General features: G+C 42.5%; 5 protein-coding genes and 1 non-coding gene across 13 annotated transcripts in view; 3 read left to right on the top strand and 3 right to left on the bottom strand.

The window, feature by feature from the left end:
* Window positions 1-115059: 115059 nt before the first annotated feature.
* On the bottom strand, window positions 115060-194409 carry kcnk9 (potassium channel, subfamily K, member 9). Its single transcript, XM_055634167.1, has 2 exons — window positions 193368-194409; window positions 115060-117214 (listed from the first exon to the last, which is right to left on the bottom strand). The coding sequence occupies exons 1-2, from the start codon at window positions 193915-193917 to the stop codon at window positions 116373-116375; spliced, it is 1392 nt and encodes a 463-aa protein (XP_055490142.1). The 5' UTR covers window positions 193918-194409; the 3' UTR covers window positions 115060-116372.
* Window positions 175713-175814, top strand: LOC129696777 (U6 spliceosomal RNA). Its single transcript, XR_008723404.1, has one exon. It is a non-coding gene; the product is annotated as a U6 spliceosomal RNA (small nuclear RNA).
* Window positions 194410-213895: 19486 nt separating the features above from the next.
* Window positions 213896-718813, bottom strand: trappc9 (trafficking protein particle complex subunit 9). 6 transcript variants are annotated; one of them, XM_055634173.1, is made up of 23 exons: window positions 718668-718813; window positions 708788-709388; window positions 706849-706994; window positions 699973-700101; window positions 695760-695786; window positions 683598-683719; window positions 680891-681016; window positions 678190-678406; window positions 676067-676210; window positions 672518-672644; window positions 665959-666104; window positions 661273-661358; window positions 656028-656154; window positions 638136-638268; window positions 622771-622934; window positions 609415-609567; window positions 594311-594441; window positions 511851-511993; window positions 485478-485588; window positions 465862-466018; window positions 460042-460132; window positions 221107-221330; window positions 213896-215173 (listed from the first exon to the last, which is right to left on the bottom strand). In XM_055634173.1, the coding sequence occupies exons 2-23, from the start codon at window positions 709369-709371 to the stop codon at window positions 214994-214996; spliced, it is 3468 nt and encodes a 1155-aa protein (XP_055490148.1). In that variant the 5' UTR covers window positions 709372-709388; window positions 718668-718813; the 3' UTR covers window positions 213896-214993. The 6 variants fall into 6 exon arrangements, with proteins under 6 accessions (XP_055490148.1, XP_055490144.1, XP_055490146.1 ...); XM_055634169.1 differs by having other exon boundaries at window positions 718585-718799; XM_055634171.1 differs by lacking the exon at window positions 718668-718813 and adding an exon at window positions 718322-718522.
* LOC129696350 (60S ribosomal protein L37a-like) lies at window positions 222326-222686 on the top strand. The gene has a single exon (XM_055634175.1). The coding sequence runs from the start codon at window positions 222341-222343 to the stop codon at window positions 222617-222619; it is 279 nt and encodes a 92-aa protein (XP_055490150.1). The 5' UTR covers window positions 222326-222340; the 3' UTR covers window positions 222620-222686.
* A 7613-nt stretch (window positions 718814-726426) lies between the features above and the next one.
* On the top strand, window positions 726427-776140 carry thoc1 (THO complex 1). 3 transcript variants are annotated; one of them, XM_055634178.1, is made up of 22 exons: window positions 726427-726575; window positions 739505-739578; window positions 739859-739919; window positions 740964-741030; window positions 741843-741961; window positions 742720-742768; window positions 743291-743386; window positions 748073-748155; window positions 748245-748327; window positions 750076-750184; window positions 751797-751931; window positions 753419-753519; window positions 755265-755331; window positions 760875-760925; window positions 761860-761930; window positions 762326-762421; window positions 763514-763579; window positions 767450-767533; window positions 767636-767783; window positions 768881-768965; window positions 770529-770614; window positions 775582-775721. In XM_055634178.1, the coding sequence occupies exons 1-21, from the start codon at window positions 726528-726530 to the stop codon at window positions 770564-770566; spliced, it is 1731 nt and encodes a 576-aa protein (XP_055490153.1). In that variant the 5' UTR covers window positions 726427-726527; the 3' UTR covers window positions 770567-770614; window positions 775582-775721. The 3 variants fall into 3 exon arrangements, with proteins under 3 accessions (XP_055490153.1, XP_055490151.1, XP_055490152.1); XM_055634176.1 differs by lacking the exon at window positions 770529-770614 and having other exon boundaries at window positions 775582-776140; XM_055634177.1 differs by lacking the exon at window positions 770529-770614 and having other exon boundaries at window positions 748254-748327; window positions 775582-776140.
* Window positions 776141-785428: 9288 nt separating this feature from the next.
* Window positions 785429-815000, bottom strand: part of usp14 (ubiquitin specific peptidase 14 (tRNA-guanine transglycosylase)) — a 31005-nt gene continuing 1433 nt past the window's right edge. The window contains exons 2-16 of the mRNA XM_055634179.1: window positions 809788-809933; window positions 808053-808085; window positions 806456-806560; window positions 805733-805836; window positions 802332-802390; window positions 799159-799289; window positions 795378-795458; window positions 792906-792985; window positions 792329-792443; window positions 792044-792109; window positions 790649-790741; window positions 787860-787985; window positions 786682-786748; window positions 786221-786328; window positions 785429-785850 (exon numbers count right to left, since the gene is read on the bottom strand). Coding sequence (XP_055490154.1) covers window positions 785699-785850; window positions 786221-786328; window positions 786682-786748; window positions 787860-787985; window positions 790649-790741; window positions 792044-792109; window positions 792329-792443; window positions 792906-792985; window positions 795378-795458; window positions 799159-799289; window positions 802332-802390; window positions 805733-805836; window positions 806456-806560; window positions 808053-808085; window positions 809788-809933 — 1466 coding nt within the window. The 3' untranslated portion in view covers window positions 785429-785698. The remainder of the gene's footprint in view (window positions 785851-786220; window positions 786329-786681; window positions 786749-787859; window positions 787986-790648; window positions 790742-792043; window positions 792110-792328; window positions 792444-792905; window positions 792986-795377; window positions 795459-799158; window positions 799290-802331; window positions 802391-805732; window positions 805837-806455; window positions 806561-808052; window positions 808086-809787; window positions 809934-815000) is intronic.

Consider the following 815000-nt stretch of genomic DNA (forward strand, 5'->3'; position numbering starts at 1 on the left):
ACCGAGTCCACGCCTACAAATGCTCGCCCATAAACTAGTTCTATCCTACACACTGGGAACAATTTACAGAAGCTGATTAACCTACAAACCTGCACGTCTCTGGAATGTGTGAGGAAACCGGAGCTGCTAGAGAAAACCCATGTGGTCACAGGGAAACCGTACAAACTCCGTACAGACAGCACCCGTCGTCAGGATTGAACCCAGATGTCTGGCACTGTAAGGCAGCAACTCTACCACTGCACCACTATGCTGCCCCGAGTTGTGAATGTTTATTTACTCATCAGTGAGATTCTTCAGTCTCTGGGTAGGTCTAAAGAAGGGTCTAATCCCAAAAGATAATCTATCCATGTTATCCCGAGATGCTGTCTGACCTGCTGAGTTACTCTTGGCATTGGTGTCCTTTGATGCATTAACCAGCATCTGCAACTCATTATTTCTACACTATGACCAAGAACCAGATAAAAGTAAATATCCATAGTGCTGACGGTAACTGTAACTTTCTGCTGCTTTGAACATCCTGTGTGTGATGTGAGAGATGTGAAGAGACCTCAGAGTAAATCTACTGATTCTGTTCATTCAACTGGCAAAGTCCAAATCTCAATCAACATGCCTAAATAAACAGCACTACATTAGGTGTTCTCGATGTGGGCTTCTGTATATCAGCAAGATCCAGTGTGGACTTGGTAACTGTTTCACTGAATACTTATGCTCGGTCCGCCAGGGCCTATGGGATGTCCCGGTTGCTAACCATCTTAACTGTTCTTCCCATTCCCATACTGACCTTTCTGTTCTGAGCCTCCTCCATTGCCAGAGTAAGACCACACGCAAATTGGAGGAACAACACCTCATATTTTGCATAGGTAGCTTACAACCCAGTGTTATGAATGTTGAATTCTCCAAATTTCAGTAACTTCAACAAACACTCCCATTCCCAACTCCTTGCCCCCTTTCATAGAAACATAAAAACATAGAAAATAGGTGCAGGAGTAGGCCATTCGGCCCTTCGAGCCTGCACCGCCATTTGATATGATCATGGCTGATCATCCAACTAAGTATCCCATCCCTGCCTTCTCTCCATACCCCCTGATCCCTTTAGCCACAAGGCCCACATCTAACTCCCTCTTAAATATAGCCAATGAACTGGTCTCAACTACCTTCTGTGCAGAGAATTCCACAGATTCACCACTCTCTGTTCCTCCACTAAAAGTCAATTAACAAGTTCCACAGTTCACAATGATATATCCCTCTTGGTGTATCTCTCTCTAGCCAAAATTGACCTATCTGGGAACTTCCTCAACCTCCCTAAGCTTTTATCAGTCGAAGGAAGGGTCCAGACACAAAGCGTCACCTATCCATTTTCTACAGAGACACCGCCTGACATGCTGAACTACTCCAGCATTTTATGACTTTATTTTGCTAAACAGCAACAGTCTCCATTAGGCAAGTCTTTCAACTAAGTAAAGTCCATTCATTTTTTCACATCCGCATAATCCAGCAGCAACAAATTGTCTTAAAGCAGAAAACATCTATCAATGCCTTAAAGACAATAGGTCGATTAATGTTATAAGTGAACCCTGCAGGTGGCTGTGAAAATTCTAATTGCTCTATTGTACTCAGTATTGGTAAATCCTTCATGCCCAATTGAGAAAAGCAATGATCAACAATCTCCATCATAATTACATCCTTCTTACAGAGAATGGTAAGTATGCAATCACAGAAAATTACACCATTGTGCCCATTGAATATATGTCATAAGGTCATAAGGACATGTGATAGGAGCAGAATTAGGCCATTCAGCCTATCAATACTCCACCACTCAATCATGGCTGATCTAACTCTCCCTCCTAACCCCATTCTCCTGCCATCTCCCCATAACCTCTAACGCCCCTACTAATCAAGAATCTATCTATCTCTGACTTAAAAATATCCATTGACATGGACGCTGCAGCCTTCTGTGTAAAATAATTCCACAGATTCACCACCATCTAACTAAAGAAATTCCTCCTCATCTCCTTCCTAAAATAACATCCAGCTTCATGTTAGGGCATTCCAGTTAGTCCCCCTCCCCTGCCATCTCCCCATCGCCCCATAATCGTTATCCTTTCAAGTACTTGTCCAGTTCACCTTTGTCTACAAGAAATGCATTATTCTTGGGACAATTCATTCCAAATTCAAACCAGTCACTATGTGGAACATGTTTTCTTCATGTCATTTTTGGTTCTTTTGCCAAAAATTTTAGAAAAATATTGTCTGTCTTTCGCACATCTACCAAACAGAAAGCTTCTCTCACAACCTACATTGTCTAGACTCTATATAATTTTAATTATGTCTCCCAGATTGAAATGAAATGAAATGAAATGAAATGAAATGATTCAATTTATTGTCATTGTCATGTACAGTACAGAGACAACGAGTCACAGATTGCCTTTCACCCTCTTCTGTTCTGAGCAATTCACCTTCTCCCGTCCATCCATGTAATTGAAGTAATTTGTAATTCTTCAGCCATCAGACATCACCCCATACCTACAGATATATGGATCATAATGACCAATACATCTGCAATTTATACCTGTACTTTCTTCAACAAACAAATATTGCAGGCGGTCACGGTGGCACCGCGGGAGAGTTGCTGCCTTACAGCGAATACAATGCCGGAGACCTGGGTTCGATCCTGACTACGGAGATTGTACATTCTCCCCGTGACCTGCGTGGGTTATCTCCGAGATCTTCAGTTTCCTCCCACACTCCAATGACATACAGGTTTGTAGGTTAATTGGCTTGGTAAATGTAAGAAAAAAATTATTTCGAGTGGGGGTCAGATAGTGTTAATGTGGGAAGATTGCTGGTCGGTGTGGACTCGGTGGGCCGAAGGGCCTGTTTCCGCGCTATAGCTCTGAACTAAACTAAAAATATGTACCCGACTATTCTGTTAGCCACATCAAGTATAATTAACCTTCCTATCACTCCATTTTTTTGTTATCAATTTTAGCCCATCCTGTATCTCAAATACATTAAGAGACAAATACAAAATACATTAAGATAACAAAAATGTATTCGGCTTTGGTAGATATCATTATCCAAGTAGTCATTATGTACCAATGACATGCATTATATCTCCATGGGCAGATCTGCTCTTTAGTTACTCATCAGCTTCTTACAATCCAATTACTGTGGCTCTAGAAGATTCCTGGATTCTCATTTATAGTTAAATAATTGTCTGTTCTCATTTTTTGCCTTTCTTTTTTTCCTCTCTTTGCATCTTCTCTGAACTTTCTGTAATCATTTCTTATTACCTTTCATACATAAAATCCATCATATGCTCTTTGCCTTTATTTTACTTTCTACAGTGACTACTGTACCTTTCTCCTCGTGTGAATAGCTACATCATTCCAGAAATATCTTCTTTTGCACATCTGTCATTATCATGCACGTGCACCACAGGATTCTTTGTTCTAGTGGCTGAGTAATCTTAAACATAACTAACATTAACCAAACTGAAGACAAGCCTACTAGACTACTTATCCTTCAACTAATTATGAGCATTATGAGCACAGCCTGCCCTGATTTTTGTATTTTCTCTAATCCAAACAGCTCCAATAGTGTCAATACCTGTCCTCCTTTGGAATGATCTATTTATTTATTTATTTGTCTATTTATTTATTTATTTATTTATTTGTTTGTTTGTTTATTTGTTTGCTTGTTTTTTTTGTTTTTTTATTAGAAGCAGTGTACAAAAGTACAAACCATGGCATATGACATAATACAGTTATAGTACAGCTTCAATTTTAATTTTTAGCTAAAGGAGAGAGAGAGGCAGAGGCAGAGGCAGAGGAGAGGCAGAGGGAGAGGGAGAGGGAGGGGGAGAGGGAGAGGGAGAGGGAGGAGAGGGAGGAGAGGGAGGAGAGGGAGAGGGAGAGGGAGAGAGAGAGACATTGTCACAAATAGGAGATACATTTGGAAAGATCTTATTCAGTTTAGTCTTTGAATAGTAGAGTCTGTGCATTGTTTTAAATTGAATTAAAGTATGTCTAACATTAATTCAACAATTGTGTATATATAAAATATTTTTTTCCCATCTGCCTTTTGTAATTTTTAGGCCTAGTTCCTCTTCCCAGTCTCTTCTAATTGCTTCTGTCGATGGGATTTCTATATTTAGAATACAATACAATACAATACCATTTATTTGTCATTTGAACCAAATGAAATTTGGTTTCTGCAGTCATACAAGAAAAGAACCAAGACACACACCAACACAATTTACACAAACATCCATCACAGTGAATCTCCTCCTCACTGTGATGGAAGGCAAAGTCTTGTCTCTCCCCTGCTCTCCATTCTTCTCCCAATGTCAAAGTCAAAGCCCCCGGCAGACGCTAGCAAGTCCGCGGCCATTTAAAGTCGCGCTGGGTGATGTAAGGCCCTGCTCCGGGTCTCGATGTTGGAGCCCCAGGCGGGCACTAGCAAGTCCCGCGGCTGTTTAAACCATGCCGGGCGATGTAAGGCCCCGCTCCAGGTCACTTTCAACCCCGCAATTCGGGTGGGAGAAGTCGACGTTGCCGGTGCACCGCAAAGCAGTCTCCCACCGGGCACCCGCGAGCTCCCGGTGTCACCATCCACCAGAGTCGGGTCGCAGCCGCGCGCCACCACAGCTCTCCATGCTCCGAACTCTCCACGCTCCGAAGCTGGCCAGCTCCACGATGGTAGGTCTGCAGCTCCGCAGGCTCTGTGACTTGAGTCCCCAGGTCGTTCCGGTTGGAGGCCGCTCCACGGTGCTAGGCCCCAACGACAATGGAGACCCGACAGGGAAAATGTCGGGTCCCCGTGCAGGGAAGAAATTTAAAAGTTTCCCCCACCCACCCCCCGCACCCCACACATACACATTTAAAAGCCCACTACAAACTATACCCTCAATGGGACAAAAAAAAAAGACAGACAGACCTCAGAGGCCGCTGTGACAGTCATGCTAGAAGGGTGTTATACAAATATGATGTTAAGTTGTTTGACTCTGAATTTCTATTCATACATTCGTCTAATGTACCTGGCAGCAGAGTTTGGTAGTCATGGGTATATGTTTTCAAATAGTCTCGAATTTGAAGATATCTGAAATATTGATTACCTTTCAGGTGGTATTTCGACTAATTCCTGAAATGAAAGAAGAGTTCCCATCTCGTAGAGATCTCCAAGTTTTTTAATTCCTAGTCTTTCCCAATAAGTAAACATTTTATCTATGATAGATGGCTTGAACAAAGGGTTATTAGTTATTGGTGAGAGAATAGATACATTTCTTAGTTTAAAAGTTGATTTTACTTGTCTCCAGATTCGTAGAGTGCTGTGAATAATCGGATTTTTATCGTATAGTGCGTTCTTCAACTTTGTTGGGGAGAAAAGAATCGCGCCTATATTAAAAGGCGAGCAATTCTCTCTCTTCATTATTAACCAGTCTACCTGTTGGCATGAGCTATCCAGCCAGTAAATTACATTTTTAATATTCATTGTCCAATACTAGTATAAGAAATTGGGGAGAGTCAATCCGCCCGTTTCTTTGGGTTTACATAGATGTCGTTTATGAATTCTATGTGTTTTATAATCCCTGATAAAGTTTATAATCCGAGAATCAAGATTTTTGAAAATAAATTTAGGTAGGTTTATCGATATTGATTGAAATAAATAGAGAATTTGTGGGAGGAAGATCATCTTTATAGCATTTATTTTGCCTATTAGAGACATCGGAAGTGTTTTCCAAAATTGAATGAGCATTTAATTTAGTAACTAGGGGCTGGAAGTTTGCGTTGAATAGAGAGGTATATTTTCTATTTCCTGAACACCCAGATATTTGAATTTTTCCGTAGCAATTCTGAAAGAGAATTTTAGAAGGTGTGTCAGCTCTTGAGGTTTTATTGTTCCAGTTTATTCTATATCCTGAAAAGGAGCCGAATTCCTCTATAAGATTTAATATACTTGGAATGCTAACTTGGGAGTTGGTGATATATAATAATTAATCATTTGCATATAATGATATTTTATTATTGGAATATTTAGTATTATAGCCTTGAATGTTCGGATGTATTCTTATGGTTTCCGCTAGAGGTTCAATCGCAAGAGCAAATAACAGGGGTGATAATGCACATCCCTGTCTATTGCCCCTGGATAACTGAAATTTAGGAGAGAGTATATGGTCAGTTAGTATTCTGGCAGTCGGCTTATCATATAACAATTTTATCCATGAAATAAAATGTTCTCCCATCTGAAATGTTTGCAGTACTGTGAAAAGATATTTCCATTCTACTTGGTCAAATGCTTTTTCTGCATCTAATGAAATAATTGATAAGTCTTCTTTAGTTCTGTGTGAGTACATTATGTTAAAAAGGCGTCTCAAATTATTAAACCCCGTTTGATCCAAATGTATTAATTTATTAACGTATTTACTTAATCTTCTTGTTAAAGTTTTCGCTAGTTTTTTTTATCTGCATTTAACAGGGCGATTGCTCTGTATGATCGGGGCTTCTAGATCATTATCTTTATAGGGTATAAGTGTGATAGTTGATTCAGCTAGTGTTTGTGGTAATGCCTGTTCTTTAAATGTGTATGTATAAAGATTGTACAAACGCAGGGAAATTACCTCATAAAATCTTTTATAAAATTCATTACTTCATCCGTCTGGTCCTGGTGTTTTACCATTCTTCAGGGCCGAATGGCCTACTCCTGCACCTAAATTTCAGTGAATTGATTGTCTCTTCTATTTCTTTAATTGAAATCTGTGCTCCTAATTCCTCTTGTTCCAGTGGATTAAGTGTTGGAACTTTACAGTTATCAAGAAAGTTTGTAATTTTTCTGCTTTCTATTGATGTTTTGGATGTGTATACGTTTTGATAAAATTGGGCAAATCTTTCATTAATGTCTTTTGGAAGCGTTGACAATTCACCTTTATCTGATTTGATTTTTAGGATAGTATGGTCCTTTTCAACTTTTCTCAACTGGTGTGCTAAAAGTTTGTGTGGTTTGTCGCCGAATTCGAATTCCTGTTTTGTAATTTGAAATAATCTAATAACTCTTGCAGATAGAATTTGGTTTAGCTTAAATTTTAATATTGCTATCTTGTTGTGTTTATCTATAGTCAGATCTATCGCGTTTTCTAAATCAAGTTGTCTGATCTGTTCTTCTAATTGTAATTGGTCCGTCCTATTATTTTATTTTGATATGCTTGATATGCAATTAATAAAAGCCTTAAAAAATTCCCATAATAGCGAGGGCGAGATACCTGGGGTATCATTGGTCTCAAAAAAGAGTTCCATCTGTTGTTTTAACTATTAACAACAATCCGGATTATTAAGTATTTGAGGATTAAACCTCCAGAATGATTTTTTATTAAACATTCCTTCTAGTTTTAAGGAGAACGTTAGCTGAAAATGATTGGAAATAGTACTATTATGGTATTTAGGATTAATTGTGAAGGGTATTAATTTAGTGTCCACTAGAAAATAGTCAATATGTGTATAGGTTTTATGTACTGATGAGTAAAAGGAGTATTCTCTTCCGGATGGGTTTGCAATCCTCCATACCTCTGTTATATTTGTATTTCTTATATACGTATTTAAGAGTTCACTGGATTTTGATTTTGTATTATATCTCTTTTGTTGAGCAGATTTATTGAGGTATTGATCCAAAACGTAATTGAAATCTCCCCCAATTATCAGGTTTTGCTGGGGGGACTCTGAAATTATATACAACATTTTATTAAAAAATTGTGGGTTGTCAAAGTTAGGAGCATAAATATTTACCATGGTAAGTGGGGTAGAATATATCTCCCCAGAGACTATGACATACCTCCCCTCTTTGGCTGGAATGGTGTTTTTATGTTATGCCCTTATGGTATGCCCTTATGGATTATAATTGCAGTGCCTCTGGATTTGGAGAGATAGGAGGAGTGATATATTTGACCGATCCAATTGGCCTTCAGCCTGGTCTGAGCTTGAACTTTAAGATGCGCTTGAGGAGCATCCTCCCCTCCAAGACCTCCTCTCACGAATCCAACTCCACCCCCAGGATGGAGACAGCCTTCCTAATGAATTGTTAATCCTATTGGTGTACGCAGGCTTTGCCCTGCTGCCCCAGCACACAACACCAAATACAATGGCACTGGCTACCACTGATTATACTTAATCTCAAAATATTTCTGCACCATCTCATTAGTATTCCAGTATTAATAATCAAGGACAGGTCTCACCCCGCTCCCATCAAGTAAGAGGTACAGAAGTGTGAAAACACATACCTCCATATTCAGGGACAGTGTCTTCCCAGCTGTTATTTGGCAACTGAACCATCCTATCAACAACTAGAGAGCGGTCCTGAGCTACTATCTACCTCATTGGAGACCATCAGACCATCTTTAATCACACTTTGCTGGACTTTATCTTACACTAAACGTTATTCCCTTTATCATGTATCTGTACACTGTGGATGGCTTGATCATCTTCAAATATAGTCTTCTTGCTGACTGGTTAGAACAAAACAAAAGCTTTTCACTGTTCCTTTGTATACAAGACAATAAACTAAACCAAACTATGAGCTGATAATGTGTCTGAAGCAAACTTTTACAAGATGATATTTGCATCTTGAAGATAATCCTCATGAAGGCTTCTTCAATATAATGCTTCAAATCCAGCATCACGCTATCAAACATCACCTATGTGCTCAATGCCTTTATAGCAGTTTTACACAGCAGCGTGTGTATTACATAGCAATAGCCCTTCAGGGCACAACTGAGTGGGTATATGAAAGAATTTTGTGTTTTTCATTAAGACGTGTGCCTTACAAGGTTTTAAGCTGACGGCATGGTGGCGCATGGGGATGGCACGGTGGAGCAGGGGGTGGCATGATGGTGCAGCGGTAGAGCTGTTGCCTTACAGCATCAGAGACCCAGGTTTGATCCTGACTACAGGTGCTGTGTTGTCTGTATGGAGTTTGTACGTTCTAGATGTAAGGTTTGTAAGTTACAGATGTAACTTGCTTTGATTAGATAGTATTATGAAGAATTTTATATTTGATGCAATTATGCAAGGAGTTTGGGGCTATTTATTTTGTCCCTGAAAACAGGCACAGGGATAATAATTTATGATCGACAGTCAGGAGTCAGGCAGCTTGCCAAGTTTGTTCGATGTAATGATGTCTGTGTGCCGTCCATACTAATGTGGTGTATGCATCAGCCGGGAGCCCAATATTGTAAAATGCTAGCCTTACTTGAAGCTATGCTTAATGCTTGCCTGAGCCTTTTAAGGAGAAAATGGATCTTAACAGCTGGAGGTACTAATATAATTGGAAAGAGTGCTGGGCCACAATCAATGATGGCTAGCAATCAGGCACTGAGGTTTTTAGATACCGAACTGGAGGTTTTTGTAGAGGCAGTGTTATCTTGAATGACAGAATAATGACGTTGGTGCACATTTTCTTTGCAAAAGGAGGTGGTATATATTCAACAGCAGCAAGGATTAACTAGAAGCAGAGAGGAGCATCTGCAAGCTCTCACCCCATTGAAGACGATGGATAGTTATTGTGGAGATGATCACTGCTGAGCTTTTGTCTATGGGTGAAATCTAAACCGTTGAATTGACGCTACAGTCTTGCCTGGTTCTTCTTCGAACTTGCTTCCAAGGTGGCGCCCAACCTAGGCGACTATTTGCGTGCCAGCCACACAAGCGGATCTACAATCACATATTATAATCGCTCCACACTCTTAAATCTACACACTGTAAATGGCTCAATTGTAATTGTGTATTGTCCTTCTGCTGACTGGATAGCACGCAACAAAGGCTTTTCATTGTACCGCCGTACACGTGACAATAGCCTAAACTGAAACTGAACAACCCATTTCCCAATCATGAACAATCCTTTCCGTTGCCCACATCTATAACCATTGTGACAGTGCCCTCTCCATTGGATGCCACTTTGATCCCTTTCACTGGCGGACTAGCCAGGAGAGGCCAGTCTTCAGCATCATTGGTAACAGCTGGGTTCAATTAGCTGATATTGGTTGGCCACGGGTAATCTCTCCAGAGGGGAGAATGAAGTGAGGGCATCTCCTGACTGGCTGTATTATCACTGTCCCAGATTTGAGGAAGACTAAGCCACTTGGGCAAAGCTGAGACCACCAGCAACACTGTGTGGTCAAGACTGAGCTGCTGGGAAGAAGTTCTAGACAGCCAGCGCTTCTACTGTGGCAAAGACTACGTGGCTGTGGCAAGCCAGTGCCTCTTCCAGCCCATGGACAATAAGGGACTGCACCTACACACCGAGGCAAAGACTGAGCTGCCAGAATAACCTGGATAACTGTCAATATTGCCTCTTCAAGCCCAAAGCTGAGCTGCCAGGATCAACCTGGGGTTGCCAGGATATACCTGACACTGCCAGTGCCTCCTCCTGAAACTAGGGTGAACTGTAGGAAGAAGCCTGAGATTGCCAAGGTTCCGCCTTTCAAGACAGGGCTGAGCTGCCAGGACAACCCTGAGAACGCCAGTGTCATCGCATATCTGGCGGTGAGGGACAGTGCACCCATGTTGTCCTGGACGTACTTACCACTGTAAACAAAATATATCATGTGTTTCACCTTACTGTGAGTATCAGGTGGTGACTGCAAAACCAGGCATCATCGCCAGTGCCACACCATGCACATCTTTCTTTCTTCTCAACCTGCACCACAGCCTTACCCTTGTCACCTGTTCAAATATGATTGCCAAGAACTAAACATGCAATGGAGGAAATTGATGTCCTCAATGTCTCTTTAGCACAGGTACTAAAATGGTGTGATTTTTAAAGTGTAGCACAAAGATCTGCACTTGGCAAGTCAAATATATTGCGGCCAGGGCAAGATTGTAGATTAATGCTTACCAGTTGCTGGAGTTGCACCTGGGCTCATTGTAGACAGCTCAGATGAGGACAGGAGATCCTCCACAGGAATAAACTTCCTAAAGGATAAAACCCAATCTGTACCTTTTTTGCTTATTAAGATGCAACATGAATGGTCATCATAATGGAGCAGCTGTTAGTATGTGCTGGGAATATGAAGTGTGGAACTTGGGGCAGCAATTGCCATGTGCAATATTGAAAGGACCCGGGATGGATAAAAAAGGTTACAAGGTGATGGATGGTGGCACCTTCTGCTGAGTAATGTATGAGGTTAGTGGTGCAGTTTGCAGGAAGTCAGACTTAATGGCGTATTAACTAATCCTGAGCACACGTGAGGACTAAACCTTTGCAGCACGACTACAGCATCAATGGAGTTTCCTTTACACGGTCCACTCAAATGCTGACTCCACACTCTCCCACCATTGCAGAGAGTTATGGATGTAGCCCAGTCCATCACACAGATCGGACTTCCCACCATTGACTCCATCTACACTTCATGCTGCCTTGAGAAAGCAAACAACATAATTGAAGACTTGTCCCACCCTGGTCATTCTTCATTCTCTCTACTCCCATCACACAGAAGATACAGAAGTTTGAAAGAGCAGCCCACCATATTCGGAAACACCTTCTTTTCCTGTATAGGCTTCTGAATGGCCCTTCCATAAATTAGGGTTCTGTCAGATTCACATCTACCCCATTGTGGATATTGGACTGGAACTAGTGCGCGATAATGCTGAGAACTATATTCTACACTCTGTAACTTCTCCTTTGCTCTACCTAATGTACTTGAGCCTGACTTGATTGTACTCTATGTATTGTATCATGTGATTTGATTTGATATCATGCAAAACAAAGCATTTCACTGCACTTTGGTACATGAGTCAATAATAAACCTAACCTGTCAGTTTTCTTGAAGGACCTCTTGGCTATGTTTGGGTACTGGAATTTCTTTCTATTTGCCTTTTCCTTTAAGTTCTCCATAGATCTACGGGAAAATGTAGGTACTTAGTGTTCTTTGTGTTTGGTCAAATCTTTTGGTATATAAACATTAAAAAAAACAGGTGCAGGAGTAGGCCATTCAGCCCTCGAGGCAGCAACACCATTCAATGTGATCATGGCTGATCATCCAAGATTAGTACCCAGTTCCTGTTTTCTCCTCATATCTCTTGATTGCTTTAGACCTAAGAGCTATATCTAACCCTCCCTTGAAAACATCCAGTGAATTGGCCTCCACTACCTTCTGTGGCAGAGAATTCGACAGATTCACAACTCTCCGGGTGAAAAGGTTTCCTCATCTCAGTCCTAAATGACCTACCCCTTATTCTTAATCTGTGACCCCTGGTTCTGGACTTCCCCAACATCAAGAACATTTCTCCTGCATCTAGCCTGTCCAATCCCTTAAGAATGTTATATGTTTCTATAAGATCCCCTCTCATTCTTCTAAATTTCAGTGAATATAAGCCCAGCGATCAATTCTTTCATCATACATCATTCCTGCCATTCCGGGAATTAACCCTCGGTGAACAACGGTGCACTCTCACAATAACAATAATGTCATTCCTCAAATTAGGAGACCGAAATGGGAAGCCACCGCCAAAAAGGCCCAACAGAGGATGTACTTCCTGCAGCAGCTGAGAAAACACAATCTGTCATAGGGAATGATGGTCCAGTTTTATACTGCCATCGTAGAGTCTGTTCTCACCTTCTCCATAATGGTCTGGTTTGGACATCTGGAGGCTGCAGTGCATCGTTCGATCGGCCAAGAAGGTTGTTGGCTGCAACCTTACCCCCATCGACAAACTGTACAATGCAAGGGCCAGGATGCGAGCGGGTAAGATCATCTCAGATCCCTTTCACCCTGACCACAAACTCTTTGTGGCACACCCTCTGGAAGGCGACTCCGGACTGTCAAAGTAGCCACAGCCAGATATAAAAACAGCTTTTTTCCCCGAGCAGTAGCTCTTCTCAACAGCCAAAAATCTGTAGCCTCCTTTTGCTTTGGTATTTTATTTAATTCTTCACAGGTTTAAATTATAATGTTTTATTTTTAATTGTCTACTGTATATCGTTACTTACGAGCAAAGCACCAAGGCAAATTCCTTGTATGTATAAATACTTGGCTAATAACATTTATTCAATTCAATTCAATTCAAAACTGCACACAGTACTCCAGGTGTGGTTTCACCAGGGCCCTGTACAACTGCAATAAAACCTACCTGCTCCTATACTCAAATCCTCTCGCTATGAAGGCCAACATGCGAATATCTTTCTTCACTGCCTGCTGTACCTGCTGCAAATACAATGGGTAATCATATTCAACAAATGCAACCACAGGGGCACAGCTGGTAGAGCTGCTGTCTCTGAGCATTATGAGCACGACATTGGGTGTTGTCCGTGTGAGGTTTGCATGTTCTCATTGTGACCACGAGGCTTTCCTCCGTGTGCTCTGGTTTCCTCTCTCATCCCAAAGACATGCTGGTTTATAGGTTAACTGCCCTCTGCAAATTTCCCCCTGATGGGTAGGGAGAAGATGTAAAGGTGGGATAACAAAGAACTAATGTAAACAGGTGATCGATGTTCGGCGTGGACTCGTTGAGCTGGAAGGCATGTTTCCACGTCTCCTGGCAGGCCGCAACGACAGACATCGAGATGGAGAGGAGCTGGCAGTGATAGTGGTGAGGTTGGTGCGGCGGTCATGGCCGACAGACGGGTGCAGCTGCCGAGGGAAGAAACAAAGGAGGACCCACCATTAGGGAGGGGTAGCGGGAAGAACAAGGGGGACCTGGGGTTGGGGGTGAACATAGGGGGACGAACATCGGGGGACCTGGCGCTGATACTTTGTAACTTTGCACCCTTTATGTGGCGACTATTTGCATACCTTGGATATGCAAGCAAAGAATGTTGCTGTGTTTTGTCGCATGTAACGATAAAGTCTTCATTCATGTTGTATCTATAAACAATTATATAAACAATGGCCCTCCCCTTTAAAATATGTTGTATTCTTTTGGTCATTAGTGGCTATCCGCTTATGAAATCAGGTAAGTTGGTTATGGGCTAAGGCAATATACCGGGCAGTTCGGACTTATTGGTTGCTGGCATCGTATTAATGCAATTGTGGAAAAAAATTTGTGCGTGTCCTTTGACTAGGTCAACCAGGCATAAATTAATCACCAAGCATGTTTCCATTATCTCTTTGCGAGAGCACTTCAAACCAACTACACTGGTATCAATCCTAAGATCAAAGTTCCACTGATAAAAAATGAAAACCTTTTGTTGGATATGGTGCTTTATGATCAAACCTGCTTGTATGTTCAGCTGACTAATAAAAAACAATTAGTGAGTCTTTATTGCTGCAACCCAAGCATTTCTGGTCTGCCAAAATGTTCAAAAGCAATGGATGTTGCATATTCCATTCCTAATATTTAAGTTAATGAAGCATATCAGTCACAGGCCCCGATATTTACCAGCAGCATAGGATTGGAGGTGTCTTTCAGAGACAAGGAAAAACAGAAATAAAGGAAAGGCATTAAATTTGACAGGACCTTGTTAAAACATTATTTTCTTAAATCCTCATATGGCAGCCAGCCAGATTGATAGGGTTAATCCTAATAATGTCTTACATCACTTTAAAAGGAATAGAAGTGAGCTATTATCTGTTGTTCCTTATGTTTGTTTCACTATTTGCTTTCAGTTATGGGTTATGTATTTGTCTTTTTGTACACTCCCAAATATCCATTGTCACTGTGACTATTCAGGTTTGACCGTGTGTATTATTTTCCTTCTATTTTCCACCCTAATATGTGAAAGATAGCTCTGGAATGAGCTGCATCGAGCTGCAGGTTTTGCTTTATTCTTCTTTATGGCTGACCTGATAAAATTAAGTGTTTTTCTTTCTCAAATGGATCCATGTATTTCATGGCTTGATATTGAGCCATAAGATCAGGACTGTTGCAGGTTTAACTTGCAGTACATTGATTTAGGTGACCTCAGCCACAGCGGCAGTAACCATTGACAGGGAGCACCAACAAATTAGACAGGTCAATACTCCCGACCTGCATGATGATTCCTACTGGAAAGTTCACGTGTATCTGTCAGGCAAAGACTGGGTCTGACTGCATGATTGAAATGGCTGCTCTCATTCCCTGTTTAACCTACACAAGGGATTATGGTCATTGAGTGAACTAATAATATTGTGGAAAAATACTCAAGATCTTTTTACCAGAGATGATTAGTTTAGTTTAGAGATACAGCACGGAAACAGGCCCCTTTTGCCCACTGAGTCCGCACCGAACAGCAATCCCCACACATTAACACTACCCAACACACAACAGGGACAATTTTATATTTATGCCAAGCCAATTAACCTACAAACCTGTACGTCTTTGTAGTGTGGGAGGAAACCGAAGATCGCAGAGAAAACCCATGCAGATCAAGGGGAGAACGTGCAAACTCCGTACAGACAAGCGCCTGTAGTCAGGATAAAACCCGGGTCTCGAGCACTGTAAGCTCCACCGCTACGCCACCGTGCCGCCCATTATGGCATTAATGCAGAAAAATATTCCGGTTACCACAGAATTATCATATGTAATCTGTTCAGTTCTAAATTTAGTATTTCAGAGAAAGATATTCTCCTTGAAGTCAAATTTAAAAATACTCTGCTACTTGCCAGTTTCCACTGGAGACTGAATTCAAGCTTTCTTTTAAGGGAATGCAACCTTTTACAACAGACACCTTTGATTTTGTCAAGCTGCCTAGAGATGACAACTGGAAAGACATGATAAGAATTACAGAAACTGGATTAAGATATTCTAACATTATTTATTCTACTAATATTTGGAACAAAAGATTAATATTTATTCCACATAGGTACTTACAAAGTTATTTAGGCTGCTCCCTTAGGGACACGTTAGAGAAGTCGGACCATTTATGCATTTTTATTCAATTTTCAGTTATTCATATTCATATTACCTTACAGCATTGGAGGCCCATCAAATCATGCCAGCTCGTAGATCAATCCCACTCCATCATTTATTTCACTGTAATCTATTTTCTCTCACATGCCCATTAAATCCTAACTAACCATGCATGCTACCCCACAATTCTCCTATGAGCTACCTACACTGGAGGTCATTCAAAATTAAGTCACTAACCAGTTCCTCTTTAGGATGTGCATGGAAGCCTTGTGATAACATGGAGAACATGTAAACTCTTCTTCTTTGAGGGAGTGTCCGGGTGGGTCGGCGCGACTCACGTCCCAGCGGCCTCTGCAGTCCATCTGTCTTTTTTTATTTTTATTATTCCTGTTGAGGGTATAGTTTTTTGGTGGGTTTTTGAGGGTGGGTTTTTGACTGTGGGGGGGGGGGGGGGGGGGGGGGGGGGGGGGTGGGTGGCAAAACTTTTAGATCTCTTCCCTGTACGGGGACCCGACCTTTTCCCTGTCGGGTCTCTGTTGCCGTTGGGGCCTAGCGCTGTGGATCGGCCTCCAACCGGAACGACAGCTCAAGTCACGGAGCCGGCAGAGCTGCGGACCTACCATCGTGGAGCTGGCCGGCAGAGCGTGGAGAGCTGTGGTGGCGCGCTGCTGCGACCCGACTCCGGTGGATGGTGACACCGGGAGCTCGAGGGTCCCCGGTGAGAGACCGCTTTGCGAAGCACCAGCAACGGCGACTCCTCCCGCCTGAATTGCGGGGTTGAGAGTGACCTGGAGCGGGGCCTTACATAGCCCGGCGTGGCTTAAACAGCCGCGGGACTTGCTAGCGCCCACCGGGGGCTCCAACGTCGGGATCCGGAGCAGGGCCTTACATCGCCCGGCACGGCTTTAATTGGCCGTGGGACTTGCTAGCGCCCGCCGGGGGCTTTGACTTTTACTTCGGGAGAGGAATAGAGAGCAGGGGAGAGACAAGACTTTGCCATCCATCACAGTGAGGAGGAGATTCACTGTGATGGATGTTTATGTGAATTGTGTTGGTGTGTGTCTTGGTTCTTTTCTTGTATGACTGCAGAAACCAAATTTTGTTTGAACTTCATGTGAGGTTCAAATGACAAATAAACGGTATTGGATTGTACGGTATTGTATTGTATTCTTCTTGCATATGGTTAGTTGTAAATTAAAGGCAGACATCCAGGCAAGGACAGTATCAGTTACTGGGTGGATGGATTTGATGCCACCAGGGAAAAGCCTCAGTGAGCTGTCATTCACGATGTGTGGCATGGTCTAGTCTGGATGTCCCAGTCACCAGCAGGGCTGTCTGTCACCCCCCCCACTTATGCAGGTGATGGGCTGTTCTTGCATGGAGGGTGCGGATTCTGCTCAGGGTTAGTCATTGCTTGCAATGGAGGTCAAAACTCAATGGTTTCACTGTGGGGTCTGTGATGATCTCTCTGTTGTTGGTGTTGCCAACTTTCCAGGCTCTGCGCCACTCAGTCTTGGAATCAAGGTCTTCCATGGGCTTAACGGAAGACCAGAAGGATTTGTGGGACTTCAGGCGAATGTTGGGCAGATTGTTCGTCAGCATGGATAGGAAGGTAAGGGTTAACTTTGATGGTGCACCAATCTTTCAACATCCTCTCTCTCTGCCTATGCTGGGAGGGGGTGATATGCGAGAGGACAGGGAGCCACTGCAATGTTGTTGACTTAATGTCCCTGTGATGACCAGCATTGCAGAGTTAAGGACAGTGTCAACTTGTTTGGTGTGGCAGCTGTTAGCTCAAGCTGTTGAGCCAAACGCGGCTCTTGAGTAGACTAGGGCTAAGCATGCGGTATGGAGGGTGTGTGCATTGGATCCCCAGCTGTTGCCTGCAGGTTTCCTGATGATGCTGACCCTTGCTTTCAGTTTATCAGCCACCCTCATCAGGTGTTCACGATAGGTGAGGGTGTGATCCAGGGTGACTCCGAGGTACGTGGGGAATTCTTCATTCTTCACTGCATTGGCGAGCCGATTGCTGAGGTGATTGTCTTAGGTGGGTTAGGGCGAAGTCACCAGAAGGTGAAGTACTCCTCCATCCCCTTCGAGTCTTGGGTTAGCAGTCTGCTGATTTCCTCAAGGACAGCTCCCTGGTAGGCAAGGGCAAGGTCATCTGCATATGAAAACTCCAGGTAGTTGGCATGTCACTCACATAAATGTTGAAGAGTAGGGCAGCTAGGACAGAGCCCTGGGAGAGACCATCATTCAGGGTCCTGACAGAGCTGGTCTGGTTCCCAAAAAATCTAGCAATGTTACAACATTTTGAGATTAAAAAAATCAAGTCTGCAATTCATCCCATCAGATAAAACATAAAAATAAGTTAATTTGACACCTAATTCACTTTCATATCTTCAGTATTAAAAAAGTTATGCCCATTTTCATACTCGGAAATTAGCATCTTGTTCCCTATTGCTTTTCCATTGACTTAACACAAAAGCTGTGATCGAGGACAGCCAAAAGCCCATAACTTTCTTAAAAATTAAGAGAACTGAATGAAATTTTCAGTTATTATAGATTGAAGCATTATGAAACGAATATGAAACATCTTACTTGGATGACCTGAAATTAAAGCATAGAATTAGTTAGTTACCTAATTTTAGCTAATTACAAAATTGACCGTTGTGGCGGAAATAGTAATAAACTACCAGACTGTCTTGAAAATTCAAAAATGTGATATTCTCAAGATCAGAACTTTAATAATATTCTATTAAATGCTGTAAGTCCATAACAGATAGGTAAATAAATTACAATTTCTAGCAATAGACCAAGTCTTTATGGAGAAGATCAGTTGCTAGCTGGTACATTGGCATATCATAATCAGTAGCATCATCATACTCCTCAGATTGTACCCAATAAGCAACTCTGTACACCTTGTTTTTCCTCAACTTTTCAATTTTGGCATTGTAAACTACAAGTTTTTGCCCTTCAAACCACGCATGACATGCCTTTCTGCCCACTACTATCCCATTAAGAATGACCTGTGGATCATTACATTCGGAGTAGTCAAAATTTGGATAATCTCTGCGAATGCTGTCTAAATCAGTCACTTTTGCTGGGCATTTGGATTGACAATTTTGCATTTCTTCTTCGGAGACATCTGTTTGAAATGTAAAGGAAAAAAAAAACGCTGAACAGTATTAACAGAAACAAGTTATTATTTGCAGTTATAGAAAAAAGGTAGAAATGATAAAGTTAAACGCTAAAACAAATAGTAAATACCCAACAAATAGTTCATATTCATCAGTTTCATCAAATCAATTAAATTCATCTAATCAATTAAATTCATCTAAATTCAATTACTAGATCTAAACATCTATCCATTTCTTAAGAAAATGATATATTTTTTAATAGCCTAAGTATCCAAATAACAAACTAATCCCATTCACACAAGAATTCACAATTTAACATGATTTTTAAATCTCACTGTCATGAATTTATATGCCAGATGGAAGGAATTTAATGTTTAATTCCCATAAATTAATCTAGAAACATCCACTCAATATAATCAAAATTATTATTTTTTGCACAGTACATGTGGCTGTTGTGGATATTTAGTATAAAAATATTGACTATGGATAGATAATAACACAAAATATAGACGATTTAGATGCTCTTATGACATGATTGAGGATTTAAAAAGAGGATTTAAATCATCTTGCGAGTGGGTGTTTCCAGAATGCGATCGATTGGAACGTTGCCGTTGCCGTGAATTATAACCCCATATCGGCAGGAAAGAGACTGCTGGTTCGTATGGGGACTAAATAGCATTTTTGTGTTGTAAAATTAGATTAAAGCCACCCCAAGAAGCAAGATTATATGTGAAATAAACAATTTACCCTTTGTTTTGTCCTGATATTACGATCCGTCACGTTGTAGGTGTTGAGGGCGTTTGAATTCGCTTTTTACTTTAATCCACTTATTGAATTGTCCAGCGATTTTTTATTAAAAAATCCGGGAACGGAAGTCCGAACAATTTTTCTTCATCAACTAGCAGCCAGAGGAAATCCTTCTCCGACAGTGATACAAACCTGCATTTTAATCCCCCCCCCCCCCCCCTCCCCCCCTCAAAAGTGCCAAAATCACGCACATGGCCAGTGGCAGAACCAGGGATGGAAAACCCAGGGGGGGCCAGAGGGGACACGTTCCCCCCATGTTTTGAGAGATGGGGGACATCCCCCCCCAAGTTTTTGTGATCGCAATTTTAATATCTCCGCTTTCCATGAGGCAGTGGGGTGGGACTGATAATCGAGGGCGCGATGATTGGAGGAGGGAGACGTGGCACAGACCTGCGCCTCATCCGCAGGCAGGATCGATCCCAGCCGGGTCTCCGGCGCTGTCCCGAGTGCCCCCCCCCCCTCCTCCCCACGGGTGGCCAGAGCAGACAGACGCGAGCTGTGCCTCCAGGCCCACAGCTGGCGCAGTGAAACAGCACTGAACCCAGTTCAACTCTGCCTGTCCCGCCAGGTTAACCTGCCTGGGCTTGCGGGAAATATGGCCAGGGTGGAGAAGCAGCGCAGGTATCCCGTCATATCCAGACAGGGTTGTAGTTAACCCGGTGAGACAGGCAGAGTTAAGCTGCATTTGGCGCTCGATTGAGTCTCCGAAGCCTCGCGCGCGCGTGTGTGTGTGTGAGTGTGCACAAAAAATTGTGTCCCCCGTCCCCTCCATGTTTTGATAGTGAGTTCCACTCGTGGGCAGAACTCCAGCGCCTCTGATGGTAGGTTTTGTAACATCACTACTAAATCTATGGTTGCTGAGGATGGATGATAGGGCACTTCAGGAAAGCAGACTGGACAGGTTTCACACAAGAAGTTGAGGTGGTTTGGCACTTCAAGATTCTGGAAGCTTTCAGCAACTGACCATGTCTCCACACAGTGTCATAAGCTGATGACAGATCAACGAGAGCAACACCAGTTTTCAGGGCACATTGGAAGCCAGCCTCTGTATTGGTAATGAGGGCAAGGACTTAATCTGCACAGCTTCAACCAGGTCTAAAGCCAGCTTGCTCTCTGGGTTCTATCAATGGAGAAATCCTGGCAAGCAGGGGGCACTCAAACAGCTTGTAGGATGTACACAACTGGGAGATGGGTTGGTAACTAGCTGGATCATTAGCATATTTCCCAGGCTTGAGGATGGTGATGACTTTAGATTCTCTCCAGGCCTTTGGGATAATTCCACTACAATGGACATGGGTGAAAAAAGCAACCAGCCAGTTGCATCCACGGGGGGCCAAGGTTCTTCAGAAATTCAGGATAGATCCCATCAAATGCTGCTTTCCCAGCTTGAGTAGAGGACAGGCCTTTGGCTACATCAACTGGAGTGTATGGATTAGAAAGGGGGCTTGAGGGTGCTGAAGAAGAGATGGACTTTGTCAGGCTCCGTCTCACTTCTTGTAATGCTTCTTTAGAAGTGGCGACTCTCGTGTTTGCCTGCAGATGAGAGGCTACAGAATTTGTTGACACCTTGGGGATGTTGTGGGAGCAGCTGAAGGAGAGTCTAAGCCTTCCTGCTGGAGTGCATAAAGTTCAAGTCTTCTACAGTAAAGTGAAAGCCTCTAGGGAAGTACTTCTTTGCTGCAGCCTTCAGGATCGTGCAGGACTTTTATTTCTTGCGGACAAGTTCAAGACTTATGATCTTTTCCTCAACTTCTTGTGTGAAACGTGTCCAGTCTGCTTTCCTGAAGTGCCAGCGTGGGAGAGGCTTGGATGAGATCACAGGGATCTGTACACCGACGTGGATCAGAGCAGGTCTATGTTGACTGTGAGGGAAGTGCGAAAGGATTTTACGTGACGCATGGAGGGGGTGGTCAACATCGGTTTTCGATGTGAAGCAGAGGTCTGGGTTGTAGTCTCTCCTCCATCTGCATGAGTGGAATGTGCCTGGTTGCTTGGCAACATGGAGGAGGTAGCGATCATTGTTGGATGCCCACATATCCAGTAATTCCCCATTCTCATTGTTGGTTGAGTAGCCCCAGGGTGAGTGATGACTGTTAAAGTCATAACTCAAGTAAGTAGCAATGCCGTATTTTTTGTGGCATACAGCAACAACAAGCTTGAAGCCATAGATACAGAGGTTGGAAGCACATGAGGTATCAGCTCTAAACAGGCAGCATTGGAGGTCAGAATCAAACCTGGAGCTGTGAGACAGCTGCACCACCTGCCGCTACCGGTGCCCACATGGACGAAACATACATGAAACCAATTCTCCACACATGCTGGCTGTCATTTAGCCCCAACAGGAAATTGGCAGAAGCTCCTCTATACCCAGCCAAAGTTAGCCCTGTGTCAGTTGTACAAGTGGTCATGTTGGAGGTCACACTGCATGCGTTTCAGAAGTCTGGTGTTTGCAGACTTTTAGTTAGTTTTTAGTTGCACCAATTAGTTAAATTGAAAGGGAATATTTAGTCTACCATTTCCAAAGCTTTCAGACTCAGCAATAAGGCGGCACGGTGGGGCAGCGGTGGGGTTGCTGCGTTACAGCGCTGGAGACCCGGGTTCCATCCCGACTATGGATGCTGTCAGCACAGAGTTGGTACATTCCCCCTGAGGCCGCATGGGTTTTCTCTGAGATCTTCCTCACACACTCCAAAGATGTACAGGTATGTAGGTAAATTGGCTTGGTACAAATGTAAATTGTCCCTAGTGTGTGTAGGATAGTGTTAATGTGCGGGGACCGCTGGTCGGTGCGGACTCGGTGGGCCAAAGGGCCTGTTTCCAGGCTGTATCTCTAAACTAAACTAAAAAAATAGATTTTCTAATAAAGGCCAATATTGTTTTCTCCATGGGTTGAGAGCGTCTAAGCATGCCTGACTCCCTATGGCTAACATCAATGGCCTCTAAAGTTCACAAAGTTCTGGTGTAACTCAGCAGGTCAGGCAGCATCCCTGGAGAACATGGATAGGTGAATGTTGAATAGTTGATGGGATGTGTAAATCTGAGGTGCGGGTTACAGCCTTGTAGTGGTGCTAAATATATAAGGGTTGTGAAGGAACAGAATGCATAATACGAGTTATTGGTAGTGGGTGATTAGGTGATGTCTTGGGCTTACTATGCAATGGAAAGTAGATCATTGAAGATAGACATCAAATGCTGGACTAACTCGGCAGGTCAGGCAGTTCTCTGAAGAGATGGAATAGGTGACTTTTCTGGTCAGCACCTTTCTTCAGACTACCAGATCATTGAAGACGGTCGTTTCACTGACCATGACCATATCTGTGAGGGCATTGCACATATAAAGCACCGATTCCAGAATATAATTAAACTTGGAGGCGACAATATATGGAAACAAAGAACAGCAGGTGCTACCTTATACCAAAGATAGATACAAAGCACTGTAGTAACTCAGCAGGTCAGGCAGCATCTCCAGGGAAAAAGGATGAGTGATGTTTCAGGTAGAGACCCAAAGAAGGGGCCCAGCCCTAAACATCACCCATCCTCTTTCCCCAGAGGCAACGACACAGATGGACATAAAATGCATATAATCGGAAGATAACTAAATGCAAGGAGAATAACAGAAATATATACTGTTCGGGTTGTACTAGACCAAGTGGGGCCCGTTGGGTCCCAGCTTCACACGGGAGGGCAGGTCCCCCAACACAATATTCCACCACTCCACCAATTCCAATATACACTCACACATACTCACACACGTACACGTACACGCACACGCACGCACACACACACACACGCACACGCACACACACACACACACACCCTTCCCCTCACACACACATACACTCACACACTCACTCACACACACTCACTCACACACACATACTTACACACACACACATATACACTCACACTCACACACAATCACTCACTCACACACTCACTCACACTCACACACTCATCACACACACACTCGCACGCACACTCACACACACACACTCTCACACATACACTCACACACTCACACACACACACACACACACACACACACACACACACACACACACTCACACTCACACACACACACACACACACACACACACACACACACACACACACACACACACACACACACACACACACACACACACATACACACACTCACACACACACTCACACACACACTCACACACACTCACACTCACACACACACACACTTAATCAGCGTGACCTCTGCACTCACCGGAAATTAGTGCGACCTGTCTACTAAGTGAAAGTCACAAAATGAGCGGGAATTTTGGACTAAAAACAGTCGGACCTAATAAAGCAGTTATTCCTTCCAAAAACAGTTGGAACTAATAAAGAATGTATTCCTTCCAAACACAATCAGACCTAATAAAGTATTTATTCCGTTAAAACACAGTTGGACCTAATAAAGTATTTCAGTTTCAAGCATAGGCAGGGCAGCAGGCCAAACAACTCATGGCATTGTCATTTCATTTCATTTCATTTCCAATTAATCATTGCACTTGCAAGCACAGGCAAGGCAGCAGGCCAAACAACTCATGGCATTGTCATTAAAGGCTAACAAATCATTTATTGCATTACATTGCAGACTCACAGTTCAGTTGATTCACAGCTTAGAATGACAGTCGTGGCCTCTCCCTCGCAATCTTGCAAAGTGGATAACTCACGTCCAAGCATCTGGGGTTTTATAGTCCTGCCCTCCCCCCCCCCCCCCCCCCCCAGAAGGGGTGTTACCTTCATTGCGGTGATTGACAGGCGAGAGGACCAATCAGCTGATCTCAAGGTTTCTTAAACACTCGTTACTTTTTTACATTTCATCGATGGGAAAAATCCTCAGGGCTGGCTCAGCGGAGGAGGACTGTGAGTAAGATGGCCAAAAAATCACAGTGATACAGGGTAGTGTTTTTTTTTGTAATCAATATACAGCGCAGACAGGAAGTGGTCAAGATGAGACTTTTAATTATATAGATGAAGCCAGTCAGGGGTAGGGGGTGGAACAGGGCAAGTTTGTTTCTTGCCTGTAAATACCATGTAATAATAATAATAATAATAATAAACGTCATTACGAACTCAAGGTCCAGACAAGGGGCAACATTACATTAAAAATGCATTGCATATCAAATATCATAAATACATATAAAATCATGGAATATCACATAAAAACATCATAATTTATATATTTTTTAAACCCACAATACTTAAGTTAAAAATCCAGATTAAAAGATGATCAATGTCCTACAAAGAGACAACAATACCAGTGTCTCCACAGCTGAGATTCGTAGCGTGTAGTGCTAACCCTTATGTTTGTCAAGGCCACAATAAGCACATTTTTAGAGTCATTTATCCTGCAAATTAATTTATACATGTGGTGTCTTAGGATAGCTTCTAAAGTACTGACTCCTGCAGCCACAAACATATTACTGGCGCTACACCATCTAGATTGCCTTAGCAGTGTTCTCATGGCATTGTTATAAGCCGCCTTTAGTCTCTGCATACTTGTCTTTAAATAGTTCGACCACAGGTGCGCAGTGTAGAGTGGTGTGCAGTATGCTCTAAATAGCGACATCTTCACCACATCTGCACACGCACCAAATTTACGCAAGAGGATATTCGCCTGTACATACAGCATGCGTTGTTGCCTATAAATATCCTCATCATCTGGCATTTGTTCTGTAATAATATGCCCTAGATATTTTATCTTATTACAGACACTAAGATTGTTGTCAGACAATTTAAAATCAGGATATTTTAGGCATTTATCCTCTTTGGTTCTACAGACCATGACAGCACTCTTACTAGCATTATATTTAATGTCATGTTCCACACCATACACAGAACATATAGTAAGGAGCTGCTGGAGACCAGCGCTAGATGGACTAAAGACCACAAGATCATCTGCATACATTATATGGTTCACTAAAATATTACCAATCACGCACCCAATGTTACAGGCTTTCAATTGTTTAGACAGATCATCAATATATAGATTAAAAAAGACTGTGGACAAAATTCCCCCTTGTCTAACACCATTGCTAACCCCAAATGGGGCTGAGACCCTATTGCCCCATTTTATTTGCATAGTCTGGTGGGCATACCAGTAGGCCAGAATTCTAACAATGTATTCAGGCACCCCTCTTTGACTCATTTTACCAAACAGCTTTCTGTGATTAACACGGTCAAAGGCTTTGGAAGTATCAATAAAGCACATAAGGATTGAAGAGTTTTTGCCTCTATATTTGTTTACAATCTCCTTTAGGGCATATATGCATAGGTCAGTGCCATGTTTAGCTTTAAAGCCAAACTGGTTATCTGTGGAGTTAACAAACTCATTTATTCTATCCAGCAGAACTCTTACTAAAACTTTTGACAATATGCTGGCTAAAGCTAAATACTATTGCTACAATGTAATGTCATTTATGTGGAACCATGGTGAGAGCAAGGCGGAATTGCACCATATTTTCTAATCCCCTACCTATCTCCTCTGATCCAGCAGAACAACTCCCACATCCACAGCTAATCCTGCTAATCCTGCAATTTATGGAGTGATCATTTTCTGATTGCCTTCACTTCAACTAGGAAGATTGTTGCCAGATCGTAGCGGGCTGCTTGTTCTTTGCAGTAATTTAAAATAGTTGACTTCAATTTCCTGCATTCCAATAACTACAATTCCCTGGAAAGAGAAAGTCACCAGGCAGCAGGTTCTGGGAATGTCTGCCCTGGCATTGATAAAAATAGTCTAGTTGCTAACAAATCAAAATCAAGATTTAGTTCAGCTAAGTAATATACTTTTTGGTATATAAATGTCAGTTCTATTATCACATATGTCTCCTCTGGGCGCACCCCACATTCCCCATGACAAGACTTTGCCATTACTGCACAGCATCTAATCACACTAAAACATTATTTGGCATTGTGCAAATGAAACCACTTTTGTGAATGTGAATCTTGCATGTGCTATCTTTTATATTGCAGGATGCTAAACCTGAACCCTCATGTTGATCTTACTTGGGCAAGATATATGAAAGAATAAAGTTTATATTAAATACTCGTCTATTATACAATGTTCCTAAAAAATAAGGTAAACATTCCAGTGTTAATAACTTAAGGGGCTGTCCCACTTACGTGTCCTTGGCACACAAATGACACGACCTCGTGGTCGCGATGAGGCGCATGGGCATCGTATGGCCGCGTGGGGCCGGTCCCACTTAGAAGAGCGGAGGGGTATGTAGTTGTGCGCAACATACGCAGGGCTCCAAAATGTTTGTGGTGAACAAAATCTTTGCACGCCAATGGCCTGTCGCGGAACTGACAGCCAAAGTGGGACAGGACCAAGACTCTGGTGCAACGCAACGTCTCACCTTCAACAGCAGCAGAAGCAGGCAAATGATAGGCGAACTCAGCCTGGGGCTCACGGCCGTTACGGATCCGGATCCGCCCCCACTCCTACTCCCAGAGCGGGGCCAAGAAAATTGAAGATAGACACAAAATGCTTTTCAGACTGAAGAAGAGTCCCGACACGAAACGTCACCCAATGCTTCTCTCCAGAGATGCTGCCGGACCAACTTTGTGTCCATCTTCAAATGACGCCACGCACTCCAGCCGGCTGTGCGCACGCATGTAATCGCGCCCGACCTTCGCGAGACCGTTTCGGCTCAATGCGACCACAAGATCGCGTAATTTACATGCCAAGGACATGTAAGTGGGACAGGCCCTTTTTTTTTTTACAGTAATAACTCTTCCCTTATGGTAGGTCTTATTTTATCTTTTCCCTGGCTCAAGCATTTGACCTTCAAAGGTCAGGTCCTGGACGAAGAAAGATAAAATAGCCTGGATTTTGCAAGGCAGAGAGCATTGCCAATTTGTCACTGATAAAAATCAAGTGTTTATAATTCACCTTGGAGCCAAGGTCGCTAATAGTTCCACTTTATACAAAGTATCCCACATCAAATAGGCCATGGGCCAAGCCCTGAAATTCTTTCATTCTGTGATCCACCTCTGGAAAGTACTTTACTCTACTTTTAAAGTATTTTGAAAATGTTGCTGTTAAAGGACTAGAATGTTCCCATGTTCAAATTTAGTGAGAAATTAATGTAAAATGGAGCTAAATCTCTCCCTGGGTTAAGCACCGGCAGAAGCCAACCACACAGATGTCATAACTGACCAATCAGAAGCACTATATGAAAAGGGTCACAGGAATTGGCCAATCAGCTTCTCTGTGACAAGTGTGACAGCAGAGTGACATGGAGTGTTGTATGCATTTAGTGCACTCTAAAGATACTGACGGAATAGTTATTTTTTTCTGAAGCAAGTTGAAAATAAATCATTGTGAGTGTGCACCTGTGGAAATATCTAAGGTCCACAGAAGAGAAAATTGCCAAGAATGCCTTTGAAAAACCATTTGAGTTTGGGTTACAAAACCATTTGAGATGTGGGTTACAAAACTTACCTTAAGTGGCGCTGCAGTTCTGTCACTGGTCGTGTGCGCGACTTTGACGCCTTTGAGGGGGGGGGGGGGGGATTTAATTGCCGTTTTCTCGGGCTGCTACCTGATGCTGAAAAACCGTTCCGACTGCCGTTCTCAGAAGTTTTTTTTTTTTTAAACGTTGGGCAATTTAAACACTGGAGTAAAATAAAAATCTACTTCTAACGCCATCAACGCCGTCAACGGGAAGGATCTCATGTACGGGACAAAACATAAGGTAAGTCGTGTATTTTACATATAAACTTGCTTCTTAGGATTACTTTAATCAAACTTTCATCAGCGAAAATCTGATTAAGGCCCCATACAAACTGGCAGTGATTTTCCTGCCGATATGGGGTTTAAATTCACCACAACCGCAACATTTCAAATGAGCATGTTCCACAAAATCTCACTCACTAGATGATTTAAATGGCCATTAATCTACGGGAATTAAACACTAAATTCCTTCCATTTGGCCTATAAATTCATGACAATGAGATTTAAAAATCATGTTATATTGTGAATTCTTGTGTGAATGTTATTTGGACACTTAGGCTATTTAAAAATGTTAACCTTTTCTTAAGAAATGCATAGATGTTTAGATCTAGTAATTGAATTATGTAATTAGCTACAATTAGGTTAACTAATTATATGCTTTAATTTCAGTTCATGCAAGTAAGATTATTTCATATTTGTTTCAGAATGCTTCAATCTATAATAACTGAAAGTTTAATTCAGTTCTCTTAATTTTTAAGAAAGTTATGGGCTTTTGACTGTCCTCAATCACAGCTTTTGAGTTAAGAATGCAAAAGCAATAGGGAACAAGATGCTAATTTCCGAGTATGAAAATGGCCATAACTTTTTTAATACTGAAGATATGAAAGTGAATTAGGTATCAAATTAAACTTATTTTTATGCTTTATCTGATGGGATAAATTGCAGATTTGATTTTTATAATCTCAAAATTTTGTAACATTGTTACTTGATCTACCTCCAACATCAGTGGGTTATCACCATGCATGTTACATGTGTTTCATGGACATATCGAACATTGAGTGAGCCCAGAAGACGAAGGAAAGGGAAAATCAGGCAAATGAACGCAAGTAGATTTATAGGAAATATATTTTCCTTGAGAATTTACATCCTCTTACGTAAACAGTGTAGCCTGAAACCATTTTTTACGTGCATGTTCCACACACCTGCAGGTTCTTAAGTACAGCCCCACATACTGAAATTTGTGTGGCCCAATAAATCAATACCAAGCCTGTCTCTCCCTCTCCCTCTCCATCTCTCTCTATTGCACTGTCACAAATTGGAGATACATTTTGTTACATCTATCCCAATTTTTGAATTTCTTTGCAAATATTAATATAGCAGTGAAGACATAAACAAGACTGATCACAACATAATGACAATATTGTGAAAGTTGTCCACTCATCCACGCCTAACGAAATGTAATCATAATTTTGTTTCCGTGTTATATTGAAAAAAATAATTACCTAGGGTTTTTAAATCAACCCACTGAGGGCTGAAATACTTGTTTTCAAATTACATAATTATTAAAGTTCATAAGTCACAACAGAGTCTTTAATCACTTCTCTTAAGTTATCTTTGTACAATCTTTGTATTTTGTTTCTGTTATTTTGTATATTTCAATCCAGCTGCGACCACCAGTCAGAAGGAAGTAGAAGAGCCTCCCTCCAAGGTCAGGATTCAACATGTAAAGGGATCTGATCCTCGTGTTGCATCTTCTCACCGCAGATCTGCCCACCTACCGCTTCCTCAGTGGATCATATGCAGAAAGGACAAGACCATCACTGAGCGGTACACAAGTAAAAGAAAAAGGGAGAAACTGATACAATGTGAAACTTTAACCACTGGTAAACATTTCCTTGCTGCAGAACTGCGCAAAGATGAGGGAATTCTCGTGCACATTCGGGGGCAGGATATTGTTGCAGTAGAAATACGATATCACTTAAATTGTTACCAAAGCTACACAAAGTTTCTTACTAGGCAGCAAAAAGAGAGTCCAGAGAAAGACATGTATCAGGAAGGGTATACTCGATTTTGTGAGTCAGTTTGAGAGAGTAGAATAATTCGAAATTGAGAAGTGTTAGATTAGATTATATTATATTAGATTAGATTCCTTTATTGTCATTCAGATGTTGAGGTTAAAGAAATTACTAACCTTGTTTCAGAAATGTGCTCAGGATGTAGAGGGAGTAAGCATTTCAGGGTACAAATCATGGAATTTGAAAAAGGGGCTGCAAAAGACGTATCAATTTTTGAGATTCATGAAATCCTCACGTAGCAATGAGAGTGATTTGGTGTTTGTAGAAGATTTGAATGCTGCGGAGGTTGTAGAAGATGTTGCTGCTCCTATGTGATCATACACACCTACAGATGGAGCCGCCACTGATACCGATGTCTGCAGTTCCTTCTTAAACACTGATACCGATGTACATCTAGTTGCAAGAGGTCCAGCTGAAATGCATTCTTCACCATCTGATGATTATCATTTATCATTATGATGATTATCTGAGTTTATCATTTAATTTAGGCAAAATCCATGGTCACAAGCAAACACTATAGCTAAGAATAGTCCATTGCAAGATGCATCAAACAAAGCAAAAATGGACAAACATGTACAGCACATGATGCTTTTGCAGTGGCATTTTTGTGCTGAGTAGCTATCAACAATCTACACAAATTGAGCACGGTGTGAACTTTAAGCAAATAATTAATGTTTTTACATAAAATACCATCAAACTAAAAAAGAATGAGTTACACAATTTTCCTTTTCTTAGGTGACTTGATATTGAGACTGGTGTGTAAATGGTAGCAAAGGTTTTGCTGAGCAAATGTATGAGAAATATAGCTTTTGGAATGTGTGAATGGTGTAGGAGGGGGATAGAGAGTGGATTAGTGTGTGTGTGTGTGTGGGGGGGGGGGGGGTCCTTTTGTTTTGTAAACACATATCTAACAAATCTAGTTTAGTTTTAGGTAATTTAAAGGTACATTTGGGGGATGGATGAGCAAACGTGTGTGTGTGGGTGTGTGTGTGTGTGTGTTTGTGTGGGGGTCATTTTGTTTCATTTACACATATCTAACAAATCTAGCTTAGTTTTAGGTAATTTAAAGGTACATATGTCAGTTGCTAAGGAGAAATTTGTCCTTAGCAACAAATTTACCTTTTTCTTTGTTTTTGCCGTTAATCCTTAACACCCTATTTTTGAACGTGGGAACATTGTATGCACTCTTTATATACCCCTTTGACATATCTAATACATGTGTAGGTACTTTCCAGATGTGTATCACATAACTCAAAATCTAAGCCCTAAATCCTGCCTCGGCCCATGGTCTAAAAGTGAACATGTGGCTGTTCTGTATGAAGTCAATGTGGGATGCTGCTTTTCTCATTATATCCAACAGAAGGCATTGGGAAGGAGCTGAGTTTCCACTTGAATTACCACAAATCCTTGAAAGGATTTATGAAGTGAGAAACAGGTTAACGTTTCAGGTTACTGTAAGAGATTAGTTACATAAGAGATTAGTATTCAAACTTAAAGCACACGGCATTGGGGGTTCAGTATTGATGTGGATAGAGAACTGGCTGGCAAACAGGAAGCAAAGAGTAGGAGTAAACGGGTCCTTTTCACAATGGCAGGCTGTGACTAGTGGGGTACTGCAAGGCTCAGTGCTGGGACCCCAGCTATTTACAATATATATTAATGATCTGGATGAGGGAATTGAAGGCAATATCTCCAAGTTTGCGGAGACACTAAGCTGGGGGGCAGTGTTAGCTGTGAGGAGGATGCTAGGAGACTGCAAGGTGATTTGGATAGGCTGGGTGAGTGGGAAAATGTTTGGCAGATGCAGTATAATGTGGATAAATGTGAAGTTATCCATTTTGGTGGCAAAAACAGGAAAGCAGACTATTATCTAAATGGTGGCCGACTAGGAAAAGGGGAGATGCAGCGAGACCTGGGTGTCATGGTACACCAGTCATTGAAAGTAGGCATGCAGGTGCAGCAGGCAGTGAAGAAAGTGAATGGTATGTTAGCTTTCATAGCAAAAGGATTTGAGTATAGGAGCAGGGAGGTTCTACTGCAGTTGTACAGGGTCTTGGTGAGACCACACCTGAAGTATTGCGTACAGTTTTGGTCTCCGAATCTGAGGAAGTACATTATTGCCACAGAGGGAGTGCAGAGAAGGTTCACCAGACTGATTCCTGGGATGTCAGGACTGTCTTATGAAGAAAGACTGGATAGACTGGGTTTATACTCTCTAGAATTTAGGAGATTGAGAGGGGATCTTATAGAAACTTACAAAATTCTTAAGTGGTTGGACAGGCTAGATGCAGGAAGATTGCTCCCAATGTTGGGGAAGTCCAGGACAAGGGGTCACAGCTTAAGGATAAGGGGGAAATCCTTTAAAACCGAGATGAGAAGAACTTTTTTCACACAGAGAGTGGTGAATCTCTGGAACTCTCTGCCACAGAGGGTAGTTGAGGCCAGTTCATTGGCTATATTTAAGAGGGAGTTAGATGTGGCCCTTGTGGCCAAGGGCATCAGGGGGTATGGAGAGAAGGCAGGTACGGGATACTGAGTTGGATGATCAGCCATGATCATATTGAATTGCGGTGCAGGGTCGAAGGGCCGAATGGCCTACTACTGCACCTAATTTCTATGTTTCTATGTTTCTATGTTACTGAAATTTCATCAGAAGTAGGAAACGTTAGGAACAGACATGCAGGAGAAGTGTGGAGGGAACAAAGAGAATGCCTTTAATACAGTGGGAACCAAGAGAAATGGATAACATAGATTGTTCACATAGTGCTGGGGTAAATCAGCAGGTCAGGTAGCATCGCTGGAGATCATAGATAGGTGACGTTATGGGTCAAGACCCGTCCTCAGACTCAAGAAAGGTCTTGACCCATAACATCAACTATCCACGCTCCGCCGAGATGGTGCCTGACGTTCTGAGTTACGCCAGCACTTTGTGTCCTTTTGCGTATTACACAGCATCGGCAGTTCTTTATTTCTACTTTCTGACATGGATAGAATACCCTCCGCTCTCCCATCTCTAACTGGGCTGGACTCAATGGGGCTCTGCCTGATATGTCCATTTGGTTCAGATCCACCTCCAAGAAAAAGAGAATGTCAAATTAATTAATTAAATCTCAAATTATATCAATTGGCTCACGTGACAATAAACTCAATTTCAATAAATGTATCTGAAATTGCACAAATGCCAAATAACTAAATATTTATAATGTCAAATTGATTAATTAAATCTTAAATTATCTCAATAGGTACGCGTGACAATAAACTAAACTCAATTTCAATAAATGTTTCAGAAATTTCACAATTGCCAAATTACTATGTGTTCTTATTGAATCGCAGCCTGTTACATGCTAAATTGTACATTAAGGTAATACAATGGTGCTCAAAATTGATAGAATGTAAATTAGCCGATTTTAAATGCTGTCTGGTGAACTACAATAGTGTACAAGGCGTGGGCAACTCAGTAGGGATAAGAGACAAGGAATGAGAAGTTAGCGACTTAAATCAAGCCATGGAATTCTCTGCCACAGAAGGCAGTGGAGGCCAATAGAGATATGAAAAAAAAAATGAAAACAAAATACAAAATGTACACATGATAACTTGTTGATTAATTTAGAGGCAACAACTTTCTAATTACATACAAACATAGAAATTAGGTGCAGGAGTAGGCCATTCGGCCCTTCGAGCCTGCACCGCCATTCAATATGATCATGGCTGATCATCCAACTCAGTATCCCGTACCTGCCTTCTCTCCATACCCCCTGATCCCCTTAGCCACAAGGGCCACATCTAACTCCCTCTTAAATATAGCCAATGAACTGGCCTCAACTACCCTCTGTGGCAGAGAGTTCCAGAGATTCACCACTCTCTGTGTGAAAATTTTTTTTTCATGTATTCTCTTGAACATCAAAAAAACGAAGGAGCTGATCATGGACTTTAGGAGGGCACATCATCCGAGGAGGTACACTCCATTGAGGATAAATGGGGATCTTGTGGATAGGGTGAACTGTTTTAAATATGTGGGAGTCCACATCTCCGAGGATATGACATGGGCATCACATGCCTCAGCACTCGTGAGTAAGTCAAGGCAGCGCCTTTACCACCTCAGGCAATTGAGGAAATTCAGAGTGTCTCCGAGGATCCTCCAGTGCTTCTAAGCAGCGGCGGTGGAAAGCATCTTGTCCGGGAACATTACCATCTGATCTGGGAATTGCTTTGCCAAGGACAAGAAGGCTCTGCAGAGAGTAATGCGTTCGGCCGAACGCACTATGGGAACTTCACTTGCCCCCCTGCAGGAACTATACATCAGGAGGTGCAACTCCAGAGCCAACAATATCATGAGAGACCCCTTCCACCCCTGCAACGGACTGTTCCAGCTGCCTCCGTTACCATGCGGTGAGAACAAAGATGTTGAGAAGGAGTTTCTTCCCAGATGCCATTCGGACTGTAAATGCCTATCTCACCAGGGACTAACTCCACTGAATGTTTTTCCTTCCATTATTTATTATGTAAAGGTATATGTGAGTTATGATTGTGTTTACAGGTTGTTTGTCTTTTTGCACAAAAGTCCGCGAGCATTGCCACTTTCATTTCACTGCACATCTCGTATGTGTATGTGACAAATAAACTTGACTTGACTTGAGATAGTTGGAGATAGCTCTTAGAGCTAACGGAATCAAGGGATATGGGGAGAAAGCAGAAACGGGGTACTGATTTTGGATGATCAGCCATGATCATATTAAATAGCGGTGCTGGCTCAAGGGCCTACTCCTGCACCAATTTCCTACGTTTCTATGTTTCTCTCTTATGTACCTTTTATATGATTTAACAAAAGCCTGGGAGCAAATCATCTGCGCCCACTTCTTGCCATTGGAGAATAGTGCATGGCCCAAGGAAACAATAATAAAGAACCTTATGAATGTCAAACATAGTGTGCCCTGAGTTGTTAGAACTTAAAAAAATAATTTGCTCAATTACATACTGTATAATACGCACATTTAAAGCATCCATTGATCATAACACTTTGTAGTGCATAATTCATGACATGAATTAAATTCTCAGCTATTAGTTTTGTCCTCTGAAAGTTACTAGGAATTTCTGCCACTGGTGCCTTTCACATATATTGCAATAAAATTTAAATGTATTGAATTCATCAAAGCTTCAGTTACTTTCATCCATTATTGCCATCTTCATGGTTCCCCTTTGGCTTCCATTATGTTATATTACATTTGAAAAGCTAAAGCCAATATTTTCTTTTACAAATTTTCCGGTACTGGAAGAACATTGGTCATTTTTATTTCAGTGAGAAAACTCACAAGGAAATCGTTTTGGCACTTGCAAATCTTTATAAAGCTGGCCTTGAGTTTCTTTATTGCGGCCGCAGAAACGCAGGGCTTGTTTTCACAGAGGCCCAGGGAACCGTTGGTGCGAGGGGAGGAGTACCTGCGCTGTAAGCACACCAAAATCGGCAACGTTTCAGAGAAGGAGTCTGGTGGAAGCCTCTGATTGGTGGAAGAGGACCGGTTTTACATTTTTACATTTCTGCCTTCAGGTTAAGGATTCTGGGAGTTAAGGATTCTGGTCAGTGTCCCTGGTGACTACGTTTGCAGGAAGTGTGTACAGCTGCAGTTCCTGGCAGACCGCATTGAACGATTGGAACTGTGGCTGGATTCATACTGGAGCATCCACGATGCTGAGAAAGTCGTGGATAGCACGTACAGCGAGTTGGTCACTCCGCAGGTAAAAGGGAAGAGGACAGAAAGTGAACGGGTGGCCAATAGCCAGCAAAGCTGTAGGCAGGTAGTGCAGGAGTCCCCTGCAGTCATCTCCCTCCTAAACAGGTATACCATATTGGATACTGTTGAGGGAGATGGCTCATCAGGGGAATGCAGCAGCAGCCAAGTTCATGGCACCATGGGTGGCTCTGCGGCACATGAGGGGGGGAAGAAGAGTGGAAGGGCAATAGTAATAGGGGATTCAATTGTCAGGGGAATAGATAGGCGTTTCTGCGGCCGCAAACGAGACTCCAGGATGGTATGTTGTCTCCCTGGTGCAAGGGTCAGGGATGTCACTGAATGGCTGCAGAACATTCTGGAGGGGGAGGGTGAACAGCCAGTTGTCGTGGTGCATATTGGCACCAACGATATAGAGGTAAAAAAAAAGGGATGCGGTCCTACAAGATGAATTTAGGGAGCTAGGAGATAAACTTAAAAGTAGGACCTCAAAGGTAATAATCTCTGGATTACTACCAGTACCACGGGCCAGTAGAAATAGGAGGTTATTGCAGATGAATACGTGGCTTGAAAAATGGTGCAAGGGAGAGGGATTCATATTTTTAGGGCATTGGAACCAGTTCTGGGGGAGGTGGGACCAGTACAAACAGGACGGTCTGCACCTAGGCTGGAAGGGAACCAATGTCCTTGGGGGAGTGTTTGCTAGTGCTGTCGGGGTAGGTTTAAACTAATGTGGCAGGGGGATGGGTACAAGAGTAGAGAGGCAGGGGGGTGTAAAATGAGGGTAGAAGCAATAGGTAGCAAGGTGAAAAGTAAAAGTGGCAGGCAGACAAAACCAGCCAAAAATCAAAAAGGGCCACTTCTCAACATAATTGTATAAGGGGTAAGAGAGTTGTAAAAACCAGCCTGAAGGCTTTGTGTCTCAATACAAGGAGTATTCGTAATAAGGTGGATGAGTTGAACGTGCAGATAGCCATTAATGATTATGATATAGTTGGGATCACAGAGACATGGCTCCAGGGTGACCAAGGCTGGGAGCTGAACATCCAGGGATATTCAATATTCAGGAGGGATAGAGAGAAAGGAAAAGGAGGTGGGGTAGCGTTGCTGGTTAGAGAGGAGATTAACGCAATGGAAAGGAAGGACATTAGTTTGGAGGATGTGGAATCGGTATGGATAGAGCTGCGAAACACTAAGGGGCAGAAAACGCTGGTGGGTGTTGTGTACAGGCCACCTAACAGTAGTAGTGAAGTTGGAGATGGTATCAAACAGGAAATTAGAAATGCGTGTGACAAAGGCAAAACAGTTATAATGGGTGACTTCAATCTACATATAGATTGGGTGAATCAAATTGGCAGGGGTGCTGAGGAAGAGGATTTCTTGGAATGTATGTGGGATAGTTATCTAAATCAAGATGTAGAGGAACCAACGAGAGAGCAGGCTATTTTAGACTGGGTATTGAGTAATGAAGAAGGGTTAGTTAGCAGTCTTGTTGTACGTGCCCCCTTGGGCAAGAGTGACCATAATATAGTTGAGTTCTTCATTAGGATGGAGAGTGACATTGTTAATTCAGAAACAATGGTTCTGAACTTAAAGAAAGGTAACTTTGAGGGTATGAGACGTGAATTGGCCAAGGTTGACTGGCAATTAATTCTACAAGGGTTGACGGTGGATATGCAATGGAAGACATTTAAAAAGTGCATGGATGAACTATAAAAGTTGTTCATCCCAGTTTGGCAAAATAATAAATCAGAGAAGGTAGTGCATCCGTGGATAACAAGGGAAATCAGGGATAGTATCAAAGCGAAGGATGATGCGTACAAATTAGCCAGAAAAAGCAGCATACCAGAGGACAGGGAGAAATTCAAAGACCAACAGAGGAGGACAAAGGGCTTAATTGGGAAAGGAAAAATTGATTATGAAAGAAAACTGGCAGGGAACATAAAAACTGACTGCAAAAGTTTTTATAGATATGTGAAAAGAAAAAGATTAGTTAAAACAAATGTAGGTCCCTTGCAGTCAGAAACAGGTGAGTTGATCAAGGGGAACAAGGATATGGCGGAACAAATGAATAACTACTTTGGTTCCATCTTCACTAAGGAAGACATAAATAATCTGCCGGAAATAGCAGGGGATCACGGGTCAAAGGAGTTGGAGGAATTGAGTGAAATCCAGGTTAGTCGGGAAGTGGTGTTGGGTAAATTGAATGGATTACAGGCCGATAAATCCCCAGGGCCAGATGGGCTGCATCCCAGAGTGCTTAAAGAAGTAGCTCCAGAAATAGTGGATGCATTAGTAATAATCTTTCAAAAATCTTTAGATTCTGGAGTAGTTCCTGTGGATTGGCAGGTAGCAAAAATAATCCCACTTTTTAAGAAGGGAGGGAGAGAGAAAACGGGGAATTACAGACCAGTTAGTCTAACATCGGAAGTGAGGAAACTGCTAGAGTCAGTTATTAAAGATGAGATAGCAGCACATTTGGAAAGTGGTGAAATCATTGGACAAAGTCAGCATGGATTTACAAAAGGTAAATCATGTCTGACGAATCTTATAGAATTTTTCGTGGATGTAACTAGTAGCGTGGATAGGGGAGAACCAGTGGATGTGGTGTATCTGGACTTCCAGAAGGCTTTCGACGGTCCCACATAAGAGATTAGTATACAAACCTAAAGCACACGGCATTGGGGGTTCAGTATTGATGTGGATAGAGAACTGGCTAGCAAACAGGAAGCAAAGAGTAGGAGTAAACGGGTCCTTTTCACAATGGCAGGCAGTGACTAGTGGGGTACCGCAAGGCTCAGTGCTGGGACCCCAGCTATTTACAATATATATTAATGATCTGGATGAGGGAATTGAAGGCAATATCTCCAAGTTTGCGGATGACACTAAGCTGGGGCCAGTGTTAGCTGTGAGGAGGATGCTAGGAGACTGCAAGGTGACTTGGATAGGCTGGGTGAGTGGGCAAATGTTTGACAGATGCAGTATAATGTGGATAAATGTGAGGTTATCCATTTTTGTGGCAAAAACAGGAAAGCAGACTATTATCTAAATGGTGGCCGATTAGGAAAAGGGGAGATGCAACGAGACCTGGGTGTCATGGTACACCAGTCATTGAAAGTAGGCATGCAGGTGCAGCAGGCAGTGAAGAAAGCAAATGGTTTGTTAGCTTTCATAGCAAAAGGATTTGAGTATAGGAGCAGGGAAGTTCTACTGCAGTTGTACAGGGTCTTGGTGAGACCACACCTGGAGTATTGCGTAAAGTTTTGGTCTCCAAATCTGAGAAAGGACATTATTGCCATAGAGGGAGTGCAGAGAAGGTTCACCAGACTGATTCCTGGGATATCAGGACTGTCTTATGAAGAAAGACTGGATATACTTGGTTTATACTCTCTAGAATTTAGGAGATTGAGAGAGGATCTTATAGAAACTTACCAAATTCTTAAGGGGTTGGACAGGCTAGATGCAGGAAGATTGTTCCCGATGATGGGGAAGTCCAGGACAAGGGGTCACAGCTTAAGGATAAGGGGGAAACCCTTTAAAACCGAGATAAGAAGAACATTTTTCACACAGAGAGTGGTGAATCTCTGGATCTCTCTGCCCCAGAGGGTAGTTGAGGCCAGTTCATTGGCTATATTTAAGAGGGAGTTACATGTGGCCCTTGTGGCTAAGGGGATCAGAAGGTATGGAGAGAAGGCAGGTACGGGATACTGAGTTGGATGACCAGCCATGATCATATTGAATGGCGGTGCAGGCTCGAAGGGCCGAATGGCCTACTCCTGCACCTAATTTCTATGTTTCTATGTTTATGTTTCGGGAGCTGTTCATTAATCCACCTGTTAATAGCCGCATGTGTGAGTTGCACATAACTTGTCAATCAATCATAAACACTTCAAATAGGCATTTTTCAAATAGGCAGCTTTTGGAATCAACTATTCAAAGTGGAAGTGCTGAGTTCTTGGCAGAGAAGAGCCTGATATTGAAGGGTTCTAAGAATAGAAACACTTACTAAAATTAGCTTTCTTTGCACTTTCATACATCAACAATTTTTCATACATAATCTGCGCATCTCCCAAAACCCATTTCCAGTATCACTGAGGGGTGGCACGGAGGCGCAGTGGTAGAGTCACTGCTTTACAGCGCCAGTAACCTGGGTTTGATCCTGACTGCGGGTACTGTCTGTACAGAGTTTGTACATTCACCCTGCGGCGCAGGCATTTTCTCCCGATGCTCTTGTTTCCTTCTACACACCAAATACGGAAAGGTTTGTAGGTTAATTGGCTTTGGTTGCAAACTGTCCCTAGTGCGTAGGATAGTGCTGGTTTATGGGGATCGCTGGTTGGTGCAGAATCGATGGTCTGAAGGGCCTGTTTCTGCACTGTATCTCTAAACTAAACTCTGGAAGAAGTATGGCATTCCCTACTGGCATCTAATATTGTGCTTTCTTTAGGTGCCACTAGAGGACAACATTATAGAATGGTTGTTGGCTCCATGTGCTCCGTGAATGAGCCAAAGAACGATGTGATCTTTGATAGTGTCTTTTGATCTTTGGAGTGTCCCGGGGAGTCACGCAGGCCCGATCCACCCGCCGAACAACTACACCACCGACCGAAACGTGCCCCAGAAGATCCGACTCACCACACAGGCCTCCCAGGGGACTGCTGTGAAGGCGGGCGGCGAGGTCTGCCTGGGCCGAAGGAGCCTCAGCGGCAGCAGCAACAGGAGCCTCGGTGGCAATGGGAGCCTCGGTGGCAGTGGGGCCTCATGATCGACCTGCAATCAGCGGTCGATGAGCATGAGGGAGGGAGAGGTAGACAATGGGGACCGGCGTGGGGGGATCGCCGTGAAGAATAATGGAGGACCCGACATGGGGAGACTACCGTGAAGGACAGTTGGAGAACACAGGAGGACCCGGTGTGAGGCAGGGGCACTCTAGATTAGAACCCTCTGCCCAGGGGATAAGTCTGTGTTTGTTTGTTTGTCTGTTCATTCATTCTGGTGTGGGCACTGTGCACATGACAGCCAGTCAACAGTCGCTTGTCTTTTTCTTTTTGTTTTCACTTTTAATTTCATGTTTTTATGTACTTTGTTGTGTGTTTTGAGTGTCGGCAGACCAATTTTACTCCAGGGATGAATAAAGTTTTATTGTATCGTATCCTATCGATATGCTATTAGGCTCTCGGTTAAAAGTCATCACTGGGTAAGCTCCATCTCTCAATTGATCCCATCTCTCATATTGTTCAGGAGTGGCACAAGGAACATGCAACATAAGAATAGGGGAGCAATGCTATCTTATGATGTGTTATGACCAGGTAATGCTGCACAAGGATGATGGGGAAAATGCGTATTCCCTCACTTCACAAGCTGGAGATTCAAGGAGCAACTGATCTTTGCTAAATTGTCTTCAGTGACCAGTCAATGGATCTTGCATGGCAATTTTTCAAAGGATTGAATAGGCAAATGTTAATTAGACTAAATATTCTCAGTTACAGGGGGAAAGTGTGGTAAGAGATCTGAGGCATAAGAATTTTAAAGTAAAGGAAAGATTCTAGGTTTGTGCAAGGAGGTAATGTTTTAAATTCATCAGTTCATAAGTTCTCGGAGTAGAATTAGGCCATTTGGCCCATCGTCTGCTCCACCACATTCAATCATGACTGATATATCTTTGCTTCTCAACCCCATTCTCCTTCCTTCTCCCCATACCCCTGAAACCTGTACCGATCAAGAATCTATCAATTTCCTCCTTAAAAATATCCATTGACTTGGCCTCCACACCTTCTGCGGCAATGAATTCCACAGATTCACCACCCTCTGACTAATGAAATTCCTCCTCGTCTCCTTTCTAAAGGTAAGTTCTTTTTGTTCTGAGGCTATGGTCTCTGGTCCTAGACTTTCCCATTAGTGGAAACATCCTCTCCACATCCACTCCTCTCTGTGGTGGTGGCACGTTCCTTCCACCCATTATCTGAGAAGAGTGTCTTTCTGAGTCCAGTCTGTGTTTCAACAGTAAGTCAAGTGAAAATTTGCTCAAACAGTGCATGCGCATTGCCAATTGTGAATCTCGCATCAATAATTTTCCTTTCCTGATTCTAAAAGCAGTTGTCTGTCTTTTCACCGTTTTATTTTTATTTTTAGTTAGTTAAAGTGTTTTGTTTGGAGGTCTAGACTTTTTTGTGTGGGGGGTGGGGGGAGGAAGGGGGAAACTGCCTTTCAGGGTCCCTACCTGGTCGGAGAGGCAGCTTTCCTCCGGGCTGCAGCTTCGACCCGTCCTCACGGCCTACCAGCGGGCCTGGAGCGGCGTTTCCTGTCGCGGACCGCCCAGAACCTCGGCTTCGGTGGTGGCACAGCGCTGGAGCGCTATCGTGGAGCGGGCGATGCCTTGCCTGGGTCGCCGCGCTGGAGCTCCGGTGAGCTGAGACCGCCGGGAACAACATCGCGGAGCTGCGGGACTGTGGAGCGGCCAGCTGCGGGCGGCGGCGCCAAACTTTCCACCGGGAGCCTGGGATCTCGCGACAAGATCACCAGTTGTGGAGCTCCATCCGGCGCGGCCTTGTCGGCTTCGGAAGCCGCGGCCTCCAGTACAGAGGCGGCCGTTCCAGGGTTCCCATGCCGCTGTGAGGACTCTCCCGACGCCGGAGCACCACCACCTGGCGAGAACGGCCAGGAACATCGGGCCGCTGTAGAGGCAACTGTGGAGGCCTCAATAGGCCCGACTATGGGTGAACTGGGGTTGGGGACTGGACTTTGTGCCTTCCCTCATGGTGGGAGCCATTGTGGGGGGATGTTCTTTGTGTTTAAGACTCTCATTGGTGTTATGTCTGTATTCTTTTTTTGTGTGCTGCAAAATGGCAAAAAGCATTTCACTTCATTACACCTCGGTGTATGTGAATGTGACTAATAAAAAACCTTTGAATACTTTGAATAATACTCAAAACCTCATCTTTATTCTTCTTAGTAGCGACAACCATTGAGGAGACCCAGTCTGATGGTTCAGTTACAGGAGTAATCACACCAAGAGGCGCTCAGGCCCATGGAGAGCCGCGGCTGCACCCGCACCTGGAACAACGCTGGTGGGAAAACAACGCAAGCGGTGTAGCAGGGGGCAGAAGCGGGGGAAGCGCGCAGGAGCCTACGCTAGGCTAAACGCAAACCCTCACAAACCGGCAGTGCCTCCAGTCATGTTGGCAAATGTCCGCTCCCTCGACAACAAGATGGACTACCTCAGAGCGTGGAGAGCCTCCCAACGAAGCGTGAAGAACTGCTGTGTCTACGTCCTAACAGAGACCTGGCTGAATCAGAACATCACAGACGCTGCGATCCAGTTGGAGGGACTTATGCTATACAGAGCTGATAGAGTAGCTTCGCTAGCTGGTAAGGCAAGAGGAGGGGGGCTGGCTGTGTATGTGAACAGATCATGGTGCCGGGATGCTGTGGTGATTTCCACTTACTGCTCACCCCATGTAGAGCTAATGACTGTGAAATGCCGACCCTTCTACTTACCCAGGGAGCTAACGGCAGTCTTCATAACGGCCGTCTATGTACCACCGAGCGCGGACGTGAAGAATGCTATGACAGAGCTCTACAACAACATCAGTGAGCAGCAGAGGGAACATCCAGATGCTTTCTTCATGGCAGCTGGGGATTTCAACCAGGCAAGTCTTACATCTGTTCTGCCTAAATTCTACCAGCATGTGAACATTGCAACCAGGGGAAAGAACAAACTAGATCTGGTGTACACCAACATTAAAGATGCATATAAAGCAGCCCCCCTCCCCCATATCGGCAACTCTGACCACCTAGCGGTTATGCTCACACCTGCATACAGACCCAGGGTGAAACAGGACAGGCCAACGGTCAAAGAAGTCAGAACATGGCCACAGGGAGCTACCGCAACACTACAAGACTGTTTCGAAACCACACAGTGGGCCATTTTCAGAGAGGCAGCAACAGATGACAGTGGCATCAACCTCCAAGAATACACAGAATCCGTCATCGGATACATCAATAAATGCATTGATGATGTAACGGTGGTAAAAACCGTCAGGAGGCGTGCCAATCAGAAACCTTGGCTAACTGGGGAAGTGTGTTCCCTACTGAGAATCCGGAATGCTGCATTCAAATCTGGGGACAACGCAGCATACAAACTGGCAAGGAGTAACCTATCCCGGGGGATCAGGGAAGCGAAGAGGCTGTATGGACAAAAACTTAATAGCCACTTCGAAAATGACAAAGACACACGTCGCTTGTGGCAGGGATTTCATACCATCACTGACTACAAGCCCCCCCCCCCCCCGCTGCGGATATGCCAAAACGACCCCTCTCTACCAGATGAACTGAACGAGTTCTACGCACGGTTTGAGGTTAAAAACAGCACCCAGACACGTGCACTACTGCCATCTCCCAGTGACCAGTCGCTCAGGCTGTCCGCAGCCGGAGTTAAAAAGGCCTTTGCCAGCATCAATCCACGCAAAGCTGCAGGGCCAGACAACATTCCTGGATGCGTTTTAAGAGACTGCGCCGAGCAACTGAAAGATGTCTTCACAGACATTTTTAACATCTCACTCAGCCAGGCAGTAGTGCCCAACTGTCTTAAGAGTGCCACCATCGTCCCTGTCCTGAAGAAACCAAACCCAGCCTGCCATAATGACTTTCGACCAGTGGCTCTAACACCCATAGCAATGAAGTGTTTTGAGCGACTGGTTATGCAGCACATCAAAAAGAGTCTACCTGCCGACCTAGACCCACTGCAGTTCGCCTACAGAGCCAACCGATCCACAGAGGACGCAGTCTCAACAACACTGAACCTCGTACTGTCACACCTTGATCGGAAAAATACTTATGCCAGGATCCTCTTCATAGACTTCAGCTCTGCGTTTAACACAATCATTCCGCAGCAGCTGGTGGAGAAGTTGGAGCTATTGGGGATTGATGCTGGCACATGTAACTGGGTCCTGAACTTTCTATCACAACGGCAGCAGACAGTCAGGGTGGGCAGTAGGACATCAAAAACCATAGCCGTGAGCACTGGCTCGCCCCAAGGCTGTGTCCTAAGCCCCCTGCTGTTTAGTCTGCTTACACACGACTGTACTGCTAGACTCAATAACAACTTCATCAACAAGTTCGCTGATGTCACAACAGTGGTGGGTCTCATCAGTGACAATGATGAGTCGGCGTACAGGATGGAGGTGGAGCTGCTCAAAGGATGGTGCAAATCCCACAACCTCATTCTCAACGTGGGAAAAACTAAGGAGATGGTGGTTGAATTCAGGAGGGCGGGAAAACAACACCATACACCTCTGCACATCGATGGAGCTGATGTGGAAAGGGTCAGCAGCGTGAAGTTCCTAGGACTCCACCTGTCAGATGACCTGATGTCCACAACCAACACCACAGCACTGGTCAAGAGAGCCCTACACCCTCTCCGAAGACTACGTAAAGCAGGTCTCCCCACTACACATCTACGAACTTTTTATAGGGGGAAAATCGAGAGCACATTAACCAATGGCATCACTTCCTGGTTCGGGAGCTGCAAGGCGTACGAACGGCACCAACTTGACAGGATTGTGAAGACCGCCAGCAGGATTATTGGTGCTCCACTCCCTTTCTTGCTGGACATATACAGGAAGAGATGTATCAACAGAGCCATCTCCATCATCGAAGACCCCTACCACCCATCGCATCACATGTTCTCCATCCTGCCATCTGGGAAGAGGTACAGGAGCATTAGCTGCAAAACCAGCAGGATGCTCCTCAGCTTCTTCCCACAGGCTATAAGACTGATAAACGGACTTAGCCCCCTGCCAAAGTATCGCGCACCAACCATCAACCTGGACACACCGCAGCAGCTGTCGATCAGAACGCCTGTTGATGTTTAGTAGAGAGTAGAGTGTTTAATTTAATTTGTTCATGATATATGTATTTTTATTTCTAGTTACTTGTTGTTATTTGTACTGCACACTGAATGGACACTGGTTGAGCAACATTTTTTTGTTTCCTCTGGGTATGTGAGTACTCGGGAAATGACAATAAAGATATACTGATACTGATACTGACTGATACCGATACTGTTAACTGGCCCCTGAAATGGGCGAGCAGTAATTTGATTAGGCACACTGGCTGCATTGACTTCACAAGCAGCAGAAGATGTTAGTATTTTAATGTGGGCATTGGTTAACTCAGCGATACGACAGCAGTTATCAACAGTTTCTAAGGTCAGGCAATCTTCTCGTAACAATTCATCGCGTAGTTTATCATTCAATATGCTATGTATTAAGTGGTCTTTTATCAAGCTATCTTGAATTTCTCTAAAATTGCATTGACTAGCAACATGCTTCAGTGCACTGACATACAGCTCGACCAGTTCTCCTTGTTCTTGACACATTGAGAAATATTTATGTCATTCAATGCTCACATTAATTTGTAACTCACTTAGTTGTCGGAATTTACGTAGGAGGCATTCAGGATCATGGTCAGGCTCTGCTAGAATCTGTACACCATTAGCATCCACTCCAGCCGGTGCATAGTGAAATCTTCTGGCACATCGAGCAGCTTCAGTGCCTGCTAAGTTAAGGAGGATTGATGCGCAAAGAGCAGGAGCCGCTGCTGGATACGCTGCATCAATGTAGATGGAGAAACGTTCCTCAAACACACACCATCACTCTGCAAGGTCTGCATCAAACACCAATATCTCTGGCTTCCTGAGAGCAGTAGCCATAACAGTAGTAAAAAAAAACCAAGATAAAATCGAAGGTTAAATCATAAACTCTGACACCATGTTGATTTGTAGTCCTTGTAATAATAATGGCCTCACACCATGTCAGGTCATATAAAGTTTATTAGGAATAAGCAACACAAGTTCTCACTTGAGAGTTCTCTTTAAAACTAACGGAATGCAGCAGACCGCGATGCTAACAAGCTAGTGGGCATAACTACAAATGCATGACTCATAGCATAAGCCACTAATCTACAGTTTCATTTTTGGATTAGCCTTTGGAGATTGGAAGTGTGATCATTTGCATTCCAACCTACTGCAACTCCCCTCAATCAATGCCAGAACCAATATCGCCCAGGGGTGGTTGGAGCAGCGTCCGGGCGGTGAGTTTAAAAATGGGGCATGGGGCTTTGTTCCACAGACACCCAGGAGCAGTTGGAGTGGCTGGTGCAGCGTCCGGGTGGTGAGTTTAAAAATGTAGCACGGGGCTTTGTTCCACAGAGGCCCAGGAGCGGTTGGAGCGGCAGGTGCAGTGTTGCCCACTCTGCAACATTCCATCACATTCAAAAGAAGTGGTCTGGAGGAAGCCACTGATTGGTGGAAGCAGACTAGAGGAAGCAGCTGATTGGGAGCAACCCCAGGTTTTGGAGGCAATAATGAATGTTTTCATACATGGATATTGCTTTAGTTTAAGGTGGAAGATAAAGAAGAAAACAGAATGGTCTTTGCAATGGTATTGTCTTGCCTGGCATTTGATTAAATGATAAATTTTGTTGGAATATTGTGTAATTCTGATGCCAGTAAACTTTCCAGTCAGTGCCAGTCTCATTTCCAGCCAGGTGGGATGGGCTGTTGACATCTATGCCACTAATTTTCATTCACCCGCCATGTACCCAAGAGAAAAGTTTGTCATTTTTCATCTCTTACATGGTGCCAAACTTTGCTGATTTTTGGCAGAAGATGGTACTTGAATATTCCTAATTGCATCCAAGTGTAATAAAAATATTAGTTTGACAGGAAATGAAAAAAAGAAATGAAAGAAACAACCACAGCCCTGCTTCGCCATAACGAAGAGCTGGAGCACTTGTGCAAGAATTAAACAAAAAGGCTAATAGGATATTGACATTTAGCTGAAGAAAATTGGAATACAAAGCTGAAGAAATGATACAGCATTGGCAAGACACCATCTGGTACACTTTGTTATGTTTTGGATTCCTCAGAAAAGATGCATTGGCCTTGGAATAGATTTACCAGAATTTTGCCCGGCTCAAATGATTAAATTGTAAGGAAAAGCGTAGTATAAATTTAGTTTCGGCTTTGGTCTCAGTCGGTGGCTTTGGCTCAATTTCCTATCATTTTAAGGAGACTGCTCCCCTCCCCTCCCTTCCCCTCCCTCACCATGATTTTTCATTCAAATTTAAGTACATGTCATTAAATATAAGACCAGCCATGAACCAGCACAGACAGTTAGGTAGGTTTTTTAATTTATTTTTTTAATTTTTTTAGAAATGTTCTGTGATGTATTTGGAAATAGCATCATGGAAATATTTTTATATATATATATATATATATATATATATATATATATATATATATGTCCTTTTATTCATATATATATATATATATATATATAGCTGTACATGCATGCACACATATATACGTATACATTATTATTTTAGAAATGTTCTATGATGTATTTGGAAATAGCATCATGGCAATATATATTATGGCAATATATATATCATGGCAATATATATATACATATATATATATATATATATATATATATATATATATATCCTTTTATTCATATATATGTCCTTTTATTCATATTGTTATATATATATTATATACATACATATATATATATAATATATATAAAAATATGAATAAAAGCAGGTTTTGTGACATGCTCTGCTGCTGTTTGCAAAACCAGCATAAACATTTCAAAAGTCACTTCTCACTCAAATGCAATTTGCACTGAAAATGTTGTGGCCTTTTGTACTGGGTACATAAATGTTAAAGTCACACTGGAAGAAAAATCATCCTTGGAAATCCATCCCTGGAAACTCCAGGCAAGGATATTTTAAATGTTAAAAGTTTTCATGTGGTATGGTAACACAGTAGTTATGCTATTGGACTAAAAATCTAAAGGCCTGATCTATTTATTTGGAGATCTGAGGTTTACAACAGCAGCTGGCAAATTTAAAATTGGTTAATTAAATAAAATCTACAATAAAAAAAGATGAAAATGGTAATTGTGACTATGAAACTACCAGATGGTTGCAAATATCCATCTGTTTCACTCACGTACTCCTTCCAAAGGAAATCTGTCATGAGTATCTTGCCTGGCCTGAACATTTTTTCATTTCTCAGCTGTAAGGTTGACCCTTACCCTCAGACTTTCACCTCCCACTCCACCCCATCCCCTGTACCCCCCAAACCCCAACCCCGTTACCTTCTGAACCATCAATTGCAAATCTAACTAGTCACTGATTTCCTCACCACTGATTGCATTCCCCAACTTGGAATCCTAACCCAAATGCCAATATTAACAATCCTCCACAATTACATCTATGTCTACATCTGCATCATTCCTACTTTCACTTGCAAGACCGCCAACAGACTACTATCTGGTCATCGCATCAACTGGAGATGAGATCCACTCCATACCAAGGTTATTCTCCAATAACCAATTTTACACTAGGTCACTGGTTATCCCCTATTAATGATTCCGACCTCCCATTTGCAAAGATAACCACTCCGACTAGTGCCTTTACTACCCGTAAAGATATTTACTGTCCTGCAATGACATGCCTGCACCCTTACAACTGAACAGCCTCCTGATGATCTTATTACTGATCCATTGCCACGTTAATCCTCATGCAACTTGACCCCTACCAGGCCAACCACTGATTAATCTGGGTCCTCATGACAATCCATAGCTCCCTAATCCCAGCATAGAGTCATACAGTATGGAAAGAAGCCATTTAGCCCACCACATCCACGCTAACCAATAGTGACCCCAATGTTGAGATTGTAAATACTAGATTGAAAAAAGTTAAGTCATCCTTGGGGGCCTGTCCCACTTAGGCGACTTTTTAGGCAAGTGCAGGGGACTCTGCGCTCGCCACATGGTCGCCACATGTTCGCTGGTGGTCTCTGGTGAGTCTCCTTCATGGTCGCGAGGAGTTCCCGCATTCTGGGAACTAGTCGAGGCATGTTGAAAAATGGTCTGCAACCAAAAATTGGTCGTCATGGAGAAAATCGATAATCCTGTAGTCGTAGGTGCAGTGGTAGTGGGGTCGCCATGTAGTTATGGGTAGTCGAGGTAGTCGTAGGTAGTTTTAGTTAATCGCCTTCGCTGACCGGTCATTTTCATTGGCTCATTGGGGGAAAAAAACGTAAGCACGAGTTTTTAGAACCAAGGATAACTGACCGGAATCTTAAATGCCCGCTAAATTTCACAGCTGTGCATCACTGGCTTATTAAAATATGTCTGGCTTCTTAAAAGTGTCTCCACTCCTTCTCGCCCTTCTCCCCCTCCTTTTCCTCCCCCTTCTCCCCCCTTCTTCCCCCTCCTCCCCCTTTCTCCCCTCCCCCCTCTTTTAAAGAACCTAACCATCTTAACCTTCCTGCCCATCGCGGTGTGTGTGTGCAACACCTTGGCTTTCACTTGGCTTTCACTTGCAAGACCGCCAATAGACCGAGTGAATTGCAGTCAGCGCTCCCCCCGCTTTCCCCTGCCCCTGCCTGTGCTGTGTGTGTGTGTGTGTGTGTGTGTGTGTGTGTGTGTGTGTGTGTGTGTGTGTGTGTGTGTGTGTGTGTGTGTGTGTGTGTGTGTGTGTGTGTGTGTGTGTGTGTGTGTGTGTGTGTGTGTGTGTTGTGTGTGTGTGTGTTCCACTCTGACAGTCGCCGTTCCAGTTCCTGGTTTTTCAGGTGACTGCCGGGAACTTGACAGGCGCCGGCTGTCCGCTGAAAAATTGCCTAAGTGGGACAGGCCCTTTATCCAGTCAGGCCAATGTGTGACCCACAATAAAATGATGGATTCTCAACTGCTCTCTAACATAGCTCAGCAGGCCCTTTGGGTACATCAAAACTGCCACATTAAATCAGACTAATTGTACATAGATAGACAACTCAAACATAATCTAACCATTTCCCAGCCCCGCCATCCTTGTAAAACCTTCCTCACCAATTTCTGGGGACTCACAAGCTTTGGTGGACATTGTCCCACTGAGTACTTAACACGACCCGGCATTGAGAAAGAGTCTGGGAGTGTCTAGGACAAGAGGTTATAGCCTCAGAATTAAAAGACGTTTTTTTAGGAAGGAGATGAGGGTGGTGAATCTGTGGAATTTTTGATTAGTACTGGTGTCAGAGGTAATGGGGAGAAGGCAGGAGAATGAGATTAGGGGAGAGATTGATCAGCCATGATTGAATGAAGGAGTAGACTTCATGGCCTAATTCTACTCCAATGGCCTAATTCTACTACTATCGCATGACCTTATTTCCCCAGAGGTATGATTCTGTGACTATGACGGTACTAGAACCCACCATCACAATCCCTGCCCCTGCAGTATGAAATGCCCTTCAAGGCTTGCAGAACAGTGGTATCCAGTCAAAATAATAATGTTGGTTGTCCTCAACATTGAAGACATACCCTCTGAAGTCTCGTGGCAAATGATCTGTTTATATCATAACTTGGATAAAGAATCAATATTTCATTACATTAAACAGTATTTGAAAAATCGCTCTGAGTGGTATTTTTTGGGGGTTTTTAAATTTTATTTATTAGAAGTGAGTACAATGCATTGGTACAAAAACGATGTTAACATATTACATTCTCTGTACAACTTCCCTTTTTTTAAAGAGAGAAGTGAGAAAGGAGAGAGGAAAAAGAGGTTGTGAAAAGTGAAGAGTAGATTAATGAACGTGGGTGAAAAACCAATAAGGAAAAAGTGAAAGAAAAGGAATAAGTGAAGAAGGAAAGCAGGAGGGAGATTATTCCATTGCCACAGTGAGATGTTTTTTTAAATATTCTAAATCATCTTTCACCCATACCTGAAACTGTTGGTTTTCATGATACTATGTCACCACATGAATCCAAGAAATCAATAAATGGGGACCAACTCCTTAAGAATAGGTCTTGTTTGTCTATTAGGAGGAGTCTCGTTTCTTCCAAATGTGCTGTGTCCAGCATATTACTGATCCACATTTTAAATGTTGGTATATTAGCATTTTTCCAAAATGTAAGTATGTTTTTTTCCTGTTATTAACCCACAATTGAAAAATGAGTTTTGGTGTGTATTTAATTTGTTCCCATCTCCAAATATAATCATTTCAGTGTTAGGTTCCATTTTTCTCTTAAATATCTTTGAGAATATATCAAATATATCACACCAAAATTTATAAAGTTTTGAACAAGAGACAAATGAGTGCGTAATATTGGCATTTTGAGAAAGACATTTATCACAAATGGGAGAAATATTTGGATAAAATTTATTCAACCTAGTTTTGGAATAATATAATCTATGTAATATTTTAAATTGAATTAAGTTATGTCTAGCATTGATCGAACATTTATGTATATGTATCAAATATTTTTCCCATGTTTCTTTTGAGATTTTTATCATTAATTATTTTTCCCAGTCTTCTCTAATTGCCTCTGTTGATGGCAATTCTATATCTAAAATACTGTTATACAAGTATGAGATTAATTTTGTTGACTCCACATTGACATTCATTACTTCTTCCAGTGGGTCTAAAATTATACTTTGGAATCTTGGTATATATTTCTTCATAAAGTCACATACCTGTAGGTATTTAAAATATTGATTGTTATTCAATTTAAATTTTGATTTTACTTCGGAGTCACGTGAGTGATTCCGTGAAGAAGCCCGTCCCAGGACGCGTTGCGGCATTTTACGTTTTCGGCATGCAAAGCGGCAGCCGGGAGTCAGGGCTCCCGAAGAAACGAGAGAGAATCCAAGTTTAGGTAAGTACTTACCTTTACTTTTACAGCCCCTTTGCGTCTGCTTGGTTTTTCCCGCAGGGACGTGCAAACGGCCCCCGTGGACTCTGGCCGGAGTTTCCCGTTCGAGGGAGGGGAGGAAAGACGCTACCAGGGAGACAGAGCGCCGGCGGACCATGAATGGGACCTGTGCCGGTGCCGAGAAAATCTCCCCAGGGGCTACAGTGACAGCTGGAAGACGGCGCTAGCGCTCTGTTGGGGGTTCCCCTTAGTCCTCGCTCGCTCTCCACGCACTGTCCAGGTGAGGCAGGCAGGCAGGCGGGCGGGAGAAGGCTTCCGACATTTGCGGAGCCGTTAGGGGAACCCACTGTGCAGTGCTGGCGTGGAGTACGCTGCAGCCCGAGTGCAGGTGAGCAGCAGCCCGAGTACAGGGAGAGCGAGGTCCGCTAATCAGCGGCCCGCTCCCGACTCTGCACCAAGCCCGCCAGCATCAGCTGGGGGCTGAGGGGGGAAATATGCTGCACCTGCCCGCTCAAGAGAGAGTCAGGGCAGCAACAGGCGGTAGGACCGCTTAGCGGGCGGTCCGCAAACCCGACATCGGGACCGAGCCAGCCCGCTAGCACCTGACCACGTCAACGGCAAAAGGGAGCGGGCTGGATGTGTGGAAAACCCGACAGTGGAACGACATTGGACTGGGAAGTCTCTCCACCCAGGAGGGGGAGAGACAGCTGCCTGAGCTGCAGGAACGACTCTTGGGCATTGGAAAGGTGAGTTTGCAGTTGTGTTTTATTACAGAGTTCAGGAACACAATGCAGAACTCGCAAAGAGGAACTGCCCCGCTCCAACTCTACCAGCGGGGCAGCAACCGGCGGCAGCGTCGCTCGTAGAGCGGTTTTCGCTATCCCTGAGACCGAGCCAAGCCAGTCTCGCCAGAGCCTGTCTCGCCAGAGCCTACACGGCGGACTGGGAAAGGGGCTAGGAAGCCAAACGGCCGGTCGTCTCCGATTCGTCGGAGGGAGGGGAAATGTCCACCCCAAAGCGGGGGAGAGACAGCCGCCTAAGCTGCATCCAGCAGCTATTGGAGGGGATGGTCTACCAAGAGCAGCAGCGCTCTCGGACAGACAGGACAGGCGCCCCCTCCATGGTGCTGAGTCCGGCACCTCCCTTTGCGACCTCGGACCAGGAATGGGAGGTTAGCATCGGTGACCAGGGGCAGGCTGGTCTGAGTATGGGGCAAGCGGAAGGAGCCGAAAGAGAGCAGGGTGTGCAGGAAGAGCTGCTGGGGGTCGTAAGCCGATTCGTCGCTACCCCACGGGTTGGAGCACCACTGGAGCCAAGGATGGCTGCCAGCATAAACCATCTCTCCAACAAACCACTGCAGGAGAAGGTGCTCGCCCAAGTGCTTGAGGAGCACACAGCCCCGGATAATTGTGAGGCTCTCAAGGTCAAGAGCCTCAATCCTCAAATATGGGGCAACGTGGGGCGACCGATTCGGACACAGGAGGTCAAACTCCAGCGCATTCTTCGCCTCCTCACGGCGGCTATAACAGCCTATGCGCGGGGTGTCGAGACCGTAGATATGACATCTCACCAACAGGATGTCCTGGCACTCATGTGCACGACACAATATGAGCTGAATAACCTGAGAAGAGACAACATCAGGCCGGCCCTCAATCCTAAATTTGCAGGATTATGCAAAACTCCATCAGTAGAGACCGACTCATTTTTTTATTTGGGAAGGACTTGAACAAACAGCTCAAAGAGATGGAGGAGGCGTCTAAGACCTTTAGCCTCATGAGGGCACCACCGGCAGCGAACATACCAAAGCTCTTCATTCCACCCAGGCGGCAGCACACCACTGTATCTACCAGTCGGCGTCCCGAATATGCGACTGGTCAAAGCTTGGGGCCGCACTATCCCCAGAAACCTTTTTAGGTCAGGGCCTGCAGCGGACCCCCTGGAAAATGCGCCCCCCCCCAACATCGCCAGCACATCGACAGGGAAGAACACTCAAAAAGAAAAAACACAACCCCGCCAATAACCATGGAGGTAGGTGGGTCTGGTTCCTACCAGCAAATAGAGCGCTTTCTTGGACTATCTTGGCTTTCATATTAACTCAGTCCACGTAACTTTAATGTTGCCAAGAGACAACATAGTTGAATTGGCACAAACAAAGAACAAATTAATGGTCAAACTACCAACTACTCGACAAATAACAGAGTAATTGGGGGAAAAATGGTACCATTTTCTGTCTACATGATTCAGATGTTAGTATCAAAATCAACATATAGGTTGTCATTGAGCATCTCATGAAGTTACCCACTGAAATAATATCAGAAAATGCTCGGGTGAAAATTATGAGTTTAAGCACTTGCATGTATGGGTATAAATAAGACTACACTATGGAGGTGGCCTATATTAACCATATGGCAGCATAAAGTCGGTATCATATGACAAGTTGGTCAAAACAATTTGGCAATGGTATATCCATAGAGGTATTGGACTATCAACAACTTACCTGCCTGGTAAGCAAAATAAGGTGACAGACACCAGGTCACATAAAAGTAAGGACAACATCAATTAGATGTTTTCATATAAAGTTTAACAAAACTATCAAGCTATATGATGCAACAGATATTAATGCATTTTCATTGTCGCTGTACTGTACACTGACAATGACAATTAAAATGGAATGTGAAACTGATATCGATTATTTGCATTAACGCTATATCACCAGGTGTTTGGGGATGTCCTATGTATGTCGCGGGGGGAAACCAGACCCTGGGCCAGTGGAATCCTCATTAAAACATTTCTCTGGGACAGATAGTTCCAGCAGAAAGATCGTCAGCTATATATATTAGCTTTCTGGCCTATAGGTCATGTTGTCATTCAAGAATGTATTTATAATATTGATAGACAAATGCGTTCACGCAGCATTGGTGAAATTAATTTTATGTATTTTCCCTTCTGCCTCACCAATCGAGAACAACGCACAGTACAAAAGGATTCTGCTTCAGGTATTTGATAGTACCTGACGGACTTACGCAGGCCTTGTTTCACTTCACGCCATGACATGGTTGTTGGAACTTGGATGGTGTTTTTCCAGTACCCAGAATTATTAATATCGGAGCCGGGCACAAATCTACTGTGCCATGAGAAATAAGCTCCTGAGCTGCAGATTCTGCGCAAACCTCTGGGACTGGGATTGTTATACTGAATAATCGACACCATGTCAGCATTCTTTTGAACATCCACTGGACTACAACACTTGTCCAGCATCAAGAGAAGTACTGCAAGGATAAAGGGGAAAACCTACTCATCCGAATCAGGTACTACGAACTGGAATTCCTGGAGAACCTTCATCATGATGAAGGATTCGGCTACAGTGCCATCAACACAGCTAGAATTGCCCTGCCTGTTCTTTTTCAAAACAGCTACAGGACAACAGGTATGGGGTCACTGGCTGGTGGTAATGAAGGGTATTAAAACTCTAAACCCCTAGACAATGTACACCTATATATGGGATGTCACAGTGGTTAACCACACTTCAGGGGATCCCACCAGCCAGAGTCCAAAACCTGAACCTTCTATGCACTAAAAACATATGTTAAAGGCACATGGAGCAGCACAGAGGGTCCAGTCACTACTCCTATTTCAACTGGACACCATGCTCACAGCTTCAGACCAGATCTCTATCATTTGTCCAGGGAATGGTCAAACCAGACCAGGAATACTTTATCCAGTCATAAAATCCGGGCTTACCCGCCAGAGAACACGGTAATGTACCAAGACCCTTTTTTACCTTACATAGACACAACCTAATTATGCGAGGGAGATGAAAAGCCTTGTGGGTTGGTTACAAAAAACCTTGTGGTCGGGTAACAAGCCTTTTTTGAAATGGCTCAAGCAGGTTAAAGCTCTTGGGATAAAACTAACATGTCAAAGTTGTCATCCCACAGGAGAAGCTTCCACGTCAACGGCAAAAGAATGGACGTACCTATAAACCACATCCTGGCTCCAGCAGAATAGTGGGGGTAAAACGTTCAGAGAGAAATAATTTATTATAAACTGTTGACAAAACCTGTTTTTCATTTGCAGGAAAGATTTCAATCTGCAAATATTCAGATTAGCCAAAGGGAGCATTAAATTTCTTCAGTGTCTATTGTAAAATACCATTGGGTTTTCTATAACAGAATCATTGGTTGGTTACGATACACACTTCCTCCCTCAAAGACTTCGGCAGTGAGTGTAGTAAAACTGTTACACGGTTTGAAATCACAGAGCTTTGAAATCTTCACGGAATCACTCACGTGACTCCGAAGTAAAATAGTAAGATTAAACGAGAATTTACCAGTTTGAAGTTTGATCTGTATTTTATGAGGAGTTACGATGAGGGATTACGTGCCCTCCGCTCCCACCCTCATTACATGGATCAAACTGATAATGGATGTCTCTTTGTTCTTTACTATGTTACTTCAAATACTTGTGTCTTTCTGTGATTCCACACCGCTGCTTTGAAGTATGCCGCAACGCGTCCTGGGACGGGCTTCTTCACGTAATCCCTCATCGTAACTCCTCATAAATTACAGATCAAACTTCAAACTGGTAAGTTCTCGTTTAATCTTACTATTTTAGTTGTTGAAATGATAATAAATTTCCCAATTCATACAAATCACCTACCTTTTTATTTCCCACTTTTTCCCATTGTTTATATGTTTTATCCATACCAGATGGTTTAAATACTGGGTTATTCATTATTGGTGTTAACGCTGATAAATTTCTTAATTTTAAAGTTAATTTTATTTGTTTCCAGATTCGTATTGTATTTTGTATAATTGGGTTCTTCTTATATAACATATTCTTCAACTTTATTGGGGAAAAAACGATCGCTCCTAGATCGTAGGGTGCACAATCCTCTTTCTCCATTCTTATCCATTCCAACTGTTGAGCAGGTTACACAGAAAAGCTGGAGAAACTCAGCGGGTGCAGCAGCATCTATGGAGCGAAGGAAATAGGCAACGTTTCGGGCCGAAACCCTTCTTCAGACTGATCAGGGGTGGGGGTGGGTGGGGACAAGAAAGGGAAAAGGAGGAGTAGCTGGAAGGCTGGAGGGTGGGAGGAGACAGCAGGGGAGCTGAGGAAGGGGAGGAGACAGCAAGGACTAACAGAATTGGGCGAAGTCGATGTTCATTCCCCCGGGGTGCAGACTCCCCAAACGGAATATGAGGTGCTGTTCCTCCAATTTCCGGTGCTGCTCGCTGTGGCCATGGAGGAGACCCAGGACAGAGAGGTCGGAGACGGAGTGGGAGGGGGAGTTGAAGTGCTGAGCCACCGGGAGGTCAGCTAGGTTATTGCGGACCGAGCGGAGGTGTTCGGCGAAACGATCGCCCAACCTCCGCTTGGTCTCACCGATATAGATCTGCTGACATCTAGAGCAGCGGACGCAATAGATGAGGTTGGAAGAGATGCAGGTAAACCTCTGTCGCACCTGGAACGATTGCTTGGGTCCCTGAAAGGAGTTGAGGGGGGAGGTAAAGGGACAAGTGTTGCATCTGCTGCGGCCGCAAGGGAAAGTGCCCGGGGAGGGGGTGGACCGAGAGGGAAGGGAAGAATTGACAAGGGAGTTATGGAGGGAGCGGTCTTTGCGGAAGGCAGATATGGGGGGAGATGGGAAGATGTGGCAAGTAGTGGGGTCACGTTGGAGGTGGCGAAACTGACGGAGGATTATTTTTTGTATGTGATGGCTGGTGGGGTGAAAGGTGAGGACTAGGGGGACTCGGCCCTTGTTGCGAGTGCGGGGATGGGGAGAGAGAGCAGTGTTGCGGGGTATGGAAGAGACCCTGGTGCGAGCCTCATTTATGGTGGAGGAGGGGAACCCCCGTTCCCTGAATAGTGAGGACATTTCAGATGTCCTGGTGTGGAACGCCTCATCCGTGGAGCAGATACGGCGTAGACGGAGGAATTGGGAGTAGGGGATGGAGTCCTTACAGGAAGCAGGGTGGGAAGAAGTGCCAACTGTTGAGCAGAACTGTCCAACCAATAAATTATATTTTTAATATGTACTGCCCAATAATAGTGTAGAAAATTAGGTAATGCAAACCCCCCCTCACCTCTTTGGGTTTGCACAAGTGATTTATTTTAATTCTATGTGCTTTATAATCCCAAATAAAATTAAAAATATTCTAATCTAATTTTTTTTAGAAGTGTTTTGGTTTTGTATATCGGTATAGATTGGAATAAACATATTATTTGTGGTAGCGCTATCATTTTTATAGTGTTTATTCTGCCGATTAGTGACAGTGGGTGTGTTCTCCAAAATTTAATCAGCGAGTCAAATGTATTTAATAATGGTATAAAATTAGCATTAAATAATGATTTTTATCTTCTAGTAACTTGAATACCCAAATACTTACATTTTTCCGTTGCGATTTTAAATGGAAATTTTAATAGGTGATTCGCTTTCTGGGGTTTTAATGACATAATTTCACTTTTATTCCAATTTATTCTATAACCGGAGAAAGAGCCAAATTTCGCTATTAGATTTAATAAATTCGGGATGCTCGTTTGGGAGTTAGTAATATATAAAAGTATATCATCTGCATATAGTGATATTTTATTAATAGTATCCTTAGTATTATATCCCTGAATATCTGGATGCCTTCTTATCCTTTCAGCAAGCGGCTCTATCATAAGTGCAAATAGCAGGGGAGATAAAACACAGCCCTGCCTATTGCCCCTCGATAATTGAAATTTTGAAGATAATATATTATTAGTTAGTATTCTTGCCATTGGTTTATCATATAGTAATTTCACCCATCTGATAAAATTCTCTCCCATATTAAATTTTTGGAGTACTTTGTATAAATACTGCCATTCTACCTGATCAAATGCTTTCTCTGCATCCAGAGATATAACTGACAAGTCTTCCTTTTCCGTTTTGTATGAATACATTATATTAAAAAGGCGTCTCAAATTGTTAGATGATTGTCTTTTAGGTATAAACCCCGTTTGGTCCGGATTTATCAATTTATTAATGTATTTACTCAATCTTCTTGCTAAAGTTCTTGCTAAAATTTTCTGATCTGTATTTAGGAGTGATATGGCTCTATATGAGCCCGGTTCTTCTAAGTCCTTATCTTTTTTAGGTATTAACGTAATTGTGGATTCGGCTAACGTTTCTGGTAATTTATTTTCGGTAAAGGCATATTTGTATAACTTAAATAACCGTGGTACCATTAACTCCTGGAAACCTTTATAGAATTCATTATTAAAACCATCTGGTCCTGGCGTTTTCCCATTTTTCAGCTCTTTTATTGTTTCACATTTCTTCCCTTGTGATCTGTGCTCCTAATTCCTCTTGTTCCAAAATATCCAATTTTGGCAGATTACAATGATCTAAAAAATCTACAATTATATGGTCTTCTATTTTAGTTTTAGACGTATACAAGTTTTGATAAAATTGGGCAAACCTTTTATTAATATCCTGGGGTAACGTTAGTAGTTCCCCATTCTCTGATTTGATTTTAGTAATCGTCTTTTCCTTCTCCTTTTTCTTCAATTGTCTAGCCAAAGGTTTATGTGGTTTATCACCAAATTCAAACTGTGCCTGTTTTGTGATCTGAAATAATCTTATTACTATTGCCGATAATATTCGATTAAGTTTAAATTTCAATAATGTGATCTTATTATGTTTATCTATAGTTGGGTCTTTTGCGTTATCTAATTCTAATATTTTAATTTCCTTTTCTAAAGTCTCTTGTTCTATGGAGTTCTTTTTATTTTGGTAACTTTGATATGAGATTATAACTCCACGTATACATGCCTTAAAAGTTTCCCATAATAAAGATGGTGAGATGCCTGGTGTCTCATTTGTATCAAAAAAGAATTTCATTTGTTGTTTTAAACGTATACTCATAACCTTGTGAATTATTAATTAACTGTGTATTAAAACGCCAAAACGATTTTATACCTGTAGTTTTATACCTGGGGTTCCCTCTAGTTTTAAAGTAAAAGTCAATGGTGAGTGATCAGAAATAATACTATCGTGATATTTAGGGTTAATCGTATAAGGAATTAATTTTGTGTCCACTAAAAAATAATCAATTCTCGAATAAGTTTTGTATACCGCTGAGTAAAATGAGTATTCCCTTCCCGTAGGGTTGACTATTCTCCATACGTCTGTTATATTAGTGTTTTTAATATATATGTTTAAAAATTCACTAGTTTTAGATTTAACCTTACTCTTCCTTGCTTTTATTGATTTATTTAAATATGTATCTATAACACAATTAAAATCCCCCCCTAATATTACATTTTGGTAATTGTACTCATCTATTATATCCGTTTTTTTCTTACAAAATTGGATTATCAAAATTTGGTGCATAAATATTTATCAGTCAGTGGTGTAGAATAAATTTCTCCTGCCACTATAGTGTACCTTCCTTCCTTATCAGATATAGTGTTCTTTAATATAAATGGTATACCTTTCCGAATAATAATAGCCGTACCTCTAGCTTTAGAAGTAAATGACGAATAATAAGTTTGGCCTATCCAATTTGCTTTTAGTCTCATCTGTGTTTGTAATTTCACATGCGTTTCTTGTAGAAACGCAATATCCACCTTTAAAGATTTTAATTGAGCCATAATCTTACCCCTTTTAATTGGATCATTCGCACCCCTAATGTTCCAACTACAAAATGTGATTCCTCCATTCCTTTTTCCCCTAATATCTTGCATTCTTAATTAGTTTTGCTAATTTTAATTCATGTGGTGTGGTTAAATACCTTGAGGTTTTGGGTGTGGGGTAACCGTCCCCTAATAGCGTTATTTTACATCTCCTCCGTCTATTGAACCTCCATAGGAAGAAAAAAGAAGTGCGTTGAAAAATACATAGAAAAAACAGAATACTATTATTAAGTAAACCATATAACCGTGAATTATAATTTTTAAAAAAGAGTGATTTTAAGGTATCAAAAATGGGATACCTTAAATTCTCGTTGCCACCTAAGGTGGCCCGAATATTATTGACTTCCGCCGTTGGAATTGTACATTGAGCTCAGCCCCCAAATTAAGCTGTCCTAGACAATATCATGCCATTTCCCCTTAATATAGCCAAAAATCTTAACCTACATAGAGAAAGACAAAAAAATAAATAAAAAATAAAATTGTAACCAGTCAAGCCAAAAAAAAAGTCACTCTGTACTCACAGACACTTGATTCTGCAGCTGGCACGGACACTTTAATAACTGGCACTGGCCACTTTAATAACTGGCACTGGCCACTCAAATCAGCTGCCCGGCCATTTTTATGATTGGTTTATTGTATTTTAACGTTGTGTTTTACCTGCTTTTAACTATTTATTTATACTGTTCCATCAGGGACTGGATTGTTTTTAGTGTTATTATGTGTGAAACGTTTTAAATTTCATGTGCGATGCTCCGCTATTCCCTGGGAAACGTCTTTTCATTTTGCACTGTACAACTGTTGCTTGCAAGATGACAATAATGGTTGATTGATAGATTGATCGATTGATTGAAACAAAAAAAAAAAAACAACCAAAATTTCATCATAAAAAATTATCCTCATCATTACTTTTCCACGTAATCTCTTAAATACCCAAACTTTAAACCTTCTATAATTCAATAATTCTTATTCCTTACTTACATCATGAAATCATAAGACATAAGGACAGGCCGTGTCCTTATACTCAGAGATGCACCTAATTACCAGCCTGTTCCAAGGGTTAATTTCCATATCTTAATAGTAACCATCTTCCTGTCAGAACCTTTGGAACTATTCCAAATCCTTAACCCCCCCCCCCCCCCCCCCCCCTTTACTACAGGTTTATAGAATTATAATCGTCTTATACCTATTTTCATTAGTTATTGAATACATCCAGGATATATTTCCTTACATTTCATCTATTGGAATTATTTAACTGTTAGTAATTTAATAAGCTTCATATAATTAGTTGGTTCTTTACTATTTAATCTTCATTATAATAGTTAAAGCTTTAAATTCAGTCCATAATATCATTTCTGCTGGTTTTCTTCAGCCTCTTTCAGTTGTTTATCTTCTAACTTTTCGTTCAAGGTGAAATCTGAACTCTGTCTTTGAAAACACATTCCATTGAGATAAAGCTGTCTGGTTAGTGTCTGACCAGATCTAACCAAAGACTTCTCCGAAATGTTTGCCAGTATTAATACTACACTAGAGAACAATCTCTGTAAACTGGAAGTTAATTTATCCAAGAAAATTGATGCTGCTCGAAAAGAATCAAGGGAAATGTATACTTCTCTGAAGCAGAAACTTAATGAATGTGACCAGAGAACAGCACTGGAATTTGAAAGACTAGAAAGTGATTATAAAAAGAAATTTGATATGTTGAGTGAAGAGATGAAACAGTCTGACATTGTGACAGAAGAGATTGCAACTGAAATGAAGGAGATGGCTCGTGAAATATCGATTCTGAAAAAGGAACAAAGTGATAATCGGGAGCAATTGATTAAATTGACGGCCAAATGTCAAGATTTGGAGGCGAGGTCAAGAAGATTGAACTTAAGGATTGTAGGAGTAAAGGAGGGACGAGAACAAGGAACTGATATGTTGGTGCTTGTCTCCAAAATAATTAAAGAGGTCTTTAAGTTGAAGGAAAATGTGAGGATTGATGTGGCTCAAAGAGTCGGTCCTCCCCGAAGAGAAACAAATGCTCCCCCAAGACAAATTATTGCGAAGTTCTTAGATATTTCAACCCCGGAAAAACTCCTGAAGATGATATCACACGGTGAGAGGCTTATATTCGAGGGAGAGTCCGTGAGATTCTATAGGGACTACCCTCGCGAAGCAATGGAGAAAAGGAATCAATTCAAAAAAGCAAGCAACACTTTGCAAGGACAACGAGGGATAAGATACGGCGTGGTCTATCCGGCCAAGATGTTTATTTCTTACAAAACAACTCAACGTTCATTCAGGGATCCGGAGAAGGCACTTAGGTACGCACAAGAGATTGTACAGAAAATTGAGAAGGATGATGATTAAAACTTTCAATAAAAGTCTGTACTACAATTAAGATGGCGGACCTGCTTCAGACACTAACCAGACAGCCTTATCTCAATGGAATGTGTTTTCATCGCTCTGAGTGTTGGACAGAACAGTACAACACAGGAACAGGTCCTTCAGGTCTGAAGGAGGGTTTCGGCCCGAAAAGTTGCCTATTTCCTTCGCTCCCGCTGGGTTTCCCCAGCGTTTTTGTGTACCTTCAACCCACTATGTCTGTGCCGAACATGATGCCAAAACAAATTCTTATAGGCCTGCACACAGTCCATATCTCACCATTCTCTGTATCTCCTTATGCCTATCCAAATGTTTCTTAAATGCCACTATCTTAGAGACCTCCAACGCCACCCCGGCAACGTGTTCCAATCACTCAAAACCCTTTGCGAAAGGGTGCTTTGTAAGGCTTCAATATCCGTGGTCACTTCACTACCATCAAGACACTCCGAGATGGTCACGTTCTTGAGGACATGGAAACCGGTATTATGCTTGTGGCAAGTGCTGACTGACTAACATGAGGAATCAACTAACTAGACTTCATCCTCACCAATCTACAACAGTGTTGGTAGAGACAGAATTCTAATTTCTCATCAAATACACTTCCAAATATTGTGTGCCTGCACCGTTGCATAGTTGGTGGAGCTGCTGCCTCACAGTGCCAGAGACCGGGTTCAATCCTGACTTCATGCGTTGTCTGTGTGGAGTTTGCACATTCTCTCTGTGACCGTGTGGGATTTCCTCCAGTTTCCTCCCACATTCAAAAGACGTGAGACTTTGTAGGATAATTGGCCTCTATAAAATTGCCCCCAAAGTTTAGGGAGTGGCTGCGAAAGTGGGATAATGCAGAACTAGTGAGAACAGGTGATCAATGATCAATGTGGACTTGGTGGAAAGGCCTCCTTCCTTGATGTATCTCTAAACTAAACTAAACTAAACAAAAACTACGTTGTGCAAATTAAAACAGATTCGGAAGATGAAAACTGAGCAGGCAGTCGGCACTGTGGACTATCAGCAGCAGCAGAACTCAATTTCACAGCAATTTGTAACATAATTGATCAGCACATACCTTCCCAAACTAGGAACCAATCCTGGTTCAAAGAGAAGTGTAGCAGGGGATACTATGAGTAGCAGCAGAAAGATGTAAAAAATAAGGCGTTGATCTGACAGATACGACACAGGATTACCGGCTTACTGAGCTCCAAAGTAAATGTCAAAGGCAAAGTTATCCCACGTAACAGATCAAAGACATGTAGCCATGCAACACTGAGACATGAATGTTAGTGAATAGCTGTCAGGAAAAGGAACTTCCAAGAAACCACGGGGTACTGATTTATTACAGCACTCGTACAACTTCAGTCTCAATACTCAGATACGTGTCTCTCCTGTGCATTAAAAAATACATCCACTCAGGCTGTGCACACTGCTGTGCCAGGAAGCTGGTGGGATTCCTTACTTTCTGCTGGCACTCCCAAGGAAAATAATCAGTCGTGGCTCAGCATGGAGGCTACCTATGAGAGACTGGAGAAAGACACAAAATGTTGCTGTACCTCAGCGGGGCAGGCAGTATCTCTGGACAAAAGGAATGCGAGACCCTTCTTCAGAGCAGAGACTGGTATCAGGTGGATTGTAGTGTGCAGGGGCTTAGATGCGGAGCTCAGAGCTCTATTTTAGGCAGCATAGACCATCACTGGAGACTAGCAGCATTGGCTCCCTGGGTCAAAAACCAAATGAGAGGAAACATAGCATCCAGGTGGCCTTTTAACACATGCAACAGGTCCTTCCAGATTGTGGATGATCAGCCATGATCACAGTGAATGGCGGTGCTGGCTCGAAGGTCCAAATGGCCTATTCCTGCACCTATTGTCTATTGTCTAATGCCTATTGTCCATCAGTATTAGTATTAGTATTAGTTTATTTTATTTTATTTTATTTTAGTTTAGTTTAGTTCAATTTAGTTTAGTTTAGTTCAATGTAGTTTAGTTTAGCTTAGTTTATTAACATGTGTACCGAGGTACAGTGAAAGGTTTATATTGCGTGCTAACCAGTCAATGGAAAGACAATACATGATTACAATCAAGCAATCCACAGTGCACAGATACATGATAAAGGAAATAACATGAAGAATATTTAGTGCAAGATGAAGCCAGTAAAGTCCGATCAAAGATAGTCTGAGGGAAGTTGGCGAGATTTGTTGGGGACTTCCTAAGTCTTCTGAGAAATATACGTATAATGCTATAATGTCCTGTGTTTGTGCTGGTTCCATCAGCACTCACGTGAATATGCATCCTGGGTCTGTGTACAAGATAGGAATCTACCTATGGGTATGAAAAAGTGAACAGATGTGGCTATTCCATAAAAAACTTACTTAATCCAGTTAATTACCACTCCAGTCCACTCACAATCATTAAAGTGATGGAAGGTGGCATTGACAGAGCTGCCAAGGGCATTTACTCACTAATAATCAGTTCACCAATACTGGTTTGGTTTCTGCCAGAACCACTCAGCTCCAGCCCTCATCAGCTTTTTTTCCTTCAAAACATGGTGCAAAGAGCAGAATTCCAGAGGTGAGCTGAGAGTGGCTATCCTCAACACCAAGGCGACATTTTACTTTATCAAGGAAGCCTCATGAAACTGAAGTCGACAGAAATCATGGGGTAGAGCATTTGTGAGTTATGCTGGTTTACTCCGAAGATCGACACAAAGTGCTGGAATAACTCAGAGGGTCAGGCAGAATCAGGGTCTGATGAAGAGTCTTGACCCGAAACGTCAGGTCTGATGAAGGGTCTCGACCAAAAATGGCACCTATTCCTTTTCTCCAGTGATGCTGCCTGACCCGCTGAGTTAATCAATCCTTTTGTGGCTGTCTTGGGTGGAATACTTCACTGACTGAGTTCATCATTCATATGAAAAAGCAAGTTGTAGATGTAGAAAGTTGAATCATCTCAGCACCAGGACATTGCTGTGAGAATTCCTCAGTGCCAAGTCCTTGACTCAGTCATCTTCAGCTGCTTCATCAATGACTTAGAGATGTGGAAACAAGGGACTGTAGATTTACCAAGGAAAGACACAAGATGCTGGAGTAACTCAGCGGGTCAGGCAGCATCCCTGAAGATTCTGAAGTTGGGACCCAACCTGAAGAGTCACTTATCCATGTTCTCCCTGGATGCTGTCTGACTTGCTGACTTACTCCAGCATTTTGTGTCTTTCCTCATTAATGCATGATACTCAATGACTGCTGACCAGAAACTTGACTCAAGTAGCTATGCGGAGCTATGGAATTTTACAGGTTAGAAGTGGAGCATCTTATGTGGAGACAGTAGCCTCCTGACACCCCAAGGGCTTCCAGCTATTCACAAGTCAGCAGTCAGGAGTGTAATGTAATACTCTTCACTTTTCTAGATATGTGCAGTTCTCTCCATAAAGAAGCTCACTTGCTTAATTGTTATCCTATTCGCCACCCCAAATATTCGCAGTCCGCCAGGGGTGCTTATAATTTCTATTGTGCAAAGTTGCACAGTGTGCAAACTGTACAACTGCTCCCCCTTCTGTTATTGGCTAGATTGACCTCCACCTCAATCTTTGTGCATCGCCAATCCTGAAATCTCCACTCGTCACTTTAATGTCATGTTTCATGTATCTTGTTGTGTTTTATGACTGTTGGCAGACCAATTTCCCTCCTGGGATAAATAAAGTTCTATCGTATTATATCGTAGCATATAATATCGTATCATTACCGTATCTTACAACATGCTCAGCAGCTACTCTATCTAGACTACTCTAACCGCACCTTCCATGTCCATCAACAATTTAATAGTGTAACTGGAGCAGGAAAATGCCTTGAGGCTCCAGAGAGCAACTAGCCCAACACATCTCTCCTGCCTCCCTTTCTTTAGCCTCTCCAGTCCATTACCTTTTATTCACTGGGAGCTTTGTGCCATCAGCACACTGGGCCCAATTTTGCTTTGATAAAGCAGCAGCTTCCCAGACGACCAGATAATATTGAGATTCACCAGAGTTATCTAGATCAGAACCACACTAGAGCGAACCCTGATTTTGCAAATGTTCTGCCCAAGACAGCAGGTAAACTAGCATGTACCCCCCCTCCCACCATCACGAACCACAACACGTTGCTTCAGAAAAGCAACCAGCATAACTAAGGAGCATTCACATCCCCTGTCAATCCCTTTTCTCCCCACTCACAATGAGCAGAAGATACAAAAGCTTGAAAGCATGTATCACTAGATCCAAGAATACTCCTTCACCACAGTTATCAAATTCTTGAGCAGACTTCTCATAATCTAAAGATGAATTACTGATCGTCCAATCTACCTTGTTGTCGATCTGCACTTGTTCTGAAGCTGCACAATATTCACAATAACACAATATTCTGCACCCTGTCTCCTTTCTTTATTTGTACTACCTGTTGATTTACTTGGATAATAGGCATAACAAACGTTTTCACTGCATCCCGTTGCACATGACTGTAGTAAACCAATACCAATATCGATACCTTCATGTTGGCCCTGAAATTGGGCCTAAACAAGTCCATTTTCACTTTCATCAATAGAGCCCTCAGAACCGACACGATTCACAAAATATTTAGTAAACTTTATAATCAATGACAATAAAGCATTTATTAAGAAAGAGCATGTTAAATTTTACAGTGGTGTCTTCAAACCCATAAACTTAATTTGATTCAGCTGAATCTTTACTTTTCAATCTAAGTAGCTATAATGAGAAAACTGGGATAAATCTAGAATATTCCAGTAGCCGCTGATTTGCTCGGTACCTGGGGTATTGCACATGGTAAAGCTGCTGCCTTCCGACTATAAACTATTCCTTGCATTTTTTTCACAGCCACTTCCATCAAGATTGCAATCTTGCAAGTCAGATTTTGCATAACACTCCATGTGTTAAACAGTATGAACTGTATCCATTTATCATTTAAACTTCTTGCAAATTTAATCTGCAGTGAATGGCTTAAGAGTATCTATGGGGGGAAAAATAATGCAGCAATATTGCTTCTGATTATTTCTTCTGTCCTTTGATTCTTCATACTTCTCTCAATGTTATTTCAAATTCCTGTGGATTGAAATAATCTTCCAATTTCTAAAATACCTCTGTGAATAAAACATCTCTATATTTTGGAAGGGCCAACAAATTAGTAAACATAAAATATGGCTCTGAACCAAAGTCTATTTATTGGCTTTTGTATGCTTTATTGGAGCTATGTTCATTGCCTACACGTTTAGAAGCTGATCCTGCACTTTAATAATAATGTATTTTTAACCTTAACGAGCATCTCAATCCTTTCTATAAATGCTGTGAAAGATTCTCGACTGGGCATGTCTGCTGAACTAGCTTGACTGAATTAGAACTACCATTTTACCCATGGCATTTTTTATCATATGCTCACTTTTGTATGTTTTATTGTCACCAGACTAAGTGGGATCCATTGGGTCCCTGTCACATGGGAACTGGTTCCCCAACACAACTCGTTCCCCAACGCAATATTCCACCACTGACCTGTTCCCCCAATCCAACCTGTCCCCTCCAACTCCATATTGCACTACTCATGCATAGCCCCCAACTGCGCAGGCGCGGCTCATTTCCCCTCAACTCCCAGCACTCCCTCCCCCTCCTCTTCACCCTCCCTCTTCTTTGCCCTCTTCTCCTCCGCTCCCCCAATCTCTCCCTCTCTTCTCTCTCCCTCTCCTTTCCCCTACCCACGGTCACTCCCTTCATAACTGCTCTCCCCTACCTACCCCCTCCTATCCCTCTATCCCCCATCTCCCAACTCCTCACCTCCCCCTATCTGCCCCACTATTCCCATCTGTGCCTCCCCCACTGCCCTCCTCTCTCTGAGAATTAGATATGGTCCCCACATACCCATGACTCCCTTCCTTACTCCCCCCTCACCCTCTATGTTTTCTCCTCCTCCAACTCTTTTGGGATCCTCTACCCTCCCCAATCTCTCCCTCACCACTCCTTTTCCCTACCCTCAGTCACTCCTTCCCTCCATAACTGCTCTCCCTTCCCTACTCCCCTCCTCTCCCTGTATCCCCCTCCTTCCCCACACTCCCTCCTCCCCTCACCAGGATCTCGATATTGCCGCTACTCTACCTTCTTGTGTGCCCCCAACTGCGCAGGGCAGCCATAGAAACATAGAAAACATAGAAATTAGGTGCAGGAGTAGGCCATTCGGCCCTTCGAGCCTGCACCGCCATTCAATATGATCATGGCTGATCACCCAACTCAGTCTCCCGTACCTGCCTTCTCTCCATACCCCCTGATCCCCTTAGCCACAAGGGCCACATCTAACTCCCCTCTTAAATATAGCCAATGAACTGGCCTCAACTACCCTCTGTGGCAGAGAGTTCCAGAGATTCACCCTCTCTGTGTGAAAAAAGTTCTTCTCATCTCTGTTTTAAAGGATTTCCCCCTTATCCTTAAGCTGTGACCCCTTGTCCTGGACTTCCCCAACATCGGGAACAATCTTCCTGCATCTAGCCTGTCCAACCCCTTAAGAATTTTGTAGGTTTCTATAAGATCCCCCCTCAATCTCCTAAATTCTAGCGAGTACAAACCGAGTCTATCCAGTCTTTCTTCATATGAAAGTCCTGACATTCCAGGAATCAGTCTGGTGAACCTTCTCTGCACTCCGTCTATGGCAATAATGTCCTTCCTCAGATTTGGAGACCAAAACTGTACGCAATACTCCAAGTGTGGTCTCACCAAGACCCTGTACAACTGCAGTAGAACCTCCCTGCTCCTATACTCAAATCCTTTTGCTATTGTAAATAGATGGAGTCCCAGCACTGAGCCTTGCGGTACCCCACTAGTCACTGCCTGCCATTCTGAAAATGACCTGTTTACTCCTACTCTTTGCTTCCTGTTTGCCAACCAGTTTTCTATCAACATCAATACTGAACCCCCAATAGCGTGTGCTTTAAGTTTGTATACTAATCTGTTATGTGGGACCTTGTGGCACATAAGAGATTAAAAGCCTTCTGAAAGTTCAGATATAACACATCCACTGGTTCTCCCCTATCCACTCTACTAGTTACATCCTCGAAAAATTCTATAAGATTCGTCAGGCATGATTTACCTTTCATAAATCCATGCTGACTTTGTCCAATGATTTCACCACTTTTCAAATGTGCTGCTATCCCATCTTTAATAACTGACTCTAGCAGTTTCCCCACCGATGTTAGACTAACTGGTCTGTAATTCCCCGTTTTCTCTCTCCCTCCCTTTTTAAAAAGTGGGGTTACATTAGCTACCCTCCAATCCTCAGGAACTACTCCAGAATCTAAAGAGTTTTGAAAAATTATCACTAATGCATCCACTATTTCTGGGGCTACTTCCTTAAGTACTCTGGGATGCAGCTTATCTGGCCCTGGGGCTTTATCGGCCTTTAATCCATTCATTTTACCTAACACCACTTCCCGGCTAACCTGGATTTCACTCAGTTCCTCCATCTCTTTTGAACCGCAGTCCCCTGCTATTTCCAGCAGATTATTTATGTCTTCCATAGTGAAGACGGAACCAAAGTAGTTATTCAATTGGTCCGCCATGTCCTTGTTCCCCACGATCAATTCACCTGTTTCTGACTGCAAGGCACCTACATTTGTTTTAACTAATCTCTTTCTCTTCACATATCTATAAAAACTTTTGCAGTCAGTTTTTATGTTCCCTGCCAGTTTTCTTTTATAATCTATTTTTCCTTTCCTAATTAAGCCCTTTGTCCTCCTCTGCTGGTCTCTGAATTTCTCCCAGTCCTCTGGTATGCTGCTTTTCTGGCTAATTTGTACGCATCATCCTTTGCTTTGATACTATCCCTGATTTCCCTTGTTATCCACGGATGCACTACCTTCCCTGATTTATTCTTTTGTCAAACTGGGATGAACAATTGTTGTAGTTCATCCATGCAGTCTTTAAATGCCTTCTATTGCACGTCCACTGTCAACCGTCACCGTCATATAAAATAACTAATCAAAATAAAAAAATAAAACCCTTTAAGAGTTAATTTACGATTTTTAAACCTCGATATCTTTTACAATATACTACCGATCGGAACAAAACTTGTTGCACTCACAGCACAGGAGAAGGGTGAGTGTGCTGATGAAAAATCGTAGCGCTATCGTAGAAAAACCGCACAAACCGGAAGAGCACAAGATCAGAGTTTTAAGGTCCTGTCCAACTTAGCGATTTTTTTCGGTGACTGCCGGCATGATATCAGGGTTGCCAGAAGATTTTGAACATTTCAAAATCCAGCGGCGACAAAAAAAATGATGCGCCACTTGAAAAAACACTACGCGTCAATACTTCATCACACTGCATTACGCCGCGACTTTTCTGAAGAAAATCGCCAAGTGGTACAGGCCCTTTAATTATGTATAGGTAGACTAGATAGATAGAAGATAGATAGGTGTATTGTTAACGTCAAGGAATATCTCAATTCTTTCTTTCAATACCCTGAAAGATTCTCAACTGTGCATGTCTAGTCTGCTGAAATAGCTTGACTAAATTTGAACTACCATTTTACCTGTGGCACTTAGGGTTTCTCTATTAGATGGTCACTTTTTTATGTTTAATTGTTACTTGACCAAGTGTAGACATATTGGTTCTGCTCCCCCAATGCACCCGTCCACTACCTGTAGCCCCCACTGGAGGCATGGTCCTCCAACACAACCCATTGCTGAAGGTAAGATTCGAGTATTCCTCAGCAAAGATCATAGCTCGTGAGCCTCCCCCAGCACTGGAGTTGCATCTTCCCAATTGCAATAGCAATTGACCCTCCCTCTCCTGTCCTGCCAGGAGCTAGGATGGCAACATTGTTGCAAATGTATGCACTTGCTGTGAGATGCCATTGAGCTGAAAAGTTCAGTGTTGCTGCCAGTGTTCCTGTCTTGCAACTTTGTAACGAATTGTTGGAAACTGTGAGGAATGATTTTAACAGGAAAAAACATTTTAAATTCAAAGTATTTTTAAACATTTTCAGTAATAAGTCGAGAAATAAAGCCTGAAATTTTCAGATAAGTAGATTTTGGACTCTACTCAGGGGATCAATCTCTACCGGAATATGCAACATTTTTATTGTTACCGCATAGATTTTTTGCGAAGATTTGATCACACACGGGCAAACAAACACACACACACACACACACACACACACACACACACACACACACACACACACACACACACACACACACACACACACACACACACACACACACACACACACACACACACACACACAAGATCAGACTTTTAATAGTTATATGATGTTATGAGCACTTCTTTCTGTGCTGCACGCTTCTGCAAAGTCTGTTGAACATCGCCGCTATCTGCGCAGATTTACCAACTCCCTGTGTGGCCATTAAAACATCTGAACTGGAGCTGCAAAGTCTTGTTGTTCTGTAAATTATCACTGATCGACAATCCTCGGTAGTTATGTCAAAGCTTTTCCTTGTAACAACACCATTAAATACCAGTTTTTTAAAATAACGTTATCACTGGTTGATAAGTATTTGTAGGTAGGCCGTGGGCCAGATTTGTGGTGCTGCAAAATACTATCTACAATAATCTCTAGAGGACACCACGACTGCTAGGAGCCTTGGAAAGACACAATGCTAGAATAATTCAGTGGGTCATCCTTGGACAACATGGAAAAGAGACTTTTCAGTCGGGACACTTCTTCAGGTAGGAGCCTTATAGATAGTCATAGAGTCTAACAGCATGGAAATAGGCCCTTCAGCTCAACTTGCGGACACCTGCTAACGACTCAGCTACACTAGTCTGAACTGCCTGCATTTGTCCCATATCCCTCCAAACCTGTCCTATCCATGTACCTGTCTAACTGTTTCTTACACATTGCAATAGTCCCTGCCTCAACTACCTCCTCTGGCAGCTCATTCCATAGACCCACTGCCATTTGTGTATAAGTTTATGAAGTTATGAAGTTTATGTGACTTGTCCACCAAAGCCATTTGCTTACTTCAATACAAATATACCATAATCATAAAACGCAGTACAATGGAACAAATATGATGTCCCTGCACTCCTTTATTTGGCATTAAATCATTGAAGGATGCAGCAAGGAAACAGTTCCTTTACCAAGTCCATGTTGACCATTGATCTCCAGTTCACTCAAATTCTATGTTATTCCACTTTCTCATCCATTCACCCACACACGGGGGGGATTTACCTACACACCAGCATTTTTTGGGATGTGGGAAGAACTGGAAGAAATCCATGTGTTCTCAGAGTGACGATGCAAAGTCCATATAGATGGCACCCGGAATCTGGATTGAACCCACGCCTCTGGTGCTATGAGGCAGCGGCGCTACCAGCGGCCACCCCTGAATGATAACCTTGCCACTGACTACCAAGGCACTGCATACACAGCCATCTCCATATACAGATTGGCTGGTTCCACCTATAAACGTCGTTCACCACCTCTCAAAGCTGTCCAAACAGTTGGCAATCCGAAGTTCACAGCTACATTTCAGCCTGAGCATGGTCTACCACGCAGATATTCATGCAGAAAGTACAGACCTTTAAAACAAATGATTTTTGTTAATATTTTTCAAAGTTTAAATTAATCAGTCCTTTGCACATCACTGCCCTGAGATAATTGAATTTCTCTTTGCAAGTCACAGTTGTTTAAGTTGGGTCAGACCAAGGAATTTCTGGCGCAGATCACGTTGTCCCCATGTAGAAACAAGGAACTGCAGATGCTGATTTACACTAAAGGACACTAAGTGCTGGAGTAACTCAGCAAGTCAGGCAGCATCTCTATAGGACATGGATGGGATTATGTTTTGAAAAGATGTAAACAAGCAGGTTGATGAGAGCAGAGCCGTAGATGTAGTATTTGTGAACATCACTAAAGCCTTTGATAAGGTTCGCATGGTAGGCTGTTCTGAAAGGTTAAATCGCATGGGATCCTGGGAAAGCTAGAAAACAGGATATAGAATTGACTTCATGTTAGGAAGCAGAGGCTGGTGGTGAAAGGTTTTTCCGACCGGAGGTCCGTGACTAGAGGTGTGCCTCAAGGATCGGTGATGGGCCCATTGCTATTTACCATCTACATCAATGATTTGGATGAGAAAGAATAAGGCATGTTTAGCAAAAGAAAAGACTCAAAGTGCTGGAGTAACTCAGCGGGTGTGGCAGCATCTCTGGCGGTTCATATTCTCTAGAGATGCTGCCAGACCTGCTGTGTTACCCCAGTACTTTGTGTCTTTTTTTGTAAACCAGCATATGCAGTTCCTTGTTTACGTTTAGGCATAATTAGTAAGTTTGCAGATGACACTAAAATAGTAGCATTGGAGACAGTAAACATAGTCATCAAGAATTACAGCAGAACCTGATCACTTGGGTATGTGGGCTGAGCAATGGATAATGAAGTTTAATTTAGATAAATGGGATGTGCATTTTTGAAGGTCAAACCAGGGCAGGACCTACACAGTGAATGGTAGCATCTTGGGGATTGTAGTAGAACAAAGAGATACAGTAGAAGTAAATCGTTCCCTGAAAGTGTGTCAGAAGGTGGTGAAGTAAGCTTTTGCCACATTAGCTTTCATCAAGCAGGAAATTTAATATAGAAGATGGAATATTATGTTGCAGCTGTACAAGATGTTGGTGAGGCCACACTTAGAATACTATGTTTGCTTTTGACATCCTGCTATAGGAAAGATACTATTGAGCCAGAAAGGATGCACAGAAAATTTATGAGGAAGTTGCTACGACTCAAAAGCCTCAACTCCAGGGTTGGACTTTATTCCTTGAAGCCCAGATGGTTGAGTGGTGATCTTATAGAGGTGTATGCAATCATGAGGGGAATGGATAAGATGAATGTACAGAGTTTATTACCCCAGAGAAGGAGAATCAAGAACTAATACAATTAAGAACTAATGAAGAACTAGAACGAGCTGCCAAAGGAAGTGGTTGAGGCAGATTCAATAACAACATTTAAAAGACACTTATACAGGTACATGGATCGGGAAGGGGGAGGGATATGGGCCAAATACAGGTGAATGGGGTGAGCTTGAATGGAGCATCTTAGAATCATGATCATACAGGGCCTTTGGCCCAACTTGCCCATGCTATCTAAGATGCCCCATCTACACTAGACCCAGCTGCCTGCGTTTGCCCCATATTCATCTAAATCTTTTTTCAATTCACGTACCTGTCTGAATGTCATTTGAATGTTATAGTACTTGCCGGATATACCTCATCTGACAGCTCGTTCCATCTTCCCATCACCCTTTCTGTGAAAAGGTTGCCCCTCAGGTTCCTATTAAATTGTTCCTCTCTCACCTTAAACTTCTCTTCCCTGTTTCTTGATTAACCTACTCTGGGTAATTTGCCCTATCTATTGCCCTTGTGATCTTATACACCTCTATAAGATCACCTCTCATCCGCCTGTACACCAAGGGATAAAGCCCCATCTTGCCCAAACATTCCCTGTAGCCCAGGCCCTCAAGTCCTGGCAACATCCTTGTAAATTCTCTCTGCACTCTTTCCCTGTTCCTATAGCAGAGTGACCAAAACTGAACACAATACTCCAAATGCGGACTTACCAATGTTGGCGTGGATGAGTTGAGCCGAAGGGCTATTTCCGTGCTGCATGGCTTTAACTCTTTGACTCTAAAAGGTGCTCATCAATGTTTATCTTTGAGTATTACAGTAAGACTTCCTCCCACTCACTGAATGCCTGGGAAGACATCATTCAAAAAGGTTAATAGAGCGAGAGAGGTTTAAATGGCAACAAGCTTCAGGACTGAGAGCTTTCATGTGCTTTACTGAGCAGATCATACTCATGTAATAAAAGCCAGACAGTGAATACACTGAAAAAGTTTTCTTCAACATTAAGATTTATATTATGTCAAATAAAGTTATTCCTGCAGTGGGGTCAGCTCAGCTCTGATTCAAAGCTTATATTCTGAGCACTCATCAACAATTTACCATTAAATGCACTGCAGTTAAATGCTAACCCTTCATATTCAGTCATGAGGTTGTTTTATAGTACAATTTTCAAATGGTGAGAGAGCATACACCTGCATGATATTACTGCATGCATACCATCAGCACAAGCTGGAACATGTTGAATTGAAGAGAGTATATTAGAACTCATGTCCAAAATGATGACCTTTTTTTCCTAATACTTAGCCTTAATTGACCGCTCAAGATTACCTGTATCTCCAACTCCTAGTGTGACAATAGACAACACAGATATTGCCGATGTTGATAATCATAATCAATTTCCTTCCCTCCTAATAAGATCAGAAACAGAGGTGGCTGTAGAAAATTATACTATGCTTGTACTGTATACCTTGAACACTGCTGTAGAGTGGCACAGCGATAAAGTTGCTGCCTTACAGCACAAGAGACACGGGTTCGATTTTGACTATCGGTGCTGTCTGTATGAAGTTGATATCTTCTGAGTTAGATTTAGAGTTAGATTTATCTCTTAGGGCTAAAGGAATCAAGGGATATGGGGAAAAAGCAGGAATGGGGTACTAATTTTAGATGATCAGCCGTGATCATATTGAATGGTGATGCTGGCTCGAAGGGCCGAATGGCCTACTGCTGTACCTATTTTTCTATGTTTTTAATTTTCCCTGTAACTGTGCGGATTTTCTCCAGGTACTCTGGGCAAGACATGCAGGTTTGTAGATTAAATGGCTTTGGTACAATTCTCAATTGACCCTAATGTGTAGATAGTGGACAGGGTGATCGCTGGTTGTCATAGATTTGGTAGGCCGGAGGGCCTGTTTCCGTGCTGTCTATCTCTGCTGTCTATCTCTAAAGATTAAATGTATCTTGTAAAGACTCTGAAGTCTTGTGTGTTAGAATCCAAATTAAACCCTTTGAGTGAGTACATGTATTTAAACATGCTTATTATGACATAAAGGTGGCCATTGTGCCAATTAAGTTTCAACCAACTCCAAGCAGAGCAATCCTATCCCCTACTTATTGCCCTGTAACATTCTCTTCACACATATCCACAAATTCCCCCAGCTATACTAAGGGTAATTTATAGGAGTCAATTAACCTACCAAACAGCACAACTAGATGAATGATAGGGATCAGCAAGCAATTTGCTAAAACATTTACATCTGACTGTAAGGGTTTTGGAGTGAGTGCACTTGAGAATTGTTGACTGTCTCAAGTCTCTGTCTTCTGATTATTATTGTTTCAAATGTATATAAATGACAATGATTCAGAAACCTAGGTTCAGAATGATTCTGAAAAGTAAGTTGCATCTACTAAACCCCACACTTAATCTCTCCAAACTCTGCCAAATGTGCCATTTGAAATTAGAAGAGCCAGATGCCAAGTCCTCATTGAGGCAAATACCTCATAATCTGGTCTGATGAAGTGTCTCGACCCGAAATGTCACCTATTCCTTTTCTTCAGAGATGCTGCCCGACCTGCTGAGTTAAAACCCAAGTCTATGATCAAGTTATTGACCTCTACTCTAATGTCTCCTATCCCTCTGATGCCTGGGGTCAACGTTCAGAAGTTTCAAGAATTAAGTCTGGAGATCTGAGCCAGAGTTTTTGAAACTTCTTGTGAAACTCTTGAAAATACCTTCTCAAGAAATCACTAAAACTTTGTCACCCTATATTCCCGCGTGAATATTGCAGTTCTCAATCTCACTGGATATCTAACAACTATTGTCAGTATGAACAGCTTTCTTAGAGATTAGGTCATTGTTAGGAGCCCCCAGGATCTATAGGAATAAAGGAAAACATCACACTATTAGCTCTTGGAAATAGATGAAACAGGTATAAGAGGGTAGGAGCACAAGTTGGACACCTTGTTTCCCGCAATTAAATGATATCCACCCCTTTTGCCTCTTTCTTCTGGAACCACTCTACAAATCCTTCAGGCCACAATTGAGAACATCAATGCTACTTCTGAGAAGCTTACATCTACTCCTTCAGTCCAAAGACATCAGAGCTTCCAAGCACTTTTTTTTCAGCACATTCAGCTCAACTCAAGTCAATTAGCACCAAAATTGATTTTTCAAACCAGACTTTCAAATGGACATTCCTAATTCCTTCAGCATCCACCGGTTCCTGTTTTCATCTTTCCACCAAAATAGTACCTTGGACTCTTGACTGGAAAGAAAAGGTAATTTTATAATTAAGATGGTCAAGCTGCAGAAAACATTAACTCAATCCAGGAGCCTGAGTTCAAACGTGAAAAATTAATGTAAGCTTGATAGTCACAATGAAGCTGTTCACAAATGATCACAAATTTGAGATTATTTTTCTTTTGGATAATGTAATAAAGGCTTAAATGTTGGGTTCAGTACATAAGCAACTGGATGTTTCAACCCATGAAGATAGCATCTCTCTGAAAGGAAGAGTTCAACAATAAGTATCTCATGAAACTGAATTAGCTGTTAAACTGTAATTATTAAGATCTTTCAGGGACATTTGCAATTATTTCATTTTCTTCCAAACTAATTGTGCCTAGAAACATTTTGTAGCAAGGCTAGGTTTATGTGTTTGCATTTGCAGACTTAATGAGTGCACCCATTAACGTGCTAGTGAAATTGCAGATTTTGAAATAAAGAACAAGCAAGAAATGGAGGTGATCGTCACCTAATTATACAAATTACAATGAGATTCCTTCATTTTGCATTTGATTACTCTGCGAGTTGTGATGTATTATGTGGATTGGTGGTTTGATTTGATCTGAATTGCAGTGCATTTAAGCTATTTACATTTGTTTATAAAAATATGATTGAGGTATCTTTCTGAACATGGAATAATTAGAGAAGCTACCACCTACTTTGCAGTGACTAAGGGCAACATGAACAATGATATTATCTATCAATAATAATAGTAAATAGCGAATGACCACCCGAAAGGAAATCCTAAATTCTAATATATCTGAACCTTGCAAGCCTGGAGGAGACTGCCACCCAGCAGCGACTTCAGGCTTCTCTTCGGGAAAGCCTCCAAAAGGAATATCCTGATGACATTGAAGGGCACTGGAGCTGGCTCCAATCCACCATCCATGATATCTGTAAAAACATCCTTGGGTGCAAGACCAGAAAACACCAGGACTGGTTTGACGAGAACAACACAGATATAGAACAGCTCATCTCCAAGAAAAGGAAAGCTTTTCATGCCTGGCAAAATGATATAACCTGCAAGGCCAAAAGAGCGGCTGACTCCAGAGCCCAGGTGGACGTCCAGAGCCAGGTGAGGGAACTTAAGAACTCTTGGTGGACAGATAAAGCTCTGGAAATCCAGAGACTGGCAGACACAGGTGACACTAGAGGCTTCTTCAGCGCTACTAAGGCCGTCTATGGTCCAAGCTACCGCAGCTTAAACCCCCTGTGGTCAAAAAACTGACAATAACTGCTGGAGGACAATGAGTCCATTCACGCCAGATGGAAAGAGCACTTCCAGGAACTCATCCACCATGACAGCACAACTGAACCAGACATTACCCACCGCATCCCCCAGAGTCCCATCAGAGAAGACATGGAAGAATCTCCCACTATGACAGAGGTTGAAGATGCCATCAAGAGCCTTAAGAACAACAATGCCACCGGACCAGATGGGATCCGAGCTGAGATCTTAAAGGAAGGTGGACCAGAGCTCCTGTACCCACATCCATGCCCTACTCAAGGACTGGGAAAAAGAAGAACTTCCCTCAGAACTCAGGGATGCCCTAATAGTGACCATTTTTAAGAAGGGGACAAGGCTGAATGTGGAAACTACAGGGGCATCTTGCTCCTGTCAACAACAGGCAAAGTCCTTGCTCAAGAGAGAGCTAGATAGGGCTCTTAAAGATAGCGGAGTCAGGAGATATGTGGAGAAGGCAAGACCGGGGTACTGATTGTGGATGATCAGCCATGATCACATTGAATGGCGGTGCTGGCTCGAAGTTCCAAATGGCCTACTCCTGCACCTACTGTCTATTGTCTATTGTCCTTGCAAACCGACCTACCACTGTCTGCGGAGGTACTCCCATAATCGTAGTGTTGCTTCTGCCCATCCAGAGGTAGAGCAGACATGATATTCACAGCATGCCAACTCCAGGAAAAATGCCGTGAACAAAGCCAGCCTTTGTACATGGGCTTCATAGACCTGACAAAGGCTTTTGACTCGGTAGACCGCCAGGCTCTTTGGAGCATACTATCAAGATACGGTTGCCACGACAAGTACATCAGAATATTGAGGCTTCTACATGGTGGCATGTCGGTCACAGTGCTCAGCAACAGCGGCTCTGAGTCCGAGCCCTTCACTGTGGAAACGGGGGTCAAACAGGGATGCATCATCGCACCCACCCTGTTTGTTGTCTTCATTGCTGCCATACTTCACCTCATTGGTGAAGAGCTGCCACAGGGGATCCCAATCCTCTACAGAACTGACGGTGGGCTCTTCAACCACAATAGGATGGCAAAGTCAGTAACGCCGCCATCATGGAGCTTCAGTACATGGACGACTGTGCCATTGCAGCACACTCTGCATAAGACCTCCAGGGCATCCTGAACGCCTTTGCCAAGGCATACAGAGCCATGGGCCTCGCCTTAAATATCAAGAAAACCCAAGTCCTACATCAACCTCCACCCAACCAGCCGTCTACCCAGCCCACTCTAAAAGTGGATGATACCACTCTTGAAAACGTTGACCACTTCCCCTACCTTGGCAGCATTCTTTACTCAAAAGCTGGTATCGACTCTGAGGTCAACCATCGCCTGAGTTGTGCCAGAGGAGCCTACACCACACTCAGGAAAAGAGTCTTTGAACTGAGACCTAAAGGCCCAAATAAAACTGCTGGTCTACAGAGCCGTTATCCTCTCCACCCTGTTGTAGGGAGCCGAGTCATGGACCACCACCAGCACCTGAGAGCCCTGGAACAATACCATCAAAGATCCTTACAAAAGATTCTGAGGATCAGCTAGGAGGCCAAACACACCAACATCGCTTTTTGGAGGAAGCCAACATGACCACAATCACAATCACAATAATGCAGCACCAACTTTGATGGACTGGCCATATCATCCGCATGTCCAACACACGTCTCCCTAAACAAATCCTGCACTCTCAATTGAAGTCAGGTTGGCGATCCCCCGGGGGGCCAACGAAATGCTTCAAGGACAACATCAAGAACAGTCTGAAGAAATTCCACATCACATCAAGCAACTGGGAGCATATATCACTGGACAGGCGCTCCTGGAGGAAATCTGTGCAGGAAGGAGCTGCACGTCATGAAATGGAACAACACCATGTCGCAGAGACAAAGCGACAGCAGCGTAAAGAGAGAGAAGGGGGCTCGACGCCTGCCAACCACCGCCAGTCTCCACTGCCCATGTTGCACCAAGCTGTGTGGATTGCGGATCAGCCCCTACAGACATCTGCGGACCCACAAGTAGACGAGCCTATGGAGTAGGAGAGGACAGTTATACTCGTTTCGAGTGATGATTATATCTATTCTCCCATGTTCAATAGTCAATAGAATGAATGCATGATTGAATGAATGAATGTTTGAATGAATGAATGATTGAATGAATGTATGAATGGATGAATGAATGGATGAATGAATGAATGAAATTATTTGCTTGTGAAATTCTTTGCTTGCATACCTATGGTATGCAAATAGTCACCACATAAGGACGCTGACAAAGTTACAAAGAATAGTACAAATAATATGACTATTTGCACACTGTGGATATACTGAGAACGATGGAACCTTTCTATGACATTGACTTTCACCCTGATTTCTCTCTGTTACAGATGTGTTAATTGGCATCGTGACATACATGCCATCATGGAGTAACATTAAAATTGGTGACTTTTTTTTCTGTGCAATTGAACTTGAAGAGGATATTCCACAGTCACTCATGATTGATGGAGTCAGGGGCTTTAGTGAGATTGAAGAACACTATGTTTTGCGGCTGATTCAGGTTCGTGCATTTTCTTGGAGTTGTGGAAATAATGTCCACTGTGATTCTAGATGGATGGAATCCAAAGGATGATTCATAGAGCAGCTCTTTAACCAAAGGGATGAGGTGCTTTAGAAGGGCCAGGTCAAAGACTTTCCTTGTGGCAGACACAAGAGACTTGTCTCTTTACTTAAAAGTAGTCACAGCTCAGCACTCAAGCCCTCTTTCTTGATGAACAGTTTATGCATGATCTATGTATATGCTGCAACGGGTTTCAGAGTGCCTTTGGACTGAAGGAATGGATGTAAACTTCTCACATACAGCAATGAAGTTCTTAGATAACCTTGAGGCACTTGTAGAAACGTTCCTGAGAAAGGAGGCAAGAGGGATGAATATCATTTACTTGCATGATAAAAGGTCTCCAACTTGTCCTCCAACATTCTTTTACCTCCGTTACCTACTTTCCAAGGTGTCATGTTCTCCTCGATTTGGAACAACTCCATAGTTCCTAATTGTCTTCCCTGACCCATGGGTATGGCTCTCAATCTTATAATTCTCCACGATTTCTGATAGAACTACAGTAAAATGGTTTTGGATCCTTGCTGCTTTGTTAAATGGGACATTGTTTGTAAGTAGGTATTCCAGTGTCACATATGTATCTGGGCGTGCTTCTCTAAACAAGATTACATCCTTGTATAACATAATTACAATAATCTTCATTCAATATTATATCTTGTCTGAAGAAAATATTTCCATTGTTTCTACGAAAGTCATAGCCTTTAAGATTTTGCACGAAAGCCAACCTAGGACTGGCCTGTCATTGCATTCCAAAAGTCAGTCGTGTATTTGTCATCCATTTTGTGTGGACTAGATTTAACTCTTATGCTGGACTTAGCAACTCGACTTACCATGACATTGCTTCCAGGATTCGCCCCACTGACACAGTTAACTTTGTCACTTTTGACGATTATGTTTCTTTGCTGTGTAGGAAAGAACTGCAGATGCTAGTTTAAATCGAAAAAGGGTCTCGACCTGAAACGTCACCTATTCCTTCTCTCCAGAGATGCTGCCTGTCCCTAGAGTTACTACAGCATTTTGTGTCCACCTTATGTTTCTTAGCTATTCCATCCTCAACACCAGAATGAGATAGATGTTCTCTCTGTGTGCCAACATCCAATGTGCAAAAAAATTACCTGATACACAAGGAGTATCCTCAAAACAACTTGTATCCTCATTATTCAAATAGGCTCGCAGGAACATGCAATAAAAATTGCTCAAGCTTATCGTGGTTTTGAAATAAAAATATTACATTTTCCCTTGGATCCCTTGAAACTGCCAGAAAAGCAGAGGCAAATTTGAGTCCTTAACAATTGAATTCTGTCTTCAAGGTTGCATATAAGTGAGATTTTCCCCTCTAGTGTATGTAGAGCAGTACAACACTCTATAGTTCAATGTTAAGGCCATTCTTTAATTTCCAGATTTTAGGAACATTGCCAGCACTTTTTTTAAACTACTGGTGTGTCTTTGCTCGGTTCCTGGGTCGGTATGTAAGATATCATATAAAAGATATCATCAGCAAGCAAATTAATTAAACCTTCATTGAAGTTAATGGACCATACCCTTGTGAAATAGGGTTGAGAGTAAATTTATAATTACTGGACGGCTCTAAAGGGACTATTTAAAAGAAAGTCAGTTAGTCAAACACAACCTTATATGGATTTCCATATGCTTATGTTTAACCTTGAGGCTTTATAATGTTCAGCGCAATTGTTTCCAGATTAAGTTCAGTACACAGTTGTGCCTGCTTCCCGCATTGTGAAAAAAATCAAGTCAAGAGTGTTTAATTGTCACATGCACCGTGAATGGAACAATACCATTATTAATTGCTGCAGCTTTATCGGAACATTAACATCATCAGCCCAACAAATGAATATACAGTAATAATATAATACATTATCAGTAACACTAGGTAACAGGACCACAATAGGCCGAAGTACTGTACATAGTGTAACCTATGCAAAGTCCATTGTAGTTTGTAGCTCACTGTTCCAATATGTTGCCCAACCCAGGCAACTATTTGTGTGTTAACCACAGAAGCAGATATACAATCACATGTTATAATCGCTCCACACTCTTAAATCTCTACTCTTACAGCAACATTTCACTAAATGTTATTCCCTTATCTTGTATCTATGCACTGTAAATGGCTCGATTGTAATTATGTATTGTCTTTCCGCTGACTGGAACAAAAGCATTTCACTGTACCTCGATACACGAGGCAATAAACTAAACTAAATTAAACTAAACGACACTAAACTTAACAAAACAAACTAAATTGAGGTAAAGTTGTGGTTATGGTTGTACAGTGTGATTCAGGAGACTGAAGATTAAGGGAAATAAGTTGTTCTAGAACCTGGAGGTAACAGTTCTTAGGCTCTTGTACCTTCTTCCTGATGGGTAAGAGATAAGAGCAAGATGAGATCGTGGCCAGGAAGGTGTAGGTCTTTAGTGATATTAGTTGCGTCTGTAAGGCAACACTTCCTGTAGATCCCTTTGATGCGGGTAGGTCTATACCCATGATGGACCAGGAAAAGTCCACCACTTTCTTCAATCTCCTTTGTTCTTGGGCAATCAAATTACCAAACCAGGCTGTGATACAACCAGTCACTATACTCTCTACCGTGTACCTGTATAAGTTTGATATAGTATTGGTGATATGCTGAGTCTCCTCATACTTCTGAGGAAGTGGAGCCATTGTTGCGCTTTCTTTGTGATTGCATCATATGCTGGGACAGGGACAAATCTTCCTAGATGTACACACCCGGGCATTTGAAGTTGGTGACTCTCCACCGCCATACCACTGGTGATCTGAAGAAAGATCTTGACCCAAGACGTCACCCATTCCTTCTCTCCAGAGATGCTGCCTGTCCCGCTGATTTACTCCAGCTTTTTGTGTCTATCCCACTGACGAAGACCGTCAGTTGGATTTTTGTTCCTATTGCCTTCATCCAGTGGACAGAGTGACAATACGAAATTAGTGTCAAATTAAGGACAGGCTCACTTGATACGTGTTTTAAGTCGGCACAAAGCCCTTTTGCAGGACTCTTAATGTAAATATAATAGAATAGACGTTTACCTTACATATCTGAAGTAGATTAGATCTCATTCCATGGAGAAATTCCCTATGCCAAACCCAACTCCATTATCAAGTTCATTCAATCAATGGTATGTACAAGTCCCTGCACTTCAATATTGGGCAGATCCTGGTAAAGTGATTTTGAAGGGTGGTGGAGGGATGAGGGAGTGACTGCGACTGCAGATACTAGATCACAAAAGTTCATCTCTGGTTACTTGAGAGGTGTTTTACCTTTCGGTAGTACAAAATGTGCATGTGTAAGCCTTGTGTAAGTACTGAGTGTGCATGTTCACTTCAAAATCACTTAGTTTATTTCAAGTCAAAATTGGCTGAAGACACAGAGGCTGGTTCACAAGGTCAGTTTAAACCCCAATAGATGCTAACAACTTGGGGGCTGGTTGGGAGCTGATTTTGTCAGCTGAGAAATGTTAATAATACTGACTTTCCATCCATTCTGCAGAAGAAGAGGCATCATAGCAACAGTGACATAGAGTGGGCTTTGTGAGTCTTGTGATAAGGCGTGGGAATAGTCTGAAGCAGGTTAATCATTGGCTTCACAGTGGAGACCCAGTGGGCCAATTTCATCGCTTATCTGGAATACCCATTTGATTTTCTGGTCAGCTCCCAAACTACCACAGACAAGTTGTAGCTTATATGTGATTTTATAAGAATGTCAGGAATAAAGACTGCACTAGACAGTGAAGTGTCCATTGGGTATGATACAAAAAATACGTGATTTAACGTTCGTAAACATATGGTCTCTACTCTTCTGGTCTGCAACTAAGAGTGCAATATTCAGTTGTGCAAATGTTTTGCCTGCCTTCTCTGCACTTCACTGACATTGTTACACTGAATATTTCACAATAATACACTGAAAATTGACGCAAAATGCGAGTCAAGCAGCATCTCTGGAGAAAAGGAATAGGAGACGTTTCGGATCGAGACCCTTCTTGGGACTGAGAGTCAGGGGAGAGGTAAACTCGAATTCCTTCCTACACATTAACACTGAAGATTATTGGTTAATCCTGCATGGTGGTGCAGGGGTAGAGTTTCTGCCTACAGTGCTTGCAGCGCCAGAGACCCGGGTTTGATCCCAACTAGGGGTGCTGTCTGTATGGAGTTTGTACGTTCTCCCCGTGACTGCGTGGGTTTTGTCTGAGATCTTTGGTTTCCTCCCACGCTCCAAAGACGTACGGGTTTGTAGGTTAATTCGCTTGGGTTTGTACACTTATACCAAGTGTCATTTGTCCCTAGTATGTGTAGGTATTGTGTTAATGTGTGGGGATTGCTGGTCAGCCTTGTGGGACTCGTGGGCCGAAAGGTCTGTTTCCGCGCTGTATCTCTAAAACTAAAAACTAAAACTAAAACTAATCGATTCCAGTACATAAGTGAGAAGTTGATCATTTAGAACATGCATGCGTCAAAGTTCCCTGGTTCATCCACCTTGTTTTTTCAAACATATTGAGCCCATGGCTAGGAACACTGTGAATATTGGAAATGATAGTGTGCATGCCCCATGCAAATCAATAATAAAAGAGCTCAGCCTGAAGATCCAGGAATTTTGTCTTGCATTGTTTTGATATTTGGTGATTAGCAATTTTAATTTACTAAATCCATGTCAAGGAATAAGATTTTAAAATACACATGTTGAACAGTATCCATTATTCTGAAAATTGACAACTTTTTAATATCTTTCTTTTTCATTCATGTCGGATATTGCCAGATTTTTTGAATGGGTTATAATTGTGTTTATTATTTACTTGAACCAGAATTACAAAAATAAACATTTAATAACATTGACACAATATTAAATTTGCATAATGCATATAAAATATCATTGTAATGAATTTACAAATATTCATCTTCAAGGAGTGACCGTGCTCCTTTTATTCCCCTCAAGAGAGTTTATTGTCATGTGTCCCTGATAGGCCAATGAAATTCTTGCTTTGCTTCAGCACACAGAACATAGTAGGCATTTACTACAAAACAGATCAGTGTGTCCATATACCATAATATAAATATATACACACATGAATAAATAAACTGATAAAGTGCAAATAACAGATAATGGGTTATTAATACCACTCATCCCTCTGTCCCCCAGCCCCCACCCCACCCCAACTATCTACCAACTTACTAACAAGAAACCCATCCCCCGAGCCATTTGCTGCCATGCCTTTGGCTCCACAATGCTGCACGGCTTGAAGAGTTCAATTGAATTTTGATGATTGAGCCAAGTAGGGAAGTTGTCAAGTGCTGACAGATTGCTCACTGATCATCAGGCAACAAATCTCGGAACTTCTCCAAGGACTTGAAACGGCGGTTAACATCGACCCAGCATATCATGTAGAGATGCACAGAGAATAAGTCATCATACATCTATTTCTGTTCATCACGGGAGTATATATATGCCTCTTCCTGACCTCAAAATAATCAGAGCTCCTCCAAATTAAACGTCACCGGGTGTGCTATGCATTGGAACACTAAATTATGGTAGAGTCCAATGTATGACAAGTTTCCAATTTGCATAAATTAACAAAGACCCCCCATGGTCACTGACAGGGGTTCCCGGCAATCTAATTCAAGCTTGCTCAAAAATCACATCAGGTGGCAAATTAACAGACGAGGTTTACCATTTTCATTTCATTTCTTTCCCATTCTTGATGAGGAACAGGGTATCCGATATTTACATAGAAACTTGCTGAAAGCAGGAGGGATCTGGTATTGCAGAGGGAACCCTGAAGTCAGCATGCCAATTAGTGGCTGATTAACTCAGCTGGCAGGTTAGCAATTTATTTCCAGGGGATTTCAGAGTCACGACCAGGTGCAGCACAAAAGGAACCCAAATAGTTCTCTCTTTCAACAAAATTCTGTTGTGAGTTCCGCTCTCCTGCTCTTTCCCATATCCTTGAAAACATTTTCCTTTTCAGTCCAAATCCACTCTCTTTGTAACCTTGCAAATGAATCTGCTTCCATTTTATTCAGGCAGTATTTTCTAGATCAAAACAGCTTGCTTTGTAAAAATATCTCTCCTCAAGACACCCCTGGTTCTTTGATGAATCATTTTAAATCTGTTCTTTACTTCCTCTTAATTCTCCTCTTAACAATCTCTACAAATGTATTACTTTGCTTTGTGGTTGTTCACACCAGAAATAGAAGCAAGATTAGGCCATTCAGTCCTTCATGCCTGCAATGTTATTCAATAAGACCATGTTTGATCTTTGACCCCCAAATGCCACCTCCCTGCACACCCTCCTTCCTTTGATTCCCTTAATTTCTATAATACATCATTCTCTTTCATGAATATGCCCAACAACTTAGCCTCCACCGAAGATAGACACGCAAAGCTGGAGGAACTCAGCAGATCAGACAGTATCTCTGGAGAAAAGGAAAAGGTGACGTTTCGGGTCGAGACGCTTTTTCAGACTAGGTCTGAACTGACTCAGTCTAAAGAAGAGTCCTGACATGAAACGTCACTTAATCTTTTTCTAAAGAGATGCTGTCTGACCCATTGAGTTAGTCCAGCTTTTTGTGTGCCTATATGGTTTAAACCAACATCTGCAGTTTCTTCCGACACAAACTTGGTCTCCACAGTACATACAAGAGAGAAATCCAACTATTGCCTCACCTCTAGGTGACAAAACTTCTTCTCAACTCTCTCCTGAATTATCAATAAGAACTTTGTATCATTCTTGTAACTCCATGTGGATATAGCCACAGTCTGATGACAAGTAAAGCCTCGCGGTTCACAAAAATATCCCAGATGATCTGAAGCTTGAACCATAGGATGCCAATCATATATACATCCACTCCCTGGTGGCTACTCATCCTTACTGCTTCTATCCCATATGCAATCTACACAACTATTGGTTCAGACAATCAACCATATTTAAATAGCACCAAATGGGGATCTTAGCTGTGTTTATAAAAGTGCCCTTGGACTATTAAGATGCTTAAAAAGTTGAAAGTCAGGGTGTCAATGCTAGGCACTATTGAGGAATGCTCCCAAGTGCAGCAGAAAATAGATATTCTTCTAGGAGCTACTGATATCTATTTTCACTTGAAAGATTGTTTTCTGTCAACTCATAATCTGTCCATACATTCCAGATTATGGATATTGCATCAGTGATCTGCAACACTTTATGCTTCACTTTTTATCTGATTCTCCCCAAATCCTCTATTGTCCAAGTACAACCCACTCAACAATAAGCTGCTGCTGCTGGTCATATTGCTTTTGTTCGGAATCAAATCCAATGGTGGCCAAGGCAATGCCATGGTTTCATTGTTTGAAATATACTATAGCACTCAATAGTTCTGAAAATCCAAACGCTTAAATACAAACTCTCAAAACCATCTTGAATAGCTTCTCAACTGAGAAGCTTCCCTGGTTGTGCCATGGAGCTGAATGACCTAGCGGACCCCAGGCTGAAGGAAACTCGACGGGGGTTCGCCGACAATAAAGAGGGACCCAGCCGCGCCGCCAAGTACATAGAGGGACCTGGCGGAGTGCTGCCAAAAATGAAGAAAGACCCAGATGCCACGCCGCTAAGAACAAAGAGGGACCCAGGGGCCATGCCGCCGTACAAAGAAGGACCTGGCGGGGGGCTGCCAAGAATGAAGAGGGACCTGGTGGGCTACCTGCAGCCAGGTGCGGTGGCTTGTCTGGTTCGCCGTTGCAAGAAGATAAGACTGTACTAAAAACCTTTGAAACTTTGCCGGCATCAGAAACACGGCCACTCTTTGTGTACTGCCTAGGTGAGGTCTGCTGAATAACTTTACTGGGTTGTGTGCTAAAACAAAGAATTCCACTGTACCTTGGTACATGTGACAATGCAGTATCATTAAATCATTGAAGAAGTTATCAACAACTCTTTCCCACCATTACGTAGGGAAGACTCTTTGCATATTGGATATTTAATGCATAATTATAATATAATTTATGGATTGTATTCTCGCCTTACTTTCATTAAAGAGTTTCAGGAAACACAGGGCTCTGAAGGGCTAAATATAAAATAAAGTGCAATATCTCCCCAGATGTGTGATCGCCACATATTTATAGCAGCCCACTGCCCTGGGAAGAGTGACTTGCCAATGTACGCACTCAAATGTTTGCAAATTTTAATCCCACATCCAAGTGCACATCCAAGTTAAAATATTTCCTCATTATTTAATTAGATATTGTAATTAAATTTCCTTCTTAATTGGTAATGAGAAGATTCATAGATAATTTAATGAATAATGATAGTAAGATTTGATGTCTGTAAAATGCAAATTGAATTATTTTTATCCATCTTGATAATTGATCTGTGTTCGAATCTTATCTGAAATACGTAAAATTATCTCTTGTGTGACAGCTCTCGTATGCTCGCCTTAAAGTTTCTTCACATTCTGGGCGTTCTTGTGTAAGGAAATGGAGAAGCACAGCTTCCACAGACAGGATCGCAGCAGAGGCTGAATAAACATTCATTTTGACTTGGATATTTCTGTATATCTAAATAAAATTGTCAGGAGACGTGCAATGTGGTAACCAGTCAAAAGTACTTCTATTGATTCAGCAATGATCTAATCACTACCTGCCACTAAGCTATTAGTCACAGCAGTTACTGCTGCAGATGGAGGAGTAGCTGTACACGCCGTCAAAAATAATAGCCCTGTATGATGCTGATTTCACCTTTCAAGATCTGTTTCTGATAGATATTTTGCGAGTTGACTTGTTGACTTGTTACAAATTCTAATTCTTTATCTTCTGTGTCTCCCTTAGGATGGGAGGGGGGTGGGGGGCACTATTTTATGTTTCATCATTGGTCGAAAAATAATTAAGAAAAAAACAACATGCGTGACAACAAAATTGAGGCGGATGGAAATGGGCAGTGAACTTGCTAATTAACTGTTAAATGCTTATCCCTGGCTAAAATTACCATAATTACGTCTGCCTTTTTGCCCCAGCTTTTTTTGTCGTGAATTCATTTTTTTTCTGATCTAAATAGGTATATTACCTACAAAGTTACTTTCATAAAACTGGGCAACAGGGAATTCTTTAAAAAACACCATTTCCATTGTTGATTGCAAATTGTAGACACTTTCTCAACACTACATGGACCTTCTATTCAAAGATACTTGATATCCATTTATGTTAGGTGGCACTGGTGGGGTGGAAGATTGCAACCTTCACGTGGTTCGCCCTGTTTCAACGAATGTAATCAAGTCAAGTCAAGTCAAGGTTTATTTGTCACATACACATACGAGATGTGCAGTGAAATGAAAGTGGTAATGCTCGCGGACTTTTGTGCAAAAGACAAACAACAAAACAACCAAACAAATTATAAACACAATCATAACACACATATTCTTTTACATAATAAATAATGGAAGGAAAAACGTTCAGTAGAGTTAGTCCCTGGTGAGATAGGCGTTTACAGTCCGAACTGCCTCTGGGAAGAAACTCCTTCTCAACCTCTCCGTTCTTACCGCATGGCAACGGAGGCGTTTGCCTGACCGTAGCGGCTGGAACAGTCCGTTGCAGGGGTGGAAGGGGTCTCCTATGATTTTATTTGCTCTGGAGTTGCACCTCCTGTTGTATAGTTCCTGCAGGGGGGCGAGTGAAGTTCCCATAGTGCGTTCGGCCGAACGCACTACTCTCTGCAGAGCCTTCTTGTCCTTGGCAGAGCAATTCCCAAACCAGATGGTAATGTTCCCGGACAAGATGCTTTCCACCGCTGCTGCGTAGAATCTCTGGAGGATCCTCGGAGACACTCTGAATTTCCTCAATTGCCTGAGGTGGTAAAGGCGCAGCCTTGCCTTACTCACGAGTGCTGAGGCGTGTGATGCCCATGTCATATCCTCGGAGATGTGGACTCCCAGATATTTAAAACAGTTCACCCTATCCACAGGATCCCCATTTATCCTCAATGGAGTGTACATCCTCGGATGATGAGCCCTCCTAAAGTCGATGATCAGCTCCTTCGTTTTTTTGATGTTCAAGAGGAGGCTGTTATCCTGGCACCAGACTGCTAGATCAGCCACCTCCTCCCGGTAGGCCTTCTCGTCGTTGTCTGAGATCAGGCCCACCACCACAGTGTCATCAGCAAACTTAATTATTGAATTGGAGCTGAACCTAGCCACACAGTCATGTGTGTACAGGGAGTACAATAGGGGGCTGAGGACGCAACCCTGGGGCGTGCACAATCAACCCGGCGTGCACAATCAAATAAGGTCAAATAGAACAACTTGTCCTACAACTTCAGGCTGCGCACGCCATAAGCACGAAGAAGAAGAAGAAGAATCTGGCACTGTGGTGAAGTGGTAGATTTGCTACCTAACAGCGCCAGAGACCCGTATTCGATCCTGACTACGGTTGCTGTCTGTATGGAGTTTGTACGTTCTCCCCGTGCCCTGTGTGGATTTTCTCCAGGATCTTCTGTTTCCTCCCAAACCTCAAACACAGGTGTAGAGGTTAATTGGCTTGATAAAATTTTAAAATAATTGTCCAGTGCTGAGTGATGCTCTACCTGGAGTATTTTCAGCGTACTACAGTTTGACCTGGTCACCCCTATTGAAATCTCCAAACTCATCAGCTCTTCCAAACCCACTACCTGCTCCCTCGACCCTCTCCCCACTTCCCTGTTGAAGTCCTGCCTCCCCATTCTCTGCCCCTACCTCACTAATCTCTTCAACTCCTCATTGTCCCAAGGAATTGTCCCCTCCGCTTTCAAAACTGCTGCTGTTACACCAATCTTAAAGAAACCTGGTCTTGATCCCTCCTCTCTCATTAACTACCGCCCAATCTCAAACCTCCCCTTTCTTTCAAAAACCCTGGAGCGTATCGTTGCGTCGCAACTTCATTCCCACCTCCTTGCGTATAACCTACTTGAACCCCTCCAATCTGGCTTTTGCCCCCTCCATAGCACAGAAACTGCTCTCTTCAAAGTCCTCAACGACCTCCTCACCTCTGCTGACACTGGTTCCCTCAACATCCTCATCCTCCTCGACCTGAGCGCAGCCTTCGATACAGTGAACCATAACATCCTGCTCACCAGACTCAAAGACCTCGGCATTGAAGGCTCTGCACTCAGCTGGCTCCGTTCCTACCTTTCCAACAGATCCCACTTCATCTCTTTCCACAACCACACCTCTGCTACAGCCACAGTCACTCAAGGCATTCCCCAAGGCTCCGTACTCGGCCCTCTCCTCTTCATCATCTACATCCTCCCCCTTGGTCAGATACTCCGCCACTTCAATCTGGACTTCCACTGTTACGCTGATGACACCCAGATCTACCTTGGCACCAAATCCCCCCACAACCACCCCCTCTCCCATACCAACTCCTGTTTGTCAGCTATAAAAACCTGGATGCAACATAATTTCCTCAAACTCAACAGCGATAAGACAGAATTCCTCCTCATAGGCTCCAAAGCCACACTCAGCAAAATCAATAACCCCACTCTCACCATCGACGGCACCACTGTCTCCCCATCTCCCCAGGCCCGCAACCTTGGCGTGATCTTTGATTCCACTCTCTCCCTTGAGCCTCACATCCGCCATGTCATTAAAACCTCCTTCTTTCATCTCCGCAACATCGCCAAACTCAGACCCTCTCTCATACCGCCCGCTGCTGAAAGACTCATCCATGCCTTCATCTCCTCCCTTTTGCACTATTGGACTATTGCAACTCACTTCTCCTTGGCATCAGCTCCACCTACATCAACCAACTCCAACTGGTCCAGAACGCAGCCGCCCGACTCATCACCCACACCAAATCCTGGCATCATATCACTCCAGTCCTCAAACAACTTCACTGGCTTTCCATCTCCCACCGGATCACCTACAAAATCCTGATCCTCCCCTACAAAGCCCTCCACCATCTGGCCTCCCCATATCTCACTGACCTCCTCTCCCCCTACCAACCCTCACGGTCCCTCAGATCCACATCAGCTGGTCTCCTCTCCATCCACAAGTCCAACCTCCGCAGTTTTGGGGACAGAGCCTTCTCCAGGGCAGCTCCCAGGCTCTGGAACTCCCTCCCCCAACTGATCCGCAATTCCGTGTCCCTCACCATCTTCCAGTCCCACCTCAAGACCCATCTCTTCACCTCTGCCTATCCTTAGCCCCACGTGCCGTCCCGTTTCATCTGTGCATTAATTGCCTCATACTGTGTTTTGTATTGAATTCTGTATTTACTTTGTGTGCTAGTCATGTCTCTACTATTTATTTCATTCCCCTTACATGTTTTTCCTCTACCTGCTAAATTTTTGTAAGGTGTCCTTGAGACTCTTGAAAGGTGCCCATAAATAAAATTTATTATTATTACATCCTGATCCAGATCCAGGTTTATAGGTAACTGGCTTGATAAAATTGTAAATTGTCTCTAGTGTGTGTAGGATAGTGTTGGTGTGCGGAGATCGCTGTTCGGCATGGACTTGGTGGGCCAAAGAGCCCGTTTCCACACTGCATGTCTAAACTGAACTAAAAATGTAACTCAATGTTTGGTATCGAGCCCCTGCATCGGGATTTCCTGCACCTTTTGCCTGAGCCATATAACCATATAACCATATAACTATTACAGCACAGAAACAGGCCATCTCGGCCCTACAAGTCCGTGCCGAACAACTTTTTTCCCTTAGTCCCACCTGCCTGCACACTTACCATAACCCACCATTCCCTTCTCATCGATATGCCTATCCAACTGGAAGCTCATTCCACACCGCTACCACTCTCTGAGTAAAGAAGTTCCCCCTCATGTTACCCCTAAACTTCTGTCCCTTAATTCTGAAGTCATGTCCTCTTGTATGAATATTCCCTATTCTCAAAGGGAAAAGCTGATCCACATCAACTCTCTCTATCCCTCTCATCATTTTAAAGACCTCTATCAAATCCCCCCTTAACCCTCTGCGCTCCAGAGAATAAAGACCTAACTTATTCAACCTTTCTCTGTAACTTAGTTGTTGAAACCCAGGCAACATTCTAGTAAATCTCCTCTGTACTCTCTCTATTTTGTTGACATCCTTCCTATAATTGGGCAACCAAAATTGGACACCATACTCCAGATTTGGTCTCACCAATGCCTTGTACAATTTTAACATTACATCCCAGCTTCTATGCTCAATGCTCTGATTTATAAAGGCTAGCATACCAAAAGCTTTCTTTACCACCCTATCTATATGAGATTCCACCTTCAAGGAACTATGCATGGTTATTCCCAGATCCCTCTGTTCAACTATATTCTTCAATTCCCTACCATTTACCATGTATGTCCTATTTTGATTTGTCCTGCCAAGGTGTAGCACCTCACATTTATCAGCATTAAACTCCATCTGCCATCTTTCAGCCCATTCTTCCAAATGGCCTAAATCACGCTGTAGACTTTGGAAATCCTCTTCATTATCCACAACACCCCCTATCTTGGTATCATCTGCATACTTACTAATCCAATTTACCACACCTTCATCCAGATCATTGATGTACATGACAAACAACAAAGGACCCAACACCGATCCCTGAGGCACCCTACTAGTCACCTGCCTCCAACCCGACAAACCACCATCCACCATTACCTTCTGGCTTCTCCCATTCAGCCACTGTTGAATCCATCTTGCTACTCCTCCATTTATACCCAACAGTTGAGCCTTCTTAACCAACCTTCCATGAGGAACCTTGTCAAAGGCCTTACTAAAGTCCATATAGACAACATCCACTGCTTTACCCTTGTCAATTTCCCTAGTAACCTCTTCAAAAAATTCAAGAAGATTAGTCAAACATGACCTTCCAGGCACAAATCCATGCTGACTGTTCCTAACCAGACCAGATGCAGTAGTTGTGGTTGGAGGAGGTGCAAACAGTAGATGAGGTTGAAGGAGGTGTTTTATCATTAATGTTTTATTATTACTAATGTTTAGTGTTTTCTGAGTCATTCGTAACTGTCACTGTGTGTCATGTTGTTACTTGTGGGCGGAGCATCAAGGCAAACTCCTTGTATGTGAATACTTGGCCAATAAACTTACTTACTTACTGACTTACTTACTTACAATAGATGAAGTTGGAGGAGATGCAAACAGTAGATGAGGTTGGAGGAAGTGCATACAATGGATGAAGTTGGAGGAGGGGCATGCTTCTGACCGCGGACAAGGCGGGGACTTACCTTCCGGAGCGGGATCCCTCATTGGGGATCCCTGGAGAGGAGCTCTGCGGTCTGTGGTACTTCTGGCTACGGCACGGCGGGGAATTTAGATCTTCGACCGCCAGCCTGCGGCCTGCGGCCTGCGACCTACACTATCTTGAAGCCGTGGTCTCCGTTAGGGAAGCACCGATTCAGGACTTACCTTGTCTGCGCATCTGGCCGCCCGCAGCAGCGACTGCGGAGGGTTGTGGTCCCAACCATGGGAGAAAATGGAGGAGGAGTGACCAAACTTTGTGCCTTCCACCACAGTGATGAATGCTGTGGTGGATAGTTGTGTTAAATTTTTATTGTGTGTTGTGTGTTCTTTTTTTTATTGTACCACTGCTGGCAAGTTCATTTCACTGCCCTTTATGTGCACGTGACAAATAAATCTGACTTGACGACTTGACTACAATAGATGAGGTTGGAGGAGGTGCACACAATAGACCAAGCGCAGGCTCGGCGATCATTTCGTTGAACAATTCCGCTCAGTCTGCCTAAACCTATCTGATCTCCTGGTTGCTAAACACTTTAATTTCCCCTTCCCGTTCCCACACTAACCTTTCTGTCCTAGGCCTCCTGCATTGTCAGAGTGAGGAGTGAGGACAGCACCTCTTATTTCACTTGGGCAGCTTACATCCTAGAGGTATGAACATTGATTTCTCTAACTTCAAGTAGCCCTTGCTCTCCCTCTCACATCATCCATCCCTCTTTTCAGTTCTCAGACCAGCATTACAGTCTCCGACTACATTTTATCTCTGTTTGCTTTGTTGTTACCTTCTCCCAGCTAACAATGATCTATTCTACAGTTTCCTTGATCATCATTCCCTGTGTCCTGTTTTCAAAACCGTACACTTCCTAATCTATGTATCTCTCTCTCACCTGACATCAGTCTGAAGAAGGGTCTCGACCCATTCATTCTCTCATGAAATGCTGCTTGTTCCGCTGAGTTACTCCAGCATATTGTGTCTGTTTTCGATTTAAACCAACATCTGCAGTTCCTTCCTACACAATCAAATGATTGTGAATGGCAGGCCAACAAATGTATTATTCAATGGTCCGCTGCTTAGAATGGCATAGTGCATGAGGTGCAAACCTTTGCCGCTGTGGTTTCAGGAAAGATTGGATGAAAAACAAGGTGCTCAAATAAAGTCTAGATTATAAAATGCAAGTTTAGCTGTAGATCTACATGTTGTGCCAGCTTGGTAGCTTAATAATGATATGTTTTTGGCTGACAGACACATAATGTTCATGTTCATAATTGATAGGAGCAGAATTAAGCCATTCAGCCCATCGTCCACACCTGCATGTTTTGTGAAACATGCTGCAGCGCAAAGGCAAGTCGCAGCCACAACGCCACCACAGCCTCTGAAGCCAGCCAGCTCCGTGATGGTAAGTCCACAGGCTCTACAATCGGAGCCCTCAAGGTCAATTCCAGTTGGAGGCCACCAGCTCCTAGAATCTAGCAGCCCGGGACTAGCTGCAGTTCCCAGGTTGGCTCACCTGCCCCGGGACTGGCTGCAGCACACAGGTCAGCTCACCTGCCCCGGGACTGGCTGTAGCACCATGGTCAGCTCACCTGCACCAGGTCAGCTCACCTGCCCCGGGACTGGCTGTAGCACCATGGTCAGCTCACCTGCCTCGGGACTGGCTGCAGCACACAGGTCAGCTCGCTTGCACTAGGTCTGGCAGTAGTGCCCAGGTCACCTGCGTGCCCCGGGATTGGCTGCAGTTCCTAGGTCGCAAAAACTAGTTGAAAAAAAAATAGGCCTGCAGGTTATGGGTTGGATCCGACCCCTGGTCCACACCACCATTCTATCATGGCTGAACTATCTTCCCCTCTCAACCTCATTCTCCTGCCTTCTCCCCATAACCCGTGACACCCGTACCGATCAAGAATCTGTCTATCTCTGCCATAAAAATATCCATTGACTTGGCAATTAATTCCACAGATTCACAACCTTCTGACTAAAGAAATCCCTCCTCATCTCCTTCCTAAAGGAACATCATTTTATGCTGGAGTAGTCAATGGGATAGGCAGTATCTCTGGAGACCAGGAATGGTGATGTTTTGGGTCTAGACCCTTCTTCAAACTATTGGTTAGGCTAGGATAGTGAGCGTCTCAACGTGCAAATTAAGAGGTTCAGCTTGGTTTATCCTTTTCTGGTCTGTGAGGATACATATAGAGTCAGATTAAGGCATTGGAACAAGAAGCCATTACATTGCAATAATCATGGGTTACTAATCTTGACAAATCAAATTAGTAAAGGTTGTCTTGAGTGCAAGTTCATTAAATGTATTTAGGATCATGTCTTAATAAAATATATTGTGCAAGCAATGTGGAAGAGGCTATTTTAGATCTAGCCATGTGTAATGAGACAGGATTAATTAATGATTTCACAATAAAGAATCCTTGGGGGAAGAGTGGTTATGATGTTATAGAATTTCACATTCAATTTGATAATGAGGAACTTAGACTGAAGTTGAATAAAGCCAATTACAAAGGTATGACGGCAAGGCTAGCAAAAACAGACTGGTTAAATAGATTAAAATGCAGGGTGATAAATAAGCAGTGTAGTCATCAAGTTGCATAGTCGTGTGTAGTATATATGAGTGTGAGTAAGTCTTTAAAATCTGTTTAAAACATGTGAAGTGACCTTGATGCTTTGTTGTGCCAGATGCCTCTGTCTAGTTTGAGAATAGCTGCCTTCAATGAGAGATTTTCTATTGTTACTGCTGTCTAGTCTGAGTGATAGAACGTGCAATGATACAGTAGAAATCCACAGACACTACAAGCAATGAGAGATATTAGAGTAACAGAGTCATGCAGTATTTTAACAGGCCCTCTGGCCCAACTTGCCCATGCAGACCAAGATGTCCCACCTGCCTTTGTTTGATCCATCTATACATAACTAAATCTCTGATCTTGTTATCTTCCGGTATGGCGGTCATTCTATTTGTGCAAAAACGGTACGCTCCAGCTTACCGTTCTCCTGTGCTGCGATTGCACCAAGCTTCATTCCGATTGGCAGAAGCTGATAAGAGTTATTGGGGTTTAAAAATCTTAAAAACTGCGCGTGCACAGATCGATTGCCTCTCCTGCCATTCAGCGCCGCTGTCACTCCCAGGATGGTCCACCCCTTCCTGCGCCATTGCGTCTTTACTGCAGCTGCGGGAGGCTCTGGATGATCAACCGGACACAACTTTCGGAGGAAGGGACCGGAAACGGTTCGACCCAGCCTGACCCAGACTGACCCAGACTGACCCAGACTGAACAAGCCTGACCCAGCCCGACCCAGCCCGACCCAGCCCGACCCAGCTTGACCCAGCTTGACGCAGCTTGACCCAGCCAGGTTAATAACATCCTTCTTATAGCAGGGTATCCAAACTGAACACCTCCAAATGCGGCCTCACCAACATTTTGTACAACTGTAACATAACATCCCAACTTCTATAATCATTACTCTCATTATGAAGGCCAGTATATCAAAAGCCTTCTTGACTACCCATCTACCTGGAACAAAACGTTTGAAGAACTATGTACCAGCATTCCTAGATCCCTCTCCTCTACAACACTCCCTAGGGCACCTGTCAATCACTATGAAAGTCCTGCCCTTGTTTGACTTCCCAAAATTCAACACCTTACACTTATCTGCATTAAACACCATTAACTTGATTTTACATTAAGCTTGATGCGCCAAATGGCCTACTTCTGCTCCTATAAATTACTGTATGAACATGGATAACATAGAGAGAATTCAGTCACTGAAGCCTAAATATGAAATGCTTGAACATCACTAAAGTGCAGTGAGTTTGCTTCAAGGAAATATTGCCTGATTTTATTTTGTTTTGGAGGATGGAAAAACCTTCAAGGGAAAGACTTGTGAGACTCATGGGCATACACTAGAATCATCAGTGGCATGTACCAGAAGCACAAAGCAATGACTTAGCTTCTCTTTCAGAGGACTGGTGTGTCATGATGTTGCCTTGACAGGTGACTGCAAGTTTGGCTATTGAAGGCATTCAAACCCACAATGTTGCACCAGTGGACCTTTAGTTCAATTGCAGAAACCAAATATTTCACAGGGTACGGAGGTGATGGGTGAGGCCAAGGTTTCACCTGCAAACTTAGCTGCAGGTGAGATGGGTAATGGCGATGAAATGGGCAGGTAGTTTCATAGATGGTGCTTTCCTTCAATGTCTTCAATGTCTTACCTTCAGTTTTGATGTGCACACAAAACATGTCGGTTATCTCGACGACATTCAGAATATTCCATCCAAATGTTCAGAGGTTGTAGCCAGGGAATATTATGACTTGCTGAGAAGATTACACTTTTTTCACGGAAAATTTGAGAACATCCTCAAATAATCCCATTTATCAACCTGGTCACCTCTGGTTGCAATGGAACGTGGAGTGGAATGTACATTTTGAGAGTCTGGCATAAAGCATGTGAGCAATGTGACCGACCCATCAGATGAAGAAACCTGATAAGGCTGCGAAAATAACTTTCAGTAATAAGAAGTGCTCACCAGAATATGTTTTGACCATTCCAGCCTCTGAATTATTGATCAGGTCCATGGACTTTTTTTCCACTTCATGCTCATGTAGTTTTGTCTTTTAAAATAATTCAACTAAGTGCCGCACCTTTTTGAACTCACGGGAAAAGCATAATAAAATTAACTACCGATCCAAGTAGAGAAGCAATTTTGTTTAATGAATTTCAAGTCATTTAAAGAAATGAAGAAAACCAGTATGTTTTCTCAGTATCAGAAAGATCAAAGGGACAATTCCCTCCCCCTAGCCTGAATGACCAATGAATGCTGAGCCCAATAAGCTCTGAATAATAAGGGGTAAGCCATTTAGAACAGAGACTTTTTCTCACAGAGAGCTGTGAGTCTGTGGAATTCTCTGCCTCAGAGGGCGGTGGAGGCCGGTTCTCTGGATACTTTAAAGTGTGAGCAGAGTCAGGGGGTATGGGGAGAAGGCATAACGGGGTACTGATTGGGAATGATCAGCCATGATCACAGTGAATGGCGGTGCTAGCTCGGGGCCGAATGGACTACTGCACCTATTGTCTATTGCCTATTGAATGCTGGTTGTTGTGTTTAAGAATTGGACGATCCACAATGATAACCTTGAATTTCCTTCAAACAATTTATAGGCTGAAGCAATAAGTCTCCATGCTTTAAAATAGTTTATTTTCCTAACCTTGCAGGATTATCTGTAGTTATTAACACTTACTAGGATGTCAAAAGGATATGTGTTTGTAATTATTAGCCCAAAAATATCTGTGACAGGTTTAGTTGCATGTACCATGCAAATATAGCGATTTCATGATATATATTATATATTATTAGAGAGGCAGGCATTGCAGTAACTAACTGCGGTTTAGCTATTTCAAAAGCAAGAAACCTTTGGATTTTTACTTTTAATTGCATATTTGCTCCTTTATCTAAGGATGCTGCAGCATTTGGAAATGTATACACATATAAGCATTATTGACTTCTGCAGGATATTGATGGCAGAATTTGGTCTATACTTTCAAGCAAATTAATAATTTGTTGGTATTTATGAAGAACTGAATTTGAAGATAAGCTGGTTTAGATGAGAAATGTGTTTTTCCAGCATAATTAAAATGAAAATGTAAAAACGATAACATAAAAGGAAATAGATACACAACACATTTAAAATTATTAAGGCATTAATAAGAACGCTGAGAATCTTATTACCAGAAGTCATTTAGGAGATCAGTTATGAACAATTAGAGCTTGTTCTATTTTTGAAAAATATTTTCAGTTAAACATAATGACATTATTGTAGCTTTTAATTTGGCACATACGCAGTTGGGAGCTGAGTCATCACTGAGTTTGGAGCTGACTCTGTACTAAGGTTCATTTAGCTTCCTTGCAATTACAGTCAATAACTCCTTCAAAACCAATCGTCTAAAGGGGCTGTCCCACTTGGGCGACCTAATTGGCGAGTTTAGAAGAGTTTGAAAAATGACATGTTGAAGACCTCCTTCGGCTATGTGGAAGACGTCCTTCGAACTCCTTCGACTATGTTGAAGACCAGCTTCGAGTAGCTACGACCAGCTACGATTAACTTCGGGAAAATTGGACACTGAATAGTGGAGAGTGAAGACGATCTCCTTTGACCTCCCTTCGACCTCCCTTTCGACTATAATGATGACTTTCTACGACTACCTTCGACTACCCTCTAGATGGCGGACTGCGGGGGTGATGCGCCGTTGTGTATGGCTGCTCCTCCTGCAGTCCGTCCTTTCTCCCTTTTTTATTTTTATTTTTAGTCCTGTCCGTGGGAGATTTTAATTGGAAGTCTTCTTTTATGTGGTGGGTGGGGGGGGAGGGGAAGGGGGAAACTGTTTTAATCCCAGTCCTACCTGGTCCGAGATGCGGTTTTCTTCCGAACCGCTTCTTCGTCCTCTCTGTGCGGCCTACCATCGAGCTGGAGCAGCGCTGGAGCGGCGTTTCCTGCCGGGACTACAGCTTCGCCGGCGGTGCAGATGCTGGGACACCAACACCAACATGGAGCGGGCAATGCCTTACCGGGTCGCATTCGGGTAAGCTCCGGGGCACTGGGAACGCCGACTGCAACATCGCTGAGCTGCGGCTGCAGAGCGTCCAGCCCGGGCGGGCGGCACTGGATTTCGACACCGCGGGGCCTGGTGTCAAAGTTCGCCAGTGTCAGAGGTCCGGCCAGCGCGGACTGAGAACTTTGGACATTGCAGTCTTCAGGGAGGAAGCGGCCGCTTCAGTCCAGGCCGCTGAAGAATGTTCACCCGACGCCGATGATCCAGCTTCACGGCAGAGGGCCTGTAAACATCGAATTGGCTGAGGAGGCCACATATAGACCCCGACCTCGGGTGGACTATGAGGGGGAGAACTGGATATTTTTAGTACCTTCCCTCACAGTGAATTCTGCTGTGGGGGGACGTTTCATGTTGATTTCTATAGTGTACCATAATGATGTCTTTTTTCTTTTTTCTCTTTTTTGTTTTTATGGATTTATTGACATTTGATCTGTTTAATTAATTTAATCAATCTCTGTAAAGCACTTTGGTTCAAATACTGGTTTTGTTGAAAAGTGCTATATAAATAAAGATTATTATAATTATTATTACCTACAACTAACATGCCGACCTACTACAACCTACTATGACTAAACCTACGAGTAAAAAAAGTATCGATTTTTTCCATGGCGACCTTTTTTTACTCGCGGGTATTTTTTATTGAAAAAAACGCCGCGACCTAGCTGAGGCCTCGAGACCAATCGAGCATGAAGGAGAGTTACGAAGACCTCTTACAATCTCGTGTCGACCATGCTGCGAGTATGAGTCGAAGGCAAACTCGCCAGAACTCGCAGATTAGGTCGCCCAAGTGGGACCGGCCCTTTATGGTGATATCATTATAATCTTATTACGTGTTATAAGAGAAATAATACATTATCTCTCTTATTAGGAGATGTTAAAGAGAAATTATGGCGCCGCGGTAGAGTTGCTGCCTTACAGCGCCAGAGACCCGGGTTCGATCCTGACCTAAGGGTGTTTGTCCGTATGGAGTTTGTACGTTCTCCCCATGACCTGCGTGGGTTTTCTCTGGCATCTCCAGTTTCCTCCCATGCTCCAAAGACGTACAGGTTTGTAGGTTAATTGGCTTGGTATAATTGTACAATGTCCCTAGTGTGTAGGATATTGTTAATGTGCGGAGTTCACTGGTCGGCACGGAGTCGGTGGGCCAAAGGGTCTGTTTCGGTGCTGTATCTCTAAATTAAACTAAACTAAACTAAATATATTTGCATTCAAGAATAGTGTTTCTGCTAAGTTGATTCAATGCAGTAAATTGAAATAAAACATTAAATCATTGCAATTACAAAACCTGAATGATATTTTTATAATTTAGCTAATACCTGTACTGAAATAAACATGTGTAATTGTGATTTTTGAACATGAGTGAAGGACAGAGGCCCTTTAGTCCAGCAAACATATTTCTACATTCAGTTAGATCGTGACAGATCTGTATTGCAAATTCGTCTACTCTCAAAATGTTTTCCATATAACAGGGACTAATATGCAAAAACAAGACAATAATGGGCTTATCCCACTTAGGCGATTTTTCAGGCGACTGCCGGTGACTGTCAAGTTTCCAGAAGGGGGAGGAGAGGGGGAGAAGGGGGGGAGAAGGAATGGAGACAACTTTTAAGAAGCCAGAGATGCACGGCTGTGAAGTACGGCGGATGTTAACATTACCGGTCGGTTATCTTTGGTTCTGAAAACTACTGCTTACCTTTTATTTCCAATGAACCAATTCACCGGTCAGCACCGGCTACAACCTATGAGAACTTTTGACCTCCTGGCGATCGACCTCCTGGCGACCCACCTACGGCATGAGAATTTGCACTACTCTTCTTGGCGGCTTCATTCTAGTCACCATTAATTCTACAACATGTTGAAAAATTAGCGGTGACCATAATGAGACCACGACTAGTTCCCAGAATGCGGGAACTCCTCACGAACATGAAGGTGACTCCCTGGCAACCACCCGCGAACATGTGGCGACCATGTGGCGACTGCATAGTCTCCTGCAGTCGCCTAAAAAGTGGGACTGGCCCATTAAGATCCCCGTCATTAAATACAATATTATGTTTCCTAAGACTATTACTTCCATCTCTGCTGTTTCTTAATAGTTTCTTAATAGGTTCTGTTTTCTTGTAAACCCCTCCTCCTTACTGCCAACAACCTGTTCCTGTTATGTCTTGTCCCTGGTCTTCAACGTGGCTTTATTTTCAGCATTAGCACAGAAAAATAAAGTAGGGCAACAAAGAGCTGGAGGGCAACAGCCAGAAATCTGATAATTATACCAGGGATGTGCAATAAATAAATAAAACTGCGTCTTTTTCTCTCAGGCTGCTCTAATGACATTTCACAAATATGCTGATCCATGCAGGTAGAGACACTATGCATAGCCGATGCCTTTTTTCAAGCATTCCTAATGTGGCACCCAATGGGATGATGTGAAGGCACACGAGCCAAGTGATAGTTATGCGCCTCCAAATTTATTTGCATCTCTGAAAACGTGCTCTGCTTTATATCTGATGCAATCAGGTAGTTGCAGAGAAAAAACAAATCAAATTAAAGAGGCAAGCACCCATCCACTTTTTCCATATGTCTTTCTCTTATAACTATGCTTCCATTCATGAGCAAGTAACAGTCCAGGATTTGAGTCCTCCATTAGAGAAAGATAAACCATCCTGATATGTAACAATTTCTCAATCTTATCATTATACATTTTATCACCTTGTAAGTACGATTGGGAAGATTCTTCAGTCAGCCAATTCAATTTAGTTTATTGTCACGTGTACCAAGGTGCATTGAAAAGCTTTTGTTGCGTGCTAACCAGACAGCGGAAAGACAGTACATGATTACAATTGAGCCATTTACAGTGTATAGATACATGATAAGGGAATAACGTTTAATGCAAGGCAAAGTCCGATCAAAGATAGTCTGAAGGTCAACAATGAGGTAGATAATAGTTCAGGACTGTTCTCTAGTTGTGGTTGGATTATTCAGTTGCCTGATAACAGTTGGGAAGAAACTGTCCCTGAATCTGGAGGTATGCGTTTTCACACTTACATTCCTTTTACCCGATGCGAGAGGGGAGAAGATGGAGTGGTCACGGTGTGACTCGTCCTTGATTTATGCTGCTGGCCTTGCCAAGGCAGCGGGAGATATAAATGGAGTTAATGGAAGAGAGGTTTGTATATCTTCCTCTTACTCACTTGAGAGGAGGAAAATCAATAAAAGTGGAATTATGACTGTACTAATCATATTACGAGAAATTTCTTTAGAATTATAGAGAACTTTGATAAACTATTTTCTTTCTCATTGAGTGCCAGTAGTAATAGACAGATCTACGTGACTGTGGTGCTAACTCTTGACACAGTCTAACAATTATAAAGCAAATCATTTTCTTCTACTTACAGCGCCAGAGACCCAGGTTCGATCCTGACTACAGGTGCTTGTCTGTACGAAGTTTATACGTTCTCCCCGTGACTGCGTGGGTTTTCTCAGGGATTTCTGGTTTTCTCACATACTCCAAAGATATACAGGTTTGTAGGTTATTTGGCTTGGTATAATTGTAAATTGTTCCTACTGTGTAGGATAGTATTAGTGTGCGGGGATCACTGATCGGTGTTGACTCGGTGGGCCGGCCTGTTTCCGTGCTGTATCTCGAAACTAAACTAAACTACTAAGTTTCTGTATTAGACATGTCAGTAGCTTTACATCTATGTCGCATTGTTTTACCTTTGCATAGATTCAGAGACTGGACGTTTTTTAAAGTAGAAGCTGATTAGTTTCACATCGTAAAATCACCGAGTCATAGAATCATACATCAGGGAAACAGGCTAATTGGCCTAGCGTATACACGGTAACCAGTGGCACCCTTCTGTATTAATCCCATCTCCCAAAACTTGTCACACAGTATTTTATGTCCAGTAGAGTCAAATGCTGATCTTAACATATCTTAAATGCTGTCAGTGAACCAGCCTCAACCATTCGCTCCGGCAGTACATTACAGGTCTTCTTTATATTCCTATTGATTATCTTTCCCCATACCCCAAATATATGGAATCAGAATTTATCTGCCACAGGTAACGTTTCCTGCCCTCTACCCTATCTATACCCATTATCATTTTATATACATCAGTTATATCCCTTTTTAACTATCTCTGATCCAGGGAGAACAAACCTAGTTTCTCCTTTATCTGAGGGGGAAGAAAGGGATAGACGAGGAGGGGGAATGAAGAAGGGGGAGAGAGGGTAGTTCCCTCATGGTCCCGGGGCAGCGTTCCCGCCCCTCCAGTCGCCGTGCTTCACGCACACAGCCCCGGCTCCACCCCCCTCTCTCCTAGGGAAGATGCGGTGAACAATACAGGGAGGGCTGGGCCGGGGATTGGAGCAACGTTTACAAACCTCGGCCTCAGCTCACACCCGTCCACCCGGACCCCGGCATCCACTCCTGCCGCCGGCCCTCTCCCTCCCTTCTCTCCTCCCCTTCTATCCCTCCCTTCCCTTCTTCCCTCCCTCCTTCCATCCCTCCTTCCTCTCTCTCTTTTCCCTTCTCTCCTTCCCTCCCCCCCTTCTTTCTCTCCTTCCTCTCTCTCTTTCCCCTTCTCTCCCCTCCCTCCCTTATTTCTCTCCTTCCCTCCCTCCCTTCTTTATCTACTTCCCTCACTCCCTTCTCTCCTTCCTCCCTTATCTCCTTCCATCCCACACACACACACACACTCACATAACACACAGACAACTAACACACACACACATCACGCACAGACAACTAACACACACACCTGTACACACACAACTAAGTTAGGATCGGGTAAAGCCCAAAGGATAGGATGGGACTGAAGCCCAAAATGTAATGCCTGGACTGGTTTTTCGCCAATAGTTATTGGTTTTCCAGGATCTAGTTAATTTTTTTTTTTTCATTTCACAGTCTCTAAAACATGTGGTATTGTAGCTATGTACTTTTCAGAGGTGATCTACACATTTTGTTTGTTACTTGTAGGCTTACATGTATGCAATTTTATATTAAAATGTAGCTTAGATCTGTTTGGTCCATTAACTCGCAGGCAATTTTTAAGCGCACATTTTGATTACTTTCCATTCTACCATAGATATATAAAGTCTATAATAGACTTTATTTGTATTTCTATGATTCTACAGACCTTGGCTGGGAACCAGGGGCTCACCAAAAGTGTTTCCAATTGGGCCCCGCACCTCCTAAGGCCGGCCCTGTGCCTAATCCATTTTATTACTCCAGAACTTTGTGTCTTTCTTTGTAAACCAGCATCTGCAATTCCTTGTGCCTAACATGGAATAATCCTTCACATGCTCCTTTACTGGTTCACCTGCATTAGTTTAGTATAGCTTAGAGATACACCACAGAAACAGGCCCTTAGGGCCACTGAGTCCGCGCCAACCAGAGATCCCCGTTCACTAGCACTATCGTACACACAATTTACAATTATGGCCGAAACCAATTAACCTACAAACCTGTATGTTTTTGGAGTGTGAGAGGAAACAGGAGCTCCCGGAGACCCCAACTTGGTCATGGGGAAAACATACAAACTCTGTATAGACCAGTGGTTCCCAACGTGGGGCGTACGCCCCACAGGGGGGCAATTTGATTTTTATGGGGGGCAATTGAGCGCGACTGAGGAGGTCTGGGTCCAAATTTTCGATTTTTATTTTTTTGGATTTTCCATCAGGTAAACATATGTAGTTTATGTTTCAGATGTTATTTTGAGTAAATAATTTTTTGGGGGTAAAAAAGGTCTTTAGTGTGTAGTTATTACATGATCCAAGGTATTGGCGTTTTAAGCTTCTTCAGCTGAAACGGAGGTCACTTTTTAAATGATAAGAATTATATATCACCACATAGGGGGGGGGGGGGGGGGGGGGGCATCAGGATTTTAGAGGGGATTAGGTGGGGCATGGCCAAAAAATAGTTGGGAACCACTGGTATAGACGGCACCCATAGTCAGGATCGAACCCGGGTCTCTGGCGCTGTAAGGCAGCAACTCTAGTGCTGCGCCATCATGCCGCCCTATGTTAAGGTCATTTCCTTAATCCATTTGCTGAAAAAGCCTTCATCAAATATTTACAATGGTGCAAAACGTAGCCATATCTTATGAAGGCAATGAGATTTGGTTATGTGGCCGGGGTTTCTGACTTATGGAGGAGACAGGTGAAAGTACCTCTGGCCAGGCTCATCCTATGGTGGCTTGTGCAGGTATCCCCAAGTTTCCCAATCACACGTTGCCTCCTGGCTGGTTTTTATTTCACTGATGAAAGGCCAGCTCTCTTTCACTTTAATCCAAGGGCTGTCTTCCTCTCGCCAGCAGCCTCTCTCTCTCCTTCACTGCCGTCATAATGATTGGTGCCACTGTGGGGAGGTTGAGTTCAATTGTTTTGCCCTTCTCAGAGAGCTATGCAGCAAATCATTAGAAAGTACATTCAATTGCTCCCAGTCCTTTTGGGAAACATGTAGTCACTGTTATAGCCACACCAATGCTGTGCTTAGGGTATTTTTAGTTAATGTTATGTTTTGTGTTATGGGAGATCCATTTGGGCACCAGCTCTACATGCTGTGCAGGTTCAGCACACCAAAAGAGGGTGAAATCCAATTTCTCGGTAATTATAAGTTTCTATAAAGGAAACTGACAGTGTAAACTTGTCACTATTTAATTATAACCTTCCATTGGGGGTGGTACTGTAGAGCATCAATTTTGTGTCACAGCTTGTACCGAAGTAAAACCCAAAGCTCCAAGCAACCTGGAGCGTTAGAGCATAAAACAGTACAGCACACGAACAGGCCCTTCTCCCGACAATGTCTGTGACGAACATGATGCCAAGTTAAAGTAATCTCCTCTATCTGCGTGTGATCCTTTTCCCTTCATTTCCTGCATATCGATCTGCCTATCTAAAAGCCACTTCGTAAGCCACTGTTTCAGGGCGGCAGAGTAGGTCTCCCCGTGACCACAAAGGTTTTCTCCAGGTGCTCCAGTTGCCTCCCACGTCTCACAAAGACGAGCGGGTTTGTAGGTTAATTGGCTTCTGTAACTTGCCCCTAGTATGTATGATACCCCTAGTGAGATATCATAGAACAGTGTATGGGTGATCAATGATCAACGTGAACTCAGTGGGCTGAATGGCCCGTTTACTCACAGATCTCTAAAGTAAAGTAAACAAAACTAATAGCCTCTTTCCTTCACCAACAGCCATAAATTTTCCAATCTACCTATAGAATCATAGATAGAGTCATAGAGTCTTACAGCGTGAGACAGGCCCTTCGGCCCAACGTGCCCGCACCGGCCAACTTGTCCCATTTACACTAGTCTCACCTGCTTACGTTAGGCCCATATCCTACGAAACCTTTCCTATCCATGTACCTGTCTAATCCATGTACAGGTACACAACCTTTTATCCGAAAGCTTTGGGACCAGACACTTCTCGGATTTCGGAATTTTTCGGATTTCGTAATGGAAGATTTTTATCGTAGATTAGGTAGGTAGCGCGGGCGGCTTGAAAAGTCTGGAGCGGCTGCCTCCTCCCCGGAGACCGGGGAATCATTGTAAATCATTGCTTAAATGTTAGTCCGTTAGTTTGGAGGGCTTTTATGTGGTGGGGGAGGGGGGGGGGGGGGAGGCGAAAGGGGGGGGAGGGTGAAGGGGGTGAAGGGGGAAACTTTAATTCTTAGTCCCCTACTAGGTCAGAGAGGCGGGGAGCGGGCAATGCCTTTCCAGGTTGCTGTGCGGTAAGCTCCGGAGCGCTGTGGCCGTCGACTCCCAACATCGCGGAGCTGGGGCTGCGGGCGTCCGGCTACGGGCGGCACTGGATTTGGAGCGCCGCGCAGCCAGGGATCGAGTTTGCCGGGGTCGGAGCTCCAACCGGCGCCGCCCGCGGCCGGACACCCGCAGCCCCAGCTCCGCGATGTTGGGAGTCGGCGGCCACAGCGCTCGGGAGCTTACCGCCACCGGCGACCGGGTAAGGCATTGCCCGCTCCCCGCCTCTCCGACCAGGTAGGGGACTAAGAATTAAAGTTTCCCCCTTCACCCCCCCCCCCCTTCACCCCCCCCTTCACCCCCTTCACCCCCCCCCCCCCCCCCCCCTTTCACCCCCTCCTTCACCCCCTTCACCCTCTCCTCCCACCACATAAAAGCCCTCCAAACTAACTGACTAACATTTAAGCAATGATTTACAGATATTTAAGTGTCTCCCCGGTCTCCGGGGAGGAGGCAGCCTCTACAGTAGTACAGACCTGGGTTGACCGTGGGTCGTTTCGGGTCAGGTTTGGCGCCAAACGCGAGCTTTGGTGTGCAGACAACATCCTGGAAAAAATGTCTGGTGTTCGGAGCTTTTCGGTTGCCGTAATTTCGGATAAAAGGTTGTGTACCTGTACCTGTCTTAAACGTTGTGATTGTACCTGCCTCAACTACCTCCTCCAGTAGCTTGTTCAATACACCCACCAACCACCCCTTGTGTGAGAAAGTTGTCCCTCGGGTTTCTATTAAGTACTTCCTACCCTCACCGTAAACCTAGGTCCTCTGGTTGTCCATTCCCCTACTCTGAGCAAGGGACTGTGTGTCTACCCGATCTATTAGAAACATAGAAATTAGGTGCAGGAGTAGGCCATTTGGCCCTTCGAGCCTGCACCGCCATTCAATATGATCATGGCTGATCATCCAACTCAGTATCCCGTACCTGCCTTCTCTCCATACCCCTTGATCCCCTTAGCCAGAAGGGCCACATCTAACTCCCTCTTAAATATAGCCAATGAACTGGCCTCAACTACCCTCTGTGGCAGAGAGTTCCAGAGATTCACCACTCTCTGTGTGAAAAAAGTTCTCCTCATCTCGGTTTTAAAGGATTTCCCCCTTATCCTTAAGCTGTGACCCCTTGTCCTGGACTTCTCCAACATCGGGAACAATCTTCCTGCATCTAGCCTGTCCAACCCCTTAAGAATTTTGTAAGTTTCTATAAGATCCCCTCTCAATCTCCTAAATTCTAGAGAGTATAAACCAAGTCTATCCAGTCTTTCTTCATAAGACAGTCCTGACATCCCAGGAATCAGTCTGGTGAACCTTCTCTGCACTCCCTCTATGGCAATAATGTCCTTCCTCAGATTTGGAGACCAAAACTGTACGCAATACTCCAGGTGTGGTCTCACCAAGACCCTGTACAATTGCAGTAGAACCTCCCTGCTCCTATACTCAAATCCTTTTGCAATGAAAGCTAACATACCATTCGCTTTCTTTACTGCCTGCTGCACCTGCATGCCTACCTTCAATGACTGGTGTACCATGACACCCAGGTCTCGCTGCATCTCCCCCTTTCCCAATCGGCCACCATTTAGATAATAGTCTGCTTTCCCGTTTTTGCCACCAAAATGGATAACCTCACATTTATCCACATTATACTGCATCTGCCAAACATTTGCCCACTCACCCAGCCTATCCAAGTCACCTTGCAGTCTCCTAGCATCCTCCTCACAGCTAACTCTGCCCCCCAGCTTAGTGTCATCCGCAAACTTGGAGATATTGCCTTCAATTCCCTCATCCAGATCATTAATATATATTGTAAATAGCTGGGGTCCCAGCACTGAGCCTTGCGGTACCCCACTAGTCACTGCCTGCCATTGTGAAAAGGACCCGTTTACTCCTACTCTTTGCTTCCTGTTTGCCAGCCAGTTCTCTATCCACATCATTACTGAACCCCCAATGCCATGTGCTTTAAGTTTGTATACTAATCTCTTATGTGGGACCTTGTCAAAAGCCTTCTGGAAGTCCAGATACACCACATCCACTGGTTCTCCCCTATCCACGCTACTAGTTACATCCTCGAAAAATTCTATAAGATTCGTCAGACATGATTTACCTTTCGTAAATCCATGCTGGATTTATCTATTATTCTATCTATTTATCTATAAATAGATTTATCTATAAATATTCTATAAACTATTTATCTATAAATCTATTATTCCTCTCTACACCAAACTATATCATTATTTGTAGATTTTACGCTACATTCCTGACTTTTGACAGTCTTCCTGCAATGGCATTACTGGAGGCTCATTATCCGTAAATGTATATCTCAGGAAGATATGGCAGCAGTAGAAAACCTGAATGAAGTCTGGATGAATGCCTTAATAAAGAGCCTTATGTCCATATTTCATCAGACCCAATCTAATCACCGATTCCACCCTTCTATTATCCCCAACACTGACCCCCTTCCCCCTCACCCTGACATTTTTGCAAAGTAATAGAAGATCGACTGTGATAAATAATAAGATTGCTATTGGAAAATAAAATGTTGTATCATTGTGAGGGGATGAACATGGAAAAGCATCCTTATTTTAACCAAGGTATTAATCTATGTATTTTTTCTGGAGTTACCCTTCATACCACATTAGAATCGCTGACTTGAAAACATGCTTAGCATTCAAACATCAAAAATTATTCCAAATCACCAACTGTGCAAGTAGAACAAACTTCAGCTCAGGTGCAAGATGATAATACTAATATGTTTTACTCATTGAGTAGGGAAGACGTACAATAGATTGTGCAAGATGACAGGGGTACTTTTATAGAGAGCCGAGTGATTATTTGATGAAACAAGTGAGCGATTGGTTAGGCTCCTGAAGTTAAATGTACTATTCTCCAAACATCTAATGTGGTCTGATGAATCATGATGTTATCTAATTGTCCAGGTCTGCCAAGCCTCAACTGCACATCAGACAACTAATTGGGCATGAACAGCAATAAATAATGGGTATGATTTATGGTACTGTCTAAGAGGTGGTCTTTTTGTGTCATTGTATTACTTCAAAGATGTGTTTCTTACCATCAGAAGAGAGATTTTGCCTTTTCTGTGCCTCTGTAAGATATCCATTGCATAAGTCTGAGCAGTGTACTCCAGCCCACATTCTGATCAGTCTCAACCCTTGCAAATCCAACACAGGCTCAAATTGACTTTATCAAATGACCTAAGATGCAACATCAGTCAGACGAGAACAAGAGCCCAGGCATTTCTTGTCCCCTTTTAAAGATATGCTCATTTTAAGACAGAGTTTGATAAATTCTTCATGAATGTAGGAGTCTGGGATTGTGGGGAGAAGGCAGGAGAATGGGTTTGAGAGAGAGAGATAGATCAGCCATGATTGAATGGCAAAGTAGATTTGATGGGCCGAACGGCCTAATTCTGCATCTATCACATGAATTTATGAACGAACGTATTTCATACAATGACCAAACATAATTCAACCTAAACAATTCTATAGCCCAATTTTGAAAATAAACTTTCTAGATTGGTACACTTGTTGATAATTGTGCTACTAATATGTTATGTTAAAGATATGACGTTGATAGGGACATTGCTTTCTTATCCAGTTATAATGAAGTTGACAACTTTTCAATGAATTGTGAGATTGAAAGAAGAATATTTGTGAATGCCATTTTGCACACAATACTTGTCAAAAATGTACCTTTTATTGCATGCAAAATATTTGCCATTTATAACATCTCTTTATACTTAAATTCGGCAGTTAAATTTTCTCTGTACATTTTCATTCAAATTTTGAATATATTATATATTGATAAAACTCTATAGTTGGCTGTTTTTGTACAAAATACTACCACTGAAGTTAATTCCTGTGGTGCAAATTTACAGGATTTTCCTTAACCATGTACATTTGTTATAAAAGCAACAATGTACATTTTGAAACGTGCCATATTTTAATGTAAAAATTAGAAAAGTGCATTATTTTACAACATTGCAGTAATCATAAAGACAATGTAAAATATATACATAATAGTGCATTCATTACAAAAAAGAAGCAATCCCAATAATTACATTTTATACATGAGTCTGAGATCTAGCTTGAGTTGTAAACATTTTGTTACAGCTTCCTATCATTTAAACTATTTCATAGTACAGCAAAAAATAAATCAGCTTTGGGAATAACAGATAAATCATTAAAACTGTTCGACTTTCTGGGGAGGAATCTTTTTGTTGTTGTTGTTCTTCTTTTTCTATTCTTACAGATTCAATCCAGGCATTCAATAACTAATTCCAGGTCATGCAGGTCTTAACTGAACTAAAGATCTAAATGCAACTCTAGCCATCCATCCCTATTCCCTCCACATAGAAATAGCAAATGGCCAGAATTGCTGCAAAGGCATAAATACTCATCCTAAATTAATAAATATTAATTGCATTATTAATTTCATTGCTAGTTAAGTTGTCTTTTCAGGTTTGTTACAATGCATATCAGTTTTACAAAGCACATGCATTTCAACTGGCATGCTAAAATGATCTTTCCGCACTTTACAATCCATTATTAAAGAGCCAGCTTTTCAAAATACAATGGCACATCCGGTATACTGACAGCTTCATGTGTTAACGCGCATGCTTTTTTTCAGCAACACAATTTAGGTTATTCTGTTCTGTCGATTAATTCTGAAATGCGGCATTTAAACTGTTTTACAAAATTAGTACCTGATGCATTGTTTCCTCACATTTCCCACTTTCATCCAGAACACTCCCTCATTCTAACAATTTAATGTTCCTTTAAAGCAGATTAACAACAATCAAACACGTCCATTTGCAAGTAGTTTTGATGGATGCGCAATGTGTTGCTTGTTCCTAAAACTCCAGCTGCCTCCTGTAAGGCATATTGTCGCTGCTTTGGAGCTGTTACTAACCATGCTTCATGCTTGGTTTTTGAGTCTCAGAGAAAGGCTTCTATTTTTTTTTGCTGCTTCTTCTCCAGCGCGCTCAATGACAAATCAAAATAAAAAGGGTCTCAAATGGACTTCCTCCTTCTCATGAGCCTGTGGTTTTCGTTGAAGCTGTGTAAACCCGGTGACACAGAGCTCACAGGGGAGGGGAACAGACTGTTTTTCAATGTACTCGGTGAAATCTCTTCTATCTTGTAAGATACCGAGTGAAAGTACTGAGGGTTTAACTGCGAGCTGAAGGAATTCTGGTGCGAGACCACCTGATTGGTGTACTCGTGAGACCTGTAGCACATGCAGGAGCAAACAGACTGCAGGTCTGTCACTTCGGCTTTGTATCGCTGTCGGCCCTGTTGGGCGTCCTCCTGGATGTGGATAATCATGCTGTTCCTATTGCCTGCCAAAGACGCTCGCTCTTCTGCATCCCGCCGCTCGTCTTCACTGTTCATGGTCAAAAACCTGAGAACCACCAAGTTGAGGAAGGCTCCAATAACCGTTAAACCGACTAAAATGTACATAAAGCTGAAGGCCACATAGAGCGGCCTTTTTTGCAGTGCCTTGTCTTTCTGCAGGGCCACAAAGTCCCCGAACCCTATTGTAGTCAATGTAATGAAGCAGTAATAGTATGCATGGAAGAAGTTCCAGTCTTCGTAGTGTGCAAAGGCAGCTGCTCCAATGCACAGGGTCCCCATGCAAGAGAAGAAACCTACAGTCACCATGTTCTCCATGGACACATCAGTGCTTTTCATGCCAAGGCATTTCTTTATCCGTTTCAAAAGGTACTTGACAAATGTGTTCATCCGTTCTCCCAGACTCTGGAACATGACTAGGGTCAGTGGTATTCCCAGCACAGCATAAAACATGCAAAAAGCTTTACCTGCATCTGTGTCTGGAGCTGCATGGCCATACCCTATGAATCAAAAACATATATAGCATTAATCACATTGCACCCGACATTGGAGATTGACAGATTCTTGATTAGTATAGGTGTCGGAGGGTATGGGGAGAAGGCAGGAAAATGGGATTGAGAGGGAAAGATAGATCAGACATGATTGAATGGCGGAGTAGACTCGATGGGCTGAATTGGCTAATTCTGCTCCTAGAACTTATGAACTTTTGAATCTTTCAGACACTTGTATACTTAACCCTGAAAGCAGAAATTACCCTTGTTCATAAGTGAAGGTAGATAAAAAATACTGGAGATTCTCAGTGGGTGAGGCAGCATCTATGGAGCGTAGAAATAGGTGATGTTTCGGGTCAAGACCCTTCTCCAGACTGATGTGGAGGTGGTGGTGGGGGGGGGGGGGGGGAAGAAGAAAGGAAGAGGTGGAGACAGTGGGCTGTGGGAGAGCTGGGAAGGGGAGGAGAAGGAGGGAGAAAGCAAGGACTACCTGAAATTGGAGACGTCAATGTTCATACCACTGGGGTGTAAACTACCCAAGCAAAATATGAGGTGCTGCCCCTCCAATTTGTGGTGGGACTCACTCTGGCCATGGAGGAGGGAGGCCCAGGCCAGAAAGGTCAGATTCGGAATGGGAGGGGGAGTTGAAGTGCTGAGCCACCGGAAGATCAGGTTGGTTAATGCGAACCGTGGGGAGGTGTTGGGCGAAGCGGAATGCGAAGCCTACGCTTGGTCTCACCGATGTAGAGCAGTTGACACCTAGAGCAGAGGATGCAATAGATGAGGTTGGAGGAGGTGCAGGTGAACCTCTGCGTCACCTGGAAAGACTGCTTGGGTCCTTGAATGGAGTCAAGGGGGGAGGTAAAGCAACAATTGTAGTATTTCCTGCAGTTGCAAGGGAAAGCCCCAGGGGACGGGGTGGTTTGGGTGGGAAGGGAAAAATTGACCAGGGAGTTGCAGAGGGAGCGGTCTGCCAGAAAAGGTAGGAGATGGGAGTTTTGGGATCCCGTTGGTGGTGGCGAAAATGTCGGAAGATTATCTCACCACCGGCTACATCTTCCCAGCACTTCAACTCCCCCTCCCATTCCGAATCCGACCTTTCTGTCCTGGGCCTCCTCCATGGCAGAGTGAGTCTCAACGCAAATTGTAGGAACAGCACCTGATATTTTGCTTAGGCAGTTTACACCCCAGCAGTATGAACATTGGCTTCTCCAATTTCAGGTAGTCCTTGCTTTCTGCATCCTTCCCCTCCCCTTCCCAGCTCTCCCACAGCCGACTGTCTCCGCCTCTTCCATTTTTCTTCCCGCCCACCCCCACATCAATCTGAAGAAGGGTCTCGACCCAAATCATCACCTATTCCTTCGCTCCATAGATGCTGCCTAACCCGCTGAGTTTCTCCAGCATTTTTGTCCACCTTCGATTTTTTCAGCATCTGCAGTTTTCCAGCATCTGCAGTTATTTCTTAAACAACTGGATCATAAGTGGACATTTTCCACTTTTGACTTTAAAGATACAGCACTGAAACAAGCTCTTCAGCACATCAAATCCGCATACACTAGCACTATCCCACACACACAAGGGACAATTTACCATTTATTTACCGAAACCAATTAACTCACAAAGTTCCACGTCTTTGGAGTGTGGGAGCACCCGAAGAAAACCTATGCGGTCATAGGGAGAACATACAAACGCCATACAGACAGCACCCATAGTCAGGATTGAATCTGGGTCTTTGGTGCTGTAAGGCAGAAACTCTACCGCTGTGCCATTGTGCCGCCCACTTACTTTTGGAAAAATTTCTGTTTCAGAAATAGTGCTTTCACTACTCATAACCTTCTGACACCCAGCATCAAAATTGTGCTTTTTTCACAATGCAAAGCACGTTGAAATGCTTAGAATGTGCACGTAGCCATTACATAGAGAGCTGGGCGCGAAAAATTATCAGACGTGTTTTTTACCAAAGTATGAAATAGCAACTAAAAACTGATTAACAAGGAGTTGAGATCATTTGAATGGTGACATCAGCCAACATCAATAATGAACGCTAGACTATAAATTCAAGCAAGCTTGGCAATTAAACCCCTGCAGAATGAACCCAAGGTCTCTCAATTCTCAAATGACACGTTTTTAAAAAGGAACAATTGTGAATTATTATACTCAAGACTCAAGATGATTTGGGGATTAGACACTAGAGTGTTGAGCAAAATCAACTAAACTCATTTAATACATGGGCAGCGCTGCTAAAGGTGATATCCATTATTGGAATGCACTTGCACCCATATTTTTTAGAGGTTTCACATCACAGAATTATTCATCTGCTAATTATGTTCCCTTTGATCCCAACAGATACTGATTCAGATTGACAATATTTTTAAGCAGAACATAAATACAAGACAAGGCTAGTCCCCAGTGCTCAGTCATTGTTTGATTTAGTCAGACAATGACTGACTAAATTGATCATTTAGTCAGTCATAGACACAATTCAATAAACAGTTTGGCTTCTAAAACATTAAATATAGCATCCGGGATGGGAGATTGCAACCTTAACATGGTCCACCCCTTTTCGACTAATGCAATCAACCCGGCGTGCACAAACCGACGTGCACGCCATACGTATGTAGAAGAAGAATATAGCATCCCTAACCTATTAATGTGCAATTTATTTCCTTGCATTGTCTGATGTGGAATTATAAACAAAGAAGAAGAAAGTGGATTTCTTTCAGTATACAAATTACAATTGGATCTTCCAATATAAGTTCATAGATTCATGTGATAGGAGCAGATTAGGCCATTCAGCCCATCAATTCTACTCCGCCATTCAATTATGGCTGAACTATCTTTCCCTCTTAACCCCATTCTCCTACCTTTTTCCCATAACCCCTGAAGAAATGTTGTACAAATTCCAACAATTGTATTATTACCATTATCAGGTGCTGGACAAGTATTGGCAGATAATTCTGTGCTAGTCCTCTGACTGAGAAAAAAGTGTCTTTAAGGCAACGAGAGGACTGCAGAAAAATCATTACATTGACAATTGATTGAATGAAGGCAAAACACGTTTACAGATTTGATGCGTTTTTATTTCATTACATCTGCACCCAATCCTGCAAAACTATCTTGTCAACCACTGACTTGGAATTTTGGCCTGAAATTTCCTGGAAAGTTTTGAGGTACGGTGATATGACTGTGAAATTACATTGTGCTTATTTTGCAAATTTCACAAAGATTATTGATCGAATTTTCCAATTTATCTGTACATTTTCTTGCTCATCTGATCCTTTCCATGATTTGCATCATGCAAAATCTAACCCTGATCATTAACATGCATGATGTAAATGATCACAAATGACACACGTTCGTCTTATCGGATCAAAAATCATGATTGCTGATGTTATATAATGATTTTATCTTCCACTACATTGACGTTGCACTGTGTTTTCTACATCATTATATGTCTTCCATGGCATCAGGATTTGTAAAATATGGAAGAGAAAAGCTTCCACCATCGCATTTTCTTAAACATGCAATGCTTAATGTCCATCAGCAATCAACATTGATTTTTCAGTACAACAGTAACATGTACCAGGACTTACAGAATGAAAAGGACCTGCAATATGGATTTTCACTGCACAGCAGTTGTTAACACTGATTGCTGTTTGTTTAACACCAGTTTTTTTAAATGTGACATATGTTGCCATCATTGCTCAGTGTAATTTTGCATGAGTCAGATAAAGGAGATTCTGGCCCGTTAATTATTTTGTCATCTGATTTGTATTTGTGGGATATTCTTCAGTGTGAAATGGCTGCTGTATTTGCTTACATAACAATTAAGTGCCTCAGGATACTATTTTTTCTATATTAATAGCTCTGTATAAATGCAAGTTGTTGTTGACATAATTGTGCTTCAAAGGAAAATATCCAGTGTTAAACATTTAGATATTTTAGATTTGTAAGTACATGCAATCTATTCTTTATTCTCTGAAAGATGTTCACAATGGTTCTTTTTCCACCTTACATCTATTAAGCCAATCAGAGTTTGAGAGTCCACCATTCGTAAGCTGCTACTCTTGAGGAGAAATGTTTTTATTCCATTTCAATTTCAAACAGACAGTTGGATCATTTTATTTTATCCCCTCTTATTATTTTCTGTATTATTCATGAAAAAGTCCCTTTTTTAATCTTATTTATTGCTGATTGATGGCGTTTTCAATAAAAGGACTGTACTGTACACTCTGTATTATACAGAAGACGTACATTTAAGATATTGTCACATGAAAACTGTTATATCTTTGAACAAATATTAAACTGTCAAACTGTGAGACCAATAATAGTAACACTGGGGAACAGGTTGGTAATATAAATGATGAAAAAGTGGAATTGTTTCCACAGTGTGCACAGACCTGTGTTCCAGATTAGTATGATTTTACCTCAACATTTTGGACATAAATTCCAGGAAATTAAGTGGAACAAATGTCGACTGTAAATTGAAAAAAAAACCCGAAGGATACTTAGAGGAAAGGTCGACTTCAACAAGATAAATTGCCAAACTATTCAGATGTTAGTAGTAAGAATTGTCTGACAAGATGGTGAGAAAAGCACAGGAAACTCTAAAATAAGAAATGTCTTCAGTACGATCCGAACATATTTGTGCAGAAAGCAAAGCACTGAAGCCAAAACAACAGACTATTTTAAAATGGTAATCAAACAGAGATTTGAAAATAATTTAGAGAATGTAAGAAAGATGGTGGGTGGCATAAAAGTATCTGCAGTTCCATTATGTGAGGCATCCACCGTAGTAATCTAAAGGCAATTATCATTACATATTTATATTAATGTCAATTTTAGAGTTGTTGATTACAACATTTTAAGTTCTGCGTTAATTTAGACAGAAGGTGCAGTGTTTATTAACTAAGTCATATAGTTGCATAAAAAATAGAGACAATTATATACTTTATACTTTACACTTTCAGACATACAGCGTCTGGTGCCTTTTTGGTGCAGCTAAAAAGTTAATTATAAAACCCAAAAGACTGGTTAGTTTTGTTGAGTTTATTATTGTCATGTGCACTGAGGAACAGTGAAAAGCTCTAGTTTGCATGTTTATCCAATGAAAGAAAAGACTATACATGAATAAGATTATCCTGCACATCATAAAACTTGATGTGGAATGATTTGCGAGGATTGAAGTTTTACTCTGCTTTTCTAACAAGACAGCACATTGTCCGACAAATACGTTATTACATGAGTTAAGTACAAATAACAAGAGTCAGCAGCAAGGTTGTTGCTGGGCAGTAGCAGGATAATTGGGATGTTCAGAGGATGGCCTTGATTCCTATTTGCTCTCCAATAAATCTCACTGCACCCAAGGTTCATCAGCAGTCATCTACCCAAATGCTAAGCAGGCATTTTTTTTCAGGAAGCTCTGTCTTCGTTTGTAAAGTAGTGAACATTTGCTTAGCAGCTAACTAGAAACAACCCAGTGACATGTCTTGTTAATATGGAATGGTGCAGAGCAGCTTTGCCAGAATGCTGCATGGGTTAGAGGGTTTCAGCTACAAGGATAAACTTTTATTGTTTTCTCTGAAAAACAACCATCAGAGGTTGAGGGGAGACTTGATAGGAATCTATAAAATGATTAGAGTAATGGTTAAGGTAGATAGTCAAAACATTTTCCCAGGGTGGAAATTGCCAACACAAGAGGCCATAGCTATAAGGTAAGATACAATAGAAAATAAACAATGGGTGCAGGAGTAGGCCATTTTGCCATTCGGGCCTGCACCGCCATTCAATGTGATCATGGCTGATTATCCACAATTTGTGCCCCGTTCCTGCCTTCTCTCCATATCCCTTAACTCCACTATCCTTAACAGCTCTATCTAACTCTCTCTTGAAAGCATCCAGAGAACCAGCCTCCACTGCCCTCCACTGTCCTCCACACACTCACAACTCTCTGTGTGAAAAAGATGTCCTCATCTCCATTCTAAATGGCTTACCACTTATTCATAAACTATGTCCCCTGTGTCCACTATGTTCTGGACTCCCTCAACATTGGGAACATGCATCTAGTGTGTCCAAAGCTTCAATAATCTTATATGTTTCAACAAGATTACCTCTCATCCTTCTATATTCCAGGGTATACAAGCCCAGCCACTCCAAACTATCAACAAATGACAGTCCCGCCACCTTGGGAATTAACCTTGTGAACCTAAGCTGCACTCCCTCAATAGCAAGAATATCCTTCCTCAAGTTTGGAGACCAAAACTGCACACAATACTCCAGGTGTGGTCTCACTCGAGCCCTATACAACTGCAGTAGGACCTCTTTGCTCCTATACCCAACTCCTCGTGTTATGAGAGGGGGAAAGTTTAATGATGTGTGGGCATGCTTTTTCATACAGATCTGGAATGCATATCCAGGGGTGGTGGTGGAGGCAGGGAGTAGTATTTAAAACGGCAGCTTTAGTCGTGATGTTTAAGAGGCTTTTAGAGAGGCCAGTATTAGTATTAGTATTAGAAATAATATTGGGTAGACTGATGGGACTGAAGGCTGATTTATCCCCAGGGCCTGATGGTCTGCATCCCAGGGTATTCAAGAAGGTGGCTCTAGAAATTGTGGATGCATTGGTAATCATTTTCCAATATTCTATAGATTCAGGAACAGTTCCTGTGGATTGGAGGGTAGCTAATGTTATCCCACTTTTCAAGAAAGGAGAGAGAGAGAAAATGAGGAATTTGTAGACCAGTTAGTCTGACACCAGTAGTGGGGAACATGCTGGAGTCAATTATTAAAGAAGTAATAATGGCGTAATAATAACAAAGTAATAATTTGGATAGCAGTAAAAGGATTGGTCCACGTCAGCATGGATTTATGAAGAAAAAATCCTGCTTGACTAAGGGGCCTGTGCCACCAGCATGCGATTGCATGCGTCTAGCACAGAGGCGTATGGAGTTGTTTTCGGAGCCCCGCGCAATGTCGGGACCAGCCCCGCACAACTCCATACGCCTCCATGGTTCGAAGTGGGACTGGCCCCGTGCAGCCGTACGCCTAAAGTGACCACGTTTGGTCGCGCTAGACGCATGCAATCGCATGCTGGTGGGACAGGCCCTTAATCTTCTGGAATTTTTTGAAGATGTCACAAGTAAAATGGATGAAGGAGAGCCAGTGGATGTAGTGTATCTGGACTTTCAGAAAGCTTTTGATAAGGTCCCACACAGGAGATTAGTGGGCAAAATTAGAGCACATGGTATTGGGGGGACATGGATAGATAATCGGTTGGCAGACAGGAAATAAAGAGTCGGAATAAATGGGTCCCTCTCAGAATGGCAGGCAGTGGCGAGTGGAATGCTGCAAGGCTCGGTGCTGGGGCCGCAACAATTTACAATATATATTAATGATTTAGATGATGGGATTAAAAGTAACACTAGCAAATTTGCAGTTGACACAAAGCTGGGTGGCAGTGTAAACTGTGAAGAGGATGCTAGGAGGTTGCAGGATGACTTGGACAGGTTGAGTGAGTGGGCAGATGCATAGCAGATGCAGTATAATGTAATAAATGTGAGGTTATCCACTTTGGTGGCAAGAACAAGGAGGTAGATTATTATCTCAATGGTGTCAGATAAAGAAAAAGGGAAGTGCAACGAGACCTGGGTGTCCTTGTACACCAGTCACTGAAAGTAAACATGCAGGCAGTGAAGAAAGCTAATGGCATGTTGGCCTTCGTAATGAGAGGATTTAGGTATAGGAGTAAAGAGGTCCATCTGCATTTGTACAGGCTCCTGGTGAGACCAGATCTGGAATATTGTGTGCTGTTTTGGTCTCCTAATTTAAGAAAGTACATCCTTGATATTGAGGCAGTGCATCATAGGTTACGAGGTTAATCCCCAGGATGGCGGGACTATCATAAGAGGGAAGATTGGAAAGACTGAGCTTGTATTCACTGGAATTTAGAAGGATGAGAGGAGATCTTATAGAAATGTATAAAATTATAAAAGGACTGGATAAGGTAGATGCAGGAAAAAATGTTCCCAATGTTGGGGGAGTCCAGAATCAGGTGTCACAGTCTAAGAATAAAGGGGAGGCCATTTAAAACTGAGATGAGGAAAAATGTTTTCACCCAGAGAGTTGTGAATTTGTGTAATTCTCTGCCACAGAAGGCAATGGAGGCCAATTCACTGGATACATTTAATAGAAAGAGCTCTAAGGGCTAGCGGAATCAAGGGATTATGGGGAGAAGGCAGACACGGGTTACAGATTGTGGGTGATCAGCGATGATCACAATGAATGACGGTGCGGGCTCAAAGGGCCAAAGGGCCTCCTTCTGCGCCTATTTTCGATGTCTATGTGTACATGTTTCTCTAAGCATTGGAGATAATGAGAGATTATATTCCATTCATGAAAATAAGGGAATAGTGAAAGAAAGAATGATGAGGATCTGATATGGAAAAGGGGTTCTCAGAGAGGCCAGGGTGTTAATGATAGTGCAATAAAATGACTGGGATAAGTGAATATGAGGATGGTGGAAGAAAGCAATGAGGATCTGATATTGGAAAGGGGGTTCTCAGATACGCTGAGGTATTATTGATGGTGGGATAAAGTGTCTGTGAGATAAAGCGAATATGAGAATGGTAGTGGAACTCAGAAAAGAATTGTCACACACTGCTAGGCAATCTTTCTCATATTATTGGATATTAAAGTCACACTTGGATATTAAAGTCACACTGCATATCAGCAATGTAATGTTGCTATTCGAGAAGGAGGCAAATTAAAACCATGCAGTTACATGTGCTCGGCATTAATGCAAATAAAAACGGATACTTAAAAACACTTGAGTTCATCAGGGATAACTATCATAGCAAAATCATTTATATCTGGAAAGTTACTCAATTCTGAGAGTAAAATTCAATGAATTGTTTAATAGTTAAGTATAAATGTGTTAAATTAAATTCAACACAGAGATATAAAAAGAATAAGTGTGCATTAAAAGGTAGAACCTTTAAAAGGCAGGTAAATAGAAGCTAGATTTCCAAAACACATGCAGATTTTTAAACATGTGTTAAAATAATGCAAAATGGATCCTTGGCTTTTAAAAAGTGTGGGCATCAATTCTAAAAAAAGCAGAAGATAATGTTAAACTGAAACAGATTGCCAAATATAGCATTCACATTTCTGCCAAGGATATGGAAAGGATACAGCAAAGATTTAGTATCGTACCAGAGACGAGAGGCATTGGTACTGATGACTGGCTGTGAAAATAAATGCTCTTTCCATTATAATAAACATGGTTAGGACAGGGTCTGAGCTACATTCAAGGTTCAGTAGAAGGCTTAAATATGGAAAAAGGTTATAAATGGGAAATGAGAGAAACAGAGAAATATATTGGTTGCATTGAAAGTATATAAATTTAATTATGTAACAAAATTAAATCAACTGGTTCACTAAACGTTTAAATGTCTGGGTATGTCCAGAAATGAAGTAAGTTTGCAAAGGAACTTGCAGTTATGTAATATGTTTAATATTACAAATACTTCAAAGAGCTTAACAAATTGGAACTGGCAAGCAAACAAAATCAGAGACACGAGAGACTGCAAAACAACAAACTGCTGAAGGAACTCAGCGGGTTAGGCACCATCTGTGGAGGAAATGGAAGGGTGACATTTTAGATTGGGAGCCTTTTGCAGACTGATGGAGTGGGGGGTAGAAAGCTGGAAAAGAGAGGCGGTGTGGGGCAAAGTCTGGCAAGTGATTGGTGGATACATAGGTGAAGTGAGGGGGGGGGGGGGGGATATGATTGGAAGATAGATGAAGTGACAAAGGCTGGAGGTAAAAAGACAAATAAAGGGTGCCAGATAAGGAAAGAAAAGTAGCAATAGAATGTAAAGCCAGAGGAATGGATGTGGCTAGATTGGTACTTAGGGAAAGAAAGAAGGGGGATAAAAAGGGAAATATGGGACGTAAGCATCTGGAGAAGCAGTCTAGGGAGGTGGGAGATGATGGAAAAAATGTGTGCATAGTGGGGTGGGGGAAGTATGGAAAAAAAGAATGGTGGGTTAGGCATTATTACTTGAAAATTGAGAATTCAGTGTTCTTACGGTTGGTTTGTTAGCTACATAAGCGGAATATAGGTGCTGTTCGTACAATTGATGTGTACTCCAGCAAATAAGGGCAATAAGGTCAGAATGGCATTGAAAAGGAATATTAAAATGGTTAGCAACTGGGAGATAGCAACCGGAATTCCAAAGATGTACAGGTTTGTAGGTTAATTGGCTTGGTAAAATTGTAAATTGAACCTAGTGTGTGTAGGATAGTGTTAGTGTGAGGGGATTGCTGGTCAGCATGGACTTGATGGGCCGAAGGGTCTGTTTCTGCGCTGTATCTCTAAACTAAACTAAAAAAGATCCAGCAGGCTTCTTCTTCTTCTTCTTCTTCTTGCGTTTGAGGCAGCAGAAGACTGCAGCAGGATGATGCTATCCGGTTCAACATCCGTAGGCGCCCGCCCTAAAAAGGGCACATGCTCCGGGTTGGCACCAAGCTGCAGCTCTGCTGCTGTCTCTGTTTGTTGTTGTTCGCCTAACTGAGGTCAGTTGACAGGGCTCACCACAGGGAGGTCAACAACATGAGCCCAGCAGGCGAAAGACAGAGAACAACTGATCGCCAAAACAATCACCTAGTTTGTGCTCGATCTTGCTGATGTAAAGGAGGTCACATCGGGAGCACTGAATGTAATACATGAGGCTGGAAGGGGTGCTCATGAAACAAAATTACCGTGGAAGATTTTGAACAAAAGACTCGTATGAAAGAATAGGTTTTAAAGGACACTTTGAGAGTGAAAGGAAATATAACATAACATGTTTTGATATACAAAATATACAAAAGACTATTATAACATGCCCCCAGACTTATTAGATGAAGCCATGAAGATAAAGGCTGAATCAGCAAATCTAATATCATACTTATATAATATTATTTTGAATATAGAAATACCTACAACCGATAATTCCCTATTTCCCTTTGAGAATAGGGAAGATTCAAACAAGAGGACATGACTTCAGAATTAAGGGACAGAAGTTTAGGGGTAATATGAGGGGGAACTTCTTTACTCAGAGAGTGGTAGCAGTGTGGAATGAGCTTCCAGTGGAAGTGGTGGAGGCAAGTTCATTGGTATCATTTAAAAATAAATTGGATAGGCATATGGATGAGAAGGGAATGGAGGGTTATGGTATGAGTGCAGGCAGGTGGGACTAAGGGGGAAAAAAATGTGTTCGGCACGGACTTGTAGGGCCGAGATGGCCTGTTGCCGTGCTGTAATTGTTATATGGTTATAATATTAGAAGAGACTGGGAACAAGAACTAGCTATAAAAATTTCAAAAGAGAGCTGGAATAAACACTTACTATATGTGCATAAATGTTCGATCAACGTCCGACACACTCTAATCCAATATAAAACATTACTTGGACTATATTATTCAAAAACTAAAATAAATAAACTTTTCCCCAATGTCCCACCCATTTGTGATAAATGTCAGTCACAAGAAGCTAACATAGCGCACTCTTTTGTTTTCTGTAGAAAAATTCAAAAATTCTGGAACTAAATATTTGAAATCTTCACAAAATTATTTAAAACAAAACTACTACCCAAAGCAGAATGGATCATTTTTGGAATATCGGAAGGTAACCCAGAATTAAATATGTTTCAAAAGAACTTACTTAATTATGGGCTAATAATGGGAAAAAAGCTTATACTGAAATTTTGGAAAAATGCTCCAATACCAACAATAAAAATGTGGATTTCAAACATGTTCGAAACACTACACTTGGAAGAGATGAGACTCCTCCTAGCAGGCAAAGCAGATCACTTCCAAAAGACATGGTCTGCATTTATGGAACTATTACAAGCATAAGGTGCAATAATAAGTTAAAACATAAAGGCTCCAGGACCTGGTAATGGGGGGTATAAAATACATTTTTAATAAAAACACGGTTGGTATATCCATTTTTGCAGAGTTTTGTGTTACAATAGAGCGATTGATTTTCCTTTCTTCTTTTTTTTCTTTTCTTTCTAGGGTCTTATTTCTTTTCTTTCCTTCTCTAATTCCTTCCCTAAGGGGCTTTCTTCTCCCAACACTTTCCTGCACCTTCACGATTCTTGCTTACTTTCCTTACTTCTTTTATTTCTATCTTTTTTAAAGCTCGAAAAATGAAGTGGTACAACATAATGTAATAAGATATATGTGATGTATTAATGTAATTTACTGTACTGCTAATTAATTTTTTTTTAATAAATAAATAAATGTTTTGATAATGGTTTGCAGGATTATTGAATGCAAAATGCCAAAAATGGCATTTCCATGAGCTTATCATTCCTCATTTGTGGCCATATCTTTCTATTGCAACTAACTCAGAACTAGACAAAAATTCTGAATTACTTTAATACATAATCAGGGGCATGAGATGTTGAATATGCAATGTTTCATTAGGTTTAGGGTTAATGTTACATCCAGCACTAACATCTTCCACTCTGACCATTCAAACAAGGATTAGAGATCCATATTCCCAGGAGTGGTTTTCACCAGGAGAATAAAAAATAACATTGTTTGTTGCTAATTTGATTTCCGCATCTACCCGAGGGGAACATCTTGTATTATCTCTGGATGATGTTTATTGTCTTAGAAGGAAAAATATAAAATGAACATATGTGTTTTTATATGGAAACCTACTGTGTTATATTTATCTAAAATGCTCCAAACTCTTGATTTATTGATGAAAATATCCAGTTTCATAATGGTATATAATTCTCCAGCCATGCAGCAAAAACAATAATTCTAAAATATTTTCTTACAAATTGCAACCACATTCCAATCTTAAATACCAGGTAAGAAATATTTTAACACCTGAGCTACTGATTTTAGTTTAGAGAGTTTAGTTTAGGGATACAAAATGGAAACAAACCCTTCAGCCCACCAAGTCGAAATCAACCAATTCACACTAGATATATGTAATCTTACTTTTGGATTCATTCCCTACACACTAATACAATTTTACAGCGGCCAATTAACCTACAAGTCTTTGGGATATGGAAAGAAACTGGGGCAACTGGAGGAAACCTACCTCGTCGCAGGGGGAATGTGCAAACTCCACACAAACAGCACACCAGGTCAAGATCGAACCCATGTCTCTGACACTGTGATGCAGCAGCTCTATCAGCTGTGCCACTATGCCGCCCACAATATACATGATCTACACTTTTCTCTATCCCACCATTTAGAGAAATCAAATTAGTATTTAAACAGAATACACAGTGACAAATGTTTGATTCGAGTACGATCTTGTCAATAGTTTCCTCAACCTAATCCCAGCCTTCTGAACAAAATTAAGCAGCTAGCCAATCACTAAACTCTAAAAATAGCTGAAACATAGGATTTTCAGACATTTTATTGATTGCCTCAGAGTTTGGGAAATTCAATTATTTTTACACTTGGACAGTTCCTTGGTTTCAGGGAGGATTTGCTTCTCAGGTGACGGAAGAGACCATAATAGGGCTCATGTATCCTGCCATAGAGATATTTGGCAGGGCAGGAGGGTAGTTTAAGAGGTGGAATTATCTAGGGGAGTTGGTGTGACATTGAGAACATCCTTGCCCTGTCCCACTTAGGAAACCTGAATGGAAACCTCTGGAGACTTTGCGCCCCACCCAAGGTTTCCGTGCGGTTCCCAGAGGTTCCTGGAGGTTTTTGTCAGTCTCCCAACGTGCTTCCACTACCTGCAACCACCGACAACCATCTGCAACCTCCGGGAACCGCACGGAAACCTTGGGTGGGGCGCAAAGCCTCCAAAGGTTTCCGTTCAGGTTTCCTAACTGGGACAGGGGAATTTAAAGTCCTGTGGCCAATTTGATAATCTCTTTCTAATTGAGATTAAACCCAGGTACTTCCTCTTTATTTCCACTTTATAGGCAATCGTCTTTTTACTAGTTTGAAATTTAGATGTGAGTCAGGTTGAAAGCTGGGAGGTAGGGGAGAATCTAAAATTTGTTAGCATCTCAGAATATTGTACCCATTTTGGGAGTCTCATTTTAACTTACCAAATAGTCAAAAGCTTGGATAAATTGGTTGTGGAGAAGATGTTTCCACTAGTGGGAGAATCTAGGTCATAACCTCAGAATTAAAGGATGTTCCCCAAGGAAGGAGATGAAGAGGAATTTCTTTAGTCAGAGGGTGGTGCATCTGTGGAATTATTTGCCACAGAAGGCTGTGGACGCCATGTCAATGGATATTTTTAAGGCAGAGAGAGACAGATTCTTGATTAGTACAGGTGTCAGGAGTTATGGGGAGCAGGCAGGAGAATGGGGTTAGGATGGAGATAGAGCAGCTATGAATGAATGGCGGTGCAGACTTGAAGGGCCAAATGGCCTAATTCTGCTCCTATCACATGACCTAGTGACCCTATGTCTGTGTTAAGATTGCAGATTTACATGGCATTGCCAATGGTAGACAAAAATGCTGGAGAAACTCAGCGGGTGAGGCAGCATCTATGGAGCGAAGGAATAGGTGACGTTGTGGGCCAAGACCCTTCTTCAGACATTGGCATTTCCAATGGTCAGTAGAATACAATTGGGCTCTCAATGACTAGCAATTTGTGCCTAGAGGGACCTTGACGTTGGTTCACTTATGCTGGTGGATGGAGGATTTTACAGAGGGAGGATTGGTGATACCACACTCTCATACATACTGTGCTGGTCCAAGTTTCACAAACATATAGGATGCAGGAATCACTGCTGCCCAGTATGCCAAAGATTTGTAGAAACAGGGAACTGCAGATGCTGGTTTATAAAAGAGGACACAAGTGCTGAAGAAACTCAGCTGATCAGGCAGCATCCCTGGAGAGCATGGATAGGTGACTCCTTGGGTTGGGACCCTTCTTCGGACGGGAATCTGAAGAAGGGTCCCGACCTGAAACATCACCTGTCCACATTCTCCAAATATGCTGCCTGACCCACTGAGTTACTTCAGCACTTTGTGTCCTGGTCAGAACTTCGTTCTGGGTTTCAGGTCAATCTTCAAACTCGCCAAAAGCTGGGTTAGCAAACTAACGCAATGGTTAATTTATTATCAATGCCTTTGAGGAGAGGCATTTCCTATGTTATGAAAAGTTGACCACAACCAGGATCACATTGTGCACTCTTAATGTTGAAAAGCAGTTTCAATCAGCAAGGGTAGATTCATAAGTTCATATGTTCATGCGTTAGGAGCAGAATTAGGCCATCCGGCCCTTCAAGTCTCCTTTGCCATTCAATCATGGCTAATCCATCCTTCCCTCCTAACCCCATTTTCCTGCCTTCTTCCCAAACTCATGACACCTGTACTAATCAAGAATCTATCTAACTATGCCTTGAAAATATCCATGAACTTGGCCTCCGCAGCCTACTGTCACAACAAATTCAACAGATTCACCACCCTCTGACTAAAGAAATTCCTCCTCATCTCCTTCCTAAAGGAAAGACCTTTAATTCTGAGGCTTTGACCTCTGGGCCTACTCTCCCACTAGTGGAAACATTCTTGCCACTTCCACTCTATCCAGGCCTGTCCAGGATTAGTTGAGGTCCTTTGTGTTGTGGATACTGGGTGTGTTCCCTGACATTGATGACTTGTCAGAATGGACAATGGTTGTGTGAGGCATGAAGTAGAAAAAAATGTGAGGGTTTTTACAACTAACCATAAGAAATATGTTGGGCGCCAAATTAAATAAACATTGATTGTGAAGGACCTCACAGTTGAATAGCTGAATAATAGTTATCTCAGATCATGCATAAAGAATGAAGAGTATATTTTGTGATGTACAATAAGATGCTAGCTAACTGTGAAACAACAGTGAGGGGGAGAGTTATAAAGTCATGGTGTCATATAGGTCCTTTACACAAATCATAAAATGTGGAAAAAAAATTTATGGACAGCTTATCAAACTGTTTCATATTTTAATAGGAAGGTGATCTGTGCAAATCACACACATAAATTTTCGACAAATTTTAGAACCTTCCCTGTTTCCCTGCTTTCTCCCTGGCCCACGGCCAAAGTTGGAACTGGTAAAAGCTGACAAAATTAATATTTAAAGTCATAGAGTGATACAGTGAGGAAACAGGCCATTCGGCCCAACTTGCCCACACTGGCCAACATGTCCCTGCTACACTAGTCCCACCTGCTTGCATTTGGTCCATATCCCTCCAAACCTGTCATATCCATATACCTGTCAAACAGTTTCTTAATTGTTATGATAGTTCATGCCTCAACTACCTCCCCTGGCAACCTCTTCCAGACACCCACCAGACACATTTGTGTGAAAATGTTACCCCTCAAATTTCTATGCCGAAAAAAATCAAAGATAGACAAAAATGCTGGAGAAACTCAGCGGGTGAAGCAGCATCTATGGAGCGAAGGAATAGGTGACGTTTCGGGTCAAGACTCTTCTTCAGTCTGAAGAAGGGTATCGTCCCGAACGTCACCTATTCCTTCGCTCCATAGATGCTGCCTCACCCTCAAATTCCTATGAAATCTTTTCCCGGCCACCTTAAACATATGCCCTCGGATTCACCTACCCTGGGCAGGAAACTCTGTGCATCTATCCGATCTATTCTGCCCATGATTTTATACATAGATAGCAGCAAAGGAAAATTGCCAGGTTTTAATATTATCAAATGGGGCTGAACACACTAACAAAAAATGCAAGAGCAAAACCATTTGCTGCTGTTCGGATAATTGGAAATAGACATTCATCGCTTCTTGATAAACAAGGTGTTGTTTCTGCCAGTGATTGCTCTTAGTGCTGACATTGGGACCGAACATTAAGATTTTCACTCAGTGAAAATCAGGTTGAGCACTTTTGCCGACTGTCTAGATTTAGCAGCCTTGTTTTATATAAGGAGACTGCCCCTTTGCCTCAGGTTGCAGTAAATCACCCATAAGCAAGCATCAACAGAGTTGTCATAAAGTGAACATTTTCAATTTGGAATTGTAATCAGAATAGATGGCCTCACTTTACGATCTGGTATTTAGTGTGAATTGTTTGCTGTAGAGCTAACACTCTAAGTCTGCAACCTCCTGTGAACCTTTCCACTCTCCATGACCAGCAGATTAAGAAATGCAATGTCTTGACAAATGTAATGAAGCTAAAAATTAGTGAAGTAAAATGAAATAGCAGATCTAGGCTCATTAACTTTAATATATATAAGTAACAATGACAAAGACAACTACTTAAAATAAAACTGGCTAAAGTGGAAAAGGAGGATGATGAGGAAAATGTTCGAGGTACACAAGGTTATAGCCCAAAGGATTCAAGGCCAATTGGCAAATTGCAAGAGGCATTTATTTCAAGAAGTCTATTATATAAAAACAGAAATGTAATGCCGATGCTTTATAAGGCAGTGGTCAGACTGCATTTGATGTATTGTGTGCAGTTTTGGGCCCCGTATCTGTGGAAGGATATGCTGGCATTGGAGAGGGTCCAGAGGATGTTTACAAGAATGATCCTAGGTATGATTGGGTTAACATTTGATGAACATTTGATGGCACTGGACCTGTAGTCGCTGGAGTTTAGAAGGATTGGGGGGGGCCTGGATAGAGAACGTGGAGAGGATGTTTCCACTAGTGGGAAGGTTTAGGATTAGAAACCATAGCTTCAGAATAAAATGACCCACCTTTAGAGAGAAGATGTGTAATTCCCTTAGTCAGAGAGTGGTGAATGTGTGGAATTAGTTGCGATAGAAAGCTGTGGAGGCAGTCAATGGATATTTTTAATGAAGAGATTGATAGATACTTGATTAGTAAGGGTGTCAGCAGTTATGGGGTGAAGGCAGGAGAATGGGGTTGAGGGGGAAAGATAGATCAGCCGTGATTGAATGGCAGAGTAGACCTGATGAGTGAAATGGCTTAATTCTTTTCCAAGAACTTGTGAACTTATGAACATAAATTGGACACAAAATTAGCTTGTTATCTGGAAATTGGTGGAGTCGTTGATGGCAAGGAAGATAATCCCAAGCGGCAAGCCAATATTTGGTCAGTTGGTAAGATGATGCCATTTGTGGAGAATAATAACAGTAAGTTGTGCGTAATGAAAGACAGAACCAGAGTATTGAGGAAAAGAGTGATCCCAGTGTGTAAGTCTAAGGTGCCCTGAAAGTAGTAGCACAAGTGGATAAAGTGGTAAAGAAAGAATAGGGGATATTTGCCTCCTTTAGGTAACACATAGAATATAAGAGCAGGGAGGTCAAGATACAACTTTATGAAATGTTAGTTAGGCCACGACTGGAGTTCTATATGCACTTCCAGTTGCTACATCAAAGGAAGTACATAATTGTACTGGATATTCCCTGGGATTGGGCATTTCTATAATGAAGAAAGATTGAATAGACTGGATTTGTTTTCCTTGGAATATACCAAGCAAAATTCAGATCTGAAAGAGGTTTCCAAAATTATAGAGACTTGGAGATGTAGATAGGAAACCTGTCCATATAATTGTACCTAAAACAAAAGGGCAGAGGAAGAGACAAACATTTCAGAGGAGGGGTTGGAGGAAGAACATATTTGAATGGAATTTGAATGGTAGTTGAGGCAGGTGCTTTTACTACATTTAATTATTTTGGCAAGGAATTAAATTATCGAGGCTTTGAAGGCTGCAGACCAATTGCTGACATGTGGGATTAGTATAGATGGGTACCTGATGTTCCTCAGTGGCTGAATGGTTGGTGTCTGTGTTCTACGGGTCTGTGATTCTGTGTCTGAATGAATAATATCTAGGTATGTAGGAAAGAACTGTAGATGCTGGTTTAAATCGAAGGTAGACACAAAATGCTGGAGTAACTCAGCAGGACAGGCAGCATATCTGGAGAGAAGGAATGGGTGACGTTTCGGGTCGACACCCCTTTAGATCTGTCTTCTCTGCCGAAAATAAAATCTCATTACATTAACAATCTCATCGCATTTGCTGAGGATTTGGCAACCAGAATAAAGAGTTGCTAGCTAATGCAGGAAATTTGCCTGACAATTGCAGTCCTCAAATTGGAACCAATTCAAACATTTGATGTCCCCTTCTAATTTGAATTTGTGAGCGCCATGAGCAAAACCAACGGACATAAATTACCTTTTCAACAGAAGTGACAAAAGCAAAGCTAAATCTGAATAGCGTACAAAATACCCACGTAATAAAAGCTGAAGATTAAATTAAATTTTACAAGCCATTTTATAGAAAGTAAAGATCTTTAAGACAAACTTCATTGTTTTGGTAGAAATGTATATATTTTTTAAATATTCTTTTCAAAAGCAGAAATAAATGTTTAATTTTAAAAGCTCTTTTCAAATGCTTATATAAATATGCAGTTCACTTTGTGCATGATGCAAGCTAGAGTACTTCTTGATAAATCTTGACCTTCACACATAATTCTGATCCCTTTGTAATGCATTTAGCTTATTTCAGAAGAACCTGTCACACAAAAACAGACAATTCAAACCAATTGATCTTCACCGCTGTTCATTCTCCACACGAGTGTCCTCATCTTATTCAATCATTATAATATTATATTCCCCTCTTCCTGCAGACGATACACAACTCTATCTCCCCCTGAAGCCCAACAACTGATCAAATCTACTTAACCTTATCCACTGCCTCGAGGATATAAAGTGTTGGATGGCCCAGAACTTCCTTCAACTAAACGAGAGTAAGGCTGAGGTTATCCTTCTCGGCCCTCGGACTCAATCAAAATGATAGCAGGCAGCTTTGGAAGTCTTACCCCATTACTCAAACCTCACGTCAAAAACGTTGGTGTGATATTTGACTCAGCGTTGAAATTTGACAAACAAGTCAATGCCGTGGTAAAAGCTAGCTTCTTCCAGCTTCGGCGATAGTTAAAATAAAACAATTCTTCCAGTTTGACGACCTCGAAAAGATCATCCACACATTTATCTCCTCCTGCCTCGACTACTGCAACTCCCTCCACATTGGCATCAGTCAATCTTCCCTGTCCCGCCTACAACTGGTCCAAAATGCCGCAGCGAGACTCCTGACCCGAAAAAGGGACCACATCACCCCGATCCTGGCCTTTCTCCACTGGCTCCCTGTGCGGTTCCAAATAAATTTAAAGATCCTTCTTTATGTTTACAAAGCCCATAACGGGCTTGCCCCCACCTACATCAAAAGTCTGCTTACCCACTACACCACCTCCAGGTCTCTCAGATCGCTGACTTGGGGTTACTGAACAACCCGCGGTCTAGGCATAAGCTCAGGGGCGACCGCGCCTTTGCAGTTGCAGCTCCTAGACTGTGGAACAGCATCCCCCTTCCCATCAGAACTGCCCCCTCCATCGACTCTTTTAAGTCGAAACTTAAGTCATCTTTACTCTCAAACCTTTCTTGACGTCCTCTGAGGGAGGACTATATGTATGTATTTATGTATGTACTTAATCTATGAACCACTGTTGTATAACGTTAGTACCTCCACCAATGTAAAGCACTTTGGTCAACGAGAGTTGTTTTTTAAATGTGCTATAGAAATAAAAGTGATTTGACTTGACTTGACTTGACTTGACTCCTCATACATTAATCTAACTTCTTCTTAAATATGTTATATACCCTGATCATTCTATGTTGCAGTGCATTCTATTTTCCCACCTCTCTCAGTATAGTTTGTCCCAAATTATTTGTTAAAGTTTGTATAATTTATCGGGAATTTATAAAATAGCAAGGTAATATTAATAATTATGTATCTCATAGTTCTAAATTGTAACCTACTTATTGATGCATGCATTTTCAAAAGAAAGCAACGGACGTGAACTCTTAACTATCTGATCTGTTTCATACAAATATCAACAAACTCTTTAATCCCCACAACATCTATTCTAAACATGCATCTATTCCACCTTACCCTGCCTTCTGCGCATTCTATTCTCTCTCAAAGGGCTTTGCAGTAAATAAATGATTTTGTTCAATGCTACTGCATTGAGTTAGCTTATTACATGCAGATTTTAATGAAGCTAGATCACCTATTGCCAATCCAATATCATGCTCATATTATAAGTATGATCAGGTGGTTGTCAATGAATTAAATTAATTAAATAAACCAATCTATTTGAATGAGTTGGATGACGTAGAGATTTTTCATCATAATGGGCTCAATTGGATCATTTGTCTTGTTATTCACTAGGAGATGATTAGTATCCTCTATCCATTTTTAACATAATGATTCTTCTACATTGCTAGAGCTGACTGATTGAAAGGCTGTTACTAAAACTGACCTTCTAAATCGACCAGATGAATGGTACCTGGAATATGTGGATAACAATCAACAAGATTGCACTGACTCCAATTAGGCAAACCTTGATTTTAAACTCCTCACCACCACCTTCTTTGTCTATGTAGAGTCATAGAATCCTACAGTCTAGTCACACAGGCACATCCCAACTCATCCATGCCGACCAAGATGCCCCATCCAAGCGAATCCCATTTACCTGTGCCTGACCTATATCCTTCTAACCCTTTACTATCCATACACCTGTCTAAATGTCTTCTACGTAGAACATGGAACAGTACAGCATAGGAACACCCCTTTGGCTGACAATGTCTGTGCTGAAGTGGATGCCAGGTTAAACTAATCTCCTCTGCCTGCACATGATCCATCTCCATTCCCTGGGCATAACCCAGGCCATCGCACAAATCTGCCTTCCTTCCTTTGACTCCATTTACACCCCATGCTGCCTTGGCAAGGCCACCAGCATAATCAAGGACGAGTCACACCCTGGCCACTCCTTCTCCCCCCTCCCATCGGACAAAGATAAATGTGTGAAAAGGCTCACCTCCAAATTCAGGGACAGTTTAACTCAGCTGTTATCAAGCAACTGAACCATCTTACCAACAACTAGAGAGCAGTCCTGAACTACTATCTAGCTCATTGGAGACTCTTGGACTATCTTTGGTTGGACTTTACTGGCTTTAACTTGCACCAGATGTTATTCACTTCATTCCCTTTATTGTGTCCCTTACACTATGGGCGGCTCAATTGTAATCGTGTATTGTCTTTCTGCTGACTGGTTAGCACGCTACAAAAGCTGTTCACAATAACATGAGAATAAACTAAACTAAACTAAACCAAAAACGAAACTAAACTAATCCATGTGCCCATCTAAAAACCACTCAAATGCCATTTAAATGTTATGGTACCAACCTCAAAGACTTAATCTGGCAGCACATTACGCAAACCTACTCAACTCAAGGTGCTCAACTGGGTATTGTACTGATGTATGGCATTAGTCCACACACTGTGAAAACGTACTGCAGCTCTATTTGTAAATGCTTACATTGTCCAAGTGTAATATCCTCAAGCCCTTTAACCTGCTATGATATCTGGGTTGACACTCGTCTCCAAGTTCAACTGGCTCAGAATTTCACTTCCTACAGCACTTTGCTGTTTTACCTTTCTTTTCTTCTTAAGAATAATCTTAAAACCTCTCATTGTGCACAATTCTATTATTGTGCATCGGTCTTATATACCTTTATGTGGCACAGTATTAATTTTTATTTGACAGTGCTCCTGTGAAAACCTCTAGGATGTTTTTTTTTAATTAAAAAATAGCGCTGTCGACTAATTGCCAATAATGGTTGTGATTAAAGTGAATGCAACAAATCCATTCTCAAATTAATGTTTCCTTCAAACACAGGGCAAAATAAATTACAGTTTAAAATAAAACATATTCTCTGATAAAGACTTGACAAAATCAGGATGTTGAAGGCCCTGGTTCGCCCACCACGGAATAGGGAGAGGGAATTCTCCCAGCCCAGCCCCCTGCTCATCCCAGAGATCAGGAACCGGGGAGGAGGTGGAGGGAGTCGGCAATGGCGGCAGATGCTGGAAAAGGAAACAGAAGGGGGGGGGGGGGGGGGGGGGGGGGGGGGGGGGGGGTTGTACTGATACTGTACTGATGTATGGCAATAGTCTTAATGAACTGTGTCCAAAAAAAGAATCTCACTGTACCTTGGTACAGGCTATAATAAAAGAACCATTGAACCATTGAATGGGGCAGACTGCATGGGGGTTAATACTGATGCAATAAAGAGTTATATAAGACTTCTGAGGTATTAGAAACATAGAAATTAGGTGCAGGAGTAGGCCATTCGGCCCTTCGAGCCTGCACCGCCATTCAATATGATCATGACTGATCATCCAACTCAGTATCCCGTACCTGCCTTCTCTCCATACCCCCTGATCCTCTTAGCCACAATGTATTCCACTCCATGAATTAAAATATTGGTGTTCTATTATTATTTAATAATACAATTAATGCAACCACTAAATTCCAATTAACATTTTTTAATCTCACAAATAATAATGATCTTTTTTTCTTAATTTTTCAAGTCCCTAATCCCTGCACACTCACAATCAATCATAATCACAATAATACTTGTGGCAAGTATGGCAACATACGAGGAATTTCATTTGCCAAGTCAGTCATACAAATAAAAAGCAACGGAACACACAAAATACATTTTAACATAAACATCCACAGTGAATCATCCATATTCCTCACTGTGGAAAAGTTAAAATCTCTTCCCTTCTTTGCTCTGCAGCGGTCGGGGGCCTCGAGCCCTCTGTTGATGGGAAGATCTTGACTCCCCTAGCCGATGATGGTTTGGCCCTCCGCTTCGGGGGGATCAGCTCCTGCATCGGGGGATGTCAGCTCTCCTGCGCCGGGCAAGCAAACCCCGTGTTGGGGCTGGTCGAGCCTCTGCATCATTGGAGCTCCCAACATCCACGGCCTCTCCCGAGACTGCGAGCTCTTGCTGTAAAGTCCGCAGGCCACGGTTGGAGCGATCCCAGGTAAGGGATCCACGCCCCGCGGTGGGGCTCAAAGTCAGTCCAAGGAGGCATCCAGCTCCATAGATGTTAGGTCCTTCTGCAGTTGTACAGAGCCCTAGTGAGACCACACCTGGAGTATTGTGTGCAGTTTTGATCCCCTAATTTGAGGAAGGACATTCTTGCTATTGAGGGAGTGCAGCATAGGTTTACAAGGTTAATTCCCGGGATGGCGGGACTTTCATATGCTGAGAGAATGGAGCAGCTAGGCTTGTACAATCTGGAGTTTAGAAGGATGAGAAGAGATCTCATTGAAACATATAAGATTGTTAAGGGTTTGGACATGTTAGAGGCAGGAAACATGTTCCCGATGTTGGGGGAGTCCAGAACCAGGGGCCACAGTTTAAGAATAAGGAGTAAGCCATTTAGAACAGAGACGAGGAAACACTTTTTCTCACAGAGAGTGGTGAGTCTGTGGAATTCTCTGCCTCAGATGGCGGGTGGAAGCAGGTTCTCTGGATGTTTTCAAGAGAGAGCTAGATAGGGCTCTTAAAAATAGCAGAGTCATGGGGAAATGGGAAGAAGGCCGGATCGGGGTACTGATTGGGGATGATCAGCCATGATCACATTGAATGGCAGTGTTGGCTCGAAGGGCCGAATGGCCTACTCCTGCACCTATTGCCTATTGTCTATAGGTGACTGGAGACACGACCCGGAAAAACAATCGCATCTGCGGCAACATAAGAAACTGAAATTCCCCTGACCCCCTCCCCCTCTCCCCACATAAAACAGAGAACATTTATGCAGACTTTTAAAATGCACTAACAATTTTTTTTAAAAGATGAAAAAACAGAGAGACTGTTGGCAGGGCTGCCAATCGTGCGGTGCCCCTGCGTAGTCTCTCACCCAAACCAGAAGAAATCATGAGGTGATAATGGTAAGCGATGAGGTGGATTGGTAAACGATGTTAAATGCTGGGGATGAAATGAATGGTTCATTGTATTGGGGAAGAATTTATGGAGGAGTGCACACTATGATTAGTACGGGTGTCAGGGATTATGGGTAGAAGGCAGGAGAATGGGGTTGAGAGGGGAAGATAGAGCAGCCGTGATTGTACTTAGTCTTGATGGGCCAAATGGCATAATTCTGCTCCTACGACTTATGAATTTATGTTTGGAGATCCTGGAACATAGGGGAAAGAAGGCCAATAGTTTAATTTTCTGGATCAGAATATTTCTGCTCATCCAAAAAAGGATCAATACTGTTTCCAAAGAAAACACCCTTCTGAGTCCCTTCCAACCACACCTCATTCCTGGCAAATTGTTTTTAATAATTCCCCGGATATGGGTGCCAACATTAATTGAATGTCCAGATTTGCGCTTGAGAGCGTATTAGGTAGTTTGTTGGACCATTTGTGAGGGCAGTTAAAAGTCAACAACATTGCTCTGGGCATGGAATGCCCGCAGGGGAAGAACAGATTCCCTTTCCTAAATGTGAAGTGACAAGTAGTGAGGTAACACTGTGAGGTAATTAGCTGTTTATGATCATCTAATAATTTCTGTGTTATATTAATGATATATTTAATAAACTGGTTACATTCCCTTGCTGACAATCGCAGGTCTTGAAATCCTTTCTGGATCATTAGTCGAAGCCTTAGCATTACAAGGGTCCTGTAAATGAACCACAATGCTACATGTTTAGCAGAAGAACCATGAGGGTTTCCCCTTGGAGGCCTAGAGTCAATGTGTATGTCAGTGGAGCCCAATCTCCATTTTAAACAGGGGCCCCATCAATTTCAGTTGAAATGCTCTTAGCATTTAAAATTTAAATTGAAGCCGACATGATCTGTTAAAGCTAAAGTTAGTGAGTCATACATCACAGAGAAAGACAGCACAAAAACAAGCCCTTCAGCCCAACCCTCCGTGCCAACAAAAAATCCATCTAGTTCCTTTTGGCCAAATACTTTCCCAGGTAACGCATACAATATACACACTCGCCCTCTGTGTCAAGAGGTTGCCCCTCAGGTCCCTTTTAAATGTTTCTCCTCTCACATTAAACCTATGCCCCCTCTTCCCCAGGAAAATGATTATGCATTTACCTTATTTATGCCCCTCATGATTTAAAACACCCTATCAAATCACCCTTAGTCTCCTACACTTAAGATATAAAGTCTCCTACACTAGAAATAAAATAGTTGCCTATCTAACCTCTGCCTTTAACTCACGTCTTGGATACATTCTTGTAAATCTTTGAACTCCTTCCAGCTTAACAGCTTATTTTCTACAGCAGGGTAACCAAAAGTGTACACCAACATCTTGCACAACCATGGGCGGAAATCCCAAGTGGGATGGGTGGGCCACATGTTTTGAGAGGTGGGGGACAATCCCCCCCCCCATGTTTGCTAATCCGGATTTTGAAATTCGGTGTAAAAAAAAATCTATTAAAATCTCCGCTTTCCACAAGACAGTTTGATGTTGAATGACTCTATTAACATCGTATTAACACAATGTGTCACCAATTGCGTTTTGACCTTCAAGTATTACTCAAGGTATTCACGGAGAATTTCTTAAAGGTGTCAGATGTGGGTACCATTACCATTTGAACCAATTGGATGTATTGGTGGATGGGAAAGATTTAAACGGGCAACGGAATTCAACGGGTCAGGTCATTAATGGCTCTGGTCGAACGAGTTTCCTGGCTGGCTTGCAGGTGAGTCCCTCATTCATGGTCACTCACATTATTTAGTATTTTTTTCCCATCTCTCTCTCTCTCTCTCTCCCCTCCAAGGTTGGTTCTTCTGTTTGACTTTATTTGCTTCAGTTTTATTTGTTCTTGTGTTATTTATCACATTGGAGCTTTTGAAAGATTCACGCGGGTATCATACGCTTTCTAAGGGCTGAATCGGCCCGTTCGCGGGGCCTTTCATCGTCCGGCGCCACAGAATCTTCCATCGCCCTGCAGTCAGGCAGACAAACTGCTGCATCGAGGCAATCGAGGCTCCCAGTATTGAAGCCCCTGCTGGCTGATTTTAAGCCATGCCGGATGATGAAAGGCCCCGCAAATGGGCTGATTCAAGCCCCACGATTCGGGGCGGACGAAACTGCTGTGGCTGGAGTTCGGAGTCGGTCACCAACCAGGTCAGCTCCCGATGTTACCATCCACAGGGCCCACGGACGAAGCCTCCGAAGCCTCGCGCGTGTATGTGCATGTGCGCGCGGCCACCATGTGTCCCCCCCCCCCATGTTTTGATAGTGATTCTTCAAAACTATAACATCACTATCCAATTTCTATACTCAATTACCCTATTAATCAAAGCCAGCATACCATATGCCTCCTTCACCACCACGTTTACTATGATGCCACTTTCAGGGAACTATTTACTTGTACTCCTCTGTCCCTTTGATCAGTAACATTGATATGAATGCTCCAATTTTATTCCAACTCTAGAGAAACTAAGCAAGGAGGGGGTGGTTGAAATTTGCTCCACATAATTCTTATCATTTTACATTTAACTTGTAGTGCCATACATTTAAAATGACACAAACATTACCATACACTTAAAGTGAAATTACCCTTATTATTCTACACTTAAAATGACATAGCCCAGATTGCGATAAAATAAAGCACTTACATTACCACACACACTTCTAACAACCAAGTTACATAAAAATAGAATAGGGGACAAGGTTTGGTTTTAAAACAAGCACAACCATACAATTAAATGGAGTAGTTGTATAGGAGGCTCTCTCTGCTGAAGTGTACAATTAGTAGCTATTGTTCCTATCAGTCCATTGGATGCTAACATGACCGGGCGTGTCAACAGATAATAAACTCAGTAGCCAAATTGAACTCATTTTATATAGTGTACTATTAATAAACTGGAAAGCTATTTTCGAAAAAGCTTGTTTGTTATATATTGAAAGCTTTTACACAAACTTGAAAGCATTCATGTACCTGTACTTTGAGGCAAATCCTCAATAGAATAAGCTATCTTGTTCATTACAGGTAAAATTTACTTCCTCAGGGTTAACCTGATGTTTGATACAGATATGCTCTGACCCCAGTTGCCCATTTAACTGACTTCAATTATGTTTCTAAATAAACACAGATTGAGTCTTTGTTTGTGTACCATGATTATGGATTAAAGGAAATAACACCGGTGACAAGTAAAAACAGAGTATCTATTTCAGACCATTTCTGGAAGTATTTTATGTTCCACAATGATTTCAATGACTTACATTGGAATTGCATATTATGGTTGAGTGCCTATTTCTAGACAAACCTGTAGCAGCTTCAAAAGATATCGTTGCTAGGTAACAATGGATTAGAATCTAGGTGGTATCAGCTTTTTTTAACATTAGCAACAAAGCGATTTCAGTAAAATGGCAGGTTTTTGATACAAGAGACTAGCACGGCGAGAGACAAGCCACTTGCAGAGAGTCCATAATCCAAGATGCAACCTCACATTTGATTTATATGTTGATATCAACCTTGCATGGTTTAATAGGCAAATGCACTGCATTAAAATGCACCAAAGCAAGCTGCTTAGAAAGTCAAAGACAAGAGAAACTGCAGATACTGGAACCTGCAACAAAAACAGAACATTGGAATAACTCATCTGATTAAACAGCATCTGTGGAGGCGAGACAGAATAACAATATTCTCGTGGCTGGACACTGAAGGAAATCTCCCTGGTCATAGTCATGGAGTGATACAGTGTGGAAACAGGCCCTTCACCCCAACTTGCCCACACTGGTCAACAATGTCCCAGCTACACTCATCCCACTTGCCTGCGCTTGGTCCATATCCCTCCAAACCTGTCCTATCCATAATAATAATACATTTATTTTTATAGCACATTTAAAAACAACTCACGTAGAAGCAATGTGCTTCACATCAGTGCAGCTACTAATTTGATACATACAAAGGTTCAAAGGTTATTTTATTAGTCACATACACCAATGCAGCACATAAAGAAAGAATACAAACATAACAATAATATAGAAATTTAAACATAAAAACATCAGACAGACAGATCCAACAATACATACATAAACTGTTTACAATGCCCCCTCAGAGGGGCTCAAAAACGCTAGGGAGTAGAAATTGGTTTTGAGTCATGACTTAAAGGAGTCGATGGTGGGGGTAGTTCTGATGAGGAGCGGGATGCTATTATGTTATTCCACAGTCTAGGTGCTGCAACCACAAAAGCGCAGTCACCCCGAGCTTAAACCTAGACCGCGGGATGGTCAGTAGCCCCAAGTCGGCCAACCTGAGGGACCTGCAGTTAGAATCGTGGGTTAGATGATTTTTGATATAGGGGGGTGCAAGCCCGTTAAGGTCTTTGTATACGTATAAGAGGAGCTTGAAGTTGATCTGTACCTTACTGGGAGCCAGTGGAGAGAGGCCAGGATCGGGGTGAAGAGGTCCCTTTTACGGGTACCCGTCAGAAGACTTGCTGCGGACCAATTGCAGGCAGGACAGGGATAATTGACTGATGCATGTACCTGTCTAACTGTTTCTTAACCGATGGGATAGGCTCAGCCTGACTACATCCCCTGGCAGCATGTTCCATACACCCACCACCCTTTGTGTGAAAAGGTTACCCTCTCGGATTCCTATTAAATCTTTTCCCCTTCACCTTGAACCTATGTCCTCTTGTCCTCGATTCAACCACTCTGGGCAAGAGACTCTGTGCATCTACCTGATCTATTCCTCTTATGATTTTGTTCCCTGAGTTTATTATTGCCAGCAGACCGCTGAAAAATCGCTTGTGAGACAGGCCCACAAATCTGCTGGGATCGCTGGTCTGTGTGGAATTGTCGGGCTAAAGGGCCTGTTTCCACGCTGTATCTCTAAATTAAATTAAACTAAACTAAATAATAAGAAAGGAGGATTTGTAATAAGAAGCAAATTCCAGCTTTAGCGTGATTTGAAGTGGTGCGGCACGGTGGCACAGCTTGGTGGAGCAGCGGTAGAGTTGCTGCCTTACAGAGCTGAGACCTGGGTTCGAACCCAACTACAGGTGCTGTCTGTACGTAGTTTGTACAGTTTCTCCCCGTGACCAAGTGGGTTTTCTCCGAGATCTTCTGTTTCCTCCCACACCCAAAAGACGTGCAGGTTTGTAGGTTAATTGGCTTGGTATATCTATAAATTGTCCCTAGTGTATGAGGATCGTGTTAATGTGTGGGGATCGCTGGTTGGTGCGGCCTCGGTGGGCCGAAAGGACAGTTTCCTCGTTGCATCTCTAAAACTAAAAACTAAAACTAAAGTGTTAGTTGAATTTAATGCTCGATTCGCCAAAAGTCATTTGTTGACATGCGAGCCTGTTTTTTGAAACTGAAACAAAATCCAGCAGAAATCTTTCTCAAAGCTACAGATTTACCCTACATGCATACGGTTAACTTTCATGAATTTTCATCTTGATTGTTGCAGGAGGCTTATTAGTACAAAGCAAAATGCCATGAGATGAGTGATTCTAGAATCTACCAATAGCAGTTTATGGATCTGTTACATTATTTATACCACAATCTTGGTAGTTCTAACCATTACTCTACCATCACCACCTTAGTGGTGCAAGAAACCAACAGAGATATCATAATGAATGATCACTCAAGTGATTGATATGTAAATAATGAAACACAGAAAATAGGTGCAGGAGTAGCTGGTCTGAAGAAGGGTTTCTGTCCGAAACGTTGCCTATTTCCTTTACTCCATAGATGCTGTCACACCCGCTGAGTTTCTCCAGCATTTTTGTCTACCTTAAACCTATGTCCTCTGGTTCTTGATTCCCCTATTCTGGGTAAGAGACTCTGCGCCTACCCATTCTATTCCTCTTGTGATTTTGTACACCTCTATAATATCACTCCTCATCCTGCGCTCCTGTCTAGCCTGCTCAACCTCTCCCTATAGCTCACACCCTCAAGTCCTGGCAACATTTTCGTAAATTGTCTCTGCACCCTTTCCAGCTAGACAACATCTTTCCTTTAACATGGTGCCCAAAATTGAAGTCAATACTCTAAATGTGGCCTCATCAATAACTTATTCAACTGCAACAAGACCTCCAAATGTCTATACTCAATGCTCTGACTGATGAAGGCCAATGTGCCAAAAGCCTTTTTGATCACCCTATCGACCTGTGATGCCACTTTCAACAAACTATGTACCTGTACTCCTAGATGCCTCTGCTCTACAACACTTCCCAGATTCCTACCATTCACTTTGTAGGTTCTGCCTGTGATAGTGCTCCCAAAATCCAACACCTCACATGTTTCTATATTAAATTCCTACACATATGTTACAGCACTGAGAACTATAGTATGTGCTCTGTACCTTCCCCTTTGCTCTATTTATTTTACTTGAGTTTGACTTGATTGTATTTATGTATGGTATATCTGATCAGTTTTGACAGCAAGCTTTTCACTGTACTTCAGTATATGCAACAATAGTATTACTGCCCTGTTACCTCGTGTAACTGATCATTTATTCTATCTTTGTTTGTTGTACATTTATTTCTAGTATTAATGTGCCTGTAAAGCTGCAGCATGTGAGAAATTCATTGCTCTAGACCTGGTGTATACAGCAATTAAATGCTCTTGACTCTTGACTTGAGTTCATAGGCAAAGAATGGAGGGATACAGAGCATATGCAGGTAAATGAGGTTAGTTTATCTTGCCGTTGTTTTCAACACAGACATTGTGGACCGATAGATCTGTTCCAGTGTGTACTGTTCTAAGTTCTATGATCTAAATATCGACAGGTACATATCTACAGCATCCTACAGCTAGATGCTATAGGACTAGGTTGTATATTTAATGCAGGATCAGAAATTAGAAGTTATGAAAGGGACAATGTAAATAGATTTTTCATTCCTTGCAAACAAAATGTGAAAACTGCCTCAATCCAAGACAAGGAATGAGGAAAACTAAGAACGCCCATTTGCTGGAAATGAATGTAATTGACTGCCCACCTGTTCTCCTGCTGAACAAGGAGAAGGAAGTCTGTTTGATTATACAAAATGGCATCACATGCACATAAACAAAATTAAAATGGTCATGGACAAAATAGTTTCAGGGATCACAACTTGGAAAACATTTAAGAAAGAACTGCAGATGCTGGAGAAATCAAAGGAAGACAAAAATCTCCCAGAGCCTATCCTTGCTTTCTCCCTCCTTCCCCTCTCCTTCCCAGCTCTCCCACAGCCTACATCAAAGATCCTATAGCGAGCTTTGGCCTACATCCTTGCTTTCTCTCTCCTTCCCCTCCCCTTCCCAGCTCTCCCACAGTCTACTGTCTCCGCCTCTTCCTTTCTTCTTCCCGCCCCTCCCCCCCACACCCACATCAGTCTGAAGAAGGGTCTCGACCCGAAACATCACCTATTCCTTCGCTCCATAGACGCTGCCTCACCCGCTGAGTTTCTCCAGCATTTTTGTCTACCTACAACTTAGAAAGCAATGGGTTTGCAAGCCAAGTCTGTCAGAGAATGGGCACACGTCCCTCCTGGAAAGATTAGATGCTTGGTTTACCTATTAGGTTTGCTTTTGCAGCCATTTCAAGCATTTGATAAATGAATCTCTTTCTTGTGAACGATTTTCTTCTTGTTTCATGCAGTGAACATGAATGCTATTCAATAACTGCAACATGCCATTTCTACGTGTTCATCTCAACTATTCTGCAGCGTTCAACATGGTTGACTTCTTGCAATTGTATCTCTTCTCTTTACTGCACCACAGGATCACCTCACTGGGTTCAAAAATGTGATTTTATTTTTCAATTCCTATTGTTACCTTCTCTAATTGTCTCTTGCAGTGTTCCTATTGCCTGGGGGAATGGAACACTGTTTACAATAAAGATGCCACATCAGTGTGAGATTTCATTAATTGATAGGGTTATAACCCTGTCCCAATATAACCTAAAGAGTATTTATTAGAAGTGCAAATAAAAAGAACTGCAGAAGCCATATCTCCAAAATAAAAACAGAAAAAAACTGGAAACGCACAACAGATCAGGCCACATCTATGGGAAGAGAAATGCAATGTTTAAGAAACATGTCGACAGGTACATGGATAGGATAGGGGTAGAGGGAGATGGGCCAAACACAGGCAGGTTGGACGAGTATAGATGGAGCATGTTGGTCAGCATGGACAAGTTGGGTCAAAGGGCCTGTTTCCATGCTGTATTACTCTATGACTATAAACAAAGCTAATGTTTCAAGTCTGACCTACTGCATGGTTCCAGCATTTTTGGTCTTTATTTCATTGGAAGTGCATGCCACTAGAAGGATATGATCTTGTAAATGAAGGAATATTCATTTCCTTCCAAATTAGGGTGATACGGTGGCTCAGCGGTAGAGTTGCTGCCTTATATCATCAGGACCCGGGTTCGATCCTGACTGCAGATGCTTGCCTGTACGGAGTTTGTATGATCCCCCCGTGACCTGTGTGGGCTTTCTCCGGGATTTCTGGTTTTCCTCCCACATTCCAAAGACGTAGAGGTTAGTAGGTTAACTGGCTTGGTATAAATGTAAATTCTCCCTAGTGTGTGTAGGATAGTGTAAATGTGTGGGGATCACTGGTCGATGCCGACTCGGTGGGCTGAAGGACCTGATTCCGCACTGTATCTCTAAACTAAACTAAAATGTTAACTAAACTAAAATGTTAAATCTGAATTGGGTTTGGAAAGCGGTATTCTAATCGGATGCACAATGAAAGGTTTAGCGATTTGTCCAATCTTTCAAATCCAATGCATGACTTGACAAGAAAGCGGAAGGGGTCATAAGGTTATCAGGAATAAGAGTAGAATCAGGCAATTCGGCCCATCAAGTCTACTCCGCCATTCAATCATGGCTGATCTATCACTCCTTCCTAACCCCATTCTCCTGCCTTCTCATAACCGCTGACACCCGTACTAGTCAAGAAATCCATCTCACACATCTCACTGGAAGATGTAGGGAGCCAGGAGGGCATCACCTTTATGCCAGAGGTGATGTGCACTTCTGTGTCAGCCAACATCAACACTCAGAGATGCCCTCTGTGGAAAGGGAGAAACCTTCCAGCATCTCTGCGGCAACCACAGTGGGAGCACTGGGATGTATGCAGGTATTGTGAAGCTAGCACATTGGAATAGCACCAAGGTTTACTATATTGATGCTTACAATCAGCTGGCTTCCACATAGAAACACAGGGTAGCAATGGAAGGGTGATATTCTGGCTGGAGGTAATAAGGAAGAGGAGTAGAATTACGCCATTCGGCCAATCAAGTCTACACCGACATTCCATCATGGCTGATCTATCTCTCCCTCCTAACCCTATTCTCCTGCCTTTTCCCCATAACCTCTGACACCTGTATAGGTCTATGTCTGTAAGGGTGATATTCTATGCATGTTCCTTGGGGATCTGTGCTGAGGCCTCTGTCGTTTGTACTATATATACTGTATAAATGACTTAGACAAAAATGTAGATGGGTTGGTTAGTAGGTTTGCGGACAACACGAAATTGGGTGAGATGCGGACAGTGAGGAAGTCAAAGATTACAGCAGGATGCAGATGGTGGTGAAAAAATGGCAGATGGCGTTTAATCCAAGGAAGTATGAGGTGTCGCAATTCATGATGCCAAATGTAAGGGGAGAATAACATTTAACGGCAAGACCTTTAACAGCATTGATATACAGAGGGGTCTTGGGTTCCAAGTCCACTGCTCCCTAAAAGGGATAAAATAAGTAATGTATTTCCCGGCAATGAAGACGCTATTTCTTACCCAAAAATATGCCACAAAAATTTACCTGCGTCTTGGAGGCCGAAGGTTAGGTTGTTAGCCAAGATAGATAGACTTGGCTATCCCTCAGTACAGCAACATCAAGAACGATAGCCAAGTCTATCCCTCATTGCTGGCAGCTGATGGGAAGCTGTAAAAGGATAGTGCAGCTGGGGGGGGGGGATGAGTTCCTTCCACAGCGTGTAGGGAGTCTAGCCCAGGTCACACGGGCAGGAGCATTGAGAAGGAGGGGGTCGGGGATCATGCCAACAACTCACTCACTCACAGCTGCCGCGGCGCTTCGGGTGCGGAGCCACCGCGTTGTGGCCAGGGAAGGAATCATAGAAACATAAAAAATAGATGCAGGAGGAGGCCATTCAGCCATTCGAGCCAGCACCGCCATTCATTATGATCATGGCTGGTCGTCCCCAATTGATAACCCGTGCCTGCCTTCTCCCCATATCCCTTGATTTCACTAGAGCTCTATCTATCTTAAATCCATCCAGTGATTTTGCCTCCACTGCCCTCTGTGGCAGGGAATTCCACAAATTCACAACTCTCTGGATGAAAATGTTTTTTCTCACCTCAAATGAGGTCTTAAATGGCCCCCCCTTTATTCTAAGACTGTGGCCCCTGGTTCTGGACTCGCCCAACAATGGGAACATTTTTCCTGCATCTAGCTTGTCCAGTCCTTTTATAATTTTATATGATTTTATAAGACTCCCCCTCTTCCTTCTAAACTCCAGTGAATACAAACTTAGTCTTTTCAATCTTTCCTCATATGACAGTCCCGCCATCCCAGGGATCAATCTCATGAACCTACGGTGCAATGCCTCAATCACAAGGATGTCCTTCCTCAAATTAGACCAAAACTGTACACAATGGTGGTCTCACCAGAGCCCTATACAACTGCAGAAGAACCTCTTTACTCCCATACTGAAATCCTCTTGTTACGAAGGCCAACATTCCATTTGCTTTCTTCACTGCCTGCTGTATCTGCACGCCAACTTTCAGTGGCTTGTACAAGGACACCCAGGTATCTCTGTACCTCCCCCTTATCTAACCTAACCCCATTGAGATAATAATCTGCCCCCTTGATTTTTACTCCAGAATGGATAATCTCACATTTATCTATATTATACTGCATCTGCCACACATCTGCCCACTCACTCAACCTGTCCAGGTCACCCTGCAACCTCCTAACATCCTCTTCACAGTTCACACTGCCACCCAGCTTTGTGTCATCCACAAACTTGCTAGAGTTGCTCCTAATTTCCTCTTCCAAATCATTAATATATATGGTATACAGTTGCGGCCCCAATTCCATTCTGAAAAGGACCCGTTCACTCCTACTCTTTGCTTCCTGCCTGCCAATCAATTCTCTATCCACATCAACACCCTACCCTCAATACCATGTGCTCTAATTTTAGTCACCAGTCTCCCGTGCGGGACCTTATCAATGGCTTTCTGAAAGTCTAGATGCACAACATCCACTTCATCCATTTTACTTGTCACATCCTCAGAAAATTCCAGAAGATTAGTCAAGCATGATTTTCCTTTCATAAATCCATGCTGACTTGGACTAATCCTTTTACTGCTATCCAAATGCCCCATTATTACATCTTTAATAATTGACTCCAGCATCTTTCCCACCACTGAAGTCAGGCTAAATGGTCTGTATTTCCCCACTGTCTCTCCCGCTCCTTTGTTGAAAAGTGGGATAACATTAACTATCCTCCAATCCACAGGAACTGATCCTGAATCTATTGAACATTGGAAAATTATCACCAATTCATCCACTATTTCTAGAGCCATCTCCCTGAGGACCGTGGGATGCAGACCATCAGGCCCCGGGGATTTATCATCCTTCAGTCCCAATAGCCTACCCAATACTATTTCTCGCCTAATGAAAATTTCTTTCAGTTCCTCTACCCCCTTAGATCCTCTATCCTCCAGTACTTCTGTGAGATAGTGAGATAGTTTGTGTCTTCCTTAGTGAAGACAGATCTGAAGTACTTGTTCAACTCTTCTGCCATTTCCTTGTTCCCCATAATAATTTCACTCGTGTCTGCCTTCAAGGGACCCACATTTGACTTTGCTATTCTTGCTCCCATAACATATCTAAATAAGCTTTTACTGTCCTTCTCTATATTCCTGGCCAGCTTCCCCTCGTACTTCATCTTTTCAGCCCGTATTGCCCGTTTTGTATCCTTTTGTTGTCCTATGAAAGTTTCCCAATCCTCTGGCTTCCGGCTACTCTTTGCTGTGTTATACATCTTTTCTTATAGTTTTATTCTATTCCTAATTTCTCTTGTCAGCCACAGTTGCCTCCTACTCCCCTTAGAATCTTTCTTCCTTTTTGGAATGAAATGATCCTGCATCTTCCGGATTATGCCCAGAAATTCCTGCTATTGCTGTTCCCCCATCATTCCTGCTAGGATCCCTTTCCAGTCTACCTTGGCCAGCTCCCCTCTCATGCCTTCATAGTTCCCTTTGTTCAACTGCATCACTGACACTTCCAATTTAACCTTCTCCTTCTCAAATTGCAGATTAAAACTAATCATATTATGATCACTACCTCCAAGCGGTTCCTTTACCTCTAGTTCTCTTTTCAAATCTGGTTCATTGGACAACACTAAATCCAGAATTGCCTTTTCTCTGGTCGGCTCCATTACAAGCTGCTCTAAGAATCCATCTCGGAGGCATTCTACAAACTCTCTTTCTTGGGGTCCTGAACCAACCTGATTTTCCCAGTCTACCTGCATATTGAAATCCCCCATCACCACAGTGGCATTACCTTTGTTACATGCCAGTTTTAACTCCTGCTGCAACTTACACCCTACATCCAGGCTACTATTTGGGGGTCTGTAGATAACACCAATTAGTGTCTTCTTGCCTTTACAATTCCTCAACTCAATCCACAGTGAATCTACCTCGTCAGTCCCTATGTCTTCCCTCGCAAGGGACTGAATTCCATCCCTCACCAGCAGAGCTACCCCCCCTCCTCTGCCCACCTGCCTGTCCTTTCTATAGGATGTATAACCCTGAATATTAAGTTCCCAGGCCCGATCCTCCTGCAGCCACATCTCAGTAATCCCCACAATGTCATATCTACCAACCTCTAACTGAGCCTCAAGCTCATCTACTTTACTTCTTATACTTCGCGCATTCATATACAATAGCTCGGGTGGCTGTGAGCGGCCGCTGGGACTGAACAGCGGAACCGGCCACCACCTCAGCGCCTTATGCCGGCCCGCTCACCTCTGGCGGTGCTCTCCGTCTGAACACCTCTTTCCTGCCACTCGCCGGCCTCGCCCATGTCAGCTGCTTCCCGCAAATCCTTAAATTCCGCCGGGGAGGGAACAACGAAACCGGCCACCACATCAGCGCCTTCTACCGCCCGGGAATGATGTCCGATCCCTGTGGCCGCTCCTGTTTTAGCACTACTGATCCTTATGTTTGAATTTCCTAGCTCCTTAGCACTCCTGTTTTTCCCACCATCTCTCCACCTGCCATCACCCTCCACCCCCCACGCATTCAGTCACTCAGAATGGAGGAGATCTGGAAGCCTTGGGCAACTTGAATAGTCACTTTCTTTATTTTTATTTTTTTTTAAGCGTGAGAAATTCTGTCCCGCCAGCCTTTTTTCAAAATTTAGCAACTCAAAATGAGGGTGTGTCTTCGATGCAGGTGCGTCTTCATTGCCGGGAAATACAGTAGATAGTGTGGTAAAGAAGACATATGGTATGTTTGTCGTTATTAGTTGGGACATTGTGTGTAAGAGTCATGAAGTCATCTAGAATATTGTGTGAGACAAAAGGATTGAAGAATTGCAAATTGTGATGCTGGAGGAAGGAAAGTAGGTTGGTGGGGGGGAATAGGTGTGTCCAGGTGGGGCACCGTGGCAAAGAGGGAAGAGGAAAGAAGAGGGGCAGTAGGGGAAAGAGGGGGAGCGTTGATATCTAAAATTGGAGAATTCAATATTCATACCTTTGGATTGTAAGCTGCCAAAACGGGATGCTTCAGCCTTTTTGTCTCACACCTTCTATCTTGTCAACTCTGGTCTGTGTCCAACCATCTGTCTATCAAAGAAAACCCTCATCTGTATCCACCTACGGCCTGCCAGGCTTTGTCCTAGCCTCTCCCTCCCCCCCCCCCTCCCCCCCCCCCATCTTCCAGCTTTCTATCCCCAACTACAATCAGTCAGAAGAAGGGTCCAGACCCGAAATGTCAACTATCCATGTTTTCCAGAAATGCTGCCTAACTCGCGGAGTTACTACAACACTTTATGTGTTTTTTTAAAATAAATCAGCAACTGCAGTTTCTTTTTTCTCCAATTATCAGCCACCTGATTGCCTCCTAGGACAGCTGTAGCAGTGATCCCTCCAACATGCCTGGACCTGGAGGTCAGTGGGGCCATAGGGATAGCTCATGGTAGGTTTAGTACACTTCAGGGTGGCATGGTGGTGCAGCGCTGGAGTTTCTGCCTTACAGTGCTTGCAGCACCATAGACCTGGGTTTGATCCCGAGTACGGATGCTGTCTGTATATAGGAGTACGTTCTCCCCATGACTGCGTGGGTCTTCTCCGAGATCTTCGGTTTTCTCCCACACTCCAAAGACGTACAGGTTTGGAGGTTAATTGGCTTGATATAAATGTAAATTGGTCCCGAGTGTGTGTAAAATAATGTTAATGTGCTGGGATCGCAGTCGGTGTGGACTCGGTGGACTGAAGGGCCTGTTTCCGAGCTACATCTCTAAAATAAAAATAATAAACTAAGATGTGCTTTTGTATAGTAACTGTTACTGAGCTGTATGCAAAAATAAATTTCACTGTACCACGGTATATGTGACAATCAAGCACCATTGAACCATTGAAGGGGCGCTGCAACAAGTGCATTGGGAGGGGTGATTGCATTCTACAACATGCTGTTGCCATCCAACGTTCCAACCTCAGCACTTACAAAATGATGCAAAATGAAAGATCAATGAACTGCATATGATGAGTTGTTTCCATAATGGCAAAAGGCAAGATCCCTTCTCAGTTTGGAATGCAGCATTGTGGCAAGTCCCCTGGTCCATCTGATGAGGGTAAAAGGACAATTTCCTCCCATTTTAAGAGGCTACAGGAGGTAAACTCTCAGGCGATGCTAAGTTTTATTCATGTGCAATATTCCATGCTGCCTATCTTTGAGAGACACATAGGACCTTGTCAAGCATGGTCATTCAAATTAACCATGAATAATTAGATTCATTAACGCTGAATTAGCCCTGGGCCTCATTAATGATTACTGGAAGCATGACCTTGCCATGTTATCCATAAAGAGATAATGCAAGCCATGTCCTTTTAGAGACACCTCTCCTGTGAAAACATACATTTATAGAAACTAAACCTTCAAGGTCAATGATGCACGATTCACCACAGTGACTTCACACCCAAAGCAGTTCCAATTATTAGGACTTGCATCGTGAGTAGGTGGCCACACTCAGATGTAAATGTCAGCTGTGCACCCATAGCAGTGGACCCATTAAGAGATTTTTTTTAATGCAGCTTTGATGAAATACAGGTTCAGCTTTTGTTTACTTCTTCTTGCCCTCTTTTGCTTGCCACAATTCTGAAACTGAAGTCATTCCATACTGAATGATTCTATGACTCTATGAAGGTCAATTTATTCAACAGGGCTGATCATACAAACCACACTCTGTATTTTTCACGCTCAGAGTCAATGCCAAGTATAATAATTTAATTATATTGAAAGATGCTGAATGAAATAATGTTATTTGAGAGTGGTGGCTATTAAACAGTGATATCAAGACCACTAGATGTGATGCATCTGGACTATTGTGAATGTTACCTGACCTTCACATATCTCTGAGGAAACATAATAGAATGACATATTAATCAGGCAGGTAGATCATTCTGCTTATTTTTCCTATATTTGGATCTATCATTACAAGCCTGGCAAAATACGACAGCTGCTGAGGTTCAATACAATAGAAAATGTAAAACTTGCAACTGTAATAAGTACTTCTGGAATTTTAAGAATACCTTTCAGTTGTTTGTGTTTTTCTGGCCAAAAGGGTTCAGAAAAGAATTACGAGGATGTTGAAAGGACTAGAGGGTATGAGCTATAGGGAGAGGTTGAGTAGGGTGGGTCTATTCCATGGAGCACAGGAGGATGAGGGGCGATCTTATGGAGGTGTACAAAATCATGAGAGGAATAGATTGGGTAGATGCACAGAGTCTCTTGCCCAGAGTAGGAGAATCGAGAACCAGAGGACATAGGTTCAAAGTGATGGGGAAAAGATTTAATAGGAATCCTAGAGGTATCTTTTTCAGACAAAGGGTGGTGAGTGTATGGAACAAGCTGCCAGAGGAAGTCGTTGAGGCTGGGACTATCCCATCATTCAAGAGACAGTTAGACAGGTACATGGATAGGACAGCTTTTGAGGGATATGGACCAAACGCAGGCAAGTGGGACTAGTGTAGCTGGGACATTGTTGGCCGGTGTGGGTAAGTTGGGCCGAAGGGCCTGTTTTCACACTGGATCACTTTACGACTCTAACTATGACTATGGTAAAAATGGAAGTAGACTAGAGATCCTTTGTCATACAGCCAAAGCTAAAAAGTGTCTATCGTGGTGACAAATGTTTATGAGCGGGCTGGGAACTATTTATCTGTGTACCTCATGAGATGTGTGCTATTATTAATATAGCACATAGCATATACTCAATATAAAACACGCAGGCTGCGGTTTAGGATAGGGCTTCCCGTCTGTGCTGCCTGCTGCTCTGTTCTGCACCTGACATATGCTGCTGGTGATGTTTTGGGCAGCACAGGGGCGCAGCAATAGAGTTGCTGCCTTACAGAAGCAGACACCCATGTTCCATCCTGTCTATGGGTGCTGTCTGTATGGAGTTTGTAAGTTCTCCCTGTGACCGCATGGATTTTCTCCAGGTGTTCCGTTTCCTCCCACACTCCAAAGACATACAGGTTTGTAGGTTAATTAGCTTCATTAAAATTATAAATTGTCCCTCATGTGTAAGACAGTGTTAGTGTATATGAGTGATCGCTGGTCGGCGTGGACTCAGTGGACCGGCAGGTATGTTTCCGCCCTGTATCGTTAACGTCTAAATCAGGATGATGATTCAGCACCTCTTTCTCTTTCTCCTCCTCTTTCTCCTTCTCTCTCTTCTCCTTCACTATCTGTGGCATAGTGGTACAGCTGGTAGAACTGCTGCCTCACAGCGCCAGAGACCCAGGTTCGATCCTGACCTTGGGTGCTGTCCATGTGGAGTTTGATTGATCTCCTTGTGACCACGTGAGTACTCTGCCAGGTGCTCTGGTTTCCTCCCACATCCCAAAGATGTGCAGAATGTCTTAGATGTAGATTACTAGGCCCCTGTCATGTGAGAAAGTGGGATAATATAGAGTGAGTGTGAATGGATGTTCAATGAACAGCGTTGGTTCAATGGGCCAAAGGGTCTGTTTCAATGCTGTATCTCCAAACTAAATTAATTAATCTTCCTCTTCTTGTTTCCTTCTGCTCCTCCTGCTGCTGCATGCAAGGTCTCTACTGATCTGATGGCTAGTGGTACATTAAGCAGCAATCAATGACAATAGTTGGGCCAAATATAATCTTTAAGGAGCTTCTTCCGCTGCTGTGGCTTTCAGAACAGTGAAGCTCAATTGCTCTGGTAGAAATGCAAAAGCCAGGTAAGGAATGATAGCCTTTCTATAAGTTGTGTCCCTTGTTTCCATTCATGCCTGTTGCCCTCTGACACATTTGCACAAGTTACAGATCTTCAGGCAAGATCTGTAGGATCACCACACTGGTGGCTATTGTAACTGGAATCCCAGTTCTAAAGTAGCATTAGGGGGCCAATAGAAGTCTATGCGTGAGTGGGATTAATTTAGTTTAGTTTAGTTTTTTAGTTTAGAGATGCAGTGAGGAAACAGGCCCTTAGGCCCACCGGGTCTGCGCCGACCAGCAATCCCTGCATTTGAACACTATCCTACACCCACTAGGGGCATAAAAAAAAATGTTTACATTTACCAAGCCAATTAATCTACATACCTGTACGTCTTTAGTGGGAATGAGCAAACACTTCTTGCCTGCACACTACGGAAGCTGCTAATGAGAAAGTGAACATTCCCTTAAATTGCTCAGATTCAGAGCAAACTGTGTTAAGAAACCCTAGAGACATTATAGACTGCATTAACTGGAATCTTGAACAAAGAGCAAACGGCAAGAGGAACACAGCAGCCTGACCCGCTGAGCTCCTCCAGCAGTTTGCTTTTTTTTGTTTATGAAATCCGAATAGATTTGTCATTAGCCAATGACTAGAAACTGGAATAATGTCACCAAATTTCACCTGCCAATACTAGAAGGTGGCAAGTGAGAACTGCTCCCCATTAGATGCATATCCTGCACCTAAAACATGTCATGTACAAGTGTGATTCACCCCAGTAAGTGCCTGCTTAAATTTCCAGGGAGCTAAAATGACTTGGAAATGATCATTACCACATTTCATCCTGCAGAAAGTAAATTCTCAATTGCCTGACAGCGTGGGGAGAAAACGTATTTGTGTAATTGAACGTCTAGGCCAGTGTCTGGGCTTCTTGCACTGGTTTAATATATCACCGAAATGGTCGGTTTGTGCATTTGCTTATAGAATAATGTATGATTTTCATTTGGAGATGAATATATTTATGACTGAATTGTCCCTCGTTCCAGAACCAAGATGGAATATTTAATAAGGGTTTTCAATGACAAGTTGGATATATTTAATAATTGAAGTCCTTGTCTGAAACTCTGGCACCATAATAGGGTAGAAGATTATAGAGATTTGGAATATTTTCACAATTAATTTCTACATCCCTTCTGGACAAGGCTGTTGACAGTGGCAAGATTACGATCCTAATGGGTACCTTGTTAGAAAATGGGGAAAAAACACACTGTATATTTACTAAATATCTTTCAGAACATCTATAAATATTTCTAAATCGTCATTTGTTGAAATTACTTTATATCTCTAAATGTTGCCAGCAGTTTTCATGTGATGTGTTTGAAGAATGGAAAGATTTATCAAGTATAATAATTAGTCATAAGAGATGCAAGTAAACCAATTTGAATATTAGAAGAATAATGCTTTTTAATTTTCAATTTTCCTGCATAATTGATTAAAATAATACTGAATTATAAATATAGCCCAGTGTTATTTTATGGGCAATGCAGTCATATATTAGCAGAAATTAGATCGCTATCAAATAATAGGAATTATTGAGTTCTTAAATAATATTTGAAATTGACTTACTACATAAAGTTCATGCAAAGAGATGCAAATAGATAAATATGACCAATTCTAAAGCAGTTGGTCCCCTTTCATCGACTTTTTGGAATCATGTGATGCAGCAGTACCGTAAAGATTACTGATTTCAAATCAGGTCGTGGATAGATTTACATCTCCGAACAAAGATTTGAAAATTTCTTTTTTAAGGGTCTTTTTCTCCTATTTCTACTTTCTACTTTTTATTTTCTTATATACACACTTCACGTTTTTCAATTTTCTACTATCTATTTTTCCTCTTTTTCTTCTCTCTATTTTTTTTTTGTTTTTGTTTTTTTTTACTTCAAAAACATAAAACTAGAGGTTGTACATAGAATGTATTACGTTATGACATAGTTGGCACCTATGTACCACTGTATTGTTTTGTACTGTATTAACTTCTAATAAATTAAACAAACAAATTTAAAAAATTTGATAACAAAATCAACTTTGGCCCTAGGAGCATGCTCTCTATCATAAGAGTGTCATCTTTCAAGTAATATTGAAGAAAAGTTATCTGGCACTTGTAAACAACCCTTGGTCGTTTTCAAAGTAAGCATGGAATTGCCTGTCTCCTGTTTTAATATTTATATCATCAGTAAAACTAAATAAAGGAGTTATTTTACTCAAATTAGTGCTGTATTATAATTTGCTGTGTGTAGTTCATAAGATCGTAAGAGATGGGAGCAGGATTAGGCCATTTGGCCCATCAAGTCTATTCCACCATCAATCAATGCTGATCTATTTCTCCCTTCTAACCCCATCCTCCTGCTTTCTCACCATAACCTCTGACATCTGTACTATTCAAGAATCTATCTATCTCTCCCTTAAATATATCCACTGACTTTGCCTCCACAGCCTTCTGTGGCAAAGAATTCCACAGATATACCACCCTCTGACTAAAGAAATTCCTCCTCATCTTAAAAGAACGTCCTTTAATTCTGAGGCTATGACCTTGTTGGGGACCTCCAGGCAGGTATGAAGCATCACAACAGCATGTGGTTCAAGACTCTGGAGGCCCAGCACCAGCACTGCATATTGGGCAACGTCAACAGCAGCATCCTCGCCAATCCAGAGACAACTTCACCCGTGGAAACTATAGAAGGGTCTATCTGTCATGAATAGACCTAGTCAGCCACTGAAGGAAATGCAAACACAGATGAAACAATTCCCTCACCAAGTAGGCCCATGTTAATGTTGCACCATCACCTCTCGCAGATGGACAGATGCCAACCAACCTGTTAAGAGTCCCAGCATATGGGTAATTTGTCATTTTCTTTCCGTGATATAAAAGTATTTTTTCAAGGTTTCACCAAAACTCAAGACAGATGCATAAATGTAAACTAACAAATCGCTCCTTAAAGCAAAAAAGAACTCTGTTTCCCCTCCCACAGGTTTCCCCTCCCGCACCTAATCTGCTGAGCATTTCCAGAATTTTCTGTTTACAGTTTAGATTGTGTTTTTTTTTTAAATTGTCGCTCCTAAAGCTCAGATTTTCTGGTCAACAGCAAATTAAAGGAGGCATGTAAATAAATCCACGTCAATAACTCTGAATGTATTTTTATGTCCGTGAATATAATTACTTACCAGTAACAATGAATGTGTCTGTAAGCCTCTGCCTGTGTTTATCAGTAACGATTAAATTGTTTGTCTTGCTGTGAAGGTCAGTGAATATGCATTTATTTAAACATCTGTGTGCCCGTGTGTGTAAGTAATTCTGAATGGGTTTGTGTGCTTGTGATTGTGTTTTTATCAAGGAAAATAAATACAATGTGTTTGCCTGTTTATGTGTATGTATATAAATAACTCTGAATGTGTTTGTACCTCTTTACATGTATCTCAGAGATTGATCATGTTTCTGTGTCAATGATCATGTGTCTGCACATACATCAGTGAACATGAATGTATGCCTGTATGTATTCATATATATTAACAACTAATATGCATTTTTATTTATAAGTGCGCACACATATCAATAAATGTGAAAATGTGTGTATGATTGTGCATGTACATCCAGAATGATTGTATGGCGACATGTGCCTCTATATCAGGATCATTGAATGTATTTGTCTGTTGGCATGTTGGAAGTGTGTGTTGTGTGTGTGGGTGTGTTGCTGTGTGTGTGCGTGTGTGTGTGTGTGTGTGTGTGTGTGTGTGTGTGTGGTGTGTGGTGTGTGTGCTGTGTGTGTGATGTGTGTGGTGTGTGTGTGACCTCGGTGTGTGTGTGTGGCGTGGTGTGGTGTGTGGTGTGTGTGTGTGTGGTGTTGTGGTCTGTGTTGTGTGTGGTGTGTGTGTGTGCTCCGTGTGTGTGGTGTGTGTGTGGTTGTTGTGTGTGCGCGTGAGTGTGTCGTGTGGTGGTGTGTGAGCAGAGGGTGTGTGTGTGTGTGAAATGTGTGAAGCGTGTGCCTCCCTTGTGTGTGTGTGTGGTGTGTGTAGTGGTGTGCCCCCCCTGCTCCCCCCCTGTGGGTTGGGTGTGGTGTGTGTGTGTGTGGAGTGTGTGGATGTAGTTGTGTGTGTGATGTGTGTCGGTTGTGTGGTGTGTGTGTGTGTGTGTGTGGTGTGTTGTCGGATGTGCTTAGGGTGTGTGTCTTGGTGTGTGTGTGTGTGGGTGTGTGAGTGTGTGGCGTGTGTGTGTGTGTGTGTGAAACATTTTGATGGACGTGTACATGAATAATATTATTATGGGCCTGTGAATGCACATAATTGGTAACTATGAATCTGTGTTGTGTGTATCAGTAAATGTGTATCAATGTTTGAGAATGGATTGATGCTTCTGTGGCTTATTTTTTGTCCTATATTTGAAAAAGACAAAGGGTGTCCTTTCAGAAAAGTGAAAATATATTCTTTTAAACGCCTTGTCATTTTGCGGTGAAGAATACGATAGTTATTTTTGGACAATCTATACGATTGTAATGCATTATTTTGTTTTGAAAAATGTTTTGCTTCTCTTATCTAACCAGATAAGAATTTCATGAAATCCTGGGGCAATTGTGGTCATGGTAATGTAGTGCAAAGGTACGCAGCTTCCCGGTTTGACATAATTACATCCAACTTATATTTACTGAATGTTTTATATATATGAGGCTCTATATTTTGTGATTCATCCATTTTTTTAAAATTAAGGAAACAGTACAGTACAAAAACATCTAAAATTAGCAAATGCTAAATGCAAAAAATCTAATTTTAACGCTACATTGACTCAGTTAGTGGTTTGACATTTTAATATTAGTATTCTAATTGATATGTTGCACAAATTGCCTGAGTTCATTTTCACACAGCATGCATTTTTTTTAAAAATCAGAATAAAAGGAATTTATAATTGTTAATAGCAGGTTGAATGCATACAGGCCAAGTTTTTCTTATTAAACTTGCGAAATCAACTGCGAAGAGCAGAAAGGGATTGCATGTTTTACTTAGAGGAGTTATGTGATATGATGTAGGTCACTGCGAGAGAGCGAAGCGCTGTAGAGAGCGCAGCACTAGCCAAGACTCCGCTACCGTGTCAGGTGAGTAGAGGAAGTTTGGAAGTCAAGCTATGTGTCGTCTCTGAGATAATAAAAATAATCTGCTTTTCAGAGTGCCATCTGCCGCTATTTCTGCGCCAGGAAAATCATTTTGAGTGAACAAACTTGTTCATAGTTAGTACAGGATGGAAACAACCAATGAGAGACTGTGGTCAACAGCACTTCTGAGCAGCATCCGCTTGACAGTAGGCAATATTACGGATGCTAAGTCTTGTTACTGGTCTAGTGTCACTGAATATCTGCACAGAGGCGGAGTGCAGCCATAGCACTGGCTGGGAGGCTGACCACCAGGCAGAAAGATGATCCCCGGTGAGCGACCACCATTTGCTTAGAAGGTAGAAGTTGTATGGCGGAGGAATTAAGTTTGACCTCGTTTTCTAGGTTGGAGAGTGCATACTATGTTGTGTATGTGGGATGCTGGTCCTGCGGAGACAACTCCTGTACTGTCAGTGCCCGTGAGCTTAACGTGTGTGCGTGACGCCGCGCCCCGTCCTTGGTACCTGGCGAGGTTCGGTAGTTTATGAAGGGACAGCACGTTAATGTAGGTGCACGCGAGGACCCCGCGCCAGTTGAACGAGAAGGGTCGTTCCTAGGGGGTGTGCTCATGCGCAGGCAGATAAGGGACCAGAGCAAGTTCTTTCAGTTTCAGATCCCCCGCGCGCCCCCCCCAGCACCGCCTGAGACCCGTGGAGCGATGGTCGAAACAGAGAAGGACAGTGGAGCGCTACGCGGAGCGAGAAGGAGGAGCGAATGCACTGCTATGGGTTCGAACCAGCTGATCGATTGGGTGTCCACCGCGCTGGACCTCCGGTATGCATGAGACCGCCGTGTATCATTACACGTCGAGACTGCTAATGGAGGCGTGCGCAAGGGCCCAGCCCACCATTGCGGGGCCATAAGTCGGTTTTCAGTATAGATCAGGAGGCGCTGGCCGATTAAGACTTTATGAAGCAGTAGGGAGGCACGGCATGTGAATGGTTATGAACAAATACAGGTCAGGGCTTCGGAATGCACAAGGGACGTACGGTAGGGATCGGCCGTTCCAGCCATCCCAGCGACCGACTGTGAGGACTCGGTACTGAAGCGTGGAGCAACACCAGTCCGTTGCGCAGAAGCAGGGCGAGGAGACAGTCAGGCCTCCCGTACGACGGCAACTGTGGAGGCCTAAAGAGGCATGACTATGTTGCGAATGGAGATGGGCATGGACATGGTATCCTTCCGCACAGTGGAACACATTGTGGGGCGATGTTTTTTGTGGGATTTCGAGTGGTCCGGATATTTTTATTTTGTGTGCTGCCGGAAGCGCGAGCCGCTTGTACGCGGCCGATGTCCTCTATGCTGCCACTAGTATGTGGCGTTGTTGTTGAACTTTTTGCAGGGACATTTGTTCTGATATTGGGTGTCTTAATCTTGCCATTAGCAAACGTGGTTGATGGTCGGTTGATACTGGTCTTATTTCAGTATGTCCTGAAGGGATTACCATTTTTTTACTCTAGTCGCTAAAATTCGTAAGGCGAACTAGCGCGGTTCGTCTCACGTGAGACTCTCTTGAGGCGTCCTCGCATAATAAGATGATATAGTTAGTACTGTAGAAGGTTGTTCTCCCGACAGCAGATCAACAGCCAATCCGAGCTAGACACACGAGTGGGACGCGTCATTACCTACACGCTCACCCACACTGTCAGAAGGTTGCGATGGAAACCAGAGTGCTGGAGCCGGGACCACACGTTGCTGTCAAGAAGAACGTGCAAACTCCACACAGAAAGTACTGGAGTTCAGGAGTGAACCCAGGTCACTTGGTCAGGAGGCAGCCCTTCAACTAATTGTGCAACTGTAAAACCATCTGCATATTTTTCTCTCCTTCTCTAGTTTTCACACCTCATGAATCTCCCCAGTCCACAGACAGATTACAGAACTGCATTGATGGTGGCAATAGGAAGTCAAGGTTTCAAGCACTAACCACACACCCGCCACAATTTTAAAGCTTAAAGTCACTTGGTTGTGAAGCAACTTGTGTTTTATGGACGATGACTTAAAGCACGAAGGTTAATACTGGTCACTCTCACAGTGCTGTCAGTTCGTGTAGTAAATGTGATGTGTACGTTTTGTTTTTGGGTACAGCGTGCTTACAAATCACAGGGTATTTAGTTGGTTTAGTATTTGAAAACAGTCCTCTGGGATGATGTATGAAAAAGAAAATGCAGATCAATCATATTGGAAATATGATAGAATAAGATGGATACTTCATATAGTGCTGCAGAGGGTTCATGCAGATATAAATAGCCGAGCACTAATAGACCTATGTAGAAACGTATGAGGTAGAGAAGTATAAAATGGGTCCGTGTAGTATGACCGTTGGACTTGATAGAATTAACTTAAGTAGTCCTCTTTCTTTCGGTCTTCACATTAAAATCTGCGATTTGTTCCCTATTCAGATATTAATGCTATACTGTCCTGTCATCCGTTGCAAGCATTTTCACGAGGCTGACAGATTACCCCCCAATGTGACTCACTACCTGACTTGTACCTGACCGACTGTGTCCGACTCGTAGGGGACCGATACAGAATGGCATTTAAAGTATTCTATGGCGTGCGGCCTCACTGGTGGTAGTGATTTTCTGAAAGAGATATTGTATCCTGTTTATGAGCCCGACCTGGCACGCGATCAATCTGTGCATCTTGTACATACCACATGTGCAAGGGACTGGAGACACATATAAAGCAAGGGTTATACCAAATCTATCATGGGACGAGAGGTTGTATTAGACTCTCAGATGGCATAAAGCACAAAATGTCAGGACATGAAAGCGACGAAATTCCAGCACCACGAAAAGTCGCTCATACATTTCAGCACACAGTAAGCAACGGAAATTCAGCAGGCAAACGTGAGGACGTAGGTTTCATAGTGGCATAAAGCAACGAAATTACAGAACATCTTTTTGCAGCGAAAATGATTTCACTTTGTGACTAACAGCGACAAACAATGTAGATGTCATAAAGGGGTACGACTTTCAATGCTAGCGAAAAGCGCCGAGATACAGGATGCATAAAGCGACGAAATCCAGCACCGAAAATGCGAATTTCAGCATACAAAAAGCCGAAATTCGCATGCAAAGTGGCGAAATCTCATCACACAAGTTACAATGGAAAATTCAGGCATGCTCAAGTGACGAAACTGACTATGCATAGAAGCGACCAAAAAATATGGAACTGAAATCGACGAGGTTCAGCTTAATGCATGAAGGTGGATACGGGATATCTTTCGCACACAAAGCACAGAAAAATTCAGCATGTCGACAACACCGACGAAACTCAGGACCATAAATCGTCATTACCTCTCGAGGAAATAGTCCCGAGGATTGCGTAACTTGCTCATGTTGTTTCCATTGTTTTAAAAAGGGTTCAGACGAGAAACCTACAGCAATCTGTAGATGAGCTTTTTTGACTTCAGTGGTGGACCAAATGCTAAGGGGATCAGAGACTTAGGTATATATATAAATGCATCTAGAGTAAACATTGTCTGAGTTGGATGAACAGTCAACATGATACTGAATGCCTGGATGTCTCGGTTGACTAATCTTCTTGATTTTTGAAGAGGCCTACTAGGGAAATGACGAGGGTACTAGCATTTTATGTTGATCTTATCGACTTCGTATGCCTTTGACAAGGTTTCCTCTTATGAATGTGGTTCAGATAACGTTCAACGGAACAATATAAGAGGGAACTGCAGATTCTGGAGATCGAAGTTCACAAAAACTGGAGAACTCAGCGGGTGCAGCAGCATCTATGGGCGAAGGAAATGTGGCACAACATATCCCCTCCCATCCCCCAGCTGCCTAGGCTCCTCCTCCTTTTCCCTGTTTTGTCCCCGCCCCCGATTCAGTCTTGCAAAAGTTTCGGCCAAACAGTGGCTGAAGGGGAGAGCCAGAGGTAATGGTGGCTTTCTGCTATTTGTTTTGGAGGCAGGTGACTAGTGGGTGGCCTCAGGGAGTCCTGTGTTGCGGTACTTTGTAAAGATGTTAAATGCATCAATGGATCAACACAGAAGGTACTCATAAATTTGGATAATGGAGTATAGGCAGAGATACCATAGAGTATCAGTGCACCCTTATTATTTATCAATGAAGGTTATTTTGGAAAGCATACAGAGGTGTGCGTTAATTACAGCGTGGAACAGAAAATTTAATAGATGGCAGTGTTAGAAGTTAATGCTGCTATATCTGAATGTAAACCTTGTCAGGACAAATCCAAACTAGGACGTACGTATTGGTGGTTAAAATGGTAGGGAAATACAAGGAATACAGAACAGAGGGATATGGGGTTATAACCCGTGGCAAGTATGCTTGGAAGGTGGATTGATCATATAAGATAGGGTGGGTTTAAAGAAAGCTTTTGGTTAGTCCTAGCCTTTATGCAACTCAAAGCATTGGAGTATAGAAGCTGGGCTGTAATGTTAAAATTGTACAAGGCATTGGTGAGGCCAAATCTGGAGTATGGTGTACAATTTTGGTCGCCAAATTATAGGTAGGATGTCAACAAAATAGAGAGAGTACAGCGGAGATTTACTAGAATGTTGCCTGGGTTTCAACAACTAAGTTACAGAGATAGGTTGAATAAGTTAGGTCTTTATTCTCTGGAGCGCAGAAGGTTAAGGGGGGACCTGATAGAGGTCTTGAAAATGATGAGAGGGATAGACAGAGTTGAGGTGGACAAGCTTTTCCCTTTGAGAATAGGGAAGATTCAAACAAGAGGACATGACTTCAGAATTAAGGGACAGAAGTTTAGGGGTAATATGGAGGGGCGAACTTCTTTACTCAGAGAGTGGTGGCGGTGTGGAATGAGCTCCCAGTGGAAAAAAGTGCGTGGAGCAGCAGGTTCATTGTCATCAGTTAAAATAAATTGGATAGGCACATCCTCTGAGAAGGGAATGGGATGGGTGATCCAATAATTGTAGGCACATGGGACTCAGACCTTGCTCTACCAAGGCTGGTCCAATTTTAACATCCATAGGGCCGAGAGGCCTATACTCAAGCTCGGATTTTAAGGCTAGATGGTTATAAAGCTTCTTACCACCAGGGCCTACAGATAGTGAACGGGGGGGGGGGGGCGGGGGGGGGGGGGGGGACACTTCAGAAGGAGAAATATCGCATGCAAAAAAATGATAATTTCAGCTTAGCGAAACTAGATTGAAATTACCGGATCCATATTAAGCGACGACGAAATTTGAGGACATGAAAAGCGACGAAATTCCAGTACACAAAAAGCATCAAAATTTCAGCACAAAAAAAGCAACGATATTCAGATTGCGAAAAGTGGCGAAATTTCAGCACACTAAAATCAACGAAACATCTGCATGCGTAAAGTGATGAAACATCAGGACGCATAAAGCGACAAAACTTCAGAGGCAAGAAAGGATGCGAAATTTGCAGCACCCGAAAACGACCAACGAAAATCAGCGTGCAACAAGCGACAAAAATTCAGCAAGCTAAAAAGGGAGGAACATTACAAGGACGATGAAAAAAGATGCCCTGTAATATTCAGCACACGGATAGGACCGAAAATTTTGAACAGCAAAAAGTGACGACAGTTCCAGTAGTGACGAAAAGCGACACTAATTATAAGGATCCATAAGCGACTAAATTCAGGAGCATGAAAAATAGACCCGAAAGCCATTCCAACAATGAAAACGCAACGAAAATTCAGCGTGTGAAAAAGCGCCGAGACATCATGGACAACAATAAGCAACGACATTTTGAGACGGAAAAGTGCGCGAAAGTTCAGCACATGAAAAGCGACAAACATTCAGCTTGACATTAAATTGCGACAAAAAATTAGCACGCGCAAAACGGAGGATCAGTGCTAGGCTTACATGTGAGAACCGTCTAATAATCAGCACGATGTAAAGTGAGCCCATCCTCGGGGCGATGTAAAGTGACAAAACAGTCAGACATGTGAAATTTTCGCGACAAAGCCTTCAGCACGCGAAAAAGCGACGGAATGTTCTGAACGCGAAAAAGTGACTGAGATTTCAGGGCGTAAAAAGTGGCAAATTTCAGCCACGAAGAAAGCTACATATAATTCATCTTGCAAAAGGGGAACAACACTTCAGCACGCGGAAAATGGTAGGAACACTTAGGAAAGTTAAAACCAACAAAATAGATTGCACAGAGCAGTAGCAACGAACATGCAGCATGCAAAGAAGTGACGAACTGACCGGCTGCATAAAGCGACACCCAATGTCAAAGCCATGAAAGCTTTGCTATCCGATAGCGAAAAGCGCCAACCTTTCAAGATTTCTTAGGAACGAAAATTGCGCCTCCGGAACTTAGCTTTTATCAGGACTCTAGAAGCGAAACGAAATTCCAGACAACCTAGAAATGGGGCGAAATTTCAGCTGTGGTTAGCGACAAGACCGTTTCCTTTCCGCAATATGCCACCAAAAATTCAGCACCACCGGGTGCTTTAACATTTACTGTCCTTCAAACCCGAACGACGGACTCAGCTTCTGTACATAAAAGAGACATGTCCCTCAAGAAGTGAAAAGCGAACCCTCCTAATATCCCCATTGGCTAAAAGAGACCGCAACTGTTGCATGCATCCCAGGACCACCAATTTCACTCAAACTTCCCCTAGTGTTGACTCAGCAGGGATCGTGCAGATATGGTCGACCTCCCTGGCACCGCCAAGGGGAAAAAAGACGAAAGTCAAGCCCACGAAAAGTTCTTTTATTCAACACGCCTCTCAGAACAAGTAAGTGGACGGAAATTCAGCACCTGAAAGAGCCGAACCAAAAAAAAAAAAAAACCAATTTAATGTCTGCAGTGAACAACAGCAGACAGAAATTAAGCACTGATCTCCCCACAGAGAACATTCCAGGAAATTAAAACCAAGTGCCTCTCAGCCCTCGTTTAAGTTTCGAAATTAATCATGCTAACTTGGACGAAAGTCTTTGAACTCCTTCTGCTCCAAAACCTGGAGGTCGCAAAAAGTGCCGGAAAGTTCCTGTTTGCAAAAAGTTCCGCCTTTCCGTCTCCAGATCGTTCGCCCGCCCAAACTTCCTGCCCAGCCGGAATTAGGCTCCTTGGCTGCTGTCCGCCCCCCCAACAAAAAACTCAGCTTCCCCGGCGCCGCCCCGCCTATTTCGTTCCTCATAAAGATACGAATTCCCAGATGGCTTAAGGCGACATACTTCTCTAGGGTTCAGTCCGCTTCCGCCATTCCCCCTTCCCTGTGCGCCGAAGACATTGAGCATTCGAATGTGCGAAAGCAATCTCTTTTCTGCAACCAAGAGGAAACCCTCAGGAAACCCCCCCTCCGTCCCTTTGTGTCTTATCTTGTGGCTGCCTCTCCGTCCCTTGGCGCCTTCTCTCCGGGGGGGTTCTGGCTTATTTAGGGCATGGAAAGTCAGACGAAATTCAGGACATTAAAGCAACAAATATCAGCACATGAAAAGTGACAAAATATCAGCACATGAAAAGCGATGAAAATTTAACACGCAAAAAGTGACGACATTTTAGCATGCGAAAAGCGACAAAATTACAGGACATGAAAAGCAACGAAAGTCCAGCACACGAAAACCACCGAAATTTCAGCATACAACAAGTGACGAAAATTCAGCATGCAAAAAGCGCCGAAACATTAGGACACATAAAGGAGATTTTTCGTATGGAAAAGCTGGCGAAATTTCGCACACGAACGCTGCACAAAAGGTGCCCAGCTTGCAAAAAGCGCAAAATCGCATTACTCAAAAAAGGGGGAAACATTCAGGACGGTAAAACACGAGACTTTTCAGCATGCGTAGATGTGGCCGAAATGTCACCCACACAACAGCGCACAAACCTTCAGGACTACACGACCACAAAGCGAGTCTGTACACGCCTCTCTTCGCTTTGCCCCAAAGTCGAAACTCACCCGAGTCGCCATGTGAGAGGTTCTCACTGCGCCAACCCGGTGCCCATCTAAAAAAGGTAGCCGTGTCGCCCCCGCCATCTGTGACACCCGCCACACGCCTTTCCTTTGCTTACTTCTGTTCCCCCCCCCCCGCCCCGGCACCCTATGCCTTCCCCGGACCCCGTGGAGAAAAGAAGCCACAACGAAACGTAGCGGCTACCCCAAACACCCACACTCCCGCAACACACCACACCAAAACAGACACCGAAGACCCAGCGCAAACACTAAAGTCAATAGGGCGTACCCCCACTACTCGCTCCTCCGAGAACGACATGCCGTAAAATACCCTGCGACAACGGCGCCCGACCCCCCCACGCACCTGAGCCACCCCCTCACCACCCCACCAAAATCAATCAAACACCCTCCCAACACTATACAGAACCCACCACGGTCCCCACAAACCCAGAATCCTGCCCCTGCCGGTATCTTGACACCCAGACCCCATACGACACCAAACGCGACATGGCCCCCCAAAGATCAAAACCCTCCCAGACCAGGCCACGCTGGGACAGATTGGCACGGCCCGGAACCTCCCGTGGCGTTTGGCCCCGTACAAGCCCTCACCAGCGACATCAGACCGAGCCTTCCCCCGGTACGTCCGGGCGAGCCGCCGGGGGGCCGCGGCAGGCCGGGGTGCGTGGGAAACCCGCGGACCCCCACGGCTGAACAGGCCATAGGTGGCTCCCGGATTGCCAGGGGCCTTGTAACCCTCGCGCCCCGGAAAACGTGGCCCCCCACCTTGGCCACGGCCCGGCCTCCCAGCACCACCACCAACAACAGTCCGCAGAGACGGCGTATAGATAGACAAGGCCCCCACAGCATTCGACCAAAGCACGCCCCCAGTAGCCAGGAATGTACGGTGGCCGGCGATGTGCCGGCGAGCAACGTGTGCCCCGCGGCAGGCGCTGGGTCGGTCGACCGGATGAGGCCATGGGCCGACGTGTGGCATAAGCCAGCCGCGCCGGGGTGTTGTTGTTAAAGGTGAGTTGTCCCTCCCCTTCTGAACTTCATGCTACCAGCACTCCTGGTGGATCACTCCAATGGCACCTCCTCCTTCCGTCCCATCGTCCAGAATAAAACAAACGGGAGTGCTGTGACCATCTGCGAACTCGCCCGGCCCACACCAGTCCCCAAAAGGCCACACGCCAACACTAAATGAGGGACCGAACCACACACCCCAGGACAGAAAGCCCGCGCCCCCACCACAACAACGCGGCACCAACAATGGGACGGCCAGGGTCAATACCAATGGTATAAACACCCGACTCTTAAACCACGACGACCCCCAGACGACCGCCGTAGGTAGACCCCCCCCCACCCCGACAGCCTGAGCGTTTGCCCTCACCAAGATTAAGCCGCCCGGCACCGCCAAACAGAGTGGGCGCTCCCAACCTGCCCGGAGTGCGGCGATCCACTCCGCGCACTCCCTAGCCCCGCGACCCGCGCGGTCCTGCGGCGGACTAGCCCTGGGTGCCCCCCCACGCCCGGCATGCTACGGGTCCCTGGCTGGCCTGAGACTGTGCGCGTCGGTTGCGGGGAGGCCGTTACTGGGGCTGGAGGTTGGTTTGAGCGTGGGCAGGGACGGAGGACCCCGGGAGTTCCCGCGGGCCCCCTTTTCTGGCCGGCGGCCAGGGGTGGATAGGGATCTGTCCGTTCGTGGGCAACAAACGTTGCCCCGGTGGCGCTCTGCCCCCCCGCTCACCTGACCAAAAACCCAAAACCCAGGTGACATTGGGGCTTCCTTACCACCCCCATCCGGCCCTCCACCCCCTTCCCCCACACTCCCATTGCCTCAGCTTTCGCCCAAGCAACAAACACGCCAAAACAGACACCCCCTTCTTCCACACACACCTTCTCTGACAAAAGACTCCAGCCCTGATCCGATACACCCGATCCGTTGCCCCAACAATACGAACCCCCAAACCCCTCTGGCAGCTTGCCAACATTCTCCTGAGGGTCCGGCGATCTTGTCACACGCTGGATGCACAACATGACAAACAGAACCTAGTCCCCTACTAAACATTGGACCGCCCTGCCGACAACTCCTCCCAATATTTAGCCCCGCCCCCCACCCCCAACAGATGCCGACCGATCCCACACGCTCGACAAACAGGTTCACCGACAACCCCAAGGGGGTTTTTTGATAATGGCTCACACACACAGTTACAAAGGCCAACTCCCTCAACCGGCCCTCTACTTCCGCGCCCGTGAATCGTGCATTGGACCCACCGACAAGCCCACCAGAGGACACGTCAACCCCTCTTCCCTAACACACCCTCTGCCTCCTGGCGCTGAAACAAACAGCCCTGTGGGCAAAAAACACACGCAACCTTCTGTCCCCCCCGAACTCCAGCCTTTCAGGTAAAAAGGTCTCCCTGTCCCCCTACCACCACCCCTAGGTGCTGCACACAACCCGTAACCCCCACCGAAGTGACGTTAATTTTCTGTATTCCCAATTGGATTTCTTCTACCGTATAATGGTAGCCTCTGGTTTAGAGATACAGCCTGGAACAAGGCCCTTCAGTCCATCGAGTCTACGCCGACCTGTACACTAGGTCTATGTTATCCCAGTTTCGCATCCTACACACAAGAGGCACTTTACAGAAGTCAATTTACCTACAAACCTGCACATCTTTGGAATGTGGGAGGCAACCCATGCGGTCACAGGGAGACCCTACCAACTTCGTACAGACAGTACCCATAGTCAGGATCGAACCCGGGTCTCTGGCGCTATAAGGCAACAACTCTACTGCTCCAATACTGTGCCACCCCTCCCCAACAATATATGCACTCCCCAACAATTTCAAACATTTTCTCTGCATGCAATATTTGTCTACTCATTATAATTATACAGGTTTTGTCTAGATCACTCCTCATCCTTCATACCTCAAGAGAATTCTCTCTCTGCATGGGTTCCTTTTAATTTATCCCTTTGGAAACCTTTAATACAACTATCAGTTATTAGTGAATTTCTACTCTTGAGGCCCCACTCTGCCAACTTGATACTTGCCATCTATGTAGGAAGTGACCTCTGTACTATATCTACCAAGATGTACAAATCCACATTTATCTGTGTGGAACTTCATTTGCTAATTCATTTGCTAATTATGTTCTCATTTTAACTAACATGTTTAACATGTTTGTTAAAGCCTTCCTGTAATTGGAACAATACAGATTGGCATGGCCTGTCTGCAAAGATGACACACAAATTTGTGAAGTCTTTCATATTTTTAGATGAGTTTAACTTAGCATCATGCTTGGCACATAAATTGTGGGCCTAAGGGCCAGTTCCTGTACTCTACTGCTCTATGTTCCTAGCAGTCTTCCTCTGTACTTACTATTCCCCACAATCAATGTTAAATATAGCTCTTATGGCTAATGGAATCAAGGGATATGGGGAGAACATGGGAACGGGGTACTGATTCTGGATGATTAGCTATGATCATATTGAATGGCAGTGCTGGCTCAAAGGGCCGAATGACCTACCCTGCACCTATTCTCTATGTTTCCATGTTTCTATCCACACCCATGCCTTCTACAATTTTTTTGAGTTGTGCCTTTGATTTCTGAATCTAAATCACCAAAGTACATTGTGAATACCAGCAGGTACAGCACTACCCACCTGCTTCCATTGTGAGTGGCTCTTTCACTCACTTTCTCCACTCTCTGCCCTGATTTTCTATACTAAGTGCAATTAATTTATCTATTTACTCCTGACTATGCATTCTCTGATCTTATTTATTACTTGGCTCTTGGCTACCTTAAATAGATCTTATAAAATATAGATAAAATGTAGATGAATTATGTCTGCAGCATTACTTTTTGCAAATATCTCGACCCACAACGTCACCCATTCATTCTGTCCACAGATGCTGCCTGTCCTGCTGAGTTACTCCAGCATTTCGTGAATATCTTCAGTTTTAAACCAGCATCTGCAGTTCCTTCACTGCACAACTCTCTCTCTCCCTTCTCTCTCTCTCTCTTTCTCTCTCTCTCTTTCTCTTTCTCTTTCTCTATCTCTCTCTCTCTCTCTCTCTCTCTCCTCTCTCTCTCTCTCCTCTCTCTCTCCCTCTCTCTCTCTCTCTCTCCCTCTCTCTCTCCCTCTCCTCTCCCTCTCTCCCCCCCCCCCCCCCCCCCCCCTCTCTCTCTCTCTCTCTCTCCCTCTCACACACACACACACACACACACATTATCTCTGTCTTTTTCCCCATCACTCTTCCATTTTCCCTCTACTCTTTATCTCCCTCTCTACCTGCTCTCCCCCTCTCTCCCCTGCACCTCTCTCCCTCAGTGCTCCCTCCCCCTGCCTCTCTTTCTCTCTCCCTTCTCTGCTATCTTTCTCTCTCTCTTCTATCTGGATCTTCCATTCTCTCTCTCTCTCTCTCTCTCTTTCTCCATCTCTCTGACCATCTCTCCATCTCTATCGCTCCCTCTGACTCACACATCCCCCTCACCAATCTCCCTACACATCTCTCTCTCTCTCTCTCTTTCCCTCTTTCAGTACCTGAAGAACATTAAGTGTGTCCATGCTCAATTGAAAGGTAAGTATTCATAGGTTCATAATTCATAGGAACAGATCAAGTCTAGTCTATTCCACCATTCAATAATGGCTGATCGATCCCTGTTAACCCCATTCTCCTGCCTTCTCCCCATAACCTTAAGGGGCTGTCCCACTGTGGCGACCTAATCCACGAGTTCAGAAGCTTCCACCTTGAAGCTCGAGGGCACTCGCCTGGAAAACCTCGAGCTGGATCGACCGACCGCACACACAAACACATCGCAAAGGCGGGGGCATGGGAAAGCGCTGTCTGAAATTCGCACCCACGATGAATAGGAAGGTAAAGGACGGCTGCCACTGTTACGGTAAGTCCTTTAGAGAACGCGGAGAGATGGGGATGGGAGAGAGAAGGAGGGAGATGAGGAGAGATGGGGAGAGAAGGGGGGAGAAGGGGGAGAGGGAATGGAGACACTTTTAAGAAGCCAGACAACATTTAATGACGTTTTGCGGGCATTTAACACTACCGGTGGGTTTACTTACCTTTTTTTTCTCAACGAGCTTTCCCTTCGACTACCCTCGATTACCTTTGATTGCCTTTGATTACCTACAAATAGCATTACAGCCTACTAGGATATTCCTCGACGAACCTTTTTTTACTGGCTGGCATTTTTCAGCATGTTGGAAAAAAAAGCCGCGACCTAGCTGAGGCCTCGAATACACGGAGACTACTCTCGAGCATGAAGGAGAGTTACAAAGACCTCCTAGGACCTCATGTCAACCATGCTGTGAGAATGAGTCGAGGGCAAACTCTTCTAAACTTGCGTATTTGGTTGCCGCAGTGGGACAGGCCCTTTAAGAAATTCTTCCTCATCTCCATGCTAAAAATACATCCTTTTATTCTGAGGCTGTGCGCTCTTGTCCTAGACTTTTCCACTCGTGGAAACATCCTCTCCATATCCATTCTATCCTCAGGCCTTTCACTATTCGGTAAATTTTAATGAGATCCTCCCCTCCCCATCTTTGTAAACTCCAGCGAGTACAGGCCCAGAGCAATGAAGCGCCCATCACACATATTAGTTAACTTACAACTTTTTAAATATATGTTTAAGAAGGAACTGCAAATGCTGGAAAAATCAAAAGTCGACAACAAAATGTTGGATTAAGTCAGCGGGTGAGGCAGCATCTATGTAGAAAGGGTTTCGACCCGAAAAGTCCGCTATTCCTTTTCTCCATTGAGGCTGCCTCACCCGCTGAGTTTCTCCAGCATTTGTTGTCTACTTTTTTAATATAGTTTAATTATATAGCTGTAGTTGCATTTTAAATGTTTTCGTCATTTTTGTTTTCATTTTATTTTTTTAAATGATTGTTAAATGTTTAAAATAATTTATCGATGTTACTAGTTTTTGAATTAATATTTCTTGACAGGTTTGGCAGGCGATACATTCTGAATACAAGGCGAGCAGGTTGACAGATTTGTTTCACCATTTATTTTATGTATTCATATTCCAACTGGAAGTCAGTGCTGGTTCACAGAGTAACCCCAGCAATCCTGGGGTGATTATGTCTGGAGAGAAGGAATGGGACGTTTTGGGTCAAGACCGTTCTTCTGAAGAAGGTTTTTGACCCGAAACATCATCCATTCCTTCTCTCCAGAGATGCTACCTATTCCGCTGAGTTACTCCAGCTTTTTGTGTCTATCTTCGGTTTAAACTAGCATCTGCAATTCCTTCCTATACCAAAGATGTACAGGTTTGTTGGTTAATTGGCTTAGTATAATTGTAAATTGTCCCTAGTGTGTGTAGGATAGTGTTAGTGTTTGGGGTGATCGCTGGGCGGCATGGTCTCGGTTGGCCAAAGGGCATGTTTCCATAATATCTCTAAAAACTAAATCCCACTCCCCATTTATCTCCCTGCAACCTATTCTCTCTCACAGGCTCACAGCCACCTACATTAGGGTCACCCACCTCCTCCCACCCATCTACATTAAGGGCAATTTGCAATAGCCAACTAACCTGACAACCAGTGCATATTTGGGGTGTGGAAGGAAATTAAATTACCAGGAATAAAAGCCACTCAGTCAGAGGGAGAAAAAGCAAACTTATAGGTGAAACGGGTTCACAAGACAGGGCCTGTCCCACTTAGGCGACTGCCAGGGACTAGTTTTAATGGAATTCACCTACGACAGCACCTACGACAACCTACGACAACACCTACAAATACCTACAGCAACCTACGACAACCTATGACAGCAAATTTTGTCACCACTGTCGCCGAAAATGTTTCAACATGTTGAAAATGTTGCGGCAGTCGCCAGACACAATAGACTGCAGATGCTGGAGGAAAAATCAAACTGATGGAGGAATTCAGTGGATTGAGCAGCAACTGTGCCTGAAAGGATATGCGACATTTCAGGTGCAAACCCAGCATTGGGATTAAAGACAAATTTACACCAACTTCAATACTGGCTCGAAGGTAGATACAAAATGCTGAAGTGACTCAGCGGGACAGGCAGCATCTCTGGGGGAAAGGAATGGGTGACGTTTTGGGTGGAGATCCTCAATAGACAATATACAATAGACAATAGGTGCAGGAGTAGTCCATTCGGCCTTTCGAGCCAGCACCGCCATTCAATTTGATCATGGCTGATCATCCCCAATCAGTATCCCGTTCTGCCTTCTCCCCATTTCCCCTGACTCTGCTATCTTTAAGAACTCTATCTAGCTCTCTCTTGAAAGTAACCAGAGAACTGGCCTCCACCGCCCTCTGGCCTCCACCGCCCGGCAGAGAAATCCACAGACTCACAACTCTCTGTGTGAAAAAGAGTTTCATCATCCTCGTTCTAAATGGCTTACTCCTTATTCTTAAAATGTGGCTCCTGGTTCTGGACCCCCTCCAACATCGGGAACATGTTTCCTGCCTCTAATGTGTCCAACCCTTAATAATCTTATATGTCTCCCTCCTTCTCTCTCATCCTTCTAAACTCCAGGGTATACAAGCCCAGCCACTCCATTCTCTCAGCATATGTAAGTCCCGCCATCCTGGGAATTAACCTTGTGAACCTACGCTGCACTCCCTCAATAGCAAGAATGTCCTTCCCCAAATTAGGGGACCAAAACTGCACACAATACTCCAGGTGTGGTCTCACTAGGGCCCTGTACAACTGCAGAAGGACCTCTTTGATCCTATACTCAAATCCTCTTGTAATGAAGGCCAAATGCTATTCGCTTTCTTCACTGCCTGCTGCACCTGCATGCTTACTTTCATTGACTGTTGACAAGGACCCCCAGATCCCATTGTACTTCCCCTTTTCCCAACTTGACACCATTTAGATAATAATCTGCCTTCCTGTTTTTGCTACCAAAGTGGATAACCTCACATTTATCCACATTAAACTGCATCTGCCATGCATCTGCCCACTCACCCAACCTGTCCAAGTCACCCTGCATTCTCATAGCATCCTCCTCACAGTTCACACTGCCATCCAGCTTTGTGTCATCTGCAAATATGTTAATGTTACTTGTAATCCCTTCATCTAAATCATTGGTGGATATTGTAAATAGCTGCGGTCCCAGCACCCCTTGCGGTACCAAGCCTACCATTCTGAAAGGGACCCGTTAATCCCTACTCTTTGTTTCCTGTCTGCCAACCAATTTTCTATCCATGTCAGCACTCCACACCCAATACCATGTGCCTTAATTTTGCCCACTAATCTCCAATGTGAAACCTTATCAAATGCTGTCTGAAAGTCCAGATACACTACATCCACTGGCTCTCCCTTGTCTGTTTTCCTAGTTACATCCTCAAATAATTCCAGAAGATTAATCAAGCATGATTTCCACTTCGTAAATCCATGATGACTCGGACCGATCCTGTTACTGCTATCCAAATGTGCCGCTATTTCATCTTTTATGATTGACTGCAGCATCTTCCCCACCATCGATGTCAGGCTACCTGGTCTATAATTCCCTGTTTTCTCTCTCCCATCTTAAAAAGTGGGATAACATTAGTTACCCTCCAATCCACAGGAACTGATCCTGAATCTATAAATCATTGGAAAATGATCACCAATGCGTCCACGATTTCTAGAGCCACTTCCTTAAGTACCCTGGGATGCAAACCATCAGGCCCTGGGGATTTATCATCCTTCAGTCGCATCAGTCTACCCAACACCATTTCCTGCCTAATGTGGATTTCCTTCAGTTTCAATACTGTGCTGTTGTTTTGTGTTTCTTTTCATACTCCACCATGTAAATACTGTATGTGTGTACTTCATTATAATACTGTAATATTTTCAAATACAAAAGGGCTGCAATACGGGCGGTACGGTGGCGCAGCAGTAGAGCTGCTGCCTTACAGCACTTGCAGCGCCGGAGAACCAAGTTCGATCCCAACAACGGATGCTGTCTGTATGGAGTTCGTACGTTCTCCCCGTGACCAGCTTGGGTTTTCTCCGGGTGCTCTGGTTTCCTTCAACACTCCAAAGACGTACAGGTTTGTAGGTTAATTGGCTTGCTATAAATGTAAATTGTCCTTAGTGTGTGTAGGATAGTGTTAGTGTGCGGGGATCGCTGGTCGGCGTGGACTCGGTGGGCCAGTGGGACCTGTTTCCGCCCTGTATCTCGAAACTAAACTAAACTAAAAAAAAGGGCCACATTATAATGATCTTTTGGCTTTGCAGCCATTCTCATCTGTTCTGATATGCTATTTCTGTACAAGTAGTAAACAGCATTTATGGAATTGTCCAAATTCAACATAACTTGTAAAATAAATAATATGGAAAAGAAAAATGTAATATTTGCATTCTCACTTTATGCATGCATAAGTCAAAACACACATACACTCATCTGTTATGTAAAGAGTTCAGCTTTCTAAATTCATTCTATTTCAAATACCAAATAAAATTAAAATACAAATTTGCAGTAAGTATTATGTTTTCATTTAAATGCAAAGAGCAATGTGTTAAATGTTGCAAATCATGAATGATAATACATTTTCTTCATTGAATTTGTTAATTGATAAATAGTTTGTACTCTTGGTTTTAAGAAGTGTTCCTTTTGGCATGAGCGTTGAGCTATCGTGGCAAAAGCCTGCAGTGAAGGAGATGATCATCATTTTCCCCAGTGAAAGTGAAAGCTTTGCTAAACAGATATTACCCATTATCATTTTCTGCTCATGCATAAGATATACCTTCATTCCAAAACAAAATTACACTTGGCACAATTTAATTGACCATAATTTAGTGTTAACATTGCTTGTGCACACTTAGATAAAAATCATGATATGTTTTCTTTTTTAATAGCCTATCCTTCTGAACATGTGAGGATGCAGTCACAGAGAGCAGGGGAAAACTTGGCAGTGAATGCTCCTGCGACAATTTCATTTGGCTTTACTGCAATGCCAAAGGTAACTCCTAATTGCCAATTTTAAGGGGAATACTGTGTTTTGTCATAGAGCAGTTGTTTTTATTGTTACATCTCCACTGCCACTTATTGCCCATCTTTAAATGCCCAGGTAAAAGTAGTCATGAGTTTCCATCCTGAAGCTTCATAATCCTGCTGCTAAGGGCAACCCAACAACATTATTCTGCAGGGAGTTCCAGGATTCAGACCCAGTAGTGATAAATCAATGGCAATATAATTGCAAGACTGAATGGTGGGTAACTTGAAGAATAAATTGCAGATGATGGACTTTCCAAGCACCTGCTGCCAATGTGTTTCTAGGTGCAAAGGTTTAGGTCAGAGAAGCTGTTTTAAAAAAAAAATCCAGACTCCAGCAAGGTCGCAAAAACAGGACGGCAGATTATTATCTAAATGGTGTCAAATTGGAAAAAGGGAGAGTACAATGGGATTTGGGGGGGTCCTTGTTCATCAGTCAATTAAAGTAAGCATGCAGGTACAGAAGGCAGTAAAGAAAGCGAATGGCATGTTGGGTTTCATAACAAGAGGAATTGAGTATAGGAGCAAAGAGGTCCTTCTGCAATTGTACAGGGCCCTAGTGAGACCACACCTGGAGTATTGTGTGCAGTTTTTGTCCCCTAATTTGAGGAAGGACATTCTTGCTATTGCGGGAGTGCAGCGTAGGTTTACAAGGTTAATTCCCACGATGGCGGGACTCTCATATGCTGAGAGATTGAAGCGGCTGGGCTTGTATACACTGGAATTTAGAAGGATGAGAGGGCATCTTATTGAAACATATAAGATTATTATGGGTTTGGACACGCGAGAGGCAGGAAACATGTTCCCGATGTTGGGGGAGTCCAGAACCAGGTGCCACTGTTTAAGAATAAGGGGTAAGCCATTTAGAATGGAGATGAGGAAACACTTATTCTCGCAGAGATTTGTGAGTCTGTGGAATTCTCTGCCTCAGAGGGCAGTTCTCTGGATACTTTCTAGAGAGAGGTCGATAGGGCTCTTAAAGATAGCAGAGTCAGGGGATATGGGGAGAAGGCAGGAGCCGGGTACTGATTGGGGATGATCAGCCATGATCACATTGAATGGCGGTGCTGGCTCAAAGGGCCAAATGGCCTACTCCTGCACCTATTTTCTATTGTCTATTATCTATTATCTGCAGTCTCTTGTTTTTCCATTTTGGGTCAAGCAGCATCTTTGGAGGGGGGAGTGAAGGGAGGAATTTGTGATTCAAACCTTGTATCAAAACCACAGGTGGAGAGGGAGGATAACCAGTATAAAGAGGAGAGGGGAGGTGGTGACACCAGGGCCAGTGGGTGGACTGAGGGACTGAGGAAGGGTGGATGATGATAAGCAGGTCAAATGGAAAGGGGAAGGGGCAGAAGACAGGAGTAAGTAGATGAAGGCAGGCTAAAGAAAGGCTGATGAAGCCAGGTCAGGGGAAGGGGTGAAGGCTGAAGTTGAAGACAGCTAGGTGGGTGATCAACAGAAATGCCAAGGCTACCAGTGCAGGAATCTAATGGGAACTATTAGAGGAGAGGTGAAGGGCAGATGGAACCAGAATCAGATGGGGAAAGTCAGGAGGTGAAGTGTGTTGGTAGGAAATATATTGGTAGTGGGTGAATGGGACCCAGAAAAATGAGTTAATGGGCCCAGAAAAAGTATCATCTCGGTAGCTGTGAGTCAGAGGGTTAATAGTGAATGTTGGTGGATAGTTTGTCTCATGAGATGGAGGCAAAATAAAACTAGAAAGAGAAGAGTCATAAATGGTCCAACTAAATTTGAGAATGGGGTGGACGTTATTAGCAAAGGTGATAAAAATCAATGAGTTCTGCATGTGCAGGAAACAGGACCAGTTTTCAATGTACTGGAGAAAGGGAATGGTGGCAAATATCAGGATTCCCTGGTGTGAGGAAGGAGCATGGATTCCCAGCAATTCTCACATACCGAATAAACAATCATACACACTGAGGTTGCCTCAATTCAAAGCAAGGATATTAGAAGATGTTGCATGAAAAATGCCAATAAATACTAATACTAATGCTAATGCTAATACCAATACTTATACTAATAAAACTGTAACATTAAGACAATAATCTTTTTGAGAAAAGGGATTGTTCATATTTCCTCAATATCCACCCATTTCTAAAGGTGACAGAAATCAATCAGTCTTCCTCATCCTGCACATGATTGAGTCAACAATTGGAACCACTGCAGATCTTCCATCTCTAAGAGAACCACCATGGTTTGTCTTGGTGGTATTTTAATGTAAAGTGCAATTAATATAGATAGAATTCTTGATTAATAAGGGTGTCAGCGGTTATGGGGAGAATGCAGAAGAATGGGGCTGAGAGAGAAAGATAGATCAGCCATGTTTGAATAGACGTGATGGGCCGAATGGCCTAATTCTGCTCCTATCACTTAACTATGAAGAATGCTTGAATAATCATTGAAATAAACATTCTGAATGAACTCATTACAAAGACAAGTTGATATAAGAAATGCATTCAGTAGGTAAATGATGATTAATACACAAGGGGGACAGAGTGCTGGAGTAACTCAGTAGGTCTGGCAGCATCTCTGCAGAACATGGTTAGGTAACATTTTGGAATGAGATCCTTCTTCTGATCCATCGTCAGTATGGTAGCATAACAGTTAAGTTACTGAACCAATGTCCAGGGGGTTATTTACCTGGAGATTTGAGTTTCAAATGAGAATTCAAATCCAAATATTCAACAGCTTCAGAGTGAAATGGCACTTTCAGTAATGCGAGACATTAAACAGCCAGGATAGACGCTGTCTATAAAAAAAATAGGCTCACTGATAAGCTCCAGGGAAGGAAATCTACCATTCACAACATGTCAGGCCAGCCTGTGACTCCAAACGCATTGAAGAGCTTGATTATTAACTGTCCTCTGTAGTGACGTAGCAAATAGGCCAATTGGCGCTCAACAATAAAGCTTCCCAGTTATGCCCATCCTCTCTGATCTAAAATAAGACTTTTGTTTATTGAGAAGGATGTTATCAGCAAAATCTGGCAACCAGCCACACAATTACATAGTAAATTGAAGAATAATGTTTATATGTATGGAAGTCATGGGTGATGACTGAGGGAGAAGTGGAAGGAGGAAGGGGGAGAGGGAAGGAGGAAGGGAGGGAGGAAAGGGGGGAGGGGGAGAGGGAGAGGGGAAGAGTGAGGAAAGGGGCGAAAGGGGAGGGTGGAGGGGGAAGGGAGGGGGAATCAGAAGGGAGGAACCGGAGGGGGGGAATGGGAGGGGAGTTGGGAGAGGGGGAATGGGAAGAAGGGAGGGGGGGGGGGAGGGATGATGAAGGGGAAGGGATAGGGGGAAAGGAAAGGGGAGGGGTGGAGAAAAGCAAAGGGCTTTGAGTGAGTACGTGTGGATGAAGTCCACTCCAGTCGGGTTTCTCACCTAAGGAACAACTGTGCATTGGTGTGTTAAATGTGACGCAGCTGTGTGTGTGTGTTTATGCTTGCATTTGCCGTTCCCAATGTATAAAAGTAAATAAATTAACACCGAGCCTTCGATGGGAACACTTGGCCGTCTCCCGCTTTGAACTATGAGCTAAGGTAAGTAAAGCTGCGGTGCAGAGGATGCTTTCAACTAGTTAATATTTAAACTTTCAGACCGCAAAAAATGGGAAAACTTCCAAGCTCCAGCAGATCTTTGTGCGATTTGACGCTTTGTGGAGAATGCTTTCTCCAGGGCTTGTGAGAATGGGCTTCCAGGTCTTGAGATCAAACAACCTCACTGTTACCTGCGCGGCGATGAAACGTCTTAAATGAGCAGCGTGAGGGGTGGACGAGAGGTCGTTAAGGAGGGGGGGGGGGGGGGGGGGTGGGGGGGGGGGGGGGGGGGGGGGGGAGTGGGGGTTGCAGAATGTAAATACATTGATTTTTAATCTGCATTTAAAGCAAGTAGTGCCGAACAAACAAGACGCAGCAGAAAAAAATCACCGGGGTTGTGACTCGATTTGGAGAGAGGGCGAGAGTAAAACGGAGCAAGGGGGAGAGGCGAGCAGGCTGAGTGGGACCATACATTTGAGAAGACGATTGTAACTAAAATTGTATAAAAAAAGATGCAAAGAAGATGAACCAGATGTTATCAGGCAGCTGATACCACGACCAGACAGCAGTGCTGAACTACTATCTACCTCTTCCATGTCCCTCGGACTTTCCTTGACCGGATTTTGCTGGCTTAACCTTACATTAAACATTATCCCCTTATCATGTATTTATACACTGTACATGGCTCAATAATCCACCGGGTAGCGCCATGAGCATGGCAGCCTCGCCAACGGTCTGTCTGTCTGTTCTTCTTTGTTGTTATTTTTAGTGTGTTTTAAAAGTATGTGTTAATGTTCACTGGTTTGTTTTATGTGGGGGAAGGAGGGGGTGGGCGGGAGAAACATTTTTGCAGCGAATAAATTGTTTTCCGGGTCGTATCTCCGGTCGCCCTGCGGCCTAACATCATGGAGTTGGCGGCCTTGCTCGAGATTGACTTTGCGACTCACCGCAGGGCCGTGGGAGAATAAAGAAGGGAAGAGATTGAACTTGTTTTACATTCCATCACAGTGGTGAAGTAGCTGTGGTGGATGTTCATGTTCAAAAATATATTTGGGTGTCTTGTTGCTCTTTATTGGTATGACTGTGTGGCAAATCAAATTCCTCGTATGTTGCGAAACCTACTTGCTAATGTAATGTCTTTCTGCTGACTGGTTAGCATGCAACAAAAAGTTTTTCACTGTATCTCGGTATAAGTGACAATAAACTAAACTGAACTGAACTGAGGAAGTGTAGGGGAAGGGGAATGAAAGGATAGGGGAAACGGCAAAGGGGTTGCAAAATGGTGATGGAAGGCTGTAGATGGTGGAAATCAAAACCAAAGTATTGGAAAATGCTCAGCGGGTCGGGCAGCGACTTTTGAGAGAGACATGGTTCACTTATCAAGTGGGAGATCCTACACATTCGTGGTTCTGGAATGTGAAGTTCTTGACTGACTGCGGGAGTTCTACTTGACCGCTGTGTGTTTTATGATTTAGTTGCAGGATTTCCCTCGCACCGTTCCCGAGGGAAACAACCTGGAGAGGGACCAGACTGAATGTGAGGAATGGTCCCAGCCTGAAACGTCACCCATTCCTTCTCCCCAGAGATGCTGCCTGTCCGGCTAAGTTACTTCAGCATTTGGTGCCCATCTTTGCCGTAACTTATCCAGGTTACTTATCGCCTGTCCATTTCCTCCACACATGTTGACCGACTCAACTGAGTTCTCCCAGCACTTCGTGTTTTACCACAAGAAGCTAATCAACAATAAGGGAATGGAAGATCTGCCCCAAGGTGTAACGACAACCAGAGTCTTCTGAAGGCACTGTCAAGGATTAGGCTCTTAAACCACTATATTTCAGTGGCATCGACTTAAACCACTATATTTCAGTGGCATCGACTGAAAACCATATTCCACATACCTGGACCTGAGTCTTTTAGTCAAGCCATGCAGGACTCTTACTAGTTTGTCTTTAAATAAATAACTTATGTTGCTATACTGTGATAAGTTACGGTAAACTTTGCCTTATCTGCAAGTTATGTGTACAACACCGGCAGTGGGTACTACAAACAAAGAACTGCAGGTGTAGGTTTATCAAAGTGCTGGAGTAACTCAGGGGGGACAGGCAGCATCACTGGAGCGAAGGAATGACTGATGCTGCAGGTCGAGACCCTTCTCCTGAGCCACGAGTCTGAAGAAAGGTCCGGACCATCACATATCCTTTTTCTCCACAGATGCTGCCTGACCTGCTGAGTTACTCCAGCACGTTGTATCTATCAGAGGCACGGTTTTGGAAATAAACTCAATCTATAAGCTTGTTCACTTTTTAAACTCAACCTGTTTTTCCGGAAAATGTAAAGATGCTGAGAGATACGGGAAAGGACAAGAAGTTTATAGTCGTCAAGTTTGGCACAGATTCTGGTTTGCCAGCCCCTGTTAAAGCCATTTACTGCGGATGATACAGGTTCAAGACCAGCATTCCAAATACTGGGTCGTATTTGCTTGTAGACTTTAGATAATACGTCGTGGAAACAAGCCCGTTGGACCACCGAGTCCGCACCGACCAGCGATCACCCCGTACACTAGCACTATCCTAGCATTATGGACAATTTACAGTTTACAGACGTCAAACTGCAAACTTGTTCGGCTTTGGAGTGTGGGGGGAAACAGGAGCATCCGGAGAAAACCCACGCGGTCATAGGGAGAACATGCAGACTCCGTACACAAAGCACGTAGTCAGGATCGAACCTGGGTCTCTGGCATTGTGAGGCAGCAACTCTACCGCTGCGACACTCTGCTGCCCCCCCCCCCACCCCCCCCAAAAACATTTTAACAACTGAATTAAGAATAATATAATCTGTATTGTCCATGTAGGCGCCAAAGGTTGTACCAATTAGAGGCTCGCTTCTCCCTCTGTACTCTGCGATCTCCCCATGAGGAGATGCACGTCGCTATCACCTTATCGCCACCATGGCGAATTTCACCAAATTAATATTTATTGCCGCCCACTAACGCTTTATTCCACGACTTTGTAAGATATTCATTACAAAATGAATGCAAGATGATTCTCTAACTTCCAAATAATCTCCCGATTAAGAACTACACCGATTACTTCACACAGATTTTCAGAGATGCTTCTTACAACGACGGTGTGTGTGTGTGTGTGTGCGTAGTACAGGTATGTGTGTAGAACATAGTACAGGTATAGCACAAGAGCAGGCCCTTCGGCCCACTATGTGCTTGCCGAACATGATGCTAAAAACATCTCTTATCTGCCTGCGAACAATCCATATCCCTCTATTCCCTGCATATCCATATGCCTACACAAAGCCTCTTAAATGCCTATGCCGTATCTGCTTCAACCACGAACCATGGCAACGCGATCCATTCACGCGATCTGTGTAAAATAAGTAACTCCGCACATTATACACTAATGAAACGTGGTGCCCCCCTCCAATGGCCTTAATGATCCTTGTATACATTCTCTTCCTTCTTGTTTGCAAAGGTATCTCTCTCCGTAAGAAAACTGCAACGGAATGGCTATCCTGGATCTGTGTATTGTCACTGGCTATTTGCGCCCATTTTACTCGATAGTTGTATCTGGTGTATTGAATGGGGAGAGGACCAGGTTCAAAATCCTGGTTCAGAGTGACGCAATTAGTGGTACCACTGAGTGCGATAGTATGGCGAAAGCTTGTGAATCCCAGCCCACCTCTCCGGAGATGTATTGAGTCCTTCGCCCAACTTGCCCACATCTGCTAATATGTCCCGTCTACACTCGTCCCACCTGCTTGCATTTGGCCCTTATCCCTCTAACCTGCCTATCCATACATCTGTCTAAATGTTTCTTAAACGTTGCAATAGTCCACGTCTCAACTACCTCCTCTGGCAGCTTGTTCCACGCACCTACTACCTTTGCAAGAAAATGTTACCCCTCGGTTTCACATTAAGTCTTTCCCCCCTCACCTTAAACCCATGTCCTCTGGTTCACGATCCTACTCTGGGCAAGAGTATCTAGAATCGGGCGAGTAAAAGAAGGGGAAAAGAAGATCTGATCTGGATCTATGAGAGATGCATTAATGCCGATGCTGGAAAACCGAAATGAAACAGAAAATGTAGCATGGTCGTCTGTGGGGGGAAGGGTGATGTTACACGTTGAGGACCCTTCATTGGCAATGGCCAATTCTGATATAAATTGGAAAGGTAAGTTATCGGAATCTGAGCAATTCAATATTGAGTCGAAAGAGAGCTGTGATAGTCAAGGGATGAGATTTTCTTCCGTTTTCTTATGATGGTCTTCTTTGGACTAGTGTAGGCTTCAAAGCCAGTGAAGTCAGCATGCTATGTAGCTGAAGAGGCAGGTTCAGTCTCACAGTTGCGGACCGAACAGAGGCGTGCTACAGAGTAGTCAGCCAATGTACTGTTGTTTTCTCCAATGCAGAGGAGACCGCATGTTGAACAGCGAATGCAGTACATTGCTTTAGAGGAAGTACAATTATCTTTCTGCAAAACAAGGCCGCTGTCCCGTCTTTTATTTTGCTGCCCGTTTCTTCCATAAAGAGGAGCAGACATCTACATTTGCCAACCGAGTTTAATACTGCAATGCGTGTTTTCGCGGATGCATAATGTGCTCGTCTTTTAATAGAACTCCCCTTATCTCCATTTCTTCGTCTTCTCCAATGTTAGTATATCGTGTAGAGGACGAGATATGTCGAATTAGCTATGAATCTGAGATTAGAGATGAATAACAAAACCCCGACAGTTACAAGGTTTTACTTTAAGAGGGAGGCGTGTCACACACATGGAAATCAAAGTATCTTTAACTTTAGTTAACTTCATATGTAACCAAAGTTCAATTAAAAAGAGCAGTGAGTGTGATATTGTGAATGTTCCCTAACGGGGGCGCTACCGTTCACTTCCATTAACTTTGAAACCAAAAGATTTTCCTGTAATCATTTAACTCAACCACTTGAGTTAACGACCCTAATCTAGGTGATGACAATCCTTCTTATGGTGTCCCGACTTTTTTTTGTCGGGATGGGACTTTTAAAACTCTATGAAACCGATTTCTGAAACGGACTCGCTTCTTGACGTTGAATGTGAGAGAGAGCGAGCTCTGCATCGCACATAGTGCTGGCATGTAGGTGTATAATAGATTTGAAAAATATCGACTGCATTGTATTTTTGATATACAAATAGGGGGCAATGATGTATGGCTATTACAGGCATCTAATCCTCAGGGTGGGTGTATTCCCGGCTGCGTTGACTCGCGACTGGGGAACCTCTTGTAACATATCTCCTCTTGAGTATACGTGGGTGTCCCACAGCGAGTTCTGATCCTCACTCTATTGTGATCCTACCTCAAACGCGCTTCTGATCCCGCACTTGTCGGTAATTAGATAAGCAGCGTTGGTGGAAACATTTAAAGCGGTTAAATCAGGAAAAGTGCCCTGGATCGAGTGACGGGAAGGCGTATTGGAAATGTCAACGCTGACACTTTGAAATGAGAAGAAGCTCACAAACTGCAGCCGGCACCGTTTTTGTTTTTTAACAGATTGCAGCGGGACTTTGTCAGCTGGAAATCACATAGTGATTTCACCTTTAAATGTCACCCCCAAAACATTCTAGGAGTTATAAATATTTAAGACAACAAGTTGTAGCTCGAAGGCAAAAAATGTCACGGCGCTTTCAGAACTGTTGTCTGAAATATATAGGAGGGGAGACATTGATATGGATGTTCTTGGTGGCCAAGGGCGTGTGTGAAGTAAAGCAGCCGGCAGTGAGTGCAGTGCAAGGTGTGGTTGGCATTGGCACGTGGTCAAATTCACTCCACTCCCGGGCGAGTTTACGGATTTATGTTGCAAATCAGCTGACTCTTGGCTCGCAGAAGTTAGGACCCCCTTCGTGCTTAGCATGAGAACCTGGATGATGTATCTCTCCCTTTCCCACTGTTGCGCAGTTTTAGCAAAATTACATCATTATTGTTTGGTTCTCTTCATTTCGCAAGGAAATGAAGAGTTGATGAACCTCGGCGGCTGGTGCCACTTTACTGCAGCGCCAAGCACATCTACCTCTTTTGGTGCAGTGGTACCACTTGTTTCCCCATTGCAGGACAACGTATTGGAAAACGTCGCCAATAACAGTTATCTTCTCCCCCCCCCCCCCCCCAAAAAAAAACCCCAGTTTAACTGAAAACACAATCCTTCATGCTTAATATCATTATCAGGCATGCCTATCGGCAAGTGATGGAAGTTTTTTAAGTCTCAGTCGTTTCCTACAAACTGCCACGTTCGTATTAGTTCAAAACTATGTTGCGCACCTCATTGAATATCCTCCCATTTTGTAAGTTTACCCCCCAACCCTCCCTTAACACAGCACGTCATCTTCCGCGTTTGCTGCACTGCACTCGGGCGGGAAGCAGTCTTATTTTATTGCATCGGTTTTGTAAACAGTGCGGGTATTTTTTTAAGCATTTCGATTCGGTTCCTGCCTGTCAGTGAGGGGGCGGGGGGGGGGGGTGACTAGAAATGACTGTCCCGTTCTTTTACACGACCCTCACTCCATGTGCTTTCCCCTCCGCACACTTCGTACACACTTAGGGGATCTTTAACATTTACATTTTCCAAAGTCTCCTGTTGCGTTCGGTCCTACAAGGTGGTTTGTACATGCAACAGGGTATAAGTTCGGCGATAGGCTGAAACGTACTCGTGCCCGCTGCGTTTTGAACAGATTTCCTGGGCACAGCACGGATCTCTCTCACACAGAGAGTGGCCGTGGTCTAAGTGCGCTTACACTTCCAATGATGGGGAATAGACATGATCTCATTTCAAGCAGTCCACGTACAGTATTTAGGGAGCTGAAAGTCAGAGTGCTTGGCTGGATAAATGGAGTAGCGAGTAGCGCTGGCGTTTTTCGTTGAGACTGGATTCAACGACAGCAAGTTACTGATAGTAAAACACGCACGAAGATGTAATTTTATAATTGCGATCGGCGCACTGTCATCCGGGGAGAAGGTTAATAAACTATTTTTTCAGTTTAGATATGGAATAATGAGTTTATAAACTTCCGCTAGCAAGACAGACTTTCATTGTTTTTTTATCCACTATCAAACTGGCATTCAACAAAGACATATATTCCTATTAGTAGACCTTGTCCCCCTCAAAGAGGTTAGTTAGTTACCCAGCAAGGTACATAGGTTTTGAAGGCTTTATTTCCCGTCTGTCGCTGTCCCTTCAGCACCCAGTCACCATAGAAATAGCTTGCCCGAGTGTGTGCGTGTGGCGTGTGTGTTTGAAGTGGATCATGTCAGCACTTACCTATAGTTGTGATCACCGTGATAGCAAAATAAAAGGAGCCGGCGAATTTCCACTGAACCCCGGCTCTGTGCGGCTCCGCTTGCATGATGATCACCTCTAATTGCTTGTAATCTTCATCGCTGATGTTGTACTTGCCCTTGAGTCCGATCTGCTGTTCCTTCAGCTTCCCACCCTGCTCCATTTCGAACTCGGACTCGAGGGCATCGAAGACAGCGGCTCCAACCAGCAGATAAGTGAACGTGCAGATGATCAAGGATAGAGTTCGCACGTTCTGCCGCTTCATGGCCTCCAAAAAACGGCGTTTGAACGGCTCATGTCCGCTCTCCCTTCTATTCTCCAAACGACTGAGGTCCACCGAGAAAGCCCGGGTACAGCAGCCAGGATCCCGGCAGCGACTGCTCAAGTTATCCGAGACGTACTGGTCCTCTTCGATGTCTTTCTCGGAGGCGGACAGGCAGAGCAAGCTGCTCGATCGCCGGGACCAGGATCCCTGCAGCCTAACTCTGCGCAAGACCTGACCAAACCAAGTCGTCCCAGTGCGCAGGGCCATCAAAACAACACGTTCTGGGTGGGGGGAAAATGCTTTTCGCTGAGCGATCTGTTCACAAAGGATACGGTCGGGGCTCCAGAGTCGTGTGATCTGCGTCAAAGCCCGCTGGTGACAGTGAGGAGACGGGCGGGTTTGCCGGGTGGGTGATAGAGCGAGTGAGTTTGGCGGATTCCTGATGGATCAGACTGGGATGCCCACCAAGTTGTACTGGATGTGATTACTGGAGAGTGTTACCTCCCTCTCCCCGAGTCCCCCTCCTCCCTAACCACACCCTGTGGCCTCTTAGCCATCGCCCCACCAGGGTGCCCTTGTCTAGTTATTAATCTTAAGGACAGGTATTTTGATTGTGTTGTTAATGGGTGGACTTGAGAGCCGGGCTGATGTCATCTCCATATCTGTACCGTGATGCACGAAAGGCGGGAATGAAGTAACTTGCCAGCGGGGGATTAAGGCGGATGAAGACGGGAGAAAGAGGCGGGGATGTGGCGAGTGTAAGACCACCTGTGAAGGCTTCACTTAAAGACATGCCATATCGTGTAGCGCCAAACTTCTGTACCCTCCCCTGCCCGGGTACAATCTATTCCCCATCCCTTCCTCAACCTCCCTCTCCCCGGTCCCACACTGACTCCTGCAGACCCAGCTCGGTTTCAGTATCACCCGGGCCAGCTCAATCCCGCAACGTCTACATTTTAATCACAGCTAGGAATAAGTAGGTAGGAAAGAACTGCAGATGCTGGCTTAAATCGAAGGTAGACAGACCATTCTGAAACGTCACCCATTCCTCCTCTCCAGAGGTGATGCCTGTCCCGCTGAGTTACTCCAGCATTTTGTGTCTAACAAGGTATACATAGGGGTTCTGTCCATTTCGCTGTCACTATATTTAATCCGCACTTAGTGTCCCGTCTCTTTCTGACTTTTCTCCTATACTGCGGAGAGATCTCCCTTGACATATAGTCGACTATTACACACAGTTCGTTGTTATTTTGATTACCAGGTACAATCTGATGATGCCCTTTCTACACGACCGGCGCTATTGCACCGGTTTGAATCTAACTTCGTGGAAACCGGTGTGATTTTCGGTAGTTCCTTCCATCTGCTATCTCGTTGATCAGTGTGATTTCCATCTTCAATCTGATTAATTCATCTGAAGGACTCCTAAAACCGAACTCTAGGACCAAGTAATGTAAACCTTTTCAATAAATAATTGGAAATAAATTCAACCTAACATCATCTACTGAGTAAGCACCAGTCCAAATAATCCATAAACACAGTGTTGTAAAGCATATAGAAACCAGCGGGTGCAACAAAGCACCTACAGGCGCTTGGAATGGCTTTCAAGATATTATACAAAATAATGCAAAAACAAACTTCAGATGCCAATAATGAACTCGACACCTTGCTTCAAATATAAACATATAAGGAAGCGATTGTAGTCGACGTAAACTAATGAACAAAATATCGTGACTGAGAAAAATGCAAATTCCTTTGATATAAAAGGCAAATAAAGATTTGCAGTTTGCCCATATTATCCACCATGCATATAAATGAGTCATGGGAAATCTTGGTACGAGCTAAATATTCATTTGCAGTTTAATTATTCCGCTATTAGGATTAAAAGATTCGCGAATTTGAGGAAATACACCAGATGTAAATAAGGATCTATTTTTATATTAGAGCAGTCGTGAATCACACAATGTGGCACAAAATGGCGTGGGTTATGTGATTGCACAGTTATGAAGAGATGGCTTTGTTTTTAATAATATTCAACAGCACAATCACACGAAGAGCAGCCACGTTTTCTTTTTGTTGTTCCTGAGCTGTCCATGGTCCTTCACAGCAGCGCCAGCCCGGGCTCCGGGGCGGGGTTTGAATTCCTCGCGTCATTGGCAGAAGGGAAAGAAAAAAAATCCTGACATCGTGGATAAGTTACGTGGAAATGAAAATATAGCGGAGAAAGGGCGTACGGTACTCGGCCGGAGTGTCAGCCTCCCCTTCGCTGAGTCAGCAGAGGGTGAATCTTGGTGGCCCGTGAAATCTCGTCCTGATTTACCAGTGTCTTTAGCGTTGGAACCACTTAGCGACGATTGAAATAGCGGCGGCACCACGATTCAAAGTGTACAATTTAAACATGTCACCAACCACTTATGCAACGCAACCCCGCTGTCGTTTCAACGTCTAATTCCAATATCACTGTACCTTCATTGTACCTTGAAAAGCTTTCGTGAAATCAATTGAAAAGCTTTCAGTTGAATCAATTGTTAAGTTCTGTTGATCCCCCCCCCCCCCCCCCCCCCCCCTGTGTGCTTCACGACTTGAACCACCCCTCCCGGCAACAACAGGCAATGTCGTGCTAAATTCCCTTTTCAGATTAATATCAGCGAACTTCAGTGAAGAATACATCAAAGCACTGACATTAACAGATGTGATCGACACCATTACAATACTAAACATAGAATCCATATAATAAACTTAATGTCCAGGACATTAGGAACACTCCACCCGGAGGATTAAATACTATTGACTGCTCTAATCTTGTGTATAGTTTTCAGACTCTGAGTGCGTTCAGAACGCTATTCTCGGGCGGATCGCTTATACTGATTTGCCAAACTCTCGAGTAACTCGGTTCAAAGTGAACCGCGACTCCACGCTGCTGCTGTCTTGCCAATAGATCACTTTTACCCGAAAGAAGTCCTCGCGACCTTCGCGTCCTGGGGATCTCACTGGCTGCTCAGAGTCTGATATTATTCGCTGGGAGGTGTCGCTGGCAGCTCTGCCTCGCTAAATTTCTAACGGGAACCCGGCATTGGGGAGAGGCAGACAGGCCACCCGTTCTCTTGAACAGATTTATATGGCACTTGAGGAGAGGGATGGCTTGAAGTTCGTTTATCAGTGTTTTGTTTTCTGGCAGAAGTTTGAACGGGTATTGCGTTTCACGTTAAAACAAAAAGGACGGGGAATATTCTCGTCGGTGGAAAGTTGCAATGTAACAAGCGGCCCTGAGTCTTGGAGCAAACCTTGTGTGCGGCTCCCTAAAGCAAAACCAGCCGCCCGTGCGGGAAATAAGAAGACAGACACAACATGCTGGAGTAACTCAGCGGGTCGGGCAGCATCTATGGAGCAAAGGAATGGGTGACATTTCGGGTCGGAACCCTTCTTCAGACAGAGAGTTACTCCAGCATGTTGTGTCTATCTCCGGTATAAACCAGTACCTGCAATTCCTTCCAACGCGTGAGGGAAATAATGATGGAAAGGTTCTAGGATGAGAAAAAACTGATTGCAAGAAGAATTTGATGGGTGCTGGGGAGGGGTGAACGGGATCAACTGGTAAATAGTTCACTTAGTTTTGTTCCCGTTGAAAGTAAATGGCCAGAAATGTATTTCTGCTGACTGGACAGCCCGCAACAAAAGCGTTTCAATGTACCTCGGTACAGGCGACAATAAACTAAACTAAACTCACTTTTAGGAAATGTCACCGATTCTCAGTTTTAGAAACGACACCTCTGAACAAAATGCCTCAGAACTGAAGCGGAACACGCCATACTGGAGCATAAGTAAACCAATAAACTTGTCAAAATATATGCGATGTGTACACTGCGATAGGATTAACAGTTCCTGATCTTTAACATGACCGGCAAATTATTTTCAAATACGGACAGCTTGCGTGGAAACGAATAAGCGGTATTTTTAGTTTGCGTATTACTGTTTATAATTTTCAAAGTACAAAGTCTGATTGCATGCTTTATTAGATTTCCATGGTGCAGTGCGCTGCGATTGATGTGCTAATGTTATTGTGATCATCAGTAATCAGTTGTGAGATGTTCAATTACCAGTGCTGCGTTTGACGTGATGTTTCCAAACACACGCATATCCTGAGCACATATTTCCCCATTTCCCATCAGAAATATCTCATCCTTGTTTGGGGAAAGGATTAATTGAGGGGGTGGATGTACCTGATCACGTCAGTCGCACCCCATAAACTTTCTCGCTCACGTCTCAGATGTACTTGGGGAGATTAACTGAGGGTGTGTGTAAATCTTTAGAGGTGGTTCCATCTTCGGCTACTCCATGACTTCAGACCAGCTCCGCACTTTGCTTCAATCAAAATTACTAAGGGAAGGAATATTTGTGTAGGAAGGAACTGCAGATGCTGGTTTACACCGAAGTTAGACCCCGGAAAATGCGGGACAGGGAGTAAAACTCAGCTAACTGTCCCCCTTTAAGTTACTCCAGTATTTTGGGCAAAACAAAGAATATATGAGACTTGTCAGACATGTAATGAAGTCATTATTCATTTTAGGGGTAAGGGTCTCGACCCGAAACGTATCTGAGAATAGTTATGTCCCGCTAATCCAGTATTTTGGGCTAAATATATAGACATGTAATGTCTATTTTAGGGTAAATATATGTATCTGAGAACGATGTTATCCCGGATTACTGCCCGAACCAAACTCCAGGCAAATTTTTGAACCTGGGGAATTTGGTTCGGGCAGTGTCTCAAATAAGCAAATAAAGAGGCGTGAAGTGCTGAAGTAATGGGGAGTCAAGCAGCTGCCCGGAGAACATGGTTAAATGAGTTTCGGGTCGGGACCCTTCTTTAGACAGTAACGTCGCCTATCCATGTTCTCCAAGACTGCTGCCTGACCCGCTGAGCACTCCAGCACTTTGTACCTTTTATTTGTAAACCAGCAGCTGCAGTTCCTTGTTTCTACACAAGGGACCGGTTAGTTGAGGGAATAAAATGGTTTAAGGTGAGCATTAAATGTCACAAATACAGTCCAGGGTCATGAAATATCAAAATGTCGAAAATTCATTCTAAACTTCATTCTCTCTGTGTATTTGTTTTGTATTTTAGAATGTGACAAGCTACCGGGGAAAGTAATAGTCCAAAGTATTGAAGTGATGGAAACATATAACATATTCTTTGTTTGACCTGTCTTGTCCCATCTGTCATTTTACACAAACAATGAATCCTCCTCTCAACGCTTGTTGTAAAGTCGGTTTGGATGAGGTGAACTATGGAAAGCCAAGTCTGACATTTCCCATTTTCTGGTTATGGTCTATCTTCATCTTCGCGAACAACCCCCCAGCCCCTGTCTCTTGGATTCTGGTCATTTATCTCCTGATTTTCTCAGCTGCCTGTCCTTCCATTTGGTTTTGTCATCTATCTTGTGGTATCTATCCCAGCCCTACCTTCCTCCATCTTAGCTGATCACTCACTGGATTTTGCCAGTTCCCATTATTTTCTTGGCTCTCTACTTATCTTCTTTCCAACCTTTCCTGACTCCTCACACTCGCTGATTGTGTATGATTTTGTTTTCCAACCATTCTCTCTCTCTCCCCTTAACATTTTTCACGCCTAGCTTAAAGACAAAAACCTCACCTGTTTTAATAATTGGTGATAGTGGCCTTAATAAATTATGGAATCATTTGTTAAGAACTATAATGAAATGAAGAAACAAAGAACTGCAGATGGTGGTTGATAGCAAAGATAGACACAAAGTGCTGGACTTACTCAGCGAGCCAGGCAGCATCTCTGAAGAAAAAAAGGTGAAAAGGTGAAATGAAGATATGTCGTACCATTAAAAAATATTGTTCTTATAACTATTCTCAAAAACAACATTCGGGCCTTATAACAACTAATTTTGACAGATTGACGAGGTACTTCCTTCACATATAGATAAACATCATTGTTAGGTCTTTCATTTTCATGACATTGAGAACCCATTTGTAGCTGAATAAAAATTGTGCCGCTGAGTGTTCATTTCAATTAGACGAACAATTCTGTTCCGATCAATTTCCTTCTTTCTGAGGGATCCGCCCCACACTGAAGGATCAAATGGCATGGCCATTGTTATTGTGTGATCTTTGACGAAAGGGAGGTTGGTCATTGAAATCACGGCTCCGAGACAGTCACGCGTCTCCAACAGGGGTCGCTGGATTGGAATCGGGTCCAAGGATTATTAAGGTAGACACAAGATGCTGGAGTAACTCAGCGGGAACGGCTACATCTCTGGAGAGAAGGAATAGGTGACGTTTCGGGTCGAGACCCTTCTTCATACTTATTATTATTATATGATATTAAAGCTTGAAGAAGGGTCTCGACCCGAACGTCACCTATTCCTTTTCTCCCGAGATGCTGTCTGACCTGCTGAGTTACTCCAGCTTTTTTGTGACAGTCTTCGGTTTAAACCAGCATCTGCATTTCCTTCCTACCCACTTGATGTTAAGGCCAAGCCTGTGCTCCCGTGCTGTGCTGGTAAATACGCGTGAGCGCAGAGAACCAAGTCCCAATCTGGCCTCTATACCTCAGGAGTCCACCAGCAGGCTATCTGGAGAAGCTCAACATGTCGTTTTGAATAAGATTATACACGCAGATTTAGAAACATAGAAACATAGAAAATAGGTGCAGGAGTAGGCCATTCGGCCCTTCGAGCCTGCACCGCCATTCAATATGATCATGGCTGATCATCCAACTCAGTATCCTGTACCCGCCTTCTCTCCATACCCCCTGATCCCTTTAGCCACAAGGGCCACATCTAACTCCCTCTTAAATATAGCCAATGAACTGGCCTCAACTACCTTCTGCGGGAGAGAATTCCAGAGATTCACCACTCTCTGTGTGAAAAATGTTTTCCTCATCTCGGTCCTAAAAGATTTCCCCCTTATCCTTAAACTGTGACCCCTTGTTCTGTACTTTCCCAACATCGGGAACAATCTTCCTGCATCTAGCCTGTCCAACACCTTAAGAATTTTGTAAATTTCTATAAGATCCCCCCTCAATCTTCTAAATTCTAGCGAGTACAAGCCGAGTCTATCCAGTCTTCCTTCATATGAAAGTCCTGACATCCCAGGAATCAGTCTGGTGAACCTTCTCTGTACTCCCTCTGTGGCAAGAATTTCTTTCCTTTGATTAGGAGACCAAAACTGTACGCAATACTCCAAGTGTGGTCTCACCAAGACCCTGTACAACTGCAGTAGAACCTCCCTGCTCCTATACTTAAATCATTTTGCTATGAATGCTAACATACCATTCGTCTTCTTCACTGCCTGCTGCACCTGCATGCCTACTTTTAATGACAGGTGTACCATGACACCCAGGTCTCGTTGCATCTCCCCCTTTCCTAATCGGCCACCATTCAGATAATAATCTACTTTCCTGTTTTTGCCACCAAAGTGGATAACCTCACATTTATCCACATTATACTGCATCTGCCTTTCATTTGCCCACTCACCCAGCCTATCCAAGTCACCTTGCAGCCTCCTAGCATCCTCCTCACAGCTAACACTGCCCCCCAGTTTCGTGTCATCCGCAAACTTGGAGATGTTGCATTCAATTCCCTCGTCCAAATCATTAATATATATCGTAAATAGCTGGGGTCCCAGAACTGAGCCTTGCGGTACCCCACTAGTCACTGCCTGCCATTGTGAAAAGGACCCGTTTACTCCTACTCTTTGCTTCCTGTCTGCCAGCCAGTTCTCTATCCACATCAATACTGAACCCCGAATACCGTGTGCTTTAAGTTTGTATACTAATCTCTTATGTGGGACCTTGTCGAAAGCCTTCTGAAAGTCCAGATATAACACATCCACTGGTTCTCCCTTATCCACTCTACTAGTTACATCCTCGAAAAATTCTATAAGATTCGTCAGACATGATTTACCCTTCATAAATCCATGCTGACTTTGTCCAATGATATCACCACTTTCCAAATGTGCTGCTATCCCATCTTTAATTACTGATTCTAGCAGTTTCCCCATTACCGATGTTAGACTAACTGGTCTGTAATTCCCTGTTTTCTCTCTCCCTCCCTTTTTAAAAAGTGGTGTTACATTAGCTACCCTCCAATCCTCAGGAACTACTCCAGAATCTAAAGAGTTTTGAAAAATTATCACTAATGCATCCACTATTTCTGGGGCTACTTCCTTAAGTACTCTGGGATGCAGCCTATCTGGCCTTGTGGATTTATCGGCCTTTAATCCATTCAATTTACCAAACACCACTTCCCGGCTAACCTGGATTTCACTCATTTCCTCCATCTCATTTGACCCCCGGTCCCCTGCTATTTCCAGCAGATTATTTATGTCTTCCTTTATTTTGTGTGCTGCGTTTACAGAGAACATTATTCCGTGCAAATGAGTGTGCCAACCCTACCAGACCATGGACAGACACTATCTGATGAATATTTCCACGTTTTACTGTTTCGTGCTTATCGGGTAGTAGAAAGATAAAGGCAGGTGGCAGCGAAGAGACTATGTCCATCAAGGAATGTCAATCTCCTTTAGTCCCCGTGACATCATGGAAACAATCTGTTGCATTTAGTTTGGTGGGACAAGTCTTCTTGATGTGACTAAGGAGTCCTATTCTATCTCATTTCGAGGATGTAACTAGTAGCGTGGATAGGGGAGAACCAGTGGATGTGGTGTATCTGGACTTCCAGAAGGCTTTCGACAAGGTCCCACATAAGAGATTAGTATACAAACTTAAAGCACAATGGCAGGCAGTGACTAGTGGGGTACCGCAAGGCTCAGTGCTGGGACCCCAGCTATTTATATATATATATTAATGATCTGGATGAGGGAATTGAAGGCAATATCTCCAAGTTTGGGGATGACAATAAGCTGGGGGGCAGTGTTAGCTGTGAGAAGGATGCTAGGAGACTGCAAGGTGACTTGGATAGGCTGGGTGAGTGGGCAAATGTTTGGCAGATGCAGTATAATGTGGATAAATGTGAGGTTATCCATTTTGGTGGCAAAAACGGGAAAGCAGACTATTATCTAAATGGTGGCCGATTGGGAAAGGGGGAGATGCAGCGAGACCTGGGTGTCATGGTACACCAGTCATTGAAGGTAGGCATGCAGGTGCAGCAGGCAGTAAAGAAAGCGAATGGTATGTTAGCTTTCATTGCAAAAGGATTTGAGTATAGGAGCAGGGAGGTTCTACTGCAGTTGTACAGGGTCTTGGTGAGACCACACCTGCACTAGTATTGCGTACAGTTTTGGTCTCCAAATCTGAGGAAGGACATTATTGCCATAGAGTGCAGAGACGGTTCATCAGACTGATTCCTGGTGATAGACTTGGTTTATACTCTCTAGAATTTAGGAGATTGAGAGGGGATCTTATAGAAACTTACAAAATTCTTAAGGGATTGGACAGGCTAGATGCAGGAAGATTGTTCCCGATGTTGGGGAAGTCCAGGACAAGGGGTCACAGCTTAAGGATAAGGGGGAAATCCTTTAAAACCGAGATGAGAATAACTTTTTTCACACAGAGAGTGGTGAATCTCTGGAACTCTCTGCCACAGAGGGTAGTTGAGGCCAGTTCATTGGCTATATTTAAGAGGGAGTTCGATGTGGCCCTTGTGGCTAAGGGGATCAGGGGGTATGGAGAGAAGGCAGGTACGGGATACTGAGTTGGATGATCAGCCATGATCATATTGAATGGCGGTGCAGGCTCGAAGGGCCGAATGGCCTACTCCTGCACCTAATTTCTATGTTTCTATGTTTCTATGAACAAAGACGCTTTGCAGCTTTCCTCTGAAGGATACAATTCCGAGTTACATGGAGCAGATTTCTATGTGAATGTTTATCTTTCGAACATTTCACCAACATAAAAGTTGTAATTAATAGAAATAGTAAATTAAGGTTAACTAGTTCGCAGCAAGTTGGTACATTTCTTTGAGACCAAAATGTTTACTTTCGCGGTATTAACCTGAATCAGACATTTAAAGAGATGGAATTTCACGTTAGGCGCCACACTGAAAAAATAATTCTGCTGAGATGACAGGTTGGTGACCAAAATAGCCGTCCGACCAATATTAAAGTGAGTGAGATGAGAGCGAAGGAGTGAGGTCTTGAAATTGCTGGTCCGATAAAATTACTTCTCTCATCCAGAATCCACAGGAAGTTGAACACAAAAGGTTTTCTGATATTTATAACAGTCAATTTTCACTTTTGAATGCAATTTAAAATCTGTATTCCTAGTTTAGTGCAACATTAAACCACAGTGGCATCTTCATCAGATCTTAATTTAGAAGGTTAAGGATCATTTTAGTTTATCTTAATATTTTGGGTTGGTTTATTCTACCAAATTATTGAACTTCCAACATTTGGTTTCTTTAATAAATGAAACTTAAGTCATAGTCATAGAGTAATACAGTGTGGAAACAGGCCCTGCGGCCCAACTTGTCCACACTAGCCAACATGTCCCAGCTGCACTAGTCCCACCTGCCCATGTTTGGTCCATATCCCTCCAAACCTGTCCTATCCATGTACCTGTCTAACTGTTTCTTAAATGTTGGAATCATCCCTGCCTCAACTAACTCCTCTGGAGGCTTATTCCATACACCCACCACACTTTGTGTAAAAAAGTTACCCTCAGGTTCCTATTAAATCTTTCCCCCTTCACCTTATGTCCTCTGATCCTTGATTCCCCTACTCTGGGCAAGAGACTGTGCATCTACCTGATCTATTCCTCTCATGGTTTTATACAGCTCAATAAGATCATACCTCTGTTAAGATCATACCCCTTTCTAAATTACTTGTTTAAAACAACTATAAATAATTTGTTTATTTCAGTTTTTCTAATTCTTTCCTTCAAAAGAACCTTATGTAGGAGCATGAAGGGTGAAAGATACGTCTTTGCCACATCTGCCCCCAAGATGAGGCTTTCCATTCTCGGACATCCAAAATGTCCTTGGTCTTTATTAAATGTGATCCCCTCCTGCTGTCATTGATGGATCCCTCACTCACATCTGCTCTGTGATCCATAGTTCCGTTCTCTCTCCCCATCCCAACAGAAGGGACCCAAATCTAGAGATTCCCTGGTCCTCAGCTTTCGCACCACTGCTGTCCGCATCCAACGTGATTCCTCACCTCCAACGTGATCCCACCACCAGTCACATCTTCCCATCCCCACCCCTTTCCATAGAGATTATTCCCTCCACAACTCATTGGTTCACTGCTCCCTTCCCACCCAAACCATCCCCTCCCAAGGGGCTTTCTCTTGCAAGCGCAGGAGATGTAACCCTTGTCCCAATACCTCCTCCCTCATCTTCATCCAGGGACCTCAGAAGTCCTTCCAGGTGAGACAGAGGTTCACATACACTTCATCCTAATTGAATTCTCCTATTTTTGGTAACTACATAACCCCCCTCCCCATCCCTTCATCCCCTATATAAGCCACTCCCCCCCGCCCCACTAGCCCCTCCCCACCACTGCCCTGTGCCCCACATGGACTCGCACCTGTTTCTCCCCTCCTCCTCCCATTCCTTCCTCTAGCTTCACAATTCACAACTCTTCAGTCCTTTTGTCTCACATCTCCTATCTTTTCATCTCCGACTTTTGTCGAACCAGCTGCCTATCAAAAATCCCTCCTCACCCGTTTAAAGATATTACCTGCCAGGCTTTGCCCAGCCCCTCTTCTTTTCCAGCTTTCTTCCCCTCCCTTTACAATCAGTTTGAAGAAGGTTCCTGATCCAAAATGTCATCTATTCATGTTCTCCAGAGATGCTGCCTGGCCCATTCAGTTACTCCAGAACTTAGTGGGGTTTTTTTGTAAACTGGCATCTGCAGTTCCTTGTTTCTAGTTACCTTCATTCCCTGGGACGGGAGGACAATTGTATGTTTTATTCTAGAGAATAAGATTCCAACAAAAGCCAAATATCACGGTAGCCTTTATTGGCCGCAGCCTATATTATCCTTGAAAGGGAGTATGTTGTGATGTTAATTGTTTACTTGGCCTTATTGTGATGTGGTTAACCATTTTCTAGGAATAGCAAATGAATGGCCCATGTATAGAGCCTTTGGGAAGTTTGTTTGCTGTTTGAAGGAGATAAGATTCAATGTGTAGGAAGGAACTGCAGATGTTGGTTTAAACCAAAGATACACAAAAAGCTGGAGTAACAGCAGGATAGGCTGCATCTCTGGAGAGATGGAATGGGAAACGTTTTGAGTCGAGACCCTTCTTCAGACTGGTTAGGGATAAGGGAAATGAGAGATATAGATGATGACGTGGAGAGATAAAGAAGAATGAATAAAAGATGTGCAAAAAGTTAACGATGATAAAGGAAACTGGCCATTGTTAGCTGTTCGTAGGGTGAAAATGAGAAGTTAGTGCAACCTGGGTGGGGGAGGGATAGAGAGAGAGGGAAGCCGGGGCTACCTGATCTGAAGTGAGAGACATCAATAATCCCCTTCCCATTGCTACACAGACCTTTCTGTCCAAGGTCTCCTCCATTGTTAGAGTGAGGCCAAATGCAAAGTGGAGGAGCAGCATCTCATATTTTGCTTGGGCAGCTTACAGCCCAGTGGTATGAATATTGATTTCTCTGAATCTGTAGAACTCATTGCCACAGATGGCAGTGGAGGTCAAGTCACTGTGTATTTTCAAATCAGAAATTGTAAGCTTCGTGATTAGTAAGGGCGCCAATGATTAGGGTAAGAAGGCAGGAGAATGGGGTTGAGAGGGAAAGATAGATCAGTCATGATCAAATGGTAGAGCAGACTCAATGGGCAGAATGTCCTAATTCTGCTTCTACATCTTATGGTAATGAATTTTGACTCCAGATATTGATGCAAAGTTGCCAAGCATCGATTTGGACTGCTGCCATTTTCTTTATTGACAGCAATTCATCTTCATAGAGTTTGCATTTTGACCCATTAAAGCAAGAGGTCGGTACTGCAAGCCCAGAACCTGGTTCTCCAAAAGGCAGGCTATCTATCACATGTTCATTTTAAAGTCCTTCGTATGGCTGAATTGCATTTTCACATTTTGGCCAAATGGGCATACTTAACTAATTGGCTTATTTGCAACCGACATCCCAGTGATCTTAAATATCCCTGATTGTGCCCGATCTCAGAAAAATCACCGGAGAAATGTAAACAAATCATGGCCACTTCAAATTTAGTGAGAATGTATATGCTGTATATTTTCTGAATGGGGTAGCTATAGAAACATAGAAAATAGGTGCAGGACCAGGCCATTCGGCCCTTTGAGTCAATATGATCATGGCTGATCACCCAAAATCAGTACCATGTTCTTGCTATTTCCCCATATCCCTTGGTTCCGTTAGCCCTAAGAGCTAAATCTAACTATCTCTTGAAATCATCCAGTGAATTGACCTCCACTGCCTTCTGTGGCGGAGAATTCCACAGATTCACAACTCTCTGGGCGAAAACCTTTTTCCTCTCTCTTTGGCCCATTGACCTCAATTACATAGAATGTTGAGGAACTTAACCATACCTTTGGTAAAATAGTTGCTTCAGCCCGTATGTCACTTCAGAAGTAGCTAAGTAGTTTACTCCGAGTGAATGGAATCCATCCATGGTTCTTCTGCACTCCTGCAGGGAAGTCTTTATTTTGCTTTCTCCTCACGAGTCTTCCTCTTCATCACATCAGCTAATGGCATAAATATTGAATTCTACAATTTCAGATAACCCACTTTCCTTCTGTCCATTTCTCTCATGTCCCTCTTGTCCGTTCACATACCCCCTTTCCACACAATACTCCCACATCCCTATCACCCCGTTTATTCTTCCATCACCTACCACACTCTTCACACTCTATGCCTTCTTCCCCCCTTTGCTCATCCTTCCCCTCCCTCTGTGTTTCTCATCTGCCACTATGCCTCCGTATTTAGAACATAACACAGTACAGCACAATGCAGCCTCACATTGTCTGTGTTGAACATGTAAGCCTGGGGCCGCCACTGCTCTGGGCCGGTGTCCCATCAGTCCAGGGTCATCCTGCACATCTCCGGCCATTCTCGGACAGGGATGGGACACTCGGGCGGGTTCGTTACAGTAACAATTCAACAGCGCCTAGAGCGTTGGAGACCTGGGTTCCATTCTGACTACAGATGAAACGCAGGTCTGTATACATGCAACACCGCAGCTGCCGAGAATGTTTATCTCAAGTGACCTATGACCTGGACATGCGCAGTTGAAATACCAAACTCGCTTATTCACATTTAACTTCGCTATCCTTGGAAAAAGACATTGACAATTTATTCTATTTATGCCCCTCATGATGAAATATATCTCCATAAGATCACCACTCGGCCACCATTCTTCCCATGTAATTCAAACCCTCCAGTCTACCTCCCTCCACAAACTACATTGGTGAGACCAAGCGTAGGCTTGGCGATCGCTTCGCCCACCACCTCCCCTCGGTTCGCATTAACCTCCCTGATCTCCCGGTGGATCAGCACTTCAGCTCCCCCTCCCATTCCAAATTCGACCTTTCTGTCCTGGGCCTCCTCCATGGCCAGGGAGAGGACCACCGTAAATTGGAGGAGCAGCACCTCATTTCCCTTGGGCAGTTTATACCCCAGCGGTATGAACATTGACCTCTCTAATTTCAGGTAGTCCCTGGTTTCTCCTCCCCTTCTCAGATCTCCCTCAGCCCACTGTCTCCCTCAGCCCACTGTTCTCAACCCGAAACATTGCCTATTTCCTTCGCTCCATAGATGCTGCCTCACCCGCTAAGTTTCTCCAGCATTTTTGTCTACTTTCCACAAACTACAACTTCAGTTAAAGAACACTGACATAAAATATCATGATGCAACATAATGTTTAGTGCGCTGTTAGAATTCTATTGGAAAATCAATCGTGTATTTATTATATCAATTCAAATTTATTACCTTGTTTCCAGTTCTTCTATCAATATTACGTGCTCCCACTGCAGTCACAGTAGTGCAGTGGTAGAGTTGTTGCCTTTTAAGGAATGCAGCGCCGGAGACCCGGGTTCGATCCTGACTACGGGTGCTGTCTGTACGGAGTTTTACGTTCTCCCCGTGACTGCATGGGTTTTCTCCGAGATCTTCGGTTTCCTCCCACACGCCAAAGGCATACAGGTTTGTAGGCTAATTGGCTTGATGAATGTAAAAATTGTCCCTACTGTGTGATAGTGTTGATATGCGGGGATCGCTGGTCGGTGCGGACCCGGTGGGCCGAAGGGCCTGTTTATGTGCTGCGTTGCCCAATGGTCTGAATACTACTTTGTGCAGATGTGGCCCATGAACGGCACAGGTCAACCATACAGGAGCATATATCAACTACAAATGTGAGGCTGCTTTGGTAAAAATGAAAGAGAAATAGCAGTGAAGTTGGGTTATCAAAACAAACTGCATGGAAAAACTTGCTATGTTAATCCCACACTTGAGGCTTTCAATGGCAAATTCCCCACTCATCGGATCACAAACCCAACAACCCCTCCATATAATTTCAATGTAATTCCCATTAATCAGAAGACAATTTGGATGGCTCAGTGGTGCTGCTGGTACAGTCGCTGCTTCAGTGTTAGAGACCCTGCTTCGATCCTGACCTCAAGTGCTGTACGTGTGGACACTGCGTATTCTCCCTGTGACCGCGTGGGTTACCTTTGGATGCTCCGGATCTACCCCATCCCAAACAAAGTGTGAGTTTATAGGTTACTTGGATGTTATAAATTGCCCCTAGTATGTAGCGAGTGGATGCAAAAGTGCAATAACATAGAACTAGTGTGAAGGGGTGATTGAAGGCCAGTGTGGACTCTGGGGGCCGAAGGGCCTGTACCCATGCTGTATCTTTCAATCATTCAATTAATCTTTCAATTGGCCTCTACATCAATCTGCACTTCACCTCACAAACATGATCAACCCTACATCCTAACCTGGCTTCCTTCTACCCAGAACCTCCAGTACCACCCAAACAACCTACCTGCTTTACTTAATCAGGCTTTTAAAGCTGGACAAGTGGAGAGTAGGCTTTGCCTGTACGTTGCCTTTTGCTTCATGCATACCAACATTTTGCAGCAGTAGGATCTTGCAGAAAGAAATACATTACCCTTCTGCACAACTCACATTTGTTACTATGGTTATTTAGGAAATTTGATTCAATACAAATGCACCAGAAAAATTAGATAATTTCCCTGTGGAACTCTGTTTGTCTTGGAACAGTAGCTCATCGAAAACATTTCTGCAAGTACTGAACAACTTTGCAGGCAATCCCATTACAATTCAAGCCTACCTGGGGTTCAAAATATTCTTTGTAAAATTTGTAAATAACTTTTATGGGTAATTAAAAATCCATTATTATTTATATATTTATGCCCATAACTTAGGAATTCATGATGTAATTTGATGTCACTAACTATATATATTGTATCCATCATTTCGATACCTTACATGCAATTATAGGACTCCATGATGAGTATTTGCCTTACTGCATATACTGTAGTTGCAATTAGCCTGCTTCACATAATATTCTCCCGTTCCAAATTGAACAATCCATTATTTAAAAACAAGTGTGATGACTGGACCAGAGAATATAATGCATACCTCAGCCCGATTAATCATATGAATCAACTTGCAATGATGGCATAGTTCCCTGACTGTGATCTCCATGTTTCAGTGAATTACCAAAACGGGCTATTCCAGTGCCCTGTTATTTTTCAGAATCTATCAAGACAGAGAAGACTGAGAACTACATTGTGCAATAGGTATCTTGCACTTTGTCCATTGTACTTGAGTTTGACGATTGTATTTAGGCATTGCATCATCTGATCTGATTGGATAGCGTGTACGGGGACGCAGGGTTAGAGTTGGTGCCTTACAGCACCTAAGACTTGGGTTCGATCCCAACTACGGGTGCTGTCTGTACGGAAGTTGTACGTTCTCCCTGTGACTGCATGGGTTTTCTCTGGTTGCTCTGGTTTCTTCCCACACTCCAAAGACGTACAGGTTTGTTTGTTAATTGGCTTGATATAAATGTGAATTGTCCCTAGTGTGGGTAGGACAGTGTTAATAGGTGGGAATCGCTGGAAGGTGCAGAGTTGGTGGGCCGAGGGGCCTGTTTCCGTGCTGTATCTCTAACTAACCTAAACTAAACATGCAAAACAAAGCTTTTCACTGTACCTCAATACATGTGTCAATAATAAATATAAACCTAAGGAGGCTAAATGGCTCATTGTGTTTATGCTGGCTTTCAACGCGTAACCATCAGTTCTATTCCCCTCAATCTTCCTACAAACTACTCTCTGTCACATGCCTTTTAACACCTCCCTAAATCCCCTTTGGAATACAAGAAACAGAAAGATGGGATGGGAACATGTGGAAACAGTATTAAAACTGCAGAAATTACTCAGGCTGTAAATTGAACTACCTAGCATATTTAAAAGCACTAATTAGGGTGAAAATAAAGGTTAATAGTGGATTTTTGGGGATAAAATGTCCACAGTAATGCCAGTCATTTGTAGTGTCATTTGTAGTGTCTATTAAATGTTGGGAGATATTCCTCAAAGTAAATCATATTGCAGCCATTGAAGAAACACTAGGAAACACTCAGGGTTTTAAACTGTCAGCTTTGGGAAAAATAAATAACCATTCAACTCATTGAGATGAGCCCAAGACATATCACACATGCCGTCAAATCTCCCTGACCTGCAAATGGTTCAAAATGTTCCTTTGACAGAAAAAAAACAAATCAGAATTGGGAGCATACGATGGCCAATCTTTTCAAAAATTGTCAGAAGTCACAAATTTGTTGCAAGTAAGAAGAAATTGTGCGAAACTGCCAATAACCGTTACACAATTTACTTTTAAGAACACATTTTTGAATTGGTCATTGTGAGACAGACTTGAAGATATACTGCACAATGACTAGAATCAGTCAAATATTGGTGAGTACAAAGGTTTTGCTTTCGACAAGACCTATGACATCATAATCTCAGTAGAATCGGCTATGAAAAGCTCAATATTGATACAAATACATCGTTAGATGCTCCTGATCACATCATCAGTGATGTAACCTGGGGTCATTGGGTGTTTCGGGTCTTTCAACATCAGATACCCTCACCCAGGCGACCCAGCCGGGGTTGATCAGACCACGACTTGTGTTCAGATGGCATTCGCTCCTCCCCATGGACCTCCTTTCCTGATAGGATAAGTTAGAACAGGTTGCTAATAATTTTACTTGAAAAAATCATTTAATTCAGGAAAGAACTATAAAACACTGATGCTGAAAATGAAAATTCCACATGTGGGAAAGAAGGCATATGGTATGCTTGCTTTCACAGTTTGAGGCGTGGGTATAAGAGGCAGGGAATCATGATGCAGCTTACATGACTTTGACCAGGCCGTATTTGGAGCTTTGCCTGCAGTTCTGGTCGCCCCATTACAGGAAGGATGTGGAGGTTTTGAAAAGGGTGTAGAGGTTTACTGGAATGTTGCCTGGATTGAGGGTATTGGTTCCATGGAGAGGTTGGACAGACGTAGGTTATATACTGTGGAATGCCAGAGGTTGCGGGGAGAGCTGATAGAAGTATATAATATTATGACAGGCATGGATAGGATAGACAGTCAGAATCATTTCCTCAGGGTGGAAAAATCAAATATGAGAGGGCATAGCTTCAAGGTGAGGTGAGGAAAGGAGATGTGCGGGGCAATTTTTTAAATATTTTTTTAAACACAGAGAGTGGTGGGTGCCTGGGAAAACACTTCCAGGGGTGGTGGTGGAGGCAGATACGATACGGGCATTTGAAAGGCTTTTGTTTAGGCACATGGGTAGGTAGGGAATGGAGGTACATGCATCATATGCAGCAAGAGATTAGTTAAATCTGGCATTATGTGCTCTGCTGTTCTATGTTATATCACTGCCTTACCATATCTGAGAGAGAGAACTGCTTAACTAGGTTCACAATACCTCACACTTTTGGAGTAGCAAAGAAAATTCTAAAATGCAGCTAGTGACATAGCTGCATCTTCACTACTCTAGTGCCATTGCCCATGCTGATCCTTGGTGCTGGCTGTGTGGATTCTCCCTGTGACACTGTGGGTTTTCTCAGAGTGCTCTGGTTTCCTCCCACACCCCAAAAGCATCAGAACCGATTGGTTCTGCTGTAAATTAACCCCCATGTTTATGTAAGTAACAGAATTTATGGGGGAATTGTGAGAATGAAATAGAATTAGTATAAATGGGTGGCTTGATGGTTGGCCTAGACTTGGTGGTCAGGTGGTATGCTTCAATGCTGCCTGATTCTATGACTTAAAAAAAAATCTTTTGCAATTCATGTCATAGGAGCAGAAGTAGGCCATTTGGCCCATTGAGTGTACTCTACTATTCAATCATGGCTGATCTATCTTTCCCTCTCAATCCTATTCTCTTGCCTTCTCCCCATAACCCTGGACATCTTTCCTAATTAAAAATCTGTCGATTTCTGCCTTATAAATATCAAATGACATGGGTTCTGAGGCAATGAATTCCACAGATGGTGAATGAATGATGAATTCATCAACCTCTGACTAAAGAAGGTACTTGTGCTGCACCCCATAACCTGGGGCATTCTCTTCAAACTTAGAATGAGCCTTTCTTTTAGAAACATTGACAATAGGTGGAGAAATACCCTGGAATTTAGGAGGGATGAGAGGGTATTTTATTGAAACATATAAGATTATAAGATTATGGACGTGCTAGAGGCATGCTAGAGGCAGGTTCCCGATGTAGGGGGAGTCAAGAACTAGGGGCCAAAGTTTAAGAATAAGGGGTAAGCCATTTAGAACAGAGAAAAAGAAAAACTTTTTCACACAGTTGTGAGTCTGTGGAATTCTCTGCCTCAGAGGTGGAGGTCGGTTCTCTGGATACTTTCAAGGGAGAGCTAGATAGGGCTCTTAAAGATAGCGGAGTCAGGGGATATGGGGAGAAGGGAGGAACGGGATACTGATTATGGATAATCAGCCATGATCACATTGAATGGCGGTGCTGGCTCTAAGGGCCAAATGGCCTCCTCCTGCACCTATTGTCTAAATACATAAAAATAGGCAACGGGATAATTCGCATTAATCAGTTCACAATGATTTATCTTTCGCACTGGCAAATTGTGCTTTTTCATGTTAATCCACCCATTCTTGAATGTTGACAGAATTTAAAAATTGAGTTCTGTAGGGCTGATAGGGTTGGTCAACAAAATGCTCACTTACAAATATAATTAGCATGGAAGAGACCATTTTTGATTACTGCTGAACATGCAATTCAAATTTATTTCCATTTTGTAGGTACAGGAAAGAAAAGTATCTTTAGAACAGCAGTTTGATTGTGTACAGTGATGCTTGTTACAGTAGCTCCTGATCTTTGTTTGAAACAGTCATACAATAGCCTTCTTCACACTGCAGCTGAAAGAGAGGCATAATCCCGGGAATATTTATCATTTTATTTATTTTATAATCATTGCAGAAGTTCAACTGCAAATTAACTGTTAACATGAATTATTCATATGGTTCAGGTAAACCTAACCATGGTAAATTTAATTGTAAAAAAACCCTGAGTTTTGTAGCTGGCTTTCCAGTTTATTTTTTTATTTTAACTGCTTGGGGACAAACTAATAAATAACCTCTTCAAAGGATTGCAGCCAGATCAATGCAGTGTGAATGAGGCATATTGCTGACTCACAAATAATAGCAGATACCTTACAGCTATGATACAGAGCAAGAATACATTGTGTCCCATATATCTGAAAACTATGCAGAAGATTTTAAAAGAGGGACACGTAACGTATTAACGAAACATTAAGACTGAGCTTTACAGCATTGTCATATCCGACTTGTAATCGATACATGCCTTCATTATCACAACACTGATATTTTTGTTATGCGGCTCCCCATTATTTTTTCAAATGGGTCAAAATTTCAGAAAAACTTTTAACATCCATTTTCCATTGTGCATCTGAGTTCACATAACCATACGAAGAAATATACATTCACCTTTTAGATTTTAACAAAATTTCAACGAGAGATCAAAGAGCACACTAAGCAACTGATCAAGTGCTTCCTTTCATCCAGAGATCCCTTCCATCTCCTCTGTAATCCAGGTTTAGTTCTAACTTTGTGTAATTTTAATGATTGAAGCTATCAGCTCCTTGGATATTTAAAAATTTGGCCAAATAAGCTTTACACAAATATCCAGCAATGTTTTATTTTGGAAGGGTGTCTTTGCAGTACTAAACCAGAATATTCAAGGAGATACTGTTGGCAAGTATATCCAGTGAGTCATTATTTACAAAGATCGAACTCACTGGGTCTTATAATCCGTACCGTGTACAATAAATTTAAAACATTGTGTGCTGAGCTGGATCCATGGCACGCACATGAACACTTGGCAAACAGAACCAAGAAAGGGGCAACTCCCTGCTTGAGTTGTCATCGTGAAATTTTATATTCAAGTAATAATCACCAGCATAAAGGAATAGCAAAGCTCCACTGCAAACAAAATCTTCACTGGATTTCACCTGTAACAAGAAAATAAAAACATTTAGTAGGAAACCCCACAGGACAAACCAGGAACCATTTATCATCACACAAGTATACATGGGTAGACCTACCACAGATAGCGCTGTGAGCTGAAATAACATCCTTACAATGTCAAACAATACACACAGGGAGAAGACACCTGGTTTACCTCAAAGGCACAAAATCAATGACCAACGTTGATTTCTTTGATATGAGGATTCCCACTGGTTATGTATTTCACATAATTTAAAAAAAAAATCACATGGTATGAAAGAGGTTAATGTCTTAGGGGCTGTGAGCTGAGCATGAATCTGTCAGGTGTTGGGTACATTCAGAGTATTTGTCAGAGTATTTCTGATGGATTTGAAATCACGTCTCAAATTTTAATCTTGAGTCAATAATTTTTCAAATATCCAGCTCTGATAGTACCATGATTTTACTTTCCTTCAAAATAACATAAAAGGACTCGCAATATGGCACGGACAGTTATTTTAAAAATACAATTTTACCGGTGAAGCTACTTTTCAGATGATTTAATTTGTTCAGAAGAAAAAGGTGGTCTATCATTTCACGTATAGCTGATTCAAAGCTGATGATTTTCTTCAAATCTACCTGGTAACATTTGATCATGTGGTGTCTTAGCAGAAGTTAAATTGACAACGTAACAGTTACGGTTTTTAAATCAACCAAATCAAAGTTTAGGAATGGGCGACGTTTCGGGTCGAGACCCTTCTTCAGATTGAAGGGTCTCGACGCAAAACGTCTCCCATTCCTTTTCTCCAGAGATGGTGCCTCACCCGCTGAGTTATTTTGTATCTACCTTGGATTTAAACCAGCATCTGCAGTTCTTTCTTACACAAATCAAAGTTTATCTGGTTCAAATATAGACATATACTTTCTTGAAGAAAATGTCATAAATAAATGTCAAACTTGGGTGAAGAGAGTGCAAAATGGGAGAGTCAAACTTTTTTTGAATAATTTTTCAGCATGTGGATGTTGCTGGTGAGGTCATTGCTCATCTCTAATTGTCATAGAGCCAGTCATACTGCAGGAAACAGGCCCCTCAGCCCAACTCATCCAAGCCAACCAAGACGCCCCATCTAAGCTAGTCCATTTGCTCAAGTTTGGCTCATACTCATCTTTTCCTAACCATGTACCTGCACCAATGTCTTTTAAACGTTACTATCGCACCTGCCTCAACTGCTTCCTCTAGCAGCCTGTCCCCTATACCCACCACCGTCTAAGTGCAAAACTCGGGTGTTCTTAAATCTATCCTCTCTCACTTTAGACTTATACCCTCCAGCTCTTAATTCCCCTATCCATTTCCCTCACGATTTTACACACCTCTATAAGATCACCCCTCAGTTTCTTGTGCTCCAAGGAATAAAGTCCTAGCCTGCCCAAGCTCTCCCTATAGCTTAGGCCCAAGAGCTCTGGAAACATTTTCACACATTTTCTCTGCACTCATTCCTGCTTAATGTCATCTTTCCTATAACCATATGAATACTGAACACAATACTTCAAGTGGCCAAAGCCTTGTGGACTTTGAAAAATCTGGATGAAATCTTAGACGTTCTGAAGCAAAGATTTCCTCATAAACTGTTTTTTAAAAAATATACTTTGAGCCAAATAAAGCACCACATCCATTACTGTAGTACTATTGACCAAGAGCATAATTTTCACTTATTATCAAAGATTTATATCTCCTGTGTACAGACTGTGCACTGTAATATATTATCTATAATTTTTAATAATTCTGTTTAGCTTAAATACCACTGTGCATTTATATCTACTTAGATCCAATTGCTTGTTTAAGATATACTATTGGTGTCATTAAATACTTTACAGAACAATGAAATATTTCCCTTGCTTCATAGAGCAGAAACTAATAGCAAATTGCTTTTCTTTGTTTGATTTTTTTTCTATTATTCTACAAATTTATATTCAGTTTCCCTTTTTGTCCTGCCCATGGTAAAATTGATTGTTCCTCCAAATATTTGTGTCCAGTGGGTATTGGCCCAACTCAACTATATTGGTCGAGAACAATTATAAATAACAAGTCTCGCAACTGCTGAAGACTATTGCACCGTGGCAGGCCAACAGCAACACCTTATTTTATTTGTTCAGTTATCTATATATATATATATATTTTCATGAAGGGTGTTTCTGGTTGATTCTTCCTTCTTGATTTCAGCAACTGCAAAGTCAATTGTGCTCCTTCACAGGGTCTCAATCTGATTAGTGCAATGTACTTTTCATGAAGCTAATAACATATCAGAATCAGTGTTCTGGAGAGATACACCATTTGAATCAGCTCTTTAGCCTACCAAATAAACACCTATCCATTTACACTAATTCTATGTTAATCCCTTTTTAAAAAATATTCTCATCGCATCTCTTTAACTCCCTCCAGCTTTGTGCACTCATCTACACCCGAAGAGCGATTTACAGTCGCTAATTAATCTATCAGTCTGCATACCTTTTGCATGTGGGAGGAAATCAGGTGACCTAGAGAAAATCATCCAATCACTGGGAACATTTGCAAACTCCACCAAACAGTTTCTAATGTCAGGTCTGAACTTGGCCCAGCGGTGCTGTGAGGCAGTGATTCTACTAGCTGTCACCGTTTCACCCTATACAGCCACAGCAAATGTTGTATGTTTGTGATTAACTGGCTATCTTCCTTGTCTGAGGTTGCTGCAGTATTTGTGTATAAACAATGTTGGGTACCATTAATCTCTTTGATATTTTGCCAGAAAATTATGTCAAGATGATACATGATGAAAACTATGTCCACCACTAAAGTACTATTGATGCAACAGGAAAATAATAGTGCACATCCATTTACCACCACTTTAAAAAACATATAGTAAATGGAGGTATGTAACTAGTAAATATGTGATCGCAAAATAATTGTGCCATGGCTCAGCCAAGCTGTTTTGATAATATAATAAGATCACATCTAGGTTCTTTAAATAGTGAAACAAGTATTTATCATTGGTTTGGTAGCAATTATGCCATGTGCATGTAAAATGATGATGCATTTCAAACTAATTTTGGTCTGATGAGAAATAGATTAGAAATAGATTACTGATGTGAATTGAAGAAAATCAGAAAAATCAACATAAAGATTAGCATTTTCTCATTTGAGTTGGATGAAATGAACCCAATTATTCGATAGACACAAAAAGCTGGAGGAACTCAGCGGGACAAGGAGCATCTCTAGAGAGAAGGAATGGGTGACGTTACAGGTCGAGATCCTTCTTCAGGCTGGTCAGGGATAAGGGCAACGAGAGATATAGGCGATGATATGGAGAGATAAAGAACAATGAATAAAGATATGCAAAAAAAAGATGGCCTGCTTCCTTTATCATCGTTACTTTTTTGCATATCTGCAGTTCCTTCCTACTAATTATTCAATGGCCGATTCAAAAACTGGTCAAATACCTGGTTCAAAAACTGTCCGATCAAACAACAAAACAGCAAGGAGAAAAAAAAAGTATTTTGACAAGATAAGTGTTCCATAGCTGAACTGAAATATTGAAATAAAAAGACAATTTCATAAAATCAAATAGAAGATCAGGTTGAGGAGTAATTAACTAAGAAAATAGTAGGAAGTAACAACAGCAATTATCAGTATAAAATGGGAAAGAAGATTGATTCCTCAAATGAAGAGGATAACTAAGATACACAAGCAGAGGCGTAACAATTACTAAATTCCCACTAAAATCTTGAATAAGATGTGATGGAAATGCATCAATATTTCAAGCTGGGTTTTCATAGAGGAATAAGAAATATGATTGTTTTACTATCTAAAAATATGAAAAATCACAGTTGTAGAGAGCATGCAGTGTTCAAAATGTCAACAAGCCCCAGTGTAAAAAGATTACAAGTGCAGAATGCATGTACCCCCACATTGCTGAGGAGGGTGGAAAAAGAGAAAACTTTAGAACAAAGCAGATTCTTTTGAAAAATCATGACAGATAGAAACTACACTGAAGTATGAAGGGAAGCAAATATTTATTGGCTTTACAAGGAGTTTTGCGAAACCATAGATTATACTGATTAAAGTAATGCACGAAAGCAATGAATTTAATGCAAAATATTTGAGATTTTAAAAATAGCAGTTTTGTCAACAAGGTGCAAAATAATTTGACAAAATTCACTTTCATACAAGGACATACGTTATGGCCATTTTGAAGGAATATCCCTATTGACATGGACATTACAAAAAAGCTGTGGGATAGTCAAAATAACTTTCTTAAGAATTAAGAGAACATGAAATTTTTATCATAATGAAGCATTCTTTCAAACAAATCACATGAAAATAAGAAAGTAGCTAATTACATATTGTCATCGGCAAAGTACTTGATGTGTATTTGAAAAGGATATTGTATAAAGGGGCATGGGATTGGTAAATAAATTCTAGCAAAAGAAAGTCTTTATGGAGAAATCAGCTGCTAGCTGGTACTGGCTGCAATCAGCAATCATATAATGCCAAATGGTAACCCTTCCATGTTATAATTGCAATGATACTAAAAAAGAAAATCATGTTTAACAAAATTTCGATCTCTCTCCAATAGTCCAAAGGATTCACAATTAACATGATATCTAATTTAATTAATTATACTGGAAAAAAATTGCTTAAATAAATAGATAATAATGTGAACGCGCTGGTTTAGAACGTTCACATTGCGCTGGATTAGTGCCCCATTCGGCACACTGCGGGATATAAAAAGCCCAAAAGTTCTCGCCCTTTATATACAGGGTTATATACACGCCCCATTTCATGTAAAAAAAAGCATCAATAATTTGCTTTATAAAACCCTTGATTCCAAAACTCCTCCAAAACGGTACACGATAGCACCGCAATTTTTGGCCCACCTTACTCACCATTGTCCCGGGAAGTCCGTTCGCCCAAGTTTTGTTCAGATTGATGTTATATTTTACAAGTTATTAACTTATATGAACAAGGGATTACAGCAGTTTTATGTTTTAAACTTGATCAGCAAAACACATTTTTGGGAAAAACCATGGGATTGGAATTTTCCACTGAAAAATCTACTCTCTGCAAAGAAATATAATGCCAAATGGCTGCCTGTCTAATTGCAATGACGCGTCGACTCACAATAGCAAAAGGATGATGTCACAATGGGATCCCAAATCACATTTACATAAAATAAAAAAATAAAATCAGTTTTATTCAAACTCTTCCGTTTTCATTCACAATGACATCATTGTGGGGGGTGGGATAGCACCGGGATTTTTGGTGAGGAGTGGCGGAGTCCGTTCGCAAGTTTTGTTCAGATTGAGGGAGACGGGTTATGGACTTGATAAAAATACATTTAAAACCATGTTTCCACTTGCTGCCTGCCTGTCTTCGCGTCACAATGATGGAGGGAGGGAGGGAAAAAAATAAAATCAGAGGGAGGGAGGGGGAGGGAGTGGGAGGAGTGGCGGAGGGAGACGGGTTATGGAGGGAGGGAGGGAGGGAGGGAAGGAATGACTGCGGGTAGGGGAAAGGAAAGGGATGGAGATGGGAGGAGGAGAGGGGAAAGAAGAGGGAGGGTGAAGAGGAGGGGGAGGGAGTGCTGGGGGATTAGGGGGAATGAAGGAAAATAGGGGTAGGAAGAGGGATGGCAAGGTAATGGAGGAGGGGACGGAAAAGAGAGAGGAGGGGCGGGAGGGGGTGAGGGGAGGAAGCAGAGGAGGGTTGGTGGAGGGTGGGGAGAGAGAGGATAATGGAGAAGGGGAATAGGGGACTGAAGAGGGAGAGTGAGATGCCTTCAGGACAAATCTATTTCTTTGATTTTTATAATACATTAAAATGTACTGATAATCATTGAGAAATTAATCAACAATACTCTTCACAGTGACTGACTTCAAAATACTTTGTGTGTTATGCAGTAAGTACATTACATGCTCTACTTACTGCATCTATGTAGAATGTATTGGATCCAATTGAAGTAACAGCTTGCCCAAGATCATTGTTGTGAACCCCATTTTGATAGTCCTGGTATGGAATGACAGTGAGGGCAAATGGGCCCACGGTACGCTTGCTCTGATTTGTGAGCTTTACTTCTAGAGAGGTTGGCTCACCAGCCTGGCATTCAACTGCAACATCACAGTCACATGGTTTCCCAGATACCAGTACATCTGTGTGGGGGAATAAAGGAAAGGTTAAGATGTAAAACCTGCTAGATAATCTCTATTACATAATACTCATTTGTTTTACCCTCTGAAGTCCCATGTGAAAGCAGTTTCATTGGTGGTGGAAGGGTTTCCTGGGTAAAGCTGGTACCTCTCCCACACAATATTTCTGTAATCATAAAATCTATTAACTTATCGGGGCAAGGAGAGTGCTGCACAACGTATTCCCACATTATCTAAAGTCAAATGACAATCTTAGTTTGCTGCAGAGGGGGTGAATCACAAAAAAAGAATCAATATTTAATGCTAAATGAAAATAAACTTAATATATAAATACACCCACAGTCCTTCTGTCAAATGAACTTGACTCCTAATTTGAAGACCATGTTCCAGGAAAGAAATCAAATCAAAACCATATAACCGAGATAAAATTACTATGAAACCTATCAGATTAATCTCAGTTCATTATCTGATTATGAGGCCAGAATGGCATAAAACTACACATTTACAATTTGGACGATAAAAAAGAATGCCACATCGCAAATTAGAAACAGAAAATATTAACTAATTGTTTGGGTTTTAAAAGGACTCTTTTCCAGCAGATGTAGACTCATTGCTTGATGTGGTGTGTGATATTAATGTAAAATCTTTCCTTGAAAAATGTCATGCCTCAAACAGATGATGGTGATATATGTCAAATGACAAATAACACAGCATATTTAGAAAAAGAAAGTACTATCCTGCAAGAAAAGTAGCATTTTTACATAATTAGGGATGTGGCAAAAATATTGCTCAGGGAATTATCTCTTTCATCTTCAGGACCTGTGTTTGAAACAAGCAGAGAGTGAAATAATTACATTCTCTACAGATGTGCATCCTTTGGAAAGTAAAGTTCAATTGTCTCATAATGGCTGAATGGTAAATTGACAAAATACATTACGAACTTGCTATATCACCGAGGTCATCAAGTAAGCTGACAGGAACAATGCAGTGTGCTCTCTGCCGGAGCCACGACCATGGCGAAACGCACAAAGAAAGTGGGGATTGTGGACAAGTACAGCACTTGGTATGGAGCGTCGCTCCGTAAAATGGTGAAGAAGCTCGAGATCAATCAGCATGCCAAGTACACCTGCTCCTTCTGTGGGAAGACTAAGATGAAGAGGAGAGCTGTTGGCATTTGGCATTGTGGATCGTGCATGAAGACTGTGGCTGGAGGAGCCTGGGCCTACAACACCACCTCGGCTGTGACAGTGAAGTCTGCCATCCATCGCCTCCGGGAATTAAAGGATCAGTGACTATCGACTGGGAATATCTCGTGTATGTCATCAAAGCTGTTAATTAAAGCGTAACAAAACAAAAAAAACCCAAAAAAACTGCGTAACAGGTACCCAGAGAGCTTTTGGGTGTTCCGCTACAGCTTACTTTTCAGGTAGGGTGGAGAGAACTATTCTCTCTTTACAAGGTTAATTCTCAGGATGGCGGGACTGTCATGAGAGAATGGAGCAGCTGGGCTTGTACACTATGGAGTTTAGAAGGATGAGAGGATATCTCATTGAAACATATAAGATTGTTAAGGGTTTGGACCAGCTAGAGGCAGGAAACATGTTCCCGATGTTGGGAGAGTCCAGAACCAGGGGCCACAGTTTAAGAATAAGGAGTAAGCCATTAAGAACGGAGACGAGGAAACACTTTTTCTCACAGAGAGTGGTGAGTCTGTGGAATTCTCTGCTTCAGAGGGCGGTGGAAGCAGGTTCTCTGGATGCTTTCAAGGGAGAGCTAGATAGGGCTCTTAAAAATAGCGGAGTCAGAGGATATGGGGAGAAGGCAGGAACAGGGTACTGATTGTGGATGATCAGCCATGATCACATTGAATGGCGGTGCTGGCTCGAAGGGCCAAATGGCCTACTCCTGCACCTATTGTCTATTGTTTGTTGTTTATTCCTCATCCTTATCTATTTCCCAACAGTAGTGCTTCATCTTTACATCAGGTACCAAAGTTAAAAAGCATTTTCATCTCACGCATTGATGCCCTTTACATTGAATAGAGATATGAAAAAAAAAATGAAAACAAAATACAAAATGTATACACATGATAACTTGTTGATTAATTTAGAGGCAACAACTTTCTAATTACATAGAAACATAGAAATTAGGTGCAGGAGTAGAGGCCATTCGGCCCTTAGAGCCTGCACCATTCGCCATTCAATATGATCATGGCTGATCATCCAACTCAGTATCCTGTACCTGCCTTCTCTCCATACCCCCTGATCCCCTTAGCCACAAGGGCCACATCTAACTCCCTCTTAAATATAGCCAATGAACTGGCCTCAACTACCCTCTGTGGCAGAGAGTTCCAGAGATTACATTTCAGGACGTATTACCTGTACATGTTCTCTCAATAAAACAGAACACGGTGGAAAGATTCAGCAATCTAACTGATCTGCTGAGTATTTCCAATTTAAATTTCTGATTTCCAATATCCACAATATTTTACATTCATATATTGCCTCAGTATAGTGGTGGAATATTTCAGTCAATAATAATGCAATTTTTAGAAAATCTGATACAAAAATCACCAATATCAAATAAGGAGCAGGTTGGCACAATTTGGGTACTGCATTACTCTCTGTTTGAAATGACTGCTTCAAAATATTGTGTAGAATGGAAATCAGAATTTTCATACTTGCCAGAGATCAACCAGTAACCATCACATTTTTAGTATCTCAACTCAAAGTAATAAATATGTATTTAAAGTGATAACTATCTTATTACTGACATTATGAGCAACATGAATCAATTTTTTGCTTATGAATGCACATTGTCCACTTTGACATGAGAGCTGACACACGAGAAACTGAAGATACTGGAATTTTGATCAAAAAATAAAGTGAAGTAGGAGGTCAGTGAGTCAGGCACCATCTGTGGAGGTAATGGACAGACAATGGTTTGTGTCGTTTGTCCCGAAGCATCGTCTGTCCATTCTCTCCAGTGATGCTGCCTAATCCACAGAGTTCCTCCAGCACTTTGTGTGTTTCGCTGCATGTTAAAGCTGTAGCAAGATGTTTCCATTAGAAATGAAAATAAGCACAACGAGTTTGAGCTATGCTTGGCTCCAAGGAAGACCTGCAAAGGATACTGGAATATTTTCAATCAAGGCAACTTTATCATTTAAGATACAAAATACGTGTTGAGCAATTGTTTTGATTGAACATTTCTGATGGTTTCCTCAATGGTTTCAAATGCAATCTATGTTGGAGTTAATTAAAAGATAATGTCCATTGAAGCCTAATATTTGAAGGGAAAGGAAGACTAGAAAATAATAGAAAGATTAAACGAGAACTTACCGTTTGAAGTTTGATCTTTATTTTATGAGAAGTTGAAGTGAGGGAATACGTGAAGAGCCCGCCAGCCCCCATGCGTGTCAATCTTTAGAGCTGCTGTATGAAACCACAGACTAGTTGCTGAACTTAAACTATAGAAAGATGAACGACCTTAGAACTACCGAATGATCTTTATGAGAAGTAGGGTTGGGAGTGCAGGGCACGTATTCCCTCACTTCAACTTCTCATAAAATAAAGATCAAACTTCAAGCGGTAAGTTCTCGTTTAATCTTTCTATTTTATTTCGAAGTCACGTGAGTGACTACGTGAAAGACTTCAAAGCTCTGTGGTTTCATGCCGTAACCCAATCTGTGTGTGAAACACTTCAACAGATAAACCATTAATGGTAGAAAAAAGTCTGAAGAAGGGTTTCAGCCCGAAATGTCGCCTATTTCCTTCGCTCCATAGATGCTGCTGCACCTGCTGAGTTTCTCCAGCATTTTTGTGTACCAATGGTAGAAAAAACATGGGTTCTTAATATCATGATGCATCGCCATTGTTCTTAACCGGTCCGTAGTCCCAATTGAATTTGAGTTGGACAATAACTCATGCAACACTGTGCAGAGTTCTATCTGCAAATATTCAGACATATTCACCAAATTTTATAATGTACTAGACCAAGTGCAGACCCGTTGGGTCTGTTCCCCCAATGTGCGATTGTGGGGGGGGGGGGGGAGGGGGCATGCAGAGTCACACACATTAACTTCCCCCCCCCTGCACTCACGCTAATTACCCCCCTTGATATTATATTAATATTATTAATTTGCTCCTTTTACCCAATAACCACCCTATCTACTGACGCATAACCCCCAACTTGCAGTCACATCTAGAGAGAGGGGGGGGCGGGGGTAGAGAGTGAGGGCAGAGAGAGAAGGGGCAGAGACAGAGAGAGAGACAGAGACACAGAGAGAGGGGCAAGAGGGATAGGGGGGTTGGAGAGGAGGACAAGAGGGAGAGTGGGTGAGGGTGGAACGGTGGGGGAGGAGCGAGAGAGGGTGAGAGTGAGGGGGAGAGAGAGGGGATGCTGAGAGGGGGGTGAGGGGGAGAGGTGGGGAGCAGGGAGGGGGAAAGGTGGAGGGAAGAGGGTAGGGGGTGTGGAGGGGGAGAGGGGGGGGAGGTGAGGGGAGAGGTGGGGAGAGGGAGGGGGGGGAGAAGGGAGGGGGGGAGGGTGTGGGGGAGGGGGGGTAGGGGGGATGTGTGCAGGGGAAGAGGGGGGTAAAGAGGGGAGAGAGACGGTGGGGGAGGGGCAGAGGAGAGGAAAAGAGGGGGGGGAGGAGGGGGGGAGAGGAGAGGGGAGATAGAGAGGAGGGGGGGAGAGGGGGGAGAGAGGGGGGAGAGGAGAGGGGGGGAGGAGAGGGGGGGAGGAGGAGGGGGGGGGAGAGGAGAGGAGAGGGGGGGCGAGGGGAGGGGAGGGGAGGAGAGGGGGGAGGGGGGGGGGAGGAGAGGGGGGGAGGAGGGGGGGGGGGAAAGAGGGGGGAGAGGAGAGGGGGAGAGGAGGGGGGGAGAGGAGAGGGGGGAGGAGAGGGGGGAGAGGAGAGGGGGGGAGGGGGGGAGAGGGGGGGAGAGGAGAGGGGGGAGAGGAGGGGGGGGAGAGGAGAGGGGGAGGGGGGGGAGAGGAGAGAGGGAGAGGAGAGAGAGGGGGGGAGAGGGGGGGAGGGAGAGAGAAAGAGAGAGGGGGGGGGGGGGAGGGAAGGGAGAGAAAGAGAGGCGTGAGAAGAGAGAGGGGGAGAGAGAGGGGGAGAGGAAGGGGGAGAGGGGAAGGGGGGGGATGAGGAGGGGGATAGAGAGAGAGAGAAGAGGGAGAGAGAGAATGAGGAGGGGGAGAGAGAGAGGGGGGAGAGAGAGGGGGGGAGAGGGAGGAGGGAGGAGGGAGGAGGGGGAGGAGGGGAGAGGGGGGGGGAGGAGAGGAGGGGGGGGGAGAGGAAGGGGGGAGAGGAAGGGGGGAGAGGAAAGAGGGGAGATGAAGGGGGAGAGGAAGGGGGAGAGGAAGGGGGAGAGAGAGGGGGAGGGGAGAGGAGAGAGAATGGGAGAGAGACAGGGGGGAGAGAGAGAGAAAGAGAGAGGGATAGGGGAGAGAGAGAGAGGAGGGGAGAGAGTGCCTTTTTACTTCAACCCAAACCCAAACAACCATTTGCAGGCAGTGCTTTTTTATTTCAAACTAACCATATATTCATTTTCAAACCACATTAAGGGTACTCACAGTGATGTACATTTGTTCAGTGTCATTCGGAGCTCAGAGTGACAGAGACTATTTTACAGAGCTCCATTTTGCAGAGACTAATTGAAGCACACCACTTCCTGGTATTATAATCCCTCCCCCTCCCTCCAGCAGGGGCAGCAGAGAGAATGGTGAATTTTGTAAAAACATTAATATCTCTGTCATTTTTCATCGACGGGCAAAATCCTCGGCACACATGCGGCGGAGGGGGGCTCTGAGCGAGGTGGCCAAAAATGACGGCCGTAGGTGGCGGCGTTCTCTCGGAAATCGCAGCACAGACAGCCAAAAGCGGTCAAGAACAGCGATTTAGTAATATAAGATTAACGTGCACTATGCAAGCCTCTTGCTGTATGACGACAAGGGAACTATCCATTCTATTGGCTGCTAATGAGCCATCAGCAATATCTTGAGACTATTGAATAACAATAAAGAAAACTATCTTGCATCTCATAGGTACTAGCAAGCTCAGTGAAAATAAACTCCCATATTTTGTTCACAAATTTACCATCCAATTGTGCAGAGCTAGCTGCCCGAGAAAACAGGCTGCCCCAGCCATTACTCGTGAGCGAGTAAATAGGAGTTGCTTCAGCCGCCTTACCATGGCCTGAATGAATAGTCAAAATTGGCACTATTAAATTTCATGTTGCCTCATACTTAATATCGCAAGAGGTATCTACTGATAACCCTCAAGTTTTATCAGCTGCCAAATTTTGCATATTATCTAAAACTCGATGCCACAATGCCCTTAGATCTGAGTAGGGCAGCATTGGCTCCCACCACTGGCTTTGTTATCAACCACCAGATAATCTGTGTCTCTTGTGTATAGATATGGTAAAATATGCATCTTCAAGATCGATTCTCTGAATCAGTTATATTGCAGAAACCCAATCATCCATTATTGGGTAACTAAACACATGATCAGATTAGCCAATTACTAACCTGACTCCGCTTAGGTCCTCACCCTCAACAACTTTACATTTGACTCCTCCCATTTCCTCCAAACACAAGGCGTAGCTATGGGCACACGCATGGGCCCCAGCTACGCCTGCCTTTTTGTCGGGTACGTTGAACAATCCTTGTTCAATACGTACCAGGGCCCCATCCCCGACCTCTATCTCCGTTACATTGATGACTGCTTTGGGGCCACCTCCTGCACCTACACACAACTGACTGACTTCATCCACTTCACCACCAACTTCCACCCGGCACTCCAATACACCTGGACCATTTCCGACACTTCCCTACCATTCCTTGACCTCACCATCTCCATCGCAGGGGACAGACTCCTGACCGACATACATTACAAACCTACTGACTCACATGGCTATCTGGACTACACGTCTTCCCACCCTGCCCCCTGTAAAGACTCCATCCCCTACTCCCAATTCCTCCGCCTACGCCGCATCTGTTCCCTGGATGAGGATTCCATACCAGGGCATCAGAAATGTCCTCGTTCTTCAGGGAACGGGGATTCCCCTCCGCCACCATAGATGAAGCTCACAACAGGGTCTCATCCATACCCCGTAACACTGCTCTCTCTCCCCATCCCCGCACTCGCAACAAGGGCAGAGTCCCTCTGGTCCTCACCTTTCACCCCACCAGCCGGCAAATACAACACATAATCCTCCGCCATTTCCGCCACCTCCAACGTGACCCCACCACTCGCCACATCTTCCCATCTCCCCCATGTCTGCCTTCCGCAAAGACCGCTCCCTCCGCAACTCCCTTGTCAATTCTTCCCTTCCCTCCCGCACCACCCCCTCCCCGGGTACTTTCCGTTGCAACCGCAAGAAATGCAACACCTGTCCCTTCACCTCCCCCCTCGACTCCATTCAAGGACCCAAGCAATCGTTCCAGGTGCGACAAAGGTTCACCTGCATCTCCTCCAACCTCATCTACTGCATCCGCTGCTCTAGGTGTCAGCTGATTTACATCGGGGAGACCAAGCGCAGGTTGGGCGATCGTTTCGCCGAACACCTCCGCTCAGTCCGCAATAACCAACCTGACCTCCCGGTGGCTCAGCACTTCAACTCCCCTTCCCATTCCCAATCCGACCTCTCTGTCCTGGGTCTCCTCCATTGCCAGAGTGAGCAACAGTGGAAATTGGAGGAACAGCACCTCATATTCCGCCTGGGGACCTTGCGTCCGGATGGCATTAACATTGACTTCTCCCAATTTTGCTAGCCCTTGCTGTCTCCTCCCCTTCCTTAACCCTCTAGCTGTCTCCTCCCACCCTCCTATCCGCCCGCCCTCGGGCTCCTCCCCTTTTCCTTCCTTCTTCCCCCCCACCCCCCATCAGTCTGAAGAAGGGTTTCGGCCCGAAACGTCACCTATTTCCTTCGCTCCATAGATGCTGCTGCACCCGCTGAGTTTCTCCAGCAATTTTGTGTACCTACTAACCTGATTCGGCATGCCCCATGTTTTTGTAACCTTGAGAAGTATCAGAAATATACCCCTCTAGTTCTAGGCCAGACCACTCATCCTCCGATGAGATGACACTGATTCCCCTCTGAACCACTGTTCGTCTATTGACCATACGGACGGAAACATTTCTGGCTTCTCTTGCCGCAGAAAATGCATTATCTAGTGATTGATACATTTCGCTGATAACATATAATCAGAACCTTATGACTAGCTGAAACACAGTCTCCCCATGATGTGGGAAGACAAGTACCCTGTCAACTCTTGACTATAAGTGGACCATGAATTCTCAGCATTCTACCTCAGAGTGGAATTTAGCATAATGCAAACCTGAATCAGGAATTGCTTCACAGTCCTCTGACTGAAGCTACTTGTTTGAGTCGCCAGAGTGCACAACCGAATCTCCTCGATCCGCCACTCAATCAGGAATATTGGTATTGAGAGCCTACGGATTATTATAAATACATTGTTGGTTCACAACATGAACCTGCAGGTCGGATAAAAAATATTATATGCCAGACCAGCTTCCTGCTGGTAGCTCCCTATCCCAGAGAGGATGGCAATGATGATTCCAATGAACCGGCAAACTCTGCTAACTGAGCAGAAATTTAAACATGTGTTGAGGAAGACTCCAACTACTTCATTCTACTTCATTCAGACTGCTCCATTTTGGAGTTTTACGGAGATAAATAAAGAGACCTTACCTGCCAGCGTCTCTGAACACGGGTCGATTTGCTTGTTGGAGCTACAGCGAAGTTCCATTTGCAGACTCTGTCTGCCATGCTTGCCATTTCTTCAGCTGGTGTGATGTTAGATAGCTGATGCCGCTGGCCAACTCCTCTTGTAGTGGCTTGCCCGTCCCAGAGGGAATAGCAAATTAGAGGCAAGAGCAGGCAGCTCTTCCTATGCACCTCTTGTACATCATGCATTAAAGCATGGGATTCAGGCATAAGTCATGTTCGGAATCATGTTCGGTGTCATCTCCATATTCTGAACATTCCCTAAGAGTGGGATGAATAGTGCAAACCTGAACCAGGAGTTGCTGCAGGCATATGACTTGAACTGCCTGTGCATGTCTCCTAACACGGAGCATATTATTTGGCACCATCTCCAATGCTCCTTTCATCCGAGTGGGAGAAATATTGCAACCTTGAACCAGGAGCTGCCTCAGGCATAAGTGCATCTTATTTGGCACCATCTCCGACATTCCTTTCATCCGAGTGGGAGGAATATTGCAACCCTGAACCAGGAGCAGCTGCTTGACATGCCTCCGTAACATGGAGCATTTTTGTGCCACCATGTGATTCATCAGATGTTCCAATTGAGCCAAACGGCCAATCACATCTTCCATAGCTGTGGGGACAGAATTCCCTTGATCCAAATCATCCTACAGGACTTATCCCACAGACTTGGCTTTGACTTTGCCCTGACGGGTTGCCAAGCTGCTTCCTCTAGGAGCCGAATCGGGACTAGCTTTGCAGATTGGCGCTCTGTCGGTATAAATCATTATTATTTATTATACTTACCAGACAGGTTGCACCTGCTAGTGACTCCGAGTCCTTTCTCCCTTCTGGAGCCTCAACGGGGTATTTCAAGGAGGAAATAGAGCGCAACCCTGCACCACGTGTTGTTTCGTCAGGCCTCTGCCCCCATATGGCTCGGATGAGCCGGCATTATAATCGCAGTCACCTCTTCCCGATAGTCCAATAAACAGAGTGGGAGCAAAATTCTGCAACCTTGCCAGGTGTTGTCACAGGCAAATTACTGGAGCCGTCTGTAATGCGTCCGGTATACGGAACATAGTTAGTTCATATGATTAAACAGAAGCATAGTTCCATTGGATCAAAGATTTGACTGCTTTGTCGATATCCACATGGTTGGGGTTTCTTATGAAGGATCTCCAACAGTCCCCTCTACTGAGCGGAAATTATCATGACGCTACCCTGCACCAGGTATTGCTCCACAGGTGTCTGATAGACACAGCTGGAAAAAGGCTTCCCAAGCTAGGAGCTCCTTTCTGGAGCCTCAATGGAGTTCCTAAGAACACCCGCCCACTCCAGTGGAGCCCCATACTGTGCCGTAATGGCAAGTCAAATTTTACTACACCATATGGTGTATGATAATAAATGTCCTATCTGCTGCGATAGTCACAAATGTGACCGAACAGCAACTGCTATTAAAAAACTGCCTTAATCAGTTCTACAGATTTGGGACTTCAATTAAAGAACTCTGCAGAATATCGAAATGCCCCTAAAAATAGAGCACACACTATATAGTCCACTGCATATGCTGCCTTAGCAGCATTTAAGTTTTAAAAGTTTTTTGGTGGTATGGCAGCTGAGCTTACCTAGCGTACGCTGCCCTGGCCGCAGCTAATTTTCAAAAGCGCCTGCTGCTGTTATTTTTGACAGTGATCAAAACCTAGCTACTTTAAAACCGTCTGCTGCTAATTTTAGCAGCGAGCTCCCTAGCCACGCCGGCAGCCCCAACTCCTAATGGAGCTTCCACGGTGGCCTAAAATCCACCCGCCTGTTCCCGTTCGGGGCTCCAAAACCGTCAGTCGCACAACGGAACCGAGCTCCTATGGAGCTTCCACGGTGGCCTAAAATCCACCCGCCTGTTCCCGTTCGGGGCTCCAAAACCGGCAGTCGCAAAATGGAATCTGGCTCCTAATGAAGCCTCCACGGCGGCCCATGACCCGCCGCCTCCATCAGCTACTCCGAGCCCGCTGCCGTAGCGGCCCGCTGAAAATAAAATAACTTACCTGTCAGAGCAGTTGCGAACTGCTCCGACTCATGCCCCATGCGGTCCGCGTATTGACGCGCATGCAGGCTGGCGGGCACTTCACGTAGTCACTCACATGACTGAAATAAAATTACAAGGCAATTGTGTAAAGAATACGTTAGAACCATACTATAAGTTGCGAAGAAACATAACTTCTGAAATGATCTTTAAATAATAATGTAGCCAACCATTAATATTGGTGATTTAAATTTATGATTCTGAATTATATCACCACGTAAGAATAACGGTTGTGCCATTATTTCAACACTTGTAAGATTTTAAAAATTGGACTTGTCTATCAAAATGTTTCATTTTGAACTGTATGTATCATATTACTTAATTAAAACCAGATATTATTAAATATAGATCTTCAATCTATTTTTGGATAGTTGTTTAAACCCCATGAAAGCAGCTGGGGAATTACAAATAAATTATATTGGAATAAAATTATGATATCAGTGAAGGCAACAAAAAACTAGCACGCTGTTGCAGCAACCAATTTGATGCACTCGTCAGAGAAATAAATCTTCCATCCTTACTGGGTCTGGTCTATATGACTCCTGACTCACAAAACTGGGTTACTCGTAACTGCTTCTTCAGTTTACGGACAATTAGAGATTGACAATAAACATTAGCCTTTGCAGCAATGCCCACATCGTTTGAACAAATAAATAGTCTCTGCTGAATATTCTATTTTTATTGTAGATTTCAAGGGTTATCTTAAAGGAAGCATGAGTGTTAGAGTCAGGCAGATTTATGGAGTGAATTTGACTAGTGCCTGAAGCTATTTGCACCGTTCGAAGTATTAACAAATTTTGGGAAGTATAGAAGACCCAAATTTGAGGAATCTATAAATTCTCGAGTGCTGTCAGCTGAAAAGAGGAGGGAGGGAGGACCTTGGAGGGATTTGAACAAAAAGGGAAAATTATAAAATTGAGGCATTGATGTATTGAAAGCCAAAGAAGACAGCAATTGGACGATTCAAGTCAGCAGGGTTTGAGGAGGGCAATTACATGGAGACAGCCAAAATGTGGACTATATAGTGTGTGCTCTATTTTTAGGGGCATTTCGATATTCTGCAGATAGTTCTTTAATTGAAGTCCAAAATCTGTAGAACTTTAGATGGCTATAGTTAGAATAGAATAGAATACAATTCAAACATTTCTAAAAGCTAACGATACATACAAGGTAAAATATTAAAAACAACTAAAATAAATATCATGAAAATAGCACGCATAAACACCCAACCCTCCATCCTTCTGTCGATGTCACAGTGTACCACAGTCCCTTAGTATGTATCGCCCCTGCGTTCCTTGGCGGCTACATTTAATGCCTTTATAGCAGTGGGGTAAAAACTGTTTTTAAGTCTGTTTGTCCTTGTCCTTGTAGATCTGTACCGTCTGCCTGACGGCAACAGTTCAAACAGGGAGTGTCCGGGGTGGGAAATGTCCTTTATAATACTCTGGGATTTTTTGATGCAACGGGAACTGTGTAAGTCCTCCAAGGTAAGGAGAGGGCAGCCGACAATCCTCTGGCCGTTGTCAATGGCCCTCTGGAGCACTTTCCTCTGAGCCGCTGTGCAGCTGGTGTACCACACGCATACACAGTATGTTAGGATGCTCTCAATGGAGCACCGATAAAAGGACAGCAGCAGTCTCTGAGTGATGTTATTCTTCCTCAGCACCCTCAGGAAGTGCAGTCTCTGCTGGACTTTTTTCAGCAGCGCAGTGGTGTTCACGCTCCACATCAGGTCCTCCTCAATATGGATTCCCAGAAAGCGGAAATCCGCCACCCTCTCCACACAGTCCCCTCTGATAATCAATGGTACCATGTCCGTTTTATTCTTCCTGAAGTCTATTATTATTTCCTTTGTCTTTAAGGTGTTGAGGAGCAGGTTATTTTCTCAACACCACACTGTCAGCTGCTCCGCCTTATCCGGGTAGGCATACTCGTCCCCCCCGGAGATGAATCCCACCACCGAAGTGTCATCTGCAAATTTGACAATGGTGTTGCTGTGGTGGGCGGGGGTGCAGTCATGTGTGTAGATGGTGTAGAGCAGGGGGCTCAGTACGCAGCCCTGTGGAGAGCCGGTACTGAGGCTGAGGGCCGTGGATGTGTGATGGCCCACTCTGACTCTCTGGCTGCGACCCAGCAGGAAGCTATTTATCCACATGCAGGTGGAGTGTGGAAGTCCCCCAGTTTGTCCACCAGTTTGTGGGGAAGGATGTTAATCACAGAATATAGCATGAGAATTTTCAGTGGGCATAAAACAGGACTGCAGTAAAAAGGAAAGAAACAGGGAGAGTATTTGAATAGATGAATGATACTGCAGACTCTGTGAATATTATTTGAAATGATTAAGAAAATATTGAACATTTTCAGCAAAAACTATTAATCTGCATAATATAAAGGGCATGCCTGAAAGGTAATTTTACCAATAAATCTCATGTCTGATTTCATTCCAAAATAAATGAGAGGCAGCAAGCAGATCCTTCTGCAGCCTGTAAATGCCTCCACACTTTACCAAAAGGAATCATTCCCACATTTGGTATTGTTCACAGTTGGTTGGTCACTTTGACTCAAAGTACAGCTGAATAGATTTCAATTTCACACAATTGGGAAATTGAGATGTCATCAGACAGGAGCTTTATACTTTAAAGGTTTCCAAAAGTTCAGTGCTGCATTACTCAAAGCAACTTCAAACTTGCAAACAATTAAATCTACATAATAGATTTAAATGTCTAAGTGTTTAAGAGGGAACTGCAGATGCTGGAGAATCGAAGGTTACACAAAAAAGCTGGAGAAACTCAGCGGGTGCAGCAGCATCTATGGAGCGAAGGAAATAGGCAACGTTTCGGGCCGAAACCCTTCTTCAGACTTTTTGGAGGGCAGGAGGTCTGAAGAAGGGTTTCGGCCCGAAACGTTGCCTATTTCCTTCGCTCCATAGATGCTGCTGCACCCGCTGAGTTTCTCCAGATTTAAATGTCTGTCAGTTTCAGCTGCAGAGGTTTCAAATAGTCTGTTGTCAGTTGCACATTAGCCATCTGAGAACTCGTGGAACCGGAGTGAATGCAAGTCATCCTCAAACTCAAACAGAATTCTTAAGTATCAGCAACTCAGGGTCATTTGATGGTTGTACAAAGATTCCAAAATTATTTATAAAAACAAACTAAATGGAAGGGTTTCACAGTACCTTTGACATTAGTGTTCCAAAAATTCCTCATTTGGAAAAGGTAAAATTCAAATTGATTGCAGATCAAATTTCAGGACAAAGTTAATGGCCATTTAATAATTGCTTGCTGATTTCTTTTCGCTGCACTTCAGACTGTATCCCTCACCTTGATGCCTCAACAAGTTCTTTGCACACATATCAAAATGGAAATATCTAAAATTGTTTCCTATCTACCTCACTTTCTCCCAGAGCGACTACTTAGAAAAAAATCCCAAAGATACTGATAAGTTGTAAAGATATTAAATCTACAGAAATAAACTTGGGTCAGATAATAGCAAATTCTGTTATTTCAAAATAAACTAATTCAAAGTAAGTTATGGGTACATTAATCCTATTGATTCATGAAAACTACGATGACAGTCAAAAGCTACCACCAACCTTTTCCTGTGAAAAGCTTTGATTTTTATATGACATTGTTAAACAGATGTGCTACCCCGATGCAGTGTACTTCTTGTGTAAACAGTACGTGAACCAAAGACAAACTATTCAGGATAGATATTCAATGAACTAGAATTAATAAAAATACATTAAGGACTTAAATGTCAGAATATTACATCTAAGCAATTTAGAAAAATATGAGGGACAAATTTTAAGCAGATATCAATAAATGGGCTTGCAATTTCTCCAAGATACAATCTTCATTATATTTGTAACCTGTGGTAATTAGAAGGGAAATGTTTGAAAACAGAATTTGAAACAAACAGATTTAATCAAGTAGAACAAACAGAGAAAGATTTTGAATATTCATTACCTATATCACTCTCTAGTTTTTGATTCAGAACAGTCTGATAAATGAGACACCTGCTTTGAGTAAATACATTTGTCGTCCTGAATTGACAGTCAACAACCAACACGGCATAGCTGCACCTGCAAGTTAGCTTTCTTCAATAGTGCAGAGTACTTTACTTACTATGTGATCCTTCCTGGTTCCTCAAATGTTAACTATTATTTTCATTAAAAAATCTCTAGAAGGAGCAATACCAATTCCATGCCTAAGGCGATTAGCGATTACAAATATATCTAGATTCCACACTTTCATCTCATGACACTGAAAAACATTAGAAACTGCAAATAGAATCATAAATCTAGATTTCTCCTGTAAAATGTCAACAAACATCTTGAAATATATTTAAAATATGTACAGCATTTGGCACCAAATCATCATCAGCATGAGAGTCCCTGGATTGTGCGAAGTAGGGAGCACGACCACCTGCCACACAGATACTGCATTCCCTGGTTGAATCCAGAAACCAGACATGAGGGTTTTGCAAGGAGTAATGTAATATACTTGTGCAGTGTAATCGGGTCACTAAGTTGGGACAGGAATCAACACACCCATAAAATTGCTGAAGAAACTATCGCCAGTCAGTAAGTTGGTAAGTAAGTAATTTGGAAAGCTTCTGGATGTGAATTGCAGAAACATTAAAAAAACTACTGCAAATTAAATATAACAAGTAAAATTAGAAATGTAACTTAAAAAAAAGCAAAAATACAAAATCAACATGCTTAAAAATACTTCTGAATAATTAAATACTGAGAGGTATTCCTCAATTTACAAATTTTCACTGTACCTCCATTAACATTTGGGGCTGGTGTCTTAGATTTGCACCACTCTCCATGTACAGAACAACATAGTACCAAAATACTGATGTTGAATTTCACCCAGCCTTTTATTATGAAATTTCACTTCACGAAATATGTTCCAAGATTGTAACCTTTTGGTAAATCAAGGAATGTGCAGAATGCATTAAAAACATATTACAAAAAACTGTACCTTACTTTCTTCCTTGCAACTGTAAAATCCCCAATTGAAATGGATGAGCTCAGAGTCATAGAGTGATACAGCGTGGAAACAGGTCCTTCGGCTCAACTTGCCCACACTGGCCAACAATATCCCAGCTACACAAGTCCCACTTGCCTATGCTTGGTCCATCCAAACCTGTCCTATCTATGTACCTGTCCAACTGTTTGTTAAAATATGAGATAGTCCCACCCTCAACTACCTCCTCTGGTAGCTTGTTCCATACATGCACCACACCTTTGTATGAAAAAGTTACCCCTCGAATTCCCTTTAAATCTTTTCCCCTTCACCTTGAACCTATGTCTCTGGTCCTCGATTCCCCTACACTGGGCAAGAGACTGTACCTGATCTATTCCTCTCATGATTTTGTACTCCTCTATAAGATCACTCCTCATCCTCCTGGGCCCCATGGAATAGAGACCCAGCCTACTCAACCTCTCCCTATAGCTCACACCCTCCAGTCTTGGCAGGGATCCCACTCCTTACATAGAAAATAGGTGCAGGAGGAGGCCATTCGGCCCTTCGAGCCAGCACCGCCATTCATTGTGATCATGGCTGATCATCCCCTATCAATAACCCGTGCCTGCCTTCTCCCCATATCCCCTTATAAGCAACTTAGGATCCATGAGTTCATTCAACAGTTTTAAGTGCTGGAGAATCTCAGTAAGTTAATTGAATCACATAGCACAAACCCAGACCCCTCAGCCCAACCCACCAACACCGACCAAAATGCCCTGTCTAACCAAGCCCCATTTGCTGCCGTTTGGCCCATATCTCTCTAAACCTTTCCTATCCATGTATCTGTCCAAGTGTCCTTTAAAGTTTAGTTTAGTTTAGAGATAGGCGCACCAGTCCGCGCCGACCAGCGATCCCCGCACATTAACATTATCCTTTACACAGTAGGGACAATTTTACATTTGTACCAAGCCAATTTACCTACATTCCTGTAGGTCTTTGAAGTGTGGGAGGCAAGGAAAGATCTCGAAGAAAACACACACGGTCACAGGGAGAACGTACAAACTCCATACAGACAGCAGCAGTAGTCAGGATCAAACCTGGGTCTCCGGTGCTGCAAGCACTGTAAGGCAGCAACTCTACCGCTGCACCATGCCACCTTGTTGTTGTATCTGCCTCAACCACAAGCTCTGGCAGCTCATTCCTTATACTTACCACTCTCTGAGTGAAAAAGCTTTCTATTAAATCTTTCCCCACTCACCATAAACCTATGTCCTCTGCGTCTTGATTCCCCTACTCTGTGTAAAAGACTCTGCATTCATCCAATCAATTCCCTCCAAGATTTTATACAACTCTATAAGATCACCCTTTAGTCTCCTAAGCTCGAAGGAATAAAGTAGTAGTTTGCCCAATCTCATCATATCGCTCAGGCCTTCTGAGCAGTCTTTTTCACTTAATGACAACTTTCGTAGAGCAGGTTGACCAAAACTGAATACAACACTCCAAATGTGGCCTCACCAACAATTGTACCATAACGTGCTAACTGTAAAACTCAATACCCTGATTGATGAGGGCCATGTGCCAAAAGCCTTCATTCCCACCCTATCTACCTATAACACAATTTTCAGAGAACTGTGTACCTGTACTCCACCAGATCCCGCTGCTCACAACACCCTCCTTAGGGCCCTACCATTCACTGTGAAGGTCCTTCCTTGGTTTGACTTCCCAAAATTCAGCACTTCACACTTATCTGCATTATACACCATTAGCCACTCTTCAGCTCATTTGCCCAGCTGATCAACATCCTGCTGTAATTTTTGATAACCAGCTACGATATCACCTACTTTTGTGTCACTTTCATCATCCACTGTTGTGCGGAGTCTAGCATTGGAACATCCAACAAACAAACCGATCAGCTTCAAAGATTCTTTAATTGGCAAATGCACTTGTTTCAGCACATGGTTAATATGTAGCTGATATGTACAGGTGCACAACCTTTTATCCGGTGTTCCGGAAACCGAAAAACTCCGAAAACCGGCCATTTTTTCCAGATGTCGTCTGCGCACCAAAGCTCGCGTTTGGCGCCAAACTTGAACCGAAACGACCCACGGTCAACCCAGGTCTGTACTACTGTAGCGGCTGCCTCCTCCCCGGAGACCGGGAGACGCTTAAACATCTGTAAATCATTGCTTAAATGTTAGTCAGTTAGTTTGGAGGGCTTTTATGTGAAGGGGGGGTGAAGGGGTAAACTTTAATTCTTAGTCCCCTACCTGGTCGGAGAGGCGGGGAGCGGTCAATGCCTAACCGGGTCGCCGTGCAGTAAGCTCCGCAGTGCTGTGGCCGGTGGGGCTGCGGGCGGCGCTGGTTGTAGCTCTGACCCCGGCAACTCTACCCCTGGCTGCGAGGCGCTCCAAATCCAGCGCGGCCCGCGGCCGGACGCCCCAGCTCCGCGAATGTCGGGAGTCGGCGGCGTCGCAGCGCTGGGATACTAGCGGGGAGCGGGCAATGCCTTACCGGGTCGCCGTGCGGCAAGCTCCGGAGCGCTGTGGCCGCCGACTCCCAACGTTCGCGGAGCGTCGCTGGATTTGGAGCCGCGCAGCCAGGGGTAGAGTTGCCGGGGTCGGAGCTCCAACCGGCGCCGCCTGAGGCCGGACGGAGCCCCCAGCTCCGCGAGGTTGGGAGTCGCCGACCAGGTAGGGGACTAAGAATTAAAGTTTCCCCCTTCACCCCTACTCCACCACCACCACATAAAATCCCTCCAAACTAACTGACTAACATTTATACAATGATTCTCCCGGTCTCCGGGGAGGAGGCAGCTGCTCCAGACTTTTCAAGCCGCCCGCGCTACCTACCTAATCTACGCTAAAAATGTTCCATTCGGAAATCCGAAAATGTCCGAAATCCGACAAGTGTCTGGTCCCAAGGCTTTCGGATAAAAGGTTGTGCACCTGTACTAGCACAATTTTACCTTTACATACATACATCAGGGGGCATTAGCTATTTTTATTTAGATAGCACATTTTCTGGAGCTTGCAAATTACTCTCCTAATGTTAGAATTAACAGCTTTAAATAAAACAGCTAAAAACTCAACAGAAATAAGTGGAACACAAATTGCCTTACAGATAATTAAAACTATTTAGCCATTTTTGTTTTATATGGCAGGGGAACCGATAGTGAGAATTTCTCTTTGCTTGATAATGAGGCAGAATTTCACTGTGATAGTTCTAAAGATGCAAAGCTACACATGTTTAATTTATAATATTATGATCAACATGATACTTCTTAATGAGATAGTCTGTCTTTTGCTCAGAAAGCCCTTATGAATTAAGACAATCTGCTTCACTGATATTTATCGAGACTAAAATCTGCAAACAATAGGGCTAGTTTAGCCAGTTAGTTCTCTCTACCACACAAATAATTCTCAATAACTACCCACAATAAAAAGAACAGATAGTACTCAGCTTCCAGTCATATTAAAAATCAAAATTGATTAATTTTCCTAGCAATCGTGTTTATCTCAAACAGTTATCAATGTTATTTTCCTGAAATGGCACAAAGGTTGCCTTGTCGCTCTCCTGTTCTCAAAAACAATTCCAAAATAAAAACTGAAAATCAAAGACTTTGTTACAAATATCAAGATGGCATGTATTAACTGTGCTTCTTACGTAGTTTTGGAGAGAAGGTGGCACTGAGCCATGAATCAAACTCAACTTCAAACGCAGGAAAAAACCTGATCTTTTACCTCTTTATGTTGACATCATAAATCTACTCTTTTCTCCAATTGAATTACAATAAATTGTTCAGACACTGCTTATAATACTGTCCCACTTTCAATGTTTATTTAAGTCACTTGTATTACTGATGGCTCTGATGAAGTACCTTAGTCTCACTCATCTTGAAGGATTACTGCCATTATATATTTGAGGACCTTCAATTCTTTCTTTTATGTTACCAAAATTATTACTTTTGCAAACAAAACATGTCGAAGGGAACTGCAGAAGTTTGTTTAAACCCAAAATAGACACAAAAAGCTGGAGTAACTCAGGCAGCATCTCTGGAGAGAAGGGATGGGTGACGTTTCGGGTAGAGACCTTTCTTCTCTCCCCTTTCTCCCCTCGTCTTACCCATTTGCCCCCTCTCTCCCTCTCCTCATTCTCCTTCTCTCTTCTCCCTTTCCCTCTCCATAATGTTTGGGCCAAAGACCCATCATTTATTTATTTGCCCCTGTACTCCACAATTTGAGATTTGTAATAGAAAAAAATCACATGTGGTTAAAGTGCACATTGTCAGATTTTAATAAAGGCCATTTTTATACATTTTGGTTTCACCATGCAGAAATTACAGCAGTGTTTATACATAGTCCTCCAATTTCTGGACACCATAATGTTTGGGACACAGCAATGTCATGTAATTGAAAGTAGTCATGTTTAGTAGTTTGTTGCAAATCCTTTGCATGCAATGACTGCTTGAAGTCTGGGATTCATGGGCATCACCAGTTGCTGGGTGTCTTCTCTGGTGATGCTCTGCCGGGTCTGTATTGCAGCCATCTTTACCTTATGCTTGTTTTTGGGGGCTATTCCCCTTCAGTTTTCTCTTCAGCATATAAAAGACATGCTCAATTGGGTTCAGATCGGGTGACTGACTTGGCCACTCAAGAATTGACAATTTTTTAGCTTTGAAAAACTCTTTTGTTGCTTTAGCAGTATGTTTCGGATTATTGTCTTGCTGTAGAGTGAACCGCTGGCCAATGAGTTTTGAGGCATTTGTTTGAACTTGAGCAGATAGGATGTGTCTACACACTGCAGAATTCATTATGCTACTACTATCAGCAGTTGTATCATCAATGAAGATAAGTGAGTCAGTACCTTATGTCCAGGCCAAACCATAACACCCCCACCACCGTGTTCCACAGATGAGGTGGTATACTTTGGATCTTGGGCAGTTCCTTCACTCCTCCATACTTTGCTCTTGCCATCACTCTGATATAAGTTAATCTTCATCTCATCTGTCCACAGGTCCTTTTTCCAGAAATGTAGTCACGCTTGGCAAACTGTAACCTGAACATCCGATTTTTGCGGCTAACCAGTGGTTTGCATCTTGCAGCGTAGCCTCTGTGTTTCTGCTCACAAGTTCTTCTGTGGACAGTGATCATTGACAAATCCACACCTGACTCCTGAAGCGTTTTTCCGATCTGTCAGACAGGTGTTTGGGGATTTTTCTTCATTATAGGGAGAATTCTTAAGTCATCAGCTCTGGAGGTCTTCCTTGGCCTGCCAATCCCTTTGCGATTAGTCAGCTCACCAGTGCTCTCTTTCTTCTTAATGATGTTCCAAACAGTTGATTTTGGTAAGCCTAAGGTTTGGCTGATGTCTCTAACAGTTTTATTCGTGTTTCTCAGTCTCATAATGGCTTATTTGATTTTCATTAGCGCAACTTTGGTCCTCATGTTGTTGAACAGCAATAAAAGTTTCCAAAGGTGATGGAAAGACTGGAGGAAAGATTAGGTGCTGAGGGCTCTCTTATACGTGCATTAAGGAGGCAATTAAACACACCTAAGCAATTACAAATGCCTGTGAAGCTTTGTGTTCCAAACATTATGGTGCCCTGAAAAGGGGGGACTATGTATAAACACAGCTGTAATTTCTACATGGTGAAACCAAAATGTATAAAATTGGCTTTAAATAAAATCTGACAATGTGCACTTTTCTATTACAAATCTCCAACTGTGGAGTGCAGAGGCAAATAAATAAATGATGGGTTTTTGTCCCAAACATTATGGAGCGCACTGTATTTCTTTTTGTTTTAGCTCTTTTTGTTTGGATATTCCCAGGGCACTATTTCAATTAAGCACATGTGTTTTAATATTTATTCCACAATCAGCATCAATAAATACAGATTATATGATAATCACAAACTTAGCTGTTATTTCCTTATATCAGTAGTTAAACATCAACAATACTTTACTGGAAGAATGTATTTATGTAATGCTGTCTTCATGGAAGATTTTAAATAAATACAAATTATTTCTTACCCATTTCACAAAGGACAGATTACAGCAAAAAAAAATTTAAAGGTCCAAAAACACTTTCATTTCAGAAATTGCTAATCATCAGTTTTGTTAATCATTACTCGTTTAAACAGGCTTTCATGAACATCAACAAATAAACAACTTTAAAGGGCCTGTCCCACTTACGTGCCCTTGGCACGGAAATTGCGTGACCTCGTGGTCGCGTTGAGGTGCATAGGCATCGTATTGTCACGCGGGGCCGGTCCCACTGAGAAGCGCGGAGGGGAGGGGTATGGAGTTGTAGCAAACAAAATCTTCGCGCGCCAACGGCCTGTCGCGTAACTGACGGCCAAAGTGGGACAGGCCCAAGACCTTGGCGCGACGCAACGTCTCACCTCCAACAGCAGCAGAAGCGGGCAAACGATCGCTGAGCTCGGCCTGGGGCTCACGGCCGTTGTGGATCCCGATCCGCCCCCACTTCTACTCACAGAGTGGGGCCAAACAAATTGAAGATGGACACAAAATTTTGGAGTAACTCAGCGGGACCAGCAGCATCTCTGGAGAGAAGCAATGGGTGATGTTTCGGGTCAAGACCCTTCTTTTCAGACTGAAGAAGAGTCTCGACACGAAACATCATCCATTCCTTCTCTCCAGAGATGCTGCTGGTCCTGCTGAGTTACTCCAGCTTTGTGTCCATCTTCAAATGACGTCACACGCTCCAGACGGCTGTGCGTACGCATGAAATCGGGCGGGACCATCGCGGCTCAACGCGACCACGAGGTTGCGTAATTTGCGTGCCAAGGACACGTAAGTAGGACAGGCCCTTAAGGAGATTTTGTTAAAGATTCCAGCATCTGCAGTTTCTTGTATCTCAACTTTAAACGTTTTCTAGTGTTGGGCATCTAAAATGATGTGACTTAAAATAAACAGAAATTCAAAATGCTACCAAGTACATGGGATTTCAATGCACATTGAATGCACAATTAGACTGATTTATATATTACTATTATTTCTTATAATAATAATATCCTTATAGTTTGCATTTGTGAAAGAGAAATCTCAAATAGGAGTTGTTTAAGAAAAAACTGCAGATACTGGAAAAATCAAAGGTAGACAAAAATGCTGGAGAAACTCAACAGGTGAGGCAGCAATCTGTAGAGCGAAGGAATAGGCGACATTTCGGGTCGAGATCCTTTAGACTAATGTCGGGGGGGGGGGGGGGGGGGGGTGAGAAAAGAAAGGAAGAGGCGGAGACAGTAGGCTGTGCGAGAGCTGGGAAGGGGAGGGTGAGGGGAAGGAGGGAAAAAGCACGGGCTACCTGAAATTGGAGAAGTCAATGTTCATACCGCTGGGGTGTAAACTACCCAAGCAAAATATGAGGTGCTGCTCCTCCAATTTGCGGTGGAACTCACTCTGGCCATGGAGGAGGCCCAGGACAGAAAGGTCAGGTTCGGAATGGGAGGGGCAGTTGAAGTGCTGAGCTACCGGAAGATCAGGTTAGTTATTGTGAACTGAGTGGAGGTGTTGGGTGAAGCGATCGCCAAGCCTGCGCTTAGTCTCACCGATGTAGAGCAGTTGACACCTGGAACAGCAGTTGCAATAGATGAGGTTGGAGGAAGTGCAGGTAACCTCTGCCTCACCTGGAAAGACGGCTTGGGTCCTTCGATGGAGTCGAGGGGGAAGGTAAAACGACAAGTGTATGATTTCCTGTGGTTGCGAGGGAAAGTACCAGGGGAGGGGGTGGTTAGGGTGGGAAGGGACGAATTGACCAGAGAATTACGAAGGGAATGGTCTCCATGGAAATCAGAAAGGGGAAGAGATGGGAAGATGTGGCCAGTGGTGGGATCCCGTTGGAGGTGGCGAAAATGTCGGAGGATTATATGTTATATGAGACGGCTGGTATGGTGGAAGGTGTGGACAAGGGGGACTCTATCCTTGTTACGAGTGGGGGGATGGGGAGTGGGAGCGGAGCTACGGGATAGAGAGGAGACCCTGGTGAGAGCCCCATCTATAATCAAAGAGGGGAACCCCTGTTCCCTAAAAAATGAGAACATCTCTGATGCCCTGGATTTGGAACACCTCATCCTGGGTGCAGATGTGGCATAGACGGAGGAATTGGGAGTAGGGGATAGAGTCCTTACAGGAAGCAGGGTGTGAAGAAGTGAAGCCAGTGATGGTGCTTGAGATAATGGCATGGTGCTCGTCTGTGGAATGTGAGTAATTTTTCTATTTTCAGATGGGTCCCTTAAGATTTTGCATGGCCCGATCAATTTAGTAACATCTCTCAAGATGTTGAATGTTTAGTAATCAGTGTCACAATATTCCCTCTCTCCTTATCAGCCCAAAATGCACTCCTTATGCCATGTATAGCTAATCAGTAATTCTCGAAAGGTTATTATTACCTAGTTCTGTTTCCAGCGTTTCAGGCTTATTCATTCATCCTATAACTGCTGCATCATTCTTTAGCCATTAAATACATACTTAATTTATTGTGAGATTTATTCTATCACATCTCATTCTGTTTTTTGGTAATCTACTGTATATCCCAGAGATGTTGATCTTACTCACTATTCTCAATAGGGGCAGATAGATTATAGTACAGTTCAATACTCTATTGCTTTATGTATTCTCACCATAAAAAGTCTCTCTTTCTCAAACATTCCTTTTCTATATTAATGATATTAATTTAGTTTCATTTGTGTCTTTCTTCCACCTCACTAATCTGTTATCTTCTGTCTGTATAACAAAGATTATAGCTAATCCAACCAGTAACTTTCCACTTCCAAAAGAAAGATAAAGGAACTTTAATAACCTCATGTAACTTTAATATAATTTCTAAATATATCAGCCAAGAAATACATAAATGTTGTGAGATTACTGCTAATTATATAACATCCACAACTCAGATGTGCTTTACAAGTAATCCACTGAATGTGTGAGCATTTTGACAAAGACTGTTAAAAAATTCAGCTGCATGTACAAAATAGTATTCTAAAAATAAATATTCACAGTAGGAAATAACATCGGCACTCACTTGAATAGGTGAAACATAACAACCACGATCACATGTTAATAGAGAGACTGAAGTATAATTGAGGTGTTTTGTATAAAAACACTTGATTTACTTTAGTATATGGCAGAGATGATTCTTTTAGAGACATAACTGTCACTTGTTAAGCTTGACTACCTTTAGGAAAAAAATACAATGGAAAATAAATCCTGAGCCGCTCTATCAATCAGCTGAAGAAATACTGTCCCAATGCCACTGAATAGGAATGCAATTTGGATCCATCAATCTTTAAGTTGCAGTAGCGGCATATAATAAAGTGACATAGCAACAGTATGTGAAAACGCGGCTATTTTTTGATCCACATATACATAATGCAGTAGATTTTATGGTGAATAAATGAATAGCACTGGATTATATCGCTGGTTTGGATATGCAGGACGCAAACAGAGTTTATCCATATGGGGCTGCATCTTTGGTATTTAAACATACAACCAATCCATCTATAAAGACTTAACTAAACCGAAGGGATATTGAACTTCCCAAGATCATTTTATGTGGTAATCTTAGAGTGCATAGAAAACTAATAAATTTCAAAATGCTGCAACTCTCGACTGAATTTCAACTCTGAAAATAATCCATCAATTTTCTTACAGATACACGCAATGCAAATAAATGGCTGCAGCAACAAAGTGAATGTATTTATACTTCAATGAAATCACTTACAATATTTATCTCAATATAAGAGATATCTTAACCTAAGAAAAACACAAATGAAACTATTTCCCAAATATTAGTGCATTTATGTCTGCATTTTGGAGATCACTAGCAAAACTAACATTGATTACCCACCCGTAAAATTCTTTGAGAAGCTGATATTGAACTTCTTCCTAAACCTCTGCAGTACTTTTTGATTGATTGAAATACGCAGCATTGAAACAGGTTCTTCGGCCCACCGAGCCCACATCAACCATTGAGCACTCATTCACACGCAGTCTATGTTATTCTACACTAGCAGAGAGAGCTCGAACCCGGATCTGCGGGTCCGTAAGACAGCAGCGCCACTGTGTCACCCTAAACTTCTGGTGAACTTTCTTCAACTGTGCCAAGATTTAGACTAGCGCCAATGAAGAAATAGTGATATATTTCAAGTCAGGATAGTATATGAATTGGAGGAGAGCCTCCAAGTGGTGATATTTTCAAGAGAAAAATAGATTTAGCTCTTAGGGCTTAGGGAATCAAGGGATTATGGAGAAAAAGCCAGAATGGGGTACTGATTCAGCCATGATCAAATTGAATGGCATTGCTGGCACGAACGGCCAAATGGCCTACTCCTGCACCTATTTTCTATGTTTCTATGTCAGATTAGCCAAGTGAGATATTGTTGTACACATTGCAGTCAATGTGCACCAGTGTTCATGAAAGAAATTCACGGTGTGGCAGCGGTAGAGTTGCTACCTTACAGCGAATGCAGCGCCGGAGACCCAGGTTCGATCCTGACTACGGGTGCTGTCTGTACGGAGTTTGTACGTTCTCCCCATGACCTGCATGGGTTTTCTCCGAGACCTTTGGTTTCCTCCCACACTCCAAAGACGTACAGGTATGTAGGTTAATTGGCCTGGTAAATGTAAAAATTGTCCCTGGTGGGTAGAGGATAGTGTTAATGTGCGGGGATCGCTGGTCGGCACGGACCCGGTGGGTCGAAAGGGCCTTATCTTACCGCACTCTAAACTAAACAGTGTGAAAGGGGTTGTTTTGTTCTGCGTGAATTAGTTTCTTGAGCAAGTGGAGAGAATTTCATTACACTCTCGAATTGTGCCTTGTACATGGTGTTGAGTGAGTGGCCTCGGGGTTGTCAGAAGTGAGTCACTCCCGATGGAATAATTTGCATCTGATCTTTCTCTTAAAGCCACAGTATTTATCAGCTGAGTTACTGGTCAATGTGAACAATAGGATGTAGATAGTGAAAGATTCAGCAACAATCATGAATGTTAAATCTGGGTGGCAAGACTCTCTCATGCTTGATGTGGTTATCATGGCACAAATGCTGCTTGCCACATATCAGCTTGAATGCTGTCTGGGTTTTGCTGCATTCAGGGATGAGCTGCACACGGAATTGAACATTATGCAATCAGCAGTAAACACCCTCACTTCCGACAATAAGATCGATGAAAGCTCATTGGTAGAAGTCCTATGCAACTTCAGCAGTGATGTCTTGGGGCTGGGATATTTGAGCTTCAACAACAATGTTACCATCTTTATGCAAGGTATGATATGATATGCCATTTATTGTCACTATACGTGTACAGTGAAACTGAAAGCTGCTCGTACTCAGTGCATACATACAATTTAGCATGCCTCCGGCATTGGAGACATTTTGTATGCCTCCGGCATTGGAGACACTTTTCCTTGAGCCTATTAACTAATTTTATCAAGTTTTCTTATGCCACACTCTGACAAATCGTGCCTTGATGTTAAGGGCATCCACTCTCACCTTATCTAGGAAATTCAGCTTTCAGCACATATTTGAACCAAGGCTTTAATGAAGTCTGTACCCAGATGCCCTTTTGTACAGGTTACTGGTAAGTGCTGATTAATAGTATTGTTGATGACAATTTGATGATGATTAACAGAAGGCTGATTTAACTATTCTGGTCAATGGTCTTTGACCTGAAACATGACCTAGCTGAGCATAACTACAAAGCCATTTGTAAATTTGCTGACAACACCACTTTGCTGATGGGGAGTCAGCGTACAGGAGAGAGATTGAATACCTGGTTGAATGGTGCAACAAGAACAACTTCTTGCACATTTTCAACAAGACCAAAGAACTAATCTTTGATTTCAGAACGAGGAAGATGGAAGACTATGTGCTAGTTTTTATTGGTGAAGATAATTAACAGTTTAAAATTCCTGGGCATTAACATCTTGGATGACCCGTTGTGCGTGCACCTACATTCTAACTTCTTAGAAGTTTAAAGAGATTCTGCATGTTTCTGAATTCTCTAACAAATATCCACAGATGTACTGGAGAAAGTATCCTGACTGATTACATCGTAACCTGTTATGGCAATTTCAACACACAGGAATGCAAGAGGCCGCAGAAAGTTGCTGACTCAGCCCGCTCCACGAGTGGCTCAGTTTATTGTCATATGCACAAATGCGGTGAGATACAGGTGTAAAGGAAAATCTTGCCGACAGGAGGACAGAAGCCTCATGATCAGCTAATTTCCTTCAACCATAAGGGTCTTGAATCAACCTGCATAACCCTAATCCTACCTCACACATTGAACACTGAGATCCACCTCTTTCACACCCATGGACTTAATTTATTTCCTATTATCTTCTACCTGCGTATGGTTTACACAGCCTAAAGTTGTAAGACATCTTGTTCTGTTTGATCTTCTGTTTGTGCACGCCAGATTGATTGCATTCATGGAAACAGGGTGAACCACGTGAAGGTTGCAATCTCCCACCCCATTTCATTATGATTTTGCACTAGAGTCTTGTTTTTCCACATTCCAACTTTTAGAAATGTATATATAATTGATGTATTATTTGTTTTTTAATCTTTGTCTGAGACTATATGCCTGTCGTGATGCTGTCAACAAGATTTTCCATTACATCTGCACCTCACCGCATTTGTGCATATGACAATAAACTCCACTTGACTTGGAATTATTTTCTTCATTCCACAATTGCTGCCTGATCTGCTGTGTATTTACAGCCTTTTCATTTATTTCAGATTTTCAGCACATATTTGAACTTTTGAGGCTTTAATGAAGTCTGTACCCAAATGCCCTTTTGTACATAGTCTTCCATCTTCCTCGTTCTTTTATTTTCAACTACAGCCATTCTTTTGGGTACCAAGGAAACGAAACAAAGAAAATTCGAAGGTAAATACACTTAAGACATAGAAACATAGAAATTAGGTGCAGGAGTTGGCCATTCGGTCCTTCGAGCCTGCACCGCCATTCAATATGATCATGGCTGATCATCCAACTCAGTATCCCGTACCTGCCTTCTCTCCATACCCTCTGATCCCCTTAGCCACAAGGGCCACATCTAACTCCCTCTTAAATATAGCCAATGAACTGGCCTCAACTACCCTCTGTGGCAGAGAGTTCCAGAGATTCACCACTCTCTGTGTGAAAAACAAGCAGTAAAATGCTTGGAGGAAGTTGGATGAGAGCTGCAAAATTAATTGACAATCTGTTAAACAGTCTTGTGCTTCCATAATTTCTAGCATCCAAATATTAACAAAAGGTGTTAATCTAACTTTAGGTGTATAAATTTCACAGATTTGAACAAGCACTTTAGCCCTTGGCTTTGCAGGATTTTTTTTTGTCTTTTCTCACATTCTGCTTTTTTAGCATTAGAAATTTAATAAAATTAAAATATATTTATTTTATTGTGTTTGATACATGTCTCAATATCTGGCAGGTTCCAAGATGATGCCTTCCAAACAGGTATAATGGTACTTTGCAGTTCAGTCAATCAACTGGAAGATGGCAGTTATTGATCAAAACACTAAGATCACACTATTTTGCATACATCACATAAATTATATAACCATATAACAATTACAGCACGGAAACAGGCCATCTCGGCCCTACAAGTCCGTGCCGAACAACTTTTTTTCCCCTTAGTCCCACCTGCCTGCACTCATACCAAAATTAATGCAAAATTCAAATTTTCATTTAGCAGACTCCACCAAATCCCTTTTACTGAATGTATTTTATTACTTCGACATAACAGCAGCATGCAACTGGTTCGGAAACCCACCTATTATTTTCATGGAGAGAAGGAATGAGTGACGTTTCTGGTCGAGACCCTTCTTCAGTCTCCTCAAGAGAGTTACTCCAGCATTTTGTGTCTATCTTCGGTTTAAACCAGCATCTGCAGTTCCTTCCTACATATTATTTTCATGTATTTATTTTATATTAATTTAAGCTGCAGCTTATTTTTTAGTATTCACACCTCTGAGTCATGAGGCTGCAGTTCAAGTCCCACACTCAGGACCTGAGCATCAAAAACTAGACTGACAATATGGGCTGATACTGAGGGAGTCTTGCACTCAAATATGATGCCTCTTGAATGACATGCAATACTGCTCCCTTAGACCATGACCATAAGACATAGGAGCAAAATTAGACCATTTGGTCTGTCTACTCTATCATTGGATCATGGCTGATCTATTTTTCCCTCTCAACCCCATTCTCCTCCTTTCCGTAACTTTTGATGCCCCTACTATTAAGAACCTATCAATCTCCGCTTTGAAAATACCCAATGTCTTGGCCTCAACAGCCATCTGTGGCAATGAATTTCATAGATTCACCAATCTCTGCATAAAGAACTTGCTCCTCATCTCCATTCTAAAAATATGTCCTTTTATTCTGAGGCTGTGCCCTCTGGTTCTAGACTCTCCCATTACTGGAAACATTTTTTCCACGTCAACGAAGGCTTTTCATTATTTGGTAGGTTTCAACGAGATTCCCCCGCACCCTTCTAATCTCCTGCGAGTACATACCCAGAACCATCAAACGCTCATCATACATTAATGCAATAATTGCCAGGATCATTCTCATAAAAGATCCCTTAAGTGGACATTGCTGAATTTCAAAAAGTGGTGGCAGGAAAGCAATGGCTAATATTTATTCCTCAATCAACATTACTAAATATAAATTAGACCATTATCCCATTCCTGTTCCCTGCATGTAAACTCATGTTCAGTTTTCTACAATACAATTCCAAATGCACTCACAGCAGCAATGTACTTGGAACATCCTGACAAGGATGTGAAGGGTATTATGCAAGTCCTTCATTCTCTCTGGGAAAGATAATTTTAAATCAATTTAGCTTCACCAATTTATAATTCCTACATCAAATAAATAGTCAGGTCTGGTGTAATACTGCTTGGAGGCAAGACAATGTTTTTTGATGCATACTCCTTAGCCCTTGGCTTTCCAGTTTTTTGGCTAATCTCATTGTCTGTTTTCAGCAAGCTTTTGACTCAGAAGGTCTTACTGGCTCTGCATGAAATGTGCTTGCAGCTGGGCTGGGATTGTGTTCTTCTCGTTAGAGATGTTTCCAGGGAAAGCCAGTACTGCTGTGAACCATGTAGGCTCTAATTAAATTAGTGAATTGCAGTGGAAAATAAATCTTTATGTACCAAGTGCTCACAAAGACAAATAATTACAGCAAAGAAAAAGACCATTTGAACAACAACTCCATTCTTTTTTTCCTGGCATTCAAGGCTTTTGTATCTTATGGATCCAGGGAAGATCATGAAAATAAACAACTGGTCAATTATTTTTTTTTCTCAATTTCTGCCAGATTTATTGATATGGAATCCATTTACAGATCTAATTTTCTTAAAGTGCAATCAAATGCAGGCAAATTAAAACAAAATAACCAGACCTGATGTTCCTACTGAGATGAAATGAGTGCACCTCATCTGGAAGCAGTCAATCACTGCATGAGGCTGCTATTTTCAAGCATAAATTATGTGGCCAGAGTCTTTTGTGCTTGTTTAAGAAATATTACACTTGAAGCTTGCCTTGTCCACTGGACTGGCAACTATCCCGAACTACTCATTCACCATTGCAAGTTTCAACCAATGGTGAATGTTTCCAAGCCATGAAGATGGCACGTAAATACGTTTCGTTTGGCATACTGCTAATAAGCAGTTTTTCTAAGCTCCTGATTTTTAAGAAAATGTTTTAAAATGTAGAAGTTTATATCAAAATAGTTAGCAGTTGGTTCTGCTGAGTTTTTTTATGGACCTTAAAAGTTTGGTTACTCACTTGCAATGGACCTGTTAAAAAGTTTCTGATTTATGAAAAGCACATCTTAAAATACCATGTTCAAAACATGGCAAATTTCAACTCCTTATTTTACTAAGCAATAGTTCTGAAAATAACATATTTTACAAAAAATACACTCTGAAACAGTAGTTTCAGGCAGGCTTTCATTTTGGTGATGTTAAAATAACTTTGTGCAAGAAAATTTGTTTTTAAAAACAAAGGTTGGCACAATTTTATCTGCAATTTGCCCCGGATCATCAATCATGCCCATTGAGGAAGCTCCACTCTATGCTGCAAGATACTGTGTTTATGGTTGGTAGTGCAAAACACAATTAAAATATTATAAAGTAATCAGATGAATTTTTAGTTTACATTTTCAAGGTGTGTATTGTGATAGTTTCACATTCACATGGTAGCAAAATGCTCTTAACTTTAACAACCTACAAATTCCAAAATCTTAAAACACTGTTATATTATTATGCTGAGAAAAGAATCAACCTTTTGTCAATATTCAATTTTAATTCAAGTATTATTAATTCACAAGCATAAGAATTGTTTTTTTGAAAGATGAAGTAACGCAGTCAAAGAATTCTCCTTTAGACAGATCAACAATAATTTAATATCATATTCCCCCCAAAATTGTTTCTGAATACATCATAGTCTGATTGGTGGCTACTTAATATTGTTGTGGCATTATTTAAAGCTGTCGCTTTGCAGCTATATATTTTGTTTTGCATCTTGCCATGGATGAGTGAAATTTTAAGAGAGTTTATATAGAGCGAGTTTGCTGATGTAGATATTGGCATTGGTTGCTATCCAGTCAAATCATCAAAGAGCATGCACAAATAAAACAAAGATTCCCGTTAACGTGATCCAATTAATTATTTCCAAATAGCCAAGATATAAATAGCAAAAAATAAATCATATAGAAGTTTTAAGTAAAGAGCTACTCTTAATAAAACAAAGCTATATGAACATGTCACACAAATTAAATGAGTTTTCTTCCCAGTGTATCGAAAGAAGCAGCAGAATACAAATTGATTCTTTTTGCAAAACCGATTCAGTATCTTTTACTGATTTATTTAAAAAAAAGAAAAATAATTTTGAACTCACATTTTTGTAAAATGATTTTTTTTCTGCTTCATCTGTGTGGTGAACTCTGCTATATGTGATTGCTGTGCCCATGTTTTTTTATCACATTACTTATAACAATCAACCAGTTCTGCAGTGCCTGGTCTTCAGGGATTTTGCACAGGCTGGTATTGATTCTGGCACAAGAACATGCTAAAAATAGCTTGCTCTGTACACATGCTTCACTTCAAATGTCAAAAATGCACATAACCATTTATGATATTACAGCTACTAAATATTTAAGCGGGTAATGTCTTCAGGGAAAGATGATTTAAAATCCACCTTTTTTATTTGCAACCACACAATACAGTGCAATAAATCATGTTGAAATGCATTATCTAAATACTTGCATATGATATTATTCTGATAAAGAATGATGAATGCCCTGTCCAGTTCTTCTGCATATTCTGACATAATATAACTCTACTGAAAGCAAAGACCCTATACTTAGTTTGAATTAAAAAATTATTCCAGTAAAAACTTGAATTGTATTCAGCAATTGTATTTAGCAGCGATTTGTCCACACTGCATAGCTACGCGCACACACCAGAATAACACATAGTGCAAATCTATGAACAATATTATGCTACTCCATTTAAAATCATTATCTCAAAATAATCTCAATATCTCTTGCACAGATTTTTCCCCAGGGTTGGAGAATCAATAATTAGTGGGCATTGATTTGAAATGTGAGGGGAAAGATTTAATAGGAACCCGAGGGTCAATTCTTTCACACTGAGGTTATTGGGTATTTGGAACAAGCTGCCAGTGGAAGTAGTTGAAACAGATAGAATAAAAAACATGTACAAGACATTTTGGCAGTGACATAAATAGGAAAAGCTTAGAGGATATGGATCAAATGCAGGCAAGTGGAACTAGCTTAGATGAGGCATTTTGATTCATATGGACGTTGCGCCAAAGGGCCTATTTCCGTGCTGTGACTTAGCTACACAGTTTTACAAGTATGGGGCATTCCTAACATACACGGATGTATGTAGCATTTTAACATCCAGTTTAACTCATAATACATTGCTACACCGGATATTTGTTGTTAGCGTTTTAAGACAGTTGCCTGTGATCTTTTCAATAACGACTGTGGTATATGTGCGATCCCGTGCCACCAGGTTGGCGTTTGCGTTTGCAGAAAATGCTGGAGAATCATGAATTTTCAGAATGTGAAGCCACATCATCTGCACATACATCAAGAAAAGAGATTTGAAAAATAAAGATTGTGGTATTTACTTTAATTACATATATCAAATTTTTTTGTGAATTCTATAGCGACGAATTTCCATTCCCTGAACAACTGTATGCGAGGTAAACACAAAATGCTGGAGTAACTCAGCTGGACAGGAAGCATCTCTGGAGAGAAGGAATTGGCAACATTTCAGGTCAAGACCCTTTTTCAGGCTCCAGACCTGGGGTGGGGCACCTGCGGCCTTAAGGCCGCATGCCTTCTAAGCCTTTTGAATTAATCCAAATTTTGTAGAACAAATCCTTTTATTTTTATTAATATATTTTTGTTCGTCTTTTATTATTTTTATTTTAATCTTAAAATGAACGTATTTAAAATACCAAAATGTAAAAGAAGATTCGACAAAATTAGCATTAGTTAGCATTCAAATTAGCATTTCAACCTCCTTGTTGATGTCTCCGAGGCTCCTAAAGAACTACAGATGGAATTGATTGATCTCTCAGAAGATTACATTTTAAAGTCCTTATTTGACGCTAAGAAAGATCCGATTGAAATATGGATATATGCAATAGAATACCCATGTCTACGGCAACATGCACGAAAAATGCTTTCTTGCTTTTCAACCACTTATTGTTGCAAATCTACGTTCTCCTACCTTACCCAAATCAATACACTCTTAAGGTCACAAATGATGGATACCCATCTAGAAGATCAGCTGAAACTGCGTACCTCCATGTTGCGACCAAATATTCAAATGCTTTCCCACAAAAAGCAGTCACAACAAAGTCATGAAAGGGTTAGTTAACTTTAGAATTAACATTTTTTTTTTCATTTTCTTGAAGTTAGTACATAGTAGTTCGATTTTTACAAAATAATGTACATTTTTAAGTATATCTAATTTAAGTTTCTTGGATGCGGCCTTATTAGATTACAGCTAACTTAATGCGGCATTCCAACATGAAAAGGTTCCCCATCCCTGCTCCAGACTCTCGACCCAAAACGTCACCCATTCCTTCTCGCCAGAGATGCTGCCCGTCCCGCTGAGTTACTCCAGCATTTAGTGTCTACCTTCGATTTAAACCAGCATCTGCAGTTCTTACCTATACAACTGTATGCAAGGAGCCTGTATATTATTTTTGGTCAGTGATTTGCATTTTCGAAATAATTATAAATTTAATATCAAATAACGAATATCATTCTGTGCTTTTTTTTGAGGTAGGGATGCTGATATACAAAAGATTCTGAGAAAGTCTTCAAAAATATAACTGTTGGCCGGAAAGATGACTCAGACGTTAATTTGCTATCCTTCCAGTGAATGTGCAACATTTTGCAGAGCCAAGGCTAATGAGACATCCACAGACTCAGCTGCAGGTGGGCAAGGGATGCTTAGCATGACAGGCAGGGAGAGAGTCCGCAAAGCCTTTTTTTTACTGGGGTTCTATGTATTTCTGACACATATATTCAAGGTTCTTGATATTATCCCAAAAGCTCATTCTCTACCTTAAACACTTGTAGGGCTAGTTGGTAAGGACAAAGCATTTTTCAATGAGTCTTTATGAATATTGTTGTTATTTTTCCTCTCTCCATCTGCTACTCTCATCACGATAGAGCTTGGAATAGAATGTGTGTTTTGGGAATCTAGTGTCAGGCATCTAAATGATATTGGGTAATGATGCAACCTTGCATTGATGCCAGTTTCTAATGAGATTGGCTCCATTGTGAACATACTGGCTAGGATCATGGCTTGAACATAAATGGCTGGCATGAGCCATGATCAGACACAAGATAAAGCTGAGATTCAACATGCAGGCCAACAAATTGAGAAGGATGCTCCACAAACGTTCTTGCTTGTTTAAATCAAGGTCAAAATGGCAAGTGCGTGGAAAAGTTTTCTGCATTTTTACTTGAGCTGGCATATGCAGATGACTCCATCATACAAAAAGTTCAGGTGTTACCGTGTTAAAAGTTCAGGTGTTATCAGGACCGCAAGCACAGAGACAATTCTTAATTAAGTTGGAATCACAGACGGATGGTCAACAGTTGCGGAGGGCTTGCACACTAATCAGCACCTGCAAGTGGGATGTATGCCCATTCTCTGGGCTGCAAAGGTGTTTTGCTCATCTCAGTTTTCTTATTAAAAACCTTTAGCACAACTGCTGAAGCTGACCTGTGTTTAAAGGCTTATTATGGATTATTCTTAGTGTAAATCTTTCTCAAAGAATCCTCATTCTCAAAAGAAACAATACTAACTAATTATGTCATTAAGAAAAGAACTATACTGAACTAAGGACTAAATGAAGTAAGATGCATTTAAGGTACCCAAGAATGTGAAGTCGGTAAAAATAAATGAGGCCCACATTGAATTGTCATGTCATCCACTTGGTCTGATCATTGTAACCATTCCATATAGATCATGTAATTTGCATCCTTTACCAAGAACTAATGGAAGAAATAAATTACCTGAAGGTACCCAGTAACATTTCAAGGAATATTACATCTCTAAAACAAAATATCAAATTAATTAACTCGTCATCAGGGCTGCCAACATTGGGTGGGAGTTGGGAGTGAGAAATTGCAAGAGACCAAGCCCGAAGGAGCGTAGCGACCGGTGGGGGGGGGGTGATGGAGTGAGTGGGAGGGTATCCCCCCTCCCATTGGTACGGAGCTTTTGCATTTTTCAGATTGAAATTGTGCAATATGGTGCATACTGTAGCGAGTCTTACACTTGAATGCAATATTTATGCTTTAAATTGGATTAGCTGTGAATAAAGTTAGACTAAATTACATTCCTAATTACATTCCACAGTAGAGCCCAGGCTCTGATCAACACATGCAGCACATGAATGATCCTAGTATATTCATGTATGAAAATCAGATTATAATCAAACATTTGGCCCATGTTGACCAACTTGGGTCTCACTGCACATCTGGTACTACTCCTGGCCCTGACTCCAGTTGCATACCTTCTCTCATTCCTGACCCTGAGTCCAGCCTTACACCTGTCCCCCTATTCCACCCTGGTCATAGCTGCTTACCTGCTTAGGTTCTCAGTGCTGAACACTCCCATTGTCTAAGAGCCTTTCTTCTCTGCCTGAAAGCAGAAGGCTCCCTGTGAAAGAAAACCCCGACCTCAGAGCTTACCTGACGGTCCGTTCTTTCACCTCCGTAGCGGGAGCGCCTGACTCCCGCTGCGCCGCTGTTGCTCTGCTGAACGTAATGCCGCGCATGCGTGCTGAGCGGGTTCTTCATGGAATCACTCACGTGACTCCGAAGTAAAATCATGTTTTTAGTGCATTGTAGAAGAGGGAGCGGGGGTGAGATGGATAGAGGGTTTGGGGGAGACTCATTCCAATTCACATTCTGAGATCAAATCCATCAGCTCGAACAATCCATTATATTGGTGCATGTGGATTCAGTGGGTCGAAGAGCCTGTCAAAATATTAGTCACTTCAAGGAAACTTAGGGGAGGTTTGTTGTTAACTTATTTTATATATGTCAAAATTAATTCTAATTAAGTCTCAGAAACATCCTCAACAAGGACAATTTTTTTTTACAAATAGCTGACTGTCCGAAAGAAAAATGCTGTTTACATCATTGGAAGTCTTTGAAGTCCAAGACTTCAAGGTCAGCTGATGACACATCAGACTATCTACTCTGTTGCTGGACCCATTCCTTTGAATCAAGATGACTGAACATATCCGGACCCTCTGAAAGGAGGGACTTTATATATTTTAAATCAGGCCCCCAGCATTGATGCATGGCAGATGCAGTTTAATGTGGATAAATGTGAGGTTATCCACTTTGGTAGCAAAAACAGGAAGGCAGATTATTATCTAAATGGTGTCAAGTAAGGAAAAAGTGAAGTACAAAGGGATCTGGGCATCTTTGTTCATCAGTCAATGAAAGTAAGCATGTAGGTACAGCAGGCAGTGAAGAAAGCGAATGGCATGTTGACCTTCATAAAAAGAGGTTGAGTATAGGATCAAAGAGGTCCTTCTGCAGTTGTACAGGGCCCTAGTGAGACCACACCTGGAGTATTGTGTGCAGTTTTGGTCCCCTAATTTGAGGAAGGACATTCTTGCTATTGAGGGAGTACAGCATAGGTTTACAAGGTTAATTCCCGGGATGGCGGGACTGTCATATGCTGAGAGAATGGAGCGGCTGGGCTTGTATACTCTGGAATTTAGAAGGATGAAAGGGTATCTTATTGAAACATATAAAATTATTAAGGGTTTGGACATGCTAGAGGCAGGAAACATGTTCCCGATGTCGGGGGAGTCCAGAACCAGGGGCCACAGTTTAAGGGGTAATGCATTTAGAATGGAGATGAAGAAACACCTTTTCACACAGAGAGTTGTGAGTCTGTGGAATTCTCTGCCTCAGGAGGAGGCCAGTTCTCTGGATACTTTCAAGAGAGAGCTTGATAGGGCTCTTAAAGATAGCAGTCAGGGGATATGGGGAGAAGGCAGGAATGGTGTACTGATTGTGGGTGATCAGCCATGATCACATTGAATGGCGGTGCTGGCTCGAAGGGCCGAATGGCCTACTCCTGCACCTATTGTCTATTGTTACATCGGAGAACACTGGCATAGGATCTGCAACCTCATTTGTTTGAAGGAAGTCACTGGACCATTGGAGAAAATAAGTGATTTACTTATTTTACTTTAAGAAGGAACTGCAGATGCTGGAAAAATTGAAGGTAGATAAAAAATGCAGGTGAACCTCTACCTCCTCCAACCTCATATATCGCATCCGCTGCTCTAGGTGTCAGCTGCTTTACATCGGTGAGACCAAGCGTAGGCTTGGCGATCGCTTCGCCCAACACCTTCGCTCAGTTTGCAATAACCAACCTGATCTCCCGATGGCTCAGCACTTCAACTCCCCCTCCCATTCCGAATCCGACCTTTTTGTCCTGGGCCTCCTCCATGGCCAGAGTGAGTCCCACCGTAAATTGGAGGAGCAGCACCTCATATTTCGCTTGGGTAGTTTACACCCCAGCGGTATGAACATTGACTTATCCAATTTCAGGTAGTCCTTGCTCAGGTATAGATGCTGCCTCACCCACTGAGTTTCTCTACTACATTTTTATCTACTTTCTACTTATATTACTTTGATGTTTTCAATTATTTGCCAGGCTCAAGGACATTGAAATGGTAAATAAGATTTTGACAGCTAGAGAGCTGTTTAAGGTGACTGGGAGCGATCCTTGGGATGGTTTGTCCGAGTCACAGTGTGGTATCCATTCTGTTTGTTAGTTGTAGTGGATTAACAACATTTTCAGTCCAGATCATGAAAAATGTGAAGATAAAGGAGTCTATAGATTACCTGGCTGGATGGTAGGCTGGATTCAACAAAATTCAGTTCAATATTTAACTGTGAATTCCCAGTGTTTAAGTGTAAATGGCAGCTCCAATGTTTCATAAGAACTTATCCCATTTCTCCCAAAACGTGCATACCCTGTTAAAGTTGCTTTGTTTCAATCACAATGATTACTATTTCAGGCCATCAATCACAACCACCAAAACAAAAAAACTGATAACTATCAAAGATAATCTCAAGGTTAGGAATTCAAGTCTCAAATCACATCAAAGCACAAAAATCTTGGCTGACACTCCCATGAGTGCTACAATGGTCAAGGAATTTGAAATCATTAGCATTGAATTCCCTTTGGAAGGGATATTAAATTAAGATAATTGACATTAAATAACATGTTGAATGTCGAGGTCAGCATCTACCAAGGAGGAGATCAAATGGGATGAAACGTCTTCTTTATTAAAGTCAAATTTCAGTCTATTGATACTTCACATCGTAACCAGAATGCAATGAAGCAAATATTTTCAATTACCTGGTTGTTTTTGAGGAAGTAAAGTTCACGCAAAGAATATGGAAATGCATACTTTGAATTAAAGTTAAGGGACGTGTTGATTAATCTCAAGACATGGAGATTTGACAAAGGTTAAACCATGGTACCAATATCAAATTGGTAGAGTCTGTGCTGCAATCCATCTTAAAAACTCATTCTGCGACATTAAATGTAAATACTTTGAATCACTGAGGGAAATAATTCACAATCTGAAAACCAATAAAGTATCAAGAAATTAAAAGTCTTATAAACTAAAACAAGGCTTAGTTTTCATTTTTGCCCCCAATCACAGAAGAGGATTTCAATTCATCAATTAATTGCAAACATGAAAGTCCTGAAAAAACGTAAATCAGACAGAAATAAAAGGTAGAAGAGACTACTGTGTATTGTATTGTATGTGGCATTTAACAAAAGTAAGCTCTATACTTCGTATCATCTTGGGAGTGAAATTAAATGGTCAAAGTCTTGTGACAAGCCTTAATAGATAATTAGTACGATAGCAGCTGTTGAGAAAGGAATTTATACATTTTTCTTCCAATCTATTTTGCTTGATAAAATTACTACATTAACAACATGTCTAACAGCATTAAACGCTTGCCTGGTGTCATAAAATAATGGATCATCACTAGGGCAATAAAACATTGCTAAGTTACCCAAAATAATGCTAAGTTACAAAAGTCATGACAGACTCCATTTTGGTGTATTTGAAGAATATTTTTAAAGGTTTGTATCATCTGAGCACCATGCTCGCTTTAAATATTGAAAATAGTTGAATAAAATAGGTCATTTTACATTCCTAAATGGCTTATTTTGTACCATATCTAGATATTAAAAGTATACAGAAAGACACTAAATTAAATAGAACAAATACAAAGCAAACAAAACTTGTGAATATGTTCTTCTATAAAATTGTAATCTGATTAATATTGGCTATATATTTAATTTAATCAATTGAATGTGACAAATAACAAGGTGTTTATTCGGAATTAATGGGATCGACATACTTCAGTCACATTGTATGTCATAAGCACCATTTTCTGCCTGTTCTAAATGTACTATGTATAACATGACTTCCAATAGCACTAGCGGTAATACAATCATATTAGCATTGTCAAAAAGCTGAATCTGCAACAGATCTTTGTTTTTCAAATTATTGAATTTGGTTCTCACTTTGGTAATTGTACTAATTCGCAGTCATTTTAATGATAACAAGAACCAAGCTTATACATTGAGCTATTCCAATACACCCACATAAAGCAATGTGTTTTTTTAAATTTGGCACAGGCAATTGTTTGCTGCTGTTCTCAGTCATAGTGTGAGGAAATATAGTGTGACACTGTATCCCTCTATTCCATGACACAGGAGTTAAGAGCAACAAAGCTCCATATTCATGCCACTCAGTTTATTGCATACGCAGAATTCAAGAGTGTATAGTGAACAAAAGTACATTAGGAGAGGTCAGTTTAGTTAAGTTCAGGGAAACAGGCCCTTTGGCCACCGTCTGCGCCCACAAATGATCACCCGTGCACTCGTTCTATCCGACACACTTGAGACAACTTACAGAAGCCAATTAACCTACAAACCTACACATCCTTAGAATGTGGTGGGAAACCTGAGCATGTGGAGAAAACCACATTGTCACAGAGAGAACTTACAGATGGCATCCATAGTCAGGATCAAATCCGGGTCAATGGCACTCTAATTGGCCCCCCTACTCTCTATGGCGGCTTCATTCTAGTCGCTGCTAATTTTTCAGCATGTTGAAAAATTTCACGGCAACCATAATGAGACCGCGATTAGTTCCCAGAATGCGGGAACCAGTGATGGAAATGGGGGGGGGGGGGGGGGGGGGTACGCAGGGGGACGGCGTTCCCCTACTTTTCAGTTTCCAGTTTATGTCCAATTTCTGTACTAGAAGTGAGCTAGAGACGTTTATTAGCTATCCTCATAGCTGCCAAGTAGTACAGATTTTCCGTATTTCGTACGGAAATGCAATACGAATGCGGAATTACGAATTTGCGTTGTTAAATACGGATTTAAAAAAAAAACTATTTGCGTTGTTAAACATGGATTTTTTTTTAGAAAATTACCATGGATTATCGTTGCAACGAGTCACCGCTGCACCGGCCATGAGACGAAAACGATTTGTTAACTAGCACTGTTAGCATTTGTTAACTGCCAGTAGTTAACACGTAGTTATACAATGTGTCTTCAATACATCAATTCACATTCCTCAGTAAATGTAATTGTGTTTTGACCAAGTATTAATGACGCTGTGTTCCTCTGAATAAAATTCACGGGAGAATTTCCTAAAACTCAGTCATTGAGGGCTCCGGATCGCGAGCACGGGCTTCTTCCCGGTGTGCAGGTAAAGTCATTTACCCACGTTATTTTGATCTTGTCTCTCTCTCGCTCTCTCACTCCCTCTCTCTCACCCTCTCTCCTCGGCATTCCCGGAATCATTTGGCGTTTTGCAGTGACGGCTGCATCTGTGGTTCCTTCCTGTTGGGGGGGGGGGGGGAGCCCTGGCCCGTGGCGGCTCCTGGTCCGTTCCCTCCGCGGGTACCACCTGGCCCACTGAGTTCCTCCAGCACTCTGTGTTTTTTTGTTTGGCTCTGGAGTTGAAGGTGTACACGGGGGGCTGGGGTGGCTCAGCGGGACGGGCGGCGGCTCTGGGGAGAGGGTCTACTCTCCAAAGTCGCTGTCTGTCCCACTGAGTTACTGCAGCTTTATGTCTATTTTCAATTTCGGAGTTAAATAAAAACGCAGAGTGCTGGAGGAACTCAGCGGGCTAGGTGGCATCTGTGGAGGGAATGGATTACGAGTTGTTTCAGGCCAGGGTTCTTCTTCAATAGGAAGAAACTGCAGATCAAAGATACTAGAGCGGATACTAGTATCTTTGCTGCAGATCAGGCACGATATTCTTCCGATTTAAATTGGAATTCCGATTTTATTGTTTTCCTATTTGTCTATTTTGTGTGCCCGATTATTTGGCAGCCAATCAACTGTTGTTTCTCAGGGGGTTGCATCCAATCACCGACCAGCTTCCCTTAAATTTCCCGTCCAATCAACAAATCGGTCTCCTCCCGTCCAATCAGCCGCTGTCTCCAAGGGCATTGTGTCCAATCACATAATGCGCTGGTCACTCGGCGTCCAATCAGACACAGTTTCCGAGGGGCGTTGTGACAAATCACTGACCTGCTTCCCTCACCGAAGCAGACGATGGCTGCAGAGAGAGAGAGAGAGAGAGAGAGAGAGAGAGAGAGAGAGAGAGAGAGAGAGAGAGAGAGAGAGAGAGAGAGAGGAGGAGAGAGAGAGAGAGATGCAAGAAAACAGCAAAGACATATAATACACAATAAACTGTATTACAAATACACAATAAACAAGTTATGCATTCATGTACTCTTACATCGGTATGACCGTAAATTTAAAAAACATTTTCAGCAAAATGGCACAGCGTAAAAATACTGATTTCCTCATTAAAATACTGATTTTTAAAAACTGCAATACTGAAATGCTCTGACAAAACTTGGCAGCTCTGTATCCTTTATCAAGTTTCTAGCAATTAAAATTAACTTGTTTATTTGCTATAATTATGCTTGCATATTTCACTCAGCTCTCATAACCATCATATATTAAGTTATGTTATAGAAAATCCAAAAACACAATCTTTTTTTACTGAATTAATAGCTTTACACGAGGATGTGCACGCTGCAGTACAGCAGACACGGTGAAATGGTACACTGCTCTTCTACATATTCTTCAATCATCATACCTCGGCTGCTAGTATTATTTTGTATATTTTCCACAGCATGATAGTGATACCATTGAACCATGGCCCTTCCTTACAATTAAATGATTTCTATCCCAGCAGTACTACAACATTGTATTACTGCAGTATTTATAGATCCTTGTGAGTACAGATTGTGAGGTTGTGAACACGTAGGGTTGCTTGCAGATAATGTGGTGAAGCCTTTGACTTGTATCTTCGTCAAAAGTATGAGATGTTATGAATATTTGATTCATATATTGACTTTTTTAAGGTCTTGGGTATGTACTGTATCTTATAGTACTCTTAGGGATGAATGTGCGTATTTAAGGTTGAATTAAGAGATCAGGAGGCCGTCTCACACCAAAAACTGCGCTATGTATTTTAATAGCCACAATGGTTTATAAATGAGTTAACTCACACCAGCAGTTATGCTACATAGGCCACTTGCTTCAGATTACCTGGCTGTTTCGCCTGATGCTGCATGTGAAGACATTTCAAAAGATATTGAAAAATGTGATCTTTCAGACTGTTGGACACAAGAAAGGTACTTAAACAAAAAGAAAGAATATCCCTGGCTAATTATTAAAAAACAGAAAACTAGGATGTAGTGTATGCAGCAAGTGTGGAAATCTTGGACTTGAACGAACACAAGGAATTAATTTGTCTCATGAGTGGTGCAGTGTTAATGTAGTAGGAGTGAGTGATGACAAAGCAAAACAGTTAACGAGTTTAAGAAAATAGATTTTTAAGCACAAAAATAGTGAAGCTCATATCAGATACCAAAAAATCAATGAAACAGCTGAAAAAAAAGCAATCAAAATGCAGTGTATATGTCACTGAAAAGGACGAAGCAAAAACAGGTTGAGTTTTTAGAACTGTATATAATATTGTACACAAAGGTAGGCCATACACAGATATGTCTTCTGATATTGAACTGCAAGAAAGAAATGGCATTGACTTAGGGTACGTTCTACACTTTCGTAGGTCATGTACATGGTTGTACAGGTTGTACATTGTACATGTACATTGTACATGGTTGTACATGTACATGTACATGTAACATTATATGGTTATATGTACAGATGTTTCTCACCACATAGGGAACCAGATGCGAAAGACAGTGATGAAAAATATAATTTAAAAACAATCTAAAATATCTATTATGATTGATGAATCTACTATTATTAATGGCAAAATTGTTCTAGTAGCCTGCTTGAGAGCAGCAGTTGGTGAATCTTCCCAACATATATAATTCTATTTTGACTTAGAACATATGAAACATGGTGCAAATGCAAAATCTATATATGATGGGCTTCTAAGTTGCTTACAAAGAGGTGTTTTTTCAATACAGTACCGAAAAGAAAATGTGATATCACTTGTGCATCATGTTGGTGCATCAGTAATATTAGGACAAAAGGCAGGGGTTGCAAAACTATTTCTTGATGATTTCCTTAATGCAACTGTTTGGCACTGTGCCAGTCACAGCAGTGTAGTTGATGCTATAAATGAATTTGCAGGTTTGAATCATTTTCAGATATTTTGTGATAAATTGTATTCCTTATATCATAGGTCTCCTAAGAATCAGGATGAGTTAACTGCATGCGCTGAGGCTCTTCACAGTCAGCTGTTGAAAATTGGTTGTGTTTTCAGTGTGAGATGGGTTGCTTCATCTTACCGAACTGTAAAGGCAATGTGGCACTTATAAAGCTATTTGGGAGCATTTTGGAAAAGCAAGCTGTGATGCTTCAAGATCTAGTGCAGAGAGAGCAAAGTACGAGGGGCTGAAAAAGAGTATTAGAATCATCAGCTTTCGTAAATAATTTGGGCTTGTTGATGGACAGTTTGCTGGAGTTGTCTGAACTGTCACTTGAACTGCAGAACCAAAATTGTACACTTAGTAAAGCTCATGAGGAGATTAAACAAACTATCAAGGTTCTTGAATGTCAAATAAAGAAGCCAGGAAAATGTTATACTCAAGTGGAGAAAGCAACAAGTCAGATGATATTTAATGGAATCAATTTGAGAGCTGATAAAGTACCTACTATACATAGACAACAGTTTTTGAGGAGTTTGGCCAATAATATGAAATCCAGGCTGCTTGAATCTATAACAACTTCCAATGATAAATGTAAAAAGTTAATTAACGTCGAAATATTTAGATATTAACAATGTTCCAGAAGATTCACGTTTTATCTTTGGGGATAATGATGTAGAAGAAATGGTAGAATAATTTGGCTTAAATGGTCAGCTGTGTATCAGAGCCTTCAGAGAATTCAAGGAATCTAAAGGGAAGGTAGTTTCTGCAGAGTTTCAGCAGCAGCTAAAGGCTGTAAATATAATTCCGGTAGCAACAGCAGAATGTGAAAGAAGTTTCAGTGGCATGAATTTCTGCACGTCACCACAACGTGCAAGACTTCAAACTGAATATCTCTCAACTCTTCTATTTATTAAGTTGGTAGGACCTCCTCTGTCAAAATTCAACCCCAAAGAATGGCTTCTTAGTGGCAGAAGGCGTGCTGAAGAAGCGGCATGCAGAAAGAAAGTGGAGGTGACAGAAGAAAATGGAGATTATATACCATTATGGAACATTTTGTAATATAAACTGGAGTGTAATTCACTTAATTATTGCGTTTGTTCATTAATAAATAAGTATAAATTTCAGAAATGTAGATTGTACTTACATTTATATATTGGCTGATCATCGTACGTATATACTACATATAGCTAGATTGTAAAGTTGTAAACTGTACACTATTATTATTGGCTGATCATTGTATGTATATAGTACATATGGCAAGATTTGTGAAATTGTAAACTGTCCACTATTATTATTCTCAATAAATGTATGAATAATCTGAAACAAATTTTTTTTACCCAAATGGTAAAAGTAGGTATTTGTTATACCTATCTTTATTTGACTGAGTTACAGATACAATGTATATGTAATCATCATATCCAGTGCATATAGGCTCAAAATGGCCCTGAAATTGACCATATCACAAAACATTTCTCACGGGGGGCTTATAGCGTCTAACACCCCCCTCCCCCCTCCTCCCCATCCCAACCTCAGCCTCATGGACGTTAGCGTACCCCTAGTTCCTAAAACCCATTTCCATCACTGGCAGGAAGTCTCACGACCATGAAGGCGACTCCTCGGCAACCACCCACGAACATGTGGCGACTGCATAGCCTCCTGCAGTCATCTAAAAACTCGCCTAAGTCAGACAGGCCCATAAGACAGCAACTTTACCGTTGTACCACATTGCTCCCCTAATTTTATCCGTACTTGCAAATATTGGTTTTGTTTTTAAAGTGATTTTTTTTATTGCTAGATAGGCTGATTGATATTTTTTAAACATGGAAAAATCATGTTTGTGCTTAATAAGTACTAGGATCTCATGACAATAACTCAATTTAAGACTCAATAAATATCCATATCATTCAAATCCAATTAAAACACCCTCTCCTGTCCCCACCATTGTAATGAGTTCAGGATTCCTTAGTGCAATTGAGCTGGATGTCATCCAGATACAGGTGGAAACTGATACTGTATTTTTTCACTATGTTGTCAAGAATAAGTATGTGGATATCAAGGAATTCCTTGGAGGCCAACAAATGTAACGATCGAAAAGCTGGAAGAGAATCATTTCAGGTCATTCCCTGAACAAATTCGTTCAGTGTAGTTCCTTCGAGCAAAAAGAGGTGATGTTGATTGATAAAAATTATTTCAGTTTTGTGCAAAGGTTAAACTTTATTCAAAGAAAATGTTCAGTGAGTTTGAAGCAGCAAGAGACATCGGGAATTGGACAACTATTTGCAAGGATAGAAGGGTTAAAACAGAGAAACGTAGAAAGATTTAACCATGGGCACTCATATGGGTTCCAGCAATGCCTGCCTTTTTGTTGGTAATGTCAAACAGTCTTTGTTTCAGGCGTACACTGGCCCTATCCTACAACTCTATCTCCACTACATCAACAACCACATTGGGGCTACCTCCTGCACCTGTGCAGAATTCATGGATTTTATTAACTTCACCACCTCTCGACCCTGCCCTCAAATTCACCTGGACTATTTCTGTCCATTCCCTTTGCTACCTTCTGGCTTCATAATTCGCAACTCTAAACCTGTCTCACATCTTCCTTTCTTATGTGTAAGAAGGAACTGCAGATGCTGGTTTAAACCGAAGATAGACACAAAAAGCTGGAGTAACTCAGCGGGACAGGCAGCATCTCTGCAGAGAAGGAATGGGTGACATTTCGCGTTGAGACCCTTCTTCGGATTTCCTTTCTGATCTCTGGCCTTTGTTCCTACCATCTGCCCATTAAACCCCCCTTGCCTATGTCTACCAATTACCTGTTACACTTTGTCCTGCTGCTCCCTTTTTCTAGCATTTTTCTCTCCTCCGAAAATCAGTCCAAATAAGAGTCTTGATCCGAAACGTCAGCTAAACATGTTCTTCAAAGATGCTGCCTGACCTGCTGAGTTGTTCCAGTACATTTTGTCATTTTGAGAGTTACAACATGCTTTGAGTGGTAGGACTGTGATGGTTGAATTGGATGTCATGAGCAGTATATCACACTAAAAATGTAGTACCAATCTGGTGAAATTACAGTAGAATATTTCATGCACGGTAATTCCTGAAGCCTCATGAAATAAAAAGACAAGGAATCCCTCAACCAATACATCAGAATAAACCTCTGCAGTCCTGCCACATCCAATTGTGAAGGCTGTACACCCTTTTCTTCAACAATGATGGGACATAGCACTAAAGATTAAAAGCCATACTGACACGTTTGAAACCATCTTCAGTTGGTGACAAGTGGATCATCCATCTCGGCATTCTTTAGCAGACACCAATTTTCAACTAATAAATTTTATTCCATATGATTATATTGAACAACTCATCATGCTGGATACACCAAAAACTTGTTTCCAGAATACTTCGTCATGTACAAAGGCACATCAGTCGTAAGTTAGAATATTCTCCTATCATTAAAATGAGTGCAACCCCAACAAACTTCAGCACCTTAGTTGAGGTGCTGAAGTCCTTCACTATAGAACTATTTTTGTTTTGCTCCAACACAAGCATTTACACAATTAAATGTAAAATTACATGTGACCTGTCCACATAATACAAAAATAAATGAATTCCAGCCAACAACCGAGTCTGAACCATCAGCCCAATGATAAATTAGAGCTCAATCAATCACCACTTAATCATATGTTCATTTTTGATTAGTTTGCCCTCTTCCAGGACTTAATGCAAAATGCGTTTCAATCAATATCATGCAATTCATTAGATTACTGAGCAGTTATGGAAGATCTGAACAATATCCTGGCTTAGTTTGTACATGACAAAATTCACACCAATCGACTCAAGGCAATTCTTATCTACAACAAGAAAAGGTTTAGGTATTTCCCATGGGCAGAACTTTGAAATCCTCAGTCAAAATCCTAGGCTGTGCAGTGTAAAGTAATTTAATAGGAAATTTAATAAAGCAGCCTCATAAATACTGGATGCTGGGTGGAGCTAGGTATTCTGTAGAAAATGACTCCGTTCATGGCTCCCCAAAGCCTTTCCATCTTATACTAGACACATAAGGAGTGAGTTGGCATATTTGCCTCTCACCAAATTAAGTGCAGCTCCAACAAAACAAGTATTTCCAGAACCAAGCAGTGCACTCAACAGGCACCTCCTACACCTCCTTAAATATTTACTTTCACAGTGCACTGAACCTGTAGAGTGTTCCATTGCAAAATACATCACAACAATACGCTAAAACCCCTGTCTCACGGTGCGAGCCGACCCACGAGTGACCCTGAATTTAAAACAAATTAAACTCATGGTAATCACGTACAATTAACATAGCGGGAACGTCGGAACTCGTGAACGCAACTTAGTGACTCGTGGCGCTAACAGCAGGTACCCGGGAAACTTGTTAACTCTTGAAAAATTTTAAACATGTTTAAAGGTTTCCACGAGTCAAATTTACTCTTGAAGTTAAAATTTGAAACATTGAAACTCGTTGTAAAAACGTAGTGGCCCGTGAGTTTACCGTAGTGACTCTTGAGTCTACCGTGGGTTTGGCCTGAGTGCCAGAAGTGAAATGTTGAAGATTAGTCAGATCTTAATAGAAAATGAATGAATGGATGGATGGGTAGGGGTCTGAAATTAACTTGAATACTTTCGATGGGAGAGAGCCACCGATGAAGCTGAAGGTACAGAGCGAAGATGGGGGCTCAAGCATTGATGGGAAGGGTTAACATCGGGCGGGACGCGTGAAAAGTGACCATACTGAGGGAATTCACACGTATATAAAGCAGAGAGAAACGTGAGTACTACATAGATTATGTTTGAGCCAGCGAGGAGACATTTCTTCAGATAATGATTTTACAATGTGAGGTGATATTATAAGCCATGGGATATAGACACAAAATGCTGGAGTAACTCAGCGGGGCAGACAGCATCTCTGGAGAAAAGGAATTTGTGACGTTTAGGGTCGAGACCCTTCTTCAGACTGGTTTTTGTGCTGTGCTGTTGCGGTATCTCTGGAGAGAAGTAATGCGTCTCGACCCGAAACGTCACCCATTCCTTCTCTCCAGAGATGCTGCCTGTCCCGCTGAGTTACACCAGCATTCTGTGTTCATCTTCGCTGGCGAGGAACCGTGCGTGCCGTTTGCAAGCTTTCGCTCTCGAACACAGATAGCAACGGATTATTAAGGGAAGAAACTTGCGTTCATGCCGCACAACGTGTTTGACCATCTGCCCCCGCTACTCAAGGAGCTTGTGCTGAGCTGTGGAGGAGCTTCAACTGGGGCAGGCTTTACCTGTTAGGCTGGTTGGAGCTGCTGGACCTCGGTAGCAACCTGTTGACCACGGTGCCTCGCATGCTGTCCAACCGCACCCAGACCATGCGTCTTCAACCTCACCCGCAACCAAATCTCCAAGCTGACCAAGAAGGACTTCCTGCAAGACGTGACCTCCCTGCAGTACCTGGATCTCAGCTACAATAACCTGAAGACCATCCAGATCTCCAGTTTCCCGGTCAGCGCCATCAAACACCTTCGGGAGCTGCGGCTATGCGGCAACCACTTTCTCTGCACCTGCGACGCCAGGTGGTTCGTGTGGTGGATCAATCAGACCATGCTCTACATCCCTCGCCTGGTCACCGATGTCACCTGCTCCTCCCCCAAAGCCACCGCGGCCACGGCGTCGTCATTGGGATGGAGGAACTGAATGAAATCCAGGTTAGCTAGGAAGTGGTGTTGGGTAAATTGAATGGATTAAAGGCCGATACATCCCCAGGGCCAGATAGGCTGCATCCCATAGTACTTAAGGAAGTAGCCCCAGAAATAGTGGATGCATTAGTGATAATTTTTCAAAACTCTTTAGATTTTGGAGTAGTTCCTGAGGATTGGAGGGTAGCTAATGTAACCCCACTTTTTAAAAAGGGAGGGAGAGAGAAAACGGGGAATTACAGACCAGTTAGTCTAACGTCAGTAGTGTGGAAACTGGTAGAATCAGTTATTAAAGATGGGATAGCAGCACATATGAAAAGTGGTGAAATCATTGGACAAAGTCAGCATGGATTTATGAAAGGTAAAGCATGCCTGACGAATCTTATAGAATTTTTTGAGGATGTAACTGGTAGAGTGGATAAGGGAGAACCAGTGGATGTGTTATATCTGGACTTTCAGAAGGCTTTCGACAAGGTCCCACATAAGAGATTAGTATACAAACTTAAAGCACACGGTATTGGGGGTTCAGTATTGATGTGGATAGAGAACTGGCTGGCAGACAGGAAGCAAAGAGTAGGAGTAAACGGGTCCTTTTCATAATGGCAGGCAGTAACTAGTGGGGTACCACAAGGCTCAGTGCTGGGACCCCAGCTATTTACAATATATATTAATGATTTGGACGAGGGAATTGAATGCAACATCTACAAGTTTGCGGATGACATGAAGCTGGGGGCAGTGTTAGCTGTGAGGAGGATGCTAGGAGGCTGCAAGGTGACTTGGATAGGCTGGGTGAGTGGGCAGATGCATGGCAGATGCAGTATAATGTGGATAAATGTGAGGTTATCCACTTTGATGGCAAAAACAGGAAAGTAGATTATTATCTGAATGGTGGCCGATTAGGAAAAGGGGAGATGCAATGAGACCTGGATGTCATGGTACACCAGTCATTAAAAGTAGGCATGCAGGTGCAGCAGGCAGTGAAGAAGGGAGGTTCTACTGTAGTTGTACAGGGTCTTGATGAGACCACACCTGCAGTATTGCATACAGTTTTGGTCTCCTAATCTGAGGAAAGACATTCTTGCCATAGACGGAGTACAGAGAAGGTTCACCAGACTGATTTCTGGGATATCAGGACTTTCATATGAAAAAAGACTGGATAGACTTGGTTTGTACTCGCTAGAATTTAGAAGATTGAGGGGGGATCTTATAGAAACTTACAAAATTCTTAAGGGGTTGGACAGGCTAGATGCAGGGAGATTGTTCCTGATGTTGGGGAAGTCCTGAACAAGGGGTCACAGTTTAAGGATAAGGGGGAAATCTTTAAGGACTGAGATGAGGAAAACATTTTTCACACACAGAGAGTGGTGAATCTCTGGAATTCTCTGCCACAGAAGGTAGTTGAGGCCAGTTCATTGGCTATATTTAAGAGGGAGTTAGATGTGGCCCTTGTGGCTAAAGGGATCAGGGGGTATGGAGAGAAGGCAGGTACAGGATACTGAGTTGGATGATCAACCATGATCATATTGAATGGCGGTGCAGGCTCGAAGGGCCGAATGGCCTGCTCCTGCACCTATTTTCTATGTTTCTATGTTTCTATGTCATGGTGGACATGCACTCCTGCGAGTTGGACTACCTGGGCATTGGCCTCTACACTTTCTCTGCCTTGATCACCTTCTTGCTCCTCTATTTGATACTTAAAACAGGCCTTCATTTACGGTGGTGCAGCTGCCTGACAGCGAATGCAGCGTCGGGGACCCGGGTTCGATCTCGACTACGGGTGCTGTCTGTACTGAGTTTGTAAGTTCTCCCCGTGACCTGCGTGGGGTTTCTCCGAGATCCTCCCACACTCCAAAGACGTACAGGTTTGTAGGTTAATTGTCTTGGTGAATGTAAAAATGTCCATAGTGGGTGTAGGATCGTGTTAATGTGCGGGATCGCTGGTCGGCGCGGACCCGGTGGTCCGATGGGCCTGTTTCCGCCCTGTATCTCTAAACTAAACTAACAGGGGAGAACACTGGACCTTCTTGGTCGGTTTATTATTTTACACATATACATTACACAGATCACGGAGTGTGAAATAAAGCTGCCAACCCAAGGTCATGCAAGAAACGGAGGAAAACGGGAGACGATTTTATTCAGCAACTCCGTTTTGGCAGAACATCTATCCTGTGTTAAGAAACCTAACTTTCAGGGGATTTAAATCTTGAGTTCAACTTTTACCTGAATTTAATCGATTTACAAAAGCTTTAAAGTTCTCCATGCAGTCCGTTTTTTAAACACCTTTACGTTTTGCGCTTTTTTTGACAGCCAAGTACTTTAAATGCCATTTATTGCATTGTAGCAATGATAGGCAACGCTTTGATAAAAGCGGTTAATTACAAGAGAAACATGCAGCTACATAAAAGACACGGAGAAGCTGATCATCGGGGCAGTTCTGTCCATGGTCATGGGAGGCTTTTTATAGTAAAATAAAACTGCATGACATTTTTATCCATGTGATGATTTTTCACACGTCGGTAGTTGTTGTTGGCTCAAGAGTAACTCGGGAGAGGAACTTGGTACATCGCAGAAATGAGAAGTAAACGGCAAACTTAGACATGCACGTGGGAACTCGTTTAAACTTGTGAAAATAAACTTGGAATCTCGTAGACAACCACGAGTTTGATTTTTTCTTTCACTCGGGATCACTTGTGTGTGGACTTGCACCGTGAGATAGGGGCTTTAGGACAGAGCCTCAAAAACACATGGTCTGTACTACATGAAGTTCATGTATCCTAGTACATAGCCAGACTAGGATACAACTCTGAGAAACAAAGAACTGCAGATTCTGGCTTACACAAAGGGACACAAAGTAACTCAGCAGGTCAGGCAGATTCTCTGGATAACGTGTATAGGTGACATTTTGTGTCAGGATCCTTCTTCAGATTGGAAGTCTGAAGAAGGGTCCCAACCTGAAACATAATCTATCCATGTTCTCCAGAGATGCTGCCTGCCCTGCTGAGACTCCAGCACTTAGTATTCAGCATATTTAGCATACACCTACTCCTACAGGGTCCCCTCAAAGTCACAAATCATCTTGGTTTGGGGTTTTATTACTGTTCCTACCTGCGGGGTGAAAATCCATCAAATTCTCTGCCTAACTTTATTATCGGTGTTCATCATTACAAAATCTATAGGACTTGGAGGAGATTACTATTTTTCCGAAGAGTTACGAGGGATGGCCAATAAAATCTGGCTTTGCCCACTTTTCCTCAGTGATTAAGCAAAACAAACAATAATCCCTTTCGGATGGATTTAAATCTTTGCCGCAGGAGATCAAGTGATGTGTTTAAACACGCACCATCACCTGCAGGCAAAGGTTCTGTGAAAAGACTTTAGTTCTGTTTGCAGAAATGTAAAAACCATCTGTTGGAAGGATTAGTAGCTTTACTCATTGGGCTTTGAATGGTAACTCAATATCCATCAGCAGTTATGTAATCAAACCAATTGCTAACCGCATTGTGTAATGTTCACACTTTCAAATTTGTGCTATCTTCTATTTTTCATTTGATTAATTGCTAGATGGTAAGTTCAAAAGAAATTGGTAAAATTTAAGTATGAAATATAACTGGAGAATTGATTGGAGCACCTTTATTCCCACATTTACTGTAATTTAAATTCACTTACCTGAGAATAAAAATGCAGGCTATACCATTAAAAATGAAGTTGGTGGGTTTGCAATATAATGGAGACATTGAGTTCATTGTATTCTCCAGTGTTTAGAAGAATGGAAAGAGATCTAATTGAAACATAAAACATTCTTTCAAAGTCTGAAAAATGCAAGGAAGATGAGTCCCCTGGCTGAGGACAATAGTGCCAGAAAATGGGGAAGGCATTTTAGGAATGAGACCAGTGACTTTCGAAGAGTGACTTTAGAATTCTGTACCTGGAAGGGTTGTGAAGGCACAGTTGTTGTTTAAATTCAAAACTGAGGATGGTAGATTTTTGGACATTAAGGAAGTTAAAGGATGTAAGGATAGTGCTGGAAAGGACACTGAGATCGAAGATGAACCATGATACCTGTACTAACAAACAGCACAGTAGGCCAAAAGAGCTGGATGACCTACCACTGTCCTTATTTCATATGTTCGGCTGTGTTTTGGTAATTCTTTTGGAGACTCTTCAGAGGGTATTTTATATAAACAACTTTGGAAAACCCAATTAATATTTCCTTTTGAATCTTGGCATTTTATCATTCCGGATGAAAGACTACAACATCAAAATGGTAAAATAGGGTTAACAAAGACTGGCAGGAAGCAAGAGATGCAAGAACTTAATTCTATAATGTCAATACAGTGATAACAAACAAGGTAAAGGGCACATAAGATACGAGAACAAGAGTAGACCAACTAGCCCCTCAGGCGTGCTCGACCAATCAACAAAATCATGACTGATCCAATCTTAGCGCCATTTTCCCTCACTCTTCCTATCCCCTTCACTTCTTTGTAGCTCAGTAAATCACTTAGAATACATTAAATAGCTCTGCTGCTACAGTTCTCCAGTTGGAAATTTCAGAGACATGCTGCTTTTATCGAAGAAATTTCTCCTCACCTTGGTCTTTACAATACCCCACAGGGTTAGATACCTTCATGAGGAAAATAATTCTCACGGCATCCTTCGTCAATCTTCCTCAATCTTAATTGTTTCCATAATAACATCTCATTCTTGCCCTACGAGCCAGCACCACATTTTCCCCCCCCCCCACCCCACCCACCTCAGGAATCAACCTAGCGAACCCTCTTTGTACCATCGTGAATGCAAGTATATCCTCCTGAATGTGAAGTGCTAGCACATGAAACATAATGAGCAGCAGCCAGTCAACCAGCAATTGACTGTTTAGGGCTGTGAAACATATTGGACAGCTTGCTGCTCTCATGTTGACCTTAATACACAGCACATTTGGTGATTAGAAGTGATTCTGTTTCCCACTGGTATCGTCGTCTTTTAACGTGAAGGTTTGCCAGCACAGTTGAAGTGGGATTAAAATTTAAATTCTCTGCAATTCATCCATTTCACCTTAGTCATTTACATATTAATTTAGTACAAAATATTCACTGCAGAATTGTTTCAGGCATATATACATATGACATACACAGATACATCTGAATCTTTAATTTTTCATTCCTTAAATGGTCAGGTAGTAAGTTTGAAAGACTATTGAAGGGTCGAATGGCCTACTCCTGCACCTATTAGAAACATAGAAACATAGAAAAAAGGTGCAGGAGGAGGCCATTCAGCCCTTCGAGCCAGCACCGCAATTCATTGTGATCATGGCTGATCGTCCCCTATCAATAACCCGTGCCTGCCTTCTCCCCATATCCCTTGATTCCACTAGCCCCTAGAGCTCTATCTAACTCTCTCTTAAATCCATCCAGTGATTTGGCCTCCACTGCCCTCTGTGGCAGGGAATTCCACAAATTCAAAAAGATTTTTCTCACCTCAGTCTTAAATGACCTCCCCTTTATTCTAAGACTGTGGCCCCTGGTTCTGGATTGTCTATAGTCATTGTGAAAACGTAAAACATAAGCCGAAAATCTATTGGCACACATCATCAGATCTGTTGACAAGGAAGGACAGTAGCGACACAACTTCAAGTCCACCTTAAAAACAATAACCTCTATGAACCATTTTAGTCCGGTTTTCGCCACAATCACAGCATTGAAACAGCCTTGGTAAAAATTACAAATGATCTCCTTCTTGCAGCTGACACCAGCCACTTATCCATCCTGATGATTGATTCAATTTAATTGTCATTGTCAGTGTACAGTACAGAGACAACGAAATGCATCCTGATCCTCCTCGACCTCACAGCAGCCTTTGACACCATCTCCCACCCAATTCTTCTGGAACGTCTATCTGCCACCGGCATCAACAACAATGCACTACTTTGGTTCAGGTCCTATCTACACGACAGAAAACAGTTCATTCAGGGAAATAAAGTCACATCCACAACTGCCACAGTCACCCATGGTGTTCCTCAGGGATCGGTGCTGGGGCCACTGCTTTTTATCATCTATATTCAACCTCTTGGCAATATTCTCTGTCATTTTGGAATCAATTTTCACTGCTACGCCGATGATACACAACTTTACCTCTCCACAAAACCAAACACCTCCCTTCCCCCAACTGCACTAACCACCTGTCTTCAAGCTATCAGCAACTGGATGTCACTCAACCTTCTAAAACTCAATGGAAATAAAACAGAAATCATGCTAAATGGCTCAAAGTCCACACTCTCCAAAATCCACCCGTTCACCATTTCAGTTGATGGCTCACCCTTACCCACCTCCTCCCATTTCAAAGGTCTCGGCGTCATTCTGGACAGTACACTTTCCTTTGGCCCCCACATCAGCAATATCACACGCTCTGCATACTTTCATCTCCGCAACATCTCCAGACTCAGCCCCTCCCTCTCCAAAGACAATACAAAAGTCCTCATCCACGCTCTGGTCACATCCCGCATCGATTACTGCAACGCTCTCGTCACTTGCACCTCCAATAAACTTCTTCATCGCCTCCAATGCATTCAGAACTCTGCAGCCCGGATCATCACCCGCAACAGATCATCGGACCACATCACACCCATCCTCACTCAGCTCCACTGGCTCCCTGTGCACCACCGGATTAACTACAAGATTTTACTGCTGACCTTCAAAGCCCTACACCACCTTGCTCCCCAATACCTCTGTGACCTGCTGCTACCATACACTCCTTCCCGGTCACTTCGTTCCTCCTCAGCTGCAATTTTAACTGTCCCCACATTTAGACTCAGCACCATGGGTGCCAGAGCCTTCAGCTGCTCTGCCCCACGTCTCTGGAACACTCTCCCACCTCCCATCCATCACCTGGACACTATCGATCAATTCAAATCACAAATTAAAACACACCTGTTTAGATTAGCATACCCGACATAACTTCCACCATGTTCACCCTGATTTTAATGACTTAAAATGTTTTGTGTATTTTTTGTTTTTTTTGTTTTTTGTTTTTAATCAACTTGATTTTAATATCGATACATGTATTGTGATTTTATGTCCTGTAAGGTGTCCTTGGGTGTCCAGAAAGACACCAGCAAATAAAATGCATTATTATTATTATTAAGGTGCTGATGTTGTGTGTGCAAACTGACCCCTCTCTTGCAGAGGACATGCATTAAGGGGCAGTCCCACGGGCGACCTAATCCGCGAGTTCTGGCGAGTTTGCCCTCGACTCATACTCGCAGCATGGTCGACACGAGGTCGTAGGAGGTCTTTGTAACTCCTTCATGCTCGAGAGTAGTCCCCGTGTACTCAAGGCCTCAGCTAGGTTGCGGCGTATTTTTCAATATGTTGAAAAATGCCCGCGAGTAAAAAAAGGTCGCCATGGAAAAAATCGATACTTTTTCAACTCGTAGGTTTAGTCGTAGTAGGTCGTAGTAGGTCGGCATGTTAGTCGTAGGTAATCGAGGGTAGTCGAAGGTAGTCGTAGATAGTCTTCATCATAGTCGAAGGGAGGTCGAAGGAAATCGAAGGAGGTCGTCTTCACTCTCCACTATTCGGTGTCCAATTTTTCCTGGTTAGTCGTAGCTAGTCGAAGCTAGTCTTCAACATAGTCGAAGGAGGTATTTTACATAGTCGGAGGAGGTCTTCAACATGACATTTTTTCAAACTCTCCTAAACTCGCCAATTAGGTCACCAAGTGAGACAGCCCCTTTAGTTCTCAGGCAGATCCTCTCGCCTCAAGTAAGTAAAAGGTTCTCTTATCTGAAAGGTGGACTATTTCTTTTCCCACACATGACTTGATCTACTGAGCATTTCTAGTATTTGCTGTCTTTCTTTTGGTCTTCTTCATACTTTTCTCCGCTGTAGACCATCAGGTCCTTGTCTCCACGACAGTCACAGATGCCATTTTGTTTGGAAATCTTCCTTCCACAGCTTCCAGGCTTACAATGCCTGCCTTTGCACAGCCCACTTCTACCTATGTTCAAGATCAAGAAACAGGAATACTGTTTAATCCTGTTCTAACCTGACCAAAATTATTTCTTGCCGCCTTAACTTCATCCTTTCACCCATGATCCACCCCTTCCCATGAACATATAAGAATCTCCAATACCCTCTGTCACTTTGACAGTTTTCAATTCCCTCTATCTCTTCATTAAGAGAAACTGAGAGCCGTTTCCCCTCGAACAACACATTCATTGCTTGGCTAAACTAATTATCTGATTGTCACCTTTCAACCCATCAACTATTGCATTCAATGGACTATGCTTGACTATTTCTGACAGCTCCTCCACAAAATTCCACCTCTGGACAAAAATCCTCTCCACTTTTAGTAATTTGAAGAGATCACTTTCTACACAACACCTTTATCCATTCTTCCATCCACATTAACTACTTCCACCTTATGGCACTACTCCACACAACCGTATGTAATGCAACACATGTCCTTCAACTCTTCCCCTCCCACAATCCAGTCATTCCAGGTGAAGCAATAATTCACTTACACTCTTTCAACATAATGCATTGCATTCAGTGTTCACAATGTGATCTCCTCCACAATGGAGAAACCAAACGCAAATTGGTGACCAGTTTGGTGGGCCACCTGCATTCACTTTTCAGCAGTGATGATCCTGATTTTCCTACTGGCTGCCACTTCAACTCGCTGCCCCACTCCGACTTGTCAGTTTGTGACCTCCTGCATTATTGTAATGCGACTCAATGTAAGCTGGAGGAATAAGACCATCTTTTTGAACATGTTGCATTCTTCTTGATTCAATATGGAACTTAAAGTAACCTGCTTTCTGTATCAGTAGTAGCCATTTCTGGTGTTAGTTATTGTCTCCGCCTCTCCCTTTCTTCTTCCCGCCCCCACACTCACATCAGTCTGAAGAAGGGTCTTGACCTGAAACGTCACCTATTCCTTCGCTCCATAGATGCTGCCTCACCCACTGAGCTTCTTCAGCATTTTTGTCTACCTTCGATTTTTCCAGCATCTGCAGTTCTTTCTTAAACATCCGCGATATTGGGTCTGTTTTCCCTCTCCATTGGTGGACTGCGACATCAACCTAAAAAATAACTGTGTTTCCCTCTTCACAGATGTCACCCAACTGTTTACATGATTTTCTGGTTTCATTTCAGATTTCCAGAATCTGCTCCTTATTTTTGATTTTCAAACATCTTGAATTTGATTGAATAGCCAGTTATTATTCCGTACTTTCATATCTAGAGTTTGAATATGACCACGATAAGGTCTCAACTAGATAATGCAATAATCATGTACCTCAAAAAGTGTTTTTATTTTGGTACAAACTAAAAGGTCCAAAGAATTGGTCCTTCCGAAGAATAGGGTTGCGCAGCGATACAGTTGCTGCCTTGCAGCAACTCGCGGAGATGCAGGTTTGATCCTGACGATGGGTACATGCTCCCCGTGACCTGCGTAGGTTTTCTTCAGGTGCTCCGGTGTCCTCCCAAACGCCAAAGATGTACGGGTCTGTAGGCTAATTGGCGATAGAAAATAGTAAATTGTCCCGTGTGTGTAGGAGAGTGCTCGTGTGCGGGTCTGCGTGGGTTCGGTGGGCACAAAGGGCCTATTCTCGCGCTGTATCTCTAAACTAATCTAAACTAAACAGATGGAAAATGAAATACAACTGTCATGCTTTAATATCTCAAGATGTATTTAGGAGGATTAGGTAAGACATATTGGTGACAAAGTAAGAAGGGTCTTTAGCTTGCACTGAACCTGATCTAAATTCTCTTGTGAGAGTGACTACAAATTAGTAGTAAAAGATGGAGAAGCATTCTATTTCGCCACACTGACATCTCTTATCTTAACCAAACCAAAAAATGAAATGATCTGATTCACCAGGCATTCTATAACTATGAAGTAATTTTCAGATTTTTTTATGGGATCTGCTCAAATAATATCGTTAGAGAGTTGCTAGCTGCAATTAAGAAATTTCAGTTTCCTAGAGTTAACACGAGTTAGACCTATATTGCTTTCAAGTAAACTTATCACGGAACCAAAGCTGCACAAAGGCAGCCTATTCCTTCACTCATAGGACTAATTAGATGAATGGTGTTCAAAAGCTTAAATTAAACAATTAGTCAGTACCAAATAGATTTAATAGGGACCACGTGCAGGTAGGTGGAATTAGTTTAGATCGGCATCACAGTCAGCAGAGACATAATGGGCTGAAAGACTTTACTGTTCAATGTAAGACAACCAATAATAATACTGGGCAATACTGTGAGCTAATCTCTTGGCATTAGTGTTACAGTTACAACCTTGAGACTGGATCATACTTAAAATACACCACTTCCAAAGAAATGTTGCAGAGAAATGAAAATCCCACTAGTATGAGTTTATATAATCAATTTCACTTCAAAGCTGAATCAATGACAAATTCCTCCTGGCACCAAACTACTGTAATTAGAGTTTATTAGCAGAAGAGATACAAGGAAAGTATTTTTAATATTTCTTAGATTGAATTCAGATATTAGACATCATAGAAGAGATTGAACATCTTTAAAATGAGCCCCGACCCATTGGAGTTCAGAATTATTGGATTCCCCAAAGCACCCAAGAACAAAATTCCGACATTAACTGGCAGTCAAACTCAAGTGGTTTTGTTAGTGCTTCGAATGTTAATGCACAGATGCATTGAATAGGGGTCATTAAATCGTATGGCATCCAAGAAGAGATAGTTTGTCAGGCTATCTTTATGTTGTGTCTATGTGGCAAGAAGGCGTCCTTGGGATTGTATAGGATTTTAGACTGAGTTTTTTTTGTCACTTTCCTCAAGCTGTATTGGCTTTGTACAACTAAGTTTTAGGTGAATTGCTACACCAGAACAGACAGGAAATCTGATTTTTTGAACAGACTTAAAAAAAAAGAACAACACAATGGCAGCGTCCACGGGCTACATCAGAAACCTTGGCACTTTCGACAAGAGTAGAGAGCCGTTCAGCTCCTATATGGATAGAGCGAACATGTTCTTCACGGCAAACAACATAATGGAGATTAGCGGTGGAGGAGAGGTAGTGACTGAAACAAATAAGGCTGTTTGCGAATGCATGAAAGCGATTCTGCTCACGGAGATCGGTCCTGAAGTGTACGGCACACTCGTGAATCTCCTTGCGCCCATAAAGGCAAAAGACGTGCCATTCAACGACATTATGAGAAGTTGGAGGAGCACTTCAACCCAAAGCCTCTGGAAATTGCAGAAAACTATAAATTTGGCACTAGAAACCAGAAGCAGAATGAGACAATCAATGAGTACATTGTTGCTTTGAAAAAGTTAACTTTGCACTGTAACTTTGGAACCTTTCTCGGACGCGTACTACACGACAGATTTGTTTGTGGTCCAGTGGATGAACGAATTTAGTCCAAACTCATGAACACTCCAGATCTTACATACGAGAAACCATGCAAGTTTGCTACCACAAAGGAGATGGCATCACAGAATGCTCGCTAGTTTCGTCCGCCACAGACTGCAGTGACTGTTTACTGTCACAAGGCAGTGTTTATGGCCAAACCAAGAGACGCTAAACCAAAATCAAAGTATGGCGGGGAGCCGAGTTCATCCAGTTGTTATCATTGCAATGATAATCACTCATCCCAATTTTGTCAGTTCAAAATGGCCAAGTGCTATAACTGCCAGAAGAAAGGCCATATTGCCTCAGCATGTCAGGCTAAGTTTAAAGCAGGAAACCAACAACCTGCGGGAAACAAGCGACAACACCAGAAAGGAGTTCACAACTTGTAAATGAATCCAAATGGAAATGAACTTGGGTTGTACACCATCTATGCAACCAACATCAATAAGCCTACAACCAGCCAAGGCAAGGACTTTTGAGGTAAACTATTGATTAATGAACAGTTAATCGATATGTGTATTGACATGGCAGCAGATTGTTCGGTCATGAGCAAAGACCTGTACGAAACAAAGTTCCCACAGATACCATTGTTTGAGAGTAAGGTTAAGCTGAGAACCTACTCGGGTGAAGTTTTGGAGACATGCGGACAAATGAACTGTAAAGTTCAGCATAATGGTCAGTCAGTAGCACTGCCGATCATAGTGGTCAGTTACAGAAATAAACCAACCCTCCTTGGAAAGGATTGGCTGAGTAGAATAGAGTTAAACTGAAAGAACATTTTCAGCGTCGATTTGTCCAAATCACATCTTGAAAAAGTCAAAAGCAAACATGCAGAAATATTTGCCGACAGTTACACAGGAATAACAGGGTACTCTGCACACATTCGACTTAAGCAAGATGTGAAACCTGTGTATTGTCGACCAAGACCTGTACCATATGCACTAAAGCAACAAGTGGAGGAAGAACTCGACAGGTTAGAGCGGAATGGAGTACTCGTGAAGACAGACCCGAGTAACTGGGCAACGCCAATTATGGCCGTACCCAAGGCTGACAAAACTGTTCGACTATGCGGTGACTACAAAGTCACAATAAACCAAGCTGTTGACAACGTCCAATATCCGTTATGAACCTCGCAAGATCTGTACGCAGAACGTAACAGTGCAAGTCTTCACTAAACTGGATTTGTCTCACACTTACGCCCAACTCAATGTCAACAAGGAAAGTCAGCGGTACTTGACTATCAACACACATAACGGCTTGTATTCATATACAAAGCTGTTCTATGGTGTGAAATCCTCCCCGAAAATCTTCCAGTCTGTCATGGACAAAATGTTGCAAGGCATTCCGCAATGTGAGTGCAACCAGGATGACCTACCGATATTCACGGAGGGAATGATAGAACATCTAGAAATCCTCGAGCAAGTTCTCACACGACTGAACTGCTACAATGCCAAACTGCGACAAAGTAAATGTGCATTTGTGCAGTCAACCTTGGACACTCGGTCCACTCTTTCTCTGTTTATGTGCAGTGGGAGATGGTCGCCCTGCTTCTTCCTGGTCAATGGTGAGTTCTTTTGTTTTCTTTGCTAAGTTGTTCTCTGAGCACCAGCTTATTAACCTCTGTACTTCCTCCTTGTAAACTGAGGAAACATTAGCACCATATTTAATCTGTCATCCTCCTTAAGAATTTTGCACCTAAAATTTTCAGGAATGGGAGAACTAAATCCCAGTTAAATAAAGGACAGCTATATGATACACAACCTGTAGTTTGATGGTAACATTGAGTGAAATATTGCCAGCTACAGATAAAGAAGTGTTTGGTTTATTTTAATGCGTACTGTTTTAGACATCCAGGCCCAGAGAAGGGAAACAAAAACTTTAATATCAGCAGATGCAGGGAAAGTATTAGCAACCTAACAATTAAAATATTGCTGAATAATATTTGCTAACTGTAATGGTTAAATCAATCAATTGATTTAATACATTGTTATTGTGTTACTTGACTCACAATTATAGACTTGCTTAGCCAAATCAATTATTCATATTCCACAAGAGTAATTAGCTTCTCTGTCATGCAGTAACTATCCATGAATTCCAGCTGACTTCATGCTACCTAGTGAATTTATGTACAGTAAAAATAGCTTTAATCTCCCAAGAGGAACATTAAACCAACGAGGTGTCAATATATGTCTCTGTGTGTGCAAACACAATATACTAAATACACTGCTTTTGAAAGATGCCAAATCTAATAATTTCACGCCTGTGAAGAACATGATAAAATTAATCCGTATTTAGTTAAATAAAGTGGAATTGAGCAGTTAAAATTAAAAAATTAAATTCAACAATTATAACAACATAAAACTAATAAAACTGCATGGTGAAACTTTAATATCTTCTTATGAATAAATGGAAAATCTCTATAATTGGATTGTTTAGTGTCTGATGTCCCCGAGTAGCACACAGGATGAACCAGGCACATATGCGTGAGCTCATACTGTTTCATATCTGCATCTTCAGCAATGAAGATGCAAGTCCAAGCAGGTAGAAGATAAAAATACAACTAAGTTATGGTAAACCATATAATAAAAATTGCAAGTAAATATATGGCCTGCTTCCTATCTAATAATGTGTCAAAAGACAATAATAAGTTTATGACTTATAAGTATATAAGGTTCTCCCAGGGCTTGTTCCATGTCAATCTACAGCAGACCGTCTCCCTCCTCTCCTGGCAGCCAAAGAAGTGGTTGAGCTATTCTGTCAGAGAGGCACTGTTGCTGGTGGATGAGTTGGTATTGTTTTTGTATTTTGTGATGTGCCGTACCTTGCCATATGCGATGGAAGTCTGAGTTAAAGTGACTCTCAATCCTTTGCTTGTAGGCTGCATTGGCGTTCCTGATGCCCCTCTTCAGGTCAGACCTGGCCGCACTATACAGCTCTGGGTTGCCAGACCAAAAAGCCATATTGCGGGCTTTTAAAAGGAGTCGGATGCCTTTGGTCATCCATGGTTTGTTGTTGGGAGGGATAAGGATGTGTTTTGTGTTAGTGACATTGTCATCACATCTCACTATTCTTAACTCCAGCATATAGACCACTCATCTATATGGTCAAACCAGCTGCTAGGGATGTTCATGTGTGGCCTGAGGGAGCTTCACCACTCTTTTCTACTGCCACAACACTATACTGTGAAATATTGCACATTCTGACTTGACGACGTTTATTTTGGCATTTTTGTTGTTTCCATTGTCGTTATAATTCATCTGGTACGTTGGAGCTCAGCTCGGGCAGTGCGCCTCAAATTTTATTGTATGTATTTGCAATGACAATAAAGTGTAGTATTATTATTAGTAGTACCTAGTTTGAAAATCGGAATAAAAATGTACATGAAGGGGTAAGTTCACAGTCTTCAAAATGGTATTCAAACAAGAGCCATTGAAGGAGAAGCCATTGCTTGTCCAAAGTAAAATAATTTAAAATTAGTAACATGATTCTCTACAATTGAGAAAAGCTTATTTACAATTTAAAATTCATAATTAAAACTTGATTGCGCTTCCACAGGGAATGTTCCGGCAACCAAAATTTAATTAAATGGACTAAAAACAAATGCTACTTATTTTCAGTAACACTTGTTTCATGATCTTTTGAAGGAAAAAAAACTATGCAATGTCAGGATTTTTCAAATTCCATCACAGTGAAAGTAATGTTGAAGTTTAGCTGTTATTATAATATGGGCAAATATAATAAGGCTTCACAAACAAATAAACAAGCAAAAAGTCTAGAAATTGGATTCTATTGCACACATTTATTATGTGCTACTTTGCATTTGTGCATGTAAGATCATCATGGCAATTATTTTGGAGCTGATTAATGATTATCAAGTACTGGCCTGGGTGTGATTCCGCAGTGGTCACTGGTCTAGTAATCAGCACATAGCTCACCAACGCACATTAGATAATCACATCCTAGACACCTAGGAGAATGCCGTGATCCATTGAATATTCATTCAATTCTTTACCATAAGTCGAGTGTGAGAGAATTTTTTGCGAACTGATTGTTCTCAATATGGGTGCCCAGCAAGGAGGGGGGAGGGGGGAGGGAGAGAGGGAGAGAGGGAGAGAGGAGGGAGAGAGAGAGAGGGAGAGAGAGAGAGAGAGAGAGGGAGGGAGGGAGAGAGGGGAGAGGGAGGGAGAGAGAGAGAGAGAGAGAGGGAGGGAGAGAGAGAGAGAGAGAGAGAGAGGGAGAGAGAGAGAGAGAGGGAGGGAGGGAGGAGAGAGAGAGTGGGGAGGGAGGGAGAGAGAGAGGGAGAGAGAGGGGAGAGAGAGAGAGAGGGAGAGAGAGAGAGAGAGAGAGAGGAGAGAGAGGGAGAGAGAGAGAGGAGAGAGATAGAGAGAGAGAGGGAGAGAGAGAGAGAGAGAGAGAGAGAGAGAGAGAGAGAGAGAGAGAGAGAGAGAGAGAGAGAGAGAGAGAGAGTTTAGTAGCATGGTATCATGATTCTGTTTACTAGAAGTAAAAAAGTTACTCTTCATGTATTTTTAGCTAATCTAACAATTGTTTTGAGGAAATGGTACTTGTAATAGTGCTTGTCACGTGTGAAAGTCACCCAATACAGCTACGGAAAGGCCTAATGAAACACCATGGCCTAAAAATCCATCAGGCGAGAATAAGAAAGAGGTGCAGTGCACAGGCCTTGAACCTGGTGAGATGCAGGAGGAGCCCGGCCTAGACTCACCCCACTGAGCCCAGTCCCTCCACGCACTAGAATGTCCCAGAATCTCCCCTGCAGAGTAGTTATTAAGATGGCTGATCCATGGGCGGTTGTTGCTGGTACGCAAGTCGGGGCCTGATCAACCCCAGCTGGGTCGCCTCGGCAAGGGTGTCTGATGTTGTGAGACCTGAAACACTCGATGACCCCAGATCAGATCACTGAGGATGCGGTGGTGAATCTCTGGAACTCTCTGGCACAGAGGGTAGTTGAGGCCAGTTCATTGGCTATATTTAAGAGGGAGTTAGATGTGGCCCTTTAGCTAAAGGGATCAGAGGGTATGGAGAGAGGCAGGTACGGGATACTGAGTTGGATGATCAGCCATGATCATATTGCCTGGGTTTCAGCAACTAAGTTACAGAGAAAGGTTGAACAAGTTAGGGCCTTATTCTTTGGAGCGCAGAAGGTTAAGGGGGACTTGATAGAGGTTTTTAAAATGATGAGAGGGATAGACAGAGTTGACGTGGAAAAGCTTTTCCACGCACTGAGAATGTCCCAGAATCTCCCAAACAGAGGGGGACATGAGATGGCTGATCCATGGACTGAAGTGTTGGGGTAACGCAGGGGGGCCTGATCAACCCCAGCTGGGTCGCCTCGGCAAGGGTGTCTGATGTTGTGAGACCTGAAACACTCGATGACCCCAGATCAGATCACTGAGGATGCGGTGGTGAATCTCTGGAACTCTCTGGCACAGAGGGTAGTTGAGGCCAGTTCATTGGCTATATTTAAGAGGGGGTTAGATGTGGCCCTTGTGGCTAAAGGGATCAGAGGGTATGGAGAGAGGCAGGTACGGGATACTGAGTTGGATGATCAGCCATGATCATATTGAATGGCGGTGCAGGCTCGAAGGGCCGAATGGCCAACTCCTGCACCTAGTTTCTATGTTTCTATGTATATTTTTCACACTACTTGCAGAATATAGTTAATGCACTAAAATAGGCTGTATTCCCAATTTCTTGACATTAGAACGTGTTATCTAAAATTACCCCTTTTCATTTGTTACTACTAAAACATATAGGAACACTAATAAATATATAAACACTAAGAAATAAAGCAAAAAAGGTAATTTATAAATAAAACTCAAATTATCTATTTTCCCCCAATTTTCAGTAAAAGAATACCCATTGAAATGAACATGGTCTGACATCATAGAAACATAGAAACATAGAAATTAGGTGCAGGAGTAGGCCATTCGGGTCAGAACCCCTCTGAGGCTGATTCGTTAAGACTTTCATAATGCATGACTTTCATAATGTTATGGAGGCCAAACAAAAGTTGATAACTGTGAGCATTTACTCTATTCACTAGATTCATTTGAACTTTAATATAAATGAATTATTATTCTGTTCCTCAGGTTTTTGGTTAACTACATATTGAGATAAAGTTTTTTAATACCTAACAATTCAGTGTTCCTTAAAGTTATTTGTTGTTTCCCATGCTAATCTGACCGTGATGTAGCAAATGATCAATAGGTTCATAATAATTTGAGTAAAACCTTTTTCTTTTAGTCTCCAAAGACAATATTTGGTTGCTTCATTCAATTTGAGTTCATTGCTGCCGGCACATGTCTTCATATTTGCTTATGCTTTATTAATCACTGCAGTTTTTCCCCCCTGGTTTCACTTTTGTTGACTTGATTTTTCCTAATCAATGCCATTACTCAGCTTTTCTACTTTGGCTCGCTTGTTTATTGGCTGTTCTCAACTATTTGTTAATTTCAAAATACTGTTTTGTATCCACTAGCAACTACCCAGACAAATATTTTTTCATAAGAATCTCCTATAAATGTGCTCTCTTTTTCACCTGAGATTCTATCTCCCCTCATTAAAAGAGGGTATAAGTAAAAAAAAATGGGAGAGATACAGAAAATAAGTGAGTCCAAACAAAAAATTGTATAATACCTTTAAACTAATCGATTATCAGGAGGCTTTTTAAATGTATGGCAAATCACAACCTAATTTCTGCACACTTCCACTCCCCAGCAAGATAGAAGGAATCTTAGCTCATTTTCTACTTTCCAGACTTCATCTTTAAGCCCTTTTGTGGAGTAGATACCACCACCTTGGCTGGTTAGTCATTTTTTCTTGTACAACAGTTTGTACATGGAACTTTCTTGCACTATATGGTTAAATTGCACTGGGATATTCTCAGTCAGACACATGACTTGTAGCATGATGGCCTGTTCCTAGCCTGTTCAACCTCTCCCTATAGCTCTGGCACTCTAGTCCTGGCACTTAGCTTGTAAATAATCGCCGCACCATTTCCAACTTAACAACATCTTTCCTGTAACAGGGTGACCAAAACTGAATAAAATACATCAAATGTGGCCCCACCAATGTTTTGTACAAAGGTACACAAAATTGCTGGAGAAACTCAGCAGGTGCAGCAGCATCTATGGAGCGAAGAAAATAGGCGACGTTTCGGGCCGAAACCCTTCTTCATGTTTTGTACAATCCTGAAGAGTTTAAATAATATTTACACCCCAATAAAATCCCACCAGATATCCACTGAAATCATTCATTCACCAGCTGAAAGGTTCAATGTGCTATTTCTATCTGATTCGCACATTCGGTTGGCTGCCTGCACTGTTTGTCCTTCTGTCTCACTTTGGCTAGCAAATACTGAATCCAAATAGAAAATGATATGCATTATTGCTTACTGTGGGCTGTAAAGTATTGCCAGAGGATCAGTCAAAAACCATCAGACTGTTCACAGAAGTCATAAATGATCTGGAGGTCACATATTGGCAGATCTGATCTCTCATTCCTCCACTGGATTTAAGAGTGTACTCAGTTGATGCAGCCAGCCAACAGAATGTGGGAATCAAATAAAAATAGCATATTAAACTTTTCAGCTGGTGAATGAAAGATTTCAGTGGCTGTACTGTGAGATTTTATTAGAGTAGTAATATTCTTTAGAGTCGACTCTTTTCCAGATTGTACAAGACATTGCTGAGGCCACATTTGGAATATTACATTCAGTTTTGGTGCTGGAAAGCTGGATGCTGTTTCCATCCAGGCTCTCAGCTTTATGGTAGACATATGCAGCCAAAACTTAATTTGAATGCTGTCACTGAACTCAACGTAAAAGAATGGTACAGTGTTTTGTATATCTTTCCATTAGACTTATATTGTATATCTTTATTTTTTTAAAAATCTTTGTTTTTGTTTATTTTATTAGAAGTACAAAACAGTACAGTGGAACCTAATTTTAGGTGCCAACTATGTCATACCGTAATCCATTCTATGTACAACCTCTAGTTTTATGTTATGAGAAGAAGTAAGTAAGACAAGAAAAAGAAAACAATAGAAAGAGGAAGAAGTGGAAAAATAGAGGGTAGAGAGTAGAAAAACGTGAAGTGTGTATATAAAAAGAAAAAGAAAAATAAAAAGTGGAAAGTAGAAATAGAAGAGAAGGCCCCTTAAAAGAGAATTTTTCAAATCTGTATTCGGAGATGTAGATCTATCCACGTCATTAACTGAAATCAGCAATCTTTACGGTACCGCTGCATCACATGATTCCAAAAAGTCGATGAAAGGAGACCAACTCCTTAAGAATTGGTCATATTTATCTATTAGTCGGAGTCTCATTTCTTCAAGGCGTGCTATGTCCATCATATTCCTAACCCACATTTTAACGGTTGGTATGGTTGTATTTTTCCAAAATTTAAGTATCAATTTATTTCCAATTATTAACCCATAATTAAAAAAAACATTTTGGTCTTTATTTAAATTGGTATCTTCTCCTATTATTCCAAATATAATCCATTCCGTTTTGGGTTCTATTCTTGACTTGAAAAGCTTTGTAAATATATCAAATATATCACTCCAAAATTTATTCAACTTTATACATCCTACAAATGAATGTGTTATATTAGCGTTTTGAAACAAACATTTATCGCATCTGGGAGAGACGTTTAGATAAAATATATTCAACCTCGTTTTTGAATAATATAGTGTATGTAATAATTTGAATTGAATTAAATTATGTCTTGCATTAATAGAACAGTTATGTGTATTCATCAAATACTTTTCCCATCTAGCCTTCGAGATCTTTATCATTAGCTCATGTTCCCAATCTTCCCTTAGTGCTTCTGTTGAGGGTGATTCTCTATTTAATATATTATTATAAAAGTATGATATTAATTTTTGTGAATCAGCCTTAATATTCATTGCTTCTTCTAAAGGGTCTAAAAATATAGTTTGAAATCTATGTGTATATTTCTTCATAAAGTCACATACCTGTATATATTTAAAATATTGATTATCCTTCAATTTAAATTTTAATTTTAATTGTTGAAATGATAACAGTTTGCCCAATTCATACATATCCCCTACTTTCCTAATCCCCAGTCTATCCCATTGTTGATATGTGTTGTCGATGAGAGAAGGTTTAAATGCGGGGTTGTTCAATAGTGGGGTTAGTACTGATAAATTATTTAATTTCAAGGATACTTTTATTTGTTTCCAAATTCTTATTATATTGTGAATAATTGGGTTCTTCTTATATATTATACTATTCAATTTTATCGGTGAGAGCAGGATCGTTCCTATATCGTGCGGATAGCACTCCTCTTTCTCCATTCTTATCCACTCCAACTGCTGAGTGGAACTATCCAGCCAGTACATTATGTTCTTAATATGCACTGCCCAGTAGTAATACATAAAGTTAGGTAATGATAAACCCCCAACTTGTTTAGATTTGCACAAATGCATTTGTTGAATTCTATGTGTTCTGTAATCCCATATAAAATTAGTGATAGTGGAATCTAATTTTTTGAAAAAATATTTTGGAATATATATTGGGATCGCTTGAAACAAATATATTAATTGTGGTAAGAAAGTCATTTTTATAGCGTTAATTCTACCTATCAATGAGAGCGGAAGCGTTTTCCAAAATTTAATCGTATCATTCAGTTTATTTAATAGTGGTATAAAATTGGCACTAAATAATGATTTGTGTCTTCTCGTAATTTGAATACCCAGATACTTGAATTTTTCTGTTGCAATTTTGAAGGGGAATTTTAGTAAGTGTCTCGAATCCTGTGGTTTTAAAGACATAATTTCGCTTTTATTCCAATTTATTCTATATCCTGAAAAAGAGCCAAATTCCTCAATTAGTGTTAATAAGGTGGGTATACTCGTTTGTGTATTAGTAATATATAAAAGGATATCATCAGCATATAATGAAATTTTATTCTTTGAGTCCTTGCTGTTATATCCGTGAATATTCGGGTGATTTCTAATCCTTTCGGCCAGCGGTTCTATCATAAGGGCAAATAGCAATGGTGATAAGGCACACCCTTGCCTATTACCCCTTGATAAGTAAAATTTTGGAGATAGCGTATTGTTAGTTAATATTCTTGCCGTAGGTCTATCGTAAAGTAGTTTAACCCATCTAATAAAATTCTCTCCCGTATTAAATTTTTGGAGTACCTTGTATAAATACTGCCATTCTACTTGATCAAATGCCTTCTCTGCATCCAGCGTGACAACTGAAATATCTTCATTGTCCTCATTATGAGAGTACATTATATTGAAAAGCCTTCTCAAATTATTAAATGATTGTCTTTTGGGTATAAATCCCGTTTGATCCGTATTTATTAAATTGTTAATATAATTATTTAGCCTTCTAGCTAGAATCTTTGCTAAAATTTTCTGATCCGTATTTAGAAGTGAAATAGCTCTATAAGAACCCGGTTCATCTAAATCTTTATCTTTTTTTGGTATAAGCGTTATTGTTGCTTCTGCTAGGGTTTCTGGTAGTTTATTTTCAGTATAAGCCTGCGTGTATAAATTGAATAATCTTGGTACAATTGACTCCTGAAATCTTTTATAAAATTCATTACTAAAACCGTCTGGTCCTGGGGTCTTCCCATTTTTCAGTGAGTTTATTATTTGTTTTATTTCTTCACTAGTAATCCGTGCTCCTAATTGCTCTTGTTCTAAACTATCCAATTTTGGGAGCTTGCAATTGTCTAAAAAATTTGTAATTTTACTTACATCTGTATTTATTTTAGATGTATATAAATGATGATAAAATTGGGCAAACCTCTTATTAATATCCTTAGGCAATGTTAGAAACTCACCCTTGTCCGATTTAATTTTAGTAATAGTTTTTTCCTTTTCTCCTTGCTTCAGTTGCCTCGCAAGTAGTTTATGTGGCTTATCCACAAATTCGAAGTGTGCTTGTTTTGTAATTTGGAATAATCTTATTACTCTAGCCGATAGTATTCTATTGACTTTATATTTCAATAAAGTTATCTTATTATGTTTATTTATGGTTGGGTCAGTTACATTGTCCAGTTCTAGTAATTTTATTTTCTGTTCTATCCGCTGAAGTTCTCTTTTATTTTCCTTATTTTGAAAACTTTGGTAAGAGATTATGACACCGCAAATATATACTCTCTGATGACTTAAATCCTTTATATCAATTTTTGAAATGTTTCTGGTCATAATTTAAAGCAGTCAAATGGTATAGACAGTAGCGAGCAATCAAACAATCATCAGATTGGCTCAGGGTTTGTGCCTCAGGATCTTTAACTAAGGCCGAGCCATCATTTGCTGATTAATCCATTTCAACAAACTGGCCACTGCTGGAAAACCCAAAATGTGATTGGGTCCACAGGAGCTGTAAAATGCCAGTACCATTATGAGATTAAGTGTACTGCCAAGTGTGAGCAGCAGGCCCGATTGATTAAAGATGCAATTTATAATTAAAATCTTTAGCACAGTCATTCCTTTAAAGGGTTTTAAGGTGAAAATGATGGAAACACAATTTAGTGCTTGTTAATTTAGGATTGGTCTGCAGAAAACCAATTGCTGTCAATAATGGCCTTTAACAATTCCAATAACACTGCATATGCTGCCATTCTTACATTGGAGAAGAGATAGAAGCAGAGCTTATGCTGACCAAGAGATGTCAATGGCTGCATGTTGATGGCACATCTGAGGATCTTGATGATAAGAAAGTATAAGACCAAACAGTCCACTATGCCACTATTGTAATGGTGCAGATTGGTCGCACATATACCTGATGGTGATAATGTTGAATCAGGGCTGCCAACATTGGGTGTGAGTTGAGAGTGAGAAATTGCATTGGAGCGTCTCCTATGGTTTTGCATTTGCATTTTTCAGCTGCAAATTGTGCAATCTGGTGCATACTGTAGAGAGTCTTTTAAATTACACTTGAATGCGACATTTATGCATTAAATTGGATTAGGTATGAATAAGGTTAGGCTAAATTACATTCCTAATTACATTCCACTGTAGAGCCAGGTTCTGATCAACAAGTTCAGCACATGAATGACCTTAGTATATTTATGTATCAGATTATCATTCATGCTGTTACACATATATATAGAGAAAAAATACAAGGCAAGAGGAGTCTGACTTCCATCACTGTTCTGCATAAATAAATTAATCAACCTTACTCTTTGAGTATAAAAATAAGACGAAAATAATGCCACATATTCAACCAAGTATATGGTTCAATTAAATTAATATATATATATATATGTAAAACATACATATGTAAACAGGCCCTTCAGCCCACCAAGTCCACACTGAAAAGCAATCTAGCATACACCAGTTCTATCTTACATGCCAGGGACAATGTACAGAAGCCATTTAACCTACAAACCTGCACTTCTTTCAGATGTGGGAGAAACCGGAATAACCGGAGAAAACCCATGTGGTCATAGGGAGAATGTACAAATTCTGTACAGGCAGCACCCGTAGTTAGAATCAAATCTGGGCCTGTGGTGCTGCAAGGTAGCAACTCTACCGCTGCGCCACTGTGCCATCCCATTAAATTATTTTTTCTGTAATATATTTATTAATGAGTTTCATTAATAACACATGATTCTGATTTCTGCCCTTAGTAGCATAATACACATCTTCAGTCATCGCGATTTACATCTATATGGCTGTTTTTCAACCTCTTCAGTCTGAAGGTCTCGACTTGAAACATCACCCATTCTTTCTCTCCAGAGATGCTACCTGGCCCGCTGAGTTATTCTAGTTTTTTGTGTCTATCTTCAGTTTAAACCAGCATCTGCAGTTCCTTCCTACACTCTTTGTTAAGTGAAACGGGTCCTATTTTCATAATAATATTCACCTCAATTAAGTATTTTCTTCCCCTCCGTTGCTGCAGAGAATACAATCAAAGTTATTGACTGTCTTCAAAGTGAAAAAAAATTCCAGCCATGCCAACATGTTCATAAATCGTCCCTGGATACTCTCCAGAGCAATTGCACCCTTTCTACAATGTGTTATAGTCTTACAGCATGGAAACAGGCCCTTCATCCCAAGTTGTCCATGCAGATCAAGATGCCCCATCTAAACTAGTCCCATTTATCTGCATTTGGCCCATATCCCTTTAAACCTTTCCTGTCCATGTACCTGTCCAAATATCTTTTAAATGCTGTCATTTTACCTGCCTACTTCCCCAGGCAGCTTGTTCCACATACCCACCATCCTCTGCGTGAAAATGTTTTTCCTCAGATTCCTATTAAATCATTCCTCGCTCACTTTAAACCATGGGTGTCAAACTCATTTTAGGTCACGGGCCGGATTGGACAAAATGCGACTTCATGCGTGCCGGGTCAGTTGTGCACGTGCGAACGCACCCTTTCCTTTAATAAACCATTTGAAACCATTCACCATAGTGAGGACAGGAACAGGGAGATAAGGGATCTGAATGTGGGCTGAGGGACTGGTGCAGGGAGCAAGGATTTAGATTTATAGACCACTGAGATCTCTTCTGGGGTAGGGGTGACCTGTACAGAAGGGATGGGTTACACCTTAACTGGATGGGGACTGACGTTCTGGCAGGCAGGTTTGCTAGGGGTACACGTGTGGGTTTAAACTAAATAGTGGGGGGGAGGGATTGACAAATTGGGAGTATAAAAATGGAGTTAAAGGGGAAGTGAGTACAGGAAAAGTTACAAAAGAATCCCAAATTAATGGGAAGGAACATTCGAGAAGGGATAAGAGAGTAAGGTCAGGGCCAATTGCGAGCGGTGCGAGAGTGGAGGTGAATACCAAGGTCAAAATGTTGTATATGAATGCGCGAAGTATAAGAAATAAAGTGGACGAGCTTGAGGCTCAGTTAGAAATTGGCAAGTATGATGTTGTGGGAATTACAGAGACATGGCTGCAAGAGGGCCAGGGCTGGGAACTGAATAATCAAGGATATGCCTCCTACCGAAAAGACAGACAGGTGGGCAGAGGGGTTGGGGTAGCTCAGTGAGGAATGAAATTCAGCCCCTTGCAAGAGGTGAAATTGAAACAGGAGATGTGGAGTCAGTATGGATAGAACTAAGGACTTGTAAGGGTAAAAAGACCCTAATGGGACTTATCTACAGGCCCCCAAACAGTAGCCTGGATATACGGTGTGTTAAAATTGGCATGTAGTAAAGGTAATGCTACGGTTGTTGTGGGAGATATCAACATACAGGTAGACAGGGAAAATCAGGTTGGTACTGGACCCCAAGAAAGGGAGTTTGTGGAGTGCCTCTGAGATTCTGAGATCAGCTTGTATTGGAGCCTACCAGGGATTAGGCAATTCTGGATTTAGTGTTATGTAATGAACCGGATTTGATAAAAGAACTTGAGGTTAAGGAGCCATTAGTAGGTAGTGACCATAATATGGTCAAGTTTAATCTACAATTGGAGAGGGAGAAGAGTAAATCAGAGGTGTCAGTGTTACAATTGAATAAAGGGGACTATGGAGCCATGAGGGAGGAGCTGGCCAAAGTTGACTGTAAAGATACCCTAGCGGGGATGACAGTGGAACAACAATGGCAGGTATTTCTGGGAATAATACAGGTGCAGGATCAGTTCATTCCAAAGAGGAAGAAAGATTCCAAGGGGAGTAAGAGCGACTGTGGCTGACAAGGGACGTCAGGAATAGTATAAAAATAAAATAGAAGTACAACATAGCAAAGATGAGGGAAGCAAGAGGATTGGATAATGTTTAAGGAGCAACAGAAGATAACTAAAAAGGCAATACGGGGAGAAAAGATGAGGTACGAAGGTAAGCTAGCCAAGAATATAAAGCAGGATAGTAAAAGCTTCTTTAGATGTGTGAAGAGGAAAAAATTAGTTAAGACCAAAGTTGGACCGATGAAAACTGAAAAACGTGAATTTATTAAGGAGAACAAGGAAATGGCAGATGAGTTGAACAGGTACTTTGGATCCATCTTTACTAAGAAGGACACAAACAATCTTCCTCATGTACTAGTGGCCAGAGGATCGGGGGTGACGGAGGAACTGAAGGAAATCCACATTGGGCAGGAAATGGTGTTTGGTAGACAGATGGGACTGAAGGCTGATAAATCCCTGGGGCCTGATGGTCTGCATCCCAGGGTACTTAAGGAAGTGGCTCTAGAAATCGTGGCCGCGTTGGTGATAATTTTCCAATGTTCTAAAGATTCAGGATCAGTTCCTGTGGATTGGAGGGTAGCTAATGTTATCCCACTTTTTAAAAAAGTGGGAGAGAGAAAACAGGGAATTAGAGACCAGTTAGCCTGACATTGGTAGTGGGCAAGATGCTGGAGTAAATTATAAAAGATGAAATAGCGACACATTTGGATAGCAGTAACAGGATCGGTCCGAGTCAGCATGGATTTACGATGCAGAAATCGTGCTTGACTAATCTTCTGGATTTTTTGAGGATATAACTAGGAAAATGGACAATGGAGAGCCAGTGGCTGTAGTGCACCCGGGACGTTCAGAAAGCATTTGATAGGGTCCACATAGGAGATTAGTGGGCAAAATTAGAGAACATGTTATGGGGGGGTGGAGTGATGACATGGATACAAAATTGGTCGGCAGACAGGAAGCAAAGAGTAGCGATTAACGGGCCCCTTTCAGAATGGCAGGCAGTGACTAGTGGGGTACCGCAAGGCTTGGTGCTGAGACAGCAGCTATTTACAATATACATCAATGATTTAGATGAAGGGATTCAAAGTGACATTAGCAAATTTGCAGATGACACAAAGCTGGGTGGCAGTGTGAACTGTGAGGAGGATGCTATGAGAAGGCAGGGTGACTTGGACAGGTTGGGTGATTGGGCAGATGCAGTTTAATGTGGATAAATGTGAGGTTATCCACTTTGGTAGCAAAAACAGGAAGGCAGGTTACTATCTAAATGGTGTCAAGTTGGGAAAAGGGGAAGTGCAACGGGATCTGGGGGTCCTTGGTCATCAGTCAGTGAAAGTAGGCATGCAGGTACAGCAGGCAGTGAAGAAAGCGAATGGCATGTTGGCCTTTATAACACGAGGAGTTGAGTATAGGAGCACAGACATCCTTCTGCAGTGTACAGGGACCTAATGAGACCACACCTGGAGTATTATGCACAGTTTTGGTCCCCTAATTTGAGGAAGGACATTCTTGCTATTGAGGGAGTGCAGCCTAGGTTTACAGTTAAGAATAAGGGGTAAGTCATTTAGAACGGAGACGAGGAAACACTTTTTCTCACAGAGAGTTGTGAGTGTGGAATTCTCTGCTTCAGGGAGTGGTGGAGGCCGGTTCTCTGGATACTTTCAAGAGAGAGCTAGATAACCATATAACCATATAACAATTACAGCACGGAAACAGGCCATCTCGGCCCTACAAGTCCGTGCCGAACAACTTTTTTTCCCTTAGTCCCACCTGCCTGCACTCATACCATAACCCTCCATTCCCTTCTCATCCATATGCCTATCCAATTTATTTTTAAATGATACCAATGAACCTGCCTCCACCACTTCCACTGGAAGCTCATTCCACACCGCTACCACTCTCTGAGTAAAGAAGTTCCCCCTCATATTACCCCTAAACTTCTGTCCCTTAATTCTGAAGTCATGTCCTCTTGTTTGAATCTTCCCTATTCTCAAAGGGAAAAGCTTGTCCACATCAACTCTGTCTATCCCTCTCATCATTTTAAAGACCTCTATCAAGTCCCCCCTTAACCTTCTGCGCTCCAGAGAATTAAGACCTAACTTATTCAACCTATCTCTGTAACTTAGTTGTTGAAACCCAGGCAACATTCTAGTAAATCTCCTCTGTACTCTCTCTATAGGGCTCTTAAAGATAGCGAAGTCAGGGGATATGGGGAGAAGGCAGGAACGGAGTACTAATTAAGGATGATCAGCCATGATCACATTGAATGGCGGTGCTGGCTAGAAGGACCGAATGGCCTACTCCTGCACCTATTGTCGATTGAAATCAAACATTTGCAGACCAAAATGTAAATGTAGGCTACACAACTGCACCTATTTTTTATTAGCCTGCTTCCAGCAATCAAACTCAGACAATGAACACAGTTAGCCTCTAATTTTTATTGAAGTGATTTAAGTGAGGGTGTGTGGGAAGGTGTGAAGGTGTGTGTGAGGGTGTGTGAGAGTAAGTGTCAGTGTGTGTGAAGGTGTGTCGGTGTGAATGAGAGTGTGTATCAGTGTGTGTGTGAGTGTGTGTGAGAGTGTGAGTGTGCGTGAGAGTATGTACAGTATCTGTGTGTGAGGGTGTGTGAGAGTGTATGTGTGAGGGAGTGTCAGCGTGTCAGTGTGTGTGTGTGTGTGAGGGTGTGTGTGAGGGTGTGTGAGGGTGTGTATGAGGGTGTGTGCCTGTGTGTGTGAGTGTGTGTGTGCGCTAGTGTGTGTGCCAGTGTGTGTGTAAAGGTGTGTGTAAAGGTGTGTGTAAGGATGTGTGTCAGTGTGTGTTAGGTTGTGTGTGAGAGTGTGTCAGTAAAGTGGCGACAACACCCAGAATGAGTGGAAATTCGGAGACTTGGCGGCATCCGGGGAGCGTTTCCCTCTCCCCCTCATCCCCCCCCCCCCATCTCTTCCCCCCGCCTCCAACCACCCCCTCCCCCCGGAATGCGGGCTGGCCCAGGTGCTCTGTGCCCAAGGAGAGGTGAGGGTCAGTGACCCGAGGGTCCGGGGGATGTGAGGGTCGGTGACCCGAGGGTCCGGGGGATGTGAGGGTCGGTGACCCGGGGGTCCGGGGGATGTGAGGGTCGGTGACCCGAGGGTCCGGGGGATGTGAGGGTCGGTGACCCGAGGGTCCGGCGGAGGTGAAGGTCAGTGATCCGGGGGTCAGGGGGAAGGTGAGGGTGGGTGACCCAAGGGTCGGGCATCGGAGCAGAGCCTTAGCCCAAGATTCATCCTCGCAGCTCCGGAGGCAGCACCGATGCCCCCACTCACCCGGTCCGCTCCTCTGGACCGGGTTAAAACTTCATGGGGTGTGGACAGAGCAGCCGCCGGAGGTGAGGGTGGGAGGTGTGAACGATGCCTCAGGGGTCGGTGCTGGGACCACCGCCGTGTCTCACCTATTACACCATCTGCACGGGAATGTGTAGTTTAGTTACACTTTAAACTAATTCCTCAAATCATCCCGCGGGCCGGATTGGACCCCTTCGCGGGCGGGTAGTTTGACACCCCTGCTTTAAACCAATGCCCTCTAGTCCTTGAATCACATATCCCGGGATAAAGACTGCATTCAACTTATATATTCCCCTTGTGGTTTTTACTCACCTCTAAATCAATTTTTGCTCTATTTTGATTGTCAAGCACCTGCAGATTTTGGTTCCATGAATGTCAAATGGAATCATTAGTACTGCAGTTACATTGCCATTTTAAATAGTGTGCGATGGTCTTAAGACAATCAAATTACTCGTTCATTACGGAAAACCCGCCGACAGAAGACTATTCTCATTGGTGTGTGTGGAGGAGATCTGGAAGCCTTGGGCGAATTGAATTGCTCGTGACTTTATTTATTTATTTATCTGTTTTGTTTTTTTTTTTTAAATTTGAGCGTGAGAAATTCTGTGATCAGCGTGAGAATTTCATGCAATGCTTGAGTCTCACGCTCAATGCGTGAGAGTTGGCAGCCCTGGTTGAAATGATCTAATATTGATAGATTCTCTTCAATCATCACATTTTAAAATATGATTCTGACAATAAATGGGCTCATCTTACAAACTTCACTCAAGCTTTTGCCGCATTCTGATATGTGCTGTTATTAACTTTAATCAGTCTGGCCAACAACCAAATTAACACCATTACTAAAATGAATGGAAAATCAGGGAACTGTGTTTCAAAAAGGCAAAATGCACCTGGACTTCAATGAGAACCATTAACATCAAGCATTCCTCAGATCTCTTTAGATGATTCAATATAATTTTGCATTAAAGCGTAGGAAAAATCAGTTTGGCTTCATTTAAAATTATAAATAAAGGAATTAGTTATTTTTGTGAAACCCTTAGGACAGTCTGAAAAATGCTTGTTGAAATAGCCTGCAGCATAGTTTTAGCTGATGTATCGAAACAGATCTCTCAGGAGCTACATTGCACTGGTACCAACACATTCCCCTGGAAAATACACCAGCATTTTTTGAATTTAGTCTGGGGTGTAGTGATGGATTTATAGCAGGTTTTATTCACAACATTTAAGGACTAAACCATGCAGATCAAAAAATGATTGGTTCATGTATACCATTCCATTGTGAAAATACTGGTTTGTTTGTAATGTAATTAATTTATTAGAACTTTTAAAACAGTAGCCTCATTCTGAACACACATGTAAAATATTTTTTGTAGTAAAAAATAACTGGTAATTATCAGTCATCCTTCAAAATGCAAAAAGCTTTTGAATGAATGCTAGTTGAAATTCATACCCATTAAACACCTTTGTTCTGTATGAGTAGTTTGTTTAAGTTAGCGTCTTTCCAATTAGAAACTAATTGGCGATGATAGAGGCCAGTAAAGCACAACTGCTCTGTTTTTATAATATGGAATCTTTCCTAGAACATTCAACAGAATGGAACAATAGAAAATGTTAAGTGGAACTTAATCAAACAACGTATATTTGTTGAGTACATATGGATCCAAACTGTAAAATTCACAAGGGCAATCTTCCAGAAACACGTAGTAAGATATTCTTGCAAGAAGATCCATTTTAAGAACAGTCCTCAAATACTGCAATAGGCCTCCCTAGAAATACATGGTCAAGCAGTTTCAAGGGTCTAAACCCCCCCACCATGTTCTGTATTGTAATTAGTATACTCGTATTCTGTGTCAAACAAAGTTGCATTCAATACATGAAAATGCTTAGGTTGACCTCTCATTTCTATTCCCTTCAAAATATCCTGCATTACATATTGTCAATGATGTCCAGCCATCATGTGATGTGTCCAAATCATTGCTGATTTACATGGCAATTAAATGGTGAGACATTTCATTCTCTCAACATTGTTTTCTCTTTATAATGTTAGGATGATAGGATCAATGGGAACAAGTACCAAGAAAGAATTACATTTCAACCAAAATCCATTATTGATGGCCTGATCCTAACATTAAAGGGGAAAATAATAACATTTATTTTGAGATAACAGTCAGTGTCTAGTAAACAGTTGATGCATCTGTCATACTATATGCAAACCCTTAGATGTGAAATAGCAGTTCAATCACATTTTATTTTCTGGAGTGACCTTAGGTTTAAGAAAAATGGCGATTTTTATGTACTGTTCTGTTTAATTCATGTTTGTGATATAAACAATATTGGAATAACATATAATTTACACTGTCTGTGTTTTGTTTATAATTATTCTATGTCAGTGATTACACTGGCCACTTGCCAGTCATTCAATTGCTAATGCTCGCTTTATATGCTGAAATACATTCTCATTATGTTAATAATCTAGGAGAAAGTATTGTGCAACAGAATCATTACACTTAATGGGAAGATGATGATCTTCAAATCAAGCAATATATTTTCTAACTGGTTAATTTTTGTACGTCAAAATTTAGCTCCACCACCACCCCCACAAACCCCTACCCCTCTTCCATTAAGACTTCCATTAAGACAACCAGCCTACATCACAAAACGACATTTGATTACCTTATTTTCCAAGTTTTGATTAAAATAGTACAATCACCTGTTAAAAATTATTAAAACAAAAAAGTCTAAACTCCAAAGACGTATAGCTATGTAGGTTCATTGGCTTGGTAAATGTAAAAATTGTCCCTAGTGTGTGTAGAATAGTGTTAATATGTGGGAATCGCTGGTCGGCACGGACCCGGTGGCCCGAACGGCCTGTTTCCGCGCTGTATCTCTAAACTGAACGAAACTAAAACTCCAAATTAACTAACATTGTAATAAATTGACACTTAAAGGGCTTTCTCACGGTGCGACCTGACGCAAGACTTAACAAGAGTTTAACATCGTGGGAACCTCCTGCGATAACAGTACGGCATTCGTGGACCACCGAGGACCTCCGTGGTGCTAACGGCAGGTAGTCGTGTAACTTGTTAAGGTCGGGAGAAAATTCAAACATTTTTGAATTTCTCCAAGAGTGACTTGAGCAGCGTTGCAACATTGTATGAACGCAGATGCCAGTGCGATATCCGTAATGACTCTTGCGGGTACCGTGGGAACTCCTGCGAACAGTAATATGGGTTGAGCACAACACCGGCTGAAAGGAGGCCATCGAGAAGCAGATGTACGCCTTTGAACATTTTTTGGCATTGGCTTTTTTAAATGTTTTATGTAATTTATGTTTTTATGTGTCTTGAGTTCTATGTGCAAATCCTTTTCAGTTCCAGGTATCAGAGCGTTGGAAGCAGATGCCAGAGGCCACTCAGCCATTCTAGCCTGCCCCCCCCCCCCCCCCCCCCCCCCCACCACACACACACTTACCGGGCGCAGGTGGGCAATAGGGAGTCTAAAGACGTCTGCCATGGTGCCAGCCATCTGAAACTTGGTCATCTGCTCATTGCCAGACCAGTGGAAAACCCCACTGACCGAGGAGTCCAGTAGGGAGGTATTCCGCAACAGCAGAGGGACCGCGCAGTAAAGCAAAGCAAGATTCCAGCTGTGATAGTTTACAGTCAACTGTTCTCCCTCTACCCCCCCATCTCTCCCCCTCGCTCACTTCCCCACTCCCACCCACCTCCCCTCCCTCTCTCCCGGGTGGGGGAGCCTGCCTGCTGCAGCAGTGAAAAGTTCAGAGTGTTCCTGTCTTGCAACTTTGTTTCGAAGTGTGTTGGAAGCTGACATGTAAATGGAGAAGCCAGTTTATTTCTGAAATACTTGGGGGTGGGGGGGGGGAGAAGGATTTGATTAAAAACGTGTAGTTCAACACGACGAAATGTAATGAGGAGCGGATACTTAGAAAGAAAAGCGAAATCTCTACCGAAATGGAAAAGATCGCGGAGATTGAGTGTCTGGATTGGGCGTGGCAATGAATCAAAGGAAGAAATGCAGCCGGCAGCCGTACATGCAAATGGATCCATTCCGATTGGACATCTGCGAGCATCGGCCATTCCGATTGGACATCTGCGAGTATCAGGCACGAATCAAAAGGCAGAAAGGGATCCGGACGGCAGCCGGACGGATAGCCCCAGAGTTTTATAGATATACTAGACCAAGTGCAGACCCGTTGGGTCTGCTCCCCCAATGGTGTGATCTCCTAACCCAATATTCCACCATGCACCCGTCTCCGCCAATGGAACTGAAGCCGTTCTCAAAAGTAAGATTCCAGCACTGCCCTGCCTCCCTCAGCAGTGGATTTAAAAAAAAAATCCAATGGCACCTCCCCTGCCTGCTGCAGCAGTGAAAAGTTCAGAGTGTTCCTGTCTTGCAACTTTGTTTCGAAGTGTGTTGGAAGCTGACATGTAAATGGAGAAGCCAGTTTATTTTTGAAATACTTGGGGGTGGGGGGGGAGAAGGATTTGATTAAAAACGTGTACTTCAACACGACGAAATGTAATGAGGAGCGGATACTTAGAAAGAAAAGCGAAATCTCTACCGAAATGGAAAAGATCGCGGAGATTGAGTGTCTGGATTGGGCGTGGCAATGAATCAAAGGAAGAAATGCAGCCGGCAGCCGTACATGCAAATGGATCCATTCCGATTGGACATCTGCGAGCATCGGCCATTCCGATTGGACATCTGCGAGTATCAGGCACGAATCAAAAGGCAGAAAGGGATCCGGACGGCAGCCGGACGGATAGCCCCAGAGTTTTATAGATATACTAGACCAAGTGCAGACCCGTTGGGTCTGCTCCCCCAATGGTGTGATCTCCTAACCCAATATTCCACCATGCACCCGTCTCCGCCAATGGAACTGAAGCCGTTCTCAAAAGTAAGATTCCAGCACTGCCCTGCCTCCCTCAGCAGTGGATTTTTAAAAAAAATCCAATGGCACCTCCCCTGCCTGCTGCAGCAGTGAAAAGTTCAGAGTGTTCCTGTCTTGCAACTTTGTTTCGAAGTGTGTTGGAAGCTGACATGTAAATGGGGAAGCCAGTTTATTTTTGAAATACTTGGGGGTGGGGGGGGAGAAGGATTTGATTAAAAACGTGTACTTCAACACGACGAAATGTAATGAGGAGCGGATACTTAGAAAGAAAAGCGAAATCTCTACCGAAATGGAAAAGATCTCGGAGATTGAGTGTCTGGATTGGGTGTGGCAATGAATCAAAGGAAGAAATGCAGCCGGCAGCCGTACATGCAAATGGATCCATTCCGATTGGACATCTGCGAGCATCGGCCATTCCGATTGGACATCTGCAAGTATCGGGCATGAATCAAAAGGCAGAAAGGGATCCGGACCGCAGCCGGACGGATAGCCCCAGAGTTTTATAGATAGATAGATAGATAGATAGATAGATAGATAGATAGATAGATAGATAGATAGATAGATAGATAGATAGATAGATAGATAGATAGATAGATATATCAGTGGGATGAACATGAAAGCCAAACCAGGAAAAACACAATGTGCCATATGCAATACACAAATAGAATGAATTCTTCAGGGCTGAATTGGCACCAATTGTGTTGCTACGAGAGGCCAGTCTCTGCAACGACTGTCAAAGAAAATGTTATAAATAGAAAATTGATTTGTTCCCTTGTACGGAAAATAGAGAATGATTTCAGCAGACAGTTCATGTGACTGAAAGCTCCTTAAGGAACACAATTGTCATGTCAACAAAGAAGGGGGAAAAGAGGCAGTAACGCACGTTATACTCAGGACATAAAGACATTTTTTGTACGTGTAAAACATTTCTGTGATTTAAAAGAAAATGACTACATTGTTCAGAAAGGTACATATTGCTTCTCTTGTATTAGTTTAGTTAAATAAAACTGTAGCTACTCAATATTAATGAAATGTAATTAATAGATTATGTTTTAATAGTATGCAGCATTAATTCATTATCATTTTGCAAACATAGGACAAAAACAAAACCACACAAACACCTTTAAACCAGAACAGATTGACAGCTAATTTCTCATTGAGAACCTTCCTCAATTGGTTCATTTTCTACCCTTATTCTGATGCATCGTGTCACACACTGTCCTACCCTGTCACACACTGTCCTACCCTGTCACACACTGCCCTTTTTAAAACATTATTTATTTCTCTCTTTGATTTGGAAACACCTCTCCCTGCTTTTAAAATCAGACATAATTCATGCCCTCACATGTTACCCTTGACCCATTCATTTTTCATTATCTACTGCATCTCTAACCTTTTCAATCCCAACAATAGGAATAAATCAATGCTTCCCAATTCTGTGCCTTTCCCAAAGCTACTTACAGTGCCCTCCATAATGATTCGGACGAAGAACCATTATTTATTTGCCTCTGTCCACCACAATTAGAGATTTGTAATAGAACAAATCACATGTGGTTAAAGTGCATATTGTCAGATTTAATTAAAGGGTATTTTTATACATTTTGGTTTCACCATGTAGAAATTACAGCTGTGTTTATACACAGCCCCCCGCATTTCAGGGCACCATAATGTTTGGAACACATGGCTTCACAGGTGTTTGTAATTGTTCAGGTGTGTTAAAATGCTTCCTTAATGCAGGTATATGAGAGCGCTCAGCACCTATTCTTTCCATCACCTTTGAAAACTTTTATTGCTGTTTATCAACATGAGGTCCAAAGTTGTGCCAATGAAAGTCAAAGCAGCCATTATAAGACTGAAAACATGAATAAAACAGTTAGAGATATCAGCGAAACGTTAGGATTACCAAATCAACTGTTTGGAACATCATTAAGAAGAAAGAGTGCACTGGTGAGCTTACTAATCGCAAAGGGACAGGCAGGCCAAGGAAGGTCTCCACAGCAGATGACAGAAGAATACTCTCTATAATAAAGAAACATCCCCAAACACGTGTCTGACAGATCAGAAACACTCTTCAGGAGTCAGGTGTGGATTTATCAATGACCACTGTCCGTTGAAGACTTTGTGAATAAAAATACAGAGGCTACACTGCAAGATGCAATCCACTGGTTTGCCGCAAAATAGGATGGCCAGGTTACAGTTTGCCAAGCAGTACATAAAAGGGCAAACACTGTTCTGGAAAAAAGGTCTTGTGGACAGATGAGACGAAGATTAACTTATATCAGACTGATGGCAAGAGCAAAGTATGGAGGAGAGAAGGAACTGCCCATGATCCAAAGCATACCACCTCATCTGTGATGGCCTGGGCATGAATGGCTGCTGAAAGTACTGGCTCACTTCTTCATTGATGATTGCTGATGGTAGTAGCATAATGAATTCTGAAGTGTACAGACACATCCTATCTGCTCAAGTTCAAACAAATGCCTCAAAACTCATTGGCCGGTGGTTCATTTTACAGCAAGACAATGATCCCAAACATACTGCTAAAGCAACAAAGGAGTTTTTCAAAGCTAAAAAATGGTTAATTATTGAGTGGCCAAGCCAATGACCTGATCTGAATCCAATTTAGCATGCCTTTTATGAGCTGAAGAGAAAAATGAAGGGGACCTGCCCACAAAACAAGCATAAGCTAAAGATGGCTGCAATTCACACAGAGAGTGGTAAATCTCTGGAATTCTCTGCCACAGAAGGTAGTTGAGGCCAGTTCATTGGCTATATTTAAGAGGGAGTTAGATCAGGGGGTATGGAGAGAAGGCAGGTACAGGATACCGAGTTGGATGATCAGCCATGATCATATTGAATGGCGGTGCAGGCTCGAAGGGCCGAATGGCCTACTCCTGCACCTATTTTCTATGTTTCTATTCAGGCCTGGCAGAGCATCACCAGAGAAGACACCCAGCAACTGGTGATGTCCATGATTCGCAGATTTCAAGCAGTCATTGCATGCAAAGGATATGCAACAAAATACTAAACATGACTACTTTCATTTACATGACATTGCTGTGTCCCAAACATTATGGGGCCCTCAAATGGGGGACTGTGTATAAACACTACTGAAATTTCTACTTGGTGAAACCAAAATGTATGAAAATGGCCGTTATTAAAAACTGACAATGTGCATTTTAACCACATGTGATTTTTTTTCTATTACAAATCTCAAATTGTAGAGCAGGGGGAAGATCAGCAAGAGGTTAGGATTATTATTGACAAATGTCTTGAGGTACAGTGAAAAGCTTTGTTTTGCAAGCTATCTAAACATATCAGATATATCATACATGAATACAATTAAGTCAAACTCAAGTACAATAAATAGAGCAAAGGAGAAGAGTGCAAAATATAGTTATCAGCATTGTAGAGTATCAGTTCCGTAGACGAAGTCCAATGTCCACAATGGGGTAGAGGTGAATCAGATAGTTCCCTAGCTTATGGAAGGACCAATTAGTAGCATGATAACAGAGGGGGGAAAGTCTGGTGCTGCACAGTTTCAAGTTTCTGTATCTTCTGCCGACAGGACCAGGGAAAAGGAGGAATGACCGGGGTGGAACAAGCTCAATTGTCTTGCTGACATCGAGCAAGAGGTTATTGTCCTGACATCATGTTACAAAGTTTTCTATTTCCTTCCTGTACTCGATCTTGCCATTGTTCATGATTCTGCCCACCACAGTGTCATCTGCAAACTTGTCGATTGAGTTGGAGCTGAATGTGGCCATACAGTCTTGAATGTATCGGGAGCACAGTAGGGAACTGAGAATGCATCCTTGCAGACACTGGTGTTGAGAATTATTGTTGAGGAGGTGTGGTCACCTATCCTCATTGACTGTAGTCTGTTGGTCAGAAAGTCAAGGATCCAGTCAGTCAGAGGAGAGTGCAGATTCCTAAATCCAGGAGTTTGGAAATGAGTTTAGATGGGATTATAGTGTTGAAGGTGGAGCTACAGTCAATGCATAGGAGTCTATTGTAGGTGTTCTTATTCCAGATATATGATATTTGCCGCTGACCCATTGCAGCAGGAAAGGTGGATGGTCAGGTGGGGGATGGGGGAAATAGGTCATGTCCTTACTCAGATCATCCTTTTACTTTATTTTTCTTCATGCTGTACACTTAATCCCCAGGACATGTGTTCAACAGAGAACCTAATTTCAATGCTAATGAACAGCAGAGGCATTTAACTTCAAGGTTTTATTACCTTGTCCCAACTTAACTACCTTTCGTAACTAGTAAGACTAATGGTAGCTGTGCATAGGTACTATGGATGGAACAGGGCTGAACAGCAGTAAGCTTAATTTTCCTTCTGAAATGTGCAATTGGCATTTGAAATGTAGCATTGAAATGGGACATTCCTGAAAGGACTTGCAACTTCTCAAAATACGGATTTAAAATTACAAACAGTGTCCTGTTCTTATTAGTTTTATTGTTTTATCGCTCCCTGTGGACTGAAGAGGAATTGGAACAGAGGGCTGGTAAACAGACTGGCTGTGGGAGGCAGCAGCCTAGGGCTAGTTCGTGGGCCGATCCAAAAGGCCGAGTGCATGGAGCAGATGCGGCTTGCAGCTGATCGCAACAGTGGAGCACATAACAACAACTGGTTCATGAAATTGGCACCAAATCTGGCGACTCTGTAGACTGACTCGGCATATTACTGCTGTACACGTGAACTGTATCTGGAATGCTTATCTAAGATGTGTCTAAGTGCTTATGTGTAGTGATTACCTGTACTGAACTGTATACAAAAATGAATTTCACTGTACCTTGGTACCTGTGACAAATAAAGCACCATTGAACCATCTCCTAAAACTCAACATCAGATGTGTCATCCCACCCCCAACCCCTGCCCAACTCCCAGTCCTTCCCACTTTACAAAATTTAGCTTCAATATTCTAGTATCAGAGTACAAAGTTTTCTTGAGGGCTTGTGAATTGTCCAGTGAATTACACTTTTACATTCCATCAGCGGAACACTGATTTACTTTTGCTCTTCTGAATTGTAATTAAATATACAAAACATATTTTTACATATAATTCATCACTCAGAGGTAAAGGGAATGTTCATCTTACTTGGTGACAGTTTTGCTGTTTCTGACAATATTAATGATTTAAATTTTAATATCTAAGTTGTAGTAAAGATTAGGAAATTCAATTTTTTTCAGTATCATATCTCCGTCCACATTGCGGTCTAACATCGATGAGCTGGCGGCCTCTGCTGGAGACCGACTTCGGGAGCTCCTGTAGGAACCTGCAGGACTAAACGTCACGGAGCTTACGATCCCTTTGCCAGGGATCAACCTCTGAGCTCCAAAAAGCGGGAGCCTGCGGATTTTAACATCGTGGAACTCGCGGTCTCTGGTTAGAGACCGACTTCGGGAGGTTCCGCAGGAGCTTCGACCGCCCTGACGCGGGAGCTTCGTTCGCCCCGACTGCGGAGGTTCGACTGCCACGACCGCAGGGGAAAATGAGGGAAGATTAGACTTTATTGCCTTCCATCACAGTGAGGCATGTGGGGAATCCGCTGTGGTGGATGTTTATGTTAATTTTTATGTAGTTGTGTGTCTTGTTGCTTTTTTTAGTATGGCTGTATAGTAATACAAATATCACTGTACCATAATTGGTACACATGACAATAAAAGACCTTTGAAACATAAAAAAAAATGAATTGCAAGGCCAAGTTCCACATGATTGAAGCTTAACAGATATATCCACCAAGAATTTATTTTTGCGGAGGGTAAAATAAAACTCCCACTAATGCAATTTAAGAAATAGAGCTTCAGAAACAGCTTGGAAGGAATCTATTGGTATACTGAGATAACGCATTGCAATAGCTCAGAGCCAATAGCTTAACCAAATGGCCTCCCTTTCCATACATTTAGCTGAAGAGTACTTCTGGTAAAGCATAATTAATTTGGTAAATATGTAGAAGCCTATGTAAATAGATCAACATTTAAATTAGTTTGCTTACATAGCTATCTTCTTCCTGAAACATATATTGTAACAATACAATGTGACGTTTATAAAAAGCAAAAACTATGGCATTTACATCTCCACGCATGATTTATCATGTTAATTGAGACAGCCAAGGTTCAACTTTAAACCCAGAGCAAGGCCATCAGTGGTTAATGCTTTAGCAACCACTTAACAATTCTCGAAATACTCACTCAAGTTTGATGAATTCCAATGCAATTCAACATATTGATGATTCCATGGAGGTCACAAAAAAAGTACAGTATTTATATATATATCTTTTGAAATTGCCCAATTTAAATAATCTGTATTTAATACCTGAAGCTGAAAGCAGTGAATGTATTACTGAAAGGATGTAGTCTTAAAATAGACTATAACATTATTTTTTTGCATGTGCAAATTGAGCTATAACAAAATATAAGATACCCTTATGAGGAATATATTCACTACTTTACCACATCACTTCAAGTTTAATTTGATAAACTTCAAACTATAAACAATTAATCAACCAAACTAAAATTTTGATGGTCGTTAAAAGCAGAATTACATCAGTGTTTTGAGATGATGTTTAACATTGAATCAGTCGTAGTTATTTCAAGGTATGAGATAGAAAGAACAAATATTTTCAATATGAAATAGCATTGGGGAAGAATAATTTGCAGGAGTTACCGATACAAAGAAAGTAATTCAATGTTAGTGGGATTATTAAATGATGCAATGTATTTAAAGCAGCGTAATAACGAAATAGCTTTATACTATTACTTAAATGCCAAAAAAACCCTTATCCGACCTTTCACTATCTAATCACATCATCATAATGAGATTCCACGATATAAGAATTATAGTTAGGATTATGTTAAAAGAAGTATTTCCTGCCGAAACGTCTTGGAAAAGGATATGGCTCATTGAACAAACGTGCCAAATTAAATGGGGAGGCCAAGCAGGACAATTTTGCACACATTTCCGAGGGTTTTATTGCCTGATTTGCAAATCTATCTCCTCACATTTTGTTTGGAGGATTTTAAACCACGATTTTCTCTTCTTGCTCCCTCCTCCCACCACCCTATCACAATGCAAAACTTACCAAAACTGAAGACCGGGACAGTGTTCCTTGATCTCACCGCAGCCTATGACACTGTGTGGCACAAAGGCCTCCTCCTAAAACTCACCAAAGCACTCCCTGCCTGGGCATCAGAAACCATCAAATCTCTGCTCTCCAATCGCAGGTTCAGAGTTCACCTTGGTCAGAACAAGAGTGCATGGAGAATGCAGAAGAATGGGCTCCCGCAAGGGTCAGTCGTAGCCCCAATCCTGTTCAATCTTTACACAAATGACCTACCCACCACCAAATCCCGCAAATCATCTATGCAGATGACATCTGTTTGGCCTTCCAAGCACCAGATTTTGGTACATTGGAACAGGTGCTCAATGAAGACCTTGCTAAACTGGACAAGTACTGCAAAACCTGGCGCCTAAAACCAAGCCCAGAAAAAACGGTCTCCAGTGTGTTCCACCTCCATAATGCAGAAGCCACAAGAGAACCAGACATCTATCTGAGCAGCACCAAACTGAAGCATGCCCCCACTCCAACCTACCTCGGAGTGACCCTTGACCCTATCCTTCAAGGAACATCTCAAAAAGAACAGCAGCTAAGGTGAAGTCCAGAAACAATCTCCTCAGTAAGCTTGCTGGCTCAAAGTGGGGGGGGGGGGGGCAGCAGCCCCCACACTGCGCATTTCAGCACTAGCCCTTGCATTTTCTTCAGCCGAATATTGTGCCCCTGTATGGTCCAGTTCATCCCACACACACCATGTGGACACCCAATTGAACTCAACAATGAGGATCATCACAGGAACAATCCGCTCAACACCACTCCCCTGGCTCCCTGTCCTATCCAACATAGCCCCGCCACACATCCGGCGAGTAGTCGTCACTCAAAGGATGCTCCAAAAGACCAAATACTCCCCTCACCTGCCAATTCACATGGACATCTTCAACCCACCCACTGCTTGACTTCCATCTAGACAACCAATTTGGAAGAACCCACCACCAGCTGATTTCACAATCCAATCAGCTTAGAAAAAGGAATGGGAGTCCAAGGACGTCCCAAATAAACATCTGGTGTCAGACCCCACCCTGGCACCAATCTCCCAAGGAAGCAGTGGACGACGCTGAATAGATACAGGACTGGACATGGCCCCTGCTTGGCCAGCCTTCACAAATGGGGCAGCAGTCCAACCCCACGGTGTGCTTGTGGAGAGCAGCAAACAATGCAACACATCATTGAAGCATGCCCTTAACAAAGACTCAAAGGAGGACTTGTCACCCTTCATACAGCAAATCAAGAAGCAACTGCTTGGCTAAAGGACTTTGCATTCGCTAAATAAATAAATAAATAAATAAATACCCAAACAATGTCAACAAATGTAAAAAAAAATTACACTGATGCTTGGTCTCATTGTCTTTGCAAGTTACTGCTGCTGAATTGTGCCACATGCCACAACAACATCAGCAAGTCATGCTAACTCCTTTGCTCAGGAAGTGTCTTCATCCATGTCTCTTTCAGCAGCCGGCAAAATGGGCATGGACATCTGACTGCATTGTTGGCTTTCCTAAGGTACAGTCACTTAGAGACAAGTCAGGTTCTTACTCAGGAGGAGTATAGAGGAATGAGGAACATACTTAAGAAGGAAATGATGAGTACACAAAGAAGGCTGGTGATAGTTCTGATAGATAAGATAAAGGAGAATCCAAAGAATTTATGGTATATTAAGGGAAAAAAGGGAAACCAGAGAGAGAAAAAAACAGCCCCTTCGAAACTTTTGATTATGATTACTTTTATCTGTGTAGAGCCGTAGGAGATGGTCATGGTCCTCAAAGAATATTTCTCATGTTTTACCATGGAGAAAGACGTGAAGACTATGGATCCAGGAAAATGTAATGGAGACTGAGGACAATCCATATTGTAGTTGAGGAGGTGCTGGAAATCCTAAGATGTATGGTCGATAAATCTCCTGGGCCTGATTTGATATATACGAGGGCACAATGGGAAACTAAATAAGATATTTCAGGAGTCCTGGCCAAGTTACATACAGTGCCCTCCATAATGTTTGGGACAAAGAACCATCATTTATTTATTTGCCTCTGTACTCCACAATTTGAGATTTGTAAAGTGTACATTGTCAGATTTTATTCAAGCAAATTTTTATACATTTCGGTTTCACAATGTTGAAATTGCAGCTGTGTTTATACATAGTCCTCCCATTTCAGGGCACCATAATGTTTGGGGCACATGGCTTCACAGGTGTTTGTAATTGCTCAAGTGTGTTTAATTGCCTCCTTAATGCAGGTATAAGAGAGCTCTCAGCACCTAGTCTTTCCATCACCTTTGGAAACTTGTATTGCTGTTTATCAACGATGACCAAAGTTGCGCCAATGAAAGTCAAAGAAGCCATTATGAAACTAAGAAACAAGAATAAAACTGTTAGAGACATCAGCCAAACCTTAGGCTTACCAAAATCAACTGTTTGGAACATCATTAAGAAGAAAGAGAGCACTGGTGAGCTCACTAATTGCAAAGGGACTGACAGGCCAAGGAAGACCTCCACAGCTGATGACAGAAGAATTCTCTCTACAATAAAGAAGTCAAGTCAAGTCATATTTATTTATATAGCACATTTAAAAAAAAACTCTCATTGGCCAAAGTGCTTTACATTTGTTATAAGAATAGTATAAACAGACAAACTACATACATATAACCCTCGCTCAGTGGACGTCAGGAAAGGCTTGGGAGTATAGATAAGATTTTAGTCTTGACTTAAAGGAGTCGATGGAGGGGGCAGTTCTGATGGGAAAGGGGATGCTGTTCCACAGTCTAGGAGCTGCAATCGCAAAGGCGCGGTTGCCCCTAAGCTTATGCCTAGACCGCGGGATATTCAGCAGCCCCAAGTCGGCCGATCTGAGGGACCTGGAGGTGGAGTGATGGGTGAGAAGACTTTTAATGTAGGAGGGGGCAAGCCCATTGAGGGCTTTGTAGACATAGAGGAGGGTCTTGAAATGAATACGGAACCAGTGGAGCCAGTGGAGAGAGGCCAGGATCGGGGTGATGTGGTCACTTTTTCGGGTGCCCGTCAGGAGTCTCTCTGCGGCGTTTTGGACTAGTTGCAGGCGGGATAGGGAAGATTGGCTGATGCCAGTGCAAAGAGAGTTGCAGTAATCTAGGCGGGAGGAGATAAATGTGTGGATGATCTTTTCGAGGTCATCAAAGTGGAGGAATTGTTTTATTTTAGCTATCGTCCGAAGCTGAAAGAAGCTAGCTTTTACCATGGCATTGACTTGTTTGTCAAATTTCAGTGCAGATTCAAATATCACGGCAAGGTTTTTGACGTGAGGTTTGAGTAGTGGGGTAAGGCTTCCAAGACTGCCTGCTATCATTTTGATTGAGTCCCAGGGGCCGAGAAGGATGACCTCAGACTTACTCTCATTTAGTTGGAGGAAGTTCTGGGCCATCCAGCACTTTATATCCTCGAGGCAGCGGGTAAGATTAAGTAGATTTGATTGGTTTTTGGGCTTCAGGGATAGAGTTGTGTATCGTCTGCATAGCAATGGAAGGAAATGGCGTGCCTTTCAATTACTTGGCCTAAGGGAGAAGAGAATGAGGCCAAGGATGGAACCTTGTGGAACCCCACAGCAGAGATTAGCTGGGAAGGAGAAAGAGTTGCCTATGTTAGTCGAGAAACTCCTACCTTTGAGGTAAGAGATGAACCATCTCAGGGCAGTGCCATCAATACCAACCCCGTACCGGAGACGGTCAATTAGGATGGTGTGGTCGACAGTATCAAATGCTGCGCTGAGGTCAAGAAGGAGCAGGATTGCACAGTCGCCGGAGTCAACAGTGAGCAGTAGGTCATTATGTACCTTCAACAAAGCAGACTCTGTGCTGTGGTGGGCCCTGAAACCTGATTGGAAAGTTTCCAGGATAGTATTTTGGTGAAGGTAAGGCATAAGTTGACTTAAAATTACCTTTTCAAGGGCTTTTGAGAGGAAAGGCAGTTTAGAAATGGGTCTGTATTTGCTTGGCAAGGTGGGCTCGAGGTTAGGTTTTTTCAGGAGGGGCTGGACCACCGCATGCTTGAAGCAGGTAGGTACAGTGCCAGTGGCCAGAGAACTGTTGAAGATGGCAAGGATGCTGGGACCGGCTGTTGTAATGACTTCCTTTAGGAGGGCAGAGGGGACAGTGTCGAGGGGGCAGGTAGTAGGTTTCATGGTGGTGATCAGTTTTGCAAGGGAGGGTAGAGTAACGGGTTGGAAACAATCTAATTTTGAAGAGCAGACCAATGAGACAGCCAGGTCACAGGTGGGAGGGGAAATATTTGTTCCAATGTTTTTTACCTTGATGATGGTGCTAAAAACGACCTTGGAATTATGATCGGTTTTGGAGATGAGGGTGGAGAAGTATTTAGTTCTAGCAGATTTTACTGCTTCCTGGTAATTGTGAAGATTGTTTTTCAGGAGTTCAAAGGAAATTTGAAGCTTATCAGATATGTACTTCCATTCTGATTTTCTGCATTCTCTTCTTAGGGTTCTGGTGGTGTAATTGAGCCACGGCTCACCTTTAGGCTTAGGCTTTTTCATTTTAAGAGGAGCAACAGAATCCAGGATGGAAGAGCAGGTAGTATTGAATAGCGAAATGAGGTCGGCGGTACTGAGGTGAGGGGAGACGCCTCAATAGTGCAGATGTCGGGGGCGGCTATGAGAGCCTCAGAGAACTTACTGGCCGTCGTGGAGTTAACGTAGCAGGAGTAGCGAGCAGGGAGATGGGATTTTGAGGGAGAGAAGTAGAGATATATCAAATATAATAGCACTATGATCAATAATATCTGTGTTACAAATTGGGAGACCATACAAAAGCACTAGGTCCAGTGTATGGCCAAGCTTGTGATTGGGTCCAGTGTTGAGTAGAGACAGATTGAAGGACTCAACCAGGTTCATAAATTCACTCACAAGAGGCTTCGTGGAACAGCAGACATGAATGTTAAAGTCACCAAGAATCAGGACACGGTCAAATTTGGGCAACAAGCTAGCGATAAATCACCAAATTGTGAGAGGAAGTCCTTATTCATTTTCGGTGGGCGATACAAAAGAACAATTAAAAGCGGACAGATTAGACCAAATATGATTAGTTGATGTTCAAAACTGGAGACGTGATCAGCGTTCAGAAGGCAGCAGTTGAAATTCTTCTTAAACACAGTGGCTAGGCCGCCACCACGACCTGAGAGCCTAGGCGAGCTGAAAAAGTTACAGGTATCAGGGCAGAGTTCCACAAGTGGAGCAAGCTCACCAGGATTCAGCCAGGTTTCTGTGATCAGTAGGAAGTCCAATCCACGTGCGGTGAAGAAGTCATTGAGGACAAAGGTTTTGTTCAGCACTGATCTCGCATTAATCAGGGCCATTTTAGCAGGGACTGCAGGTGAGTTGAGGGCCGGTAGCGGCTCCCACGCCAGCGGGCGGAGGTTCAGGGAGACTACGCCGCTGCGCTTCACACAGGGCCTGGCTGGGAGCCCGCGTGCCGACAGACCGGGGACCGGGAGGATCGACCGGAGAAAAACATACCTGGGCTCGAAGGACCGCCGATGGATGGAACGGTAGGGCCGACCAGGTCCATCCTCACCGTGCTAGGCAAGGTAAGCAGATGTTAAATGGGCGCGGGCGAGGTTCTTCAGCCTTACCAGGGTGCCCGCGAGTTTACTCCGCCTCCAGGCTCCGCGCGAGCGGCGGCCGCCACAAGGCCGAGCCCATACATTTATCGGGAGCTGCGCGAGGAGAGAAAGGTAAGGGAAGCCTTGTCCGGGGCTCTGTCAGAGGCCCAGTCCGGGGTCTAGTCTGGGGCTCAGTCGGAGGCCCAGTCCAGGGCCACGGATGAAGAGCTCGTCGACGGTGCGGGGCATCGTCTGAGAAAACCCCCCAAACACCTGTCCGACAGATCAGAAACATTCTTCAGGTGTGGATTTGTCAATGACGACTGTCCGCAGAAGACTTCATGAACAGAAATACAGAGGCTACACTGCAAGATGCAAACCACTGGTTAGCCGCAAAAATAGGATGACCAGGTTACAGTTTGCCAAGAATTACTAATAAAGAACAACCACGGTTCTGGAAAAAGGTCTCAGTTCTGAGACAAAGATTAACATATCAGAGTGATGGCAAGAGGAAATTATGGAGGAGAGAAAGAACAGTCGAAGATCCAAACCATACCACCTCATCTGTGAAACATGGTGGTGGGGGTGTTATTCAGATTCAGATTCAATTTTAATTGTCATTGTCAGTGTACAGTGCAAACGATTTGAATAAAAAAAAAAAATAAGTGTCCGGGGGGGGGGGGGGGGGGGGGGGGGGTGGTGATTGGCAGTCACCGAGGTACGTTGTTTAGTAGAGTGACAGCCGCCGGAAAGAAGCTGTTCCTCGACCTGCTGGTTCGGCAACGGAGAGACCTGTAGCGCCTCCCGGATGGTAGGAGGGTAAACAGTCCATGGTTGGGGTGAGAGCAGTCCTTGGCGATGCTGAGCGCCCTCCGCAGACAGCGCTTGCTTTGGACAGACTCAATGGAGGGGAGCGTGGAACCGGTGATGCGTTGGGCAATTTTCACCACTCTCTGCAATGCCTTCCGGTCGGAAACAGAGCAGTTGCCATACCATACTGTGATGCAGTTGGTAAGGATGCTCTCGATGGTGCAGCGGTAGAAGTTCACCAGGATCTGAGGAGACAGATGGACCTTCTTCAGTCTCCTCAGGAAGAAGAGACGCTGATGAGCCTTCTTGATCAGAGTAGAGGTATTGTGGGTCCAAGAGAGGTCATCGGAGATGTTGACTCCCAGGAACCTGAAGCTAGAAACACGTTCCACCTCCGTCCCGTTAATGTGGATGGGGGTGTGCGTGCCGCCTCTGGACTTCCTGAAGTCTACAATGAGCTCCTTGGTCTTCTTGGAGTTAAGGGCCAGGTTGTTGTCAGCGCACCATGCTGCTAAGTGCTGGACCTCCTCCCTGTAGGCCAGCTCATCGTTGTTGCTGATGAGGCCAATCACCGTTGTATCATCTGCATACTTGATGATGGTGTTAGTACCATGTACAGGTGTGCAGTCATAGGTGAAGAGGGAGTAGAGGAGGGGGCTCAGCACACAGCCCTGAGGAACGCCGGTGTTCAGGGTGAGGGTTGAAGAGGTGTGCTTATGTTATGGGATGTTATGGCCTGGGCATATTGATTGATGATACAACTGCTGATGGTAGTTGCATAATGAATTCTGAAGTGTGCAGACACATCCTATCTGCTCAAGTTCAAACATATGCCTCAAAGCTCATTGGATGGCGGTTCATTCCACAGCAAGACAATGATCCCAAACATACTGCTAAAGCAACAGTTTTTCAAAGCTAAAAAATGGTCAATTCTTGAGTGGCCGTCAATCACCTGACCCGCATGCCTTTTATATGCTGAAGAGAAAACTGAAGGGGACAATAGACAATAGGTGCAGGAGTAGGCCATTCGGCAACGCCATTCAATGTGATCATGGCTGATCATCCCCAATCAGTACCCCGTTCCTGCCTTCTCCCCAAATCCCCTGACTCCGCTATGTTTAAGAGCCCTATATAGCTCACTCTTGAAAGTATCCAGAGAACCTGCCTCCACCGCCCTATGAGGCAGAGAATTCCACAGATTCACAGCTCTCTGTGAGAAAAAGAGTTTCCTCGTCTCCGTTCTAAATGTCTAACCCCTTATTCTTAAACTGGTTCTGGACTCCCCCAACATCGGGAACATGTTTCCTGCCTTCATCACGTCCAAACCCTTAATAATCTTATATGTTTCAATAAGATCGCCTCTCATCCTTCTAAACTCCAGAGTATACAAGCCCAGCCGCTCCATTCTCTCAGCATTTGACAGCCCCGCCATCCCGGGAATTAACCTTGTAAACCTACGCTGCACTCCCTCAATAGCAAGAATGTCCTGCCTCAAATTAGGGGCCACAACTGCACACAATACTCCAGGTGTGGTATCACTAAGGCCCTACACAACTGCAAAAGGACCTCTCTGTTCCTATACTCAATTCCTCTTGTTATAAAGGCCAACATGCCATTCGCTTTCTTCACTGCCTGCTGTACCTGCATGCTTACTTTCATTGACTGATGAACAAGGACGCACAGATCCCAATATACTTCCCCTTTTCCCAACTTGACACCATTTAGATAATAATCTGCCTTCCTGTTTTTGCTACCAAAGTGGATAACTAACATTTATCCACATTAAACTGCATCTGCCATGCATCTGCCCACTCACCCAGCCTGTCCAAGTCACCCTGCAATCTCATAGCATCCTCCTCAAAGTTCACACTGCCACCCAGCTTTGTGTCATCTGCAAATCTGCTAACGTTACTTTGAATCTCTTCATCTAAATCATTGATGTATATTGTAAATAGCTGCGGTCCCAGCCGACTAGTGGGGTACCGAGCCTTGCGGTACCCCACTAGTCACTGCCTGCCATTCTGAAAGGGAACCGTTAATTCCTACTCTTTGTTTCCTGTCTGCCAACCAATTTTCTATCCATGTCAGCACCCTACCCCCAATACCATGTGTCCTAATTTTGCCCACTAATCTCCTATGTGGGACCTTATCAAATGCTTTCTGAAAGTCCAGGTACTTCCAGGCCTAGCCCCCAAAACTCGCATAAGCTAAAGATGGCTGCAATACAGGCCTGGCAGAGCATCACCAGAGAAGACACCCAGCAACTGGTGATTTCCATGAATTGCAAACTTCAAGCAGTCATTGCATGCAAAGGATATGCAACAAAATACTAAAAACGAGTACTTTCATTTACATGACATTGCTGTGTCACAAACATTATGGTGCCCTGAAATGGAGGGACTATGTATAAACACTGCTGTAATTTCTACATGGTGAAACCAAAATGTATGAAAATGGCCTTTATTAAATTCGGACAATGTGCACTTTAACCACATGTGATTTTTTTCTATTACAAATCTCAAATATACCAACTGGGGCGCCGTATGAGTGGCAGCCTCGCCAACAGTCTGTCTGTTTTTTCGTATATTTTTGTTATTTTTAGTGTGTTTTAACAGTTTGTGTAAATGTTCTCTGGTTTGTTTTATTTTACTTGTTTTACTTTTTCTTTCAGCCTCTTCCCTTGCCGGAGATGCGATTGTTTTTTGGGTCGTATCTCCGGTCGCTCATGGAGCTGGAGGCCTCCCTCGGGACAGACATTGAGCCCCACCACGTGGCGTGGACTTACCATCGAGGCCGATTCCTTGCCTTGGATTGCTCTAACCGCGTCCTGCGGATTTTACAATCAAGGGCTCGCAGTCTCGGGAGAGACAGAGTCGGGAGCTCTGGAAGCCGCACAACGCTCGAGCAGCCCCGAACCGGGGTCAAATCGCCCGGCGTGGGGTAGCTGAGATTCCCCCGTAATGCAGGACCTTGATCGCCCCGACAAGGACCCGCTGCCGGCTACGGGAGTAAGATCATCCCGTCAACGGGAAGCTCGAGGCTCCTGACTGCTGGATGACAAAGAAGGGAAGAGATTTAACTTTTTTTTTGCCTTCCATCACAGTGAGGAATGTGGAGTCACTGTGGTGGATGTTTATGTTAAAATGTATTTTGTGTGTTCTGTTGTTTTTTATTTGTATGACTGACTTGGCAAATGATTGTCCTCGTATTGTGCAAAACATACTTGGATAACAAAGTATTATTGGATTGTATTGCAAACTGTGGCGTACAGAGGCAAATAAATAAATGATGGGTTTTTGTCCCAAACATTGTGTAGGGCACTGTATTTGGTTAGGATATTTGCAGAAGCAACCAAAGAAGTTGACGAGAACAGAGCCGATGTAGTCTATATGACTAATAGCAAGTCCTTTCATAAGGTTTAACGTGATTAGTTATTTCACATGGGAACAAGGGAAAGCGAACAAACTGGTTGCAGAATTGGCTGCATGGTTGGAAGCAGAGGGTGCTGCGGAAGATTGCTTTTCAGACCGAGGCCTGATGTGATGTGATGAGATTACATAAGGCATGATTAGTAAGTTTACAGATGGTACTAAAGTAGGCAGTTGGGTAGACAGTAAGGATGGGTATCAATAATTACAGTGGGATGTTGATCAGCTGGGCAGAGTGGGCCAAGGCTTCATCAGTCAGGGACTGGATAAAGTCTTGGGAAGTTACTTTACAGTTTTATAAGATTTTGGTGAGGCTGCACTTGGAGAATTGTGTTTAGTTTTGGTCATCTAGTTATAGGAAAGATGCCATTAAGCTGGGAAGAGTGCAGAGATGATATACGAGGATGTTGCCAGGACTTGAGGGTCGGCATTATACGGTGAGGTTTGGCAGGCTATGACTTTATTCCTTCGAGGTCTTTATTCCAGGAGGCTGAGGGGTGCACTAATGGAAATGTATAAAATAATGAGGGGGATAGGGGGAAAGCACAGAGTCTTTGTCTCAGGGAATCAAGAGCTTGAGGGCACAGAGTTAATGTGGGAGGAAAAATAGTTAATAGAAACCTGAGGGGCAACCTTTTCACACAGAGGGTGGTGGGCTACATGGAATGTGGTGCTAGAGGAAGTAGCTCAGTCATGTACTATAACGACATTTAAAAGTTAATTGGACAGATACATTGATAGGAAAGTTTAGAGGGTACTAGACCAAGGGGGACCCGTTGGGTCCTGTCCCCTCAATGCGCGGTTGCGGGGGGGGGGGGGGGGGGGGGGGGGGGGGGGGGGGGGGGGGCTGCGGCGTCACAGTTGGTCTAAGATCCTGTTTCTGTGCTGTATGACTATGATTCTAAGAGTGTAATAAAATGTCCTGCATTATATAACTACACATTTATGAACTAGATATATTTTGGCAAAAAGTATCGCAGGCTTATTCCATGAATCATAAATCAACCTTGGTAAGTTCTGTTCTCAGAGCAGTATCATATAAAATTGCTTCTGAACTTATTACAAATGATAAAAATCTATAGTATTCGTTGAAGATGTACTATTTAACAAAATATCATTATACTAATTAAGCCACCAAATTATATATTGCCTCAATTTCCTTCTCCGATTTCTTGTTATGCAAAACAAATGATATTAAATACAATTTAACATTTCATTTACCACATTGGCAATAATTGTGCATAACATATTACTAAAGATTGTCAGGAAAGATGGTTAATAGATGGAAGGATAGAGGTCTTGTTTTCTGAAGTGAATGAATGAAAATATTCTTTGTTAGATTTAAAACCGTCAAATAGATTTATATCTCCAAATAGGTAACTACTGCACTTGATTGAATGACCCTCCCTGGATATAGTGCTCCTCATAGGTCACTTAAATTGAAAAATCTGTTCAGTCATCGCCACATTACCTTGGACACGAAACCTCAAGACAGTAACTCATAATCACCATTTCGCTGATGTAATCTCTACAAGCCATGATCCATTTGATTAGATCATACATATTTCTATTATTATTGAAGACAATATTGCTAAGTGGGTGAGTTCTAGTGTGAAGCATAAACGTAATCTCTCTTTGTGCTGTAAATTTCAACGTAAAATTGGACCTTTTATATAATAGATTTCACAAAAAAAAATGTATTCCAACTTTTCCCAACTTCAGTTTAATTTAACAAGTAAAGGTAATCTCCATTTATCAAAATGTATCAAATTAAGATGCTTGCCAGAATTTCTCAGAATACAATAAGCAAAGACTGCATGTTTGTATTTTATAGCATACAAAAATTACCACGTAGCCACTGCATGACTGTTTTCAGGGAAATCAAAAGGATTAATGTATTCTTTATTATAATGTACTTGGGAAAAGTACCACTGAAACAATTCTTTATTATAATTGTATTACAAAATAAAGGTGCTGCAGTTGTAATAAATGGAAATTCATCTTGAAAGCACTAAAGAACGATGTAAATGCATTTAATTAGTGCTGTCTGGATATCTATCCTCCAAATAACATGAGGTAGCAGATATGCACAACATCACCATAATTGGTAACAATATTATTGCATATCTCATACTCCAGCTTTGCAATCCAATCCTTTTTGAAATGAGTAGAGGAGAGCAGTGTAGGAACAGCGAGAGGTAATCTTTAAAGTGAGGTGCTCACCAGATCAATCTACAGAAATGGAGTGCATGCTTGCAAATAATAAAAACAGCGCACAATCGACAGAGTTAAATGATCCCAAGATCAGTGTATCCGCCGTCCTTTCACTTCTAATTAAAAATGGTGATGAACATTAAAACAGATAATGGGAGGAGAAGGCTTCAAAAATACCCCCATTTTCTTTGAAGATAAAGCACAAATCCAAGTAAAGAGTGAAACATTCCTAACCATGTTCTGTCAGCAGCCTCACTTCTTCTCAAGCCATCACAGAAGCCAGCCTTAAATCATTGCAATTCTTGTCAAGTAAGAACAAGTAGTAGCTGGGAGCAAAGGTTACAGCAAAGGATATAAGATTAGACAAAATCAGAGTCCACCAAATTTTGCTGATAGCTCAATCTTGTGAAAATAATACTATTTTTATGTTTGATTTGAGAAAAAAACATAAACAACAAGACCGGCATTGAATTTCTAATTTACTATGATCTACAGGAAAAAAAAGTGACAAAAAGAGTTAATAAAACAATGTTTTGTTATTAAATTGTTGTTGAAAAATTATAGATTTTGAGAGCAATTGTTAATGTAAGCGGTGTCACAGTATTTTTGCATTGGGAACACATGGGTAGCATGGGCCAAATCAGATTTTGGACACTAGTAGGCCACACAAAGGCAAAGCTTGACCAATGGGCTTGGAGGATTCCAGGATCAAACCTGAAAAGGTAGGTGGATTGAAAGGTTACTTGTTCTTCTGAAATCAGTAAAATATGAAGTAATAAATTGTTGCAAAACAACATGGCCTTTTAAAAGCACACAAATGTAATTAAAAATGTATTCATACTAAGCTACTTAAGCCCCTGTCCCACTGTATGAGGTAATTCACGAGTTCTCCTGAGTGTTCCCCTGATTTGAACTTGGAGAATGTCCGTAGCGGGTCCGTAGGAGTTTGTGGATGTCTTGTAGCGGCTCGTAATGCTAACGGTAGGTACTCGGGACATCTGGTAACTCGTGACGTTTTTTCATCCCTGCAAAAAATGTCCACGAGTAAAAAAATACTCGTGATGAAATTTAAAAAAACTTTTTATACCTACCATTAGCATTACGAGCCACTACGAGACATCCACGAACTCCTACGGACCCGCTACGGACATTCTCCAAGTTCGAATCGGGGAAAACGCGGGAGAACTCGTGAATTACCTCGTACAGTGGGACAGGGGTTTTAGCTGGCCTGCAACCAGTATTACTGCTGACTAGACAGGTATTTCTGATGAAATAATCTGCTAAGTCTATGCACAAATGGTCATATCGTTACACACCCCATTTCTTTCTGTGTTCAATTTCCATGGACAGTTTAACAAATAACAGACTACACATTGTCTTATCTGCTTTACTTACAAATTCACTCTCTGCTTAATGCTCGGAGCAGTGCAACACACAATGGGCCCTCATCAACATGTCGAGCATGCTCATTTACTTATGAACAAATACTAAAAACATAATCAGCATTATGAATTGTTACAGAACTAGTATCTTAAAGCTGGTTAGAGTTAGGTGCATCTCTTGATATATTTCACAGTACCAATTCCATTCTTTTTCCCTGCTCATCTTAACACTTCTCTTAACATTAAACAAGAGAAAATAATGAATGCAATTTTGCTTTTCATGGCCTCAAAAAATAATTTAATATTATTGGAAAATGTTTCCTGAAATATCCCTCATCTTCAGAGATAATCAAATTATACTTCTAAATGTCTATAAACATGGTTATTTAACCCTAGTTGACTGTCCTCAACAAAATTCACTCTCAGCTGTCCAAATTAACAACCTTCATTTCTGACATTTAAGATGACAGAAATGTCCTAAATGAATGCCAATGTTAAAGGTGGAAAGAGTTTGACATTTTAAATACATGTGCAATAAATGCTACTGAAGTCTTGCAATATTTATACAGTGGCCTCTTGAATTCTGTTTATAAATTGGAATACAAAGTGTTGACAGCACCTTGCAAATTAAAGAGGTAGATTGTACATGAATTTATACCACAGAAGAATCACTGCAATTCCAAATAAATCAGCTCACCTGGGATGACAAAAAAAATAAATGAACCAGAATGAACTGGAAATTCAAATATGCATGTTAATGTTTGACTACAATTGTAGGAGATTGACAACATACAGACCTGGATCCATTGAGGAAACATTCTACATGCGTCCTGAAAATATTGGCATGTAGAATAATTAATAACTAGTTGAGTTCTTAATCAAAAAGGTTCATTTAAAGGAAAATAATTTAGAGAAATTGACATATTTAATCAAAATATGGTAGACATACTCTGAACCATTTAAATGCAGCATTAATACCACAAAGCAGTTAAACTACTGGACTATTTATGAAAAAGAGGCATACTGAAGACAAGAAAGCTGAGATGTCAACACAGCAATGTGCATAAGTCAAATACTTCTCAGAAATCACCCTGAAAATAAAAAGTGTAATATGTAATTAATTGAGAATCATTTGTTGTTATTGTTTTTTATGAACTGGCTTGGCTTTTGATCATCCTAGAAAATGACCAGTTATAGACTTCTGGGGTAACAAAACTTAGATTTTCAGTGATTGATAAATAATTAAATTTTAAACAAAAGAGAAATCGTCGATAGCATTTTTCAATTGGTGTTGAAATTAATTTTGAGAGAGTGAAGACAAAAAATTACAGTTAATGATGAGAAGAAGTAATTGCACCTCCTTATTTTTATCCCACCTTTTTGTATTTTTAAGAAAGAAATTCTAAACTTTTGTACAAACGTTGGCCTCCTTAAATTGCTTAACATTAACCATTCATGGTGTCCACAGGGGAGAACATGATTTTACAACATTGCTAGTATAAATGTCAATGGTAAATTAAAATCTTTTACTTCCATATTTAATATTTATTTGAAGGCAACTCAGGTGTTGACTTTGCCACTTTTTGCAAAATTGGTTGCCTTTTGACAACATTTAAGAGTATATAATAGAAGGAAACACGATCTCTGACGCAAGCAGCTTTGAAAGGACTGCTAATTGCCTTAATGTTCTAGAAATCCCTCTCTAAGCTTCTTCACCTCTCTCACATCTTTGACGATACTCATTAAAAATCTACCTCTTAAATCAAGCTTTCAGCTAAAACAATATAACAAGTAGTAATTAGGCAGAGGAGATACTTTGGGTTGAATTAGGAAACCTAAAATAATTTAAAGCTTTGTGTTAGTTGATCTTATGCTCCTGGGAGGCATCAGTGAAATGGATCAATGCGTAAATTCTGAAAGTGGACAAGTATGCAGCAAAAATTACAAACTTTGTGGAAAATGGCAGTTGCCAGTAAGTGCTGGGATTATTTCATTTTAATATTTTTATTTTAGCATTTTATTATGTTTTTAAATCTGTAATCTTTTCAGATGCCTCTCATTATTCAACATCAGTCTGCTGCCGAAGAGAGTTAAGGTGCTCCAAGGCAGGATCTGAATGGTACACCTGAGACCCATTTGCCCCTGGAGTCAACACCATCAGCTGAAGACAAGATTGTTCGGCCTTTCACATCTAGAAACAACAACTGTTGCACAGTGGTAGAGTTGGTGCCTCACAGTGTCAGAGAACAAGGTTCAATCCTGACTAAGGATACAGTCTGTACGGAGTTTGAATGTTCTCCCTGTGACCGCGTACATTATCTCTAGGTGCTCCAGTTTCCTCCCACAGAGGCATACAGGAAGTAGGTTAATTGACTTCTGTAAGTCGTTCTACTTGTTCTGTTACTTTTGACTAAATTAGAGTTATTATAAAATGGAGGATCATTGCATTTGCAGGGCCTGCTTGGGCTCGGTCTGTGAAAAGCTATAGGCTATGAGTTGGCGCCAGCTAGTCTGAACCCTAGATTGATATGCAGGATGGGGAAAGATCCAGATGTCCTCTCCATTGTTAAAATGTATGAGGACTTTGCAGAAGAGCTCAAAGGTGTTGCAAATGCATTATCAGGATTGGCTCGCTGCAGAAAGATTGTAAATACTGTTAATAATGTTGCAAGGTGTTTGTTACTGTTGATGATTGGCTGAAGTGTGAAGCCTTGTTTGAATTGTTTATACTCCCTGAAAGAATGTTGCATTACTTGATTAACTGATTTCGTTCCAGAAACTTCTGTAGAAACATTGTAATGGGATGCTTTGTAATTGGGTTGGGGAACTGTCAATAACACTTTGATGTAATCGATATCTGTGATTGGTTTACAAAAAAGCTGGAGAAACTCAGCGGGTACAGCAGCATCTATGGAGCGAAGGAAATAGGCAACGTTTTGGGCCGAAACCCTTCTTCAGAAGAAACGAAGGGTTTCGGCCCGAAACATTGCCTATTTCCTTCGCTCCATAAATGCTGCTGCACCCGCTGAGTTTCTCCAGCTTTTTTGTGTACCTTCGATTTTCCGGCATCTGCAGTTCCTTCTTAAAAACTCTGTGATTGGTTTGTTGGGGCTATCACCCCCATGTAGTTCTGCCCCGCAGGGTCGGATGACCTATAAAAAGTGATCCCCAATAGGATCTTCTGGAGGGGCGCTTGGGACTGCTTAACCTTTTGTAGGTGTCTGCTTGCACGAGGCAGAAGTGCTTGGACAAGCAGAGACAAGGATCAAACCTGTGGTGGTTAGGTAGGGAGTTCGTTATTGTTTCATAAAATAAAGTTCAGTGGTCCAGTGCTTGACTCAGTGTTTTACTGAACTAGACTAAGAGGGGTTAGCCCCAGGAGCTTAATTAATTCTATTTGATCTTATTTGATTGTGCATGTAAGGTTGATTGCATTGGTTGAAACAGGGCAGACCATGTGAAGGTTGCAATCTCCCACCCCTGGGAAGAGCTTGTTTCCACGCTGTATCTCTAAAGTCGAAAGTAAAGTCTAAAGCATGAGCTGCAAGAACTTTGTTCGAATTTATGTTAAACGCCATGTTGCTTTGGTAGAACATTACTGTACGAAATGTGAATTATAACTTTCATTCTAAACCACAGAACGTCTTTAGAGTAGTTAGAGAACCGATGCCAGAGACGTGGGACTGGGAGAAAATGACAATACTCGTTTATTTACCCTTCCATTGGATCTGGAGGATTTTGTGAAAGCAGCATGCTTTGAGGAGCCTGCTGCAGGTTGTGTAGATTTTAGAAGTAAATGGCAGGACAAGTATATGGCAGACCTTCGATTTAAAGGACAATACACTTTGCTCATGAGAGTGCCAGCAATGATTTCAGCATAGGCTTTCTGTTCCAACATGCAATTGGTCCTTTAAGCAATAAAGACTGCGCACTTTTTCCCTAAAGAGGAGGGACAATAATGAAAATAGTCAAAGAGAGACAATAGTAAAAAATAACACGTGGTTATACAGGGCTCTCGCTTAACTTTTTTTCCCTGTTGCTAGCTGGGCAACCTAGGCAGCTTTTTAGGTTGTCAAATGACAGTTTAGGTGGTCATTTAAGACTGCTTGTATGACACATGCGATAATGTGCTCGGACGAAGTACGTAGTTACCAGTCGGAATTATGGTCAATGAAGCATTCACGTATTATTTCTATATCAAATTAAGTCACAAACTAAACATATTCACCAATCAAGACATGATATATACCACAATGACATGCAGCAAAATTACAATACAGTATCTCATCTCCTTTTAAACGTTACAATGAATGCAATTTCTATTATTTCTTTCCACTTCCAAACAAAAATGTGGTTGGATTATTCAGCGTATGATCAACCTCAGTGAGACCAAGTGCAGGCTTAGCGATCGCTTCGCACAACACCTACACTCAGTTCGCAATAACCAACCTGATCTCCCGGTGGCTCAGCACTTCAACTCCCCCTCCCATTCCGAATCCGACCTTTCTGTCCTGGGCCTCCTCCATGGCCAGAATGGGGCCCACCGCAAATTGGAGGAACAGCACCTCATATTTTGTTTGGGTAGTTTACACCCCAGCGGTATGAACATTGGCTTCTCCAATTTCAGGTAGTCCTTGCTTTCTCCCTCCTTCCCCTCCCATTCCCAGCTCTCCTACAGCCTACTGTCTCCGCCTCTTCCTTTCTTTTTCACGCCCCCCCCCCACCGACATCTGTCTGAAGAAGGGTCTCAACCCGAAACATTGCTATTCCTTCGCTCCATAGATACTGCCTCACCCGCTGATTTTCTCCAGCTTTGTCTAGAAACGGGATCCCACCACTGGCCACATTTTCCTATCTCCTCCTCTGTCGGCTTTCCGCAGAGACCGCTCCTTCCTTAACTCCATGGTCATTTTGTCCCTTCCTACCCAAACCACCCCCTCCCCTGGCACTTTACCTTGCAACCGCAGGAAATGCTACACTTGTCTCTTTACCTCCCCCCTTGACTCCATTCAAGGATCCAAGCCGTCTTTCCAGGTGCGGCAGAGGTTCACGTGCACCTCCTCCAACCTCATCTATTGCATCCGCTGCTCTAGGTGTCAGCTGCTCTACATCGGCGAGACCAAGCGTAGGCTTGGCGATCGCTTTGCCCAATATCTCCGCTCGGTTCGTAATAACCAACCTGATCTCCCGGTGGCTCAGCACTTCAACTGCCCCTCCCATTCCGAATCCGACTTTTCTGTCCTGGGCCTCCTCCATGGCCAGAGTGAGGCCCACCGTATATTGGAGGAGCAGCATCTCATATTTTGCTTGGGCAGTTTACACCCCAGCGGTATGAAAATTGACCTCCAATTTCAGGTAGTCCCTGCTTTTGCCTCCGCTTCCCAGCTCTGTCTCCGCATCTTCCTTTCTCCTTCCCACCCCCTGCACCCTCACATCAGTCTGAAGAAGGGTCTCGACCCAAAACATCGCCTATTTCCTTCGCTCCATAGATGCTGCCTCACCTGCTGAGTTTCTCCAACATTTTTGTCTCCCCATTCACACAAGTTCTGTTATCCCACTTTCCTCACCCACTCACTATACATTAGGGGCAATTTTACATAGACAAGTTAACCGACAAAGCCAATGTATCTTTGGGATGTAGGAGGAAACCTACATGCGTGCAGGTAGAATGTGCAAATTCAACACACAGTGCCCAAGGACAGGATCGAACACAGATCCCTGGTGTGTGAGGCAGTAAGTTCACCAGCGACAAAGCCACAAAAAATTATGTGTGTATAACTTTGGGACTGTAGGAGGAAAATCCATTTTCCTACATGCTTTGTGCAGGTAGAATGTGCAAACTATGGGACAGTACATTGGCCACAGTGCTGCCAAGGACCCATTGATCCGAACACAGATCTTTGATCCTGGGTGTGGTGGCTTGTAAGTTCCACATTCCCAGCTGTGCAGGACTTTTTCAGATACCCAAAATTATTTTCCTTTTGCAAATTCACTGAAAAAATCTATCTTATGTTTCAATAATTTGGTTCCTACACAAAAAAAATAGAACTTTACTATCCAGGAGGGAAATTTTCTTGTGTGTCTTATATCTATAAGTGATGCTTTGTCGCCCATTGTTTATAGAGTACAGTTTACATATTCTGTTGTGCTGCTATAAGGTTTTCATTGGGACATGAGAGTTAAAACACTCTTGACTATGTGTGGGACTAGTGTACATCGGTGGTCGGCGTGGAAGGTTGCTGCCTGTATGTTTAAAATAAACTAAAACCTAAAACCAGAGGAAATCTAAAGAAGGGTCTCTACCCGAAACGTCACCCAATTTCTTCTATCCAGAGTTGCTGGCTGCTCCATGGAGTTCCGCCGCACAATTAAAGCATGGAATAGTCTTCACCCTAGCATAGTTACCCAACCAGACGCAACTAAATTTAAGTTAGCTCATTTTTCCCCCAAGAACCCTTTTTTGTTTAAGTCCAAGTCAAGAGTCAAGAGAGTTTTATTGTCATGTGTCCCAGATAGGACAATGAAATTCTTGCTTGCTGCAGTACAACAGAATATTTAAACATAATACAGAACGGGAGATAAAAGTTCACTGTCTATATACCATAGACCATATATATGCACAATAAATAAACAGATAAAATGTAATAGGCTGTTATTTTTTATCAGCTTTTTTTATAAACCGTTTTTATCCACGAGTAGTTGCTCTAGTCAACAGCAAAAAATCTGTAGCCTCCTTTTGATCTGGTATTTTGTCGGTTCACATGCTTGATCAATGATGTTTTATCATTAATGTTTTATTATTATTAATGTTTAGTGTCTTTTGAGTCATTCATAACTGTCACTGTATGTCATGTTGTTATTTGTGGGTGGAGCACCAAGCCAAATTCCTTGTATGTGAATACTTGGCCAATAAACTTACTTAGTTACTTACTTTCTTATTCAGAGTTTGGTAGTGTTTAAATTCTATTTACATTCCATTTCAAATATATTTGGAGGACCAGGAAACCAAGAAGCAAGAGTTACTCCAGGGAGTTACTCCAGCTCCAGCGAGTGATTCTGCGTTGGTTTTCAGCGGTCGCAGCGAGTGGACAGCAATGGCAGCCAGATTTCCCACTATGCAAAGGGAGGGAGGGCTGCACATGCGCACAACCATTGCCGATGATGTGCTGGCCAAAGATCCTCACTATAGGATCTTTGGTGCTAGCCGTGGTTGTGCGCATGTGTAAGGCGGCCGGCTGTGCTGGTGGACGAGGAGCGGGTGGAGACCCGAGACACGGACAACGGGCAGAGACCCGAGACATGGACACGGATAGCGAGCGGAGACGGAGAGTGACAGAGAGAGAGAGAGAAAGATAGAGAGGGGGCCCGCTCAGAATTAAACGATAGGTGTCCCGGGTGCTTGCCAAGCAATGGCATGACTTTTAGGTTGCCCGGCGGGACTGTGGGTTGCCATTGGCAACCGCTAATTTTGTGCCCTGTTATATCTCTTATGCAGCTGATGGTGCTTTAGCATTTAATACATCAGCAAGTCATGAGACCTTTGAGACTAAAAACCTTCTTCTCGATGCTCATTCTAACATAGCCGGTTCAATCTCAAATATACTTAATTTGAGCTAGTCATGCATTACTAGATAAGTTAAAACAACAGACACTAAATATTAAGCTCCTGTCAATCTTTTAGGTGAAAAAATGAAAACATATCATGCAATTATATAATAAATTATCGGGGAAGTCACATGAAATATTGAATGAGCATCGGATATTGAAATGTAAAAAATAACCGGTAAAATTTACATCTCTGCCTTGCAAAGAACATTTCTAAATGCGGGGGATACAATTATGAACTATTACTTCAATTAAACTCAATCGCATGCCCTCAAGCCATTAAGTCATTTCTAGTTTATTATTTGTGCATAATTTCAAAAACAATATAATTGAAGATACAGAGATTACAGGAAATCTTAGTCATATCAGTCTTAATATAACATGAAGGTAGACACTCCAAAATGCTGGAGTAACTCAGCGGGACAGGCAACATCTCTGGAGAGAAGAAATCTTCGATTTAAACAAGCATATTTTGTGTCTACCTTCGAATTAAACCAGCATCTGCAGTTCTTTCCTATTCAATATAACATGAACTAAACAAAGTATTGTCATGGGACAAAGCAGGATTTATTTTTTGAAGTTTGTAATTATCAGATATATGATTTTAAAATAAGTCAAATTGTGGTATCATTTATTCAAAAACTTCACTGCAAAATGTGTTAATCAGATGTTAATTGGCAAACTGTTTATTGATAATTTACTGGCCTTCAAAAGTATTTTTTTTAAATAAGTATTATATATATTTAAAATGAGCTATTCGAAGACTTTTCATTCTCTCTTTAGATTATGGCAATTCACTGCTAGATACAGTGCATTCAGAAAGTATTCAGACCCCTTCACCTTTTCCACATTTTGTTACATTACAGCCTTATTTTAATGGATAAAATTCATTTTTTTAATGATCAACCTACATTCAATACCCCAATATGAAGAAGCGAAAACAGGTGTTTAGAAATTTTTGCAAAGTAATTAAAATTAAATAACTGAAATATCACATTGACATAAATATTCAGACCATTTACTCAGTGCTTTGTTAAGGCACCTTTGGAATCAATAACAGCCTCGTCTTCTTGGGTATGATGTTACAAGATTGGCACACCTGTATTTGGATAATATCTCTCATTCTTCTCTGCAGATCCTCTCAAGCTCTGTCAAATTGGATGGGGCGCATTGATGCACAGCTATTTTCAGGTCCCTCCAGGGATGTTCAATCGGGTTCAAGTCCGGGCTCTGGCTGGGCCACTCAAGGACATTCACAGACTTGTCACCAAGCCACTCCTGCGTTGTCTTAGCTGTGTGCTTAGGGTTGTTGTCGTGTTGGAAGGTGAACATCTATCCCAGTCTGAGGTCCAGAACGCTCTGGAGCAGGTTTTCATCAAGGATCTCTCTGTACCTTGCTCCGTTCATCTTTCCCTTGATCCAGACTTGTCACCCAGCCTGCCGCTGAAAAACATCCCCACAGCATGATGCTGCCACCACCATACTTCACCGTAGGTATGGTATTGCCAGGTGATGAACAGTGCCTGGTTTCCTCCAGACATGACACTTGGCATTCAGGCCAAAGAGTTCAATCTTTGTTTCACCAGACCAGAGAATCTTGTTTCTCATACCTTTTGGCAAACTCCAAGCGGGCTGTCATATGCCTTTTACTGAGGAGTGGCTTCTGTCTGGCCACTCTACCAAAAAGGCCTAATTGGTGGAGTGCTGCAGATATAATTGTCCTTTTCGAAGGTTCTCCCATCTCCACAGAGGAACTCTGGAGCTTTGTCGGAGTGACCATCGGGTTCTTGGTCACCTCCCTGGCCAAAGCCCTTTTCCCCCGATTGCTCAGTTTGGCCGGGCCGCCAGCTCTATGAAGAGTCCTGGTGGTTCCAAAGTTCTTCCATTTAAGAATGACGGAGGCCACTGTGATCTTCGGGACCGGCAATGCTGCAGAAATTGTTTTATACCCTTCCCCAGATCTGTGTCTTGACACAATCCTGTCTCGGATGTCTATGGAAAATTCCTTCGGCTTCATGGCTTGGTTTTTGCTCTGACATGCACTGTCAACTGTGGGACCTTATATAGACAGGTGTGTGCCTTTCCCAATCATGTCCAATTAATTTAATTTATCACTGGTGGACTTCAATCATGTTGTAGAAACATCTCAAGGATAATCAATGGAAACAGGATGAGCCTAAGCTCAATTTTGAGTGTCATAGAAAAGGATCTGAATACTAATGTAAATGTGATATTTCAGTTATTTCTTTTTAATTACTTTGCAAAAATCTCTAAACACCTGTTTTTGCTTCTTTATTCTGGGGTAGTGTGTAGATTGATGATACATTTTTTTTTTTTTTACCATTTTAAAATAAGGCTGCAACGTAACAAAAATGTGGAAAAAATGAAGGAGTCTGAATACTTTCTGCATGCACTGTACTTCTAACTGATTCATAGTGGGAACATATCATTTTGCAAGCAAACAGTTATTGAGGCAAAGAGTCGTATGGCACAGATTCAACGAGAACCCGCCTACCACCAAGCACCCTTAATGCCTTCCCATCAATTCCTCCCCCAACAATTTTACCATTCACATACACACTATAAGAATTTACAGTGGCCAATTAACCCATATCTTTGAATATGGAAGGAAACTGGAGCTCCTGAAAAGAACCCACGCAGTCTTAGAAATATAGAAAAATAGGTGCAGGAATAGGTCATTCGGCCCTTCATTCAATATGATCATGGCTGATTATCTAAAATCAGTAACCCATTCAATATGATCATGGCTGATCATCTAAAATCAGTAACCCATTCCTGCTTTTTCCCCATATCCCTTGATTACTTTAGCCCTAAGAGCTAAATCTAATTCTCTCTTGGGTTCCATATCCCTTGATTCTTTAGCCCTAAGAGCTAAATCTAATTCTCTCTTGAAATCCAGTGAATTGGCCTCGACTGTCTTCTGTGGCAGAGAATTCCACAGATTCACACTCTCTGGGTGAAGAAGTTTTTCCTCATCTCAGTCCTAAACGGCCTACCCTTATTCTTAAACTGTGACCCCCTTGTTCTGGACTCCCCCAACATCGGGAACATTTTTCCTGCATCCAGCCTATCCAATCCTTTACAAATTTTACATGTTTCTGGAAGTCACAAGGAAATGAGCAAACTCCACACCTATAGTAGATGAATTGAATTGAACCCGAGTTGCTGGAGCTTTAAGCTGTTTCATTGTGTCACCCTGCTTTACAACACAGAGGCACTCTTCTAAATACTAAGCCACAATTAATGTATTAAATGTTCAAATTAAGTCATGCGTGGCAGCAAAGGATTGTAATGTAACAGGGAAATGCCACTTAAAACGGATGAGTGGGAATAGATGAAAAGATTATTCAACAGCCAGGAGGTTAACACATTCGAGAAAGATGAAAAATAACACCGAAAATAGAACCTGACTTGCCAATCCAAAAAGATAAACACAAAATGCTGGAGTAACTCAGCGGGACAGGCAACATCTCTGGAGAAAAGGAATGGGTGAACAAAGCCCGACAGGTTTCGGACCGAAACGTTGCTCCATAGATGCTGCTGCACCCGCTGAGTTTCTCCAGCATTTTTGTGAACCTGATTACAGGTTTGATTCATATTTGAGGTATATATTCTGATAAAACATTTGGGTTCCAGTTAACCTGCATCATTCACTGTCATGCAGGCCTAGCTCAATAATAAATATACTAGTCAGGATGATTTGCTTACTAAGAAAATAACTGTCCAGAGTGTTGAGAGTTTCAGGTGCACTTGTTTGGGTGTTTCTCCATTACAGTTTATTAGTGTGCTTGAAAATCAAAAAGCTGCTAATGTTGGAAATATGAAATAAAAACAGTAAACGTCGGTAATACCTGGCAGGTCAGATGTATTTCAATTCACTGTAGTTATGTCTGATAATTTTCAAACTTTCCTCTTTGCAGATTGTAATTACACCCAAACCAGTTCAATCATAACTCACAAAAAAAATAATTTACAGTATCAAAGAGGAGCATTCAATAAACCTTCCACTCAAGTAACTTGTGGCATAAAGATCTTTTAAGATAAGGTCTGATTTTGCATTTAATCTCGCTTTCAGTCAACATCAAGAGAAAAAATGATAAATACTCCATCTTGTCCAGATCATTTAAAGGAAATAAGATTAACAAAATTACAGGGAAGTGAAAATAAGCTGGAACATCATGTTTCAGTCACATACGAAGAAACTGTTGGAAATTTAACAAAGGTCTTTGGAGGTGTGGGGTGGGGGAAGGATACTAGCAAGATTAATGGATTGAATAAGAGTGGGCAGGAACAGCATCAGTAAAAATATTAGGAAGGGGTGAAATTAGGTGAGTGGGTATAGACTTGAAAATGGAGCATGATGTGAAAAAAATTGAAATTCCCCATTTTGTTCCATAATCTGGAAACACAGGAAAGTGCAGGTACTGGAATCTTGAGCAAAAACAAATTGCTGGAGGAACTCAGTAGGTCAGGCAGCATTTGTGGAGTGAATGGATGTTTTGGGAGGGGAAGCATGAAAAGAGAGGTGAGTGTGGGCAAAGCCTGGCAAATGATAGGTGGATATAGGTGAGGGAGGGAGTGTTAATTGACAATTACGTGGAATAAGCAACAAAGGACAGAGGTAAAAAGGAGACTAAAGGTATCGGACATGGAATGAAGATGAAGAGTGTTATGTGAAGTTGGAGTGATATCGGTGGAAGGGGGCAGGGGGAAAGGGAAATAAAAGGGATCTGTGGGACTCGGGAATAAGAGATCAGTGTATGAAAGAGGGGACATAAGTATGGTGACTGGGGTTGGAGATTGAGGGCATGGGAAAGAGAGGGTATGGGCGTGGGGGTGGGGGTGGGGGGGGAACCAGTGTTACTTGAAATTGAAATAGCTCCGTAAACTACCTACCATCATACTATCCTACATATTATGTTTGACTCCTCCCATTTCCTCCAAACACAAGGCGTAGTTATGGGCACACGCATGGGCCCCAGCTACGCCTGCCTCTTTGTCGGGTACGTTGAACAATCCTTGTTCAATACGTACCAGGGCCCCATCACCGACCTCTATCTCCGTTACATTGACGACTGCTTTGGGGCCACCTCCTGCACCTACACACAACTGACTGACTTCATCCACTTCACCACCAACTTCCATCCGGCACTCCAATACACCTGGACCATTTCCGACAGTTCCCTACCATTCCTTGACCTCACCATCCCCATTGCAGGGGACAGACTTCTGACCGACATACACTACAAACCAACTGACTCACATGGCTATCTGGACTACACGTCTTCCCACCCTGCCCCTGTAAAGACTCCATCCCCTACTCCCAATTCCTCCGCTTACGCCGCATCTGCTCCCAGGATGAGACGTTCCACCAGGGCATCGGAAATGTCCTCGTTCTTCAAGGAACGGGGATTCCCCTCCGCCACCATAGATGAAGCTCGCACCAGGGTCTCATCCATACCCCGCAACATTGCTCTCTCTCCCTATCCCCGCACTCGCAACAAGGGCAGAGTCCCCCTAGTCCTCACCTTTCACCCCACCAGCCGGCAAATACAACAAATAATCCTCCGCCATTTCCTCCACCTCCAACGTGACCCCACCACTCGCCACATCTTCCCATCTCCCACATGTCTGCCTTCCGCAAAGACCGCTCCCTCCGCAACTCCCTTGTCAATTCTTCCCTTCCCTCCCGTACCACCCCCTCCCCGGGCACTTTCCATTGCAACCGCAAGAAATGCAACACCTGTCCCTTCACCTCCCCCCTCGACTCCATTCAAGGACCCAAGCAGTCGTTCCAGGTGCGACAAAGGTTCACCTGTATCTCCTCCAACGTCATCTACTGCATCCACTGCTCTAGATGTCAGCTGATTTACATCGGGGAGACTAAGCGGAGGTTGGGCGATCGTTTCGCCAAACACCTCCGCTCAGTCCGCAATAACCTACCTAAACTCCCGGTGGCTCAGCACTTCAACTCCCCCTCCCATTCCCAATCCAACCTCTCTGTCCTGAGTGAGCAACACCGGAAATTGGAGGAACAGCTTCATATTCCACCTGGGTTGCTTGCGTCCGGTAGGCATGAACATTGAATTCTCCCAGTTTTGCTAGCCCTTGCTGTCTCCTCCCCTTCCTTAACCCTCGAGCTGTCTCCTCCCATCCCCCCGCCCTCGGGCTCCTCCTCCTCCCTTTTTCCTTCCTTCTCCCCCCCACCCCCCATCAGTCTGAAGAAGGGTTTTGGCCCGAAACGTCGCCTATTTCCTTCGCTCCATAGATGCTGCTGCAGCCGCTGAGTTTCTCCAGCATTTTTGTGTACCTACCTTCATACTTACTTCCCAACATAATAAGTAGTTATGTGTTAGATTTCCAATTTATTTCTCAATAGTATAATATCAATGTAGAAGGAAGCCATTCAGCCCACCAAATATGTGTGAGCACTCTTAGCATTCCCATTCTCATCATCTTTCATCCATATTTTCCTGTAACCTTTTCTTTGTCATGTGAATATCGACACCTCCACCGAATCTCCTGTTATCCATCCACGCCAGGGCCAATTTAGAGAATATGTTTTCACAACTTATTTTCCTACCTACCATAATGCTATAACAATTTATTTGCAGCCATTACTCTGATACCTTCATCCAAGTACCAAAATTGCTAAAAGACTGAGGCCAAAGCCATTTGTGGTACTATTTATTACAACACTAGCAAGTTTGCGGATGACACAAAGCTGGGTGGCAGTGTGAACTGTGAAGAGAATGTTAGGAGGTTGCAGGGTTACGTGGACAGGTTGAGTGAGTGGGCAGATGTGTGGCAGATGCAGTATAATATAGATAAATGTGAGGTTATCCACTTTGGCAGCAAAAACAAGGGGGCAGATTATCTCAATGGGGTTAGGTTAGGTAAGGGGGAGGTGCAGTGAGACCTAGGTGTCCTTGTACACCAGTCACTGAAAGTTGGCTTACAGGTACAGCAGGCAGTGAAGAAAACTAATGGAATGTTGGCCTTCAAAACAAGAGGATTTCAGTATAGGAGTAAAGAGGTTCTTCTGCAGTTGTATAGGGCTTTTGTGAGACCACATCTGGAGTAATGTATACAGTTTTGGTCTCCTAATTTGAGGAAGGACATCCTTGTGATTGAGGCAGTGCAGCATAGGTTCACAAGATTGATCCCTGGGATGGCGGAACTATCATATGAGGAAAGATTGAAAAGACTAGGCTTGTATTCACTGGAGGATGAGGAGGTTTTATAGAAACATATAAAATTATAAAAGGACTGGACAAGCTAAATGCAGGAAAAATGTTCCCAATGTTGGGCGAGTCCAGAACCAGGGGCCACAATAAAGGGGTCATTTCAGACTGAGGTGAGAAAAACTTTTTCACCTAGAGAGTTGTGAATTTATGGAATTCCCTGCCACAGAGGGCAGTGGAGGCCAAGTCACTGGATGGATTTAAGAGAGAGTTATATACTCTAGGGGCTAGTGGAATCAGGGGATATGGGGAGAAGGCAGGCGCTGGTTATTGATAGGGGACGATCAGCCATGATCACAATAAATGGCGATGCTGGCTCGATGGGCCGAATGGCCTCCTCCTGCACCTATTTTCTTTGTTAACTTGCCAACCAGAAAAGTCCATTTACCTTTCCTCTATTTTTAAGGTTAGCCAGCCAAATTTCTATTCATCACAATATGCTACCTCCGACACCATCAGTTTTCAATTTTCACAATTACTTTTGATATTTTATCAAATGCTTCTAGAAATAGTATAGTAATCCATAGCACATTACATCAAAGATCTCCAAAACAAAGATGGTTCAAAATATTCTCCCCACCATAATCAAGTCTTTTGTTCCTGCAAATTTTTACCTCAATGACCTTCGTTCCCATCCCTTAATCCCACTGGCCTACATTGATCTTCTTCCCATTAAGTCGATTGTTTCCTCAAATTTCCTCCTCCTATGTCATGGTGTAATGTTGTGGTGGCAAACATGACCAGACTGCTTGTGTTACATTTATGTATAAGTCCAGAAGCCTCCAGTTCGAAACACACAAAGCACTTCTGGTGTCTTGCTGAAAACTAGTTAATTAAAAAAAATCTAGATATATTTGTTTTCCATGAATGAATCCATAAGAAGATAGCCTATGTCTTTTAATTTTTCCATTTGAACCATTGTGTAATCTTCCTCCTTCTCTAATACTGATTCTGATTCCGTAAGGGATTTGCTAGTATTTTTAAATTAAAATTCCTGAGATTATGATAGCTGTAGTGTACTGAATTTCAAACATCACATCATAGATCAGTAACAAAATAATTATAAAAAATCTGTTATTGATAATTCTGGAATTCAATGGACACTCTTACTCAACCTAAATGAGAATATCTGAATGGAACCACCAGGATTGGCTCAAATATTGTGAATGCATCTTTCTGGAATTAATTCCAACATTTTCTTAATCATCCCTTGAAATAGAGGATAAAGATTGAAAATGACGGGGAAGAGGTTGACAGCTTTGTTAACCATGTTGCTCTAAATAGTCTGGCAAAAGATGAGGAAATTAGATATAATTAACAATACACTGTATATGAAGTGTGATGAAAGAAATAGAAAGAAACAGAGAACACTTTGAAATATGGAATGTTTAGAACAAGCTAGTCTAGTAGATTCGTGCAGGGCTATATGTCGTTGCCTTATTAATAATTTAGTTATTGGACGATATATAAAAGCTACTTTTGTTCTGAAAAGGAAAGGACAATTGAAGCTGAAGATGAAATTTAAGCTTCAGATTTGTTTGATCACATTAAGCAAACAATGATGCTAATGATGATAGAGCAAACTGCAAAATTATAGTTTTGTGAAGCAACCATTCAATAGATGCAAACTGACAAGAAAAAGATCTTAGGCAGCAAAGCAGAAGAAACAGTTGAGGCATCTAAATACCAAATGCAAATCAATTCAATGGAAAGAAAAGTGAAAATAACTATCTTAGAACTCACTACAATGCACATTAAGAAAAGAATACTGCATTGATGCAGGGACATGTGAATGTAGAGCACATATGGGCTACCATCCAATCCACCCCCATTTTAATGGTATGATATCCATAATAGCAAGAAACATAAAAAACTTCAGAAAGGGTTAAGACATTTTGGAGTTTCCTTTACATTCACGCTACTTCTCTTCAAAGATTTTTTCTCCTTGCTTGGTATTTTTTGATTTTTTAAATAGACTCATAGCACAGCAAGAAATACAAAAGACAATGTAGGGTTGTTGAATGTATTGTGGCTCTTCTTTTAAAAATGCTCAAAAATTGCTGAGCTAGCCTGTTGAAGAAAATCAAAGCCAAATGTTTTTGATAGACAATAGACAATAATAGACAATAGACAATAGGTACAGGAGTAGGCCATTCGGCCCTTCAAGCCAGCACCGCCATTCAACGTGATCATGGCTGATCATCCACTATCGGTACCCCAATAATATGGATAGAGTTATGATCCTCAAAAAGAATCAATGTAGGTTGAACAAATTTTATCCAAACGTCTCTCCCAGATGCGATAAATGTTTGTTTCAAAACGCTAATATAACACACTCATTTGTTGGATGTACAAAGTTGAATATTTTTTGGAGTGATATTTTGATATATTTAAAGATTTTCAAGTCTCATAGAACCCACATTTGGAATAATAGGAGAAATACAATTTAAAAAGACAAAATGTATGGGTTTGTGGAAAGAATTGTAAATTGTGGAAAAGCTCTTCTTTTAAAAATGTGATTAAAAATTGCTTGAGAAATGAGACTCTGACTAATGAAAAAAATCTTAAAAGCCTTTCATGACTTTTTTTTGTGATAGCGGTGACGTAAGGATAGACGATTTAATATGACGCAATAGACTAATAGGTACAGATTTGAGTAGGCCTTTTAAGGGGCCTTCTCTTCTATTTCTACTCTCCAGCTTCCGCACATTCAACGTGCCATCTATTTTGGCTTTTTCCCCTTTCTATTGCCTTTTTCTTGATCTGGTACCCAATAACATAAAATAGAGGGTACATAGATGGTTATGATAGTTGGCAAAAAATTATCAACTGTACTGTGGTGCTGTATTTTCTAATAAAAAAAAAAAAAAAAAAAAAGAAAGCATGTATTTCTAAAAGAGAAAGCACATTTAGTCGTATTGAATTTATGTAGGTAACTAACATGCCCCATATACCACAATGTTTTAGATCACATATTTGGTTTATGTCAGATTCTACATGCATCTGGGAACAAATATGCAAGAAATTCCAAGGTTTCCTGTGTATCTTTGGTGTCCCTAGACGCAGCTGCTCTCTGCAGAGCATAAGGCTGGGGAGCTGATGTTCAGAATAGACTTCATGGTTTCATGTGTAGTAATTAGATTAATAGGCTTGTTTTATTGACTTTTTATTGGTTCATGAACATCACCCATATGGGATTTCTGAGTTAATATCAGTCTGTATATGAACTATTGTCACCCTACATTTATACACACGCACTATTCGTGTAGAAGATGTCAACTTAGCAAATTGATTTAATAATTGATTTTAGTGCTGGAAATTGCACATTTCATTTCAGCAGCTGCATGCACAGTTACTTTTGGAAATCTGTCAAAATATGTTTTACACAATTTTTAAAAAACAAACATTTTATGGTGCTATTTTCAATGCAGTTAATTTCTTCAAAAAAAGAGTAAGTTGTACTACGTTAAAAAACTCAACTCATTCATTTCTTCATGTGGTAGTCATAGAGTCATAGAGTCATACAGTGTGGAAACAGGCCCCTTGGTACAACTTGCCCACACCGGCCAACAATGTCCCAGCTACCCTAGACCCACTTGCCTGCGTTTTGGTCCATAACCCTCCAAACCTGTCCTATCCATGTACCTGTCCAACTGTTTCTTAAACGATGGGGTAGTCCTAGCCTCAACTACCTCCTCTGGCAGCTTGTTCCATACACCAACCACCCTCTGTGTGAAAAGGTTACCCCTCTGATTCCTATTAAATCTTTTCCCCTTCACCTTGAACCTATGTCTTCTGGTCCTCGATTCCCCTTCTCTGGGTAAATGACTGTGCATCTACCCGATCTATTCCTCTCATGATTTTGTATACTTCGATAAGATCTCCCCTCATCCTCCTGCACTCCATGGAAGAGACCCAGCCTACTCAACCTCTCCCTTTCGCTCACACCCTCTAGTCCTGGCAACATCCTCATAAATATTTTCCGAACCCTTTCAAGCTTGATAATATCTTTCCTATAACATGGTGCCCAGAACTGAACACAATAACCTAAATGCGGTCTCACCAGTGTCTTATACAACTGCAACATGACCTCCCAAATTCTATACTCAATAATCTGACTGATGAAGGCCAAAGTGCCAAAAGCCTTTTTGGCCATCTTATCTAACTGTGACTCGACCTTTACGGAACCATGTACTTGTACTCCTAGATCCCTCTGCTCTACAACACCTCCCAGAGGCCTGCCATTCACTGTGTTGGTCCTGCCCTTGTCTGACGTCCCAAAATGCAACACCTCACACTTCTCTGTATTAAATTCCATCAACCATTCCACCTGGCCAATCGATCCAGATCCTGTTCCAATCGTTCACAACCATCTTCACTGTCTGCAAAACCACTAACTTTCGTATCATCAGCAAACTTGTTAATCTTGCCCTGTATTTCCTCATCCAAATCATTGATGTAGTTGACAAACAATAACGGGCCCAGCACCGAACCCCGTGGCATGCCAGTAGTCACAGGCCTCCATTCTGAGAAACAAACCTTCCACCATCACCCTCTGCTTCCTTCCATGGAGCCAATTTGCTATCCATGCAGCTATCTGTCCTTGGATCCCATTCAATCTAACCTTCCAGAGCAGCATGCCATGCGGCACCTTGTCGAACGCCTTACTAAAGTCCATGTATACAACATCTACAGCTCTGCCTTCATCAACCTTTTTGCTCACGTCTTCAAAAAAAAACAATCAGATTTGTGAGACGACCACCCACGTACAAAACCATGCTGACTGTCCCTAATCAGCCCTTGCCCATGCTGACTGTCCCTAATCAGCCCTGTATATCCTATTCCTCAGAATACTCACCAGCAACGTACCAACAACAGATGTTAAGCTCCCCGACCTATATTTCCCAGCATTTTCCCTGCAGCCCTTCTTGAAAAGAGGCACAACATTTGCCATGTGGGAGAGAGCAAACGGGGAATTATAGACCAGTTAGCCTGACATCGGTGGTGAGGAAGATGCTGGAGTCAATTATAAATGATGAAACAGCAGCACATTTGGATAGCAGTAACAGGATTGGTCCGGGTCAGCATGGATTTACGAAGGGGGAATCATGCTTGACTAATCTTCTGGAATTTTTTGACGATGTAACTAGGAAAATGGACACAGGAGAGCCAGTAGATGTAGTGTACGTGTACGTGGACTTTCAGAAAGGTCCCACATAGGAGATTAGTGGGCAAAATTAGAGCACATGGTATTGGGAGTAGGGTACCGACATGGATAGAAAATTGGTTGGCAGACAGGAAACAAAGAGTAGGGATTAACGGGTCCCTTTCAGAATGGCAGGTAGTGACTAGTGGGGTACTGCAACGCTCGGTGCTGGACTGCAGCTATTTACAATATACATTAATGATTTAGATGAAGGGATTCAAAGTAACATTAGCAAATTTGTAGATGACACAAAGCTGGGTGGCAGTGTGAACTGTGAGGTGGATGTTATTAGGATGCATGGTGACTTGGACAAGCTGGGTGAGTGGGCTGATGCATGGAAGATGCAGTTTAATGTGGATAAATGTGAGGTTATTCACATTGATGGCAAAAACAGGAAGGTAGATTATAATCTGAATGGTGTCAAATAGGGAAACGGGGGAGTACAACGAGATCTGCGGGTATTTGTTCATCAGTCACTGAAAGAAAGGACAGCGGGCAGTGAAGAAAGCTAATGGCATGTTGGCCTTCATAACAAGAGGAGGTGAGTATAGGAGCAAAGAGATCCTTCTGTAGTTGTACAGGGCCCTGGATGGACATTCTTGCCACTGAGGGAGTGCAGCGTAGGTTCATGAGGTTAATTCCTGGGATTGCGTGACTGTCATATGTTGATAGAGTGGAATGACTGGGCTTGTATACACTGGAATTTAGAAGGATGAGAGATGAACCTATTGAAACATATAAGATTATTAAGGGATTGGACACGCTAGAGGCAGGAAACATGTTCCCAATGTTGACAAGTCCAGGACAGGGGCCACAGTTTAAGAATAAGGGGTAGGCCGTTTAGAACGGAGATGAGGAAAACACTTTTCACCCAGAGAGTTGTGAATCTGTGGAATGCTCTGCCTCAGAAGGCAGTGGAGGCCAATTCTCTGGATGTTTCAAGAGAGAGTTAGATAGAGCTCTTAAAGATAGGGATATGGGGAGAAGGCAGTAACGGGGTACTGATTGTGGATGATCAGTCATGATCACATTGAATGGCGGTGCTGGCATGAAGGGCCGAATGGCCTACTACTGCACCTATTGTCTATTATTTATTCTGTGGCTATGACCTCTGGTCCTAGACTCACCCACTAGTGGAAACATCTTCTCCACATCCACTCTATATCGGCCTTTCACAATTCAATAACTTTCAATGAGGTCCCCCCTCATTCGTCTAAACTCCAGCGAGTACAGGCCCAGTGCCGTCAAACGCTCATCATATGTTAACCCACTCAGTCCCTCTCCAGTGCCAGCATATCCTTCCTCAGATATGGAGCCTAAATTCGCTCACACTGCTCCAAATGCAGCTTGACCAGCGCCTTATGAAGCCTCAGTATCACATCTCTATGTTTGTATTCTCGTCCTCTAAAAATAAATGCTAACATTGTTTGCTTTCTAGATATTTAACTTGATGCACATCCTCTCATTGCCCTCCATGATTTAATCAATCATGGTGTAGAGCCTAGCTTCTAAGCTTGAACTTATTTTGCATAGGTAAATGATTAAACGGGAGCAGAGTGATCTCGTTCTGGAATGTAGGCAACAAAAGTTGGACTTTGAAGGAGGGCCTTGACCCAAAACGTCACCCATTCCTTCTCTCCAGAGATGCTGCCTGCTGTCACGCTAGCATTTTGTGCCTATCTTCGATTTAAACCAACATGTTCAGTTATTTCCTACACAAGGAAAAATATAGACCGGCTTGCCTGACCTCAGTGGTTGGTAAGATTTAAGGATGAGGTTTCCGAGTACTTAGAAACACATGGAAAGTCAGCATGGTTTTGTAAAGTGGAGAGTTTGCCTGACAACATTTTTGGAATTCTTTGAGGAAGTAAATAGCAAGATAGATAAAGGAGAGGGACACAAAAAGCTGGAGTGACTCAGCAGGACAGATGGCATCTCTGGAGAAAAGGAATGGGTGATGTTTCGTGTCGAGAGGAATCTCGATCCGAAACGTCACCCATTCCTTCTCTCCAGAAATGCTGCCTGTCACGCTGAGTTAATCCAGCTTTTTGTGTCTATCATTGGTTTAAACCCATATCTGCAGTTCCTTCTGAAACGTAGATAAAGGAGAATCAGTGGATGTTGTTCACCTGGATTTTCAGAAGGCCTTTGATAAGGGCCGCCTGTGAGGCTGCATTAGAAGATGAGAGCCCACGGTATTAGTCGAAAGATACTAGCATGGATGGATGGCAGAAGGCAGAGGGAGAATAAAAGTTTTTTTTCGGGTTGGCGGCCAGTGACAAGTGGTGTTCGTAGGGGTCGATGCTGGGGACGCTGCTCTTCATGTTGTATATCAATGATTTGGATGATGGAATTGAAGGCTTTGAGGATGATACAAGGGTAGGTGGAGGGGCTGAAGGTGTAGAGAAAACAGGAACTCTGCAGAAGGACTTGAACAGGACTTGGGAGAGTGGGCAAAGAAGTGGCAGATGGAATACAGTGTAACAAAATGTGCAATTATGCATTTTGGTAGTAGGACTACCATTTTCTAAATGGGGAAAGGATTCAGAAATCGGGGACGCAAAGGGCCTTGCGAGTGCTGGTGCAGGATTCCCAAAAGGTTAATTTTCAAGTTGAATCGGTAGTAAGGAAGGCAAATGCAATGTTAGCATTTATTTAGAGAGGACTAGAATATGAAAACAGGGATGTACTTCTGAGGTTTTCTAAGGTACAGGTGTAACCATGTTTGGAGTATTGTGAGCAGTTTTGGTCCCCATATCTCTGATGTGCTGGCATTGGAGGGGTTCAGGAGTTTCCAAGAATTATTCCTGCGATAATTGGATTAACGTATGATGAGCGTTTGAAGACAATATTTTTTAAAGCAATGATTGACAGATACTTAATTAGTAAGGGTGTCAAGGGTTACAGAGAGAAGGCAGGGGAATGGGGTTGAGAGGGTGACAGATCAGCCATGACAGAAGAGCGGAGGGGACGCGATGGGCCAAATGGCATAATTCTACTCCGATGACATGAACTTATGAATCCTGTCATTAATTCCCTGTGGCAGACAGCAAAGAAACATCTCTGTAATTATCGCAATCAGACACATTTGCTTTCTTAAAATAACTAATTGGTTCAATGCCTGAGATCCCCTACCTTTCTCTCTTATTTCCTGATATGGATGACTTTTTCAAATTCTCAACAGGCTGTAGTAGCACTACGAATAAGTAATATGTTCTGACTAATCAAATAGGGAATGTATGTGTTATGAAATGGATTAAATACATAAAGGAAAAGAACTGCGAGTATATAGAAATCTGAAAACTAGATATTTGTAAAAAGGAACTGCAGATGCTGGTTTAAACTGAAGATCGACAGTAAAAGCTGGAGTAACTCAGTGGGACAGTCAGCATCTCTGGAGAGAAGGGATGGGTGATGTTTCGGGTCAAGACCCTTCTTCAGACTTTCGAGTCGAGTCTGAAGAAGGGTCTCAACCCGTTACTCTAGCTTTTTGTGTCTATCTGAAGAGGAGATACACTTGATTGCTCTTGTGCAGTAAAAGTCCCGACAAGAAATGCCACCTACCCATGTTCTCCAGAGATGCAGCATGACGCACTGTTACTCCGGCACTTTGTGTCCTTTTACTATAATACTACGGTTTGTCACCTTTTGTCCAGCATGATAATGCTAAGATTCTGACCTTGTTTTGGAACTAAATTGACAGAGCAAGTTCCCTGATCTTCACACTAACTCAGCAAATAAAACATCCTGTGGTATAATAGTTCAATAGACTAATCAGCAAATGTAATAAAATGGTAATTATATTGTAATATTAAAAGGGTTAATTAGTATTTCCAGTTGAACATACTTAATTTTGACCATGATTTATTCATGAGATTGCATATATAAAAATATACTGTGACTGACCTGCCGACTAACTGGAAAATGCTTAAATTAATAAATTAGTTTCTATTTGGGGACAAAAATCTGCAGAACTTTTTTATGAATTCTTTTATCTTCTTTCCTTTTGTAACTGTGAATTTGTCAAGTTCTTGCTTCCAGAAATCCTTCAAGTGAGTGTTCTCACACTGAGGTGTAGATAGCTAACTATATTAATAGCTGAGATTTTCATGGAGAAAATGTGCACACCAAAAAAAATGTGAATTAAAATTGACTATCAAGAAAAGTTTTCACATTTAACTCGGATTTTGAGTAATACTGTAAAAATGAAAGTAAAAGCTTTATACTCTTGCATGTGCAGGAATGAAATAATATTTCTTGCTTGGGGAAAGGCAATGTCTTATTGTAGCATATATATAGTAATTGAAGAAAAAAGAAATCAGGCTGATCCCTGCCTGCTGCGCAGACTTGCCAGCCATGGTCAATTCCCGATCAATAAATGATAACTGTGCTAGCTTTTACAATAATTTGGAATACCTGCATCCTGGCCTTTTGCCTGACGTACACTAGGATGCTCAGATGCTCTGCAGAGTTCTAAATTGAAGTGATATGATTTTTAATTTTTCCTGCCCATTGGACAATTTCACATTTTCCCACACTGCCCTCAATTTGCCAGGCCTTTGCATATTCACTTTATCTCTCTTTGCTGCCATTTGTTTTTTGTTTTGCCCTCTTCATAATTTATTTTCGTATCGATCTTTGTGGCGACCACTGATATTCCCACAGATTACATGCGTTGCACTAGGATACAAATTGTACTATTTAAGTAAAATTTCTCTCCACTGAAAGCAACTAACAGGTGTTACTCAAGTTTGAAGTTTTTGCTTCATAGCGATACAATTTTCAATGGATGAACAGATGATTTTTTATTCCTAATACACCCTTGCTGCTGATAAATGTATCGATCAAACCAACAATGCCAATTAATCCAGCTAAAAACTTTATTGACTCTCATTTTCATTGATAGCACACAATTAATAATGACAATTTGGCAACATTTAAGGCTTACAGTTCTCCACAATTCTGTGCTGATGGAAGCAATTACAAAATCCCACCATTCACACAAGAACCAGACAACATAGGTTTAAGGAGAGAGGGAAAAGATTTAACAGGAACCTGAGGGGCAGCATTTTCACACAAAAGGTGGTGGAATTATGGAACAAGCTGTCAGTGGAGGTAGTTGAGTCAGGTACTATGACAACATTTAATAGATATTTTCAAGGGAAAGTTTTGAGGGATATGGGCTAAACACGGCTAGGTGGAAATAATGTAGATGGGGAAACTTAGTTGACATAAGCAGGTTGGGATGAAGGGCCTCAGCTACATGACTCTAAAGGGGCTGTCCACTGCGGTGACCTAATTGGCGAGTTTAGGAGAGTTTGGGAGAGTTTGAAAGAGTGTCATGTTGAAGACCTCCTTCGACTAAGTAGAAGACCTCCTTCGACCATGTTGAAGACCAGCTTCGATTAGCTTCGACTAGCTTCGGGAAAATTGGACACCGAATAGTGGAGAGTGAAGTCGACCTTCTTCGATCTCCTTCGACCATGTTGAAGACCGTCTACGACTATCTTTGACTACCTTCAATTACCTTCGACTACCCTTGATTACCTATGAATAACATGCCGACCTGCTACGACCTACTTCAACTAAGCCTACGAGTAAAAAAAATATAGATTTTTTCCCATGGCAACTTTTTTTTACTCGCGGGCATTTTTCAGCATGTTGAAAACTACGCCGCGACCTAGCTGAGGCCTCGAGTACACGGGGACTACTCTCGAGCATGAAGGAGAGTTACAAAGACTTCCAAGGAGCTCGTGTCGACCATGCTGCGAGTATGAGTCGAGGTCAAACTCTTCCCAACTTGCCAATTAGGTCGCCGCAGTGGGACAGTCCCTTAAGACTGTGATTCCATGTAAACTTGCACTTTTTAAAAATGGCTATCAGGAGAAAAATCATTTAAATGTGCATCAATGGCAACAGAGGCAAGTTTTGTAGATGTGAACATGGATCCTAATTAATTAAGGATTTACAAAAAGATTGAACATTTTCTATTGACAGTATTGCTACTGTATCTCGATGGACCTGCTGCATTCAAACGATCACTGATTTAACTCAGACAAAATTAATCCTGACTGAAATTTACACCATAATTGGGTCTGTTAATCCATTCAAGACACACAATTATTTCAGTTCCATTCATTTGAGGCAAATCTATATCTCTACTTGTAGTTATTTGTTGTCTGACCATTAGGACAGAATCCCTTGACCATTGTTTGGCATCTAAGAAGGGATTTCATATCATTTAGTTGAAGCATCAGCCATCTGGTCTCTCAAGCCTGATCTGCCGTTTAATGTCATGGCTGATCTAATTTTAAGCTCTGCATTCCTTCCTAGCTGCAGGCAATCATTGTTTGGACAGATAACGTTGGCAGAGCTTATAAATGCAGGTATATTCTCTCTTCTTATCTTTTTCTGTGTAACGATTGGTATACAATCAGGGTCATGGATCGTGAACAAAATGTCTCCTTATTCCTACCTCAGATCTACAATCTAGACAGTTTACAACAAATACAATTTTATTATATTTTATGTTCCATCCACCCATCGCCCTTTGTGTGAAAAGGTTACCTCTCAGATTCCTATTAAATAATTTCCCCTTCACCTTGAACTTATGTCCTCAGGTCCTTAATTTCCCTAATCAGGGCAAGAGATTCTGTGCATCTACCTGATCTATTCTTCTCATGATTTTATACACCTCTATAAGATTATCCCTCAACCTCCTGCGCTCCAAGGAATAAAACCCCAGCTTACTCAACCTCTCACTATAGCTCACACCCTCTCGTCCTGGCAACATCCTCATAAATCTTCTCTGAACCCTTTCAAGCTTGACAATATCTTTCCTATAACATGATGCCCAACACCGAACACAATACTCTAAATGCGGTCTCACCAACATTTTATACAACTGCAACATGACCTCCAAACTTCTATACACAATGCTCTGACTGATGAAGGCCAATGTGCCAAAAGCCTTTTTGACCCCCTTATCTACCTGTGACTCAACCTTCAAGGAACCATGCACCTGCACTCCTAGATCCCTCTGCTCGACACATTCCCCAGAGGCCTACCATTCACTGTGTAGGTCCTGCCCTTGTTAGAAGTCCCAAAGTGCAACACTGAGAGGTCTCACTCTCTCTTGTTACCCTTTTCCCCCATATGCATTTAAAAATCATTTGGGATTGTCCATAATGCTACCCGCCAGAGCTATCTCCTGTCCCCTGTTTGCCCTTCTTATTTTCTTAGTTTCCGAAACTCCTCCAGAGATGCACTTGATCCCAGCTGCCTATACCTGTCCAATGCATCCTTCTTGTTTTTGACCAATGCCTCAATTTACCTTGTCAGCAAAGCTTCTTGACGTTTGCCTGCTTTGCCCTTCAATCTAACAGGGACGTACATATCCTGAGCTTTTGTCAGCACACTGAAAAGCATCCTACTTGGCTGATGTTCCTTTCCCCTCAAATAACCTGCTCCAGTCAACTTGAGCGAGATCTTCTCTCATAGCCACAAAGTTGACCATACCACGGTTGAGCATTTTAACACGTGGGCCCTCTCTGTCCATCCATAAATATCTTAAACCTAATCGAACTGTAGTCACTGGTCTCAAAAGGCTCCTCCACAAACACTTCATTAACTTGCCCTTCCCAATTCCCCAATACTAGATCCAGTGTTGACCTCTCACAGGTGTGGGTCTCTACATACTGCTTGAGAAAACTCTCCTGAACACTTTTGAGGAATTGCACCCCATTTAAACCCTTCACACTATGATTTTCCCCAGTCAATATTGGGAAAGTTAAAACCCCTTACAACAACCTTATTTGACCTCCAGCTGTCTGCAATTTCCTGGCATATTTGTTCTTCTAATTCCCATTGACTGTTCGGGGGTTTGTAGTGCACCCCCAACAAGGTGATCATCCCTTTCTTGTTCCTCAGCTCCACCCATATAGCCTCACCAGGCAAACCATCTGTAATGTCACCACTGACCACTGCCGTGACATTCTCCTTAACCAACAATACAACCCCCACCTCCTCTTATCCCTCATCCCTATCTCTCCTCAAGCTTCTATAGCCCAGAACATTGAGCTGCCAGTCCTGCCCCTCCCTTAATCAGGTTTCAGTAATTGATTACTGGTCTGTGCGGACTCGTTCGACCGAAGGGCCTGTTTCCACGCTGTACCTCTAAACAGTAAATTCAACTTTAAGAATCCAGCCCGAATCGTTACATGCTTCAACAAACAACCTTATATATGACAACAAGTAAGAGTCATTCTGTATGGATAGAGATAATCTAGGGATATGGGGATAGTGGAAGAAAATGGTGCTGTGGTGAAAGATCAGCCATAATACTAATGAATGGCAGAGGGATTTCAAAGAGTTAGATGGCCTAAACCTGTTCCAATTCCAAGCTACGTTACATGTAATACTGATATTTTGCAAACACATGCAAAATAAGAAAATAATTGCAATGGTTGCTGCTGGGATTGGTATGGAAACTAGAAGAACAGGCCCTTTGACCCACAATCTCTGTTCCAAACATGTTGCCATGATCTCCTCTGCCACTTGCCAAGAGTAGTTGAATCGAGGACTAGAGGACATAGATTTAAGGGGAAAATATTTAATTGGAATCTGAGGGGTAACTTTTTTACACAAAGAGTGGTGGGTGTATGGTAAAAGCTGCCAGAGGAGTTAGTTGAGGCAGGAACTATTCCATTTAAGAATCAATTAGACAGGTACTTGGATAGGACAGGTTTGGAATTATATGTACCAAACGCGGGCAGGTGGGACTAGTGCAGTGCTTCCACACCTCAACTTTTTTTTTCCTGAAATAGACTCCCAAACTTCCTGGAATTTGATATTTCCTGAAATTTAAGCCTTCCCCAACTGCGCAAGTGCGACTACCACACCAACTGCGCACGGACGGATACCTGGCCCACTGCTCACGCGCAAGGAGACGGCATCATTGTACGTCCCTACCGCGTCACCGGCGCCATTTTCAAAAGATTTTCCCCCAAATCCCTTCACGTCTCCCCGCTCATGCGCAGTGGGCCGGGTATCTGCACCTGCGCAGTTGGGGCGGCTGTCGCACATGCGCAGTTGGGGAAGGCTTACCCGGCCGGGAAATTTCTCAAAATTATTTAATTTCCCTATAATTTACCGAAGACAACCAGAATTTCCAGAATTTGGGGTGGTTTCCTTCAAAGTGGAAATACTGGACTAGTGTAGCTGTGAAGGTACACAAAAATGCTGGAAAAACTCAGCGGGTGCAGCAGCATCTATGGAGCGAAGGAAATAGGCAAGGTTTCGGGCCGAAACCATGTGATATGTTGGCTGGTTTTTGGCAAATTGGACCAAAGGGCCTGTTTCCACACTGTATAACTCTATGACTCTATGAACCGGCTGAGCATTTTCAACATTTGATGTTTTTAATTCAGATTTCCAGGATCTGCAGATTTCTGCCATTCAACTATGTTACCCATGCCTTTCACTGCAAATTTGACATCGATAATTAAGATATCAGTGTAGTATTTTTCAAGTGGGCATGATCTTCATATATTTCTCTAAAGTTTAGCTTAAGGTTGCTGTTGACAGTAAGTAAGCAATATGTAAAAATCAATAGATATCTAAAATAGAGGGAATTAGACTATTTAATAAACTTTGGAAATTCTATCAAGAAATTAATTCAAATTATAAATCCTATCTATAGTGATTTGTAAACAGTGGAAAATGTGGATGATTAAAAACAAGTTAATACAAGTTAATGCAAACGTTAGAAATAGCAGCTAAATGACATATAGCCTTTGAGTTAGTCCCTTTATTCAATAAGATCATACCAGGCTCTGTTGTCAAATGCATTTCCCACCCAAATTCCATAAGCACTCTTAACGTGTGCAAAATTATTTGTTAAATAACAAAGTTGAAATAAATATACATCACATGAAATAGAATCCAAGTTATGTTGTATTATGATAACAGATTAAGTTAGTTCCTTTATAATTACTGAATAATATGCACATCCCAATGCTTATTGTTCTCCTCAGTGATGGGATTGTGCAGTCAGGTGCACATTAATAAAATATTTGAGCTCATGATTCTTTTCTGATTAATGTGTGAACAATCTTTTCACGAGCATTTTATGTTCTAAATTTGGCTGAAGTTAGTTAATGTGTCTACAAATATACTTTGGCTGGGTCAGTATTTATAAAGTTGCTACATGGGAGAAGCATTTGGATCTGGTGTCAATATCTCCTATGTCCCAGGTCATCTAAAGATTATTGGTATAATTAAACATATACTTCCAGTGGATTGATATCTGGGCACCGTGATGATAAAATGAATTGAATCAGACATTAAAATCTTACAGAAACATGGAACCTTCTGCAGACTGATTGTAGGTGGCAAGGGAAAATTTTGGAAAAGAGGAGGGGCAGAACAAAGCCTGGCAAGTAATAGATTGATACAGATGAGAGGGGTTTTTGATAGACATATTGTTGGACAAAGGTCAGAGATGAAAAGATAGTCGTGAGACAGAAAAATTGAAGAGTTGTGAACTGTGAAGCTAGAGGAAGGAATGAGAGGGGAGAAATACATGTGAATCCAGATTGGGCACAGGGGAGTGTGGTGGGGAAGAAAGGGAGGGGGTGGGGGGGGGGGGTGTAATTGCCTAAAATTGGAAAATTCAATGTTCATACCGAGTTAAAATGGTTAGCAACCAGGAGATCCAGTAGACTTGCTTTCTTTGTTAAGGGAGACTGATAAAGACTGTCATAGGAAAAGAGCAACTGCAACCATGACTAAACAAAATAACAGTCTTCAATGAATGTAAGCCTATCCATACATATTTCTCTTTGTAACTTGGAAAACATACAAACATAGGAATCAGGAGAAATGAGCCAGTTAATCCCTCTAGCTTTCTTGCCATGTGCATTGATCTATGCATTAACATTCTTCCTCTAGTAAGATGAATAAAACTGTATATAATCCTCCCAGTGTGTCCTTAGTAATGCCCTATGTAACTGGAGCATAACCTCCCTACTTCAATTCCCCATCAAATAAACAATACAATTTGATTAGTTTTCCTAACTATTATCAGTACCTGCACCTCAGCCGTTAGCAAAATATGCACTGGGGAACACAGAATTCTCTGCATCTCAGCATTGTGCAATCTCTCACCATTTGGACAATAAATATTTTTCATCTGCCAAAATGCACTTTTTCCACATTTTCCCCACTTCATACTCTAATTGCCAGATCTTTGCCCATTTACTTAAGCTTTTAACATTTTTGTAGCCTTATCTGTTCTCTTCACTACTTTGCTATCTGCAACAAATTAATTAACTGTATTTCTGTTGCCTTCATTCAAATAATTTATATAAATTGCAAAAGAACAGCGCCCAGTAAAGGAGCTATTTGTTCCTAATCTCCGTTTCCTGTTAGCCAGCCAATGTTCTATCCATACTAATGTGTTATCTCTAATCTAATTTGCTCAGCAACCCGGTGAGCCTCCAATTTTAAAATCTTGCATATTACTGAATTTAATCATTTCTCAATTGACAGCAGTGCCTACAGCTGCCAAAGTCTTCAACTCAAGAATTACCTACCGAACTATATTGGCCTCAGTTCTCTTTCCAATTAAATGATCATAAAAACCTGCTGATTGTTGTTACTCTGCTCATCTGTCTGACTAACTCTTCAGGTAGCTTGACTATGTTTTTAATGATTATTTTTAAAATGTAGATGCTAAAAATTTTAAACTAAAACAGAAAACGTTTGAAAACTTAGCAAGTGAGGCAGCGTCTGTGAAAAAGAATCAGTAATTGTTTCGAGCCTGTGACCCTTTGTCATAACTGGGAAATAGAGAGATGCAAGTAGGGTTTCAATAATTGGAAGGAATTGTGTCAATAATTATGTTAAATATGATATCCATTGAACTTTTTCCTTATGGATCAAAGTTTCACCTGGAGAAACAAATTTATAGAGAATTTCCAAAAATGACCACCTTGTAGATCAAGCTTATGCACTGCAACACACAAATCATCACGAGTTGGAAAAAATGTCAGTGACTGCCCACTTTGCTCTTTTCATTCAATCCATCAGCGTTACACCAGGAATGGCTGCCTGATATAGTGTGATCCTATTCATTTCAATGGGGCAGTTTTAGTTTTTAATTTTAGAGTTACAGCTTGGAAACAGGCCCTTTGGCCCACAATTTCCATGCTGACCAGCCTTTGTCGCGTATACTATCCTACATACTAGGGCCATTTTTTATAGATACCAGTTATCCTACAAACCTGCACGTTTTTGGAGGAGCACCAAAAGAAATCCCACGTGGTCACAGTGAGAATGTACAAACTCTGTTTTAACAGCACACATAGTCATGATTGAAACTGGGTCTCTGGAGCTGTGAGGCAGCAACTCTACCACTGCACCACTACGCCACCCAGTTGAACATGAGTCAATAGTGCATGGAAAAAGTTTGTTTTATTTTATCTTTATATTTTTGTTACTTCTATCATGTTTCCATCTTAAATGTTTTCTTTATTAATTTTCCAATATTTTAAATCAAACTGAACTGTTTTTAAAAATGTATGACATTCGCAGATGAAAGAGATATTTACAGCAATTGACTGTCAACGGCATTGCCAAGAGAATGGACCTCATTATCATCCATCCAACGCCTCAATGCCAATCATGCCTCATTCAACTTCATGATATGGCCACAGGTAGCTAGACCTTGAACTCAATTGGAATCAGAGTTGCAATTGGCAAGTGCGACTGCACAAAAGCAGGATAGGTGGGTGCAAGCAGGAGGGTAGACTGAACAATATATGACCCATGATAGACACAAAAAGCTGGAGTAATTCAGCGGGTCAGACAGCATCACTGGAGAAAAGAAAACGGTGACGGAGTCGAGACCCTTCTTCAGACTGGAGACCCATCTGACCTGTCTGAAGAAGGGTTGTGAACTGAAACATCACCTATTCCTTTTCTCCAGAGCTGCTGTCGGACCCACTGAGTTACTCCAGCTTTATGTGTCTATCTTCGGTTTAAACCAACATAGGCAGTTCCTTGATAGACACAAAATGCTGGCATAACGTAGCAACTCTGGAGAGAAGGAATGGGTGATGTTTCGGATTGAGACCCTTCTTCAGACGGAAACCAGCATCTGCAGTTCCTTCCAACATGTCTGCAGTTCCTTCCTACACCATATTTGGCCCATGATCTTTCTTTAGTTTTTAGTTAGAGATATAGCATCAAAACAGGCCCTTCGATCCTACCGAGGCAATGCCAACCATCGATCTATCACCCGTGAACACAAGTTCTTTGTTCTCACTATTTCAACCACACCCTGCAGACTGGGAGCAACTTACAGAGGCCAATCAACCTACAAACCAGTACGCCTAGCATCCTAGCATTGTGGGCGGCACAGCGGCTCGGTAGTACAGCTGCTTACTCAGTGCCAGTGACCCGGTTTGATCCCGGTATGGGTGCTGTATGTGCAGGGTTTGTATCAGTAACCACATGGGTTTTCTCTGGCTGCTCTAGTTTCATAGAAACATAGAAATTAGGTGCAGGAATAGACCATTCAGCCTTTTGTGCCAGCACCGGCTTTCTGCTTTTCCTCATATCCCTTGATTCTGTTAGCCCCAAGAGCTAAATTTAACTCTCTCTTGAAAACATCCAGTAATTGGCGTGCACTGCCTTCTGTGGCAGAGAATTCTACAGGTTCACAACTCTCTGGGTGAAAATTTTTTTCCTCATCTGTCCTAAATGGCCTACTCCTTATTCTTAAACTGTGACCTTTGATTCTGGACCCCCCCAACTTGGGGAACATTTTTCCTACATCTAGCCTGTCCAATCCCTTAAGAACTTGTTTCTATAAGATTCCCCCTCATCCTCCTAAATTCCAGTGAATACAAGCCCAGTCAACCCATTCTTTCCTTATATGTCAGTCCCGCCATCCCGGGAATTAACCTGGTGAACCTACACTGCACTCCCTTGATAGCAAGAATGTCCTTCCTCAAATTAGGAGAGCAAAATTGCACACAATAATCCAGGTGTGGTCTCACCAGGACCCTGTACAACTTTAGTAGGACGTCCTTGCTCCCAAACTCAAATCCTCTCGAAATGAAGGCCAGCATACCATTAGCTTTCTTCATGGCCTGCTGTACACGCAAGCTTACTTTCAGTGACTGATGTGCAAGGACACCCAGGTCACGTTGAACCTCCCATTTTCCTAATCTCACACCATTCAGATAATAATCTGCCTTCCTGTTCTTGCCACCAAAGTGGATATCCTCACATTTATTCACATTATACTGCATCGGCCATGCATTTGCCCACTCACCCAACCTATCTAAGTCACCCTGGAGCCTCATAGCATCCTCTTCGCAACTCACTCTGATCCACCCAGCTTTGTGTCATCCACATTCCAAACTCATGCAGATTTGTAGGTTAATTGGATTCTGTAAATTGTTCCTAGTATGTAGGATGCTAAAGTGGGATAACATGGAATTAGTGGGCAGGTGATCAATCTTCAGAATGGACGGTGGGCTGAAGGGCCTGTCTCCACCCTTTATCCTGGAGAAAACCCATGCAATCACAGAGAAAACATGCAAACTCCACTCAGTCAGGGTTGAACCAGTGTTTCTGGCACTGTAAGGCAACAGCTCTATTAGCTGCTCTTCTGTGTTGCCTGGTTCTGTTATAATTTCCCCCAATAGTAACAGACCTGCCTTGGAAATGAAAGTGACTATTAAAGCGAGATATAGGCACAAACAATTACTTCTTGTTAGAGTAGAAACCAAAATGTTCACTTTAATACTGGTAGGTAAACACATACATCACTGAAAGCAATTGCTTCGCATGCAATGTGGAGAATTAACGCAATTAAAACAGCACTGTTCTTAATAAGCGAGTTCGGTATTCCGACTGCGCATGCCCAGGTCATAGGTCACTTGCTATAAACATTCTCGGCAACTGTGGTGCTGTGTTGTGTGCAGGCTTGCATTTCGTCCATGGTCTCCGCTGCCGTGGGTGTTGTTGAGTTGCTGCTGGGCCGTCCCCGTCCCCTTCCGGATGTTTTGTCGCTGTCCGGGGGTGGCTGGAGTTGTCCGGGGTGGCCCTGGAGGCTCCAGACTTGCAGCCATCACAGGGGGGGAGTCACTGGCTCCAGCTTGGCTCTGCCTGTCCCACCAGGTTGGCCGGCAGCCCTGGACTGTCCCGCCGGGTTGGCTGGCAGTCTGGGGCTGGCCTGGAGCGGTGACGGCTCCGGACTTGCAGCTGGTGCGGATGGGGGGCGCTGGCTCTGGAGGGACGGGCACGGGGATGGTTCAGTTATGTTTCGGCAGCGCTTGAGGCGTTGGGGACTCGAATTCGATCCTGGCTGCGGATAAGACGGGGGTCTGTGTGCGCGCAGCTGCCGAGAATGTCTCTCCATCGGTCCTGTCTCTCCCCCCTGTCTCCCACTTGCATCTGCCCCTTTCTCTCACTGTTACACCCCACTCTCCTGCTACCTGGCACCCCCATTCCTCAGATTAAATATATTTTTACACATAAATCATGAATAAAGATAAGAATTTATTCACAGTTTATGCAGCCAGCGCTTTGGTCGCTTTTTCTTTATAGCGAGTGACCTTTGACAAATCCCATGATTCCTTGCGTTTTACAGAATGCCAAACTCGCTTATTATTACAAGAAATACAAGTTATGCAATTTCATTCACATATAAAGAATATTTTAGTAAAGACATACACAGTATCATTTTGTATTCCCAATTGACTTTGCTATATTTGTTTCTGCATTGCCATAGGAATAGAAACAATGAAAACAGAAAGGTTTCTGCCGAGGAAATAATCATGTATTGTGCCAAAAACCTATTTGAAATTGTGCTGGTTGGCATAGCTTCATGTTTTGCTAAAAAAAAAAACTTGTATAATTAAAAATATATGTTTTATGAACCAGTACAATAAGAGCAACCTAAGAGTTTAAACATTTCTTTACGTAGGATGTCTTTACTGAGTGACACGGTGGCGTAGTGGTAGAGCTACTGCATTACAGTGCCAGAGACCCACATTCGATCCTGACTACGGGTGCTTGTCTGTACGGAGTTTGTACATTCTCCCGTGACCTGCCTTGGATTTCTCCGAGATCTTCAGTTTCCTCCCACCCTCCAAAGACGTGCAGGCTTGTAGATTAACTGGCTTGGTTATAAATGTAAAATTATCACTAGTGTGTGTAGGATAGTGTTAATGTGCAGGGATCGCTGGTCGGTACAGACTTGGTATTTCTTGAGACTTGAGTATTTCCCCAACTTAGCATTTCTCCCCGAATAGAAATAAATTCAACAGAAGTACATATATTTAAAGTGTTTCCCATTCTTCATCAAAATGGGCTGAGTCGAGTTTGTTGTCACGTGTAAAGGTTGTCAAAATATAAAGGAGAATATATCTCGGCTACAGAAATGGTCGGAGCAATGGCAGATGAAGTTTAATCCGAGCAAGTGTGAAATGTTGTGCTTTGGAAGGTTGAATGTAAGGGGAAGGTATACAGTTCATGGGTAGATCCTTAACACTGTTGATTCACAGAGGGACCAGGGGTACAATTCCATAACTCCGTGGTAGTGGCACACAAGTAGACAGAGTGATAAATAAAGGGTTTGATATGCTTGCCTTCTTTCTTCAGGCACTGAATACAAGAGTCAGGTAGCAGCTTTATAGGACTATGATCAGGACACATTTGGATTATTGTGAACAGTCCTGGTCACCCCATTGCAGGAAGAATGTCAAGGCATTGGAGAGGTTGCAGAAGAGATTTACCAAAATTCTGGCCACAAGGAACTGCAGATGCTGGTTTACCAAACAATAAGCGAAGTGCTGGAGTAAATCAGTCAATCAGGCAGCATCTCGGGAGAACGTGGATAGGTGATGTTTCGTGTTGGGACCCTTTTTCAGAAGGCTGGAAGAGATGCAGGGACAGGACAGGTACTGGCAAATAATAGATGGAAACAGGTGAGGGAGTTTATTGACTGGCAGATTATCAGACAAAGGCCAGAGATTCATCATCGTTGAAAACGTTAGCGACACAGCGGTGCTGGTTTCCGACGGGAACGGTGACAGAAGCGCCACACATCTCTGTCCTCCAGTTCCTGCGGACTTCCGCCGCTGGAAGTAAAGGATTTTGACGTGCGTGCTTTATCATCATTCCTTACAATGCTATGTACAACAGTGATCACAACTTCTACTGAGATGAAAAGACAAAAAGTGTGAGATAAAGGTAAAAGAGGAGTGAAATGTGAAGCCAGGGGAAGGAATATAGCTGATAGGGGTTGGGAGGAAGGGAAAAGGGAGAAATGGGTATGCATCTAGGTGGGGCACAGGAAAGAGAGGGGGGGGGGGGGGGGGGTGGAGTGAAAGTGGGGATGGGGGGGTTGGTGTTTCTAGCTTAATTACCTAAAGTTGGAAAATTAATTGATGATACTGATGGGTTGGCTTTAACTCCCTTTCCCATTCCCATTTTGTCCTGGGCCTTCTCCATTCTCCATTGCCAGCATGAGACCACAACTGGACGGCAGGACCTCAAATTTATTTAGGTAGCTTACAACCCAATGATAAGAACATTGATTTTTCCAATTTTTAATTTTAAACCATCTCCCTCTTATTCCCCATCCACTTTTATCCCCCTCTCTTTCCCATGCCCCACACCCAAATGTTCCTTTCCACTTCCCCAATATTCATTGCTCTAGCTTCACAGTTAATGTTTCTTCTATCGTTATCTCATACTTTTTGTTTTTTCATATGCTACTGTATACTAGACCACTTAATAGTTTACTTTCTGCATAAAATTTGCTTTGATATTGAAAGTGAGAGCACAATGTGAAGGGCTTAAACAAACATTGTGGCAATGCCCACATTTTCATGTCTCCCCAGAGCTGTTGGCTGATCTGGGCAAAACTGGTCTGTGTATCAGGATGAAAAAAATGCATTTAAGTTTTTTTTGCATATAACTCACAATTAAAAATCCCTAAGTGCCCGTCCGCAGTGATGATTTATTTGTCTCTGATTCTGCTTATTCTCAATAGCATAAACTACTGGAACCCTGCAGTATTTAGCAAAGTTGTCAGAAAATATATGAATTATTTTTGAAAATTATTACTGCTAATGTACTTATATCCATTTTATGATTACAATTATTTCTAAACCTGTCAATGTTTTCCCTGGATAGCATCTAATTTATTTTATGTATAATACAGGCAATTCTTCAATAAATAATCTCAAGGAAAATAACTTATTCCCTTCCGATATCTCCTCAATAGATTATAATGGAAATTGGAGCTTTCCAAACACAGCACAAGGCAAACAGTTCAATAAAATGCAGTCTACATCTACATATGAGCACAGATTGAAGACCCAAACATGCAGAACATAAGCTTTGGCCAATGATTAAAAGGTGGCTAATGTGATGGCACACAGGATAAACAGAGTGCGACATAACATATTTCAATAAAGTTTAAGAATCAAAGCCTGAAGTGTTTAATTGGCCAAGATGGGCTAGGAAACTACAATCTGTGTAATACTTTTTGCTTCGGGAGTGTGTGGGGCGGAGTGCCAATTAATTGTTAATGCCAGGAATCTAATTCACAAATGACCTCTGCTGATTCCTTAATGAAAAGTAGATATTCTGCAAATATTTAGCAGGACAAACATCATCTTTGGAGATATATAAACAGAACTAATGTTGCAAGTCAATGATCATTGTCCTCTTGCTCACAGGAACATAATGGTAATAATAATTTTTACCTCGTTGTTACTCACTGCCCAAGTCATGTGCAAATAACACCACTTGGAAGGAGAGATGATGCCCATGCTCATGGGACCCGAGTTATTCATGAACGTCTCCGCTGAAGACAATAATGACATGGGGAAATAGGAGAAAAATATTTTAAAACATAAATTAATTTAAGTTAAATGAATTGATGTAAGCAGTTGGATCAGCAGGTATTTGTATACTGCCATGTGCCAGACCAGGCCCCCGTTCACTGTGTTCTACTGCCACAAACTAAAAGATTATCAACTGAAGATTGCTCAACACTGGTACCAGAGGCAAGGAGGAAAACAATTTCAATTATTTAGCAGCAAGGTTATGAATTGTATGAAAACATTCTATTTTATAAATAGATCCCTGACCGGCATTGCTATGAAGTAAATATTTTTAGACCCAGTACTATATATTCAGTTAGCAATTTTCTATACATGATCCAAAATTTATTCTGACAAAATAATAGAAAACAGACCCAAAACAATATCATATGCCATCTATAGTCTTTGGTATGTGTCGGTACATGAACAAGAATCATTTCTTATGTTATCCATATGTGTGCTTCAAATCATGTTCACTTAAATATTGGCCAATCGGTGGACGAAAATCAATTGGCTTCCTTTGTGACTTAACAAATCTATCTCTGGTGTTTAATAATTAAAACAGAATCAAAGCCTTCTTTTTGCTATAACAATGAACAATTGATGACCTAAAAACCACGGAAACCCAAATTTGCAAACATAATTCCTCACCATGTCACATCACTATAATTTCACAATCAACATTTTGTCAAGTAATTTATGGTTCACTTTAAGAATAGCCAGTAATATCCAATTCTGACTAAAGAAGCACACAAAAGCTTGCAAGGTATTTGTGCTTAAATACTGAATCGGTGTAGGACTCAATGTTTATATTCCAGCTAGGCTTCATAAGGGAGCTATTTAAAAAATAACAGTGTTAAATGTAATGCAAAACACAAACATTTTGTGCATTTGGCATCCCAATGGCAATGCTGATAACACATTAGATGAAATCAAATCCTGTGTGGGTTTGACTTCCATTTGCACTTTGAACCTCATAAGTTAGGTTAGTATTGCAATTGCATTTAGACACAGGTCAAGAGTTATCTAATGAGTGACAATTTAATCCACAACACTGCAAAGTCAATACAAATCTGCCTATTTGCTTAGAGACACAAGAGACTGCAGATGCTGGAATTGTGAGTAAAAAACAAAATGTGGAGAAACTTAGCCTGAAGAATTGTCCAGATCAAAAATGTCATCTGTCTGTTTCCCTCCCCAGATTCTGCCTGATCCACTGAGTTCCACCAGTACTTACATTTTTGCTGCCTTTTAGCTTACTGTGCTGTGATATTCAAACCTGTCCATTAACATTGCCTGCTCAGGGCACAGAAGGCACTGCCTCCAAAAGATAGCCAATATCAAAAATCTGCACTACCCTGGCCACCTTGCTACGACCATCAGGACGATGGCACAGGAGTCTGAGAAATGTGATTTCCATGTCAGAACAGCTTCTTCCCAGCAGCCATCAGGCTGTAGAGCACTACACAACATTAACCACACCTCTCTTCAGCAACTATAATTTCTATGGACTTTGTTTTGATTGTAGTACATCAGTTTTGCACTAATATGGTTTAGTTACCTAGCATTACTGACCATTAACATATTGTATTATTGATTATTGTATTATTTCTGTTGTGTTGCATTTATAGGCATGTGAAGCTGCAGCAGGCAAGGATTTAATTTATCTGTTGCCAGTACGTATGACAATGAAACACTCTCGAGTCTTAAATTATTTTCTGTTTTCCACTTAGCCACCTACTACTTTCACTCTCTTGAAAATGTTCACTTGAATCTAGTAGTAAACTTCAAAACTGATTTCATGTTCTTGCATATTTAACATTGAAGTATTTAGTGCTTAGTGAATCTTAATTTGCTTCATTTTTCAAAGATAACTCAATCTGAGAGAAGACCAAGTTGTTAATTAGACAAAATACCTAAGTGGAACAAAAATGAAAATCCACTGTAGACAGCAGGTTAGAATTTCATAGCAATCTCAGACTCGCAAAACAGAATCAGTGCCACCAGGGAATTATGTAAATGAACTATTATGGTCTGGTTACCTAGTAGGACTGATAATTTATTGTATAATTGATTATTGTACACTTAATAGTTGTGTGCTATTATGTTAATATGTCTGTAAAGCTGCAACAAACAGGAAGATCTAGATAGATTACAACATACAAAAGTGCAATCATACCATACACGGAAAGACAAAAATATAGTCAATAAATAGGAATCTGACGTAGGTGCCATTGTTAATCAGTGGTTCCAGGAATTAGTGTAGGACCAGGGGGATGGCATCTGCCATGTACCTGTTGCAGCGATAGGCGAATTGAAGTGGGTCTATGCTGTCATACCCAGGTACAATCATGTCAAACATGGCGTAAGGATTGCAGTCCCACAAAATCCTCCATTTATCTTTGGATATTATGGTTTCTGACATATTTCAGGAAATTTGTCTCGCCATCTCAATTTCCGGAGGCAAAAACAATGATATCATCTCTGCTCCTATTCTGCCCAAGGACACAAGGTGCTGGAGTAACTCAGCGGGTCTGGCAGCATCTCTCTAGAACATGGATAGGGGACGTTTCATGTCGCTGAAGAAGTCTGAAGAGCCATTGAGCACAGAAATGGGCCCTTCTGCTCACCTTGCACATGCGTGCATGGCATTCTGGGCAAGTTTCATTTGCCTGCATTCGGCCTGTAGCCCTTCCTGTCCATATATCTGTCCAAATGTCTTTTAAAAGTCAGTTGTATCCGTATCTATAGCAACTCATTCAAAATACGGACTACCTTTTGAATGAAAAAGTTGCCCCCGAGGTTCTGCTTAAATTTCTCAATTCTCACTTTAAGCCTACTTTTAGAAGCCTCTACTGTGGGAAAAAGACTGTGAGCATTCATTTTATCCGTGCTCCTCATGATCTTGTACACCTCAAAGTCCCAGCCTTTCTAACCTCTCCCGAATACGCAAGCCAGGGAGCCCAGCTAACATTCCAATGAATCTTCTTGGTCTCTTTTCAAATGAATTGACATCCCTCAGTAACAGATGGGCAGCCAGAACTGCACACAGTATTCCAACTGTGGTCTCACTAACAGCTTGTACAATTGCATCATGATGTCCCATCTTTTGTACTTAATACCCTTCCAAATGAAAGTAAGCGTGCCAGAGACCTTCTTCACCATACTGTCCACCCGACTCACCACTTTTAGGGAAACATGTACCTACATTCTCAGCACTCTCCAGGGTTCTATTATTTACCGTTCAAATCCTGTCATGATTTGGCATTAAGGTACAGCACCTCACATTTGTCAAAGTTGAATTTATTTGCTATTACTTGTTCCCCCTTTCTAATCTTGTTCTAAACCTAGTTAACATTACTCATTGTCCACTATACCACCGATTTTGGTATCATCTTCAAATTTCCGAACAATGTTAACTATATTTTCTGTTGGAAAAGTATGTGGATTGCCGTCTAATATAAAAAATATTGTTTTAAAGGCACAAACACTTGCTTTGGATAATTTAATGAGGATTATTGTTGAGAAGAAAAGTAGAAATAGTACAAGACAATCTAGTTCCACGTGCATAGCTAAATTGCAAGTGTCTTAAATAAGGTTCTCACATAATGGCTTGAATCTGATGAGATAAAAGAATTAAGACTGTGTTGCAAGTTTTCTGATATTTTGCAAGTTAAGCAATACTACTTGGGTCCACCGCCAGAAGGCACTGATTCTCAGGATAAACATGCTAATTCTTGAGCTCTTCTGAACGCAATAAGATAAAACTGAAATGATATGTGGAAACATTTGTAGAACATAGATGTTCATCAATGTGTAATATTACTAAGAAATGTATGCAATTCGCAAATCTTCTTAAAACTCTATGCTGTTAGATGAAATGTTCTATTTTTAATAATCCATAATTGTAGTTTACAGCCCTTCATTTGGATTTCTGTTGTGCTTTTCTTGGAGTTCAAAGAATACAAGAGGACCTGTGCCAATTTCACCGACTTAATTCACAATAACAAACAGCAATAAGGGGTTCTGCTCTATGTCACGGCATTGTTGCATTAATAGTTATTGTGTGCTCGAAGTTAGATTCCAGATCACAGTGAAGACGCTGCAGGAATGATCACTTGGTGGCCACAAGGAAGCAAGAAGAAATAAACGAATTAAAATATTATTGTAAATATTTCACTAATATTGTCAAAAAGACTATATACTAATATACAAGACTGGCCATTTAATACAGTCACATTAAAACTGTAATGTTCTGGGCAACTGGAGCTTGAATAATGGGTGCAGACCTGCGTCCCTTCCCTATCCGGCTGCAATTGGGCGTCCCTGTCCCTTCCCGAGTGTCCCGTCCAGGGGCGGCTGGAGACGTCCGGGATGGCCCCGGGCCAGCGCTAGCTGGATGGGAGCGGAGGAGCCCGGAGGGAAGGAGGGGGGATGGGGCACCGGCTCCAGCTCGGCTCTGCCTGTCCCGGTGGGGCGCTGGCACGTCGCAGGACAGGCAGAGTCGAGCTGCGGCCGGCGCCTACCCTCCGCGCTGCCTACTCCCGTCCGCGGACCTCTGGATAGAAGATCCTCCTTCAGACTTCCTTCACGTCAAACTTTTGCGCCATGGTTGGGATGGGTGGGAGCGGGGATTTTCACGGGCACAAGGAACAAATGACCTAACATTTGTGTTTGGTGAACCGAGTATTCTTAACATCCTCACCGTACACCGGCGTTTTGTGAGAGTGGTTGGATCCCAGCTTCAGCTCAACCAATGTCGATCACATTATCTGGACAGGCGGCGGGGGAACAGGAGCTGATGTGAGGCTTCGGCAATGCTCTGGAATCCTAGTCGGCTGCTGCCGAGCAGCGGGGTCGAGGAGGCAGCGCCCGACCCGGGAGTAGGGGTGCCAGTTCTTCCAGCGGCGAGCGGAGAGGCACCAGCTATCGCGGGCCGCTCACCTGTTGGGGGCGCTGACTCCTTGATCCTGGGATCCAACCACTCTCACAAAACACCAGTGTATGACGAGGACAGTAAGAACACTCAGTTCACTCAACACAAACTTTAGGTAATTTGTTTCTTGTGCCCGCGGAAATCTCCAGCGTGGTCGAGACGAGGAGGTTCTGAGGTTGCATTCTCTCGATTGAGGACATTTTCTCGACTCTCCTAGAAGCAACGAGCCATGGCTTTACCAGTGTTTGTCCGTCTAACTGAAACCTCTCTACCCCCACCTCTCACTGTCTCTTCCTGTCTCCCACTCGCATCTACCCCCTCTCTCTCGCTGTTACACCCGGCTCTTCCCCGCTACCAGGCACCCCGTTCACTTTTTTAAAATTCACAAACGACCTTTGAAAAATCCCACAATTCCTTGCGTTTTTCGGAATACCGAACTGGCTTATTATTATTATATAGGTAGCCACAAACATTTATGACTGACAGTGAGACAAAAGACAGTATATCATTGGATTTACCAGGAAAATGAAGCTAAATTATTCCACACAATGTCCATGGGACATCTGTTTGATCTTATGCAATCAAAAGTAAAACTTCACTTTCAACTCTTTTAACTATCAATACTGAGAACATAGGCCATAGACGATTACAGCCCAGCAACAGGCCCTTCTGCACAAATAGAGCGTGCTGATCAAGATGCCAATTTAAATGAACAAAATGTGCCTGTACATGGTCTATATCCTTCTATTCCCTACCTGTTCATGTGCTTGTCTGCATGCCTCTTAAACATTGATATTATTTCTGCTCCTACCGTTTCCTCTGGTAGTGCATTCCAGGCATCTACCTTCTGTGTGCAAAATGATACTTGCCTCATAAATCTCCTTTTAACTTTCCCCCTTTCACCATAAAGCCTTGCTCTCTAAAAGTTGATATTTTTACCCTGGAAGAAAGACGAATCATGACTCCCATAATTTTATAAATATCGGTCAGATCTCTCCTCTGCCTTCCACACTGCAGAGAAAACAATCCAAGTCTGTTCAACTTCTCCTAATAGATAATTCTCTCCAATCCAGGCAACATACTGGTAAACCTCTTCTGCACACTGCAAAACCTCCGCATCTTCTCTGCAATGTAGGTTCAGAACTGCTAACAATGCGGAATGTGGCTTAACCAAAATTATACACAACTGCAACATGACTTCCCCACATTTATTCTCAATATACCTACCTATAATGGGAAGGATGCCAAACAAATGCTATGTACTTGTGTTGCTACTTTCAGAATGGAAAGGATTTGCACCTAATGAGCCCACATAAATGTTTCTAAGAGACTTGCCATTTACTGTTTATTTTCCTCTTGCATTTGACCATGTATTTGAGGTGTATAAAATCATAAGAGGAATAGATCGGGTAGATGCACAGAGTCTCTTGACCAGAATAAGTGAAACGAGTAGGGGAAAAGATTTAACAGGAATCTGAAGGGTAACTTTTACACAGAAAGGGTGGTGGGTATATGGAACAATATGACATTGTTGGTGTTGTTTGCAAACTTATTAACAAACTCATCTACAGTTTCATCAAAATCATTTATATATCTCACAAAGAAACATTAGCCCCAGCACTGATCCCTGCAGAACTGGTCAATGACCTCCAGTCAGAATAACTACCTCTCCATCATTACCTTGTCTTCTATGGTCAGTCAAGTTTTATTCCAATCTACCAAGTCTCCATGTGCCTTAATCCTATGGAGCAGACTATCATGGAGTTTGTTAAAAACTTTACTGAAATCCATGTAGACAAGATCCACTGCTCAATTGCCATCAATCAACTTCTTCAACTCCTCGTAAAGCTAATTTAAATTAATAAGACATTAGTAACTTTTACACACCAAGACATGACCTTTTAGCACAAAGCTATGCTGATGGTCCATAATAGGTCTTTGCTTTTCCAGAAGCGATTAGATCCTATCCCTAAGAATCTTCTCCAATAAATTTGCCATCATGCTCGAAGGTTCACTGGCCTTAATTTCCTCATTTGTTTTTATTGCCCTTCCTAAACAGAGGAACAACACTGGCTATTCCCCAGGCCTCATAGACACTTGCCTGTGACTAGAGAAGATACAAAGGTCTTGTTCAAAGCATTCTCCTTTCTTGCCTCTCTCAATAACCTGGGATGGGTTCCATCCGGCCCTTAAACATTCAAAAGTAGTACTAAAAAATATGCTCTTTACTTCCTAATTTACTGGGAATTATTCAACATAATTTTATGCTGAGCATGTTTGATGATGTCAGAGAAGCTGAAAAGATGACAAACAGCAAATGCAAATCATGGTAATAGGTAGCCCTTAATAAGCTGTTTCTTTTTCAAGGACAACAAGAAATGCCACTGTTTTACTGCTAGCAGCAAAATCCAATTTTAAAATTGTATGATATTTATAATTGAAGAATAAGAGGGATCACATCTAGCATGAAAATAAGCACTGGGTAATAGGAGGGATGACATAAAGTGTGAAAAAGGCACAGATGTAAGTAATACAGATGCTGGCCCACAGAGGGTTTCTTTTCATTATTATTTTAGTTTAACGGTCAATTATTTGAAATTTTCACTCGCCATGTAAAGTCAGCTAAGCCGACATCAAGAGAAACAGAGAAACACTCTGCCAATTCCCCTGGATTAGAGCGTTATCCTATCACAAATGGCTGAAATCCAACTGCGTAGTCTGTTATGAGGAGAAAGATGAGAGGTTATGTTGTTTGAACCTAAATATCCTACGGTGTGTGATAGGCGAGATGTTGAAACATCAAATAGTTTCTAACCATCCACCTGCATTACTGACCTATGCACAGCCCTTTTAGTCTCAATTGATCCTGCCCAAACATTTCCACATTGGGAGAGTCATTAACAAGGGGGCACAGTATATTAAAAACTCAAATGCAAAGGAATTTCTTCTCACAGAATGTAGTAAATCTGGAATTCTCTCACCCAGACGGTTTTGGAGGCTAGATCATTGGATATATTGCAAGAGCAGCTAGATTTTTTGAGGAGGCAAGGAATTGAGACCAATTGCACAAATTGAGACAAAGTGCACAAATGAAGAGCTGGGGACTCGAGCAAATCAATCTTTAACATATTGATTGGTGAAGCATAGGGACAGATAGTGTACTCATACCCCAATTTTTCTGTGTTATTGTGATTGTCTTTTGACAGGTGTATATTGCCAAAGGCTTTTTTTGTTGCTGTTTTTAGATATCTTTGTTAATCAAAAAGCTTGAAATAAATTCATTAAGAACACCTTGAAGTATATGATAGTAATTTAAAATATTAAAGAACAAACCAAACAAAAATTTACCTATACTCAGCTTTTTCATCAAGGTTATGCTATTTATACCAGCCAGGGGTGACAAGTTGCTGACTGAATAGAAGGTAAGTGTATTCAGGCATTTAACTCAGCCTGTCAGTGCTCTACTGCTACACTTGTTAATGAATCTTGAGGTGGAATGGGAGGTCAAATCTGACAGTGCAAAAGTCATCATGGTGCATCATGGTCTGTCTCATGACTTTGTTCTCTGTGGAACTGTTATCCAGAATTAACTATAATTTGGCCTGATATCTTTGTAAGAAACCTTATTTGATATAAAGGTTTCTCCATAAACCCATTCTAATTCAAGTGAGATCAAAGATGGTGGCATAGCACAGCGGTAGAGTTGCTGCCTTACAGTGCTCACAGCGCCAGTGAACCCGAGTTCAATCCCTACTACGGGTGCTTGTCTGTACGGAGTTTGTACGCTCTTCCCGTGACTGCATGGGTTTTCTCCGAGATCTTCGGTTTCCTCCCACACTCCAAAGACGTACAGGTTTATAGGTTCATTGGCTTGGTATAAATGTAAATAATTGTCCCTAGTGTGTGTAGGATAGTGTAAGTGTGCGGGGATTGCTTGTCGGAGTGGACTCGGTGGGCCAAAGGGCCTGTTTCCACGTTGTATCTCCGAACAAACCAAGGTATTAAGATGAACAAATCTATAAGATATGCAAACATAAAAATAGTCTTGGGTGCACCAAAATGAAATAATATGATTTATCTCTATCTGCTATTTCTCTTGAGAATTAACACAACTATTATTTTAGAACTTGGAGGTCTCCTTATATTGATGATGTTAAAAATACTAATTTGATTAAAATGAAGCTAGGATTTAAGATTTTCTTCCACTTTGCATGTAAAATTGTACTTTTATGGAGAATGGAGATTAATAATAATTGAGCTAGGAGTATTTTTAGGCTGAGATTTTCCCTCTGTATAATTTGTATTGTGATCAGAACAATGGCAGTGTGTTACGAAGGTATGACACTGCTGAATTTTCTGTGTTCAGCATTTTGATAGTATTTGCTTATTAATAGAATGTAATGGTTGCTAAGTATTATATAAATCAACAAATTTACTAGAATAAAGATAACATTAACAATCTAGGAAATAACGCTTGGAAATTTCCATCCCCAGGCAAGATTTTCCACCCAATCGTGTTAAATAAGATGAATTTCCCCAAAATAGCGGCAGTATGTTTGCTCATCACTTACTTCAAGCAAGAGTCTAAATACAAGAGTACTCACAAGCAGGGAAGGTAATAGCTTGGGCAGGATCAATTGAGACTAAAAGGGCTGTGCATAGGTCAATAATGCAGGTGGATGGTTAGAAACTGTTTGATGTTTCAACATCTCGCCTATCACCCATAGGATATTTAGGTTCAAACAACATAACCTCTCATCTTTCTCCTCATAACAGACTACGCAGCTGGATTTCAGCCATTTGTGATAGGATAACGCTCTAATCCAGGGGAATTGGCAGAGTGTTTCTCTTATGAACTGCCTCCAATACTGGATTATCCTTTCTTAAATGTGGACCAAAACAGCACACAGCACACCAGCATGGCCTCATCAACTTGGTTTACAATTGGAACAAATAACTCTAACACTCTTCCAACAAAGACCAATATACCACTTGCCTTCTGAAAGACTTGATGCACCAGTGGGCTAATTTTGTGTTCCTGCATAATGCCGAGAATTCCACTCCGTATTCCACTCACCTACAATCTTTCTCCTGTTGATGAAAGTCTGCCTTTTGATTCCTCCTGCCCAAATCCATAAAATCTTCCTTGCCTAGATTAAACTTTATTTACCAAATTTTCACCCAGATTCAACCTATGTGTATCCAGTTGCATAGTCCAAAAACCTTAATTGAGCATGCCCTCAATCTATTTTTATGCCAGGTTGTTTTGGCAATGTAGTCTCGGAATCCCAGACCTCTTGTCATTGCTCAAGGTCCACTCCACTAAGTGGAAGGACAGATGTGAAGGGTCATCTTGTTGCCCCTCCACATCTGTAAGAGGACATTGCGAATGAGCAGACACCTGAGACAATGAACCAGATCCAGTACAAGTTTACTTTGCTTTTATAAAGTGAATTTTGGAAAGAGAATTGTTTTTGACAAATCTGTGGCTAAAGATAATGTAGTAGCATGGAGAGAGAATTGTTAAAGAAAACAGAAGGCATCAATGAACATTCTTTTTTCACCTGGGAAGATGATGCAGGTGCACAACCTTTTATCTGAAGATCCAAATAACGAAAACCTCCGAATAGCAGACATTTTTTCAGTCTTTGAAGAAAAGTCCTTGAAAACGTTCACCGAGGGCGGCCCGCAGAGGTGACAGTGGAACCTCCGGTCGGTCCTCGAAGAAAGGGGAACTAAATCCCCATTCATAAAAGAGAAGGTGAGGGTATATTGCGCGGGAGGGTTAATAACTGACAATATGCTGCTGTCTGCCCGCTGAGTTAAAAAGTTCCCACGGTAGACTCACGATACACAGTGTATCGTGAGTCTTGCGTGGGAACTTTTTAACTCAGCGGGCAGGGAGCAGCAGATTGTCGCTCCCTTCAGTTTCACCCCACCTGCACCCCTCTGCTTCCCGGCCATGTGTGTGACCCCTTCCCTCCCCTCTCCAGCTCCCCGCCCATTGCACCGGTGTGGGGGCTTTGCACTGTCTTTACGTCGGCGATGCCAGCATACAATGCCAGTCACCGGAGATGTCAGGACCAACGGGACACCGACCCCCAGGCCCACTGCAAGCACGGAGATCCCAGAGACCCACAGCCAGCAGCAGCCCAGCCCCGTTCCAACTCCAGAGGAAAACTGCAAACTAGCCGGAGACGTCAGGACCACCAGAAGCCGCTCCCCGATGGGCCGCTACGGCGACAAGTGGCAGTTCGCCCACAGCCCGAGCTGTGCCCCCTCATCGGGACACCGACCCCCAGGCCCACTGCAAGCACGGAGATCCCAGATCAGCAACTCCAGCCCAGCCCCGCTCCAACTCCAGAGGAACACACTGAGGCAGAAGCTGATGGTGTGCAAGGTACGTCTTGTTCTTGGGGTTGTGCAGCTCGGGCTGTGGGCGAACTGCCACTTGTCGCCGTAGCGGCCCATCGGGGAGCGGATTCCTCTGGAGTTGGAGGGGGAGGGGGGTATTGTGCTGTTTGATCGCCCCCTGCTATCCCAGGGACAGGGAGACTGGACGTTCACCGAGGGCGGCCCGCAGAGGTGACAGCGGAACCTCCGGTCGGTCCTGGAAGAAAGGGGAACTAAATCCCCTTCATAAAAGAGAAGTGGAGGGTATATTGCCCGGGAGGGTATATCGCCTACCTGGAAGAAACTGGACATTTTTTCCAGGATGTCGTCTGCACACCAAAGCTCACGTTTGGCGCCAAACGCACGTCGCCTCTGCTGCACACGGATATAAGAGTGTGAAAATGTCGCCTTAGGCCGCCTAAGGGCATGTAGCCCCGCTAGGGTGACATGAGTGCGGGAGGTGATTCAATGCTGCGGTCACATTTACAAATTCAGGAATTCATTCAACACACTGCATTTCATACAGACATTTATTCTGCAAGAAAAAACTACATTGAAGACTCAAACTCGCGACCGAGGAACTGCCAGGATCAAGGCGCAAACTCGCGACCTTGCGGATATGAGCCGAGCACTCTACCACTGAGCCAGCCATTAAAATCTACGCTAAAGAATTTCCATTCCGAAGGCCGACAAATTCCGAATTATGAAAAGTGTCTGGTCCCAAGGCTGTCGGATAAAAGGTTGTGCACCTGTACTGGCAGTATGGCACAAGGATCAGCACTGGTCTCAACACTAATTACAAATTTATATTCATGACTTACATGAAACGGCAATATGCAATCTGTCTATATTTTTTGTAATACAAAGCTAAGTGGAAATCTGGGCTAAAGAATGATGTAATAAGTCTGCAAAGGGATCAGGTCAGGTTATGCAAGCATGTAATAAGATAATAAATAGAATATAATGTGCAAAATGTAAGCTTATTTACTTTGATGGAATAATTGGAAAAGTTATGTCAATTTAAAATGGTATGTAACTGATAAATATCAATGTACAATGAAATCTTGAAGAGGATCATTAAGCACAGAAATTTAATAAGCGGATTTAATAAGCAGATACAGGAAGCAGATTTTAAAACAAACTAGACGTTGGGTCCCTGTCACATAGCAGGCTTGGTCCCCCAACGCAATATTCCACCACTCACCCATAGCCCCCAACTGCACAGGCGCAACTCATTTCCCCTCATCCCTAGCACTCTCTCCCCCTCCTCTTCACCCTCCCTCTTTCTCCTCTCCTCTCTCCTCCCCTCCCCATCCCTCTAGTCACTCCCTCCCTCCCTCCAGAACTCCTCTACCCTCCCCCTATCACTCTGTCCCCCATCTCCCACTCCTCACCTCCCCCACTGCCCACCTCTCCCTCTATTCCCTACCTCCCCTACTCCCCCCCTCCTCTACCACCCCTTCCTCTCCCTCTATTCCCCCACTCTCCCCTCATAACCTCCTCCCATTCTTTTTTTTAATGATTGCATCAATGTGCTGGGTCCAGGACAGATCTTTAGAGATATGTACGTCCAGGAACTTTAAGTTGTTGACTCTCTCCACAATCGACCCGTTGATGAAGACAGGTTTGTGGATCCTTCCTCTTCTAAAGAGGACAATCAGTTCATTGGTTTTACTGATGTTGAGAGCAAGGTTGTTGTTCTGGCACCATTCAATCAGATGATCGATCTATTCTTTGATTCCTTATTATCCGTAATTCATTCAACAACGGTGGTGTCATCAGCAAATTTAAAGATGGTATTAGAACTGTGTCCAGCTACACAGTCATGGTATAAAATGGAGAACAGGGGGGCTGAACATACAGCCTTGAGGTGCCCCTGTGCTGATGGTTATCATGGAGTAAATGTTATTGCCAATTTTACCCGTGGTGTTTTGTTTGTCAGGAAGTCAAGGATCCAATTGCAAAGTTATGAAAAATCGGACTGGGTAGATTACGAAAAACCATTTAGTCTTGCCAACAATGTAGAACAAGGGGCCGTAATCTCAATGACACTTGGGTTAGCAAGTTGTGAGGGGAACACATAAAGGGATATAGATAGGTAAAGTAGTGGGCAAGAAGTTGGCAGTTGTAATATAATAGAGGAAAATGTAGTCTGTTTTGCAGGAATGAAAAATTATTATATAGGCTGACAGAATTGTAATCTTTATTGCATGGCATATGTATGATAAAAGTACGTAGGTTTTGATACTTCCAAGACTGTACTTGGAGTATAGTATGGAGGTTTGGTCTTTACATTTAAAGAAGAATATACATTCATTGGATGATTCCTATAATATACTCATATACGCCATAAACTCATTGGAGTACTGAAGAATGAGAGATAATTTTGTTGAAATATAAGATTCTGTTGAAATACAAGATTTTAAGCAACATTTTTGTAATGCCCATGATAATGAATAATGGATAATCCCATATCGTTACTACAAGCATTTGCCTGGGATTAAAAGTAATATGTATCGAAGAGCTTTTGAAATCAAACAGAAGTCACTAAATAGGAACATTTTGTTCACAATGAATGTGAATTCCATGATGTATCCAAAACTGGAAGATAAATGCAGTGACAGCAGCAAAGCCCCCTTGGGAAAATTGGGTCTACTATGTTTGTCTGTGCTTTTACAAAATCTCTCAACTTCCTGATAGTAATGTGGTATCATAAAAAACCTCCAACAATTCTGAAGAAAAACACACTGTTATTGTGTGGAATCTTTCCAGAAACATTTCGACATTATCAAAAATGAATGGTTTAAGAAAAATTGACCGTGTTCAAGGTTGACTTTAAATTTTCATTATGATTCCTTGACATTTTCAGTTTAATCTTATTTTGTTGGAGCAAGAAAAGTAACAAAACATGTTGAGTTTCCCCTTAAAATAGTTTCTATACTGTGATTCTTTCGAAACAATCACAAAACATTTTACTTCCAAATATGCTTTAAAATATCTGCCAATTACCAATGAATTACCTGTCAATGTAAAGCCTGGCAGTGTTGTTGAAACTATATAAGTATTATATCACTGACAAACCAAATGTTTTCTTCCCAGCGGAATCATTTTGTAATTAAATCCTCCAAAGGGAAGAAAACGAAAACATCAAAATTCCAAAAATGCCAAAAGGCATTGAAGACTTTGACAAAAATAATATAATCTGACAGAATTACCATTAAGCTAAAATATTAATAAATTGCTCTGTTAATTTTTTAATGTTTTAACACTATTTTATTGGAACAAGTTGAATTACCAGAATAGAACTTTGCCTAACTTAGATTTGCTAATTCTGCAATCTCCCTTTTCAAATAATTTATTCAGTTTCAGATAAATGTCATAAATTTAGCCCATCAGATAATTTTGTCTATCAGCATTTTTAAGCTTCCAATTAAAATTGTAAATCAAAATAAGATACTGTTTGGTGTCACATTTCAAAAATATATGATATACCAAAAATTAATTCCTTGCGTAGTTTAATTGGAAGTTTCCTGCAAATTTAAAATATTCGTGACATTGATCCACATTTGCCTTTAGAGCATGATTTAAACATCACAAACAATAACACGCAACAAAAAGCTTTTCACTGCACACGTGACAATAAACTACTGAATTAAACAATATGAACATTTTTCATACCTATAAGCATGAGATAATAGTTATAATGGGAATACATTTAATAATGTATATACGATTCTTAAATCCGCCTATTCTTCTGAAAAAATCAAATTCACTAGTTGAACTATGCATTATGCAATAATTTGAGAATGTCCCTTTTCAATTCCAACTGCCTTTTTAATTGTTAATAATGCCTTTTCCTTAATTGAGGCCATGGTGGGCAATAGCAAGCACATTTTCGAAAAGTTTAAAAATCTACAGCTTGAATCTTAATGTTCGGAAAGGATCTATAAAATATTCTTCCTCAAATTAATAATGCAATCTGAATCATATTACATTAAATTCTAATGGAGAGTATGACGTCTGAACCCACCTCCCAGTGCATTCAGGACCTTAGCATTGGAACAACAGTTAGTGAAATCAAGCAAGAAAAATCATGAAACTAAACAAAACAATTAGACAATAGACAGTAGGTGCAGGAGTAGACCATTTGGCTATTCAATGTGATATTGACTGATCATCCCCAATCAGTACCCAGTTCCTGCCTTCTCCCCATACCCCCTGACTCTGCTATCCTTTAAGAGCCCTATCTAGCTCTCTCTTGAAAGTATTCAGAGAACCGGCCTATTTTCTATTAATATTTAATTTTTTGCCATCCAAAGTTTTCTAGAACGACATCTGGCAAAATTTGTTTCAGGGTGATAAAAACTTCATCTAATCTTATGACAACACTGGTTACAGATAATGTGATGCCATTTCACCATATGATTTATAAGACCATCGTTAACGGCACAACAGAGGCTGAGAAACATATTTCCAATTTGTAACTTCAAAAGAATTCTTTGACACAGGATGTTGAAAGTGCCAGCTATTAAAAAATACTAAAGGAATGAAAGGTATTACAAGATTCAAAGTTCTTTAATTGAAAATGGGGAATTACAGACCAGTTAGTCTAACATCGGTAGTGGGGAAACTGCTAGAGTCAGTTATTAAAGATGGGATAGCAGCACATTTGGAAAGTGGTGAAATCATTGGACAAAGTCAACATGGATTTACGAAAGGTAAATCATGTCTGACGAATCTTATAGAATTTTTCGAGGATGTAACTAGTAGCGTGGATAGGGGAGAACCAGTGGATGTGGTGTATCTGGACTTCCAGAAGGCTTTCGACAAATTCCCACATAAGAGATTAGTATACAAACTTAAAGTACACGGCATTGGGGGTTCAGTATTGATGTGGATAGAGAACTGGCTGGCAAACAGGAAGCAAAGAGTAGGAGTAAACGGGTCCTTTTCACAATGGCAGGCAGTGACTAGTGGGGTACCACAAGGCTCAGTGCTGGGACCCCAGCTATTTACAATATATATTAATGATCTGGATGAGGGAATTGAAGGCAATATCTCCAAGTTTGGGGATGACAATAAGCTGGGGGGCAGTGTTAGCTGTGAGGAGGATGCCAGGAGACTGCAAGGTGACTTGGATAGGCTGGGTGAGTGGGCAAATGTTTGGCAGATGCAGTATAATGTGGATAAATGTGAGGTTATCCATTTTTGTGGCAAAAACAGGAAAGCAGACTATTATCTAAATGGTGGCCAACTAGGAAAAGGGGAGATGCAGCGAGACCTGGGTGTCATGGTACACCAGTCATTGAAAGTAGGCATACGGGTGCAGCAGGCAGTGAAGAAAGCGAATGGTATGTTAGCTTTCATAGCAAAAGGATTTGAGTATAGGAGCAGGGAGGTTCTACTGCAGTTATACAGGGTCTTGGTGAGACCACACCTGGAGTATTGCGTACAATTTTGGTCTCCAAATCTGAGGAAGGACATTATTGCCATAGAGGGAGTGCAGAGAAGGTTCACCAGACTGATTCCTGGGATGTCAGGACTGTCTTATGAAGAAAGACTAGATAGACTTGGTTTATACTCTCTAAAATTTAGGAGATTGAGAGGGGATCTTATAGAAACTTACAAAATTCTTAAGGGGTTGGACAGGCTAGATGCAGGAAGATTGCTCCCGATGTTGGGGAAGTCCAGGACAAGGGGTCACAGCTTAAGGATAAGGGGGAAATCCTTTAAAACAGAGATGAGAAGAACTTTTTTCACACAGAGAGTGGTGAATCTCTGGAACTCTCTGCCACAGAGGGTAGTCGAGGCCAGTTCATTGGCTATATTTAAGAGGGTGTTAGATGTGGCCCTTGTGGCTAAGGGGATCAGAGGGTATGGAGAGAAGGCAGGTACGGGATACTGAGTTGGATGATCAGCCATGATCATATTGAATGGCGGTGCAGGCTCGAAGGACCGAATGGCCTACTCCTGCACCTAATTTCTATGTTTCTATGTTATATGGATCAGGAATGAAACAATGAAAATCTGACGCTGCAGTTTTACAGGCCCATTCGCTCAATAACACAAACACACACAAATATATAAGAATCAATAATGCAATTAAGTAATAATCATTAATACTAGTAGTAATCTGGACATAATCAGTAAAATGTTTAAGAAATAAAATGAGTGATAATAAATAATATTAACAGGGCTGCCAACTCTCACGCTTTGAGCGCGAGACTCACGCCCTCAATTAAAGTCTCACGCCCTCATGCTCATCAGAAATTTCTCACGCTCAGTGGTGAGAAATTTTGTGATCAACGAAAATTTCAAAACTCGGATAAACATGGTGTGGGAGAGCCGGGGCTGCGGGAGGGATGGGAGGAGAACCAGCGGCCGGAACAGATGCGTTGAGCCGGGACGGACAAGTGTTTGCCGGGGCCGGCATGTCGCTCGCTGCTGCTCTGGCCATGGAGCAGCTCCAGACAGTGCATGTCCCGGGCGTCGGAGGCGTCGGAAGCTGCCGCTGCCGCTGCCGCTGCCGCGAGAGTCTCTGTGCCGAAGGGACAGACTCTCAAAGGGAGGTGGAGAGAGAGAGAGGGGAAGGAGACAGTGAGGCAGTGGGGAGAGAGAGAGGGGAGGGTGAGAGGAGAGAGAGGGGGGAGAGGGGAGAGACAGATGGGAGTGAATGGAGAGAGAGAAGAGGGGGGGGGGGGAGAGAGAGAGGGGGGAGAGACGGGGAGTGAATGGAGAGAGAGAAGGGGAAGAAAGAGGGGTGGTAAAAGAGAGAGGGGGAAGAGGGGGAGAGGGGGAAAGAGAGAGATAGGGGGGCAAAGAAAAAGAGATAGAGACAGAGGAGAAAGAGAGGGCAAGCGGAAGAGTGAGGTAGGAGGGAGAAATGGGGAAGAGAGGAGGTGAACAAACCCTCACCCTCACCGAGGCAGGGAGGGGGAGGCATCGGTGTGCGGGAGGATTTGTTTTGAAAGCGGTGTTAGCGGATTTGCAAGCAGCAGCCGCTATCAGGGAGGAGGAGGAGATGGAGCCGCTGTACAAGAGAGAGAGAGGGAGAGGGGGGGGGGGCGAGAAAGGAAGGTCAGCGCTGCTCGGACAACATCGCCCCGCTGCCTTGGCCGTCTCTGTCCACCGCCAAAGGGGGAGGCGGTTGGGATCTCCTCGCCACCGCCTCCCCTCCTCCGCCAGCCAACAGCAAGGTGCGGGTCCGGGTGGTGCAGCTCAAAGATCCAATAGCTATAGGATCTTTGGTGCAGCTGCTTCAGAAGGGTTGGAGCGAACGACGGGCCCTGCACAGCGACAGCGGCAGCTGGGGGGAACAGTCTGAAGAAGGGTCTTGACCCGAAAAGTTGCTATTATCCTTCGCTCCATAGATGCTGCCTCACCCGCTGAGTTTCTCCAGCACTTTTGTCTATCCCATCCATCCCGTACTGAACCCCCCCCCACATTCAACACCACTGACATCCCCCGTGCTCTCCCCTCACAATTTTACCAACACGTACTAATTCACCTGCCTCAATCCATCCATTCCGCACCGACTGCCTTCTAAACCCCACCCCCCGCCATCTATCCACCCTGCACTGATTCACTCACACCCCCCTCCCTGACCCTATTGTGCTGGAAATGTCTTCAGAGCTAACATTGACTATGTTTGATAATGGAATGCAATCAAATGTGTTTTAATTCCCAATGTTATTATTTGTTTTAGTTCATAAAGATGGATTAATTAAATTGTGAACACGTGAAACATTAAAACCGCAGTGCTCGATTGTCACTGCTACCGTTGACATGTTATTACAGAATTCATTTTAACGGCAAATCAATACTCTTAATATGGAGTATCAGTACTGTAGTTATTTAATGAGCAACATTCACAACTATACGTTGGATTTATCCAGCTTTTACTTCTGCAGTCGATCATATACATCACAAATTTGGCCAGGAGATATTTCAGTTGAAATTTTAACGTTAATTCTGAAGTGGGAATGATGGAAACAGCATTTATCAATAATTTTTTTTAAATCTGGTGTGTACAAACTGGGTATCTTCATTGCTGTTCACAACATGTACATCTAACCTGATTGTCCGGTAATGTGGCGTTGTGACACCTTTAAACATATTACCAAAAGAACATTTGCTGCAGTTATGTCCTTTGGCCATCTCTAGTCAGTTAGTGTAATGTTTAATCTGTCAGATGGGTATAGTCGGTTTTAACAGCTATTATCATAAAATGCCTATACAAATTTCCTTGCAACCTGTATATTTTGTTGTGGATAAATTATGTGGGAAGCAAGAGTGTTTCTGTACCAATAACGACCCAAGCTATGGCCATGTCATGATAATTTTCAGTCCTTCACAGAAAACATGCTTGCATCAATCTGTAGTGTGCATGGTTAAGCATACATGTTACCATGGCCCAGGATTTATTGACACAGGTTGATCATACGCTGAATAATCCAACCATATTTTAGATTGGAAGTGGAAAGAACTAATAGAAATTGCATTAATTGCAATGTGTAAAAAGAGTTGAGATACTGTCTTATAATTTTGCTGCATGTCATTGTTGGATATAACATTTCTTGATTGGTGAATATGTTTAGTTTGTGACTTTATTTGAAGCAGAAATAATATGTGAATGCTTCATTGAGCATAATTCCGACTGGTAACTACGCACTTCGTCCGAGCACATTATCGCACGCGTCATGCAAGCCGTCTTAAATGACAACCTAAACTGTCATTTGGCAACCTAAAAAGCTGCCAAGGTTGCCCGGCTGGCAACAGGGAAAAAAAAAGTTGTGAGAGCCCTGCTGCCCCTTCTGATAAGTGTACAAAAGCATAATTTTATATTATTTTATATATGACACATGGACAAGGGGACAATTATTGTGCTTATATCCTGAAAGAAGTTGGTCCCATATATTTCTGAATTCATATTTTTAACAAATATCTGGATTTTAAAAAAAGTCAGTCAGCTGAAGCATGCAGCAATGACTTTGTAACATGCTTGCAACATGCACACAGTTCCTTCCGTGCCAACTTGAAGTAAGTAAAACAAATAATATATAACTGCTAAGTACAGGGTGATAATGGTGGCAGGCAAGGCAGCAAGTGCCATCTAGCACTAATACAGCACCAGTCTTCTTCCTTCCAGGTGAATGAATTTTTAACGTTGATTTTCCTTCCCCAACAAAGAGAAGGGGGAAGGGTAGAATAAGGAATTTCTAAAAATAGCTGAGCTTGTCAGGACTATTGTCTGTCACCGAGCCTAACATCAAAGACATTTTCATCAAGGTGGACAGAAATTTAGTCGGAATAAGAATTATCTTATGCTCTATTGTGCAAATTTAGAGAGATAATAAATTTATTATAAAATACATTGAAAATTGCCACATATTAAATAACAATTAGAATGATTATATGGCTGAAGGTAAAGCCAATGTATTATTCAAATCATTTGTAATTTTTTATAATGTAATTCCAAATGATTATTTTTAAATCAAAACACAATAGTTATCTCATAAATGAGACATTTTGGCTCTGTCAAGGCTGGAAAATTGTTAAGGCACAAATAACAGCAAACACTTTGCCATGTTCTGCAACTACTCATGAATATGTGAAAAGCTTTGAGTTATTTTTAGAATCCTCTGTAACAGCACCTTCATTTTCCTTAACCCTTTCACTTCCACTCTTTCAGACAAATGTTTTACCATTATACAATATTTAGAAAATATAATGTTAGCATATTGACAGCTCTTGATTGAATATTAATATACTAACAGTTATATAATGGGCATACCTGTAAAATTAAAAAATATTACTTTTACAAACTGGTTTTGAGATATCAGTGAATATTGGCAATGCTTGAATTGTAGCAATGTCATTGTTGTGTAAAACACAAACTGCTGGAGTAAATCAGCGGGTCAGGAAGCAAATGTGGAGGGAAAAGGCAGTTCCCTCCACAGTGACGTTTCGGCTTGGAACACGGTGGTGGGGAATGTGTAGAGCTCTTTGCCACAGATGGCTGTGGAGGCTGTCAATTGATATTTTTAAGGCAGAGATAGTTGGATTCTTGATTAGTATGGGTGACAGGGGTTATGGGAAGAAGGCAGGAGGATGGTATTAGAAGAAGATATAGGTCAGGTGTGATTGAATGGCGGAGTAGACTAGATGGTCCAAATGGCCTAATTCTGCTCCTATCACTTATGACCTTCAGTGCAGTCCAAGAATGAACAACAATATAACATATAAATTATTTACATGTTGTATGCTGTTTTGTTTGTAAGCTAATTGCCCAATAGAATAAAGTTTTACACAAGTATTCACTACATCTGCATTCTCCCTTCTAATTATTGTTTCATTTCCAATCTTAAAAGGAAAGGAAGGAAACTGAATATTTTTTTAAATGAAGTGAAAAAAGATTTTGGATTTTTCTTTACCATTTACTCAACGACACATATTTTGGCGTAACCTACAGTTCCTGAGCGCTCTCTACGTGGAAGGTGTAAAGGAGCCAGGTCCATTACTGGAGAAACAATACTACTCCCACCATCTGTTGGAAAATATTTTACCTTTTGTAACAGATTGATGGATGGTGTGTATATTCTCACAACTCACCTCCCTTTTCGCATCCAATTTTCTGGCAATCATGAAACATTCCCAACAGATGCTAGTGATGATGGAGGTAGGGTGAAGAGTACATGAGCACATTGCTGAAAATTACGACTAAAAAGGGTATGTTCTTTTTATACTGTTCCTCAAAAGTATTGCAGGAAAATTGCCATTAATATTCCTCAGGTAATTTTGCATTGGAAATAACTGATACAAGATCAGACAGGATTTCACAAGAAAACATGGTAAGAGTAATATGTTTAAAAAACAGTTTACTCTGTATTTATCATCTTCGAGGTGCAATAATTAATCGAAGAATCAATAAACATTTTTCCATCCAGCTAGACTGAAGAATGGTTTTGACCCGAAAACGTTGCCCATTCCTTCTCTCCAAAGATGTTGCCTCATCCGCTGAGTTACTCCAGCATTTTGTGTCTACTTTCCATCCAGCTAATTGGCTCCTTGCACGAGCACAGCTTTTTTGCAGATTTTTCCTTTGTAAGCATACATCCAATTATCTGATGAAAACGGCTGTTGAATCTACTTCCACAATATTTCCAACTGTGCATTGCAGATCTCAAAGAAAACTTGCAACTTCAAAATAATTCTTCTCATCTCACTTTTCTTTTGTGTTTATCCAATTATCTTTGATCTGTGACAACTGGTTCCTCCTCAGTTACCTATTCGGTAAAAGCACTTTATGATATTGAATATCTCTATTAATCTTCCCCTTACTACAGTGAGGATTACCAAATGTATACAGTCTCTACATATTTCAGTCCTTCAGGGTTTGAATGCTTCAAGCAGATCCCCACTCCACCCCTCTGCAAGGTTGCATCCATTATAAAGTCTAATACCTACATTCAGAAGTATTGCCAGGTGAGGCCTAACCCGTGATTTATAAAGATTTGGCATAACCCCTGCTTTTGTTCTGAATACCTACATCAATGAAGAAGGATCTTATTTAAATGAAATCCTTAATTATTTGTTTTGTTAACATTTTACTACCAACCAGAATTACTTGCCATTGTTAGTTTTATATCTAAGTGATCAATTTTGACGCTCTTTGCCTTAGTTTTGCTGCACTTCATTTCCCTCATAAGCAATAGTTTCAAACATGGGTGTTGTTACTGTGGTGTTGGAGATGACAACAGTTTGACAATGATTACACCGACAAACCCGTGGCAGGGTGAGTTCATGTGAAAAGGTTTATTTACAGTGATGACAAGAAGGTTCGTGTCTATATGGGGTGCAGACCCTTGTCGTCTATGGGCAATTGAGGAGGTACTGATCATCTTGGGCTTGAAATATTTCCTTCGCTCCATAGATGCTGCCTCACCCGCTGAGTTTCTCCAGCATTTTTGTCTACACAGATCTCATGATCAGTTCAGTTTTTTGTATGGTTCCTTTTTTGAAGTTAGCTGATTATTCAATCCCGATAACTTCAAGATATATAAAGAATTGTGATTCTGGTCAAAAGAGTGAGTTATAGAGTCATACAACGTGGAAACAGGCCCAGGTCGGTTGCCCACACCAACAAACATGTACCATCTCCATAAGTCCCACTTGCCTGCGTTTGACCCATATCCCTCCAACCCTGTCCTATCCATGTACCTATCCAATTGTTTTGTTAAACGTTGTGATACTCCCTGGAGTTGAAAGTTTTTCTCTTTGGGGCAGGATAGAAGGTTCAAAAAAGGATTGAGATTCAATTTTAGCTAAATAGGTAAATTATAAGTCACAAAAAGGAGATAAAATACTTGTAACGTTTTTTTTAATTTTCAGGTACAGGTACTTGGATGCAGACCTGAGAATCACTTGTGAAAATTAATTAAAGCTTAAGAAATTGGGATGAGCAAAAATATTGGTTGTTGTCCACAAGCAGAAGTAGAATGAAAAATAACACTGCAAATACTTCTCAGCTGACAAATAAAATCATTTGAAATATGAGACATTCAGAATTCAACAATCCACAATGCCCTCTCCTGGCCAGAGCTTATGACAAATGATAATATGGTAAAATTGAATGTCAAGTATTGATGAACCAATTTACAATAGATGAACTGACTGTAGAATTGTGTTTCATGTGCATTTATCCATCAATGTTCACCTGTTTCTGATAGTTAAATCATTATCTCCATTTGACAAACTTATCATTTATGTATGATCATAACTTATCATAAACTTCATTTATCACCTTTATGCAACATTTTACACCTGTATTTTTTATGTGTTTTTCTGATAGCACTGGACATCATGGATGGACATGAAGTGATAAGTTGAGTATGAGAAAAACCGGGGATCCACAAATTTGTCTTCATCGATTGGATGGAGGTGGAGAAAGTCAACATCTTCAAGTTCCTGTGCATGCATATTTCTGAAGATCTGCCCGGCCCAAGACTTTGATGTAATTGCAAAGAAAGCTAATCTACACCTCTACTTCCATAGAAGATTGAGAGGAATTGTTATCTCAATGGATATTCAATCAAACCTTTGGAGGAGTGCGGTATAAAGCATGCTGGCTGGCTTGGCCATGCATGGTTCGGCACCTCGAATGCCCAGAAACGAAGGAGACTACATAGAGTGGATGGACATTGGCTGGTCCATCAAGGGTATTAACATCTCCATCATTGTGGGGATCTTTTCGAGGTATTGCCTCAAAAAGGCAGTCAATATCATCAAAGACCCACATCACCCTGGTCATGCTCTCAATTTGTTACTACCATCGGGCAGAATGTACAAGAGGCTGAAAACTGTGTCCATCATGCTCAAAAACAGCTTCTTCCCAGCAATCGTCAAACTCTAATATTACACACACTAACACTATGTAGCAACTATGTTCCTCTATGGTTCATATAACAATATCATTGGTTGGTTTTTGTTGTATGATTTTTGCATTATTATGGTTACCTTGTATTCCGGTTATTAATTGTTTTATTGATTATTATATATCTATCTGCTTGTTATTGCATTATTGGGCCTGTTAAGCTACAAGAAGTAAAAATGTAATTGTTCTATTGTCAGCACATATGAAATTCAAGCACTCTTATCTTGACATGTCTTTTGTAAAATAATTCGATTCGAGTTCCAAGTCAAAGAGAAAGAAGCAACCCTTGCAGAAGCAAGATTTGTACAGATTGCATCATAACAGGAATACATTTAAAGCACTGAGAAAAATTCTCAATATACACAGTCAATATGCAAACTAATGTGGTCACTAAAAGATATTGGACCCAGTTTGAACGTTTGATTGCTTTCTTGTTACTTCCTGGCTTTTGATAATAGTTTTGGAAAAACTATGTGGCATCATAAATACTAATTAGTTGAATCATGGCTTTTGATATCCACATCATTAAGGAAATTACTTTAATTACTAAATATTTAATTAGTTCAAGCCAATCTTGAAAGCTAATTTAACAGCAAGAATTTGACCCAGTCAAGTTTTTAGCCTTTTTACTTATTACAGCAAATCATTGAATATGAACTGAATCATCATTCAGAACAATTACCATGACCAGCATCATCTTCTGATGGGCAGCAAGTACTGGCCTTGTCAGCGATATGTACATCCTCTATAAGAAACAGACAAGTGAAATTGAACATAGTGGTGCAAGTGGTCCCGGCGACAATTTGCTATTTGTTTTGGATTTGCATCCACAGATGATATTTTTTTTCTTCAGAGGCTAGGAGGTTGCACAAGCTGTCCAAGTGCAAGGTTGAGGGTGGAGGGGACAACGTTAAAATTAACTCCGCATGGTGCTCAGAAATGGCGTTCTGGTGAACTCCTGCTCCCCAGAACTGGAATATTCTACGGTGAAATATCATCCCTACTTCCTGCCATGGGAATTCATTTTGGCTATACTGACAGCAATTTATGTACCGCCACAGGCCGATACCAAGCATGCAATTGAAGAATAACACACCGTTACCAATATGCTTCAAATGAAGTAACCCGAGGCCTTGGTCATAATAGCCAAAGATTTCAATCAGACTAACATCAAGAACATGCTTCCAAAACACTATAAGCAGGTTTCCTGCCCAACATGAGGCCCAAACACACTCAACCACTCTACACAATCATCAAAAATGCTGATCACTCCATTCCAAGACCAGGTAAATCTGATCACCTGGCTGCTTCTTCTCTCTGCTTATAAGTAGAAACTGAAGGAGGATCAAGTACAAAAAATCATTAAGTGCGAGGAAACAGAAGCCTAGATGAATATGCCACTGCTGTCACAGACTTCATCAGCAAGCATGTAGAAGACTGTATAACAATATTGGCAATGTTAAATGTGTTCCCCAACCCATTAATAACGTGGATGAATCCTGAGGCCACTCCCATATGAAGTCCAAGTCTGCAGCACTCAAATCAAACAGTCCCAAGAAACATATCTACATCTTTCTTAGAGCCATTAAGGATGCCAAGGAGGAATTCTGGACCAAACTGGAGTCCTGAGGTGATGGTCCGGATACCCGTAGATTGTGGCAAGGCTTGCACACCATGATGGGCAACAAAGTGAAGGCAAGCAGTATCACTGGCAACAATGGGTCTTTCACCAATGAACTCAATGCATTCTAAGCCCACTTTGAACTGAAAGACGTTGGAGGGGTGCCTGTAACAACATTTACTGTGGCAGACGTAAGATTGGCCATACTGAGAGTTAACCTACGGTAAGCAACTGGTCTGTATGGAGTCCCTGACCGTGTCCTCAAAACCTGTGCAGATCAGCCGGCAGAGGCATTCACTGACATCTTTAACCTCTCACTACTCCATTCTGAGATCCCCACCTACTTCAAGATGACTACTATCATCCAGTGCCAAAGATCGCCTATCCATGTTCTCTAGAGATACTGCCTGACCCGCTAAGTTACTTCAGCACTGTATGTCCTACTCGGTAATTTCGTTTATAGTTTAGTTTGGTAATACAGCATGGCAACAGACCCACTGAGTCCACACCGACCATCAATCACACATTCACACGAGTTCCATGTTATCCCACTCGCAACACATCAAGGTAATTTACACCGGGGTCTCTAGGGCTGTGAGGCAGCAGCTCCACCAGCTGTGACACCGTGCTCCCTCTGTCAGTTGAAATGATAAGTTTGTTGATGAACAAAGAAGAAAAAAAAAGCAAGAGTAATGCAATACCCTTCATTTTAAAAGACCTGGCTTTAGAGATTGTGGATAACACTTTGTTGCTCCAATTTCTACACCATATTCTATTCCCCAAGACAATTAAAGTCATGGGGAATGTCGTAGAGCAGAAGTAACTAGGATTACAAGTACAAAGTTCCCTGAAAGTGGCGTCGCAGCTAGATAGGATGGTGAAGGAGGCTTTTGGCATGCTGGTCTTCATTAGTCAGGGCATTGAGTAGTTAAATTGATGAGTTTTGTTGCAATTGTACAAGACACTGCGCTGAGTATTGTGTTCAGTTTTGGCCACCATGCTCCAAGAAAGATCCACTACTCTGAGTGCAAAGAAGATGTACAGGGATGTTGCCAGGACTCAAGAGCCTGAGCTATAGGGAGAGGTTGTGCAGGCGAAAAACGTTATTCCTTGGAGCGCAGGAGGCTGAAGTGTGTAAAATCATAAGGGGAATAAATAGGGTGTATTTTTCCCATGGCCAGGGAATCAAGAACTCTAGGTCATGGGTTAAGGATAAGGGATACAGATTTAATTGGACCTGAGGGGCAAGGTTTTTCCACAGAAAATGGTGGGTATATGGAACAAGCTGCCAGAGGAAATTGCTAAAGCAGACGCAATAACAATTATTGAAAAATGTTTAGGGAGGTATGTGAATAAGAAAGGTTTATAAGGAAATAGGTCAAATGCAGACAAGTAGGACTGGCTTAGATGGGACATTTTGTTCGACATGGAAAGGTTGGGCTGAAGGGTTTGTTTATATGCTGTATGGCTTATGCACGTACAGTGAGGTACAGGTACAATGCAGCAACGACACGAGCACATAGACTCAAACAACATTTCAACATAAATTATACAAGATATTGAAGAACAACAGCAAAAACAAGACATTAGTGTACAATATGATTAGAAATGAAGTGCAAATACATAACTTAAATAGTCAATGCCCTGACTAATGGGCAGCGTGCCAGATTTTTAAAATCGTCCCATGTATCAAGCAGATGTATCACGGCTTATGTCTTACTGTTTATGTATCACTATTTTATTCCTTCATCAATTTTGCAGAGATGAGTCTACTCCATGTCAATCTGTACAGTTAACTATTTCACATGACTGCTCTCGCCACAATCTTTGGACAAAGGTTATCTGGTGTATTAACAATATTAGTTAATAGTTAGTAAGTTAAATCTGAAATAAATTAATAAATAGGGTTATTCCATTATATGCTTACCATTTGATTTTAGCCTGCAATATTTTGCTTTTTTTTCTCTGATTTAATGCCTGGTACAATAATACTTGAAGATCAATACAACTAATCCATGGAAATGGATTGCCCACTCTATATTTCTGGGACCATCTCTAATGCAGTATTTTTAATCCCACTCTTTGATGTTTTCCTGTTTGTACTCCAGGTTCCCGAGAGCAGAAGGTGGTTTCCTTAATGACAGGACACTGTATGAAAGGCACTGAAGGTACTGCTATTAACCCACCTGCTGTTCCTAATTAATGTTAGTCTGATTAGATTGGACAATTAACAATTGCTGTGTGAATAATGCAGCAGCTACAAAACTGTGATATTAAAAAGAACACGGAAAATAAGTCCAACTCAGCCAAATTAATTAGAACTTTGCAACTGCACAATTTCTTTTATTCACAAATAGAAAATAATTTTGTTAAATAGAGGCATAATCAACATGCGTAACTACAAATACCCAATCTCCTGTTTCATTATATCAACAACTGGACAACAGACAATACTTCAAATTTATCATTCATTTTGAAGCAATCTAGCTGTTTGTTGGATTTTGCGCAATTTCACCAGGCGCATTTTCCTCTATCCATCAAAACACACAAGTGCAAACCAGAAGAAAATAGATATTCATGCTCTCATCACATTATGTTCTTACACACAATTATCTGCCATAGATTTAAAAAAATTAAATCAATATTTTAGAATTGTTATCCTGATGATGGTTGGAATAGAATGTGGAAAGAGCTATCAATATTATGTTGAAGATATAATTTGATGATCAAAGGCAGCTTTGCTGCAGTAACCTGGCTTACTGGGAAAAGCTAAAAGAACAATGCATGAGAAATAAATGAGAAAATGCTGTGCATAGTCTGCTTTAAAAACCTTTAATAAATGAGTTTTCATGCGTTTAAGTCATTAACAACATCCCAATCACAGTATAGAAGCAGCATTGTTTATGTGATAATTAGAGCCAAAATATTTCAATTTCGTCCTCTGTCATAAAGTGATAAATATACAATTAAGGGAATATATACAAATAATGGCAAGACCCTTAACAGCATTGATGTGCAGAGGGATCTTGGGATTCATGCCATTATCTCCCTGAAAGTAGAGAGCGTGGTAAATAAGACATATGGGATGTTTGTCTTCATCGGACAGCAGCAGAAGAGCCAGGAAGACATGAGGTACCTTTAAGGGCCTGTCCCACTGCGGCAAACTAATTTGCAGGTTTAGAAAAGTTTGCCCTCGACTCATACTCACAGCATGGTCGACACGAGGTCCTAGGAGGTCTTGGTAACTCTCCTTCATGCTCGAGAGTAGTCCCCGCGTACTCGAGCCCTCAGCTAGGTCGCGGCGTTTTTTTCAAAATGCTGAAAAATGCCCGCAAGTAAAAAAAAGGTCCCCACGGAAAAAAATGGATACATTTTTACTCGTGGGTTTAGTCGAGGTAGGCCGTAGTAGGTCATAATGCTATTTGTAGGCAGTCGAAGGTAAAGCTCGTTGAGAAAAAAAAAGGTAAGTAAACCAACCAGTGATGTTAAATGCCTGCTAAACTTTATTAAACATTGTCTGGCTTCTTAAAAGTGTCTCCACTCCTTCTACCCCTCTTCTCTCCCCTCTCCCCCCTGCCCCCTTCGCGCTCTCTAAAGGACTTACCGAACTGTGCCAGCTGTCTTTACCTTCCTGTTCATCGCGGGAGTGAATTTCAGACAGCGCTCCCCCGCTTTCCCTGGTCCCCACCTTTGCGATGTGTGTTTGTGTGTGTGCGCAGACGGTCGATCCGGCTCACGGTTTCATCGCTGACGGTCGTTCCAGCTTAAGGTTTTTCAGTGTGTGTCCTCGAGCTTGAAGTCCGAAGACAGTTGCTGAAAAGTAGAGTCAGTGAGGCAGGCCCTTTATAGTCTTTGGTTTGGCTGAATTATGGAGTATTGCATGTAGTTCTAGTCGTCCCATCACAGGAAGGTTGCGGAGACTTTTGAAAAGGTGTGGAGGAGGTTTACCAGAATGATGCATGGATAAGTGAGTATTAGCTACGGGAAGAGATTGGACAAGATTGAATTTCTTTTTCCTGGAATGCCAGAAGTTGCGGGGGGGGGACCTGATAAAAGTATATAAAATTATAAGTGTCAGAGGGTCAGCAGAGGTTCGCAGGATAAAAATTTCAAATAATAATGGGCAGAGCTTGTAGGTGAGAGGGGCAAAGATTAAAGGAGATATGCGGAACGTTATTTTTACACCGAGGGTGATGACTGACTGGTAAGTGCTGCCAGAGTAGGTTGTGGAGGCAGATACGATAGTGACATGCAATAAACTTTTCGATAAGCACATGGATATACAAGGAATGGAGGGATGTGGATTATATGCAGGTGATAAGCATTGGACTTGGCATTATGTTCTGTGGGCACTGTGAGCTATAGGATTTGTTGTTGTGCTGTACGGTTCTATGTTCTAAGAATGCAACTGTAGTAAAAAGAGCAAATTAATTCTGTAGAAATTATGTGCAAGGGAATGGGTAAACATGAGCTGTTGAACCAAATATTGAATATATTATGTGAAAACAGATGTGAAGAGAAAGAGATCACAGGTATTTGTTTTGACATTGCCAAGGCATTCTATTGACAATAAGTATTATAACATGAATTGGAATGCAAGCAAAGCAATTGCTATAAAGGAGTATGTCTTAACAAAAAACAGTGTCATGAAATTACACAAAATATAACAAAACTTCTTGATGTCTCCAAACTGAATGATAAATTTGAAAATCTGTGTAATGTGGTTTGGGTAAAATGAAACTGTAGATAGTGCATTTGTCTTTCCTATTTAACTGGAATCCAATCCAGTTAAATCCAATTGACCCAGGTCAATCCAAAGGGTTTCTACAGCTATATTAATAGCAAAAGGATAAGGAGGGATAAAATTGGTCCATTGGAGAGACAGAGTGGACAGCTATCTGCAGAGCCAAAAGAGATGGGGGAGATATTGAACAATTTTTTTTCTTCGGTATTCACCAAGGAGAAGGATATTGAATTATGTGAGGTAAGGGAAACTAGTAGAGTAGCTATGGATACTATGAGGTTCAAAGTAAAAGAAGTACTGACACTTTTGAAAAATATAAAAGTGGATAAGTCTCCAGGTCCGGACAGGATATTCCCTAGGACATTGAGGGAAGTTAGTGTAGAAATAGCCGGGGCTATGACAGAAATATTTCAAATGTCATTAGAAACGGGAATAGTCCCCGAGGATTGGCGTACTGCGCATGTTGTTCCATTGTTTAAAAAGGGTTCTAAGAGTAAACCTAGCAATTATAGACCTGTTAGTTTGACTTCAGTGGTGGGCAAATTAATGGAAAAGATACTTAGAGACAATAAGCATCTAGATAAACAGGGTCTGATTAGGAACAGTCAACATGGATTTGTGCCTGGAAGGTCATGTTTGACTAATCTTCTTGAATTTTTTGAAGAGGTTACTAGGGAAATTGACGAGGGTAAAGCAGTGGATGTTGTCTATATGGACTTTAGTAAGGCCTTTGACAAGGTTCCTCATGGAAGGTGGGTTAAGAAGGTTCAACTGTTGGGTATAAATGCAGGAATAGCAAGATGGATTCAACAGTGGCTGAATGGGAGAAGCCAGAGGGTAATGGTGGATGGCTGTTTATCGGGTTGGAGGCAGGTGACTAGTGGGGTGCCTCAGGGATCTGTGTTGGGTCCTTTGTTGTTTGTCATGTACATCAATGATCTGGATGAAGGTGTGGTAAATTGGATTAGTAAGTATGCAGATGATACCAAGATAGGGGGTGTTGTGGATAATGAAGAGGATTTCCAAAGTCTACAGAGTGATTTAGGCCATTTGGAAAAATGGGCTGAAAGATGGCAGATGGAGTTTAATGCTGATAAATGTGAGGTGCTACACCTTGGCAGGACAAATCAAAATAGGACGTACATGGTAAATGGTAGGGAATTGAAGAATACAGTTGAACAGAGGGATCTGGGTATAACCGTGCATAGTTCCTTGAAGGTGGAATCTCATATAGATAGGGTGGTAAAGAAAGCTTTTGGTATGCTAGCCTTTATAACTCAGAGCATTGAGTATAGAAGCTGGGATGTAATGTTAAAATTGTACAAGGCATTGGTGAGACCAAATCTGGAGTATGGTGTACAATTTTGGTCGCCAAATTACAGGAAGGATGTCAACAAAATAGAGAGAGTACAGAGGAGATTTACTAGAATGTTGCCTGGGTTTCAGCAACTATGTTACAGAGAAAGGTTGAATAAGTTAGGTCTTTATTCTCTGGAGCGCAGAAGGTTAAGGGGGGACCTGATAGAGGTCTTTAAAATGATGAGAGGGATAGACAGAGTTGATGTGGACAAGCTTTTCCCTTTGAGAATAGGGAAGATTCAAACAAGAGGACATGACTTCAGAATTAAGGGACAGAAGTTTAGGGGTAATATGAGGGGGAACTTCTTTACGCAGAGAGTGGTGGCGGTGTGGAATGAGCTCCCAGTGGAAGTGGTGGAGGCAGGTTCATTGGTATCATTTAAAAATAAATTGGATAGGCATATGGATGAGAAGGGAATGGAGGGTTATGGTACGAGTGCAGGCAGGTGGGACTAAGGGGAAAAAAATTTGTTCGGCATGGACTTGTAGGGCCGAGATGGCCTGTTTCTGTGCTGTAATTGTTATATGGTTATATGGTTATATGGAATGCACCTCCAGGAGTGGTGCTGGAAGCAGATACAATAGTGGCATTTAGTAGGCTATTAGATAGGCAGATGAATATGCAGGGAATGGAGGGGTATTGATCATGTGCAGCAGAGGAGAGTTGGGCACCATGTTTGGCACAGACATCGTAGACCAAAGGGTCTGTTCCTCCTCTGTACTGTTGTTGTATGTTCTAAAGATGTCACAACTAAGCATTTTTTTTGAGTAAAAATTGTGTGGTTGAAAAATCTGATTAATTTGGAGGTTAGAATTATTCCCCTTTTTCTTTTTAATACCAATTTCTTTGCTGCTGCATTAATGTTCATGCATATATGAATTTCAAAGCACTAGATAGTTTGTGGCCCCTTAGTTAAAAGACTGAATGCAGATGCATCAAAAGGCTTGTGTACCACAGCATTATAGCTTTGAGGGGTAGAAATATTTCAGCTTCAAATTGTGAATCTGCTAATCGACCGATGCCCTTTCATCAAAGATACAGGTCATAAGATTCAGGACCGAGGCTGGAAATCAAAGCAACACAGACAGCCAGCAGCCAATGGTCACTGTGGCCTGTTAAAAGTTTTATTTGCTTGGTTTGTGTGTCTGATTGTTTATTATATTATTATTGTATATTTATTTGTTGTACTGTTGCATTAATGTGCCTATAAAAACTGCAGCAAGTAAAGGGCCTGTCCCACTTTCACGACCTAATTCACGACTAATTCTGCTGAGTTTGCCCTTGACTCATACTCGCAATATGGTCGTCACGAGGTCGTAGGTAGGTCGTAGCAGGCCGTAATGCTAGTCGTAGGTACTCGTGGCATCAAGTAGGTCGAGGCGTTTTTCTAGCATGATGAAAAATGTCCACGAGTAAAAAAGGTTGTGAATTAGGTCGTGAAAATGGGATAGGCCCTTAAGACTTTCATTACTCTGTTAATACTGCATATGACAATTGAGCCCTGTTGACTCTTACATTGTTTCATGTCTGTGTTGTATAATTGTATCAATAATTGAGATCTAGACAAAACCTGCCACAAAATCATGATTTTTTGCAACATAGCCTATCCTACTAATTGAGACTTGGACCATGAACAGCAGGCACAACAATACACTGGAGAGTCACCACCAACTATCCCAAATCTTCAAAATACACTGGCAAACTAAGCAAACCAAAGCCACCATCAGCTTTGAGGCTTACACAAAATGCTGGAATAACTCAGCAGGACAGGCAGCATCTCTGGAGAGAAGGAATGGGTGACGTTTCGGATCGAGACCCTTCTTCAGACTGATGTCCGGGGATATAATGGGTGATGTTTCGGGTCGAGACCCTTCTTCAGACTGATGTTAGAGGACTATCAGCTTTGAGGTAATAGCCTCAGCTCTGAGGCTCTAATCACTTTTGTTTGGCTTCATAATACGGCCACATCACATGCATGCAATAAAAAGGAACTGCAAATGACGGTTTATACTAAAGATAGACACAAAAATGCTGGGGCAACACAGCGGGTCAGGCATCATCTCTGGAGAAAACGGATAGGTGACATTTTAGGTCAGGTCCTGACTCAAAACGTCACCCATCCGTTTTTTCCAGAGAGGCTGCTTGGCCAACTGATTTATTCCAGCTCTTTTTGTCCATCACCTAACACACATGCTCAATTTCAGACTCTTTAAACAGTTGCTCCACTCTGAGCTCTGTCATGGAAGGGATTCCCAATGGTTGAAATTATATCTCACATAAAGGAAGATGATTGTCGTGGTTGGAGGACAATTATCGCAGGCTCAGAATATCAATTCAGGAGTTCCTCATGACAGTGTCATGGATCCAACAGTGCTTTAACCAACCGCATGAGAAAACTATGGCATTTACATTTACTGTACAACATTTTCTTTTTTCATTTATTTCAGTATTTCAATTTATTTGGAATATTCCACTATATGTATACATGAAGGGAATCAAATCATCCATCTTCATCATTACTTGATGCGAATTCTGAAACTCCCTGCCCAAAATGAATGTGGGAGTACCTTTAACAGAAGCAGTGGTTCAAGAAGGTAGGTTACTATTTTATTTTCAAAGGCAACAGCTAATTAAAAATAAAGGCTGGCCTATCCAGATACCACAAATGAATAATTAATACACTAATTCAACAAAATAATGAGTTTGGTCGTGGGATTCATCACACCCATTTGCTCAATCCTTCAATTTGATTGACCCCTGAAATACTTAGCCTGCAATTAAACCATTCGACTTTGCTTGAGGATACATTCTGCAAACATATGCTAAACTCAATGAACATTTCACCATTTTTTTAAATTAGAAGATCCATCTATCAATGAAAAGCACTCCAACATGTACACAGCTAAATTAAATTCCACAAAGCAAAGGGTAACAGATTTGACATCTGAACTACACGTATTTCAGTAAGCTATTCTTTTTCTTTCAATAAGCTTACTTACTGGTAATTATAACACTAATTTGGTAACCATTGAAATCCTTTCAAATAATTTTCAGCATGTGAAGAGAACCTATAATACTTTTTTTTAAACATCAGTGCTAAAAATAGGCAGGAAGAGGCAGATTTATTATTCTTCTATCTTGCAAGTTCGGCACTTCATGGGCAATGGTTTAATCAGCAGAAAGAAAGGCTATTAAATGAGTTAAAAATAGCAACAATCAATTGATTAGTGGGCAATCTAAGCAATAGTATTGCACAGGGAACATTTATCCTTTAGTTAAAACATTCCTTGTGGCTGCAATAACTGCAAATCCATCATTTCTAACCAAGATTTAAACTGCAACCTGATGTATAAATTATTTGTTCCAGAACTGCATTAGTGCAAATTGCTGATAGCAAAACAACTTTTATCATTTACTTTCCAGTCCACTTCTCCAAAATGATAAAGTGATCATTTTTACATGTAGCAATGTCCTGTTTTTAAATATTCTAATCGTAAAATAAAAACATATATTTCAGTTAAATAAAACAAAAGAAACAGTTGTGGGTCTGTCCCACTTCGGCGATTTTTCAGGTGATTGCCGGTGACTGTCAAGTTGCTGACAGTTGCCTGAAAAACCGGCAACGGGAACGGCGACTGTCATAGAAATTAGGTGCAGGAGTAGGCCATTCGGCCCTTCGAGCCTGCACCGCCATAGTGGAACACACACACACATACATCGCTTCCTTCACCAGCCCGTTATGCAGGCGGGAGACAGGGCAAGCAGGGGGAGCGCTGTCTGAATGAAATTCACACGTTGCAAAGCCAAGGTGTTAGACACACACCGCGATGAACAAGAAGGTTGGCGCTGTAATTAAGATGGCTAAAGCACAGTGCATGGTAAGTCCTTTAAAAGAGGGGGGGAGAGGGGGGAGAAGAAGTGGAGACAACTTTTAACAAGCCAGAGATCCACGGCTGTGAAGCTCGGCGGACATTAATATTACCGGTCGGTTCTGAAAACTACTGCTAACGTTTTTTTCCACAATAACCATATAACAATTACAGCACGGAAACAGGCCATCTCGACCCTTCTAGTCCGTGCCGAACACGTATTCTCCCCTAGTCCCATACACCTGCGTTCAGACCATAACCCTCCATACCTTTCCCGACCATATAACTATCCAATTTATTTTTAAATGATAAAAACAAACCTGCCTCCACCACCTTCACTGGAAGCTCATTCCACACAGCCACCACTCTCTGAGTAAAGAAGTTCCCCCTCATGTTACCCCTAAACTTCTGTCCCTTAATTCTCAAGTCATGTCCCCTTGTTTGAATCTTCCCTACTCTCAGTGGGAAAAGCTTATCCACGTCAACTCTGTCTATCGCTCTCATCATTTTAAAGACCTCTATCAAGTCCCCCCTTAACCTTCTGCGCTTCAAAGAATAAAGCCCTAACTTGTTCAACCTTTCTCTGTAACTTAGTTGCTGAAACCCAGGCAACATTCTAGTAAATCTCCTCTGTACTCTCTCTATTTTGTTGACATCCTTCCTATAATTAGGCGACCAACATTGTACACCATCCTCCAAAATTGGCCTCACCAATGCCTTGTACAATTTTAACATCACATCCCAACTTCTATACTCAATGCTCTGATTTATAAAGGCCAGCACACCAAAAGCTTTCTTTACCACCCTATCTACATGAGATTCCACTTTCAGGGAACTGTGCACAGTTATTCCCAGATCCCTCTGTTCAGCTGCATTCTTCAATTCCCTACCATTTACCATGTACGTCCTATTTTGATTTGTCCTGCCAAGATGTAGCACCTCACACTTATCACCATTAAACTCCATCTGCCATCTTTCAGCCCACTCTTCCAACTGGCATAAATCTCTCTGTAGACTTTGAAAATCTACTTCATTATCCACAACCCCACCTATTTTAGTATCATCTGCATACTAACTAATCCAATTTACCACACCATCATCCAGATCATTGATGTACATGACAAACAACAGTGGACCCAACATAGATCCCTGTGGCACCCCACTAGTCACTGGCCTCCAACCTGACAAACAACCATCCACCATTACTCTCTGGCATCTCCCATTCAGCCACTGTTGAATCCATCTTGCTACTCCTCCGTTAATCCCCAACCATTGAACCTTCTTAACCAACCTTCCGTGAGGAACCTTGTCAAAGGCCTTACTGAAGTCCATATACACAACATCCACTGCTTTACCCTCATCAATTTCCCGAGTAACCTCTTCAAAAAATTCAAGAAGATTAGTCAAACATGACCTTCCAGGCACAAATCCATGTTGACTGTTCCTAATCAGACCCTGTTAAACCAGATGCTTATATATATTATCTCTAAGTATCCTTTCCATTAATTTGCCCACCACTGACGTCAAACTAACAGGTCTATAATTGCTAGGTTTACTCTTAGACCCTTTTTTAAACAATGGAACAACATGCGCAGTACGCCAATCCTCCGGCACTATTCCCGTTTCTAATGACATTTGAAATATTTCTGTCATAGCCCCGGCTATTTCTACACTAACTTCCCTCAATGTCCTAGGGAATATCCTGTCCGGACCTGGAGACTTATCCACTTTTATATTTCTCAAAAGTGTCAGTACTTCCTCTTCTTTGATCCTCATAGTTTCCATAGCTACTCTACTTGTTTCCCTTACCTCACATAATTCAATATCCTTCTCCTTGATGAATACCGAAGAAAATAAATTGTTCAATATCTCCCCCATCTCTTTTGGCTCTGCAGATAGCTGTCCACTCTGACTCTCTAATGGACCAACTTTATCCCTCGTTATCCTTTTGCTATTAATATAGCTGTAGAAACCCTTAGGATTTACTTTCACCTTACTTGCCAAAGCAACCTCATATCTTCTTTTAGCTTTTCTAATTTCTTTCTTGAGATTCTTTTTACATTCTTTATACTCCTCAAGCACCTCCTTTACTCCATGCTGCCTATAATTATTGTAGATCTCTCTCTTTTTCCGAACCAAGTGTCCAATTTCCCTTGAAAACTATGGCTCTTTCCAATTTTTACTATTTCCTTTCAACCGAACAGGGACATAAAGATTCTGTATTCTTAAAATTTCATCTTTAAATGTCCTCCATTTCTCTTCCACATCTTTCCCATAAAACAGACTGTCCCAATTTACTCCTTTTAAATCCTTTCGCATCTCATCAAAGTTAGCCTTTCTCCAAACAAAAATCTCAACCCTAGGTCCAGTTCTGACCCTCTCCATAATTATATTGAAACTAATGGTATTGTGATCACTGGTCCCAAACTGTTCCCCAACGCATACCTCTGCCACCTGACCCGTCTCATTTCCTAACAGGAGGCCCAGCACTGCCCCTTCTCTAGTAGGTACTTCTATGTATTGCTGCAAAAAACTATCCTGCACACATTTTTCAAGCTCCAACCCATCCAGCCCATTTACAGAATGTGTTTCCCAGTCTATGTGTGGAAAATTGAAATCTCCCACAATCACTACCTTGTGCTTACTACTAATATCTGCAATCTCCTTACATATTTGCTCTTCCAATTCTCGCTCCCCATTTGGCGGTCTATAATACACCCCCATAAGTGTTTCTACCCCTTTCCCATTTCTCAGTTCCACCCAAATAGCCTCCCTAGACGAGCCCTCTAATCTATCCTGCCAAAGCACTGCTGTAATATCTTCCCTGACTAGCAATGCAACACCTCCACCTCTTGCCCCTCCAATTCTATCACACCTGAAGCAACGAAATCCTGGAATATTTAGTTTCCAATCACAGCCCTCCTGCAACCATGTTTCACTGATCGCCACAACATCATACTTCCAGGTGTCAATCCAGGCTCTAAGTTCATCCACCTTTCTTACAATGCTCCTAGCATTAAAATATACACAGTTAAGAAACGCACCATCTCTTATTCTCTGTTTATTTTCTTTTTCTTCTCTCTCCCCTACATTTTGGGTCAGAGTGCTACCCTTCTCTGCCTCCTGCCTTTTACACACTGACTGCTAGCTTTCCCAATTCGAGTCCCTTCCCCCAACCATACTAGTTTAAAGTCTCCCCAGTAGCCTTTGCAAATCTCCCTGCCAGGATATTGGTCCCCCTCCTACAATGAGCCAATGAAATTCACCGATCAGCAACCTACAAGAACCTTCGACCTCCTGGCAATCCACTAGGACCTCCTGGTGACCCACCTACAGCACGTGAATTCTCGCTACTCTCCATGGCGGCTTCATTCTGGTTGCCGCTAATTTTTCAACATGTTGAAAAACCGCAGAGTCTCCTGCAGTCACCTAAGAGGGACAGTCCCATCGAGTATTGTGCAGAGTGCAAAGCAAGTGTGGCAAAATAAAATCTAGATTGATATATCATTATCTTTAGAATTAGAAAATTATCAAATGGAAAGGAGAGCAAACAGGGCATGCAGACCTCAGCATAAAGAGCAGCAATCTTTAAGATTCTGCCATTATACACTGTTTTAGCCAGGGAGCAGGAATACTCAACAATTCCTGGATCTTTCCGCTTTAATATATCATACAACATAGAACAGCACAGCAAAGGGAACAGGTCCTACCACCCACAATGTCTGTGCCAAACATGATGACATGACCAACTCTTATCTGCCTACACACAATCCACATCCTCGATTCTCTGCATATGCTTCTATCTGTGTAAACTTCTATCAGGTCTCCACTCAACCTCTTGTGTTCCAAAGAAAACAATACAAGTCTGTCCAACATTTCCCTGTAGCTAATACCCTCTAATCCAGGCATCGCACTGGTAAACCTCCTCTGCACCATTTCCAACAACTCCACATCCTTCCTGTATTCAGCCTGCAATGACACAACTATAACATAATGATTCCTGCAACGATACGTCTATCTTGGTTTTGTTTTGCCCCACTTGCATGGTGATCCCAACGTGATCTGTAATGGAGAAATACAATGCAGATTAGGTGACCACTTTGCAGGACAACTTTGTTCAATTGAAATTCAAATAGCCTTTCACTTTAACCTTCCATCCTACTACTTTTCCAATGAAACCCATATAAGCTTGTGAAATCAGAATCAGAATCAGATTTTATTCGCCAAGTATGTTTTGCAACATACAAGGAATTTCACTGGCCTGGTCAGTCATACGATTAAAACACAACAGGCTCAAAACACATTTTAACAGACATCCACCACAATGGCTCCTACACATTCCTCACTGTGATCGAAGGCGAAATAAAGTTCAAGTCCTTCACGTGTTCTTCCTTGGTCAGGGGCCTCGAGCCCCCGTTGACGGGATGATCTTGATTCCCGTAGTCGGTGGCGTTCGAGCCATCCGCGTCGAGGCGTTCAGCTTCCGAATCGGGGGGTTGTCAGCTGCCCCGCGCCGGGCGATCAAACCTCACGTCGGGGCTGGTTGAACATTCTGTTGCGTTGGAGCTCCCGACTAGCCTCTCCCGAGACTGCGAGCCCTTGTTGGTAAGTCCGTTGGCCGCGGTGGGAGCTCACGACAGTCCGAGGCGGCTACCAGCTCCATCGATGGTAGGCTGCAGAGCCCGAAGAATGTGATCCAAAAAATGATCACATCTCCGGGAAGGTAAGAACCTGAAAAAAAATCCCCCGACCCCCCCCCCCACATAAAACAAACTGAAGTACATTAAATCAAACTTTTAACAAACACTAAAATAACAAAAAGATGAAAAAAACGAACACTGCCGGCAGGGCTGGCCATCTCCCCGGCGCCCCTGGTAGCACCTCATCTTCTATTAAAATTATGTGCAATCCTTAGAATTCAAAATTAACCAACAATTTCACATAACCAGCCTGTACAGTTTCAAAACTGTGAATCCTGAACTCAAGGTTATCTATCAGTAGCATCAACTCGGTTGTTCTCCCTCAACGTATGCAGCCTGATGTGCTGAGTATTTCCATGATTCCCGTTCATTTTGATTCCCACCAACTGTTGTGTTCTGCATCTCACAGTTCCAGGCATATCAATGTGATAAACAAGCTTTCACCACCCTTTCTTAGATGGCAGCAACAGTGAAATTCTCTTGGGTTTTCATCCTATATTAGACATTGGCTCTGTTCACTCCATCTCACTACCTTCTCAACAACTTAAAAACATGACAACATCCTGTAATATTAATTCTGATTTTCTCTGTAATGATGCTGCCTGGTCTATTGAGTATTGTTGGCATTTTCTGTGTGTATATGTACATATTTATATATATAGACCAGGCAGTATCATTAGAGAGAGAAAAAAAGTTAAGATGTGTGTGTATGCGTGTGTGTGTACGTGGTCTTCTCAGATTTGAAATTAATCTATGTCATTACGGGATGAAGATAAAAATTAGTAAATTATCATAGAATTCTAAATTTTAATTCCTTCTTGTAATTAATGTATTGGTCTTTTACTGTCATGTGCATCATGATACAGTGATAAATTTACAACATACCTGCAAATTACATGAACAACCCTCAACAGTGAAGGATGTTATACCCTTTTACACTTGTTCCGATTAACATGTTTCGAATTATTTTTTGAAATGATCAAGCTGAAATGATTGTGCTGAAAATCAGTGCCTTCTAACTCTGGCAAGCACGTGTATGGCTCATCCAGCATGAAAATACTGTCACGGTAGATGTTTCAGAACTTCTTGGAACAATTCGGTACCTGGTGAAATGGGAGCCCACATCTTCAGCATTTACGTTTTCTGGTTCTGTCACAAAAGGACTATACATCACACTTTAATATGGTCCTTTGGGGATGAATTACCAACCCCATATGGCTACTGTGAAATGCATCTGCATTAACAAAGTAAAGAGAGCAATTTCATGATATGCAATTAATTTCAATAACACTCAAAGCAACAGAACCAGATTTTCAATTTTATCAAAGCTAACCGTGGAGCATTACAAATCATCCAGCAATCTGTTGGCAGAATCCACACACGTCTTAATCAGAAATAGATATTTTTTATTAAACTGATATTGGCCAGTGTCTTTAAGGTGGTTTTATTTGTCCTACCAATTTTATTGCTCTGTGTATTGGAATATAAAAAAACTGTTCCACAATCTCTTATTACGGCTATCAAACCATGGCATTTTGAAACCTAACTACATGATTAGATTCATATGTCAGAAGCCAAAGTACATCGTTTTTTAAATCATAAGAGGAGGACAGTGGAGACATTGTAACTTATTGCATAAATGTTGACATTTTATAAGTTTCCATTTCCTGACTTTTCCAAAGAATGTTTGATGATGCTCTTTCAGGTGCATGCCGAGTTCACTATTTGAAGGACTTTGGATTGCTTGCATTGCTTCCAATAATGAACAAAGTCATTTGGAAATATAATAGACTGCAGTCACTGGAATCTTGAACGAAAACAAACTTCAGTGGGTCAGGCAACATCTGTGCTGGGAAATATGCAGACAGTGTTTTGGGTTGGAACTTTTATTCAGACCGATGGAATAGAGGCGAGATTGCTGATAAAAAGAGTTAAAGGTAAATTATTGGGGCAAGAGCTGGGAAGTGATTGGAGAATCCAAGTAAGGAAGGTTAGATTGGAAGATGAGTCACTGCCAAGATCCCCACCATCTTGGAGGTCATCTTTGAGATGAAATTCAACTGGACCAGCCACATAAACATCAGGCCAACAACATAATGTCTGAAGGTGGGTATCTTGCAGTGAATGTCTCGCCAGCTGACACTCCAGAGCATTTCCACCATAAACATGGCACAATGTGTAGGAAGGAATTACAGATGCTGGTTTAAACCGAAGATAGACACAAAATGCTGAAGTAACTCAGCGGGACATTCAGCATCTTTGGAGAGAAGAGAAGGAATGTGTGAAGGACAGAGGAGACATTGTAACTTATTGCTAAAATGATGACATTTTAATAGTTTCCATTTCCTGATTTTCCAAAGAAAGTTTGCTCCAGAGAATTCCTTCTCTCCCATTCTTTCTCTCCAGAGATGCTGCCTGTCCCGCTGAGTTACTCCAGCATTTTGTGTCTATTGCACATCATACGCAGGTTGGATTACTCTCCGCTTGCCTGGAAGTGTGCAGTAACAATTCTCATGCAGCTCAACGCAATAAATGACAAAACAGCGCACTGCTTTCGGCAACTTAAACGTTTCTTTTCCACAACATTGGCACACAGTTGCTACACTGTGTACCACCTACAAAATACTTAACAGTTACTGATCTCTGCTACTCAAACAGCACCTCCAATACACCTACAAGGGGAGAAGCAACATGGGAGCAGCACCACATCAGGTTTCTGTCCAAGTCAAGCACTATCCTAACTTCCTTCATCACCATTGGATCTAAATCATGAAACTTCTAACCCAACAGCACAAGATGAACTAAGATAGTTTAAGAAATTGGGCCATTATTACTTTGTCAAGGGAAGTAAAGACTTTGTCAGAGGTGCCAAGATCCTGAAAATGAATGTAAATAATCAAAATCTACTGCTACCTTTGTTTTGCAAAGAAACCAACTCCAGTTTCATCTACACAAATAATTATTTTTCCCTACTACAGTTATAAGTACATGTCTAGATAGAAAGCTTTCAATATTTTATTTTGAATATACAAAATGATTTAATAATGATACTTTTCTGTCGTATCATTCTGATAAGACAAGTGCAATTTCCTGCTATCACTGCCAAGCAAAGTGCTTTACCATCCCAGGCAGAATACAGATAAAATGGAGACATGAATATAGAGGAGATTGCATAATCCAACAATGTTTTTGATAACACATAAGGATCCACAGCTCAATAAGGTTTGCTTTACTTAAGGTTTTTACATTTTGCTTTATAATATATACTGAACATAATTAAAATCTCAGCACACAATCCCATTATTTATTTTGTAGTTTGGAATAGAGCTGGGAAGCAAATGGCACATGCTGAATCTGAACATAATTTTCTGCTCCCTGGTTCTCATCACTCTCCACCCAAACCACCCCCTCCCCAGGTACCTTCCCCTACAATCTATCAATTTTTGCCAACAATTGAGCATCCATAGCCCTCTGAAATAAGCAACTCCAAAGATCTAAAACCCATGATAATAAATTCTCCCATTTCAGTCCCAAAAGACAAACCCAGGTACTTCACTAAGATTTCATGACTCTCCACTGAGGAGAAACAGCCTTTGCTTATTAAAGTATACAGTGCCAAACCATACTGTTTGGCACAAAGACCCATCATTTATTTATTTGCCTCTATACTCCACAATTTGAGTTTGTAATAGAAAAAACTCACATGTGGTTAAAGTGCACATTGTCAGATTTCATTAAAGGGTATTTTTTATACATTTTGGTTTCACCATGTAGAAATTACAGCGGTGTTTATCCATCGTCCCCCCATTTCAGGGCACCATAATGTTTGGGACTCATGGCTTCACAGGCATTTGTAATTGCTCAGATTTAATTGCATCCTTAATGAAGGAATAAGAGAGCTCACAGCACCTAGTCTTTCCTCCAGTCTATCCATCTTTGAAAACTTTTATTGCTGTTTATCAACATGAGGCCCAAAGTTGTGCCAATGAAAGTCAAAGTCTGAGATGAGAAACAAGACTGAGAACCAATAATAAAACTGTTAGAGACATCAGTCAAACCTTAGGCTTACCAAAATCAATTGTTTGGAACATCTTTAAGGAGAAATAGAGCACTGGTGAGCTTACTAATCACAAAGGGACTGGCAGGCCAAGGAAGACCTCCACAGCTGATGACAGAAAAATTCTCTCTATAATAAAGAAAAAAAACAAACACCCGTCCCACAGATCGGAAACACTCTTCAGGAGTCAGGTGTGGATTTGTCAATGACCACTCTCTGCAGAAGACTTCATGAACAGAAATACAGAGGCTACACTGCAAGATGCAAACCACTGGTTAGCCACAAAAATAGAATGGCCAGGTTACAGTTTGCCAATAAGTACTGAAAAGAGCAGCCACAGTTCTGGAAAAGGGTCTTGTGGACTGATGAGATGAAGATTAACTTATATCAGGGAGATAGCAAGAGCAAAATATGGAGGAGAGAAGGAACTGTCCACGATCCAAAGCATACCACCTCATCTGTGAAACACGGTGGTGGGGGTGTTATGGCCTGGGCATGTATGACTGCTGAAGGTACTGGCTCACTTATCTTTATTGATGATACACTGCTGATGGTAGTAGCATAAGGAATTCTGAAGTGTATAGACACATCCTATCTGCTCAAGTTCAAACAAATGGCTCAAAACTCATTGGCCGGTGGTTCATTCGACAGCAAGTCAATGATCCCAATCATACTACTAAAACAACAAAGACGTTTTTCAAAGCTAAAAAATGGTCAATTCTTGAGTGGCCAAGTCAATCACATGAACTGAACACAATTGAGCATGCCTTTTATATGCTGAAGAGAAAAATGAAGGGGACTAGCCCCCAAAACAAGCATAAGCTAAAGATGGCTGCAATACAGGCCTGGCAGAGCATCACCAGAGAAGACACCCAGCAACTGGTGACGTCCATGAATCGCAGACTTCAAGCAGTCATTACACTCAAAGGATATGCAACAAAATACTAAACATGACTACTTTCATTTACATGACATTGCTGTGTCCCAAACATTATGGTGCCCTGAGATGGAGGGACTATGTATAAACACCGATGTAATTTCTACATGGTGAAACCAAAACGTATAAAAATGGCCCTTATTAAAATTTGACAATGTGCAATTTAACCACATGTGATATTTTCTAATACAAATCTCAAATTGTGGAGCACAGGGGCAAATCAATAAATGATGGCTCTTTGCCTAAACATTATGGAGGGCACTGTATTTATAATTGATAATGAGTATCTTAAGATATTCTTTGAAACAAATCTCAATGTTTGGAATCAAATGTTAGGGATTGCATTTAAAAGTAATTGACAATATTTAAACATTATTAAAATATAGTGACCAAGGACAAATAAGGGCAGCGTAATCTCAGACATAAGCACATTGAAAACATTAAATACTTCTGGGACAGCAGGATGCACAAGCATGATATGAACTGTTTCAGAGGTGGATTAGGTTATGCCATACTGTTGATTGTTATACTTTTCGGCGGTGGTTTGATGGTCTTTTATTGTCGCGTGTACCCAAGTGCAGTGGAATTTTGTTTTTGCATACAGTTCAGAACCATCCAACTATACATTAGGCAAAATCATACTGTATAATAGTGTAAGGTAGACCACACTGAGTCACCACACAGGTCTACACCAACATCAGACAGGCATTCAGAGCTGCTCCCCATCCACACCTGGGGAACTCAGACCACCTCTCTGTTATGCTAATTCCAGCTTACAGACCTCTATTGACCAGGAACAAGCCGTCTGTGAAGCAGATCAGAGCTTGGCCAGAGGGAGCCACCTCAGCTCTCAAAGACTGTTTTGACTGCACTGATTGGACCGTTTTTAGAGAGGCTGCCACTACCAACATCATGTCAACTTGACGGAATACACTGAATCTGTGACTGGATATATATTCAAATGCATGGAAGATGTGACCGTCATCAAAAACTTCACCACGAGGGCCAACAACAAACCCTGGTTCACCAGGACGGTACGTGAGCTCCTGAGAGCACGGAATGCAGCTTTCAAGTCCGGGGACAAAGACGCCCTTAGTACTGCTAGGACCAACTTGAACCGGGGCGTGAGAACAGCCAAGCGTGTCTATGGACAGAAAATTCAGGCACGCTTCACAGACACTAAGGACCCCAAGCGCCTGTGGCAAGGCATCCAGTCTGTCACTGGCTACAGGCCAACACCCCCACTGTACGAGGACAACACAGGCCAACACCCCCACCGCCTTCAACACAGTCATCCCTCAACACCTGGTGAATAAACTCGGCGGAATAGGCATCAGCACCCCACTATGCAACTGGTTACTGGACTTCCTCACCGACAGACCACAGACAGTAAGAGTTGGCAAAAACTCATCAGAGACCACCATCATGAACACCGGGGTCCCACAGGGATGTGTGCTGAGCCCTCTTTTGTTCACGCTGATGACACATGACTGTTGTGCCAAACATAATTCGAACCACATCATCAAGTTCGCAGATGACACAACAGTGGTGGGTCTCATCAGCCACGATGACGACTCAGCCTACAGAGAGGAGGTACAACAACTCATCAACTGGTGTGACATCAATAACCTTCAACTCAATGTCAATAAAACAAAATAAATAACTGTGAACTTTAGGAAGAAACAGACAGCACACACCCCACTCACCATCAATGGCAGTGCAGTGGAGTCTGTGAAAAGCACCAAGTTCCTGGGAGTGCACATCACAGATGATCAGACATGGTCCACCAACACCATCACCCTAGTCAAGAAAGCACAGCAACGCCTCCACTTCCTTCGACGGATGAGGAGAGCCGACCTCCCCCCTTCTGCCCTCACCACTTTTTACAGGGGTGCCATTGAGAGCATTCTTACCAGCAGTCTCTCAGTCTGGTATGGCAGTTGCTCTGCTGCTGACCAGAAGGCCCTACAGAGAGTGGTGAGGACAGCGGAGAAGATCACCAGATCACCCCAACCAGCAATCCAGGACTTATACCCATCTCGCTGTCGCAAGAGAGCAACCAATATCATCAAAGACACCACCCACCCAGCACACAAACTGTTCACCCTCCTACTATCCGGCAAGCGCTACCGCAGCATGCGGAGCAAAACCACCAGATTCAAAAATAGCTTTTTCCCTCAGGCCATCAGACTACTCAACACACTCAAGAAAATTCCATGAACATTACACAAACAAAGACCAACTGACTGTCAAAATAACTTTAACTCAATGTCTGCAGTATGCTATTTGCACTTTTCTATATTGCATCTTTATCATTGAACCTTAATAACATACCTTAAAATTTTACTACACTCTAGCACACTGTGAATAATTTATATAATGTATATGTCCATTGTCTATCTTTATTGGTATATAGTCTGTCTGTGTTATAAATATTACTTGCACATTTGGAGTATGGGGAAACGCAATTTCAATCCTCTGTACTTGTTGCATTATTTGAATTGACAATAAAGTTTATTTTGACTTTGACTTTGAAGAGTCATCACATTTTAGACATCTTGTACCCTTCAAGCCTAATCTTTTTAAATGTTATTCTTAACTTGGCTATAAATAGCTATATCTCAAAACAGTCAAATAAAAGTCAGAGATGTTAATGCTTCTCTGCTAAACTTCTGTTAAATCACTTGCAGCTGCTTTCCTTACCTGCTACCAGAAGCACTTCACACACTCTCCAGAGGGCAGCATTGATAATAATATAATTGCTTGATCACAGTTCCATAATGGAAGTGTACCAAGGATATTACCTGTATTGCCACATTAAAGATTACAAAAATCATTTTTATTAGTTATTTTAAGATCATTACTTTGTGCTCAATTCGTCCCATGCCTCATGTTTGCTTTCTGCGCCCACTATAACCTTTTGCTGGCCGTGGACCCTTATTGTCCTGCCAGCATTGCTGCTGGCTCTTCCACAAAACAATCAGCCCCTACCAAGATTGTTTTGCCATTGTTCCTTAATGTATCTGATAATTCAATAATGTTTGAGTTAGTTGTGAAACTATTAATATATATGAGATAACCAATTCATGTAAAACCACGATCAATATGTAGACTAATTAAAACACTGAAGCTAATTGATATAAGAAAAACACATCCTTTAAGTAGAAGTAAGCAACTCTATTCAAATGGATAGGGCCTTGCAGGATGGGTCAGCTGTGTCTGGCATAGCTGAAGAGCCAGATGTGAAATGCTTCTGGGCATTTAGCTCAGTTCCTCACAGAACATTCCTGGACTTGGTCATGAAGTCCAATGGCTACACTGAAGGTCAGATGTGTCAGAAGGAATTAATAGCAACATACGAGACAACTGTATACACATATGGAAGTGCAGCAGTATTACAAAAAAAACACTTAAGCCAAGCTAACATCGTGCACAAATTGCACAGTGGTGTACAAATAAACAGACCCATTAAACCTCTCCATTTATATCTGGATGCCCTCAGCTATTTCAACAGTTTTCAATTTTGTGGTCCCAACCAGTTCATTTTCCTCTTCCCTCTGCACTTCAATCATACATCGGGAGCGTCTGATGAATCTCCATTACTTCCTTGAACAGAAGCTCAATCACAGCATCTCCAGCAATTATCCTGACTGAATATCACCACAATGATCAACTCCTTTAAATCCACTCCCTGTTATCTTTATTACTAAAAGTCTCTACTTGACCACTTCCTGTTGTTCTGTATATTGATTTTAGAAAAAAGGCTGCCACTTACGCTGTGATTTTTGGCCATCTTACTCAGAGTCCCCCTCCGCTGCGCAGGATAAGTGGATTTTTCCCATCGATGAAAAATAAAAGAGTTATTCGTGTTTAAAAAATGTTGAGATTCTCTCTCCTGTCAATCACGCCATGAAGGCCATGCCACTGCTGGTGGGAGGGGGACTATAAAACCCAGAAGTGTGGGCGTGGATTAGTCTCTGCAAGATGGAGGAGGCAGAAGTCACGACTCGCTATCTTTAGTGGCCATGCATCCTGCTTGAAATGGTACGAAACTGCACTTGAATTTGGTGGCCTTGCACCCTGCTTGAAATGGAATTTCAAGGAATAGCCGTAAGTCAACTGCCAGCCCACCAGCCATGAGTGAGTGAGCTGCCAGCACAACAGGCTTGAGTGACTGAGCCGCCAGCCCAAGAATCCATTCGGCCCACAATGTCCATATCAGCCCTCTGGAAACCAGTCCCTTCAGCCCACAACACCTATACTAGCGCTCCAGAACCCCCCCCCCCCCACTGGCCACCAATATTGGAATTGGTGGAGAGGTGGAATATTGCGTTGGGGGACCAGCCCTCCCGTGTGATGCTGGGACCCAACAGGTCCCACTTAATCTAGTTAAAGATGTAGTTACGAGTCACACCTATCTTTTTGTGGATTATGTGGAACAGTCTTTGTTTCAGTTCTACTCGGGTTCGTTTCCTCAAATCATTTTCCCAAAGATCAACAACTGCATTGATGCTGCTTCTTGAATACATACTGAACAAAAGTTTCATTAATCTTACTCTCTATTGTCATCTCTACTCACCTTTACATAGTCCAACTCCAATACATCCCTTCTTATTTAGGATCTGTCCGTCTCCAACTCAGGGAATATGCGAGTCCATTGTAAGGCAATAGCTATCTTGACTATACTTCCTCTCACTTTTGCTCCGGTGAGGACTCTATTCCATTCCACCAGTTCACCGGTCTCTGTGGCATGATGCCAATTATCAGCAATGACTTCTGAAATGGCTTCCTTCAACCTTAAACCGTGGCGTTCTCTCTACCACGGCGGACAGTACCCATAATCACATCAGTTCTATTTCATGTTCCTCTTTTCTCTTTTCTAATGGACAACACAAGAACAGAGTTCTCCTGGTCCTTCCACCCCAAGCCTCCAACTTGTGCAAGATTTCAGCAAAAGATTCAACCACCAGACCAGAGCACAGAGATTTAAGGTGCAAGAGGAAAGATTTAATAGGAATCTGAAGGGTGACATTTTCTTACAAATGTTGGTGAGTATATGAAGTGAGCTGCAAGAGAAGGTAGTTGAGGAAGTTGACAAAAGCAAGGTATTTGACAAAAACAACATTTAAAAGACTTTTGGCAGATCTATCTGTCTGTAACAACAAGGCACCCCATCTTCTGTCCGCACCCCATTGCAGCCCTATGTATTCCACTATCCTTCTACTAGCAAAACATTACACAGACAAAAAGAAGCTCAGTGCTTTTTACTGCCACATTAGCCCATTTGGCTTTGGCCTTTCAGAGATACTCCCTTTGTTCTACACATCTCTCCTCCACCTCCTCTGGTATTGAAAAACTTGCGCGACCAACGTTGCAGCGGCCTCTGCAGTCCGTCTGTCTTTTTTTAATTTTTTGTTCCATTGAGTGGAGTTTGTAATGTTTTTTAAAAAATAGTTTTTAACTGTGTATGTGTGGGGGTGGGGGAAACTTTTAAATCTCTTCCCTGTACGGGGGACCCGACCTTTTCCCTGTCGGGTCTCCGTTGTCGTTGGGGCCTAGCACCGTGAAGCGGCCTCCAACCGGTACGACCTGGGGGCTCCAGTGCGGAGCCTGCGGACCTACCATCGTGGAGCTGGCCGGCTTCAGAGCGTGGAGGAGCTGTGGTGGCGAGCGGCTGCGACCCGACTCCGGAGCTTCGGAGGCTCCAGCCGCAGGCCCGGTGGACGATGACATCAGGAGTTCGCGGGTCCCTGGTGGGAGACCGCTTTTCGGAGCTTCCGCAACGGCAACTTCTCCCGCCCGAATTGTGGGGTTGAAAATGACCTGGAGCGGGGCCTTACATCGCCCGGCGCGGCTTTAACGGCGCTGGACTTGCTAGCACCCGCCGGGGGTTGCAACATCAAGACCCGGAGAGCGACCTTGCATCGCCCGGCGCGGCCTTAATGGCCGCGGGACTTACCATCACCTGCCGGGGGCTTTGACATCGGGAGAAGAATGGAGAGCAGGGGAGAGACAAGACTTTCCCTTCCATCACAGTGAGGAGGAGATTCACTGTGATGGATGTTTGTGTAAATTGTGTTGGTGTGTGTCTTGGTATGATTGTATGACTGCTGAAATCAAATTTCGTTTGAACTTCATTTGAGGTTCAAATGACAATAAACGGTATTGTATTGTATTGTATTGTATTGTATTAATTCTTTCCCAGTTCTGATAATGGGTCTTAGATCTGGATTGTTAACTTTGTTTCCTTTACCACAGATGCTGCTTGACCTACTGAGTGTTTATTTCAATTTCTGCTTTTGCCATCTATCAAGTACCTGCATTTTGTTTTGCTTTCAAATTTAATTTCTAAATTACTTTGAACTAACACATCTCAGCCATCTTGGATAAAGCAAAAATAAAGATGTTTGCATCTTTTTCCCAGTGACTATAACCGGGTGGCTCCCACACTGGCTGCCTCGCCAACAATCTACGCGTCCTTTCCTTCTTTGGTGTTCTATAGTATGTGTTAAATATATGTTTTAATGTTCTTTAGCTTGTTTTATGTGTGGAGTTGGAGGGTGGGGGGGGCTTGGGGGAAACTTTTTTTAATCTCTTACCCAGACTGCGATTACTTTTTTTTCCCACATCGTATCTCCATCCGCACTACGGCCTAACATCGTGGAGCTTGTCTCTTGCTTGGAACCGACTTCGGGAACTCCAAGCACTTAACATCGTGGAGCTGGCAATCCTGTCGGGGATCGACCTTGAAGCTCCAGTCGCGGGAGCCTGTGGACTTAACATGGTGGAGCTCGCAGTCCCTTGATTGGAGCTCCAAGCCACAGGAGCTTCAACCATCCCTACACGGGAGCTTCGATAGCCCCGACACACGGTCTTCGATCGCTGGCTGCAGGAGCTTCGATCGCCCCAACTGCGGGTGGTTCTACTGCCCCGAATTAAATGACGAATGCGGGGAATCCGCTGTGGTGTATGTTTATGTGAACTTTTATGTAGTTGTGTGTCTTGTTGTTGTTTTTAGTATGGCTGTATGGTAATTCGAGTTTCACTGTACCTTAATTGGTACACATGGCAATAAACAGATCTTTAAACCTTTGAATAGTCCGTAGCGTGAATGCCAGAAGGTATCAAGATCAGATTACCATCCAGGTGGCGCTGGCGATTGCTAGCTCGCCAACGGTCTGTCTCGTATTTTTCTTTCTTTGGTGTTTTTAGTTTGTTGTAAAATGTATGTTTTAGTGTACTTTTAGTTTTGTTTTATGTGGGACGTGGGGAAAACTTTTTTTATCTTTCCTCGATGGAGATGCAACTTTTTTTCATGTCGCACTGCGGCCTAACAGCTGGGGACTTGCTGGGGACCAACTTTATGATCTCCAACCGCGGAAACTGCCGACTTACCATCATGGAGCTTGCAATCCCTTTGTCAGCTATCGTCTTCGCGTTAGCCTGCGGACTTTAACATCATGGAGCTGGTGGAGCCTTGGTTAGGAATCACAGGAGCTTCGACCACCCTGACGCAGGAGCTTTGATCAACGGCTGCGGGAGCTTCAATTGCCCCGAATGCGGATGGTTCGACCACGGGAGGAAAGAAGATAAGATTTTATTGCCTTCCAGCACAGCGAGGAATGTGGGGGAGCCGCTGTGGGGGATGTTTATGTCAAATTTTATGTAGTTGCTTTTTTGGTATGACCGTATGGCAAATAAAATTCCTCATATGTTGCAAAACATACTGTAGATTGGTTATTTCCTACTAACCAATTGTAGTGCTTGTTCGTAGTTGCTCCGCCTAATATGCGATTCATATTACCAAGAGCTTGCTTACGTAAGTCAGTCTGAGTAGCTGCTAGTTACTGTAATGTCCTGCAGACCAATGATGTAAGTGGACTTTAATAAACATGTGTTGTAAATTGATGTGTGTCCGACTCGACTCATTACATGGTGTCAGAAGTGGGATTCGAACCCACGCCTCCAAACGCTATCAAGGGCCCCACGCAAAACCAGCGACCGACAACTCTCTGAACTGAACTCTGAACTACAGTTCTCAGTAATGAAGGTATCGTATGTTCCTACTGATTGCCTAAGCAGCCTGGCAGAGCACACGGCTGCTGACGAGACTTTACAATTGCTGTCCGAGGTCATCCGGCTGGCCGGCCGGATAAACAACAGAGCACCCCGCTCACAATCCGCCCATACTTCCTGGTTCACGACGAACTGGTGTTACAGGACGGGATTATAATCAAGGGCCACAAGGCAGTTGTCCCAGCTGTCCTCCGGGACAAGTACTTTGGCGCAGTCCACAGGGGTCACCCCGGCGTGGCGGCAACTTTACAACGGGCACAAAGCATGTTTTACTGGCCTGGTATGACCAAGTACATACGTTTCAAAACTGAAGTCTGTGCCATGTGCAAAAGCCTGACGCCACATCAGCAGAAGCAGCCCTTACTGCCGCACCCGTTCCTCCTCTACCATGGTGCAAGGTAGCCACCGACATGTTCGAATGGCATGGGAAGCACTATCTGGTTCTTGTCGACTCTTATTTGGGCTGGTTTGAGATCGATCTACTCCAAACCATCACATCTGAAGCGTTTATCCAGAAATTGCAGCGCCATTTCTCTGTGTACGACTCTCCTGCACGCCTTCTATCCGACAACGGCAATCAACCAGCTTTTCAAAAACGTTGCACAGTGATGGGACTTTTGACATATCACCAGCAGCCCTGAGTTTCCGCAGTCCAACGGACTCGCCGAACGAGCCGTCCGACGCACAAAACAACTAATGGAGTAATCATACTTTGCTAAATCGGACGTCCACCTACGTGCTCAATTTAAGGAACATTGCTAGGGATCCCATACTGGGCTCCCCAGCCCAACGACTGATGTCTCACCAAACCCGTGCTCCCCTGCCTGTTTCCCAGAAGCTCTTGCAGTCACAAGTTCGTTCTCCATCTGCGGTCCAGGAACAACTACAATTCAAGTGCGATACGCAAAAACGTTTTTTCGACAAATCCAGCAAGCCACTTAAACTTCTCACCAGTGGACAGGTGGTTCGCCTCCAGACCAACAAGGGTTACGGCCGTTTTGGTCACATCCACAGCCCTGCCAAAGAACCTACCTGGTTAACGCGGAAAGAGCCATTTACAGATGCAACCGTCAACATCTCCTACCAGTGAAGGAACCGCGTCCTGCGACTCCGCATCCAGAGGTTTTGCGTTTTGTATACCCACCCACTGCCAGACCGGCTGCTCCACTATCAGAGACTGTATCCCAGGCGGCCACCCACTACGTTCGGTGCCTAGCTCGCCTACTTCACCACCTCCCTTCCTCGGCGGGACCCCGGTCACATTCCCGTTTCCCTCCCCGGTAACTTCTCTGGTAAAAGGAGGAAATGCGGACTCGTACCGCACACATGATGGGCGGGTTAGCAGGGCACACATTAGATACGGTGATTTTGTGTAACTATCTATACTTCCCCATATGTGTAATTAACATTCCGGCTCCTATATTGTTTAGCCATCATGTTCCCACGTATCTATGCTTTCTTTTGTTTCTACAAGGAAAGATGTAGATTGGTTATTTCCTACTAACCAATTACAATACAATACAATACAATACAATACAAATTTATTATCATTTGAGCCCCAGTGAGACTCAAACGAAATGTTGTTTCCACAGCCATACAAACAAAGACACTGTCTTACAGACATACACATAATTAAATTCACACAAACATCCATCACAGTGAAGCCACTGTGATGGAAGGCAAGTCTTTTCTCTCCCCTGTTCTCCGTGTCTCTCCCGATGTCCAAGCCCCAGGCGGGCGATGATGAGTCCCACGGCCATTTTAGGCCGCGCGGGGCGATTTACGGCCCCGCTCCCGGTCTGAAAGTACAAGGTTGGAACCCCCACGGGCGATGGTGAGTCCCACGGCCATGAAGCCGTGCCGGGTGATGTACGGTCCCGGTCCGGGTTGTTCCAACCCCGCGACACGGGCTGGAGAAGTCGCGTTGCGGGAGCTCCGGGAAGCGGTCTCTCTCTCCCCCCGGACCCGCGAGCTCCCGATGTCCCAGTTCACCGGACCTGCGGCTGCGTTGCTGGAGCCTCCGAGCCCCAGGAGTCGAGTTGCAGCAGCGAGTCACCACCGCTCCCCACGCTCCGAGGCCGGCCAGCCCCACGATGGTGAGTCCGCAGCTCCGCAGCTCCGCAGTCTCCCGAGCCCCCGGGTCGTTCAGGTTGGAGGCCGCTCCACGGTGCTAGGCCCCAACGACAGCCGAGACCCGACAGGGAAAAAGTCGGGTCTCCCGGACAGGGAAGAGATTTAAAACAGTTTCCCCCTCCCCCTCCCCGCCCCCCACATTTACACATTTAAAACAACTATTAAAAAACACCAAACACTACATTTAACTAGACAAAAAATAAAAAAAAGACAGACAGGCTGTAGGGGCCGCTGCAACGGGTGAGTCGCGCCGCCAATTGATTGGCTCATTTTGTAGTGCTTGTTAGTAACGCTCCACCTAATATGCGATTCATATTACCAAGAACTTGCTTAAGTAAGTCAGTCTGAGTAGCTGCTTGTTATTGTAATGTTCTGCAGACCAATTCTATAAGTGGACTTTAATAAACATGTGTTGTATCTTGATGTGTGTCCGACTCGACATGCATAGTTGTATCACTCACATTAAATGGAAATAGCAACTCATACAAAACCAAATTATAGATTTCTATGATTCATTTATTTATGTGGGTTTCATTTGATTGTACAATTTACAAGGTTCTGATTTGCACAGAAGATGTGCTAAGAAATGAATGCACAAAACAAGCATGCAGCAATTTTTGAGAGGTCACTTTCATTACTAAAATTGAATTGGTGTCAAATAAACACTTAATGCCAAAGTATTTTCCAAAGTATAATACTGTATAGATGATGTGGTGCTTAGAACAGCAATTAAATGATGAATTGGATGCATTACTGCAAACACCACATTTTGTCAAATACACTGAGGTATCATATGTCCACTGCTTCTGATATCTTCTAACACCATTATCAATTCTATGTTAATTGTGCGTTTATTTTAATGGATTTTAATTTGGATCTTTCAGCAAATGATTTTATCAATTAATTAATTGCAGATTATATATTTCAATAATATTGGACAACGATTTCACACTCCTGTTACACTGCGGTTTGGGAAGGATAAGTAGAGATACAAATAATAAAGAACAGCAATGTCAGCAAATGCATAAGCTTAATATGCTTTGATACTTAATACTTCAAAAGAAGCTTTAATACTTATTACAAGAAGGATACATTATTGGATCAGGCCACATTTACACGTCTAAGGTCCAAGGTGCTAAATCAGAGTTGGGAAAGAGGTTTACGAGGGAAAGAGAGTTTTCAGACAAGAAAGGGGCCAGGAAGGATAAACAGAGAGAGTAGGGCGAGGCCAAATGATTTAAAGTTGCAGTTGGAAGACCAATATGTGCCTTCTAATAATCTGTTGCGATTAGAAAGGTTGTAAGAAACAGTGCATTCAGGAAGTATTCAGACCCCTTCACTTTTTCCACATTTTGTTACGTTACAACCTTATTCTAAAATGGATTAAATTATTTTTTTTAATCATCAATGTACACAACACCCCATAATAGAAAAGCAAAAACAGGTGTTTAGAAAGTTTTGCAAATGAATTAAAATGAAATAACTGAAATATCACATTTACATAAGTATTCAGACCCTTTACTCAGTACTTTGTTGAGGCACCTTTGGCAGCAATTACAGCCTCAAGTCTTCTTGGTTATAACACCACAAGCTTGGCACACCTGTATTTGGGTAATTTCTGAATTCCTATCTGCAGATCACCTCAAGCTCTGTCAGGTTGGAAGGGGAGCATCGATGCACAGCTATTTTCAGTTCCCTCCAGAGATGCTCGATCTGGTTCAAGTCCGGGCTCTGGCTGGGCCACTCAAGGGCATTCACAGACTTGTCACGAAGCCACGTTGTCTTGGCTGTGTGCTTAAGGTCTTTGTCCTGTTCGAAGGTGAATCTCCGCCCCAGTCTAGGTCCTGAACGCTCTGGAGCAGGTTTTCATCAAGAATCTTTCTGTACTTTGCTCTGTTCATTTTTCCCTCAATCCTGACTAGTCTCCCAGTTCCTGCTGCTGAAAAACATCCCCACAGCATGATGCTGCCACCACCATGCTTCACCATAGGTATGGCATTGGACAGGTGATGGTTTCCTCCAGACGTGACGCTTGGCATTCAGGCTAAAGAGTTCAATCTTGGTTTCATCAGATTAGAGAATCTTGTTTCTCATGGTCTGAGAGTCCTTTAATTGCCTTTTGGCAAACTCCAAAGCGGGCTGTCATGTGCCTTTGGCCTGAATGCCAAGAGTCACGTCTGGAGGAAAGCAGGCATCGCTCATCACCTGGCCAATACCATACATACAGTGAAGCATGGTGGTGGCAGCATCATGTTGTGGGGCTGTTTTTCATTTTCAGGGAACTGTGTACCTGTACTCCGAGATTCCTCTGCTGAGGGCAAAAACATTCATTATAAAGGCCCTGCCCTGGTTTGACTTCCCAAAATAAGACACTTGGCACTTATCTGCAGAAATATTAGCCATTCCGCAGCTCACATGCCCAGTGGATCAAGATCCTGCTCTAATTTCTGATAACCATCTCGACTGCTTACAATTCCAATGCATTTTTTTTTTTTATTCACTGAAGATACATTCATTTTCTTGAATTTGAAGCTTTAAATTTCTGGGATGATCCGTCCTAATTATAGAACATTAACCAAAAATTCAATCTTAGTACTAATCTAGTTCTAAAATGTTTTGAAGTTCCTTTGATTTCCCTACATGTAATTTCATACTATCCTATAACTGGATAAACACCACTGTGTCAGATGCTTATTCAAGTTATAACAGCATGACTAATTTATACTTTCACAGGAAATTATGAAACACATTTAAGAAGCTCAGAAATTAAGCGGAAATCGTTATCATGGAAATCCTGATTTGCATGATAACGCATCCTATCTCCATCCTATTTATTTGCATCCAAATCATTCTGGTAGGTGTCTTTAGAAGAGGAAGACCGTAGATCCACAAACAAGTATTTATCCGCAGGTCGGTGGTGGAGAGAGTCTACTGCTTCAAGTTCCTGGGCATGCATATCTCTGAAGGTCTATCCTGGATCCAGCACATTTATGCAATGATCATTAAGAAGGCCCATCAATATCTCTACTTCCCTAGAAGAATGGGAAGATTCAGTATGCCGGCAAACATTCTCTACACCTTCTTAGGGGGCGCCGTCCTGTGGTATGGCTGCCCAGCCTGCAGCTGTTCGTTTTTCACTCTTTTTTTTAATTTTTAGTGAGTTTTAGTGTTGTATTTTTGGAGTTCTAGACTTTTGTATGTGGGGGGGAAGGGGAAAACTACCTTTCAGGGTCCCTACCTGGTCGGAGAGGCAGCTTTTCTCCGGGCTGCACTTTCGACCCATCCTCGCGGCCTACCAGCGGGCCTGGAGCGGCGTTTCCTGAGGGGACCGCCCAGTACCTTGGCTTCGGCGGCGGCACAGCGCTGGAGCGCTATTGCGGAACGGGCGATGCCGTGCCCGGGTCGCCACGTTGGAACTCCGGTATGCTGAGACCGCCGATAAAAACATCGCGGAGCTGCGGGACTGTGGAGCGGCCAGCTGCGGGCGACGGTGCTGAACTTAAACATCGGGAGCCTGGGATCTCTCGATAAGATCGCCAGTAGTGGAGCTCCAACCGGTGCGGCCTTGTTGGCTTCGGAAGCCGCGGTCTCCGGTAAGGGAAGCGGCCGTTCCAGGTGTCCCATGCCGCTGAGAGGACTCTCCCGACGCCGGAGTACAATCATCCGGCGAGAACGGCCTGGAACATCGGACCTCCTTAAAGGCAACTGTGGAGGCCTCAATAGGCCCGACTATGGGTGGGCATGGGATGCGGACTGAACACTGTGCCTTCCCTCATAATGGGAGCCATTGTGGGGGATGTTTTTATGTTTAAATTTCTTTATTATTGTTATGTCTGTATTTTTTCTTTATGTGCTGCATTGGCAAGAAGCATTTCACTACACCTATGTGTATGTGACCAATAAAATAACCTTTGAACCTTTGAACAGGTATACGGCAGAGAGCATATCAGCTGGTCGCATCACTATTTAAATTGTACAATGAGCAGTCAAAATGTTGATAGCCTTTCCAAAAATTGTTCAAAACCTTGATTTGCATTGTTATGTTTTATGCAGCCTTTCCTTTGTTCAGAATTTTATTCTTAGGTAATCTTACTTAATCTGGCCTGCTTCATTCCAGCTTTATGGGTTCTGAGGTAACTATGTTGCCAATTAGGAAACCTTTACAATAGATGGGGCAAAAGGTGCCTGACAAGATGGGCGAGATGGCAGGTTATCAGGAGATCTGCTTTTGCAGGGCTTCTGCCTGCTCCTGATGCATAACTTCCACATTATTGGTATCATCTCGAATGCTCCTTCTCTTTGTGAAAGAAGGGCCAGAGATTTTCATGAGTCAAGGATAATGTTGCATTTCTTCAAGGAAACTATTGGCACAAACAGGAATCTTTTCCTCTGTCCACTCTTTCTTTGATTAAAATCAAAACAGACAGGCCCACCCAATATAAGTTTTAGAATGCACCTAGCACTTCAATACTGATGGATATTGGCCTGCTGAGAGGGGTGGACGTGAGGATGCCAAATAGGATAGTTAATCCAAGATGAATATAATGGAGCTAGTTTCACTGCTGTCTGGGGACCATGAGTTTTGTGCCAGGCTTCAAACTAAAAATTGTCTTCACTGCCCAAGGTTTGGTTATCAATGAGCAAACAAATTCCATGAGTAAACAAATTTTAAGAGCATGCTCTTTAGTTCCTCCTGAAGTGGCGGCGCTGCCCAAGCAACTGCTGCTCACCAGCAGTCCGTCTGTCTTTTCTTTTTTTTGTTTTCTTTTGTTCTGTTGTTTAGTTTATTTTGTTTATTTTATTTTTGTATGTGTGGGGAGGGTTGAAGAAACTCTTTTTAGTCTCTTCCTTCGGGGGGGATGTGACCTTTTCTTCCCGTCTCCGTCTGTGCTGAGGCCTATCGTGGAGCTGGCAGCCTCCAACTGGGACCGACCTCGAGGCTCTGAGATAAATTGGAGCCAGGACTTTCCAACGCGGGGCTGGCCGACTTCGGGGCTGTGGTGGCGTTGCGGCGGCGGCGACCCGACTTCAGTGCCTCGGAGGCTCGGTCGCGGACCCACTGGACGACAACGTCAGGAGCTTGCAGGTCCCAGGTGTTTTCTGGAGCTCCCGCAACGACAGCTTTGTCCGCTGGACTGGAGGATGGCAGCTTTGGCAGCTTCTACCGCCTCGGGCCACGGAGTTTGAACCAGCCCGTTTGTGGAGCTTACCATCACCCGGCGGGGTCCCTACATCGAAAGCTGGATCGCCTCAACGCAGAGAGAGACGAGGAGGGAAGAAACAAGGACTTTAAGACTTTTAGACTTTTGCCTTCCATCACAGTGAGGAGGTGCCTGGTGGTGGATGTTAAACTGTGTTAAGTGTGTGTTTTGTTATTTTATATTATGTTATGACTGCAAGGTAAACAATTTTGTTCAGACTGAAATGTCTGAATGACAATAAAGGATACTTTACTTTACTCAAGATAAAGTCGATGATTTGATTCAGTCAAGAAGGATCATGCTGCTACTGCTCCCTTGCCACACAGAGATTATTTTCACTCTGCTTCTGCATTGTGAGGAAGGTCTGTGTCGGAATAGGAAGGAGAATTAAACTGTCCAGCAACCGGGTGATCAGGTCGGTTCCGCAAAGGTGTTCCGTGAAACTCTGCGTTTAATCTCGACGATGTATAAAAGTCCACATCTTGAACAATGGATACAGGAGATGAGGTTGGAGGAGGTGCAAGTGAACCTCTGCCAAACCTGAAAGGACTGTCGGGGTTCCTGGCTGAGTTGAGGGAGGAGGTGACAGGTTGCAGTGGTAGGTACCTGGGGAGGGGGTGGTTTGGGTGGGACGGGGTAAGTTAACCAAGGAATTGCGGAGGGAACGGACTCTGCGGAAGGCGGAAAGGCGTGGAGATGGGAAAATGTGATTTGTGGTGAGATCCCATTGGAGGTGGCGGAATTTTTGGAGGGTATATGTTATTCAAGATGTGGACTCTTATACTTTGCTGAGACCAAATGCAGACTGGGTGAACATTTCGTAGAACACCTTTGCTCAGCATGTGTGAACCAACCTGATCTTCCGGTTGCTGGACACTTTAATTCTCCTTCCCATTCTTGCACAGACCTTTCTGTCCTCCATTGTCAAAGTGAGGCTAAACGCAAATTTGAGGAACAGCATCCCATATTTCGCCTGGGCAGCTAACAGCCCAGTGGTATGAATATTGATTTCTCTCACTTCAAGTAGCCTCGGCATTCCCTCTCTGTCTATCCTGCTTACCAGACTTAAAGACCTTGGCATTGAAGGTTCTGCACTCAGCTGGCTCCGTTCCTACCTTTCCAACCGATCCCACTTCATCTCTCTCCATAACCACACGTCTGCTACAGCCACTGTCACTCAAGGCGTTCCCCAAGGCTCTGTTCTCGGTCCCCTCCTCTTCATCATCTACATCCTCCCCCTTGGTCATATATTCCGTCACTTCAAACTGGACTTCCATTGCTATGCTGATGACACCCAGATCTATCTCAGCACCAAGTCCCCCCCCCCCACCACCCCCCTCTCTCCCATATCAACTCCTACCTGTCAGCCATCAAATCTTGGATGCAACTCAACTTCTTAAACAGTAACAAAACAGAATTTCTCCTCATTGGCTCCAAATCAACACTTACCAAAATTAACAACCCCACTCTCACTATTGATGGCACCACTGTCTCCTCATCTCCTCAGGCCCACAACCTTGGCGTGATCTTGGACTCAACCCTCTCCCTTGAGCCTCACATCCGCCATGTTGTCAAAACATCATTTTTTTCACCTCCGCAACATTGCCAAAATCAGACCCTCTCTAACACCCCCCGCTGCTGAAAGACTCATCCATGCCTTCATCTCCTCCCGACTGGACTACTGTAACTCTCTTCTCTTTGGCATTAATTCCAGCAACATCAACCAACTCCAACTGGACCAGAATGCAGCCGCGCGACTCATTACCCACACCAAATCCTGGCACCACATCACCCCAGTCCACACTTCCCCATTTCCCACCGGATCATCTACAAAAATCCTGGTCCTCACCTACAAAGCCCTCAACCACTTGGCCCCCCCTTATCTCACTGACCTCCTCTCCCCCTACCAACCCTCAGATCCATTTCAGCCGGTCTCCTCTCCATTCTGAAATCCAGCCTCTGCACTTTTGGAGACAGAGCCTTCGCCAGGGCAGCTACCAGGCTCTGGAACTCCCTCCCACAATCGATCCGAACTTCTGAGTCCCTCACCATCTTCCAGTCCCACCTCAAGACCCATCTCTTCACCTCTGCATACCCTTAGTCCCACGTCCCCCTCCCCTTTGCATCTCTGTCTTACTGCTCTATTTTGTTTTGTTCTTGACTCACCATGTAAAGCGACTTTGAGTCCTTGAAAACGCTATACAAATAAAATGTATTATTATTATTATTATTATTATTATTATTATCCCTCCCCCACCCAAGTTGCACTAGATTCTCATTTTCACCCTACAAATGCCTTACAATAGCCTGTTTCCTTTATCATTGTTACTTTTTTGCATATCTTTCATTCATTTTTTAAAATCTCTCCACATCACCGTCTATATCCCTCATTTCCCTTTTCCCTAACCAGTCTGAAGAAGGGTCTCGACCCGAAATGTCACCCATTCCTTCTCTCCAGAGATGCTGCCTATCCCGCTGAGTTACTCCAGCTTTTTGCGTCCATCTTCGGTTTTAACCAGCAATCTGCAGTTCCTTCTTGCACATCCTTACATGAGCTCACATCAAGAACAGAGATGTGGTTGAAGAGGTGTTCCAATTATGCAACATATGCAAACTTTCACAATCGGATCTCTCAGTGAACTCCCACTGTGCCTCAATTAAAAATATTCTTGGGTTTGAAATTTAAAAAATATTTATTTCCTTTAGTAATTTTGAAAGGGCTCAGTATGTGTTTGCATTGAACTATTTGATCTCAGCTTGTGTGAAAGTAAGGACTACATAGTGGCAATATCATACCTAGGTTAAGAAGGTTCAATTGTTGGGTATTAATGCAGAGTAGCAAGATGGATTCAACAGTACCTGAATGGGAGATGCCAGAGAGTAATGGTGGATGGTTGTTTGTCAGGTTGGAGGCAGGTGACTTGTGGGGTGCCTCAGGGATCTGTGTTGGGTCCACTGTTGTGTGTCATGTACATCAATGATCTGGATGAAGGTGTGGTCAATTGGATTAGTAAGTATGCAGATGATATTAAGATAGGTGCTGTTGTGGATAATGAAGTAGATTTCCAAAGTCTACATAGAGATTTAGGCCATTTGGAAGAATGGGCTGAAAGATGGCAGATGGCGTTTAATGCTGATAAATGTGAGGTGCTACATCTTGGCAGGACAAATCAAAATAGGACGTACATGGTAAATGGTAGCAAATTGAGGAATGCAGTTGAACAGAGGGATCTTGGAATAGCTGTACATAGTTCCCTGAAGGTGGAATCTCATGTAGATAGGGTGGTAAAGAAAGCTTTTGGTATGCTAGCCTTTATAAATCAGAGCATTGAGTATAGAAGTTGGGATATAATGTTAAAATTGTACAAGGCATTGTTGAGACCAATTCTGGAGTATGGTGTACAATTTTGATCGCCCAATTATAGGAAGGATGTCAACAAAATAGAGAGAGTACAGAGGAGATTTACTATAATGTTGCCTGGGTTTCAGCAACTAAGTTACAGAGAAAGGTTGAATAAGTTAGGTTTTTATTCTTTGGAGCGCAGAAGGTTAAGGGGGGACTTGATAGAGGTTTTTAAAATGATGAGAGGGATAGACAGAGTTGACGTGGATAAGCTTTTCCCATTGAGAGTAGGGAAGATTCAAACAAGGGGACATGACTTCAGAATTAAGGGACAGAAGTTTAGGGGTAACATGAGGGGGAACATCTTTGCTCAGAGAGTGGTAGCTGTGTGCAATGAGCTTCCAGTGGAAGTGGTGGAGGCAGGTTTGATTTTATCATTTAAAAGTAAATTGGATAGGTATATGGATGGGAAAGGAATGGAGGGTTATGGTCTGAGTGCAGGTAGATGGGACTAGGGGAAAATAAGTGTTCGGCACGGACTTGTAGGGCCGAGATGCCCTGTTTCCATGCTGTAATTGTTATATGGTTATATAGGTAAAGGAGATGCAATTCAGACAGAATTACTGCTCCTGGTCACATTGAGCAACATTTAAAGTGTACTCGTTATTGGCAAATGACAAAGCAACTGAGTACCTCAGAATTCCTTAAGAATACCTTGACTGTGATGTTGAGTGTTTTATTATAGCCTGCCAGCACTATCTAAGGGGGCTCATCCTGGTTTATAATCTTTCAGAAAGTGAAAGGAGTAAGATAGAAAATGATTGATGACCAATAAACAAAATTTAGAAATGCTATATTTTGTTCATATTGTAAAATCTTACTGTTTTGAAATGTTGAAAAGAAATGTCAGAAACCAAACTATTAATTTCCCTGGAAGTTTAAAAAAAATCCGAGTCACACATATTGAAACAGGCCGTTTGGTACACCAAATCAACACTGACTAGTGGGCACCCTTCCAAATTAATTTCATCTTCCAGCACGTGGCCTGTGGGCTTATATGTTGTGCTCATTTAGACATTTCTAAATTTTGCCCGTGATTCTGTTTTATTTTAATAAATGTTCTTTCGTTACAACAAAATTCTGGTGAGGTGGGTTTAAATTACGATCATGTTTTGTTTTTGCACATGAATAAGAATAGAATAAAAGATGAGCTAGCAATATTAGAGCTGTCTTTAATATTAAGACAAAAGCAATCTGGAACACAAGTCAGCATCATTAAAGCCAATGCTCACCTATCAATAATTGTGTGATACTTTAACATCATTAACCCCCTTTATTCAAACCAACAAAGTGGTTTACTAGTATTGTCCCTAAAATTAATTCAATTTTTTTTCTATCCACCTCAGTCTTTTGGTTATGTCGAAAATTTGATTTGAATTATTTAATTTATTACCTCATTGTTTTAATAATCAAAAGGGTAATGCACTGTCGTTGCTGTTGTTAGATCAGTGAACAGCACATGAATTTTGTAAATTTGCTCTTTGTAAAGTATTCTTTACTGCAGATCGAAAGTATGGATGAATTGTAAAGCACAATGCATATTCAAAAGAATATATCTTGGATGCAGCAAAATAGGAGGAGAATTAATCTTCAATTATTTGTTCCTGAAGATTAGTTAAATTGGAGTAATTCACAAACCTGAAAAGCTACAGGATATTCTATGTAGAATTATGAAAACGGCTAGTTACCAGTGCGTGGAGAAAACACTATTTTGCAGGCCTGAAGGCAACTGTTTATGAGTCTCATCTATTATTAAAATACTGGTTATTTGTTAAACACCTGATGGAATTTAATTATACAAATAAGATATGAAACACGGTGTCTAGTCCTCTTGAATATATCAGCATTTTTAGCTACTGACAAAATCCATCGTCACTCACAGCATGGAGTCGCAAGGAACTGCAGTGCAGGAGTCTTGAGCAAAAACAAAGTGTTGGAGGAACTCAGGGGTCAGGCAGCATCTCTGGCGAACATGGATAGGTGATATTTTGGGTCGGGACCCTTCTTCACCCATGTTCCCCAGAGATGCGACCTGACCAACTGAGTTCCTCCAGCACTTTATATTATCACTAGGCCAAGTGCTGACCCGTTGGGTCTGTTCCCCCAACATGTGATTGCGGGGGAGGGGGCTGGTGGGGTGGCATGCGGCGTCACACACACACTAACTAGCCCACCCCCCCCCCCCCCCCCACACACACGCTAACTGCCACCCTTGATATTAATATAATAATATTAATATAATATCAAGGGAGGGGATGGGGTGGAGGGAAGGGGGTAGGGGAGGGGGTGGAGGGGAGGGGGGAGAGACAGAGAGAGCGATATGCAACCGTGCATCACGCGTGTAGAATGTTCTGGAAATGAAGCATGCGCGTCTCATGCACGAAAGCTGTCGGCAGCTCTATGGAATTCAGGGGAGGACTGCCACCCCCCTTCCACACACAAACACAGTGGGTCCGATCTAAGCAGTCCATGAAGACAGTAAATTTTTTTTTTTTAAACTGTCTTTGAAATTAAAAGTTAATGTTAAGAATTAGTGATGTTAAGTGAGAAATAATTCAATTAAATTCAATGAAAAACAATGGAATCAACAACCTGGCAGGCTGGGGGGGGGAGGCAGGAGGCAGGTGGGTCAGGCGCAAAGACATTGTGAGGTCAGCGGGCTGGGCCAGCTGCCAGGCTGGGGGGGCAGTGCCGGCCGGGGCCTGGAGGCAGTTGGGCCAGGTGCAAAGGCATTGTGAGATCAGCAGCTGGGCAACCTCAATATTTTTATAAAATGTCAGTTTGGTGATAAATTTTAGTAAATATCTCGGGAAATAATTGACCTAACTTATAGAGGATTGCATTTTTGAAATCATAAGGACATTTTCTACCAGAATTTCACTGTTATTGTAACGTCAGCAACTGGGCAGCGGTCAGATTAAAAAAAAAGGTCAGATTGGTCAACAATTTTAATAATAAAGTCAGGAAAATAATGTACCAAAGGTACAGGTGGCAGATGCAGTAAATGTGGATAAATGTGAGGTTATCCACTTTGGTGGCAAAAACAGGAAAGTACATTATTATCTGAATGGTGGCCGATTAGGAAAGGGGGAGATGCAACGAGACCTGGGTGTCATGGTACACCAGTCATTAAAAGTAGGAATGCAGGTGCAGCAGGCAGTGAAGAAGGCGAATGGTATGTTAGCATTCATAGCAAAAGGATTTGAGTATAGGAGCAGGGAGGTTCTACTGCAGTTGTACAGGGTCTTGGTGAGACCACACCTGGAGTATTGCGTACAGTTTTCGTCTCCTAATCTGAGGAAAGACATTCTTGCCATAGAGGGGGTACAGAGAAGGTTCACCAGACTGATTCCTGGGATGTCAGGACTGTCATATGAAGAAAGACTGGATTGACTCGGTTTGTACTCGCTAGAATTTAGAAGATTGAGGGGGTATCTTATAGCAACTTACAAAATTCTTAAGGGGTTGGACAGGCAGGAAGATTGTTCCCGATGTTCGGTAAGTCCAGAACTAGGGGTCACAGTTTAAGGATAAGGGGGAATCTTTTAGGACCGAGATGAGGAAAACATTTTTCACACAGAGAGTGGTGAATCTCTGGAATTCTCTGCCACAGAAGGTAGTTGAGGCCACAGTTCATTGGCTATATTTAAGAGGGAGTTAGGTGTGGCACTTGTGGCTAAAGGGATCAGGGGTTATGGAGAGAAGGCAGGAACAGGATACTGAGTTGGATTATCAGCCATGATCATATTGAATAGCGGTGCAGGCTCGAAGGGCCGAATGGCCTACTCCTGCACCTATTTTCTATGTTACAGAGGAGTGGATTTCTAAACTCGCAAGGAAAATCACTACTGAAATATGTAAACGTTTTCTCGTTTCGGCGTCTGGTTTCACATGCAAAATGACACACCCACACCCCCCCCCGGCTCCCGATGGCCACGCCGCGCTGGTCGGAGCTCCGACTCTGGCGATCTCGGCGAGAGATCCCAGGCTCCGCGGTGTTTTAAATCCAGTGCCACCCATGGCTGGACGCTCCGCAGACCGCAGCTCCTCGATGTTGGAGTCGGCGGTCACAGCACTCCACAGCACAGCACAGCTTACCGCACGGCGACCCGGGTTGGCATCGCCCGCTCTGTGACGGTGTTTCAGTGCTGCGCCACCACCGAAGCTGGGGTTCTGGCCGGTCTGGCAGGAGACGCCGCTCCAGTCTCGATGGTAGGCCGCGAGGAAGGGGCAAAGAAGCAGCTCGGAGGGAAGCCACCTCTTCGACCAGGTAGGGACTAGGAAATAAAGTTTCCCCCTTCTCCTCCCCCCACCCGCAACATAAAAGAAAACCTCCACCAATCATTTTTTTTTAACAGGAATAAAAATAAAAATAAAAATAAAAAAGGTGAAAGGACGGAATGCAGGCAGAGCAGCCATACACAACTGAGCCCCACTTCTGCACTCCACCTTCATATATGGAGTTACATAATATGGACTATGGAGTTACATAATACGGAAGCAGAGCTTTTGTGCCACTTAGTATCAACTATCAACACCCATTTATACTAATTCCATTTTATTCCACTGACATTTCCACCAACTCAATCATCATTATCTCTGCTTTTCTTTGGTATATAGGAGGAAACTGAAACACACATAGGAAATCCACCTGGTCAAAGGACACTACACACATACACACTGGAGGTCAATATTGACCTTAAGCCTTCATGCAATTCTGAGCAAATTGCTGCTTTTGTGTACCGACAAGAAATGATAGCAATCTCAAAAAATCAATTTTATTTCTTTACAGAATTAACTGATAACAACTTCCTTGAAAGACCATTAGGAAGTTTTAATATAATTGTCATCTCTCCACTTGTGAACATAATACAGAACATTGAAAAACATCTTCAATTTGGCAATATAAAATGCAGTTTTAATCTGTTTCTGTTCCTGTGGAGACATGCCATTTTTAATATTCACTTTCTACATAAAACCATCTTGTAAAGATAAATTTTTAATGAATTCAAATTCATTGTAGACTCTACAAATAACCCCCTCGATCCAACACCCCTCTCTCCTCTCATCTCCTTCTCACTCTGCCCCACTCTCGTTGCCCCTCAAGATAGGGTGGGGATGGGGCAAAAGGAGCCAATAAATTATATTAATATAATATCAAGGGCGGTGGTTAGTGTGTGTGTGTGTGTGTGTGTGTGTGTTAGTGTGTGTGTGTGTTGGGTGGTTAGTGTGTGTGTGTGTGTGTGTGTGTATTGTGTGTGTGTGCATGTGTGTGTGTGTGTGTGTGTGTGTGTGAGTGTGTGTGTGTGTGTGTGGGGGGGTGGAGGGTGGGGTGGTTAGTGTGTGTGTTTTGGGGTGGTTAGAGTATGTGTGTGTGACGTCGCAATCCAACCACCCTCCCCACCTGCCCGCAACCGCGTGTTGAATGGATGGGAACCTCTACCCCTCTCCTTCTCCCCTCCCTCTCCTGTTCCCCCTCCTTCCCCCCTCTCCCTCCCCCCCCCTCCCTCTTCCCCCTCCCTACTCTCTCTATTCCCTTTCCCCCCTCTCCCCCTCCCCCCTCTGCCCACCTCCCCCTCTGCTCCCCACCCCTCTCCCCTCTTTCCCACTCCTTCTCCTCTCCTCCAACCACGCTCTCCCCTCCCCAACCCCATCTTTCCTCCTCCAACCCCCTCTCCCCTCCCGTCTACCCCTTCCGTCCCCCTCTCTCCGCACTCCCTCCTCCTCTCCCCCCACCTCCTCTCTTCTCCCCTACTCTCTTACCCCCCTCCTCCCCTCCCTCTCTCTCTCTCCCCCCACCTCCCCCCCCCCTCTCTCCAGTGTGTGTGTGTGTGTGTGTGTGTGTGTGTGTGTGTGTGTGTGTGTGTGTGTGTGTGTGTGTGTGTGTGTGTGTGTGTGTGTGTGTGTGTGTGTGTGTGTGTGTGTGTGTGGGTGTGTGTGTGTGTGTGTGTGTGTGTGTGTGTGTGCATCTGCTGCAAAAAACGACGCCCCCCCCTGACGGTAAATTTTGAACATATTGTTGCTGAGTTTTATCTGGTCGAGTCCACAATTGTCTTACCTGAAAAATTCATGCTTTTTATTTCCCAAGTTATTTATTGTATATGTAAAAAGGAACCTCTCTCTCTCTCCCCACCTCTCTCTTTGTTCTCCCTCTCCCCTCTCTCCCCCCAGTCTCTCTCACCCCGCCCCCCTCTCTCCCCCCCCCACAGTCTCTCTCCCCCCACAGTCTCTCTCCCCCCCCATCTCCTCCCCCCCCCTCTCTCTCCTCCCCCCCCCCTCCCCCCCCCTCCCTCTCTCTCTCCACATCGACTCAATCAGAGACAAACAGAGTTGTGATCGTTACTTATTGCGTAAATCTAGCGAGTCCAATCTTCCCCCCCCCGTGTAAAACCTCCAGCAGTTGGCGTCTGTGAGTGAGTCTCCTCTCCTCTCCCTCCCCTCCCCCCCCCCTCTCTCCTCCCCATCTCCCTCCTCTCTCCCCCCCCCCTCTCCTCCCACCTCTCTCCTCCCACCCCCTCCCCCCTCCCCACCTCTCTCCTCCCCTCCCCCTCCTCTCTCTATCTCCTCTCCCCCTCCATAATCTCTCCCCCTCTCTCTCCCTCCCCTCCCTCCCCTAAACCCTCTCCCATCCACACCCCCTACTCTCTTCCCCCCCCCCTCCCTCTCCCTGCTCCCCACTTCTCGCTGTCTACCATTCTGAAAAGGGCACGTGACACTTTTTAGTATGACTGTATGGTAAATCAAGTTTTACTGTACCTTAATGGGTACACGTGACAATAAAATACCCTTTGAACCTACTCTTTGCTTCCTGTCTGCTAACCAGTTCTCTATCCTTGTCAATACCCTATCCCCAATACCATGTGCTCTAATTTTGCACACTAATCTCTCTGTGGGACCTTGTCAAAAGCTTTTTGAAAGTCCACATACACCACATCCACTGGATAAGGCTCTCCCTTATCAATTTTACTTGTTATATCCTCAAAAAAATCCAGAAGATTAGTCAAGCACGATATCCCCATCATAAATCCATGCTGACTTTGACTGATCCTGTCACTGTTTTCCAAATGCGCTGCTATAACATCCTCAAGCATCTTCCCATCTACCGATGGAAGGCTAACACGTCTATAATTTCCCTTATTTTCTCTCCCTCCTTTCTAAAAAACTGGGGTTACATTGGCTACCCTCCAGTCCACACAAACTGATCCAGAGTCAAGAGAACATTGGAAAACCTCCTGATCCAGTCTTATCGCCTATGACCACGCCGCCTCCAGCCCTGCCAAGGTCTCCTGTTTCATCGCCGGGGATGCAGTTTCAACATCCTGCAACAATTCAACCACCGATTGCATCTCTGGTGACGCGAAAAAATGCAGGATTGTACCCTACTCATACAGGTCGCATCTGCAAGCCCACCATAAAGTACCCGGCCTATGTTTGAACTTCCCTCCAGCTTACTTACACATACTATATGTACTTTATGTAATCAGTAGTACCTACATTTTGCATGCAAATATCATATCTATTTTATTAGGAGTTAATTCTTTCAGAGGAAGGATGTAGATCTCTTGTGAACTCAGCCTCCAAAGAAATAATAAGATTCAACTAGAACTTCCAAGTCAACCACTCTTTCTACAATGAGATCTAGATTTGTGCAGATGTGAAAATATTATTATTATTTCATCTCAAATCACTCTCTTTTTTCACCACTGCCCAGGGAAATGTCATTTTAATGTAGTATAGACCGTTCAATATTATGAACTTCAATTAAGTCTCCCCTTAATCAACTCTACTCCCTCTCCAGTGAAATTTGATCTTTCCTGCAACATGATGGCCATGATATTCAACCATGTGTCAAAAGTATGGTGTGAACTTCTGATATAACTACCCTCTCTGGCTCATAAGGGAAAGGATCCCATATGCCATTTTATCCCTCATTCATCTGCCCTGGTATAATCTGCGTACATGGATTACGAGGTTTGTCTGTTCCTCATTCCTTTCTGATGTACCCATTCATTGTGGATTCACTGATAAACCATTTTACAAAAACATTGAAAATCGCTTCTACATTTACATAAGTTTTTGTACTTTTTTCTACTTCTGCTATTTTTAGCAAAACTGTTCAATTTAGATCTAATTAACCATAATCAAAACCTTTTGAGTATCATTCATTACAAATTGCACTGAAATTTACCTGTATTTACACTGAGGCAAATAATTTGTATATTATGCATTATTTTAAAAACCTGATTAAAGCCGAATTAAAATCTCATTCCTTCAAATCTAAAATTTTAATCACAGTAAGTCTGTGCATTCACATAAAATGAATAGACCAGGAAAAAAAATGGAATAAACAGCAATATTATATTCAACATAGCTATGCTCTATTGCCCCGGTTTGTCCTATCCACACCAAACAAAACTCAACCTGACAAGGCGACAAAGGTGATTGATGATGTTGAGGTGGTGGATGATGTATACATGGATTTTAGTAAGGTATTTGATAAGGCCCCCCGCGGTGGGCTGATCCATAAGATTAAGATGCATGTGATTAACAAAGATAGTGCTATGGATTCAGAACTGGCTTACTGGTAAAAGATAGAAGGTGGAAGGTCAATATTCAGGCTGGAGATTTGGAATCTCCAAATTCTGCAGAGATCTGTGGACTGTGAAGGTGGCTGTCAATGTATTCAGCGGGATATAAATCAGCCTCAGAAATGGGCAGAGAAATTGACCTCAAAGTCATACCTAGTAAAAGGGAAGATGATTATGGTGGTTAGAGGTCCTACTACCCTGTCCATGTTCTCATCTTGGTACTACCATTTCTTGAGGATAAGCAAGAATTGATACTTCAACCACATCATGATCATAACATATTATAAGTATTATGTGGAAGTAATGCAGCAAAAGATCCTCGAGCATTGCTAATTTATACATTAATTCATCCTGACAAATTTCTATTTTCTAAAAATAAGTCGGCAAGGATTCAAATAGAAGCATGCTGTAACACCCAAGGGGCTAAGCATTCCAACTATACTCACAATGAAATTTAGCAAAAATGCTCCTAACACCCTGCAAAGAAAACGTTATGTAATTGTCACTTGCTAAACGGATGTCATATGCAATACCTTCACTGTATTTATACAAGTTTATTCCTTAGCCAATGTTGGAATTGATCACTAACTAGCATACATTACATGAATATAATGTCACTGTTCAATCCATGTCGAAATGTTGTCTAGGTCGAGCAGATGTAAGAATGAGCTGCTGGCTAGCACAAATGAATTTGAACATGTGCATTTATGACCAAACATCCATGTTCTCCAGGAATGCTGCCTGACCTGAGTTATCCCAGACATTGTCGATTTATTTTTTGAAAATGAGTACTGGTCATTCCTTGTTTCTACAATTTGAATTATTGTAATCATTATATGAAAATGAGATTATTAACAAATAAAAAACCATTGCCCTTTCTTCGTGGCACATATCCAACTATTACTTATGGAGGTTTTTTGTGTCCTCCCAATGCAAGGTTTTTCTGGTCACCCCACTGCCCCTTTCCACTTTGAGTAGTTAGAGGGCAATAGCTCATTGGATTCACAGAAAATATTGCATTTCTATTAGAAGGCCTTGAGCTCAGACTTGAATTATTTTCTCTGCCAGCCAGAACATATCTCAGCATGACAGTGCTCAGAAACGATATTCTGTTCCAGAAATTTGGTGTTGGGCATGCAAACGAGATGGCCTATCCAATATATAGTCAACTGAGTGATCCTAGAGATTTATTTTTGGGCATGATTGGCTGGTAGACAACACTGATGTTGTACTCATCAAATCAGTAACTTGAGGACTTAGTAGTTTATGGTGTGTTTTGGAACAATAGAAAGAAATATGATCAGCAGGTTCATTGTGGAGTCTCCAAATCCTTCAGGATCCTCACGTTACAAAGAAATAATTATAATTTTATTATCTAATGAGCATCCTTCAAGAAAAATGCTCTAATGCTGTATCTTTTGTTAACAGACAACTTTTAACAATTTTTTTCAAAATACAGCCTGGAACAGCTGTTAGTCAACTTTTGCACTATAATGTTACCTCTAAAGCCCAATGTTTGCTTGATAAACAAGTGCCAAGCAATTTCTCTGGGCATGGGCATCCAATGTGAAAACAAAAACATTAAAATAATTGTATTAATGAAATCTTATTTTAATTACAACTTAGATCAATAGGTTTCGTGAGTGATAAAATACATCTACTACGATGGCATAGTTGGGCAGTACAGTGTGCCAGCTGATAGAGCTGAAATGAACAGGAGATAGATGATTGGCATTGATTCTGTGGGCCAACCTGCCTGTTTCCATGCTATATCTCTAAACTAAACTAAAACCATGTCAATAGGCCGTCTATTGCTTTCAGATTATTGATATGTTCAGTTGCAATTGAATAAGAGTGATTGATTTGAATAATTGAATAGGAACAATTGAGTGGGTGATTGAATAACGGCTGGAAGGGAACAATTGTGTGAGAAGTGTGAATCTGGGAGACGATTAGTCATTGTGTGGGAGCGATTTCAGTGGCCTTGGAGTCTGAAAGGAAGGAGCGAGTATTGAATAAGTGTGAGGCTCTGGAATTTTATTTTGTATTGTGTCTATTGTGCAGCAGAATGGGGAATGTCTCAGAGAAGGACCTATCAAATATACAAAAGCCCAATAAGAATAATTTGTGAGAAACTTCCGCATGAAGCAGAAAGATTAAGAGGATTACCTGGAAAATTATTTAATTTTGATCAAACTTTGGCCAATTGGTGGACTAAAATCTGTGGTGGGAATAAACTACATAGAGGCATTTGTTAGACGATATGGAAACCGTGAAGAAGGGAACAAGCTTATTGAAATCTGGAGAATGTTCTTCACTGAAAGAAAAGTAAATTAAAAGATCGTTCTGCTTTCTACTTTATGAATGGCAGCATTCAAGTTAGGGATTAGAGTGGAACAAGAGAGAACTGGTCCTCCTCTGGACATTCAGGAACAGGGGAAGGAAGATAGTGGAAGCCAGCAGGAGAGAACATCAGCTTTTAAGAGATGACTGAGATGGCTCTCAAAGGGAAGGTGCTGACTGAAATCAAACATTAAATTTAGTAAGAGTGCCGCGGTTAGCGTGGACCTCGAAGGGAGAGAAGCCCACTATATGCAAGGGTGGGCAGACTTTTTCAGAGTGGACCACAGCATTCCTCACAGCACTGTCATGTGCTCAGTTCGGACACACCATGCGCAGCTCGCGAGCAGGGGCGCTCGGGAGGAGTCAGCGGTATCTTCGACTCCACCCACTAAATTCAAATCCAAAGAAATAAAATCGGGAAAGGACTCACGAGCTCCTATGATTGCTCCACCAGTAGAGGATAGTGTGGGGAATCAAGGAACTAGAAGGAAGGTTCCGCAGAAGTTCGGTACCAAAATTAATTGGTAAATCAAGTGGGAAAGTGAAAGAATACTTCCTAAAGTACAGAGATTCCGGTAGCAGCATGAGCAGCTTTTCTGAGGATGAGACAGCAGGAGGATATGAAGTGGCTGATCCTGACATCGATAGTATTATAAGGTCGGAGCAAATTCCCGACGATGTGGCTATAGAGCGGATCGCTCCCTAGTAGGAAGCTGCCTACTCCACCTTTAGAATTAGATCCCGCAATACGTGTAAATGATCCCCGAGCTACAGACATCCACATTTCAATGCAACCTGGTTCGACGGCAGCTAAATCCTTTCAGAGACCCGTCCTAAGAATCCAGAAATGGGAAGTAACTTCGAAGGAAGATAAGGAGGAGGAGGATCTTAAAGCGTGGATAGACATGCCATTCCGAGAGCCGACTTTCCCTCGGTTTGGTTGGAGAGGGTATAGAGCTGTTAGCCCTGATCAATGTTACAACTGTGGGGAATCAGGACATTGGAGCCGATCTTGCCCTGTGAGGGAATATCGAGAAGGAAGGGGACAAAGAAGAGGGCCACGGGGTTTAAGAAATCAGAGGATCCCTAGAGGTTACAGGGACACTTGGGACCCCGAAGGTAGAGGAAGAGGACACATAGTAACAGGTGACGACGAGAATGGGAACTAAGGAGAACTGAAATGGCACTAGGGAGATAAGAACCAAACTTATTGTGCAGGAGGTACAGGAGTGCGGAAAGGAGCTATTGTACTAACTTATTACTAAGTTTGTGCCTGCAGGACAGTATAATTGACAGCATACTATCTGGGGAGTGAGGTACAGAATATGCAGACCCCTGAGAATGTGCAGAAGACAGCTCAGGTAAAGTAATTCCCCAGAAACAGGAATCAACAACAAGGAGGGAATGATACTGTCCTGTCCCTTTAAGACAAATTTGGGAAGGCCAACAGACAGCGAAGGCTGCTCCTCAGTAACCCTACTCCTTTAAAACTAACATTAAGGAAGAAGAAGAGGATACCGACCCTAGTGCCCAACTTTAATATAATCTAGCTTTTGACACCAGTGAAGGAAAGGTAAATAACACCATCCAATCTTTCCTAAAAACAACAGACAACCTATGACGACTATTGGGGTGAGGTCTACTTTGAAGAACTGAATTTGAATTTGAAAATAGACATTCCTCTGGGGTTTGGGGACAAATACATACTTTGCGTCTAAATTATAATTATTAGAAATAAATTGATAAAATTTAGAATTCGGTCTCTAAATTATATGGTAATGAATTGGAGGAACTTTAAAGTTTAAAATTTGGAACTGACTTGTGAGATTTGGCTTAGGAATATTAAAAGGTTGATTATTAATTGGGTATTGTTATTGTCTCATCCCCAGAAAGGCAGCCAAAGATGGGAAGGATTATTCAGAGAACATCAGGAAAGGATGGAACTTGGGAATATCTGGTAACATGGAAATTATTCAGGAAACATGAGAGTTGGAATTGGAAACAGTAAAAAGAGGAACTGTGAACAGCAAGACTTCCCTTTAAGAGACCAGACTAGAACATTATTCAGTGGAAAAAGGAAATTAGTTATGAGAAAGAACCCCTATGGACTGAGAGCCGAACCAACATACTAAGGAAGAAGGTTACACAGAAAAGCTGGAGAAACTCAGCGGGTGCAGCAGCATCTATGGAGCGAAGGAAATAGGCAACGTTTCGGGCCGAAACCCTTCTTCAGACTTACTCTACTAAGGAAGAAGTACTGGAGGAGAAATCTATTGAATTAGAAGGAGGAATAAGGAAATGGGTGTTGAGATATCAGAGTCGATATATTTGACTGGTGGATTGAGATTGTTTAACCCTTCATAGTAAAGTAGCTTCTATTATCAAGGTGGAAAGAAATTGTTTAAGAAGGAACTGCAGATGCTGGAAAATCGAAGGTACACAAAAGAGCTGGAGAAACTCAGCGGGTGTAGCATCTACGGAGCAAAGGAAATAGGCAACGTTTCGGCCCAAAACGTTGCCTATTTCCTTCGCTCCATAGATGATGCCGCTGAGTTTCTCCAGTATTTTTGTGTACCTTGGAAAGAAATTGTCCCTGGATTCAGCATTCTTAATTGGCTTATGATGAAATTGACCACATATGGAAATTGATTAATTATATTTGAACAGCTGGGAATTCCACAGGAATTGGAATGGAATTGTGTTATCGACCACAAAGCTGTGGAATGAGAAGAGTGAGACGGACCTTGAAACTTAAAATATTAAATTGAAGGCTGAGTGAATTTGGTTAAATTGAAACATTCTTCATGGTTTGCTTTAAATAAGAGTCACGCCTGTAGGGAAATCTGGACTGAACCCAGCTGAAATTTATATGATATTTATATATAATTTATATATATATTTATCATCAGATATACATATTATAACTGAGGAAGGGTTTCGGCACGAAACGTCGCCTATTTCCTTCGCTCCATAGATGCTGCTGCACCCGCTGAGTTTCTCCAGCATTTTTGTGTACCTTACATATTATAACATTGTGTGAATACGGAGAGGGCTGATTAGTGCTGATTCTAGGATAGTAAAGAGTATATTATAGAATGGAATAGTAAAAGGAATACAGTGATAGAGCAGAATATAGTAGATAGTGAAATGGAAAAGGGACAGTATTGCAGAATTACAGTGAATGTATGGGAACGCATTGGTGCATGAATGGTAACTTGCTTTGTCCCAAGCTTTTCAGGAATTATAGGTTATAGGTTCGACTATGGAAAGGGATGGAAGAATGAGCCAGAACACAGATGGAGGGAATTCGCGCCCACGAAAACTAGGGAGGTGAAGACTCATCAGATGGAAATTGTGAAGCTACGCCCATGAAAAATTGGGAAGCTTGACACGATTTTCTGAAGAAACATCATCGTCTTGTGGTTGTTGATAGATGGAGAATGTAATAGACACACATGTATATTTGTTTATCTGATTATCTGACGGTTATCATAAATGATGGTTTATCATATTTAATAAAAAAGGAAGGAATGTTAATTCTGGCCAAATTGGGGAGGCCAGGACTAAAATTGAATAAAGGCTTCTGGGCTGCTCAGCCATTTGGTCAATTTAAATGTGCCTTCTGCAGAAATGGGACAAGCTGCAGAATGGTGTCAGTTTGTCTCGAGCCTAGATAAGAGCTGCAGGAAGAGAATGGAACATCTGCAGAGTCTGACAATTAGGTGTAAATTGCATGAAAAAGATTGGATGAATGCGAACCAGACATACACATTGTAAATTTTGTTGCAAAGCTTTACTTTGCTAGATGTTGATTGGATTAAGTGTTGAGCCTTGTCTGAGTTTCCTGACTGTCAAGGCACATTTTGCATAATTCATCTATGTTAAATTGCACCTAGAAACTTCTTCAGATACATTGTATTAGTCACTGTATTATTGGATTGGGGAAATGTCTATCATGGACTGTGTTAATCAATATCTGTTATTGGACTGTATAGAGACCACCCCCATGTGGTTCGGCCCCTCAAGTTTCGGGGACCTATAAAAGGCGCTCCCATGAGGTCCTGTGTTGATCTTCTGGGAGAACGCTTGGGACTGCGTGACCTTCTGGAGTGTCTCTACTTGAACGAGGCCAAGAGGGCTTGGCCAGGCAGATACAAGGATCTAACCCGCGGTGGTTAGGTACTAGGAAATGTTATTATGTTTTTCCAAAATAAAGTTTAGATGTGCAAGTGTTTGACAGTGATTTTTGACTGAAACTAAACTGGGGGGAAGCTTAGAACGAGCTATTTACCCTCTCTCATGCCTTCTTAGTCCCCTTTGTTCAACTGCAACATTGACACTTCTGATTTAACCTTCTCCCTCTCAACTTGCAGATTAAAACTTATCATATTATGGTCACTACCCTCCCAGCGGTTCCTTCACCTTGAGTTCCATTATTAAATCTGGTTCATTAGACAACACTAAATCCAGAATTGTGTTATCTCTGGTAGGCTCCAGTACAAACGGCTCTAAGAATCCATCTCGGTGGCACTCTACAAACTCCCTTTCTTGGGGTTCAGAACCAACCTGATTTTCCTAGTCTACCAGCGTATTGAAGTCTTCCATAACCACAGCACCATTACATTTGTTACATGCCAATTTTAGCTCCTGCTGCAAATTGCACCCTATATTCAGGCTACTGTTTGGGGGTCTATAGATAACTCCCATTAGTGCCTCAATTCTATCCACAGCGACTCTACATTGTCAGTCCTATGTCACCCCTCGCATGGAACAGACTTCCATCCCTCACCAACAGAGCTACGCAACCTCCTCTACCCTCCTGCCAGTCCTTTCTGTGGGACGTATCCTGAATATTCAGTTACCAGTCCCGATCCTCCTGCAGCCATGTCTCTGTAATCCCCACAATGTGATATCTACCAATCTCTAACTGAGCCGCAAGCTCATCCACTTTACTTCTTATAATTCGTGCATTCATATTTAATACTTTTAATCCATTACTCACCTCACCTTTCACATCAATTTCTATTTCACTTGACCCTACTCTCCTATCCCTTCGTGAACTTTCTGTCCCGTTATTTCAGGTCTTTCTTAACTTTTCCTTTACTCTATTTCCTTTTAACTCCAGCCTTGTATTTCCAATTTTGTCTCCCAGTTAAGCTCATTGTCACATGTACAGAGGTACAGTGAAAAGCTCTGTCTAAAAAGCACAGCATATACTATGCTTCTTAGTCACCCCACTCATGAACTCAAGAATCTGTGGATGCACATTCCAAGCATGTTTAATCCCACATGTCAATAAATATACATTCAGTGTAGATGCCCTTACATTATTGAGAAATCATTCAGACTCCATCTCTGATCAACCTTCAAGACACCCGATCCTATCTCCCAAACACCCAGAAAACCTTTTTATTCTGCCTCAGATGAGCATCTCCGAGGTACTCAATCACATTGTAGTCCAAATGAGACCCCAAATCTACCTCCATTCAACTCCCAAGATCATAAAACCAATCTTTAGCCAATTACCTAAACCCTACCTTGCTGGCTCCCATTTTTATCATATACACCGGCCTTGATCACTGTCGCCTCACCTCATATTTCAGTTTGATCTCCTCCATCATCTTCAAAACCTCGACCTACCCTCCTTTCTACATCATTGCTCACTCCACAATCAGGCAGAAAAATTATTTCCTCCATTATATCCACAAAAGCAAAGTCAGCAAAGGCACAGGCTATTTTATTATGCGCAAAGCCATGAGCATCTGGCACAATAGCAATTTTCTGTCAAGGTCTTCTATAAGAGTGATAAAGGGCCCTGCAGAATCTCACTTAAACATACTATTTTTAGTACATAAGAATTTCTAGTCTGCTTATTTACAATATCATAAACATATGTTACGCAAAAAAACCATTCAAATGCATTATGTAATTTTAAAACATCGCTGTTGACACAAACATTGTATTGCGAGGTTAACCACACTTATTTAGTAATAGAAAGTATACAGAGATGCTGAACTAAGCAACATATATTGCTAGGCTAGATTTGTTAAGTCTTGTCACAGATCTGGATACATAATGAATGGCAGCAATTGCTTCTAAAAATAGCAAGCAAAATCATTTGCGGAATTTAGTGTTGAGCCAAAAGTAGCATAAACTCCATGCAAGTCAAATAAAATTAATTATGCGCCTGTAGGTGTTATGGAAATTTTTGTAATGAATGAAACATGAGATGTTGAAAACAGAGATATTGATTACCCACATTTATATGTATTTCAGCTATCCAGCATTATTTTAGTTTGAAGTAAATCCAATAGAATTTTGGCAGTCATGGCCTGAATTTAGTAATGCTATTGGCTTTTGTTATCATCTCACTGTAAGACTGAGAGCAACTCTGGAATTTCTGCAAGTGCATTTTAAAACTGAAATCCCAGGTTTCTGATAATGATTTAGGGATTAAATGTCAAAGGTATAAATTTCAGATGCAAAATGCGTGGCTGTGACATGGTTGTAGTATACATCTAGTATGCCCAAAACAAATTAATATCTATCTAATAATACTTTGCAAAAAAGAGGATCAGATAAAATTCTTCATGTTTAAATTCTCTCGAAGGGATTATATAATGCAAATATGTCATTAAATGAAATATAGTCCATAGGACTGTATAAATAAGAATTCACGACATCAATGATATCCCAAAGACCACCACAGCAGCACATTCGTAAACATCAGTATCGTGAAGGAAGGATCCTCCATTTGTGTCACCAAGTGATTGTTACGCACCAACAGTCAGCTCACCAGTCATTAAACAATATTCAGACACTTTATCAATGATCTTCATCCATAATAAGTAGGATGATGGCTGTTTATTGCAGTTTCTGCTCCTTTCACAGCACTTTGGTAATTGAGCCATCCAAACTGACAGGCAGTATTTGCTGAACAACATTCGGAGTCAAACTAAAAAGTGACATGCTATACTTCCTGTAGATTGGTTTATGCATAACAACCAATTATAGTAGATAGCATCACTAACCCCACCTTACTGTACCATTTCTATTAACACCTACTTCCTGTACTGCTCAGTTCTGAAAGCGATCATGATGCTCTGATAACTAACAACCTACTGTACCGCTATAGTTTGTATAAAGATTAAAGATGATCTTGGATCTTACATTGTGTGACTCGGTTGTTTACATGGTGTCAGTCAGCTTGGGTTGCTTCTGTTTATCAGAATTGATGCCACGCTGGCCCACGCACAGAACCTGTTCTACTGGCCTGGGATGGCCAAGTACACACGGGACCGTACGGCCTCCTGCCCCACTTGCAACAGTCTTGCACCACACCAGCAGAGACAGCCCCTACTGCCCCTACTGCACCAACCTCCACCAGCTCTCCCCTGGACGTCGCTGGTGGCAGACATTTTCGAATGGCACGGTAAACACTATCTTGTCCTGGTTGACTCTTTTTCAAACTGGTTTGAACTCGACCTACTGACCTCCATCACATCTGAGATGGTCATCCGAAAGCTAAAGAAACATTTTTCTACATTCGGCGCACCCGTCCGTTTGCAGACCGACAACGGAAGACAGTTTACCAGCTATGCTTTCAAGCTCTTTGCCAACCGATGGAATTTCCACCATGTCATGAGCAGCCCTGAATACCCATAGGATGGCCGGGTTACAGTTTGCCAATAAGTACTTAAGAGCAACCACAATTCTGGAAAAAGGTCTTGTGGTCAGATGAGACGAAGATTAACATATCTGAGTGATGGCAAGAGCAAAGTATGGAGGAGAAAAGGAACTGCCCAACATCCAAAGCTAACCACCTCATCTGTGAAACACGGCGGTGGAGGTGTTATGGCCTGGGCATGTATGGCTGCTGAAGGTACTGGCCCACCTTTTAGTCATTGATGATACAACTGCTGATAGTAGTACATAATAAATTCTGAAGTGTATAGACACATCTTATCTGCTCAAGTTCAAACAAATGCCTCAAAAGTCATTGGCCAGCGGGTTCATTCTACAGCAAGACAATGATCCCAAACATACTGCTAAAGCAACAAAGGTGTTTTTCAAAGCTAAAAAATGGTCAATTCTTGAGTGGCCAAGTCAATCACCCGATCTGAACCCAATTCTGCATGCCTTTTATATGCTGAAGAGAAAACTGAAGGGGACTAGCCCCCAAAACAACCATAAGCTAAAGATGGCTGCAATACGGGCCTGGCAGAGCATCACCAGAGAAGACACCCAGCAACTAGTGATGTCCATGAATCGTAGACTTCAAGCAGTCATTGCATGCAAAGGATATGCAACAAACTACAAAACATGACTACTTTCATTTATGACATTGCTGTGTCCCAAACATTATGGTGCCCTGAAAGGGGGGGGGGGGGGGGGGGGGGGGGGGGAACTATGTATAAACACTACTGTAATTTCTACATGTATGAAAATAGCCTGTGGCGTCACCTGATAGCAACCCAAGGTCACGACGACCCATCGGCTCTAGAGGGTGGCGTCTTGATGGGGGAGGCGCGAGTCACGGGGTCAGTACCTGAGTTGGTATTTAAGGCTGGGCAACGCCCATGTCAGGTGAGGAGTAGGGAGCTATATTGCAGAAGAATAAACACATCTAGTGCACACAACTTGTGTCTGACTAAGTTTTGGCTGGATTCCTGCGAGTCCCCGCCACAAGCCTTTATTAAAATCTGACAATGTGCACTTTAACCACATGTGATTTTTTTCTGGTCTCAAATTGTGGAGTACAGGGGGAAATAAATAAATGATGGGTCTTTGTCCCAAACATTATGGAGGGCACTGTTTCACTATTTCTTTCCTATTTAGTTTAGTTTGGAGATACAGTGTGGGAACAGGCCCATTGGCCTACCGAGTCCGCGCCAACCAACGATTCCCACACATTAACGCTATCTACACACAATAGGGACAAGTTACAATTATATCAAGCTAATTAACCGTCAAACCTGAATGTCTTTGGAATGTGGAAGGAAACCGGAGGTCCCTGAGAAAACCTGTGCAGGTCTTGGGGAGAATGTACAAACTCCTTACAGACAAGTACCCGTAGTCAGGATCGAACCCGGGTCTCTGGGCAACAACTCTACTGTTGCGCCACCATGCCGCCCCACATTAACTTATAACTCAGGTATACGTCACTTAACCTACACCTCAGTTCACCTGCATCTCGTTATACCTGCACCTCAGTTCACCTGCATCTCAGTTAACCTACACCTCAGATACCCAACCTAAAGAAATTCAACAGTTCAGAACTTTGAGGAATGAAACTTCAACTAATTTCCACCTTAAACGGGTGACATCGGCATGTCATAAAGGTAATACTATGGTTGTTATGGGGGATTTCAACAAGCAGGTAGACTGGGTAAATCATGTTGGTACTGGACCCCAAGAAAGGGAGTTTGTGGAGTGCCTTCGTGATGGAATCTGAGAGCCGTTTGTACTGGAGCCTACCAGGGAGAAGGCGATTCTGGATTTAGTGCTGTGTAATGAATTGGAGTTGATTAAGGTTAAGGAGCCATTAGGAGATAGTGACCATAAAATTATAAGTTTTAATCTACAATTTGAGAGGGAGAAGGGTAACTCGGAGGTGTCAGTATTACAGTTGAACAAAGGGGACTTTGGAGCCATGAGGGAGGTGCAGGCCAAAGTTGACCGGAAAGATACCCTAGCAGGGATGACAGAGGAACAACAATGGCAGGTATTTCTGGGAATAATACAGAAGGTGCAGGATCAATTCATTCCAAAGAGGAAGAAAGATTCCAAGGGGAGTAAGGGGCGACCGTGGCTGTCAAGGGAAGTCAGGGACAGTATAAAAATAAAAGAGAAGCACAACATAGCAAAGATGAATGGGATGCCAGAGGATTGAATTGAATTGAATAAGTTTATTCGCCAAGTATTCACATACAAGGAATTTGCCTTGGTGCTATGCCCGCAAGTGACAACGTCACATACGGTGAGAGTTAAGAATGATACATTAAACATTAATAATAAAACATTATTGATTAAACATATAAAATACCAGAAGGCTGGATGAAGACAGTATGAATCCTGCACGCTTTCCTTCTTTGGGAAGACCATTGTGTAAAAAAGGTTGGGACATCATGATGCAGCTGTTCATGTCATGGTTAGACCACATATGGAGTTCGCTGTGCAGTTCTGGTCACCCAGCTATAGGGAGGATGTCATTAAGTTGGAAAATGTGTAGAAAGGATTAATCAGAATGTTATCTGGGTTTACTGGCTTGAGTTAAAGGGAGAAGTTGGATATACTGGGATTATTTTCCTTTGTCCTGAAGAAGTCTAAGAAATGACCTTATTGAGATTGTCAAGATCATAATGCCTATTTAAAAATAAATTGGATAGGCATATGGATGAGAAGGGAATGGAGGGTTATGGTATGAGTGCAGGCAGGTGGGACTAAGGGTAAAAAGTTGTTCGGCACGGACTTGTAGGGCCGAGATGGCTTGTTTCCGCGCTGTAATTGTTATATGGTTATAAGTGATATTGATAAAGTAAATGCTCAGAGTATTTTTTCTCCAGAGTGAAGGATCCTAAAGTGAGAGGGCATTGGCTTAAGGTGAGAAAGGAGATATTTAAGAGGGACCTCAGAGGCAATAATTCACTCGGAGGGTAGTCCATATCTGGAATAAGCTGCCATAGGAAGCAAGGAATTAAAGGAAGCTTTAATGATTTACATTTAGTTGATGTACCTTGAAATGTCTTGGATCATCAGAACTTTTGATCATTACAAGGGTACCCTGGGGCAGTCGCAATGGTAACAGCCAGGGGCCCTTTTCACCACTAAGTTTGGTACATTTAACATGCAGAAGTTTGGCATCCATTTCCAGTACATACTGGAAGTGGTGAGCCTGAACCAAATCTTGGATCCAACACAATATTAAATTCTTCATCATGGAACAAATGCAAGTTGCAGTGCTATCAATTAAGGGCCAACAGTTTAGTGACTAAACAATTACGCAATGTTTTAACTCCTGTAAGTTCTTCATATTTTTAATACAACACTGATAATAGATTAATCTCCTAAATGAATCAGAGTTGTTTATATAATTAAGAATGTCGATCCAAACTTGGTAATCTGGGTAAGCTTTCAAAAAGATGCCAAATAAAACACAGAACCTATCCACTAATTATTTTGAAACTACTGTATCCTCTGCTTCTATAGCTTTGTCACCACATCTCTGAAGCAGGGGATCATGGAATTACAATCAAATGTAACAATGAATGAACAGATAATTTAAATGATAATGCAATCGTCTATTATCCATGTTACACCATAGAATAATAATGTGAAAATGCACAAAATCATTGCAAGGTCATGTGTTGCTCGTTTTGTGAATAACTTGATTATGCATTGCGTACCTTTTTGTGATCTTTTTAATCTGTGGTAGCAAGTAGATTTCCATAAAAAACACTTCAATTTGTTTGTTTTTTTATAACGGTGTAATAAATGAACCTAGCCACTTGCATTCTAAAATGAGATACCACTTGATTCATGAATTTGAAAATATACCAATATTCAAGAATGCATTCCTCACACAATTTGCTTTATAAATCAGAGTTTTTCCTTCAATTAAAGTATCTGAATCATTCCCCTGAAGTTCAGAAAAGTTTTAACCTGCTGTAAATGTTTGAACTAAACGTAACTGTACATTTATTTTTAATTGAAGTTGACTTAGATCCTGGGTAGACACAAAATGCTGGAGTAACTCAGCAGGACAGGCAGCATCTCTGGAGAGATGTTTCGTGTCGAGACCCTTCTTCAGACTGATGACTTAGTTCCTTACGTATTGATCAAGCTCATACAAATAAAGTACCTAGTGCCAGATATTTTGACTTAGACCAGCTAGCTAGAAGTATCCTATCCTTGATGCAGAGACCACACCTCAGTGGATCCAAGTATTGCCAACTCCTGCAATAAAGTCATATATAGTGGCAGAGCTGAAGGAGCAATGCTGCCAAAACTTGCAAACTGAGCTGGAATTTACCTGTATTAAATTTATGTTTCTGAATGCTTATACCTGGCAAACATATTTCAATATTATTAAAATATAATAAAGGAAATAATTTAAGTAATGTTCAAAAAAATCAAAAATAAAATTTGCAAAGGACCAAGACACTAAACAGCCACTACCATTTCTGCACATGACAGTGTGGGGAGCCATTGGAAAGCAGTTGAGAAAAAAACACAAAATATTATTTCTCATAAAAATGCTTCTAGGTTTAAATATTAACCATATTTCAATTAAAGAATAACATCCATGGAGTGAAACTAGAATGTGATCAATCATTTTCAAGTACTCTCTAAGTAGTTTCACGAAGTTAATGAATCTTTGAATATATCATGAAGGTTTCCAGTGAAACACCAATTTAATTTTATCAGCTTTATTGTCACATCAGAATTAAAGTATGAAAAAACTGCATAGTGAAGCAATGGTTTTAAACTTTCATTTTGGATAGATATTCAACTGGAACATAAAGCATTTAAACGTTTTATATTTGCATATTAGAGCAAGGTAATCCACAGAAGTGAGCACATGTGCAGCAACAGTTCCTTAAGAGAACCAGTAACATCACTCTTGTGGCAGAGAGTTGCAGAATGAGTTCCTTTCACCAAACACTAAAAACAAACACTGTGAGAACGATCATCTGTTGGAGAACTGTAGATTAGTGTCACTCATACTGTGGCTCCACCCACAGGCTTAATAGAAAGCTATTTCCCTCTCTCTCTTAGTCTAGTGCTGTATGCTGACATGAAGTAACCTATCTTGAATTGCTAATAAAGACTTTGGATTCAATTCACTTTGTGTGAGCCTTATCAATTCAACAAGAACTTAGCTGTCAGGCAGCATCTGTGGAGGGTAACGGACAGACAACATTTGTCAGATGTCTTAAAATATCTTATTCACAGAGTCTAAAACAAGAGCTGAGTGGAGGGAAAATTTAAAAAGGACCCGAGCTGCAAGATATTCACACAGCAGGTTGCGGGTATATCAAATGAGGTGCAGAGTAAGTTTCAGAGGGGTGGGGGGGGGGGGGGGGGGAGTGATTAAACCTGCAACATTTAAAATACATATTGACAGGTATATAATAGAATAGAATGCCTTTTATTGTCATTCAAACAGACAGGGTTTGAATGAAATTTCATTCCTACAGACATGACATTACAAAAAAAACCAAGACACACACTTAACATAATTTACACAAACATCCATTACAGTGAATCTCCAACACCTCCTCACTGTGATGGAAGGCAAAAGTCTTATCTCTTCCCTTTGCTCTTCTCCCATGGTCCAGCAGTCCAACTGCAGCGTCGAGGCAACTGGGGCTCATGATGTTAAAGCCCCCGGCGGTAGATGGTAAGTCCCGCGGCCGTTTAAGCCGCTCCGGGCGATGTTAGGCCCCGCTCCGAGTCAATGGCCTAAATCACTCTGTAGACTTTGGAAACCCCTTTCATTATCCACAACACCCCCGATGATACCAAGATAGGGGGTGTTGTGGATAATGAAGAGGATTTCCAAAGTCTACAGAGTGATTTAGGCCATTTGAAAACTAGCTCAGGAAGACATTTTGGTCAACATGGAATACTGGGGTTGAAGGGCCTGTTTCCATGTTGTTTAACTCTATACCAAGAGATTATAAACTGAAAAGATTACTTTTGATGCAAGTGCTAGAAATTTCCATATCTATGACAGGAATTGTGGTGTTGCACCGTATTGGTTCCTTAAGGGCCTGTCCCACTTGCATGCGATTGCGTGCATTTGACGCGACCTACCGGAAGCGGAGTTCACGCGAAGTTTGCGCTAAGTTTGCGCTAAGTACGCGCTAAGTATGAGTTAAGTTCGCACATGACGTCATTTACGTCATGCTTACCAATCAGCTGGGCAGGAGGCGGGCCGACTGAATTTGGGCGTCGCACGGTGACGTCATCACGCAACGCCACACACTAGACGTACGCCGTCAAAACGCTGCGTACGCCGTCAAGATGCTGTGTACTACATCAAGACGCTGCGTACGATGTCAAGACGCTTCGTACGACCGCAATGCGCCTGCGTGCGGACAGGCCGTTGGAGCGTGAAGATTTCGGCCACTGCAAGAATCTTGGAGCCCTGCGTGATGTCGGGACCAGCCGCGCACAACTCCTCGCTTCTAAGTGGGACCGGTCCCACGCGGCCATACAGTGCCCGTACGCCTCAAGCGGCCACGAGGTCGCGTACTTTGCGAGCCAAGGTCACGTAAGTGGGACAGGCCATTAACACTAAATAGATGGTCTCAAAAATATAACAGAAAAATAGAATATTGTAGAGGTCCATGCATGGTGTAAACACCCTGTTTTATAATTAACCGAAACTGCCCCGTCGCTCATGCGCGCATCATTATTATTTTACTACTACTGAGCCGTCGTTCGTGAGCACCCGAGCTCCACTCCAACTGCCAATCCTTCGAATTACAACTGCCGCCTTTGAATTCCAACCGCCTAACGACCCACCCCCCCTGACCGTGTGATTGGTCGGCCCATATCACACCCAGTCCACGCGAGAGTTCAAGCCTGACCAATGACGGTTCAATACCAAAACGGCTCAGGCCGCCACAATATTGCACGCATGCACGCACACACACATAAAGTTCACTCTATTTGCAACAAATATATGGCATATTAGGCGCAACTGACAAAGACACAAAATACAATTAAATTGTAATACCTTTCCAACAAAGTTTAATCTAAATTCTGTACAAATCTCAGCATATCGCTAGACACCATTTTTCAAGAAATAACGTGAGCAGGCAGCATTTTCCTGTGTTAAAATGTTCTGAAATATTTATGAGTGGGGACCTCATTAAGTAGGTTCCTACTCAAATATCTCACAGAACATTTTTAACACAACTGAAAATAGTTCTTCACAACAAATAATTATTTTATTCTAAATCTATCCCTCAGCTGTGATTTCATCAATTGAAAACTTCAAAATAAACTGACGAACTTGGAGAATCAACTTGGTCAAAACTGGTTTCTAGAATTGTGAGTGCTGCACAACTGTCACTCTTTCCATTGCTCTATTCATTATTCAGATGCATCAATCGATGTATAATAAATGCTGTGACTGGCTTCTTTACAATTTAAATGACTGAACAGAGTTAATTGCGAGAAAAAGATTGAGAGGGGTTGAGAGGGAAAGATAGATCAGCCATGATTGAATGGCTGAGTAGACTTGATGGGCTGAATGGCCTAATTCTGCTCCGATAACTTATGGATTGCAGTTTACAATCAAAGATCTAACCACTGCAAATAATTAGTCAGTTTAATAGTGTCATAGAGCAACACAGCAAAGAAACAGTAGTTAGATCTTCAGCCCATAGAGTCCATGTCAATTATCACGCACCCATTTATATAAATCTTTCATGGCACATCTTTGGGATGTGGGAGGAAACTAGAGCATCAATGGGAAACCCACACTATCAAAGGAGAATGTGCAAACACCACATAGATAGCACTACAGTCAGAGTTGTATTGAAATCACTGGAGCACTGAGGCAGAATCTCTACTTGCTGGACCACTGGGCTGCCCATTCAACATCATAACTTTAATGCTTTTCTAATTGCATGCTTTGACAAAGATGAATATATGAATGCAAGTGCCAAGTGATTTGTTATAAAAATAAAAAAGGCATTTAACAAATGTTGTATATGTTTTGTGACGTGTTTACAAATTGGGACAGTTTTAAACAATATTTTATACTTCATTAGCTTTTCTTAGCTGACTTTCCCTTAATTGGTGCTATCAAGCGTTCACACAGTGAATGCTCTTTCTTGTTAGAAGTTAGAAATCTGTGAAATACAGATAGATCCAGTGTAGCCTGCAACAGAACAGCGCTCAAATATATCCAGTAAGATACAATTGATTAAGCATGTTACATTATTAAATGTATTATTATACAGTGAGACTAGCCATGGTTTCTTAAAATTGTTTCAGTATAGACTGAAAAGACACTCAAAATATAGAGCTGCAACACCTAAATTGCCTTTTCTTGGTCTGAATGTCGAATTAGATTTTTAATTTTTTTTCAATCCCACGAAACAACATAAACAACAAACAAATTAACTACATTGATAATCTTTGTTGCAACATGATTTGTAAAATTAAATATAAATGTCATTCGTAAATACAAGATTCAAGATTCAAGAGATTCAGGATTCAAGAAATTCAAGAGACATTTATTGTCACATGCACCAATTGGTACAGTGAAATTTGGGGTCTTATTAAACTCAAGTAATTTATTTCTTACTCCATCAGACATCTATGTTTTCCTTTCTATAACTAATCTTTCATGTACTATTTACATGTTCAGCAAAAGGTTTTCAACATTTAAGAACACTGTATTAACACGGCAGATATATCGTCAGAATTAATCCAGCTAATTAACAGATTATGCTGATGACTCTGTTTCTCAATTCTCCCTGCATGCTCAGTCACTCAGTCCGATTAGCTTGTTATTCTCAAAGCTTAAATTATACTTCTCCTTCTTCTCCTAACAAAAGTGCATCAAATTCTAATTTGAAAATATTCACAAACACTTTATCGGCTACCACGCAACACCTCATATAACTGTCAACATCAACATCTCACATTCTTTTGAAGGAATCATTAATTTCATTATCACTAATTTAAGTTCACACAATTTCACAACTAGTACACAAGTATTAGGCCAATTGGCCCATTGAGTCCACTCTGCTATTCAATCATGGCTGATCTCTGCCTCTAAATATCATTTTCCTGCCTTCGCACCATAACCCTTGACACCCGTTCTAATCAAGACTTTGTCTATCACTGCCATAAAAATATTCACTGACGACCTCCACAGCCCTCTGGCAATGAGTTCCACAGATTAACTACTAAAGCAGACTAAAGAAGTTCCCCCTCATCTCCTTCCTAAAGGGGCACCTTTTAATTCTGAGGCTATGATTTCTGGTCCTAGACTTTCCCACCAGCGGAAACATGTAGTACGGTGGGGGCGCTGCGAGTCGACTGCCTTGATAGTAGCATGTTCATTATTTCAACTTTTTATTCGGTGTGTCTAATGTTAGTTTAGGTGTCTCTTGATGTGTCTTGTGTAGGGTATTGGTGGGGTGGGGGGAAGGGGGAAACCGCTTTTGGTCGCCTCTTCGACGGAGAGGCGACTTTTTCCATGTCACCTCCCTCGCGGCCTAACAGCTTGGATTGGAGCGGCCTTTCTCGGAGTCGGGCCCCGAGCTTCAGCAGCGGGCACAGCGTGGAATTTATCCATCGCGGTGCGGGCGAACCCTTGCTGGGGGTCGCCAGAAAGGAGTGCTTCGATCCCTGGCCTGGTGACTTTGGCTGTGGTCTGTGGAGCTTCTAGCCGCAGGTGTGGCGTGGACTTACCATCAGGAGTCAGGGGTCCCTTGCCGTGGATCGCCGGCGAGAGGTTCCATCCCAAATCCGCGGTTCCGGTAGGAAAGTGGCCAATTGGGGCACTCCAAGCCACGGAGTGTGTTTGACCGTTCCAACGTCGGAGTTTGGATCATCCCGACGAGAGGGCCTGTACATTGGTCCATCCGTAGTGGCGACTACAGAGGGTTCGTGGCCCCGACCACGGATGAACAAAGGAGGAGGACGACTGAACTTTGTTGCCTTCCACCACAGTGAAGAATGCTGTGGTGGATGTTGTGTTGAATTCTATTATGTATTGTGTGTTCATTTTTGGGTGTATCGCTGCTGGCAAATTCATTTCACTGCACCTTCATTTCACTGCACCACGAATAAAATTGACTTTGACTTTTGATCCTTTCCACATCCACTATATCTATGCTTTTTCTTTATTCTGTAATTGTCTTAAACAATATATAAAATTATATTTATTATACAAAATTATGAAAAAAAGACGAATTCTAATTCAAATTCAACAGATGATTATTTGGTACATCACATTTAAAAATCAAATTATTTTATCATAATTTTATTGGAAAAACAATGAATTCAAAATATTTGTCTGGGATGCAACGTGTCAAGCTATAATTAGCAACGTGACAATATGCTTACCTATATTTTCTTATCAAAAGAAACATAAATATCGAGCAAATGAAAACAATCAAATATATTGGAAATATATTAACACAAGTAAAAATACGAAACCAATAATACTATTTAATGTTTGAATGATTTTTGGCAATTATTTTGCAATATCTCAACTCTTCATCGATTTGAGCCATATCATGTATGAACATGACAGGCAACATATTGGTACTCACCCCACTGTAAAGGAGCTAGCTGTAAGTGTTCCCGCACTAGTTGATTGAGAACACCTTCCACACTTGCTTCTCCTTCACGTTTAAGAGATGGGTAGAAAAGATTAAGGAAATCAAGCTTTTCAAATCTTGCAGCTACCTTGAAATGTATGTTGTAAATTTGCTAGAGAAGAACTTGTAGGTTCAACGCGCAGACTTGATGCTATAATGCTGATATTTCTAGTCATAACCAATTCTTTAAATATATGGCTACTCCAAAAAATAAATTAATTGCAAAATATGTTTCTATTAATATCAGCAAATCACTGTAATTGAACCCAGATTTGAACCATTGAACAATGAGCAGTAGACTTTGAATGTTAAACAAAACACTTAGTGGACAACAGAGGCAAAGGAGAAGGTTTAGTCACCCTGTTTCATTATACAAGGAAATGGATGAAGGTGAATGAAATATACTTTTTAATCAATGAATTGTTAAAAAAAAAGTAATATTTTAGAATTAAGTTGTTTCGAACATTCTGTGTTTTACATCCCATACTCTTTCTTTTTTATATTTCATTGATATATGTGTGCGCTTAAAATTATTTTTAATGATAAATGAACTAGGAGGTACTATCTCTGATTCATACATGTTTTAATGCAAAAGATTACTCAAGGAAAGACTACTCCAAAATAACTTACTGCAGACATGGCAAAAAGTATTTTGTCATCAATAACATAATTATTGTCCTCATTGTCATTCTATTTAAAATCACCTATCTTTATCAGTCTAAAGAAGGGTCTTGACCCAAAACGTCGCCTATTCCTTCACTCCTAGATGCTGCCTCACCCACTGAGTTTCTCCAGCTTTTTTGTCTACCTTCGATTTTTCCAGCATCTGCAGTTCTTCCTTAAACAAAATATGTGGATTACATAGTATTCTGTATCTTTTTATTATCCTGATAATATAAAAATGCAGTTAGTCATCATGTTTTCCCGTCAGTCATACATTTATACATGTTGGCGGACATTTAACATTATCGGTCGATTATCCTTGGTTCTAAAAACTCCTGCTTACGTTTTTTTTCCCCAATGAGCCAATGAAAATGACAGGTCAGCAAAGACGATTAACTAAAACATCCTACCACTACGTCAACTACCTATAACTACCTGGCGACCGCACTACAACAGCACCTACGACCACAGGATTATCGATTTTCTCCATGGCAACCAATTTTTGGTCGCAGGAAATTTTTCAACATTTGAAAAATTTGCGGCGACTATACTGAGGCCGCGACCAGTTCCCAGAATGCGGGAACTCCTCGCAACCATGAATCAGACTCACCAGAGGCCACCAGCAAACATGTGGCGAGCGCAGAGTCTCCTGCCCTCGCCTAAAAAGTCGCCTAAGTGGGACAGGCCCATTACTGATGCAAAATGCTTTCGCCTGAAAAATACTCAAATCTTTTCAAACAAGAGGAGCTACACTGATAGTAATCAATGAGTTTCTTAGCTAATACATTTTAGACCTAACTATTACAAAGCTTTGTATAAATGTTGCTTTGTATTCATTAATATTGCAATGATGACTCAGTTTTGTTTCCTCATTGGGGTGTGATGTAAGAATGGGAAATTCCATCATACTGCTTAATATGTTTTTTCTAATTGTTCATTCAGTCTGGCATCATCCATAGGGCTGATCAACTAAAAACACCAGACATTTTTTTCTGAAGGGCACTAATGAACCATATGACTTTTATGGCAATTGAGTAACATTATTGATATCAGAATTTTAATTTCAGATATTTATTTAATTGCTGGAATATAAATTCCTGTCTTGTGTGGCGGCTATCAAAATTATTCCTTTGTTTCCAAACCTCACCCTTAACAACAATGCCTCGATATCTATGGACAATATAAATAGGGGAAGCTAATTTAAATCTGGAACTTTAAAATGATATCAATGGCAAGAAATCATCACTGACTTGTCCGGTCTGCACATTCCCAACAGACAAAGGGTTTTCAGTAATTAACTTGTAATATTATAGTTCATGTTAAATAAATACATGCCTTTGCACAGCTGCATGAAAAGAATATGCAAAAGGATGGCTTCTGAAAGAGAAAGCTAATCAAAGTTTAATTGCTATGTAGGATAGATCCACAGATTGGATTTTTGTTGTAACGGTCATTTTGATGCGTACACTTGCATTTGGAATTTGGGACTTCACATGACACAATGCATTTTTATGAATGACCACTTTCAAAGAGCTATGTACAGTACATGTACTTTGAGATTCTCCATTCTCCAACTCTCCCCAGGACTTTACCATTCACTGTGAATGTTCTACCCTGTCTGACTTCCCAAACTACAAATATCTCACACTTAACCAAACTAAATTTAATTTGATATCCCATGGTTCAGTTACCAAGCTGATCAAGATCTCTCTGTAAGTCTTGATAAATTTCCTCACTGTCCACATCGTCTATTTTAATGTCTTCTACAAACATACTAACTATGCCTTGTACAAAGATGATTTACAACAAGGTTCGCAGGACGTGACAGTCGGAGTGATGGGAAAAGGTTAGGCAGGCCAGGACTTTAATCCTTGGAGCCTCGGAGACTGAATAGTGATGTTTTAGAGGTGTACAAACTAACAAAGGGCATGGATGAGGTGAATGCACATACTCATTTTCCACAGGGAAAACTAGAGGGCCCAGGTTTAAGGTAAGATGTGGAAATTTAAAAAGGGACCCAAGGGGTAACTTCTTCGCACAGAGGGTGATGGGTATATGGAACAGGCTACCAGAGAAAGTGGTTGAGACAGGCACTATAACGGCATTTGAAAGACATTTGAACAGGTACATGGATAGGATAGGTTTTAGAGCTAAAACGGCCTAAGACAGGCAAATAGGATTCGTGCAAATAGGTATTTTGGTTGGCACGATAGGCCCAGAAGCCTGTTTCCAAGCCTGTTTTACACCATGACTAAGAAATCACAGCAAACATTAGTATCCCACTGATGCAATCAATATGTGATACCTGTGAGCATTTGGTGGACATCTGCCTTTGTTAAAACCTTGCAACATCAATAATGCCAACATTCTTTACAGAGCTGACAACATAAAACGTAGTTCCCAAATGATTGCATCTGGGAGTGCTTTGTATGTAACAATGGGCAGAGATATTATATTGTGAAGAAGGTTATGCACATGATTGAGAAAAAGGTTATGCACATGATTAAATCAGAATCAGCAGCAGGTGCTCCTGAATTTCATGATCATCTTGGATAAACTAAGGATGTCACAGCAAGAACTTGGGGCAGGTTTCTGAAGGTGCTGATTCCTTCAGCTTATCTGGATTGAACATTTTAACTTAATGGGTTTGAAAATTTGAAGGATTTTGCAAACTTGCAGATTTGTCATTTTGCAGGGGAGACAGCAAATGCAGGTCCCATGCCAGTAGATTTTTTTTGACAAGGAGTTGAAACCAATCAAGGCATGTAGCATGAGTGTTTAATGTAGGTAGAAAAGGATTCCCTCATTTGTTCATCTTTCAGGATTCAATAGGTCAAAGACACTTTATTCTTCTCCTTATAGTTAACGTGAGTGACTAAGCTTTGGTAGTCATCTTCTGCAAATATGTTTTGTGTCCACTGGTAAATCTGGAGTTGTAGATGCTTTTGCAGGAAAACGTGAGCTTTTGATACTGCGTTGCATTAATCCAGCTAAATTAGATGAGTAGCTAAAATCAGTTATTCAGTCTGTGCGGAGTTTGTACATTCTCCCTGTGACCTGCGTGGGCATTCTCCGAGATCTTTGGTTTCTTCCCACATTCCAAAGACGTACAAGTTTGTAGGATAATTGACTTAGTAAATGTAAAAATTGTCCCTTGTGGGTGTAGTACAGTGTTAATGTGTGTGGGTTCGCTGGTCGGCACAGACCCAGTGGGCCGAAGGGCCTGTTTCCGCGCTGTAGCTCTGAACTAAACTAAACAAATGTAAATGTGTATCACCTACACTTGAAAAAAGGCAATGCAAGTTAAAATAACCAGGGAAAGAAAGGAAATGATTTGCTAGCAAATGTTTCGTAAATAGAAGTAAGGAAATAATTAAGCAGCATACCAGCTATGGAGGTATCTGATGATTAAAAGGCTAACGCCCAGACAAGCGACAGACAGATAGTGCAAGTGTAAATGGGGGAGGGGTTAAAATCTTTACAACGTCAGACACAGAAGGAAGCAAATGTCGAAGAAGCAAGTCGACATGAAAGGCGAGTGATGCACGGAAAACACTAGAGAAAGCTTTATCTGTGATGGCAGTAGAGTCTAGTCAGTGTATATAAATATGAAAAGGAAAGCTAGTGTGGGGATTACACGTGGCCTGTGACCACTGGAATAAAGTGAGTCATGTGTGAACTGTACTGTGAAGGCTGTCTTGGCAGAAGTTAAGGAAGAATGCAAGATGACAATATAGAATGGGGATTTTAAAAAGCTGAGAGATGGAACAAGGACAAGTGCTTGAAGAGAAAAGTAAAGAGATTAAGTGTTTTGAACCTGTCAGCTTGTATAGGGCAGATAGTGAAAAGTATTAAAGAAAGGGAGATTTAACCTCTTTCACCTCCATTACACTTTCTTGGATTACACATATTACATTTATTACAGGTAGATGAAAGTGCTGGTGAAACTCAGAGGGTGCGGCAGCATCTATGGAACGAAGGAAATAGGCAACGTTCTGGGCCAAAACCCTTCTTCCTACCCTTACATTTATCACTTTCGGTATGAAGAATAGTAACCCGACATCAGACCTAAATTTGCCCTGTGCTGACAAATTAAATATTGTTGCTCACTGTTCCAGGTGAGTAGCATAAAACACAATGTGGCATAAATTGAAAAACATTTTTTTGTTTTCTTGGATAAAATATGTGTTTCATACATTCCAAAGGAAGAAGTCAGATCTGCTTTCACAAGGGTAAACTCTGAGAAACCAGCCAGCTGGGATGGGGTCCTTGGTTGGGTTCTGAATCGCACAATCAACTGGCCATAGTCTTCATAGACATCTTCAACCTCTCACTTTCACAGTCCACTATCCCCATCTGCTTCAAGGAAACTTCTATCATTCCAGTCCACAAGAAATGTAAAGTGACCTGCCCAAATGACTGCTGCCCTCTACCTTAAATATTGAGTACTATGCACTATAAATGCTTTGAAAGGATGGTAAAGCCACACATTTTTTCCATTTAGACAATCTAAATACCTTGCAATTTGCATTTTTTAAAGAGTTCTATCTTTTAAAGGCCATCTCTCTTGTGCTACTACTATGAATCACCTTGTCAATAAGAACACCTATGATAGGATGCTATTCACTGACTACAGTTCAGCCTTTAACACAGAAAGCATGAGTGAAAGGTTGCAAGGGGTAAGAGGAATGCAGAGCTGAAATTACAATCAGATTAGCATGAACCTGTTGAAGGTGGAGCAAGATCAAGGAGGCAGGTGGTCTATTCCTGCTAATTTGTACACATATCTTTGTGTGGCTAATTAGGAGTAGAGTAATATTATTTTGGAAGGCAGAATTGATACAATAAGAAAGAATAAGCCTCAACAATGATGCGTTCATAATTAAACTTTGTAGCAGATAATTTATTTCTACCAATGCTGGGTAACCCACTGTGTTCACCCACCAGTTAACATAGAAAATAGGTGCAGGAGTAGGCCATTCAGCCCTTCGAGACAGCACCGACTCTACTGGCTCTATATTGACTTTTGGCTTTATATTTAACAATCTGCATTCTCTCATTCATTCTCCTCTTTTCTTCAAGTTATATGTCAGCACCATGAAAGGATATGATCTTCCACTTGATGTTCAATTTGCTATTGATCTCTGTAGCCTGAGCATGGTTCCTTTCCTCTTCAATCTGTCTTTGGTTTTCTGCACACATTTCACCTACTTTGCTGGATGCTGGAAGAGTTTCAAATTTGAATTTGTTGACTTGTATGGCCATTCTGCAAAATAAAATCAAAGCAGCTCTTACAATAATGCAGTAGTATTGTTTTTATGTAGTTTTTATTTATTTTTTTTGTCGTGGTATGTGTGTGGGGGGGGGGGGGGGGTGGGGGGGGGGGACTTTAAAATCTTTCCCCTGCACGGGAGACCCGACCTTTTCTTGTCGGGTCTCCGTTGTCGTTGGGGCTGGGCAACGTGGAGCGGCCTCCAACAGGAACGACCTGGGGCTCCAGTCGCGGAGCTGCGGCCTACTCACCATCGTAGAGCTGGCCGAGTCCGGAGCGGGTGGAGCTGTGGTGGAGCGCAGCTGCGACCCGACCCCCGGAGATTCGGAGGCTGCAACTGCGGGTCTGGCGGACGGCAACACCGGGAGCCCCCGGGTCCCTGGTGGGAGATCGCTTTTCGGGGCTTCCGCAATGGCGACTTCTCCCGCCCGAGTTGCGGGGTTGAAGAGCATCTGGAGCTAGGCCTTACATCACCGCCCCGCGCGGCTTGGAATTGCCGCGGGACTTTGCGAGCGCACGGCGGGGGCTCCAACAACAAGACCCGGTGCGCGACCTTGCATCACCCGGCGTGGCTTTAATGGCCGCGGGACAATTGCCATCGCCCGCCGGGGGCTTTGACTTTGACTCTGACATCGGGGGGGAGTGCAGTGGAGAGATACGTTTTTTTGCCTTCCATCACAGCGATGTGATGGATGTTTGTGTAAATTGTGTTGTGTCTTGGGTCTTTTTCGTTTTGTAATGTATGGCTGCAGAAACGACAGTTCGTTTGGACCTCAACGGGGTCCAAATGACAAATAAATTGTATTGTGTGTATTGTATGTAGTATAAACATGGAGAACATTTCAATGCGGATATTAAAAAACCCCTCCAGATGCTGCAAATATTCTATTAACAGGATTTGACAGCCATCTACTTTGTCCCAGAACAGTCCAGCCAGATTCACTCTGCCTGAAAACTCATCTGCCTGACTGACCTTGTCCGAATATTATCAACAACTCTCCCACCTCCACGTAATTTTTTCAGATCAATTAGGTAAATGTAGGTATTCACATGGACCCAAGCTAAGCCTGCCTTTTTGTGAAGTGGAGCATTCTGTGTCACAGGCATGCACAACGTCCCTTACCTCAAAGTACAGGAAGGAGATAGAGAACTTAAGTAACACAGTAACAACAATTTCTGCAAGGTGAAGCAACTAGACATCGAATTCAGGAAGAGTAATGGAATACATGCCCCAATCAACACTGGACCTTTCAGAGACTTGGAAGTCGTAAGACAGCACTATAACAAGGCAACTCTCTACTTGCTGTTCCAGAAGAGGATCTATTCTACTTGCGTACTGTACAATTTGACTGGAGAGCATGCAGATCAATCGTTTCGCTGCATCTTCGTTCACATGACAATTAATTAAACTAAACTGAGTGCAAGAGGAAATGTTTAGTTTCAAGCTATAGCGTGGAAACAGGCCCTTCAGCCCACCGAGTTCATGCCAACCATTGATCACCTGCACACTAGTTTAAGGAAGCCAATTAACCTACAAACCTGCGCGTCTTTGAAATGTGGGAGGAAACCGAGCACCTGGTGAAAACCCACATGGTGACAAGGAGAACATAGAAACTCCTCAAGGACAACACGCGTAGTCAGGATCGAACAGGAGTCTCTGGTGCTGTGAGGTAGCAGCTTTACCTATGCGCTACTGTGTTGCCCAAATGGAGAAAAATGGCAGTAGAGGACAAGATAAAGGTTCAACCACAAACTTAGTGAATGATAGGAGAAGTGACTGCCAACTACAAATTCTATTATTTATGTTCTTTTGCTTTTATAATTTCATCAATTTCCATTTTCATTTAACATCTGAGGTGGCTACTGGTCATAATTTTATACTTTAAAGAGGCCATTTTTAGGACATATCTATATTACTAAAAATCTGATCTTGACCACTTATTGTTGTTCTGTATATTGATTTTAGAAAAAACGCTGCCACTTACGGCTGTGATTATTGGCCATCTTACTCAGAGTCCCCCCTCCGCTGCGCAGGACAAGAGGATTTTTCCCATCGATGAAAAATAAAAGAGTTATTAGTGTTTAAAAAATGGTGAGATTCTCTCTCCTGAAGGCCATGCCCTTTCCGGAGGGATTATAATACGTGGATTAGTGTTGAGTGCTTCAGTCAGTCTCTGCAAGATGGGGGAGCGAGAGGGTTACGTCTCTCAGTCTGGGCTGTGAATAACACTGAACACATGTCTACCAAACTGTGAGTGGTTTGACTGACCTGTCAGTGCCCTTAATGTGGTTTGAAAATATAGTTTGGAAATCCTAAAGCTCTGTTGCCTTTTGTTTGGAAATGCTAAAGCTGTGTTGCCTTTTGTTTGGGAGTGCTAAAGCTGTGTTGCCTTTGGTTGGGAAATGTTAAAGCTGTGTTGCCTTTGGTTTTGAAATCCTAAAGCCGTGTTGCCTTTGGTTTGGAAATCCTAAAGCTGTGTTGCCTTTGATTTGGAAATGCTAAAGCTATGTTGCCTTTGGTTTGGAAATGCTGAAGTTGTGTTGCCTAATTAAAGTTGCCTTGCCTAATTAAAGTTGCCTTGCCTTCTATATAATTAAAAGTCTAATCTTGACCACTTCCTGTTTGCGCTTTATATTGATTTTGGAAAAAAACGCTACCATGTACGGCTGTGATTTTTTTGGCCATCTTACTCAGTCCCCCTCCGCTCATCATTGATGAAAAGTAAGTTATTAGTGTTTAAATAATGTTGAGATTCTCTCTCCTGTTAATCATGCCATGAAGGCCATGCCCCTTCTGGTGGGAGGGACTATAAAAGCATGGCTCAGACTCTGCAAGATGGAGGAGGGAGAGGTTATGACTATCTGTCTTTAGTGGCTTTGCACCCTGCTTGAAATGGTATGAAACTACACTTGAATTTGGTGGCCTTGAAGCCTGCTTGAAGTGGTAAGAAACTGCACTTGAATTTGGTGGCCTTGCACCCTGCTTGGAATGGAATTTCAAGGAATAGCAATGAGTCAACTGCCAGCCCACCAGCCGTGAGTGAGTGAGCTTCCAGCACAACAGGCTTGAGTGACTGAGCCGCCAGCCCAAGAATCCATTTAGCCCACAGTCCATACTAGCCCCCTGGAAATCAGTCACTTCAGCCCACAACATCCATACTAGTGCTCCAGAAAGCCCCCCCCCCCCACTGCCCACCAATATTGAAATTGTGGAGGGGTGGAATATTGGGTTGGGGGACCAGCCCTCCCGTGTGATGCTGGGTCCCACTTAGTCTAGTATCTTAATAAAGCTAATACAAAATTATTTTAAATTGAATACAATTTTAGATAATCTACTTGAAATACAAATTGTAAATTAGATTTTAATTTGATTCAAATTGCTTTCTTATTCAAGACAAAATGATTTTGAGCCACAACCTCCTTGTAAAAGCTCAGTAAATTGAATGCTCACTGAGTAATTTAAAGGATTCTTGAACAGAAATTACACTAATTCAGTTTAATACTGGTCTGCTGAAAAAAGAATACTCATCTAAAGGCATTATCCTAATCAAAAGGTTGTTCAGCGACAAACAATTTCAAATAGATGGACAAAATGTTTCAAATAGATGGACAAAATCAGATTTTATATATAGGTGAAAATCAAAATAGATTGCAAAATTCATTAAACCAGTTGCTATTTAAATATTGTAGCCTAATTTTCAATTTTAATTAATCATCTGATCTTTTTCACACTTCCACTCAAGATAGTCATGAACACAATGGGCAGGTTATTCTAAACCATGCCTGCTGCTGAGACCATTTAAAAAAAAAGCCAAGTGATTAAAATAAAAAAGTTAATTATAACAAATTGAAACAGTAAAATAATTAAAAACACTTCAATTAACCAGAAAAAGAAAATGGAAACAGTGGTTTGTCAGCCTTTTGAGCCTGCTCTACCACTTAAAATATTCATGGCTCCTCATCCTTCTCAACATTTTCTTGTTCTCACCTCATACCCTTTTTTTGCCATTTCTACTATATTCACAGGTTTAAGAACTCAAAGCCCTGTCCCACTGTGTGAGTACACTCAAGAGCTCGCGAGTTTAAAAAAAAAAATCAAACTCGTGGTAAGCACGTAGAATGAATGTAGCGGGTACATTTGTTTTACTAATTTACAAGCAGGTACCATACATAGTCCGTTGATCCATATCCAGCATAATGTTGTGATAATTGCATAAAAGGTATTGTCTAAGAAATTTGGTGTGGAATGATAATCCATCTCAGGACTCATTTAGGCAAGTCCCAAGCTATAGATACTTTCCCCCCACCCGCCCAATCCTCCTCACCCGATCTTCATTGAACCTACCATTTGACCGATCTTTTATTCAGCTGCTGTAACGTTTCCTTCCTATCAAATACTGTTTTATAAAACTCCTACCTGTCCACGTGGAAAGATTGACTGGTTGGAGAAGCTATTTAAATGCAATTTCTTGTTATTGACTAAGATCATTTCTTTGCTTTTGCAGAATATTTGTTCAGGCTTCTGAGAAAATTTGAAAGCAACATAATAATCAATATGCTAATCGCCTTAAAAAGGTTGGATCCGGCAAATATAAATTGAGAATATCTTGTATTTGAGGTGCATTGAAACCATGTTAAATGTAGTTTAACCTGTCATATTCTTTAAACAAAAGAGGGATCTTTCACAAGTGATTCAACTGATGTGCGATTAACAACCTGCGTTATTGTGACATGATGGATGTCGTTCCAAGTCGTGATATAAATGCAAATATATGGTCTTTTATCCTAGCTGACCCCCCTCCACCCCCCCCCCCCCCCCCCCCCCCCCCCACCCACACCCAGTTCGATATGGACCAGGAATGAAAATTAATAGCTATGAATCGTTTAACAGCGAGCTACAAGGTTAGATTGAAACACCTAAGAAACAATCCTGAGCTGACGGCGTATTGTTTTAAGTGAGCATTTTGCAGCGACCTCACCTTATATTCTGGTTAAATATTCTTTCCACGGAAATCTCCTATTTCACTTTGAAATTATATTCATTTATAACCATCTGCAACATCAGTAACCACCTTAATGTTTGTGCGTTTAGTACTGGGTATGCTTGAAACAATTTATTGTAACGTACTGTATCTTTAAAAAAAACTGCATTAACCAGGTGTGAAAATTACACTGAATCGAATGATGATTGAAAATGTGTGGGAATCGACTAATTGCTGCGAAATTTTTTAAGTCGAAAGTTGTATTTTATTTCAAAGTGGGAATTTGAAGATAGGGACAGAGATTCTACACAGAGATTTTGATAGGCAGGAAATGTTACAGCAGCTGAGTAAAAAAGAAAAGCAGCTGAGGGAAAAGCTTGGGACTTGCCAAAATGAGTACTGAGATGGATTATCATTTCACACCAAATTTCTTAGACCTTTTATGCAATTATCACAACATTAGGCTGGATATGGATCAACGGACTATGTATGGTTAATGCTTGTAAAATAGTAAAACTAGTTCTTCTTTAGGTACTGTTGTTTCTGGGATGGGGTGACTAATTACAAATAACCTACATTCTATATTTTGTCATAATGTGGCTGAATCAATGGCATATTTTGTGATATTTATTGAGAGAGAAAGATACAACTGAATTTGGGCAAAATATTACCTTGCAACATTCTGTATGTCTGATAGATATTGTGAAATGGAACTCAGAAAATATGGGAGGATTACATAAAACTACAATTCAAAGGTAATGAATATACTGAGTATTCTTATTTCCATCATGAACATACAATAGTGATATAGGACACCAGGTCCTACTACGGTAAACTCACGAGCTACTATGGTAAACTCACGAGCTACTACGGTATAACTAGGAGTTAAAAAGTATCAAATTTTTCCATCCGGAGTATATTTTACTCGTGGACATTTTTCAACATGTTGAAAAATCTTCACGAGTTGCGTTTCCCGAGTACCTGTCGTTAGAGCTGAGACGTCCCAAGCTCCGACGTACCCGCTACGTTCATTCTACGTGCTTACCACGAGTTTGATTTTTTTTAAACTCGGGAGAGCTCTTGGATGAACTCGCACAGTGGGACAGGGCTTTAAGTATCCAGGCCTCCATGTGCAAGTAATTCCACAGGTTCATTACTCGCAAAGAAAATTCTTCTAATCTCATTCCTAATGGGATAGGACTGGAAAGGATGCAGAGGAGATTTACATGGATGTTGTCTGGGATGGAGCATTTCAGTTATGAGGAGAGACTGGGGATGCAAGGAATGTTTTCTCTAGATCAGGTCAATAAAAGGGGACACTTTGAGTTGCATAAAAAATGGTATGGATGTGGTCGAGTGCAGAAAATTGTTCCTCATATTAGGTATGTTGCAAAACCTACCTTAAGCGTCGCTGCAGATCTGTCCAAGCCCGTGTGTGCAATTTTGGCGCCGTTGAGAGGGGGGCGGGTTTAAAACGCGATTTTCCCATGGCTGTTCAAATCGAGCTTGTTCAGCCTACTTAGTTGCTGATGAAAAATCGCTTGGAGGTTTGTTCGCTGGAGCTGTTTTTACATTTAATGGGTTTATTTAATTATTATAGTAGGTTAAAAATTATCCTCCAATCCCGCGACCGCCGACCATGGGCTGGATTTCATACAGGGGACAACAGAAGGTAGGTTGGTTATTTTTACATTAAAAAGCGCTTGTTAAGATCCCTTTATACAAAGTTTTATGTTGCGAGTAGCTAATTTGGGGCCCCATTAAATCCCGCAGTATTTTTCTGGGCATTTGGGGTACAAATCTATCGCAATGGGAACGTTGTAAACCAGCGCGTTCCACAGGATCCCACTCGAAAGCTGATTTAAATGGCCATTAATTTACAGCAATTGAACACTAAATTCCTTCCATTGGCCTATAAATTAATGTAAATGAGATTTAAGAATCGTGTTTTATTGTGAATTCTTTGTGAATGTTATTTGGACACTTAGGTTATTTAAAAATGTTAATCTTTTCTTAAGAAATGGATAGATGTTTAGATCTAGTAATTGAAGTTTGGAATTAGCTACAATTGGGTAACTAACTAATTATATGCTTTAATTTTCAGGGTCATCCAAGTAAGATTGTTTTATATTTGTTTCAGAATGCTTCAATCTATGATAACTGAAAATTTCATTCAGTTCTCTTAATTTTTAAGAAAGTTATGGGCTTTTGACTGTCCACGATCACAGCTTTTTTGTTATGTCCATAGAAAATCAATAGGGAACAAGATGCTAATTTCCGGGCCATAACTTTTTTAATACTTGAGATATGAAAGTGAATTAGGTGTCAAATTAAACTTCTTTTTATGCTTTATCTGATGGGATAAATTGCTTGACTTTTAAAATCTCAAAATTTTGTAACATTGCTACTCACATCAGTGACATTGATATTGGGTAGGTTCAAGAAATTTATAGAGGGAATTGAAGGAGTTCCTATTCAACCCAGAAAGTGGGGAGTACCTGGAATGCATTGCCTAAGAGAGTGGCAGAATCAGAGTTGCCTATAGTATTTAAGAAGTGTCTTGATATAAGACCATGGGCTAACGTTGGAAGACGGAATAAGTACTAGAAGACGATATTTTTAAGCATTCCCACTAATTAGTCAGTGTGGATGTGGTAGGCTGAGTAGCGGATTTTTATGTTGTATGACTTCATGATTATAGAAACCTTTTGTCTTATAAACTGACGATGTATTGTACGAATAAAAAAATATGCATGCACTTTTCAACAGGATCAAATGTCTGGGACCACCAGTCCTGCCTGATGTAAAGCTGAGATCTACATAAGTATATCCAAACCTTCATTTCTGTGTCACAGAACTGCCATTGGGCACAATGGCAAGTCATGTAGGGAAACAAAGAGCCAGATGTCTTGAATCTGACAACCAGCATATCTGCCTACTATCGCATTTGCACTGTCACACCTCAGTCCCCTCAAATTGAGGCACCAGCAGACAGCAGTTCGGGCTTCACAATCTGAGATAATATTGGCCTATCTTTTTTACGAATACCATTATAGCTAGAAATTGTAAACATGACTAACTGCAAACATGGATTGCAAGCTTAATGTAAAACTACAAGCGGCCTTTACTACTTAAAACAACACAAAATCAGACTGAATTAAGGTACTCTTCTCCGAGTGTCATACTCAAATCATCATAATTATATTTATCCATAAATAAGGACCAGGGAAAGGGGCATGGTAGGAATGCAGAGGAGTGACCCTTGATTGAGTCGGTGAGACCACTGTTAAAATCATCATTGATAGGATTAAAAGCAAATTGTGGACTTATCTGCAATATCATATAGTTAAAGGGGAAAACAAAAGATAGAATTTACTGAGAAAAGGGATCGTCTAATCAAACTATAACGGTAGAATTTAAATAAGAGAGGGTTATACTGTAGACCCATTAGTAAGGAGGAATCAAGGCCATACCGCTGCTATCATCAGGCAGCAGGTAAAAAAGCCTGAAGTCACACCACCAGGTTCAGCAATTTTCCTACAATCATCAGGTTATTGAACAGACCTGTACAACCCTAGCCCTATCTCTGTAATAGAAAACGTTTACATCACCATGGACAAAGTCATACAGCGCAGAAACCAGCCTTCACCCAATTCGCCCATGCCAACAAAGATGCTCCGACTAAGCTAGTCCCATTTGTTCATGTTTGGCCCATACTTTTCCTCTACAAGCACCTGTCCAAATGTCATTTAAATGTTGTTGTTATATCTGTCTCAACTGTTTCCACTGGCAGCACAAAGCATATACCCACCAACCTCTATGTGAAGGAAAGAAGTACAGATGCTGGTTTAAACCGAAGTTGGCAGGAAAATCTGGAGGAACTCAGCGGGACAGCATCTCTGTAGAGAAGGTATGGGTGACGTTTCGGTTCCTCCAGAAAGTTGTTACCACTCAGGTCCCCAGTATATCTTTTTTTTTCTCACCTTAAACATATGCCCTCTAGTTCTTGATTCTCCTAGCCTGGAAAAAAACTCTGCATGCACCCTATCTATTCACCTCATGATTTTATACACCTTTATAAGATCACCCTAAACCTCCTGCATTCCAAGGAATAAAATCCCAGCATGCTAAGCTCTCCCTACAACCCAGGCCCCCAAGTCCTGGCCACATCCTCGTAAATTTTCTCTGCACCCTGCAAATCTTCTCTGTACATTTTGTAAACTTTGTTTTCTAATTCTGTATTTTTTGAACTCATTTTTTTGCAAAGTCTTTTTCTTTTCACTGTCTTGTATAATTTATGAGAAATGTAAATGCAATATATTTTTGGATGTTGGCTGGTTCTATGTGCCTGTGATGCTACTGCAAGCAAGTTTTTTTATTGTTGTACCTGTGCTTCACGGTACTTGTGCATGACATATACTTGATGTGCTTTCACTTGGGTTAAAGTAACAAAGGGCTCAGATGTGCTGGAAATTGTTATGTGTTGGAATTTGTTATGTGCATCTAAGAATAATGTTCAGACAAAATGTAGAACCTTATTAGACACAGAGCAATATTCAAGCTCATTTTAGGAAATTAAATTGGGCAGGTGGTGGGGGTAAACTTTTGGAAGTGTAACCATAATTCTTTAAGTTTCAAGATAGTTCTTGTGATGATGCAGGGTCTTTCCTCTGCCTCCACAGATGTTGCCTGACCGCTGAGTTCCTCCGCAGCTTAATTTGTGCCCTGTAGTTATAGAAAGGAATAAGATTGGTTCTCAAATTAAAATTTTTGAAGTGGGTAAAGGCTGAGTTCAATAGCATGTGATAACTTGGCAAAAGGAGATTAGGAACAGATGCTTGCGGGTAAAACAACAGCTGATAAGTGGGAGTATTTTTAAAAGGTGTTTGCAAGAATTCAGGGCCAGCATGTTCTAGCAAGGGTGAAAAGCAAAGGTTCAGGAAACAAAAAAGGGAATTATTTTGGAAGGTAATAGGAAGCTGGGATCAAGGAAATCTTGCAAGAAATATAGTGTGTGCAGGGAAATATTTTAAAAATTACGATGCAAAAAGGATTCATGAAATATCCTTGGCAAGTATGATTAAAAAAAAGAATCCAAATATATTCTCTAATCATATCAAAGCAAGAGGATAGCTAGGGAATGATGGGATAATTTATGTGTGTTGCCAGGTAAAGGAGGAAAGGTACTAAATGAATACTTCATATTTGTATTCAATGAGAAGAACATGGAAGATAGTAAGATCAGGAAGTAGTACTCGGATATTCTGGAGGTTAATATTAAGAAAGAGGAGATGTTTAATGTCATGGATGCACAATGGTAGATACCAAGGGTCAGGAGAGATCTTTCTGAGGTTATGGGAGATAGGAGATAGCCGTGGTTCTGATGGAGATCTTTGCATCTTAATTTACCATAAGGTCAATAGATAATAAGGAATAGGAATAGAATTAGGCCATACGGACCATCAAGTCTACTCCGCTATTCAATCATGACTGATCTAACTCCTAACCCCATTCTCCTGCCCTCCCCATAACCTCTCACACCAGTACTAATCAAGAATCTATCTATATCTGCCTGAAAAATATCCACCAACTTGGCCTTCATGGCCTTCTGAGGCAAATAATTCCACAGATTCACCACTCTCCATCTAAAGAAATGTTTCCTCATCTCCTTCCTACAAGAACATCCTTTAATTCTGAGGCTATGACCTTCAGTCCAAAACTCTCCCACTAGTGGAAACATCATCTCCACATCCACTCATCCAAGAGGAACCCGGGTGGCAGATGAGGGGGCGCAGCTCGGGCTGTGGGCGAACTGCCACTTGTCGCCGTAGCGGCCCATCGGGTTCCTCTGGAGCTGGAGCGGGGCTGGGCTGAAGTTGCTGTTGGCTGTGGGTCTCTGGGTTCTCCGTGCTTGCAGTGGGCCTGGTGGGCCTGGGGATCGGTGTCTCGTTGGTCCTGACATCTCCGGCCACCCCCCTGGACAGGAGCAGAGACTGGGAACTGTACCGCCCTTGCCCCCTCCCTCTGCAACTGCAAACAACCCCACTCTCCTGCTCATCTAACCCACCTTTCCCTCCCAACTCCAGTCCCGTCCTGACCCCCTGGGAAACTGATGGGAGTGACTACCCCGGGGCGACTGGCATTGACCTGCTGGCATCGCCGACATGAAGACAGTGCAAAGCCCCCGCGCCGGTGCAATGGGCGGGGAGCTGGAGAGGGGAGGGAATACACATGGCCGGGAAGCAGAGGGGTGTAGGTGGGGGTGGTGACAGATGGGGCCAACAATGAGTGGAGAAAGACAGAAACACCGATGTGCAAAGGAGACCTACAACAGTGCATGATCTCTCTCGCATTATAGCAGGTGATTGTCGCTGGGAAACTGAAGGGAGCCACAATCTGAAGGGTGCCAGGATAACAGCCTCCTCTTGAACACCAAAAAAACGAAGGAGCTGATCATGGACTTTAGGAGGGCACATCATCCGAGGACGTACACTCCATTGAGGATAAATGAGGATCCTATGGATAGGGTGAACTGTTTTAAATATCTGGGAGTCCACATCTCTGAGGATATGACATGGGCATCACACGCCTCAGCACTCGTGAGTAAGGCAAGGCAGCGTCTTTACCACCTCAGGCAATTGAGGAAATTCAGAGTGTCTCCGAGGATCCTCCAATGTTTCTACGCAGCGGCGGTGGAAAGCATCTTGTCCGGGAACATTACCATCTGGTTTGGGAATTGCTCTGCCAAGGACAAGAAGGCTCTGCAGAGAGTAGTGCGTTCGGCCGAACGCACTATGGGAACTTCACTCACCCCCCTGCAGGAACTATACAACAGGAGGTGCAACTCCAGAGCAAACAAAATCATGAGAGACCCCTTCCACCCCTGCAACGGACTGTTCCAGCTACTACGGTCAGGCAAACGCCTCCGTTGCCACGCAGTGAGAACGGAGAGGTTGAGAAGGAGTTTCTTCCCAGAGGCAATTCGGACTGTAAACGCCTATCTCACCAGGGACTAACTCTACATAACGTTTTTCCTTCCATTATTTATTATGTAAAAGAATATGTGTGTTATGATTGTGTTTATAATTTGTTTGGTTGTTTTGTTGTTTGTCTTTTGCACAAAAGTCCGCGAGCATTGCCACTTTCATTTCACTGCACATCTCGTATGTGTATGTGACAAATAAACTTGACTTGACTTGATCTGCTGCTGCCTGCCCGCTGAGTTAAAGAGTTCTCACGGTAGACTCACAATACAGTAAGGTAAACGCATGGGCCATTACGTTCTTACAATGTTTCAATTCTTAACCACAAGAGTAAAATTGACGTGGAAATTTTTAAACATTGTTTGATTTTTTGCAAGTTGACAAGTTTCATGAGTACCTGCCGTTAGCGTCACGAGTCTCTAAGTTGCGTCCACGAGTTCCGTACGTTAATCGTACGTTATTACCACGAGCTTTAATTTGGGATACCTCTTGTGGCAACTCGCAACGTGAGACTCAGCTATGAAGACACTTGACAGAGTCTCGCATGGTGAGCTGATCCATAAGGTACTGTACGTGGGATCTGAGAAAAGCTGGCTAATTTGGATCTAAAATTGGCTTAGTATAAGGAGGCAGAGCACAGTGGTTGAAGGATGCTTTTCTGATTGTATCTCTGTGTCCAACGGAACACTACAGGGATCAAAGCCTAGACCCTTGTTGTTTTTATGTATATGCTGGAAGTGAATATAGAATATACAATTAGCAAGTTTGCAGATGACAAGTATGTTGGTGGTGGTGTGGATAACGGGGAAGATTGTCTGAGGCTACAGCATGATATTGATCAAACGGAATCGAATTACGATAAATGCATTTTGGGAAGTCAAATAAGGGGTAGGACAAATATTGTAAACAGCAAGAGACGGAAAATTGTTGGTACGAAGAGGAGAAGGGAAATGCTGAGATTGGAGCCAATAAGTATGAAGGGTGGACCTAGGAAGAATGAGGGATGATGGGCAAAAGGGACAAGTAGGGCGAGAGGGAGGGATAGAGTTGGTAGACAGAAGCAGGTGGGTGATAGTTTGAGCAGACAAAGAAATAAGGCAGATGGTGCCAGATTGGGAGAGGGGATGATGAAGGTGGAGGTACATCTGGAGGATGATAAGCAGGAACACAAAGGCTATGTGCTTGATTCTGATAAATAAAGAGGGTGATAATGTAAACTATGAAAGGAGAGATGAAGGACAGATGGAACCATATGGGGAAGGCGATCCAGTGGGTGAAGTGTGTGGATATTTGATTGATGGAAGAAAAATGGGAGGACAGCAGGTGGATTGGCAACTTTCTTTGGTTACCTCTTCAAAAACTCAATCAAATTCATAAGACACGATGCCTCGTGTACAAAATGATGCTGACTAGCCTAAGTCAGTCACAGTCTATCCAAATGAAGATATATATTTTATCTCAGAATCCTCTCCAGTAACTTACCCGCTACAGGTGTTTGGCTCATTGGTCTATAGTTCCCAGTCTTTTCCTTGCCGCCTTTCTTAATAGAGACACAACATTCGGCACCCTCCAGTCATCCGGCATATCATCAATTTCTAACGATGATTTGCTCTTCCCTTTTACATAATGCCTAAAGAAACCTTCCTGAACACATTTGACAAATTCCACCCCATCAAAGTCCCTGGCACCATGGCAGTCCTCGTTTACATGCGGAAAGACAAAATGCCCTGATATGACAACTCTTCTGGTTTTCCAACTGCCTGTAATCTGCTACCATATTTGTTATTATAAGTCTTGTTGACTATTTGGGGCCTATAGTACGCTCTCAACATGGTGATCATCTCCACTTGATTTCTCAGGTCCACCCGTTTAACCTCACTGGATGAACCATCACGCCGGTGGGCGGCGCGACTCACGTCGCAGCGGCCTCTGCAGTCCGTCTGTCTTTTTGTTATTTTTTGTCCCGTTTTAATGTAGTTTTTATTTTTTTTGATGGGGTATGTGTGTGTGTGTGGGGGGGGGGGGGCCGGGGGGTGGGGGGGGAAACTTTTAATTTTTTTCCCCTGCATGGAGAATTCGACCTTTCCCTGTCGGGTCTCCGTTGTCGTTGGGGCTGCACCGTGGAGCGGCCTCCAGCAGGAACGTCCTGGGGCTCCAGTCACGGAGCTGCGGAGCTACTCACCATCACGGAGCTGGCCGAGTCCGGAGTGGGAGGAGCGGTGGTGGCGCGCTGCTGCGACCCGACCCTCGGGGATTCGGAGGCTCCAACCGCAGGTCTGGTAGACAGTGACACCGGGAGCCAGCGAGTCCCTGCTGGGAGACCGCTTTTCGGGGCTTCCGCAACGGCGACTTCTCCCGCCCGAGTAGCGGGGTCGAGGATGACCTGGAGCGGGGCCTTGCATCATCGCCCGGCGTGGCTTCAACGGCTGCGGGACTTTGCCAGCACCCGCCCGGGGCTCCAACAACAAGGCCCGGAGCGCGGCCTTGCATCACCCGGCGCGGCGTTAATGGCCGCGGGACAATTGTTATCGCCCGCCGGGGGCTCTGACATCGGAGGGAGAGGGAAGTGCAGGGGAGAGATACGTTTTTTTTTGCCTTCCATCACAGCGAGGTGGAGATTCGCTGTGATGGATGTCTGTGTAAATTGTGTTGTGTCTTGGGTCTTTTTTTTCTTGTATGTATGACTGCAGAAACAACATTTCACTTGAGCCTCTATGAGGTTCAAGTGACAAATAAATTGTATTGTATTGTATTGTAATGAACCATCACTAATATCTGTGGAATAATCTGCCACAGAGATCAGTGGAGGCCAATTCACTGGATGGTTTCAAGAGAGAGTTAGATATAGCTCCTAGGGCTAACTGAATCAAGGGATATGGGGAGAAAGCAGGCATGATCATATTGAATGGCGGTGCTGGCTCGTAGGGCTGAATGGCCTACTCCTGGTCCTGTTTTCTATGTTTCTCTGTTTTGAATGTCATCTCAGACTACTGCTCCTTAATCAATAAAGCAACATCCCCTCCTGTTTTACCCCATATCTCTCTTGGCTGTAACACTTGTACCCTGGCATATTAAGCTGCCAGTCCGGGCCCTCCTTTAATCAGGTTTCTGTAATGGTTACAACGTCTCAGTTACACGTACCTATCCACACCCCGAATTCATCCACTTTACCCGTCAGCACACATTGAAATAAATGCAATTTAAACTAGCAATCCTGCCTCATTCTATGTCATGCTCCTGCCTGTCTTATCAACTGAACTTGCTTTCATCGCCTTCCATACTAACTTCCAGCCTCTCACCTTCCTCAGTTCTGCATTAGATCCCGTCCCCTTCAAATACAGTTTAAACCTTCCCGAACAGCACTCGTAAACCTACTGGCCAGGATATTGGTTTCCCTCGAGTTCAGATGCAACCTGACCCTCTTGTACAGGTCACTTCTGCTCCAGAAGAGATTCCAATGGTCCAAAAAATCTGTATTCCAACTACTCGGCCACAAATTCACCTGCCCCATCTTCAGATTCTTACTCTGACTAGCACGTAGCTCCGGATGCAATCCGTAGATTTTTACCATCAAGGTCCTGCTTTCAAACCTTTTGCCAAACTCCCTGTATTCACTCTGCAGCACCTCTTCCCTTTTCTACCCATGTCATTTGCGCCAATGTGCACAACAACTTCCGGATGCTCGCATTCACCCTTGAGAATGATTTGCAGATACTCTGTGATATCTTGACAACTGGCTCCAGGGATGTAACACAGCATCCCAGTGTCTCTTTTGCGAACAGAGTCTGCAGTCTGTCCCCCTAACCAGCAAGTGTCCTATCACAACTGCTCTGCCTGACCACCATTTTCCTCTGTGCCTCAAAGCCAGACCAGATACCACAGACCTGACTGCTGTGATTCTCCCCTGACCAGTCAACCCCAACAACATCCAAAGGAATATATCTGTTTAAGAGGGTAATGGTCTCAGGAATTCCATCACTTTATACACTCACTAGCAGCAGTCACCCAGAATATTAACTGCTTTTAGCTACAAAATTGAAAGTGCCTTGTTTAGTGGTTGCTGACTTTTAAACAATCCCGCCCTTCTGCATGAATGAATGAATGAATCTCTTTATTGTCATTGCACATGGTACAACAAAATTAATGTGTTACTCACTGAATAGAACTTTCTGAACTGATAATCTTTCAGTATTCTGACCTTCTTTTCCTTTCAGTTGCAAAAAACTAGTATTGACCAAACACCAAAAAAAGTATGCACAGATTTAATTGCCAAGTCTTCCCCAATCACCCCAGCCCTGGGATTAAAAGACATGCAATAGTGGGCCAGCTCAAAAAATTCTGATGAATGGAAGTAATCTTATTGTACTGGCTAGATAGCCATAATTAACAACAATTAAGCATAGTTAATACATCTTCCTGTATTTAGTGTCTTGTTATGAAGCAATCTTAAATTCACATTCATTTATATAAATACATGAGATTTTCAATAGTCTAGCCTCTTAGGGAATGGAAACAAGCACTTATCTTACAGATAACGTTTCCAAGAATGCAATCTTTTTTATTTGATTTGCAACAGTTTATTGCACAATGTAGATATGGCACAACATTTGTATTTCAGCTTATCTAATGAGTCATTTTTTACTACTTTAGTTTAAAATCCATTATTATGAGTTTGCACGCTCTGATGATTGTAAGATAATTCTACATGATGCAAGATAACACATAATAAATGGCTAATCTGCTCTTTCAGAGCAATAAGCAAGTTCAGTATTCCAAAAAACATAAGGAATCATGCGATTTATCAAAGTTCATTCGAGAAAAAAAATAGAACAGGGGTGTCAGGTAGAAGGAGAGCAGGGTGAACAGCGACAGAGAGGGGCCGATGCGAGTAAGAGACAGGAGAGACTGGACTGGCGGAGAGACAGTGAGAGGTGGGGGAGAGAGAAGAGGTGTTTGTGTTTTGCTCACAATGATGTATTTAGTTTAACATTCCGCAGGATGTGCCGGGGTTTGCACGTTGGTTGCAGAGGTGGGCAATGTCCTGCAGTCCCTCCCTCCAGTCCGGGGCGGGGGGGGATGGGGGTGGGGTGGAGGGATTGTCCTAGTGCCGGGGAGTTCTTGTGGAGACGGGGTGTCCAGGACCAGCAGAGAAGCCGCTATAGTGAGTTCCTCTCTCCCCATCCCTCTCCCCATCCCTCTCCCCATCCCGCCCTGCCACCTTTTCCCTCTATCCCTCAGTCCCTACTTCCCCCACTCCCCTCCTCCTCAGGATCTCGATGTAAACCACCGCCAGCCCTGTTTTCTCCCCCACATCGACAATGAAGTTGTACTTGAGGCGGGGGCTGTCGGGTGGGGTGGGGGTGGGGGGGGGGGGGGGGGGGGGGGAACGGGTCGAGCGGCCTGGAGCCGGAGGAGGCCGAGACTGCGGCCTAGTCCTTGTCCCGGGTCCCGCTCCTCTCCCTCCCAGCCGGCCTGGGGCAGTAGTGCCGACGCCCCCAGACCCAGCTCCAGCCTCGCCTTTACCCGTGGACAGACGTCGCTCTGTAGGAAGGAACTGCAGATGCTGGTTTATACCGAAGGTAGACACAACATGCTGGAGTAACTCAGCAGGACAGGCAGCATCTTGGGAGAAAAGGAATAGGTGACTTTTCAGGTCGAGACCCTTCTCCAGAGATGTTGACTGACCCGCTGAGTTATTGTAGTATTTTGTGTGTATCCCCGTTGATTGGTGCTCGACTTTCGCCATCACCGATGGGTTAACCGACATCCACTGGATAAAGCGAGAGGTGCAGCTGACGGTCCCCAGCCCGTCGGGGAACGGGTTCCTCAGGAGTTGGAGCAGAGTTGAGTTGGTTGGCGCTGGCTGTTCCGTCACCCAGGACATCTCCGGCCGCCCCCAGACAGGGATGGGACACTCGAGAGGGGACGGTAGTGAGATCACTTGTTCGACGTTATCTAACTGCAGTAGCAATTCATCAGCACTTGCAGCACCGGAGACCCCGGTTTTGATCCTGACTACGGATGAAATGCAGAACTGTATGCACACAGCAGCTCAGCTGTTTATCGCGAATGCCCTTTGACCTCGGCATGCACAATCGGAATACCAAACTCGCTTATTGAAATTATACTCCAGTGGAAACTAAAATATTGCCTTGACAAATAGCCAATAAGTGCGTTTTGTATTTCAACTGCGCATGCTCAGGTCATAGGTCACTCAAGATAAATATTCTCGGCAACTGAGCTGCTGCGAGTGCACAGACCTACATTTCATCCGTAGTCAGGATCAAACCCAGGTCTTCGGCACTGCAAGCGCTGTTGAATTGCTACCGGACCGTCCCATCCTTGTTCGGGGGCGGCCGGATGTCCGGGGTGACCCTGGTCTGACGGGACACCGGCCCGGAACAGTGGTGGCCCCAGGCCTACAGCCAGAGCGGAGAAGAAGTGCTAACTCCAGCTCAACTCTGCTCCAACTCCCAAGGAACCCGTTCCCCGACGGGCCGGGGGCTGTCAGCTGCACCTCTCGCCTTATCCAGTGGCTGTCGGCAAACCCCCTCAGTGCCGGCGAAAGCCAAGCACCAGTTATCAACGGGGATACACACAAAATGCTGTAGTAACTCAGCGGGTCAGGCATCATCTCTGGAGAAGGGTCTCGACCCGAAATATCACCTATTCCATTTCTCTGTTTTAGCTCATTTATTTTACTGAAAAGAGGAAAATGTTGTCAATTGAGTCTGGGTACATAATTCACAGCAAGTTAAACACGCTATTCTTTACTGCCAATGGAGGACGGTGCAGAAAGATATTTGCTGATCAATTCAACTTTTTGGGTGAAGTCTCTTTCAAACGATTAAAAAAAAAGTTATTTTAATTATATTGTAGTCAGTAATTTCAAAATTATTAATAGACTGACAGATTATTTTGTTAATAATTTCTTTCTTTAGGAGTTATTTTCCACACGCAGTAATTACAGAGCCGTTCATTTGTTGAAAGCCTATTTGATCTAAAATGAATTATGTTTTAGTTATCTACAGAATCACAATTATTAAGTTTATGGTATGATAATTGCACTGACAACCTGCTGTGTACATTGAATTTCCCATTACAAAAACACTTTCTACAGTATCTTCAATGGAGAAAACAATCACAAAACATTATTAAATAAATTGTGACACCAAAATTAAAAGGAAATATTTGGGGCAGACTGCTCAGTTAAAGTAAATTTACTCAGTTGCAGTGACTAGTCAATTGAGGCTGGGTACATAATTCACAGCAAGGTGCCGCAAGGATCAGTGCTGCGATCCCAGTTATTTACAATATATATTAACGATTTAGATGAGGGAATTAAATGTAACATCTCCAAGTTTGCGGATGACACAAAGCTGGGTGGCAGAGTGAGCTGCGAGGAAAAGACTACCGTGAATATTTATTTCACACCTAATAGATGTCAAAAGTTATTTTACTGAGTTGGTGTAGACCTCGATCACCTACCTTTGACACTCTCCAGCGTGCAAAATCAAATCCTCATTATTCTTAGCACTTATGGTCAGTTCGTGTTCTGTAGAGTTGAAGACATCTAAGAGAAGGTGGCATTTCCGGGTACTGTTGAAATAGAGTTCAACACATTTAACAGCTGAAAAATCAGACAAAAGAACCAACAAACAAGATGTAAATGGAATGCAAAGTAAAGAAAAATCTTTTAAGATTCCTGCAACTTAATATGACATTTTAAAATCTATCGCAACAATTATAATCCAATAGAGTATGGCAGTCAAATTGTCTGCAAATCCATAAGAGCACAGACATCATTCTGTGTGCTGAAAAGCATGTGACAAGAATGCTTGTGCAGTGCTATATCAACCTTAAAGACACAACCAAATGCTGCAACTGGCAATAATGTCTTACAGCCCCAGAGACCTACATCCTGACTGCAGGTGCTGGCTGTATGGAGTTTGGATGTTCTCTCTGTGACCACATGGAACAGAAGGTCAATTGAACCAGCAACATACATAAAATGGACGCCGGTGCTGATTTATAAAAATGATACTAAGTGATGGAGTAACTTGGCAGGCTAAGCAACATCTATGGATGGCCTAGATGGGCGACGATCCAGTCTTGGGGCCCTACAGCTGACTGATTGCAGTAGAGGGGAGAATGCTAGGAGGACAAAGCTAAATGTGCAATAAGTGGTTACAGGAGAGGAGGGATTGATTGGCATATTGGAAAATAAAGATTAGAGATGAAAAGAAGATAAAAATAGTGTTTTTAAGGAGAGACTTTCAACAAAGTGACAAAGGTATGGTAAAACAAAAACAGAAAATGCAGGAAATACGCAACAAGTTAGTCTGCATCCCTGGGAAAGGTCTCCAACCTGAAATGTTGACTCTGATTCTCTTTCCACACATGCAGCCTAACATGTTGAGTATTCCATGCATTTTTATTTTTTTTGTTTTAGATTTCCATCATTTTGTTTTTTGGAATGGTGATGTTTCCAAGTCGCAGAGGTCACCACGAGGTCCACTAAGTCAACTCCAGCTCTGAGGAAAAATCCGATCAGTCCCATCTCTCATCTTATTCCTCGGGATCTGCAAATTGTTTTCCTTCAATTGCCTTTTCTGTTACCTTTTCAAGCCTTAATTGTGTATCTACTATTCTTCCAACCCATTAATTTAATATCATTATGTGGCGTCAGCCTAAACAGGGCCATTCATGCTCGAACCCTCGTCAGGAGATACGAGGGCGGGCACGTGACGTCATAGGCTAGAGGGAGTGTCCTGATACAAAAGCTCTCTCAACACGAGAGCTACCGAGACAACTGGCAGCTGAGCACGAGGGAACAACCTCGCTCAGCTGCAACAACATAGTTAGCGCACCAACTACCACTGAATAAATTATTCTTTGAACCGGCTGAAGTCTCATCTTTATTCATCACGTATGGTGCCGTTACAATTACCACTTTATGTAAACAAATAATTTATCACACGTGAATCCCTTCTCCCCCATTTTACATCGCCACCCGCCCCATATCTTTTATTTATCACTTTATATCTGCCTTACAAATTCTTTAGAATATATAGTCAGGAGAAGATTTATCGTACCTAAACTTTTCTTGACTTTGTACAAGTCTGTCAAATCTCATCGTGATCTTATTGCACCAATTAGAACAATGCCAGTTTCTTCAGTTCAACTTTGTTGCAAATATCTGTAATTTCTGATAAAGCTTTTCTACATCCTCTCTGGAATATTCACACTTTTCCTGATCAGAATTACACACAATATTCCTCATGTGCCTTGTAAATTATAGAAAGACTTTGGGAAGTTAGATCATTTGTTACTTGCTGTAACCTCCATCTGACCTTCTCTATTTTGGCGGAGAAAAGTCTGAAGAAGGGTCTTGACCTGAAATATCACCCTTTCCATCTCTCCAGAGGTGCTGCCTGTCTCGCTGAGTTACTCTGGCATTTTGTGTCTACCTTCGATTTAAACCAGCATTAGCAATTCTTTACTGCTCTATTTTGTGCTGGCCTAACATCCACTGCTTCCGATTCACTAGAGTTTCTCAAGGTTACAGGTTCAAATGATGCATTCGCGTCACAGAAAATCACTTCATGCCCACCCTATAGAATTCAGCACTTTTGTTCATGTTTGGATCAAAGCTTTACCGTGGGTGGTGAAAGCCAAAGAGAACACAGTATGAGACGTGGTGGTTAGAGTGTACCACTTACCGTTAACAGCCATTAAATTAGTTAACAAGCCATTCATATAAATGTACGATAAAGGCTTCCAAGCAGAATAAATGAGTCAAAAGAGTTTATTGTCATGTGTCCCTGATTGGACAATGAAATTCTTGCTTTGCTTCAGCACAACAGAACATAGTAGGCATTGACTACAAAACAGATCAGTGTGTCCATATACCATTATATACGTAAATACACAGATTAATAAATAAACTGATAAAGTGCAAATAACAGATAATGGGCTATTAATGTTCAGAGTTTTGTCCGAGCCAAGTTTAATAGCTTGATGGCTGTGGGGAAGTAGCTATTCCTGAACCTGGTCGTTGCAGTCTTCAGGCTCCTGTACCTTCCACCTGAAGGTAGCAGGGAGATGTGTGTGGCCAGGATGGTGTGGGTCCTTGATGATCCTTGACAAACCGACTCTCCGTAATCTTCTGAGGAAGTAGAGGCGCTGATGTGCTTTCTTAATAATTGCATCAGTCTTCTCAGACCAGGAAAGATCTGCACGCCCAGGATTTGAAGCTCTTGACCCTTTCAATCATCGACCCGTTGATATAAATGGGACTGTGGGTCCCCATCCTACCCCTTCCAAAGTCTACAATCAGTTCCTAGGTTTTGCTGATGTTGAGGGCCAGGTTAGTGTGCTGGCACCATATGGATAGTTGTTCGATCTCTCTTCTATACTCTGACTCATCCCCATCAGTGATACGTCCCACAACAGTGGTGTCGTCAGCGAACTTGATGATGGAGTTCACACTATGACCGGCTACGCAGTCATGAGTGTAGAGTGAGTACAGCAGGGGGCTGAGCACGCAGCCTTGAGGTGCTCCCGAGCTGATTGTTATCGAGGCTGACACATTTCCACCAATACGAACAGACTGTGGTCTGTGAATGAGGAAGTCGAGGATCCAATTGCAGAGGGATGCGCAGAGACTCAGTTCTGCGAGTTTGGTAACCAGCTTGGAGGGGATGATAGTGTTAAATGCCGAGCTGTAATCAATGAATAACAGCCTGACATATGGGTTTTTGTTGTCCAAGTGGTCCAGAGCGGAGTGGAGGACCAGCAAGATCGCATCCACCGTTGATTTGTTGTGGCAGTAAGCGAACTGCAGTGGGTCCAGGTTTTTGTCGAGGTAGGAGTTGATTTGCGCCATGATGAACCTCTCAAAGCACTTCATCACCACCGGCGTTAGTGCCACTGGTCGATAGTCATTGAGGCACGTCACCTTACTCTTCTTGGGCACTGGTATAATTGATGCCCTTTTGAAGCAGGTGGGGACCTCGGACCTCAGAAGTGAGAGGTTGAAAATGTCAGTAAAAACTCCAGCCAGTTGGTCCGCACAGGTTTTTAGAACACGACCGGGTATACCATCAGGTCCAGGCGCTTTTCGAGGGTTCACCCCTCTGAAGGATTTCCTGAGTGATGACTGAGACTGAAATACCATCACAGTGAATGGGGGCTCGGGAAGGCACATCGATGTTCTCCCTATCAAAGCGTGCGTAAAACGCATTGAGCTCATCAGGGAGTGATGTTTCGCCGACATTCGAGCTGCCTCCTGGTTTCGCCTTGTAGGAGGTAATTGCATTCAGGCCCCGCCACAGCTGCCGAACATCTGTCTCATCCTTCAATTTGGAGCAGAAGCCCCTTTTGGCCTTTTGATGGCCTTACCAAGGTCGTATCTGGACTTCTTGTAGACCACCGTATCATCAGACATGAATGCCCGGTGTCTTGTCTTCAGAAGAGTGCGGATCTCAAAGTTCATCCAAGGTTTCTGATTGGGAAACACTCGGAAGGTTTTGGTGAGGATGCAGTCCTCCACACATTTCTTAATGATGTCTGTAATGACTGTGGCGTATTTGTTCAAGTCCGTTTCCAAGTCCTTGAACATTGCCCAGTCTGCAGACTCCAAACAGTCCTGGAGTTGTTCGTCTGCCTCCTCCCCCCCCCCCCCTCCCCCCCGATCAGCTCTGTACAGTCCTCACTTCTGGGGGTGCGCTCTTTATTTGCTGCCTGTAGGCAGGAAGAAGCAGCACCATGGTATGGTCGGATTTACCGAAGTGAGGGTGAGGGATAGAGCGATAGGCATCCTAGATGGTGGTGTAGCAGTGGTTGAGGGTGGTTGGTCCTCAGGTGCAGCAGGAGACGTGTTGGTGGAAGTTCAGAGGCCTGAAGAAACTGCTGTCCCCAGGGTCTACAACATGAGCCGTAACGGCAGCTGTTGGTGGAAGTCAGGGAGTGATTTCTTTAGGTTTGCCTTATTGAAGTCCCCAGCAATGGTGGTAAATGCCTCGGGTTAAGACGTCTGGTGTTTGTTGACCACGGCGTGCAGCTCCTCCAGTGCCAGACGGACGTCTGCCTGGGGTAGGATGTAGACCGCAGTCAGAATGATGGAGGTGAATTCCCTCGGTAGATAAAAGGGACGGCACTTCACCGCCAGATGTTCCAGGTGTGGAGAGCAGGAGTTGGACAGGACTGCCAGGTCTCAACACCACGCAGAGTTGACCATGAGGCAGACGCCCCCTCCACTCCCTTTCCCAGATGCCAGCGTACGGTCCATAAGGTTGATGGAGAACCCTTCAGGCTGGATCGCTGTCTGGGGAGCTGGGGGTGAGGCATGTCTCTGTGAAACAGAACACAGAGCATTCTCTCAGCTCCCTTTGATAAAGCAGCCTTGCCCTTAGGTCCTCCACTTTGTTTTCAAGGGACTGTACGTTGGCCAGTAGGATAGTAGGGAGAGGGGGCCGAAGTCCCCAGCGCTTCAGTCTGACCCGGTCCTGCCCGTCGGCCACATTTCCAGACACAATGGAGGCTTCCCCTTTGTTTCCAGGTACTGTGTTTACTGTACCTGCTGTTTCTGCGGACTTGTGCTGGAACGGGGATTCCTTCACAGATGGCAGCTCCAGCTCCTTCAAAGTTGGCAGCTGCAGCTTCATTGTTCCTGGAAGATCCAGCCCGTCGGCTCTGGAGGTCATCCCGGGGGTTCCCAGGTACAGTAGATACTGCTGTCCCCAGGGTCTACAACATGAGCCCCAACAGCAGCTGTATGAACCAGTGACGAAAGGCCAGCGGTATCAGCGCCTAGTTTCAAGGTGAAATGGCACAAAGTGCTGGAGTAACAGCAGACTGAATCAATCTTCATATACATATCCCTATCTAAAGGTCTCTTAAATGCCATTATCATATCTGCCTCAAACACTGCCCCTCGCAGCACCTTCCAGGCACTCGCCACTCTCTGTGTCAACAAAACTTGCCTCTCACAACTACTTTAAACTTTGCCCTCATCTTAAAACTTGTAGTATTTTTCCATCCTGGGAAAAAAGTTGGCTGTCAGTCAACCCAATCAATGTCTCTCATAATTTTATATATTTCTATCTGGTCTTCCTGCAACCTCCAGCATTTCAGAGAAAGTAATACAAGTCTGTCCAACCTGCAGCTAATACCCTCTAATTCAGGCATCTTTCTGGTAAACCGCCTCTGCACCCTTTCCAAAGCTTCCACAACCTTCCTGTAAGGGGGTGACCAGAACTGTATGAACTACTCCAAATGCGGCCTAAGTGAAGTCCTATAAAGCTGCATCGTGACTTCCTGACTCTCACACGCAATGTCCTGACCTATGAAAGTAAGTAAACCATATGCCTTTTTTTTTACCATTCTATCAACTTGTGCTGACACTTTCAGGGAGTTATGAACTTCTCCAAGATCCCTTTGAACATCAATGCTGTTAAGGGTCATGCCATTATTTGTAGATTGTCTCCTTACATTTAACCTCCTGTACCTCATATGCGCAGATTAAACTCCATCTGCCATTTCTCTGCTCACTTCCTTAGCTGATTCATATCACGATGAGTCTGACAGCCTTCACACAGCCACGACCCGAGCAATCTTGGTGTGATCTGCATATTTATTAACCAACCCGTCTCCACTTGCATGCAAACAGCGGGGTATGTAGCCAAGTCCATCACACCAACCAGACTTCCTCACATTCATTCCAAGTGCACTTCATGCTGACTCGGAAAAGCAACCAACATAATCAAAGGCATTCCTTCTCCCTGCAAATGTCCAGTAGAAGGTATTGAAGCTTGAAATCAAGTCAAGTCAACTTTATTTGTCACATACACGTACAAGATAGTGAAATAAAGTGGCAATGCCTGCGGGATTAACAGAACAACAGAACAGAACAGAACAGAACAGAACCAGTATTTACATTTTAAAAAAAGACACAACAGTAATTACTCCCTGGTGAGATCAGAATTTACAATCCTTCTTTGGCTACACCACTTTGGTAGTCTAGGGGTTCTATCCATGCATATTCCACTTTTTCTCTCTTCTTTTCTCTTAACTATAGCTAAAAGTCAAAATTGAAGCTGTACAATAACTGTATTGTGTCATATGCCGCTGGTTATATTTTTGTACACTTGCTTCTAATAAATAAAAAAATAAAAAAATTAAAAAAGAATTTACAGTCCTGATGACCTGTGGGAAGAAACTCCATCTCATACACTTTCGCAGCGTGACAGCGGAGGCGCTTGCCTGACCGTAGCAACTGGAACAGTCCGTTGCTGGGGTGGCAGGGGTTTTTCATGATCTTGCTGGCTCTGGATCTGCACATCCTGGTGTATAGGTCCTGCAGGGGGGTGAGTGTAGTTCCCATGGTGCGTTCGGCTGAACACACTACCCTCTGCAGAGCCTTCCTGCCCTGGGCAGAGCTGTTTCCAAACCAGATTGAGATGTTTCTGGACAGGATGCTTTCTACAGCACCAGAGTAGAAGGATTGAAGGATCCTCAGAGAGATTCTGAATTTCCTCAGCTGTCTGAGGTGGTAAAGGCACTGCCTTGCCTTTCTCACCAGTGTGTGTTGTCCATGTCAGATGCTCTGTGGTGGACTCCCAGGTTTTTCAAGCTGATCACCCTATCTACAGTAGTCCCATTTATCCCCAGTGGCATGTATGCCAACAAACAAATTCAGAAACAGCTTCTTCCCCTCTCCCCATCCCCGCACTCGCAACAAGGGCAGAGTCCCCCTGGTCCTCACCTTTCATCCCACCAGCCGGCAAATACAACACATAATCCTCCGCCATTTCCGCCACCTCCAACGTGACCCCACCACTCGCCACATCTTCCCATCTCCCCCCATGTCTGCCTTCCGCAAAGACCGCTCCCTCCGCAATTCCCTTGTCAATTCTTCCCTTCCCTCCCATACCACCCCCTCCCCGGGCACTTTCCGTTGCAACCGCAAGAAATGCAACACCTGTCCCTTCACCTCCCCCCTCGACTCCATTCAAGGTCCCAAGCAGTCGTTCCAGGTGCGACAAAGGTTCACCTGTATCTCCTCCAACCTCATCTACTGCACCCGCTGCTCTAGATGTCAGCTGATTTACATCGGGGAGACCAAGCGGCGGTTGGGCGATCGTTTCGCCGAACACCTCCGCTCAGTCTGCAATAACCAACCTGACCTCCCGGTGGCTCAGCACTTCAACTCCCCCTCCCATTCCCAATCCAACCTCTCTGTCCTGGGTCTCCTCCATTGCCAGAGTGAGCAACACCGGAAATTGGAGGAACAGCACCTCATATTCCGCCTGGGCAGCTTGCATCCTGATGGCATGAATGTTGAATTCTCCCAATTTTGCTAGCCCTTGCTGTCTCCTCCCCTTCCTTAACCCTCGAGCTGTCTCCTCCCATCCCACCGCCCTCGGGCTCCTCCTCCTCCCCCTTTTCCTTCCTTCTCCCCTCCCACCCACCATCCGTCTGAAGAAGGGTTTCGGCCCGAAACGTCACCTATTTTCTTCGCTCCATAGATGCTGCTGCACCCGCTGAGTTTCTCCAGCAATTTTGTGTACCTTCTTCCCCTCTGTTATCAGGCTTCGGTGTAGTCCTTCCATAAGCTAGGGTATTGTCCAATTCACCTCTACCGCATTGTGGGCATTGGACTTTACCTATGGAACTGATGCACTACAATGCTGAGAACTATGCTCTGCACTCTGTATCTTCCCCTTTGCTCTAATGGATTAATTATACTTGAGTTTGTATTCATGAATGCTACATCTGCTATGTTTGATTAGCATGCAATCAAAGCATTTCACTGTACCTCAGTACATGTGACAATAATAACCATAAACCAATAAAAAAAATAATGCAATAAATGATCAGTTATACCAGTAACCAGGTCATAATAGTGCAATACATGTAAAGTCCATGGTAGAGTAGTTGAAGTAGGGTTGTGGTTAGGCTTGTGCTGTGTGACTCAAGAGCCTGATGGTTCCTGGGAAGAAACTGTTCCTGAATCTGTAGTTGTCACACTCCAATATCTTCGTCCCCACGATATCAAGGTGATGAGAGTGTGCCAAAGGTGGTGTGGTTCTTTGATGATATTCGCCACTTTCTTAAGGCAGCACTTCATGTAGATTCCTTCAATAGTGGGGAAATCAACATTGTAATGTCCACTACTTTCTGCAGCCTCCTTCATTCTTGGGTGCTTGAGTTAATTTAAGGAGGTTGTGATACAACCAGTCAGTATGCTGTCTACCGACACCTGTAGACGTTCGATAGGGTATTTAGCAATGTCTGAATCTGTTCGAATTTCTAGGGAAGCAGAGGCATTGATGAGTTTTCTTTGTGACTGCTTCAACGCCCTGGACTGAGGACAAATCAGGGTGGGAGATTGCAACCTTCACGTGGTCCACCCTTTTTCCACGAATGCAATCAACCTGGCGTGCACAATCAAATAAGATTAAATAGAACAAGTTGTCCTACAACTTTAGGCTGTGCACGCCATTGGCAAGAAGAAGGACAGATCACCAGAGGTGCATCCCACTGATGAAGACAGGTTCATGCTTCCCTTCCTATGGTCAACAAAAAACTCTTTGGTCTTGCTAACATTAAGATTAAGATCATTGTTTTGGTACCACTCAACTAGAGTGGACAGAGCGACAGGAGAAGGAGGTGGCATCTGCGGTGGAGGAGGGGAAGAGACCGAGTGGGGACAGAGCACCAAGAGGAGGCGGTGACGGTCGAGTGTTGAACAGACATAGAGACCGCCGACAACAAGAAGCAGCAGCTAGTCTTTCACATTTCTAGCCATAAAAAAGTTATGATTGTCTACGCTATCTCTGCCTCTCATAATTTTATACATCCTCAGTCTCCAAAGGAAACAAGCCAAGTTTGTCCAACCTCTTCTTACAGCTAATACCCTCTAATCCAAGATTTGGGTAAACCTTTCCTGCACCCTCTCCAAAGCATCCACATTATTCCTGTAATGAGGCAGAAACGTGGCCGAACCTAAATTATATAAAGCTGCAACATGACTTCCTGATTCTTATACGCAATGGCCCAATCGATGAAAGTAAGCATATCTTAAGCCTTCTTTACCACTCTTTCTATTACTGCTATCACTTTCAGACAGCTATAGGCTTGGATCCCAATATCCCTTTGTACATCAGTGCTATTAAGGGTCTTGCCATTAACTATATTTTCTGCTTCTGTTCCTCACAATACCGCACAATTAACAACTGATAGCAATGAGGTTCTGGTGAAAACAGCTGAGCAAACTAAACTTGCATGTTGCAGTATTAATGCAGGAGTTGGAAACAAATATTAGGGAGCTGTGCAAGAGCTAGAGTCAAAGAGTATTGTTAATCGGAACAATTGTAAATAAGTAAACTCCAGCCTTCAAATTATTTCTATTGCATCCATATTGATATCGCAGAGTTCTCAGTCTTTTATTGACATGAATAAATGGCAATGTTAATCACCTAGGCACACCTACACGAATAAAGACTGCTATTGAATTAAATAGCAGCTACTCAATATTTACACAGGTTGTAGTCACTTGACATAATCAATTCTTGAAAATAACCACAATATATTTACATGGATGCCAACCATTTTACATAATTGATTGTTGAAACTAGCCACAGCTTTCATCCAAACACATCAATATAACTAATTAGGATTTATATGTGGATGTGTTCAGTATTGGGACAGGCAGCAGGCATGACCTGACTCCATGAACAGATGAGGCAAAGGGCTAAGTTAACAGGAACACAGACTATGATGAGAAACTCATTAAGACTTGAAGGTAAGAAAACCAAACGAGATGGAGATATTGAACAATAATGTTTAAAATGTTCTATATGGCATTAACAGTGATCTGGAGTAACTCAGCATGTCGGGCAGCATCTCTGAAGGATATGAACAAGCAACGTTTTTGGACAGGACCTTTCCCAAAAATGTCACCTAGCCACATTCTGCAGAGATCCTGCCCTACTGAGCTACTCCAGCACTTTGTATTCTACAGAATAAAAATGGTTCAGATTCTGAACATGTGTGCATAAAATGAAAATTTACTGATGAATAATTTCTAGTTTTGCAGCTGTCATTTTCTCACCCTTTAGTCCCTCACCCAAATGACTTTGTTTTTGTTTATGTTAAATATGCATTATCAACAAATATAACCAATCTTTGCCCACTATAATAAAATGTAGTGGACAAAGGTGTACTTCAGAAATATTGGTGTCTGATGTGGCCATTAATGCGAAAGGACGCCTTCAACTTGTTTGGGAAATTATTAGTGCATCAATAATTGAGAAGTTCCACAAAGCTTCTGATGATGCAGCAACTGGAAAACTACTGGATTATCAGTAATCAACCTCGTCATTACCAACAGGCTATTTGCAAATTCATCTTCAATCGACTTCATATCCTTGCAGGAGGAAGATTGCGGCAAGCTGCAGTGAAGCAGCTGAGCAGAGCAGTCAACTGTGGACATGAATTTTTTCAAGGCAGCTGAACAGCAATTGCAGAGAACAGAGAGAACCACTTCATACAGCATTTATTGATCTCAATCTTCAAGATTGGCTTCAATCTTCTATGCAGAGCAGTTTGGTTCAAATAGCTGGCAAAGACTGGCTGTCCTCCAAGGTTCCTCAAAGTAAAGTTCCTCTATGTAGATATGAAAAGGCAGAATCTACTAAGATTACTCAAAACCTTTTTATAACCGTGGAGTCAAGTCCATTTGGACTTTAAACAAACGTGAAACCTCCTTTGCATTCCTGCAGTAAACATGCATTTGGAACACATACTGAAGTAGCACATTTGAATAGCTAGAATACTATTCAATTCATTGCTTCTCTGGGCAAAAATAAAAGGTCACAAATTTATCACCAGATATCTGCAAATTGCAGATTACACAGCAATGATGACATACTCAGAGGATCATTTTCAACATTACAATTTTTCTAAACATAGCACAATTTTGGACTGAAGATGTAACATGGTTTCTGACTTCCTTCGGGGGGGGATGCGACCTTTCCTGCCGTATCCCCCCGTCTCCGTGTCCGTCTGCGCTGAGGCCTATCGCGGAGCTGGCGGCCTGCAACTGCGACCCAACTTGAGGCTGCGGAGGCAGAGCCAGGACTTACCAGCACGGGGCTGGCCGACTTCGGGGCTGTGATTGCGGTGCGACCCAACTTTCGACCCGACTTTGGAGCCTCGGAGGCTCGGCCGCGGACCGGTGGACGACATCGTCGGGAGCTCGAGTTCTGTTTTCCGGAGCTCCCGCAACTACAGCTGCGTCCGCTGGACTGGAGGACGGCAGCTTCGGCAGCTTCGACCGCCCCGGGCCGCGGAGTTTGAACCGGCCCGTTTGCGGAGCACGGATTCAGCCGCGGGACTTACCTACCATCACCCGGCGGGGCCACAACATCAGAGGCTTGGATTGCCTCAGCGCAGAGGGAGAGCAAGGAGGGAAGAGACAATGACTTTGCGACTTGGGCTGTGTTGAGTGTTTGTTATTTATTCTATGTTATGACTGCAGGCTAGACTATTTGTGTTATGTTGTGTTGTGATGTGTTTACCGGAGGGACTAAAGATGGAAATTAGCTACTGGCTACAATCTTGCGTATTACATGTAAATTTTTATTAATATGCACTGTCCCTAAAATAAATAAATTACAAATTATAAAAATAAATAAATTACAAATTACAAAGATGACCAATATACTAGGGTAAGATATGACCGAGTCCCTACTATCAATATTTCAATTACATTTTAGTGTCTACCCATTTAATTGGGATCCAATATCACTAATAATCCATGAGTTCATAAAAAAACAGACCTGTACACATCTTGGAAGTATAGAGTACACATTCCGATACATTTGGATCTTTAAAAGTACACAATTCTAAAGCAACATCAAATTTGAAGGCTTGGACATATTCAATGGATGAATGTACATAGTCAATGGATGAATGTAGAAACAAGGAACTGGAGATGCTTATTTATAAAATGAGAGACAAAATGCTGGAGTAACTCAGCGGGTCATGCCGCATATCCGGAAAACATGGATATGTGACGTTTCGGGTTGGGATCCTTCTTCAGACTCCTAACCAAAACGTCACCTATCCATATTCGGAACTGGGATTTTGATGTACTGTACATCAGTGTGGATATCCGGAAGGCAGCGGCAATCGAATCAAATTCTCGGATAATTTCCAAAAAAGTAAAATGGAGCAAATTCTAAGTGACAGAGAGAAACAATAACAAATGGCACATAAATACATCAAACACTACTTTTAAGTATAACAGATGTAATTGAGACCACCATTCCGTTGTGGATTTTTATAGCCATAGCAGTTTATTCAAGCATGCCTGCTTCGTTTGCTCCAAGCCTGAAGGAGCAGGCAATACAATGAATAATGTACAACAAAGAGGATATTTCTTCTAAATGTTCGCTTTTTTTTACCCTGAACACTGAGCCACTCATTTAACATTTCTACCATTAAAATAGAGACAAACTCTTCATAGACTAGAGAGTTCTTTGTGGTCCACCTGAGTTACAATGACTACTTTATGGCTGTAAAAGTTACTCCTTAGCACATTGAATCGCTATGCTATTGTGAGATAAAGGCCTTGAAATTCACTCACGGAATGCTGAAAAAGGTCTGTGCAACCGAAAGTGGGCAAAATATTGTGTGTTTCTGCATCTCAGTACAGACACCAAATGCTGGAGTAACTCAGCGGGTCAGGCAGCATCACTGGAGAGAAGGAATGGGTGACGTTTCAGGTCGAGATCCTTCTTCAGACTGATGTCAGGGGAGGGGGAGGGACAAAGATAGAATTTAGTTGGAGACAGTAAGGCTAGTGGGAGAACTGAGAAGGGGGAGGGGGATAGAGAGGGAAAGCAAGGGCTATCTGAAGTTAGAGAAGTCAATGTTCATACTGCTGGGGTGTGAATTACCCAAGCAAAATATGAGGTGCACTTCCTCCAATTTGTGCTGGGCCTCACTCTGACAATGGAGGTGGCCCAGGACAGAAAGGTCAGATTAGCAATGGTTGTTGAAATGCTGAGCCACTGGGAGATCAAGTAAATTAAGACAGACTGAGCAAAGGTGTTCAGCGAAACGATCGCCGAGCTTGCGCTTGGTCTCGACCGATATAGAGAAGTTGACACCTGGAATAGCGGATACAGTAGATGACGTTGGAGGAGGTGCAAGTGAATCTCTGCCTCACCTGGAAAGACTGTTTGGGTCCTTGAATAGAGTCGAGAGGGGAGGTAAAGGGACAGGTGGGGGTTAGCAGTAAAATGTAGACACAAGATAGGCAGATGTTGGTATGGAGTCATAGGGTATGAAAACGAGTCCTTTGGCTCAATTTGCCCACGCCGACGAACATGCCCCATCTACACGTCCCAAAGGCCCATATCCCTTCTAAACCTATCCTATTCATTTACCTGTCCAAATGTTTTTAAATGTTGTAATAGTACCTGCCTCAACTACCTCCTCTGGTAGCTCATTTCCTTCGCTCCATAGATGCTGCTGCACCCACTGAGTTTCCCCAACATTTTGGTGTGCCTTTGATTTTCCAGCATCTGCAGTTCCTTCTTAAACACCATATACCCACCACCCTGTGTGTTACAAATTGCCCCTCAGGTTCTTATAAAATCTATCCTTCCTCACCTTAAAGCTATATCTTCTTTTTCTGGATTCCCCTACTGGGTAAAAGATTCTGCATTTACCATATACAGTCCTCTCGTGATCTTAAACACCTCTATAAGATCACCCCCTCATACTCCTATGTTCCAAGGAATAAAGTCCTAGACTGCTCAACCTCTCCCTGTAACTCAGGCCCTAGAGACCCGGCGACATCCTTGTAAATCTTCTCTGTACTCTTCCCAGCCTGACAATATATTTTCCTATACAAGGTGACCAAAACTGAATGCAATATTCCAACTGCATTGGAAGAAACTGCAGATGCTGGTTTAAACCAAAGATAGGCACAAAAAGCAGCAGGACAAGCAGCATCCCTTGAGAGAAGGAATGGGTGATGTATCGGGTCGAGACCTTTCTTCAGACTGGTTAGGGATAAGGGAAATGAGCAATATAGATGATGAGAGGTGTAGAGAGATAATGAACAACGAATGAAAGATATGCAAAAAAGTACAACGATAAAGGAAACAAGTCATTGTTAGCTGTTAGTTGGGTGAAATTGAGAAGCTAATGCGACTTGGGTAGGGAAAGGATAGAGAGAGTGGGAATGCCAGGACTACCTGAAGTTAGAGAAATCAATATTCATCCCACTGGGTTGTAAGCTGCCTAACCTGAAAAGACTGTCAGGGTACCTGGACAGAGTCGAGGGAGGAGGTAAAGGGACAAGTTGCATCTTCTGCGGTTGCAGGGGAAGGTTGGGTGGGAAGGGATGAGTTAACCAGGGAGATGTGGAGGGAACAGTCTGCGGAATGTGGAAAGGGGTGGAGATGGGAAGATGTGACTAGTGTTGGGATCCCGTTGTAGGTGGCGAAAATTTCGGAGGATTATGTGTTGTTTGCAATGGCTGATGGGGTGAAAGGTAAGGACTAGGGGGACTCTGCCTCCGTTGCGACTAGGGGGAGTTGGAGCAATTGCGGAGCTGCAGGGTACTGGGGAGACATGAGTGAGGGCCTCATCTATGATTGGAGAGGGGAACCCCCGTTCCAGAAAGAATGAGGACATCTCGGATGTGATGAGGACATCCAAATGTGGCCTCACCAATGTCTTGTGCAAATATACCATGACCTCCCAACTTCTATATTCAACACTCAAAATGATGATGGCCCAAGTGTCAACAGTCGTCTTGACCACTTCATCCACCTGTGACAACACTCTCAAGGAACTATGTACCTGCACTTCCTCTGCTCAACAACACTCGCTAGTGCCTTGCCATTCTTTGTGCAGGTCCTGCCCTAGTCTGACTTCTCAAAATGCAACACCTCGCACTTATCTGTATTAAACTCCATTAACCATCCCCAGCTCACCTGCTCAATCAATTCAGATAACCATCATTGCTATCTACAATTCCACCCACCTTCGTGTCATCTGCAAACTTGTTAATGATGCCTTGTAGATACTCATCCAAATTGTTGATATAATCCACAAACAACAAAGGACCCAGCTCAGATCCCTGAGGAATGCTACTCAACATAAGTCTCCGGTCCAAAAAACAACCTTCCTCTGAGGGGAATAATTTAAAGGAAATGTGCAGGGCCACTTAAAAAAAAACTAATTGAGTGGTGAGTGTCTGGAACACATAGACAGGGGTGGTGGTAGAAGCAGATATGATACTGGCATTTAGGAGGCTTTTAGATGGGCACATATCATTCATGCCTTCATCTCCTCCCGACTGGACTATTGTAACTCACTTCTCCTTGGCATCAGCTCCACGTACATCAACCGACTCTAACTGGTCCCGAACGCAGCCACCCGACTCATCACCCACACCAAATCCTGGCATCACATCACTCCAGTCCTCAAACAACTTCACTGGCTTCCCATCTCCCACCGCATCACCTTCAAAATCTTTATCCTCACCTACAAAGCCCTCCACCATCTGGCCCCCCCATATCTCATTGACCTCCTCTCTCCCCCTACCAACCCTCACGGTCCCTCAGATCCACATCAGCCGGTCTCCTCTCCATCCACAAGTCCAATCTCCGCAGTTTTGGGGACAGAGCCTTCTCCAGGGCAGCTCCCAGGCTCTGGAACTCCCTCCCCCAACTGATCTGCAATTCCGTGTCCCTCACCATCTTCCAGTCCAGCCTCAAGACCCATCTCTTCACCTCTGCCTATCCTTAGCCCCACGTCCCCCTCCCTTTTCATCTGTGCATTAATTGCCTCATATTGTGTTTTGAATTGAATTCTGTCTTTACTTTGTAGAAACATAGAAACATAGAAATTAGGTGCAGGAGTAGGCCATTCGGCCCTTCGAGCCTGCACCGCCATTCAATATGATCATGGCTGATCATCCAACTCAGTATCCCGTACCTGCCTTCTCTCCATACCCCTTGGCCACAAGGGCCACATCTAACTCCCTCTTAAATATAGCCAATGAACTGGCCTCAACTACCCTCTGTGGCAGAGAGGTCCAGAGATTCACCACTCTCTGTGTGAAAAAAGTTCTCCTCATCTCGGTTTTTAAAGGATTTCCCCCTTATCCTTAAGCTGTGACCCCTTGTCCTGGACTTCCCCAACATCGGGAACAATCTTCCTGCATCTAGCCTGTCCAACCCCTTAAGAATTTTGTAAGTTTCTATAAGATCCCCTCTCAATCTCCTAAATTCTAGAGAGTATAAACCAAGTCTATCCAGTCTTTCTTCATAAGACAGTCCTGACATCCCAGGAATCAGTCTGGTGAACCTTCTCTGCACTCACCTCTATGGCAATAATGTCCTTCCTCAGATTTGGAGACCAAAACTGCACGCAATACTCCAGGTGTGGTCTCACCAAGACCCTGTACAACTGCAGTAGAACCTCCCTGCTCCTATACTCAAATCCTCTTGCTATGAAAGCCAACATACCATTCACTTTCTTTACTGCCTGCTGCACCTGCATGCCTACCTTCAATGACTGGTGTACCATGACACCCAGGTCTCGCTGCATCTCCCCCTTTCCCAATCGGCCACCATTTAGATAATAGTCTGCTTTCCCGTTTCTGCCACCAAAATGGCTAACCTCACATTTATCCACATTATACTGCATCTGCCAAACATTTGCCCACTCACCCAGCCTATCCACGTCACCTTGCTGTCTCCTAGCATCCTCCTCACACCTAACACTGCCCCCCAGCTTGTGTACTAGTAATGTCTCTACTATTTATTTCATTCCCCTTACATGTTTTTCCTCTACCTGCTAAATTTTTGTAAGGTGTCCTTGAGACTCTTGAAAGGCGCCCATAAATAAAATGTATTATTATTATTATTATTATTATATTCAGGGAATGGAGAAATATGGATCATATGCAGGCAGAGAAGATTTGTTCATGTTGCATCATGTTGTCCACGGACAGTGTGGACCGCAGGGCCTGTTCCCGTACTGTTTTGAACTGTTCAATAATATCAATTTCATGGTTACTCTGAGCTAACTTCAAGTAACCCTTGCATACCCCCTCTCTCTCCATCCTTCCCCCACCAAAGTCTTACCAGCTTCAAAGTCATCTTGTTGAGTCACTGTCTATAACTCGTTCTCACCAAACACACGGCTAAAAATGGGCTGTTTCCTTTACCATCGTTACTTTTTTGCATATCTTTAATTCATTTGTTCTATATCTCTCTACATCACCGTCTATATCTCTCGTTTCCCTTTCCCCTGACTCTCAGTCAGAAGCAGGGTCTCAACCCAAAATGTCACCTATTCCTTTTCTCCAGAGATGCTGCTTGACCCGTTGAGTAACTCTAGTTTTTTGTGTCAATCATCACTCTGAGCTTAGGGCCATATTAGGCCACAGCTATTGATCGATGCAACATCAGTTTGTTGATCACTGTGACATTAAATAGGTCATGGTCATGGACATAAGAAAACCATATGTTTTTTTTCTACAGCCCACAAGAGAAGACAGGGGATGTTGATACCCCTCCAGATTTCCCCAAAGAATGGGCATTCATAAACTGAACTCATGCAGTTATGCCTTAGAGAGTAAGGCAACTGGATGCCAGGAGCACCAAACTGGAGTCCTAGAGTATCTCCACAGCAAAAAGGACGTCCTATGTGGGTAATGTTCTCCATCAGGCTGTTCAGGTCTTATGAGATCCCAAGACTCTCTCCCTCCCCCTTCCATCAATGCAGCAGCCATTCTTGAGGATTCTTTCTCCATTTCCATCTTTGAAGTATATTTACAGCATAGAGCTCAAGCTGTTCTATTAGTGGCAGCATGAAGCAAAGGAGATATGCTGAAGTAGCACATTAGCTCAAACACATTCCTTATCAAGAAGAAAATGCTGACTCAAATATCATTCATCTCACCTGGGGAACTCAATATCTGATTTACAATGAATGTAAATGAAAGATTTGTCAGTTCATTTCAATTTATAATAAGCTACCAGTGATTTACCATCTTCTTTGCTGAAAACAGAATCACATCACTAGTCCTGGTATCATAAATTCACAATCGAAAGATATAGGAAATAGCTGACATCACATGATCAGCATATCCAAAACCTAAATCTTGGCTTTCTGGATGCAGCACATCCGCCAACAAAAATAGAAAACGCAGTCAGAAGCTCTCTGTAGATAGCAAGACAACAAACTAACAGCTAAGTCATGCATTGCACTGATTGTAAAGGAAAGCAGAGTCAGTGTTTTTGTTGTTGTAGAAAACATTGCTGTAAGGTAGCACCAAGTTTATCCTGCAATCTATAAAATGACCCAGAACAAACCATTCATTTGTGTTTACAAGTAGGGATAAATAGGTTTTACACAGCTTTCAATTATGTTTTTGTTCACAAATCTTAATCATTTAATATTTCAATATTCAGACTTTAGCAAAGATTTTAATAAGCGAGTTTGGTAAACCTGATAAATGTAAGGAATCATGGGATATGTCAAAGGTTATTCGGGAAAAAAAACCTATTGTTAGCGATTCTACAAATTAATTAATCTAGAATTCTGTCAACTCAATAGCTTCCTTTCTTGTTCTGCTGTTCACACACACTACTTACACAGCCCCAGCTAGTTCAGTTCATTAATCTGCAATTATGAGATATTCAAAAAAATTAAAGAACCTATTATTTTCATTTAATCCTTAATGTGTTTGCTACTGGAATAAGAAAATATTACGTGTTTGAAACGTTTTCTTATCTTTATTCATAATTTATGTGTAAAAAGATATTTAACCTGAGGCAGGCAGCGACTGTATCAGTGTGATGTGGGCTGATGTTTTACCTACAGGCTGTGTGAATGTACCGTTAAGGCAGGGGTCAGCAACCTATGGGCCACGGGCCAGATCCGGCCCGTAACCCGAAATCATCCAGCCCACAAGTGTATTTTTTTAATGACTAGAATGTTGTTCTTGCCTCCAGTGAGACCTTGCCCAGAGTTGTCCCAGTGGACGGGCAAGGCAGCTCTCTGGGACAGTTTTGACTGGGATGGTTTTACATTGTGAAGTTCACTGTGCCCGAGTTATTGATCAGAATGAACACCCGCTCCTGTGGACACGTCTCACTGAGGAATCTGTCACAAACGGATTCCACCGCCTGTTGGTCAATAATAGGATCAATCTCATGAGCCAGTGGCCGCGTGTTCATTCTGAACTGAACTCACTATGGCATGAACCCATTATCAGAGCCACTCTGCTGCTGGATTCTAAGTTGTCCCTGCCTTCCTTCTCGAACCCTCCTCGCCCCCAACAGATGCCGAGTTCCTAGAGTGCTGGTTAAATGCGGCAGGTTGCGGTTAAATATATGAAAGCAAAGGAGATATACCCTCCTACCATCCGGGAGGCGCTATAGGTCTCTCCGTTGCCGAACCAGCAGGTCGAGGAACAGTTTCTTCCCGGCGGCTGTCACTCTACTCAACAACGTACCTCGGTGACTGCCAATCACCACCCCCCCCCCCCCCGGACTCTTATTATTATTTATTCAAATCATTTGCTATGTCGCTCTTCCAGGGAGATGTTAAATGCATTTCATTGTCTCTGTACTGTACACTGACAATGACAATTAAAATTGAATCTGAATCTGAATCTGAATCTGAAACCGGCTCCATAAGAGACTGTGGGCTGGATTAACGAACGAAAGGACCATTCTGCCCATTGTAGCGTCTGGCTGTTCGCGAGGAGTGTGAGAGAGAGTGGAGGAGTGTGGGGGGAGATTTAATTTCCAGCGGCATGCAAATGATGGACCCACAAGGGTTGACACTGCAACGGCAGTTGCGAGAGCGAGAGTCTGTTTCAACAGTTTGTTTATTTTCAGCTGAGTTAAATAAATAAAACACAAAGCGACCTGAATGATTACCATACTTACTGACAATGTCCTACATACCTGCCATTGTAAAAGTTGCATTACTATACCGCAAGGAGTGAACAAATCCAAATATATCACGGAAAACTGTAAAAGTTTGTTGCCAAAGTTCTTAAAGTCTACTGAACATAGTAGTTAGTTTGAAATACTGGTATAACAGTTATATGTTCCGAAGCATAAAGCAATAAAACACCAAAGCGTAAAGCAATAAAACCAACAAAATCATCATCGTTTTTGTACAAATGAACTATAAATACACCTAGTTAATAGTTTTGAAAGCAGTATTTTCTATCCTCAAAGAAGCAAAACTGGAAAATACGGATGAAACTCGGGGCTGTATGCACGCAGCAGCTCAGTTGGCGAGAATGTTTATCGCGAATGACCTATGACCTGGGAATGCGCATTTGAAATACCGAACTCGCATATTACACAGATTAAAAATAAAATGGCATGTACATTGAAAACTTATTTTCATAATGGCCTAAGGATATGCATATTTAGTGTTACGCTGTTAAATCCTTTCTAAAATATGACCTGCACTGTGCATTTAACTTTGTTTTTCTCTTTGCCAGTTCTAAAGAGTGTGCAATGTTAGCAATGTTACTCTTTCAAAATATTTATCTAACACGTTGAATATTAATGCATTTTAAGTTTTTATACCGACTCCACTCTTCTCACTTGTCATTTTGCTGACACAGAAACAATATATGAAAAATTGTGCCATCCTATTTAACTCTTAGCCAAGATTCTGATCTCACCTCACCATTAACATAATCTATTTCCAGCTCAAATTACATCACTGGTTTCTGGCTCCATCTCAACTCGCTTAGTGTTGACGGCCTTATTGCAGACAACTTAATACCTGTCTGAATGTATCCCATTTTGTACTTTCTATAAACCAGACTATCCAAAACTGTTGGTATATTTGCTGACAATATCACTGCCATTGGATAACAGGTATCAACGAGTTAAGAGTGCAGGTGATAGATCCATAATCTGGTTAAGAGCAGAAGATTGACGAGATCCTCAATGAAAATGACTCCTCCGTTTCTACCTCGGAAAAAGATTTGAAGAGTAGGGAACTCGGTAAAGTTAACAGCGATGTCCCGTAAAAAGTCCGTATTACAGTAGAAAAGGTGATGGATGACTTCAAAGTAGATAAATCCCCGTGGGCATGATAATGTATGCAAAAAGCTAGAGAGGAAATTGCGAGAGCTCTCACTGAGACCTATGTATCATCATTACCCACGGTGAGATCCAGGAGGGTGGTCAATGTAATGCCTTCTTTAACGGGCTGGAAACAAACAGACCAGTAAGCCTGACATTTATGGAAGGTAAGTTACTGGAGGAGATTCAGAGCCATAAGATATACAAGCAATTGGGAAGGCCTGGGTTTGGTTAAGGACAGACAGCATCATGTTGTGCATGAGATATCATGTCTCATTAATTTAATTGAATGTCAACGAGGGTGGAGTAGTAGATATGACCCATATAGACTTTGGCTGCTCTGGAAGGGGACATCTAACGAATTGTTTCTCCCAGAGTTCTGACTATATACTAGGGCACACCCCTCAACCACGTGACAACTCCTTCCCACCAAACACAGTCACGTGACCCTGCCAGTCCAAGTGCCGAGGGTTCACTCAGTAAGTGGCCTATCCACCAGGTGGCGCCACAAGAGCTATTTATTGGTCTGAAGAGTTACAATCTAAAATGTCAATTATCCATGTTCTCCAGATATGTTGCTTGGCCCACTGAGTTACTCCAGCACTGTGAATTTTAAGACCATAAGACATAGGAGAAGAACTAGGCCATTCAGCATATCATGTCTACTCGCCATTCAACCATGGCTCATCTATGTTTCACCCTCAACCACATTCTCCTGCCTTCTCCCAATAACCTTTTATACCCTTCCTAATCAAGAACCTATCAATCTTCACCTTACAAATGCCCAATGTTGGGCCTCCACAGCCATCACTCCACACTCAGACCTCCTCATTCTTACCTTTTTCTAGTCAGGGGATTAAGTGTAAACATGCCGAAAGCTTTCTTTACTGCTTATTACTGCTCATTCTACTTGTGTTGCCACTTCCAGGGAGCTGTGGAAAGAGGACCATGGGAATAGAGGGGATCTCTCTATACTGACTGGAGTTGCAGTTGTAGGAAGACCATCATCTTTGCCTAAAAACACTTTTGCAGGTATACAGTGCCATCCAGATGTATACAGTGCCCTCCATAATGTTTGGGACAAAGACCCATCATTTATTTATTTGCCTCTGTATTCCACAATTTGAGATTTGTAATAGAAAAAAATCACAAGTGGTTAAAGTGCATTGTCAGATTTTATTAAAGGGTATTTTTATACATTTTGGTTTCACCATGTAGAAATTACAGATGTGTTTATACATAGTTCCCCCATTTCAGGACACCATAATGTTTGGGACACATGGCTTCACAGGTGTTTGTAATTGCTCAGGTGTGTTTAAATGCCTCCTTAATGCAGGTATAAAAGAGCTCTCCGCACCTAGTCTTTCCTCCCATCTTTTCATCACCTTTGCAAACTTTTATTACTGTTTATCCACATGAGGACCAAAGTTGTGTCAATGAAAGTCAAAGAAGCCATTATAAAACTGAGAAACAAGAATACAACTGTTAGAGACATCAGCCAAACCTTTGGCTTAACAAAATCAACTGTTTGGAACATCATTAAGAAGAAAGAGAGCACTGGTGAGTTTACTAATCGCAAAGGGATTGGCAGGTCAAGAAAGAAAAATCCCCAATCACCTGTCCGACAGATCAGAAACAGTCTTCAGGAGTCAGGTGTGGGTTGGTCAATGACCACTGTCTGCAGAAGACTTCATCAACAGAAATACAGAGGCTACACTGCAGGATGCAAACCATTGGTTAGCTGCAAAAATAGGATGGCCGGGTTACAGTGTGCCAAGAAGTACTCAAAAGAGCAACCACAGTTCTGGAAAAAGGTCTTGTGGACAGATGAGACGAAGATTGACTTATATCAGAGTGATGGAAAGAGCAAAGTATGGAGGAGAGAAGGAACTGCCCAAGATCCAAAGCATACCACCTCATCTGTGAAACACGGTGGTGGGGGTGTTATGGCCTGGGCATGTATGACTGCTGAAGGTACTGCTCACTTATCTTCATTGATGATACACTGCTGATGGTAGTAGCATAATTAATTCTGATGTGTATGGATACATCCTATCTACTCAAGTTCAAACAAATGCCTCAAAACTCATTGGCCGGCGGTTCACTCTACAGCAAAACAATGATCCCAAACATACTGCTAAAGCTACAAAGGAGTTTTTCCAAAGCTAAAAAATGTTCAATTCTTCAGTGGCCATGTCAATCATCTGATCTGAACCCAATTGAGCATGTCTTTTATGTGCTGAAGAGAAAACTGAAACGGACTATCCCCCAAAACAAGCATAAGCTAAAGATGGCTGCAATACAGACCTGGCAGAGCATCACCAGAGAAGACACCCAGCAACTGGTGATGCCCATGAATCCAAGACTTCAAGCAATCATTGCATGCAAAGGATATGCAACAAATTACTAAACATGACTAGTTTCATTTACATGACATTGCTGTGTCCCAAACATTATGGTGCCTGAAATGGGGGGACTATGCATTTCTACATGGTATAATTGTTGAAACCAAATGTATAAAAATGGCCTTTATTAAAATCTGACAAGGTGCACTTTAACCACGTGTTATGTTTTATTACAAATCTCAAATTATGGTGTACAGAGGCAAATCAATAAACAATGGGTTTTTGTCCCAAACATTATGGAGGGCACTGTATATTTTTTGGACCGACCATCATTGGCTACTTCTTCAAAAATCTGCCTTACAAGTAATGATTATACAATATTCAATTCCATTGAATGCTCCTCAGAAGATGAAGCAGTTCATGCCAACGTAACAAGATCTTAATGACATTATGGCCCGATATCAGCTAAATAACATTAATGATGCCCTAGAATTAGGCAGTAACCAGCTACAATAATAGTCACAGCACTTTCCCCTGATACTCATTGCATCACAACTACCATGTTTCCCTGATGAACATTCCTTAGTGGTAGCAGTGGGGGGGTTGGTCACCACAGGTGAATAATGCAACTTGATCAGCCACTTAAATTCTATAGCTGAAAGAGCAGGTTAAAGGGTGTGTATCTAGCAATAATCATTTTACCCCCTGACCTTTCAGTATCTCTTCACTTTTGCAAGGTATAAGACTTATGAAATCTTTGTCATTTGCAAAGGTACATGCAGTTCCAACAACACTCAATAGTTCAGCGCCACAGGACAAAACATTTGATACCCATCTCTAAAAATTCATTTGTACTCCGACAGAGCACTACTGTTACAACATGTAATATTTTCAAAGTTCATAGCAATTTATGGGCGGGCTTTCTTTATCCTAAACCTGCAAGAACAACTTGGGGGGAAAGCAATAGTAGCTGTAACAACGTAATACATCAAAACACCATTGTGTTGGTTCTCTTTCAGGTTGCAAATAATATGCACGTGGAAATGTATCAATGTTTCCGAATTGTCACTAGATCTCATCAGCCACAACACAAGTTTAACTTCACCATAAGGACTGAAGCAAATTAAAATGACTGCCCACGGCCTTAAGGGCAATAAGAACTAACCAATAAATGCTGTCCTTTCTAGCATGCTTAAAAATGACCAAATAACTGTGTTCTAAAATCACTCCTGTGAATGGCTTTTTATACTAATTAAAAGGCAATCTAAATACAAAGTGGCTTGTATGCAGATTATTTCACAATCTTTATTTATCTATTTATTTATTTATTTATTTATTTTACAGCTTCCATTTTAATTTTAGCAAAGATGAAATAGAAAAAGAGAGAAAGAGCAAGAAATAAAGTGAAAGAGAAAGTGAATGTGTAAGAATAGAACCCCTAAACTACCAAATGGGTGTAGTCAAAGAGTGAGTAAATAAAAACGTAAAAAAATAAAAAGACAAAAACGAAAAGAAAAAAAAAAAAAAAAGTGTTGATAAACCTGCTTCATTTCTCTCCCCACCCATTACCCAGTCCGTAAATCGGTTTAATTCCGAAGTTGTGTTGCACCATACTATCCTTGTAATGAATCAATGAAAGGAATCCATATCTTTGAAAACTGCTCTGATTTTCCTGCTAAGACAAGTCTCATATCTTCAAGATGTAACGTCTCAGACATGTTTGTAATCCACATTTTAAGAGTTGGGGAAATGTATTTTTCCAAAATTTAAGTATACGTTTTTTCGCCATTATCAGGCCATAATTAAGGAAATGGCTTTGAAATATTGATAGCTCAGGGCAGGCTTCTGCTGTTCCGAAAATAATCAGTTCTGTATGGGGGTCCAGTTTTGTTTTGAATGATTTTGAGAAAATTTCAAAGATCCCTTTCCAAAAGTTATGTAGTTTTATGCAAGAGGCAAATGAGTGTGTTATAGTTGCTTCTTGAAGGAGACATCTGTCACAAATAGGAGATACATTTGAAAAAATCTTATTCAGTTTAGTCTTTGAGTAGTAGAGTCTGTGCAGTATTTTGAATTGGATTAAAATGTGTCTAACATTAATCGAACAATTATGTATACATAAGAGATATTTTTCCCATCTGTCTTTGGAAATTTTTAGGCCTAATTCCTCTTCCCATTCTCTTCTAATTGCGTCTGACGATGGAATTTCTATATTTAGAAGGATATTATACAAGTATGATGTTAGATTGTTTGACTCTGAGTTTCTATTCATACCTTCGTCTAATATATCTGGCAATTACAATTTGAAGATAAACGTTGAGGTTACATATCGTATCTCATATGGCTAGCTGTACCTTGTTGCAGGAAGTGTGCTGACTCTTGTGAAGAATACTGACGGCTCAACATCCACATGAAGTCCCAAAGAAAGATTTCTGTGGTATCCTTCACTGTGCCCTGGTCCACCAGAATATTTGAAGTTCAAAATGGCTTCCAGTGTCTGAAAAACAAAAACAAAAAATCGATATGTATATGCGTTTCAAATCTTTGGACTGCTGGAATGTGCTTTTATGGTTATATATTGAGTTGGTTAATGCTCATAATTGTGGTGATGCAGTCTACTTAAACCTCTGTACATGCAATAATAAAGTCTGAGCTTGGTATATGATCCAAATCAATCAGGGTTTAATTGTGACGGAAACTTATTTTTAATCACTTTATTTTACTTCAATTACTTGAAGTTTTATTTACTTCTGCATTGGACAAGGCATGTCTGGAAGGGATAGATAGAAGGTACTGGGTCAATATGATTTGGCCCATTTGATCCAGCATGTAATCAGAGGTTAATTTTAAATAGAAAATACACTATGTCACACCTGTGATCATACTGTAGTGAAAACAGCTGGCATGGAGACTATTGAAGAACAGCAGATAATCAATCTTTGCCATATAACCATATAACCATATAACAATTACAGCACGGAAACAGGCCATCTCGGCCCTACAAGTCCATGCCGAACACATTTTTTTCCCTTAGTCCCACCTGCCTGCACTCGTACCATAACCCTCCATTCCCTTCTCATCCATATGCCTATCCAATTTATTTTTAAATGATACCAATGAACCTGCCTCCACCACTTCCACTGGGAGCTCATTCCACACCGCCACCACTCTCTGTGTAAAGAAGTTCCCCCTCATATTACCCCTAAACTTCTGTCCCTTAATTCTGAAGTCATGTCCTCTTGTTTGATGAGTCTTGATATGAATTGAGGCCACAAATATGTTACAGATAAAAGACAAAAGGAAAATGTGTAAGGATTGGTCATAAATGATTTTAAAATACAGAAACATTAATTTTTAGCCTTGATGTTATTAACATTATTACAGGTATCTTACAAAATGAGCCAACACTGGGAAAAAGGTAATAAATCCATGAAAAACCAAATGAAAGACCACCATTTGAATTGCACTACAGATATGTTACATAAACAAAGCTGAAATCTCATGTGACTGATATAATAAGAGACATCAAGATGTTGCTAGGACATTATCAAGACATTTGTTTTACAGGATTGGTTTTGTGACATTTTGCAGTCAAAGTTGGAATGCAATAGCATTCAGTGCTAAAATCCAGGAGTTGATAATTTGTAAGTCACACATAGCTGAATAACAAATTTTGGATAGTGTAGCACACCGTATCTCATTGATTAAAAGATGGAGATGGATTAAAAGAGGACTGTGCACTGCAAACTTGTAGCTTTAGTGGGCATAAATATATAATTACTGTGTTTATGCTGCATGAAGTAACATTTCAAAAGCAGATTTGATTCGGAAGTTACTTAAACACCATCAGCAGTCATTTGGTCCAATCTGGTCTGAAAATGGTATACTTGTCTGAGTCAAACTTTTGCTTTGTTGGAACATTCATGCTTTATAACTGTCATTTATTTAGAATAAAAAATGATTCTCATGTCTTTTCACAATATCAGTTTCTTCTACGAATCTTTGTAGGTTTTAACAACGTAATTACATTAGTGTACTTCAGCATTCATAAATAAGCAGAATTGGTGAATGTTGCATGCAAACCATCATCACTTTCTGGAGACAGTCAGGAAGGCTTTTTTAGCATCGATAGAAATCACCCTAACGATTCGAATCTCACTAAATCTCAACATGGATGTGTTCCTTTTTTCATGTATCCTACATGAATGAATTAGAGCTCCAATGCTCTTGAAACAACAACTGTCAGAAAAAGAACATAGTGGAAACCCGATAATACATAGTGGTATGCGAACATGGAAACAATTAAAAAATCCTTTAAAATTGGATAATTTATCACTTCTTCTTCCTATCTTAAATAACCCCCCATTTAAACCGTCCGTGTTAGATAAAGGATTTGCAAAATGGAAAAGTTATGGAATTACAAAAGTGGGACACCTTTATCGAAAAGGTATACTTCTTTCATTCCAGGAGCTACAACAGAATTATGGACTACATCAAAATATTTTTTTTAGATACTTGCAACTTAGAGATTATATAAAATCACACACACAAGTGTATAGAACTAAGGACCCAGAAATCCTTGATGAATGTTTGAATAAACATCCTAACACAGATAAATTAATATCCTACATTTATAATATCCTGTTAGATACTGACGTCCCGTCGACGGAACCACACGGACAAGCATGTAAAATGAATTGGCTCAATCCATAACGAAGGGTATATGGGATGAAAGCTTACAACGTATACATTACTGTTCGTTAAACACCAGACACTCTTTAATACAATTAGGTACTGCATAGATTATATTACTCCAAAACAAAATTAAACAGAATTTTTCCAAATATCTCACCTATCTGTGATAAATGTCAGTACCTAGAAGTACTGTCATACCTTGGTAAATTGCATAAAAATTAAAACATTTTGAATGGATGTTTAAAAAATTATTTCTGAAGATGTTAATTTTCAACTGGATCCCAAACCAAAATTAATAATATTGGGAATATCAGAACAAAGTATAAAACTTACAACAAATCAAAAAAAATGTTGATTACAGTATAATTACTGGGAAAAAATTAATACTAAGATTTTGGAAAAATCCAACAACCCCCACAATTAAAATGTGGATTACAGAAATGTCTGAGATCTTACACTTGGAAAAAAATAGACTTGTCTTAATTGACAAACCAGAATTATTTGTTAGAATATGGTCTCCATTTATTGATTTTTTAAAGAGGTAAACTGGTTCAACACAGAAGCTGGACTGAAACCCAAGCTCAGGATTGGATGAATAACTACGCCTTATAATCTACGGACCCGTCTCCAAAACCATTATTGGTAATTTTCTTTGTTTGTTTTTTTTGTTTTTCTTTCTCTCCTTTTTTTACTCTTTATCCCTTCCTTTCTATTAGTTTATAGATCTTTCTTGCAGTTCTATCTTTAAAAAAATTCTATAAAAAGAACAGATGCTTTGTATGAATGTAATTGATAAACAAACCGTGTTGCTATTATGTGTTTACGCTTCTATCTTAAAAATAATTTAATACAAAAAAAATTAAAAAGCAAAAGAAATGCTCTTACCTTTGTACATGAGAAGTAACAATCATGAATGAAGCACAAGGTCTGGGCCCTACTAGCATATGATTTGAGTTGGACTGAGTATGAAAACACAGGCATCAAACGGAAGTGTATTAATCAATGGTATGAGCAAAGTAGCGGCACTATATGGTGAGGGAAATGGGAAGAATAAATTGAATGGTGAAGGTGGGTGGCGAATGCTTGCCAAGAGAAACAAAGGATTTGAATCCATAGGAAATTTCTTTCTATTGGGGGTTCAGTATTGATGTGGATAGAGAACTGGCTGGCAAACAGGAAGCAAAGAGTAGGAGTAAATGGGTCCTTTTCACAATGGCAGGCAGTGACTACCACAAGGCTCAGTGCTGGGACCCCAGCTATTTACAATATATATTAATGATCTGGATGAGGGAATTGAAGGCAATATCTCCAAGTTTGCGGATGACACAAAGCTGGGGGGCAGTGTTAGCTGTGAGGAGGCTGCAAGGTGACTTGGATAGGCTGGGTGAGTGGGCAAATGTTTGGCAGATGCAGTATAATGTGGATAAATGTGAGGTTATCCATTTTGGTGGCAAAAACGGGAAAGCAGACTATTATCTAAATGGTGGCCGATTGGGAAAGGGGGAGATGCAGCGAGACCTGGGTGTCATGGTACACCAGTCGTTGAAGGTAGGCATGCAGGTGCAGCAGGCAGTAAAGAAAGCGAATGGTATGTTAGCTTTCATTGCAAAAGGATTTGAGTATAGGAGCAGGGAGGTTCTACTGCAGTTGTACAGGGTCTTGGTGAGACCACACCTGGAATATTGCGTACAGTTTTGGTCTCCAAATCTGAGGAAGGACATTATTGCCATAGAGGGAGTGCAGAGAAGGTTCACCAGACTGATTCCTGGGTTGTCAGGACTGTCTTATGAAGAAAGACTGGATAGAATTGGTTTATACTCTCTAGAATTTAGGAGATTGAGAGGGGATCTTATAGAAACTTACAAAATTCTTAAGGGGTTGGACAGGCTAGATGCAGGAAGATTGTTCCCGATGTTGGGGAAGTCCAGGACAAGCGGTCACAGCTTAAGGCTTAAGGATAAGGGGGAAATCCTTTAAAACCGAGATGAGAAGAAATTTTTTCACACAGAGAGGGGTGAATCTCTGGAACTCTCTGCCACAGAGGGTAGTTGAGGCCAGTTCATTGGCTATATTTAAGAGGGAGTTAGATGTGGCCCTTGTGGCTAAGGGGATCAGGGGGTATGGAGAGAAGGCAGGTACGGGATACTGAGTTGGATGATCAGCCATGATCATATTGAATGGCGGTGCAGGCTCGAAGGGCTGAATGGCCTACTCCTGCACCTAATTTCTATGTTTCTATGTTTCTATGAAAGGAAAGAAGGGACTACAGTGCCCCCGTAATGTTTGGGACAAAGACCCATCATTTATTTATTTGCACTGTACTCCACAATTTGAGATTTGTAATAGAAAATAATCATATGTGGTTAAAGTGCACATTGTCAGATTTTATTAAAGGGTATTTTAATACATTTTGGCTTTACTATGTAGAAATTACAGCTGTTTATACATAATCCCCCTATTCCTATTACAGGGACACATGGTTTCACAGGTGTTTGTAATTGCTCAAGTGTGTTTAAATGCCTCCATAATGCAGTTACAAGAGAGCTCTCAGCACCTAGTCTTTCCTCCAGTGTTTCCATCACCTTTGGAAGATTGTATTGCTGTTTATCAACACGAGGACCAAAGTTGTGCCAATGGAAGTCAAATAAGCCATTATGAGACTGAGAATCAAGAATAAAACTGTTAGAGACATCAGCCAAACTTTAGGCTAGCCAAAATCAACTGTTTAGAACATCATTAAGAAGAAAGAGAGCACTGGTGAGCTTAATAATCGCAAAGGGACTGTCATACCAAGGAAGACCTCCACAGCTGATGACAAAAGAATTCTCTCTATAATAAAGAAAAATCCCCAAACACCTGTCCCACAGATCAGAAACACTCTTCAGGAGTCAGGTGTGGATTTGTCAATGACCACTGTCCACAGAGACTGCATGAACAGAAATACACACTGCAAGATGCAAACCACTGGTTAGCTGCAAAAATATGATGGCCAGGTTACAGTTTGCCAAAAGTACTTAAAAGAGCAATCACAGTTCTGGAAAAAGGTCATGGACAGATGAGATGAAGATTAACTTACATAGAGTGATGGCAAGGGCAAAGTATGGAGGAGGGAAGGAGCTGCCCAAGATCCAAAGCATTCCACATCATCTGGGTGAAAACGTTTTTTCTCACCTCATTCTTAAATGACCTCTCCCCTTTATTGGCCGGCGGTGCATTCTACATTCTACAGCAAGACAATGATCCCAAGCATACTACGAAAGCAACAAAGGAGTATTTCAAAGCTAAAATATGGTCAATTCTTGAGTGGTCAAGTCAATCACCCGATCTGAACTCAATTGAACATGTCTTTTATATGCTGAAGAGAAAACTGAAGGAGACTAGCCCCCAAAACAAGCATAAGCTAAATATGACTACATTACAGGCCTGGCAAGGCATCACCAGAGAAGACACCCAGCAACTGGTGATGTCCATGAATTGCAGACTTCAAGCAGTCATTGCATGCAAAGGATATGCAACAAAATACTAAACATGACTACTTTCATTCTACTTCATTTCATGACTACTACTTTGTTCCAAACATTATGGAGGGCACTGTACATGGATGTAAAGGGCAAAGAATGGATAAAGCTCTTGGGACAACAGAAGGAAATTGGGGAAAATGTAGGGCAAGGAAAATGTACCTTCATCCAATTCAACTAATGCCCTACAGAACTGTATGTAATCTAGAATCATTCAAATCAATAAGGACAGATATATGGATAGGAAAGATTTAGAGCAATATGGGCCAATCGCAAGCAAATAGGACTGTGAGGCATCTTGGGTGGCATAGATGAGTTGGGAATTTTAATAGGCTGAGGGATTTCACGGGCATCTGGATACACCAATTCAGATCTGTAGGACTAACAATAATATGGGGAAACTAACCTTTAAATTGCCGAGCCATTTAAAAAAATCTTGGAGCATCAATATATTGCACAATCATGACCACCGAAACCAGCTGGTGCTTAGTTGCTATGCTACATTTAAATTAATTTTTGAATCCATAATTATTGAATCCATGCCATTTTATAATATCTGACTGAATAATTGTAGCAGTTTTGAATATCTAATTTTGTTATGGTACTAATTGCTTTATCCCAGATGTGTTAATCAAATAATGTTAATTGGGTACATTTACACCATGTGTTTTTTTGACTGACAAGAGCCAGTTGGCTAATTTACTCAGTCTGCTGTTTTGTAGCTATGACAAATCAGATAAATATATTTTTCATGACAACCAGACCATTTGTTCCACCAAGTCTATAACAGCTCATTGAACAATCCCATCAAACCCTTCCCCTACTAATTTATCTGCAATCTATTCTCTTTCACGTGCTTATCAAATCTACCCTAATTCTCCAATCACCCATCTCTACTAGAAGTAATTTATAGTGACACAATAATATAAACAATCTGAATTTCAGCTATCCAATAAACTGGTGAGTGTGAAGCCAAATTTCATGCATTGATTAATGCAATCCTTTAAATTCATATAATTTTACTCTTTGAACAATATTCTATATACTACTTAAAGATGTACTGGATTTTTTTACAACATTAAAGACAGAAATTAAACAAACACTTGAAGTTGCCACTGAGACCGGGACTAATTCTCTGCCAAAGAAGGCAGTAGTTGCTAATTCACTGGGATGTTTTCAAGAGAGAGTTAGATATAGCTCTTAGAGCTAACGGAATCATGGGATATGGGGAGGAAGCAGGAACGGGGTACTGATTTTGCATGATCAGCCATGATCATAATGAATGGCAGTGCTGGCTCGTAGGGCTGCACTGATTTTCTATGTTTCTATGTTTCTATGGACAGATATTGAAATAATTTGTACCATTCCACTCAGTAGCAAAGATTTTGTGGTCCAATCATGGCTAGGACGAAGGGAAGAAATACAATACAAGAAAGATGATATGTCAAGAACTCCTGCATGTAAAAAGGTAAATAGCAAAACTAAACACAGTTTGTCCAGAAACTGATATAAGGGGATTAGTAACTTGGAACTTGAAAATTGCTGACATATTAAGTTTTCACCCTAAATAACACCGAGCAACCCAAAAATAGTAGGGTATTCAAGGGATGAAATAAAACCAAAACAACCAACAATGAATATCCCTAAGAACCAAAGCAAATCAATACATCTAAAGCCTGACAAAATAAATACAAAGAAACTTGGCGGATAAGGCAGGAAGACATCGCTGGAAGACATGGATAGGTAACATTTGTTGTCAGGACTCTTCTTCAGGCTGGTTCACAAATCACCTGGATCCGATGTTCTGCAGTGTCATGTTCCAAAAGAAGTGTCTGCAGAGCTATAATGAGGATACATAGGTCATCATCTTCGAAAACATCCTAGATTCTGTGAAGGTTCAAATGGATTGAAAAACAATTGAAGATGGGGGGTTGTGGGAGAAGGACAACATTCAGGCTCTAAGTCTGTGACCAGTGGAGTTCTGCAGGGATTTGTGTTTGGACCTCTGTTTGAGATATGTACAGGCACACCCCAACTGACATAATAAGCAAATTATGTAAACTCGCACTTATGTAAACAATTCACAATAGGTGGTCCCGTTTCCTGAATGACCTGTAATTGCAATGGGAGGATGACGAGTCCTTCCCGTTCATTTAATTGAGGTAGAAGCATCGCCTAGGCTCAGTGCAACACTGGGTAAGTGAGCTAGTATGGGAAACGACAGCGAGAACGTGGGAGACGGTGAAGAGCAGCTTCCGGCCGAGTCATCACGTCTTCCACAAGATGCACCAGCAAGCCCATCCTCACCATTTTGTTCAGTCCACTGCTTGCTCCTCCACCAGCACCTCTTGCCACCTTCTCCCCTGGAGTTGCTGACATTTTCCAAGGTAGAAGATGCCGGCGACTCCGGGGCAGGAGGATGAGGCAACGGTGAAAGGGAGAACAGACAAAGCGACGGCTGAAGTGGCAGCTGATGAGAGGGGAGGGAGCCCGACGGAGCTGCAATAATAGCCCAGTCAACCAGATGGTGCAGCAGCTGGTGAAGAAGAACACGCCAGTGCAGACCAACGGCATCCGCGCCTAGTTTCAAAGTAAAACAATAAAAGGTGCTGGAGTAACTTAACAGAATGATTCATTCTAAAGAAGGATCCAGACCCGTAACGTCACATCCATGTCCTCTAGAGATGTTGCCCATTGTTTTGTGTAAAAATAACATCTGCATTTCTTTGTTTCTACCTGGTTTAAAGGAGAATCAAACTTGCATAAAATAAGGCTTACGTAAGGGTTTACGGAGCGCAGCTATATATAAACAAAAGGAAATAAACGAAATAAACTTCCATGGAGACCAGCGATAAACCAGAGTGACACTGGTATGCAGTCTCTTAGCAGGTTCCGCAAATGCAGAAACTGTGTTAATCCAGGATTTAGCTTCCCTGGGTGCAGCTGAATGCTGGATGCCCCTTGTGGAACTGCTGTTCATAACAGGCCTCACAATTTGTTATTCTACTGAGTGAAATAATGTAAAATATACTGTGGTAAATAACACATTTTCTTTCACCAGGTGATCAAGTTTAACAGAAAAAAATTAGTGAAGCCCCCTTTTATCCTTTTATTCTGTTATTGTCCAAATCTAATTTTCCCAATGCTCTTCTGATAGGTCTTCCTATCTGAAACTTTATGCTCAACGGAAATAAAATCTCTACTACTTGAAAAGTCTCATTTTCTTATTCAAATATATTTCCTGCATTTACTTAATCATTTTCTTCTTAATTGGACTTTTTCTTATCCATACTTTACCACAAACAGTTGCTTATTTAATCCCAGGGATATCACTATTGCAGCTGATTTTTAATCAAAGGAAATTCGATTCCCCGATTTCAAAACATATGTAGCTTTCAACCATACATTTTACTACACAACCTGAGATTGCAATCCTTTCACCATTTTCCATTTGTCCAGACCACCTTTTAATATTTTATTGCACATCAACCATGTGAAATTAAATTTTGCTTCAAAGGTGCCATACATGACTTTCAAAGTATGCTTTTACACTACTGATCACTACTTCCCTGAGCACTAATAAAAAACAAACACTCGCAAATAGATCTTTGCAAAACGTTATGGACCTGTTTTAAGTTGAGAACCGGTCAAAAGACAGTACATAGGTCACTTCTTTCTTTCTTTTAAAATCTTTTAATTTTTTTATTTTCATAAAACAAAAACAAAACAAAAAATAATGATAAACATAACAATGATAGTGATAAATAGGGATCAGGATTACATTAATAACAGGTATAACCTAAATATGAGTCCAGTGACAAAATACACATTGAATATAGACCTCCCGGCCTCTATTTAAATATAGTTAAGTGTTTAAAAGAAAACTTAAATTAAAAAAAACAAAAAGATAAAAAGAAAAAAAAAGAAAAAAAGAAAAAAATGGAAAAAGCAAAATCCCCCTAAACTAGAAAACAAAAAAGCAAAACAGAATCTGGGCTGCAAAGAATTTCAACAATTTAAGTCCCCCGTATGTCGTCAAGTCCGTTCCACCATATAAAGGTAAAAGAATGATTATAACGGTTGGAGAGGGGACAATTTATGTTGTGTGAAAATGTTGAATAAATCTTCCCCAAGTCCTATCAAATTTAACCAAGGGTTCAACAATGTCACTCCTAATTTTTTCTACATTTAAACATGATATCATTTCAAAGTACCAATGGAGTGTGGTCGGAGGGTTAGAGTCTTTCCATTTAAATAAAATAGATCTTCTGTCAATTAATGTGGTAAAAGCAATCAGCCGATGGGCAGAACGGGACAAATGAATAGAATCTAACATTGGGAGCCCCAAAATTGGAGTAATAGGATGAGGTTGTAAATCAATACCTAAAACTACAGAAATAGTATCAAAGATTTATTTCCAATATTTTTCCAAAAGTGGGCAGGACCAAAACACTTCTTGATTGAAAACCACCTGGATATCCAAGGACCAAAGGCTGGGTAATTTGTCTCTCCGATTCCTAAACAGCCATTTCTGGTGTAGGATCAGTCCACATTCAAATAGACAGACAATAGGTGCAGGAGTAGGCCATTCAGCTCTTTGAGCCAGCACTAATGTGATCATGGCTGATCATGCACAATCAGTACCCCGTTCCTGCCTTCTCCCATATCCCTTGAAGTCGTTATCTTTAAGAGCTCTGTCTAGCTCTTGAAAGCATCCAGAGAGCCAGCCTCCACCTGGAGGCAGAGAATTCCACAGACTATCAATGAAGGAAGATTCACAATAAATGAAGGATGATTCGCAGCCTGAACTTTAGGAGGAGAAGAAATAATGTATTTGTTAACCTTTTAAAATATTTTAGCCTCGTTAGCTTGAGCACAATACAAGACTCTGCCTTCCCTGGCCTGAAAGGTAGTCAGATGGTTCCAGATCGCATGCCTTATTTATATGTGTTGGAAGGAGCTGCAGATGCCGGTTTACACCAAATATAAACACAAAATGCTAGTTGTATGTCGAATAAGACCGGCTCACCATTGAGACCGCACCTAGGTTCACCATATAGCTCTCAGGTGTGTAAATAAGGAGAATGAGATGGGACTGGTGGGATTGATCTGCAGGGAATAACATGGATCTAATGGGTCAAATAGTGTTGTCCATGAATAAGCAAATAATTTACTCAGGAGGATAAGCACATTTGACCCTCTCCATCTATTACAGGTGATTGAACTCATTTTGGCCTGTTGTTGTGTCAACAGCAACTTCAAAACTATTCTGGAAAGCCAATGAATTTCAGAATAGATTAAATAGTATTATATTAAAATAAGGCAAATAAGCCATGAAAGGATATTGCTTGGAAGGAATCTATTGTAATAAAGTCAAACCTGGAATATAACTACAAGTTCCATTAAGTGAAAAGGAAATTTCGCATCTTCACCAAATTATTCATAAAAGCAGTCATCAGTACGAATAGAGGGTTAATTCGTTTAAATATTGGAGGTAAAATGCTGGCATAGAAACAGCTGGCATAAACTATTCGCTTACTACTGGAGAAACACTAGCATTTTTCCAAAGGAATCAACTTGTATATGTTAATGGGACCCAAGCAGTGATTGAACTTTATTAACAAATGAAACTTTGTCTTCAATAAGGTTTCATAAATTACTGGACTATTTTTGTAATTTTTCTTAACATACAAAATATTTGCATGGAAATACTTTAATAGTTTCATAGTCTGCTATTTAAATAGGAGGAGAAAAGTCAACACACTGAATCGATGGAAAATATGATAAATAATTCTCGCTGGCAATTACCATGGCAATTGGATATATCTGGCATCACAATTATCTGGTGCATGTGCAGCAACCCCTCCTATTTAAAAAGCTGGGAAGAGGGGAAAATTAAGAACCAGGAGAGAAAGGGCAGTATGGGAGTGGCCAGGGGAGTTATTTAGCAACCAGGAGATCAAATAGGTTTAGGCGGTTGCTAAACATCCCACTCCCATTCCCATAATGACCTTTCTATCCTAGGTCTCCTCCACTGTCAGAGTTAGGCCCAGCGGAAATTGGAGGAACAGCACCTCATATTTCTCTTGGGCAGCTTACACCCCAGTAGTATGAATATTGACTTCTCTAACTTCATAACTCCTGCTTTCGCTCTCTCTCCATCCCTCCCCTTCCTAGTTTTCTGACCAGTCTAACTGACCCCTTGATTAACTTTAATCTCTACATGCCTCGTTATCACCTTCTCCTAGCTAACAATGATCTATTCTAAGGTACACCAAATGCTGGAGAAACTCAGCGGGTGCAGCAGCATCTATGGAGCAAAGGAAATAGGCAAGGATTCGGGCCGAAACCCTTCTTCAGAATGATCTATTCTAGTTTCCCATTTTGATGACTCGTTTTCACACCTTACACTCCCTTATCTCTGTGCCTCCCTCTCCCCTGACTCTCAGTCTGAAGAAGGGTCTCAACCCGAAACATCACCCATTGCTTCTATACAGAGATGCTGCCTGACCCGCTGAGTTACTCCAGTATTTGGTGTCTATCTTCGCTGTCAGCATTTGCAGTTCCTTCCTACTCATTAAAAGTGTTGTCAGAGGTTGATAGGGAGATAAAGGCAGCTTTGGCACACCAGCTTTCATCAGATAGGTAATTAACTGTATAGAAGTTGGAACGTAATATTTTGCAGTTGTACAAAACAGTGGTGAGCCATACTTAGAATATTATGTTCTGTTCTAGCTTACTGAAGGAAAGTGCCATTAAACTGGAAAGAATGCATAAAAGATTTACAAGAATGTTGCTAGCACTTGGGGGAAGGGGGGGAGGGGGTTGTTGAATTGAAAGGAGATATTGGGCAACCTAGGATTTTATTCCTTGGAGCATAGGAAACTGAGGGGAAATCATATAGAAGCGCATAAAATCATACAGACATAGATCGGGTACATGCACACTTTCCCTCCCCGCCAAGGGTTAGGAAATCAAGAGAAGGCTTGGTTTAAAGTGAGAGTGAAGAGATTTAAAAAGGTCCTGAGGTGTAACTCTTCCACACAGGGAGTGGTAGGAAATGGAATGAACTGCCAGAGGAAGTGGTTGAAGCAGATACAATAACAACATTTAAAAGACACTTAGATAGTTACACGGATAGTTAAGGTTTAGAGGGTTTGCACCATCGAGAGCATCCTTACCAACTGTATCACAGTATGGTATTGCAACTGCTCTGTCTCCGACCGGAAAGCACTGCAGAGGGCGGTGAAAATTGCCCAATGCATCACCGGTTCCTCACTCCCCTCCATTGAGTCTGTCCAAAGCAAGCGTTGTCTGCGAAGGGCGCTCAGCATCGCCAAGGACTGCTCTCACCCCAACCATAGACTGTTTACCCTCCTACCATCAGGGAGGCGCTACAGGTCTCTCCGTTGCCGGACCAGCAGGTCTAGGAACAGCTTTTTCCAGGCGGCTGCCCCACTAATCAACAATGTACCTCGGTGGTTGCCAATCACCCCCCCCCCCCCCCCCCCCCCCCCCCCCCCCGGTTACTCCTCCCACCAGGAAAACACTATGACTGTATGCATGTAAATAGGTGTATTTATTGTCATATTCTATGTTGCTCTTCCAGGGAGATGCTAACTGCATTTTGTTGTCTCTGTACTGTACACTGACAATGACAATTAAAATTGAATCTGAATCTGAATCTGAATCTGAACCTGAATCTGATACTAAACCAGTTGCGAACCCGTTGTGCCCGTCCCCCAAGGCAATATTCCACCACTGACCCATAGCCCCCAACTGTGAAGGCGCGCCTGAGAGGTTCCCGTTGTGATGAGAGTCATGGCAATCCTCCCCCAACTGCGCCTCGCCAACCCTCTTCCTACCCCTATCCTCCTCCATTCCCTCACATCCCCAACACTCCCTCCCCCTCTTCTTCGCCCTCCCTCTTCTTTCCCCTCTCCCCCACTCCCTCCCTCACATCTCCCTCCCTCTCCTCTACCCTACCCTCAGTCACTCCCTCCCTCCATAATCCCTCTCCCCTCCCTACCTCCTCTCCTCTCCCCCTCTATCCCACACCTCACAATGAAAATCACAATTTTTTTTTAAATGAAACATCCCCCCTATCCCAACCTCCCACAATGAAAATTGCAATGTATTTTTTTTAATGAAAATCGTGTTTTTTCTTTAAAATAACCTAAACACAATGTTAGCTGTTAATGAAAATGGAAGAATTTGATTAAAACTGAGCTCTTTTGAAAATCGTGATTTTTTAATGTAAATGAGATCCGGGATCCCATTGTGACGTCATTGTGACGTCGAACACGGTTGACGCGCGGGGCAAGTGGAAAAGTGTTTTTTGTAAAGTTTAAAATGTCAATAACTTATAAAATATAATATTGCTACGGCACATCACTGGACAATGGTGAGAAAGGTGGGCCAAAATTGTAGCGCTATCGTGTACCCTTTTGGCAGAATTTGGATAACACGCATGCACGCACAGACAAACAAGATGAGAGTTTTAGTGATATATAGATGGGCCAAACATAGGCAAATGGCACCAGCTTTGCTTGGTTGGCATGGACTAGTGGGCTGAAGGACACTGGGTGATTCAAATTGGCAAGGGTGCTGAGGAAGAGGATTTCTTGGAATGTATGCGGGATAGTTTTCTAAACCAACATGTAGAGGAACCAACGAGAGAGCTGGCTATTCTAGACTGGGTATTGAGTAATGAGGAAGGGTTAGTTAGCAGTCTTGTTGTGCATGGCCCCTTGGGCAAGAGTGACCATAATATGGTTGAGTTCTTCATTAGGATGAAGAGTGACATCGTTAATTCAGAAACAAGGGTCCAGAACTTAAAGAAAGGTAACTTTGAGGGTATGAGACGTGAATTGGCCAAGATAGACTGGCGATTGATTCTTAATGGGTTGACGGTGGATATGCAATGGAAGGCATTTAAAGACTGCATGGATGAACTACAACAATTGTTCATCCCAGTTTGGCAAAAAAATAAATCAGGGAAGGTAGTACATTCATGGATAACAAGGGAAATCAGGGATAGTATCAAAACAAAAGATGAAGCGTACAAATTAGCCACAAAAAGCAGCCTACCAGAGGACTAGGAGAAATTCAGAGACCAGCAGAGGAGGACAAAGGGCTTAATTAGGAAAGGAAAAATAGATTATGAAAGAAAACTGGCAGGGAACATAAAAACTGACTGCAAAAGCTTTTATAGATATGTGAAGAGAAAAAGATTAGTTAAAACAAATGTAGGTTCCTTGCAGTCAGAAACGGGTGAATTGATCATGGGGAACAAGGACATGGCAGACCAATTGAATAACTACTTTGGTTCTGTCTTCACTAAGGAAGACATAAATAATCTGTCGGAAATAGCAGGGGACCGGGGGTCAAATGAGATGGAGGAACTGAGTGAAATCCAGGTTAGCCGGGAAGTGGTGTTAGGTAAATTAAATGGATTAAAGGCCGATAAATCCCCAGGGCCAGATAGGCTGCATCCCAGAGTACTTAAGGAAGTAGCCCCAGAAATAGTGGATGCATTAGTGATAATTTTTCAAAACTCTTTAGATTCTGGAGTAGTTCCTGAGGATTGGAGGGTAGCTAATGTTACACCACTTTTTAAAAAGGGAGGGAGAGAGAAAACAGGGAATTACAGACCAGTTGGTCTAACGTCGGTAGTGGGGAAACTGCTAGAATCAGTTATTAAAGATGGGATAGCAGCACATTTGGAAAGTGGTGAAATCATTGGACAAAGTCAGCATGGATTTATGAAAGGTAAATCATGTCTAACGAATCTTATAGAATTTTTTGAGGATGTAACTAGTAGAGTGGATCAGGGAGAACCAGTGGATGTGTTATATCGTGACTTTCAGAAGGCTTATGACAAGGTCCCACATAAGAGATTAGTATACAAACTTAAAGCACACGTTATTGGGGGTTCAGTATTGATGTGGATAGAGAACTGGCTGGCAGACAGGAAGCACACAGTAGGAGTAAACGGGTCCTTTTCACAATGGCAGGCAGTGACTAGTGGGGTAGCGCAAGGCTCAGTTCTGGGACCCCAGCTATTTACGATATATATTAATGATTTGGACGAGGGAATTGAATGCAACATCTCCAAGTTTGCGGATGACACAAAGCTGGGGGGCAGTGTTAGCTATGAGGAGGATGCTAGGAGGCTGCAAGGTGACTTGGATAGGCTGGGTGAGTGGGCAAATGCATGGCAAATGCAGTATAATGTGGATAAATGTGAGGTTATCCACTTTGGTGGCAAAAATAGGAAAGTAGATTATTATCTGAATGGTGGCCGATTAGCAAAGGGGAAGATGCAACGAGACCTGGGTGTCATGGTACACCAGTCATTAAAAGTAGGCATGCAGGTGCAGCAGGCAGTGAAGAAGGCGAATGGTATGTTAGCATTCATAGCAAAAGGATTTGAATATAGGAGCAGGGAGGTTCTACTGCAGTTGTACAGGGTCTTGGTGAGACCACACCTGGAGTATTGCGTACAGTTTTGGTCTCCTAATCTGAGGAAAGACATTCTTGCCATAGAGGGAGTACAGAGAAGGTTCACCAGACTGATTCCAGGGATGTCAGGACTTTCATATGAAGAAAGACTGGATAGACTCGGTTTGTACTCGCTAGAATTTAGAAGATTGAGGGGGGATATTATAGAAACTTACAAAATTCTTAAGTGGTTGGACAGGCTAGATGCAGGAAGATTGTTCCCGATGTTGGGGAAGTCCAGAACAAGGGGTCACAGTTTAAGGATAAGGGGGAAATCTTTTAGGACCGAGATGAGGAAAACTTTTTTCACACAAAGAGTGGTGAATCTCTGGAATTCTCTATCGCAGAAGGTAGTTGAGGCCAGTTCATTGGCTATATTTAAGAGGGAGTTAGATGTGGCCCTTGTGGCTAAAGGGATCAGGGGGTATGGAGAGAAGGCAGGAACAGGATATTGAGTTGCATGATCAGCAATGATCATATTGAATGGTGGTGCAGGCTCGAAGGGCCGAATGGCCTACTCCTGCACCTATTTTCTATGTTTCTATGTTTCTATACAGCTCTAAATCATTAATGTGACAAATTACAGAGGATCTAGCACAGAGGCACATTGCTGGTCACAGGCTTCCAGTATGAAAAACAACCCTCCTCTGTCACTCTCTCACTCGGAGTCATAGAGTCATAGAGTGATACAGTGTGGAAACAGGCCCTTAGACTTGCCCACATGAGCCAACATGCCCTAGCTACATGTCCACATCCCTCCAAACCAGTCTATCCATGTACCTGTCTAACTGTTTCTTAAATGTTGGGATAGATGTTGGCCTCAACTACCTCCTCTGGTGACTTGATCCACACACCCACCATCCTTTTTGTAAAAAATCTACTCCTCAGGTTCTTATTAAATCTTTTCCCCTTCACCTTGAACCTGTGTCATCTGGTCCTCGATTCACCTACTGTAGGTAAGAGACTCTGTGCATTTACCTAATCTATTCCTCATGATTTTATAGACCTCAATAAGTCCATGTTGTAACATCTACTATCCTGCCCTTAAACCTCTTGGTCATCTTTTCAAAAAAATAATTTAAGTGCACGCAACATAATTTCCCATCAAAGCCATGCTGACTATTGAGTCTCAACCTGAAACGTCACCCATTCCTCTCCAGCGATGCTGCCTGTCCCACTGAGTTACTCCAGCATTTTGTGCCTACCTACTGACTATCCATAAGGGCCTGTCCCAATTGGCGTCATTTTGTACATCACAAAATCCTGAGACGCCACGTGCGACCGCGCGTCACTGCCTATGTAACCATGTACCATGCGAGCATCACGGGCATGTCACGACGCGAGACCATTTGGCCCTTCGAGCCAGCACTGCCATTGAATGTGATCATGGCTGATCATCCCCAATCAGTACCCCGTCTCTGCCTTCTCCCCATATCCCCTGACTCCACTATTTTTAAGAGCCCTATCTAGCTCTCTCTTGAAAGCATCCAGAGAACCTGCCTCCACCACCCTCTGAGGCAGAGAATTCCACAGACTCACCACTCACTGTGAGAAAAAATGTTTCCTCATCTCCGTTCTAAATGGCTTACTCCTTATTCTTAAACTGTGGCCCCTGGTTCCGGACTCCCCCAACATCGGGAACGTGTTTCCTGCCTCTAGTGTGTCCAAGCCCTTAACAATCTTATATGTTTCAATTAGATATCCTCTCATCCTTCTAAACTCCAGAGTGTACAAACCCAGCTGCCCCATTCTCTCAGCATATGACAGTCCCGCCATCCCGGGAATTAACCTTGTAAACCTACGCTGCACTTCCTCAATAGCAAGAATGTCCTTCCTCAAATTAGGGGACCAAAACTGAACACAATACTCGTGTTGGTAGTCTCGTGTACCAAGACTACCAACACCTCCTCTCTTATAATGGCGATATGTTTCAGGACATCTTTGTACTCTTCTCAGAGCTCACTGACTTCCAAGACCTTTTCATGGTAAATACAGGCGAGAAGTATTCATTTAAGACCTCCCCCATCTCCCTTCGCTCCACACACATGCTTCAAGTACTTCTTAGTTAAGGAATATTATAGTTTAGGTGAATCAGAAACCATATAACCAGAAACAATGTTATATTCTGAATAAAATGTGTTTTAACCTTCATCTTAAATCATTAACCATTCTTCACTCTTCTGTGAACCTCTTTTACTATATCCAGAAGTACATTATGATTCACTGCAGCTTTTTATTAACTCAAGCTGACCTATGCAATATTACAAAATTGCTAATACACAGAATACTATACTTAGATACAAAAGAATCTTAGTGTATTTATTTTTGTTACAATATGGTAGGAGACCATTAGGTCCAATGAGTCAATACAATCTCTGTCCTTCAAACTGCTCCTCCCGCATTTACTCTCCCACACACTCATCAATTCTCCTACTAACACCATGGATAATTTACAGTGGTCAATCCTTGGGATGTGGAAGGAAGCCATCGCACCCAAGAGAAATCCATGCAGTTACAAAGAACATGCTAGTTCAGTATAGGTAGCGCCTGATGTTTGGATCAAACCTAGGTCACTGAACTGGGCAGTACACTTGCAAACAAAGCTAAAAATAATATCCCCCATTCATGAAACTGTATTATGAGTAGATTGACTACAGATGACCAAAGTATGCTACTATTGACAAATTTAACCTATGTTTCTCATTACAATAAATTGTTTGGGGCAAAAATATAGCAGGTTGTCATTGGTCCACTTATGACCGTGCAATGAATTATTCAAATTTTCCATTTGTCCCTTTTTGTTGGTAATCTTGATATTCTTGAAATACAGAGGGAGTAGTTATATTGCTGGCCAGACACAATGAACCTTCTTCTCTAAATGATTCAATGATTTTATGACTATGGAACGTAGATGAGTTGTGCTTATTGTCATATGCATAAGTAGGATGAGGTACATGTGCAATAAAAATTATTTCTTGCAGACGCTTCACAACTCTATTGCCGTGAAGGAAATGGACAGTGGTGTTCAGTTGTTGAGATAGGAGTTGAGTCATGACATAGCTGACCTCTCGAAGCACTTCATTATGGTGGATGTAAATGCTACTGGACAGCAATCATTGAGACGGGTCACCTTGCTCTTCTTGGACACCAGTATGATAGATGTCCTTTTGAAGCAGGTGAGGACCTCAGGCAACAGAAGCAAGAGGATGAAGATGCCCTTGAATACTGTAGATAGTTGGTCTACACAGGTCTTCGGCACTCCGCCAGTTACGCTGTCTGGGTCTAATGCCTTTCATGGATTCACCATCTTGAAATAATCTCTGACAATCGTCTCAGAGTCTGAGATCACAAGGGGCTGTAGAGGCGTATTTTTGTGTCATTGTTCCCTCTTTCAAAGCATGCATAGAAGGCTCAGTGTTCATCTGGAAATGGTGTAGTTGCCACTTATGCTACTTGATTTTGCCTTTGAGGGGGTAAAGGCATGCAACCTCTGTCACAGTCATTGAGTCTTTCTGTGACTCCAGGTCAGCTCAAAAATTGTCTCCCGGCTTTCTTGGAGCTTTCAGGAAGTCATAACTGGACTTCTTGTAAAATACTAGTCTTACATGCCACACATCTCACCCTCAACAGATTATGAGTATTTTGGTTCATCCAGGGATTGGTGTCATGAAGTCATAGTTAGACAGCATGAAAATAGGCCCTTCTGCCCATTGGTCCATGCCGACCAAGTAGGCATTCTGGGCTGGTCGTATTTGGTCCATATCTCTCATCCATTTCTTTCCATATATCTGCCAAATGAGTTTTTAGATATCATCAATTGTATCCACTTCCATAGTTTCCTCTGGCAGTTCATTCTAGATACAGACTACCCTCAGTGTGAAATAGTTGCACCCAAGATCACTCAATAATCTCTCCCCTCTCACTAGAGGGCCAATGCCCTCTAGTTTTAGAATTATCCAACCTGAGAAAAAGATTGTGAGCATTCACTTCAAACATGTCCCTCATGATCTCAATAAGGTCATCCCTCAGCCTCATATACTCCAAAGAAAAAGGTCCCAACCTATACAACCTAAGCCATTCATAATGGTGGTATAGCAATGGTCGAGTGCATTGGGTCCTCTGGTGTCAATGGTAGTTCAGCGGATATTCTGTCAAGATACCTTGGTTGAAGTCCCCAGCAATGATGTGAAAAGCAACGGGATGGGCTGCTTTGAGTTTGTCGATCGCGGCATTCAATTCCTCACGTGCCTGTTTGATATATGCCTGAGGCGGGAGGTTGATTGCAGTCAGGATGATGACAAAGAACCCTCTCGGTAGATAGAATAGTCACCTGCACTTAACTGTTAGATGTTCCAGATCAAGGGAGCAGGAATGGAATATGTCAGCCATGTCCGAGCATACAACAAGTTTATCATAAAGCCGGAGCCGACGCCTCTTCCTTTTCCTTTAACATCAACTCCGCAAGCTAATCTGCCTGTGATAACCTTCCAATCATTGCTTGTTTTAAGAGTCTACCTACCTTTGCCTTAAGAATATTCAAGGACTGCCTTCACCACCTTTTGAGTAAAGAGTTCATTGTCATGACTCTCTGAGGGAAATTTCCACATTAGATGGTTGACTAATTTTTTAAGCAATGACACTTAGTTCTCCATTGACCCACAAAATAAAATATCCTACCATTGGGAATTTGTTCCAATCAAGTTTCTTGTCACTTCGAAAATTCAGTGATGCAAGCCTTGCATCCCCCAGACAAAACACGCTCAAAATCTGTCATTTTACCCCAACATTTCTCGGTAATGGTTCAGAGAAGTATATTTGGGTTATATTTTCTGTACACTTACTTATTTGGCCAAATAAGCTTCTGAATATATGTAATTCAGCTATTTAATAAAGTGGGTTGGTGAGTATGCAGTGGGATCACACATTTTCTTCCAAGTGTTTCAACAGTCTATTATTAAAAGAGAAACACGAGAGGGCTGGCAGACACAATGACATGAAGGGGACATCCTGCAATAAGAATATGAACCAGAAATGACTTGCCTATTTTTTCATCATGAAAATGATTAGGTTTTGATTTAATAAGCTCTAGCATAAAATATTAAAATGCATTATCAAACTTCTATGCTTTTACTAGCATAACATTGCATAAAGCACACACATTAAATGTCAATCAAACAACAGCAGCATTTTTGAAACAAGCAATATCCTGATTTTTCAGTGATTGAACCCACACAAAAAAAATTACGAGCAAAAATGTACCACCTCTTTAAACTGGTATATATAAAATACTGTATTTTTATCTTTATTTTGAATGAATGCAAATCTATTTTAAGCTTGTGACACAGGAGTGAAACAAATGTAGGTGGCTGACAAATCTGGCACATCATTCACTTTTAATATTGCCCTGGATGCAACTTTCCAGTTGACCTTTAAAACTACCTCATTCGAAAGGGCTCACAGGTTAAATTGACTCTGGCAATGCAATAAAATGCAAGTTAATGACATTTTTCATCCATACAAGATCGTATCATGGTGTGAAGGAATGTACTTAAAATTACACCCCTTCCTCTTGGACACCTTTTGGACATTTCATTTCATCAACAGCCATGGCATCTTCACTCTCTTCACCCACTCCAACATCATCCCTCTGATGTAATTCAAGTCTCCTCTTATCTTTCTAGATTCCACGGGATTCAAGCCCAGTCTGTGCAACCTTTCCTCATTGGACGATAAACTCATATCAGACTTCTCTGAATTGCATCAGTGCGCCAAATCATTGAATACCTCGTGCTAGTGAAGGTAAGAACAGAAAGATAGTGGAAATTAATGTGTGGCTGAGGAGTTGGTGCAGGGGACAGGGATATAGATTTATGGATATTTGGCATCTCATCTGGGGCAGGTGTGACCTGGACATTGTAGCCATTACTGAAACCTGGTGATGGGAGGGGCATGACTGGCAGCTCAATGTTCTGGGGTACAGGAGCTTCAGGAGAGGCAGGGGTGAGGATAAAAAAGAGGGGGATTGCATTGTTGGTTAAGGAGGATGTCGTGGCAGCGTTCATAGGTGACACAACAGACAGTTCGTCTAGTGAGGCTATAGAGGTGGGGCAGAGGACCAAGAAAGAGAAGATCACCTTGTTGCGAGTGTACTACAGACACCCGAATAGTCAACGGGAATTAGAACAAATATGCCACGAGATTGCAGACAACTGAAGGTCAAATAAGGTTGTTGTAGTAGGAGGTTTTAACTTACCCAATAATGACTGGGAAAATTATAGTGTGAAGGGTTTAAATGGAGTGCAATTCCTCAAAAGTAGGAAAAGTACTGTTTTCTCATGGTGTATGTAAAGGCCTGCACATGTGAGGCAATACTGGATCTCGTATTGGGAAATTGGGAAGGGCAAGTTAATGAAGTGTGTGTGGAGGAGCCTTTTGGGACCAGTGACCACAGTTCGATTAGGTCTAAGATAGTTATGGGTAGGGACAGAGAGAGCATACGAGTTAAAATGCTCAACTGGGGTAAGGCCAACTTTGAGGGTATGAGAGAAGGGCTCGTGCAAGTTGACTGGAGCAGCTTATTTGAGGGGAAAGGAACATCAAGTGGCATGTTTTTAAAAGTGTGCTGACAAAAGGCAGAGGAGTAGAGAGGGAGAAGGATGGGGGGGTTTGGATTGAGGGGTAGGGGGTCGGCGTCACAGGGGAGGGCTGTTTCCCGAATGCAATACTCCACCACTCTCCCATTAGTCCCAATATTCACCACTCCCTACAGAGGGAGGGGGCAGAGAGAGGGAGGGGCAGAGAGGAGGGGGGGGGGGGGGGGCAGAGGAAGGTGGGGCAGAGAGGGAGGGGGCAGAGAGGAAGGGCCCCCTACCCCTCTCTCTCCATCCCCCCTCTCCATTCCCCCCCTCCACCCCCCCCCCCCCCTCCACCCCCCTTTCTGTCTCTTTCTCTGCCCCGGGGAGAGGGTAGAGAGGGAAGGGGAGGGGGGTAGAGACAGCACATACTCAGGTCATAGAGCAGAAGCCCCCCCACCAGGCGCCGAGCCCGAGCTAGGCTGCATCCGGCGTGGACCAGAGCGATGCCCAGAGCGATCTGAGGACGGTGAAAAGCAGTGGAAGGCCGACCGATCGTGGTTTTCGCGAGGGTAAGCACACCCACCAATGTGAAAGATGATCGGGCGGGGGAGACAGAGAGGAGGTCGTCCACTGTGACGGCCGCCACGGCCACTTTTCAACTGCGCATGTCCGCACCCGCGCTGCGATAACGACTGCCACCATGTTGTACAACTTGAAGGGGCCCAGCGGAGCCCACAGCACGAATTGATCGCATGTTCAACGGCTTCAATACAGAGCCCTGGGGGGGGGGGAGGGCGGCTGGGCCATGTAACTCGCAGGTCATGGCTGCGCGTTGAAAACTCTGCGTAGCTTGCCACAAGGAACAAAGGCATTGTGACATCATCCAGCTCGCTTCAGCACGTTAGATTTAAAAAGGATGTCAGGTTGGTGAACAATTTTTGTAAAAAAACTCAGGAAATAATGAATCCAATTTTCAGATGAGGGGATGTTTGAAATCATGAGGTAAATCTCTACTGGAATATGTAAAAATTTCACCGTTAATACGTCGGGTTTTCGAGGAGATGTGAATCAAAGAAAAAGTTCAAGCAAGCTTCCCCACAAGTAAACATACAAGATCAAAGTTTTATATTATACTCCTAGACCAAGTACACACTAACTAACCCCCCCGCACGCACGGAAACTACCCCCCTTGATATTATATTAATATTATTAATTTGCTCCTTTTACCCCATAACTGCCCTATCCACTGACACATAGCCCCCAACTTGCAGGCGTGTCTAGAGAGGGACGGGGGGTAGAGAGTGAGGGCAGAGAGAGAATGGGAAGAGACAGAGAGAGAGTGGCAGAGAAAGAATGGCAAGAGACAGAGGGAGAGGGGGGTGGAGGGGAGGAGAGGGAGGGTGGGGAGGAGGTGAGAGAGGAGTGGGGCGGAGCGGCAGCTCACGGGGGCCTGATCTGAGGATGGTGAAAAGCAGCGGGGGGACCAGCCGATCGTGGCTTCCGCACGGTGATGCGCAGCCACCCGCGTGCAGAGCCGGGCCGGGGGGGACCAGACGATCGGGCCTCCCCGGAGAGGAGGTCGTCCCCTGTGACGGGTAGAGCGAAGAGGGGAGAGAGGGAAGGAGGAGAGGGGAGGAGGTGACAAGAGGAGAGGGTGGGGGGGGAGTGGAGGGGAGCCGGCCGAGTGAGTGGGCTGCGAAATGAGGATACAGAAGCGGCCTCCGACTCTCTGGAAACCCACAGCTGGAAAGAGCGCGCAGTCGATGGGAGGGACGGGGCTTCATGAGCTGCGCCGACAGTGAGGAGAAAGCTCAGCGCGTGAAGCGCCGCTGACCCTGAGATCTGCAGAACAAAGATCCTATAGCGGAGCTGAGCTGTAGAATCTTTGTTCTGCAGAACTTTCTCGATCTTTCTGCGCCTTTTGAAAAACGGGGGGGGGGGGGGGGGGGTGGGTGGGCTAATGTACCTCGTGGAAAACTGCATGCTCGTTGACAGCAGCTGCATTAATCCAGAGCGGCGGGGGGGCGCATGTCAAGGTAAACATTGGACTTTGCCAAATGAAATCTTTCCATCAGCTGTTTGGCACTCCGGACTGCCCGCTTGGCCAGCCCGTTCAATTGAGGGTATTCGGGGCTGCTAGTAATGTGGCGAAAGTCCCATCGTTGGGCAAACTTCTTGAAGCACTGGCTGGAGAACCAGCTGCCGTTGTCAGACAGGAGTTTTGCCGGCGCCCCATGACTGGAAAAGTGTTGCACTAGTTTCTGAACCACCACTGACTGCTGCGGTGGGGTTGGGAAGCAAGTCAATCTCAAACCAGCCCGAGTACGAGTCGACTGGAACCAGGTATTGTTTACCACGCCATTCGAAAATGTCTGTTGCCAGTGTTGACCATGGTAAGGCAGGGACTGGGTGAGTGAGAAGCGGCTGCTTAGGTTGATGGGGCACCAGGCTGTTGCAGATCGTGCAGGCTTCCACTTTTTTTCGTATAAACTCGGTCATTCCACGCCAGTAAAACATGCTCTTGGTTCGAAGAATGGTTGCCTCAGTGCCGGGATGTTCCCCGAGGACCAACTTGAAATACTTGTCTCGTAGGGCAGTTGGAATGACGGCCTTGTGTCCTTTGACAATCACACCGTCCTGGAGCACTAGCTCATCACAGACCGGGAAGAACGCGCGAATGGTAACAGGTACCTATGTGCTGTTTATACGGCCAGCCATGCCGGATGATCAAGGACAGGGACTGTAGGGTGTCATCGGCTGCTGTCTGGGCAGCCAAGTCGTCCAGGCACTCTGTCGGAATCTAAGACACCATCATCACAATGTAGGTGTTGTTGTCTGACCGTTGTTGCTCGCAGGTCTTGCATGGGGCTCTGGATAGAGTGTCGGCTAGGTGCATGTCTTTGCCTGGCTTGTAAACCAGGTTGATATCGTATCTTTGAAGCTTCATCATCATCCGCTGCAGGCGGGCAGGAGCAGCATGGATTGGCTTGTTTAGCATGCTGATCAGAGGCTGATAGTCTGTTTCAACAGTTACAGTCTTTCCAAAAATAAAGTCTTTGAATTTTGCGCATGCAAAGGCCACTGTCAGTAGTAACTTTTCAATTTGAGCATAGCGTTGCTCGGTCTCAGACATCGTGCGAGAGGCATATGCCACAGGTCTGTTGTCACCGTCATTGATGCTCTGAAGGCAGGCTGAGCACCCAGTCCATTGCTGGGAGGCATCGCAGGTTAGCATGGCCGGCAGTTTTACATGAAAGTAAACCAGTCTGGGAACAGGACAACTGCTGTTTTAGGGTATCGAATGCTCTCTGGTGTTGTGTGTACCAGGACCAGGTTGTGTCAAAGGGTGTGCCAAAAGTGGTTAGTTCAGACGATTTATGGTCAAACATGATTTGCCAGAATGAGATTTTGGCATCTAAAACAGAGCATACAGTCGCTTTGCCCAAGTGTGCCGCTACCTCTTCTACTGTGCACATTGGGTAGTGCAGACGCTTGATCGCAGTATTTAGATCTCTGGGGTTGATGCAGATTCGTATTTCATCTTTGTTTTTCTTGGTGGCCATTTCCATGGTTGACACCCAGTCTGACGGGTCGTTGACTGTGGCAATGACCACCAACCTGGACACACTGCAGCAGAGCCACTGTCGTGCCGCTGCCGATCGGAACGCCTGTTGATGTTTAGTAGAGAGTAGAGCGTTTAATTTGTTCATGATATATGTATTTTTATTTCTATTTATTTTTTACTGCACTCTGAATGGACACTGGTTGAGCAATGTTTTTTTGTTTCCTCTGGGTATGTGAGTACTCAGGAAAATTACAATAAAGATATACTATTACTATACTATGCTATTACTATACTATTAACGCATCAATACCAAGTAGAGTCGTTACTTCGCCTGAGACAATAAAAAAGTTCAGCTTGTGTACACATGTCACTAGGTGGCACTGCAAGTCAACCCTGCCAACTGGGCGAACCTCTCCTCCCCCAAAGGGAATTAACGAAGAGCTTGTGTTTACAACAGTTTCATGTTCTTGACCCTGGAAAACTCAGCCAGAGACATTACATTACAACGAGCCCCATGTCGATCTTTGTCACAGCTGTGGTGTTGTTGATTCGGAATATATCTTCTGGGTCCCATAATTTACATGTACTTTCGGATAGAGAATGTATGTTTAGGCAGGAAATATCAGGTTCTCACAAATTCTCACAGAGAGACAGCACAGCTTGAGCTGGATCGGACAGGCTGTGGGAACCATCTTGCTGGAGTAGATTTATCTGCTGTCTGGGTTCTGTAAGATTTCTGCGGGTACGACAGCAGCAAATAAAGTGGTTTCTTCTTTTACAGTAGTAGTAAACTTTCCCGAAGGCTGGGCATTGCTCGCGGACAGCGGAGTGTGACCACCCACATTTATTACATTCAACAGGGGTTCTACCAGTCCGCCTCTCTGCAGGTGATGGGCATTGAGCACAGTAGAATAGGTTGGCAACATTCAAATGGTATAATGAGTGCGGACCCTGCCCTATGAGGCGGGTATCGGGGTCGGTGACTTCGGCAAACATTCTCTGCCCCGATGAGAGTTAGATCAGCATCCCCCAGTAGTTCACTTCTCACTTTTTCATTGAGGATGCCACTCACTAGCCTGTCGCGGACAAGCTCGTCGCACTGCTCTCCAACATGACACCGGCAATGGTGCTGATGTATGCCTCGACAGGCTCGCCAGGGAGATGTTTTATTGGACAGAATTTGTTGCGTTCCTTAACCATGTTGGTCCGAAGTTCACACAGGTGTCTGAACTTGTTCATTAAACAGACTGGCTGGTCTGTAGTCTCTGCAGGGGTGATCACTACATTGTTGTCACCCATCACAGCCAGGTTATAGTGGAATCGCTCGGCTCATTGGATAGTTTCAGATCCCGTGACGTTGAGAAGTACAGCAGCTATCTGGTCTAGAGGCGCTCTGCAATGGCCAGCTCGAATGTAGACATTAAAATCCCTCTCAAAAATCCGCCAACGCTCACTGAGGTCAGCATCGAAAACTAGGGGGTCGGGCTTCTTAAACGATTGAGCCATAATAAAGTGTGAAAGGGAAAAAAATACTGGGGAATAAAGAAAAGCCAATAAACTAGAAGCGGAATGGGTCCAGAAACACTGACATCATGTAGAGCTAATAAAGAACACACCAAGTAATGGTCCAACAGGTTTATTAGCATTTAGTAGAGTTACACTACAAGTAGTCAAGTGGCTACATCCCGACTAACGATCAGTGGCTGAAAACATTAGTAACATATGCTGGTTGTAAGGTAACAGACGGACTGGATTATGGATCTGAGTGGTATATAATATGTGTGTTAGTATTAGGTAGAGCAGGTCTACAGTGTATAAAATCATGAGAGGAATAGATCGGGTAGATCCACAGAGTCTCTTGCCCAGAGTAGGGGAATCGAGGACCAGAGGACATAGGTTCAAAGTGAAGAGGGAAAGATTGAATAGGAATCTGAAGGGTAAAATTTTCACACAAAGGGTGGTGTGTGAATGGAACAACCTGCCAGAGGAGGTAGTTGAGGCTGGGACTATCGCAATGTTTAAGAATCAGCTAAACAGTTACATCGATAGGACAGGTTTGGTGGGATATAGACCAAGCGCAGGCAGGTAGGACTCATGTAGCTGGGACATGTTGGCCGGTGCAGGCAAGTTGCGCCGAAGGGCCTGTTTCCACTCTGTATGACTCTATCCGAGCAATCTCACAAATTGGAAATGCCTGTAAACTCTAACTGTAACTTTCCTAACTAAATAATTTGTATTTGCATAAGTTGCATAATTTAAATCAAATTCACAGTTTTTTGAACCAAGAATTCTTGACTGTACATTTACTTTCAGCTTCTGATAAAGGCTGTCCCACTTTCACGACCTAATTCACGACCTTTTTTACTCGTGGACATTTTTCATCGTGTTGAAAAAAACGGCCCGACCTACTTGATGCCAAGAGTACCTACGACTAGCATCATGACCTTATACGACCTACCTACGACCTCCTACGACCTACCTACGGCTTACTACGACCTCGTGATAACCATGCTGCGAGTATGAGTCAAGGACAAGCTCGGCAGAGGTCGTGGGTTAGGTCGTGAAAGTGGGACAGGCCCTTACATTTGCTCAACTCCCAGATCCAGCATAATATGATGTAATTACCTTGGGAAAATAACCAGAAACCACATATTCCAAGAACTGGATGTCAACATAAAAAATTTTGATAGGCTTCTTGTTCGAATATAATTTTTAGGGTGGGCATAACATGTCCCAATGCATCTCACTTCTCTGACAAATTATGTTGATTTGTATATACAAAACACCCACAGTATGCCAACAGCAAATTCTAAATTTATCACAGTCACAGTATTTGGCTCTTTGTATATAGAGCTATTAGTATGAGAATACCAGCTGAAAACAATTATTGTATTAACAGCACATCAGTTGCTTGTCATCATGCAGGATCCTGATCACAGCTGGGATATACAGAAGATAGAAATGTATATCTAATAATTAATATACTTAAAGGGTAAGAATGTTGGCCTATTATTTTGCAAAACTATCAGCAGCAAAATATTCTTTCATCACTGAATTTCCATGCCAGATTTGTTAAGGCAAAATGTTGTAGATAAATACTTTACATGGTACCTATCAGTTGCTTACACACCAGAAGTTTCCATATTCAAGCTGAAGTGTCAACACTTGAATAAATTTGCAGAGTGCTTTGAGAAAAACAGAATTCTCTTAAGAATCACAGAGCTCTACAGCACGGAAACAGGCCCATTGGTCCACCTTGTCCATGCCAACCAAGTTGGCAAACTGGGCTAGTCCCGTTTGTCTGAATTTTCCAAATAGCCCTGAAACCCTATCAATAAATCTATATGTTGTGCTTATGACTTGACTATGCTCAAGTTAACATACAAACAAAGCCCCACAAGGTAGGTATCTCAGTACACAGGATAATAAACCAATACCAATAATGTAACCCCATCATCTCACAAATCAATATATTCTACAATGTTTTTACCATTTAGTTACGATCATAGATCATAACACAGTACAGGAACAGGCACTTCATCACACAATATCTGTGCCCAACATGACGCCAAGGCCAACTCTTATCTATCTGCACATAATCCATATTCCTCCAAGGCACATATCCCTGTGCCTATCCAAAAGTCTCCTAAATGCCATTATTGTGTCCACCTTCACCACCACTCTGGCAGAGCATTCCAGGCACTCATGACCCTGTGTAAAAAAAAACTTGTTCGGCACATCTCCTTTAAACTTTGCCCCTCTCATCTTAAAACTATGCCCTCTGGTCCTTTCCAAAGCCTTCACATCTTTCCAGTAAAGAAACAACCAGAATTGCACGCAATACTCCAAATGCAGCCCACCGAAAACCTATTTATATTCTCCAGACAAGCTGCCTGGCCCACTAAATTACTCCAGCATTTTAAATCTGAAAAGCTGCAATATAACTTTCTGACTCTCATACTCAATGCCCCGACCCATGAAAGCAAGCATATCATATGTCTTCACCACTCTATCTACTTGTGCTGCCACTTTCAGGGAATTATGCACGCTCTGTACATCAATACTGTTAAGGGTCATGCCATTAACTGAATATTTTCCCCTTACATTCAACCTCCCAAAGTGCGAAATCTCACCCTTGATCAGATTAAACTCCATCTGCCATTTCCCCACCCCCATTTCTGCAGCTGATCAATATCCCGCTGTATACTTTGCAGCCTTCCTCACAATCCACAACTTCAGCAATCGTGAGGTCTTCCGCAAACTTACTAACCAACCTGTCTATGTTTAGGTACATCACAAACAACAAATGCCAGCAAATCCTTCCACCACAATCCTCTGTTGTCTATCAGTAAGCCAGTTCTGAATCCATAGTCCAAGTCACTGTTAATCGGCTGCATCTTAATCTTCTGGATTACTTTACCATCCATGTAGATAACATCCACCACCCTACCCCCATTGATTACCTTAATCGCCACATTACCTGACCCGCTGAGTTATTCCACCACTCTGGGTCTTTTGAATATTGGACTATTTTTTCCTGAAAGCAATACCAGGCTAACAAGCCAATTGTTTTTTCACTTTCTCTCCATCCTTTCTTGAAAGACAGGTTAAACTTGCAGTTTTTCAATTTCCTCCAACTTTCCCAGGTGCAATGGAATCTTGGAAAGTCAAAATCAAACTGTTTATCATATCCACAGCCACTTTATTTAGAATTCTAGTATGCAGGCTTTCATGTACTTTCAGATTTATTTCACATCTCATCACTCACGTTGCAGCGGCCCCTACAGCCTGTCTGTCTTTTTTTTCTTTTTTTGTCTAGTTAAATGTAGTTGTTCGAGTTTTTTAATACTGTTTTTAACTGTGTATATGTGGGGGCGGGGGGGGTAGGGGGAAACTTAAAAAAATATTTTTCCTGTACGGAGGACCCAACCTTTTACCTGTCGGGTCTCCGTTGTCGTTGGGGCCTAGTACCATGGAGCGGCCTCCATCCGGGAACACCTGGGGGCTCCAGTCTCGGAGCCTGCGGAGCTGCGGACTTACCATCGTGCTGCGGACTGACTCCGGAGCTCGGAAGATCCAGCTTCAGACCTGTGGACTGTGATATCGGGAGCTCGCGGGTCCGGGTAGGAGACCGCTTTTCGGAGCTCCCGCAACGCAACTTCTCCCGCCCGTGTCGCGGGGTTGGAACGACCCGGAGCGGGGCCGTGCATCGCCCGGCGCAGCCTTAAATGGCCGTGGGACTTGCCATCTTCCGCCTGTTTGTATGGCTGTGGAAACGGAGTTTCGTTTGAGGCTCACCGAGGTTCAAATGACATGTAATAAATATTGTATTATATATTGTATTGTATCAGTTTGTTATTAGCCATCATTAATACCTCTGCCTCATTTCCTTTGGGGGTAATGATTGAATGAATGAATGAATGAATGAATGAACACAGAGCACAGACCACACTCGCAGAACACAGCCCCTGCTCGCCGAACACAGACCCCACTCGCAGAACACATAACACAGCCCCCGCTTGCAGTACACAGAGCACAGCCCCCGCTCGCAGAACGCAGAGCACAGTCCCCGCTCACACTCTGCTCACAACGCTCCTTCAGCTTTATTCTCGCGGCCAGTGATTGATCGTGGGTGCCGGAAGGGCTGTCGCCGTCTTGGCGAATAACAGACCAATAACCTTTCTAATATTTCACCGATCGGAACAAAACTTGGTGCACTTGGAGCAGAGGAGAACGGGAGTAAGGTGGCTTTAAAATCCTAGCGATATAGGGTACCGTTTTTGCACAATTTTGAAAACAACGCAGACTGGAAGTGGTCAAGATGAGAGTTTTAGTAATACTATAGATGATGGCGCTGCACAGGCAATGCATTTGCGTATCTTTGTTGAGAACTTTGAAATATTAATGTATTGTATTGCAGTGAAGAAACCTTTATCAAATTTCATGTACTAATGTACAGTCAGTTCAAATTCTTCGAAGGTTTGAATTGATTTTTTTTCTGAGAGAAGTCAAAACACTTATTTAATGGCAGCGATTCCAATTAAAATCCCTTGTCATAACATAATTTAGTATTTATCAGACAGGATCATTTGGAACTGCTTTTCAAACTTTGAATGATGGGAAAACAAAACAATGTGAGCAGTCTTTGCAAGTTATCTTGTTAATTATATGACAATTTTGAATCCGGTTGGTAGTTATTAAATTTCAAATCAATCATGGCAATGTGAAAACATACCAAGAATAACTGAATTTGTTAATTAAGTTTACAAGGTCACCTAGGCACAACATGGAGTTACTGTCAAATGTTCTCTCTTCCAAAGATTCTTAAAATAATGACAACATGAAAAAATACAAGCAAAAGTAAGCCTTTCAGCACTTCATACACTTAGTCTTGAAACAATGTCCCAGATCGAACCTCCTCTATTGATAGGCATGTTGAATATGGCCAACAAAGCCTCACCAGTTCTCTTAGTCAAGAATTTCTGCAAATATGCAGGATTTGCAATGTCTGGATGGAAAAAAAAATTATAATTTATGTCCTGATTGGCCAACCCCACAACTGTGACTGTGATCCCTGATTTTCGACACTCCACATTAAGGAAACACCATTCATGCTTCTAACCAATCAAGCATTACAAAAACATTGCTTCTATTGTTGAGATATTTTGTCCTTCCAAACTATAGACGGCCGACTCTATATTTTCACCTTGTAGAACATCCCATTTCACCATGCCAGGAGTCCTTCCATGAAGTACTGCAAATATATATTTTCTTGTTTATGAAGACTAGATCAGCACATGATATTCCAGGGGATGTCTCAACACAGGTCTTTGTAATTTCAGTTAAAAATCTTTATTCTTGCGTTCAAATTGCCTTCCATTAAAGGGCTAGCATACTATTTGCTTTCCGTATTGTTTGGTGTAATTACATGTACATTTTCAGTGTTTCATGTCCATGGAAACCATTTTTCTAAAACTGCTTTTCTAGTTTTACAACCAAAGTTCATGATGTTGCAGTTTCTGCATTATATACCAACAACATTCACCTGGCATGTCCATTGGTCTCGAGGTCAACGCTTGATCTGTCTGACAACTTACGTAATGCATTGCTTTATATTGTAGTAAACCTGGACATACTATACCTGGGCCCCTCTTCCAATTTCTTCTGAAGAAGAAGGGTCTTGACCCGAAATGTCACCCATTCCTTCTCTCCAGAGATGCTGCCTGTCCCGCTGAGTTACTCCTGCATTTGAGTCTACCTTCGATTTAAACCAGCATCTGCAGTTCTTTCCTACCTCTCTTCCAAATAATTGGTACAGATTGCAAATAGACCCAGCAGATTGCAAATAGACCCAGCACAGCAGATTGTAACCTCACAAGTAACAATTTCCCAATGTCAAAAGACCCATAGAATTACAACCGGGTGGCGCGGCAATGGCTGCCTCGCCAACAGTCTGTATCGTCCTTTTCCATCTTTGTTGTTTATTAGTATGTGTTAAATGTATGTTTTAGTATTCTTTCGCTTTGTTTTATGTGGGGGGGGTGGTGTTGGAGGAAACTTTTTAAAATCTCATATCTCAACAGAGATGCAATTTTTTTCCGTATCGTATCTCCGTCCGCACTGCGGCCTAACATCGCAGAGCTGGCGACCTCTTGCTCGGGATTGAATTTGGGAGCTCCAACTGCGGGAGCCTGTGGACTTAACATCGTGAAGCTGCCAGTCCCTGTCGGGGATTGACCTTGGAGCTCCAACCGCGCGCGGGAGCCTGCAGACTTAACTTCATGGAGTTCGTGGTCCCTTGGTTAGGGATTGACTTGGGGAGCTCCAGGCCACAGGAGCTTCGACGGCCCCAACCTGGGAGCTTCGCTCGCCCCGTCCGCGGGAGAATAAAGAGTGAAGAAGATTAGACATTATTGCCTTCCATCACGGTGAGGAATGTGGAATCTGCTGTGGTGGATGTTTATGTTAACCTTTATGTAGTTGTGTGCCTTGTTGCTTTTTCTACTATGACTATGGTAAATCGAGTTTCATTGTAACTTAATTGGTACACGTGACAATAAAATATCTTTGAAACTTTTGAACCTTTGATTCCTCCTCCCAATTTTCTTTGCAATAACCAGTTCTCAATAAAGACCTCCAATCCCATTAGCTCTAACTTTATAGAATCTGTGTGGCACCTTACCAATGTCCTTCCCAAAATCCAAATACACCTCATCCACATATTTATTTTACTTTTTCCTACTGAAACATCCTTTTGTCAGAGAGATGCGGACAAGAGCTCATGATAATACAATTGGACGAGGCACTGGCCTTTGATTGATCACAACATGTCTAAGCAAGACAACACAGAATATGTGCCGTACTTATGCATGACTACAAGACTCAGCATTGCCTAATCCACTATTATCTACTTCAACAAGGTCTCAAATACCATCACCAATGAAAACGTTGTTTCACAAAAAGCAATCTTAAACTTTCAAGGAAGCTGCAAAGGTTTCCCTGAGCATTTCAAATATCCTGATGATTTCCCAACCATTGGGAGTCAGAGTGTTCCACGTCATCAACAACTCATTCACTGAACCATTTGACAAGATGGCCTCTGCATTTAACAGCCACAAAACAATTGATTCTGATTTTACAACACCATCCTCCAACAAAGGTGGTCAATGGCAAAACCATGGATAATGTACACCATTTTTCAGGCTACAGAAGCTGTGAAAGCGTAAAACTAATTAGGTTTCAGTAAGAGATGTTTGAGGGATGGGTAGAACAATACAAATATCTCTGAAAGTGTGAGACCAAATGGATAAATGCGTGCGGTTACAAAAACATTTTTCATCTTAGTCTATGTATTTAAAAAGTTATACCAGCAAAACCAGTGGAACATGCCAGCTCGACAAGATAATATGAATACATTAAAAATTAAAATAAACCACAAGATGAAAAGGCAGAAAATTGTCCAGTTCTGATGCAAACAGCAAGAATGCAAGTGACTCCAAACTTCGAGAATTAAATAACTAGTCTGAAATTCAATACTGAGGTTTTGATTTTCATGAGGTGCTCTAGTCAGCTGAGCAGAAAAGTAGCAAGTTTAATTTAATCCAGAGAAGTGTAAGCAAATGCACTTGGAGTAGTTCAACACGATAATAGAATATGCAGTAAATTTTAGGAAATTTACTCGCATGGAAGAATAGAGGAACTTTGGACTTTATATTTGAGGATTCTTCAAAAATATCAAGGATGATCTCCTTTATTGTCCAAAGCAATACAAGAGCATGGGGATTATCTTGGAATTGTAAACAATGCTTTTGGTCACATTTTGAGTATAGCATATTGTTTTGAACACCACAATACAGGAAAGGCAGATTGCCCTTTTGAGAATTCAGAGAAAATTTAAAAGAATGTTGACAGGAATGGGCAATTGTACACTGAAAGAAAATTTAAAAGGCTGAAATTGTATTATTTGGAACAAATGAGATCAACAGAAGATTTTATGATACACACAATTTTAAAAGGCCGAAAAGTATGCCAGGATGAGGGTGAGAATGACGATGAAAAAAGGCAAATGAGGGGATGTTCACTTGTTCATTTGACAAAAATTGCAACGTGAAACCTTTCCACATGGAAAGCCACTTTATCAACAATAACCTAACAAATATTACAAGATGGCCATGTGGAGGGAAGGAGATCTGTGATAACTTGGTTGCCCTATGGGCCTAATCAACAGTCGAGAATCTCGGAGAGTTGACATCTTCAAACGGATCTTTCCATTATTATGGTTTCCAATGCATTGCTTCGTTTCTTAAAATTATGGTGTAATCATAATTTAAGAATAATACCACACAAGACCGCCCTCGGCTGGAGGGTTACTGGGTACTCTGAACTGGGATAAATACTCCACCACGAAAAAGAAAAAAAAGACAATCTTTTAGGGAAAGTACCAATCGGTCCTGTTAATAGGTAAGCGGCCGAAGGAGCGCATCCCTCAGGACAGCCCCCACTCTCCCATGGCCGCCCTCCGCCTCGTCTCCCCATGCGTCCACACTGTGATGGGCTGTGGGTCGGCAGCACACACACACACACACACACACACACAAGGCCGGGTAGAGCAGTGTTGGGGGCAGTCTGGTCCCTCTGCCCACCCAGAGTCACCGCCACTGGACCCCGCCCCCACACCAGGGTGATTCATCCCCCTGACCCCGACACCCACACCAGGTGATTAACCCACCACCCCACCCTCCCCCCCGACAGACGGCTCAGGGCATTGGCAGCCATAGTAAATCGCTTTTAAAACATGGGGAGGGACACAAATGCCCTGGCGGGCCAATGACAAGTGTGCATGACAACTAATAATTTTATCTCCTCCCACTCCTCCCACCTGCATAATGCACGCAACAAGCTCCCACGCACAAAACAACAGATAATCTGTAATCTGTTTTAACCGAAGATGGACACAAAAAGTTGGAGTAACTCAGCAGAACAGGCAGCATCTCCGAAGAGAAGGAATGGGTGACATTTCGGGTCGAGACCATTTTTCAGACCTGAAGACTGAGTCCGAAGGGTTTTGGCCCATTCCTTCTCTCCAGTTGGAAGTTGGGAAAACTGGCACTTACAACGGTCCATGTGAAAGATCAGCACCTACCAACAATGAAGGCAATATGAAACCAGCTGCCGTAAGCCCTTCCCACAGGACGGGGTCATCATTAAAACTCAAAAAAGGTTTGATTTAAAAACAAAAATATTACATGTATAAATAGTTCTTACATTCAGGAACCTGGTTAATTAAGTGGTGGGATTATTTTCCTGTCCCAACTATGCCTTTCCTTTAGCAGGTGGTTACATCCATTCCATCACGAAGATGTGAGATTTCATTAAGAGCACACTTGGATGAATAGGTGCAAGCAACATGTAAACGTCTAGCGTCTCTTCCATGCGCACAATACATGAAGACGATGAAATGAGACAACTGTCACACCAAGATAGACACAAAATGCTGGAGAGACTCAGTGGGACAGGCAGCATCTCTGGAGAGAAAGAATTGGCAGCATTTCGGGTCGAGACCCTTCTGACAGTCTTCAGGTTTGAAGAATGGTCTCGACCCGAAACGTCACCCATTCCTTCTCTCCAGAGATGCTGCCTGTTCCGCAGAGTTACTCCAGCATTTTGTGTCCATCTTCGGATAAAACAGATTACAGATTATCTGGTGTTTTGTGCCTGGGAGCATGTTGTGTGCATTACGCAGAGCGGGAGGAGTGGGAGGAGATAAGCTTGTTCGTTGTCATGCACCATTGTCATAAGCCCGCCAGGGAATTTGTATCCCCCCCATGTTTTAAAAGCGATTTACTCGGTTAGTTGGCGTTTCAACATGGCGGCCTTTCGGTGAGTTGGCTTTTAGGCGTCCCGCCCTTTTCGGCTAGTTCGCCCGCCCTTTTGGTTAGTTGGCTTTTCAGCTTCCTTTCCGTTCGGTTATTTGGCTTCCACTTCTTTGCTTCGGCTTCTCGTCCTTTTATGCCACGTCCCGGTATCGCCTAGAGCATTGATGTACAGAGGGATGTTGGGATGCAAGTCCATAGCTCCCTGAAAGTAGTAACAAAAGTCGATAGAAGAGCAAATGAGTACATCACATGCTTGCCTTCATCTGTGAGGAAATGAGCACAGAGGTTGGAACTTCATGATGCAACAGGACAAAGCTTTGGTTGTGCCACATTTGATGTAATCAGTGCAGTTCTGGTTGCCACAAAAGAGGAAGGATGTATTTGGAAAGGATGCAGAAGAGCCTGGATTTAATAATATATTAGCTGGATAAATTTGGACATTTTTCTCAAGAGCACTGACGAAAGTGTATAAAAACATGAGAGGCATAGAAGGGTACACAGTCAGCCTTTTTTCCAAAGTGGAAATGTAAAATAATAGAGGACATTCATTTAAGGTGTGCAAGGAAAATTAAAAAAAGATTTGCGAGACATGTTTTGTTTATATATGCAGGGAGGCATAACATATGATGAGTGTTTGATGGCACTGGACTCGCTGGAGTTTAGGAGGATGAGTGGGTGCCTCGTTGAAACTTACCGAATAGTGAAAGGCTTGGATAGAGTGGATGTGGAGAGTATGATTCCACTAGTGGAAAAGTCTAGGACCAGAGGTCCTAGCCTCAGAATTAAAGGGCGTTCCTTTATGAAGGAGGAGAAGCAATATTTTTAGTCAGAGGGTGGTGAATCTGTGGAATTCTTTGACACAGCAGGCTGTGGAGGCTAAGTCAATGGATATTTTTAAGGCAGAGATATTCTTGATTAGCACGGGTGTCAGGGGTTATGGGGAGAAGGAAGGAGAATGGGGTAAGGAGGGAGAGATAGATTGAATGGTGCAGTAGACTTGATGGGCCAAATGGCCTAATTCTGCTCCCATCAGTTATGACGTTATGACCATAAGAGTGGTCGGAACCTGGACTTGTTGTCAGGAGGTCAGTTACTAAAGCAACGATTAAGAGGCATTTAGATAAACAATACAATACAATATAATACAAATTTATTTGTCATTTGAACCTCGTTGAGGTAAAAATGAAATGTTGTTTCTGCAGCCATACATACAAAAAGAAAAGGGAAAAAAACCCAAGACACATCACAATTTACACAGACATCCATCACAGCGCATCTCCTCCTCGCTGTGATGGAAGGCAAAAACGTATCTCTCCCCTGCACTCCCCATTCCCCCCCGATGTCAGAGTCAAAGCCCCCGGCGGGCGATGGTAATTGTCCCGTGGCCATTAAAGCCACGCCGGGTGATGCAAGGCTTGGTGATGCAAGGCTCCGGGTCTTGTTATTGGAGCCCCCGGCCGGCGCTAGCAAAGTCCCGAGGCCATTCCAAACCGTGCGGGGCGGTGATGTAAGGTCCCGCTCCAGGTACTCTTCAACCCCGCAACTCGGGCGGGAGAAGTCGCCGTTGCAGAAGCCCCGAAAAGCGGTCTCCCAGCAGGGACCCGCGAGCTCCCGATGCTCTTGTCTGCCAGACCTGTGGTTGGAGCCTCCGAATCTCCAGGGGTCGGGTCGCAGTAGCGCCACCACCGCTCCACCCGCTCCGGTCTCGGCCAGCTCCGCGATGGTGAGTAAAGTCCGCAGCTCCGCGACTGGAGCCCCGGGTCGTTCCTGCTGGAGGCCGCTCCACGTTGATCAAACCCCAACGACATCGGAGACCTGACAGAGAAAAGGTCGGGTCTCCCGGGCAGGGGAAAGATTTTAAAATTTCCCCCCCCCCACGCTCCCCCCCCCCCCCCCCCCACACACATACCCCGTCAAAAAAATAAAAAAAAACTACATTAAAACGAGACAGAAAATAATTAAAAGACAGACGAACTGCAGAGGCCACTGCGACATGAGTCGCGCCGCCCACCAGAGTAGACTCTGGTGAATAGACAGGGAATAGTATGGACCACATGTAAGCAAATAGAATTAGTATATTTTGGCATCATGGTCAGCATAGATATAGTGGGCCCAATGCCAATTCCTGTGCTATACTTTTCTATGTCTCAATTTGCTAAAGAAAGCACAACTGAATCGAAGAACTACATTTTTCTAAAGAGATGTGCTAAAAAGAAACTTCATGTAATATTTCATCATCCTCCTGCATAAGATAATGTACACTAGAAATGGAGTGTGTGCCCCATCTACAGGTTGGGAGAATATGGAACAATTTAATTCTGAACTGCATGGAAATCAGTAGCAGAGGAAACTGCATCCAATATTGCCTTCTTTCATGAAAAATGCATAAGGGTTAAACAGAATATATGGTGTACAAATTTAGTTTACAAATAAATGCTATAAAATGGAAATCTTAAAATTGATTGTCAATTGCTCAAACAATTGCAATTTAGTCAAACAGCATGTTACATGCTTGTCTTGCTGATAGATTTTTATTAAATAACTGACTGTGGGACCCGTCGGGACCCAGTCACACGGGAGGCCTGGTCCCCCAACGCAACCCATTCCCCAATGCAATATTCCACCACTCACCCGTTCCCCCTATGCAACTTGTTCCCCCCAAAGCAATATTCCACCACTCACCTTTAGCCCCTAACTGCACAGGCGCGGCTCATCTCCCCTCATCCCCGAGCACTCCTTCCCCCTCCTCTTCATGTGTGGGAGGGGATGAGGGTAGGGGGGAGAGAAGTGGGATGTGTGGGGGGGGGGGGGGGGGGTGTGGGGTGGGAGGGAAGGAGGGGTGTGTTTGGACGGGGAGGTGTTGAAGGGGAGGAGAGGGTGGTGTGAAGGGAGGGTAGGTGTGGGGAGGGGGGTGTGGGATGTGTGGCGGGATCGGATGTGGGGGTGGGGGGAGGTGTGTATGTGGGCTGGATGGGTGTGGGAGGGGGAGGAGGGATGTGGGGGGTGTGTGGGGGGAGGGTGTGTGTGTGGGAGGGGGGTGTGTGAGGGTGTGTGTGTGTGTGTGTGGGTGGGTGCGTGTGGGCGGGGGGGTGTGCGGGCAGAGGGGTTGTGGGGGGAGGGGTGTGTGAGCGGGGGGAGGAGTCTGGGGGGGTTGTGGGGGTGGGGGTGCCGTGGGGGCGGGGGAGGGGGGTTGTGGAGGAGGGGGGTTGTGGGGGGAGAGCGGGTTGTTGTGGGGACGGGGGTGTGTGGGCAGGGGAAAGTGTGGATGGAGGGGTGTGTGGGCGGAGGGGTGTGTGTGGGCAGCGGGGTGTGTGAGCAGTGGGGGTGTGTGTGGGGGGGGGTGGGGGGGGGGGGGGTGTGTGTGGGGGATGGGTGTGTGGGGGGAGGGGTGTTGTAGGGGCGGGGGTGTGTGTGGACAGGAGGGTGCGTGTGTGGGCGGGAGATTGGGTGTGTGTGTGTGGGGGGTGGGTGTGTGTGAGCGGGGGGGTGTGTGGGCAGGGGCGCTTGTGGGGGGGAAGGGTTTTATGGGCGGGGGGGGAGTTGTGGGGTGAGTTGTGGGGGGAGCAGGGACATCATGGGGAGCGGGGGAGGAGCCAACAAGGGGGATCAGAGGGGTAGTGGCTGGAAGTGGCGGTGCGATGGGGACTCACAGCGGACGCTGGTCGCTGGTCGTTCTCCGCCGTTTGGTGACATCGGCGACATCTCCGCTTTCCGTTTGGCGACATCGGGAACATCTCCAACTATGGGCTGGGATGGGTCTCCGACTGGGCTGGGCTGGTTCTCCGACTCAGCGCTGGGCTGGGTCTCCCATGCTGAGCTGGGCTGGGTCGGGTCTCCGATGCTGGCTACTGCTTGGGGCTGGGCTGCTGCTTGGGGCTGGGCTGCTGCTTGGGGCGGGGCTGCTTGGGACAGGGCTGCTTGGGACAGGGCTGAGCAGCTTCGGGTCCTTCCGAAATTCCGGTTGGAAACTTCTGCCGGCCACTCTCAGCTCCAGTAAAGACGCGATGGAGCAGGAATGGGCGGACCGTCCCGGGGAGTGACAGGGGAAAAAATTAATCCGCGCGGCACCTACTGGCAGGAGAAGAGATCGATCTGCAAATGCGAGTTTTTTAAGATTTTTAAACCTCGGTAAGTTTTACGACATTCAACCGATCGGAACGAGACTTGGTGCACTCACAGCACAGAACAGTTCGAGTGAACTAGCAAAAATTGTAGCGTTATTGCAAACCGTTTTTGCGCAAATAGAAAGACCGCCAAACCGGAAGATAACAAGATCAGAGTTTTAGTTATGTATAGATTGAGTTCAAAATTCCAACATGCTAAATAACATGCTCATACACTAATTATCTTGGGGTTTTTTTAATCAAGTTTCTATTTTTCAGCATTTGGGGAATTGGAAAAAGATTGTTTATCTGACAATCAAGTCATATGTTCAAATTAAAAATAACATCAGAGAATTTATGCTTTTCTCTCAACTTTAATGCTATGTAAAGATGTACATGACCATAAGCTCTCAGAAAAAAGGATGTTTCTCCTTCAGCAAGATTTTTGGCTTGATGACAAAATCTGCAGTTTTGTACAAATGTGGAGGTCAGAAAGCTGAGAATATAGCATGCGTTGCAGAAGATGAAGTTATTACTTTGCCCAATAGGAAACAAGATCAAGCAGAAATTAAATTATAGCATAAAACCATTCATTGTTTTTTTCTCTTACATTAAGACATCAGGCTAAATAATCCTGAGCCTTGCCCACTTCTTCGAAACAGCCTCCTGTCTGTCTAGTCATGTCTTACATGTCTAGTCTTAGTCATCTAGAACCAGAGAACCAGGCATACCAATATCTACAATCCAGAGAGGCACCACCAAGATGGAGCATTCAGCTTTTGGCTCCGTTGCAAATTCCAATCAGCTCTTCCCTCAGCACACTACTGCTCTGCTGCTGGATTCACATTTTAAGGTGTATGTGTGGAAATCCAAGACTTGCTGGATATTGAGTCAGCAGTTCCCTCTGAAAACACCTGCTGAACGTCAGTAACTCATCAGAAGAGTAAGAATAATTTTTTACCAAAATGCATTCACAGGCTCCATTCTAAACAAGTTCTATGATAGCTGAAACCCAAACTGCAACAAGCAAGCTGGGGTAAAAGACTAAGCATTTCCTGTTAATTGGCTAAAAATAAAGTATTTTTCCCTACAATACTGCATGAAGATCATTTATGTCAAGGGGTTGTCCTACTTGGGCGACCTAATTGGCGAGTTTAGAAGAGTTTGAAAAAATGACATGTTGAAGACCTCCTTTGACTATGTAGAAGACCTCCTTCGACTATGTTGAAGACCAGCTTCGACTAGCTACGACTAACTTTGGGGAAAATTGGACACCGAATAGTGGAGAGTGAAGTCGACCTTCGATCTCCTTCGACTATGAAGACGATCTACGACTACCTTCGATTACCCTCGATTATCTATGACTAACGTGCCGACCTACCACAACCAAACCTACGAGTAAAAAAAAGTATTGATTTTTTCCATGGCGACCTTTTTTTACTCGCGGGCATTTTTAACATATTGTAAAAAATGCCGCAACCTAGCTGAGGCCTCGGGCACACGGAGACCACTCTCGAGCATGAAGGAAAGTTACAAAGACCTCCTGCGACCTCGTGTTGACCATGCTGTGAGTATGAGTCGAGGGAAAACTCAACAGCACTCGCGGATTAGGTTGCCCTAGTGGGACAGGCCTTTCAGCATTTTGGAATTGAATAATTCAGGAAAAATATAACTGAACGGCCTGGTTCAGCAACTTGAATGCCCAGGAGCAAAGAAGACTGCAAAAAGTTGTGAACACTGCCCAGTCCATCACGGGTTCTGACCTCACCTTCATCGGACGGATTTGGCATTTTTAAATTTTGTTGTACATGGTTCATGTTACAATGACAATAAAGAAACTATTCTATTCTATTCTATTCTATTTACAGGAGTCACAACCTCAAAAAGGCAGCCATTTCACCCTGCTATTGGGAAGGTACATGAGTCTGAAAACTGTAACGTCCAGATTCAGAAACAGCTTCATCCCAACAGCCATCAGGCTATTTGGGTTGGTGGGGGCGCTGCAAGTCAGCTGCCCTGCCAGCAACGTGTTCGTTATTTCAACATTTTTTTGTTTTTTTGGTGTGTCTAAATGCTAGTTTAGGTGTCTCTTGGTGTGTCTTGTGTGGGGGGTGGTGGGGGGAGGAAAGGGGGAAATGCTTTTGGTCACCTCCTCGACGGAGAGGCGACTTTTTCCATGTTGCCTCCCTCTCGGTCTAACAGCATAGATTGGAGCGGCATTTCCCGGAGTCGGGCCCAGAGTTTCAGCAGCAGGCGCAGCGTGGACTTTTCTATCCCGAAGCGGGCGAACTCTCGCCGGGGGTCACCAGAAAGGAGTGCTCCGATCGCTGGCCTGGTGAATTTGGCATCATGGGTCTGTGGTCCGCGGAGCTTCGAGCAGCGGGTGATGCATGGACTTACCATCCCGAGCCTGCGATCACTTGCCAGGGATCGTCGGAGAAGAGCTCCAACCGCTGGCCTGCGGCCTATAACATAGAAACATAGAATCATAGACTATCGGTGCAGGAGTAGGCCATTCGGCCCTTCGAGCCTGCACCGCCATTCAATATGATCATGGCTGATCATCCAACTCAGTATCCTGTACCTGCCTTCTCTCCATACCTCATGATCCCTTTAGCCACAAGGGCCACATCTAACTCCCTCTTAAATATAAATATAGAACTGGCCTCAACTACATTCTGTGGCAGAGAATTCCAAAGAATGTAAAAAAGGTTTTTCTCATCTCAGTCCTAAAAGATTTCCCCTTTATCCTTAAACTGTGACCCCTTGTTCTGGACTGTGACCCCTTGTTCTGGACTTCCCCAACATCGACAACAATCTTCCTGCATCTAGCCTGTCCAACCCCTTAAGAATTTTGTAAGTTTCTATAAGATCCCCCCTCAATCTTCTAAATTCTAGCGAGTACAAGCCAAGTATCCAGTCTTTCTTCATATGAAAATCCTGACATCCCAGGAATCAGTCTGGTGAACCTTCTCTGTACTCCCTCTATGGCAAGAATGTCCTTCCTCACATTAGGAGACCAAAACTGTATCCAATACTCCAGGTGTGGTCTCACCAAGACCCCTGTACAACTGCAGTAGAACCTCCCTGCTCCTATACTCAAATCCATTCGCTTGCATCACTGCCTGCTGCACCTGCATGCCTACTTTCAATGACTGGTGTACCATGACACCCAGGTCTCGTTGCATCTCCCCTTTAGCTAATCGGCCACCATTCAGATAATAGTCTACTTTCCTATTTATGCCACCAAAGTGGATAACCTCACATTTATAACATCCTGAAGCTGTTGTCTCTGGTAGGAAAGTGCCGCTTCGGGCACTGCAAGTGTGTTGGACCGTCCCAACGTCAGAGTTTTGATCATCCCGACGAGAGAGCCTGTACATCGGGCCATCCGTAGCAGTGACTACGGAGGGTTCATGGCCCCGACTATTAATGAACAAAGGAGGAGAACTGACTGAACTTTGTTGCCTTCCACCACAGTGAAGAATGCTGTGGTGGATTTTTTTTTTTTTTTTTAATTTCAAAATAGACTTTATTCAGGTAATAAATATGTACAACACATAAACCGTGCAAAACATTCATCCGACATTTCCAGAGGCTGTACAAATTATTCAATACAGTCTACATATATTGCTCAAATTTCACACATTTGTCCCCCACCCTTCCCACTTATGTGGCCCACTGCCGTAGAATCCTTTCCCTTGTTTTGAGGGGCATCGCCACCACACCCTGCCCCCCATGTCCAGCAGCGGAAGGACCCTAGACCGTGGTCCTTCCCCACCGAGTCTTGGCGTTGGTTGCACCGAGCTTCAGTGCATCCCTCAGCATGTACTCCTGCAGTCTGCAGCGGGTCAGTCGGCAACATTCCCTGACGGATATCTCGCTCTGCTGGGTGGTGAACAATGTTCGGGCTGACCAAAGAGCGTCTTTCACCGAGTTGATGACCTTCCAGCAGCACTCAATGTCAGTCTCTGAATATGTCCCTAAAAACAGTCTGTAAATCACTCTGAGTCCTCTGTGACGGAGCTGTTTGGAATATACCGTGACAGGGACTCTTGCAGACCTCTCCAGGCTCTCTTTGCAAATCCACACTTTGCGAAGAGGTGGGCAACCATCTCCTCTCCATAGCAGCCGTCCCGACGGAAGCGTGCGCTGGTAGTGAGGGTCCGACGGTGCAGGAAGGATCTGACTGGGAGGGTTCCACTCGCCGCCAGCCAAGCCAGGTCTTGGTGCTTGTTGGTGAGTTCTGGCAATGAGGCATTTTGCCAGACTAGCTGGGCCGTCTGCTCTGGGAACCACGCCACCGGATCCATCGAGTCCTTTCCCTGCAGTGCCTGCAGGACGTTCCGTGCTGACCACTGCTCGATGGACATGTGGTCAAAGGTGTTGGTCCGGAAGAACCTTTCCACAAATGATAGATGGGGCGGCAATGTCCAGCTAACTGGCACATTGCATGGCATCTGCGCCAGGCCAATCCTTCGCAACACCGTGGACAGGTAGAACCTCAGCAGGTAGTGACACTTGGTGCCCACTTGCCTTGGCTCTACACTCCGTCTGATGCAGCCACACACAAAGGTGGCCATCAGGGTGAGGGCAACATTGGGCACGCTTTTACCCCTGTTGTCTGCTGGCTTGTGCATTGTGGCCCGTCGCACCCGGTCAATCTTCGACCCCCAGATGAACTGGAAGATGGCCCGGGTGATCCCTGTGGCGTAGGAGGGAGGGACAGGCCACACTTGCGCCAAGTACAGCAGCCCCGAGAGCACCTCACACCTGATGACCAATTTTTTCCCCGTTATGGGGAGGCAGCGTTGCCTCCACAACTCCAGCTTCTTCCCCACCTTGGCTATCTGCTCCAGCCAATTCTTGTCACATGCCTCAGCCCCCCTGAACCAGATCCCCAGCACCTTCAAGAAGTCAGCTTGATGGTGAAGGGGACAGAAGATTGGTCGGGCCAGTTGCCAAAGAGCATGGCCTCACTCTTCCCGCAGTTCACCCTGGCTCCCGTGGTCGACTCAAACTGATCGCAGATACTGATCAATCTGCGGACCGACCCTGGATCCGAGCAGAAGACGGAGACATCGTCCATGTACAGGGAGGTTTTGACTTGAGTGCCCCCACTGCCTGGCAATGTCACTCCTCTTATGCTTGCATCCTTCCTGATGGACTCAGCAAAAGGTTCAATACAGCAGACAAACAAGACAGGGGTGAGAGGGCAACCCTGCCTGACTCCAGACCTGACGGGGAAACTGTCTGATTCCCACCCATTGATTTGGACTGCACTACAGGTATCGGTATACAGCAGTTTGATCCAATTTCGGATTCCTTCCCCAAATCCCATTTTGGAGAGCACGTCCCTCATGTACATGTGCAATATCCTGTCGAAGGCCTTCTCCTGGTCCAAGCTGACTAGGCATGCATCCACCCGTCTGTCCTGCACGTAGGCAATGGTATCTCTCAGCAGCGCCAGGCTGTCTGAGATTTTCCTGTGAGGTACAGCACAGGTTTGTTCCGGGTGGATCACCAATCCCAGAGCGGATTTGACCCGGTTGGCGATGGCCTTAGACAGGATTTTGTAATCGACATTCAACAATGTGATGGGTCTCCAATTCCTTATATCCTTCATCTCCCCCTTCTGCTTGTAGATTAGGGTGATGCTGCCTTTTCTCATGGAGTCTGACATGCTGCCGGCTAGAAGCATGTCGTTGTACACTTCCAGCAGGTCCGGGCCCACCCAGTCCCACAGAGCCGAATACAACTCGGCCGGTAAGCCATTGCTTCCGGGAGTTTTACTCGAGTCAAAGGAACGGATGGAGCCAGTCAGCTCCTCTAGGGTTAGTGGTTGGCCCAGACTCTCCCGCTTGCTGTCCTCCAAGACCTCCATTATAGAGGACAGGAAGTTCTGGGAGGCGGTGCTGTCTGTGGCCTTTTTGTCATACAAATCCGCGTAAAAGGATTTGCAGATCCTCAGCATATCCGTTTGCAAGGATCTTACCGAGCGGTACTCCTCCCTAATGCTGTTCATCACAGAGCTACTCCTGTGAACCTTATAGAGGAAGAAGCGTGAGCATGTCTCATCCTGCTCCAGGTGGCGGACACTGCATCTTGGAGGATTCAGAGGTAAAGAGCCGAGCTTGCCGGTCCTTCACCTCTCTAAGTTCCTCCCTCACATGTATGTTATTGTACGTTATTTTTTTAAGTGTATCACTGCTGGCAAATACATTTCCCTGCACCATTGGGTGCATGTGACGAATAAAATTGACTTTAACTTTGACTATTAAATGCTATAACCTGCAATAAGCTCTAAACTAAATAGATTATTATTGCACTTTTATTGCTTATTTTTTGTGCATACATGTGTGTGTATGCATCAATGAGTCTGCGCGCGCAACAAGTCCCAGCTACATGAGTCCCACCTACCTGCGCTTGGTCTATATCCCCCCAAACCTGTCCTATCCATGTACCTGTCTAACTGTTTCTTAAACGTTGGGATAGTCCCAGCCTCAACTACCTCCTCTGGTAGCTTGTTCCATACACACACTACCCTTTGTGTGAAAAAGTTACCCCTCAGATTTCTATTAAATCTTTTCCCTTTCACATTGAACCTATGTCCTCCGTCCTCGATTCCCATACTCTGGACAAGAGATTCTATGCATCTACCCGATATATTCCTCTATTCCTCTCATTGATTGTATACACCTCTAAGAACTGAACACAATATTCTAGATGAGGTCTCACCAACGTCTTATACAACTGCGTCTTATACAGACTGATGAAGGCCAAAGTGCCAAAAGCCTTTTTGAGCACCTTATCTACCTGCAACTCAACCATCAAGGAACACCTGTACTCCAAGATCCCTCTGCTCTGCAACACTCCCCAGAGGCGTAACATTCACTATGTAGGTTCTGCCCTTGTTAGACGTCCCAAAATGCAACACCTCACGTGCGTGTGTGTGTGTGTGTGTGTGTGTGCGTGCGTGTGTGTGTTTGGTTCATTATTTTTTTTATGTTTTTTAGGTTTTAAAAAAAAAGCTTTTAAATTAACCCCACCTGCCTACATGTTGTCTATTATCCTTCCATGACCTGCTGTTCCTTTAACAAGGGCAATGGGGTCAAACCAGGAAATTGTGGTTGAAAAACCTTACATCAATGCTAGAGAATTTATTGGAGAAGATTGCTAGGGATTGAATTTACTTGCATCTGGAAACAAATGGACCTATTACGGATAGTCAGCAGCGGTTTGTGTGGAAGAGGCCCTAGCCCAAATTTGTGTATTTGAGGAGGTGGTGAAGATGATTTGAGAGGGTAGGGCCGTGGATGTTGCCAACGTAGATTTCAATAATGCATTCGACAAGCACCCTCATGGTAGACTGATCCAGAAAATTAACACACGTGTGATCCATGTAGACTTGGCAGATTGGATTAAAAATTAGCTCGACTTGCGAAGATAGAGGGGAGTCGTTGAGGAATGTTATTCTGCGTAGAGGTTTATAACCAGTGGTTCCACAGGGATCATTGCTGGGAACAGTTTGTGATTTAAATATAAGATTTGAACAAAAATGTTGGAGGACTGTAAGTAACAGACACACAAAAATTGGGAAAGGTGTGAATAGTAAAGAGGGCTGTCAAAACAGCATGGGGTACAAATCAGTTGGAAATCAGGGTACAGAAATGGTAAATGGAGTTTAATCCAGACAAGTGCAAGGTATTGTAATTTGGGAGGTCAAATGGAAGATGAAAGAATACAATAAATGGTAGAACACTTGAGAGCTTGATGTGCAGAGTATCTTGAGGTTGTCCATCGGTCCCAGAAAATGGTAAGACAGGTGGATAGGGTGGTGAAGGTACACGGACATCAAACTTGCCATTATTGGTCAGAGCTTTTAATATAAAGATTGTGAAGTCATGGTGCATCTGTATAAAACTTTGGTCAGACCACATTTAAAATGATTAGTGCAATTCCAATTGCCTGCCACACTATAGAACAGATGAGGAGGCTTGGAGTAGGGTGCAGAATAGATTCACAAGGATGTCATCTGGATTAGAGAGTATATGCTGCAAGGACAGGACTCTATGCAGTTTTGTTTGGGCGTGTCCCTGGTCTATTCAGCATGGTTGCCCAACCATGATTGATGTGATCCTGATAGTGTACTCGTAAACCAGCAGGATGATAAATCGGTGCCTATATTTTGGTGTATGTATAACTGAATTATTTTACTTTTGTTTGGAAATCATAAGAGCGATAGTAGGGGAAAGGAGGGGGCCGGGGGTGATATCTGCTGATATTTCTCTGGATTCCAAATAGTTCACCATTAATAATACCCCTCTTTTTGTCAATGTCAATGTCAATTATTCCCTCCCTGCACAGGCTTCTAACTCCTAAAATAGCATTAAAATTGTCAGAGATAAATTGGGTTGTTAATAGTTTTATGGGGAAATGTTTACTAAAATATTATTCTACTTTTTTTTTATCATCTATCGATTTCAAAATCTATATTGCATTTCCCCAGAACATTTAATACATTAGAAAAAGCAAACTCAGAAAATTTGATATTAATGAAAAAAGCACCTTATTGAAGGTGCTTTTTTCATTAATATCAAATTTTCTGACATTGGTCATAAAATAATCTTTTTTTTCTATATGTAACCAACGTTTTGCATTTACAATTATTGATAGAAAATACATTTCAGAAGTTATGTAAGTTATTTTTATGAAATAATGCTTTTGAAGCAGTAATTGAATCAAATCTATTGAAATAGTTTTTAAATTTCATTGTTACTTTCTCAAATTGTTGGCTAAAAAACATGTTCTAACTTTGAGATGTGGACACAAAGAACTGCAGGTGCTGCGTTACAAAAACAACAGTGCTGGAGTAACTCAACAGGTCAGGTAACATTTCTGTCGAACATGGATAGGTGACATTTTGGGGTATAGAGCTTTTGTAATGTGTGGAGAAAGCTGGAAAAGACGTAGAGATGGGACAGAACCTGCTAGTGAAAGGTGGATACAAGTGAGAGGATTGCATCTTTGCAAGATATAGTGATATGTTAGGTGTGATGAGAAGTCGCTGATTGTTTGTCCCTTGTGATGGAAATTATTAACTTAAAGAAAATGAGGCGAAAGTCATTGAGGGCGAGGATCGTGACACCTCACATATTCTTCCAACACTTCAATAACTTTCGATTCTTTGGCCCCCACTGCCTCCTCTTTGCCATGGATGTATAGTCCCTTTACACCTCTATTCACGACTAAGAAGGTCTCCGGTTCTTCCTTGAACAGAAAGCTAATCAGTTCCCATCTCCTCAGTGGAATTTGTCCCCACCTTCAACCTCTTTTGACTCCTCTCACTTTCTTCAAGGTGTAGCCATAGGCACTTGCATGGGTCCAGCATGCCTGTCTTTTGTACATTACTTCAAAACATTCCTTGTTCCAAACATACACTGGCACCACCCCCCAACTCTTCTCCGCAACATCGACGACTGCGGGGCTGCCTCCTGCATCTGTGCAGAACAAGATGATTTACCAGTAGCTATCATCCTGCCCTCAAATTCACTAGGACTATCTCTCCTTTCTTGATCTCTCTTTCTCCATCACAATGGACAGACTATCAACTAACATCCACTATAAGCCCACTGACTCCCAAATTAACTGGTCTACACCTTCCCCCACCCTGCCTCTTACAAAGGCACCATCCCCTATTTTCAATTTCTCTGTCTCCATTGCATCTGCTCCCAAGATTAGGCTTTCCACCCGAGGATATCAGAGATGTGTCTTTTGTAAATGTGGTTTAGCACTCTGCAGCAATAGATTGATTCCTCGCCCATGCCTCCTCTGTGTCCTGTAGTTCTGCTCTTGTTCCCCCTCCCTCCAGATGGAATAACATTAGACTTCCCTAGTTGTTACCTTTCTACCTACCAGCCTCATTCATTGGCATTTCTATCACCTTCAACTCATCTTGAATACTAACTCTTCAACTCATACGCATACTAACATACTGTGTATGCGTGTGGTACACCAGCTGCACAGCGGCTCAGAGGAAAGCGCTCCAGAGGGCCATTGACAACGCCCAGAGGATTGTCGGCTGCCCTCTCCTTACCTTGGAGGACTTACACAGTTCCCGCTGCACCAAAAAAACCCAGAATATCATAAAGGACATTTCCCACCCCGGACACTCCCTGTTTGAACTGTTGCCGTCAGGCAGACGGTACAGATCTACAAGGACAAGGACGAAGACTAAAAAACAGTTTTTACCCCACTGCTATAAAAGCACTAAATGTAGCCGCCAAGGAACGCAGGGGCGATACAGACTAAGGGACTGTGGTACACTGTGAAATCGACAGAAGGATGGAGGGTTGGGTGTGCATGCGTGCTTTGTTCGTGATATTTATTTAGTTGTTTATCTTTATTATTTTACCGTGTATGTATCGTTAGCTTTTAGAAATGTTTGAGTGCTGCACTGACTGGCTGACATTTTAAATTTCGTTGTACATGGTCCATGTTACAATGACAATAAAGAAGCTATTCTATCTTCCATTCCCGTTACGCAGAGATCGCTCACTTTGTTTGTTTACTTATCCCTTCCCATCCAAACTACTACTTCCCCTAGGTACTTCTCCTGCAACCACAGGAGATGCAACCTTTTCCTATAGCTCCTTCCCCACATCCATGCATGCGCCCAAGCATTCCTTCCAGGTGAGACAAAAGTTCACATATACCTCCCCTGACCGAATCTATATGATTGTATTCATATAGAGTCTCTTCTTTAACTGGATAGCAGGCAAACAAAAGCTTTTCACTGTACTTCGATAAGGGTGACAATAATAAACTAAACTAATTCCCCTTCTCATACCGACCTTTCTGTCCTGGGCCTCCATTACTGTCACACATTAACTGGAGGAATTGCACCTGATATTCTGCTTCACCAAGCTCCAAGATTATACCTCCCCTTGCAACATGATCCTTGACATCCACATCAACACACCTCAATTAGTACAGATCAGTAACAACATCTTCTCACTGACCATCAACATTTGGTGACTCGTGGCTGCATGGTTAGCAAATATTTGTGTAAGTACAACTTCAATTCCATCCATATATTCTCTGACATCATTGTTGTTGTTATTGTTTTTGGCTAAATCATGGGAGGTGTGAGTCAGACGACAGTGGAGAGTGAGAACATCATCATCGACGGTCACTCGAAACGAGTACGACTGTCCTTTCCTCACCATAGGGTCGTCTACTTGTGAGTCTGCACATGTCTGTAGAGGCCGATCCGCGATCCACACACCTTGGTGCAACGTGGGCAGTGGAGACTGGCGGTGGTTGGTAGTCGTCGAACCCCCTTCTCTCTCTCCTTACGGTGCTGTCGCTTTGTCTCAGCGACACGGCGCAGTTCCATTTTGTGACGTGCAGCTCCATCCTGCATGGATTTCCTCCAGTAGTGCCTGTCCAATGCAATGTGCTCCCAGTTGCTCGGTGTGATGTGGAATTTCTTCAGACTGTTCTTGATGTTTCCTTGAAGCGTTTCTTTGGCCCGCCAGGGGCTCGCCACCTTCCTGAGAGCATATGTTTGAGACAGGTACGTCCCGCGAGTAATTATTCAAGGTAGGCGGTCAGTCGGCTTTTTTTAAATCTTAAACCGCATGTGCGCAGATTGTTCTCCTCTCCGTAAGCTGTCAGTCGACTTTTATAAAGTAATTTGTCTTCAAAGCCATATCTCTTAATAAAGTACCGTATTTCCTGGCAATGATGACGCACTTGCGTCGAACACGCACCTCCATTTTGAGTTGCTAAATTTTGAAAAAAGGCTGGTGGGACATAGAATTTCTCACGTTCAAAAAAATAAAAAAATAAAGTAACAATATGCCCAAGGCTTCCAAATCTCCTCCATTCTGAATTACTGAATGGGTGATGGTGGGGGGGGGGGGGGGGGGGGGGGGGGGGGGGGGGGGGTGGGGGGGTGTCGGTAGGTGGAGAGATGGTGAGAGAAAACGAGAGCACACCGGGACAAGTTGAATCAGTTGTGATTTTATTGACCGACAGTTATAGTTGAAGGAACCAATTGGGGGGGGAAGTACCTTTCGCAGCGTGTGGGGAGTCTGGACCGGATCAGCGTGGGCAGGAGGGTTAAGAAGAAGGGGGTCGGGGATCATGCCAGCAACTCACTCACTCACCGCTACCGTGGCGCTCCAGGCGCGGAGCCACCACATTGTGGCCAGAGAGGGAAGCAGCTCGGGTGGCCTCAGCGCCTTCTGCTGGCCCGCTCATCTCTGGCAGTGCTCTCCGTCTGAACACCTCTCTCCTGCCGCTTGCCGGCCTCGCCCATGTCAGCACTTCCTGCAAATCCTTAAATTCCGACTGCTGCCGGGAGCAGGACATGGCCTCACTTGCTGCACTGGGTGACACTCACACTGCATGGCATTCACTGCCCAATCCGTGTCGTTCAATGTAGACCGGACAAGGAGGGGACCAGCTCAAGAGCTGGTCAGCGGGCGATGATAACAGGACAACGGGTGGTGGAGCTTACTCCTGTGCCAGCGCGATCAAGGGACCAATTGAGGTTACTCGCACTGACATGATCCCCGACCCCTTCCTTCTCAACGCTCCTGCCCTCCCCGCAACGTTACCCCAGGCCAGACTCCCCACACGCTGTGAACTCCATTCTTCTCTCTTTGTTTCTTAAGATACTCTTAAGATAATGACAATCCAAGTTTGAAAAACCCGCCAAGAAACTTGCGCTGTGCATACGCAGTAGGCTGCTGTGCAGCCCATGCACGCAGTCCACGGTGCAAAGGCAGAATTTCAGTTTGTTATTGAAGGCTTGAAGCAGAGTCGATGGCACGTGAGCTGCACATACTTTCGCGTATTACATGTACTGCGGATGAAAGGTACGGGAGAATTATGCCTACCTAAGAGATTGATCTCTTAGGTAGGCATAATTCTCCCATGCCTTTACTATTTATATTTAATAATTACCAGTTTATTATTTTAGTCAGGGTAGGCACTGCCTTCCTTGCCTAACCTGACTGCACCTGCCTGGTTTGAGAGGTCCCACAACATCCCCTCAGTCAACGTCAACAAAAGCAAGAAACTAATCATCGACTTCAGAAAGCAAAAGGCAGATAATTATGTCCAGTTTTCATTGGCAGGTGGAGTGTGGATGAGTTAGCAGCTTGGATGACCCCATGGACCCAGCTTAGAGACGTGATCATGAAGAAATCACGTCAACATCTCTATTTTTTAAGTTTAAAGAAATTTGGCACTTCAACAAATACACTAACAAATTTCAAACAATTTTTGTGCTGTCTTAGTCTTTGCACATGTAAATTAGAATGTCTTTTGTTGCTCAATGCACCTTTTCAATTGTCAGTAACAATATTTATGTCATCAGTGCTGTCAGAACTACTTTTTCCGCATTTTCCCATCACCATCCCTTTCCGACTTCCGCAAAGACCATTTCCTCCGCGACTCTCTGGTTAAATCATCCCTTCCCACCCAAACCACCCCCACCCCAGGTACCTTCCCCTGCATCCGCAGAAGATGCAACACCTGTCCCCATTCCTTTTCCCTCGACTCTGTCCAGGGACCTCAACAGTCCATTCAGGTTAGGCAGAAGCTCACTTGCACCTCCTCTAACCTTACCTACTGTATCTGTTGTGGACTCTTATCCATCGGCGAGACCAAACACAGACTGGGCAATTATTTCGCTAAACACCTTCGCTCTGTCCGCCTGAACCTACCTGATCTCCCGGTTGGCAACCACATTAATTCTCCTTCCCATTCCCACACAGACCTTTCTGTTCTAGGTCTCCTCCATTGTCAGAATGAGGCTAAACGCAAATTGGAGGAACAGCATTTCATAGACATCTTACAGCTCAGTGGTATGAATACTGTTTTCACTAACTTCAGGTAGCCCCAGCATTCCCTCTCTCTCTATCCCTCCCCCACCCAAGTCTTAAGCCTCTTTTCTCTGAACAAATAGCTAATGGTCTGTTTCCTTTAACAGCATTGCTGTTTTCCATATATTTCTTTCATTGTTCTTTATCTCTCTACATCATCGCCATTACCTCTCGTTTCTCTTATCCCTAACCAGTCTGAAGAAGGGTCTTGACTCGAAACTTAACCCATTCCTTCTCTCCAGAGATGCTGCCTGTCTTGCTGAGTTACTCCAGCTTTTTGCGTCAATCTTTGGTTTAAACCAGCATCTGCAGTGCCTTCCTACACTACTTTTTATTTGCCAGCCAAACATCCCCTCCATATCACATCCAATGCTAGTATTCCTCCATGAGAATGAAAAATACTTCAGCGTTTCCCCACCAAATTATTTGATACCATGTGACGAAACAAGCAATATTCAGTTTTATTTACATTTTCAATGGATTATGAATTTCTGCAGATTTCTACTTATTTTAGGAGAGAAATGAGATGACCAATGACCTTTTGCACAAATGAAAAATGGAATCAAATATTCAATTAAAAAAAGGTTTGGGATTACAGTACAGTTGAGTTTTCCCCAAGCTACATAATGTTTGGGATAAAGACCCATCATTTATTTATTTGCCTCTGTACTCCACAATTTGAGATTTGTAATAGAAAAAATAACATGTGGTTAAAGTGCACATTGTCATATTTTATTAAAGGCCATTTTTATACATTTTGATTTCACCATGTAGAAATTACAGCTGTGTTTATACAGTTACCCCATTTCAGGGCACCATAATGTCTGGGATACATGGCTTCACAGGCAGTTGTAATTGCTCAGGTGTGTTTAATTGCCTCCTTACTGCAGGTGTAAGAGAGCTCTCAGCACCAAGTCTTTCCTACCGTCTTTCCATCACCTTTGGAAACATTTTGCTGTTTATCAACATGAGGACAAAAGTTGTGCCAATGAAAGTCAAAGAAGCCTTTATGAAACTGAGAAACAAGAATAAAACTGTTAGAAACATCAGTCAAACCTTTGGCTTTCCAAAATCAACTGTTTGGAACATCATTAAGAAGAAAGAGCGCTGGTGAGCTTACTAATCGCAATGGGACTGGCAGGTCAAGGAAGACCTCCACAGCTGATGACAGAAAAATACTCTCTATAATAAAGAAAAATCCCCAAACAACTGTCCGACAGATCAGAAACACTCTTCAGGAGTCAGGTGTGGAATTATCAATGACCACTGTCCGCAACAGACTTCATGAACAAAAATACAGAGGCCACACTGCAAGATGCAAACCAATGGTTAACCGCAAAAATAGGATGGCCAGGTTACAGTTTGCCAAAAAGTACTTAAAAGTGCAACCACAGTTTTGGAAAAAGATCTTGTGAGCAGATGAAATGAAGATTAACATAGAGTGATGGCAAGAGCAAAGTACAGAGGAGAGAAGGAACTGCCCAAGATCCAAAGCATACCACCTCATCTGTGAAACACGGTGGTGGGGGTGTTATGGCCTGGGCATGCATAGCTGCTGAAGGTACTGGCTCACTTATCTTCATTGATGATACAACTGCTGATGGTAGTAGCATAATTAATTGTGAAGTGTGTCCACACATCCTATCTGCTCGAGTTCAAATAAATGCCTCAAAACTCATTGGCCGGCGGTTCATTCTACAGCAAGACAATGATCCTAAACATACTGCTAAAGCTACAAAGGAGTTTTTGAAAGTTAAAACATGGCCAAGTCAATCACCGATCTGAACCCAATTGAGCATGCCTTTTATATGCTGAAGAAAAAACTGAAGGGGACTAGCCCCCAAAACAAGCATAAGCTAAAGATGGCTGTACTTCAGGCCTGGTGAGCATCACCAGAAAAGACACCCAACATCTGGTGATGTCCATGAATCACACACTTCAAGCAGTCATTGCATGCAAAGGATATGCAACAAAATACTAAGCTTGACTACTTTCATTTACATGATATTGCTGTGTCCCAAAAATTATGGTGTCATGAAATGGGGGGGGACTATGTATAAATCCTGCTGTAATTTCTACATGGTGAAACCAAAATGTGTAAAAATGGCGTTTAATAAAATCTGACAATGTGCACTTTAACCATATGTGATTTATTGCTATTACAAATCTCAAATTGTGGAGCATCGAGGCAAATAAATAAATGATGGGTCTTTGACCCAAACATTATGGAGTTCACCATACCTCACAATATTAATGGCACTTTCTAATATCAGCAATGTTCCTTAAAAGCTCATAAATGTGATCCACTTAGTTTAGAGGTAGTAAAAGAAAATCATTACTGAACTGAATATTTCAGCAATGGCTTTTCATTTCTATGCAACTGACACACCAACCATCAACTATTTCACCAGTCCTTCACCTCACAGATCAAAACTGACTTTTTGTCAAATAAACCAAATACTGGTCATGTCTTCTTGATTTCTTGGTTAGAAATAGCCCTTAATTTTAAAGACAACTAGACCAAGTGCAGACCCGTTGGGTCTGTTTCCCCAATGGCGTTTTTGGGGGGGGGGGGGGGGGGGGGGGGGAGGTGAGGAAGAGGGGAGGGAGGAGGAGGAAACGGGGATAGATTTGGGAAGGAAAGGAGAGAGGGGGGTAGGGGGTGAGTGATGGGGAGAGAGAGTGTGGGGGGAGGGGGGATGGGGAGGGGGGGGGGGAGGGAGGGATGGGGAGAGGGTGGGGGAAAAAGAGGGGAAAGAGTGGGGAGGGAGAGTGGAGGGGAAGGGGGGGGAGAGAAGTGGAAGAGTGGGGGAGGGAGGAGGAGGAGAGGGGTAGCGGGAGTGATGGAAGAGGGACAGAAGGATAGGGGGAAGGGGGTGGGGGGGGGAGAGAGGGAAGAGGGGAAGGGGGTGGGGTAGAGAGGGAAGGGGGTGGGGGAGAGAGAGGGATGGGGGTGAGGGGTGAGGAGAGGGGGAGGAGAGAGTGGGAGAGAAGTGAGAGTGGAGGGGTAGAGGGGGTAGAGGGGTAGCGGGAGTGGTAGAAGAGGGACGGGGGGGAGTGTGGGAAGTGGAGAGAGGGGGTAGAGGGAGGAGGGGGGTAGGGGAAGGGGTGGGGGAGAGAGGGGAAGGGAGGGGAAGAGAGAGGGTGGGGGTGGGAGAGGCGTGGGGTAAGGGGATAGAAGTGGAAGAGGGGAGGGAGGGAGGGGGGGGGAGTGGTGAAAGAGGGGACAGAGGGGTAGGGGGAAGGGGTGGTGGTAGAGAGGGAAGGAGGGTGGGGGGGGAGAGAGATGGGTGGGAGAGGGAGAGGGGTGAGGAGAGGAAAACATAGAAACATAGAAATTAAGTGCAGGAGTAGGCCATTCGGCCCTTCGAGTCTGCACCGCCATTCAATATGATCATGGCTAATCATCCAACTCAGTATCCTGTACCTGCCTTCTCTCCATACCCCATGATCCCTTTAGCCACAAGGACCACATCTAACTCCGTTTTAAATATAGCCAATGAACTGGCCTCAACTGCCTTCTGTGGCAGAGAGTTCCAGAGACTCACCACTATCTGTGTGAAAAATGTTTTCCTCATCTCAGTACTAAAGGATTTCCCCTTTATCCTCAAACTGTGTCCCGCTTGTCTTGGACTTCCCCAACATCGGGAACAATCTTCCTGCATCAGACAAATGTAATTCAGGACTTTTCTCTTCACAAGCAAAGTCAGAATGACGGTTAGTGAAGAATTCAAATAATCGCTGAGCATTCAGATGCTGCGCGCGCCTCCTGCACCAACGGGGGGGGGGGAGCGTGTGTCATCACACACAAAGATCTTGTAGCGGAGAGCTCCACTATAAGATCTTTGGTCACATACTAAGCACGCGCCTCCACAAACAGATGAGCGTCTTCTTGAATGGAGAGCGCGTGGCCGCCTCCACAAACAGTCACACACACTGTGGATCCGCCCCCACAAAAAATATTGTGTGAGGAAGGGGGAGGACGAGGGTGGAGAGGGAGAGGGGAGGGGGAGAGAAGAGGAGGAGGAGAGGATGGGGGAGAGAGGTGGGGGGAGGGGTTGGAGCGGGCGTGCATGAGTCGAGAGAAGAGAGAAGAGAAGAGAGAAGGGCAGAGAGAGAGAGAGAGGCTGGTACAACAACAAAAAAGCTGGATAAACTCAGCGGGTGCAGCAACATCTATGGACCGAAGGAAAAGGGCAACGTTTTTGGCCGAAACCCTTCTTCCGTGTTTTGGCCAAAAACGTTGACCCTTTAATTCGCTCCATAGATGCTGCCGCACCCGCTGAGTTTATCCAGCTTTTTTTTATGTCTACCTTCGATTTTCCAGCATCTGTAGTTCCTTATTAAAGACAGAGGCTGTGCACGGTAAGGGAATGAGGAGGGAGAGGGGGAAGAGTGTGGAGGGAGGGGGAGAGTGGGATGGGAGGGGGAGAGGGGTGGGTGGAGTGTAGATCAGTGCATGTTCCTTTAACATAGTGACCTCACCACTACTAACCACTCCCCATTGTCTCTCGTATAATTGTAGTGTCCCACCTCCAGCTCGCTCTCTAGCTCCAGTGATGACCACGGACAGCTACTGCATAGTATGTATGTAGTGCTTATAATAAACTATCAGTAAAAGACTTTGTGTAGCAATCAAGGCTTTTTACATGGTGTCAGAAGTGGGATTCGAACACACGCCTCCAATTAGAGACGGGAGCGGCGCACGGGATAATGTGTCGGCCACAAACATATCTTTCCCCTGCATCTAGCCTGTCCAACCCCTTAAGAATTTTATACGTTTCTATAAGATACCCCCTCAATCTTCTAAAATCTAGCGAGTACAAGGCGAGTCTATCCAGTCACTTTCTTCATTTGAAAGTCCTGACATTCCAGGAATCAGTCTGGTGAACCTTCTCTGTACTCCCTCTATGGCAACAATGTATTTGAGCATTGGGCATTGTGACATCACACGATGGAACGTTCATCATGGGCTGGGGCTCCTGCAAAGGCATATGTAAATGAATCCATTCCGATTGGACATATGTGAACATTGGGCATTGTGACATCGCACGATGGAACGTTCATCAGGGGCTGGGGCTGGTGCTGCTTCTATGGGTGAGAAGCCAGTTTATTTTTGAAATATTGGGTTTGGTGGGGGGGGGGAAGGATTTGATTAGAAACATGTACTTAAACACGACGAAATGTAATGAGGAGCGGATACTTAGAAAGAAAAGTGAAATCTCTACCCAAATGGAAAAGATGTCGGCGATTCTGCGTCTGGTTTCGGAGTTGCAGTGAATCAAAGGAAGAAATGCAGCCGGAAGCCGTACATGTAAATGGATCCATTCCGATTGGACATCTGCGAGCATTGGGCATTGTGATTGGACATCTGCGAGCATTGGGCATTGTGACATCACACGATGGGAACGAATCAAAAGGCAGAAAGGCAGCCGGACTTCGGGCACACAGTTTTATATAATAATAGATAGATAAAGGCATATGTCAAACTCTCCATTAAAGCATTGAATCTTTTCAAATCACAAAGCATGATTTTGTTAAACAATTATGGAGAATGGAAAATCAATTTTAAGTTTTAAATGTGATCATGTTGATGTAATTTTTTTTTTTAATTGCTTCAATGTATGTTTTGTTTGACACAGCAGAATAGAGCAATTATACCTTGTTTGGAGTGAAAGGCATTCAAAAATCAGTTCATTTCCCATTTGGTTGATGAGGACTGTGCATAATCCTTTTAATTCCTTTCATTACTTGTACTCACCCATATTCTCCTACTGTACTTTTTCCTCACCAAATTTTGGCTTCATAGAACTGTCAACTGGGGCTCAGTTGGAAATATTTTCACTCAGAGAAAGATGATTGATTCGAGCTCAAAAGTCAAGACTAACACTCCAGTGCAATAACCAAGGAGTTATTATCTAGGGTATCTGCTTTCAAAAGAGACATTAAACTAAACCGAAAGATCAATATTCCACCTAAAATAAATGTTCAATAGATTATAAAAACTGTTTTCAGACAGACATTATAGATTCCTTAGATTTTGAAGAGTAGTTACTTTACAACATTTAAACACCATCACAACATTTACAAAACACTAGACTAAGTGGGACATGTTGGATCCCAGCAACACACGGGAGGGCTGGTCCCCCAACGCAATATTCCACTTCACCACCAATTCCAATATTGGTCGCTAGTATAGGTGTTGTGCGCTGAAGGGACTGGTTTCCAGAGAGCCGGTATAGACATTGTGGGCCGAATGAATTCTTGGGCTGGCGGCTCAGTCATTCAAGCCTGTTGTGCTGGCAGCTCACTCACTCATGGCTGGTGGGCTGGCAGTTGACTCACGGCTATTCCTTGAAATTCCATTTCAAGATGGGTTCAAAGGCCACCAAATTCAAGTGCTGTTTCTTACCACTTCAAGCAGGGTGCAAGGCCACCAAATTCAAGTGCAGTTTCATACCATTTCAAGCAGGGTGCAAGGCCACCAAATTCGTGCAGTTTCATACCATTTCAAGCAGGGTGCAAGGCCACTAAAGACAGCGAGTCGTGACCTCTCCCTCCCCCATCTTGCAGAGACTGAGCCACGCCCACACTTCCGGGTTTTATAGTCCCTCGCCCTCCCACCAGCTGGGGAGTGGCCTTCATGGCGTGATTGACAGGAGAGAGAATCTCAACATTTTTTAAACACGAATAACACTTTTATTTTTCATCGATGGGAAAAATCCTTGGCACCTGATGAGCGGAGGGGGACTGAGTAAGATGGCCAAAAATCACAGCCGTACGTGGTAGCGTTATTTTCTAAAATCAATATAAAGCGCAAACAGGAAGTTGTCAAGATTAAACTTTTAATTGTATATAGAAGGCAAGGCAGCCTTACTTAGGCAAGGCAGCTTTAATTAGGCACGGTAGCTTTAAATAGGCAAGGCAGCTTTAATTAGGCAAGGCAGCTTTAATTAGGTCACACAGCTTCAGCACTTTCAAACCAAAGGCACAGCTTCAGCACTTTCAAACCAAAGGCTACACAGCTTTAGCACTTTCAAACCAAAGGCTACACAGCTTTAGCACTTTCAAACCAAAGGCTACACAGCTTTAGCACTTTCAAACTACATTTTCAAACCACATTAAGGGCACTGATGGATCAGTAAAACCTCTCACAGTTTAGTAGACATGTGTTCAGTGTTATTCACAGCTCAGACTGAGAATTGCGACCTCTCGCTCCCCCATCTTGCAGAGAACTGAGGCACCTCCACACTTCTGGGTTTTATAGTCCCTCTGGAAGGGGCATGGCCTTCAGCAGAGAGAATCTCAACATTTTTTAAACACTAATAACTCTTTTATTTTTCATTGATGAGAAAAATCTTCTTGCCCTGCGCAGCAGAGGGAGACTCGGAGTAAGATGGCGAAAAATCACAGCCGTAAGTGGCAGCGTTTTTTCTAAAATCAATATACAGAACAACAGGAAGTGGTCAAGATCAGACTTTTAGTAATATAGATTTAGACGGGTACATGGATAGGAGAGGTTTCAAAGGATATGGGCCAAATGCAGGCAGGTGGGACAAGTGTAGATGGAGCATATTGGTCTCCATGGGCAAGTTAAGCCGATGGGCCATTTCCACACTGTATGACTCTGACTTTAAGTTCTCTGGCCAATATTTATTCCGCAGTCAACATTGCATTATCTTATTGGTGATCCTGAATGCAAACTGGCTACTGCAATTCCCATATTACAGTGAAGACTACATTTCAGAAATATTTAATTAATTACAAAGTGAGCTGACATAGTTTAAGGCTTTTTAAATTAATTTTCCATTCAACGACATCTATATTTAAGTATGCACAATTAGAAGCTCGTTTCAAATTAATCGCGATTGTTCATTCTGCCACAATTCACAGTACTGCCATCCCTTCGTAATAACACTAAAATTATAGGTTGATGATGATCAACTACATATCGAGAATAATGCACAGTTTTTTATGGAACTTAAAGCTGTATTACACATAGTTTAATGCATTCCTTCACATTTCCAAAACACCCAAAGATGTGTGTTTCACATCTTCATTGACATCCTCCTAAGCTCTCCTCAGTAGCACTTTCTGGAAGCTGTACTGGTCTACACATTTCATTCCATCCAAGGCTGTGGGACCAGATGGCGTCCCTCCTACAGTTCTGAAGGCCTGTGCGGAACAACTCACTGGAGTGTATGTAGACATGTTCAATCTGTCTTTAAACCAAGCAGTGGTCCCCCATATTTTTAAATTTTCCACCATTGTACCAGTTCCAAAAAAAACAAACCCATCCACCCTGAATGACTTCAGGCCAGTGGCACTCACGCCAGTTGCCATGAAGTGTCTAGAAAAACTGGTTCTCACACATATCAATCACATGGTCCCGTGCACGATCAACCCCCTCCAGTTCGCCTACCGCCCCAACCGCTCAGTGGACGACGCAGTGGCCATTGCTCTACACCACATCCTGCAACACCTGGACAGCAGAGGAACATACGTCAGAACGCTGTTCCTGGATTACAGTTCGGCCTTTAGCACCATTCGCCTGGGCAGGCTGACTGAGAAGCTGACAGACCTCGGCGTCCCAACTCCCACCTGTAACTGGATCTTGGATTTCCTGACTGAAAGACCACAGGTGGTGAGGATGGGAAGGAGGGTGTCTGCAGAGCTCACCGTCAGCAGAGGATCACCACAAGGCTGCTGTCTCAGTCCCAAACTTTTCACCCTGTACACACACGACTGTGTCTCCACCCAGGAAAATACCATCATTATTAAGTATGCGGATGATACCACCATCCTGGGCCTCATCAAGGGAGGGGACGAGTCGGGCTACAGGAGTCTGGTGAACGACATTCTTGCCTATGGTGAGGTGAACGACCTAAGCCTCAACACAGACAAGACAAGAGAAATAATAATGGACTTCAGGAAAAATCCACCCCCCCTGCAGCCCCTCATCATCAAGGGGACTGTGGTGGAGAGGGCTGACAGTTACAGATACCTGGGATTACAAGTAACATCAGATCTGAACTGGACTTTGAACACTGTTGCCACAGTGAAAAAAGCACAGCAGAGACTGTACTTCATCAGGCTGCTCAGAAAAGCTGGTCTGCACTGTCGCCCTCTCACCCAGGTCTACAGATAGGACTGATAGAGAGCATCCTCACCACAGGCATCACGGTGTGGTATGGAAACACCACACAGACAGAGAGGAAGGCTCTGCAAAGAGTCATAAAGACTGCAGAGAGGATTATCAGAACGGAACTCCCCTCCATGGATACAATCTATACACAGCGCTGTCAAAAAAGAGCAGAGAGAATCATCAGACACACTACATCCAGCTCACTCCCTGCTCGAACACAAAAACTGCACATACAACCTCAGGCACAGACGAGCGGACAGCATCGTCACAAACAGAACACGCTTTTTTAAGAGCTTCTTCCCTGCCACAGTGAGACTCTTGGCCAAAGCAAAAATGAACTGATGTCCTGACCTACCTCATAGCACACCATATTATATTATATTATATTGTCTCCTGGGCCTGTGCAATTTACAATGCAATCGACACTTTTTATATAGGGTTTGTGTAATTTACAATGCTCTCTCTTTCCCCTTTATATAGGGTTTTAGGCATTTTCTTTCTTTTTTAGTTCTAGAGAAGTATATGTTTTTATAGATTATGTGTCTTCTGTGTGTCTTTTTAACTTGACTTGACTCTCTGAACAACCGCACAAGAGTTCCTATGTGTGTAAGCACAAATGGCAAATAAAGTTTTTGTCCTTTGATCTCCTTTTCTGGTATTTTCAAAGAAAACAGCTTTTTTTCCCCATTATGCTATCAAGGATCCAAAACCTCAACAGCCTTCAGATACCAATGTCTCTTTTGACTTTCTGCCTTTTTATCTTACCCATAAGCTACCATTTAAGCTTCCTTTCTTCAAGATTAAAGGATTTACTTCAATTTGTTGGTTTCTCATTTTTAATAAATTTTATGCAGCTCTATATCAGGCTCCTCTTCCGCCATCTTTGGCTCTGCATTCATTTTTACTGTCAGTGGTCTCTGAATTAAATGGGCCTGTCTGTCAGTCTTCAGAATTCTTATCTTAGATGGAGTCCTGCTCCCTATCGGAACCAAATCCCCTTTAAATTTGCACAATACCTTGCTCTCAGAACCAATACCAATGCTGATTTCAGAATTATTGATCAGGATGCAGGTGTTGAAATGAGAACAGAAAATGCAAATCAGGTTGCAATTATGGAGGAAGAAAAAGAGTTAGCACATTTCAAGTTGTAGAGCAAGGCTAGGGAGGAAGAACGGACGAAAAAGGGTAAGGTCTGTGAAAGGGTGGAAGTCAGGAGAGGTTGCATGATAGAAATGATAATGTTCTTGGGTGAAATAGGGTGGTAAAGGTATAACTGGAGGAAGTACACTCCCTTTAACACCAAGCCATCATTTGCATGACTGTTTCTGGGGGGAGAAGGAGTGGAGACACTTTTAAAAAGCCAGACAAATTTTAATAAGCCAGAGATACACAGCTGTGAAGTTTGGCGGACATTTAACATTACCAGTCTGTATTCCTTGGTGCTGAAAACTCGTGCTTACGCTTTTTTCCCCCAATGAGCCAATGAAAATGCCTGGTCAGCAATATCCAAACAAGATATTTCCATACCTGTAATATGATGACTATCGCAGCATTTCTCTTCATTCATGGCATGCATGAAAATCTTAGTCTCCTTTCCTGTGATGTCCAGCCTTCTCATCAAGCTTTCTGTGCAAAAGGGAGCCAAACTTGCATGATCCAAAAATGCATATGTTTGCAACACTGTATTCGCTTTGCTGCTCCTTACCTTTACTTGTAAGATGGATAAAATACAGGTTTCTACCCCAGCCCCCAATATGTGCATTTATCTGAGGTGAGGTAACAGCATCCCTCGTAGCTGGCTTCTCCTTCTGTTCTATTAGCTTCGGCTTCTTCTCTGTAATCTTTTGTTCAGTGTGAAGTAATTCAGGACGATCTTGTTTGCACTTATTACAAGTTATACAACTCTTGTAGTCTCTAGTCATATGTCCTTTCTTCAAATATCCAAAGCAGATTCCCTTCTCCTTTAAGAAGTCCATCGTTTCTTGAATTTTCGACACCACCTCATGGTGTGACCAACCTCATCACATGGCAAACAGAACACTTTTTGCTTAATAATGGATGCATCTCCTTTCATTCCTCCTGTCGTTTCTACAGGTATTATAACAGTAGCAAAACTGCTTTCCTTAGGTCCTGATCTTCCTTTTGTTTTAGTAAAGGTACAACCTTTAACAGTTGCTGGTTTAGGCTCTTGAATATCCCCATGGCATAGATCTGACATTAACCGTACTTCCTTTTCCATGAAATTCACCAGGTCAGGAAGCATAGCTGGCTGACTGTGGTCTTCCTGTATCTGACCTGCTCTATCTCTCCACCTTTCGCTAAGCCTATAGACCTGTCTTATAGCCCTGTCCCACGGTACGAGTTCATTCCAAGAGCTCTCCCGAGTTTAAAAAAATCAAACTCGTGGTAAGCACGGAGAATGAACGTAGCAGGTACTTCGGAGCTCGGGGACGTCTCTTAGCGGCTCGTACCGCTAACGGCAGGTACTTGGGAAGACTCCCTAATGGCAAGTAAGCACGGGAAGACTCGTGAAGATTTTTCAACACGAGAGCCCCGAGTACCGACGAGTGACCATTACCGTAAATCTCCGAGTTTGAATCAGGGCGAACTCAGGAGAGCTCTTGGAATGAACTCGTACTGTGGGACAGGGCTTTTAGAATGATAGTTCTCATATTACTAACAACAATCATTTCTTCCATGTGGTCGAGATTTCTTATCGAGCTACAACAACCTCTAAGAAATGTCACAAACTCATGCAATGCCTTCACATCTTCTGCATTGATGGCTGTCAAAGCATAGGTCTTCTTCATGTATGCATTAGCAATCTTCTGTTTGTTACAAAAATGTTCTTTAAGCAATTTTCTTGCCATTGGATAGCCCTCCTCGGCAGGCAAATTTCGACAACTTATTACAAACTGCTTTGCATATCCGCTTGTGTGGTGCTCCAGTAATCGTAAGTGATCTCTTTCATTAGTAGTTTTCGTTTCCACTCCTTCGTGAAGCGCTATTATGAAAGTTTCATATTGCAAAAGATCACCATCATACTTAGGAATTTCCATTGGGGGTAAGGTAGAAGAGAGATTTTGTTGAGCTAGGAGCTCGCTGGTTCTCGTTTGATTCCTCACCAATTCATAGAATTCCCTTTGAGATCCCTGGTTGGGCACAGATGGATAATGAACAGACCTCTGAAAAGAGTACTGGTCTGGGTAGGTTTCGTCACGAGTCCCGTGACCAGTTGTTTGAACCTGGCTGGGCGCAAATAGATAATAAACAGGCCTCTGAAAATCTTGGCTTGTACAAGCCTGTGTATTGGGCCTCTGGGAAGAGTGCTGGAACGCTGGCTTATTACGAGCCTCACCAGACAGCCCAAAGGTTGTTTGCTTCGGTCTAGCTCCTTGTTGCTGAAATAAAGTTTTACCACCCATCCACCTACTCAGTACTAATTCTGAGTCATGCCAGATATTCTCTGGCTATAGATTTGATTTAGCTGCTGTTCCCAACTTAGCAGCTCCTACATGGACTAAGAAACTCTCCTTCTGAGGTATTCTCGAGCTGCATCTTGTACCTTGACCTTCCAGTATCTCCTTCTTTGAGGAGTTGAGCAGCTGCCAACCGTGGCTATTTCCAGCCATTCTTTCTCCTTCCTCAACTGCCTTTTTCGTTCCTCAGCCTCTCTCCTCAGCTGTTCACATCATTCCTCAGCCTCTCTTCAGCTGTTCACTTTGTTCCTCGGCCCCTCTCTTCAGCTCTTCATTTCGTTCCTCAGCCTCTCTCTTCAGCTGTTCTTCTTGCCTTTTCATCTGTTCACTTTGTTCCTCAGCCTCTCTCTTCAGCTGTTCTTCGTGTTCCTCAATCTCATATTTTTTCTCCAAGATGGCAGCTTCTAGCGAGAGAGCAACTACTTCAGCTTTGGCTTCCAATTCAGCAGAGACCCTTGTAGTTGAACGGCTACAGAACCAGATTTATGTCTTGATCTTCGTGTTAAGACATTTGAAACACAATCTTGAGGTGTAATTTCTTCTCCCACTTCGACAAAAGTACAGGCAGATAAAAACTAAAACTATAAATATCAGACATGGTAATAATACTGACTTAAGCTTAATGGTTCCTACAGATACTGCAGAGAGTTAGCAGGACCTGATCTGGTAAGTACTGCAGGCAGCGAAGAGCTAAATTTGGCAAGAGTGATTCAGCAGTGGGGATGGACTTGAAAGAACCTTTGCCAGTCGTACGCTGACACGCAGTCTTAAATTTGGTTCCTAATAGAACTACTGAGAAATGGCACAAACAAATTCCCCCAAAAATTAAACTGAAAAATTAATTAGTGTTTTACAGGAATGCAATATAGTATATCTTCAAAATTAGAATTCCTGATTAAATTAGCATTTACAGTGAGAACCATATAATTAAAGTTAATAACAAACATTACCCAGGCCAAGATAAAATTCTAAATAGTCAATTCAATAACAGCATTTCAAAACTGAGAAGAACATTTAAAAAATCCATAGATGAAAAGTAAATCCAATCAAAATAACAAATAATTAACATACTTGTCTAGATACTGAAGAGAGAAGAAAACGCAAGGCTTTTTATAGGAAAAACAGCAGCTGAGGCAATTACTTGCGATTCCAGCACCATGTTGAAACTTAATAATTCCTAAGTCTTGCTGTATCAATACATATATGAAACAAGGCTAAATTAACTCCAGGTAGATAAAATGTTGGAGTAACTTAGTGGGTCAGGCAGCATCTCTAGAGTAAAGGTGAGAAAGTTTAAAGATTTAAAAGTTACGAAATGGATTCAGCTGTAGAATTAGAAGCAATAAAGAAATGCCTTCACCTTTCTCCTATTACACTAGCAAGGCTAACAAAGATGATTTTTCTATTCTTCCATAACACTAGCGAGATAATAGCACAACTTCATGAATGTTTTCTGTTATGATATAAACATCAGAAGAATGTTCAGACAACGGTACTTTCCCTCTGCTCTACTGATTGCAATGTACAAACAACAGATCAACAAGGTCAAAAAACCAAATGTTTGATCTGCACAAAAATAGCTTCTGTAGCATAACCATATATGGGCTAACCTTTCCTTTCTCGGAAGAACCTGCCAATTTCAACAAGCAAGAGGCTGTGCCATGCTCTGTGAGATAAAGTATTACTGAATCGCTGATTATTGGAGTATAAATATATCTGATTGAACATGACTCCTGTGTGGGGGGTAAAGTGAACGTATAGAATATACATTACATACTATAAGAGTTTACTGCCACACCCACCTGGCTTAATAAATATTTTACTACTTGATTACCAATTTTATTGCGTTTTGTCTGTTTGAAGTGAAACAAACCTTAACAATGATGAGACAGTCCAGAACCAGGGTCCACAGTCTGAATAAATTGTATTGTATTGTATTGTATTCAAATTTATTGTCATTGTCTCAATTTGAGACAACGCAATGAATTTCCCTTACAGGCAGTATCATAAAAAAAATCACCAAAAAATAAATAAATAATAAAACATATTAAAAATAAAATTGAAATTGAATTAAAAAAAAGCACAAAGACAGAAAGTCCACGACACAACATAACATAAATGGCACCAAGGTGAGGATGGCACCATAGTCCAGCCAGCCTCTCCTCCGTGTTCATCCGTGGTCGGGGCCTTCCGAAAGCGGAGGCCATTTAAAACTGAGATGGGAAAAAAAAAATTTCACCCAGTGTTGTGAATTCGTGGAATTCTCTGCCACAAAAGGCAGTAAAGGCCAATTCACTGGATGAATTTAAAAGAGAGTTAGATACTCTAGGGACTAGCGGAATCAAGGGATATGGAGAGAAGGCAGGCATGGGTTACTGATTGTGGATCAAAGATCATAGAGCGGAGCAAGATACTCCACACGGCGAAAAAGGTCATGGTTAATTTTTTGCGCCATCTTGATATGCTGCCTCGCGATTATCGTCATGATATCCACATCTGCAGCTCACTGACTGAATGATACAGACGTCCTGACTTCTGAAATCACACCCTTCCAATCAATTATTTTAGGATAAGCCTTTCTAGAGAACATGGTACTTTTTGCTTTGCCCATTTTCAAAATATGGAATTTTGAGTTTGCCGTTTGATTGGTACAAGGAAAGCTTGTAACTTGGTACTATAAAGCTCGTAATATCTTTTTTTTTTTGCACACTGTAACTTCCTACATTTCTACTTTTGGGTATGTATGTGGCAATTATGGCTCATGGAATTTTCTCCCACACTACTAGTTATATTCGTAACAACATATTTAAATACAAGGGAAATTTTCTATCTTTCCGAACCCGTTAAAAAAATGTCTGAAGAAGGGACCCGACCCTAAACGTCGCCTAGCCATTCCCTCCATAGATGGGCACAAAATGCTGGAGTAACTCAGCGGGACAGGCAGCATCTCTGGCGAGAAGGAATAGGTGATGTTTTGAGTCGAGACCCTTCTTCGGACCCTCCATAGATCCAGCCTGACCTGCTGAGTTCTCCAGCACTTCATGTTTTGCTCTTACACTAAATTTGTGGTCCACTGAAGAAGCAACACGATATACCACTCTGGAAGTGCAAGTTTTGCTGTACACTTCATGCAGTAGAGCACATCATAACACACCCCGAGTGAATTAATGAGGTTAGATTATTTTTTCAATCTGTGGCTAGAATTAATTGATACCCTCTCTATGTACCTTATATCAGCTTTATTGTATGAAAAGTTCGTAAATGCGGCTGTGCAGATGTCGTTTACAATTATCCATATTGTTTATGGGTGGGTGTTTTCTATAGCTACTGTTTCCAACTTCGACCAGGTGTTACATGAGTGATTGAAAACCAGGACTTAAATATGTGCATCATACATATTGTAAAAGAGAAACAATGCTTTGCCAGCTTTGTTCTCAGCAAAGATCATAGGGCGGCGTTCTCAGAGCACAGCCCAACATTGAAGGAGAACAAAATAATTTTGTTCCAATTATGCCATTTGACATCAATTTATGTACATACTCATCCAGAGAAGACAACACGGGTACAATATTTCTTAGTTTTATGGGAAAATATGGCTAATTTCTCCTTACGATACAGGAAGAAACATGTGTAGTCTACAACAACCTAATTATAGGTTGCTAATATTAATTAGAAGCTAGTGGCAAATGTAAATGGTAATGTATATGTAGTATATAGGAAGGGAAATAGAATTCATAGGATCTGTTCACAGTCCTATTTAGTTTTAATTCAACCTAAAACCAAATAAAGGTGAAAAAACAACTATCATGTTGTTCTTGTAAGACATGTCTCGGTGAACAAAAACGTACGGGCAGCCTATCAGCGGCAATGGCACATAGGAAGGGACCACTCCATGACGCGACGTTGGGATGGGAGATGGGCGCCAACCCTCTCCCGCAAGCGGATCAGCACCAATGACGGGGGTTCCTGGAACCCATCAGCAGCAGGGACAAACTTCCCGGGAACGGTGAGCGGAGCATCATATACCAACTCCGCGGAGGACGTTGACAGATCCTCCTTCGAGGCCATCCGAATCCCCAACAGGACCCATGGCAACTTGTCCATCCACCCAGGGCCTGTGAGACGAGCCTTCAGGGCGGCCATCAGACAGCGGTGGAACCGTTTCATCAACCCATTTGATTGGGGATGGTACGCTGTCGAGTGGTGGAGCTGCGTCCCCAACAGGCGGGCCATGGCAGACCACAGTTCAGATGTAAATTGGGCGCCCCGGTGTGAAGTGGAACCCCAAAGCGAGCAATCCAGGCTACTACGAGGGCATGAACACACGACTGCGTTGAAGTGTTCGTGAGCGGGATGGCCTCCGGCCACCGCGTAAAACGGTCAACCACCGTAAGCAGGTGTGAAACACCCTGGGATGGAGGCAACGGCCCCACGATGTCCACGTGCATGTGATCAAACCGCCGGCGTGGCACTGCATATTCTTGAACAGGCGCCCAGACGTGTCTATTCACCTTTGATGTCTGGTACGAATTGCGAGCGACCTGCTTCCGAAGTCCGTCCCACATAAACCTTGCGGCCACCATAGCGACCGTGGCCCGGATGTAGGCGTGGTCCTGGGTTGCTGGGCCAGCCTGGTCATTGAATCAATCCGATCCAGCGATTCCGGGGATTCCAGCGGCTCCAGGTATTCCAGCGCGCCCACCTGCTGCTGGTCAGAGATCCACAGCTCATCAGCACGGGCCGCTAGCTGGATGGGATCTTCAAAGCTCTCCCCCACGAGCTGCTGTCGGAGGTCTCGTGGCAACTGAATATTCGGCCCTGCCCTGCACCTGTATTTTAAATGGCTCAGCACTACACACACAAATTTCTCCTTAAGCCTGCCATTCATATCGAAATTAGACCATGCACAGTTTAGGCATGTAGTGATTCTGATAAACAATTTGATGCTATATTGGTCTTCGCAGATTCACAATTGGCATATTTGTCATTTCTATTAACCAGAATAATGGAGACACTCAGGAATATCATTCAAGAAGTTAATCAACCATAAAGATCACGCTGATAATTGAGCATTCCCCACTGAAGTGGCTTCGTCTATCAAATAAATATGATAAGAGCAGTTCTCTGATCCATAAAAGATCCATAATGATCCATAAAACAAATTTATCTGGGAGTTGAAAACCTTTTCTGAGGACAGTTCAAGCAAGCATACTGGTACGTTTCATGGGTACATTTGCTCCAAATCTGACTTCTCATGGCAGACGACATTAAGGTGGTGGTATGAGATGAGAAATGAATGCTGTCTCTCTGCCATTTTGTAAAAAAATGACATGCACCATTTAAGGCAATAAAGTTGACATATTTCGCGATATTACTAAATTTTCACGAATGTACAAGGCAAAAGCAAGGATTAAGTGAGGAGCTAAGGCTACATTTAAAGTAATATTCCGATAATATTACTTTTACGACAATGAAAAAGAACCCAGGCAACAGTATTAGCCTAAACTAAACAGATTATAACACATTCGCAGATTAAATTTGCCTGTTGTAAGGAAAATTAAAACATTGTCTACTGCTTTAAACTCCTCTTCATCACAACTTTAAAACAACTCACAATGGAGTGGCTTGCTTGAGCACCATCAAAACCATTAAGGGTCTATCCCACTTACGCAAATTTTTTTCGATGACTTGCGGGCATCCGTCATAGTCACAGCAGGTTGCCGAAAATTTTCAACCTGTTGCTGTTATAAGAATTCTCAAAATGAACACATTGGCAAGAATAAAATGAAAATGGTGCCTTTTAAGATGGAAGGAAATGGTTATGCTCATCTATAAAAATATGTCCAAACATTCAGTGCTCATCGGCTCATTCCCAGATGAAAGTAACCTGGTTTCACCCCAATGACTTCTACTTTAACATTTTAACTGCTCCTCCTCTCAGCTGCTCACTTTCAAAGTCAAAACTATTGACACTTATTTATTTGGTAATTTTGACCTCTAACCCTCGACTATTCCACCATTGAGAATAATCTCCCACTATCCATGATTTCCAAATCCCTCATTATTTTAATATTCTTCGATCAAATCTCATCTCAGTCTTCTATTTTCCAGAGAAGTCTTAACTACTCCAGTCAGGACCAAATCCCCTCCTCAGTGCCTGCATGACCTTTCTATTCTGTGGGCACCAAACATGGCCACAATATCCCAGTTGATGCCAAATCAATGTTTCATAAAGGCTTTGATTCACTTCCCTGCTTTGATACGCTTCTGCCCCTAATAAGCGAGTTTGGTATTCCGAAAAACGCAAGGAATCATGGGATTTGTCAAAGGTCATTCGACTTAAAGAAAGAGCGAACAAAGCGCTGCGTATAAATTCTAATCTTTATTCATCATTTATGTTTAAAAATATAATTCATCTGAGGAACAGGGTGCCAGGTAGCGGGAGAGCGGGGGTAACAGCGAGAGAGGGGGCAGATGCTTGTGCGAGACAGTGAGCGAGATATTCTCGGCAGCTGCACTACTATGCGCACACTGACCCGCACCAGGATCAAACTCCTGTCCCCTGCGCCGCCAAACCTCCACTGAACCGTCCCCATCTGGTCCCATGTCCCCCCTTTCCCCCCCAGCCCGAGCGTCCCATCTCCGCCCAGGGGGCAGCCGGGGATGTCCGGGGGACCCTGGACTGGAGCAGCGGCGCACAGGCCCACAACACTACAGAGAAGAAACACCAACCCCAGCTCAACTAGGCCTGCCCCGCCGGGCCAACCGACAGCCCTGGACTGACGGGACTCTGGCCCGGAGCAGCGGCGGCCCAAGACCCACAGACAGCGCGGAGAAGAAGCGCCAACTCCAGCCCATCCCCGCTCCAACTCCCGAGGAACCCACTCCCCAAAGGGCTGGAGACTGCCAGCCTTACCGGCCGCTGTCCAACCCCCCCCCCCCCCCCGGCGCCGGCAAAAGCCGAGCACCAGCCATCAACGGGGATACACCCAAAATGATGCAGCAACTCAGCTGGACAGCCAGCATCCCTGGAGAAAGGAATGGGTGATGTTTCGAGTCGTGAACCTTCTCCAGAGATGTTTGCCTGACCCGCCGAGCCACTGTAGCGACCAGTGTGCACCCCCTCCGATGACCTACACTCGGCCTCCACCAGCAACGATGGGGCCAACCGACAGCCACTAGACAAGGCGAGAGGCACAGCTGATGGTTCCCGGCCCGCTGGAGCAGAGCCAAGCCGGAGCCAGCGTCTCCCCTTCGCGCTGGCTGCAAGTCCGGAACCGCCACCGCTCCGGGCCGGTGCCCCTCCAGTCCAGGGCTGCCGGCCAACCCGGCGAGACAAGCAGAGCTGAGCTATAGCCATGTAGCCAGCGCCTCCCGCCCGCGCTGGTTGCAAACTCGGGGCCGACGGCACCCCGCAAGCCCAGGGCCACCCCGGACAGGGACAGGACACCCGGCAGGGGACGGGGACGGCCCAGCAACAACTCGACAGAGCCCGCAGTGCTGGAGACTTGGACCTGACCCCGACCACGGACAAAACGCAGGCCTGCACACAACGCAGCAGCACAACTGCCTTGAATGCTTATTGCGAGTGACCTAAGACCTGGGTATGTGCAGTCGGAATACCAAACTCGCTTATTATAAAGCAATATGTAAATCAAATAAACTTGCATTGTCCACTAAGGATGACAAATGAAAAACATAACTTGAGCACCCCATCTGTCACAATTGTTGGGGCAGGATTCAGAGTGATAAGGAAAATTTAAGGATTTGGCTTTTAAGCCCCCAAGTTAAATTCATGCCAAATTGGAGCCATTGGGGAAAAGGAAGATCGTAATGCATGTAATTATTTAGTTACATAAACCTGTGATTTTACATACGAATGAACCCATTTTAATCGTGGATTAAGAACTACCTGATATTTAAACACAATTTTCTTTATTCCTGGGGAGTATAGTTTGAAAGATTTAGTCAAGCACTTGAATTTCAAACTTTATTCAATTTCTCATGAATTATTTTGGCAATTTTAATGGCGTTTAAATCTTTCATAATAGATGAGAAGTTGCCGTTCCCTCTCCTTCCCCCTAACTGTCAACCCTCATTAACAAAGGCATCAACTATTTTCTCCGTATAATTGGACTTGCCCGATTCAAATGCTAAAGGTCTCCATACATGCTGCCACATGCAATCCACATGGTCGCAACATAGTCAAGGTAACCAGTTGATTAATGGAGAAACTCTAGCCTTGAAAAGCGAGCAAAGTTAACGAATAGCTAGCCATAAGAGTCATCACTGAAGAAATGGTTAATTATCTCTGATTGTTATTAAAAAAGAAAATTACAATTATAAACTAATAACACAAATAAATTTAACATATTAAAATGAAGACATTAAAGAGAAATAATTGAAGTAACTTAAGGGCCTGTCCCACTTGGACGTCATTTGCGCAAATGGCGCGCCGACGGCGTACGGACGGCGCATGGTTACGGACGTTGACGCATGGTGACACATAATAAATTAGCATAGGCAATCTTCGTGTGTCACAGTGCGTAACCATGAGTCACCACGGGCTACACATACGCCGTCAGTACATCAGCATGCGCACGGGATACGTCACGCAGGTGGCGCGAGAGGATTTCGAGTATTCCAAAATCATGGGGCGCCGCTTGTCACTGCATACGCCATCACGCATCACCACACGCTATGCGCGCGTAACGACGCGCCAACCAATTTTTAGGATGTCGCGTAAATGACGTGCAAATGACGCCCAAGTTGGACAGGCCCTTTAGTTACACTTTTGTCTCCCTACCCATGAAGCCACAATCCTCATTGAAGTCTACGTGGTTTCACATACCATGTCAAGTTGGAACAGCGACATTATACAAGAGTAGTTGTCTTATTCACATGAAATGCATTTCAAGCTTTTATTCAACATCACACATTAAATACAACTAATACATTGTCACTTATTTTCTTTGCAACAAAATGTAAATTTATCTCTGATTGTTTCATGAAACGTTTCTCATGAGGTTCTTTCACAATCTGACAAATGGAAGATGCCACGCACAACTCCCACAAAATCTCTCATTCACCGAAAGAGGGATTTGAATTCCCCAAACCATAACATAAAGATTCTACTTAGTGCAACTCAACATCATTTTTTATGGTTTCAAGATACAAGGCAAATGCCAATTATCTCAAATTATTCCAAAGTACAGCATTTATCCTTGAATGTTCAAAATTACAAGTAACTCTGGAGTTACATTTTCAAAGTTTTAGCAGGGGGCCATCAGCATCTTATTGGATTTTAGAAAAAAAATACAAAAATTGATTTATGGCATTTATGAAGGTGTTTTAAGTGGTATTAATTTTTTCCTATAGTTATGATAGAACTGTCCGTTATATAACATGCTGAGCTGTGAGAAATTAAAAGATATGAAAAGCAACAGCAAATCCCTCAGTAACTAAGCTTAGACACTGCAAGTCTCCACAATTTTATAACCTCTGTCATTAGAAATTCAGTTATCTATAAATTTACACTTTCAGGGAAATTGCTTCTTCTGTAATAAAGGCTGTGTAAGATTTTTATGCATGTTATCTTTTTCCATGAATAAAGAATTTGATCACAACCTCTTCAAAATCTCTCTTTAAAAACCTTTTACCCACCTGCCCAAATAAATCATTTTAGCTTGTTTCCAATTCTTTAAATTAAGCTTGATGGACAACTTGGTGGACAATTAATGGACAACATTTCTTTACATTCAAGATGCTCTATAAATGGAAGTTATTGTTAATTTCAAATCCGTCCTTGTTTCTGCTCGGTAATAGAAAACAATATATGGCTTGGCTTTTTCACGTGACTGACTTATTTTGCTTTTGTTAGATAGAGCCATTTCTATGTACCCTCTATGCTCTGAACTTTTGAATCAGACTGTCAGTCTTTGTTTTAGTAAGCTAATTCTCAACATACATTCAATCAGATTTGTAGCTCTACCCATAAACAAAAGGGAGGAAAATAAAGAAACAGTAAGGGACTGGGATATTTTCACATCATGAGGCCATGATCCTATCAATTACCAAGACGAGAGAACAAACTGTTCATATTTATCAGCCTCTTTGGGAAAACAACTTCAACACCAAACATTTTAGCATCTTAACCATTTTCATTGTGCCGTTGATTTTCAAAACACTTATTTACTGTGTATACATTTTAAAACCATAATGTTTAAATCTAACTTTGTATCTATCTAATTTTGACAAACACATGCCCCCATATGAAGCAAGTCACAAATACTAATCAGATCTTTTTTCCCTTCATAGATTGCAAATCAACATTTACTAGCGTTGTTACAAATTCCTGCCATCAGTGGCGCTCTTGATCTGCTCACTGCCTGTGCGTGCGACTTGAGGGGCTGTGGGGGGGGGGGGGGGTTTAGTAAAATGCAGATTTTTATTGGTTGTCAGGGTGGGATTTCCTCGTATGACAAGGTTATGAGGAAATTTCGTTCTGTCATCCCGTTCGCGATTTTTTTTTTTAATCGTTGCTTGACTATTGAATCGCTGGATGAAAGTCGGGCCCAACTTCAACGCCTTCAAAATCACAGATCACAAGTTCAGGACAAAACAAAAGGCTGTGATCGAGGAGCAGGTTATTTAACATCTTATCTAGTTTTTGGTGTAATTTCATTTTAATCTGATGATGCGAAATATGCTATTTAGGCCCCGATATCGGCCGTATGTTGCCTGCCGACTGCGAGTGTGAGCAAAATCATGGCAGCCACAATCCGATCTCTGTATCATAATCCACAAACATCCACTCTCAAGATAATCAAATTCATTATTTTTTGCACAATCATGTCATAAGAATATCTAAATTATCTATATTCTGTGTTATTGTCTATCATGATCAACAGTACATAGCTTTTAGTCAGATATTTAGTATGAAAACATCGATCATGGATAGACATTTACACAAAATATAGATAATTTAGATGTTCTTATGACATGATTGTGCAAAAAAATAATGATTTTGATTATCTTGAGAGTGGATGTTTGTGGATTTTGTACACATGTCTGTGTAAAACAGCCTGACTATGCTGCAGTGTTATAAACCAACAGAGTAAAATTTATGGAAATTAAACATTCAATTCCTTCGATTTGGCATAGAAATTCATGACAAAGTGAGAATGGGATCAGTTTGTTATTTGGATACTTTGGCTATTTAAACATTTATTTTAGCCTTTTCTTAAGAATGGGATAGATGTTTAGATCTAGTAATTGGATTTAGATGAATTTAATTGATTTGATGACTGATGAATATGAATTTCTGTTGGGTATTGACTATTTGTTTTAATGTTTAATTTGAACAAAATCATTCCTACTTTTTTTTCTAAAATTGCAAATAAAAACTTGTTTCTACTTAATGCTGTTCAGTGGTTTTTTCTTTACATTTTTCAGATGCCTCCGAAGGAGAAATGCAAAATTGTCAATCCAATACCCTGGCATAGCTAGAGCTCACCTTGAAGTGAATTTCTCTGTCATGCCCGAGTCTAAGAGGGATCTTAAAAATGGACACAACTTGTACTTGTATACCTCGTTTGGAAAAAGTCGGTCAGAATGGGAAAGTAGTGGGCAGAAAAGCATGTCATGCGTGGTTTGAAGAGCAAAACTTGTAGTTTACAATGCCAACATTGAAAAGTTGAGGAAAAACAAGGTGTACAGAGTTGCTTATTGGTTGCAGTCTGGGGATTATGATGATGCTCCTGATTATGATATGCCAATGTGCCAGCTAGCAGCTGATCTTCTCCATGAAGACTTGGTCTTTTGCTAGAAATTGTAATTTCTTTACCTGTCTGTTACGGACTTACAGCTAATACAATAATATTCAAGTTCTGATCTTGAGAATATCAAATTTTTGAATTTTCAATGCAGTCTGGGTGTTTATTACTATTTCCGTCACAACGGTTAATTTTGTAATTAGCTACTTAATTAGGTAATTATCTAATAATATACTTTAATTTCAGGTCATCCAAGTAAGATGTACCATATTTGTTTCAAAATGCTTCAATCTATAATAACTGAACATTTCATTTAGTTCTCTTAATTTTTAAGAAAGTTATGGGCTTTTATGTCAATGGACTGTCCTCGATCACAGCCTTTGTGTTAAGTTAATAGAAAAGCAATAGGAAACAAGATGCTAATTTCCGAGTATGAAAATGACCATAGGGGTGTGGAAAGATATGAAACAGGTATATCTCTTTTCCCTTTTCTTTCTGTTTTGGTTTCTTATTTATATTCTTTTTGTTATTTCTCTATTTTTTTTCTCTTTCTTTATATCTTTATGGGGTTTTTTCTCTGTATTCTTTCACGACTATCAATATCACTATACTTAACTTTCCCTCTTTTTCTTGCTTCTGTTACTTCTCTATTATTAAATTTAAAACAAGAAGTTGTTCACGACATGTTATACACGGTTTATAATACTGTACATTGCTTCTAATAAAAATATTAATTAAAAAAAAAAATAATTAAAAAGATTTTTAAAAATGACCATACCTTTTTTTATACTGAAGGTATGAAAGTGAATTAGGTATCAAATTAATGTTTTTTATATGCTTTATCAGATGGGATAAATTACAGGCTTGATTTTTTAAATATCAACATTTTGTAACATTCCTACATTTACGCCAAAGAATGGCTGCATTGTGCAACTTAAGCATTCACATGGTCTTCACAATTTGTACCATCTTGAATTGATTGAATACTTTTCCATTGCTGTAATATTTTCTCCCATTTGTCATTTTTCCTCTCCTATGTCTTCCTATCCAATTTCTGGACCAACTCCCATTGGAAAAAAAACATATCCACCAACCTGACCATAAAGAGACTAAACCCTATCAAAGAAAATTGAACAGTAAAAAAAAAGTAGATTCTATTATTTTAAATTAGTTTTTTGACAAAATACTCTACATTGTTAATAGCAATTAATCTGCACTCAACATATGGTCAGGATCCATGTAATTAATAAATTCCAATTCCAAGAGGCCTACAAAGCATTGAAGCCATTACTATTTAGGTATTAAAAGATTAAACTCCAGCCATTTTTTCAGCAATAAACTAGTTCATGCTATTATGTGTAAGAAAGAACTGCACATGCTGGTTTAAATCAAAGGTAGACGCAAGAGGCTGGAGTAACTCAGCGGGTACGCAGCATCTCTGGAGAGAAGGAATGGGTGACGTTTCGGGTCTCAACCCGAAACGTCACCCATTCCTTCTCTCCAGAGATTGCTCCCTGTCCCGCTGAGATACTCCAGCATTTTTTGTGTCTATCTTCATGCTATTATTGCTCAGTTAACAAAGCCACAGAAATATTGTATGCAATTCTGGTCTCCACACTACAAAACTGGTGAGATTACATTGGAGCTTCTTCAAAATGTTTCAGTTATGAGGAGAGACTGTGCAGGCCGTTTGGCTTTCTTGGAGCAGAGGAGGATGAGGGGGACATTATAGAGGTATCCAAAATTGTGAGACGTAGAGAGGATAGATCCTAAGATATTTTTCACCAAGGCAGAAATGCCCCAAATCTAAAGGTATAGGTTTAAGATAAAGGAGGTTTAGAGGAGATCTGAGAAAAAAAAATCATTTAAGGGTGGTTGCAAATTGAAATACAGTAGCTAAAAAAGTGGTGGATGTAGATAATCTCGCAATATTTTTTAGAAGCATCAGCATGAGCACGAATAGGCAAGGCCTTGTTACTAAAGCAAATGCAGGTAATAGGAAACAGTTTAAACCTTTGATGTCAGCATAGTCACGGTGGGCCGAAGAGTCCGATTCTGATATCACACTGATTCCATGAAATCCCAATCCACAATTCCTCAAGTCATCATAGTAATAAAACACAAGCTGTTGTGTACCTTATCTATTCAAACTACTGCACTTAAAATTTGAGAAATAGGACATACCTTCACATGATTGTATTCACTTTTACTGTTGGTGTCCACTGAATTGAAGTTAGCAGATTTACTCTCTGAGCCTAGTTTACCATTCTGTCGAAAAGGACTTGACAAAGGTAGCCCTGCAAGACTTATTCCATCTGAAAAGGAAAAAAACCAACAATTTTAAACGAAACAGATTTATATAAATGAATTTTTTGAAAACTTTAACAAATCATTAATTTATGAAAACTTCTAATAATTTATTGAAATGTAAATAATATTATTTAATTTTATCCATTCAAAAAGCAGGAAGATTGCAACCACTTCAAATGTATTAAAAAAAATCAAAATATTTGAATATCAAGCTAATAGCCTCTGGAGAACAAAATCATACATGTAGTTGAGATTTAATGCAGGAAAGGACAATATAGATATCCTTCTCAAAAGATGAAGGTTTGGCGTGCCATAGGATCTACACAGAGAATCGCATTTCACAAGCTCATCATGAATCAAAATACATTTCACCCAAAGTAGTACTTTTCAAACGTCGGCACAATTGTAACGCAGCAATTACTTTGAAATATTGGCACTGTTATAATGAAGAAAATGCGGCAGTTGCTTTGAAACACAAGCACTACTGTAATGTAGGAAATGTAGCAGATGCATTGTGCATAGTAAGGTCCCAGCATAACAATGAAATAATGATAAGGCAAGATATTGCAGTGATAACAGCAGAGATTTATCACCGGGGAGAAATCTCCTGCTCTTCTTTGTTGTAGCCAAGGAGACTTTTACGCTCACCTGAGATGAAGCAAGGACCTTAATTTAATGACTCATCTGAAAGATACTATTCTTGGAAATGCTGACTCGATTTGTATTCAAGGCTCTAGAAGCATAGAAAATTGGTGCAGGAGGAGGTCATTCGGCCCTTCGAGTCAGCACCGCCATTCATTGTGATCAGGCTGATCGTCTCCTATCAATAACCTGTGCCTGCCTTCTCCCCGTATTCCTTGACTCCACTAGCCCTTAGAGCTCTACCTAACTCTCTCTTAAATCCATCCAGTGACTTGGCCTCCACTGCCCTCTTGGTTCTTGGTCCTCCAAAATATTCCAAATGGAATTTAAACTGGAGATGGTGGAGAGAGGACTTAAGCCAGAAAGGGTTATTGGGAAGAAAGAGCTACTTTAAATTTAGTGGCAGCAGCATGTCCGTTTTTTTCTACTTTTTTTGTTTTTTTAGTATGTTTCAATGTATGCTTTTAATGTCTCTCTGTGTGTCTTGTGTGGGGGGGTGTGGGGGGGGGGGGGGGGGGGGGGTGAGGGGGAAGGTCGCCTCCCCCGTGGCCTAACAGCAAGGATCGGCGCGGCCTTTCCCGGAGACGTGCCCGGGGCTCCAGCGGCGGGCGCAGCGTTGACTCTCGGCGTGGAGCGGGCGAGTACTCGCTGGGGCTCGCCGGAGGTGAACGCTCCGTTTTGCTGGCCCGCAGCAGCTGGCAGCCTGAAGCCGCGGTCTGCAGAGCTCCAGCTGGCACGCCGTCTGCAGCGGGATCTCACGTTGGGGACGCGGGGGGGGAGAAGAAGACGCTCCGAATGCCGGCCCGCGGCCAACTTCTACCGCGGGCGCCGTGGCGACTTACCATCAGGAGTGGGGTCCCTCGCCAGGGATCCCTGGAGAGGAGCTCCAGATCGCCGGCCCTGCAGTCCATGGTGCTTCTGGCTGCGGCGCAAAATTTAAATCTACGAGGCCTGCGGCCTACACCAGTCTGAAGCCGCGGTCTCCGGTGGGGAGGAGCCGATTCTGGACTTACCTTGACTTTTACCTTGTCCTTTTACCATCTGGACGCCCGCAGCAACGGTGCGGAAGGTTGAAGTCCCGACCACGGGGGAAAATGGAGGAGGACTGGCCAATTTTTGTGCCTTCCACCACAGTGATGATTGCTGTGGTGGATGTTTGTGTTAAATTTTTATCATGTATTGTGTGTCCTTTCTCATTGTACCGCTGCTGGCAAATTCATTTCACTTGCACTTTATGTGCAATGTGACGAATAAAAACTGATTGAACTGATTGATTGATTGATCTGGTTGGGTAACTATAGTAGGGTGGAGATTATTCCATGCTTTAATTGTGTGGTGGAAGAACAAATTGCTGTACACAGCTGTCTTTGTAGCTGGGATCACAAATTGGATTGAATGCCCTCGTCTGCTCCTAATTGGTTTGGGTTTGGTGTAGGTCTTGTAATCTATGTCAAGCTGACCATTTAACATTTTGGAAAAACAGGTCAAACGGTGAGCTTCACGTCTTGGAGAGGGTTCCACCACAGAGAATTCAGAAGTTTGGTGACACTCGCTTCTCTCTCATAGGTGTTAGTAACAAATCGAGCTGCCTGTCTTTGGACACGTTCGATGGAAGAAATGTTTTTATTTGTGTATGGGTCCCATGCTGCAACTGCGTAGTCCAAATGAGGTCTTGGCAAACTGTAGCCTGGCCATCCTACTTTGCAGCTAACCAATGGTTTACATCTTGCAGTGTAGCCTCTGTGGCAGGGAATTCCATAAATTCACAACTCTCTGGGTGAAAACGGTTTTTATCACCTCAGTCTTAAATGACCTCCCCTTTATTCTAAGACTGTGGCCCCTGGTTCTGGACTCGCCCAACATTGGGAACATTTTTCCTGCATCTAGCTTGTCCAGTCCTTTTATAATTTTATATGTTTCTATAAGATTCCCCCTCATCCTTCTAAACTCCAGTGAATACAAGCCTAGTCTTCTCAATCTTTCGTCATATGATAGTCCCGCCATCCCAGGGATCAATCTGGTGAACCTACGCTGCACTGCCTCAATCATAAGGATGTCCTTCCTCAAATTAGGAGACCAAAACTGTACACAATACTCCAGATGTGGTCTCACCAGAGCCCTATACAACTGCAGAAGAATCTCTTTACTCCTATACTGAAATCCTCTTGTTATGAAGGCCAACATAAGGATGTGACAAGTAAAATGGATGAAGGGGAGGCAGGAACGAGTGAGTACTCCAATGTCGGTACACCTCGCAAATAAGTACTCCTGTTTGAGTACGGATGGGGGTGACAGCCTACCCGGGGGTAGTGACAGCGGACGGGCCTCCAGCATAGAGACCGGCCCTGTTGCTCCAAAAGCTAGGGAAAAAAAGAGGGCAATAGTAATTGGGGACTCTATTGTTAGGGGGTCGGATAGGCGATTCTGTGGATGCAGTCGGGAGACCAGGATGGTGGTCTGCCTCCCTGGTGCCAAGGTCTCGGACGTGTCTCAACGCATCCAAGATATCCTTAAATCAGAGGGAGAGGAGCCTGAGGTCGTGGTACATATAGGTACCAATGACATAGGAAAAAAAAGGGAAGAGGTCCTGAAGGGAGGATTTAGGGAGTTGGGAGGAGAGTTAAGAAAAAGGACCAAAAAGGTAACAATCTCAGGATTACTGCCTGTGCCACGCGACAGTGAGAGTAGGAATGGAGCGAGGTGGAGGATAAATGCGTGGCTGAAAGACTGGTGCAGAGGGCAGGGATTCAAGTTCCTGGATCATTGGGACTTCATTTGGGGAAGGTGGGACCTGTACAGAAAGGATGGGTTGCACTTGAACCCGAGGGGGACCAATATCCTAGCGGGGAAATTTGCAAAGGCAGCTGGGGAGACTTTAAACTAGAATGGTTGGGGCGAGGGACTCAAATAGCGAAAGGTAGTAGACAGAATGGGAGGCAGGATGTAGAAATGGGAAGCACTCGGACGCAAGAGGAGAAAGGAAAAAAAGGAAATAAACAGAGAATAAGGGACGGGGGTTTTCTTAAATGTGCATATTTTAATGCTAGGAGCATTGTAAGAAAGCTGGATGAGCTTAGAGTCTGGATAGACACCTGGAAGTATGATGTTGTGGCGATCAGTGAAACGTGGTTGCAGGAGGGCTGTGATTGGAAACTAAATATTCCAGGATTTCGTTGCTTCAGGTGTGATAGAATTGGAGGGGCAAGAGGTGGAGGTGTTGCATTGCTAGTCAGGGAAGATATTACAGCAGTGCTTTGGCAGGATAGATTGGAGGGCTCATCTAGGGAGGCTATTTGGGTGGAATTGAGAAGTGGGAAAGGTGTAGCAACACTTATAGGGGTGTATTATAGACCGCCAAACGGGGAACGAGAACTGGAAGAGCAAATATGTAAGGAGATAGCAGAGATTAGTAGTAAGCACAAGGTAGTGATTGTGGGAGATTTCAACTTTCCACACATAGACTGGGAAACACATTCTGTAAATGGGCTGGATGGGTTGGAGTTTGTAAAATGTGTGCAGGATAGTTTTTTGCAGCAATACATAGAGGTACCTACTAGAGGAGGGGCAGTGCTGGACCTCGTGTTAGGAAATGAGACGGGACAGGTGGCGGAGGTATGCGTTGGGGAGCATTTCGGGTCCAGTGATCACAATACCATTAGTTTCAATATAACGATGGAGAGGGTCAGAACTGGACCTAGGGTTGAGATTTTTGATTGGAGAAAGGCTAACTTTGATGCGATGCGAGATGATTTAAAAGGAGTGAACTGGGACATTTTGTTTTATGGGAAAGATGTAGAAGAGAAATGGAGGACATTTAAAGGGGAAATTTTAAGAGTACAGAATCTTTATGTTCCTGTTCGGTTGAAAGGAAACAGTAAAAATTGGAAAGAGCCATGGTTTTCAAGGGAAATTGGACATCTTGTTCGGAAAAAGAGGGAGATCTACAATAATTATAGGCAGCATGAAGTAAATGAGGTGCTTGAGGAGTATAAGGAATGTAAAAAGAATCTTAAGAAAGAAATTAGAAAAGCTAAAAGAAGATATGAGGTTGCTTTGGCAAGTAAGGTGAAAGTCAATCCAAAGGGTTTCTACAGCTATATTAATAGCAAAAAGATAAGGAGGGATAAAATTGGTCCATTGGAGAGACAGAGTGGACAGCTATCTGCAGAGCCAAAAGAGATGGGGGAGATATTGAACAATTTTTTTTCTTCGGTATTCACCAAGGAGAAGGATATTGAATTATGTGAGGTAAGGGAAACTAGTAGAGTAGCTATGGATACTATGAGGTTCAAAGTAAAAGAAGTACTGACACTTTTGAAAAATATAAAAGTGGATAAGTCTCCAGGTCCTGACAGGATATTCCCTAGGACATTGAGGGAAGTTAGTGTAGAAATAGCCGGGGCTATGACAGAAATATTTCAAATGTCATTAGAAACTGGAATAGTCGCCGAGGATTGGCGTACTGCGCATGTTGTTCCATTGTTTAAAAAGGGTTCTAAGAGTAAACCTAGCAATTATAGACCTGTTAGTTTGACTTCAGTGGTGGGCAAATTAATGGAAAAGATACTTAGAGACAATATATATAAGCATCTAGATAAACAGGGTCTGATTAGGAACAGTCAACATGGATTTGTGCCTGGAAGGTCATGTTTGACTAATCTTCTTGAATTTTTTGAAGAGGTTACTAGGGAAATTGACGAGGGTAAAGCAGTGGATGTTGTCTATATGGACTTTAGTAAGGCCTTTGACAAGGTTCCTCATGGAAGGTTGGTTAAGAAGGTTCAACTGTTGGGTATAAATGCAGGAATAGCAAGATGGATTCAACAGTGGCTGAATGGGAGAAGCCAGAGGGTAATGGTGGATGGCTGTTTATCGGGTTGGAGGCAGGTGACTAGTGGGGTGCCTCAGGGATCTGTGTTGGGTCCTTTGTTGTTTGTCATGTACATCAATGATGTGGATGAAGGTGTGGTAAATTGGATTAGTAAGTATGCAGATGATACCAAGATAGGGGGTGTTGTGGATAATGAAGAGGATTTCCAAAGTCTACAGAGTGATTTAGGCCATTTGGAAAAATGGGCTGAAAGATGGCAGATGGAGTTTAATGCTGATAAATGTGAGGTGCTACACCTTGGCAGGACAAATCAAAATAGGACGTACATGGTAAATGGTAGGGAATTGAAGAATACAGTTGAACAGAGGGATCTGGGTATAACCGTGCATAGTTCCTTGAAGGTGGAATCTCATATAGATAGGGTGGTAGAGAAAGCTTTTGGTATGCTAGCCTTTATAAATCAGAGCATTGAGTATAGAAGCTGGGATGTAATGTTAAAATTGTACAAGGCATTGGTGAGGCCAAATCTGGAGTATGGTGTACAATTTTGGTCGCCAAATTATAGGAAGGATGTCAACAAAATAGAGAGAGTACAGAGGAGATTTACTAGAATGTTGCCTGGGTTTCAACAACTAAGTTACAGAGATAGGTTGAATAAGTTAGGTCTTTATTCTCTGGAGCGCAGAAGGTTAAGGGGGGACCTGATAGAGGTCTTTAAAATGATGAGAGGGATAGACAGAGTTGATGTGGGCAAGCTTTTCCCTTTGAGAATAGGGAAGATTCAAACAAGAGGACATGACTTCAGAATTAAGGGACAGAAGTTTAGGGGTAATATGAGGGGGAACTTCTTTAAGCAGAGAGTGGTGGCGGTGTGGAATGAGCTCCCAGTGGAAGTGGTGGAGGCAGGTTCATTGGTATCATTTAAAAATAAATTGGATAGGCATATGGATGAGAAGGGAATGGAGGGTTATGGTACGAGTGCAGGCAGGTGGGACTAAGGGGAAAAAAATTTGTTCGGCACGGACTTGTAGGGCCGAGATGGCCTGTTTCCGTGCTGTAATTGTTATATGGTTATATGGTTAACATTCCATTAGTTTTCTTCAGTGACCGGTGTACAAGCACACCCAGGTCTCGCTGCACCTCCCCCTTACCTAACCTAACCCCACTGAGATAATAACCTTGTTTTTGCCGCCAAAGTGGATAACCTCGCATTTATCTATATTATACTGCATCTGCCACGCATCTGCCCACTCACTCAACCTGTCCAGGTCACCCTGCAACCTCCTAACATCCTCTTCACAGTTCACACTGCCACCCAGCTTTGTGTCATCCGCAAACTTGCCAGTGTTGCTCCTAATTCCCTCTTCCAAATCATTAATATATATGGTAAACAGTTGCGGCCCCAACATCGAGCCTTGCGGCACTCCACTCGCCAGTGCCTGCCATTCTGACCCGTTCACTCCTACTCTTTGCTTCCGATCTGCCAACCAATTTTCTATCCATGTCAACACCCTACCCCCAATACTATGCGCTCTAATTTTAGTCACCAGTCTCCCGTGCAGGACCTTATCAAAGGCTTTCTGAAAGTCTAGATACACTACATCCACTGGCACCCCTTCATCCATTTTACTTGTCACATCCTCAAAAAATTCCAGAAGATTAGTCAAGCATGATTTCCCTTTCATAAATCCATGTTGACTTGGACTAATCCTATTACTGCTATCCAAATGCCCCATTATTACCTCTTTAATAATTGACTCCAGCATCTTTCCCACCACCGAAGTCAGGCTAACTTGTCTGTAATTCCCCGTTTTCTCTCTCGCTCCTTTCTTGAAAGGTGGGATAACATTAGCTATCCTCCAATCCACAGGAACTGATCCCGAATCTATTGAACATTGGAAAATGATCACCAATGCGTCCACTATTTCTTGAGCCACCACCCTGAGGACCCTGTCCTCCAGTACTTATGTGAGATAGTTTGTGTCTTCCTTAGTGAAGACAGATCCGAAGTACCTGTTCAACTCTTCTGCCATTTCCTTGTTCCCCATAATAATTTCACCCGTGTCTGCCTTCAAGGGACAAACATTTGACTTTGCTACTCTTTTTCCCTTAACGTATCTAAATAAGCTTTTACTGTCCTTCTTTTATATTCCTGGCCAGCTTCCCTTCGTACTTCGTCTTTTCAGCCCGTATTGCCCGTTTTGTTTTCTTCTGTTGTCCTATGAAAGTTTCCCAATCCTCTGGCTTCCGGCTACTCTTTGCTGTGTTATACATCTTTTCTTTTAGTTTTATTCTATCCTTAACTTCTCTTGTCAACCACGGTTGCCTCCTACTCCCCATAGAATCTTTCTTCCTTTTTGGAATGAAATGATCCTGTGTCTTCCGGATTATGCCCAGAAATTCCTGCCATTGCTGTTCCACCGTAATTCCTGCTAGGATCCCTTTCCAGTCTACCTTGGCCAGCTCCCCTCTCATGCCTTCATAGTCCCCTTTGTTCAACTGCATCACTGACATTTCCGATTTAACCTTCTCCTTCTCAAATTGCAGATTAAAACTAATCATATTATGATCACTACCTCCAAGTGGTTCCTTTACCTCAAGTTCTCTTGTCATATCTGGTTCATTGGACAACACTAAATCAAGAATTGCCTTTTCTCTGGTCGGCTCCATTACAGGCTGCTCCAAGAATCCATCTCGGAGGCATTCTACAAACTCTCTTTCTTGGGGTCCTGAACCAACCTGATTTTCCCAGACTACCTGCATATTGAAATCCCCCATCACCACAGTGGCATTACCTTTGTTACATGCCAGTTTTAACTCCTGCTGCAACTTACACCCTACATCCGGGCTACTATTGGGGGTCTGTAGATAACACCAATTAGTGTCTTCTTGCCTTTACAATTCCTCAACTCAATCCACAGTGAATCTACCTCGCCAGTCCCTATGTCTTCCCTCGCAAGGGACTGAATTCCATCCCACACCAGCAGAGCTACCCCTCCTCTGCCCACCTGCCTGTCCTTTCTATAGGATGTATAACCCTGAATATTAAGTTCCCAGGCCCGATCTTCCTGCAGCCACGTCTCAGTAATCCCCACAATGTCATATCTACCAACCTATAACTGAGCCTCAAGCTCGTCTACTTTACTTCTTATACTTCGCGCATTCATATACAATACTTTTAATTCCTTACGCATATCATCTTTCACATCGATCCCTATTACACTTGGCCATACTCTCCTATCCCTTTGTGAGCTTCCTTTCCCATTAATTCTGAGGTCATTAACCATCCCTTTACTCTCTTTCCCTTTAACTCTGTCCTCGACCATTTGACACCCCACCCCCTTATTCGGTTTAAAACCACCCGTGTAGCAGTAGCACACCTGCCTGCCAGAATGTTGCTCCCCCACCTGTTAAGATGCAATCTGTCCCTTTTGTATAGTTCCCCCTTACTCCAAAACAGATCCCAGTGATCTAAGAATCTAAATCCTTGCCCTTTGCACCAGTTCCTCAGCCACACATTCAGGTCCCGTATCTACCTGTTCCTGCTCTCGCCAGCACGAGGACCTGGAAGCAAACCGGAGATAACAACCCTGGAGGTCCTGCTTTTCAGCATTTTTCCGAGCTCTCTAAAGTCACGCTGCAGAATATACATCCCCTTCTTTCCGACATCGTTTGTGCCGACATGCACTACCACTTCCGGCTGTTCAACTTCCCCCCCTAAGGATTTTCTGCACTTTGTCCGTGACATCCTGGATCCTGGCACCAGGGAGGCAGCACACCATCCTCGAATCCCGTCTGTTGCCACAGAAACCCCTGTCCGTACCTCTCACAATGGAGTCTCCAACTACAATGGTGTTGCCTGACGTCGGCCTCTTTGGTTTTGGCTCAACAGCCATTTTTGCTTCGCAAGCCAGTCCGCCGCTCAGTGTGATAACGTCTTCTGTCCCGACAGCTTCTAAGTGGGTGAACCTGTTCACAAGAGGTACAACACCCAGGGGCCTTTGCATTCCATGTTTCCCTCCCTTTCTCACCATCACCCACCTTCTCTCTTCCAGTAACTTAGGTTTACCAATCTTACTGTAGGACTTGTCGAGGAATGACTCAGTTTCTCGGCGGAACCTGAGGTCATCCACTTGTTTCTCCAGTTTCCCAACACGGTCCTTCAGGAGCTGTACCTGGATGCACTTCTCACATTTGTAGCAGCCAGAGGCACCAGCAGTGTCCTTGACCTCCCATATACTGCAAGCATCACACTGAATCAGCTTGCCTGACATTTCCTTGTTTCGTCTCTCCCTCTCCAGCGTTTTGTGTAGACGCCTCTCCTCAGCCGAAGACTCTCGAGCCAAAGACTCGCACTTTACTCACAAGGCCTCTCCCTAAGAGCCGTCCTGCTTATATTGACTGATAAATTGCCTAATTTACCAATTTACAAACCAAATTCCTCAATTTTAAACTGTTTTTCACTTCTAACTCTCCCCCCACTCAGGCTAGAGCCAATCAATGCTTTCTCTTGCTTCTCTTTGTTGCTGTTCTTCAAAATCCATGGGAGCACTGAGTGGAACTTAAACATGTTCAGAGGCATGAGTGCACACACTGAACCACTGAACTCAATAACAGGTTTGTAACAAACTGACATGTCTGCTGAAATTTTGAGACCATTTTAATGTAACTAATGAAATTGAAAATGATATGATTGAGTGTAATGTCATTTTATACACCACGTATTATTGCTCTCCGATTTGAAAGAGTAAAAATTGGACAGGGCATAAAAAGTATAATTCCAAGCAATAGTGTCATTTTCAATGTTCTACTTTGCTATATTATATGTTCTATAAACTCTTTGATAATTTTACATAAATTTATTAGTTCTCCCATTCTATGTTGGTAATGCACAAAATATTGGAGAATTTTCATTTCAACAATATGTTGTGACTTAGCAAGACGAGTAGTATTGCCTTACTCACATTTTGTTTCAAAACAAGTTTCCATCGCCTTACCCAAATGTTGGTGGGGAAGAATGTACATGTTTTAATGCAAAGGTACAAATTACATTGCATGTATTGCAGTTCCATGGTTCATGACACTACAGATATCACATTAAGATAAGTCATATTGTTTTGATTGTAAATTAAGTGGAAGCCAACTAATGCCCCTGCCCCACTTAGGAAACCTGAACGGAAACCTCTGGAGACCTTGCGCCCCACCCAAGGTTTCCATGAGTCGCCAGGGGTTTTGGTCACTTGCTTGGAAAGCCTCGACCGAAGCGTGAGCTGCATCAGCTGACCAAAGATCCAACAGGATCTTTGCTACCGACCACACACACACACAAACACGTTGCGAAGGTGGAGAGACAGCAGAGGAGCGCTGTCTGTGCGATGAAGAGGAAGGTAAACGGCTGCTACAGAGCACGGTGAGTCCTTTAGAGCGTGGGAGGGAGAGAATGGGAAAGAATGTGAAAGAAGGGGAGAGAAGGACAGAGAAGGGAAGGGGAGGGAAGGGGAGAGAAGGGGGAGGAGGAGAAGGAGTGGAGACAGTTTTACGAAATTTAATAAAGTTAGCGGGCATTTTACCTTCCGGCGGATCTTCTAGGTCCTGAAAACCAAAGATCCTACAGGATCTTTGCTGAAAACTCTAATGAGCCAATCAAAATGGCCAGTCAGCGAAGGAGATTGCCTTCGACTGCCTGTAAGTAAATAGCGACCCCACTCCACTGGCTTCGACCAAACGGCAACCTATATTTAGTCGAGGCCGGTTTTGCTTTTGGTGAAATAATCGCAGGAACATAGAAGAAGCCTCGACTAGGCGGAAACAACTTTCGGCTATTAGGGAAAGTGACCAAAACCTCCACGGAAACCTTGGGTGGGGCGCAAGGACTCCAGAGGTTTCTGTTCAGGTTTCCTAAGTGGGACAGGGGCATTGCACTATGTTTGAAAATAATCCATTTAACAGTCCGATAACATAACTAAATAATTTATACAATCATTGTACGTTGTTGCAGAGTGATTAGACAAACTGGTGGAGCTACAACAGAACTGCATTCATATTAAAATTAAAAAATAATTAAGGTAGTTAAATAATCTAACAAAAACAAAAGCTCTGCAGTCCTGTACAACAGGTCGTGATTGATGGAGGGGAAAAAATCAAGTAACAGGATGATGTGGCTCTATGGACATATGCATCATGAATTATGCTTGAGCCCACCCTTACGTTGAAAGCATTTGTAACCATTACTGCCAGAAGTGCACAGTGGATAATCTATCTTTAGCTGCAAAGAGATCCATATCATTGAAGACATTCAATTTGTTTTATATACCATGTGGTGTAAAAAACTGGTCCAAATACACTGGATGCACAGACACAGGAGACTGCAGATGTTGGAATCTGGAACAAAAAGCAAATTGCTGAAGGAACTGCTGGAGGCAGAGGGATGTCAAGGGATGAAGACTGCACAGAATTCAATTCCTTTTGAAAATCCTCACACAATGCAGCAGTCAATGTCAATATTCAGCAAAAGCAGCACAAAATTCAGCAGATTATGATATACCTGACAATAGTCTGCCTGGACATAATGGGGTCTATTTCCATGCAGCATGGCAATGACAAGTGATACAATAATCACCTTCAATTAAAAAAAATCGGAGACATGTTCCCATCCCTTGATCCTAGAGCGGTTCACCATAGATTAGAATTGATCAACCATAAAAATACTTTTGATTAGAATTACATGCAAAAGCCAGGACATTCTGCAGCAAATGTCTCATTATCAACCCCACCACAAATATCCTCCATCAAGATGCATTCAACAACAGCATCTATTTACATAGACATATGCAGCTCCATTATCTGGCATGGCTGGTGCTCCATTCACCAGTAGTGCATCATGACTGTGGGATGTTCTAACCACAAAATGCATTGGGGGAAAAAAATTGCCAAAGATAATCAAATAACCCACAAATTCAGGAATTCTAACATCAAGGAAAACAGGAACATGGGAATACTCTTAGTTGAAAGATCGTTTGCACGTACAACATGCATTGTTATGCAGCAACATAACAAATGTTACTTTCCCACATATGATATACCAGCTCAATAAAATGTTCTGTATAAAAATCAGTAATATCCTTGGCACAGGATCAAAATTTTAGCAAAAGCACTCATTGAATTTCACTGATTTCAGGACAAGTAAGATATCTGCAGTTTGATAGCAATTCTCTTTGAAATTACTTTGTACATTTTATGAAAATTGCACCATTTTTAACTACTGCCTTAGATTTTGTAGCAGAATTGCTGCATTGCCCTGTTGTCAACCTCTACCTCTATTCGACTATAATACGTTACGGAAATGAAATGCCCTGACCACATAGAGCACCTTGCCCTCGGGTATCTTGTCTGCTATCCTCAACCTCTGGTCCTCCAGATCATTTCAAGTAAATCATTTCAATCTCAACAGCAAAGATAGGTAGCTTGTCACTAACTAATTTCTAGGGCTATCAGTGTCATTTTCAGTGTTCCTTGAGTGGTATCAAGCCCCACCTCTCTACCCATATGTTTGGAGCAAGGCCAATGGATAGACCTGGTTACTGAGGTTTTCACTATTATGTATAGCAATGGAGGAGAAAGGGAACAGCAGGAATAAGAGGCTGAATACAACAACCTACCACTGATAAAATGTTATCTATATTACTAAAAGTCTGTTCTTGACCACTTCCTGTAGTTCTGTATATTGATTTTAGAAAACGCTGCCACTTACGGCTGTGATTTTTGGTCATCTAACTCAGTCCCCCTCCGCTATGCAGGCCAAGAGGATTTTTCCCATCGATGAAAAATAAAAGAGTTATTAGTGTTTAAAAAATGTTGAGATTCTCTCTCCTGTCAATCACGCCATGAAGGCCATACCCCTTCTGGTGGGAGAGGGGCGGAGGGACTATAAAGCCCAGAAGTGTGGGCGTGGCTCAGTCTCTGCAAGATGGAGGAGGGAGAGGTCACGACTTGCTGTCTTTAGTGCCCTTGCACCCTTCTTGAAATGGCATGAAACTGCACTTGAATTTGGTGGCCTTGCACCCTGCTTGAAATGGAATTTCAAGGAATAGCCATGAGTCAACTGCCAGCCCACCAGCCGTGAGTGAGCTGCCAGCACAACAGGCTTGATTGACTGAGCTGCCAGCCCAAGACCCCAGCTATTTACAATATACATTAATGATTTGGACGAGGGAATTGAATGCAACATCTCCAAGTTTGCGGATGACACTAAGCTGGGGGACAGTGTTAGCTGTGAGGAGGATGCTAGGAGGCTGCAAGGTTACTTGGATAGGCTGGGTGAGTGGGAAAATGTATGGCAGATGCAGTATAATGTGGATAAATGTGAGGTTATCCACTTTGGTGGCAAAAACAGGAAAGCAGACTGTTATCTAAATGGTGTCCGATTAGGAAAAGGGGAGATGCAACGAGACCTAGGTGTCATGGTACACCAGTCATTGAAAGTAGGCATGCAGGTGCAGCAGGCAGTGAAGAAAGCGAATGATATGTTAGCATTGATAGCAAAATGATTTAAGTATAGGAGCAGGGAGGTTCTACTGCAGTTGTACAGGGTCTTGATGAGACCACACCTGGAGTATTGCGTACAGTTTTCTTCTCCAAATCTGAGGAAAGACATTCTTGCCATAGAGGGAGTACAGAGAAGGTTCACCAGACTGATTCTTGGGATGTCAGGAATTTCATATGAAGAAAGACTAGATAGACTCGGCTTGTACTCACCAGAATTTAGAAGATTGAGGGAAGATCTTATAGAAACTTACAAAATTCTTAAGGGGTTGGACAGGCTAGATGCAGGAAGATTGTTCCCAATGTTGGGGAAGTCCAGAACAAGGGGTCACAGTTTAAGGATAAGGGGGAAATCTTTTAGGACCGAGATGAGAAAAAACATTTTTCACACAGAGAGTGGTGAATCTCTGGAACTCTCTGCCACAGAAGGTAGTTGAGGCCAGTTCATTTGCTATATTTAAGAGGGAGTTAGATGTGGCCCTTGTGGCTAAAGGGATCAGGGGGTATGGAGAGAAGGCAGGTACAGGATACTGAGTTGGATGATCAGCCATGATCATATTGAATGGCGGTGCAGGCTCGAATGGCCTACTCCTGCACCTATTTTCTATGTATCTATGTATCAGTCCACAGGTGTGTCCACAGCAGCAGCAGAGACCTTGCTAAATCTCTGACTTAGCGCGCGTGTGTTTAACAGTTGTATTTGCCAATAAAGATTGTTTTATTCACAATGCATGAATTACTACACTATAACTATTCTAAAATTTCCGTCTTAGCCGCCACAATTGTGTGCACCTGCAATAATTTATAATTTCACTGGAACATGCAAGTATAGCACAAATGACATTGCAGCTGTAGAATTGATTTGAAAATATGAATGTATTTATATTCTCTCAACGCCCTTAAGAACTGAATCACAATTAACTAATTTGGAATTTATCAAGTATTTCTATAACACTAGACTTACCATCATTTAGATCCTGAAGTAAACTCTCTTGACATGAGAAGTCCAGTTTCACTTGTATGTTCAATGTGAAATAAGCAACCTTCCCAGATTCAAGAGGTAACTGTGATAGCAATTCTTCCAAGGTCCAGGTCAGAAAATCACCATTCAATTTCTCTGTGGAAGACCAAAACTTTGATCAACAAATCACCAAAACATTAAAAAAAATTAACAAACTGCATATCTAACTATTGCAATGTGGAGATTTAAAAAAACATATAAGTGAAGGAACTCAGCAGATGCAGAGGATCAATTTGTGTTTTGGGTCGAGACCCGACGAGAGGACACAGTGTAAGAGATTGAGAGCCAGTATTAAGTGGTCAGAGGGACGCGTGAGGAAAGAGCTCATTAGGCTTTCAGGCTGCAGAGAAGATTTAAAAGTATGGTGCCAGGACTAAAAGGTCTGAGCTATAGCGGGATATTAAGACTAATCCTTGGAACATAGGGGGCTGGGGCATTATCTTAGGGAGGTGTATTACTTCATAAGGGGAATATATGGGATGAATGAAAAGTTGAATTTCCCTCTCAAAGATAGCCTTTTGTTCAGATGTTGCAACAAATTGTTTAATTTGCTTTTAGAGATTAATTTTTTGTGTATTTCATCCAATAACTCAATAAGGCTAACCAAATTGCATTGTACTACAAGAAACATCACAACATGCAGGCCATTATTTAAACCTTGAATTCAGCGCCATAAGGTCAGATATTGACATCCTGTAAAGGAAGCCATTCATTAAACCAGACCTGCAATGGGGAACCTTTTCATGTTGGAATGCCGCATTAAGTTAGCTGTAATCTAATAAAGATGCATCCAAGAAACTTCAATTAGATATACTTGACTAATCTTTTAATGACTGTTGTGACTGCTTTTTGTGGGAAAGCATTTGAATATTTGGTTGCAAGGTGGAGGTACGCAGTTTCAGCTGATCTCCTAGATGGGTATCCGTCATTTGTGACCTTAAGGACGTCTTGATTTGGGTTAGTTAGGAAAATGTATATTCGCAGCAATAAGTGGTTGAAAAGCAAGAAAGCATTTTTCGGGCATGTTGCCAAAGACATGGGTATTCTATAGTATTTTTCTATATTTCAATCGGATCTTTCTTAGGGTCAAATAAGGACTTTAAAATCTGAAGAAGGGTTTTGGCCCGAATCGTTACCTATCTCCTTCGCTCCATAGATGCTGCTGCACCCGCTGAGTTTCTCCAGCATTTTTGTGTACCTAAGGACTTTAAAATGTCATCTTCCGAGAGCTCATTCAATTCCATCTGTAGTTCTTTAGGAACCTTGGAGACATCAACTAGGTGAGGTTGAAATGCTAATTTGAGTGTGATGTTGTGATTCTTAAAGTCATTGTATTCTTTAATTAATAAGTCTATAACAGCTGCGTATTCTTCAAATGATTCGCATGAATCCTCCTGCTCATCAATGACCTTCACTAACTGGGGAAAATGTTCATCCAAAAGTTCATTTTTAAGAAGAAGTTTGAAAAAAGATAGCTTTTTTCGAAATGCTTGGGTTTATTTGCCACATATCTATAGACTTACCTTGCAACTATAGGCTTATAATTTGAGCTTGCAAAGAAACATTCAAGTCATTTTGCTTTGACATGATATCACACAGAAATGCAGTGTTTCTATCGAAATCGTCTTTCAATAATTCACATTGCTGATTCTGTTCTTCATGGAATTTAACTATCTGTTCTCGCAAAGATAAAAAATTTACTAACAACTGTCCCTGCGATATCCAATGCCCTTTACAATGATACGGCAATCCACACCGAATGCTTCATCATCCAACTTTAGCATATTACGAAACTGACGATGTCGTGTTGCATTTGCACGAATTTAGTTAACAATACTTACAAACTTGTTGCAAAGTGTCACTTAAAATAGTAGATTTAGCACAGAGGTTTTGCTGATGTAAGATACAATGAAAAGAAATGAGAGCATCTGGATCTGATAATACCCTTTTTATCTGTGCAATAAACCCTTCACGTTTTCCTGTCATGGAAGGTGCACCATCTGTATATACACTCACTAAATGAACCAAATCCAGTCCAAGTTCACGACATTTATCTTGAAAGTTGTTGAAGAAATCTATTCCTCGTGTTCAACCCGTAAGAGTGCTCAAAGCGAGTAAAACCCATCTCGCGCGGTGCGAGTCGACCCACCAGTTAAAACAAATTAAACTCGTAGTAATCACGTACAATTAACGTAGCGGGAACGTCGGTACTCGTGGACGCAACTTAGCGACTCATGGCGCTACCGGCAGGTACCCGGGAAACTTGTTAACTCTTGAAAAACTTTAAACATGTTTAAAGATTTCCACGGGGTGACTTAGTACGGGAGACAAGTGTACTGACTGTGTGGGCAGACACTTTGGTAGTGATTGCCCATGGAGTTCACTGTCGAGGACTTCATAATGCAGAGAGCATTATAAACAGTGGAACGATTAACCCTAGAAAGGGGAGAGACTTCTCTCTGAGTTGGACCCAGGAAACTGAAGCAGGAATTTTCTTGAGATTATTAACGACAGATAAATGGATGGGAAGGGTTTAGAGGGCTATGAGCCACATGCAGGCAAATAGTACTACCCCAAGACGCTAACTTGGACGGCAAGGCCAAGCTGGGCCGAAGGACCTGTTTCCGTGTTGTACAGCACCATGACTAAGGCCTATCCAGTGGGATTGACATGTTTTGTATTTTTCCTTTCTAAAGATGCAGTGTATTTTGGTGACTATTACACACTGCAGACCAGAAGCGCCTTCAATACCCAGAGAGAAGGGATGGGCGGGTTAGGTAAGCAGGAGAGTGGGGTTGTTTGCAGTTGCAGAGGGGGCAAGGGCGGTACAGTTCCCAGTCTCAGCTCCTGTTCTACCGAGCGTGTGGACGTGGACGAGTGGCTTGGTTGGCGGTGGCCCATGGTGTGGCAGAGCCGGCGTGCCTGCTGACTCACATCCCCCCCGCCACCCCACCTTGGTCCGGGGCCACGCTGGGAGAGAGCCCCCGAGCACCTGCCCCGGGGCGACTGGCACTGATCTGCTGGCGTCGCCAACGTGAAGACTGTGCGAAGCCCCCACACCTGGTGCAATGGGCGGAGAGCTGGAGACACGAGGGAAGGGGTCACACACATGGCCGGGAAGCAGAGGGGTGGGGGTTGCGACAGACAGGGCCAACAATGAGATGGAGAAAGACAGAAACACCGACGTGCAAAGGAGACCTACAATAATGCATGATCTCTCTCGCATTATGGCGAGTGGTTGTCGCCTGCCCGCTGTTTCTGATGCTAAAGCCTTGGGATCGTTGCCCTTCGTGCTGCCGTGGAGGGGGAGGGCGGTATTGTACTGTTTGATCGCCCCCTGCTATCCCTCAGTATGGTCACTCAGCGGGCCAGGGAGAGACACAGCGGCTTTTGAGACTGGTGGGTAATCACTACCAAAGTGTCTGCCCACACAGTCAATATACCTCTCCTACACTTGTCCCCCGTACTAAGTCACCCCCCCCCCCCCCCTCCTCCCCCCCCCCCCCCCCCTCCCTCCCCCCCCCCCCCCCCCCCACCCCACCCCAACACAAAGACGCAGCAGAATTTTTGAAATGTCTTCCCGTCACCCATTCCTTCTCTCCAGAGATGCTGCCTGGCCCGCTGAGTGACCATATTGAGGGAATTCCCACGTATATGAAGCAGTGAGAAACGCTCTGGCACTGGACGGTGCGCATTTTCCCTTTGTAGGTCAAATCAATAAATGCGGCTGCGCTGAAACAGGCCTTCATTCATGGTTGGCTCAAGAGTAACACGGGAGAGGAACTTGGTAACTTGAGAGAGGAACATGATACATTGCAGAAATGAGAAGTAAATGGCAAACTTAGACATACACGTGGGAACTCGTTCAAATTCGTGAACATAAACTTGGAATCTCGTAGACAAGCACGAGTGTGATTTTTTTTTTTCACTCGGGATCACTCGTGGGTGGACTCGCACCATGAGACAGGGCCATAACTTCATAGCAAAGAAAATCTTCTGTTATGGTCCGAATGAAGTATAAAACCTGCGCCGAGTCAGTAGTTGATTCATCCAAAGTGATTGAATAATATATATTTACCTTTTGGAGTATTGCGTGAAGTTGTTCTGTTAAGTTGAGGGCTAATTCATGCTGCCGATCAGTTATAATTCTCCTTGAAAGAGGCAGTTGTTTGTACTTTGAAACCTTATCGGGGTCTAAGTATCCTACAACTTCGACAAAATGCATTCTGCCCCCAGGCCCACAGCCAGTGCAAAACTCAGCTCAGCTCTGCCTGTCCCACCAGTTTAACCAGCAGCCATGTCTGGATTGAGACGGGGCTGTAGGTGAGACAGGCAGCTGAGCTGCATTTAGCGCTGGATTGAGCTGAAAATACCGTTCACAGAAGCCTCCGAAGCCTCGCATGTGTGTGAGTGTACATATGCGCGCGCGGCCGCCAAGATATTCTGTCCGCGGTCCCCTCCATATTTTGGTTGCGATTTCTGTGCCTGACATGTTGTACGAGGAGCGCTGGCCTTCCTTCCCACCTCCTCTGCCCATTCCTCTCTCTCTCTCTCTCATACGCCCCCCTCCACTCCCCTTATCCTGAGAGCCCTCCTCTTCATCCTGCACTGATCCCCATTCCTGTCTCTATTCAGTCCTCACTGACATCCCCACTCCCCCCCCCCCATCTATTTATCATGCACTGATCTCCCTAGCCACCTCGCATTGATTCTCCTGCCACTCCCCATCAATCCTACACTGGTCCCCCAATTCATCCTGTACTGACCCCCTTCCCATCCATCCTGCACTGCTCACCCCTTCATCCTGCACAGATCCCCCCCCATTCAACCCCACTGACATCCTCCGCGGTCTCCCCTCATAATTTTACCTACTCCAACCAACACTCACTAATTCCCCTGCCTCAATCCATCCAATCCACACCGATTCATACACCCCCCCCCCCCCCCCCCCCCGACCCTATTGTGCTGGAAATGTCTTCAGAGCTAACATTGACTATGTTTGATAACGGAATGTAATCAAATATGTTTTAATTCCCAATGTTATTTGTTTTAATCCATAAAGATGGATTAATTAAATTTTGAACACGTGAAACATTAAAACCGCAGTGTTCGATTGTCACTGACACGTTATTACGGAATTAATTTTAATGGCAAATCAATGCTGTTAATATGGAGTATCAGTACTGTAGTTATTTAATGAACAACATTCACAATTATACGTTGGATTTATCCAGGTTTTATTTCTACAGTCAGTCATATACATCACAAATTTGGTCGGGATATTTCAGTTGAAATTTTAACGTTAATTCTGAAGTGGGACTGATGGAAAAAGCGTTTATCAACAATTTTTTATTAAATGGTGCTTACAAACTGGGTATCTTCATTGCCACATACATCTAATCTGAATGTCTGGTAATGTGGCGTCTTGACACCTTTAAATATATTACCAAACATTTGCTGCATTTATGTCCTTTGGCCATCTCTTGTTAGTTAGTGTAATGTCAGATGGGTATAGTCAGTTTTGTCAGCTATTATCATAAAATGCCTTTAGAAAATTCCTTGTAACCTGTATATTTTGTTGTGGATAAATTATGTAGGAAGCGAGAGTGTTTCTGTACCAATAGCAATAACGACCCATGCTATGGCAATGTCATGATAATGTTCGGTCCTTCACAGAAAACATGCTTGTAGTGTGCATGGTTAAGCATATATGTTATCAAGGTCCAGGATTTATTGACACAGGTTGATCATACGCTGAATAATCCAACCACATTTTTGTTTGGAAGTGGAAAGAAATAATAAAAATTGCATTCATTGCAATGTGTAAAAAGAGTTGAGATACCGTATTATAATTTTGCTGCATGTCATTGTGGTATATATCATGTCTTGATTGGTGAATATGTTAGTTTGTGACTTTATTTGAAGCAGAAATAATATGTGAATGCATAATTCCGACTGGTAACTGTGCACTTCGTCCGAGCACGCGTCATGCAAGCCGTCTTAAATGACCACCTAAAATGTCATTTGGCAACCTAAAAAGCTACCAAGGTTGCCCGGCTGGCAACAGGGAAAAAAGGTTAAGCGAGAGCCCTGTTTCAGTCACAATGGCATCCCGAAGAATGGGATTCATTTTCATTAAAAACCGTAATTTTCAAAAACACTCAGTTTTAATAAAATTCTTCTTTTTCCTTAACAGCTAACATTGTGTTTAGGTTATTTTTTTTTTGTTATTGGATTTTCATTGTGGGACAGGGGGGTGGTTTCATTTTTTTTTTTTAAATCACAATTTTCATTATGGGAGATGGGATAGGGGGAAGGTGAGGAGTGGGATAGAGGGAGAGGAGGGAGGTAGGGAGGGAAGAGAGGGGAAGGTGACAAGGGAGAGCGAGGGAGGAGGGGGGGGGAGATAGGGGGGAGAGAGAGTAGTGTGGGAGGTAGGGAGTGGGGCATAGAGGGAGAGGAGGTCAGTGGTGGAGGTGAGGAGGGAGAGTGGGGGAGTGGGATAGCGGGGAGGTGAGGAGTGGGGTGGGGGGGGGTAATCCTCATGATTACTTTGGCAGTGGTCCTTCATGATCTTGCTGGCTCTGGATCAGCACCTCCTGGTGCATAGGACCTGCAGAAAGGGGGGGGTGGGGGGGGTGGGAGTGTAGTTAACGTGGTGCGTTCAGCCGAACGCACTACTCTCTGCAGGGCCTTCCTGTCCTGGGCAGAGCTGTTTCCAAACCAGAAAAAGATGTTTCCGGTCAGGATATTTTCTACAGCACCAGAGTAGAAGGATTGAAGGATCCTCAGAGAGACTCTAAATTTCCGCAGCTGCCTGAGGTGGTAATGGCGCTGCCTTGCCTGTCTTACCAGTGCGGCAGTGTGTGTTGTCCATGTGATGTGGACTCCCAGGTATTTAATGCTGCTCACTCTATCCACAGTAGTCCCATAAATCCCTAGTGGCGTGTACTTCCTTGGTTGTTGTGCCCTTCTAAAGAACACAATCAGGTCCTTAGTTTTTGTGCCATTCAAGAGGAGGCTGTTATTCTGACGCCAGAGTGCCAAGTCAGCCACCGCGTCCAGGTAGGCCTTCTCATTGTTATCGGAGATCAGGCCCACCACCACCGTGTCATCAGAAAACTTAATGATGGAGTTGGAGCTGATCCTGGCCACATAGTCATGTGTGTACAGGGACTACAGTAGGGGGCTGAGGACGCAACCCTGGGGGGATCCTGTGTACATGGTGAGGGGGTTGGAGGTATGTCTACCCATCTTGACCACCTGGGGCCTGGCAGTCAGAAAGTCCAGGACCCACGCACACAGGGGAGTGTTCAGTCCCAGTTCCAGCAGCTTATCAGCAAGTTTGGTGGGGACTATGGTGTTGAAAGCTGAACTGAAAGCACTGAACAGCATCCTCACATAGCACCCCTTCTGGCTGTCAAGGTGAGAGAGTGGTGTGCAAAACATGGGAGACCTCATCATCCGTGGATCTGTTTGGACTGTATGCGAACTGCAGCGGATCCATGGTGTGAGGGAGGAAGGCACAGATGCAGTCATTGATCATCCTCTTGAAGCATTTCATGACCACTGAGGTGAGGGCACCGGCCGGTAGTCATTCAAGCAAGCTGGAGGCATTCTTAGGCACTGGTACAATAGTGGATCTCCTGAAGCAGGTAGGGACCACGGACTTGGCCAGGGAGAGGTTGAATATTGTGGTGAACACTGGAGCTAGGTGATCAGCACAAGACTGTAGTACTCGCCAAGATATACCATCTGGGCCTACAGCTTTCCTCGTGTTCACACACGCAGAGCCCTCCTCACGTCGTGCTCGGACACCGAGAATGTGTGCACATCCCCAGCAGTGTGCCTCACTCCAGCCTCGCTGGCCAGCGTGCTGACAATGTTGTTGTTAGCCAGCAAGCTAGGGGTGTTGTTGTCTGCCTCAAATCGTGTATAGAAAAGAGTTCAGATCATCCACTAAGGAGGTGCTGGCACTCCCGGTTGAGGGGGGGCTGCTCTGGTAATTTGTTATAGTACGTAGCCCCTGCCATAGGTGTCTGGTGTCACACTGCTCCAACAGCATCCTGTCCCTGTACCTCCTTTTTGTGTCCTTCACCATCCTTCGCAGTGTATAGGACTCTGCCTTGTAGTCATCCATGCTGCCGGATGCTAAGCTGGAGTTATAAGCAGCGGTGCAAGCATTCAAAGTAAAGCGAATGGACCGGTCAACCCAGGGTTTTTGGTTAGGAAAGAAGCTAACCCTTACCGTGGGGACGATGTTGTCGGCTAGTGTTGCTATGAAGTCCGTGACAGCTTCCGCAAACTCACTGACATCTCTGGAACTTGATTGGAACATATTCCAGTCGACATCACTCAGTGCATCCTGCAGCATGGCCTCTGACATCCCTCGTCATGGCTGCTTCCCGTACTATCCGTTGTTTATACTCCGGCAGCAGGAAAATGACGGCATGGTCAGATTTTCTAAAAGGAGGGACTGAAACGGCCTTATATTCTTTCCTGAACGGTGTGTAACAGTGGTCCAAAGTTCTTTCCCCCCTGGTGACACGCGTGATGTGTTGACAGAAGTTACCTATAACTTTTGAGATTCGCCTTTTTGAAATCCCCAACCACCACCATAGCCGCGTCAGGATGCTTGTTCTGACATAACACATCGTGTAGGACCTATAGTGCCGTGTTGGTGTCCGCATGCGGTGGCTGTTATGATGACTGAGCTGAACTACCGGGAAAGGTAGAATGGACTGCATGAGATCGAGTCCAGGTTCGACGAGCATGTACGAGAAAGCATCTTAATATTCTTAGGGTTGCACAAGTCGCTGTTGGTCATGAAGAAAACCCCTCCACCCTCAGATTTTCCAGACTATTCCATTCTATCCTCACGAAAAACAGAGGAGGACTCGGTTGGGTATATTACTTGATCTTTCACCAGCCAGGTCTTCGTCAGACAAAAGATGTTGGTCTCTTGTGTCCCGCTGGAATCTAATCCTCGCCCTGAGATCATCTATCTTGTTTTCCCGGGACTGGACATTAGCAAGAAGAATGCTGGGAAGAAGAGGACAGTAGGCTTGAGCTTTTAGCCTATTCCGAATCCCCCTCCGCTTACCTCAATGTTTTTTTCTGCCGTTTTCCCCAGAGATGCGCTCCCATTGTTGTTGCTGCGGCTCGCTCTTATGATCTCTGCCGGCCACGCTGGATCGGTGGATAAAATGTCCAAAAAACCTTTGGTTACGCTAATGTAAGTTCAAAGGTGTTTTTCGATCGTGGAGTGTTAGTGCTGACGTGTTAGCAGCAAGAAAGATATTAAAAATAAACATGTTTAAAAAAATGCACAATCTCCGCGGAGTTACCACGACGGAGACTGTACACGGCCGCGCCATCTTATCAGAGTGAAGGGAGCTCAGATTTCTGGCTTTACCATTCTAGTGAAAAGATTTTGCTCACACCCATAATTAAGATGGTTGTCCAGAGTTCAATTTTCACCAGTGATTTAACTTCTGCATTAAAATTGCCACAAACACCAAGCTAATTTTCAGAAGAGTTGTAGATACAAGGAACTGCAGATGCTGGTTTTCCAAAAAAAAGACACAGTGCTGGAGTAACTCAGGTAACATTTCTGGATATGGAAAGGTAACAAAGTTGCAAGTCGGGACCGTTCTTGCGGAGGTGTGGAGAAAAAGCTGGAAGAGAAGACGTACAAGACAAAGCCTGCGAGTGATTGGTGGATACAGGTGAGGTGAGGGGGGGGTTTATGGCTGGCAACCGGACCTTGACGGACTGAGCGCAAGTGTTCCACGCAAGCGTACCCCCCCCCCCCCCCCCCCCCCAAATCAGTCCTAACAAGGGTCCTGACCTGAAACCTCACCTATCCATGTTAGAGTCACAGAGTCATAGAGTGATCGTGTGGAAACAGGCCCTTTGGCCCAACTTGCCCACACCGGCCAACAATGTCCCAATTACACTAGGCCCACTTGCCTGCGCTCGGTCCATATCCCTCCAAACCTGTCCTATCCATGTACCTATCTGTTTCTTAAATGATGGGGATAGTCCCAGCCTCAACTACCTCCTCTGGCAGCTTGTTCCACACACCCACCACCCTTTGTGTGAAAAAGACACCCTTCAGATTCCTATTAAATCATTTCCCCCTCACCTGAACATGTCCTCTAGTCCTCGATTTCCTTACTCTGGGCAAGAGACTGTGCAGCTACCCAATCTACTCTCCTCATGAATTTGTCCAGCTCTGTAAGATCACACCTCATCCTCCTGCGTTCCATGGAATAGAGTCCCAGCCTACTCAACCTCTCTCTATAGCTCACATACTCTCGTATTGGAAACATCCCCGTAAATCTTTTCTGAACCCTTTCAAGCTCAACAATATCAGGGAGGAATGGGGGGGGGGGGGGGGGGGGGGGGGGGGGGGGGGGGGGGTGTGTGTGTGTGTGTGTGTGTGTGTGTGTGTGTGTGTGTGTGTGTGTGTGTGTGTGTGTGTGTGTGTGTGTGTGTGTGTGTGTGTGTGTGTGTGTGTGTGTGTGTGTGTGTGTGTGTGTGTGTGTGTGTGTGTGTCAAACTGTACAGAAGCTATACATAGAAAATAGGTGCAGGAGGAGGCCATTCGGCCCTTCGAGCCAGCACCGCCATTCATTGTGATCATGGCTGATCATCCCCTATCAATAACCCGTGCCTGCCTTCTCCCCATATCCCTTGACTCCACTATCCCCAAGAGCTTTATCTAACTCTCTCTTAAATCCATATAGTGACAATCATCACACAACATTGCCCTCCAACATTTCTTTAATTTCCATACTTCTTTCTCAAATCTAGTGCAAACTTCTTAAAACAATATTTCATCACTATTATAATTTGAGGGTAAATGTAAGCTAATTTAGAGCAAGTGATGTGACTATTTGTATTTTTGTATTTCTTTTAATAGTAACCACTCCACTTAGCATCATAAGCAAATATTGACAAGAAAAGAAACAGAGGCACAGCAAGATGAATGAATTTATTGGTTCACTCACAAAGTGGAAAATGTTAGAACCAACAGTTCAGTTAAAACTGCACAATGGCGCAGCGGTAGAGCTGCTACCTTACAGCGCTAGGGACACGAGTTCGATCCTGATCTTGGGTGCAGTTTATATGGGGTTTGCATGTTCACCCTGTGACCATGTGCGTTTTCCCTGGGTGCTCCAGATAAGTAAGTAAGTTTATTGGCCAAGTATTCACATACAAGGAATTTGCCTTGGTGCTACGCCCACAAGTAACAACATGACACACAGTGACAGTTACGAATGACTCAGAGAACACTAAACATTAATAATAATAAAACATTAATGATAAAACACCATTGATCAAGCATGTGAACCAACAAAATACCAGATCAAAGGGAGGCTACAGTTTTTTGGCTGTTGAGTAGAGCAACTACTTGTGGATAAAAACGGTTTTTATGTCTGGCTGTGGCAGCTTTGACAGTCCAGAGTAGCCCTCCAGAGGGTGCCACCATCGGTCATTCAAAGAGTTTGTGGCCAGGGTGAGAGGGGTCAGAGATGATCTTGTCCACTCACTTCATGGCCCTTGCAGTGTACAGTTCATCAATGGAGGAAAGGTTGCAGCCAATAATCTTCCCTGCTGATCGGACGATTCACTGCAGCCTCCATGTGTTGTGCTTGGTGGCTGAGCCAAACCAGACCATGATGGAGAAGGTGAGAACAGACTCTACGATGGCCGTGTAGAATTGGACCATCATTGCCTGTGGCAGATTGTGCTTCCTCAGCTGCCGCAGGAAGTACATCCTCTTTTGTGCCTTTTTGACTGTGGAGTCAATGGTAGGTCCTTGGAGATGGTGTTTCCCAGGAACTTAAAAGACTCCACAGATGTGACTGTGGTGTTGTTGATGGTGAGTGGGGTGAGGAGGGGGGGGGGGGGGGGGGAGGGGGAGCTCTCCTAACGTCTACAATCAGTTCCACTGTCTTAAGAGCATTGAGCTCTAGGTTGTTGCCATGGCACCAGGACGCCAGCTGTGGCACTTCCTGTCTGTAAGCAGATTCTTCCCCATCCTGGATCAGTCCAATCAGGGTTGTGGCGTCCGCAAACTTGAGAAGCTTGACAGAGGTGTCTGTGGAGGTGCAGTCGTTGGTGTAGAAAGAGCAGAGGAGAGGAGACAGTACGCAGCCTTGTGGTGCTCCTATGCTGAGTGTTTGCGGGTCCGAGATGTGCTTTCCCAACCTCACATGCTGCTTCCTGTCTGTCAGGAAGTTGGTGATCCACTGACAGAGGGGTTCAGGCACAGTTAACTCGGAAAGTTTGGAGCGTAGTAACTCTGGCACAATGCTGTTGAATGCAGAGCTAAAACCAACCAACAGGATCCTCGCATGGGTCCCCTGGCGGTCTAGGTGCTGTAGGATGAAGTGCAGGCCCAGGTTGACTGCATCATCCACAGATCTATTGGCCCGATATGCAAACTGCAGAGGGACCAGCAGGGAGTTTTGTGAATTTTTTCAGCTTGGCCAACACAAGACTTTCGAGTGTCTTCAAGACTACAGAGGTCAGTGCGACAGGCCTGTCGTCATTAAGCCAAGATGCCCTCCATATTCCAAAGACATACAGGTTTGTATGTTATTTGGTTTCTTGTAAATTTTCCCAAGTGTGGAGGATAGAAGTATAGGTAAATGCTGGTTATAGAAGTATAGGTAAATGCTGGTTATTTTACAGAATCAGTGGGCCGCAGGGCCTGTTTCCATGCTGTATCTCTAAACTCAACCAAACTAAGCAGCAATAATTTAAAAGTGTGGAAGTAGATAAATTAATAATAAACTATATGTCAATTTATAGTCCCCCCCCCCCCCCCAAAAGACAGTTAGCAGCAATGGCAGGGTTGTTGGCTTTGGTCTTTCTGCTGTCCAAATAACAACTTTGGTTCCAGCTAAACTCATCTAATCAACAAAGTAGAAGTTACTTGTAATTGACAGATGGTATTTCTCATTACGTTTATGTAGAAATATGTACAAGTATATCTTAAATACACCAGAAATACAGATTATATATTATTTATTTCCTTAATATTACAGATAAAATTAAATCTACAGATTATGCAGTCTATAATATATGCACCAAATATATATAATGAACACTTTCAATTCAAGCAAACTTAATTTAGAGCAGCATAGCATTTAAACATACGTGAAGTTTAAGGCCTATTAATAAATTCCCAACTAGGACGTTTCTGGAATATTAAAGCATTAAGATCCATTACGATCATACGAGAAGAAACAAGCATTCTTATTCTCAAGACAAATAGATACTAACCTTTGTCATTTAGGTTCTTTGCAGAGATCTCTAACGTTTCCAAAGGTTCTGTACCAATATTCTCCAGTTTGATAGTCAGCTGTTGCAATTCCCCATTGAAGAGTTGAACAGATGCACTACTAAATATCTCATCACCTGACAATGGCACCAGTGTCTGAGCAGATCTAAATTTAAACATTAAGTAGTATCAGTGCGTTATAGGTTTTGCACAATTATCAGTTTAAAAAAAGTCACTACTAATTAGTAACAGCGAGCAAGAGTAAAAGAGCTTGCTTTTTTTAAATGCCTCTTATAAATTGGAACTATAATACATTTTTATTGAAAGTAACATTTGATGAAAACATATTTGAAAATCATAAATAACTATAACTTAGCTCATTAAAATAATACATTTCATAAGTTCAAGCAGCATGCAACAGTACATCAGTACAGGTGCACAACCGTTTATCCGAAGATCCAAATAACGAAAAGCTCCGAATAGCGGACATTTTTTCAGTCCTTGAAGAAAGGTCCTTGAAGACGTTCACCGAGGGCGGCCCGCAGAGGTGACAGCGGAACCTCCGGTCGGTCCTCGAAGAAAGGGGAACTAAATCCCCATTCATAAAAGAGGTGAGGGTATATTGCGCGGGAGGGTTAATAATTGATAATCTGCTGCTGCCTGCCCGCTGAGTTAAAAAGTTCCCACGGTAGACTCACGATACACAGTGTATCGTGAGTCTTGCGTGGGAACGTTTTAACTCTGCGGGCAGGCAGCAGCAGATTGTCGCTCCCTTCAGTTTCACCCCACCTACACCCCTCTGCTTCCCCGCCATGTGTGTGACCCCTTCCCTCCACTCTCCAGTTCCCCGCCCATTGCACCGGTGCGGGGGCTTTGCACTGTCTTTACGTCGGCGGTGCCAGCAGGTCAGTGCCAGTCACCGGAGACGTCAGGACCAACGGGACACCGACCCCCAGGCCCACTCAAAGCACGGAGATCCCAGAGACCCACAGCCAGCAGCAGCCCAGCCCCGTTCCAACTCCCGAGGAACACGCTTCCCGTAGAGACAGAAGCTGATGATGTGCAAGGTACGTCTTGTTCTTGGGGTTGCAGATGAGGGGGCGCAGCTCGGGCTGTGGGCGAACTGCCACTTGTCGCTGTAGCGGCCCATCGGGGAGCGGGTTCCTGTTGGTCCTGATGTCTCCGGCCACCCCCCTGGACAGGAGCTGAGACTAGGAACTGTACCGCCCTTTCCCCCTCCCTCTGCAACTGCAAACAACCCCACTCTCCTGCTCACCTGCAAGGGCGGTACAGTTCCCAGTCTCAGCTCCTGTACAGGGGGGGTGGCCGAAGACGTCAGGACCACCAGAAGCCGCTCCCCGATGGGCCGCTACGGCGGCAAGTGGCAGTTCGACAAAGCCCGAGCTGCGCCCCCTCATCGAGACACGGACCCCCAGGCCCACTGCAAGCACGGAGATCCCAGATCAGCAACTCCAGCCCAGCCCCACTCCAACTCCAGAGGAACGCGCTCCCCGTAGGGGCAGAAGCTGATGGTGTGCAAGGTACGTCTTGTTCTTGGGGTGGCGCAGCTCGGGCTGTGGGCGAACTGCCACTTGTCGCCGTAGCGGCCCATCGGGGAGCGGATTCCTCTGGAGTTGGAGGGACAGGGAGACACAGCGGCTTTTGAGAATGGTGGGCAATCACTTCCAAAGTTCTGCCCACACAGTCAGTACACCTCTCCTATACTTGTCTCCCGCACTAAGATTATCTCGCAGAGAATGATCCCAGCCTAACCCTCCCTATTCTCTCCTATTCTGCAAGAAAAAACTACATTGAAGACTCAAACTCGCGATCGAGTAACTGCCAGGGTCGAGGCGCAAATTCGCGACCTTGCGGATATGAGCCGAGCACTCTACCACTGAGCCAGCCATTAAAATCTACACTAAAAATCTTCCAATCCGAAAGCCGAAAAATTCCAAATTACGAAAAGTGTCTGGTCCCAAGGCTTTCGGATAAAAGGTTGTGCACCTGTAGTACTTACTAAATGCTTGAAGGATTTTCAGACTGAAGCTACAATCATACAGTGCTATGCAGAGTTAATTTGTCCTATGAAAAGGTCATCATCCTAAAATGTTAAGTCTCTGTCCATAAATGTACCACTAGCATTTTTTGTATTTGATTTGAATTATTTAGCACATAAAGGTAGGCACAACAAACGGCAGTTGCTGGAATCTGTAAGAGAGAGAGCAGCTGGAGGAACTCGGCGGATCAGGCGATAAATGTGGAAGGAAATTGACAGCCGACTTTTTGGGTCGAGACTCTTTATCCAGATTGCCTGGTCTTGAAGGGTCTTGATCCAAGCATCAACTGTCCATTTCCTTCCACAGACACTGTCTGACCTTTTGAGTTTCTCCAGCCATTCTACTTTGTTGTGTTCTTTTGCATTTAATGTTGTTAAATTCTACTTAACCATTAACATTCTATTAAAATTTCTCTTCTGATGTTGGATATTATTCCATATAAATCTTGAAATAATTAGGGAATATATTTTCTAAGAAATATTTTTTTTCTGATCAAAAAGTATAGAATATAGAGTCTTCAGTCACTGTCAGTTCACCGGCTTTCAGATGTTAGTGAATAGCTCCCTCTGTGGGTATAACATACCCAGCCCATAATTTTTTGCAATAGTAACAATACAGAAAATGCTCAAAATATCTCACTCTGCAAGTCAGGCATCATCTGTGGTTCAAGAAACAGAGATAATGTCTCAGGTCAAGGAGCCCTTCATCAGAAACTTGTTTGAGGCCGATTTAATATTTTGATTTCAAAAGCATAAATTATTGTTATTTCAACTCCTACTATTTTATACAAATAAACAATTACTTGCAGCAACAATATTAATAAAAGTGTTTAATTTCTCTTCAAATTGTTTTGCATCTTTGTGCCAAATCTTGATGAACAACTTGCTTTATAAACTTTAAATAACTGGTGGACAATTAGTTCCAAGAGCTTTATAATTTCTTAATTTTTAGAAAAATAGAAAGCATATGGTGTCTCGGTGTTTTCCATTTGGTGCCAAATCCTAGTTGTTTTTTTTGTTTGGCATTACCTCAAAGCTTGATTGAATTTTCTTTTGCACGTTTAATTTTTGAAAAAGTAATGATTTAAAAATAAGGAACTAGGAAGCAAAAGCTGGCAAATTGCTGCATCGGCTTAGTACTTGTTTAATAATGCATATAAAGAATATAAATTCAGTCAGTCAATGTGTTTTTTCAAGTCTAAATTTAAGATCCATTTTCAGTTTGCTGCCAAATTTTATAAAGCAAATTGCTCACCAGGATTTGGCACAATGATGCAAAATAATTTGAAAAGGAATTCAATGCTTTTACTTTTCTAAGATGATTTCTGTAAAACCCTTAGAAGTAATTGTCTAACAATTATTTAAGAAAGAACTGCAGATGCTGGAAAAATCGAAGGTAGACAAAAATGCTGAAGAAACTCAGCCGGTGAGGCAGCATCTATGGAACGAAGAAATAGGTGATGTTTCGGGTCAAGACCCTTCTTCAGACTTTAATTTATTAGTTGCAATGGTAAAAAAAAAAATCACATGGTGCTCATGCTTTTTAAATCAAAATGTCAAAATCCATCCAAGCAGACAATTTGCTGCAACAAACAGCTCTAGCTGAATGAAAATCTGTGAAACCAGGAGAATAGCAGCTCACTTGAGATTCATAGGATCAACAGAAAGTTTGCAATTCATGAGATGGTATGATCAGCACAAAATAAAAACTTTCAAAACACGTACTGTTCTAAATTATTGCTGATTACATACATTTCTTAACAGCTGACAGCAAGCAAACTGAGCAATACATTTGAGTGCTAATCCACCAATTCTACACAATGATGTATTAATCCTCCAGTTGAACTCAAAGACAAGAATCCGACGATTATTAATGTATTTTCATTAATGTAGTTTTTCTATGTTCTGATCAAAGATCACGACCCATAGCTTGTTTCTCTCCCCACAGACACCACCAGAAATGCTGAAATTCTATTTCCATTAATATGGGCCTTTTTACATGGAAAGGTTACACAAATGTGTTCTTGCAAACCACATTCATGCTTGGTAATTGTTTGAAATGTAAAATGTATCATACATAGAAAGTTGAGACTTGTGCAAATGCATGAGAACAGGACACCATTTAGACCAGAGACTTCAAAGTCAAAGTCAAAGTCAATTTTATTCGTCACATGCACATTACATGCAGTGAAATGCACACATTACATTACAAATTACATGCACACAATTCACAATAAAATTTAACACAAACATCCACCACAGCATTCTTCACTGTGGTGGAAGGCAACAAATTTCACCCAGTCTTTCTCCTGTGTCCACCCGTGGTCGGGGCCATAGACCCCCCGTGGTCGCCTCTACAGACGGCCCTCAATGTACAGGCCCTCTCGTCGGGATGATCTAAACTCTGCCGTCGGAGGTTCCGAATCGGCAAATTCCTACTGGAGTCTGCGGCTTCAGGATGTTATAGGCCGCAGGCCAGCAGTCGGAGCTCTTCTTCGGCGATCCCCGGCGAGGGATCCCAGGCTCCTGATGGTCAGTCCACTCCCCGCCCACGAGGGATCCCACGGCCCCGCCCCCACAGACCATGGCTTCAGGATGTTATAGGCCGCAGGCCGGCGGTCGGAGCTCTTCTCTGGGGATCCCTGGCGAAGTCCAGGATGGTAAGTCCACGCCATGCCCGCGGTTAGAAGCTCTGCAGACCACAGTCCCATGTTGTCAACGACATCAGGCCAGCATTCGGAGCAAGGGTTCCCCACTCCGCGATGGAAAGTCCACGCTGCACCTGCTGCCGATGCTCCGGGCCCGACTCTGGGAAAGGCCGCTACAAACCATGGTGTTAGGCCACGAGGGAGGCAACATGGCAGTTTCCCCCTTTCTCCTCCCCCCGACCCCCCACATAAGACATACCGAGAGACACCCAAACTGACACTAGACACACCAAAAATAAAAATAAAATAGAAATAATGAACACGCTGCTGACAGGGCAGCCATCTCGCAGCGCCCCCACCGACTTAACCTTCGGAAGGGAAAAAGACATTTGGCACTATTGTCCAAAAAATCACACAATACTTATTTGAACTTGCAGATCCGTAGAATTTCAACAAGTGACTGTGATCCATAAATCATCCAAGCATCCAAACATCCAAACATCCAAGAATAATTAATCTGCATCTACAAAGCGAGAGTCCTTAATCGCTTCTTTTTTTTTTTAATCTTTTCTGGTGTCAATGTGCAGACCCTGAATAAATTTGTGGCTTACATTAACACTGACTAAGATGTTTTAGATTGGGTAATTGAAATAAGCCTTTAGGCCCAACTTGCCCATGCTGATCAGCACTTGGCCCACCTGCTCACGCTTGGCCCATAACATTAAACCTAACCTATCAATGTACCTGTCCAAATGTCTATTAAATGTTATGATAGTAACTGCCTCAACTACATCCTCCAGCAACTCATTCCACATACGCAGCACTTTATGTGAAAAAAGTTACCCCTCACATTCTTATGAAATCTTTCCTCCCTCACCTTACCTCTTCCTCTCATGATTTTATACACTTCTATAAGATGGCCCTTTACCCTCCTGTGCTCCAAGGAATTAAGTCCAACTATATCTAGTTAACTGGCTTTCCATGGATCATAAATTCATAAATGATAGGAGCAGAATTAGGCCATTCGGCCCATCAAATCTACTCCACCATTCAATCATGGCTGATCTATCTTTCTCTCCTAACCCCATTTACTTGCCTCCCCATAACCTCTGACACCTGCGATCTAATTTTCCAGAGTAACCTACCAGGCAGAACCTTAACAAAGGCCTTGCTGGAGTCCATATAGTTTAAATCTGCTGCATTTCCCTTATTAATCCTTTTGATTGCTTCAGTCATTCTAAATACATACATATCTTAGTTTAGAATGCCCTTCAGTAACTTACCTACAACAGATGTCATGCTTGCTGTTTTTACAGGCTTTTCTTTATCTCATCTTTCCTCATTTTTTAAATACACTAATCTTGATTTGTGATCCTGCTGAAGTAAAGGTCACTCCACTAACCTATTTTTTTCTTACAGCCAATCCATGCAAACTTTTAATTGACTGTGAACAACAAATTAAATTCATTTTTCCTCAGGAGATTGTCCTGGAGTATTAAGATCATATTCTGCGTATATTTTCTTAGATAGAGATGAATGTTAAAATGTCATAAAAAGGGGAAGAAAACTGCAGTGTTGCTGGGAATTTTAAATAGCAGCCAGATTTAAAATATATCAAAAAGTCTACTTCTCCGGATACTAATTCTATAATGCAAGTTCTCCTCATATATTAATCATCATATTGCCAACTCAATTAATGTCATTTTTTCTTTTAGATTTGGTGCTTCCAAATACAAATTTTTCATTACTTTTATATAATGTACAAATTTACATACTGACATTATATATTTATATAATCTGAGCTCTAGCTTAGTTTATAGAGTGCCACTTGTCAATTTGCATTAAGAGATCTTATTTATTCTAAACCAAATTCATCTTGAAACCCCGTGACTTAAGATTCATCATCCCCCTCTATAACAAGATCCTCCACTTCAAATCCATACACCGCAATCAATAAAGATGGGCGACAAAACATCCTCCACTCTGTCAAGATCACAAATAATTACCAAGCATGAACACTAATTTTCCTGACAATCTCTTGAACCAAATTATAATGAATGGCTTGAGGCAAAACACTTTGGAAAAATAATGTCAATTATGTCACAGTGATATTTTAACAAAAGCTACTTTCACTTCCCAACCAGCAGGAAGATTCTTCTGGAGAATTCCCTAAACATTGTACTTTAATTTTGAAAAAGCTTTTAGAAAAATAAGCTTACCGTATTTCCCGACAATGAAGACGCTATTTTTTACCCAAAAATAAGGCACAAAAATTTACCTGCGTCTTGGAGGCCAAAGGTTAGGTTGTTAACCAAGAAAGATAGATTTGGCTATCCCTCAGTACAGCAACATCAAGAACGATGTTGCTGTCACTGTATCATCAGATGTCAGCTTTTGCAAAGATGTCAGCATTCCAACTAAGACCCGGATATGGTTCAACAACAACAAGCCCTGGTTCACTGCAGAACTCAGACGGCTCCGACGGTCGAAAGAGGAGGCCAACAGGAGCGGGGATGCAGACCTCTACAGGCAGGCCAAGTACAAACTGAGAAGAGGAATCAGAGCTGGCAAGGAAAGGTACTCTGAGAAGTTGAGGAGCAAGTTCTCAGCTAATGACTCTTCTTCAGTTTGGAAGGGCTTGCAAGAAATTACCAGCTACAAGAAGAAAGCCCCCCGCTCTTTGGATAATCGTCAGCTGACCAACAACCTGAATGAGTTTTACTGCAGGTTTGAAAATCAGAAACGTATCCCTGGTACCCCCTCCCCAACCAACACAGCCAGACCCCAGTCTACAAAGAATGGACCCCACACCCTCTCCTTCCCATTAACCACTTCACATCTACTTAAGGCAAGACTGGGCCTTTCTACACCCACCACTTCACACCCAATTAGCCCCACCCTCTGTGCTGCACAACATAACTTATCCAATACCAACAATAAAAATAGAGGTGGAGAGGTTTTTCAGACAAAAGAGCCGGAAATCTCCAGGACCTGACAATGTTTCTCCATCTACTCTTAAGCTCTGTGCCAAACAGGTGGCACCGGTCTATACAGACATTTTTAATCAGTCCCTGCAAACATTCACTGTCCCTGCCTGCTTCAAAGTCTCCACTATTGTCCCTGTACCCAAAAAGGCAAGGATAACTTGTCTTAATGACTACAGGCCTGTCGCAATGACCTCTGTAGTTTGTGCTGGCCAAGCTGAAAAAGATCACAAACTCCCTGCTGGACCCTCTGCAGTTTGCATATCGGGCCAATAGATCTGTGGATGATGCAGCGGGCAAGATCACCTCTGACCCCTCTCACACTGACCACAAACTCTTTGAATCACTTCCCTCTGGAAGGCGACTGTGGATTGTCACAGCCGCCACAGCCAAACATAAAAACAGTTTCTATCTACGAGTAGTTGCTCTACTCAACAGCCAAAAATCTGTAGCCTCCCTTTGATCTGGTATTTTGTTGGTTCACATGCTTGATCAATGGTGTTTTATCATTAATGTCTAATTATTATTATTACTGTTTAGTGTTTTCTGAGTCATTCATATGTATCTCATGTTGTTACTTATGGGTGGAGCACCAAGGCAAATTCCTTGTATGTGAATACTTGGCTAATAAACTTACTTACTTACTGTACTGAGGGATAGCCAAGTCTATCTCTCATTGCTGACAGCTGATCAAGTCAAGTCAAGGGAGTTTAGTGTCATGTGTCCCAGATAGGACAATGAAATTCTTGCTTACTGCAGCACAACAGAATATAGTAAGAATAAATACAGAACAGTTCAGTGTGTCTATATAGCATAGACCAAATATATACACATAAATAAACAGATAAAGTGCAATAGGCTGTTATAGTTCAGAGTTTGTTTGATGGCAAGTTTAATAGCCTGATGGCTGTGGGGAAGAGGCTGTTCCTGAACCTGGATGCAACATATTTCAGGCTCCTGTACCTTCTACTTGATGGCAGCGGAGAGATGAGTGCGTGGCCAGGATGGTGTGGGTCCTTGGTTGATGTTGGCAGCCTTTTTGAGGCAGTGACTGCGATAGATCCCTTCGATGGTGGGAGGTCAGAGCCGATAATGGAATGGGCAGTGGTCACAACTTTCTGCATTCTTTTCAGCTCCTGAATGATCAAGTTGCCAAACCCAGCCATGATGCAACCTGTCAGCATGCTCTCTACTGTGCACATGTAAAGTTTGAGAGAGTCCTCTTTGACAAACCGACCTCTCCGTAATCCTCTCAGGAAGTAGAGGCACTGATGTGCTTTATTTATAATCTCACCTGCTGAAGTCCTGCCTCCCCGTTCTCTGCCCCTACCTCATTAATCTCTTCAACTCCTCATTGTCCCAAGGAATTGTCCCCTCCGCTTTCAAAACTGCTGCTGTCACACCAATCTTAAAGAAACCTGGTCTTGATCCCTCCTCTCTCATTAACTACCGCCCAATCTCAAACCTCCCCTTTCTTTCAAAAACCCTGGAGCGTATCGTTGCGTCGCAACTTCATTCCCACCTCCTTGCGTATAACCTACTTGAAACCCCTCCAATCTGGCTTTCGCCCCCTCCATAGCACAGAAACTGCTCTCCTCAAAGTCCTCAACGACCTCCTCACCTCTGCTGACACTGGTTCCCTCAACATCCTCATCCTCCTCGACCTGAGCGCAGCCTTCGATACAGTGAACCATAACATCCTGCTCATCAGACTCAAAGACCTCGGCATTGAAGGCTCTGCACTCAGCTGGCTCCGTTCCTACCTTTCCAACAGATCCCACTTCATCTCTCTCCACAACCACACCTCTGCTACAGCCACAGTCACTCAAGGCGTTCCCCAAGGCTCCGTACTCGGCCCCCTCCTCTTCATCATCTACATCCTACCCCTTGGTCAGATACTCCGCCACTTCAACCTGGACTTCCACTGTTACGCCGATGACACCCAGATCAACCTCGGCACCAAATCCCCCCACAACCCCCCCCCACCCTTCTCATCCCATATCAACTCCTGTTTGTCAGCTATAAAAACCTGGATGATACATAACTTCCTCAAACTCAACAGCGATAAGACAGAATTCCTCCTCATAGGCTCCAAAGCCACACTCAGCAAAATCAATAACCCCACTCTCACCATCAACGACACCACTGTCTCCCCATCTCCCCAGGCCCGCAACCTTGGCGTGATCTTTGATTCCACCCTCTCCCTTGAGCCTCACATCCGCAATGTCATTAAAACCTCCTTCTTTCATCTCCGCAACATCGCCAAACTCAGACCCTCTCTCACACCTCCTGCTGCTGAAAGACTCATCCATGCCTTCATCTCCTCCCGATTAGAGTATTGCAACTCACTTCTCCTTGGCATCAGCTCCACCTACATCAACCGACTCCAACTGGTCCAGAACGCAGCCGCCCGACTCATCACCCACACCAAATCCTGCAATCACATCACTCCAGTCCTCAAACAACTTCACTGGCTTCCCATCTCCCACCAGATCACCTACAAAATCCTGATCCTCACCTACGAAGCCCTCTACCATCTGGCCCCCCCATATCTCACTGGCCTCCTGTCCCCCTACCAACCCTCACGGTCCCTCAGATCCACATCAGCCGGTCTCCTCTCCATCCACAAGTCCAACCTCCGCAGTTTCGGGGACAGAGCCTTCTCCAGGGCAGCTCCCAGGCTCTGGAACTCCCTCCCTCAACTGATCCGCAATTCTGCGTTCCTCACCATCTTCCAGTCCCGCCTCAAGACCCATCTCTTCACATCTGCCTATCCTTAGCCCCACGTCCCCCTCCCTTTTCATCTGTGCATTAATTGCCTTATATTGTGTTTTGAATTGAATTCTATCTTTACTTTGTGTACTAGTCATGTCTCTACTATTTATTTCATTCCCCTGACATGTTTTTCCTCTACCTGCTAAATTTTTGTAAGGTGTCCTTGAGACTCTTGAAAGGCACCCATAAATAAAATGTATTATTATTATTATTATTATCGCATCTGTGTGATGGGACCAGGAAAGATCTTCGGAAATATGCATGCCCATGAATTTGAAGTTCTTGACCGTTTCCACCATCCCCTTGATATAAACGGGATTGTGGGTCCCTAACCCAGCCCTTCCAAAGTCCACAATCAGTTCCTTGGTTTTGCTGGTGTTGAGAGCCAGGTTATTGTGCTGGCACCATTTAGTCAATCGGCTGATCTCACTTCTATACTCTGACTCGTCACCATCAGTGATTCGTCCCACAACAGTGGTGTCGTCGGCGAACTTGATGATGGGGTTTATCTGAATGGTGGCCGATTAGGAAAAGGGGAGATGCAACGAGACCTGGGTGTCATGGTACACCAGTCATTGAAAGTAGGAATACAGGTGCAGCACGCAGTGAAGAAAGCAAATGGTATGTTAGCATTCATAGCAAAAGGATTTGAGTATAAGAGCAGGGAGGTTCTACTGCAGTTGTACAGGGTCTTTGTGAGACCACACCTGGAGTATTGCGTACAGTTTTGGTCTCCCAATCTGAGGAAGGACATTCTTGCCATAGAGGGAGTACAGAGAAGGTTCACCAGACTGATTCCTGGGATGGCAGGATTTTCATATGAAGAAAGACTGGATAGACTCGGCTTGTACACGCTAGAATTCAGAAGATTGAGGGGGGATCTGATAGAAACTTACAAAATTCTTAAGGGGCTGGACAGGCTAGATGCAGGAAGATTATTCCCGATGTTGGGGAAGTCCAGAACTAGGGGTCACAGTTTAAGGATATGAGGGAAGTCTTTTAGGACCGAGATGAGAAAATCATTTTTTACACAGTGGTGAATCTGTGGAATTCTCTGCCATAGAAGGTAGTTGAGGCCAGTTCATTGGCTATATTTAAGAGGGAGTTGATGTGGCCCTTGTGGCTAAAGGGATCAGGGGGTATGGCGAGAAGGCAGGGATGGGATACTGAGTTGGATGATCAGCCATGATCATATCGAATGGCGGTGCAGGCTCGAAGGGCCGAATGGCCTACTCCTGCACCTATTTTCTATGTATCTATGTTTGCACTATGTCCAGCTACGCAGTCATGAGTACAGTCAATAAAGCAGGGGGCTGAGCACGCAGCCTTGAGGTGCTCCCATGCTGATTGTTATCGAGGATGACACATTTCCATCAATATGGACGGCCCATGGTCTGTGAATGAGGAAATCGAGGATCCAATTGCAGAGGGATGCGCAGAGAATCAGATCTGAGAGCTTGGTAACCAGCTTGGAGGGGATGATGGTATTAAATGCCGAGCTGTAGTCAATGAATAACATCTTGACATATGAGTTTTTGTTGTCCAAGTGGTCCAGAGCGGAGTGGAGAACCGGTGAGATCTCATCCACCATTGATCTGTTGTGGCGTTAAGCGAACTGCAGTGGGTCGAGGTTCTTGTCGAGGTAGGAGTTTATATGCGCCATAATCAGCTTCTCAAAGCACTTCATCACCACAAACGTTAGTGCCACAGGTCGATAGTCATTGAGGCACGTCACCTTACTCTTCTTGGGCACCGGTATTATTGATGCCCTTTTAAAGCAGGTGGGAACCTCAGACCTCAGAAGTGAGAGGTTGAAAATGTCCGTAAAAACTCCAGCCAGTTGGTCTGCACAGGTTTTTAAGAACACGACCAGGTATATCATCGGGTCCAGGCACTTTCCGAGGGTTCACCCCCCTGAAGGATCTTCTGACGTCGGCCTCTGTGACTGTGACTGAAATACCATCACGGCGAAAGGGGGCTTGGGAAGGCACATCAGTGTTCTCCCTGTCAAAGCGTGCGTAAAACACATTGAGCTCATAGAAACATAGAAAATAGGTGCAGGAGTAGGCCATTCGGCCCTTCGAGCCTGCACCGCCATTCAATATGATCATGGCTGATCATCCAACTCAGTATCCTGTACCTGCCTTCTCTCCATACCCCCTGATTCCTTTAGCCACAAGGGCCACATCTAACTCCCTCTTAAATATAGTCAATGAACTGGCCTCAACTACCTTCTGCAGGAGAGAATTCCAGAGATTCACCACTCTCTGTGTGAAAAATGTTTTCCTCATCTCGGTCCTAAAAGATTTCCCCCTTATCCTTAAACTGTGACCCCTTCAGGGTCGTCAGGGAGTGATGCTTCGTTGATAATTGAGCTGCCTCCTGATTTCTCCTTGTAGAAGGTGATGGCATTCAAGCCCTGCCACAGTTGCCGAACATCCGTCTCATCCTCCAGCTTGGAGCAGAAGTCCTTTTTGATGGCCTTACCAAGGTCGTATATGGACTTCTTGTAGACCTCTGTATATCCAGACCTGAATGCCTGGGATCTGGACTTCAGAAGAGTGTGGATCTCATGGTTCATCCAAGGCTTCTGGTTAGGAAATAGTCGGAAGGTTTTTGGGATGCAGTCCTCCAAACATTTCTTTATGAAGTCTGTAACGACTGTGGCGTATTCATTCAGGTCCGTTGCCGAATCCCAGTCTACAATCTCCAAACAGTCCTGGAGTTGATCTGGGAACTGTAGCCAGTCCCGGGGACTGGAGGGATCTGGGAACTTCAGGCAGTCCTGGGACATGCAGGCGATGTTGCCAATCCCTGGACTAAACCAAGCCCTTGATCCTGTCCCGCCATCCTGTCCCGACATGCCCAAGAAGAGTAAGGTGACGTGCCTCAATGACTGTCAACCAGCGGCACTAACATCTGTGGTGATGAAGTACTTTGAGAGGTTGATTATGGCGCATATCAACTCCTACCTCGACAAGAACCTCGACCCACTGCAGTTCACTTAACGCCACAACAGATCAACGGTGGATGCGATCTCACTGGTTTTCCACTCCGCTCTGGACCACTTGGACAACAAAAACTCATATGTCAAGATGTTATTCATTGACTACAGCTCGGCATTTAATACCATCATCCCCTCCAAGCTGGTTACCAAGCTCTCAGATCTGATTCTCTGCGCATCCCCCTGCAATTGGGTCCTCGACTTCCTCATTCACAGACCATGGTCTGTCCATATGGATGGAAATGTGTCATCCTCGATAACAATCAGCATGGGAGCACCTCAAGGCTGCGTGCTCAGCCCCCCGCTTTATTGACTGTACTCATGACTGCGTAGCCGGACATAGTGCAAACATAGAAACATAGAAAATAGGTGCAGGAGTAGGCTATTCGGCCCTTCGAGCCTGCACCCGCCATTCGATATGATCATGGCTGATCATCCAACTCAGTATCCCATCCCTGTCTTCTCTCCATACCCCCTGATCCCTTTAGCCACAAGGGCCACATCTAACTCCCTCTTAAATATAGCCAATGAACTGGCCTCAACTACCTTCTGTGGCAGAGAATTCCACAGATTCACCACTCTCTGCATGAAAAATGATTTTCTCATCTCGGTCCTAAAGGATTTCCCCTTTATCCTTAAACTGTGACCCCTTGTCCTGGACTTCCCCAACATCAGGAACAATTTTCCTGCATCTAGCCTGCCAACCCCTTAAGAATTTTGTAAGTTTCTATCAGATCCCCCCTCAATCCTCTAAATTCTAGCGAGTACAAGCTGTGTCTATCCAGTCTTTCTTCATATGAAAGTCCTGCCATCCCAGGAATCAGTCTAGTGAACCTTCTCTGTACTCCCTCTATGGCAAGAATATCTTTCCTCAGATTTGGAGACCAAAACTGTACACAATACTCCAGGTGTGGTCTCACCAATACCCTGTACAACTGCAGTAGAACCTCCCTGCTCCTATACTCAAATCGTTTTGCTATGAATGCTAACATACCATTCGCTTTCTTCACTGCCTGCTGCACCTGCATGCCTACTTTCAATGACTGGTGTACCATGACACCCAGATCTTGTTGCATCTCCCCTTTTCCTAATCGGCCACCATTTAGATAATAGTCTACTTTCCTGTTTTTGCCACCAAAGTGGATAACATTACATTTATCCACATTATACTGCATCTGCCATGCATTTGCCCACTCACCCAGCCTATCCAAGTCACCTTGCAGTCTTCTAGCATCCTCCTCACAGATAACACTGCCCCCCAGCTTAGTGTCATCCGCAAACTTGGAGATGTCACATTCCTGCCACTGCTTCCATGATGGAAGACGAAGTGTGATGCTGACAATTGATTTACAATGATTGTTAGCAAATCCAACTCCTCTTTCCGATTTTGTGAACTGAAATTAAAACAGCTATTAAAACTCCAGATCTATTCAGATATATTCATCAAAATAATGTTTACATCATGGGAAAAATAATCAAATACGCCTACAGGTATATTGAAAAGGTGAATGATGCAGATCTCCATTTCCACCCAAGAAAGAATAAATCATTTTTGTCTTCTCCTTCAATCACTAGAGTACCGAGTGCTCTTCATTGCATGCGTGAGTGCAAAATAACATTCATTATTCCTGCAATACACTTATGGTATTTAAAATAATACAACTTATATTTGTGCATCGTATTGGAATAATTTTGCCGTGTAGCTCAGAATTGAAGCAGTACTTGCAAGCTCATATCAGAGCAAACCACACTTAAAAAGTAATATTCTGTGCTTGATGAACATATCTCAAGCCTTGCGTCTTACCTATCAGCTTAATGGTGCTGATCACATGAAGGAGTGTAGAGAAATACATTAAATTGAGGAGATGAACAGCGATTCAGTTTATCAATATCCTACCGTGGCAAAGAGGTAGTAATTTGTAGCCGTGGTAATGCAGGCACTACTTCCACAGTGCAGCCATTAACTTTCACTCCCGACAAATTTTCTAACAAGCAGTCACTGGACACACCAAAAACGGATGTTTGATAACCTGAAAAACACTTGATTTAATCAGTTAAAAATTACAGAGCACATTACCATAAATACTTTGTTACAAACCAAAAGGACCACTCTGTGATATCCAAGATCAAATGTTACTTTAAAAAGAGGTCTCAGTAGTTATCAGGAAATCGTTTCTAAATTCAATTCGGAAAATATTCAGCAGACTCCATTTATTCCTGTGAAACTTGACATTTACTAACCTTAGAATAAAATTATTTAGATTTCAAAATTTGCTATTTTTAAGTCTTTCGTTAAAAATAACAAAACACATTCATTTTTGTGTTTGATGCAATTTTTAAAATATTTGTAAGCAGGTATTGTAAATTTTACTTGCATTGAAAAGTTATGAACTTTGATGTGTTTTTGTATGATTAGTGGTCCAAAAGTAAATCTTTTTAAATTACATTTGATTTGGAAATTTGACTAAAATCAACAAATTCTTCAACAGTTGGCTTGAAACTATCAGCTTATATTGGCCCAGCACCGATACCCGTGATCACCACTGCTCGTAGATTTTCAAATCTAAATAATAACTCTCTACTGCCACACTCTGACTACTACCATCAAGGCAACTATGTATTCAAATGGCTAACTCACCATGGATCCCGTGATATAAACTTGCCGACAAGCCTACCATGGAATACCTTGTCAAAAGATTTTCCAAATTCCCTTTTGTAATCTTCATACCTTCCATTACATCATTATTCGTTTTCCTTAATTCCTCAAAGTCAATACAATACAATACAATACGGTTTTATTCGTCACATTGCACATAAAGTGCAAGTGAAATGAATTTGTCTTTATTCCATGCCCTCAATAGTAAACAAAGATGAGAAAGATTAAATTTAAACCTGACCTATCTCCTCTGGCTCCACTGAGAGATGACCACATTGATCATCTAAGGCCTTCTTCCCTACCTGGTTACTTTTTGCTGCTAATATATTTGTAGCATTTCTTCAGATTCTCCTCTACCTTATCTGCCAGAACAATCGCATGTCCCACCCCAACTAATTTCCGTCTTAAGTGTCCTCCTGCAACTCGGATTCCCCAAGGGATTTGCTTGATCCCAGTGCCGAGGCCTGAAATAGGCTACCTTCACCTTATATTTCCTGACCAAAGCCTCCAAAATCCCTTGTCTCGCTAATCCTGCCAGCCTTTCTCTTACTCTCAGGAACACACGTTCTATGAATTTTCACTTAAAAAAATTAGCCCCATTTCACCACTTTAAATTGTGGACATGTGCTATCTTTCTCCATAACTATTTATCGATAACTACAAAAACAACTAATTCCAACCAAAATGAAAATTATAGACCTGGAACCCGCATCTAGGAATTGAAATATACTTGAATAAATTTGCCATTTTCACTGTTTACTTTAGTTTGCATCCTTATTTTAAGCTTTTAGTACTGAGTCAAGTTACCACGGTACTTAGTCATATAGTGATACAGTGTGGAAACAGGCTCTTCGGCCCAACCTGCCCATACCGGTAGGGTTGCCAATTTTCTCACTCCCAAATAATGGACAAAAGGTCAAAATAAGGGACAAATTCCCAACAGCAATTCGTTGACCGACTCGGCCATGGCTGGGTGAATGATGAGTTGGCCTGCACACAAAGCCCAGCCAGCAGGCCAGATGAGGAGGTTTGGCCCGGGTGCCGGACTGTGTGCGCAACGTCGCGTGCAAAGTTCGGCACCACATCCAACTCATGAACCGATGATCAGCCATGAGAAGGAGAGGTGGTGGTGTCAGCGGTAAGCGAAGGTCCGAAGGTCGGACAGCTGGCCGGGTTCTGACCGACGGGGCCACAGGCGAGGCGCTGCCGCTGCACTCCATGTCGGGACGGGTGAGACAGGGCCGAACGCGGCACTCCGACCCGACAGTCCCCTCGACCTGAGTAGTAGCAGTAAAATATGGGACAAGGGCGGTTTTGTATGGGACAAACCAATTTAGCCCAATATACGGGATGTCCCAGCTAATATGGGACAGTTGGCAACCCTACCCACCAGACAACATGTCCCAGCTACACTAGTTCCACCTGCCTTTAGCTTGGTCCATATCCCTCCAAATCTGTCATATCCATATACCTGTCTAACTGTTTCTTAAACTATGGAATAGTCCCAGCCTCAATTACCTCCTCTGGCAACTGGTTCCACACTTCCACCACCCTTTGTGTGAAAAAGTTAACCCTCTGATCCTGGAAGATTCAGCATGTTCACAAGGATTCTGTCAAATTTCTGCAGATGGGTGCTAGAAAGCTGTAATGCATTTTATAGTCCATCTGTAGAAGTTGACAAGAGTTGTTAAAGACACAAGTTGTCAAGAGTTGTCCTATTCCCTTAGTCTTCTGAGGAAGTAGGTCATTGGTGAGTATATGTCAAGTTTGAACAAGACAAATTGTTGGTGATGACGACTCCTAGGAAATTGAAGTTGACAACCATTTCCACTTCAACACCATTGATACCGATTGGGGAATGTACTGCACCATATTGCCTCCAATAGCTAGCTTCTTTGTCTTGCTAACATTGAGGGAGAAGTGTTTGCCTTGACACCATGTTACTAAATTCTCCAAATCATTCCTATCTTGTCATTGTGCTAGATCCAGCCCACTAGTGGTGTCATCTGCAAACTGGTGCATGGAGTTAGAGCAGAACTTGGTCACACAGTCATGAGTGTATTGGGAGAAGAGCAAGGGGGTGAGAACACATCCTTGGAGGGCACTAATGTTGAGAATTATTATGGAGGATTTGTTGTTGCCTATCCTCACTGAATGTGGTCTGCAGGTCAGAAAATCAAAGTCCAATGTTCTAGTCCAAATCAAGGAACCAGTGGTAGAGTAAGGTGCTAACTCATAGATCCAGGAGTTTGGAGATTAGTTTAGTCAGGATTATGTAGTTGAAGGCAATGGTCAATCAATAGGAATCTGACACTGTCTTTGTTATCTAGATTTTCCAGTGAGAAATGTAGGACAAGGGACATGGTTCCTGCTCTGACAGCAGGCAAACTGAGTGGAAGGCTGTCTGGGAAGTACTTCATGATAGTGGATGTCAGAGTCACTGTACAGTAGTTATCAAGGCCTGTTTCCCTGCTTTACTTTGTCGAGTGCACCCGTTCTGCACTTGTATTTAGTGTGGTATTTTTTATCATAACCATGTATACTATTTACTGAGCTTTACGCAAATATAAAATAATTAATTGCACATTGGTGCATATGAAAATAAAATTGTCTGAATGTGATCTGAATATTCAAGTACATGTGCATTATATATACAAGCAAACAGAATACATGGTAAAAAAAAACCTATAACAATTACAGAAAAGGACACAAGACAGTTGAGCCTTTCTAGGAAGAAACAATAGTTCATTAGCCAACTGGCAGCAGGAGCAGAGTAAAAACATTTTCTAATAAGGAAATTAGACAAGTAGTGGATTTTGAGGATTTAAAAAAAAATTAATAAAGACTGGGATAAGCAGACCAGCTCATGTTTGAAAAGTCATAATCGTAGAGAGCGTATAGAGGATATGTTTTTAGATCAACAAAAGATCAGGTCATGTTATATTAAAAGCCCAGATTTAGTTATCAATCTAAAGAGCTGAACATTGTGGATAGTGACAAAAATATAAATATGTTTCATGACAAATAAAATGAAAAATAATATTATTTTGTTTTAATGACGTGTATGGTAGTCTTTCATATTCTCAGGTGAATTGTTCAAGCAAAACTATAATGTCATCCCTAGAATTTGGTAGTTTAGAAGAAAACTTGAATTACATTACCAAGATAATAAGGGAACTCATGCAGTAGAGAAATAAAATGTCTGTTTATGGGACAGTATGGAACAATTGGTCTTTTGATAATGATGTCAGGGAATACTTCTACTTTCAAGAGAGCAACATGAATTTAGAGCTTCCATAAATAGGAAAATAACCTTGGATCAATTTTTACTTTAATAAAGAAATTGAGGGTTCTTGATAGCTGAAGATATAAAAGGCATAACAATAAAGAATATCTTAACACCCTTTCGGTCAAATCGAGTCCCCATTTTAAGTAAAGGGGAATCATTACTGTGGAGATGATCGTAGTGTTGCAGCTGTTTGAGCTACAGAACTTTGAGATGCTGAGTAAAGCTCACTTTCACTTAATTTATATGAATAAACTCAATGCCAAATTTAATTGTCAATGTGCATTTCTTGACATGCACAAATGACAAAATGTTGCAGAAAAAAAAAATACGGTCCATTTTCTAGGAACGCAATTCCCCATAATGTAGATGGGGTATGAATGAGGCAAGTGCACAACCAATTATCCCAAATTTATTGGCACTTGCACATGCAAATTCTAATGTAGACAAAATGGTAAAGAAGGTACTTGTTTTCATCATTCAGGCATTCAATCTAAATGTTGCAAGTTATTTAGCAGCAGTATAAAACTTTGGTTTATCCTTTGGCATAAAACATTTGGAGTTTTGTGTGCAATTCTGGTCATTTGATTAGGTGAAGGAAGTGGATGCTTTGTAAAGGTATGTTACAAAACCTACCTGAATCGTCATTGGGAATCTGCCCTCAGCCATGTCGGCGATTTTGGCGCTGTTTGGAGGGGGCGGGTTTAAAACGCGATTTTTACTAGGCTGTACTAATCGCACATGTTCAGCCTAGTAAATCATTAACGAAAAATCGCTGCAAGACCCGGTCGCAAAAGGTATTATTAGTTTTATAGGCCTCGATAATATAGTTATAATAGTTTTAAAATTACTCTCTGATTTCGCAACCTCTCGCAGCCCCAGGGTTTTATAAAGCAAACAATTAAAGGTATGTACCTTATTTTTACATTAAATGGGGCATATATATAACCCTGAATATCAAGTTATCTATAACGAATAGTTCATTTTGGGCTTTTTATATCCCGCAGTATTTTTCTCGGCATTTGAGGGCACTAATCCAGCGCTATGTCAATGTTCTAAACCAGCGCGTTCCACATGAACCCACTAGAAAGCCGATTTAAATGGGCATTTATTTACAGCAATTGAACACTAAATTCCTTCCATTTGGCCTATAAATTAATGTAAATTAGATATAAAAATCATGTTATATTGTGAATTATTTGTGAATAATCTTTGGACACTTAGGCTATTTAAAAATGTTAATCTTTCCTTAAGAAATGGGCGTTTGACTATCCAAGATCACAGCTTTTTTGTAATGTCCATTGAAAATCAATAGGGAACAAGATGCTAATTTCCGAGTATGAAAATGGTCATAACTTTTTTAATACTTGAGATATGAAAGTGAATTTGGTGTCAAATTAAACTTATTGTTATGCTTTATCTGATGGGATAAATTGCAGACTTGATTTTTTAAATCTCAAAATTTTGTAACATTGCTACTTTGTAGAGGATACAGGAGGTTTATCAAAATGTTGCCTGGATTAGAAGATTTTAGTTACAGGTTGGACAACTTTGGAATCTTTTTTCTCGAGTGTCAGAGGAGACCCGATAGAGTATATAAAATCATGAGAAGCATTGATAGGGTACACATTCAAATTCTTTTTCTCCCAGCCTGGGCCTTGGTTCAATGTCTGAGGGTGCAATTTGTTAGGCCTTGGGGATGTATCCACCTTAATGCACTTTAAAATCACCAATACCTCCTTTTTGGTAATTCATGATCTCAGACATCACAACTCTTATTTCTCAATTCTTTGACTTCCATGATCTTCTGTTAAAGCAGATGAGAAGTATTCATTTAACATCTCTATTTCTTGTGGTTCTGCACAATGACGCCGATGCTGATCCTTAATGGGACCTATTCTTTCCCGAGCCAGTGTTTCACTCTTAATTTATTTGTAGAATCTCTTAGGATTTTCTTTTATCTTGCCTGCCAGCTTTATGTTGTATGTCCTTTGAGCCTTCCCGATTCAGTTCTTGCGCGTCCCCCTACACTTCTTATACTCATCCAGTGCTTAACTGGATCCCAATTGCCTGAATCTGACATGTGCCTCATTTCTCCTGACCAGAGCATCATCATCTCTCGTCAACTAGGAGTTCCTAAAGTTGCTCCCCATGCCCTTGTGGAAGGTGAAGGCTATTGTCGGTGCCTGTGAATGAACGTGAACTTAAACCACATGCCCTCGGACACATCCCTAAAGTTCCATGATCGGCTCGGGAAGAAGGGCCTAGTGGCATCGGTGCACAGAAGCGGAGGCGACTGGAAACGAACAACAGCGTGTTTTCAGATCATGGTGTTGGCGGGAGCGGCCATAAGCAGCCAGGTGAGCAAGTGGATCGAGTGTGGAAAAAGGAAGCAACAGCATTGTGCTGGGCCAGCCCAATCCCAACTTCATCAATCTAATGTCACCAGAATCTTAACAAGTCAGGATCTAAGAAATTGCAAGATCATACTTTTCAAAGACTTTACAGTTGACAGATGGCCCTGGAAAGTGGAGACTCTCTGCAGGCTATTGTAGTAGAGGATCTATTGTACTCCTGTTTGGTGTAACATGACAGGATAGTATGTAGAACATGTTTTTCAGTGTATCTGTTTGCGTGACAATAAACTAAACCCTGTACTCTTGCTATATTTTACTTTTCAAAGCCTCCCACTTGACAGCTGTTCCTTACCTGTTAACAAATTCTCCTAATCGAGCTCTGAAAGTTCCTGCCTAATGCCTCCAAAATCAGTCTTGCCCCATTTTAGGACCTTAGCTTGAGCCAGTCTTATCCTTTTTTATAACTACTTTAAAACAACTAGAATTATGATCACTGGCCCAAAAGTGTTCCCCCACTGACATTTTAAACATTGTCCTATCTCTGCAGATGAGTCAAATAGTACCCAAAGTTGATTTAAGACGCTCTCAAGTAACAAAAGTAAATGCTGACATTTTTGACACCATCCAGTTAAATCTCCTCAGTGTACTCCAGTGCTGGACTCCATGTGGAGTTTTAACAATGGAGTCCTGATATACTTAGATTCCTTTCTATGCTGTTGGAGAATTTGTCCCTATGATTTAACACCAATCAGATTTGGTACTGGATGAGAACACCCATTCCTATGCATATTTATTCTCATCCAGACATGTGGAAAAGGTGAAGTCCAGTGGGGGTTTTTAAGCCTCCATTAATATTTTCATTTAAGATTTTATATTGTGCTTAATTTACAACAATTTAAAAAGTAATGATTAAGCGTACTACACAAAGTTTAGTCATAGTTACTAGGACTTTATGACAATCGACAGGGCAATAGAATAGTGAATACTGATACCATGATTTTATATGAAACCTTGAAGATCCAGGAAAGTTCCAGGGATTAAAGCCATATCATGTTCTTTTGATATACTCTGGTTATACTGAGGTGGAACAAACAAAGTGAACATGTTTATTCCACCCAAGTATATTTAGCATTTTCCAAACATAATCAGAAACTAAGATTACATGACTCAAAGTGACTATAATCTCGAATAGCTGTATAAAGTATTATACGGATACACTCATTAGAGGAGGATTTCCTGTTTGGTGCCTGTCGGCAGCTGGCTTGATTGACAATGGAGTGATATTTATTTAATTCAATGTTCGGGAAGTGGAGGAAGAGATACAACAGGGAACTAAACACTGGCTATCCAAACATCAGTAGGAGGGAAACTGTTCAGGAGTCTATAATAAATAGATATGATAACAGGACAGTTTGAAAATATCAATGTGATTAGACAGCAACAACATGAATTGAGGAAATTGTGTTTGGCAAACAGAAATGTTTTGGATGATGTAATTAATAGAAGAGATAAGGGAGAAGTGATGGACATGGTGTATTTTTATTTTCAAAGTTCTTTGATAAAATACTTATCAAGGAATTCAGCATGCAAAATTAAAGCCCACAGGAATGGTGGGTATATAACTGCATGGATTGAAAATTGGTTCAGATGGGAAACGTTACAAAAACATTTTTTTAATTAGGTGGAAGATTGTAAGGATTGGCGCATCACAAGGACCAGTGCTTGGACCCCAGCTGCGCATATTATAATTTGGATAAAGAAACCAATATTTGTCAGTTGGTTAATGACAGGAAACTGGTGGGATTGTGAAGATAATGCAAAAGCCGTTCAAGGCAATACAGATAGACCGATTGAATGAGCAAAAAAACATGACAAAGGCAGAACAACGTGGATAAATATAACACAGGTTCCCTCGTCGGCTCTTCCACTTCGATAAGAATAATTGGAAGACCATGTATTATTTAAATAGTGGTAGATTTGGAAATGTTGATATACAAACATACTTGGGTGTCCTTTGTACACCAATAACCAAAGCAAACAGTAGGTGCAGCAAACAGCAAATGGTATGTTGCACCCAAATCTCTTAAAGTTGAGTCCAAGATGAAAGATATCTCTACAATAATATGAAGCCTTGTTGAGTATACACCTGGAGTATTGTGTTCAGTTTTGATCTCCTAATCTAAGAAATATTTACCATGGAACAAGTGTAACAAAGTGTTATCAGGTCAATTTTTTGCTTTAGCAATATGTTTGGGATCATTGAATTCCTGTAGAATGAACCACCGGCCAATGAGTTTTGATGCATTTGTTTGAACTTGAGCAGATAGGATGTGTCTATACACTTCAGAATTCATTATGCTACTACCATTAGCAGTTGCATCATCAATGAAGATAAGTGAGCCAGTAACTTCAGCAGCCATACATGCTTAGGCCATAACACCCCCACCACTGTGTTTCACAGATGAGGTGGAATTCTTTGGATCTTGGGCAGAACCTTCTCCCCTCCATACTTTGCTCTTGCCATCACTCTGATAGAAGTTAATCTTTGTCTCATCTGTCCACAAGACCTTTTCCCTGAACTGTGATTGCTCTTTTAAGTATTTCTTGACAAACTGTAACCCAGCCTTCCTATTTTTGTGGCAAACCAGTGGTTTGCATCTTGCAGTGTAACCTCTATATTTCTGTTCATGAAGTCTTCTGTGGACAGTGGTCATTGACAAAACCATACCTGACTCCTGAAGAGTGTTTCTGATCTGTCAGACAGGTGTTTGTGGATTTTCTTTATTATAGAGAGATTTCTTCTGTCATCAGCTGTGGAGGTCTTCCTTGAGCCTGCCAGTCCCTATGCAATTAGTAAGCTCACCAGTGCTCTTTTCTTTTTAATGATGTTCCAAACACTTGATTTTGGTAAGCCTAAAATTTGGCTGATGTCTCTTACAGTTTTATTCTTGTTTCTCAGTCTCATAATGGCTTATTTGACTTTCATTGGCACAACTGTCATCCTCATGTTGATAAACAGCAATAAAAGTCCCCAAAGGTGATGTAATGACTGGAGGAAAGACAATGTACTAAGAGCTCTCTGATATCTGCATTAAGGAAGCATTTAAACACACCTGAGCAATTACAAACACCTGTGAAGCCATGAGTCCCACACATTGTGGTGCCCTGAAATGGGGGGGGGGGACTATGTATAAACACAGCTGTAATTTCTACATGGTGAAACCAAAATATATAAAAATACCCTTTAATAAAATCTGACAATGTGCACTTTAACCACGTGATTTTTTTTAAATTACAAATCTTAAATTGGGGAACACAGAGGCAAATAAATGAATATGGGTCTTTATCCCAAACATTATGGAGGGCACTGTAAGTGGTCTGAAAATCCACCACTATATTCGTACAAGTTCTTCAATGTGCATACAGCTGCCCGCTCAAAAAAAATAAATCAAGATGGAGCTTGGGAACAACCTCACAAGCATGCGCATCCACAAAAAGCACGAGTAGATGAGGAGGACTGCAGCTGAGATGCCTAGTCCGATACTCCTGGTCACATCCTGTGTTCTCAGCCAGTTTTTCAATGATGCAGGGCAAATCAAATTGGGTAAAATTTGTTTCTATGATGGTGCGGTTCGAGTGCAAGCAAGTCTGGATTTGTCACTTCTGGCTGAACATGGTCATGAATGCTTATGCCACATTGGATGGGAATATTGAAGGACTTTGTGCATTCCCTCATAATGGGAACCATTGTGGGGGGATGTTTTTTATGTTAAATTTTTTTATTATTGTTATGTTGTTTTCTTTTTTATGTGCTGCAATAGCAATATTGGTGTATGTGACTAATGAAGAACTTTTGAACCTTTGACATTTGAATATTTTTGGATCTCCTGCTTTCATTTCTTGATTAACTATCTACCACTGTTTTCATAACAATATGACACAATTAAAGAGCATTATTTCATCTGTAAATTATGGGATCACATAGCCATGAACATTGCATGACATGCATGCGGGCTAGCATTGCTCCTTCATCAGATTTGCATCTTAAATTTATAACTGCTCCCAGTCTGTACTTGGTGCTGTTCATACCATGTCGTTCTGGACTGCTCAATGAACAAGTAAATTATCGGGCTTGATTGCAATAGCTAACCAGGACTCAGTCAGTGGCGGTGCTTCAAAGACACTCTTGGTAATGAATATGAATGAATATTGAAGGAATACATCCCAACTGCATTTTGTACCCTTTTGACAACAGGCTTTTACCAAGTGTATGGAGAATCACTGATTTTTCAGCTGAAGGATGATAGGTGGTTATCAGGATGTTACCTTAACAATGTTCAACCTGCAGCCATGAGACTTGATGGGGTCCAAAGTCAAAATTGAAAGTCACAGTACTACACCCTCAACCTCTGGTTTGCAGACGACACACCAGGGCTGATTGGGCTGATCACCAACGGTGATGAAACTAAATACAGGGCGGAGGTGCAGAACCTGGCGGACTGGTGCTCAACTAACAACTTGTCACTAAACACCTCCAAGACCAAGGAGCTGATTATTGACTTCAGGAGGTCACATAATGTAGAATACGCCCCAATCTCCATCTACGGGGACAGTGTGGAGAGAGTGTCCAGCTTTAAGTTTCTGGGCACTCACATCTCAGAGGACCTCACATGGTCCACCACACCGGTGCGCTGGTCAAGAAGGCACAGCATCGACTGTTCTTCCTGAGAACATTAAAAAAGACTGATCTGCCCCAACAGCTGCTGACAACCTTCTACCGCTGCACCACAGAGAGCATATTAACGTATGGCATCTTTGTGTGGTATCTCAGCTGCAGAGGCGGAGAGGAGAGCTCTTCAGCGCGTCGTCCACAGAGCGCAGAGGATTGGGACACCGCTACCAGCCTTGGAGGGCATCTACCACACACGGTGCCTCAGGAAGGCCGTCAGCATCCATAAAGACTCCTCACACCCTTGTAATGGACTGTTCGAACTACTTCCCTCCGGCAGACGTTACAAGGCCTTCTACGCCCGCACCACCAGACTCAGGAACAGCTTCATTCCCAGAGCTATAGTGGCCCTGAACCGGCCCTGCTGAGTGCCCCCCACCCCCATGGACTGTCTCCCTCAGATGGTCACATCGCACAGACACATCTGCACTTTAGTCTGTTTGAACTGTTTTGACTGTTTTACTGTTGTAATGTTCTTTTGACAAACCATGTTCTTGGGGTATCTAAATCTAAATTTTATTAGTTATTTAAGTTATTACATCGGATGGAAGCTGCATACCAAATCTCGTTGCACTTATGTGCAATGACAATAAAAGATATTATATATTATTATTATTATTATCTTTTCCTTGACAGAACAGGATCTACTAGCAGCTTATAACATACTGATGTGGCAACTGGTATGCCATCTGTAAGGTATGTTTCATGGAAACAACTAGTATGTTTATTTGGCAATGAAACAGCTCTCCCTATTTAGATGACAGCGCATGCATATTTGGCTCAGAGCCACTTTGCAGTGTCAGAATTGAAAGCCAAGATCAATGCCTGACGGTCCACTCTTTTTTTTTTGCTTTAAGTAGTTTCAATTCATCTACAAGAGTTTGTTGAGCCATTTATGAGGACAAATCAGATTAAACCATGTACCACTGGCCTGGAGTCACTGATATATTACATTTCCAGCTCAGAGGGTTTTAATATAAAAAGTGGAGACAAGAGATCAAAATTCCAAGAGTAAAGGAAAGCTTAGAGAAAAAGAAAGTAATGTGGGAAATGATAAACAGGTCACAGCAGTAAGGAATATAGAGAACAAATCCAGCAGCAAATCTGCAAATATGCCGTCGGCACAGTGGCGCAGCGATAGAGTTGCTGCTTTACAGTGCCAGAGACCCGACTTTGCTCCTGACTACGGGTGCTGTCTGCATGGAGTTTGTACATTTTTCTTGTGACTGCATGGGTTTTACATGGATGCTCCAGTTTCCTCCCACACTCAAGGACGTATTGGTTTGTTGGTTAATGGGCTTCTGTAAATTGCACCCAGTGTATAGGATAGAGCTAGTGCACGGGTGAATACTGGTCAACGGGAACTCGGTAGGTCGAAGGACCTGTTTCCGCACTATATCTGTAAAGTCTAAATCTGCCAGTTGGCTAGTCGCAGGTCACGGCTCTGCATCTGAATGCTGGGATTCAAGGCAAAATCGTTAAAATTAGTGCAAATGGAATATTATCTGTTAGCCATTTCAGAAATATGACTGCAGCATAGCACATTAGGGCATGAATGCTGAAGGGTATGTGACAGGGAAAGGTGGAAATAGGAAATGCTAGAGAAGTGACGCTATTAATTAATGATTGTTTCAGCCCAATAGACAGTGATGTTCTCCGCTGCACCATGATAATCACTGATGCAATTATGAAGGCATGAATGTATAGCTAGCCAAACTTACGGGATCAGTCAATCAAGGTGAAGTGCCGGACAATTATGGGAATTTTTCAAAATACAAAACCTGTACAGTCCAAAAAAGTTATAAAACAGACAGGAAGAGTTTCTATGGTTCTTTTATTTGTTAAACCCTATTCAAAGCGAGCTGATATCCTGGAGAAAACAAACCTTGTGAGTAAATAACAAAAACAAAACGATTTCTTCACTACGTAGGATGCAATTAACATCCCTGATATAGCTATATCTGAAACTGAAAGAGAAGCGGGAAATTAAGAAAATATCAATCATAAGAGTAGGGCTATTGTTGGAGCTGTGGGCTGACAAGCGATTGGGTCTGAAAGTGGGTTAGCTAATGTGCTGGGTTACATTTTCCAAAATTCTCTGGCATTAAAAAAAGTGCCATTCGTTTGGAAAATACAAAATGTATGCTTTATTCAAAAAGGAGAAAGACAGATTTCGAGAATGCATTTGATAAGATGTTGCATCAAATGTATTGCAAATAAACATCTTATGGCTTTGGAGGAAATATTGACATGGATTGGCTGGTTAACAATAACCTGGATGGTGTCACGTCTCTTGAGAATTGTTGGTACTCTCCTCTTATCTAGCTCAGAAAAGTGGAGAGTATTCCATCATATTCTTGGACGTGTCATACAGATGGTTGAAAGGATAGCGTGGCACAAGATGAATTTCTTACCACAGGACAACCAACCACAGACCTAATCATTCTGAAGAGGGTCACAACCCGAAACATCACCCATTCCTTCGATTTAAACCAGCATCTGCAGTTCTTTCCTACACATATTCATCTATACTGTTTCTATACATTTACCCATCTATGTGTCTTTTAAATGTCGCAATTGTAGCCACCGCTCCCATTTTCTTTGGCAGCTTGTCCAGTTTGCACACAATATTATGTGCGTAAACTTTTCTTGCAGATTTAGAAAAGAAAGACAAAATGTGCTAGACAGGTGACATTTCGGGTCAAAACCCTTCTGATCCAAAATGTCACCCATCCATGTTCTTCAGAGATGCTGCCTGATTTGCTGAGTTCCTCCAGCACTTTGCCTTTGTGACATAATTGGAGCAGTTTCACTGTGCAGTTAGTTCTAGGTCTAGGGCAGATATTCAGTACTACAGCTGGGGTGTTGTCTGTTCTCATAGCTGTTGCTGCATTCACAAATTGACTATTCACAAATAGATGTGGTAGGTCTGCAGAGCTTTAATCCTACTAGTTGGTTGCAAGATTGCTTACCTATCTATTGTATGCAGATTTAATCCTTAATTATGACCTCATAGAAACATAGAAAATAGGTGCAGGAGTAGGCCATTCGGCCCTTCGAGCCTGCACCGCCATTCAATATGATCATGGCTGATCATCCAACTCAGTATCCTGTACCTGCCTTCTCTCCATATCCCCTGATCCCTTTAGCCACAAGGGCCACATCTAACTCCCTCTTAAATATAGCAAATGAACTGGCCTCAACTACCTTCCGTGGCAGAGAATTCCACAGATACACCACTCTCTGTGTGAAAAATGTTTTTCTGATCTCGGTCCTAAAAGATTTCCCCCTTATCCTTAAACTGTGACCCCTTGTTCTGGACTTTCCCAACATCGGGAACAATCTTCCTGCATCTAGCCTGTCCAACCCCTTAAGAATTTTGTGAGTTTCTATAAGATCCCCCCTCAATCTTCTAAATTCTAGCAAGTACAAGCCGAGTCTATCCAGTCTTTCTTCATATGAAATTCCTGACATCCCAAGAATCAGTCTGGTGAACCTTCTCTGTACTCTCTCTATGGCAAGAATGTCTTTCCTCAGATTTGGAGACCAAAACTGTACGCAATACTCCAGGTGTGGTCTCACCAAGACCCTGTACAACTGCAGTAGAACCTCCCTGCTCCTATACTTAAATCATTTTGCTATGAATGCTAACATACCATTCGCTTTCTTCACTGCCTGCTGCACCTGCATGCCTACTTTCAATGAATGGTGTACCTTATTTTAAGACATGTCTGATTCAGCATGCCCCGTTTACGCAGAGAGAGAGCGAGAGAGAGAGCGAGTGCGAGAGCGAGAGCGAGAGAGAGAGAGAACAACAAACAACAAACGAAAAGGTATAGTTATAGCCGTGTACACATGAACCACTTATGGTTCATAAATAGCCACGTTTGAGCTGCTTGTCTGCTTGCAGGTTCTGCCCCACAAGGATACATTTCTTGAATGGTCCCAAACTGAATGAACATAAAACACCATTGGTTCCAAGTCACTCAGAAGCCTCCAAGTCACCCAGAAGCCAGCAAGGGCCACAGTTTTTTTGTTAGAGGAAACAATGCCATCTTTCTGCTGATCTTTAAATTAATCAACATTTACCCTGGTGTTATACTCCCAGCAGGCAATTCAGTAAATCCCAAAATGCCCTTGGTGAGGCAGAATCAGACACATCCTCCACACATCTCCAAGTTTGCAGATTACACAAAGCTGGGTGACAGTGTGAGCTACGAGGAGGATGCTATGAGGCTGCAAGGTAACTTGGATAGGTTGGGTGAGTGGGCAGATACAATCATTCCGCAGCAGCTGGTGGAGAAGTTGGAGCTGTTGGGGGTTGATGCTGGCGCATGTAGCTGGGTCCTGAACCTTCTGTCGCAACGGCAGCAGACAGTCAGGGTGGGCAGTAGGACATCAAAAACCATAGCCGTGAGCACTGGCTCACCCCAAGGCTGTGTCCTAAGCCCCCTTCTGTTTAGTCTGCTGACACACGACTGTACTGCCAGACTCAATAACAACTTCATCAACAAGTTCGCTGATGACACAACAGTGGTGGGTCTCATCAGTGACAATGATGAATCGGCGTACAGGATGGAGGTGGAGCTGCTCACAGGTTGGTGCAAATCCCACAACCTCATTCTTAACGTGGGAAAAACTAAGGAGATGGTGGTTGACTTCAGGAGGGCGGGGAAACAACACCATACACCTCTGCACATCGACGGAGCTGATGTGGAAAGGGTCAGCAGCATGAAGTTCTTAGGACTACATCTGTCTGATGACCTGACGTCCACGGCCAACACCACAGCTCTGGTCAAGAGAGCCCAGCAGCGACTTCACCCTCTCCGAAGACTATGTAAAGCAGGCCTCCCCACCACACACCTACGGACTTTTTATAGGGGGACTGTCGAGAGCACACTGACATACGGCATCACTTCCTGGTTCGGGAGCTGCAAGGCGTACGAACGACACCAACTGGACAGGATAGTGAAGACCGCAAGCAGGATTATTGGTGCTCCACTCCCCTTCCTGCTGGACATATACAAGAAGAGATGTATCAACAGAGCCATCTCCATCATCAAAGACCCTTACCACCCATCGCATGACATTTTCTCCATCCTCCCATCTGGGAAGAGGTACAGGAGCATTAGCTGCAAAACCAGCAGGATGCTCCTCAGCTTCTTCCCACAGGCTATAAGACTGTTAAATGGACTGCCCCCTGCCAAGTATCGCGCACAAACCCCCACACTGCAGCAGAGCCACTGTTGTGCCGCTGCCGGTCGGAACGGCTGTTGAATGTTTAGTAGAGTGTTAAATTTGTTTCATGACATGTATTTTTTAATTTTAATTCCTATTTATTTTTTAATGCAAACTGAATGGACACTGGTTGAGCAACGTTTTTTTGTTTCCTCTGGGTATGTGAATACTCATGAAATGACAATAAAGATTTACAATTACAATTACAATTACAATTACATGGCAGATGCAGTACAATGTGGATAAATGTGAGGTTATCCACTTTGGTGGCAAGAACAGCAAGGCAGATTTTTATCTGAATGGTGTCAGATTAGGAAAAGGGGAGGTGCAACGAGACCGGGGTGTGCTTGTGCATCAATCACTGAAAGTAAGCATGATCTATATCGGTGAGATCAAGCGTTATCTTGCCAATCATTTCGCCGAACACCTCCGCACGGTCCACATTAACCAACCTGACCTCCCGATAGTTCAGCACTTCAACTCCCCCTCCCATTCCGTATCTGACCTCTCTATCCTGGGCCTCCTCCACGGCCAGAATGAGCAACACCGGAAATTGGAGGAACAGCACCTCATATTCCACTTGGGGAGTCTGCATCCTGGTGGCATGAACATTAAATTCTCACAATTCTGTTAGCCCTTGCTGTCTCCTCCCCTTCCTACCTCTCCCTTAGCCCTCAGGCTCCTCCTCCTCCGTTTTCCTTTCTTCTCCCCGCCTCCCCACACCCGCCATCAGTCTGAAGAAGGGATTCGGCCCGAAACGTTGCCCATTTCCTTCGCTCCATAGATGCTGCTGCACCCGCTGAGTTTCTCCAGCATTTTTGTGTACCTTCGATTTTCCAGCATCTGCAGTTCCTTCTTAAAAACTAGCAAATACCTTTATGACTTACACATATCAATGCTCATCTTCAGTCTTCTTCTTCGTTCAATCTCAAACTCCAATTTGAGCAAAGAGCTGTTGCACATTATCTGGTCCGCTATTGCTATCATAGATCTGGCATTTGCTGGCTGGCCTTCATCCAACTGTAAATAGTTCTTCCTCTACTTTTAAACCCTTGAGAAAATCAATCCACCCCATTTATCTCTGTCCTCCAACAAACTAACACCAATCCCCAAACTTCTCATTCCAGCTGTTTTATTTGATATTTAATAGTCACTTGACAATGAGAGCTAAACCTTTAGCAACATTTGTTCTACTCACTGAATTCTGAAAATATGTCAACAATTTTCTCACCATCTACCTTAATCATTCCCGAACAAGGAAGTAGCCATTCCCATGTACCTTTTGTGTGATTCTTCTCAAAAATTGAAAAGGTGAATAATTCCATTCAATGATCCTTAAAACAAAATATCTAATCCCATTTTAAGTATTAATTTCACCACTTATAAACCACAATGGTAATTAAATATTTATAGTCAATGTTATATATTAGTTTAATAGAGCACTAACCAAAAATATTAAGCAAAAGCAATATTTATACCATGTTTTCCAGCTGCTTTTAAACATTCATTACACAAATGCTTACCATTTACATTGATCTGTCCTGATGTACGAGGAACGCCCACAAGTGTGACTGGGTACAGTCCAGATTCAGCAGGGAGGGAAAGAGCAGCTGGGAGAGATTCAAATTCAACACCAGATACCAGTAATCCCTGGGAAATTGATCAGAGAGGAAAATGGATATCAATGTGAAGGATTAATTTGGAACAGACATTTCTGAATTGTAACCTTTTCCATTACAATATCATAACATGTCATATCTACATTCAACACTAAAGTCAATACATAACATTGCACAGATTTTTAAATATTCCACCATTATATTTATGGAAATAACTAAACAGGAACGTTTTTTAATCTGATTAGAAACGATGCAATTGACAAAATTACATACAACAATCATATTCAAGTGCCTTACTTCACCATTACATTACTGTCAAATTGAAGTTCCGTTAATCCTTACTCTTTGTTTCCTGCCTGCCAACCACTTCACTATCCAGCACTCTACCCCCAATACCATGTGTTCTAATTTTGCCAACTAATCTCCTATGTAGGACCTTATCAGGTCTTTTCTGAAAGTCCATGTACACTACATCCACTGGCTCTCCCTTGTCCATTTTCCTAGTTACATCCAGAAGATTAGTCGAGCATGATTTCCCCTTCGTAAATCCATGCTGACTCGGACCGATCCTGTTACTGCTATCCAAATGTTTGGCTATCTCATATTTTATAATTGACTCCAGCATCTTCCCCACCACCGATGTCAGGCTAACTGGTCTATAATTCCCTGTTTTCTCTCTCCCGCCTTTCTTAAAAAGTGGGATTACATTAGCTACCATCCAATCCACAGGAACTGATCCCGAGTCTATAGAACATTGGACAATTATCACCAATGCATCCACGATTTCTAGAGCCACTTCCTTACGTACCCTGGGATGCAGACCGTCAGGCCCTGGGGATTTATCAGCCTTCAGTCCCATCAGTCTATCCAACACCATTTCCTGCCTAATGTGGATTCCCTTCAGTTCGTCCATCACCCGAGATCCTCTGGCCACTACTATACCAGGAAGATTGTTTGTGTCCTCCTTAGTGAAGACAGATCCAAAGTACCTGTTCAACTCATCTGCCATTTCCTTGTTCCCCATAATAAATTCACCTTTTTCGGTCTTCAAGGGTCCAACTTTGGTCTTAACTAATTTTTTCCTCTTCACATACGTAAACAAACGTTTACTATCCTGCTTTATATTCTTGGCTAGCTTACCTTCGTACCTCATCTTTTCTTCCCGTATTGACTTTTGGGTTATCTTCTGTTGTTCTTTAAACATTACCCAATCCTCTTGTTTCCTGCTCATCTTTGCTACGTTGTACTTCTTCGCTTTAATTTTTATACTGTCCCTGACATCCCTTGTCAGCCATGGTTGCCCTTTTCTCCCCTTGGAATCTTTCTTCCTCGGAGGAATGAACTGATCCTACACCTTCTGTATTATTCCTGGAAATACCTGCCATTTTTGTTCCACTGTCATCCCTGCTAGTGTATCTTTCCAGTCAACTTTGGCCAGCTCCTCCCTCATGGCCCCATAGTCCCCTTTATTCAACTGTAACACTGACACCTCCGATCTACCCTTCTCCCTCTCCAATTGTAAATTAAACCTGACCATGTTATGCCCCCTGATGGATCATTAACCTCGAGGTCCTTTATCAAATCCAGTTCATTACATAACATTAAATCCAGAATTGCCTTCTCCCTGGTAGGCTCCAATACAAGCTGTTCTAAGAATCCATCACGAAGGCACTCTACAAAGTCCCTTTCTTGAGGTCCAGTACCAACCTGATTTTCCCAGTCTACCTGCAGGTTGAAATCTCCCATAACAACCTCAGCAATACTTTTGCTACATGCCAATTTTAACTCCTGATTCAACGTGCCCTATGTCCAGGCTACTGTTTGGGGGCCTGTAGATTGGTCCTCTTTTTACCCTTACAATTCTTTAGTTCTATCCATACTGACTCCACATCTCCCGTTTAAATGTCACTCCTTGCAAGGGACTGAATTTCATTCCTCACCAACAGGGCAACCCCACCCCCTCTGCCCACCTGTCTGTCTTTTCGATAGGAGGTATACCCTTGAATATTTAGTTCCCAGCACTGGCCCTCTTGCAGCCATGTCTCAGTAATTCCCACAACATCCTACTTGCCATTTTCTAACTGTGCCTCAAGCTCGTCCACTTTATTCCTTACACTTTGTGCATTCATATACAGCACTTTGACCTCCTTATTCACTTCCCCCCTCGCACCTCTTGCAAATGGCGCTGACTTTACTCTGTTGTCCATTCTCGAGCTTTCCTTCCCATTAATTTGAGAATCTTTTGTAATTTGTTCTGTAGTCACTTCCCCTTCAACTCCATCTTTATACGCCCAATTTGTAAATCCCTCCCCCCCACTATTTAGTTTAAATCCACACGTGTGGGGTACTGATTGTGGATGATCAGCCATGATCACATTGTTAGCTCGGGGTGCCAAATGACCTACTCGTGCACCTATTTTTTAGCTTTAAAAATAGAAGTGTCAAATAGATTTTTCCGGAAAAAGATGATTTTTTTTTTTTTTAATTTAAAAATGGGAAGTGAAAGGAACTCTTAAAATGTTGTGGATTAACATTGTTTGATTTCCGATGTTGGAATTACATTTCTTGCCACCTATTAACCTTAATCAAGTGACTCCTCTTTTGTCTCTGTCTTCTATAACATTTAACCGTCCCCAACTATTACAACACCTACAATTTCTGCTGGTGTTTATGCTATTATAAAAATCACTATTCAAACAGGACTCTAATGGTGGTGCCATTTTTGTTTAAATCAGAATTACAGCCATACATTTAAACTTCATTTAGCTAACAGTCAGAAGAGCAATAAAATGATTTAAAAAAAAACCACAAATAGAGATTACACAAGGAACCTAGTTCTAATAAGAGAAACTCATTTATCATATATCATTATTCATCTGCAAAGTTACAATATCACCATGTTATTTCCATTATTTCCTCTAAGGGGTACAAGAACCTAATGAAGGTTTATAACATATTCAACAGAAACAATGATTAATTCATAAGTTAGTGTTTAAACAAATCTGTTAATGAAAATTCAGGAACTTCCTAATTTAACAGTTGCTACATTTACACTGTCTGGTAACAATTTCCAGATTCCAGAGCTGTAACACCAATCTCAAAACATTTTTTTTCAAACACTAACAAGTGCTGGAAAATGGAAGAATTTCATCACATCAACCTGCATTGCTCCAATGAAGCCCAACATGGACTTAAGAAATCGAACATTACCCTCCATCTCTGTACTTTACTGCCCTCAGGATGACATCAAATTGAACAATACTTGATAATCAGCCTGACTTGTCGGTGACAGAACTGGCCAGTCCTTATGCAAGATTATTCACCTGTAACTGTTGCTTTTTACAAAGATGCTACCTGCTAAGGAAGACTAAGAAAATTGATAAAGGAAGTCAACAAAGAATATAGGAATAAACTGCCAAGAAACACAAAGAGTACAAGAATATACAAAAAGATTACAAGCATGGTGCAAATAAATATGAGGATGTGTAAGACAGATTGACACAAACGCTTGAGTAACTCAGCGGGCCACGCAGTATCCCTGGAGAACATGGAGAGATGGTTCTGGTTGTAACCCTACTTCAGACATGTGCAAAACATGTGAAATCATAAGAAAATAAAAGGAATAACAGAGGAATTAAATACTTTGTGTCCAATTTTACAGAAGACAAAAACCTATCAGAAACACTAGAAACATGCTAGGTTGTTCTAGCAATAAAGAACGACGGAAGGAAATAAGTACTAACTAAATGTTTCAGAAAAATAGTTGAGATTAAAAGATAAATCTGAAGAAACCAATGATCTACATTCTAGAATTATAAAAAGAGACAACTCCAGAGATAATGAATGCTGTGATTACCAAATTCTGGTCATTCTGGAATTGTTTTGGTAATAAAAGATATTTAAGAGAGAGAGCAAAGTCAGGGATCCAAGGTTATTATCCTAATGTTAGTGGTAGGAGAATTGCTGGAATCTATAATGAAGGATTTAATAATAGGATGAAAAAATTAAAATGAGCAATGGATTTCTAAAAGGCAAGTAGTGTTTGACAGCTACTGGAGTTGTTTGAAGATGTGTATTGTAGCATAATTAGGGGAAAACCACAAGTAAGCCGGCGGCCCAGGGGCACCACGATGGCACAGTGGTAGAGTTGCTGCCTTACACCACGAGAGACCTGGGTTCAATCCTGGCTACAGGGCTGTCTGTACGGAGGTTGTACATTCTCCCCGCTCCCACACTCCAAAGATGTTCAGGTTTATGGTTAATTGGTTTCTGTAAAATTGAACATTGTCCCTAGTCTGTAGGATAGTGCAAGTGTCACTGGTCAGCACGGATTCCTGATGGGTCAATTTCCATGCTGTATCTCTAAACTAAATGGGCCAAAATGGAAAATACAAACCTTGCCAGTGTCATATTCACATTTCCAAAAAGAAAAATCAGTAATCATTACCATTTATTTTGTTGCATAAAAATACTAGAACAGAGTATCCGTAACTTAACTGCGGCAAGAAAAACAATTATTTGATGATAGTGCCAAATTTCTTATCCATTTCACCAAATGTTATGATTGATAACACATAGATATTTTCAGATAATTCAATTGGCATTCCACAGAAAGTGCTACATAACATGCCTTTACATCCTTCCCTTTCCCAGTCATCACTCATTCAAATGAAGACGCAATAGCTCAGCAATAATTTGGAAACTGCAATTTCAGGGATTTAAATTCTATTGTGGCATTTGCTAGCAAATCATTGTACACGCCTGTTTTGTCAATACTGTGCAAAAGCACCAAATTCACTCACCACATAAGAATGCAAAAGAATGCAAACTTTTCTACAGTCTATTAGCTCGAAGCTTGTACAACCAAGCTTTACATAATTCTCACTTAACCTCCACATCTTCGATTAAAAGTCACAGTAAAGTACAAGACCACCTGTTTTAGTCATTTTAAGAAAAGCTAGTTTACTTTCTTGTCCTTTAACAAGGACCACAAGAAAATGCAATCCCAAATTACAACCATCAACTTATTTATTGATAACTATCATCATTTTGCAATCTAATTACTGCCACATAGAAAATAAACCGTTATCCTTTTATTGTGGAAAACCCGAAATAAAAGTTTTTTAAAAATGGGAAAAGCAATACTTACCATGTTTTCTACTCTCAGTTCAAAAGGCATAGGATTATAGACCATCAGCTGAACTTCACAGACATCTCCCTGCACCCACTGGAAGTCTGTTGGGGTTGAACATAAAACTCATTAGTTATCAAATTTAGAAGGATATCATCAACTTCATTACAATACGACTAACAAATATAATCTTTTGTATGACAAAATAGAAATTTATGCAAAAATATTGCTGCAATAACTAACCCATTTTTAAGCATATGGAAAAGCAAATAACTGAATACAGTTATGTCTTAGATTCCAGAGCAACTTACATTTGTAAACTGAAGATAAGTGTTGCTAAAGTACAGGTGTTAATCAAAATTGAAAAATTATGATTTAAAAATTATAATGAAAATTAAGGATATCCAAACATTCCTGCATTTTCTGAGTTTACAATATTACATTTACTCTATTCAAAACCACAGTTTACATGTTCATAAACATTTGTTTTTAAAAACTGGCTGTTAGTAATGTGTAAAACTGGCATTAACTAACAATTATCACAGTATCAAATTTTCTCCTCCTCCCCAAGACCACCAAACCACCTCCCAACACAATTGTTGTAGCATCTGACATTGGTACTTGCAAACCAAACAGTAACACAGAATATAGATGACAAAAATAATTAAAATAGGCTGTGGGCCGAGCATCAAACATGTGTCTAGAAATAGGATTTCGTGACCCAAGTCACCAAACTACATGAAATTTTCACATATTGTGTAAATTTTTTTATATAAATCACCCCTGAAACTCAATATGAAGAAGACTTGCACATTTTTATTAAATTAGAGAAAAAACGGAAAAATGTCGGGAATCTTTTAGTCCAATCAAAGCACGTTTAACATTGAGTTGTCTGCCAATTGGCCAATCACGCGCTTTGTTTCAGGCTAGCACACAAAATGGCTGAGGGGGCTTCACAGGCCTGTTGGGAGATTCCGATGTGTTGTTCTGTGGAATAAATGTTGTGGAAACTTGCAGCAGGTAATTGTATTTAGTGGGAAAAGCATTAACAAGGCTGAAGAAAGTGCTGCGAAGTGGATTAAAGTGCAAGAAAGTCCCTGCTGATGTGCTGGAACACAAAGAAGGCCCCCATGAATCAACTCTAACTGAAAGGTAAGATTAAAGTCTGAATTTATGAAAATCTATCAGTATGGACTTTAATTAATTTAATTGCACCATTTTATAATGTGAATAAATTCATTCATTCATTCTTTCCTTATTCATTCACTCACTCATTCATTCATTCATGAAATTGAGGGCCTAAACTATAACACATTCAATTAAACATTGTCACTAATGCCAGCTTGTAGTAGAGTAATAAGTCAAATAATCTCGGAGCTGCTTGCGAAATCTTACCAGGAAAAAGTGCTCCGACCGCGGGGCCTAGGTACTCGCGGTAAAGTGAAGCCGCGGTCTCAATTAATAAGCGGCCGATTCGCGAACGCGGAGCCACGGATCATCTCCGCGGGCGGGGGGGAGAGGGAGTGTGGAGTGTGGGAGCGGGGAGATTTCGCAAGCAGCTCCGAGATTAGCTGTTAAAGACTTATTACTCTACAACAGGCTGGCATTAGTGACAATGTTTAATTTACTGTGTTATGGTTTAGGCCCTCAATTTCATGAATGAATGAATGAGTGAGTGAATGAATAAGGAATGAATTAATGAATTTATTCACATTATAAAATGGTGCAATTAAATTAATTAAAGTCCATACTGATAGATTTTCATAAATTCAGACTTTAATCTTACCTTTCAGTTAGAGTTGATTAATGGGGGCCTTCTTTGTGTTCCAGCACATCAGCAGGGACTTTCTTTCTTGCACTTTAATCCACTTCGCAGCACTTTCTTCAGCCTTTTTAATGCTTTCCCCACTAAATACAATTACCTGCTGCAAGTTTCCACGACATTTATTCCACAGAACAACACATCGGAATCTCCAGTAAAACAGGCATCTGTGAAGCCCCCTCAGCTATGATGTGTGCTAGCCTGAAATAAAGCGCGTGATTGGCCAACTGGCAGCCAACTCACTGTTAAACGTGCTTTGATTGGACTAAAAAATTCCCGACATTTTTCCGTTTTTTCTCTAATTTAATAAAAATGTGCAAGTCTTCTTCATATCGAGTTTCAGGGTTGATTTATATTAAAAAAATTACACAATGTGTGAAAATTTCATATAGTTTGGTGACTTGGGTCACGAAACTGCACAATAAAGCTCCTCGGCCCACAGCCTAAAACTGAAGATTAAACATTGGAGGACTGAAATATCTTTCTTCAGTCTACTAGGGCAAACTTAATTTTCCTGGCATTTTAATTCTCCATCCCACTCTGACCAGTTCAGGCCTCAAATCCTGTTATTACACAACCCAACATAAGCTTGAGGATCAGCATCTTATTTTCCATCTGGGAACATTAAAGCAGTCTGATATACATGAAAAGTTTGAAAAATATATTGATATACATGAAAAGTTTTTACTATAATATGTAATTATATGTTACCCTAATACGTTTGCTTCTAATAAAAATATAATTTTTTTTTTTTTAAATCTCTACTTCCTGAGAAGATTAAGGGTATTTGACAATATTCTTTTGAACTTCTACAGGTGTATGGTATGGAACATATTGACTGGTTATCTCGGGGACTGGTTCAGTAACTTGAATGTCCAGGAACAAAGAAGATTACAAAGTCATTATGCCGCCCAGTCCATTATGGGTACTTATCTCCCCACAATAAAAGGGATCTCTAGGAGGACCTCATACAGGTAGCCAGCAGCAAAGACCACATTACCCTGGCCACACTTTCATTTCACCTCTACCATCATTCCAAAAGTATAACCATGATCAACAGGTGCAAAGATAGCTTTGTTCCCAACACCCATCAAGCTCTTAAACACAATGCTAACCGGTCAACTAAAGACCGTCTTTGGTTGCACCATTGGGCCATTTGACCTAGTTTGGGTGTTTTTTAGTTTGGAGATATAGCACGAAAACAGGACCTTCGCCACACCAATCGACCAGCGATCCCCACACATTGATACTATCCCACACACACTAGGGACAATTTACACATACACCAAGCCAATTAACCTACATACCTGTATGTCTTTGGAGTGGGGGAGGAAACTGAAGATCTCGGAGAAAACCCATGCGGTCATGGGAGAACGTACAAACTCCGTACAGACAGCACTCGTAGTAGGGATCGAACCCTGGTCTGCAGCGCTGTAAAGCAGCAAGTTTGCTGCTGCGCCACTGTGGCCACCCTTTGTTGAATTTTTATTCATTATGTTTATTGTTTATCACTATTTATGCGTTTTGTGTTACAGGCCAGTTATGCTGCTGAAAGAAAGAATTTCATTGTTCCATTGCCAGTACATGGCAATTAAACAGTAAACTCATCCCAACTTAATTTTCTTTCACAAAGAGCTCTCACAACGATACAGAGCTTTCCGGGAATTTGGCCATTTGAAATTAGAATGGCTCAAAATTGGCAGGAAAATGCCAGATACCTTTATCTTGAAAGATTTTAAGAGAACAGTTTTGGAAGATGTCATTTAAAAAGCTTTGCCAAACTACACAGTGTACTTTGTAAAATCATTCATATTACAATGCACAAGTGATTGACGGAGTAAAAGTTTTAGATGCTGAACTGGGTGCTTTAGAGATGTCCGATTTCAGACCATCGCATTGCAATACTAATTTGTTTTTTTTTACTCGCGCTACTGCTCATACTACCTTAGTTGCTGCCTATTTTCAGAATTTTCCTTTTTAATATCAGATTTCCAGCATTCATAATACAGCCATTCCTCTGTTTATGAAAGGGACAAGTTTCTGGAGTTTCAAGCTAAATTTCATGAAGATAAAAAGATCTGCAAAATGCATTGTGCTCATTTTGGTAGAAGGTATTCTTGCAGAGTGGTATACTCTTTGTTATTGGGTAACAAAGCTTCAAAAATCAAAAATACATATCCTATAGTTAGAGCCAATCAATGCTTTCTCTTGCTTCTCTTTGGTGCTATTGCTTCAAAAACCACGGGACCACATGGTTCTGGTTGATTACTGCGCAAACACCTCATCAAATCCAAGTCAACACTATATAAACACATGGGAACCATTGGAGAGCCCTGAAGAATCCAACCGCATACAACCACATGCTCACTTTGACCATTGCCCTCTGTTCTCTCTCACCATGCCACTTTCCCTTGAATTCTGAGGATTTTATGATCCTGATAAATCTGATACAGAGAACTTTGTCAAACATCTTACTGAAATTCATATTTGGATAGTTACAATTACCTTTTATAACCGTGTAATCTGGGCTCAGTTATTAAATTGAAGGATTTATAAATAAATAAAATTATCAATTTAATAATTAAAAATAATGCTCATTTTATTTCATTTGGTAATTGGGGGATTGTTACAATAATCACTGTATTCTAAAAATAAATATATTCTATTACGTTATTATCAGTTAAGATAATTTGAACATTTCAATTGAAAGTGCTTGTATTTTCCATTTACATTGCCATTGTATTTACTCTGGATGTCACAGCTCATGTTTTGCACCAAAATCACCTGACAGCAAATACATCACACAGTTGACAAATCAACAACAATTCATGAAACTAACATGAAATTTTATCTGAAAAAGTTGTGATTTGATACATCCTCACCTATTTTTTTGCCTTTTTCTTCACCACGGTGGTGTGCAATAATCGGTGAATAAATGAAAGGGCTCTTTGAGGATATATTTGGACCGAGTGTGTTTCTTATTTTCAATGGGCGGAGATTAGGCGGAAGATTCAGAAGCTTTGCAGACCTATATTAAAAGAGAAAGTTATAAATTTACAGTTCACATTTAAATCATAAATTTATAGCTCAAACCATTTTCTCCACAAAATAAATTAGTGATAACCACAAGAGGTAGTTTTAAATTTATCAAACAGTTCATAAAACCAGAAGACAGCTCAATAGAAGACCTGGTATCTATTACTTGATTATTATTTTTTTTTAATTAACAGCAATTATCTGTTTTGAGTAACAATCATGCTGTTTGGTGGTGCTTTTATTAAACATTTGATATGCTCAAAGTTGTCATTCAATTTGGCACGTTGCAAATTACAAGCCCAATCACTGCTTCCATGATAGCTACGTTATAATACTTACATAATTAGCATTCAGTAATCACAACCATTTATTTAATCAAAAATCAATTGTATGGATGCCTGTAGGTTCTTATACAAATATCACATTACCCCGATTTGGAAACATTTCTCTAAAGTCCGAGAACTTCCAACCCAATAGCACTGATGGGAGTATCCTCATTAGAACAGCTTAGTACCACCTTGAAGGTCAATTATGGATAGACATATCCATGTTCATCACTCACTGAAAGTAAGCATGCAGGTACAGCAGGCAGTGAAGAAAGTGAAGGCATGTTGGCCTTCATTACAAGAGGAGTTGAGTATAGGAGCAAACAGGTCCTTCTGCATTTATACAGGGCCCTAGTGAGACCCCACCCCACCCCACCTGGAGTTTTGTGTGCAGTTTTGGTCCCCAAATTTGAGAAAGGAGACTCTTGCTATTGAGGGAGTGCAGCGCAGCTTCACAAGGTTAATTCCCGGGATGGCGGGACTGGCATATAGAATGGAGTGACTGGGCTTGTATACTCTGGAATTTAGGATTAGAGAGGATCTTATTGAAACATAAGATTATTAAGGGATTGCACACGCTAGAGGCAGGAAACATGTTCCCGATGTTGGGGGGAGTCAAGAACCAGGGGTCACAGTTTAAGAATAAGGGGTAAGCCACTTAGAACGGAGATGAGGAAAAACTTTTTCACCCACAGTTGTGAATCTGTGGAATTCACTGCCGCAGAAGGCAATGGAGGCCAATTCTCTGGATGCTATCAAGAGAGAATTAAGGGCCTGTCCCACTTGGGGGACCTAAGCTGCGGGTTTAGAAGAGTTTGCCCTGGACTCAAACTCGCAGCATAGTCGACACAAAGTCCTAGGAGGTTGTATGAGGTGGCTCTCATGCTTGAGGGAGGTTCCCACCTACTCACGGCCTCAGCTAGGTCGCGGAAAAGGTTTCAGCATATTGAAAAATTTTCCGCAAGTAAAATTTAGGCCGCATGGGTCTTTTCCACTTGTAGTGCAGTGGAGTTGGGTCGCTATTTACTTACAGGCAGTCAAGGGCAGCCATAGGCCATCTCCTTTGCTGACCGGGCATTTTGATTGGCTCATTGATGTTTTCAGGACCAAGGAAGACCTACCAGTAGGTAAAATGCCTGGTAACTTTATTAAACCTTCTCTCCCCTCCTCCTCCTCTGCACTCACTAAAGGACTTACGGTACTTTGTGGCAGCCGTTTACCTTCCTCTTCATCGTGCAGACAGCACTCCTCCTGTGTGTGTGCGTGCGTGCATGTGCGCGCGTGTGTTCAACGCGGATGGTCGATCCAGCTCGAGGCTTTTCAGGCGAGTGCCCTCCAGCTTGAAGGTCAAATGCACTCTTCTGGACTCAACGATTAGGTCGCCCAAGTGGGACAGGCCCTTTAGATAGAGCTAGTTTACATGGGGGGGGGGGGGGGGGGGGGGGGGGGGGGGGGGGGGGGGAGGGGGGGGGGGGGGGGGGGGGGGGGGGGGGGGGGGGGGGGGGCTGGTAGGGGTAGGGGTCGGGGGGCCAGTGCCAATGCAGCGCGGCCAGTGACTGGGTGGGCAGAGGGATGTCATGGGCCGGGACTTCCCCTCAATCCACAAGTCAGTGAGCAGCAGTGATTTTTGTGGTTTTTTAACAGATAAGAACGTATGTGTGTTACTAGTGTATGCCGGCAGCTGCCTTGTACTCCAGAAGGATTGAGCTTCTCCGTGCGTCACGCCCTTTGACCTGATGACCTTGCGTGCCACCACCCTATTGGCATACCATGCCCCAATACCAACATAATTAATTCAACAGGATGACATAATTCATAAGTAATCATCTTCGGGAGGTTTCTTCCCCAAATTTCACAAGAGCATTAAAACAAGATACCCCACAACATTATAATTTACAATACGAAGTGTCCAAAGCTAAAATTTGATCACATTTATTTCACATCATTTACATTGATTGCTTTCCTTTAAATGTTTCAGCAAAATATATATGAATATGAAAGGTCAATTTAGCAGATGTAATCTCAGAACTTGCTTGCTTGAATATTTTTCATACATGGACATACCAAGGTCAGGCAACCTCCATGTTATGGCAGTTTGGATAAAATGAATTTCCATTGTGGAATTCATAAATCACTACCCAAAAATTTGCGATATGGAATAAAGTTCACTCTTACAGAATTTGAGGTAGGGAAACAAAGAAACTCAAATGTAAAAAAAACAAATTGTCCATTTTTTAAGTTACTCAATACTGTTGGGCATTATTTGGATATGTTATCACCGCAATCACTACCAAGTCTCTCCTTTGTTATGCTCTCTCCAGTTTGAGGACATGTGAACAGACTTTCAAACACAGCACACAGATCTGCATTTCCCTAATCCACAACAAGGTGGGGAACTGCAGTTGGCCATGGTCAGCCCTTGCACCTTTACTCCACTTCGATTAAGACACTGCGCTTAAATCCAATATCACCCCCCTGCCATGAACTCCTTATATATTCCCTTTCTCCCACAAACCCTTATTCTCGTATCCCATCCTTTTTACCCAATATCATCAATTCCTAATCCACGACCTTTGCCCATCCTCAAATCTAATATCGGGCTCAGCTGTTAAAAGGCGACAAGTCACTTTTCCCCCCCATCGGCAATAAAATAGCTCAACAAGAGAGAAAAGCATCCTGTCGAAACACTTCTATGCTTTTAACAGGATTCAATGTAAAAGTGAGGTTGACATCACAGAAAATCATAATACACTGTTTTCTAGGAATGCAATTTCTCCATAATGAGGGTGCCTGTACAATAAAAGAGGGGAAACGGAGTAAAGATTCAGCCAAAATTATAATATTTGTTCTTCGACTACATTACATTTGTAGACTTCAGAGACAAGAGAATAGGGTCAATGAGTCTCCCTCTTCCTGAATGCCAACAAATAGTACCAAGACTGAGAAGGCAATATTACATAAGATTGACATTGATAAGCATGCATCATCACAATAATTGCACAATGCAAACCCTGCAATAACACAAACAAACAAATTTAATAAAGTCATGCTGATCTGAACGGAATCTCAACTCAACATTCCCTGTCCAGATACAACTCTATCAGACTGTATCTAGAGAGGGAATGGACTAATGACAATGGACTAGTGGGACTCTGTTCAGACTTTAGTTGCATGCTACACCTACGTCAATCAATTCAAATCTATCATACAGAAAATGCTCTTGTTTTATATTTTTCCTAAAAAAGTAGACGAAGGCATACTTTCAAACAATACAATTTACATATCAGGAAGGAACTGCAGATGCTGGTTTAAACCGAAGATTGGCACAACATGCTGGAATAACACAGGACAGGCAGCATCTCTGGAGAGAAGGAATGGGCGACATTTTCTGATTGAGTCTGTGGAGGGGCAGATACAGAGATAAGGAACTGTAAGGTGTGAGAATGAGACAAAGGGGATGGAGATCATGGTAAATGTAGAACAGATCATTGTTAGCTAGGAGAAGGTAACAACAGAGCAAAGAGAGATAAAATGTAATCAGGGACAGTCAGAATGGTTGGAAAACTGGGAAAGAGGAGGGATAGGGGGAAAGCAAGGATTATTTGAAGTTAGAGGTTAATATTCATACTCCTAGGGTGTAAGCAACCCAAGCGAAATATGGGGTGCTGTTCCTCAAATAAGCAAGTTCGGTATTCCGACTGCGCGTGTCTAAGTCATAGATCACTTGAGAAAAACATTCTCGGCAGCTGAGCTACTGCGTGTACACAGACCTGTGTTTCATCCGTAGTCAGAATCGAACCGGGTCTCCGGCGCTGCAACGCTGTTGAAATGCTACTGGAGTTGGCGACACTATTTCTCCCGTCTCAGCGGTCCATGCCGAAATCACAGCAGTGACAATCCAATAAATCACGGTCTGGTCCCCCTCATCCGGGGTGTATGGGTCCCATTCTCTCTCGGGCTGCCGTCCCGGGTTATATAGGGTTATTATACAGGGGCGAACCATGCACCCCTTTCCTGCATAACCCCAGCAGGCAGGTTTGTGAGTGGAGTCTCACTGCCATCCCCGTCCTTTCCCGAGTGTCGCATCCCTGTCCAGGGGTACCGTCAGCTGCACCCCTCGCCTTATCCAGAGGCTGTTGGTTAACCCCCTCAGTGCCGACAAAATCCGAGCATCAGTCATCAACGGGGATATACGCAAAATGCTGCAGTAACTCAGCGGGTCAGGCCCCCCCCCCCCCCCCCCCCCCCCCCCCCATCTCCCCCCCCCCCCCCCCCCCCCCCCCCCCTCCCCCCCCCCCCTCCCCCCCCCCCCCCTTCTTCTCCCTTCCCCCCCTAGCTTCTCCCCCCCCCCCCTCTCCAGGGTCCCCCCCCTTCTCTCTCCCCCCCTCACTCTCCTCCCCCCCCCCTTCTCTCTCCCCCCCCCTGGAGAAGAGTTTCGACCCAAAACGTCACCTATTCCTTTTCTCCAAAGATGCTGCCTGTCCCGCTGTTACTCCAGCATTTTGTTTGTATCCCCCGTTGATGACTGGTGCTCGGCTTTCACCGGCCCCCAGGGGGTCAAGCGACAGTCACTGGATGAGGCGAAGGGTGCAGCTGACAGTTCCCGGCCCGTCGGGGAACGGGTTCCTCGGAAGTTAGAGCAGAGTTGAGCTGGAGTTAGCTCTTCTTCTCCGCGCTAGCTGTAAACCTGGGGCCGCCACTGCTCCGGGCCGCTGTCCTGTCAGTCCAGGGTCATCCCAGACATCTCCAGCCACCCCCGGACAAGGATGGGACACTTTTGTATCCTTTGCATTTTAACTTTGGTAACTGTATTCTTTGCAGCTTGTTTTCTTTAACTTGTATAAGCTTTTCACAGCTTGTTTTTTGTGACTGGTGTTAGGAGAAGTCATGTGATTTAAACAAGGATGGATTAAGAGATGGAAAATAACTGGGGTGGGTGGGGAGAAGTTATTGCAAGTGATTGGTTAAGGGAATGTTTGCAAGTGATTGGTTATTGATAAGGGAATGTCTGCAAGTGATTGGGTAAGGAAATGTACCGGGGGTGGGACGTACAGAGTTAAACATGCCATAAAAAGAAGCAACTCTGTGTGAAGAGGGCAGTCAAACGATTAATTCTTTGGTGTCCCAGCCTTGATTTGCAAATAAAGGTTTGAACTTCTTGAAGAATTCTCTGCGTCGCCTGACTTAATCTCGAGTATCAGTAACCATGACAAAACCCTGTTGGAGGTGGCAAAAATGGATTATGTACTGCATGTGACAGCTGATGACCAGTGGGACTCTGTCTCTGTTGCGAATGGGGAGAGTGGGAGCATGAGCGGAGTTGCGGGATATCGAGGACACCCTCGTGAGGACCTCATCTATGATGGAAGAGGGGAACCCCCGTTCCCTAAAGAATGAGGACATCTCAGATGTAGTGGTATAGAATACTTAATCTTGGGCACAGATGTGGCGTAGTCAGAGAAATTGGGAGTAGGGGATAGAGTCTTTGCACGTGGCAGAGTGGGAAGAAGTCACACTCTTCTCGACTACACTTCTTCCCACCCTGCCTCCTGCAAAGACTCTAACCCTACTCCCAATTTCTCGGTCTTCAAAGAATTGGAAGAACCATGCGGAATTACAAAGGTCAAAGCACAGAAATTGATTAATTAAGATGGAGCAAATGGACCTCATTTATAAGTAATCAGGTTATATTCATACAACTACAACATCCTTGAAAGAAGCAAACTTCAATAATTAATACTAGTTAGAAGGCAAAAGATAAACCCATCAATATACTTGAGAATAAAAGTAACAAAAGCACGTATGTTAAAAACAGAAAATCCAGGAAATACTAAGCAGGACATGTGGATAAAGAAACAGAGTTAATATTTCAGGGTAATAACTTTTCAACAGAATTGGGACAAGCTAGAGACATTTTATTCCCGATAACAAGTCATTGACTCAAAATGCCAATACTATTTATTTCCATTAACACAGATCTGCTCATTATTTAATGCATGCTTGATAGTTGAACTTCACAATTCCAGCAGCTGCAATTTTTTACTTTAATGATTTGATTCACAGTGCAAACCAGTCTTACCGGACTATAGGAAGCTTTGTGAGGGGGACTGGAGGTAATTTAACATCATCGGGAAGAGTTACAACTTCCATAGTTCCAGGGCATTTTGCTGTGTAGTTCTCCAAACTCTGAGAAACTTCCTTCTTCTCTGCAAAATAGCACCACAAATAGAAATGCACCACCTGACTATTTACTTAAAAATAGATACTGTGAAATCTTTCCCAGTCTATTAATGAAACATGAAATCGAGTGCTTTTGGTAAAAGACCAGGAAACTGAATTCAAGTACCCAAAAGAAAGTTAGTTCAAGCAGTTCAAAGTTGTTGCAATGTCATAGCAATGTGCACCCTTTAAAATAGACCCATCATTTAATTATTTGCCTCTGTACTCCACAATTTGAGATTTGGCATAGAAACAAAAAAAATCACATGTGGTTAAAGTGCACATTATCAGATTGTAATGAAGACCATTTTTATACATTTCTGTTTCATCATGTAGAAATTACAGCAGTGTTTATACATAGTCCCCAATTTCAGAGCACCATAATGTTTGGGACACAGCAATGTCATGTAAATGAAAATAGTCATGTTTAGTATTTTGTTGCATATCCTTTGCATGCAATGACTGCTTGAAGTCTGCAATTCATGAACATCACCAGTTGCTGGGTGACTTCTCTTGTGATGCTCTGCCAGGCCTGTATTGCAGCCATATTTAGCTTATGCTAGTTTTGGGGGCTAGTCTCCTTCAGTTTTCTCTTCAGCATATAAAAGGCATGCTCAATTGGGTTCTGATCGGGTGATTGACTTGACCACTCAAGAATTGAGTGGTCAAGAGGTCAAACCAAAACGTCACCTAATTCCTTCGCTCCATAGATGGTGCCTCACCCGCTGAATTTCTCCAGCATTGTGTCTACTCAAGAATTGACAATTGTTTAGCTTTGAAAAACTCCTTTGCTGCTTTAGCAGTATGTTTGGGATCATTGTCTTGCTGTAGAGTGAACCACGAGTTTTGAGGCATGTTTGAACTTGAGCAGATAGGATGTGTCTACACACTTCAGAATTCATTATGCTATTATGTAGAATTCAGCAGTTGTATCATCAATGAAGATAAGTGAGCCAGTACCTTCAGCAGCCACACATGTCCAGGCCATAACAACCCCACCACCGTGTTTCCAGGTGAGGTGGTATGATTTGGATCTGGGTAGTTCCTTCTCTCCTCCATACTTTACTCTTGCCATCACCCTGATACGTTAATATTCGTCTCATCTGTCCACAAGATCTTTATCCAGACTGTGTTTGCTCTTTTAATTACTTCTTGGCAAACTGTAACATGGCCATCCTATTTTTACAGCTAACCAATGGTGTCGCCTCAGTATTTCTGTTCATTAAGTCTTCTGCAGACAGTGATCATAGACAATTCCACATCTGACTCCTGAATAGTGTTTCTGATCTGTCGGACAGGTGTTTGGGGATGTTCCTTTATTATAAAGGGAATTCATCAGCTGTGGAGGTCTTCCTTGGCCTGCTAGTCCCTTTGCGATTAGTAAACTCACCAGTGCTCTCTTTCTTCTTGATTTATGGTAAGCCTAAGGTTTGGCTGATGTCTCACAGTTTTGTTCTTATTTCTCAATCTCATAATGGCTTATTTGACTTTCATTGGCACAACTTTGGTCCTCATGTTGATAAACAGCAATAAAAGTTTCCAAAGGTGATGGAAGGACTGGAGGAAAGACTAGGTGCTGAGTGCTCTCTTATACCTGCATTAAGGAGGTAATTAAACACACCTGAGCAATTACAAATGTCTGTGAAGCCATGTGCCCCAAACATTATGGTGCCCTGAAATGGGAGGGGACTGTGTATTAACAGTTGTAATTTCTACATGGCAAAACCAAAATGTATACAAATGGCCTTTAATAAAATCTGACAATGTGCACTTTAACCACATGTGATTTTTTCCTATTAAAAATCTCAAATTGAGGAACAAATAAATAAATGGGTCTTTGTCCCAAACATTATGGAATGCACTGTATTGATATTTGAGCCTGGTTTGAATACATGTTGACAACACTGCCCATTGAAATACCCTCATATATAACGTCACCTATCCATGTTCTCCAGAGATGCTGCTGACCTTGCTGATTTACTCCAGCACTGGAGTCCTTTTGTGTATTGAACAGGAACTGCACTTGTTTGCCTTTTCTCTCTCCCCCCCCCCCCTCAGTCTGCTTTAATGAGGGTTTACTGCATATTGACTTTGCTGTTGAAAGATTTGAAAAATCCAGGACCATGCTGCTTAAGCTAAGCTATTCCCTATATAGAAATAGGAATTTGTTAAATTGGAACCAGATATTCTGTGCAAAACTTTGATTTTCTGAGCAAACTATTGGGTTTGAAGGAAGTGTTGACAAATATAATGAGCTTTCTAAAGGAATTTTTTTCATGGTAAGCTCAATAATTCACAGATTGGCATATAATGAATTATCTTTCTGAACCGGCTGATAACAGTATAGTTCGTCTGTGGGATATTTTAAAGCTTTCACTTTTCACTAATCTTACATTGCATTCCAGCCTTGTGAGCCTAGGAACTCAGCAGGTCAAGAGATTACAGAAGCTGGAATCTTGAGCAAAACAAAGTTGATGGAGGAACTCAGCTGGTCACGCAACATCTGGGGAGGGACCAAACAGGGAACATTTTAGGTTGGAACCTTTTTCAGATTGGAGGAGGAGAAAGGTGGAAAAAGAAAGTGATGTGGGACAAAGCCTGGCAAGTCATAGGTCGGTACATGTAAGGAGGGTTTGAATGGCAAATTGATGGAGTGAGTGATAAAGATGAAATGAGACAAGAGAGTGTCAGATAACGAGAGGAGGAAAGGAATGGAAGAGGAGATGGGCAAGGAAAAAATAGGGAAGAGATCCATACATCCAAAATTTCTAGAAGGCAGAGGGGAAAAAAGAAAAATCACAAGGCTGGAATGCAGTGGAAAATGGAAGATCAGTGAAAAGTGAAAGCTTTAAAATATCCCACAGATGAACTATACTGTTATCAGCTGGTTCGTAAAGATAATTAATTAAATGCCAATCTGAGAATTATTGAGCTTGCCATTAAAAACCTTTAGAAAGCACATTATATTTGTCAACACTTCCTTCAAACCCAATAGTTTGCTCAGAAAATCAAAGTTTTGCACAGCATATCTGGTTCCAATGTAACAAATTCCTAGTTCTATATAGGCAATAGCTTAGCAAAAGCAGTCATAATTGCTGCTGACTTTATATTTCAGCAGGAATAAAATATGGTGCAACAATGAGCGAGGCAGAAATGGGAAACCAGAAAATAACACTGGCGTCAGACCTTCTACTTGCCAGATAGGTGCAAGATTCACACATGCGAGCGACCAAAGAGAAATGAGCATCATTTGGTCACCACAGCACCATTGGGCACGGGGCCAATCACAGTATATGGTAAATTCAGATATAATTACAATGTTTAAGACAATTGATTGCCCTATTTCACCTGAAACATCAATTTAGCATTAAACTGAATGCTAATCACATGACCCACTGCCATATCTTACCTTGATCTGAGAGGAAATCCAGCATGGTTTGAAGAAGAAAGGACAGGTGACGAACTGCAAGAGCAGGATTTCCCATTCGTCTTGAAGCATAAACAAGCTCATGCAGCAAACGCATTTGCACTGCTGGCCAACCTTTGTGGGTTCCTGCAACATTAATTCAAAATTAAAAACACAGTTGAACAGAGATCGTTCAGATATACAAATAAAAATAGTATAGCAAATGATGCATTTGAAAATGAAGTTAAAGAATCTTAGTATGTACAACGGGATCTGGGGGTCCTTGTACATCAGTCTATGGAAGTAAGCATGCAGGTACAGCAGGCAGTGAAGAAAGCGAATGGCATGTTGGCCTTTATAACAAGAGGAATTGAATATAGGAGCTAAGAGTTGCTGCAGTTGCACAAAGCCCTAGTGAGACCACACCTGGAGTATTGTGTGCAGTTTTAATCCCCGAATTTGAGGAAGGACATTCTTGCTTTTGAGGGAGTGCAGTGTAGGTTTACAAGGTTAATTCCCGAGATGGCGGGACTGTCATATGTTGAGAGAATGGAGCAGCTGTGCTTGTACACTCTGGTTTAGAAGGATAAAGGGAAAGAGAGTAAAGGGATGGTTAATGACCTCAGAATTAATGGGAAAGGAAGCTCACAAAAGGATAGGAGAGTATGGCCAAGTGTAATAGGGATCGATGTGAAAGGTGAGATGCGTAACGAATTAAAAGTATTGTATATAAATGCGCGAAGTATAAGAAGTAAAGTAGTTGAGCTCGAGGCTCAGTTAGAGGTTGGTAGATATGACATTGTGGGGATTACTGAGAGTGGCTGCAGGAAGATCGGGCCTGGGAACTTAATATTCAGGGTTATACATCCTATAGAAAGGACAGGCAGGTGGGGCAGAGGGGGGGGGGGGGTAGCTCTGCTGGTGAGGGATGGAATTCAGTCCCTTGCGAGGGAAGACATAGGGACTGACGAGGTAGAGTCACTGTGGATTGAGTTGAGGAATTGTAAAGGCAAGAAGACATTAATTGGTGTTATCTACAGACCCCCAAATAGTAGCCCGGATGTAGGGTGTAAGTTGCAGCAGGAGTTAAAACTGGCATGTAACAAAGGTAATGCCACTGTGGTGATGGGGGATTTCAATATGCAGGTAGACTGGGAAAATCAGGTTGGTTCAGGACCCCAAGAAAGAGAGTTTATAGAAATGCCTCCGAGATGGATTCTTAGAGCAGCTTGTAATGGAGCCGACCAGAGAAAAGGCAATTCTGGATTTAGTGTTGTCCAATGAACCAGATATAAGAGAACTCGAGGTAAAGGAACCACTTGGAGGTAGTGATCATAATATGATTATTTTTAATCTGCAATTTGAGAAGGAGAAGGTTAAATCAGAAGTGTCAGTGATGCAGTTGAACAAAGAGGACTATGAAGGCATGGGAGAGGAGCAGGCCAAGGTAGACTGGAAAGGGATCCAAGCACACATCCTTCCTCAGATATGGGGCCTAAATTTGCTCACAGTACTCCAAACGCAGCCTGACCAGCACCTTATCGAGCCTCAGCATTACATCTCTGTTTTTGTATTCTAGTTCCCTTGATATAAATGCTAGCATTAAATTTGCCTTCTTTACTACCGATTTGACATGCAAATTAACTTAGCAAATGGACTAGCACTCCCAAGTCCCTTTGCACCTCCGATTTCTAGATTCTCTCTCCATTTATAAAATAATTTACACCTTTATTCTTATTACCAAAATGTATGACTCTGCCCTTTGCAATACTGAATTTCACCTGCCACTTTCTTCCCACTTGGCTAACCTGTCCAAGTCCTTCTGCAGTGTCCTTGCTTCTTCACACTGCCTGCCCCCCCCCCCCCCTCCCCCCTATCTTAGCATCTATCTGCAAACCTGACCACAAAGCCTTCAATCACTTTAATTTGTAAAATAAATATTCCTTATTTGTACAATTTTGGATTTCCTTCTTGACATTAAGTACACCACAATCAATTGTCATCATGATCAAGATTTGAACTTGGTTTCAGGTTTAAGCAATAAGAAAAACTTTGTGATTTTTGTTTGAAGGATTAATTGTGATATTATAGCTTACATTTGTCTCAAAGCTCTGACAAGGTTTTACCTTTGCTAAAGTCTTGGGGATCCAGAGACAGGCTATATCCGTGCAATGTTTCTAACAACAGCTTGTAGCAAGCTTTCCATCCAGGATCAACGATGGATGGTGTCACGCATTGCATAGCAGCTACACGTTTGAAGAAGGCAGATTTACGATGAAATCCTATCAAATCGTACAATTCAGAAAGGATACTGTATCGCTGTATCTTTTCTTCTTCAGAAAGCTACAAAGAATGAAAATAGAAAATACATGCAAAATTAACATTCAGTATTGCAAATAAAGAAAATTTAACAGCACTTTTACGCTAAGCACCAAGTGGTAACAGAAACAGGGCAGCACGGTGGCACAACAGTAGAGCTGTTGCCTATCAACACTTGCATTGCCGGAGACCCAGGTTCAATCCAGACTATGGGTGCTGTCTGTATGGCGTTTGTACATTCTCCCCATGACCGTGTGGGTTCTCTCCAAGTACGCCTTTGTTCCTCCCATACTCCAAAGACGTACAGGTATGTAGGTAAATTGGCTTGGTATAAGTGTAAATTGTTCCAAGTGTGTGTAGGGCCGCGTTAATGTGCTTGGATCGCATTATTCAAATGCCCAAGGACACAAATGACAAATGATTACAGGTGCACAACTTTTTATCCGAAATTCCAAATAACGAAAAGCTCCGAATATCGGACATTTTTTCGGTCCTTGAAAAAAGGTCCTTGAAGACATTCACCGAGGGCGGCCCGCAGAGGTGACAGCGGAACCTCCGGTCGGTCCTCGAAGAAAGGGGAACTAAATCCCCATTCATAAAAGAGAAGGTGAGGGTATATTGCGCGGGAGGGTTAATAATTGACAATCTGCTACTGCCTGTCCGCTGAGTTAAAAAGTTCCCACTTGCGTGGGAGCTTTTTAACTCAGCGGGCAGGCAGCAGCAGATTGTCGCTCCCTTCAGTTTCACCCCACCTACACCCCTCTGCTTCCCGGCCATGTGTGTGACCCCTTCCCTCCGTTCTCCAGCTCCCCGCCCATTGCACCAGCGCTTTGCACTGTCTTCACGTCGGCGATGCCAGCAGGTCAGTGCCAGTCACCGGAGACATCAGGACCAATGGGACACCGACCCCCAGGCCCACTGCAAGCATGGAGATCTCAGAGACCCACAGCCAGCAGCAGCCCAGCCCCGTTCCAACTCCAGAGGAACACGCTTCCCGTAGGGACAGAAGCTGATGGTGTGCAAGGTAAGTCTTGTTCTTGGGGTTGCGGATGAGGGGGCGCAGCTCGGGCTGTGACGTCTCCGGCCACCCCCCTGTACAGGAGCTGAGACTGGGAACTGTACCGCCCTTGCAGGTGAGCAGGAGAGTGGGGTTGTTTGCAGTTGCAGAGGGAGGGGGCAAGGGCGGTACAGTTCCCAGTCTCAGCTCCTGTCCAGGGGGGTGGCCGGAGACGTCAGGACCAACGGGACACCGACTGCAAGCACGGAGATCCCAGAGACTCACAGCCAGCAGCAACTCTAGCCCAGCCCCACTCCAACTCCAGAGGAACCCGGGTTGCGGATGAGGGGGCGCAGCTCGGGCTGTGGGCAAACTGCCACTTGTCGCTGTAGCAGCCCATCGGGGAGCGGGTTCCTGTTGGTCCTGACGTCTCCGGCTACCCCCCTGGACAGGAGCTGAGAGATGTCAGGACCACCAGAAGCCGCTCCCCGATGAGCCGCTACGGCGACAATTGGCAATTCGCCCACAGCACGAGCTGCGCCCCCTCATCGGGACACCGACCCCCAGGCCCACTGCAAGCACGGAGCTCCCAGATCAGCAACTCCAGCCCAGCCCCGCTCCAACTCCAGAGGAACACGCTCCCCGTAGGGGCAGAAGCTGATGGTGTGCAAGGTACGTCTTGTTCTTGGGGTGGCTCAGCTCGTGCTGTGGGCGAACTGTCACTTGTCGCCGTAGCGGCCCATCGGGGAGCGGATTCCTCTGGAGTTGGAGGGACAGGGAGACACTGTACACCTCTCCTACACTTGTCTCCCGCACTACGATCATCTTGCAGAGAATGATCCCAGCCTAACCCTCCATATTCTCTCCTATTCTGCAAGAAAAAACTACATTGAAGACTCAAACTCGCGATCGAGTAACTGCCAGGATCGAGGCGCAAACTCGCGACCTTGCGGATACGATCCGAGCACTACCACCGAGCCAGCCATTAAAATCTACGCTAAAAATCTTCCATTCCGAAAGCCGAAAAATTCCGAATTACGAAAAGTGTCTGGTCCCAAGGCTTTCGGATAAAAGGTTGTGCACCTGTAGTAACAAGCAAACAACAAGAAATGGCATATTATGACCTTCCTTCCAACTATAATAAGGAGCTCATGGACCTGATACAAGGTCTAACATATCCAGGGTCTTCAAGTGGGAAATTCCATATCGATTGTGGTCCACATAGAGTCCAGTGGCAGCGTACACAACTGGAGTACATCACCATTACCTAGCAAATTACATGGAGCTTGGTCAGCAAGGTTGGTGATCCATTCTTCTGTACAGAAATCCCAAGATTGCTGGCACACCCACTGTGAAATAATTTGACCGAACATTTTCCTTTCTATGTGCTCAAAAAAATGCAAGTTGATTTCTTGTTTACATATGTCGCAAACAATCAACAAAAACTTGCAAATCATTAAAGAGAATTGGACAGACATTATAAAAAAAGAAACAATTATTGAAAAGCATACCTGGCCAAGATTGATGTATACAGCATTTTGAAGGAATTCAGAGGCTTCCATACTTCTCTTTTGAATGGCCAGCACCCTAACTGCCTTCACACAAGCTTCTAGTTCAATCACACCAGCGTTTTTGTACTGTAAAGTGGCATTAAAGTAAACCATTTAACATTTTATTGCACTTTCTGCCAGCAAATCCAATTCAAACATTACAGGCTAATTAATGACAAAGATCCAATTTGCCATAATCTGATAGGATATATCATTTACCAATAAATCAATCCAAAACACCAAAATATTGTGCTGATTGAGAGATTTAATAATAACCGTGATAAATTTGCATTAGCTATAACATATATTAATGAGCATTAAACCTAATCTTCAACTTATGAATTGATAATATTGCGTTCAGTATGTATAAAGGGAGGGTTTGAAGAAGGGTCTTGACCCGAAACGTCACCCATTGATTCTATCCAGAGAAGCTGTGTGCCCCGCTGAGTTACTCTAACATTGTGTGTCTATAAAGGGAGAACATTCAATTGTAAAAGCTCTCATGATTAAATATTTATGCGGATCTCTAAGTATTAAGTAAATTTAGCAAAGCCTGTCATTGGATTCTATTTATTCTGTTTAAGAGAAAATTGACAATGTTGCCACACAACAAATACACTTTGATTCCAAGACATGTGCAACAATGAATTTCTAGAAGATCAACAGGAGTACAGTTCCTCAGTCAGTAATTGGAGGCGAGTGATTTGACAAACTGAAATGGAAGAGGGCAAATTTGAGAAATTGAAGTGAATGGGGAGACCATTTGCCAACTTTGTCTATTAGCAAAACGTATAGCAAGTTAAAGTTTAAGTTATTCAGCTGAAAGAGGAGAGTCTGAATGAAAGAGATTTTTGATCAGCTGATCCTACTTTCAAAAGGTTAAGATGAAATGGAATGGAAGAACAGGAAAAATCTTCCTAATAGAGTGGTGGACAAATAAGTTTTTTCTTCTTACTTTTTTCATTAATGAACTGCGTTTAATAATTTAAAGTGACCAATTATGGATTCTGACATTAAATATTCTCAGGAAGTGTATGCGTAGACTGGTGGCCGAACATATAAATTACTGGGTGACACGACTACTACAGCTGCTGCCTCTCATCTCAAGACCCATGTCCTATTCTGGCTTCAGGTACTGCCTATGTAGAGTTTGCACATTCTATGTGACTTTCTGGTTTATCTTTCAATGGTTTATTTCCTCACATATCCCAAAGAACAAGCAGGTTGGTATGTTAATGCCCACTATAAAGTCCCCTTAATATGTGGGTAAGTAATGCAATTTGCGGGGATTGGGGAAAGACTTGACCAGAATACGAGGAAAATAAAATTGAATTAATGTGGATGGGTGCTTGATCTTCAGCGCTAATTAGGTCGGCTGAAGTGTCCGCTAACACCCTATACGGTTCTGATGCTAACTCTAAAGTAGCTCTCTAAAGATTAAGACAGTGGATATAGTTTTTCAGTAGTAGTTGATACAATGCCTTTTATAAATAACATTTAAATTAAATTTTATAACATAAATTACAGGACCCAAAATAGGTTAGTTCCAAAGACCACCCATTCAGCATACAATCAGTTGACAAATTACTTAAATTTTCCTATTATTCAAAGCCTTGGTAAAATTGCAGACCATGTAAATGCTCATTTCAAAATACTTACCAACCTGCCTATTGGACTTATTGTCCATCCACTATTTACATATATCAGCTTAATCATCAGGTCAAATCTACCTCTAAGTACAGGCACTCTACCACAGATAGGACAAAATAATATCTGTGATAGGGCTAGATCAGGCTTGCCATGGCAATAATATAGAAAAGTCATCAGTTAAAGATAATTAAAACCCAAGCTCCAAAGATAACTAGAGTGAGAATAAAGACAAATGAAAGTGAATCAGTGTAAAATGCATGGTTGCTGGACATGTCCATAGGTCAGATTATGCTCATTGAAAAGCAGAAATTGAGCCAATATCACAGATGAATGACTTACAGCAGTTGATGCAGATAGAGAACGTGAGTTACCTTAAGCTGTAAAATTTGATACCGAGTCAGCAAGACTTCATGCTCAGACAGAAGATGAGGTTCTATTCCTGAAGCCTACAGTGGCATGATTATTACAGTTTAGGAGCCACAGACTAATAGGTCAAAAAGGGACTGAAATGGAGAATTAAAGTTAGACACAAGATGCTGGAGCAACTCAGCGGGACAGGCAGCATCTTGGAGAGAAGGAATGGGTGAAAGGCAACAGGAGCTGAATTCAGATTGTTCTAATCAGACAACTTAAATCTTCCAGCTGGAGCACTGTTTGTGCAGGCCAAATTATTTCATAGTAGTTTATGTCATTGTTTTGTAGTTTTGAAAAAAGCTAGTCCTCAAATGACTACTATAATTTGTGACCCAATATATAATGAACGTTCTAATTAAGTTATTATCAATTTCTTTCAAAATTGTCTGCATTGAGTGAAGATGGAGTTGTGGCGTGCAGACTGGATTTTGTGATGGATGGGGCTGTGTTTATACTACTGCAATTTCCTGCTTCTCTGCCATAGCAGTTGCCATTAATACTAGATTTTTTTCATTTAAATACGTGGCCTACGCTATAACTTCGAAGTGAAAAAAATCAAAATGAAATAAATGTCTCAAAAATCAGAGGATTATTTCAAGATTACCTTCCCAAAGTATGAAATGGCTTCCTTATATTTGTCAATAATATCCTCAGGACTTAAACAGTTCTTCGCTCTTCCAATCTCTGCACTCGTGTCTGCACTGATGCCATTTGTTGTCAAAGCACCTGGAAGTTTAGAAAAGCATGTAAAAAAGTAAAAAAATGTAGAAATCTTTAAATTATGTTCTTGATCCAACAAATAAAACATTTAAGATAGACTGAGTGCAGCAAATCATATTACACAGCCATCACAATTCAAATTATTTTCAGGTGCATAGACATAAAGAACAAACACAGGCCAACTTCCCTTCTGCAAATAAACAATGGCACTTCAATGCCATCATCACATTGCATGTTCCTCAGCGACAGATGTGTGTTGAGCTAAGTGACATAGTTAGGCCGCATGCAGCTGAGAAGTTTATGCTGAAAAGTGAAGGATATAACTTGTTTGTCCTGGGTCTTCATGATTTATGGGTTAGACTAAAGCTGATAATAGGAATAAGACCATCATAGTGCAAAGCACCTTCTCAGATCCAGCACAAGATAATGTACAGTAAACCCTCGGTTTTACAGACCTCTTTATAACATATTTCAGTTATAGCGAACAGACCTACTAACTTTCACCACAAGGCCGGGCTGCCAACGCCACCTGCAGCCCGCACCACCTCTCCAGCCGCTTCCAGGCCGGGCTGCCAGCACCACCCCTGGCTCGCACCGGCTGCTGGCACCGTCCACAGCACCACCGCCGTCCACTTCATGGCCAGGCCACTGACAACAACCCCAGCCGGCATTGACTCCCCTGCCACTGACAGGCTGGGCTGCTGAAGCTGGCCCACATCCCTCCCCGACTGCTTCGAATCAGACCTACAGCCACCATCACCAGCCCACAGCCTCCTCGGCCACTTCCAGGACACGCCTTTCAATGCCGACGCTCCTTACCTGCACTCCGATCACACACAGACCGCAGCCAATGACTCCGCCAATCATAGCATCTACCTCGACCGCCATCAGAACAAGGTCATCAACTCACCCGGATTCCAGGCCCAGTTCCCGACAAAAGAGTCTGAAGGATCATGACCCGAAATCAGATTCAGATTCAGATTCAATTTTAATTGTCATTGTCAGTGTACAGTACAGAGACAACGAAATGCATTTAGCATCTCCCTGGAAGAGCGACATAGCAAACGATTTGAATAAATAATAATGTAATAATGTGTCCGGGGGGGGGGGGGGGGTGGTGATTGGCAGTCACCGAGGTACGTTGTTGAGTAGAGTGACAGCCGCCGGAAAGAAGCTGTTCCTCGACCTGCTTGTTCGGCAACGGAGAGACCTGTAGCGCCTCCCGGATGGTAGGAGGGTAAACAGTCCATGGTTGGGGTGAGAGCAGTCCTTCGCGATGCTGAGCGCCCTCCGCAGACAGCGCTTGCTTTGGACAGACTCAATGGAGGGCAGCGAGGAACCGGTGATGTGTTGGGCAATTTTCACCACCCTCTGCAATGCCTTCCGGTCGGAGACAGAGCAGTTGCCATACCATACTGTGATGCAGTTGGTAAGGATGCTCTCGATGGTGCAGCGTGCAATGTAACCTACCCTTGTTCTCCAGAGATGTGGCATGATCTGCTGGGTTACTCCAGCAATTTGTGTCGTTTTCTGTATTATCCAGCATCTGCAGTTTTGTATTAATCAGCATCTGCACAAACAGTTGTTTGCGTCCACTACTTATATAACGATAATCCTTCACTCAGTTATATCGGACAATCGACAATAATGGACACCATACCACCCCTCCCCCACCCTAAGGTCCGTTATAACGAGGGTTTACTGTATATTCAAGATCAAAATTACATTTTCCACACATGCGCATCTACATATGTCAGTGTGACAAAATATTGTTCTCAGATTGAAAAATGTACACAAACTATGGAGATCCTCTTCAGCAGTCACACTGCTAGCCTGAATGAAATACTATTTTAAGGTCAAATTTACCCCATTGCCCACAATGGTCCAAGAGAATGGATAAAGCATGCAGTGCATGCTTTTGAGACATAACATTCAGGCAATATGTCTGTTCGGAGACGAGGAATATTTGAAACCTAGGCCGAAGAAACTGCATTACATGCAGGTTCACAAGCAGACCTAAAGACAAATCATTAAAGCTGATCTCAAAACCTATCTCCAATAATTAGGTGGCTAAAAATAGATATACTTCAGTTACAAAGTATGCATCTTGGCTATGAAAATGCTTGGCTCAAAAATGCTCAAAGAAAATGCAAACACTCATGGGTATAAATAAAATTATGAGAAGTATAGATTAAACATTTGATATTGAAAACAAATGTACATGCCTCAAAATTACTCCCCAATTGTTATCCCTATATGGTCCCGTCAGTATATTGTCCTCTAAAGTCAATGGAATTCAATTAAACTAGAATTTCCGAGGCTGAAAGTACTGTTTTAGCTTTAAAGTGCGTCTTGCAGCACTAAATGGATATTAATCAAGGTCATAGTGTCAAAGTTTGTTTCTTAAAAAGCAGATAGCACCAAAAACAGTTAAAGGTAAACCATGGCAATCTTTAATTGATTAGTCAGACTGAAGTGGCAAAGATCTACAAGAAGCCCAAAAAAATGCTCAGTGCTTCTCGGGCTCCACTCATAGAACAAAGGAAAGTTATAATAATAATAATAATTTTATTTATAGAGCACTTTAAAAACAAACATAGCTGCAACAAAGTGCTGTACATCACTAATCATTGAGAAAAAAGTTAATACACACCAAAAATAACAATCAAAAGAAATAGTAGGAAAAGACATGTAAAATAAGGAAACATCAAAAACACCACAAACAGAAGCAAAGCCTCAGGCATGGTCAAAAGCCAGGGAGTACAAATGTGTTTTAACACTGGATTTGAAGATGGACAGAGAGGGGGCCTGTCTGATGTGCAACGGCAGGGTGTTCCAGAGTGCCGGAGCAGCAACAGAGAAGGCTCTATCCCCTCTGAGCCTCCGACTAGACCTCGGTACCTCCAGGAGCAGCTGACCAGCTGACCTGAGGGACCGGGCAGGAGCGTATGGGTGGAGCAGCTCAGAGAGGTAAGGCGGGGCGAGCCCATTCAGAGATTTAAAAACAAATAACAGTATCTTAAAATGAACTCTAAAGTGCACCGGGAGCCAGTGGAGGGAGGCCACAATTATACATTTTTCTTATCAGTAAAACACTCCTACCAAGTCTGAATATGGCATAACTGAAAGACTCTGCAGCTTTCAGAATATAGGAAAGCAGAGTCAAAATCAAGCTCATCCAATAACAAGTTATTACTTATCTCTGGAGCTTCAGCTATTTTTTTCAACGTGGCTTCTTTATGGCCTTGAATAGAAGCACATGTTATTACGCAGGCTGCCATCTTAATGTCTTTATTGAAAAGGCAACCTGTCCTCCATATTGTGTTCCATATAATTTGCAATGTCATTCAGACTTGGCACAGAGCCATTCTTTTTTCTACTAGACCATGCTTTTGTTGAAGAACAACCATTTTAGATTTGACTATTAGTTCTTTGATTCCCTCCTTTTTATCAAACATGATAACATTCATAGTCTTCGGTAGGTACACACAATGGTCGCAAGCATTAGAGCAATGATTAGCAGAATGATAGAGCCATAATGTATCACAGTACCCCAAAGTCCACCAAACCAAATGTATGGCTACCAGTTCTCACTGTCTTCGTTGACAACTATCCTGATGAAGCTTGTTTAGGGTCGATGGATCAGGTGCCACCTGTAGGCGGTGTAATCCTTTCAGCCGATATTGGGGTTGTGCCATAAAGTTCGCACCTGTCCAAGGGTGTTGCCAGTCTCTTCATAGATCGTTGCACAGGTGCTCCCCCCTCTCTGCCCATGGAGGGGTTCACCACCTTGAGCGAGACGCTAGCGTATCTGTGGGTTTGGACAGCTTCTCCTCCCAGTAGGTTTGGGTGGCCTACTTCCACGTAGAAGCGGCTGCTGTACTAGAAGCCAAAGCCAGCGTAGATTGTGGTCTGTGTTGAATTAGGTGTCACTGAAGTTGATGGCGTTGAACTCCTCAAATCCGACAGTAAGGCCAGGGTCAGAGTTGGCGGTCTGCAGTAACTCCCTGCCCTTGTTGCGCACTACCCAGTTAGGAACGATCTGCATCGTCCCCTTTGGAACCTCCTCAGGTCAGTCTCACTGGTGGCGCTGTTCTCGGGCACGTCACAGATATCTGGGATGTTGTTGTCAAAGTCGACCTTGCAGGCGTCTCCTCTGCTGTCACCATCGGCATCGATCTGGTCAGGGTTGGGAACAAAACGGCAATGTCCTTCTCATCAGAAACGCCATCATTGCCATCCCCATTAATGTCCTGATTGTCATCACACTGATTACCCACCAGGTCTGAGTCATTGTCTTCCTGGATAGGGTTGTGCATAATCTCTTTCAAGGGATCCGTCTGTTTCAAAATGTTCAGCTTCTCTCGCTCTAGACCCTTGGTCATATGATAGAGCTCAAAATGCTTCAAGATTATTGATCAAATATGGTTTATCGTTCTGAAGTTGTGACCAAAGGCTTTGCACTTCCTCCTGATCTGTAAATATATTCTTTCTTTTGTATGGATCAGCTTTACATGGCGCTGCAGATTGCAATCAATCAGAAACACCTTGTTACATCCTGGGAGGGGCAAGGTCTTTCATGTACCTCTTTGTGCTGCTCTTCTATATGTTTCTTAAGCGTCAACTCCTCTAACCAGCACAGCAACCCTTATACTGACATCAATACGGTGGGGAAATCATCCCTTTCCAAGTTTGACTTTGGTTTTCGGCCACGTTTTTGTCCAGATTGTTTCATCACATCCTTAATATTGCACTTCTTAACTGGTAACTTACTCTTCTTCTTCCAATATGGTTGAAAAGACTCATCTGAAGAACCATTCTTAACTTTTATTTCTCGGTCATCTTCACTTGATAAATACCTTTCAGAAAGATCACTGGACTCTAATCCATCCATAACATCATTTCTTATAGAACAAGATGCTTCATTACAGTTAACTGCTTTTTTTTCACATTTAATGGTTGAATTACATCTTGTGCGTGAACTTTTTCCCCCAAGAGCACTGTATATTCAGGATCCGAGCGCAAGAATATATCCTTCTTCAATGGGGATTCCGAGTTGTCCACATCCACCGACCGTGAAGTGGCTCCACTGTATGTACAAGGCTGAAAGTCTGCTAACACTGGGACAGGTTGATGCTTCGCAACATTATCACCCTCACCATTTTCAGTCACGGTTCCATTCCGAGGTGAAAGGGTTATTGAACCATCCAGAACTTCCTCCATTGAGTTCTTATTTCTAATGGATGGGCCCTGTCCCTCATTCAAAACAACGCTGCGACTTGAATGCATGTCCAGGGTGTAACTGTGGCCTTCTGTTATCAGAGTTCTGAACAGTCCTTCCAATTGCTAGGATTCTGCTTGATTCACCTCTATCCCATTGCAGACATTGGACTTTGTCTCTGAAACTGGTGTGTTATAATGCTCAGAACTATATTCTCCACACTAACCTTTCCTTTGCTCTACCTATTTTAGGTGAGCCTGGCTTGATTGCATTTGTTCATGTTAATCCTTTGTGTCTTGCTGACACTGAAAAAGGGTGCAAGATTCTTTAGACTCATCATTTAGCTGTTGAATAACTATTAACTGGGTTCCTGCTTAATTAATGTTTCTATAGTTAGCCGACTTGATTCAATTTCAATAGGTTTATTTTAATCTGTATTCAGCGTCAAGGGATGAACCATGGACATATGAACATTCAAACATTCAAATTGTGAGCCTTCTTGAACCACTTCAAGATTCAAGAGAGTTTGTCATGTGTCCCTGATAGGACAATGAAATTCTTGCTTTGCTTCAGCACAACAGAACATAGTAGGCATGACTACAGAACAGATCATTGTCAATATACCATTATATAAAAATATACACACATGAATAAATAAACTAATCAAGTGCCAATAACAGATAATGGGCTATTAATGTTCAGAGTTTTGTCCGAGCCAAGTTTAATAACTTCTCACATTGGTCACAAGCAAATTCAAGTTTAGCTTCTGCCTTGTGCTTGGTCATATGGTATTTCAAGGATGCTCTTTGCCTGCACTGGAAACCACAAACTTCACGCTGCAAAGGCTTTGCTCCAGTATGGCGCATTTGATGAACTGACAACCGCTGTTTGAAAGTCTGTTCACATTCCTCACAAATGTAGTTTCTTTTCACAAATGTAGTCATTCTTTCTCTCAAGTTGTTAATCATCGTGTGAAACAATCATTCTTCTTCCTTCTCCATCAATGCCAACTGTCTGTCTGATCCATCCCAACTCAGCTCTTCACTTTGATCCCGGCTGGGATTTACCTCAATCCAGTTCTGTAACTGAGTTGCATTCCAAAATCATGTATTTTCAACCACAACCTGATTGCTCTCCTTCAGCTGCTATGTCGTGGAAGCGAGATGGTCATTTAAAGAACAGCCCTTGGTGAGCACATTTCTCATCTGTTTCAGCTCGGTCTGTCGCTGCAGGATAAGCTGCCCCCCTTTTTCTGGTTACTTCGAGAACCTGTGGAAATGGATCCATCTTGGTCAGTGTTATAAACGCAAGGACAGTTGTCAGCCTCATTCAGGACATCTTGGTGCAGGGATTGTTCCACAAGTCCAGCCCATCTAGGCCAATCTCAGGATAAAAAGTAGGGTCAATAGCCCCATTGTCCTTTCTTGGTTCTCCTCCATTTATAGTCAATCATATCAGATGTCTCCAACAGGGGTAATCTTCAATCTTCACAGTGGTTGGTGTCGTAGCAGCACCTGGTACAGTCCCCTCCAACAGTCCCAATTTTGGCCGATCCTAGTACCTTATCAGGACGTAGTCTCCCAGTAGTATGGACTGTGTCTGTGGTCAACTGGCAGTGGCTTCTGCGTTTTCAATCCCTGTGAATGCAAGACTGACAAGGTTGTGCTTAATTGCTGTGCGTATGTAATTAATTCATTGCTGTGGGCCTGTAGGTCATAACTAAAAATGTGTGTGTATGTATGTGTGTATGTATGTGATTCACATCTCCTCAAAAACCCGACGCGCGGTAACGGTGAAATTTTTACATATTACCTCATGATTTCAAAAATCCCCTCATCTGAAAATTTGATTCATTATTTCCAAAGTTTTTTACTAAAATTGTAAACCAATCTGACATCTTATTTAAATCTAATGTGCTGAAGCGAGCTGATGACGTCACAATGCCTTTGCTCCTCGGGGCAAGCTGCGCAGAACCTGAAGATTTGTCTAACCTAATAAGGGCGAGATCTTGGATGAGTGAAAACTTGAAAGAACATCCTAGAATATTTTTGAGAGAGCTTTGGGTTTAGAACAAATACTTTCCTTCGAACATTGAAAGAAAACTAGCACAAAAGAACAGGAAAACATACATCAGGTAAACAAATTTATCCGAGAGGAGTAAGCCAAAGTGGCTCAGCCCACTAGTTTCCAAAAAAAAAAAAATTGCGAAGCACATTAGAGACGTCTCTCTGTATTAACTTTACATTCCCCTCCCTTGTCTGACAAAAGCCATTCTGTTCAAAATAATCTTTGTTTCTGTAGGGACCAATTTGCAGAATTGATGCAGAATTAGCAAGCTAGGAGTCTCCCCTGGGAGACTTTATTAACTGGGACTCGGAGGGCTTGCAAAAGTCATCTTCTTGTAGGAGTGAGAAATTAAAATGAACCAAGGGAGAAGTTTAAAGTAATGGTGGGTGGGCTAATGTTCAAAATGGGAGTGGTCTGAGCTGTGATTTGACAGTGATCCTCTCTGTGGAAGTGTATTAGGGTTAGGGCAGGGGTCGGCAACCTACGGGTCCACAGGCCAGATCCTGCCCTAAACCCGAAAACATCCAACCAGCAGCGCTTTTTTTTTTCTGGGGACTTCCGTGACGGAGCCAGTGCTATGGGGGTGCTGAAGGCGACCCTAAGCCGAGCTGAGCAACGGGGGGGGGAGAAGAGATGGAGTCAGTCGGTCGGGCTGACGGCAGGTGGGTGTTGTGAAGGGCCAGTTGGGCTGTTGTCCAGCCGATGGGTGCTGCAAGGGGTCAGTTGGGCTGTCGGCTGGCTACTGCGAGGGGTCGGTCGGGTTGATGGCCGGCCGGTGGGTGCAGTGAGGGGCTGGTCAGGCTGTCGGCCGGCCGGTGGCTGCTGAGAGGGGTCGGTCGGGTGATGGCCGGCCGGTGTTGCAGCGCACGAGTGGGTGGACTGACGGAGCCAACGCTATGGGGGTGCTGAAGGCGGCCTGGGCGGCATGCAGGGCAGTGCTTCTCCCAACCATGTTGACATTTGATGTAATCATGGTTTCGGTTGGGCTGCTGCTGATGATACAGAAGGGCATTCTGGCCGAGGTGGACGCGCTGAGCGGCCACACGTATGGAGCCCGCAGACGGTCCCAAAGCAGTTCCAGCTCCAGCCATGGGCAGCTCTAGAAGGGGTGAGCGAGTTAGTGTTAGGGTTAGGCATTTTCCTCTCAGTGGAACATGCATTAACCTTCCCCCAACCTGGCACTGTCCCAGTCCCACTATGGCCGTGATCCCCACTCTGCACACTGGCAGTTAGTGGGGTTTAGTAAACTGGGGAACGCATAGGATCGCCCCATACCAATTAATTAGGCAGGTTCAGGAGCCGGTGAAACCCTGGACCTCTGCGGCAGTCCCGTATTCAATGTTCCCATATACAGCTATATATTATTGAGCGCAGGAGGGCACTTACGTTTTCGAATTAGTTTAATTAATTAGTGTGTCACATTTTGCACTGACGAGTTATGAATTCCTTATCAATGATGTTTTATCTAAATCTGTGCCAAATTTCAAGTAGATATGGGTCACGAAAGTTAAAATCTAGAACCCCTTTGACACCTCGGCCCATGGCCTACTTCAGAGAATGTGGCCTGGAGCTAAAAATGGTTTCATATTTTCACACAAATTGCAAGTTTTTTCTACATTATTTTCATTAGGGAAAAGATATGATCACCCTTCATTCATGTTTGCAGCAAATGCCATTGTGCAATGTAGATTACATGATATCTGAACTTTCCAACACATTTCACTTACAGAGCTGCTGACCATTGAGTTTGGGAGAAATGGGTTAACATAAGCCAATCTAGCCTCTCAAACAAACAAAATGGATCCATTCAATAAATTTTGTAACTGCTGCCTGGAGTTTGACAAGTTTGAACTCAATTAAAATAGTTCTGTAAGGCTTTCAAATAAAATAGCAGCTAAAATTTCACATTGGTTCTGCAAATACATTGAAACACACAAGTTTGCCTTTCCCATTAAATGTAAAATTATTATTTAGCAATTCCAGTATAATCCAGTTTCCAACTACCAAACTAATAACCAATATTAATAGTTTAAACACATTAACTCAAACTTCACGAAACAATGGCTACTTAATACTGAATTGAATCGCAGCTTCGATGCAGAATCTAACTGCAACTTTAAGTGTTCTGCTCATTACATAAATAAATATCTGCAATTTTGGCCCACCATTGTTTTTTTTTAAATTTGTGCAAAGGAGCAAGTTAAACAATAATATAACAAAACTTCATAACATAACAAAAGCATGGGCAATTACGAATGAATCTATAATCTTATTTTCAAGAGTTAAAAGTGCAAATATTGGAAGGACACTTGAATAAACGAAGCCTGCGAGGAATACATTCTTGAGGGTGGAGTGGGATGGGAGGAGACACTCAAGAGATTTAGCAATGGCCACTACATGGACAGTTAGCGCATTTAACTATGCACTTCTATCTTCAGATTTTAATCTGGCATGGATATGGATGTTTGTGACCACATGTTCTCTGCCCTGCAACAAACAGCCTGCCATCTTAATAACATGGGAAATTCGAAGCAAAACTTCCAATGCTGTATCCCTTCCATCACCAAAGCTTCCTTCCACCTATCATATCATATCTCTTCAAAACTCAAAATATTATTGTTTTTTCTTGGCCAGTTGCCCAATTTCTATCAACTACTCAAATTAATTTCAAGCTTTGCCACCAGCTCTCATAGGGTTTCTGGTCAAAGCTTGGTCTTTGTATTGTAATCATGTGCAAACTGCTCCATGGCTTAGCTTCTCCCCATTTCTATCCTCTTTACTTTAGAGATCCAGTGTGGAAACATGCCCTTCGACCCAGCGACCAACGATCACCCACATACTGGTTCTATCCTCCAATTAAAAAAGCAAATAGATGATTATTAACATTAAATAACTTCTACCCCCATTAATTTCCCGATTAAGACATTCCCATTCAACTCAATGGATGGTGATACTGATTCTACGCTAAGCTGATCAGCATAGAGTTGAAAGTTACCTAATATAATATTGGAGAATCACATGTTATTTCACGTGTGCCAATATATTTTAATCACCTGGTCTTAGATTTGGATCTTAAGTCTGTCAACGCAAGTCTGTGACAACCCCAAATGTCAGCATATCCAAAACCACAAGCAATACATGCATTTTTGCTTTGTAATATTTCCTTAATTCCTACCTTATTTCAGTTCTGGTGTCTAGGTCATATTCCAATCATCGCCTGCAACTCTGATATTCCCCGAGGGGAACTTTTGTACCTCATCATATTTGTTTTTCCTTTAACATCTCATTTGTACCAAAGTTCTCTCTTGCAACCACTAGTATTAAAGTATTGGCCATTCTAACGTCTGAATTTTAACAAATAAATAGATTGATCAAAAGAGGACTGTGCTGTAGTTTTAAGAGATAAAAAATATATAATTTTACAGTAATAGAAGAACAAGGAGTCATGAAGGTGAAATAAAGAACAAAACAAGGTTTACAGCTGCCAGATTATTTGCTCTTATACAGTGAGGTTATACTCAGTGAGATTATGAACGCTGTCATGTTATTTCAAGAAAATGAGATTCCGAAAGATTTTTTTCATAAATTAGTTTGCACTAAGAATCACTAAAAACTAACAATTCACACTTGGGGCATGCTTCAGACTTCAATTTCTTTGCCTCTATTCTCATTTGTCCTCAGTACGAGTACACCGGCTGGCGCCAGCAATGGCTGCCTTGCCAGCAGTCTGTCTATCCATTACTTCTTTGTTGTTTTAATAGTATGTGTTAAATGTATATTTTAGAGTTCTTTAGCTTGTTTTATGTGGGGGGTGGGGGGAAACTTCTTTAATCTTACCTCGACGGAGATGCAATTCTTTTCCATATCGTATCTCCGTCCCCACTGCGGCATAACATCGAGGAGTTAGCGGCCTCTTGCTGGAGATTGATTTGGCAGCTCCAACTGCAAGAGCCTGCAGGACTTATCATCGTGGAGCAGGCGATCCCTGTCGGGGATTGACCTCGGAGCTCCAACAGCAGGAGCCTGTGGACTTTAACATCGTAGAGCTCGCGGTCCCTGGTTAGAGACCCACTTCAGGAAGTCTCTAACTGCAGGAGCTTCGACCACCCCGACGTGGGAGCTTCGATCGCCCCAATGCGAGGGAGTCGATCTCCGGCTGCGGGAGCTTCGATCGCCCCGACGGATGGTTCGACTGCCCCGACTACGGGAGAATAAAGAGGGAAGAAGATTGGACTTTATTGCCTTCCATCACTGTGTGGAATGTGGTGAATCCGCTGTGGTGGATGTTTATGTTAACTTTTATGTAGTTGTTGCTTTTTTTAGCATGGCTGTATGGTAATTCGAATATCACTCTACCTTAATTGGTACACGTGACAATAAAAGACCTTTGAAACCTATTGTATATTTTTGCATCTTTGTAAATTACAGTTTACACCGTGTCTATTGTCTATGTTCTCTTTGGATAGGTCTGTGTGCTGTTTTCTACTGAACTAATCTTGAGACTTTAACTTTGGTTCCAATTTTCAATTATTCCTCATTTCCTCGATTGTGGACACTGATCAGCACAACATATCAAGCCCAAAAGACATATCCAAATATTAATGCTTCCGATTGTGCTGTTTGCTTTGAGATTGAGATCACAACAGTTAGGCAAAGCATTTTTAAGCAAGTTTCTTACCATTAGCAAAAGAACAAAAGCAAACAAGAATTTATAAATAGTCACACCATTCAAGTTAATAAAGCAGAGAAGTACAGTACCTGGATCAATGAGAACTTCCTGTGCCCCTAGAAGTGGGAACAAACAATTCTTTCACTCCCTTTGTAAACTCATATATATTAAAAAATAACATTGGCATTTCATCTACTCAAATGTACCAAAAGGTAACATCTTAGAATTACCTAGCTCACAACATATGTTACCCCACTTACAATCATCCTGGGAACTTTAACTCCCCAGGTTTGAATCATCTCAATCTGTGCTGCACAAGTGTTCTCTTTATTTTAATCTTCCTGGAGAGCAGGATTACATTTTATATTTAAATAAAACTGAGGCACCAAGGCTTCAATTATGTTAATACGAGATCACCCTGTACTTAAGAGACAAATGGCCGAATGAAAATCTCCTGGACAATGTAAAATGGTTTGAAATATCCCAAATGAAAAATAATTCTGTTTCATTTGTAAACTCTCATTCAAAAGCCTAAACAAGTCAGCTGGTGTATGTAGAAAAGTAAAACATCTACCTATATTCAGGTTATTGACTCACAAGGAAAATTGCACTCAGCTCTGCCCTTTAAATGCCTGAAGGATGGCCAAATCAAACAGTTAACATTATTCAAAATATATTTGCAGAAAATCAGAAAAAGATATATACTGATCTGTGGTCCCTGCAAAAGGAGTAGGTAGGATTAATGTTTCATTGCAGTGACTTTGTCAGAAGCCACTATTTTTGTTATCAAGCAAAAACAAAACCATGCCACTTAAAAGACCATTTTCAAATTAAAATGAAGATAGAGTAAATCTTCAAGCCATTTTGCTTCTTCCTATATGAATAGAAATAACAATTAATCTAAAAAAGCCTGACATAAATATCTAGGTATTGGAATGGATCATAAAGGGAGAAGAAAAAAAAAGACACCAGGTGCCTGCCTTACTGTTCAACAGCAAGGCAACAGGTGGGTAGTGATAAAAACACGCAGCCAGAGGCCAATGTGCCAAAAGGCAACAAGCCCTAACCAGATGTTGAAGGGGGAATGTAAATAGAGTGGGAGGCCAAGCAGAAGGCAACGACCAGAAGCATTACCTGCACATAAACGGCAAGAACTGAACACCGAGCAAACTGTAAGAGTTGAAAAAGTGTTATAAAGAAACAAAAATAGCAGGCAGATCTGAGTAATGCACACCAAATTGATGAAAATTAGCTACACCAGCAGGCAGACGTGTCTTCTTCCTCCCAGCATTAAATGCTAAACATTTTCCAAAATAAATATTGACATTAAAATTCTTAACATGAACTTGATCCCACGAGGAAAAAATCCTGAGGAAGCAACTAATTAAGAAAATCTATGCAGCATCCATTCAACCAATATGATTACCTAACAAGGTTCAAAATTCCCTAACAAAATTCCCAAAGGGCATTTCGCTCTTCATAAATTTCCTCCCCCCAAGAATCTAATCCTGACAAGAATATTTAATGTAACCATAAGCCCAAAATATAAAATCGACATTTATCCAAAAATCAGATCTGCCTTCTACACAAGCACATTGCAACATTCCAAGAGATATCAAAAGCACCAAATGTACATGTCTATTGGGGAACGTAACATTGAAATTTGTAAATGTGGCTCAATTTACTTCATGCTTGAGCATTATTTTTATCTAACGATGTTTTAAATATTGTCAGTCGATTTTGGCTGGGTACTCCTAAGTGTGGTCCTGTTCATTGTTGGACATTTTATTTTATGCCTACAATTGGCCCACAAAAGGGGTTGGGTTGTACAATGATGCATCATATAGGCCCTTGTGAGAGGGCATCAGCCTTTGGAGTTCACAGATCCTATGCTAATTGATTAATCTGGTTATGTAGAGGAAATGCACACTGCCAGACTGATGGATTTCTTTTATTCTGACAGCCAAAAGGATCGGACTCATGCAGAAGAATCAATTGATTTATTTTCTGGCAAATTCCAAAAGAAAGTTGCTGATCTTGCAAATCAGGACAAACAATTCTGCAGCTGAAGGTTGCAACCATCCGATGCCACTTTCAATTGATCAAAGAACAAATCAAACCAAAGAGGCACAGACCACATGGAAGATACGTGGGTGGGATGTGGGGCTGGTGACAAGTGCGAACTATTCAATACAACTCCTACAAGTTGTTCAAATGTAGAAGTAGCGCAGGTATTGTTTTTGTCCAGTGTCACAGCTAAACGGAATAGAAAATTTAAAGGAAAATAAATGTCATTATTTAATGGCAAATAAATCTTTAGGAGCTGCACAATCCAAGGGTATTGCTATTTACATTTATAGCAAAGATTCGGGTTGAGAAAATTACTTTTAAAATTATGGACTATGACAAGTAAAATAAATAAATCAATGGTACACTTCAAATGGCGATACTTTAAGTTCAACACAGATAATAAATTATTATTGGTGGCTATCAAATGGCTGGCATAGACACACTGGGCTAAAAGATTCATCACTCTTGGAGTCATTGACTTTTTGGCCGACTGTGTCCATGCCAGACATCTGATCATGAGCAATAATATTAATAATACATTTGCTAGCAGTGGGAAGCCTCCTATGCCACGATGCTCATCTAAATACTCAATGCTATGACAGCTCCAACTCCACTAACATTCAACCAGTGCCTCCAAAGCTTCAACCATATTCTGCATTAAATAAATTGTTATTCAGTTTCTCCCCAATAATCCTACTTCCCTTAAACCCATGATACCTCTGCCAAAGAGTAAAGGTTCTCACCATCTACCTCAGCTATACCTCTCTAATTTTGTGTATCTCAGCCTTTTCTGCTCCAAACCCAGTGTTCCTCACAGCTGAAATAGACCATTACAAGCAACATTCTATTGAAATTCCTCCTCACCGTCTTCAATGTAGTCGCAACTTCCCATGATGTGGTGACCATAACTACATGTACTACTCTAGCTGCAACCTAATTAATGCTTTACAAAGTGGCATTATAACTTCCCTGTGTTTGTAGCAACAAGAGAATGCAGATGCTGGGGTAACTCAGAGTGGTCAGGCAGCATCTCTGGAGAACATGGATAGGTGATGTTTCAGGTCAGGACCCTTTACAGTGTAAAGATCTAAAGAGTCTTGACCAAAAACATCACGTATCCATGTTCTCCAGAGATGCTGTCTGACCTGCTGAGTTTATACAGGACTTTGTATCTTCTTTTTCCCCCTGCACTTGTATCGTACACTTTGACTGATGAAGATAAATATTCTCTATGCCTTCTTAACAACTCATCTACCTGCATCACTGTCTTCATTGGACACAGATATCAAGGCTCCTGTTCTAATGCAAAAATCATTCCGAGACACTTTACCAATGCAAAATTCTTCAACCTACTTATGGCTATCAACATCTAAAATGAAAAAGAATTAAAAACGTTGCTCTTTTTTTTTTTTTTTTTACACATTACTAGAGCCGAGATCCCTCTTTGAAGTACAGTGCTTGGAAACCAAGAATCTTCAAGTATCTCATTTACGCCTGCATCATTACAACAGAGGATTATTTTACCCAGCAGTACACATTTCACAATTTTTTAATAAATAGCCATCACATGGAAGAACAATTGGCTGAATGCCCCTCCATCCTATACCAAGACCAATTGATCCTACTTACAATGGTATTGCATTTGTCAGCTATTCAACATAGATCCCAATGGCTGCAATGACTGCAATAAAATTCACAAGTTTCTCACCTATTCCTTTACTGACCATTTTCTATATCCCTTGAAACAAAAGAATAATGGAATTTCTAATTTTAAGTTCCAGGTTAACACCACGTGAATATAAAATTTACTTTCTTGGATAGATCGATACATGTCAATTGAAACTGAAACTTCTCAAACTTTTTTTTGTTTTTTAATAACTACTGCACTATTTTAAACATTCTACTTTATATTCCATACATCCAACTTGCAGACAAAAAAGGTATATATTATTCAAATATATACTTGATTACAAAAGTTACATGGACTAAGAATTGGGTATGTTTACTAAAATATTTCATGGGGGGGGGGACCAAAAACAAGACCAAAGCCATTCCTACTCTGCTCAAATTTCATTATTAAAAAAGATATTTATAATTAATTAATACTGAAGAGCAATTGTCAAGAAATGGAATGGAACTATGATGCCTTTATCGAATACAAAGTTTGTCAACTTCCTAGCATAGAAACAAATAGACATGCAAAGACAAAAACTAAAAATCCTATTGACTTACCATGACGGTGTTGCCTGCCAGCTTCTGATGGTAAACCCATGCTACAAGCTCTGCGAACAGCAGGTTTTGACCCAGTGCCATTTGGATAATGGTAGATAACAGAAGATGAACACAAACCCTCAAGCGCAGCTGAACAACAAACACAAGTTTATCAGTTTAAAATAAATATAATTAAACACAGCTTATTTAACAGTATATTTCCTGTTATTTACATCGAATGTCAACGATTTTAACAAACAGAACAAATTCCAATCACAACATCAAGATACTTCAACGTACGTTTCTGCCACCCTATGGCATGTTCTTGCATCCCAAGTTGGCATCTAACAATGTAAAAGAGACCATGTGTGATTTGGAACATGCATACAAGCCTGTATGACTGTTCTTTTTCCATGCTTGTAATGTTATCTCATTTGTCTGCTGTTGAAATGTTCGTCATTTTTTTTTCTGGACTTCAAACTTGCTAAGCATTCTTAGTGGGCCTTCATTAATTTCTCGCTGTAATGTTAGTATCACAGAAAAACACTGTATCCTCATGAGTAGCACGTCTGGACTGATACTAACAAGTGGTCAGGCTGGGCTTGTAGAAAGAACACATCACTCCTGTGTTTACAGTGCCTCAATTCGCACCCTTGTTTTCAAACTGCTCTATGACCTCTTCCTACCACATCATTATAAACCTCTCCGATTTCTGAAATAGTTGGTGCTTCCCATTTGGTCATATGAATTATCCCTATGCATATTGGTCGTTGTGCCTTGTTCCTCAATCTCTTTTGATTGTTTTGTCAATTTTGATGGCCACTAGTGGTGAAAGTAGCAGCAGATCAGACAATGGCATCTGATCACCTAGAATCTTATTTTTCCCAGTTTAAATCCAAAACAGTTTTACTTCTGCTTGTCAATTTCCAAAGTAACTTTTAAGAAGTTCTCTAGTTCCCAATCAGAAATCGCATAACTAATTCTAGACTGTGTAATGCAAATACCTCTCCCTTTCACTCACATTATATCCACTTCGATTTATGAAAACACCTCAATCATGTCCCCTTATAATCTCCTCTACTCCAGGAAAACGACATCAAGCCTCTCCAGTCTCTCCTCTCAACTGAAATGCTTCAGCCCAGGCGCCATACTTGCGAATCTCCTCTTTTTCCTTTCCAACACCCAACAGCCCTATAGTGTGATGAATCAAATGGCTGTATGACTGATACAAAGCTACTCCCTGATTGTCGTATGTGGCCAACCTGTAAACAACTATGAAGGTCCCATAGAACCTTGGATAGCTCATTGAGATGCCTTCTCATTCTTCAAAACTCTACAGAAAATTAAAACAATTTGTTTGATATTTCTTCACGAGCGACTGCCTGATCCCAGAAGGTGCCAGGAGAACCCATCAATATTACAACTAGCACAAAATCAAATGTAGACAATAAAATCAGCCTTGTTTGGATGAAGTGTCACTAACCTGAAATATATTCTTGTTTTGTCTCTTTTCAGTATTTTCTGTTTTTATTACAAATAAGGAAATGTCATACTAAATTGCTCAAAAACCTGTAATCTTATGGCTTAGCATATATCTGACTTTCTATTATTTCCACTTACACTGCCCAGCACTTGGAAGGAACAGTTATTAAGAGAATCAAAGCGGGGGGGAACTTAAATGCCCATTACTGAGTGTAGTTTAATTGTGTTGATGATCAATCTGGCCGAGTCTTGAAGAACAAAAACACCAGACTGGCCCCAGAGTAGATTGGCTGTTGAACAGGCTTGCATTCATGTCGTTCCTCTTGCCAAGTTGCTTAAGTTTAGTTACAGCATTGGCATCAATCTAACCAAGATGCCCAGATTTGTCCCATCCACAGGGACAAATCAAATCAACTCAATTATTCAAGTGATAACATATTATCAACACTGTTATCAAGCAACACTATCTCAAAATTCAGTGTGCATTTTGCCAGAGCGATTTGGACATTATTAGACAACATTTATTCAGGGACCCTGAAAAGACTGAACTCATGGGAAAAGCTCTTCACTGGCCATCCAAAAAAGGAAGATAGTGGAAGTTTTAGGAAATGTTGTTACCAAGTCATTTCAGCTGTTTCATCAATTACTTCCTTGCCATTATAAGATCAAAAGTGGGAACGTTCAACAATATGAGGAATTCTACTCAGAATATAAAGCCCCTACCTCTGCTCGCAATTGTCAATGAAACATTAGAGCATAGCCCAATGTGTGCCAAGTAAAATTTACACGACAAAAAGAGCTCATTTCCAACAGGAGTTTAACCATGTATCCCAGTAATTTAACTGTATTCCCCATCATTGATATTTGAAGAATTGAGAATTGATTGCTGCCAAGATGAGACCAACTAATCTGGGGTGCAACAATACTACTGGATTAGTTCAGACCAGTTGAAACCATCTTTAAGAAGCTGAAGAAACTCCCATATTGGGCAAGTGGCAATGAGTTAGTAAATGCCACAGAGATAAACCAATCAGAAAGAGACACTATTTCAACTAATGATGGGGATGCATAGAAATAAAGGGAAGGAAGTGTAGTAGACGATTCGGAGAGATCGCCTACTTCATTTCAATTTAAATTTAGTTACAGCTAATTTTGGAGAGATCGGAAGTAAAGGAAATTCAGGGAGTGAAGGAAGTCCAACGTAGTTGCTTGCTTTTTCTTCATCTTAGAATGTCTCAATTTGAGACCATGCAAGCACAGTGCCTGAATAAAAGGTTTTAAATACTATTAATAGTGATTCAAAGTATTTTTAAGAATTCAATCATCTAACAATATTCTACAATGATGAAACATGCCACACGAACAAAGTACACAAATACATATCAAAGGCTAGGTAGATGGTGCTGAGAGACTCACTTCCAGAAATCAGTGTTTCCACTGCCACAAAGGCAAAAATCAGGAGATTACGGAATCTTCTCTACTTACCCAGATGAATGCTGCTCCAACATGTTATTCAGATCAAAATAACCCATCTGATTGGAACTTCAACACGCAATGTCAAGTATTCAGTGCCTACAGACCCCCAACTGTGGGCAGTTTTGATCCCCTAATTTGAGGAAGGACATTCTTGCTATTGAGGTAATGCAGCGTAGGTATACAAGGTTAATTCCCGGGATGGCGGGACTGTCATATGCTGAGAGAATGGAGCGGCTGGGCTTGTATACTCTGGAGTTTAGAAGGACGAGAGGGAATATTATTGAAACATATAAAATTATTAAGGGTTTGGACACACTAGAGGCAGGAAACATGTTCCCCATGTTGGGGGAGTCCAGAACCAGGGGCCACCATTTAAGAATAATGGGCAAGGCATTTGGAACAAAGATGAGGAAATACTTTTTCACAGAGAGAATTGTGAGCTGTGGAATTCTCTGCTTCAGAACGCGGTGGAGGCCGGTTCTCTGAATACTTTCAAGAAATTGCTAGATAGGGCTCTTAAAGATAGCAGAGTCAGGGGATATGGGGAGAAGGCAGGAACGGGGTACTGATTGGGGATGATCAACCATGATCATTGAATGGCGGTACTGGCCTACTCCTGCACCTATTGTCTATAACTCACACAATGTTGTGTTGGAAATAAACTATTACCATTTATTCATCTGTTGGATCTAAACCCTATAATTTACCACACTTCATTTATGTGGGATTACCTTCACAGAACTGCGCAGTTCAAATCAACAACCCACTATCAGAGGCAGTTATGTTAAGTAATAAATGCTTGCCTTTACATCAATGCCCCAAAATAATTTTAACTTAAACTTTCATAATTTGGCAATTTTGGTCAAAGGGCCAGCCAACTGAAATATTAACTCAAGTTCTTCTCTCCACATATGTTACATGACGTTAAGCATTTCCAGTCATCTCTTCCTGCCTGCCATCCAAAATTTCCAGCAACTGCCATTCTCGAAATACCTGCACTTTTTGTTTTGTTCTCCTCCATTGTCATGAATCACCCTCTATTTGGCCAACAGTGACATAGCGGCTGGAGCTGCTGCCACACATCACCAGAGATCCAGGTTCATTCCTCGCCTCTGGTACTATCTGTATGGAGTTTGCATGTTCTTCGCCTGACATCCGCCATCATGAAGTGTTTCAAGAGGCTGATCAAGGTATATATTACTCCAGCCTCCCAGACAGCCATGATTCAGCATAACTTGCCTATCTTCCCAACAGGTTTACAGCTGGAGCAATTTCCTTGGCCCTATGCTCATTCATGAAACGAGAAATACCGAGAAAGGGGACACTTACATCAGACTCCCATTCAATGATCCAATTTACAAATCATTGCTCCACCTTCAGCACTATCATTCCAACCAAACTTCTGCACCTAGGCTCAGCAACCCCCTCAGCGAATGGATCCTTGGCTTCCTGACCCATAGACCACAATCAGCGAGGATAGACAACAAAGCATCCTCAATGACAATTTTCACATATCAGTCCTCCGCAACAAGGCATTGTCAGCCCCTTCCAATAGTCCCAACACACCCACAACTGCAAAGACAAATTCTGCTCTCATTTCATTTACAAGCATGCAGATGACACCACCATAGTGGGACAGATCTTGAACAATGACGAGACAAAGAAAAGGAAGAATGAGAGCTTAGTAACATGGTGTCAAAAAAACAACCTCTGCTTCAATGTCAGCAAGATGAAGAAGCTAGTTATTGACTTGGGGAAATGAAGTTGTCTTAGCATCAATGGTGCCAAAATTGAGGTGGTTGAGAGCATCAAGTTCCTTGGCATAAACATTGTCAAGAATTTGGTGACGAGGCACATTGAAGCTTCAGCCAAGTAAGCACATCTTTGCCTCTACTTCCTCAGAAGACCAAATAAATGTCTCCAACTCTTACAAATGTCTGCAGGTGCACTTCAGAAAGTATCCCATCAGGATGCATCACAGCTTGGTATCGCAACTGCTCTGCCCAAGAGAGTAAGAAATGCAAGAGTTGTAGAAGTAGCTCAGTCCATCACGCAAACCAGACTCGACTAAACAACTTAATCTACACTGCACGCTGCCATAGGAAAGCAGCCAAGATAACGAAGGCCCATTTACACCCCAGTTATCCCCTCTTTTTTTCCTCTTCCACCCAGCAGAAGATATAATAGCTTGAAAACACATACCACCAGATTTGGGAACAGTTTCTGCTCCACAATTGTCAGGCTACTGAATGGTCCTCTCATAAGCTAATGATGTAGTCCTAATCTCCCAACCTATCTCATCGCGGCCATTGCACTCTCTATAGCAGTAACACCATAATGCTGCAATACTATATCATGCTCTTTGGTATTTGACTCTTGTACAACTAGTGGAACTTGAATATGTCTTATTGTACTTGTAGGAGCCATTCATGCTCAGGCTAGTTACTGTTAGCATATTATATTATTTTATCGAGATATTTCTAGCAGTATTATTTTGAATGCTTGATGGTGGGCATTGATATGTAGATGGGCTTGACATCTTCTATATTACTAAAGGTCTGATCTTGACCACTTCCTGTTGTTCTGTATATTGATTTTAGAAAAAACGCTGCCACTTATGGCTGTGATTTTTGGCCAACTTACTCAGTCCCCCTCCGCTGTGCAGGACAAGAGGATTTTTCCCATCGATGAAAAATAAAAGTGTTATTAGTGTTTAAAAAATGTTGAGATTCTCTCTCCTGAAGGCCACGCCCCGTCCGGAGGGACTATAAAACTCGGAAGTGTTGAGTGCCTCAGTCAGTCTCTGCATGATGGGGGAGCGAGAGGGTCACGTCTCTCAGTCTGAGCTGTGAATAACACTGAACACATGTCTACTAAACTGAGTGTGGTTTTACTGACCTTGAGTGTCCTTAACGTGGTTTGAAATTGAAAATGTGGTTGGTTTGAAATAAAGCGCAGCAAATGGTTGGTGGTGGTTGGTTGGTTGGTTTGAAATGGCAAATGATTAAAAGTCTAAACTTGACAACTTCCTGTTTGCACTGTATATTGATATTAGATAAAATGCTACCACTTACGACTGTGATTTTTGGCTATCTTACTCAGTTTCCCCTCATCAGGTGTAGAGGATTCTTCCCATTAATGAAAAATAAGTGTTATTAGTGTTTACAAATTTTTGAGAATCTCTCTCCTGTCGTTCACGCCATGAAGGCCATGCCCCTTCCAGTGGGAGGGTGGCGGGATCATAAAACCCGAAAGTGTGGGTGTGGCTCAGTCTCTGCAAGATGGGGGAGGGAGCGGTCACGACACTGTCTGAGCTGTGAATCAACTGAACACACGGAATGTCTACTGAACTGCGAGTGTGGTGTTTATGTGGTGTTTTGTGTGGTTTTATGGTGGTTTCACCCTGCTTGAAATGGTATGAAACTGCACTTGAATTTGGTGGCCTCGCACCCTGCTTGAGATAGAATTTCAAGGAATAGCCGCAAGTCAACTGCCAGCACATCAGGCTTGAGTGACTGAGCTGCCACCCCAAGAATCCATTTGGCCCACAATGTCCATACTAGCCCTCTGAAACCAGTCCCTTCAGTCCACAACACCCATACTAGCGCTCCAGACACCCCACCCCACCGGCCACCAATATTGGAATTGGTGGAGAGGTGTAATATTGTGTTGGGGCAACTGGTTCCACTTAGTCTAGTACATGATAAAGGGAGAGGGACTGACCAGATCAGACCAGCCACAGGATTTGGAGATAAATTATTTGATTGACTAGCAAGCAAACTGCATCACATAATAATAAATCAATACCAAGAAAAGGTCACCGTTGCTGCATTTGAAATTGTAGTCTTGGTCAAACAGAACACAAGTAACTGGCAATAGCATAATTTTTAAATAATTTCCAACTTTCATTAATGTAGTAATTTTGCACAATAAACTTACCTCCCAACCACAAAAAGTCATTCACAGAGCGAAGTAGTTCTACAGCCATATGGTAATGAACAAGAGCATCTTGTAGCATGCCTGCTTGCAAGCAAAGATCACCAACATGTTTCCGCATTCTTCCCTGGCAACGCTTCTTGTAATGTCTATAACCATAAATATATTTTAAAAATCAGCTATACCATTATGGTTCCACATTGCCTGTGAAAGATGAACATGTGTTCACCAGTAATATTGAATACAACTTTAGGCAATTTAAATTTGCTTCTTCTGACTGTTGACACAAAATGAAAACAAGGTAACCTGCAAGAAATTTCAATTTAGTAAAGATGTTCCAATTAGTCTATGAATGAAATATTTGTGTGCAGTTCTAGTCGCCACACCACAGGAAGGATGTGGACTATTTGGAAGGGCTGCATAAGAAATTCACCAGGACATTATAAAACAAGCAGCCAGAGGAACACAGTGGATCAAGCAGCATCTGTAGAGAAAGCAAGATAGCCATATTTTGAAACAAAAAGACAGTGCTTGAGTAACTCAGCAGGTCAGACAGCATCTATGGGGAGCATATCAGGTCAGGATCCTTCTTCAGTAGCTTTAAGCTAAATTACAACAGATTTTAAAATATTCAATTGCTACCTGTGTGTTATCCTCCCCAACAATAAAATGTAGTTTCAGTTAGAGATTAAAACTAGCATCGACTACTTCTACTATTTTGATAGCAAGATCTGCGAACTCCTTCAGTAATAGCTTATAACTGCCAAACACGGTGCACTTTATCATACAGCAAACTAGACCCAGTCATAGTCACAAGGTACAAAATAATGTTTTAGGCCTATATTCACTGGAGGAATATGAGGAAAATCATTGAAACGCTCAAAATGCTTATAGGGTTCAACAGACTAGGCGTGGGGTGGATGCCTCTCCTAACGGAGGAACTAACGTGTCACAGATTGACTCATTGGTGGGCCATTTAATACTAAAGGATACATTTCTGTGACTGGAATTATCCATCCTGGATGACTGTTGAGACTCAGTCATAAAGTTAACTTAAAACAGAGATTGATAGTTTTAACCTTTAGAGATACATCATGGAAACAGGCCCTTCAGCCCACCGAGTCTGTGCCGACAAGCAATTACTCCTGTACACTGGTACTAGCCTGTACACTAGGGACAATTTACAATTTTTCTTTAACCAAGGCCAAAAATTATGCAAACCTGTATATCTTTGGAGCGTGGGAGGAATCCAGTGCACACGGAGTAAACAATCGCAGTCACAGGGGGAACATACAAACTCCATACAGACAGCACCCATAGTTCGGATTGAACATGGGTCTCTGGTAATATAAGGCAGCAACTCTACTGTTGCCCCAGATTTCAGGAAATAAAGGAAATCAAAGATGTGAGGATAATGCTGAAAAACAAAAGATGCAGATCAGCCATGATCTCAAAGAAGCAGACCAGGCTCAAGGGCCAGATGGTTTACTCCTATCCTCGTGTTTATGTTGAAAATAAACAATTAATACAATCAGGTTTCATAAAACTAACCTCAAGTTTCGATGTGTCTCTCAAAAGTAATATTGACATACTTGATAAAGATGAATTGTAATTGAAAGTTCATTTACGTAGAACAAATTTATAACTGTGGTAGCTTTGTTAAGATGGAGTTTAAAGATTCATTATAATGGAGTAGGTAATTTACTGTAATAACACAAACCTTATGAATGAGCTATTTATAACTCATTAGAAACATGTGACATTTCTTTGTCATCCTAGATTGCCGATAAATAAAGCTTCCTAATATGTGCAAACTACATGTTTGAGTTATAAACTTACCAACAAGTTCAGTTCAGTTTTAGTTTATTGTCACGTGCACGGAGGTAGTGAAAAGCTTCAGTCAAGAACAATGTACCAGCTTAAAAAAAGTATCATCACTCACCTACTATCTGTATCGAGGCCCACAAAATCTTTCTTTTCAAAAGGCACACACAATAATTGAATCTTGTCTCCCGATTTATCCGTTGCTCTATCAAGACGCTTAGATTCCAAAACAATGAACAATGATTCAATGAAGTCTTCCACTTTCTTTTCTATTGTTTCACACTCGTCGTAACTAGGATAAAATGCAACATCAGTGCGCGGTTGCTCAGCTATTTCTCCATGCAGCCCAAAGACAAACAAACGCGAATCGTACAATGTAGAACCGTAAATTTCTTTCCGTAGATGGAATTTCTCTGAAGTCTGTGGCCAGTCCTTTGCATTGCAACACTCTGTGACAGCTATCAATCCCACAACTTTTCGATGGGTCTGAAAGTCTCCCCATTCATTGTTTTCAGGTGGGTAATGGTGCCTGTAGCGGATGTATAAAACTCTCTGGGAATCTTGTAGATTAACCTGATTGGCAGCAGCAATTTTCTTATATATCTTGAAGAACTGTTCGTCTGGTACAATTCCCACGGGCTGGACAATAACCAGAAGACTCTGGTGATCCTCTGCACATTGCATGTAGTCAGGGACACTCATTCTCCATCAACTGAAATCTGATTAAAGAAAACAAAACAATTGTCTTTCTCAATGCATTTCAATATTTATGAAGCTTTGTTTTTTATGAAAAAACTATTATAGCCATTACAAGAATATCTGTTTTTAAAGCGAACTGTTTAGACACACATTCACTGGAATATTCCAGGACAATTATTCATTTTCGGCAGAGTGAAAACAAGCTTCTAATGGCACAAAGGTTCAACTGATAGGGAGTTAACTCAAGATGAAATAGTTTCATTTTATTTTACCAAGACCTTTTCAGAACTAAACTTAAATGGCCTGGACAGGCAGTAGAGATTACCAAACATGTTCTTATTGTGAACAAGGCCAAACGAAAACTCTAAGTTTCAAAACCTTGAAAGCCAAATTAAATCCCATCATTCACACAAGACCTCTGCTAATGCTGAAGTTCATGTTTCTTTTCTTTCTCATCAGTATTGGGATGGTCAGTATTTTGTCTTGTACACAATTTGTTAGAAAGCATTGAAAACATTCCCTACAGTGACAAAGTCAACCTTGGTTTATTGTGTGTAAGAAAGTAATGGATATGAAGTTCATTCATTGAAGATTTATGACTACTTATGAACTTGTGCATATCACACAAACTAGGAAAACATGGCCCAATCTTCCCACTCAAATTTCAGTAAAACATCACACTGCAGTATTTCCCCCTATTTTATTGTTTATTGATGTTCCTCTCAATTACCACTGCTGGATTGCTGATTTTTCAGCAATGTCCTATCATAGATATGGAGATTATAATTCTACAATGCTCTTTACAAGATCATCAGCCGATACTCGGTCCACCTAGTTCTAAGTATCACCTAATTTCAAGTATGACATTGATGCATTTACAGAGTTGTCAAATTTGAAAAGCAAATTTGTGCTCTTTAACCAAAAGGACAGGGGGCAATTTTAACATCCTCAGAAGCAGCAAAGCTTCAAAATTACTTTTTCACAATAATTTAATGACTTGCATTCCATTTTAGCAGTCAGGAAAAATGAGATGGGGGGGGGGGGGGTGCTTAAGATGGAATAGAAGGCAGTTACAAAGACACAGTGGCAAAGGGGTGGAGGTGACAAACATGCCATAGGACAACTCCTCTGTTACAAGGATGAAGTAAAAAATATTTAGATTGGCAGTGTATTTGCTTTGGTAAATGATTGGTTAAGGGGCAGAAATCAAAGGAAGAATAGTCTATATCAGCGAGACCAAACGCAGGCTCGGCGATTGCTTCGTTGAACACCACCACCGAGTCCACCTCAGACTACACAATCTCCCAGTTGCTGAACACTTTAACTACCCCTCCCATTCCCACACTGACCTTTCTGTCCTGGGCCTCTTCCACTGTCAGAGTAAGGCCCAACTCAAATTGGAGGAACAGCACCTCATATAGAATAGAATAGAATAGTTTCTTTATTGTCATTGTAACATGAACCATGTACAACGAAATTTAAAAATGTCAGCCAGTCAGTGCACCATTCAAACATTTCTAAAAGCTAACGATACATACAAGGTAAAATATTAAAAGATAAACAACTAAATAAATATCACGAAAATAGCACGCATAAACACCCAACCCTCCATCCTTCTGTCGATTTCACAGTGTACCACAGTCCCTTAGTATGTCTCGCCCCTGCGTTCCTTGGCGGCTACATTTAGTGCTTTTATAGCAGTGGGGTAAAAACTGTTTTTTAGTCTGTTCGTCCTTGTCCTTGTAGATCTGTACCGTCTGCCTGACGGCAACAGTTCAAACAGGGAGTGTCCGGGGTGGGAAATGTCCTTTATGATGCTCTGGGATTTTTTGGTGCAGCGGGAACTGTGTAAGTCCTCCAAGGTAAGGAGAGGGCAGCCGACAATCCTCTGGACGTTGTCAATGGCCCTCTGGAGCGCTTTCCTCTGAGCCGCTGTGCAGCTGGTGTACCACACGCATACACATTATGTTAGTATGCTCTCAATGGAGCACCGATAAAAGGACAGCAGCAGTCTCTGAGTGATGTTATTCTTTCTGAGCACCCTCAGGAAGTGCAGTCTCTGCTGGACCTTTTTCAGCAGCGCAGTGGTGTTCACGCTCCACGTCAGGTCCTCCTCAATATGGATTCCCAGGAAGCGGAAATCCGCCACCCTCTCTACACAGTCCCCTCTGATAGTCAATGGTACCATGTCCGTTTTATTCTTCCTGAAGTCTATTATTACTTCCTTTGTCTTTAAGGTGTTGAGGAGCAGGTTATTTTCTTCACACCACACTGTCAGCTGCTCCACCTCATCCCGGTAGGCGTACTCGTCCCCCCCGGAGATGAGTCCCACCACCGTAGTGTCATCCGCAAATTTGACAATGGTGTTGCTGTGGTGGGCGGGGGTGCAGTCATGTGTGTAGATGGTGTAGAGCAGGGGGCTCAGTACGCAGCCCTGTGGAGAGCCGGTACTGAGGCTGAGGGCCGTGGATGTATGATGGCCCACTCTGACTCTCTGGCTGCGACCCGACAGGAAGCTATTTATCCACGTACAGGTGGAGTGTGGAAGTCCCAAGTCCCCCAGTTTGTCCACCAGTTTGTGGGGAAGAATGGTATGAAAAGCACAGCTGTAGTCCACAAAGAGCATCCGCACGTAGCTCCCCCGCTGCTCCAGGTGAGACAGTGCAGCATGGAGAGCTGTGGCTACAGCGTCCTCTGTAGATCCATTTGCTCTGTACGCAAACTGGTGGGGGTCAAAGCTTCGGGGCAGGAGTGATGTGATATGACCCCGGACCAGTTTTTCAAAACACTTCATCACCACTGGTGTGAGTGCGACTGGCCAGTAGTCGTTGAGGCTGGAGATGTTGGTTTTTTTGGGCAAGGGGACTATGGTGGAGGACTTCAGACAGGGTGGAACAGTGGACTGGGCCAGAGACTGGTTAAAAATCCTTGTAAAGACTCCAGCCAGCTGGTCTGCGCAGTCCTTCAACACGCGTCCAGAGACGCCGTCAGGTCCAGTAGCCTTCCTTGGATTGATGGCCCGCAGCGTGCGCCTCACCTCATGCTCCTCTATCTTGAGGGTTAGGCTGCTGTGGACCCTGTGCTGTGATGTGGCTGTCTCGGGTGGCTCCACTTCAAAGCGAGCAAAGAAGTGGTTCAGCTCCTCTGCCAGCGAGGCGCCACCTTCAACAGCTCCAAGGTTGGTCTTATAGTTGGTGAGATACTGGATCCCCTGCCACACCTGCCTGCTGTTATTACTGTCCAGGTGGTCCTCTATCTTCCTCCTGTAGTTTGATTTGGCCCTCTGATGCCTCTCTTCAGGTGAGCTCGGGCCGTGCTGTATAAAGCCCTGTCGCCAGACCTAAAAGCGGTGTTCCTCTCTTTCAACAGCCGCTGGACCTCCCGGGTCATCCAGGGCTTCTGGTTGGGGTAGACCCGGATGCGTTTGTCCATTGTGACCGTGTCCATGCAGTTTTTAATGTAACACAGCACACTGTCTACAGCATATTTCACGGCACGAATACTGATTTCTCCAACTTCAAGTAAACCTTGCCTTCTTTCTCTCTTCCCGTCTCTCTCCCACCCTAGTTCTCTGGCTAGTGTAATTGATCGTTTGCCTCCTTGTCACACCCCCCCCCCATCAGCTAACAATGAACCATTCTACATTTCCTTATCATCGTCTGGTTTTTTTACACCATACCTCTCCAGATATCTAGACTCCCTCTCTCATGACTCCCAATCTGAAGAAGGGTCACGACCCAAAATGTCACCCATTCCTTCTCTGCAGAGATGTTGCCTCCCACGCTGAGTTACTCCAGCATTTTGTGTTTATCTTCAGCTTAAGTATTAACGTGTTACCTATGCCATTCTTCACATATTATTAAGTATATACTCCTTGCACTACCCACAAGACATTACAAAGTAGATTGTATACCTAAAACTCCACCTCCATCGTGATTGAATATTGTCCAGGATATCATAGTAGTGAATGGAAATTACAAGAACCCGACCCCAAAAAAAATTTCAGAATGCAAAAATTCTACAATCAAGATCATGACATTGAATCAGAATTAGGCCATTTGGCCCATCAAGTCTCATCCATCATTCGATCACAGCTGAACTATTTTCCCTCTTAACCACATTTTCCTTCCTTTATCCCCACATCCTTTGACTCCCTTACTATTCAAGAACCTAACAATCTCCGCTTTAAAAATACCTACAGCTGTGCCCTTTGGTTCTAGACTCTCCTGCTACTGAAATAATCCACTCCACATCTCTCTGCTTCCAAGGATTTTTGAGAAACATTTAGCATTATATCATAATGTGGCCCAAATTATTACATTAGCAGATCATAAATAAAGAAACATGTAGTGACTGTGGACTTTGGAAGGGGTAGGATAGGGATCCACAATCTCGTTTATATCAACGGGACGAGGGTGGAAAGGGTCAAGAACTTCAAATTCTTGGGCGCACATATTTCCGAAGATCTTTCCTGGTCCCAGCACACTGATGCAATCATAAAGAAAGCACGTCAGCGCCTCTACTCCCTGAGAATATTACGGAGAGTCAGTATGTCAAGGAGGACTCTCTCGAACTTCTACAGGTGCACAGTCGGGAGCATACTGACTGGTTGCATCATGGCTTGGTTCGGCAACTTGAACATCCAGGAGCGGAAAGGAATGCAGAATGTTATGACCACTGCCCAGTCCATCATCGGCTCTGATCTCCCCACCATCGAAGGGATCTATCGCAGTCTGCCTAAAAATGGCTGCCAACATCATCACAGACCCACACCATCCTGGCCACACACTGATCTCTCCGTGCCATCAGGTAGAAGGTACAGGAGCCTGAAATCTGGTACATCCAGGTTCAGGAATAGCTTCTTCCCCACAGCCATCAGGCTATTAAACACAACATCAAACAAACTGATTTATAACAGCCTGTTGCACTTTATCTGTTTATTTATGTGGTCTATGGTATATAGACACACTGATCCGTTCTGTATTATGCCTACAATATTCTGTTGTGCTGCAGCAAGCAAGAATTTCATTGTCCTATCTGGGACACACGACAATAAACTCTCTTGACTCGACCTGGATAAGGATATTTTCAAATTCATTCAAGGACGTGGGCTATGGAGTCGGCACTTAATTGTCCTTGTAAAAGGTGCCGGTGAGCTGTCTTCTTGAACCACTGTCATCCTTGAGTAATCTATCTTGTTTGCTATAGGATAGACAAAAGTGTTGGAGAAACTCAGCGGGTGCAGCAGCATCTATGGAGCGAAGGAAATAGGCAAAGTTTCAGGCCAAAGATCCTATAGTAAGCAAGATAGATCACACGACGAAAAATACGTAGTACGGTCAGATGGGCAGATTCATGGGTAATTTTCGGCCCCATTTCCGTAACCGGCTACCGTCTCCACACCAAAGATCCCATAGGATACTAGTGCGGAGACGGAAGCCGGTTACGGAAACATCCTCATAAAAATAAAAGTTATTTGGAAAAAATGTTTTCCTCATTTTCAAAGAATTATAATTTATTAACACAAACTGTTCCCCCGCAACTTTGATTACACTGCGAGTCCGGTCGAGTTACGGAAATGGATGAAAAAAAGGCCCACTTTCCGTTCCGTTGCGTACTACACGTCAGCCCATTGCATTTAGAAGGAGTGATCTATCTTGCTCCGCTATAGGATCTTTGCTTCAGACTGAAGGGGGGGGGGGGGGGGGGGGGGGGGGGGGGGGGGGGGCAGGGAGAAGAAAGGAGAAAGGAAGAGGAGGAGCCCGAGGGCAGAGGGAGAGCTGAGAAAGGGAGGAGACAGCAAGGGCTACCGGATATTGGAGAAGTCAATGTTTTTGCCGCTAGGGTGCAAACTGCCCAAGCGGAATATGAGGTGCTGCTCCTCCAATTTCCAGTGGTGCTCACTCTGGCCATGGAGGAGGCCCAGGACAGAAAGGTCGGATTCAGAATGGGAGGGGGAGTTGAAGTGCTGAGCCACCGGGAGATCAGCTTGGTTAATGCGGATCGAGCGGAGGTGTTCGGCGAAACGATCGCCAAGTCTACACTTGGTCTCACCGATGTAGATCAGCTAACATCTAGAGCAACGGATGCAATAGATGAGGTTGGAGGAGATGCAGGTGAATCTGTCGCACCTGGAACGACAGCTTAGGTCCTTGAATGGAGTCGAGGGGGGAGGTAAAGCGACATCCTTGAGGTGTGGATATACTCACAATGCTGTTATATATTTGTATGCTACCTCTTGGTACTTTAGAAAACACGATTCACAAGCAAGTGATTTCAAAGCAATGTAATGTTGTGAAATGCAGCAACCAATATTCACCCAATAAGACCAACAAACTACAAGAATACAAATTACTCCCTTGGATTTTTAAATAAGAGGATTGCAAAGGTTTAGGGTTATTACTGTCGCATGTACTGAGGTACAGTAAAAGCTTTGTTTTGCATGCTATCCAAACAAATTAGTCAAACTCAAGTACAATAGTTTAGTTTAACAGCATAGAAACAGGCCCTTCGGCCCACCGCCGACTATCAATCACCCGTTCACATTAGTTGTATGTTATCCCACATTCTCATCCTTTGGGGGCAATTTATAGAAACTAATTAACCTACAAACTCACAAGTCTTTGGGATGTGGGAGGAAACTGATCACCTGGAATACGCTTACGCAGTCACAGGGAGAACATGGAAACTCCATACAGTCAGCACCCAAGGTCATGATTAAACCCAGCTCTCTGGCACTGGCATATTGCAGCTCCACCAGCTGTGCCACTGTGGTGCCCTACTTCCCCCTCTCAACTCCACTCTCCTTCCTTAGGTTGATCAAAGGGGAATTATCTGCCCAAACCCTTTCACAGGTGCAACATCAATATCCAGCCATGTTTGTCCACCGTTAGACTTTCGCTTGTACTTTTGCTGTAAGATTAAATCAAGGAACTTAGGGAAAGAACAGCAAAACAATATTGAGGTAAGTGAACAGACAAAACCATAGATAATGTGATTAAGTGTAAGGGCTGGATGGCCTACTGCAGCTTTTGTTTCCATGTTCTTATAAAAGCTTTCACAACTCAAGGACATGAAAATGAATTATAACCAAAGTCATTTTGAATAAGACACAATTGCACTGTTATAATAGTATTAAACCGGCTATCAATCTATCTTCAGCAAGGTAACACTAAATAATGTTAAAATAATCAGATAATCTGTATGAGTGATTTGCTTTTGGGGCAAAATGTTAGCCAGAACATGGGAAAACTTCTGATAGTTTTTAAAAAAAAAGTTATCATAAACCTTCCATAACAATCCAAAGGTCTAGAACAATACATTGGTTTAATGTCTTATCTGAAAAACATCACTACCCTACAGCATAATTCTTCCTAAGTACTGCACGGACGTTATTTACACAGTCCAAGCCTGACAATTGTATTTAAAGCCCGGAATCCTATGACCAAAAAGCAATACAGCCAAGACCAACTAATTTAGATCGTTTAAAAGGCTAATGATTACATTTAACAATAGCTTCAACTTATAGTATTGGCTTCAACTTCAATAAACATTCAATTCAATTAAATTATTGGTTAAAACTATTAGATTTACAAACATAGGGAAATCTCAAAAACAGTGATAGATGGAAGAAATAATGAACATCAAAGTCAGTTAACCAAAATAGTCAAGGTACACTGCTCAAATCACCAAATGCTCTCCTTGTCCAAACAACTTAATGCCCAAACTTAATTTTGCAATGCTACAATGAACCAGAAGTTTGAATGAATGTCATGACCTGAGAGTAGCCTTCAAAGATTAAAAATAATGAGGCAAAAATAATTCAAGTAGCATGCTCTAATGTTCAAGAAGTTGTTTATTTTATGTGCTAACAAAAAACATCAGGAAATTAAGATGTAACTTACAACCAAAACAAATCATTTACATTTAATATGAATCACTGACCACTACAGAAGAAAACCAACAACTGATAAATCATTTAATAAATCCAATTTAATTTATTGTCTAAAATTAAATCATATTTATAGATTTAATTCTATCTTAAAACATGAAATTGTAACCATCATCATTTTTATTAAGTGTGTCATGTTGAGAATGTGCTTTTGTATAGTATGATTTAATGACCAACATTAAGTCAGCAACCTAACATTATTTAATTCTTGTGTCCAGAAAGAACTGCAGATGCTGGTTTAAATCGAAGGTAGACACAAAATGCTGGAGTAACTCAGTGGGACAGGCAGCATCTCCAGAGATGATGCCTGTCCCGCTGAGTTACTCCAGCATTTTGTGCCTACCATTATTTATTTCTTCCATCTTGTTAACAATGTTTCTTTTCAAAATCAGATTTCAATGGAAAGTTACAGTATTTGACAATACATTTCATTTATTTTCAGACACAAATTCTATTGTATTGATATTGTTTTTTCTATATGACCAATAATTGCTTCAGCTAACACTCACTTGACCATCTCGGGTCGTGAACAGATCTCAGCCCAAAGTTAGTCTATTACATGTTTACGAGGAAAGCTCGTGTGTTCGTTTAAAGCATCCTAAAATAAATAGCGCCCGTGTAAACAAAATAGAACTCCATTGCGACTTTTAGCAAAACCGAGAAACCAGGAAACACACAAGGCCCAAGCTGCATCAAAAACGCTTCAGGTAAGTGCACTCCAGACCCAACCAATCGACTCGAGGCATATCACTAATGTTACAACAGGTATACTTCAGTTTGGAGCAGAAGTTAAATAAAATAAACTCTCGCCTTTTGCATATTATCCGTCCCGTGTGATTACACATTCCCGTCTACGACAAAAACAAGATTGGCAACAGTTTCGCGACCTCGGTCAACGAGTTTCGAATAGCTCCTCGGATTGCCTCCCGTTAATGTAAAATCATTTCTCTCTCCCTCCCCAAATTAAACGTTTCCCCACTCCGTGAATCGGACGCACCTCACCCTCGGACAGCAACAGGGGGGAGGGGAAAGCCGGCGAGAGGCGGGCACGTTAACGGCTGTCAGAACTTTGACCGGGACGCGAGCCGGCGCGCGAGTAAGGAAGTCGTTGGCCCTTTTGTTGCTGCTGCTTTCAATTGGTCCGCAGGCTCATTGCCATCGCACTGGGAGGCGGCCGGCTCGCGCCCGCGCCCGCTCCGGCCACCTCGCGCCCGCTCCGGCCACCTCACCTCACGCGCGCGACACCCACCCACCTACCCACCTACCTGTCAGTCAAGGTCGCGGTCCGGCCGCAAGCTCTGGGCTGCGGGGGGGGGAGGGGTCGCCAGCTTCTCTCTCACTCACTTACTCTATGACGGTGGGTGTGTCCCTTCTTTCTTTCTCTCATTCACTCCCACTTTGCCCCGCCCCCTATCGCATCGACGTCAGACCAGGGATGACGTCTAAGGTTTGGGGCACGAGCTCGCGCACGGCGAGCTCACCGGACTCGATATGACGATGGACGCGCGTCCTCTGCCTCCCTCCCTCCCTCTCTCTCTGTCTGTCTGTCGTCCCGCCCCTATCGCATTAACGTCAAGCGAGCCATGGTCGGAGCACGCGCACGCGCACGGCGGGCTGCCCAGATTCTCTCTTTGACGGCGGGCGTGTCCCCGCTCTCTTCAGCCACGCCCACTATCGCATCGACGTCAAACTAGCGATGACGTCGCGGATCGGGGCCCCGATCCCTTCCCTATGTCGGTGGGCGTGTCCTCTATATCGCCCCGCCCCCACCCCGTTGACGTCACATTACGTTATCGCCGTCCAGTTGAGGGCCTCGCCCGTAAGTTGTCAGCAGTTAGACGCAATAAATGGACAGATACTGTGGACACAGAATGCTAGAGTAACTTAGCGGGTCAGGCAGCATCTGTAGAGAGAAGGAATGGGTGATGTTTCTGGTCGAGACCCTTCTTCAGTCTGAGAGTCAGGGGAGAGGGAGATAAGGAACGGTAAGGTGTGAACACCAAACATCAAAGGGGATGGGGATGGGGATGGGGATTAAGGGTCGTAGAATAGATCATGGATAGCTAGGAGAAAGTAACAACGAAACATAATACAGAGATAAAATTTAATCAGAGGGACAGTCAGCCTGGTCGGAGAACTAGGAAGGGGGATGAAGGATAAATAGACAGGGCGAGGGGGCTATTTCCACACTTCCATCGTTACACTTAATATTTATCTATGATTGTGCTTATGTATAATATGATAGTTATATAAAAAGTTTATCCCACACTCTTCTCACTACTTCTTGCACCAACCATTATTCATGTTATTCTCTTTATCATGTAACTGTACACTGTGGACAGCTCGGTTGTCATCATATATTGTCTTTCCGCTCTGGTTAGCACGGAACAAAAGCTTTTCACTGTACCTTGATATGCGTGACAATAAACTAAACTCAATTCTACAATCAGTCTGAGAAATATATTATTTCTCTAATTTGAAGTAGCCTCTGCATCCCATTTCTCTCCGCCCCTCCAATACCCTAGTGGTTCTGGCAAGTCCACTGTTCGGATCCATGTATCTCTTTGTCTCTTCCGCAGCTAGCAATGGGCCATTGTGGGCTCCACTATTTCTTGGTCATAGGTGCCAGCTCTCATTTGTTCCGAACCCCCTCATAGATCTAGTTTCCTTCCCCACTGACTCATTCTGACGAAGGGTTTAGACCTGAAATTTCACCTATTCCTTTTCTCCAGAAATGTTGCCCGCCTCAGTGGGGTTACTCCAGCTTTTTGTGTCTATCTTCTGTGTAAACCAGCATTTGCAGTACTTTCCTACACAAAGAAAACAGCGTGCCAGGGTCTATCCTGTGAATCCCATTGGGAACATTATGAATTTCATTAAGGTCACCTTTCATTTTTTGTCAAACTCCAGTGAGTATTATCAATAAGGATGTCCTTCCTATAATATGAAGTTCAATACTAAAATTAATCCTTCAGCTGTCATCTCAATTAAGCCTGTAAAAAAGTAGTGAATCATCTTTCTCGGACTAACCCTCTTGCAATGAAGATCAATATACAGTCTGTTTTACTAATTGCTTGCTGTATTTCTGTGTAAACAGTCTGTCCTTTATGTATGGACAAACCAAGATCATTCTGCCTACCCACATTTACTTGTTACTCCCAAAATATCTCCACATTATTCTGCAACTACACTTCCTGTTTATTTACTCTCCTAACAGTACAGCACAAGAACAAGCCTTTTGGCCCAGAATGTCTGTGCTAAACATGATGTCAAGAACTCTTATCCACCTGTACCTAATACCTGAGAACCTTCCAAACAAGGTTGGGTTGGAAGCTGCTGGTGAAGTTCAATATAAATGCTGAAAAACTATTTAAAAAATAAAAATTGAATTGAATGGAAATATTAAAAAGTGCAGAGAAGGGAAAAAGCTGGGTGTATGGAAACTACTACAAACCTACTTGAATATGCAGCTGCATGTACTGCATCCAAGGAAGGGACAAAACAAACATGGGAATGGGTAGAACTTCCTGATTAAGTGGAGCCTGCAGATGATAGGACAGCTTCAAGTGATTATTCTGGGAGGAAGACAGGAACCATGATCAGGAGAATATGGAAGCATGAGTGAAGGGCTTGAAACAAAAGGAGAGTCCATGTATGGAAGTCCAATTTAGCACCATGGTATGAATAGTGATCTGGCAACATCCAACAAATGACATTATTTGGAGCTACTACAGATGTTGGAATCTTGAGTAAAACACAAAGTGCTGGAGTATCTTCACAGGTCAGGTAGCATCTGTGGTGGGAATGGAAGGCAACTTTTCAGGTCAGGACCTTTCTTCAGCATGACAGCATTTTGGGTTGGGACTCTTCTTCAGACTGGCACCGCTGTCGGAGATTTGATCAGAACAGGTGTGCCGGTTGTGCTTTGGAAGCACCTGCATTTTTGTGTGGTTCTCAGATTATTAAGGAAAACATAGAAACATAGAAACATAGAAATTAGGTGCAGGAGTAGGCCATTCGGCCCTTCGAGCCTGCACCGCCATTCAATATGATCATGGCTGATCATCCAACTCAGTATCCCGTACCTGCCTTCTCTCCATTACTCCCCTTAGCCCCTTAGCCCCTTATCCTCTTAGCCACAAGGGCCACATCTAACTCCCTTTTAAACATAGCCAATGAACTGGCCTCAACTACCCTCTGTGGCAGAGAGTTCCAGAGATTCACCACTCTCTGTGTGAAAAAAGTTCTTCTCATCTCGGTTTTAAAGGATTTCCCCCTTATCCTTAAGCTGTGACCCCTTGTCCTGGACTTCCCTAACATCGGGAACAATCTTCCTGCATCTAGCCTGTCCAACCCCTTAAGAACTGCTTAGAAATATTTTATTCAGTTCTCAAATATAACAAGACTTACAGGTTATGAAGACAGAAAACGTTGAAAACATACAGTAGGTCTGGGTGCAGGATTTCAGGTTTCCAGCAGCTGCAGTTTAAAATATTTTTTTTACAGTCTTACAGATTCATGTTAAATTGCATGACATATGTGATCTTTCTAATGAAAAATATAATGTATGCTATTAATGTAATGCAGAGAGTGTTAGTTGCTTGCATGTTCAATTGAGAATCAGGGTGGTATTGGAAAATGTGTTAATGGTTTGTTTGATATGAGCCGTTGAATGCAACCAAAAAGTTGATGAGGTGATTATGTGATTAACCCTGCAACATTGGACTGTGTTACAGTCTAAATGCATAGTAAATAGATGTGTTCCTTTAATGTATTTCATATTAGTGAGTTATGTAACATTCAACAGTACAAGAGGAACTAATAAAAGTAAAACTAGACTAAGTGGGACCTGTTGGGTCCCAGTCACACGGGAGCCCTGGTCCCCCAACGCAACCCACTCCCCAACGCAATATTCCACCACTCACCCATAGTCCCTAACTGCGCAGGCACGAATCATTTCCTCTCATCCTCGAGCACTCCCTCCCCCTCCTTTTCATGTGTGGGAGGGGAGGGGGGGAAGGGAAGTGGGATGTGTGGCAGGGGGGTGTGGGCTGGGAGGGGAGGAGGGGTGTGTGTAGACGGGGAGGTGTAGGAAGGGGGGAGAGGGTGGTGTGAGGGAGGGGGTTGTGGGGGAGGGTGGGTGTGGGGGGTAGGGGTGTGTGGGCAGGGGGGGGGGGTTGTTGGGGAGAGGTGTGTGGGCAGGGGGGGGAGTGAGCTTGGAGAAAATACGGGGGAAGAGCCTTGCGGGAGAGAGGGGAATCACGGGGAAGGGGGGAGGGGCCAGTGAGGGGGACCAGAGGGGTAGTGGCTGGAATTGGCAGTGCAATGTGGACTCATAGAGGTCGCTGGTCATTCTCCTCCGCCGGGATCAGAGTCTCCGCTTTCCGTTTCGCGACATCTCCGGGCTGGGCTGGGTCTCCGACTCTGGGCTGGGTGTCCGACTCTGGGCTGGGTGTCCGACTCTGGGCTGGGTGTCCGACTCTGGGCTGGGTGTCCGACTCTGGGCTGGGTGTCCGACTCTGGGCTGGGTATCCGACTCTGGGCTGGGTCTCCCAGGCTGGGCTGGGTGTCCCACGCTGGGCTGGGGCGGATCTCCGACGCTGGGCTGCTGCTTGGGGCAGGGCTGGGCTGCAGGGGGCTTCGGGTCCCTCCGAAAGTCCTGTTGGAAACCTCCACTGGCCATCCTCAGCTGCAGTAAAGACGCGATGGCGCAGGAAGGGGCAGACCGTCTCGGGGAATGACAGGGGAAGAGACTAATCCATGCGGCGCTGACTGGCAGGGGAAGAGATCGATCTCCACACGCATGGTTTTAAGATTTTTAAACCTCGCTAAGTCTTACGACATTCAACCAATCGGAACAAAACTTGGTACACTCGCAGCATAGGAGAACGATGAGTGAAATAGCGAAAAATCGTAGCACTATCACAAACCGTTTTTGCACAAATAGCAAGACCTCCAAACCAGAAGATAACAAGATCAGAGTTTTAGTTATGTACTAGACCAAGTGGTCCCTGCCACATGGGAGGCCTGGTCATCCAAGGCAACCCGTTTCCCCATCGCAATATTCCACCACTCACCCATAGCCCCCATGGGAGGCCTGGTCTCTACCGGAATATGTAAAAATCTTACTGTTAGCGCATTGTTTTTTCATGACTACACAACAAGATTACCTGAGTGGTCATATGACATTTTGGGAGACGTCAAGATGAGAATAAATGCAATTTTTCTTTCAGTTTTCTTGGGCAACCAAACACCAGTTGGTTTATTGTAAAAATCTATATTTGTAAAATGTTAATTTGCAAAGAATCTGCTACACCGAGTAAAATTAGTTCATGTTACAGTGTTGTTTTATGAAGTTACTTGTCGTGACTTTGAATCAAATAAAAGATAGAAAACTAGAGGCATCCATTAAAAATGCTTAAGATAGACACAAAAAGCTGGAGTAACTCAGCGAGTCACACAGCATCTTGGGAGAAAAAGAATAGGTGATGTTTTGGGTCAAGACCCTTCCTCAGATTGATTACTTTAATTACTACTTACATTAAAGAAACACATCTATTATTTACAGAAATGCTTGCATTTATGAGATTATTAGTAAATGTTGCAAAAATTAGCAAACATTTTCCCAATGTGGGGCAAGTCCAGAACCAGGGGCCACAGTCTTAGAATAAAGGGAAGGTCATTTAAGACTGAGGTGAGAAAAAACGTTTTCACCCAGAGAGTTGTGAATTTATGGAATTCCCTGCCACAGAGGGCAGTGGAGGTCAAGTCACTGGATGGATTTAAGAGAGAGTTAGATAGAGCTGTAGGGGCTAATGGAGTCAAGGGATATGGGGAGAAGGCAGGCACGGGTTATTGATAGGGGCTGATCATGTCAGCCATGATCACAATGAATGGTGGTGGTGGCTCAAAGGGCCGAATGGCCTCCTCCTGCACCTATTTTCTATGTTTCTATGTTAAAACCATCTATTTACCAATCTTGTTTAAGAAGAAACTGCAGATGCTGGAAAATCGAAGGTAGACGAAAATGCTGGAGAAACTCAGCAGGTTGACGAAAATGCTGGAGAAACTCAGCAGGTGAGGCAGCATCTATGGAGCGAAGGAAATAGGCAACGATTCGGGCCAAAACGTTGCCTATTTCCTTCGCTCCATAGATGCTGCCTCACCCGCTGAGTTTCTCCAGCATTGTTGTCTATTTATCAATCTTATTGTGTCATGGATTTTTTTAAATCAAACAAGAAAAAGCAATGGTATTATGTTATTCTGCCTGCATGGAATGGTTTGTTGAAGATTTAACATTTGTGACTCTACACATGCTCACTTAATTTTTAGTGCATTTCGTGGACAATTGACTAATAACAGTGGAAACTTGACAATGTCCTGTACACTTCACAGCTTAATGATATTCTAATGTTACGGCAAAGTAAAAGTTAGATGCATGCACTCAGCCATCTGCTCCTTTTTCTCTCTCATTCACACTCACTCTGTTAAAAACCATTATCCTGACAGAACATAAAATATCAATAACTTAATCACTCTAAATAAGCTTTTTGAAATTTAGATCCATTTGTTCTAAGAACTAGGATCTACTAAGATTGCAGAGTACTTTCTTATTTCAAGACTATCCTTAACAGACCAATATTTGAAACTCACCCTTTTTTGATGAGCTAAATATATGCAGAATATAATACATTGCGCAATTGGCTAAAGAATTGGCAGAAAAAAAACATCATGAAATTGGCAAAAAAAATACACGCGAACAGCACGATGCTGGTTTGCACTAAATATCGTGTGCTGAAAGGGGCTCTATGTGGTTCCAGATGGGACTTCGCTCAGTTTAATGTACCAACTATGGGAAGTGGAGACAAAGTGGATAGAGCTGACGCGTGAGTTGTGCTGAGGGGCTATTTCCATGCTGCATTACTCTGACTCTCTGACAGGAAACTGCAGATGCCGGAATCTTGAACAAAAACAAAGTACTGAAGGAGAGGACAAGCCAGCATCTGTGAGGGAAATGACGGGTGATGTTTCAGATCGGTTGTGTCATTTTTTTGCCCTTTCAAAGCATACATAGATTATGCTACCAGATTTCATCTAGTAGGCAGTGATTGCGTGCAAGCCCAGTCTGTGACATATTCAATATGGACAGGTGACGTTTTGAGTCTGGGACTGTCAGTCTGTCTGACTGAATCAGTCAGAAGAAGGGTCCCAACCCAACACTTCACTACATGTTCTCCAGGCATACTGCTTGACCTGCTGAGTTACTCCAGCACTTTCAGTCTTGTGCTCAATTTTAGTATATAAAAAAGGCAGAAAGTGCTAGAGTAACTCAGCAGGTCAAGCAGTATGCCTGGAGAACATGTAGTGAAGTGTTGGGTTGGGACCCTTCTGACTGATTCAGTCAGACGGACTGACAGTCCCGGGCTCAAAACGTCACCTGTCCATATTCTCCAGAGATGTTTACCTGACCTGCTTAGTTACTCCAGCACATTGTGTCTTTTTTTGGTAAACTAGCATCTGTGGTATGAGTTGATTAATACGGGTGTCAGAGGTTATAGGGAGAAAGCAGGATAATGAGGTTGAGAGGGAAAGATAGATCAGCCATGATTGAATGACTGAGTAGACTTGATAGGCTGAATGGGCTAATTCTGCTCTGATAACATGAACATATCTGCAATTTCATGTTTTTATATCTTGGTATTAGCATGGTATTTGTCTCATATTGAAGTCTGAGTACCATGTTCCTTCTCTCCAGAGATGCTGCCTGTCCGAAGAAGGGGTCTGAAGAAAGGTTTCGGCCCGAAACGTTGCCTATTTCATTCGCTCCATAGATGCTGCTGCACCCGCTGAGTTTCTCCAGCTTTTTTGTGTAACCTTCGATTCTCCAGCATCTGCAGTTCCCTCTTAAATGCTGCCTGTCCTGCTGAGTTACTCCAGCATTTTGTGTCTATCTACCATATCTACATATCTGTTGTGCTGCTGCAAGTAAGAATGTCATTGTTCCGTTTCGGGACACATGACAATAAAACAATCTTGACTCATTACTCTTGCGATGTGGAGGTCTGAAATCCAGGCTGCTTTTGATGAGTGTTGGGGGTCTGTGGAACAAATCTGTGTAATCTTGCACTTCGTGTACAGTGCAGAGAGGGGGCGCTCCGGCGCCGCCAGTCTTTGTCCCAGGGAGCAGCGCGCGGCGTGTCGGATCAAGATGTCTCCCGGCGTGTTCCAGTTTAACGAGGCGCGGCAGAAGTTCAGCGTAAGCGACCGTGGCCGCTCCTCTCGCTCGTTTACTGTCGATGCTGCGTGGAGACGGGGATTACTGTACCGGGGGTAGTTAAAGGGGGCTGCCGGGCCTGCGGTGGGACGGGAATAGATAGGGTTGTTACCACCGACCTGAGACACGGTGTCAGTTTCAATATCATGCCACGAATGTAGTTTCATCTTTTGTCATTTATCACTGGACCCAGTCGGATCCGTGTTTGTTGAATATGTTTTGTTTTTGTAATTGTACATACATCTGGGGTTATGTGGTCCATGGTTGGATATCAAGGATTTGAGTATTGGAGCAGGGAGGTTCTACTGCAGTTGTACAGGGTCTTGGTGAGACCACACCTGGAGTATTGCGTACAGTTTTGGTCTCCAAATCTGAGGAAGGACATTATTGCCATAGAGGGAGTACAGAGACGGTTCACCAGACTGATTCCTGGGATGTCAGGACTGTCTTATGAAGAAAGACTGGATAGACTTGGTTTATACTCTCTAGAATTTAGGAGACTGAGAGGGGATCTTATAGAAACTTACAAAATTCTTAAGGGGTTGGACAGGCTAGATGCAGGAAGATTGTTCCCGATGTTGGGGAAGTCCAGGACAAGGGGTCACAGTTTAAGGATAAGGGGAAATCCTTTAAAACCGAGATGAGAAGAACTTTTTTCACACAGAGAGTGGTGAGTCTCTGGAACTCTCTGCCGCAGAGGGTAGTTGAGGCCAGTTCATTGGCTATATTTAAGAGGGAGTTAGATGTGGCCCTTGTGGCTAAGGGGATCAGAGGGTATGGAGAGAAGGCAGGTACGGGATACTGAGTTGGATGATCAGGCATGATCATATTGAATGGCGATGCAGGCTCGAAGGGCCGAATGGCCTACTCCTGCACCTAATTTCTATGTTTCTAAGACAGACGATTCAGAAAACTAATTTATTCTTTAATGTGCATGATTGTTTTAGTAAGCTCGAGGTTGTTTAAAATATCATTTGAAAGACGTTTCTCTTATGCCACATTTCTGCAGTATTACACAGAAAAAAATGATCCAGATTATTCCTTGAAACTTCTCTGAAAGGTTAGAATAAACCTTAGCTGAAGTGTGAACTGAAGCTTCAGCATTTTTTTGTTGCCATGTAGCCAAAATCTATTAAAAACAATGTAGATTTAAAAAAAAAATGTTTCTATTATATCTCTTGCCACCCAAATCACCCCCTCCCCAGGTATCCCTTACCACCCAAACCACTCCCTCTCCAGGGACTTTCCCCTGCAACCGCAGGAGATGCAACACCTGTCCCTATCCCTCCTTCCTCTGCTCCATCCAAGGACCCCGACAGTCCTTTCAGGTGAGGCAGACGTTCACTTACACCTCCTCCAACCTCATCTACTGTATCCGTTCAAGGTGTGGGCTCCTATATATCGGCAAGACCAAGTGCAGGGTCGGCGATCGTTTTGCTGAAAATCTCTGCTCAGTCTGCCAAGGTCTACATGATCTCCTGATTACTAAACACTTTAACTCCCCCTCCCATTCTGACCTTTCTGTCCTGGGCCTCCTCCACTGTCAGAGTGAGGCCCAACGAAAATTGAAGGAATAGCACCTCATATTTTGCTTGGGCAGCTTACAACCCAATGGTATGAATATTGACTTCTCTAACTCCAAATAACTCTTACTTTCTCCCTCTCTCCATCCCTCCCCAATCATAATTCTCCAACCAGTCTGACTGTCCACCTGATTAACTTTTACATTGTATGCCTTTTTGTCACCTTCCCCTCGCCAACAATGATCTATTCTACATTTTACTTGATATTCGTCCCCTTTGTTCTCTTCTTTTTCACACCTTACCCTCCATATATCTCATTTCCCTCTCCCCTGACAGACTGAAGTAGGTATTGACCCGAAACATCACCCATTCCTATCCAGAAATGCAAATGAAGTCACCCATTATAACTGTTTTGCCTTTGTCGCACGCATTTCTAATTTCCTGTTTGATGCCATCCCCAACTCCACTACTACTGTTAGGTGGCCTGTACACAACTCCCACTAGCGTTTTCTGCCCCTTAGTGTTTCACAGGTCTACCCATATCGATTCCACATCCTCTAAGCTAATGTCCTTCCTTTCTATTGCGTTAATCTCCTCTCTAACCAGCAACGCTACCCCACCTCCTTTTCTTTTCTGTCTATCCCTCCTGAATATTGAAGCTCCCAGCTTTGGTCACCCTGGAGCCATGTCTCCGTGATCCCAACTATATCATATTTATTAATAACTATCTGCGCATTCAACTCATCCACCTTATTACGAATGCTCCTTGCATTAAGATACAAAGCCTTCAGGCTTGTTTTTACAACACTCTTACTTCCAACATAGGACCTATTGCACTTTATAACATGTTTATTTATTATATATATATATGGTTTATGGTATAGGACACACTGAAGACACAGCACACGACTGATCCTCTGATTATACAATTATGTTGAAAAGTGGCCCTTCTTTTGCCCTGGATTTGTCTGCCTGCCACTTTTACTTTTCACCTTGCTATCTATTGCTTCTACCCTCATTTTACACCCCCTGCCTCTCTGCTCTTGCACCCATCCCCCCGCCACATTAGTTTAAATCCTCCCTGACAGCACTAGCAAACACTCCCCCAAGGACATTGGTTCCATTCCAGCCCATGTGCAGACCGCCCTGTTTGTACTGGTCCCACCTCCCCCAGAACTGGTTCCAATGCCCTAGAAATTTGAATCCCTCCCCCTTGCACCATTTTTCAATCCATGTATTCATCTGCAATATCCTCCTATTTCTACTCTGACTGGCCCTTTGGCACTGGTAGTAATCCAGAGATTATTACCTTTGAGGTCCTAATTTTAAGTTTATCTCCTAGCTCCCTAAATTCACCTTGTAGGACCTCATCCCTTTTTTTATCTATATCGTTGGTGCCAATGTGTACCACGGCAACTGGCTGTTCACCCTCCCCCTCCAGAATGTTCTGCAGCCGTTCAGTGACATCCCTGACCCTTGCACCAGGGAGGCGACATACCATCCTGGAGTCTCGTTTGTAGCCGCAAAAACGCCTATCTATTCCCCTTACAATTGAGTCCCTTATTACTATTGCCCTTCCACTCTTATTTCTCCCTTCCTGTGCCGCAGAGCCACCCCTGGTGCCATTTAACTTGGCTGCTGCTGCCTTCCCCTGATGAGCCATCTCCCCCAACAGTATCCAAAATGGTATACCCATTTAGGAGGGAGATGACCGCAGGGGACTCCTGCACTACCTGCCTACAGCTTTGCTGTGCTGGCTAGTGGCCACCCGTTCCCTTTCTGTCCTCTTCCTTTTTACCTGCGGTGGGACCAACTCATTGTACGTGCTATTCATGACTTTCTCAGCATCTTGGATGCTCCAGTATGAATCCAACCGCAGCTCCAATCGTTCAATGCGGTCTGCCAGGAACTGCAGCTGTACACACTTCCTGCAAACGTAGTCACCAGGGACACCGACCATATCCCTGATCTCCCACATGTTACAGGCTGAGTAAACCACGGGGCCAATCTCCACTGATATAGCTTCCTCCCAATTTAAATCAACTCCCTCACACTATAAAAATCTTTATCCTTTAAACTGTACCTTTATTAATAAACACTGGACCCTTACCTGAAAGCAGAAATGCAAATCTGGGGTTGCACCCAATTACCCCGTTATTCGTCCAACAATGGTGGTATTTATCATTGGCAAATTTAAAAGTGGCATTGGAGCTGAATCGGGCTACACAGTCATAAATATATAGAGAGTAGAGCAGGGAACTGTGGTGATCCTGCGTTAATATTTATCGAGAAGGAAGTGTTGCCAATGAGGAAGTTGAGCATCCAATTACAGAGGGTTGACCAGAGATGCAGTTTTCTGAGTTTGATAATAACTTTGGAAGGGATAATGGAATCTAAGCTGTAGCCAACGAACAAAAGCCTGACATACATCAAGAATATAAGAAATAACAAGATAGTGAAAATCCATCAAAACAGCAAAAAAATTGACCACTTGCTAAAATGCGAAAGTGGTTACAGCAATTTGGTTAGAAGCTTTCAAAAGAAAACCAGAGGAGTATGAGAGAAAATAATATTCTGAACATCATTTTTAGACTTTAGAGATACAGCGTGGAAATCATGTGCCACTCAGTCCTCGCCGACCAGTCATCATCCCGTAGACTAGCACTATCCTGCACACCAGGGACAATTTACAATTTTACTGAAGCCAATTAACCTACACATTTGCAAGTCTTTTGGAATTTGGGGGGGGGGGGGGGGGGAGAGAGAAACCAGAAAACCCGGAGAAAACCCACGCAGTTAAGGGCCTGTCCCACTGTACGACGTAATTCAAGAGCTCTCCCGAGTTTAAAAAAAATCAAACTCGTGGTAAGTACGTAGCGACTACGTCGGAGCTCGTGGATGTCCCATAGCGGCTCGTAATGCTAACGGCAGGTACTCTGGGAAACGCGGTAACTCATGAAGTTTTTTCAGCACTGTGAAAAATGTCCACGAGAGCCCCGAGTACCTACGAACGGCTATCACCGTAATTCTCCGAGTTCGAATCAGAGGAATCTCGGGAGAACTCTTGAATTACCTCGTACAGTGGGACAGGCCCTTTACAGGGAGAGCGTACGAACTTTACATGCAGAAAATAAACCAGATGGTGCTCAGTTTTTGACCATCTTACCAACTGACGCTTTCCCATATTTGCGATGTTGAAATAAGGATTCAGTTCCATGTGAAGCAAGGCTAATTCATGGCCTAGAGATGGTCACTTATTGAGGACCTGACAGTTCAAATTTGTTTAAAATGTAACATCTTACCTGAATGACAGCACCTGTAATGATACAGAATAGGGAGTTCGGCTATAAAGCGACAGTTGCTTTCCTAAAGACCTTCATGTTACAGAAAAACATGTTATAATAGCATTTGTGTCAAATGGGGCAAAAGGGTGGTATCATTGCCAAATTAGAGAGATGCACACTTGCAATAACAGTTATATTTGTGGCAGGTTTCAAAAATAAAGGTGGGTTAAATAGCTATAAGTTTATTATTAGATGCAAAAACACTGAAGGCTGAACAACGTATTGCATTTTTTATAGATTATGATTACACAAGTATCATTGGATGTGATTGCTTGTCAGTTTCCAAAGTGACACTCTTAAATGGCCTCCGCAGTGAAACTGGCAGCATGTGTTCTTAAGATACAATGTAGTCTGAATACTGCAGAGCTAATTTCCCATCAAAATTGCAATGTGACCAATTCAACATGCATAATACAAATAGTGTTTTCTAACCCATTAATGGTGTCCTATCCAATTTGCATTATGAAAACATGTTTGGCAGATGATCTTGCTTGAAATGCCAATGTGGATTTTTGTGCTGAAGTCTCAATCATTTTGTGTCTATCTGTGATTTCAGTGGAAATGGATTCAAGAACATTTGAAATCAGCCTCCCTATCCGTTTGCATTTGCTGTGTTTAAATTGTGAATGTGTTGACTCTTCTGAAAACATTGATTTTAATTTGCTATCTGATTCACCTGTGACATTGATCATCATGTATAGAAAATGTAGTGAATGAGGTGCAGAAGAGCATTTTTGGGTGAATTGAAACCTTTACATTGAAACATTTGAAGGACTTTGTTTTACTTTATTGTTATTTTCTATTATGCAGAGGCTATTATTTTATGCACATTGCACCATAGATTTCTTCTTTAAATTTATTATGTCTGTACAATTGATAAATTAGTCCCTTATGGTTACACATGTATTTATTGGATTCCATGGTTCATTCTTGAGGCTATTAATTTACACAGGCAATTGGAGCAAACTTCAAGTACACTTCCCTCCATGATGTTTGGGACAAAGACCCATCATTTATTTATTTTCCTCTGTACTCCACAATTTGAGATATGTAATGGAAAAAAAATCACATGTGTCATTGTCAGATTTTAATAAAGCCCATTTTTACACATTTTGTTTTCACCATGTAGAAATTACAGCAGTGTTTATACATAGTCCTCCCATTTCAGGGCACCGTAATTTTTGGAACACAGCAATGTCATGTAAATGAAAGTAGTCATGTTTAGTATTTTGTTGCATACCCTTTGCATGCAAGGACTGCTTGAAGTCTGCGATTCATGGACATTACCAGTTGCTGGGTGTCTTCTCTGGCAGTGCTCTGCCAGGCCTGTATTGCAGCCATCTTTAGTATATGCTTGTTATGGGGGCTAGTCCACCAGTTTACTCTTCAGCATATAAAAGGCATGCTCAATTGGGTTCAGATCACGTGAGTGACTTGGCCTCTTAAGAATTGACAATTTTTTAGCTTTGAAAAACTCCTTTGTTGCTTTAGCAGTAAGTTTGGAATCATTCCCTTGCTGTAGTATGAACCACCGGCCAATGAGTTTTGAGGCATTTATTTGAACTTTAGCAGATAGATGTGTTCATTATGTTACTACCATCAGCAGTTGTATCATCAATGAAGATAAGCGAGCCAGTACCGTCAGCAGCCATGCATGCCCAGGCCATAACACCCCCACCACCGTGTTTCACAGATGAGCTTTGGATCTTGGGCAATTTCTTCTCTCCTCCATACTTTGCTCTTGCCATCTCTCTGATACAAGTTACTCTTCGTCTCATCTGTCCACAAGACCTCTTAGCAGAACTGTGGTTGCTCTTTTAAGTACTTCTTGGCAAACGTTTGCAGCTAACCGTGGTCTGCATCTTGCAGCGTAGCCTCTGTATTTCTGTTCATGAAGTCTTCTGCGTCATTGACAATTCCACACCTGACTCCTGAAGAGTGTTTCTGAGCTGTCGGACTGGTGTTTGGGGATGTTTCTGTATTATAGAGATGAATTCTTTTGTCATCAGCTGTGGAGGTCTTCCTTGGCCTGCCAGTCCCTTTGCAATTAGTAAGCTCACCAGTGCTCTCTTAATGATGTTCCAAACAGTTGATTTTGGTAAGCCTAAGGTTTGGCTGATCTCTCAAACAGTTTTATTGTCTCTCAATCTCATAATGGCTTCTTTGAATTTCATTGGCACAACTTTGGTCCTCATGTTGATAAACAGCAATAAAAGTTTCCAAAGGTGATGGAAAGACAGGAGGAAAGACTAGATGCTGAGAGCTCACTTATACCTGCATTAAGGAGGCAATTAAACGCACCTGAGCAATTACAAATGCCTGTGAAGCCATGTGTCCCAAACATTATGGTGCCCTGAAATGGGGGGACTATGTATAAACACAGCTGTAATTTATACATGGTGAAACCAAAATGTATAAAAATTGCCTTTATTAAAACCTGACAATGCGCTTTAACTACATGTGATTTTTTTTTTCTACTTTACTTCGGAGTCACGTGAGTGACTACGTGAAGAAGGCCCGGTCAGCCGCACGTGCGTCATTACGTCAGACGCATTGGTGCAGGCAGCCGCTTGGGGAGCAGAAGCCCCTCTAACGTGGGTAAGTTTAAACTCAAGGTAAGCTTGTTTCTTACCCGTTTTATTCCCTGCAGGAACCTCTTCTTCCAGAGATTTCCTGTTGGTGGATTCGCGAGGCCCGACGAGGGAACCAGCTATGGGCTGTGGGGAAACCCCGGTTCTTGCCGCCAAGAGCGGGTAGCTGGAGAATGTCGGGTGGTCGTGGAAGACGTTGCTGATGGGGGTCAGTGGCGTCCAGGCGCTCCGGGTGCCAGGAGGATTCACTCCGATAGGCACATAGACGCGGGGGTTCCTAGGGAGGAGACCTCCAGCAGGCTGGGTGGTAGAAGGGGGTTTCCCCTCCGACAATAAAATTTATGCGGGGGTATCCCGAGGAAGGGGACCTTCAGTAGGCCGGGAGGGCTTCCCCCCGATATGAATATGAATACTGGGGTTTCCCAGGGAGGGGACCACCAGTAGATCTGGAGTCGGGAGGGGGTTTCCCCTCCGACAATATAGAGGGTTTTTCCTCCAATATGAAAGTTAATGCTGGGGTTCCCGTGGAGGGGACCTCCAGTAGACGTATATGCCGGGTGTCGGGAGGTTTTTTCTTCGATATACATATAGAGACTGGGGTTCCTGGGTAGGGGAATCCAGTAATTATGCGGGTTTCAGACTGCAGGGGTCCCCACGAAAGGGGTTAAACGGACCGGAACGGTCAGCCCTGGGGCCGGTAGGGGTTTTCCCTCCGGTAATATACAAGTGTGCCGGGATTCCCGGAGGAGGGGAAATCCACCAGCTTTGTGGTGCCCAGACCACAGAGATCCCCAAGATATGGGATAAATCGACCCAAGTGGTCAGTCCTAATGCCGGGAGGGTTCCATTCCGGTAAAAATAAATAATGTGGAAATTGGCCATATGGCAGTGTTGGGCAGATGGGGAGCCTTTGCCAGCAGCGCCTTGTAACAGGGCTGCATAATGGGGATGCCGAATATATGGCAGTGCCGACCTATTGCTCTAAGCCGTGTCAGCAGCGCCTTGTATAGGGCTGTTTAAATGTATGGCAGCAGCACCTGGAGAAGGGCTGCAATGATGTCTCCCTCATGGAGGAGGTGAGCTTACCGGGGCATTTTCTGACCCTGAAGGGTGGACCTGTTGGAGAGGTCATGCCAGCAGCGCCTTGTAGTAGGGCTGCTTAATGTCTCCCTTATGGAAGAGGAGAACATGCCGGGTCAGTGTAATCTGATGCTGAGGCTGAGGGTATAGCGTGGAGCATACCTCAAGGAATGAAGGGCACATGTCAGAGGTACGATTCTGGCAGCAAGGTTGCCATTACAACAATGCAGTGAACACCGCTATCAGGGGAGTTAGAGCCACCCGCCGAATATTCTATTCAGGTGAGACATATTCCACAGGCAAAACCTGAAGGGCGAAGCACATAGTTTAGGGGGGAAACGCACCCCACGGCTTCATCGGCAGGAAGCGGTTCACTGAAGCTGGTAGCAGCATTAAGCTGACCAGAGTTACTCTACAACTAAGTGACCACGAACAAGTTGGTAAGATTTACAATTGGTTGGGCAACACACAAATAACTGAGACATTGTCATCTACTCAGAGGCATTTTAACCAGGTAACTGGACAATACTAGTATTCCAAGAAGGTTGGAATTTGGCCAGAAGAGTGTTGAGCCAGGTCCAGTATTTTTAGCCAGGTTGCCTTTGAGACAGGCTCGGAGATATGGGGAGTTGTCTTTCAAGGAAAGGTCAGAATTATGGCAAGAGTTGCCTTGGGACATGTGAGAATTATCAGAACCGGGCCAGAGTTATTGTCAGGGCAGACTCGAAATGATGGCAGGTGTGGCCTGTTCATTAAGAAAGAAGGGTGATCAAACTGATTTCTTAGTGGTTTTTCCATGTACAATCATCAGAGATGTTTGAAGGCATTGTTATGATGAGGCAAGTTAAACAGTATGATAACAATAAATCATTCAAAGGACTACTCAGAGTTCAAAAACAATTGTAATGTATTGTCTGGATTATATTTTGATGCTGTATTTGTCTAAAATCCACTTAGTTTCAAGCTAATTGAGGAATTTGTTTCCCATATCCGGTAAATTAGGTTGTTATCAAATGGATAGTTGCCATGTGACTCCGCCCTGGGCAATAGATTGGAATCAATAGAAACCTGGAACAGCCTTGTGGTTATAAAGGAGTTCCTATTCATTAGATTAACTGGCGATGTAATAGATGTGATGCAGCTGTGCATTTGGGAGAACTGACAGCATGCTTAATGACAAACAATAAGGGTCATGAAGATCATTGATAATACAAATTGCTATTGCCAGCTGAAGCTAAGAAAGCCACTATGATGGACAAACAGTATTCAGCATTGCTCCAGTAGTTGATCAATAAATATGAATTATATTGCAAAAAAGATGCTATTGGCTTAAGGTGGGAACATGCGAATGTCATCACTAGTTGAGGTGCAGGAGATTTGCAATGAGTTTAACTCTTCAGTATTGGTATCAACTATCTATAGACCATAAGTGCATTATGGGTTAAAGAGGGATTGAGTGAATATGCACAGGGGCATGCTCAACTTTCATGTTGATACACTAAGATGTGGCATATGATAAGCACGAGGGTGCAATCAGTGAAAAGATCCTGTAAAAGGTACATAATCTAATTGGTCGCTGGAGTATCATTAAGTACAGATCAATGACAACACAGAATGGGTGTTGGACCACGCAGTATTTATGAAATTCTGATTCAATGCAACACTGAGTATAGATATATTGTTTTCATGCTAATTAAAGGTTGCAAAATGTGTGGCATAACAGTGGCGAAATATACATTCTTGCTACAAGCATGAGGAATGGTCTTTTATGTCTTCCTCCAAATTTGCTTTATGAGTCGGGGATAAATGGGGGTCCTGTGGATAGGGTGAGCTGTTTTAAATATCTGGGAGTCCACATCTCTGAGGGTATGAGATGGACATAACACACCGCAGCACTCATGAGTAAGGCAAGGCAGCGCCTTTACCACCTCAGGCAATTGAGAAAATTGAGAGTGTCTCCGAGGATCCTCCAGTGCTTCTACGCAGCGGCTGTGGAAAGCATCTTGGCCGGAAATATTGCCATCTGGTTTGGGAATTGCTCTGCCCAGGAAAATAAGGCTCTGCAGAGAGTAGTGCGTTCGGCCGAACGCACTATGGGAACTTCACTCGCCCCCCCTGCAGGAATTGTACATCAGAAGGTGCAACTCCAGAGCCAATAAAATCATGGGAGACCCCTTCCACCCATGCAACGGCCTGTTCCAGCTGCTACGGTCAGGCAAACTGACGTTGCCATGCTGTGAGAACAGAGAGGTTGAGAAGGAGTTTCTTCCCAGAGGCCATTCGGACTGTAAATCTCACCAGGGACTAACTTTACTGAACGTTTTTCCTTCCAATATTTAATAAGTAAAAGAATATGTGTGTGTTTATGATTGTGTTTATAGTTTGTTTGGTTGTTTGTTTGTCTTTTTGCACAAAGTCCGCGAGCATTGCCACTTTTCATCTCACTACACATCTCTTATGTGTATGTGACGAATAAACTTCACTTGACGACTTGTCTTGGAATAGAGTCATCAAGAGTCGCTTTAGGTTCCAGCTGTGGAATTGGCCTATGCGGTTTGATTCCCGATTTGTCGGGAATAATAATAATGCAACATTATATGGTTATTTAAACGTAATTTGCTGGTCCAGCCTGCGGCTTGAAAGATCAGCCGTTGCATGATAAAATCAATATATGTTCTACAGATTCTCAATAGACTGCTTACGGCTTGGGTTTCTCATGCCTATTTTTGTATGTATTCACAGTGCTGGAATGGTACCAAAAAGCGGTATTTTGCTGCTTCAGGAGATGGGAAGCGTTTGTTTAATGCTGATGTTAGATTTAAAATGGTACAGATTCTGAGTTATTGCAGTTCATTTAAATGGTATTTGACAATATTGAATTATAGGATCATTAACTGTGCCAAGGGGCTTTCCATCAGACTAACTGCAGCTAACGAGGTCTAAGTTGTTGTGTTCACCTTGGATATCGAGTTAGTAAAGGATATCTGTTACACAGGTTTTCCAGGACAAATACAATGCAGTATGGGAGATTGACACTGTGTAACACTATTTGAACGAGGGGGTTCCAGCTACATTCTTTGCTTTGATCGGACCTCATAGCTTTGATCGGACCTCATTAGGTAGTTATCCTCCTGGCGCTGGTTAGCGCAACAGGTCATTCGCTACATTATTGTGACAGGAGAGGATGATTACATCTGCAAATATATGCATAGTATTTTATGCTATAATTAATTTAAGCAGAGCAGTAGGGGTGTCAGATCTTAAAATAACTAAAATAAGACATACCATGGGATTTCTCATTTTGTGGGGACACACATATACAACAATACGTCAAGCTCACCAAGAGCCTTTGAGACTCTGTTAACTATGATTGTTAGTTACAAAAGACGTTATAAGAACCTATCTGCTCAGATCTTGTCAGGTGTTAAAACGGAGTTGAGGTATGCAGGAGTAGATACTGATCTGGATCTCGCTCCATCAGGGCTGCTTTAACAGCAGCAGCAAGGGTTAATTACGTTCCGCTGGACCACATCATAACGGCTGTAGTGTGGTCAAACGAACAATGTTTCAAACATCTTATAATAACCCGTTGCCAGACCAGAGGTATTCTCAATTTATTTTATGTTCTGTTATAGGTTCCATCCGGATGAGAGATGTGACTATTGTTATTGGTTATTTAACAGCATCAACATGTTTAAATCTATGTCATGACTGTATGCATTATGAATGTTTTCCCTCATTTTGTCAATGAGGCAGTTGTGGTTGTGTAGACTTGTTTTCTCACGGCATGAAATCACAGAGCTTTGAAATCTTCACGTAGTCACTCCCGTGACTCCGAAGTAAAATAGTAAGATTAAACGAGAACTTACTAGTTTGAAGTTTGATCTTTACTTTATGAGGAGTTACGATGAGGGAACACGTGCCCTCCGCTCCCAGCCCTCGTTAAGCTCATCTGGTAGTTCTAGTCTTTCATCTTACTATCATACTTCAGTCACTGTTATTATTATCTGTGATTTCACACCGCTGCTTTGAAGATTGACGCACGAGTGGCTGAACGGCCTTCTTTACGTATTCCCTCATCGTAACTCCTCATAAAATAAAGATCAAACTTCAAACTGGTAAGTTCTCGTTTAATCTTACTATTACAAATCTCAAATTGTGCAATAAAGAGGCAAATAAATAAATGATGGGGCTTTGTTCCAAACATTATAAAGGGCACTATATGTGTAATTGCACAACAGGAAGATTAAACTTTTACAAATGCAAACACAATTTTGTTAAATCTTCACCCACACAATCAATAAGACCACACTGAATACTAAACGTAACACATTTTGAGAATTATTAATTGAAATTTACTTTTATTTCACTAGGTATGTACAAAAGAAGCTGTGAAGAGCAAAAATGTCAAGCCATTGACCCTTGTATTCAGCCAGTTGAGTGGAGGGTAAGAGGTTATCCCTGCATTATGGGCATTTGGTTAATGGAAATTGATCCTTGTAGAAAGTACGATTCACTGCCCAAAACCTTTACATGTGGAATAAAATTTACTTTGTTTCTTGATGTGGATTTGTTTATGGAAAATTGTCATGGAACAGTTTTCCAGCAACACAGGTTTCCTGTAAAATAACACTTTTTAAATGATCAACTTGACCAGGTGCTGATGTTTCTGTGGCTTTTCTATTTTAGTTAATGTTTTTAGAATTACTATTTGTTTCTAAATGTAGAGAAACAGAGAAGAAAACTACACTGGATCAAGCATTCAGAGGAATTCTTGAAGAAAAAATTGTGAGTAGCAGTCGTAATCTCCCAACGTACCTCATCATGGCCCCTGTACTTTTCTGTCTGTACTTTCTTTGAAGCTGTAACATTATATTCAGCACTTTTGTATGGCTTGGTAATACTCATATATAGCATGATTTAACTGGATAGCATGCACACACATTTTTTCACTATCACATGATAATAATAAAGCAAGTTTCCAATTATGTTTGTAAATTTCTTTCCAGGTAATCTGTCAAGGCCAAATATTGCCAGTGGCAGCAATAATGCATTCAAACAGCAGATAATTATATTTGTCTGTTTTATTTCAAGATGATGCTGGCAAGAGGACTTTACTAGAAAAATCACCATTCATCTTATGGCAGTTAGCCCTTTTCCAATTTAGCTGTACATCTTTTGTCATGAAACTACAGTCAAGATTTAAAAATGTAAAGGATTTATTTGATTTTTAGCGTACTGATTTTTATTAAACATACACCTTTTTATTCATGGGAAACAGACAATTGGAGCAAGGTTGACTTTTCATGCCCTTGACCAGTCCCATTTCTAGAGAGTACTTTTACAGAAATTTGACCTGGAAAGTCGACCATTCCTTTTTCCACACATATACTCGACCTGCTTTGTTACTCCAGCAGATAGTTTCTTGCTTGATTTCTGGAAGTGATGTGCACCAGTCTGCAAAGTGAAGTTACCACTCGGGTACTTTAGGGAGAAGTTCCAAGATTTTGACGGTGACAAATCATCTTATGGCATTTACCCCCCTTTTCTATGTAACTGCTCAACTTTAATAACCACTTTCTTCTGTTCTATTACATTTTTGAAATTGTTTTGAATTAAGTCTTATTAGTTTGGCATGATTTTAATCAGCTTACATTCCAAAGAAGTACAGGTTTGTAGGTTGATTATTTGCGTCGGGGGAAGTAAAATTTTTGTTGTACGAATTTCTTAGGTAAATTTAATGGGGAAAATCAAATGTATGACTTTAAACAAATGGACCACTGGTGTATGATACAGAGACTTTTTATGGCTTTTTGTTCTGTTTTTTTTTAGTTAGAACAAGGTGAATTTGAAGAGTTCTTGTCTATTATCTCTCTTAGCATTAATGGAGTCACAGAAGGTAATTATGTGTTTAAAACTACATCTTAAAAGAGTGCTGTTGTTTAAATACGTTTGTGGCAATCTGTAGTTTTGAGGATTCCATTCAAATATATTTGTCTATAATCAAGAATATATGCAGCGCATGATATTTACTATGCAGAATCCTTTGAAAAAGATGAAAATATTGTTTTTACATAAAATTGGTGTGTATTTAATAATATTTACAGGATTATTCCCATCATATAAGAGCTCTCTTATACCTGCCCGATGGAGGCATTTAAACACTACTGAGCAATTACAAACACCCATGAAGCCATGTGTCCCAAACATTATGGTGTCCTGAAATGGGGGGGGGGGGGGGGGGGAACTATGTATAAACACAGCTGTAATTTCTACATGGTGAAACCAAAATGTATAAAAATACCCTTTAATAAAATCTGACAATGTGCACTTTAAATACATGTGATTTTTTTTCTATTCCAAATCTCAAATTGCGCAGTACAGAGGCAAATAATTTAATGATGTGTCTTTGTCCCAAACATTATGGGGGACACTGTATGCTGCCAGGTTCAGTGTTGGTGAATGCAGATACAATAATGGAGTTTAAACGGCGTTTAGTCAGGTACATAGATATGCAGGGAATGGAGGGATATTAATCATGTGCAGGCAAAGGAGATTGGTTTAACTTAGCCTCGTATCTGTCACATACATTGTGGGTCGAAGGGCTGGTTCCTGTGCTGTACTGTTCTGTGTTCTATCAAAATTCAATAACATTTTTAAAGCTAACACATATGTTTTCAGCTAATAATTTGATCATTTGTATGTGTGTAGGTATTTGCTCTGCAACAACACCCTTCATACTGCTTGGTGATGTACTTGATTGCCTTCCTCTTGATCAATGTGACAGAATATTCACTTTCGTAGAAAAGAATGTTGGAACTTGGAAATCTGTGAGTAATGCTTGAATTAATTGTTCAAAATAAATTGACAATTGTGTTTTTTTCTGAGAAACATAGTATGAATTTATATTTCACAAATCAACTTTTCATTCGTTGTTATCATGAATTTAAAACAAATTCGTCACCTTTGGAGATGCAGACATGAAGTAATGATGATATACTCCCTAAAATGATTTCCATTGCAAAATACCAGGTACATGAGATGAAATTTGCTTTCATGACTGGTCAAAGAACGGAATGAAGTGTAAAAAAATAAATTTTTGTTCAGATGCATAATATAAATGATATACAGAAATCTCAGTTTTAAATACAATTAGTTTGCTATTCGCAGTAAAAGATGGTAATGGGTACTTCCCAGAGCATAATTCACTAACTGGCTTGGATAGTGTAGACATCCAGAACTCTTTCCCTGAGTGGATATGCTACGGACTAGAGATTATAGCTTTAAGTTTAAAGATGATGTGCGGGGCAATTTTTTAATATGGAACGGTGGGTGCCTGGAACATGCTGCCAGGGGTGGTGGTGGAAGCAGATATGATAGTGGCATTTTAGAGGCTTTTAGATGGACGTATTGATATGCAGGGAATTGAGAGATTGTGATCACATTCATGCAGAGGAGATTAGTGTAACTTGGCATCATATTCGGCTCATTGTCCATTTTGAAAAAAACATCAGAAAGAAATGTGTGAGTGGGGTTGTAGTGTAAGCTTTGTGAAGTAGTTGTCGTAACATTTGTTATTTCCTTTCAGGCAACATTCTACTCTGCTGGCAAAAACTACTTATTAAGAATGTGCAATGGTAAGTGAGAACAAATCAGCAGATCTTGTCTGGACTCTTACAAATTGGAACAACAATATTGCTCTTCATGATATTTTTTTGTAAAGTTCTTCTTTCTAGGCATTAGTAACAATAGCATATAACCAATGGATTGTTGCTGTAAACACATGTTGGTTCACTGATGTTTTTCATATGTGGACATCTGTCATTCTTATACAGTATGCTCTGTGATTCCAAATCTGTATTAATGCATGCCATTCTTTAAAACTTCTCTGAAATGGCCCAGAAAGTCACTCAGCTGTTTCATACCTGTTATGCTTACTAATAAAAAGGAAGGATTATCTAGCTATCAACCTTGCCAGCAGATTCAGACAAGGCACATTTGGTTGACAGGTACATAGAAAAGAAAAGTTTAGAAATGATATGGGTCAAACATAGACAAATGAGACTAGCTCAGAGGGTTTATCTTAGACAGTATAGACAAGTTGGGCCAAAGGGCATGTTTCCGTACTTGTTTAAATGTTAACTATAATAATTTTTCAGATCTCTTACGAAGACTTTCCAAGTCGCAGAACACTGTTTTCTGTGGAAGAATCCAGCTATTCCTGGCTAGATTGTTTCCTTTATCAGAAAAGTCAGGTACGAAATTAGAACCGTGTGACAAGAATTTTCATTTATTTTTGTGGTGACTGTACAGCGCTCAATCCAGGTTTTCAGAGAGATCCCAGCACTTCCTTGTGTCTCAATCAACCTCAATCAACACCTTTTTTTTCTCCTGGATCGCTTTTGATTGTACAATAGTCATCAAATTCCACATCCTTAATATGTAATATTTGTTCTTGTGTTCAATGATGGTTATATTCACTTTCTTTGAAAACTCGAAATATATGGGTCAGGGATGTGTTTGAACGTGTCCAAGAAATCCTGAAATGGGAGGGAGAGGAGCCTGAGGTTGTGGTACAAATAGGTACCAACGACATAGGTAAAAAAAGAGAAGAGGTCCTGAAAGAAGAATTTAGAGTTAGGTAGAGAGTTAAGGAGAAGGACTGCAAAGGTAACAATATCAGGATTACTGCCTGTGCCACGCGACAGTGAGAGTAGGAATGGAGCGAGGTGGAGAATAAATGCGTGGATGAGGGACTGGTGCAGTGGGTATGGATTCAAGTTTCTGGATCATTGGGACCTCTTTTGGGGAAGGTGCGACCTGTACAGAAAGGACGGGTTGCACTTGAACTCGAGGGGGACCAATATCCTGGCGGGGAAATTTGCAAAGGCTACTGGGGAGACTATAACTAGTATGGTTGGGGGGAGGGACTCGAATTGGGAAAGCTAGCAGTCAGTGTGTAAAAGGCAGGAGGCAGAGAATGGTAGCACTCTGACCCAAAATGTAGGGGAGAGAGAAGAAAAAGAAAATAAACAGAGAATAAGAGATGGTGCGTTTCTTAAATGTGTATGTTTTAATGCTAGGAGCATTGTAAGAAAGGTGGATGAACTTAGAGCCTGGATTGACATCTGGAAGTATGATGTTGTGGCGATCAGTGAAACATGGTTGCAGGAGGGCTGTGATTGGAAACTAAATATTCCAGGATTTCGTTGCTTCAGGTGTGATAGAATTGGAGGGGCAAGAGGAGGAGGTGTTGCATTGCTTATCAGGGAAGATATTACAGCAGTGCTTTGGCAGGATAGATTAGAGGGCTCGTCTAGGGAGGCTATTTGGTTGGAACTGAGAAATGGGAAAGGGGTAGAAACACATGGTTATATTCTTATAAACACTTATGGTATTTTGGACCGCCAAATGGGGAGCGAGAATTGGAATAGCAAATATGTAAGGAGATTGCAGATATTAGTAATAAGCACAAGGTAGTGATTGTGGGAGATTTCAATTTTCCACACATAGACTGGGAAACACATTCTGTAAATGGGCTGGATGGGTTGGAGTTTGTAAAATGTGTGCAGGATAGTTTTTTGCAGCAATACATAGAAGTACCTACTATAGAAGGGGCAGTGCTGGACCTCCTGTTAGGAAATGAGACGGGTCAGGTGGCAGAGGTATGCGTTGGGGAGCAGTTCGGGACCAGTGATCACAATACCATTAGTTTCAATATAATTATGAAGAGGGTCAGAACTGGACCTAGGGTTGAGATTTTTGATTGGAGAAAGGCTAACTTTGATGAGATGCGAAAGGATTTAAAAGGAGTAAATTGGGACAGTTTGTTTTATGGGAAAGATGTGGAAGAGAAGTGGAGGACATTTAAAGGTGAAATTTTAAGAGTACAGAATCTTTATGTCCCTGTTCGGTTGAAAGGAAATAGTAAAAATTGGAAAGAGCCATGGTTTTCAAGGGAAATTGGACACTTGGTTCGGAAAAAGAGAGAGAACTACAATAATTATAGGCAGCATGGAGTAAAGGAGGTGCTTGAGGAGTATAAAGAATGTAAAAAGAATCTTAAGAAAGAAATTAGAAAAGCTAAAAGAAGATATGAGGTTGCTTTGGCAAGTAAGGTGAAAGAAAATCCTAAGGGTTTCTACAGCTATATTAATAGCAAAAGGATAACGAGGGATAAAGTTGGTCCATTAGAGAGTCAGAGTGAACAGCTATCTGCAGAGCCAAAAGAGATGGGGGAGATATTGAACAATTTATTTTCTTCGGTATTCACCAAGGAGAAGGATATTGAATTATGTGAGGTAAGGGAAACAAGTAGAGTAGCTATTGGAAACTATGAGGATCAAAGAAGAGGAAGTACTGACACCTTTGAGAAATATAAAAGTGGATAAGTCTCCAGGTCCGGACAGGATATTCCCTAGGACATTGAGGGAAGTTAGTGTAGAAATAGCAGGGGCTATGACAGAAATATTTCAAATGTCATTAGAAACGGGAATAGTGCCGGAGGATTGGCATACTGCGCATGTTGTTCCATTGTTTAAAAAGGGGTCTAAGAGTAAACCTAGCAATTATAGACCTGTTAGTTTGACGTCAGTGGTGGGCAAATTAATGGAAAGGATACTTAGAGATAATATATATAAGCATCTGGATAAACAGGGTCTGATTAGGAACAGTCAACATGGATTTGTGCCTGGAAGGTCATGTTTGACTAATCTTCTTGAATTTTTTGAAGAGGTTACTCGGGAAATTGATGAGGGTAAAGCAGTGGATGTTGTATACATGGACTTCAGTAAGGCCTTTGACAAGATTCCTCACGGAAGGTTGGTTAAGAAGGTTCAATGGTTGGGGATTAATGGAGGAGTAGCAAGATGGATTCAACAGTGGCTGAATGGGAGATGCCAGAGAGTAATGGTGGATGGTTGTTTGTCAGGTTGGAGGCCAGTGACTAGTGGGGTGCCACAGGGATCTGTGTTGGGTCCACTGTTGTTTGTCATGTACATCAATGATCTGGATGACGTTGTGGTAAATTGGATTAGTAAGTATGCAGATGATACTAAGATAGGTGGGGTTGTGGATAATGAAGTAGATTTTCAAAGTCTACAGAGAGATTTATGCCAGTTGGAAGAGTGGGCTGAAAGATGACAGATGGAGTTTAATGGTGATAAGTGTGAGGTGCTACATCTTGGCAGGACAAATCAAAATAGGACGTACATGGTAAATGGTAGGGAATTGAAGAATGCAGGTGAACAGAGGGATCTGGGAATAACTGTGCACAGTTCCCTGAAAGTGGAATCTCATGTAGATAAGGTGGTAAAGAAAGCTTTTGGTGTGCTGGCCTTTATAAATCAGAGCATTGAGTATAGAAGTTGTGTTAGAATTGTACAAGGCATTGGTGAGGCCAATTTTGGAGGATGGTGTACAATTTTGGTACAATTTTATAGGAAGGATGTCAGCAAAATAGAGAGAGTACAGAGGAGATTTACTAGAATGTTGCCTAGGTTTCAGCAACTAACTTACAGAGAAAGCTTGAACAAGTTAGGGTTTTATTCTTTGGAGCGCAGAAGGTTAAGGGGGGACTTGATAGAGGTCTTTAAAATAATGAGAGGGATAGACAGAGTTGACGTGGATAAGCTTTTCCCACTGAGAGTAGGGAAGATTCAAACAAGGGACATGACTTGAGAATTAAGGGACAAACGTTTAGGGGTAGCATAAGGGGGAACTTCTTTACTCAGAGAGTGGTAGCTGTTTGGAATGAGCTTCCAGTGAAGGTGGTGGAGGCAGGTTCGTTTTTATCATTTAAAAATAAATTGGATAGTTATATAGACGGGAAAGGTATGGAGGGTTATGGTCTGAACGCAGGTGTATGGGACTAGGGGAGAATACGTGTTCGGCAAGGACTAGAATGGTCGAGATGGCCTGTTTCCATGCTGTAATTGTTATATGGTTATATGTTATATGGTTATAAAGAACATTGTTTTACCTGTTGCGATTTCAGTCAGCATTCACCGATTTTCACATCTATTGTCTCTTCTTGTCTCATTTTCATTCTCGCAGTTGATAGTAAGCAGCTCGTATATCTCTTTACCAATTTGTTTACCCTACAATCACTAAAATTTGTATTTTGGTGATAGTTGAGCAGCTGCTGTCACTGTTTCCTTCACCATTGAACAAGATGGCAATATTAGGACAAGTGATTTTTTTTTAAAAATAGACTTGTTCGATTTGTAAATTTATTTTGTTTTACAGAAGCACTGAAATCGGACTTTTAAAACTTAAAATACGTCATTTTACATGCTAATTCTCTTCTATGAGTCTTTAGTCTTTTACATAGAAAGCAAATTGTACGGACTCAGAGGGCGATGGAGGCCCGTTTCTCTGGATACTTTCAAGAAAGAGCTAGATAGGGCTCTTGAAGATAGCGGAGTCAGGGGATATGGGGAGAAGGCAGGAACATGGTACTGATTGTGGATGATCACCCATGATCACATTGAATGGCTGGCTTGAAGGGCCGAATTGGCTATCTTCATCTCTGATCTAAATAGTCATGCCCTCTACATGAGATTATTGTACTCAGTTCAAATCTGTCAGCCAGGGACAGTTGTCTTTCAAGAAACCTTTCAAAATTTCCAAGAAAAAGACGCTCAGTGTATTTAATATTTGGATTTTAAGAATAAGTCTTATTGCATGCACATCCTCTTGCATATGCTTCCCACATAAAGATATTCCAAACTCTGCATAATATTTCATGAGTTTTCAACAAAAATATATTTAATCTTTTCTGAGCCTACATTTATTGACCATCTCACTCCCTGTCCCTGAAAAGTATGGCTTGCCATATTTTAGAAGGCATATTAAGGTCCCTTGTTACCCATCATGAGGGAAAACATTGTTACCATGAAGTAGCCACAAGTGTCACAGAGTTTGATTGTGTTTTATTTCAGGGCTCAATCTGCAAAGCCAATTTAACCTGGAAAATATCACGGTGTTCAACACCAATGAACAGGACAGCACCCTAGGGCTGAAGGTGAGTGTTATCTTGGATGAGAACGCTAAATACCAATGGGATTTATCTTACGTGTGTCCTTTTTTAAATAACTTTTGTTATCTTTTGAGAATTTGCAGCACACAGAAGATAAAGAAGATGGAATGGAAGTTGAGGAGGGAGAGACAGGTGACGAGGAACCCCCTTCAACTTGGTACAGATATTTTAACTTTTTTATTAAACTCAGAGAAGTACAGAAACATACCTGGCCTTTATTTGAATAAGTTGTTGAATGTGACTAGATCTTGCAGCAAATAATATGTAATTTGAGCCAGTTGATCCTTCCCGGTCGTGTGATTTCACACAAGCCTTTTACCTCCAATTCTGTCCACATCTATTTTCTGAACCTACTTATCCAGTGTTCCCTTAAAAGTACGTAACCTGCTCATTCAATTATGTGGTGGCAAGGTGCATGTCTTATCCACTGTGGATTAGTAGTTTATTCTGAATTCTTTATAACCATCTTATTTCTGACAATAAAACTAGCCACAATTGGTTAATTGTTTCATGATTATAGTAACTTCTCTGTTCTAATATCATCCTTGGAAATCTTGCACTTTAACGTGCTTTCCAGTTACATATTTTAATGTTAATAAAACTATTGGTGAGATTAACAGCATATATATATTTTAATTAATCTTTCTCTTGGAGGAAACCGTAATTATGCTTGGTCCCTGCATCATTCTTTGAAATGTATTTTTTTAATTGCTGGGATTTTCTTACTATAATAGAAGTTGGTTCATAATTGAAGTGTCTGCTGAATGTTTCTTTAGGTCAGGGAAATACTTGCAGTGAAATCTGTTTCAGTCTAATGCCCCTGTCCCACTTAGGAAACCTGAACGGAAACCTCTGGAGACTTTTCGCCCCTCCCAAGGTTTCCGTGCGGTTCCCGGAGGTTGCAGGTGGTTGCCGGATGTTGCAGGTAATGGAAGCAGGTAGGGAGACTGACAAAAACCTCCAGGAACCGCACGGAAACCTTGGGTGGGGCACAAAGTCTCCAGAGGTTTCCGTTCAGGTTTCCTAAGTGGGACAGGGGCATTAGGATTTGATAAAACAATTGAACTGTTGCTCTTAAAGTTTTGAAAATAACTTAAATGAGTGCTAGTGAATGTAGTCTTCCTGTACATTGCAGTTCAGACTACTGCCTTCCATTTTGTATAGGTACATTTATGGATGACATGGGCGACTGCAGGAGACTATGCTGTCGCCACATGTTCGCGGGTGGTTGCTGGCTAGTCGCCTTCATAGTCGTGGGGAGTTCCTACATTCTGGGAACTAGTCGTGGCCTCATTATGGTCGCCGAGCATTTTTCAACATGTTGAAAAATTAACGGCGACTAGAATGAAGCCGCCATGGAGAGTAGCGAGAATTCTCGAGTCGTAGTTGGGTCGCAAGGAGGTCCAAGTGGGTTGCTAGGAGGGTGAAGGTTCTCTTAGGTTCTTGTAGGTTGTAACCAGTGCTGACTGGTGAATTTCATTGGCTCATTGGAGGAAAAACAGGTCAGCAGTAGTTTTCAGAACCAAGGATACCCGACCAGTAATGTTAATGTCCGCCGAGCTTCACAGCCGTGTATCTCTGGCTTATTAAAAGTTGCCTGGCTTTGAAGAAAGAACAGTTCAACGATCTAAGATCAAAAATGAAACATTTATAAAAACAACAATAAAAAGCAATTAAATAATGTGTCCCACTGCATGTCGGGGTCTCCTGACGATGGCTTGGCCTGGAAAGTTTGATATATGGGCTATTGTAGTTTATTTTATCTGAAAATCCTGTTTAACCCTTTCATTACACCCAGTTGAATAAGACTAATTACTTTTTTCACTGATTTAGAGGCTTGCATAACCTAAGTTCCAATTTTGTCATGTCATTGTTAATATTCATTTTTTTTTTTTTTTTAAATAGCTCTGTTCCCATCGATTACAACTTGTATCGGAAGTTTTGGTCACTCCAGGATTTTTTCAGAAATCCATTGCAGTGTTACGAGAAAATTTTTTGGAAGACGTTTTTGAAGGTAAATTTTATTTGCTATGTGAGGTCATTCTATCTTCCAAAGGACCATTAGTGGGGTATACTTCTTAAAAACAAAATCATTATAGCCAAGATAATGTTTAAGCAATTTGTAGCTGAAGGAAGGCACAAAGTGATAACGATGATACAAGGATGAGAACAGTGGATCCCGGTACCCCTTCATTATCACCTCTTCTCCAGCCAACAATGGGCCATTATGGGCTCCACATTTTCTTGGTCATCTGTTGCGGGCCCTGATTTGTTCTGGCCTTTTGCTACTCCAGTCCCCCCTCTGCTTTCAATCTGAAGAAGGGTTCAGACCCAAAACAGCACCCATCATTTTTCTCCAGAGATGCTGCCTGACCTGCTGAGTTACTCCAGCACTTTGTGTCTATCTTCGATATAAACCAGCATTGGCATTTCCTTCCTACACGTTCTAGCTGAGGGATGTGGAGAGAGTGCAGAAGAAGTTTAACAGAATGCTGCCTGGTTTATCAACTATTAGCTATCATTATTTATTAAGGATTATTTTCTCTGGAAAGTCTGAGATCGAGGTGAGACCTGTTAGAAGTATATTAAATTACGAGAGGCATAGATAAGGTAAACAACCAGATCCTTTTTCTCAGGGTGGAAATGTCAAAGTCTTGAGAGCGTAGCTTTAAGGCCAGAGATTAAATGAGATGTGTAGGGCAAGTTGTTTTACAGAGAGAGTGGTGGATACCTGGGACATGGTGATGGAAGCAGATGCAATAATGGTGTTCAACAGGCTTTTAGATGGGTGTGGAGCTATGCAAGGAATGTTGGGATATGGATCACATGTGGGCAGAGTTTAAATATCATGTTGGACCCAAGTTTGTACACAAATATTGTGAGCCCAAGGTGCTGTTCCTGTTCTGTAAGTATGCTCAAACCTATGAAGGCAAGCATTGCTATATGCCCACTTCACCATTCTATTGGTCCACATGTTACAATTTTCAGGGAACTATGGGCTTGGGCTCCTTGGACTCTCTGTTCAGCAACATTCCTTTATCCCTACTATTTACAGTGTCCTCAATTTGATTTCCCAAAATGCACCACCTTGCACTGGTGGGGATTAAAAGGCTGAACTTTCCAAATTATTTAAATCTGTTGTCGCTTTGACAACCTTGCTCGGTGTCCATCAATTTTTGCATCATCCCCAAACTTACAAATCATACATCCTATACCCTAGTTATTGATATATACCACAAACAAGTAAGGTTTTAGCACTAATCCCTGTGCTGCACTGCTGGTCAGACTGCCAATCAGAAAAATATTCTTCCACCACTGCGCTCTGCTTACTATCACCAAGCCAATTTTTGAGCCAGTTATCCAGATTCAAAGGTCATCTGCAGGACATGCTGAAGACAGTGCAAACCAAAAATACAAGTTATTAAATTATTACTTTTTAAATATTCTGTAAGTTATTGCAATAACAACATTCAAAAATAATAATTTTATTGTATCTTGTTCAGTTTGTGGGTTTTTTCTGATGCACAACCCATGATTACACATAAAAGCAAAGGTCTTTTTTAATGCTTGTACAGTATTGATATTGTCTTTCTCTCCGACCATCACTGCTGTATCTTGTTTTGCAGCATTCGGATGAAGTGTTAGATGTTTTCAGAAGCTACAAACTGGATGATATGCAGGCTTCAAAGAAGAAGCAGGAGGAATTAAAACCCCCAGGAGATGCACATGTTTACTTCGCTAAATTCTTGACCAGTGAGAAGGTATTTTTTCATTGCAGCTTTGGTGAAATTCCATAAGCCTTTGTGTCTCCTTTCTTTCAGTTGAAAAATGTTCAGTGACAGAATATATCATTGGGTTTATTGGGTATTTTTAAGGCAGAGAATGACAGATACTTGTTTAGTTTAGAGATAGAGCGTGGAAACAGGGTCTCGGTCCACCGAGTTCACAACGACCAACGATCCCCACACATTAACACCATCTTACACACACGAGGGACAATTTACATTTATACCAAGTCAATTAACCTACAAACCTGTACGCCTTTGGAGTGTGGGAGGAAACCAAAGATCTTGGCGAAAACCCACACGGTCACAGGGAGAACTACAAACTCTGTACAGGCAGCACCCATAGTCGGGATGGAGCCCGGGTCTCTGGCGCTGTAAGGCAGCAACTTTACCGCTGCGCCATCGTGCCGTCCGTTTAATTAGTATGGGTGTTATGGGAAAAGGCAGGAGGGTGGGTTGAGAGGGAAAGATAGATCAGCCATGATTGAATAGAGTAGACACGATGGCCCGAATGGACTCATTTTGCTCCTATAATTTATGAGCATTGATGCTGAAACAACTTGATTAATGTACTGGGGTACTGATTGGGGATGATCAGCCATGATCATATTGAATGGCGGTGCTGGCTGGAAGGGCCGAATTGGCTACTCCTGCACCTATTGTCTATGTATCTATGTATTGCAGCATGTGAACATTACAAATTTCAGTACACAGATTTCAAATCAGCCACTAGAACAAAAACACAAAGGAAGAATTCCAAAATTTGTATAAAACCCTCTGATTTCTGACAACTTTCATCTCTGATTAAAACATTACTGATATATATGAGTAAAATTGAGATTCTTGGCCATGCTCAAATACGGGTATCTGCAAATATTTGTTTGTCAATGTGGGAAAGCTGAGCAAAATATATTTAACAGCAAGGAAACAAAACATGGTTATTTTCAACATGTTGCTAGGCCCTGTTTCTGAATTATCTGATGTTAATTTTATATTTTGGTAAGAAACTAGTTTGTGCATTTATTCAATTTTTCCCCCCAGAGCAATGAGATGTAGAAAATAATCTGGTATTGGCTTGGTCTTTGATTAATATAGTTTAATTGAGAATAACATTGATTATGAGAGCTATGAATGAACATTACATTCTCTAGATGCATAAAAAAAATCTTATTGATGTTTGCTAAAAAGACTAAGAAGGAACAGAAAATAAGAATGTTCTTTATATCAAATGGCAAAAACAAAATCTATTTAGTTCTGTTTCATAGCAGCAGAGCACTTTAGTAAGTAAATGTCGCCAAATGACTGCAGCCATTTAACCTTCCTACAATACTCCCTGCCCAGATCTCTTGTATTTTTCAAACTCACTTCATTGACTACGAAATGGTTTGAAAGAATGCCTACTACATATTTGAGTTCATAAAAATACACCTGCAAATCTGACTGTATTTTCTTTTTGCTACTAGCTGATGGACCTACAACTAAATGACAGCAACTTTAGACGACATATTCTTTTACAGTATTTGATATTGTTTCAATACCTGAAGGGCCAAGTCAAATTTAAAAGGTAATCATCTATAAATTTACTGTATAGTGTGAACATATCTAGTTAAGGAAATCCCTTTAATGTATCATTAAGTTCAATGGTAGAGCTAAAAATACTTCAATATTTATGAGCATATAAACAATAGGAAGATCAATGTGCCAAAGGCAATTTTTGAGGTGGGAGGCAAAGGAGACGGGTCAATATGCAGGAAGTGTTGATAGAATTTGATTTACTTGATTTTGTTTAGTTTATAGTTATATTTTTAAGCACGTCACTTGATTAAGTCTTGAATTTATTTTTCTCCTTGAGAAGTTATTTGAGGTTACTAAACCTTGAACATAAACCTTATATAATTTCTCTGCGGATTCTTCATTGTGTTTTTCCATCAATAAATCCCTTTCATTTATCTCTTTGCCCTTCTCTGCTAAATGATTACCTTCTGCTCGAAGGACATTGGTTTCCATTTAGCTAATTGTAAGCTCTTCTAATGTATTTCATTTCAGGGTCATTGCAGATGAACTTGTCTATTGCTGACACACAACCCACAGACACGATTGCACTGTTGCTGGATAATGTTCAAGAATAAAAAACTGCCAATTTATCTCTTAATAATCATAGGGACTTTACTCAACCGAAATCATCATTCAGCTGTTGACCAGGAATTACATTTGAAACTTATTTTTTCCCATGTACATTGTGAGACATATCATGGAAACATACCCTTTGGCTTTCCAAGTCCACACCAACCACCCTATCAATCCTACATTTATACTATTTATATTATTCTCCCACTTTCCCCATCATTTTTCTCTGGACTCCACCACTCAGCTACAGTCTCAGGGCAATTAACAGTTACCACCAATAAAACTGCCAGTCTTTATTTGGAATATGGGCGGAAACTGGAACACACACACACACACACACACACACACACACACACAGGAAACCCATGTGGTCTTGGGGCGAACTTGCAAACTCCACACAATAGATCTGTCTGGTTTAGTTACTCACTGAATGAACAGTCTGAGCCAACATGGAAGTTGGCAATTCCATTCAATTGCCAGTTGTTCTTAGTTATGCGTGACACCACCAGTTTTGCCTGCCTTCCACTTTTTCGATTGGGGATCTGTTGGGAAACCTTGAGGGAATACTGCCCAATTTTATTTCCCTGTCTGTTTGTTCCTGTTATATCTCCCTTATTGCTGTTTGTAAATCCTAGTTCACATAGTTTAATTCCAATATGCTTTAAAACTTATACTTTGTGTTACATTCCTCCAGTTAGAGTAGTAAATCTTTGAAGCTCTTTATTCAAGAGGACTGCGTTCATCTTCCTGAATGGTAGAATTGGCAGAAGGAATTGAATGGATCACATCTACTGCCTATTTCACTTTTCATTTATCTATTCAAATTTATGTTGGGAAAGTGTCATAAGTTAAATATTAACTGGAGTTGTGTAATTTTGTAAGAAATGCAACTCTATAAGTGTTTATAGAAATCCCCCTGGAAGATGAATTTTAAGAAAAAGCTTATGTTTTGCTTAATATTTCTTAACATGGAAAAGTACATGGATGTATTTTAAGATAGGAGATGTCCTTCAAGGAAGCAGATGTCGAGTAATTATACCGTGTGGTGTTTAGTGCACTGTTAGTCATGTGGAAGTAAAAAGATATAACCACAGCATGTGAACAATGAGCAATGTTCAGATATTATTCACCAGCCAGATCTATGAGAACACACATTTCAATAAAGTTGGGGTTTTTTCACAGCTCCTATTGCGTATTAACTGATGAACAGTCTCTCTGGATTGAAGATACCACCAAAGCAGTTTATCAGGTTGGTTGAAGTGAATTACTATACAAAACTAAATGAAATTCCCCTTTAAGAATAGGGGGTAGGCCATTTAGAAAGGAGATGACGAAAAGCTTTTTCACCCAGAGAGTTGTGAATCTGTGGAATTCCCTGCCTCGGAAGGCAGTGGAGGCCAATCTTGGTTTCTTAATCCTCCAAAATATTCCAAATGGAATTTAAACTGGAGGTGGTGAAGGGAGGGCTTAAACCAGAAAGGGTTATCGGGAAGAAAGAGCTACTTTAAATTTAGTTGCATCTGGTTGTGTAACTATAGTTGGGTGGAGATTATTCCATGCTTTAATTGTGCGGGGGAAGAACGAATTGCAGTATACATCTGTCTTTGTAGCTGGGATCACAAATTGGATCGAATGCCCTCGTCTGCTCCTAATTGGTTTGGGTTTGGTGTAGGTCTTGTAGTCTATGTCGAGCTGACCATTTAACATTTTGTAAAAACAGGTCAAACGGTGAGCTTCATGTCTGTCTTGGAGAGGGTTCCACCCCAGAGAATTCAGAAGTTTGGTGACACTCGCTTCTCTCTCATAGGTGTTAGTAACAAATCGAGCTGCCTGTCTTTGGACACGTTCGATGGAAGAAATGTTTTTATTTGTGTATGGGTCCCATGCTGCAACTGCGTAGTCCAATCCACTGGATGCTTTCAAGAGAGAGTTAGATAGAGCTCTTAAAGATAGCAGAGTCAAGGGACAGGGGGACAAGGCAGGAACGGGGTACTGATTGTGGATGATCAGCCATGATTACAGTCAATGGTGGTGCTGGCTCAAAAGGCCGAATGGCCTACTCCTGCATCTATTGTCTGTGGTAGAACTTTATTTATCCCAGGAGGAAAATTTGTCTACCAACAGTCATAAAACACAAGGTACATGAAACATGAAATTAAAGTGATGAGTGGAAAAGATTGGGGATGTGCAAAGATTGGGGAGTGGTCTCTCCATCCACCATATGGACTGTACGCGGGCATCTGGGAAAAGGAGAGGAGGGGGGGTCTGCCTCAATGGTCAACTCTTCGTGGTGCTCAGACTTGACAATCCTGTCTAACAGAATGGTACGGAGAGGGGGCGAAGTCCCCTGCGCTTCAGTCTTACTTGTAGTTCTGCCCGACGACCACGTTTCTGTACTCCATGAAGGCCTCCTCGGTGTTTACAGGTACAGTACTTGCGAGTCTCCTCGAGGTCGGGGATTCCCCTGCGATCGGGGATTCCCTTACAGTCGGCACCTCCAGCCCGATGGCCTCAATTCCGGACTCCATGACGGCCTCCCTGGTGTTTACAGGTACAGTACTTACTGTACCTGCGCGCCTGCGCGAGGTCGGGGATTCCCCTCCGACCGGGAATTCCCTTACAGTCGCTACCTCCGGGTGATCACAGTAGTGCTCATGCATTTTAATGCTTTAGCAGCTCGCTACTTACATCGCTGGTTTCTGCAGATTATTTTATGCAGGTGAGCTCAGAAATACTCAGAAATTCTAAGAATACTAAATTGTATTCTATAAAAATTAACCCCAAATACAGTATTTTCTTTCCCCAAAATAGATGGGTTTTCATTCATTTTCACAGTAAATGGCTAAGTTGTGTAGACTAACAACTGGAGTCAAGCAGCACAGAAGCAGGCCCTTTGGCCCAACTCATCCATGCTGACCAAGATGCCCCATCTAAGCTAGTCGTTTGCCCCATTTGATCTATATCCCTCTAAACCTTTCCTATCCATATGCCTGTCCAAGTGCCTTTTAAGTGTCATTAAAGTACCTGCTTCAGCTAAGTCTTCTGGCAGTTTGTTCCTTATGTCTACCACCCTCTGTGGAAAATGTTGCTCAGATTGTGATGACCAAAACAACTCTTGATCATCAACCCCAGCCTTATATTGCCAAGCCATTTTCAGATCCAGTTTACCAAACAAGCGAGTTCGGTATTCCGAAAAAAGCAAGGAATCATGGAATTTGTCAACGGTCATTCGCTATATAGAAAAAGCAAACAAAGCCCTGGCTGAACAAACTGTGTAAACATTCTTATCTTTATTCATAATTTATGTGTAAAAATATATTTAATGTGAGGAAGGCAGCGAGAACGGGGCGAGAGGGAGACGGGGGAGAGGCTGGACCGGCGGAGAGACATTCTCGGCTGCTGCGCACACAAACCCGCTCATCATCCGCAGCAAGGATGGAACCCAGGTCCCCGGCGCCACAAGCGCTGGCGAACCGCCACTGGACCGCCCCGTTCCCCCACCACCCCCCCCCCCCCCCCCCCCCCCCCCCCCCCCCCCCCCCCCCCCCCCCCCCCCCCCAGCATCCCATCGGGACACTGGCCCGGAGCAGATGCCCAGAGCCAGCGCGGCGAAGAAGTGCCAACTACAGCCCAACCCCGCTCCAACTCCCGAGGAACCCGCTCCCCGACAGGCCGGGGACCACCAGCCAGCAGCAACTCAACAGCGCACGCAGCGCCGGCGACCCAACCACGGACCCAGACCGCATGCAGCAGCACGATCTCGCTAACGCACCAAAGCATAAAGCAATAAAAATGACAAAATCATCATGCTTTGCATAAAGGAACAATAAATACAACTAATTCATAGTTTGGAAGCAGTATTTTCTTACCTAGAAGAATCAAAGCTGGAAAATATGGATGAAATGAAGATCTATATTTACACAGCTTCTGCTTCCAGCAATGTTTATGCAGAGTGACCTATGACCTGGGTTGTGCTGCCGGAATACTGAACTTGTTTATTGCTCTGGATTCCGTGAGCTCACTGGCAAGATTTGTTGAAGGTTTTAATGATGTCGATACGATATAACTTTATTTATCCCAGGAGGAAAATTGGTCTGCCAACAGTCATAGAACACAACAAGATACTTGAAACATGAAATTGAAGTGAAGAGTTGAAATTCCAGAATTGGGGATGTGCAAAGATTGAGGAGCAGGAGGGGGAAGGGGAGTCCGTCTATCCCACAACAGAAAGGGGAGCATTTGTACTGTTTGATAGCCACAGGGGAAAAGGATCTCCAGAGGTATTCTGTGTTTCATCTCGGTGGAACCAGTCTGTTGCTGAATGTACTCCTCAGGTTGACCAGTGTGTCATGGAGGGGGGGAGCTGTCTTGTCCAAGTTTGAGGAGCATCCTCTCCCTCCAAGACCACCTCCAGTGAATCCAACTCCACCCCCAGGACAGAGCCAGCCTTCATTCTATTGGCATTGCCCTGCTACCCCAGTACACGACAGCGAAGCAGATGGCACTGGCCACCACCAATTGATAGAACATCTGCAGCATCTTACTGCAGACGTTGAATGAGTAGAGCCTCCTCAAAAAGTAAAGATGGCTCTGTCACTTTTTATTCAGTGCCTCAGCCCCCACTCACTCCTTAGTCTTGTCGGTGTTCAGCTGCAGGTGATTCAGCCCACACCACTCAACAAAGTTGTTGACTACACCTCTGTTTTCAGCTTCCCCTCCCTCACTGATGCAGCCCACAATTGCAGAGTCATCTGAAAACCTCTGCATGTGGCAGGAGTCTGCAGTCTGAGGTTTAGATGGTAAACTGGAAGGGAGAGAGGACTGTCCCCTGTGTTGCTCACTACCATGTCTGAAACATAAGTTCTGTAGCCTGACATACTGTGGTCGTCCAGTCAGGTAGTTGGTGATCCAGGACACCAATGGATCATCCACCAGCATCTCCGTCAGTTTGCTCCCTAGCAGTGCAGGCCGGATGGTGTTAAAAGCACTGGAGAAGTAAAAAAACATGACTCTCGGTGCTTCCCGACTTATCCAGGTGAGCATAGGAACGATGGAGCAGGTGGATGATGGTGTCCTCAACCCCCATCTTTGTTTGGTAAGCGAACTGCAGGGGGTCCAGCTACGATGTAACCAGGGGCTGCAAGTAAGTGAGCACCAGCCTCTCCAGAGACTGCATGATGTGAGGTCATTGCCCACGGTCTGTAGTCCATTGGAGGAGCTGGGATGCATCCTCTGGTACAGGAACCAGGCAGGATGTCTTCCACATCACAGGAACCCTCTCCAGGCTCAGGTTGCAGATATACTGAAGTACTCCGCACATCTGGCAGGCACACGCCTTGAGTACCCTAGGGCTGACACCATCGGGACCCGTGGCTTTGCCTGGGTGGAGTCTGCTCAGCTCTTTCCTCACATGCCCTGCCCCTTCTTTGTCGCACCTAACCAGTGTCAGGAAGTGGACCAGCGAGATTGAAGGGGGAGTGTCTGTCAGGGAGCAGGGGGGAGGGTGGGCAGAGGCCCCTCCATCAAATCTGTTAAACTGGTTTAGCTCGTTGGCCCAATCCTGATTGCTTTCCCTCCCCAGGCCACTGGTCATCTTGTAGCCTGTAATGCTCCTCATACCACACATCCCTCATGTTGTTCCGCAGAAGTTTCAGCTCCAGTTTCCTCCTGTAGTCAACCTTGCCCTGTATTTGTCTCGCCTTTAGATCTTTCTTTACCCGTTTCACCTCCCTGTCACCATTCCCGAAGGCCTTCTTCTGATTGAGAAGGGTCTTTATGTTACTGTTGACCCAGGGCTTATTGTTGGGGAAACACTGTACAGTCTCCTCAGGGACAACGTTATCCACAGAGAAATTTATGTAATTGGTAACACAGTCCGTGAGCCCATCAATGTTCTCTCCATGAGGACTATGCTGTTCCAGTCTGTGACCTCAAAACAACCCTGTAGAGCGTCCAGCTCCTCTCAACAGTTAACTTCATCAGTCTGACAGGATTTCCCCCTTAACAAAACCACGCTGCCCCTCCCAGCTGTGCCCCCTCCCAACTTGGAGCAGGGAGGATTTATTGACCTTTAAGCCTGCTGACACATTCAGTACCGCCTCCTTTTCAGTGTAATTTGTTCTGGAACTCGATCCTCTTCCCTGAATCCTTCAACTGCATTGTTCTACAAAGTGAATCATGGCATTGATGTTGTCTATGAATGTTCATTCTCCATTTTCTCAAACCACTGGCAGTAGTCGGGTTTTTGGTAAATCTGCATATTTAAGTTGATGGACTGCAGGTTCTCCTCAATCTTGTAGATAATTCAGTTAAACTTCTGAGGTAAATTTCAGCTGTGCTTTTCAAAGCACTTTTGATGTTGCTTTCCTATAGATTTTTAACTGGCAGATTATTACATTGAATTGAGATTTGTTTTACCAGATCTCCTGCAGGCTTTAAACTGCGATACAATTAAACACTGATTTCACTTATAAACCACTGTTTCCTTTCATGTTGTGGATGCGATTCCCTTTGACCACAAACATTTATTTGTCCTCCAATCTAATATTGACGTACCAAAATATACTTTCAAATAAGATGGTCAATGTCTTTCTGCTCTGCAGTTTAATGAAATTGGGAGGTTTAGGGAGAATGAACAGCAGATAGAAACCTATCTATTTCCATTTGAAACTTTTGCATGGTGATCTCTGCATTAAAAGTCTGTACATCCATGGAAATGTACCTGCTGACCTAGAAAGATTTGAATAATTGATAAAAAGTTATCTTTAAATGGTGCTTTTGTTTTCTGTGTAGTTGCTCAAGGAGACCCCACCTGATGGAGATAAGTTTTCTAGAATGGTAGAGGTATGTCAAGTTACTTTTGATTTGAAATTCTGATTTAAATTTCCTGATAGCAGGTAAATGACAAACAAAACTGCTATTTGCACTCTCTCCATAGTAGATCAATAGTGACATTCTAGCTAATTATTGTTCACTTGTTCCTTACATTAATTTCTTGCTTTCTCTTGGTGTTAGTTATAGTGCTAAGCCCCTGACATAGGTCAACTAATTGAACTCTGACTAAATATGTGATTTTAATTCTTGGGATCTGACCTTGAAGGTATAGTGATCGATTATGTTCAACGCTGTACCCTAAGGTAATGATATCTCAATTTTTGTTAGAAACTTGCAGGATTTTGATGCATCTAAGTCAGATTGTTGTGTAACTTGAAGGTGATGATCTTTGAAGTCCATTTAGTGATATATACATACATCAATACAGGCTTTAAAATCAATCTAATCTAATGCATTGAAAGGGCGCAGAGGTGGTTTACCAGAACGATGCCTGAATTACAGAGTATTAGTTGTTTTCTCTGGAATGCCGGAGGTTGTGTGGAGACCTGATAGAAGTATCTAAAATTATGAGAGGCATAGATATGGGATAACAGTCAGAATCTTTTTACCAGGATGAAAAAAATCAGATACTAGAGGGCATAGCTTTAAGTGAGAGGGGAAAAGTTTATATGAGATGCGTGAGGCAAGTTTTTTTTTTACACACAGAGGGTAGTGTGTGCCTGGAACACACTGTCGGGGGTGATGGTAGAAGCAAAACATTAATGGCATTTGCCACTTTTAGATAGATATATGGAGATAGGGATATGGATTATGAGCAGGTGGATAAGTGATGGGCTTTGCATCATTTTCAGCACTATCATTGTGGGCTGAAGGGCCTATTCTTGTCCTGTACTATTCTATGTTCTAATGCTTGTAAGAGCTTGCATGCTATATTTTATTACAGCATATATTACATAGTGAAGACAACTGGATTGCATGGAAAAATGAAGGCTGTCCAAGTTTTGTTAAAGAAAGGTATTTTCATCAAAATTTGACTGTTTACATCTTTGCTATCACTTTTCTGTTACTCCTATTTGTATTATTTTGTATAGTTCATTAATTTAAAAGGAAAGCAATTTCCTATTAACATTCTTCAGATATGTAAATTAATGAAATAATCTCCATGTTATTGTGGTACAAAGTTTTTTAAATTAAAAATGCAGTTTTCAAACAAGCCATTTGTACCAAATAATTAATGAACCACTTCATTTGGATGCTTTCTGATTTTTGTCAAACTTTGAAATTCTACTGAACTGTACTAACTTGAAAAAGTTGGGAAAATCAAATTAATGTAGTGTGCACGTGTTACCTTTATTTCTTATTTTCTCTCCCTAAGTGATCACTCTAATTAGTTGTATTTGGTTTTTAAGACCACCCGAATCCAAAATTCCAAAGCCTGCAAGGAAAAGGCCTGCTCCTGAAGAATTCTTCGGAAGAGGACCAAATAAGAAGGTCTTAATGGGAAAGTGAGTATAATTGTAATTTCCAAGCAGAGTTTGGAAACGGGGTAATCATGTGAGATTTGATTTATTAATCTGTTAAATTTTTACCTTTTTAAAATTAGGATAGTGCAATTGAGTGCTCTTGGTTTTCCATTTTTAGCATTCAAGTCAGCTCTACATGTACACAGAATGATTCTCACTGGCCAAAAATTGAAAATGATTTATCCTCCACACCAGAGAGTTCAGTAATTTCTCTGAATTGGAAGGAAGGCTGGTGTATGCCAAAAAACAGCTTTCTGCTTTTGCGTCACACAGATTAATACTTGGTTTAACAGTAACACAGTGCACTTAACATAGGACCTTTGCAGCTCTGAGGATTTATTCAGCTGCAATCAAGGTTGGTTTAGAAACCTAGGTTAATAAATAGTTAATGACTAATCTAATTCACTGCAGTTTCTAAAATGTTGGAAACTTTGAGATCAAGGACGACATTACTTAAATATTCTGCTGGAGCCTTTAAGAATTATCTTAAGATGCCTCATAAAATGAAAATGTACCATAAAATCCAGTGCAAGGCTTGTAATCTTATGGAGATTTATGTGATCTGCATGACGAGACTCAGCAGTGAGTTATACATATTTTTTTGCAAAGTAGCTTATTAGCACGGTTTGTATCGTAACCTTTCTGGCTTGATGGTACGGTTATTACGCAATTAGGAAATTGTTTTCCTTTTATAGTATTGAAGCTAGCTACTCTATAATGACTTGACTTGAGAATTAAGGGACAGAAGTTTAGGGGTAGGATGAGGGGGAACTTCTTTACTCAGAGAGTGGTGGCTGTGTGGAATGAGCTTCCAGTGAAGGTGGTGGAGGCAGGTTTGTTTTTATCATTTAAAAATTAATTGGATAGTTATATGGACGGGAAAGGAATGGAGGGTTATGGTGTGAGCGCAGGTATATGGCACTAGGGGAGAATACGTGTTCGGCATGGACTAGAAGGGTCGAGATGGCCTGTTTCCGTGCTGTAATTGTTATATGGTTATGGTTATAAGTTTGTGAATGACATGGGTCTTGGACTTCACATATCTCTCATATATAATAATTTTATTTCCCACAGTGAAGAGCTGACACGGTTATGGAATCTCTGCCCTGATAACATGGAGGCATGCAAATCTGAGAGCAGGTAAGAGGTGCACTTTAACTAGTTTAATTTAGCTTACTATTGTCACATATAGAAACATAGAAAATAGGTGCAGGAGTAGGCCATTCAGCCCTTCGAGCCTGCACCGCCATTCGATATGATCATGGCTGATTATCCAACTCGGTATCCCATCCCTGCCTTCTCTCCATACCCCCTGATTCCTTTAGCCACAAGGGCCACATCTAACTCCCTCTTAAATATAGCCAATGAACTAGCCTCAACTTCCTTCTGTGGCAGAGAATTCCACAGATTCACCACTCTCTGTGTAAAAAATGATTTTCTCATCTTGGTCCTAGAAGACTTCACTCTTATCCTTAAACTGTGACCCCTAGTTCTGGACTTCCCCAACATCGGAAATAATCTTCCTGCATCTAGCCTGTCCAACCCCTTAAGAATTTTGTAAGTTTCTATAAGATCCCCCCCTCAATCTTCTAAATTCTAGCGTGTACAAGCTGAGTCTATCCAGTCTTTCTTCATATGAAAGTCCTGCCATCCCAGGAATCAGTCTGGTCAACCTTCTTTGTACACCCTCTATGGCACGAATGTCTTTCCTCAGATTAGGAGACCAAAACTGTATGCAATACTCCAGGCGTGGTCTCACCAAAACCCAGTACAACTGCAGTAGAACCTCAGGAAAAAGCTGGAGAAACTCAGCGGGTGCAGCAGCATCTATGGAGCGAAGGAAATAGGCAACGTTTCGGGCCGAAACCTTTCTTCAGACATTTTTCCTTCGCTCCATAGATTCTGCTGCACCCGCTGAGTTTCTCCAGCTTTTTTTTGTGTACCTTCAATTCTCCAGCATCTGCAGTTCCTTCTTAAATGCAGTAGAACCTCCCTGCTCTTGTACTCAAATCCTACAGTACGGTAAAAAGCTTTTGTTTGCGTACTATCCAGTCAAAGAAAAGACCATACATGAATATACAGTGCACAGGTAAAGGATACAGTATAGTAACTAGTCCTAATAAAGATGCTGGTGATGCCCAGCATCTAAGGATTGATAAACCTTGTTAATACATCAGATCGATGAATGACCTTTCGTCAAGACTGAAAGAACGTAGAGGTAGAAAGCCGTAGAGTGCTGTCATGGATAGAATATTGGTTGGCAGACAGGATACAAAGAGTAGGGATTAACTGGACCCATTCAGAATGGCAGGCAGTGACTAGTGGGGTACCACAAGCTCGGTGCTGGCACCGCATCTATTTACAAAATATATTAATGATTTAGATGAAGGGATTACAAGTAACATTAGCAAATTTGCAGATGACACAAAGCTGGGTGGCAATGTGAACTGTGAGGAGAATGCTGGGTGACTTGGGCAGGTTGGGGGAGTGGGCAGATGCAATTTAATGTGGATAAATGTGAGGTTATCCACTTTGGTAGCAAAAACAGGAAGGCAGATTACCTAAATGGTATCAAGTTTGGAAAAGGGGAAGTACAGCGGGATCTGGGGGTCCTTGTTCATCAGTCAATGAAAGTAAGCATGCAGGTACTGCAGGCAGTGAAGAAAGCGAATGGCATGTTGGCCTTCATAACAATAGGAGTTGTGTCTAGGAGCAAAGAGGTCCATCTGCAGTTGTACAGGGCCCTAATGAGACAACACCTGGAATATTGTGTGCAGTTTTGGTCTCCAAATTTGAGGAAAGCCATTCTTGCTATTGAGGGAGTGCGGCGTAGGTTCACAAGGCTAATTCCTGGGATGGCGGGACTGTCATATGCTGAGAGAATGGAGCGGCTGGGCTTTCCAGATTTCCTCTGGAATTTAGAAGGATGAGAGGGTATCTTATTGAAACATATAAGATTATTAAGGGTTTGGACACGTTAGAGGCAGGAAACATGTTCCCGATGTTGGGGAGTCCAGAACCAAGGACCACAGTTTAAGAATAAGGGGTAAGCCATTTAGACCACTTTTTTCACACAGAGTTGTGAGTGTGGAATTCTCTGCCTCAGAGGGCGGTGGAGGCCGGTTCTCTGGATACTTTCAAGAGAGAGCTAGATAGGGCTCTTAAAGATAGCGGAGTCGGGGGATATGAGGAGAAGGCAGGAACGGGGTACTGATTGTGGATGATCAGCCATGATCACATTGAATGCGGTGCTGGCTCGAAGGGTCGAATAGCCTACTCCTGCACCTATTGTCTAATGTCTATTGTAATGCTGGAACTGCTCAGCAGATCAGGTAGCATCTGTAGAGAAATAAAACAAGTCACTCTTACAGTGAAAGGATCTGACTCAAAGTGTCTACCCTATCCCCCACGTTCACTTCTTTCTCTCCCCTGTACCTGCTTTCTTAAAGCAAGCTTTTCACCCATTCAAATGTTTTTTAAACATGTTTATAGCTGCCTTTTCCACCTCTGCTCTTTCCATGTACCTACTACCCTCTGTAAAAACGTGCCCCACCTATTCCCTTTAAATTATTTTCCTCTCACAAACCCATCCCCTCTAGTTTTAGACTCTTCCTCCAATGCAAAAAAACTGACTCTGGTCCCTCTAAATAAAATAAATCTCTCGGACTCGTTCACTCACCCCTCAAACTCTTTCACTCAAGGGAAAATAGTCCCAGTCTATCTGATCTCGCCTCAAGACCACCTGTTTCTTTTTGCATTTAAGATTCAAGATTCAATTTAATTGTCATTTGGACCCCTTGAGGTCCAAACGAAATGCCGTTTCTGCAGCCATACATTACAAACAAATAGACCCAAGACACAACATAATTTACATAAACATCCATCACATCGCTGTGAGGGAAGGCCAAAAAAACTTATCTCTCCACTGCACTCTCCCCCCCCGATGTCAGAGTCAAAGTCAAAGCCCCCGGCTGGCGAAGGCGATTGTCCCGCGGCCATTAAAGCCACGCCGGGTGGTGCAAGGTCGCACACCGGGTCTTGATGTTAGAGCCCCCGGCGTGCGCTCGCAGAGTCCCGCGGCCATTCCAAGCCGCGCGGGGCGGTGATGTCAGGCCCCGCTCCAGGAGCTCTTCGACCCCGCAACTCGGGCGGGAGAAGTCGCCGTTGCGAGAGTCCTGAAAAGCGGTCTCCCTCCAGGGACCCGCGAGCTCCCGGTGCCGCCGTCCGCCAGACCCGCAGTTGCAGCCTCCGAATCTCCGGAGGTCGGGCCGCAGCAGCAGCAGCGCTCCACCACCGCTCCACCCGCTCTGGACTCAGCCAGCTCCGCGACGGTGAGGTGAGTCGTCGGCACCAGAGTCCCCGGTCTTCTCCTGTTGGAGGCCGCTCCTCGTTGCAGCCCCAACGACAACGGAGACCCGACAAGAAAAGGTTGGGTCTCCCGTGCAGGGAGAGATTTAAAAGTTACCCCCCCCCTCCCACCCCACCCCCACGCCCCCACACACACACCCCAACAAAAAATAACAAAAACTACACAGAAACATAGACAAAAATAATAAAAACGCGGACGGGCTGCAGAGGCCGCTGCTGACGAGAGTCGCGCCGCCTACCGGATTTGTAATATTGTAATTTGTAATACTGCCTTTGCACAAGCAACAAAGCCATCATTCAGCACATATGGGATTAGTAACAGCGTGCGTGCATTGATGTGCTGTTGGGACGAGGTAGGATTCTGCTCCGAATTGGCAGTTTTCCAATGAGTGACTTTCCAGTCCCAAATGTAAGATGTAAAAGAGGCAGCAGTTACACCCATTAATCTGCAGACTGCTTAAATTACAAATGATTCCACTGCATGGTCCAATTCTTGTCATTAATCTGTTCTGTTTATATTATAATTTGTAACCTGCTGAACAAAAGCACTTGTATTTCTGCCAAAGTTTCTTTTTGAATATTTATCTGCCTTTTATTGTTTGGTGTGATTTATAGTTTTAGATTGTTTCCTTGTGATTTCAGAGAATTTATGCCCAGTTTAGAGGAGTTTTTTGACGACGCAATTGAACAAGCTGATCCAGAGAACATGGTTGAAGAAGAGTATAAGTATGTTATTTCACAAACTTAAAGATGTGATTCTGCTAGCAACATTATGATTATCAGAAATAATGTCAATTTCCAACACAATTTTAACATTTATTTACATAGGGTGGTAAATAATTCCAATTATGGCTGGAGGGCTTTGAGGCTGCTAGCTCGAAGAAGTCCACACTTTTTCCAGCCAACCAACCAGCAATTCAAGAGCTTGCCAGAGTACCTAGACAATATGGTTATCAAATTGGCGAAGGAATTACCTGTGAGTATAACTGCTTCCTATTCTATAATATAACTGCTTTCAAGAGAGTTAGATAGAGCTCTTAAAGATAGCGGAGTCAAGGGATAAAGGGAGAAAGAAGGAACGGGGTACTGATTGTGGATGATCAGCCATGATCACATTGAATGGTGGTGCTGGCTCGAAGGGCTGAATAGCCTACTCCTGCACCTATTGTCTATTAATTAAAAAATGTTAAGATCAGTTAGACCAGCTGAGCTTACTTTGGTGTAAGGTTTTCTTAAAATGTACCAAAACTCTTCACAAAGTATCTAGAGGCTCTGGGCAAGAGGACTCAATAGAAGTATAGTACAGAAGTACACAGGGCCCCTCATCTGAGGCGACGATGGGAGCTTCGGCAGCTGCAATGGGTGCCTCGGTGGCAGTGTGAGCCTCGACGGCAACGGGAGCCTTGGCAGCATCCGGGTAGCCTAGGCGGTAGCCGGAACCTCAGCAGGGTTGGGGCCTTGCGATCGACCCACGATCAACGATCGATGAGCGGGGGGGAGGGGCACTCTAGCTTTAGAATCCTCTGCCCAGGGGATAGTCTGTGTTTGTTTGTTCACTTGTTCCGGTGAAGGCACGGTGCACGCTGCAGTCAGCCAACAGCCGTTTGGCTTTTTCTTTTTGTTTTCACTTTTAATTTCAAGTTTTTCGTGGACCTTGTGTGTTGTGACTGTTGGGAGACCAATTTCCCTCCGGGGATGAATAAAGTTTTATCGTATATTCGTGGAAAGGCTTGGAGGAAATATTCAAATGTTTGCCAGGGTGCCTGGAAATTGAGAGCGGAATGGAAGAGCAAAGGGAATTATGACACTATTGAACTTGAAAGGAAGAGGTTAAAGAGATTTGTAATCGGTGCATGGAAGAATGGAAGTCTTGCAATTGTGATCACAGCAATGAGGGCAAAATGAGAAAATAGAAGTTCCAGCATTGCATTTACTTATTAAAGACGTCATTCATATTTTTGTATGGCATTCAGGATTTATGACTGCCAAGATTCAATGTGAAACATTCAGGGATAAGAAAGGCATTAAAATGTGAACTTCAGATTCACTAATCACTTTTCTAATTACTTCCAGCCTCCATCTGAAGAAATAAAGACAGCAGACGATGAAGATGAGGAAGAAGACAATGATGATGCACTGCTAAAAGAAAGCAATGAAAGTAAGTCTATAAATACAGATATTGCATGAAATGTATTGAAAGTACTAATTTATGAATGTTATGGTAGATTTGACACTTGTTAATAGATTTAAGTCTTTAATGTTTTCCTCTAACCCCATAGTTAGTAGCATTGATGATAAACTAAAGAATGAAAGAATAGTATTCATAGAGGATAATTAAAACATTATAAGGAAAACTCCAAACAGCATACTTTCCACAGTTGGCAGTTCCACGAGAATATTCAATTTAATTAATTACATTGTGAATGTTAGAGAAGTTTTACCCATTTGATATCAGTCACTAATTGCCCAGAGAACATGGTTAGCCATAGTTGTCGCTACATGTCAATGTCAGGTAGTCTGCTGCTGGGCGAAAAATGTGAGAATCTGGGAATCTTTTACATTTTGCAGTCAACTAAGTTAGAGTGATCGATCTCAAAGAAATCTGCTCATGAAAATCTATTCATCTTTATTATTTATCACTGTGGTTTGTATTTCCCTTTTCCCAATATTGGAAGTTTTTGGGTGTATAGGGATGCTTTGGTGATATCAACAAGCAGATTAACTAGCTATTCACTTTGAGAAAATGTTCTATCATGTGACTACGATTATGAATTCAGATAGCAAACATGGAGGTAAAAGTACACTCTTTAAATAAGTTAAAAAAAATTAAACAGCAAACAAATTAAATTATAATGAATAAAAAGTACACATTTAGTACAAACTACTCCAGCCTCAGCCAATCACTCATTTATTTTTGATTGTTTATGACTGTGAATATGAAGGCAACAGTTTGTCTGATTATTGCATTCACTTCAAAATCTTGATTCTATACACGGAATCCAAGCGTGAACAGTTAGCCTCGTATGGAATTTAAAAACGTGCTCACCTTCTGCAATGAAGTGTAATTTGTTTAATCCTTTTTACTTAAGTGATTCTCACTTATTTCTGGTGATTAACAGGAGATTGATGCATAAAAAACGTTTAGTGGAGGAGCAGAGATTTCCCTGGATTTCCATTTCAACCTACATATTCAGATAATTATTGTCATTCCTACCATTATCATAGTGAGAGTTTACTGGTTCACCGTTGTCCGCTTAAACATTTCTCATGGCAGAGCCCGAGATAACTGATGAAGCAAAGACATTTACTTTTACATGAAATGACTACCATTTTTGTCTTAAATTGTTCCACACGCAAAGGCATGAATGTACTGTTGAGAATTATTGCCAAGGGTGCCCATTACTTACATATTTTGTGCTATGTGATTATTGTTCTGGTTTCAGATGACAGTGCATCATGAGAACCAATCTATTCTCTACACATTTTAGTGTAAAGTACATAACTAGCAGTGCGAAACCAAATCACTTATTAACAATGAAGAATCATAACATTTACAGTGATTCACTAGGTTAGGATTGGAAGTCAATAAATGAATAGAAAAAGTCAATGTTCTTTTGTAAATCAAAAATGTAACTGAAACAGATGCAGCTCTCAAAAAATCTTCATTCTTTTTTAAAGACAACCTCCAATACTGACATTTCTAGTTTCCCATGTATTTCAGCCAACAACAGCAGGCTACCTGACATCATCGTCTGGTGACAAAAGGCTGCTAACGAACTCTCCCAAGCAGTTAATGGTTGCAATCAGGTAGGTAGAAACATCCATTTTGAAGGCACTTTGATATTGTTACATGGGGTCTTGGGGAACATTCCTCAAGTGTAGATCTGTGACCTTCATGTGCCACATTACCCTATCAAATCCATAAGAGGCAAAACAAATGGAGGTATAGGTAAATGGTAGGGAGCAAAACCAAATAAAACTCAAGTTTGTTCTGCCGTTAAATAAAATCATGGGTGATTTTGTGCCTTGTTCACTTTCACGCCAATCATTGTAGTTTTCAGTGTATTCAGAACTGAAATAGATATTTTGGGGTCCTAAGGAATTAGTGACTTGGTATCAATTCAAGGTTGAATATATTGGTAGTTAATGGAAAACCATTTCATGTCATCCAGACTTTCATTTCCCAAAATCGAATCCTTGACTTTATAGTGCAATGGTTGACAGGAACTGGGAGTATGCTGATTCTGGAGTTTTCCTTCGTAGAATGTAATTTTCATATCAGTAAGTTATGTAAGATTTAATTGTAGCTTCATCCTCTTCACTTCCATTCTGATGTAAATACAGCTGCTCATTTACAGGACAGTAAGTATAAGAAAGTGCCCCTGGATAATGCTGTTGAAGTACTTCCTGGGTTCTTTCAAAAAATAGTATGTTTTGTAAAGTAAAGAAATAACACTTTTACATTAGTGTAACAAAAATTGTTGAGCATAGAATGGGTAAAAAATACAGTTTGAGAATGTGTTTTAGAGATGGAGAAATCATGCACCAACTTTATAGAATCTCCAGAACTTAAGACAGTTGGCTGATGCTTTGGTCGTCGATGGTGGGAAGCTGAAAAGGCAGAATCAATGGTGAGGGGCTGAGTAACGGAGTTGACAGGAACAGAGTGGAATTTCTAACTGGGAGCGATGACTTTGAGTGTGATGCAAACAGAAATGTAGTGACACATTTTTGCCCTAATTTTAGATGCAGTTTTTGCCAGCCTGAAGTTGTTGGAAGTAAGTGTTCTGCTCAGCCAGCGTCCCTGGGAAAACTGAGTAAAGCTGGAGTTGCACTGGCTGCAATATGGCCATGACATTAGGGCTGTCGGCAACCTTGTAACTCCACCTGAGAACATTAGTCATGCAGATTATCAACAGCATTGTGTTCGATTGTTGCAGTTGCTTATTACTAACCAGTATGTTATCTCTGTTTACAATGTGTAGATTCCCTGGTATCCACCTTTTCAAAGTTGAATAGTAGTGGCAATCTCTTGCTAATGTAGTTGCCATCCCATAGGGTGAAGGGTGGGGTGGGCAGGATAGATTTTGGGAGAGGAAACCACAAAACTACTGGAAAATTCTTTGTTGGCGAGCAAAACTATATCCCCAGCTCAGCTAGTACTACCCTCCACAGATGTATCTGCCACAGGTACATTGGTGAGAATAACATCATGTAGATTTGAACTTTGTATTTGGTTGCGTCACCATTAATCACAATCATATTTTATTATCCTAGTAAAATCAGAGCAATGCCATCCATTCCATGGTTCTGGCAAAGAAGGTTACCATCGTAAACTGATCAAATGCTGCGAAAAAGTCCAGGAAGATAACGATACAGAGGTCACCAAAGATGCAACTCAACCTCAGTAGTTTAACACAATCTTGAAGAAGACATTTCAAAATACATAGACATAACACTATTACACATGTTTGAGCACTACAAAAGAAATTTGATGTTTGTGGCTATTGTTGAAAGGAATGATAACTTAAGCTATGAAGAAAATATTAGAGGCAGCAATGATGTTGATGTTGGTGCAAAGAACCATGTTGGAGAGCTGGAAAATGATTACAATTTGAAAGGATGATTTGGTAAAGCTTAAAAGGATAACAAGTCAAGTTGACATTTTGAATGTGAGACTACAATGAAGGAGGAAAGAAAGATCATGGATTCATTAGACCATTTTGTGTGATTTGAGTGAGAATTGTAGCCAGGCTCAAGGATGCAACTGTCCTTCTACATTAAGGGTTAATTTGCTGAATGTTCCTGGACTAATGTGTAATTTAAGGTGTAAAGATTAACCATCTAACCAGATCTATTGGCTTATATCTAGTTCACGACAGTTGTGCTTTAATTTGGGTCCTTCTCAATGCAGGCAGGAACATTGGAGACTATACCAAGGAATGATAAGGCAAGATGATAGTTGCTAAGAAGCAAAGCTGTGGTTCATCGGGCAATAACAGCAAATATTTCACCTTGAACTGAGAAAAAAAACTTTGCACTTAGATTTAAAAAAATATGCAGATGCTGGAAACACTGAGCAAGTCCAGCCCCTGCTCTGGGAAGAGATTTCAGTTGGTGACCCTTTGTCACAACCGACATGGTGCTTTAAGTTTATGCTTATTGTTACACGTACCAAACAAATCAGCTGTACCATACAATAATACAATCAAGACCTATTCAAGTACAATAGTTAGAGCAAAGAGGAAGAAACAGTGTATAATTGCTTCAATATGGGCGAGAGAAGGAAAACACTGTAAACACGGTCGAGAACGTAGACAAAAGAACTGACAAAGGAATGCGGAGGTTGTGAAAAGCAGAGCAGAAGGACATGTCTGGCAGGATAGACTGGAATGTCCTCTGCCCCCAAAGAGAAAAGGCTGAGCAATTATTAGATGGACAACTGTTATAGACCAAGTAATCAAGTTCCTTCAAGCTGCAGAATTCACTATTGACCGTAGAAAAGATTTCAATTTTTGTGAGTTTGCATTTGACTGGTACCAATGGTAGTAGTTGATTAGCTGTAAAAGTGTTAGAAACTACCCGATGTTGTACCAAGTTTCTGTATTAAGGAAAGTTTTTTTTGAGAAGATTTTTAAAATCATACACGAAAGACCATTGGTAGTGGACATTATTTTGAAGCTCGTGTAATCGATTACCAAGACATCATTATAGTTACAAAGGGAGTTTCTGGTTAGATTATAAAATAATCGCAAGAAATACAGTAAAACTATAATTAGGCACCTCATTGTTCAGAAATCCGAGATGGTCAGGTTCCTGGCTCACTCGTTACTCTGGAATGAGTGTGCTAACGAACCAGAAAACAAGCAGGGGCAGTATCTGTCATTTGGGCTTGGTATGTTATCAGGGTTGGAGTCGGGAACATGGATGCAGTGCCCTCCATAATGTTTTGGACAAAGACCCATCATTTATTTATTTGCCTCTGTACCAGTTCTTTCACACGTCAAAAAATAATTACCTCAAATAGAACCCCAAATTTCCTAGAATTTGATGGTATTTCCTGAAAATTTCAAAAATGCTTCCTGCGTGCTATTTGTTGGAGTTTTTTTGAGGCACACGCTACCAACACAAAGAACAAGACAAAATAGATCTATAACTACACCGTATCTGCCTGCTTCTGTTACAAAGCAGTTTTTGATGTCTCCAACAGCTTTTGTTGTCTTCGTTTTTTTCAGCCTGCTCTCATGTGTCTCAGTCTCTGCTCTCACCGCTTTGCCTTTTCATCTCCGACCTGTGTTATTTTTCCTTTTCCATCCCCCCCCCCCCTCATTTATACCCAGCTATCAATTAGCAGGTTTTATCCTACCCTTCCCTCTCTTTCACCCCCCCACCCATTACAATCACTGAAAAATGGTCTCAACCGAAAGCAAATAGCAGTTACTGGGCTTATGAAGCTATCAAGTACTGTAGCTTCAGCTCCAAACTCTGGTTTATATCAATGTGAGAGTAATTTGCAAGGTATGGAACGGTTCTTCTGCAGCGAATAAAGTACTTTGAGTGTAAATTCTTACTGTTTTAAAGTAGAAAACACTCAACCATGCATTTTAAGAGTCACCAAGTGCAGACCCGTTGGGTCTGTTCCCCCAACGTGCGGTTTGGGGGGGGGGGGGGGGGGGGGGTGTAAAGAATGAGGGCAGAGAGAGAGGCAAGAGGGAGAGGGGGGTGGAGGGGACGGGGAGGGGGTGAGCGTGGGAGGGGGGTATGGATGGGAGGAGCGAAATGGTGGTGGGGAGAGAGAGGGAGGTCTGATTTAAATGAAACAGTAAGTTTTGTGAAGAATTTTATTGAAAATGTGTAGAGATAAATTACCAAATTTAATGAGGAGTGGATCTGTGAATTCATAAGTTAAATCCCTATCGAAATGGTAAAAATCTCCGTGTTTTTGCGTCTGGTTTTCGAGGACATACGTTTCAAAGGCAAAATGCCGTACACCCACACACACAGAGTTTTAAAAGTATATAGATATTTGCTGCAGCGGGACAATTTTAACTTCTGACTAAAGGGCCTGCCCCATTATTTGCACGTCATTTACGTAACATCATACGCGCGTCGTAACGCGCGCATGGCGAGGTGATGGCGTAGGCAGTGACGCCCCGGGATTCTCAAAATCCTTGCGCGCCACCTGCGTGACACGCAAATGACGCCCAAGTGGGACACGCCCTTAAATTGAGAAACCAGAGTGAACACCTTGAATTCACAACAAAACTATTCATGATAAAATTATTTAACACAATTAGATGAAGTATTTAAAAGTGACACGTTTAGAAATCAGTTTAATATTTTTCAAATGTTGACTAAATGTCTGTCTTGATGTTAGTTTCTAATATTCCTTTAAGAAATAGTAGGGCCAGTGTCTCATTAAAAAAAGGGACGTGAGAATTGGTTTATATCAGAAATATGCAAGTTGGATTCAAGATACAGGGCTGTGTATTATCATTCATCAACATTACTAGTTGACACTATGTGCCACCACGATCTTATTGTATTTGGGAAGAGCAAAAGGGTTTATATTTGACTGACTTTCACATTTATACGAAATAATTAACAAGTGTGTTTATGTTTGGTTTTCTTTAGGGATATTTACTTGAACCTTATTTTCTCAACTAATTAGTTCTGGATTGTAGATTTTGCACATAACCACATAGATCTATGTTTAACGGTATAAATGGGGTATTATCATGAATGGCATGTAATCTTTTTGTATTTACCTTTAGGTCCTGATTTGCACACGAGACTTGTAACAGGTGAACAAATAGATATATTTGCCAGCAAGCTTGGAGAACAGTGGAAAGTATTGGCACCCCACTTTGAAATGAAGGAGTCCGACATCTGTGCAATCGAGTCAGATAGCGAGGACATGAAGATGCGTGCTAAGCTGCTGCTCGTGGCTTGGCATGATCGGGAGGGACTGCAAGCTACAGTAGAGAATTTTTTGTCTGTGTTGATTGATGCTGGTTTAAATGAACTTGCCGAAACCCTGACAAATGAGGCTGATAGCATCAGCTAGTCATTGACTGAAGAACCAAACAAGTGTACAAATCAACCTTGTTTTCTTTTTTACTATTCCATTTCAAATAATGAGATAGTGAATTTTACAAGTTTTTTAATATAAACAAGTTTCTGTAATGTGGAGATTTGTTGATTTACTATCTATGGTTTTGAGTTAATGAGCCAAATTTGACATGGTGTTTACACTCTCCACTGTAAACTTTTACAATTGTTAAGGGGTTACTACTTAATTAAAATTGCAGCCATTTTATGTGTAATCCACAACTCTTTTGTATTTGAATTAATTAGTGGATAGATGTGAAAATCCGTTGTTGATACCTGCCAAGTTGAAGATGAACGTATCAGTAAATTATGGAGAAATTGAATTCCCCCTGACAGAGGGGAACTTTATACACTTCTTTGTTATCTACCAGAGGGAAAGTCCTTAACTGCCTACTCCATGGTTAAACTGCTATTCCTCAGATTGCAAGATGTTTTTTAAACGAAGGGTGGTATATGGAATGGGCTGCCAGAGGATAGAAACATAGAAATTAGGTGCAGGAGTAGGCCATTCGGCCCTTCGAGCCTGCACCGCCATTCAATATGATGATGGCTGATCATCCATCTCAGTATCCTGTACCTGCCTTCTCTCCATACCCCCTGATCCCCTTAGCCACAAGGGCCACATCTAACTCCCTCTTAAATATAGCCAATGAACTGGCCTCAACTACCCTCTGTGGCAAAGAGTTCCAGAGATTCATCATTCTCTGTGTGAAAAAAGTTCTTCTCATCTCGGTTTTAAAGGATTTCCCCCTTATCCTTAAGCTGTGACCCCTTGTCCTGGACTTCCCTAACATCGGGAACAATCTTCCTGCATCTAGCCTGTCCAACCCCTTAAGAATTTTGTAAGTTTCTATAAGATCCCCTCTCAATCTCCTAAATTCTAGAGAGTATAAACCAAGTCTATCCAATCTTTCTTCATAAGACAGTCCTGACATCCCAGGAATCAGTCTGGTGAACCGTCTCTGCACTCCCTCTATGGCAATAATGTCCTTCCTCAGATTTGGAGACCAAAACTGTACGCAATACTCCAGGTGTGGTCTCACCAAGACCCTGTACAACTGCAGTAGAACCTCCCTGCTCCTATACTCAAATCCTTTTGCAATGAAAGCTAACATACCATTCGCTGCTGCACCTGCATGCCTACCTTCAATGACTGGTGTACCATGACACCCAGGTCTCGCTGCATCTCCCCCTTTCCCAATCGGCCACCATTTAGATAATAGTCTGCTTTCCCGTTTTTGCCACCAAAATGGATAACCTCACATTTATCCACATTATACTGCATCTGCCAACCATTTGCCCACTCACCCAGCCTATCCAAGTCACCTTGCAGTCTCCTAGCATCCTCCTCACAGCTAACACTGCCCCCCAGCTTAGTGTCATCTGCAAACTTGGAGATATTGCCTTCAATTCCCTCATCCAGATCATTAATATATATTGTAAATAGCTGGGGTCCCAGCACTGAGCCTTGCGGTACCCCACTAGTCACTGCCTGCCATTGTGAAAAGGACCCGTTTACTCCTACTCTTTGCTTCCCGTTTGCCATCCAGTTCACTATCCACATCAATACTGAACCCCCAATGCCTTGTGCTTTAAGTTTGTATACTAATCTCTTATGTGGGACCTTGTTGAAAGCCTTCTGGAAGTCCAGATACACCACATCCACTGGTTCTCCCCTATCCACGCTACTAGTTACATCCTCGAAAAATTCTATAAGATTCGTCAGACATGATTTACCTTTCGTAAATCCATGCTGACTTTGTCCAATGATTTCACCACTTTCCCAATGTGCTGCTATCCCATCTTTAAGCAGCAGTTTCCCCACTACCGATGTTAGACTAACTGGTCTGTAATTCCCCATTTTCTCTCTCCCTCCCTTCTTAAAAAGTGGGGTTACGTTTGCTACCCGCCAATCTTCAGGAACTACTCCAGAATCTAAAGAGTTTTGAAAGATTATTACTAATGCATCCACTATTTCTGGAGCTACTTCCTTAAGTACTCTGGGATGCAGCCTATCTGGCCCTGGGGATTTATCGGCCTTTAATCCATTCAATTTACCCAACACCACTTCCCGGCTAACCTGGATTTCACTCAATTCCTCCAACTCCTTTGACCCGCGGTCCCCTGCTATTTCCAGCAAATTATTTATGTCTTCCTTAGTGAAGACGGAACCAAAGTAGTTATTCAATTGGTCTGCCATATCTTTGTTCCCCATGATCAACTCACCTGTTTCTGACTGCAAGGGACCTACATTTGTTTTAACTAATCTCTTTCTTTTAACATATCTATAAAAACTTTTGCAGTCAGTTTTTATGTTCCCTGCCAGTTTTCTTTCATAATCTATTTTCCCTTTCCTAATTAAGCTCTTTGTCCTCCTCTGCTGGTCTTTGAATTTCTCCCAGTCCTCCGGTATGTTGCTTTTTCTGGCTAATTTGTACGCATCATCCTTCGCTTTGATACTATCCCTGATTTCCCTTGTTATCCATGGATGTACTACCTTCCCTGATTTATTCTTTTGCCAAACTGGTATGAACAATTTTTGTAGTTCATCCATGCAGCCTTTAAATGTCTTCCATTGCATATCCACCGTCAACCCTTTTAGAATTAATTGCCAGTCAATCTTGGCCAATTCACGTCTCATACCCTCAAAGTTACCTTTCTTTAAGTTCAGAACCATTGTTTCTGAATTAACAATGTCACTCTCCATCCTAATGAAGAACTCAACCATATTATGGTCACTCTTGCCCAAGGGGGCACGTACAACAAGATTGCTAACTAACCCTTCCTCATTACTCAATACCCAGTCTAAAATAGCCTGCTCTCTCGTTGGTTCCTCTACATGTTGATTTAGATAACTATCCCGCATACATTCCAAGAAATCCTCTTCCTCAGCACCCCTGCCAATTTGATTCACCCAATCTATATGTAGATTGAAGTCACCCATTATAACTGTTTTGCCTTTGTCGCACGCATTTCTAATTTCCTGTTTGATACCATCTCCAACTTCACTACTACTGTTACGTGGCCTGTACATAACACCCACCAGCGTTTTCTGCCCCTTAGTGTTTCGCAGCTCTACCCATACCGATTCCACATCCTCCAAACTAATGTCCTTCCTTTCCATTGCATTAATCCCCTCTTTAATCAGTAACGCTACCCCACCTCCTTTTCCTTTCTGTCTATCCCTCCTGAATATTGAATATCCCTGGATGTTCAGCTCCCAGCCTTGGTCACCCTGGAGCCATGTCTCCGTGATCCCAACTATATCATAGTCATTAATAGCTATCTGCACATTCAACTCATCCACCTTATTACGAATGCTCCTTGCATTGAGACACAAAGCCTTCAGGCTTGTTTTTACAACACTCTTACCCCTTATACAATTATGTTGAAAAGTGGCCCTTTTTGATTTTTGCCCTGGTTTTGTCTGCCTGCCACTTTTACTTTTCACCTTGCTACCTATTTCTTCTACCCTCATTGCTACCCGCTATGACCTCCCATTCTAGACTCTGTTTATATTATACTAGACCAAGGGGGACCCATTGGGTCCTGTCCCCTTAACGAGGGGGGAGGGGGAGCGGAGGGGGAGAGAGAGAGAGAGCCCGGGGAGGGACCTCGCAAGTGCTGGGGAGCTGCAATACAGAGCCCACTTGCTCGTTCTTTCTGCGTCTTTTGAAGAACCAGGGGGAAGGGACTCGCGGTGCGTGGATCATAGGGCAGCAGGCTGCGAGCAGCAGAGCCCATTGTGATGTCATCAGCGAAACCATCTCATTTATTTTCCAAGTTAGTTGAAATTTTTGAACATTTTCATAAATAACTCAAGGAATAATGCATGAAATTTTCAGATAAGGCGATTTTTGACATCACAGCGTAAATCTCTATCGGAATATGTAAAAATGTCACCGTTAGCGCATCGTGTTTTCGAGGAGATGTGAAACGCACACAAACATCACACAAATAAATACACATCCAAGATCAGAGTTTAATAAGTATAGAGATATTTCCACAGTGGGAGAAAGGTTCTGACCATCTATGCCTCTCATAATTTTATTTACTCCTATCAGGTCTCCCCTCAGCCTGTGACCGTCCAGAGAAATCACAATCTAAATTTGTCCAATCTCCTTTCAGCTAATACCCTTTCAGCTAATACCCTCTAATCCAGGCATCATTCTAGTAAACCTCGTCTGCATCCTCTGCAAAGCTTCCAAGCAACTAGGACTGCATATAATACTCCCCAACTGCAGCCTAACCCAAGTCCTATAACGTGCAACATGATTTCCTGACTCCTCCACACAGTCGATGAAGGCAAGCTTACAATATGCTGTTGTTACCAGTCAATCCAGCTGTATTACTTCCAGAGAGCTATGGGTGTGGCCTCCTAGATCCCTCTGTATATTATTGTTGTTACGGGTCTTGCCATTAACTATATTTTCTCCTTACATTCAACCTTACAAGTGCAACACCTTGGACTTGCTTGGAATAAACCCCATCTGCCATTTCTCCACCCATTTCTGTAAACTAATCCATAGCCCTCTGTATAATTTGACTGATTCCATCACTGTCCGCAACTCCATCAATTTTGTCATCTGGAAACCTCCTGACCTCCATACTGACCAATACATCACAAACGGGAATCCCAGCACAAATCCCAGCAGAACTGCAGCCAGAATAACACCCTTTCGCTTCTGAAAGGGTGTATTTAAGGTCAGTCTGAAGAGGGGTTTCGGCCCGAAACTTTGCCTATTTCCTTCGCTCCATAAATGCTGCTGCACCCGCTGAGTTTCTCCAGCATTTTTGTGTACCCTTTCACTTCAACCCTTTTTTTTGTGATTAAGCCAGTTCAAAAAACAAATAACCAATAGAAAGACAAATTGTAAAACAATGTTACATTATCAGCTGCAAAGGGCCAACATAAAACATTAGCCTCTTTAATACTTGAGCCAATATGTATTACTTGGCCCGAGATAAGCTATGACTATGACCAATTTCATTGAGAGCAACACGGATGTTACGTCGTCAAAATAATTAAAATATTGCCAGTAATACTTAGCAATAAAATTTATACCCAATTCTATTATCCTTGCGTCTGGCAAGCATCATCATCATCAGTAAGAAAACACAGTAGGAAGTCCCAATAGGACAGCCAACTAATTATTTCTGAAGTGTAATCACTACTGCAATGTAATGTATTGCACTTAGTTACCTCCAGATGATATTGACTGAGTAAGTGTGCGATGTGTCATGAATAATGTAGATTCAGCAGTTGCTGCTTACCTTACAGATGGCACAAGATCTATTCATCCAAAATGAACATTTCGGAAAACATTTGATGAAACTTACAATTACAAGAGTATCAGTTCAAGTTAATTAATATAGGCATTATTTTGCATAGATAAAAAAAATATTTTCAGCAAAATTAACATTGTTCCAGGATTGGAGGTATGATAAATTCTCCTAGTTATTCAGGGAATTTGCGAAAATATTGATTTCATCGAAAAATCTAAAGGTAAATTTCAATAAAATATAATAAGGAAAATACAAAATTGCACAAGTCTTGAGTTGAACGACAGAGTTAATTCAATGGGACCACACTGGACACAAAATTATGGAGATGGCTGTACCACATTGAGTAAAATTATTGTTGGGCTAATAGAATCATATAGTGTGGAAACAGGCCCTTCGGCCCATCATGTCCCAGCTACACTAGTCCCACCTGACTGCATTTGGTCCATATCCCCCACAACTTGTCCTATCCATGTTTACAAAACTAGATGCTGGAAAAATCAAATGTAGACAATGTCAAATGCTGGAAAAACTCAGCAGGTGAGGCAGCATCTATGGAAAGAAGGAATTGGCGATGTTTCGGAAGGGTCTCGACCCGAAACGTCGCCAATTCCTTCTCTCCATGGATGCTGCCTCACCTGCTGAGTTTCTCCAGCATTTTTTGTCTACATGTCCTATCCATGTACCTGTCTAATTGCTTCTTAAACACTGGGATAGTCCCAGCCTCAAGTACCTCCTCTGGCAGCTTGTTCCATACACCCACCACACTTAGTGTGAAAGGTTTACCCCTCAGATTCCTATTCAAGCTTTTCCCCCTTCACCACATCCGCCATGTCATTAAAACCTCCTTCTTTCATCTCCGCAGCATCGCCAAAATCAGACCCTCTCTCACACCTCCCGCTGCTGAAAGACTCATCCATGCCTTCATCTCCTCCCGACTGGACTATTGCAACTCACTTCTCCTTGGCATCAGCTCCACCTACATCAACCGACTCCAACTGGTCCAGAACGCAGCCGCCCGACTCATCACCCACACCAAATCCTGGCATCACATTACTCCAGTCCTCAAACAACTTCACTGGCTTCCCATCTCCCACCGGATCACCTACAAAACCCTGGTCCTCACCTACAAAGCCCTCTACCATCTGCCCCCCGCCCCCCCCCCCCCCCCCCCATATCTCACTGACCTCCTCTCCCCCTACCAACCCTCACGGTCCCTCAGATCCACATCAGCCGGTCTCCTCTCCATCCACAAGTCCAACCTCCGCAGTTTTGGGGACAGAGCCTTCTCCAGGGCAGCTCCCAGGCTCTGGAACTCCCTCCCCCAACTGATCCGCAATTCCGTGTCACTCACCATCTTCCAGTCCTGCCTCAAGTCCCATCTCTTCACCTCTGCCTATCCTTAGCCCCACGTCCCCCTCCCTTTTCATCTGTGCATTAATTGCCTCATATTGTGTTTTGAATTGAATTCTGTCTTTAATTTGTGTACTAGTCATGTCTCTACTATTTATTTCATTCTGCTTACATGTTTTTCCTCTACTTGCTAAATTTTTGTAAGATGTCCTTGAGGCTCTTGAAAGGCGCCCATAAATAAAATGTATTATTATTATTATTACCTTTTCCCCTTCACCCTCTGGTCCTTGATTCACCTACTCTGAGCAAGACTCCGTGCATCTACCCGATTTTATACACCTCTATAAAATCACCCCTTATCCTCCTGAGCTACAGGGAATAGAGTCCCAGCCTACTCAAACTCTCCCTAAAGATCAGACCCTCTAATCCAGGCAATATTCTTGTATATCCTCTTTGTACCCTTTCCAGCTTGACAACATCTTTCCTATAACATGGTTCCCAGAACTGAACATAATACTCTAAATGCGGTCTCACCAACGTCTTATACAACTGCAACATGACCTCCCAACTTCTATACTCAATGTACCCAAAAATGCTGGAGAAACTCAGCGGGTGCAGCAGCATCTATGGAGCGAAGGAAATAGGCAATGTTTCGGGCCGAAACCCTTCTATACTCAACACTCTTGACTGATGAAGGCCAATGCAACAAAAGCCTCTTTGACCACCTTATCTACCTGCGACTCGACCTTCAAGGAACCATTTGAGTGCACCTGCACTCCTCGACCCCTCTGCTCTACAACACTCCCCAGAGCCCAACCATTCACTGTGTAGGTCCTGCCCATGTTTCCCAAAATGCAACATCTCACATTTCTCTGAATTAAATTCCATCAACCGTTCCTCAGCCCACCTAGCCAATCGATCAAGATCCTTGGGTAATGCAAATCTTAAACCTGCCTATACTTAAAGCACTGGGCATAATTCACAAAAAATTCTGCTCGTCATCCATTCCAATTTTTACTCAGGCCTTAATTTACCCAGTAGGCCATCAAAAACAGTCAACAACCTCTGTTAAAGTTATACCAGGTCCAGGGTCCATTAGGTTGATCAGTACTGTCACTTGCACTTCCTTGATTTCTCCACTACCACACAAATAACACATCTGTACAGAGGAAAGAGGCATTTCTAGTACCACCCAAGTTTCATTTCTCCAGTAACCTGGTCGATCATCTCAAATCATTTAAATCTCTGCAAATGTTTGTTACAATTAGTAATCACTTTTAATGCGATTCTGCAGCTGAAAAATATATTGCAGTAGCTGGGAACTTTCATATGGCCTAAGGAATACCAGTAATATTATTTTGAAAAAGGTACAAACGTAAAAGCATAAGCTAGAATATTGTAAAATCATCTGCCAGTCTCCGGGTCTAAGTTACCCCGCTAAGGTGGCCAGAAACATATTGGAACCATATTGTGGTTGACTCAAAAACATTGTCGCTTTTAATTTCTTTGCCTCCAGCTTTGATTGGTACGGGTGTCAGGGGTTATGGGGAGAAGGCAGGAGAATGGGGTTAAGAGGGAGAGATAGATTGAATGGCGGTGTAGACTTGATGGGCCAAATGGCCTAATTCTGCTCCTATTACTTATCAACTTCACTTCCATCATGCTGCAACTGGTAGTAGCGTTGCAGTTTTGAAGCACTTGCTTGGATTTCTCCATGGATAAATGGAAATGGCGGAAAACGGTTCCAAGATTTCAGACTGAGAGTGCCGAGTTAACATTTTTATTTCCTGAGCCAAAGTAAAAATGTTAATTTTTTTCCATAAATGCTGCCTGATCGGCTGAAGGCTTCTAGCACTTTGTTATTATTTAAGATTTCAGTCGTCTGCAGAGTTTTGAGCTACATTGATACCTAGAGATGAGCCTGGTACCATCATGATTTGCAGGGCTTTTACTTGTGTTCCACTACCTTGGCAGCTGCCATGATTCTTTTCATTCACAAATCACTTGCATCCCCTTTCATTGCCAGTGCAAAGGTTTGTGCACATCTGTACTTTAAGGAAGAATGAAAGGGCAACCAACTGTTCAGTAAATGAAGGGAGATGGGAAGAGCAAATTAGCTGACCTTCATTAATGCAGATCCACCCTCTGACAATTTTGATGGTGCCGTTGCATGGCTTTTCAAAGTGGATGGTATTCGACGCTTCATTGATTCTAATCATGTTTTGAACCATCATCTCATTAGAAAAGCTGAGCCTCTGCAATGTCACCAAGTCATATTTGTGTAATTGAGTCATCAAATCTGTAAATTGTATTCACAAAGTTCAAAAAGCCACACTTTAATCTTCAAATATAGAAAAAGTGTTGAGTGGAAAACAAGTCAGGCAGCAACCACTTCTTGCCCAGCCTGATATGAATCAAGGCTTAAGATACCAACAGCCGACTGTCATATTACTCACCATTTGAAGGGAAAAACTTAATCCCCAAATAACTTCAGAAATTTAGGACTGATTTTAATCTAACATGATAGGGTGATGATTCACAACCAGTTCAGAAACCAATTAAGCTACTTTTCAATTATCGTTGAATTTCAAAGTTTTAGAAAAAAGATTAATGAATTAACTTTATACAACAAAATGTGATTTTAGGTAAACTGGTTTAGGTTGGAGCAGCAGTACAATGGTAAGGAACACTAGAACATTTTAGAATTAGGCTTATTTGCAATGTAAAATTTATAATGCAAATTTTACATTGTAGCTTTAACCGGTAGTATACTTTGAAGAAACCCAATGCAATTGAATATTCACACACACACGCACACACACACACACACACACTTTTGACTGAAAATTAGAAACAAGAGGAAGAAACCCAAAATTATGGATCACTTTTTTTTAATTATTTCACATGGAGAAGTGTCAGAATTAAGAACAGATCAAATCCACAGGTCTTCTTCAACTAATACCTGATTTGTTTCAAAAGGTTTGGTAGGTGATGTTAAGCAATACCAGGATCACAGTTAAGACAACACCTTCCCTTTGCAGTCTTATTTCCAATTAAGGTAAGCCACAGAAAGTGAAGGCATTGCACAACAGTAACAGCCATGCAGGACAAGGAAAATTAAGGTAGTTGCATTCAACTACAACATCACTGCGGGGCTTCATCTTCAATGACTTCTAGTCTACGAGGCCCGTACAGTAGAACATAGGCTATGTGCCAGTCACCACCGCCAGACAGTTTCAGAATATCTTCAGGCGCCACAACGCTGACTTTATCGTCGTCAAATTTAATCCACTCATCTAAAAATTAAAGCAATACAAATGAGAAATGGGAACCTTCACATTTAAGAACAAAACAGATGTCAGTTGCCCTACAGATTTACACGCAGATCTCAAGGACTGATGTCCAAATTTATTTCAAAACGGTCATGTCAGCATGGAATGCAGTTGCAACAGGCAAGATGTGCAACTGCTATGGTTAAAACCCACAAAAACTCATACATATAACATTAGAGGTTTATGAATGAAGCCAACAAAGGCTGCCAAGGGCTACATTTCATCTAAAATGGTAGCAATGTTGAATTGCTTCAGTTTGACATTGAGCAGGAATAAAAGCCTCCTCCTAATATTTAGATCATGCAATGTCATTGTATCAAGCAAGAAAAAGTACCTGATTTTCTTCTAACCCAAGCTACGTAATGACCAGATGAACTGGATCTGCCTTGATGCGTTAGCACTGCCATAAGGTCATAGTATCCACTGTTATTGGAGCCTAAATCTATTAAAATAAAACAATGTTTATAGTATTTTTTTAACTATAATGGAAAAAAGAACAGATTTAATTCCTATATTATTACATTTCTAATCTTAGTTACACGGAGCTTTAAGAAGACACTAAACAGACCCAGTACATGCATTTTACGAGTTTAACTCAGACCAATTTTGTGACAAGTAGAAACTCAGCAGTTCGATTGCAGATGGTATTGTTTGGACTTGAAAGGAGTCCTAAATTGATTTCAAGAAAATGTTGCGAAATTGTATTTTGAAATACAAACACTTACAGCAATCATAACTTTCTTTATCTTTACCAAAAAAAGCTTCACATTAGAAGCATAATACTAATCAACATACCATCAGGGAAATAAAATGGCTCATACTTGACGTCTTTTGGCTCTCCACTTCCATTTTTAGTGCTAGTCTAATGATAAAAATGAAAATGTAATCAAATCAGTGCTTTATCAAACTTTAGTGATTATGAATGATTGTTGAGTAAATAAAATGCATTATTACGACTCAAATAAAACTTGCTAAAACATATGTTAGACAATAATATATACAAAGTTTACCACCAAATGCAACTTATTTTCAAATAACAATGTTTATGAAATTCTACCAAAATATTGGCAACCAATTCTCCATAAACCAGTGTCAGAGTTCAATGTGATTCAATATAGCAGGGCATTCAAACTTTGGCCCCTACATGAAATCTGAATTCAGAATGTCTCAATTGTGCTGGTGCTACCCAACACACGATGCTGAAGTGGTACAAGATATAAGGAACACAGTGCAGTGAAATAGATAAAATGCATTTTCCTTTAGAAACAAATGTTACCCAGTTTGATTCGAAATGAATTGCCCAATTAATTCTAAAATTACAATTATAGAAAGTGTTTGACGAAATCAATTCTGCAATATGATTTTAGCATAAAAAAATTGCATTCATTTAATATATTTTTCAAATTCTATTGAATGACGTAGAAAATGAGAAATGTTTTTTTCTATTCTGAAGATAGACAGAAAAAGCTGGAGTAACTCAGCAGGACAAGCAGCATCTCTGGAGAGAAGGAATGAGTGACATTTCAGGTCGAGGCCCTTCTTCAGAACTTTCTATTCTGAAGTTGTGCAAAGTGGTCCTGCAGAGTCATGGTGGTACAGCGGTAGAGTTGCTGCCTTACAGCACTTGCAGCGCTGGAGGCCAGGGTTCAATCCCGACTACGGGTGCTGTCTGTACGGAGTTTGTACGTTCTCCCCATGACCGCATGCATGGGTTTTCTCCGAGATCTTTGGTTTCCTCCCACACTCTAAAGATGTACAGGTTTGTAGATAAATTGGCTTGGCAAATGTAAAAATTGTCCCTAGTTTGTGTAGGATAATGTTAATATGCGGGGATCACTGGTCGGCGCGGACTTGGTGGGCCGAAGGGCCTGTTTCCGCGCTGTATCTCTAAACTAAACTAAGCTAAAAAAGAGCAAGAGCTTCACTGTACAAACAACTTTTACATGAAGTTACAAGAATAGGCCTTAATTTACCTTTGTCTGCATATCAACCTTTCGGTCTTCCTCTTCCTTGAATTTTAACCTATGTGGAACCATATTTTCTTGGAGGCTTGGTACACATAGTTCATATACATCCAGCATTAAAGGAAACTTGACATCCTGAAGACAATTACAAAACACATTTTCTATTTACAATTGCAAAACTAAATTACTAATAATGTGCCTTCAAAGACTTCTAATGCACATTTATTTGCTAAAATGCTATGCTGCAAAGTCTAACAATGACAATAACAAATGCCAAATACATGCAAAAAGTTTATCACAAAGCTATCATTTCAACACTAAGAACTGAAATCACCATTGCCAACACAAATAACCAGCATGTAAGTTTGTTAAATTGTAAAAGCATCAGAAGGGAAGCCCCAGGGTAGAAAGCAAGACAGCTGGACTGATCCAATTAAAAATACAATTACTTGCACAGTAGAGAAGAAGATGTTGAGTGAGGATTGATACAATTTAGATTTTTTTAATACAATGAACAGGAAACTTACTTTTGGCTACTGATACAGTGATCAATCTAAAACTGCTATCAACTGAGATTTTATTTTAGTAAAGTACACACAGAATGGACAGCAGAGGAACAGTCTGCAGATGGGGAGGAGTGTGATTATCTGTAATATCTGCAGACTGCAAGTGCCATCATTCGCTCAGTGGTTATCAAAATAATCATACACAATGGAAGGTAGACAGAAATGCGGGAGACTCAGCGGGTGAGGCAGCATCTATGGAACAAAGGAATAGGTGATGTTTCGGGTCGAGTCCCTTCTTCAGATTGATGAGAGGGTGGGGGTGGGGGGGCTCAGGAAGAAGAAAGGAAGAGGCGGAGACATTGGGCTGCAGGAGAGCTGGGGAGAGGAGGGAGAAGAAAGCAGGGACTTCCTGAAATTAGAGAAGTCAATGTTCATACCACTGGGGTGTAAACAACTCAAGCGAAATATGAGGTGCTGCTCCTCAAATTTGCAGTGGGACTCACTCTGGTCATGGAGGAAGCCCAGGACAGAAAGGTCGGATACGGAATTGGAGGGGGAGTTGAAGTGCTGAGCCACCGGGAGTTCAGGTTGGTTAATGCGAACTGTGCAGCAGTGTTGGGCGAAGCGATCTCCAACCCTGCGCTTGGTCTCACTGAGGTAGAGCAGTTGACACCTAGAGCAGCGGATGCGATAGATGAGTTTGGAGGAAGTGCACGTGAACCTCTGTCTCACCTGGAAAGACTGCTTGGATCGTTTGGATGGAGTCAAGGGGGGAGGTAAAGCGACAAGTGTAGCATTTCCTGTGCTTTCAAGGGAAAGTATCAAGGGAGGGGGTGGTTTGGGTGGAAAGGGACAAATTGACCAGGGAGTTACGGAGGGAGCGGTCTCTGCGGCAAGTCCAAAGGGGAGATGGGAATATGTGGCCAGTGGTGGGAGGTGGAAGGTGGCGAAAAAATCGGAGGATTATCTGTTGTATGTAACGGCTGGTGGGGTGGAAGGCGAGGACAAGGGGGGACTCTGTCCTTGTCACAAGTGGGGAGGATGGAGAGTGACAGCGGAGCTACGGGCTATAGAAGAGACCCTGGTGAGAGCCTCATCTATAGTTGAAGAGGGTAACCCCCGTTCCCTAAAGAATGAGGACATCTCCAATACCCGGGTTTGGAACACCTCATACTGGGTGCAGATGCGGCACAGACGGAGGAATTGGGAGTAGGGGATAGAGTCCTTACAGGAAGCAGGGTGGGAAGTGTAGTCCAGATAGCCATAGGAGTCAGTGGGTTCGTAGTAGATGTCGGTCAGTAGACTGTTACCCGCAATGGTGATAGTGAGGTCTAGAAACGGTAGGGAGATGTCGGAAATGGTTCAGGTGAATTTGAGTGCTGGATGGAAGTTAGTGGCAAAATGGATGAAGTCAGTGAGTTCTGCATGGGTGCAGGAGGTAGCACCAATGCAGTCGTCAATGTAGCGGAGGTAGAGTTCGGGGATAGGGCCACGGTACGCCTCGAACAAGGATTGTTCGACGTACCCTACAAAGAGGCAGGCATAGCTAGGCCCCATGCGTGTGCCCATAGCTACGCCTTGGATTTGGAGGAAATAGGAAGAGTCAAAGGAAAAGTTGTTGAGGGCAGAGGAGAGTATCGGTAGACAGGGATTGGCTGGTTCTGCAGTCGAGGAAGAAACGCAGGGCTTGAAGCCTCCTGCTGGGGGATGTCATACACAATGGAAATCAGTTTCTCCTTTTTCATTTGTTTCAGTAAATTTAAATGACCAATTATTCTACTTTATGTGAGAAGGGACACAACATTTGGAAAAGAGTAATCATGTCTAACTCTCCCTGCAAGGTTTGACGCCAGTAAATTTAAATAACAAATTATTCCATCTTAAGAGAAAAGGGACATGAAATTTGTAAAATAATGTTTCCAGTAATGATGTGTAACTCTCCCAGCCAAGTTTGACTCCAGTAAGCATACAGGTCAACAAAACCTGAAAATACTCAGTGCCTGTAATCAATTAAATACTTGTTATCCATGTTAACTATAATAACGAGCACATTGCAGTTAATTTAATAAAGGATAACCATCGTTTTTTTTGTGTGTGTGGTGTAATTCAAGTCACCATTTGTATTATTTTAATTGAATTAGTTTCCAAAGCACCAGTGTCTGCTAAGCAACCTAGAAAAATTGTTTAAAACATTAAACCAAGCCCATTCAATGAAATGGAGATCCGGAGAAATAATGCAGAAACTGTCCTTCCAGACGTGCCGTGGTCTGTCAATAGATTACAAGTACAAACCTTGAGAACTTTGGCATTTACAGACTCTTTTTCCTTGTAGAAAAACCTCACCATCTGAACTGTCAGGTAGGCAGGCAAGCGGCATATTTTAGACTAAATTAAAAGAAAAAAATGTTTACTGCTAGTAAATTTCAGTCAGAACACAGCACACATTTACCAAATAGAAAACCATAATCATTTGTTTCAATTTGTGTAACTTTTATACAGTCCACCACAAGATCAAAAATAGGGATGTCCGCAAGATTGTACAATTTTCAATTCCATGATCAACTCAGCAAACAAACATTCATGCCTGCAGGCAGCAAAACTTTTATTAATCAACAGGCAATCAATCATCAAATGCTCACTTCATCCGCAAATATAACCATTTATACGACGTCTCCTATGTCCCGCGACTCTGCTCTCACTCACCCTCACCTCAAACGTAACAAGGATAGAATTCCTCTGGGTCCTTACCTTTACCCCACCAGCAACACATCATTCTCCGACATTTCCGTCACATCCAAACTGATTAGCCATCAGTCACATCTTCCCGTCCCCACCCCATTTCCCATCTTCTGAGGAGACTGCTCCTTCAGCAACTCCTTGGTTTGCACATCCCTTTCCACCTAAACCACCCCCTCCCTAGTTACTGCCCTCTGCAACTGCAAGAGATGTAACACCTATCCCTCTACCTCCTCCTTCATCCCCATCGAGGATCTCATCAGACTTTCCAGATGAGAAAGAGGTTCACGTGAACCTGCTCTAACCTCATCTCCTGTATCTGGTGTTCCCGATGTGGCCTTCTGTACATCAGCGAGACCAAGAGTAGAATCGGTCCGCAAGGCTTAATGCATCTCCCAGTTGCTAACCATTTAAACTTCTCTTCCCACTATCATACTGTCCTGGGCCTTCTCCATTGGCAGAATGAGATCACACGCAAACTGGAGGAAGAGCACCTCATATCCGCTTACAACTCAACGGTATGAGCATTGAATTCTCCAATTTTAGCAAATAATCAACCCCCCCCCCCCCCCCCGCTCCGTGGCGCACCTGAACGCACCAATTTCTTCCACCCCTTCCTCTTCCACCTACATTCCCTCCCCTTGCTTCACAATTCTCTACTCTTCAATCCTTTTGTCTTGCACCTTCTGCCTTCTCATCTCTGTCCTTTGTCCATCCATTTGTCTATCAAAACCCTCTTCACCTGTTTCCACCTGTGCTTGCCAGGTTTTGTACCTGCCCCTCCTCCTCCTCCTCTCTTCCAGCTTTCTCCCCACCCTCTGTCTGAAGAAGGGTCCCAATCCAAAACCTCATCTATCCGTGTTCTCAAGAGATGATGCCTGACCTGCTGAGTTGCTCCAGCAGTTTCTCTCTTTTATTTTTTTAAACCATTTATAGACTTATTATACTTACAGATTTGATATACAAGGCATTTCTTTGCAACATAGGAGAATGCTTGGTGATTTCTTCTTGAAGACGCTGACAAAGTAAAAATAAATTTATTTGCAGATCTAGTACATTGGTGCAGTTTTGACAATACTTAGCAATTTTCAGCTACAAAAAATGAAATACAATAAAGTTTTACATTTTAATTGTGCAGCCATTTAATAATAAAGCGATTTGCAATCCATCTGTTTTCTCATGCTATTAACAATCTTTTTTATGGAGCCTTTACAAATTTGAAATTTTAGCACTTACCAGCTTTAGTCCTGTGAATAGATATTTGACTTCTTGATTTATGAAACAACTAAGTTGAAGCTGAGTCTCCTTGCCTTTTGTGACATCCTCATCTTCAGCCTCTGTGCACTTCATGCTTTATGAAAGTTATTAAGGATAAACCTGAAAGACAGCACTGTCAGAAAACAGTGCTGTCAAAGCAACAGATAAAAAACTCCCTTGAATCTTGAACAGGATTAAAATGTTGTATTACAGCATGCCTGCCCTCAGATCAATTTCTTCCAAAGTGTTCCAGACCAGTGTTTTGGCATGAAACTGACATGGTTTTGTACAAAAGAGCCTTTCCAACCACAGGTCAGTCATACAGCATGGAAACATGCCTTTTGGCCCAACTCGTCCCATCTAAGCTAGTACCATTTACCTGCATTTGGCCCGTATCCATCTAAAGCTTTCTTATCCAGGTGCCCGAGAAAATTTGGACAAAATTCCTCCACTGGTGCTGTAACACAACAATGAACTAAAATTGCATAAAAGCACTTCTAATATTTTTCCACATCCCAACAACTCAGCTCTGGATTTATTTTTAAGAAAAGGATACGTGGTTTCATATTCTATACCAAAGAATTGGTCAATTAAATTCTTCTTGGGTGTTGAGGCTGTTGCTCCCTCTGAATTAGTCTACAGGGAAGAAGAGTAATAAATAAATTAAGAAGATGTTAGCATGTTAACATGAGAAATAATATAGACGAGGCACAATTCATCACAATTTTAAACAACAGAACCATTATTAGTTTGTAATAATCTATACCAAAAAGAGTCTGCTATTAAACTCTAGCATTTATGTCTTCATATATATCTGGCTATGTGTGGTTAAAAACAAAATTCCATGAATGTAACCTTAATTCAATGTGCACACACCTAACCCAATCCTGCCCTGCACTATAAAGTGCTTGAGCAATTCTGCTCCAAGTAACATCTCTGAACATCAATTCTCCCTCCCTAAAAATGAAAAATTAATTAGTTTTATTAACATATACAATGCAAAATTTTCCCCCTCGCAATTTACGGGTGTGCCTCGATGCTGCCTTCCCCAGGATGTATACCTCATCCACAGTTAATCATATCCTTATAACTATAAAACTCTGATTGATTGATTGAGTGTGTGTGTGTATGCGTGAGCAAGTTCACATCTGCTCAGAAAAAACTACGCTCTAACGGTAAAATGTTTACATAGTCCGATAGACATTTATCCTGTGGACTCGTGCTTTGTTTCTCAAGTTATTAATCAAATTGTTCAAAAATCTGAAATAAAAAGGTCCGGCTTTGGCTGATGACGTAACAATGGTTCTGCACACTGTGTTTTCCACGTGCTTCAAGTGACGTCAACCGGCCGCCCGGGGCCGCCCGCTGCTGCCGCCCTCTCCACGCCCACCCCCACCCCCATCCTCTCTCCCCCCAGCCTTCTCTCTCCCCTCCCCTTCCCTCTCTCTCTCTCCCCACCCCTTCTCTCCCTCCCCTCTCCCTACCCCCCTCCTCCCCCATAATTCCACAAATAATATGGGTGAATATGGCCCATTTATCTCCAACCAATATCTGTCTACTTTTAGGGTACAAAAAGGGTACCTCTAATATACACTTACACCACTACTCACGGGAAGAAAGTAGCGGTGCGACAAAGAGGCCAATAATGTCACTTCTAATCATTATTCATTACTGGAAATGAATGTATTGGCATTTGTTAAATACATATACACTATAGTGTTCCCCATGATGAAATCATACCCGCATTCATAAAGTTCACGGCTTTACTGATCTCAAGGATAAACCACAGTGCACTATTGGAACTATTTAAGAACGATTCAATATCATCAGAAGTGTTGAGACGGAAAAAAGTATACTAAATCCATCCCCTACTCCCAATTCCTCCGTCTCCGCCGCATCTGCTCCCAGGATGAGCTGTTTCACACCACGGCATTGGAAATGTCCTCATTCTTCAGGGAACGGGGGTTCCCCTCCCCTACTATAGAAGAGGCTCTCACCAGGGTCTTTTCCATACTATGTAACATTGCTCTCTCCCCATCCCCCCCACGCGTAACAAGGGCAGTCCCCCTAGTCCTCACCTTTCACCCCACTAGCCGTCACATACAACAAATAGTCCTCCGTCGTTTTCGCCACCTCTAACGTGACCCCACCACTCGCCACATCTTCCCATCTCCCCCCCGTCTAGTTTCCGTAAAGACCGCTCCCTCCGCAACTCCCTGGTCAATTCTTCCCTTCCCTCCCGCACCACCCCCTCCCTGAGCACTTTCCCTTGCAACCGCAAGAGATGCTACACTTGTCGCTTTACCCCCCCCCCCCCCCCCCTCGACTCCATTCAAGGACCCAAGCAGTCGTTCCAGGTGCGACAGAGGTTCACCTGCATCTCCTCCAACCTCAACTATTGCATCCGCTGCTCTAGATGTCAGCTGATCTACATCGGTGAGACCAAGCGTAGGCTTGGCGATCGTTTCGCCGAACACCTCCGCTCGGTCAGCATTAACCAACCTGATCTCCCGGTGGCTCAGCACTTCAACTACCCCTCCCATTCCGAATCCGACCTCTCTTTCCTGGGCCTCCTCCATGGCCAGAGTGAGCACCACCGGAAATTGGAGGAGCAGCACATCATATTCCGCTTGGGCAGTCTGCACCCTAGCGGCATAAACATTGAATTCTCTAATTTCCGGTAGCCCTTGCTGTCTCTTCCCCTTCTCAGCTCTCCCTCAGCCATCGGGCTCCTCCTCTTCCTTTTCCCTTTCGTCTCCCCCCCCACCCTACATCAGTCTGAAGAAGGGTTTTGGCCCGAAACATTGCCTATTTCCTTCGCTCCATAGATGCTGCTGCACCCACTGAGTTTCTCCACCTTCGATTTTCCAGCATCTGCAGTTCCTTCTTAAACACTAATGATAATTAATGTGCCCATGCCAATTTTTCAGCAAACTACCAGTCTTTCTTTCATGTTATAACAAATTACAATCGTAGCACTGTACAGAGGGAAAACACAAATACAACAGGTTGTTGGCTGCATTTTTACCTCCATTGGTGCATCTAATTCCATAGGGTCAAGCTTCTGTTGCAGCACCCTCATGACCTGTATCCAACACTCATTAGCATCCTAAAAGGGATACATAAATTGGCCATCAGAAACATTAAGTGGTCACATCTTCAAAAACACATTTAATCTAAATTTTATTATTAATTTTTACTAATTTAACAGGTTATCTTGTGCACTAACATTGTGCTGGATGGTAATTTGTTGAAAATAAAACGGATCAAATCGGGGAACTCCACTGAATAAAAAGTTTTGTTTTAAACCTTCAAAACTTAAGTAAAATATTTTTGTGTATAATTATTTGGATTTCAACATCTTATTGACTGCAGTTGGAGGCTTCTTCCTCTATTAAACCATTTGTACTGCAAAGTTAAAACAGGCTAATTTGGAAAACTTACTCAAATCTGTCATTAGTGACTGCATATAAATCTCAATTAACTCATTTAAGTAAATCAATCGCTTGAATTGCACTCTCAATGGTGTTGATTTCTTAACCTGCAAGAGGAGTATTCTGATGGGATGAATAAACAAAAGAGCAAGGAATGAAAATCAAGTTATTTGAATAATTAGATGGAGCCAATAGCCATGTAATGAGATAAATATCATTAAACCAATCTTGTGGAATTTTAGATTGCCATTTAGAAAAGAACGATCAATTAATATTTAGGTGGACATTACATATATGACGTAAAATGACTGTGACCATCAGATACAGGTGCACAACCTTTCATCCGAAAGCCTTGGGACCAGACACTTTTCGTAATTCGGAATTTGTCGGCCTTCGGAATGGAAATTATTTAGCGTAGATTTTAATGGCTGGCTCAGTGGTAGAGTGCTCGGCTCATATCCGCAAGGTTGCGAGTTTGCGCTTCGATCCCGGCAGTTCCTCGGTCGCGAGTTTGAGTCTTCAATGTAGTTTTTTCTTGCAGAATAAATGTCTGTATGAAATGCAGTGTGTTGAATGAATTCCTGAATTTGTAAATGTGACCGCAGCATTGAATCACCTCTCGCACTCATGTCACCCTAGCGGGGCTACATGCCCTTAGGCGGCCTAAGGCGACATTTTCACACTCTTATATCCGTGTGCAGCAGAGGCGACGTGCGTTTGGTGTGCAGACGACATCCTGGAAAAAATGTCCGGTTTCTTCCAGGTAGGCGATATACCCTTCTGGGCAATATACCCTCCACTTCTCTTTTATGAAGGGGATTTAGTTCCCCTTTCTTCGAGGACTGACCGGAGGTTCCGCTGTCACCTCTGCGGGCCGCCCTCGGTGAACGTCCTGTCTCCCTGTCCCTGGGATAGCAGGGGGCGATCAAACAGCACAATACCCCCCTCCCCCTCCAACTCCAGAGGAATCCGCTCCCCGATGGGCCGCTACGGCGACAAGTGGCAGTTCGCCCACAGCCCGAGTTGTGCCACCCCAAGAACAAGACGTACCTTGCACACCATCAGCGTCTGCCCCTACGGGGAGCGTGTTCCTCTGAAGTTGGAGCGGGGCTGGGCTGGAGTTGCTGATCTGGGATCTCCGTGCTTGCAATGGGCCTGGGGGTCGGTGTCCCGATGAGGGGGCACAGCTCGGGCTGTGGGCAAACTGCCACTTGTCGCCGTAGCGGCTCATCGGGGAGCGGATTCTGGTGGTCCTGACGTGTTCGGCCAGTTTGCAGCTTTCTTCTGGAGTTGGAACGGGGCTGGGCTGCTGTTGGCTGTGGGTCTCTGGGATCTCCGTGCTTGCAGTGAGCCTGGGGGTCGGTGTCCCATTGGTCCTGACATCTCCGGTGACTGGCATTGTATGCTGGCATCGCCGACGTAAAGACAGTGCAAAGCCCCCACGCCGGTGCAATGGGCGGGGAGCTGGAGAGGGGAGGGAAGGGGGTCACACACATGGCCGGGAAGCAGAGGGGTGTAGGTGGGGTGAAACTGAAGGGAGCGACAATCTGCTGCTCCCTGCCCGCCGAGTTAAAAAGTTCCCACGCAAGACTCACGATACACTGTGTATCGTGAGTCTACCGTGGGAACTTTTTAACTCAGCGGGCAGGCAGCAGCAGATTGTCAATTATTAACCCTCCCGCGCAATATACCCTCACCTTCTCTTTTATAAATGGGGATTTAGTTCCCCTTTCTTCAAGGACCGACCGGAGGTTCCGCTGTCACCTCTGCGGGCCGCCCTCGGTGAACGTCTTCAAGGACCTTTCTTCAAGGACCGAAAAAATGTCCACTATTCGGAGGTTTTCGTTATTTGGATCTTCGGATAAAAGATTGTGCACCTGTAGCTCAAAACCTAGTGCTGGTGGCAGTAAAAGGACTGAATGGCAGAGTAAAAAGGGATGGGCTGAATGGCCTAATTCTGCTCCTGTCACTTATGACTTTGTGACTAAACAAAGCAGCCTGCATAACTGGCATTCCATCCTTCATCCTATTCAGTAAACCAGACAACAGGTCGTACAATCTTCATATTGCAGTGCAGTAACTCAAAACTTCTTTAATTGCTCCACCCAAATCTAACATGTATATCCCTAAATAAGACCAATGCTAGTACAAGGTCAAAAACAACAAGAGAATGGTCACATTGCCACCTGAAAGTTCTCCAAGTCAGATATTATATTTGGAATGTAGACACAAAATGCTAGAGTAACTCAGCAGCTGAGGCAGCATCTCTGGAGAGAAGGAATGGGCGACGTTTCGGTTCGAGACCCTTCTTCAGATTTAACTGAACTGAAATTATATTTGGGACTATATTACCATTCCTTCAGCAACACAGGTCATATGTGATAGGAGCAGAATTAGTCCATCAAGTCCACTCTGGCATTCAACCATGGCTGCTCTATCTCCCCCTTCTAACCCCATTCTACAGCCTTCTCCCCACAACCCCTAACACCCGTACTAATCAAGAATCTATCCATCTCTGCCTTAAAAATATCCATTGACTTGGCCTCCACAGCATTCTGTGGCAAACAGATTCACCACCCACTGACTAAAGAAATTTCTTCTCATATCCTTCCCAAAGGCTCGTCCTTTAATTCTAAGGCTATGACCTCTAGTCCTAGACTCTCCCACTAGTGAAAACAATCTCTCCACATCCACTATATCCAAGCCCTTCACTATTCGGTACCTTTCAGGAGGTCCCCCCTCATTGTTCTAAACTCCACGCCTTTATTCCTACTACCAAAATGTATGACTCCACTTTGCTACACTATATTCCATCTGCCGCTTCTCTGCCCAATCTCCCAACCAGTCCAAATCCTCCTGCTTTCTCTGCCCTACCTGCCCCTCTACCTATTTTTGTATCAACCGCAAACTTAGCCACAGAGCCTTCAATCCCCTCATCCAAATCATTAATAAACAACGTGAAGTGTGGCGGCCCCAGCACCGACCCCTGCGGAACTCCACTAGTCACTGGCAGCCAACCAGAAAGAGCCCCTTTATTGCCACTCTTTGCCTTCTACCATCCAGCCAACCTGCTATCCATGCTAATATCTGCCCTTTGATACCGTGGGCTCTCATCTTCCTTAGCAGCCTCACGTGTGGCACCTTATCAAAGGCTTTCTGAAAATCTAGGTAAACAACGTCCACTTTGTCTGTCCTACTATTTATTTCTTCAAAGGCGAAGCTTTTTATCCAACAACATTTTGAGAATTACTTCAATAATAGACTGGCGTTCAAGGCATAAATAAATTAATAATTGTCCATGAATAAATGCCATAAATGAGAATCCAAAAGTGATTTACAACAGAAATATTCAAAACTGCCTGTTACGTTACATACCTGCTGAAGATATTGGCCTTGCTCTCCTTTCTCTGCAAATTGGGGGAATGCCATATGAAGAAATTGCAGTAGAATTATTGGTGGAATACTAGATGATGTTTTATCCATTGATTCAAATAGGTCTCGAAAAGCTGAAAGAAATTGACACAATTGCATAATTTTTCACTTTTACTATTTAAAAAAAATCTCACATATTAAATTGCAACAACCAATTAAGATTGATGGGACAGATTTTTAGGTGAGCAGAGATTTTACCTCAAATTAATGGCTGAAGATTTTTCTTAAACAGTTGGTGGTGTGTCACTGCATTAAAAATCCATTTGTAATACTAAATGAAGTGTTTAATTATAGAAAGGTCAAAGCTAGGGACCAGCACACCTAAACTGGTTTGAAGAAAGATGGAAAAAATAAAGGGATTTAGGAGCTAAAAGTTAAGACTGGACAACTCCTCATTGAGGTGACGTCTAAAGTTTACAAATAAATAAGCCATATATTATGTTTACAGACCTCTAAAGCTGCTATAAGTAGGAATTTCATTGTTCCGTTATCAGTACATGTGACAATTAAACATTCTGGACTCTCTTTTGAACAATGAAAAGCTAACAATTTTTAACATGCATGCCTGGTCCTGCACTGAATATGTTTTATTTACTCTAAATATTCAAATTCAGAATTAATTTTGGTATAGCCAGGAACATAGGCAAGTAGGCAGGCAGTCTGTAATTAAGGGAAAAAAACTAATTGGCCCGCACTCAAAAGTACATTTCTCAATCATTTCATAGCAGATTGATTGATACTCGGACCAGTACTTGGGGATAGTTGTAATGGGAGGCATGAGTAGGCTTGCTGGCTGGAAGTGCAATCAGTGTTTTTGGGGTAAGTTGATAGATTGGTCAGATGAAAGAGGGAGAGTGATAGGCACAAAATGGCCCATAAAATACCTTAAACAGGGATCTAGAAATTTTAACTAAGAGTTTAGGTTGGAGAAATGAATTTGCAATGTATATCTGGGACTTCGATCTGAACGTCCTTTGAATTGCAAAAAAAAACAGGTCTCAAATTCTGCAAAAGGCTCAAGGTCATAAGTGATAGCAGCAGAATCAGTCCATTCGGCCCATCAAGTCAAAATTCAATCATGGCTGATCTATCTCTCCCTCCTAAGCCCATTCTCCTGCCTTCTCCCCATAATGGCTCAAGGATGTGTGGATGCCATAGGGCAGGCATACCAAAATTATGTACATCATTATACATCACTGAAGTCAGACCCCTTGACCGACCACGTCTGCACTGAGTTTGATGCCAATCTGAAAGTAATTCCATTTGGCTGCACATAGTCCTTATCTTTCTCTTCCCTGCCTGTTCATGTGTCTGTCTGATTACCTCTTAAACATTGCTATCCCATCTGCATCTACTACCTTCCCTGGCAGCATGGTTAGGCACTTTCCGTTTTCCATGAAACAAAAGCTTGCTCATACGTATCCATTATACTTGCTCCCTCTCACCTTAAATTTATACTCTCAAGTAATTGACATTTCTAACTTGGGAAAAAGACTTACTCTATCTACGCCATACATATTTTGAACTACTTTTATTATATCGCCCCTCAGCCTCCAACACTCCAGACAGATCCAAATTTGCCCAGCCTCTCTTTCTACTTAGCGCACTCCAACCCCAGGCAATATCCTGGTAAATTTCACCCAAAGCTACTCCAAAGACTCAACATCCTTCCTTTGTGCAACAACAAGAAATGTACACAACACTCAAAATGTAGCCTAACCAAGGTTTAACAAAGCTGCAAATGAGTTACCAACTTTTAAACGCAATGCTGCAACCAAAGTAGGGAACCATGCCATATGTCTTCTTTACTACCCTAATTACTCATGTTGTCGCCTTCAGTGAGCTTGCACCCCAAGACTGCAATTTTGCAGCTAAGGTCTCAAAATGTATTATTGCATATTTATCCATACTTATGCAGGTGCATACTTCATCTGCCATTTCACCACCCAAATTTCAAACTAATCTATACCCTGCTACATTCTTTGGCTACGTTCCTCACGGTTCACAATTCCACCAAATATTCTGTCATCTGCAATGCTACATATTCATCCATTCATTAATATATATTTCAAACAAGAGGTCCTTGCAGAACACCACTGGCCATAGACTTCCAGATAGAAAAGTATTCCAACAACTACCGTCTGAGTTCCAACATATGGAAACAGTGAAAAATCTCAAATTTTGTGTTACTCATATGAAGTCCTGATTTTCCATAACCTTTCTTTTTCATTGAAATTGTATTGCACAAAAACATGGCCCTGAAAGCCATACTGGCTTTCAAGACCAAAAGAAAATGAAACAGGTCAATGGCCAATAGAAGTTCAATAATTTCTGATTAAAGACAGCATGCAGTGCTGCCCCATCTACTAAGTGCAAAGCCATAGTGGTACAGGATAGCACTTACAAAGAAACTACTGGTGCGGAGAGCTTCCAACGTGGGCGGCGCTGAACAACATCGTGGAGTCCTGGGGCGCCTTGCAGAGGGTCTACAGCAGCAGTCTCCACCCGGCGCGGCCTACGGACTTTGGAAGCCGCCGACTCCGGTAGGAGGGGGCCGACTCTGGTGTCCATGCCGCTGAGGACATCACGCAGCTCCGACGTCGGACTTGTATCACCCCGGCGAGCGGTCCTGGACATCGGGCCGCCCGTAGCTGCAACTGCGGAGGGCTTGGGGAGGCCCTGACCACGAGGAACAGTGGAGGAAGAGACTGACTTTGGTGCCTTCCCAAACAGTGGGAAACTTTGATTCTGCTGTGTGGGGATGTTTTATGTCAAATTCTATAGTGTGTTGTGTTCTTTATTTTTATTGTATGGCTGTATGGGAATTTCATTTCACTGTGCCATCTGGCACACATCTTGTTTTGCTTCTACCCTAATCTCTCACTCCCTTATATGTCAAGTACCCCAACCCCAACTACTGCCATATCTTAACTGAATTTCCCCAATCTTTCTTATCTATCCTGTTACTCATACCGGTGGAGTTTGCTTTCTTCAGATATAAAACTCAAAACAGCTGCTATTAAATGTCTTTGAATTATAATAGGGGTAAAAAGGCAGTCAAACCAATGATATATTGTAGGAATTAAATTGCAATTTATTTAAAGAGTACCATTTACCTGCAGTGATATACTGTGGTGGGGTCATAGGCGCTGAAGCTCTCAAAGCACCTTTATATCTGTGGGGGAAAAAAAAGAAATTTATTTTTATCTCTGCTCTGAATCGCAAACCCCTTTAATTTGAGACGGGGCCACTAATTCTAGGCAACTCTCCAAGGGGAAATATCCACTCTGCATCTATTATATTAAACCTTGAAATAATGTTCTGTTTCAATGTGATCACCTTCCCATTCTTCTTATCACAAATGTATATAATTAAGTAATCCATCTATATGGATGAATCTCTGCAACTCTCTGCCACAGAAGGTGGTTGAGGCCAGTTCATTGGCTATATTTAAGAGGGAGTTAGATGTGGCCCTTGTGGCTAAAGGGATCAGGGGGTATGGAGAGAAGGCAGGTACGGGATACTGAGTTGGATGATCAGCCATGATCATATTGAATGGCGGTGCAGGCTCGAAGGGCCGAATGGCCTACTCCTGCACCTATGTTTCTATGTTTCTATATCCACCCTTGTACTCAAAAGCTCTTCTAATAAGTGCAATAAACCTGGACATGCACTTTTTTTTTAAGATAACTTATCACGAAGCAACAATTATTCTTTTGCTTTGTGTTTTGTTCTTACATAAAAATTCAGACTCGGGACGATTGCCAATTTTTGCCATATTGAATTTATAGGTTTTTGGTATAAATAACTTGGATTCACAACTTGATCCTTACAAGTTTATTTTTCTTTAGAAAACATATTACAGACTTGTCTGGGTTATTTACAACACTTCAATGATACCTCCAAAAATTGCGGTTGCATTTCATACGAAATATCATAATTAAAGGCAACCAATAGGGATGAGATTAAAAAAAATGTATGATTTGTTTTTAAACAATTTATGAATTATCCGTATGCTATTTTTAATGCTAAATGTTTTAAATACAATATGCTATCTGCAAGTTTGTCAGTGGGTGAATGACCAGACTAGTAATCTAGAGACCTGGACCACCAATGCAAAGACCCTGGTACAAATCCCACCATTGCAGCTGTGCAGTTTAAATTAAATGAATAAGCTAGAATTTAGAAAGACAACCACCTCCATCATGGTGATCATGACCATTAGAAATATCTAACAGGAATACTAAAATCTGATTCATTAATGTTCTTCATTGGCATAAAGCTGTCCTGACCCGATTTGGTTTATATGTCACTTCAAACCCAACCCATTATTGAGCCCAAAATGATTTAGCAACCCACCCGGCTGCTGGTGACTCATCACTAGTTTTTACAAAAGCAGTAAGGGATGGAAAATAAATACTAACCATATTAGGAACACAAGATCCAAAAAAGATGAATAAATTAAAAAATGTAACAGAATAATACCCAAATCGTAATAAGCAAGTTCAGTATTTCAACTGCACATGCCCAGGTCATAGGTCATTCGCGATAAACATTCTTGCCAGCTGAGCTGCTGCATGTATACAGACCTGAGTTTCATTTGTATTTTCCAGATTTGCTTCTTCGAGGTAAGAAAATACTGCTTTCAAATCTATTAACTAGGTGTATTTATGGTTCATTTGTACAAAACTATGATGATTTGATTGGTTTTATTGCTTTATGCTTCGGTGAGTGAGCGAGATCGTGACGATGAATAACACACGTTTTTTAATTGTTTTTGTTGGGGGGGTGGGGCGGGGAGAATTAAATGAAAGGGTTCAGAGAAAACATGGCAGACAAAATTTAACAGGAGTAAACTGTGAGACAGAACATCTTAATGAGACCATTTTGGAGAGAGAACGGATGCCTGTTCTCTCTCTCTTTGAAGGAGGCGCTGCCTGCCCCAGCGAGTGGGCAAACGCGGAACCAACCTGCAATATGAGTGGGAGCATTTTCTCTTTGTCGACAGTTGGGATGGGAGATCAGGGAGAGAGCGAGCTGGCGATGCCGTACAGACGGAACAGTTTAACAACAACCCATTAAAATCCGTCCTTCGGCCACTTGGCAACCTGGTCTGATCTGATCTGACAGCCCTCTCGCTAGCTCGCTGCGTGCCCAATCCTAACGTAGAACCTCCACAAAACCTTTGTGCTTCAGGTAACACCTGCACAAAGAGTCTCTGCAAACAAGGGCTGGCGAACTGTGCTGGTCAACGTGCACTGGGCCAGATGGCTGGGGGAAACGCACCGCAACCACCGCAAACATGGAACAGCACAGACCCTCCACTCAATCTATCCAAACCTAAAGGGCAGGCATTTCACAGTTAAATGTCTTATATCGGATTGGTGGCTCCTTCACAGGGCCAACCCTGAGCTCAGTTTTCCTCGGAGATTAATCTTTGCCTTAACGGTACATTCACACTGCATGCAGGTAAAGCATCAGCCCACATCACACTGATACAGTCGCTGCCTGCCTCAGATTAAATATATTTTTACACATAAGATATGAATAAAGATAAGAAAATGTTTTAAACGCAAGTAATATTTTCTTATTCTATCAGCTAACACATTAGGATTAAATGAAAATAATAAATTCTTTAACTTTTTGAATATCTCATAATTGCAGATTAATGAACTGAACTAGAACCGGGACTGTGTAAGTAGTATGTGAACAGCAGAACAAGAAAGGAAGCTATTGAGTTGACAGAATTCTAGATTAATGCCTTGGTAGAATAGTTAACAATTCATAAACAGTTTATACTGCACTGCCGTCATGTTTTTTTTTTTAACCCCTAATGACCTTTGACAAATCCCATGATTCCTTGCGTTTATCGAAATACCGAACTCGCTTATTCCACTCAACGCAATTCATTCTCTAGATATCATTTTTTTTTAAACTGTAGATTACAATATAAATGTGCAGCATTAATCCCAAATATATCATTTTTTCTCCCTTCAGTAGTTTTAACAATAAACATTTTATAATAACAAAGTTTATTTTTGTGGCTACAAGCTAAAAATATTAAAGACCGTATTATCTTGTTTATGAGAGTATAATTGGCCAATTGTCAATAGGAGTGACTGCTTGTCAATCTTAACAGCCACTTGGATGAAACTAGTAGGCTCCTCTTGAGGCAATGGTGTCTAATTACATCATGGATTTTTTTTCCTTAAGACTTTTATTTCCAAGGCAACTTTTCCTGCTCAAATTAATTTAATTTCCAAATTAACTTTTACGTAGTTCTCTAGATCAAAATCACATTATAATCAGTTTAGTCTAGGTAATACAAATAGCATTCCCCAATTCATCAAACAGGTTATATCCATTATGCGTTACGGAAACACACATTTTAGCAGAGTTACCTGCAATCCTTCGTTAACATACATTTGTGGTTTACATAATATGCTTTCAAGAGGGAAATTTCCCTGTAGCTAATATTGAACAGACCAATATACTTTAAAATATAAGTGATACTCACTTTTTCAAGGTGTCCCTTAATTCAGGCACTGAGCGAAGACACTGTACAGTAGCATTCATATAACAAGTATTTCCAAGATTGGTGAGCCCACATGGAAGATCCATCTGACAAAATAAATACCCAGTTATAGTCATAGAGTGATACAGTGTGGAAACAGGACCTTCAGCCCAACTTGCCCACACCGGCCAACATGTCCCAGCTACACTAGTCCCACCTGCTGCATTTGGTCCATATCCCTCCAAACTTGTCCTATCCATGAAGAGACTTAATTTCAAGTTATTTATGTTGAAGACAATCTCAGGACTAAACAGGCATTAGGCAGGTTTATTACAGAGATGTTACATACATCCTTCAGGATGGTGCCTGCAAACAACTTACCACAACTACATAATACAGAAAAAAACGTTATTTCAATTGGTTTTAGTTTACAGGGTGGAATCAGGCCCTATGGCTCACCAAGACCACGCCAAACATTGATCACACTAGTTTTATGTTATCCCACTTTCTCATCCACTCCATTCACAATTGGGACAATATACAGTGGCCAATTAACCTACAAACCCGCACGTCTTTGGGATGTGGGAGGAATCCGGAGCACCGGGAGGAAAGCTACACAGTCGCAGAGACAGCATGGAAATTCCACCCAGTCAGGATCGAACCCAGGTCTCTGGTGCCTAGAGGCAGCAGCTCTACCAGCTTTACTAATGGTGACAATGGACTTACAGCTGAAGCCAATTGTTCTTCTGTCATGTCTTCCATAAATGTTGGACGTACAAGCGGTTCTTCAGGCAATGCCTCTGCCGATCCCATCATTAAGAGAGTCATTCCCTGTAAATATTATTTACACAGGTTTGTAGTTAAACAACATATTTCAAGTGACACATGGTAAATACTTCACCTTTCTCACACTATCACTAACATTCAAGACAAATGGAAATAAGGAGTTAAATAGCTACAAGATCCTGATGAATAATTATTTGGCCATAAGAGATTCTTCCATGAAGAGTCTTAATGTCAAGACTGTACGAATACAGGGTGGAACTAAAATTATGTGTATTTTTACCATGTGACTGCTTATTAGAACCAGGATGTGAAGGTTCAGGGAAGCACTTGTCACAGCAGTAGTTAAAAGGGAAAGGATGTAATAGGGAGATCATGGAAAGAGAAGGCTGGCCTGTTCTGTTTGTTTGGATACTATATTCTTACCAACTTGCCTAAATCCAATTCCAAAGACTTATACAGGTCCTCCCTGATTTACAATGAGTTTTCATCCCTGAGAATTATTCGTAACCCAAGCATTTCTCGTCAGAAATGAGGCTGCCAGCAATATATTTAAAGAAATCATTGGTCAAGCAAAGGCAAAGTGTCATTAAATCAGGCATTTAAGTCAACCAGAGTTCTCTACACAATGCAATGTTTTGCTGCAAATCAATTCCCACACAGCTGAGCATGTCTCGGCCCTACAGTTGCCAGCAAATCCATCCTACCAGTCTCTCAAACACTAATTTGCACTTACGAATGCCTTCCATGCCTTTGGAACCTGGAGAAGACCGGCATTATGAGCATGATCAAGCTGCATCGTGTACAAACTGCATGATACAAAGCAACAACCTGCCAAGATTCTCCCCAAAACAATTTACACCTTCAGCCCCAAGAAGTTTAAGAACATCAGGTGCACACAAACACGATCTCAGATTTCCATGACACCAGAGGGCATCATTTGGCCCATTAAGGCACTGAGCAACTCCATTGCCCACACAATGTTTCACTGAGACTGGTTCCCCCACCACCACCCCAATTCCCATCGACTCCCCTTGAATTCTACTCTTTGGGTACACATTAGAAGCAATTCACAGTGGCCAATTAGTCTCCCAGCCCACCGGTTGTGGAGGTAGGCACAATACAGAGGGAATGTCATGCAGTCACATGGAAAACAGATAGCGCCCATTGAAACTGAGCCACTGGAGCCAGAAGATGACAGTTTTACTCCCGATGCTGACTTTTGATGAATATAGATCACTATACATTCATCATCACTAGGTTACATTTCTGAAATTCCCTAATTACAACACATCAGTGTTTAAAAAAAGACGTATTACCATTATGTTCAAGTAGGGAAGACTGATAAATGTCCGCATGAGAAGAAGTAGTTTTGAAAAGGAAAATCAAGCTGGCCTTTTTAATCCAACTAAATATTTCAAACTTCAGACTGGGCCCCATTCTGTTACCTGATGGTGACATTCTACTGTTGCAAAGCCTTGTGTTGCACGAATGATTGAATGCAGTAATATTAAATAAAACAGTTTCTCATCTTACTTACACTTTTTATCTTGATGCCACCCCATTCATCGTCCTAAAAATAAATAATAAGAGTTAAAAAAATGTTTAGGTGGATTGTTAGCAACAACAAAGCAAGGAACTTTGATGTCCTTTTACATCTCAAAAGTACACAAAGTTATTCAAGTAAATGCAGGTCAAGCAACATCTCTGGAGAACATGGACAAGTGACATTTTGGGTTGGGGCCCTTCTTCATATTGAAGGGTATGAAAAAGGACCTAAAATCTAAAATGTCACTTATCCATGGTCTCCATAGCCACTGCCTGCACTTTGCATAAACCAGCATCTGCAGTTCCTTGTTTTTACATGTCAGAAAGTCACAGTGGAAAAAACCTTGTATGTGAGGGAGTAGAGAGGGGGGGGGAAGGAAATCACTGGGGAAAGTCTCCGATTCTAAAAAAAAAGATATTTGGTAGGCCAAAAACTATCAAATTACACATCTCCCAGTAACCGACTCAATGGTGACACAAGAAACTGAATATGTGGAATCTAGAGAAAAAACAAAAGGCTGGAGAAACTAGGTGGGTCAATTAGCATCTGTGGAGAGAATGGATAGATGACTCAGGTCAAAACCCTTTTTCAGACAGATCAACTGCTCACTGACTCTGTTTTGCATGTGTCAGATGACCTGAATTGGTTTACAAACCAACAATGATCAAGCAAATTTTAAGCATGCTTCCAAGTCATAACACAAACACAATAATAGTTGACCAGTTTGATAACTGGTCAGTGGCAAGGCTTCAGTGGTAATTAGCTATAAAGCATATGAAATGAAAGAGATCTGTCAGTCCAGAAACTTGCACACAAGATGCAAAATTTGTGCCTCCAGATGAGAAATTTGTGCCTGTAGATAGAAACGTAACTGAGGCTCCAGTGCGTTAGTGTTCTGCGGATGGGCTCAATGACAAAGTGCAAAGTTACATGCACCAACTTCAGAGCACCATGTCACTTGGGACTTCTGCATTTGGCCAATCATACATGAAAGACTAAACTAGGTGACAGCTATCTGTCAGTCGGCTCAGCACAGCCCAAGAGCAATAATGGTCCTGAACCATGGACCTAAACTGAAAAAAAAAACCTTCACATTCTTTGATATTTTAGGCTAAAATGTATTTATCTTATAAACGACTAAATTTCTGGATGATAGACTGCCTTTTTCTTCTGATGGATTAATGAGAAAAAAATGTACATTCGTAATCTAATATGGAAAGGATATGCATTTTTTTTTTAAATCAAAGCAAAATGACTGCATGATCCTCTGGATCAACAACATGGAATTTTAAACAATGACGGCACGGATAAAACCAAATGGGCCTGAGGGAGCCATAGCAATAAATTCCTTCTACTAGATCTTAGGTTAGCCAAAAAATTGATACATTCAAATTAAAATGCACCACCTTGTAATATGAAACATTTCAATTATATTATTTAAATGAACAAATGAAAATGCAAAAACAAACCCTGTGAAAATATACAAGTAAACAGACTTTCAACATATCTATTAGCTTGGAATTTCAGTTTTGAAATATTATAAAGGACAATGCGATAAGATGGGAATCTTCCTTTTCTAGGATAGTTTTTGGACAGTACATTGTTCACCAGTTTCTGAGTTTCAAAAGACCAGTGATGGAAGGAAACAAAGAATTTTAAATTATTCACTGACAAACATTATCCCCACTTTGCATAAAAGTAGCATTTCTAAACCCATCCAACATACCTTTAGTGTGCCTCCTTTAATCATAACCTTCTGTCTTTCAGGCTGAACTCCAGTCAGCGCAAATAATTGTGCTTTAAAAACCACAGGTGGATCATCGGTGTTCAACTCCAACGCATCAAACTTCTCTTTCCCCCATTTAACATTTACTAGGAATCAGAAAGAGTTTCTCAATTATTTAATGGCAATATTTGTGACAGCATTTTAGAGTTCACAAGAATAACACATACAAATATTATCATTTCAACTGAGGTGCTCCCTTTGTCTCGAACAACAGTAATCAGGGCTCGAAATTAGCGGTTTCCCGGGTGCCATTGACCACCTAAAGTGCCGCCGGGCAATCTAAACATCGAGTCGTTTTTGCCCGGCTTGGCACGCAGATACTGGTTTATACCAATAGACACAAAAAACTGGAGTAACTCCGCGGGTCAGGCAGCATATCTGGAGAAAAGGAACGTGGCGTTTCGTGTCGGCGGCGGCTGTATTGCGGGGCAAAGATACTAGGTACGTGGTGACAAAGGGTCAGAGCGAATGACGGGCCCCGCACAACAGTAGCCGCGGCAGCGGCTCCACCGCCTCCTCCTCCTGGCGGAAGGAGGCCTCCCTCTCCCTCCCTTCCTCGGCGTGCGAGAGGGGTTGTTTTGCAAGCACCATTGGCGGAGTTGCAGGCAGTGGCCGCTATCGCCCTGATAACAGCCGCTGCTTGCAAATCCGCCAACGGCGCTTTCAAAACAACCCCTCTCGCATGTCGAGGCCGGGAGGAGGGAGGGAGGGAGAGAGAGAGAGAGAGAGAGAAAGAGAAAGAGAGAGGGAGGGAGGGAGGGAGGAAGGTCTACTTCCACCGTCTGAAGCAGCTGCACCAAAGATCCTATAGCTATAGGATCTTTGAGCTGCACCGCTTGGCCCCGCACATTGTCGGCTGGCGGAGGATGGGAGGCGGTGACGAGGAGATCCCAACAGCCACCCCCTTTGGCGGCAGCATTTTGGCGTTGGACAGGGATGGCCAAGGCAGCGGGGCGATGTTGTCCGAGGAGCGGTGACCTTCCTTCCACCACACCTCCTCTGCCCCTTTCCCCTCCCCCCCCCTCTCTCTCTCTCGCTCTCTCTCTTGTACGCCCCCCTCCACTACTCTTATCCTGGGGCCCCTCTTCTCCATCCCGCATTGATCCCCATTCCCTCCTGTATTCAGTCCTCACTGACATCCCCTGTGCTCCCCTCCCCATCTACCCCCCCCCCCCCAATCTATTCATCGCCCTACACACCTCGCATTGATTCTCCTGCCCCCCCCCCCCCCCCCCCCCCCCCCCCCCCCCCCCATCATCCTAACTGGTCCCCCCCCTTCCCATCCATCCTGCACTTCTCCCCCCATTCATACTGCACTGATCCTCCCATTCATCCCGTAATGACCCATCCTCCATTCACCCACACCCTGACCCTAATGTGCTTCATGTTCTTCAGAGCGAATATTGACTATGTTTGATAACGGAATAAAATCAAATGTGTTTTAATTCCCAATGTTATTATTTGTTTTGACACCTTTAAACATAAAGAACATTTGCTGCAGTTACGTCCTTTGGCCATCTCTTGTCAGTTAGTGTAATGTTTAACCTGTCAGATGGGTATAGTCGGTTTTAACAGCTATTATCATAAAATGCCTTTAGAAATTTCCTTGCAACCTGTATATTTTGGTATGGATAAATTATGTGGGAAGCCAGAGTGTTTCTGTGCCAATAGCAATAACGACCCATGCTATGGCCATGTCATGGTAATTTTTGGTCCTTCACAAAAAACATGCTTGCATCAATCTGTAGTGTGCATGGTTAAACATATATGTTACCATGGTCCAGGATTTATTGACACAGGTTGATCATACGCTGAATAATCCAACCACATTTTTGTTTGGAAGTGGAAAGAACTAATAGAAATTGCATTAATTGCAATGTGTAAAAAGAGTTGAGATATTGTATTATAATTTTGCTGCATGTCATTGTGGTATATATCATGTCTTGATTGGTGAATATGTTTAGTTTGTGAGTTATTTGAAGCAGAAATAATATGTGAATGGAGACAAAAGTGCTGGAGAAACTCAGCGGATGCGGCAGCATCTATGGAGCGAAGGAAATAGGCAATGTTTCAGGCCGAAACCCTTCTTCAGACTGATGGGTTTCGGCCTGAAACTATTTCCTTCGCTCCATAGATGCTGCTGCACCCGCTGAGTTTCTCCAGCACTTTTGTCTACCTTCGATTTTCCAGCATCTGCAGTTCCTTCTTGAACATAATATGTGAATGCTTCATTGAGCATAATTCCGACTGGTAACTATGCACTTCGTCCGAGCACATTATCGCACGCGTCATGCAAACTGTCTTAAATGACCACCTAAACTGTCATTTGGCAACTTAAAAAGCTGTCAAGGTTGTCCGGCTGGCAGCAGGGGGAAAAAAGTTAATTGAGAGCCCTGGTAATGCACAAATGTCGCATTGATTAATGTCGACAGATTGTACCTGGATAATATAGAACTCCCAAATACATTTAGTTAACATGAATTTGTGGAATAGCTTATTCATTATCAATATAAATACTACGTCACCACCAGCTGACGTAAAACGCTTTGTTTTCCATTAACTTCGAGAAAAATCACTCGAGTTGCGGAAGGACTGTTTCCATATCTTAGGTTAAAAATTACCTAAGTGAAATTTACTGAGGCATACATTGTCGGTAATATATGACATGAAACAGCTGCAAAAGCCTGAGCAACGAGTGTCCACGTGAAGCCGGAGGTGGATAAGGAGTTGGCTAATCTGCCAGTTAACGCATCAATTACTCGACTTAAAAGAACATTAAAAAAAAGATAGGAGAGGAGTTCCTTTATAGTCGAAGTAAAGGGCCCGTCCCACCAGCATGCGATTGCATGCGTCTAGCACGACCAAATGTGGTCACTTGAAGCGTACGGCCTCGCGGGGCCGGTCCCACTTCGATTGGCGGAGACGTATGCACGGGTTGCGCGGGTTGGTCCCGACATCGCGCGGGGCTCCAAAAATCTTGCACTGTTTGAAAATTCCACGTGACAACGGCCTGTCGGCGCGCAGCCGCATCAAGGCCGTAGGCAACGTATAGACGAGCTTACGCAGCATCTTGACGGCATACACCTAGCGTGGCATTGCGCGATGACGTCACCACCCGGCGTGCCGTTGCGCGATGACGACGCCGTGCGATGTCCAAATTCAGTCGGTCCGCCTCCTGCCCAGCTGTTTGGTGAGTTGGTAAATTACGTCACACGCGTATTTTGCGCGTACTTAGCGCATACTTACCGCAAACTCAGCGCGAACTCCGCTTCCGTTTGGTCGCGCTAGACGCATGCAATCGCATGCTGGTGGGACAGGCCCTTAACCACATTCACTATTTTTCTGACAGGAAAGGAAGGTTCCACAAATCTAGACTGTCTCTGAAGCAGGAATTGATTCAGGAAGTGGGTGATAGATGGTACCCTCACAAATTTCTAGCATCAATAATTATGTGCCTTCTTTTTTTTTCAAATGTTTGCTCATATCTCAATCATAATACTAAAGTGGAATGTATTAGTCATTCTTGAAATCATTAAGAAAAATTAAATATGTGTCTTATACTTTAATAACTTTTACCGAAGATGTTACATAGAGTCATAGTCATAGAGTGTGAAAACAACCCTTTGGCCCAACTTGCCCACATGGCCCAACCTGTCCCATCAACATTAATCCCAACTGCCTGCGTTTGGCCCATATCCGTCCAAACCTGTCATGTACCTGTCCAAACGTTTCTAAAATGTTGCGATACCACCAGCCTGAATAACCTCCTCTGGCAGCTCCTACACCCACAACCCTGTGTAAAAAAATTACCCATCGGGTTCCAATTAAATCTTTACCCCCTCGCCTTACACCTATGTCCTCTGGTTCCTGATTCCCCTCCTCTGGGCAAGACACATTGTGAGTCTACCCGATCTGTTCCTCTCATGATTTTGTACACAAGATGGTCATTAGCGGCAGTTTGACAATTGCACAGCTTCAGCAAGGCAGGCAGGCAGTTTTCCACGTGTGATTGACAATAAAACCCAACATGACTGCTGCTCCAGATATCTTTGTCGTCAGATTTGAGAGGCCAGGTGGTCTTTCCCTATTTTCTTACATATTAATTGGCAGATTTGGCAACTCCTTATCCACCTCCTGCTTCACCTGGGCACTCATCCCACTAGTTTATATGGGAATTTTCTTGCTGTAATTTGCTCCTATTATCTCAGTGTCTCATGTCAAATATGTTTGACATCAAAACAGTGTATGCCTTGCTAAATTTTACTATTTTATTGTCACAGAAATGAAAAGTGGTGCATATTAATGCACATTTAGGATTCCAGTCTCCAAGCAATGTGTCGGAATTTGATAGTTATGCCCCTTCTGAAAAATCCTGGCTATCATTTTTGCTCAGTTATTGTGATAAATTTGCTCAACTTTGGCCCTAATAATGATTTTCATTGTTATTGATGGAACCAGTAATACGCTGCAGGAACCAGGGTTGGCTTTATTAACAGGTATGTTAATAATAATTTGACATTACATAATTCTGCCTAGTATCTTTTGTACAACATTATGATCATCAATAATTCATGAATTTTGTCCCTCAACTCACTCCTTAAATACCTGGCACTGTCATACGATCATAAGACAAAGGAGCAGAATTAGACCACTCGGCCAATTGAGTCTGCTCTGCCATTTGATCGTGGCTGATCTATTTTTTCCCCATTTCCCTGCCTTTTCCCTGTAACCTTTCACACCCATACTAATCAAGAACCTATCAATCTTCTCTTTATAAATACCTAATAACTTGCCCTCCATAGCAATGAATGCCACAGACTCACCACCCTCTGCCTAAGGAAATTCCTCCTGTCTCCATTCTAAAGACAGGTCCTTTTATTCTGAGGTTGTCCTCTGGTTCTAGCCTTTCACACGACCCGAAACATCCTCTCCGCACCCACTCAATCTACACCTTTCTTTATTCGATAGGTTTCAATGAGATCTCCCTCATCCTTCTACACTCCAGCAAGTGAGTACTGGCCAAAAGCCATCAAATGCTCCTAATATATTAACCCAACCATCTTTACCATCAGTTCTCTATGACTGACCACAATAAGTTATCTTTTTAGTCTCAACGTTGTAATATTCCTCTGGTTTTGTCCTAATGTGGTTCC

Source organism: Leucoraja erinacea, chromosome 4 (genome assembly GCF_028641065.1).
Source record: "Leucoraja erinacea ecotype New England chromosome 4, Leri_hhj_1, whole genome shotgun sequence".
Taxonomy (NCBI): Eukaryota; Metazoa; Chordata; class Chondrichthyes; order Rajiformes; family Rajidae; genus Leucoraja; species Leucoraja erinaceus.

Coding starts and splice junctions, on each gene's coding strand:
- thoc1 (XM_055634176.1), top strand. CDS start 726,528: ATGTCTCCCGGCGTGTTCCAGTTTAACGAGGCGCGGCAGAAGTTCAGC. Junction 741,031..741,842: donor CATTAATGGAGTCACAGAAG/GTAATTATGTGT, acceptor GTATGTGTGTAG/GTATTTGCTCTGCAACAACA. Junction 762,422..763,513: donor AAGAAGGTCTTAATGGGAAA/GTGAGTATAATT, acceptor TATTTCCCACAG/TGAAGAGCTGACACGGTTAT.
- LOC129696350 (XM_055634175.1), top strand. CDS start 222,341: ATGGCGAAACGCACAAAGAAAGTGGGGATTGTGGACAAGTACAGCACT.
- kcnk9 (XM_055634167.1), bottom strand. CDS start 193,917: ATGGCCCTGCGCACTGGGACGACTTGGTTTGGTCAGGTCTTGCGCAGA. Junction 117,215..193,367: donor CACGGTGATCACAACTATAG/GTAAGTGCTGAC, acceptor TTTGATTCATAG/GGTATGGCCATGCAGCTCCA.
- trappc9 (XM_055634173.1), bottom strand. CDS start 709,371: ATGAGTGTCCCTGACTACATGCAATGTGCAGAGGATCACCAGAGTCTT. Junction 609,568..622,770: donor AAAGAACCTAAATGACAAAG/GTTAGTATCTAT, acceptor GGTCTTCCACAG/AGAAATTGAATGGTGATTTT. Junction 215,174..221,106: donor ATACATTCTACATAGATGCA/GTAAGTAGAGCA, acceptor TTCTTGTTACAG/GTGAAATCCAGTGAAGATTT.